This window comes from Canis lupus, chromosome 37, assembly GCF_048164855.1.
Source record: "Canis lupus baileyi chromosome 37, mCanLup2.hap1, whole genome shotgun sequence".
In the NCBI taxonomy this organism is placed as follows: domain Eukaryota; kingdom Metazoa; phylum Chordata; class Mammalia; order Carnivora; family Canidae; genus Canis; species Canis lupus.
In genome coordinates this window covers 6,652,626-7,806,058 of record NC_132874.1, presented here as the reverse complement: position 1 = coordinate 7,806,058, position 1,153,433 = coordinate 6,652,626, and the positions used below count along the sequence as shown (strand labels likewise).

The 1,153,433-nt window shown below is 39.3% G+C and overlaps 4 protein-coding genes, 5 long non-coding RNA genes and 1 pseudogene across 24 annotated transcripts; 4 read left to right on the top strand and 6 right to left on the bottom strand.

Annotated features, from left to right (window-relative positions):
- Positions 1-10,214: 10,214 nt before the first annotated feature.
- Positions 10,215-125,137, bottom strand: MBOAT1 (membrane bound glycerophospholipid O-acyltransferase 1). Of its 3 annotated transcripts, none has more exons than XM_072814192.1 (13): positions 124,943-125,137; positions 66,729-66,874; positions 65,418-65,495; positions 59,713-59,808; positions 36,799-36,854; positions 34,785-34,839; positions 33,136-33,319; positions 30,671-30,863; positions 24,750-24,853; positions 22,402-22,466; positions 20,283-20,415; positions 17,758-17,909; positions 10,215-11,539 (listed from the first exon to the last, which is right to left on the bottom strand). In XM_072814192.1, the coding sequence occupies exons 1-13, from the start codon at positions 125,120-125,122 to the stop codon at positions 11,413-11,415; spliced, it is 1,569 nt and encodes a 522-aa protein (XP_072670293.1). In that variant the 5' UTR covers positions 125,123-125,137; the 3' UTR covers positions 10,215-11,412. The 3 variants fall into 3 exon arrangements, with proteins under 3 accessions (XP_072670293.1, XP_072670292.1, XP_072670294.1); XM_072814191.1 differs by lacking the exon at positions 124,943-125,137 and adding an exon at positions 123,837-124,101; XM_072814193.1 differs by lacking the exon at positions 124,943-125,137 and adding an exon at positions 104,346-104,396.
- A 124,803-nt stretch (positions 125,138-249,940) lies between these two features.
- On the top strand, positions 249,941-263,199 carry LOC140626358 (uncharacterized). Its single transcript, XR_012025549.1, has 3 exons — positions 249,941-250,187; positions 259,085-259,233; positions 263,146-263,199. It is a non-coding gene; the product is annotated as an uncharacterized lncRNA (long non-coding RNA).
- A 30,163-nt stretch (positions 263,200-293,362) lies between these two features.
- LOC140626088 (uncharacterized) lies at positions 293,363-300,397 on the bottom strand. Its single transcript, XM_072813697.1, has 4 exons — positions 300,317-300,397; positions 299,430-300,086; positions 298,449-299,322; positions 293,363-293,573 (listed from the first exon to the last, which is right to left on the bottom strand). The coding sequence occupies exons 1-3, from the start codon at positions 300,395-300,397 to the stop codon at positions 298,525-298,527; spliced, it is 1,536 nt and encodes a 511-aa protein (XP_072669798.1). The 3' UTR covers positions 293,363-293,573; positions 298,449-298,524.
- E2F3 (E2F transcription factor 3) lies at positions 299,019-374,932 on the top strand. 3 transcript variants are annotated; one of them, XM_072814107.1, is made up of 7 exons: positions 299,019-299,783; positions 362,425-362,536; positions 363,798-363,999; positions 365,296-365,454; positions 368,409-368,523; positions 369,857-369,992; positions 371,321-374,932. In XM_072814107.1, the coding sequence occupies exons 1-7, from the start codon at positions 299,394-299,396 to the stop codon at positions 371,581-371,583; spliced, it is 1,377 nt and encodes a 458-aa protein (XP_072670208.1). In that variant the 5' UTR covers positions 299,019-299,393; the 3' UTR covers positions 371,584-374,932. The 3 variants fall into 3 exon arrangements, with proteins under 3 accessions (XP_072670208.1, XP_072670207.1, XP_072670209.1); XM_072814106.1 differs by having other exon boundaries at positions 299,020-299,783; positions 363,780-363,999; XM_072814108.1 differs by lacking the exon at positions 299,019-299,783 and adding an exon at positions 300,881-300,957.
- Positions 374,933-377,077: 2,145 nt separating this feature from the next.
- LOC140625958 (uncharacterized) lies at positions 377,078-383,226 on the bottom strand. The gene is made up of 3 exons (XR_012025216.1): positions 382,967-383,226; positions 381,614-381,647; positions 377,078-381,229 (listed from the first exon to the last, which is right to left on the bottom strand). It is a non-coding gene; the product is annotated as an uncharacterized lncRNA (long non-coding RNA).
- An 85-nt stretch (positions 383,227-383,311) lies between these two features.
- LOC140626431 (uncharacterized) lies at positions 383,312-389,185 on the top strand. Its single transcript, XR_012025576.1, has 3 exons — positions 383,312-383,438; positions 386,572-387,863; positions 388,989-389,185. It is a non-coding gene; the product is annotated as an uncharacterized lncRNA (long non-coding RNA).
- A 30,974-nt stretch (positions 389,186-420,159) lies between these two features.
- CDKAL1 (CDKAL1 threonylcarbamoyladenosine tRNA methylthiotransferase) lies at positions 420,160-1,083,842 on the top strand. Of its 9 annotated transcripts, none has more exons than XM_072813953.1 (16): positions 420,171-420,312; positions 431,377-431,494; positions 438,047-438,221; positions 439,472-439,584; positions 527,159-527,243; positions 598,125-598,221; positions 615,483-615,531; positions 651,242-651,362; positions 719,607-719,710; positions 810,866-811,032; positions 843,283-843,428; positions 899,055-899,235; positions 940,357-940,419; positions 1,024,244-1,024,327; positions 1,027,241-1,027,405; positions 1,055,202-1,056,299. In XM_072813953.1, the coding sequence occupies exons 3-16, from the start codon at positions 438,052-438,054 to the stop codon at positions 1,055,391-1,055,393; spliced, it is 1,737 nt and encodes a 578-aa protein (XP_072670054.1). In that variant the 5' UTR covers positions 420,171-420,312; positions 431,377-431,494; positions 438,047-438,051; the 3' UTR covers positions 1,055,394-1,056,299. The 9 variants fall into 9 exon arrangements, with proteins under 9 accessions (XP_072670053.1, XP_072670054.1, XP_072670055.1 ...); XM_072813955.1 differs by lacking the exon at positions 431,377-431,494 and adding an exon at positions 420,733-420,786 and having other exon boundaries at positions 420,183-420,312; XM_072813958.1 differs by lacking the exon at positions 431,377-431,494 and adding an exon at positions 505,587-505,662 and having other exon boundaries at positions 420,193-420,312.
- On the bottom strand, positions 496,187-515,327 carry LOC140626267 (uncharacterized). Of its 4 annotated transcripts, none has more exons than XR_012025460.1 (4): positions 511,244-511,370; positions 510,974-511,099; positions 510,550-510,740; positions 496,187-496,373 (listed from the first exon to the last, which is right to left on the bottom strand). It is a non-coding gene; the product is annotated as an uncharacterized lncRNA (long non-coding RNA). The 4 variants fall into 4 exon arrangements; XR_012025459.1 differs by lacking the exon at positions 496,187-496,373 and adding an exon at positions 501,246-501,398; XR_012025458.1 differs by lacking the exons at positions 496,187-496,373; positions 510,550-510,740; positions 511,244-511,370 and adding an exon at positions 514,612-515,327 and having other exon boundaries at positions 510,906-511,099.
- On the bottom strand, positions 619,286-620,064 carry LOC140626222 (small ribosomal subunit protein eS1-like; annotated as a pseudogene).
- On the bottom strand, positions 714,421-726,851 carry LOC140626268 (uncharacterized). Its single transcript, XR_012025461.1, has 2 exons — positions 726,579-726,851; positions 714,421-714,781 (listed from the first exon to the last, which is right to left on the bottom strand). It is a non-coding gene; the product is annotated as an uncharacterized lncRNA (long non-coding RNA).
- Positions 1,083,843-1,153,433: the final 69,591 nt, after the last annotated feature.

Sequence of the window (1,153,433 nt, the reverse complement as noted above, 5' to 3'; positions counted from 1 at the left end):
GTACTTACAAATTCAAATTATAGAAAGCATAGCACCACCTCCAACCCTATGGTCAATATTTTGGCTAGAATTCTGGACGGTTCTCACAAGAGGCTTAGATATATCCTGCTCCATTCTCTAGCACTTACTGAATTCTCCATCACACTGGGTCTGTCCCCTTCTCCTTTCCAATGCCAGCCAAACTGGAACCAAATCTACCTTCTTTAAGATTAAAAGTATCTCCAGCCATGGAGGTAAGAGATGAATATTCCATAATAATCCAGAATTCTATCACATCCAATTCTTCAAGGTCACCCTGACCAATCCACCTATGGGGATTTCCCCTTCTCAGGCCTTGTCACTTCCGGCCGGGACATTCTGCTGCTGCAGAGCAGTGTGTGCCTAATTTCCTCCAAGTTCTGTCCATTTCTCCCCTGTAGCAGTTTGCTCCACACAACCTACATCAGGTATTGAAACTAGGCCAAACTCTGCATATTTCAAAATGCACTAAAGATCCTCTTAAAAAGTCTTTGAGGACCACAAACACTGACAGAAGCTTCAAAACACCTTCTCTTGAATGGAATCAAATGATATAGTTTGACTCTCACCTCACCGGTTTGCTCCTTCCCCTAACTAGCAGAGTAAGAGAAGATGGAAATAAGGGCAGTTGGCACTTTCAACAGTGAATCTATTTCCCCACTCCTTGCATATGTTTAATAACTCCCCCAAGTGGCAGGACCAGGCAGTCTGCTGCTAAAATTATTTTGTCCCTCTGAAAACATAAGTGCCTCTGCACCAAGGGGAAGATGGATTTTGGAGTTGCCCAGACTAGGACTTGAACCCCAGCTCCTCCACTAACTGGGCAGGCGACCTTGGGAAGTTATTTAAAATCTCTGAGCCTTGGTTGCATTATACTTTTGCTTTCCTATAAGTACGGAGCTACCTCATTTCATGGTGCCTGATGGTGGCCAAGCACAGCAACATTACTGTGTTCCAGCCTCATGTACAGGACTCTTGTCCTGTCCTTTGGAATCAAGCTTGCCCTTGTGCTCTTCCACATCTGAAAAAAAAAAAAAAAAGATAACACCAAGTTCACAAAACTATATGAGGTAACATTAGATATGATGGGAAATGTCAGTAAAAGCTAGCTTTCATCTTCTAGCATCCGGTAGGCAACCTTGAATAAGTTTAGGGAATTTGACAAAGCTCATGTGGGATGAGCTTTCTGCAAATACCTCTTCCCCTGGGCCTCATAAAGTCATTCACTGAGCATGGGACCTTTACAAACATCCTCCTGGAGGAAGATTAGATGCCCCACTATGACTACAGGCAAGTATGAAAGTACAGTCTGCTCCTTTGGGTGGCCACTGCATTAACAGGTAATGATATGTTGCAATGCCAACATCTAATTTCAGGACAAGGGCAAGCTTGATTCCAAAGGACAGGACAAGAGTCCTGTACATGAAGCTAGAAAACAGTAATGTTGCTGTGCTGGGCCACCATCAGGCACCATGAAATGAGGTAGCTCCGCACTTACAGGAAAGTAAGAGTATAATGCAACCAATCACTGAATAATTCTGAAATCCAGGGTTGTCCTGGGCACACACCTAGATCATGTCTTTTTAGTCACAGCTCTTTGAGCACAGAGAATGGGTCTTCAGCATCTTTTACCTGCAGTATCTAACAGAGTATCAGGCTCATGCCAGACCTAACAACATTTAAGAAGTGAATGCATCTGTTAATGTCCATTGATGGCCAGATGAGGGAGTTTCAGACTACTTAAACTGACTGCCCAAGTGAATATTTTACATAACGGGCTTTCAGGATTCCCTGAAAACACAAGCCTTTATTTCAAAAACTAGTTCTGAAAACCAGAAAATATTTCGCAGTTCAAAAGTGACTTAAACAGAACCTTCTAGTGCAATGATGCATTAAACTAATTCATTCAATCCCTCATTCATTCAACAAACACTTACTAAATCATTACATGCCAGGCACTATGCCAAGTTCTGGAGACAAAATAAATAAAATGTGGTCCCTTGAGAGGGGTTGCACATTGGTCAATATTTTTAAACTTCCCATGTGGTTCTGTGCAGCCAAAGTGGAGAGGCTGCCCAGGATGACTGTGTTCTCAGAGCCTGCATAGTAAAGCAGGGTGCACCCATACCAGTTCTGGAGACCACCTGCCATGCCCTCTTTTCTCCTCCCAATTTCCTACTTTCTGCCTTCTTTTCCCTTCAAATATATATAAAAAAAATCTCACCAAATTATTGCTTTTGCAACTATTGAATAATGTTCCTTGTTGTTACCTTAAAGAGGAAAAGAAAACCCCCCCAAATAAAATATTTTAGATTTGGCTTTTTCAAAAACAAACTATGAAATCTAGTTCTTTCATTTTTTTCCTTTTAATTCCAGCGCAGTTAACATATAGTGTTATATTTGTTTCAGATGTACAGTCTAATGATTCAACAATTCCATATATTACTCAGTGCTCATCATGGTAAATGTGCTTTTAATCCCCTTCACCCATCCCCCAACTCCCCCTCCCCTCTGGTAACCATCTGTTTGTTCTCTATAGTCAAGTTTGTTTTTTGGTTTGTCTCTTTTTCCATTGTTCATTTGTTTTACTTAATTCCACATGAGTAAAATCATAGGGTATCTGTCCTTCTCTGATTTATTTCACTTAGCATAATGCCCTCTAGCTCCATCTATGTCATTGCAAATGGCAATATTTCATTCTTTTTATGGCTAATATTCCATTGTGTGTGTGTGTGTGTGTGTGTGTGTGTGTGTGTATACTATATCTTCTTTAACCATTCATCATCAAATTGATGGACATTTGGGCTACTTCCATAATTTGGCTATTGTAAATAATGCTGCTATAAACATTGGAATGCACGTATCCCTTTGAATCGGTGTTCTTATATTTTTTGGGTAAATACCCACTAGTGCAATTCCCGGATTGTAAGGTACTTCTATTTTTTATTTTTTTGAGAGCCATCCATACAGTTTTCCACAGTGGCTGCACCAGTTTTCATTCTCACCAACAGTGCAGGAGGGTTCCTTTTTCTCCACATCCTCATCAACTCTTTTCCTGTGGTTTTTATTTTAGCCATTCTGACAGGTATGAAGTGATATCTTGTGGTTTTGATTTACATTTCCCTGATAATGAGTGATGCTGAGCATCTTTTCATGTGTCTGTTGGTCATCTGTATGTTTTCTTTGAAGAAATATCTGTTCATGTCTTCTCATTTTTAAATTGGATTGTTTATTTTTTGGGTGTTGAGTGTATCAGTTTTTTATATATTTTGGATATTAACCTTTTATTGGATATGTCATTTGCAAACATCTTCCATTCAGTAGGTTGTCTTTAGTTTTGTTGATTGTTTCTTTTCCTCTGCAGAAACTTTTATTTTGATGTAGTCGGAAAAGATTATTTTTGCTTTTGTTTCTCTGGCCTCAGGAGACCTGTTTAGAAGGATGTTACAGCCAATGTCAGAAATCACTGTCTGTGTTCTCTTCTAGGATTTTTATGGTTTCAGGTTGCAAAAACAAAGCTGGAAGTATCATAATTCCAAATTTCAAGTTATATTACAAAGCTATAGTAACTGAAATAATATGGTACTGGCACAAAAATAGACAGATAGATCACTGAAAGAGTATAGAAAGCGCAGAAATAAGTCGACAATTATATATCCAATTAATCTTTGACTAAGGAGGCAAGAATATACAATGGGAAAAAGTGTCTTCAAGAAATGGTGCTGGGAAAACTGGACAGTGACATACAGAAGAATGAAACCGGACCACTTTCTTACATTTCATTTTGAGTCTGTTTTGTGTATGGTGTATTTCTTTTAAACCAAAAGCTCACTGACCCAAAACTGTTTAATCAATGTATATTTAGGACAGTGTTGAACTCTACAAATTTCAGTATTTTTTCTAGTTCTGTAAGAAATGCTATTGGTATTTTGTAGAGATTTGGGTAGTATAGACATTTAAATAATATTAATTCTTCCAATCCATGGACATGGTATATCTTTTTATTTTCTTGATCATCTTTAATTTCTTTCATCTATGTTTTATAGTGTTCAGAGTATAGATCTTTCACCTCCTTGGTTATGTTTCTTCCTAGGTATTTTATTCTTCTGGAACCATTGTAAATGGGATTGTTTTCTCAATTTCCCTTTCTGCTACTTCATTATTAGTGTAATGAAATGCAACAGATGTTTATGTTAATTTTGTAACCTGCAACATTACTGAATTCACTTATTCTGATAGTTTTCAGAATCTTTAGGGTTTTCTATGTATACTATCATGCCATCTGCATATAGTGACAATTTAACTTTTTTCTTATTAATTTGGATGTCTTTTATTTCCTTTTCATCTCTGATTGCTGTGACTAGGACTATGTTGAATAAAAGTATTGAAAGTAGATATCTTTGTCTCTCAGCTTTTCACCAGTGTGATAATAGATGTGGTTTTCTCATATATGGCCTTTATTATGTTGAGGTATGTTCCCTCTAAACCTCTATTCAGGCTTTTGATCATGAATGGATGTTGTATTTTGTTAAATGCTTTCTCTATTGACATATTTTTATTCTTCATTTTATTAATGTTGTGTATCACATCTTGCTAATATTGAGTCATTTTTGCATCCCAAGAATAGAGCCCGCCTGATAAGTGGTGAATAATTCTTTTATTGTCAAATGTGGTTTGCTAATGTTTTGTTAAGAATTTTTGCATCTATATTCATAAAGGATATTGGCCTATAATTCTCTTTTTTGGTTGTATTTGTGTCTTTATCAGGGTGATGGGCCTCAGAGAGTGTATTTAAAAGCTTTCTTCCATCTTCTATCTTTTAGAATAGTTTTAGAATAGGTATTAAGTCTTCTTTAAAAACTTGATAGAATTCACCTGTGATACCTTCTGGTCCTAGAATTTTGTTTGCTGGGAGGTTTTAGATTACTGATTCACTTTTGTTACTACTAATTGGTCTGTTCCAATTTTCTATTTCTCCCTGATTCAGTTTCGGAAGATTGTATGTTTCTAGAAATTTATCTATTTGTTCTAGGTTTTTCAATTTGTTGGCATATCACTTTTCTTAGTAGTTTAAAAAAATCCTTTGCATTTCTGTGTTATTGGTTGTCAGTTCTCTTTTGTTTCAAATTTTATTTGAGTTCTCTCCCTCACTTTTGTTTTCTTGATGAGTCTGGCTAAACGTTTATCGACTTTATCTTTTGAAATAATCAGATTTTGGTTTCATTGATCTTTTGTGGGTTTTTAAAAATCTTTATTTCCTTCCTTCAACTAACCTTTGGGTTTGTTTGTTTGTTTTCTGGTCCCTTTAGGTGTTAGGTGGATTGTTTGACATTTTTCTTGTTTCTTGAGGTAGACTTGTATAAATTTCCTTTTTAAAAAAAAAATTTTATTTATTAGAGACACAGAAAGAGAGACACAGGCAGAGGGAGAAGCAGGCTCCATGCAGGGAGCCCGACTCGATCCAGGGTCTCCAGGATCACGCCCTGGGCTGGAGGCGGTGCTAAACAGCTCAGCCACCAGGGCTGCCCTAAATTTCCTTTTAAAGACTTTTATTTTAGAGAGATAAGAATGAATGAATGAATGAATGAATGAGAGAAAGAAAGAAAGAAAGAGAGAGAGAGAAAGAAGAAAGAAAGAAAGAAAGAAGAAAGAAAGAAAGAAAGAGAAGAAAGAAAGAAAGAAGAAAGAAAGAAAGAAAGAAGAAAGAAAGAAGAAAGAAAAAGAAAGAAAGAAAGAAAGAAAGAAAGAAAGAAGAAGAAAGAAAGAAAGAAAGAAAGAAAGAAAGAAAGAAAGAAAGAAAGAAAGAAAGAAAGAAAGAAAGAAGAAGAAAGAAAGAAAGAAGAAAGAAAGGGCAGGTGGGTAAGGGGCATAGGGAGAAAGAAACAGCAGGGGGAGAGAATCCTACAGTAGACTCCACCTGAGTGTGGAGCCCAATTTGGGGCTCAATCCCAGGATCCTGAGATCATGACCTGAGCTGAAATCAAGAGCAGGACACTCTACTGACTGAGCCACACAAGTGCCCCTAAATTACTCTTTTAAAACTGCTTTGGTTGTGTCCCAAAGATTTTGGCCATTATGTTTTCATTTCCATTTGTCTCTATTTTTTTTTTTACTTCCTCTTTGATTTCATTGGCCCATTGGACATTAGTAGCATGTTGTTTAGATTCGTGATTGTATTATTTCCAGTTTTATTTTCATGATTGATTTCTAGTTTCAACCCATTGTGATCAGAAAAAAATGAATATAATTTCAACCTTTTCAAATTTATTAAGACTTCCTTTGTAGCCTAACATGTGATCTATCCTGGAGAATGTTGCATATGCACTTGAATGTGTATTCTGTTGGTTTTGTATGGAATGTTCTGCATATATCTGTTAAGTCCATGTGGTCTAATATTTCATTCAAAGATACTATTTCCTTTTCCTTTTCTGCCTGGATGATCTAACCATTGATTCAAGTGAGGTGTTAACTGTCCCTTACTGTCAGTTTCTCCCTTTATGTCTATTAATATTTGTTTTATGTATGTAGGTGCTCCCATGTTGGGTGCATGAATATTCACATTGTTATATCCTCTTGTTGGATTGATCCTTGTATCATTATGTAATGTCCTTCATGGTCACTCATTAGAGTATGTATGTACGTATGTATGTATGTATGTATGTATGTATGTATTTATGAGAGACAGAGAGAGGCAGAGACATAGAGAGAGAAGCAGGCTCCCTGCAGGGAACTCAACACAGGACTCGATCCCCGGACCCCAGGATCACAATCTGAGCTGAAGGCAGATACTCTACTGCTGAGCCACCCAGGTGTCCCCAGTCTTTGTTTTAAAATCCATATTTTCTGATATAAGGATTGCACATTGTGGGTTTTTTTCTTCCATTTGCATGGAATTTTTTTTTTTTTGTGGGGAGGGCTTTCCTTTCAGTCTGTATGTGTCTTTAGAACTGAAGTGAGGCTCTTATTGGCAGCATATGGATGTGTCTTGGTTTTTTTTTTAATCTTTCAACCACCCTTTGTCTTTTAAGTGGACCATTTACATTTAAAGTAATTATTAAAAAATAAATATAAATAAATAAATAAATAAATAAATAAATAAATAAATAAATAAATAAAGTTTTTATTGATAGGTATGTGCTTATTGCCATTTGGTCATTGTTTTCTGGTCATTTTTTGCAGTTTTCCTGTTTCTTGTTCTCTTTCATTATGATTGGTGACTTTATAGAGTGTTATACTTCTACTTCTTTATTTTTTGTATATATATATATATATATATATTATAGGTTTTGGGTTTGTGGTTACTATGTGGTTCACATGTAACAGCCTAAGTATATAGCACTTTATATTAAGTTGATGGTCACTATTAAGTTTGAACACATTCTAAAAGAACTTTTTTATTCCCCTTTTCACATTTTATGTATATGTTGTCCCATTTTACATGTTTTTAGTTATATTTTCCACTTTAACTGTTCTCGTAGGCCAGTTTCGTGGTGATGAACATTTTAAATTCTTGTATATGAAATTCTGTCCTTCAATTCTGAATAACCTTGCCAGGTAGAATATTCTTGGTTGTAGAGGTTTTTTTTTTTTCTTTTTCCTTTCAGATGGGCCTGGATTGTTCCGTGGTGCTTTGTGTCTGTGTCACCTTGGTGAGAAGGCTAAAGCTGTAGTGAGTGCCAATCAGGGGTGTCCTGGTGTGTGCTATGCAATCATGTTTTGAAAGGAATCTTTTTTCCTGAGCTATAGGTCTCAACAGTGGGCTTAAAATGTTCAGGAAACCATGCTGTGAATATGTGCTGTCATCCAGGCTCTGTTGTTCTGTTTATAGAGCACAGGCAGGGTAGATCTAGCATCATTCTTAAGGGCCCTAGGACTTTCAGAATGGTAAATAAGCATTGGCTACAAGTAAGTCAGCAGCTTCATCAGCCCCTAACAGGAGAGTCAGCCTGTCCTTTGAAGGCAGACATTAACTTCTCCTTTGCAGTTATGAAAATCCTGGATGGCATCTTCTTCCAATAGAAGGGTGTTTCAACTAAATTGAAAATCTGTTGTTTAGGGAAGCCACCTTCATGAGCTCTCTCAGCTAGGTCTTCTGGAAAACTTGCTCCAGCTTCTACATCAGCACTTGCTGCTTTACTCTGCCCTTTTCTGTTATGGAGACAGCTGCTTTCCTTAAACCTCAAGAACCAATGTCTATTAGCTTCAGACTTTCCCTCTGTAGCTTCCTCACCTCTCTCAGCCTTTACAGAATTGAAGAGAGCTAGGACCTTGCTCTGGATTAGGCTTTGGCTTAAGTGGAAGCTATGGTTGATTTGATTTCTCCAGACCACTAAAACTGTCTCCAGACCACTAAAACTGTCTCCATAACAGCAGTAAGACTTTTGCTTTCTTATCTTGTTCACTAGAATAGCACTTTTCATTTCCTTCAAGAACTTGTCGTTTGCATTCAAGTTGGCTGTTTGGTGCAAGAGGCCTAGCTTTCAGCCTATCTCAGTTTTCAGCATGCCTTCCTCGCTGAGCTTAATCATTCCTAGCTTTTAATTTACAGTGATAGATGTGTGATTATTACTCTTACTTGAATGCTTGGAGGCCCTTGTAGGGTGATTAATGGGCCTAGTCTCAGTATTTTTGTGTCTTGGGAAATAAGGAGGCCTGAGAAGAGGGAGAGAGAGATGGAGAACAGCTGGTTGGAACAGTCAGAACACACACACTTCTCAGCTAAGTTCCTTGTCTTATCTGGGTGAGCTTCATGGCATCCTAAAATAATTAAAAAGTCTGAAATACTGTGAGAATTACTGAAATCTGACAGACATAAGTAAAAAATGGTGTCGGAAAAATGGTGCCGGTAGACTTGCTTGACATATGGTTGCCATGAACCTTTGATTTGTAACAAATGCAGTACCTGCAAAGCACAACAAAGTGAAGTGCACAAAAAGAAGCACGCCTGCACTGAATAAAACCCTGCAATAAGAAAAATGTGCTAAGGGCCCAGCACTGTCTGACATATAACATTTATAAGCCCAGAATGCAAAGGCTTCACTTTGACTCCATTCTGTAATGAATTCTTAGCAGACACTAAAGGGACCTATGGTCCATGTTTCTCAGGACTGAAGAGTAGAGTCAGCAGAGTCATTAGCATGACAGGACAGTTGATCACCCTAGTGATAACCTCTCTTAGTGATAATCTCTACCAAAATTCTTCTCTCAGAAATGAAGATGTTTAGCAGCATCTGGGTGGCTCAATCATTTTAAGCGTTTGCCTTCAGTTCAGGTCATGATCCCAGGGACCTGGGATCAAGCCCCATGTGGGGCTCTCTGCTCAGTGGGGAGTCTGTTTCTCCCTCTCCCTCTGCTTGCCACTCCCCCTGCTTGTGCTCACACACTGTCAAATAAATAAAATCTTTTTAAAAAATGAAGATATTTAAGTACAGTGAAGCCTGATTATAAATCATATTGCAAGTTCAAAGATTTCACTATAACATGGATTACTCAATATTCTTTGTGCTCCTGGTGATATGTACCATTCTTACTAGCGTGCATTTTTCTTGGTCTTGAGCCTCGAAATGTTCCTGTTGGAAAAAGACCCAGACAGATTTTAAGCACCTATATCTCCTCTCCCATAACATCCCTCATGGACCAGACAGGTAGGATTGCCCCCAAGGTTACCTTGTTAAATTGGGGTGAGCCTCAAACACTGGCCAAAATGTGCTACTTTTTAACTTCCATTACCTTACATAAGGCCTAGAGTTCAGATTCTGGTATTCTTCTCTAGCATCATAAAACTCTTCAAGGGACAAGCACATCACTTCACATTTTTTTGTCCTAAGAGAAGCAGCAGCAGGATACCTCATGGAAATACCAACTGCCAACAGCTCTCTTGGGACTACCGTGGATTTTAATCTCTGCTTTTTCACTTACTTTGGGACTGTGGGGACAGTTAGCAAACATCCCACTGATTTTCTGTTTCCTCATCTGTAAAAGGGGGTTTAAGCCTACCTGTAAAGTTGGGAATGAAGATAGGAAATCAAACCAAAAACCAAAACCATTCAAGTGCCTGACAGGAGAAGGATAAATTGAAAATGTTATAAATGCTCAAATTTTAAACAAAGTTTGTTAAAACCTAGAGAAACACACAAATATACACATGTGCTTCATAATTCCAAGTCTCTACTCACAGAAACAAAAAAACTAATTCGTCTGTTCAGAAATATTTCCTTTATAGAGAAACATTCATTTAGTATTCATTCAATATGAAACCAAGTTTTGACCATCTGATTTGAACAAATTCTCTCCTCCCAAGGCATTTATTTGAGGGCACACCATTGTAACATATAATTTATTATCAGCATCATCATTATTATCTTGCATATTTAATACCATGTTTCTTTCTCCCACATAGAATATTAACCAATAGAAGTCCCTGAAAGGAACCACAGCACATTCATAACAAAGATAGAAGATGGTTTTCAATTTCTGCTTTCCAATATGATGATTCAACTAAAACAGTCAGATTTAATCAGCTGCAAAATCAGAAAAGTGAAAATCTGCCCACATGCGCATCATAGCCATGATCATTAACACTTCTATGGAATGAGGGGAGCAAAGAGAAAAATGCCTATTGCTTCTTATCAGGCTTCTATATAACTTTAAATTACTTTCTTTTTTTTAATGGCTTATTTAAAAGACATTCTGCTGCCTTTGATGATGCAAACATTTGGGTGTTTTCTCAGGGTCATCCCTGGGCAAGCAGATGGAGCATGTGGAATGGAAAATAGTAGGCTTTCCTAGACTCCTGGTGTCTGTGTACAGGAGACTTTCTGATTTCCAATCTTGGCTCAGTTCAAAGAAAAAAGGGAAGAGTTCTATCCCTGGAAAAAAAAAATCCAGCCTACTTTAGGGCATGCCTGACCTTCAATCCATTCAAGTGTTCACAGCAAGTCCTCCTGGCTCCTCTTTGCAGGATCCCTCTCCTCCATGGTCTTCCACATAGTTACTGTGGTCAAAGTTCTGAGGCTTCCCAAGGAAAAACTGTATCTGGGTATGTTCTGGAAGACAAACCCCGTCAGCAACAACCTTCTGCCTTTTGGAGCAGATGCACAGGTTCCAGAGGCTGGAAATCATGCTAGAAAAGCAAGGACCCAGCAGCCCAGAATGGACTGTCTTTGCAGCACTGGCTCATTCTCCACACACCTCCATGCCATTCAAATATCCTAGGAAATATTAAATCAACTGGACGTGGCTGACTTCATCCTATAAAAGGCCTTATAAAATACTCCCTGCACTTAAAAAAAAATGCATGTAAACATCACTTCTAAGTCCCTGGCAAACCTTTGAGCCTTTGATCTCATCTTTCTGACATTTTGCAGTTTTACTTGCTCAGCTTCCTTGGAGGTATCAGTCTTTTTTTTTCTTATTAACGGAGTTCAGAGTCTGAGGCTGCCTCTGAATATGAGCATGTGGTTTGATTGGCAGAAATAGTATTATCAGGAGACTTATGATATGTAAATAAAAGTACATGGACCTGGAATAAAACATACACAAAAATTATATTTCACACAAGGATACCAATAGGAAATGTTTCATGGATGTGATTACATCATCTACAGTCCAGCAACTAAAGGCACTGCTTTTGGCAGAAGCAGATGTGTTTTTACTCAGGCTTGCCTCAGTCCACCCCACAGACACCCCCAGGAGGTGAGCAGGCCAGAGATAGACTAAAACCACAGGACTGGGTAGAGTAAACCCATCAGCCCATCTGCAGATAGACACACAGTACTGCCATAAGCAGACTGAGAACATTAATCCCATGAGAGCCAGAAACTCCTACTATTCAAAATGTAAGGACACATAGGAAAATCCAAACCTTATACTCTGTTCCCTAGATACATATGCAACTTTAGCCAATGTACTCAAGTATAAGGGGTTCTTCTTGTGTGTGTTAGGAGCCAGAAGAATTCAGATTTTCAAAACCTACTCCACAACTCTGAAAACAGCTTTCATCCAAATTAATAAGAAACAAGTATTGCTTTTGAGTCTGTGGACTTTTATTGCGTAAATGTGGTATTCAACATGCTGAGCACAATGTAGACAATAAATACTAGGCATATCTGGAAATGCAAGTAATTAGAAACAGCTCACATTTGTACAATTGTTCTGTATCCTTTTGGAAAGGCTGGACTTAAACTTTCTCCAATGCTCTTTGAAGATCAAAGGAAAATAATGTTAAGAGGAGGAAAAAAAACCACAATGGATTCATGTATCATTCTCAGCTTCTGTGATCACGTCAGACACATTAGAATCAGATAATTTTCATATCCCCTAAACGTCCCTGAACATGTCTACAGAATAGTCAAGACTTCTAACAGCAACAAACACATTTTCATTCATTCTTTCAGTAAGTATTTACTGCTTAGGTTGTACAAAGCATTAAACTGGGATTTACAAAAAGGCAAAGCCTCCATCTCTTTTTTCAGGGGAATGGGAAACAAGACAAGTATACAGGAGTAAGGGTACGTGTCCTCCACCCCTTGGCTGTAGGGCATGTTCCAAAACCTGCAAGTGGATGTCTGAAACTGCAGATAATACCGAGCCCAATATATGCTGTTTTTTCCTCTATATACCTATCTATGATATAGTTTATAAACTAGGCACAGTAAGAGATTAACAATAAATAATACAACAATTATAACCATATTAACCACTGTAATAAGTTATGAGAATGTGGTCTCTTCTCTCTCAAAATACAGTCCAACAGTACTATCCCCACCCTTCTTATGATGATGGGAGATGATTACACTAGAAGCATTAGACTACTACTGGCCTTCTGACCATATACATCAGAAGGAGGATCATCTGTTTCTGGAGAGCAACTGAGTGTGTGTAACTGAAACCATGGAAGGTAAAACTGGGGATAGGGAACCCCTATAATTTACCCAGCCCCAGGCAAGTGAGCAACTCATTTATTGTCAAAACCAGAACACTTGAGCATGAAAGAGTTCTACGGACAGAAACACCAGCTCAGGCAGCTCAGGCAGCCCGGGTGGCTCAGTGGTTTAGCACCACCTTCAGCCCAGGTGTGATCCTGGAGACCGGGGATTGAGTCCCACGTCAGGCTTCCTGCATGGAGCCTGCTTCTGCCTCTGCCTCTCTGTTTCTCGAATAAATAAATCTTTAAAAAAAAAAATACCAGCTCAAGGTGTAAACTAGGGTTCTCAACAGGCACCCCAGCCAAAGATTTTAAAAGCTGTACACCTAAAATATACTTTGTCTTGCATTTGCCATAACCTTTGAAAGATGGCCATATTTACACTGGAACAATTATGTGGATTAAAACCAAATATTTTGGGAGTCAAGGGAAAAATATTTCAATCCCCTGGCAAAGTTTAGAAAGCTATTCTGACATGCCACATTTTCTAAAATTTTAACAACTATTTCATTTTTCTATTATGGAAAAACTCAACATTTATTGAGCACACTGGGTACCCTGGATACATAGATGAATGAGGCATAGTTCCTACTCTCAAGGACTTTGTTCAAATTCTAACATCCTTGGGATCCCTGGGTGGCTTAGTGGTTTAGCACCTGCCTTTGGCCCAGGGCATGATTCTGGAGTCCCGAGATTGAGTCCCGCATCAGGCTCCCTGTGTGGAGCCTGCTTCTCCCTCTGCCTGTGTCTCTGCCTGCCTTTCTCTCTCTCTCTCTCTCTCTCTCTCTCTCTCGATCTGTGTCTCTCATGTATAAATAAATAAAATCTTAAAAACAAAAAAGGGTCATCTATTTAAAGACAAATTGGGATCCCTGGGTGGCGCAGCGGTTTAGCGCCTGCCTTTGGCCCAGGGCGCGATCCTGGAGACCCGGGATCGAATCCCACGTCGGGCTCCTGGTGCATGGAGCCTGCTTCTCCCTCTGCCTGTGTCTCTGCCTCTCTCTCTCTCTCTGTGACTATCATAAATAAATAAAAATTAAAAAAAAAAAGACAAATTAACATATATGGATTTGCTTTTCAAAATGAGTTCACAGAAAGGTTCTGCTATGGACTACATTTGTACCCCAACCCCCAATTCATGTGTTGAAGCCCTAACTTCCCACATGATGGAATTTGAAGAAGTGGAGCTTTGGTAGGTAATCTGGTTGGGGTGGGGTCCCCATGATGAGATTAGTGCCTTTATAAGAAGATAAAGAGAAAACAGAGTGGGAGCTGTCCCTCTGTCTCTGTCTCTCCTATATTCTCCTATATATGTCTCTATCTCTCTGCCAGGTGAAGAAGCTGCAAGAAGGCAGTCTTCCGTAAACCAAGAAGAGAACTTTCACCAAAAACCAAATCTGCTGGCATCTTGATCATGGACTTCCCAGCCTCAACTGTGAGAAATGTCTGTTGTTGAACTCACTCAGTCTGTACTCAGTCCTAGCATCCTGAGCTAAGACAAATTCTTTCATTTTTCACTTGGGACTCATTTACAACTTAAAGAAGATTAGACAGGAATTTATTTTTTAAAAGATTTTATTTATTTATTCATGAGAGACAGAGAGAGAGAGAGAGAGAGAGAGAGAGAGAGGCAGAGTCCCTGTGTGGAGCCTGACATGGGACTCGATCCCGGGACTCAAGGATCATGCCCTAGGCCGAAGGCAGGCGCTAAACCACTGAGCCACCCAGGGATCCCCCTAGACAGGAATTTAAAGTTAGGAAGTCTCACTGTAGATGGAAAACTGACTACACTTAAAAATAAACCATGTCTGAAATTTAAACGTTAAGCAGTGAAGGATGTGCTGAGAAGTGGATTTGCACACACCTGCCATTCATTTCCAGTTACAGAAAGTAGCCCCAAGTGAGGAACAGATCTAGAATATAACCAGACCCATCTCCATTAAAAGAGGATTCAATTCTCATTTCTTTCATCAGATTCAGTGAATCTCTTAAGAGATACTAAAAACACCTTTTGAGATGCAATGTAGGATTCACCTTTGGCAACATGTGACTCTTAAAATTCAAATTGATTAAAAATTGATAAAATTAAATTGACGAAAAATTCAATTGAATAAATTGATAAAATTAAAAATTCAGTTCCTTAGTCACACTAGCCACATTTCAAATGCTCCATGGCCACATGTGCTGATGGCTAACACAACTGGATGGCATTCCTGTCATGGCAAACACTTCTACTGGACAGAGCTGATCTGGATAGGGAATGATTGTGTTTGAAATGAAATGAAAATCTACTTGGGTAATCTGGGTTGGTAAATCTAATAGTTACCAGAGTGTAGGGATCAGCATACTTTAGTCAGTTAAATGCATGTTATCTTAAACAAATCACTATTTAGCATGATCCTCCACCAGTAACATTCTTCCTAAGTAGCTTCTCCTAAAGAAATGTTTAGTGACTGCATTACTGTTCTTGCTGTAAAGGAATTCTGGGTCCGAAAGTCAGGTCTAGCTGTGTGAGTTTTGTTCAATTAGCCTCTCTGAGCTTCCACTTCATCATATGATAAATGGGGATACTGATACCTACTTCTTTCTCTCCTCAGCCCACTGCTATCTACCACAGGTTCTACGTTCTGCAACACTCGTTACTTGGGGCTTCAGTGCACAGACCTCCTCGTAGCCCAGGGGGCCTTTTCTATGCTGTTTCCTGTGTCTGGAGCACAGTTCAGAATGCCCCACCTTGCCCACCACCCTCCATCCTCACACACACTATGCCTGTTTCACTCCCCCACTACAGCTTCCACATCCTAGCCCAGAGGCCACTCTCATCCAAAAGCTGCCCTGAATGTCCAGTATGAGTCAGATTCCTGCTACCTGCTCTCATAAGTCTTTGTACCATTCACTCAGAGTACGATCTCAGTGCACATATTTATAAATTTGCCCATTAACACCTGTCTCCTCCAACAAGCTATCCCTTCCAGAGTACCAGGACTGATTTCCATATTTTTTTCCATATTTTTCTTACCATCTTATCCCCAGCTTCTAGGACAGTACCCAGCAAATGGAAGGTATTAAGTGGTTTTGAGTTGAATGCAGGCATTTCTGATATAATGTGATACATACATTCTTGGTGGTGGGGGAATCTGGCATTTGGCAGTATCATGCATTTAAAATACTGGGGCATACGGAGGTATTGGGGGGGGTTCATGTCAGAAGCAGACAACTCATAACCTGTGAGACTGTAACAAAAACAATTAGCACCTAAGCCAGGCACAGTAGCTTACTGTGAGTAATATAAAAGACCAGAAGGGGCAAATATTGGCCCAGAGAGAAGGGGAAAGAAGGCACTGTGTGCAGGTGGGCCTGCCCTGAGGCTGGACAAGGTGGAGGGAAACCAGCTAAGGAGGGAAACCAGCAATCCAGGAATCCAGGGCGGAGCAGGTGGGGGAAGAGGGAGGGGGCGCCTTTCAGAAGAGGGAGCTCGGGGAAGGGGCACTCAATTTCAGTACTCTTACTCTAGAACTTAACAGGTCTGTGCTCCTAGGACTGTAGGACCTGCACTGAGGATTCTTCTGCTGAAGATTCTAATTCTTTCCCACTATTCTGGCAACCCACATCTAGAAACATTGGTATATAAACCAGCTCAACTTCCATGCTACACTGACAGAACACCTATGACCTAACAGGTAGTACAGAAACTGACTTCACAGGTATCACACACTTCCCTCCACTTCTTTTCCTATGACCCTATGACCCACAGGGTGGTCGGCGGGGGGAGGGGGGGTGCAGAAAGGGGGAGGGGATCTCTCTACTTATAGACCTTGCTATCTGTGTATTGAGTAGTAAAAGCTACTTTGATCATTTGACCAGTGCAACAACTACCCAGAAATCCCCACTTAAAATGGGACGTTTGCATTTATTTTGAAGTCTGAGCTATGCTCCAAAATCAATCTACCAAAACCTGTGCAAGCACTGAACAATACCAAGTCAGCCTTTATTAAGTACAGATTATATGCCAGGCATAAGGCTAAGCCCTTTGCACATTTATTTCATTCCAATCCAAAAAACAGTCTTTTGTGATAGAGTATATTCTTAAACCTCACTTACAGGTGAGAAAAGCCAGTTAAGAGAGGTTAATTATTTGCCCCAGGTCACAAACCAGTTGACAACAGTAGAAAAATACTAAATCAATCTGGGTGAAATAATAAAAGTTAAGCAAGAATCGGTTTAGAGTTCATCAGGACCACTGGGGGTTGAATACAAAAGCCGGACACTCCTTCCTTAAAGGTCTCTTGTTTCTGGTGTGAGCCATCTTTTTCCTCCATCCCGCAGCTCAAACCATCAATCCCCCATGTGCACCACCAGTGCTACCATCCCACTAGCACCCCAGGCTCCCCCTGCAGACCCCTCAGGTCATCCCACCCAGCTCCTGCCCATTTCTGTCCTGCTGTCAGAATGCTCCCCAAGACTCCAACATAACCCCACATTCATCCTCTGAGTTGATATCCCAGACAGATTGCTGCAAACTTCACGGTCACAGCATCCCTTAATTACATTAGGGATGTCTGAAAGGCTTCCTGTCAATTTTGCTCAGATGTATGGTTATATGTTTGTTGGGATCCCTAGGATAACCATTTCCTCCCAGAGCTTTCTATGGGCTGTATTTAGAAATTCTTAATACTGAGTGACTCACAGTTTACATATCGAAGCTGTATTTAGAAATTCTTAATACTGAGTGACTCAGTTTACCAACTCCTGAGTCAAACACAGAGAAAACAGACCAGTTTACAAAACAGCAATTGAGAACAATGGAAACTTACTTGTATAAGCTGATGGTTGGCTCAACTGCCAACAGGACAAAGGGTGCAACTGTGTAAGAGACAGCCAGCTGAGTGACTGCCCAGGTGACCACATCATACACAACCTTGAGGGCTCTGGAGGAAAGGAAGCAATGTCTGTAGTTGTTCCTCACCTGCGAGCAAAGGAAGGCAAAGCCAGGGGCAGGAGAAAGTATGAAAAATAAAAACAACTTTTATTCTGTGCATGCAGGCAGTATACTTCAGGAATATCAATGATTAAAAGTACCATTGTGGTTTTTATTATTATAAAGATATATATTTATGTTCACTGTAGACAAATGTTCAAAGAACAAAGAACTAAGCAAAGAAAGAATTTATTTTTTGACATCTCCCAGACAAAGGGAGAGGTTTATAAACTTGGTACATATCCTTCCTAGCCTTTCTCTATTCATACATAACCATATTCGTATTTTCACTGATGGCATGGATTTATTTTCTAGACTGTTTTTGTCATTTAGTAATGCATCAAAAATCTTATTCCAGTGATTTTTTGCCAGTAAATATTAACCTGATATAATTTTAAGTTAATTATGAAAAAGTTAGCTTTTCCATAATTAATTTATAGGTCTTTTGTCATACTGGGACTAGATTTGCCTCCAGAAAGACACCCAATTCCCAGCTCCAAGAAACAAAGGCACAGCTGAAACAGTGGCTTGCTTAGAGGTAGGTGAGCCCCAAAGCAGGTTAGGCTTCCCAAGGCTGCCTTGGTATGCTAAAAACACCTTCTGGGCCTTGAGTTCAAGGGTGAGCCAGAGCTCCATCCAATGGAGGAACTTGAGTGGTATCAGAAAACCCATAAGGTATTTCATTACCGAGTTCATTCTCCTGGGAACACTGTTCTACTAAAGAAAGGCTTTATATAAATCAGTGGTTTTATACCAGCTGAGATCACAGAGCTAAAGACATTTTAAGGAATAATACTCTGGATATTTTAAGAAACAAAATTCTGGTCTTTGTCTTAGTTTGTCCTGGCCATTTGTTCTTTACTTTTCTTTTCTAATCTAAGTAGGAATATGAATGGGAGAAAAGAAAATGTGTTATTTTCCATATATAATATATACTTTACTTTAAAAGTATACTAAGCAGTATGAGTAGTGATCAATTATCATTCTTGTTCACACATATATTCCAACAAACATTCACCTAACTAAAACAGAGATTCTGTGGGGAAGGGACTCCTATTCACTGTGGTATCCCAATGACTAGAACACAAACTGGCACATAAGGAGGGCTCCTGAAATATTCATGGAATACATGAATTAAAGAATGAGTGGAAAAAAAAATGAGTGAATAGCTCTGTTGGGGCTCCTAAGTTTACATCCAAAATACTGTTTGGCAAATACCAGAAAAAATTCCTGGCACCTGAATAACAAAGGCCCCAATCGTTATCAAAGACTGCAATTAAATCAAATACCAAACTCCATCTGACAATCAGAGCATGCTAAATTGCAATTATTTACATACATGTTCATCTCACTCATTAAGGACAGGCATATTTTTTCTTTCTTTATCATCCTGCTCTACAACCAGGAACACTTGAAGACAAACTGAAGTCTACCCCAAAAACCTAGAGAACCAAATTTCTTTAAAAAAATTTTTTTTTCTATTTATTCATTCATGAGTCATACAGAGAGAGAGGCAGAGACACAGACAGAAGGAGAAGCAGGCTCCTCACAGGGAGCCTGATGCCAAGACTCAGTCCCCAGACCCAGGATCATGCCCTGAGCTGAAGGCAGTCACTTAACCACTGAGCCACCCAGGTGTCCCGAGAACCAAATTTCTAAAATTCACAGAGAATTTTACACAGACTAATTTACCAGATCAGGCATGAGAACATGAAAAGTTAGAGCAGTCTCTAACCCCACAGTTTCTGTGACTGCAATTTTACTGGCTGCACAGACTTTGTGAATTATTTCTAAACTTAGGATAATGAAATGAGAAATTGAATATAAGCAGAATGAAGCCTATGAGCCTCAATTAGTCAATTACTCATCTGTATTGGTAGACTCTCTGTGTAATGATTAAACATGTTTTCAGCCGCAGAGATGGGGTGCCTGGGGCTCAGTCAGTTGAGCATTTGACTCTTGGTTTGGGCTCAGGTCTTGATCTCAGGGTCAAGGGATCAAGCCCCCACATATTTGGCCTCTGTGCTCAGCAGGGAGTCTGCTTTCCCTCTGCCCCTTCCCCCATTCATGTATGTACTCTCTCTCTAAAATAAATCTTTAAAAAGTTTTACTCTTCTAAAGTATTCAATGTTCATTACTCCTAAAATTTCTTTTGTTTTGCCAAAACATCTGTAAATAACATGAAAATAGTTCATCATTTTATGGCTCAAAATTGCTATATATTGAAGTATTTCTCTAATAGGAAGACTTCTGTTGGATTTTTCACTCCCAACTCCACCACCTCCTAATAGGATCAGAACACAACAAACATAGAGGCATCAGATTATAAAGGAAAAGATCCTACAACCAAAAGAAGCTTACTGTTCTGGCTGCTACTGTGACAAGGATTCCAGTTAAGAAAGTAAAATAGTATCCAGGGTAGACACCATGCCACAAGGCAGACAGGAAGAAGGTTAGCACCGTGGGGTACCATGGAACCCGTTCATAGCATACTCTGTGAAGAGAGGAAGATGCAATGAGTCACAGGTGAAACATAGCAGAAACGTTTACCTACACTTGTGTCTTCAGACCATGCAAAAATCATCTCATCAATTCCCTATCAGGGACTTTGAATGCAACCCTAGCTGCCTAAACTCCATGTCCTGAATGCTACCAGACAGGCAATTCACAGTCATCTGGGGAGAAGGATATGAAGTTTTAACCTGCATGGAATGAAATGATCTAGACCCCATCATACTACATCTAAAAAAGTCCAAGTGGTCACTCTATGCAGTAATAGTTCCTGCCTTGGAGAAGCTTACTCCACCAATACCCTAATTTACCAGAAAATTTATGGATAGGTGCCACTGGCACTACAAATTTTAATATTAAGATAGCATCTTTAGAAGCAGATATCCTCATTTAGTCAAAAGTAATTCTTTCCAACATGGCCCCTATGCCACCTGACTAGCCAACGCTGCAAACCCTTTCATCTATTGTGGCAATGACTCCAGTGCAAAATCAGTGTGTCAACTATATGAATTTTCAGCTTTTACGGTGTCCGTTGGATTTCATTCCATGAATTTGCTTGAAAAACTGATATTGTAAGGATGTAGCAATTGTCCTCAAATACCTTGGAGATCTTTGACTCTTGTTGTTTTACTAAATTCAATCTACAAATCACCAGTGGCACTATAAGGAAGCCACTATGTGGTGTACTAAACAAGAGGACCCAAATAAAAAGATAGGAATTCAAATAGTTAACGCTAATCTAGCTCTGCATAGGTTGTCAAAAGTAATGGATCTGAACCCAAACTAAGGATTATGGCTCCCATTTCATACAAAGAAAGAGAATGCATTCGGGGAGAGAAAGACAGGACTGGGATGCCACTTGGCAATGTTTCTTTGAAATGGGGTAGTTTGCCCGGGTATTTGTTTCTTAGTGTCTGTGTCTATCTTTTTGTACAAATAAGAGATTTCATTTTCTAAAATGATATTTTAAAATATTTTTTCATTTCTTAAGTGCTCATATATGTTCAGTCATCTTAGAACATAAACTCCTAATGGAGATAGTAGGATTTTTGATCCATTGGGACTACCCAATATAGAGAAATAGAGTTTTATGCTAAAATTATTGATCAGATTAATAGCAAAAATAAGTGCAAGTTTTCTAAAACTGCATGTTCAGATCAACTTTCAGACAACAGTGCATGAGCTTACTTTGGAGGTGTTACAATACATTGTCTCTTACCCCAATGTTGTGGCCGATGAAAAATGCTATGGGTCAAAAACAGAATCTACAGCCTGATAGAATCATACTCTCCCTGCATTCATATGATAGGAATATTCACTAGCTAGAATTTGTTGCTTCAAAGATAGCATATTATTAGTTCCATATTAAGTAATGTTTCCGGTTTTGCAATGTGTAGGGAAACAAAAGGATAGAGAAATACGAACAAAAAACACAAAGTTTAAAAGCATAAAGGTCTAGGGTACCATAAAGCTCTTAATGCTAGGGATAAATGGAGATCGTCAGTGATTCGATGCTGATACTGACCTTCCTTGACATTGAGCAATGTATTCTCTAGGTAAGAGGTGGCACAACACAGAGGTTTAAGAACCTGGCTCTTGAGACAGTCTATTGGGATTCATGATAAGCATTAGCTGTGTGACTTTGGACAAGTGACATAACCTCTCTGTGCTCACTTTCCTCATCTGTAAAATAGGGATAACTACCAACATCTCATGGGATTGATATGAAAGCTAAATGAGTGGCTGCTGCACAGGAATGGCACTATTCAGTGATACACTAAAATATGGTACATAGTGACCTTCTCACATCACTGTATTTCTACTTTTCCATTTACAGGGCATAGATGTTAATACAAAACAACAGTGTCAGATGACACATTACTACTGGCAGACTTGCGGCTCATCTGGTGACTCCCATCTAAACATATCCAAGTGCCATGAGTAATGAGGTCATTCTTATTTTTCTTACCGCTTTAGCCAAGTAGCTGTCTGAATATTCCAGTTTTCTAAGTACATTTTGAAACTTGTGGCAGTCTAGAAAGAAGAAAATAACACCTATCATTAGCTTTAAAAATACCCCAAGTAATGGAAAGTCGTCCCCAGAATTTCCCTGGCGGCAGATGAGATGTGCTATTTCAATAGGGACTACTCCATCAAGAGTAGATCAGCTGTTCCAACCTACACAGTAAAATTTTCTGGTATTTATAAGATTTACTTTGCACTAAGACTTGGCTCACAAAGTCTTCATTTCCCTCAAGATTTATTTTCAAATGATAGGAAAATTGAGGGAATGTCTTGTAGGTTTTTCTTCTACTCTGGTTAAAAAAAAAAACTTAAGTCATCTGAATTTTAAAACTAAACACTCTAAAAAGGGGTTTGCCACAGGAAAAGTTTAATCATGTCAATTTAGGGCCTTTCTGGATTCAGCCTAAATTTGTCATCGTTCACTATGTGGCCATCTATAAACTAGGTCAGTCTTGTGGAGTTATGCTACAAATAGCTGCTCAGGTTCAAATGCTTCCAGTTGTATTTAGAATAGTGAGAGATTTCATGCATGAAGGGGTCTCAATACAAAAAAGAAAACAGACATCACCCAACTGGCAATGACACCGGTACTATGGAAGAGAGATTCTAAATTAAGCCATCAATTGGGTTTTCTCATTAAAAAAAAAAAAAAAAAGTCTTATCAAAGGCTGGTAGTAGAAAGCATGAAGCAAACATTCAAGAGCCAGAATTCCTAACAAAGGTGAAAGTACCACTTTTTTTCTATTTTAACCATAAGAAAATCTCAGGCCATACACTAGTACATTTGGAGGGAAGGAGAGAGATAATAGAGAGATGGATAGAGGGATGGATAGAGGGATGGATGGAGCTATAAATAGAAGATAGATATTGTATTATGACTTTTTATTTCAAAACCCTAAGGGGTTTTATTTATGTTCTCTATGGCTAATAAAATGCTATATGCACAGCTTCAATGTACCTTAACTAAGTCAGATGTCCTTGGTTTTCTTTAGTTCTTTGCTATCAACTCTACTGAATATCCAAACTCCCTCTTTCTGGTTTTCTTTGATAATAAAGATATAACTTAATAACTTAGCCCTTCACGCTGGCCACATACTCAGTGAAAGGACTAGGTCTTGGTGTACTGGTGGGCAGCCAAACGGAAGGGGAGCCACTCTAAAGGACATGTGCCCACAGTGCTCTGAAGCAGCTAACAGTGGTCCATGACTTTTGAGGAAGAAAATTTGAGTGGGAAAAGGGAGCAAAGTTATAACACATTTTAACTCTTTTGGATTATCATCTGTATAGACATGAGAACCTTGTAGATGATCCACACTGCTTTCTAAAATTGAGAAAAGTGGCTCTGGAGGCTATAGTTTATCCATTTAAGATGAAGAGAAGTCTCAGGGATCAAGAAGGTGGAGAACATCTGCCATGTCTCCTTTTGGCCTACTGTCCACCTAACGGGAAGCAGGTGGTCAGTCTCCACATCCCTTGTTTCTTGCTCTACATGCATATTTCCTTCACTTGCTCTCCATTGGCACCCTGCCTGCCCTGTGGTGGGTGGGAAACCACAGCCAACAGCAAATATGAGTCACCTGGCTAGAGAACCAACCCTTCTGTATATTGAGAACCATGACTTTACTCCCAGCAACAAGGAGGAAAGGGTCGAAGACTGGGCCTTCCTATGAGTTCCGAGTGCTAATGATATAAGGAAACCAAGAATGATGTGGCCCCAAAGAGACCACCTCTGAAGATGAGGACATCTTGAGAGCTGTGGTCCAAGAACAAAGCGAGTGGAAGACAAACAGCCACACTGATTCTAGTGGTCTAAAAGCTCTATGTCGTGACAGTTCTTCTTAAAATAAGATGGATTAGAAATGTTTCAAAAGGATGACAGAGGGCTTGCAATATTAAAATCTCAATACAGGAGCCTCCCCGTCTGTATTCCTGATTGAAGAAAGGAGAATGTGAAACAAGAGAAAATGGCATCTGGACTTTCTAGTTGAGAGAACAGGAATATAAAGAACAAAAACGATTTTCCTGGCTCTTTTTCAGATTTCTACATGTCATTTCTTGAACCATTACAACTGTCAAGAAAGTAGGTATCTTTAAAAAAAAAAAAAAAAAAAAACAGGAAAAATTCCAAGATGCAAAATGTCCAGGAGGCTGCTGGACCTGGCATTCCCTGATGGCTGTCCCTCAGACACTCTGAGGAAGAGCTTCCAGGGATACTGCACTCAAAGCACACTATTTGCTTTATTCACCATTATTCAATAATGGAGGCTTGATTCAAAAACATAGTAGACTCACCTCAATTTTCCAGATGTTTAGGTTAGAAAGCAGATCCCAACAGAAATTTCCATTCTTATCCACTCCACTGAACCCAAAGCCAGCTGCATTATTCACTGCATCAGCTATGGTTTTTAAAACAACATATTAGGATATGGAACAAAAGTCACATTGCTGTTTTAAAAGATATTAAATGTCTGTCTTGCTTTAAGATTGAGAGACAGGGAGTAGTTTCTCCTTGGAAAAGAAACCAAAACAACTAAAAGGATCCGGTACCATTATAAATCAGAGAAACCTTTTGAGCTCTTTGGTAGCCTTAATTTTTATTCATTTTTTATCTATTAACTAGCATTTAGTGAGCACCTGCTAAGGAAGAAGGCACTAGATGCTCCTAAAATGCAAAATGAAAATAAAAGAAAAATGAACTGGGACAAACAATAGGATTTAGTGACCAACTTCATGTAAGAAGAGAAAGGAAGAAGGTAAACATACATCTCAGCTCAGAAGCAGAGGCCAGAAGAAACAGGGGAACCAGGTGACTTGGACAGGTCCAGGAGCTGCCATTAAAGATGGCACAACATGAATGGACAGCATTAGGTCAGGAGGAGAACCAGCTCTGAAAGAGAAATTGGAGCTCATTCTGGACATATTAAGCATGACATGCCAGTAGGTATCAGCTGGGGCTGCCAAGATATAGTTAGAAAAGTTTAGAACACAAGACAAAAGACAGAGCTAGGGATGTGAATGTGGGGCCAGCCACCACGGAGACCACACGTGGACCCAATTACCAAAGCATCCTACCCATAAAGTCAGTTTGAGAAAGGTCAGGTTTCCATCTTTATTCCACTTCACTGAACTATAAGATGTCCTCCTACATTGAGTATAACATTTCTAATTCCTCAATTATGTGATTCTGTAACCAAATAGAGACCTGATGAAATCAACATACTTTTATTATGATGACCAAAAGGCTAATTCTCTCTCCACTTAGTTCAATTCTGTCAGAATATTTTCTTAAAAAAAAAAAAAAAAAACTTCAACACCCACAAAACAAATAATCCAATTAAAAAATGGGCAGAAGACATGACAGACATTGCTCCAAAGAAGACATACAGATGGCCAACAGACACATGAAAAGATGCTCAATATCACTCATCATCAGGAAAATGCAAATCAAATCACAATGAGGTATCACCTCACACTGTCAGAATGGCTAAAAAAAAAAAAAAAAATCCAAGAAACAAGAGGTGTTGGCAAGGATGTGGAGAAAGGGAAACGCTCCTACACTTTTGGTGGGAATATAAACTGGTACAACCATTCTGGAGAACGGTATGGAGGTTCCTCAAAAAATTACAAATAGAACTACCCTATGATCCAGTAATCGCACTATGGGTGTTTACCCCCAAAATACAAAAATACTAATTCAAAGGGCTATTTGCACCCGTATGTTTATAGCAGCACTATCTACAATAGCCAAACTATGGAAACAGCTGAAGTAGTCCATCAATAGATGAGTGGATAAAGAGGTGGCATGTATCTACAATGGAATATTACTCAGCCATAAAAAATGAAATCTTGCCATTTACAGTAAAATGAGTGGATCTAGAGAACTGTAATGCGAAGTGATATAAGTCAGAAAGACAAACACCATATGTCTCACTCGTATGTGGAATTTGAGAAACAAGACAAAAGAAAAAAAGGGACAAGCCAAGAAACAAACTCTGAACTACAGAGAACACGCTGATGGTTCCCACTGGAGGGGGTGGGGATAGGTGAAATAGATGATACGGATGAAGGAGGGCATGAGTACCAGGTGATGAGTACCAGGTGATGCACAGAAGTGTTGAATCAGTATATTATATACCTAAACTAATAACATTGTATATTAACTATACTGGAATCAAAATAAGAAGTAAACTAAACCACAACACGGTAAGGTCTTAGATCTAGGGAGATCTTAGAGAAATCTGTCTTGAGGCTTCATTCGTTTTTCTCCATAGACATTCAGGTCCAGCTCCAGAGTGACTTCTGAAGAGTTACTCTCAAGAAAAACAATCTATGTTTGTCTCCTTTCCTTTTGGCATAGTTGGGGTGATTTAACACTGCTTATCTTATGCTTGGCTTCACTGGGAAATGATCTGGTTTCTTTTAGAAGGATGAGAAGTTCTGAGTGCTGCTAGGTCATTCTCCCTAGCCGACGGGATGGAAACTCCATGGAAAAGGAAAAAAGCAACTTAGCAGGGGTGTGCCAGTTAGGAAACAAAGTTGTTTGTTTGTTTTTTAAGATTATTTATTTATTTATTTATTTTTAAAAGATTTTATTTATTCATGAGAGACACAGAGAGAGATAGATAGAGAGAGAGAGAGAGAGAGAGAGAGAGAGAGAGAGAGGCAGAGACACAGGCAGAGGGAGAAGCAGGCTTGACATAGGACTCGATCTCGGGTCTCCAGGATCATGCCCTGGGCTGAAGGCAGTGCTAAACCGCTGAGCCACCTGGGCTGCCCAAGATTATTTATTTAACAGAGAGAGAGTGAGGATGCACAAACGCATACCCAAGCAGAGGGGGCAGCAGGCAGAGGCAGAGGGAGAAGCAGGCTTGGCCCCAGGATCCCAGGATCATGACCTGAGTTGAAGGCAGATGGTTGAATGACTGAGCCACCCTGGTGCCCCAAGAAATGAAGTTTTAAATGTGTGGGAAGACACTGAATGACAAGATGAGCTGAACCAGAAGGAGAGGAGCCCTTCGGGGTCTGTGTTGGAAACTAAAACTAGGCTGGTGGATGGTATGAGACCAGGAACCCTGCAATTGCTTCTCCTACCTCCAGCCTCATTTAAAAAGCAGAATAGCAACAACTTCTCTGTTTGGTGCCTGCAATCTTTCTAGGATTTTACAAAGCACTCTACAGGTATTCTCTTCCAGTGCTCCCAGCGGTGTGAATATGGTGGGTCAGGGCGGGCTCTAGAGGCAGAGCCCCTGGCTTCCCATGTCCACTGAGCAACATACAGAACGTACAGCCTCGAGAGAGTGTCTAACATCTAGAAATCCATTCCGTTGAGAAGAAAATGGAGATATGAACGGTACCTATCCTAAAGCCACATTGAAAAAATTAGATGAAATGTGAGTAGAGCTCATGGCACAGTGCCTAGCCCAAGTCAGCACTCAAGAAATGTTAGCTGCTGTCCCCATCTTCCCAAGGCTTAGCGATGCTAACATTCTGATCACTCAGGTGGTAAACAGTGCCAGGCTCCAAATGCTAGAAAGAATTCTGATCCCACTACCTGAGTGTCTGGGAGCCACTATGAAAGACAAAGGAAGGACCAGAATAGTGGCTCTCAGATGCTGCATCCAGAGCCTGGCTACTCAGCCTGTACCCCCTTGTCCTTCCACCACCGTTTATCCAAGACATGTTTTTTGCCTCCGAGCAGTGAGAGGTTCTAAGTTCGCCAACCCCAAACTGGCTTTACTTGTATTGTCTATTGTATTATTACAGATAAATGAGCTTGGACACCCATATTTTGGAGGTTGTGATCCTTGGAACACAGCCTGGGTTGAAGTTGAGTCTCACTAATTAGTACTAATTAGTAAGAGAAAAACAACCAGAATTGTACACTACATCCAAAGAAAATTGCTTTTATTATTTTACTATAAACAGTAAGGAGAGCAAGGCGAACACCATGCGGATCGGCTGAGATTCATGAAGAGGCCAGCTTTAAGGATTAAATTTATAATCATGTATAATTAGTGCATCAATTATATGCAAATGATGTTCTAAGGAGCTGGATAAAACAATCATTCGGTTAAGCAGTTTAAATATTCCCCGTTATGCTATTCATTGCTTCTTTATTCATAAATAATACAAAGGTTAATTTCAGACCAGCCTATGCAATCTACACCGTAACAAAGTTCAAATTGAGGCCGTACAAATTAATGAAGTGTGTCTCTCCTGAAGCTACCCAAAAAAAGATAAAGGGAAGGACGTACAGAAAAGAGCCAAGTCCACGGAGAAAGCTACCCACAGAAAAGGACACTCCCAAAATTTGGGGCAGTCCCAAAAGGGCAGACCGATGCCAGACGCCCCCTTGTTGCCTAGAACCGCCCCTCCTCACCCCCACCTCCGCCAGCACAACCCACCTCGTGTTAGACTTTCCCTAGGAGGCCACGCATGGCCTTGCTTCCCTCCTAAAGCAGGAGCTGATTTAGTCCAGAAGCCAGCCCTGAAGCCCTAGGACACAGAACATGGGAGTGGGAAAGGTAGGGAGAAGGGAGAGAAAAGGAAGGGTAAGTAAAGAAGTAGAAGGTAGAAAGGAGAGGGAGATGTTCTCTCTTCCTCTCACTCTCTCATTTGCAAACACACACAGGTTAGAGCAAGGTGAAAATAATAAGTATCTCATGTAGAAAAGTAAGCCTGGTGTTCTAAACAGATTTCCAACCATAGCACGTATCATGCCTACCTACCGAAGATATTAGCATTCTTAATAAAGCCACTGCAGAAAGAGTTAGAATAAGGCTTTTGCAGCCTTCCAAAACAACGGGTCTCTATTCAGCATCCCTTTCGGTATTCCTGGCATTGAGACAGCTCTCCATGGTGGGCACACACATCTCTATGCCCACAGACCAGAACAGTCTTGACGGCAGAGAAGAGGCCTTATTCACCTTTGCATTCCTCCTAGCTCAGAACCTTCCTATCAGCAAACACTCCCTGCATTAAACCAAAGGTGGCCAAATTTCCCACACTGCAAATTTTTTAAAAGCTGATCTTTCTGGCCAAGTGTTACATAAACACTGCACTGGACTGAATTTCTCCCTGAACATGTCAACTTTTAAAAATAATCTGGACCAGGACTTGAGGAGAGAGAGGAATGAGGAGTTATTACTTTTTTCTTAATGGGTACAGCGCTCCTGTTTGGGGTGATGGGAAAAGTTCTGGAGATGGATGGTGGTGATGGTTGCACAACACTGTGAATGAACTTGATGCCATTAATTTGTCCACTAGAGATGGCTAAAATGACAAATTCTATGTTATATTTTATCACAATAAAAAAAAATAAAAATCATTTAGCAGCTACAAGCTTTAATTTAGGGATTAAAAACTTGGAGCATGAAATGAAGGAAACAGAACTCAGTGAAGTGCTATGCCTTCACTCATGGAACATGGGCTAAGCATTAGGCACTGAGTTTAATCATCTGTTTGACTTAATAAACCAAATCAGTGCTTTCTGACATCAAGACCCAGATCACCTTCAGCTAAGAAGTTAAATTTCCATTCCTGTAAGGGCTCCAAATATGAAGTAGATAGGGCTGCCGTGCCTTATCAAAATTCCTTACCATTCCTGGTAAGTAAATAGGAGGACTTACTGCTCACTCCAGCAAAGCTTTAAACTTTTCCAGTCTAAACTTGTTTGAAAGGAAAGAGGAAAAAAGCAAATAAAGTTGAACTTTCTACCTTAAAAAAATATTTATCACTTGAAGTCAGTTTCTAAGGCATAAAGCTTAACCAACAAATTTTTTTAACCAACTCTTTCTTTAAAAGTGCAACCTAAATCAGCATGTGTGTTGGTAAATTTATTCAAGCGTGTACCCTCTATTATGTACCACCCAGAAAAATCACAATACAGCCAGATCATTCTAGAATTTTCCCTTAACTTTCCACTGTACTAATGGAGCTTCAATTGGTGGAGGAAGCTTCCAAGTTTGGACATCTGTTAATAACATTGAGCTGAAATGACAGCCGAGATTGCTTTTCTCTTATCACAGATAATTGAATTTATGGATGGTGGGACATAGGAGTGCTAGCTGGAGAGTACAAAATGATATTGGCTCAGCTGCCTCCATCATGTATTAATTTTTTTTTGATTAGGTGATCCAAAATGCTGTTCTGGGTAAGCCATCCAAGGAGTATCACTCTCCCTCATTCATTCAGGGCCATTCCATCAAACGTACCTAACGTCCAGGCAAAGTAATACTTGGGCTTCGAGGCTTGCATGACAATATATAAGTAGCAGAGCCGAGTCAGAAAGTTTGCTTTGTGAACAAACCAATCATCAACCAGGCAGGTGACCGGGAAGGTCTTGGTGAGTGTCAAAAACAGGAGGAGAGACACCAAGGTCATACACAACTTGTGTATCACAGCTCCCTGAAATGTGGGGGAAAAAAAAAAATCAGTGTAACCATTCAGGCCTCTGGTATGAGGAAAACAATTTCAGCAAGGGCACATTTTGAACAAAGCTGTTCCAATAGCTGCTCTGGTAATATTCTCTAGATGCAACACCACCAGTAGGCATTCTTAGGACACAAATTGGATGCTGGGCATATGGGCTAAATGTAAATGAAGAATACACCTCTGACACTTGAGGTCTAAATACATCTAAAATGGAAGAAAATGATCACCAGCACATTCTACCAACAAAAAGAAGGTAGTTTTTTTTTTTTTTAAAGATTTTGAGAGAGTGAGAAAGAGCATAAGTGGGGGGGAGGGGCAGAGGGAGAAGGAAAAGCAGACTCCCTGCTGAGCAGGGAGCCCAGTGTGGGGCTCCATCCCAGGACCCTGAGATCATGACCTGAGCCAAAAGCTTAACCAACTGACCCATCCAGGTGCCCCAAAAGGAAGGTAGATTTATAACCCAAAACATAAGAGAAAGAGCATTATAGGGTGGCAGTCTTCCATTAGAAAGAAATAACCAATCGCCTTCCACTTCTGTCACCAGCAGAGTCAAGGAAATGGGTTTGAATTACCAAAAGGAGGACAGAGGCTTAGCTAGGAAGGATTCTGTACAAGTTTTTAAATACCTGAATCAAGACATGAGCAGGTAATGGAAAGCTTTAGAAAGCCTTCCAAGGTGGTCTACATGTAGTCTGCTCTAGTATTAAGATGCATTGGCATTTTAAATGCCTCTAGACCAAGCGATTTTGCCCACTTTCTCTGACATTCCAGGGAATGTCATATAACATCAATAGAACTATAGTGCCCAACTTTATTAAAACAGGCCACTTACTGGGGTGCCTGGATGGCTCAGTCAATTAAGCACCAACTTTTGATTTTGGCTCAAGTCATGATCTCATGGGTCATGAGATCAAGCCGAGTCTCAGGCTCTGCATTCATTGCCAAGTTGGCTTAAGATTTTCTCTCTCCCTCACTCCCCCCCCAACTCATGCTTGCATTCTCCATCGTGTGTTCTCTCTCAAATAAATCTTTAAAAAAGGGGGGGGGCACTTTTTTTGTAATAAGGGGATAGCTACAGCACCTCTCTCAGAGTGGCTTGAGGTTCAGGTGAATGAATATTTGCAAGGTACCAAGAATAGCATCTGGCTCCCAGTCAAGTGCTCACCATGTTTAGCCATGATTATGACAACACACTGGGGAAGCATCAGCCTGTAAGTTCCAGCCACCTCCCACTGATGTGTCCTTAGCCAAAATACCACCTGACCACTTCACTTTTTGCACAAAAATGCAAGAGTCTCCTTGGAGAGTGATACTAAGACTCTGTGATCATAGTCTCTAAATGAGAGCATGTGAAACACAAAAGCACGACTCTGGTAGATTCAGCCAAGAAACACCTGTGAGGACTTTGATGTCTCATGGCCATGGTGACCTTACTCCTGCACTGTTTCAATAACACAGTAAGAGCTGAGACAATTGACAAGCCATAAGCTGCGGAAGACCTGACTGTGTCAAAACTACCTGAAAATTCATGCTTAATAAATTACTTAAGTTTTCAAATAATTAATTTTGCACAGAGTTTAGCATTTACAAATATTTAACTCAATTATCCTGATTTTCTCCTTTTTCCAATTTTCCCTGTTCTTTCAAATAATTAGACTTCCCTTAAATATGGGATATTTGATCTGAATAAATTTAGGATATTTGTAAAGTTCAATAAGTCATCCTAATGTCGACTAATTCAAAATTAATAAAATTCAGGTTAAAATTAAAATATTATTTCCAAAAAAACATCTTAAACACTCAGTCAATAAAACCAATCTTTAAGCATGCCGACATAACACTGGTTTCCCATTCAAGAAACAGGCTCTGCAATAAAAATCACATTGGTTCTGGTTCCCACTCTCTCCCTATCCCCCTTTCATGACATTGTCCTTTGGCTGGATATGAATTTCTATTCATAAGGACAAAAAAAAAAACTCATCAATCCGAATACACTAACTAGCACAGTGCTGAGCACATTATAAGCATTAAATATTGTCCAGTTGCAGAATGGATCGATTGCTTTAATTATTCCAGCCAATAAGCTCCTCTGTGAGGTAAATGAGGGTGACAGCGAGTTATTGGCCAAGCTTTCTAGTAAACTACTTGGCTTTTTAATTAGAACAATTACTAGTGAGACTCAGCCCTGGCAGCAGAACTCTATTTTCGTGGAGCTCTGGGTAAATGCTTGGCACTAAAATCTTACGGTAGGAGAAGGTTCTGGCAGGTTGTGGAAACCTCTCTGCTTCCAGTTCACTTCCAGCAACTTCGCATGTATATGTCTCCCTTCGATAAAGGCTATATAATCCTTGAAATTGTTGCAAGGGCCAGCTATGACACTCATGAAGTTGAGAAGGTAGCTTAAGTATTCCAAAAACGAGGGTTTTACTCTGTGAAAATAGAAAAAAAAAATTGAAAAACCTTCAGTCTTGGATTTTTCTCGAATATCTGCGAGTAAGCCACTCCTAAACACAGGTGTTGTCTTTATGGATGATGAACCATGACATGGGTGTCTTTGTTTCTCTGAAAACCCATCTAAGCTAGAAACCTTGTGGAAAGGACAAGTTAATAGAGGCAGGTGGCTCAGAGAAGGCAGGTGGCTCAGGGAAGGCACAGCGCTCCGTCGCGCCCTCTGCTGGTCGACTGCAGCTATAGACACGGAGGGAGAGGTCCAGGGCAACTCTGAGGCTGAGATGTGCTCTTTCTCAGCAGCCTTAGCTGTCTGCAAGAGAAAATGGAGGTAAGAAACACGAGGTGGGGTGGGAACCTGACCTAATGTGAGTTGACTGAGATGCTGTGAAATGGGAAAGCCCCCTTCCGGCTGCCAAAATAAACACAAAACAGATGATGGGTGGAATCAGTTTCCATTTGAAGAGGACACACAGAACGCCCTCTTGTCTGCTTTGGCATCCAGGCACGAGGTCCTGAACAACAGACAAAAGTAGTGGCAGGGGAAAAATTCTGTAGAGACCAGTTCTGGGTAGTGTTTTAATGGCATTTAAAGGGGCCGGAGAGTATTGTGGGGAAAGGCTCCCTAAAATGCCATTGCTAACCGGTCACTGGAATTATGCCCTACCAACTAGACTTGGGTACAAAGACATTTAGCAACTCGCCCCAGTTTGCCCTGGACTTTCCCAAGTTGGGCCCTGAAGGTCTCATGTCCTGGGAAACTACTCTGTTCTGGATAAACCAGGACAGTTTGTTACCCTAAAAAGACTCCATCTTTGGTATAAAATGACACCGTTCCCTACAGAATGACTAAATTGTTAAGTATGAACTAGGAATACCCAGGGTCAAATGCCCAGCATTTATACCCCCATAACACTGAGCAAAGAATCTGATTCATTAGTCGTTTGCAGTGGGTCTCCATTGCTTCCAAGTCCTACCCAATCTTATACTGCGAAAACGAGGCACTCGATTCCATCCTACATTCCCAGCCCTACTTCCTACCCGTCTTCATCGAGGCATTTAATCATTCTGATGCGCGCTGATAATTGTTTCTTGAGGACCCTCAGACACATGGGCCAATAAAAATAACTCTGTAACGGACATAACTACAGTGGTGAAGGAGAATCTCATAAAACTAACAAAATCACAGATCCATTTACTCTCTGGCCCAGTAATCCCACTTCTGGAAACCTATCCCCCACTGCTATGCCCAAACCTCTTTAAAATGACCTGAGAACAGGGTTTGTAAAAGCCAAAGAGTGGCAGACAACCCAAGTATCCATCAACAACATATTCATTAAATAAATAATAATACATCCATCTAATAGGGTTCATATCTATTGAGAAATGAGAAAGATTTCTAGACACTGATATACAAAGGGTTCAAGAATATATTGTTTAACTTACTTTACAGCAAGACGCTGTTGCTCAGCAGAGAGGTCTTCAGCTCTTCGACCTAATCCTACAAAATAAAAAAAATGTAGAAATAAGATGTTTGAAGTAGATAATTCTAAATGAGGCTTCTAAAAGTCATTTGAAAAAAGTGCTTTATTTCACACATCATAAAATCATTTTCTTTTCTGACAGTCTCTACAGGCTCTTGTGAAGAGGGGAGAAAGCAGGGGTTACTCCTATTTAAATTGCATGGGACATGGATCTCAGGGAACTCCCTACATCTCCTGCACTCCTTACCAAAGTACGTATGTTTTCATTGCTACATGAGAGAAAAAAGCCTGCCTTTGCAGCCTGCTCCACTAAAGACCTCCCTGATTATGCTGGCTGCAGACACCTGGCACCAGCTGAAAGCATGGGTGTGGAATGGGGAAAGGAACAGGGGACGTTCCTCTTCTAAAAAACAGGAAATATAATCCTGAATGCAGGGAAAACATAAAAGATTTATCAGGTGATTCTTCTTCTTTTAAAATTCATCCATGTCAGAAAAGGGGGAGGGAACCAAATCACATTTGTGCTTCTCGTAAAATGTATATGTTAACTTATAGTCAAAAAATCCGACATGTCATCTAAAAGCTACAGAGCTTGACTACAAAGCTGTATGTATATTCAGCTAAAAGTGATGATGGTCACCAATCAAAAAGGCAATTCAGAAAATATGTATAAAGGAAGACAGTGTTTCTGGAATTTACTTGCTCCTACTGCACATGAGAAAAAAAGAAATGGCAAATAAACACCTTGCTGCATGTAAGGGTTTTTCCAGAAAATCAGGTAAACTGAGAATGCTTTAAAAAGTAAATTTAGGCAAAAAGCCTATTAAAAAAAAAAGAAGCAGTGTTAAAAAAAATCACACTTTTTTCTAAGATGTCAACCATACATCTCTGGCAGTCCTAAAAATTAAATTGATTTTAGCTATTGGTTTATGTGCTAACGTTAGACTATAACGACTACCAACTAGACTTGGGTACAAAGACATTTAGCAACTCGCCTCAGTTTGCCCTGGACTTTCCCAAGTTAGGCCCTAAAGGTCTTATGTCCTGGGAAACTACTCTGTTCTGGAGAAACCAGGACACTTGGTTACCCTAGAAAGGCTCTATCCTTGATACAAAATGACCCTGTTCTCTGAAGAATGACTAAATCGTCAAGTATGAACTAGGAATATCCAGGGTCAGAATGAAATTAAATCAAATCCCAAGCTTTAAAGAAAAATAAGACTAGCTAGCAGAGATCATAAATCTTCTCAATCTGGTAGCACATAAAGGAGCTTCAACAGTCAGAAAGCGTTTGCCAGAGCAGTACAAATCTGCAAAATATACTTTTACTAATTGAACCTGACATCTCTTCCACCCACTTTGAAATCTTCCACCAGGCTGAAAGTGCCGTCCTCCTTCCCTGGAACCAGGTCTTAATCGTGTAAATCACACTTTCTGGTCATTTGCAGGAAAGGCATGAGCAAAGAAAATGTTCAATTGTATACAAACAGAAGATCCTTCCTTCTTCCAAGGAGAAGGGCCAGGCTAATCTCATTAGATAATCTTCCAAGCCAAACAAAACAAAAACACTAAACAAAATAAAACTAGCATTAAAAATGGTTAACCAGCCAATACTTTTTTTTTATTATTACCTTATGAGCTTCTCATATTAAACCAAAGAAAAAGAATGCCATTTCTTCTCAGCAGATTTGGAAATGAAGGGCAGTGAGTACCATAAATTTAAAATATTACATAAGTAAACAGAAAGCCAACTGTTCTCAGGGTAAATACTTCAGCAAATTTAGACTACAGATTCAGCAGGGAAGTGGTACATAATAGTTGAGAAGAGTTTTGATTAAAGAAGCTTGCAAATTTTTGACAAGTTATAGAAGAACTGCCAGAACTTGGCTAAACTCTGGACTATGGGTAGAGTCCAAACAAAGAGCTCTGAATGTCAGTCTCGCTTTCAGAACCAACAGGCGAGTCATTTTTCTCACCATCATGAACTTGGAATGCCAAGGTCGTGATCTTCTGTGTGACAATCATCAGAGGCCTAAAAGGAAGATAGAAGATAATCGATTGGCAGAAGGACCACTAGAAGAAACATTTATTCTATTTCCCTGCATGGTAGTTTTTTCATCTTAAAGGCCATTCAATACAAAGCAAAAACAAAAACAAAAACAAAACAAAAAAACACTAAATTCAATAAACTCCCTTAAAATCATTTTAAATAAGTAGATATAACAACACTGAACGAGATCATATCAGAAGGCCCCTCTTGCACTGTTACTCAAAGTGTAAGTTCCAGAACCAGCACCATCAGCATGCTCTGGGGCTCATTAAAAATGCAGACTCTCGGGCAGCCCAGGTGGCTCAGCGGTTTAGGGCCGCCTTCAGCCCAGGGCCTGATCCTGGAGACCCAGTATGGAGTCCCACGTTGGGCTCCCTGCATGGAGCCTGCTTCTCCCTCTGCCTATGTCTCTGCCTCTCTCTCTCTCTCTCTTTCTCTGTGTCTCTCATGAATAAATAAATAAAATCTTAAAAAAATGCCGACTCTTGCACACTGCATTCCAGAGCCAGAAAATGGGAATCTGCATTTGAACAAGATCTCTAGAGAACTCAGATGCACATTAAAGTATGACCACCCCTAGTTTGGGGGATACCTAATCCAGTGCCCCAGTTCCACTTGGACGAGATATAATATTCTGGCTTCTTTATCCTAATATGTCCTAAATGCATTGCTCTATTAAAGGCAATTCTTCCATGCGCACATAGCAAAAGATACTTTTGTAAAATACTGTCAATAAACCATTTAGTGACCAAAAAATAACACCCATCCTAATTTGAAAAAAGACATCAAATAAAAACTTGCCTATGAAGTGGCACCCATGCCAAGAAAGGTGCCAAGATAATTCAACAGAAGCAAGGACAGCTTTTTGTTTTTATTATTTTTTAAAGATTTTATTTATTTATTCATGAGAGACAGAGAGAGAAAAAGAGAGAGAGGCAGAGACACAGGCAGAGGGAGAAGCAGGCTCCATGCAGGGAGCCTGACGTGGGACTCGATCCCTGGTCTCCAGGATCACGCCCTAGGCTGAAGGCGGCACTAAACCGCTGAGCCACTCAGGCTGCCCAAGAACAGCTTTTTAAAATAGTGATGATGCAACCAGATAGCCACATAAAAATATAAAAGTAATTAAAAATGCATCAAAGATCTAAATGTAAGAGCAAAAACTATAAAACTCTTCAAAGAAAGCATAGGCACATATCTTCATGGCCTTAGCTTTGGTGATGGTGTCATAAATGTAACACCAAAAGCATAAGTAATGAAAGAAAAATATAGGTTAAATGGGTAGCATTTAAAACCTAAAATTCCGTGCTTCAAATGACACATACCATCAGAAAAGTGAAAAGACATTTCACAGAATATATGAATATATGTGCAAATTATATGTCTGATAAGGGACTTGGTATTAGAATATATAAAGAACTCTTACAATTCAAGAAGAATAAGACAATCACCCAATTCAAAAATAGCCAAAGGACTGGAATGGATGTTCTCGGAAAAAGACATATGAATGGTAAATAAGCAGGTGAAAAGATGCTCAGCAATAATCAGCCATCAGAGAAATGCAAACCAAATCATATACCACTTCACAAGCACAAGGATGACTAGAATCAAAAAGATAACAAGTATTGGTCAGGAGGTGGAGAACTGGAACCCTCAAACATTGTTGGTGGGAACATTAAAAGGTCCAGCTACTTCAGAAAGTCTGGCAGTTTCTTAAAACATTAAACATAGAGTTACTGTATTACCAAGCAGTTCCACTCCTAGGTATATACCCATGAGAAATAAAAATGTATCTATACAAAAACTTGTACACACCTGTTCAGAAAAACATCATTATAGCCCAAAAGGAAATAACCCAAGTGAAATGTGGTATGTCTATACATTAGACTATTATTCAACAATAAACACAGTGAAGTACTGACCCATGCTATAATATGGATGGACCTTGAAAACATTATACTAAGTGAAAGAAACCAGACACAAAAGTCATATATTGTATGATTCCATTTGTACGAAATAGCAGAATAGGCAAATCCATAGAGACAGGAAATAAATTGCTGGTTGCCTCAGGTTGGAGCAATTGGGAGGGAAATGAGGACTATGGCTAATGCATACAGGTTTCTCTAGGGGGTGGTGAAAATGTTGTATGATTAATTATGCTAATGGTTACACTGCAGAAGGGAAGGATAGCCATGCTCTTCCAGGACTGGTGAGAAGCAGGTGTGGCAAAATAGGGAGCCATCAAGGTGATCATTCTAGTACTGTAGGACATGCTCATAGCTAGCACTGATTGTGACTATGCTCATTTAGATTGAAAAAAAAGAATTGCTCTTCCAGAGCACAGAGGTTTGGATCCCAGAATAAGAGCTGTGTTGAAGCTTTCTACAACAATGTGGTCTTAAAGACCAATATAATTTTGCATCTCACATTCCTGATATTCAACAAGACCTTGGACCCAGAACGTATAACAGATGCCAAGAACTTTTTTTTAACATAACTTTGAAAACACGATAGTTTCTTTACAAAGCCTTTTGGACTTTTTTTTTCCTACTAGATCAAAAGTCCTAGGAATCAGTAATAGGACCTAACTCTCAACTTTCCATACACAAAGCCCAGTACAACATTTTTTAAACTTTGAGGCACACATTCTGATAACTATGCAATTTGCAAACCAAGTAAGTTTGTACATTCCATTTAATCCATAGCTTCATTTTTTAAAGGGTTTAAAAAATAGATATATCAAAAAAGAAAATGTTATGGAATTAGCCTAACTTTCTGTCTCTATAGAAATATAACATTTGTTTTCCTCTATCTGGCATTACATTTAATGTATTCCATAATAAGGCTCATGTTCAAAAATACAGTAAATAGTCTTATATATGCAATTGCCATGAGCAGAAGTCACTCAAAACTATGAGCTTTGAGGGAGGGAGCTATGATTAGCCACCGCTGCTGCCAATTCTATCTCCAACTTCATGCTGAGGTCATGCCCCCTCGAGCTGCTCCAGCCAATGACACAGCCCAGTGACAGAGTGCGGCAGGTGCCAAGGCAGACCCCTGCAAATGAGGTGTGGTACTCTCCCCAGGGCAAGTTTTGCTAGAAGACCACTTACTGAACTTGATGAAATTGTCTTAGACCTGCACTGCGGTCTTCCTTTCTTCCTTGCCTCTCTCATCTCAGGGGTCAGACATGCATTTCAATCTGATGGTTATTCCAGCCTCCCTAGTTTCCCTCACAGGCATTTTACATGGCAAATCTCTTATGCTGCTATTCCCATCTTGGCATCCCCCTCAGAGAACCTGGACAAATACAATACATAATACTGAATTTCTAGATAATGGTCAATAAATATTCAATATGAGGTCAGCACTATTGGGTCTGTGTAAAAATTGTATTGTCATCTTTATTTTGGGGAAACAATGTCTCTTTTGGAGAGAAAAAAAGCTGTGGACCAAATTTAGTTACTTGTCATCTAGACTACTTTCAACAATATATTGCTTCCATTTTAAACATCTCAAGAAGTTTCTAGCAACTTAAGAAACAATTCACACATGTGACCATGGGTTTATTAAACACAATACACTACTAACTTGTGAAAAAGCAGATCTAAAATCTGCAAGCTAGAACTAGAACCTGTTCACAAAGAGGAAATGGAGTTAGAATCCTCCTACTTACTCACTTTTCTATGGATGTAAGGAGTGCCATATGCTCTTGCTCAGAAGACTTCCTCTCTCAACACTTTTTCATTGATCAATTTACTTACACTTATGAGTAGATCAGATGCCAAATTTAGAATGCCCAAGTTATGAAATTTGAGAGTGAAATCCAAAAAGTTACTGACTTAAAAGATGAAACTCAAGTATCATCCATGTTGTATTTCAGTCAAAACCTAAAATAATCCAAGACGTGTTTGATGGTTTGTGATTAGAATTCATGCGAACTTTTGCAAAAATTCAAAATCCAAGGTACATGAACACATACTACAAGTACAAGAAGGACACAAAAAAGTCTCCTTGGTGTAGCCAAAGAACTTCCTCAGAACAATGAGGCCTTGACACTTGAATTGTACTCAGACTTTCCACCCCCTGAGAAGTGTGCCTTGTCCATGGATTTGTATACATTCACTAGTAGTAGACACTGGACTTGAATCCATGGGAACCATCCGATCATCTTAAATCAAGGTTTGGGTCCAGCATGGTTGAGGTAGGGCCATTTCTCTTGTCTTACAAATTTTTTTCAATGAATAAAAAACAAAACAAAACAAAATATCATCAGGTCAACTTCTAGGGAAGATGGTAAAGTAGGAAGATCCTAAGCTCACCTTGTCCACAGATACAGCTAGAAAATAGCTAGTGTAAATAACCCCCAAAAATGTCCTGAAGACTGGCAGAACAGACTTGCCACAGCTAAGCATAGAGAAAAGGCCACCTTGAAAAGAGTAGGAAGAGTGGAGACATGGTTGTGAACCAAACTGACCCATGAGACTGTCTGTAGGTGACACTGCAATCACGGACAGGAGCAGACACCTGTTCCTGCTCAGGTACCTCAAGCCCTGGGGACCCAGAGTGGGAAAATGAACCCCCATCACATTTGGCTTTGAAAACCAAAGGGGCTAAACTTTGCCACTTCTTAGAACCAGCAAGGCTTAACAACTAGAATGTTAAAAATCAGCAGGCTCAGCTCTGGGACAGCTGGAGGGTGATGGGAAACTGAGTCCTGAACCCTAAAGAGACAGCATAACAAATAGCTCTGCTGAGATATAGCACAGAAGCAACAGTTTGAGAAATACCTGGGGTATACTGTGGTATATAGATGTATTTACTAATCTCAGAATGTGTGCTTGAGGGGCAAGTAATCTTTAAGAATCTTCTCCAAAAACAAAAGAAGCCATTTCTCTCCCCCCACAACCCTGCCTCTTTCACCTGCAAGAACAAGCTCACTCTCCAACTAGCTTGCTAATACTGTACAACCCCCACTCCCCTGCCCTGTCCAATCTGTGCTTGGCAAGAATCCATTCAGAACAGCATCACAAGCTGGCACTGTGAAAGCAGCTGCAACAGGGACCAACAGCACTCCAAGTGACTCCTGGCTGGGGGAGAGGGGACAATAACCACACACACCATTTAGATTGTGGCCCTAGCAGTGGACTGGGACAGAAATCTGGTCTGACTGAAGGTCCTATCCACCAACTCGACTCTGTCAGGAAAAGCACTCTGTAGTTCAATGTGACCACAGCTCTGGAAAATGCCTGGTCTGAACAAATTCAAGCCGAAGGCAGCCCAACTGGTCCATTAGCAGTAAAGGGACCAAATCCTGCCCACAACAGGCAAAGAGAGCCATTGCAGACAACTGGAATAAAGACAAATGCAGTTCAACCACAATAGTAGGGTGCACTCAACACACATAGGAAAACAAGCACAGGGACGCCTAGGTGGCTCAGCGGTTGAGCATCTGCCTTCAGCTCAGGTCATGATCCTGGAGTTCTGGGATCGAGTCCCACATCAGGCTCCCCACATGGAGCCTGCTTCTCCCTCAGCCTGTGTCTCTACCTCTCTGTGTCTCTCATGAATAAATAAATAAAATCTTTTAAAGAAGAAAGAAAAAAGAAAAAAAAAGAAAACAACTCCAAAGCACCAGGTTCTGATGAACAGGGGACACTGCACGACAGGACGTCTTCTTCATAAAGCCACTACTCTGAAGAACAGGAAACATAGCTGATTGTCCCAACACAGAGAAACAGAGAGTAAGACAATATTAGGAGACAGAGGACTATGTCCTAAATGAAAGAACAGGATAAAATCAGAGCAAGAGACCTAAATGAAACAGAATAAGTAATATTCCAGAAAGGAATAAATAGTAGATAGAGGAAGCAGAAGAATGGATCAGCAACTGGGAGGACAGAGTAATGGAAAACAATCAAGATGAATGGGAGAAAGAAAAAATAATAATAAATGAGAAGAGATTAAGGTAACTCAGTGACATCATAAAATGTAACAACATTTACATGACAGGGGTCCCAGAAGAAGAAAGACAAGAGTGGGCAGAAAATTTATTTCAGGAAATAACAGGTGAAATCTTCCCTAATCTGGGAAAGGAAACAGAGATCCAAATCTAGGAGGCACAGAGAGCTCCCATCCCTCCCCCCAATAAAATCAACCCAAGGAAGTCCACGCTAAGACATAAGAAATTAAATTGTCAAAATGCAGTGACAAAGAGAAAATTTTAAAAACAGCAAAAGAAAGAAAGAAAATGGTTACATACAAGGGAAACCCCATAAGACTCTCCACTGATTTTTTCAGCAGAATGTCTGTAGGACAATTGGAAGAAGTAGGATATTTTCAAGTGCTGAAAAGAAAAAATCTGCAGCCAAAAATGCCCTATCCAGCAAGGCTATCATTTAGGATAGAAGGAGAGATGAAGAATTTCTCAGATAGGATCAACAAAATTGATAAACCTTTAGCCAGACTCTTAAAAAAAAAAAAAAAACTCAAATAAGCAAAATCAGAAATGAAAGAGGAGGAGAAAGAACAACCAACACCACAAAAATACAAAGGACTATAAGAGAATATGAAAAATTATATGCCAACAAAATGGGACAACTTTGAAGAAACAGATAAATTCCCAGAAGCACAGAACTTCTCAAAAATTAATCAGGAAGAAATGGAAATTTTTAAAAGACCAATGACCAGCAATGAAATTGAATCTAAAGTCCAGGACCAGACAGCTTCACAGGCAATTTCTACCAAACATCTAAAAAAAGAGTCAATACCTACCCTTTTCAAATAATCCAAAAAAAAAAAAACTGAAGAGGAAAGGGGATCCCTGGGTGGCTCAGTGGTTTGGTGCCTGCCTTTGGCCCAGAGCGTGATCCTGGAGTCCCAGGATCAAGTCCCACATCAGGCTTCCTGCTTGGAGCCTGCTTCTCCCTCTGCCTGTGTCTCTGCCTCTCTCTGTGTGTCTCTCATGAATAAATAAATAAAATCTTTTAAAAAAATGTTTAGAAAAACTGAAGAGGAAGGAAAACTTCCAAATTTATTCTATGAGGCCCCATTACCTTGATACCAAAATCAGAGAAAGCCATTACAAAAAAAAATTTTTTTAGAGACACTACAAAAAAAAAGAGAACTGCAGGCCAATATTTCTGATGAGCACAGATGCAAAAATCCTCAACAAAATATTAGCAAACCAAATCCAACAATACATTTAAAAACACATTCACCACAATAAAATGGCATTTATTCCAAGAATGCAAGGGTAGCTCAATATTCACAAATCCATCAATGTGATACCTCATATCAGTAAGAGAAAGGATAAAAACCATGTGATTATTTCAAGATGCAGAAAAAACATTTCACAAAGTACAATATCCATTTATGATAAAAACTCAACAAGTAGGCTAAGAGAGAATATACCTCAGCATAATAAAAGGCCATATATAAACAATCCACACTAACATCATAATCACTGGTAAAAACTGAAAGTCTCCCCATAAGATTGGGAACAAGACAAGGATGTCTCCTCTCACCACTTTTATACAACATATTACTAAAGGTCATAGCCGCAGAAATAAGACAAGTAAAAAGGAATAAATGGCATTCAAATTGGTAATGAAGAAGTAAAACTTTCACAGATGACATAACACATATAGAAAACTTTTTAAACTGGTAAGGGAATTCAATAAGATCACAAGATACAAAAATCAATGTAGAGAAATTAACTGCATTTCTATACATTAATAATGAAGTAGCAAAAAGAGAAATTAAGAAAATATTCCCATTTACAGTTGCATGAAAAAGAATAAAATACCTAGGAAGAAACATAACCAAGGAAGTGAAATGTGCACTTTATAAACTATAAAGCACTAGCATGGAAGAAATTGAAGATGACACAAACAAATGGAAAACTCTTCCATCCTAATGGATTGAATGAACAAATATTGTTAAAATGTCTATACTATCCAACGCAATCTATAGATCTAAAGCAAGCCTATCATAATACCAACAGTTTTCATAAAACTAGAACAAATTATCCTTAAATTTGTGTGGAACCACAAAGGACTTCAAATAGCCAAAGAAATCTTGAAAAAGAAAAACAAAGCTAGAAATATCATAATTCCAGATTTCAAGTTATGTTACCAAGCTGTAGTGATCAAAACAGTATGGTACTGTTACAAAAATAGACACATGTTTCAATAGAACACAAAATAGTCCAGAAACAAACCTACAATTATATGTTCAATTAATCTTTGACAAAAGAGGAAAAAATATGCAATGGGCAAAAGTCTCTTCAGCAAATGGTCTTGGGAAAACTGGACAGCTACACCTAAAAGAATGAAACTAGACCACTTTCTCACATGAGACAAAAATAAACTCAAAATGGATTAAAGACCTAAATGTGAGACCTGAAACCATCAAAATCCTAGCAGAGAGCACAAACAAAATGTCTCTGACATCAGCCGTAACACCATCCTTCTAGATATGTCTCCTAAGCAAAGGAAACAAAAGTGAAAATAAAACTATTGAAACTACATCAAAATAAAAAGCTTCTGCCCAGGGAAGAAAACCATCAACAAAACTGAAAGTTAACCTACAGAATGGGAGGAAATATTTGCAAATGGCATAGCCAATAAAGAGTTAGTATCCAAAATATATAAAGAACTCCTACAATTCAACACCCAAAAAACAAATAGTTGTGAATGGATCTAAAGAATATTATGCTAAGTGAAATAAGTCAGTCAGAGAAAGACAAATATTATATGATTTCACTCATATTTGGAATTTAAGAAACAAAACAAATGAACAGAGGGAAAAAAGAGAGACAACCCAAGAAAAAGACTTAACTGTAGAGAACAAACTCATGGTTATTCAAGGGGGGTGGGGTGGGTGGAGAGATGAGTGAAATAGATGATGGGGATTAAAGAATAAACTTATCATGAATGAGCACTGAGTAGTATCTAGAATTTTTTATCTGGGGGAAAATATAGAGTTTCCCAGACAAACAAAAGTTAAAGGAATCCATTACCACAAAACCTATCTTACAAGAAATGTTAAAGGAGATTCTTTGAGTGGAAATGGAAGATCATAAGCGGAACAAAGTAAGAAGCACAAAAGCAGTAAGATTAAGTATATCCACAAAAATCTGTCAAGAGATTCAGAAAATAAAAGGATATAAAGAATGACATCATATATCTAAAATGTAGGGAGGAGGAGAATAAAACTTTAGTTTTACAATGGATTCAAACATATATGACCATCAACTTAATATAGACTGCTATATGCATAAGATGTTATATATAAACCTAATGATAATCACAAACAGAAAGCCAGTAATGCATAGCAAAAAAGAGAGAGAGAGAGAAAGGAAGCCATGTATATCACTAAATAAGTCAGCCAATCTAATAGGAAGAATCAAAAGATCAAAGAAGAACTATAAAAACAGCTGTAAAATAAGTAACAAAATGGCAATAAACACATACTTGTCAATAATTACTATGAATGCAAATAAGCTAAATGTTCCAATCAAAAGACACAGGATGGCAGAATGGATAAAAAAGCAAGACCCAAGTATATGGTGCCTAAAAAAGACCAATTGCAGACCTAAAGACATCTGCAGATTGAAAGTGATGGAAAGGGAAAACATTTATCATGCAAATGGAGGTCAAAAGAAAGTAAGAGTCACAATACTTAGACAAAATAGACTTTGAAATAAAGACCTGTAACAAGAGACAAAGGAAACTACATAATCATTAAGGGAACAATTCAATAAGAAGACAGAACAACTGTAAATATTTATGTAACCAAGGGGAAGTAGGAAATAGATGGGGTAATTGGGTAATGGGCGTTAAGGAGGCCTCGTGATATGATGAGCACTGGGTGTTATATGCAACTGATAAATTACTGAACACTACATCTGAAACTAATGATGTACTATATGTTGGATAATTGAATTTAAATAAAAAATATTTATGCAACAAATATAGGGGCACTCCAATACATTGAACAGTTACTTAAAAACATAAAGGAAGTTATTGATACTAATACAAAAATAGTAGGGGAGTTTAACACCCCACTTACATCAATGGATAGATCATCCAAACAGAGAATCACCAAGGAAGGAGTAGCTTTGAACAACACATTGGACAAGATGGACCTAACATATATTCAAAATATTCCATCCTAAAACAACAGAATACACATTCTTTTCAGTGTAAAGGGAACATTCTCTAGAAGAGACCACATGTTATACCACAAAACAAGTCTCAGCAAATTCAGAAGACTTAAGTCACACCATGCATCTTTTCTGACCACAACACCAAGAAACTAGAAGTCAGCCACAAGAAAAAAATCTGGAAAGAACACAAATACATGGAAGTTAAATAACATGCTACTAAACAATGAATAGATCAACCTAGATACCAAAGAGAAAATTTTAAAAATGGACATAGAGACAAATGAAAATGAAAACACACTGATCTAAATTATTTGGGATGCAGCAAAAGTGGTTTTAAGAGGGAAATGTATAGCAATAGGCCCACCTCAAGAAGCAAGAAAAAAACAAAGAACCTAATCTTATACCTAAATGAGCTAGAAAAAGAAAAACAAACAAAACCACAAACCAGGAGAAGCAAGGAAATAATAAAGATTAAGGCAGAAATGAACAAAATAGAAACTAAAAAACAATAGAACAGATCAATGAAACCATGGGCGGGTTCTTTGAAAAGATCAACAAATTCTGACAAACTTTTAGCCAAATTGATCCAAAAGAGAGAGAGGGAGAGAGGACTAGAACAAAATCAGAAATGAAAGGGGAGAAATATCCACCAATACCACAGAAATACATAGGATTGTAAGAGAATATTATGAAAAATTATATGCCATTATACTGGACTACCCAGAATATTCCTGGAAACATAACCTCCCAAAACGGAATCGGGGAGAAACAGAAAATGGAACAGACCAAACACCAGCAATGAAATTCAAACAATAATAATAATAATAATAATAATAACAATAATAATAATAATAACAACTCATAACAAACAAAAGCCCAGGACCAGACAGCTTCACAGATAAATCCTACCAAACATTTAAAGGAGAGTTAACACCTACTATTCTACTATTCCAAAAAACAGAAGAGGAATGAAAACTGCCCAATTCAACCAGAGAAAGACACTACAAATAGAGCTGTAAGCCAATATATCTGATGAACACAGATGCAAAAATCCTCAACAAAATATTAGCAAACTGAATCAAACATTACATTAAAACAATCATTCACCACAATCAAGTGGGATTTAATCCCAAGATGCAAAGGTAGTTTAATATTCACAATCATCAATGTGATACATCATATCAATAAGAAAAATGATAAAAACCATATGATCATTTCAATGGATGGAGAAAAAGCACTTGACAAAGTACATTCATTCATGAGAAAACCCCTCAGCAAAGCATTTTTAGATGGAACATACCTCAACATAATTAGGCCGTATACAGAAAAATTACAGCTAAATCATACTGAATGGTGAAAAACTGAGGGCTTTCCCCTAAGATCAGAAAGAGGACAAGGATGTCCACCCTCAGCACTTTTATTCAGCATAGTACTGGAAGTCCTAGCCACAGCAATCAGACAAGAAAAAGGAACAAAAGGTATCCAAATTGGTAAGGAAGAGGTAAAACTTTCACTATATGCAGGTGACAGGATACTAAATATAGAAAACCTGAAACATTCCAAGGGGCTCCTGGGTGGCTCAGTTGGTTAAGTGGCCAACTCTTGATTTCAGTTCAGGTCAGGATTTCATGGTCCTGAGATCAAGTCCCACATCAGGCTCTATGCTCTGTGGGGAGACTGCTTCAAGATTCTCAATTTCTTCCTGCCCCTTTCTTCTCTCTCTCTTTCAAATAAAAGAAAAATCTTAAAGGAGAGAGAGAGAGAGACAAAAAGAGAGAGAAAAAGAGAATGAAAACCCAAAAGACTCCATCGAGAAACTACTAGAACTGATTAGGGAATTTAATAAGACCACAAGATACAAAATCAATGTATAGAAATCTGTTGCATTTCTAGACACTAATAATGAAATAGCAGAAAGAAGTTAAGAAAACAATTCCAGGGAAGCCTGAGTGGCTCAGTCAGTTAAGCATCAGCCTTTGGCTCAGGTCATGATCCCCAGGTCCTGGGATCAAGCCCCAAGGCTGGCTCCCTGCTCAGCAGGGAGTCTGCTTCTACCTCTCCCTCTGCCCTCCTCCCCAGCTCATGCACACACACCCACTCTCTCTCAAATTAAAAAAAAAATTCCATTTATAATTGCACCAAGAAGAATAAAATACTTAGGAAGAAACTTAAACAAGTAGGTGAAAGACCTATACTCTGTAAACTATAAAACATTAATTAAAGAAACTGAAGAAGACACAAATGGAAAGATATTATCCCATGTTCATGGATTAAACATACTATTAAAATATCTGTACTACCCAAAGTAATCTACATATTTAATGCGATCCCTAGCAAAATACCAGCAGCATTTTTCTTTTCTTTTCTTTTCTTTTTTTTTTAAAGATTTTAGTTAGAGAGAGAGGGAAAGGGAGCGAGCACATGAGCTGGTAGGAAGGGGGAGAGCAAGAGGGAAAGAGAAAATCTCAAGCATACTCTGCACTGACCATGGAGCCCAATGTGGGGCTCAAACTCGGGACCCTGAGATCATGACCTGGGCCGAAATCAAAAGTCCAACACTTCACCAACTCAGTCACCTAGGCACCCTCCAATTGCATTTTTCAAAGAACAAATAATCCTAAACTTTGTACAAAACCCATAAATGACCTTGGAGAGCCAATGTAAACTTCAAAAAGAAGAATAAAACTGGAGGTATCCCAAGCCCAGATTTCAAGATATACTACAAAGCTGTAGTATCCATGGAACACAATAGGGAGCCCAGAAATAAACCCACAACAATATATGTTCAATTAATCTTTGACAAAAGAGGAAAAAATATGCAATGGGCAAAAGTCTCTTCAGCAAATGGTCTTAGGAAAACTGGACAGCTACAAAAGAATGAAACTGGACATTTTCTCACCCCAGACACAAAAATAAACTCAAAATGGATTAAAGACCTAAATGTGAGGGATGCCTGGGTGGCTCAATGGTTGAGCGTTGGCCTTCGGCTCAGGGTGTGGTCCTGAAGTGCTGGGATCAAGTCCCACATTGGGCTCCCCTTGAGGAGCCTGAGTCTCCCTCTGTCTATGTCTTTGTCTCCCTCTGTGTGTCTCTCATGAATAAATAAATAAAATCTTAAAAAAAAAAAAAAGGCCTAAATGTGAGACCTGAAAACATCAAAATCCTAAAGAAAGCACAGGCAAAATGTCTCTGACATTGGCAGTTGCAACATCTTTCTAGATATGTCTCCTAGGAAAAGGACACAAAAACAAAAATAAAACTATGGGAACTACACCAAAGTAAAAAGCTTCTGCCCAGGGAAAGAAACCATCAACAAAACTCAAAGGCCACCTACAGAATGGGAGGAAATATTTGCAAATGACATACCCAAAAAAGAGTTAGTAACCAAAATATATAAAGAACTCATACAACTCAACACCCAAAAAGCAATCCAATTAAAAAATGGGCAAAAGACATGAACAGACATTTCTCCAAGGAGGACATGCAGATGCCCAACTGACACAGGAAAAGGAGCTCAACATCATTCATCACCAGGGAAATGCAAACCAAATTACGATGAAATATCACCTAACACTTGTCAGAATGGCTAAAATCCAAAACAAAAGAAACAGGTATTGATGAGTACGTGGAATAAAGGAACCCTCTTGCACTGATGGTGGGAATGCAAACAGGTGTAGCTACTATGGAAAATGGTGTGGAGGTTCCTCAAAGTGTTAAAAAAAGGATTACCACATGATCCAGTGATTCCACTAAATTTATTTACCCAAGAAATACAAAATCACTAAATCAAAGGGATACATGCACCTCTATGTTTATTGCAGAATTATTTACAATAGCCAAAATATGAAAGCAGCCCAAGTGTCCATGGACATGTAAATGGATAAAGATGATGTAATATACACAAACAATGGAATATTATTCAGCCATAAGAAAGAATGAAATCCTCCTATATGCAACAACATGAATGGATCTAGAGTATAACGCTAAGTGAAATGAGTCAATCAGAGAAAAGACAAATACCATATGATTTCACTTATATTTGGAATTTAAGAAACAAAACAAATGAGGGGTGCCTGGGCAGCTCAGTCTGTTAAGCATCTGCTTTTGGCTCAGGTCATGATCTCTGGGTCCTAGGACTGAGCCCTGCACCAGGCATCCTGCTCAGTAGGAAATCTGCTTCTCTCTCTCTCTTTCTCTCTCTCTCTCTCTTTCTCTCCCTCTGCCCTTCCCTACCTCTCTCTGTCTCTCTCTCTCTATCTCAAATAAATAAAATCTTTAAAAAAAAAAGAAAAGAAACAAAACAAATGAACACAAAAAAAGAGAGACAAACAAAAGACAGACTCTTTTAAGTATAGAGAACAAACTGATGGTCACCAGAGGAGAGGGAGGGGGTGATGGCGATTAAGGAGGGCCTTTGCTGTGGTGAGCACCAGGTGATGATGGAAATATTGAATCACGATATTGTACACCTGAATCTAATATAACACTCTTTGTTAATTATACATAAATTTAAAAATGAGTAATTCAATAAAAGAAGAAAATTTATACACACACACACAAAGAAAAGCACTTTTTTCTTCCTGACCCTAACATTATTATTCTTTATTTTTAAGATTTTATTTATTCACTCATCAGAGACACAGAGAAAGAGGCAGAGACATAGGCAGAGGGAGAAGCAGGCTCCCGCCCCCCCACCCCCCCGATGCGGAACTCGATCCCAGGACCCCAGAATCATGACCTGAGCCAAAAGCAGATGCTCAACCACTGAGCCGCCCAGGTGCCCCTAACACTATTATTCTAATTGGGATAAAAAAAATACAGGGGGAAAATGAATAAGGAAAAACAGGCAGATAGATATGTGATTAGAGCAGAAAGACAAAAAAATGCCACTCCCCCCAATACGTACATATGTACGTACACACACACACACACACACACACACACACACACAGAAAATCAATGCCTTCCAACAGACTCTGGGCAATTTACCAGAAGTGGTATCCATTCTATCTGCTTCTCATATCAACTCCCAACAATAAAGAACCTATCTTTAAAACATTAAACAAAATCTCAATTTTTAACACTATTCCAATAAAACTTCCCTTACTCTCTGGACCTAGGGTGGTTAAGTTCTCTGTCCTGATAAAACTGGGATGGAGCAATAATATTATGCAGTCCTCAGTTAGAGGTTAAAGAGCCAGCTGATCATACAGCTGGCTGGCCAGCATCAAGCCAGATCTGATATTTAGGGATCTTATTTTCCTGAAAAGGTAATTTTAGATCCCAAAAGCTATGCTTTGTATTTTTATTACTTCTTTCTTTCTAATGGAAGTCCCCTTATAATAGTAATACATTAGGAAAGCGAAGAGTCAGGCAAGCATTGCTTTGACAGGATGGGAGAATAGGACCATAACAAACTTGCAATCAGGAGCAACATCGGCTGGGCCTGCCATCTTGCACAACAACCAGGAGAGCCAAATGCAACATGAACTGTGCAAATAGGAGCCTCGGCCCAATAGACACAGGAGGTTCAGATGGTACTTTCTCACCTCCCTATCACTTCCTGCCTTACTGGTTACCCCCTGCTCCCTGGATTACTGAAGAGGGAGGTGATGATATTACAATTTTAGTGGAATGCTCCCAAACTCCTTTCAACTGTGCCAGCATCAGCGAAGAAAACACAGGACTCCAGGACCCACAGCAAACAAAATACATTGTCCCATCAGGCTCCCTAGGACTACAACTGAAAGTAGGGGAAACTCCTCTCATTTCAAAGTTCGCCTGGTATCTTCTGGGAACCATCCACCAGTCAAGCAGAGAAGAATGGGCTTTTTTACCCTTCCTATTAATTTTCCAAAGATATAATCTCCCTTCTTTGGCATTTAATGATCACAACAAAATACCAGTTCTCCATTTTAATAGGAACTTACCAAATATACTTGGTAGAACTTAAACTCATGCCCTTGGACTTCAACACCAAGTGACTAAGCTAAGTTAACAAGAAGCTGCCAAAACCCTTAAGAATAAACATGAAATAAGCAAATCGTGAAAACTCCCTACAAATATCACTTCTTTGTCCATATTATAGTAGAACCCAATTACTCGCACATATTGGGTTGGCCAGGTAGAAGGGACAGGATGTTGTAAACCAACAGAGGAAAGCACATTTCTGTGGACAGTTAGGCAAATGATCACTTCCACCAGCAAGGGGTACAGACAAGTAATATTTCCATTATTTCTATCAACCTCAATAAGGTAACAGGGAACACAGAGGGCTATTGGTCCATTCCTACAGGCTATAATTCAGCATGCACAGGATATGCATTCATAATGTACTTGCAAATAGTTTTAAATAACATTTAGGATGTCTCATTATAATCATAAAAAAGAAACAATTATTAAAATAGCCAATAAAGACACCCCCCAACAGAACCACTGTCTTAGCATTTTGATTACCTCCTTCCAGCCTTTCTGACACATGTCCATATTCATAAAAAAATGGGAGTCTTAAGTGGATTAGCTTTGCAATTTTGATATTCCATTCTACTGGAAGCATTTTCCAGTGTCATTAAACATTCTTCGAAATCATTTTCAGTAGACACACAGTAGTACCATAATTTAATCATTTGCCTCTTTTTGGACCATGTAGGATGTTTCCAATTCTTCACTACCATTGACAGTAGTTGAACACGCTTATGAATAAATTTGATTTCCTTAAGGTAATTCAATTCCTAGGAATTTTTTTTTAATTCCTAGGAATTTATCCTATCACACAATATGATCTTTTAAAGACGACATTTATTTATTTGACAGAGAGAGAGAGAGAGCACATGCATGCAGGTACACGTAGGGGGAGGGGCAGAGGGAGAGAATCTCAAGCAGACTCCCTGCTGAGCACAGAGCCTGAAGCAAGGCTTGATCTCGTGACCCTGAGATCGAGACCTGAGCCGAAATCAAGAGTCAGATGCTTAACCAACTGAGCCACCCAAGAACCCCTAGAATATGATTCTTTTCAAATGCAAAAATTCTTGCTTGAAATTTTATTGCCTTCTAGAATGGTTGTACCAATTTATACTCCCACTCTAAGTGTGTAAGAGTTCTCATTTCAGACCGTTTTCGAAAACACACAGGCAATTCAAATTGCCAACATCATAGGAGAGCAATTATCTGCCTGAATCTGGCCTAGCTTGCAAAGAGGAAATAAAGGTTCTTTTTGCTGCTTCCCTCATAAAACTCAATTTGTACCCTTCTGTGAGCAGAAAAGAAGAATCCGTTCACTATCTCAAACTTAAAAGGAATCAAGTACCAGGTTTATTACAAGCAATTGTTGAGCTTCCCCCAGGAGAACAGTAAATGTTCTGGTATTTTTAATAGCCCACATTCACAGAGAAAACACAAAGGATCTACCACTACACGTATTGATATAAACTGTATTAGCAACACCAATAAAACGTATCTTGTGTGTGATTCTCACCATTAATGCCAGTCCAGCCCATGAAAACTTGATTGCTTTCAGAATGATAAAATTTCAAGCCCCAGAATAATCTAAAGCATGAGTTTATGTGCTCCCCCAAATTAAAAACATATATATGTTGTTTGACACAAATACTTATCTCAACTAATCCCATTCAATTCCTTTCTGGGCTCTTATTCTAAAGATATAATAAAGCATACTAAGCACTTAGATTTGGATGCATGCTCCAGAGAGAATAGCTCTCTCATCAGGCTGCTTTAAAACACCAGGTTCAACATCAAAACGCTACTTTATTCCTCAGCAAAATAAGATTTTAAAACTGAATCCAATGGCAGTGCTAAACAAATTACATTCTGAAGGGGAGCTGGGGGTTGCCTACATGTTCATCATTATAGAGCAGACATTGGTAAAGAATCTCTAACTGACAATTTGAGATTTAAAACATCTTGTCAATTTCAGGTTGGTCTGTATCTCTCCATTTGTTTATCCCAGAAGATGGATTTATGTCAGTGAGGCCCTTATGCATTTACGGTGGGAGTGGAAAAATAATGCTGCTTAACAATGTTCTGTAACTTAAAAATTTAAAAAAAAGGTACCCTCAAGAGCCAAACAGCATAACCACTGAGAGCTACAGGTAATAGACCTACCTTCTTTGTATCCTTTCCCACAGAGTCCCTTCTAGTTCAAATATTGTCAAAGATTTTATTTATTTAGAGAGAAAGTATATAAGCAGGAGGAGGAGGACAGGCAGAGGGAGAAAGAATCTTGAGCAGACCTCAAGCTGAGCATGGAGCCTGACATGGGGCTCAGTCTCACAACCCTGAGATCATGACCTGAACGGAGATCAAGAGTCAAAGCCTTCCTGACTAAGCCACCCAGGCATTCCCAAACATTCTATGGTTTTCTGTGTAATGTTAGCGACTTCTTAATACAAGGAGAGCAAAAAAAAGATGCCCAAGCACAAACATCACTTGAGGAAATGTGTCATGACCATGCTGCTGGAAGTCAAGCTGACAGTGATGGGTTTCCATTGTCCCCTGTTATCAAAGTCCCCAAATCCACCACATTTCACAAGCACACTGCTGTTTTCCACGAACGCCCTTTATGTTTTCCTACTGATAACTTCTGCCAGGTCTGGTTATACTAAAAACGATGTAATAATCATTCAAGAGTTTGCGGCTTTATGGATAGAACCTACAGAGAAGGAGGCGTGATCAGAAGGGGGAGAAATGGGGACAGTGAGGACACTCTTACCCTGCATGATCAGAAGCAGGGCACACCTGTTAGCCCATCAAAAGGCAAGCAGTCATAAAACACTGTGCACTGATGTCTGAGAGAGCTGCCATAACTGATTACCACAATTTGGGTGGCTTTAAACCAGAACATGATGGTCTCACTGTTTTCTGGAGGCCAGAAGTCTGAAATCAAGGTGTTGGCAGGGCTGGTTCCTTCTGGAGGCCAAGGAGGCCATGCTTTACTCCAGCTGCTGGTGGCTTCCGGCAGTCCTTGGAGCTCCCTAGCCTACAGCTACCTCACCCTTATCTCTGCCTATGTCTTCACCTGGCCTTCTCCCCACTATGCATCCCTGGCATCTGTGTCTCCTATGGCCTTAGAAGGACCCCACCAGCCATAATGAATTGAGGGCCTACCCTAATCTAGTATGTCCTCATCTTAACTAGTTATACCTACAAAGATCCTATTTCCAAAGAAGAATGTGTTCTGAGACTGAGTTCAACCCAGTTCACAATGATATGCTCATGTGTGAATTCCCCATACAGACTTATAGTTCGTAAGTAAGTACCTGCCACAGCCTTTGCTCGTCCCTCCCTCCTGTGACCCGGCCTGGCATGCTCAGGGTTCTCCATCAGCATCTGCCAAGTGATAAATGAATGCACCTCTTGATTCAGCACCAAAGCCTCTCCTTGGAGCTTGGGTCAGCTGAGTGATAGATTCTCCCTTACATGAGCCCTGCGTGCCACCTCCAGAGTCACTGCCTCTGATGTGGACTGAGAAGGTAAAACAAAGTCAAGATGCGCACACTGCAGAGTGACCTGAGAACAGAATCCTGCCCAGCTCTAGTCCTCCCCCATTCCCTTCCAGACTCTTACCCACTTTACATTCAGCACCCACTACTTGTAACACACCCAACTTGCCTTAGTCCCTTTCCAAAGGACCCAGCCAAGATTTAGAGAAACTACTCTCTCTCCTTTCACATCCACATATAATCAGTTCTACTCAAGTTCAAACCGGAATAAGTCAGTTTGGGAATAAAACATATATGACACTAGACAAGCATATAGATCAATTGGTGAAAGCAGAAGCACCCCTGCCCTCTAACTCCAAACATTGTGCACTGGGATCTCAGGGGGTCGGATTTACAGGTGACAGGCGGCACCAGCCATGAAAGCCACATGAGAGCCCTCCTCCCAGGCAGGGTCCAAAATGCAATGAACAACAGGAGGAAGAAGAAGGGGATGGGGGAAGGAGCAGGTGGCAATCAGGGAAAGCTTTGTAAAGCAGCGATTTTGAGCTGGGTTGTAGAAAGTGCAGTAAGAGATTTCCACACAGACAAGGGTAAAAATGGGCCTTCTAACCAGAGGAATGAGCAAGGCATACACACAGAGACATGAACCAGCCCAGCGTGCGTGCAGGCCGTAAGCTCTCCTGCAATGCTGCCATATGCAGTACACAGCAGGAGAAGACCACAGGAGAATCGGGTCCAGATCATCATCTGCTTTGATATTTTAGAGCTCGCTCTGGTTGGTATAGACAGCACAGACCGGACAAGGGGTAGGGTGAAATGAGAGGCCAGTTGGGAAAGATGCAGACATGCGGTGGTCCAAAGTGGTGGCAGAGGACACACAGACAGCAGTGTCTGGAGCCTAGTGACGGCCAGGCTGCCTGCCTGATAGGACCTGGGGACAGAGGAATGTGGGAGGTAAAGGAGAGCAAGGCAGGTTTCTGGGACCTCGATAGGCACCTGTCACAATTCTGTGCTCTTGTATTGCTGCTTCCTCTGCCTGAAGCACCCTTCCTCCTACCTAAGTGATGGTGCCTTCCACACCTGGCACTGTGCCTAGCAAAGTGGGGTCTCAAAAACTCTTGCAGAAGTAAATGAATGAATATATGTTTCATGCCCCTCAAAAGAAAAGATGATATGGGTGAGAAACAGGTAATAATCTACTTGGGGTTGAAGTCAAAGCTTTTTGTTCACTATCTCAACTCAGTATAGCTGGAGGAGCTCCTTAACTGCAGCTCCTGCAGCACTGGAAAAAGAACTGACAAATTAACTCCAGTATTTCACAGAGTCATTTACCAAACACCTAATAAGTCAGGAGCTCTTCTAAGGTGTGTGTGTGTGTGTGTGTGTGTGTGTGTGTGTGTGTGTGTGTATGTGTGGAGGTCGAGGGTGGGGGGTGTTACAGTTTGGGGGTAAAACCAAAAAATGAAGTTTGTTGACCAAACACTAGGGTTAGTTAAGTTATAATCACTGTTTAAAGATTCTTTTTAATGCTGTAACTTCCTGGCTTGTTGTCTTTGGTGCTAACATGATTTTTCCAAGACACATTATGAGAAAGTAAAATGTGAATCTGGACACCTGGGTGGCTCAGTTAAGCGTTAAGCGTCTGCCTTCAGCTCAGGTCATGATCTCAGGGTCCTGGGATCAAGCCCGCATCAGGCTCCCTGCTCAGCGGGAGTTTGTTTCTCCCTCCTCCCTGCGCCTGACCCCTGCTCATGCTCTCTTTCTCTCTCTCAAATAAATAAATAAAATCTCTTTTAAAAAAGAGTTTGTGAATTCGTCTCAGAAAGACTGAACAACTGCACCCCGCAACTATGGGGAGGGGAATGCAGAAAGGAGACTAGCCAAAGAGAAATGTCAGATCTCAGAAGCCCAAGACTGAGAGAACTGATGCCTGAAAGAGGAAACCACAAACACAGAAAACTTAAGGACAACCAACAGTCCTGGTGCCTCAAAGCAACACCTCTGCCTTCTGGAGCCTCTTCATGGTGGAACCGTGGAGCTGCATGAGCAGCAAGGTTTACAGAAACAAGCTGTGAGTTGCAACCCCTTTATTTTATTACCCATTCTCCAAGAACTCATGGAATGAAGCCCAATCCAACCTGAGTGGAGAAAACAGGCTTTCCCTGACCTCGGATTGCTGCAGAAAACAGGCCCGAGCTCCTGGGGAAGTAACATGGCTATCAGACAATGTGTTATGAGAGGTCTCTCTGCATACTGTCCACTCCTCAAGATTCATAAAACGCTGTTCCTACACAAAGAGCAACAGAGCACAAAATTTTCACTTCTCTCTCTACAGTCTTCACCACGTGACCATCAGGAGAGGGTTGGTCCACTAGATCAAGGCCATAGTGACAGAAAGAAGTTTTTACAACTGGTATGGAGACCCTTGCTGTGCTATGGTATTACCTTCTAGTTGCCAGAAGTCTAGGGAATCTGGGGGAGGGGCCAGGGCAGCCAGGGGACATGCTCAAGGGGGTCTGTTCATCAGCTAGTTTGAGATTTTTTTTTTATTATTATTCATGATAGACAGACAGAGAGAGAGAGAGAGAGAGAGGCAGAGACACAGGCAGAGGGAGAAGCAGGCTCCATGCCGGGAGCCCGACGCGGGACTCGACCCCGGACTCCAGGATCGCACCCTGGGCCAAAGGCAGGCGCCAAACCACTGAGCCACCCAGGGATCCCCTCATCAGCTAGTTTGGAAGAATTTCCATATTATTAAAAATTAGGATGAGATAAACACCCTGCGTGAGGAGCCTTAGGATAGGGCTTGGAAAAACTTTTCTGTAAAGAGCAAGACAGTAAATCTTTTAAGCTTTGTGGGTCATATGGTTTTGTCACAACTACACAAGTCTTACCACTGTAAGCCAGAGACAGCACATAAATGAGTCCGTGCCTTGCTGTGTTCCAACGTAACTACAAAAAACAGGCAGCAGGAGAGATACAGCACAGGGGCCATATGCAACATGTATGCAACCCCTACCTTGCAACACGGCAGAGCTAGTGGTCCCGCAGACCAATCAAATCTTCTACCCCAACCTCATCAGTCTTACCAACTGATTTAACCAACCACCAAGGAGTCTCCTGTGTAGGCTTGATCTTTACAGACCCCAAGAGAGTAAGTCAGAGTCTGCAGGCAAAGGACCCTCCCCCCCAGCCAAATTAAGATACTCACCCAGAAAAATCTGTAGTGAGGATTCCATAGTGGAAGATGTATATTCGGCTGATGTGGCATATGGTCAGGTATCCCATTGCTACCAAAAAGGTGTATCTGAAACCAAAAGCAGGGAGGATCAGATGATGACTCAAGGGAATGACAATTTTCTCCATCCTCTCCTTCACTCCCCATATGCAATCCATCACAAAGTCCTCTCTGCTCTATCTGCAAGCCTGTCCATGCGCTCCCCTCACTTTTGCATTCGTTGCCTGGAACCCTTCATCCTTTGTCACGGGGACCATGACAGGACAATGGAGTCACCCAGGAAGCTTTACAAACTGCAGATGCCTTGGGACTCGCCCTCAATATTCAGGCTTAATTGGTACAAGTTACACCCAGCAGGTGTAATTCCATTGTGCAGCCGGAGCTGGGAAGCACTGACCTGGAAGGTCTTGCACTCAGATTCTCCTCTTCACAACCATCGCATTTACACAAGATCTTTGTAAAATACAGACCAGTATTACACTGCTGACCACTCCCTTCATGAAACACTTTGTTTTCTTGGCTTCTATTCTTCTTATCTGCTTCCTACTTCTCTAGTTAATTCCTCCATGGCTCTGCTCAGCTTATCTTACTCCGCTTACTCCTTAGGTGTTAGCATTCCCAGTGCTCTGCTCGGGGGACCCTCCCTGCCCAAGCCTGAGGCTTCAGTTACCACAGACTCGGATCGTTCTGTGGCTTCCTTCAGAGACCAGCCCTGAACATGGTACAAACCAGCAACATGCACGCATACCCATACACATGCATGGGCACCATTCAGAATATTCATCAATCTGTAATCATACATAAATGTATGACATTAAAGGACAAAAATGCAACTGAGTCAAACTTGAAGGTGTAATTATCTTTATTAAGTGATGTGTTGATCTAGCACCAGCACCCCATCTAGGAAGTAGAGGGGAGCTCCAAGGAGTGGTACAAAATGGAAGATTTCTACAGGAAGAAGAGTAGAATGAGGAAGTGACCAAGAAAAGAGAAGAAGGAGTTGTTTCAGGCAAGGCCACTTTCCCTTAAAGGGAAGTGTCTTACTGTGCAGATGGCCTCCCCTTCCCTTTGGGGGACGGGGAGGGCCCACGTGACGGAGCCTCCTTGGTGCTAGCCAGATAATTCCTGGCTGACCGGTGAAGACATATTTCTGGGAGTTGAAACTGCAGGGAGGTTAGGTATTAAGCCCCTGTTTGGTGAGTTGGCCTAAGTGACTCCATGTGGGTCTATGGGTTTTTGTTTTTGTTTTTAAACAGATTGTATTTATTTATTTGACAGAGAGATAGAGACAGAGAACACAAGCAGGGGGAGGCAGTGGGAGGAGAAGCGGGCTCCCTGCTCAGGACACCAGGCTCAATCTCAGGATCACAACTCAAGTCAAAGGCCCAACCAATGAGCCACCCAGGCGCCCCTAAGGTTTTCTTTTTAACAGTGATAATCTAATTAACCATTGTCTCCCCTACTAGATCAAAAGCCCCATGAAAGCAAGAATGTTTTGCGTGTTTCATTCACAAGAACAGACTACTGCATACTGCATGCACCAACAACTAAATGTTACCAGTCTTAAAAGCCTGTGATGGGTCCCACTGTCCAGTCACATCAAAAATCCTAAATGCAGGGCAGCCCCGGTGGCCCAGCAGTTTAGCACCGCCTTCAACCCCAGGTGTGATCCTGGAGACCCGGGATTGAGTCCCACGTCAGGCTCCCTGCATGGAGCCTGCTTCTCTCTCTCTCTCTCTCTCTCTCTCTCTCTCTCTGTGTGTGTGTGTGTGTGTGTGTGTCTGTCCTGAATAAATAAATAAATAAAATCTTAAAAAAAAAAACTCTTAAATGCAGCCTGTGATGTGCTTCACACACTAAGCTCTACCTTTCCCTTCTACAGTCATCTCCTGCCACACTCCACAAACACCTTACGTTCAAACTCCACTGGCTGCTCACTCTCCACAATTACAGACTCCATTTTCAGGCCAAATGCCTTCCACATGCCCCTTCCCCTGCCTGCAACCCCATTCCCCATCCTCTAGCCCACCTGCGAACTGCCTAATTAAGGTAAGGCTCAGCTCCCAGTCAGGCCCCTGGCGCTGGCTTGCCCCATCCCTTCCACCCCACCTCCAGCACAATTCATTGCTCCACTGCCAGTATTTCTCTAGCACTGCATGCAACATACATAATTATAATGCTGCAATTATATGCACGTGTCTGTTATGCCAACTCACTGTGACCTTGAGCATCCCAACTCTTGACCATAGAAGGGGTTCATGCACTATTAGTTAACATGAACTGAAATGAGTACATTCAACATTTTAAATGGCTCAGGAACTCCTCAGAAATAGACATAAATGCAGAAGGTATAACATTTTTAAACATGGGTCATAAAACAGGGGAGATATATATTCTCATATCAAATTATTATTGAACTTCACAAATCCTCATTAAAATAACTCGTGAAGACCAGCGTAACCTACGGAATAGTGAAATAGGAATAATAAAAATTCATTTGGTAGCAAGGGAGAACCAGACAGTGAGCGTGAAGGAGTTCTGTAAACTCTGAAGCACTATGTGACTTTATGTTCTTTTTACTGTTATTTACAAAGATGTTATGACACACACACACAAAAAGACTTGCCCTGCCTCAGGTTCACCCTTAACCCTTTCCAAGACAGGAAGGTGGTGAACAAAGCAACTGACTAACAGAAAGCAACTCTCTGAAGAGCTGAGCAGAAATAGAATGTAATTAGGCCTTTCTGCCTCCAGCCTCTGTTTCTTTCTCCAGCCAGTTCGTGAGGGTCAAGGCAAAAGCAAAAAGCCAAATCAGGAGACAAATTCTCGCAGGGCTCTTTTGAATGCAACCATGCCTGAGTCCTCTTTCTCCTCAACATGAACTATACCCATACCTTCCTCTGCCCCTTCACCCAGAGGGAAAAGCAAGTTCAACTCACTTCTTATAAAAAGAGCTATCTATCAAGGATGGTGCCAAGTACTATGGCCCAATACAACAGGGCAATGTATTCATCCTCTACACAAACCTAAAAAATCTAAGGAATCCAGGAGTGGTAGAGACAGTACATATTCTGGAGACAGACCAACATGATTTCAAATCCCAACCATGGCCAAACTCATGTGAGAAGTCCAGAGAGTAGTTATTTTAGGAAGAAGGGGTGTGGTAGAGATTGGGACTGAGCGATGATAATATTTCCCTACTGACCTGGGTGATGATAACATGGATATATTCAGTTTGTGAAAATTCATTGATCTGTATACCTATTACTTCTCTGAGCTTTCATTTCCTCACCTTGGCGGGCAGGGGAGGGGGCGAGTGAGGACCTAAATCCCATAGGACTGTCCTAGAAAGAATATATTTGCAATAATGATATGAAATATTAAATATATTAAATGATACACTAAATAAGACTTTAGATATTAAAAATAATGAAAACTATTTAAAGGAGCTTGGCTTAGTTAGCACTGGGCATAAAGCAGTACCCCCTACAACTGGTCACATTATCACATTCCGTGTCAGTCTTGGGAGATACAAACTATATATTCTGTTCCAGTTGATTCAGATATGATAAATTAACACCTATGATTTCTGTCCAATATAGTGGCTTTGGAAGGAAACAGACCTGGTGCCCCAAGAATTCTCTAGACAAAGACAGATAGGATATGTTCAGAAATGGGTAACTCCCCATAGCAGCAAAGACTGACCTTCCCCAGCCATATGACAGAATTCTTATAATTCAGCAAGGGGAAGGAAACAATTCACAAAGAATCATGAAATCCTGATCCTGAAGAAAACTAAAGTTCAAGCCCTTCATTTTATGGGAAATCTAATGTGCATAGAAGCTGTGTGAACTTTCTGAACTCATGCTGCTAGAAAGAGCCAGATTTCCAGTCTAATGCTCTTTCCTTGCATCAATAGGAAGCAACTTCTCTTCGTCATGAATGATGAACCACTCCCTACTTTTGCTGTCTTGGCAACTACACAAGCAAAGAAAGAAGGGAAGAACTCGTTCTGGCGTCCTTTCTGGTCTTATGACACGGCCCTCTGCTACCACAATATTATTATGGTGAAACACTCATAGCCTGTCAGTAAACCACTTGCTTGGCCAAGGCTGGAGTGTTCCATTCCTGGCCAGAGACCAACACTGGGCCCAGCCTGGAACAAGTGTGAGTGCAGGCTCCTGACCCTCCGAAAAATGGTCCACACCCCATCAGCATCCCACAAGTGTGGCCAGAGCTGACAAATCACAATTTGCAAAGCAGTTAAAAATGTGCTATAGAGATGCAACAACATTTTTATCAACTGTTGAATTGCTCTGAAACTCAAGTTGGGGAAAAGCCAGACATTTTCACCCTCCGCTAAAAACAGCATTTTGTCATAATATGAAGCATTCCCAAAACCTAGGCTTAGAAATGTGGATTTCCTATTTCCCTTCTGAAGGAGTGACACTATCCCCTTCAAGGAAGGCATTCAGAAGAGAGGTGATTACCATCCAGTTTTTCAGAGCTCATCTGGACAAAAGTTGGGTGAAAACACAATTCAAAATCATGCAAATATATTTTTCCTTGAAAACCAGAAATTTATTTTGAGTACTTTACACAATTATACACTAAAAAGTTAAATTCCAACAATTTTCAAAAGGAAAACCATCATGCTAACAGCCTTATTAATCAGAGAGCCTTCTGAAGCTGATGTAAGGCACCCGCTTTTTCAGAGAAGCCATCAGAAAAGAAGTCATAACGGTAAATGTCTTTTCAAAGATATTCAGTCATTCATTCCATAAATATTGAATCTTTACTTGTGCCAGGTATTGTTCTAGGCTCTGAGGATACAACTGTGAACTTTGTTTCCATAGAGCTTACATTCCAGCATTACTGAAAGGCAGTATTAATACTGAGGTTTTTTACAGACCATGGGAAACAGAGACAAAGCTAAATAGATGATACCCAGGTGTCTGAATCAATAATCCAAGCATGTTGCCTTCAAGGCAGAATTAAGTTACTTTTGTACTTTTGAATGAAAGTAAGAATTAAGTTACTTTTGTACTTTTGAATGAAAGTATCATGGTAAGAATACTTCTGCTCTTAACATTTTATTGTACATATTTTAAGTACAGAAAGTTTCGACATAGGTACACTGCTGGAAAACCACAGCCAAATTCAAGGTAACATATCCATCACCCCCATGCTTCTTCCTGCCTCTCTGATTACTTCCACGTCTCTCTGTACCGTCCCACCCAGGTAAGCTCTGATCTGCTCTCTATCACTACAGGTAAGTTTGCATTTTCAAGAACAGAATTTCTGTGGCTTCCTTCTTCCTGCATATTTATTTCAAGGATTCATCCATGTGATTGTGTGTTATCAGTCATTCATTCCTTTCTATTGCTGAGTAGTATCCCACTGTGGTGGCCATTTGGACTGTTTCCAGTTCGTGGCTACCACAGGGCTGCTTCTACTTTGACACCTGAGACTTCCCACCACTTTTGCAAAGCTTCCTCTGAATACTTCCAGTGTTTAAGGGCCCCCCTCTCTCTTTCTGATATCCCAGAGATATGGGATATTCCACTTAGGATATGCCACTGTGGCAGGCAAATAGGGAAGGTGCCCCTTTATCCTGGAAACACATTTCAGAGGTCATGAAAAACCTCACCTTGCCTGGTTCACTCCCAGAATCTTACCTGTGAATACTGGATACGCTTGCAGTGACCATGATCCCGTAGCACATTAACACCAGCACAAAAAGATGTACAGAGTACCTTTAAAACATTATGGAGAGAAGGGGGAACACTGAATACACTCGGAATTAGCATACCTACTGGATACCCATGCTCCTGCTCAGCACCCCCCCCCCCCCGGCAAAAAGCATGTGATCCATTACCTCGTGTTTATGTAAGAGAAAATAAATCAAGTATTTTTGCTCTGTGTAATTAAGGTACTACATCTTGAAATGACAGGAGGAAGTCATGGCATGGTCTGCCAACTGCAGTGCTAGTGATGTCAAGAGCCCATAAATGGAATGCTGATGCTTTTGCACACATACAGCTGAGAATGCAGAAGAGTTCTTTTCTCAAAACTTATTGTTATTGTTGTTTTGCTTTTAAAACACCAGGACCCTAAAATCTTTAAAAAGGTGGTGGGGGGGTGGGCAGCCTGGGTGGCTCAGCAGTTTAGCGCCACCTTCAGCCCAGGGTCTGATCTTGGAGACCCGGGATCGAGTCCCACTTCGGGCTTCTTGCATGGAGCCTGCTTCTCCCCCTGCCTGTGTCTCTGCCTCTCTCTCTCTCTGTGGGTCTCTCATGAATAAATAAATAAAATCTTAAAAAAAAAAAAATCAGGACTCAAACTGACCTTTCCCAGATATCAAGATTTTCACCTGACAGCTGATTCAAAATATGTATCATCCTTTCTCAAATTTTTATTGAAGAGTAGTATTCTAGTATTCTGAATGAATTCACAAATTTAGGTTGTATGTTGTATGTCTAGAAATGTTGGTTCCTAAAATTTTTTCCCTGAGAAGTGTCACTCCCACGGTAACCGGTCCATTTATGTAGTGGAGAAGTGTCATCTATGGGCTCTCTCTGTTGAGCTATGACTCGCATTTCCTCAAACCAGCACTAAAACTATTATTCTACTCCAGGCATAGGACTAACACCGATTAGCTCTAGCAGTAATGCAAGAAAAACACCATCAATATCTACAACAGATAGGAAAGGTCCCTCACCCAGAAAATGAAACCTTGATCCATTTACATGACCCAGGGTGAAATCAATAGAAGCATAACTTATAGAAAAATTCACTGAACTGACTTCTAACGGGTAGTTTATTGGTTCTAGGTTCTTACCGCTAATGGACATTCCTGGAACATCTCCATTAGTTTATAATAACAGTAAATATATTTCTTTCCTTGGTGCCTGGGAAATGCCAAGGGTATTGCCACAAAGAGTATTACCCAAAGGATAAAGATTAGTATTCCTGAGGCTCATACTCACCAGCCAAAACAAAAGATGACAAAATAGATGCCAAAAATGGTGACAAGTGCGTGCCGGACATCGGGACTGGTTTTACCAGGACTTAAGTAGATGCGGAACCAGAAAGCAGCAAACAAAGCAAAGAGCTGGCATGCCACAAAATTCACCTGTACAGGGGAAAGAGAGAGAGAGAGAGAGAGAGAGAGAGAGAGAGAGAGTCAAAACCTTTACCCTTTTACCTGTGTAAGTTCTCTTTACTCTTTTCAGATTTCCAGAGCAAAGGGCCTCTAAGACTTGGCCTTGGATTTTTTTCTCAGCAGCGTGTTCATTTGGAAAAGGTTTAGGGGCTAAAAATTAACCATGCCTTCATCTGGTGTAAGAAGTGAGGAACCTGAGTTATGTTTCCAATCCTTTAAAACTAGCCAAGGTTGCTTTTCCACCCATACAAAGAGGGCTTTTTAATGTAAAAGGACCTCAGTGATGGTGAGGTCAGTTTACTGGGTCTCTTTTGCCCCACCCCATGCTCACCCACAGCATGATCTTAAAATAAAGCACGTGTTCCCTTAGGGACACAAATGAATCAAATCCATGACGCTGTCTTCATTTAATACCTAAGAAACTAAATCCGTCTCTCCAAAGTAATCATCAGCTGTTTTGACTCTAGTTTTTCTCATTTTTTTAAGATTGTATCTGTTTATTTGAGAGAGAGAGTATGGGCATAACTTGAGGGGAGGGGAGGGAGAAGGAGAAGCAGACTCCCTGATGAGCAGGGAGTCTGACACGGGGCTTGATCCCCAGACCCCGGGATCATGACCTGAGCCTAGGGCAGACTTAACCTACTGAGCCCACCCAGGTGCCCCTAATTTTTCTCATTTTAAATTAACACCAAATCAACAAGAGCATTGGTCAAGTCCAAGGGGTAGCGTTAAAAATCCATATATAAAACAAAAGAACCTCGGGGTGCCTGGGGGCTCAATCAGTTAACCACCGTCTGCCTTCAGCTTAGGTCATTATCCCAGGGCCCTAGGATGGAGCCCCAGGTCGGGCTCCCTACTCAGCGGGGAGCCTGCTTCTCCCTCTCCCTCTGCCCCTCCACCCTTGTTTATGCTCTCCCTCCTTCTCAAATAAAGTCTCAAAAAAAAAAAAAAAGAAGAAGAAATTAGCCTCCCTTTAAACTTCCTGCCAATTATGCAAAACAGGCAACAAATTCCCTAGAAAAATCCCATTGATTTCTCTGTCAAAAATATTAGACCTAAAGGAATATATAAAATAATTCCCTGATACCCATGGGAAAGATCAGCTGATCTTTCAAGTGATGTAACCATCAGCGACAACCGGAAAAGTGGATCAACCTTCTCAAGAGTATTCAGAATGAAAACTTCACTTTTAGAAGACACTTAACATAAAAGGGAGCAAGGATATAGATATCTATATAGAGCCTCAAATTTAGTCTCCACAGTCCCTTACACTACAGAAAACTGTGGCTGTTGGTGAAATTCATTAGGGCTGTCGCCACGGTGGGGCTGGAGGGGGCAACATCGGTGCCCCCTGAGTTCATTTTGTTTTCCCAGTAAAAATCAAGGCTACTATGGACTCCTGATAATCCACAGAAATGCTTTTGAAGAATATTTTGTTTCATTTTTTTATTTATTTTATTATTACCATTTTATTAGGCTCCATGTCCAGTACGGAGCCCAACTCGGAGCCTGAACTCACAACTCTGAGATCAAGACCCGAGCCAAAATCAAGAGTCAGCTGCTTAACCGAGTCATCCAGGCAGCCCTTCTGTGTCGTTTTTAAAAATTGTGAATTCCCACCGCCCTCTATTAGAAGATCATTCTTCACTGAAGTTTCCAAAAACTATACCCGCTCTTGCCTGCCATCGCTTTCTTGTTTTTTCAAATATTTTATTTATTTTTTTCATGAAAGACACAGAAAGAGAGGGAGAGACATAGGTAGAGGGAGAAGCAGACTCCCTGCAGGGAGCCCGATGTGAGACTCGATCCCAGGACCCAGGGATCACACCCTGAGCCAAAGACAGAAGCTAAACCACTGAGCCACCCAGGTGCCTCTGCCACCACTTTTTATCCTGAAAGCCAGAGAGGAGGTGAATTGTGATCCGAGCCTACGTTACGGTCATACCTTTTTTTTTTTTTAACTTAAATGCAATTGCCAACATACAGTACATCATTAGTTTCAGATTTAGAGTTCAATAATTCATTCATCAGTTGTGGATAAAACCCAGTGTTCATCACATCACGTGCCTAGCTTAATGCCCACCACCTAAGTATCCCATCTCCCCAAGAAGTCCTACCTTTTTATGTTGCCTAATTCACAACACACACCAACAGCAACCCTCTCTCACACACACACACCCAATGGAGAGAAAAATAACCATCTTAGCAAGGTTCAAAATATAAAGGAATTGGCAACCATAAAGTTGAAGTTAGGATCATCTGTAGGTGATCAATCAAATATTCTTTCATTCTCTCAGCCACAGAGGAACATAGTCATTTAGGAGAGCATCCAAGGGGAAATCTGTTCCATAACTTTGGGTTGGCCAGTAATTACTGAGTGCCCCTGCACATGAGGAATGATCCAAAGGGTAGAGTAGTGCTTTCTCAAGTGTAGTCCCCAGACCAGCAGCATCAGCATCACGTGGATAACTGTCAGAAATGCAAATTCTTATGTCCCACCTGAGACCTACTAAATTAGACGTTCTCAAGGTGGGCTGCTTTAAAGGCCCCCCAAGGGATGGTGATGCACAGTTACTTTGAGACGCAGTGAGATAGAGGAGAAAGGAGCCACCGCCCTTACCTTCAGGAGCTTATACTCTGAGAAAGGAGGGTAACAACCTACAAGTGATCATAAAGTAACAATAACATTGTGTGAACTTACTACATTATCATTCTCTTATATTATGTGCCCTTTAGATCCAAAGTAAGTAACAAGAAGTTTCATGGCTAAGGAAGGAGGAGACTCAGGCTAATAATCAGGAGGAAAAAAATGTTTAGGTAAGAACTGGAAGGCAAAGGGGGAGGTGGTGGTTAAGGACATTAAAAATACTGCTGCTGGGGTCCCGTCCCCAGGCCTTCTGATATAACTGGCCTGGCATCAGGACTTTCTGATGCATCCAGATGGTTCTGGTAAGCAGGCAAGATAGAGAACACCTGCTTTAGCAGACTAAAAGATAGAGACCCCCCCCACACACACACACACAGAGGTACCCAGGAGGAACTAGGCTTTCCCAGAAAGAAGAAAGGCACAAGTAGAGGATGGGAGGATGGGACCATAAAGGCTGCAGGGCAGGGATGAGATGGAACAGATTTAAGCTTGGTGGCTGTCACTCAGCTGGCCCAGACTTCCTCAGCCCCCCGACAGTCATCAGCTGGGTTGTCTTAAAGAAAGTGGGTCCCTGCTGCCCTCCAAGGAAGAATAAGGCTCACCGTGCAAAAATTCCATCTCATCTTGTCATTCCAGCGATCGATAAAGAAATGAAGAAGTGAAGACTGCTTGGGTCACTGACGCTATCTGCCATCTTTCAGCCACCATAATCTCACCTGGACCTGACTGAATGCCCTAGTTCTGACTCTCAGGTATCAGCTGGGCAGCCTTAGGTAATTCCTTGAATAATTCTACAAACATTCACAGGTTGACTCTACATGCCAGGTACTGGGGATAGCGGGCAAGAAACTGTCACTACCACCAAGTCAAGAAGACTGACACGCTCTGGGTTTCAGTTTTTTTGGAGGGGGTTGCCAAACGTGATTTGGTAGACCTGGTCTCTAATGTCTTTTCTGGCTCTAATGGCCCCTGATGCTAATCTAACCTGAATCCTTTAACTGTTAGTAGTTCATGTTTAAATGCAATACTTCGCTAGGGACTGCAAGCTTCCTCCTCCACACAGACACAACCCACTCCCTCATCCTCTTCCCGGGAGTGAGTCATGGACGGCTATCTGAATGTTCCCTGGCAAACTGTTCCAAGGCAAAAGTGGAAACACAGCAGCACTGCTTAGTTCTACAGGAGGCTTCTAACAGAACTGCTTTTCCACTATCAGATGTATATCTTAAAAGGCACAAATTGAACCAGTTAGACACCACTTCGCACCCATTAGAATGGCTATTATTTAAAAAAAGAAATACATGTTGGCAAGGATGAGGACATTAGAACACTTCTGCATTGCAAGTAGGAATGTAGGATGGTGCAGCCACTGTGGAAAACGTGGTGGTTCTCCAAAAAATTAAACCTACCATTATACATTATATATATGATCTGGCAAATCCACTTCTGGGTATTTACTCAAAAGAACTGAAAGTGGGATCTTGAAGATATATTTCTTCACCCATGTTTGTAACAGCTCTATTCACAATAGCCAAAAGGTGGAATCAACCCAAGCATCTATCAACGGATGAATGGATAAACAAAATGTGGTATAACAGGAGATCCCTGGGTGGCTCAGCGGTTTAGCACCTGCCTTTGGTGCAGAGCGTGATCCTGGAGTCCCGGGATCAAGCCCCATATCGGGCTCCCTGCATGGAGTCTGCTTCTCCCTCTGACTGTGTCTCTGCCCCTCTCTCTCTCTGTGTCTCTCATGAATAAATAAATAAAATCTTTTTTTTAAATGTGGTCTAATACACAATGGAATATTATTCAGCCTTGAGATGGGAGAAATTCTGACATATGCCACAACATGGATAAACTTTGAGGGCATTAAGCTAAGTGAATAATGCAGTCACAAAAGGAAAACTATTGTATGACTCCACTTAAATGAAGCACCTAGAATACAGCAGTTAAATTCATTGAGACTGAGAGTTGAAAGGTGATTCATAGTAGACAGACTGAGGGGTGGGGGGAATGGGGTTATTATTTAACAGATACAGAGTTTCAGTTTTGCAAGATAAAAAGAATTCTGGAGATGGGTGGTGGTGATGGTTGCATAACAATGGGAATGTGCTTAATGCCACTGAGCTGCACTGTATGCTTACAAATAGTTAAAATGGAAGGTTTTATATTTTGTCTATTTTACCACAAAATTTTTTTTTAAACTATAGGCTGAAGCATGATACCAATTTCTTTGCATTTGCTACTTCATATCAACTCTAGTAGCTGGAATGAACTATGACCATCTCTGCAGCCGATGGGGGCAGGCTGCCATGACACTAATTCATATAGGAACAGAATGAGATCATTACTTCTTTCCTCTATATATATAGGACCAATAAAATTGGAGGCATTGTTTTTCAGAAACACAACTCAAAATGTGTTTTGATTTAATGTATAGGATCTGCTTCCAAATAATCTTGAAGGGATGGGGAGAGTGGAGGGAGTACAAATCAGTGGTTCTCAGGGGAAGACTTGCTCCCTAGGCAACATTTTTGGTTGTCATAACCAGAAGAAATGCTACTGGTATTTAGTGGGTAGAGGATAATATCTGAAGAGGCACAGGACAGCCCCCCACAACAAAGAATATTTTGACCCAACAGGTCAGGAGAGCCAGTGTTAACAAATCATGGTATAGATGAAACAAGATTGGCCATGAGCTGAAAAGTGAGTGCTGAGCATAAGAACGCTGATCCTACTAACTTCTCCACTTCTGTGTGTGTTTGAGCTTTCCCATAACAAACAGGTTTTAAAAATTACACAACTCTGGCAAGCAAATCACTGGCCTGAGATGATAGATACTAAACTCTGGTGACTACCAGAAGTTGAAACTACCCAAATTGGAGAAACACCTAAGTTAGTGAGGTAATAGATATACGTAAGTACAGAAACAAATCAAAGTGATAAAGGGATCCTGTCTTCTTAAATAGTAAAAACAATAATAACAAAAGCCTTTTATGAAATGATCAAACTTCCAGAAGAAGCATGTCAAATTACCATTACAAAAGAAATAGATCTACCTTCAATAATAACCACATGAAGGGCTCATGACCCCGCATCCCACAACCAACAATAGATCCAGGTGTTGCAAGAATTGACCTAGAGCCGAATATCTGGCTTCAAAACCAGGATCCACCATTTACTGACTGAAGAGCTACAAGAGCTTGCTGCGCTTCGACTCTTAGTTCATTTGATGGGGGTAATAGTGGTGGTACCACTTCACAGGCTTGTTGGAACTAAATACGTAAGATTACTTCAAACAGTGCCTGGTGCTGACAAGCACCTGCTATTAATATTATTCTAATTAACATTAATAAATATCACTCTACACTCACTATGATAACGAATTATGTGTAGAATAACTCAATACACAGTAACTATTATTGAGCTATTACGAACTGGCTCCCCAGTGCCTGGTGCTGACAGGCACCTGCTATTAATATTATTCTACACCCACTATGATAACATAACGAATTAAGTGTAGAGTAACTCAACACACAGTAACTACTGTTGAGCTATTACGATCTGGCTTCCCCAGCCTCCTCCCTGCTGCCCCTGTATTGGTTCCCTTTCCCACCACATGTTCAGGCAGCAGCCAGAATTTTCCATGTGTCCTTTCTTCCACAGGGAGAGGCAATGCAGTCTACGACAAAGAGTCAATCTCTGGGTTTTCCAACTCCCAAGTTGGGTTTCGTAAACCTAAAGCAGAGAGAAATCTGAAAAAGTCTAAGCAGTCTCTACAAATATAGGAAAGAAGTCTGGAGGAATGATACAAGTATTTCCATAGGACACTGGTTGCCTGGCTTCTCAGAACGCAGCCCCAGGCGATGCCAGCAGTGCTTCCAAGAGGCTCAGAAGGTGATGAAGTACACAAACCAGAGGCATCACTCAGGCCCCTCTCCCAGGCTCCAGGAGCAGCTGAGAGACCGGCAGAGGGCTGACAGGCCTGAGAAGGTCTTGGGGTTGCACTGATGTGGATGCTAAGTGTGAACCTGCCCCCAGGAGCCACGGGAGACACTGCACGGTACAGGGGACAAAGCAGCAAAGAGAGGCCAACCCTCAAAACCAAATTGAGAGGCTCCACTCCAGCAGAGGCCAGCCAGCAAGGCCCCAGTGGCACAAGGACCTGAGGCCCTCACCATGGCTCCAAAGGTATGTGGACCCTTCAGGCTTAGCTTATTCCTAGGGGCAGGGGCAGACAAAACTTTAGGGAGCTGCTTATAACTGGCAATTTTGCTTGAAAGCTAAATAAAGTGCAGCAGGGAGGAATTTCAAAGTTACATTTTTTTGCATAGCTAGCCATGGCTGTAAATTTTCAACCAATCATCATCGCCGCTATTAGAAATGTGCACAAAATTTTACACAAAAATTTTTACCTCCGTATTATTTCCAGTCCCAAGAAGGAGGGACCTAAAAGTTCAACAACTAGTAAAGACACTGGTTAACATATGAAACAGCTCAAGGATGCACCTTGAGTTACAATCCTTCTTGAAAGCACTGTGCTGGTATTTGCTATAAGCTGCACATTCAACCAATTCCTGGAAATCCATCTGTTGGATAACAGAAGGTGAAATGTTGAGAAAATGTGAAGGTATTACTTATAAAACAAAATAAAGGAAGATCTACCTTTTAAACACAGGACACAGAGGATAGTAATTAGTGCGTAGACCTATGCAGTGTAACAGTATTAAAACTGGGCATGCAAAGTGCCTATAATCAGATGAAAAGCATTTGTTATAACTAATTAAAAAACACAGAGTATAAAATTGTATGTATGCTTACAACTATGTCAAAAAAAAAAAAACTAATAGTGGCATTAGGAAAAAAGGCAAACGTACCACACAAAGTGGAAGTTGGCTATTTTGTCAGGTGACAGGAAACAAAGCAAATTTTCTGTAAATTTTTTTTTTACAATTTATAGTTGTAAACTCCATGTAGATTTTCACACACACACACACACACACACACACACACCATCAAGGCAATCTAGGAAACTTAAAAATCTGCATTTAGGGGTGCCTGGGTGGCTCAGTGGTTGAGTGTCTGCCTTTGGCTCAGATCAGGATTCTGGGGTCCTGGAATCGAGTCCTGCATCGGGCTCCCCACAGGAAGCCTGCTTCTCCCTCTGCCTATGTCTCTGCCTCTCTCTTGTGTCTTTCATGAGTAAATAAATAAAATCTTTAAAAAAAAATCTGCATTAAAATCCCTAAGCCTCAAGGTTGCATTTATTAGCACCAACTGCAGATAAAGTTCAGGGAAGAATTAGGCATAAGTAAAAAAAAACAACCTGTAACAAGTTTGCTCTTAAAGAAAAACACGTTCTATACGTGGCAAAATGTCAAGGGTAACAGCGTGGACGGCCAGAAAGAATAAAATCTGTACCATGATGCTCTTGAATAAACTTCACAGTTAAAAGGAACATGTGCAACGTCTCTACTTTTGTGCTGACACACCCCCTCCGGAGCAGAAAAGAAAGCTGCGCTTTCATTTGTGATATTCAACAATACGCTCTGCACAATTAAAGTATTGTGTGGGTCCTTATGCACAAGGAAACAGGAGAGCACAGCTGTTTTGGTCAGTCTCTTCCACACACGCAAGCCTGACATACCTCAGATTCAACAGGAGCTCAATTTCCACGGCTCTTACAAGATTTCAAAGTCATTGCAAGAAAATAAAACACAAGCCCAAGGGTTTGACTCCCTATTTCACCAAAACACAAGCAAACTGTGCTGCAATTTTCTAATGTATGTCTTAAATCTTAAATCTTTCAGCAGTTATGTGCTGCTACAAAGGCATTATTTGGGGATTTCTGTTCCATGGCCTTCATATTCTTCCAACAAGAAACGAACTTTGCCAGGAGCAAAAAACATTGCCTTCTTCCTAATGAAGAGATGCAAGCAATCTATTTTTAACAAACAGCAAATATTACAGTGCAAAATTATTTCCTCTACCATGGTGGCTCACCAATGAGGCCCAGGCGACCATCCAGGCCTGGAATGTTTCTCTCCAGCAACACTGCCTTATATGCTCCCAGACAAAACCAATCTAATTAAACAATTCCTTATTTAAAGGCCAGCCATTCCTCCTCCACAAACAGTACTCTCTTGCATTGCCTCCTACAAATAAATGTGGCTGGGGAAGATGACAAGAAATCCTATTCCCTTCTGCAGCACAGAACAAAAAGTGTTTGTACCATACTCTTCTGCTACTTTGCACTTTCAAAGAGATCCTTGTGACGCTTTTGTTCCAACGCCTTGGAACCTCAGCAAGAAGTCCTTTTAAATGTGTAACGAGCTGATTTTTTTCGAAGCTTGTCGATAAGCAAATATCATTTAAAGTTGATCATCCACGTGTGTGGTTTAAAACGAAATGGGCTTTTAGTGACCCACCATAACCATACATGCCATTCATCCAGTGCTCACCACGTGTCGGGTGCAGTGCTAAACCCCATGTAAACGATTTAAGCTTTGTAAAAACTTTTTGAAGTAGCTTCCTCCCTATTTCACACGTGAGGAGGATGAAAACCAAAACGGTTATGTACAGTGGCTGGATTCACAAAGGGTTAGGATTTCAACATCTGGATTTGGTGGGGGACCACGATTCAACCCCATCATACCGCTCAGTAAAAATCCTTTACTCAAACTGCTGGAATGAAACACACTTCATTTCCCTTGCACCCACGTGTGGAAAGTGAGCAAGCCCCAAAGGCAAGGCTGTGAGGAGCTGTGAGTCTTGGCATATGTGGAAGCCTCCTACACCCCAGAAGGGTCTCTCGGCCCACCCACAGGAGAGGGGTGTCCCTGCCCCCTGCCTCCCTGACCCCACAGCTATCAACAGCTCATTGGCAGGGGCGCCTGGGTGGCTCAATTGGTTAAGCATCTACCTTCAGCTCAGGTCATGATCCCAGGGTCCTGGGATCAGGCCCCACATCAGGCTCCCTGCTCAGGAGGGAGTCTGCTTCTCTAGCTCCCTCTGCCCTCTTCCTTCTGCTCCTGCTCTCAGGCACTCTCTCTCTCAAATAAATAAATACTTAAAAAAAAAAAAAGCTCATTGGCCTACAATGGCTTTACACAACCCGCAGGCTTTGTTTAAAACACACAAGTTTTAAGTAATAACAATAGGCATTTATTGGGCATGTACATTTACTGAGCTCAACAAATGTTGGCTGTGATACTAAGTGCTTCACACCCATTACCTGACTTAACCTTGTTGGCAAGCCTCAATGTCCTACCGAGGATCTCAGACACAACATAAAGGACTCCAAAGCTCCTCCACCACAGAGCAACATCAGGACTTAAACTGACATGCTTAGCCACTGCCTGCGATTGCCTCTCAAGATCTCCATTTAGTAGGGTGAGGAGGTGGGGCTCAAAGCCAGTTCCAACAACTCATCTCGGAGACTTCCACAGACTTTCTCTTTGGAGTTTGTATACTCACATCAGAAGCCTCCTTGCCCCCAGTCCCCAGTTCAGGGTACGTCATCCAGTCCCTCTGGAATGAGATAATCCCTCTCTTACTTCGAAGGGAAAAAAAATCCTGTATTCTTGGCTCATTTACACTGCACAGGAAGACTTGCAGCTTGCCCTATTCTGTAAATATTGTGTCATGTATTAGTTATGATTTAAAATTAAAACACTTTAAAAATGAACTCCAATGGATATAGGGGCAAAAAAATGTTTATGCTGTCTGTTTAGCCATGGCAGAGTAAAACCTGAAAATATGTGCATGACATCTTTTTTTAAGGATCTGTCTCCAGCTTACCTCCCACCCGATAAATCATATACTTCTAATCCTGGGCCAAGGAGGCAGGAAGACTGAATAGAATTCAGGACCATTTGAGGAGTCCTGTAAACCCTGTCCACAGACAGCCACCTATATATCCTCTGGAGATGTGATCTGCCCACTAGAATGAATTCCATTGTTAGCCAGTCGAAAGTGACAACAGCAACACGATAATAATAACTAGCAGCAGGGTGTGTACCACATCCCAGGCACTGCTTTAAGTCCTCCTGTGTTACTCCTTCAACATTCACAACTTCTTGAGGCTCTTTGAGGCACAGTAAATTTTAAACAAAAGTAAATTAAGTCACAGAGAAGTTAAAACATTTTCACAAACATCACATACCTAGTCATTGGCAACACTAGAATTTAAACTCAGGGATTCTGGATCCAGAAACAATTTGCTTAGCCACCATGGATGATTCACTTAATTAAACCTTCACCTGTCCTTCCAACATCTCATTTTCCAGGTGAGAGAAGTGAAGCCCAGAGACTGTCAATGACTTGGCCTGGGTCACACAGCTATCGAGTGGCTGTTCTCAGAGCTGAGAACTAAGGTGTCCTGACTCTGGTCCAGTGTACCTGCTTGCAATTCTTTACCAGCCTTGGATGTGGGATGGAAGTAAGATGGGATGCAGGAGGTCTGAGAGGACCGTCTCAGAATAAGGTCTGAGTGAACCCTAAGACTTGAACCCTAAGACTAACAGTGGGAAGAAGGGACAGAAGTACAGAAGGAAGCACCACTTAACTAGGAAGTGTAATGTTTGGGGCAACTTTACCTTACTAAGATCTAACTGACATATAACAAATTAGTTTCAGGTGTACCAAAGAAAATCTGATATTTAATATCAAAACTTAAAATATATATATAATAAAAATATATATAAATATGTAAATATAAATAAATATATTTTTTAAAGTTTTTATTTATTCACTTATTTAAGTAATCTCCACACCCAACTTAGGGCTCGAACTCACGACCCTGAGAACAAGAGTCACATGCTCTTCTGACTGAGCCAGCCAAGTGCCCCTTGATATTTTTGTGCATTATGATATGATCACCACAATAAGCCAATTAACATCCATCACCACACATTGTTACAGTTCTTTTTCTGGTGACAAGAATTTTTAAGATCCATCTCTTAGCAACTATCAAATACACAACACAGTATTGTTAATGACGGTCGCCATGCTGTATATTACATTTCCATGACTGGTTTTCAACTGGAAGTTTGTGCCTTTCAATGCCCTACACCCATTTTGCCCACTCCCCAGCCCCTACCTCTGGCAACCATCAATCTGTTCTCTGTATCTATGAGTTCTGGGATATTTTTTAGATTCCACCTATGTGAGCTCATGATATTTGTCTTTCTCTATCTTGTTTCATTAGCATAATGCCCTCAAAGTCCATTAATATTGTCACAAATGGCAATTTTCCTTTTTTATGGCTGAGTAATATTCCATCACACACACATACATATGCATATGCACTTTCTTTAACCATTCAAACATCAATGGACACTAAGGTTGTTTCTACATGTTGGCTATTGCAAATAATGCTGCAATGAATATAGGAGTACAGATATCTTTTCAAGCAAAGAGCTTGCATTTCTTTTGAATAAATACCCAGAAGTGGAATTGCTAGATCATATGGTAGTTCTATTTCTAATTTTTTGAGGAACATGCATACCATCTCCCATAGTGTTTGCACCAAATTACACTCCCACCAATAGCCCATGAGGAGAACTCCCACCATGAGGAGAACTTTACTCCACATCCTCACCAACACATATTATTTCTTATTCTTTTGATAACAGCCGTTCTGACAGGTGTGAGGTGATAGCTCACTGTGCTTCTGATTTGCATTCTCTGATGATGAGTGATATCAAACATCTTTTTTCATGTGTCTGTTGGCCATTTTTCTTTGGAAAAATGTTTATTCAGTTCCTCTGCCCAAATTCTAACCAGATTATTTTTTGCTATTGAGTTGTATGAGTTCTTTATATATTTGGGATACTAACCCCTTATCACATATGTGATTTGCAAAATATCTTCTCTGAATCGCTAGGCTGACTTTTGATGCTGTTGATGATTTCCTTTGATGTGTAACTTTTTAGTTTGATGTAGTCCCACTTGTTCACTTTTCGATTGCTTTTGTTTTTCGCCTCAAATCCAAAAGATCATTGCCAAGACCTACATTAAGGAGTTTACTGCTTATGTTTTCTTGTAGGAGTTTTACGGTTTCAGGTCTTACAGTCAAATCTTTAATCCATTTTGTGTATGGTGAAAGATAGTGGTCAAGTTTCATTCTTTTGCATGTGGTTGTACAGTTTTCCCATCATCTACTGGAAAGACTGTACTTCCCCCATTATACATTCCTGGTTCCTTTGTTATAAATTAATAGACCGTTAATTTGTAACATGGTTTATTTCTGGGTTTTCTAGTCTGTTCCATTAAACTGTTTTATACCAATACCACAGTGTTTTGTTACACCTTTGTAGAATACTTTGAAATCAGAAAGCATGATGCCTCTAGCTTTGTTCTTCTTTCTCAAGACTGATTTAGCTATGGTCTTTTGTGACTCTATACAAATTTTAAGATTGTTCTGTTGCTGTGGAAAATGCCATGGAATTTTGATAGGGATTGCATTAAATATGTAGATTGCTTTGGATAGTATGGACATTTTAACAATATTCATTCTTCTAATCCAAGAGCATGGTCTATCTTTTCAATTATTTCTGTCCTCTTCAATCTTTTTCATCAATATCTTATAGTTTTATTTTGTTTTTTAAGATTTTATTTATTTATTCATGAGAGACACAGAGAGAGGCAGAGACATAGGCAAAGGGAGAAGCAGGCTCGCTGCAGGGACCCTGATGCGAAACTCGATTCCAGGACTCCAAGATCACAACCTGGGCCAAAGGCAGACATTCAACCACTGAGACACCCAGGTGCCCCAATATCTTATAGTTTTTAATATACAGGTCTTTCACCTTTTTGGTTAAATTTATTCTGGTATCTTCTTTTTTATTTAATTGTGAGTTATTTTACTTTATCTTTCTGATAGCTAATTATCAGTGAGTAGCAATACAACAGATTTCTGTACATTGATCTCATATCTTGCAACTTACTGAATTAATTTACCAGTTCTAACAGTTTTTTGGTACAGTCTGTAGGGTTTTCTATAGAACATGTCATTTGGAATTAGAGACAGTTCTACTTCTTTCTAATTCTGATGCCTTTTGTTTCTTTTTCTTGCCTAACTGCTCTGGCTAGGATTTACACTACTGTGTTGAATAAAAGTAGTGATAGCAGGCACCCCTGCCTTATTCCTGACTTAAGGAAAGCTTTTACCTTTTCACCACTGAATATGATATCAGCTGTGGTTTTATTATAATGGCCTTTATTATTGTGAGAATTGTTCCCTCTATACCCACTTTGTCAATTTTATAATAAATGGATGCTGAATTTTGTCAAATGCCTCTGCATCTATAGAGATGGCCATATGATTTTATCCTTCATTTTGTTAATGTGGTGTGGTGTATCATGTTGATTGTTTGTAGATGCTGAACCATCCCTGCATCCCTGGGATGAATCCTACTTGATCATGACATCTGAATTTTGTCATATTGTTGAATTTGGTTTGCTAATATTTGTTGAAGACTTTTGCATCTCTGTTTTCCAGAGAGATTAGCCTATAATTTTCTTTTCTAGTGGTGTCTTTGTCTGGCTTTGGTTTCAGAGTAATGCTGGCCTCATAACATTAGTTTGGAAGTATTCTCTCCTCTTCTGTTTTTTGAAAAAATTTAAGGATTGGTATTAATCCTCCTTTTTAATGTTCAGTAGAATTCACCAGTGAAACCATATGGTCCAGGATTTTTGTTTGTGGAGAGGTTTTGTGTGTTTTTGTAAAGATTAGAGAGAGAGAGAGAGAGAGAGAGAGAGAGAAGGGGCAGAGGGAGAGAATCCTCAAGCAGACTCCCTGCTGAGTACAGAGGGCTCAATCTCACAACCCAAGAGATCACAACCTGTGCTGAAACCAAGAGTCAGACCCTCAACCAAGTGAGAACCACCCCAGTGTCCCTGTGGGGAGGTTTTTGATTACTGGTTTGATTACGGCTTTATAATCTTGACCAGGGCCTGGATGTCAAATTTTACACACAGATAGAGATCACCACCAGAAGCAGGTGTGTGTGTGTGTGTGTGTGTGTGTGTGTGTGACAGGCAGTTTAGCAAGTCCATTTTAGAGTAATTAAAGATTTTAATTCAGTCATAAAATATACAAGAGAATCTTAGACTATTAGCAATTATCTGGAGCAAGCCCCTCATTTGTAGGTAAGGAAAATAGCCCACAGAGGGGAGACTATGGCAGGAGGCTCCTAACTCTACAGACAGATCTGCTTCCACCTTATAAATAGATTCAGATCTCCATGCCCAACATGACCTACAATATCTTTATTAATACTTTGTTGATATACCTGCTGGCTGACTAACTGGCTACATTTTGGCTCCCTGACACTCATCACCCCATCACAGAAGAGCTTTCTTAACTATAGGAAGAGCTACTAAAAAGGTCTAGTGCACTGTACACCCCACTTTTTGTAGAAGGTTTAAAAACAAATTGGAAAACCAATTGATTCATACAGAACAGACAAAAGTCATCCAAAGTAATCAAACTATTATCCTATATTATGAGAACTAAATGAAATATAACAAAAGAATTTCAAGTTTTTCTTCCAGGCATCTAGCAAAACTATACCAAAATGAAGTCAATTGAAAAAAAGTAGTGGTTATTTTTCATTTCATTTTATGTTCCTATAAAAAAATTAATAAACACTTATTTTAACAACTGAAAGACACAAAAATATACAGTGAAAAAACCTATGGTCCCCCCCATTCCCAACCTTCTACACACACCACCCACCATATTTCTTTGCAAACTGGAGTCAATTTTTTAATATTTTTATCTATATCTATAAAAATGTACCCATACATGTTGGTTTTTCCTTTAATATAATCATGGTATTGATTACATGGTAATCATGTAATTCAATGCTTCACTTAATAAAATATCACAGACATCTTTCCAGGTCTACTCACATTGAGCTTGTATGTACTTTTTAAAACTTCATGGTATTCCATAATATGTGTTAGAGTGGGGAATGTTTTAGTTTTCCATAGAATGATTTCCATAAAAATAATTTCCATTCCATTCCCTAGAAGGGAAAATATGAAAGGTATCTAACCTGACCGTCCTCAGTCCTTCCTTTCCTGGGACGGATGTATGACTTAGCCAACTGAATTTGAGAGGAAACACTGAACATGACTAGTTCAGACCTTCTGGGACTTCTCTCTTTAGGGTCAGGTCTGCATTTACAAAGGGCCTTCTCTCTCTATGCTCCCTGCGCTTTGTCCTTCCGAGGGGGTCTTGTGTGGTTGCCCAGCTACCAGTGTTCAGGGTTGAGGGGTAAGTCAGTCTCATTCAAGGGTAAAGAGAAAGGGAACCTACTGTGGTTTTATCATTAATAAAGGTAATCAACTTTATCATTAATAAAGGTAATATTTTGATCTTCCTCTGTCTCTTGGATTTATTTCCAAGTTGGTCCACATCCAGGAGGAAAGAAAAGGGCCTTATTAGTTTTCCAAAATTTCAATATTATGTTTATGACATAATTTACTCAAGTAGTTTCCAACCTCCAAGTGGTTTCCAGGGGTTTTCGGCCACTACAAACAGCACCATAAAAAATCCTTGTTGATATATATCTTTATGCTCTGAAGATTTTTGTCTGTAAGATGAAGTCCTAGGAGTTTAGTCAAATGGTATATATTTTTTTAATTTGATAAGTATGACCAGATACCTTCTCCAAAAGTTGGAAGAAATGTTTTACTCCCACCATCATATATGCCTATGGTCTTCTTTATCCTTCACCTTTGCCAGCACTGTATGCTATGAATCTGCTTAATTTTTTCAATCAGGTAGTAAACATTGGTATTGTAGTAATTCAATTTACATTTTCCTGACTGCTAGTTGATTTATCATTGACCTTTGGCCAATGACTTTATTGGCCACTACATTAACATTTTTAAGTATTTACTATAAAAAGGGAGAGTTATGCAGATGAATTAATAAGCACACAGATTTAACCAATAGTGATGATATCTAGAATAGAGTGAAGAACACAAGCTATGAACTCAGCCTGCTGGAGACAGATCCCATCGTAACTCAACCCCTGGCTGGACAACCTTAGCCAAGTTACTTAACCTGTTTTTCAAATTCTTCCATAACATAAGCATGATAATAGACCTACTCTCACAGAATTAAATGAGTTAATACATGTCAAGTGATTAGCACACTGCTTGTTCAGTACATGCTAGATATTATCTTTTTTTTTTTTTTTCCATCAAGCTGTTTTCCCAACACAGTAGCAAGGAGAAAAGCTCAAGTACTAATTATAGTTGACGAATGTCTCTACACATCCTTTAGTAGAAAGGATATAAATGATGAAACATACCCCCCCAAAAAAATCCCTGATGGCCTATCAAATGCATAATATTCTCCCGTATAGTCAAATATCTGTCCTATATGAAAACACAATTAATCCATCTTCTTTGCCAAATGAGATGAGCTTGTGACTGTGCTTTTAAAAGGCTACATTCATCCTTTTTTCTAACACTTTTTTTTTTCAAATCTCATTACTTATTTTAAAATTCTTAGGCATACACATTGGAAATAGAATTAATCGAGAAACAGAAGCCCAACCAGCATGGAGCATGAATTAACTATATGATACCACAGTGTCATCTTTCTTATAAAAAAGTAACACACATGTGTACTCATAGACACACACTGCATTTGGTTATTTCACATCACTAAGGAGGCAGTGAGTACAAATAGCATCACTGTTTTCCCAGAGGATAAAATGCAGAGGTTAAATAAGGTTATTTAACAAGAGGGAAGGAAACAGACTCACAACTTGCCTCTCTCCCCAACAACTTATGTTGCTCCTAAACAAGAAAATCCAATTTGAACAACTTCTTTCCTGGTGGACTTAAGTAAAAACTTTACCTCTCCAAGGAAGATGCCCTCCACTGAACTATACACTTTCTTAACACCCATAATACTACTTGCTGTTGAAGATGATACTCAGTGAGATCTTTGGGGAAACGGAAAATGCAAAACCAGGACTATATTTTCTTATGCAATTCCCTAGGGTGTGACCAATTATCTGAGAGTGTTATGAAATTCTCCAAAGTCTCACCGCAGAATTAATTTTAATTTAGTTTACACTGAAAGTAAAACACACTACCATTTAGCTTTTATCAGAGAGAGACCTTGTGGGGCCAGGTGGGATACAACAGAGATATAACTCCTCCAACAGTGGAGAGACTACTGAAGGGCTGGTAGCCCTTGTATCCTGGCAGATCATTCTAAGAGGAAAATCTGCAATTTTGCTTGGTCCCTAGGAACAAATCTATTTTCAGCTCCTATTATGTAATCACCTTCTCTAGAATATGTGTTTGTAGCAAAAGGGAAATTGTAATGTGGACCAAGAGTCAAAGAAACCGTGCATCCTGTTTTTTTAAAAACAACAACAAAAACACCTTAGCCTATTCAACAGCAAACTATATACAGTTTTCAAAGGTAGGAAACAAATTTCCAACAAAGGTTAAAAATTTGTTTTCAAGTAATAAGCATGCTTTTCTTTGGTACCTATTAATTCTTCCACCTATGCAGTCATAGGGGAAAAGGGAAAGGATGGGATTTTATTCTAAAAACTGAATTCCATGGGACATCTGGGTGGTTCAAGCAGTTGAGCATCTGCCTTTGGCTTAGGCATGGTCCTGGAGTTCTGGGATTGAGTCCCACATCGGGCTCCTGCATGAGCCTGCCTCTCCCTCTGCCTGTGTCTCTGCCTTTCTCTGTGTCTCTCATGAATAAATAAATAAAATCTTAAAAAAAAAACTGAATTCCAAAGAATCCCTAAAATCATACTCCATTTCTCAACCTCCCCTTCATGCCACAAACCATGGCCTATCCCTAATACCCCACAACTGCTCTGCCCAAATCACCACCATATTCTTGCTTGCCAAAGCCAAGGAACCATATCCAGTCTTTGCCTGCCAGGAACATATTTGACACTATACTTGACTTTATGCTCTTTCTTCTTGACTCCCTGATTCCACATTCTCTGTGTTGTCTTTACCTTTCTGATCACTTTTTATCTCTTTCCTTTGAGAGCTGCTCCCCTGTCACCTGCTACCACAGTGCCCTTCTGGAGGCCATCCTAGGCCAGCTTCTCTTCTCATACCACATTACATGCCAAGAGACCTCCCTTACTCCTGTGCCTCAAATACCAGCTGGAGAATCCCAAATCATTTTCTGCAGCCCAGAGGTTCTCCCTTGAATTCCTATACGTATATCCCCATGCCTGCTGGAATCTTTGCTTGGATAAACTACAGACACCTAAATTCCAGTATGTCCCTAACAGAGCTCATCATCTTTCCCTCCCATCTATTCCTCTTTCTGGGTCTCTGCTCAAGGGTGGGACCCTTCAACCACCTGACTGCTTTCAGGCCAGAAACCAGAGAACTGTACTTCTCTCTTACATGCCCCCTCCCAAACAGAACCAATCTCACTCTATTAATTCTACCTTCTAAAACTATCTTAAATCCGCATGTTCCCCTCTCCACATCTACCTTAATTCAGGCCACCATTCATTTCAGCTCAACAATTTCCTACAGCCACTTGCTAATCTCCCTACCTCTGATCTTGTCCATCCCTCCCTCCCCTCCTCTGCAGTCCTTTGATTGTAGCTTAGAGGTCACCTCCTCTAGGAAGCCTTCCCTTCTCCTGCTCCCACTACACCTTCAGCTTCCACAATCACATCACTTCTTGTGCTCTGTTCTAAAGATCTCATTACCTGGACCAATAGATTCAAGAAGGCAGAGGTAACATCTATCCATCCTGTTGATCAATGTATGCATAGTGCCTGCTGTATATTAGGTTCTCAACAGTACAATGAATGAATGAAAGAAGAATGAATGGTATGCTCAGGAGCTAGGGGGTGAGTGGTCAGAGTGTTAAGAGAATACGAAAAGGTAGATAAAGGCAGGACAGAGAAAAGGTGAGAAAAGCTAAGAAAAGGCTCTGAAGACTATGCTTATTTTTTATTCTATAAGGAACATAGTGTCATACCTCTGCTAGGCATTCAGAAAATGTTTACTGGAAGGCATTTTTGAGATTACAAGAATGTTTTGGAGCTATGAATGACTTCAAGAAGTGCTTTTCTTTAAGTTCCAAGTGTTAATTCTTCAAATTATTGACTCTTGATTTCAGCTCAGGTCATTATCTTAGGGTTGGAGATCAAGCCCCACATGAGGCTCTGCACAAGGCATGGAGCTTGCTTAAGATCCTCGCTTTCCTTCTCTCTCTGCCCCTCCCCCAACCCCCACTCCCGCAGGCGTGCAGATGTGCATGCTCTTCCTCTCTAAAAAAACAAAAACAAAACAAAACAAAACAAAAAAATACCACAACTTAATGGAAACATGTCATCAGAAATGATTAATGACTAATTTTGGAAAATATCTGAAAGAGTCAAAATACATTTTGCTGTTCATAAATAGGAGGACACAAAAGAGATTTAACACTCTGTTTGACTTAGAGACGGACCAGAAATTGGACAACTGTTTAAGTCTGAGTACTACATGCAGAGCTAGGCAGTGCTGGTAAATATTTAGGAATCCTGGGTTTAAAATATAGAGAAATGATAAAGACAAAAATGTTGGGGATGGTATATAAATAAGAAGGGAAAAGACAAAAAGTATATGGTAATGGTCGCTTCTTGCCGCATCACTCTAGAACTCAGAATTGACAGCACAAACAATTAAGACTCTTGACAAAATCCAATTGTTTCTCCAATAGTATGTGAGGCTCTCATGGACAGAAACCTATTGGCTTGTTACTTTTTGGATCCCTGGCACCTAGTACAGTGCCTGGCACATAAGAATTTAATCTCTGTAGAATGAATGAATGTACAACTATTTAGATGGAATTAATACAATCCAAACCTAATGGTAAAGAAGAAAAGAGATGTATAGAAGAAAACTGAAATAAATCCAAGGGAAAAAGGGGGGAATATACAGATAGCTACAGTAGGCCTCACTCAATGGCTCCCACTTCTGGTGGTTCCAAAGAAGGACTCCAACTAGTTCTTTTCCCTTCTGTGCTTTCCAGTAGGTCATAGGCTATTTGGGCAAATGCAAAATTATACTCAGGCTGTACTGATTGGAAAACTTGATTTCTTGTTTTTTCTCTAGACCTGAAAAGCAAAGACAGTTCTTTTTTTTTTTTTTTTCAAAGACAGTTCTAACCCGGTGTTCTCACCACTCCACCTACCTCTTCTCAATGCCCAAGGGACAGTCCTGAGCAAACACAGCATGGATCAGGCTGTGGGTGAAGTTCCTGCTTCCCTCATCCCATGGGCCAACCTCCACAGGCTGCCTGTCAGGCCCCAGTAGCCCTCAGCCAGCCACTTACTGGAGCCTCTATGAATTCAAATGAAAAGCAAGACTAATAATAACGGTCAGTTTTCTGTAAAGGTTTATAAATTTTATATAAAATACAGGGTTTGAAGGGACTTAAAAAAATGGTAGCACACTAAACAAGTCTGTGATGGCACTGATTGCAGTTCTTGTGGTGCACTCCAGACCCATCATGGTGCAAGGAATATGTACACATAGGAGCAACATGCATGGAGCAGCAGTGTGCATGGCTATCAACGGGACACCTCTTCCAGGTGGCATCATTGCACTTGCTCTTGTCTCAAAAAATGAGCTTCATGATACAGTGCAGAGCTGTTGGGCATGCCTAGAGAAAAATCTAAGACAACAGAGGGAGAAGTGAGGGGTAAAAGTAGTACTGGGGGCCCAGGTACCCAGGCCACCAATCTATAGAAGCTCCAGGTGGCCACTGCTGGAGTTACACAGCACAATGGCACTGCTGTGTGCAATCCGGTGGGATGCATCAGGGCTCCAGAAGGAAGAGCTGCTTCTTGTGAGTAGCTTGAAGAAATCAAGACCTGCAAACAGTTCCACTCATGGAACCCACACCAACTAAAAATAATATCAACTAACCAATTACAGACAATTTTCAAAGCAAAAAGTTACTATTGTCAAAAGTCCTTTAATTTCCATTTTCACATCTGGCATGATGGACCCATGGCAGAACAGAGGTGGTGACATTCATAAGAGGCAAATTAATTCACCTCGGATATATTATTTACTAAGACAGTCAAGAAAGAAAGTTACAGTAAAGCCATTTTCTGTTAAGTTCTGAAATGCACAATGAAGACTTCTGTAGGCAAAGAGGGGAAAGAGAGAAAAGCATCAAAACACAATTCCTTCCCCAACACCTGATCCCCTTTAAGGGCTCACAACAAATTTTTCTTTAATTAATAAAAATAATATAGGAAGAAAAGCCCAAGGCAAGAAACTATCTTTAGCCCAGTCACTGCTTCCTCTTAAGTGGAGAATTTAAGCTTAGGCTCTTATGTGACATTTTTATTTTCCTCTTCAAGAGAAATTTAAGAAAAAAAAAATATCACGTGTTGTAAGACATAGGCACAATTGCAACACACATCAAGGAGCCCAATAGCATCATAAAGGTTGTTGCAAGAGTTAATTTTGGAGTTTGCCTGCGAGGGCATGTGTTTTTGGGTTTTGTTTATTTTAGAATTAATATGGTGCAGTGTTGTGGTTGAAAGTACAGCCTGGGGTCTCTCCAGATCCAGATTTTGTATCCACCCACTACTTATTAATGTCTTCATTCATAGACATAAGCCCTCCCACTTTAGGATGGTTGCGAGGTTTTAGTGAATTAATATATATGTAAGACATTAATGTCTAGAATAGCACTGGCAAATCCAAGGACTCATTATTATTATCATCATCATAAGTTATTTTTACTTTATAAATAGCTAAGTTTTTTTAAAGTTGAGAGTTTAAACAGTCAGAAAATAGGACCCAAAGGAGATGAGAGCATTTATGATCAGTTTTTTACTCCATTTCAAAGCCAATAAGGAGGTATGGCCTCACAATTATTAATTTTAAAGATGGGTTGAACTTAGGGGCACCTGGTGGCTCAGTGGTTGAGCATCTGCCTTTGGCTCAGGTCATCATCCCAGGGTCCTGGAATCGAGTCCCACATTGGGTTCCCCACAGGGACCCTGCCTTTGTCTCTGTCTCTCTCTCTGTGTCTCTCATGAATAAATAAAATCTTTATTAAAAAAGAAAAAAAGATGGGTTGAACTGGACAGTTGACAAGTGATTTCATACATAGCAAACACTAAAAATTTTTTTACAGCCTAACCTACCATCAAGAATTACCTTCCCATACCTGGATGAAAACACTAATGAAGACCCCAACTGTTGGCGTTTCAACAATTAAAAAGTCACCTTTTGCCAGTTCATTGGGCTTTGGCCTTCAGGAATTTAAATATTTTCTCTCGTTTCATTATTTTAAGCAGCAAACGGGGGGGTGGGGGGTTCAGATCTGCATTGGGGATGCTATCATAACAAAGGTAACTATTTTTTAAAAATCCACCAAGCCGTATAGATATATATGGACAATAAAGTGAAGCACAAAGATTTTTCACAAAACTTGGCAAATGTTTCTAATTATCCTAAAATGTTGGCTATCGCTAAAACTTTTTCTCACTTTTGTTTGATTCCCACCAAAGTACTACTTGCCTGCCAGCACCTCTACCACCTCAACTTCCTTTTTCCCTCTTTTCTGATATCAGATTCTCTAAGTCCCTGATGGCAGAAGGAATGACAATTGGGCAGATGTGAGCCGGCACTCAGTGTCACTCATGGAACCCATGCCCTGCAAGCTCACAGTTGAGCATTAAAGGTAATCTGTCCCAACATGGAGGGAAAAGTCCTGTGGGTTTTACCCGTAACCCCTCAGTCCTCCAGAGTCTATAATTTAGCTTTTGCAGTGGTATAAACTTTAAAAAGAACTCTACTCACCTTGCAACCCCACTAAGCCAAGATGCCATTTCCTCCTCCTGTGGTGTTTTTTTTCTATTTATGTTTTACTTGTGAATTGGGCCATTTGACAGTATAAGGCAGCAGTTACTGCCTATTGCTGCTAGTTCTCAGGGATATAAAATCTATGGGGAAGAGGAGGCTGAAGGGTACCTGCACATAATGAAACAGGAAGGTTCCTAAAATTCGTACAGAATGTGCACACAGTCACAACTTGTTTATTCAATGAATATACTCCTAGGCCACCCCCAAATGATACCCTTTCCCTCTACAGTGAACGCTGAGCTTGCTATGGCTACCTACTACTAGGAAGAGACCATCACTGCAATCCTTATCAAGTAGCTAATGCCACAAAAACATCCCCGGGTTATAAAAGCATCACAGAATTCTGGGAAATAAGTACTTAAAAATAAATAGGTATCTTAGATTTGATGGCCCTTCCAAGTACATGTGGAATCAGAGTGAGGCTATCCATTCCCTAACCCCAGACAGGACACTGACTAGCTCTGTGACAGGCTAAACGTGGGCTGCAGTCAACGTCTATTATGTATGAAACATCAGGCAACTCAAGTCATCTGAGGGCCTCAGCTTTCTGAGGCCATCAGGAGGTCACATCGATGATCCATGATTTCCTTTCTAACTCAGAAATTCCCATAAATGATTCTAACACTTTTGTTGGGATCAAGTGACTTAGCTTACGGGAACAGGTGGATTGTCATCTGCCAGCTAATGATTAATTAGTTCACTTCATGTAAAAGCACTGGTAACCACACAGACAGCATGAGAAATAAATACATTGCACTGTCACCAACATAATGAGTGGAGCTAGGCTATCCCACCAGTCACTGTTCCTCAAAGTTCAGCTCACCAAACATACACTGGATGTTCAGCTGGTAACAGGGACTTGCCAAGAGTTAGAGTAAAGAAAAAAAAAAAATCAGGGGCACGTGGGTAGCTCAGTCAGTTAAGCATTCAACTCTTAATCTCAGTTCAGGTCTTGATCTCAGGGTCCTGGCTCAACATGTTTTGTTAAAAAAAAAAAAAAAAATTCTATAAGAACTAGGGAGAGGCAAACGCTGAGTCTCCCCCTTCCCTCTGGCTCATGTGGGCCAACTGCACCCATCATGTCATGTCTTGTACCTGAAGTATCCATGGACTGGTCCTCTTCACTAGTAGCCTGTGTTCTCCTTCAAGAGAGGAGCCTTACCTGGTTGACCTTAGCATCGCCCAGAAAGCAGACACTCCTTGGGCTCTTTCAATAAACATCTGAGGTAGCTTGATAGCCTCCAACCTGCTTCAGTTTTCCCCTATTCCTCTCCCAATCACATCCAATCACCCTAGCTCTTTCTGGATCTCTTGCCCATCATTCCTCACACAGCTCTGCAATTTATTCACTCTATCAATCTCTCTGAGATGCCCCAGTGCAGACTCTCAGATAGACCTCAAGGGCACTCACTAACCTCTTCTCGTTCTAACAAGCACCACTGGCCATGGACTGTCTACACCCTACTCCCCCACCCATACAGAATCGCTGCTCTGATTTCTTTGCTAACTAAATTCAAGAGTTGTCTGCAGTTGGTGAATCTGCCAACAAAATTCCGCTTTGAGCTGCCCTAAACATTACATGAATTTCTGGCCTTTAAATAGATTTTCTGGCTTTTAAACACGGCACCTACTCTCCCTTCTACCACTTAACAAGTACCAATGATTTGTTACTTTTTTTTCCAAAATAAAAACACACCATGTATCCATGGACAAGTGAATATAAAGAAAACTTCATTTAATAAATGGCATCCCTTCTGTAAACCTGTAAAATATTTTCAAACTAGAGGCACCAAAAGGCTTAATTAGAACTTACTTTTTTTTTTTTTTTTGCAGTGAAGAAAGGCAATTTGCTATTTATTTATTTATTGGTATGGCACCACCCAGGAGAATGGGGAGCTAATGATCAAAAGCCCTGAACTCCCTGGTGGGTTGCAGGTGAGAGTTTTTTGTTCTTGTGTTTTCTTTTTGTTTTTATTTTGTTGTGTTGTTGGTGGTGGTTGTTCCTCATCATGGTAAATGTTCTCTTTAATCCCCATCACCTATTTTAGCTATACCCTCACCTACCTCCCTTCTGGTAACCATCAGTTTGTTCTCTATAGTTAAGAGTCAGTTCTTGGTTCGTCTTTCTCTTTTTTTCCTGTTGTTCATTTGTTTTGTTTCTGAAATTTCACATATGAATTATATCATCTGGTATTTATCTTTTACTAACTTAGTTCACTTACATTGCTTAGTATAATACTCTCTCATTCTATTCATGTTGTTGCAAATAGCAAGATTTCATTCTTTTTTATGGCTGAGTAATATTTCACTATATATAGTAGAATATTATATATATTATATATATAGTGGAATATTTTACATAATATATATCTTTATCTTTACCCATTCATCATTTGATGGCTGCTTTCATTGTTTGTCAATTATAAATAATGCCATAAATAATATATTCCTTTGAATTAGTGCTTTTGTATTTTTGGGGTAAATACCTAGTAGTGTGGTTGCTAGATCACAAGGTAGTTCTATTTTTAATTTTTTGAGGAACTTCAATACTGTTTTCCTCAGTAGTTACACCAGTTTGCCTTCCCACCAACAATGCACAAAGTTTCCTTTTTCCTCACAGCCTCGTCAATATTTGTTGTTTCTTGTGGTTTTTATTTTAGCCATTCTGACAGGTGTAAGGAGAGATCTCACTGTAGTTTTGATTTGCATTTGATTTGCATTTGATGATAAGTGATAAGTGATGTTGAACATCTTTTCATGTCTCTGTGGGCCATATGCATGTTTTCCTTGAATAAATGTCTGTTCCTGTCTTTTGCCCAGCTTTTAATTGGATTATTTGGGTTTTGGGTGTTGAGTTACACCAGTTCTTTATATATTTTGGGTACTAACCCTTTATCAGATATGTTACTTGCAAATATCTTCTACCATTCTGTAGGTTGCCTTTTACTTTTGTTGATTGTTTCCTTTGCTGTACAGAGCTTTTTTTTTTTTTTAACATGGTCTCAATAGCTTATTTTTGCTGTTATTCCCTTACCTCAGGAGACATATCTAGAAAAATATTGCTATAGCCTATATCAGAGAAATTACTGTCTATGCTCTATTTAAGGATTTTTATAGTTTAAGGTCTCACATTTAAGTCTTTAATCCTTTTGAGTTTATTTTTCTGTGATGCAGAAGAAAGTGGTCCGGTTTCATTCTTTTGCATGTCCAGTTTTCCCAACATCATTTATTGAAGAGATTGTCTTTTTCCCATTGGATATTCATTCCTCCTTTGTTGACAATTAATTGATCATATAACTGTGGGTTGATTTCTGGATTTTCTTCTATTCCATTAATCTACGTGTCCATTTTTATGACAGTAGCATACTATTTTAATTACTACCACTGTGTAATATAAATTGAAACCTGGACTTGTGATACCTCCAGTTTTGTTTTCTTTTTCAAGATTGCTTTGGCTATGCGAGGTCTTTTGTAGTTCCATACAAATTCTAGGATTGTTTGTTCTTTTTTTTTAAGATTTTATTTATTTATTCATGAGAGACACAGAGAGAGAGAGGCAGAGACACAGGCAGAGGGAGAAGCAGGCTCCATGTAGGGAGCCCAACGTGGGACTCAATCCCGGGTCTCCAGGATCACACCCTGGGCCCAAGGCAGCGCTAAACCGCTGAGTCACCCGGGCTGCCCGGATTGTTTGTTCTTGTTCTATGAAGAATACTGTCAGTATTTTGTTAGGGATTGCATTAAATGTGTAGATTGCTTTGGGTATTATAGACATTTTAACAATATTTGTTGTTCTAACCCATAAGCATAAAATGTCCCTTTCTTTGCATTGTCTCGAATTTCTTTCATTAGTGCTTTATAGTTTCCAGAGTGGAAGTCTTTCACCTCTTTGGTTTATTCCTATGCATCTTTTCTGACCACAATCCTATATAACTAGAAATCAACCATAAGAAAAAAATCTAGAAAGTCCACAAATACATATAACCTACTAAAGCAGGAAGAAATAGGAAACTTGAACAGACCATCACCAGCAATGAAATTGAATCAGTAATCAAAATACTCTCAACAAACAAAAGTCCAGGACCAGACGGCTTCATGGGCAAAATCTACCAAACATTTAAAGAGTTAATACCTATTCTTCTCAAACTGTTACAAAAAATGGAAGAGGAAGGAAAATTTCCAAATTCATTCTACAAGGCCAGCGTTACCCTGATACCAAAACCAGATAAAGACCCTGCCAAAAAAGAGAACTCTAGGCCAATATCTCTCATGAATCAACAAAATATTAGCAAACAAGGGTGACTAGGTTAAGCCTCTGTCTTTGGCTAGGGTCATGATCCCAGAATTCTGGGATTGAGCCCTGCACTGGGCTCCTGCTATGCCTGGGCTCCCGCTATGCGGGGAGTTTGCTTCTCGCTCTCCCTCTGCCGCTCCTCCTGCGTGTGCTCTCCTTCTCGCTCTATCAAATAAATAAATAAAATTTTAAGAAATATGTATTAGCAAGCAGAATCCAATATACATTTTTTAAAAATCATTCACCAGAATCAAGTGGGATTTATTCCTGGGATGCAAAGGTTCTTTAACCTTTGCAAAACAATCAATGTGATATGTCACATCAATAAGAAAAAGGATAAAAACCACTTGCTCATTTCAATAATATAAAAACAGCATTTGACAATGTACATCTATTCATGATAAAAACCCTCAACAAAGTAGGTTTAAAGGAAACATATGTCAACATAATAAAGGCCTTATATGAAAAACCCACAGCAGGGCAGCCCAGGTGGCTCAGCGATTTAGCGCCGCCTTCAGCCTAGAGTGTGATCCTGGAGTCCTGGGACCGAGTCCCAAATCAGGCTCCCTACATGCAGCCTGCTTCTCCCTCTGGCTGTGTCTCTGCCTCTCTCTCTCTGTCTCTTTTATTTTTAAATAAAATCTTTATAAAAAAAAAAACCCACAGCAAACATCACCCTCAATGACAAAAAACTGAGAGCTTTTCCCCTAAGGTCAGAAGCAAAAACAAGGGTGTCCTCTCTCACTTTTTTTTAAGATTTTATTTATTTTAGAGAGATAAAGGGAGATAGAGCACACAAATGGGAAGTGGCAGAAGGAGAGGGAAAAAGAATCTTAAGCAGACTGCACTGAGCGGGAAGCCTGACACGGGATGGATACCACAACCAGATCATATCTTGAGTCAAAACCAAGAGCCAGGCACTCAACCGACTGCACCACCCAGGTGTCCCTACTCTCACCATTTTTATTCAATAGTACTGGAAATCCTTGCAACACGATGAGACAACCAAAAGAAATAAAGGCATCCAAATTAGTAAGGAAGAAGTAAAACTTCACTATTTGCAGATGACATGATTCTATAGATAGAAAAGAAAACCCTAAAGATTCCATCAAAAAACTCCTAGAACTGAAAAATGAATTTAGTAAAGTTTCAGGCTACAAAATCAATGTACAGAAATCGGTTGCATTCCCATATACCAATAATGAACCAGCAGAAAGTGAAATTAAGAAAATAATCCCACTTATGGGTGCACCCCAAACAATAAAATATCTAGAACTTAAAATTTAAGAATTAAAGGGAAAGGAGAAAAAACCAGTTTGATGTAGCCGAAACTGAGTTTAGTGAGACACACAATTAAAATAGAATAAAGTAGCAAATGATTACCTTGGACCAATCGGCTTTAGGACTAACAGCATGCTAAAAATAGAAACCAGGTGATTTAACCTTGCCTACTTGTCAGCCACCAAAGTACCTGCCTGTTGAGAGCATTTCCCATCTTGGAGGCTGCTACTGACGAATCATGAATGACACTCTGGCAACAAAAGAGGCCACACTGGCCATGGCTGTGGTGATGCCCCTTCCCATGTACTGCCAAAGACAAGGACAGCCAGTGCCCCCCAAAAGGGGCAGGGCTGTCTCAGGTGGAGGAGGAAGCACAATATTGTGTGACCTCTCCTGTCGTCTTCTCCTTTTTAAAAATTCTTTTCTTTCACTCCCTTAGTATCATCCCCCTCCATCCTCTCCTTCTGCTTGCTCCTACTTTATTCTATCTTCTCTTTCTGGCCTTCTCTCTCCCTTCCATCTTCTTCTCTCTTGAACTCAGAAGTAGGTGAAGACATTTACTCAATTAAATAACCCCAGAGAGCTTGGGTGGGTTCAGGCACTGTGCTACTGCTACAATATGCAAAAAATAGCAGGTGCTCTGGTACCAGCCTTCTAGAGAAAGGGCTGTAGCAAGCACAAAAGACCACTCAGGTATGAGGCATCGCGATTCCCCCGCATGTGAGACACGAACCCCATGAGCATCTGAGAGAGCTCACCTCTGCACAGGAACCAGATGTTGAAGGGGTCACGCTAAGTGGATGCTGTGCGTGTAGAGCACAATTAAAGGGTACAGGTACACATATTGACTATCTTAGGCCTTGGCCTATTAAAAGATTATTTTAACTCACCGTGAATTTAAGGAAGGGTTAGCACCACACACATCCTCTGACAGGCAACCTGGTATGATGGCATGGCTTGGGGTTAGGCATCAGGGGGCCCTGGCTGAAGTCCGTGCCCTCCACATAGACCTGGGTGACCCTGAACAAATGACTCAAATTCCTCAGTTTTAAAATGAGAGTACCAGCTCACTTCCAGAGTTTCTAAGAGAATGAGTATTTAATCAAGCCAAAGGTTACTCACATCTTTACAAGCCGAGAACCTCTCCTCCTGGGCTCACATACAATCCAAGACTTCTCTCTAGAACACTGAGCAGAAATCCTCTCTTTTTTTCCCCCTTGCCCTCACTCAGTATGCCCAAAGGAAGGTATGACTGACACTAGGGGGATCCTTCCTTTTTCTAGGGGAGGGAACAGGACCTTGAGGTCCAGACTCCCTCCTGAGATGCCTCCCTAAAGGCTGCTCAGTCTCCCCCACCTCTCGCTGGCCAAGGGGCAACAACATGCTGTTCCACCCCACATTGGTATAAATCAGTTCAATCCAGGTTTTCAGGAGCTACTCCTTAGCCCCAGAGCCGTACTGACATCTCCATGTTAGTTTTTCCAGTATCAAAGCTGATACCTAGCATCCCAGCTGAGACCTGTGAATATTTCTCAATTGATTCCACTCACCCAGGCAAGGGTGAAAATGGAAACCCTTACACGCCAACAGTTTTTGTAACTCTGGAACATAATGGAGAAGTTATTTATCACTGATGGACAAATATTTGGAGAACACAATGGAAAGAACTGGTATTACATTTATCAAAAGAGACAGTACTCTTCAGATATTGAAAATCCCCTGACCTTACCACTTCTGTCCAGAGAGGTGAGGCTATCATTACAGCCATACAGAACTCCCTGTCCTCTGTTCCCCTTTGTTACTCTCTCACTCAAGGTACCTGGCAGGCTGCCCTGTCCTTGAGGCTGGAATGTAACTAAAACAAACCATAATCTAATCCACGATACTATGATCTACCTGGAAAAGATAATGTGTGTACAGAAAGGGGAGGCCTGCAAAGATTCTATTAAACAACAAAAGAAAAAAAAGTTGAGTACGTGAGCACCCTTTGGGGGAACAGGTACCACAACCAGCTGACCCAGGTACAGCCATATGATGCAGCTGGGTCCACCAGCATAGCTCAATCCCCATGACTGTGACGCCCAGACAGCTGACCCCCTTTACGTATGATGAGACTTTAAATTTGCAGGGAAAGTATCTTGTGTAGGATATAAATGGAATGACTAACATCAGTATTTCCATCCTGCATATCTGTTGTATTTGTCATGGTGAATGGATGAAAAGGTATTCTGGTTGGTTGGTGGTATCCAGCTCTGAGCCCCGTCAAGTATAAGTTTCCTAACAAAATCAAGACTATAGACTAATTAGCAAAGCCAAGTACAAGAACTAAATAGCTGTGACCACCAAGTTATTGTTGCCAGCACAGTGCTCCCCAAAAGGCCTCTCACCCAGCTCCAAAATCTTTGACATCACTCCCCCTAAAATCGAAATGTATCTTAGGAACTCAGGGGGTCTCTAGCCAGTAACTCACAGCAAGATGGGCAGGAAGATGCCCCACCTAACATCAGAGAAGCATTCCAGGGGTCTGTACCGGTGCTGGCACTGATGGGGAAGTCTAGCCTGTCTGGCAAAGCCAAGTCTGATGATCACAGCATCCCTGGTCATCTTGCAGATGGGAGGACAGGCAGAGGATGGGACACTGTCAACTGTGACACCATTCACAAAAAGAGGCTAGAGAATACTCGATGGCAACCCAGGGTTGGAAGCGGACACTGGCAGAAAGGCATACAAGGAATGGGCAACCACCCTAGGAAAGCAGGACCCTAGTCACTTAGCCACAGCTGATGGCTGGGCCTTAATCCCTAGATGGATAACTAACACCTGCGTGTCTACAAGACTCCCCAAAATTGGGCGAGCCCTCAATATTACACAGAGGGGGCCATTACCTCTATATTTTAAATTCTGGAGGTGGACTGAGGTATGTTGATCTTCTCTTACTCTACTTGACTCCCAAAGGAAGAAAGCAAGAGAGAGCTGCATTTAACAGTGACTCTTGCTTCACTTTAATGAACAAGGCTGAGAAATACCCAGGAAAAGTAAAATTCCTGAGTATTATCTGGGACTGGCTCTACCTTAAGGTTTCCCAACTTTGCTGGTAGGGATCACCTGGGTTGCTTATTAAATATATCGATTCTTGGGACACCTGGGTGGCTCAGCAGTTGAGCATCTGCCTTCAGCCCAGGGCGTGATCCTGGAGTCCCGGAATCAAGTCTCACATCAGGCTTCCTGCATGGAGCCTGTTTTTCTCTCTCTGCCTATGTCTCTGCCTCTGTGTGTGTGTGTGTGATGAGTAAATAAATAAAATCTTTAATATATATATATATATATATATAGAGAGAGAGAGAGAGAGAGAGAGATTGATTTTCTTGGGGCTGGAAATCCGGGGTTTTTTTTACAAGCATTCCAAGCCATTCCTTATCTTCAGGCAGGTTTGAGAAACAGTTTACTGCACCAAAAATAGCTGAGGAGTGCTTTTTTTAAAGTTCACTTTTGCATGTAATACATCAGTAATTTTTCCTTGTTTGAAAATGTGTTAACCCTACAGACAAGTCCCCTTTGACTTTCCAGTCTTTCCCATCCTCCCAGAGGAGGTATCAGTTTGAAGTGTTTATCTCCCCAAACCTTTTCTTTACATTAAATACAGGTTTCTGTTTTCTTTTTCATAAGTAGGTAGTGCATTGTAGTTATCATGCTACAACTCGCTTTCTTTCCATTCAAAGCTATGTCATGGAGAACTATATTAGTCCATATAGAGCCAACTGCCTTTTTTTTTTTACCTGCTGCATAATATTTCACGGTATGCAATGAGCATGGCTCCTTTAGCAATTCCCTTACTGATGGATATATAGCAGGAGCTTGCAGTTTCTCATTATTGCTCCAGTGAGCATCCCCACCCACGTCTGCTTGTGCACATTTGGAAATATTGAGACGTGAAATTGCTGTGTCAACCCATGCACATTTTTAAATTTTTGTGGATTTTGCCAAAAGCTGTCCTTCAAAGTGGCTCTACCAATTTACACATGGAGAGGAGCTGGTTCTCCACACAGGTGCAGCTGTCTCACAAAAGCACATGGATATGTGTGGCCAAGTGGCGACACCCACTTTCCTCTAGTACTTCCCTTTGGGCATGAACAAGAAGATACTCCTATCACAAAGCTAAATCCCCTCCACCAAAACAACAAAAACAAAAAAACTCCCCAAATTTTGTGGCAATTCATCTGTACATACTCAAACCATCCTGTGTTAAATGAACTGCTTAGAACAATCCAGCCACATCTCTGCCAAGACCTTCAGGTACAGCCCACTCCCTACCATCACCTGACCCCCAATTCCCTACTTCTCCCCCTCCTCTCTCCACCCTCCTACTCCCATCCTTGGACACACATGGTGGACTAGATATCTGCCTCTATGCTACTAGCTCTGTACTACTTATATGTACCTATTATTTTAATTGTCACATGTAACTGCAATTATTTGTTTGTGTGCCTGTATTCCAGTTAGGCTTGAGTTCCCTATAGGCAAGGAACAAGTTTTATTCATCTCTGTAAACCTATTACCTAGGACAGTGCCCAACACAAGAGGGTTAGTAACTTGCCCAAGGTTTCCCAGGCAGTTAATAAACAGCTGTGTCTGACTCCCTGACTTTATCTACTACTTGACATCAATAAACTCTGAGGAGGAAGGAAATGGGGGTAGGAGGGTTGGAATTTGCTGAAAGCTTCAGCACCTGCAGGGATTCCATTCATTCTGCAGGTACTCGATCTTCACCCCACCCCTCTCGGCCTCCTGAATAAGAATCTATAGATTTTCAGTATGATTACAGACATCATCAGTCTTTCTAGATTTACACAAAAGTAAAACCATACAGTATTTGTCTTTGTCTGATTCATCTTATCTAGCATAATATCCTCAAGGTTCATCCATGTTGCTACAAATAGCAGGCTTTCCTTTCCTTTTTTGGCTGAACAACATTCCACTGTTGTGTGTGTGTGTATATGTGTGTGTATCACATTTTCTTTATCCATTCATCCATCAATGGGCACTTAGATTGTTTCCACATCTTAGCTATTATGAACAATGCTGTAATGAATATGGACTGTGAAGATAACTCTTTAAAAGAGTGATTTCATTTCCTCTGTGTATATACTCAGAGGAGAAATTGCTGGATCATAGGGTAGTTCTATTTTTAGTTTTTTTAAGGATCCTCCATGCTGCTGTCCACAGTGGCTACACCAGCACATGGTCCATCTTCAATGGTGCTTCTGGTATACCATCCCCACTCTCCTAAGCACTTAAAAACTCAAGTGCCCTCATTTTCATCATCCTTCCTAAAACCCAAGGTGAGGGAATGAGAAACAGAAAAAGAGGTTGAGAAAGAGAAAAGAAAAGAAAAGAAAAGAAAAGAAAAGAAAAGAAAAGAAAAGAAAAGAAAGAAAAGAAAAGAAAAGAAAAGAAAAGAAAAGAAAAGAAAAGAAAAGAAAGAAAAGAGAAGAAAGTTTAGTGCACACTCTTTCCTGCCTGACCACTGGTCTGAATCTGGAGTCAAAGATACCAGCCTGAACTGCCACGGCTTTGAGGCAGTACACTGGGACAGCCCTTGGAGAAGTAGCACAAACAGGAATATTCTATCAAAGGTACATCTCAGACAACGTAAAGGGATTTAAACTCTAACTGGGTCTGAGACTTAAGAAAACCACACGAGAAAAAAAGCCATCTACTTTTGAAAGTAAATAAACCAGAAATTCAGAAAAAAACACAGAGCCTTGAGTTATTCCCCAAGATCAATTTCTAGTTAACTGAACAAGTTCCACATTCTGACATGTGGAAAGCTTTAGGCAAAACCTGCAGCCTGTAAACATGGCTATAAAACTATTATTTACCAAGTTGTTTGGAACCATGTACTTCAAATTTAAACATCTTAGAGATAAAAATAACCTCTGTTTATTCCTCTGAAACATCTCTGACCATCACAATTTGCTCATTTCAGATATTAACATAAAGTCCTCCCAAGGACATAAGAGCAAATTCCTAAGCTGTCTGGAATGTTTAAAAACCTGAAACTCCATTTACAGTAAGCATTTAATTCAAAGGTCCAGCCTTCTTACCATGGATACATCTTACTAATTCCAAAGACATGAACAAAGTAGTAAGCCTGCCATACTGGAAAGCACATGAACCCAGTTCTGCCACTAGCTAGTTGGATGTCCTTGGGCAAGTAATCTAATTTCAGTAAGCCTGGATCTTGCTGTCAAATGAGGAAGGAAATAAGATTTATTGTTAGGCTAATCCAGAAAATTTCATAACAAAACATATGTAACATATTTTGCAAAAGTATCTAAATGGCTCTTCCACACACACTTAATGGGAAATGTTCTTTGGGGTGGTCTCTACTGTGGTCCCACAGAACACCCTTTCTTCCTCCCACTTTCCCTGTGAAAACAGTTCCAAATTCCTATTTTTACAAATTTAAAATAGTTTACAAAACCAGAAGAGATCCAGCAATCTCTATCTCTAACAAAGAGGAGTAGGAAAGAGTCACATAACTAAGAGCGACTTCTGGATTAATTAATACGAAAGAGTCATTTCCATTGGTCAGGTCAAGAAAGGAAGAAAATTAACAGAACACTGGTTTTCTCCCTATGTTTGAAAGTAAAATGCGAACACCATATGAAGCGTGAGTAAGAAGCAACCCTGTGAAGAGCACTCAGAGAAAAAGGACTGAGGGGCAGTCAGAGAGGCCTTGGAGTTGAGGAAGAACAAGACATGGTAGGCTGAGAACAATGAACAAACACACACCTGCACATACAGAAGCTGCTCAGCCTGAGAAATACCACGTTGCCTGATTACCATGGTAGACTTGAAATTCCCAAGTGAGCAAAAATTTAGTTAGAACAAGTCCCTCAAGGAGTCAATGCTCAGACAAGCAAACTTTCACACTATACTCAGTATTTATGGTTTGGAAAGTCATGCTTCCTCTTAAAGGCCATCAGCATGTCCCAGGCAGCTCTTGAAGGGTACACTGATTCTTTAAATTCCTAAGAGTCTTAGACTGGGACTTCTTAGGAAATTCAGACTCAGAAAGATCAGGGGTAGGTCCCAGGCATCCCTGTGTTTAAAGAGACGCCCAAGTAATTCCGATGGTGACCACTGTTTGGGAATGAGTGCTGTAAACCACAAATACTGTGAACTGCCCTAGAATGCCTTAAGCCTTTAGGATGCCCTACGTCTTTGGGACACGGAGCCCATTCTACCTTTTTGATGGCTTCTGTCCACTTCACTCTTTCTGAACAATAAATACTGATAAGTTAGGGTTTTTTAAAGACTATTTATTTTTTTTAAGATTTTATTTACTTATTCATGAGAGACACAAAAAGAGAGAGAGGCAAAGACATAGGCAGAGAGAGAAGCAGGCTCCCTGCAGGGAGCCCAATGTGGGACTCAATCCCGGGACTCCAGGATCATGCCCTGGGCTAAAGGCAGACGCTCAACTGCTCAACGGTTGAGCCACCCAGGCGTCCCTATTTATGTATTAGAGAAAGAGAATGTGTGAGGAGCAGAGAGAGAGAATCCTCAAGCTGACTCCCTGCTGAGCGTGGAGCCTGTCGCAGGGCTCAATCCCAGGATTCCAAGATCATGACCTGAGCTGAAGGCAGACGCTTAACTGATGAGCCACCCAGGAGCCCCTGGTAACTTACTTTTCATATTTTTACCCAAAAACCAAAGCCAGAGCTATTCAGCAGGAGCACCCCTCCTTCCCATCTCCACCGTGAAGTAAGTCAGGCCCAATCCCACTCTCCTGGGTGGAGAAGGGACCTTCTGTCAGTGTCCTCAGCTGGCCTAGTGTTCTCAGATTTAATCTACTGTATACCACCATGTCTGTCAGCTTCTTCTCCCCAGGTTTCAGCTTCACCGCTATCTTCAAACATGGACAATTCCCATCTTAAAAAACAAACACCAAACTCCCCCTTGATCCTTCCTGCCATTATGTCTTGTCTCTCTTCCAAAGTCACCAGACTGCTCTCATGAGTGGTCTACACATATGTCCATTTCCTCCCACCTGAGGACCCTGCAACACCCCTCCCATCATCACCCAACCCCAAACTACTAGTCTAAATTACCTTTCCTAGGAACACCTGGGTGGCTCAGTAGTTGAGTGTCTGCCTTCAGTGCAGGGCATGATCCCAGGGTCCTAAGATCAAGTCCCACATAGGGCTCCCCGCAGGGAGCCTGCTTTTCCCTCTGCCTATGTCTCTGCCTGTGTCTCTCATGAATAAATAAAACCTTTTAAAAATAAAAAATAAATAAATTACCTTTTCTAATCTGCCCTTCCTGGCTCCTCTATGCATGCTCAGTGGAAATGCTGGCCAAGGCAAGTCTCTGTGACCTCAGCTTACACCATGCCACCAAGGTCATGCCTTTTCCTGGCTTCCTCTGCCTTCAGATGCTGGTGCTCTCCAAACCTCCATCTTCCCAGCTCTGATCACTCACAGCTCACTTTCCCCCAAAGACATCTCATTTTTGAAAGTCTGCTCTCTTTTTTTTTTTTTTCTGCTCTCCTCTTAATGTGGCCCAAAGCAGAAGTCACATTGTTTCGCTTTCCTGTCAAACAGTCCCATTCACCCAGATACTCAGAACTCTAAGTGTGTAAGAACTCCACCTTCTTTGTCTCCTGACACCTTTTTCTGCAACCCTATGGGCTTCAGAACTGTGATAGCCCCAAAGCAACCACCACACCAACTTATTTTGCACAACTACTTCATTCCTTTAGGTCTTGAAGCTCTTTCCTTTTAAAGTTTTTAAATGCCAAATGCTATGTTTAAAAAAAAAAAGAGAGAGATGTAAAAATTTACAAGTTTCCTTGGCCCTCCCCAATCATCTGGATGACTGTTGAGAAGGTCAAGGTCACTGTGACCACTAGCTACATTTTGGTAACTATCATTCCAGAACTGGAGAGAGAGAGAGAGAGAGAGAGAGAGAGAGAAAGTATTTTGATTTTTTTTATTTAAATGAGACATGGGATCATAATATACACATTGTTCAGCAACTTGCTTTTATTCAATGTGATGGACATCTTCAAATCTGCCTTTATTCCAATGCCTGTATATGGTTCCATAGCTTGAAAATACTATGATTTAATCCAACTATTCATTTACTGCTTAACATTTACAGATCCTGTGACCTTTAAATGCCCGCCAAGAAAGGCTGCTCCTTAAGCCACTGTCAGTTAGTCAATTAACACTAAAACCAGAATCACATAGAGTGGCAGCTGGATAAGCAACAGGACTCAGGGCACGCAGGTAGGGACATGGGGAAGGAAGGGCATAGCTCCTGATGATGAGTCATCTTACAGCCTCTGCTTGAATACTGCCAGGGATGGCGGACTCATGAACACCAACGCTCTTCTTTCATCTACACAATTCTCATTAATAAGGAACTTTATGATGAATTGAAACCTAAAGTTTCTGTCCCATGAGTTTAATTTTGTTGAGGACACAATTATATTCTTCAAATATCTGAAAACTGCAATCATATAAGGCTTTTAAGTTAAACACATCTTTCTCCTTTATCTATCCTCGTATGAACCGGGTACAAGGCTCATCTTCCTTCAGCTACACCTCAGTTTTCCAGTGTTCTTAAACTGGAACAGTTCTTAAACTGACACCCAGCACTAAAAACCAGGGCAGAGGGGTTGTGACTCCAACAGCACAGAGTGGACTGTGGCCACCTACCCTTGCAGAGCATCACCTGCTATGGACAGGAGAGCAAAACATGTTCCCCAGGTCATGGTACCCCTGCACAAGTCAAATGGGGCAACAGCAAAACTTCTTTGTAGTCTAGTTCATTCCCAGATTTTCCAAATATTCACCTAATCATTCCCACTTTGAGGCTGCATTTCATACCCTTAGACATAAAATACAAGAGTGGATAGGAGTCTAGGGTTGGAACTCAAAATTCCTAGGTTGAAATCCTGGTTGTACTGCTGACCAGCCACGGGATCTCACCCAAGTCACATATTTGTTCCCAGTTTTTCATGGGGGTATATGATTTACCAACAGGGTTGTTGTGTGGCTTACTTGAGATAATTCGTGCAGAGTGTGTATTTAGCACAGTATATAGGAAGCACTCATTGTAAAAAGCTTTACATATAGCTAGATTTGCACTATGACTGGAAGCTGGAATGAGAAATATTGCCATATGATAGAGTAAGTATACCTATGACCCATATACCTCCTCAGGGCTTAAGTTGTATTTTCCTTTGTTTTTTTTTTTTTTTTTTAAGATTTTATTTACTTATTCATGAGAGACACAGAGAGAGAGAGAGAGAGAGAGAGAGGCAGAAACACAGGCAGAGGGAGAAGCAGGCTCCATGGAGGGAGCCTGAAGTGAGACTCGATCCCGGGACTCCAGGATCACACCCTGGGCCTAAGGCAGGCACTCAACCACTGAGCCACTCAGACGCCCCTGTATTTTCCTTTCATCCCAAGAAATCAAAGTTGTGTCTTTTATATACCCAAATGTCTGGTAAATAAGTAAAAAACTATGCCTTGGTGTCTGCTTTAGAAGACAGTTGATTTTCCTAATATTCCCACATGCAAAGCCACCCTGGTGGTTAGGAACACACCCAAACTAACAACCCCAGGTTTCAGTTGATAAGTAATGTTTACCTGATAAAAAGGTTCTTTCACACTTCCTAGGTACACGAAACCTACTCACCTATCAGCTTAGATCTCCACCTTCCCATTTCACTATGGTCAAAAAGAAAAAAAAAAAAAAGCTTTCCTTCCACCTGTCGTCCACATCTTCACTTAATCCTTCTGCCCCATCTTTTCTGCCTTGGAGTATCCAAATTCCTTCCTCCTCTAGCATCTGCAAAGTCCAATGTTTTCTTCCTGTTCATCAGATACTAGCTGAACCCACCCACACCCACCTCACTGAAGTGCTAACATTTTTCTCTATTAGCTTCAAAAGAGGGACTGAGCGGGCAATGAGGAAATGACAGCAAATGTCATTTGGTGGGATCCCTGGGTGGCACAGCGGTTTGGTGCCTGCCTTTGGCCCAGGGCGCGATCCTGGAGACCCGGGATCGAATCCCACATCAGGCTCCCGGTGCATGGGGTCTGCTTCTCCCTCTGCCTATGTCTCTCTCTCTCTCTCTCTCTCTCTCTCTCTCTCTGTGTGTGACTATCATAAATAAATAAATTTTTAAAAAATGTCATTTGGTGTCTGCTAACACCTTCCCCAGGGATCACCTACCTCATCTGATATTCACAACAATCCCTTACCGTAGGCATGATTAGCAGTTTCTCAGACTTTCCTTGTGTTTGATGACCTTGACAGTTTGAGGAGTACTAGTCTGATACTTTGTAGACTCCCTCAACTGGGATTTGTCTAATGTTTTTCTCATAATTAGATAAGGGTTATGGGCTTTGGAAAGAAAGATGACAGAAGTGTTACTTTCCCCACACCATACGAAGGGTAACGCACTACCAATATAATTATCACTGATATTGGTCTTCGTCACTTGACGGAGGTCAGACTTACTAAGTTCTTGCACTGTCCAACTATTGTCCCCCACCTTCCGTTTCCAAACTATTCTCTTTGGAAGGAAGTCATGATGCACAGCCCACATTCATGGAGTGGAAAGTTATACTACCCCTCCCCTGAGGGAAGAGTATTATTTGGAATTCGTCTGCAAGGAAATTTGTCTATTTTCCCCATTTATTTACTTATTTATTTATATCACTGTGAACTCCTTGATGTTTATTTTATACTTTGGCTTATAATCTGTAGATTATAGATCTATAATCTATACTTTTATAATCTAAGGCTTCTATACTCCGTTGCTCAAATATTTCCAGTTCTAGCCATTCCAAGCTCTTTTTGGGTGGGCTCCTGTGTCGATTTGAAACATTCTCATCACTAGGAGCTTTTGTTTTTGTTTTTATTTATTTTGTTTTGGAGAAAGGTATTAGAAACCAAGATCTGGGTACAGGTGTACTCACTGCTAGTGGATTGTCACTCCAGCAGAACCTTTGAGCTGACAGCAAAAGAAAACAGGTGTATATACCAACTCTTGAGTATACACACATATTAAAACATTCCAAAATGGAAATCATCTATGTTTGTTAAGCTAAACATGAGCTCATACTGACATGCTTGATCATTTTCATGCACAACTGAACTAGTGAGAAAGTAAACAAATTCCTCCGAAGCCAGAAATGCAAAAAAGCAGAAATCAGACATGTAAGCTGGCATGTCCTCCAGAGAGTCCAGAGCTTAGGCCCTAGAAACAAAGCAGGCTGAGAAAAGACAAAACTGGAGACTCTGCATAAAGTGAAGACATGTCTTGAAGCCAGGACTGGTCTTAAACTCCTAAAAGGCAACCCCTCACTAGGGAAAATTGTTCTTCCCACAGCCAAGACAGTGGAATGTGTGTTTATATGGGCTGTGACTCTCAGTGGAGAGACAAAATGTACAAAGACACCCCTGAGAATGAGAGCTTGGAGGCCTAAATTTATATGCCCTGTATGACCACAAAAAAAAAAAAAAAAAATTCCAAAGCAGAAAATGTACTTTAAGTGAGCCCAGATTGGGAGTGCTCCCAGGTGCCCTGGCAGAGGGAAACCCAAATTTGCTTAAAAGGTTTGTGCTTTAGATCCAGGTCTCAAAATATCTCCACAGTTTAAGTACAACAGAGCATGAACACCCAGTCAAAAACCACCAAGACCTTTGAAAATTAAAAAAAAAAGAATCACAAAAACATACATTATATGACTCCATATATAGGATAGGAAACAGCCAGGATAAGTCAATTTACAGAGAAAGAATGTAGGTTAGTGGTTGCCAGGGCCTGGACAGAGGGAGAAAAAGAGAAGTAGGATTTGGGAAGAAGTGGGAACTGCTAACGATATGGGGATTTCTTTGGGGCAGGAGGGACACAAATGTTCCAAAATTAGATTGTGACAATGGGCACAGAACTCTGTGACTATACTAGAAAACATTTTGAACTGTACACACTGTAAATGGGTGACTTGTAACATACAGGATCCTGGGATAAAAGAGCACAGTAGTGGAAAAATTGGTAAAATTAAAAAAGTCTGGAATTTATTTAACAGTTAATATAATATATCCATGTTGATTTTTTCAGTTTTGACAAATGTACTATGGTAATGTAAGATGCTGCCATTGGGGAAAACTGGCTGAGGCATATACAAAAACTCCTTGTACTACCATTACAACTCTTCCATAAATCTAAAATTACTCCAAAACAAAAAGTTTAAAAAAAATCTTTTTACCAAAACCTGTGATCCATCTATGATAAAGCAAAGGGAACTCTTTGAAAGATGTGCAAGTCATTTCCTAAAATACTGTGGAGACCCTTGGTATTTTCACTTGAGCTTATGAGGGCTAACTACAAAATAACACAACAAAGGAGCTCTCCACAGAAGCCATCATGTTTAAGGCCTTCTTGGGGAAATGAGATGCATTAGTGATGCACCCCACCTAAGGTTCCTAACCAGCATTTGAAGGTCTTCACTGATGGCCACTCCTTGCTCTATGGCTTTTGCTATCCTTAGGGGTTTTTTTGGGGTTTTTGTTGTTGTTGTTGTTGTTGTTGTTGTTTTACTCAAAGTTATTTCCTCTCATTTAGCAATCTTCACATAATTGTGAAGCTAAGTTGTTCTGATGACCATTTTCATTGCCTTTTCCTAACACTCAAATTCTTCTGGAAACTTTGCAACAGAGGACTAAAGTGAGACACATATTACTCTAGTAAATGTTTCAGGGTTGCCAAGCATACAAGATCTGATTCTCCAGCTCTCATAAAAACTCGTGAATGATCAATTTCTAAATAGTTTTATCGCTCCCTACCTGCCTTCAAATTCTCTCTGTGATTCCACCTAGCTAAGATGCACACTTACAATTCAGTATTCATTAGTATGCAGAAATTGAGCCTCACCCTAAATCTTAATAAAATGATTATTTTTAGACTACAACCACATTTTGCCCTTCTTTTAAACTAAGATAACAGAACCAGCCATCAAACAAAGATATGTCTAAAGACACTCAAATACTTGAATAGAAAGATAAAAACCACATAAGTCAACTTAAGTTTTGCAATTTAGTAAAGCTAACTATAAAATTGAGGTAATTGTTAACTCCATGAGGCTGAGATTGCGAAAATACTTTTGTAAACTCCATCTCCAGGTGATATGGAAATAGAGTTCAGAGCAAATGGTCAAGAAGAATTCCTGGGACATTTTCAGTGTAAAAAAAAGTGGTTTTATTAAAGTGCGGAGACAGGACTGACAGGCAGAGAAAGCTGCATTGGGGTTGTGACAGGTGACTCATTATATACTTTCAAGTTGGGAGGGGGTGAGTGACAGTACAAACCTCCACGGTATTTTGGAAACAAGCTTCCCAGGACCTTGAGGGGGCTAGCTATCCTTAGGAAAAGGTCATTCATTACTGTCTAGTAAAACCTTAGTCATGAGACCCTTTAGATGTATATCAGTGGGCCATATGCTTGCAGGATAACTGCTAACCTATATCTTGGTGGGGGGCAGGGAATGCCCCTCCCTGTCCACTGCCTAAATTTACATTGGAAAGTACAGCTGGGGGATCCCTGGGTGGCGCAGCGGTTTAGCGCCTGCCTCTGGCCCAGGGCGCGATCCTGGAGACCCGGGATCGAATCCCACGTCAGGCTCCCGGTGCATGGAGCCTGCTTCTCCCTCTGCCTATGTCTCTGCCTCTCTCTCTCTCTCTCTGTGACTATCATGAATAAATAAAAATTTAAAAAAAAAAAAAAAAAGGAAAGTACAGCTGGTATCAGGAAGACAGCTGTTAACAGACTCCTCTTTACCTAAGAAATTCATTGCATCCAGGGCAACCTTTGTTTTCCAAACATCTCCTCACCTTTCTGCTAATGGTCTTCCTCCTCTTTGTATCTCCAGACCTTACCCCTCTCCTTAGCTCAGGATGTCATAGAGGCTTCCTGTCATAGAGGCCTGCCATTGGAATCTCCAGGTTTGCATGGACTCCCTACACATACACTATTAAATTTGATTTTTTCCTGTTAATCAGTCTCATGTCAGTTTGATTCTTGGTTCAGATAGACAGACTCAGAAGGACATAGAAAATGTCTTCCACGCCAACAGAGGAGAAAGAAGAAAATTTCAGAACCCCAAATGTTAACTCACTTCAGCCAATATGCACCAAAATGCACGCATTTCACTTACAGAAATAAGATAGTAAAAAACATATGTACATTCCTTTTAGAAACATCCACTAAAAAATGGAAAATAAAGAACCTTGGTTGGTGGGCTTTACCCTCAAAAAGTGTTTCTTTGTGATATAGAACCAAGCCTTCCTTGCTACTATTGAGGATTCTGCAATCACAAAATTTTAGAGCTAAGTAGGTTCCCAGAAGATGGGCATACTAAGAGGTCTGGAGAAGCACAGCGACACCAGGCTGGTTAGAGATAGAGCCATTTTCATCTCTGGGACTCAAGGATCGTGGAGATCTTTCAGATTCTCATGTTTCAGTCTAGATGTACTTCTCTCCATCTGAGGGGAAACTGGAAACAAACCTCAATCTCTCTCCCCACCACAAGTGCTATTGGATGGGGGCGGGGGGGGGGGGGAGCATCAGTGCTCTCCATTGTTAAAAAGGAGAGAGCATGCCCAAATTGGAGTCACTTGTGCTAAGCCCCAATCGGCAAAGACTTAATACCTAAACTAATTGTAGTTTCACCTCCCCGGGAATGTAAACTTTAACCAATCAACTTGGAATCACTGGCTCACAGCACTATTGAGATAATCCCTCCCCAGGGACCCTTCTGATTCTCCTGAGGAAGGGGACTTTGCCTGAAATAATGCATTCTTTGCTAATAATTTCCTTTTTCCACCCCCTCTCTGCATTTAAAAATCTTTCCTTTCCTTCAGCTTGGCAGAGCTCCTTTCTGTTACTAGATGAGATGCTGTCTGATTCATGAAACGTTGAATAAAGCCAACTTGATCTTTATATTCATTCAGTTGAAATTTTGTTGTTTATTACTACAGTCCTTGGGAATGAGAACGGAGGAGGCGGTGCCAATGTGGGAAGACCCCTCCCCAACCTCCTCACCCAGCACCAACAGCACCATCAGCCTTTGCTAAGGGACAAGGCAGTTCCTGGAAGCAAAGAAACAGAACTCTCAGAAAAAGCAGAAAGGAAGTCAAATGTCACAAGAGTCAGAACTCTTGTATATACAGATATGAATCGCTCCCTAAGAGACCACTGTTAAGTTAAAAAAAAAAAAAAGGCAAGGAGTGGAAGAACTGTACACTATCAGAAAAACAGACGAAAAGATTCTGTGCACATGTATGCAAAGCCTGCCTCTGAAAGGATGTCACTGGCTGCCAGTGGGGAGGGGATCCAGACAGCTGCAAAGGAGAAGAGGGGATCCTTCATTATCTTCTCTTTTCTGTGATTTTCATAATAAGCATATAAGTTATGTCATCAGAAAACTGATTTTTACTGTACTTATACAAAATAAAAAGCACAAAATTCATTAGTTAAAAATAATTTTTAAGATTTAAACAAATAGATAAATAAATTTAAATAAAAACAAAGAGTAAAATATAATGCCAGGGGAAAAAAAGTTTTAACCCTGTGACATTCACAGTTAAACCACTTCATGGAATTTCACAAAACGACTTTTGAATTTAGCCACTTCCTTGAGGCCTTAGCAACCTCTGGCTGAATACCTTTGCATTCAGAAGATGGATGGGGCACAGGGGATGCTGAGGGATGGGGGGTGGGGGGGAGGGGGAACACAAACCAATCTTTTTCATTTGAATTCCTTGTTTGAAGGAAGCAGTTAGAACCACCTGAACAAAAAGTGTTCAAAGGTACCCCTGCTCTTTTGTAAATGAGACTAGAACCTGAGCTCTGTGCTGTCGTTTGGTAAAAATACCTGAGAATGGAATATTGGTAATAATCAGAGGGTTGGGAAATCCCCAGCAGTATCAGCCCAGAAATCTGAATTCAACACTTAAAACTGCTTTGATGCTGCTGTGGACTTTCCAAACCCTACTTCAAATCAGACTGGTATTACTAACACATAAAAGACGAACATCTCACAAGTGCAGAAAGCTGTAAGCAGAGTCCCACCACTACAAGGGACCAGGGGCACATCTTTTGGATAAACTAAAAAAGCACAAACGGGTTAATGAGCTCATCGAGTGGTAGATGGTCAACGTTTGTGAGCCCAAAGGGACAGCGGTCTTTCAATAAAGCACATTATTAACCAATATAAATGATGTGATATTACTTTTCCCACTGACTACACTGATGTTGGTGAAACTGCTAGAAATGGCCATTAATAAGACTGTAGCAAGTTTCCCCTTTATCTTGTTTACCAAAAAGGTTGACTTACTTTAAATAGAAAGCTTCTGGAAAGCACACAACCAAGTCCTGTTATTAAATTACACATTCTGAATTCCTGCTACAAAACATATTTCTAGATTGGATCTCCTTAGAGTCTTTTTCAAGAAATCTTTCTTGATAAATGCAATTCGGAGGCCGTGCTGCAAAACTCTTGGAAGTTCTTGGGTATATGGCACCATTTACCCATGGGACTTGACCACAGGCTGCTAAAGGAAACTTCCCCGTGTTGTTCAAACAAATCTGAGAAAACTGGCCCCAAACTGACATTAGTATCTGCATCTATCATTCCAAAGAATGCATACATCAACCCCACATGATGAAAATGGGAATGGAGAAGTTTATATTTAAACAAGCCAAGCCTAACATCCAACTATCAGCAGCCGGCTGGGCCTTCTGTTAACTTTTCAATCAGAAATTAGGCCTATCAATCTGAAATGCAGGTTCCAAATAACAATATGCAGACCTAACCAGTTGGTAAAATGAACAGGCGCCCAAGTTTAACTTAACTTACTCCTTCACTCCGATACAAGAATGTAAATAAAATCCCACTTCAACAGACAGTTTATTAAGTTCCTACACAGCACCAAGCACACCACCGGTGACTAAGATCCATGCTCGGTCACTGCCCACAAACAAGGTGTATCTTTTCTACAGCTGAGTCTCAGCACTTTTGCTCAAACAGCTTCTGCTTCCTGGAATAGGCTGCCCATCCCACCTGGCTCCCGCCCAGCACATTCCCCTTCTCCTCCTCCTAAAGCAGCAACTCCCAGGAAGTCCCCACTACCCCACCCAGATCCGCCCAGTTCCCTGGGGAAGTGGCAGGTACACACACTCCCTGAAGCATGAAGCTCACTGTATCCTAAGGGTTTACAAAGAATATGGTCATTTAGGGGTGCCTGGGTGGCTCAGTCGGTTGAGCCTCTGCCTTCAGCTTGGTCATGGTCTCAGGGTCCTGGGATGGAACCCCGCATCATCACATCATCAGGCTCCCTGCTAAGCTTTTCCCTCTCCCACTACTGTTCCCCCTGCTTGTTCTCTCTCTCTCTCTCTCTCTCTCTCTCTCTCCCTGTCAAAAAAAATGGATGAACTCTTAAGAGGAAGGGCAGGCAGGCCTCCCAGAGTCAGGCAAGGCAGAAAGACCAATAAATATGGAAAACATAAGGTAATATCCGCAATGTGGTATGCACAGTGCTGTGGAGAGGCAGAAAAAAAAAAGAAGGGACCCATTTGGCCCTGGAGCCAAGGGAGACAGCAACGTAAGGGTTACAGAGAGCAGGAAGAGATGGGATAGGAAACAAGAATGGGGAAGAACAAGGCTCAGAGGGAAGGAAGGGTGTGGTTGGAAAGCTGGCAGGTGCAAAAGGCACAGAGCATTTGAGGTCTAGGATATCAACAGTCCGCTGGGGGACAGCACAGGGAAGTAAGTGGTGGGTGCCCTGCAGTACAGTGCCTAGGAGCACAGCTGTCACAGGTCCTGGGTTCAAGTCCCGCCTCTGCCCCCACCCCCAGGACTACAGGCAGTTACACCCTGTAGGCCCACTGTTTAAATGGAAGTATCTGGCATAGCTTTCAGTGTTGTCATACCAGTTAAATGATATAATCCTCACAGAGAAGCTGACTGAATGCCTGACAGCACAAGCATTCACTATACAGAGCTGTTGGTGTCGTTAAGCCAGAAATGTAAACCGAGGCGAGGTTGTGAAGACCGACCTCTTGTTCCAGGAAGCACATGGCCACAGCTGCACTCTCTCTGCCTCCCTTCAGTGACTGTCCAGTTAAGCCACCAGATTGCAACACCCAGCAACACTTTCCAGTGGGGCCAGCCCAACTCCTGGACTCACCCAGAGTCCCCTCGAATGGAGACTGCTCATCCTACTGCTCTGTGTGCACAAGCTCCTGCGGGATCTGGACAGAGGGATGGCCCTAACTCCACCAGCCCTGTCCTCTCAATTCTATGGAGTTTGTGATTTAGTCCTCATAATCTTGCCCTCAACACATCTTACCCTTTGATATTCCCTGTTTCTGCAAGCTGCCCTCTACCTCTGGAAAGCAACCTCCTCTGAACCGCAAAGGAACTTTCCACCACATTTATGCGCAACCCCAGGAAAGACCATAGTGTTTGGGGTTGGTCACTGGGCACCCAGTGACAAGCAGAGCAGGACTCCGGGACCCCAGGGAGCCACCCCTGCCTCCCCAGAAGCCTGCCATCCACCCTGACCCTCATGCCCAGCCACCAGGCCCTCCTTGTCAACTTGCAGCCACATGCCACTCCTGACTTCCTCATCCCCCATGACTCATCACCCCACCTCAGCCCTCCTCCCCACTGTTGACCTCCTCACAGCCCTCCCTCCACTCTACCCTAAACCCCACCCCAAACCCCCGAGGTGCCCTTCCCAGCTCTCTTCCTTCCCTCAGAGGCTTGGTGGAGAACTGCCTGCCTCCAGGCACTTGCCTGCGCCTTGTATCGCCACAACAGGCAAGTAGAGAGAAGGATGTCACTGCCCTTCCAAATCCCCCTCTGCTGCCTTACTTAGGTCATTTTCCTTCCACCTCCCTTAAATAAAACCTGTGCTCCGTCCAGACTCTCTCACACAGGGCGAGGCGGACAGAGCAGGTGCTTGAGTGCCTGAGGGCAAGCAGTGCCCTCTCCCTCTGGCTTCACACACCCAGAACCTACTAGAAGGTTTCGCTCTTGCAGTGGCTCCAGCTCACATCCCCGAGTTCACCTGCTGCAATCTCTTGGGAGGAAGTGTGCGAAATCTCCCAGTACCCTGCCACTCCGGGCTAAACCCAACTGTCACCCCTCCTCCCACATGCACACCCAGATTTTTGTCACTGCCAAGAGAAGCTTCGCTAGGAATCTTCCACAGCACCGTGCAGGCCCAGCTACCCTCCCCTTCCTCTACACCTGCTCCTCAGAGTCCCTCCAAGCTCTGGCTGTTTCCCTTCTCATCCCCATCACTTCCAAGTACTTGTCAGCGTCTTTCAACACCCTTCCTTCTTCACTTTTCAGCAACCTTCCCTGCAAAGGTCCACCGGTTTTACTTTTGCTCCTACAAGGAGCCCCTGAAAGAGAAAAATCACAAATTGGCACAAACTCGTGCCGCTAAAAATTTGCGATTTTCAGAGGGTTGGTTACGCTCAGCAACCCGTTACACGGACCCTGGACGGCTCTTCCTCTGCCGCCCTACAGACAATGCTACACCCACCTCAGACCCCCATGCGTCCTCCATCCCTGCATCCTGCAGCCAGGAGTCCTGCACCACATCACAAAATGTCACAAAATGAAAATCTTTTCACAACTTAAGCCCCCTGGGGCCTTCCCTTTGATGGCACCAGTGGCCCTAAAATTCAGTAGGCCGGAGAATCCCCTGGGGAGCCCCCATACCCTCACATTTGGATTCACCAGTTTGGGCCAAATCCCAGAAACATGCATGGCAGCGGATTCTCACAAGTCCACGCATCAAACCTGAAGTTCTTCTCTAGCAAAGGTCTGCAAAGTCCAGGCCTCCAGCCAGATCCAGCCCACTGCCTATTTTTGTATGGCCTACCTGCTAAAAATATACATGTGTGTGTGTTTTATTTTTTAAGGGTTGAAAATAATCACAAAAAGAAAATTGCCTGATGGATTTAAAATTATATGAAACTCTGATGTGATGTGCACTGGATGTCATATGCAATTGATAAATCACTAAATTCTACCCCTGAAACTACTATTACACTATATGTCAACTAATCCGAATTTAAATAATTTTTTAAATATATATTATATAAATATATGTATATATATATTATATATATATATATAACTCAAATTTCAGAAGTGTCCATTAATGAAGTTTCATAAGAATACAGCTGCAGCCAATTATTTACATATTACCTATGGATGCTTTCATGCAATGTCAGAGTTGAGTAGCTGTTGACAGGCTGCAGGGCCAGTGCAACCTAAAATATTTACTGTCTGGCCCTCTACAGAAAAGGTTTGCAGACCCCTGGCCTGCAGGATGAAATGCACACACTCCACCAGAGCCCTTCGGCTTCCTCCTGATGGGACTCCTGCTCTCTTCCCTGGCCCAGACCCCGCAGGCTGCACACAGCAGCCCACCACCCACCTCAGTGGGCTCTCAGTTCCCAGAACAATGCACAAATTCACTCATCCGCTCCTCTGAATTGTTCTTTCTACACACCGTGCCTGATAAATGCCCCTTCATCATCTTGCAAGACCCAGTTTGTGTGCCCCCTCACCAGCGAGAGGCTCTCTCACAAGCGTAGCTCAGTACCCCCCAATAAAAGCAGAATAGATCTTTCCCTTCCTTCTGCTTCCTCTATGCCTGATTAATTTGCATCCCAGTTAGCTGTGTGCAGCAGTGGTTCACAGACTTTGGCGGGGTTCACTAAACCAACCCCCGGGGCAGCAGATGAGGCACTAGACAGAGGATGACCATTTCTAACTAGCGTCCGGGCTGCTACTGCTGGCCCAGGCACTACGTGTGAGCAACAACTGGTGTATCTGTCCCTGCCTCACCCAGCAAGACTTTGAGGATGGGCCCTATTTTATTCCTGTTTAAATCATCACAACCTAACGCTCCCCAAGGAATTCTTGAGGAGCACCACAGAAACTCAATACTTGTTTGCAGCCTAATCCAATTACTTTTCTCCTGCTAGCCAATCATTTTCAAAATCAGACAATGAAGGGGAGATTCTACTGGGCTTATGTTCTATGGCCTGCCATATGCCCAACCCATCCTGAAGTGGGATGAACTGGAAAGCCCCAAGGCAAAGAGCAGATTGTTCAAGTCAGAAACCCAAGGGTACAGCCTGGAGGCAGCATCAACGGAAGGGTCCAGTTAGGCAAAGAACCCTTCCCTCTACAAAGGCTGATCTGCTGTCCTTAAAAACGAGCTTTAAGGGCAGCCCCGGTGGCTCAGCGGTTTACCGCCGCCTTTGGCCCAGAGTGTGATCCTGCAGACCCGGAATCGAGTACCATGTTGGGCTCCCTGCATGGGACTCGATTCTGCCTGTGTCTCTGCATTTCTCTCTCTCTCTCTCTCATGAATAGATAAATAAATAATTTTAAAATATTTTTAAATAAATATATAAATAAATAAACAATAAAAACCAGCTTTAAGTATATTGAAGTTTGATAATGCACATCATTACCACTGGCACATTTGTTACTAATGATACATATTTATTAAGTACCTACTATGTCCTTGGAATACAAGGAGGGGAGGGATAAAATCTCTACTTCAAGGAGACTTTAAATGAGTTTGAAATTCAGCATACAAACACAGCAAGATAATTAACAATCCAAGGTCATGTTTACCAAGTGTCAAAAGTAAACCTGTCAAAGCTAAATAGTAAATTCTACAGGAATCCAACAAGTCCTGTGGTTTTCCCTTCTCTGTTCCACCAGAGCACCACCTACAAACTTCTGCTAGCACCTGCACAAGTCGGTGAGTACCCACTACTTGTTCATTATATGGGGCCTTTGTCTCCTCTGATGGTCTACAAGCTCTTCCAAAACAGGGACTTGGATTTTTCTGATCCTTGTATTTCTACTACCTGGCCAGGTTCGTGGCACTAAGAGCATTAAATAAATATTTAATTGATTGAATAATGAGGGTGGAACATGAGCTGAGCTTTTAGCCAAGGGCAAGATTTAGGTAGGAAGAAACACGAAGGGGCAGCCCGGGTGGCTCAGCAGTTTAGCGCCGCCTTCAGTCCGGGGCATGATTCCAGAGACCCAGGATCGAGTCGCAAGTCAGGGTCCCTGCGTGGAGCCTGCTTCTCCCTCTGCCTGTGTCTCTGCCTCTCTCTTTCTCTCTGTGTCTTTCATGAATAAATAAATAAAATCTTTAAAATAAATACTAATTTCCTTAAAAAAAAAAAAAGAAGAAGAAGAAACATGAAGGTTGGGCTTTCTAAGGATGGACAAAGGAGCCAACCACTGACCAAAAGGTCTAGGCAATTAAAGAAACCATGAGGTCAGAGGCCCCAATGGAATCATCAAAACTCACTACTGGTATCACCATTAGTGAAGAATGACAGGTCTTGAGAGCTGGTCTTCGTTCACCCAGCCTTTCAAACTGTAATACAAGCTTGCATTAATTGTCCTCAATCTTTGCTGCTTTAATCTCAAAATCATTTCCTGAGTTCTTATGTCCTGGTCTGTTTTTCCCTTGCTCCTTTTTCTGATCAGGTTGCGGGGGAAAAAATGAGACCCAGACAAGGAATCCTAATTCAACAATGAATTGATACTTTATGCGAAAAAAACAAAAGTTCAGGGTGCCGGTGGGTAAAAACAGCCTTGGCACCCAGAGCTTCCCCCACCCCATTTCAACTGGAAATTCCTTAAAGCCAGCAAACTGGCTTCCACAACTGGCTTTCTCAGCTTCCACAACTCCTAGTATATGACCACATACCACGTAAATTAAGAACGTCAGCAATATGCATCCATCTCCATCTCCGTGGCTAAATCAGTCTTGCAAACTTCCTAGGTGATGGTTAAAGGCAGATGGTGACACAAACCACAACCAAAACCAACTCGAGAGGGCATGAGCTGATGGCTTAAACAATAAGACAAAACACATCCTTTGTTCCCTGATTCACTCTAAAAGGGAAAGAAAAGTGCTTACCTCATTTATCCTGGGTAAGTGAAGCTTTATATCTGAATAATCCTACTAGTGGCCAGAACTCCGTACTTGCTAGAGATACAGGAACCTGCTGTTTTAGAAATGCAACTTCCAACAAACTCATCTGTGAGGCACCTGTGGGGGTTCCTATGTCATCCTTCATTTCCCACACTCTGCATCTGAATTCTGTGCTCTACTCACTTCTAATTAAATAAGATGATCTTACAGTTAACATCTTTAGGAAGATGTCAGACTAGTAAAATCCTTGGAAATTAAAACCATAGACTTTTCCTCACAATCACACACAAGCTTCTACCAGGAGTTAACAGAACAGACAAACAGAAGAGGCAAATGAAAAATAAGAAAAGGGTTCTTCACTCACGTAGCAGAATGCTCAGTGGACATTTCAGTTTTTGCAAATAATAAACTACTTGACATGGGGACACCCAGAAGCCAAACACATCCTCAGAAGTGCATTCCATTCATAAATTACAAATATAGGAGCACCTGGGCGGCTCAGTGGTTGAGCATCTGCCTTTGGCTCAGGTCCTAATCCTGGGGTCCTGGGATGGAGTCCTGCATCAGGCTCCCCGCAGGGAGCCTGCTTCTCCCTCTGCCTATGTCTCTGTCTCTCTCTGTGTCTCTCATGAATAAATAAAATCTTTTAAAAAAATTACAAATATACACATGAAATGTTAAGATGGGCGAGAAAAGATTCAATGCCTTCAAGTGGCATGTGAAGAGCTACTTGAGTAACCTGAAGTACATGTGTCCTCATGTTTAGCATATCGAAGGCCAGGAACAAGTCACTCTTTAATGGGACAGAAGCAAACATTTATTAAGGACTGTGCTCTTGTCCTTGGATTGTCCTCCAGATCTGGCTCTATCTTTCTCTTCCAAGTTCTGTGCTGGGGGGTGGCACGGGGTGGGGTGGAGCCCCTACAGACTGCATCACCAGGACACCCCAGGCCAGCCACACTTGGGTGGGGTCTGACCACCAAGAGAGAACAGGCAAGAGCTGGAAGGGCTGCAGATGAAGAGGAGAAGCACTGAGGTTCTCTCTCTGCTTCCCACCTACATCCCAGAAGGGCCTGGATGCAGCTCTCACTGGGCCATGGCAACAGCACATCTTCCCCTGTCCTCTTGCTAGTCCAGGTTTTGGTATCTGAACGCCCCCTAAATTCTGCCTACATCCCTCTAGTTCATTAAAGCTTCTTCATTGCAACCTGTTGAGTTAAATTATTTTTCCTGCTGGGGCCCTGCCTGAGTGCAGAACCTTTCTGATGTCGGGCATTTTCTATCTACCTAAAATTCCTAAACTCCAAAATGTAGATCTGATTTTACCCATGAGGACACTGGGGCTCTTAGAGGCCAGTGGTCACAGAAGCAGTCACCAAAGAAGTTTGCTGGCAGAGCAGGTCAAGTCTGACATCTAAGACTTTAAAAGGCCTTGAAAGTGTGAGGGGAAAAAAACACACCAAGCTTCCAAATTCTCAAGCCACAATTTAGCCTCAAACCACATTACTTATGGTTTGGGATTTGCCCCAGGCCTTAAATAAACAAGCAGGGTCATTGCCCTAGACTTGCTTCTTCTACCAAAAGCCACTCAGATGTGACCCTGTGGGAGGGTGCTGGGACCACCCTAAGATCCACAAGATAACAGGGCTCCTTCCTTGCCCATTGCTCATATCTGTCCTTCAATTTATTCCAGAAATTCCTTTCTCCCAGCCTTAAACATCCTTAAGGCTCTTTGATTTTTTTTATAAATTATTTGTTTTTATTTATTCATGAGAGACACAGAGAGAGGCAGAGACATAGGCAGAGGGAGAAGTAGGCTCCCTTGTAGGGAGCCTGATGAGGGGACCCAACCCTTGCACCCGGGATCACGCCCTGAGCCAAAGGCAGACGCCCAACCGCTGAGCCACCCAGGCATCCCATTTCTTTATAAATTAAAAACAGGGTCCCTGAGACAGAAATCCAGAAGATTGGGGATGGAGGTGGATGCAGTGAAGAAAGTACTCAATAACATCGTACTAGCACTTCCCAGTTGTAACTTGTCAAGGTCTCCTAACTATCCCTTTCCACGCAAAAAGCCTCCCTGGACTCCTCTCTCCAGCAATGCCAAATAACTTAAAACAGAAACTGCAATTAAAATAAATTCTGATGGGGGTGGGGCTGGGGCTGAAGGGGTAAGTACAAAACACACTCCCCTTAAGGAAATTCAGCTGGGAGTTACAGTAATTTCAGGACAAAAGAATTCGCTAGCCTCTCCACCTCTGCCCCAGTCCCTGGGTCTCTCTCATCCTCACTACAAATTACAAAAGCACCAGTTAGCATCTGGTACCTCTCCCAATGTGTTAACTTTCTGGATTTTCAACTGATGAGAAGGCAACTACCAGGAGGAGGTGGAGCTCTGAATCAGATCCTTGGAGGGAGCCAGGTGGATGGGTGGCTTAGTAAACAGTATCTGAGTAAGGCAAACAGCCAGATCTCACTTCCTCATTGCAGAAGGAATGTGAGTGGTGAAGGCAGCAGGTATACTCCCGTTTGGGGGGAAAAAAAGATCACTAGTAAAAAGCAAAGAAAGAAACCTGGAGCAAAACTCAGTATGATACCGAAAAGGAATGTAATCGGCCCTCCTCCACCACTCCCCATTCCACGAAGTCAACACGTATTTATTGACTCACTATGAAATACACAGCAGCACTAGCTTGCAGCACCTAAAGAGAAAAGAAAATGAGTAAGACAGCCTCAACCCTCAGGCAGGTTTCATGTTCAGGAATTACTGTTCTTTACTGTCATTCTCAGTTTTAATAGGAGCAGACAATTCCTGGACGGTCCAAGTACCTTCCACGAGCCTCTCTTCTCACACTAATGTAACTCACCCAGGAGCCTGGGACCTCAAGGATAAACCCACTGAATAAAGTAAAGCCCCTCAGGAAACCACAGGGTCCTTGTGTAATTCCTCCCTGTGGAGGTCATACGTGGTACAAAATAACTGTCACCCTGATGTGACACTGGTTTCACCGCCCAAGTCTAAAACCCAGGTCCCCCTGTTCAAGAGCTACAGGCTACCGCCTACAGAGTCATCAGGCTTATCTTTTAAATAGAGATGTCTAGGGGCGCCTGGGTGGCTCCATTGGTTAAGCATCTGTCTCCGGCTCAGGTCAGGCTCAGATCCTGATCGTGGGGTCCTGGGATCGAGTCCCCGCATGGGCTCCCTGCTCCGCGGGCCGCGGGGAGCCTGCTTCTCCCTCTGCACCCGCTGCTCCTGCTCTCTCGCTGTCTCCTCTCTGTCTCTCTCTCTCTCAAATAAACAAACACTAGAAAAAGGGGGGGGGGGGGAAAGTAGAGATATTTAAATTAAAAATAATAAAGACTCGACCACGCTGATAGAAAAAACACTTGATTTATCTATCAAAATACTTTAGAACCTGGTTACAGGAAACGAGGCAACCCAAAACCTCAAAAAGAAAAAAAAAAAAAGCTCATTTGAACCTGTCTGCCAGTTTTGTTGTTTTTTTTTTTTTTTTTTTTTTTTTTCTTCTACACTTGCAGGACAAAAACATCAAGCCGGGCGGGGGGGGTGTGGAAAGCAAAAAAAAAAAAAAAAAAAAAAGCCCACCTGTGGAGCGTGTGCAGCGGTGAAACCCGCTCTGGGGCGGGGAGGAGCGTCGGGGGCGCAGGGGTCCCGCGCCCGCCCCCGCCCGCCCCCGCCCCGGCCGCGCGCTTACCTGGTCCAGCGGGAGGCCCAGGAGCTCGCTGAGCGCGTGCAGGCAGGTGGAGCCCGTGGTGCGCTGCGAGCGGCTGGACGGCGGCCGCGCTGCCATCCCGCATCTTCGGGAGGCGGCTGCCCCCGCCCGCCCGCCCGCCCCGCTCGCCGTGCCCCAGCCGAGGGCCCGCGCGCCGCCGCCTCCCTCCCGGGGACGAGCCACCAGGCCGGGGCCGCGACGGCCGCGAAGTCCCGGGGCGCAGACCTGGCGCGGGCTCCGCGGCCCCGGGGCGCAGCGGGGGGGGATGGGGGCCGCGGCCGGGCGCGCTCGGCTTCCCGCTGCCCTCCTCTCGCCGCTCATTGGCCGAGCCGCGGGACGGCCCCGGGGGGGGGGGATGGGGAGGGGGAGGAGGAGGAGGAGGAGGAGGGAAAGTGGGGAAGCGCCGCCCGGCCCGCCCAGCCCTGCGGGAGCCCGCGCCGCGGGGCCGGGGTGAGCGGCTGCAGCGGGGCCTGCGGCCTGGGCCGTCCCCTTCCTCCTCCCGGGCCCGCGGGCCTGCCCCCCCGTGCCCCCCAGCCCCGGTGCCCGCAGCTCCTCAGCGCTCTCCTTCCCAGCCCCTCCCTGGAGGCGTCGCCCAGAGGGTTAACGTGCGGCGGCTGCACCCACGCTCCCTCTCTTCACCCTCCTCTGAGCAAGACGTGGTTTCCTGCACCCCGATCCGCGTCACCCCAGAAGGGCAGAGCGCGGCTGGCTGGCTTCTGATCACTTCCTCCCATCCCTCCGGATTGAGATTGTTTGACCTCTGGACGAAACGGGTGCACGGGTGCATCCCGATACACTCTTTTCAGTGCGCGGGTTCTCAAAGGGGAAGCGCTTGCTCTCTGTCCCCAGGCGCAGACAAATGTATCACCGGCACTCGGGAGAACTGTTTCACTTGATCCGTGGGTTTCCAGAGTCATGAGAGTCTTGCAGATTCTTCCCAGGAATTGCTGTGTGCCCGCTGATGAAGAAAGCTTTCAGGAAAGTAGTGCCCTGAACTGATGGGCAGAAGACCAGGGGAAAGGGAGCCCACGGGAGCCCGCAGGATTCGTGGGAAAACCGAGCCCAAAGCTTTTGCATCAGCAGTTTACCTGGGAGATGTTACTGAACCGAGGAGAATCCAAAGAGGTGGGCAGTGACGTCCAGGCAGACCTTATATGGTGATCAGTGTGGCCTCTGGCTTCACATGCACTTGCAGGCCTGCCAGATAACTGGTAACAACTTCCCCTCCACAGCCCAGCATGCAGTTTTGCCTTCTGGAGGCGTTCCATCACCAAGGGGCTGCCCTGAATTTTACATCACCAGGCCAGAATCCCTCAACCAATGTTCCCTCACCAATGGAAGGAAAGGAAAGGAAAAAGGAAAAAGAAAAGAAAGAGAAAGAGAGAAAAGAAAAAAAGAAAAGAAAAGAAAAGAAAAGGTCCCTACTCCCACTGCCGGTCCCCATGGAGCTGTTCTAGGAGGCCACCAACAGCGGATGACAATCTCTGCTTGACCCTTACCACACCCACATTCACACTCACACAGGCATAGGATTGCCCATCAGCTAGGCTAAGACAGGCTCATGAGATCTCACATAGTTCTGAAAACTGAGGAGAACTGAAGCAGTGCTCCTCTTACCTGGAGCAGAATGGCAGCCAAGTGAAACATCTGAGGGCAGGAGGGGCTTGAAATCATTGCGTGGGGAAAAAAAACTAAGGCACCTATATGGCAGACAGTTAAGCATGTGACTCTTGGTTCCGGCTCAGGCTTGGGTCCTGATCTCAAGGTTGTGTGACCTCAAGGTGGACCTCTAGCTCCACGCTCAGCACCATCTGCTTGGGATTTTCTCTCCCTCTGTTCCTCCTCTCCATGCTTAGGCTCACACTCGCATTCTCTCCCTCTCTCCCTCTCTCTCTCTTTCAAAAAATCAGCACTTAGATGTGAACTCCCAGGAAAAGTAGGCCAACTTGGGGGCGAATTCATGAAGGAAGTACTCAACCACTCAGAATCTTCTACAAACAAATCTATGCTCTTCAGACACACACACACACAAAAAAATGGTCTTCACATTGTCATAGATGTGAAAAGAGAAGAATAGCCCTCCACAGATTTCCTTCTGCTCAATAAAACAGGTTCCAATCTTCTTTAAAATTTTCCCTTTAGGGACTCCTCAGTGGCTCAGCAGTTGGGCTTTGGCTCAGAGTGTGATCCTGGACTCCCTAGATTGAGTCCCACATCAGGTTCCCTGCATGGAGCCTGCTTCTCCCTCTACCTATGTCTCTGCCTCTCTCTCGCTCTGTGTCTCTCATTAATAAATAAATTAAATCTTTGAAATAAAATAAAATAAATAAAAAAATAAAATTTCCCCTTTATTTTTTTTTAATTTTCCCTTTAAAACAAAGTAACTATGCTTAGATCCTGAAAACAAAATGTCAGAGAACTTAAATCTTAATAGTTTTGTCCTATTGATACTATAGTACAATTAATGCTAAAAAGAACTGTCAGATGGGGCACCTGGGTGGCTCAGTGGCTAATTGTCTGCCTTTGGCTCAGGTCACGTATCCTGCATGAGGCTCCCCACAGGGAGCCTGCTTCTCCCTCTGCCTATGCCTCTGCCTCTCTCTGTGTGTCTCTCATGAATAAATAAATAAAATCTTTTTTAAAAATCTAAAAAAGGAAAAGAACTATCAGATGGTACAATATCCAGCGAATGAAACAGTTCCACTACAGATTAATTAAATGGGCTTCTGAAGGATGGGCTAGGATTCTAAGGTCCATAAGAACTCCACCATGGACACATCACTCTCTTTTCCTTCACATTTATCTCTGTTCACATCCCTTGTCAACTGTAGATTCATAATAATTATTATTATATAGTAGCTATAACTTTACAAGAGTTGTTCCAATAGCCCATGAGGTAGTTACTATAATTTCTATTCTATAGATCAGAAAACTGGAGTTTAGAAAGTTAAGTATCATGGTTGGTTTGGGGGGTGAAGACAAAGCATATCTGATTCCAGAGCCTGGGTTCTCAGTCATTATGCCACATTGCCTCCTCTAAAACAAAGCATTTCTCTATCAAAAGACCCACTCACACATGTGACACGGGCCTATCATTCCTGTGGACGGGAATTACATTTATTGTTCAAAAATGAGGTGGCAGTGGTGATGCTACAGGCGCTCTGTCTTGCCTGTTTTCTTTTTTATTCTTCTTCCTTTTAAGTAAGCTCCACACCCAGAGTGGAGCCCAGTGCAGGACTTGAACTCACCACCCTGAGATCAAGACCTGAACTGAGATCAAGAATCAGACACTTAACCAACGGGGCCAGCCAGGGGCCCCTGTCTTGCCTGCTTTCTATCTGCAATAGAATGACTCTTGATATCAGGACCAGTCATTTAATCTCCCTTACAGAACCATGCTCAGGTTGTGAACTCATCCAGAAGATCCAGTGCTCATCCTGATGACTGGTTTAAAATGAAAGGCCAGACAAAAAAAAAAAAAAAACTGGAAAAAAATCCTGGCATGTTTTAGGAAGGCAGCACGATCCTATGGACTGATACAACTCAAGACCAGTCACATGCACTCCCCAAAACAGCCAAAGATACGCAAACAACAAAACTGAATTAAAACAGTCCTCAAAGTTTACAAAAGTGTAACCCAACCCCTCGAGAAGGTAAATTCTAATAATCCATTTAGAAGAGATTCAACCAAAGATAATCACCAACCAAGCCACATTAACACCATCTACAGTGATTTAACCCATGAAAAAATATTAAGATTGCAATCTTAATAATTCTATATCATATGCACAAAGTATATTCATTTATATCATCCTTTCTGATCCTCCCAAAAAATTTATGAAGTTGGAAGGGTAGGCAATATCATTTTTATTGTTATGCCACCACCATCCTCTCCATTTTTTTCCATAATACTCATTTCTGGTAATTGGCAGGTAGTTTATACAGCTAATAAACAGCAAAAGGAGGATTCAAACTTGAGTATTCCATTGTTGTTTTTATTATACAGAACTCTTTTTATTATACAAGGAGTCCACCTTCAGGAAAACAGCAGAAATTGTTGCCTGCATAGGACATTAAACTCCACACTTAACATTTGAGAACTGATCCCAAGAATGGTCTAAAACGACCCACCATGGATATCACTCTGGCTTTGTGAGCACATTCTTTAAACATCATCCATGAAACCTTAAGGAATTTAGATTTTTGCTATCAGTGTCCCATTTTCTTCACATTTTAGCTCAATCTGTTCACGCTCAGAAGATATTTTACCACCTACCTGCCTAGCATCTTTTCCGAGCTTGAGATCACAGTGAAACATTGTTTTTATATGTGTACATATTCAGAAAATGAAGAAATGAATAGACCTGAGTTCCTACCAAATTTAGCTATTACTGTTGAGTATTAGCATTTTCCCCTAAAGATACCATACCATTTAGTCCATTCAAGATAAATCAGCACACATCATCTCATTGTGCTAACCTATGTATAATCAAGGAAATGTTTCATTTGTCTAAAGATGAAAGAACCCAAAATAATACCCCAACCTCTGAAAGAAACCAGTTATGAGAAATACAAAGCAGAAATTAATCACTGAAAATGGATTGCAGGAATAAAGTCGGCTAACACAACTCCATGAACTAAAAATACTCAGAACGATATTTACAACTGTGATTTTATAGAACTTCCGAATCTAAAAAAAAAAAAAAAAAAAAAAAACTTCCGAATCTCAGGACTAGAGCCTAAAACTTAGAAGAACAGATTAATTAACAAATTAATTAACTCTGCTTAGCTAAAGCTTCCCCTTTACAAGCTGACATTTTATTTTTAACTTTCGTCTTTGGGGAATAAGAGCTTCCCAGAGTGTGTCCCTGCATACTTAACTGGGGTGAGTGCTCACGACTGAATTTTTATTAGTGAGTCAGGCATTATGGGGAATTAGAATATGTCCTGCAATTCAACATCTCGGGAGTCCACTAATGTGCCAAAAGTTTGTCCTTGCCCTGAAATGATGCCCCAAAAGCTAAGCTTTCTCAATTTGTGTCTGTTTCCTAGTTTTTCTTTTCTTTTTTTTTCTAAAGATTTATTCATTTATTTATTCATGAGAGACACAGACAGAGGCAGAGCCATAGGCAGAGGGAGAAACAGGCTCCCTGTGGGGACCTTGATGCGAGACTCGATCCCAGGGCCCCAGAATCACAACCTGAGCCAAAGACAGATGCTCAACCACTGAGCCACCCAGGTGCCCCTGTTTCCTAGTTTTTCAATCTCCTCTTCTGCTCTCCTATTTCAGGTGTCACTGCCTTGCCTCACATTTTGGTTCTCCTATGATCTGGGGAACTCCATAGATTGTCTTCACCAGACTTTGGCTTTAGTGTCTAAGGAGTTCTTGAAGAAGCGAAGTATTTCGATTTTAAGTAAACTCCATACTGTCTATCTTAGATATTCAGAGACTTTTTCCTGCCTCTTACTTCCTGCTTCTTTGGCTGTGTTCCAAATACTTACTCTTGCCAAAGAAGCGTTCTGTGAATAATAAAGTGTGATTGAAGATAATACTTGAAAGTATAGAGATAGGCAGAAACCTATCTGCTTATGCTGCCAGGATTCTCTGGTTGGCTGCAGTGGAAAAAAAAAGAGCAGGGTAGGGTCTTGTCTGATGGTCTGGAGCCGTTGGTCTGATGGAGTGGGGGCCGAGCTGACATGCTGTGTGGCTGCCAAGGCCACCATCATCTTAGGCTTCAGAGAACTGCACAGCATTAACTCTTTAGCCCAGTCCTTATATTTGTCTTGGAGATCCCTTGGAACATTTCTCAGATCTTGTATTTTTCACCCTTTTCACTTTCTTTTTTTTTTTTTAAGATTATTTATTCATTTATTTGAGAGAAAGAGCGAAGGCATGAGTAGGGAAAGGACCAGAGGGAGAAGGAGAAGCAGGCCCCCTGCTGAGCAGGGAGCCCAACATGGGGCTCAATCCCAGGACCCTGACATCGTGACCTGAGCCAAAGGCAGATGCCTAACTGAGCCACCCAGGTGCCTCCTTCACTCTCCATTTTGCACCTGACCCAGTGATAGTGCCAGGCACAATCACTTTTTTAATTTAATTTTTTTGGATGGATGGATAGATGAATGGATAGATGATTCCCTAGCAATCAGTACAACCAACAGGACTCATGACTGTCTCTTTCTCTATAATTCAAGTCCTCATGACCCATCTTGTTTGGAGCCTATGCAGCCTTTGATCAGCACATCAGGCTGGCCAGCCCTAAATGCTGAGTGCACAGTGAAGTCTGTTATTTATAGGACTGAAGTAAGTATTGGCCCCTATTCCCTTGGCTCTGTATCCCTAATATGCCATTTCTGTAGCTTTCATACGTTTCTAACCATTTTTCAATCATTCTTGGTCAATTCTCAGAGTATCCTGTAAAACAAGCTTAGATTTTTCACAAAAATACTACTCATGACAGTTGTCAATCTTCAAGAAAGGCCCATCAAGCTTAGTGGACCACAGGATGTTTTTTGTGTATTTGATGTATCCTTCAGAATTAGCATTCTCCACATTCACTTGTGGAAACAGTGCTTTCCCTTGTGAAGATTGATTCAACACTCAGCAAATATTTATTAAGGAGCCATTATTTATAAAGAATCATTCTAGGTACTTAGAATACACATCAACGATAAACAGACAAAAATCACTCCCCCAATGGAGCTTCCACTCCAATAGGGGAAGACATAAAAAATATAAAAAAGATAATATTAAAATGCCAGAAGATGAGAAATACATAGAATAAAAGAAAAGTACAGCAGCGTAAACAGTGTACGTACATTGCAGGGTTCAGTAGGGCAGTCAGGGTAGGCTGCATTGAGAAAGTCACATTTGAACAAAGACTTGAAGGAAGCTGAGGATTTCTGGGCACAGAACATTCCAAAAAGAGGAACTGTCTAGAGCAAAGACCCTAAGATAGGAATAGGCCTGGCAGGGTGGAGAAATGTCAGATTGGCCCAGAAGGCTGGAGCAGAGTGAGTAAGGGGAGAGAGAAAGCAGATAGGCCAACAAGGTGTGGGGAACAGGCTCTAGGGATCTTGGAAGTTATAACAATTTTAAAAAATTGAAATTAAGGATGCCTCGGTGGCTCAGTGGTTGAGCATCTGCCTTTGGCTCAGGGCATGATCCCAGGGTCCTGGGACTGAGTTCTGAAATGGGCTCCCCTCAGAAAGCCTGCTTCTCCCTCTGCCTATGTCTCTGCTTCTCTCTCTGTCTCTTATGATTATTATTTTTTAATTTAATTTTTTACCTTAAAACTTCTTTATTACATTCAATCAAATATTATCAATGACATTTATAAGGAGTAACAAAAGAACAGTAAAGCTGCATTTGAATAAAACATCTCAATTCTAATTCCAAACCTTAATCAGAAAAAAACATATTTTAGCACAATAATAATCCATTAAATACACATCATCGTAAGGCTGTTTCTGTTATGAAAACACTCATCAATGTTAAGAAAAGCTATTCAGCTGATACTGGAAAGCAAATTTCTCTTAAAAACAATTGGACGTTATCATTGCAATATTGTAGATTTTTTAAAAGTTGTAGATATATACTTGGAGATAAAATGATCAAATATATTTCCTGAAGCTCTTTTAATAGATTGTAAATGCTAAATAAACATTTTAAGAAATCATTCTTAATCATAATCATTCTCTTTTTCCCCTCTCTCTAGCCCTGGTAACTACCACTTTACTTCTGTTTCTGTGAAGTTGACTACATTAGATATTTCATATAAGTGCGATCATTCAGTGTTTGTCTTGTGGTTACTGGCTTATTTCATATGGCATAATGTCCTCAAGATTCATGCATGTAATAGCATGCAACAGGATTTCCTTCCTTTTTAAGGTTGAACGATATTCTATGTATAGACCACATTTTATCTTTTCATCCATCAAGAGACACTTGTTTCCACCTTTTTTGCTATTGTGAATACTGCTGCTATGAAAATGGGTGCGAAAATAGTCTTTGAGACCCTGCTTTCAATTTTTTTGTGTATATATCCAGAAGTAGAATTACTGAATCATTTAATAATCCTATGTTTTACTTTTTGAAGAATCATACTCTGTTCCATAGTAGCTGTGCCATTTTACATTCCCACCAATGGCACACAAGGCTTCCAAATTCTACACATCCTTGCCAACACCTATTATTTTCCATAATTTTTAAAAATAGTATTCATCCAAATGGGTATAAGGTAATATCCCTCATTGTGGTTTTGTTTGTTTGTTAAGATTTTATTTATTTATTCATGAGAGAAACAGAGAGAGAGAGAGAGAGAGAGAGAGGCAGAGACACGGGCAGAGGGAGAAGCAGGCTCCATGCAGCGAGCCCGATGTGGAGCTTGATCCCAGGACTCCAGGATCACACCCTGAGCCAAAGACAGGCGCTAAACCGCTGAGCCACCCAGGCATCTCACTCTCATTGTGGTTTTGATTTGCATTTCTCTGATGATGAGTGATATTGAACATCTTTTGAGGTGGTTTTTGGCCATCTGGATGTCTTCTTTAGAGAAATGGCTATTGTTTGGGCTTTTTGTTGTGAAGTGGTAGGCATTCTCTATATATTCTAGATATTAATCTCTTCCTTGTCAGATATTTGCAATTATTTTCTCCTGATCCATAGGTTGCTTTTTCACTTTGTTGATTGTGTCCTTTGATAAAAGTGTTTAAGTTTAATTTAATTCCACTTATCTCTTTATACTTTGTTGCTTGTGCTTTTGGTACTGTATCCAAGAAAATGTTCCCAAATTTAATATCATTAAGTTTTCCCCTGTTTCCTACTAGGAGTTTTTAAGTTTTAGGCCTTATGTTTGAGTCAGCAATTCATTTGGAATTAATTTTTGGATATGGTGTAAGATATGGTCTGACTTCATTCTTTTGCATGTGAGTATCCAGTTTTCCCAACGCCATTCATTGAAGAGACTGTCATTTCCCCATTGAATGGTCTTGACGCCCATGTGGAAGATCATTTAACCATATATCCAAGGATGTATCTAAACTCCTTTATTTTTAATGTAAAACTATTGAACTATCATTTTGCTAAGTTTTTTAAAATCTATCCCATAAAAGGGCTTATTATTTTCCTACATAAAGACAGTTCTCTCCCTAGATGAATTCTCTTGTCTGCTATGAAAATTATACATTTTTTCTCAACTGTCACACTGCGTAAACCAGACTAAAACCATCTTGGAAAATCAGCTATGATGGTCTTTCTGTGACCTGAAACCATCTTGAGCCCAGCCCCCCACCACACATTCTTTTTGTTTAACCATAGCCTTACATACTTCCTGGAGGCATAATGTCCTTGATCTGCCTTGGAGATATGACTATGACACACACCTATTCTCAAACATTCTCCTTCTGGGTGATCGCCAGCATGTATTCCCAGCCTCGAGGACTATACAAGCAGATCTTAGCAGGAGGTGGGGTTGCAAAGACCTATTCCTGTTGCACCATTCCAAGACATACTTCTGTCTCTAAGTCCCCCTAATAAGCCATTTCTCATCAAGCTGGATGTAAGGAACCTTTCCTTCAGTCTTCCAGCTCCTTTGGCCTTTGGAGGTCATTTTGCACATAGCTCCCTTTCACAGAACACACACCTGTTAATGCAGATGGGCCAGGTCCAAGGACCCAGAGGGGGCCCTGTAGGACCAACTGAGAAGATTCTTGGCTTTGCCCAGGATGGAAATTAAGGCCAGGACAGCAAGAAGTGAAAGAGTTTATTGGAGGTATAGAGAGAATGCAGGTACAGAGTGTCTGGGAGACTCAGAAAGGAAAGAAGGGAATCCTATGTTTGTTCTGGGCCTGGAAGTTTCTACTGAGGACAGTAGTTTGGTGTGTGTCTCCTCAGTCATCTGGGTACCAGTTAGAACAAAAACAGAGGCCCAAGTCTTGTTTCTTGGAGCCAGGGTCCTTGGTGTCAAAACGTCCCAGTACAAGTGGCCTAGAATATGCATCTGAGAGCTTTATCTGGTTATTCTCACCTGCTCCTTCCTTAGATGTTATCTATTTTAAAGAAATCATTAACTTTTTGTCCCTTACAAGGAGGATATACACTATTTACATTATGAAGCATGTGTGAAGTGGGGTAAGGTGCAGGTCCTAGGAAGAATAGAAGCAGGAAAAGGAGCAAAAAGCAGATTTGTATCGAGTCCTTCAGCTTCCCTCTCTCACTATGAACCCAATCTTCCTGGGCTGCAGTTTCCCCGTGTGTGTGTGTGTGTGTGTGTGTGTGTGTGTGTGTTTGTGTTTGTGTGAGAGAGAGAGACAGAGAGAGATAAAACTGCCTGCAAATGTCACAGTTTTCTTAAACTATATTTATTAAAATACATATCATATGTATAAGTGTTATTATATATGTAATTTAAATTGAAATAGCCAAGTAAAACAGGTATGAATGTTCCTTCAACCCATTTTAAGAAACAGAACATCAGGAATACCATCAATAGTGCTCTTCTAATGGAGACTCACCTTCCCACCCCTGGGTACATAAGCACCTACCAGTTTCAGGAAGTCTGTTTCTAGATACCCAAATTACATATATATTCTTCCTAAAGCCAGTTTGGCTAAGAATTCTCGAGTTCACAATAATCTTTCCACTTAACCAGAGGACCCCTTGCAAATCTCACAGTGGACAACCATCCTGGAGTGGAAACCTTCTCATCTCCAGATGACCAGGTCTCCTGAAGGATTAAGCATGGTACTGCCAACCCACAGAGCTTGCGTTGTTTCCCATTTTATATACATTTCTGTTAAGAGTAAAGCATGAGTCTGAGAATCGAATATTTCAGCTCCTGTGGAGGTGCTCTGAAATCAGATCAATGGTGATAATAAGAAAAAAAAATGATGATAATAAGGATGGAAGGGTAGCAATGATGATTTTCACCTCTTCTTTCTCTGGCCCATTTTCAAAGATTGCAGAAAATGTCTTGAGAAGCCAAAACAAAGAGAACATGGACAAGAAATATTCAACACTCAAAACTTGGGCTTTTTCCCCATATTTTAAAAATAAACATTTATTTTCAGCTATTCTCAATACTTTCTCCTAGAGTATGTCATTTGCTGGAAATAAAAATATCTTGATCAACTAAAGAAACAGAATGATTCTGATTGTTTTCAATGTAACTGGAATGTTTTCTGGGACTGCCAACATTTCAGTTTAACTTTGGGTAAAAAACAAAGATAAAACTTTTATGTAATTTTGTTCCATTTTGATATACAGCACTCAATGGAGTAATTAAAAACTATTTTAATGATTATATTTTGAATTTTTTGTAATTATGGAGATTCCTCATCTTATTTCATCCTATAAGATGCCTATAATTTCTATCTCCTTTTTTTTTTTTTAAGCAATCTCTACACCCATCATGGGGCTTGATCAAGAGATCAAGAGTCCCATGCTCCACTTACTGAGCCAGCCAGGTATCCCTCTATCTTCTATTAATAAAAATTTTTAAATTAACTGTTAGTCCTTCCATTTCTTACCAGTAGAAATCTTTTTCTTCATTAAAAGCATAGAAATCAGATAATTATTCTTACAAAGAGATGTATTTCTAATAAATTTTACTTTTTATATTAAATGATTATCAGTATTTATAATATATTTGAGTTTGATCTGTATAATAATAATTATAAAAGATAACTCCAGGGGGGGGAGGGGGAGGGAGAGGGAGAAGCAGGCTCCCTGCAAGGAACCTGATGCAGGCTTCATCCCAGGACCCTGAAATGATGACCTGAGCAGAAGGCAGACGCTTAACCAACTGAGCCACTCAGGCACCCGGATAATTTTTTTTTAATCTTATAGCCTTATGCTGTCAAGAAATTAGATGCATGTCAAGAATTACATTTACATGAACTTTGCTTTGGAAAATTTGAAAGCGTAATCAGTAGAGGACTTTCAAGCATACATAAGTATCAGGACGAAGGTTTGTGGAGGAAGTGGAGTAGAAATTTGATTCACAGAGAAAAGGGAAAGATTTACATATATTTTAATATTAAGAGTTTCTTCATGTGTGTTTTAAATGGTTGGTTGGTGACGCTATCAAATACTTTCAATACTTTTAAAAGCAAAATATTACAGTTTTATTTTTAAAATGTCAATATTTACAACATGCTTGAAATTACATTCTTTGCAACTTTTTCAACTTGCAATGGAAAAATTTTTATGTTAAGTTTAAAGTATAGGAGCAAACACATGGTTTTTCAAAAATCTTTTAGGGAAAATGCTAACAAAATATTTGAAAGCCAGTGCCTTAAAAACCCCCGTTCCCCTTCTCAATGCATCACCACTTCACAAAGGTAACAATTATTTGTATTTTATTTTTTAATTTTATAGTTTATATTATTGTTATTATTTATTATTATTATTTTATTTTGAGTATAGTTGAGACACACTATTACATTATCTTCAGGGGTACAACAGGTGATTCAACAACTATATGCTTTCTGCTGTACTTGTAAATTTTTCTTTTTTATACTACGTGTCCTGTTTGCTGCAATTTATTCTTAAAATTGATTTATCATCTTATATATGTCAACCTTTTACATTTTTATTATTAATTTATTTGTACATGGCTTCTTTTGAGTTTTCTATGTAGAAAATCATATCATCTTTAAGGTTTTTTTTAAAGATTTTATTTATTTATTTGACAGAGAAAGAGCTAGAGAGCACAAGCCGGGGGAGGGACAGGCAGAGGGAGAAGCAGGCTCCCCACTGAGCAGGGGGCTCAATGTGGGACTCGACTCCAGGACCTTGGAGATCATGACCCGAGCTGAAGACAGATGCTTAACTAACTGAGCCACCCAGGCGCCCCTCATATCATCTTCTTTAAAAAGTTAATTTATTCCCTCCTTTCTCATTGTTCTATTTCCATTTCTTATTTTCATCCTACTGAGTAGGCTAGAACCTCCCAGTACTTTCATATGGAGTTTGATAAGACATAGTCCTTCTCTAAGAAGTTAGGGGAAGGGAAGTTAGCATATCAATATGATACAGTATGATGGGACATACAGATAGTTTATATAAAGTATAACTAAATGAGACCACATTTAATTTCTCCTTGGTAGACAGAGGTCGAGTCCTGGTATGTGCTTACCATTGTAGAATAAAAGTATAAAGTATTTTTTTGCTAATTTAAGTCAATTATATATAAATTCACAAAGTCTTAAGACAGGTAGAACATTGTTTTTGAAGTGAGTAACCTTAAAAAAACCAACAACAATTTTATTCATACGTTCGTTGAATATATATTATAAAATTCTTATCCAAAATTGTCTCAGACCCTACAGATAGAGTGATGCACAGACAAACACAGTCTGCTCTCAGTTATTAACTGGAGGTGGGGGAGGAACTCTGTTTAAACAGTGAAAACACTTTCATGTCAACTGGTTCCTCTAAGAAAATAACCAACATATGGGGCTCATATGTCACCCATGACCAACATGGTAGAAAGAGCATATTACCTAAAAATTTTGCTCACATTGAGTTAAAATCTGCCTTTCTGAAAATCCTAACCACTATTCCTAGTTCTGCCAAAGAAAAGAAAGTGATAAAATAAGTTTTCTCCCAATTGACAGCAATTAAAATTATGTAAAGATCCCCTTTTATCCCCCACCAAGCCTTTTTCTTTCATGTTTAAACTTCTTTTTTTCAAGATATATTTATTTATTTGAGAGACAGAGAGGGCACATGTGTGCATGCACATGTGCAAGCAGTGGGGGAGGGCAAGAATAATACCAAGCTGACCCCAAGCTAAGCCTGGAGCCTGATGGAGGAGGCTCCATCTCACGACCCTGAGATCATGACCTGAGCTGAAACCAAGAGTTGAGTTGGTTGCTCATCCAGGTGCCCCTAAACTTTTATTCTTTCTTCTTCTTTTTTTTTTTTTAGGAGAGGGAGGTGAGGAGGGGCAGAGGGAAAGAAGAATCTTAAGTAGGCTCCACACCCAGCACAGAGCCTAACCTGGGGCTCGATCTCACAACCCTGAGATCATAACTTGAGCCAAAATCAAAAGTTGGATGCTTAACTGACTGAGCCGCCCAGGTGCCACTCTTATCTAAACTTCTATTCCTTCAATAATAGTGTGATTTTAAGATCTCATGCCACCCTAGCCCCTCTTCTCCTGAGACCCTATTCTTTGTTCCCATCTCTCTTAAAACATTTCACAAAACTGAAAATAATCTTCCAAATGAGAAATGGCCAGTGCAGTGTAGATGGAAACTATCATCAGCTTTTTCTAGAGGTTGATAATATCCCTGCCATATAGAAGTAAATTTACATTATTTCGTTTGGTTCCTCAGTATAGAACTGAGACCTATGGGCACCCAGGTGGTTAAGTGGTTAAGCATCTACTTTTGGCTCAGGGCATGATTCTGGGGTCTTGGGATCAAGTCCTGCATCGGGTTCCCCACAGGGAGTCTGCTTCTCCTTCTGCCTATGTCTCTGCCTCTCTATCTGTGTCTCTTATGAATAAATAAACTCCTTAAAAAAAAAAGAACTGAAACCTAATAGTACCTATTTCAGGAAATCAGATATCAACTAAATATGAGTAAAGAATTTCTACTAGGATCCCTTTTCCAAATGAATAGCTATTAGGCCATGTCTCCCAACCCTATACTTATCAATTGGCTTTTTGATCAAGTTTTCACTGTTTCTTTCTGTTGCAAGTGACAGAAATCCCACTTCGAGTATTCTTACCCAATTAAAACAAACAAAAAACAGGATAGAGATCCACTATCTCACATAAATAATTAGTCAGATAAATGAAAAGTCTGAGCATTCACAATTCAAACACATCTAGATCTAGGGTCTCAATGTCTTCAGGACTGGTCCAGGGCCATACCTAGGCTTTGTATTTCTCTAGGACGGCTCCATTCTTCTGCAACACTCCCCTTAACATGGCAAGATGCCTGCCTGCAGTTCAGGCTAAAATTCCTCCCCTCTCAGGAACGAGAGTGATTCTGGCCTCTTATCCAAAACCCCAGGACTGAGTCTCACTGGCCCACCTCAGGATGGGTCACTTGGTGCCCCCGCCAACCAAGCAAGGTATGCACCACTCTGATTGGCCAGGCCTGTACCACTGCCCATCCATGGAGCGGGGATTGAATTCACTCCTTGCAACCCCCAGGCTGTAAGTGGAATGCTGTGTAAAAGAAAAAAGTGGGGGTTTGGAAGGAAGAGTAATTTTCCAAAAAAAAAAAAAATAGGGTTCTCTTTACCAAATGAAGGGGCAATGGAAATCAGACTTTTTGTTTTTTAAGATTTTTTTTTAATTCATGAGAGACACACAAGAGAGGCAGAGACATAGAAGGAGAAGCAGGCTCCCTGCAGGGAGCCTGATGGGAGACTCAATCCGAACACCCCAGGATCATGCTCTGAGCTGAAGGCAGACTCTCAACCACTGAGCTACAAGCATCCTGGGTATCAGACTTTTAATAAAAAGAAATACCCATTTCATCTATAAATTTCTAATATATTTATCCCTGTTGAATTGAACTCATTTTTCTCATTCCAGTGTTATATCCTCATTACTCAGCCCCTCTGAGTTAATTTTCTAATTGTAAAATGGAGGAAAGAAGAGGTAAAATAATCACTAAAGCGATGTGCCCCTCTTAATTCCCTCATTTTGTGATACATATGTTAAATGACTGGAGGAAGACAAAACCTTAAACTGTATTCTCAACCCGAGGTGCCTGGGTGTCTCAGTCGGTTGAGCATCTGCCTTCGGCTCAGGTCATGATCACGTGGTCCTGGGATCCAATACAGCATCGGGCTCTCTGCTTGGTAGGGAGTTTGCTTCTCACTCTGCCTGCTGCTCCCCCTGCTTGTGTACTGTCTCCCACTCTCTCTGTCAAATAAATAAAATCTTTAAAAATAAATAAATAAAATGTATTCTCAAATGAAAGCAATGATAAAATTAAAATTCTTGTGGCTATGAGGTTTATCAAGTATGCTGACTCCCTGGGAATCCCTAAATTAAATTCTAAAAATCTTCGTTGAGTGCCTACTATCAATTAATCAGCAAGTACTCCTCTAAATGGAAAAAGGCTCTTGGGATGTATTCAAGACAGGAATTCTGATTTCATTATTGCAAATGATCACCAAAAGGGGTGGAGGTTGGAGGTGGGGACCTAAAGAAATCTTTTCAAATTGCAGGCTCTATTTAACTCAGATTTTTAAAAAGATATTCAGGAAAGGTGGAAGGAAGGAAGCAACCAAGCACAAACAAAATATGACATTGACCTATAAGAAATAACAGGAAGTCTAAACTCCAGAATAATTTGAGGCCTGCCTGTGAGATGTGGTATGGGGTAAAGAAAAAAAAACACAGGCCTTTGAATTCAGACAGAATTGGAGGCAAAGTCCATCTCTATGCTTACTATTTGTTGGTTTCAGGAATGTTAGCAACTTGCTAACCTCTCTATATCCTTACCTATAAAATGGATATAATGATTTTTCTCAAAAGAATGGGATTATATCAAATAAAGCTGCTAGCACCAAGAATCGTTTAGTAGATTCCCCTTCATCATTAATAGGCCTGATCTTTTTTTTTTAATTTTTATTTATTTATGATAGTCACACACAGAGAGAGAGAGAGAGGCAGAGACACAGGCAGAGGGAGAAGCAGGCCCCATGCACCGGGAGCCCGACGTGGGACTTGATCCCGGGTCTCCAGGATCGCGCCCTGGGCCAAAAGCAGGCGCCAAACCACTGCGCCACCCAGGGATCCCAATAGGCCTGATCTTATGAACATTTTTATCAATCTCTTGTCTGAAATCACAAAGACATGCACTTGATTTCACAAAGGATATGAAACTAAAGAAATAGGAATTGGACGAAAGCCAGAGGTCAGAAAGGTTTCCCACTACCTTGCTACGTGATCTCTGGCACTTGTTAAACATTTGAACCTGGTTCCCCACTCAATAAAATTAAGATGATCTTATTTACCTACACTACAGACTACTGTGAAGAGCTAATTGGATCACTTTTGTGAAAACTAATCTAAACTATAAAGCATTGTATAAATCAGTGGTCACTCAAGGGTGCCACGATTGGATTTGCAAATGGTGCCCTGCACAAAGGGCTGCATTTAAGAGGGCACCATTCACTTCAGAGACATCATGGATCTATACATCTAATGGAACAATTTCCTGACTGTGGCAACAAAGTGGTTGGTGCTGCAAAATTGGTACATTATCATAATTTTCCATCAGAGGAAAGTAAAATGCCTTGAAAAAAGGTAGTCTCTTTTCTGACTTGCACAAAAGCACTTTATAGGTTAGCAGCGTCCATGTGGCTTTTTATTCCAATTAACTCCAAAAGATAGAATAAAACTAGTACATAGGAACTGGGGAGAAGAGTGTAATAACAATCACTTGGAAAACAAAATGAGCGGAATGAGCTCCCTGTTGTTCAGGGTATTCAAGAAAGGCTGACTCACCATGAATGAGGGATCTATCAGAAATCCTAAGCGGCGCATGGGTGATTCAGTAGATTAAGCCTCCAACTCTTGATTTTTGGGTCAGGTAATGGTCTCAGGGTCCTGAGCTGGAGCCCCATCAGGGAGTCTGCTTCTCTTCTTCTCCCTCTCCCTCTGCCCCTCCTCCCTTCACACTGCTCTCTCAAATAAATATATAAATATTTTAAAAAGAGAGAGAGAAAAGAAATTCCTCGATCAAGTACAAGTTAGAAATGATCATTTGTATAGGAAAGAGAATTCACGTTCACAAAGCATCAGCTATGTGTGTATATTGTGCCAGAAGCGCACAAAAATTATCACCCTGAATCCTGGTAAGAGTCCTTCAAAGTTTTGTCCTTATGCCTGTTTTGAAAATGAGGAGGTCATGTAGCCTGCCAAAATTCATATAAAGCTCGTAGGTGGCAGTAAAGAAACTGGCCAACTCTATTTTCAATTGTGGCTATAACAAATTGCCCTAAGCTTTGTGGCTTTAAATGTCAGATCTATTTTATCTTACAGTTCTGGAAGCTCAGAAGTCCAAAATGAGTTTCACTGAGCTTAAATGAAAGTGTCAACAGGGTGGCATTCTTTTCTGGAGACTCTAGAAAATCTATCCTCTTGCCTCTGCCATCTTCTAGAGGCTGCCCACATTGGCCATGATCCATGCATCTCTTCCATCTTCAAAGCCAACCGTGGCTGGTCAGGTCTTTTTCACATCACATCACTCTGGCACTGATTCTTCTGCCTCTGTATTTCAAAGGAGCCTCCTGATTAAATTGAGCCCACCTGGATAATATGCTTTCAGGTCAGCTGATGAACAACCTTAATTCCACCTACAACCTTAATTCACAAGTTCCGGGGATTAGGATGTTGCCATCTTTGGGGAGGCTATTATTCTAACTATACAGAGTCCAAAACCCGTTCTCTTTTCTTTATCATACCTCTCCTTGCTGCCTCTCTAATATCCTCCTCAATTCATTTTTTTTTCTTAAGTAAACTCTATCCCCAACATGGGGATCGAATTCACCATCCCAGGATCAAGAGTCTCATGCTCTACCAACTGAGCCGGCCCCCATCCTTCTCAATTCTCAATATAGCTTATGGCAAATGTAGGAAAAAGTAGAAGACACAGTCCCCATTCTTCAAGAGCGTCCAGTGGAGTTGAAGCAAGACGAACTCACATATAGTATAAGAGCCAATTTGGGTCTGTGGGTGACAAAGGCCATAATGGTACCACAGCTATAACTCACTTTACACAATCTCTGGCTGTGGAAGCCCGAGTACTGATTTTCAGTTCTATTATGGCTGTGCTCATAAAAACAACTTGCTAAATTTCTTGAATGCAGATGGGGAGGGCATGGAGCTGATTCGGGGGTTGGGCAGTGATGTCCCAAAGGCTGGGGAAGAGGGGGCATGGCTGAGGAAGTGGCAGGGTGAAGCTACAGAGGCAGCCAAGGCTGAGGGGGAGGGCAGGAGGATGGGGTGGGGGGCGAAGGAGAGTGACTGTGGCAGGAACAGAGAGGCAGCAACAGACATGTCAGGGGAAGATCTACTTCTAAGTAAAAACACCTCAGTGGTGGGCCAGAGCCTAGAAGCTTCCTCATGAAATTTCAGATGAGAAGCCAGCCCTCAGAATGCTGCTGGTTCATTCGTTGTGAGGGTGGCAAGTCTAGGAAAGGCAGACATCCATCCAAAGCAGTAAGTCACGTTCTCAATGAAGCTGGGACAAATGAAAGAGGAGGACCATTGTGGCTGCTGACAGAACAGAGAACATTCTGTGGGAGAAGCCGCTGGAGAGAGTAGACAGCTGGGGGAGCCTCTCAATACTGTTTTTGGACTGGAACACCCATGATAAAAGAAGCCATGTTGCAATGTAGGCCAGAGGTACTCAAAGCCACAGGATGCGTCCAACACATTTTCAGAGTGGGTCACTGTAATCAAAGATTTGGGAGAAATACACTATAAACAGAGGCAAATATAAATATGTCGTGACTTAGGACGCCATAAACTGTTTTAAATAAAACTTCAAAGAAGTTTTGCTCTGCAAACATTTTGGCCTACACTACCAGATACCTAATTAATTATTAAATTTCTTTAAAACAAAATAAAACAAAATGCAGACTTGGCGTCAGACCTTCAGAATGGCTGGAGCTGGAGACCAAGAATCTTCATCTTGTGCAAGGCTCTCCAAGGGCGGGAAAGTGAGGGGTTGTGCTGGCAGGTGGCACAGTTTCCTTCACTGTGAGAGACATCACCAGTAGGGACAGGTGATGAACTAATCAGGCAAGAGGAAGAAAACGGGAAGAAAACGACTCTTCTTTCCCAGTACTGTAGCCACTGTGGAAAGCAGCCTTGAGAAATATAGATGGAGCTGCAAACAAACACCTACCTTCCCCAATCTATCTGCTTTCAGACCCACACTCTGGTGGTGCCAGCTACCTGGTAAGCTGTTGAAGATAGGAAAAGGACTGTAACTTGCTCTGAAATGCTATTATTTTAATAAATCTGAAATTTCTATAGCTAGGTATGTATTAATTGCAGGGAGTGGAGAGAATATGAACTGCATTGAAAGGGAGCAGATACCCTCTTGAGCATATATTCACTTCGTCACTAGTGACTGTTCTAAATTATAGGGAAATTGTAAGAAAATGAATAATATTGATGCTCACTGGATATAGATAAAAAGGTTTTCAGTTAAAAAGAGAAAAAAAGAAAGAAAGAAAAGTGAGGCACCCAGGTGCTCAGTCGGTTAAGCACCTGACTCTTGATCTTGGCTCAGGTCATGGTCTCAAGGTCATGAGATGGAACCCCCATGGTGTTCTGTGCTCAGCTCGGAGTCTGCTTCTCTCCCTCTCAGATGCCCCTCCCCCTACTCACATACATGTGCTCTCGTTCTCTCTCTCTCTAAAATAAATAAATGAATCTTAAAAAAAGAAAACAACAACAAATATATTACCATATCTGTCATTACTGATTTTACTTCAGATAAGCTTCTGAATGTGGCTGAGGATTCAAAATATATTGTTGAGCCGATGGCCCACCTTTTAAAATCTTTTAAACTTTCAACACTTCTTTTTATCACCACCAGTTTGTGGAGAAGGAAATGCCTTCTAAATTGCACCACACCTGTCTAGAGTATTTTGCCTTCATAGGCGTGGCCAAGACTGCACCTAAGTCTTTCATGTGTTCAAGCCAAGTGAGAACTCCGTGGCTAGACAGCAATTCCTTTCATTCTTTGGAGCTTCATCAAGATTACTTGAGCAGGGTCCCCTGGGTGCTGTCGTTGGTTAGGCATCAGATTCTTGGTTTTGGCTCAGATTGTGATCTCAGGGTGGTGAGATCGACCCCCACATTGGGCTCTGCGCTCAGCGTGGAGTCTGCTCAAGTTTCTCTCTCACTTTCCCTCTACCCCTTCCCCTTGCCCTCTCTCTCACAAATAAATAAATAAATCTTTAAAAAAAATTTAGGTGAGCTACTTTTTCAAACATAGGCTTCTACTTCCTTGGATGAACATTTAGTAGAGACTACCTGGCCACTAAGAGATGGCTGTTTCTCTTCCTTTCACTTCTTTAAATTTCATTTCATGATCCATTTTTTTTAGAAGATCCCACCTATTCAAACTTCCAAGCCAACACTTGAGTTCTACACTCTCCAAAAACATTTTTTGTTTAGCTGTGTCTAATTTTAAACCAAAGTTCACAACCTTGGCTATACATTAGAATCATCTGACAGGCGGGAGGTGGCTTTTATAAATTACTGAGGTTAAGGATCTATTGAAGTCCAATTAAATCAAAATTTCCTGAGATGATCCTTAGCAAGACGTAGACAAGCTTACTGTAAAATTTATACAGAGAGGCAAAGAACCTTGAACAACTAAGGCAATTCTGAAAAAGAAGAAAAAATGGAAGGAATCACTTCCACCTGATATTAAGTTTATACAGCTACAGTAATCAAGATAGTGTGGTATAGAGATGCCTGGGTGGCTCAGTGGTTGGGTGTCTGCCTTTGGCTCAGGATGTGATTCCAGGGTCCTGGGATCAAGTCCCACATCGGGCTCCCTTCAGGGAGGCTGCTTCTCCCTCTGCCTATGTCTCTGCCTCTCTCTGTGTCTCTCATGAATAAATAAAACCTAAAAAAAAAAAAAAAAAAGGCAGTGTGGTACTGATGGAGGGATAGATACAGAGATCAAGGGGAAAGAAAAGAAACCTGGAAATAGACCCACATAATAATGCCCTACTGATTTTTGACAAAGAAGGAAGAATAATTCAGTTGACAAAGGATAGCCTTTTCAAGAAATGGTGCTGGAGCAATGGGACATGCATAGGCAAAAAATGAATCTCTGACTAAATCTCACATCATATACAAAAACTAGATCAAGATTGGGGTTCCTGGATGGCTCAGTCAGTTAAGCATCTGCCTTTGGCGCAGGTCATGATCTCAGGGTCCTGGAACCTGCTCAGGGGGTAGCCTGTTACTCCTTCTCCCTCTGCTGCTCCCCCTGCTTGTGCTCTTTCTCTCTCTGTCAAATAAATAAACAAAATATTAAAAAGAAAAGAAAAGGAAAGGAAAGAAAAGAAAAGAAAAAAATAATTCAAGGTGGATCACAGATGTAAGTATAAAATATAAAATTCTAAATGTTTTAGAAAAAAAAATAGAACATCTTCAGGACCTTGGTCTTTTTTTTTTTTAAGATTTTGTTTATTAATTCATGAGAGACACACAGACACACAGAGAGAGGCAGAGACACAGGCAGAGAGAGAAGCAACCTCCCCATGGGACTCTGTCCTAGGACCTTGGGATCACAACCTGAGCTGAAGGCAGACGTTCAACCACTGAGACCTTATTGCCCCAGGACCTTGGTCTTGGTGAAGAATTCTTAGACTTGATGTCAAAAGCATGATCCATAAAGGAAAAATTGAAAACTTGCATCTCATTACAATTAAAAATTTTTACTCTGTGAAAGACACTCAGGAGAATAAAAAGACAAGCTACTGAGAGAGAGAAAATATTTGCAAATCATATATTCGATAAAAGAAAATATCTAGAAAATATAAAGAAAACCTAGAAAATATAAAGAATTCTCAAAAACCCATGGTAAATTTAAGTTTAAAAATCCAATTTAAAAATGGGCAAAAGTCAAAAAAAGAGGTGGGTGGGTTCGTTGGCCAAGCATCTGCCTTCAGCTTACGTCATGATCCCAGGGTCCTGGGATCGAGCCCTGCATCAGCCACTCTGCTCAGGGGGAAGCATGTTTCTCCTCTCCCTCTGCCTGCCATTCTGCCTACTTGTGCATGCTCTCTCTGTCAAATAAACAAATAAAATCTTTTTTTAAAATGCGCAAAAGTCATGAAGGTACATTTCACCTAAGAGGATAATATATAGATGGTGAATAAGCACATGAAAATATGTTCAATATCATTAGTGAAAGGGAGCTGCAAAAAAAATCCCTGAAATATCACTACACATCAACCTGAATAGCTAATAAAAAAAAAACAGAGATACCACCAAATGCTGGCAAGGATGGGAAGAAACGACTCCTCGTACATTGCTGGTGGGAATGTACAACCACTCTGGAAAATAGTTTGGCAGCTTCTTATAAAGCTAAACACATACTTGTCATATGACCCAGCAATTCCATATTTGGTCATTTGTGCCAGAGAAATGAAAATTAAGGTCCACACAAAAACCTGTTACATAAATCTTTACAGCAGCTTTATTCATAACAGCCACAAACTGGAAATGTACCCTCAATGGGTAGATGGTTAAATAAACTGTGGTACATCCATACCACGGATTACTAGGGAACACAGGTTGATACGTGCAACAATTTATATGAATCTCAAGGGAATTATGCTAGGTGAAAACAGTCAATCTCAAAATGTTTCATACTGCACATTGTATGATCCCATTTACATAACATTCTCGAAATATCAAATTATAGAAATGAAGAACAGATTAGTGGTTGCCAGGTGTTAGAAGGGAGGCGGCATGAACGGAAAGGCACAGTGCTGAATGCTGATTGTGGTGGTGGTCACGTGAATCTATACATGTGCTAAAATTGCCAAGAAACACACACATAAGTGCGAGCATATATGAAACTGATGAAATCTGAATAAACTCAGCAAAATGTCCTTTTCTTGGAATTGATGTTGTTCTATGGTTATGCAAGATTATCTATCATTGGGGAAAACTGGGTGAAGGGTACATGAGATCTCCATGTACTTTTTTTTTTTTTTTTGCAATTTTTTTGCGAATTTATAATTACTTCAAAGTAAAACTTTGAAGCAAAAAATAAATTAAAATACATGAATAAAATACTGGGCCCTTTCCAGACTAATTAGATAAAAATGCCTGGGCCCTATTCCAGACCAATTAGATAAAAATCTTCTGGGGTAGGACAGGACGTCAATATTTTTTTAAACCCTTTCCAGATGATTCTACTGCATGCTTAGGGTTGAACCACTGTTTTAAGCAAGCATAGATTTTAAAAAATATGTAAATTAAAAAGATGATAACTTACTTTGTAAAGAGTCTTTGCTCTAAAATACAAAACTGTGGGATGCCCGGGTGGCTCAGCAGTTGGGCTCATGGCGTGTGATCCTAGAGTTCCGGGATTGAGTCCTGTGTCGGGCTCCTGCATGGAGCCTGCTTCTTTTTGTGTCTCTCATGAATAAATAAATAAAATCTTTTTAAAAAATAAAATAAAATAAAGTACAAAATTGATCACAAGCAGTCTTTCAAATAGCCCTGTAAATGCCTCAAGAAGTCCAATTTACATACTACCTTTTAGGGACATACATACATATATCCATATAGATATTGATATAGATGTAATTTAAATGCATTTTCATAAGAATGTGAATTAAAGTAACAGTTAAAAAGTTCAAAAATAAATTATTTGTATATATGCTTTCCAAAGATGTCATTTTTCTTCCACACTTTTAAAATCATCTGATGTGAATGGCAGATTACAAATTAAAATTACTGAATACTAAAATTTAAAACAAATATTTGAAATTGAGATTTTTGGGTTTTTTTTTTAGATTTTCATTAAACATTATGAAATATTTGTAAAAGCATAGCTACTCACAACTTTAGTCTTCAATGTCCATTTGTAGCTACCATAAAGAATTAAAATCCCATGCACGTTACATCTAAACCCCTATAAGATATCTAAAAGTAACATGAATTGATTGATACTTAATATTGCAAAATCATCCTCAGTTAACGTGTAATTTGTGTGAACTGCTTCTTCCATCATAAGTAGCAACATGAAAAGAAGAGTGAATTAGACAGAGATACTAACTGGGAAATGACACTTCCTAAAGTAAGAAATTATTGTGTTCAGTGCTCTAAGAACATGTATTTGACAAGTGTGTTAATCTATCTTGTCTCTTATTAAGCACATCTACTGCTCCAAACCAACTGGCTCTCGAAAGCAGTGTGGCAGCAGTACAACCTCACAGCACTGACACATACCTTTTGTTCAAAGACATCAAGAGTATTGTATAGAAACCAGTAAAGGGTGCCTGGGTGGCTCAGTGGTTGAGTGTCTGCCTTCGCATGGAGCCTGCTTCTCCTGTGCCTATGTCTCTGCCTCTCTCTGTGTCTTTCATGAATAAATAAATAAATTCTTAAAAAAGAAAGAGAAAGAAAGAAAGAAAGAAAGAAAGAAAGAAAGAAAGAAAGAAAGAAAGAAAGAAAGAAAGGAAAAAAGAAAAGAAAAGGAAAAGAAAAGAAAAAAGAAAAGAAAAAAAGAAAAGAAAAGAAAGAAAAGAAAAGAAAAGAAAAGAAAAGAAAAGAAAAGAAAAGAAAAGAAAAGAAAAGAAAAAAGAAACCATCAAGAAGTAGCTCTCCAGGGCCTGAACAGTATGATCACAAGGGCAGATGTTTCAAGGATAGGAGTTGTACTGTACCAGTGTGGAACACTAGACCCTGAGTGATAGAGGTCTCACATGTTCTTTGAGTGTATGTGTGGTATTTTCAGGGGCCCAATATTGGGGCTCCCTTGACCCAGGACTAAGGGCAGTATGGCACATATAGTATCATATAAGTCTCATTTTATTGTTTATATTTCAATTGTGTGAGTGACCCATTTGATGACCAACTTGCTTTACCATTCTGGGCTCAAAGTGATTTTCACCCCAAAAAGTATGTCTGCCCACAATGGTCTTCTACCATCAAAAGGTTTCCAAAGGATATGCCAGAGACTCAAAAGGAGAATCCAAAACAATTCGAACAAGTGGCAGCATCCTGGAATATTAATGTAGATTCTCAAAATAAAGCACTGCAAAATTGAAATACTGATAATTTTATTTTATTTTTTTTAAACTTTATTTTTTTAAGTCTTTTTTTTTTTAATTTTTTATTTATGATAGTCACACAGAGAGAGAGAGGCAGAGACACAGGCAGAGGGAGAAGCAGGCTCCATGCACCGGGAGCCCGACGTGGGATTCGATCCCGGGTCTCCAGGATCGCGCCCTGGGCCAAAGGCAGGCGCTAAACCGCTGCGCCACCCAGGGTTCCCGAAATACTGATAATTTTATTACACACTGCACGTATCTTTTAAAAACCCTATCACAGAAGCTCATGAGTGCCTGGCCAACACCTTGCAAAGGAAGGTGGGGCTGGAGGGTAAAGAAGAGAACGGAGCTCTGAGAGATCTAGCCCACAGACATGTAGCCCACGACAAGAGGGGCAGGTCAGAAATAGGGAAGGGGACTCGGGTGGTGGTAGTGGTGGTGGTGGTGGTGGTGCTGGTTGTGACCATCATTGGGGTGACCAAGTGCTCTTGTTGAGAGGTGGATGAGCAGGTCAGGCCAATGGACCATGCTCAAGTGATTGAGCCTGCTGCAAACAGCCCTCTCAGCAGAAGGCAAACTCAAGGATAAGATAGATTAAACCCAAATTGGCAGAGATTAGGGCTGAGCTTGCTGAGAGGCTGATTCATGCTGGAAAACACAACTGATTCAGAAGCTGAACTGAAATGCACCACAGAGAGGCCTGTCTAAATGCAGAATGCCGGGCCAGACTTCACAGAGTCTGTCTGAGGTGTGGCGCTTCCTCATTCCAGCCCTCAGCTGCTCCCTGCAGACTTCACCTGAGCCTACCTGCCCCAAACTGCCTTTGACCTGAGGCTGACCTTTCCCTGGAAGGCTGCTTTCTTCTCTGCCTCTTGTCCCGAATCATCTGTGTCATCCTCCCCAGAGATCCCAGCTAGAGTCTGGGCCCGACGCCCCTGGGAATGTGAGGGAATGTGAGAAGCAGACGAATGTCTTTTAAAACATGTGATGCACACATTTTGCAATTATCTTTACTGATGTTGCTTGTAAATGTTCCAGATCCTTCTACGGTTCTTAAGCTGTATCTAAGCACTTTCTTGATTTAAGAAGCTAACTTTTTAACCTAATGCCTGTTGGCCACTCTCCCCCTCTTAGAGCCGAACCAGAAACTCCATTGTCCATACCAAGCATCATCCAAACCAGAAGGTAATTCCAGAATGAGTTTGCACACCTCCAAAAGTAAAAACCCCAGGCTTAAGGCCTCGAGGAGTTTTTTTTTTTTTTTTAAGTTGTTGGTTATCCTCCAGAAAGACTGTCACCTCCAAATGGACTCTGCCAAAAGTAATCCCCATACTCTCAACTTCCTGGAAACTTATATATTTAGTTTGAGTTGTATTTATTCTTCTGTTCACATCACATCAAAGGCCAGGGAATTCCGTCTGCATTATTTAGACGAGGACAAGCCCAGTTTCTGTCAGTGCCCTAGCCAAGAACACCCTGCCGAGAGCTTTACTGCGTGAGAATAAGAGTCACCAAACTTGGCCCCGATAATGGTGTCGTTCTCCAGCAGGAGATCTGAACAGATAAAATAGGACATAAGTTTTAATGGTAAAGTAGGTTCAGGGGACACTGGATTAAATCAAGTTTTAAAAATTTCTTTTTTTTTCTTTTTTTTTTTTTTGCCAGGTACTGCAATGCTTTCACTAAGCTATGTTACACTGTGAATCTCCGATAAATAAAATATTCACCACCTCCAGAGCTTATTTGACCACAACCCCCTTTTTTTCGCCTTTTACAAACATCTCTCCTGACTAATATTCTCTGGAACTCATTTCAGGAAGTACTACTCAATATGACATGATGGAAACAACACGCATGCATTTTTTCATATAACAGCTTTTTCATTTCACTATGCCTCAGCTAATTGCAATTACCATTCACTGTGAAATCTGTGATCTACCTCTTTCCAGTCTGCTTTTCATCACCATTCCAGTTGTAGCACTAGCTTCTACAGCTCTACTCCATGCTGCATCAGTACTCTAACTTCATTTTATATTATTTTTAAAGACTTTTATTTATTTTAAATATTTATTTATTTATTTATCTATTTATTTATTAATTTATTTATTCATGAGACAGAGAGCCAGAGACACAGGCAAAGGGAGAAGCAAGCAAGTTCCTCGCAGGGAGCCTGATGGGGGACTCAATCCCAGGACCCCAGGATCATGTCCTGAGCCAAAGGCAGATGCTCAACCTCTGAGCCACCCAGGCATTCCACTTTTGTTTATTTTAGAGAGAGAGAGCAGAGGATGGGGGAGGGAGAGGGACAAGCAGAGTCTTGCTGAGCACAGAGCCCAATGTGGGGCTAGATCCCATAACCCTGAGATCTTGAAATCAAGCGTCAATGCTTAGCCAACTGAGCCACCCAGGCGCTCCCTATCCCTTCATTTTAAATTTAAAATTTTCCCGTGCTTACAAATCTGCTCCTTAAGATTTTTTTTAAAGACTTTCAACTTTTAATAGAGGACATAAGATTTATTCACAAATAACTATAATGTAGACTGCTAGGAAAATGAATTAAATATATTACAATTAAAATAATAATATTTAAAGGTATTTCCCAATTATGATTCATATAAGTATCACTGGCTCTCTGCATAAAATATTTAATTAAACACATTGCAGGGTTACATTGTCCATGTAAAAAGCAATTCAAATTAAATCCACCCACCGACCAATTAGATAGGTGATGTATTTATGTGTAATACTAGATGACCCATATGACACATGCATTACAACACAACAGCTCCTTATGTGATGTCATGATGCAGGTGAAACATAGATCTGCCAAAAATGGTGAGCTTGTATTTAATGGGTGAATAGTTTACTCTGCTTCAGTTTCTTAAGTTAAAATGAAAATTAGTTAAAAATTCAATAAAATGAAAAATACACTTCCTCAGTTACACTAGCCTTATGCTAAGTACACAGCAGCCACACAGGGCTAGCAGCTTCTGTATCGGGTGGTAGGTAAAGGGAAACACAGGGTTCCGGGGAGCTTCTCACAGGACAAGGGAGGCCCTGCACACACTGCACACTGAGGTGATGCTTGTCCAGTGATATAGATGAGGTGTGCATTCTACATGATGATGGACAATGTCCCCAAGGAGATCAGCTTGGAGAGGAGGAGGGACGTCTTATTCCAGCCCCAGAGCTGCCACCAAGCCCTTCTACTACATTTCCATAAACCTCACCCCCTGTATCTCTAAAGAAAGTACATAAAGTAAGATTAAAGTCTTCAAAGATGAATGTGAAGAAAAAAGGAAGCAGTCTGGGATATCTTACACAAGCATAACCTGAGATGGCAGACAGGTCTGGGTTCAAATCCTGATTCTACTGTGTACCAAGTGACCGAGCCCAGGTTACTGGAACTTCTGAACCTATCTCCTTATAATCGAAATAGGGAAGAAACTTTGTATCTTAAAGAATGGTGGGAGAGGGATCCCTGGGTGGCGCAGCGGTTTGGCGCCTGCCTTTGGCCCAGGGCGTGATCCTGGAGACCCAGGATCGAATCCCACGTCAGGCTCCCGGTGCATGGAGCCTGCTTCTCCCTCTGCCTGTGTCTCTGCCTCTCTCTCTCTCTCTGTGTGACTATCATAAATAAATAAAAATTAAAAAAAAAAAAAAAAAAAGAATGGTGGGAGAGTTAAATAAAACAATGCACACAAGGAAGTGCTTAGCAGAGTGACTGTGTCATCAGAAGCACCCAGTGTCAGGGCACCTGGGGGGCTCCATTGGTTGAGCGTCTGACTCCTGATTTAGGCTCAGATCATGATCTCAGGGGTGTGAGATGGACCCCTGAGGCTCTGTGCTGGGCATGCAGACTGCTTAACATTCTCTCTCTCCCTCTCCCTCTGTTCCTCCCCTAACCCTCTCTCACCCTCTCTAAAAGGAAAGAGAAAGAAAGAAAAAGAAAGAAAGAAAGAAAGAAAGAAAGAAAGAAAGAAAGAAAGAAAGAAAGAAAGAAAAAGAAGCAGCATCCAGCCTCTCTTATCAGATATTAAGAACCCTCTTCACCTAGTTTACAAATTTGCCTGAAACTGTATTTTTTTATAAATGTACTTTTATTGGTGTTCAATTTGCCAACATATAGAATAACACCCAGTGCTCAACCCATCAAGTGCCCCCCTCAGTGCCTGTCACCCACTCACCCCCACCCCCCGCCCACCTCCCCTTCCACCACCCCTAGTTCGTTTCCCAGACTGAAACTGTATCTGATAGCTATGGAGACCCCCAAGCCTAGCACATAGTAAGTTCTATTCTGCAGAAGTATCAGGTCATACACTACTAGTGTCGGACTGAGAACATCCTGGAAGATTTGGACACTTTCTAAACTTTCCCTTAATCACCATCCTTTTAGGTAAGGCTGCTAAATCTCCCGCCTTCACACCAAAACCCACGCTGTGAGATAGAACAGGGCAGTTATAAGTAAAAGATTGCCAGGTATCCTAGTTTGGTATCATAACAGGTCTTCCTTCCCTGTATCTCCGATAATCTAAACTCAACCAGCGTGACATTTCACAAGGTAATTGAGAGGTTTTGTGGTGGGGACACTTTTCCCAGACCCTTGGAAAGGCATTCTTCAGTTATCTGGTAGGCAGATCCCCTCAGAAAAGTCTCAGCAACTCCTGGCAGGGAGAAAACTTGCTCTGAGTGAGGAGGACCCACAAGACCCACATCCCCCCTACCCCGCCCCTACCATGCACCTGCCCACAGCACCACAGGCTCTCCTTCTACCAGTTACTTTCCCTACCTCCAACTAATTGCTTGGAAGTTCTTGTCACTTTATACTGTCACTTTTGTGGTGTAATTTCCCCAGGGGTGAGTCAAAACCCACATATCAGAGTGGGTACGCAGAATGATTTGATGACTTATAAAAATGATCGAGTCTTCCCTAAAGCCTGTGGGCAGGTGTTTTATCACGAGGCATTTCAAACAGACAATAAAGGAAAGGAACAAAATAACATCTTAGTCACCACCATTCTGATTATCCTCATTTCCCCCATGTTTTCTTAAGACATTTCTAAGGAAATATCGCAGATATGAAGTCCTCCTTATATCTTTTCTTGAAGGTGCAGTTATTATGAGTATTCTTTTAACTTGTAACTAAACAGCAGGTTTTAGCACAGTAGTGAACATCTAAAGACAACATTCAAAGGCTGAGTAACAATTTTCTTCTTATGTTGCCATGGGTTTTAACCTAGTTAGTCTTAGAGTGTGTTGTCTTTCTCACGTACAGCACATCTCTTTTTCATTTTTCCAAGAATCTCAAAACCAGACTTAGAATTCACCAGGCTATTAAGTTGTGAACAAAAAAAAAAGATCTAATTTTACTTTGAAATTTTTACCTGCCTTCAGTCTAAGTAACAAGTTTAAAATGCCCTAAGACACATGATGTGATGAGACTGGGTGTTTTACACAGCTAATGAATTACTGAAAACCACATCTGAAACTTAATGATGTATGTACTATATGTTGGCAAATTGAATTTAAATTAAAAAATAAAAAATAAGATGCCATAAGACATCTTGATGATCTTGTGTAATATCAAAAACTAAGATATTTGATTTCATATATATGTGAAAAAATATATGTATGTATATACATATATATATATGATTTTAAGACTTTATTTTTAAGTAACCTCTATACCCAATGTGACTTGAACCCACACCCTGAGATCAAGAGTCACATGCTCTACTGATTGAGCCGCCAAGCACTGTGATTTCATGTTTTTCTCCCCAGAGAATAGCCATTTAGGGTTGCAAATATCCCTGCAAAAATAACTGGTTGGCTTTTGCCCAGTTGAAAGTCTACCTATCCAACTGACTTTTTACTGATTTCCATAAAAATTTGAATGTTAACTTCATTCAAATTTACATAACTCAAGGTGTGAGTCCAATGAATGTAAATACTATATATTTTTAGTTATTAACTAAATTTTAGTTAGCCTATAAAATTTTCACATTTTAGAAGCCTGGACTGTCTAGAAATTTAGAAGTTTTTGATATTTTCCAAGGACCCATTTGGAAAATCCGAATTTCCTCATCTTCCCCTAAGCCCTTTAATTCAAATTACTCTTTGATAAAGTATTACACCAATTCTCAAAGAAGAAAATCTCCAGGAGCATGTGCCCTCTTTCCCCACCTACAGGCCAAAGAGTGAAACAACTTATAATCTTTGCAAGACATTTTTTCCCAGAATTCTTAAGCTTTCTAAACTGTATCAAATTACTTTTTTTCCTCCAACACAGGAATGCCTGTAACACTTTGTACTTCTGATCATTTGTCATTACATCCTTAACTTATGCTACAGTTATTTGTGAGCAAGTCCTATATCCTCTTTTAGACACTGGATATATCTCTTAAGTGATAGGTCTGTATGTTCCCGTTCATCTTTCATAGCACTTAACTCAATGTGTTCACACAGAGAAGAATGAAGGAAGGAACAAATGACCAAACAGACAAACATATTAACTTTAACTTGGAGACAGATTATCATTCATCCCCATTTGGTCTTGTTATACAAGAAAAGATGACAACCATAAGAAAACGCTCCCTGGCAGTGTGAGGTATGGAAAAGTGGTGCAAAGTATGGTGGAAGTGTGGAAAGAACACAACCCTGAGGATCAGATTCTTGCTTTTCCAATCCTGGCTTTGCCACTGGCTAGGACATCATTGACTGAGTGACATTTTCTCTTAGCCTTGCTTTCTTTGTGTCTAAATATAATACTATCTATCTTACAAAGGTGTATGAATATCAGTAGTATAGCATAAGAGAAAGTGCCTTGTTCTCATAATAAATAAATAATAATGACCTTGATTGTACCTGGAAAAGCTGCTTGCTCATAGAAAGATGGAATATATACGGGCACCTGGGTGGCTCAGTTGTTATGCATCCAACTCTTGGTTTTGGTTTAAGTCATGGTTTCAGTGAGATCCAGTCCCACATCAAGCTCTGTGCTCAGCACAGATTCTCTGCTTGGGATTCTCTCCCCCTTTCTCTCTCTGCCCCTCCCCCTGCTTCTGCTCATGCTCTCTCTCTCTCTCTCTCTCTCTCTCTCTCAAATAATAAATAAATAAATCTCTCTTTTTTTTTTTAAAGAAACAAAAGAAAGATGGAAGATCCAGACTCCAGATCTGGCTCTGTCATCGGCTCAGTCAGTCATTCATTCTTTCTGAAACTCCCATTTCTCATTGGTGAAATTGAAAAGTTGTATTTATAATCTTTGTGGTCTCTCTCAGCAATGTGACTTAGAAAATAAACGTCTAACACATCAACTCATTATCATAGTATATCTGGGTTAACAGAACTCCATAATTTCCTTTTAAAAAAAATAGCAACACAGTTGACAAATTTATAGTAACTACAACTTCTGAGTTTTGTTTCTGACATGAGAAAAATAAGGATCTGACTTAAAAAAAAAAACTATGCATCTCTCAGAAAAGAGTATTTAATTGCCTTTATATATGACACCATCCACTGAGCATATTTTTGCTTCAACATATTTTTGCTGAATGAATGGATGAATAAGTCCTTAGTGGGTGTTTGCCAAAAGTTCCATGAATAATAATACATATTCACTACTAGGTTGGATTCTTTATAGACAGTCAGCTTAGCTTTAGCTTTTCTTTTTCTTTTTTTCCTTTCCCCAAATTGGTTTTGAGCCACTCATAGGATTCATAACTTTAAAAAACAGGTTGAACCTGAAATTGCCCCAGCAGGAAATGAGCTAAGGAGCACAGTACAAGTGGAAGAGAGATGCCTTCTCCAGAAAAAGAAAAAAAAAAAAAAAAGATAGTTCTCTTCATATTCTAGTTCCCAAGATGAAATAAGAAAATGTCAACAAGTAGCTTTATTCTCATCTCTCTGATTATATTGGTTGAAGTCGTAAAATCAAATGCAAAGTACAGAGCAACTAAATCTCCAAGATCCACAAGGCATATTTTTGCAGGTAGGGCTGGCCTCCCCACTGCATCTCTGGATGAATCACTTGGCAGGAGGCAGGCAGAGGGGGATGAATTGACATTCTGTGAGCAAAGCAGCACATAACTGGACTCAGAAGATCTGGGTCAAGCCTTGACCCACAAAGAAACTATTGATGTCAGACAGGGAGATACGGAGGGCAATAGCTAAGAGAGCCATTGGACAGAGGTAAAGGTGATACAATGCATCCTATTGGCATCCTTCACAAGGAGGACCAAGATGTACAAGTGCCATTGGGAAGGGAGGTCTGACATAAGGAGCTGCTGCATTTGCTTGTTGTAGAAAATTTGCCATGTTGAAGAAGTATCCAAATGTAAGAGGATGGTTTCAGTTCCTTGCTTTCAATATCCTCTCTACAGCCCAAACCTCGCATAATATGTGGAAACAACTTTGGCTATTTTCTCATGAATGATAGCACAGCTTAGTGTTTGTCCAGAAACCCAGAAAAACTATTATTCTAGGGAAGTAAGCACTCTGGGGGACTATAACATAGTATATCCTATGGTAGATAGGAGTGGGGTGGTTTCAGCCTTAGTCAAGTGCAAAGAAGTTACCTAGTACCCTCCCTGCAATATGGGCAACAGAGGCTCCTGCCCCGGATCCCGTACTTTAGAGAGCTCACTCTTGCTCTTCTTTGGCCATGCCCTTCCTTCATGGCCAAAGGGACACACCAAACTGGCACCCATAACCTCTCTCCTAAGTCACATTCCGTGTACCCAAGACCCTGGAACTTCCTTCCCCAAATACCCTGGGCCCTCTTCCAGAGCCTGCACTGGTCTATTCTCTGCATCTGGCCCAAGGGTGGACAGAAGAACTGAAATACCCACTCCTAGACCTACAGGTGGCCATGGACAGCTATTGGAGAAGTAGTGAAAGGTTGATAAAGCCTATATGTGCAAGGCATGGCTACCCACATGTGCCATGTTCCAAGGCCCTGCAGTACAGGATGGAGCCAGTAGTAAGAAGGAGAGGGTGCCGGGAGAGGGGAATTACAGGCATACAACATTAAGTGGTCCAAGAATTCTAAATTTGAGCTTGCCTTCCAATCATGAAAGTATATTAGTTAATATAAAAGGATAGAACATATTTTGTTGAGAAAGTTATTAGCTTGGTTTATGACTTTAGACCTAAGGCATGTGAGCATCTTTTTGTATTCTTTACTGGGCCCTGCAAATGTTGGAAGTGGGGTGAGCACAACATGCATTTCAACCCGATATTGATTATTTATTGCTTTTGTGGTGACATAAGTGGTCTGAATTTGGTGGGTAGTGAAGGGTAGTTTCTTTGATACATATCAATTTTAAGCCTGTCAAAGAGATTGTTATGCTCTATATCCAGGGTAATTTTTAACCTCATGTCAATAATTCTTGACAATATCAGAAGAGAGGCTATAGTTTTTAGTGCACAGGAGAATTAAGGTGTCAGATTAGATGATGGTTTCAAGAAGTCACTCCAGTGATAGCTGCTCATTTTATTTAAATTTCTAAACATTTTTTCCTAAGAGTCTTTATAAAAGGATGTTGTGAAGTCTGAGAATTTAGCAAACTAGTGATTTTCTGTATTTTGATTTGTTTTAGAGAGAGCCCTATCAAAATATTTAAACATCTTTAATTTTTAAAAATATTTAGTAGATCTCAAAACTTGCCCTGGTTATTAATATAGTAACTCTGCTGGGCTGTCATGTTCACATGCCTTGCTGCTTTGCAAATCATAAAAATACCAAATAGACACTGAAGTCTTGTTAAATGCATCCTGACACAGTACAGAAGTCTGTTTTATAGTCTAACACTGTTTAAGGCACTTAGTTGCCAAGGAACCTTGTTATCGCAGGATCTTGCCCGTGCTCCAGGCCTAACAGCAATCTTGGGAACAGCATCCTTGTAAAATGCCAACAACCATGAATACAGATGTTTTCAAAGTCTTTGTAAAAAAGGAGTAGAATATATTCGACTCTTCCTGGCTCCATCGTTGGGCTTCATGCATTCAATTAATGTTTTGAAATAGATATTAAATTCCATTATCTTACTGGTTTGGACATGCAAAGTATAGAGGTAAAAGGACATCCTGAAAAGAACACAAGTTCAATCATTATCCAGATGAGACCCTTATAAGGACAATTCCTTTCCAGTGACAAACAATCCAAAATCTTCAGAAGACAGGGACAGATCCTCCCTTACTTCTCCCCTTCCAAACAAGTGCATGTACCCCAGGTAAATCCTTTCACAAACCCCAGATATTGCTCAGGCTGTTCTTCTTTACCCTTGGGTGCCATGTTGCTTTTATTCTTTTACCACCTCGCTTCTGTGAAGGTAAGCTGGTATTTACTTCCTGGCTGCTGGAACACAGTCACAGCTGTCATAGCTAGCTCAGTAGACACTTGGACACTCCCCTGACAGTGACATTCCTCATCCTGGCCCTGCCAGCCAGCACTAATTCTACCACCACTGTTTCTGTTTGTTCTCCCCATATTAGTTAGTTGAAGAAGCTGTGAAAAGCAGGGACATCTGAACTATAGACTCTCCATTGCCCAATGCAGAGCCCTGACCTCACTCTTTTTTCCTGAAGCAGAATGAGTCAAAACAGCTATCCACTCTTCTACAGAGATGGTCTGGACAGTTTTATTTATTTCCTCTGGTCAGCAGGCTACATATTATCCTCTTCTCTAAGATGTTTCTTTTTTTACATCTTCTAAGTCCCTTATCATAAGACTTATTTGTATCTCCTTATATTATTTACAAGTGTCTGAGATTTTAAGACAACTACTCAAAATTAGGAGTGTGACTAGGAGAGGAGGGGAAAGCATGTTTCTGTTTGGATTCCTAAGGGACGCAGCATAAGCTCCCTGCTGTGGAAGCTACTCTCTCTCATTATAAGGGCTTCAGCCTCTAACTATGGCCACACTGCATCTACTCACCTGTCTTGGTTGGTAAAAATGAAACCAGGAGAGATGGATACTACCAAAATGGAATAAAAGAACAAGACACAGAAGAGGTTTGCTTCTATCCTCATTCTTAGCTCTTATTCCAATAAAGCCATCATTAACTAAGTAATAGTTTTATTATCCTCTAACAGAGAATAATTCTAACTTTCTTTCTGGCATTTGCATTTGTAGGTGATAACTACTCAGAAAAATTCTTATCAAGCATAATGTATGACTATACCCAGCAAGGCAAGCCAAACCATCCTACCACTCTGAGAAGATATTAGCTGCTCCTTGTCCATAGCTGCCATTTACAAAATCAGCATGACTCTTTATAAACCAGCCTCTTTGACAAAGAGCCTTTGTGGGTCAAGCTGTCTTCTCCTACTTACCTCAGGCACGGCCTTGGCTATGGTTCTTAGAAACCAAGTAGAAGCACTACTCAAAATTTTTCTTCAGAGGGTACTTCAAGTTTTTCTTTCATTTCAACTTGATGTCCTATAGTTCTCAAGATGGAAAATAATGATATTTTCTTTTTTTTTAAAGAAGCCTTTATTTATTTGTTTGTTTATTTATTTTTTTTATTTATTTTTTTATTTATTTATAGATTTTATTTATTTATTCATGAGAGACACAGAGAGAGGCAGAGACATAGGCAGAGGGAAAAGCAGGCTCCTCGCAGGAAGCCTTATGTGGGACTTGATCCCCAAACTGGGATCATGCCCTGAGCCAAAGGCAGACGCTCAATCACTGAGCCACCCAGGGATCCCAATAATGATATTTTCTTCCTGACAATTCATTTCAGAATCATTCAGCATTGTGATGACAGCAAGAGAATACGGATGAGGTTCTATCAATATCAGATGGAAAGATAGTGACTCTCAGTGTATAATTCCACAAATAGTTACAGAATATATGGCTGGACTGATGCTAGGTGATAAGAATATAAAGTCACACAGCATGGAAGAAGACATACACCTTGGTCTCCAGGGACTAATAGCTTAATGTGGGGGAAAGACTGAAGTAACCCAGCAATGACAGCAAGTTAATTTGGCAAATGTTCTGATAGAGCTATATTTGGGTAGGGAGAAATACTTGCAGTACAAAAAGAAAAAAGGGTATGCAATCACACTGCGGGAGGCGGTGTCAGGAACTACCTTCAAGAGTCATGCTTACATTGAATCTTGAAGACCAAGTCCGATATGGAAAAGGTGAGGTGGAAAGGAAAGAGCAGGGGCATTCTGGGGAGAGGCCCTTGTACATGCAAGGGAACAGAGGTACAGAAGCTTCCTATGTCTTCAGAATTGCAAATACGGCTAGGAAAGAGGGCAGGTTGAGGGATGGTAGGAGGTGGGCTAAAGAGATGTCTGGACCCAGATCATGAAGGACTAGTAAATTAAGCTCAGTTTAGAGGATCACAGATTGGATTAAGCTATCCGTTGTACCATTTGTACCATTGTATCCATTTGGCATTTGTATAAATGCCAAAAAGGACATAGAATGTTATCTTCCTTGTACATTTCTGTATCCTCAGCGTGGTACATGGTAGACTATCAACACGTGTGTTGAATAATTAAATTACTTCATTAATTAAACCCTATCTCCAGGAAGGAAGTATATTTTTACCAATGACAAGGGCAACTTTTATTTATAGTAGCATATAGTTACTGAGGAATGAAGAAAAATAACATAAATCGCAAAAGATATATTAAAGATAGACAAATGTTTTGCTATTTTAAAAAGATGAACAAAATTGACAAACCTTAGTTAGACACAAGAAAAAAGAGATTTCAAATAAAATTAGAAATGAGAGGGATGCCTGGGTGGCTCAGCAGTTGAGCATCTGCCTTTGGCTCAGGGCGTGATCCCAGGTCCCTGCATGGAGCCTGCTTCTCCCTCTGCCTGTGTCTCTGTCTCTTTCTGTGTGTCTCTCATGAATAAATAAATAAAATCTTTTTAAAAAATTAGAAATGAAAGAGGGGACATTACAACAGATACCACAGAAATACAAAGAATCATTAGAGATTACTATAAAACAATTCTATGCCAATAAATCAGATGACCTAGAAGAAATTGATAAACATCCAACCTATCAAGAGTGAATCATGAAGAAATGGAAAATCTGAAGACATGATGACTAGTAAGGACGTTCAATAAGTAATAAAAAATAAAAATAAAAAAACAACCTCCCAACAAACAAAAGTCCAGGACCAAATGCCTTCATTGGTTAATTGTTTTTTTCTCATTGGCAAATTCTACCAAACACTTAATGAAGGATGGATAGCAAACTCTTCCCAAAAACTGAAGAAGAGGGAACACTTCAGGATCCATTTCACAAGGCCAACAGTTTGACCTGAACCAGTCAGTTGGGAAATGTTTCTTTTCATCACTGCCAATCAGTCTGTCACCGGGGTCCTCTCTATCCCCAAAGACAGATGAAGTCATCTGCACCTTGCTTTTCCCCTAGCAAACAGCCTCTTCTGGGACAATCCTTTTCTTGTACTAATAATTTTCTTGTCCCCATCTCCCGTCTATAAGAACCTTCCATTGTGTACAACTCCTTGGGATGCCTCTCTACTTGCTAGATGGGGTGCTGCCCAATTCATAAATCATTCAATAAAGCCAATTAGACTGTCATATTTACTTGTTTGAATTTTGTTATTTAGTAGAAGTGGTGGCAGTGAAAGCATTGGAAGGAAACTTCCAGCAGCATTTGGGGACAATGAAAAACACAGGCATGGTACCTGCAAACTCTGAGCTCACTGTCTTTCTCACAGTTTCCAGGGTCTCTGCTTAAACTCCTCTCAGTCTCAATTGTCACTTTGCAATTGTCACTTTGCATTTGAGCCCCTGATCTAATTGGCTTTCCTTTACAGAGTAGGCGAGCTTGACCTTGAGGACAGTCATGCCCAGAGCCAACTGAGCTGGCATATTTACCTGGAGCCTAACTAAGCTAGCAGAACGGTCTGCCTGGAGCCAAGCCTCTAGCCTTTCAGGCCACAACTCCCCGGCTGAAAAACCTCAGCAAGGTTCCATGGGAATTGGTGATGGTAAGGCACATGTCGGTTTGTCTGGTTTTCTGTAAATAGCAGGCTATTGCTAGTGGGATCTCAAAGGCCAAAAAGCACACAATCAGTGGGCATGGATCAAGCATTTAAAGACTGTTATACCATCTCAAGAAGACCCCCATGAAAGGATAATTTGGTCATGGAACAAGTTAGATCGACACTGGATCACCTGCCAACTTCAAGAAAACTTCCTTGCAACAAGGTACACTATAAAACATGCACAATTCCCAACTCCGAGGCACACCCCTTGTAGGTTATTAGTTCAGCTCCAAGAAACCCAAAGACTTAGCTAATGGGATCTTTAAGTTCCAAAGTGTCCGCATACTGCTTTCCAGCACACCTGCTTATTTTATGTCTAAGCACAATAGTCCCAGAAGTTAAATGTACCTAGCAATATAAAAGAAATTATTTTAAAAACTTAGAATTACAGTGGCCATTATGGTGACTATTCTAAGGAGACAAGATTGTTCATTTAAGAACAATGTACTAGAAAATAAAAGCTCTTAAAAAACAACAACAACAACAACAGGGATCCCTGGGTGGCGCAGCGGTTTAGCGCCTGCCTTTGGCCCAGGGCCCGATCCTGGAGACCAGGGATCGAATCCCACGTCGGGCTCCCGGTGCATGGAGCCTGCTTCTCCCTCTGCCTATGTCTCTGCCTCTCTCTCTCTCACTGTGTGCCTATCATAAAAAAAAAAAAAAAAACCAACTCGGGGCACCTCCATGGTGCAGTCAGTTAAGCATCCACTCTTGATTTCAGCTCAGGTCTTGATCTCAGGGTTGTGAGATCAAGGCCCTTGTAGGGCTCTGCACTCGGTGTGGAGTCTGCTTGAGATTCTTGCTCTCTCCCTCTGCTCCTCCCCTGACTCTTGCATGCTCTCTCTATTCTATTCTATTTTACTTGGTATACAGAAACTTCCAAAAGTCTTCAAGATTCCAAAATAGTCTCATTGAAAGATTTGTAACAAAAGGTTAATGAAAGAATTAAAAACATAAGAGGTATTGAGGACAAAAGGCTCTAACACTGCTTGACTCCTATCCTCTGTGTCCTTATCTGAGGACTCAGTCTTTCTGTCTGAACTGCCTTTCCACTTGGAAGAGATGGTTACCTTTTAAAATAAGACTACCTAAGGTTACAAGTGATCCTCCTTAGAGATCCTTCACACTTTTTAGTCAAAGACTAACTAAGGACCATAGTTAATTTCTTGAACCAAGGGAGAGTGCTCAAAAGTTGTCTTAAATATAGATTACCACCTAAGCCAGCTGAGAAAGGGAAATAAAAATTCATGGTATTTCTTCCTTTCCAAATCCCAACCCATTGGTTATTGATCCTTTTCTCCTGAGAATAGCTGTTTCCTTCTTGCTCATCTTGTTTTTCCTTCTTGCTCATCTTGTTTTACATTCTGAGAACATGGCTTGGCTTTCTGCCTGCCTTGATTCTTTCTTTGGCTCTCTCTGGGAGTGGCTCTAGATCTTATAAAAATAGTATCTTTTACACCCTCCTTGAGGATGCCTCTTGGGTCCATGAGGTTGTTATATATTGCCAGAAATCTTTACTTTTGTCCCAGCTAAACCCTAACAAGATATTTTTTAAAGATTTTACAAATCTGTAATAAAAAGTCTGGCCAAATTAAAAGCTGATATTCAGAGCCTGATAAAAAAATTTTAGGCCTTCCCCTCTAAATAAAGCCATACCCTCAAAAAAAGAAGACTTTCTCATAGGAAGATGGATGTGTGAATCATTTGATATGTTTTAGGCAACAGCCCAATTCTTTGAGAAACTAAAAACAGCCATGTTTTACAAATCTAGTCTTTATAGGACCAGAGGTATAGTTCCAAAAAATAATTCAAAGACCAATCATTTTTACTAATTTCAAAATCTCCAGTACTTATCTCAAAGAGCATATAAGTGTTATAAAAATTCTGTCCTTAAGAGAATAGAAGTTCTTCTAGAAAGTGCTTGCTTTTTCCCTTGTGCCTTCACAATATAAATATACAATGTTTTGCCTGGTTTTCTGCAAGAATTCTTTATCTAGCCCATTTCTTTAAAATTCAAATTCCAGGGATCCTTGGGTGGCTCAGTGGTTTAGCGCCTGCCTTTGGCCCAGGGTGCGATCCTGGAGTCCCGGGATCGAGTCCCGCGTCGGAATCCCGGCATGGAGCCTGCTTCTCCCTCCTCCTGAGTCTCTGCCTCTCTCTCTCTCTCTATGTCTATCATGAATAAATAAATAAATCTTTAAAAAAAAATTAATTAAATTAAATAAAATTCAAATTCCAGGGAGTTAAATCTTATCAAGTAAAAACAAGGGAAAGGTGATTTAAAACTTGATTTGCCAAAGACAAACACAAACCTTAAGTGTTTTCTCCACAAATATTAAAAAAAAAAAAAAAGCATTAGACATCTGGATCAAAAATCTTAAATTATTCCATTTATCAGAAAAACAAACTCAGATTCAACTTTCATAATTAGTAACTTTGTACCTATTTCAAGGCAGTACTTTGAAAATAAAAGCTATCGGGGCACCTGGCTGGCTCAGTTGGTGAGCATGCAACTCTTCACTTCTGGGTTGTAAGTTCAAGCCTCACACTGGGTGTAGAGATTACTTAAAAAATAAAGTCAATAAATAAATAAATAAATAAATAAATAAATAAATAAATAAATAAATAAAAGCTATAATGTCTGCATCTATCTGTATGTTCATGTATGTCTATCTGTTGTAAATGTGTTTCTACCTCATGATGGTATTGCTGAAATTTGCAGAAGAATTCTGCTTAGTTGGTTTGAAGGCAAGTGCTTGTAAGAAATGACTATTCTGAAACTCAAAACAATAAAAACTAACCCAAATGCTTTAAGTCTGTGTGACCTGGAAAGAATATTTGATATAAAAGCTAGTTTGCAATTGATGGTATAATCAAAATGTTGGGGAGGAAGAATTTTATCTACCCTTCAAGATTCTTCTAGCTGGACTTACTTTATATATATATATAAATATATATATATATAATATATAATAATATATATATAATATATATATAATATACTTACTATATTTAGTATGTGTATATATATATATATATATATAAAGTAAGTCCAGCTAGAAGAATATATTCATGAGAAACATAGAGAGAGAGAGGCAGAGACACAGGCAGAGGGAGAAGCAGGCTCCATGCAGGGAGCCTGAGGTGGGACTCGATTCTGGGTCTCCAGGATCAAGCCCTGGGCTGAAGGCGGCGCTGAACTGCTGAGCCACCCGGGCTGCCCTTCTAGATGGACTTAGAATCAAACTGACATGAGACAGATTAAAGGAGAAAATAAAATTTAAGCGTGTATGTACAAGAAATCCACACAGACATGAAAATTCCAAAAATACTCAGATAACAAGATTTATATGAGCTAAAGAGAGGGGCAGGGGTGTGAGAATCCAAGAGGAGAAAGATCACTAGCAGGAAAGGAAAGGTAGGTATTTGGAAAACACAGGTGCCCTATAATGCAGGTAAGTCTCTTAGGTAAAGAGGAATCTGTTAATTACTCCCTTCCTGGTAAAGCAGGCAGTCAAAGGGGTGGTAAGGGACTTCTCCTGAACTACTGGGTTTTGACTACTTTTAATTCAAATTAATCTCAATGTCAGAGTGGTCCATCATGGGGCTGCCTTCCCTTGGCCCCTACAAAAATAAATATGTCTTCAGAGCTATTGACATTAAATATAAAATTTTTATTCTACCTGAGTTTACTAGCCAAATAAGTTTATGTTATCTCTTGCAAAAAAATTTTTTTTATTTTATTTATTCATGAGAGACACAGAAAGAGAGAGAGACAGAGACACAGGCAGAGAGAGAAGCAGGCTCCATGCAGGGAGCCCAACGTGGGACTCGATCCCGAGTCTCCAGGATCAGGCCCTGGGCTGAAGGCTGCGCTAAACCACTGAGCCACTCAGGAATCCCCTCTTACAAAATTTATTGACAAAAAATAGTAGCTTATAATAATGACTGACTTTGTCTAATGTTTAATTAAGTTTTTGTAAGTAATCTAAGCATAACTATTAAAAACAAGTAGGTTGAGGTGCCTGAGTGGCACAGTTGGTTAAGCATCTGACTCTTTGTTTCAGCTCAGGTTGTGATTTCGAAGGTGGTTAGATGGAACTCTGCATCAGGCTCCCCACTGAGCATGGAGTCTGCTTAAGACACTCTTTCCTTGATTTTTCAGGAGGAGACTCCTAACTCTGTGAAATGAACAAGGGGTAGTGGAAGGGGAGGTGGGGGGGGGGATGGGGTGACTGGGTGATGGGCACTGAGGGGGGCACTTGACCAGATGAGCATTGGGTGTTATAGTATATGTTGGCAAATCAAACTCCAATAAAAAAAATATATATACAAAAATAAATAAATAAACAAACAGCCTCAAACAGCAAAAAAATGACACATTTTCCTTCTCCCTCTTCCACTTCCTCTTGCTCATGTGCTCATTCTCTCTAAAATAAATAAATAAATCTTTAAAAAAAACAAAAAACAACTAGGTTAAATTTAAAAGTTTTAGGTAAATTTTCTTAATACTGTAGGGGCCAAGGGCTGACCACCCTAAGATGGGCCATTTAGGCATGAACATTATTTTGAATTAAAAGCAGTCAAAACCCAGCAGATTCAGGAAAACCTCTTTATCTCCCCTCCTCCCCCATATACTGCCTGCCTGTACCAGAAGAGCTTTTAGTAGAGATTCCTCTTTATCTAAGAAACTTACCTGCATAGCAGGGCAACGTTTGTTTCCAAACACCTCCTTTCACACTCTTGCTAATGATCTTTCTGTTTTGTATCCCCTGACTCCTACTCTTCTCTTCAGTTCCAGTTGTCCTATTAGCCTCATGTTGCCTGACTTTAACATTTCATTTCTATGCATGTAAGAAACTAAATTTGATTGTCTCTTGTAAATCTGTCTCCTATCAATTTGATTCTTAGTCCAGCTAGAAGGACCTTAAAAGGAAAATAAAATTTCTCCCTCCCCAACACTAGTTTTCTCCAAACTTTCTGGTAACTTGAAAATTTTTAAAGTTTTGCTAAATTAAATAAGGAGTTGAATTAAATTCATTAAATATGTAAATCATTTCCAAATAAGACAAAATACTAGAATACTAATTACTAAATATAGGTTCATCTACTTTTGGCTTCTTCTTACAGAGAAACTAAAAATGTTTGTATATGCTAATGTTACATTAAAATAAATTACAAAGGCATATGCTTCTAAAAATTCTTAAATGTATTCATAAATTTTCACTTTAAAAAAATGGTGAGGGCAGCCCAGGTGGCTCAGCGGTTTAGCACCTGCCTTCAGCCCAGGACGTGATCCTGGAGACCCAGGATCGAGTGCCACATCGAGCTCCCTGCATGGAGCCTGCTTCTCCCTCTGCCTGTGCCTCTGCCCCTCTCTCTCTCTCTCTCTCTGTCTCTCATGAATAAATAAATAAAATCTTAAAAAAAAAAGTTGATGTGACAGACTGTTCACAATTGCTTAGTTTTCACTAGATACCAAGATTACTAAGGGTTAAAAATTCTAATTAATATGCAATTAAAACTACTAAAAATAGCGTGATAGCATCTTCATGTGCCAGGAAAATAAGATAAAAGATATGTAAATCATAATACTTTTGCCTTAAAATGAAGCTAGTTTAAAGTGAAAAATGAAGACAAAATCAGAATATAGAAAAAAATTATAAATTTATTTTTAAATTTTAATGTGTGGTCAAGCTGGCTAAGATTAAAGTAAGTTTTAATATCCAAATTAAGCTGGTACAAATGTTAGGATGCAACTGGAAGTTACTCACATCAGAGGGCTGAAAATTATTAGCACAAAAGAGGAGGAGGAAGGAACAAAGGCAGGGAAATAATGTGTTTTGTTTTTTTGTTTCACAAAACCAGCAGTTCCCACCTACGAGATGCAAGTTTGTCTCACTTGATAGTCCTTTGCTACCTGTGTCTTGCCTGGTAGCTCCTTACATGAGCCAGTTTGACCCTGTTTGGAGCTGAGGACCTGTGCAGAAGTCCCCCTGAGCTGTCCTGAAGTTACCTTTAGCTCATTATAATACAAAGATCTCCTCCAGCACGTTGGGTTTCCTGTCATCTTTTGAACATATGATGTGTGTACTAGCATGTTGACATGCTAGATTTATACAACCAAGCCAAAGCGCTTAAGTAATAGAATATATGTGAGTTCCTTAATGTATACATAAGCTCCCTGCCCCTTAATACATTGCTTATTAGCTTCCTGTGCTAACTCTACAGGAAAACAGTGCTTTGAGAGCCATCTCCCTGTCTCCTTATTCGTAACAAGTAATATAAGTTCTTTGCCTCCAATACTTCCTTGGGTTGTGTTCAATTTAATTCATCCCAAGCAGCAAACTTCTGAGTTCAGTTACACAAAATTAAAATCTGGTCTTCTGTCTGTTAAAAGGACAAAGTTTTCTTGGACTTTGGTCTGCTTTTGATATTAATTTCTATAAATTTATTTAACTTTTAAAATACTAAGTTTTATAATGATCAATGATCTTATTTAGAGAAGTGCTTATAACTTTTTCTGATATTTTTGGCAAACTTCCCAAAATCAAATTCTAAAAAAAAAAAAAGGTCTTTGGACCTAAAGTATTCCAAAAGATTTATCAAACTAATTATGCTTATTTAATATGTAAATTATATAGAAAATACTGTCAAAGAAATAATATTAAGACTTTTTCAGGTTATATTTACAAAATTGTGGTCCATGTTGATAAAGTCTATTCTACTTCTACAAAAAAACTGGCTTCTCCTTGCTAGACTTTTGTTATCCTAATGTCATTGTGACATAGCAACAGTATCTTTGGCGGGAAAAATTAATATAGACAAATAATGATTATAAATTCAGTACACATGAGAAGCCCAAGATGTCACTTGGTTCTTCTTAGTCCCTGACAAACCTCATTCATCAGTTTTTGCATTCCTTCACTGACCATAGTACATTTAAGATGACTCAAATTATGAATAGACATTGGTGTAGAGACTTCTACAAAATTTTAACACCTGCAACTGAACTTAATTACACTACCACTTAGTATGAGTTACTAATACGTTCTTGTTATTGTATATGTGTTTTCTGGATGGATTAAAGCCTTTCCTCATCACAAGGCTGATGGCTTTACAGTTGAAATTTTTTTTTAAATTTTAAAAATTAAAAATTTGTTTCCCAATTGGATTGTACTTTCCACTATCCCTAGAGATAAAGACACCTACTTCACTTAGGATAAATCATAGGAGTCTTAACAGAAACCTGGTGAAATTTTTGAGTAGGGAATAATTAGAGAGGAAGACAAACCATGAGAGACTCCTGACTCTGGGAAACAAGCAAAGGGGTGTAGAAGGGGAGGTGGGTGGAAGAATGGGGTAATTGGGTGGCGAGCGTTAAGGAGGGCACATGATGAGATGAGAACTGGGTGTTACAGTATATGTAGGCAAATTGAGTTTAAATTAAAAAAGGAAAATGTCTTTGCAGGGCAAAGCACTGTTCAGGTGTGCCTTAGAATTCTAATTCCATATATTGTATGGAATATCCATGCAATATCCCTTATTTCTATTTAAAATTTATTTGTTGCTTATCTGAAATTCAGCTTTAAACTGGATGTCCAATATCTCATCTGGCAATAATTTTATATGCATGCAGGGTTGGGAAATTCTAAGTTAAATAAAGTGATATAAACATCCTTAATGCTGGTCTTCACGGAGCCACTAGTAAGTTCTGGTATATAAAATTTCTCTGGGAGGAAACTGAGGATGCAGTTTTTCTCAAACTTATTTGAATATAAGTTTTTAAATGAGTACCCCCAAAAGCTACTCTGAACGGCAATTGCTTAATTACCTCTGTAGATTTAGTGTCTTATTCTCTATGTGAATACTTAAGATTTCTTTTTTTAAGATTTGTATTTATTTATTCATGAGAGACACAGAGAGAGACAGAGACACAGGCAGAGAGAGAAGCAGCCTCCATGCAGGGAGCCCCATGGGGGACTTGATCCTGGGACTCCAGGATCATGCCCTGGGCTGAAGGGAGGTGCTCAACTGCTGAGCCACCCAAGGATCCCAATACTTAAGATTTCCTATTAGATTCTGATCAAATCATTTCCCCATGTAATATCATTACATTATTTCATCCAAAAGAAAGTCTGAAATCCCTAGCATGACACAGTGTCTTCCCAGCATCACTCCCAGGTTCTCCTTCCACACGATACTACCTGTATGGCTCATTGAGCTCCCCTCCAACTTCTGAACATCTCCACACTCTTTCAAACCACCATGGTCTTTGCACTATTTCCTCTTCCAGAACTGCCCTCCTCTAGACCCAACTTCTCGTTGAATTCCTTAAAACTCATGAATGAGGATGTTCCTGACTCCCCACTATGCACAATGAGTCATTCCTTGCTTCTCCTTCTCATGACAATTGTCTATTAGTACTTAATCTCTATATTATTCATTTACAGGTCTGTCTCCCCTAGTAGTACAGCTAACTATGCAAAGACAAAGCTTTCTGCTACTCTTCTTTGAGTCTTCAGCTCATATCATGGTTTTTGACATATAGCACATGCTCAGCAAATGACCGATGAATTAATGAATGGCTAGTGAATGGGATTCTCAAAAAGAAGATGTAGGGTGTGAACCCTTCCTTTTTCCTCAATCATCTCTCTTCTGATCCTGCAGAAGACCTAGCATGTCATCCAAGAAAATAACTATTTAATAAATAGGTACCATTTTATAGAAATTGACTCAGAATTCCAGTACTCCCTCTGAAAAAAAATGAGAGGCAATGTATTTAGGTAAATCTCTGCAAACATAATATAGTATCCATTTGTGGATCTTGGCCCTCCAATGATTATAATTATATGATAAATTATTTAAATCATGTCTTTCTTTAGTTACATAGTAACACATTCAAAGAAGTTGACTGACATATAACTTATCTTCCATACATGAGGTAGTATTATTCTCACCTTAAGAAGCCAGGAAAGAATGGGGCACCTGGCTGGTTCAGTTGGTAGAGCATGCGACTCTTGATCTTGGGGTTGTAGGTTGAGGCCCACATTGGGTGTAGAGCTTACTTAAAAAAATAAAATCTTAAAAAGAAGAAGAAGAATCCAGGAAAGTGCAAGGAGGCACATAGTCATGCATTAATCTGTTCTTGAGTGATTTAACTGCCTTCAGCAACTAATTAGAGACCCTAAATGCTACAAGAGGTTTATCTGATTCAGGTATCTCTCATTAAAAGTATATGACTTTATAAATGCAACAAAAAGATTAGTTGAGAATAATGAATCCATACTATGAATTCATTAACTACAGACATATAAATAGATAGAGTCGAGTACATAGAATCCCTTCTGGACTGGAATTTGCTCTCACACAAAGTTTTAATGCGTGGAGATTTATTTATGCACACATTTTCAACAACCAAGATAATTTTATTTCAATATTAAAATGTGCATTAAAAGTTGTGATTCTCTCTATCAGGGAATCTTAGAGAGAATTAAAGGCAAAGAAAAGAAGAAGGAAGTAAAAGAAGTGATATCAAGCACAGTAATTGGTATATAGTAGAACTACAAACAGTATTTGCTGAGTTGAGTTGAACCAAGATTGGATGAACATAAAGATTTGTGTAATGAGGCAAAGAAAACATTTATTTAAAAAAACGAAAAGGTTAAGGGAAAGTAAACACATTATTAGACTTCAGAAATGCACTATTAGGAATGAGAAGTCTGTGATGGGGGAAAGAGTGTCTGATGACAAATTGACTGACATAAAGCCACCAAGGGCAGGAGGAGCCATTGTTGCAAAGTGGAGAGAAGCTGCTCAGAAGTATGGACCTGACCAGGTCAAGTAAACTAAGCAAAAGTCACACAGCTTTGCCTACTGTGGGCTTTCAAGTGAGGCTTTAACTCTGAGCCCTTATAAGGACTCTACAGTAAAAGTTTATTTATTTGAGATAAGCCGTTTTGAATCACAAAATGAGGAAGACACTCTCTCAGGGGTGGAAGACTGGAAAGACACAGAGCAGCCTCTGAGTCCCACTGTGCATCTTCTAGTGAGCAAAAGATGATAAATGGAAGGTAGCTTCACAGACCTCGTGGTCTATAAAGGGCATGAAAATATCATGAAAAGTATCCTTATTTACTAGGGTTGTCTTTATGGTTTTATTCCAGTGACCTATATGTTAGTAATAGTGATAACTAAGCATTCCTATTCCAGGCTTATTCTAAGGGCTTTACATATCAGACACGTAATCCTATTAACAAACCCATGGAGTTAGTAACCATTATTTTCAATTTATAAACAAGGAAACTGATACATAGAAAGATTGCTTGGCTAGTAAATGGTAGAGTAGTCATATGAGCCTAGTCAGTTTGACTACCTGTGTTCACTCACATACCCCAGGGTGGGGTTCTTATAGTAAATGCCCATCTCTCCCTCTCAGTGAGGTCCTAGGAAGAAAAATGGTGTGACTGTCGGGGACCCGACAGAAGGGGTATACAACACAAACAAATGCATCAGCGGTCATGTCCGTGCTAAGCCACCATCTGGCACAGAAGCTTGCTCACTCTCTCCAGAAAAGGGAAATGATCCAAGCTGGGTCAACAGAAAGCCACCTCCCAACCACAGTGACAGTCCAGGAGATGGGCATTAGAAATCCATCTGGACCATCTGAGCTCTTTCCCAGGATCTTTCCAATTGAAATTCAGAGACGAAAGACAACTCTGGTTGCAAATCTTTCAGGATGTGATTTTGACGCTTGCTGAAGACCACTTTTCCTGCTAAACAGAGAACTTCTAGCATTATTAACAGAGAAGGAGGCTTAAGTGGAGCAGATAGGAGAAGAGAGAAAGAGAGGCAGATAGAGGAAGAATGTGCCGAGTTCTTTACATAGATCACTCTGTTTAACCTAATTTGGGCTTATTTTCCATCACTTGTTGCTCAGGGTCCTGTCTGAACACTCTTCTCTCGTTATATAGTTCCATCCACCTCTGTTCTGGTTCTTGGTCGGCTACTGAGGTGCTTCACTCAAGGAAGCCCACAAGGATCCATTTCTATGCCAGCCCACATCCTGTGCTGATTCACATCAGTCTACACCACATTATCTGCATTCCAATTCGTGCATTGTAGAAAAGATTCCAGTCACTTATACCCACCATTCTCAAAGTTTAGCCTTTCTAGCACCTATGTGCTGTATTCATATTGCCACCTCTCTAGATATCTCCCATTTTAACTGCTATTATACAAAGCTAAGGAAGTGCTCCAATATTTGGGTGCTTTTTCTTTCCAATGATGAAATGTCTTTAAGCAGAGAATGAGTACCTTACATGTGAAGGGTAGCACGGACAACTTTTTCCTGGAAGTCTGTCCCTCTCTGATTGATAGTCTCTGATTGTCATAGCTTGGGTTAAAAATTGGCTACTTCCTTTGGAGTTTTGTTTTTGAACTATTTTGTCTCCACCATATGTGAGCCACAGTGTGAATAAATATTTTGCCTACAAGACACAGTTGGTTAGCAGATAAGCAGGTCTTGTCTTCCCCAGTTTATGTTCTAGTAGACAACACTGTCTCTAAATATATAAACAAAAATCAAAGTTTTTGAAAGTAAAAATTAGTGAGACAAAGGTGACAACCAAGAAAAGTTGAGACCAAACTTACTGGTATTATTTCTTACTACAGTTTCAAATTAAGAGCTAAATCTTGGATTCCAGCCAAGTTCTAATTTGTTTTGAATTTTTCTTGTATGGCTTTGTATTCAGGAGTCTTCTCCTAATGGAGACCATGTCTTTAGGTCAACTTCTGGGGTCTCAACATGAGTGGAGGAAGCTCCCAGTCCTTCCCTCTCTTGGTAGCTCTGAGGACAAGACTGTTTGCCAATCTGGAAAGTGATTCCATCTTCTGATCCAGGAGAAAACCTCATAAAATAACTTAGTTAGGCTGTCAGTCAAGAAGTCTTTATTGAAAGCCATCTTCAGGCCCTTGAGGAGAGAAACAAATGTCAAAGGCAACAGAGGAGGCCAGTGCCAAGGGGGTTGGCTGCATGAAAAGCTTTAAGTAAAATTGCAAAATGGGAAAAATCTATTTGCCCTATTCCTTTGCTTATGGTCTCTTCTCCATTCTGTACCTATTTTTTTCTAAGATAACTAGATTTGTTTGTTTGTTTTAAGATTTTGTTCATTTATTTAAGAGAGAGACAGAGAGAGAAATCTACCGGGGGGTTGGGGGACTGGCAAGGGAGAGAAACAAGTAGACTCTCCACTGAGCCCAGAGCCTGATGTGGGGCTTGATGTGGAGTTCAATCCCAGAACACGGACATCATGACCTGAGCCAAAGGCAGACACTTAACCAACTGAGCCACCCAGGAGCCTCATATAACCAATGTTTTTAGGCTCTCCCATCCACTCCTAGACCTGCCATTCATTAATTCCTCCATGCATACATTTATTCATTCAATAAACATATGGGTATCCACTGTTCAAGGCAATGACAATGAATAGACAAACTTCCTGGCCCTGAGGGAGCGTTTATTCTGGCCCTTGGGGAGCTTAATCTTAGTGGTGATAGGTAGAAAAACAGAAATACATAGCAGATCAGATATTAATTAGTGCTGTGAAAGAAAATAACTTGGTTAAGGTAGACAGAGAAAGGTTGTGTGTTGTGTGTGCTATTTTTAATTTTATTTTTTACTTATTACTTATATTTTTTATTTCATTTTTGGCTAGAGGTACTACTGAAAATGGGGTATTTGGGCAGAGATACAATAGAAGTGAGAGAGTAAACCATGTGGATATGGGATGCTGGGATAGGAAGTCTCAGCAGGGAAAGAAACCACAAAAGCAAAAACCCATAAGGCAGGAGAGTGCTTGGAATGTTGTAGAAATGGCAGGGAATCAGTGTAGTTGGGGTCTCAGTAGAGGGGGAGAGAAAGGAGAGGAGGAGCAGGCCAGATCCTGAGGGCAAGGTGGGAGAGTTTTGGCTTTCTTTGTGTGAGATGGTAGCCACTGGAGGATTCTGAGAAGAATGACAGGAGCTGATGTCCACTTTAGTGGAATTACTTGGGATGTTATATTGAGAAGAGATGGGCTGGGGCTGACAAAGACAGGAATGGGGAGATCCAATGGAGGCCATTACATAATCCAGGCACAAGATGGAAGTCATTTTGAAAATCTTGAGAAGTTGTCAGATTTTAGTTATACTGTGAAGGTAGAGCCCATGATATGGGTTGATGGAAAAGAAGATCATGCATGCATTACTCTTTGTACTTTTTAAAGATTTTATTTAAGGGATGCCTGGGTGGCTCAGCGGTTGAGCATCTGCCTTCACGTTCAGGGAATGATCCCGGTCCTGGGATCAAGTCCCACATCCAGCTCCCTGCATGGAGCCTGCTTCTCCCTCTGTCTGTGTCTCTGTCTCTTTCTCTGTGTCTGTCATGAATAAATAAATAAAATCTTTAAAATAAATAAAATCTCTTTAAAAAAAAAAAGATTTTATTTAAGCGTTCTGGAGAAAGAGAGGTTGGGGGAAGGGGCAGAGGGAGAGCCAAGAGAGGTGGTGGGAGAAGGAAAAGGAGAATCCCAAGCAGACTCCACACTGAGTGTAGAATCCCATACAGGGCCCTATCCCAGACCCTGAGATCTGACTTGAACTGAAACCAAGAGTCAGGTGCTTAACTGGCTACATTATTCTACTAAGATAATAATACTGTGGTGGAGGTTTATAGCATACAGAAAACAATAAGAGAATTTATGCCTAGATCTGGCTAACATGTTAAGTTCTCCACTGAAATATAAACTCTATTCAACACTGTGTCCAAAGCTTCTAGGAAATGGCCTCATATATAAAAGGTGTTCAATATAAATGTATATTGAATTGAATTCAATTAAGGAAGTTAGTAAAAGCTTCATGGAGGAGAACATTTTTGAGCTGAGACAAGGGTAAAGGAGTTTTCTAGGTAATAAATGGGCTATGAGCTAAATATATTAACCATCCTGACACCTCTCCCATCCCCAAAATGAAATGCTGTCTCCTTGTGTAGTAAAAACCTGGGGAAGGGGCAGAGGACTTAAATCACAGATCTCTAAAAATTAAGATATTTACATCAGTTAGTATCCAAGAATGTGCTCTGAGAATATAGGAGAATATATTTTTGCCTTCAGGGTTAGGAAGAAGTCCATAAACAAAACCCAAAACATAGACATAAAGAAAAAAACTGATTCATCTTGGGTATATTAAACAAAATGGCATGACACAGAATGGGAAGATATTTAGACTATAACTGAAAAGGATATACAAAGATGTCTAATAAATGAGAAAAAAACAACTATATATAAAATGAGCAAAGGATATACACTGTTAATATCCAATAAAGGAATTCTAAATGGCAAAAAAAAAATAGGAATAGATACTTGACTATCGGTAATCAGACAGATGCAAATTTATACAATAAGCAGATGCCATTTCCTACCCATCAGATAGACAAAAATTAGTTTGGTGGTACCAAGTTTTGGCAACAATATCCACCAGTAGAAACTCGTTATTTGTTACTAATAAAATGTCACAGGCATTCTGGAGTCAAATTTGGCAATCTCTCATACAGCTGAACATGTCATCCCAGTGGTCCAACAATCTTGCTCTTTGTCATATAACCTAGAGAAATTCTACAAATATTTCCACAAGGAATAAGACCCAAAATGTTTATGATAGTATTAAGAAAAAATGAATTTGAAATACTCAAAATATCCAATAGTTAAATATATACGTAAACATGTATAAACAAAAAGACAATTAACTGGTAGATAGAGTTGTAGAAATTGCCCATAATTTAGTACAGGATTAAAAGCAGTTGAAAAATATGAAAGAATGGTTAAGAAGCATGTATTTTAGAATAAGACAGCCTAACAGTACATGTAATGAGAGTTCTACAGAATAGAAATGATAGTCTTGTCTCAAAGACATAACAGCTAAGAATTTTCTATAAATGATAGCAGGTATATATTCTCAAATTTGAGGAGAAAAAAACAACCCTTGGACACAGTGTAATAAGAACTTAGAAAATCAAAGTTAGGAAAGATCTAAAAAAAGCACTCATTGCCAGAGGGAATGCAAACTGGTACAACCACTTTAGGAAACAGTTTGGCATTTTCTTATAGTTAAACATATACTTACCATAAGACCAGCAATCCCATTCCTAGCTATTTATTCAAGAGAAATTAAGATATGTATCTATATATATAGCAGTTTTATAATCACCCAAACTAGAAACAGTTAAACATGTCTTTCCACAAGTGAACAGATATTGAACTCACGGTATGCCCACACAATCAAATACTATCTCATAATAAAAAGGAACAGATTAAAAATACAACATGGATAAATCTTCAAATATTATGCTAAATGAAAAAAAAAACAGACTGAAGGACTATATACAGCATGATTCCATTTATATGATATCCAGGAAAGAGCAAAAAGATAGGGATAGATTGGTGTTTGTACAGACTGTGAATGAGGGGAAAAAATTTGATTACAAAGGGGGACTAGGGAACTCTTGCAGATGATGAAAATAGTCTATATCTACACTGTAGTGATGATTGATGAGTTATACATATTTGCCAAAATTCATAGAACTTTATATACATTGCATTTATTTTATATTATGTTAAACCCAAGCTTTATTTTTTAAATGTTTATAGAAGGTGGGGGAAAAAATCCGAAATAAAAGACAGATCATTGTAAAGGAATTAAAATTATACTGACAGCAGACTTCTTAACAAGAAAGTCCAGAAAACAGTGGAAAAATATATACTGAGAGAAAATAACTATCAACCTAGAGTTATATATCACTCTCAAAAAATGTATATCTTTCACAACTGAGGGTAAAATAACTTTCAGATTAAAAGAAAACTAGGAGGTATTAACCTTTAGTGGGCATTGAGAGGACATATGAAGAATTCTGCAGACCTACTCCCCAGCCAGCAAAACTGGATAGACAGTTAAAAAAACAACTACTAACCATTTAAAGTCTCTAGAAATGGACCCAAGGTTGTACAGCAAATAAAGAAACATTTACTCAAGAAAATCTGCTAAAATTAAGTAAGAACAGTGATTGTCTGTGGTATTTGAACACAGCCTCCTTACCCTATCCCAACTCAGCAAGATGGAAACTCCACTCCAGACTGGTGCTGCCAAGAATATGGGGCTCATTCTTGTCCCAGCTGCCAGCCAGAGGTCTATCCTCCCAGGCAAAGCAGGATGTCAGCATTTTTCATGCTGCCCCCCTGCTACTTATTACTGAGGTAAAGTTCTAGATAAGAATGGCTAAAAAGTGAGGTGGATCTCTTCTATCCAAATCCCATTCGTAGGGTGGAGACTCTACCTTCCTCGGTGGTGGCACAGCTGAGAATACTGAGACCTTGATTGCCCTTAATTCAGCTCTCAAAACAGCAATTCCATGTCAGGACAAGCTAAGAACACTGCCCCCCCCGCCGCCCCCCGCCCGGCCCCAACCAAGAACTCAGTTCTCAAAGTGGAATGTCATGCAGAGAGAGCTTTGCTGTTGTCCACAACCTTTTTATCTAGAGCCAGGCTCAGAGATTTGAAGAGAAGCAGGCCATAAGACACATAACTCCTAATCTCTTCCTAAAGGTACAGACTTCATTTGCAACAATGTGAAGAAGTTCAAGCCTACAGGCACTCTCAAAAACAGTGGAGCTTGTGTTGATATACAATTGGGAGGTGGGTGGTAGATATATTTGACATATAGGTTAAACTGTAGTCTGACTGGTTTACCTGAGAGAACTGGAGAAAGAGGCAGGTGGGAGGAGCCTTCCTGGATTCAGAAAAAGTCTCAAGCACTGATTTAGGAACTATCTTTTCAAAGAAGAACAGATTTAATTTGTTTGGTCTGTGGAGCAATTTATGTCCCAGGTCATTGGGCAGGGAGGTGGGAGGGGAGATTAGAGCAATCAGCCAGCAATTAATAGAATTTAATGACTAGTTGTCTGAGGGAGACTGTCACAGAGGTCCCAAACCACTGTCATCCCAAAATCTTTTGGATGCAGCAAAAGCAGTTCTAAGAGGGAAGTTCAGAGTGACACAGTTCTATCTCAACAAACAAGAAAATTCTCAAATAAACAGTCTATACCTTAAGGAATGAGAAAAGAAGGACAAAGCTCAAAGTTAGTAAGTTAGTAGAAGGAAGGAAACAATAAAGATCAGAGCAGAAATAAATTAAATAGAGACTAAAAAATAATAATAGAAAAGATCAATGATGTCAAGAGCGGATTCTTGGAAAAGATAACAAAATCAATAAACCTCTATCCAGACTCATCAAGAAAAAAAGAGAGAAGAACAAATACATAAAATGAGAAATGAAAGAGAAGTTACAACTGTCACCACAGAAATAAAAAGGATCATAAGAGACCAGTACAATTATATGCCAACAAATTAACATTAAAAAACTATTAGAACTAATAAATGAATTAAATGCAGTCACAGGACACAAAATTAATATACAGAAACTGTGTTTCTATACATCAGTAATGAGCTATCAGAAAGAGAAATTAAGAAAAGGATCCCATTTGTAATTGCATCAAAAAGATTAAGATACCTAGAAATAAATTTAACCAAGGAAGTGAAAGACCTGTACTCTGAAAACTCTAAGATATTAATGAAAGAAATTCTAGAAGATACAAATAAATGGAAAGATACTCCATGCGATGAATTGGAAGAATTAATATTTTTTAAGTGTCCATACTACCCAAAGCACTTACAGATTCAAAGGAATCTTTATTATAATACAAATGACATTCTTCAAAGAATTAAAAGAAGGAATCCTCAAATTTTTATGGAACCACAAAAGACATTGTATAGCCAAAGCATCTTGAGAAAGAATAACAAAGCTAGACATACTATGATCCCTAATTTTAAACTATTACAGAGCTATAGTGATCAAAACAGACATATAGATCAATAGAACAGAGCATAAAGCCCAGAAACATACCTATGCATATATTGTCAATTAATCTATGACAAAGGAGGCAAGAATATACAAAAGGAAAAGACAGTCTTTTCAATAAATGTTGGTGGGGAAACTAGACAGCCACATGTAAAAGAATAAAACTGAACCACTTACACCATACATAAAAACAAACTCAAAATGGATTAAAGACTTGAATGTAAGACCTGAAATATAAAACTCCAGAAGCAAACATTAGCAGTAAGAATTCTGACATCAGTCTTAGGAATATTTTTTTAGACCAGTCCCCTAGGCAAGGGCAACACAAGCTAAAATAAATAAATAGGACTCCATCACACTGAAAAACTTTTACACAGAGAAGGAAATAGTCAACAAAACAAAAAGGCAATCTGTTGAATGAGAAAAGATGTTTGCAAATCATAAACCCAATAAGGGGTTAATATCAAAATATATAAATAACTCATATAACTTAATATAAAAACAAACAAAATCCAATCGGAAAATGGACAGAAGACTTAAAAAGAAGTTTTTCCAAAGAAGATACACAGATGGACAACAGAACAGACACATAAAAAGATGTTTACCATTAGGGAAATGCAAATTAAAACCACAATGAGATATTATTAGCTCACACCTGTTAGAATAGCTATTATGAAAAAGACAAAAAAATGAGCATTGGTGGGGATATGGAGACAAGGAAACATTTGTGCATTGCGGGTGAAAATGTAGATTGGTGCAGCCACTATGGCAAACAGCATGGAGGTGCCTCAAAAAATTAAAACCAGAACTACCATACAATCCACCAGTTCCACTTCTAGGTATTTATCCAAACAAACAAAAACACAAATGCATACCTATGTTCATTGCAGCATTATTTATAATAGCCAAGATATGGAAGCAACCTAAGTGTCCATTCACAGAGGGATAAAGATGATCAAGTGATAAAGATGATAAAGTGTCCATCCACAGAGGTATAAAGAAGATTTTGTATATACATACAATAGAATATTACTCAGCCATAAAACAGAATGAAATCTTGCCATCTGCCACAACATGGCTGGACCTAAGAGTATTATGCTAAGTGAAATAAGTCAGGCAGAGAAAGACAAATATTATATGTGGAATCTAAAAAACAGAACAGACTCATAGATCCAGGAAACAAACCCTTGGCTAGCACAGTGGTGGGGTGGGTATTGAGGGGTGAGCAAAATAGGTGAAGGGGGTTAAGAGGTACAAACTTACAGTTTTAAAATAAATAAGTAATAGGGATGAAAAGCATAGCATAGGGAATATAGTCAATAATATTGTAATATCTTTGTATGGTGACAGATGGTAATAAGACTTATTGTAGGAATCATTTCATAATGCATAAAATATTGAGTCACTATAATGTATACCTGAAACTAACAGGGAATAGGGTACTGTATGTCAATTATACTTGAGTTAAAATAAAATAATCTTATATTTGACAAAGCTATCTTTCAAAGTGAAGTCTAAATAAACAAAAATGATATAAACAAAAAATGAGAATATTTGTTGACATCAGACTTGCTTTACAAGAAATACTAATGGAAATTGTTCAGGCTGGAAGGAAGTAATTCCAGATGATTATCTGAGTCTATGTGAAAAGCAAGGAGCACTGAGAAAGCTAATTATGTAATTATAAAAGACACTAATAAATGTATTTTTTCTTTTTGTCTTAACTGATTTATAAAGCAGCCATCTAAAATAATATGCATATAATGTATTGTTGGGTCTATAACATATGTAAATATAATATATTTATCAATAAGAGCATTAAAAAAGTGAGTAGGATCAAAGCTGTACTGGACTAAGAAAATGATTGCAAAAAATAATGGTAACTCTACAAGAACAAATGGAGAGAACCAGAAATCAAAATATGCTTATGAAAGTACAACAAATGCTAAATAAGTTTAACATACCAAAAGCTACAGATATATACGTGCTCTCCTTATTACTCTCAGTTTCCTTAAAAGACAAAATAGGGACACCTGGGTGGCTCAGTGGTTGAGCATCTGCTTTTGGCTCAGGGCTTGGATCAAGCCCCACATCAGGCTCCCTACATGGGAGCCTGCTTCTCCCTCTGCCTATGTCTCTGCCTCTCTCTCTATGTCTCTCATGAATAAATACATAAAATCTTTTTAAAAAGATAAAAAATGTATTATATTATTTGGTATTTATTACATAAAATATTATATATTATATAATGTAATAATTATAACAACGTATTCTTGGTTTTATAACATTTATAGGTATAATATGTATAATAATAATACCATAGAAAAGGAGGAAATGAGAATAGAACTAAGTAGGATTAATGCTTCTATATCTCACTAGAATTAAGTCATGTGAATCTGAAGCTGATTCTGATAAGTTGTTCTAGAGGAATCACTAAAAAAAAAGGTAATAATTAAATGGAGAAAGGATAATCTTTTCAACAAATGGTATTGAAAAAACTAGCCATCCACAAACACACGAACAAAAGAATCTAGACACAGACCTTGCACCTGTTAAAGAAATTTACTCAAAATGGATCTCCAAATCTAAAGAGTGAAATGCAACGATTAAACTTCTAGAAGATAACAAAGGAGAAAATCTAGGTGACCTTACATTTGGTGATGACTTTTTAGATATAATATCAAAAGGATGATTATGAAAGAAAAAGTTAAGTTGGGTCAAAGAAGAAATCAATAGGAATATTAGAAACTTGGAGATGAATGGAAATGAAGACACAGCATACAAAAACCTAGGGGATGTGGCTAAAGCAATGCTTAGGGGGAAATTTATTGTTGTAAATGTATATATTAAAAAAGAACAAAGATCTTAAATCGATCATCTAACTTTCCACCTTAAGACACTAGAATAAGAAGTGCAAACTAAACCTAAAATAAGTAGCAGGGAAAAAATAATGATTAGAAAAGAATTAATGAAATAGTTAACAGAGAAACCATAGGGGAAAAAAACAATGGTACTAAAAGCTGGTTCTTTGAAAAGATCAACAAAACTGGCAACACTTAACCTACACTGACAAAGAAAAAAAGAAGAATCAAAATAGCAGAATCAGAAATGAAAAAGGGAAACTACCACCAATCTTACAGAAATAAAAAAGAATTATAAAGGAATGCTGTGACCAATGTATGCCAATAAATTAGATAACTTAGATGAAATGAACAAATTCCTAGCAAGACATGAACTACTAAAACTGACTCAAGAAAAAATAGACAATTGGAAAGACATATAACAAATAAAAGAGATTGAATTTATAATCAAAACACTACCAAGATACACAAAAAACCCAGTCCCAAATGATTTCACCAATAAAATCTACCAAACATTTAAATAATTAATACCAATTCTTCACATTCTTAAAGAAGAAAGAGAAGAGAGAAAGAAAGAAAGAAAGAAAGAAAGAAAGAAAGAAAGAAAGAAAGAAAGAAAGAAAGAAAGAAAGAAAGAAAGAAAGAAAGAAAGAGAAAAAGAAGGAGAAGGAGAAGAAGGAGAAGAAGAAGAAAGGAAGGAAGGAAGGAAGGAAGGAAGGAAGGAAGGAAGGAAGGAAGGAAGGAAGGAAGGAAGGAAGGAACTTCACATCACAAGGAAAAAAACATCACAAGGAAAAAAAACTAAAGACCATTGTAATGTCCTGTATATGAATGTAAAAATCCTCAACAAAATACTAGCAAACTAGATCAGCAATATACAAAAAGGATGACACACCATGGTGACATAGGATTTACCCTAGGAATGTAAGGTTGGTTTAACATCTAAAAATCAATTAATATAATGCACCATATCAGTTGAATAAATAGAACTATAAGATCATCTTAATAGATGCAGGAAAAGCATATGACAAAATTCAAATGTCATATCAAAAATGAAAAAGAGGGATCCCTGGGTGGCGCAGCGGTTTGGCGCCTGCCTTTGGCCCAGGGCGCGATCCTGGAGACCCGGGATCGAATCCCACGTCAGGTCCCGATGCATGGAGCCTGCTTCTCCCTCTGCCTGTGTCTCTGCCTCTCTCTCTCTCTCTCTCTGTATGACTATCATAAATAAATAAAAAAAATTAAAAAAATGAAAAAAAATGAAAAAGAAAACCCTCAATAAACTAGGAAGAGGATTTTCTCTACCTGATAACAGCCATCTATGAAAAGCTCACAGCTAAAATTATACTTAAAAATGAAAAACTAGGATTTCCTCTGAAGATCAGGAACAGGACAAGGATGTCTGTCCTCACCACTTTATTCAACATTGTACTGGAATTTCTAGCTAGGACAATTAGGCAAGAAAAAGAAAAGGTATACAGATTTGAGAGGAAGAAATAAAACTATCTCTTTTTGAAAATGGCATGATCCTGTACATATAAAATCCTAATGACTCCACTAAAAAATTATTGAACTAATAAATGGGTTTGGCAATGTGTACAATACATGATCAACAAAAAAGTAAATTGTATTCCTATGTTATTGCAATGAAATAATCTGAAATTATAGTTAAGAAAATAATTCCAGTTATAGTAGCATCAAAAAGAATAAAACAATCATAATAAATTCAACAAATAAGTGCAATACTATACTCTAAAAACTATAAAACATTGTTGAAAAATTTAAAGATCTAAATAAATGGAAGAACACCTGATGTTCATGGATCAGAAGACATAATAGTGTTAAGATGGCAATACTCCTCAAATTGATCTAAAGATTCAGTGCAATTTCTAACAGAATTCCATCTGAGGGCAGTCCAGGTGGCTCAACAGTTTAGCGCCGCCTTCGGCCCAGGGCGTGATCCTGTAGACCCCGGATCGAGTCCCGCGTCAGGCTCCCCACATGGAGACTGCTTCTCTGCCTGTGTCTCTGCCTCTCTCTCTCTCTCTGTCATGAATAAATAAGAATCTTTAAAAAAAAATTCCATCTAACTTGAATTCATAAGTCAATCCTAAAATTTATATGGGACTATAAATCACCCAGAATAGCCAAAACAATCTTGAAAACAACAACAATGTTGGAAAACTCATACTTCCTGACTTAATAACTTAATACAAAGCAATGACTATCAATACAATTATTGCAGCATAAGAATAGACATATAGATTAATAGAATAGAATTGAGAGTTCAGAAATAAAACCATGTGTCTATGGCCAAATGATTTTCACCAATGGCCAAAACTATTCAAATGGGAAAGAATAGCCTTTTCAACAAATGATGCTGGGACTACTGGATAGCCACATGTAAAGGAATGAAGTTGAACCTCTATCTCACAACACACATAAAAATACACTCAAAATGAATGACAGACCTAAATGTACAAGCTATGACTGTAAGATTTTTAGAAAAAATATAGGAGTAAGTCTTCATAATCTTGGATTTGGCAATGGATTCTTAGATAGGACACCAAAACCATGAGCAACAAAGAAAAAAAAAGATAAATTTGAGTTCATAAAAATTAAAAACATTTGTGCTTCAAAGGACACTATCAAGAAACTAGAAAAACAACCCACAGATGGGAAAAACTATTTGAAAATCATATTATCTGATGAGTCATTTATCTACAATATATAAAGGACACTTACAAGTCAACATTAAGAAAGCAAATAAGACAATTTAAAAATTGAGTGAAGAATCTGAATAGATATTTCTCCAAGGAGGATATACACATGGCCAAAATGTTCAGGAAGAGAAGCTCAACATCATTACTCATCAAGGAAATGTAAATCAAAACCACAGTGAGATACACTTCAGAACCACTGGGATGGCTAGAATCAAGAAGTCAGCAACACATGTTGTTAAGGCTATATAGAAATTGGAAGTCTCAATCACTGCTGGTGGGGATGTAAAGTGGTATAGCTACTTTGGAAAATAGTCTGGCAGTTTTTCAAATAATTAAATGTAGAGTTATCATGTGACCAGTGATTCCACCCCTAAGTATACACCCAAGAGAAATGGGGCCACACAAAAATTTGTACACAAATGTCTATAGCAGCATTATTCATAATAGCCAAAAATTAAAAAGAACCCAAATGTTAATCAACTGATGAATGCAAAATATGACATATTTTTAGAGTGGAATAATATTTGGTCATAAAATGGAATGAAGTACTGTATATGCTATAACATGGATGACCCTTGAAAACATTAAGTTACAGAAGCCAGATACAAGAAGGCACATGTTATGTGATTCCACTTAGATTATATGTCCAGAATAGCCAAATCAATGGAGAGGGAAAATAGATTAGCGGTTGCCAAGGGTTGAGAGAAAAGAAGAATGGAAAGTGTATTCCTTTCATAACAAATTACCACAAACTGGATAGATTAAAACCACAGAAATGTATCCTTTCACAGTTCTGAAAGTCAGAAATATAAAGAGCCGTACTTCCTCTGAAGGCTCTAGGGAAGGATCCTTCATTGCCTCTTCCTCACTTCCGGAGGTTCCAGGCAATCCTGCACATCCCTTGGCTTGTAGCTGCATCATATAATCCGCCATCACCTCCATATGGTCTTCTATTCTGTGTTTCTCTCTGTGTGCCCTCTCCTCTTCTCAAAAGGGCACTAGTCATTGGATTTAGGGCCTGGCTAATTTAGTATGACCTCATCTGAACGAACTATATGTGTAAAGATTTTATTTCCAAATATGGTCACATTCGGAGGTTCCAGGTAGACATAAATTTTAAGGGACACATTCAACCTATTATAGGAAGTGACTACTAACAGGTACAAGGTTTCTTTTTGAAAATGCCCTAAAATTGACTGTGGTGATGGTTGCATATACATGTAAGTGTACTAAAAACCACTTAATTATATACTTTAAGTGGGAGAACTATGTAGTCCATGAATTATATCTCAAAGAAGGGCTATCTAAAAAGCAAAAATAATTGATTCAAAAACCTTCAGTAAAGGAACTTCTAAAAGATGTGCAGGGGGACGCCTGGGTGGCTCAGTTGTTAAGTGTCTGTCTTCAGCTCAGTCATGATCCCAGATCCTCTGCTGAGTAGGGAGTCTACTTCTCCCTCAACCTCTGCCACTCCCCCTGTTTGTGCTCCCTTTCTTGCTCTCTGTCAAATAAATAAATACAATGTTTTAAAAAATAAAAATAAAAGATGTGCAGGAAGAAGGAAAAAATGATCCCAGGAGGAAGATCAGGAAGATCTGAGGTATAGTAAGGAACAGTTAGCATGAGCTGAAAGTTAAGTCCCTGAAGATCAGGGACTTTATTTTCTTCACTTCTTGAGTCCCTAGACCTACAGTAAGTCTTCAAAAATATGTATTAGATAAGTGATTGGTGTGAAAACAAATTGGTAAATAGAAATGTAAATAAAAATAAACATTTTCATTAAATAATAATAGCTGGGTATCCCTGGGTAGCTCAGCGGTTTAGCGCCTGTCTTCGGCTCAGGTTGTGATCCTGGGGACCCAGGATTGAATCCCTCATCGGGCTCCCTGCGTGGAGCCTGCTTTTCCCTCTGCCTGTGTCTCTGCCCCTCTCTCTCTCTCTCTCTCTCTCTCTCTCTCTCTCTCTCTCGGTGTCTCTCATGAGTAAATAAATAAAATATTTTAAAAAATAAAAATAAAATTTAAAAAATTTAAATAATAATAGCTAAATTTTATGGTTTAAAACAACTAAATAACTAGTTCTGGGAAGATAGCAGAGTAGGAGGACCCTGAACTCTCTTCATCTCATGGACACACTGAGATAATAGCCACATCAGTGGAACTCACTGAAAGTGACCCAGAGACTGGCAGAGACTTTCCACAGTTAATCACAGAGAGGCCACATCAAAAAAGGGACAGAGATATGGCTAGGAACCAAATCCCTGGTAAGACTAACCACAAATAAGAGAGACACCACAAACACAGAGAAGCAAGAGTATCAGACCCCATACCAGGACCTCAGGAACAGGGGATGTGCACTGAGATGAGTCACTACACCACTTTGGCTTTGAAAACCATCAGGTCTTCACTTCTTAACTTTGCAAATTTTTACAATCAGTGGGGCTTAACTCCAGGGACCTTTATTTTTCAGGAGTAGAATTTAGTAATTTATCACTTCTGTGTAACCCCCAGTGCTCTTCCCAACAAGTGCCCTCCTTAATGCCCATCACCCATTTAGCCCATCTCCCCTCCTCTCCAGCAACCCCCAGTTTGTTCTCTATATTTAAGAATCTTTTTTTTTTATTTAAGAATCTCTTCTGGTTTGCTTCCCTCTCTGTTTTTATTTTATTTTTCCTCCTCTCCCCTATGTTCATCTGTTTTGTTTCTTAAATTCCACATACAAGTGAAATTATATATTTGTCTTTCTCTGACTCACTTGTTTTGCTTATCATAGTACACTCTTGTTCTATCCACGTTGTTGCAAGTGGCAAAATGTCATTCTTTTTGATTGCCTGGTAATATTACGTTATATGTATAATGTATATATGTTACAATATAATGTCTTCTTTATCCATTCACCAGCTGACAGACATTGGGCTCTTTTCATAATTTGGCTATTGTTGATAGTGCTCCTATAAACATCTGGGTGCATGTGCCCCTTTGAATCAGCATTTTTGTATCCTTTGAATAAATATCTAGTAGTGCAATTGCCAGGTCGTAGGATAGTTCTATTTTTAACTTTTTGAGGAAACCCCATACTATTTTCTAAAGTGGCTGCACCACTTTGAATTCCCTCCAACGGTGCAAAAGCATTCACCTTTCTCCATATTCCCGCCAATATCTGTTTTTCCTGAAATTCCAGGTACTTTGAAAATCAGTAGGCTTAGTTCCAGGAGAGCTTAAGGCAATAGGAAACTGAGCCTCTGCCCTTAATTATACAGCATAGAAGTAGCAGTTTGAAAAGCAGCTAGGTTATACAAGAAGGGGATTCATTTACTAATCTTATAACATGTTCTAAAAGAACAGGAGTCTTTAGGAGACTTCTCCAAAAATAAAAGAGCTAGTAGACACCATTTCTCCCATCACCCAGCCTAGAGAGCCAGACATCTCTGGGAACCAGCACAAAAACTCCACGTATCTTGCTAACACTATATGCCCTGTCCCTATGTTGTGCTGTGGATCTTCCCTATCCAGGCCACCCCTCTTGCAGGTGTCCCTCCAAACAGGCTCCTGCTTGACACACCTTTTAAGCAATCTCAGCAGGGACCAGTGCCACTCCAAAATGACTCTTGCCCTGGTGAGAGAGAAAGATAAGCACACACCAGTGCACCCACAGCCCCAGCAGCTAACCTTATAGGTGGCAGTACTAGAGAAAGTGCCTTAACAATCAGTGTGACTATAGCCCCAGGAGATAGACTGTGGGCAGGCATCTGGTCTGACTTTGAGCCCCACTTACCAATGAAAGCCTTTCAGTGGACAAGGTAGAGAGAGCACCTGGCAGGTATTTGTGACTGTAGTCCTGCCAGACAGACTAAGGGCAGGTGTCAGGTCAGACTGCTAACATCACCTAAGTACAAGCACATGGCCCCGGATAGTTCCCTGAACAGCTCAGGGACCAAACCCTTCCTGGCAAGTGAGCCATTGCAGCTGACTGGACTAAAGGCAAATACAGCTAAGCCATAAGAGTAGGGTGCACACAACACACATAGAGGCACCCCTGAAGCACCAAGTTCTGGTGAACAGGGACCACTGTGCTATAAGGCCCCACAGGACCTCTTCTTCATAAGGCCACTTCTTGGGATATAGCTGATTTTCCTAATACACAAGAGATGTGGTCAACTTTCCTAGTAGACAGGAAATATAGCTGACTTTCCTAGTACACAAACAAACACAGAGTGTTAGACAAAATGAGGAGACAGAAGACTATGTCCCAGATGAAAGGACAGGATAAAAATCACAGCAGAAGAGCTAAATGAAATGGAGATAAGCAATATGCCTGATAAATAATTCAAAGTAATGATCATAAAGATACTTACTAGAATTGAAAAGAGAAGAGGATCTCAGTGAGACCTTCAACAAAGAGAAAATATAAAAAAGAACCAGTAAGAGATGAAGAACTCAAAAACTGAAATAAGAAATATAATAGAAGGAGTCAATAACAGATTAGAGGATGCAGAAGAGTAGATTAGCAATCTGGAAGACAGGATAATGGAAAGCAAGCAGGCTGAACAGCAAAAAGAAAAAAGAATAACAAAAATGAAGAATAGGTTAAGAGAACTTAGGGACACCATCAAATACAATAATATTTGCATTCTATGGATTCCAAAAGGAGGAGAGAGAGAAAAAGAGCAGAAAATGTATTTAAAGAAATAACAGCTAAATACTTCCCTAATCTGGGAAAGGAAACAGACATCCAGATCCAGGAGGCACATAGATCTTCCAACAAAACTAACTCAAGGAGATCCACACCAAGACACATAATAATTAAAATGGCAAAAAGGAGTGACAAAAAGGGAGCTTTTAAGTAGCATGAGGAAAGAAAATAGTTACATACAAAGGAAATCCCATTAGGCTCTCAGCTGACTTTTCAGCAGACACCTCATAGACCATAAGAAAGGGGCTTAAAAGCCATCTACAAAAAGCCCACAGCAAATATCATTCTCATTGGGGAAACACTGGGAGCCTTTCCCCTAAGATCAGAAAAAGACAGGGATGTCCATTCTCACCACTGCTATTCAACATAGTACTGGAAGTCCTAGCCTCAGCAATCAGACAACAAAAAGAAATAAAAGGCATACAAATTGGCAAAGAAGAAGTCAAACTCTCCCTCTTCATAGATGACATGACACTCTACATAGAAAACCCAAAAGAAAAAAAAAAACCCAAAAGACTCCACCCCAAGATTGCTAGAACTCATACAGCAATTTGGCAGTGTGGCAGGATACAAAATCAATGCCCAGAAGTCAGTGGCATTTTTTTAGAGATTTTTATTTATTTATGATAGACGCAGAGAGAGAGGCATAGACACAGGCAGAGGGAGAAGCAGGCTCCATGCCAGGAGCCCGACGTGGGACTCGATCCCAGGACTCCAGGATCACACCCTGGGCCAAAGGCAGGCACTAAATTGCTGAGCCACCCAGGGATCCCCGTCAGTGGCATTTCTATACACTAACAATGAGACTGAAGAAAGAGAAATTAAGGAGTCAATCCCATTTACAATTGCACCCAAAAGCATAAGATACCTAGGAATAAACCTAACCAAAGAGGTAAAGGATCTATACCCTAAAAACTACAGAACACTTCTTTTTTTTTTTTTTAACTATAGTGGAATTAAAATTTTTTATTTTTTTTAATTTATTTTTTATTGGTGTTCAATTTACTAACATACAGAATAACACCCAGTGCCCGTCACCCATTCACTCCCACCCCCCGCCCTCCTCCCCTTCTACCACCCCTAGTTCGTTTCCCAGAGTTAGCAGTCTTTACGTTCTGTCTCCCTTTCTGATATTTCCCACCAGAACACTTCTTAAAGAAATTGAGGAAGACACAAAGAGATGGAAAAATATTCCATGCTCATGGATTGGAAGAATTAATATTGTGAAAATGTCAATGTTACCCAGGGCAATTTACACGTTTAATGCAATCCCCATCAAAATACCATGGACTTTCTTCAGAGAGTTAGAACAAATTATTTTAAGACTTGTGTGGAATCAGAAAAGACCCCAAATAGCCAGGGGAATATTAAAAAAGAAAACCATAGCTGGGGGCATCACAATGCCAGATTTCAGGTTGTACTACAAAGCTGTGGTCATCAAGACTGTGGTACTGGCACAAAAACAGACACATAGATCAATGGAACAGAATAGAGAATCCAGAAGTGGACCCTGAACTTTATGGTCAACTAATATTCGACAAAGGAGGGAAGACTATCCACTGGAAAAAAGACAGTCTCTTCAATAAATGGTGCTGGGAAAATTGGACATCCACATGCAGAAGAATGAAACTAGACCATTCTCTTGCACCATACACAAAGATAAACTCAAAATGGATGAAAGGTCTCAATGTGAGACAAGATTCCATCAAAATCCTAGAAGGAAAACACAGGCAACACCCTTTTTTAACTCAGCCACAGTAAGTTCTCGCAAGATACATTCATGAAGGCAAGAGAAACAAAAGCAAAAATGAACTATTGGGACTTCATCAAGATAAGAAGCTTTTGCACAGCAAAGGATACAGTCAACAAAACTCAAAGACAACCTACAGAATGAGAGAAGATATTTGCAAATGACGTATCAGATAAAGGGCTACTTTCCAAGATCTATGAAGAACTCATTAAACTCAACAGCAAAGAAACAAACAATCCAATCATGAAATGGGCAAAAGACATGAACAGAAATCTCACAGAGGAAGACATAGATATGGCCAACAAGCACATGAGAAAATGCTCTGCATCACTGGCCATCAGGGAAATACAAATCAAAACCACAATGAGATACCACCTCACACCAGTGAGAATGGGGAAAATTAACAAGGCAGGAAACAACAAATGTTGGAGAGGATGCGGAGAAAAGGGAACCCTCTTACACTGTTGGTGGGAATGTGAACTGGTGCAGCCACTCTGGAAAACTGTGTGGAGGTTCCTCAAAGAGTTAAAAATAGACCTGCCCTACGACCCAGCAATTGCACTGCTGGGGATTTACCCCAAAGATACAGATGCAGTGAAACACCGGGACACCTGCACCCCGATGTTTCTAGCAGCAATGTCCACAATAGCCAAACTGTGGAAGGAGCCTCGGTGTCCATCGAAAGATGAATGGAGAAAGAAGCTGTGGTCTATATATACAATGGAATATTGCTCAGCCATTACAAACGACAAATACCCACCATTTGCTTCGACGTGGATGGAACTGGAGGGTATTATGCTGAGTGAAATAAGTCAATCGGAGAAGGACAAACATTATATGGTCTCATTCATTTGGGGAATATAAAAAATAGTGAAAGGGAACAAAGGGGAAAGGAGAAAAAATGAGTGGAAAATATCAGAAAGGGAGACAGAACATGAGAGACTCCTAACTCAGGGAAACGAACAAGGGGTGGTATAAAAGGAGGTGGGAGGGGGGTGGGAGTGACTGGGTGATGGGCACTGAGGGGGGCACTTGATGGGATGAGCACTGGGTGTTATTCTATATGTTGGCAAATTGAACACCAATAAAAAATAAATTTAAAAAATAAATAAAGAATATTTCTAAGAAAAAAAAAACATAAGAAAGTGGCATGATATATTCCAAGTGCTGAAAGGAAGAAACCTGCAACCAAGAATACTCTACCTAACAGGGTTATCATTCAGAATTAGAGATAAAGAATTTCTGAAACAAAAGTTTAAGAAGATAAACAAAAGAGTTTATCACCACTAACTCAGCCTTTCAAGAATTTTTAAGAGTGGAAAGAAAATGCCATAATTAGGAATAAGAAAATTTTGAAAGAAAAAAATTCACAGGTAAATGCAAACATATAAAAGTGGTAGATTAATGACTTATAAAACCAGTATGGAGTTACAAAACAACAGCAAGAAAATCAATGATATCTCCAAAAACAATCTCTCTCAGTCAAGAGATTCACAAAATAAAAGGATGTAAAATATAACATCATATATATAAAACATGGGGAAGGGAGTAAAAGTTTAGTGCTTTTACAATGGGTTCAAACTTAAACAACCATCAGCTCAATATAGAATGCTATGCAGGGCAGCCCCGGTGGCGCAGCGGTTTAGCGCTGCCTGCAGCCTAGGGTGTGATCCTGGAGACCGGGGATCGAGTCCCACGTCGGGCTTTCTGCATGGAGCCTGCTTCTCCCTCTGCCTGTGTCTCTGCCTCTCTCTCGCTCTCTCTGAATGAATGAATAAATCTTAAAAAAAAAAAAAAAAAAAGAATGCTATGCACATAAGATGTTGTATATGAACCTAATGGTAACCACAAATCAAAAACCTATAGTAGACAAAAGAGAGAGAGAGAGAGAGAGAGAGAAAGGAATCCAATCATAACACTGAGGAAAGCCATCAGACCACAGGGAAGTGAGCCAGAGGAGAAGAATGAAACAGAGAGGAACTACAAAAACAATGGTAAAACAAGTAACAAAATGGCAATAAGTACATATCTAAGGATAGTTATTTTAAATGCAAATGAACTAAATGCTTCAATCAAAAGACAGGGCGGCTGAATAGATAAAAAAAAAAAAAAGCAAAACTCATCTATATACTTCCTACAAGAGACTCAATTGAGACCTTAGAAACACATGAAGATTGAAAGTGAAGCAGTAGAAAAGCATTTACCATGCAAACAGAAGCAAAAATAAAGCTTGTGTAGCAATACCTGAATTGGAGAAAATAGACTTTAAAACAAAGACTATAAAAAGAAACAAAGAACAGTACATACTGTTAAAGGGAATAATCCAACAAGACAGTATAACAAATGCAAATATTTATTCACCCAACATGGGAACACCTAAATACATAAAGCAACTATTAACATACATAAAAGCAGAAATTGGTAGTAATACAACAATATCAGGGGACTTTGGAATCCCACTTACATCAGTGGATAGATCATCCAGACAGCAAATCAACAAGGAAACAGGCTTTGAATGACCCATTAGACCCGATGGACCTAACTGATATATACAGAACACTGCATCCAAAACTCCAGAATGCACATTCTTTTCAAGTACACATGGAACATTCTCCAGAATACATCACATATTGGACCACAAAACAAGTCTCGATGGATTCAAAAAGACTGAAATCATATCATGCATCTTTTCTGAACACAGCGGTATAAAATTAGAAATGAATCACAAGAAAAATTTTGGAAAGAGCACAAATATATGGAGGCCAAATAACAAGGTACCAAACAAATGAATGGGCCAACCAAGAAATCAAAAAATACATGGAGACAAATGAAAATGAAAACACAATGGTCTAAAGTCTTGGGGTGCAGCAAAAGCAGTTCTAAGACAGAAGTTTTAGCAATACAGGACTACCTCAAGAACTAGGAAACTCTTTAGATGCCTGGGTGGCTCAGCAGTTTAGCGCCTGCCTTCGGCCCAGGCCATAATCCTGGAGTCCCGGGATCGAGTCCCACATTGGGCCCCCTACATGGAGCCTGCTTCTTCCTCTGCCTATATCTCTGCCTCTGTGTGTGTGTGTGTGTGTGTGATGAATAAATAAATAAAATATTTAAAAAGAAAAAGAAGTAGAAAAAATCTCAAAAAACAACCTAACCATACACCTAAAGGAGCTAGAAAAAGAAGAACAAACAAAATCCAAAGATAGTAGAAGGAAGGAAATAATAAACATTAGAGCAGAAATAGAGACCAAAGAGCTGGTTGTTTGAAAAGATCAACAAAATTGATAAATCTTTAGTCAGATTCATCAAGAAAAATAAGATAGAGGATTCACATAAATCAGAAACGAAAGAGGAGAAACAACCACCAACATTACAGAGATGCAAGAGATTATAAGAGGATATCATAGAAAATTATGAGCCAAAAAACTGGACAGCCTAGAAAAAATGGATAAATTCCTAGAAACATATAATCTTCTAAAACTTTATCAAGAAGAAATAGAAATTTTGAACAGATTGCTTATCAGCAATGAAATTTAATCTGTAAGCAAAAAACTCTCACCAAACCAAAGTCCAGGACCAGACGGCTTCACAGGTTAATTCTACCAAACATTTAAAGTAGAGTTAATACCTATTCTTCTCAAAGTAGTCCAAAAAATAGAAGAGGAAGGAAAGCTTTCAAATTCATTCTATGAAGCCAGCATTACTATAATACCAAAACCAGATAAAGACTACAAAAAAAAGAACTACAATCTCTGATAAATATAGATGCAAAAATCTTCGACAAAATATTAGAAAACTGAAATCAACAATACATTAAAAAAATCATCCACATGAATAAGTGGGATATATTCTAGAAATGCAGGTGTGATTCAATACTCACAAATTAATCAATATGATACATCACATTAATAAGAGAAAGGATAAAAATCATATGGTCATATCAATAGATGCAGAAAAAGCATTCGACAAAGTGCAATATCCATTCATAATAAAAAGTCTCAGCAAATTATGTTTAAAGGGAACAAACTTCAACATAAGCAAGGCCACATCTGAAAAAACCACAGCTAACATCCTCAATGGTGAAAAACTGAGAGCTTTTCCCTGAAGAGCAGGAGCAAGACGAGGTTGTCCACTCCCACCACTTCTAGTCAATATAGTACTAGAAGTCTTAGCCACAGCAATTAGACAACATAAAGAAATAAAAGACATCCGAATTGGTAAAGAAGAAGTAAAACTTTTAGTATCTGCAGATGACATGATACTCTATATAGGAAACCTTATAGACTCCACCAAAAAACTACCAGAACTGATAAATGAATTCAGTAAAGTCACAGAATACAAAAGCAATATACAGAAATTTATTGCATTTCTATACACTAGTGATGAAGTAGCAGAAAGGGAAATTAAGAAGATAATCCCATTTACAATTGCACCACAAAGAATAAAATAACCAGAGAAGTTAAAGACCTGAAATATATATATTTCATTGATATAAATATATCAATATAAAACATTGATGAAAGAAATTTATATTCCATGATGAAAGAAAATATATTCCATGCACATGGATTGGAAGAACAAATAATGTTAAGATGTCCATACTACCACAGCAATCCATAGGTTTAATGCAGTCCTTATCAAAATACCAACAACAATTTTCACAGAACTAGAACAAATAATATTAAAATTTGTATGGAACCACAAAAGACCCCAACTAGACAAAGCAATCTTGAGAAAGAACAAAGCTGAAGGTATCATAATCTCAGATTTCAAGATACACTACAAAGCTGTCCTAATCAAAACAATATGGTACTGGCACAAAAACATACACATTGGTTAATAGAACAGATTAGAGAGCCCAGAAATAAACCCATGCATATGCAATGCAAAGAATGAAACTGGACCACTCTCTTACACCATACACAAAAATGAACTCAAAATTGATTAAAGAGGGATGCCTGGGTGGCTCAGCGGTTGAGCATCTGTCTTCAGCCCAGGGCATGATCCTGGGGTCCCAGGATCGAGTCCCACATTGGGCCCCTTACATGGAGACTGCTTCTTCCTCTGCCTATGTCTCTGCCTCTCTCTCTGTGTCTCTCATGAATAAATAAAATCTTTTTAAAAAAATCTTTTAGGGGATCCCTGGGTGGCTCAGTGGTTTGGCACCTGCCTTCGGCCTGGAGTGTGATCCTGGAGTCCTGGGATTGAGTCCCACATCTGGCTCCCTGCATGGAGCCTGCTTCTCCCTCTGCTTGTGTCTCTGCCTTTCTCTCTCTCTCTCTCTCTCTCTCTCATGAATAAATAAATAAAATATTTTTTAAAAATCTTTAAAAAAATTGATTAAAGACCTAAATGTGAGACTTGAAACCATAAAACTCCTAGATGAAAACATAGGCAGTAATTTATTTTACATCAGCTATAGAGACATTTCTAGATATGTCTCCTCAGGCAAAGGAAACAAAAGCAAAATTAAACTAGTAGGACCACACCAAAAGAGAAAGCTTTTGCACAGTGAAGAAAACCATCAACAGAGCAAAAAGGCAACCTACTGAATGGAAGACTATATTTGCAAATGACATATCCAATAAAGAGCATCCAAAAAGAACTGATATAACTCAACACCCAAAGATAAGTAATCTGATTTAAAAATAGGCAGAACGGGATCCCTGGGTGGCTCAGAGGTTTAGCGCCTGCCTTTGGCCAGGGTGCGATCCTGGAGTCCCAGGATCGAGTCCCACGTCGGGCTCCCAGCATGGAGCCTGCTTCTTCCTCCTCCTGTGTCTCTGCCTCTCTCTGTCTATCATAAATAAATAAATAAATAAATAAATAAATAAATAAATAAATAAATAAATAAATCTTTAAAAAAATTTTTAAAAAATGGGCAGAAGACATGAATAGACATTTCTCCAAAGAAGATATGCAGATGCCCAACAGACAGCAACATGAAAAGATGCTCAACATCACTCATCATCAGGCAAATGCAAATCAAAACCACAATAACATGTCATCTCATACCTGTGAGAATGGCTAAGATCAAAAACACAAGAAACAACAAGTGTGGAGAAAAAGGAATTCTCATACACTAGTGGGAATGCCAACTGGTGCAGCCACTGTGGCAAACAGTATGGAGGTCCCTCAAAAAGTTAAAAAATAGAACTACTTATGATCCAGCAATGGCAACTACAGGGTATTTGCCCAAAGAATACAAAAACACTAATTTGAAAAGATATATGCACTCCTATATTTATTGCCGCATTGTTTACAACAGCCAAAATATGTAAATAGCCCAGGTGTCCATCAACAGATGAATGGATAGAGAAGACGTGGTATACATATATGCAATGGAATATTAATTACTCAGCCATAAAAGAGAATGAGATCTCCCCATTTGTAACAACACAAATGGACCTGAAGGGTATAATGCTAAGTGAAATACATCTGTCAGAGAAAGACAAATACCATATGATTTCACTCATATGTGGAATTTAAGAAACAAAACAAATGGGTGAACAAAGAAGAAAAGAGACAAACAAAAAATCAGACTCTTAATTATAGGAACAAACTGTTAGTCGCCAGAGGGCAGGTGGGTGGGGCGATGGGTGAAATCAGTGATGGGGATTAAGAGTACTTACTGTGGTGAGCGCTGAGTAATGCACAGAGTTGTTGAATCATTATACTGTACACTTGAAACTAATATAGCACAGTGTACTAATTATGCTTCAATAAAAAAAAACCAATAGGATAAAACATAGATCAAACTGAGAGAGTATTCACAGTTAAAACAATGAAATATTTTGGAATTTTTAAGGCATAGGCTAAAGTCATTAATTTGGGACTTTGTAAATTAAATATGCATGAAACTATTTCAAAAGGAACAATTACGAGATAAAGAGGGTATAACTTCCTAGCTAATTGAGCAAAAACTCGGAAAAAAAGAGAAAGGTCAGATCAATTAATCCAGTAGCATGCTGGAAAGGAGGGAAGTGTAGATAATGTGGGACAATTAGAAAGCAAAATAAATGAGAGGACAGGAAAAAAATCCAAATACATCAGAAATGGGTGGAAATAGACAAAAGCTTCCATTTAAAAGATAGATTATTACATTAACTTGAACACAAATCCAGCTCAATGCTACTTAAAGACATACATCTAAAACATAAGAACACAGAAAAAAAAAATGCACATATATAACCCAAACCCAAAATGCATCCATTAACCCAAACCCTAGGACCAAATGTGTTTCCAAATTCAGGTTAATTTTAATTTAAGAAATTAATATAGGTCATGTGTTATATTTCATGTAACACTCCCATTGGGGTTTGAGTCATCACCTCATAATCAAACACAGTAATATTTCTGGAAAAACATAAATATTCACACTAAGAAGAATAAAACTATAAATGGCTTCGCCTCAGCATAACAGCAGATTTTGCTGTCAAATAAATTATGAGAAAAACTTTGTTTTCAGAGCTTTATGGTTTTCAGAACTGCAGGTATGTAATTACAGACTTAAACCAAGCAAATACTAGCCAAAAGAACTGGCATACCTGGGACAGTGTCAAACAAAATAAATTCTAAGGCAAACCACATTACTAGGGGTTACCACACAAAGCTATTTTTTAAAGCCTCAATGTACCAGGAAGATACAACAAATCTAAATTTATATACACTTATTGAGATAGCCTCCAAACATAAAGAGAAATTGAGAGTACAAGGAAAATGTGTTGTACCCATCAAATAATTTTCAATTTATTATACCCTATTTGTTCCGTATTTTAGTGTGGGTCTATCGAGCCAGCTAGATTATAATAAATGGGTGTCGAGGGGATGTTTTCACACAAGAATGACTTCCAAGGTCACCTTGAGAGGCGCTAGGTGAGGCCCTTGACACTCATGACCTCCTTTGATCCCACAACGTGGTGGCTGGCATCCCCTTCTTGCAATAAGATAGATGAAGTAATTTGCCCAAAGTCATATTGCTAAGTACCAGAATTTGGATTCGAATTTAGTTCTGTTTGACTCCAAAGACCCAGGACCTTTTCAGAGTATCATGAAATAAGCATAAGACATTGTCCCTTGATTTATTGAAGTTAAAGTGGCAGCTATTATGCAGGAGAATTAAAATCGGGACAAGGGATCTATCATTTCCCAGGAGGCATCTTCTCAAGCAACCACGCATGAGAGGCTCGTTCCAAAGTTTTACACCATCTTCACCCTCTTGCCTCTCCCCAAATCTTGCCATTTTCTCCCTGACCTTGAGACAGCTTTGACATTGAGACGAACTCCCAAATCCCCAGACATTCTGATATTCCTCAGCCTGACATCCTATTATGCTTTTAACACAAACATGCAGAGTTGTTTGGGCAAAGGACGAGTTTATAATTTAAAATGTGAAGCCTGGGATCCCTGGGTGGCGCAGCGGTTTGGCGCCTGCCTTTGGCCCAGGGCACGATCCTGGAGACACGGGATCGAATCCCACGTCGGGCTCCCGGTGCATGGAGCCTGCTTCTCCCTCTGCCTCTGTCTCTGCGCCTCTCTCTCTCTCTCTCTGTGACTATCATAAGTAAATAAAAATTAAAAAAAAAATAAAATAAAATAAATAAAAATGTGAAGCCTTTCTACTCTCCTTCACCAATTACCCTCCATAAAATGGAGAAACCAAGTGTAACTAAAATGGGTCACGGTAACAGCAGTTGGCATAGAAATACAGAGTGATAAAGTCTAGAAATAAAAACGGCATCTTTGCCCTTCTGTTTCAAGAACACCAGAGACCGCTCCAGAAGTCAAACCGCACGGGGAGTCCTTCCCTTTGCCAGGGATGTCGGAGAAGGATCCAGACAAGAGCTCTGCAGGCTCACAAAGCACCTTGCAGAGGGATGGACACGTGCGAACTCCCCATCCGCCGCGAGAGGGCGCTCATCCAAAGGGAGTGAAAGGTCATCCTGCCCTAAATTCGCACCGGAAGAGCCACCTCCCTGTCCAAAGGGGTTAAGCATATTTTTATAACCAGGGGCTGCTTGACAGAATGGGTGAAACAAGGATCCAAATTAAGATTTTTCTCCAATACCACTTTGGTGGGTGTCACTCCCATTTCTGTAATGAGTGCTCAGAGATCCACACACAGAATGCCAGGTTTGCCTGTCTGTATGGTGAAACAGAAACCAAATGAATTGTTCACATAAAACAATGCCAACAGGTGCTGGCCTTAAGGGAGACTTAGTTTTGGTGGACTTCGCCAAAAAATGGAGAATAAAGGGGATTCAGCCTGCGTTTCCCTTTTAGAAAGGCAGGGGGAAATGTGCATTTAAACCTTGTAACCCTTATAAACCACCCAAGAGCGAAAACTTTGGGTTCAAATTCCATTTTTATTATCTTTCGAAAGTATGCATAGCAGCTGTCTCAGCCTCTTTGTCTCTCCAGATCGCTGGTACAAGGTTTCTCTTGGATAACTCATTCCTTCAAATGGCTTCCACTGACAAATCCATCCTGCAGATCTGATTGCTGGTTATCTGTAACCTTGGATTCATTGTGTAACCTGCCTGAGCCTCTGTTTCCTTATCTGTAAAATGGGAATAATAACAGGACCTCCCCCAGCGAGCAACTTTAAGTATCCAATAAGAAAAATAATGTAAAGCATTTGGTAAAGTGCTTGGTCCAACCACATACCCCATAAATGTTCATTATTATAATTCATTTCTTCACAGATACTTCTCGAACACCTATGGCATGCCAGGTACTCTCCTAGGTGCTTGGGGTGCATCGATGAATAAAACTGGGAATGATCCCTGGCATTACACAAGGGGCGTGCTAAGTGAATAACATGCTAGACAGCAAGCATGTTGTGCTTGTGTTGTGAAAAGGAAAGTAAGTAAGCAGACTATAGAACTTGAAAAATTAGTTACAGTCTTCAACAGGGAGATCAGGTAGGCCTCATTTAAAGGTGGGGCTTAAGTAAAGATTTGGAGAAGGTGTAGGAGATACCACGTGGCAGGCAGGGAGCATTACAGGCCAATGGAACAGCCGTTCAAAGGCTCTGCAGCAAAAATGTGCCTGGTTTGCTTCAGAACAGAACAGGAGCCCAGCACAGCTGAAGCAGAGAGAACATCTCCAGACCGAATGACCCATTCTCACATCAACCACTGTGAGGTCCAAAAACAAACACAGGATCCCTGTCTTTTCAAGCCTGTCACTTTTTCCCTCCTTATAAATGGTACATTCTTCCAAGAAATAACCTTGAGGCCATTTTTTTTTATTCCTTCTAGACTTCATTCTTGACATTATATTATTATTATTACTATTATTATTATTACTATTACTATTACTATTATTAGGGTTTTCTTGGTGTCTTTAGATTTATCCTTTTCTTTCCATCTCGGCTGTCGTAACACGAAGACAGAATACAACTTGGCCTTAAGACCAAAAAATGTATGTGCCCTTCTTTATAAGTTGCAAAGGTCTGTAAAATTTTATGAAGCTGAGCATTTCTCATTCTTAGGTGCCCCTGCTTTGCCTGTGTGCTTGATCTGCCTCGCAGGTATTCAAAACTGCCTCGCCTCTGTCTGCACGCTTATCACCCACCTTACTTCTAAGATAGTTGGATTGTTTCTTAAGAGTCTCCCCCCTGACCTCCCAGCTATAATCAATACGATGCAAAACTTTCTGATTGACCTTTTTAAGATACCACATTCATTAGTCATCTCTCTGTGTAAGGACTCTGTCGTGACTATTTATTACTTACTGGATACAGTCTAAATTGCAATGCCCATCCTCCTAATTATTAACAACCCGAGATCAGAAACTTCTTCTGTAGTCCAAGAAAGACTTAGCATGGTGAGGGAGACATTACTGAATTGATCTGAAAAGAAAAGAAAATGAAATTTACCTAATGCCAAGTGCTGCCCCTCTGAGGGCTATATTGTCGGGTTTTGTTTTTTATTTTAAAATCAGATTCCTTGAGGTATAATTTACATACAGTAAGATTTATTCTTTATAGTGTATAATTCTGAGTTTTGACAAACGCATATGGTTATGTCACTACTATTGTAATCAAGATATAGAACCGCTGGGCACTCTAAAACATTCCCTGGTGTACCTTCACAGGCAAGCCCTCCCTCTGCCTCCAGCAATTATTGATCTGCTCCATGTTCCTATACTTTTCTCCTTTTCTGCATGTCCTGTAAATGGAATCATCCAGTAGATGAGCTTTTGAGCCTGACTTCTTTCACTTAGCATCATGTAATTGAAATTCACCCCTCTTGTTGCAGGTATCAATACTTTGTTCCTTTTCCCACTTTATGGATGGACCAGTTTGTTTATCCACTTACCAGCTGAAGAACATTAGACTGTTTCCAATTTGGGGTAATTATGAATAGAGCTGCTATAATCATTCACATACAGGTTTTTGTGTGAACATTTGTGTTCATTTTTCTTCGGATAAATACATAGAAGTAGAATTGTCGGAGCCTGTGATATACTTAATTTTTACTTTATTATTTATTTGTTAATTTATTTATTTGAGAGAGAGAGCAAGCTAGCAGGGAGGGACAGAGAGAGAGAGAATCTTAGTTAGGCTCCATGCCCATTGCAGAGCCCAACATGGGGCTCTATCTCACAACCCTGAGGTCACGACCTAAGCCGAAATCAAGAGTCGGATGCTCAACCAACTGAGCCACCAGGTGCCCCTGCTTAATTTTTTTTTTAAGATTTTATTCATTTATTCATGAGAGACACAGAGAGAGAGAGTCAGAGACACAGGCAGAGGGAGAAGCAGGCTCCAGGCAAGAAGCCTGACATGGGACTCGATCCCAGGTCTCCAGGATCACACCCTGGGCCAAAGTCAGGTGCCAAACTGCTGAGCCACCCAGGGGTCCCCCACCTGCTAATTTTTAAAAGAAACATCACACTGTTTTCCAAAGGGGCTGTAACCATCTTCCATTCCTGCCAGCAATTTAGGACCGTTCCAGGTGTTCTAGTCCACACCAACACTTGGTATCGTCAGGTTTTTCTTTTTTATTATTATTTTACCAAGGCAAACAGGTATATTTCATGGCAGTTTTAATTCACCTTTCCCTAAGGACAATGTTGAGCATCTTTCCCCGTGCTTACTTGCCATCTATATATTGTCTTGGTGAAATGTCTACTCAACTCGTTCCGTGTTTTTAACTGCTTTGTTTGTTTTCTTATTATGGACTTTGGAGAATTTATTATAATTCTGGATACAAGTCTCCTAACAAATATATGTTTTGCAAATATTTTCTCTTAGTTTGTCTTTTTAAAAAACTTTGCATACAATAGAATTCACATTGGTGTACAATCCTATGAATTTTAACACATGCACAGACTCTTGTAACCACCTCCACAAACAGGACACAGAATTCACTAAAAGAATTCGCTCATGTTCTCCCTTTGGTCAGAACCTCTCACCACCGCAGCCTCTGGCAATCTGTTCTCTGTTCCTATAGTTTTGTTTTTTTCCACATCTCAAATAAAATGCAATCTTATAGTATATAATCCTTTGAGACTGGCTTCTTTCACTTAGTATAATGCTGAACAGTGGTCTGTGACATGGATGTATCACAGCTTATTTACCCATTTGCCCACTAAAGGACATTTAAGTTATTTCCAGTTTTGGGCCATAAAGATTTTTTGGAAAATAATCCTTATGATAAATAAACACAAAATATCAGATATTGTTGAAGACAATAGATTTAAGAAACACTGTTAAGTTTGAGAAAGCCAATGAAGAAGAGTTATTAGCAAAGTGGACAGAAAGACCATCATGGGGCCAGCCCAGGGTCATGTACCCTCAGGGAACCAGAGAAGCCCAAAATGGGCATGAGGAGCATGGCGAGCCAGAAAGGCAGCCCATGTCAACACAGGACTTTGGTTTGCCATTGAATGCAAGAGAATTACTGGTAACATTATGAAGCTACGATCATATTAAGTATTTTACTTACATTTTTATAATTTCTCCTCTCTACTTCTCAGAAACCATTATAACCAATAAAAAGCAATTTGCACCAGAACAGCTAAAACCTAAATGGGGAGAAAAGTTCAGAAGCCTATTGAGGAAGAGAGCCAGGAAAATATCCAGCTGAGCACCTCAAATGACAGGCTTTTTTTGTTCTCTGAGCTTCCCTTGTCTATTCCAGGGGCAGGGAACAGGGAGATAATTTCTAGCGTTTTGGTTGTTAGTTGGAAGAGAATCTGCTTTTCAGGAGAGGAAAACTTTTTCCTGTCACTCGGGAAAATCTCAGATATATCTGTCCCATAAGGAATGCCTGGGTGGTGCAGTTGGTTAAGTGACTCTTCGCTTCAGCACAGGCCATGATCTCAGGGCCCTGAGGTTGAGCCCCGTATCAGGCTCTGCACTCAGCAAGGAGTCTACTTGGGTTTCTCTCTCTCTCAATCTCTCTCTCTCTCTATCTCAAATAAATAAATCTTTTTAATAAATTGTCACATAATTTCTTATATAAAAGACTCATAAGAAATTGAATAACATTGTGAAAACAGCAGTTTTGCAAGAGATGCAGTTTTCTTCATAGGAAATTGCTTCTTTTTTTTAAATTAATTAATTAATTAAGAAATCTCTACACCCAGGCTGAGGCTCGAACTCACAACCCTGAGATCAGGAGGTGCATGCCCCTCCAACCAAGCTGGCCAGAGCCCCCATAAGAAATTGTCTTTTATCCATCTTCAGCATAATCCATCAGAACATAACATGTGGAAAATTTTGATGTATTCGCATCCCTTTTTTCAGATGTGGTCAGTGATATCACCAGAGGTAAAGATCACCTAGGGATACTTGATACACATGCAAATTGTTAAGCCCTGTCTCAGACCAACTAAATTAAAATTGGGAGGGGATGCGGGGACAGATCCCAGGCATCTGGCACATGAAAGTTTGAGAAACACTATATAGAAAAGTATGGTTGCTCTTAGGCCATGTAATAATGCAGAAACAGAAATGGAGAGATTTAGGAAAATGAATAATTAACATGTCCTTCAAGCTGCTTCTGTGGATATTAATTGCTTCCACTGTGCTTTTTGGCAGCCAATTAAGAGCTGAGTTCTTTGGCAAGTGCCCGGGGTGTGCACCTTCTCTTTATTGACTAAATCTTTCTAATTTAAATACTTTGAAGTGTGTTAGCCCACAAAAGAAGTTGTACTGTGGCTCATCTCTTCAAAAACTCTTGATAAGCATATTAATAAAGAAGAGAAGTTGATGATATTTTCGTTTCTATTTGCCCAAACAATCTGCTCCAAGTGTGTTAGCTCTCTGAGTGTTAGTGTCTGCCCTGTCCATCATGAATGAGACATAAACACAGACCAGGAGGTCCTTGGCTTGGAAACACCTACCCCACATAGTTTACATGTGCCTGAAAGTCATAAACTGCAGTTCCTAAAAATATTCTCAGGTTTGGATTGTGCTCCCACAGTTAGCAGAGGTTACTGAAGTGTTAGACTATGTTTCATGAATCTCCTTATTCTTTCTTCAGGAAATCACTAGGGGATTCGACAATTTTCTCTTTAAAAGCAGCATAAATAGAAGAGGCTAACCAGCGAGAAATAAGTGGAAGTTTCAAGTCAAAAAAACATATTGCATTTATTTTACAAGCCTATTTATGCTTAAATCTAACACTTCCCCAGAGATCTTGATATACATATACTTCATGGAAGAAGATGCCAGCCTGAATAACAATATCCATGGTCACTCTCTGTGTCTGGCAGCAAATAGCATTTGTTAGGCCCTCATGGGCATGTGTGAAATGCTGGATGTGTTTACAAAGCCTCTATAAGTGTTTACAATTTTGAGGAAAAAAATAACACCAGATCCACATTGAAAGATATGTTCAGATAACTTGGATTTCTAAAACCCAACAGAAAAATAGGAAGAATGCTTCCACTGAAAATAACACAATATGGAACTTTCAGTCCATAAAATTAAAAACACCGTCATGCCTATCAGAATGGTATAGAGAAAGTCAACAACCACCACCATTGTTTGCTTTGGAAAAATTAGAAAAACAAAACACATGAACATTATAGTTGATTTGCTGATTAGATTTAACTTTCTTTTCTTTTTTTAAAAATTTTATTTATTTATTCATGAGAAACAGAGAGAGAATGGGAGGCAGAGACACAGGCAGAGGGAGAAGCAGGCTCCATGCAGGGAGCCCGATGTGGGACTCAATCCCAGGCCTCCAGGATCACGCTCTGGGCCGAAGGCAGGCACTAAACTGCTTGGCCACCGGGGTTGCCCTTAACTTTCAATTCTATTTGACCCAATCCTTTTTGTCTTGTGGGCTGAAAATTTCTTGAGTATAAGTTTCTCATTCAATACAGCCCACTCTTTCCTTTCTACTCCTCCACCTTCAACTCTCAAGGAATGTCATTTCCTAGAGGAACCTCATGGTCTGCAGTCTCACTTCTGCACCATACATTGTATTATATATACATATAAATATATACTTTGTGATGTTTTCCCTTAAAGAACTTTGGTTTGGCCCGTTACCCTAACACTTTGTATGATTCCTTTTCAATCACGCAGTTGATGATAACTGGAAGTTCCCTTAGAGTTCCTCAATTTTTAAAAATTAAATCTTTTAGATTCATTCTGGGCCATTTCCTTTTCTAGTCCTTGACTCTTTCTTGAAATGACCCCTTTTAGTTCAGCCAAATGTAAACAAAACAGAATTTTAGCTCTGCTCTTAGAAGAGCTGTGTTTAGACTACAATTTGCTTCAGGCCAATGCTTTTCAAAGGGAAGATTTGATCTCTGGAAATCCTTGAAGGTGAAAGATGCCAAGGATCAGGAAGGCAGATTGTAAAATGTATATATTTATCATTCATAACTTATGTTAGAGGAAGAAATAGATTTAGATGCAAGTAAAAAGCACCTAAGCATGGCAGGCCACTTATATAATTCAAAAATGCAAAATTGTCCTATAATTCATTGAAGTATTGATTTATACCCCCATCTTATTTCAAAATGGATGTTATTATATGATTTCATTATATGAGATGTCTAAAAGAAGCAAATACATTGAGACAGAATGTAGATTGGTGGCTGCCTGGGGCCAGGAGGTGGTGGTGGGAAGAGATAAGGAATAGCTGCTAATGCATACAGGGTTCCTTCTTGGAGCAATGAAAATGTTCTAAAATTAGATGATGGCGATGGTTACACGACTCTGGGAATATACTAAACACCACTGGATTGTATACTTTAAAAGGCTAAGTTTTATGGTTATGTGCATAATATCCCAGAAAAGCTGTTCTTTTTCAAAACATATTTACATAGTTCTCTTCCATCAACAAGATGACAACCCAGTAGAAAATGGGCAAATGACATCTACCACTTATGCAAAAGTCTTTATCAAAATGTATCCAATAAATTTCTATTTTTTCTGTTATCAGTTTATAAGCTAATTAGAAAGTTTTGCTTCTCTATATGTTTATTAAATGCATTCAAAACCTGGGGGGCAGGGGAAGACAATGGGCAAATGATGTGTCCTGGAAAGTCAGTGTAGGAGGAAATTTAATCAGTCAGATAAGTATGTAAACAGACAAAGTATCATGAACAGTTGGGGAAAAATGCAAAACAAAACAACAATGGGATGTTTCAGCCCATTCTATTGACAGAATCATAACAGTCCCCAATGATAGCAGGAGGTATGAGTGAGACTCTCATACAGAGCTGGCAGGGACATAAATTGGTTCAACAGTGTTGGAGGGCAATTTGGCAAGATCTCAAAGGGAAGAGTAAGTGTAGGCAACAACCCAGCACTTCCATTTCTCAGCACACTCATGCACACAGGGACATCCATTAGCACTGATGGCAAATCCCTATCAATAAAGGGATTGAGAATTAAACTATATCCCATATATACAATGGGATACTACATAGCCCCAAATAAATACTTTAGATTCGCGAGGAGAAAAACATTTACAAAACACAGGCCACAGGATTTTTCTTAAGGGAGGAGGAATAAGAAAAATTAGATTCGGGCAGCCCATGTGGCTCAGCAGTTTAACGCCGCCTTCAGCCCAGGGCCTGATCCTGGAGACCCGGGATGGAGTCCCACGTCAGGCTCCCTGCATGGAGCCTGCTTCTCCCTTGCTTGTGTCTCTCTTTCTCTCAGTGTGTCTCTCACGAATAAATAATCTTTAAAAAAAAAAGAAAAAAGAAAAAAAAATAAGATTCAACTAAGGGTTTTAAGCACATAATGAGGTTTGGCTCACCTGCTAGATAGAACTGGGTCACATTTGGCTCTTCACTTTTAGACGCCAATGCAAAGACGAGAAATCTGATCTATTACACAATTGGACCTTGATGTAGAGACATACGACCATTCCTGACAGTAAGATCAGAGAGAAATTTCCTCCAGGCTTTTTAGAAAAAGGCCACCATGTATAATGCATAATAAGCAATGTCCTCAAACATCATTCTCTCATCCATAGGGCTGACCGTCATTTCTGCAAAGATGAGTCCCTGTACTGCAATCTCTAAGTGTCTGGCTTTATCAGAAGATTCATTTTTGAGAGCAGGGGATTGAAAATAAGGTGCCCAGTATTCTCCTCAGGCAGCACAGTGTTTGACATTTTTAAACTTGAATGCTTTTGGTGGGACATACACTCCTTGGAATAGCAGCATTGAATAGAACTTCTTGGAATGAGGAGAATGTCCCATGTCTTCCCTGCACAGTGGGGTAGCCAACAGTCACATGTGGCTGCCAACTGAGTACTTGAAATGGGGTGAGTTTGGTGAAGGAACTGGCTTTAAATTTTATTTAATTTTAATTCATTTTAATTTAAAGAGTCATGTGTGGCCAGTCGTAACCCTATTGCACGGGACGCTAGAAGAGGAGCTCTTGGAAAGCCATGGGTCCTCCACTCACATTCTCTACCTTATTAAACCTCCATTCTGATTGGATTGTATATCCACCTTTGTTTACTTATTCAATAAATGCTCTTTCTACTTGGAGGTATTAGGTCTGTGTCAGAGACAGCACTTACCCCCTCAAGAGCAACATGGAGCGAGGTAGGACTGCACTGCATGATGGATAGGCCATGCATACAGTGGGGAATGCAAGGTCCTAGAGGAGCACAGGTCGATGTTAGGAATCCTAACTTGAATTTGGTGGGCAGAGAAGTGCTAAATCTTTTTTGTAGAGATTTAATTTATTTTTTTGAGAGAGAGAATGCACACGAGCTCAAGGACGCACAAGAGAGCACAGGCAATGGAGAGAGGTAGAGGGAGAAGGAGGGGCAGAGGGAGAGGAAGAAGCAGACTTCCCACTGAGCAGGGAGCCCGATGCAGGGCTTGATCCTAGGACCCCAGATTCATGACCTGAGCCAAAAGGCAGATGCTTACTGTGGGAGCCACTCCTCCCCTTTAAATATTTTATATATTTATTTGACAGAGAGAGAGAGAGACAGAGCAAGAGAGCAAGAGAGAGAGAGAGCAGGGAACAATTCTCAGAAGAGGAAACAGTGTGACCTATTCTGGGGATTCGAAGAAATTCGTTAGAACTAAGAATGCAGTGGCAGGGACTGTGAAAGATGCACCAGGATGAGACCGTGTGGGATGTCAGAACTGTGTTCACCTGACTTTAGACTTTGTCCTGATGACCGAAGAAAACCACTGAAAAATATTAAGCAGAGGTGTAGTTTCCTATCATATCTGCTGTTCAAAACAGACCCACAGGAATTAGCATATGATCCTGCAAGTCCATTTCTGGGCATCTACCCAAAAGAACTGAAAGTAGCACAGGGGCTTGACTAGATACTTGCTCACCCATGTTCACAGCGGCAGTATTCACGAAGGTCAAAAGGTGGAAACCACCCAATCCAATGACAATGGTGGATATCCATTGAATGGATAAATAAAATGTATAGACCTACAGTGGACTATTATTCAGCCTTTGTAAGGAAGGAAATCCTGACACATGCTACTACATGGATGAACCTTGAAGACATCACTAAATGAATAAGTCAGAGACAAGAAGATAAATATATGATTCTATTTATATTAGGTACCTAGAATGGTCAAATTCATAGAGATAGAAAGTAGAATGCTGGGGGAGGAGAGAGGTGGGAGATGCTGTTTAACAGGTATTCGTGAGTAATGAGTACTTCATGAGTTCCAGTTTGAGAAGATGCAAGCGTTCTGGAGCTGGGTGGTAGTCACACTGCTGAGTGTGAATGTATATAACGCCCCTCAATTGCATACTTAAAAATGGTTAAAACGTAAATTTTATGTTATGTTTATTCCCCCATAATAAAAAAATAATAAGTCCTCTAAAACTACACAACTGATCTCCTAACTGAGTTCTCTGTGACCATTCTCAATCCTTTACAGTTTATTTCCTACACAGCAGAGGGAATTTTGAAATGCAAGTGCAGACACATCACTCCCCTGTGGAAAAGCTTTTACTGGCCAGACAGGCCTCTAGTCATTGGTCCCTTGTCACCTCCAGGGCCTCACATCCACTCTACCCCTGTTTCCCTCCACTGTGACTCCACTGGCTTCCTTGCTGCTCTTCAGACCCACCAAGCAGGCCTCTCTTCTAGGGCTTTCTCTACCACCTTTCAAGTATCATCCTTGACCACCCTATCTAAAAACATTCCTACCTTGCTTTTCTTTATAGCACTTCCCCCCTCCATCATTTTAATATATATCCATTTGTTAATTTAATTATCTGCTTCTTCTGTAATGTAAGCTCCACAAAGGCAAGGACTTTATTGTGTACACTACTGAATCCCCAGTGACTGGAACAGGGCCAGTCATGTAGGGGACATTCAATAAATATTTGCTGAGTTAAATAATTATATTTGTGTTGGAATATTGTGGGCATGGGCTTGCAGTGCCAGGACAAAACAGCTGGTAATTGTTTTGGCTCCTGGGGCAATCACATGAGGGGTCAAGATGGCCAGGATGGTGGCAGTGGGGGCACAGAGAGGTTCAGGGACACAGATATTTAGAAGAAAGAATCAAGAGGTTGGATGGAGGGTTCGTTGGGGGAGCAGGTTTGCAAAAGAAGCAAGCTCTGTTTTAAACACTTGCAGTGGGCTATCCCCTTAGAGATATTCCGGGGGAAGTTAAGCATGTTCAGCAGAGAGATCTGAGCTAGAAATGTCATTTCAGCAATTCTTTTTTTTTAAGATTTTATTTATTTATTCATAAGAGACACAGAGAGTGAGGTAGAGACATAGACAGAGGGAGAAGCAGGCTCCCCACGAGGAGGCCGATGTGGGACTCAATCCCAGGACTCCGGGATCACAAGCTGAGCCAAAGGCAGACGCTCAACCACTGAGCCATCAGGTGCCTCTCATTTCAGCAATTCCTAAATAAAATCTTGGGGAAACTTTGAGGACTGTTGAACAGTAGTTAGAGGCTATACTTTTTTGAATAATTACGTCAACGTACATGTGCAACGCTGCCAATTTCAGATTCATGTACTTCACTGTCAGCCAAGTTGGTCATATTTTTAAAAGTTCTGAGAAACTATTTTAAAAAAGTAAAATAATGCTACTCTTTTTCCATCTTTTTTTTGCCACTGCAACTGGGTCAGTTTTCATTGATGATATCCAAACCTTAAGCCATTATATTCTATAATCCATCTAACTAAATAATTAATGTTCAGCCTTTATGGGAACATCATTTTCTTTTCCATTTGTGAGAGACCTCCGAATCCAGCTTTATCATCGCACGTATGTGGACATAAAATCCCAAGACATTACTGATGTGCCTAAAGTCACACTGCTGGGCAGTAGCAAATTCAGAACTAGATTGGAACCTCCACTTCTATGTAAGTAGTTTATAATTATGCACAGTTGTTTTGGTTTCTGTTTTGGTCTATCCTTGGAAGGACTCCTTCAAAATTGCTCATCATGGAAAGATGAATATCGTATGATTTCACGCATATGTGGAATTTAAGAAACAAAACAAATGAACAAAGAAAAGGAGACCAAAAAAATAGACTCTTAACTACAGAGAACACACTGATGGTCACCAGCAAGGAGCTGGGTGGGAGGATAAGTGAAATAGGTAGAGGGGATTACTCTTCCTTGTTAGGATGAGCCCTGAGTAATGTCTAGAATTGCTGAATCATTATCTTTGTATGCCTAAACCAATATAACTTTGTATGTTAATTATACTGGAATAAAATATACATACATACATAACATACTTAAGTATATACATACATACATGCAGTGAAGAAGGTTCCTCATCATGACTGCACTGAAGTTGACCAAGAACAAAGCTATCTGGATATCTCAAGGCCATACCCTATCCGCTCAGTGAAGCTATTGTCAGACACAGTTTGCTCTTTTTTTTACTTTTTAGCACAGTTTACCTCGCTGCTAAACATGTAATGGAACTGCCTGAGAATAAAGATTTGACATTCAAGAGTTCCCATTCCTAAAAATTATAGCCATTTGTGCCTCGAGGTTTAAGGCCCAGGCTTTGATATCACTCACAAACTCCTCTTGAATGAGTTTCTTATTTAATGGAAAAGCATTATTAGATGGTGTCCCTAAGGACCAAAATTTAACAACCCACTCCTACAATGAAAATTTTACATTAGAGGCAAAATAAAGTATCACCTCAATAGTGATAGTCAACCAGCCAGAGCTGGTAACTTTTCTTACCATCCCAGAAACTAATTGTGGCAGATTCATGGAATGGCTACTCCAAACGCTTCCCAATGTCTTCTTCTTGTCCTCTCTTGCTATATATCCTTCCTTGCAGCTGGAGGTGTTCAACTGACCCAGTTCAGACCCAAGAGACACAAGCAGAAGTCTTCCCAGGCAACTGCTTGAAAGCTGGCCTGTCCCTCTTCCCTGTCTGCTTTCCTACTGATGGGCAGGATGGCATGCCATAGCAATTACCTTGCATTTATGAAGGAAAAGGCCAAGGGAACCATACAGTGTAGGCCCTGTCATTGTCTAACTGCTGAAGTAAACCCACCAACTCCACATTTCTTATTGTGTGAGAAATTTATTCTCTTTTTGTTTAAGCCACTATAGATGTATTTCTGTTTCCCACATCTAAATGCAATTGTAGCCAAAATACCAATGAAATAATTCAAGTAAAAAAAGTTGGGGGATGGAACCTATCAGAATATCTGGGGGTAGGACCCAGTTATATATATATAACTTACACATTTATATATTTTATATATATAATATTTATGGTTGGGCCCAGTTGATAGATAGATAGATAGATAGATAAGTCTTCAACACCTCCTCTCCCATTTAGGAACTGCTTGTATAAGATTTTCTTAGTTCAGTTGTTATATAGCAACAATCAGCTATGAAAAAAAAAAAAACCCTCTAATCCATTCATGATAAAAACCTCCAACAAAGTAGGTTTAGAGGGAACATACTTTAACATAATAAAGGCCATATATGAAAACCCACAGTTAACATCATACTCAATGGGGAAAAATCTTTTCCCCCTGGTCAGGGAAGACAAGGATGTGCCCTCTCACTACTTTTACTCAACATAGTTTTGGAAGTCCTAGCCACAGCAATCAGACAAGAAAGAGAAATAACAACTGGGGGGTATTATGCAGAGCAAAATAAATCAATCATAGAAAGACAATTACCATATGGTTTCACTCATATATGGAATATAATAAGCAGTGCAGAGGATCATGGGGGAAGAGAGGGAAAACTGGGAAGAAATCAGAGAGGAAGCCAAGCTATGACAGACTCTTAATTATAGGAAACACACTGAGAGCTGCTGGAGGAGAAGTGGGTCGGGGGATGAGGTAACTGGGTGACAGGCATTAAGGAGGGCACGTGATGTGATGATAGCACTGGGTGTTATACACAAATTATGAATCACTGAACTCTACATTTACTGCAATCCTTATCAAAATATCAATAGGATTCTTCACAGAGTTAGAACAAATAATCTCAACATTTGTATGGAATCACAAAAGACCCTAAATAGCCAAAGTAATCTTGAAGAAGAACAAAGCTGGAAGTATCACAATCCCAGATACTAAGATATAGCAGTAGTCATCAAAACAGTATGGTACTGACACAAAAATTGACTCATTGATCAATAAAAGAGAAAAAAAAAACAAGAAATGAACCCAAATTTATATGGTCAATTAATCTTTGACAAAGCAGGGAAGAATATACAATGGGTAAAAGTCTCTTCAAAAATGGTATTGGGAAAACCAGGCAGCAATATGCAAGAGAATGAAATTGGACCGCTTTCTTATATGATACACAAAAATAAACTCAAAATGGATTGACGACCAAAACATGAGGCCTGAAACCATAAAAATCCTAAAAGAAAACACAGGCAGTAACTTCTTTGACATTAGCCATAGCAACATTTTTCTAGATATGTCTCCTGAGGCAGGGAAATGAAAGCAAAAATAAACTATTGGAACGACATCAAAATAAAAAGTTTGTACACAGTAAAGGAAGCCATCAACAAAACTGAAAGGCAACCTATGGAATGGGAGAAGATATTTGCGAATAGCATATCTGATAAAGGGTTAATATTCACAATATATAAATAAATCATAAAACTCATCGCCCCCAAAACCAAGTAACCCAATTTAAAAATGAGCATTAAATATGAATAGATATTGCTCCAAATAAGACATCCAGATGGCCAACAGACACATGAAAAGATGCCTAACAGCACTCATCATCAGGGAAATGCAAATCAAAACTACAATGAGATCTCTCCTCACACCTGTCAGAATGGCTAAAATCAACAACACAGGAAACAAGTGTTGGCAAGAATGTGGAGAAAAAGGAACCCTCATGCACGGTTGGTGGGAATGCAAACTGGGGCAGCCACTGTGGAGAGCAGTATGGAGGTTCCTCAAAAAGTTAAAAATAGAAATACCCTATGATCCAGTAATCCCACTACTAGGTATTTACCCAAAAAATATGAAAACACTAATTCAAAGAGATACATGCACCCCTATGTGTATGGCAGCATTATCTACAGCAGTCAAACTATGGAAACAGCTCCAGTGTCCATTGATAGATGAATGGACAACAAAGAATGGAATATTATTCAGCCATAAAAAAGAATGAAATTTTGCCATTGACAACATGAATGGATCTAGAGAGTATAATGCTAAATGAAATAAGTGAGTCAGAGAAAGATAAATACCATATGATCTCGCACATATGTGGAATTTAAGAAACAAAACAAAAGAACAGAGACAAACCAAGGAACAGATTCTTAACTCTAGAGAACAGATTGGTAGTCAGTCACCAGAGGGGAGGTGGGGGGGGGGGATGAGTGAAACAGGTGAAGGGGATTAAGAGCACACTTAGTATGATGAGCACTAAGTAATGTATAGAATTTTTGAATCACTCTATTATACACTCGTATCTAATATAACACTATGTTAAGTACACTGGAATTAAAAATAAAGAAGATCGATGTCAAGAAAAAAAAAAAAAAGGAAAAGAATCCTAAAACGTTGATATACAAAGAAAACTTCCAAACACATGAAAACTTTTCTAATTTGGTGAGCTCCGAATGTTACCAAAAGATTACAGAGAATATCCTAGGAGCATGAAATCCTACAAAGCGTTAGAGACACTCTTGGAGGACTTGTAAAGCTCTATAGGGCTGCACCCCCCGTGACTAAGTGCTGAGCAGATTAGGGGAAATCTGCTTAGTCCGGCCAGACTCAGGCTCGGCTCCTGTCCTCACACGACCCTGGAACAGCCCACTCCCTCGTCTGTGCGGTATGTTAAGGCCTCAGCTGACGAAGCAATTGCAGGCACTGGGCTCTGTTGCTATTAGCGCCTTGGCCACATCACTGTAAACCATCTGCTGGCTTTCCCTGCATCCGTCATTCTGCAGAGATCATGGTTCAGTCTGTGCTTCCACACTGAGGCCAAGCTCCCTGAGCGACAATGTTAGTCAACTCAGAAGTCAAGATCTTGCCAACCATGGGTTGTTTCTTAGAGCCTCTGTGGTTTTCCTCCTGGTCTTACAAATCATAGTGATAGTAGGGCCTCTGAAATCCGGAGCCGTTCCCTCGGTTCCCCAACTTTGCAGGCAACAGGGGGGCAGAAGTCTGAACACTGTTTTGTCATCCTTCTTGAATTTACCACCAGCCCAGGAAACACTGGGAAATGGTTGGAGTTGGCTTTTCCTGGCTCTGTTCGAACACCCCTTAGCACCCTCAGAGCTTCATCTTCTCCCAGCTGCCACGGGGTGACACTCTGCCTGCCTGGAACCACCCTCTGGAATGTCTATACCGCCCCCCCACCACCCCAGCCGATCATCTGCCACACCAGGGAAAGTGACACATCACCAATAAGCTAGGCTACACTTCAGGTTTTCTACTGCCTGGGCACCGGTCCTTTAATAACCAACCCGAACCCAGAGGAATGAGCCGTTGGTGGTACTATTTCAGGCACCAGTGCCCGGCTGCTGGGAGCCAGTCGGTGGCAACCCCAACCCCAAGCGTGCTGACGCCCAGCCTGCCTCTTTTAGGGAGGGAGCCTCTGCGTCCTCGCTCTTGAGAGACACTTTTGATTACTCTGGTGCTCGAAAATAACAAAATAAAAATACGCTCTGTCCATGTTTTATTGGGCCTCTTTCCACTATCTGCTATTTCTTAAATCAAGTCATCTTTCTCATTAATCATGTCAAGTCAGAAAATGATGTCAATGTTCTCTGTGGTAGGAAACCTGGACGCTCACTACACCAGTTGACTTGTAGCACGCCACTGTAACCACACACGGGCCAAACTTTTTGTCAAAACAAGCCAGAAAAGCAGCCCGGTGGGTCACTTTCCTTCAGAGCACTGGCTCTCTCCAGTGGTCACTCAGGGTCATCCAGCTGGTGTCCCAGGGCCTGCATTTTCTCTACCACGGCCTAGTCTGTATTTTTGTTTCATGAATGAATTTGTCTCTCTGGTCTAATACAAATGAAAGAACACCTGGTTCTTTTCTCATTGATCGCCTCATTAGACTCCCCCACCGATTCTGCAAATATTTTTTTCAGTCGTACGTAGAAGCTGGCCGAATGAGCAATCTGTTGCGTATTTGTCCTGTTGCGTTATGAAGAGAAAAGCGTGACAATGACAATAGCAACGTTTTGAGTACTTAAGACTGATGTCATAACTAATTTCAAAAAGTCCTTATAACGACAGTGTCCTCTCATACCTCCTGCTAGACGTTTTGGGTCCTTTAAAAGAGCCTCTAAAATCATGGGCAAGTGTATTCCAAGTAATTTAAGAAAATACACTTTACACCTTTGCAAAAATAGCCCGTTGGGAATTACTGGTGTCAATTTCCAACCCCCAGGGACTGCCTGGTGTGAATTTCACCTGTTGCTTGTTAGTGCCCCGCGGCTTGACTCAGGGCAGCCTAGGCAGTAAACAGGAGACTGGCAGAAATAGAATTAGAAGGGGACCCCTTGTCCCTCGAGTATTTTTTTTTTTCTATTTCTCCCTTACTCTCTGTAGAATGGACTTCTGGCCGAAAAATGCTTCCTTTTACAAGAAGCCTAACAAAGAATGGGCAAATGCCCTCCTGTCTGTGATGCAAAGCAAGCCCATGCTGTTCATTCTTATGGGATAGAAACAAACTGACATGAAGACAAAATGCATTACCAGACCCATGAAGTCATGGATGAAAGATTTCATCTTAGAGGCTCTTCTGTCACAAGATGGCAGGTGCACAAAGACTGTGGTCCTGCTGTGTGCCCTTCTCTCCCCCTGTACTCTCCTGGTGAGACTTGGGAGGAGGGCCCTGCTCTTCCAGGTGTGAAACGAGCACGGTGACAACCTCACACATCAGTTGTGCCAGCAAGGACTGGCCCCACAGCCGTGTCCCTATGTCTGTGTCACGTCACTCGCTTGTGCCTGCAAGACTCACTTGGAAATATGGGGTGGGGGGGGATTTCTGTTTCTTTCTCTGTCTTTATCACATCCTCTTTTCCTATTCTGCTGCTGACACTGTCTCTCTAGTTCTACTGACTTCCATCTGGCTGCCAATTCCTTCCCACAAAGCCAGATGGAATTACAACCCAACACTGTTTGAATGTGGGTACCTACTTGTCTTATGCATCCTATCTGTACTTTGATAAAATGAGAATCTTTGAACACCATAAAAAGATGATTACCTTTTAGTGTTACATGTTCAAGGGTCAAAAGAAATAGGGAGGGAGAAACCTGATCCAGTTTCCTTTTTAAACTTTATGCTTGCAATCAAACTGATGAGATTACATAGTGACTTTGTTTAAGGAGTAATTTTTGCATTTATTGCCCGCTAATCTGGAAAAAAAAATAGGGAGAATGCTAGAATGCAGCAAATTAGTTCAGGCTTAGCAGGTTCCTGCAATGACTGCTTTGTTAGGCAAATGATATCCCCAGATGCTTTAAGGATCAGGAAAACCTGGAGCTGGAAGGACAAAAATGGACCTGTCAAAAACTGTCAACCCCTGTCAGCAGTTTTCCTTCTACTTCTGAAGGGAACTGGACCCAGTGTTAATTTCATGACACTTTTTTTTTTAAAGCTAGGATCAAATCATTGCTGCTCAAAGAATGTTTGAGAAGTAATACAATACATCTAACAATGTAATATTTAGAGGCAGTGTTGCCTGGTAGAAAGAGCAGAGCAGTTAGAGTGTAGACTGATGTGGGTTCAAATCTTGCTTCTGCTATTCACCAGCCCTATGAACTTGGACAAATTATTAAGCCTCAGTTTCCTCATCTGCAAAAGGGAAATGAGAGGATTTTTTTGAGATTAAAATGACTGTATGTATATAAAAGAGGCATGACGTAAATAGTGGAGTCCCTCACCTGGGGGCTCGGCCGTTGAGCGTCTGCCTTCGGCTCAGGTCGTTATCCCGCAGTCCCGGGATCGAGTCCCACATCAGGCTCCCTGCATGGAGCCTGCTTCTCCCTCTGCCTGTGTCTCTGCCTCTCTCTGTGTGCGTGTCTCTCATGAATAAATAAAATATTTTAAAAAAAAAATAGTGGAGTCCCTGACTTGGGATCAGATCCTAGCATTGCTGTTTACTAGTTATATGACTTTCAGCAGATTGTGTAACCTCCATGAGCTTAGATGCTATGATACATACCTCATAGAGCTGTTGTAGAATTAAATTAGTACAGGAATCAACAATCTTTTTTTAAAAAAAATTATGATTGTAAATAGTTTAGCCTTTGGAGGCCATATGGTCTTTATCACAACTGCTTTACCTTTGTGGCACAAATATTTATTTTTTTATTTTTATTTTTTAAAGATTTTATTTATTTATTCATGAGAGACACAGAGAGAGGCAGAGACACAGGCAGAGGGAGATGCAGGCTCCCTGCGGGGAGCCCGAATGTAGTACTGGATCCCAGGACCCCAGGTTCACGACCTGAGACAAAGACAGATGCTCAACCACTGAGCTATCCAGGCATCCCATGTGGCATAAATGTTTAAATGAATGGGTATATCTGTGCTCCCCTAAAATGTTACAGAAACAAGTGATGAACCAGATTTTATCCATAAGCCATTATGGGTCAATTCCTGATGATAAATGATAAAACTCTAGTAAGAAACACAATCTTTTTTAAAAATTTTTAAAGTAATCTCTACACCCAACGTGGGGCTTGAACTCATAACTCCAAGATCAAGAATCTCATGCTCTACCAATTAATTAAGTCAGGAGCCCCAGAAACACAATCTTTTTAATTAAGGTAATTGGCATTAAATGAGAGATAAAGGAAAAGAACTGAAGATTCCAATCTTGTCCTCAACATCTGTGTGTTTATACACAATTACTCCTGTTAGGTATCCATACAAATTCAATGAGCCATAGTCCAGGTCACCTGTTTCTGACAAAATCTTTAAAACACACAAACACATATGTAGTTATAATTTCTAGGGAAGAAAAGAAAAATATAGCAACAACAAAAACAAAAAAGACAAGCTTCCAAAACAATAAGCAAGTCTAAGTATTTTTTTAAGATTGTATTTATTTATTAATGAGAGAACACACAAAGAGATGCAGAGATATAGACAGAGGGAGAAGCAGGCCCTCTTCAGGGACCCAGATTCAGGACTCGATCCCAGATCCTGAACCAAAGATCAGGCACTCAACCACTGAGCCACCCAGGAGTTCCAAGTCTAAATATTCTAGTAATGAAAATTAAATAAAAAGAATTACAAAACTGAAGGGGAAAGCAAAACCACAGAAGACAAACTATACACAATGCTGGGATACTCCCCAAATACTCCCCAAAGATGGCAAGGTGAGAAGAAATTATCTGGTACTAACAGGCTATGAGAGATAAAGAAGAGAGTGGGACTATAAAATAAAGAATATGCAGCAATACAGAAAGATCTCAATAAATGTGTAAACACTGAAACAACAAAACAACTCTGGGAATTTGTAAAGAATAGAATTAATGGAGCATTGAGGGTCCACTTAGAAAACAAAAATCACAGCTAAATAACACAACAATTGATAAGAATGAAAAATAAATGGCAAACCAAAAATAAAGAATAAGAAGATCCAACTAAAGGATAATTTAAAAAACTAGATAAGGCCATAATGGAAACCACTGTGTACCAGACACTGCTGGTTGCTAATTCAATATGTACTCTTGGGAGTCTTGAGGGAACTGTGAGAAAACCACATGCTGAGGATAGAAGGAAAATGGACAGAACCTGGGTACTTGCTGACAACCATGATTGATGACATCATAGAGTTGATAGACCAGCCCAGGACTGCCTGCCTTCATACTTCTTGACACATGAGAAAAATAAACTATATTTGAGTTTCCCAGTAGAGTACATTTTCTTCTATATGCAACTGAATATAATCCCTAACTGATGTTCATATATTGATAAATCTAGGATGCTGTAGACTGTAAGATGCACCATTATTTTGTGCACAACTTACTAAGAAAAAAATGTTGCCAGTTATACTATAACACGATGCCATAACAGCCCTATTAGATATGTGGGTTGGCCATGACACCTCTCTTTCTAGCTTTGAAATTTCTTTCACCTGTTCTGAAGGATTTTCCACTCATTCTAGCTATGCATTCCATTACAGAGGCATGATAAGCTATCCTTTTACACATATGTCAGTGATTAACCAAAATCTACTTGTGAGTATCTCCTTTTCTTAGGTCCCACAGAGCACTTGGTTGTTGCTTTAGAAGGCCATTGTGCATGGTTGTGTGTGGTCTGTGCTTTGCACAAAAATATCTGACCAAGCAGGGCAAAGGAAGGCCCAATGTAGCCCAAACTCTAATATTCTGGCATGTGCCTGCTACCAAAATGAAAGAAAAATCTGTTGCTTAGAGAAGAGCCTTTTCCTGATTGCCATAAAGGTTCAGTGTCTTTGCTGTAGCCTTTGCACTAGGAATATAGTGGACAAAAAGAGAGATGTGGTTCCTGACTTCCTAGTTCTTGAAGTCTTGTGAGGTAGAAGGATAGCAAACAATGATGTGTGGCAACGACGGTGAAGGAGAACATCCAGGCTCTGAGAGCACAAAACAAGAGTGTTTAAAATGGGTTCAACCACAAGTGATCATCAACTTAATACAGACTACTATATGCAGAAGAGGTTATATCCAAACCTAATGGTAACCATAAATCAAAAAATACTAATAAACATGCAAAGAATAAAGAGAAAGAAATCCAAATATACCACTAAAGAAAATCAACAAAACATGAAAGAGACAAAGACAAGAAAGGTTCAGAGAAAATCTCCGGAAACAACCAAAAAACAAGTAATAAAATGGCAATAAATACATATCTACCAATAATTACTGTGAATTTAAATGGAGTAAACACTCCAACCAAAAGACTTAGGATGTCAGAATGTATTAAAAAAAAACACAAAACCAATCTATATGTTGCCTACAAGAGTCTCATTTTAGATCTAAAGATACCTGCAGATTCAAAGTGAGGGGATGAAGAAACTTTTCTCATGCAAATAGATGTCAAAAGAAAGCCAGAGTAGCAATACTTATATCAGACAAACTAGACTTTAACACAAAAACTGTAGCAAGATACAAAGAAGGGCACTATATAATAAAAAAGACGACAATCCAAAAAGAAGATAGAAGAATTGTAAATATTTTTTTTGCACCCAACCTGGGAGCACCCAAATATATAAAACAATAACAAACATAAAGAGACTAGTTGATAGTCTCTTAATACAATAATAGTAGGGGACTTTGACACCGCACTTACATCAATGGACAGATGATTTAAATACAAGATCAGCAAGGAAAGAGTGGTTTTGAATGACACACTGGACCAGATGGACTTAACAGATATGTTCAGAACATTCCATCCTAAAACAGAAAAATACATATTCTTTTCAAGTGCACATGGAACATTCTCCAGAACAGATCACATACTGGGTCACAAACAGGCCTCAACAAATACAAGAAGACTGAAGTCATTCAATACACCTTTTCTGACCACACCACTATGACACTATAAATTAACTACAAGAAAAAATCAGGAAAGACCACAAACACATGGAGATTAAATAACACCCTACTAAACAATGAATGAGTCAATCAGGAAATAAAATAAGAAATTAAAAAGGGGCCTCTTGGGATCCCTGGGTGGCTCAGCAGTTTGGCACCTGCCTTCAGCCCAGGGCATGCTCCTGGAGACCCGGGATTGAGTCCCACATCAGGCTCCCTGCATGGAGCCTGCTTCTCCCTCTGCCCGTGTCTCTGCCTCTCTCTCTCTCTCTCTCTCTCTCTCTCTCTCTTTCTCTGTGTGTCTCTCATGAATAAATAAATAAAATCTTTTTTTAAAAGGTGGGGGCCATCTGGCCGGCTCAATCAGTAGAGCATGTTGCTCTTGATCTTAGGGTTGTGGGTTCAAGCCCCACATGGGCATGAAACCTACTTAAAAAAAAAAAAGGAATAAAAAATTCTCAACAAAATACTAGCAAACTAAATCCAGCAATACATTAAAGAAATTATTAATCATTACCAAGTGGGATTTATTTCCGGGTTGCAAGGGTGGTTCAATATTCACAAATCAATCAACATGATATGTGGCATTAATGAAAGAAAGGATAAGACTCATACGATCCTGCCAATAGATGCAGAAAAAGTATTTGACAAAGTATAGCAACCATTCATTGATAAAAACCCTCAACAAAGTAGGTTTAGGGGGAACATACCTCAACATAATAAAGCCTATATGAAAAATTCACAGCTAATATCATCCTCCACAAGGAAAAACTGAGCTTTTTCTCTACAGTCAGGAACAAGACATGGATATCTATTCTCACCACTGTTATTTAACATAGTACTAGGAGTCCAGTCTAGCAAACAGACAACAAAAAGAAAGAAAAGGCATCCATATGGGCAAGGAAGAACTAAAACTTCTACTATTTGCAGATAACATGGTACTCTATACAGAAAACCTCAAAGATTCCAAGAATGGGCAGCCCGGGTGGCTCAGAGGTTTAGCACCTGCCTTCAGCCCGGGGCCTGAGACTGGGGAACTAGGATCGAGTCCCGTGTCGGGCTCCCTGCATTTGTCTCTGACTCTCTCTCTGTATCTTTCTGTGTCTCTCATGAATAAATAAAAATAAAATCTTAAAAAAAAAAGATTCCACCAAGAAATGGCTAGAACTGATAAATGAATTAGTATAGTTGTAGGATACAAAATCAATGTAGAGAAATCTGTTACATTTTTATACACCAATAATGAAACAGAAGAAAGAGAGAATCAATTGATTAAAGAATCAATCCCATTTATAATTGCACCAAGAACAGTTAAGATACCTAGGAATGAACTCTAACCAAAAAGGTGAAAGTTCTGTACTCTAAAAACTATAAAATACTTATGAAGGAAGCTCAAGTGATGCAAGGAAATGGAAAGACATTCCATGCTCAAAGAATGGAAGAACAAATATTGTTAAAATATCTACACTACCCAGGATGCTTGAGTGGCTCAGCAGTTGAAGGTCTGCCTTTGGCTCAGGTCATGATCCCAGGGTCCTGGGATAGAGTCCCATATCGGGCTCCCTGCAGAAAGCCTGCTTCTCTCTCTGCCTATATCTCTTCCCCTCTCTCTGTGTCTGTCATAAATAAATAAATAAATAAATAAATAAATAAATAAATAAATAAATAAAATCTTTTAAAAATATATCTATACTATCCAAAGCAATCTACACATTCAATGCAATCTCTACCAACACACCAACAGCATTTTTCACAATCTTACAACTTGTATGGAACAACCAAAGACCCCAAATAGCTAAAGCAATCTTGAGAAAGAAAAGCAAAGCTAAAAGCATCACAATTGTGGACTTGAAGGTATATTACGTAGGTGTAGTAATCAAAACAGCATAGTACTGATATAAAAATAGACTCATAGATCAACAGAACAGAAATGAACCCACGTTTATATGGTCAACTAATTTTCAACAAAGCAGGAAAGAATATCCAATGGAAAAAATGCAGTCTCCTCAACAAATGGTGTTGGGAAAACTGGACAGCAATATGCAGAAGAATGAAACTGGACTACTTTCTTTCACCATACACAAAAATAAACTCAAAATAAGGACTTAAATGTTAGACCTGAAACCATACAAATCCTAGAAGAGAGCACAGACAGTATTGTCTCCAACATCAGCCATAGCAACATTTTTCAAGTGAAGTCTCCCGGAAGGGAAATAAAAAGCAAAGATAACTATTAGGACTACATCAAAAAAGCTTGTGCACAGTGAAAGAAACAATCAACCAAACCAAAAGGCAGCCAACAGAATGGGAGAAGATATTTGCAAATTGCATATCTGAAAAAGGGTTAGTATCCAAAACATATAAAGGACTGATAAAATTCAACACCCAAAGACAAACAATCCAATTTAAAAATGGGCAGAAGATCTGAATAGATACTTTTCCAAAGAAGACACCCAGATGACCAACAGCTCAAAATTACTCATCATCAGGGAAATACAAATCAAGGCCACAATGAAATATCACTTCACACCTGTCAGAATGACTAAAATCAACAACACAAGAAACAACAGGTATTGGCAAAGATGTGGAGAATGGAGAATCCTCTTGCACTATGGGTGGGAATGCAAACTAGTGCAGCTACTCTGGAAAATAGTATGGAGGTTCCTCAGAAAGTTAAACATAGAACTACCCTACAATCCAGAAATTGCCCCACTAGGAATTTGCCAGTAGTGTAAAAGATACAAAAATACTAATTCAAAGGGATACATGCACCACAATGTTTATAACATTATTTACAAAAGCCAAATTATGGAAGCAGCCCAAGTGTCCATCAACAGACGAATGGATAAAGAAGATGTGGTATACACATGCAATGTAAAGTTATCCAGCCATAAAAGAGAATGAAATCTTGCCAATTTGGATGAAACTAGAGAGTATAATACTAAGTGAAATAAGTCAGTCCAAGAAGACAAATATCACATGATCTCACTCATATGTGGAATTGAAGAAACAAAACAAATGAACAAAGGGAAAAAAAGACAGAGAGAGACAAATCAAGAAACAGACTCTTAACTCTAGAAAACAAACTGATGGTTGCCAGAGGGGAGATGAGGGGGTAGGAGATGGCTAAAGTAGGTGATGGGGATGAAGGAGGGCACTTGAGATGTATGGAAGTGTTGAATCACCATACTGTGCACCTGAAACTAATATTACACTGTTAACTAATCTGAATTTTGATAAAAACTTTAAAGCATAATTTTTTAAAAATTGTGCCGAGCACAAGGGTGAGCAGGTGAAGTGTCGGGAGAAGCTGAAATCTGAATACTGAGTGGGAGGGAGTCAGCTGGGTGAAGAGCACAGGGTGTTGAGGGAGATTAAGTCATGAAAAAAAAAGACATGTTAACAGGCAGAGGCCAAGGGGAGTGGGGCCACTGGGTCCTGATAAGGGTTGTAGGCTCCATCCTGAGGCAAGTGGATAGCTCACAAAGAGCTTTCAGTCAGAAAGCACAAACAGATGTGTGTTTCAGAAGACACTGTGGCTACTGTGTGGGGACTGGATGGGCACCATTAGTCAGGAATCCATTGTACAACCCAGGTACGATGTGCCGTGGTGTGGATAGGATTAGCAGCTGAGGGGATGGAGAAAAGTGAATGTGTCTGAGAAATACTTAGAAAGTACAGTTGAGACAGTAATGTTAGGCTGTCTTTGGGGGAGAAAGGGCAGAGTGATAGTCTGACAAGAGAAGTGGGTAGAGTAGTAGTATGATTGAGGGACAAGATGTTTCCATGTCACACGTGTTGAGAGACCCATGGTGCTCAGGGGAGACAGAGCTTCCCACTTCTCCTCAGCTGCCCACCTCCCACCATGCTCCCACTTGTCTCCCTTCCTTGTTCCCTTTACTCCTGAGCCCAACACCTCCCAGCTTGGTCTTCCTTCAGAGGCAGCACATAAAATTTTTTTAAAAAACACATAAAAAACAAGAAGGATTAATATTGTAAGACTCTCCAGAGAAGACATTGAACAATTTAACATCAGAGTCTAAGGCATCTGCTTCCGATGGATTATGTCCCCTGGGCTGGAGGTTCTCCAGAGTGATAGTTGGTATTCCTCTTATAAAGGCTGATCAAAGTCCATCTCCAGTGGGATCTGTCTGAGAGGATGGCCAGAAAATCACTAAAAGATAGATTCTAACTTCTTTCCTTAGAACCACCAGGGGTCCCATTTACCCTGGTAGATACGTTACAACATATTAGGTCATATCATGAATTAGGTGCATGATTTTTACATTGTGTTTAGCGGTGGAACTCTTTTGTCTAAGGAATCCTTTGGTCTAGAAACAGAACCTGAGATGGAGATTCTTGTGCAAATGATCTGTGGAAGAAATGCTCTTCGCGCAGAGACATGGGGGAAGCAGGATAGGACAAGATGGAAACAGTGAATAAGGATGTGGTCTCAGCTGGGCTCTAGCTTCAGCCTCATTCCCCCAGGGAGCCCAGGAGCCAATCTACACTTCAGAGTCCATGACCTGCCAGGCAAGGGGCCAGCCTTTTGTATCCCATCAGTTGGCCATTGGCCTCGGGCTGCTGAGTAGGGTTGTAATCTCCAAGAAGCCCCATGCTGAGGGCAATTCTTTGGACAAGGGGCAGCTGGGGGTCAGAAGCAGCCTATGCTTACAGCAGCTGGGGGATGGGTGCACCAGGCTTGGTAAAGGGATTCTAGACAAAGAACCGATCCATATCTTTCCAAACAAAATCTTACCCAGAAGCCTGATAGATGTAAAGGAAACACACACACACACACACACACACACAGCTGAGAGATGGCACCTTCACAGAAAACTTTTTGACTTCTTATCATCCCCAGGAGAGAAAGTTCACCAATTTGCATGAGAAACTTATAGAAGTAAATAAAAAACACTGTGTTAAAAAATTAATATTAAAAAATGTTATAAAAGTAACCAAATGAGATAAGATCATCACCATCATTACCATCATCATCTCAAGAAGATATAGCGTTCCAAGCACACTTTTTAAAACCCTATGACTGAAAGAAGAAAGAATAGTAAAAATAAAAATACATTGTACAAGGAGATGCAAAAAAAAAAAAAAAAAAGAGTATGACACTCAGTTTTTGGACCATTGTATTTGGAATACTTAATAAAGATTTGTTGAATTGAACAGAATTGAGCTGAGTAGTCCCCAAAACATCATAAACCAAATATTTCACTTCTTAAATTCATATATTGTAGTCCCAATGCCCAGGACCTCAGAATGGGACCTGATTGGAGACAAGGGTCTTTACAGAAGTAATGGAGTTAAAATGGGGATTGAGATGAGCCCTAATCCAAGCTGACTGGTGTCCTTATAAAGAGGAGGAATTTGAACACAGAAACACACACACAGAATGAAGACAATAGGGAGAGACACAAGGAAGACAGATACCTACAAGCCAGAGAGAGAGGCATGAAACAGGTTCTCCACATAGCTCTCAGAAGAAACCAACCCCGCCAGCACTTTCACCACTTGACTTAGCCTCCAGAGCTGTGAGGTAATATATTTCTGTTGTTTAAGCCACACAGCCTGTGGTGTTTTGTTATGGCAGCCCTGAGCAAACCAATATGTATACCAAGGAACGTACTTGGGGCAAACATCCTGGAAGGGGTCAACATGGTTTGCCTGTTTGATTTTTTTTTTTTTTTGCCTTTTTTTTTTGCCTGTTTGATTTTAAGAAGAATAAGAGTAGTTCTCTCACTGTCTGATTTCAAAGTGAAATGAAGAAAGTCATTAGATAATAATAAAAGGTGCAATAAACAACAAAAGCTTGAGAACACCAGAACACCACGCAAGGAAAAAATAGGCAGGAATTAGAATTGTAATTTGAAATATCAACGTTCCACATGACAAATTGGTAGGAACCGGATTTAATGAAGAAAAGTATGGAGTTGATTAGTACAATAAATTAGGTGGAATTAACAGACATGTAGAATCAAAGAAGTAGTTAATACATTTTTTCCAGTGTAATGGGTCATCTCAAATATCGATCAAAGAAGGCACAAAAAATTCTTTACATGAAGAAAAAAAAGAGAGATTTCTACATACTAAATTCCCAAACTAAAAAGAAGTACAATTTGAAATAAAGAGCAATAGCAGAATTGATTAACATTTTAAAATATTTCCATAATTATGTAAATAATGTGCAAGTAAATGCATAAGAATAATCATAGTTGTCTTTGGTTTCTAGGACTGAGCCATAATTTTGCTTATTTTATAAATTTTCTAGATTATCTGCTTTTTATTTTATTTTATTTTATTGATTATCTGCTTTTTAAAGAGGAAGAAAGCATCAAGAGAAACTAAAGAAATAGAGAATAAACGAAGCATAAATAAAGTAGAAGAAAGCTGTAAAATCAATAACAGCAGGTCTGTCGGCAATGTTTATTTTATCTTATTTTAATTAATTAATTAAGCAGGCTCCACACCCAGTGAACAGCCTGACTCAGGGCTTGAACTCATAACCCTGAGATCAAGATCTGAGCTGAGATGTAGAGTTGAACTCTCTGTCGACTGAGCCACCCAGGTGCCCCTGTTGACAGTTTTTAAAAAGTATTAGTCATCGAAATAAGAGGAAAACCCAAACCATTCGTATTCAGAACAAGAAGAAAGCGATTACAACTTGAACCAAAGTGTTTCTGTTTTGTTGAAATGGAAAAATATTATTTTCAGTTACATGTTAAAACACTTGATAACCAAGATGAAATGGGTGAGTTTTCAAAAACATGAGATATATAAGCAAAGAGAAGTGACATAAATACAGGCCTCATTCCCACTGGTACAGTCTCCTGAAGAACATCTCACGAGGCTTCCAGGGAACCTCTAAGAAGTGGTCCACAGACACCAATTATCCCTGTTATTCCGCCTTGAGTGGAAAGATCAGCAAGAGGAGATGATTTATTATAATAGACTTATTATGGCTGAGGGGAAAAGAGCCAATTTGAAATAAAGAGCAATAGCAGAATTGATTAAAATTTTAAACTGGTCTCTTAAATAATAACCTACATCAGAGATGAAATCTACTACATAATTCCAATATACTTTAAACAATATATTCATACTGTATAAAAGACATACATGATGAACAATATGTAAAGTTGTATATTCAATTATTTACATAATTATGTAAATAACGCACAAGTAAATGCATAAAAATAATCATAGTTGTCTTTCCTTTCTGTGACTGAGCCATAATTTTTCTTATTTTGTGAATTTTCTAAATTATCTGCTTTTTAAAAAGGAAGAAAGCATCAAGAGAAACTAAAGAAATAGAGACTAAGTACAAAAAAATAGGCAAAACTATTACAACATAATGAAATAAAAGAGCAGAAGGAGAAAAGGCACCTGGCTCTGCAGATCTTTAAATAAGAAAGAATTCTATCACATGTTGTTTCAAAAAACTGGTAAAGACAATACATTTCTGAACTGACTTTATAAGTGAAACGTGCATTTGTTTCTCTAGCCAAAGGCCAGTATCAAAGGAAAAAAATTGTAATTATCAGCCCAAATGCAAAGGAAGAAAGGGAGAAAGGGAGGGAGGAAACCAGAGGGAAGTAGGAAGTGAGGAAGCAAAAGTAGGAAGGAAGAAAAAATGAGATCACTCCAAGCATCTAAAAATAAATTATCACTGATGATTTTCAGGAGAGCAAGTTTAAGGTAACACATAAAACAACATCAAGGTGTTTCAGTATATTCACAGGAAAGAATAAGGATCCCATAATGATATGAATAGATAGAAATAAAGCATTTGATTCAACACAAAATATTTTCTTGATTAAAAGGAATTTTTCTGAATTCGATAGAGGTACAGATTTAAAGCTGATAGTAACTATCACACCTAGTGCAGAACATCAGAAAAGTTTAGCTCAAAAGTAGGAACATGTCAAATTTCCCTGTCATTAATCGTAATTCTATACTAGAAAGTCTGTTCGTTGTTATTTTTTTAAAGATTTATTTATTTATTTGAGAGATAGTGACAGAGAGCACAAGCACAGTGGGGGAGGGGCAGTGGGCGAGGAAGAGAGAGAGAATCTTTAGCAGACTCCCTGCTGAGCCTGGACCCGGTGCTGAGCCTGGTGCCTGAGGTGGGACTTGATCCCATGACCCTGAGATCCTGACCTGAGCAGAAACCAAGAGTCAGACGCTTAACCAAATGAGCCACTCAGGCATCTCTGCCATTATTTCAAATAAAATAAAAAAAAGATGCAAATATCGAAAAAGGGAAAAGTAATATATCACTTTATACAAAATGTGAGTTTCATGAAGAAGCAGTTTATAAGGAAGATCCACACATTTTAATGAAATTGCCATGAATTAGTGACATAACTTAAAAACAACCAATGAAGTAGATATAGCAAAGGTTTGTTCTAGAGACCAGAAAACAATGACTGGCAATACTAGGAATTATATGAATTATCACCTCAGTTTTTAGTGAAAGAAAGGCTATTTTAAAAACTTAAAGTGAGAGTTCTCTAACCGTGGAGGTTTGGTAGTCCCTATTTTCAATCGAAGATAAGGTATCAAAAGAGATGAACAAGTAGCCTGAAAAAATACAGCAGAACAATACATACAAAAATCCACAGGCTTACCGTTCATTATGAAAATCAAAATTTAAATTAAATAATTCTACAAGCCACCTTTTAAATTAGCTAAAAATCCAGGGGCACCTATGTGGCTCAGTCGGTTAAGCGTCTGCCGTTAGCTCAGGTCATGATCTCAAGCCCCGGCTCGGGCTCCCCTGCTCCATGGGGAACCTGCTTCTCCCTCTGCTCCTCCTCCTGCTCCCTCTCTCTCCCTCTCTCTCCTCTCTCTCTCAAATAAATAAAATCTTTAGAAAAAAAAATACAACGCGTCAGAACTGTAGGCAGACAGGTGTACTAACAAGAGCTGGTAAGCTACAACGTGGTACATCTTTCCAGAAAGCAATCTGCCAATATTTAAAAGCATTATGACATTGTTCTGCACGTTGACAAAATAGTCATAACTTGGAGATACTGTCTCCTCAAATCTTCAAATTTAATTTAATTTAATTTATTTGAAAGCAAAACCTCCGAACTTTAAAAAATAAGAACTTATATAAGATAGTTCAAGGTACCCGGGTGGCTCAGTCCATTAAGCACCTGATTCTTGATTTTGGCTCAGGTCACGATCTCAGGGTTGTGGGATCCAGCCCTGAGTCCGGCTCTGCACCCATCAGGGAGGCTCCTTGAGATGCTGCCTCCCCCTCTGTCCCTCTCCGCACTTGTGTGCTCTCACTCTCTCTCAAATAAATAAATGTTTGGGTTTTTTTTTTTAAAGATGTTTATGGCCGCACTTTAATAGCAAGATATTCCAAACAGCCTGAATGCATGACAATAGGGAGATGTTTAAGCAGATGCTGGTACATGCCAAGTGGAGCGCCTCCTTTCTCTCGGAGCTCTTCTCTCTAAGAGAATGACAGCACCGCCCACACAACAGAGAAACCTAAGACTGCTTTCTTAACCTTATTCCAGCCTCCCCCCCATCCAGAGCCTCCTAACTGGTCTCTGCTTCCAGTGCCTTCCTCCTCCAACTCCTTTTCCTCAGTGGTGCTAGGATGCTAGTTCTGAAACCTGAATCTACGTCTCCCTCTGCAATTACCCATAAATGTAAAATCCAAACAGCATGGCATCCAGAGTCCACTGAGATCTGACCCTACCTACCCGTGTATTTCTTCCCTCACACACACCCAATGCTCTAACCATTTGGAAGATTTTCAGTTGAAGTCCATCGTGCTGTGGACAGCCCTATGTCTTGGCCTACAATGCCCCACCCTCCTGTCCTCCCAACCAACACTCCTCATCGTTTAACCTGAACTCAAGCTTCACTGCCCCATGAGCCTTTCCTGACATAGCAGGAAATGCATGCACTTCAGCTCAGATACGCAAAAATACATGACCACACTTTACCTTCTCTGTATTCTGTATTCCTGCTAATGACAGGAGCAGTAGACTAGGAGCACCTCAACTTGCCAATCAAAGGTAGTGCAGTCTCTTTAGGTTTAAAGCTGTGGCCTTCAGGAAGCTAGGGAAGGTTCCAGCGCATCAGACAATTTCTTTCCTTTTAGAGGAACTGATGCAACCCCCAACACTTCGCAAGATGGCACTGGGATGTGAGGGAATACAGCTCTGTCCTGCAGTGAGGTGACACACGTCCGGCTCCTCCCTGGCTGTGCGGAGATGTCACTTGCCTTACTAAGCTTCTGTAGGTACTGAACTGGTAGCTGCTGAGATACGGCTTGTCCAACTTGGGATTTTGGGATGCAGTGATGACACCAACTGCAGAAATCCATGACCTCTGGCATTGCCCCTGTGTTCCGAAGCCCAGGGGACCCTTCCAGTCCCATTAGCAGCCCTGATCTGAGGCATGTGGAGCCTCTGGACCTCTCAGTGCTGTGTGAAGGCTATGGACCCCTGCTAACTGCCTCACCCTCATAAATTTAGACCCATCCTCTGCCAGTGTTATTCTATTGTTCTTTTTAAAAAATTATTTATTTATTCATGAGACACACACACACACACACACGCACACAGAGGAACAGACACAGAAAGAGAAGCAGGCTCCATGCAGGGAGCCTGACGTGGGACTCGATCCTGGGTCTTCAGGATCACACCCCAGGCTGAAGGCGGTGCCAAACAGATGAGCCACCTGGGCTGCCCTTATTCTGTTGTTCTTGCATCATAGTAGATGTGACCATGTGATGAATTGCCCCCAAATAACACCCGAAGAAACAAGGAATCTGCCCCAATATTTGTGGTTGCCTCAACCCTACCTGGCTGGTCCTATACCCTCTGCCAACCCTGAAGAGAGAGTCCACTACTCAGGGCTGGGCTCTCATCCTTCTCATTGCTTTCTCTTAGCACTGGAATAGGTTTCTAATCACGCTTCCTGACTTACAGGAGTTACTGACACCAGTGCTTCTCAAAAGCTGATGTGAATATAAATCACCTGAGGATGCTATGAAAATACAGATTCCAAGTCAATAGCCCTGGAGCAGGGCCCAAGACTCAGCATTTCTAAGAAGCTCCCAGGGAACGTGGCCAGGCTGGCCAACCACTCTGGAGAAGCGAATCTGATCAATCTCTGGATTGTCTGTGCTGCCCCCACTCTGCTTCCCTGGGAAGATAATAGCAGACAAGGCTCCCGGGAAAGGACATAGAGCAGTGGGAGGAGATGTCAGGAGCTCAGTCCCACTGACCACCACCACTTTTCCGTCTCCCACTTGAACCTCACTGCTTCTTCGAGACTCATCTGCTCTACAAATTTCAGCCATTACTTCTGTATTTGATTATATGTGTTTCTCCCTAACTATACTATAATTTTCTTGAAAGTGTAGAGTAGAATTCCCAAACTGGTGGTGACAGGCTGCATATGGCCCCACAGATGTTTTGTTTTACCATCACAGTGTTTTTAAAATATATGAGTCGGTTGCCAAATGCAAAGCGCTGATTCTCAACCCCGACTGCACGTTACGATCGCCTGGAAAACTTTCCAAAAACGTCAGTGTCTGAGTCCGACCCCCTTAGTGATTCTGCTTTCATTTGTCTGAGAAGGGTCCTAGACATCAGAATTTATTTTTAATAAACTTTGAATTCTAGGACAGTGATAGAGTTACAGAATTATTGCAGATAGTACTGAGTATTTTCCTGCACTGCGTAGCCGGTTTTCCTTCTTAACACCTTACATTACTATGATACGGTTGTTAAAATTAGTGAACCGTATTGACGCAATATTATTTTTGATTAAGATTTGATTTATTTATTCATGAGAGACACAGAGAGGCAGAGACACAGGCAGAGGGAGAAGCAGGTTCCCTGTGGGGAACCTGATGTGGGACTTGATCCCAGGACCCTGAGATCACGACCAGGGCCGAAGGCAGATGCTCAACCACTGAGCCACGCAGGTGTCCCTTGACACAATGTTTTACTTATTTCAGACTTACCTCATTTTTTTCTGTCCCGGATTTCATCCAGGTGGCCACATTACATTCAGTTGTCACGTCTCCTTAGATGGCCATTGGTCATCACAGTCGCTCAGACTTACCTTGGTCTTGGTAATCTTGATAGTTCTGACGAACACTGGTCAGGTATTTATAGAATGTCCCTCGCTCCAGATTTGTTTGATGTTTTTCTCATGATTAGACTAGTGTGTGTGTGTGTGTGTTTTTATAAGATTTCTAGATTATTCTGAAGTCCAACTAGCATTTTAAAACCTCTTTGATTCTGAGAATGTGAAGAGTTCACTTGGAAGTTCAAATTCTGGCTTTTCTTGACAGGTGGGGAGATGTGAAAACATGAAGACTGCAGTCCTTCCAGGAAACAAACGAGTGGCAATGAGAAGTGGCTGCCAGCACCTCCGAGGTCTCCACAAATCACTTCACTACCGACCCTCATGTCACCCCCAGTGTAGACCTTAACTTCATCTTTTATGCCTAGCACCTAGCATGTTGCTGACACAGAGCGTGCACTTGATAATGTTGATTAAGTAAATAGATGGATGAATGAGTGCCTGAAGGAAAGGACACGCAGTTACTGAAAATGGCAAATTCGTGTATGACATCATCAGGTTCAATTATTGGGGCAAATATTGCCAGTTGATTTATTCAACGTTTGTTCTAACCTACTTTCTATCTTATAGGAAGCTGGGCTTCCTCATGGGACACGAGTCCTGACAAACTTGCTTTCCCAAACTTGGAAGGAAGAAGGAAGCCACATAAGGAGGAAGCCATGCACAGGGAGAGGGCTTTTTTTTTTTTTTTTTTCTTTCCTGGCAAGCCCAGTAGTGGAGACATTTGGTTATTCTGAGACCAGCAGCATCCTGAGTGGTGCAGAGGCAGCACGGTGTGGGGGCCTGGAAGCAGCAGCTAACTAAGCAGGCCGGTCCTGTGGTGTGGTTCTGGGAGCTGGCCCCTATGCAGAGCCTCCTCAAGCTTTTTCTTCCCCCCAAGACTTTCTCCATAAATTTACACGATGAATTCCATTATCTTCATTTGTTCATTTTGATACATTAATTGGTCAGAGACTGCTAATTGCCTAGCCAGTATTCATGCTGCTCTTCACTAGCTTCTATATTTGGGAAGCATAAATATGGCATGCTTTAAAAAACATATGCTCCATCTCCATGTTCCCCTGCAGGATGAATGGCCAAGGAGTGGAAATGGAAGACGTCGTGCAGGGCTTCTGGGAAAGCTCTTTAAAGGGGTCTGCTCAGCTGGCAAGTACTCATTCATCCTCTGTCCATGCTCCGACTTGGATGTGATGTTTTTAGCACTGACAGCCTCTTGCGAAGATGGAAGCCACATGCGAGGGATGGCAGAGAAGAAAGCCAGACGGAGGCTGGATATTGGTGCCGCTGTGGTGTCATCTTGTCAACCCTTGACCACCTGCCTCCAGCCTTCTCATTATTTGAGAGACAAACAAAATCATCTTGCCTAAGCTACTATTATTTGAGGGTCCCAGTCCCTAAGAGTTTAAAGCTGTTCCTTATAATATAAATATAATGTAATCGAATATTCAGCTGGAAAATAGATGTTTTGAGTGTTTTTAGTTCTCGGGAACGGGGTACTAGAAAGACAACTTAGCCTTTTCACGTGCCCAGGCTAATCTGTTTTGAGCCACCGAAGTATCTTCCTCCACCTTCGGAGCAGTTCAAGATCTCCAGATGCTTATCTGGACAGCCAAGCTAGGAGGGTGGATAGCCCTATAACCCAGCAAGGGGATTCCTTTCGTGTTTTTCCAAATCTGGACAGAGAGCCCTAGGGAGACACTGAGAAAGGGAAGGTACTCAGGCTTCTGGATTCATTTGCTTACACAGTGCTTCCTCAATATTCATGGTGTGCCTCCCTGACGCCATGGAATGGCCTGGGCATTGAGAGCAAGCAATGAATGAGAGATCGGGACCCTGTCCTCAAGCAGTGTGCACTCTACGGGACCCCTTCCAAGAAGCTGAGCTGTGGTGCAGGATGGGCTGAGCAGAGGTGACGGCACAGATGGAAGCAGAGAAGAAATCTGCCACCTGACCTCAGCCAGTGAAGGCTCTGCAGCCTGGAGGAGACCCCCTCTTGCAAGGAAAGGGGTCTCTCTCAGAGCAGCGATCGTGCTATGGTCTGCCCTCCCCACCGTGATCCCACATGGCTCATGGGTCTTCCCATTATCCTGGAGGTTACAAGGAAGAACTTAACACCGAAATGGAAGGGGGTAAGCCAGGGTACCCCAAGCTTGGAGAAGGGAGAGTAGAGTCTGGTTAGATATTTACAAAATCTTTTTTTTTTTTTTAAGAGACAGGATTCAAATAGAACACACACACTGATCATAAACATTTATCTCATCATGAGCATGGAGCATGGGGAGCAGAGTGTGAGGCACTGGGTCCCATCCACTCTTCACGGAGACCGTGGGAGTGAGCTACGATGATCTTGCTTTTATGAGTGAGATCAATGTTCACGGCACTTAATTATCTTGACTGGGCACGGTACGAAATCAAAAGAGGTCCATCTGACTCTAAGGTCACGTTCTTTCCACTTCACTACTCTGCCCCCTTGGTGCCAGCCGGCCGCCGCAGACAGTGGTCGCATCCTAGAGAACACTGCCAGTCTTTATCAAGCAAATCTTGCCAATTCACACCGGAGGAGGGCACAACAGCTGTATGAACCCAGGAATTTGGTGGTTTTCAGGAGTATCTCCAAGATCCCCGTGTAGCCCTCCAGAAGAAATATTTGGCCACGCTGTAAGTTGCACTTTTTTGCTGGTGGTGGTGATCTACGTGACCTGTTCTTGCTGTGGAGGGGGCTTAATGCCAATCACTGCCTCCCTATGGAAAGAAAAGATTTTTCTCTTGTCATTTTCACCAGCTCAGGCTTTGACTTGACCAGAAGGTTTATGGCAATATCCACCAGTTAATGGAAATGCACAGACTAGAGGAAATTGGAGACGAAAAGGAGTTGCCAGAAATTCTTTCCAGACCACTGGGTCCTCCTAGAACTAATTAGCTTGAGGCATGTAGGAAGGGAGAATGTACATCTCATGGCCAGTAGGAGTGTGGGCTGATCACCATCCCCCTCCCCAGGCCGCGGGAACTTACTCCCTGGGCAGAATCAGCTTCCTCCCGTGCTCTGCCCCCACACTGGGAATGTCTCTCTAGATTTGCCCTTACCACAGGCCCGAAGCCTCAGTATCAGGAATGATTATCTTTCCATTTCTGCCTCTATATCAAAATTCTTTCAGTGTTTGTGGCAAAGGGCATACACACTAATTCAAACTGGCTTAGGCCAAGATAGAGTTAAAAAAACAAAAAAACAACAAAACAAAATTGGCTCATAAAATTGGAAAGTTCAAGGCTAGTGCCAGACTGATTTGGCCCAGTTCCAGAGGCTCTAATAATATCTTCAGAATTCCATTTTTTCCTCCATCCTAGCTCTGCCTCCCACGATGCGGGTTCGGGGCTATGCGGTAGGTCCTGGCAATTCCAGCTCACTTCATTCTTGCTGTTAGTAATCCCAGGAGAAAGATGCCTTCCTAGCGCTTCCCTCTTGAATTCTGGCTTTCTTCGGATTGGAAGAACCTGAGGAACTCAGCCATCTCTAAACCAATCACCAGCAAGGGGACTCTGTGGCAACTGGCCCTGAGGCACCTGCTCCATCCCTGGAGCTGGGGCATGGAGACTCTCTAAACCATGTGGGCAGGGGGTAGGAACATGGGAGTGGTTCCCTAAAAAAGAAATTCATGGAGTTATCACCAGAAGAAAAAATGGGTTGGATAGTAAGTGACCAGACTGACACTCAATGCCCAACGCAGCGCTTGGCACATCTAGGAGCCCAGAAGTTTTTATTCAATTTATTGTTGAAGGAGGACGTGCTGCCTGGTGCAGACCTGCCCTTGAGCAGGGCCCTGCCTCAGGCACCCGGTGGTTTGGGTAAGTGATGCCCATCTTGGATTTCTTTTCTCTTGGCTCCTCTTATCAGAGTTCTGATTCCAGCCCTGTAAGCTGCACTTGAGGCTGGATAATTTCCTCTATCTCACAACATGCCTTCTGTTCCCCAATCCTGACCAGCCTAGGCTCTTTCCGCTGAGGTGGAGCTCTTTAGAAGGTAACACCCATGACCTCCTGGCCCAGTCCACAGAACTCGGCTGGACCTGAGCTGTCCTGGGTGAGACACAAATTGGACCAGGTGCCTTGCTACACCAGGGTGGAGGACAGGAAGAAAAGAATGCCGGAACTGAAACTTGATCTTCTAGATGCCCCATTCCATCTTCTTCCCAAGCAGTTCATGGCCTCTTTGCCACAGTGTACCTGGCTGATAGCCTGAGAGTAGGACCAGTGGTTTTTCAAGATGGCAGTAATTTCTGTTTCCACAAGTTACAGCTGCACTGATCAAGTCTGATCTCAGAGTATTGTACTAACTGACCAGGCAATATTGTGCCCTGGAAACAGGAAGTCAGTCGCTAAGCCCTGTGTAGTATCTGTGAGAAGACACACTTGTTTCCAGGCTGTTCTGGTTTTGGAGGCCATGTTCCACCACCCTCAAAAAAACTTGCAGCTGACCGAATCTTCTTATATTATAAAACTCATATGCCACGTTAGCATAACAGGATGCCAGCAATCCTCTTTGTTTTCCTACAATAATTAATTTTCCTATCTTCCTAATCGATGCACTCATTAAAAATTTTACAATGTACATAACAACGATCAATCTTTATATCATAAAGTGTGTGCTCCACAAAATCAAAGATCCAATTTTCTATTTTTACCACCCATACTTAAAAAACAAATAAACCTGAAATTTGAGGTACTGAATGTAGACATGTATTCTTACGCAGGCATCATCCACTAACCTTAGCGTAAGGAATAAACTTCTGATTTGTCACGCATTCCAAATAAAAGCCTAACAAAGAGAATGGGAAAGTAATTACCCAGGATAGGGAGATTGAAAGAGGGCCTGATGATTTGTCTTAGAATATGACTTTCACACACTGGTCAGAGGAAATTGAAAGTGAAGTATAGCATTGCTGCTAATAACAGAAGCATTCCATATCTGTGCAGCGTCTTTCATCAGAGCATGTTGTAACCCTTATCTTGGTAATCTTTATAACCACAAGGGGAGAGGAGTAGGCGGTCAATGACTCCATTTTACAGATAAAGAAATTGAGGCACAGAATAATTGGGTTTCTCAAAGTCACATACACCAGAGGACGCTGGGAATCAAGTCTGCTTTCTATTCTCAGTCAGTCCAGAATTTTTCCTACTCATATTTTTAGAAACTGAGACCCACCCAACTCGGTTATTAACCTTTATTCTACACACTGCTCTTCTTTGTGTCTTCTCTGAACTCCTGTTCTCTTTTTCTTCCTGGATGTCAGTTCTCTTCCTGACACCGGAATTTTTTCTTCTAATCCTTGGTTGTCTCTCAATATACATCGATTTCCCGTGTGTGTTCCCGAAGCTCAGGAGTGCATTTATTTCACTAGCTAAAAGACATGAGCCAAAATTCTTGTGACACACATTGAAATTCAGTGAAGTTGATAAATGGGGCACAAAATGTTGCAAAATGAAAATATAAAGGTTTATGGGTGCCCAAGGTACAGGTTTGATGCTATTCAGCACTGATTTCCAGGAGGCATGTGTCTGTCCTTCCCTGATGTAAGTCTAAATTTGATAAATGTTTTATTATTATTCTTTTTTAGCCAGTGTTAAATAACTCTTCGTTTCCCAGGAGTGTAACTTCCCTTAGGGGTTATAATGAAATGTCTTTGCAATGCCTTGTCATGGTGAAGCAAGAGAAAAGTTGAATCTTTAGGGCTTGGATATGCTTTTGACAGGCAGTAAGTAAAAGGTTCACAACGATTCCTATGGCTTGCACTAAATACTGAACTCTTTCCTGATCATTTGTTCTTTAAACATATCACAGCTTGTAAAGGGGACGCATTTATTTAATATTAATTACCTCCTAGGATGCAAGGGCTTCTACCCACTTCTAGAAGCTGTTTCCCTTATCAAAAATGTATCATTAAAACCAAGTCCAGAGAATAAATAGTCAATATTTGATGAAGCCTTTGATAGGAGGGTAGAACGTGTTGGTTAAGAGATTGAGCTTTTTAGAGATGTGGATTCAGAACTCAGCTCCGCTGCCTTGAGAAAATCATTTGGTTTCCTGTGCCTGTCTCTTCACAGTGCTGGTGATACCTGCTTCCTAGCGTCCAGATGAAGCCAAAACATGATGAGGTATGTAAAGTACTTATTATATACTCGATGAATAACCACTATTTGAAGGTATGTTTAAAAATAAATAAGGCTGGGGAGCTTGGGTGGCTGAGTCAGTTGAGCGTCTGCCTTCGGCTCAAGTCATGATCCCAGGGTCCTAGGATGGAGCTCCATGTCTGGCTCCGGGCTCAGTAGGGGTTCTGCTTCCTCTGCTCCTCCCCCTATGCCTTCTCTCTCTCTCTCTGTCTCTCTTTCTCAATTAAATAAAGTCTTAAAAGGGGGGGGTGTGTCTTGGGCACCTGGCTGGCTCAGTTGGTAGAGCATGCAATTTTTGACCTGGGGGTTGTAAGTTCGAGCCCCACATTGGGTGTAGAAATTACTTTTTAAAAAAATCTTAAAATATAAATAAATAAGGCTATTAATTGTCCCTGAGTGTGTGTGAGTATTCAAGGCAATTTGTCACCAATGATTGGTGATAAGTTGACCTCGGCAAAATGTTTATTTTACATACATTGCTACATATCAGGCACCAAGCAGCAAGTCACCAGGTGTCCGTTTATAATTTGAATGAGTACAGACAGTCTGGGTCTCTGGTCTGCATGTGGTAGAGCTTTATGTTTCTGTAAGAAAGGAGAGAATTGATTTCCTATCTTTACAAAGAGGAGGGAGACAGATTCCTTCTACCTCCTCCAGGGTCACAGAAAGGGAGTGGTGTATCTTTGAAGATTAGAGAACTGCACTGGTTACCTTTTCTTAAATAGAAAATCTTTGTAGATGGAATGGAATTGAACTTAACTATTTTTGCAACTGATCTAATCTGAAGCTCCAGGCTAAGGCACACAGAAAAACACACACACACACACACACACACACACACACACAAACAAAACCTCTCACTAAAAACTGAAGTAGAACTGAAGCTTCTTAGGTGTCCTCTGACACCACCGTGACTGTAAGAGGCTGAGCCATAAGGGCTTAGACATTATCTAAACTCAGTTTCTCCTCCATCTCCTCCTCTGTCTGGTGTATTCGACAAATGCGCACAGAAACCCTGTGGCCCATCTGTACTTCTTTACATCCAGCAAGGCAGCTGGAATTACTAGCAGCCGCCACTAGCCTGTCTTTACTCTGAGCCTCCCAGGCTTCCCTTCTCGTTTATTCTACTACAAGGGTATAGAGCCCCACAGATCCTAGAGATCGAAGATCTGTGTGTTGCAGGTGCTCACACTAGGGAAGGAGCTTATTAGCAATTCCACTTCCTGTGTGAATGGGGCCAACGGCTGAGGTGTTCTATGGGTGGAAGTGAGCTGCAATCAGACCCATGACCAATCCTAAGTCACTGACCCCCACCAGCCGGCCTCCCTGTGGACAAGCAGCACCACGCCCCACCCCACCCCCTTCACACAGCCTTCACCACCACTAGGAAGCAAGTCAACAGGACGCCTTCATGTTGGGGAGAAGTGGGCACTCCTCCTAGAGAAAGATTCTCAGGCTATCGTCATTGGGAAACAGCAATGCACAATGTATATTAGGAGTAAGGTAAGAAGCATGAGGATGTGCAGCCTATTCAGGAAGCAGGAATCAAAGTAAAAAATATGAGGTAATGTTGGTGAGCTATGATCTTAGTACTTTTTTTAAACCACAAAATGTATTTGTGCGTAAATCAAGGCCAAAAAAGTCAACTAGTATCTATTAAGCAACAACTTTGATCACGATAGTGAGTTGGATGTGGTTGGCAGTACATTAGAAGTATCTAAATTACGCCCATCATTTAAGCCCTGACTTAAGTACCATGGCTTCTAAAAGCCTAACAACACAAGAAGAATCTCTCCCTCCTCTGATTTTTCATTCTATTTATTGTCCACCAAAAGATTTCACGTTTTTTAAGGCCATAAAACTCTTTGTTGAGGACAAAAATCCAGCAGTAGCCAACACGGAAACCAGATCTAAGCAGAGGGACTCTGGTCGAAGTGGGGATGTGGTCACCTGGTCTTCCCTCTGTTGACAGCCTCAGAAACACTGGGGTATTTATTATAGGGCACCGTTTGAAAAGTACTTGCCTGTGTCAGTTACTTGGCAATGAATTGACATACATTGTCTTTTTTTTTTTCTTCTGATTCTTGTATGTTCATTACTAGATTACAGATTTCTAAAGGGGAAAGATTCAAATGAGAGGCAAGAGAAACAACAAAGGCTGGGAGGCAGGACATGGCAGCTCTGGGCCTGGCAGTGCCACTCATCAGACCCTGTGCATCAGCCCATTCAGTGTGCTGAGCCCACAAAGCCACACTAGACCATATGTGAGACGTGTGACATGGTTCCCAGGTTCTCATGAGAGTCCTGGTTTGTACTTGCCGTAGACCAGGTGACAAGTTTCAGGATGTGGTCATTCTCAAAAGTCTCCCAATTTGGATGATCAATCAAATCATATGACCTCTTTATATATAAGGCCACTTTTCTTTTTTCATCCTTTTTTTTTGTCCATTGCAGCACTTTATATTCTTTTTTCTTTCTTTCTCTCTTTTTTTATTCACTGCAGCGCTTTACTTCCCCCACACAGTGATGCGTTATTGGGGCCTCATGTTCTCACATGACAGGAGAAAACCAAAATTTGTTGTCATATCTGAAGGAATTGGAAATTGTCTAAAGAAACCTTACACAAATGAAAAGGATGAATAAATTTAAAGTTGTAAATGCAAACTGTTTTCCAGCTCAAGGCAATTAACAACTCACAGTGTCCTGGCAGGAAAACATCTAGTAAGAAAGGACAGTGGGTCCCAAGGCTTGGACCTTCCCAATCCAATCAGATTGGCAGGACAGAAGTGACAAGTGGTTCAAGGTTCTTGCTAGTCTCTGGAGAAATTCTGGAATAGGCAGCTCTGACACATGAACAGCCTGCATGGATCAAGAACCTCATGGCCTTGCAGATTCTCAAACCAATGGATTTCTCTTCCATACACGTGTTCTACACTTCAGCCATGAATTGACTGAGTTGCCTATACTAAGAGTTTAAATCAAAGGTACAAAAAAAAAATGTTTTTTAAATAAATCAAAGGCATGTGCAGGGTGTTGAACCAAGGGGACAGTCAACTTGGATACAAGGTCAAGATCGGCAGCAAGTTCTATGATCCAGAGCTCCTATCAGATACAAACTTCAAGGGCACATTTCTTTTCAAAGGCGTATTCCGGTTATAGGCCTCTTTTTGATTCATGATGCTAGGATTCTGCTTCCCCCTACCCACTCACTCCACCCTGGGATCCAGCATAGGGCTAAAGACACAATAGGACTCAATGTCTATTAAATTAGATCAGGATAAGACATGGTTATTACCTAAAGGAGCTCAAAACCTAATTGAGGAGATGATGTACATGTATGAAGCCTCTAGAAATCATACAAGTCAGTGTGTGGAAGGGGTAAACTGTAAGATAAATGAGAAGAGCCACTGGCAGGTCCCATGCACTCCATGCTGCGGGCAGGCACCCTTCCTAGCAATTCGATTTTAAACACCAGAGCCAGGGAAAGAGGCCAGAAAAGGAAGGGCCGCGACCAGACACCAGACAGACCAGTGCATGGGACACATGATTGGAGCAACAGGGGTGACAAGGTGGTGAGTGTCAGGGAGGCAGAGGCTGGGCCTGGGTGGGGTCTGGCCAGTTGGCCACGCTCCACTGGGGGGTGTCATTGGGCAGCGGTCCAGGTGGGCAGTTGGTGTCAGCGAGGTCTGTATGTGGAGGACCGACAGCAGTGAGGGCAGCGTGGTAGGGGAAAGCCAGGTGCTGGGCCCTGGAAGCCCATGCAGTCTCTAGCTCTAGGGAAAGGGAGTCTGGAGGTGAGAACAGGGCCCAGCAGTTTAGGCAGGGACTGTCTGAAAGGCAGGGGAAAGTGGATGCTATGATTTGGGCCGATTTGCTTACTAGGCATGCGAGGATCTCAGAGGTGGGTGAGCACTGGAAGAATGACCTGAAAATTGGCAGCAACCATGCAAGAGGGATTAATTTGGTTTTGGGCATGGCCCCAAGGAGAGGAGCCAGCTGTCCAAACCACAAACTAGGGTCTGACATGAGTTGGTGCCAGTGTTCAAATCTGCCAGCAAGAGCCCGATCCCTGCTTCCTCTGATAGTTAGAAGGCGGGCAAACCACAAGGGCAAAATCCAACAAGTTATGGTAGGTCCTGGGGCATGGCGCATCTTCCCCAGCGCGGTTACGGGAAGTGGGTTGAAAGCAGGGTCTGTAAAATGTTTAACAAATCCAAAATTGGGCCATAAAACAGGAGTTTGACTGAGAACAGGTTTTGAGTTAAAGGGCCCAATGGGAGATAATGAAATTAGGAAGAGGGGTGAAGAGTCAGGGAACACAGGACACTTCTCATAGGAATTTGATAACAAAGCGTGAGCCACGATGGTGGCGTTACCTATAGCAATCCCACCGACAAACGTGTGCTTGAGCCGTTTAAAAAGGAATCGAGGGGATCCCTGGGTGGCGCAGTGGTTTGGCGCCTGCCTTTGGCCCAGGGCGCGATCCTGGAGACCCGGGATCGAGTCCCACGTCGGGCTCCCGGTGCATGGAGCCTGCTTCTCCCTCTGCCTGTGTCTCTGCCTCTCTCTCTCTCTCTCTGTGACTATCATAAATAAATAAAGAAAAAAATATTAACAAAAAAAAAAAAGGAATCGATTGGTGCAGCCACTCTGGAAAACTGTGTGGAGGTTCCTCAAGAAGTTAAAAATAAAGCTACCCTATGACCCAGCAATTGCACTACTGGGATTTACCCCAAAGATACAGATGCAGTGAAACACAGGAACACCTGCGTCCCAATGTTTATAGCAACAATGTCCACAATAGCCAAACTGTGGAAGGAGCCTCAGTGTCCATCGAAAGATGATGGATAAAGAAGACGTGGTCTATGTATACAATGGAATATTACTCAGCCATCAGAAAAGATGAATACCTACTATTTGTTTTGATGTGGATGGGATTGGATATTATACTGAGTGAAATAAGTCAATTGGAGAAAGACAATGATTTTATGGTCTCACTCATATGTGGAATATAAGAAATAGTGAAAGGGACCATAAGGAAAGGAGGGGAAACTGAGTGGGGAAAAAATTAGAGAAGAAGACAAACCATGAGAGACTCCTAACTCTGAGAAACAAAGGGTTACAGAAGGGGAGGTGAGTAGGGGATGGGGTAACTGGGTGACGGGCATTAAGGAGGGCACATGATATGATGAACACTGGGTGGTATATGTTGGAAAACTGAATTTAAATAATAAATAAATACATAAATAATAAATAAATACATAAATAATAAATAAATACATAAATTTATTTTTCCCACAAATAAAAGAGGATCTGATGGCACAAGGCAATAACCATCTCCAGGCAGAGATCAGGAGGTGGTTAATGGTTCACAAGACTCCATCTAGCAGCCGGAGGGAACAGGTGCGGCCCTGGGGGACAGGACATAGGCAAGTCCCGGAACAGAAGTCAGGTGGGCTTTAGTCCCAGGAATGAAAGTCAGGATCCGGGACGGGAGCATAGCCACATAGGGCACACACATGTAAGGTGCCCAGGAAAACTTGAGTGTGTTGAACTTGCCCCAGCCCTACCAAATATCAGCCGGGGCAGCAAGACAGTGCAGTGGTGGAATTGGGTCTGTGCTCTGGACTCAGAGTAATTGTTATTGTTGGGTTTTTAAAAGATTTTATTTATTTATTTGACAGGGAGAGAAAGAGCACATAAGCAGGTGGAGTGACAGGCAGAGGGAGTGGGAGAAACAGGATCCCCGCAGAGCAGGGAACTCAACTCGGGCTGGATCCCAGGACCCTAGGAGATCATGACCTGAGCTTAAGGCAGACACTTCCCGACTGAGACACCCAGGTGCCCCTAATTGGAGTTTTAATCTTGATCCACCATTTGCTGGCTGTGAGATCGTCAGCTAGTTAATTAATATTTCTGAGTTGTGGTTGCCTCATCTTTAAGATGGGGATAACAACATGTACTTGGCATGGTTGTGTGTAGATTAGGTGATGTAATGTGTGAAGCACCAAGCTCCCTCGGTGCCCACCGCCATTATAGATGCTCCATAAACAGAACTATTACTACCATTAAGACTAAATCCAAACCACACCTATAGGGAGGGAGGCAAATAGGACTTTTACTACGCTGCCAGCCTGGCCCAAATTACCAAAGGGAAACAGATGGTGCTCAGCCTGCAGGTTTAAAGCTGGATGGTGCTGACACAGGCAGGGACTAGGATTGGCCTTGGTCCCATGGAAAAAGCAAGGGCTCAATTTCTAAAAACAGGAGTTCAGGTTCAGAGAAGGACCAACTGTGAGGTGCTAACTTACTGGCCCTCATTTCCAGCTCAAGGAACACTGAGCCTACAGGGAGGGTCCTAATATCCCCTTGCAGAAAGAAGAAAGGAACATGGGATTAGGCAACCAAGCAGCTCATTACACTGAGAACCAGTCGATACTGTTATCCGAAAAATATCCTCCTCTCCTTAGATTTAGGATCAATGGTACCTGAAATTCCACCATTATATATTCGCTTCTTTGCATTAAATATCCTTCTCCCCTGGCGTAACTGTTTAAATGTAAGCATCATGGGACATGGAACACATTGGGTCACTCATAATTCAGGTACCCAGGTTTCCACCTGCTGAGAGCCTACAACTCCCCCAGAGGACTCACGTGGGTGTTGACCCTCCCCAGACATGGGGCAGCCAGCACGAGGGAAGGAGAGGGAGCATTTTTAGGACTATGAAGCCCTGGGAAAGAATCAGGAAAAGGTAGAAGCTGACACAGTGTTTGTTCTCTTCTTTCTGCTGACATCAGGCTTTCCCGGGAGCTAGTTTGTATACCCAGTTCTTTTTGTGGATCTGAAGATCCTAAGTAGCATGAGGACTGCAGGCATCTAGTCATGGGGAAGATAGTCTTACAAAGGTAGGGAGTGGGACACTGTATGGACAATTTCCTCTCTCTGGGGCCGCAACCCCCTGAGATTTTCTTCCTTTGGTCTCTGGCCTTCTCCCAAAGAAGCTAACACCTGTAAGCCATGGCTTGAAATCTGCTAAGGCAGCTTCAAGGTTAGGCACCACCAGTATATTGGAAATGTATGTGTGCGGCTGGCTTGCAACATGTTTGACCTGTGGTGTGCAATACCTGGCAACCCCTTGCTACGTGTGGTTCCCGAGTCCTTGAAACGTGGCCTGACCGAATTGAGATGTGCTGTCATGACGTGTACAATACACACCGGATTTGAAAGCCTCATGATGAAAAGGAAAAAGAATGTAAAATGTCCCTCGATATTTTGTACATTGATTACCTGTTGGAATGATAATTCTTGGGATATGTTGGCTTACTAAAATATATTATTAACATTAATTCTACTTTTTTAAACTTTTTTAATGGAACTGCTAGACATTTTAGACTCTATACATGATTCACATTATATACCTATGGGACAGCACTGTTATATGCAAATCGATAAGTCAGTTTTGTTCTAGGGGTGCCAGCTCCTAAGGGTCTGGCCACCCCCACTGTGATTTGTCAGTTGAGTGGGGAACTGACCTTTGACTGGTCACAGAGGGGTCAGCTTCTGTGGTGAGAGGGAGGGTGATGGTTGTAGGCAAAGATAACTGAACATTCCCTTTCTCCCCTGTTGAATCCATCAGGGAAGTGCTGTCTCTCTTCTTCTCAGACACTTATCCTCACTTAGGGAGTTGGGAAGCTCTCCTAGTTCTTCCCCCATCACCACCTTATGGTTCCTCCCTGTGATAAGAAATAGAAACATTTCTTTTTAGATTTTATTTATTTATTTGCAAGAGAGAGACCGTGAGCATGAGCAGGGGAAGGGGAAGGAGAGGAAGAAGCAGACTCCCTGCTGAGCAGGGAGCCCGATGTGGGGCTCGATCCCAGGACCCTGAAATCATGACCTGAGCCAAAGGCAGATGCTTAACTAACTGAGCCACTCAGGTGCCCTGAAAAGCAAAAGTTCTTAACTCCCTATTTTTCCACCAGCTGGCTCCATTAAAGCATCCTGTGCTTCTCTATTGTAGTGAGCTCAGAAATCCATGTTAAGACCCTCTCATCTAGATCAAAAAATCTGTTCTGGCACCTCTTCCAAAACTCGAAAGTTAGTCCTTTATTAGATTAGTAAGGACACAAGCTTCACCTCATCTGTGTATTCGTTCAACGCACATTCATGTGGCATCTACTGCATGCCCAACATTGAAGAGAAGAGCTAACAAAACAGAGCCAACAACGTGGCTCTGTCTACACATTGGACGAGCCCATGGCTCTTTCCTTCTTGAAAAACTTACTTCACGTGGCCTAGACATGGCTTTATCTTACTTCTTCCCATTTTTTCGTCCATTCCCTCTTCCTCTTAACTAGCTCCTACGAGTCCTGGTCTTTGAATACGGGCATTCCCTCAGTCTTCAGACCTCATCTTTTTAATTGTCACAAAGTCCTCAAGTTATTGCTCTGTTCCAAGTACAACCAGTACACTGAAAACGTCTCATCTCCATGACCTGGGCTGGTCCCAACCTCTTGCTTGCACCCCAGACTCATAAATCCATCTCTCTTTTCAACATTTCCAGTTGGATGTCTCATAGGCATCTCAAAATGTCACATATCCAAATCTAAATTCTAGTTTCTCTGCCAAAATCTGCTCCAACTTGGAATACTGAGAATGCATCCTTCCGGTTGTTCGGGTTTAAAAGAAAAAAAAAATTGAATCGTCCTCGACTCCTCTTCCTGTCACATCCCACTTCTAATCTGTCAGCAAGTCCTATTAGTTCTTCTTCGAAATACACCCACATCCTGCCCACTCTTTCCATCCCAGCCTCTATTCCCTTGGGTCAAGCCACTATCATTGCACGTGGGGGATTTTTGCAATAGTTTCCTAGAGGGTCTTCCTGCTGTTATCCTTCCCTTCCCATATAGTCTATTCTCAAGTCCAAAGCCAGAGTGATCCTTGAGAAATGGAGGATGTTGCATTTTATTCCACTGCTCAGAACCCTGCAACAACTTCCATGTCTCTCTGAGAGAAATCCAAAGTATTTGCTGCATCTACTGGGCCAACCACACTCTCTCCTCACTGTCACTAGTGTAGTCACACGGCCTCCTCACTATCCTTGAGCATAGGAGCCAAACTGCTCCCATTTCAGAGGCTTTGAATTTGCTCTTGTCTCTATGCAGAAAACTCTCCTTCCAGATATCTGCATGGCCTGCTCCCTTACTCCCTTCAGGTCTCTGTTCCAATGTTACCTCCCCTGGCCACCTCTTAAAAATCAGTACCCTGGGGGTGCCTGGGTGGCTCAGTCGGTTAAGCATCCGACTCTGGTTTCTGCTCAGGTCATGATCTCAGGGTCATGAGATCAAGCCCCCCGTGGGTCTCTGGGCTCAGCAGAGCCTGCTTGAGATTCTCTTTCTCTTTCTTCTTCCTCTCCTTTTTCCCTTCCCCCTGCTCATGCTCTCTCTAATATATAAACAAAATCTTAAAAAAAATTTTTTTTTTTAAAGCAGCACTCTGCATTGAACCTTTGTATTCCCTTATCCTGCTCGATTTTTCTTCCTGGTGCTTGTCACCACCTGGTATATTGTACATTCACATGCATGTTTATTGCCTGCCTCCCACTGGAACATGAGCCCTCTGACACCAGGGATGGCGCCTTTTTGTTCACTGCTGTCTCCCAGCATCTGGGACAGCCCCTGATACATTGCAAGTGCTCAATCAACACTTGTTGAGTACATGATGGTGAAGAAGTGGTTTTCCCTTGTGAAAACTCTGAAGCAGGCACTAAACATGCACAAGAATAAATACACTCCATTACAAATGGTGATGAGTGCAGGGAGGAAGTTAACTGGTCCAGTGATGGAGAACCTACTTTAAATAGGGTGGTCAGAGGGGATCTTCTAGAAACAATGGCATTTGGGGTAGGATTAGAAGGATGAGACGGGGCTGGCCCCACATGTGGTGGGAAGACCATTTGGAAGGAAAAAAAACAAACAAACCCAGCACATTCAAAGATCCTTCAGCAGGAATGAGTTAAACATCTTCAAAGAACTGAAAGGGGGACAGTGGGCAATGAGAAAAATAGGAATTGATGTTGAAGAGGCATCCAGAAGCTAAATCATAAAGGAACAGGTGGTAGAGATTAGATTTTATTCACAGTTTTGTCTAAGGCTCCAGGTCAGTAACATGTTGTGAGGAATCTGAGGTGGTATCCAGGGATGGCATTTAGGTATCTGGACCATTAATTTAAGCTTCTGCATAAAGCTCCTTAGTTAGGAAGGGAGTGGTGTTTACATGGAGAGAGCAGACCAGTCCTCCTACAAGAAGGCTTCCAAGATGTCATTTCTGGTGCAGGAAGCAACAACATTCTCCCTCTATCGGAAGCAGCCCCCAACTACTCCAGCTCTTGTGTTATTTTGTCCCTCTTTAATTATGTAGCCTATATGAGTGCCTACTATGATAAAATATATATGACATTTCCAGTCCACTTGGCCTATGCCCTGTTCTCTTCCCTACATCCTCACAGCTGCACCTGGGCCTTTGCTCATGCTGTTTCCCTGGAAAGAAATACCTGGTGCCTCATCCACATTGCCAAAACCCAGCTCCAGTCCTAAAATAACCATGAGGTCAGATATATAAGCCAGGATCATGATTTCAAATTTACTTTGTTTATTATTGCAGCAGGCTGAATAATGCCTTCCCCAACCCCACAAAAAATATCTGTATCTATATCTATATCATCTATATATCTATATCCATATCTAATCTATATCTATATCTAATCTATATCTATATCTATATCTAATTTATATCTATATCTAATCTATATCTATATCTAATCTATATCTATATCTAATCTATATCTATATCTATATCTATATCTATATCTATCTCCACACTAATTTCTGGAACCTGTGACCATTACAGTATGTGGCAAAAAAGGAAATAAAGTCTTTGCAGATGTGACTAAATTAAGGATCTTGACACGGGGGATTATCCTGGATTATCTGGAGGGGTCCTAAATGCAACCACATGTATCTTTATGAGAGAGAAGCAAGGAGTGAAAACACACAGAAGTGGGGGAGGCCGTGGGACTGTGGAGCCAGAGATGGGAGCCATGTAGCTCCTCGTCAAAGGACAGCAGCCATCAGAAGCAGGGGAGGCCAGAACAGATTCTCCTCTACAGCCTCCGGAGAGAAGGTGGTCCTGTTGACACCTGGCCCAGTGACACTGATTTCGGATTTCTGGGTCTCCAGAACTATGAAGGAATAAATTTCTGTTGCTGTAAGCTACCAAGTTTATGGCAATTTGCTACAACAGCCACAGCAAATTAATACAATTATCTTGCTCTTTACCTGGGCATCTTGTCCCTCGGGTCATCCTTGCTTCCCGGCCAGCTCTCGCTGTGAATTGCTAGGTACTTCCTGTCCTCTCATGCTTCTTTATGTCAGACCCACTCATATGGGTTGCGTACTATTTCATGGGTTTGTGGAGGTGTTTTCTTCCTCCTGCCCCCCTTCATCTTAAAGCCATATGATCAAGCCAGCCAGTCGCCAGGCACATATCCAGGGTGACCGTCTCGGTGAGCCTGGGCTAGCTGGGAGGCTAGCTCAGTAACCTGTAGGAGAGGTGGTGAGGTGTGGATGAGTGGGTGGCTGGAGCTAGTTAGCTTGCTTTGTTTTTTTTTAATGTTGACAACATCAGGTGCCTGGAATTGTGATCTGTAGAGGCAAAAAAACAAAAGCTCTGGGCATCACTGTACCTGGGGCTTTGGGAACCTAAAATTTAAGGAAGACATGATAAGACCTAATGGCTGATGGCTCTAGGGGAATGAAGAACATAGAACACCAGGTTTTAAACGTAAATCACTGGAGGAAATAAATAGTGGCGCTATGTACCAAAGTACATATTAGAAGCAAAATATTAGGAAGCAATGAAAGGTTTTTAAAAAATATTTTTATTTATTTATTTATTTATTTATTTATTTTAAAGAAAGAGACTGCAAGCTGGAGGAAGGACAGAGTGAGAGGGGAGAGAGAGAATCTCAAGCAGACCCCCCAGCTGAGCCAGGAGCCCAATGGGGGCCTCAGTCTCACAGCCCTGAGATCATGAGCTGAGTCAAAATTGAGAGTCGGTAGCTCAACCCACCAAGGTGCCAGATGCCCTGCAATGAAAGTTTTGGGGAGAAAATTACGAATTCTTTATTTGAAATGTTGAGTCTCAGGTAGCTGGAAATGACCACTAGGAAGCTCATCCTCCACGGAAAGTCCTATCTTCAACTCTGATGCTTCCAGAATCCTCCGGTTATGCAGGCAAGCATGGGGAGGGGCAGAGGGGAAGGGAAGGAGAGACTCCCAAGCAGGCTCCATGCCCAGCATGGAGCCCGATGTGGGCTGGACCTCACCAGCCTGAGATCATGACCTGAGCCAAAACCAAGTGTCAGGCCCTTAACCGACTGAATCACCCAGGCGCTCCTCTGGTTGTGCTTTTATCGTAGCCCTGATTATCCTATATCATGGATATGGGCTTACTTTTCTGGCTTGCTAACAGTCTGTGAGCCCTTCAGGGAAGAGATCATGTCTTATATCTCTAGTACCAGATAGACTATCTGGCACCTAGTAGATGCTCAATAAACAAATTTTGAATGAATTCCTTGAATGGAACGGAACTCAGATAAGAGGTTCAGGCTGGGGATGACAAGCCACTTTCAGAGGTAAGAGTTGAAGCCATGATAAATAGCACAATGGAGGGGGAGTGGCCATTTGATCTGTTATCAATCGGATGCCACAAGTAGAGGAGGTAGTTCTAATGAAGCATGCTTTTAAACTTTGACCTAACATTCAGGCGTCAGGGATCATAACGATCAAATAAGGAGTCTGGGATATTGTCATCCACCCAGGGCTTTCTGAATATGAAAAGTAATTTTTTTATTTGCCAGCCGGCTCAAGGTTCACTCACCCTTATCATGGTTGTCATGTAACATTATAATGAGCATCCGTCAGAGGCATAAAGATACTCTGCATGTGACGTGCCTGACTTCTGGATACTGGTAATTATATTTTATGCCATATCCAAAATCTGGTCTATAGGGAATATACTTTTTTGTTGGATGTCGTTACTCCTAAAAAGTGGCCAAAGGTATGGAACATTCTTGAAAAGGCATTTCAAGCACTTCTGTAGAAGGCTGCCTCTTAAATTGCCAGCCAGATCCTCGTTTCACTTCCTGCAGGCACCAGGATATGGGGGTCAAGTTCTTCTGAATGCCAAAAGAGATAGATAATAATCCTGGCTGGTTTTGACACTGCTCTTACCTTCATAGCCTAGACCTATAATTGAATTTCTCCAGGAATTTTATGATATATTGATTGAACCTAATTAAGTCAAGGACCTGCTCTCTATTATCTGCCTTAGCAGCCTCAACACAGAACTATTCAATTCAAACAACATTTACTAAGCTCCTAAGCACAAAGCCATGTGCGGAGCCTCTGCTAGACACAAAGATAAATAAGACACAGCCCCTGTCAACCACTAGCCCGGCAGGCCCCAGTGCTGGAACCGTTAGGGTTTATAGACTGATACTCTCACACAGGAAATCTAAGCTAAATACTGTAAAAGAAATGTAGAGAGCCATCACAGCCGTCATCGCTAATTATTGGGTTGAAATGGTAAAGATCCAAAGTATTTGTTTGAAATAGTAATGGCTCTATAGATTTTTAAGCACTTGTTCTTAAAACAGAGCATAAAGAACACTGACTCACCTGGTGTTAGTTAGGTACCTTGGTTACTTCCTTCATGATTAACCCTGACACGTCCTTCCAGTAACCATCATTCTCGTTCCTCCACTTCTGGATTCTTTGTGTGAACATACGGTGTGGATCATCTCCTTGGGAGATGCACAAACATTTTTAGGATGGCCCTGAGTTTTTGTGTCTTTACTCGCATATTTCCTGCTTCACCTTCTTACCTGATTTCCAGTCCCAATGGTTCTAGTATCCTGTCGACCCAGACATGTTCAGCTGCTAAGTTTCAGCATTCTTGCGTGTGACTCTGCCCCGGAGGACTCTCCCTAGCACCTTGGCAAAGGCAATGTGCTGAATTAACACCCTGCACAATTTTGTTCCATTCCTTCTTCCTGACAGGGTCTATTGTTCTTACGTGTCCCCACCCCAAGCCTATAAGCCAGGCATCCAAGAACTGAATGAAACCAAATTTTCAAACAGACATCACTGTACCCTAATTTTTGAGAGAAAATTACATTTAAGGAAAATCATAGCCATTTTACTAGAATATCGTTTTACATAATTCTGTCAAAAAACTCCAAGGTAAATGGTACTTGATTTTATACATATTTCTATGTGCATGTGTGTGTGTGTATCCTAATGCCTATATACGTATATATGTATATTTATATATATACATATATATGTGTATATATATACACACACACACACATATATACATATATATTCGATGTGTGTATGTAAACTTGTAATTTTAAACTTCATGGTTATTTTCAGAAACTGCACCACAATTAGAGCCAACTCCAAGTAGGCAGTAAGTGGTTTGATTGCATCACACAGGTTTCCAGACTTAAATGATACGTGTGGTTAATTTAAAAAGAGATTACCATGCTTTCCTCCACATATTAGCCTGAACAAGTCACTTATGCTAAATCTGAGATACTTTTACAAATGGGAATATCTGCCCTTCTGAATTTTCAAAGTGGTTATGAGGAACAAATAGGATGATGTTGGTAAAACCACTTTATATAAAACAAGGGAGTTAGGATTATTATTCAAAAGTATCTTCTAGGCCTTTGGGTCCTTCCTTTGTTATCTATAAGCCGCCAGGTACCTTAGCTATTGTGGGTATTGAAGATAGACTTCTTTGTGTCTTTCTATTAATACTACTCATAGTCTTGAACCCAAATCACCTAAGTCCAGAAGCTGCTCTACTCGTGCAATTCTAGAACCTTACCTGTCATTCCTTCAATCATATTAAATGTTCCCCTGTGCCAGGCAAAGCAATAGACCTGGGAGATGCTAAGACAAATAATTCATAGTCTGCATATAAAGAGCTTGGAATATAGCCGAAAGAAACAAATAAATAAATGCAGTAAAAAAAAATTTTTTTTTTTATAAATGCAGTAAAAATTTTATAGGCGCTATCTAGAAGCCTGTATGGAGAACAAAGAGCAGAGAGGAGGGAGTGGTTGAACCTAGCGTGGGTGGGAGCCCGACAGACTTTGCTGATTGTCTACCTAACAATCATCCCTTCCCCTTCCCCCACCCCAGTTTCCACTAAATAGACTTGAAAGTCAAATGCTCCCTTTCTCACCCTCCCTACCAACTAAGCACACACGTGACCTACACGGGTGCAATGAGATAAAAATCTAACATTGCTGGGTGGTTTCTGGGAAAGCATTGCTTTCTTAACATAAGGGTTTGTGGTAGTTCCTATTTTTCAAAGGTGGCCATCACAATATCTCCCACTGGGTGTGCTCTTCTTTCAATGTGATTGTAAAACTCCTCCCATTAACAGGTAGAGTCAATATCCTCTTTTCTTGATCCTGGAGTGAGGTGGGTTTGTTTGTTTGTTTGTTTGTTTGTTTGTTTAAGTCTCCCTCAACACAGTGAAAGTGCCATGCATTTCCACCTATTCTTTCAGTGGACTTGCTTCTGGAAGCCAGCAGCCATGCTGTGTGGAAGCCCAACCAGCCTATGCCAAGAGACCACATGGCAAGACTGGGTGTAGATGTTCCGGATGGCAGCACAGTGGAGGTTCGGCCAAGAGTCAACACCAACTATGAGGCCTAGGTGATTATATATATATATAGACGTGTGATTGCAATGTCAGTGATTGCAGCCCCATGATTGAATTGAGATTTCAAGTCTTCCTTGCTGAGACCCTAGACATCATGGAGTAGGACAACCTTTCCCCATTGTGCTCTGTATGAGTAGGACAACCTTTCCCCATTGAGCTCTGTACAAACTCTGCACCACAGGATCCGTGAGCATAATAAAATGGTTGTTTTATGCCACTTCGCTTTAGGGTGGTTTGTTTTACATCTGGACTGAGGATATGGCTGGCATTACTCTTTGTCTCTTCTTTCAGCCTCTACGAGCTGAGCAGGGTGGGAGTAGGAGAGATATTACAATCATGTGGTGAAAGTGTGATGTTGATCTTGAAATTGTTGGTCTGTTAAACCAACACTGGCAACTGTCTATCTCCAGGCCTCCTGGAATGTGAGAAACAATACACTCCTGTTGCTCTGTGCCACTGAATGCCAGGTTATCTGTTCCCTGTAGTTAGAAGCACCTCTTACTCATACATGTGATCCCCACTGGTAAGATTTGGTGGATTCGTGGGAGATAAAACTTTATTTTAATATACTGATGGCTGTCTAATTAGGATAAAAATAGAGATAGCAATCATAGCCTGGTCTTCTGAGAAGTTTGGCTGTGAAGAAAATGAGGGAAATGAATTGGTAGCTAAGGAGATCGTGTGGGCAAATTTTATAGTCCATGAGGAAATATCTAGTAAAGCCAAGAGATTAAAGCAGGAAAGTGAATAACATCAGCAATTATTATTACAGTCAAACCCTGCTTTGGCCCTCTCCATCTTCAGCCAATCTCAAAGACTCTCCCAGGCATTTTTATTATTTTTATTATTTTTTTAAGATTTTATTTATTTATTCATAAGAGACACACAGAGCGAGGCAGAGACATAGGCAGAGGGAGAAGCAGACTCCCTACAGGGAGCCTGATGTGGGACTAGATCCCAGGAGCCTGGGATCATGACCTGAGCCAAAGGGAGACACTCAACAACTGAGCCACCCAGGTATCCCTCTACCAGGAATTATTAAAATAGAGCTGGCTTCATGGTGTACAACCTATAGTTACATGAGGGCCTCATGCTTAGAGGGACTCCATGTTTGATTTAATGCTCTACTCTGTCTTGAAATTCTTAATAAACAGGGGCCTCATTTTCATTTTGCACTGATTCCTGAAAATAACTTAGATAGTCCTGCCTAAAAAGTTTTCACTCTCATTACCAACTCATGGGTGATACTAAGAAACAACTTGGGCTTGTATCACCCATGGATCTTTAAGGGCATTGGTTCTGTTTTTAAGTAACATGGCACATGTTGTCATATGGACACATCCTCAGATGACCATCAAGACAGTGACTTTCCATTTGGAGAATTTTTTAGCCCTGGGGAATGATTGCAAACCCAGAGAGACTCCTGAATATCCTTACTAATAAAGTTGTGCTGTTCAGGTCCATGGGTCCCCTGCCCAGCACCTGCACCATGGTGGTCGCATCCATTAGCAGAGCTGTGAATCAATTCCTCAAGAACTATAGCACATGTCACCCAGATTACTGGGCAGATTAGTGGCCAGCGGCTGACAAATACTTTCCATATGACCCACTAAAATATTCCTTCCACAGTAATTATGGATTCTCCTGTTTATCCTCCCATCTACCCCAGAACTACAATTATACCTATAGAATAAGCTCCAGGTCAATCCCTGGGATGTACTTCATGGAACAAAGGCTTGGTATGAAATGTCTAAAAAATGCAGCCAGTTAGGGGCACCTGGGTGTCTCCGTGGTTGAACGTCTGCCTTTGGCTTAGGTTGTGATCCCGGGGTCCTGGGAGAGAGTCCCACATTGGGCTCCCCACAGGGAGCCTGTTTCTCCCTCTGCCTGTGTCTCTGCCTCTCTGTGTCTCTTATGAATAAATACATAAAAATAAATTAAATCTTAAGAAAAAAATGCAGCCAATCAAAGGAGATCCTCCATAGACAGAATTACCTTGGTTGCATCCTCTTTGTTAATTTTTAATCTGAGTACAGTTGACACACAACTTCACATGAGTTTCTGGCATATAATATAGTGATTCAACAACTCTCTACATGATGCTGTGCTCGCCACAGGTGTAGCTCCCATCTGTCACCATGCAATGCTATTACAGTATCATTGACTGAATTCCCTATGCTATGCCTTTCTTGTGACTTACTCCATAACTGGAAGCCTGAATCTCCCACTTCCTTTCACCCATTTACCCATCCCCCACCAACCTCCCCTCTGGCAACCATCAGTTTGGTCTCTGTATTTATGGGTCTGTTTCTGCTTTTTGTTAGTTTTGTTTTTTAGATTCCACATATAAGTGCAAGCGCATGGCATTTGTCTTTCTCTGCCTGACTTATTTCATTTAGCATAATGCCCACTAGGTCCATCCATGTTGTTATAAATGGCAAGATCTCATTCTTTTTAATGGCCTTTTTGTATTCCATTATAGATGTGTGATATGTATATATCACAACTTTATCCATTCATCTATCAATGGACACTTGGTTTATTTCCATACCTTGACGAATGCAAATAATGTTGCAATAAACATAGGGGTGCATCTGTCTTTTTGAATTAGTGTTTTTGTTTTCTTTGGGTAAATACTCAGTAGTACATATGATATTTCTATTTTTAATTTTTTGAGAAACTTCCACGCTGTTTTTCATGGTGGTGGTACCAGTTTGCATTCCTACCAACACTGCACAAGTGTTCCTACCATACTCTTTGTATTTTATCTCTCTAGCTTCCCAGAAGACTTTAGGATGTCTCCCTGGGGACTTAGATACCTAAAATTAGTCAGGCAAGTGATTTGATAAACTTTCACTGGTGTGGGTTAACAAAACACCATTCTCTCTTTCCTTTCTATGTTGAGATTACCAGAACCTGGGAGTTCCCCCATTGCTTCTCATAGATACCCCCTGAAGCAGAGCAAAAGACAACAGAATGTCCTGTGAAGCTGCCATTTTCAAGCTATCTGGGATGTGCCATAGCTATAAATCAAGAATTCCATAGGTAGAGTTCATTCCTTTTCTAGATGGAGTCATGGTGACCAGGTTTCCAACCAGCTGAGTTTCAGTTCTACCAAAAGTAAAAACCAGGAATGGGAGTGGGAGGACTCACTAAGGTAGTGAGAGGGCCTGGAATGGATGCCCATGAGGGTGTCATGGTCCCACCACCCCAGAAATAAAGCAGTAGACCACCACACCATAAGGGATAAGGTCCCTTATCCTCTCCACCACTGGATGGTTGGGAAAGTGTGGACATGCACCACATGACCTGACTCTAACTGGCTCAGGGGCTGCAGGGGAAGGCACATGGTCATTTCTAGCAGATAGGGATGCATGTTGCTGAGAGATGGAGACAGTGAAGGTGGGAACTTATCTCCTTCCCCTTACCTGTACCTGTGCTAAGAGCAAAGGACAAGATGGATTTATGTTACCACTTTTATTAGCAGGGCTCAGCAAACATTTTTTAAAAAATAAATCTGAGCATTTGTTTTTCACTACAAATGGAGAAGTACTAGCAGAAACCAAAAAGCAGAAAATGGAATTTTACACACCCAGAGGAAAGCTGGTAAAAAAAAAAAAAAAAAAAAAACCCTGGGTGTTTGATATATATCTTCAGGACCCATTTCTATGTCCATAATAAAAAAAAACCCCATGGTTCAATGCTCACATAGCATAGCAGCCTGAAATAATTTCAGCCCAATTACCTGGAAGAGGCATATGGTCCACAGGCATACTTTGCAAAATCCCACCCATTGTCCCACATGCAACAGTTCACCTCTCCTTTCTCAAAACCCTTCAGGAAATAACCTCCTCGTTCTAACCAATGTGCCTCGTATCTTTCTCCCCCTTTTACTTTCCTCTCAGCTCTCAAGACAGAAGCCCAGGAAAGCTCATCTGGCAAGGCAGGTCCTTCCACAGGTTCTTCCACAGAGAATGAAGGAGAGAGAGAAAAAACCTGCAGGAACCAGTTTGAATTCTTTGCAGGTGGAGAGAAGGACAAGCTGAGTTGTTTATACTGGCAATCATTTTTCTTGTCTTACATATGCAGTGAAAAAGAAATAGATGTTTTTCTACCTCAATAAATATTCTTGTAGGTAATAATTTTGAATGGTATTCCATTGTAAATTCAAATAAATTATTATAAATAAACTACAGTTTCTTTAACCAACCCACTAGTAGTTGCTTTGCAACTTTCACATAAAGTCTGTGATGAATTTCACTGTTGTGTAAATCTTTACACATACCCTCAATTATTGACTTAGGATTAATCTCCAAAAGTCTGATGCATTAATTAGGGTATTTTTGGCCACATGTGTGACATGCTGGGACTTAATTAACATGTGTGTATTTATATCTGGGATAAAGTCAGAGCTCGTGTGGTGGTTTTGCTCCATGATTTGAAGGGCCCAGGCTCTTGCAGCTTTGCCATTCCTAGATGTTGCTCTTATCCCTGGGATCTGTATTCCATATGGCAGGACAAAGAAAAAGGGGTGAGGGAACAAGAGACCTCACTTTGTCCTTTTACGGCTCAACCTGGAGGTCACCACATCACTTCTGCTCTCATCCCATTGGCCAGAATTTATTCATGAGCTCATTCTCAGCCGCAGGTGAAGTTGGGAATATAATCTTTATTCTGAATAGCCCAGCTAAAAATTCTATTACCATGGAAGAAGGGATTAATGAGCATATATTACTTTTAAGGCTTTAAATTTTTTTTTAATTTTTTTTAATTTTTAAGGCTTTGATATATGCCACCTTTTTGGTCTGCAGAAAGACTGTAGCAATTTATATTACCCTTCCCAACACAGGATATTTAAAATATTTCGCCAAATTAATAACACAAGAAAATGATTGTTGTGCTGTTTTATTTTGCATTTTCTTTTCTTTTTTTTTAAGATTTTATTTATTTATTCATGAGAAACAGGGAGAGAGAGGGGCAGAGACACAGGCAGAGGGAGAAGCAGGCTCCATGCAGGGAGCCCGAAGCGGGACCCCATCCCGGGTCTCCAGGATCACGCCCTTAGCCGAATGCAGCGCTAAATTGCTGAGCCACCTGGGCTGCCCTTGCATTTTCTTAATTTCTGGTGATGTCTGCACCACTTTTTTGTCTGTTGGAAGACTGGGACCCCCAGTCCTAACTCAGACTGGACAGCCTGGTTCAGGCTGGTTCAGGGCCACAGAGCCTCCTGTCCGGTCTGGGAGATATCCGCTGTATCTATCAGGAAAGGCTGGGTTATGCTGAGGTAAGAAACACTCCCAAATTTCAGTGGCTGATTAATAACAAAGTTTTTTTCATGTTTACATAATTGTCTATTTTGGGTCAGTGTCAGGGGCTCCATTCCAAATAACCCTTTGCATGGAACCCAGCCTAGTAAAGCCTCAACATCTAGAATATGGCCAGTCACTGACATAGAAAATCACGCATTTGTTCATAAAGGTTTTTTCTCAGAAATGACATATGTTACTTCCACACACATCTCATTGGCCAAAGCAAGTCACATGGCTGCTCTTCACTTCCAAGAGGGAGGGAAATGCAATGGTGCCATGTGCTCTAAAGGAGGAGAACCAGAAATATCGAGGAGTAACCTTAATGACTACCAGACTACCATTCTCGTGGAAGTAAAGGGTGTGGAGTGGACTTCAGATTTGGGGAGTCTCCAGAGTTATCCTGGTTGATTTCCTAAGGCGTCTAGGTATGTCTCCCATGGTCCTTATGAACCTGTAGGCTTAAAACAAAATCTTGCCTTACTTGATTTGGGTCTGGGTCCCCAGCAACTGGTGCATCTCTTGGTACATGGCAATCGTTCAACAAATATTTATTGAATGGGGAATGAGAGAGGGACTACCATCCCTGGAAAGTTCTTATATAAAAAGTTCTAGACAGCATAGGACCAAAATGCTAGGAAGGGTGGCCCGTTGCTTGGGGCAGTCCAAGTCACTACATTAAAAGAGCCAGAAAAAACATGTTCATATAGTATAAGTAGGAGATGTGGATGAAATGGTGAGTGGCTAGCCAAAATGACCCACCATTCAGACCATCACACACCCATGCTTGTGTGAGTTTGACCTCACACATTCCCAGAGGGTCTGAGTTCACTCGTGTATCAGCTTAAGTTCCAATTATCACATAACACTATGTGTCTTCATAAACATGTACACACATACACTCAGCACTAGTTGATTATAAATGTTTTGTTCATTTTTTTTAGATATTATTTATCCATTTGACAGAGAAATACAGAGAGCCACAGAGCACAAAGCAGGGGGAATGGGAGAGGGAGAAGGAGTAGGAAAAGCAAGCTCCCAGCCAAGCAGAGAGCCAAATGTGGGGCTTGATCCAGGCCCCCGAGATCATGAAGGGAGCTGAAGGTAGAATCTTAACCAACTGAGCCCCCTAGGCACCCCTGTCTTGTTCATTCTTAAAAGAAGCCTGCTAATAATCACAACGGCTTAAAAGAAGCAAGAATAAAAAGCTAAAAAGTTTCCATAACTCAACTCTTCATGGGCAAGAGGAAAAAATGAATTCATTCTTTATATTTTATCCTGTGAATCTTTTAAACCAAACAAGTAATACACATTGTGTTAGTAACTATATTTTCATTGGAAACCCCCACATCAATTCAGAACAAAGATGAAACCAAAGACAAATGAACAGGGATGCCTGGCTGGCTGAGTAGGTACAGCATGTGCCTCTTGATCTTGGAGTCATGAGTTTGAGCCCCATGCTGGATATAGAAATTACTTAACGTAAAAAATTTAAAAAATGAACAGAAATTGCATAAGCCTAAAATTAACTCCTAAAGCCTCAAGAAAGATAGACACCAAAGAAGTTCCACAGATTCTTCTTTTTTTGACATTGCCAGCAGATAATACAACTCCAGAACCCATCCTTTGTATATGTACTGAAATTCAGATTCCAGGAGGGCATCTGACTGGCCAAGCCCAGAGGATATATATTCACCGTTAGGCTGGAGGGGGCGGGGAGGCAGGGAGGTGGGAAGGAAGGAATTCTTAGCTCCCAGAACATCCAGAGTCAAATGGATCAAAGGCAGGGCAGTTACTCAAAGGAACAGACACTGATTAGAACAAAAGTAATGGATGTTTACATGTGTTTGTATTTTTAAAGTAGAAAATAAGTGCACACAAAAAATGAACATCACCTGTATTCCCACTATAGTTCATATTTTGCCTTCCAGACATTTCTCTAATCATATATTTTTTTCTTGCAAAAACTGAGCCATACTGTATATTCTGCATTGCAATTTGTCTCCCCCCCCCCCACTTAAAATACCTTGTGAAAAGTCCACATAAATAGCAGCAGTATTTTTTTTAATATTTTGTTTATTTATTCATGAGAGACACAGACAGAGAGAGGCAGAGACACAGGCAAAGGGAGAAGGAGGCTCCATGCAAGAAGCCCGACGTGGGACTCGATCCCGGGTCTCCAGGATCACGCCCTGGGCCAAAGGCAATGCTAAACCGCTGAGCCACCTGAGCTGCCCAAATAGCAGCAGTATTAAAATATAATTTTTAATTCAGAGTAAGGAGATTCAAATTAATTGTAATCAAAGATAGTGACCAACAGACTAGTCAATGTTAGAATAGGAATTTTGGAGTTATGATTTCTAGACCTACTGTCCTACCAATGAACAACTACTACCAGGATATCTGAATTTTTATCTTTTTTAGATCTGTCTACCTACATATACACCTACCCATCAGCTAGTTAGCTACCTATTTTACCAGTTATGATGGATTAAGTTATATAGTCCAATAACAAATAATCTTGAGACCTCAGTGATTTCATAAATCCATTTCTCCATCCTGCTTCATGTCCAGTGCAGGCTGGGGAGACTGCTCATCTAAGCACTTGGGAACCAAGGTGATAAAAGCTTCATTTCAACCCAGTAGGGGCACAGAATGTGGCAAAGTACATTCCAGTTCCTGAAGCTTCACCCAGAAGTGCTACATCTTGTTACTTCCACTCACCAGTCATCAGCCAATGTAAGTCTCACAGCCAAACTATCACCAAAGTAGCAATCCTGCCATGCACCCTTACATCTCCAGAAGAACTAGATTATTTGTGAGTGGCAAGTAGCAAAGATGACACTTCGTTTGAGTGTATAAACAATCTAGGAGTTCGAAATTGGGTTGGAATGGAGAATAAAATCTTTTCCGATTTGCAAATCCTTTAAGAGGATCAAATGGTTTAACCATATTAGTCAGAGTTTGCATCATAAACCATTTCCCTTCCTATCCTAAACTATATTTTTGTCTCTCCCCCAGTCCTCTGTTCATATATCACACAAACCAGAAAGTAAGAACACCAACAGCTGGTTCTGGTAACACACAGAAGATGATTTTGTGATATGCTAAAACGCCCAGTGGTATTAGTTCTAGGTGATCGAAAACAAAATATGAGTAGTTTTGATAACTTAAACCATTTTAAAAACTATCCTGAGGAATTTAATATTAAAAACGAGAGCACTATTATCAGTGAGTCAGACCAGGAGACTATTATGAAAATAATACCAGTAATAATATATAGCCTTGGAGCCAGTTTATTTCAAGTGTTGCCTACTGAATGTATTAATTGATTAAATATTTGAGATCTTTGTAAAAAAGTCATGTATTATATAGATTATGGAAAAACTATACCTGGAGTTACACTGCGTGGTGGGACTCAGGTCTCTCCATTTGTTACGTTTATTGATGGCTCCCAAGGGGCTGCCATGGGGAAGGAAAGATGGCATAGGGCATCATCAGAGGTTCACCTCAGCCAAGGACAAGCTGGGTACCATTGGAACCACATACAATCATCTCAGCTGGAGGCTGAGATGGGAGCAAAGGTAGCCAACAACTGGAAGCTACAGATTTCAGGCAGGTTCCAGGGAAGCCCTCCAATGAGACTAGACACAAATGCTTGCTTACACCCAATCTCATCAACTCACTGGTAATGGTGCAGCAGGCATGCAGCGAGTGAAAAGAGGTGACCGAATTCAGGGCTGGTAGAGGTAGAAAGCCCCTGGAAAGGGGAGCTGGGCCGGCAGTTGCCAGAAAGACTTACTGAAGATCCAAAGTTCATTGCAGAGAAAACTTCTAGCTGGAGTTTAGCTTCCTGGTCCTGACTTCTGCTCGCTGAACAGATAGGGAGGGTGCAAATGTCTTGTGTAGAACACACACTTTCTTGCCAGATCTTAACTACTCTGAGCAGAGAGTTTTCTCATTCCTAAAAATGGAGGGCACAGGGTGTTGGAAGAGGTATAGACCAGGCTAATCTGAATTCAGAAAAACACAGCCAATCCTGCTACAATTCAGTTAGTCCATCCCACTTTTGGAGTCGAGAAGGTGTATGCTTGGTGACATAAATGCAAGTTAAATCAAGTCAGCACATATTTTTTCAGTTTAATATAACAAGCGTAATGATTAAGAGTCACTATTATTTTTTAATGCATCCAATAAATTAGAATTTCTTTTTGTAATTACAAAAGCAGTACATGCAAATTGCAGAAATTTTTGGAAAAGCAGAAAATTATAAAGAAAAAATTTAAAGTGCCCATAATCTCACTGCTGGGAGATAGTTGCTATTAATATTTAATATGTTTCCCTCTGGTCTTTGTCCAATTTTTGGCAATTTAGATTTTTAAAAAACATTTTAGATTAAATGTTATATACAGAGTGAATCCTACATTTATCATTTTCAATTAAAATAACACTTCCCTGTGTACTAAAAAGCTGTCCCTATTTAAAGGCTTTAAACAACCTTTGTGGTTTGCCAACATTTGTTTACTCTTTTTCTATTGTGAGTCATTAAGTTTATTTCTAATATTTCATTAATGTAAATTGTACTGAAATATTATATATATACATACATATATCTACACACAAGCCTTTGTTCACATTTTAAATCATTTCATTAAGATAAATTCCTCTAAGTGAAATCACCAAATGAATCAGAAAATATAAACATTGAGGCAGTTTTGAAACAAGATCCCTCAAATCCTCTGACACCCCTCCCATAGAGAGCTGGGGTCAATCTCCTCTCTCCTTGGATCTGGGTGGGCTCTTGACAACTTGAACCCACAGACTGGGCAGAAGTGAGGCTGTGTGACCTTTGAACTTTGACGGCTGGAGCACGCACACTTGAAGCCCCGAGCCACCACATAACCAACCAGACATCCAAGGCCACCATACCAAGAGGAGGCCAACCCATGTGGGGGCCCAGTAAGGCACTACTCTTTGCATCACACCAGTTCAGGCATCAAGCTTGTGAATAACCTAACCTATCATCAGAAGATTGCAACCCCAGGTCGCTGAGTCACCCCCATGCAGCCTTCAAGTCTTACCTGCTGAGGCCCCACACACCATAGAACAGACTATCCATCCCTACTGTTTGAATTCCTGATGTACAGAATCTGTGAGCTTAATAAAATGGTATGGGTTTTTGGTTTTGTTCTTGTTTTTTTTTTTTTAATTTAAAAAATGGTGTTTTAAACCAAATTTCTGGGTAATTTTTCATGCAGCAATAGTAACTAGAAAAAACATGTTTAGGGTTCTTGATATATCCTGTCAGACTGTTTTCCAGGCAGCTTGTAGCAATCTGGCTTCCCACCTAGATTCACTGGCAGCTCCCAGCTCCCTGCACTTTATCCAGGCTGGTACATTTCAGAGTTCACCTCTCATTTTGTTTGTGAATTTTTACTATGGAAAATGAATATGCACAAAAATGAGAAAATAGTATATGAATAAAAAAGAAAACAGTGTATGAACAAAACATCCATGTGCCCGTCACCCACTTTATAATTCCCACATTTATTTCATCTCTTCCCCTTCCTCCTCCTATCTCTATCAGCAGAGCTATTATATTTCGATATCACTCTTCCTCAATAAAAGTATATTTGTTCCTCTTAGTCAATGAAAACCAGGACTTGCTGGAAATAGTGAGGTCAGACAATCAACAACAACGAATAGAAGAGGAGATCATAGCTACTCCGATCCCAAATGGTTATGAGCTAGGCAGCATTTTATTTTTAAAAATTTATTTATTTAAGTAATCTCTACACCTAACATGGGCTCAAACTCACGACCCAGAGATGAAGAGTTGCATGTTCTTTTGACTAAGCCAGCCAGGTGTTTCATTTTCTTTCTTTGCTTACTTCTTTTTTTTTTCTTAAAGTAAATTCTTTGCTCAATGTGGGGCTTGAACTCATGACCCCAAGATCAAGAGTCAGATGCTCTACCCACTGAGTCAGTCAGGCGCCAGAGCTAGGCACTATTTTAAACACATCACCCATAATCACTCATTTAAGCTTCACAGAACTCTAATAGGGAAGGAGAGTGAATTACCATCATCCCATTTTACAGATGAGGAAATCAAGGCATAGGGAATGAAGTGACTTGTCAAGTTTGCATAACTAGCTAGCTACAAAGTGGTAGAGACAAAAGTTGAACCTGAGCAGTGTTTCTCCAAAGCCCATGGTGTCATTACTCTACTACATCCCTGCTCTTTTGGGAAACTAACTTCTGTGGCTGGTTATAGCAAATCAGTTTGTATAGCACACTGAAATGATTCTCTGCTCCACCATTACCCCGATTACTGGGGAGAGATTTGAAAGCTGGAGATAATATATGGTGCCATTTGACCAGATGGTTCATGTAGAAGTGTGACTGGCTTATGTGTGGAGCCCCGTAAAGAAAAAGCCAGGCCAGAAAAGAGGCAAATATAGTGTAGCCTAACAAGATCAGGGTTTCTACTGCATATGGAATAGGTCTCATTCATATTAAAAGGGAAAAATACAACTTCTGGCCTACTATGGAGCAATGAAACTGCCTCATAGCTAATTCCAAAGGAAATAATGTAAAAAGTAAAAGCAAATCCTCCAGAAATTCATCAGCAGTAGTCAAATGAGGAAAGAAGCACATTCCAATGATAGCATCAAAAAGGTGATCCAGGAAGGACACTCGACTTGGGAGCTAACTGGCCCTGCCATGTTGGTAGGGCTTCCAACCCCCTCGCCCCCAGCTCCTTCTCTCAGAGGTCACAAAATGTTAAGCATTGTCATCAACCCTCCAATCTGCAAAGAGCCGACCTGTGCGGTTCCCTTTATCTTTTCTGATCACAGGGGATGAAAATCGCTGCTGGGGAGAGATTGGGTGAAACATTCCACTGGAATGGCAGGGATGTGAAAGCTCCAGGGGCTGCCCTCTTAATGACAGAAGGGGACCCGAAGCCTGTGGAAGTGGAATACACCAGGTGATATGAACTCTCTGAAATAGAAATGAGCACAGCGCTCAGGGTTTCTATTGAAGAGTGCACGCAGCTGCCCACTGAGCCCCCCTACCATGCCCACAGGGCACAAAAAACAGGAAACACCAAGCCCGCCAATTATAGCACTTTGGGGAAAACAAACTGGTCTCAGATAAGGTGGGAAGGCAGTCACGAAGTCACCCACACTCCATCAGAGCAAACAGGGGGTTTGACAGAGCTGCCCGAACTTGAGCAAGATGAAAAGAATCAGCCCTGGCAAGGAGGCCCCGGTGCCTGCGGGGCTGGGGGTGGAGTAGGGGTGGAAAGAACAGTCTAACAAAAGACAAACACACCGCAGCCTGCGTGAACACTTAACTCAAGGAAAAGAAAGAATTGCCCTTAGCAGAGGCTCCAGGACAAGACAGAGCCATCCAGTGATCAGGGCCCTCGGGAGAAGGGATCCAAGAGAAGAGAGCCAGTGAGAGGATACCCATGTGAGCCATCCTCTTAAGGCCCACCTGGGGAAGTCTGAGACCAGATTCCTTTGTGCGATTCAAGCAAGTGGGCCAGCTCCAGCCTCAGGACCCTTGTTGAACCCTTCCGAGAGAAGACAGCTATTTGAGTACCACTGTGCTAGGGGCCAAGTTTTTTAAATGTATTAAGTCATTTAATCCTTACAGCAGCCCTATGAGATAGTCACAATTATCATCCCATTTTACAGATAAGGAAACTTTGCACAAGGGCACACAGCCAGCAAGGTGGTCTGGATCCAGAATCTTGCTCCTATTATACAACTTGCTATCTTGTACTCAAAAGTGAGAGAGAGAGAGAGAGAGAGAGAGAGAGAGAGAGAGAACACGTTTTACTGCTCTAGAGCTGGAGAAGCCCATTTTGTTTACCAGGTAGATAGGAGACTAATTACAAACTGTCCACCCTGGGAGAGGAACTCTTTGATTTTGCTCTCCACTCCCCTCCCCCAGAGAGTAGCTGGGGAGGAACAAGGGGCCTGCCATCTGGTTGCATTTTCTTTTGCTAACAAACCTTACTTTACATGTAAATAACCAGTTGAAATTAATCTGATTTCTATTAAGTGTTCAGATCTTTCTCGTAGGTAAGTGGAAATCCCTTTACCAACAGGTTTAGCTTCCCAGGCTGTAGACTACACCCATATATAAAACACCCACACAGGCACACAGGGCTTGCAGCAGTGTCTTAACACAGACATAATTATGACTCACAAATAAGCATGGCTGGAGCATAAAGCACTCAACCAGAAGTTACATAAGCATGGATGTCATCCATTTTCTATTAGGGCATACAAACATGACGCATAGTGGACTGGAGATTAAATTAACAGGAGGCAGAATAGGCCATTTATTGTAATGAATTCCTGGAGGGACATATCTGTCTTGTAGTCACTAGTTTACTGTAGGCAGTGTAATATTCCACCAATTAACAATCAGCTCAATAATAATCCCCAATATTGCTTCCAGAGAGCCATCTGGCTTACAAACCAGTGATTTAAAAGCTTTCTATCTGGACTCAGTGTCTTGTGTTCTAGAGCTTGTTACCCTAAAATAATTCCCACATGTGAAGGATGATGGATTTTGAAAGCTCCAAGAAAGTGCCTGAATTGTTCCAAACTCCCCAAATTATGAATAGGAAAGACAGGCGAAGGCAGGATGCTCAGCTCAGGAGCAGGACGGAAACATGAAACATCTACAGCATGCAGGGCAGCAAAAGCATTTGCCCCTAACGTCACACTCTCCCTCTCATTTAGCCCCTTCTATTTGATTTGCTCCTTGATCCTTCTCTAAATTTGTAACGTATGCATGTGTGGAAAACTTGTGAGAATACCTCCAATGATCTATTACTTATAAATGTTTATTGATTATCATCATCATCACTGCTTCATCTACAGCATACCCACCTGCTGGTACATGTAAAGGTGTTAATTGTGAAGATAAGAAGCCGGAGAGTCCAAGTGTCCTGTATGGAGGATAGTAGCTGAAAGCTATATTGGCACAGATAGAACTCCCTCCCTGAGGCATGGAGGTTTGATGGGGCAAATGATCTCACATCCTGGGAGCCTCTGGGGCCATCCCTGAGGCAGTCATGAGAGGTTAGCTTGAATTTAGAACAGTCAGCAAGAACTACGACTATTTAGAACCATGAGGAGTCTGGAAGTACTTCATGTTTAGAGGACAGAGAATGGAGGGACAACGGGAAGAAAGAGGCAGAGTGACAAGACAAGGAAGACCAGGGAAAACAATTTCATGAAAGCTGTGAGGGAAGGGGAGAGTTAAAAGTATCTAAACATCAAGCTTCTTGAAACTTATATTCCTTTAGAAAGAAGGTCCCCCACACCCCCTCCTTCTCTCTGGCCATCAGTCCCCGCTTGTCTTAGTGACCAGGACTCCCACATCTGTTCCTGCAGTTTAGACTCTTGTTTTTTTTCAACTACTTGCTAAATACTTTCACTTGGATGTCCCATGGACCCAACCAAACCCATCCTTCTTCCCTTTATTCATCCATGCACAGCAGGACTTGCTATCATCTGACAATTAACATGACCTTTGTGTCATCTTTGATAACTCCTTGCCCCCTAATCTTGATTTCCAATCCCTGAGACTTGCCATTCCGTCTCCTCAGCATTCGTCACATTCATCAAACTTTTTCCAGTCTGGGTTCCTGCCACATCATCTTTCCTCTACCATCACTGTGGTTTTCTGTCATTGATCTCCCCATCTCTGGTCCTGCCTCCCTCAAATCCATGCTTCCCACAGCCTCATAGTCACCTGATTGCCAAGACCACCATTTCACCATCTTGTTGAAAACCATCCATTTCACCATCTTCTTGAAAACCATCTGCTGCCCTCAGCCAGGGACACTATCGAAACAACCTAAGTGCCCATGGGTGAATAAATGCATAAAGAAGATGTGGTATCTATGTACAAAAGTATTACTCTATCATAAAAAAAGAAGGAAATCTTGCCATTTGCAACAACATGGATAGATCTAGAGGGTATTATGGTAAGTAAAATGTCAGACAGAGAAAGATAAATACCATAATCTCACTCATATATGGAATCCAAAAAACAAAAACAAGCTCATTGATATGGAGAATAGATTAGTGGTTGCCAGAAAGGGGGAGGGGGCAGCCAAATGGTGAAGCAGGTCAAAAGGTAGAAACTTCTAATTATAACATAAATAAGTCATGGGGATGACAATGTGGTGCCTATACTTACTGCACTGCATTTTCAAAAGTTGCTGAGAGAGTAGATCATAAAAGTTCTATCACAAGAAAAAAAAATTCAGGACACCGGGGTGGCTCAGTGGTTGAGCATCTGCTTTCGGCTCAAGGCATGATCCTAGAGTCCCGGGATCGAGTCCTACCTCAGGCTCCCTGCATGGAGCCTGCTTCTCCCTCTGCCTATGTCTCTTCCTCTCTCTCTGTGTCTCTCTCATGAATGAATCAATTTTTAAAAAGAAAGAAAGAAAAGAAAAAAATTGTAGCTATGTAGGGTGATGGATGTTAACTAGACTTAAGTGGCAATCACTTCACAATATATACAAATATCGAATAATTATGTTGTACCCCTGACACTAATATGTCAGCTATATCTCAATGAAAAAAAAATCATCCATTTGCTGCCCATCATCCATTGGATAAAATTTATATGGGCCTTCTGTCATCCAGCCCCTGCCTCCCTCTTCAATATGGTCTTAATGCTCCCTTCCCAAAACCCAACAATGAACTTCATTAGGTTCCAATCACACCATTTTATTTCTCTGTATTTCTGCTCCTGCCCCCTCCCTAAACCCAGCCTTGCCCAACTATCTCACAACCATACTCTAGGACCCATCTCCACTTTGCTTTCTCCAAAAAACTTATCTGATCCTTCCAGACTAGTTTCCCTCCTCAGTACCTTATACATTATAGGGTTTTTTTATTTTTAGGTCATGCAGGCAAAATACTCCGAATAGTGCCTGGTATATAGTAATCACATCACTGAACGCTATATAGCCACTCCATCACATTCCATATTGTGTTATAAGCACCTGTTTTTATTTCTGTTAGATACTCATCTCCTTGAAGACTCACAGGATACCTCTTGTTTGCCCATCCAGGTCCACTGTACCCTCCTCCTTCCTGCTCTGCTCCAGGAAGCCAATGTATAGACTGCATCAACTGGCTTCCTCTTCCACTGGCTTCCAGTTGGTTGGGAAAGGGCACTGCAGAGTAAGGTAGGTGAAGTCAAGGTATGTATTCCTCAGCTCCCTCCTTGCCAGATGGCCATCAGTTGACTGTGTCCTGGATTGAAGACCACGCTGTCAGGAAGCCTCTCTACATAGCTGGCTGGTACTTCTTCACTTCCTACATTCCCGAAGCTATGCCTCCCACCCTCCCTCCACTTCAGGCCAAAGGATGGTAATTCCCAATATTACTAGCCTTAGGGGACTACACTATCCCATGTGGTTTCCCTAACCTCTGTCTACATTCTCAAATGACCCAATATGAAATGCCATCTATCTTCTGCTGGGATTCTAACTGCTACAAGGACAGCTTCTTATCTATCTCTGAAGCCTCACATCCAACACAGCACTTGGCATACAGTCGGTGCTCAATAATGGTTGAACGAATGAATGTGTCATCTTGCTGCTGTTTGCCAAGTTACGCCCAGCTATGTCTGAGACAACAGATAGTGAATGGTGGTAATGAGTGAACCCATTGAAAATAGGCTCAAGGAGAAATAGCAGGAGGTACTTCCAAAAACACAGGTGGGGGAATAAGTCTCAACAGAGTGACTCATAATTGTTTAGGACTAGAGAAAAGAAGTGAGGGTCTGAATCCTCCTGGTAAATTTAGAAGGGAAGTTCACCTCTGGAATGTGAAGAAGGTTGGAGCAATTGATGTGAAAGACAAGATGTGGAAGATACAGAAAAAAGAGGGAAAGAGTTGATGCTAGTATTTTTTTTTAATTGTTTATGCATCTGCACATATTTATAGTATGTCAGGACAGCAATTCTCTGGCTTGGATGCAGGAACAGAATTCAAATAAACATTGTACTGAGCAGTCCCAAGTGTCAGGCATTGTAGTAGGACCTGGAGTCATAGGGATGAATGAGACACAGTTTCTATTCTTGAGAGAGAGGGAGACAAACACATAAACAGACTTTAAGACCACCTGGTAAGGACTATAGTCTGTGGAGAGTGTAGACAGACTCAGGATAGGTTATCCAACCCAGCCTGGAGGAGATAACGTGAAAAAATCCAGAAAGACTTCCTGAGAAAGTGAGCTCTGAGAGGCATCCTGAAAGCGTCAGTCAGGCGAAGAAGGGTGGCCTAGATTTGGGCATAAGTACAGTGAGCAGAGGAGAAGACCAAAGAGGTGAGAGCACAGGACCCACACGCCCGATACCAGGCCTGAGAGCCAAACACTGTGGCCTGAATGGGAAACTGTTGTGTTTTATCATTAGTTTTAATTACAAAAGATACCTCTTTTTTTTGAGAGAGAGAGAGAGCAAGAGAGCGAACCCACGAAGGGGCAAGGGCAGAGGGAGAGAGAGAATCTTAAGCAGGCTCCAGGCCCAGTGCACAGCCTGACAGACCCCTATCCCTCAACCCTGAGATCATGACCTGGGCTAAAATCAAAAGCTGGATGCTTAACTGACCAACCACCCAAATGCCCCCCAAAGATATCATTAACATATGTCTATAAACAGTCTAAAGAAACCAAAAGAAGTTTTCAGAGAGAAAGCAGTCTGCTTTCACTTCACTACCCGTCCCCCTCCATTTCTCACAGGAAAATCCCACTAGTAGCCAGGCAGGTTTCCTGGATTTTCTTCTATGGGTGGTGGTGAAATAATATTTTGGTATATTAATCAGTGTGGTTTTGTCCTCAATATTTGTTGTTGTTATTTCTGATGGCCTTTTTCTTTTTTTTTTAACTCTTGAGTTTTTTTGCCTCCTTTGGTCATACTCCCCAAACACATACACCATTAAAGCAGGATAATGAGGCAAGAGCATTGCAGGAATCAAAAGGATACATGGTAAAAGCTGTAAATTCCAAAAACCTGAAATAAAAGTATCCTCAATTCCCAAATCTTGATGTGATGTATTCAAAACAAAGCCCTGAAATATCTGCAGCATAGAACAGTAGTTTGGAAATAGAACACACACAGAGGCCAACTTCTTTGCTACCACAGACTAGCTAGGAAGTGGAGTGATAGAAGGAACAGGATGTGACAAGGGGTCTGTGTGAGTCAGGATGAGGGCAGGACCTGAAGCAACCACATCCATACAAGAGGAGACTCCACCCTCCTCCTTGGGAGCAGCAGAGAGCTACCGGGAGCCAAGGCAATGACTGCAGAGGATCCAGCAACCAACCATTTGAGTATACAGAGCCAACAAACACTTTAGTTGTTCTTCTGGCTGTCCTCTGGCAAGGGCTTTCTATAAACAGCAGCCAGCTGGACAGCCATCAACTGTCCAGCAGATATGGTGGCTGTTCATGCCTTAGAACTTTGCCCTTTCCAAAGGTTCAGGCCATTTATAGACCTCCAAGATGGAGCCAGGATACCTAAGAGGTGGAGATGTGGTAAAGCAAGTACCCACATCCATACTGGGCAGCCGGGGGAGAGCCAGCCCAAGAGCTCCTTACTCCCTGGCAGGGGCAACCACAGCCCAGTAGGCATTTGTACACAGGTGCAGATGACTCTGTAACACACATTGGTCATCCTATGTAGACTATTCCATGATTTAATAGTTTTAACTTTCAGCACCGGGAACAGTTCGGGCAAAGTAAGTCCTCTGTAACTATTTGATGAGTAAATAGATAATATATGGGTGATCTTTCCTTGGAGAATGTACAGACTTCCATTACTCTTTTTAACTGGCTGCACAGCACCCTATGATGTGATACAATCTACTCAACTATTTCCCCACCTAAGAATACTTCTGCAAGTGTACTGCTGTAGGTTAGATACAAAGTACAACTGCAGAGCCAAAGTACATACACATTTTGAAAGATACTGCCAAACTGTCCTCCAATAAGGATATACTGATTTACAGGCAGCAAAGGTAAATGATATAATAGCAAATGTTGACTTAGAGTTTATTGTACCTAAGGCAACTTCCCAAATATTCTGCGTGGGCTGCTTAGTTTATTCCTTAAAGCAGCCCTTTAAGACAGGTACTTTTGCCTTCTTTTTACATTTTCTTTAGAAACAGAAGCATAGACAAGTCAAACAACTTGACCAAAGTCGTGGATTAGTAAACTGGACTCCAGAGCGTGTGTCCTCCCCTACAGGAAGGGTGTCTGTTTTCCTACACCTTAAGTAATAATAGGAGATTACGCATTTCTGTCCATCTGTTAGGAGATAATGTGAGTGAACATACTGTATGAGCTCAAAAAGGGACACAAAGGATAAAAATTAGAAAGTTGATTCCATGCAGCTATTTCTCCAGTAGACCCAATTTTTAATATTTTTGTGACAAAACAAAAAGTTCTAATGTCCTTGCTGACAGAGTGAGAGATATCAGTTAGGGATCTGAGTGGTAGACAGCAGAATCCACACAAGCTACTTTCAACAGAGATGGATTTATTGTTTGTTATCTGGGTTTATAGAACTTCCAAGAGGGCCAGAATGAAGTTTGGCAGCCACATGGCCAGGAACAATACCACCAGGAGAAATACCCAACCACACTAGGATCCCAATGGACACCAAGGAACCTGATGGCTGCCATTGAAAGCGTGGGACAGCAGACAGTTGTGTCAGTGGCTCTTGAAAAATCACACAGGACACTAGATCCTGAGGAGCTGCCAGTTCCTCTTATCCACACCACCTTCTATGTTTCCAGTAGAACCTACTTGCAAAAGAGCCTGAGATGGATTTTTAGCTTGCTAGACTCTGAGATATAATCCAGAAGGGTTTGGAGTAAGTCCTACACAAATGGCAGCTTCCATTACAAGCATACACACTTAGTCTCCCTAATGATTCAATAAAGTTTTGTCCTCTGTGAAAAGGGTGTGTGTGTATAATGTGATCTAAAAATATCTTTATTTTTCCTGAATTTTCCCACTTGCAATTTGTCCTAAATACGAGGGCAGTCTGAAAACCAGTGGCTCCAGCTGTAAAGAGAACCAAGAACAGAATTGGACCAGTAAAGATTTAGCATTCTCAGGGCAAGATCATTGATTACCTGTTCAGGCACCTGGGTGGCTCAGTTGGTTAAGTGTCTGCATTCAGCTCAGGTCATGATCTTGGGGTCCTGAGATCAAGCTCACATGGGGCTTTCTGCTCAGTGGGGATCCTGCTTCTCCCTCTCCTTCTATCCCTGCTCATGTGCTCACTCTCTCTCTCTATCTCAAATGAATAAAATCTTTTTAAAAATTGACCACCTGTTAATATAGATATAACAGTTAATATAGATATAAAAATAGATCACCTGTTAGTATAGATATAATATCAGTGCATCATTCCCCCAGACTTGACTTCTCTGCTCCTGAGAAGTGCACCCCCCACCACTCCTCCCGTCTGCATGCATGGCTACTATATAGGACCTTTCTTATTCATTTATTCTCCTTATGATTCTTCCACTTCATTTCCCCAACCCAATGTGACTGATCGAGGTATGGGCACCTGACCCAAATTAAGACATTGGGCTCCTTTACTGGTAGTTTTGAATTTGTGTCTCAGTCTGTGAAGCCCAGAAGATATGAACCTGAAAAGCTGTTGGTAGCCTAGTGTCTTGCATGTAGTGGAAGCCAGTCTGCAGTGACAGAAATGCAGCCAACCCAAAGGAGGGAAGATAGTCGGAGTGAGTCCAGTAGGATTTGAGCTTTTGGTTTAAGTCATTCCTGAGACTCAACTGCATTACAATCTTCTTGTGACTTCCCATATCTGATCAAGTTTAAGATACCATCACTTAAAAGATGCACCACTTTGTTAGTAGGTATGTTATGTAAATACACTTGCAGTGAAACCATAATGTGCTATCAAGTGTGTTAGACTGATTTTATTGCAGGGATATTTTTAAAAATTGTAATGCAAGTCTTAGAACCAATGAAATAGTTATTCAACCCCTCCTTGGAGTCTAAGCAAATTTAAGGTGGCTTCCTTGAGCGTCGATCAATATAATATCAGTGAAGACAATGGAAAGATAGGTTCTGACCTGGGAACAGGATAATGTGGCAAAGACATGGCACTAAGTATTTCTTTTCTTCTTCTTCGTCTTCTTCTTCTTCGTCTTCTTCTTTAAGAGGGAGAGATAGACAGAGGGAGAGGAAGAGAGAATCTCAAGCAAGCTCCATGTCCAGCACAGAACCTGACATGGGGCTTGATCTCAGGGTCCTGAGATCATGACCTGATCTGAAATCAAGAATTGGATGCTTAATGGACCCAGGAGCCCTTGCAGTAAGTATTTCTTAAGGGAAAAATCATTTTATTCAAGAATTTTAAAGAGCATAAATTACCCTGAAAGTAATTGCGATTGCCAGTGTCTTCATATGCTCCTCCAGTGTTACTTAGGAGCACTGTAGTGACCCATCATGAGGTGAATGACTGGCAGTAATAGTAGTTTCAAGCAAGTCAACTGAGGTGCTTTCCTATAATTATTATTCACAAATAGAAATTTTGAATATTGGCTAATGTACATGAGCATATTCTCAAGCCAGAAGTTAGAAAGTCCCCAGAATCCACCCTCCTAATATAATTAAATTGTTTTCTAACTAGTGAATGAATGATTCAAACTGAAGAAAGCTTTGAAACTCCACAAAGAAGCAAACTTTTCTTTGGTGAAACTATTTGAAAACTCAGATTTATCTTGGCAGTACACGTAAAGGGCCCTATCTGAAGGCTATGGAAATTTACAAACTATTTACAAATGGTTGTCCCACCAAAAAGAATTTTTGGAGCTAAATGACAATTCATTCTTATAGACTGAACTGTCCTGTAGCCCACTTTTACTTTAAATTTGGCTGGTGGTATTGCTTCTGCCGTAGTGTGAGCTGTGAACTTCCACAGTCTGCCAGATGGCAGTGGGAAGCCCATTAGATATGCATCACACATCCTGATCAAAACTGAAAGAAATTATGCTCAGATTGAGGAGAGATGCTCGAGAGTAAGGCAATGATTAGAATTTTCTGTATTTTTACAGAAGATTTCACATAATCATTGTCCATAAATAAACTCATTCTTATGATCCTGCAGACCCAGATCTGGGATAACTTCCAAAGGAGCTCCTCTCGTGGTTGGGTCAAAACGTGCACGTTCCCATGATATTCATTAGAGAACGCCATAGAGCTGATGCCCTTTCAAGGTTATCTCAAAAAGTCTGAGAATCAGAGTGTAAGCTAATACATTAAATGCTGTGTCTTTCAGAGGCGGTCTGTTCTTTAATATGTACTGGAGAGGAAATAGAGGAATTCAGTTACAAAGGAAGCTTATTAGGATCTTTGAAAGAACAGGCTTGATGAAAATAAATGGGAAATGCAGTATATAAATATTGCCGATAGGAAAAGTCTAAGTAGTAGTTTGAAAGGGGCCGTGGGACCCAAAGTGTATAAAATAACATTATCTGATTGTAAAGTTTATCATCTTTGAAATAAAATATAAGATTGTGTTTGCTGCTGAACAAAATCATGAGATCGTATCATAATCATACATTACCAGCTATCTGTGGAATAGAAGACATTTATATTAGGGCTGATTCTAATGCACTGTTGTGAGAAAAGATCTTCCTTTTTATTGCTTAAGGAGAGCCAATCACTGTAAATATGTCCATGGAAGCCAGTTCCCACTCTGCTTTGAATTGTCTTTTTGGCAAGGAGTAAACGAATACATTTTTCTAATTCTCAGTTTCCCCATCTATAAAATAAAGGGGGAAAATGCTTGTCTTTCCTCACTCACTGGGATGCTGTGAAGAATAAAAGAAAGAGACATTTCAAAGGGAGAAAGCTCTATCTTGGATGAGGGGAAGAAAACAAATCTTTCCGCCCTATCCCCAAATTTTCTGAGAATACTGGACTACACCAATAGACACTCACTGAGCATCTGTTATGACCCTAACAACCCTTAGAAATCCAAAATTGGGGATCCCTGGGAGGCGCAGCGGTTTGGCGCCTGCCTTTGGCCCAGGGCGCGATCCTGGTAGACCCGGGATCAAATCCCACATCGGGCTCCCGGGGCATGGAGCCTGCTTCTCCCTCTGCCTGTGTCTCTGCGCCTCTCTCTCTCTCTCTCTGTGACTATCATAAATAAATAAAAATTAAAAAAAATAAGAAATCCAAAATTGGCTCTGAGGGAATCTTGGAAGACCACAAACATGCAGCTGTGGTAGTAGAAGCAGGGAACATAGTGCTGGCACCTAAGATGAAAATGGCCCTCGAGTTGTAAGGGATATAGGGTGTAGACTCCCTGCTCTCATAGAGCATCCAGTCCGGTGCCCTTGAGTTATGCTTTCCAACCTGCCTCTGCATCTCCCAAAACACCCAGATCTGCCTCTCTCCAGGTATAAAGAATTGGAGCATCTGGAATAAAGAAGGCAGACTTGGATGACATCACCAGACTTCCCATTTGAACTTGCATTCAAGTGTGGCTCTGCCATTATTTATGTTCAGCAAGATGTTGTTTGAAGAGAGAATTTAACATCTAGAACAACAAAACAAAACAACCCTTTGATTTAAAAAACCATGGGTCTAACGGGTTTCCTCATAAGCAGGAAATTGTTTCCAGAGTTTCTTCCGTTCCTTCAACAAATATTTATTGTATGCCAGTCATGGCGCTAGGGTCTTGGAAGGGTCTACACCCATTTCCAGCATGGGGGGAGAAGGGGCTCACTCCAACAAGGCTGCCCCCTCCCCACCCCCGCTTCAGATGCCCCTTTATATATATATATTTTTTTTTTTTAAGATTTTATTTATTTATTCATGAGAGACACAGAGAGAAAGGCAGAGACACAGACAGAGGGAGAGGCAGGCTCTGTGCAAGGAGCCCAATGCAGGACTCGATCCCAGGACCACGGGATCACGACCTGAGCCGAAGGCAGACGCTCAACCGCCGAGCCACCCAGGTGTCTCAGATGCCCCTTTATAAACCCAGGTTGTCACCTGAACTTCTGACCAACCAACATATACATTTGAAGTTCCAACAACTTCCCCCTTGAATCTCATTCATTTGCTAGAGTGGCTCACAAAACTTACTAGAATACTGGTTTAGTATCAAAAGCTATAGCCCAGGAAGAGCCAAATGGGAGAGATGTGTATGGCAGGGTGTGGGGAAAGGGTGCAAAGCTTCCAGGCCCTGCCAGGCCCCCTATTCTCCCCAAATCTCCACGTGCCCACCAACCTGGAAGCTCTCTGAACCCCATCCTTTTGAGTTTTTCTGGATACTTCATTACTTAGTCACGATTGATTAAATCATTGACCACTGGTGGCTGATTCAACCTCCAGGCCCTCTCACCACCCTGAGATCAAGGGGTAGGACGGAACAGGAGCTCTGTGCCAGAAATGGGACATAGACCAAATACACATTTCTTGTCATAAATCACAATATCACAGGTCTCAGCTGTGAAAAGGACAAAGTCCCAGCTCTGATGAAGCTATCATCAACATAAACTGAACATCCAGATTTTGTTTTTCTAGGTTTTATTCTTTAACTGAACCAGATGTTTCTCCCATAATTCTACACATTCTTTCTTACTCCACCCCCTCTCCACCACCCTTTTTTCCCTCCAGAAAGTCATTTCTATTTATTTGCAAACACAGATTTTAACATTTGCTCATCTGAAGTATATTAGTCCCTACATAGCTCTGCCATTGGTTCTGAACCAGGCAGGGCATAAAACAAGTACGTCTGGATAACATGTGCTTCTTCCCAGGCTTTATTTCCTTCTGTTTTATATTCGACATGACATGTCAGAAAAATATCTTGGAGCAGAATGTTTATATGTACATACCTTGGGTAGATTTGATTTGATGGGCCGTGTAGACATAATCAATCAATTGACAAATATTTCTGTAGACATTCCTTGGACGTATAAAACAAGGCCCTCATTCTCAAGAAAGATATCAAGCTTCCTGTGAGGGGTATCTCTGTAAGGATAACACAGGCCTACCCTCTCCCTGCAGTCATCTGAAAGGAGAAGGAAGGAGTTTAAAAGTGACTGGCAAGTTATCTCTTCTTGTAGTCCACAGCCAAAATGATGACTACCTCATCGTGAACACCTTCACGTTGTTTTCTGCGTGTGTGTGTGTGTGTGTGTGTGTGTGTGTGTGTGTTGCAAGAACAGAACTGGTGGGGTGGGTACCTAAAGGGATAAACTTTTAACTGATCCTGGTGGATAACTTACCAGCTTTGGGCAGGATGAAAAAGGTTAGCTCTAGATAAAACCAACTAAAGGGAAGGTGGTCCTCTGAGTTCTTTTCTCCTTTGTTCTTCTCGCTCCTTCTCAGCTGGGCTTGCTCATTAGCACCAACTCTCATCTTTCTGCTCCTAGAACACTGTTACTCAAGGCTACACCATGTGTCCTGCCTCCTCACTAGGGTATGAAGGTAGTATTTGTACCCACCCCCACTTCCATTCATCAATAGGGTGACTCCAAGTGCTCCTTGGCAGGTGGATCTTCATTCTTACTTGCTCCAGAACATCACTCCTAAAGCTGGCTCACCCAAGGGAGAAGAAGGCCTTCCCAGATAGCAAAGGACCACTGTCCAAGTAAGAATGTTGTCCAGGTAAGACTGTCATCCATCTAAGGACATGATCCACATATGAGCATCATCCATATAAGGAGCCCACCGGTCTTTCCAACAACCCTCCATGCTCTTGGTGCTTTCTCCACCACCAAATTGAGTCTCTCCGATCCAGATTCTTTGACATTGCTGGTAACTTTTAGCAGATCATGTAAATTATTCCATACTAACCACCCAATGGACAAGAGCCGTGGAGAATCTAAACACTCATCTTTTGCTTCTCTCAGGTGACTGAATTATTGCAATCTCTAAAGACAATCCCCCCACCTTTGTTCTCTAGACCAACGAAATGACTCTAAGGGAAAGAATTTTAAATCAGGTAGTAAGGATGGAAAATATATTAAAACTAGAAGGACCTTCACCTCATATTATTACATACAGGTCATCACCAGCACAAAATTAGCTCAATGGAAAAAATTCAGTGACCTTCTCGGAAGCCCTCTTTTGCAAGCAGAGAAAAAAAAAATTAATATATACTTCAAGTAGCATTCATGTTTTATAAATTTTCTGCTGTATTTTAAGTTGAAAAGGCTCTCATACAACAATAACGTGTATTTCTTTATGTTTCCAACAAAATAACCTCAGAGTTAAAAAAATTATAATAAGATATTGAGGAAAATAACCTCAGGGATTAAATATTGACTGTTTGCTCTCGAGACAAGAGCACATTATTTTTCTTTGACCTCTTATATCTTCATTGAGTAACTGAAAGATAAAAATCATATTTCTGGCATTTTACGAGCTTTTGTTTTGTTTTGAGCAACTTAAGATATAAACAGAAAATGTCATCCTGACCAAAAGAATATGATCACTTTTTATGAATAAGTTGTTAGCAAGGGCTTTCACCTCTGTTACGTAGAATTTACCTGGTGTACTGGTATCTAGGGCTGCTGGAACTGCAGCCTAAAAACAATTGAAATTCAAATTGTCTCATAGTTCTGGAGGATGAAGACTGAAATCAAGATGTTGGGACCATGCTCTTTCTTAAAATTATAGGGAAATCTTACATTGTCTCTTCCACCTTCCGGCAGTCTGCTGGCAATCTTCAGCACTCCTTGGCTTGTAGCTACACACTCCAATCTTTGCTTTCATCCTCAGATGACATTTTCCTTGTGTCTCTGTGTCTTCATGTGGCCATCCTCTTAAAAGGACACCACTCATTATTAAATGGGCTCACTCTACTCCCGTATGACCTCATTTAACTACTTATATCTGCAATGACCCTATTTCCAAATGGAGTCATATTCAGACATGTTAGGGGTTAGAACTTCAATGTATCTTTTATAGGGGGACATACTTCAACCCATAACATTTGGGATTTGCAATTTTATTTGAGAGTGACTTGGAAACCAGGTATTGCTCTCTGGAGAAGCTGGTTACTCAGGTTAAACCTGGGTTCTACTTTCACAGCTGTGTCTATAGGCCACAGGGATCCCCTTTACAGTGTCATGGGTTGTAGAAGAATCACTGAATCAAGACTATGAACATCTGAGTCAGAAATTCAGCTTTGTCATCTAGCACATATGACACTTTGCGTTTGACATTATAAATCCGTCATCCTCTGTGTTAGAGAGGGTAAAAATACCTATGTTCTTCAGAAGGTTAAAAACCTCTATGTATTACAGAGGATAGAAGCACCTCTCCTTGCTGTTGATTGTGAATATATATGTATGCTTTAAATTTTAAACAAGTATGTCTCCATATATTACTTGTAAATTTAAAATATATTAATGTAAAAGTATAAGGCTTTAGAATCTGTAAAGCACAATTAAGATATTTTTATATTTGATAAATCATACCCCTTGTCTTAAAAGTATTAATATTCCTTCCAAAGCACCTACCATTCACCTTAGATTTCACTTGTACAAATAAATGGCACTTGAGGCAATTGTACATAGCACAGCAGCAGTTTCACATCGGACCTCTTTCTTTTCTTCCTCTTGGCTTCCACTTTTTGCATTTGCTCTTCTTTTACTTTTCCTGTTTGTTTGCCTTAGCACTTGTTCTCTACCCAAGGGCATTCCAAAGAGCACACAGGGTGCTCTAATGCACCTGTTCACCCCTGACATCAGGTTCTATGTATGTGTGTGTGTGTGTGTGTGTGTGCACATGTACCATACAAGAACAGAACTAGTGAGTACCCAGAGGGGTAAACTTTCACTTTTCCTCATGGATATCCCTCCAGTTTGGAACAGGATGAAAGTAAGGTCAACTGTAGGCATTACTAGATTAAGGGAAAGGTGGCCCTATTAAAAGCAAAGATGTAAAAAAGACTTACCGGACAGGCTTGGATCACATTCCCGCCCCCAGAGTAGGGGTAAAAGGGCTCAGCTTCAACTAAATCACATGGTCCCTGGCAGTAGGGAATAGGGGTCAGCAAGGAAAAGCAGCAGATGCTTTCTGTATATCAAGTGTGTCACAACCATGTAAATCCATATACATCTATTTCTCCAGTAAACATTTACTAAGCAAGTACAGTGTACTAACTACCAAAAGACAAAGTTAACGGAAGAAAAAATATCCACTCTCAAAATGTTCACAGTTGGAAGAGAAAAAAGAAAGAAAATAAGAAATCAATAGATTATCATTTTAAGTCACATGCTAGGAAAAGAGGTGACACTTAACCTGCCTGGGTTGTCTGGTCTCATTCACTATAATGTTTCACGTGATTAGAGGTTGGCCAACTTCTTCTGTGAAGGGCCAGATAAATATTTTCAACTTTGTGGATTAAATTATGTTGCAACTACTCAGCTCTGCCCTTGGAACCCGAAAGAAGCCATAGACAATATGTAAATAGATGGGCTTGTCTATGCTCTAATAAAACTTTATTAACAAAAACCAAGCTTTGAATTCCATTTTTCATGTGTCATGGGATATATTCTTCTTATAATTTTTTTCAACCATTCAAAAATATAAAAAGTTAAAAATCATTCTTTGCTTGCAGGGTGTATAAAAACAGACTATGGCCAGATTTGAGATGAAGCCATGGTTCGCTGACCCAGATTATCGCCCTAGTGCTGTCTCCAATACATTCCCCATACTGTAGCCAGAAGAGTCCTTCTTAGATCAGATCTTATCATGTCACACATTGTCTCAATGACTTCTCATTGCCCTCAGGATGAACTCCAAATGTCTTGATACTGGCTTATAAGGTCTTCCACAATCCCCTGCTGGACTACCTCTGTTTCCATCAAGAAGCCATGCATTCATGTTCTCTGCTCCCATTCTATATATCCTAAATAATTCCTCCTCATTCCTCTATTACCTCCTCCACAAAGTTTTCCTTAAATTCACTTCCCCTAAGCCCAGGTGAGGTGTCCTTCTGCAGTGTTTTGATAGCACCATGCATTGCCTCACATCACAGACTTATTATGTATTATTATTATATATAATTTTAACCATATCATTATTATTATTCCCTATTTGCTAGCCTCTATCTTCAAGCCTTGAAGAAAACACCTTTAAGTCTATCTGTTTCTCACTTACAGCCACAGTTTCTAAATTGGAGTCTGGCACAAAGTAGATGCTGGACAAACATTTATTGAAGGAAAAATCCTGGATCTGAGGAAGCGAGGCAGAGGAGGTGTTCCCTGAGCTAAGTCTTACAAAATGAATAACAGTGTATAATTTTGACAGAAAGGGATAGGCATTTCCAAGCAGCTGTAGCTGTTATGGAAGTGGGAGAGAGCATTTGAGGAACTCCAGGTAGTATGGTATGGCTGGAGTGCTTGGTGCGAAAATAATGTGAAGTGAGACTAGAGAGAGAACCTGAGAACTTGTATGCTAAGATAAGAAATTCAGTCTTGGGCAGCCCCGGTGGCTCAGTGATTTAGCACTGCCTTCAGCCCAGGGTGTGATCCTGGAGTCCTGGGATCAAGTCCCACATCGGGCTCCCTGCATGGAGCCTGCTTCTCCCTCTGCCTGTGTCTCTCTCTCCCTCTCTCCTCTCTGTGTATTCTTATGAATAAATAAATAAAATCTTTAAAAAAAAGAAATTGTCTTACTTAATTCCTCAGGTAATGGGGAGCCTTGGAAAGACAAAGTTTTTTGGATTGACCTTTTAGAAACTTCACTTAGATCTCATTGCCCATGTAGATAGTCCAGATCCAATTAAAGTGTCTGAGATAAAGTAGACAAGATCATCTTGGCAGTAGAATTGACTGGAATTTGATGCCAATTTCACATTAGGAAATAAATTTGTAGTCTGCAGCAAGAGTTCACAAAAGAAGTAAAGACCACACGAATTAAGGATAGGTTAGTGGAAACACAGAGGAAGTTTCATACTTGAAAATCAGAAAAAATGGCCAGATTGGAAATAGAGGATTAGGAAAAGCCACAGCCTGTAACTACATGCTATCTGACTCACTAGCCTATGCATGGCTATTTAAATTTGAATTTAGGGGAATCTGGGTGGCTCAGCTGGTTAAGCGCCTGACTCTTGACTCAGGTCTTGATCTCAGGGTTGTGAGTTCAAGCTCCACTTTAAGCTCTACTTCAAAAATAACAATAATAAGTAAAAATAAATAAAAAATAAAAATAAATTTGAATTTAAGTTAATAAAGTGAGTGAAAGAGTTCAAAAGTTAATTTCCAGCTATAAAACAAACAAGTCATGGGGATGCAATGTACAGCACACTGACTGTAATGAACAATACTGTGTTGCAGAACAAATAAATAAATCTTAAAAAGCCAATTAATTCATCACAGTAGCTACACTTCATGTGACCATTAGCCACATGTAGCTAATGGCTATATATCTGGCAGTACAGAATTACAGAAATTTCCAGCATTGCAGAAGGTTCTTTTTTTAAAAGATTTTATTCATTTATTCATGAGAGACACAGAGAGAGAGGCAGAGGGAGAAGCAGGCTCCTCGCAGGGAGCCTGATGCCCGACTCGATCCTCAGACCTGGGACCACGCCCCCAGCCAAAGGCAGAGGCTCAACTGCTGAGCCATCCAGGCGTCCCTGCAGAAGGTTCTATTGGACAACACCATCTAGTCTGAAGCTGAAATTACAGTTAAAGTCAAGACTGTCCAGGAAGCCCCCCAAAGAGTTAAACATAGAATGACCATAGGACTCAGAAATTCCACTACTAGGTATGTACCCCAAAGAACTGAAAACAGGGACCTGTACAGATATTTGTAGACTAACATCATGGCAACATTATTTAACATATCTAAAAGGTGGAAGCCACCCAAGAGTCTACTTGGATCGATGATAAAGATCCACTTGGATAGATGATTGGATAAACAAAATGTGGTATATACATCGAATGGAATATTACTTGGCCTATGAAAAGGAATGAAATTTTGATATCTCTTACAACACGGATGGGCTTTGAAAACATTGTGCTAAGTGAAATAAGCCACACAAAGGACAAATATTATATAATTCCACTTATATGGGGTACCTAGAGTAATCAAATTCACAAAGACTGGTGATTACCAGGGACTAGGGGATTTGGAGGGTGGGCAGGTATTATTTAACGGGTACAGAACTTCTGTTGGGGATAATTTAAAAGTTTTGGGTATAGATAGTGGCAACGGTTACAAAACATTGTATGTATTTGATGGCACTGAACTGTACACTTACAAGTGGTTAAAACAATAATTATTATGTTGTGCATATTTTACTATAATAATTATAAAAAATTATTGTCCAGAGAAAATATATTGAACAGGAGGAAGAGAGGGTTGAAGAAATTTTTGAGAGAATAAAGTAGAAAAGGAAGCCATCAAGGAATTCTGGAAAGTCAGGAGGGTACAATGGGAAACTAGAGGAATGCTGTCAAAAAAAACCAAGGTGGAGGAGAAAAAGTCATTACCCACAGACCCATTTGTGATGTGCTGCCAACAACGCTCCCTATTTAAAACCCACAAGAAAGAGGTACAACCGGACTACCAAGTGTGGAAAGGTAGCTTGTGTTCTTCTGCTTCCTCCTATTCTAGATCCATTGGAGTCACTGCCTAAGCAAAAGTAAGTAACTCGACTCTAGTTCTCTTCCTCAGTTTGCTTTTTCAAGTTCTATCTGATAACCTGGCAAGTAAACAGCTCATAATTTTCCTTCCCCTCCATGCTTATGGAAATGTGTGGCTGTAAGGCATTATTTTCATGACAGCCCAATGTGGTGGATTCAAAATCAATTTGATTAAAAGGCAAGGTAAGGATATTTACCCAAAGAATAACAAATAAATCTAGTTCAAAGTGACACATGCACCCCTGTTTACAGCAGCATTTATAACATAACAATAGCCAAACTATGGAAGCAGCCCAAGTAGTCCACTGATATATGAATGGATAAAAAGGATGTGGTATAGGGGCGTCTGGGTGGCTCTGTCAGTTTAGCGTCCAGCTCTTGATTTTGACTTAGGTCATGATCTCAGGGCTGAGAGATGGAGCCGGTGTCGGGCTCCACTCTCAGCAGAGAGTCGGCTTCTCTCCCTCTGTCTTTCCCCGTGCTCATCCCCTCTCTCACTCTCTCTCAAAAATAAATAAATAAATCCTTTGATGTGGTACATATATAAGTGGAATATTATTCGGCCATAAAAAAGAATGAAATTTTGCCTTTTGTAACAACTCGGATGAATTTAGAGAATATAATGCTAAGCAAAGTTGGTCAGAGAAAGACAAATACCCTCTGATTTCACCCTGATGTGGAATTTAAGAAACAAAACACATGAGCAAAGAGGAAATAAAGAGAGAGACAAATCAAGTAACACTCTTAATCATAGAGAACAGACTGGTGGTTACCAGAGGGGAGGGGGATGGGTGAAATAGCCGATGGGGATTGTTGAATCACTATATTGTACACCTGAAACTAATATAACACTGTATGTTAACTAAAATTAAAACATGAATATTAAAACAAATTTAAAAACAAAAAAGGAAAAGTAAATCCAAAGGTGGTGAGGAGCAGCACTATTCTTCAATCTCTCCCTACCTCTGCATGAAAATAGAAAGGACACCTAGATAGGAAAACCAGAAACCCACGAGGCAATATTTCTGACAAAATTTGGTGACAGAGTAACTCCACGAGTCCCAAAATACAAATGAGAGGGAACAGCCCAACTGCTGAAACAGCTGCCATAAGATATCGGCACCTGTGTCTGAGAAAGAAGGAAAAAACCCAGTAGCGCCTGTTGGACCTATGAACAGGAGAACTGCCAAAGAGCCAGCAGAGCTTCACAGGGCTGTGAGCAGGGTGATGTGGGAATGGCAGCTGAAACCGTGGGACGTTCTACCCTCCAAAAGCAGGTGAGAGCAAGGACAGTGGTAGGATGGTCTGCAGGGTCGGAAACAATCTAGCCTCTGCCTCTCAAAACCCTCGGGGCTCCGTTTTAAGAAGGGGAGACACCAAGCAGGAAGTGCTGGGAGGGAATCAAAACCGACCAGGACAGTCAGTTGAGCATTCAACTCTTAATTTTGGCTCAGATCATGATCTCAGGGTTGTGAGATCAAGCCCCAAGTCAGGCTCTACACAGGGCATGGAGACTAAACATTCTCTCTCTCTCTCTCTCCCTCTCCCACTCTCACCCAGCTTGCCTGCTCTCTCTCTAAGCCAAAACCAAAACCAAAAACCAAAAACTGACAAGGAGAGGGACAAGGCAAGAGGAAATGGAAGGTCTACACTAAAGTAGGGGTGGAGGGGATGTAACAAGGAAACCTCAGAAAGTAAGCCTGCACCCTCATGACAACAATGTAAGATGGAGCTCCTGAAGACAGACAAGATTATCTGAACCCTCCTCACTCTTCAAGTCCAAGAAGACAAATTTCACATGCAGAAAAGTATTGACAACAAATACCGTGGGAAAAAGAAAATAAGGAGCATGAATGATTGCCAAGATCACAGGACAAGGGACAGAATGGCATTGTATGCCTCAGATTTGCCAAAGGAACCAAACTTGAGTCTGGTCCATACTGTGCGTCCAGCTGCAAAATCTGCAGGAAATGCAGAAGACAGAGCAACAGGGTCAAGTGCACCACAGTGTGCATTCTGCTAAATTTAGGCCATGAGGTTCAATGCCCCAAATTCTTTGAATGAGTTCCTGGAGCTGCTATAATGAGTGGTCACAAACAAGGTAGCTTAAAACAACAGAAATTTATTCTCTCCCAGTTCTGGAGGCCAGAAGTCTGAAATCAAGATGGCAGTAGGGATGTTTCCTCCATGGAGCTGCTCCATGTCTGTCTCGCAGCTTCTGGTAACTGGCAATCCTTGGTGTGCCTTGGCTTGTGGACACAACACTTCATTCTCCGCCTCTGCTCTCATACCTCCTCTACATTTTCTTCTCTTCTGTTGTAAAAATAACTGACATTAGATTTAGGACTCATCCTAATCCAAGGTCATTGCATCTTGAGGTCCTTAACCTTAATTATTCTGCAAAGACCATTTTTCTAAATAAGGTCAAAGTCAAAATCAAAGTTTTAATGGGCATATCTTGTGGGGGCAGCCACCATTCAACCTACTATACACGTCGAGATAAATCTTGAGGAAAATAAAAGGATAGACCAGGAACTATAGATTAAAAGAAACTTGAAAGGCAGATCAATATTTTTTTAAATTGGCAAGATGAAACTATAGTTTAGAAAGATGCATATTTAGGTCATGATACTTTAAAAAAATACAGAGAAGTGAAGACTAAAAATATGAGGCTAATGGTTACTTTTGGTGGGAGGCAGGGGGCTGTGATCAGGATGGAGCATACAAGAAAGGGACTTCCAGTCAATGTCATAGTTGCCTAAGAAGCCAATTTATAGGGCAGAGATTGCTAGATCACGGATGGATGCTCGTGGATGTTTCTCGAAGTGTGTTCTGCAGACGGCCTGCATCACAATTACTCTGTTTATAATAAGGCACATTCCTGGACTCTAATCAGAGATACAGATTCAGTAGATGTGATTGAGAGCTATGCTCTATGCCAGAAGTTCATCCCAGACTTATTTAAAAAATGCAGGAGCTTTAGGGGTGTCTGGGGGGCACAGTCCATTAAGCATCTCATCTCAGGTTATGACCTCCTGGTTGTTGGACAGAGACTGCAGTCGGGCTCTACACTCAGTGCAGTCTGCTTCTGATTCTTTCTCCCTCTCCCTCTGCCCCTTCCCACTCTCTCTCTGTCTCTCAAATGAATAAATAAAATCTTAAAAAAATAAATAAATAAATAAATAAATACACAAGACCTCTATTCACACAGTATCTTCCTGGACAAAGACCTGAAGGCAAGAAACTCTATACTGGTATCTAAACCATAATCTATAATAACTAGAATGGTCAAGTTTCTAGAATAAGCACCTAGAAATTTTGTTTGTAGTGTGTGATGTGGTAATGGCTTAAGGACATGATCTTCCTAACCAGAAAGATAAAACAGAGAATGTTACTTCTCTATGGGCAACTAACTGAATTGCACTACAGACGCCTTAAACTCTTAAACGAGTCTTCTCCAGGCCCTAAAACTTTAAAGCTATGTACTCAAAGTCCAATGTGGCAACCAGATTTGACTGAAATGAAATTAGAGGCACAATTTAAACATTAGCTGTTTCAAAGACTTTCTGGGCTTACGAGCAGTTTCTTCAGCTTCCCGAACCTATGATTCTTTTTTTTTTTTTTTTTGTCTCATGATTTAATATTGAATTGCCACAAAACTGTTGAGCAGTATTGTTTCTTGGGAATTACTTATATATCGATCTTATGGGTGTTGGCAAAATTGTATTTTGAAATTGAAAACGAAGACTTTTAGGGAAGATTATAACATCCAGCTTCATATATGTATTACATATGTGTGTGTGAGTGTGTGTGTACGTGAGTGAACAGGAATTCAGAGCTTGTTATGTTAACTGGCAGGATGAGAAGGGGCAAGAGGATGAGAAACAAGAGAATCAAGGCATTTAGGCACAGGAGTGGCAAACTCCAGCTGTAGCTAGAATAGAAAGTAATGGGAAGAAATCCAAAGTCACACAGCTGACTCCAGCTCTCAATATCTAGTGCTGGAAGAAATTACCTGGAGGGACTTGTTATATAAGATTCTTGGGCCCTGCCTCAAAGGATCCCGACTCATTAAATGGTTTGGGGAGAGCTCAGGAATCTGCATTTTTACGAACTTCTTAGGCAAGTCTGCAACAAGTCATACTTTGAAAAGTCCTCCACAGGGGCTCTGGCACAGGCTGACAATTAGTGTCACTGGTGTCCGGCAAGGAATAGTATCTTGGCAGCAGTACAAGACGAGGTGAGTAGCAGTTAAGAGGTGTGAGATTCGGGTAGGCAGGCTAGCAGACCGAATTCATTCCCCAGGGCTGCCATAATAAATTGCCACAAACTGGGTAGCTCAAAACAACAGAAATTTATTCTATCACAGTGTAGAGGCCAGAAGTCCGAAACCTAGGTGTTGGCAGTGCTCTGTTTCCTCCAGAGTAAAGCCTATGGAAGATTCTACTCCTTGTCTCTTATGGCTTCTGGTGGCTGTTGGCATTTCTTGACTTTCGGCTGCTCATTCCAACCTCTGCCTCCATCCTCACAAAGCCTCTCCTCCTCTGTGTCCTTCCTTTGGGTGTCTTCTATAAGGATACTCGTCCTTAGATTTAAGGCTCACCCAGGTAACTCTAGGATGATCTTGAGATTCTCAACTTAATTACATCTGGAAAGATCCTTTTTCCAAATAAGTTCACAATATAGGTTTCTAGTGATAAGGATGAAGACATGTTTTTGAGGGGCCACCATTCAACCAATTACACAGGCCAATTTTAACAACTAGTTGCCTGGGCCGCTGTCAAAGCAAGATTTGAACGGGGGTGGTGATTGGCAAGGGCAGTGCCAGTCTAGTGTTAGATCAGTCTAACCTTCAAGGAAAGGTCAGGGAGGCTCAGACTTAGGAACCTGCCAGAAGCCATGAACAGATGAGGTGGGAGTGGGACGAGGAGCAGAGCTGACTTTATTACCCTGAATTTCTGAGTCAGGATTCTATAATCCCTACTAACCAGGTCATGACTGTGCTCCTACACTGGGACAAAGCTAAGCTGCCACAGCAAGTGGACATCCAGGGGTAATAGGAAGATTTGAGGCTGCGAGTCAGATTGGACTACACAGAGCTACAAAGTGCAATCACGCAAATAAATAGAATCATAAACAGCTACCACTTATTGAGCACCTGCTATGCTATTTGCCTGGCGCTTTACATTTATTATTGCCTCTTCTCATCATGACCTTGTAATATGGGCACTGCAATGTGAGTTCCCACTGGACATATGAGAAAACGGGCTTTTAAAGATTAAAGTTATATAACTAGTGAGTGGCTCCAAAAGCCCATTATCCTTCTCCTGAAACATGCTGCCTCTCCACAAATCAATCAATAGCCTACCTCAAATTTTAGCATCTTATTTCATGTCACTGCACATGTCAAAACATTTGTTTTCTACCAGGTACCCTACGTTAAAACTATAACGTGGCTAAAGGAGAATAAGTAGTTCAAAGCTTTCTAAACCAGATTCACAGGTGGGGATCTGGATTGTGAACACTTGCTCCTCTGTGACTGTCATATTTATCTTAATGTAATCACTTGTGGGGAGCTCTAGCGGGGATTTTTGTACACAGTTTCAAATCCTGGGCTTGTCTCTAATCTTAATAATGCAGGTCTGTCACCTCTCCCCCCCCCCGCCCCCCACAATCCTCACTACCACCATCACAAGCATGCTGCCAATGAAGTTCTATAGGTGGTGATGACCAAATAGTTAAAGTACTAGGTTTCTCAGTAGCGCCCAGGGTGGAAAACAGCATCGATAGAACAAGATCAAGGAAAGTGCTGATACATTATGCCTCTAGTCCAACAAGAATTGATGCCCTTTGAGTATCACCTAATCTGCCCTAAAGATAGTGTCAGATTTATGGTAGAGTGCCAATAAATGTGTGGGTACTAGGCCATGTGTCCTCAACCACCTTGCATGCAAGACCAGAACTTTCCTGAGCCTGGCGCAAGGTTTAACAGGACTTTTATCTCATCCTGTTTCAGACTAGGTAACAGGGCTGAAGCATTAACGAATCTGAGCCTCAGGCCTTTCATAATACTGGTCAGGCCTTTCATAATACTGACTATGTGAGTTTGGGGAAATTATTATTATCAATAACAACAGTAATAACGTTCTGCAGAAGGGCAAGAAGAATCGCAACCCTCATCAGCCCGTGAGCACCAGCTTAGCAGCTAGTGTGTACAATTCTCGGTGACTGGAATTGCGAGTGACACCTGACATGTATACATTTCCCCACATTCCTGCTTTTTCCTTTTTCTGTTCAGGCTCACAGAAGCAATCTTCACTTTTAAGACCCATGAACAGCTGCACCAGTACAGAAGTCAAGGGGGGCACCTGGGTGGCTCAGTGGTTGAGCATCTGCTTTGGCTCAGGTCGTGATCCCAGGGTCCTGGGATAGAATCCCACATGAGCTCCCCATAGGGAGCCTGCTTCTCCCTCTGCCTGTGTCTCTGCCTCTCTCTCTGTGTCTCTCATGAATAAATACAATCTTTTTAAAAAAAAATACAGAAGTCAATTTCACAATCATTTAACAGACTTCTGGTGACAATTTCTAGTTTACTTTAAAAAAAAAAAAAAGCCGTTTAAAGGGTTTTGGAATGGATCTGGATCCTTGCGTTTGCTTTCAAGTCCGAGAACTTGGTAGGAAACCGAAATTGCAAAGCGCTGGTGCCTGGGCGTACGGCGCTTGCGGGGAGCAAGACGTCATCGTGGGAAGCGTGCACTTCTTGGGATTACTGCTTGGCTGATTAGAAACCCGCAGATCAGTCCTAGATGAGCCCTAATTAACTGCCCTGGGTGCTTCTGGGCCAGTGGTGGGCGGGGCGGGGCGGGGTGGGGGGAGTGGGGCTGTGGGGTGGGGGTGGCTTGTCGGCTGGACTCAAACCAATACTCGCGGTAAGCTTTCGCTCCAAACGTTCCAGAGTTAATTTTTTACCTAAACGCAATCCTGGCTAATAATGAAGCTGCCAGGAATGATCTGGAACGCTAACTAAAGTGGTGCCCGCAATCACGACAGGCGAACCTTCTGCCCCCGCGATCCCGCCTGCCCACATGCTTCTGTCTATCAGCCTGGGCCTCGGGATCAGCTCTCGCCGCCGCATTGGTTGGATTTCAGGAAAAGAGAAACCCCACGATTTAAAGGGCTCAGTCCCACCTGCCAGGCATGGTCCGCACGGTCCAACTTGCCTTTGGAACATTATCTGGCAGAATCTCCAGCTGGTGTGCATCTATCACACTGACTGGCCAAAGGAAAGAGAGTTCCCGCAAGTGTCCCCTTGGTCACCTTGACAATTTCTAAAAGCGAAACTTGCGCTCGGGACTAGATGCGCACTGAGTCTGCGGGGCGCCGAGCGCCTGCCCAGGTCAGCAGCGCCCGCCCCGCGCGCGGGCGGGGACCGGGCGGGGCCTGGACGAGGCGTGGTCTTCCGTGGGAGAGAAGGAAGGGCTTTGCCCCGCCTCCTAAAAAAAAAAAAAAAAATCCTGCTCTCGCCCAGCCAATCAAGGAGGCCTATGCAAATGAAGCCCCTGTCGCCCCGGTAACCGTGATGCACGGTAGCCAATGGAAACCAGCAGGCCGCGGCCCCGCGCCGCGATTGGGCCGTAAGTCCGGAGCCAGCGGCCCAATGGGCTGCGGGAACGGTCCTCGGCGGGTTGGGGGGCGGGGATATGCAAATATGGTTTGAAAAGCCGGCGGGAAATCTGAGTTTCGCGGGAGGACCTTGGCGCGTAAACCGTATCCCTTCATTCATTGTCAGCAGCAGCTTCCTGGAGCCATTTTTCAGCTGCCGGCCGCAGCACCCGGGCTGCCGCCGCCGCCTCGCAATCCGTTGCATCGGCCGCCCCCGACGCCTCCATCCCCCCTCGGGGCCCGGTATCCGTGCGGCCGGGACCCTCCTCTCTCCAGAGCCCCGATTATTTTTGGCCCCCGGGGCCCGTGCGGTGCGGAAAAATAAAAAAGAAAAGAGAGAGAAGGGGCTCGGAGGCGCCGGGCGGGGAGGAGAGGAGGAGGAGAGACTTGGAAACTCCGACTGCAAATAATAAAAGAAATTGAAAACAAAACGTTAATATAGCATAGCAATAAAAAGAGCAGGAGCGAGAGATGAGAAAGGGGATCCAGCCCGCCCTGGAGCAGTACCTGGTGACCGCCGGGGGTGGGGAGGGGGCGGCTGTCGTCGCCGCCGCCGCTGCAGCCTCCATGGACAAAAGGGCACTGCTGGCCAGCCCCGGCCTCCCCGCCGCCGCCGCCGCCGCCGCCGCCCCGGGCGCGTACATCCAGATCCTCACCACGAACACTTCCACCACCTCCTGTTCCTCCTCCCTCCAAAGCGGCGCCGTCGCCGCCGGCCCCCTCCTCCCCAGCGCCCCCGGCGCGGAGCACACGGCCGGCAGCCTCCTCTACACCACGCCGCACGGACCCTCGGGCAGAGCCGGGCTGCAGCAGCCTCCAGCGCTGGGACGCGGCGGCGGCGGCGGCGGCGGCGGCCCTCCGGTAATGCCCTCCGCTCCCCGGCCCGGGCGGGAGGGGGGCTGGCGCCGCGCGGGGTGGTGGGGCCGCGCGCTCGGGCCTCGCCGGCCGCCCTGCGCCGCGCGCGGCCTCATTGTTGGGCTCGTGCGCCCCCCGCCCCCCGCACCCCTGCGCCCGGGGTCGGGGGGCTCGGCCGGGCGCGCGGGGCGGCGGCGAGGGCCCGGGCGCCGACCACGTCACACGCTCCCAAACTTTTCGCGGCCCCCCTGCGCGCCCCGCACTTCTCCCTCCCCCACCCCCTCCGCTGCCACTCGAAGCTTCCTCTTTCTCGGGCGTAGGAAGGGGTCACGCCCCGGATGGAGAAGGGGGTGGGGGAGGGGGTCGGGGCCTGGGGAGCGGGGAGTGGGGGGCTCCGGGGCTCCGGGGCTGCAGCGCGGGGGTGCGGGCTGGGCGCCCCCGGCCGGGCCGCGAGGCCCTGGGGCTGGCCGGGGGTCCCCGGGGCGAGCTCGGGGCGTGCTCGGGGCGCAGGGGCTCCGCTGGGGCGGCGCGGGACACACTTGGGGGGTCTGTCCGTCCCGGCGACAAAGGGGCCGGGGCGGGGGGCGGCCTCGAGGCCAGGCGCCCCGGCCTGGGCGCATCCCGGCGGTGGCCGCGGCGGCGCCCGCGTGGCCCGTGCGCCCGGGCCTGGCTCGCCGGGCCCCGGGCCTGCCCTTGACCCGCCTCTCCCCTTGCCCCTTCCTCCCCCGCCCTGTCCCCCTCCCCGCCCCGCGGCGGCGGAGGGCGGAGGGCGGAGGGCGGGGGCAGCCGCGTTCCCGTCCCGCCGCCCGGGTCTGTCCCTCTCCCCGGGACCCGCCGGTGACGTTTCGCACACGTGCGCGGAGGACGCGCCTGTGACTGGGGAGGAGGCGGCGGCGGGAGGGGGCGCTGGAGGGGGAGCGGGGGGCACCCACTTCCTCCTGCTCGCCGGCTCCCTGGCCTGGGACGGTCCCGGCGCCCTCGCCCCCGGCCCCGGCCCCGGCCCCGGCCCCGGCCCCGGCGCGGCCACCCTCGCTCGGCGCTCGCGACCCCCCGGGCGCCCGCCCTCGCCCGCGCCCGCGCCGCCGGTCTGCTCGGCCCTCCGGGCCCCCGCCCCGCCGGCCCCGCCGCCCCCGCCGCCCCCGGAGCCCGGCCGGTTTCGGAAATGCCCTTACAGCAGCAGGTCAGTGCCGGGACGGCCGGGGCCCGGGGCCCGCGGGGGGCTGCCGCGGCGGGGGAGGCGGTGCCGCGGGGTTTCGGAGTGGGGACGGGGGGTTGGGTGCTCGAGGGAAATGAGTAAGCAAGAAAAATCCAACTAAGTAAATGCCCCGGCCTCCGGGTCTAGGAGCCTCGGGCCGGGAGTGTCCGCCCCAGGGGGCGGCTCTGCTGTTTACGTGGATTTTTTTCTTCCAGGGGGCCGAGGGATGGGCGATCGGGAGCCGGGGGCGGGGGGGGGGGGGGGCTCCTCGCCGAGGGCCGAGTTGAGCTCTGTTTTCTGTCTTCCTTCCCTTGTGCCGGAGGGGGAGGGGGCGGGTCAGAGGGTAGGGTGTCTGCAGGATTCCCAGGCCACCCGCCACCCCCTCCCTTTGTCCCTGTAATTTATAAAGCGCCTTTGAGAGATGATTTAGGTCAGGATGCGGCTTCTCTTTTTGTTGATACTAGAAAGAAGTGTGGCCCGGAGGTCTCCCCCCACCCCCCACCCCCCTTTCTCCTTTTCTCCCTTCCCTGCATGGCTCCTGTCGCCTTCACCCTCGTGGTGAGGCTTGGCCCCCACGAGGCTGCGGAGGAACCCAGAGTCGGAGACGTGGTCGGCAAGACCAGCCCGTTGACCTCACCTTGTGTCACTTGCAAATGGATTTATTTTGTGCGGGATCGAGATTTTTGCAGGGCTCTTCGGAGGAAGTCAGCCCGTAGCCAGCACTTTGGGAACTGAGATGGGTTTCGGAATAATGAACGTTTTTGATTCCCTTAACTCTTTTCCAATTTCGCCCATGGTTGGATCTTAACTGCTTTCCAGCCCGGGAGATACTTGCTGAGGATGTGTGATAGAGTCTCAAAAGAAGCTCATCGTTTTTTTAGTGACAAGGGTCTGCCAGCAGGGGGGAGGTAGAGTACAGTACCTACTTACACATACTGTATCCTGTATGCCGGATCTCAGTCTCAAGAATATTCCATGCTGTTCACATTAAATACTGTTGCTTGACCTGACCCGAACATGGTTAGAATATATTTTAAGCCTCTTGGCCCCTTACACAGTTCTGTTACTATATCCTCCACCTAATCCGAAACAACCAGCTATTGACATATTTCTTGGATTGGATTCAGATTTATGGGAGAGTAGTTTTGATAATGGGAAATTAGGAGACCACCAGATTGCTGGGTTTGTGTTTCTTTTCTTTCCTTTCCTTTCTTTTTTTTTTGAATCTTAGCCTGCTTGTCGAACCTCCAAAGCTGTCTGGCCAAACTTACATGTGCTTCATTGTATTTCAAGTATAAAGATTATCCTCACTGTCTTCCAAGTTATTTCAAAAACTTTTATCTTTCTTTCCATGGGATTATTATTCCAAAGCCATGAGCACTGAATCTAAAGTTTGATTTTCTTATCGAAAATATGTTAGTTTTTTTTGGGTTTTTTTTTTGCTAAGTCTTGAAATTTGGTTCATCTCCTTGCCTAAGTGAGAAGACCGCTAGGGCGTAGCTGAGTGATTGCCTGAGCAGAGAGACCATTTAAACACTTGGTGTCCAAGGAGAGGTCGAGAACTCTGTTCTGGTGGCCGGATTTGCAGACCCACCTGGTTCCAGTTCTCAGGAACATCTAAGAACTTAATAGGAGCAGATCCTCACCTTATTTTAATGGGAGAAAATAGAGGAGTACTGCCTTACTGGCTGTATTGTCTCTATCATTGACAAATTTCATGATCTTAGGCAAATAACTTAATTTCTTAAGAAAGTTTCCTTTTCTGTAAAATAGGAGCAACAGCAATACTAACTTAAAGGTTCTTTTTAAGGGTTAACTATGATAATGTGTGTAAAAGACTTTGCACAGTGCCAGGCAAATGGTAGATGTCCAATAAAATTAGTATTCAGAAATGTGGTTTCTTCTATAACTTAGAGAAATAGTGTTAAGACTTGGTGCACAGTCCTTTGTTTACATGTGAATAAAATGCTTATAAGTTTTCTAAGGTGATATCTAATTAATTATATACCCAATTAATTTGGGTTTTTATATCCACAAAACATGGCGGTTCTAGCAATGGGTAAAATAGGGACATGTCAGTAGGATGGGACTATGCAGAGATGGTGTCAAACTGTCTGTATATGACCTTGTGCCCTAAGATGTGATAAATTTAGATCAACTCACCCTCACTTTTTCACCTGGGCTCTACTTCTCCCATGACTCCACGGACTGCTAACATTTGGGTGCAGTCTGTGCTTCGTGGCTCTTGCGGAACTGTGCTCTAAATTGTCACCAAGTCAGAGGCATGCTCCAGGTAAATTCATTTTCAGATGGTGAGCCCTTGGAAGTGGAAGAATTATTCAGAACCATAGCCAGAAGAGCTATTTTCTGGAGCAGAAAGGGTTTCCTCATTTTCTGCCTCTTCTAAAAAGAAGGTGAATTTTATTTCCTTCTAGCCCTAGAAAATTTGGGATGTATTAATATGAGACAGTAGCCTTTCACATCTGATTTAATTTAATCCAGTCACAGCAGCCTACTGATTATACTCTGGGAGAGAACCCATGGTGCTTGAAATTTCGGTGTAAGAATGGAGGAACCGTAGATGCTATAGCTGGGTCTGGTTTTTTGTTGTTGGGTTTTTTTTGTTTTTTGTTTTTTTTTTTTTCCTTGTGTGAGTATAAAAGAAAAATGCTGGGTTCCTGTGGTTCTATACTCAATAATCTTGCTTCTGCTGAGCTATATGATTGATGCCAAGTTTAAACTAGGAGAGAATTTTTAGTCACTACACACCCCAAAATGGAAGTTTTAATATAATGCAGTGCCCAGACTCTGGACAGTTCAAATAGCTCCACTATAATCAGTACCAAGGGCGCCACTCTAATCATCCTCTGAAACAAAGCACCCTTAAATGTGGCAGTGTGAGCTAAGGAACTCAAGCTTGCGAACAGGAAAGGATTTTTTGTTTTGTTTTGTTTTGTTTTGTTTTTCTATAGGTCATCACCTTGTGTAATACTTGGAAGAGGAGATTCTGAGATTAATGTTGTGCTGTGTAAAGCTAACTTGAAAACAGAAAATGATACTCAAAGCTTAGACCTGAATAAACAGCAGCACCTGGAGATTTAAAGGCTGGAGGGGCAGGGCAGGTGGGGAGTTGCATTTATTCTCATTTCTCAGAGATCTCATGCAGTAGTTTTGATTCATCTGTCTTGGGACACCTGGGTGCCTCAGTGGGTTAAGCATCCTACTCTTGATCTCAGCTCTGGTCTTGATCTCGGGGTCCTGAGTTCAAGCCCTGCGTTGGGCCCCATGCTGGGCGTGGAGCCTACTTTAAAAACAAAACAAACAAAACCTCTTCTGTCTTTATTGCCTTCCAGAAGATATACCACCCACGCACCTTTAACCCCCTTTCCACTGGATTGGGACCTATTTGGCAAAGCTTCAGCTACCTCCTCGTTTGTTTTCTGGCTGGTTTTCTGATTTCACAGGATTTTGTTGTCTTCTATTTGTCCAGTTTACATCCAGTTTGCCAGGCTCACTGGCTCCCATTCCTTTGGAACCACCTCCTTTCTCACTAACGTTGTTAAACCAGAACGAGAGAAAACCAACAATTGCCTGTGCTCAGGATATCGAGTCCCACATTGGGGCCATGAAACCACCCCACAGAGGGCAAGGCACAAAAGTAGATTTCAGTTCTTACCAGATTCTCTGTTTCAATTTGGTTTTTCAAGAGGAACTTTCCTGAATTCTTTGAGGTACTAAGCATGTGGTTTAATGTATATTTTCATGCTTGTTAGCTGCTTAAAAAGTAATGTTTTGGGGACTGTATTTACAATTGTTAAGAAGCATTTTTTTTTCTGCTAATCATTTCTCATGGGACGAAGAAGGACAGATAAAGTAGAAAAGCAGTAAATATCGGAAACCACTAATGGTATCTCCTTCCTCCTACCCTGATCCGCTCTTTGGCTTCACAGAGTGACTTGGAAAATGTATCTCACACAGAGAGAAGTTTACAACGAAGGCTTAGAAAACAGCCGAGGTGGGGCCAGGAAACCCAGGATGGGTTGATATAGAAGGATAACACACATCGCTCTTGCTCCAATAAGAAGGAAATTGGTTTACTTTCTGTTGTCACTTTTGCTTCAAACACTCTCCCCATCCCCCAACCCCCAAAGAGCAGCGTGTTTGTAGAAGTTAAAGAATGTACAAGTTACAAAAATGTGTTCTTAATCTTCCGTGGACCTTAAGTAGGGGAGGAGGGGGTCAGTCCTGTGGCCCTGGTGGCCGCAGTCATCTGCTGTATCTCTTTGAACAAGAAGAGATAAAGCCCACTGGTTGCCAGATTGTATCACAAAGCCCATGCACTTCACTTTGCTGAAGAACCTGAGCAAAACAGGCCATTACTTAAGATTTGTCAACTAAGGCAGGGGTTTGTGTCAGCTGGAGGTTGATAGGGAGAACTGACAGCTGATGGAATAGGGAAGGGATTAAAAAAAAAAGTTGACCCTTGAATAGCACACACACACACACACACACACACACACACAGAGTCAAAAATCTGAGTATAGCTTTTGACTCCCCAAAAACTTAACTACCGATAGCCTTCCTTTGAAGCTTTACTGATAACAACATTAACACATATTTTGCCTACATATTATATACAGTGTTATAATAAAGTAAGCCTGAGAAAAGAAAATGTTATTAAGAAAATCCCAAGGAAGAGAAAATACACTGAGAGTACTGCAAAAAAAGAAAAAGACAACCTCATATAAGTGGACACGTGTTACTTCAAACCTGTGTTGTTCAAGGGTCAACTAAAAGTGACTAGTCTGCTTTCTATTGCTGTGGCCCAAGTGTCTGGGGCTATCTGTAGGGTCCAGGTAATACTCTTATAACTTACCAGTCCCTAAGAACAGTACTTTAGGTTTAACACAGGCCACAGTCGATGATTCCCACTGGTCTTTGTTCAAATCATAACGTTGAGAGCTATAAAGCCAGGGAGTCATCATCTGACCCAGTCCCCTTCATTTTGCAGGTGGAGAAATTCAGCCCCAGTGGAGTTCAGTTACTTGCCCAAGGTCACAAGCTAGCTAGTGGCAAAGCCAGGACTGAAATTGGAGACTTGAATTCTTAGAGGAAGCCTCATTCACCAAGAAAAAGTTAACCGTGTCTCATGGGCCCTAAATAGGAGAATTGGGATTGATTGAGTACCTTTTAGATGGTCCTCAGGAGGGGTTGCCTTTTTTTTTTTTTTATGTACACATATGAATAATAACTTACTCTCAAATGTTCAGAATAAGCAAAGCTGCTTTAGATGTTAAACGAAAGGGATTTTTTTTTTTTTAATGGAAGGAATGACTGACTCTACACAAACAATAGTATTTTTAAAGCTTTGTTACTTACAAATCGGTTCTCTGTGTATAGCACATTGCTGGTCCTTAAAAGGTGAAACATGTACTTCACAGAGAATAGAACCTAAGAGGATTTTTGAAACTTTCTCCAGGACAGGGGCCCCACATAGATCCAGTGTTGGCATATTTGTCCAGGGCCAGGCACGTCCTGAGTTACTAGACAGGTTTTCAGAGGTCCCAGGTGCTTGCCCCTTCACATTGGTCCAGATGCTCTTCCCGCAGGAAGCCCTCTGGTTTAGCAGAGTGGCTGGTCAGTTAACTCTTTCAGAGGAAGCCAACCATCCCTTAAAACCCAGAACTAATTTCATGAAAATGTCTTCTTTTACAAGTCGAACTGAGAAAGCTTAAAAATAGAAGCACTTCGAGCCTGAAGCCTAAAAGTGAAACATAATCTGAGGTGGCTGTAGCTCACCCACTCATTAGGGGCTCGGATATATGGCCTGTCGGTCTGCCATCTACGGACCAGACAGGGGCCACGTATGGAGAGAAGGTCTCTTGGCCAGTGAGCGGTCAGGAGCATGATGACAGCAGCTGTGGTTATCAGTGAAACTTCCTTTCCCAGAAGGTATTTTGGTAAATGGAGTCTGCCTTTCAGGCGGCGAGAAGCTGAACGCCCTTGGTCCTCCTGGCCAGCTAGTGCCTGGCTACCCCGAGATCCTTTTGGCTCCTTTTGGCTCCTCCGGCATGCTCTTGCCCGAACTGCTGAGAAGGGCTTCTCCATGCTCTAGTTTTCATGACCCCAAATGTTGTGGTTCAAGACACTGGGGTTGTGGAAGGGAACTCCGGGCCATTGGAGCTCACTCCCTCCTTTGCCCTGTGCCATTTCTGATGATCCGAGGCCCTAGAGATAGGAAACCAGAGCTGTGGCCCCTAACCCCTTCTCCTTTGAGCCCTGCCGGGTCTGGCAGCCCTCCGGAGCGAGGGAGGCTCCTGTGTACGAAACCATACCTCACCTTGGAGGCGGGTGAAGGGCAGCCGAGCAGGAGGGGCCGATGATGGAGGCCAGAGCCACAGCGCCTGGGTTCTCGTTCTGGCTCCGCGTGTCAGCTGCGTGGCTGGGGCTTAACACCAGCAACCTCTGCGTCTAACTTCCTCACCTGCAAAATGGGAGACTCCCAGCACCTGCCTCCCAGGGTTGGCACCATCCAAGGAGTCCCTAAATGTAAAGTGCGCAGGGCCAGGCCTGGTGCACGGGAGGGATCCAGAGAGCGGAGTCAGTAGATTGATGGCAGAGCCATCCTCCCCTTCCACGGCCACCTCTTGGGCTGTCCTTTGTGGCCTGTTTGACACACGAGCCCTGTGTTCGTTTAAACCCAGTTACCCCTCCACAAGTGGCGGTGAAGGCGGAGGAGCGGGGCTCCGGGCAGTCTGCGCGCGACACGGTCATTGGGGTGTCTCTCTCCAAGCTGTGCTTTGACTTGGGAGAAGGAGCTGCTGCTTCTAAGAGTACTAGCAGTAGTAACAGCGTCGTGACTAAAATCTTTGTTTCCGTGATTAAATGTGTTAATAAAGCCGCACTACCAATATGCATTGCGCGGTTAACACGATTTCACTTCTGCACCGTCTACTGTGGCAGAAATCAGGGTGTCTGAGCGCCCTGGGCCTCCGCCGGCCTGGAGGTGCTGTCAGGGTAGGAGGAGGCTGGGAGGGGAGGGCAGGGCCGTGGTGCCCTCTGGAATCGGGGAACCTGACCCGCTCTCAGCTCGCTCCCACCCTTCTGCCTGGCTTCCAGAAGGATGAGAACTGCAGCCTTCTCCGGCTGCTTCTGTGACTTACCAAGTTAATTACAACCTTTTCCCTGGTGTTCTTCGGGGTACGGGGAAATCTCGCCTTTCCCGTTCGGCCTCCCATTCCTCCCCGCTTGGATGCTGCCTGGCAGGGTGCTGAGACGGCTGCAGGTCGCCCTTTGCCCGTGGGTTCCTTCTCCTCCCACTCTACCCTCATTCCCACTGGCCCATGAGGTACGCCTCCTTGTGGCCTTATCATTGGTGTTCTTGACTCACTCCTCCAAGCTCCAAGAAACCTGCCGGTGGTGTTTTCGTGTGATCCCTTCCACGCGGGAGACCGCAAGTTTTGAGAGGCGTTTTCATTAGACCTCTCATCTCTGGTGTGCTTGGCACCCTGGTGTGCTGTTGGGGGTGCAAAAGAAGTATGAGGTGTGACCCGCCCACTCTCAAGTTTACAGTCTGTTTGGGGAGACAGGCTTTAAACACAAGGTGATTCTCAAGCAAGACTAAACAGGAGTTGGGAGGAAAACAAGACTCATCTAGTCTTCAGTTGTGTGGTGTCGACAGGAAGCACCAGCTGGGCCATGAGAGTGGGGAGCTCCCATGGTCATCTGTCTTGGAGCACACCGGGGTGCGCATTTGAATCATCTGGGCACTTTCCAAAAAATACCAAAACTCAGGTCCCACCCAGATTAATTATTAGAATCTGTGAGGGTGGGATCCAGACATGGGTTGTGGGTTGTTTTCGTTTTTGTTTTTGTTTTTTCGAATTGTCCCAGATCACTTTGCTGTGCATTCTCATTGAAACCACTGAGCCAGGTGGAGAGGGATGATTGAGGAGATTGTTCATGGCTGGGGAAACACCCTAAGGCAGAGGTTAGGGAGCAGCAGATAGGTTACATTAAGGAGAGACCAGTTGGATTGAAGTCAATATGGGGGAATGGTTAAGACCTAACATTGGGTATGTTGGTAAAATTGGTCTAGAATAGGGACTGGCCTTCCTGCGAGGGTCAGGCAGGGAGTTAATGGGGGTGGAGGGTTAGGGGTGTGGAGGCTATGCTTGAAGAAGAAATGCCCTATGTAAAGGGGGCCGTGGGGCCCTGCCCTAGGCAATGTCTGCCAGAGGGGAAGGCAAAGCCCTGTGTGTTGCCACATCTTCAACCTTCTTATAATGCCAGAAATCTACCAGTTTTAAAATGTTGGCTCGATTAAATAGGAAAATGTGCAGGCCAAACAAAATAGGTCTCTAGGACAGATTTGGCTTAAGGGCTGCCACTCAGCAGTCTCTGGTCTATGGGATAATAATAGCTAATGTTTATTGAGTGCCCACGTGTGTGGAGGGCACTGAACTAAGTGCTTTACACACATTAGCACATTATCCATGTAACAACCTATGAAGTGGATATTATCATGGTGCTTGTGCTGCCCAGGAGGAAACAGACAGTGAGGGGTTAAGGGGCTGGCTCTGATCCCCACTGATGAGTGGGGCAACCAGAAATGGAACCCAAAGAGCCTGGCTACAAAGTCTCAGCTTCTTCCTGGCTTTTATCCTCTATGGTCTTTGGCGTTGTATTAATTATATAGTAGAAACTCAAGATAACCTGTCAAAAAAGAAATAGCCCGGGGTTTTTCCAAGCCTACCGGAGAGTAAGAATTGCCTATAACACTGGTTCCAGGCTCTACCTCTACCCTCCTCAATTAGAGGGAAATACCAAGATCTTCTGATCTCCTGGGACATTTGGCAAACACTGCTGGGAATAGCTGAGCAAAGGTTCTTGAGACTGGAAGGCCTAGGTGAATGAAGGCTGAAGCTGCCTGCAGAATGAATGAATGCACTAGTGTCAGGCTCATTTCACCTCCTTCCTCAATCAGAGGGAAGAGACCAGGCCCCAGAAACCTGGGCCAGGTGCACTGGTACCCCATGCCCACCTCTGTATTTCCAACACCTGTATTTCCAGGTATTTTCCAAGGCAGGTCATCGGAAGATTACCCAAAACCCAAAGTGGGTGAAACAAGAAGGGGTTCCCAAAGCATTGAGAATCTTGGCTCAGGAGGTCCAAGTGGGTGGTTGCTGCATGCCAGGCAGCAACATGGGCTGGGAACAGAGTAATAGAATATGCTGGATGTCCTACCCTCAGGGGATCTACTTTACTCTGTAGCAGGAAGGCTTTTCATTCTATTGGTCTAGGCCTGCCTGGAACAGGTTACCCAGTGAACAGAAAGCCAAGAAATTCCCCCGAGAAGAGAACCAGGTCACACCATGTAGGGTATATAGATTTAATATACCATAAATATAATGAGTGCGATAGATAGGTGCCATAGATTTAATGAGTCTGGAAGCAGGATAGTAACTGTGACTGTGAAAAGGCAGGGTGGATCTGAGGGACAGGCTCCTGGGACTGTTAGACGGACTGGATGAGGCTGAGCACATCCTTCATCAAGGTGTGTGCTATGGGGAGGGGATGGTTATTTGGTAGGAGTTAGTTGTGAGTGACACCATAGACAATCCAGCACTGGAAACGTGGCTTTGGCATAGAGATCATAGTGGGAGTCTTGAATGATGGTGAGCCAAGAACTGGCCTCCCTAACTTAAAAAAAAAAAAAAATATGGTGCCACCAAAACCTTACGTTGTTTTCACTTCTCCCTGTGTAATATTAAAATGAGACAGATCCAGCAGGTTGATTTGGGGGATCAATACTGTGAGGGCTCACAGAGACAAGCCATCAGATTAGTTATTTATTATGTGCCTTATCAGGTCCGGGCCTGACTCCTGGCTGCTTGGAGAAAGCCCACAGTTTGTAACCTCTGGAAGGCTGCAGCCAGCTAGTGAGTGCTGTGCATAAGGAAAGGTCACATAATCACATCTTGAACTAAGATGGCTCTTCGGACCATAATTTCCTAGGCTCTCTGATTTTGCTGATTTAAAAAAAAAAATCTTGAATTTCCTTAAGCTCTAGCACATCAGCATTTAAAAATGAGTCTTTGAGTACTCTTCTGGAGGAAAGACTCCTGTAAATTCTAAGTATCATAATTAATTTTTAAATATGTAACTTGTACTTAAGCCCATTTGTAGCAGTCCTGGAACTGACTGATTTTGTTGCAATCATACCAGTAATGTAAAGTGTCCAACCTTTCACTTTGCTCTTTGCCCTGTGAGCATCTCAGACCCCCTGAATCTGGGATTTTGTAGGACGCAAGGCTCTCAACCCGGGAGCCCAGTGACATGGTGGCACATGGAAAGAGCACAGGGCTCGAAGATCTGGCTTCAGAAACTGGCATGAGACCTTTTACACATTAGATCTCGGAGCACCTAATAGTGAGTGTTCCCTGTCTCCTTCAATGATTGGAAGGATTCGTTGAGATAGCGTTTATAGGAAATGTGTTGTGTGTTCCAGATTCAGTGTGTACCTCTCCCCCACCTCCACAGTAGAAACTCTTGAGTGCTGGTGAGTCTGAATTCTCAGTATTTTTACCCCCTCCAGGGAAAGCAGAGTGTTGGACAGATAGCCCATCGCATACCCACTTTGCGCGGAATGTTCCCAGGACTCTGAGGCTTTCAAGGGTGACCAAGAGGCTCTTGCCCTCATCAGGAGAAAAGGCAAGATGGAACGTGTTTCTTTAGTCACTAAGACGGGATAAAAGACAGCGAAGGCTGTAAGATAGTATCAGTGGAGTTTCTTATGCACCCAGACTTGGGGAGGAGGACGGAGAAAGCTTTAGGATGTTTGAAAGTGGAGCAGGATTTTGGCATCACTGGGGTTTTGGCCAGAGGCTGCCAGTAGCCCCTCCGATTATGACGATCAGATTGTCTGTGGACATTGCCACATGGCCTCCTGAGTTGGGCAAAATCGACCCCCATCCCCATTGAGAACCACTGTCCTAGACGTTAAAGTTCTAGGACAGAAACAGGGGATCCCAGAGATGCATCTTCTATCTGAAGTATACATTTACATTTTAAAATTTGGTAGAGACTTTTGAAGCAAGTAATTTCTCATAGCTGGGTTTTAATTTTGGCATGCCTAATCTCCCGTGGAACCCCAGAGCTGTGCTCCCACGCTTCGTAGATGATAGAGAGAAAACGCACTCTGCATAGCCTGCCAAAGCCCTGCCTGGTGTATGGTCAAGCATGCTGTGAATCGGCCCCTCGAAGCCTCCCTGTAACTTCCAGAAGAAAGGATCGAAGTCTGCAGTTCAGGGAAGGCCCAGGAAGTTTTGCATTTATCATTTACTGACCTGGGTCATTGAGACAAACCTGCTCAGGACCTACTTGCCAGCATGGTTATTGATGCCAGTGTGACCATGCCATACTTTGACAATTTGGACACACTACCTCCCCTCTCACCTCCGTTTCCGCCACCTGAATTGGGGCTCCTACCTCACAGGACTGTTGTGAAAGTTGAATGCCATAACATATGTAGTGCTGGCTCCAGGGCCAGCCACATGCTAAACTCAGAAGTGTTTGCCATCAATGTCTGTATGACTGTCGGTAGTAGTACCATCGTTGTTAAGTAGAGCTTCCATCCCAGCACACCACCAACTGTTACCAAGTAAGGTGAAGTGGAGTGAGAGGCACGTACTTCCAGTTATAAAATAAGTTAGTCACAAGGATGAAAAGTACAGCATAGGGAACATAGTCAATAATATTGCAATAACTTCATATAGTGACAGATGGTAACTACACTTATCGTGGTGAGCATTTCCTAGCATGTATAATTCTTGAATCATTGTAAATCTAACGTGTCAACTATACTTCAATTAAAAATAAATAACGGGGTACCTGGGTGGCTCAGTCGTAAGCATCCAACTCTTGATTTTGGCTCAGGTCATGATCTCAGGGTTGGGCTCCATGCTCAGCACAGTCTTTGGGATTCTCTCCCTCTCCCCCCTCCTCCATCCTCAGTCAATCAATCAATCAATCAATCCCTAACAAATTCTCAGAAGAAAATAATCTTAAATGTACATATCAAAAAAATTCAAAGGTAAAAATCTTTTAAAAAGAATTGGAATTGTCTGTAGAGATTTAAGAAACACCTGTCAGTGTGCTCTCAATAAGCTAGCAGAAGTGAATCAATTTCCACTGAGAAACATTAATTTGCATCAAATACTTGATAAGAGAAAAATGCATAATATACATTTTTCATTATATATAGTAGTTGTACAAGCCAAACATTTTGAAATACACCAGCCAACCAGGAAATTTACACGTTGTTGAGAACTAGATTAAATTTGTAAACGAAGAGAAAAACTGGTTGTTTTTTTTTTTTTTGGACATCATGTTTATTACATTTTGCAAGTGATGATATTAACTATGGTACACACAGAAGCAGATAACAGAAATAAATGAAGTGACACAATTTTAACTTGCACTAATAAAAAAAGTACTATACTCACACTATATAGCTCAGTCTTCATTCCAACTTGCACACTCAAACGTGCAAAATCTGAGTTTTAGAGTTTTCAGAATGAGATGCTTTAGAAGGAATATGCATATCATTTACTTTGCATTCTAAAGTAGTATTCAACCACAGGACTAGAAAGACAAGAAAATACCACAAAGAGGTCAACTGAGTGGCCCTGGCGTGGACTCTGTACAACGTCTAACTGTGTCCAGGGGTGTGTGGAAGTTTTCCACTGCTCACAAGAGCCAACTGTGTTCATCCCTCCCTAACTCTGCATTCAATGATGGCATGTTGATAGCTTGTAATGGACCATGGTAGAAATATTTACACCAAGGAAAATGGTACATGCTACAAATTAGGGCCTTTTTTTTTTTTTCTTTTTTTTCCTGGAAAGCCAGTTGTGATCGATTTAAAAATGTATTCTGTTGTGACCATGAAAAACAAAACAAAAATTGTTTGCAGCCATTACCATTGTAGCTGGTACGATACAATCACTTTCCCTGGCTCACTCGTGCCCAGGTAGGCCAGGCTCCGGCTTGGAGCATCCTGATGGATTTGACTTACCTGGTTAGATACGTATGGAGCACCTGGTACACGCTAGGCCCTGTTGTAGGCGCTGGGCATTCAGCAAAGGACAAAATGCCCTACCTTTCTGTGGCTCGGGTCATAACCAATAAAGATTTTGCCACATAATAAATAACCCTGTTCCTTTCTTTGATGGATTCTGGTCGTTTTTTGTTTTTTTTTTTGTTTTTTGTTTTTTGTTTTTGTTTTTTAAAGAATAGTGGTTCTTGGTTGTGTGGTCCCTGACCAGCAGCAGCACTTGGGAGCATGTTAGAAATGCAGAATTTCCGTTCACACCCAAGACCTACTGAGTCAGAAACTCTGTGGTGGGACCAGCAGTGTAGGGTTAAACAGCCCTCCTCTCCGCCCCCCCCCCCCCCAGCCCATTCTGGTGCACTAGGTTTGAAAGGCATGGTTTGAGAACAGCTGCCTCTCAACAAGGAAGGCCTGGGGAATGCTAAGGCCTCCATGGTGCTAGTAACAACAGAGCTCCCAAATGATAGTCTTGGGTGTATCAAGACAGTTGGAAACTGGCAGTAAGTACCCCTTGACCTCTTCCTGGGCCTGGCATCCCTCCCTGAAACTGGAGGACTCCGGGAGGATCCTGCACACCACAGCCCAGAACTCAGTAACACAAATTCTTAGCCTTCTTTGGGCTTTTCATCATCCAGCAAACAGGGAAACTGCTTCCCTTTTCTCCAGAGACTGTTGACATGTTTGCTTGACAAATATTTTCCTCATTTTAATTCCTCCTCTCTTTTCAGGGTCCCCTTATCTGGCACCACTAAAAATCTCTAGAATCAAATTGCCAGCCAGATGTACAGGACTTATCTGGAAATGAAATGGTTGCTCTCCTTACGTGTCTGGTAATTTGGGTATTTAAAGATATTGTGAGGAGCAGATGAAATGAGAGACCACGGGAAAGCATCCAGCTTGGAGCTGGCCTGGCACTCGATTACCAGTCCCTGCAGTTCCTGCCCCTGTCCCCGATAAAGGCATTAAACAGATCGCACACTACTTTGTGTGAAAAGCTTTTGACCACCCACGGTTTGAATGGGTATGAATAACCATTGTGTAAATTATAATCATAATCATGGAATCAGAAATTTTGATTGGTTAAAACTTTTATATAGGTAATTAAACTTAGAAACTAGAAACAAACAAAGATGTTAACCTGATTTTTTTTTCCATCCTTCATGAAGAAGGATGAAAAAAAAAAGACCCTAATCAGAGTGGCAGAAATTCTTTACATCTGCGCCAGCCTAAACCGGGGTCTGCTTCTAAGCGACTTGTCCTCAGTTTATAAAGGCTACTGCTACTGTGTTAAAAGGAGTGTTTGGAATGGAATGATGGTTTCTTTTGATAAAAGGCTGTCTTGAAGATGCATGGGAAGGATCATGTGGCTTTATTATGGCCAAGTTTGTCTTGGTGTTTCTCTAAAAATGTGCCTTTAGCCATGTGGTGGGCAACTCCACCTCCTTTCCATCCACCCTCTCTCAGCCAAAACAACTTCTGGTGACAGTGACAGTTTTAAGTTTGACAGTTTTAAGTTTGCCATTTGCGGTTGATGATATTATAGAGGTCGAGCAAGTACGGCAAGCACTACTCATTTCTTGCTTCCTGCTTTGCTCGAGAGTGTGAGGATCAGCTTTTCTAAGTCCTTGACTTCCGACGTCTGCTGCTCTGTGTCCTAAGGGTGGCCAAGGCGTGGCCCTAAAACACCGGCCACTTCTGAAGGTCTGGCATGACTCAGCCACTGCCATCCTTCTCAAAACCAGGTCCAGGGTGTGGTCCTCCCGCCTTGCCTCGTGGAGCGAAAGTTAGCCGTGCTATCTACTGTAGATGCATTTTAGAAATATTTTTTAAATGGGTCCAGGCATACGTTGTCACGTTTGACAGTTACAGGCTGCCACGCATTGAGTTCTGTTGGGTCTTGCTTTTACCTTTTGCTGTAATACAAGAATAATGGTGTTGAAATGGCCAGCTTGTTGGCTGCCCTTTTTAGGTAAGGAAAGTCCCCTGTTATTTTTGCACCTTAGAGAAGGGATCTCTGTAGGAAGACACGTAGACCCCAACTTGACATGATTGAGAACTCGGATCTCTTGCCCCTGAGGAACCTACTTTTTGTAAATCAGACTTCTGAAGCCTGGTAAACTCTCATGTGAACTTAACTCCTTCACCCTGAGACACTGAACTGCCAGTTTCTGACGTAGCTGTTGCCTCACATTCCTGATCTGGAGGTCACTAGCAGAGTCAGGTTCACGTTGAATGGGCCTGTCCGTATCCAGCCGTGCAAGCTCCTCTCCGGTGCGCACCTGCAGATGTGGCTGGTGTAGGGACATAACGGACCCTGTCATTTACTCCGGTGTCCACCGATGACTGCTATGAAACACTGATTGTGTTGCCTTTTAAAACAAAACAAACAAACAAACAAAAAACGTGTTTTTAGTACACACTTGCTTCTTTAAAGAAATCAAAGATCATCAACGGAGTAAAATCTTAAATACCCTGTCCTCCTTCCTAGTCCTGCTTCCCTCCTTGGATGTAACCACAATAACAGCTTGGCCTTTCCCTGTTTTGTGCATCTGCAAATACATATTTTATAGGAAGGTGCAAATTGTGGCTTGCAGTCTGTGGCTGGCAGGGCCGTAGACACATTTCCACGTTGGTGTTCGTGCTTCACCATGGCTGCCCTGCTGCCCATTGTATGGATACACTAGAATATAGTTAGCTCTTCCCGTGTGAGTGTGGCTTCTGTTATCTCTGGTTTTAACTGTCCTTGTACATATGTTTTTGCACGTGTGTTTCTCTGTAGGTGGCATTTCTATATACTGAATATTTCTGTCACAGGGCGCAGATGGTAAAATGCTGATAGGTAAGGCCAAATTGTCCTCCAGAGACGCTGAGCAAGTCCTGTCCCTGCTCCCAGGGTAAAGGATGCCTGTTTTTCTCTACTCTTTCCAATATTGGGGTAATGTTGGTCTCTTTTGCAATTTTGCTAGTGATGGTTTGGCAGTCTGATTTTTATTTTGTATTTTCCTAATGAATACTAGTTACCACCACCACTGCTACTACTATCACGGCTACTGGCTAGTATTTATGGAGTGTGGTTATGTGCCACGGTTGTTTTAAGCACTTTACATGGCATTTATTAATTTAAACTTCAACATCCCTGTGAATTTGGTATGATTATTGTACTCATTTTGCAGATGTAAATTTAAGCATCTCTGATTTGTATTTCTGTGAATTGCCTCTTGGAATCCATTACGATCTTTGTTTATAAGGCTATTTATAACTTTCTTTTTGAATTACTGGAACTTTTAAGGAGTTACAGATACTGGACTTTTTCTGGTGTGTGTGTGTGTGTGTGTGTGTGTAGTAAATATTTTTCCCTTTTTGTCATTTTCCTATTAACTTTATCTATGAAATATTTCTCTCTACCAAAGTTTTGCTAATTTTTTAAAATACGTAAAACTATAATCTTAACGGTTTATGAGTTTGGTGGCTTGCTTTGGGAAAGTCTTTCCTAATCCCTAAATTATAACAATATTTTGTAATTTCTTCTCCTGATTTCATAATTTTTTTTATTTTGATCGTTAGCCTCCTTGGAAGGGGGCATGTTTGTATATGTGTGTGTTAGAGATCTAACTTTATATTTTCCCAAATGGATAGGCAGTCATACTGATGCCCTTTATTGAATGGCTTATCCTTTCCCCATGAATTTGAAATGCCACTTTGGGGCGCCTGGCTGGCTCCATTGGTAGAGGATATGGTTCTTGATCTCGAGGTTTTGAGTTCGAGTCCCACCTTGGGAGTAGAGATTACTTTAAAAAAAAAACAAATACCACTTTTATCATATGAAAGTGTGTGCGTGCACATATGGATCTGTATTGGTCTGATTCTGGACCTTCTACTCTGTTCCACTGTTTTCTTTGTCTCTTTCTAAGGAAATAGCACACTGCTTTAAATACAGCAGCTTTAATGGTATGTTTTGCTATAAATAGGGAAAATCTCACCGCCTCTCTTATACTGTTTTTTTCTATCATTAAAATGACAGTGTTCAACATTATACTTTCTAGCAGTTTTACAGACTTGGGCTCTATCTCCCCCCTACTATGTGAATAGTATCCCCCTCTATCTACTGTGAATTTAGGGTAATAGGGAAATAATTCTTGTCTGCCTTTACTGAATAGTTTCATATGCCAGCCGTGGCAATGAGCATCTTGTTTTGTGTATGTCACTACATCTGGTAGAGCAACCCTTCCTCATCTGTAGATGTGGAAAGGGAAGTTCAGTAGTTAAGCAGTGTGTCCCAGGCCCTGCTTCTAGACAGTGGTAGAAGCAGGATTCCACACACCAAGTGATTTCCAATCTCTTCTTTAATCCTGATGCCAGCCAGACATATCCAGTCACTCACAGAATGTTTAAGGGCCTCTGGGATGGGTTATGAGTTGTCTCCTGTGCTATGGGGGGTGGTCAGCGTTTACTGTGTGAAGTGGAAGAGCCAATGAGAGCCCCCCTAAGGACTCCCAATCTTAGGGCAGCAAGGCTTGAAAAATCCAGCCTCGTAAATACGGGCATGTACGGGCATGTGTTCCCATTCAGACACTGGGTTGAGGTGGGACCACTGTGCAAGACACAAACTCGAGGGGAGGGAAATGGTTTCGCTAAATGCTTCTCCAGCTAGAAGCACTAGGGTGTGGAATGCAGCCCCTGATGTTCCAGGGCATTCCGAGGGAAAGGCCATCATCCCAACCCCGGGAACTTCTGCTTTTTCAAAGAAAAGGTAGCATGTGTGGCTCTGGTGGAGGAATAAAGAAAGGTCTTGGTGGATCTGGAAATACATTGCTGCAGAGGAGAATTTAAACGGGCATCTTTTTTTTTTTTCCTCGGTGTCTGCATCAGTCTCCCTGCTGGGCTAAGCTTACCTCCTTTGCAAGTGGTTGCCCCTTGATTCGATTTCTTTCAGGCACCTTCTGTTCTCGAGGGTTAACATCAGGGAAGTAGTTTTTTGGGAGAACTTCGAAACTGCCTCCCAAACAGAAGTCCAGCTGAGCACCCACCGGGAGCCTTAGAAAAGTAATCCTATTTATTAGTGGGAGTATATTGATTCTGTGTGTAAAACGGGCCCAGAGGCCCATGACAATGAGTCCACCTGAAATTATAATTTAAAATATCAGACTAGCTGTGCTGAAATGCTACTCCAGAATATAAACGATTAGGCGCTTAGTGAATTTCTCATGTACGTGTAATTAAATTGGTAATTGGTAGGGTCAAGTTTGTTTTCAGATCCTAAATCATTTCATTTCCTTTTTTTCTTCAACAATCGCTGGTGGTAAGGATAGAGGAATCGCTGTTGAATCCTATAGGCCTTTATCAAAATAGATAATTGTGCCTCCGTCGTTCATTCATGTGTTTAATCAGTCCACGTCCCCTGATCTGTATGTTATAAAACAGAAGGCGCCTCATCAAAGGACTCTTCCTTTTCACTGCATAACTGCAATCTTAATTTTGTGAAAGTCTGCGAGGTTTCCTTCCCGATTGAGGGGTAAATGAATCTATAATCATCTCATTATCTATTTAGCACCAGCGGTCCTGTTCGTTCTATCTGCACTCTCGTCCGAGCTTCCAGGTCCCGGTGTCTCCCCGGTCACCACCTAGTGTCGCCCCAGGAGCATGGCCACAGGTGGGCGCGTCAGGGTTGCGCTGCTGGTGACCGTCGCGCTGCTAACTGTGGCGTCTGGTCTGTGGCTTCCCCTCCGCTGACCTGAGCTGTCTGTCACTCCCAGGGCGTCAGCTTTAACTCTGCTCAGTTAGCAGTTTCCTTCAGATTGCCTTTAAAATGTATTTTCACTTCTTCCTTCCCACCCCCCCCCCCAGCCCCCCAGGACAACGTCCCTGGCATCCCGGATTTTTCCATTCTTGACAAATGATCTGTCCACTGTAACTGTAGCTCTACTATGCTGATATCTGTTGAAATTAGACCCAGAATCTAAATGTGGCTTCATGAAACGATGGGTGGGACATCCTTCTCTTCGAATAGTCTATGGCCTCCTGGCACCCAAACCACCCAACTGTATGTTCTCCACTGTGATGTGTGTGTGTGTGTGTGTGTGTGTGTGTGTGTGTGTGTGTGTGTTTGCGGAGGGGGGGGGATGGGGTGATCTGGGTCTTTCAGACCTGTGGGTCTGAAAGTGATTGAGGATGAAAACTTTTGTGTAAGAGGTGGCTTTAGCTGTTTTTGCATCTGTAATGAAGTAGAGAGGTGTTCACCACCATTGTTGCCTGCCTCCCCCATGCAGAGTGAACCACCTTCAAACTAACTGCATTTCTTACCATCTAAAAGGAATCCAGAACCTCGCTAGGTTTGCTCCTATGGCTGCTTCTTACCCTGATGAGACTTTGTAACCCACAGATGAAACGTTTTATTTCGGCTTCCCCTGCCAGAGTTACTGAAACACTTTGTAACTGCTCCTTTTCATCTGAGAAGTACAAAACAATAATTTGGTCCAGAAACTGCTGCAAAATAGGTAGATGACAAATGTGACTCTGTTTGTGCTGGAGGTGGGCCAGGCTGCACGGCGATCTCTTACAGCGCACAGGGGGCTGCTTAGGAGGGTGGGTTTGGCCAGGGCCTGGGCAGCAGTGGGTTTGCTGTGTGGTCACACTCAGGGGGACCTGGTATCTGGCGGGGCTCACAGCCTGGATGGACAAGATCATTCCTTTCATCTCTAGGCTCCAATTGCTTATTATCAAATATATCTGATCATCATCATCTTCTTCTTTTTATTTTATTTTATTTTATTTTATTTTATTTTATTTTATTTTATTTTATTTTATTTATTTATTCATGAGAGACACAGAGAGAGTGGCAGAGGGAGAAGCAGGCTCCCTGCCAGAAGCTCAGTACTGGACCTGATTCCAGGACCCTGGGATCACGACCTGAGCCAAAAGCAGATGCTCTACCACTGAGCCACCCAAGTGCCCCAAATGTGCGTGATCTTTAAAGCCTCCTTCCACTCAGACTTTCTGTGATTTGACTACTAAAGCCACGGACACCTAGCACCGTAGCCCTTAGCTTCCTGGGGACCTCGGGGAACTTCTGCTGCTCCAGTGGCCACTCATTTGCCACCCTGCATTTGGCGTACCACTGCAGGTGACTCCGACCTTGTGCAAGGCAGGGAGCCCCAGAGTGAGTTGCCTCCCTCCCACCACTCACCACACCCCTCCCCTGCTAGACTTGAGGTCTCTGACTTCCTACACTTTTCAAAGTACTAAGGGTTAATTATGATGTTTACTATTTACATTCCTGATAGTGCTCTTTCAAAGTGAGTGGCACTGGGTCATTTTCAAGCCTAAGCAAATCTCAGACTCGGGTGTGGTTCTCCTGGCCTTTGAGATGGGCCCAGCTCCAGCTCCAATGCAGCAAGCCCGACTGAGTGTTACACTCGCCCAGAAATCGCTGCATATCATTGCTCGACGGCTGCCAGGACTTTGGTCCCTTCCCTCAAATAACCCAGTAAACGGCATTTGGCTTCTTAGAGCAGTTCTGAAAAAATGCTAAGAAATGTTATTTCCAGGTAACGGGTAAGGAAACAGAATGAAAGTCAGAGACATTTAGTGACTTTATTTTTCCCTCTAAGCTGAGATGAGATTAGACTATGGAGTTACTTAAGTTGAAAATCTCATGAACTCTGGGAGCTTGGGCAAGCCATTTCCCTTTTCAAGGTCCTTATTTCCTTCACCATAACACGTGAGAATTACTGACTTACCTCTCAGGGTAGAGATGGAGGGATGAATGAGAATGCAGGCCAGGGATGTAGCAGGTGATTGGAAAGGTTAGCTCTTGCTCTGTCTGGGGAAGAAGTTGGAGAGACAGGCTCAAAGCAGGTCTAGGGTCTAAGTGTCATGTTAGCACACAACTCCGCATGTGTACAGAGGCTCGAAAGTGTCTTTGGATAGACCTGTTTATTTTAATTCCACCGTATGTATATTTAGAACCATTTCGATCAGCATGGCTTTGGTGCAGATTTTATCGTAGCTCTCTTTCTCTCTCTCTCTCTCTCTCTCTTTCTCTCTCACTCTTGTTATTCTAAGCTGCCCTGCAATGGTATTTTTAAAAATCGCTGGAACTCAGGACTGCTCAATTGCCAGGGGAGAGGCAGGACACTAAAGGTTCTCCTAGTCCAGTAGTTCTCAACGAAGGTGCAGTAGTTCTCAACCAGGGTCAAGTCTGCTCCCATTTTTGGTTGTCGTAACTGAGGAGAGGGAAAGCGGGGATGCTGCTGGCATCTAGTGGGTAGATGCTGTTAGTTGTGCTACAACACACAGGGCAGCCCCCCACCCAGCAAAGAATTATTGGGCCCCAGCGTCCTTTGAACTGACGTCGAGAAGCCCTGCTCTCTGGTGGTGGTCTTCCTGGGGTGACCCAGGCTGGCAGCCTTTTTGGCAAAGTCCTATTCATTCTCTAATGTATATTGGTTTTTCCATATGAAAAATCTTCAAAATACCAAAAATCTAGAACCATCTCTCAACCAACCTGTAAGGGGAGGAGGAAGTTTGAAAGGAAATGGTTTCCTTCTGCCTTATAGCTTGAGACGTAGAAAGCTTTCAGATCCTCAGAAATTTTCTCAGTGGCTTTCTATTGACCCACCCACCGGTGTCATTGATATTTTTATGTTTTTGTGAGCAAGTAAGTAAACAGTGGCAAGCTATATGATTAATTACATTGTTAATTACTCTTTTTTTAAAATACAGATGATCCCTGACTTTTTATTCTGCACACACGGATTTCTAGGGGAACTTTAATCTTTGTTTTGAAACTTATTTCTTTCAAACGGAACAACCCAGTTGTTAGAATGAACCATCAGTTCTAAAACGAAGCCTGACTATTGGGATAGCAGCCTGTTCAAGCTAGTCATGCTTTGAACATTCTGCTGTAGTTTATCAAAGTTAAAACAGGAAGTTTCGTATTTTAAATAGAAATCCTACTTTAAAATTCTGACTCTGCTAATTTTCCATTCTGGAATATTAAGATAGGTAGGGTTGCCATATAAAACACATGATGCCAAGCTCAATTTGAAATTCAGACGACCAACGAATGCCTTTTAATATAAGTATGGCCTATGCAATATTTGAGATATACTTATGCTAGAAATTATTTGTTGTTTGTCTGAAATTGTAATTCAGCTGAGCGTTCTGCTTTTTTATTTGCTAAATCTGGCAGCCCTAAAGATAGGACTCAGGATTGGAAAATACCAGGAAATACCACTCATGTCTGGCATCTCCCTGCATAACTTTATCTTGGATGTTGGACTTGATGAAAGTGTTCAATAATAAATCTCAGGCAATTATTTGCCAAAAAGAAAGAAAAATTTTCTGAAGGGAATTTAGAAAAGTTTGTGTTCTCCAGTCACATTCCTTGGTCTTTGAAGGTGGCTCGAATACACCAGAGTTGGAAATCTCTTAACTCATGTTCAGAAAGTGCCCTGTATTTGACCTAAAAACTCAATTCAGAGGCAAAACCTGGATGGGAGAGAGAATCCTTTTTATGGTTTGGCTCCCAGGCATTACCTGAAACTTAAGTGAGATTGTACAGTATCCAAGCGCGCTCTGTTCATCATTGGCAGAATTTACCTTCGAGCTCAAAGGCCGGTCACAGCAAAGGGAACAGGCTGATTGTAAAAGAACTAGATTAGCTTTGGAAAACAGCAAAAAGGCCCAACCAAAATTCTCATTAACAATAACAGAGTTTGCAGGCATCTGCTGAAGGTGGGTGTGCGCGAGCAAGCATCCCTCAGCATGCCCTCCCCAGTAGCTAGTGATGTCCCTGTGCCCCGACATGGCCACGTCCAGCAGCTGACACCAGCATCTGTCCATGTCCGTGACCTCGAAATGGTCCATTACAGTCCTGCTGCCTCCAGCAGCCCGAACGTTGTTTCTGCCTCCGGGGGAAGAACCAGCCGTGTCAGCCGTGGTCAAGTACCTGCACGTTCCTTCCGGTCCCACATGCCATCGCGGGGGCCTGCCTCTACCTGGTTGTGTGAGCCATGTCCTTGGAGCTTGGGTTGTCCCCTGCACTGGTATCTGGGTGTAGGTGCAGGCAGCCTCACTTTCTGCTTTCTCCCCAGCTGCTTCTCTAGGGCTACTGGTGTGCACACTGCCACCCACCTGGAGGCAACCCCGTGCCCTCTGGGAGTGGAAGGGAGCCAGGGGGTAAATCGTCCCTGCCTTCCAGAACGGTTCCAGGGGGCCGCAGCCGAGTCACCCCCTATCATCCATAGCCATGACCAGGTTCACACACCTTAATAATACACCTGCCCCTCCCTCCCTGCTCCCTAACTCCTGCTTCCTGGGATCGCTTCCAGATAAATTGCTTGCACCCAAGCCCTTGATTTGGTCTCTGTTTTCTGAAATCTCCAAACTCAGACACCTGTCATGATAGTTTGCTAGGGCTGCCGTAGAAGAATAGCACCAACTGCCAATTTCTTTTTCACTGTTTCGGAGGCCAGGAAGTCCCAAGATCGAGGTTGACTTTAACCAAGGCCAACAGGGTTGGTTTCCTCCGAGGCCGCTCTCCTTGGCTTGCAGATGGTCCCCTCTTGCCTCTCCCACATGGTCCCCTGTACACATGCACTGGTGTCCTTGCTGTGTCCCCTGTGTGTCCACATCTCTTGCGAGGACACTGGTCTCTTTGGACTAGAGCCTATGTTCACAGCCTCATTTCAAAAGAGTCTGTCTCTGATTGCAGTCGCATCGTGAGTTATTGGGGGATTAAGGGCTCCCACATACGAATTTTGAGGCAGGAACCACTTCAGCCCATAACACCTGTGAGGAAGAGAAACAATCTAGAATACGGGCTACCCCATCATAGCTGGTCTCAAGCTTGTGGCTGTTTCACAAAACTTTTCCATCTTGTCTACTCTAGGGCTTTGGGGAGGTGGGTCTGTGAACTTGGAGGGGAATAATTATGCCCTTGGCTGTCTTCCTTTAAATTCGCCGAGCAGCCTGTCTCTGCTTCTACTCCATACATTCTGGAGAGGAAGGCAAGGCAAGGATGCTGCTGCCCTGAAGAAGACAAGACCGTTACTCGTACATCAGCAGAGAACAGGGTAAGTTTGTTTAAGGCAAGCTAGATGATAGACACCATAAATTTAGAAGTTTAGGGCCCATGTGCCACTTCAGGGGGGCTTGGTTTCTGGTCACTGAAAGAGTGGTCAGATTATCAGATGTATGGTTGAATTAGGTGATTTCTGGAACCTCTGCCCTGAAACCCTCGGATGTGAGAGGTCAGCATGGCCTGGAGTTTGTGAAAATGGTGTGAGCGATGGAGGGAAGAAGGGAAAGGTCCAGAGCCTTGGAAGAAGCCAGAGGGTTTGTGTAAGGGAGGGGGGTGGGAGGAAATGTTGAACAGCCTGTGCCAAGGCTGTTCTTCCTGCTTCACAGTCTGCGCTTGCTATCCCTTCCTCCTGGAACGGCCTTGCCGCACTTCTTCCCCTGCGACCTTGGCTCCCAGTCATCACAGGCTCAGCTGCCACCCCAGAAAGGCCACCATCAAGCTTAACGCCCCTCCCCCTCCGGTCAGTCCTTACCCTGTCTGCACGTTTTCTTTTCTTACCATTAATCACCATCTGAAGTTAGGCCCTCGTGTCCAGCAGTGCCCAGAATGCTGCCTGACGCCTCCTGGGTGCTCTGTGAATATCAGCTCAGCGAATGAAGATGCTGACGTAGGCTGGCCGTCGGGGGGCTAGCTGAGACTTGGAGTTTGGAAGGTCACCTGGTAGATAAGTCAGAGTTATCTGTTGACTCGGTTCAAACATTTACTGAGTGCCTATTTGGTGCTGTGCCTCTCGCTCATTAGCTCTCAGAAATCCTGGATGAGTAAGACCCTAAGGTGATCTTTGTCCAGTGTGTGACTCCTAACCCGGGTCCCTGAATTGGATTCTAAGTCTCACTCCTTTATATTATGACCCTCTAACTGAAATTTTGCATTTCCTTCCACTCTGAATGTGGTGGCAGCAAACTGCTGTCATTTTGGCAGCACCCTATGACTTTGTCACCCATAGAAATCACCCATAGAAATAACAGATCTTTTCATATCACATTTCAATATCGCTTGTTGGCGGATAATCTCAAAATATTGTGTACCTTCGCCACCGCCTCAAAATTACAGTAATTTGGGGGTGCCCGGCTGGCTCAGTCCATGGAGTGCATGACTCTTGATCTTAGGGTCGTAAGTTCAAGCCCCACACTGGGCGTGGAGCCTACTTTAAAAAAAAATTACAGTAATTTTTTGACCTGCTACTGAATCCTTATATTTAACGCATTAATAAAAAAAGTACGTTGATGACAATCATAAAATTTCTTTTTAATATTTTGAGTAGCTGTATTTCAGTACAAAGTGTTTCCCTGGTAATCCTACATGCTATGTTTTAGGTATATAAAAACGCTAGTCTGAGAAGGGGCCTCTAGGTTCACCAGAAAGCCAAAGGAGTCCGTGGCACACACACAAAAAGTTTAAGAGCTGTGGTGGAAATACGTAAAAATAGAGGTCCTATCACCTTGACTTAACATTTTATTAGTGAAGATTCCTATCAGAGCCCACCCCTGCTCTGGGTTTATTGATTCCTTTAGAATCTCCTCTTTCTTTTCTCCACACTTCCCCCTCCCCCTGCCCACCCACCCAATCTTTTGTATATTTTGGGAGGAATTTCTGTGAAAGATTCTTTTTTTTCATAGTCTGGTTGCAAGAGGTACTCGCCTCATCAGGACCAGAAGAGGGTATTACAAGCCTTGATGATTGAGCAGAAAGATCTTAGGACAGCTGGTCAAAACAAGCGTGTCCTGCTTTGTGGGAGGGACAGAGCCTTCCAAACGATCTTTTGGTTAAGACCTTAATTAAAAGCAGCCTAAATTCACTTGTGGCAAGAATTTATTAAAGGAAAATAGCTGTGAGCCAATGCCTGTTGTGGTATAAAGAAGGGAGCGCGGTGGTGGGAGTCAGGGAGCTTGCATTCTGGTGAGCTGGGTACAGAACAGCCAGGAAACCCCAACGGCGTCCTCAGTTTGTGATCCATATAATTAGAGGGTGGCTTGGTCACTAAGATCTGAGAATCTCTGAACTTGAAGACACTGTGATTTGTGGCATAATTAGGTACAATTTATACTGTGATATCCAGGTGTCGGAAGGAAATTTACAAGTGATGCATCTGTTTCGCTTCTCCTGTGCCCCTTCAATCTTAGACCCGCTGAAAGCATCTAAATGCATCAGTGGGTTCTTGAGCATTACCCAAAGCATGGTGCTTGCTATTTCTCTGGAAAGTATGCAGAGAAACACAGGTTTCAAACTTCCAGAAGACCTCTATTAAGCTTAGCTCTCGTACCTTGGAGCTTCACTTCTTTGTCTAATTTAGGACCAGAAGGAGGTCAGGTAGCTGAATATCTCTTTCTTGTCCAAACACCCTGTTCACTGCTTCGAGCTTTGTCATGCTTGTGCTCATCCTTGGTATGAGCGAGCCCTGGGCAGCACTGAGCATAGCGAAGGTGCGTGCACTTAACTGGAGCCCGGCAGATGACGAGGGGGCGGGGGATCTAGGGGGTGACCGGTGCCAGGCAGAGGCACTGGAGGGGCAGATACAGGAGCCAGAACAGTTGGCACCCGCCCTGGGGATGCTGCACAGCACCGGTGTGCAAATGAGTGTGGCCTTGGATGAGTGAGGTCAGGATGGACCACTTTTCAGAGCATTTCACAGTAGTTGTTATTTGTTTTTCCCACTTGGAAGTAGTTTAGTGGTGTATCCATTTTACAAAGGAAAAACAGGAGACCTAGGTTGGTTATAACGTGCCCAAAGTTATAAAATTCACAGTGAACCCCAAGTGCATGGTAACTTGAGTATTGCTTGGCCTTTGATTTGATGGTGAGACCAGACCACTGTAGCATAAATGAAGGTAGCTCACCAAGGCAATTTTTTTTTGTTTTATTTATTTATTCCTGAGAGACAGCGAGAGACAGAGAGAGAGAGAGAGGCAGAGACACAGGCAGAGGGAGAAGCAGGCTCCGTGCAGGGAGCCCGATGCGGAACTCGATCCCAGGGCTCCAGGATCACTCCCTGGGCTGAAGGCAGGCACCAGACCGCTGAGCCACCCAGGGATCCGTGGCAATTTTTTAACTTGAAAAAAACAAAAACAAAAACAAAAAAAAAAACAGAGGGAACCATAAACATCACCAAACCTCACTGAATTGCTCAATACCATAATTAAAGAAATACAGGAGGTAAGAAGGAGCTCCTTCTGTTATTATAGAGTAATAATAATAATAATAGCAATTATTATGACATTTCTTCCGCTTATTCCTCTCAGCCTCCTCTGGGGAAAAGAGCACTTCACCAAACTAAGATTGTACATTGAAGAATTGTCTTCATGAAAAAGGAATGTCTGAGTTTTTCCTATTATGGTAAAATGGAAATTCTCGCTCTTCCTCTTTACCAGCGTGTTAGATGCTCTCTGACGCTGGTAGTAGCCCTGTCCCCCTCCTCTCTTAAACAGGTATGAGGCAGTGGTGAGAAAGCAGGAAGGTGCAGGGAACATGCTGCCCATAATTGAAGCTCCTGACTTCAGGTAAAGCTCAGATACGGACTCACATGGAAGGTGTAAGAGTGAGGACCGTTTAGGGAGCGCGAATGTCTTTTGTACCTCCTAAGACATCAAAAGTCAACATTGCCGGGTGGGATGTTCTCCTGAGAAATTGGAAGTCTCCAGCTTGGACCTGGCGTATATGGAAAGCATTTTGCCGGATTACAGGCAACCGGTTGTTGATTTTGAATAGAATTTATCAGCATTTGAAACGACATCTGTTTAAAAGGAGTAGTGTTTGTCTCTAGGGAAGACTGTTCTTATTTCGGCCTCCACTACCCCTGATCTATCTGAAGAGTACACAAATTAGTTGACGCCAATCAAGTTTGGAACGGCGGCTCCCAACTTGGGAAGAACTAAGAAAAGCTACCATGAAATGCTCTGGAAAGTGGTACATCCTGACCTCACTCATCCAAGGCCACGTAGGAACCTACAGAAAACCCTGACTAATTCTAACAATGTTGGTTCTGTAGCGTTTCTGTCTCGTTTACTTCTTAAGTTGGGCAAAAGTTGGCAAAATGCATTTTAGAACCCTGTTTTCATGGAGTTAGGGTAGGTCGGGAGCTGTGGACTTGGAGAAGCATCTATTAATCCTGAAGGAGGAAGAGCGTTGACACCAAATTGTGGATAGGAGTGCACACACAAACTGAGGCTGGACAATTTTCTAATCAGCTTGATGGTGAAGGGACTCTGGGGTTCTCCACTCTAGTCGTTTCTTTACTGATTAGGAAACTGAGTCCAGGAGCAGATAAAGCCAGTGGGAAGCAGCCTTGGTGACCTGCCTTCCTATGCAGCCTATGTATCCTCGAGCTGTGCCCGGTTATAAGATTTCTTTAATGGCATGTGTTGACTCTTAAGACTCTGTGATGGCGAGTACCACAGATTTGACTGGGTAACCTGATCTTTTTTATTTGTGTTAACTTGAGCCGTTTAGCATGACGAGATGGAAAGGGCACTCAGCTTGGACCTGGAGGGCCTGGGTTCAACTTTCAGCTCCTATGTTAGCTCTGTTTCAGCAAACCTGCGGGCCCCATATTCTTCATCCGTAAAATGGGAATACACCATTCACCCAGGTTACCTTACACAGTTGTGAGGATAAATGGTGGAGGGCCTGGTTTAAAAAAAAAAAAAAAAAAAAAAAGGCACAAAGTGTTACACAAGTGTGAGAGTGTTAGTCTCACACTTTGGTGATAAACTAAAAGGCACATTTTCAAATTTGGGCTAACTCTCATTTGCATAATCTTGCAAATTCTTTCCCTATTTTTACTCTGGTTTTTTTTTTTTTTTTTCTCTAGCATCCCTTCTTGTGAGGCATTTAGAGATCTCTCCTCGTGCGAACTTTGTCTCACAGTGTATACACTTAAAGCATTACTTCTGGTCTAATTTTTCAGTCCGTTGGCCTCTTGGAAATTTTTGATACTCTACTCTGTGTATGATAACTGTGTCCTATGAGGCCGCAGGACACTTCAGCAAATGGTCAGGCTTAACATTGTGAAAACCCAAGTGTGCTCTTCAGTGGGGAGAAGAGTGATGGAGTACAGTTTGTGATACACTCATCACCCGGCAGCAGCCCACCTAGGCACAGCCTTGACAGCACAGATTGGAAAGAGATTGGGTAATTATACTCTTTAGTTCTTCTCTGAATATAGCCAGTCTGGGCAATTTGGGCACCAGAGTGAATTTTTAGGCATGGATTATCTGGTTAAGTTAGCCAGATAATTGGCAGCTGTCTCCTCTGCTCTCTGCTCTGTAACCTCGGCCTGAATAATTGTCTTTTATTTCATCGTGCAAGCAAGTTGCTTGTTCCATTTTCAAACAAAAACGAACTACGTTAGGTTGGTATTTTAATTGAGCTATTTTTGCTGCTGATTCAGAAATGCTCCACCCCTTGCCAAAGGAGCTGCCCAGATCAGAACCCATTAATTTAGTTGATTTGGGGGCTTCCCTTGTTGACTTGGGGAAAAGACTTAAATATACTAAAAGAGATTGGGGAATTGGTGGCATGAGGTTTTGTGAAACATTCAAAACTTATCTCAAATTCTGACCAAACATTTTTCTACTAATTTTCCTCACTAAATGGAGACTCCAGCTGTATAAATAATGATTTTTGTTTGGAAATATTTCTTCCCTTGTTTTTAGAACCATCGGGGGAATTAAATTATAAATAAATAGCAAAGAACGACTTTGTCAACGTGGAACAGAATGCAGAATGGCTCAGATTTTGCACTGAGTTCTAGAATGTAGAGACCACCCTTGGCATGGGTTGATGAAGCAAGCTGCCCTTTGGGGAGGAGGAACAGGCTCCCTCGGATGTTCCTTTGTGTGTGTGTCTTTATTTTACATCTTAATTTGTTTGCCCATTTCTCTGTTGGATCTGATTTTAATATACTTCCATATACTCATAACTGATGACAAATGCTATGACGTGTGCCTCTGCAACTGTCTTTTTTCCCCTCATTTTTCCTTTTTAAAGAAAGAAAAAGGAAAAAAACAACAAAGAAAAAAGAGAGAGAGAGTTCACATTTCATTAATCTCACAAACTGTGTCTTGCTTAAGCATACATAATGGAAATGCTTAAAGTTTTGACCACTACTGATGTTTTCTCAGCCTGGCCAGGATGTGCTACCCCCAGTGTCCTCATCTCCTGACCCCTCCACTGCAATTCCTTGGACTCCTGTTCCTACATATCAGCAATTTATCCATGTTGTTACACTTTGGGCTTCATTACATCCTGAACTCCTCTTTTGTTTAAGGAATACTGTCTTTTTTTCACAAGTACTTACCCAGTGTATATTTTGTTACCACCGAAGAAATCATAGTTATTTAAATAGGTTATACAGAAGAATTATAATAACATAGGTTAATAGTGTCAGCATTATCTTTCATCGAACATTTTTTCAGAATTACTCAATGGAAACAAATGGCCGCTGTGAATTTTCACCTTGGCCCCTGCCTGCCTCTGGTCCAGGCAGCTCTAGCTAGCGAAGCATACACATCAGCCCAAAGGAGAGGGGAGGGGACATTGCCTCTGAGTGGGGGAGAGTGGATGATTCACTCATGGGCACATGGGAGGCTTGGCCCCTTTTGTCTCTCTGACTTCTTGGTAGGAAGTCAATGATACCAACAGAAAAATCCCACTTATCCTACTTAGGGTTTACTCTGTTCTCTGGAACCTACTGGAGAAACTGAAATTTTCTTTCCAAAATGATCTTAAGTGTTGCTAGTTACCACCTGTGTGAAAACTCATTAAGAATGACTTATTTTCCTTTGGAAGGAGAGGTCACATGCTGGAGGTACCAGTGCAGCACAGGACCGAGGATCATAAGCCTCCTCCTTTAACCCTGGGGCCCAGATTTGTTGGAGCCTACTTGTGCCAGGGCTAATTTCAGTGGACAAGGACAAGGACGGCGACCAGAGAAGGGGGTGGGAAGACCCTGCAGTCCAGTGTGGACAGGTGGGGTGAGGGCATCCCTTAGGAATCCTTGTTTTATTTTAGTAGAATACATATAATATGAAACTTATCATTTTTAGATGTATAATTTGGTGTCATTAAGTACATTTATAATGTTGTACAACTATCACTAGTGTTCATTTCTAGATTTTCCCCCCACCATCCTTAACAGATACTCCACACTTAATAAACAATCACCCCCACGCCCCTCTCTTCCCAGTTCCTAGGCAAGCACTGTTCTACTTACCGTCTCTGAATTTGATTACTCTAGGTGCTTCCTATAAGTGGAGTCAGAATATTTGTACTTTTGTGCCTGTCTTATTTCACTTAGCATAGTATTTTCAGGGTCCATCCCTGTTGTAACATGTCAGAATGCCATTCCTTTTTAATGGCCGAATAATATTCCATTATGTATATGTATCCCCATTTGTTTATCCATTCATCTCTCAATGGGTTGTTTCCAGCATCAGGTTACTGTGACGAAAGCTGCTATGAACCCTGGCATAGAACTGTGTGTTTGAGTCCCGACTTTCAATTCCAGAAGTGGGACTGTTAAATTGTATGGTATGTCTGTGTTTAACTTTTTGAGGAACCACCCAACTTTTCTCCCCAGCGGCTGCACCATTTTATGTTCCCACCAGTACACAAGTGGGAGACCCTTGTGTTGACCCCCTCTGAATGTCACCTAACTGATGTGCTCGCCAGGCCTCATTCTAGGGGGTTGGCTTTGATTGAGGAAAGGGCCATTTTTGTTCTGTCTTTTACTGGTGAATATGCCAGCCTGTGTATGGGGTACCAGAAGGCTTCCTGTGGCTGTGGGGTCCAGTGCGGTGCTGCTTTGTATTCTTCACTTGTAAAGGGAGCCAGCGTGGTGAAGTGTGCTCACCCCGCCTCCTCCAGAAACAATCTGCCCGTGAGTCTTTTCATTATCCTGGTAACCAGCTTCTTAATAGCTGCTGGTTCATCTAAATGAAAAATTTATCTTGTGCTGCTTACCAAAGGAAAGGCTCCTCACATGTCAGATATTATTTTACCAATTATGTTGGAAACTTCTGCACTTTCTTTATTTCTTAAAGTGAAGTTTAGAATTATTTGAGTTCCAATAACATTCAGCTCTTTATCCCTTTTTATCATTATGTAGTAACAGTAAATTAAGCAGTCTCAAATTATTTGAAAAGCTATAACACATTCAATTATATGTGTGTTTGTGAATGTGCATATTTATATCAGGACGCAATTCCTTTCATTGATCAATGTAGATAAAGCCTTTAGTAAACATTTAGGTTTCTCGATTAATCATTTTATAGAAACCTCAGTCCACTTTTTATTTAACCTTTGAGACGTTTGTGTGAAGCAGGTGGCTCATGAGCACCTTTATCTTCTTTTGGCAGATAAGGAAACCAGTGTGTCTGTCAACAAGGAAGGTGGGACCTGCCCAAGAATTCCCACTGGGGTACAGTGTGGGAGGAGCAAGTGTAGACTGAATGGCACTGGAGCTGCCCCAAATGGGAGGGGGCACAGGTTGGGACAGAGATATCTGCTTTCATCTCTGGGTTATCGCTCCGTAGGTGTGCAAGTCCCTGGCCCTCATTCTTTTTCTCTTCATAGAGTTACTATGTTGGGTTTGTATGCGGTTGCCCTGCACCATAACTCAGAGCTGCCCCAGACCTTAAGCTCTTCACAGAATGTACACGTCGTTCATCTGAAATCCCCAGTGGTTGATCATATTGCTTGAAAACTGTAGTGCCTCAGATACTGTCTCAGCCTGTGGGAATTCCAGTAGCTTGATCGCCTATGGAAATTATTTGTTAATAATAGTTTGTTGTGCCCACCGATATTACGTCTTCCATCCAGTTAAAAATTATTTTATTTATTTTATTTCAATTTTCTATCGCTACTTTATTCTCATTTAGCTTTTGAAATGATAGAACACTCTTCCCAGCTAGATTGTAAGCTTTCTAGAGATATATGTCACATATTTGCATCCCTGTGGCATCTCCTATATTGTAGGTACATGCCACATACTTAGGATTTGATACGGTGCTTTTAGGCACTGAGATTTGTATTTTAAAACTTTTTTTAAGATTTTATTTATTTATTTGACAGAGAGAGCGCTAGAGCACAAGCAGGGGGAAGGGGCAGAGGGAGAAGCAGACTCCCCACTGTGCAGGGAGCCCGATGTGGGGCTCAGTCCCAGGACCCTGGGATCATGATGACCTGAGCTAAAGACAGATGCTTGACTGACTGAGCCACCCAGGTGCCCTGGCAAGGAGATTTTTTTTATTTATTCATGAGAGACAGAGAGAGAGAGAGAGAGGCAGAGACACAGCAGAGGGAGAAACAGGCTCCATGCAGAGAGCCTGACGTGGGACTTGATCCCGGGACTCCAGGATCAGGCCCTGGGCTGAAGGCGGCGTTAAACTGCTGAGCCACCCAGGCTGCCCTGGCAAGGAGATTTTTAATACTAGGTACTCATGATTCATAATGAGTTCAGTCTTTGTAAAATAAACTTACTCAAATTCTTAAAATGTCCATTTTTTCAATAGAGCTACACAGTTGACTCCCCAGACAGATGAAAGACTTGCCTGTTTCTTAGTTCCTTCACAAAAGAACAGTAGCATCTAGCATGGTCCCTGTGGGCCCTCCACCTCCACCCGAAGTCAAGGTATAGACTTCTTCCTCTGCCTTCCCGTGGCAGCATCCAGATCCCAATGCAGGAAAGCAGCGTGTGTGCTGGTCCTGCAGTTATGCACGGCTTATTACCCACATGCCCACCCAGAAGCAAGATCCTTGGAAATGAAAGGTTATGTCAAAGAAACAAAAAACCCACAAAGCACAGAAAACACATTTTCTTAACCATTCAGCACTTAATTGAAAGTCTTGGGAAGTGTTGCACAGTTAAACCAAAATTCACAGGAAGTCCCCCTGCATCCTGGGGTGGAAGGGGTGGTCCAGGCCTGGGCTTTGGACCTTTTGCGCCTGGACCACTGGGCTTTTGTTCTGAGGCTAGGTTTCCTGAGGGCAGGAGTCACACTGAGCACCAGGCCTCCCACAGTCCAGGTCACACCAGGGCTCAATACCTGTTTTCTGAACTGAGCTGCTCGTAGCCCTGGACACTTAACAGTTTTCCAGGCCTGCAGTTCATCCCATGTCAGGGTGGAAGAGTAGGGAGCAGGTCATAGCAGATGTTCCTTTCGGATAGGAATGTGTACATTTTCTCCATTTTCTGAGACCTACACTTCCTCTTTTATGTCCATATACATCTTACCGTATCTCTCTACATTTGTTTACAAAACCACAGTACATTTTGCAACCAGTTGCTTCTTAGAGCCAAGGACATTGTCTTCACTTCGCTCTTAGAAGCAGATTAGCTATTAGAAAGATGGGTGCAAGTCTCCACTTTGCCACTCCCTGGCTGATGTTCAGTTTCCCCATCTGGGACTTAGAAGTTTGGTGAAGATGAAATAATATTGTCTAACACAGCAATCTGACTTTCAAGAGAGGCTCGGCACTACAGTCATTTTGTACAATCATTTTGCCCAAAGGTCAGGGATTCACACTTGAATGCATAAGGATGGCCTACTGGATGCGTACGGGTGTGTGATACCACGTGTCCAGGTGGGCAGCACCAAAGGTTGGGAGCATCGCTGACCCCCTGATGGAAAATATCTGTTTCTATACTAGGAAACGGAAAGTGATTGGCAATTTACCCTCTGTGTTATTTTTGACCGGATGGACAACACGTTGCATTAGAGGGAAACTAGAAAGTTAAAAGTTAAAACAGATAAATCTCAATAAGAAAAAAGCAGTGTCACGTAATGTTACTGTTCCACTATATTCTTTTCTTTTTTTTTAAAGATTTTTAAAAATTTATTCATGAGAGACACAGAGAGGCAGACACATAGGCAGAGGGAGAAGCCGGCTTCCCTGCAGGGAGTCCGATGTGGGACTTGATCCCAGGACTCCGGGATCAGGAGCTGAGCCAAAGGCAGACCCTCATCCACTGAGCCACGCAGGTGCCCCTCTACTGCATCTTTATAAAGAAATGCAACCACCATGTGCCCAAACGATGATCATTTTTTAAGTTGTCTTTCTTGGGTAATATCAGGATGCAGTGTAATAAGTTAGATTAATGTATTAGCTTGTGTCTCCTTGTCAAGCAAAATAGGTAGGTCCGCAGAGCATAGAGGACAGAGGACACTCCCTATCACCTGTTTAATGTCATTTTGAAGGGAAATAGAACCAGGCAATGCCTGGTGTTCTGCAGCTTTTGACAGACATGGGGGCAGGGCACTGCCTGTCTTGTGAGGTTTCTTGCCCAAGGGACAAATGAGCTAAGCAATACTGCATTATTGTGTATGTATGGAGAGAGGCAGAGCCAATAAGTCTTGTCATTTTGCTTTGTCTCTGACAACCCACCCCCAACCCTCAACCCAGAAATGTAATCATAACCCCAAGCTACTGCTTTGTCTGCTTGAGCTTCTAAACTTGAACAAGTCCTGGAGGCAATTCACCACTGCATCAGATTGAGAACCACAGCAATCTTCTGGGATTTTTTTTCCCCCAGAATGTCTGAGATTTGCACCAATTCAATCTTCAAGGATAGGGGACAGGATGAAATAGAGAATTTATTTGTATATTATGTCATCTTGTGCTGTATAATCAGGAGCCAGATATCTAAAGGATTAGGCTCTGAAGTCACTTTATGCATACTTTGGGTTACAACGCACCCATTCATTGTAAGCAGTCACCAACAAGAACCCACAGTCACTGACATAATTTATTCCTGCCAGGAACTTGGGTTTTTTAAGTGACAGAGTAAGTTAACAGAATTAAGCCACCTAACTTTCCAGTCTCTGTTCATGTGGCTGGAAAAAAGACCCTTGTGAGATCTCAGGTACCATCACTGCATTTGGGGGATGAGCAAATGGAGGCCCAGAGAGGGGAAGTGACTTGCCCAGGGCCACACACTCATGGCGTTAGGTCGAGGACTAGAGAACTGGCCATTCTGGATGCTCTGTCCTTGGGTCTTTCCACTCTAATTCCTTGTGACACAATAGCTAGGACTCTCCTCAAGTGTCATTCCTGAGGTTGATAGGAAAAATTTTTCTCTTGTCCAACCCCATTCTCTTTTCCCAAGTGGATCACATATGGGAGCTTTAGAAGCCGAGCAAGGGATGCTGAAAAGCTAATTTGTGTAGGGGGCTTTTTTGGTTTGGTTGTCAGGAGTGCTCTCCACGCATTAGCTTAGAAACATCTCCAGATAAATGATAATCAGCTCTCCAAGGAGTGCTAGTGGGACCGGCATGTTCCCTGCCCACTCTAGTATATATGCTCCTGGAAAGTCCTGGCATCAAGAATCATCAGTACGGGGGGGTCAGCAGACATGGCTTCTTTCATTGATAATATGACAGACGATCATAAAATTGTAGCTCCAGAGCCTTGACATGAGCCCAGGGTAAGTTACATGTGTTTGTCTTTATTTCAGTTTTTTACATAACATTTATATAAGGTTTATATTAAATTTTTATAAATTTTATGTAACAGTCTAAATATAGGGCATAATGTTAAAATGTGATGTTTTAGGGAATATGTAAAAGCTGGCATCTCTTCCGGGAGACAGGGAGGTACCAGAAACCCTCGGTTACTATGACTCCTTTGTATACTCTGCGTGGTATACTCTGTACAGTATCGAAAGGTGTTTCCTCATTTTGAGTTAGATAAGAGACAGTCTTAAGAGGTGGGGGAAGGGTTGATTGTATTGCTTGTCTGGTCTGGGGAATTTTATATAATCTTAAAGTCAATAATTAGGCACTGATGTTGATTGCTTATTTATTAAAACAAAGGGGGGGTGGGTGGAAGTGCCACAAAGTGAGAAGCATTCTAGGGCTAACATCTGAGCTTCACTTAAAAGCATGGGCTCCAAAGAAATGTAAATTCATTGGCTTAATTGGAAGAGAGTATTTATAGAAATTGAATGATCCAGTAAAAACTAAAAGCCTGGCTTCTTTCATCTTCTGAGGCCCTAGTAAATGCTGTTCTGAAAAGCCCTTGCATACAAAGTGGACTTTGCCATCCGATGTCTGGCCTCCTGGAGGTCAATAACTTTGGCCAAGCCCTATCACTTGACTGGTATTTACTAAGTACTTAGGGATGTGTGTGCGTGCGTGCACACACGTGTACACTTGGCTTTGAATTGTGCTGAAAGCATGTAAAGAAAAAATATGTTCACATATACCAAAGTTTTCTTGTTGATTATATAACAATTTGATTTTTAATAGCTTTATAAAGGAACTGTGTAAGAAGGTACACATGAAAATCGTGCTCTCAAACCTGGTCTCCCTACCACCACCACCACCACCACCACCACCACCACACTGTCCTCCTGTGCATTTTACAGTTCATTTCCCTAGTTTGTTGTGAATTCTTCCACTGTTGATGCAAATTCAAGAAATTAAATATTTTTCACTTTCTTAGAAAAGATATCTATATGTTATTCTCTACCTCCTTCCTACATTTAGTGATACTCTTTAATGAGCTTTCCAGAACATACAGAACTGCCTGGTATTTTTTATCTTCCAGTGTATGGATGTACCATAGTTATCGATCAATCTCCTGTGAATAGACTCCTGGATTCTTTCAACTTTCAGCCCTCTTTTTGTTTTTATTTTTTAAGATTTTATGTATGTATGTATGTATGTATGTATGTATGTATGTATTTATTTATTTATTTATTTATTTATTTATTTATTTATTTATGCGAGACACAGAGAGAGAGGCAGAGACGCACAGGCAGAGGGAGAAGCAGGCTCCATGCAGGGAGCCCGATGTGGAACTCGATCCCTGAACTCCGAGATCACGCTCTGGGCCAAAGGCAGACGCTTAACCACTGAGCCACCCAGGCGTCCCCAACCTTCAGCTGTTACGAACAAAGTGGCACGTTTCTCAGTTTCTACAGGGGCAAGTGTACCTGTATGGTATGGGTTGGAATTCTGGCCAGAGGATATGTGCGAATGAATTTGTGGTGGTGGTGATTGCCCTTTCTTAGGACTGTTGCATTTTTGCCCTCCTACCAACAACTTAGGAGAGCTTCACCAACAAAAGGAGTCATCACCCTTTTGGTTTTTAGTCAATCTGATATGCAAAGTAGAATATTGATACGGTTTGAGTGTGCATGCTTTTTTGTAAGTGTGAGGTTGGACATCTGTTAGGTTTAGAGGCCGTGTGTGTGTGTGTGGACTGTATGTTCCTGTACTTATTCTTCTATTGGTTTGTTGATCTTATTCTTATTGATCTATAAGACTCTTTATATAATAGGGAGCTTAATTAGCTCTAAGTCCATGTTACGATTCCCAGACATTGTTCTCAATTAGTCCTTTTCTTAGTCTTTGGAGTTTTGTGTGTCCCGTATAGGCAGTGATATTCATGTAGCAGAGTTTTTCCATTTTTTTCTTTTTTGTCTTCCAGACTCGGAGTAAGTTAGAAGGCATACTCCACTATGACCCTTCAACATACAACATACAGAAGTTGACCCCTCCCCTTTTTTTGCAGAATTTGTGGGTATTTTTTTACATTTAAACATTTACACCATTTGAGGCTTACCCTCTATTCTGTAACATATGGATTCAACATTATTTTTCCCAGTTATCTCAGTTGCGCCAATCCCTGAGTTTAAAAAAAGCCTACCTTTGCCTCCCCTAAAGTGCCACATTATAGAATAAAACATTTTATTAGTGAAAAATAAAAATAGCCATGACTCCCTTGTGAAACAAATCATAGGTGAACATTTTGTCGAGAGAATGTTTAGATCCTTCTCTTAAGGCAACTCTTCCATTTTCTACCCCAAAGGTGACGTTTCCTCGTGAGTTGAATGAATGAAGTTAACTGAACCCATCTGTTCCTCTCTGGGGGGATGACAAAATTTTGCCTCCTGGCATCTCAAGATTTATCCTAAGGCCATGTATCTTACAAAGCCTGAAGCAGGACAGAACTATTTCTTGATACCACTCAAGAATCACACCACTTGTGAGCCCTTAAAATGGATTCTCAAAGTGTGGTCCTCAGACCAGCAGCCTCAGCATCACCTAGGAACTTGTCAGAAAAGCACATTCCCATCCTCCACATACAATCACAGAGCCTATGTGGTAGTGCCTGATAATCTGCGAGTAGTAAGCCCACCAGGTGATTCTGAGCTTGCCCAAGTTTGAGACCCATGGCCTTCCAAGTTATATTTAATCTTGGTGGGAACCTACAGCCCTATCATGCTGCTTTCCTGGTAGATGGTAGATGGGGTTGGGCCCTTCTTGATATGGAAACGCAAACACCAGCACTAAACAACGTCTTGTTCTCCGACATGGTATTCTTAGAGTAGAAAACTTCCCTGGATTTTTCCAGAAGTCACAAAGCTATCCCCCTTAGGCTTTGGACTAGAACATCTTACATCCAAAATCCTGCGATTGGGTCAGTGATTCCCTTTGTTCTATAATAAAAAACCAGCAAAACTGGTTCCTATAATATGCTAGGAAGTTTTGTAGCATTGAAGACTTGTCTTACCTCTACAAAAGCATCATTGTTCCTTGTCGTCCTTTGCCCCTCTGCCTTTAAAAATAATTTGATATCCTAACAGAATCCATATTTACCTCTGATGACTGTTAGCCACACCATAATTATGCTTATATTTGGCAGGTTAAGGCAGACTTGCCATAAACAGCTGTAATTGCCAACCAGGACTCAGCTTAGAGCTGCGGTTCTGAAACTCTGCTGGACATGAGAATCAGCTGGGCAGCTTTGAAAAATCCTGCCACCCAGACCACACCGGTATACGAAAACCAGTCTCTCAAGGGTGGGACCCAAGGCATCAGACTTTTCTTTTCTTTTTTCTTTTCTTTTCTTTTCTTTTCTTTTCTTTTCTTTTCTTTTCTTTTCTTAAGATTTTATTTATTTACTCATGAGAGACACTCAGAGAGGCAGAGACCTAGGGAGAGGGAGAAGCAGGCTCCCTATGGGGAGCTGGATGTGGACTCAATCCCAGGACCCTGGGGTCACACCCTGAGCCCAAAGGCCAACACTCAACCGCTGAGCCACCCAGTTGCCCCTCACAATTTCCTACTGAATTCCCATGTGTCTCCCAGCTCCAGAACCAGGACTTGTACACTTGTTTTAAAGTGATTTGGGTTGTCACAACAAGGAGTGTGACCAGGAGCAGATACCACTGCATGTGAGGAGGTGGTCCTGAAAATGGCAAATGCAATCCAAACAAGACATTTGTAGTTGAAATAGCAACTTGCTTGAAACTCAGATCACCTCCATTTTGGGTGACTTTCTCATCTTCCGAAAGAACCCATGTTGAGCAAGCTTTTCTCTGTATCCTCTGCATTTCATCATAATAGCCTTGCTGATTTTGTTATAACTGCAGGGCAAGTGATGAGGACTTGGGGGGAGGGAGGGCAATATTGGGCCATCCCACCAACTCTGCTTTGATGCATTTAACAAATTGATTCAAACCCTTTGTGGAAACTTTTGATCCCCCCCACCCCAGAAGCTTCTGTTATCTAAGCTCTGGTCCTTGTTAGACCTTTTCGCACCTTTTTGGCATCAGATACTGTTTTGTCCACAGCAGCAGTTATAGTCCCTCCTAGAAGCCTGTGATTTTATTAATTGAGCCCTGCTGTACATGTTTCCTCTACAAACTAAGTCACAAATTAAGAGACCTCAAGTATTACATTTTCCCTTAAGATTCTACGATGGAAAATAAATAAATAAATAAATAAATAAATAAATAAATAAGATTCTACGATGGTTTTCAAAGTAGATTTCTCTAACCTTATGTTGATAACTATAGTCAAGTAGAAATTTCTGGTGAATTGAACGCTTCCCAGGTTCTTGTCGATACACACGGGGGCAAGGAATCTTGCTCAGAAATGGTGAGCACAGGTGGACAAAAGAGGTGAACTTTATAGGTGGGTGAGGCTTCCAGAGACTCTTAGGGATATTTCTAGTCTTCTGTACACTTTGTACAATGAGGAAGCCACGGCCCAGGAAGGCTCTGTATCTTGGCCAAGGTTTCTTGCCATTTCTCCACAATCTTACAGTTTAAAAAAAATTTTTTTTAAGTTACATTTTGCAAACTGACAGAATTATATAATATGATGGAAATAACACTCATTTTAATGTATCTGTTCCTGTAGTGTCTTATTTTATTCACCTTTATAAACCACTCTGAGAATATCATCATGAAGAACATTCTCCTAAATTGGAATGTGATTCAAACAGCCCTCTTTTCCTCTCTGATTTTTGTGAAGTCACTGCCTACACGTGTGTGCATCCTAGTGAGCAATCATTGTATGAGTACAAATAGAAATAGATTTTGTAAAAGATTGTCAGTCCCTTAGTTAAGAAAAGTGTCAAGGTAAATTATAAGACTTATTAATCATGTGATTAATAAAACTACCAAGGTTTTTTTTTTGGATTGCTTAATTTTATTTTATAAAGTTAATGTTCTCAGATATGTAAACTTCAAATGATCCATAGAGATCTTGAAACTTTATTTATCACATAGATAAGCATTTATTTTTTTAGTAAGCAGATATTTTGCATTCATAATAACTAACTGCAAAAAAGTTAACACCGGCAATAGGAAACTCTACATGAATTCTCAGGTGAGACCTCCTGTAAAGCCTGAGATTCACTGAGGGTCATTCATCAAGAAGGCAATGCATTTCAGGTTTATGAACACAATTTTGCACACAGGTGAGCTTTCAGGTTGAGAACCAGCGGGAGGAGAGACAGTGGGAGGATGTATGATGTATGTGGGGCTTCAGAGATGAGAGGGTTTCTCCTTGGTGCAACCCCCACCCCTTGCCTACATCTGGAAATAAGTATAGATTAGGGAGAAATTGTTCTCCAAAGTGTCAGGTTCCAGTGGAGTACTTTTTGAGATCCTTAGAGCTCTCTTTAGTTTCCCAGTTAATAGTATCAGTTGAGGGACGCCTGGGTGGCTCAGCAGTTTAGTGCCTGCCTTTGGCCCAGGGCATGATTCTGGAGTCCCAGAGTCGAGTCCCATGTTGGGCTCCCTGCAAGGCGCCTGCTTCTCCCTCTGCCTGTGTCTCTGCTTCTCTCTCTTTCCCTTTCTTTCTCTGTCTCTCATGAATAAATAAAATCTTTAATAAAAAAAAATCTATATATCAGTTGAGGTAACATCTGATGCCTGGAATTATCCTAAAGTATATAGGCTAGAGTAGGAAGGGGTCAATAAGCAAGGAAAAAAAAAATCTGCCCGTAGAAAAGGAGTCAGGCCATCAGAGTGGCCACCTAACTGGACATGCTATTCATTCGTGTCCCCTGAGAGAGCCTCATTGGCTCCACTTGAGCTTCAGACCCATTCAGATAAACGTTGCTTTTCCTGTAATCATGGAGCTGCTAGATAGACTCAGGTCCTTGATAAATTTTATAGTTTGTTATTGATTTTTTTTAAGATTTATTTATTTTAGAGAGAGCATGAGCAGGGGGTGGGGGGACAGAGGGAGAGAGAGAGAGAGAGAGAATCCCAAGTAGACTCCCTGCGGAGCATGGAGCCCGATGTGGTGCTTGATCCCATGACCCTGAGATCGTGATCCCAGCTGAAACCAAGAGTTAGACGCTAAACTGACTGGTCCACCCTGGTGCCCCTGTTACTAATTTTTTTTATTAATAAAGGTTAGCATTATCATCCCTTTCCTATATAACACTAGCCTAGCTTTTTTTTTTTTTTTTTCAAAACTAGTTTAAAAAACATTTTCTTTGTCCACATGTTCATTTAATTTGGTATTACCAACTTTGTGTATCTTCAAAGCTATTGTACCACCACTACTCCATCCTACATTTATTCCTGGGACGTTTTCAAGATCTTCTGTGCATTTGGAAAAGGAACACAATTTCAAACACAGTTCAGTAGCAATCACTGCCCTAGACCTTTCTGGCCTGATTTTTCTTCTTTGCTTCATAGGTTGTGTCTCATTATGAAGTAGAAAAAAGCTAAGACCTTGTTCTGAACCTTTAGTGAGTAAGTCACAGGCTCCCAAGTCATGATCTCTATTAGAATGTTGGCCCAGTTATTCCAACAGGGAGCTAATATCTGATTCATGTATCAGAACCTGGGGAGTCATAAAATTGCAGGATGTAAGTGGAGGATGTGACTCCTTCCAAAGAGTTGTACTTTTTCTGTTTCGATGGCAATGTTGGTCTGCCCTGTAAATCAAGAGGATCCATCCTTGTGTTCTCCAGGTAAAGCAGAAGCAGTACCTGCTAGCACAGGACTGAAGTCCTGCCTGTCCTCCCAGCCTGGTCTGGCTCCTCTCTGAACCCCCTCCTAGACCGTTTCTCTGTTTCCTCAGCCTCAGGAAGTTCATGGGTGGTTTGGAGGTAAATTTCTGTTCCCTGGTGATTGTTGATTTTATGAAAGTTGAATTCTCATCTTAGGGCCAATCCATGTCTTTTCAGTGTAACTTTACTCACCTGCCCCAGGATTCCATTTGATCCTTTAAACTCTAGGAGATTTCTCATAAATAGGTCATCGACCTGTTGGTAAAACCCTGTCATGGCAAAGGGGCAAAATTTGCTTATATGTGTGAATAATGCTTTATGAATATTCTTTTCCCAGAAACAGGATTCCAGGATGCTTGTCTGGAAATTATTGGGAAAAAACCAAAGGATAATGGAGGGGTCTAGCATCTACCCCATTCTGGGTGTTTTAGGGTGATGTACCCACCTCCAGAGTTGCTTAATCCTTTACATACCACATTGCAGATTGTGTGAATTGGGGTCTAAGTCCTATTTTCTGGTTGTTTGCTCTTCAGTAATCTAGCTAGGAAGAGGCCCAGTGAGAGGAATGAATGCACAGGGATTATTGATGGGGACTCATTCATCCCAGGAACACCACCTGTGAAAACCAACTATCACTCATATCGTTAGATGAAGAGACTATTCTGCATTCCTCCTGTTACTGACATACGTGAAATACTGCTTCTGAATAGTCAGGGTATCTGAGGATTGATGTCACTATGTATATATTAATTTTTGTTCCATCACAACTTTTCATCCCCAGGACTTACATATTTTGTAACTGGGAGTTTATGCCTTTTAATCCCCTTCCCCTATACATTGATCTTTTTAAATGCAGAGAAATTTTCATCTTAACAAGTTAAAGGTTTGTTATGGGACCCACTTTTCCGTAATTAAAATAATCTGCAGTTGACCTTGTGTAGGTCCACTTATATGCAGATTTTTTTCAGTAAATACAGTATGGTACTATTAAATGTATTTTCCTTGTGATTTTTTTCTTTTCGGTAGCATACTTTATTGTCAGAGTCTAATATATAATACACATGATATACAAAATATGTATTAACTGTTTATGTTGTCAGTAAGGCTTCCAGTCAATAGTAGGTTATTAGTAGTTAAATTTGGGGGAGTTGGATGTTATATGCAATTTTTGACTGCTCAAGGGGTCAGTGCCCCAACCCCTGTGTTCAAGGGTCAACCATCTATGAAAGGACACAGTAGGCACTGGATAAATTTTAGTTTCCTTTCTAAAAATTTGGGAACTATAGGAAAGTGTAGAGAAGTGATAATTATAAGAAATGGCCACTAATTCTAAAATCCAAAGGTTCCCACCCCCATTCCTTCCTTCCTTCTTGTCATCCATCCATTCATTCACTGAACTTTGTCCTTTATCATTCTCCTGAAGAACCTCCATGCCCTGGCCCACAGAACCCCCCATCTCAGGACTTCTCCTGGCGTGGCTGGCCCCCACTGTCCCTACCTTTAACTTCTGGTTCCTCGGATTTCTCATAATTTCTTTGGTGCTTGGGCTGTTATTGTGTTTTTAACATGTGTTTCCTTTGTTTATATTCCTTTGCTTTTTGTAATTATTTATTTGTTCGAAAGAGAGAGAGAGCACACAAGTAGGAGGAGGGGCAGAGAGAGAGAGAGAATCTCAAGCAGACTCTCCACTGATCACAGAGCCTGACGCAGGGCTTGATCTCCCCACCCTGACATCATGACCTGAGCGGAAATCAAGAATTGGCCACAACAGACTGAGCCCCCCGATGCCCCTCCCTTTGTTTATATTCTGGTTTCATCAGTTTAACATGAACAACAGAGATACTGTATTTTTGCATACCTTTCATCAGTAGACGGTTCTGACTTCCTCTACTCTTCACTTCCCTCCTCACTGACCAGCTTCCTTCCAGGCCTTCTCTGGGTTTGTTTTTACATAGGAAATCCTACTGCAAATTCTGTTCTGGCTTACTTTTTTTCTTACTAGATAAAGCTAAAGATGGACCCCACCATAGAATAGAGGAGCTACATAATGTTCTCCAATGCAGGTATATGGCAGAATGGTTTACTTAACTATCCCCCTGTTAATGGACAACAGACATTTAGGGTTTTTTTGTTTTTTTTTAACTTCCTCTGTTAAATATAATGTTGTTACAAACTTCCTGTACATGCCTCCCTGTGTATATTTTTGTAGTATTTCTCTAGGATAAATTGATTTCCAGAAGTACCATTGTGGGATCAAAAGGACATGCCTGTTTAAAATATTAATAATATTGCCAGATTTTGCTCCAGGTGGTTGGTCACATACCCATACTTCTCCCTTGCCAGCTGACTCCTTCTCATTTTGAATTTTTAAAATTCTATTATATTTCAGATACAAAAGGTAGAAAGAATAGCACCATATAATACATCAACAATGCAGTTGAAGATTCTTGTTTCCCTCCCCAATTGCTTTTTCTCTTTTTCTTCTCTATTTTCTGTGTTTCTCATACTTTTCTACCCATGTCTTATGTGTGTATACTCATACCGCATATGTATTTCCCTAATGCTATTTAATAAGGTTTTTAACGTTTTAAAATTTTATGTAAGGGTACCATGTCCATTCTGTGGTAGGTTTTTTTTTTCTTTTTTTTTTTTTTTTTTTTACTCAGAATATGTATGATTTATCCAAGTTGATAGCTATAGCCTGGTACAAATTCTAGTTCATACCTCCAAATGTGCAAGAGTTCATACTGATGATGGTTTTCATTAAGTATGGATAAAACTTTCATCCAACGGGTGTGCACCCATTATCCCCCACCCACTAGGAAGGTGTAACAATTTTGCATGTTTGCAACAGCTGGTATTTTCAGACTTCACAATTTTTGCCCCCTGGTGAGTAAAAAGATCCTTTCTTTTTAATTTACATTTCCCAAATGATATATTTTAATAATCTGACTATTTAGTACTGACTTCTGGGAATCACCTGTTCCTACACTTTTTTCTCGAGTTTTATTCCCTTCCCCTTTCTTACCAGTTTCTACTAATTCTTTTATCTTTCTCAGATAATAATTTTTAGGGCATTATGTGCATTGTGCATATCTTCTCCTGACCAGTGGCTTGACTTTATTGTGGTCTTTTGATGACTAGAGTTAATTTTTTTAAATATTTTTTATTTATTTATTCATTAGAGACAGAGAGAGAGAGAAAGAGAGAGGCAGAGACACAGGCAGAGGGAGAAGCAGGCTCCATGAGGGAGTCTGACATGGGACTCGATCCTGGGTCTCCAGGATCACACCCTAGGCTGAAGCCAGCACTAAACCGCTGAGCCACTGGGGCTGCCCTAGAGTTAATTTTAATGTAGTTTTTCACATGTATGATTTGTGCGTTTCTTTCTTAGGAAAAAAACTAAAGCCAAATATTTCTTTTGTTTCTTCTCATAGCTGTAGGATTTAGTCCCTTCATTTAGATTTGCGATTGAATTTTGTATGTGGTTTGAAGTAGGGATCCAGATTTTTTTTTTTCTTCTCAGATAAGCAGTTGTCCTGGTACCATTTGTTAAATAATCATCCTTTGGTAGCTACACTTGTGGTGAGCATAGCAGAATGTAAAGGGTTGTTGAATCACTATTCTGTACACCTGAAACTAATGTTGTGGTATGTGTCAACTATACTTCAATTTTTAAAAAAACCACATAAACAAAAAATAGACATCCTTTCCAGCAATCTGCAGTGCCTCATTTGCAATAAATGATATTTCCATGTATGTGTGGAATTGTTTCTGGATTTTCTATTCTGTTCTCTTGGTCTGTTTGCCTATCCCTGTGCCAATACACCTCTTATTAATTACTATAATTTTACAGTACAAGTCTGGATATCCAGTAGTGCAAGTCTCTGCCTTGTTCTTAATTTCTTCAAAATTGTCTTGGTTATTCTTGGCTCTTTGTACTCGCCCTATTCATTCTTTAGGTATGCTTAAGATTATACCACTTACCTTATGATAATATAGTTCCATTAGTCCCCTTCTGGCCTTTATACTAGTATTGTCTTGCATTTTACTTACACATATGGTATAAATCCCATAATATAATTTACTGGTTTTGCTTAGTTAATTGTCTTATATAGAGATTTAAATATAAGGGGAAGAGTAAGTCACATATGTACCATGTAGTTACCATTTGTGATATGATTTCTTCATATAGATCCATATTTCCAGCTGGCATCATTTCCTTCTGCTTGAAGGTCTTCCTTTAATATTTCTCTCACTATGAATCCACTGGATTTAAAAAAATCCTTAAGCTTTTCTATAACTGGAAAAGTATTTGCCTTTGGATTTTGAAAGATATTTTTGTTAGGTATGGAATTCTAGCTTGACAGTTTCTTTCACTTTTAAAAAGATGCTGCTACACTGTCTTCTGGCTACATTGTTACCAATGAGAATTCTTGTTTTTGTTTTTCTGTAACCTATTCCTCCACTCACCCCCACTAACTTTTGAGATTTTTTTCTCTTCATCACTGATTATGAGCAATTTGACTGTGATGTGCCTTGTTACAGTTTTTATGTTTTCTTGTGTTTGAGATTCATTGAGCTCATTGAATCTGTAGGTTTAAATCATTGATAATGCCTCTTAACTTTTTGAACATGTGGAATACAGTCACATTAACTTTTAACTTTTTTCTATGTCTTTGTCAACTAATTCTAATTGTTCATAGAATTAGGTTCGTAGAATTAGTATGTAGTATGTACAGTATTACATAATACTAATGTTATTAGTATTATGTCAGTTTTGATTGATTTTTCTCCTGAGTCTGGGTCATATTTTCATGCTTCCTTCGAAGCCAGGTAATCTTTGGTTGAATGATAGTCATTATTGGGTGCTGGACATTTTTGTATTTCTGTAAATATTCTTCAGTTATGCTCTGAGATGCCATTAGGTTTCTTAGAAACAATTTGATCTTTCAGTTTTTGCTTTGTAGGATGGGACCAGAGCAGTATTTATTCTAGGGCTAATTTTGCCTTGCCAATGCACCAACACCATTCTGAGTACTCTACCCATGCCTCTGAGTTATGAGGCTGCTTTTTTATTTGGTTTGGTTTTTTTGGTGTTTTTTTCCCCAGTCTGTCTGCTAGGAACAATTATAGGAACAGTGTACCTACAATTTTGTAATTCTGAATCCTATGGGAACTCTAGGCACTCTCTTTTTTATCAGGTGGCCTACGGTAGTTTCCTCATACATATACACTGAATTCTGCTGGATTCTCAAGAAGGACCTTCTGCAGATTTCAAAGACTCTCTCTGACCAGTGCTCTCCCTTCAGGGCTCCATCCAAATTCAACCTACTTTGACCTCCCTCGACTTTCCATTCCATCTTTTCAACTCAGGGAGAGATAGAACCCAGAAACTCCCCAACTCTCAGAAATAGGAATCAGGTTTGCCACTAAATGAAAAATTGAGTGAGTGGGAAAGTAGTACTCTTTGCTCTTCAAGTCAGTTGTACAAGTATTAGATATTCCTGACGTGATGCGAGACTACCAAGTGTCTGTTTTCTGTTCTTTGTATTTCTTAAAGCAGCACTTTACTACTTTAAGAAAAAGTTCTTCAATTAGTTCTTAGGTTCATAAATCTTCCAAAAGTGTTCTTACTTCTTGGAGTCCATTATCATGCTTCTGTGTCAGGGGACAGTTTGTGAAACTGTCCACCAGGACCAAGTGCCTAGTAGTCATTAAACACATGCTCTTTTTCTGAGATTTAAGGTGCTCACACTGTGCTGCAAGCCATTTTAGCAACTATATTTTGAAGTCATTGAAATTCAAAACAGCTACACTGATGTTTCTGTAATAACTCAATAGGAGAAAGTTTGCTGAGAGAAGATTTTTTTTATACAAGTCATGAAGCAGTTAAATTAATATTCTCTAAAAATTGATCTGTCAAACCCATAGTTTGAATTTGTTTATGGCTCTTCGTTGCATCTATATTATCTCTTTAAATATAGAGATTGAGGACATAGAAAAAGAGTATCTTCATGTGTTTAATTGTTATTTTCTATGGATGAGATGAGGTTCAGCTATTCAAAAGGATCACTTAAATTTGCTTGTATTTTTAGTACTTCTTTGTAGTCCTCACATATAATACAAAGCATGACAGAGACAAAATTCCATTACCCCAAAGGATGATTGGCTTTCTTCATAAAATTTCAGTATATGGTATGAGTAACATAAATATCCTTTAATAAAAACATAAATCAGATTGTAGGAGGATAATGCTTTATCTCATGAGTCCACAGACTGTGGCCCATGGGCCAAATCTGGCCCCCGGCTTATTTTGTAAATAAGTTTTATTGGAATACAGCAAAGCCCATTTATTTATGTAATATGTCTACTTTTCCGCTGCAGTAGAACAGTGAAGGGAACTCCAACAGGGCTCTGTGCCACAAGATCTGAAATTCTTACCAGTTGGCCTTCTACAAAAAACATCAACTCCTGATTTATTCTGTTGGTGTTGAAGGGAGGTAAAATCCTAAGACCAAAAACTAGGCATTGGAAAGGAACATTGAGATACACTGAATAGTATTCCAGTGGGAGATTCAAGCACACCATTGCAGGGAGACATCTGAGCGGCAGAGCCTATGCTTTGTAACTGCCCATCGCTAAATCTAGTTTAAGTCCTTTTTGTCAACCTCCAAGCTGGAAATTGAGCTGTCAGAAGAGAGGAGTTCTTAAATACTCTTTTATGGGCGGTAACTACATATTTAAGGTTAGCAGTAACTTACAGGAAAACACATTAGGAATTTGGTAATATGACTAAATTTAACACTTTCTTTTCAGTTAGTGGTTTTGTTTTTTGGTTTTGGGTGTTTTTTTAAGATTTTATTTATTTATTCATGAGAGACACAGAGAGAGAGGCAGAGACTCAGGCAGAGGAGAAACAGGCTCCCTACAGGGAGCCCGATGGGGGAGCTCCATCCCAGGACCCCAGGATCATGAGCTGAGCCTTTGGCTCAGGCTCAACCATTCAGCCACCCAGGTGCCCCATGCTTTTCCTGGAAAAGCATGTAAAATATAGACTTCAAAGGGAATAATAAAACTTGAGCATTGTGTTGGTGGGGGGGGGTGGTGGTTAAAAACCTTTTTGCCCCCTCTGTTTGAGAGACCACAAAGGTTATGATAAAAAAGTCATCACGATATTTCTCATTATTAAAAATATTACTTATTTTCCCTTGCTTCCCTTGCACAGCATTAAGTCTATTTAATTTATTAACTAGACCCTTCTCATAATCTTCTTATTACTCATTTAGTCTTAATTTGGCATAGATAAGAAACACCTGGGTGGCTCAGTGGTTGAGCGACTGCCTTCGGCTTGGGGCGTGATCCCAGAGTCCCAGGATCAAGTCCCACATCGGGCTCCCTGCATGGAGCCTGCTTCTCCTGTCTCTGCCATTCTCTCTCTCTCTCTCTCTCTCTCTCTCTCTCTCTGACTCTCTGTGTTTCTCATGAATAAATAAAGAAAATCTTTAAAAATAAATATTTTTTAAAAAATCTAGCATAGATACACAATCTGTAGAAGGTTTTCAGAAGTTTTTTGCTTTTTTATAATCAATAATCAATTATTGGGGTAGAAACTGAGATAGAAAGGAGCCTTTGCCTTTATCATGGAGGTGCCTAGCATGGTGCCTTACATATGGTGAGTAGTTGGTATCACCTGCTGATAAGTGAGAATTAAATATGTAGACACTTCTGGTTCAGAAAGGCGCAATGTCAAACAGGTATCTCCTTTGCCTTGAAACCCTATAAGAATAATAGTAAATGTTTTATTTCTTTGTTTTTAAAAGATATCATCTATTTATTTAAGAGAATGAGAGAGAGCACAAGGAAGGGGAGGGACAGAGGGAGAAGGGGAAGCCGACTCCCCACTGAGCAGGGAGCCCAATGTAAAAGTCATTGAAAACGAGAGTTGCGTATTTAGTGGACAAGATAACACAGCAGATTTCTGGAACACCGAGAAAGGATGGAGGAATGGCAGTCAGTAAAGCAGAACACAGGAAGCAGTGGCCAGAAAGGGCGTCAGTCTGCCTTGGAGAAGCTCAGAGGTGACAAAACCAAAGGTAAAAGGGGAATTCCCATGAAGGACTTTGTGTAGAATCTGGGAATCTTTTCCCCAGACGAATGGGTTTTGAGAAATCTTCTCAAAATAAATAGATTAGCTCTGCTCTTGCACAGAAGGCAAGTGTGAGTCCTACAGTTGTCACTGTATCACTTCATTCTTCGGATGTGTTCCAGGAAGTGGGCTCAGGAAACTGACTCTCACAGGCAACAGAAACCAACCCTGGTTGACTTAAGCCAAAAAGGAATTTATTGGAGGATATTGAAGATTAGAGAACCAGGCTCAGAGAAGAGGCAAGAGCGAGGAAGGATCAGTAGCCAGAACCACAGCCAAAATGTCAAGCCACACTAGTGATTTCTCCTGGGCTCCAGCATCCATCACCAACTGGCCTGCTGGCTTTGCCAGAGCAACTCCCAGATTCCAGGTTCCAGGGCGGGTGTGTCTGCCTATCCCGTGTAGGTAACGGGCCTGGCCCTGGTTCTGGGACAGCTGGGAAAGAGCGCACAGAGTCTTCAGCCTCTATGGTAGAAACGCAGCTCTTCCTCCCACCACAACTGATAAAGTGGGGAGTTTCCTAACCAGAAGAGGGAAGGGTCAAGGCTGGGCAGTCAAATAGAGTGACAGATGTCCCACTCAGTCTTCAACACTGTACAGTGAGTGGAAAATCACAGGACAGCTTTGCAACAGGCTTGCAGAACAATCAGTTGTCTAGCCAGCAAGAGGTCCAAGAGTTTTAGGTAGGAGAAAAAGTAGGGACATATATAGATATGTATCTATAGAATACTTCATATGATGGAGGAAAAGATATGATGGATGTAAATAAGGCGAGGTAATTTTTGGTTGGCTGATAGTCATCATTGGACATCTGGACAGTTGTGTCCAGAAATAGCTACACAAGCTTATTCCTTAGAGATGCAGAGGTGACCACCAGGAGAATGAGTAAAATTGATTCCCCTAGGGCAGTAGCCATTCTAAGCTACCTGAACTAGTGGATTTTAAAAATCATATACATTGATTTCCTTCTAAATTGTCTTAAATTGTTCTTATTCCTTTTTTGTAGGCTCCATGCCCCAGCATGGGGCTTGAACTCAGGACGCTGAGTTCAAAAGCCGTATGCTCTACCAACTGAGCCAGCAGGCACCCCATCTCAAATTACTCTTAAAAACAAAACAAATGAAAAAACAAAACAAAACAAAACAAATGCAGGACACCTGCGTAGCCCAGTGGTTGAGCACCCTGCCTTTGGCCCAGGGAGTGATCCTGGAGACCCTGGATCGAGTCCCATGTCGGGCTCCCTGTATGGAGTCTGCTTCTCCTTCTGCCTGTGTCTCTGCCTCTATGTGTCTCATGAATGAATAAATAAAATCTTAAAAAAAGAAAGCAACTTTATAAAAATCAACAAACAAAAATGCCAATAGAAAGGGATGCAGTCGCCAGCTTATAAGTAAATGGCTTCCATTCCAGAAGTTACGCTTTCTTTTCCTTTAGAAACATTTGTATGTATGTGATTAGACTCCCAAATCGCCCACAAACATAAGTTATAGTGAAGTGAAGATACCCTGAGATCTGTAGTTTAAAAGTCAACAGAAGAAAAGTGGCCAAGCATGGGGGCCATTCGAGTTGCCCGACATTGGGGAGATTTAGCTGGGGCAGGGAGGTTTGGGGAAGAGCGCATCTGAGGGAAGAGAGAGACTTATACTCTCCCGTGGGTGGCAGTTGGGATGCAGGATTTAAGGGGAAATCTTCTCCAAGATAAAATGCACACTCACTACTTCTGTTTCCTCAGGCCTCTGTGGGGGCTTTTTGTGTGCCTGTTCAGTTTACCAGTTTTCTTGGAGATAATTCAGTTTCCAATTAGGCTTCTCCCCTAATAGCTCATAGAGACATTGCTCTTGTTGGGTTTTGAACGTGCTCCTGGCTGAGGAAAACTGGGGAGGACCTTTGAACTCTTCATCTTAGGTAACCTCATGTCAAGGAAAATGAGATACAGAGTGTGGCTCAATAACCCAATGGTACAGAAGGGACCAAGGGTGTGGTCTGCCCCCAGGGCACTACCACCAGCACCTCTCAACCATGGCCCTTCCAAGTCTCTCTGCTTCTGCTCATGCTTAGACAGCCCTCTCAAGACCCCCACTCCCTTCTCTGCAGGACAGAGCCCATTGCCTTCCAGGACGTGGTTCAAGCACCACGACCTCTCGCCACCCCCTCCAGACCTCCACCATCTTCTCCATCCTGCCCCCTCGTCCTGCCTTCCTGCCCCCAGCCATGAGCTCATTGCTGTATTCATCATGCATTTCCCATTATTTGTTTGCCTGTAGCCTCTTTTATAGCAGGGACCGACCACCGTGTTGCCTTTATAATCAGTGAACTACCCGTGTAGGGCTTGGTATACAGCAAACACTCAAATATTTGGATGGATTTAAAAATGGTTAGCCAGAGTGAATTACAACTGGAAACTAGGTGTTGCTTTCTTAAAATCCTGCGCTAACCTACAGACCTAATGGCCAGGATCCAAGTGAGCTTCAGCTGTGGTCTGGTCTCAAGCTGGAGATTCTCGCCTTCGGGTTATTTCACTTATGAACCTAAACTGGCCCTCATTTTTTTTTTTAATTTAATTTCCATCTTCTATTTCTCTTCTTCCTCTGTTCAAAAGCCCTGTCTGATCTTTGGCCATGAAACAAAACATCATAGACCCGGTTTTTTCCCTTACCCAGATCTTTTATTAACTGAGGTAAAGGGAGTTTGTGGTAGGGTCCAGTGTGTAAACTATAGCAGGCCATGCCTTTTTCTTGATTTAATTTTTTCCTGTGATTCTGTGGAATGGTAGATAAGAACACCACTTCCCTCCCCATCATGATCCTGGGATGCCTTTCTGGTAGCATATCCCATTTCTGCTTTGAACTCCTGCCCACACCTGAACAGTACGAAAGATTTTCAACAGTCTAAAAAACAAGCCAGCACCTTTCCTTTGTCAAATCTCAAATGGCCAATGGAAGTGATTTTTGTCTTGTTATGCAAGTAACATGCGCTCACTCTTAAACGATTTAGAAAGAAGAAAATAGGGCAGCCCGGGTGGCTCAGTGGTTTAGCGCTGCCTTCAGCCCAGGGTGTGATCCTGGAGACCTGGGGTCGAGTCCCACGTCGGGCTCCCTGCATGGAGCCTGCTTCTCCCTCTGCCTGTGTCTCTGCCTCTCTCTCTCTCTCTCTCTCTCTCATTCTCTCTCTCTGTCTCTCATGAATGAATAAATAAAACCTTAAAAAAAAGAAAGAAGAAAATAAAATCACTGTAATCCTACCACCCAAAGATTAATACTCTTAAACTATTTGGTACATATCCTTAGATATCCTTCCTTTCTATACATATAATTTCCCCACAAAAATAAAATTTTACTACTCAAACCTACTTTTCTCTTAAACTTACATATATAGATGTATCATTATTAATTGCATAACATTCCATTATATAAATGTACAATAACTTACTGAATTTTTCTCCTGAAATTGGGCATTTATGTTGGACATATATGGAAAAAATACAAAAATATTCAAGAAACTAGCTGTGCTGTTTCTAATAGACAAACCCTAGAAACAACCTAAGTGTTCTCCAAATATACTCCAAAGAGTGCAATTGCTAGTTTAGAAGGTATAACTTTAATATGAAGTTAAAGTTGTAAAATACCATCAAATATTTTTTTAAAAAATTTTTATTTATTTATGATAGTCACAGAGAGAGAGAGACAGAGACAGAGACACAGGCAGAGGGAGAAGCAGGCTCCATGCACTGGGAGCCCGATGTGGGATTTGATCCTGGGTCTCCAGGATCACGCCCTGGGCCAAAGGCAGGTGCCAAACCACTGCGCCACCCAGGGATCCCCACCATCAAATATTATAGAACTATAAACATGAAATCATTACTCTGTATTTAATTTTACTTCTCAGAGATTAACATTTGATGTGGATCTTTCTAGATGTTTTTCCTCTATGGATACTTGGAAATCTTTATAGTAAAGTCTATATTTTAAAGTTTTTCTTACCACTGTAAAATCACATTATACATATCCTTCTACAACTTTAATTTTTCCCTTTTGTATTTCTTTAAAAAAAAAATGTTATTTATTTATTCATGAGAGACACAGAGAGAGAGGCAAATACATAAGCAGAGGGAGAAGCAGGCTCCTCAAGGGGAGCCCAGTGCGGGACTCAGTCCCAGGACCCGAGATCTCACCCTGCGCCAGAGGCAGACACTCAACCGAGCCACCCAGGCAAGTACCCCTTTGTAATTCTTGAAAATCTTTCCAAACATGTAGAGATTAATCTCCAGCATATGTATATATATGCACACACATGTATGTATGTATATATACACATACATTACAACATACATGCCAGCCTTACAGGTTGGTAATGTCAGAGCTTTGTGATTTACCTACCAAGAGACTTTGGGATTTATTCCTTAGTTCATTCAAAATAAATAAGTAAATTGCATGCCATGTGCAAGGGTGCTTAAGACCTGAGTTCATGGTCCAGTGAGGAAACCCAGAGCATATACGTAAATTCTGTTGGCAAATGATGCCATGGCGCCCTGGAAGACGCTATGGCAACATAGGAGGGACAGTTCCAGCAGTCCAGGGAAGTCATGAGCTCAGATCCTCGTGTCTACAACTTATTAACAGACTTTAGGTAAATCCTTACCTCATCTGCCTCAGTGCAATGTGGGTATAGTTATACCTACCCCAAAATGCCATCATGAATGCTTAATTGGGAAAATGATTGTAGTTTCTAGAAGAGTGTTGAATGTCCACCAGGAGGTGTTTGGTTAAGTAAACAAATCATGGGGGCACCTGGGTGGCTCAGTTGGTTAAGCACCTGCCTTCAGCTCAGTCATGATCCCAGGGTCCTAGGATCAAGCTCCACTTTGGGCTCCCTGGTCAATGGGAAGTCTGCTTCTTTCTCTCCTCCTCCCCTGCTTGTCCCCGCTGCTTGTGCTCTGTCTCACTCTCTCATAAATAAATCAATAAATCAATAAATCAATAAATAAAATCTTTTAAAAAGTAAACAAATCATAGTTTTTTTTTTTTTTAAGATTTTCTTTATTTATTCATGAGAGAGACACAGAGAGAGAGAGAGAGAGAGGCACAGAAACAGGTAGAGGGAGAAGCAGGCTCCATGCAGGGAGCCTGACATGGGACTCGATCCCTGGTCTCCAGAATCACACCCTGGGCCGAAGGCGGCCCTAAACCGCTGAGCCACCCGGGCTGCCCAAATCATAGTGTTTTAATTAATCCACTCTTCTGTAACTATGAAAAATAAGGCCATTCTGTGTACTGATAGGTCAAACTTGAAGATGTGTTACTAGAGTAATGTGGGGTTTCCTATAATTTGTGTACAATTTTTTATAGGGTTCAGTGGTGTGTATACCTATATACATACTTATATTTCCATAGACTGTCTAAAAGGAAGGATATCACGGGCTGGGGGGGTGGGCGCCTGGGTAGCTCAGTTGGTTGAGCATCTGACTCTATTTCAGTTCAGGTCATGATATCAAGGTCCTGAAAGAGTCTGCTCTCTCCTCTGTCCCTCCCCCACACTCATGCATGTGCACATGCACATTCACGCTCTTTCAAATAAATAAATAAATAAATAAATAAATAAATAAATAAATAAATGGACAGCAAAAGAACTTAACAGTTTTGCCTTTGAGGAAGGGAATGGGATCAGGAGTAGGAGAAAGATTTGCTTTCCTCAAATGCACATTGTGTGTGGTTTGAATTCCCATACTCCTTTATTGTATAAAGGAAAATTCCTAAGAATGATGAATGAAATAAAACTCTTAAGTTTATCATAGAGTAAGATGGCATCAGTTTCATGAAACTCTTCAAATATTTTTCCATGACAGTTTTTCACAATCATTTTGTAAGGCAGTTGTAGGCATGGACTTCAGAATAGGCATATTTACTGACTGGGCTCTTGGGAAAGTTACTTAAGTGCTCTAAACCTCCATCTTTTCCTGTAGAATAGGAAGTAATAATAACTCCCTTCTGGGGATGTCATGGAAATGAGATAGCGTAATGAAACGGAAAGCGAGTGACATGATGCATGACATATTGTACGTACGTACTCAGATGTTCCTTGTGTTCTAGCTGCTGCTAGCAGATCTGTCAGGACTCTGGGTTGCAAATGGTGGTGATCTAACTCCATTTTCTTTTACCAAGAAAGGGAATTTGTTGGTTCACACAAATGGAAGTCCTGGGTAGACCTGCCTCTGGGCATGGCTCTATCTAGCACCTCTCTTAAAGGCTCTGGGACTCAGTTTCTCTCTATCTCTTTCCTTCCAAGTTGATTGACTTTCCAGTTAGCTCCAGGCTTATGTCTTACTAATAACTCCCAGTGAAAAGAGCCCAGTACTTTCCCACAGGCTCTAACAGAAGTCCCAGCATTGGCTGATGCTCCTGCTCTGGCCATTAGCCACGGGACTGGAATACACTGATTGGTGGACCCAGATTACAGTCTTCTCCTTTGAACCCTTGATGGGAAGGGCCAGCCTAAGATATTGAGCAATATCAGCCTTTTTGCTCATCAGGCTTAGAGACCAAGACACCACCTGATCTGAGAACTATGGAGAAGTTTCTTCCCCAAAGAAAGAAAAAAATAGGGGTCAGACAGGCAGAAACTATGGATGCTGCCCCCACAGCCCACTGCTTGGCTTCCTGACAGTTACTCCTATTATTTTTATATATACGTTTTCAGAAATTTAACAGTACAGCTGTTTCATTACAGAGGCACGACATCTTTGTTTGGGCTGAGGCTCTAAAATTAGCACATACTTGCTTTATAATAAAAGCTACCCTTGATAATGCCTCAGGAAGACAGCAGTGTGCATAATCTACGGAGCATCTCTCCTGTCCAGCCTTTACTCTTACCTAGACCAAATGGCTGGCCCCTCGACTGAGCACCAGCTAGAAGAGTTGCTTTACCAACAGGGGCCATGTAATATTGAAGGTCTGTTTATAAACAGAATAATTCACAGTTCAGGGAGATGGTTACACTAAGAGCAAACCAAAATTGAACAGACTGAGAGGTTATCTCTCTCTGCTCTGGTGTAAGCAGAGACCACCTGTACTGTTTAAAACCTCACATCTAGTTTTTTGGGGTTTTTTTACCAAGCATTTGTGCTTGCCTTTGTTAAGGTAAGTATGGAAGTAGGGCTGCTCCATCAGAGATTGAAACATTTGGCCATTTCCCAAAAGAAAGTCCAGTTAGTATGCCCGTCCTCAGGTCTGGGACCTACAAGTACTAAGTGCTATGTGTTCCTCTCAAATCCAGTTCAGCACCTGCCCACAACACAGCAGAGGAACGGTCACTCACAGGATAGCCCACCAGAAACGTCTGTTCAGGAAAGGGAAATGACACAGTGATCACCTCCCAAAGCATGTCATGTCTCCTGCAGAAGAATTCCGGGCACTTGGAGACTTGGTAGGGATGTGACTGCTTCAGTTTCTACCCTTCAGGAGGATTTGCTGGGGCTGACCTTCCTCCACAGCTCATTTCTCCTTTGGTGTACACGTACTGGCTTGATGATTGATTTCCTTAGAGGCCAAGCTATCACAGACCTTTGCTTTCTGGACTTCAGGATTCTCTGGCAGTAGAATTGACTTCAGGATCCAGTAGATTTTCTTTCTAGTATTAGGTTGGATCAACTATCCAAAGTCACACAACCTGCCTAGTCCTGGTCCTTGGAGTTAGATCTCTGTTTCTTAGCAACAGATCTCTGGGAATTTCCCTAGCCTACACCTTACTGCTTCCATAGGTCTTTCTTTGCCTCAGAGCAATTTGGAACACTAGCCTGGATGGGCAGATGAAAGTAATATGCGCCCACCCCACCGCGGCTGCTGGCCAGTGGGTGGTTCTTCATTGTGAGCATTCAGAGCGAGTATACAGACTTCCCGATTCAGGGGCCCAAGAGTTCTAAGTCCCAAGCTCTTTTTCCATGTGACTTCCTTCTGGGGACCTTCACATGGAGACAGTACAGCTCTGTATCCCTTGGATTGCTTTCTGTGGAGACAAAAGGCCTCCACGGCAAAGCTCTTGCCCGCTCTACTTTTAGGCAAGCCTCAAATGAAGCCTATCAGCAGTAATTTCCTGAAGGCCGCAAGAAGTGACCCACCCCCTCTGCCACTCTTGAATGAGGCTTGCCAGCTCCCCATGGCAGCGAGGCTCATCTTGACTCAGCCAGTTTCACAGACTGTCACTTGCAACACCACACTTCCATTTCCCCAGCTCAGAGAGCTTTAAGTAAAAAACAGATGTTATGGCCTAATGCAACTGAGAAGTCTGGGGGAAGACCAACCGTTGCCCCCAGCGTATGACCTGATTCAGAGTTTTGAATGTGAGCGTCAGACCCTCTCTCTCCACTTGGCCCTATCGAGCCTCCATTCTCGGGTGGCTTCTAGCTAAAGTCACCCTTACTGGGAAGGCACAACCCTTTCTTGCCAATAATTCCAGAAGAATTCTCGGGTTGGCCTTTGTTCACTCAACTTTGGTTAAAGTTAAGAAATTTGCTAAATGTCATTCCTAGGCCTTTAGAGTGAACTTCAGCTCAGCATTACCCAACAGAAAGATCACGTATGCCACAAATACAAGCCACATAGTAAAAATATATATATAAGAGGAAACAGGTAAAGTTTCTATGTCATGAGGGATTACTTTGAAATTGTGCATCTCTTCATTAGAAGAATGTGCCCTAAGATAACCAAAAGACACATTGCCACATGGAGTGTCTAGTTGGTGCCACTCCTGTCTGAACACCCATCACACTGTACAGGTAGTATGCAACATTCACTTACCTGTCTCTCCTAGACTGTACGCACTAGGGAGACAGACACTCTCACCTGTCTTGCCTTACCTCTGTTCTCTAAGCCCAGTCACCAGGCCGTAGACACTTAGTGGATATTTTTTAAGTGAAGTTAAATTAAAAGCTTCGATGAAGGGGTGCCTTGGTGTCTCAGTTGGTTAAACGTCTGACTCTTGATATTGCCTCAGGTCATGATTTCAGGATTGCAAGGTTTAGCCCCCTGTCGGGCTCTGTGCTGGGCATGGAGCCTGCTTAGGACTCTCTCCCTTTGCCCTTCCTTACCTCTAAACACACACACACACACACACACACACACACAGCAACTTGGGTGAAGACTTCTCACGTGCCGGGCTTGATGACAAAAATGGAGACAGTAACACTAGTTGAAGCCCAAGATTGAGCATTTGCAATATTTGTTATTCTGATGAATGACCATTTGTAGTCTGTGACTAGCTGTGTTACTGTTTAATCACTCTTCCATTCAATATGAATATATATATATATTGAGAGAGAGAGAGAGAGAGAGAGAGAGGGATTGAATACCTGCAAAAACCCAGGCTCCATGCCAAGCCCTAGGTATACAGAGATAAATGGGAACCAGTCCCCGCCGTAAAGGAAATGAGAAACAGAAAAGTAAAATAACTTCTATGCAGTAAGTGTTCTAATACAAATAAACAGGGTTTCGGGGAGCACAAGGAAAGAGGTCTAACCCGGATCAGAGATGAAGGTAGGCGGCAAAGTTTCGCAGGGGAAAAGCGAATTCAGGTTCCGTGGTGCCTGCTGTCATCTGAGTGTCCCGCCTCATGCTGGCACATGTGTCAAGTCAATGAATGAGTGAACGACGTGGCTCCTGAGCCTCGTCCTAACGGACCTTGGTTGTGACCATCCGAGCCCAGACCGGGAGTCGGTGGCAGGGCGCGACGGGGTCCCGAGGGACGCGGAGCTGTCCCCAGCCCACAGCACTTGGCAGGGCCGCTCGCGAACAGCCCCACGTCTTGTGATCGCCCACGTGACCGGTGACGAGCGCTTGTGCTTTCACGTTGCAGGCAAAGCGAAGGCTGGAGCTGGGAGAAAGCGGTCATCAGTACCTCTCAGATGGCTTAAAAACCCCCAAGGGCAAAGGAAGAGCCACACTGCGAAGTCCAGATAGTCCAAAAAGTAAGGATCCTTTCATCTCGTACTCTCCTCGGTGTGGGCTTCCCACCTTTCAAAGCTTGTGGCCGAGGGGACGCCAAGGCGTGAATAATTTTGGCATGTTGTGTCCTTTTTCATTTCTTTCTGTGCCTGTCCAGAAAATAAATACGGTGTCTGTGCAGACACCCCACACACAAAACGTTAAGAGCCCCTCCGGTACCTGAATACTGACTCCGGGGGAGGCCCGTGTAAATGTGCATGGTGTCATTTTTCAACTCGGAATACAAGCTCGCTGGCACCATCCTATAATCAAGTTTATTAACTTTAACTTCCCTTAATGGACAGGACTTTTGAGGCCAGGCTAACCGGGAGTCGGTGATGTCTGGGCCAGCCTCGATCTTGGGCTCAGCAGAAGGCAGTGTAAGAATTGACCAAAACCCATACGCTGCAGCTAGTCTTTCTTTCCATCGATTATTTCTTTTGGGGGAGAGAGAGGGCGAGAAGTAGATTGGAAACAGCCAAATAGTCCTTCATGTCTCTGTCATTTAATGTAGACGCTAAATTAGACTTAGTTGCCCCCCTTTCATGGAGTTTGTGGGTTAGGCCAGCCACAAACCCTGTGTGATGCTCAGTGAAAGCCGAGACCCGCGTACCCTTGAGACAGAATAAATGCAATATTGCACGAGGACATAACATTCAGGAGGGATGGGGCAATTTGAAAGAAAGACTGCTTAGGTATTCTTCATCCCCACGAAGCAGTACTTGGGAAAACGGGTGAATAGGCCATAGACACACACACAGACCATGGAGCCTGCAAAGCCAGTTGGGGTGTGTCTGTCTGAGTCCCCATCATGAAACACAGGAGAGATTCACAGCCTGGCCCCATCCGGTTAGGCTCCCCGCGTGCGGGTCCTTGGAGGACGTAGCAGGTTCTCATGCACTCAACAAATAATGTTGAGCACCTACTATGTGCAGAGATGGTTCACGAGACCCAGGGAGTAGGGGAAGCCAAAGTAGAAGCCACTGAGAAACTCACAGCAAAACGCTTTAATCGAATAGGAATTTGTGCTGTCCCTTCCTTTTCTAATAGGGCCATTTCAGAGCTTTCTGTAACTTACCCAAACAACAGCAGCGGCTTTGCTTGGACACTAATACCTGGGCTGCAGTGGGAAAGACGGCTTGCCTACCTGCAAAGAAACCCTTCATTTCTTTACCTTTCCCCCTGTCCCTCCCCTCCCCACCCGCTCGGCTTTTGTTTTTCTTTAAGCTCCAAAATCTCCCTCAGAAAAAACACGGTATGACACATCACTTGGTCTGCTCACCAAGAAGTTCATTCAGCTGCTGAGCCAGTCCCCTGATGGGGTCTTGGATTTGAACAAGGCAGCGGAGGTGCTGAAAGTGCAAAAGAGAAGAATCTACGACATCACCAACGTGCTGGAAGGCATCCACCTCATTAAGAAGAAGTCGAAAAACAACGTGCAGTGGATGTAAGTACAGGCCATGACCCCCGGTCCCAGATTTCATGCTCCCACCTGTGCTCCATCTCCAAGGCTTCCTCCTCTCTGCCCTCAGCTCCTTAGCCAGACGTTCAGAGTCTCCTTACACACAGGCCTTCTATTTAGACACTGTCGGAGACCAAAAGGTCGTTACATTTGATTAGCCTCAAGCAAGGGGATCACTTGGGGATCCAAGGGGATTCAGTAGGGGGCCCAGCAGATATAAAGTAGGGTGCCGTGCCGTTCGTCTGCTGCTGTGGTGCCCAGGTGTATGTCTGTGGCTTGTCTCTAACAAGGGTTTGGAAAGGCACTATAGCTGTGCATTAACACCTCCGTGTATGTGCCCCATTGCCACGTATCTTTATCCATGGCTCTAATAGCAGGTCAGCTCACTTTCTGGGTAAACTGAGGCAAGGCTTAGCTGCCTCGGTTCCTCCTGGAAGCAGGGGTGATAACACCTGTCACCCGTACACCCACACATGCAGTTCGGTGTATGGTTAATTTCGTTTGTGAGTTATGGATGGAGCACCAGAACAGCCAGTATTTTAGAAGGAACTCTGAAAGCACAGTGAGAAGGAACAGATCTGTTGTAGGGTAGCTTTGGGGAAAAAAAAAAATACTACCTCAAACATAAGATGAGCAGGTAACTTTTTGTACTCTTGGAATTTTGTGACGATTCAGTGACCCATTTGGCCTGTGGTTTGGAGAAACCTGTTAGATATTGGTCTTTGTTCTTGCGTACAGCACACAGATCTCTTCCCTTAACCCCCTTTTCCTTTTTGGTGGTTGGCGTAAGACCCTCAGAAACACATAGGTCTTTTTGTGCTTCCCGGGTGATATTTTGTTGAATTTTGAATCATTCTTCATCTTTTCTCTTTTCTTTCAGATTTTTCTATCTTTCTCTATCTCTCTATCCTTTCTTCCCCTTGGTTTTTCTTTTTTCCCCTGAGAGGCATGTGGCAGGGAGTAGCGCTTCCGTGTGCTCTTTGAATTTGAGCCTTCTGAAGAAAGGGGCCTTCTCTAGAGGAGGGAAACCTGAAAACTTAACAGCGTTGGAGTTTTTTTGTGTCCCTTCTGCCCCCACTTAATTTCTCTGGTGTGAAAGGTGAAGGAGTGTGGGACAAAAATATGTACATATAAATGTTCTGATGTTAACACTTGGCTAACAGGCAGTCAAGAGGGGACACTTTACTCATGCCTTCCCTTCCACCCTCTCCCCATTGTCATGTCGTCCCCCACCCCCACCCCCGCCGAGTATCCACGAAGAGTCTGTGTTTGGGTTTCCAGGGGCTGCAGTCTGTCTGAGGATGGGGGCATGCTGGCCCAGTGTCAAGGCCTCTCAAAGGAAGTGACCGAGCTCAGCCAGGAAGAGAAGAAATTAGATGAACTGATCCAAAGCTGCACCCTGGACCTCAAGCTGCTAACCGAGGATTCAGAGAATCAAAGATATCCTTTGTGCCACCTGTTCCTTGGGGGGTTAGTGCCTTCTAGAATAGATCCAGAGTTGACTGGCTGACTCTTACTCACAGGTAGACTTCTACTCTGGTTTCACATGCGTGCATGTGAGTGTGTATGTGTGTGTAAATCCACCTATCTGTCTTAGAACTCAGTATTTATGGAAAAATAGTCACTGGACTGTGTCCTCTCATGCCTGTTTTGGTAGCCAGGTGGGAACTGTTTTTGTTGTTGTTTGAAGCATGTTATTCATGTGTGGTTGGGACATACGGATACACTCCTAGTGTAAGGCGGCACTATTCTAAGATCTGTAAGGTGTCAGTGTTAATATTAATGACAACATTTAGCAGATTCCTCTTTGTCTCCCCAGATTTTTGGTGGGTGTTAGCTGTCAGTGTTGGGGTTCTCACATTCTATTTTCTTTTCATCAGATATTGGAGCAATTGGAATTTGTTGCATCTGTCTGAGCTATAGCTGAAAGAATGAAGAGTATAGGAAAATCATTCTGTAACTTCCTCCATGCCCTAATGCTGATTCACGACACCAAAAACTGATTTCAGAAGTAAACCCCCTCCACCCCCCACCCCCCCGCCAAAGCCTGAGACATCTCAGTTTATCCACAGACATTGGTCCCTGGAAATACAAATTTTAAAAGCCAGTTCTTGTCAACTGGCTGACAATATGTTGGCCATCACAGGAAAACTCACTGTTCATCATCCCACTTCCGAACAAAAAGGGAGGAGGATTACTTCATTATGTTGACAAGAAGATTTTGCAATATTCCCAGTTCCAAGTAGAAGACAAAGCCCATATTTAATTTGTGTCACCCACTTCTGATTATTCCACATTATCTTTTATGTCTTCTAGGCTTTCCCTTGGAGGTTATGGAGACATTTATTTTCCAATTCAGGCAATTTTTTGAAATTACGACTGTTCATTTTCTGTTGACCACAGGATTGATCTTGTTCCGCTGATGATTAGTGAGGTGGAGAAGAGGTGTGGTGATTTGAACCCCCAGTGGCAGATAGAGTGGGTTTACAGGGGAAGAAACAAAAATAGCTCTAGTGGGGCTATTTCATTCACTGTTTAGCTGGGGGCCCCCCGTGGAGGACGAGACGGGGTGGTTATACATGATTGGCAGCTCTCTGGAACGTGTAGCTCATAGCATAGTCACCGACATTAGCTTTCTCTGGGGCCTTTGTTGCAGAAACTGAAAGCTTCCTTGCAGGGAGCTGCTAACCCAAAAAGCAAATTCAAGAGGGAGCCACAGTGGAAGTACTTTTAAGTTTGTAAGATTAGAAAATATGTTTGCACAATTTATTTCAATTCACCATTCAGTTCCGAATATGGTTCAGCTTGTTCACAAATGTGTTGAAATTTTCCTTCCTACAGCATGTTGAGTAATCATAGATGAGTTTTTATTTTAGTAAGTTCTTGTCACGTCGGTTTTTTACAGTGGGTTATGGGGTAAGTACCTGGTTATCAGCTTCCCCAGTGTTCTCAGTAAAAACTCTGAACTGTCAAGTCTCATATGAAGGCAACAGTTGGCTTCCTCGATGAGATAAATGGTGACCTAAGACCCAGACTCCTGCATGAGCTATCCTACCAAGCTCAGCACCGAATTAACTATCATCTCAACCATTAAGACTTAAAGAAGATAGTCTGTGATAGATGTACCTAAAGTATATACAGATTTAGGATGAATATGCTTGTTTTTCTTCCCAGTAGGTTCATAGCTTTCTTCAGTTTCTAATTAAAAGCCACTGTTCTAAGAGACATCATTTCCTTCTAAATCTCTAAACCCTATTTCTCTATTAAACGTGTTAGATCACAAACTCTATTTGCTATATTATATTACCTGCAGAAATGCCTTCATTGAGTGGTAATTTGCTGTTTTATCTGAGGCATTTTTTGTGGGTTAACATAAAATACGCAACAGGCTGAAGACCTTGTACTTTAATTATGTTACTCCATGTGCCTTAGAGAAGAGAGCTATGTGACTCTTATAAGAGAGCTATCTGAGCTCTTTTAGTGCCAAATAAAAACTTGTCTCTCCAGGCAAGCTTGCATGAATACTTTTTATCATATAACAAGTACCATATTCTTTTATGATACCCTCTTAGCCTCGGCTGCCAGGACACTTAAAAGAATTATTCAGTGCTCAGAAGTCATGACCAAGGTTACTGAATACTGTTTCACTCTCTTTTCCTGTGACGATGTTTCTCAAATTAATTCAGGTTGCAAAGCACTTGGAAGTTGCTTTCCCTCCCTATGAACACTGAAATATTGATAGTAATATCATACAAGGGATAATTTTTCTAACAGAGAAATCGGTAGGCAGTATCAAATCACAACCAGCTGGGGTGCCCTTAAGAAAACAAGCTGTCAAAAGAAAAAAAAGAAAGAAAGAAAACAAGCTGTCTGTCTGACCAGTCTTCTGAGTTCCTCCACCAATATATCTGTTTGCTACTCACAAATATTCACTTCGTAATGGTCAAGTAGGAGATAGAAGTTATTGTAGTCCCAAAAAATATATGGGCAATCGAGCTTACTTTTTTTTATTTTCCTGTAAATTGGGCTCTGCCGTCATTCAATTTGAGTGACAAAACACTTCACCAGAGTTCACATAATGTCCATGTGAAAATCCCTGACCAAACTGGGTTTTGGTGTTCTTTTGATAGTTCAACTATCTGTTTCCATGTTTAACATTTTAAATCGCCACGGACTTTTTAGAAATTGGTAGGAGAAAGCTATGCATTTGTCCTGTTGTTTAGAATATCAGCCCCAGGAAAGAAAATTTGCAAGAGGTCTCATATACCTAAAGATCAAGACAAAGAGATGGATATATTCCTAGAAGTCATAAAATACTTGAAAATTTTTCCATGCATCTTCTAAATGGTTACATGTGAGGTAATTCATTGGAACATTTCCTTAACACTCACTACGTTAGCTTATGTTACATATCAAGATATTCGAAAAATTAGTGGCCTTAAAGACCAAACTGTTATAGTTGTCAAAGCCCCTCCAGAAACAAGACTTGAAGTGCCTGACCCAATAGAGGTAAGGAGATAACGTCTTTGTTCATTTTCAGAGAACTTTTCGGAATGCCTGGAGTTAAAGAATCATTGATGCCTGGTCAAAGTGTGTATCCTCCTAAACACTTGATTGTTCTTTCCCATCCATTTTACTTAATCCAAATTTCAAAAACATCTCAACAGTTCAGTATGTATTGAGTGTCCCAAAAATCTAATTTTAACATAGCGGAGCATTGAGCTCAGAGTAGGGTGCCCTGTCCCTCTGGTAATTCTCTTTCTCATAATTTGGTGTCTGGCAGTTCTGATTGATTTGAACTGTTGGGGAATTTTATGTTGATTGTCCTGGATATGATCCCCACCGGGAACAGAGACATAAATGTTTTAAAGCATCTCCCGAACTTAAAAAAAAAAAAAAGAGTATCTCCCTAACTTATCTTAGCACATTTTAAGAATTTATCTTTTAGAACATATTTACTTCTAAGAAATCACATACCACTTTGGCTGAATTGATAGGCTCAAATATTATGAGAAAGTAGGGAGCATATTTTTGTGATTGGTTGCAGATAATCTTTGCTAACATAAGGCCTGGGCTGTAACTGTAAGATAAAGAAATGTAGCAAAAAAAAAAAAAAAAAAAAAAAAAGAAATACATAGAAAATAAAAAGAGAATGAGATTCACAAGCTCGCATCTAGGGTAGAGTTCTCACCTTAAATGATAATAATAGCTCTATGACCCAGATGAAGGATTTTAAATGTTAGTGTGCTGCATTCTCTTATTGAACTCTGCTTATAGCACTTAAGAATACTGTTCATCCAGTGGTTATTAAAGTTCACATAAAAAAAGCCCCACCATAAAGGAATAGCAGCTTGGAAATACTGTATTTGGAACACTTAAAGGACCTTTTAATAGTTTACATAGAAGGAATATATTTAAAGAACACAATTCACCTCCTCTAGGGCCAGGGTCAGCAAACTTTTTCTGTAAAGGACCAGATAGTAAATATTTTTGGTTTTGTGAACTGTAAATCTCTGTTGGGACTACTCAACCACACAACTCTGCCATTTGAGCATGAGAAAAAAAAAAAAAAATCAGAGGCAATCCATAAACAGTGGGAATGTGCATGATTCTATGCCAATAAACTTTATTTACAAAGCCAGTTGATGGACCGGATGTGGCCCTCTGGCTGCAGTTTGTTGGCCCCTGCTCTAGAGGATGCCAGTCATCAATTGATGGAGGGGTAGGGAGGCGACCAATGAAGAAACAAAATGAACAATGAAAATTACCTTCCATTTTTAGATGAAAATGACTATAGCTTTCATTTCTCAGTTTGAACTTGTCTCACTTCTTCTGTCTATAGAGCCTACAAATACATTTGGCAAGTACCCAAGGGCCCATTGAGGTTTATTTGTGTCCAGAAGAGACAGAAACACACAGTCCAATGAAAACAACCAACCAAGACCACAATGGGAATATCCCGAAACCCCCTTCCAAAGGTAAAAATTCCACTTTTGTCATTTGGAAACTGTATTAAAAATGAAGGTGACCACAAGGACCCGGTGTCAGAACCACATGCGTTGGCAAGAAACAAAAACTTCTGTTTTTGAACGTTATGAAGGTAGCTTGCTTGCTTATTTATTTATTTATTTATTTATTTATTTATTTATTATAGGCATTCTGACTAGTTACCGAATCAGATAATGAACTTGAGCCAATGACTCCTCCACCCACAGATGGTGTCCCTTGGGTTTGGGCTATGGGCAGACAGTGTTTTCAAAAACCAGCTCCAATGTGGGGTGAAGCTGTGGGCTGTCTGGGTGAAACCTCAGCTACACTGGGCCACTCACCTCCACATTATGCTGCACAGATCACATTAGAGAGGGAAAGGGCAGGGTTTGGAGAGAAGAGCCTTTTGTCAAAGAAGTTGTGACTTAACTCCTCCTCTCGCCGCCCCGCAGTGTCATGGGGGACAAGATGTGGGAGGGAAACCCCAGGAGTATCTGAGTTCTCCCCCTTTTTGCAAGGTTCAGACTGGGGCTCTGTATTTAATTCCCCTACCTCTCCCCCCCGCCCCCCAGGTCTCCCAGTACAGCGGCAAGAATCAACAATTTAAGTGACTCGGGACTGTTCTAGAGTAGTAAAAATGTATAATGAGCACAGCCCCTGAGATGGTCGAACTTTTTTGCACTGTAGAAATTCAAAGCAGATAGGGTTTATTATTCATTTTTTAGAAGGATCTTGCTCAAAAAAGGCTGAATTAAAAATAAGTGAGTCCCTACTAGGAAGCCAGCTTTTCAGTATGTATGTTTTGTTTTGTTTTCCTTTAAATAGTGGCTGGCTGATAGCAGAGACAAGTGTTTGAACTTGCTAGTCTCTAATCTTTTTTTTTTTTTTTTTAAGATTTTTTATTTACTTATTTGACAGACAGAGAGGGAGAGAGAGAGCGCAGGCAGGTAGAGGGAAAAGGAGAAGCAGGATCCCTACTGAGCAGAGAGCCTGACAGGGGGCAGGACCCCAGGATCTGAGCCGAAGGCAGACGCTTAACGTACTGAGTCACCCAGGCACACCTAGTCTCTAATCTTTGAAGCGATTTGTATTCTTGTTTGTGAACAGTAAGCGTTTCAAAGTTGAGTGAGTTAGAAAGGCTGCCAGTCGCTGTGAACAGTTAGCCCGAGACGGTCTGGATCGTAGTGCCGTCTGATGATCCTTAGCAGAGGGTGCATGCTTTCATAGCAGCAGCTTGCGGATTCTTCCAAAAGATTGATTTTGATTTTCCCCTAACTTATTTTTTGGTTTCCTCCAATTTTTATTCTTTCCCTTCCAGACTTGGCTTCAACCAACTCAGGACATAGCGATTGTTCAATTTCTATGGCAAACCTTTCTCCTTTGGCCTCCCCAGCCAACCTCTTACAGCAGACTGAGGACCAAATTCCTTCCAACTTAGAAGGACCATTTGTGAACTTACTGCCTCCCCTGCTCCAAGAAGACTATCTCCTAAGCCTTGGGGAGGAAGAAGGCATCAGTGATCTCTTTGATGCTTATGATTTGGAAAAGCTCCCACTGGTGGAAGACTTTATGTGTAGTTGATTATGCTTTGTGTGAACTCCCCTTATAAACCAATATTTTTTTATTATGGAACCAGAACATCTGTCATGCAGTGTTGTCCCTTCCTACCTTCTTCCTCCGAGATAGTATCATGAAGTAAACTACAAACTTCAGAACAAAGCTGACATTTTAATGAATTTAAAAAAAAATTTTTTTTTTTTTTTTTTTTGTCTACACGCACAGTTGCAGGCTCCCTTGGGAAAGCCCTGCTTTGCCCCAGGCTCCAAAAATCTCCTGGATGAGTCAGCAAGTGAGAAAATGTGCAATCAGGTGTCTCTCACCCGTATTTTTCTTCCCTCCCTCCCGGATTGGCTTGCTGTGCCTGACGGATGGGCTGTAGAATGGGGTCTGGCCACCTGGCCCACTCAAAAAACAGCAATCTTCCTTAATAGCATTTCAAGCCGTGCCTTCTCCGCGGAATGCATGTCTTTGGGGTCTGCTAATATGGAATGGAACGGCAGGAACTGTAAACTTGACGTCATGCAAAAGAATGAAATGGATTTCTTCAGCTCTTCTTAGGAATATTTAAATTACTGTCATAATTCAGTGTAAGCTATGGACCTCGTGTCCCGCCAGGAGGTCAAGAGAACCTGCACAGCCTTTCAGATGAAGAACCTGTTTGCCGACATTTGTTGCAGGTACAGAAGAACCGGTAGAGTTCTGCTACTCGAAGCTGTTGTGGATTTTCCTGTCTCCATTAACCACTCCCAATCCCCTGCCCCCAACGTATTTGTAAGTTTAAAGTTGATTTGTAGCAAATGCTTACTTAGGAGTTTTCTGTGGATTGTTTTAGCCTTTTTTTTTTTTTTTTTTTTTAGCTGCCATTTAAGCATTCCTGTGGCACCCAGCACCATTTCAATTTAATTGTTTACTTTGAAACGGTTTTTGCTAATTCAAATTATTTCAGCAGAGGTAGAGGACCTCTACTGATCAGAGCATCTAAACGTGTGTGATCCAAGGTTTAACAGCCTCTGCAAGAACCATTGCCCCGTCTCGCTTCCTTTCCCAGGACGGGGAGCTTGGAGCCAGTCGGTCCTGGGGCTCGCGGACATGGGTGGCCCATCTGAGAGGAGAACCAGGTCAGATGACATAGCAGTCCCAAGGAGCAGCAGGTGTGGATCCCTCCGTCCTTGGGCTTCCTGGCCCCGTGACCGGGGCAAGGGCTCTCTTACACTGCACTCAGGGAGACCACTTCTCAGGATGGGGTCAGATAGAGAGGCCTCGGGGGACAAAGACATCCCCACCGTGTGAGTGGCATTCTGTCAGTGGCATTTACTCAAAAGCTGGTGAGAACAGGGCGCTCCCACTGCGTCAGGGGCTACAATCGTCCTGGCCCAGAACCCCCATTCCCCTTCCTCTGTGAAGGAGTAAGCTGGACCAAGGGAAGTCTGGACATGGAAAAAGAAGTGATAGAATGCCAGGGCATCTCCCTCTTTACTCTTCAGGAATGGTGTCCCCCAGTCGGAGGCTTCATGTCAGCTGCACATCCTACCAGTCGTGTCCAGGAATGGCTTGCCCACTGGCCCCGGGGAGAGCCCCTTCTCTTGCTGGGCACATGGCATGGTACCTCAGATCCATTCCTTGGATCCTGAAGACTGCAGGAATGAGGGAGTCATGTTAAAGAAAAAACAAACAAACAAACAAAAAAACCACAAACCTCAAAACGAAACAGTTAAATTGAAATGCTATGTGCCTGACACAGTAGCACTCGATTCTCGATTCGTGTGTTTAATTGAATCGAAAATATCCCTTAGGAAAAACACAAAACAAAACCACGAAAGCCCCAGCCAGTTTACTCTAGGTAGATTTCCACAATATGCAAAGTGGTGGTGGGGTCAAAACAAATGACACCAGCACTTTAAACTATTTGTGTGGGTATGCGTGGGTGTATGTTTGGGAAGAAAAACAAAGGTGCAGATTATCCTCCTTTTTCTTCTTTGGCCTCCTCCATCCCAGCCTCCTCCCTCACACACACTGGATTTGGTACAAATAGCAGTGTGGTCTGTGATGAAGCATTGGGGTGGGGGAGGGAGGGGGAGCTTTGTGTCAAGTGCCTACTGGAAATGCACTGTGGGGTTTTTTCCTGTACGGGAAACCGTTTATGCCAAGCTTTTCCCCATTTCCCATATTTATCTCATCTGGTTAGCTGCCTCTGCTTCCAGCTTTGTATGATTCTCTTTGCCAGCTTGCACAAAGCTGATTTTTTTCCAAAGTCTAAAGACTGAGCTCACCTGGCTAGGTTGTTGTGTGTGCTGTTGGCTTTCTTGTTAAGCCTTTTCGTCCTGTAATAATGCCGTATTTATTGTTTGAAAAATGAAAGGAATACTAATACTAATAAGTTTTAAAAGTTCCTTCATGCATAAGATTTTTCCAGTTAGTGGGCTGAACTGGTGTGCATCAATGAGATGTCCATGCTGTATTCTGTTTGCATTTACCCATTTTTCTTTCTGACATAGTATCTGGCACACAAAGTGGGTTAGTACTACAGTATTTGTGTTACTTTAAGTACGAAGTATGCAGGTTTTCTGGTACCACTGAGTTGCTGCTATTAATGCTCACACATGAAATGGCTAAAAGTTACAAGTGTGCGAATTATGACTGCGTGAGCCTTACAAAATTAAGTGTATAAAGGGCAACACATGAGCTGTCAAACAGTGTTAGGTGTGTGTTCATATGTACAGATCTGTGCATAGCGATTGTTTTATTTAAGTTGATATGTAGTCTACTCACACTTTCATTATCTAGCAATTTTGTACAAAAAAAAATAGCAATTAATTTGTAAACACTGCCAGAATATTTTCTAGCTGGTTTGTAATTTTTTAAGAGTGTTCTATTTTGTTTCTGTTTTGTTGTTGTTGTTGTTGTGGTTCTTGTTTCCGTTTTTTGTTGTTTAAGTGTAGATCTGTAAATAAAGCTGCAGTATTTAAAGCTTTAGCTTTCAGGAAAAAGAAAGAACTCGATGTGTGCATGACAGCCTGTGTGTGAGAGGAGGGATTTGAAGGAACACGGATTGCAAGAGTGAGTCGGGTGGCAATAGTCAGATTGTGGGAATTTCTTTTCCTATGGGGTACGTGATTTTGTCAAAAGGAAGTATTTCTCCCAAAATTGGGAGTAGGCAAACTACTAATCGGTTTAGCTTTGTGTTGTATGCTAGTTTAAAAAAGAAAATATGTAATATAATGTAAAAAAAAAAAAAGCTTTTATGATGGATTTTGTAAATAGATTTGTTACAGGGTAACCTGTTCTCTAGCTGTGATCTTACCACTTAAAATGGGTGTAATTTGAATAAATTTTGTATGGTAAAGGATCAATAAAATGATTTTTTTTAAGAGTTCAGACTTGTAAATGGCTTTTCTTAAAAGAATAGCTTCCATTCCTATATTAACGTCATTCTTAAAGACCTGCTTTACCATGGGCAAGGGTTGCCCCAAAGCTTAAGAACATCACCCCCCTTGCCCTTTACATGGGGCTTCAGCACCACTGGACAGATATCAGATGATCAACTGTGGGGTACTTGGCATTTTGAGAAACAGAACTTGCCATATCTCTGACCGCCTGCAAAATCCACTTTCAGATATTGAAGGATTTTTATGCCACGTGGCAAGTCAAATTGTAATTTTCATAACGAATTACAAAAGCCAAAAAATTTTAATTCTCGAGATGGGTAATTACCTCCCTTGTCCTAGATTCTGTGTTTCTTGTAATGCCACGTATGAGCAGGTTAGGATTTTTGGATGGTCATCTCATACTCTTTAACTCTGAACTCATCATCTAAAATTCCAACATATTATGTATTGTACATACACACACACAATCAAATGATCAATACAAGGGTATAGAGTGCAAAAACAAAACCAGCCCTGGCATCCCCCTAACCTATTCACCCTAAAGGAAACCACCATTCTCGTTTTTCTCATGTGTATGCTTCCAGTCCAGTTGTTTTCCAGACATACACGTGTGTGTGTGTGTGTATGTGCACGTATATAATCCTACCATGTACACTCATCTGCAGGTCTTTATTTTTCTCACTATAATTTGGACATCTCTCCATGTTCGTATTCAACAGACCATGTTGACTCTCTTCAAAGGCTGCATAGCATTCCAATGATTAAAACTTTATTTAATAATTTATTTTACATAGGCAATTTTCTGTTTTCTTTTTTCTTTAAGATTTATTTGGTTGAGAAAGAGAGCACAAGAAGGGGGAGCAGCAGGCAAAGGGAGAAGCAGACTCCCTGCAGAGCAGGGAGCCCAATGAGATGCTCCATCCCAGGACCCCGAGATCATGGCCTGAGCTGAAGGCAAATGCTTAACCAACTGAACCACGTAGGCGCTCCTAGGTTATTTTCTACTTGAGAGATGTGTGATGTTTTGCTATAAAAAATAAATAAGCTTTATTGAATGCTTATATCATGCCGGATACTATTTCTTTTTATTTTTTTTTATTTTTTTTTTTAAGATTTATTTATTTATTCATGAGACTAGACAGAGGCAGAGACACAGGGAGAGGGAGAAGCAGGCTCCATGCAGGAAGCCCGATGTGGGACTCGATCCCGGGTCTCTAGGATCAGGCCCTGGGCTGCAGGCGGCGCTAAACCACTGAGCCATCTGGGCTGCCCTACTATTTCTTTTTAATGTGATAAAATACCCATTACATAAAACTTACCATTAGTGACATTCAGTACATTTATAATTTTGTGGGATTATCATCATCACTATCTAGTTCCAGAATACTTTCATCATCCCAAAAGGAAACCCCATACCCATTACCAAACCCCATACCCCTTCTTCTAGGCCCTGGCAACCACTAATCTGCTTTCTGGATTGGCCTCTTATGGATATTTTCTACAAATGGAATCATACTATAAGTGACCTTTTGTATCTGCCTTTGTAACTTAGCATAATGTCCAAGGTTCATCCGTGTTCAAATATGTGTCAGCACTTCATTCCTATTTATGCGTGGATAATGTTGCATTGTGTGGATAGACCACATTTTGTCTATTCACTCATCAGTTAATGAAAGTTCAGCTTTTTCTACCTTTTGGCTGTTGGAATGCCAGGTACTATTTTAATTGATTTATATGAGTACTCTGTGTTTTCTCAAAGCCTACATTGCTGGCTAATATAAGTATCTGTTATTTCTCTACTTCTAGAATGTAAGCTCAATGAGGAGGGGCACTTCATATTGCCCATGGTTGTGTCCCACTGCCTAAAATAGTGACTGGCACATAATAAGCACCTAAAACATATTTGAATGAGTTACTCCTATTTTGCAAATGAGCCTGGGGTTTAAAAATGTTTAAAAAAACAAAACCAAAAAAAAAAAAAAAAAAAAACCAACCAAACAAAAAGAGCCCAAAGACAACACAGTGTTGAAATGAGCTCAAAGTCTTCATCTGTGCTGTCCTCAACTTCCCCATTTTGTACCTAGTACATTTTTCTTTTTCCTTTTTCTTTTTTTCTTTTTTATCTTTCTGCATTTAATCTTCTTGAGCTCTGCCTAGAATCTCATTTTCCCAGTGTGGTTGTCTGATTTGTTACCCACATAGCTGTTGTCCTACCTAGGGATCTCCACATTTGCTCAGCAGGTATTCTGTAGTCAAGCCAGTGATAAGAGCTGAACAAAATAATGCAGAGATGTATTCCTTCTTCCAGGTAAACTACTGGAGATGGGGGATGGTGGGAATCTAGCAAATGAAACAAGAATTGCCTATATACAAAAGCAGTTGAAAAATGTACACAACACAATTGAATCAATCATGTAGGGCTGATTCCTTTAAAAAAAGAAAATATAGGGCTGGGATATCTAAATATAATTCAGAACTCTGCCCAAATATTGTTTTACCTTTTTCTTTGTTAAGTTTTTCCATGCCCAGTGTGGAGCCCAGCATGAGGCTTGAACTCAAAACACTGAGATCAAGACCTGAGCTGAAATCAAGAGTCAGGATCAACTGAGCCACTCAGGTGACCCTAAATATAGTTTTAGAGATGGGCTGTACTCGAGAGAATTTAGAAGTCAGTCTCAGTAATATTAAGAGATAAAAAATAATAGAAAAGTGCATCGCATTCACTCAGTGTCCATTAGAAGAAATCATTAATTCATTTAGTCACTGAAGGAGACCGCAATAACTGTATGCCAGGCACTGTTGTAGTTTCTGAACTCCAAACAGAAAAAGGCACAGTTCCTATCAGTAAGAGGAAGCTTATAGTCTAGTTGGGTGAGAAACAAGCCTTAGCTGGAAGTAAATACTGAAAGCCAGATCTTCAATAAGAGATTTTTCTTTCTGAAGCCATATTTGGAGGACTTGGAAGGACAGATGAATAGAGACAGGAACAGAAATGGAGGGAGGATGTAGCCTTACTACCAAAGAGCTTTACAAAATGGGAGATCCTAATCAGGTGGTGTGGGGGCAATTCCCAGTCCTGGACCTAGGCATCCAGGTGCAGGAATAGTTGCAGATTTCCCATGTGAGTAGATTTCCCATTCTCAAACGTGAATACAACAACGGATTCATTTTCTAGGATCTCAGGAACTAGGGAGCCTTTATCTAGACCAGGACAGCAACCTTGATATCATGAAGGAAGACGAGGAGTGTAAATGGTAGGCCATGCATCGGGCTATTTAGTGAGAATTCCTACACTGGCTCTTGAGAATGAATCAGCCAGGAGTCCATCAGAAGTTAAAAGAAATAACATTTGTAACGGCAAGTTGGGGTGATCCATAGAATGCACAAAGAAGGCTTTGCATTGTGCCCTTAAATCTAGGACTTAAAGGTTGAAAGACAAATGGAGCAATTTATTATAATATTCTGAAATGTTTCTAATACTAGGAATTACAATTATGCTTTTTGTGTGTGTGAGGAACACTATCCAAAAGTTCTGGAGTTCCTTCTGATGAAGTACCTGAGAAGTGCTATGGGAAACATAAGGGACAAAGCCCCATGTTATCAGTGATGAGCCTCAGGAACAAAACTGCAAAGTCCAGCTGTGCTTCTGTCGGGAGGTTTCGGGACTTGGGTATATACTGTATAATGGAATAAGTGGAATTACATCCTGGAGGAAAAGGAGGCTGTGTCTTCTTTTTCCAACATCACCTTCAGGGACTGACTGCATGCAAGTCAGGAACACAGAAAAATGGGAATTAGAACCCAGGGAATTAAGAGAAACAAAGCAAACCATTAATCAAGTCCTAGTGTTTCAATCAGACAAAGCTATGTCAACTGGTAATGATGATAAAATCCCGGAATTTGAGCTGGAAGGCAACCTTATAACAAGGAACTGGTTTCATCAAATGACAGTACAGCAAGCAATTTTTTTCATCAGGAAAAAAAAATTCTCTAGAATCCTAGGCCAAGGCTCTATTGGCTCTATCCCTGGGGTTTAGTTCCTGTATGCAGCATACGCATCAGAAACCTACCTCTTACTAGTTTTAGCCCTGGAACCATAGCCTGGCTGTCATGGTTAATTCATCATTTTGAATTAACATAGCTTCTGGAAGTTTCCCATCCAGATTGTCCACTAGCACTCTAATTCATCCTACTCTTCCACACCACATTTCCTAAGTGCATGTTCCTAAATAGGATGTTCTTTTACCCCCTGGAAAGACTCAGACATCTCTTCCTGTGGAGACCACTTCAGCTTCAGAAGCCTTTAAGACAGTTTTTCGAAATAATCAAAGTCAGATGCACTTGCCTCAGCTGAAGCCTTAACTATACTCATCCCAAAATCATCCTCAGCATTGTGCAGGCCTTTATAGTTTACAGAGTATTTTCATATGCCCCATCTGTTCTTCTAAAGCCATTCATAACTAATGGCAACAACTGCAGAAGGAACTAATCAATCTAAAAATGACAGAGCGATATGTGGGCAGTGATGTAAACTGAGGAAGAAAAGCATTTAGCTTTAAGCCATACTCTGGGATCCCAAAGAGCAATAAAGAACATTGCAGTTTCACAGGAGGGACCTGAAATAATGACATCAGTAAATAAAAACTAAACCATGCCAACAAAGAGATCATGTTTAAGTGCGTTAGGGCTGAGAATAGAGGCTGGATGTGTTTAGAAATGGGAGGCAGGAGACCCAAGGTGCTTGAAAAGAGTCACTACTAAATTCTGTCCTTGACAAGAAACCAAGGAATGAGTGTCTCCTTGGTCAAAGAGAAGATACTGTCATTGTCGACTCCAAGTTTGGGTATCTGTCAAGGGGATAAAATGAAGACAAGGGGAGGCACGGGGCTGTCACAAAAGAAAGGGGAAAGTAGAGAGTATAGAAAACAATTCCCTTACCTGGTCTGGGGAAGGAGATAAACCAGCAAGTAGAGACCATAATTAGTCATGAGGGTAAAATAAAGAACTGGATAGGACTCCCACCCTAGCAACATGGCAGATTAGATAACCAGGAAACCCTCCTTTTATAAAACTGTGAGATTGCACAGGAAAAAAAATTATTTTATCATTTTGCTGAGATTACAGGAAAGTCCGAATGACCAAAAGAATAAAAAACTTTATTTACAAAAATGGGAGGAGCATGCACATGGGGAAGCCAGGTATGCCCGAAGACAGTTACCCATTTAATTGCCAATACTGATGCTGGAATTAAGGGGGAAAAAGTCTTGGGTCAACAGAGAAAGACTGAAGAATTGGACCTGAGACTCTCAGATTAAGTCAGAGAAATTGAAAGAAGGCTCATGCTCCAGGTGACAGTCATCTCCTGGTTTACAGCAGAATGAAACCCTCTCTGGACAGACCCTTAAGGTAGGATCACAGGCTTGATCTACTAAATCTGAGCTCACAATCAAAGATCATCAAATACATAAGGAAATGAACCAGCATCAGTGGCAGAAGCAGCAATATCCAATTTAGACCTCATAAGATTCATACAACAGAATTATCAGATACAGAATATAAAATGAAAATACATGAAATGCCTCATGCACTGAAAGATGGTATCACAAAAATGAGTAAGCAATAAGAGATGATCAAAACCTGTAGTATAGATCAGAAAAAGAATAAAATACCATGCTAGAAATTTTAAATGAAATTGTTGAAGAAAAGGGGAAAAATGATGACTAAATCAGCAAATTAGATGTGGCTAAGGAGGTCATAGTAAACTGGAAAGTAAATCTAACACAATTACTGAGAATGTAGCACAGAGAGAAAAGGAGATTAAAAAATATAAAGAAATATTAAGAGACAGGGAGCAGGGATTGGATTTTTTTTTTCCTCTGGATAGAGCCAGATAATAAATGTTTGGGGCATTGTGGGTCTTAAGGTCTCTGTCAAAACTATTCAAATTGCCTGTGCAGCATGAAAGCACCCATAAGCAGCGTATAAATAAATGAGCATGGCTGTATTCCAATAAAATTTAATGATGAGTCCTAAAACTTGATATTCATGTAATTTTTTCTAGTTATAAAATAATAGTCTCTTTTGGTTCTTTTCAACCATTTAAAAAGTGCAAAATGTTTTCAGCTCACAGTTGTACAAAAGAAGGTGGTAGGTGGTTTCTGGTCCAACATGTAAAGAGTGCAGAAGTTGTCTCTCCTGTCCTCACAGCAAGAATGTGAAAATCAACAATTGTCCTTAGATTCCTCAGACTTGATATCCAGAACAACCCCTTACCCTGAAAACTGGACAGAAAGGTAAATACAGAGAATCACAGGATACCCAGAGCAGAAATGACCACTGGAACTAGCAAATAGTATGAAAACTTAAAAGTCGATTGACTAATTGTTGGGGTCTGAGCATTGAGATAGAATCCCCTGAGGACCCAGTCTTTGGAGGACCCCTCCCAGTTTTTCCTTCAGGAGCCCCATCAGGTTCTCAGGGTGAAAATCTGAAAATATTTCCCTCATGCTTCTAGCAGGAGGAGAGGGAAACTAGCTATTTTGAAGTATTCCCAGAGCATTCTGGTCTCCTTAACAAATGCCTGCTCTCAAGGAAAACGATTTTGCCAGATCTTAACCAACATGGATTTGGTCAGAGCCTAAATGATATGGGGAGAGAGGACATACCCAGTTCCAGCCACTTCTAGTCTTCCTGTCACACCTAAGGGGTAGAAAAAAAAGAACAAACACGCAACACAACAACAACAATACTTGAGATTCTTGTGGAGGTCTCAGTCAGAGGCACATAAACAATAAGATACAATCATAGGATTATTGGGGGCTTTCCATCTACCACACCTGACTACCACATCAATAGTACTGTGTATAATAATAGGGAACTACAACGATAAGACCTGTAAATCTCAGACTCTAAAAGGGAAGAAGTCTCTAGTAAAAATCTGAAGACAGCAGGAAAGACAAAAACAAGGACACAAGAGGAAATTTTAGCCACTGACACCGCAGCTACACCAAATAACACACACAGCCGATAGCAGATAAACATAAAACTTCACACTAAAGTCCTATCTACCTCACTTCTTTTTATCCTATACATAATGTCTGACTTCTGGCAAAAAAAAAAAAATTATGAGGCATGCTAAAAGACAAAAAACAAATTTTGAAGAGACAAAGCAAGCATCAGAAACAAACTCATGTATGATAGAGATTTGAGAATTACAAGACTAAGATTTTAAAATAACTGTGATTAAGATGCTAAAGACCTTATTTTTTAAAAGATTTTATTAATTTATTCATGAGAGACACAAAGAGAGAGAGAGGCAGAGACACAGGCAGAGAGAGAAGCAGGCTCCATGCAGGGAGCCCGATGTGGGACTCGATCCCGGGACTCCAGGATCACAACCTGAGCCAAAGGCAGACGCCCAACCACTGAGCCACCCAGGCATCCCAAGACGCTAAGGACTTTAATGGGAAAAGTGGGCTTTATACAAAAATAGATGGACAATGTAAGCAGAGAGTTGGAAAATCTAAGAAAGAATCAAAAGGAAATGCTAGAAGGGCCCCTGGGTAGCTCAGTTGGTTAAGTGTCTGCCATTAGCTCAGGTGAGGATCCTGGGATGGAGCCCCTGCTGGGTAGGAAGCCTGCCGCTCCCTTGTCCGCTGCCCCCACCCACTCATGCTCTCTCTCTCAAATAAATAAATAAAATATATTTTAAAAAAGGAAATTCTAGAAATTAAAAACATTAAAACAGAAATGAAGTATGTCTTTGATGGACTCATTAGTAGATTAGACATGGTTGAGGAAAGAATCACTGAAATTGAAGATATGTCACTAGAGACTTCCCAAGCTGAAAAACAAAACCAAAAAAAGAAAGAAAAAGGAACAGACTATCCTAGAACAGCAGGAGAACGTAAAAAAGCTGTATTATGTACTCGATAAGAACACTAGAAGGAGGAAAAAGAGAGAATGGAGGAGAAGAAAAATTCTAACCAATAATGGCTGAAGTGAATATAACACTGTACCTTAATTATATTAAGATGAGAGCTTTCCAAAAGTAATGACAAACACCAAACCATGATCCAGGAAATTCACAGGACACCAAGGAGGATAAAAGTATACCTAGGTATACCTAAGTATATCATATTCAAACTGCAGAAAATAAAAAACAAAGAGGAAATCTTCAAAGAAGCTGGAGAGGAGACACCTTATTTGTAGAAGAAGGGTAAGTATTACATAAGACTTTTCAGAAACCATGCTAGCAAGATGAGAATAACATGAAATATTTAAAGTGTTGAAAGAAAAAAAGACTAGCAACCTAGAATTCTATATCCAGAATATTCTATATTCTGGAATATTCTATATTCTAGAATTGTTGCCAGCTGACCTATCTTACAAAAACTGGTAAAAGTTCTTCAGAAATAAGATGAAGTATACAGGTCAGAAACTCAGATCTAAAGTAAGAAAGGAAGAGTATCAGAGAAGGAATAAATGAGGGTAAAATATTTTATTTTTCTTATTCATAATTGAGCTAATGGGTAATGGTTTGTTCAAAAATTATCTTTTTTAAAAATTTATTTATTTATTCATGAAAAACACGGAGAGACAGAGGCAGAGGGAGAAGCAGGCTTCCACAGGGAGCCCAATGTAGGACTCGATCCCAGATCCTGGGGTCATGCCATGAGCTGAAGGCAGATGCTCAACTGCTGACCCACCCAGGAGTCCCACTTTGTTCAAAATTATAACAGCCACAATATATTGGATGATTATAGCTTATGGATAAGTGAAATGAATGACAGCAATGTTATAAAGGATGGGAGGGAAGAATTGGAATACTATGTTATAAGATACTTGTACTACATGTGAAGCAAAATAGTGTTATCTGAAAATGGACTTAGTGAATGAGAACCCTATGGCAACCACTAAATTTTTTTTATAGAGAAGTACAAATGATATACTAACAGAGGAGCAAAAAATATAATTACACAAAATGCCCAATTAAAACCAGAGAAGAGGGATGTCTGGGTAGCTCAGTGGTTGAGCATCTGCCTTCAGCTCAGGGAATGATCCCAGTCCAGGGATCGAGTCCCACATCAGGCTCCCTGTGAGGAGCCTGCTTCTCCCTCTGCCTATGTCTCTGCCTCTGTCTCTCTCTGTGTCTCTGATGAATAAATAAATAAAATCTTTTAAAAATAAAAAATAAATAAAACCAGAGAGGAGAAAAAAGTGAAAGACAAAAGAAAAAAAAGTAATAAGGGCAACAGACAATAGTAATGAATATGGTAGATAATGATTCAACTATTATCAACAAACACTTGAAGTGTCAATGGTTTAAATACATCAATTAAAAGACAGAGACTGTCAGAGTGGATTAAAAAATGAGACTCATGTGTTATCTATAAGAAATCCTCTTTAAATATAAAGACATAGATTAAAGTAAGGACACAAAAAAAGATATACCATGTTAACACTGATCAAGACAAAGCAAAAGTAGCTCTATCAATTTCAGACAGAGCAGGCCTCCAAATAAAGATGGTTATTTGGGATAGAGAAGACCATTGCATAATGATAAAGAGGTCAATACTCCAAGAAATATAACAATCTTTACTATGTATGTGCCTAACAGCATAGTGTCCAAATATGTGAGGCAAAAACTGATAGAATTGCAAGGAGAGGTAGACAACCCACTATTGTAGTTGGAGACTCCACTACCACTGTATCACTATTTGACAAATCCAGCAGGCCAAACATCAGTAGGACACAGCTGAACTCAATAGAACCATCAATAAACTAGATCTAATGGACACCTATAGAAAATCTCATCTAACAACAGCAAGCCCACATGGAACATTCACTAAGATAGACTACTTCCTGGGCTACTTAAAAAAATGTATAATAGAAATCAGACAAAGTATGTTCTCAGACCACAGTAAAATTAAGGTAGAAATCAATAACAGAAAGAGAAGTAAAAAAAAACCCTCCAAATATATAGAGATTATCACCATATTTCTAAATAACATGTAAATCAAAGAAATCTCAAAAGAAATTTTTAAATATTTGGAAATAAATGAAAGTGAAAATGCAATTTACCAAAATTTTTGATTTCAGGGAAAGCAGTTCTTAAAGGGTAATTTATAGCATTGTATGGATATATTAGAAAAGAAGAAAGATCAAAAATCAATAATCTAAGTTTCCAACCTTAGGAACCTAGAAAAGGAGAGCAAATTAAATACAATGTAAGCATAAGAAAAGAAATAATAAAAAGTAGAGCTGAAAACAGTGAAACTTAAAACAAAAACTCAATAGAGAAATCAATAAAAATAAAAGCAGTTTCTTTGAAAAGATCAATAAAATTGAAATGCTTTCAGGCAAAGTAACTTAGAAAAAAAGGGGGATAATAATACAAATTCGGAAAACTCTATCTATTGAAGATATTGAATCAATAATTAGTAACTTTCTAAAACAGAAAGTGACAGGCACAGAGGGTTCATCAAATGTTCTACCAAACATTTAAGAAATAAATTAGGGCAGCCCAGGTGGCTCAGCGGTTTGGCGCCGACTTCAACCCAGGGCCTGATCCTGGAGGCCCGGGATCAAGTCCACGTCAGGCTCCCTGTATGGAGCCTGTTTCTGCCTCTGCACCCCCCCCCCTCTAATAAATAAAAATCTTTTTTTAAAAAAAGAAGAAAAAATGATATGATCATAATCAATAAATCTAGAAAGAATGTCTTTAAAAAATCTAACACGTACGGTGTAAAAAAAAAAAAAAAAACACTCTCAGAAAGTGAGAGATAGAGCAGAACTTCCTAAGCTTGATAAAGAACATCAACAAAAACCCTATAGCTAACATCTTACTTAATGGTGAAAAACCAGATGATTTTCCACTAAAATCAGAAGCGTGACAAGAATATTCCCTCTTATCACTCCTATACAGCAACATATTAAAAGTCCTTGCTAATGAAATAAGACAAGAAAAGTAAATAAAAGGTATACTGGTTGGGAAGAAAGAAATATAATGATCTTTGTTTACAGAAACATGATTGTTTATGTGGAGAATCCCAAAGAATCAACCCAAAGAATCCCAAAGAATAAAACCTCCTAGAACTAATAAGTTATTATAGCAATAGTGCAGGAACCAAAGTTAGTATACAAACATCAATCAAGTTCCTAAAAAGCAGAAAAAATAATTGGAATTTCAAATTAAAAACACAACACTATTTGCATTAGTACCTCTCAAAAAAGGAAATACTTAGGTAAAACCCAAACAAAATATATTTCAGATCTACATGAAGAAGACTCAAACTTCTGATGAAAAAAAGAAAAATCAATGTATATACATGGAGAGTTAGGCCAAGCTCATGGATATGAAGACTCAATACTGTTAAGATGTCAATTCTTCCCAGGGTTCCTGGGTGCCTCGGCTGGTTAAGGCATCTACCTTCAGCTCAGGTCATAATACTGGTGTCCTGGTATCAAGCCCCACATTGGGCTCCCCACTTAGTGGAGAGCCTGATTTTCCCTCTCCCTCTGCCTCTGCCCCTGTTTGTGCTCTCTCTGTCTCTCTGTCTCTCTCTCAAAAATAAATAAATTTTTTTTTAAAGATAACAGTTCTTCCCAATTTAATCCATAGATTCACCTCGATCCCAATTAAAATCCCAGCAAGTTATTTTGTGGATATCAACTAAAGTGAATATCTAAAGTTCATATGGAAAGAGAAAATTCCCAGCATAACCAAGACAATACTGAAGAACAAAGTGGGATAATTGACACTATCCAGCTTGGTGACATACTGTTATGCTATAGTAATCAAGTCAGTATGGCATGGGTGAAAAAATAGACAAATAGATCAGTGGAACAGAATAGAGGGCCCAGAAATAGATCCATGAAAACATGGTCAAGTGATCTTTGACAAAAGACCAAAAGCAACTCGATGGAGAAAAGACAATCTTTGCAGTAGATGGTGCAAGAATGACCAGACTCCCAAATGCAAAAAGAAAAAAATGAATCTAGACACGGCCTTCAGATCTTTCACAAAAATTAACTCAAAATGAATCATAGGCCTAAATATAAAATGCAAATCCATAAAATGTGAAGATGATATAGAAGAAAACCTAGGTCACCCGGAGTTCAGTGATGACTTTTGACTTGCAACAGCAAAAGCGTGATCCACGAAGACAATCTTGATAAATTGAACATAGTTTGATGCAACAGTACTGGTGCTTCATGCTTACTTTAAGTGGTGAATTCGTAGGTCTTATTTTACTACTAAGTATCAAAACTTGCATGCTACTACCTATCTTTTTATACATAAAATTATTATACAATTTCAAATTTTTTTAAGGTTGGGCCCCAAGATGCCCAGGGTAGGGGATTGACAGATTCTTTGATGACAAACTGATCTTCAGAACACCAAATGTGATATGTCATTGCCCATTGTATTGCGAATTAATCCTAGAGGAATAATACACAACAGATTGAAGTCATCTTTTTTTTTTTATTTTTTTACTTGCTGGGCACTGCAATAAAGGCCTCTGATAGAGAAACATCAAGAATTGGGTAGAACTATGAGAAAGGCAAAGCTTTACAATTCATTTTTTTAAAGCCAAGAAATAAATCAGAAACCAAAACCAAAAACAAGACCAAAAACAAAACCACCAACTTAGAAGACAGCAAGGAGAGAGAAAAATTTAGTTTTACTGTACCAGGACTATAGAGTGCTGTGCTCAGCCCTTCTCTGAAGTTCTGATGTGTGCAGAGTCAGGCCCTGAGCCAAAGGCAGATGCTCAACCACTGAGCCACCCAGGCGTCCCCAGGAATTGCTCTTGATAAAAACTGGAGTTCCTCCAGACTACTGTCCAGCTATGTTCAGTCTCCTTCTCAAAGGCCTTGGGCACAACTTGCTCATGGATGGGTTACCAACAGGTAAGACACTGATAAGAACAGAAAGAGTTGAGGAGCAGGGATTTCCACTGCTACTGCGCTGAGGGCCCTGCAGCTTTCATAGTAATTATTTTTTAAAAGATTTATTTACTTTTTATTTTATTTTTTTAATGATAGTCACAGAGAGAGAGAGGCAGAGACACAGGCAGAGGGAGAAGCAGGCTCCATGCACCGGGAGCCCGATGTGGGATTCGATCCCAGGTCTCTAGGATCGCGCCCTGGGCCAAAGGCAGGCGCCAAACCCTGCGCCACCCAGGGATCCCCTTATTTACTTATTTTAGAGAGAGTGTGTGTGTGTGCATGAGCAGGGGCAAGGGGCAGAGGGAGAGGGAGACAAGCAGACTCCCCCCTGAGCAAGGAGCCCCACTGAGGGCTGGACTGGGGACCCTGATCAGGACCTGAGCGGAAATCAAGAGTGAGCTACTTAAAAGACTGAGCCACCTGGGTGCCCCACTTTCATAGTAATTTCATGAAAATACCAGAACTGGGGGAAAACTAGAGTAAGAAAGACCTTTCTGAGCCATTCTTGCTGCTTTATTTCTTCTTGCCCTGTTCCACCTCCAAATTGCATGGCTTACTTCCTAGCATCTCTACTTTCTCTTACTCCTTCCTTCTCTGAGGTCCCCTGTTTCTCAGGCTGTCACCACCTGTATGGCCTCAGCTTGGATGCACCCACCCCCCAGTGACCATCTTCCAAGCCCAAATCCCTCCCTACTGCCCAGTGTTAGCAGTTGGCATCTTGGTCCTGGCTATTCCCGTTCTTTCGCAGCACGCATTTCATGGAAGAACAGAGACAATAAAGCAATACTCTATTAAATATTTGTGGAGATACACACCCAACCCAGTTTAAAACCTTCCTAAAGGCTCTGCTCTTTTTTAATGCTATTTATTATACTTTGGGGTAAAATACATATAGCCCATATATACTTTTCATCTTTTAATTGTTAGCTTCTTAAATTAAAAATGACAAAGATACTCTCTCCATGGTAAAATTACCAAGATTTTTTTCTCCTGTTTCTTTTGGCAATTATTTGGCATAACTGAAATAGGTAGTGCTAACTTTATAATGAAATTCTACATTATTTATGAAGGCTTCTCTTGTTTTAGGATGACTATTTTCCTTACCAGGGAAAGGAGGTGACAGAAAAGAAAAGGAAATAGACACGATCCTCTGGCCTCTTCCTACCCCTAAAAGCTGCTACACCCAAAACTGCTTGCAGGACACTGAATGAACCTGAGGTGGAAAGCCTCAACTCTCAGAATTAAGTATAATAATAAAGCTTCTATTGCTTCAATTATCAAAAATAGAGTGGTTTCAATGTAACCTCCCAAACTTAATTATATAGCAGCATAATTAAGGAGTCTTTCTTTTTTTAAAATAAATTTATTTTTTATTGGTGTTCAATTTGCCAACTTACAGAATAACACCCGGTGCTCATCCCGTCAAATGCCCCCCTCAGTGCCCGTCACCCATTCACCTCCACCCCCCCCCGCCTCCTCCCCTTCCACCACCCCTAGTTCGTTTCCCAGAGTTAGGAGTCTTTCATGTTCTGTCTTAAGGAGACTTTCCAGACTGTTTGGGAAAATTCTAAGGCCAGCCATGCTTATTGCACAAATTCAGTTATCCTACAAAGACCTTTCTCCTGGCTCTGTCTTGGCTTTCAACAACTCTTTCTTACTTTGCCTCACTATTCAGCCCTGCCACCACTAGACAAAGAGCCTCTTCTAGAAGTTAATGTTTTTATTTATTTATTTTTAAAGATTTATCTATTTATTCATGAGAGACACAGAGAGGCAGAGACATAGGCAGAGGGAGAAGCAGGCCCTTTGCAGGAGCTTGATGTGGTACTCCATCCTAGATCCAGAGATCACGACCTGAGCCAAAGGCAGCCACCCAACCACTGAGCCACCCAGGCATCCCTAGAAGTCAATGGTTTTAAAAACCACAGGAAAAACAGCCTAAGTTTTAAGATGGTAGAAGAAGAGCATTTTAAGCTGGTTGAAAAAAAGAAAGTGCCTAGAGGTATTTTAACAACATATTGCAGCATTGAGCACTTGACTCACGTTATGCTTTGAAAGATAAGAGATTGATAGGTGCTGAATTTCTTCTAAAACTATAAACATGAATCCAATAATGGAAGGGATGTGGGGATCAGATCCTATGATGATTCTTAATATACACACTGCTCATTTTAGATCATGCAAATTGAAGTTGGTCTTTGCTCTATGAAAAGTATATCAAGAGTATTGCAAATGTTTGCTTCTTTTCTTTACTAATTCGTATTCTTTCCATACAGTCCTGTTAAATAAAATAAGCTGGAAAACAAATTAGTGAGGGGAACCCTTGTGCACTGCTGGTGGGAATGCAAATTGGTGCAGCTGCTATAGAAAACAGTATGGAGGTTCCTCAGACAATTAAAAATAGAACTACCATATGATCCAGCAATTCTACTTCTAGGTGTTTATCTGAAGGAAATGAAATAGCTATCTTAAGAATATGTACACATCCCTATGCTCACTGTAACATTATTCACAATAGCCAAGACATGGAAATACCTAAGAGTCAGTCCTTTGATGGATGAATAAATAAAGAAAATGTGATATATATTTAGCCATGAAAGTTATTCAGCCATAACAAAGAAGGAAATTCTGCAACCTGCAACACCATGGATGGAATTTGAGGGCATTTTGCTAAGTGAAATAAGTTAGAGAAAGACAAATATGGTATGATGTCACTTACATGTGGAATCTGAAAAAAACCAAACTCATAGACACAGAGATTGGTGATTGCCAGAAGTGGGAAGTGGGGAGGTGGGTGACATGGGTGAAGGTAGTATAGATTTCCAGTTATAAAGTAAATAAGTTCTGGAGATGTAATGTACAGCATGTTGACTATAGTTAAGTTGAAAAATAAACAAACAAAAAAAAATTAGAGAGGCAATTAAGAAGTGAAAAAGTATGGGGATCCCTGGGTGGTGCAGCGGTTTGGTGCCTGCCTTTGGCCCAGGGCGCAATCCTGGAGACCCGGGATCGAGTCCCACATCAGGCTCCATGCATGGAGCCTGCTTCTCCCTCTGTCTGTGTCTAGCCTCTCTATCTGTGTGTCTCTCATGAATAAATAAATAAAATCTTTATTTAAAAAAAAAGAAGTGAAAAAGTAGGCACCTGGCTGGCTTAGTTGGTAGAGCCTGCAGAACTTGGTCTTGGGGTTGTGAGTTTCAGCCCCACACTGGGCAGAGAGACTATTCTTAAAAAGAAGAAGAAATGAGTGTTGTCTTAAAGATAATATGTAGATAGAGCTTAGCAGGCATAATGCTTTGTAGAGTGCTGCATGTTTGTTAGAAAAACTAATCCAGCTCCAACATTTTAGAGCCAACACAGAGAAATATGATCAGTTACATGGTTCAGGGTTTATTGGATAAAACAAACCAGGGCTCATGAGAAGTCCTAGCTATTCCTTGGTTCTGAGATCCTGAAATCACAATTCCTCTGAGAATATTCACAGAAATAACACTGTTTAAACATCATAAACAACAAAAATTATTCAACTCAGTAAATGTTTATTGAGCATCTATAATGTGTCATTAATTTTATGTCTCAAAAAAATTTTTATGTCTCAACTTGACTGGACCATGGATGCCCAGATAGATGGTCAAATAATATTCTGGATGTTTCTGTAAAGATGGTTTTGGATGAGATTAACATCTGAACCTGTGGACTTCCAGTAAGCCCTTTGCAATGTGGGTGGGCTTCATCCTATCAATTCAAGGTTCAAATAGAGCAAAAGACTGATCTGTGTAGACATATATATACAGACACATCCTACTGGTTCTGTTTTCTGCAGAACTATAATTAATGTAGTAGAAAACTTTTCAGGGTCTTCCTACCCTCCAACTATCAAAACTCTCTATCAAACCATAGGGGCACAGGTAGGCCCTCTTCTAGTACATGATCCTCACTTCTGAGACTCAGAAGAGTCTCTTGCCCTGGAATTGGAACTGGGATTAAGAGAAATTACTGTCCATCTCTTGAATGGAGGAGATGTAACCATTCTAGAGTATCAGGTAGCCATTCTTCCCATGCGCTGAGTAGCAGAGAAAGCCATAGCAATTAGAGAAGAGAGAATTCTGAGAGTTGAGAGAACCAGAGATGAGACGAAAAGAGTAATGAGTTCCACATGCTTCCTGAAGCCAGCTGCCCAGGAATTCTCCTTATAATAAATTCTTCATTGCTTAACTGGGCTTGAGTTTGTTGTTTTTATTACTTGCCACCCAAAGAGTCTAATGACTATAACCTAGTGTGTCACACAGTGTGTCAGCTACTAAGGATACAGAGATTAAAAAAAAAAAAAAGATATGGTTTCAGTGCCACACTCTCACCCCACCACCTCCCCACCAAAAAAAAAGACATGGTTCCTTCCTGTAAGAAACCCCCAGTACCCAAGGGAGAGGTACACATGCAAGCAGATAAATTCCATACAGTATAACAAGTGAGGAAATATTTAGTGTAGCCAGATTCGGAAAACAAAAACAAAAACAGGATGCCTAGCTAAATTTGAATTTCAGATCAACAATAGACAATTTTTTAGTAGAAGTGTTCCCCAAATATTTTATCTGGCAACCTCAGAGATATGCTATATACAGATGTTAGACAAAGGGGGAGGGTCTTAATCCAAAGTGACTTGTCTCAGAAATCTTTTTTATTTATTTAGTTAGTTGGTTAGTTCTTTCCTGGAGAAAAGAGTGCTTGGGGTTGAGTTTTGAAGGATAAGTAAGAGTTCACCAGATGAAGAAAGGTGGTAAGAGTTTTTGAGTGAGAAAGAGAAAACCACCGGACTGAAGGCACAGAAGCAAGACACAGCAGTGTATGTGTAGAAAACACCAGCATCTTGGTATCGCTAAAGCTCACAAGCTCCAGGCAAGGAGATGAAAAATGTCAGCAAGCGTATTGGAATTAAGATGACATGCTAAATACAAGCAATGATTTTCCTTCCTGTGCACATGCCAATTGGAATGTCAGGATAGATATTTTAAAAGCTGTAATTCATGACACCAGAAATCTAGAAGGGCTGTAGGCAGCAGATAAAAAAGAGTTAAAGAATTCCTGGAAAATAGAACATTGGTAGCATCAGATTAGCAGAGAAATAAGACGGAGAAACAGTGGCCAAAACACACATGGGAGAGAGCCACTTCATGATATTTCAAGGGTAAGAATAGATTTTCCTAAGGAAACCCCAAGTTCATTGTCAATCAATAGGAAAAAATAGAAGAGCCTAGACACTTCGTGATGATAATTGTTGAAAGACCTGACTTGGAGCAGTAGGATCTGTTGGATTCCCCTCCGCCTCCCATGTGGCTATCCAACAGTTTGCTCCCGGAATAAAGGCCTGTGGATGTTTTTTTCCTAAGAGTGGCAGGGAAAGGTCAGAATTAGGATTATTGTGTATATTTGGTCAGAAAGCAAAGGAGGAGCCATTGGTGACTCTAGACTATGGCCAATACTATGGAGGGGATAAAATTTCAAAGTGAAGTCACAGGCACTACTCCCTAAAGAGAGAATAGTGTTTCAGGAGATAGGTAGAGGGCCCCAGGTAAGAGTAAGCTGCCTCGTCCATAATCACTTGTTCTCTCTCTCTGTACACGTATTACATACACACACACATATGTATGTATATTATCTTTCTACTTTGACAAGTACACCTGAATAACAAAATATTGTTAAAATTTTTTTAAAGATTTATTTATTTGAGAGAGAGAGAGAGAGAGGCAGAGAAGTGGGCAGGGGCAGAGGGAGAGGGAAACTCAGGCAGAGCATGGAGCCCAACAGGCGGCTCAATTCTATGACTTGGAGATGATGAACTGAGCAGAAACTAAAAGTCGGAGGCTCAACCCAGTGTGGCTCCCCTGAACACCAAAATATTTTAAAGTATGCAAAGCCATGGTTTTGCAAAATATCAACAATGTCTGACTTTAATTAGTATTGCACCTCTCTATATATTCTCTAGAAGGACCAATCATATTTAGATGTATAAGGGAAAAAATCTAGAGTTCGTAAATTATTTCTTTTTCTTGACCATTTTTGTGAAATCACTTACTATATTGTTACAATCAAGATTTTTACATAATTTGTCTTCTATTGAAAGTAATTATTTTAAATAGGGATTAAAATAAAATGTAATCTTTAAAATGTACAAAATTTACATCGCTTTTATCAAAATGTGTAAATTTAAGTTGATGTGATCATTACTTTTCCAGACATGTTTTTAAAAATGCTATTTTCTGGGACACCTGGGTGACTCAGTAGTTGAGCGTCAGCCTTCAGCTCAGTGCATGATCCCAGAGTCCCAGGATCGAGTCCCACATTAGGCTCCTTGTGGGGAGCCTGCCTCTTCCTCTGCCTATGTCTCTGCCTCTCTGTCTCTCATGAGTAAATAAATGAAATCTTTAAAAAAATTAAAATTAACAATTTTATTTAAACATTATTAATTTTTAAATAAAATACACTAAAAGCTAGTTAAAAATTTAGTTTTCACTGTCCATCTGATTGGCAATAGAAAGATTCAGTATCATGTTATATGCCTATTATGTTCTAAACATGTATATATAAATTTAACAGTAATATTAATTAATCAACATTGCAAAATTTTATTCAGCTGTCATGTACAATTGTTTCAAATATTGAGCTAATTCAAGAGAACCTCCAGATCCAGAAAGGCAAATGAGAAAACGGATGCTCAGCCTTCTTAGAGAATAATTCTTCATTATGTAAGAAACTATTGCATTCATCTTCAGAGGAAGGATTTGTCACGATAAGTAATTTGTATTTTCTCTTCCTTCAATGATTTTGCCTCTTGAATCCTCCATACTGAAATAACACCTATTTCTGAAATCGATAGGGTACAACTCACAAACCTTCATGGCATTTGGACAGGATTGTCTCTTTTGGTTTCAAAGTCACAGAGGTTTAGACAAGGAAAAGTATTTCTCTGGGGTTTAGATAATGTTAGCATGAGAGTATATGCTAAGGGATGCAGATCTTGCTGTGCCAGGACTGAGTGGAAAAGGTGTCTATGTGTTCTTTAACCATTTATTTTTGTGCAGAGCCTTTTATGTCTAGCTCTTGGTGTGTGAATGCCTCCATATGTTACCTTGTCACATGATTCAATTCTCACCTACAATCATCAAAATCAATGTTCTGTGATCAAAACCTGAACCCACCAGGGTGTCAGAGTGGTTCAGTTGTTTAAGTGTCCAACTCTTGATTTCGGCTCAGCTCACGGTCTCTGGGTCGTGAGATTGAGCCCCAACGTCTTGATCATGGGTCTCCAGGATCACGCCCTGGGCTGAAGGCGGCAGTAAACTGCTGAGCCACCCCGGCTGCCCCAGAAACAGTTTTAAAAGGAATAAGATTAGGGACCCTAGGTGGCTCAGCGGTTGAGTGTCTGCCTTTGACTCCAGGCGTGATCCTGGGGTCCAGGATTGAGTCCCACACCAGGCTCCTGCAGAGAGCTTGCTTCTCCCTCTGCCTGTGTCTCTGCCTCTCTCTCTCTGTCTCTCATGAATAAATAAATAACATCTTTGAAAAAAAAAAAAAAGGAATAAGATTAGAAGCAGGAAACAATTTAGGAATCTATTTAATAGTCCAGATGAGAGTTGATGGAGGCCTGAACTAATGCATGAGATAAGGAAAATAGTCTGAAAGTACTCAGTATGATATAATCATTAGAATACAATGATTGATTAGAGGTAAGGAATGAGAATTAAGTCAGTCAAGGATAATACCCAGGTTTCTGGTGTTTTGACTGACAGGATCATTGTGTTGCTAATTGATTTTGAAAAACGGGAGCAGAAGTAGATTTGGTTAAAATTAAAATTCGAAAAATAATAGTCATAACAAATAACAGCAAATAATAATGATGAATGATACTTACTGAGCTTCTACTATATGCTATCTATGACTCCATTTCATTCTTAAACTAGCTACACCTATTATTCCAGTTAATGCTATCCACATTTTGGCAGGAAAAAAGCTGAGGTGTACCAAAGTCAACTAACTTGCCAAAACTCATAGACAATACCCTTGATAAATAGCATTATTGTTATAGTAGCAAATAGGGTATTAGGATTGTTTCTTATAATGTCTGCATTAATTTACTGCTGCATAACAAAGTACCAAAATATATTGGTTTAAACCAACAATAAACATTCATCGTATCACACATTTTCTATGGATCAGGAATTCAGGAGCAGCTTAGTTAGGTAGTTCTGGCTTGGCATGTCTCATGTGGTTGTAATCAAGATGTCAGCCAGGGCAATAGTCATCTGATGGCATGACTGGGACTAGAGGGTTCACTTCAAGATGATGCACTCTCATGGTGGCACATTGGTGCCATGATTGGCAGGAGTCTTCAGTTCCTTCCCATGTGGACCTCTCCATAGGACTGCTTGATGTCCTCATGACATGGCCTCTGACTTCCCCAGAGTGAATGATCCAAGAAAGAAAGAGATAGGAGTTACCTTGTCTTTTGTCTTCACCTCAGAAATCACATAGTGTCATTTCCTCAGTGTCCGACTGATTAAGAAGATCTGCCAGATTGAGTGTGGGAAGAGAATATAGAGAGGTGAGCATCACTGGGCTCTTCTTGGATTCTGGTGCCATGTTTCCCTGAATTTGCTGGTGTGGCAATATGTCACAATACCTTCAACAGTGCAGTCTGGGTCTCAGCTCATCTGATTTAACTCATGGATAGATTTTTAGAGACAAGTATGCACTCCATACCCTGAAGGCAATCCTTTATTAATATTGAATCTGTCAACCAAGCTTTAGTCAATGTTGAGCATCAGGAACTTTGACACTGTAATCCCTGACCAGTTCCTTGAGGGCAAGAAGCCTCCCTCGGTGGTTAACGGTATAGAAGGCCTAGCATAACCGATTTCTGTCTATGTGGAACCCACATCCCTGGCCACTTTCTGTCCATTCATACATTCCAGTCTCATCCATCCTTTTCCCCACCGTGGAGCCTTTGAAATTGTAATTGCTTCTGCCTGGAATGTGTTGGCTTGTTTCCTCTTGCTCTCTCTCTCCCTCAGCTTCTTGTTCTAGACTTCAGCTTACTTGTCATTACCTCAGGGAGAATGTCCCTGCTCAAATGGGACTCAAAAGGAGCAATGGCCTCTCATAATTGGGGGTTCTGAGCTATGTGCTGCCAGGAAGCAGGTGAAAAGATGTCTGTTTTACCTGAGGAAGGCAGCTACATTAGCACTCTCCTGGGGGGAAAAATCGCAACATTTGTTATGGTTGTCATGAATAATAAAGACAATTATGGCCACCATTTGTCAGTACTTAGATGGAAGTTGTGCTCTTTCCTCAGCTCTTTCAAGAATTTACTTGGATAGGGACCACCTGGGTGGCATCTGCCATCGGCCCAGAGCGTGATCCTAATCCCGGATTGAGTCCCACATAGAGCTCTCTGCGGAGAGCCTGCCTTTCTCTCTCTCTGCCAATGTCTCTGCCCCTCTTTCTCTGTCTCTCATGATAAATAAATAAAATCTTTTTTTTTAAAAAGATTTTACTTGCATAAAACAATGGTGAATCAGAAGGACTTTACTAAAGATGTCACAGGAGAATGAGAAGTAAACAATAGATATTCCTTTTGCTCTGACATAGAAATATTTGGTTTGGATGGGAGGTTCTACTTTTTTTTTTAAGTAGGCTCCATGCCCAGCATGGAGCCCAGTGTGGAGCTTGAACTCACTATCCTGAGATCAAGACCTGAGCTGAGATCAACAGTCAGACACTTCACAGACTGAGTCACCCAGGCACCCTGATATAGAGATATTTCATCTAGTGTTGTGCTGTAAATTCTTACTAACCAGGTCTTTGGAAGGTGGGAAGGCTCATTTGTAGAGTTGCCAAGTGCCGTGGTATAAATATTCTCACCATGGTTAATTTTACACTGTCAACATGATATCACCAAACACAGAGCTGGAAGGAGATGCCAACAATCAGCCCTAGGAAGCCAATAGGAGCCAGCTCCAGCACATCCTAACACCTTGTCAACACCAGCATTTTAATTCTTTTTTCTTCTTCAGATTTACTCCATCTCTCAGCTCCTAAACATCACACTTTGTCTATCCAGACCCTATTCAACATTCATAAAAGCAAAAGGCCTTCAGTTAATGGATTCACTCTTCCTAGAAGGCAGTCTATTTTGATAACAGAGCTTGACTCTTTGGGTCTTAGGCCAAAGAAGCCCATCAAAGTGTTTCTTCTAAACTCATGTACTACAGACAAGAGTAATTCGAGAGAATGTTTCTTGTTTCTCCTTATAGATACTTCATCTCAATTATAATCTTTGTAACTATCATTTGGGATATTATTTTTTTAAGATTTATTTATTTATTCATGAGAGACATAGAGAGAAAGAGAGAGACAGAGACAGAGAGGCAGAGACATAGGCAGAGGAAGAAGCAGGTTCCATGCAAGGAGACTGATGTGGGACTCAATTCCAGGATTCCAGGATCATCCCCTGAGCCAAAGGCAGATGCTTAACCACTGAGTCACCCAGGTGTCCCTCATATGGGATATTATTACCCAATTTTCCAATTAGGAACTTGAAATTGAGGGAGCTTTTTTCCAGTTTTATACCTTTATTTGACAATCAGTGATTAGTTCTCATTCACAGTAACTGTAGATTTTTTTAAGTGGTGACAAGTGTATAGGTAACCAATGTACAGAAATTGTTTGGTGAATCTTCATCCTCCCTATATTTTCTGGACAACGACAGATGGACAAGATACTGAACACTCTTACTCTTTAGGCTTAGATAGCTTTGTTGTGCCTGGTGTCAATGCACACATCTGGAGCTCCCATCTTCTTAATGGCAAATTTCCAGGTCTCTCTGAGTGCCTGAGGGGCAGGCTTCTTGAAACCCACTCCATGGATGCACTTGTGAATGTCGAAGGTGTATTCCCTGATCATTATTTCGTCGATGGCAGAACAGCTCCTCTCGCCACCCTTCTTCAGAGGAGCCATTCGGCAGGGCCCTGGTTGGAAAAGTTGAAGTTGAAGGATTTCTAAAAAAAGATTTCTTTTCTTTTCTTTCTTTCTTTCTTTCTTTCTTTCTTTCTTTCTTTCTTTCTTTCTTTCTTTCTTTCTTTCTTTCTTTCTTCCTTTCTTTCCTTCTTTCTTTCTTTCTTTTCTTTCCTTTCTTTCTTTCTTTTTTTTCTTCTTTCTTTCTTTTCTAGAGAGACAATCAGCACAAGAGAGAGGCAGAGGGAGATGGTGCAGCAGATTCCCCCGGCGCAGGGAGCCCCACACGGGGCTCAATCCCAATACCCGGAGATCATGACCTGAGCTGAAGGCAAATGTTTAAACATCTGAGCCACACAGGTGCACCAAAGTTGAGGGATTTTAAGTGACTTGTCCAAATTCATTGAATTAGGCAGCAGTATACTAGGATTGGCTAGGGCGGTCTGATTCCATGCCTGTGCTCTTTATCCTTACCTTACATTATGTGCACCTGTGAATCTGCTGTCATAGAGACCTGACTGGAAAGCACTGATATAGTTCTTTCCCTGTCAACTACATGGCCTTCCCGGGAAGTTGCTGGAGGATTACAGAATTAACACTATTACTGGAATAAACAAAGTGAGTTGTGGGTTTTTTTTAAAGATTTTATTTTTATGTAATATCTACAGCCAACACAAAGCTGGAACTCACAACCCCGAGATCAAGAATTGTATGCTCTACCAACTGAACTAGCCAGGTGCCCCCAAAGTGATTTGTGCTTGTTTTTTTTCTTTTTAAAGACTTTACTTATCTAGTTAGTTATTTAAGAGAGAGAGAGTGCACATGTACACAAGCATGAGTGAGGGGAGGGGCAAAGAAGGAAGGAGAGAAAGAGAATCTCTTAAGCACACTCTTCCCTGAGCTCAGAGTCCAAGTTGGGGCTGGATCTCACAATGCCGAAATCATGACCTGAGCAGAAATAACACTCAACCAACTGAGCTACCTTGGCTCCCCCAAAGTGAGTTTTAAATAAGGAAATTCATAAGACTTTTCTTTAGTGTGTGTTAACAAAACAGGAAACGCAAAGCTAGGTAGTTGTGGATGTAAGCGTAGGACCTAACACTTTTTGAACACTTGTAGAAAAGCAATGAATAAGTTGTTTTAGGCCAAGTCTCATAGGGTGCTTCATGTGGAGAACCCAGGAGATAACTATTAATTATACAAAGCTTTAATATGTCAGGTGGGATCCTTAGAAAATAAGTTCACATTACTTAAAACTCAGTTTTTGGTGGCCAGAATCCATTTGCCATTCTTTAATCACAATGCACATTTTGTTCTGGGATAGCTTGCCTTCCCGCTTTTCAGTCTAGGTGCTCCAGGTGGTATTCATTGTGTCCTACTTCCAAAGAGTTCATGTGGGGTGAATTTTATGGTATGTGAATTATATTTCAATAAAGCTATTATTAAAAAAGATAGAATCCATGAGACTCAGTCAAGCTAATTAGAATATTACATTCTCCTGGCCAGAGTGAATTTGTTCAGGGACAATTATGTAACCCAATCAAGCTAATAAAAAGAAATGAGGCTTTTGCTGGGATTGTTGAAAGGCAAACCTTAACAAATTCTTTTTTTACTTGAACTGGGAAAATGATCTAGTTCTCTCACGGGGTCAGAGAACAAGCCCAACCTTCTCAAGACAAACATTTAAATGGTGTTTCCTGATGACATCTTGGTTTAACCTTCTTCCCAACCAGCCTTGATTGAACGGAGATCTTTTCTTTCTCTTTTTAAGGTTTGTTTAGATCATATCTACACCCAATGTGGGGCTTGAATTCCTGTCCCTGAGATCAAGCGTTGCATGTTCTTCTGAGTCATCCAAGTGCCCCTGAAGATCTTAATTAAAACTTTTCAGTACCATATGCCAATAGTTCATCTTTCTTTCTTTAAGCCAATTTGGGTTGTGGTTTTTGTTATTTGCAACTAAAAAGAAGTTTTAAATGATGACACAACTGGTGTGTAAAAGTCACTCAACTGTAGAATTACTGAGTTAATAGTTTCTGTAAGAATGAACACCCCTCTTTCCTAGACTGGAAGATTGGTAACTCTTAGAACTCTTCATTTGAAGTAGGAAACAGCTGGTCAGATGACTATCCTGTATTTTATCTTGGAACTAGGACTATTTATTGCCAAAGAATAGAGTGTTAAAAGATATAGTACAACAATATGAGAATTTTAGAGTGTTGACTGTTTCTTGTGGCCTATGTTATGGTGCTCCATAGAGGAGGACTTAGGTTTAAAGTGGCTCATCTGCTATCTAAGTGCTAGAATCAATATTTTTAAAACACTCCTGATCCCACAGGTCCCATCCAACCAGCTCTCTTAATGTGCTTCTGTTTGAGAAAGTGGGCAATTACCAATTACAAAAACGTGGCGGGAAGAGAGGCCTGGAGCAGATTAGCCTCACCTGCCTATCCAAGAATGTCATTTTGATTTTCGTAAGACATATGTAGAGATGAAGCCATTAACATAAGGGTTATAGAAGAATGACAGAGCACTGGAGTCTGCTGCTAAGAAACAGAAATTCATAGGTCCATTTCTAGACTTGACTAGTTGTCTGGCTTTGGTTATCAGCTCAGAGAATTGCATGGAAGCAAGAGCTAACTAAACTCCAAGTCTGGCAAAAAGACTAGTGATCATTTCACCTCTAAGTCTCTTGTCATACTATTTGTAGCTGACAATGTGTAACTTTAGAGAGGGAAATCCTCCCCAATATCCACCTTAAATAGGGCCTTGGAGGAAAAAGGACTGTTTGGGCCAATTACTTCACTTCCAAGATTGGGGACCTTGCTATTTCTATCTAGCAGTGTATGAATTGGAGACAACTATATACTCTTTTTTCCAAAGGAAGTGTTGATGGGGGCTGGGTAACAAAAAAATAAAAAAATAAAAATAAAAAACAAGAAAAACCAAGATGATGGACAGATCACTATTGCACTTCGTTTTTGTAAAGATTTTTTATTTTTTGAGCAATCTCTGTACCCAGTGTAGGGCTGGAACTTGGGTACATCAAGAGTCACATGCTTGGGGTGCCTGGATAGCTAAATCAGTTAAGTATTCTACTCTTGATTTTGGCTCAGGTCATGATCTTAGGGTCATGATCTCAGAGCATGAGATTGAGCCCAGTGTCAGGCTCCAGGCTCAGTGGAGAGTCTGCTTCTCTCTATTTCTCTCCTTCTGCCCACCCAGCTCCCCCAACTCATATGCACTCTCTCTCAAACAAATAGTAAATAATAATTTTTTAAAAAGGAGTCATATACTCCACTGACTGAGCCAGTCAGGTGTCCTTCACTACACTTTTATTCCTAATTCTGTTCCCCAGGTACTTTGATACTGGGCATAGTGTTGTGTCAATTCCAGTCTATTGGAAAGCAGATACTGAGGAAGTTAAAAATGCAAAAAGTTGGGGATCCCTGGGTGGCGCAGTGGTTTGGCGCCCGCCTTTGGCCCAGGGCGCGATTCTGGAGACCCAGGATCGAATCCCACATCGGGCTCCCAGTGCATGGAGCCTGCTTCTCCCTCTGCCTATGTCTCTGCCTCTCTCTCTCTCTCTCTGTGACTATCATAAATAAATAAAAATTTAAAAAAATTTAAAAAAAACTTTAAAAATAAAAAAAATGCAAAAAGTTGATTAGTCAGTTGGGTGAGAATCTATAGGAAAACTGATACTCTAAAAAAAAGAGATTTATCAGGAGCAATGTCTGTAAAGGATAAAGGAGGAGCAAATTGGAGTGGATGGGCAAAGCCTTCAGCTGGCAGTGCAGATCATACGACATCTGAGTCAGTGCAATGGATAGCTCTAGAGCAAAATTGCAGTTACAGTAGTCTGTATTGGACAGAAATGGCTAGATATGAGTAAGCCTGTCATGCTCAGTCATTGCCTGGGAGGGTTGCCCAGGAAGAGCATGGCCTCAGCTGAGAAGATGGGTGGGCCCTAAAGGTGCTTCTGATGGAAGCTATTAGCTAGCTGCACTCTTCACAGCTGAGCAGCATGTTCTTTCTTGAGAGCAGACCTGATAGTTGCACTTCCATGGCTGGCACAGTTTTTCTTTTCTTTTTTATTTATTAATATATTATTTATTTTATTTTTATTATTTGTTTTATTACCATTATTACCATAATACATTGGGGATGTTGGTGTGTGTATTACTTTTATCATTTAAGTTGGGCTTTGCTGGATTATATGAGTCACCTAGAGAACTTAGACAAGTATTTCAATGGAGCAAGTAGACAGAGCTTCGAGTTGTCTTATTTTAAGGATGGAGTGGTTGTGTTTGGTTGCATATGGTGTTCCAGTGTGGAAGTACGGGCATGTTTTAAAGCATATGTATGGAAAGGAGGGTTTATGGGAATGTCAAAATACAAATAGTGAAAATCCATTTTGCTACCCAGTACTCTTCATCACTCTTCTAGCAAAAGTATCCCAATTTTCCTCTGTGGAACCATTCTGTCCTATGCAACTAGTTCTGATGCTTTAGAGAGAAGCTTATTCCACTCTTGCTTCCAGGAGTGGGTGTGGCTCAGCCACCAGGATAATACAAGGACAAGCACAAGATCCAGTCAGAGCCAATAATACACTTTTTTTTTTTTTGGATTATTGAGAGAAAAATACATTTTGCATTTTCTTCTGGATTTGAATCTGGAAATTGGCCTTGACGCTAATGACAGCCATCTTGACATCTTGTAGTCTAAGAATGAAGTCAAGATGAATGATAGAGTCAAGAGGCTGAGAGAGGTGGGGGCTGGCTGAAACTATTTGAGACTCTAAATCCAGTTTTACCTGATGAATGATCCCCCCTAAGATTTGAACATGTTTTACTTAAGAAAATTTGGTATATATACATATATATACAGTTATATTTACTATATCTACTGTTATATATTAATAACAAGTTGTTACTGAAATCTCCAATTCAAATCCAATACCAGAGGGTTCATTCTTATTTTCCTATTTTTATTTTTTTATTTAAGATTTTATTTATTTATTCATGAGAAACATAGAGAGGCAGAGACATAGGCAGAGAGAGAAGCAGGCTCCCTGCACGGAGCCCGATGTGAGACTCGACCCCAAGACCCCAGGATCATGACCTGAGCCAAAGGCAGACGCTCAGCCACTGAGCCACCCAGGTGTCCCTTCCTATTTTTTTTTTAAAGTAATCTCTGGGGATCCCTTGGTGGCGCAGAGGTTTGGAGCCTGCCTTTGGCCCAGGGCGCGATCCTGGAGACGCGGGATTGAATCCCACGTCAGGCTCCTGGTGCATGGAGCCTGCTTCTCCCTCTGCCTATGTGTCTGCCTCTCTCCCTCTCTCTCTCTGTGTGACTATCATAAAAAAAAAAAAGTAATCTCTATACCCAATGTAGAGCTCAAACTCATGACCCCAAGATCAAGGGTCATATGCTCTACCAACTGAGCCACTCAGGTGCCCCTTATTTTCCTCTAATTCTCTTATTTTACAGTAAGAAACTTGTCTCCTGGTATGATGCATATATTAACTATGATACATATATTAACTCCTCAATCCTCCTGTATGCAGCTCATCTTTCATTGTAACCACCACTACCTCTTCCCTGTCATAGAGCCCTCCTCACCCCACTTGGAACCTGACATCCTCCCTGCCTTGGCAGACACTATTCTTACTCTCCCTGGGCTCTGAAAACCCAGCTGGCACTGGTGCCGTCCTACATAGATAACCTCTTCACCCAACTCTGACTCAGATATGCTATGCTGGGGTGCCACTGCTGAGTAGTATCCGCAGTACGGATGTACTATAGTTTCACCATTCACCTATGGAAGGACATGGGCGTTATTTCCAGTATGGGGTGTGTCTCACAAATAAAGCTATTGTGAAAGGTTGTATACACATTTTTGTATGAACATAGGTTTCATTTCTCTGGGATGAAACCAGGAATGGGATTGATGGGTCATGTGGTAAGGGCATGTTTAATCTTTTAAGAAACGGCCAAACTGGGCAGCCCGGGTGGCTCAGCGGTTTAGCACCGCCTTCAGTCCAGGGCCTGATCCTGGAGACCTGGGATCAAATCCCACATCAGGCTCCCTGCATGGAGCCTGCTTCTCCCTCTGCCTGTGTCTCTGCCTCTCTCTCTCTCTCTCTCTCTCTCTCTCTCATGAATAAATAAATAAAATCTTTGGGGAAAAAAAAAAAAAAGAAATGACCAAACTTGGGATGCCTGGATGGCTCCGAGGTTGAGCACCTGCCTTTGGTTCAAGGTGTGATCCTGGGGTCCTGGGCTCAAGTCCCTCATCAGGCTCCCAGTAGGGAGTCTGCTTCTTCCTCTGTGTCTCTGCCTCTCTCTGTCTCTCACGAATAAATAAATGAAAGAAAGAAAGAAAGAAAGAAAGAAAGAAAGAAAGAAAGAAAGAAAGAAAGAGCCAAACTCTTTTCCAGAGTGGCTTTACCACTTTCTACCCTCAGGGTAATGACTTTTCACTAAGTAGGTCAGAAAGGGCAGAACAAGGAAAGAAAAATGAAGGGAGAGAAGAGAAGGAAAAGAGGAAAGGGAAGAGTGAATAATAAACTATTAACTATATATTTATGTCCATGTCTGATTTCTTTAATTTTTTCTTTTGATCTTGCTTTGTTTTCATACCATTGACACATCATTTAAATTTTTATTGCTATGCGATATTTTCTTGTAAAAGCACTTTTTACCAGTTCCCTGGGTGGCTCAGCAGTTCAGCGCCTGCCTTTGGCCCAGGGCATGATCCTGGAGTCCCAGGATCGAGTCCCACGTCAGGCTCCCGGCATGGAGCCTGCTTCTCCCTCTGCCTGTGTCTCTGCCTCTCTCTCTCTCTGTATCATGAATAAATAAATAAAATCTTAAAAAAAAAAAAGCGCTTTTTACCTGTTATTTTTAGCATTATTCTTTAATACTTTCTCCATTAAAAAATTTTAAAAGCCACGTTATTCAGGTATGGTTGCATACAATAAGATTCACCATTTTAAATATACAGCTCTTTAAAAAAAAAAGATTTTATTTATTTTAGAGCGAATGCAAGCAGGGGATGAAAAGAGGGAGTGGGAGATAATCTCCAGCAGACTGAGCTGAGCAGAGTTCCAGCATGGGGCTTGATCCCAGGACCCTGAGATCATGACCTGAACCCAAACTGAGAGTCAGACACTAACCAACTGGGCCACCCAGGGACCCCTTTTGTATACAGTTCTAAGAGTTTTGACAAATGCATAACGGCCAACACTATCAAGACACAGAACATTTTCAACACTTTAAAATGTTTCCTTGTACCTTTATTTTTTTTAATTTTTTTTTAAAATTTTTTTTAAAGATTTAATTTTTAAGTAGCCTCTAAACCCAACATGGGGCTGGAACTTATAACCCCAAGATCAAGAGTTGCACACTTCATGAACTGAACCAGCAACGCCTATTATAGTCAACCCCCCAGTTCCTGTCAATCAATGATCTGTTTTCTGCCCCTATCATTTTACTTTTTTCAGGGTGTGGTACATATGGAATCCTGAGGTATGTAACCATTGAAATATGAGTTTTTTCATTTAGTACAATGTATTTGAGAATTGCCCATATCGTTGTATGTTTTAGGGGTTCATTCATTTTTCCTGCTGAGTAATATTCTATTGTATGTATGCACCATACAGTTCAGTATTTAGTGGCTGAAGAATATTAGTTTTTCAGATTTTTCTGGTATTTTAAAACTGAGTTTGATGAACATTTCCTGATGTCTACAAAAATTGTTATATTAATTATTTTCTCTTATAATGTTTTCAAAAGATTTTATCTTTAAGTAATCTCTGCACTCAGTGTGGGGGTTGAACTCACCCTCCCTAGATCAAGAGTTGCACTGACCGAGCCAGCCAGACACCCCTATTTTCCCTTATAATTTTATCTTCCTTTTGATTTGTTTGCCATATTTGTTTTCTTATATCTAGTTATTGTGTTTTTTTTCTCTTTGCTGTGTTATATGTGTCATTTGTTTGTTAATTAATTTCTTTTGTTTGTTAATTAATTTCTTAAAAAATCAGCTTTTGGTTTTGTCAAATGCATCTTCTTTTTCTCTTTTTTCTAAATTTTTTTTTAGAAGGAGGGAAAGGGCAGAGGGAGAGAGAGAATCTTAAGCGGGCTCCCCATCTAGAGCAGATCTGAGCATTGGGCTGGATCCCATGACCTGAGCCTAGATGAAGAGCCGGCCACTTAACCAACTGAACCACTTTGAGGTCCCATGCATTTTCAATTTCTGACTTACACATGTCTTAGTTTTATTTCACTCAGGATTTACAAATTTTCTAAGATCTTAAACTGAGTGTTTATTTAGTTTTCTACTGGTAATAAAATAATGTAAAAGCCTGTATTTTCTTCTAAGAAGAGTTTTCCTGCATTTCAAAGCTTTTGAGAAGTACTTTATTATTATTTTCAATGAATTACATAATAATATTGTGAATAAGTGTTGAAGTCCTTTTAACATTATTTTAAAATAGACCTATTGTGTTCTTAATTTTCTCCTTAATGAGTCTATTATTTAGGAAAATTTAAATTCTTTTCACGTAATTAAATGTTTTGTTTTATATTGGTATTATTAATTTCTGTCTTTATCACAAGTGATGGTGGAGAGAACATTTTGTCTGTACTATAAATAGAGGTCTTCAACTTCATTTAATTGATTCCAAATATCAATTAATTCCATATTTGAAGATGTTACAACCTTTTGCACAATACTTCATGCACTCAGTCTCTCATTATTGACACTGGAGAATTAAAATCTCCAATATAATTTTCATTCTGTCAGTTGCCTGTACTTCCAACAAACACATATACACCAGGGCTCTGCCACTTGATTCATATTCTTCTCTACCTAACCACTGCCACTTTCCTAGGTAAATTGTACTTTCTGTTTCTCAGTGCCAGAGTTCCTGAACCTCCACTCCAACTCTTCAACAGCCCACTCTCCCAGCCACATCCTGGACCTTGGTACAATTTAGGACTCTTCTACCTTTAGTATCTCACTTGGAGACCACATCCTTCCTCTCAATTCCTGGCCCCCACAAAGCAGCAAACTCATCTTACCCTGCTTTTCAGCTCCTCAGTCTTTCCCCTTTTTCTAGTTGGGTTTAGCCCATTTTGGTTTTTCTTTCTTCTCAAACCCAACTCAACCCTTATTTTCAAAGTCACTTCAATTTTGTTCTCTCTGGTACTTTCAGTTTCCTATCCCTCTGGTCTTTCTACTCTTTGTGTCCTACAAATTCACAACCCTGGGTCAATATGGTCATCTGCTTTCTCCTCTGCTTACCTTCAGGGGCTGTAGAATTAATACAGATTCTTGACTGACAAGGAGAAACCAACCGGAGCTAGCTTCAAAGAAAGAAACTAATATGAGGATTCTAATTTGTACCTTCAGAGGACAAAGAGTCAAGAATGTAGCTTGTTGGAGGTGCCAGGGTGGCTCAGTCAGTTAAGCATCTGACTCTTGATTTCAGCACAGGTCATGATCTCAGGGTCATGAGATTGAGCCCCCACGTCAGGCTCTGCCTTCTTCCTCTGCCTCTCTTCTTGCTTGTACATGGATGTATGCTTGTTCTCTCTCTCTCTCTTACAAATGAATGAATGAATGAATGCAGCCTGGCCTTGAGAGGATCAGAATCAGAACTTCTTTCCTCATTTTTCATTTCTGCTTCTTTCTTCCTGATTCCTGACTGCTTCTTTATTCTAGAAGGCTTTCTGTTTTCCCATAGTCACATAGAAGCTCCCTAACATACAATTCCTCTGCTAAAGATGTGTCAAAACTAATCCTGGACGTTCTTAGTCTCCATTTCAAAATCATGGGGCAAGAACTCTGGCCAGTTTTGGTCAGAAGTCAATGCTAAATCAACTAGGGCCAGAAGTGCATACTCATATTTTACAAAAATGGCAGCAGATGATGCATAGTGGTTTCCGTGTGCTCATCCATGAACCTATGGCCAGGGAGGATAGGATATGCTGATGAACCTGGCCAGAGTTATGTGTACTCATGAAATCCAGTACTAGGGTCAGAGAAATATGAGGTTCTGATTGACTGGTCTTACTCCTTTACCCACTAATAGACGCTGAAGTAGTCTGAGGTTGCCTGAAACACACAGAATTAGCATAGGTTCTTCTGGATAAGTAAAAACAATGACTATCTGACATAGTTGCTAAATGATAGATAAGGAAGCTGACATTTTTTCCTGGTGATTAATTACCATCTATTTATTGCAAGTGTAATTTTTGCAGGGCCAGGCTATAAGCTAAATAAAATTTTGCTCAGTATATTTTCACGAACTTATTTGAAGTTAAAAAAAAAACCTTAGAATGTTAAAATTTTCCACACTCATTGCTAAATGGTGAATTTTTTTCAAAGTCAAATATAAAAGACTTTTAGATTATTTTGAGTTGTTTCCTTCCATTAGTCAAGATAATCAACAATCAACTGAATAAACTCATAAAAAATCTTAAAAACTTAAAAGGATAAAAATAAACTTCTATGTGTCCGTTGTCTAATAAACATCATAGTTATATGAAAACAAATCCACTTTAGGGAGTATAGTTTTGCTTTGAGCAAATTCATTTAGGATATGAATTCTGCCCATATTTATGCATAAAATAATTAAATATGCTTGAAAATGAATGCTGTAATTATTTACTGAGTGCCTTTTTACTAAACATTTTTTCTGCCTCCTTACAAATCATTTATTGAGAAATCATAGAGGGCAAATATAAGAACACAAGAATAAGTAAGGCAATAAAATCTTGTTTCCTTTATTTTGTCTTGGCTTAGTTTTTCTTTTTATCTGGCTCTTACTCTCCTTGAATGAATAACAACCCCGATGGGTGTCTTTGAGAAATTTAGAATAACCAAATAAACCAAAAACGAATAAAATATAATTGAATATTCCTTCTTCTTCCTCCCATCTTAGCTGTTTCAACTTAAACTTGGTCTGTCTGCAGCTTCAGAGAGTAAAATTCTCATAAAGTCAGCTGCTGCAAGGTTTCTGTTCTGTTCTCTGGCGGAGTTTCTGAGTAGCAAAGCCCTCCATGGCCTTTGTTGCTTCTACTATTCATTCTCAGAGAGATTTGTTCTCAGTGGAATTGCAAATCTCTGAATTTCCTCTATAGATTTATCACTTGTAAGAAATTATTTGGAAAGAAGCCAGTGAGAGATGTGGCTAATAGCATTAGTGAATGCATTTTTTTTAAAAAAACACAAGCCACATATGTCCTATGGTTTAAAAAAAAAAAAAAGAATTTTCTTTTTCCACATCTTCCTGGAAGTGACCACGTTTTGATACTTGCCAGTGAAATATATTTTCAGCATAATATTTTAACTAACTTTTAAAACAAGTTTTATTTATTTATTTATTTATTTATTTATTTATTTATTTAAATAAGTAATCTCTACACTCAGCGTAGGGCTCAAACTCACAACCCTGAGATTCAGATCATGTTCTCCTGACTGAGCCAGCCAAGCACCCCTATTTTAGGTGGCTTTTTTTAAAAGTTTATTTATTTATTTATTTTTAAGAAATCTCTACACCCAATGTAGGGCTCAAACTCAGGACTCTGATTAAGAGTCACATGCTCTTCCAACTGAGCTGGCCTAGCATCCCTAGTTGACTCTTTAATTTTTTAAAAAGATTCATCTATTTGAGAGGGGGTGGGGAGAAGAAGAGGCAGAGGGAGAAGCAGACTCTCCCCTGAGGGCGGAGCCCATGCAGGGCTCCATCCCAGGACCCTGAGATCATGACCTCAGCCGAAATCAAGAACCTGACACTCATCCAATGATCCACCCAGATTTCCCACCCCTAGGTGACTCTTGATGGTCACTACTAATGTCTAATTAGAAAGTTCTAGCTTAAAAAAAAAAAAAAGAAAGAAAGTTCTAGCTTTTTTGTTCTTTTTAAGTCATATTTTTTAAGTTTAACTTTTAAAATGACATCAGCTTGGGACGCCTGGGTGGCTCAGTGGTTGAGCGGCTGCCTTTGGCTCAGGGCGTGGTCCTGGAATCTCGGCATCTTGTCCCACATCAGGCTTCCTGCATGGAGACTGCTTCTCCTCCCTCTGCCTGTGTCTCTGATGAATAAAAAGAAAGAAAGAAAGAAAGAAAGAAAGAAAGAAAGAAAGAAAGAAAGAAAGAAAGAACATTTAAAAAAAATGACATCAGTCAAATGTATTAGATTTTTTTAACTAAGTGAATAACCTTCATTTATTCCCCAAATATTTATATTTCAGGAACTGTGATATAATACTTGAAAAAGAGTCACTTTATTTCCCCAGGAATATCATTTCAATGGTTTCCACCTCTCCTTACTATATCAACAAGTTCCCTATCTCCATGGCATTGTGCTTATTTGGCATATAACAATCCCTTGTTTTCTCCTATCTTTAAAAAACTAGTCCTTTATTTTTTAAAATTTTATTTTAATTCTGGTATATTTAATGTAGTGTTATATAAAACAGTCCTTTATGAACCCACTTTCTCTACCACTACAGCCCAATATTTCTGCTCCTCTTTGCAGTAAATCTGCAAAGAGTTGTCTGTACTTGCTGTCTCCAGTTCTCATCTATCCTTTACCCATGAATCCATTTCATTCAACTTCTACCCACACCATTCCCCCAAAACTGTCCTTTCAAATTGCTCAACCCAATGATTAATTCTCAGTCATCTTGACCTATCATCATAATCTGACACTGTTGATCATTCCTTCCTCTGTGATGTACCTTTATTATTTGGCTTCTGAGATAGCATTTTATTAGTTTTCTTCCTACCTTACTGCTTGCTCCTTCTCAGTTTTCTTTACTGGCTCTTCTTCTTCTCCTTCATCTTTAATTTCTTTATTTTAAAAGTTTTTAAAATTTTAATTCTTTATTTATTCATTTGAGAGTGCATGCATGAATGGGGGGAAGGGCAGAGGGAGAAGCAGACTACCGTGCTGAGCAGGGAACCAGATGCTGGGCTCAATCCCAGGACCCTGAGATCATGACCTGAGCTGAAGCCAGAGCTTAACCAACTGAGTTACCCGGGCGCCTCATAAATTTTTAAATTTTTAAAAGTAATCTCTATATCTAATGTGGGGCTTGAACTCGTGATTCCAAGATCAAGAGTTGTGTACTAAGCCAGCCAGATATCCTCTCCCTCATCTTGATATTGGAGTGCACCAGGCCTCAGTCTTTGGTTGTCTTCATTTGTTCATTCCATAGCTAATCTCATCTAGTCTTTTGGCTTTATATTTTGGCTATACGCCAATGACTCCTAAATTAATTTCTGCAGCCCAAACTTCTCACCTAAATTTCAGAATCATCCATCTAATTGCCAAATTAACAATCCAGTTGGATGTCTAAAAGGTATCTTGAGTTTAAGAAGTTTAAAACTGAGGGACACGGGATCCCTGGGTGGTGCAGCGGTTTAGCGCCTGCCTTTGGCCCAGGGCGTGATCCTGGAGTCCTGGGATGGAGTCCCACATCAGGCTCCCTGCATGGAACCTGCTTCTCCCTCTGCCTGTGTCTCTGCCTCTCTCTCTGTCTCTCATGAATAAGTAAATAAAATCTTAAAAAAAATTAAAATAAAAAAAAGGATAAAAAAAAAAAAAAACTGAGGGACACGTGGGTGGGTCAGTGGTTAAGGGGTCTGCCTTTGGCCCAGGGCATGATCCTGGAGTCCTGGGATCCAGTCCCACATCAGGCTCCCTGCATGGAGCCTGATTCTCCCTCTGCCTGTGTCTCTGCCTCTTTCTATGTCTCTCATGAATAAATAAAAAAAAGTTTAAAACTGAGCTCCTGGGGATGCTTGGGTGGCTCAGCGGTTGAGCACCTGCCTTTGGCTCAGGACATGATCCCAGGATCTGGGACTGAGTCCTGCATCAGGATCCTCCTGGGGAGACTGCTTCTCCCTCTGCCTATGTTCTGCCTCTTTCTGTGTGTCTCTCATGAATAAATAAATAAAATATTTTAAAAAATGAGCTTCTGAAGCAATGACACCCATTAGCAATGAGCACACCTACTGCTCACATCTTGGTTTGTGAGCTCACTTGCTCATTTCTCACTAAAAGGAACCATGCCTCTTGAAGAATTGGCTGATTTCAAGGGGCAGAGAAAGAGAAAGATGAGCCTGGAGAATCTGTAGTTCCAAAGAATAAGAAAGTGCTTAAAAAAAAAAAAAGCAAACTTGTCCACAGAATGCAGAAGCCATCCCAAAGGCCAATGGCCAAATCTGGGATAATTGGAGCATCAAAATAATGGTAGTAATGGATTATAAGCCATAGAATAAAATAGATATCTATGAGTTCATATTAATATAAATAAATAATAGAACAGATAAATAAATGATGGGAAGGAACAGATCATCTAATAAAAGTAGAAGGAATGATGGAAATGAAAACTATCATTTGGCAAACACCAGGGTAATAATCGTTGCTTACAAGAATCATTAAGGGATACTAAAATTAGTGGATGAGTAGATGCTGAGAAACAAGATAGTTATATACTCTCAAAGTATCTTCACACAAGGCAATAGTAGCTTTCCATTGGAGAGATCAAGTATTCAATATAATCACTGGTAATGAGACATTTCAACATCATGTGCCTCTTTGATGTGATGGATTGAGAGGGGGCACAACATCACTTTTATAGTAGTACTACCATCGCTTCATTCCTGAATTTGTCATGAGGGAACATCAGGCCAACTTAAATTGAGGAACATCTTACAAAATAATTGATTAGTATTCTTCAAAAGCGTTCAAAAAAGACAAAGAACAAGGAAGTGTCCCATACTGGGACAGTTAATAGTATTGTGTCAATGTTAATTTCTTGGTATTGATGGTTGTACTTTGGTTATATAAAATGTTAACATCTAGGGAAGTGGAGTGAAGGCTGTGCATAAATTCATTGTACTATTTTTTGCAACTGTAAAATAAAGTTGAAATGATTTCAAAATAAAAAATGAGAATAAAAGGTAAAAAAAACCCACCAAACAAACCCCGAATTCCTGATCTCCTGCTTTCTTTAGCAATCAATTCCAAATTGTGGTCATTTCATTATTTTCATAGTCCAGGCCAAAAACTTTGGAATCATCCTTTAGCTCTCTTTTCTCCTCCCTCATACTCCAGATCTAATCTACAGGAAATATTATGGGCTGTGTCCTCAAATAGGTCCAGAATCTAACCACTTCTTATCACCTCTGCTGCCACCTGCCTAATCCAGAACACCATCTGTTCTCCCCTGGATTATTATAGTTATCTCACCTCCCTGAACCACTTGTCTCTTCATAACCCTCTAATGGCTCCCATTTCATTTTGAGGAAAAGCCAAAGTTCTGGCTATGGCCCATAAGGGTATACAAGATCTGATATCATTCACTCTCCAATCTTCTTCCTTATTACTCATGCATTCACGTGCTCACTCCATTCAAACCACTCTGATCTTCCTGCTATCTCTTGAACATGCCAGGTGTGCTTCTCCCTTAGAGCCTTTCTACTGGCAGGTCCCTTTTCCCTAAATGTTCTTGCCGCATACATTCCTTGGCTAACCTCCTCATCTTTTTCTAGCCTTTGTTTAAACATCTTTTTCTCAATAAGCCTACTCTGACCACTGTCTTTAAAAAGTTCAGGACTTCACTCCTGGTTATCCTTACTTTGCTATGAATTTTTCGCCATTTTTATCACCTTTGAACACATATATAATTTTTAATTATATGTTAATTGTCATGATTTGTGTATCATCTATTTTTACCTGCTAGCATGTAAAAACTCTTCAGAGGGCAGAGATTGTATTTTTTTTTTTCACTGTGAAAATTCAGAACAGTCATTGGTACACTATATACACTACAAATCTGTTATTCTATGACTCAGTAAGTTTATTATATATTGAGTCATATATTACTGAAAGACAGAAAAAACATCCTATGTCTCTCTCCCACAGATAGTTAGAAGCAATCAGGGAGTTAGAAAACAGATATAAATTATCTTTTTTTTTTTTGAATCAAGAGAATATGTAAAACCAAGAAGTTTAGCTAGTACTCTTTCAATTGCAAGTGAAAGAAACCCACTCAAGTTAGCTTATGAAATAAAAAGGGGGAATTTACTTATTCACAAAACTAAACAGCTCGGAAGTAAACCTAGCTTCAGGCAAGTTGGATGTAGTGGGGCTTATAGTTGTCCTCAGGATTTACTGATTTCTCCCTTCATTGTTCACACTTACTTTCCTCTGAAATAGCTGGGCAGATGCTCTCTGCCTTGTAGTTTCAGAAGCTTCCACTGCAGGTTCTCTGGGCTGACAGAGAGCCAGTTCACTCTGGCCTAGCGTGGGTTATCTGCCCTGTGGCAAGGGAACATGGGGCTCTCAGAGTTCTGCTCTGGCCCACAGGCATAGTCCCCAAATCACTTATGCTAAGAGGGGAAGAATCAAAATATAAAATTAATTACAGAATTGAGCCAAACCTATAGAAATAGAATAGAATAGAATAGAAATAGCTGCTATTGCAAATATAGCACTCTGACCCCTAGTGGTTAGCCGACACAAAGAAAATACAGCATTCATTCGAAGCCAACAGCAGGTTAATTTATTTCACATCATATTTTTTATAATTTTTTTTCAGTTTACTTAAGAATATCAATGTCCTTACTTTTTATCCTTTCCACTGACGCCTTCACCTATTGTGGGCAAAGTTTCTTTTGACATACTTTTTGTCTCCTCTATCTCAACGGTTACCATCTTTCTCCTTGGGTTTGTATTTAGATACTGTTATAATGTCCTAAATTATCTCCTGACCTTCAATCCTTTATGAAAACCAACACCTGAAAAGCTTTCCTAAAAATTGCTTTATTTTTTATAGTTTCCAGCTGGGAGTTTACTCTGACAATCAGATCCAACCAAAATCCCTGGGTCAAACATCAATTTTCATGCCCCCTTTCATTTCTTTTGCTTATGAAATTACAGTTAGCTCCCTGTCACATGCATTGGGAAGCTAACATAAATAATAATACATTCAAGTAATACATGTTGACCTGATGAACTTTACAAATTGAGAACACTCATACTTTTCTGATCTCATATAAGAAACAGATTAATACATTTTAAATTTCATTTTACTAAACCTATCTAATATTCTGCACAGAAAACTTCATTATGCTCCTTAGCATTTTTCAAGGGTGAATTAAGTGCATGATTTATCTCTCATAAAAAGACATCAATTGGTACAAATTTATAAGTATACTAACTAAAAGCTCAGATTATAAGCTAAAACTAAAATATATGTGCCTAAATGTTCATAATTTTCATGTTACATTATTTCTTTCTTGGTTAGTGGCTGAGATAGTAAGAATTCTAACTTCATTATTGTCTACATTTTCTCTTCAATTTTCACTGCAAAGACAAACATAAAAAATGGAATTGATCACTCTGAAGGCTTATAGATTTTTTTTTTAATTTTTATTTATTTATGATAGTTACAGAGAGAGAGAGAGGCAGAGACACAGGCAGAGGGAGAAGCAGGCTCCATGCACCGGGAGCCCGATGTGGGATTCGATCCTGGGTCTCCAGGATCGCGCCCTGGGCCAAAGGCAGGCGCCAAACCGCTGCGCCACCCAGGGATCCCTGAAGGCTTATAGATTTTGTCGTACATTTCCCTTATTTCTGTTTTTTCTCTCCAGTGTTTTTCTCTATGTTAGTTTTTGCTTATTTATTTATTTATTTATTTATTTATTTATTATTTTTTAAAATATTTTATTTATTTATTCATGAGAGACATAGGCAGAGGGAGAAGCAGGGTCCATGCAGGGAGCTCTGGGTCCCACAGCAGCCCCTTGCATGGACCCTGATGTGGGACCCGATTCCGGGTCTCCAGGATCAGGCCCTGGGCCAAAAGGGATGCCAAACTGCTGAGCCACCTGGGCTGCCCAGTTTTTGCATTTTTAATGATAGTATACAGTTTCTTTCTTCTGAAGTATTCCTATAAAGTTGCCAAATAAGACTGGAGTAGACTGTCTAAGCTTCAGTTTTCTTCTCTGTATAAAGAAGATAAGAGAGGGTCTCCTGGGTGGTATAGTTGGTTAAGTGATTGACTTTTGGTTTCAGCTCAGGTTGTGATCTCAGGGTTGTGAGATTGAGCCCTATGAGGGGCTCTGTCTGCACTCAGCTCAGAGTCTACCTGAGTTTCTCTCTCCTTCTCGCTCTGCTTCTCACCCCCATGGTGTCTCTCTCTAAAATACATAAATAAATTTTTTAAAAAAGAGGATAATAGAATAATAATAGTACTACTAATTTATAGGGTTACTTATAGAGTTGTATGCTGAATCCATTTGATAAATTCACATAGAAGGCTAACTGTGGTTACCGGCACACACTTATAAGTTCTCAAAAATTATTAGCCTTTACTATTACTTTATAGATTGACTTGCGTTTTTAGTGTGTCTTTGTGCACATAAATTGGTTTGTCTGCCACCAAACATTTGTAAAGTGTTTAATATATTTGTGGGCTGAAAAAGTAACAAGATAGTCTATTCTTATGGCGTTTACAATCTAATTTGAGAATCAAAGCACAGAGACTTAAAAGTTATAAACAAAATGTGGTATATACATATAATAAAATATTATTCTGCCTTAAAAAGGAAGTTCTGACATGCTACTACATCAACATGATTGAAGACATGCAACGTGAAATAAACTCATTAGAGCAGGGCACATATTGTATGATTCTAATTATGTGGAGTATTTAGAGCTGTCAAATTCACGCACTCAAGTAGAACTATGATTGCCAGAGCTGGGGGAAGAGTAAAGGGAAGTTATTTAATGAGTATAGATTAGTTTGGGGGGATGAAAAAGTTCTGGTAATTGATGGTGGTAGGTTGCACAAAAATGTGAATGTACTCAATGCTACTGAATTGCACATTTAAAAATGGCTGAAATGGTATATTTTATATTATGGATATCTCACCAAAATAAAAAAAAGATTTAAAATTTAGTTATTAACATAAAAGAAAATCAGAGTTCAAGAATACAAAATACACACTAGTAAATTATAAATTATCAAGTGCCATTTTTAAAAAATAAAATGTATCTTTAGGTTTTGAATAAGTAATTCATATGCATGGTACAAAAATAAAAGTTACAAAAAGGAATACAAGGAAAAGTAAATCTTCCTGTAACATATATATATAGACATCCTATATCCTATATATATATTTCAATAACTATACTCATACACTGTAAACACTATGTTGTGACTTTCTTTTTCCACTTAACAATGTCTTGGGTAGTACATTAAAAGCAATCTTGTTCTTTCTTAAGAGCTGTTAAGAGCTGTATAGATACCATAAATTTTTTTAACCATTCTCTATTGAGGAGCAGAAAGGGTTTCTGGTATTTTGTTATTACAAGCAATGTTTCAAAAAATAATATGGTACATATATCATTTGGTGTAACTGAACATTTCTATAAGATAAATTCCTAGAGGTAGGGTCACTGGCTTTTCAAATAATTCATAATAAAAGCGTCCTCCCCTCTCATTTCCCTATTCCGCACAGCCAACAACTCCATTTAGGTTTTCAATATTTACTCACTCCTGAAGTGTTGTCCTCAAACCCATCTTCCTGAAAGAATCATCGGCTCAGAGATTTTCATGCTGCCTAATACATCCCAGATTAGATCTAATGCCTATTTTAGCCAACAAGGCTAACCTTCATGTCGTCCCTGCATTTTCCCTCTCCAGCCTTCTTACCATCATCCACCTTTACTCTTTTTGCTTTTAGAATATACAAGAGTTTATAATTTCAAGTCTCCATGCATTTGCTTTTACTATCTCACCAGCTTGGAATGCCTTTTCTATTTCTCTTAATCTCCCCTGGGGAGTCTCAACCCCCTTATGTAAGAGGAGGAATCCCCCTTTCTACTCCACAGGTTTCTGTGTATTCATCTTCCACAGTGATGGCTCTTCTCTACGGAAACTATACCCTTGATGTATCCTTGAGGTAGAGAGTGGTCTCCCTCCCCCTTTTTAGCTCTAGCGTCCAGCATGGTGCTTGAGGTCATGTGGTGTGCACTTAGTAAAATTTCTTTAAGTGAACTCAACTAGGTCTTGGGAGAAAAGGGGTGGAATGAGTCAGTCTTTGTTCAAGGTATGGTTATGGGCAGGCCATTAAGTGGAAGACTATGTGCTAGGCAGCGGGATTACAGAGAAAGAGATGGGGCAACGTAAATGTACAATTCTGATTTGCTGGGTAAGGACTGCAGTGGACTTTGGGGCACAGTTTAGATTTCTCATGGCTATGGTGAGCAAAGGATGGCATTGCAATCAGAAGGAATTGCCCCTGGAATAAAGCTCACTATTTCTGTCTTCTTTTTCATGGCCAACTGTCTCCATTTTTTAAAGCAGAGATGCTCTTTCAGGAAACAAGGTCAAGCACAACGTTTTGGGTAAACAATGATAAAGTGAGAAAACACATGGAAGCAATAGGTCAGAATCAGTCAAGTCCATGAAACTCCTTTCTGCTAAAATGTCTTCGAAGCATTAACAAACAAACAAACAAACAAACAACCCCCCCCCAAAACCTTGCTTGGTGTTAAACGGTCTACACGGCTTAATCCAATTGGATTTTGTCCTTTTCTACTCTCTTTCCCAATGTGACCACTTTTCACCACACGTTGAGGAAGAAAGTAAAATGTAATGAAATGAGCAGGTTCTTTCAGAGTTGGGCAAAGTTGAGCTCAGCACAGAGGACTGTCACTACGAGCAGAGTAACTTGAGGCAAGCACTTACCCCTCCGTATCCTCTTTCGTAAAATAATAATAATAATAATAATAATAATAATAATAATAATAATAAATAATGATAATGATAATAAGGTGGGGGCACCTGGGTGGCCCAGATGTTGATCCCGGAGTCCTGGGATGGAGTCCCGCATCGGGCTCCCTGCAGGGAGTGTGCTTCTCCCTCCCTCTGCCTCGGTGTGCCACGAATCAAAAAAAATATAAAATCTTTAAAAAAAAAAACAAAAACAGTAAGTTGGGAGAGAATGTTTATGTTACGTGGTTAATACGGTGCCTGTGCCTGACACATAGCAAGAGTTCAGCAGAGGATAGCTATTCATCGATTCTAAGAACCTGAGGTGTTGCTGTCAGCTTTCACTCTCGCAAGCCAAGGAATTCCAAGGATAATCTTTCCCCAAAATAAGTGCGGCCCGAACTCGCGCTTTCGGCGACGATGCAGTTTGCCGTCTCCGGGCCTCCGTCGCCGAGCATGCGCACAGAGGCGTGGCGGGACGTACGTGTCATGGCGCGCTCCAGCTGAAGGGCTTCCTGCATCCGGAGGACGGCGTGTGGATCGTCTCCTCGGGCTGGTGTGCGGTTTCCCCATCTCTCGGCGAGCGTGGCGGGTGCGTCGGCGTGGGGCAGCGTGCCGCTAGAGTTCCTTTAACGGCGGAGCTCTGTTTCTCCAGTGTCGGCCACTCTCGGGCCGTTTGCTGGCTTGTTTCGTAGTTGAAAGGAGACTTGGCCGCGGGGGCCGGGGCTGCCGGAGGGAGGACGCAGGCGTCGCTCGAGGGTCGCAGCGCAGGGCGGGCCGCCGGGTGTGCGGGCGACCTCGTTCCTTCCGGCCGCGTCGGATCCCGGGGGGTCTCACACTTCCTGAGCCGAGTTTGCGGGATGGGACGAGGCTTTCGCAGTTACGTAGGGTTGTGTTTCCAACTGAAGTTGGCGAGGCGCGCCAGTGCCTTTTATTTTTCTATTTTCCCTTTACCGTGGTTCTGTGAACTTGTTGGGAGCTCGCTTTTTTCTAATCCGTTTCTATTTTCCAGACTTTCCAGACGACTTGAGGCTAACTGGTCAAGGTGATCAGTTAGGTGATCAAGGTACTCCTTTATCTCGAACCTTCCATGCTGGAGTGGAGCGTTGCACATCGGAACGTTCAGAAAGGCAGCCCGCTTTCTTAGTAACGTTGCCACCCTTGTTGTATGGAAATAGCCTCTTTTCCATATGATGCCATAGCCCTGAGTCTAAGAGACATTTTCGTTGGCTTTAGCTCTTCGCTTCATTCAAGAGCATTGACCTTCCCGGCCTCATCGACATCTTCTCTTCCGTCGCCTTCTGTCACCTACCGATTTTCTCCTTTTCTGGTTGCTGCTTCTTGGTCTCTGTTATACGCTGGTTCTCTTCTACTTGGCGGTTACATTTGGAGACCCTCAGGGCTTGGTTATTAAACCTTTTTCTTTCTGGGTGGTCTAATCTACATAGTAGTTGATGCTTTTATATCTATTTTAGTGGGTCTGGAGTGGTATGTCATTGTGTTTTTTTTTTTTTTTTAAAGATTTTATTTTATTTATTCATTAGAAACACACACACACAGAGAGGCAGAGACACAGGCAGAGGGAGAAGCAGGCTCCCTGCAGGGAGCCCGACGTGGGACTCAAGCCCGGGACTCCAGGATCAGGCCCTGGGCTTCGGGAGGCGCTAAACCACCGCTGAGCCACCCAGGGATCCCTGTCATTGTGGTTTTGATTTGCGTTTCCCTTATAGTTCATGATGCTGACCTCTTTTCATATGCTTATTGGCCATTTGTATACCTTCTTTGGAGAAAGATGTATTCGTATCTTTTGTCATGTTTGCACTGAGTTGTCTTTTTATTGTTGACTTGTGTAATGCTTGCATTCTGACACTGGATGTTTATCAGATAATATGGTTTGCGGGATGCCTGGGTGGCTCAGCGGTTGAGCATCTGCCTTTGGCTCAGATCTTGATCCCCCGGGGATCCTGGGATCGAGTCCCACATCGGGCTCCCTGCATGGAGCCTGCTTCTCCCTCTGCCTGTGTCTCTGCCTCTCTGTGTCTCTCATGAGTAAATAAATAAAATCTTTAAAAAAATAAAAAGAACACAAATTATTTTTTTATATAATAAATTTATTTTTTATTGGTGTTCAATTTGCCAACTTACAGAATAACACCCAGTGCTCATCCCGTCAAGTGCCCCCCTCAGTGCCCATCACCCATTCACCCCCACCCCCCGCCCTCCTCCCCTTCCACCACCCCTAGTTCGTTTCCCAGAGTTAGGAGTCTTTATGTTCTGTCTCCCTTTCTGATATTTCCCACACACTTCTTTTCCCTTCCCTTATATTCCCTTTCACTATTATTTATATTCCCCAAATGAATGAGAACATAAAATGGAGAACAAAAATTATTAAAAAGAGACATGATTTGCAAATATCTTCTCTAATTGTATGAATTGTCCTTTCACTTTCATGATGGTGTTGTCCTTTGAAGCATAAAAATTTTTAGTTTTGGTGAAGTCCAGTGTTTTTTTCTTTTGTTGCTTGTGCTTTTGGTGTCATAACTAAGAAACCAAGAATGCTTGATCTAACATCATGGATATTTACATCTATGTTTTCTTCTAAGACTTTTATAGGGTTAGCTTTCAAATTTAGGTCTGTGGTTCATTTTGAGTTAATTTTGGTATGTGAGGTATGTTATGAAAGAATAGGATAAAAATTTTCAAACTTTAGTGCACATCACGATCACCTGGAGGGCTTGTTAAAGATTGCTGGGTTTTACTCAGAGTATCTGATTCAGTAGGTCTGGAGTGGAGCCCAAGAATTATCATTTCTTCCAAGCTTCCCAGTGATGCTAATCATCCTAGCTGGGAACCATGATGAAAACTACTGGTGTAGAACTGTAGTTTACAATATGGCTACACACATGAGAACTGCTGGACAGTTTATCAGTTCGCAGGATCTTTTCCCCAAGATTTTTTTTTTTTTAAGTAATCTCTGCCCCCAATGTGGGGCTCCAACTCATGACCCTGAGATCAAGAGTACTGCCCTCTACCTGCAGAGCCTGCTAGGCACCCTTATTCCTCATGATTGATTCAACTGCCCTGAGGGTAAAATTTTTAAAGATCTTTTTATTTGTTTACTTGGGATAGAGAGAGAGAGAGAGAGAGGGGAGGTGTTGCAGCTAGAGGTTGAAAGGCAGAGGGAGAAAGCAGACCCCTGCTGAGCAGGCAGCCTGATGCGGGGCTCCATCCCAGGACCTCAGGATCAACCAGCTGAGCCACCCAGGCACCCCTCAATTGTTGGCAATTTCCAAAAGCTACTCAGGTGAATACAGTGCACTCAAGATTGAGAACGTCACTCTGGGAGAATGGTGGATTTCAATCAAGGATGGAATTACCTGGGCAGGTTTTGCATTAATGTCCTTAAATTCCACTCTTGGAGATTCTAATTCAGAATGAGACTACTTTGATACTTCTTTATTAGCTCTCCTAATAAATCACATGGAAGTAACACTACTGTAGGATATTTTTTTCATTTTTCCTTTCATCATTTTCAGTATCTCCCTTTTCACTGAAGATTTTTTTTTAAAGATTTATTTATTTATTCATAGAGACACATACAGAGAGAGAGAGAGAGAGAGAGAGAGAGAGGCAGAGACACAGGCAGAAGGAGAAGCAGGCTCCACGCAGGGAGGCCAACGTGGGACTCGATCTCGGGTCTCCAGGATCACACCCCGGGCTGCAGGCGGCGCTAAACCGCTGCAGATTTTTATTCCCTTTCTCAAACTTGAATTCCTCTATCTTTTGAACAAAGACTTCATGAACTTGTTCCCTTAAATATTGTCTTGCTTTCTTTTTTGTCTCAAACTTTCATTTCCTTATTACTCATTTATAAATTTCTGAGGACTTACAATTCCTTCTACCAGTTTGTTGTAAGTAAAAATTTTATTAATGATGAGTGAGATTGTTCTAACGTGCTTATGATATGCAGCCAGATTTACCATCCTCTGCTTTATTTTTATCTCCTTTCTCTAAAATGAATGTCTAGAAATGGAATTGCTGGGTCAAAGGATATATATGTTTTAAAGTTTGATAGGTATTGCTAGAACACCTTCCAGAAAGGATCTACCAGTTTTACTATATTTTCAGCCAACAATAGGACTTTTGTTGTTGCTGTTGTTATTTTTTTTTATCAGTAGGGTAGACAAAAAATAATATAGTCTTTAAACAGTTGCTATTAGTCGTGCTCGAGCATTATTTCCAGTGCTTATTGGCTATTTGCATTTCTTGAGTGCCTGTTTTTCTTTGGCCTCTTTTTCTGGATTGTGTTTATTTCTTAGCGTTGCATTGGACTCTTACATGGTTTGGGCTTTCCCATTGGGCAGAGCTATAGGTGGGGGAGCTTGGTGTTGAGAGAAGGCCTGGGTTCTAATTCTAGCTCTATCATTGTACAAATCTTTTTCTTTCTCTGGATTTCAGTTCCATAAAATGAGAGGCTTAGCAATGTTTCCTACTTCCTTCACTATGTGATATTGTGTCTATTTCAGGAGACCCATCTCCTCTTTTTCTGTTCTCTTTCCCTTTGGATCCATGCACAATGCTGTATGAGATGTAAAAATGATGTTAGTGAAAAAATAGGGCTTTTAATGGGTTCTTCAGTTCAGAATCCTTCAGTAGGTCTTGGGTAACATTTGAAGACACTACCTGGTCTTAATCTTTCTCCCTCACCTTATTTATTTCATAGACTATAGTGATAGAAGAAACTCTAGGAGTTACTAGCTATTTGTTTCAACCTATCATCCAGTTTAAGAATTTCTTCCTCTGTTATAGAGAGACTAGCTCAATTTGCCGTGAGCATTTTATTAATTCATTCATTTGGTCAACAACTACTGTGTGCCAGCTCTATGCCAGACATTGTTCTAGGTGTCATAGGTAGAGTGGTAAAACAGAGGTAATGCCTTTGTTCCTTATGGAGCTTATACTGCAGTGCGAAAGATGGAATTCTGTTCTGCAGTTATGGTGTCAGGTTAGAGGTCATTGTGAATGTGTGTGGATGCTTGGACTCTGGGTGGTTATTTTAGATGTGGTTAGGAAAGGCCTCTCTGAAGAGGTGTCATTTGATTAGACAAGTGGTCAGCAAGCCATACAAATATTTAGGGGATGATATTCCACACAGAAAAAACAAACAAGTGTGAAGACCTGTGAGTCAGAGACTTGTTTGGCATGCTCAGAGAAGATCTAAAAGGATTAGTACAGTTGGGACAGAGGGAGTAGCCAGGGGCCCTATCTTGTTAGATCGGGTCATCTACGTAAAAAAAAAAAAAAAAAAAAAAAAAATTTCTTGAGAACCTGCAATGTGCTAGATGTCTTTTAGTCACCACTTGGGATAAGGCAGTGAACAGAACACTCAAAAACCTTTACCTTTGGGGCGCCTGGGTGACTCAATTGGTTAAACATCAGACTCTTGATGTCCGCTCAGGTCATGGTCTTGGAGTTGTGAGATTGGGCCCTGTGTCCATCTCTGTACTGAGCACGGAGCCTGTTTGGGATTCTCTCTTCCTCTGCGCCTCCCCCTCTTCATACGCACACTTAGATCAGATCTCTCTCCCAGTAAAACAACAACTTCAAATCCTTTATCTTCATGGAGTACATATTTTAGTAGAAAGAGATACCAAGAACTAATGAAAACGTCTAAGCGAGTAATGGAATTGCTGTGGTAAGGAAACAAGGCAGGGAAGGGGGATGGCAGGCAAGCATGTGTGTATACACGGTGAGGTGGGAGTTGCTTAGAAAGATTTCACGTGATGTTTGAACAAAGTTCTGAAGGCATCCCAGGCAAGACTGAGATGTGTACTGGGGATGAGGGTGTACTGGTCACTATGAACTAGCAAAGAAGCCCATCCATGTGTTGGTCGAGTGGAAGGAGAGGGGGAATGATAGGAAAGAGGGTCAGAGAGGTGACAGGAGGCTGATTATATATGTCCTTGCAGATCTTTGCAGCGATTTTGGTTTTTTACTCCGAGATGGAATACGATTCTCAGGTTTTGGTTTGAAGCTTGGGATGAAGTTAAGTTTTAAAGGAATCCCTGGCTCCTGTGCTGAAATGTCCTTTGGGAATTAAGGGTAGAAAGTAGGGAGACTGACTATGGCAATGATCTATGCAGGAGTTGATGTCTTGGTTATTGTAAATTATGCTGCAATAAACATAGGGTGCATATATCTTTTTGAATTAGTGTTTTCGTTTTCCCTGTGTAAGTACCCAATAGTGGATTTATTAGATCATGTGATGTTTCTATTTTTTATTTTTTGAGGAACCTCCATACTCATTTCCATGGTGGCTGCACCAATTTACATTCCTACCAACAGCACACAAGGGTTCCTTTTTCTTCACATCCTCTCCAGTAACTTGTTCATTTTTGTCTTCTTGATTTTAGGCATTCTAGCAGGTGTGAGGTGGTAGTTCACTGAGGTTTCAATTTGCACTTCCCTGATGATGAATGATATTGAGCATCATTTCATGTGTCTCTTGGCCATCTGTTTGTTTTCAGAAAAGTGTCTATCCAGGTCCTCTACTCATGTTTTAATTGAATTTTTTTTTTTTTTTTTTGGTGTTGAGATGTAGGAGTTTTTTATATATTTTGTATGTTACCCCTTATTGGATATATCATTTTGCAAATATCTTCCCCATTCATTAGGTTGCCTTTTTGTTTTGGTGGTGATTTCCTTTGCTGTGCAAAAGCTTTTTATTTGATACAGTTCCAGTAGTTAGTTTTTTTGTTTCTCTCGCCTTAGGAGATGCATCTACAAACATACTGTCTTCCAAAACTGAACCATGTCTTCTGTGTACAATGTCAGCTTAACTTCTTCTTTACCAACATGGATGCCACTTACGTTCTTCTCTAGTCTGACTCATGTAGCTAGGACTTCCAGTACTATTTTGAATAAAAGTGGCAAGAATGGACATCCATGTCTTGTTCCTAACGTTAGAGGGAAAATTTTCACTTCCCGTGGCTGTGGGTTTAATCCTTCATATATGGTCTTTTTTTTTTTTAAACTTTATTTATTTTTAGATTTTTATTTATTTATTTATTCATAGAGACACACACACAGAGAGAGAGAGAGAGAGGCAGAGACACAGGCAGAGGGAGAAGCAGGCTCCATGCAGGGAGCCCGACGTGGGTCTCGATCCCAGGCCTCCAGGATCATACCCCAGGCTGCAGGCCGCACTAAACCGCTGCGCCACAGGGGCTGCCCCATATATGGTCTTTATTATGTTTAGGTATGTTCCCTCTAATTCCATTTTGTTGAGAGTTTTTATCATGAATGGATGTTGAATCTTGTCAAATACCTTTTTCTGTATCTATTGAGTTGATCATATGATTTTTATCCTTTGTTATGTTGATGTGGTTCATGACGTGGATTGATTTGTGAGTATTGAACCATCCTGGCATCCTAGGAATAAACCCATTTGATTGAAGTGAATGATCTTTTTAATTGAAGTGAATGAAGTGAACCATCCTGGCATCCTAGGAATAAACCCATTTGATTGAAGTGAATGAAGTGAATGATCTTTTTATGAGGTTTGCTAATTTTTTTTTTTAAGGTTTTATATTTTCATGAGAGACACAGAGAGAGAGGCAGAGACAAAGGCAGAGGGAGAAGTGGGCTCCATGCAGGGAGCCCGATGTGGGACTCGAACTTGGGAATCCGGGATCACACCCTGAGCCAAAGGCAAGCGCTCAACCGCTGAGCCACTCAGGTGTCCCAGGTTTGCTAATATTTTGTGGAGAATTTGGCATCTATGTTCATCAAAGATAATGTCCTTTTTTTGTGGTGTCTTTGGTTTTGGTATCAGGGTAGCCTCATGAAATGTATTTGGAAGCTTTCCTTTTCTGCTTTTTGGAATAGTTGGAGGAGAGTAGGTATTAATTGTTCTTAAGTGTCTTGTAGAGTTCGCTCATGAACCCAGCTGGCCTTGTACTTTTATTTTTTGGTAGTGTTTTGATTACCAATTCAGTTTCATTACTCGTAATTGGTCTATTCAGGTTACCTATTTCTTCTTGGTTCAGTGTGGAAGATTGTATGTTTCTAGAAATTTATTTTCCAGGTTGTTCATTTTGTTAGCATGTAGTTTTTCATAGTATTCTCTTATAACCCTTTGTATTTCTGTGGCGTCAGTTGTTACATCTCTCTAGTTTCTCATTTTATTTATTTGGGCCCTTTTGCCTTTTTTCAATTTTATTTTTTCTAGGAACTACCTCTTGGTTTCATTGATCTTTTTTTTTTATGTTATTTTAGTCTCTATGTCTTTTATTTCTGCTCTGATCTTTGCTATCTCTTTTTTTCTCATTTTGGGCTTTGTTCTTTTTTTTTTAGTTCATATAGGGATAAAGTTAGATTGAGTTTTCTGTTGCTGGAGGTAGGCCTGTATTGCTATATACTTCCCTTTTAGAACTGCTTTTGCTGTGTCCCATAGAATTTGGACTGTTTTTTCATTTTCATTTGTCTTCATGTATTTTTTAAATTTCTTTTTTTTTTTATTTTTTATTTATTTATTTATGATAGGCACACAGTGAGAGAGAGAGAGGCAGAGACACAGGCAGAGGGAGAAGCAGGCTCCATGCACCCGGAGCCTGACGTGGGATTCGATCCTGGGTCTCCAGGATCGCACCCTGGGCCAAAGGCAGGCGCTAAACCGCTGCACCACCCAGGGATCCCTAAATTTCTTTTTTTTTTTTTTTAAAGATTTCCTTATTTGAAAGAGAGAGAGAGAGAGAGAGAGAGAGAGGGAGAACACATGCACAAGAAGAGGGAGGAGCAGAGGGAGAAACATATTCTCCATCAAGGAGGGAGCCCAGTGTGGGGCTCGCCAGGACCCTGAGCTCATGACCAGAGCCAAAGGCAGATGCTTAACTGACTAAGCCACCCAGGTGCCCCTAAACAACATGTTCTTTAGTCTCCATGTGTGTGTTTTTTTTCCAGTTTTTTTCTTTTGATTTATTTCTAGTTTTTTACCATTGTAATTGGAAAAGATGCATGATATCATTTCAGTCTTCTTAAACTTATTGAGACTTGTCTTTTTGGGCCTAATATGTTATCTATTCTGGAGAATGTTCCATGTGCACTTGGAAAGAAAGTGTGTATTCTGTGATTTTGGATGGAATATTATGTATCTGTTATGTCCATCTGGTCCATTGTGTCATTCAGATACATTGTTTCCTTGTTGATTTTCTGTCTAGATGATATATCAGTTGATGTAAGTGAGGTGTTAAGGTCTCCTACTATTGTATTACCATTAATTTTTCTCTTTGTATCTACTAATAATCGCTTTATCTGTTTAGGTGCTTTGGTGTTGGGTGCACAGATACTTAACAATCATTTTATCCTCTTGTTAGATTGATCCCTTTGTTGTTATGTAACGTCCTTTGTTTTTTATTATAGTTGTTGTTTTGTCTATTTTGTCTGATATAAGTATTGCTATCCTAGCTTTTTTTTTTTTTTTTTCCTTTTGGCTTCTGTATGCATGGCAAATGTTTTCCATCCCTTTACTTTCAGTCTGTATGTGTCTTTAGATTTGTGGTGAGTCTCTTATAGGCAGCATATAGATGGGTCTTTTTTTTTTTTAAGATTTTATTTATCTGTTAGAGGGCAAATGCAAGCAAGCAGGGGGAGGAACAGAGGGAGAGGGACAAGCAGAATCTCCACTGAGCATGGACCCTGACCTGGGGCCCGATCACAGGACCCTGAGATGGTAACTTAAGCTGAAAGCAAAAGTTGGGTGCTCAATAAACTGAGCCACCCACGTGCCCAGATGCTCTCTCTTTTAATACATTCTCGGGGCACCTCAGTGGCTCAGTTGATTAAGTGTTTGACTCTTGGTTTCAGCTTTGATCTTAGGGTCCTGGGACTAAGCCCCACATTTAGGCTCCCTGCTCAGTATGAAGTCTGCTTCTCCTTCTCCCTCTGCTGCTCCCCCTGCTTGTGCTCTCTTGCTGTCTGTCAAATAAATAAAATGTTAAAAAAGAATACATTCTCTCTGTCTTTTGATTGGAACATTTAGACCATTTATATTTAAAGTAATTATTGATAAGTGTGTACTTACTGCCATTCAAAGAATTTGTTTTCTGGTTGTTTTTGTAGTTCTTTGTTCCTTTCTTCTCTTGCTCTCTTTCTTTGAGAGATTGATGTGTATCTGTAGTATTTTGTTTGGCCTTCTTTCTCTTTATTTTTTGTGTATCTGTTGTAGGTTAGGTGTGTGGTTACCCGGAAGTTCATATATAACATGGTAAGTAAGAGCAGTTCCTACTAATTTGATGGTCATTTAAGTTTAAACACATTCTAAAAAAAAAAAAAGGAAAAAATCTTTTTCCTTTTTCTTTCTCTTTTTACTTCCTGCTCCACATTTTATGTATATGTTGTGATATTTTACATCTTTTTCTTATGTCTAAGTATGTCCATTTCTTTTCCACTTAAAAAAGTTCCTGTAACATTTTTCGTGATGGCTTAGTGGGGATAAACTCCTTTATCTTTTGTTTGTCTGGGAAACTCTATCTCTCCTTTGAATCTGAATGATAATCTTGCTGTGTAGAATATTATTGGTTGTGAGCTTTTCCCTTTCAGCACTTTAAGTATATCATGCCCCGCTCTTCTGGCCTGCAAAATTTCTGCTGAAAAAAGAGACTCCTCTAATATGAATGGTTATTCACTTGGTGTTATCCAAGAGATCTCTTAATTTTTCATCATTTTATAAGAATTTTTTTTCTCTCTGTTGTTCAGCTTGTGTACCCAAGATTGCTGATATGTTTTTCAGATCCTCTAACCTATTGTTGATTCCATCGGTGTGTTTTTTATTTTGGTTGTATGCTCAGCTCAGATTGGCTCTTTAAAATATTTTCTGTCTCTTCACTGAAGGTCTCAGCGAGTTCTTCCACTCTTTTTTTTCCAGCCCAGTGAGTACCTTTATGATCCTTTAAATTGTTTTTCAGGCATATTTTTTAAGTCTGTTGCAGTTAATTATTTTATTGATTTTTTTTCTTGTTTTTTTCTTTTGGAGCATATTCCTCTGTCTCCCCATTTTGCTTGACTTCTGTGTTTGTGTGGATTGGGCAAAACGGTTAGTTCTCCAGAAGCTGAAAGAGTAGTCTTGTGTATGGTGACCTCTATGCAGACTGTGTGTGCTTGTTGTCTGGCTGGAGCCGTGGTGTATGTGCCTAGTTACTCTTTCAAACCATGGCTTTTTACAGAAAGGATAAGCCAAAAAATTTTAAAAAGAAAAAAAAAGGAGAAAAAAGGGAGAAGAAAAAAAGAAGGAAAAAGAACAAGAAAGAAAACAAAACCAAAAAGAAAAAAAATAGAAGGAAAATAAGCCAAATTTTATAAAGTTAAATAGTCAAAATTAAAACACACACAAAACATGAACCTGCAGCTTGTTTTCTTTGCCCTGTCACCACAGGGCAGCTGGGAGGCTTGTGGAACTGGGTTCCCTGAGGTCACAAGCTCCCTGTGACGACTGGACTTGCCAATTATGGCATTGGGACCCTCCAGTTAGGGTGTTGGAATCCACTTCTTATGGCAACCAATCTCTTCTGCCAGCCTTGCCTTTTGAGGTGGAGAGGGAGAGACTATTCCTGCAGTTCCTTGGCCCTTTTCAGTCATGGCTTTTTTTCCTGTGTTCTAGTGGGTCTGGGGCTGATGTGAGTCTGTGGATCCTGTGCTTCCTGAAATCACAGTGTCATTGGGGAAATTGGACTCGCCTACTGTGGCGTCTGGACCCTGTTCTGATCTGGGCTGTAAAGGTGAGGGGAGAGCATCAACTTTGTAGTCCCCAGTGCCTCTGACCTGAAGACCTGTCCTGCAGCTCCTCTGCTGCTTGGCAGAGTTTTAGTGTTGTCTCTTTTATATGCTGCTAGTTGCTTTTTTTTTTTTTTTTTTTTCTCCTAAGATTTTATTTATTTGAGAGAGGGCACAAGTGAGAGCGATAGAGCATGAGTAGGAGAGGGGCAGAGGCAAAGGGAGAAACACATTCCCTGCTGAGCAGGGAACCCTATGTGGGCTCGATCCCAGGATCCTGGGATCATGATCTGAGCTGAAGGCAGACAGTTAATCAACTGAGGGACCCAGGTGCCCTTGCTAGTTGCTCCTGTAAACTGTGTGTTTTTTTTCCTTTTTTTTTTTTTTTAAATTGTACCCAAGGACAGAGGGATCTGTTCCTGGTCCTTTAGTACTGTCCCTTCCCCATGCAACTCACAGTGTTGGGGTTGGGGGTTCCCTGTTACCATGACTCTGTCTTTCTTGCTGTTCTCCTGCCATTCTGTTTAGTTGTTCAGTAGTTGCTCAGTCAGCCTGCAGTTCTTCAGGAGGAGTTGTTCTATTAATAGGTGTAATTTGGTGTGTTCTGTGGAGGAGGTAAGTTCAGAGTCTTCCTACATCACCATCTTGATTTGGAACTTGCAGGAGTTTCTCTTTTTTTTTTTTTTTAAAGTTTTTATTTAAATTCCATTGAATTAACATACAGTGTAATATAAGATTCAGGGGTACAATTTAGTGACTCAAAACTTTTATAAAACATCTGGTGCTTATCACCATAAGTGCTCTCCTTCATCCCCCATCACCTCTTTAACCCATTCCCCCAACACCCCTCTGGTAGCCATCAGATTTTTCTCTAGAGTTAAGAGTCTGTTTCTTAGTTTGTCTCTTTATCTCTTTTTTACCCCCTTTGCTTGTTTGTTTTGTTTCTTAAATCCCACATATGAGTGAGATCCTATGGTATTTGTCTTTCTGAGGCTGACTTATTTCACTTAGTATAATACACTCTAGTTGTATCCACGTTGTTGCAAATGGACAAGGAGTTTTTCTTCAAGGGAAATACCATCGGGATAGTAAGGGGAGGAAGTGGGGTCAAGATACGGTTTTTGTTTTTTCAGTGGGAGAAATAACAGCATGTTTATATCTAGATAGTAATGATTTGGTAGAGAGATAGTGATGATACAGGAAGAGGAATCATTGCTGGGACTCTGCTTGAGTAAATCAGAGTAGGATTGTTCTTGGGTGGGGGGTGGGGTGGACTATTCATTCACAGGAACAGATTGGTGGGGAGAGTACATGGGCAGAGAACCATTTCCCTGTAAAAGAAGGAAGTTATCCATCTGTGCAGAATGTGGGAGGGGATCTGAGGGTCTACTTCATTCAGGCCTTCTGTTTTTGGTACCATCTTTAGCCTCATTAAGATCTGTGAGAAATTAATTTTCAGAAGATTCCTAAGATAAATGAGTTTTAGGTTCTTTACTGCAGTTTTTCAGTCTTTGCTCTACTAATGAATACTGGGTATCTCTGTGGAGGCAGAGTTTCCTAAATATATTTGACCACAAAACCATTTTTTTCACTGATCATTTAATATTTCAAATAAATAGAACCAATTTTGGAAAGACTAACCTACTTCATTGCCCCTTCTCTAATTTGCTGAGTTGGCCAGGGCTCTTGTTTGCAAGAGCAAAAAACCCAATTTAAACTAATTTAAGCCAGAAAGGGAACTTACTGGCTCGCATGACTGGGCAGAGCAGGGCTTTGATCCAGGTGCTCAAATAATGTCAGTATGGGTCTTTCTCTCTCCAGCTTTTATTAAGCTTAATTCCTTATGTAGCTTCTGTCCTATGGCAGGCAACACGGCCTCCAGCATCATCAGTTTGACATCCTCCCCACTTAGCCACTTCAGTGAAAGGGGAAGCCATCTTTCATCTTTCTGTTAGCTCTGCCATAGAAGTCCTCTTGATGATTTTCATTGGCTGGGCTTGTCATGTCCACCCCTGAACCAATTGTTGTGGTCAGGAGGATAGGTTAGGTTACTTTAAAGGCTTTGGTCATGTGTCCCACTCCTTTGTCTAGGGAAGGAGGAGGCCTGTGATTGGCAGCCCCACGACGACTGTGTGGTGTATGTATTAACTACATTATTAGATTACATTATTTCTCATTTTTTACTGTTACTCCCAATGTAAAAGGAGCTGAGCTTTGAACACAGATTTGTCTGATTTACGAGGCATAATTTGTCATAGTTGTAAAGAGTGCATTACAGTAAAGGTCACAAAATGATCCTGGCTAGAAGCTGCTCTGTTAATTGAAAGTTGTTGATGAAAAGATTGGGATCTGGCAAATGAAGAGAGGGAACATTTGTTAGGCTGAGACCAACAGAGAGTATTAAGATCCCTAATACTGGTGTGGGCAACCCAGATGAGGAATAGTGGTCATTCATTCATTGTACCTACATTAGGTAGGCAGTCAGGTGCTGCACAGCAAATGGGCTTAGGTTCATTTGGCATGGTTGTACTTCTTTGGGTAAGTCAGCTTCTCTGTTTCAGATGGCTCTTTATTATTTTTTGTTTTTTTAAAGATTTTATTCAGTTGACAGAGAAAGAGTGCACAAACGGGGAGCAGCAGGCAGAGGGAGAGGGAGAGCCCGATGTGGGGCTTGATCCTGGGACATTGGGATCATGACCTGAGCCAGAGGCAGCCACTTAACTGACTGAGCCACTTAGGCGCCCCTCAGATGGCTCCTTAAAGTGAGGATAGTAACGCCACCAAACTCAAGGAGTTGCTAATGGTTAATGAATGACCTTGTGAAGCACTTGGCTTCATTCATGTCTGAACATAGTAGTAGTATTTTCAGTAGTGTACTCAAATATATTCCTTTTTCTTTCCAGATAATTTTTTTCTTAATTATTTTCACATAACTGTAGATTCACTTACAGTAATAAAAATTATGTAGAGATGCTGTAAGGTTTATCCAGTTTTCCCTGATGGTAACATCTTACAAAACTGTAAAATAGTATCACAGCCAGGATACTGACATTGATAGGATGTAGAACAACATTTCCGTCACTCCAAGGATCTCTTATGTTGCCTTTTTATAGTCACATTCACTTACCTCTTGCCCATCCTCTGCTTAGTCCCTGGTAACCTCTGTTGTGTTTCCCATTTCTGTTATTTTGTTAACTTCAGCCTCAAGTATGTTATATAAATGTAACCAGAGTATGTAACCTTTTGGGCTTGGCTCTGTTTATGTAGCATAATTCTCTGGAGAGTCATCCAGGTTGTTGTACCTATCAATGGAAAACTTTATTGCTGAGCAGTATTCTGTGGTATGGATGTACTACAGTTTGTTTAACTATTCCACCCACTGAAGGGCATCTGGGTTTGACTATTATAAAGAAAGGTGTTACAAACATTTGTGTTTAGGCTTTTGTGGAAATATATGTCTTTATTTCTCTTGGATAAACCCTCAGAAGTATAATTGCCAGGTTACATGGTAGTTACATGATGAGTTTTTTAAGAAAGTGCCAAACTGTTTTCCAGAGTGGTTATGCTATTTGATGTTCCCATTAAGATTGTGTGAGTGGTCAGTTTCTATACATCCTTGTCAGCTTTTAGTGTTGTCATTTTTTTTCTTTTAGTCATTCTGATAGGTGTGTAGTGATACCTTATTGTGGTTTAAGTTTATATTTCTCTGATGGGAGTAATGTTGACTGTCTTCAAATTTGCTTATTTGCCTTCTGTATATCCTCTTAGGTGAAATGTCTTTGTGTCTTTTGTCCATTTTCTAATTGGATTTTTTTTTTTTTTTTTTGCTATTGTGATTTTATTTTAAGATTTTATTTTTAAGTAGTCTCTGCACCCAACATGAGGCTCAAACTCACAACCCTGAGATCAAGAGATGCATGCTCCACCAACTAAGCCAGCTAGGTACCCCTTTACTATTGTGTTTTGAATTGTGTTTTGAATTCTAGATACCAGTCCTTTGTCAGATAGATGGTTTTTAAAAAATTTCTTCCACTTGGTAGCTTGACTTTTTATGCTCTCAAAAGGGTCTTTTGCAGATTTTGGTGTTGTCTAGATTTATTAATTTTTTGTTTTTTTGTGGACTGTGCTTTTGATATCAGGTTTAAGAGTTCTTTGCCTAGCTCTAGGTCTAAGATTTTCTCTTATGATTGTTCCTAAAAGTTTATAGTGTTATATTTTGCGTTTAAGTTCATGATGCATTTTGAGTTAATTTTCGTATAAGATATGAAACTTAGATTGAGGTTCATTTTTTTGGTCTATAAATGTCCCATTGCTTCAGTAATAGGTTATCTTTCATTGAATTGCTTTTGTACTTCTGTGAAAAATCACTTGGTCATATTTGTGTGGGTCTATTTCCAGGTTCTCTGTTCTGGTGATTCATATTTCTATTCTTCTACCAATACCACACAGTCTTGATTACTGTTGCTGTATAATAAGTCTTAAAATTGAGCAGCCCAATTCTTCCCACTATTCCTTTTTCGCAATTGTTTCAGATTTATTTTTTTACCTTTCTGTTATAAATTTTAGAACAATCTTATCTATGCTTACAAAACCTCTTGCTGGGATTTTGATAGGAATTTAATTTTGTATATCAGTTTGGTCTTGACTGGGATGGGGCTGGAGGTTCATTATTGATTGGTTGGTTGATTTGGAAGTGCAGGGTTCGTACTTAGCCTTCTCTAATTCTACCCTGGTGCAGTGTATTGGGGTGCCTCATTACAGATTCAACAGAAGTCAGGTGATGGGACTATACTTTTGTGTTTTGTGGGTTTTGTTTTGTTTTATGGGATAGAATTGTTATTGTCTAAAAGTTTTCTGTTTCACTAGACTACCTCTTTTCTTGTTCTTTGCAAAGAGAACAGGCTTTTGTGGAGGGCTTTTATTTATTTTTATTTTTTAATTTTTTAAATATTTTATTTATTTGAGAAAGAGAAAGTGAAGAGAGAATGCACGAGCGAGGGGTGGGCAGGGGCAGAGGTAGAAGGAGAAACACATTCCCTGCTGCACAGGGAGCCCAATGATCCCAGGATCCTGGGATCATGACCTGAGCTAAAGGTAGATGCTTAATGTACTGAGCCATCCAGGTGCCCCTAGTCTCTAATCTTTGAAGTGATTTGTACTCTTGTTTGCTAATAGGCATTTCAAAAGTTGAGTGAGTTAGACCAGAACAGAGAAAGGCTGCCAGTCACTGTGAACAGTTAGTCCAAGATGGATGGTCTGGATTGTAGTGCTGTCTGATGGTCTTTTTTTTTTTTTTTTTTTTTAAATTTTTATTTATTTATGATAGTCACACAGAGAGAGAGAGAGGCAGAGACATAGGCAGAGGGAGAAGCAGGCTCTATGCACCGGGAGCCCGACGTGGGATTCGATCCCAGGTCTCCAGGATCACACCCTGGGCCAAAGGCAGGCGCTAAACCGCTGCGCCACCCAGGGTTCCCTGTCTGATGGTCTTTAGCAGAGGGTGCATGCTTTTATAGCAGCAGCTAGTGGATTCTTCCAAAAGGTTGATTTGATTTTTCTCAGTCGCTTAACTGACTGAGCCACCAGGCGTCCCTGTGGGTGACTTTTATTGTCTGCATCTATTGGTTTGCTGGCTTCTTCAGCTTCAAGTCTGGGATATAGGAGGCAAAAAAAACACCAAGCAACTCACCATTGTTTTGTTCCTTGGGTTCCAAAGTCCCTAGCCAGTTTACCTTCTTCTCTCAGCCTTCCAAAGTCTTCTTATGTTTATTTTTTATATAATGTCCATTGTTTTAGTTGTATTTAGTGGGGGATAAGGAAAAGTATGTCTGTTCTATCCTCCTGGAAGTATCCACATTTTCTTTATTTAATTATGAACATTGTCAACATTCAGGAAAGTAGAATAGAATAAGTAACAGCAATATACCAGTTTCTTAGATTTAAGACTTGTAAATGTTTTCCTATATGTCTTACTCTATTTTTATTGTTTTAAAGTAAATTAAAGACATAATGATATTTATTCTCCAAATATTTAATACGTATCTCTAGAAAGATTTCTAAAAATAGTAAATAAAAAGTAAAATCACGTACACAATGTCAGAAATAAGATTTTTAAACATAAGAAGACTACTTTACACCTAATGATTTATAGTAATATCCTAGTATACTCTCACACCCACTTCATATTCTCATGTCCCTAGTTGCCTGCAAAATATCTCACAGCTGGTTGGACAAAGTAGGATATAACCAAGAACTTGAATTACATTTAGTTGTTATGCTTTTAAGTCTACTTTAAGCATGAATAGTCCCATTCCTGTTTTTTTCTCCATGATAGTGATCTGTTGAGGGACTAGATCCAGTTGGACCTTAGGATGTCCCATTATCAGTAGGATTTATCTGATTGTTTCCTTGCATGCCTTTATCTTTTGCATTTTCTGTAAACCTGAGGTTAAATCTAAAGGGTCTATTAGACTGAAGATCAGCCAAGAATGTTTTGTAGGTGATGCTACATGAAACAGATTTCTGATGTCCTTCTATCATTTATAACTTTCCTATAGAGAAGATGCCTTCTGCATCCTGTGACACACTATTGGACGACATAGAAGATATTGTGTCACAGGGAGATTTAAAGCCACAAGATAGGCATTCCGCACGAAAGCACGTTGTTCCAAAGGCACGAAAACGAAATACCCAAAAGTATTTGCAAGAGGAAAACAGTCCACCAAGCGATAGGTAAGCTCTTGAAATTATGTTTAGTATCCTACCAGGGAAGAACTGGTACTCCCTTATGTCATATAGGTAATGTCTCTTTCTGAAAATCATTTGAACCTTTGAGAGCAGATATGTAGATTTATTTGAATTGTTTTAAATTTAACATAGTAATTGCTTAAAAAAAATAAAAAGATGTCAGATGGCATGTTTCTTGAGGACAGGGGCAAGAGCACTGTTGAGCACAAATGTGGGAGTCCCCCACCCCACGTCCACTGCCTCAGGATCTTCTTGATGATATTACTGTAACTGGTATATAGTGTTGTGTTACTTCCAAATTGAAAGCTTTACTTGAAGATGTAATTCTTATGAGACACTGTTGGTTTGGGTATTTCATTTTTCTTAATAAATTTACAAATGCCTATGGATCAGCTAAAGGCATTGGGCAGAAATAAATTCATGTGCTGTTTATTCTATTAGGTCTGTAGTTGAGTGAAATTCTAATATAACTTAGCCGGAAAAGATTATGCAGTTGTTTGTCTAAACAAATACGCCTACATTTGTTTAGATAGGAAAGTGTTGAAAGTTTTAATACACTTCATTATTTTGTTTGGAACAGTAAGTTTTTAAAATCTGCAAATTTAAACTTTTCTTATATTTTAATGCCTGAAATTTATCAAATTTGTTTTGAATATGTCTTTAAGGTAATTACTATTTAATTTTAAATTATTATGACAAAGTTGAAAGCCCTTTCCTTTCTTCCTAAAAATATTATATTTTTATAACTATTTTTGTGTATGGAATAAAAACTTAATTATGATGCTATAGGGTGATAGTTTTTCTGTTTTGATTCGGCTATTTATATCTATAAGTTATAAAATAAAGATTGTAACTAATATGTAGGAGTCAGCAGGTGGATGTACTTAGTTTTTCTTTCTGTTGCTAGAACCATTTTCTTTGCTATTGTTTGTATTTTTCTTTCTAGGAGTTTAACTTTGTGATAGAACTTCAGTAGTACTGAATGTAAGATACAATTTGGAGAAAAAGGGAGATCTTGTTATGTAGAGAGTCTTAAATTAGAATTCTGTGGTTATTTTATCTTGATTATAGGCTTGGTGTAACACTTGATTGTGGATTAAGTTGGTGCATTTCATGAATAGATTGTGAATGGATTGCTGTGTGCTTTTGAATAATATGCCCGGAAATCATATTGTGTTTTTTGGTTCTGAAAATCCTCTGATGAGACTTATTTTTTTTAATTGATTGTTTAATAGCACCATTCCAGGCATACAGAAAATTTGGATGCGAACATGGGGTTGTTCTCATAATAATTCAGATGGAGAATATATGGCTGGACAACTAGCTGCTTATGGATATGAAATTACAGGTAATGAGAACTGTAATGTATTTTATTGATTAAATATTTCAGAGCTAGGTTTTTTAGTTAGATATTTTAGCTTCAGCAGTTAAAGCATATTTTAACAGAACTTAATGATTTTAAGGCAAAACAAAATGATAGCTATTATACACTGTCTAGATAATTACAGATATTTTAGAAATACTTCAAAAAACTATTTTGAAATGAATTTAGACTTACAGAAAAGTGGTAAAATTACAGTTTACGTGTCTGTTACCCACCTTCCCCTAATATTAACATGTAAGATAATTATACTGTAATTATAAACTGGGCAGTTACCATTAGAGCACTGCTTTTACCTCAACTGCAGATCTTATTTGAATTTTGCTCTTTTCCCCTTTATGTCCTTCTGTTCCAGGATCTGATCTAGGCTCTTACTTTATATTTATTTGTAATGTCTTCTTAGTCTAGTTCAGTCTGTGACAGTTTCTCAATTTTTTCTTGTCCTTTGTGTTGTGAACTTCTGAGGAAAACCAGAGTTATTAGTTATATTGTAGAATGTCCCTCAACTTGGGTTTGTTGGATGTGATTAGAATAAGGTTCTGTATGCAGTCTTGGCAAGAAGGGTACTTTGAGTTCTTCCCAATACATCAGATTGGGGGCCGGGGGCGGAGGAGTTTGTAATGAGTCAGGACCAGTGGACCGTGTCTGCCAGACTTCTCCACAGGAAAGTTACTGTTTTTTCTCATTGCAATTAGTAAATATCCTGTTTCTCCTCAGCCTTTTCTCTACTATTTTTAGTGTCTGAGAATTTTAGTATCTGTCCATGCAACTAGTTTGCAACAGTCATTACAGTTTGTTGAATGATTATCATTTTCTTCTTCCACTGTTATTAATTGGAATTCTGTAAAGAAAGACTATCCTTTCTCCCCTTGTTTCCTTTAGATGTATCAGTATGAACTTCCATGTTGATTTTTCAGTTCTTTGGGCTACAGTCCAACACTTTCATTGTTAATTTGCTGCTCCCGTTGTTCCAGCTTTCGCCTTAGGAACTTATATTAAAAAAATTAGGACCTTGTTCAGGCTGGCACCTGTGTCTTCTCAACATGCACCCATTTTTCTGAGCACTTCCTGATTTTCTGACACCACAAGATGTCCTAGTCTCATATCTTCCCATCCCCAGCTTTGGAGGCAACCACTTTTCCAGGGAGTCCTGATCCCTTTCATAAGAAGAACCAGATGAGAGCTGTGGACATTCGGTGTGCTTATTGCCACTGTGAAGTGTCCCTGCTTCTGGGTTCTCTCAGTGTACCACACTAGCAAATAGGTATATATAGTACATGGCATGTATATGTATCTGTGTTACTGTATTTATTAGCACGTGTGTTAAATGGGGCCTGAATTTGTGACAAGCACTAACCCAGTGCTTCATGTGTGTTAGCATGCTTGATTTTTGGAGGAAGATGAGGAAATAGTGGCATCCCTACTTCATGAATGAGAATGGAAGGATTGTGTGCTGTCCTGCCTTAAATCACCCAGACAGTGTGAAGTCTCCATCTCATCAAAACACTGCTGTTGACTACTGTTCTGTACTTCACAGTTGCCTCTGCCTGTGTGATCGGCAGAGTCCTAGCCTCCAGATGGCCTGTGAGAATTTGGAAGGATTGGAAACTCACTTCTTCCTTCAGCAGCTAAATGGTCCTAATGTCTTAACTTGTGTTTTTGATAACTTATTCTTTAGACAGTAAAGTCACCCTTAAAATTTTCTTAGATAAAAGTATCAAAATGTGCTTTTAGAATTATTTATCTCAAAAAGGAATTTTTTTTGTATTCATTAGTAATTTTTAATGTAAATTAGTGTGAGTTTGCCTTAATACCTTCTGATGGTGCACTTTGAGTGTTAAGACAATAGCCTATAAGATAATTTCCTAAAATATTAAAAAAATGAGCTTGATTTTTTTTCCCTAGGTGGTATTAAATATCTGATACATTTTAATTTAAATTTTAGCCCATTAGCAGTTTGTACTTGGTCTTATGACAATACTTTTCTAAATAATAAAAGTAGAACAATAGTCCTGATGTATTTATACAAGAATACAGAGTTTTGTTATGTATACCCAGTTCTGGCTTCTTATTTGGGAGTAGTAAAGAGAGAGAATTAAGGAAGCAATCACTTGAGTATGAAATTTATTTTTCCTATTAATGTGGTATATCACTTTTATATAGTTGCATTACCTATATACATTTCTATTAATGTTATGTACTGTGGAATGCCCCCATTTTAGAAATTTATAGTCTGTGTCTAATTGTAGGCTGACTGGCATACAGCAGACTGTGGTGGAGTCACTTTCCTCACCAGTCAGGTTCTGTAGGCCCAGGAAGTATGAACAATAGTAGCTTTTGTAAGACACTTAAATATATTTTATATTTCGATTTTATACTTAGATTAAATATATGAGATGAGTAATTTCTGGGTTATCTGTACCAGTAGTCTTTCATTACTATGGAGTGGTAGGATTTTATAAAAATTATTATTGTTAAATAATTTAAAATGTTTTATTAATCAAGTGTTTTATTAATCAAATGTTTTATTAATCAAGTTAATATTAAAATTTTGTTTTAACTTTATACTTGATTACTTGATGTCAAATAGGTATAAATATAGATTATGTAAAATATGCACAGATTATTGAAAAAAGTACACAAGAAATTAAAAATTAGCTTTCACTTCCCAATAATAGTTTTACTCTTTGGGGACAAAAGACAGATTATATGGGTATATACTTGAAATTGCTTTTAACTTTGGGAATCTGGGGGGAATCCCTGGGTGGCTCAGTGGTTTGGCGTCTGCTTTTGGCCTAGGGCGAGATCCTGGAGTCCCAGGATCGAGTCCCGCGTCAGGCTCCCAGCATGGAGCCTGCTTCTCCCTCTGCCTGTGTCTCTGTCTCTCTCTCTTTCTCCATCATGAATAAATAAATAAAAATCTTTAACTTTGGGAATCTGGGAACATAATTATCACATAGTGAAATCTCGTAGAGGCTTGACTCTGAGCAGTTAATTCTTGTCTAGTGCTACTTTCAAACCCTTCCTATTTTGAGGGAAAAGATGCTTCATAAGTTCTAAAATAGTGCTCTCTAGTTTCTCATTTCAAAGAATGAGACCTACCAAGGCAAAATGATGGAATTCCCTAAAACTCGGAACAATTAATTGTATCATGGATACATAGATGCATGGAAAACAGTGAAAGTGTCCCTATAGGTACCATGGCTTGCTTGCTTATTCATTCATTCATTCATTCATTCATTCATGAGAGACAGAGAGAGGCAGAGACATAGGCAGAGGGAGAAGCAGGCTCCCTGTGGGGAGCCTGATACGGTACTCGATCCCAGGACCCCAGGATCACAACCTGAGCTGAAGGCAGATGCTCATCCACTGAGCCACCCAGGTGCCCTGGTACCATGACTTTTTAAAGAAACATGATTTGAATGCATACATTATAAGGGTGTTGTTTCTTCAAATAAGCAATTTTTATAGACTGAACTTTTTCTCTCCCCGATTATGCTGCCTTTGGGTATTGTTCTTGGATTATTTCTTTGGAGATGCTGGGGAAGTATTTTCAGTGTCCTCTGCTGGTGGCAGATCTTCATATTTTCAGAGTACATGTAATGTTAGACTAATCATAGGTCATTTGAAGCCAATAAATTAAGTATTTTGATTTAATGTTGAAGGCAGTTTTAGATAAGAGTAAGCTGTTTTTTAATCTTAATAGATTCTGAAAACTGCTGTAGAAGAGTTTCAAAAAATATTTATAGCTGTGATTCTTATTGTTTTTGGGTCTTTTCAGAATCTCACAACTCCTATAATTTCATCAAAGAATTTGTAACTATTGCTTATTCCAGTAGTGGAATAAGTCTCCCAAGGTACTGCTTTAGGGATAGCTCTCACTTAGATAGAAATATGTTAGGGATATTTTGTTTACTTTATCATATTTATTTGTATATGTTTTTTTGTTTTTATTGAAGTTCGATTTACCAACATAAAGTATAACACTCAGTGCTCATCCCATCAAGTGCCTTCCTCAGTGCCCGTCACCCAGTTACCCCAACCCCCTACCTACCTCCCCTTCCACACCCTTTGTTTGTTTCCCAGAGTTAGGAGTCTCTCATGGTTTGTCTCCCTCTCTAATTTTTCTCATTTTCCCTCCTTTCCCTTATAGTTTCTTTCACTATTTCTTATATTCCCTGTATGAGTGAAATCATATGATGATTTTCCTTCTCCGATTGACTTCCTTCACTCAGCATAATACCCTCCAGTTCCATCCACATCAAAGCAAATGGTGGGTATTCATCCTTTCTAATGGCTGAGTAATATTCCATTGTATATATAGACCACATCTTCTTTATCCATTCAACTGTCAAAGGACATCGTGGCTCTTTCCACAGTTTGGCTACTGTGGACATTGCTGCTATAAACATTGGGGTGTAGGTGTCCCAGCATTTCACTACATCTGTATCTTTGGGGTAAATCCCCAGTAGTACAATTGCTGGATTGTAGGGTAACTCTGTTTTTAACTCTTTGAGGAACCATGTGTGTGTCATTTTTGGTGAAATTTCTGTTCATGTCTTCTGCCCATTTCATGATTGGATTGTTTGGGTGTTGATTTTAATAAGTTCTTTATAGATCTTGGATACTAGCCCTTTATCTGATATGTTATTTACAAGTATCTTCTCCCATTCTGTAGGTTGTCTTTTAGTTTTGTTGACTGTTTCTTTTGCTGTGCAGAGGCTTTTTACCCTGATTAAGTCCCAATAGTTCATTTTTGCTTTGGTTTCCCTTGCCTTCAAAGATGTATCTTGCAAGAAGTTGTTGTGGCCAAGTTCAAAAAGGGTGTTGCCTGTGTTTTCCTCTAGGATTTTGGTGGATTCTTGTCTCACATTTAGATCTTTCATCTGTTTTGAGTTTATCTTTGTGTCTGGTGTAAGAGAATGGTCTAGTTTCATTCTTCTGCACGTGGCTGTCCAGTTTTTCCAATTCCATTATTGAAGAGACCATCCTTTATCCAGTGGATATTCTTTCCTGCTTTGTCAAATATTAGTTGACCATAGAGTTGAGGGCCCATTTCTGGGTTCTCTGTTCTGTTCCATTGATCTATGTGTCTGTTTTTATGCCAGTACCATACTGTCTTGATTATCATAGCTTTGTAATACAGCTTGAAATCTGCCATTGTGATGCCCCTGGCATTGATTTTCTTTTTCAATATTCCTCTGGCTATTTGGGGTCTTTTCTGATTCCATACAAATCTTTTTTTTTTTTGAATTTTTTTTTTTTTTTTAATTTATGATAGTCACACAGAGAGAGAGAGAGAGAGAGGCAGAGACATAGGCAGAGGGAGAAGCAGGCTCCATGCACCAGGAGCCCGACGTGGGATTCGATCCCAGGTCTCCAGGATCGCGCCCTAGGCCAAAGGCAGGCACTAAACCAAATCCAAAGGAGGATCCCGATTCCATACAAATCTTAAGATGATTTGTTCCAACTCTGTGAAGAACATCCATGGTATTTTGGTAGAGATTGGGTTGAATGTATAAATTGTCCTGGGTAGCATAGACATTTTCACAATATTTATTCTTCCAATCTATGAACATGGAATGTTTTTCTATCTCTTTGTGTCTTCCTCAATTTCTTTCAGAAGTGTTCTATAGTTTTTAGGGTATAGATCCTTTACCTCTTTGGTTAGGTTTATTCTTTAGGTATCTATGGTTTTGGGTGCAATTGTAAATGGGATTGATTCTTTAATTTCTCTTTCTTTAGTCTCGTTGTTAGTGTACAGAAATGCCACTGATTTCTGGGCATTGATTTTGTATCCTGCCACATTGCTGAATTGCTGTATGAGTTCTAGCAACCTTGGGATGGAGTCTTTTGGGTTTTCTGTATGTATACGGTATCATGTCATCTGTGAAGATTTGAATGCATTTTATTTCTTTTCGCTGTCTGATTGCTGAGACTAGGACTTCTAGTACAATGTTGAATGACATTTCTTAGGAGAAAGGCTTTTCAGGTTTTCCCCATTGAGAATGATATTTGCTGTGGGCTTTCATAGATTGCTTTTAAGATATTGAGGAATGTTCCCTCGATCCCTACACTCTGAAGAGTTTTGATCAGGAATGGATGCTGTATTTTGTCAAATGCTTTTGCTGCATCTATTTTTCTTTAAAGATTTTGTTTATTCATGAGAGACATAGTGAGAGGCAGAGACATAGGCAGAGGGAGAAGCAGGCTCCTTACAGAGAGGCCAATGTGGTACTTGATCTCGGAACCCCAGGATCACGACCTGAGCCAAAGACAGATGCTCAACCGCTGGGTCACTAGGCAGCCCTCTCTGCATCTGCTGAGAGGATCATATGGTTCTTTTTTTTTTTTTTTTTTTTTAAGATTTATTTATTTATTTATTTATTTATTTATTTATTTATTTATGAGAGAGAGAGAGAGGGGGGTGGGCAGAAACACAGGAGGAGGGAGAAGCAGGCTCCATGCCGGGAGCCGGACGCGGGAATTGATCCCGGGACTCCAGGATCACGCCCTGGGCCAAAGGCAGGCGCCAAACCGCTGAGCTACCCAGGGATCCCCAGGATCATATGGTTCTTGTTCTTTTTCTTGTTGATGTGTTCTATCATGTTGATTGCTTTACGAGTGTTGAACCATCCTTGCATTCCCTGGGATAAATCCCACTTGGTCATGGTGCATAATCTTCTTCTTTTATTTTTTTTTAAACCCTTGCTTTATTTATTTATTTTTTTTGAATATTTATTTATTCATGAGAGACACACAGAGGGAGAGGCAGAGACATAGGCAGAGAGAGAAGTAGGTTCCATGCAGGGAGCCCGATGTGGACTCAATCCTGGAACTCCAGGATTACACTCTGGACCGAAGGCAGGCGCTCAACCGCTGAGCCACCCAGGCATCCTGGTGAATAATCTTGTTAATGTACTGTTGGATCCTATTGGGTAGTGTCTTGTTGAGAATTTTTGCATCCATGTTCATCAGGGATATTGGTCTGTAATTCTCCCTTTTGGTGGGGTCTTTGTCTGGTTTTGGAATCAAGGTAATGCTTGCCTCATAAAACGAGTTTGGAAGTATTCCATCCCTTTCTATCCTTCAGAACAGTTTTATTAGAATAGGTATTATTTCTTTAAACGTTTGATAGGATTCCCCTGGGAAGCCATCTGGCCTTGGACTTTTGTGTCTTGGGAGGTTTTTGATGACTGCTTCAATTTCCTTGCTGGCTATTGGCCTGTTCAGGTTTTCTGTTTCTTCCTGTTCCAGTTTTGGTAATTTTTGGGCTTCCAGAAATGCATCCATTTCTTCCAGATTGCCTAATTTATTAGCATGTAGCTTCTAAAAATACCTTTTTAAAATCGTTTGTATTTCCTTGGTATTGCTTGTGATCTCTCCTTTTTCATTCATGATTTTATTAATTGGATTTTTTTCTCTTTTCTTTTCAATAAGGTTGGCAAATGGTATATCTATCTTATTAATTCTTTTAAAGAAGCAACTCCTGGTTTTGTTGCTCTGTTCTACAGTTCTTCTGGTCTCTATTACATTGAGTTCTGCTTGAATCTTTATTATCTCTCTTCTGCTTGGTGTAGGTTTTATTTGCTGTTTTTTTCTCCAATTCCTTTAGGTGTGAGGTTAGCGTGTGTATTTGAGTTTTTTCCAATTTTTTGAGGGAGGCTTGTATTGCAGTGTATTTCCCTCTTAGGACCGCTTTTGCTGTATCCCAAAGATTTTGTACGGTTATATCATCATTTTCATTAGCTTCCATGAATCTTTTTAGTTCTTCTCTAATTTCCTGGTTGACCATTCATCTTTTAGTAGGATGCTCTTTAATCTCCATGTGTTTGAGTTTCTTCTAAATTTCTTCTTGTTACTGAGTTCTAGGTTAACGCATTGTGGTCTGAAAATATGCAGGGTACAATCCCAATCTTTTGGTATTGGTTGAGACCTGATTTGTGACCCAGTATGTGGTCTATTCTGGAGAAAGTTCCATGTGCACTTGAGAAGAATGTGTATTCAGTTGCTTTTGGATGAAAAGTTCTGTATATATCTGTGAAATCTATTTGGTCCAGTGTATCATTTAAGGCCCTGGTTCTTTGGTGATGTTCTGCTTAGAGGATCTGTCATTTGCAGAAAGTGCTGTGTTAAAGTCTCCTACTATTAGTGTGTTATTATCTAAGTATCTCTTTACTTTGGTTATTAATTGATTGATATACTTGAGGGAAAATTAGATAGAGATAGGTCAGAGGAAGGAGAGATGCTGGAGAGAAGTTGTTATGTTTAGTTTGTAGCTGTGCATGCCGTGAGCGAACATAACTTGTGCTTTTGGTTAGTGGAAAAAAGTCCTTTGTAAGGCCATTGACTGAGGCGCCAGTTCATAGACATAAGAGAATAATGTGAGTTATATACACGGAATATATGTGATAAGTTTATGTAGGTCAGAATAGGGCATTTAGCTTGGGTGCCCCTGGTTTCAAAGAAATAATTTTTAAATTGCTGGGCTTTTTACACTTCTTAATGGTTCTTTTGCATATTTGTATTTTATTCATTCCGCAAGTGTTGTCTGAACATGATGTGTGTTACAGGTGTAGTGCTAGGAAGTGTGAAGATGTGAAAATGAACTAGAACTAGTTGTGGATTCCAGCACATGAAAAGTTTATTGTTTTTTCGCAGAGGAAGAGCCTTATTTTAGTAAATGGTGAAGCTCTTAATATACTCTTTTATGATATAGTGAAGTCAGACCTACTTTGTTAAAAGAGGTTTTACAATTTATATTTTAGAAATGCTTTGTGATAATGTCAAGTCAGAATATAACATTTTCTTTTTTTTCATCATGGTAAGTGTACTCTTTAATCTCTGTCATCTGTTTCACATCCTCCTCACCTCCCCTCTGGTGACCAGCAGTTTGTTCTCTTAAAGTTACAAGTCTGTTTCTTGGTTTGTCTCTCTTTTCCTTTGCCCTTTTGTTTTGTTTCTTAAATTCCAGATATGAGTGAGATCACATGGTATTTGTCTTTCTCTGACTGACTTGTTTTACGTAGCATGATACTCTTTAGCTCTGTCCATCTTGTTACAGATGGCAAGATTTCATTCTTTTTAATGGCTGAATAATATTCCACTCTGTGTGTATGGGTGTGTGTGTGTGTACGCGTGCTGCGTGCGTGTGTGAGTATACATGCCACCTCTTCTTTATCCATTCATCAGTTGATAGACCCTTGGGCTGCTTCCATAGTTTGACTATTGCAAATAATGCTGCTATAAATAGGGGTGCATGTATCCCTTTGAATTTGTGTTTTTGTATTTTTTGGTTAAATACCCAATAGTGTGATTACTGGATCATAAAGTAGTTCTATTTTTAATTTTTTGAGGAACTTCCATACTGTTTTCTACAGTGACTGCAGTAGTTTGCATGCCTACCAACAGTGCAAGAGGGTTCCTTTTTCTCTACATCTTCACCAGCATGGTTGTTTCTTGTATTTTTGATTTTAGCCATTCTGAGAGGTGTCAGGTGATATTTCATTATAGTTTGATTTTACATTTCCATGATGATAAGTGATTTTGAGCATCTTTTTATGTATCTGTTGACAATATGTTTATTGTCTTTGGACAAATGTCTGTTCATGTCTTCTTGTTTTTTAATTGGATTATTTGTTTTTTGGGTGTTGAGTTGTATCAGTTTTTTTTTTTTTTTTTTTTTAAGATTTTATTTATTCATGAGAGAGTGAGAGAGAGAGCACAGAGACACAGACACAGGCAGAGGGAAGCTCCATGCAGGGAGCCCGATGTGGACTCAATTCTGGGACTCCAGGATTACACTCTGGACCGAAGGCAGGCGCTAAACTGCTGAGCCACCCAGGGATCCCCTGTATCAGTTCTTCATATGATTGGGTACTAACCCTTTATTGGATCTGTCATTTGCAAATATCTTCTTCTATTCTGTAGGTTGCCTTTCAGTTTTGTTGATTGTTTCCTTTGCTGTGCAGAAGCCTTTATTTTGATATAGTCCCAATAGATTATTTTTGCTTTTTTCCCCCTTGCCTCAGGAGACCTATCTAGAAAAATATTGCTATGACTAATGTCAGAGAAATTACTGCCTGTGTTCTCTTCAAGGATTTTTATGGTTTCAGGTTTCGTATTTAGGTCTTCAATTCATTTTGAGTTTATTTTTGTGTATGGTATAATAGAGTTGCCCTGTTTCATTCTTTTGCACGTTGTTGTTCAATTTTCCCAATACCATTTGTTGAAGAGACTGCTTTTCCCATGGATATTTATTCTTCCTTTGTTGAAAATTAATTGACTGTGTAATTATGGGTTTCTTTTTGGGCTTCTGTTCTATTCCATTGATTTATGTCTGTATATTTATTCCAGTACCATACTCTTTTTCTTTTTTTTATTTTTTTATTTTAAGTTTTTATTTATTTATTAGAGCGAGTGCATGAGCTGGAGAGGAGCTGAGGGTGAGGGTCAAGGAGACTCCATGCTGAGTGTGGAGCCCATTGCAGGGCTTGATCCCATTACCCTGAGATCATGACCTGAGCTGAAACCAAGAGTCAGATGCTTAACTGACTTAGCCACCCAGCGGCCCCAGTACCATACTGTTGTAATTACTACTGCTTTGTAATATAACTTGAAATCTGGAATTGTCATACTTCAGTTTTATATTTCTTTTTCAAGATTACATTGGCTATTCAGGGTCTTTTGTGGTTTCATACAAATTATAGGGTTGGTTCTAGTTCTGTGAGCAATGCTATTGATATTTTGTTAGAGATTGCTTTAAATTTGTAGATTGCTTTGGGTAGTAGAGACATTTTAACAATATTCTTCCAACTCATGAACATGAAATGTCTTTCCATTTCTTTGCATTGTCTTCAATTTCTTTCATTACTGTTTTATAGTTTTTAGAGAATAGGTCTTTCACTTCTTTGATTAAGTTTGTTCCTAGATATATTATTGTCTTTCTTGTGATTGTAAGTGGATTTTTTTCTTAATTTCACTTTTTGCTGTTTCATTATTAGTGTAAAGGAATACAACAGATTTCTGTACATTGGTCTTGTACAGAATTCAGTTATTAATTCTAGTAGTTTTTTGTTGGAGTCTTTGGGTTTTCTATATTTAGTATCATGTCATCTGTAGAGAGTGAGAGTTTTATATCTTCCTTACCAATTTGGATGATTTTTATTTCTTTTTGTTGTCTCATTGCTTTGGCTAGGACTTCCAGTACTGTGTTGAATAAAAGTGGTGAGCATGCATGTTCTTGTCTTGCTCCTAACCTTAGGGAAAAGGCTCTCAGTTTTTCACCATTGAGTATGATGGCTGTGGGTTTGTCATATATGGACTTTATTATATGGAGGTATGTTCCCTCTGGACCTGCTTTGCAGAGGGTTTTTTTAAATCATGAATGGATGTTGTACTTTGACGAATGCTTTTTCTTTTTCTTTTTTTTTTTTAAGATATATTATTTATTCATGAGAAACACAGAGAGGGAGAGAGGCAGAGACACAGGCAGAGGGAGAAGCAGGCTCCATGCAGAGAGCCCAATGTGGGACTCAATCCCGGGACTCCAGGATCAACGAATGCTTTTTCTGCATCTATTGAAATGATCATGCAGTTTTTATCTTTTTTGGATGTGACTTATGTCACTGATTGTTGATTGTTTTGTGAATATTGAACTTGCATTCTGGTAACAAATCCCACTGAGTTGTAGTCTATAATTTTTTTAGATGTATTGTTGGATTTAGTTTGCTAATATATTATTGAGGATTTTTGCATCTATCAGAATATAAAATTTTATGTTTGAATTAAGAAAATTAATCTTGGGGCACCTGGGTGTACATCATTTGAGTGTCTGCCTTTGGCTCAGGTTGTGTCCTGGGATCAAGTCCCACATCGGGCTCTTTGCAGGGAGCCTACTTCTCTCTCTGCCTTGTCTCTACCTCTCTCACTGTGTCTCTCATGAATAAATAAATAAAATCTTAAAATAATTAATCTCCCTGTAGAAACAACTTCTAGTTTATATAGTCTAGGAGATAATACTATAATTGAATGTCCAAAGTGGAAGCATATTTCCTGGACCTGGTCATGTAACTTGAAATACCTTTAAATTTTAAGACAGATTAATGGGATATATTGGATTGATACACACAGATGTTTCTGTAAAGAATACATTCGAGGACCACACTCATAGGTCAGTAGAATATTAAGAACATTAAAGCCACCTTTTTGTGTTTTAACTTGGAGTTTTTGGAAATCACACTTGTACGTAGTTAAAGTATGAATGCACATAAAGTTTCTTGAGAGGAAAAAATCACTTTGCCTGCTTTTTTATCTCTTTTCTTTAAGAACTGGTTGTCATTATCTTTCACGTTAATATGTTGAGCTTACCTATATAATAAAAGATATTAAGATGCATACACCAATTCTATGGGAAGCTGAGAAAGCAGTGGACCTCCACCTTCTTAAAAATGGAACTAAATTAAAAAATGCCTTTTTTAGGTGACACAGTACTTTGTGCTAGCAAATCCTAAGTGAAATCAGAGTTTTTGTACACATCTCCAAGCAAGTGAATTGAATTAATTGAAAATTAAGTGAAAATGTATATGTTAGGCATTTCACATAAGTTATTGCAAAGATCAAATGAAGTAACTTTGACAGGAGGTTACTGCATATTTTAAAACTAGAAGATTGAGACTGGGAGAAGGGAGACAGGTGATCTACATGCCTTCTTCACCCAGCTACTGTTTGCTGAAGTGGACATTGACACACAGCCATCTGTCAGCACAACCTCTGCTCTTTGCATTATACCGTGTAGTCTCTCAAACTTGCTTTAAAGGCAGGTCAGTATGGAAATCTTGTATTGGGTAGGTTTTATTTTTTTAATTTTTATTATTTTATTTTTTGTAAAGATTTTATTTATTCATGAGAGACAGAGAGAGGCAGAGACACAGGTAGAGGGAGAAGCAGGCTCGGCAAGGGGACCCCAATGTGGGACTCGATTCCTAAACCTTGGGATTGCATCCTGAGTTGAAGGCAGATGCCTTCTTCTGGTGGAACATAATTATGACATCTTCTTTCTTTTTAGCTTTGATCAGCAATAGTTACCTCCGTCCATTTGGGGTTTACCATGTACTGGGCCTCATGCCAAGGGCCTTCTCCATATTCCTTCATTTAATCTTCACAGTAATATGTTAACAATGGCACTGTTTCCGTTAAACATTTTTGAAATTTTAGTTGACACACCTGTTACATTAGGTTCAGATGTACAACATTGTGATTTGGTAGCTCTGTATGCTGTTCTCACAACAAGTGTAGCTCCCATTTGTCACCATACAACACTCTTACAGGACCATTAACTGTGTTCCTATGCTGTAACTTTTACTTCTGAGCCTTACTTATTCTCTGACTGGAAGTCTGTATTTCCTGCTCTCCTTCACCCATTTGCCCATCCCTTAACCCGCTATGAAACATCTTGATTTTTGTGTTATAGAATCTCTAGTGGATTTCAGTAAAAGAATCATCAGCTGTCTTAGTGTAGGGCTTGTGCCTTCCACATATACTTCTTTAATCTAGCCTACTTATTCTTTAACTGTCACTGGTGTTATTTACATGTACATAGTGCGTTATAGTTCATAAAACAAGTTAATCTCTATTGCTTATTTTATATGGATCATCCCTGAAGATAGAGAACAAAGACCTTGTTTTCCTAAGCTTCTTTCTTTCTTTCTTTCTTTCTTTCTTTCTTTCTTTCTTTCTTTCTTTCTTTCTTTCTTTCTTTCTTTCTTTCTTTCTTTCTTTCTTTTTTCCTTCCTTCCTTCCTTCCTTCCTTCCTTCCTTCCTTCCTTCCTTCCTTCCTTCCTTCCTTTCTATTTATTTTTATTTATTTATTTAAAGATTTTATTTATTGGTTGATGAGACACAGAGTGAGAGAGAGGCAGAGACACAGGCAGAGGGAGAAGCAGGCTCCCTCCCACATGCAGGGAGCCTGACATGGGACTCGATCCCGGGACTCCAGGATCATGCCCTGGGCCGAAGGCAGGCACTAAACTGCTGAGCCACCCAGGGATCCCCATGTTTTCCTAAGCTTTTAAAGAATTACTTAAAAACATCCTGACATTTCTGACTTAAATTACATGTATTGTTATGAGTATTTACTTTGAGGTATTAAGTTATGTGCTCAATAGACATTTTAGTAAGTGTAACAGTGTTTACCTAGAGAAATTCTTTATTCTGCAGCTAAAGTTGATGCCTTCTGAAGTCAGCAGGAAATCTACTTCCCTACTCTGTCTCCCTCTGCCCCTCCCTCTGCTTGTTCCCTCTTTCTCTCAAATCTTAAAAAAAAAAAAAAAGTACTTCCTTACCTTGCCAGTAATTCACTTTTTAATTTTTTTTGAATGATTTTATTTATTTATTCATGAGAGACACACAGAGAGAGGCAGAGACAGAGGCAGAGGGAGAAGCAGGCTCCATGCAGAAAGCCTGTTGTGGGACTCCCATCTTGGCACTCTGGGATCATGCTTTGAGCCAAAGCCAAGAGTCAGACACTCCACTCACCCAGATACCCCTGCCAGTAATTCATTTTTACCTTCCCTCCCTGGTTACTATGTACATATTTATATATTCGATTATTTGCATGAATCACCAGGAATATTCTTCTTAAGTCTTAATAGTGGCAAAAATAACTAGAAAAATATTACTTCACATCGAAAGTTGAGAGTGTTACTAAAAACCGACTTAGTTTGAGGATCTGACAGCACATGGGTAGTAGAAGAAGACATTTTTTTCAGGCTTATGTCGTGTCATAGAAATATTGGAATCCTCTGCTTGAAGTTCTGGAATGGCTAGCTTGAGATGGGAACAATTCTTTTGTGATCACAGAAGGGAATTGAAAAGAAGGTCTGCTTTTATTAGAAAGTGGATGGGGAATGCTAGCAAAGTAAAAGATGCCCTGGTTGAAGTTGAGGAAGACAGAGAATAGTCTGAGGGGTTAAATTAGGATTCTGAAAGTGGGAAGAGTTGAGAACAGACTTGAAGAGAATTAGCATGTGTATTTTGTGGGTGTGTACTAATGGAAGACTCCATCATTTGGAAAGATATGGACATGTAGAACTGGAAAACCATTTATGTATAACTTAGTCTTAAAAATGCTTCCACTTGGAAGGCAGTACATATATTATGCATACCTTGTAGAAAGTTATGTCACTTAAAGATGGAGCCTAATAGGTACACCTCTTAAGGAAAGCATTGTGGTAAAGATACTGTGTAGCTTCCTGGCATATTGTGATCAGTGTTTATCCTATATGTTTTTTGTTTTTTTTTTTTTAATTTTAAACAACTATAATGAAGCATAATTTACATTTTATTTACCCATACAACTACCCATTTTACCTGGAAGGTCTCGTAAGGAGGTTGTCTTTATTTTAAATTGCGTCCAAGGTGACTGAGAAATGGAGGAAAATTGCTTTTCATCACATCAGGAATGATAATTACGCTTTATATTGTAAAAACCGAATGGGATTCTCTACTTAAGTCCCTAAAATTTAAATTTGATGTGCTAACAGTTTTGTTTAAATTTTGTGGTGCTTCAGTCGAATGTAACATTTTAAAGAGATGTTTTAATTCATTTTCACAGACTGTTGGGACTTCTCATTACTGTGATATAAAATATAGGATGCATGCACATTTTTCTTTCTTTTAAGATTTACTTATTTATTTATCATAGAGAGAGAGAGAGAGGCAGAGACACAGGAGGAGGGAGAAGCAGGCTCCATGCCAGGAGCCTGACGTGGGACTCGATCCCGGGACTCCAGGATCGCGCCCTGGGCCAAAGGCAGGCGCTAAACCGCTGAGCCACCCAGGGATCCCCCATGCACATTTTTCTGATCTCTATATTTTAGTTTTCTTTTTTCCTTCTTTAAGTGGAGCACAGAAAGATTTAGTTTCTGTTAACTTTTTGTCTTGTTAGCCCGAGTCTCCTTTTTTTGTGGGGGGTTATATTTTTCTTTTTTAATGAGTCTCCTTTTCTTAAAATAAAAAAGATTTTGTTTTTTTGAGAGAATGAGCTTAAAGAGAAAGCACAAGCAGGGGGTGGGGCAGAGAGGGAGAAGCAGACTCCCCGCTGAACAGGGAGCCCATGTGATGGCAGGGCTCAGGACCCTGAGATTATGAGTGAGGGCAGACACTTAACCCTGAGCCACCCAAGTGCACCCCAAGAGTCTTCTTTGTCATGTGAAGCACAAAACTACATGTATTTGAATCAACAGTTTATTAAGGGGCATAATCACTAGTTTTGATTTTGTACTAAATTGTGGATTATCTATACAAATTAAGTAGTGTCAACCTTTTTCTTTCTTTTTTTAAATTTTTAAATCCCAGGCATTATTTCCCTTCTGATTGAGATTGGATTTGCACAGTCGATGAGAATCTTCACCTTTTAAAAATTTTGTTTTTTTCTTTTTTTTTTTTTTAAGATTTTATTTATTTATTCATGAGAGAGAGAGAGTCAGAGATGCAGGCAGAGGGAGAAGCAGGCTCCATGTAGGGAGCCCGATGCAGGACTTGATCCAAGGTCTCCAGGGTCATATCCCGGGCCAAAGGCAACACCAAACTGCTGAGCCACCCTGCTGCCATGTTTATTTATTTCTTAAAAGATTTTATTTATTTGTTCATGAGAGACACGCAGAGAAAGGCAGAGACACAGGCAGAGGGTCCTTGCAGGGAGCCTGATGTGGGACTCGATCCCAGGAGTCCGGGATCACGTCCTGAGTCAAAGTCAGATGCTCAACCACCGAGCCACCCGGGCATCCCAGAATGTTCACCTTTTAAACAGACAAAGAGAAAGTCTAGTTCACTCTTGTGAATTCTGCAATGTGTTGGTTCTAGTTCATAATTTTTCTTAGCCTGGTATTATGGTTATGGGGTAATTTATTTTGAAAAAGTTTTGAACTCTTTCTCTTAGTTTTCCTTTTTTTTTTTTTTTAAGATTTTTTAATTTATTTATTCATCAGAGAGAGAGAGAGAGAGAGAGAGAGAGAGAGAGAGGCAGAGACACAGGCATAGGAGAAACAGGCTCCATGCCAGGACCCCGACATGGGACTCGATCCTGGGTCTTCAGGATCATACCCTGGGCCGAAGGTGGCGCTAGACCATTGAGCCACCAGGGCTGCCCTCTCTTAGTTTTCTTATTAGTAGATATGGGAAAGGTTTGTCTTTTTGTCTTTGGGAACTTGAATATCATGTTTCATCTTGTCCCACGTTTGGCCTGACCTTTCCTGGTTTTTTGTCTTGTATCGTGTAGGTATTATTAATGCACATGAACTGAAGTCATGTGTAGTTGTGTTTTTGTGAATAAATTGCTGTGGAGTGCTAAATTGTATTGAGGTGACCACTCTTTAAAATTGCTGGCCTTCTGGTATTGAACAACTTATTTTCTACTTTTATATTTTAGACTAATTTTTAGAAAAATCAACATAGGCCCAAAGATGTTCACAAGCTTGATATTTGCTTAATTCCTTAATGATCCAGATTACCTTTTGAGATTTTGTAAACTTTTATTTTGGATAATATTTTTTAGAGATAGTCTATGTTTAAATTGTAATACTCTCCTTCCTTCCTTCCTTCCTTCCTTCCTTCCTTCCTTCCTTCCTTCCTTCCTTCCTTCCTTCCTTCCTGTCTCCATCCTTCCCTCCCTCCCTCCCTCTCTTCCTCCCTCTTCTTTCTTTCTAAGGAAAAGGGCAGATAAATTATCATGGAAGCTTCACTTAAAAATCTGTTTTTTTTTTTTTTTTGTTACTGTCTTTGATTTTGTGAAAAACCTGTTTTTGAGATGTTGAGCCTTGAATATGTAAACTAATGTTGGCTCTTGTTAGCCAATTTAATGGGTTTGGATTAAAGATATGCTGTATTTTTACCTCTTGGGCAATAGATGGCAGTATTCTATTGCATGATCTCTAGCTATACTATCATATATGAAAAGTGAATTTCATGTTACAAATAGTCTTCGTATAAAATTATGAGAAGTCATTAAATTTGTTAGCACTTTATTTTTTTCTGATTTACTTTTTATACTTTGTAGTAGTAGTATTTATGTAAGAGTTGTATGAGTTGACCTTCTCAGAGGCAGCATGGATCGTGTATAATCTATTTGCAACATGTATGCTGGAGACCAGATGTGAAATAACTCATTGATTGACTCACCACTTAACATCTTTGTAGTCTCTTGCCATGACTGTGTTTGTCCTAGAATGTGATGGTTGTCCTCTTATTCACAGGAGCTAAGGTGGGAGTTTTTAAATCTGAGGACATTTATTACCTTTATCATTATTACATTGCTTGGACACTATCTAAAAAACTAACCTTTGCATAGGACGCATTTTCAAAAGCTTGTTAATCCTCAAATCTGTTAACATATATTAGGGTTAAAGAGGTTTAATATTAAAAGAGAGTGCAGTAAACTACAGCCCTTTAAAATTTCCCACCATTCCCACTTGACCAACATGTATTTGATGGTTAATTTAAGGGGAGGTGATTTTAATGTCCAGGCCTTTGCAGAGACTTTCCTTTTAGTTCTTCCTTTATTGTAGCTTGGTGATTCTCAAATTTAAGAGTCTTTAAGAATTTTTGTAGTGCTATATACATAGATTCATGTATGTCATATATATGGTGACTTATTGGCTCGCATGTCTGTGTTGTGTGTGTGTGTGTGTGTGAGAGAGAGAGAGAGAGAGAGAGATATGATTGTGACTATATAAGGTCAGCTAATGTCATCATTTTAGGTCTGACTCCTTGTGTCTACCAGAACTCTGCTTGCACTCCTGCAGTCAGTTTATTCCCCTGGCTTAGTGGCAAAAAGGAAGTGGTCCTTCTGTTAGTTCTGTCTGCTTTACGTGTTCTCTCCCACGGTATGTCAGTTCCTTCTATCTTAGTCATCTTTTTTTACCTTTGACATCCAGAGACAACTGTCGCTTAATTTTTAGGAGCAGACTGTAGCTAGCTATTGCTATTAAGTTAGACTGTAAAACCAGCTACTGCCACATAGTAGCTGTCATACTAGCTGTATGACTTTGGACAAATGGCAATATCTCTGTGCCTCAGTATCCTTATTTACTTAATAAGGACAATAGTCTTTTTTTTCTAAAGATTAAATACATCTATACATATGTATATTGTGTTTAGTGTGTGTTTAGATTATCATTATTATCATTAAGCACAGGACCTGGTACAGAATAGGTATTCAGGGCAGCTCGGGTGGCTCAGTGGTTTAGTGCCACCTTCGGCCCAGGGCCTGATACTGGAAACCCAGGATCGAGTCCCACGTCAGGCTCCCTGCATGGAGCCTGCTTCTCCCTCTGCTTGTGTGTGTGTCTCTCTCTCTGTCTGTCATAAATAAATAAAAAAATCTTAAAAAAACAAAAGAATAGAAATTCAATGTAATTGCATTAGTAAACAAGTAAAAATGCTATTTTGACTATATCAAAGTAACTTTATTCTTCATATCTTTATAGCAGAATAAAACATTACAGTATATTCTAAAGGTTAAATAAATGTGTGAGCATGTGTATGTGAATCCCTTGAGATTTTCAATAGAATCCTTTTTTTTTTTTTTTTTTTTACTTTATTTATGATAGTCACACACACAGAGAGAGAGAGAGAGGCAGAGACACAGGCAGAGGGAGAAGCAGGCTCCATGCACCGGGAGCCCGACGTGGGATTCGATCCCGGGTCTCCAGGATCGCGCCCTGGGCCAAAGGCAGGCGCTAAACCGCTGCGCCACCCAGGGATCCCTTCAATAGAATCTATTTAGGTCTGTGTCACGTCCAGTCTGTGTAGTCTTGACAGGGCTTGGATAAGATCCTCATACTATCACTTTTCCTGACATGGACACTACAAATTATATTGAATCAGAAATCTAATTTAATCCATCTTTATTAAATTGTAAGCAGTAATTGCTTTCAATTTAATGGGATCAAATTCAGTACTAGAAATTTTGATGTTTCCTCAAACCTAGTAAAATTTGGTTATGTATATATTTCCACATATTTGTGTGTATGCCTGTGCCCTTGTAGAGGGAGACAGGTGAACTTGGAGTACTACTTGTATTCAAATGCTGAGTTATTTGTGACAGTTGGTAAGGGTACATAGTATAAGGTTGGCAGCAGGAAAGGCACTTTCTAATTCTTTCTTTCCTTTCTACCCAGAAGTAAAGCAGAGAGAAATAAAACTAAGGATCTTCAAAATGGGATTTTCATCCATTCAGAAATAGGGGAAAGCCATTAAGAGTCTCTAGAAAAGATGCAGAATGTTTACTCTTGAGGGTGAGCATCCAGCCCTTGTCATGAGAAATTCGCTGTGGGGTGAAATGAAATCCTTCTAAAAAACCTTATTCTTAGCCTTGTTTTTGCTCAGTCCTTCCCATGAAGTCATTTTTACAAATAGCTCAGTTTACCAACTTTCATGTCTTACTGTGCCTTTTCCTTGAATATGTTATGAATAAGAGGTGAGGCTAATGCACGCATCAAATACATTTCTGGGTTAGGGGTCTGACTGTTGTATTGGATCATGGAGTTGTGTTTCAGCAAAGCAGCAGTGCCTGAGGCCCCTCCCTCTGGCTGCCTCTTTGGTTGACTCTTGCAGTGTTGTCCACAGTCATTTTAGCCACCATTGTATTAGCCTTTGCGTTCTTTGTCTTTTTAATTGAGTTGGTGTGAAATTTAAGATGGAATCGTTACAAATTAACTGGATTTGGAAGTCTCTGTAAGGAAGTACTTGAGTGCAGTTTGAATAAAATTCATGCTTAACAAGCGAATCCAAGACCAAGATCATTGGGAATATTTTCAGCTCTTTGTCTGAGAGCTAGCTGAGTTGTTAGTTAGCTGGGAAGAATAAAGGACCTGTGAGGGTGTTCTAGAATATATATCTTATAGGTCTAACAAAACTAGTCAGGAAATTGCTGAAAGATGTGAAAACAGAAGACATTGAAAAATGATACATAGACTTCTAAATATGAGACCAAATTAAGGCAGAGAAGCTTTAGGGGAGAATGAAGCTTATCATTTCCATCTCTTTACTAGCAGCTTTTAATCTTGTGATTTAGGTGAGTTGCAAATTGCATGCAAGCCACCAATCACCTGGGGTGCGGCGGGAGGTGGGGTGGGGTGGGGGGGAGAGAAGGCTTTGCAGTTAGTTTCCAGTGAAGGTTTTTCTGTCAGCATAGAGATAAGAAGACTGCATTGGATGGAGAGTTGGTGGTGGTGTTGTGTTTGTGATGTAACCTGCTTTATGAGTGTAGTCTATGTGTATCGTTCATGGAGGAATGTAAACATAAATATGTTTCCATTTGTACATGTCAGCAAAAAACATTGTAAAAAAACAAGAAATATTTTGCAAAATCTTACACAGGGTGGAAATGTGTACATTAATTGCAACGTAGGATAATTCTGGGATTTGACTTAACTGTATAATGTTTTAGGAATTAATGTGGGAATTTAAAAACTAACAATTTTGAACGAGTGATGGCTCAACCATTCTCACTTTAGGGATGTTTGGATCAGTCATTAAAATTTTCTGAGCTTGGGGCAGCATGGGTGGCTCAGCGGATTGGTGGCCACCTTCGGCCCAGGTCGGGCTCCCTGCATGGAGCCTGCTTCTCCCTCTTGCCTGTGTCTCTGCCTCTCTCTCTCTTTCTCTCTCTCATGAATGGATAAATAAAATCTTTAAAAAAATTTTTTTTCTGAGCTTTGTCAGTTTTTTTTTTTTAATTTAATGAAGTGATGTTTGACCAACCTCATGAAATTGAAATGAAAACCTGTAAACATGAGGTAATGTTTTAGTTTTTGAAAATATTTGTAATTTAAAAAATAACTCATTTATTAAGCTTTAATGTTATTAAAGTGTAAAATTATGGCTTTTTAATTCCTTGCTTTTTCATTTGTGTTACATTGAAAATGTTTTTGTAGAAGCTCAATTCCTAAATATACCAAAAGGTGGCACTGTTGACCTATGTTTAAATATTTTTAATTTGCTTTTTGATGAGAACATGTGTTGGATGTTTTATCTGCAAATGTATTAAATTGAGGTTATATTTTTTACATTTAATTTTCTGTTTTGTAAATGGATCTTTAATTCATGTTAAGGTTTACTAGGACCAGGTTTCATTTTTATTTTGAAATGGTTTGGAAATTCAGATATTTAACATTTTGTAGACATAAACTCCTGTATAATCCAGTATAGTTAATGATAAAACCTTGTATTAATGTGACAGCTAATGTTTCATGGAAAACATAGTTGCTTTTGTATAGCAAAAACCATTAATTTTTTTTAAGCCTCTAAAAACAATCCAGTGATTAAAACATAACAGCCATAAATAAATGATTTGTGTGGGCTTTTAGGTCACACCATGTAGGTTTATCCATTCTGGAATGTTATTTTATGATAAAAGTACCTTTGAAAATTTAGCAAAATCTGTCATTGCTTGAATTTCCTGCTGGCAGTAATGTGATGAAAGGAGAATCTAGGTTCTATGAATAGCTTAGCTTCTCAGGTGAGAAATGCAAAAATTAGATAACAGGAATGTGACTAGAAGTGAGGATTATTTATGCAGCATGCGGTGCATACACTACACACAGTTAGGCGAAAACCTCCTGATTGTTCATTCATGGAGCGCAATCCAGCCAACATCGTTCATGACCTGAGCAGGAGAATACGAGTAGGGTGTTTTTACATCCAGTCAAAGCTATCTGTAGTTGGTTTTCAGTATGAACAGAATTTGTCAATGATTGTCACTGGAAGTAGAAAACACAGAACACCTCTGTGACTAATATAAAATGCTTAACCCTTGTCCGAGGGGCAAGGTTAAAAAACCTAAGGTAATTGCGTGTATGCTTTAACACTTTCCTTTATTTAAAACTAGAAAATGTTTCATGTTAATGTAACTTGTACTTCTGAGTTTTTGTTAATTTTCCTTAAATAGCACTTTCTAAGATGCAGGCCTTAGAATTAGAAATGAAGAATTTTCCTCTTTTTCTGTTAAAAAGTCATCCTTCTAACTCTGACATGACTGTTTGATTACTGTGTGTATAGTTTAGGGGAAGTAAGGACACACATAGCAGTTAGAGGTTTGTTTTATGTCCATGAGAGTGTGTGTACTTATATTTAAATGTTCACTCTTGTTGCTGCCTTTGTTGATGTTAGCAATGTGATACATATGTGATTTGTCTGAATTGTTTAAAAATGCATAATTAAAGGAGGATTTGATTATTCAGCAACTGTTCCAGTAGCTAGAGACTATTATTTAGATAGTTTCTTCTGGTATTTGACAACTGTTCTGTGAGCTATGAATAGTATAAAAAATAGAAGGAAGGTATTATGATACTTTAATACCTCAGACCCCATATTCTTAGGATACTATTATTGCAGAGCTTAAAAAAAACTTAATTATTTAAAATAGCAAGAAGCTGATGTGCTCTTTCCCCTTTTTGCATGTGTATATAAATATAAAATTCTGTGGGTTTGGTTAATAAAGGTTTATTTGCCTAAATGACTTTGTGCTTTCAGATTTTTGTAAGGAAATTAAAAAATTGCATTCAGAATGATTTTTTAAAAACCCTCTATTTCTGCAAAAATGCAAAGTGGAGAATGACAGCCAAGTGTCCCCAAGATGCTTTAGACAGAATTCTCCTTCTCTACCCTGCCCCCTCCCTGACTCCACACACACCCAGGCTCTCCTTAATTTCAAATTTGCTTCTCAGGGAAGCTGGTGTAGTAAAATGTGATATTGTACAGCAAAAATTTTCCTGCAAATACTACTTGTGATTAAAAGAAATCCAATCAAATAGCATTATATATTTGTTATGAAAAGAGGCCTATCATGGAGATTTTATCTGGCTCCTGTAGATGCCTTATAATAATGTGCTAATTTATGCTGATGATCTTACCTTATGACACTTCTGTGTGGCCTAGATATGTTAATATGTTACAGCTTTTTAATTTCAGTAATCTGTATTGGTTGAATGTGCTTGGTAGTCCATGGTACCCCTCACCAGTCTGTGTCAAGGACTGGCAAAGAACAAGAAAAATGTAGCTCAGAATCCTTTTCTTTAAGCATGCATTAGTTATAGAGGGAATTACAAAATGGACATAATTTTAATAAGACTGTTACATCTGAATATTCACTGAGAGTGGTGAGTACTCCAGATACTGTCAGCTTTTAATCTGGATAGAGAGTTGGGTCATTGGTATTATTAAGCAGGCCTTGTTAATACCTTTTGATTTAAAAAAATTTGTTTTAAATGTCAGTGAGGAAATATTACAAGAATGAGAAATAGATGCTATAGGCACTTTAAAAGAAGTAAACCCTTTTATTATAGCCCTTTTTCTGTTCTGTACACTTTGAGGGTTATGTGTCTAAAAGTCCCCATGGTAGGAAACCACTACATGTGGTTGAGAATTTCAAGGCCTCGGGGTAGAAAAAGAGGTAAGAATGACCAAGTTCTAAAACATATGAGAGAACTAAAATATTTTTTTAAAAATTTGTTAAAAATCTCATAGAAGTGAAATAAAAATTTATAGATCTTAAATATAATTAATTAATTTTTTCTTCTTCCCAGAAATTCCTTCTAAATTATTTTTATCCTTTCAATAGAAAGTATTTATTCTAGGAGGGATTTTTTTTTTTTTTTTCTTTTAAACTTCTTGTATTTAGCCCTTGCTCTGCAAGTGTAATGCTCCTTTAGCTTTGCCTTGAAATTGTCATTTCCCATTTTTGGGTCTCACTTTGCTCTAAAAGACGATCAATTCAAATGTCTGAAAACCTGGGGTAATTTTTAAATTATCATGCTTGGCATAACTCAAGTCTTTCTCAGACCTCTCTGATCCTGTGATTCCTCATCTCTAAAATGGGTTACAGGGTGATTGAGAAAATTAATGAATGGTTGATAAATGTTAGCTTTTATTAACTATTAATAAAAAATTCACTGGTAAATCAGGTGGTTTAAATGTGAATCTCTGAAACAAACTTTATACACGTGTTTAATTCATTTTAATCGACTTAAATGGTTTTGTGTTTCTCTCTTGCACATCTCTTTCTGATGGTGAGTGTTAATTAGGAAATGAGGCTAAATAGGATATTGAGTTAACATATAATAGATGGCTTCTTTGGGGAGCCAGTGAGGCAGAATGGAGTGATTTCACAGGAGGAAAAGGGATTATGAGTTTAAAGATACGAGGTTTTGCTTCAAAGATGACATTCTTAGTGAACTTATTTATCTGTTTTCAGTGAACTTATTTCTATTTTATTTTTTTTACTTTTCATCTATGGAGGAACCCATTTTGACTGTTCCAGAAGTATGAGGGGTGGGTCATGTTTTTTCACATACATTCTCATATTTTGATAGAGGTAAAGCTCTATATTAAGAAATGTGAGGTGCAAATCCTTTTCGAACATTTCTAACTCTGCTCCCCCCATCCCCACCCCCAAAATCAACCTTGTCCTTAACACACTGCTATCATGAAGATTATCTTTATCTCTGCTTGTAGCACTTACTGGACTCTGTTGGGATTTTTTTTTTTTTTTCCTGTTGGGATTTTGTATTCACAGCCCTCTCTCTGTCCTATTAGAGTGAACTTGAGTACAGCTTTTCTAGTCATACGACCAGCTACCATGTTTGGTCTGTAATAAGCTCTCAGTGTTTGCTGAATGAATTAATATCCATATTCGTGTCATTCATGAGGAACATGTGAAGTGTACTGAACAATTATGTACAGAATGGGTCTCTCATTTGCATTGCTCTTCTTTTTACCATTAGGTGTAAATCACTGATGATTTCTTGCCACCTGAAAAATTAAGTTTAGCGTTTTTCTAGTTCAAATAGTTCTTTTATAAGTTTTTGGGACTCTTTTATGAGCCTGACCACAGTAAATGGCCTTATTTGTGCTTTACGAATGTTGTGATTCATGAGCACTGTGAGTATAGATTTCATGCTTAAAGTGACTAAATAAAATGGGCACATTGTTCTTTGTTAGTTTCTTCAATTGGTTCTTTTAATTTTCCTGTTCTTACTGGTGATACCTTAAGGCATCTGGCCAGTGTTGAGTATTTCTTCCTGACTCATCATTCCTTCCGCCACCTGCCAAAGAAATGCTTTTTTACTTTGGTCAAGAACACTTGGAGTTAGATTTCATTATGGGTATAGGTCATGGGCCATCTGATAAGTCTAAGCTTGTCATACTAATTAGCATTCACTGCCAGCTACTCGAATGCTTTAATTCTGGTGCTATGCTGTTTTAAACCTAAGTGTGTTATAGAGGATGGAGAAATCCTTTTATCTGAATATGGAACTAGCTACCAAATTTGGAGGTTCTTCCTCCACTCCCAGTACAATTTCCCTTTGTGTAAAGTTTCAGTGGATTGTATTAAGTAGATGTTTATGTAATCTTTTAGGGCCATTAGATTTTTTTTCCTTAGGTATATTTAAATCACCCCTTTTGGACATAATATAGAAAAGAGGAGGTTTGAGGGTTGGGAATTCAGAAGGAAGAAAAATGGCTGGTAGGTCCTATAGGTAGAGGTTTTAACCTTTCAGCCTGGAAGACAGAGATACCCTTGGGCCCTAGTATTTACCATCTTATATTTGAGAGCCATGAGAAGTTGAGATCTATGTTTAAGTGTCCCTGGGACCTTGTGGGACTCCAGAAATATAGGAATCTATTATAGTACGAAAGGAATCGACTGGACTCATAAATGTTTTAGATACAGTGAAAGCATCTTAGAATGTATTTTATCTGTTGCATGTCAAAAAATTTTCTCATGTTTGAGTGAGATCTCCTTCCTTCTAGAAGGAAGTTAAAAAATTTTTATAGGGGCTTTAATGGGTTCTTTTCTTTCTTTTCTGTGTTTCTGTCTGTCTTTCTAGTATGTGAGGCCTGAACCCTTGACCCGATATCAAGACCTGAACTGAGACCAAGAGTCAGACGCTCAGCTGACTGAGCCACCCAGGCACCCCTCCTCGGGCTCTTTTTCTACTTTTGGTCTTCCTATTCTGCCCTTCCCTTAGATTTTAAAATTCTCCCGAAATAGATTCTTCTGCTATGGAAATTTTTAGAAAATTAGCCCCCTGATTGGATGGGGAAGAGATTACTTTCCACCTCTGTTTCTATAAGAGGGAAACCTATGTAAATCTTTAGAAAGAAGATTGTGTTGGTCTTAAAGAATAAGTACTATAGATGGGAGAACGAGTAAGAAAAATGTTGGTGTTAAAGACTAGTATCCATTGAGTGAGACACTGTGTGAGGTTGACCAGCCTGCCTTGTGATTGTAGCCAAGCCATTTAATCTTTCTGAGCCTCAGTTTACTTCTGCATAAAATGAGCAAGTTCAACTCCAATCTTCTTTTGTTCTTTATAAATTTATTTTTTCATTAGATATTTGTTAGCTGCTGCTAGGTACTGTGTATTCCTCAGTGAAAAGACAGATAGGGTCTCATCCTTGTGAGAAGACTGCTTATCCTGTCTTTGTTGACCTATCCTTTCTGTTCCCTTATCTAGTAATGGGGTGGATAATGAGGAAATGAAGCAATGTGAAACAATTAATTACAAATTTGGGGACCCTGCCTGCATTTATGTACAAAGTGAATCAGCATCTTGTAGAGGAAAAACACACTTGCAAAGACAATAGTTTATATATGTTAAAAATGTTATTAAATTGAAGAATGATCTGTTAGTGGAAATAATTGGGTGACTTGGGAGAGAGAGGAATGAACATCTGAATTAGAGAACAATATTGTTTCAGTGTACCAGGTATAAATGGGAAAGATTTATCCTTGATGCAGAAAAGTAATTAAAAAGTATTTGAGCTTTTTGGGGGTAGTTACTCATGCCATTGTATATGCTGACGGTCAGATGTAATTTTTTTCAATATGAGGGAAAAACCTGTTTGATATGTCAGCCTTTAGTCTGGAGAATTGAAATTTATTGTCTCACCAAAGTGGAAAATAATTTGAATAGAGTTAATAAAGATGAAAGGAATAACATTTTACTTCATTAAGAAATATGGCGAGGCATCCAAAATGAAGAAAAGTCCGCATTTGGCTTCAAGATTTAAAATGATCCTCTGGTCTGTGTAGGTTGGTTCAAGAGCATTTAACTCTGTCAGAGAGCCAGGTTAGCTTCATATAATTTAAAACTCCGACTTCTCCCAAGATACTGATGAAAGCAACTAAATTTATTCGTTATTAGGTAGTGAGAGTAAGTTCAATTTTCTCCAGACTTGTGACAATTAGAGGTTGGTTCTAGCATATCTAATTCTTAAGTTTCAAGGCTACCTCTATTTGAGAGCTGTTTTGGGGAGATAACCTTGTAACACATACATTTTAATGAGTACATTACTCTGACCACTTGCTGAAGTAGACTCAGAGTGACTGCTGACCTGAAGTGAAGGCCCGTGTTCAATATTAATACGGCACGTCTGCATCCAGACAGCAATCTTTCATTTTGACATGCACATAGTCAAAGTAAATTAATGTTTAAAACCCGAACACTTTAAGTTCAGCCAGTGTGTGCATTCCATAATAATCCTTCAGAAGCAGTTTACATAGAAATGCTGAGTGCTTTCTTATACTTTATCATATGTGTGGGTCCACATTGTAGTATTTGTAACAAGATTTATCCAGCACTGTTTTTGTGACTTGTCTTGTGGTGGCTGAAGAAATTAATTATTTTAGGATTTAGTCTTTGCATGTTTTAAATAAAATTACACTCTTTTTATATATATTCATGCCTGGCAAGATAGTAGTCTAATTTCGATTATATTATTTTTAGATGTTTTTATTAAGTTAATTCCTTTCTTTATTTTATTATTTCAAATAAAACCAAGTTTTTCAAAGTGTGGTACTAATTTTTAATACACTAGGCCTGGAAATAGTGTGTATTTGTGTCTATCTGTGTAACAAGGATATTGCTGGAGGATTTTTCTTTTCTTACATACCATTTTCAAAACTTGCCTTTATTGGTTGAAAAAACATTCATGGCAGATGTAGTAATGGGGAAATTATATTAACATTTAAGTATTAAATTAGCTTTTAGCCAGAGTCTCCTACTAATATGATGACATTTAGTGAGTTCAGGATTTTAAGGACCATGTTGCACAACTCATTGTTATACATTTCCTGTTTGCCTTTTTAAAAAAGTATGTTAGATCTGCTTTTTCAGATTGAAAATTTCCATTGTGGATTTCAGTGTTGTTATTATTTTACCTTGCTTGTCAATGTTGGTTATTGATATATTGAGACTATTATGTATAGTGACCATGTTGAGAATAGTATGCTATTGTTGCTATGTATTACAAGCCAGTTTTCATAACAGTTTTACAGTTTAATTCCAGAGAAAGATCTCAATTTATATTTATTAACATATTTCAGCTAGGGAGTTTTCTGTTTTCTGAAAAGATGGCAGATGTGGCTGAACCTAATATGAGTTGAAAATACATGTTTAAAGTATATCTCTTAAGTCAATATGATGCTTTATATTTTGTCTCAGCATTATTGTAAATACCATACTTTTACGATAAAAAATCAAAATTAGATTCCTTCTATGTCTGATAGAATTTATTTTCTGTTCAGAAATAAATATAATATTTGGTTTAGGATATAGGCCATCAGATAACAACTGTTGGATTATACTTAATACATTTATAGTTTCCTAAATCTTGGATATCCGTAACACCAGAAAAATCTGTGCTTTCCCCATGGTACAGTAGATTTAGATTGGATTTGGAAACATTGTACAGAGAACATCTATTGTTTCCACTGAATGATGTATGCCCTATAGAGGTGAACTTTGTGACCTACCGCTCTTCTAGTAGTAATGGATTTACACTGATTTGAGCATAGCCTCTCACTCGATCCTATTTTCAGTTCTCCTGTGTGATGACTGGTTGGCAAAATTAAATATCTGTTTTGTGGCTATGGAAGGCAGTGTAACTAGCTGGCTCATACTTTCAAATTTACAATGCAGGCTTGATTAGTGTTATGTTGTCACTACCTGAATTAATTAGCTGTGTCTATATCATATGAACATACTCATTTTTGTTCTGCACGGGAAATTTCTGTCCCCCTGCAAGGTTTCATAAAAGCTTATATTAGCTTGGATTAATTAGAAAATCAGCATTTTAACACCACCTCTCCCCCAGGCAGAAACTTTGTGAATTATTTCTATAAAAAGAGAAATATGTAAGAAATTATATGGTGAGGCCAGCGATTTGTGATCTGATTCTAATTTGCTTGCTTTTATAATTCTTCCACAAAAACCAGCCATATTATACCTCTAGAAAGATCAAGGAGTTTAGCTGGAATGTGTACACATGTAGGTTTTTATAAAGTCATCTGTACATCTGTACAAACACACTATAAAATAAGTGCCTCTTGGAAAGTAAGAGTTACTGTGGAGTCCTCAGAGGTCTTGGGCTATTTTGATGGAAGCTGTCCCTGTACCTCCATTGATAGAAATATGACGGAGCAGAAATTTTCTTTGGTGAAAAGCAATGCACAGCAGACTGTGACCTCCATTTCTTGCAGTTTTATGGACTTAGTTCAGAGGGCTGGTTACTGAGAGCAAAATATGTGCATGATTACATATAATCAAGGTTAATTTTTATCAAGGGTCACCATGTTTTTGCTATGGTCTGACAATCATGACCTACATTAAAAGAGCCCTGTGGGTCTGTCTGGTATATTTTTGCTTGATGTCTGGGTAGTTTATTTCAGATGCTTGTCAGTTTCATTATATATTATCGTTTGGGGCTCTTGTTGGATTTTCAGGTATACCATAAACATAGTGCTCTTTGCAATTAGATTGTCTTGAGGGAGCTTCTGTTTTATGGTGTGTAAACATTCTTTAATCTTGAAGGATAAGTAATTTGGGGGACATTTTCCATTTGGTTTTGAGTTATATTCAATTGGTGGGCTATTTTGAAATAGGATACATTTTAGCCCTACAACCGAGATTCCAGATTTGGTTCAGTTAATTCATTCTTCAGTTAGTTTTTCTTGGGGAAAATATTTTCAAGTTTTTAATTCAAATGCATTTTCCTTGCTTAAGAAAAATCCAGATGAGTAGTTTATTTCACAACATAGCAACTAAGTAGGATTTATAAGACAGAAATTTACAAATATTTTCCTCTTTTGGTGGTACAAAGGGAATGGTGGGTAGTGTTTAAAAAACATGTGATTTAAGACATTTTGGTAACTCAAAGACAAAACTTAATGGCTGTTAAAACTGGGTATTTGGTTTTGTAGTTTTGAAATCATATTTAATTTTGGCCATATCTGTCTTGGTAGTTTAAAGGATAAACAGTTCAAACAGTAAGAAAAAAGCAGTTTGTGTTTTGTCAGTTTCAACTTTAGATATCAGTAAATCATTGCTGTAGCCTTCTTTATCTTTTGTTTGCACAAAAAACCTGTTAGAATTATGTCTGGGGGGACCATCTGCTGTGGTTCCCAGTCTTGTCAGTGTGATAAGGGATAAGCTGTATAAACAGGGGCACCAGAAAAAAAAAAAAAAAGAGAGAGAGAGAGAGAGATTGAAAGAGAAAAGCAGGCTGCTTTTAGGAAGGAAAAAGTCTGATGTGGATTTAATTTTATAATGTAGCCACAGAAAGTCATAGGATTTTGCTCACAGTCTGTCAGGATTGATGCTGTCATGTATGTATTTAGAAACCACAGGTCCATGTTATTTAAATGGTTTATCTTCATGTTAATATTATACTTTTTTTTTTTTTATTATAGGGTTCCTGTTTTGAAGGTTGAACTTTAAAAGTTCTTTGAAAATATGTCAGTATAGCACTTGACATTGCAGTATATTCCAGATTGTCTCTTTAGTTAAAAATTTTTTTTTCTAGCTATTAATTTTTCTCTCAGTTGAATCCTCGGAAATCATCCTTTTCCTTTTTCATTTGCAATGAGGTCATGGTGCTTCATAAGGAACAAGCTAGTCATTTCCATGGCAACGCACTCTATCAAAACATCACAAATCTGTCTTGTCCCTTACCTTTAAACTCTCAAGTGCGAGAAGTGTGTAAGCAGCACTGCTGTTCTTACAGCATATTGGATTATAGCAGGATTGCAGAAAGGAGAAGAAAGTCAATTAAAAAAAATTGATCCGAAAAGTAACTTAAATTCACTTAGCTACATATATGATGTGTGTATATATACATATAAAATTCATTTTATATTAGAATATATTTTATATTAAACAGTTTTTTAAGGTGGAAAAATAAAGATTTCAAAAAACTGATTTCTGAAGGTGATTGTTTAGCACCAGTATAATAATAATAAGAACCTGGGTGACATGGTGCATGTGAATGTATCACACTGTTGCTTCAGTCATGAGAAGTCCACCTTTGTTTTGAGGTTCTAGCACTTTCCCTTCAGTCATCTTGGCTTAAGGCAGTGTTATTGCATTATTTTGGTACTATACTAGCACTTTGAACTTTAAATGAGCTCCAGAATTTTGTTGGCTTTTTCCCCTATTAGAAGGTGCTATTGAGATGATGTGATTGTAGTTAGTCGTTGATCAACATGGGTTTGAACTGTGCAGGTCTGCTTGTGCTCAGAATTTTTTTGATAAGTACCGTACAGCACTGTAAGTATATTTTCTTAATAACCTTTTCTCTCATTTACTCTATAGTAAGAATACAGTAGATCACAAAATATGTGTTAGTTGACCGTGTTATTGATAAGTCTTTTAAAGTAGGCTTAGTAGCTATGTTTTGGGGAGTCAGAAGGTAAATGCGGATTTTCAAATGTGCAAGGGTTGGGGGTTCTGCACCCTTAATTTCTACATTGTTCAAGGGTCGATTGTATTTGAACAGAACAATTGATGTATCATAAGTACTGAAAATTTCATACTTGTTGAGATCAGGTATTAGGGAGTACAATAAATTTTTTAATAATTTTTTTCAAAATATGTTTTACTTCTTTCCCCGCATGTATTTTGCAAAATTTCCAAGTTTCATTGGCGTGAGCCGTGAGGATGGTACACGTTGCAAAGCTTAGTGCTTGCAGTTTCCCTGCATGGCCTGTTTGCAGGGCGTGTGGTGCATCCATTCCAGTCCTTGTCATCGGGGCTGTCAGCTGTACCCCAGAGGTTGGCTCATCTGACTCCTCCCATGTGGCTGTAGGAAGTTTGGAGGCAGCCACTTTCGTGTCTCTGTCTATATGTGGCATGGAACAAGTGCTCAGTAAATGTTTGTTGAAAGAATAGGGATCAGAATGAATGGAGTTAGTTGTTTGTGATAAACCATTTGTTTCTGTGGCAAAGCTGTATTCTGATTTTTTTCCTGTGTGTTTAAAATGAAGTTGGAATATGTTTTACATAACCATTTTGTATCATTTTTTATCTCACAGTATATTTGGTATCTTGGGTCCACCTCCTCGTGCCTGCCCAGGCCTTATCCTTAGTGATCACAAAGAGAACTTGTAAGCCTGTCTCTTCCCATTTATCTTCATTTCTGATGAGCTAACCTGGCAATTTTAAGCTCTCTGTTGTGGGAGAAGGACCTGGTGGTGGTAGAGGTTTCCAAAGGCTGCACACAGTATGTGGTGCACTGCATTAAAAAAAATTTTTTTCTGAATTATTTGCTAGAGAAAGGGACCAAAGGAATAAGATAAGGAAAAGCTACACAGCCCCTACCTGAATTCAGACACTAAACATTATGGATATAGCTGAAGCTCCCTTTGTACGGAGTGGGGAATAGGTGGGATACAATTTTCATTCTCCCTTTCTGCCTGTTTACTCCAGAAAAGCTTCAGCCTTCAAAGGAAATCTCTTCCTCCCCTCTGGTTTCATAGTAGCACCGCGGGCCCATGTGTATTATTGAACCTGCCAGTGTGTCGTAACCATCTGTTCAGATGTCTGCCACCTCTACCAGGCTGTGCGTCAACTTTGTGTTCCCAACACAGCGCACAATGGCTAGGATGGAAATAGGTGCTCAGTAAGTGCTTGTGGCGTGAATAAGTGAAATAATGAATAGGGACAGTTCTTTTCTGACGATCCCCATTTCAGTGTAGGATTCTGTTGAGCAATACTATTTCCTTGTCTAGCCCATAGTTACAGGGGCTTGCTGCTCCCGTTTGAGCAAATTGAATTAAACATAAAATCCTGTAGAACAGATGCATTTACAAGTCCCTGCTCACACAGCTGCTGGTCTCTTTAATAAAAACATTGCTGTTTTGATTGAGCATTCATAGTCCTCCTTTTTGTTAACTCTGTTGGTATCGTGATGTAAGTGGAGACTACAGATTCCTGGGATGAGCGCAAGAAAAGGAGATGCTGAGATGCAGTAAAAAGGGTGGATGGGAAACAGGGTTTGTTTTTAGGTGTAGTTTTAATAGAAAGAATAAATACATATGCTTATCCTCCCTAGGCCATAATTTGAAGTCTTTGGCTCCATATTTCTCAGGCAGTTATTCTAATCTTTCTTCTCCTTAATCACCATGTGTAACATCCTTACTTGAAATTACTGAGAGCATATACATATATATTTGCTGTTTAAAGTTTTAAAAGATTCAGGCGTGATTTATATGCAGTGAAATGTAGAGGTCCTAAGCATTCAGCTCAGTGAATTTTCCCCCCATTGTACTCACCTGTGTACCACCCCCTGGAGGAGACGGAGAATATTTCCATCTTCTTGTACCTCTTTCCCATCAGTGCCCCCTTCCCTTTCCCCTCTGCCAGTGGCCACTTTCTGAGTCTGCTGCCTCTTATTTGTGGATGTCATGTAACTAGTGTCACATGCCGTGTCCCCTTTTGTCTCTGGATTCTTTCACTTTCATGTATTTGAGATCCATTGATGTTGTTGCATGTATAAGTTTCATTTGCTTCCAACAAAGGTGTATACGTTAGCAACCAAAGACAAGTTTATTTTTACCTTAAAGCTGAGAAATTGAGGAGTGCCTTTTCAGGAGTTTTGTTAATAGAATTCATGACAAGAACTCATCTTTATGGAGCGACAGCCCCTGTGCTGAGGGCTGGGCCTGCGCATTATCTTCGTTTCTTTCCTCCAGTATCTGTTTCCTCAGTTCTCTGTGGAAGACATACTTGGTGAAAGTCTTGACGTCTGATGAAGGACTTGATCTTTGCCCAAAGAAACTGTCTTGTGTTGTGAAATTCTAATTGTTTTCCTCGGGCCAAAGCACTGTTTATGGCAAGTATTGAGGACCTAAAAGTGGAATGGCAATGGAAAAGATGCACCGGGTAGGAAAAGCCGTTCAGGCCGTTCAAATTCCCCTCACACTGGCTGCAAAGAAAGTCTTTGTATGTAGGAAATCATGTTAACTTTTTCAGAGATCCTTATAATAATGTGGTGCCCTTCTTTGTACTTTGTTCAGATTATATCAGTCCAGCTTTGAATTTTTATGTGTAGATTTGTTTTGCTGGTGGCTATGTAATGCCTACTATGTGGCAGACACTTCTAACTGCTTCACATCTGTTAATTCTCCTAACTCTGCAAAGCACAATTTTTTTCTTTTGGGTCTGTGTTTTGCATATGAGGCTATGAGGTACTCAGAGATTATAGGACTGGACCAAAGCTGCATAGGTAGAAAAGTGGAGCTGGGATTCCTACCCAGGCAGTCTGGTTTCAGAGCTTTCCCCACTATCCTGTGTGCCACACTCCCATCCCTAACCACATTCCTGACTTTTTCTTGATCCTTGTGATGATGCTGGATGAGTTTTGGTAGGGCTAATAGGGACTGATGATACCAAAACATATGTAATAACGGAGCTTGGTTTTATAATTGACATGTTCATGAAGTCGGTCTTGACATTGCATAGTTCTTTATTATTATTATTATTATTATTATTAATTATTTGGTGCTGGGGAAGATATTTAGGAAGGGACTCTTTACATTTGGCATCTGTACCATAATAGAGTGAGTACTTTAAGCCTCCACAAAGCTAATCATGCAACCAACACTGTGCTTATTCAAGCCTGTATGTACAGTGGATCGATGCTTCTCAGCAGGCCCCAAGGGTGGGAGACCCACGAGGTTTATTACAAGGAATGTAGTATGTGTTGTCTTAGTCCTTGGCAACTGAAAGTATTCTATCACCATGTGGGGTCCTTGTACTCAAAGATTAGACACACATGTACTAAGTCCTTGACATTTGTGAATTCAGAATTTGGGGTTTCAGCTATTTTTGAGTACCCAGAAAGTCCGTGACATTTAGTAGTTTGTCATGAGAGTATCAGTTTCATATAGTAGTGGGGTTATGATAATTAATAAAAATAACGTATGTAGGCATTGGCTGTCAGAAGGCTGGAGTATAAATTCTAATCATTTGGTTAGTGAGTGAACCTAGCAGAGGTTCACTCATGTCTCTTCTACTTTTCAATACTAATGAATTTGGAGAGGCCTCGAGATGCATCCATTACCATGTTAAGGGGGCACTGTTGTCAACACTCCTGGTCCGTGCAGGCCTGTGGAATTTCTTCCCTGGAGTTGGGCTTTCAGGGTTACTTTGCTCTCTTGTCTTTTATGGAAAGGTTACTGTTTACTTCTGTTTGGTCTTTAAAGATAAAGTTCCTTTATGTTATTTACTCCCCTCTCCAGGCTATAATGTAGGCTATTAATGGTGGTCACTTTTCCTAGCTATGGGTTAAACATTCTGGACAGTAATCTTGGGCATTATTCTTCCTTTTATTGCTGTGCTCTGTCACTCTGTGTCTCTCTTCTTAACTCATGATTAAGTTGGTTTTGCTGACACTTTTTCTGCCGTTTACTTTTTTCATCTTAAAATACATTATTAAAATTTCCAGGAAAACCCGAGGTATTTTTGTAGCTCAGCCTCCATAGCCTAGATCAATCCTTGATACATTAGGTCATTTTGCTTCCCACAAACTTGGGATGGTGGATGTTATGGGGGAAAAAAAAACCCTTGAATGCGGTTATTGTCATACACCCTTGTTTTTTAAGTCAGACTTCCATTTTACCATGCTTTACTGTAATTTGAAAAAAATGGGTTATTGCATATTTAACTTAGCAAAGGTGCCATATATCCTCTCATTGGTGAAGGTTGCTTTAAATATATATTTCTCTGATAAAGGAGTGATTTTCCATACTAATTCATAAGATATGCTGTCTGTATTTGATTTAGTAAGAAGCCTTATGATTCTTTGAATTTCATAAGGAACCCCTTTTTAGAACCTGTTTAGTATATACTTACCATGTGGAGGATATGGAGTTTGATGTTCTGCAGGACACAGAGCTGAAGCTCTCTTCTTAATTCTTTTTAAAAAATATTTTATTTATTTATTGACAGAGCTTCAAGGGGAGTGGTAGCCAAAGGGAGAGGGAGAAGCAGACTCCCCACTGAGCAGGGAGCCCAACATCCTAGGACACTGAGATGACCAGAGCCGAAGGGAGATGCTTAACCCACTGAGCCACCCAGGAGCCTATCTAGTCTTCATTTTTATAAAGCATTCATACTTTTGAGACTCTGAAGGGTGTTAAGCTAATGTTTTGGGCAAACCAAATATAATTCCTGTTGTTAAGAGTTTAGGTAAATATTTGAAAAAATTTACATGCTAAATGAAATTCTTAATTTATTGCAACTTCATTAACCTTTATTTTTTAATGCTGTTCCTATGAAATGTAGATATTAAAGAGATCCAAGTACTGTGACAGTCATTAATGATGGATGCTTTAGCAGCCTTCAGAATTGAGCAGTGGGAGATTTACAGCCAATACAAAGTGCCTGTGGTAATCGTTAAAGTATGATCTCCATATTTGGTATTTTTACATATCTGTGATTTATAATAAATATCATGCAATTGCAGGTTTTGCTTTTTGCAATAAAGTACAAGTCAGTAAATAATGTTACAACCTTAACACCTTAGGTTTTGGCTTAGCAATTCATGGTAATATCTAAAACGTACTTAACTTTTACTGTGTGGTAGGCATTATTCTGAATGTTCACATATATTAACTTCATGCTAAGGATTAAGCATGGTTTTCAAAAATGAATACTAAATCCTTTTGGAAAAATACAGCAGAGCTGTCTTTCAGACCCTGGGTTTGGAAAGTCCAGTTCCCACCTCCACACCTCCTTTAAAAACATGTGCATACAGATATGCAGATAAGTATATTTTCAAAAATGAACATAGCAAATTCACAATTACTTTTTGGAGAGGAAGTATTTTCTTTATGTATCTGACCCACAAAGTTATCTTTTTCTTTCACAAGACATTTTACAGAGATTTATTCAGGTATGTGAAGTAAATATTAACATGTTGCCTAACTATTCAACTCATCTGAGATACAGTGCTATGGGCTGAAAGAAATAATTTTAAAAATGGAAAGATTTGGTCCTTGTTCTTTTTTCAATTATTGTAGGTGGCAAAACATGGATGATGCCAATATAAGATGATGGCATATTTTTCTAATGAGAAGATTAAATGAACTGTTTTGATTAACTGGAATATATAAACGTTAGGGATGAAGGTGAAATTGTCAAATGAAATTGTCAAATATCCTTATATTTAGTCGTTATATTTGCATAGTTAAAATTGCATTATATGGAATAATTTTAAAGTTGTTACTTTCTTTTCTGGCTTTTCTTCTCTAGAATCAGGTTTTGACCAGTCTGACACAGTTTTCTAGACTTGATTTCCATTTGGCTTTTTGGAATTCAGCATATTTAGAATCTATCTATCATGTGGTCTCTAGAAATTTCTCCCAGGCTCCTATTCTTATAATTAAAGAACAGTTGGTTTTGTCTTTCCTCCTGTGGAAGCATATATGCTGATGTCTACAGAGTAACCATTTATTATAATGCTTTTAAAAAAATTAATCTTTGAAAAGCTTGTTACAATGAAATTCAATACTTGCCAGTGTGAGGTTATAGCCCTAGGAGTTAAATCAGGGTTAAGTCTCGCTGCAGCTGTTTTTACTGATCCTAGTTACTTCTCTAGGCTTCCAGAGATCCTGTTGCTCGGGGTAATGTCTTCTCCAAGTGATAGTCTGTTATGCAGTATAAAGGAATGGAGAGAGTAAAAGAAAGAGCTCTTGGTAATAAGAAAGATCTTTGCATGGATTTTATTAGAAGTATAAAACGGGATCCCTGGGTGGCTCCAGCTGTTTGGTGCCTGCCTTCGGCCCAGGGCGTGATCCTGGAGTCCCGGATCGGGTCGGTCCTGCGTTGGGCTCCCTGCATGGAGCCTGCTTCTCCCTTTCCCTCAGCCTGTGTCTCTGCCCCTCTCTCTCTCTCTCTCTGTGTCTCTCATGAATTATTAAATAAAACCTTTAAAAAAAAAAAAGAAGGAACATAAAACAGTTCCATCTTTCCTGAGGGATGATTTTTTTGGGGAAAATAAACTGTGCCTTAGATTTGAGCATTTGTTTAGTAGCTAGCTAACACGTCTCAGGGAGAATAGATAAGTGGTACTTTAGCCAATTTTTTCTCTTTGTATATAGTCACCTTTGCATACTGCTTTTCCTTGCCATTAATTTAGCTTTTTTTTTAACCTATTTCTTCATTTTCACGTTTCTCTGTTTCATATTATCTTGTTAGATTTTTCCCCCTTTTAGTCAGATGAAGAATGTTTATCACTATTGATGTCTTCAGAATCATAAATATCTGTAACTAATTCAGGGTGTGAGACTAATGTCCCAATGGCTGAGTCTACCAGATTGACCTCCAGGACAGATTGATGTATTTCTGGAATGAATGTTTCCGTGATTCTTTCTTGCAGATCAAACTTTAATATTTGATATCAGACCTATGTAATTGTGGAAAGACAAAATACACTTTTAAAATTATTTGCATGATAATCTAAAGAACAAAAACATTTAGCAGGAGTGGTGGTAGAAATGTTTCCAGGATCAACACTTGAATGCTATGGGAGAGCAATTTTTTTTTTTTTAATGGCTGGCAGGTGGCAGAGTTGAAAAACAGGTTTTTATAATGGAAATGCTAAGAGTCTTAGCTATAGTGATGTGAATGGTATTGTTACAATAGATATAATAGATGTATTGCATTATCTTATCTAATCAGACACTTTTGTTAGAAAAAGCTCTCCTCTCCATTAGTTTCAGCATGCTTGTTGCAGAGAATGGTTCTTTTGAACAATTTTGGTTACTCACAAAATATTTGAGAGACTAAGGATTTTTTTTTCATCTTTGTCAAATTTTAACAGATTTAATAAGCCTAAATGTATTTTATTAAAAATACTACTTTAAGCTAGGAAAGTAAGTATAGGAAACAGCCCAGATGTATTCCGGATTAGAGGATATGACTTTGTCCCTTTAATGAATATCAGTAATGTTGGCAGTGTCTGCTGTTTTTTTTTTTTTTTTTTTTTTTTAATGTTAGTACTCATATTTCACATTTGATTTGTTTTCAGTATCTTTACTCTTAGAATGGGACTCAGGAAATTGAATTACATTTTGTATATTTAGTTTCTAGTCTCATTTTTATTTTAAAAATCCTTACAATTTCTAAAGGCTTTTGTAAATAGGAGTCTGTAGTGTCTGTAAATCTGGGAGGCTAGGAATGAAATACCAAACAAGAGTTGGGTTTGATCACAGGGAGGAGGGTACTCTGTAGTATACTTAAAAAGGAACTCAGTTATTTTCCAAGAAAGAGTAGAACCAGTTGGTCTGTTCCAAGTAAGTAGACTAGTGTCTGAGGGGGTCGGTCAAAATCAAAGTGGATAGTTGCCATTTGGGGACTTTAATCCAATGAGCAGGAAGCATTTTCTGTACTCGCAGGCTGGAAATGGACACATCTTTCCCACCCCATCCAAGAAGAGTGGCATTGGGTGGGGAGTGGGGATGAATGGGCTGTGATTGGTGAGAGCTGTGATGCCTTTTCTTCTGTGTAATGTTGAGAGTCTACAGCACGGAACTGACTAGTAAGTCCTGCTCATGTCAAGGCTTACACTGAGGTCCCTGGGTAGTTCGGTAGTTCTGAGAATATATTTATTTGTTCAGTGGGACTCTTAAATGATTTAATGTGTGCCAGCTTGCTAGTGCTAGATACACAAAGATGCCCCAAACACAGCTCATATTTGAAAAGCTGTCAGTCCACTGAAGCTCTTTAGAACCACTGGAAGAGGGGATCCCTGGGTGGCTCAGCAGTTCAGCGCCTGCCTTTGGCCCAGGGCATGATCCTGGAGTCCCAGGATCAAGTTCCACGTCAGGCTCCAGGCATGGAGCCTGCTTCTCCCTCTGCCTGTGTCTCTGCCCCGCCCCCTCTCATGAATAAATAAATAAAATCTAAAAAAAAAAAAACCAAAAAAAACCTTTGGAGGAGAATACCCATACATTCCCAATACCACATCCACCTGCCTGTATGAATTAGTTTCATGAAGCACTTGTAGTCTCTTCACTGTACTTGAGTGGTCTACGCCCCTGAGACCAGCTCTGTCACCTGTGTTCCAGGACATTGTTCCTGCAGGAGTTCTCCTTTCTCTGTTAGATGATCTTCTGTCTCTACTGGGTCATTCCTGTCACCGAATATACTATGATACACCTGATCTTAAAACAGTTTCCTTCCTTTCCTTGACACCATATTCTTCTCCAACTTTGACATTTCTTTCTTCCTTTTTGTATCACAGCTCCTTGTAGACAGTTGTTTATGTTTGCTGCTTCCCCTTCTGTTCTCAATTTAGTCCAATCAGGTACCTTTACTAAAATTGCTCTTGCCAAGTTCACCAGTGACCTCTGTGTGGCCAAGTGCAGCTGTCACTTCAGAGGCCATATAGTCTTCATCTCCTAACATTTGACATAGGAGATAACTCTTTCCTTCTTGAAATACCTTTACTGGGCTTCCTAGACACAAGTTCCTCTTGATTATTAGTTCTTTTCTGATTTCACTGGCTGCTCCTTCCATCATTTTTGCTGGTTTCTGCTAATTATTATGATATCTAAATGTTAGAGCCCTCAGGGCATTTCTTTGTGTTATTTCTCTACGTTTACCAATTTGGAATTTTATGGAGTTACATAACTTTGAAGCGCTCTCTGTATGCAGACACTACCCAAATATATATTTCTAAATCAGATCTCTCCTTTGAACCCTGGACTCTCTGCCTATATATCATCTGAATTTGAATCTTAATAGGCATATCTATTTAACATGTCTAAAAGTCCTAATCTCCCCCACAGATCTGCCACTGTAGTTTTCCTATTTCAGTAGAAGGAATCTATGTCCTATGAGTTGCATGGGGCAAAAATTTTGGAATCAAGGATAACTACTCTTGTTATCATGTCCCACGTTGAATCAGCAAATCCTGCTGGCTCCACCTTTGAGACCTATTTGGAGTCTTGTTATTTTTATCACTTCCATTTAGGCCACCACCTTGGTCTAATTCAGCATCATCTTGCCTAGATTATAATAGATGCCTGATTTATCTTTCTGCTCCCTGCACACCACCCCCCCACCCCCCCACCCTCGCCCCAAATCTGTTTTCTACAAGGCAGTCAGATTCCTTGAATACCTAAACCAGATTATTTCACACTACTGCTCAGATTTCACAGTGCTATCCAATAGAATTCTCTGCAGTGGTGGAAATGTTCTGTTTAGTACTGCTACGGTAGCTATGACCACATATGGCTGTTCAGCACTTAAAATCCAGTTAGTGCCAAGGAGGTGACTGAGTTTTAAATTTTATTTAATTTTAATTAATTTAAATATAAATAGCTACATGAGTGAAAGCCAAAGTTTTTATTGTGCCACAAGAGGTGTTAGATAAGTGCAACCCCTCTTGTGTCTCTGACTTCATCTTCTGCTACCACTCTTACCCTAATTTTCTTGCTGTTCTTTGAACATACCCAAGCATGTGCTCACACATCCCATTCCTATGCCTGGAATGTTCTTCCTCCAGGGTATCTATCCACTTGTTGTGTTCCCTTATTGCAGATCTTTGCTCAAATGTGACCTTATCAGAGAGTCCTTCTCTGAGCACCCTATATAAAATAGTACGTCCCCTCACTTTCTGTCTCCAGTGTCCTTTACTTTCTGATCACCACCTGATGTATTTATTTGGTCATGATCTGCTTCTTCCCCATGAGAATGGATGTTCCAGGAGAGCAGGGGCCTTATACAGTGATACTCTTATAGCCCTGGAGCTTAGGACACTTGCCCAGCCTGTAGTGGGCACTCAGTCAATATTTAGTTAATGAATAGTAATTAGAGTCAAGATATCAAGGTGGTATATATACTTTGTTGGTGTATGAATGAAGGCTTCCTGGAGTTACAGAGGAATTAGTAATGCCTTCAGCCTCAGGACTTGGGAACAATTTCATGGAGGCAATGAAGTTGAAATTAGGCCTTAAGCAATAGATATGTGTCTAATTTTAGTCAAAGGATTAAAATTATGTGACTTTATTTTTATTTTTACTTTATTTTAAATGATGCTGACATTTAGTACATGAGTTCTGTTGTGTGGGCCCTATGCTGGGCACTGGTGATACAAATAAGATGAACAGGATGCTCTCACTTCCTTCGGGGAACTCGGGTACTGTATATGATAATATAGTAGTATCTGCTGACTGGAACTAGAGTAAAGTGGTAAAAGTTTCAAGGACAGCTTTATTTCTTCTAGCATTTTAAGTGGCATATTTAATTATTTTAATAATGAAGAGATTGATAGGCGAAAAATGTATCAGTAGAAATGTGTCTGTTTCCATCAGCAGGTTTTTGTTGATAGGGATTGAATTTTCTTTCCTTTTGAAAAAGATCTTATTTATTTATTTTGAAAGAGATAGAACGAGAGAATGAGTGGTGTAGGGAGCTGGAGCGGCAGAGGGAGGAGCAGACTCCCTGTTGAGCAGGGATCCAAAGGCAAACTGAACCACCCAGGTGCCCCAAATTTTCTTTTCTACTTCCCTCCTCTGTTTCTCATTATGGCATGGGAGTTCTGCAGAAAGCTGAGACAATAAAATTCATTAATTGTCCTTAAACTTGCAAAAATTACGAATCTGAATTGTTGAGATTTTCATTTTGAAAGAGAAGCACTAGGATTATATGATACTTTTGGACTGCTACAGAATAGGTATGCTGTGAATACCTGATGAGTTTAATGCTGTTAAAATCCATTAGAAACAGATTTGACACTGGACCTTAGTTCCCTTTTCATTACATGTTGTTGTTCATTTAGGTATTGTGGGTGAGGAATGAGCTTTTCAAAAATACTCTTTATTTTCTACAACCCACAGACTGTATTCTTCAAAGCCACCTTCTACATCCCTCCCTCATCCAAGAAAATTCATCTTTCCTCCTAGCTGCCTGTGTTACTCTTATTTCTTTGAGCCCACCTTTGAATTTAGGACTTGTAAAATTATAAACATTTATAAATGTTTGATCTCTATGTCCATGGAACAGCTTTAAAAATCTTCTTTAATCTCCTAGATGAGGCAGTCAAGAATAAGGCATCTTCGATTACAGAATCTCTTTGAAGTTTTCTTTCTATTTCAGTTTTTCCCTCTAGCACTTCTACTTTCAGTGGCTCAGAGGCGGTTTTTTTTTTTATTAAATTTCCCCCCCTTTTACTTAGGTCTTTTTGGCAGTCATTCAAAAGTTCAGAGGCAAAATTAGTAAAATTGTACTTCGAGTTTTGTTTATTGTTTTCAAGCTCTGCTTTTTACTAAGATAGTTGTTGGGGGTGGAAGGAGATCTCTTTTTAAAATATTTTCATTTATTTTACATTTTATTGCTGCTTCTTGTGGATATAATAGTCCTAAGAATGACCTGTTATTTTCCTTGACTAGACTAGGAAGCTTAAATTAATCAAGATGTCTTGAGTATAGGTTAGCAACTATCTATTTTTGTTTTAAAGGATATTTAAGTTTTAAAATGAAAAGTTTGAAATCTTGAAGTTTTGGACTTTTACAGCTTTAGTGAATCAAAGTCTTGGATCAGGCAATAATATTAAAAATATCACCACAGAAAGAAAGTATCTTGTTACTTTCTTCATTCAGGTTGTCCTGTGTGAAATTATCGGTGGTCATTTTGTCTCCCTGCGTACCTGCTCTGCTATGTTAAGAAATTTACTTCACCTTTTGTTATCAGATTCACATACTACGAATGTTCAGGCTAGATAGCATCAGAGCCAATAAATTACATGTATCACAGTCTTTTGCATATTTATGATGGGCTTTTACTTCATTGATGGCTTTAGTGTTTTCTCCTTTATACTTAATATTGTACACACACATATATTGACACTAGGGAGTAGCAGTTTCGGGTTGCCTTCTATTTGATTTTAGATGTAGTCGAAACTCTTACTGAAAGCCAGTGAAAGGCCTAACTTTATAAGTAGAGTTTTTGTTCCTTTAATTCTGTGATTAATAATTACTGTTTCTCAGGTTTCCTTTGGTGGGTATTCTCATGGAACATTCTAGGATCCTGCAATATTTCTTGTTTGATTAGACAGTTATTCATTCCTTGCCTCTCAGAAAGCGGGGGCCTCCTAATTGACATCAGCAGGATTGAATTTCAGGAAAAGAATATACCACGAAAAATACTCTCTTAATTATTGTATTAGGTGGTTTTTCTCTCAACAAAATAGTAAGAATAAGTCCTAATTTATGTTTTCAGGTTCCGCAGAGTTATTTACTGTAGAATTGTGTTGCTTTTTTTTAAGCATTAGCAAAGTGTTACAGGAGAGCAGGTAAGGGGGTATGTGATGATTTCAGGCTGCTTTAAGTGCAAAAGCCACTTCATTACTTTCTGTGTGACCTTGAGGATATTGTTTACCTCCTCTATACCCAGTTTTCTCATCTGTAAAGTAGGATAAGAGTAGCTATTCTATACAGTTATTATGAATAAGAGATGAATTTAAATGAAAATATTTAAGATACTTAGAGAAGTGTACTGAGAAAAAACTCAGTATAATACTAGGAGCCAGCTGCTACAGCTGTTGTATTAATGTTGTTTTGTTAGTATCAACAGATAGGTCTGTGTTTGAATGCCTGCTTTATTGTTTCCTAGTTGAGTGACTCCCAGCTTACTTGACTTGAAGTCTGATTTTTCATCCTCATAATGAAGGCTATGTAATGTGGTACCTAATAAAGTCATCTTGAGGATTAGAGATAGGATATGTAAATGGCCTGCTATCAGGCAGTGTAGGTGGGGTGCCATAACTTTACTAATCACAGTGGTAGTTTTTATATTTTTTTCTCTTGAAAATCCTTCCTGATACCTGTTTTCCTTTTTCCTTTAACGTTATAGTATTTAACTGTATCTGCTGAGTGGATATCTAGAGAGTTTCTAAAAGGAGGAACTCTTTTGGGATTCTGGGGCTTTAGACATGATTGAAACAAATGTCTCTTAATTGCAGGCTGAGAGAGACATGGTGGGGATCATTAGAGTCCCACCACTGAGTGTTAAAAAAGGATGTAAGTGCTGAGCCAACATTTTCTTTCTTCTTTATCTCCTGTCTGTTATTCCCTTCTCTCTGTCCATTAATATCTGTTGTGAGGTTGTTATGGTACCTGGAGTCATGGTGTAGACGTGGTAGTACTTGTAATAGCAATTGCAGGTCTTCTATTTTAGACTGATGGTATGGGGGCCACAGAATGCTGTGCAGGCATTAATGGATTCGAAGAACTTCAGAGGCATCATTGGAAAGATGAAGTTGCATTTCTTTAAATTCTTATATTTATAATGGGCATAGTAACCAAAAGCATTTGCATAATTTGGAATCTAGGGAAGGCTGTGCTGTGGGCTGGTTTTGTAATAAATTTGCTTTTGCTAATGTCACATACTGATTTTCTTTGTCCCAAAAGGCAAAAGTGTTTCTAAACTGAAACCTCAGCTAACTGAGCCTAATATTGATTTTGAAGGCTGTGTAGTGATGACAGAAAAATAGGATAGAGCCATTTTTGAAGAGAGAATATATTTGAACTTTTACATTAAGTACAGCATGTGTTACATGTCTGACACATCTTGCTAAAGCAAGTCATTAATGACATGACCTCCTGTCATGAGCATAGACACATGTTTTAAATTCATAAATGACAGTCTACTGCAAAGTGTCTATTGTGTTCATTAAAATATACATATGAAGCTGGAGTCCCACTAAACATTTCAGATAGCTAATTTTATCAACTCTTAATAATTAATTAGTTTTTAGCACTAAGAGTCAAGGTAATTAGATTTACTACAGGCTATACGATTTCAGCCTCAGGAAGATGAAAGGAGACGTTTATTTTTCATATACTTAAACATTGGCGTTTCTACTTTCACACTCTCACGGTCTGTATATAACATAAGAATTTAGTGAGTTTTTTTTATTGTTATAAAACTATAATGATAAAATATACTCAGTGCTTTTTAGTCTGCTTCAATTTGATTGTAGTCTGTTGGAATATTAAAATTCCATCTGGGGCAGCCCGGGTGGCTCAGCGGTTTAGTGCTGCCTTGGGCCCAGGGCCTGATTTTGGAGACCCGGGAACGAGTCCCACGTCAGGCTCCCTGCATGGATCCTGCTTCTCCCTCTGCCTGTGTCTCTGCCTCTCTCTCTGTCTCTCTCCCTGTTTCTCATGAATAAATAAAAAAATTTTTAAAATTCCATCTGCAGTTAATTAAAAAAGTCTTTTCTGCTATTGTAGTTTATTTTCACATTATTTTATTTACGTTTTTATTAATTTGATCTTTAGGATGGGTTATATCTTCACATGGCTTAAAGTCCCAGAATATAAAAAGATTATAGGCAGTTTTGTTTCTATCTGAATACCTTACTTGCTTGGTTCCTCTACCCCCATTAGGTACAAACGTTTACTAGTTTCTTGTGTATCATTCCATAGTTTGTAAAAATGCAAACAAATACAACTATATATCTTTATTTTCTCTCCTTTATTACATTTTATTTTTAAAAATTTTCCTTTATTACATTTTAAGAAGTAGAAGTCCAGAGATAATAAGGTAATAGATAGTAAATCTTAGATATTAGTTAAGAACTTGGAAAGAACAAAGTCACAGTGTTTTTGCACTTGGAAATCAGTTCATTCAGTTACGTGTACCCCTCCCTTCCTGTTATTTCCGGTTGAGTGTACATTTTGCTTCATTTTCAGAAGAGAAAGTTCCTGGAGAAGACCTACCTTTTCTGGAATTGTTTCTGTTTGACCCATCCTATGCAAACGTACTCACTCATGCAAACACTGGGTGCTTTATACAAATACTACCACCTGTATTTTTTATTTGTGTTTCTCAAAGGAGTTTCTGGTAAAATTTGCATAATGACTTGGCTCATTTAGCTTTGTATATTGTTAAGAGTTCAAATGCTGTGGATATGAAAGATTATAGTGTGTACCAAATAAAAAGGTTCTGTGACAGGTGATGTTCTCAGGATAACTCTGTTTTAGGTATTTAAATCTAATTTGCATATTGAATCGACATCTATGATTATTAACCTAACTCCATTTACAGTTGATGAGAATTTGCATAAAATTGGTCTTGATAGCTTAAGGTATAGTGAGCAAATGTTAACTCCTTATGTAGTATGTGCAAGTCTCACTGTCATGGTGAAAATTAATCTAAGCGCATTTGGTATACTGATAATCTTTTCTAGAAATTAACTGCGGTATCATGTCAGAATGTCAAACATGTCTGACAATTTGTCTTTTCATACTGGAAATGGTGGATAGCGTATTTAAAATTCTAGCAGCTGTGCTGTATCAAATTCTCTCTATATGAATCTCATTCTTGGTAGGCACATCATTCAGGAGGAGCTTGTGGCTTGTGATTTATTTGATGATTTTGAAAGAAATTACAATGATTTTTATTCATTTCATGTTCTTGTTTTATTGTAGGCTTTCTTTTCTGGCCTTAATTGGTAACTTGCCAATTATTTGGTCTTTTTTTTTTTTTTTTTTTTTTAATTTGTTGTTTGGAGAAGGTGATTCTTTTTATTAAGTACAGTGTGGGTATGTATGTGTAATACTTGGGGCAGTGTGCAGGTACACATCTGCTTTTCAGATGAAGTTCTTGGGTATTTACAAAGGTTGATTACTTAGAACGTTGATTGCCTTAGATTTGCAAAAGTGGAGGAAAATCACATCTCTTATTTTCTCCATCTGTGGTTAAACCTCTGTCAGTATATTGGTAAGGGGATTAGGCCATTTACTAGGCCTCTGTATTTGAATAGTTTGATTCTATCTGTTTCAATGAAGTCATTATTCTTTGTTAGGATGTCAGGATGATACCCCTTTCAGGGTGGTAACTGAACAAACATCAGTTCTTAAATAATACAATTTCTATTAAAATTTTTCTCCTTTTATCAGTAGAATAGTCTATTCCTTTTAGAATAAGATTTTAATAAGATGGTAATTAGATGATACTCAAGATGTTTGATTTTATTTATAAAGTTTTGGTTGCCTTGAGTAAATCTAGTGATGTACAAAAACAAAACAAAACACAACAAAAACCAAAACCCTGGAGAAGGAGTATATATTTTTAAACAGTATTTATAAATTATGTTTGGCTAGCAAGCACTCTTAGTGTATTTTAAACTATGAGATTTGTAAAATTCACTTTATGTACAATATTAGATTAGGATGTGTGTTATATAAAGTATAAGGTATTCCTCTCTGACACCTGGCATATTTCTTCATTCCCAAATTCTTTGGTGTGCTGAAAGATAAAACAGTCATCTCCTTAGTCCCATTGATCCTGGATCCCCTGAGGGAACTGGCAATTTCCCTTGGATGGCATTGCTAAATTTTCAGTTTTCTTTCTGCATTGTTCTCCCTGTGACCCACACTTTGGTCGGATTACTGAGAAAATCAGTGTTACTGATAAATCCTTTGTATATGATTCTAAAATTCTCAGTACCACTGAGAAAGAGCGAAACACACAATTAAATACAAATGGTGGCATCTTGTTTAATTTTGAGTTAACGGAGATTAGCCCATTGTCATTGGTCACTTGGGGTAGCACTGCTTGGGAGTCCATGATAAAGATCATAATGATGCTTATTTTTTCTTTTAGGTAAATTAATGTTTGAGGATAGGAAGTTTTTATTAAGTTTTAATAAAAGATCATTTTGGAAGGAGAAGAGTAAGTGGTGAATAAATTTTTAAGTTGAAGGAATGGAAGGAAAAGAAATAAATTTTGAGTTGATTTAAATTTGTCCTTAGAGAATAAGAGATCAGGGCTCTCTCAGAGCTTCTCCTCTGGTAGCGATCTGGTAGTGAGTAGATGGGGATGAAGAAGATGATGTGAACAAAAATATGAGAGGATCAAGTACTAGCATACTGATAATGCAGACCTTCAAAATTTAACATGCATTCTGGAATTATGATGGAAGGAAAAACTCTTGATAACATTTAACATAATCATGTCTTATAGCTAACAAAACTGAGGCCTACATAGAATGGGGTACCTTCGCCTTGTGCCAAGTTATTGAACCCAGTTATTCAGCCCAGCACCTTTTTCTACACTATCCTCCTGTGTTTATTGCTTATACAGAATTTTTAGTGGGTTACTGGATGGTTAGGTATTATTGAGAAAGGAGGTGGGAAAACCTAATGCAAATGTGTTTCACAGTGTTCTGCTGCAGACAAGGCCACTGACAGTTAATAGTAGCTAACATAACTGTGAGGGCTTGCTTTATAAGAGGCGTGTATACTTTACATGTAATTCTCAAGAGCAATGAAGTCGATATAGCATTATTATACTATTTTGTGGTTGCAAAAGCTAAGTCTTAGAGAGGTGAAGTAGTGTGTTAAAAATACATACCTATTGAGTATGGGAGCACAGATTTGAAGTATCATATCCCATTCAGCTTCCCCATGGTATGTCATTCAGCATATAAAGGAAGGTATTTGAACAAATCATAAAGCCCTTTTCAACTCTTAACACCCTGGGACCACTGGATTTTAACTTTTTATAAAAAATTTTTCTTTTCAATTATAATATGGAAGGTTAGCTTATTGGATTTCACTCTAGCTTCTGAGAGGGGTAGGCTCCTTCATGTGGCAGAGTTCATTCAGGAAGGTCTTCGAACTCTTAGGAAGAATTGAAGTTAGCCTTGCTGTTATTTGGTCTTAGGATTTCAGACTTTGCCCCATTGGTTAGTGATTTCTTTCTGTAGTGGTCTTAAACCATATTTTAAATGGTGTAATTATAGTCCTTTGAGGATTGATAGCACATGGGCAAGTTACACAATTTACCTTAATTTGGAAAATTGGAATATATGCCTACCTCTTGTGTTTTCATATTCTTCCTCCGGGATTCTTTAGAAATTACTGATTCTGCAGCTTCACCTGCTTGTTCTGTCATTACTCTGGGATCTCAGTTACCTGGGCTGGTTTTGAACAGTGAGACATTTAGTTCTTCTTACTCATCTTGGTTTCCACTTCCTTTTAACCGAATTCATTATATTATTTTCTAATATGAAGGAAATTGTCACATCCAGTTTCTCAGGGCAAGGAAGAAAAACTCACTGATAATCTTTTCTCTGGGTCTCCTTTATTATTTGGGACTATAGCCTTGACATACTGATTAAATCTCAGAGGTGTGTAGATTTAGGGAGTGGCATCCATCTGTTTCCATTGCCTTTAGAAACAAGGAGGATATTGTGAGCAAAGGTGGTATTCTATGACTTTTTCACCTCCTACTTTTTCCTCCTTCTCTCTATTATTTGCCTCTGGCAAGTACCAATAAGAGAGTCACAGTGCAGACCTCAAGGAATTTGATGCAAATCTATGTCCTCTTCTGCAGGTAGTGATTTTTCTTTTGAGAAACAGCTCCTGGCTTGTATGGGGGGCCTCGTTAGAGACTGAGTACTCAATTGTGAGAAGTCAGGTGACCATGTGGCTTGAGCTTCCTCTCATGAATTAGGTGTTGTCTGACCCATTTTGCCATTGAGTGGGATTGAACAGCAGACTCTATTATCAAATGGAGATAGTTATAGTTATAACAGGCTAAACTTGGGTAGGTCTGGAAGGTATAGCTAGGTTATACGAGCAGGTGGCTCAGAAACCTTTGAGACCAGCTTTTGTTTCATTGTTTCCTTCAGACCATGCCTATGGCCTCCTGGGAGTTCCTTATGACCAGTTGAGCAAAGAAGAAAAAAACTTGAGCCTGATTTACAAATGAGTCTGTATGACATGCTGGTACCACTCAAAAGCAAACATTGCAGCGCCAAAGCACCACTTGAGACTAACCATGAATGACAATGATGAAGGAAAGTCCATCTAGTGGGCAGAACTTTGAACAATGTGGGCTTTTTTTTTTTCCTACTATATTTTTAGTAGATGCACCAGAGATACAGATCTACATTGATTAATGAGTTGTTGGTAATGTTTTGTCTGGATGGTCAGGGATGTGGAAGGAAAAGGATCTGAAGATGGGTGATAAGGAAGAGTAGAGAAAAGGTGTGTGAATGGACCACTCTAAATATTCACAAACTGTGAAGATTGTGTCCCTTGTGAATGCTCATTAAAGGGCATCTACTGCAAAGGAAACTTTTGCTAATGAGGTGGGCAAAATGATGTGCTTTGTGAATGTCAGTCTCTTTCTGTAGCCACTTTAGGGGTTGCTCAATGGGCTCATGAGAAAGTGGCTGTGTTGGCAGGATGGGGAGTCCATGGTTCAGCAGTATGGCCTTTCTCTTAACAAGGTTCACCTGGTTAATGCTGTTGCTAAGTGTCTAATCTGACAACCGAGAGTTCAAAATTGAGTCCCTGATGCAGTACCATTCTTCAAGGGAACCAGTCAATTATTTGTTGATAGTTGACTACAGTGGACCTCTTCCATTATAGAGCAGGCAAAGATTTATCCTCACTGGAATAGCCACATATTCTTCATATAAATTTGCTTTCTTTACCTATAATGCTTTTGCTAGCACCACCATCTGTGTATTCGCAGAATACTTTATCCACTGTCCTGGCATTCTGTATTGTTTTGCTCAGGGAATGATTCCACAGCAAGAAAGGTGTAGAATGGGCTTATGTCCTTGGAATTAACTGGTCTTGTCATGTGCCGTGTATCCTGTTCCCTGAAAGTGGCCAGCTTAATTGAAAGGTGGAATTGATAACTCATTATTTCAGTTACAGCACCAGTTGAGAGACAATATCATGAAAGGATGCGGTTCTGTTTTGCAAGATGTAGGATATACTTTGAATTACAAGGTGCTGTCTCTCTCATAGTGAGAATTTATGGTTGTGGGAATCAAGGGTTAGAAGTGAGAGTGGTTTTCTCACTATTATACTTAATAATCATTTGTAGAACTTTTGCTACCTGTCCTGGGAATACTGGGTTCTGCTGGTTTGGAGATCTTAGTTGCCAAGGGGTGGATGTTTCCACTAGGGGAAACAACAATGGCTACATTGAATTGGAAGATGAGACTGCAACTTGGCCATTTTGGGGTCTTTGTATCCCTGAACTAATAGGCAAAAGAAGAGGCTAATTTACTCGCTGATTACTAAGGGGGGAAATTGGGTTACTGTTACACAGTGGAGTCAAGGAGACAAAATCTGGAATTCAGGAGGTTTTCTGGGCTACCTTTTAATACTTCCATTCCCAGTACTAAAAGTTAGTGGGAACCTACAGCACCTCAAAAGGGCAGAATGATTAATGACTCAAATCTTTGAATAGTAAAGGTTAGGGTCAGGTTGCCAGGTGAAGAACCCAGAGCAGCTGAGTTTAATCTCTAGTGCTGCTGCTGCTGCTGCTGCTGCTGCTGCTGCTTCTTCTTCTTCTTCTTCTTCTTCTTCTTCTTCTTCTTCTTTTTAATCTTTCATTCAGGTCTATGCTTAATTTTTTGAACATATGTAATGTAGTTCTAATTTTTAAATCTGTTTGTCTTCTAATGCCAATGTCTGTATTAATTCTGGGTCCGTTTTGATTTACTGATTTTCTCTGCATTATGGGGATTTTTATTTTCCTTAGTTTTTATATGCCCAATAACTTCTGATTGGATGTTTGACATTGTAAGTATTACCTTGCTGGATAATTTTGTATCCCTGTAAATATTCTTCATATTTGTTCTGGGATGTAGCTTGATTTTTTGAATCTGAGTAAAACCATGCTCAGTCAGGCTGCTGCCAAGGCAAGACCCTTCTGTGTACCTTACCCAGTATTCCCATGGATCCTATTTTCCCGCATGACTGGAGAGAACAAACATTACTTCCAGCCCTGAGTGAGCTTTGCACACTGTTACCTTCATTCTTCTGACATCATTCTTTCCCTGCCTTTGGGAAGCTTTCTCACTATGCCTTGATCAGGACTCAGACAAAATTTCAAGAGCAACCTCTGCAGATCTCTGGAATTCTTTTGCTGTGTAGCTTGCTTCTCTCCAGTACTCCATCCTGCAGACTATAGCAAATCTTGGTTACCCGAACTCTTGACTCTGGTCTTCTCATTGTGGAGTCCTTTGGACTGTCTTGTTCATATAACTCAGACTGGAAACTCTTTCAAGGCAGTAAGCTGGAGCCCACCTGATTTGCATGCTCCCTCTCGGGGGTCAATGTCCTTCATTGTGTGACATTCAGTGTCTTAAAAACTGTGGTTTTTTTTTTTTTTTAAAGATTTTATTTATTTATTCATGAGAGACACAGGGAGGCAGAGACATAGAGGGAGAAGTGGGCTCCTCACAAGGAGCCTGATGTGGGCTTGATCCCCAAACTTGAGATCACACCCTGAGCTGAAGGCAGATGCTCAACTGCTGAGCCACCCAGGCGTCCCTTCAGGTGGGGGCTTTTAGTATTATGTTTTAGATAACATATTCATGTAACATTTAATAGGCTAAGATTAAATAAAAAAAATCCCTATGTTGATTATTTAGAAAGTTAAAAGGAAAGCTTTCTGCATAATGGGAGCTGGTTTTTTAGTAATTTATAACCACTTTATCATGACAAGATAATTTTTGTTGGAGATTGTATCTTTCCAGACTTTTTCCTTATAAGCTGTAGAACACAGAGAAGAGAGAAAGCAGATAAGGTTGACCTGATTGCCTCTGTAGGTTTGTATACACAGAGAAGCTGGATGTGTAGAATTTCAAGAAGGTAATAGAGAAGTCTGGGTGTAGTTTATCTGAGCACCAAAGGATCATTTGTAAATAAATGTAGAATGAGAAAAGCAAAGAATCAAAAGGGAAACTTTAAAGCACAATGTTCCTAAGGTCTTGTCATAAGGATATATTTCTGTGTTTATTACCTATTGATTTGAGGTCTGCTTAGGGTATGTTGGAAAATTTTATCAGTTTGAAGGAGCTGATCCTAAAATGCTACAAAAAAGTTAGATATGAAATGGGAAAGAAAGTTAACTTTCATGAAACTTTTCATAGACTGTTTCAGTTCTGGGCAAAAAAGAGCTGTGTGTCTCCCACCGAGGTTTTAAAATATGTTCTGGCTGTTTGTGTGAGTTTTATGAAGTTAGGTTTTATTTATTTGGCTTCTTTTTGCCTTACTCTGTGCCGGTGCTTTACATATACTATTTTCTCTTGTCCTCCTGGTGAATGGTATTAATCTATCTTAGAGATGAAGTTTTTTTTTGTTTTGTTTTTTTGTTTTGTTTTGTTTTTTTTAAAGATTTTATTTATTTCAGAGAGAACAGGATCAGGGGTAGCAGGGAGGAACAGAGGGAGAAGTGGACTCCCCACTGAGCAGGGACCCCACCCCATCCCCTGGCAGGGGGTTTGCCTTTGCCTTGGGGCTTGATCCCAGGACCCTAAGATCATGACCTGACCTGAAGGCAGACACTTAACCGACTGAGCCACCAGGTGCCCCAAAGATGAAGGTTTTGAGGCTTGTAGGGTTTAGGTAGCTTGCTTAGGGTCAGTGGTAGGAAGTAAGTGGGGATAATGCTTGGGATATTGACTCCCAAGCAGATACTCTTGATACCTCACCCATGCATAGGTTGTGTGTTTGTAGTTGCTTTTTCTGAAGGTAATAGACAAATATTTCTTTCATCAGGAAAGAGCAGAAACTGAACTGAAAATAGTTCTTAGATGATCAATTTCTTCTGGTTACCAAACTAACAGAAAAAGGGAAATATGGAGCAAGCAGCCTGTCTCACCTGGGTTTTGCATTTTCCCTATTATTCCAACACTGTATTTGTTGAAATGCCCATACTTGTTTACTTGAAATGGCCACATGTGTTTCTAAATAAAAATGTTACATATCTTTAAATGCATATTTTAATCAGTTAATTATGCCTTCTTGTTAAATGATCCATAGGCTGTCACAGATGGCACTTAGAGTCATAACATTAGTGTTGGAGGAGAAAGATTTCAAGCATCTCCATTCACCATTAGAATTGCCTGACTTCAAAGCACAATTTAACACTATAATAGTAGAGCTATTAATAGAGGAGGTGATGGCTACAGGTATCTGGCCCTTTTTTTTTCTTGAGGTGGAGGTGTTTGTAAGAATAGAGTAGTGCCAGGATGTGTGATGTTTGTGTTTTTGTGTTTGTTTCAGCCTGTTACATTATTAAGAATGTTAAATACTCATATACTGAGATAGCTCTTCATAGATAGCTCATGGTACTTTAAATTTAGGTGGGGCCTGTTGTTCCTGAAATAAATTAACTTATGTATAGTAGATTCTAAAATATCACCATTTTTTTTTTAAAGATTTTATTTATTTATTCATGATAATCACAGAGAGAGAGAGAGATGCAGCAACACAGGCAGAGGGAGAAGCAGGCTCCATGCACCGGGAGCCCGACGTGGGATTCGATCCGGGGTCTCCAGGATCACGCCCTGGGCCAAAGGCAGGCGCCAAACCGCTGCGCCACCCAGGGATCCCAGATATCACCATTTGGACTGATAGAAGTTTCCTGAGGAAAGGAGAAGTTTAAAGTAGATCATACAAGTGATAGTACTTCTCCACTGTCAAAGGACTGTGGCCAAAGTTGAGAAAATTCTTGAATTAAGAAAAATAATCTGCATTGATGGTGAAATTGGTACTTTGTGTACTTTTGTTTGGTATACTCCGTATTCTTTAGGAGATTGAAGAATCTAAGAATTTGGAAGGTCTGCTCCTACCTTTTAGCACTTTTTTAGGTTTGTTCCTGGTTCCAAATTAGTATCAGCATTGTACTGTGTTTTAGTCTATCCAAAAATAAACAAGTAAACAAAATCCAGTGTGTTATATCCTTAGTAAGAACACTGTTTTGTTGCTGACATATGGTTAGTCATTAGTTGTGTTCAGTACTATACTTTACTCATCTAACAGCACCATCTGTTAAAACTTTGTTACCAGTCGAGAGAGGAAGCCAGTTATTTTTTTTAGCTTGTGAGCAAGGACTAAATGAGAATGTGCCTGAAGTTGCCTGCAGTCAAGTACTCTACAACTGGTTTAGTCAAACAGTTGGAGCTAGTACTACCTTGGGAAGCCAGATCTGGAAAGAACATGAAAATGCTTGTTTAGGGCCTTTATCTACTCTTAGCAAGGATAATGTTTTATAAAAAAAATAAATAACATAATTTAAGTTACTCAAAAAGATTTGCATGATATGCTTTGTTTTTAATGCTGTAGAACTACTGGTGTTTGTGGTTTGTGATTACAGCTAGTGTAATGAGAATTGGAATAGATGTTTTTGCAATGAGGCAAGCACCTTTACATGAACGATTTTTCATGGATTTTTTAGATTTGGGCCGGTTTTGTACTAATCTTAAAATTATTAGACATTAATAATTGATTCTTTTTCATGCCTGTGACTTTATGTGTCGTAAAGTAATGTTTTGCTTTGCATGTGTGGGACTCTAGCAGAATGACTGGCCTTGCCGGGTGTGTGTGTGTGTGTGTGTGGCGGGGGGGCAGTTCCTCACAGCTGCTGTGTATGTGTTTGTGTTTACATGTGTGTACCTCTGTGCACGCATGCTGTCACTCTCATTCTCTCTCTGTCTGGGCTCCTGAAACACTTTTACTTTTTTAAAATAATGTTGACTTGGAAATTACATGTGGTCTCATTGCTCACTCTTCCTGCCCAAAACGCAGTATAGGACCAATAACTGATACTCAGAGTTTTCAGTCTCTTGTTCCCCACCCCCTGTTCTCCCTTTCTCCCTCCTGTGAGTAAATCGTATCCACATGATGGAAACAAAAATTAGCAAATTATAAAAGGTGAGGAAATATGTCAACAAAATCCAACTATAAAATCTGTTTTGAATAATTTTGTCAGAAAAGGTCTGTGGTAGTAAATTCTCTGCTCACGCATGCCCGAAAATGTTTCCTATCTGGTGGAATGGGCTAATTTTGTAGGTTGAACTAATTCTTCCTCAGATCTTTTCTTTTAGAATTCAACCTAATAGAAATGAAGTCTAATAGCAATCTGTTCTCTCTCTGTAGTGTCTTTTTGTATTTTTCCTTTTTAGAAAATTAGAAAATGTCTGGGACCTTACTTTAGGTCTGAAATCTCAGAAGGGTATTTCCAGGTGTGGATGATTTTTCAGTTATCATGTGTAGTAGTCTGTGGATTATCAGAAGACTCATGTCTGACCTCTAGGAAATTTATTTATTTTTAATATATTCGTGAATTTATATATATATCTACACATACACATACACACACACAGATACATAATATTCCTTGCATATTAGGATGACCACATTTTAATTTTATCATCAATAATTTTCTGGGCTTGTCTTTCATATGCCTCTGGAATTTTCCCACATTTCTCTGCTATAGATTGCTTTCTTTTAACCACTTAACTACCTTTTATTTTTGTTGTCTCCTTTCAGCTGAGAACGTGCATTAGTTCACATCAGTCCACCCTAAACTAATTTTCTTCCAATTGTGATCATTTCATCAACTTACTTTAGTGTAGAGAAAAATTGCTGGCAAACTATTGTCTCTTGGTAATCTAGACTAGCAAATATAACGGACAGTTGATTGTGCCTTCTACCTCTCTGGATGTAGGAAGGATTCTGATAGTCTCAATGAGAGCAAATTAGAGATGAAAGATTATTTTGAAGTGATAACACTTTTGGGAGGCTAATTCTTTCATTAGTATATTTTGGATAGGGAAGGCTTTCTCTGTGACTCAGGACCCAACATGTTTGTTTGTATTTCAGTTTAAAATTGATGGTGTACATAATCAAGATTCTGGTGTTTACTATTAGTGTCATTTTTTTGGCTCAAAGTAAGAATATTAAAATTTTTTTGAATAAATAATTTATTCACATGGTACAAAATTCTAAAGGAGCCAAAGCGTATACACTGATATGACTCCATCCATCTGACCCGGGCACCAACTTTTTCTGAGCAAACCCAGTATTATGATTTCTCTTTCTATGAAGGATTTGGGTTTATAAGAATGAATGTATATACACACAACTGCACATATGTTTTTTACTTTCTCCGTTTATGTAAAAGGTAGCGTATAATACGTGTGGTTTTGCACCATTTTCATTTAACAATATAATTTGGTGATCATTTAATACCATTTCATTACAAATTTCATTATTCTGTTTTTTTAAAGTAGTATTGTATTCTATTGTCCAGATATAGGATAATTTATTTAACCAGGTCTTTATTCCAGATATGTGTGTTTCTCTTCTTGTTTTTTACTACTACCTGCATCTGTGCTACAGGGATACCTACATCTCTGTGTGTATCATTTTGCACATGTGTAGATACATCTATAGAATAAATACTTGGCTTAAAAGGTATATAAATTTGTAATTTTGATGGATATTGCCAAATTGTTATCTGTAGAGATTGTACTCATTTAGGCTTCCATTATCAACATATGGGCTTGCTAGCTTCCCCAGAGCCTTGCCCATATAGTGTATTATTAGCCTTTTTTAATAATCTTCATTAGACTGATGAATGAAAAGTGCTATCTCAGTGTCTTTTAATTTGCATTTCTTATTAGAGCTATTTTTATTTCCTTTTCTGTGACCTATCCATATCCGTTAATCATTTTTCTGTTGGATGATCCTTACTAATTTGTAGACACTCTCTATTTGGGGAAAGTTAAACCTCTGTGACACAATTTCCAGATTGTCCTCTCTTTGTTATATTTGTTTGCTTATGGTTGTTTTGGCTACGAGGAAAGTAATTATTTGTTATACAGTTGACGTGAATGTTTGGTTTTTACTTCAAGGTGGTGATTATAATTCTTTGAATATTTCTGCTGTTACTTTAATGGTTTCATTTTCTTATACTTAAAATTGTTGAGCTATAGTCAATTTATTTTGCTTTATCTGTGATTTGTGGACACAGCGCTCTCCCCTCCCCCGTGATTAACCAGTTCTCCTGATATTCCCCTCCCCACTGAAGACTAACCAGTTCTGATACCATTTATTGAGTCATTTACCATTTTCCTCTGATTTGAAATGCCACCTTTACCATATGCTAAATTTTTATATGCATTTGTCTTCTTTTTTCATATTTAAGAGTTATGTTTATCGTGAAAAAGCTCAAACATACAAGTAGAAGGAATAGGTGAGTGAACACGGACCTATCAAAAGATTGAATAAGATTTATTTTCTTTTTTTCTCTTAATTCTGTTTTTACTGAGGAGTTTTAAAGCAATTCCAGATACCATGTCATTTGACCCTTGTATCAGTTCTGTATGCAGCTCTAAAAATATGGATATTTTAAAAGATAAGTTAAATATATGACTTTTTATTCCAAATTTAAGGGAAAACACTTTTGGGGCTAACATTTGGTGTCTCTCTGTTCTTATTAGTAATCAGTTGCTTCAGAAGGTGATATCATATTGCCTTTTAGATGTTTAGTGTCATTTTAAAGCTTTCTTCCTGCACTTGTTTTTAGCAGGGACCTGCCTCTGTGTGACATGGGTATTGAAATGTTTTACTAGTTTAGAGCTGTCCAGGTGACTTCACTAGTGGGTCACCTCATGAGCAGTCTGTGTGTAGGCTGCATAACTAATAACATTGTAAGCAGTCTTTAAATATAGCCAAATATGTAGATGGGAGCAGAGGAGTGATACATAGGCAGTTCAGATATAGCTTAATTTGTTTTTGCCTGTGTAACAGAAGGCTTCATGCCAGAAATTAATAATGTTTTGATTAAATTAATGGCTGCAGTCTTGAGGATAAGAGTGTCAGGGCATACGTCCTATTTGATTGTAGAATTGTACCATTACATTTAATGCTCAGTTTCACATTGTCAGTTTCATGTGAGAAAATATACTTCTGTCATGCCAAATGGGCACAAACATTTTGTATAACTATACGTTTCTTTTTAGGTTAGATTTGTCAATTAGATTGCACGTGTAGAATGTTTCCTTTCAATTTAATCTTCTTAAGAAGCTGAGCTAACTTCATAGGGCTTGTTCTGGATAATTTGGTTATAGCCTCAAATTTGTTCTCCAAAGACAGTTTTAGAAACTTAAAATATGGTACACATTTTTGTACATGTATTAGATTCTTTTGAAAATGAGAAAGTATTTTTTTACTAAATAGCTGTGGTATTCACGAGGATTCACCTAGTATTCACTTGCAGTGATGTAAAACAAATACAGATTTTAGTTACCATTTGTACAATTCTGTAAAACAAATTTGAAAAATATTCATTTTTAAAAAAAGATTCTATTTATTTATTTGACAGAGCATGAGCAGGGGGAGCAGGAGGCAGAGGAGGAGGGAGAAGCAGGCTCCTTGCTGAGTAGGGAGCCCGACACAGGGTGTGATCCCAGGACCCTGAGGTCATGACCTGAGCCGAAGGCATACGCTTAACGGACTGAGCCATCCCTGTGGGAATTCTTCATTTTTTGAACAATTCCACAGTTCCCTTATTTTCTTCTGTTTCAGTGTGTTTATATGTCTGTTTACATTTGGCTGTCTAGTGAGTCCCATAGATACTTGACTGGTTAGGTCTTCTGGAGCCCTGCAGTTCCAAGAAATGATCTGATGAGGCACTGTTTTGTTTTAGCTCTTTGGTTAGCTATCTGGTTAGCTAACTATCTGGTTAAACTATCTGGTTAAACTATCTGGTTAACTATCTGGTTAAACTATTGGTTAAACTATCTGGTTTAGCTCTACTATCTGTTTATTTGATTGAATTGCATTAATGTTTCCATATCCTGCTTCCTATCCCCCTAACTTGCCATAGCAACTTCTTTCTAGATGTGTCTCCTGAGGCAGGGAAACAAAAGCAAAAATAAACTATTGGGACTACATCAAAATAAAAAGCTTCTGCCCAGTGAGGGAAACAATTAACAGGGACGGCTGGGTTGCTCAGTGGTTGAGCGTCTCTGCCTTTGGCTCAGGGCATGATCCCTGGATCTGGGATCGAGTCCCACATTGAGGTTCCTGCAGGGAGCCTGCTTCTCCCTCTGCCTATGTCTCTGCCTCTCTGTGTCTCTCATAAATAAATAAATCTTAAAAAAAAAAAAAAAAAAAGAAACCGTCAACAAAACTAAAAGGCATTTGATGGAATGGGAGAAGCTTTTTGCAAGTGACACATCCAATAAAGGGTTAGTAGCCAAAATGTATTAAAGAACTTCTAAAACTCAATAGTGAAAAATGAATAATCTAATTAAAAATGGGCAGAAGACATGAATAGACATTTTTCCAAAGAAGATATACAGATGGCCAACAGACACATGAAAAGATGCTCACATCTGGGAAATAAACTACAATGAAATATCACCTTACAGTTGTCAGAATGGCTAAAATTAACACCACAAGAAACAACAGGTGTTGGCAAGGATGTGGAGAAGGGGGAGTCCTCGGAGCCCTCATGCACCTTTGGTGGGAATATAAACTAGTGCAGCCACTCTGGAGAATAGTATGGAGGTTCCTCAGAAAGTTAAAAATAGAGCTCCCTATGATCTACTAATTGCACTACTGGTATCGGCCCCAAAATACAAAAAATAATTCAAAGGGATACGTGCACCCCCATTTTTGTAGTAGCATATCTAAAATAGCCAAATTATGGAAACAGCCCAAGTGCCCATTGATTGATGAATGGATAAAGAAGATATGTATACATCTATACACACACACACACACACATACCCACATGCATACATATACAATGATGTGTTAGCCATAAAAAGAATGAAATCTTGTCATTTGTGATGGCATGGGTAGAGCTAGAGAGTATTATGCTAAGTGAAATAAGTCAGTGAAAGAAAGACAACTACCATATGATCTCACACATGTGGAATTTAAAAAGCAAAACAAAGAAGCAAAGGGGAAAAAGAGGCAAACCAAGAAAACAGATTCTTAACAATGAAGAACAAACTGATGGTCACCAGAGAGGAGGTGAGAGAATGGGGGAAATAGGTGATGGAGATTAAGGAGTACACTTGTGATGAGCACTGGGTGATGTATGGACATGCTGAATTACCATATTGTACACCTGAAACTAACGTTATGCTGCGTGTTAACTGACTGGAATTTAAATAAAACCTTGAAAAAAAAATACCATAAACTGGTTTAAAAAATAAATATCTAACTTCTGTGTGTGTTCATTCAACTGACTTGAAAAGGTTGCAGCACAGTCTCAATAAGTAATTTAGTAGAAAGCTAGTCATACCTCTCTCTGACTTGAATAAATTGTTAGGAATCTTCTTTTCTTCTTGTGTTCAATATAAGCAAATTATCCATGGCAAGTGTACTCAGTTTTTCCATGTTAAGAATTTCTCAGTATCCTTCTGGTAGGTTTTCAGCCCTATTTTTAATTCATATTTGCTGGCTAAATAGGTAAAACAAAGTTTGGGCTAAAAATCTGATTTCTCACAGGCTAAACACCATAGCTTCTATTTGAGGGAAAAAAAAAAACCCACAAAAATACCTCAGTCTATTGGAGGGAAATGGTAATATCTGAGACATTATTAACCAGACAGTGTGTATTTAACAGGATAGCTTGAAGATGTTCTGATTTACAAACTTAATATCCTTTTAGAACTACTAAATTTAAAACTGTTGAAAATAATTATTTGTCCAGATTCTCAAAGAACTTTTATTTGTTTATTTATTTAATTTTTTAAAAGGTTTTATTTTAAAGTACTCTCTATATCCAATGTGGGGCTCAAACCTCCATCCTGGGGATTGAGAGTTGCATGTTCTTCCACCCAAGCCAGCCAGGCACCCCTTTTAAAGAATTTTTACAGAATTTAAATAATGTACCAGTTGTTAAGCTTCTACAGCGCTGGCTCTGTCCTAGCGGCAACTTTGCACAGATCATCTTTAATCTTGTCAACACATCCACAAATATTATCCCTACATCATAGATGAAGACAGCAGAGCTCCAGAGGTTAAGGATTGACTAATGTCACATAGCTAATATGTTGGTAGAGTGAAGATTTGAGTCTTAACCCTGCCACCACAAGTTCATGGGTACTATATTTCCTAAGTTCTTACTCATATGTTTGAAATTCTCTAATTTTTAAAACAAAAATTGGGTTCTATCAGTGAGATGTTTGTGAATTTTCTTATTTTCCTTTTCATCTTCATAGTCTTGCTTTTGGATTTTGGATGGATAATGTGAACAAAGGGAGCGAAGAAAGGTTGATTATCAAAATATTTTGTTTTCAGTTTCATTTGTTTAGTGTGCTTCCAGGTGACATTTTTCAAAAATTTATAGATTAAGTTTGGCTTTTTACCAGGTTAGAATACTTGTGGTGTTTCTCTTTTTTAGTTTCATTTCTTTTGTTCATTGAGATTTGAAAAAGATAGGTTCAGGGGTGCCTGGATGGCTCAGTCAGAAGAGCATGCAACTCTTGATCTCAGGGTTGTAGGTTTGAACCCCATGTTGGGTGTAGAGATTACTTAAAATCTTTTAAAAAAGAGAAAGGGAAAGAAAGAAAGGGGGGGTGTTTAGTCCTTCTGTATTATTCTTTCACTGCTGTTAACACATTTTTCTCCCAAAGTCATTGCCATTCTACCTTACTGCTTCCTCAAGTTTACAATTTACATTTAAGTATAATTATAATATGGAATTATCTTAACTATTACTTAGTACAACTTTCATCCTATAAAGAAGTTAGTTATCATTTGCATTAGAAACTGATACATAGAAGTGTGTGTGTGTGTGTGTGTGTGTGTGTGTGTGTGTGTGTATTTGTTTTTACTGTTCTGAAACAAAAGGAGACCACTTGGATTTGCTAGGCTTTTTTCAGTAAAATGTTTTTGTGCCTAAGCATATTTGTAGGGACCAATTGTATTGGTCTTGTTTGGACTTTTTTGGGTAAGAGAGGTATATTAAAAGGTAGGGTGGTTGTTATTGTTGTTTTTGTTAGCGAGGCAATAAACTGTACATTTCCAGGATAAGACAGGCATACAACTTCTCTTCATGTGAACTGTTTTAGTCAGGTTTCATTGCAGAAAACCAATTCATTTTTAATAACCAAAAGAGGGTTTTCAGTTGCAGTGAAATCTATACCCTTATTTTAGAAAAAGAATATTTTTTGAAAAGTCTTAAGATAATCAGTTTATAAGCTGACTTTGTAAGCAAAAACTAGTAAGCAGACTAGTAAGTTTATGCAGTGATCCATTTAGAATATGGGTAATGGGATATGACATAATATAGCTTGCCAGCTTAGACTTATTTTATGCATTTACATTACTCAGTGTATTAATGGTTTTAAAATGGTATCTTTTACATTATAACTTTTCCAAACTCATAGGGAAAGGGTAATTGCTATGTTGTGTTCAAAGTTTGTTAAAATAAAGTCTGTTTCTATAGTTTATAGAAGAAGTAATATACCAATTCATAAACTTTTCACTCAGTGCAAGATGTTTGCTATCTGTGTTTTACAAAGTAAATCAGGGTGGAGATTGGTTATTTAATAGGATATATTTTGTTGGTTTCTTAACGATGGTACCTGACATAAAGAAAAATAGTATGATTTAGTAGACCCCTATTTTATTACTGATATATTTTGATGTGCTTTTAAATACATTTGGCAGCAGTGGTGGTTAAGGTTGCAGAGTCTATTTGCAAATATCTTTTCTGATTCCACTGGTTGCCTTTTAGTTTTGTTGATTGTTTCCTTTGCTGTGCAGAAGCTTTTTATTTTGATGTAGTCCCAATATTTTACTTTTGCTTTTGTTTCCCCTACCTCAGGAGATATACCTAGTAAGAAGCTGCTACAGCCCATGTCAAAGAGGTTACTGTCTGTGTTCTCCATGTCTGATAAAGGGTTAGTATCCAAAATACATAAAGAAGTTATAAAACTGAATATGAAAAAAACAAATAGTCCAATTAAAAGAACGGGCAGAAGGTATGAATAGACATTTTTCTAAAGAAGACATGCAGATGGCTAGCAGACACCTGAAAAGATGCTCAACATCACTCATCATCAAGGAAATACAAATCAAAACTACAATGAAATATACCCTCACACCAGTCACAGTGGCTAAAGTTAACAACACAAACAAGTGTTGGCGAGGAGGTGGAGAAAGGGGAACCCTTGTACGCTGTTGGTAGGCATGGAAGCTGGTGTAGCCACTGTGGAAAACAGTATAGAGGCTCCTCAAAAAGCCACTCTATGCTCCAGCAGTTGTACTACTAGGTATTTACCCAAAGAAGACAAAAATACTGATTCAGAGGGATATATGTACCCTATTGCTTATAGCAGTACTATTTACAATAGCCAAACTATGAAAAGAGCCTGAATGTCCATGGACTGATCAATGGATAGAGAAGAAGTGGTATATTAACCACCAAGAGCAATGAAATCTTGCCATTTGCAGTGATGTGGCTGGAGCTAGAGAGTAGTATGCTAAGCCAAATAAGTCAATCAGAGAAAGAAAAATACCATATGATTTCACTCCTGTGTGGAATTTAAGGAACAAAACAGATGAACATGGGGGGAATAAAAAGAGAAAGAAACCAGGAAACAGACTCTTTTTTTTTTTTTTTTTCCAGACTCTTAACTCTAGGGAAAACACTGATGATCACCAGAGGGGAGGTACTTGAGGGGGAGGGGTTAAATGGGTGATGAGCACTGGATGTTGTATGTAAATGTTGAATCACTGAATTCTACACCTGAACTAATGTTATACTGTGTGTTAACTAACTGGAATTTAAATAAATACCTAGAAAAAAAATATGGTTGAAGAGTCTATAGCCAGACTGTCAAAGTCAAATTCCTGTTTTGCCATTTGGTAATGTGTAACTTTGGTCAAGTTATTTAAGCTCAGGATCCTTATCCGTAAAATTGAGATAACCTGCAGCATGGAATTGTTGTAGGATTGAATTAATTTATGCAAATAAAGTTCTTTCAGGCTGGCACAAAGGAACATGCTTAATAAATGGTAGTCAGGATTATGTATATCTTTAAGGAATATTGGCTACTTAATGCGCTTTCTTTGAGAGACCGGAGAACCTTTTACATGCTGCCTGTTGTGGAATTCTTTTCTTGAGATGAGATCTTTGTAGTTTGGAGAGTTCACTACCTAATTTAAGGGGTTTGTTTTCAGTTTATGAAATAGGTATTTGGTACTACTAAGGAGTGACTACTGAGATGAGGAGCTGGCGGTCAGCTCTTGGCAGAGACTATTTTGTAGGAGTGTTTAGAGCTGACATCCACAGAGGCAGCTCCTACTGTCCTGCACAGACTGTTCATCCTCATCAGCAGCAACTCATTAGAAGAACTCATAAGTTTTCATTTATCTGTTTTTGCTAAGACTTTCCTCCTTCCCAAAGATGCTTTTTGTTAGCTCTGACTGAGGAGCAAGCTAGGCAGATAGATACTAGGGTGTTCAGTTACTGCTCAGTCTTGTATATACAATACAGAAATCCTGCCTTGGATGTAGTTGGATCCCTGCTTCTCTTTACTTCTGTGCTCCTAACACCTCACTGCCACTCTGAGTCCCACAAACTCATAAAACTGGGCTATGATCTCACAAATTAGATCTGAGGGCTAGAATTAATTTATAGGCATCAATTTCTGCAAGTGAAGGAAGTACTCTGTGAAAAAATGAGACAAAAATTTGAGAAGTATTCCAAATTATAAGATTACTTAGTACTAACATTTTTTACATAGGCTTTTGTATTTCATACTACAGTATGCCATACTTTGCTACAGAGTGTATGGAAGCCAATTTGTTTGTTTAATTGAGTTTATTATACTCACATTAACAAGTGGTATTAGACTATGGACTAGAAAGTTTTTTTATAATAATGGTTCTGTTGGAATGAAATTTTGTCTCATGTTTCTATGTTTTTTGGCATAGATCCTATGATTATGGTTTATAAAATATTCTCACTTCCTCTCTCCCTCTGTTTCTGAGTAGTAACATGATTTCCTAGAATACTTAACATACTTAATACAAAAAGACAATATTTGTTTTTGCTCTGGTTGCAAAAAGATACAACTGAAGCATTCTGGATAAAGATCTTACAGATAGTTAATTCCTAGGAAAAATGATGCTATTTCTATTGGGGAAAGTATAGCCTTTTGCAAGACTAAATCAGGATGAGACTAGTAATTTTTTCTAGCTGTAATCTAGAAATAGTTAAATATTCTGTTCTATTTTAGCTAACTACTTTTGAATATTTACCTGGGTTCTCTTATCTATCAAACATAAAGTCTATTAGAGAAAAATTTATTGGTGAATTAAGTTAAAATGTTCAGTTCATATGTGTCTGTTTAACTTTTTTTTTTTTTTTTTTTTTAAGATTTCATTTATTTGGGAAAGCGTGCATACGAGCAAGGGGAGAGGTAGTGGGAAAAGGGGAAGCAGGCTTCCCACTGAGCAGGGAGTCTGACATGGGGCTGGATCCCAGGACTCTGAGATCATGATCTGAGCCAAAGGCAGACAGTTAACCAGCTGAGCCACCAAGGCGCCCCTGTTTAACCATTTCTGCATTCCTTAGTGAACAAGAATTCCAGACGTGTGTGTATTGGGCTGGTATGTTTCCTTCCCACAGTTCTCACCAGGGAAATAGGTGAAATTCACTAAATTAATTGAAAAGTTTTGAATGTCTTTGTGGCTTATGATAAATTCCTGAAAATTAGGATTTTCTGAGTCTAGTTATATAGGTAGTGTGTAAAAAGTCAATATATATTGCTATAAGGTACAGTTTAATAAGCCTTTAGACATATTTGGTTCAAATGGGTTCTGTGTATTTTAACCCTCTTAAGTGATTTGTAATATTTAGATCTATTTTCCCTATGGCATTAAGTAGAAGTAAGGCATGTAAAGTCAACGAATTGCTTCTGGGTATAGCTCAGCACAAACAGATTTTGCTGTAATGAAGATTTTGAAATAGAAGAAAATGTGGACTGTTACCTTAAAAAAATAAATCAGCTTCTATAAAATTGTAATTGGAGGACTCTCTACCCCTTTGACCTATTTAAGCATATTATCAGACTTCTTTCTGCTTTGAGCTTAAAACAATAGCCATGTCTCTGAGACCTGCCTTAATTATGTTCTGCTACCCCCAACCATTCAAGTCAGATTTAGGATCAATGTTTTCTTTGCTGCAGTTACTTTGTATGGAGGTGGGGGTTGAGGATGTGGATTGAGTATGCTTCTTTCCCATACTTCTTTTACTTTGTAATTATTTAACTTTTAAATTCACAGGTATTACTCTTCCCCTCTTCCTAGACTGAGTTAGAGTGGTCTCATTCAGAAGCCCCCTTCTGGTATTATTCCCCCCCACCCGCCCCGCCTATGTTATACAGCAAACCGAGGTTCATTGCCTATTACATATTGGTGTGAGAACAGAGCATTTCATGCCTTTTTCATGTTGCAAATATGTTTCCTGATGGAAAGTCAGCTGGAAGGAAGTGGAGGTCTTGACTAAATCTTGATCACTTTCTGTTTTCTTGGATTCTAGGAGAGTGCTTAACGTGTAGTAGCCACTTAAAAATACATGTTGAATGAGAGAAAAGAACTGAGGTCCTGAGAGGCTATGTGAAATAATACATGAGATTATATATTATAACACATATTATCAAATTAATATGAAAGTACTCTAAAAGGCTCTAGAAATATTAGGTACAGTAGTATTAGACATTAGTGTTCATGTGATAGTAAATCATTATTCATATTTTAATCTATTATGAGGTAACGTAATACCCTCATAATATATTAGGAATGCTTTTCTTTTTTCTTTTTTAAAGATTTTATTTATTTATTCATGAGAGACAGAGAGAGAGAGGCAGAGACATAGGCAGAGGGAGAAGCAGGCTCCATACAGGAAGCCCGATATGGGACTCAATCCTGTGACTCTGGGATCACACTGAGTCAAAGACAGATGCCCAACTGCGGAGCCACCCAGGCGTCCCACTTTTCTTTCTTCATTGTAGTTGGCACAGGTTGTTATATTAGTTTCAGGTGTACAACATAGTGATTTGACTTCTCCATACATTATGTGATGCTACCCCCAACCATTCAAGTCAGATTTAGGATCAATGTTTTCTTTGCTGCAGTTACTTTGTATGGAGGTGGGGGTTGAGGATGTGGAGCCCCCATCTGTCACCATACAATGATATTTTATTATCATTGACCCATGGTATGCATCTATGTTGTACCTTTTATTCCTGTGACTTACTCCATATCTGGAAGCTTGCATCTCCCACTTCCCTGCACCCATTTTGCCCATCTCCCACCAACCACCCCTGTGATAACCATCAGTTTGTTCTCTGCTTATGGGTCTGTTTCTGCTTTTTGTTAGTTTTGTCTTTTAGATTCCACATATAAATGAAATCATACAGTATTTGTCTTTCTCTGACCTATTTCACTTGGCATAATACCTTCTAGGTACACACACACACACACACACACACACACATCTTATCCATTTCTCTGTGGTTGGACACTTGGGCTGCTTCTGTAGTTTGGCTATTGTAAATAATGCTGCAGTAAACATAGGGTTGCTTTTCATTGTATGGAACAGAACATGTAATCAACAGTGGATTAAACTAATGAGGGCTTATTTTTCTCACGAAAAAAGTTTGGAGGTCAGTATATGCTGACATTGGGTTAGCAGCTCTGCAGTGTTAAGGCTGCTGGTCTTTAAATTCTCTGGGCCACCTTCATGGTCACAAGGTGGTTGCTCCTGCTGGAGGCATTACCTTTCTATTTGAGGCACTGTGAAGGAGCATAGATTGACAGCAGCATCTCTTCATTTTACCAGGAAACCAAAAGCTTTCCTAGAACATCTCTTCATTTTTCTGGGAAGCTGAAAGTCTTCCTGGAAGCCTTGCAGCACAGCAGACTTCCCCGTAAGTGTTAGGGACCACCTGTTTCACAGGGCCACGCCTAACTGGACGGAAGGAAGGGGGTTAGCCGTGAAAATGGGGGTTAGCTTTTCCAGCCTCTGGTGGAGTTAGGGGAAGGGAGAAACAGTTTGGAAATAGGGTGCTGGGTTTGCTAACCAACAGTATTTACAAAATCTACCACTCTGGCTGGCCAAAATCCAAATACATCCTTTCTCATATGAATACATTTTATAAGGATACAGTCACCACTGTTCCTTTTTTTTTTTTTTTTAGTCACCACTTTTCCAAGGGAGAAGGTACTTGTTCTTCTTCATGACTGCATTTCCCTCTGAGTCCAACTTGTTTGTTTGATGTACAGCTTTCTCCATCAGGTCTGATAGTATCTTCTTGCTCTTTGGTGACCCTAAAGCCAAAAGAGAAAATCTATGCTTCTAGTACATCCAGCAAAGTACTGTGGATAAAGGAACAAGGTAATTGTGACAAATCCTCCCACTTAGAAAACAGGTGAATTAGAAACTCATCGCTAGAAACTGGTCCATGAACACACCATACTGTGTGTGAAGACTTCCATTCTGGCAGTGGATTAAATTCCTAGTTTGCTAGTTCACTATTCCTGTTTCTGTTCCCAGGAAGCATCTCCCCAGGTTACAAAGCATCTCCCCAGTTCTATCACCATAGTGATAGAAGTAATCTTGAAATCAGGTAGGCGGATTCCTTCCATTTGGTTTTTCCTTTTGGCTATTTTAGGGAGTTTCCCTTGCCATATAAAGTTTGGAATAAGTTTGCCTGTGTGTGCCAGAAACCTTTCTGGAATTTTGATAGGAATTGTGTTAAAACTTATAGATTAGTTTGGGGAAGAATTAACATCTTTATGACTTTTTCCAATCCAGTAACATGATAAGTCTCTCCAGTGATGTTGTTCTTTCATTTCTTTCAACAAAATTTTATAATTTTAGCCTACAGATCCAGTACATATTTTGTTAGGTTTATACCTAAGTTTTTCATGTTCTTGGGGCAATTGTAAGTGGTATTGCTTTTTTTTTTTTTAAGATTTTATTTATTTATTCATGAGAACACACAGAGAGGATTGAGAGAGAGAGGCAGAGACACAGGCAGAGGAAGAAGCAGGCTCCATGCAGGGAGCCGACATGGGACTCGATCCCGGGTCTCTAAGGATGACGACCTGGGCTGAAGGCGGCGCTAAACCGCTGAGCCACCCAGGCTGCGTGGTATTGCTTTTTTGATTTTGATTTCACTTATTCGTTGTTGGTATATACAAATGCAATTGACTTTTGTTTGTTGATCTTATATTCTGCAACCTTGCAGAATTCACTTATTGCTAGGAGTTTGTTTTTTTGCAAATAACTGGAATTTTCTACATAGATAATCATATTATCTGCAGAGTTTTATTTCCCTCTTTCTGATTGATATTTGTTTTATTTCTTCTTTTGCTTCACCATGTCTTCTAGACCTTCCTGTATTATGTTGAATACGAGAGGTAAGATTAGACATCTTTTCTGGATCCTTGATCTTAGGAAGAAAGAATTCAGTCTTTCAGTGTTAGGTATGATGTCAGCTGTAGGATCTTCGGTAGATGCTCTTTTTGTGTTTGAGGAAAATACTATTTTCCCCTAGTTTATTACTGTTTTTATTCTGAATATATCTTGAATGTATTATGGATATTTAAAAATACTACGAAGGAAGCTAGATTACTCTTTTTTAGTTGGAAATGAGGTAGTATGTGAATAGTAAAATGTTAAAGTCTGAATGTTATCTAATACAATACTAAAGGAACTGGAGATATTAATTACTTGGCCCTGAATCAACTTCACTTATTTCTCTGTATATAGGGAAAGACTTATGAAAATCATACATGTGAATATTCTTTTTTTTTCTCTTTTGACTTTTTAAAATATATATTCCTTTAAACATTAAAAAAAAAACCCCACTTTGTCAGTAGCTTTATTGGTCCTGCCACTGATGCTGTTTCCATAAAACTGATCCTTGTTTTCCTGTCAGGGAAAAAAAATATGTCCTTGCAGATAGAGTCATGTTTCTTATTTTATAGTGCTTTACATTCTCTTAGAGGTTTATTTTTGTTTTGTTCTTTTTGTTTTTTTTTGGTATTAGCTATATCTCCTTATATTGCTGAGCAGCCTACTTCTCTAATCTCGTTTCAAAAATAACACTTAAAAAAATGGTGTTTATAGTAAAGTTACAAGAGCAATACCGAAAATCTCTTCTTTCAGCCATTTGCTGGGAAGCTATTTACTCAATGCCTCATCATTCCCAAATTTCTTCAGTGTCTGCGAAGTTATTCTCTTATACAACCCCAATATAGCCATTAAACATGGGGCATTAACAGCTGCACGGCACTGCCACCTGGTCTGCGAGCCGCCGCTTTCACGTTATTCCTGTGGTGCCCTGTATTTACAGTAGGGGGACCAATTTTGTAATCCCTTCTTGCACGGACTTTTCAGATGTCTTGAAGACTCCCTTAATCTGGACTAGTTTTTGTCTTTTTTCTTGGCTTTTTATCTTTGACATTTTTGAGGGGGTGTAGTCCAGTAATTTGAATGTTTGTTCTCTAACTTGTGTTTTTCTGATGTCTCTCACGAGTAGGTTCAAGTTTTGCATCTTTGGCAGGAATATCTTTGAAAGCAATGCTGGTTCCTCTCCATGTGTCCTGTCATGTGGCACCTGACTTTCATTTGTCTCATTATTGGTGATGTTAACTTTGATCAATTTGTTAAGGTGGTGTCTGCTGAGTTTCCACACTGTAAAGTTTATTTTTTCCTTTAGGATGTATTTTGTGAGAGTTTTTTTGGGGGAGTGTCAATTTTCTATTCCTTATCAAACCTTGATGTTTCTGGAACTCCTGTGCTCTTGCATCTTGCTGTGTTTTTACACGGATGCCTGCTTGTCCTTACTGGATTCCAGTGCATTCTGCACATGTTCTTCTAAAACTGCATGGGGCCATCCTCCTGCACACACACCTCCCTCTCTCACCTTGTGTGTGCTTTTGGCAGAGCCACCTTACCTCCCTTTGGTTTTGATACTCCATGCCAGGCTGCCCTTTCATGCACCTGTCCATCTCCTTGTACTGTAGTCCTGACAACCCAGGCTGGGCCATCCCCTGCAGGGATGCCTGTCTTGCTCTTCTCAGTCTCTGCAACTCTGAGCTGAGCTGTCTGCCTTGGTGGGTGCTCTCACTTTGCTCAAACTGTGCTATCTCATGTCAGACCACTCTCCTTTTTGACCATACTCACGCTCTTTGTTTCTCGGGCACTGATACCCCATGCCACCATCCTCCTATACAGATACCTTCCTCATTCTGCTTGTGCTCTGACACCCTTTTTACTGCGGATGGGCTCTGATACTCCTTGTGCTGCCTCTCACCTTCCCCTAGTACTGTTGCTTGCTTCTTTCAGCCCCACTCAGTGACTTTGTAGTAAATCGATAGAGAAGGGTAGAGAGGGTAAGGGGAGTTCCAGTTTTCTCTTGGTGGTTATATTCTTAATTAGCTTATATTCTTAATCAGCCCCTGTTACTTGCTTTCTCACCTCTTCTTTCTACTTATAAATCTTTTCACGAGGAGTAGAGGTAATTTGTAATATCCTAAATGTAAAATTTATTTTCCTTAGAGGAAAATAGGTGAGTGTATGTATGAATAAATAGCTTAGTTTGGGGCATTATGAAAGAGAAAATGCCTGTACATGGGAGTGAGTGAGGACAGCTCACATCACAGTCGCTTCCTCAGAGGGAAATTGGTAGTGCAGAGTCAGTTTAGCCTTGAGAGTAAGTGATCCATCCTGGCCTTACCTCCCAACTTCCTGCTTATGATGCCTTTTTGCAAGTCACGACATTTTTCTTACCTGTTTCCTCATCCAGAAGGTGGAGATTATAAATACTTACCTCATGGGGATGTTGTGGAGCTCAGATGAGATAATGTATTTAAAAATGCTTTGCAAGTGGTAAAATGCTATGCAAATGTGGTTATTGAGCTCTAATTTATTGCATAGTCACATTGAAATCTGTAGGAAATCAAGTCAAGCATTTCAATTGCACTTGTGACTTCTAGGCAAATGCCCTCTGATTCATAAGGTGGAGAAGAGGTCAGCAGAGTGTTCTGCGCTGCCACTTTAAGTCCATTGTTCTGTCACCATTACTCAATCAGGCGAACACTCCTCTTTTGAAGTCCTGACCGCTTACTATGCCTGTGTGACATATTTCCATCTTCTTGATGATTTTTACCCCTGCTGTAAAATAGCCCTCCTCACCCCATTGCCTGCTGTCTGTCATCCCTGGTGACGTGGGCATCCCTGATCTTAGATGAGTTCTTTCATGTGTTTACAGTTGCTTGTGGTGCGGTCGCTTGGCGTGGATCACTGGATAGTCATCTTAAAGTGAACATCATGTTTCCCACTGAAGCTACATTCTCCTCCTCTGATCTGCTTCTCTGTAGAGCTTCTTCCTTTGTTATGGTGTCTCAGTATCTCTCTCTCTCTCTGTCAACTCTCCAGTTCAGAAACCTTTAGCTCCTCCCTCTGTCATTTCCCATATCCAGGCAGCTACAAGTACTTGTATTTTTATAAAAGCCTCTTTCCTAATTGAGCCTTTGTTTTCCCATAATGAACAGTCTACCTTTGGTCCTATTACCTAATCCCTGAACTATTATTGAAACAGCCTCCTTCAAGGCCAACATGAGAACCGTAGCTTTCCAGGTCTAAGCTTGGGCTGCTGTTGAATAATTAGATGAAGAAGACTTTTGGGGTTGGAGCCAGCTTTCTGAGCAGCCAGCCCTTCCAGATGAGCTAGTCAGGTGATGCAGAAAATGTCTCTAGATCCCTGTAAGAACCTCCAGATGGTAGAGATCAGGCCTGTGGAAGATCTACCGCGTCGGGCCTTCTAATTTATTTTTAATGCATAGGGTTTTTTCTTTTTCTTTTTTTTTTTCTATAATTATTATTCCTGTAGGATGAAAAAAACATCTTTCATGATATTTTTGTAAGTGTAGTTTTTTTACTGGTATACAGTGACCTGTAGATTGAGAGGTTGCCTGGTGTGTGTGTGTTCCTTTTAGAACAAGCAGCTCTCCTGGGAGAAATACTGGATTCTCTGTCAGACCTTCACAACCACCTCTACTGAAAGTATTTTTCTAGTGGTAACTTTTGGATTGCTGACAAGAACTAGTCCGTTTGCCTCTTGTTTGGTCTTGATGCTTATTCATTAACATGGCTTTCTGTGTCCTTGATCTTTGCTTGTTTGTTCATTCTTCCTTCTGTTTTCTTTTTTTTCCCTTCATTCCTTTGTTCTTTCCTTCCCTCTATCCTTCCTTCCTTCCTTCCTTCCATCCATCCACCCATCCATCCATCCATCCATCCATCCATCCGTTGACGGTGATGGCATACTCTCCTCTAAGTCCTGAGGTTGGCCCTGGGAGTGTAGCATTGAGGGTCATAGATTGGGGGAGACATATCTAGGAATATTTGCCACGGAGTGCCATGAGCTCATTTGTGGGCATGGGGGAAGCAGTGCTTTCCTCTTTCTGAAGAGGGTGGGGACAGCCTCTTAGGGCAGGTGACATGCAGCCAAGCTGTGAAAGGTTGAGTAGGAGCCTGCCAGGGGCAGAGTGGTGGAAGAGGCATTTAGGCAGAGGGCCCAGAAATGGAGAACAACGAGGGTATGGCTCGAGCTTGTCTTTAATGTGTTTTTTTTTTTTCTTTGTATTTAAAACTTTTTTTTTTAATGTATTAAAACTGCCCTATTATATACCGTTGGAAGTGTACAATTTGGGCAGCCCTGTGGCTCAGCGGTTTAGTGCTGCCTTCAGCCCAGGGCATGATCCTGGAGACCCGGGATCGAGTCCCACTGCATTTTTTAGCAGTTGGATTTTTAGGCTCCTGCATGGAGTCTGCTTCTCCCTCTGTCTGTCTCTGCCCCCCCCCCCCCCGCCCTTTGTGTGTCTCTCATGAATAGATAAATAAAATCTTTTTTTTTTAAAAAGGAAGTATACAATTCAGTAGCTTTTTGTATACTCACAGAGTTGTGCATCTATCACCACGTTCAATTTAAAACCTATTCATTACTCCAAATAGAAACTCCACATCTTTCTTCTCAGTCCACCAGGCCTTCGCAGCCCTAGGCAGCGACCAGCCTCCCTTTTTGTCACTATAGATCTGTCTCTTTTTTCTTTTAAGACTTTATTTATTTGACAGCGTGCGCACAAGCAGGGGTGGCCGGGGGTGGGGTGGGGGGCAGAAGGGGAAGGAGAAGTGGACTCCCGGCTGAGCAGGGAGCCCCACACAGGCCTCTGTCCCAGGACACTGAGATCATGACCTGAGCTGATGCTTAAAATTGAGCCACCCAGGTGCCCCCTAGTATTGTTTCTTCTTTTTGTTGCTACTTATTTTTGGTCTCAAATTGATAACTCATATTTGTAATTTTAGAAAGTCTGAAATTACTATTTGGGGAATATTATTTATGGATAACTGTTAATCAGTTGGACAATTACTAGATGCCTACTAAGTGTATAGCCAGCTCATTTTTTTTCTCTCTAGGGATTGTATCAGAATATCTAACATGGGTGGACTCTTGACACATCAGAATAGACTGGCCTTGGAGTCCTTGACTCCATACATTCAGCTTCACTGTTTTAGTCAGAGATCTTTGGTGTTCTTTGCCCTTTGGAGTCTAGCGAACCTAGACCTAATCTGTAACTTTATCTTTTATTTGGATCTTTCCTGTCTTGGCAGTTTCCTATGGGCTTTTTTCTTTTGATTACCACCAAAGTGGTAAGTTTTGATCTAGTAAGTTTCCAAGATTAAAAATCCAGAGGTAGCTCTTGTATTTGAGATGATATTCAGCATATAATGTAAGCTTTACTTCAAGGAGATATTTCTGTACTCTAGAATTTGTCTTAGAAATTGGTCATCAGGGTGAATTGGTCATTCCCAGCAGATGACTCAAGTTATTGATTTGTGCTGCACAATTGAGGGTTTGTATATCATTCTGAATGAAAACCAGATGTTTTGCATATTTACTAGTGAGTCGTTTTTCTTGGTTATAATTTGCTCCTTGGCTACACAGAACTCTTTTTCAGCATATTACTTTTAGACTATTTGAATCAGGAAGGAAATTTTCCATAGAATACATGAATTTAAGGTTATGATTAGACTGGTTGCTCTGGAAAGTCATCCTGGCAGTTTTCCCCTATCTGGCTCCATGCTTGCTGTATCTATCACCTCCAGCACTCCCTCTGCCAGTGCAGACTCAGGTAACCCTATCACCATAGTTCATACGCTCTGAATTTCTTTCTAGTTGGCTGCATTGGATCATTGGTGTGCCCCACCATATCAGATGTGGTTGTGGACACCAGCTCTGTGTCACCGTCAAGGACTTACTAGATGAGAAGGAAATAGTGGCAGGGCAGAGGGTAGAAAATCTATATTTGCTAGTGGGGATGCTGATGAGGAAAGTGGGGAGCCGGAGGCCACCAGTGGGGCCTAGGGCCCGGGGAGGAGGATCAAGAGGGTGGAGATGACGATGAGGAAGCTGAGGTAGACTGGAGCAAATGGGCAGCAGGAGATGTTGAGGATGATGATGTTGATACCAAGAAGCAAAGACCGATGAGGATAACTAAACAGCAAAAGGAAAAATTAAACTTAAAAATAAAGGCCACCTTTACCCACTTATACTCCACTACCTGTGAGTGGAGAGCCTGCTGTAGACAGTGCCACCCATGGGTGCTCGGCACTGCAGCATCCAACCACAACCGCAAAGCGGATTTGCAACAGGGAGGAAGACAGAACCCAAACTGCCATGGCCCTGTTGTTTTTCTTCAACCTACTTTAAAAAGGAAAATTTGTGTTTTTAATTTACATTTTATATTTTAGTCCATCTTGTGAGGGTTCAGCCATTAAAAAATGACCTCAGACTATCAAACCAGCTGTGGAGCCTTCTCTGGCCTACTTCTGACTTTGCTTGTGCTGTAACCATGTTCATATAGTCTCTTAAGGAGGGAATATAGCCACAGGTCTAACCCCCAACATCCCTAGCTTTCTGTCCTGTAAGTAGTTGGCTTTACAACATGGTTAAAAAAGGCCAAAGATAAAAAGTTTTTGTTTTTTTTTCCCCTATTCTGTTTATGCAGTTGCTGTTTATTTTCTTGGTCTGTTTAAGTGTGAAACATTGTTGTTCAACAATATACTGGAATTGTGTTTTGCTGAGTTCTTGGAAAAAAAAGACATAGTTGCATTTTTTAGCAGCTCTGTTTTTTTGTATGTAGTGAATTATCAATAGTGACTTATTCTTTCCCTTACCAAAATAGGTTTTCAGCTTGCTGCCAGTAGGATGTATCTAATGAACCCAGTTTTCATTATCCATATTATAGATTACCTAAGCCTGTTAAAACAAAAAGCTCCAGCTTTTCCTTTGGGTCCTTGATAGTTTTTTTTTTTTTTTTTTTTTTTAAGACTTTATTTATTTGAGAGAAATCGAGAGACAGCATGAGTGGGGTAGAGGGCAGCAGGCAGAGGGAGAGGGAGAAGCAGGGAGCCTGATGGGGTCTCGATCCCAGGACCCTGAGATCATGACCTGAGCCAAAGGCTCCACTGAATGAGCCACCCAGGCGCCCGGTTCTTTGATTGGTTCTAAGTCACCTGACTGCAGCTATAGGGAGGCAGGAGGCTGTTGCCTAGCCTGGGAGAGACATCTTGGCTCATACTAGGGTAGTGACAGTAGAAGGAAGTAGAGGCATTCCTATTATTTTGGAGGTAAGATATCTTGGGAATAATTGGATGTACTGTAGGGATGGTAATGGGAAAGGTGTGATTAAAGGTGGCTCCCAGGTCTCTGGTTTCAGCATTTGGGTGGATGTGCTGTTCAGAAAGATGGGAGGATTGGAAGAGGTTACGTTCAATCATTTGCCAGTGGGCTCTCAGATACAGTCTCTTGACTTTCTTTGTGCTGCATGGAACTGCCTCTCACAGTCTTCTCTATCTTTTGGCTTTTGTGGGTCAGAAAGGCCAATGGGAGGCACCGATGGAAACCTGGAGGGTAGGAATGGGGAGAAGAGAGTGTATTTTCCTCTTGTTTTTTTGCTCTGGATTGTGTCCAGTTTCATTCCTGAGGCTTTGCTCCTTCTTTTCGCTCCTACTTTGGCATGGATCCTTTTTTTTTTTTTTTTTAGACTTTATTTATTAATTTGATTGGAAGAGAAAAAGAGAGAGAGAGAGAGAACATGAACTATAGGGGTGGGGCGGAGGAGCAGAGGGAGAGGGAGCCAGATGTGGGGCTGGGTCCAGATCCAGGACCCTGGGATCATAACCTGAGCCAAAGGCAGATACTTCATTGACTGAGCCATCCAGGTGCCCCCTCATGGATCATTTTAATTACTATTGTAAAACAGATTGTGAAAACATGGCTATTCCATTCTGTGCATTACATAGTCACTATGGAGAACAAAGAATGGGATGCAGAAGAAGAAATCCATTGACCAGAACTTTAATTTTACTTTTTATTGGTTTTAAGAAGTTATTTTTAAACATGCACCTTAACAGCACTTTTAAATTCTCTTACAAAAGCATACTATATTCTCTGACTTCGCAGTAAGGCATCCAATGATTGTACCATAAACTCACTCCCTGGGTATGATTAAGCATAATGGACATTTAAACTGTTTGGACTTGTCTTCCAGAGTTCCATGGTAAAGAGACTCCCTCAAAATGCTTGTGGGCTTAAAATAATCAGTGTTTTTTCCCTATCTTCATTTTGTTCTTAGTGAAATTTTTTATTGTTGTTTTTGTATTAGCTCTCTTAGCTGCCTTACTTAAATCCACGAATAGGCTTCTCTCTGTGTTATGTGCATCTCTTCTAGGTGACTTTCCAATGGAACAGTTGTGTAAGATAAATGTGTTCTGGGGATCCCTGGGTGGCGCAGCGGTTTAGCGCCTGCCTTTGGCCCAGGGCGCAATCCTGGAGACCCGGGATCAAATCCCACATCGGGCTCTCAGTGCATGGAGCCTGCTTCTCCCTCTGCCTATGTCTCTGCCTCTCTCTCTCTGTGACTATCATAAATAAATAAAAATTAAAAAAAAAAAAAGATAAATGTGTTCTGAGTGTGTGCATATGAACCATGGCCACCTCTTTTGTCATGTGGCCGTTATGTGCAAGCCTGAGGGTGAAGGGAAGATTGGTTGCTGTGAGAGTCAGCCTGTGCTTTGGAGCAATGATCCTCTGCTCATTATTAATTCTCTCTTGATTTGCATGTCTCCCACGGATTACAGAAGGCCAAGAGCTGACATGCTCAAGATCTTGGAAATTTTGGAAATAGCCAAACAAGTTCCTTTTGAAGCCTGATTATTAGTCGTCTTAGAAAATACCATGAGGCAACCTCAAGGCCATGTAATACTTCTTTACTTTGTTTTTAGATATTGTCTGTATTATTTTTGATCAAGAGGCAAAGAACCACTAATGAGGCATTCTAATTTCCTTAAGTTTATAGTTTCTGGAGTCAGTTTGTCTGGATTTCTAATCCTGTGCCCCCCCCCACCCCCCCGCCTTGCTGTGTGATTTTAGGCAAGTTACTTTTCCTTTCTAAGGCTTAGATTCCCTGTCTAAAATTAGAGTAAAAATGAACCTATCTCAAATTGGGAAGAGTAAGTGGGGGAAAAAATGAATATGATATGCATGTTCATTGCTGGATGCATAATATGTACTCAATTATTTTAGATTTAAAAATAATTTTTCTTGTGTACATAAAGAAATAGTTTGGAAAGTAATGCATTTTGATTAAAACAAATAATTTGTTTCTCCTTCCTCACCCTCAGAGTAGGTGGTGTGCCAATGACCATCATTTTCTTGGTTCAATGAGTATAAAAGCTCTTAGCAGTGGGGAGAGAAGTCCCTCAGAAAATGTATATCAGGTCTCTGTTTTCATGATGGATATCAGCAGGAAAATAGCTTTTTATATTCTCACCTTAAAATGAGAGAACACTATTGATTATAAGCTCTCTGGAAAAGGAAACTTAAAAAAATTTAAAGTTTGATTTCATTTTCTTAAATGAAAAAAAGCGATACATACTTTAAGAAATTCAAGCACTACAGATGGATGTAAATGAAATATTAACATATTCCTTCTCAGGATTAAACGTTATTCAGTTATAAAAGTAATGCCCATGCAAGTTTGAAAATGGGAAACAGAAAGAATATAAAAGGGGCACATGAACAGCTTGCCCTTCATCTGACTCCCAAGGGCAAACATCTCAGTGTTATGTATATGCTTCCAGAAATTTTCTTTGCTTAGAATGGAATTTCCCTTTGTAAAAAGCATATACAAGAACTCCTATATGTACCTTGCTTTCTTTTACCTGATGATTTAATAAAGATTATTATAAATCATTTACAGATGTATCTTGTTTTTTGGACAAATCAGTGATATTTTAGCAGTAGTCTCATAATTTATTTAAACAGTTTCCATACAATGGATATGTAGGCTTTCTAGATTTTTTTGCTTTGTCAGTAATGTTCACAGAGATTTAAAAAATTGATTAGTTTCTGTATATATGTGTATGTATGTATGTGCATATAGAGGTGTATATAAATATATACGTGTGTGGTGCAAGTAGTCTACAAGCACGTGTTAGAGAAGTTCTGATGCACATTTAAATTTTTGAGAGCTATTCTCACATTGCGTTCCAAAGCTTTTCGTGAGTAGAGATTGCCATCAGCAAAGTTGCCAGTTTCTCCATTCCTTTGCTAGCACTAGATAGTGTCATACCTTTTAATATTTTCCAATTTGATATGAGAATATAAGATTTTATTTCATTTTGCATTTAAAAAATTGAGTGAGATCTATGTGTATCAGGATACATTCCTAGCAGATCAACGATCTACATGTAAAACCATGTGTGTATTAGGAGAAAACATTGTCAATCTCCCTAGTGATGGAATAGAGGAAACTTGTTAATTATGACTCAAAATCCAGAAGCAATAAGAGAAGATGTTGATGAAAAGCCCTGTTGATTCTCTTGTCCACACACCGTCGTCCTGTTAGTAAATGTAAATGTCACCACAAGCACCTGAAAGGCTCAGGCCTAAATTCTTTCCATGTGCTTGTGAACCCTGCTGATTCCTTCTTGTACTGTTCCCATTTAATCTATCTGTGAATGCTCTTGATTCTGCCTCCAGAATAGGCCCGCATTTGCTTCTCACTTTTGCCATCGCTGTAATCCCAGCACAGGTTACCATGCTCTTCACTTAACTCCTTAGACCAATGCACCAGCTTCCAATTGGTTTTCTTTCCTATTCCCCCATTGCCTTTACTTTTGCCCCATTTACAGTCTTCATGGCACTTCTAGAATGGGCTTTCCAAAGTAGAAATTAGCCGTTTGAAACCCAGTGGTGATTTCCTGTTATATTTACAATACAGCACTCTGGTTGCTGCCTGCCTCTTGGCCCTTCCTATACCAACTTTCCCTGTGTCTTGTCACACTGGTCTCTCTGATACCAGAACACGACAAGCTCTCTGTTTCATGGCCTTTTACTTGCGGGATTTTCTTCTTGAAATGCTCTTTCTTCTGGTCTTTGCATGGTCTTTTATTACTTGAGTCTTAACTCAGATTAACTCCTAAGTGAGGCCAATTATTCTTTGCCCTTTACTGTCTCTCATCACCTTGGTAGCATTGACCAGTACCTGAAATTACCTTGTTTTCATCAGGCTTCTTCCTCAAGACTTAAACTCCTTGAAGGTAGAAACTCTTCTTACAGCCATATCCCTTGTTCCTAGAATAGAGCCTGGCACGTAGTAAATCTTCATCGTGTTATGGTGGTTTACTGACTACATTTATGCTTATAAATAGCATGTTCTGACAATATTAACTGAGTTCGGAAATAACTGGATAAGAAACTCTTTTATGTTTTTTGGAAAGGACATTCTCTTTGGAGGGGTGGTTAAAAAGTTGTGTAATTTTCTAGACATTTTGGTATATTCATTGGATTCCTGTTGATTGCAGTTAGATCACCAAGCATAGTATTCCCTTTATTTTGAAAGTCTGTACATTCCAACATTGGCAACATTTCAGACAAAGTAGAATAATTTGCCTTATTTATTGCTGGAGTTCTCCTTGAGAGGGCTTTTGTTATAATATGTATAGTGAGAGTTGTCTTTACAGTGAGAGGTGGCTTTAAGGTGATTGAATAGAAGAATGTGCCAGGATACAAAGCTGGCATCTGACACAGTTCTGTCTTTATGTTTTTGTTTGTTAATTTTTTTAAGTTTAATTTTTAAAAAAGATTATTTATTTTAGAGAGAGCATGCACACATTTGTGCAGGCAGTGGGACAGAGGGAGAGGGAGAGAAGCTCAAGCACACTCCACACTCAGCATGAAGCCCATTGTGGGGCTCAGTCTCACCACCCTTAGGTCATGACCTGAGCTGAAATGAAGAGTTGGATGCTTAACTGACTGAGCCACCCAGGCGCCCCTATTTGTTTATTTTAAACAAATGCCTAGCCTTTATTTTTTAATCATTAGTTAACATCTATGACTCTTTCTTATCTGTGCAATGCATTGCTCAGAGTTTAGCTTGTCTTTTAAAAAATCAGCACTCAGTATTTGATCGGCATCTACCATGTACCAGGTGTAAGTGCTGAGCATGTAACTGTGAGCAGGGTCTCAGCCCTAAATATTTGTTAAATAAATTGGTTATTCTCTTGAAGATAATTCGTAAAGGTTAATGTTGCCTTCAGAGCTTTACCAGGATGGGAGAAGTGCCATATGCATGTGGTCCCACATAAGCTATCATCCTTCTCTCTTCCTGAACCTACTTGCACCTTGTTGAGCATTCCATGCATATAAATGTTTATTCTGTGTCCATCAATCGCTGTGTTAGGCTCTGGGCATTCAGAGGGCAGCAGATAAAAACGTTGTCTTCAGACGCACCTGGGTGATTCAGTTGGTTGTTTGCCTTTGGCTCAGGCCATGATCTCGGGGTCCTGGGATCGAGCCCCATGTCAGGCTCCCTGCTCAGTGGGGAGTCTGCTTCTACCTCTGCCTCTCCATTCATGCTCTCTCTCTCTCTCAAATAAATAAAATCTTAAAAAATATATTATCTTCTATATTTCTTAAATAGTAATACAGACAGGCTGGAAAAATGAATTATTTTAATACAGGATGTAAAGTACTAGAATAGTCTGTTCACAGTCTACCATGGGAGTGCAGAGAAGAGGCAGCTATGACCTCAGGCTGCAGCTGAAGAATGAGTAGGAGTTAGTTGGGTAGATAGGAAACAATGATATTCTAGCCAGACAGAGTAGTGCAGGCTTTAGGAATTTCAGGGGATTTGGTATGGCTGGAGGGACAGATGAATGTAGGGAGAAGTTAATATTGAAGCTGGGGAGCTGGCTGGATCTGGAAGGGCCCTGAATACCCTGGAAGTCATCAGAAGATTGATATTAGAGGAATGTCTTTGGGTGTCATTGTGGGGAATAATTGGGAGGGAATGAGGGGCAATATGTAAGTACCCATTGTTTCTGAGTTTGAGCAGGGAAGTGACATAGCTGGATTTTTTAAGTAAAAGGTCCCTCTGACTGTTGGCAGGGAAATTAGACCATGGGGTGTGGGAGGAGGATACACATGGAAGGAATGAGATGGGTTAGGAGGGATAAATAGTAATAAGCACTTTCCCTTGCCTTTAATTGATCTGAGAATTTTTTATTCTTGTCTCTAAAAATATTTCATCATTTTTATGCTAAAATGTTTGGTAAAAATGTTTTTATCAATTTACTAAAAGCCTTGCTGTGCTCGCCATCCCTTTGACGTCATGCTTTCCCTTGAAATTCCCTTCCCAGGTAGAGAAGGTGCACGCAGACCTCTGTTTTCCTGGTTCTTCATGTCATTGTACCTTAGCTTCTGTTACTACCTTAGTAAACATTGAGGGTGCTACGGTCTTCAATGTTGGGTTTTTTTTTTTTTTTTCATTGTGATAGTCCTGTTTCAGTGTGTACGTGCCATTAGGCAACAAGGTATTGGAATAACCAGTAAACACTTAAGGCATTTACAGAGTCCTTTCATAGGTTTGATGGGTTTGAGTTATTGATTGCATTGCCAGTGAGTTTGTCACAGTATGGTGGTAGCATCCCGTCCCTTACCTGCGGTTTCAGTTCCCCGTGGTCAATCACAGTCCAGAAGCAGATGATCCTCCCTGTGACATATTGTTAGAAGGTCAAGTAGTAGGCTAATGCTGCATCCCAGTGCCTGTGTGTTCACCTCACTTCATCTCATCACATAGACATGCTATCATCTCATTATGTAGGCATTTATCATCTCATGTCATCATAAGGAGAGGAGTGAGCATAATATAATAAGATATTTTTACAGAGAGAGAGAGACCCGCTCACATAACTTTTATTACAATATATGGTTATAATTGTTTTATTTTATTATTAGTTTTTGTTGTTCTCTTTTTTTAAAAAAAATATTTATTCATGAAAGACACACAGAGAGAGAGGCAGAGACACAGGCAGAGGGAGAAACAGACTCCATGCAGGGAGCCCAACGTGGGACTCTATCCCCAAACCCCAGGATCACGCCCCAGGCTGAAAGCAGGCACTAAATCACTAAGTCACCCAGGGATCCCAGTTTTTGTTATTCTCTTACTGTGCCTAATGTATAAATGAAACTTTATCACAGATATATAGGTGTAGAAAAAACTATAGTGTATATAGGGTTCAGTATTTTTTTAAAAAACATTTATTTATTCATGAGAGACAGAGAGAGGCAGAGACATAGACAGATAGAGAAGCAGGCTTCCTGTGGGGAGCCCAATGTGGGACTTTATCCCAGACCCTGGGATCATGCCCTGAGCCAAAGGTATATGCTCAACCACTAAGCCACCCAGTAATCCCCTGGGGGTCTTGGAATGTGTCCCTGCAGATAAGATGGGGGGACCACATACATAATAATATTTGATCAAACCGGTGAGAGGAATGAAAGGCTCATTTTGAGGTAAATCATTAACTTTTTCAAAGGCAAATTCTATTTTTAAAAACTTCTTAAGCTGCAGAATATTCAGTATATGATAACATCTGTGCCTAAAACATATTGATATAGTCCTAAAAGGGACAGCTAATTTGCATATTCAGAAGTAAGATTAGGCCAGTTCCACTTTAGTTTTTGGAAGTTTTAAAATACTCTCAAGTATGGAAAAGAAAGGAAGAAAATGCTTATTTGTTAAAAAATATTTTAAGTGAAAAGCTACAGTACAGGTTACAAATTTTTATATTTGTTTCTCACAACTATTTGCATATGTTGTACAGCATTTAGCTAGTGTAATGCAGTTGCGTGCTTACTTGACTGTCCACCTCTTCTGTGTATCTCAGTGCTGTTGGAGGAAGATCTTGGAGACTTTTGAATGATTAAATGTGATACTGAAATTTCTTTCTTATAATTTGTTTCTTTATAGAAAATGCATCAGAGGCAGATTTATGGCTCCTGAATAGTTGTACTGTAAAAAATCCAGCTGAAGACCACTTTAGAAACTCAATTAAGTAAGTGGAAGTTGTTTTTTTTTTTTTTTTTTTTTTTTTTTTTTTAAATAAGTGAAGTTAAGTTCAGGAAATCCACTTTAAAAAAATTTCCTAATATAAATATTTAGTATGTATCAAAAAGAGTATGAATTGGACTTGGTAAGATTCTACTGTTTTGACGTGATTTGATAAAGAATGAAACTTTATTGTGGACTTTTCTGATAGGTGACTTGAATATTGGGTGACGTTAGCTAATTAAAGGTGATTTGAGTATTTGTTGAGTATCCACGATGTCATTTTGTCAGGGAATCCAGTCCACACTTTGGGCTGACTTGAAACAGTCCTTCCCTCTTTTCTCTTCCTGCCCATTAGCACTAGGCTAGATGCTAATAATACCCACTCTCAGGGAAATCACAGTTCACTGCAGGAGAATGTCATGTAAGTCCTTGCTTCTTACTGTTCTCCCAGGTTCAAGGAGACGAAGGATCCTTTTTCGCATGTACTCTAAATCACTTTCTCAGAAACCTCGCTTTATAAGTTATGTCCTCATTTTTCTGTGTTTTCAACCTCAGCTAACCCCACTGATGCCTTTTCCTGCTTAGTGAAACCTGCTCCAGGACCCTCTTTTAGCTGTTGTCCTTCTTGCCTTTCCAGCCAGACTCCTCCTTACTCCACACTCAAGCTCAGCCTGTGGGTTTTATTGTGAAATACATCAAATGAAGTATATCAGAATTTTATGAAACCTGTACAGTTTATATAGTAATAAACTTAACACCAGTATATCCACCCAGCGTAAGAAATGTAACATTGCCAAGACTTTAGAAACCACCGTGTGTCTCTGAAACACCTCCACGAAGTCATCTTTACCTTGATTTTTGTGAGTCATTGTCTAACTTTTATTAATAAGTTTATCATTTATGAAGAGTATCTCTAAAAAATGCATGCTTTAGTTTTGTCCTGATTTGGACTTTATTTATTGGACTTCATGCTGTGCGTGTTCTGAGATTTACTTTTTTTCTTCAGCATTAGAATTTTAGTTTTATCCATTTGATGGACATGATATAACTGGCTATTCTTACATTTCACTGAATCAGTTTGTCATCTTATTACTGATAGAGTTTTCCCAGAGTTTTGCTTTTGTGAACACTGCTGCTGTGAATATTTTGAATGCCTTCTCTGGTGTCCATGTGCAAGAGTTATTTTAGGATATGTGCCTCAGAGTTGAATTACTGGATAACAGGTATGTGTGTGTTCAGACTTTAGAAATGTCAAACTCTTTTTCCTGAATGGATGAACTAGTGTTTACTCCCAGAAGTAATGGAAGTGTGTAGCTGTTCTGCATTCTTGCCAGTTCTTCATGTAGTCAGACTTCTAAATTTTTGCCAGTCTTGTAGTAGAGTTGATATTCCATGGTGGTTTTCATTTGCATTTCCATGATTCCTAATGATGCTGAACATCTTTTTATATGTTTAGTGGGCATTTGGACTTCTCTTTTTTGTGAAATGGTGTTTTAAATATTTTTCCTGCTGTCTTTTTACTATTTATATCCTTTATTTGTCTTTATTTGTATATTTTATTATATGGGTCTTTCATATTATATGTATGCTATTTACTAATCTTTCCATGTTATACATGGTGCAAGCGTCAATTATGGCTTATCTTTTCACTTTCTTTAATGGTATCTTATGATGAAGAGAAATTTTCGCTTAAATTTTTTTTTCTTTTGGGCCTGTGCTTTTATATTTAAGAAGTCTTTCTTCCTTGAAGTTAAGATATTCTCCAGTATTGTCTTCTAAGTGTCTCATGGTTTTTACTTCTTACATTAAGTTTATAATACAGGTACAGTTAATTTTTGTTTGATACCAGGAAGGAGGTCCAATTTTATTTCATTTTTTTTCCATTTAGACACTATCATTTATTGTTTTTAAAAAATCCATTCTTCTTTTGTCTGTGTATTACCCAGTCTGTCATGTTGAGTGTCTATAAATGTTTGGTTCTGTCCCTGGGCTCCCTGTATGGTTCCATTGACCTCTTTCCTTATTCTGGCACAATTCTACACAGTGAGTGATTAATATAGATTCATATTAAGTTGAGATATTTGTTAGATATCAAGAGTGTCTTGGCTTTTCTTGGCCCTTTGTCTTTCCATATAAATTTAATATCAGTTTCCGAGTTCAACAAGGAAAATACTGTTGTGATTCTGATTGTGATGACATTGAATCTCTTGATGACTTTGAGGAGAGAATTGGCATCTCTCTTCATTTTGAGTTTTCCAGTCCATAAATTAAGATATTTAGGTCTTCTTTGACTCTCTAGGAATGTATAATTTCTTCATATAGCATCTGTACATTTCAGCTCTTTTCCCTTAACAATGTAGGGACAACCACATTGTTCCAGTACTATATATTATTATTTAAAAAAAAATCTGTCCTCCTTTTACCCGTGTAGAATTTTTTTTTTTCATTGTTATACTTCTGTACAAGGTAATTTAAAAGAAATACCCATTTTCTAGCCATGTTTGCTCCCTTGGTCTCTCAGGATTAATTCCTGCAACAGTACGAAGGGTGGCTGGGCACAAGAAAGAGTATATAGCTCAGGGGCCCATACCAGGAGAGAGTTATAGTAGTTCAGAAGCTGGTGGCCTCATCTCACATGGAGGCACTCAAATTTGGAAGGAAGGAATCGACTTAAGAAGGAAGAGTTCTTTATACTTTCAAAATTGTTGAGTATGACTTTGAGACCCATGGGTAGAATGTAGTAGGGCATGACCGACAGGGAGTTCAGTTAGAGGGAAGAAGTGTTTTGATTTTGTGCTGGCCATTATTTGAAATCGAGGCTAAATACTCTAATGATGATCGTGTTTGATCCTCATCTAGTGCCTTCCATGTGTTAGGCACTGTTCAAAATGCTTTACTTCAGTTGGATCTCCCCTTGCTGAACTCTTGCAGTCTCACTGAATCGTAGGTTATAGTTTTATTCTGCTTTACAGATGAAGCGGCATCTGTTTTTCAGAGGAAGTTCTCTAAGGCTGTTCAATTAAAAAGTGGTAGAGTTGGGATTTTAACCTAGGCAGTCTGACCAGAGTCACTGTGTTTAATGATTTTATTACTGTGCTTCCTAAGTAAAGCTGTCAGGTAAGTAGTTATCAGAGACCAACACTAAAAGATAGAGATTTTATGTTTTTTGCATAGAAGTGATGGTTGCATGTGATGGCATCCTCAACTCAGAAACCACAGAAGGAGCAGAGAAGAGTTCTTACTTGTACCATGGTGGGAAGCAGAAGAGGGTGGCAGTGATGTGGGGTGGCACAGGGGAGTTGAGTTGTGGTGAGGAGGAGGAGTTGTTGTTGTTGTTGTTGTTGTTGTTACAGAAGCTGCTCATTTTCAAAGAATGCCTTCCATTTTATGAGAAGTCTCTCATGTCCCCAGGGTATCTACTCTTTCCCTCTAGGAAAGGTAGATAAGATGTAAAGATATTTTCATGTTGCTGATACCCTCTTAGTACAGAGTCCAGAGAATTTAGTTTCTGTGATTCTCAATTTTGTAGTATAACTAATGGCTGTGCTGCTAGACTGTTTCTGAAAGTTTATTTAAAAACTCAGATATAATTTATGTCATTGGGTTTTGTTATCTACATAAACCATGAGTGAATTGTGGTTCTCAGTAATGATATGGTGTTTGAATGATTAAATGCAGTAATCCCATAAGAAAATTGTCATTTGAATATTGTAAAGTTGGTGGTAGCAAGCATAGTTTCCTTTAATGCACTCTTATGCTTGATTGAAAGGAAATGTAAAAACAGTATTACAGGTGATTAAATTTTTTTAAAAAATGATTTTGAAGGCTTTTGATAGTCAGAATTAGTTCTTGTTTAACAGAACACCTATGCTAGCATTTGATTTATTTCCAGAATAAATATAATCTGGTAAAAGACACAAATAACAATTAACACTGAGAAGATGTCAAATTCAAGCGACCTGTATACATTTGGATGCCTTCTCCCTTGTCATCACCATCCCTTCATGAAGAAAAATGAAGATGGAGAGTTCATAAACTCTAGTTTACCTTAAGTCATGCAACATCCTTTCCCTTCAGTCTCCTCTCTCACTTTTTTTTTTTTTTAAATGATCGTGGGACAGCATTTACATTGAGGGAGAGTCTGATGGACTGTTTCCCTTCTCCTTTTTCTGCTTCGCTTAATCCCTTATGTTCAAATTCAGAGATTCACAAAGATGAGCTGAGGTCTATTTTTTTTTAACTTAGATCTCGTACAAATAATGATGGCTTAACTTGCCACTTATTTCTGAGTGTCATCATTTCTAATCTCCTCCTTTTGTGCCCTTTCCAGTGTATTTCTGGTATTTAATAATTGTTTGTCTTTAATTACTTATCACCTCATTTTTATCTCTCAAGCCACCACGCACTTAGTCATCTCATTTTAACAGGAGTGAAGAAAGATAACTCTAAGGGATTTATTGTCTTTTATTTGATTAATACCATTAATATTAAGGTTCATGAATCATTGATCTCATTGATTGAGATCCATGAATTGTGAAATCCTGACAAGACAGACATGGACTGATAACTCCCTCCCCCCTCCCCACCCCGTGGTGGTGGTGGTGAAACTTTACACCATATACAGTATTGTAGGGAGTGTTATTTAATGTTGGTCAGAGAGAATATTGGTTTAAAATTATTTGAAAGTCTTCATTTTATAAACTAGTGCTGATGAGAAAATGTTTAACCTTTAAGTAATTCCCTAATCTGGGCAAGGTAATGTACCTGATATGAAAATGGCCATCTGTATTAATCTGTAGGCTGTACTGCTACATACTTTTTTTTTTTTTTTTTGCTACATACTTTATATTGGCTCTCTTCTAGTTGATTTAATTATGAGGGGGTATTACAGTGTTTGTATTACTAGTATTCAGATTGATAAAAGAGTAGGAGTTTTAAGTAGCAAAAATGGAGTTGAGTGATTTTGGGGGGGGGGAGGGGCTGCCTTTTGAACTTTGAAATCTCAAATGCTGTTGCCTTTGCTAATTTTGAAAAAAATCGCTAATGAGCCCCATATTTTGTGATGGCAGCCTATTGAATGTATACTCTTTCTTCTTGAGCATTTGCTAGTTACCCTGTCCTTGTTTTATTCATTACACCAATTTGATTTAGACAATATGGCCTTTAACTTGAGGGGCTCTTGAATAAATGAAAAAGATCAAAAGTTTCAAAAAATAAAATTTGCTCTTAATGAGAGTATCAAATAAGAGAACTCCTTTGGTTAATGCTTTATAGAAATGTGGGATCTTTTCTGTGCCACCTAAAGGAGGTCATTCAGAGGCTGGTGAAAATAAACACATCTTGTGTGTTCTATATAAATGACAGAAAGAATAGCCAGCTTGCTTTGATCATGGACTGTCAACCTCTGTTTGACCTTGTGCATTATTAACCCAAACGGGCAGTGCGGTGTAGCCATACCGATAGTGGATAGACAAGAGTCACTAGTTCTTTGAACCACCTTTCCTCTAGAAACAAATGGTCATGTTGAAGGGATGGTTTAGACATCTGAGTGGAATTACTTGAAAGAACAATTAGAATATAAGGAGGAGTGAACAGAGAAGAAAGGTTTGTGTTGAGACAGAGACTGTTTGCTTTATATAACATCTTTTGTCTGTAGGAGAGCTCCTTATATACATTCTGTTGATAGAACATAGAAGTTATTGGTCATTCTTACTATGAAATTATGTTTTTGCTTTATGTAGATTTAACTTGGGGTCTTCATTGCGAATAAAGATTGGGGAGGTAGCACAGTATTGTTTCAACTTGAATATGTGAAATGTTTTCAAAAAAGCTAACATTAAGACCAGAGAAGTGCTTGGCCTTTTGGTTAGTAATTATCCAGCTTATAAGGAAACAAAAACCTCTGCTGATTCTGTTATTAACCTGGATTCACTAGTAATCAGGTGATCATTTTCCTTTTCAAATAAAAATAATTGGCACTGGAAGAGAAAAATAAGAGTAAGCTTTAGTTTTGGCCTTTTGCAGAATACTGGACAGATAACACAAGCTGTTCTGCTAAACTTAGCTTTTAATACTGTACGTTGTTGATTTTTTTTTTAAGCTTAGATGTTTTGATTTTGGGTATTCTAGTTGTATGAGATGGCTTTGGTTCATTGTCAGTTTTAGGTCCTTGTGTAAACTGTCCGGGGCAGCCATCTGAGTCCCCTCACAGCCTCCTTGCTTCAGTTTTCTCTGCTAACCAGAAAGCTTCCCTCCATAGGGAATGCTAATTTAGAATATTGCATTCAGAATATGCAGTTGGGCTGCGTATGTGTCTTACACCAGGTGTGGGTCTCAGAACAGCGCTGTGCTGAACGACTTTGTTTCCTCCTACTGTTATTTTTTTCATCTCCTTCACTTGTTTAGATACTGGGTGCTGATGAGTCACACATCTCTATTTCTGACCCCTATCTTCCCATCCAGGATCCAGACCCCTGTATCCTACTGCTTCCTGGACTTCTGTATTTAGATGACTCAGGGGCACCCCCGGTCATTGGGAACCCCTGTGTTAGGCACCTCACCCTTTACCCAGCCATCACGTCCTCTCGCCTGTTGCCTTGGCTGTTTGCTTGCACTGCCGTCTTCCAGATAGTCTCTGAGTTTTCTTTGATTACTTTGAAAATATCTTTTCCTTCCTTCCTCTCTTTGACCCCTCTTCACCCTCTTTTCTTTTGCTCGTTGTTATTAGTTCTTTATGTCTTAGGTGGTAATAAATATTCCTCTTGGAACTTGCAGTGAAGTGCTGTGTTCTCATTTTTCCTTGGGCTGCCATGAACTAAACACGTCTTTTTTTTTTTTTTTTTTTTAAAGATTTTATTTATTTATTCATGAGAGACACAGAGAGGGAGAGAGGCAGAGACACAGGCAGAGGGAGAAGCAGGCTCCATTCAGGAAGCCCAATGTGGGAGTTGATCCTGGAACTTCAGGATCACACCCTCGGCCGAAGGTGGCGCTAAACCGCTGAGCTACCCGGGCTGCCCTAGACACATGTCTTTTGAGTATAATCCTTTCCCTCCATTCTGGTCCTTAATGCTGCAGGTATGATACCCATTGTCTCTTCTTAATTTTGCGGTAGAACTTGAGCTTGCTCTCAGCTTCTTTTCTGTGCCCCTCCACGCTTTGCTCTCCTTCACACCCTGCCATGGTTCCTTCCCAGGCGCAGAATGAAGATAAGATTTCTCAGCATAACAAGGTCTTCTTTAAAAATTTCTTTCTTGCCTCCCTCTCTAACTTTTCTTGCCACTCTTTCATGGAATTCTTCTTCTCTTTGCATTATATGATTTTGTGTTTTATATACCCTTCCTTTCCCCTGGAATATGCTCCCCTTTCTCCTAAATTTGTGCATGTGTGCAAGTGTGGCACTTATACCCACACAGGGATAAGTCTGTAAGGTCATCTCCCTTCTAATTCCCACCCCTTACCTCCAAGGTCTGCGGAGTTAATCACTCTCTATTCTCTGCTACTTCTTAATCCCATACAAACATCTATTGTTGAATATTACATTTTATTGTTTGTTTACATATTTGGCATTCTACTAGATTGCGAGCCTTGAGGTCAGGTTACTGACCTCAGGAAAATTCTTCTCTGTGCAGTTTGTGACCCTCTGACTCTACTGTGTAATAATGATCTTCTTTTTCTTGGGAAACAGAAACCATTAATAGACTGCTTGTCAACTCTTCCGAGAATGGTCCCTGAAGGCCCCTGTGAATCCCCCGACAGAGATAGCCTGTATATTTGCAGAGAGGAGAGACAATATTCTAATTTTCAGATGTCATGTTAAGGGACCCTCTTTTTAAGAAGTCATGCTGTTTCCTTTTTATGTTTTACCTGTAAACTAGGAAGAAACCTGGCTCATGTCCTAAATGAGGTAAGAAGCTTGTATTTGTCATTGGTACTCTGCATTTTCTTTCTAGAGGGAAGATGTAAAGGGGGTAAGAAATGTTTTTTTTGTTTGTTTGTTTTGTTTTTTGAGTTTTTTTTTTGAGTTTTTATTTAAAGTCCAATTAGTTAACATATAATGTAATATTAGTGTCAGGAGTAGAATTCACTGATTCATTACTTACATGCAGCAACCAGTGCTCATCACCATCCTTAATCCCCATCATGCATTTAACCCATTCCTCCCACCTCCCCCCAGCAACCCTCAGTTTGTTCTCTGTAGTTAAGAGACTGTTTTATGGTTTGCCTTTCTCTCTGTGCCCCCCTCCCACCAAGTTCATTTGTCTTGTTTCTTAAATTCCATATATGAGTGGAATCATATGGTATTTGTCTTTCTCCAACTGACTTATTTCGCTTAGTGTAATGCACTCTAGCTCTATCCACATCATTGCAAATGGCCAGATTTCATCCTCTTTTGATGACTAATATTCCATTGTATGTATGGTGTGTGTGTGTGCGTGCACGTGTGTATGTGTACATATATATATGTACATATGATATATATATGTACATATGATATATATATATCACATCTTCTTTATTCATCAGTTGATGGACATTTGGGCTCTTTCCATAATTTGGCTGTTGATAATGCTGCTGTAAACATCAGGGTGCATGTATCCCTTCGAATCAGTAGTTTTCTATCCTTTTTGTAAATACTTAGTTGTGCAATTGCAGGATTGTAGGGTAGGAATCCTTGTCCCTTCCTGGTCACTTGGTCAGGCTGGCAGAAGTCCAGCTGTGAATGGCAAGACCTTGTTCTCCCTGCCAAACTAAGCAAGCTGGGCCAGCTTTAGGACCTTGACCCTTGACACAATTGAAGCATCTCATCTTGCGTCAGAGGATAGAAAAGAAAGGTGTAGATAAAAACCTGGTAGTGTTTGGCTTTGAGTTTGATACACAATTATAATTACTCAGCACATGTTTGTACAGTTAGGTTGAACTGATCCTCCTTTTTTGGGGAAGTGAGTTTAGCATTGTTCTATCTGTACATAAGCATGTCATCATTAATGTATTATTCTATGTTAAGTGTATAAATTATATACTGTAGCTATATTAATATCATAGCATTTATTTTACATTTGGGTGTTATATTGTTTAGTTTCAAAAAACATCAGGTAAACCATCAAATTTAAAAAAATCAACATGGCTGTTGCAGGGTAGGAAGCAGAAGCGCTGGTAAGGTTACCTTGAGAAAGGATAATTGTGAAGAAGCCAAATAGATCTATGCAGACAGTGATACTGTTGAAGACCATATTTCTCTGGAGTTGTTTACAAGTTAGGTCTTACCATCATACCATGTGTGAGTTCATATTATTCAAGTCTTAAGGCATGGTTCTTTTTAGTCTGTTTTCTGTTGTTGCAAGGACTTTGTAATTTTTTTCCCCCATCAGCTAGTCTGAGGTTTTGGAGGAACACGCTTTCTGGAAACATGAATGAAGAACTCTCTGTTGATTCCTAAAGTGAAGGATGAGAGTTAAAAATTCAGAGCAGATTTTGACCAGTTCCTTGTTACAGGCTTTAGGTAGCTTGCCTCCTAACTGAGGGAGAACATGGAGATGAGTGGTAGTATCGGGAGATTATTATGTGGTGCATCCCATTGAGAAACTTGATGGGAAATAAAGGAGAAAATGTATTTTGGGGTTGAACTTCTGATGGATTTAAACAAAGTGAGGGAATAGTTAAATTAACAGTTGAAAGATTAGTAACTTATTTTTCAAATCAGGAACAGAAAAAGTTCAGATGTGGTAAAGTCATCTTAAAATGCAAAACTGAGTTTTGCAGTTATCTAAAATCTTTTTGGTGAGCAGTATTTTGCATATTTCATGATTACTGTTACATCAACAGTTGCTTTGTTTTGCAATTTTAAGCAAGAGAGTAAGTGAAAGAGGTCAGTGTATTATGTACTGGCAACAGCTGGCTGATAGTGTTGAATACTTACGTAATTAAATATATGTGTTGGCTGTTGTCCTAACGACTCTGTAGGTGGAGGCCCCAGAAAGCATGCAGAAACTTGCTTTAGCAGGATTAAAGAAGAAATGAACATGATCTGAGCCTGTGCTTTCAGCCAAAAGTGATTTCCTATTGTTTTGGTTTCAAAGACATTCTACTTATTCTTGATGTGTATGTTTATACAACAGAGAAAAAGACTCTTGTGTTTTTTTTCTCCCCTTATTGTATGCTCTAAGTGCAAGAAACATAATCTTTTTAATTTTTAGTCACTCAGGGGCATTGTTTAATAACTGATAATAAATGAATTAAAAAAACCTACTGACCTTTAAACCTACAGACAGTGATAACCAAGATATTATTATATGTTTACTGTTTCTGTTCCTTGCTGATGATGCACTTAGGTTTAGGTGTTCTCTGGGCCAATTTAAAGGGTTTCTTGGATTTTGGACCACATTAAGGCATGGTTGTCTGTGATCATGGAAAATTGGATAGTGTGGCTGTGAAAGATAAACAGAATCCACAGGTAAAATGCAACTGTACTGTTGGCTAATAGCCTTATCTGTGGAGGCAAATCCTATTCAAAGTACCCTATGTTTATTTCTATGACTGTTTTTATAGCTCAAGGGCTGAGGTCAGTCCTTAAGGCTTTGCTGACTAGATAGCACCTTTGTGGGTGTTAGAAAAAGATGGCAGTGCTTGTAGACACAATCCGGCATGGCTATGTGTGGCTGCCCCACATAAATAACCCTGTATTTAGCCATCTCTTTATGCCATTTCAAAGTTCCTGAGTGGCAGTGACTATGTCTTTTATCTGTATCCTGGCACCTAAGTAACAGCGGTTGACCATGATGGTTGAACTCGTGAATGAGCCAAGTATATGTTTGCTTTCTCTGTATGTTTATTCTTCTGCCCCTACCATCACCTGCCTCTGTCAGAACAAGTGTCTTCCTCTATAGTTTTTCATAGAAATTTTTCTGTTTCCCTGCTTTCTATTAGATTGCATCATTTAGAAATTAGGTTAGGCTGCATGTCCTAGAAAGCTCAAAAAGTAGAGGCTTAAATAAGGTGGGGGATTTATTTTTCTTATATGACCCAAATTTATAGTTAGGAAGTTGCTGGCTTTGGTTTACCAGTTCAGGGATGTGCATGCTAAGTCTTTGCCATGTTATTGATCTTTCTGTTATGGTGTAAAGTGAATGTTACCCTCTAGCCATTGTGTATATTTTCTAAAAAGGAGGAAGTACCAGATGGGACAGTGCCCCTTGACTTTGTCTCTCCTTTAAAGGGGCTCTATAGGAAGTCCCACTCAAAACTGTATGCCTATATCCCAGTGGCTGTGGAACCATATCATATGACTATTCTATAAGGAAAGTTAGGAGATGTATTTTTGTTTCAGATTAGTCACATTGTTGCTTCTAACAGAATTGAGGTTCTTTTGGTAAGGAAGAAAGGGAGAACTTTATCTGGGGCTAACTTGATGTCTTTGCTATAGATTGTAAACTTTGGGGACAAAATACATATTTCGTTTCTTATTTGTCATGATCCATGTATTGGATTAGGTTCTCAATATACTTTTAGACAAATGATGCTTCTTTCTCCTGTTTTCTTTTTTAAGAACATTTAAGAAATAACATAGGCGCCACTTGAGAACTTTTTCTCTTTGGTTACCTTGATCTGACTCTGATGAAGTAATAACAAAATATACAGGAAGAGCTTATGGCTTAGATATTTCACACAGTAATACTACTATTACTAACAATGATGGTAATATTAAGGAGTTGGGATTTTCAAATACTTTCTGCTCTTTAGACCTGCAGTTAGCATTATTTGAAATGGAACCTATAAGGAAGGTGTTTCGTCTTTGCTATGATTCAGTTTTGTGATACAATAATTTATGAACCTGGCTTAGAAACTACAAATTTTTAAAGAATTTAGATAGAAAACAAAAATAAAGTTTAAAATTGAATAGCGTAGAATTCAATGTCCAGTTGGAAGACAGGTTGAGACTTAAATTCATTCTGTAATTAAATGTTAGAAAGCAGTATTTTATAGAATTCTGAAAAGTTTGTTTCAGCTGAGAACAATGCTGCTTTTCACTAAAATAGAAATTTAGTATTGTACATCTAATGTGAAAAAAATGGAGAATTAGAAGTAACCATTAAAAATCTAACCAATGGGAAGAGTCCTATAAAACCTGCTGTAGATTTTTTGTAGGTTGGTGCCAGTGGATATTATTAGAGGAAAGTTAAGGTTAAGGTTAAGTTAAGATCAAATTCACACCCTGAAATGCACCCGGAACATTCAGCAACAGTGTCTTTTTGTGTCCCTGCAGAGATACACTGTTAAACCATTGTTATGAACCACCCAGACAAATTTATGTTCTAATGACCCATTCTTCAGTGTTTTTCTTCTTTTGTTGAATATGTGTGTAAACGCTTGTCTGCTTTCTCAGTGTAGATGCATCGAGAAAGAAAACTGGGAGAATCACATGATAGAAACTGTTCTGGGAAAGTACAAATTAATGTGTATGTCAAGGATCTCTTTCACAGCATGTTCTAGAATCCACAGCTCATTCTTTGTGCCAGGCAGTGACATGTTTTCTAGCTCATAAATTTCTTTTCTTTTATAAGGGGTCGGATAAGAAAAGTTTATGTCAAAACTAAAAAGTTTAATTTGATGTTTTCCTTAAACACATGTCAATATTTTATGATAGTTATGGAAGAGAAAGACATTTTAATTTGAATGAGAAAATGTTGGCATATTTTATAGTTTTTTTGGTTATCCATGGTTGAAGCATAGATTAATTTATTGTTTTGATGTTCTTACCATTTTAATAATTAACAAAGATTTTGGTATACTTGATAAAGTAAACTTTAAAATGGTATTAATTAAAAAAATTAAAATTAAAATTAAAATTAAAAATTAAAATAGGGCGGCCCGGGTGGCTCAGCGGTTTAGCTCCACCTTCAGCCCAGGGCGTGATCCTGGTGACCTGGGATTGAGTCCCACGTCCAGCTCCCTGCGTGGAGCCTGCTTCTCCCTCTGCCTGTGTCTCTGCCTCTCTCTCCTCTGTGTTTCTGATGAATAAATAAATAAAATCTTAAAAAAAATAATTAAAATAGACCTGATGGGTATTCATTGAGCAAAACTTGGGCACATGGCATTTTGAGTGTATATTTCTTTTCCCCTCATTATCCTTCCTACTGCCCACTTGATTTCAGGTAAGTGGTTGAGCGTTAGAACTGGATGTCTGAGGAGAATGCTGACGTGGGTGAGACAGTGGGTCTTGGGAAGAAACTTCATTGTGTAGGGGCATTAGAAGAGGAGCCCTTTCTGTATTCCTAGTGGAAGAGAGTAAGGTCAAAGACCAGGAATGAGGGAAATATTTCCTCTCCTAAAACCCAATGGCAGTATTTCTGAACCTGTCAGGCAGGCTTTCTTTTTCTTTCTTTCTTTCTTTCTTTTTTTTTTTAGATAACAGCTTTTGGTAAAGTTCTCAGTGCAGTGAAGTGTGATTCCCCCACCGCCCATTTTCATATAATTTGGGTTCCCTAAACTGTTTAAGAAAATGCCTTGTGTTTATATATGAAATATAGTTAGATTCTAGATATTGCAAATGTATTTTTTACCTACATGAATGTTCACTGGGACATTCAAAACTTATTCAGGTTGTGAAGAAGTCTTTGTATAGGACAGACCAGTGCATTTGGAGACTGCAAGTGCCACTTAGTGGACAGATGTGCACTAAGATGTCCAGTAAGAGTTCCATCTTTACTGATGGTCAGAGAAATACAAATTAAAATGGGATACTGTATTTTGCTGAGTATATTAGATTTTTTTTTTCCAGGAGATCCTGTGCCTCTAAGATTGTGGGTAAATGTTACTCTGATACACTGCCAGCACATTCAAATATATTTGAATTACTACCATCTTTTGGGAAAGTAATTGTTTGATAAGAAAATATGCCACTTAATTGAGGAATTCTGTGTTTTATGACTGTCTCCCCTACAGATAGGAAAAGACTTGTCTGTAAGGATAGGGATATAATCACCGATTGCATTATTGTTTATAGCAACACAGAGTGCTACAACAGCTCTTACTCCTCCACTCTCCACACCCCTTCCATGTTCTGTCCTCTCTCTCTGTTCTTCCTCCCTTCCTTCAACTGTATATCCTGGAATAATTCCATGGAGGTATAAATAAAGCTTCCTTATCCTTTCATTTATGGATTTAAAGCTTCCTTACTTATTCTTGGATTCATGGATTCATAGAAATAGGGTTCTGTTTTATGTACATGATATTTTATTTAACCACTTACCTTCTTTTTTTTTTTTTAACCACTTACCTTCTGATGGACATTTAGTTTTTTTCTAATAATAAGCTATTATAAATATTGTCTATGAACATGTTTTGACTGGGACTTTATACAGCCTTAACATTTTTTTTAACTTGCATCTTGAAATAATATCATACTACAGAAAAGATGGCAGAAGTAGTGCAAAGACTTCCGATACACCTCTCACTCCACTTCTGTAATATTCAGGTATCTTACATTACCATAATGCAGTTAACAAAGCAAGAAATTAATATTAATTTGATACAATTAACTATTATAGGGATTTTTTAAAGGATTTTATTTATTTATTTGAGAAAAAGAGAGAGAGAAATAGTGAGGGAGAGCATAAGCAAGGGGAGAGGGAGAAGCAGACTCCCTACTGAGCAGGGAGCCTGATGAGGGGCTCTATCCCAGGACCCCGGGATCATGACCTGAGCCACCCAGGTGCTTATACAGATCTTACCTGTTGTCTTTTTTTCTAGTTCTGGTTCCCATTTTGGTCTCATATTGTATTTAATTGTCATGCCAGTCTCGTTCAATCTGGAACAGTTTCTCAGTCTGTCTGTCTTTTATGACTGACACTTTTTGGAGACTAGTGGTCAGTTATGTTGTAAAGTGTTACCTAATTAGAGCTTTTCTGGCATTTCCTCATGATTAGCTTCATTTGTGCATTTTATCAAGCCTACAGGAGTGATAGATACGTGTCCTCAGTAGGTCACTCATACCAAGGAGATTCTGGGTGTTGTAACATTCCTTTATAGCTAACTTTAACATACAGTAACAAGTGTTAAATTTAGTTCATTTAGTGGCTTTTGGCTTTCTCCACTGTAAAGTTACTATCTGCCCCTTTGGAATTAAAAAGTATTTGGTGATACTTCGGGATTATACAAATAATGTTTCTCATCATGCTTTTACCATAAAATTTTGCCATTGATTATTCTTGCCTTCTACAATTAATACTGTAGTAATTATCCAGTGGTGATTTTTCTATTTCCATCATGCTCCCTACATTAATTAATTGGAATCTTGCTGTAAGGAAGAGAGTGGACTCTTATTTATTTATTTCATTATAGAGTCAAATTATTTACTTATTCTGTGGAGCATAATAATCCCATACTATTATTGTTTTATTGCTCAGAGTGTTCTTGAATTGACCAGTGGAGACTCCTTTAGGTTGACTCCTTTTTGGGCTTAAGATAGTCCAGACTCATCTTGTTCTCTCCTTGCTTCAGTCCTGGATTGAGCCATTTCTCCAAGGAGCCTGGTTCCTTTCATTGGTGAATGGTATAAAGACACCCAGTCTGAGCACTTGTCTGTTCTTTGCTACTGGGATGTCATTGCTTCTAGGCAATGTTAGTGGACAAAGTTAGGAAATGTTAGTGGACAGAGTTAGGAAATATATATATATACACACACACACACATATACACACACATTTATATCTGGAAATATATATATATACACATACACATATATATACACATACACACACATATCTGTAGGTATTAAAATGCATGAGGTCATATTACTCTCTCTGATTCTATTTCAATTGCATGGGATTTATTTCTAACTTTCCCTCCTTTCTCATATGTAACTCCATTCTATAGTAGCGGAAAACACACCTCTCATTTCCCACCACATACATGTTATTTGTTCAATCTATTAAGCATATAGAGTAGTTTAGGAATTAGTAACCCATCCTACTGTGAAAAAGACATTTTACTAACTAGAACATAATGTTTAAGTTTTTTTTGTCTTTAATCTTAGACAACCCAAATGTTGCTTTCCAAAGTTAGATTGAATGTGGTTATGTCATTAATTTGTGATTCAATTAAGTTAATTTGAAGCCACTTCTATTCCATTATGGATTCTGCCCACTTCCTGCCTGGTTTTATTTTATTTTATTTTATTTTTTTATGAGGATGTAAAACATTAGCATGGTTTTCAAAGTCAGAACTATGTTAAGTATTTTATTGAAGGATCAGTGTCCTGTCATCCTTCCCACCCTCCCCATTACTGTTCTTACCATCCTCCTCACCTCCATCCCCAGAAGCTTCTGGCTTATTCTTCCTTTTTTTCTACATACAAGCACAAGTCATGTTGTGATTTTCCTATTTCTATCATGCCTTTTATATTTATTAATTAGAATTTTACTATGAAGAACTGCTTTTTTCTCCCTACTTGTTTATTCAATATTTATTTATTTATTTATTTATTTATTTATTTATTTATTTATTTATTTATTTTTTTCAATTATTTATATCAGTATGGATTCAGGGTTATTTATTCCATGGGTTTATGGCCCAAATTCTGTAATTTTTAAAAATTTCCCTTTGTTTTTTACTTAACTGATAGCATATTCTAGATACTCTTTTATTCTGTAATATAGCCTAGGAGCTTTTTATCAGGTGGTAAGAGACCATCCTCATTCTTTCATATGGCTGCACAGCACTCCACTGGAGCCATATCAGGGTTTATTCTACTGCTTTCTTATGTGTGGACATTTAGGTTGTTTCTGTTATTTTATGATTCCAAAGTGCTGCAGTAAGTAAACTTTGGCACATAGATTTTTATATTGTTGGAAGTGTGTCTTCAGGATACGTTTCTAGAGTGGAGACTGCTAGGTTAAAAGGCAAGTGCATATAGAGATCTTACCAAAATACTCTCCAAAAGGGCTGTGCTAATTTGCATTCTTAATTGACAGTTGTGAGAATTGGACATTTCCATGGCCCCTCAAACAGAGTATTGTCCCTTGATGTTTTATAATTCCACCATTCAGTCAGGGTGCATGGTGTGTCAGAGTTATCGCTTTCATTTCCCTCTTCCTCTTGTTGGGCCATTTTTAGATCTTTGTTCATTGTGTCTTTTTCTTATTTTTTATCAGCTGTCTCAGTTTTTATAAGTTTTTTTTATGTATTACAGATATTTGCCTGTAATATATGTCACAGACATGTTTTCCCAGGTTTTCAGTTACCTTTCTGACTATGCTTATGGTTTCAGTGACTCATATATAATACTTCATTAAATTTGTAAAGTGTTTTTTTTCCCCAATTTTTCCTGACCTTTGAGTCCTAGTTAAGACCACCTTTCTGTACACTGAAAGTAAAGAGAAGTTCACTTATGGTTTCTTTTATTGATTTGGTTTCACTCTTTTGCATTTGAAGAATGCATGCACCCTGATCCATTTGCTTATATGTATGCTTATGTACCATGTTGAGGTATGGATCTGCTTTCATCCTGTTCAAATAGCTACTTAATTGTCACAGCACTCTTTATTAAACATGTTATCTTTATTCCAGTGTTTCGAGATGCCACTGATAAAGATGATGTATGATACAATGTATTACATTTCCAATTTATCTACGTCTAATTTGAGCTTCCTGCTTTATCCCACAGGTCTATTTGTTTATGTTCCTTCTACTCTATGTTTGTGGAAGTCTTACTTAGGAGCTGATATCTGGTAGAGTTAATCTCTCCTTACGGTTTTTCATTTTTCATGTTTTTTTCTCACTATTCTTGAACACCAGTTTCTTCAAATGAACTTTACTATCATCTTTCTAACTCCATGACAAAAGTAGTTGGTACTTTTCCTAGTAAATAAAAATTAATCTTAAATTAACTTGGAAAGACTATTTTTATGATGTTGATTCATCCTATCCAAGAATAGGAGGTGGCCTACTTCTGTTACTTTCAGGAGTGTTTTAAACCTTTTTCCCAATATAGGTTTGGAATGTATCTTGTTAAGTTTATCCCTAAAAATTTTGTGGTTTTTGTTGCTATCTTAAATGCTTTCTCTACCTCTGATGAAGATTCTATAATTTGTCTTCAAATTGGTTATTGTTTGTGTCTATAAAGGCTATTGTTACTTTATGTTTATTTTATATTTTAACTTAATTTTTATTAATATTTATCATTTTTTTAATCAGATTTTCTAGATGCACGGTCGTTTCTTCTACAAATAGAGTTTGGTTCTTTAACCAATTTTTAGCCTTTAATTTATTTCTCTTGCCTAATTACATTGACAGTAACCTCACTGGCTTGAGGATAGGGAGAGCTTCTTGGAGGATATTCACTGGACAGGAGAGAAGTTTCTGTCTTCTGTAAATCAGAATTTACTGAAAATACCTCTTAGCTCCCTTTTTCTGAAGGGTCTTTGGGACATTTTCCATTTCATACCATCTGGCTCTATTTTAGACTGAAATCCTTTCACACTTGCAACTTCTGTTTAGTTTTATAAGGGTGGTTAGAACATTATTTGGTGCATGGATATTTATAAGTGTTACAATTTTGTTGTCACTTATAGCTTTAAAATTAAAGTGCTCTTTTCAATGTTTAATTCTTTTTGCCTGAATTCTACCTTGCTCTCTTTTGTCTGTTACACCTTTGTATATCCTTTTAATTGTAGCCATTCTAAACTATGCTTAACATGTGTCTCTTCTGTGTAGAATAGCATTGGGTCTTACTTTTATGAGCCAGATTTGAAATTTTGTTGTTTTGTTGATATGATTGATAAATGTGGTCTCAAGTCTGTGGTGATAATTTTGTAATTATATGTTATTTTGTATTTGTAGTATTTCTCTATGAGATATATATATATATTTTAAGATTAATGACATTATTTAGGAACATTTGTATTATTCTGTGGTTACCTTCCCTCTGAACCTTTTAAATACCTGTGAGAGGGAGGAGGGGCAAGATGGCAGAAGAGTAGGGTCTCCAAATCACCTGTCCCCACCAAATTACCTAGATAACCTTCAAATTATCCTGAAAATCTATGAATTCGGCCTGATATTTAAAGAGAGAACAGCTGGAATGCTACAGTGAGAAGAGTTCGCGCTTCTATCAAGGTAGGAAGACGGGAAAAAAGAAATAAAGAAACAAAAGGCATCCAAGGTGGAGGGGCCCCACGAGTAGCCTGGCTAAGGCTGGGGCGAGTGTCCCCAGGACAGGAGAGCTGCTACCCGGAGAAGCAGGAGCTGCACCAACCTTCCCGGGCAGAAAGGCCTCGCAGAGAATTGGAGCAGGATCCCCAGAAAGGCGGGGATGCCCTCAGGCTCCCTGGGATAGTAACAGAGGAACTGCGCCCCGGGGAGAGTGTGCCGAGCTCCCTAAGGGCTGCAGCGTGCACGGCTCGGAGGGGCTGGGGCGGCGGCGGCTCCGCGGAGGGGGCTGGAGGGGGGGAGCGCGAATCCAACAGCGCAGGCCCCGGGAGCACTGGGCGCCAGGACACAGCCCAGGGTCCGGCCTCCCCCGGGACAGGCAGAGGCCGGGAGGGCCCAAGACAGCGAGGACGCTCCTGCCCCGAGCTGAGCAGATCAGCGGCCCTGCCCCGGAGCCTCCAGGCCCTGCAGACCGAGAGCTCTGGCCTTACTGCGGGGGCTGAATCCAGGGCTCCAGAGCTGGCCCCGCCACTGCGGTTGTTCCTCCTGGGGCCTCACGGGGTAAACAACCCCCACTGAGCCCTGCACCAGGCAGGGGCAGAGCAGCGCCCCCAAGTGCTAACACCTGAAAATCAGCACAACAGGCCCCTCCCCCGAAGACCAGCTAGACGGACAAGTTCCAGGGGAAGTCAAGGGACTTAAAGTATACAGAATCAGAAGATACTCCCCCGTGGTTTTTTTTTTTTTTTTTTTTTTGATTTCTGATTGCTTCCCCCACCCTTTTTTTTTCACCTTTCTTTCTTTTTCTTTCTCTTTTTCTTCTCTTTTTTCCTTTTTTTCTTTCTTTTTTCTTTTTCTCTTTTCTTTCCTTCTTTCTCTCCTCTCTTTTTCTCCTTTTCCCAATACAACTTGATTTTGGCCACTCTGCACTGAGCAAAATGACTAGAAGGAAAACCTCACCTCAAAAGAAAGAATCAGAAACAGTCCTCTCTCCCACAGAGTTACAAAATCTGGATTACAATTCAATGTCAGAAAGCCAATTCAGAAGCACTATTATACAGCTACTGGTAGCTCTAGAAAAAAGCATAAAGGACTCAAGAGACTTCATGACTGCAGAATTTAGAGCTAATCAGGCAGAAATTAAAAATCAATTGAATGAGATGCAATCCAAACTAGAAGTCCTAACGACGAGGGTTAACGAGGTGGAAGAATGAGTGAGTGACATAGAAGACAAGTTGATGGAAACTGAGGAAAAAAGAGACAGACAATTAAAAGACCATGAAGACAGATTAAGGGAAATAAACGACAGCCTGAGGAAGAAAAACCTACATTTAATTGGGGTTCCCGATAGTTAATAGTTAAGCTTACAAATTCCAAAGATAAAGAGAAGATCCTTAAAGCAGCGAGAGACATGAAATCCCTGACTTTTATGGGGAGGAATATTAGGGTAACGCAGACCTCTCCACAGAGACCTGGCAGGCCAGAAAGGGCTGGCAGGATATATTCAGGGTCCTAAATGAGAAGAACATGTAACCAAGAATACTTTATCCAGCAAGGCTCTCATTCAAAATGGAAGGAGAGCTAAAGAGCTTCCAAGACAGGCAGGCACTGAAAGAATATGTGACCTCCAAACCAGCTCTACAAGAAATTTTAAGGGGGACTCTTAAAATTCCCCTTTAAGAAGAAGTTCAGTGGAACAATCCACAAAAACAAGGACTGAATAGATATCATGGTGACATTAAACTCATATCTGTCAATAGTAACTCTGAACGTGAACGGGCTTAATGACCCCATCAAAAGATGCAGGGTTTCAGATTGGATAAAAAAGCAGGACTCATCTATTTGCTGTCTACAAGAGACTCATTTTAGACAGAAGGACACCTACAGCCTGAAAATAAAAGGTTGGAGAACCATTTACCATTCGAATGGTCCTCAAAAGAAAGCAGGGGTAGCCATCCTTATATCAGATAAACTAAAATATACCCCGAAGACTGTAATGAGAGATGAAGAGGGACACTATCTCATACTTAAAGGATCTATCCAACAAGAGGACTTAACAATCCTCAATATATATGCCCCGAATGTGGGAGCTGCCAAATATATAAATTAATTAATAACCAAAGTGAACAAATACTTAGATAATAATACACTTATACTTGGTGACTTCAATCTAGCTCTTTCTATACTCGATAGGTCTTCTAAGCACAACATCTCCAAAGAAACGAGAGCTTTAAATGATACATTGGACCAGATGGATTTCACAGATATCTACAGAACTTTACATCCAAACTCAACTGAATACACATTCTTCTCAAGTGCACATGGAACTTTCTCCAGAATAGACCACATACTGGGTCACAAGTCGGGTCTGAACCGATACCAAAAGATTGGGATCGTCCCCTGCATATTCTCAGACCATAATGCCTTGAAATTAGAACTAAATCACAACAAGATGTTTGGAAGGACCTCAAACACGTGGAGGTTAAGGACCATCCTGCTAAAAGATGAAAGGGTCAACCAGGAAATTAAGGAAGAATTAAAAAGATTCATGGAAACTAATGAGAATGAAGATACAACCGTTCAAAATCTTTGGGATGCAGCAAAAGCAGTCCTAAGGGGGAAATTCATCGCAATACAAGCATCCATTCAAAAACTGGATAGAACTCAAATACAAAAGCTAACCTTACACATAAAGGAGCTGGAGAAAAAACAACAAATAGATCCTACACCCAGCAGAAGAAGAGAGTTAATAAAGATTCGAGCAGAACTCAATGAAATCGAGACCAGAAGAAATGTGGAACAGATCAACAGAACCAGGAGTTGGTTCTTTGAAAGAATTAATAAAACAGATAAACCGTTATCCAGCCTTATTAAAAAGAAGAGAGAGAAGACTCAATAAAATCATGAATGAGAAAGGAGAGATCACTACCAACACCAAGGAAATACAAAGGATTTTAAAAACATATTATGAACAGCTATATGCCAATAAATTAGGCAATCTAGAAGAAATGGACACATTCCTGGAAAGCCACAAACTACCAAAACTGGAACAGGAAGAAATAGAAAACCTGAACAGGCCAATAACCAGCAAAGAAATTGAAGCAGTCATCAAAAACCTCCCAAGACACAAAGTCCAGGGCCAGATGGCTTCCCAGGGGAATTCTATCAAACGTTTAAAGAAGAAACCATACCTATTCTACTAAAGCTGTTTGGAAAGATAGAAAGAGATGGAGTACTTCCAAATTCGTTCTATGAGGCCAGCATCACCTTAATTCCAAAACCAGACAAAGACCCCACCAAAAAGGAGAATTACAGACCAATATCCCTGATGAACATGGATACAAAAATTCTCAACAAGATACTGGCCAATAGGATCCACGATACATTAAGAAAATTATTCACCTTGACCAAGTAGGATTTATCCCCGGGACACAAGGCTGGTTCAATACCGTAAAACAATCAGTGTGATTCATCATATCAGCAAGAGAAAAACCAAGAACCATATGATCCTCTCATTAGATGCAGAGAAAGCATTTGACAAAATACAGCATCCATTTCTGATCAAAACTCTTCAGAGTGTAGGGATAGAGGGAACATTCCTCAACATCTTAAAAGCCATCTATGAAAAGCCCACAGCAAATATCATTCTCAATGGGGAAGCACTGGGAGCCTTTCCCCTAAGATCAGGAACAAGACAGGGATGTCCACTCTCACCACTGCTATTCAACATAGTACTGGAAGTCCTAGCCTCAGGATTCAGACAACAAAAAGACATTAAAGGCATTCAAATTGGCAAAGAAGAAGTCAAACTCTCCCTCTTCGCCGATGACATGATACTCTACATAGAAAACCCAAAAGTCTCCACCCCAAGATTGCTAGAACTCATACAGCAATTCGGTAGCGTGGCAGGATACAAAATCAATGCTCAGAGATCAGTGGCATTTCTATACAGTAACAATGAGACTGAAGAAAGAGAAATTAAGGAGTCAATCCCATTTAAAATCGCACCCAAAAGCATAAGATACCTAGGAATAAACCTAACCAAAGAGGTAAAGGATCTATACCCTAAACACTATAGAACACTTCTGAAAGAAATTGAGGAAGACACAAAGAGATGGAAAAATATTCCATGCTCATGGATTGGCAGAATTAATATTGTGAAAATGTCATGTTACCCAGGGCAATGTACACGTTTAATGCAATCCCTATCAAAATACCGTGGACTTTCTTCAGAGAGTTAGAACAAATTATTTTAAGATTTGTGTGGAATCAGAAAAGACCCCGAATAGCCAGGGGAATTTTAAAAAAGAAAACCATATCTGGGGGCATCACAATGCCAGATTTCAGGTTGTACTACAAAGCTGTGGTCATCAAGACAGTGTGGTACTGGCACAAAGACAGACACATAGATCAATGGAACAGAATAGAGAATCCAGAAGTGGACCCTCAACTTTATGGTCAACTAATATTCGATAAAGGAGGAAAGACTATCCATTGGAAGAAAAGACAGTGTCTTCAATAAATGGTGCTGGGAAAATTGGACATCCACATGCAGAAGAATGAAACTAGACCACTCTCTTGCACCATACACAAAGATAAACTCAAAATGGATGAAAGATCTAAATGTGAGACAAGATTCCATCAAAATCCTAGAAGGAAAACACAGGCAACACCCTTTTTGAACTTGGCCACAGTAACTTCTTGCAAGATACATCCACGAAGGCAAAAGAAACAAAAGCAAAAATGAACTATTGGGACTTCATCAAGATAAGAAGCTTTTGCACAGCAAAGGATACAGTCAACAGAACTAAAAGACAACCTACAGAATGGGAGAAGATATTGGCAAATGACGTATCAGATAAAGGGCTAGTTTCCAAGATCTATAAAGAACTTACTAAACTCAACAGCAAAGAAACAAAGAATCCAATCATTAAGTGGGCAAAAGACATGAAGAGAAATGTCACAGAGGAAGACATAGACATGGCCAACATGCACATGAGAAAATGCTCTGCATCACTTGCCATCAGGGAAATACAAATGAAAACAACAATGAGATACCACCTCACACCAGTGAGAATGGGGAAAATTAACAAGGCAGGAAACCACAAATGTTGGAGAGGATGCGGAGAAAAGGGAACCCTCTTACACTGTTGGTGGGAATGTGAACTGGTGCAGCCACTCTGGAAAACTGTGTGGAGGTTCCTCAAAGAGTTAAAAATAGACCTGCCCTACGACCCAGCAATTGCACTGTTGGGGATTTACCCCAAAGATTCAGATGCAATGAAACGCGAGGACACCTGCACCCCAATGTTTATAGCAGCAATGGCCACAATTGTCAAACTGTGGAAGGAGCCTCGGTGTCCATTGAAAGATGAATGGATAAAGAAGATGTGGTTTATGTATACAATGGAATATTACTCAGCCATTTGAAATGACAAATACCCACCATTTGTTTCAACGTGGATGGAACTGGAGGGTATTATGGTGAGTGAAGTAAGTCAATCGGAGTAGGATTAACATTATATGTTCTCATTCCTTTGGGGAATATAAATAACAGTGAAAGGGAATATAAGGTAAGGGAGAAGAAATGTGTGGGAAATATCCGAAAGGGAGACAGAACATAAAGACTCCTAACTCTGGGAAATGAACTTGGGGGTGGTGGAAGGGGAGGAGGGCGGGGAGTGGGGGTGAATGGGTGACGGGCACTGGGGGGCACTTGACGGGATGAGCACTGGGTATTATTCTGTATGTTGGTAAATTGAACACCAATAAAAAATAAATTTATTAAAAAAAAGGCAACAGGAGTTGGTCACATACAACATTAAAGCAAACCACCTTCTCTAAAAATAAATAAATAAACAAACAAATAAATAAATAAATAAATATCTGTGATCCTCTGTTACCCATTTAATTGTTTACCATCTGTTGTGTTAGAGTTTAATGATACCCTTTAACTTCTGACTTGCCAAGCAAAGAACTTATTTTACTTTCTCACCTCCTTTCCCTTCTTCGCATTTTTTTGCGTTACTTCTGTTATAACATATACGATTTGCATGTTAATCTTCAACTTTATTTTATTGTTTTTAAAATTTTATTTATTTATTTATTTATGATAGTCACAGAGATAGAGAGAGAGAGGCAGAGACATAGGCAGAGGGAGAAGCAGGCTCCATGCACCGGGAGCCCGATGTGGGATTCCATCCCTGGTCTCCAGGATCCGGCCCTGGGCCAAAGGCAGGCGCTAAACCGCTGTGCCACCCAGGGATCCCAATCTTCAACTTTAAAAGGTTAATGACCCCACCTTTATTTATTTTTAGATTTACAGTTAGGCGTATGAATGGCCTTATCACTTTTTTTCCTGTCATTTGTTAAGTGCATTAAGCTAGATTCTTTAAGAAGGTATAGTGATTCTTTTATGTTTAAAACTTTTTTTTTTTAAAGATTTTATTTATTAATTCATGAGAAACACAGAGAGAGACAGAGGCAGAGACACAGGCAGAGGGAGAAGCAGGCTCCATGCAGGGAGCCAAACGTGCGACTTGATCCTGGGTCTCCAGGATTAGGCCCCGGGTTGAAGTCGCAGCTAAACTGCTGAGCTACCCGGCTGCCCTAAAACTGTTTTTATAAGACATTGATACTTGAAGAACAGCTTGGTTGGATATAAAACCCAGTATTGATACTTTCTTTCATTGACTTTCTAAATAGTGATGTTTCATTGTTTCCTTGCATTGTGATAGACAACTCTGATGCCAGTCAGATTTGTTTGCCTTTGTTTATCATTTTAGGCTTCTTTTTGCTAAGAGGGCTTGAGGTTTTTTTGTTTGTTTTAATCATTGAAGTCTAGGAGTTTCCTAAGATATGTTTGGGAGTTGATTGTTTCAGGTAAATTCTTCCAAGTGTGGGTTGGCACTTTCAATATGTGGATTCAGATCTTTTATTTCTGCAACATTTTTTTAGATTATAGTTTTAAATATTGGTTTTACCCCCCTCAGTATTTTTGTTTTTTTGCTCTTCTGTTGAGACTCCAGTTTTATGAATGTTATTCCTTCTTTCCTGTTTTATAATTCTACCACTTCTTTTTTTAGACGTATTTATCTCATTTTCATTATCTTGATGGTTTTACTACATTTCTTCAATACTCTCTATTAAATTTTATTAGGATTTTAGAATGGATCTTTATATCTAGATGGGATCATTTGTGGTTGGGCCAGTCGGGAGGGCCCTTTGAAGACATAAGGATAAACGTTGACCTCAGATTAATTCTACAATATTTATTCGTAGTCAGTAAGAGAACATCCCAAACAGAGCAGAAAAACACTAAAAAAAAAACCCCAAAACAAAAACCACTTTTTTTTTTTTCTTTTTTTTTCAATTCTTACTGCTACCATTCTGGTTCCACCCTCTTCAGGCAAGACCTAGCTTATTACTAGGTATGGAAATTATATGTGGGTAGTGTTTTGTTCTGTTAGGAACTAGTTAACAAAAGGTCCATTATGATCAGTAGTGGTGGATAGAATAAATGAATTATTTTCCATTAGTAACTTGTGGATATGAAGTAGACTGAGAGTGAGTGGCATTGTTACCCAATGGCATAGGCCACCTGATAGAATAGACTGCTGTGTGGGGAGATCCTTTTAGCCATTTCTTGAGCAAATGCTGTCATTCATCTCTTACATGTTGGACACTATAAGAGGCACTGGGGACATGGACCCTATCCTCAGCTGAAAATAAGCTTCTTTAAGGAGATCTTTTGAGAAGTTCTATTCTGTGTTGAATGGCTTATAGAGAGACTTCAGGTATAATTAAATTGTATAGTTCCTGAAAGATGAGTGAATATTGCTCTTGACATTTAGTGGAAGAACATCTTTTAGAATACAATTATGTTGAATTTTAAAAACTTTTTATTGTAATAATTCTAGTCTCCCAGGTGTTGGTGGTTTTTAAAAAAAATATGACATCAGGGCACCTGGCTGGCTTGTGATCCTTCATTTCGGGTTTGTGAGTTCAGGCCCCACTTTGGGCATAGGGATTACTTTAAAAAATGACATTATATTTGAATTTGGTTTTCTTATAAATATGTGCCACATCGAGAAAAAGTGAGGATGAATTTCCTGCCAGAAAGCACTGTTAGCAGTGTTTGATTCTTTACATTCATTGCTTAAACAATGACTATTCTAGGACTAGTCTTTTTTTAAAGATGGTTTAAAACTAGGACAGGTTGTCACTTGTCTGGAATTGTTCTTTCAATAAGCAAGACTTTATGAAGACTGAATGTTGTCTGTCACTGTCTACATCTGTGATTCTCTTTATTCTGATTGAAAGAAAATCTTTACTTCCTGCAAGTAGTTTTACATAGAAACCTGGCACCACAGAGCACTTTTGGATCAATTCTTGTGCCTTAAAAAACATTGAAAAATGTAATTTAACAATGATGTTTCTGTTCAGCAAGGTGAGGCTGTTTATAAGAGGACAACATTTAACTCTGTGTTTCTTGTTTGCTAACCTGCAAAGAGGTGTTTGTTTTATCAGAGTTTTCCAACATCATGATGTGATTTTATGAAAATAATAGTTTTTGATACTAGGGATACTGCTTAGTGCCTGAAATGAACAATCAGAAATAAAGAAACAGGTTAGGAAGGGTCCATGGCTTCAATTTTGTTTGTTGCATCAGATTAGTGGGGAATATTTAGCTCAGACCTTCAGTTGGCCCGCTTTAGCTCCATTGTTTTAGTATTGTAATGAATGCATTTACAGTTGCAGGACAAGATGGCATCTCTGTGTAGATGAATTCCTATAAGGACATTATAGACAGTGTTAAAATAACTCCCAAGTGTGATCTGGAGTCTGAACTGTTTCTAGGTAGAAATAGTCCTGTACATGCCGACCTTTAGGAAATCAGTTTCTTCCTGCTGCTTATTTGCGTGTTTTCCTCCCCCAACTCCCGTGCACCCCTAACTCCTTGACTGGGCAGGCTTGACCTAGTATTTCTCTGCCTGCATCTAAATTCTGTGTTCTTTCCATTTTACTCTGCTTTGCAATTTTATTGAAATCCTACTCTAAGGCAGGCATTGTGATAGAGACCAAAGATTTTTTAAAAAATGAAGAAGGCAGAGCCCTTTCTTTGACTTGATAGGAAAGACAGTATACCACTTACCAATTTAACATTTCTCAGCCCCAAATACAGACTTCTTTATGGGACCAAAACCTTACCCTGAGATAATCTTCCCTTTTAGTCACTGCAATATGAGCTCTGTCAATAGGGGGCGGTGGAGAGAAACCAAAAGGTGGGATTGGTTCCAAAGCACTTCTCTGGGCTCCAGCCCTCCTTCTGTTTCTCCTTCCCTACAGGAACTTTATTGGGTATAGGGAAGGTATGGTGTGGTTCTGGGGAGGACAGCCTTGACCCTGCCTCCTTGTCGTGCTATTGCAGGCCACATCCCTTACGTGACTGGTTCCAGCTATACCATTGCATCTGTGCTTGCCTGGTGTTCTGTTCCTTCTCTCAGTGGATAACATTTGTTTTTCTATCATCCAGATCTAACAGACTTCTCAAAGTCTTCCTTAAACTTCAGCCCCTTATGTTTCCTATGTACTTCTTTAAAGCAGCCTGTATTTAACCATAGCTATATTATCCTCTGAGAGTGTATTGTAACTTTTAGTTGGCTTGTGTTTTTCCCTTCCTGAAAACTGCCAGCTCTTGTTTATTTCAACATGCCCAGTGTCTAGCATAGCTTCTCAAATGCTTACTGAATTGATTTAAATCTTCTGGGATGCTCTTTACTCCTCGCTTCTACTAGTAAACAATGTTTTTGAAGGAAAATAATAGCTATCTTTATTGAGTAATGTGTAAAGTGCTTCTGTATACTTTGTCTTATTTAGCCTCATTTTAAACTTCAGAAAACAAGTATGTTTTGAGGAGTTAAGCATCTTACCCCCAGGTTTATATGGCTAAGGAGTGATGGGGTTGTTTTTTTTTTTTTTTTTTTTTAAACCTGGGTCAGTCCCACTTCAAAGACCTGTAAATGTTCAGAAGATGTTAAAACTTGAACAAGTTTTTATATGTTTCTCTCTCCCACTTTTTAAAAATTTGGTGTGTTTCTAATGTTTATTTTCATTATATAAGTTAGCATAGAACTAGTAGAGTGCCATACAAGCCAGCATTTGGTTAAAAATTCCTAGTTGTATATATACTTAGAGATTTATCTGTTAGCAGAAAGTTGCTTATGAACAGTGTCTTGTCCTCTTCAAAGTTGGAATTAATAAAGTGATTCTTTCATCTCTCACTGTTATTTCTAGGAAAAGAAAATCATAGAGGGAAAAACCATAATGTCCATTTTATGACTTGTATAATTCCACCTGGGAATAAATGGTATTTTCTTTGTCATTGATGGTTATTTGTTAAAGGTTTATGTTGTGACATCGATTTTCAAAGTCATAGATGCTTTATCTAGGAACCATTCAGAATTGAATGATAAGAAATGCTGTTTTTATTGTAAAAGGCTTATATTTTATAAAGCTGGTCTTCGCATAAAATAGCTGATTTCAAAAAATACCATTCATTATTGATCCTTAGACTTTTGAAACTATTTTTCTTGCCAATTATAAAATAGTAGCTTGCAGATTGTAGAACATTTGGAAAATATAATTTAAAAGTTACCTGTACTGCCTTATGTAATGGTTACCATGGTTAACATGTTGGCATTTAACTTTCAAATCTTTTTTCTGTATTGGTTTCTCTTTTACATAGATGAAATTGTTTTGTAGTATTTTTGTATCCTACTTGAGAAAAACAGTTGAGTTTATTACATGATATATTAATTTTAAATGGCTGCATAATGTTTCATTTTATGTACATTCTTTGGCCAAGTACTTAGATTTTATCTAGTGTGTCACTCACTGCAATAAATATATTAGAGCCATCAAATAAATCAGCATGTTTGGGTATAAGTCTTTGTGTTCATTTCTGGTTATTGTATATTTTTTAAGCAGATTAGATTCTCAAAGGTGGAACTTGGGGGTCTAAGAATGAGCATTTTAATAATTCTAGATATATTTGTCTCCTTGTTTTCTAGACAAAATGTATCCATCAGCCTTCTTACCAGTAGTATAAGAGAGTGAGGAGGAGATATTTTTCCCTCCTGTGCTTTTGGAATTACCAGTTTTGTCTTTGCTCATTTAATGGGGATTGGGATGATAGCTCATTATTTTACTATATATTTCTTTGATTATCAATGAAATTAATATTTTTATATTTATTTGAGTTAGTTACCATTTGTTTTGTCTTTATTATAGACTTCATGTTTTTCAAGTATACTCATATGAGCTTCTTGTATATTGAGAATCAGCTGTAAGAGAACTTTCAGAGTTAGGACTTCTTTATCATGCGAGTTAGGACTTCTTTACTCATGCAAACAGTAATAAGAACAAATTTTACTTTCAAAGCTTGAGAAAAGGTTTTGCAGATATAATATGAATTAATTTAATAATATTCCTATGTACCCACCATTGTCTGCTTGAATACTTTCATGAGTAGTAAAAAATAAATAATAAATAAATAAATAAATAAATAAATAAATAAATAAATAGAAATCGAGATTATGGTATGCTATAATTGTTTTGCTCATAAATAATGACAAATATATTTTTAAAATAAAATGAAATATTTATCTAAGGGAATAGACAATATTGACTTTCAAATTCTTAAGGAACTATGGGTAAGTTAGATGCTTTATGACTCCTGCCCAAGAGGTCTTGTGGTTCACATTTGTAAACTACCATTTGTTGTCCTATCTCTAGCCTTTGAGTCTCTCCAGCTTCTCTTTCCTGAATCCTTGGACTAGTTTCTGCAGAAAATATGAGTTCACAGTGGTGCCCTCTGGGCCAGGGCATCTCTGGGCCAGCAGATCGCGAGCAGCCACTGCTGCTGAGCGCAGGTGCATGTGCAGATGGTGTGGTGGGGCCAGCCTGCCTTCTGCTTGGTGGTTCTGGAGAAGGTGATTGATAACACAGCTTACTCCGCATAATGGTCTGAGGCAAGGGGAGCAGGAGTTCCAGGCGAAGTGAAAGTCAGAGCTGGCGGAACAAACATACACACTTAATTTACTCTGTAGTTTTATTAAACTTCCTTATTAATGCTTTTAACCAGTGACCTCAGTGCTTGCTTTTTTGTTTCCTTGCCTCCTCTCTTGCCCTGTATCTTCGAGGGAGGTGAGAATCATAGATATGGAAAGGGCTGAAAGCAGCCATCCTGAGTTGGATTGGGTATTTTGTTGTCAGTGCTTACACACTGTAGTGTGGACTCCAAGGCAGTGTAAGGGAAGCTTGTTATGTGCCTCAATCTGTTTTTTTTCCCCCTCCTTTCCTCATGGTTGTTTGCAAAGTGCGGAGTGCATACCCCTAGAGTAGAGAAACCAGTATACTGTTTTCACTTGTTGTTAATACTAGGACACTGGGATGTTTCCATAAGATTACTGTCTACCTATTAGGAGTTTTTCCTGTTTAAATTTTATTTTATCTATTTTAAAAAATATTTGAGAGAGAGCAAGTGTGCAAGAGCATGCACATGAGCAGGAGGAGGGACAAAGGGAGACAGAGAGACTCTTCCAGCAGACTTTCCGCTGCGTGTAGAGCCTGTCACAGGGCTTGATCCCACAACCCTGAGATCATGACCTGTTCTGAAATCAAGAGTTGGATGCTCGACTGAGCCATACAGGTGGTGAGGCCATACAGGCTCTGAGTTTTTCCTTTTTTAAAATTTTTTCTTCTAAGTCAGACTTAACAGAGCACGTACAATGACATGAATTTGAGGACAGTTCACAGTCTTTCTTTGCCAGGACTTTACTCTGAATTTAAAAGTGTCAAAATAGCTAAAGACTCTAGAAATGACTAGCATGGAAGTATTTTGAGTTTGTTATTTAACCTCAGAGTTCATCTGGAGTTTTAGAACTGTTTTAGGTAGTTTTCTGTTTGGAGTCCCAAACATCAGGGGATTCTTGTGAATTCTGTCTACAACTAATAAATAAGTGTAACTTGTCTCTGGTTTTCTTCATTTTTACTTCTTTTAAATGCTGATCTATAATGTTCAAAACTACTCTGGGCTTTTGATTTGGTATTCCACAGAATTTCTCTCTGGGTCATAGAGGAGTTAGTAATTTTTTGGAACTCTGAAATTTCCATATTCTAATGGTTTGAAAATCATGAAGCCTAAAGTGAAAGCCACTGTAGAAAGCTCATTGCTAGGGAATATAGCTCTGAGATTTTATAGTAGTTATCATTTTGCATTTTTTCCCTTAGGACAAGTTATTTTTTGAGGCTTCATTTTTCGGCAGTTGGTGGTGGTGTTTTTAGCAGGTCAGAACGTCTTTCTTTAACGAAACCTCAGCTGCCATCAGGTGGCAGGGGTGGCCTTTCAAGTTCTGAAACAGCTCTCCTTAGTCATCCTGTGTTCTCATTTCCATGACAAATATTTTTAAGTGTGTAAATATTTATGCCTTTTCTGGTTCGTCAAAAACCATTTCCAGTCATTTATCTGCCTGAAATAAGGTGATTCTTGTTCAGATCAGGTCACTGAAATCTCTGAGACTAAATGTGTAGACCTCTCACCTAGCTCTGTGCTGCATCTACTGTGAGAATGAAGACCGTTCTCAGCAGTGAAACTGTCGACACTCCAGGATACATGCACATCACTCTGAAGGGACGCACTGTTTTCTGCAGTGCCCCAGAGGAAATCTGTGAAGGGCGTCAGTCACCTCGATGTAGAACTCAGTGTCCTTGGAAAGAAAAAGAAGAGGCTCCAGGTTGACAAATGGGGGGAACTGGAATAGCACTGGCTGCCATTCTCACTGTCTGCAGTCATGGACAGAACATGGTCAAGGGCATTGCGCTGGGCTTCCTTTACAAGATTGAGGCCCATGTATATGCTCACTTTCACATCAACATTGTTTTTCAGGAGAACTGTTCTCCTGTTGAAATCTGGAATTTCTTGGGTGAACAATATATCTGCATGGTTCAGATGAGGCCAGGTATTGCTTATTCAGTGTGCCGAGCCCAGAAGGATGAGTTAATGCTTGGAGAAAATGATATTGAACGTGTATCAAACTCAGCTGCTTTGATTCAGCACGCCAGAAAAGTTAAGAACAGGGATGTCAGAAAAATGTTGGATGGTGACTGTGTTTCGAAAAAGTTGTTCGGCAGGCTGATAAATGAGAGATCTAAGCTGTTCAGCTACAGAAACAGCAAGATGCCGGATGATTTTTCAGACTTATTTGTGATATTTGAAAGATGCAATGAAACCTGTATTGATTTTGGGTTTTTTCTTAAATCAACAGTAACAACAACAACAGAACTCTCAGTTATTTAAACTATGTTTTATTCGAGACAAAGAACAACCACCACTTTCCTCTTTCTCAGAAACAGAGTGAAGAACAGGACAAATGACCAAATTATCTTTCCAGATAGATGTGTTTCTTCCAGGGACAGATGCTCTCTATTTAATTCTTCATAGTTAATATGCCTTATACTGATGTACACCCAGCACTACAGGCAGTAGCAGCCTTATTCTCTTGCCTGTGACTTCCTCAAAGGTCAAGACCACAGACCTACTACCGCCTTTTCTTGTCATGTCTCATCCATTTAATGTGGATGCTTGAAGACTAAACTAAAAGCTTTTCATAAGACCTAGTTATGCTTGAACATGGAGATGCTGACCTCAGAAAAGTTGCTTGTTTCATTAACTTATAAATAGTCATGCTTGGCATGAGTTTTACTTGAGAGCCTGTGACTGTTTCCCTAGGAGTCACAGTTTTTACTTCCATGCAGGAGGAATCCCTTGAGTTCCACAGGAAGAGGAGAGTGGACATCTCTACTTGTGCATCAGGATGTCATCCTTGGAATTGTGCACAGAAGGTTCTACTCCCACATCTTCTGCATATTCTGGATGTTTATATTTTGTTATGAAGCAACTGGGCAGAGGTCATAGGAACCAGGGTTAATTTGATGCCAGAACTAGAGAAGTCCCTTTGTCTTTTCTCCAAACTATCCATAAAGGGAATGAAATATGTCCTGACCCCTTGTGGTGAAATACATGATAACCAGAATGAAGGCCTTTTTCAGTGCTTTTCATCTCTAGCGAAAAAGTGGAAAATCTTTTTAAGTCCCTGTATAATGCAGAGTTACTTCTTTCCCAGCCAGTAATTTTGAAAGATAGAGAAACATAGTATTTGTTTTGAAGGACTGTGTCTGGGGAAAAAATCAAGTTGTACAGTGCCTTCAGAACTGAATGTTCTCATGCTTTTAGACAAATTAGATACTATTAGGAATATCCAGAATTATTTCTTAGAAGATCTAGGACATTTGGCCTACCATCCAGTGGCCCTTTATCACCTGTTGGATCTGGTCTCTCTAAGATTCCTGTTAGTTCCACCTGGGTGAAGGGCTTGCTATTAGAATCATCCTTTAAGATGCTCAGGTTATAGGTCCATCCAGATACTAATAAATATGCACTGTTTTCTCTTTTTTGGGCTGAGCTCAGTTGTTAGCTTTTAATCAGAGAAAGTTATATTTTTACACCATACAGAGCTTTGGTTTCTTCCTATCTGCAAACTCAGTTGCACCCCTAGTTTCATGATCGTCAATCCTGCTACTTATGTCATTCTTTTTTTCACCTGTTCTCTGGCCATGCAGGTGTACTCTGGATTGCCACCCATTCTGCAAGCTGCTATGTGCAAGCCATCCTGGTTTTCACTGATAACTTTATTGTGATAAAATACACATCACATAAAATTTACCATTTTGGCCATTTCTAAAAAGTACCTTAAGTACATTCACATTGCTGTGCATGCATCACGACTACCCATACCTAGAGCTTTTTCATCTTACCAGACTGAAACTCTGGCCCCATTAAATACTAACTTCCCATTCCCCTGCACTCCCTCCCTTCAGTCCCTGGTAACCCTGTTCAACTTTCTGTTTTGTGACTTTGGCAGTTCCACATACCTCATAGAAGTGGATCCACTGACACTTCAAAAATAGATCTGAAAAAGCCACTGCCACATTTCTTGAACATGTGGCTTAAATCACCAGTTCAGTTCACATTTCTTTTTGTAGTTCTGGCCTCACAGACATTCCTCCCTGACTGACCAGCTATGAGCCAGACAAAAGCACCTGGGGAGACCCCACAAAGGATGGGCCTTCCTCCTTTTAGTAAAGACTGATCCTGAGGGATCATCTAAAAATGAAGCTGCCCTTCTTCCCCATAGTTGTATGGCCCTTGTGGTACCAACATTGTCCTTACAAAACACTCTGCTTTTACCCAGGCTCCAAGGCAAGATTCCAAGAGTTCTTAAGGCTACACTGGGAATTCTTTAAGGAATCAGACAGCTAAAGGCATCTGAAATTAATGAAGAAAAAAAAATCCATCCTTAAAAAAACAAAATTTAGAAGTTAACCGAATAGCGAAGCTGTTTTCTTCTGACTCTCTCTAAAGTTAGTGGACAGCCATTTTTATCTTTATCCATCGTGTTTCATGCTTGAAGTAAAGAAAAAAGTGGACATTTTATTTTTAAAAGTGTTTTAAATGTTTTAACAAAACTATTTAAATCTTGATCAGATAACTCTAAAATTATTTCTAATGGGAGATCTATTAAGGTGAAAGATACTGTTATGGAGTAAGAACTTGTATAGTATTTGAGTCAGTGCTGTGTGAGCCTCTGACTAACTTTTGACAACTAATCCACAAACCTGTCTGCTGCTCATATTTTTTAAAGATTTTATTTATATTTATTCATGAGAGACACACACGGAGAGAGGGGCAGAGACATAGGAAGAAGGAGAAGTAGGCTCCATCCACATCAAGCCCGATGTGGGACTCGATCCTGGGTTTCCGGGATCACACCCTGAGCTGAAGGTGGCCGCTCAACCACTGAGCCACCCAGGCGTCTCTGCTGCTCATATTCTTTCTAGCATTCCCCAGTTAGGACCTGACTCAACCAGTATATGCTGAAGAGTGTTCTGTATGTCAGGACTCAGCAGCCATTCTTCATAATGCTCATTTGTAATAAAATCCATTTTCAATGTTTGCTCATGAGGGTTTAAAAACAATTACTCTGTATGGCTTTATCAGAAGTTTGACTACTGAGATGGTACTTTAACCTTTAGTGGCATTTCTGGCGACTATATAGAATGTTGTTTCCTCATTCCAGTTCATCAAGATGGAAAAATACTCATCAAAGAGGCACAAAAATGAAGAAAATCGGTTATTCTTTTCCAGAGTTTGATGAACTACACCAGCTGTGAAGATGCTGTAAAAAAGGGCTGAAGTAACTGACTGATTAAAAAACAAAGCAAGGGGCACCTGGGTGGCTCAGTTGGTTAAGCATCTGCCTTCGGCTCAGGTCATGATCCTGGGGTCCTGGGATCAAGCTCTGCATTGGGCTCTCTGCTCAGTGGGGTGTCTTTTTCTCCCTCATGCTTCTGTCCCCCTACCCTCACTTGTGCTCTCTCTCAAATGAATAAATAAAATCTTTAAAGAACAAAAAGCAAAAAACTAAAGCAAAACCTAACTCTACTGAGGTTTACAGATGATTCACATCTTTAGGTGAAATGGTTTGAAATAAAAATTGCACGGTGCATCATTGTGTGCAAATAACAGCTCCTTAAAGAAAGTTTTGGTTTCTGCTTTGGGTAAGATGTTTGAAATGTCAAGTGAATTGTATTTCCTGGTAGTTACCTTTCAAAAACAGATAAAATTGGATGTAGTATTTAGATGAAACAAGAAGGTCACTTTTTTGGTGGGGGCAATACAAATTGTGTAATTTAAAGGAAAACTGATTTTCAATAGAAAAAAATAATGGTTGACTGTTGATTACTCAGGGCTATGGTTCTTAATAATTTTTGAGTCACAGACTATTTTAATAATCTAAGGACATTCTCCCCCCTACCAAAAAGAAGCATATCCACAAACATGTGAAGTTTTCATATGATTTCTGTATAGTTTTCAGAGACCACACATGGATGTTAAGTTTGAAACTCTTTCCATAAGATGAATTGACATGAGCTTTGTCATTCAGAACCCTTAGTTTTTGCCAAACAAGTTCAGGGTGGGGGAGGTACTTCTCCACAAGGCTCACATCACTTTTGTCAACACGAGAAATTTATTAATCATTCATCAGTGAAGCAGGCTCAAAACAATTACTACAGTTTGTTACATAAGCTTAATGAGGGTTCAGATTTCTGTACTTTTAGGTACCTTGTCTACCACTTTGTATAAAAGGTTTGTCCAGGCAGACACTGTGACATTTTAGAAGTAGGATTCTGTTACCTCTGTATTTGACATTAGGCAATGGAGAATCCTACGAAACCCACGACTAGACCTCAGGAACTTTTAGAGTGTAAGCTTTGGAGTCATCTCTATGGGTAAAGTCCACAGGCCTCGCTAATTCAAAAGCCCTGTTCACTCAGAAGTGTTTAGTATCTCTGAATATTTTCATCAGTCTACATTTCTTGAATACCATTTACTTTCAATAAGAGATAATCTGTTTTTAGCAGAATCCCACCAGCCAACAAGCTACAGTTTTTACCAATAACTCATTTCTGACATTTAGTGTACTAACTAGCACACTTAAGCTGTTATTTGAGATATTGATAAGGAAGTATTTATAAGTAGCTGTTTCTGGAATAGGGAGTCTGCTTAGATTGCCCTGGGCTTTGCATTCTTGAGTAGGGCAACAGTGTGCCCTTAGACTTGAAGTTTGAGCGACATCAGCATCTCCTCCTTTATGCTTAAGTATTTTTAAGAAGCTGACATTGTGGCAGCAGATCATAATTTGTATTTTTTTTAAGATTTTATTTATTTATTCATGAGAGACACACACAGAGAGAGAGGCAGAGACACAGGCAGAGGAAGAAGCAGGCTTCTTGCAGGGACCCTGATGTGGGACTTGATCCCGGATCTCCAGGATCATGTCCTGGGCCGAAGGCAGTGCTAAACTGCTGAGCCATCTGGGCTGCCCCATAATTTGTATTCTTTTTTTTTTTTTAATTTTTTTAATTTATGATAGGCACACAGTGAGAGAGAGAGAGAGGCAGAGACATAGGCAGAGGGAGAAGCAGGCTCCATGCACCAGGAGCCCGACGTGGGATTCGATCCTGAGTCTCCAAGATCGCGCCCTGGGCCAAAGGCAGGCGCCAAACCGCTGCGCCACCCAGGGATCCCCATAATTTGTATTCTTGATGTCAGTGAGGCTCCTTTTTCCATACACAACTGCCTTTAGTCATTTTCCCACCAGTAGTGGTGTTGAGTGCCAGTTCTGTGGTGTCCCAGTGTGTTCCCACTGACCCTGTCTCCTGGTGGAACCCCTGCTATAGTGACTAATCAATGAAGTTTGGTTGAGCGAATGAATATTCAGAGTCCCAAGTGGACACATTTTTAGGCAGTCTTTTTATTTTAGAATAATTTTAGCTTTAGTAGAGAGGTTGCAGAGATAGAATTCATGTACCTGCTTCACCATTTCCCCCACTGGTTCCTGTTCTATCACTGCAGTACATTTGTTGTGAGAAATGTACCTTGATACATTATTATTAACTAAACACCATACTTTATTCAGATTTCACTAGTTTTCCCTAATGTCCTTTTTCTGCTCCAGGATTTCACCTAGGATGCTCCATTGCATTTAATTATTAGTCATCCTACTGTCCTCTGGTCTGTGGCACTTTCTCAGACTACCCGTGCTTTTGACAGTTTTGAGGAGCACTGTTTTGTTAGGAGGTCAGTCGTTTTGTAGAATGCCCTTCAACTTGGGTTTGTCTGATGGTTTTCTCCTCTTTAGAGTGGGGTCATAGGTTTTTGGGAGGAGGACCACAGAGGTGAAGTGACACTTCATTATATCATAGGAAATACTAAACAGTTTTATTTCTAATGTTTCAGTCTCAGAAAGGAGAGGTGAGGAGGGCAGGAAGGTGCAATTTAAATCAGTCAGTTTCGCCATGGTAGAAGTTGTGGTAAAGACAAGTAAGGGAACTGAATCTAAAAGAAAAATTTAAATTTATCTGGGGGAATTCAGCTCTTGGTATTCCTGTCATGCCTCTCTTTGGATGTTTGTGGGTTGGTAATATTTACCTTATTTAAATGCTTGACTGATACAAATCAGACAAATGAAAAAGGCCAGTGGTTTACAGATACACATTAAGACAGAATTGCAATAATTTTTACAAGTCTCTCAAATAACCGGTTTTTTGAAGTGAGAAAAATCCTTAATTGGATTTTTTTTTTCTTTTCCTCTGCTGCCATGTTTTTTTTTTTTTTTCCCTGTGTTCTTTTGCATTTGGGTTTATGTTTTTCAAGCTGAGTTAATGTTATTGAGAAACATTTCAAAGCATTTGTCACTGGAGTAGTTTATCCCTTAATTAATGGTGAGGTGGTTTTGCCGAAAGGTGACACACTTTAATGTATTACAGAGACTAGTTTTGTTAGTTATTGATTACTGATGAGTAAATTACTGCCATTTTTAATCAGAAAATTTCTTTTGAGGATAATTAATCAGATTCATGCATTTCTTAACCAGTGTAGGATTATCATCTTTTTTAGTTACAAGAATGAACCTGCCTGCCTCTGCCCTGGGTAAATTCAGGAGAGAGGAAGCAGGTTTCTAGGTTTGCATTTTGATCTTTACTTTTATTAGGCAGATGAAAAGTATACTTGCTTAAAAATTACTTCAAACTGCCTTTCTTGTTGAGTAGGTTTTGAACTACCTGCTTGACAGATGGTGTTGGAAGTAATTACTGAAATCATGTGTTTACCTGTACATGGACATGTGTTCACCAGATGCACCCTGTTTACCCAGGGCTGCTGATTTCTTAAAGAAATACACACCTTCTGGATAGAGTTGCATAACTCAGGAGCAGAGAAGCTGTACCAGCCAGAGCTCTGCCTCTCTCAGTTGCAGAATCAGCTATAGTCAGAAGAGCCATTTATGTCTCTTAGAGTGGTTGGTCAGGAAGGCCAAAGAAGCGCTTTCACACTATTATTTACCTTTGCATTTTTTGACGTATTAGTACTTTAATTTTACCTGTCTAGGGAATTATTTAAGAAATAGCCTCCCCTATTGTATATTCAACAGCGGTAATAGTGACAGGTCTTTTATTATGAGATGGTTATGGTTTGTTATGTTGTTGTATTATTTGTACTCAATGTTTTTAGAAACGTGTTTTCCTGATCACATTGTTAAAGATGTAGCCATCCTCCCTATTTCTAAATTTTGATTTTGGAGGTCTGGCTTTTGGATTGTGTTATTTATTTATTTATTTATTTATTTATTTATTTATTTATTTATTTATTTATTTACAATTCATGGGTAATTCCTGTACTCCTGAAGATTGAGAATAGCTGCTTTATTAGCCATCAAAACCTAATTTATGTTTTCCACCTCATTTCTATTTTACTTCTGCTCAAAAAAAAAAAAGTTAAAAAAAATCTCTCAATGATAATGACCCCTTTAACACGTATTCCTTAAGTGTTCAGTTTTGAAACAGTACATTTAACTGTCTGTAAACCCTGAGGAACAAGGAAAGTCATTGTTTCAAGATTTTGACAGGTGCAAAACTGTAAATAATTACAGGCCTGGGCAGAAACTAGAACAGAAGTTGCATAGCAGCTGGCAGGCCTGACCTGTGACAGGTCTGACCTGAGTTAAGTAGCCTAAATTTCATGGCAAGCTGAGATTTGTTTTATAGTATGAAATTCACCTTCTGCTACAAAACGTTTCTAGTGATTCAGGCTAGATACCAGCTGCAAAGGGAGGACTCCATACAGAATATTAAGAAAGAAAATGCCCATCAAGCCACCTTTTGTACGACTTCAGGACCAGATGGAACTTGTAGAGATGAATCCTAAAATTGATTTACACTCTGACTGAAATAAATCATTCAACAACAACTGGTATTCAGCAGTTACATCTGAGTTGGGTGGTCTGGGCTTTTTTTTTTTTTTTTTTTTTTTATGTTACCTATTTCTAAAACTTTAAACTTTTTACTCTTATGATCATATCTGACTTTTCTAAGAAGTTTGTCTTGGGAACACCTGAGGTTTTTTTTTTTTTTTTTTTTTTTTTTTAGGTCTTCAGAGACAGGAAAGCAAATTTTTAATGAAATTTTATTGCCATCAGGTCCATTAGGCAGTTGTCCACATTAAGGACACCAGATTTGTTGCTGATCCACAAAGAATCCTCCTCATTGCCAGTGGCTTCCCCTCCACACCCCATGTTTTAACCCCAGAAGGCTGTAGTCTGGAAAGGACAGGATTTCTGCCAGAACAGAAGTAAAAAGCTGATGACTTGTGGGCCCAGTCTAACCTATAGACGAGTTTTCCTTGGCTTCCACAGTGTTAGAAAATTTTGACAGATTCACATTTAAAAATATGTATTTCTGGTTTTCTCGGAAACACTGGCAATATGGCAGTACCGGGCCTGCATTCCTGCAAATGGCGGTGCTGGGTAGCAGGTCCCCCCTTTCTGTTTTTTGGTTTGCTGCAGCCTGTCCCTTCCTGCTGCTTATTCACTTCTCTTATCTCCAGGAGACATTTGTTTGTGTTTTTTTTTTTTTTAATTTTTATTTATTTATGATAGTCACACACAGAGAGAGAGAGAGGCAGAGACATAGGCAGAGGGAGAAGCAGGCTCCACGCACCGGGAGCCCGACGTGGGACTCGATCCCGGGTCTCCAGGATCGCGCCCTGGGCCAAAGGCAGGCGCTAAACCGCTGCGCCACCCAGGAATCCCACCAGGAGACATTTGAGTTGATGCCCCTGGGATGAGGAGATGTGTGGGTTTACAAGCAGACACAAGAAGGAACATCAGGAGGGACGTGTGGACCGTTGATCCTTTTGGGAGTGGTTTGCCTTGTGCTCTGTGCCCCAGTGCTCTTTTGCTTTTATTCCATGTAATGTTTGCATTGTTTTCCTCTTCACTGTAGACTACAAGAGCCCTGAGTTGTTCTGTTCCCGCAGCAGCCCTTAATAAAGGACACGTCCCAGGTATCTAGAGGAGGAGTTTTCTGAGTGATTACCAGTCCTTTAACTCACAGGTTAATATGATTTAGTTTAATCAGCTAGTTTGTCTCCTTGGTTTCAGTAGGGATCAGCTTTATTGAAGGATGAGAGTTAAAACAATTAGAAAAGGAATATAGACATTTTTAAAGCTCTGGGCAGACCGAGAGGACAGATTATGGCATAATGCCATGGTGGGTCTTCTTGGTGAGACTGCCAGCCCTGCGACCCTTCTTGTCTCAGAGTGGACAAGAAGAAAAATCACACATGTGAAAATGTTCCTAGAAAGGACAGAAGAAGGGGCCTTTTCTTCCTTCTTCATACCCTTGTACTGTTTGGTGTTTCAACTCTGCTTTTTCCCTTGTTTCTAATTAGGAGGAGAGAGGAGAAGTAGGAAAGAGTTGAGTTTCATTTGTCTAAGAGTCTCACTACTAAAATATATTGGGTGGGGGCACCTGGGTGACTCAGTTGGTTAAGTGGCTGCTTTCAGATCTGGTCACGATCCCAGGTCCTGGATCGAGTCCCACACCCAGCACCCTGTTCAATGAGAGCCTGCTTCTCCCTCTACCTCTGTCTGTGTGCTCTCTCTCTCTGTCAAATACATAAATAAAATCTTAAAAATATATATATGGGTAAAAACCCACCTCTATTGTAGGTTGACTTGGCACATAGTGGACTCATAAACTGGGTTGTTCAGAGCTTTGTTGAGTAAAGTTAGTACAGGAGTGGTGTAGCCTAGGAATTGGACAGCTGTGGCCTGCAGACAAATCTTAGCTTGCTGCCTGTTTTTGTAAATAAAGTTTTATTGGAACACAGTCACACCCATTAGTTTATATATTGTCTGTGGCTGCTTTCACATTATAAGGGCACAGTTGAGAAGGTGTGACAGACTGTTTGGTTTGTAAAATCTAAAGTATTTATTATCTGGCACTTTGCAGGAAAAAAAAAATGATGATTTTGGTATAGAACGTTCTGTCCAAAAAAGTAAAAAACAGCTCTTTGATGTGGTCTAAGTTATTTTTGTTGAGGGAATTAGATGTGTGATTGATTTTCATGATTTATATGGTTTTTTGAAGATTTTGCAAATCTTTTATATAGAGTTATTGTTCCATTTGAGTGAAATGAAAATTTTATAATGCCTACGACTTCAGCGGGGCTATGATTTTATTGTGTCATTTACAACAGCTGTTTCTGGGGAAGATTATAATAGCTAATGGGAAAACACGAAGTAATATAGTTAGTAAAACATGATATAATATTAGGAAAAATTAGTAAAATAAAACATTGGTTATGCTTGGGCTGTAGCTTTTTTGGAAGGAAGAGTATAATGACAGTAAGTATAAAAACATGATGTTCCTTAATTAGCTTTAAACATAATAGTTTGAGGAATATATTTAATGCACAGATGTGCACATATGGTCCATTACACTGTTAATTTAAACTTTGAAGCTGCCAAAAGTTTTAGTTATTAGGGAAATAGTGAACTTTCATCTAATGATCACATTAAACCTTAATAAACTTATGTTTTTATTGTTGTTTTCAACTTGGAGAACATTTAAAAATAGCAGGCCTGTATTGTGGGATTCATTTAATATAATTATTGAGTGTTTCAAGAATCAGCACTGTTCTAGGCACTCGGATTACAGCACTGAATAAAATAAAATACTCAATAAGTGCTTCCCATTGGTGTTTTTGCAGGAGAAAAAACTCAATATACTTTTGAGCTTACATGGGCTGGAGCAGGAAGCAAATGAGCACTCAGCAACTCAGTTATTTATTGAGCTATACCAAATGCTCTTTGAAGTCCTGATCATATAACAGTTAGTAAAGCAAATTTTTGTCTTTTAAAAGTAGCTTATGTTGCAGTTGGAAAAGAGATGTGCCATGTAAGTTGAGTAACATGCTATGAAGAGGATGAAAGAAAGGTCTTGGGAGAGGTGGGGATGTTATTTTGGATAGGTGGTCAAGAAAGATTTCTCTGATAAGGTGATGTATGAGCAGAAACCTGAATGAAAGGAGGAGGTAATGAGTGATGGGATATTTGAGGGAAGAACATTCCATGCAGGGGTAATAGCAGTGTGAAAGCACTGGGATAGGTGTATGTTTGGTTGTTTAAGGGCAAAAAAGAGAAGCCAATGTTGAAGGAGCCAGAGGGAGATGTGTTTGCTTTCTGCTTAATGCATGGCTCTGAGTATGTATCTGAGGAGAGGTACATGGGACCAAGCTAAATTCTATATGAAGTGACAGCAGAATAGGAGTAGTAAGGGTCTGTTGAAGATGTCCCTTGATCAGAAGTCAGGAAATAATAGAGTTAATCTGCTCATTGTTCCTCAAATTAAATCTCACTTCTGTGAATCTCTTTGTGATTTGCTCTTTCAAAATGGAATTCTGCATGGTATAGTCCAGTGCCCTGAAGCCTGTATAAATTGTTGAATTTATGGTGTGCCAATACCCATTACGGGGTGGCCATCCGGTGAATTTGTAACAAAGAGTATGAGGTTTGGAATAAATGGGTAAGAAAGTTTGACTAAAATGAGAATAACAATTCACATTCAATTAAAATGTGCATAGCCTGCAATAATTTTTTATTGTATTAGGGTTAAGGGAAGAGTAGAAGTAGGATAATAATTAATAGTTGTAAATTTAAAAGTCAGCTTTATTCCAAGTGTTACTTTTTCCTGGAAGTGTTTTACAAAATGGTCAAATTCCTGAAATCGTAGAAACACTGATCATGATATTTATAACTGAGAGGTTTGCTAGGTAGCTGACCTCAAGTGTGAACTAATTAACTTAGGGCTCGTGTGATATGCTTTAGCAAAAGTGGATATTTAAAAATAATTGACTTCTTTTTTTTTTTTTCATTTCACAAATGACAGTATTTATGGTGTTTTAATTTATTTTAATGTCACCGAAGGACATTTTTATAGTGATTCTTTCAACTTTAACACAGGTAGTTATCAATAAGTGAAATTTTTTCTGGCATAATAGGATTATTAAGCTTATTCACCAAATATATATTTTATAAAGAACATCACTCAGAACAATCATAAGGTTACTATACTTAGAAATAGTACAGGGTTTTGAAAGTCAGCAGTTAGTAATGATTAGTGAAACGCCGTACAGAGACAAGACAAATGTGTAGCATTTGAGCAGTCTTTCACTGGGAAGGCGGGCACCTGCATGGAAACAGATTGGGTTAAAAAAGTTCTTTTGCAAAGACTTACTGGAGTTGAGGATGCATTTTTTCCTTTGGAATAATAATATATATGGTAATTTGATTTTCAGGCAAACCCAAAATGTATTAGAAATGTATATATATTTCATGGATTTTTAGAGGACTCTGGTATAGTTTTTAGCAGATCTAATTTCCAGTAAAAAGCTATAGCTTTTCTTTTCCTTGGTGTACATGTGTTAGTAGGACACACCTTCTTGAGTCTGTTCAGGATTACTATTTCATTTTGCTTTCTGTGTTGCTCTGTGTTTGTGGTGGGTGAGGTAGTCTTTGTTCCTTGAGGAGTTGCTGTATGAGTCGAGTCTATAAGTGAGGCCATTATTGACATCCTCAAACACTGAATTCTGTCACTAGCTCTTCCCAGGGCAGCAGGACTTACCCATGAATCCCTATGCCCTTGATTATCAGCCACAGGAAGACAAGGTGATGGGGAAGGCCGTGTCCCTGGCCACCCATTTGTTCCCCATTTTATTTTATTTTATTTTATTTTATTTTATTTTATTTTATTTTATTTTATTACTTTTTAAAGATTTTATTTATTTATTCATGATAGAGAGAGAGAGAGGCAGAGACACAGGCAGAGGGAGAAGCAGGCTCCATGCACCGGGAGCCCGACGTGGGATTCGATCCCAGGTCTCCAGGATCGCGCCCTGGGTCAAAGGCAGGCGCCAAACCGCTGCGCCACCCAGGGGTCCCTGTTCCCCATTTTATAGGACATTAGGAGGTGGTGAAGACCAGGCACAGTGGGCTGGGACCGGTGGGCTCTCTTTACCTACAGCCCTATGCATGTCTTGTGAAGATTCCTTTGCCTTAATTCTGCTACTTTATCGAGGAATACCTAGTGTGGGGAGACAAAGCTGTTTTGTCATGGGTCTTGGCTAGAATGTTGTGTGGTAGAGGAGAAGGCAAGGGGAAGGAAAAAAAAATCATGCAATCTAACTTGTTTAGCTTTATTACATTATGGTTGTGGTTTTTTTTTTTTTTTTAACCCTTTTCTGATGAATTTGAAGTAATTTTCAAATGCTGATAGGTTGGTCCAGTCAGCTTCTGCCTACTCTTCACTCTTAAATTTCTTTGAAAAATATCCTATAATTCAAATTTTCATAAAACTAGACACATTTTTCTCCTTATTAGACCTGACTTTATTTCACAGTTAACATTTTACTTTTATTTACTCAGACCTGCATATTCATTAAATTTAGCCCCCTAATTTTATAGGAAACAATACCCTCAAACAAATAACTATATTTAAATATATATGTGTATAACTCTGTTTATGTATATTATTGATATATATTATACAAAGTAATAAATAATCCAGGAGTACAGCATCTGTCCCACCTGCTGCTGTTCTCTTTATGATGTGAAGCGATGAGTCACATGAGTAATTGTATTACTTGTATAAAGTACTTGGAAGACAGTTTCACTTGCCTAAGTCCTGAGCTGCATGTCATAAAGATGAAAAGTTTGAGCCATCTGTTACTTCAAAAAAAAAAAAAAAAGAAAGAAAAAGAAAAAATTACCCTAGTATACCACCTGGTGTTTAACTAGGCCTTGGGATGTGTTCCAGTTACAGCACTGCTTCATTGAACAAATATTGGGGTGAGGAGTGGGTAGGGTTTGGTGATTACTTCTGTGACTTGGGAGGGGCCTTTTTCACTGAGTCTTGAACAATGTTATTTGGATCTTTGTTATTTCCTATTGTGTTTTGCCTGTCATTAAAAACAATTTTGTCTTAATTTTGAAAATTGGATGTGAGGAGTAACATTACAACAAAAACAACATTATACAATGATGGAGATAATGTTCTGTGCAGCATGATTTAATTTGGAGCAGGGGATGGCCACCTGCTAGGCCTTTGTTCTTGTGGCAGTCTGGCAAGTGGCCCCAGTGTTTTGGTTTTTTCCTTGGTCACGTGGCTGTTGAGATCTGCCTGGGTTCGCGGCAAGCCATTAATCTGGTAGCCCAGAACGGTGGTATATTTGACTGCTGGGTTTTTGAATTAAGACAACAAATCCCTTTTAAAGTTATTATTCAGCAATCACAGAATGCTTTTAATGTGTTGATATAACATCTGAGTCTTTACATTTTATCTAGGGGTAGCTTAGTCTTATCTGCAACATAAAAAAAAAAAAAACAACCTAGTAGTATTTGGCATTCTGGTAAGTAGCTACCATATAGCACCTGTCTGCTTACCTACTGTGGTGGGGGTAATTCTGTAATTCAGTCACTAACTGGGAACACTTTTGAGAATGACAGCCACTAATAATAATGCTGGTATAAGAGGCATAGGCAAAGACGAATGGTTGCTCTATTTCTAAGGCATGGTCTTTTTTACCATCTGCTGTGAGCAAGAATAACCAAATATTTCATATGTATTTAAGGATAATTCCTATATTTAAATTTCATTAATTGTGACTGATACGGTCCTTGATATAAAGTAGGTGCTCAAATCAATATTTGCAAATTGAATAAATGTTCACATTTAAAAAACTAAAACTTCCTGCCAAGTATCTTTAAAAATGTGCATTTTAAAACAGCTTTGGATTAAAACTCCTATTTTCCTGATACTCAACTTCAGTGTCAGGCTTCCCCATCGTGATGCTATTTTTTTTTTTTTTTAAGATTTTATTTATTTATTCATGAGAGATACAGAGAGAGAATGAGAGGCAGAGACACAGGCAGAGAGAGAAGCAGGCTTCATGCAGGGAGCCCAACTCGGAACTCGATCCTGGGTCTCCAGGATCACCTCCTGGACTGAAGGTGGCGCTAAACTGCTGAGACACCTGGGCTGTCCCTGATGCTAACTATTGACTCATGATTTGAACTCTGAAATCATTTTAGGATGTAGTATATTATAAGGATAGGGAAACACTTAAAAATTGCAGTTGCCTAGGGAACCCTGGGTGGCGCAGCGGTTTGGCGCCTGCCTTTGGCCCAGGGCGCGATCCTGGAGACCCGGGATCGAATCCCACGTCGGGGTCCCGGTGCATGGAGCCTGTGTCTCTGCCTCTCTCTCTCTCTCTCTCTCTCTCTCTCTCTCTCTGTCTGTGACTATCATAAATAAATAAAAATTTAAAAAAAAAATTGCAGTTGCCTATCATTCTGTGTAAAATAAGTTAAACTGTGTACTAGTAGAGGGAGCCATTTAGTCAAGTGCTTATTATGACTTATCCTGGTAACTTACTTTTCCTTATTACTCGAAGTTGTTAAGCAATTTATTGACTAACTAGCAATTTCTTAAATTTCTTTTGAGAAAATCAGGAAGCTAAGTCAATCAATTTAGTTGTCTTATAGTATTTTGAGACTTTCATAGGATGGAAAGATTGAGATTTTGGATAAATTTTTTATGCTAAATTTTAATCTTGTGTTTATCAGTTTGGAAACTTTGAATAATTTTCTTTCTTTATAAGCCCTTATTTATTTCTGATAAGACAAGAAAAGGATGCAGGAATTTTTCTTCTTTTCTCTCTGAGGTAATAATGGTGTTTGTTGCCCATCTGGCCATCTCATGAAGCGAGTTGGATTTATTTAGCTCAACACTGGAATGTGGGTTACAGTATTGGGGGGTTTTGAAAAGTCAGTTGTGGTTTAGAAGGACTCTGTGATGTGGTTTGGGAACTTTGGTGTTTTCTTCTGGTCTGAGGTAGGTGTTTTTAAAAGAGAGGTGCCAGAAGATCGCTGGTTCTAGACCATGTGAATTGATCGATTTACATCCCATTTATCCTGGTCTCTGTTTCTAACATGAAAGAGTTGAAACAGATGCTGTTTTACCTCCATTACTTTATCCTTTGTGTGTGCATATGTGTCTTGGATGATTTCATAGTCTTGTTCTGTTTGCATCTTTCCCTTTTGCTTTTCCACCATTCTGATCTGATTTCTTTCTCTTGATCTTTTAGTTTAGTTTTTTTTTTTCTTCGTGTTTTGGCCTTGCCTCTTTCACCTGAGTGAAATTGTTCATGAAGTCTTCTCATTTGTCTCGACCCCAGTTGTTTATAATATTCAGATATTGGTCATGAGGGAGCTTGCTTGTGTGCTTCTGACTTTTCTATACAGTAGAATTAAATTCATGAGGAAGATATTTATTTACATGTTAATTATCTTTCATTCTCTATTGCAGGGAGGCTCCAAGGCAGGCATTCTGCTTTGTTAACAGCTATATCCCCAAAGCCTGAAAGTATGCTGGGCACCCAGTAACTATTTTTTAATAAATGATAGATTAAAGTGAATTAAAAAAAAAAAAAGGTAGGGGGAACACCTAGCTGGCTCAAGTCTGTCATGCAACTTGTGATCTTGGGGTCATGAGTTCCAACCCCACACTAAGGGGTAGATTGTACTTAAAATTAAAAAAAAAAAAAAAAGTATAGCTTTCTGATAGTTTACCAAATCAGATTATTATTAGGGAGAGTCATAGAGCTACTTTGCTCTGTAGAACACCTTTTGATCCTTAGCTGGTATTTGAACCATTTAATGAGGGAGAAAGTACTTTGGAGTGATTCTTGTAATAATGTAGGTTTATAGTCTTTCCTTTCTAGCACTTATAATCCCTCGACTTGGTTTTACTGCTTTTATCAGTTAGGATCCTTTTTGTTGCAAGTAATAGAAATCTCAGCTAAAACTCACTTAAGCAATAAAGAAGTGGGTTATTATCACAACGAGTCCAAGAAGACTTTGGAGTGGGTTGACTGAACTCAGGTGTTGTCCTAAGAGGGCCAGGTTCGTTTTGCTCTTTCTCCTGCCCCTTTTGCTGTCTTGGCTTCATCCGTATAGCTTGTTCTTTCTGTGATTGTGAGTGCAGGAGCAACAGTCGAGTCTGTACATTTCTTGTTCATATCTAGAGTGGAAAAGACTGGCTTTTCTTTCCTTGAAGACCTGGGTGTGACCTCCTCATGTCTCATTGGCCCACGTTGACTTGAGATTGCTCTCCCCTGAACATTGGCAAAGGAGGTAGAATTGTAGCATTTGGCTTCGACTACTAAACATCTCAAGTGAAATAAATGTTGGTATCAACTGCAGTATCCATTAAAATCCCATGTGAATTAACCTTTATAAATAACATTTTTAAAGACTGTTGATTTCCTGAACTCCGAGATAAGACTTCCCAGAGTAATTAGGTTCATAACCAAGAGGATGCTAGGTGAAGTCAACATTATCATCATAATTACTTCATTAGGGAAATTACAGCATTTAAATGAAAAAAGTGAAAATTTTTGTTCTGTCTTCCCAGGTTTGTTAAAAAGACGTGCCGCATTGTTTCTGTAGAGTAGAAAGTAGATACGTAGAGATTGGTTGGAGCTATGACTCTCCCGTAACTGTGTTTGCACTGATAACAATTGATATGTTTAAATTATTTAAATAAAATGAAATCTTGTTGACTAGAAAAGTGGAAAAAGATAACCAGGACATAGTGAGGCTTACTTTAAAAAATAAGTCAATATATAAGGTAATGTGCATCTGTCACCTCAATTTACTAAAAGGTTTCTGATTTACTTGAACATACAGTAATGGATTATTTTTGTTTGGTGAAGAAATTTTAGTAAATGTTTAATAAGCAGCATGGAAGCATTAGGATATTGTGAAGAAAAGCCCCGAATTAGGAACTGAAATCCAAATTTCTCTAATTTTTCCACGGACATAGTAGGAAAGGATGGTTTCATTTGGGTCAGTGTGTTCATTCACCTGTTCCAGACGATCTAGTTGCTTCTGGGACTTGAGAGGAGTTGAATACTCCTTCACCCTAGAGTGGAATGTCCCACCTGATGAAAATCTCCTGGCCCACTTCTCTAACAAAGACCTGAGTACAGATACTTTTTTGGTTCAGGTTTTAAAGGGAAGAGATCATTTTTCTCCCTCAGAAGGTAAAGGGTCTCCTATGTACATTCTATATTCTGTGAGCACTCCCAAGTGCTTCTTTTTGCTTTAACTAGTAGAGACTAATGTTAATTTGTCTCTTACTCTTGTATTCCATCCTCCGGCTCACTTCTCCAAACCCCATTTTCCTAGTTTGCAAAGTAAGCATCTCTCTTTCAATACCAGATTCTTCATGAGGCTTGATGGCATGAGGCAGCACATGCTGTGTGTGTGAAAGTTGTTCTGATGGGGGTCCTGGCTGGCTCAGTCAGTAAAGTATGTGACTCTTGATCTCAGGGTCATGAGTTCTAGCCCCATGTTGGGTATGGAGCCTACTTAAAAAAAAAAAAAAAAAAAAAAAAAAAAAGAAAGTTGTTCTGGAAAAATCTAAAGCAGAATGTTCTCTAGAAATATGATGGATAGTTGCAAAGGACCATCCCATAGACTCCTGTCATTCATCTTAGAGAGACATGTACGTCTCTTTAACCTATCTATCATCTTTTCTTTTCTTTTCTTTTCTTTTCTTTTCTTTTCTTTTCTTTTCTTTTCTTTTCTTTTCTTTTCTTTTCTTTTCTTTTCTTTCTTTTCTTTTCTTTTCTTTTCTTTTCTTTTCTTTTTTTTCTTTTCTTTTCTTTCTTTTCCTTTCTATCTTTTCTTTCTCCCGCTCTTTCTCTCTTTTCTCTCTCTCTCTCTCTCTCTCTCTCTCTCTCGTTGGTTGGTTTGATTTTTTTTTCCTGTCAGAGTCTTAGTTATAGTGACCTGTGTATTCAGACCTTGATACCTTAGTGTGAGGGGTTGGAGTTTGAACACTGCAAACTGGAGGTGAAGGAAAGGAAACTGAATGTATTGCCTGTTTTTTAATAGTTTATTATTCTGACTTGTAAAAACCACAAGCTTTCCCTCGTATCACAGTTTAACATGTTGAATATACGAATGAACCGGAACTTAAAATATTATAGTGAAACGTTTTTCCTTACATTTTTATTTGCTGATTTTCAAACCTACTAGAGGAAGTTTCTTCCTGTATCAGCTGGATGTAAAAAAATAAAACTGCACATAGATTGCAGCTCTTTGGGGGGAGTTTTCAAAGAAATTTTACTTTTTTCTCATAAAAAATGTAGATGTTTGGAAAAAGAATTGCTAATGATATAATTCGCTACATGGTGTTATTTTGCATGAACCTTGTTGAATTTCAGCGGGAAGTACTACTTTTGGGGACAGATATTTCCTATCATAACTGGAGAATTTTAGTGCTAGGATCAGCCTAAGAGTTCATCTTGTTTTACCATTTCCACACATGTATGAGGAAGTGAGCTCGGAGCGGGAGATGTGTCTGACTGTCAGTTCACGGCACAGCCAGGACCCAAGTCGGGTCTCTGGGCCGTCAGTGTGGGCGCTCCTCCTTGAGCCCCCCCCGCCTTCCGAAACTCACTGTTGTGCATAGAAGAAAGGACCAGTGAATCTGTGCACACAGTGTGGCACAGCAGACAGGTGTGTGTTCTGTGCACTCTTCAACGCTTTTAATTTTCCCGTACTTTCCATGGTAGAGATGAGAATCGGTCACCACAACATACAGAAAATACACAGGTTCTCTTGGGTACTCTCTTTGAAATCTCCTCCCCAAGAATTCTGAAATATTTGCTCTTTTCACTGTCATCCCAGTGACCTCTGACAAGAGTGGTCCGAGGACAGAAAACAATTTTGTTTCTTTAAGCCTGCATTGGGGTTCTTCCCGCCAACTGTGACATCCTGTTTATGTGCCAGGGGTTAAAACCACTTTCGGGTGGCTTCTGAGATATATAGGAAGGTTCAAAAGACTTTAGAGACAGCCACCACAGTTTTATTTTTCTTCCCCTTTTTGTTGACTGGGGAATTTCTGATTATTTAGTTCTAGAGGATTTTTTTTTATTAGGTATTTATCCTTAACTTCTTTATTATAAAATGCAGTAAGAAAGTTAAAAGTCACAGGACAGCATAGAGGTTAGTGAATTATTTTTTTAAGCCAGACATCCTTGTAGCTAGCACCCAGTTTAAGATATAGTACATTGCTTATCCACACTGTCAGCTGTGGCCATGTTTCCCTCCCTGCCTCCACAAGTGACCAGGCCCCATCTTGACCTTGCTGGTAATTGCCTCTTCGGCTTGGTCACCCACATTTTCTTTTTAGACACTGAAGTTCAATCTTGCCTATTTTAAAAAGCCTGATACATGTTTTCTAATCTCTCTTCCTCAGTTTACCCGTTAAAGAGCCTGGGCCATTTGATGTGTGGGCTGCACACAGTCTGGATTTTGCTGATTGCACCCAGAGTGCAACTCACGGTGCTCCTCTGTCCTCTATTCTTCCTGCACATGGGCAGCGGGTAGCAGAGCCTTGGCAGGGCTGTGGGTTGTATTGCATTGTTCCGTCTTGTCAGAAGGCTCACTAGGTATGTTTGTTTCTTGATGCTACCAGCCATGGATGCTTCATGTCTAAACTCATCCTTTGCGGTTTGGAAAATGGTGATCTTTTGTTTAATTCCCTTTTTGTCAAAAATTGGCTGTAATTTATAAGACAATTCCCCTCATCTACTGTTTTATTTTATTCATTAGTAGAGTTCACAGGGAAAGGCACAGTACATTTTAGATTATTTACCTGGTTTCCAAGATAATGAATTAGTTTCTTGTGATTCTCAGAAGGTGACAGATAACTGCCTTTTTTCTTTTTTTTTAATTTTTTTTTTTTTTTTAATTTATGATAGTCACACAGAGAGAGAGAGAGGCAGAGACACAGGCAGAGGGAGAAGCAGGCTCCATGCACCAGGAGCCTGATGTGGGATTCGATCCCGGGTCTCCAGGATCGCGCCCTGGGCCAAAGGCAGGCGCTAAACTGCTGCGCCACCCAGGGATCCCCCTTTTTTCTTTTTAAAATATGATTAGAAACTCATGAATTGGACTTCATTGAATCGCCATTCTTACCCAGGTTCAAGCTGTTCCATCTTTGGCTACTGTGCCCCTTTCAAGTTGGCTTTTGAGTCCTTGTGACATGACCCTGGTCCTGTTTGACAACCTACTTGTTCTCAGGCAGTATGAGAAGATGTTCTAGGCTCATCCTGTTCATCACCCATCCCAGACCTGGGATCAGCTCTGGTTTCTTTAATGGAAAATGGCATATCATAACCATGCCTGGGTCCTTTGCTTCTTGTGTTCATCTTTGTTTCTAGGCCTTTTCAGTCTTTTCAGCACACACACTGTCACACACAAATTTTAAGACAATACCTCATGGGTTCATGTTGATATTTCCAATTTACATTTAGGACTACAGGTTGTTTTGTTTTGTTTTTAATCTCCTTCCTTCTTCACTGAGAATCCTAGTTCATAAGGACATTGGGGATGACAGAATTGGGATTATCCTGTAGTCCTCATGAGTTTTATCCCATTTTACACATACACACAGTTTCAGAATAATAATACATGCACATATACCATTATTATGATGACTGAAAAAAGCTAAAAAGATTTTTTGTCAAATCTTCATTCTCTCCCTGAATATTTACAGTGGGAGTTCTGTATCTACATTGTCAAAACATACAGCCATTACATACTCTCTCTCTTAACCCTTATCTGGTATTTATTCCATAAATAATCATATGTTAGTGCTTGCCGCTGGATAATATGTAGATATCCTTATGTAACTATCCTTTTAGTTAATTTGTTTGGTTGTTTGAAGTGCATTTCTAATAGGTTCTTTAGGAAGGGCATCTGGGAACAACAGTCCCTTGGTTGTGGCATGTAGATGATAATGCTCTTTATACTTGGAAGTCAGTTTTGCTGGATATAAAATCCTTAGGCCACATTTTCGTTCTGGCCTAGTGCAGTCCCTTCAAAGTCCAGGGGCAATGTAATATTTTTCCCCTTAGAAGTCATGTGCTCTTTTTTGCCTACTTGCTCAAAGGAGTTTTTTCTTTTTCCTCAGGGTCCAGTGATTTTATTAGAATTTGTCTTGGTGCTGGTTGTTCTGGGGCAATATTCTCAGGTGCATAGTATGATCTATGTGAATATATAGTGAAATCTCTTAAAATTTTCCTATGTAAGTTTTCTTAAATTAATATTTTTAGTATTCTTTCCTTTGCCTTAGGTTTTTTTTGTTTGTTTATTTTCCTCTTCAAGAGCTTTTCTTATTCATATGATGGCTTGTCTTTGCCTATCTTCAATAATTGCTACTTTATTCCTAATTCTGTGGCCTTGCCAAACTAACTTATTAGGTTTAGTAGCTTTTTGGTAAATTCCTCTAGAATTTTACATATACTCAATCATTTCACTTATGACAAAGCTCTTTTAATGCCCCTGCACCCGGCCCCCTTCCTGGATTGTACCCCTTTTCTTTCCTTCCTGCACTAGCTGGCACCCCCAGGACAATATTGAATACAAGTGGTAAGAGTGGGCATCCTTTCCTTGTTTCTCATTTATGGAGAAAATCTGTTAGCTCTTGGCTTATTATAGATATTCTCTGTCAAGCTGAGGAAATTCTCTACTGATTTTAGTTTGCAGAGTTTTTTTTTTTTTTCATGAATTGATATGGAATTTTGTCAACTGCTTTTTCTGCTAGTGAGATGATAAGTTGATTTTTCTTTGTCAGTATGTTAATATGGTAAATGTGGTTCTGTTTTTGGAGCTTTGACTCTAATTGTTTAGGGGATGATAGAAGGGATATATAGAATCATGAGTGCCTTCCTTTTGGGAATAGGGTAGGTGCTGGTCTTTTATAGGTGTGGTGATTTGGAGTCCTTGTGGTAGCTTGAGGTCATTTGATTGCACATTTCTGCTTGGTTGCAGTGCTAATATGGGCCCATATATAAGAGCTCCTTTATATTGAGAGCTGTGCTTGTAGCCTTAATTTATAGTTCACTCTGGAAGCCAATTGCTGTGAGGGCAGGGGACTTAAATCATTGTTTGTGCATCTTTTATTAGACTGGTTAGCTTTTCTCAGCTCCTTTCACCTCTGACTTCCGGATTTTCTTTGGAAGAATTGCCTTGTTTTTTCTTTTTAAATTGTATCCAGTTTGCTCCACGATTTGGGTTACTCACAGTCTTTTTTCCTAGTTCTCCATCAATGCTATGGATTTACGTGTGTGTGTGTGGTTTCTCTTCTCAGTAGAATTTTGGTTATTCGTTCATTGGTTATCTCATCTCTGGGATCAAAATACATAATTTGGCTTTATCTTTTAGAAACACTCGGAAGATGATAATTCACAATCCTCTTGATAGCAATTGTTCCCGTTAGAACTTGCTTTTCTACAGTTATTCTGAATATAATTTTCTTATATTTTTCAGGTCCGATTTCTTTTGTTTCTAATTTCAAATTAACAAATTTTAAATATTATTCATGTCAGCATAACCATTGTTTTCTGTATGTATAAAAATATAGATAATTTGTAGTATCTTGTTTATTGGTTCTGAGATTGAAAGCAGGTAACCTCAGCCTTGTGGAGTGTTGGTTCTTTCATTTATGTATGTATGTATATATTCATGTCTATGCATCAGTAAAATATGCAGTTACTTAAAAGAGAAATTGACTACATTCAGTAGAATCCAGAGAAAAATCTCCAGAGGGATATGGAACTTCAAAATTAACCACAGATGTTGCTTCTAGTCTTAATTAAAAACCATCCTAAGAACAACATGCTTTGTTTGTACAGGTAGAGGATTATGCAGTTAAAGCAAACCTAATCTTTCTCCTCACCCTCAGCATTTATAACTTTGCATCCGAAATATACTTGCTACATTGTGATTGTTCAATAACTGTTAGTTGATTATATAAAGCTTGTTAATTGTGGCCAGTCCTATGTATTGTTTTCTTGTATACACACAGCGTTTTCGTTGCTATTGCTGTTCCTCCTAGGGGCCTTGAACATAGAAGAGGTGCTCTGAACATGTTCTCTTATGTGCCTCAGAGGGAGCACATATTCTTCTTTTATATGAGTGCTGAGCTTTTGTTTCTTCATACTACACAGTGGTATTAATGAAGAAAACCTATTTTTTTTGTTGTATTTTACAGTATATTTTCATTTGTTAAGGTCATGTTGCTAAATGGTGAGTGCCATTTGCTTGGTTATTTCCTTTGTTAATTTGAATTGATGTGAGTGTGAATGGTATTGTGTGATGCTAGTGTAAGTGCTGTGACATTTGTCTTTTGGTTGGCATTGCAAACAGTGGAAGCCTGATAGCACCCCCTCTCCCCATTACATTTTGTCCATTTATGTTGGTATTAGGGCATTTTTCACATAGAATAGAGGGCAAATGTGTGTTTCACTGAAATTGCTTTTCCTTCTGGAACTAGAAGTGAGCCAGTAGCTCCAAGATTTGTCTGTGACCAACTATGTTAGGTGCTCCTGTAAAAAGAAAATTTTTTGCCTGGTGAAGTTAAAAAATAGTTGCATTTGTTATCAATAGCTTTCTTATCTAGGGTCAGATTCAGCATAAGCAGTAGCTATAATACTTTTCTGAAGATGTAAAGTCAATAGATTTTTTTTTTAAGAAGGAGTATTAGAAGGGACAAAGAGAGTTAAGAAGAAAATCGTGCTGTTTATAAACACTAAGAAAATAATTCTTAAGGATATGATGATAATTCTTATAAACTGTTTATTTAATCTGTGAGAGTGAAAATCCTTTTAGTTACCATAAAATTCAAGTTTAGATAAACGGTATTGACACTAATTATGTGTGGCTCATCTGACTGGATCATCTGTTTCTGATGATGAAAAGGATTCCTGTTAAATGGTGGCTTTATTAAATTTTAAGAGACATGAGCATGGCTTGTTAACCACAACTTTAGTTATTGATTGATTCTAGCATTATTTCCTGGTCTTAGCTTTTCTTTCACTTATTAAATTGAAAGAAGTCTTTTGAAAATCTATTCTGAGGTGTGTAAAGTGAATCACATCCTGGCATTGTCCTCAAGGGGCTCGTAGTCTTGTAGGGGTAGAGATGTCTGTTGCAAGAACTATAGTACTATAAATCAGTGCTGAACGTTATAAATCGTTTGTCACAAGAACAGGACAGATAATTTAGGACAATGATTTTTCTGAATTAGCTAGTTCACCTAGAATATGTTAAAAATGAGTTGTTGATGGTGCCCTGAGATACTAATATTCTTTGCCTCCTGCTCCTCCAGTGAAACCTCTCCATCGTTTGAGTTAAGCTTGCTGAAGCCCAGTTAAGGCAGTTAGAAGGAAGTTTCTCTTCTGTTGCCTCATTCTGTAGGCAGGGATTCCATGACTGTATGAGTTAGTCAGGGAGACAACGCATAGTCTTACTTGGCCTACCTTTTTTATTGTATTGTTTTAAATAACAAAGTGCTTTTGTCCCCCCTTCTCCAGGGCATCAGTCTCTTTACATTAACCAATGCTTCTTTGTAAGAGTGGCTTTGAAAAAGGCATAAAATTTTGAAAAATTTTGTCTAGCAACTTTTTATTATAAGTGTCTAATAACTAATACGTTTCTAATAACTTTTTAGTCAGACTGTATCAGCCAATTCTAAGTGCATGTGGGTCTTCCCCCAGAAACCTGGTTGGGATCTAGCGGTATTCCAATCCGAGTGGTATTCAGGATGGATGAGAAAGAAGCCCATGAGCACATTTTCCTTCCGAACTTTGATCCCTTTAATTCAGTTTGTAGCCGGAACCGGAAGTATCTATTTCCGGTTATTCCTTTCTCAAAATATAATGTAGATTCCTGTTGTAATTTAATTTTTGTTCCTCTTGGTAAATGTGATAATTAAAGTACAGTGAGATGTGCAAATTGGACAGTGAGTTGAATGTAAGAGCCCATTGGGGCATCTCTTCTCAGTGTCACTTTATTCAGGCCTTCTGATACACTCAGAGTCTCTTGAGATTCCTTTCTTACTTTCCTTCCCTTCCTCTCATTTCTTTCCTCTGTCCAAAGGTATCACCACCTAAAGTGTTTGTTAGGAAGACAGTGTCAGGATACTGATCTTATGGGAGGTCAACTAATTACAGATTGGCTTTTCGTTTTATGAAATGAATTCTTCATAATAGGATTTTATCTGTCAGAACCTTAGGTTATTTTTGGTGTTAATCCTTTTAAAGAAGGAATGTTTTACTTGCTTTAATTAGCTTACCAAGGGAATGATTGATTCAAATGGTAAGTGTTGGGAAAGTCTTAAATGCAGTTTTAAAGGTGGTGAAGTGTCCTCTCCAGTGGACACATTTTCATGGACCTCACTCCTCTTACTTTCCCTTGGATCAGAAGTTACACAGAAATACCATTGAACCTTAAACTTCATAACGCAGGGGAGGGCAAAAAAACCCGAAACAGAACAAAATGGGGCCTGGGAATCAAGCTCATAAAAGATGGGTTAATAGGGATGCCTGGGTGGCTCAGTAGTTGTCTGCCTTTGGCTCAGGGCATGATCCCAGTTCAGGGATTGAGTCCTCCATCAGCCTCCCTGTGAGGAGCCTGCTTCTCCCTCTGCCTATGTCTCTGCCTCTTTTTGTGTCTCTCATAAATAAATAAAGAGAATATTTTTTTAAAAGATGGGTTAATAGGGAAAAATAGATTTAGGTATGCTGGGGTAGTTCATAAAGAAATGTGACTCAAGCGAGAGGTTAGAATTTGCAGATTATATACCATCTTAACAAAGGTGATAAGGAATAGAGAAGAGTTTAGATAAAAGAGAAAGGGCTTGGGGTTTCTTAGGGAAAGGAGATTTATGGTAAGGTGATTAGGAAATGCATGGAAAATCAGGGTTGTTTAATAGGGCTGGTTATGCATGAAGAGTCAGGCAGTCTGAGTTGTTTCTGGAGTAGTTCTCTTCCTGGTACTGGACTGGACGGGGGCTACCTTTACAAGTGGAAATTTACATCCTTCTTCTGGCCCAACTGGAAAGGGGGTCTCTTTTCCCAAACTTGCTGTTTCTTAATTCCCTTGAGCTCAAAATAATCTTCATGCTAAAGTGCTGTATTTTGTGGTGGCATATTCTGATCCTCTCCAATGACTAAAGGTTCTAGGTGACTGTTAGCATTACACCAGATTTTAGGAGGCTTGCTAATCCTTTATTTAAGCCTGTAATAACTTCTCCATTTGAATTTGGAACACCAGTTTTCTTTTGCAGTAATCCGTTACAAATATACTAATATTAAGGTTTTATAATATATACAACATATTAGTATAGTGCTACATGTGTATGACTTATATATTTATGCATCTGGATTATTCCCCTTCTGCCCCCTTTTTTTAACTGGTGAGTTCTCTAATTAAAAGTTTTGGTGGCTACTTTAAGTCTGTAAAAAGTCTGTAAATGTAGTTGTCCTTATTAGTATACCAAGCTTGTATTTAAGGTGTCCATTCGTATTTCTGTTCAATTTGTATATTTCAGGTTTTTCAGTTCTTTTCAACTTCATGTACATTTCTTAAAACACAAATTCCTCTTGATATCTGACAAGCTTCTAGGCATATACTGTACACATAATAGTCACAAAATATTTCACTAATGAATTTGTGAAAATTTTGTGTAAAATGAGGTTGTTGATTGGTCATCATTTACTCCAGAAGTTTCATAGATTCATTGCATAGCAGTTAGGAGTTAGGATGAGAGAGTTGAGTAGACAAGTTAGAAATGACATGTTGAGAAGTAAGAGCCAACACAAAAGGAAGATAAGAATCCATCTGTATAGCTTCCCGAGGTTATTTATTATGGAGCCACAGTCTTACAGATCTCAGTAACCCCAGGTATGGACATCATTATATTGAAGCAAAGGGCAGCAATGGATGACTGCCTGTCCTGTCTTTACTTTGGCCTTGGGCAAGCTATTTCATCTTTCTGATCCTCCGTTTTCTCTTTTACAAAATGAAATCACAGGGTTAGAAAGTTTTGGGTGTCTCTTATGGATGTGAAATTCTGTATCTACAGCGATGAAGACAATCAGCTACAGGTTCAATTAGATTCACCATATTTTGTGCAATAGGAAATTGTGAGCCTGCCATACACATATTTTAGAGATATTAACTTTAGAATGGTTACATATTGTTTTGACCAAACCTGGTTTGGGATGTGGGCTACTGTTAGGGGATAAGACTTTGAGGGTGAAAGAAGGTGAATTTGGGCAAATAAGTGGAAACTATCTGGAGGTGGATTTTAAAAATAAGAACTAATAGACAAAAGCAAGTGATTAAACAGGAAATTGTGAAGTACTGGGCTCCCTGCCTCTGGGGAAGTAAAGCAGAAGCCACATGACCACTTGTAAATGACATTGTAGAAAATATTATTTGGGTAAAATCTGTTCAACCTTGTAACCATCCCATCTAGGAGGAGCTCTACAAGTGTTGGGGAGCTCTTTGAGGCGACCCAAGGTAAGTTAGGAAAGTATATAAGAAGGAACATGCCATGTATGGCCTCCTTGACAGGTTTTAATCCTGGGATGACACCTTTCCAGGAGCTGGTCTGGATTCTGGGGGAGGTCCTCTCTCCTTCCCTGTTGTAGTGGCAAGCTTTAAATACAGTCTTTGTTTTCTTAATTCTTTATCCAACAGAGGTAGCTGTTGTTTACCAGTTGGAACATTTCTTTTCAGGATTTATTCCTTGCATTTGCCTTCTTAATACCTTCTGTGTATACATAGGACATAGTTTCCATTCTGTTCTGTAACTTCGTATTTTCTCCTAACCATGTAATGTAGTCATCTATCCATGTCAGCCCTTGTAGATCTCCAGAAAACTCTCAAATAATAGTGAGCGTTGATAAAGTTTTTACTATATGCCAGCACTTTTTAAAGTGCTTTTTATATATTACCATATTTATGTCTCACAACTTCATGAAATAAGAACTTCTATTAGAAATGAAAAAAAAAAAAAAACATAGCGCAGAGAGATTAAGTATTTAACCTACAGTTGCACAGTAAATGGAGGCAGCCTTAGAATCTAGGCAGCCTGGCTTCAGAGTCTGTCAGTCACTTCACTACAGTGTTTCTCAAGCGACTGTGGTGTTCCTTTCTATGCTTCTATCATAGTTCATTGACTCCTCTCTGGTTGGACTTTTAGTGCTATCCTCCCCCTTTTTGCTACTACAACATACCAGGTTCTATTTTAAGTCTAGAAATACTTCTGTAAGAGAGCATACACCCCAATCCTTGTCTTTATGATAAAGTCACACTCTGGGAGGGGGTGCAGATAGGGGACATGCTATTTTTAAAAATTTTGAAAATTGTGTGGGAGAGGAGAAGGTGAGAGGTGGTGTGAAGAAGCAAACAAGCAGCGAAGGGAGTTGATGGCAGTGCCATGGTATGCCACAGGTTTCCTGAAGATGATCCATGAGCAAGGACCTGGCGAGGAAGGGATGAGCACCCTGTGGACTTCTGTACAAAAGTGGATCAGCAGAGGGAAAGGCCTAATGTGGGTGCATGTGTGGCACTTTCCGGGAAGACTTAGAAGGCCTGCTAGCTGGAACAGAGTGGGTGGGGAAAGAGTAGAAGGTATCACAGGAGATGAGAGGGAGCAGGGAAAGGAGGAGGGGTTCCAAAGGGGGCAGAGCCTTGTAGGTCGTTTTGAAGAACTTTGGCTTTTAATCTTTATGAGATACTGATCCATAACATTTTGAGGAGAAGAGTGCTTTGTTCTGGCTTACATTTTACAAAGATCACTCTGTCTGCTGTGTTGAGAGTAAACTATAAAGGGACAAAGATAGAAGGAAACAGGGGAGAAGTGTTACTGGTTAGAGCAGGGTGGCAGCAGGGAAGTGGTTGAAAAATGGTGGTCATCCTTCCGAGGTGCAGTTAGCGGGGTTTGCTGATGGATCGAGTATCAGAGAACAAGATGGATTAAGAATAATTCTGTGATTTTTGAAAGGACAACTGGAAGGATGGATTTGCTATTCGTGGATTTACCATTAACTTGCCCAAGTGTCTTGATGCTGAATTTCTGAATCAAAGAACAAACTTGTGGCTTTCAGTACTTCTGATTCAACCTTTAAGCCACTTGCTTTAGAAACAGAATGGATGCTTGATTGTCTTATGGGATTAGGGTTTCAGTTTTAGAGCAGTGGAAATGTATGTCATGTCAAGCTGGCTTTCCATGTGGCATAACTAGGTGTCATTATTTTTCAGTGTATGATACTTGGTTTTGCAGATTCAGAAACTTTTTCTGTAGATTGGCCTAGAGTTAAATGGGCCCAGGGACCGATTTCTTAATAGCCAGTCTCACTAATTCAGTTCCTTATGTAGGCATATCTGACCATGGTCAATAGCTGCCAGCATCCCAGAATTAGAAGAACCACCCCACACCCCACATTTCTGGAGGAAATTTCCTGATTTACAGAGGTGAGTGACTTTCAGCAGCTGGCCACAGGATTCAGAGCTAGTTAGGCCTACCTGGTGCTTTCTTACTGTGCTGCTTCCTGTGTCTAGTCTTTTGTCCAGTGTGCAAGAATATCACCCATTTTCTGATTTCCTCCTGCTTCTTCCCAGACTCTCCTGTCTTTGGTCTCACCCCATTCCCCCTATCACTTTTGTCTTGTAGCTTCTTTTAAAAACTTGTGTACACTTCTCACTGAAATTCCCTTTTCTATAATCCAACTTTCCTTATATCCTTAACCTCTTTTTTTTTTTTTTAAAGATTTTTATTTATTTATTCATAGAGAGAGAGAGAGAGGCAGAGACACAGGCAGAGAGAGAAGCAGGCTCCAAGCAGGGAGCTCGACGCGGGACTCGATCCCGGGACTCCAGGATCATACCCCGGGCTGCAGGCGGTCCTAAACCGCTGTGCCACTGGGGCTGCCCTATCCTTAACCTCTTAACAAAAGTCTGTGTCCTTGGCAGGAGAATAAATCTGTTTCCTATGCTCACCTTTTCTGTTTGTTTGTTTGTTTGTTTAAATTTAAAAAGACAAAATCATTTCTTCAAACAAAATCTTTCACGGGTCTTTGATACATGAAGCACATAAACACACAGTAACAGGTTGTAGTGGAGGATGAGGAGGAAGACTATGGTACCCTTTGCTTAGCCTCCTCTGCATCTCTGACTGCACCCCTCAGGAACCTCTTTGGGAGTCAGGGTTACATAGTCCTGCTTTGTTGAAAAAAGTACCCTGGAGTCTCTCTGCAGGGATGCATGGTGATTCTCCCACAGGGCTACTCACAGTTCTCCTTGTCACCTCCAGATTTCCGTTCTTCCCCTCTGTGCAAAAGAACCTGGGCTCTAAAGCCCATTTCCTCTTCTCACTAGACTGAACTGCTGGACATCAGGGACTTTTTATCTTTCTTTTTTTGTGTGTGTCTTGGTGTGGGTGAGTGAAGGAGTGACAGAATGAATAAATGAAATGCTGAATTACTGACCTTATTGATAGAAGTTTTAGGTGAACTCAGGAACTTGTCCAGGTAGTAAGCATCATAAAGGAAACCCATTGAAGCTGAACTCACATGGGAATTTCTTGACTGGTTTTGTATGGCCAGTTCATCAGTGTGGTTTGTGGTGCCTAGATACAGTTTGAAGACATGATTGTTTTTTCTGTGATCATCTGCCTCGGGTGTCTGCTCTGCTTGCCACTGTTAAAGATTTTGAGAAATTTTTGCTCTTTGGACTCTTCTGGGTTGCAGTGAAAACTACAACCCTTTCTATAACATTCCTTCTTATGGAGCATAAAATATGTTATGTTCTAGTTTTTGTTTAGTTAAAATACAATCGATTCTTGAGATCCCAAGACTATACCCCCGGTTACTTTGGATATAAATGTCTGCAACTATCCTGAGTTATATATTTGAATACATGTTAGGATGATTTTTTTTTTTTTTTTCAGATTGTTAAATCCCATCAAGTCTTAGAGTAACTTTATTTTCAACTTTCGGCAGCCCCTGGCCCAACTCTCAAAGTCTCTCAAAGTCCTGACAGTAGTTATGGGGGTAGACAGTGGCATTGCTACAGGCTACTTCTTTCTTGACTGCTGTTTTCAAATTAGAAAAGGCATCGTGGTTTTTGAAGTTTATCACGCACATAAATCCTTATTTGCTGAAATATTTTTGTGTGTTTCACATGACTACTTGCTTAACTATGAATATATACAATAAGTGTTCTCTTACTTGAATATTTAAGTACAGAGGATACTCACATACAGAGTAGTGAAGACTGTGCTTGCTTTGTACAGAAACAGATTAATATGACTCTCTTTTTAGTGCTATTGTGAGGAAGAGTTTTTATGAGTATATCAGTATGCATTTAGACATAAAAATTAAGCGTGCCCGGGTGGCTCAGTCAGTTAAGTGTCTGACTTTTTAAGATTTTATTTATTTATTTGAGAGAGTGAGTGAGTGAGCGAGAAAGAGAGCACAAGCAGAACAAGAGATAGAAGTAGACTCTCTGCTGAACAGAGAGCCTCATGTGGGGCTTGATCCCAGGATTCCGGGATCATGACCTGAGCCGAAGGCAGACACTTAACTGAGCCACCCAGGCACTCTGACTCTTTATTTCGGCTCAGGTCATGATCTCAGGGTTGTGAGCTCCAGCTCTGCACTGGGTGTTGGAGCCTGCTTAAGATCCTCCCCGTCTCCCTTTCCTTCTGCTCCTCCCTATCCCCCCCTCAAAAAAAAAAAAAAAAAAAGAACTATAAAAGTCAGATATATATTTACAAAATAATTTTTCATGAAAGAAAACTTTGGGTGAAGACCTAGTCATTGTTGTGCTTGCTTCAGTAGCACATACACTAAAATTGGAAGACCTAGTTATTATTATTTTTATATTGATTGAGCATTGAGTTGCAGGAAAGATGTAAGGAAGAGGAGAAAAGAACATGAAGAGAGAAGCAACATTTCTTGCCTACCTGCTATTTGTTGAGAATTGTGTTTTTCTTGATGTATCCAGGAGTGTGCAATTAGACTGTGCGCAGAATTCAGAGAAACAGACACTGTCAGATACTGTGTTTCTACTTTGAAGACATTCGATGTGTTATAATCCCTATAAATTTCTGTATTGTTTTCATTAAAAAAACATTTGCTCTGATTTTTATTACACAATCAAAACCCAAGTTTGATTTATGTCCTGAGATCTGATCTTCAAGGAACAGTGAATCTTAGGCATCCATTCCAGCTCCAGCACTAACTCAAAGTGTGGACTTTGGGCCACAGTTATTACATCTTCTTGAATCTCAGTTTTCTCTCTCTTTTTAAAAAAGATTTTATTTATTTAAGAGAGGATGAGTGGGATGGGGAGGAACAGAAGGAGAAGCAGATTCCTCGCTGAGCAGGGAGCCCTACGTGGGGCTCAGTCCCAGGATCCCAAGATCATGACCTGAGCAAAAGGCAGATGCTTAACCAGCTGAGCCAGCCAGTGGCTCCTCATCTCTTTGGTGAAATAAAGTAAATGACATGTCATCTTTATTTTCTATGCTTCTGTGAATTTTAAGATTCTGTACAAATTATTTTTGTATTTAGTAGTTGGCAGAAAAGAGGGAAGGATTTCTACATGTTTTCTGCATTACTCAAGTTAGTGTTCTAGTCAAGGGTATGTCTCTAATTTAGAAATATGTTTCAAGAAAATAAGGATTATATTGAGTTAGCTTTACATGTAATTTTTGTTTTAATTAATATTTCAAAGCTATCTAAAATGAGGACTTCAGAGATTCATGTTACTTTAAAGTTTCTTAAGGTGTTATTGTTACCAGCATTCATATTTTGAAGGACAAATCTTTTAAAAATGTGTCTGTGTTGGGTATGTTTCTAAAGAAATTGTTTTACAGGCTTCTATTAACCTGAACAAAGCTAAACAAAAAGAACAGGATGTAAGAAGGGAATGTTTAGAAAAAGAGGATTCAGAGAAATTGGGTTAAAAGTTTTCCTACTTTATTTGGTCACATGTAAAATGTGGCATTAATATTCCATAACAGGGCTATGATTTTTGCTTTGATTATAGTTCTGGTCTACCCTAGCATTTTAAATCCATATTCAGTAAAAGCATGAAATAATATTCTAAGTAAATTACTCAAGCATCTCTATTTTGAACTTTTCCTCTTAATTCTCTGGTGTTCTGCTTACTCCCTTAAAATCAGCCTTGGACTGCTTTATGACCTGATTTAGTGTTTATTGTGTCATCAGAACATTTGCTCTGGGGATGCCTGGGTGGGTCAGCGGTTGGGCATCTGCTTTAGGCTTGGGGTGTGATCCCAGAGTCCCAGGATCGAGTCCCACATCAGGCTGCCTGCATGGAGTGTGCTTCTCCCTCTGGCTGTGTCTCTGCCTGTGTCTCTGCCTCTCTCTTTTTGTCTTTCATGAATAAATAAATAAAATCTTTCAAAAAACAAAAACAATAACATTTGTCCTGGATTGTTATAACATATTGGCTGTGCTGTTTTCAGATATGTTACGTAGCTAATTATATAATGGTTAACTTGGTGAAATGCTGTGTAAATGCTAGCTGTGATTATTATTGTCATTAGAATATAGTGGTTGGTGGTAATGTTACCTCCTTTTTATTTTTCATACCAACATTTTTATTCTGTGGAAATGTTTCTTCATCTCTAAAGAGCCTTAAAATTTTGTATTCAGTTGGATTCTTTCCACACCACTAGGTTCGTTGCACTGTTATCAACTGTCACATTATTAGAGAATGTTTCCAAAATCTCCCCCCAGCTTCCTTCCCAGCCGGTGACTCGAATTTCCAGAAACTTGATGGGCATTAGTGGAACCTCAGATTTAGTGTGTTCTATGTGAATTTGTTGCCTTCTATCTCATTACTCAGCCAGCTGCTTCCTTGAGCCAAATTTGACCTACTGTCTATTTATGTAAATGAAGCTTTACTGGCAGATGCTACACACACACACACACACACACACACACATTTGTGTATTATGTACGATTGATTTTGCATTAAAGTGACAGAATTAAAACTCTTCCAACAGAGGACCTGTGAGTAGCAGAGCCTAAAGTATTGACTATGTCGCTTTTTCTGTAGGATGTTCGCTGATCCCTTGTAGACTTTTGAACTTTCTTGGGGTTTTCCTCAAGTATATTCTAGCAAGAAAACTAATCTCCTTTCCTTTAATCTTTTATTTTTATTTTTTAAATTTTTTTATCTTCCACATGCATTCAGTCGTCACATCCCTTTTCCTTACCTCTTAGATTCTTTTTCCTTGAGTTTCATTTTATGTCTTGCCACCATTGTCATGTTCTTCAAGTTTGGTTCCACTCTATGTCCACACTGCTGCCAAACACTTCCCCATTGCCCACTAACTTAAATAGAAACTCTTCAGCCTCTTTCTTAAATCTCCTTCCATAATAGAAGCTTTCCAGTCTCTATAATATATATGAATTCTGTAGTTCAGTACTTCCCTCCTACTTTTAACCTTCTTGTCTTTTGCCATGCTGTAACAGTTGCCTGATGGTTTCTCTGCCTCTAATTCTTCTTTCTCCTCCTACTGTCTGCCTTAAAAATCCCCCCAAGTTTGTTTGGAAGCCTTGTACTATCTTTTTCTGTCTATATACTCTTTTGTTCCCCATGATATATATGTTGCCTGTGTGTCTTTCTGTCACTAGAGGCATTATTATTTGATGCTGTGTTGTTGATGTTCTTTTACATCTCATCCATTATAAACTATAAGCTCGTTGGGTGCAAAGAGCATGTCTTCTTTACTGTGTTCTCTTAAACTCACAACATCATGTCTTAGATGTGCTTAATAATTAAGAAAATGAGTCACATTATAGGAGGCAGGCCTTTTAATTTGAATGTAATTGTTGGTGACCTCACAGACTCTCTTGGATGTTTGCCATGTTTCTAGGTATTATAGCTAAAATTCTTGAGGAAGCCAGATGTTACTTCCTCGTATAGATTCTTAATGTAAATGGAAAATTATTTTTTTGTTTGAAAAGGTATTTTGCATTTACCACCAGAAAACTGTGTACAATGATGTGCATGGCACTAATAAAAAAGTAAAACCAGGTGGTAGAGCCAGGCAGTAATTCTCTTGGATATGCCAAATCTGCCAAATTCAGATTTTTAAAATTCCATTAACAAGTTTCTTTTATTACAGGATTCCAAGTGGAAAAATTATACCAAAGCTCTGTGATAAGTTATTGAAATGAAACATTTAGAGATGATGTTAAAATAGTATTTTATTCTCTACTTATTCATTTAATCATTCTCTGTATACCTCCCAGAAGGTCTTGAAGTGGCTGTTGATCACAAATAGCTGGTTCTGTTAATCCCAGGGTTTTGTTTTTGTTTTTGTTTTTTTGTTTTGGCCGCCAGTTCTGAGTTTGTATTCTTGAAAAGGTTGGAGAAAACATGAATGTGCCAGGTGTAGAGACTTCATTTCACAATGGTGTGTTCTAAAAGTTACATGTCTTGAAATTGGGCTGCTCGTACTCTTAACTTCCTCAGTTTAGAAAGGTAAAGATTGCCAGGGGGGCCAGGAACACAATTTGGTGCATAAAGCCTAGTGTACCCCAGCATCCAGAAAAACAAAAAAAGGAAACAAAGCATCACTGTACCCCAAAACCCATGTACTTGAAAAAGAGTTGAAGACTTGAAAATTTCATTTTAAAATGGGCAAAGAATGTGAATAGTTTCTAGAAAAAGATTTCCAGCACCACGGAATTGACCACTGTTTTCTGGCACACAGTCAGTGTTTGCTGTATATGTGAATGCCAGATGAGGGAGTAATGTATAAAATATATCCCAACCCCCTCCTAAGTAAAGATGTGCTTAATAACCAGCCATGTTGACCTTGGAATCAGCATTTCTACTTTTTAGCATTTATGCTAGGGAAATAAGTAGACATCTTAGCATAGATTTCACATCTGGATTTCCACAACCCAGAAACACTTTCTCAAATAATCAAAGATATCTATCCATCCACATATGTACATATGTATGTATACACATGCTCATTGTAAAATCATTTTTAATAGTGAAAGATTGGAAACAACCTAACTGCCGATAAGAATAAGCTATAGTATATCCACATTGTGATGGGTAAAAAGGATAAGATTGATGGTTATGTAAAGATGTGAAAGGAAAAAGGTATTTGTAAAGCAAAATGTAGTTTCATCCTTATGTGTAAGTACTGAACATGGGTCTAGTTACACATTATATTTGCATATGTGAGGGCTGGGCTGGCAGTTAGCATAAGCACCCTGTAATGCTTAAGCATAAGTACCTGGGGAGCAAAAGTGGGGAGATGTGTGAATTCCCAGGAGAGAAGGTATATTATACCTTCTGTTTTTTAGACTTCTGTTAGAATTTTTAAAAGTATGTTTAACTTTTATAGTGGTCAAACTCCTGGAAAGTCATAGAATGGGTTTTAGGTACATTTTCATTAATATTTAAAATAACTTAATTGAATGACTAACTAGAAAGTGGCTTTTAAGCATGATTTATATCCTTGAGAATTCTGTATAAAGTTTTTGCTTTTGTAATGGGATGATAAAGACATGGTCAGATTGGATGGCTGTTGTATTCTCTAATGGTATGATCAGTAGATGTGTAGTACAGGAGTCTTATTATAATATTTTCTCTTTCAGCAGTTATTAGAAAATCCAGTTTCATGGTAGAAAGCCTTGTTAGGATTTGGACAGTTTATATGCACTAACATGAGTTTCTAAGAGTACACTTGTGAGCAAAACAATCAAACTGTTTTTTCTTCAATCTTTTAGAAAAGCTCAAGAGGAGAACAAGAAAATAGTGCTAGCTGGATGTGTTCCTCAAGCCCAGCCTCGTCAGGACTACTTTAAGGGACTGAGTATCATAGGGGTAAGCTCTACATGATGGGGGAAAAAAGAAAATCTTGTGTTGTTGAAACATGTAATGGATCCACATTTTGATTCTTTCTTTCTTTCTTTTTCCTTTCCTTTCCTTCCCTTCCCTTCCCTTCCCTTCCCTTCCCTTCCCTTCCCTTCCCTTCCCTTCCCTTCCCTTCCCTTCCCTTCCCTTCCCTTCCCTTCCCTTCCCTTCCCTTCCCTTTTAAAAAAGATTTTATTTATTTATTCATGAGAGACACACAGAGAGAGAGAGAGAGAGGCAGAGACATAGGCAGAGGGAGAAGCAGGCTCCTTGCAGGGAGCCCGATGCAGGACTCCATCCCAGGACACCAGGATCATGCTCTAAGCCAAAGGCAGCTCAACTGCTGAGCCACCCAGGGGTCCCAGATTTGCTCTTCCTGTTTTATTTACAAACTATGTTGCACTTGGGACTATGTCTCCTCATCATACTTCCCCCATTGCTGCTGAAATTTTGTCATGTCTCTGTAACTTTTTCACTGTAGCACAAAAACATTCTAGATTCTCTCACTTAAAAAAAAAAAAAAAAATACCAGGGTGCCTGGGTGGTTCAGTTCATGAAGCATCTGCCTTTGGCTCAGGTCATGATCTCAGAGCCCTGGAATGAAGCCTTGCATTGGACTCCCTGCTTAGCGGGAAGTCTGCTTCTCCCTCTCCCTCTGCTACTCCTCCTGCTTGTACTCTCTCTTTCTTTCTGGCTCTTTGTCAAATACATAAATAAATCTTTAAAAAAAAACCTAACACAACAAGCTGTACAGAATTTAAGTCCCTTGTTAATACCTGGCCTTTCTCTGCCTGTCCATTACCATTTTTCTTCCCGTATCATTGTTGTTTCTCCATCCCACTGAACTCCTTGTCATCTCCCTAGTACATAGATGCCTTTTTTGGGAATTTGCCACCTCCCTTATATTGCACCCCCCCTCCCCCCAGTCGCAGCCCCACCGTTGCCCATCCTGGGACGCCCCCTCTGACCCCCTGTCATTTGCTCTCTCAGCATCTCACAGGGTTATGATTTTACATTTACTTATTTATAATTGTCTGATAAAGGCCACCTTGCTACTTAAATTACTAAATTCACAGTGACTGTGTTTCAGTCTGCTTTTAAACACTGATCATGTTTCTCCAACCTTCCCCGTGATGCCCAACATACAGTAGGCACTCAGTGAGTGTTTTGTGACTGACTAAATGAGTCTTCCTGCTCTTAGCATCCTTGGGTCAGGGGACTACCCATGTCATCCGTCTTACTCTTTGTGGCCATTGGTAGTCACAGAGTGCCCACAAGTGGTTAGCATTCCATCAGTATCCGTTGACCACATGGTGGTGCTTCATCCTTCCTACCATTCTACTAGGGCTGTACTCAATATGCTCAGTAATCTTCTTTAAAAAAAAAGGGGGGGCTATATTAATTTATAAAAATGTATGAAAATATAGTACCCTCAGAGAAAAATTATGTGAATAATTGGCATCTGGAATGAGATTCATTGGATTTTTCTGTATTTGATTTACTACTGACAGCCTTTTTTTTTTTTTTTTTTTTTTTTTTAAGTAATCTCTATGTCCAACTTGGGGATTGAACTTACTACCCTGAAATCAAGAGCTGTAAGCACTACCGACTAAACCAGCCAGGTGCCCTGCTATTGACAAGTTTTTTAATACTGTATTCTCAGTGTAATGAACTTGTTTTCTGCTGTCAAGTCCTTGCCCACTAGAAAATTCAATAATCTTTGAACAAACATTCTTGTGTTAAACAGAACCTGAATGTTTGAGAAGTTTAGTTTGTTTTCACCATTTGTCTGTTTACTTTTTGATTACTCTTGGTTTAAGGAATGACATGAATATGGACTCCTGAGTTATCTATTCATGTGAGACTAACTTTCTCCATAAACATAGTCCTGCTGTGTTAGGGAAATAGGAAACTCGTTAGAATTCTGTTTTAGGATGGAATGTGCAAAAGCATAGGATTCATCTCAGATTTCATCTCTAGGAGTTAAATTATTGGAATAGGATAATTTCTTTAGTATAACAAATCCTGTTCTCTGTGTACATTATGGTAACACTTTTCTGAACTCCGCTGTGTGCAGTTAAGAGCTCAGTATATGTTAGGAAGTAGGGGAGGTTCTGAGGGAGCATCCCCAGTGCTGCTAATGGATGGATGATACAAACTCATGGCTTTGGCAAGTAACCTCTCTCACCTCCCCATTTAATCTAGCATCTTTTTGTTCTGCCATCCAATCTCATTCTTTAGATTTATGTATTTTGCTTCTTTACAACTGGAGAACTAACTATAGATCACATATTTAAAAATGGGAATAGAAAGAATATTCATAATTCCATCACTGAAATACAATAATTATGACTTTGCTTATTTCCTCTAGACTATTTTTCCCCTGTGGTTTTTGTTTTATTTATTTATTATTTATTTATTTATTTATTTATTTATTTTTTAAAGTGATATGACTATTCTTTTTTTAAGATTTATTTATCTGTTCATGATAGACATAGAGAGAGAGGCAGAGACACAGGAGGAGGGAGAAGCAGGCTCCGTGCCGGGAGCTCGACGCGGGACTCGATCCCGGGACCCCAGGATCGCGCCCTGGGCCAAAGGCAGGCGCCAAAACGCTGAGCCACCCAGGGATCCCCTTTTGTTTTAAATGTAATCTCTATATCCAGTGTGGGGCTTGAACTCACAATCTTGAGACCGAGAGTCACATGCTCTTCCAAGTGAGCCAGCCAGGTGCCCCCCACAAAAGGCTTTTTATTTTAATTTCAAATCAGTATGTTGTGAAAAGTTTCCAAAAGTGAAATTGCACTATTTGTAACATAGTTTGAGTTGTAATCTAATTACATCTTCAGCATTTAGTGTAACTATTAAATTATAAGATCATTCTTTGTAAACATCATTTTATAGAGCGATTTTTTGCAGCAATATAACATTTATCATAACTGACTGTTTATATGTGAATGTCATGTCCACAGAACCTAAAATTTTAAAAAATCTGGGGAAGGAAACCAAAATCATCTATAATTGGTATCTGAAAAGACCCGTTTCTGAAGATAATTTTTAGAATTGCTACAAAAACAGAAACCTGAAATATAGTGAGTTTAATTGAAATAAAGAAATGTATTATATTGATTTAGACGAAAAAATTCTGAAGTGTTAAAAAAAATGTTTAAATTCATAGATGTAGGAAACTGGTTTTAGGGATTATATTGCAGGGTTTTTTTTTTTTTTTTTTTTTGTTTTGTTTTGTCGTTTTTAAACAGACGAAGTAAAAACTTACTCCTTCACAAAATTTCCCTCACAGAGTACCTGAGACTCCTGGCTTTAATAGAAGTGGAAGAAAGAACCCATGTAACTACATTCTGGGCTTCTGCTCTCTGCTAGGATTTGTCTGTGTCACCCCACAATACAGAGAGGGTGTGTCGGTTCTTTTGACCAAGTGATTGAAATAAAAAGCTGCCTTGAGGTGGGGATCAGTGGGGGAACAAGCTACTTACTACACACCTGAGTTAAAAAAGACATATTATCCCTATGTTTGCAAGTACTTATGGAGTAAGCCTGTAAAAAAGAAGATACTTAATAATTAAGAAGGATGTTATTACCCTTGTAACATGTGAATTTCCATCAATATCAGCCTCTAGAAATGGGACATTTAATTTGTTTTCATAATCAGAGATAATGCAGTGAGGGCACATAGCAATCAGTTGTCAGACCCTGGGCATGTTATTATCATCTATCCTACTGTCTCTAGAAACTATCTAGCTGTAATTAATATTATTTGTGTGGTGGCGAATGAAAAAAAAAATCAGAATATCAAAACCTACCAACCTCTGGGTTCAGAAGAACTGGCTTTGGTGACTGTAACATCTGTACTTTTCCCATGATGGAGCACAAAAATGTCTAATTTTTTTATGTTTGGAAAGGAGAGAGAAAAGATTTGGAAACATCCATGTCTTGGATAAAAAGGTCTTTTTATAACCAAAACTTATTTCCTTGAATGGTTAAATGAAATTTTACTTAATATCTAGAATATGTGTATTTATAGGTAACTCGTACAGAATCAGGATCTTTAAAAAATTTTTTTCAGGATCTTGAAACGTTTTATCTCAGAGTGAAAAATTTCACATGTCTTGGGGCAAATAGTTATGGTTAACCATCCACCTTGGAATGAGTTTTCATGCAATGTCATTTTTTCAATCACTGCTATTATTTGTTTACTTTGGTTACTCTGTGTCCAGCTGCAGGTAGTTCCAGGATCTTGTGACTATACCTTTTGGATGTTCCTTTCCTTCTGTTCAGCTCATTTGTTGGCAAGAAAGTTTCTTTTAGATTAGTCAGCTGGAAAGCTCCAAGTTCTCTGTTAAAGTCTAATAGGAAAAAAGAAGAATAGATTGCAGAGCTCAAGAAGCCTGGCTTCAAATCCCAGGGCTGCCACATCAATTTTCCTTTAATAAGTACTTACTAAGGGTCAGTTATGTGGCAGCTGCTGTTGCAGGTGCTAGGAACACGACAGCATCGAAAATCATCCAAGATCTCTGTCCTTACAGAGCTTATGTTCCAGTTCTTAATGATACCTGGTTTAAGCCTAGAACATCCCTTCTCCAAGAAAATGTGGTGGGATGGGTCCTGAAGACTTTAGGGAGATTGGTGAGTTGAGAATCTCCTCTTAAGGCTGAGATGTACTTTGACACATATACTTTGACTCATTAGTTAGAAGTTGTGTTAGGGAATAGGTGGGTTAAACCATTTATTTGCTTAAGTTCTTCTTAAGGTAGTATTATTTCTCCATTTTTTGCAGTAGTCGTCATTAATAGGCATGACATTTATTAGGAAGGCTGACTCGTACTCCCTTTAGGAAAGCATATTTACAAAATTGTACATTTTGTGTCAATTTCCTGTGCTAATTCATAAACAGGGACTGCATTTGAACTTGATCATTAGGCTTATCTTTGTGATTGTATACTCTAGAAATCCTAAGTAAACTGTGAATTAATACATAGGTTATTAACATTTGAAAACATGCAATTCACAGCAGAATATATCATTTGATGTAAAAAAATTTATAAATGACAAAACTTGCTGATTTCCCAGCTGTGAGCCCTGCAGACAGGTGCAGTTTTCTTTGGATAGCTGAACAAAAATGTTGCTTCACACAGGTGTCCACTTATCTCAGGGACTATTAACCAGATTGGTTTGTAGTGCTTTAAACATCTTTTCAGGCAGGCTGCCCTAATACTGAAAAGTCAAACAGCATGGTGAGTATTTCAAATGCAGACACTTTAATTTGAAAATTACATGTATAAATAAAGTAGCATTTGAAAGAGCTATATTTGAGAATATTTCTGTCATATATTGCAAAAGGTAAATGAATTCATGAAGTGGGATAGTGTACCAGTAATAGTGGCATTGATATCAAGGGCAAAGATTGAAAAATGATGTCTTCTCGCTGTCTCTACTTCATGGCTTTACATATGTCATCTTGTTATATTAACTTTTGTTTTTATGCCTGTAATTATCAAAAAGGCAGTATCATAACAGAATGACATGTAAATTTAAAAGCCCGTTGACGTTTATACCTTCTTAGATCTATTTTTATTTCTTTTATGGCTTTCCTAATTTTACCTGTATGCGTACACAGTCTTCAGTTATTCAAATGTGAAAAGAAATAAAGAGTAGTGTATTGTAGTAAGTAAGAGCATGCACTCAGGAGCTGGATTGCATAGGCTCATATCCCAGATGCACCACTTATTAGCTGTGCAACTGTGTACGAGTCACTTAACCTCTCTTTGCTTCAGTTTCTTTATCTTTGGTAGGTGATAATAATAGGACCTAACTCTGAGTTTTGTAAGGGTTATTAATTCAGTTACTTGTAATGTGGTTAGTTAGCATGGTGCCTGGCATATAGTAAGTGCTCTCTCTGTATTAGCTTTATGATTGTTATTTTCATTTTTATATAATTCACTTGCTAGTAGAATCAGCATTGAGCATACCACTGTGCCTGGAACAAGAACTATTTGCTAGAGTTACAGAGCTGAGTAAAATGTCTTTCCCCTAAAAACCATGAAATCTGAAGAGAGGTGCAAATAATCATGATCAATGCAGAGGGATAAAGTCTGGTGGGCACACATTGGATGAAACCATCCTTGACTTGGGCTTCAAAGCCTGAGTCGTGGTTTGATGGAGAAAGAAGGCTTTCAGCAGAAGCAACAGTGTATCTGAAGAAAAGCATGCATGCTTAAGGGCACCAGAAAGGGAGAGGAATGCCAAGTAGTGTGTCCTGACCCCTGCCCGGGAGTGTAATGCGGAGGGGTTAGGTTTAAGAGGTGTGGTTTGCAGCAATGCTCATGAATGATAAACAAGGTAGCGTGAGGAGAGAGAAGTTTGCATTCCATGTAATGCTTAGATCAGACCCCATAGGACATGGAAAAACACAGTGGAGAGTTGTGTAACCTGAAAAAGTGGCAATTAGAAGCCATATGATCTAGTGGTTGCTTCTATATGCTCTGTATTCATTATTTTCTTGTACGTTATTTATACCGATCTTTTTTTCTTACTTTAAGTGAGATTTATTGAGGTATAATTAATAAAGAAATTTATCTTTGATGGATTTTGACAGATGTATACTGTTGTATAAGCACAACTAAGATATAATTAAGATACAGAACGTTTCCATTACACCAGAAAGTTCCCTTGTGTCTTTTTTGTGGTCAACCCCCCTCCCAATACCAGCACCCCTCCCCCACCAAATACACATACCCACCGTCCTTGGCAACTGTTCTTCTGATTTCTGCCCTTATGGTTTTGCCATTTTCAGAATGTCCTGGAAATGGAATTATATGTTACTTTATTTCTTTTTCACTTAGCATTGATGCATTCAGTATTCATCCATGTTGTTGTGATTATTGATAGTTTGTTACTGTTTATTGTCTAGAATTATTTCACTTTAGGGATGGAGTACAGTTTATCTGTTCACAAGTTGATAGAAATTTGTGTTGTTTACAGTTTTGGGGCCCTTAAGAATCAAGCTCCTATAAGCATTCATGTCATCACACAAATCTTTGTGTGGGTACATGTCTGCACTCTATTGGGTCAATGCCCAGGAGTGATATTGCCTCTAGTCATATGGTAAACATCTGCTCAACCTTGTAAAAAATTGCCAAAATATTTTTCAGGACTGCTATACCATTTTGTTTTGCAGTTACTTTGCATCCTCACCTAAAGTTGGTACTGCTGGTATTCTAATCTTAGGAATTGTACTAGGTGTGTAGCGGTATCTCTTTGGGGCTTTTAATTTGCTTTTCTCTGTTGACTCATGATATTCAGTGTATTTTCATTTGATTATTTGCCATTGATATATCTTTGGCAAAGTGTTCAAATCTTTTACCACCTTCCCCTCTATTTTGGTGATGTTAAGAAACTGTTTCTTAGGAGACTGCCCCCGCCCCCACCCCCCCACACACACATTTCTTAGGACATAAGAAAGTTGATAAATTGGACTTCATCAAAATTCAGTATTTTTGCTCCTCAGAAAATGGGGGAAAAGAATTGCAAAACATATTATCTCCTAAACAGTTTATATCCAGAATATGTGAAGGACTCCTATATCTGAACAGTAGAAAATCAACCTATTTTAACATAGGGGAAAGATTTGTCTGTCTTTTTATCATTTTTCATTGCCTTTAAAATTTTTGATATATTAGAAACTTGGAAATTTGGGGCAGGGGGACTGATGAGTTGGTAATGAGATTCTTCTGTGGTTTCAAAACTTTAAATTTATATTCCCAGGATATCAGAACAGGTCTGATAAAATATGCATTTAAACCTTTAAAGCTTTTTTTTTTTTTTTTTTTTAAGGTATGAAAAGGATTAATTCAAGTTTTCAGTTTATTTGCACTTATTCTGATGGGCACTCCTTTAGAGACAGGGACTTGGTTTATTATTATTTTACATTTTTAGATATTTTGCACTACTTTCAGTGCTTAGTACGGTGTCTGGCTCAATAAATATTTTTTGAATGAATGTTAAATATAAGGTATGCATTTAACTTAATTTTTTCCATATTTTCTTTTTCCCATAGCACTTGTTTTTAAACTTTTCCTGTTTCATGGTGCTGATGCTATCATATGTTGGTTTCTTAATTAACACATCAGTTTTGTATGCCACATAACGAATTGCCACAAATATAGTTGCTTATATACAATACACAATAAATACTCGGTGTGTATTTATTCTTTTTCAATTCTGGAGACCAGAAGTTAGATATGAGTTTTATTAGACTAAAGTCAAGGTGTTGACAGGGCTGCATTCTTTCCTGGAGGCTCTGAGAGTCTTTTTTGTTGCCTTTTGCAACTTTTTGAGGCCACCCACATTCCATTGACTTGGGTCCCATTCTTGTTTTAAGCCAGCAGTGCCCTCTCTCTCTGACCTCTTTATCAATGTCTCTCTCTCTCTATCCCAGGTGGGGAAGACTCTCACCTTTTAAGGACTCATGTGAATAGATGGGCCCATCTAGAGAATCCAGGCTAATCTCATCACATCTGCGAGTTCTGTTTGCCAGGGAACCATATAGGTTCTAGGGCTTAGGACTTGAACATCCTGCCTGTGACAGCGTTATTTATTAGTTGATGTTTTATATCTGTAATGTGTATTTGTGATTTGGTTCTGTTATTACTCTTTTTAACTTTAGTATCAGATCACTTTAAAGTCATTTTTTAACTCTGTAATAATACTCTATTATTGAATATGATTATAGTATTCTAATGTGTCTCTATACAATTGTGCTCAGTATGTTGAGTTTTGTTATAATTGCTGAAAGTTGTTTTTTTCCACTACAGAAAGTTTTATAGGTATCTTAATTGGATTTAAGAGGAAGAAGTTTTTGGTACCGATACTGTTTGCTTGGCATCCATCTAGTCTGGCTTATCTGTCAATTAGTAAATCTTCCCTCTTAACCGAGTGTTAGTCACTGGCTGGTACCATTCAGGTAGAAAGTATGCTTTTAGTGATGTGTAGAATGTGCTGCCATATAATTTTTGATGAAAGGGCTATTTCTACTATGGGGGAAGAATTTTTCTCAATGAAGAGATGAAAGAAAATAAAACTGTACTGAGAAATGAGAAAGTTTTGTTCAAGAAGTTAAACCACATGTAGCAACCGCTATTCTTCTGTGTACCTCATGAGCCAACTTGTTCATAGGCTTGTGAATTCAGTGTTTTTTCTAGTAGGGTTAGCTTAGTGTGACTACTGTGGACTTCCCCAAATTTTAGAGATTTGGACATTGAGCTCTTTTACAATACCATATGTAGACGTAGGGACTTTCCTTAACAGCCAAGAGAAAAATTTTTAGAGAAAAAAATGTGTTTTTGTTTTGTTTGTTTTTTTACAGAGAAGTCAATATTGAACTTTAACCTACAAATGCCGATTATTGAATTAAACTCCCATTAACATAAAAGTGAAAAGTTTGGACTTATATTTGATGGAAAGGCTTTTTATAATATAATTCTTAACAGAGATAGAAAGATTTTTTTTAAAGGTTGATAGAATCTTTAGGTGGTTTTGAAGTTTTGGTCTGAAATTTCTTAATTAGAATGGTAATAACCGATTGTCCTGTTTTGTTTTTGTGTTTTTTTTTTTTTTTTTTTTACATACAATCCAAATTAAGAGAGCCTACGAGAGAATTCTTTTGGATCTGTGGATCTGTGTTAATATGTACCTATAATGTATTAACGTCTCTTTTAATAGGATTTGAGGTGTCTTGGGATAAAATCTATAAATAGTAAAACCACAGCCAGATCCGTGCAAGTATAAAAAGACTCACCAAATAACAGAGGAATGTAGGAAAAGAATAATCTTTGTACATTTTCAATAGAATTACGCTGAATTAGCCTGAGTGATGCTGTTGAAATAGTTCTGTTCACCCCACAGTGACTTTCTTGTACAATTGGGATTGAATCTAATAGGAGTGTGATGTCTCCCCTCATCTTCCTCCTTTAACTGACCTTCTTCTCACCCTTTGCTCTGCCCTTCACTCACCACCATTTCCATCTCAGCCCAGAGGTTCACATTGATGCATCTGTCTTAGGGTTTGCCTGGAGGTTCATCTGGATCCCTGTAGCAAAATTGCCCTCTCTACCTTTGGCCACTCCCAGATTTTATTTCTTTCATAGCCTCTGTCATGACGCGAAATGAACATTTTCAGTTGTTTATGTGATTTGCCCCCTTCCCTCATTAGAATGTAAGGCCCATGAAGCGGGGACTTTGTATTTTCTGCCATTAAATCCCCAGAACAGTGCTTTGTTGGTGCATAAGAGATATTTGTCAAGTGAATGCATGCATACTTGTGGTGATTTGTGAGGCAAAGCTTGGGGGAACAGTTGTTACTGGGGTCTCTTGAGAGTCCAGGTTTAGTCAGATAACATTCTGTGATCTTTTAGTAATAACCTCCATGTGTATAGGAAAAGGAAGATTCATGAAATGTGCCATCCACATGCCATTCCTCCATAAGATCTACTAAAAAATCTTTGGCAAGACTTTAGCTGGATATCCTTATCGCCTTGGTTCTCTTAGCCTCGGAAATAACAATAGTATCCACTGCCTAGGAATGTCATGAGGATAAAATGTAATAATGCATGTGATGTGTTAGCACAGAGCCTGGGACATAGTAATTGCTCAAGAAATGTCAGTCATCACTGTGTTATTAGTAGTCATTAACTTATCTAGCTGGTTGTCCAAGAAAAAAAAAAGATACTTCCAAATGGATCCCAAAGCAGAACTTCTGGACTACAGAACGATATCAGCTTGCTCTCTAACTGGACTTTTTTTTTTTTTTTTTTTAGCCTCATTGTCCAATTTGTGGCTGAGGTGTGTATACGTTTCCTAGAGCTGCCATAACAGATTGCCACAAACTGCATGGCTCTCTTAGCCATATTGTAAACCTGTGCTTTCTGGTATGGCTGCCAGTAGCCGCATGTGACTTTAAATTAATTAAAGTTAGTTTCTCATTCACAGTAGTCACATTTCAAGTACATGGTAACCGCATGGGGCCTGGGGCTGCCATGCTGGAAGGCCCAGCATATGACATTTCCATCATGGCAGAATGTTCTGTTGGGTGATATAGCTCTAAACCATTAGGAAATTCCAGAAGAGCACTTTTATTTGCTTTAGGTGACTTGGTACAGGTTTGTTTCTTCAGTGTGTGTTCAGTTATAAATTTGGAGTGGCTCATAATAGCTGAATAAAATATTTTTATGGATTTCTTTTAAAAGTTCTGCGGCAGAGTGACTCATTAATGTTATTTATGAATTGTTTGTTCACTAACTCCTTTCTGCATTGTTGAGGACATATGGAGTCAGTAATAGAACATACTGCATGTCTTTTTAATTTTTTTTCTGTATATTTATAACTAAGTGCCTGAAGGACACAAGATACTATTTTATTTATTTTATTTGAGTTATATGCCAGAAACTAAGCTCTTGTGTGTTCAGGGCTACAATTTATAGTATTAATTAAGAACAGCTTTCCTTTTCTCTCCAGAATGAATTCAATATATTCTTCATTACTGTGTATGAATCTTGAGTTTGTTCTCTCGTGATTGTTTTTTCTTCTCCCCCTGCCTCCCACATGTTCTCCTTTTGCCTTCTAACTCCCCTCTTCCAATAACCCCCTCTCCCCTGGCTCTTCTCTCCCTTCCTTCTCTGCTTGCATTTCTTTCTTTTTCTCCCACCACTTCCTCAGATATCCTTCTCACTAGAAATGGAAACAGCACAATATTTTCTTTAAGTCGTTCACTGAACTTTCCCCTTGAGTGTTTGTAATCAAATGCTGTTTTTTTTTCTTTGTCTTAATATTTGGTACACCCTTCTTTTTAAAGTCCTTAGAGGTCCTCCACACCACCATCTGGTGATTAAATTATGTGTAGGGAGCATTGATTTTTCTGCTGTAAAGCAAATGTCATCAAGTACTTAAAAAATTAGAATTTATTTTTAGCTGCATACTTTCAAGCAAATTCTGCGTGTCCATCAGCCTAAAGAAAAATCTCTTTATTTCTTTAACACATATATGCATGCACACACACATTTTTAAACTTTTATTTTGACATAATTTCCTATTCACAGGAAAGTTGTAAACAAAAGGAATTACCATATACCCTTTACCCAGAGTCCTCAAATGTTAGTATTTTACCAAACTTGCTTATTGTTCCATATATATATAAAGAATTATATATATATTGTATACACACACACACACACACACACATATACACCATTCATTCTGATCCTTTGGAGAGTAAGATACAAACATGATGCCCTTTTACTTCTGAATATGCATATATTTCAAAAACAAGGATGTTTTCCTATACTACTATAGTATAATAATAAAAATCAGAAAATTAACATAGATACACTGACATAAGTTAGTACACAGACCTTATTCAGCTCTTGCTAGTTGTCCTAATAATGTCCTTTAGAGGGATATTAAAAACCCAGATGCAAAGTTGGGTGCAGTTGTCAGGTTTCTTTAGGCTTCAGTAATTTGAAATATTTCCTCAGATTTTCCTTGAGTTTCATGACCTTGGCATTAGAACATTTGACCACTTTCAACCTATATTATTATTTTTTTTTAAAAAAAGATTTATTTATTTATTTGAAAGAGAGTTGGGGATGAAGGCCCAGATGGAGGGAGTCTGAAGCAGATTCAGATCTGAGCATGGAGTCTGACCTGAGTCTCTATCTCACGACCCTGAGATCATGACCTGAGCTAAAACCAAGAGTCAGGTGGCCCATATTATTATTATTTTTGTAATAACAACTTTTTTGAGGTATAATTAACACACTATGCAGTGCTTTCATAGAACATGTATAATTTAATGGTTTTTAATATATTCAGAATTATGCCACAATCACCACAATCAATTTTAGAAGTTTTTCATTCCTCCAGGAAGAAATCAGCACTCCGACAGTTTCTCTCATTTCTCTTACTGCCATCCATAGACAGTCACTAATCTACTTTGTCATTGAAGATTGAACCATTCTGGCCATTTCATATACATGGACTCATACAATTTTTGCCCTTTTTTGGTCTGGCTTCTTTCAGTTAGCTTAATGTTTTAGCATTTAGGAGTCCTCCCTTTATCTATGGGGCATGTGTTCTAAGATCCCCAGTGTACACTAGAAACTGGATTGTACTGAACCCTGTGTATTCTGTGTTTTTTCTTACATGTACATACCTATGCTAAAGTTTAATTTATATATTGGTATAACAAGAGATTAACCACAATTACTACTAATAAAAAAGAACAATTATAATCATGTGCTATAATAAAAGTATAATACAAGGTAATGTATTAAGTAATATAGTATGTGAGTGTGGTCTCCCTCAGAATATCTTAATGTCCTGTGGTCATCCTACTGTACTCATCCTTCTAATTGTGATGATGGGACATGATAAAATGCCTACTTGATGAGATGAAGTGAGTTAAATGATATAGGCTGTGATCTAGCATTAGGTTCCTATTGACCTTCAGATGATATGTCATAGAGAGGACCATCTGTTTCTGGCTTGCAGGTAAATGAAACCATGGATAAGGGGGGACTATTGTATATCATGTTCCTCTTTTATGGTGTAATGATATTTCATTATATGGATATGCCGCTTTTTTTTAATTCATCAGTTAATGAGACTTCAGTTGGTTCTACCTTTTACTTATGTTGAATAATGCTGCTATGAAGATTTGTGTATGAGTTTTTGTGTAGACATATGTTTTTATTTCTCTTGGGTGTATACTTAGGATTGGAATTATTAGATCATATTATAACTCTGTTGAACTATTTGAGGCTCTGCTAGACTATTTCCAAAGCAACTGCACCATTTTACTACATCCCCACTAGCAATGTGGGAGGGTTCCAGCTTCTATCTTTGCCAACACTTGTTATTATCTGTCTTTTTGATTATAGCTATCCTAGTGGGTATGAAGTAGTATCTCATTATGGTAAAATATATATAACATAAAAGTTACTGTTTTGATTCGTTTTAGGTGTATATTTCAGTGGCTTTAAGTGCATTCACCCTATTGTGCAACCATCACCACCATTTGCCTCCAGGGTGTTTTCATTTTTCCAAACTGAAAATCTAGACCCATTAAACAATAGCTCCCCATTCCTTCATTGTGATTTTGATTTGCATCCCCTGATTGGCTAAGGATTTTGAACATTTTTTCATATGCTCATGGGCCACTTGTATGTCTTCCTTGGAGAAGTGTCTATTAAAATCTTTTGCCTATTTTTATTTTTTTTTAAAGATTTTATTTATCAGAGAGAGGGAGTGCGAGCAAAGAAGGGGCAGAGGCAAAAGGACAAGGAGAAAGAGAATCTCATGAAGAGTACATGCTAAGCCTGGAACCCAATGCGGGGCTTGATCTCATGACCCTGAAATCATGACTTGAGCTGATATCAAGAGTCAGACACTTTACTGACTGAGTTGCCCAGGTGCCCCTGTTCATTTTTATTTTATTGTTTTTTAAGGTATGCACCATGCCCAGCATGGAGCCGAGTGCAGGGCTTGAACTCATTACCTGGAGATCATGACCTGAGCTGAAATCAGAGTCAGACACTTAACTGACTGAGCCATTCATTTTTGCCCATTTTTCAATGGTTTATTTGTCTTTTTTGTAATTGAGTTGAAGGAGCCCCTTATACATTTTAGATATTAATCTAATGATTAATAATAATTATTATTAATAATAATCTAATAATTAATCTTTATGATTTGCAAAAATGTTCCCCCAGTTTCTGTGTTGTCTTGCTACTTTCTTGATGGTGGCCTTTGATGTATCAAGAGGGCTTAATTTTGATGGTGTTCAGTTTATCTTTTTTCTTTTGTTATTCATGTTTTTGGTGTAATATCTAAAACATCACTGTCTAACCTAAGGTTCACCTACATTTATGGCTATGTTTTCTTCTATGAATATTGTAGTTTTAGCTTACCCTAAATTTTAAAATTTTTTAACTATTCCAACAAGTTAGATTTTGACTCTTCTCTAGGGATACTGCTTCTTACGAGCTATAAGACTGGGTGCAGTGATCCTTTTGAGCTATTAGATCCCCAGCTGCATAGAAAAGCTTTCATGTTTTTGTTTCACCATTTGATTTTCTTGTATTATACTACTTTTATTCTCTGTCTTGTATCCTCAGCTGATATCTTGGTCATCCCGTTCACTGGGAAATTTGATCAACTCTTCCTTTCTTGTCCTACCCATGTCTCCTTCCTTCAGCTCATCTGTCTGTAAGAGTAGTCTCTATTTGGTGTCAGTGTTTTCTTAGTTATGATTCATTACTACTGAACTCATTGCTTCCTCTGAGTTCATTGATTCCCACATTGCTAAATCAGGCATAGACATTCCAGTCTTTATGGTAACTTATAAGCTCTGTAGTATTTAAGTCTGTTGGGTACTTTCCTCCTCTTTGAACTCTATTATTTTGGCTTTGATCACATTCTATAAGGAAGCCAAATCCATTCTCTTCATAAAACCAGAACCTAGTGGTTCCAGTGAGGTAAGTTTGTTTGGGACGTAAGTCTAACAGAGGCTACTTTGCCTTTGACAATTTCTCAGTAATTATTGCAACTACTACCATTATGCTGGGCTGAGTGGTCAGAGGCAGAACCTAATCGAAGTGTGCTCTAAGAAGTCTATCCTTATTTCCTTTGGTACTGAGGCCAAAGGAATATAAATATGTATATTTATATTTAAGTATTTATATTTTCAAGATTTTATTTATTCATGAGAGACCCACAGAGAGAGGTAGAGTCATAGGCAGAAGGAGAAGCAGGCTCTCTGTGGGGAACCTGATGTGGGACTCGGGATCAGGAGGACCTGAGCCAAAGGCAGATGCTCAACCACTGAGCTACCCAGGGGCCCCGCCAAAGAAATATTTAAAAGGGATTTGCCATTGCGGTTTTATTAAAGCCTTTTAAAAAGGTTCTTGCTCAGTTGAGTTCATTGCATCATTGTTGTATAAAAATGAAAGATTAAAAATAACATAAGGGTCCATTAGTTGGGGAATGGGTGAATGCATTATGGTATATCTATACATGAATACTAGGCAGCCAGGAAAATAAATGAAGTAGACCTATATGTACTGATGGTATATAGAAAAAAAATAAAGAAGCAGGTCTGTCATTTTCTCTCTTCTGTTTACCAATATTTATATCATAATTTATAAGAAAAAGAACAGATATATATATAAATGTTCTGCTTTGGAAAATGTCTTGGTATCTATTAGGCTGTTATGAATGATATCTTAGGAATGGAAGTGGAGGATGTAGGATAATACAGATTACTTTATTTCTTTTTTATATTTCTAATTTATTTGAATTTTTTCAATGAGCATGTATTCTATAATAAAGCAATCATTTGAAGATTTTAAGGTATAAGTAATATCGACTTATGACTTTTTTTTTTTTCTCTCTTCACTTAGCTTCTTGCACTATAATCTTTTTACATTTCCATCTACACCCTAGCCACACTAACTCAGTCTTATTAATGGGTTTCTCCTATATTAATCCGGTTTATCTCTCAAGAGTCACCTTTCTTCCCTTGATAGCATTGCTGGATCATTCAGTCATAATTTATTTGTTACCTTTTCTCTGTGTTCCTATGGTACCATGAGCAGTCTCCCTTAGTCACTTGTGTCTAGGGTAGAAGCTATTATTATTTGACTTTGTATTCTGTTGACCTGAGCACAGTGCCCAGTACATGGTAGACATCCATAAAAGGGGGTTTCAGTTAGAATAAGACAGCATAGTATTTGGGATAGATCTTCTTAATAACCAGCATATCCTTTTGTGTAGGTTGTCATCTTCTGCCATTTTTCTTGAAGAATGAAGAGAATGTGTGTGTAAAGAGACATGTTTTAATTAAACATCACTTTATATCTCAGGATGTGTTTAGTTTATGTTGATAGGCTATGCTAACAGAACTCCAGGCAGTTTATTTAAATGTATTATGATTTCTTCAGTTATCATTGGAGGACAGGAGGTAGGTAATTTCATACTTCACTGTAACACAAAACATTAATACAGAATATTTTTTATAATATTTCCAAATGCATTAATTAAAGACAACCTATATTCATGTGCTTAGAAAATGTGATACACTGACTCAAGCAGAAAGGTAAACACAAGTTAATGTTTCTTATCCATGTAAATTGCTTGTCTAATGTAATTTGTTTTCTTTTTAGGTTCAACAGATAGATCGAGTGGTAGAAGTTGTGGAGGAAACAATTAAAGGTAATTGCTGAAAGTGGGATAAGCAGATGTATATGGTACATATACATCCCCTTCATTATCCGCAGTTTTGCTTTCTGGATACAGTTAGCCACAGTCAGCTGATGTCCAGAAGCAGATGATTGTCCTTCTAACTTATGTCAGAAGGTCAATAGTAGCCTGACCCTACATCACAGTGTCTATCTCTTCACCTTGCTTCCCGTCATATCATCACAAGAAGAAGAAGGATGAATACAGGACAATAAGACACTTTGAGAGAAAAAGAGAGAGACAACATTCACATAACTTTTATTGCAGTCTCGGGTTGTAATTTTTCTATTTTATTATTAGTTATTGTTGTTAACCTCTTACTGGGTGTAATTTATAAATTAAACTTCATTGTAGCTATGTATGTTTAGGGAAAAACACAGTACATAAAGGGTTTGGTACTATCCCTGCATACTTTCAGATATCCCCTGGGGGGTCTTGGACTGTATCCCTTGGCTGATAAGACGGAGGAACTACTGTATTGTTTGAACTGTATTATAAAAATATCAGTTAATATTTATTTACATATAAAAGTGTAACATTTTGTCCTTAACTGATTCATGCATTATCCAGTCTAATATAGGGGGTATATATCTGATTGGCTTATAAATGAGTCAGATCATAGTCCTTTTTTTAAATCTCATTTTTATTTTTGTATGAAATAGATTTCATTTGCATTTCAGATCAGAAAGACATCAGTTTTAAAATAATGAAATGAGGGCAGCCCGGGTGGCTCAGTGGTTTAGTGCCGCCTTCAGCCCAGGGTGTGATCCTGGAGACCTGGGATCAAGTCCCATGTCAGGCTCCCTGCATGGAGCCTGCTTCTTCCTCTGCCTGTGTCTCTGCCTCTCTCTCTGTGTGTCTCTCATGAATAAATAAAATCTTGAAAGAAAGAAAGAAAGAAAGAAAGAGCAAGAAAAAAGAAAAGAAAGAAATGAGGGACACCTGGGTAACTCATCTTTGGTTAAGTATCCAACTTTTAATATCAGCTCAGGTCTTGATTTCACAGTTTTGAATTTGAGCCTAATGTTGGGTTCCATGCTGGGTGTGGAGCCAACTTAAAAAAAAAAAAGGTAATGATTTTACTTATGTGTATTTTTAGCAGTTTTATTGAGATATAGTTGACATTATTTGCATGTTTTCATGTCACCTAATTAGTTGCAGTTACCCTTTTTAAAAATACTTAATTTTTTTTTTAAAGTAATCTATATACCCAGCACGGGGCTCAAGTTCACAACGAAATCAAGAGTCGCACGCTTTTTCAGCTGAGCCAGCCAGGTGCCCCTAAAAGTACTTTTAAAAGTAGTATTCAATTTTAATATTCTCCTGTGTATAATTTCTGTAGTTACACTAGAGACTAGAATTATGCTTTGTTTCATTAGCTGTGGTGTTTTGAACCATATTCTTATTGAAGTCACTGAGAAATAAATTATCCTCAGTTCTGTGGTTTAATTTTTAAATACTCATAGTCTGTTTTCCTCTGTTAGATTAGTACAAATAAAAACTAGTAATGTAATAATGAAATATTACATGAATTAAGCTTCTCACTTAAAATTTTAATCATTTTCTTATATGTGGGCATTGTGTGTCTAAAAAAAGGAAAACAGACTACTTTCACCAAGTTGGGATTTTTAACCACATACTTTTCCTGCTGACTGTGTCCACTAATCTTCCACATGCTGCTTATTCATTTATTTTGACTCCTTGATTTATTAGCTGGCCATGGATTATGAGAATTAGACTATACCTCAGTCTTCTTTGAAACTCAAAATAAAATGAAATACCATGATTAAAAACTTAAAGCAGTGATAATTTTGAATAGTTTGTTAAACTATATGCCTGAGTCCCCATCTTGGAGAATGTAGAAGTGCTGGCATTAATTGTGCAGTTTGGGTGTAATAGGCACTATGCCAAAGCCTTTCCCATGGATTATATCATTTAATCTTCACAACAGTATTGTGAAGTGAAGTGTGGGTATAAATATTTTCCTCATTTTTCAGGTGAGGAAGCTGGGACACAGGCGTGCATAGCTAGTGAGTGGCAGGGTTGGGATTCATATCCAGGCAGGCCCGCTTCAATGCCTGTGCTCTTAAGTTTGATACTGCATTTACACAACTCTGCTGTGACTTCTCTGATCTCTCCCACTTGAGAAACATTGTTAGTGGTTGACTGAGTTTCTGAAAGTAGTGCTTCAGGATGCATGAAGTTTTGTTGCTTTATTCATCTTGTCTTAAGTACCAGCCACGTACTAGTCACTCAGTATGTACATATTTTTTAAATTAATGGTGATAAAGATAACACAAGAGAAAATATAGGTGACCTGGGCTATGGTGATGACTTCTTAGATGTAACACCAAAGGCTTGATCTATGAAAGAAATAATTGACAAGCTATACTTCATTAAAATTAAAAACTTCTCTGCAAAAAGGACTATCAAAAGAGTGAAAAGACAAGACACAGACTGTGAGAAAATGTTTGTAAAGGATGTGTTTGGTGAAGGACTATTATCCAAAATGTATAAAGAACTCTTACAACTCAACAATAAGAAAGTAAACAACCTAATTAAAAAGTGGACCAAATACCTCATCAGACATCTCACCAAAGAAGATATATAGATGGAAAATAAGCATATGAAAAGATGTTCTACCTCATGTCAGTGAGGAAATGCCATTAAAATGAGATACTACTACACTTATATTTATGGCTAAAATCTGGATCACTGACAACCCGAAATGTTGGTGAGGATGTGGGGAAACAGGAAATCTCATTTATTTGCTGGTAGTGTGAAATGGTACAACCATTTTGGAGAACAGTTTGGCAGTTTCTTATACTTTTACCGTATGATCTAGTGTCCACTCTCCTTGGCGTATACCCAAAGGAGCTGAATATTTTTGTTCACACAAAAATCTACATACAGATGTTTGTAGCACCTTTATTCATAATTGCCAAAAGCATAATTGCCAAGATGTCCTTCGGTAAGTAAATGGATAAACTAGTCTGTATAGGCAATGGAATATTGTTCAGTGCTGAAAAGAAATGAGCTATCAAGTCATGAAAAGACCTAAAAGAAACTTAAATGCACATTACCAAGTGAAAGAAGCCAATCAGAAATGGCTACATACTGTGATTCCAACTCTGTGACTTCTGCAAAGGCAAAACCATGGAGACAGTAAAATGATCAGTGTTGCCAGTGTTGGGGCAGGGGGAGAAAGATTATTGGGCAGATTATAAGGGAATGTTTTAGGTTGGTGATTTTCTTCTATAGATACTATAATGGTGGATACATGTCATTACAGATTTTCCCAAGCCCATAGAATGTTGAGCACCATGAGTGAATTGTAATATGGTCTCGGGGTGCTGGTGATGTTTCAGTGTAGGTTTATTGATGAAACAAATGTATGACTGGTGGAGGATGATAATAGGGACAAGGGTGAGGGTGGCATATGGGAACTTGTACTTTTCTGCTCAATATTGCTATGAACCTAAACCTGATCTAAAAAATAAAATCTATTAAATAACAACAAATAGTAATATTGTGCTCTGAAGGCTACCAAATGGCTTCTAGAAATATAATTTCTATAGGAAATCATAGACGGTAAAGGCAAACTATGTTTTTCTATACTGAAAATATTTCTGACACCAAATGTATTGGTTTTCTATACAAAGCAATTTTTTAAAATTTAAACATCACAAATAAGATTTTTTGTTGGTTACCATTAAATATCTGAATTTTAAACAGATGTTTGAACTAATGGCTCATATTCATCAGTTTGTTCAACTTTAGCACAGGTCCAGCTTTTTCAGATACTGCCTTCACCATGAAGCTTAATGAGCTTTCCCAGTTCAAACTGGGCTTCTTCAACTTTTTTACTTTTCTAACCAAGACATCATGGAGTGGATAAATAGATTGGCGGGCCTTTACTGTGTCTTTTCCAATGCTGTCTGGAATCTGTTTATTGACTCCTTTCAAGTCATTTATACATCTCGGGTCATGATATCCATAATCTTTTTCTGATTTTGGCAGACCTGATGGTGCTGAGTGTAAGAGGTCTTCTGAATGTGACTGCTGTATTTTTAAGTAAAATCAACACAAAATAGACGAAGCAAATAAGCATTGATAGTCTTGATATCAGCATGAGCTTCAATCCTGGTCTGTCATTTTTTGACCATGGAGCACATTTTGTCACTGATAAGATCCATCCCATGGAAATTACTAGGCAGCCAGTTTTGGCCTGAATATCCTCAATAGTTAGTGTGGATTTTCTAAATGCAACTGCTTCATCATGCAGATCAGCAAGGCTTACTTCAAAAACACAGCCCTTGAGGCCATCACATACCAGTTTGGTTCCTTGAGTTCTCGTGACTAGTGTTTTTTCCCAATATTTCTTATACTGAATATCACTGGTGCTTTCACATTATACCAGTCTTTCTCAGAAAGTGGATCAACCACTTTCTTCTTGCCTCCCTTTTTGCTGCCTTTCATAAGGTGTTTGTTCTTTCCAGCCACCATAGCGCTGCTCAGAGAGCAAGCAAGTAGATTTGACACTAACTCACTGGAGTTTGCACACACTTCATAGGTTAAAGACTCAATTCCCTTACAATTCCCACCACTTTGGATGCCAACTGCAAGTCCAGACTGTCACTAGCTATCACTTGGGTTCTCATGACCCCCTACTTAGGTTTGATAATTTGCTAGAGTAGCTTATAGAACTCAGGAAAACTGGTTTATTATAAAGATCATAACTCAGGAACATCCAAATGAAAGAAATGCTCGGGGCAAGCTATGTGGTAATGGAAGTGGAGCTTCCACATCCTGCCTCTCTGGGTATACCACCCTCTCAGCACCTCAGTATGTTCACCAACCTGGAAGCTCCATCATTTAGGATTTTTAATGGAGTCTACATTACATAGGCATGGTTGATGAAATCATTGGCCATTGATGGTTGAACTCCCAAAGGTTGGGATCTGGTCTGAAAGATCCAACCCTCTAATTACATAATTGTTTCCTTTGGCAAGCAGCCTTCATCCTCTAAGAGTTACTTCATTAGCATAAATTCTGATATGGTTGAAAGGAGCTTATGATGAGAATGCTCCTCACACCCTTATCATTCAGGGAATTAAACGAGTTTTAGGGGCCCTATATTAGGAACTGAGGATGAAGATCAGATATTTATTTCCTGTTATATCACAGTATCACCAAGGCCTATCACCTCCAGCTTGAGTCGACTGGGGGTGGCTTCTCACTGAAGAGTTTTCGCTTCAATGGATTTATTGGGGGAGATTGAAATTGGATTTAATTTGAGACTCCACAGTGAAAGATGAGTTGAAGATGTAGTTGATGGGGATGTTCATTGGCAGATTGGCTTGAGGGTGGCAAGGCTGATGAATTAAGTATTAGTAATGCAACAGGAGAACTTTAGAAATGGAAAAAATAATTTTGGTAGATGCTTTTAGTTGCAAACAAGGAAGCTGAGCTCGGGAAGCGGTCAAATGACTCATCAGAAAGCTCCTGGCTAATGAAGATCTGGGGCTGTCCATGAACTTCTGTTCTTCACTTTCTATTGCCAATATTTCATTTAGAAAGCACAAGTTAGTGAAATAATGTGGCATTTGTAGCAGCTAATTAGTTCTTGGTTGACTTTCAGCAGGTTGCTTTTCTGAGGCTCAGTTTTCTTAGTTCTAAGTTGAGAGGATTAAATGCATATGACTTTTGAGCTACCTAGGACATAACTACAGGATCAATTTTTGTTACTGTTCATTTCTTACTATCTCCTTAATACCTACACTGCTGCAATAATCTGACTGCTGGAAGTGACTCTCCTTCCCATCTGACTATGTATGCTGCTACCATTATCCTGGGATTATTTTACACTCTTGCATGTGTATCTTCAGTGGTTGCCAGTTACTTACCAAACTAAATTGTGACTTTAGTGTTGATTTTAATGATCCTTTCCTCCATCCTGTCATTTTCACTTTTTCTTCCATTGATTCCATATGTACATCTTTTGCCCCAGGCAGATGTGCTATTTGATGTTTCTCGTGTGGTATTTGCAGATTGCTTTATGTTCATCTGAGCATCCTGCACATTAGTGGACATCCGCCTTTTGTTTACCCTTACGGACCCATTCTCTACCTTGATGTGTGTCCATGGAGGCTGACCTGTGTGTATTGCATCAGTAGGATTCTTGCTTTTTGGTGCCTGGTTAGATTTTTCCAGCTGGAGTTTAGAGGTGTGACTTGAGTGTGAGATAGGAATATTTGTTACCCTTTCTCACTCTTTCCTTCCCTGCTTCTGCTGGTTTTGTGCTTCTGTCAGCGACAATGACAGATCCTGTCAGATGGCCCACTCTATTCATCTGTTTCTCCAGGTTCTTCTAACTGTTCCCTTCCTTTGCTTTTTCAGGCCCAGGGGTGGAAACAGCACCCCATTGTTGCTAGCCTGAGAGTATTGCATTGTCTCTTGTTGGTTTTCCTACCCTTGCCAAACATTAGTAAATAGTCCCTTTATTAAAACCTCTTCAATTATGCAGTGTGCCATCTGCTTTGCTGGGACCCTGATTTGATAAATGCTCCGTGGAGAAGCAAGTCTTTGCCCAGAAGGGCCAGATGGAATACAGCCTGACGAGGATTTTGCCACAACTGTCTTGTTTCCACATTTGATTCCTGTTGGGCCCTCTTCATATGTCTTCCTTGAAGGGGGTTTGGACATACAGCTTCTGCCACAGCCTGTTTACATTTTGATTATGATATACCAAGTAATGTTTTAAGAATGTATTAATATGCTACATTGATGCCTAAAGCATTTAACTATTCTAATGACCATAAAACCATATAAAGCATATTCCATTTGTATCTTTCTTGGTGGGAACAAAATGGAAAGTTCCAAGTTATTCTGAATGAATCCTCCCTATTTTAATAGTGGCCTGAAAATTCCCTCCCTTTATAGCATTTGCTTTAGGAGAGAACAAATTATAATGAATTTAGGATTTTCTTGTGTATCATCTTGGTAATTCAGCAACACATATAACTGATTCTGAGGAAAGAAGTATAGGGTTTAAAGGATTTATATTTCTTTTTTTCTTTTAAAACATTCATGTACCTTAGGCTTGGTTTACTTAGTCATTAAAACTTTTTTTTTTTGTATGAAAGCTCTGAAGGTAATATAAATTTGTATTTCTTCTGATATGTGTATATTATGTCCTCTGAACACACACACAAAAATCCTTTAAAAAAATTCTTGTCTTTGTAAAAATAGTCTTCTGTATAACAAGACAAATTATTGCAGGTAAATATTGCCTATTGAAATTAGAAAGATGTTTTTACTATTAAGTCATATTTCTTCCTCAGTCAACCTCTAATAAAAGAAGTCTCCATTGTTATTAATATGTTTGCTGGTGTTTCATTCAGTCTAATTCCAAATGCCTCCAGTGTTGGTAATTCAAGACTTTCCCAATATGGCACAATCTGCAAGTTTAATTGATTTTCCGTTTCCCTTAACTTCTCAGTAATTGATGCAATCTTGGATTAGACTGACTAAATTCCCAGGATGCTTCACCAAATACCTCTTTCTTATTTAACACATTGCTATTCATCTTTACTCTGTCAGATTTTGTGCTTTGCATTTGATACGAATTCAGTGTATAAAGTTTTTGTGAATTGAGACTGGAAAGCAAAACAACCAATCGTGGTTTTTTTTAAGTGTCAATAATACAACAACCTCCCTAAAGTCCTATGGAGGTTTACTTGAGGATGGTTTCCAAACTTAATGAGTAAGTGAATTGAACTTGGAGATGTAACATGGTCCATCTGGGATGGTACTGGACCAGGAAAGCCCATCTACTTTTTCAGGGTTTGTTTTTCCACAAAATAATTTTATTGATTTTTTTTTTTTTTAAATTTTATTTATTTATGATAGTCACAGAGAGAGAGAGAGGCGCAGAGACAGGCAGAGGGAGAAGCAGGCTCCATGCACCGGGAGCCCGATGTGGGATTCGATCCCGGGTCTCCAGGATCGCGCCCTGGGCCAAAGGCAGGCGCCAAACCGCTGCGCCACCCAGGGATCCCTTATTGATTTTTAAAGTATGATTTGAAGGGACACTTCTCTGCATCCTCTCAATATGTGTAATCTCTGACAAAGTTACTATATAGTCTGAATATAGTGGAAGGTGTTGCACATTGATTTTACATATTGGGAATACTTCCCAGTTTCACTGGTGTAATTAAGTAAGTGATGACTTCTATCTTGTAATAACTAAAGAAGCCAGGAATTTATTGCTGTGATTTATTTAGTTTTTTTTCCTAATGAGCCTGTTGTTTTTAAGTTTATGTACCATGTTAATATGTGATTATAGTGTTGCAACCATTGTGTTTTGCCACCTTCCTAATAAATATGTCAGTTTGTCTTTTCCTCTTTTTCCTCTCTCTCCCCTCCGGAAGGTTCCCCCAGATTAGTAGTAGGATTTTAATGTATTTGTCTTCTCTACTTCAGTATACATTATTTCTAGAATGAATTTTTTTTTAATCCATTGTACCTTTCATTTTGTCTAATACTTTTCTTACCTTAAAGCTTTTAAAACAAGTGTGGCCCCTCCCCCCCAGGTGGATTCTGCTACTTTATGATTCAGAATTGTTTTATATGTTATTTGCTTGTCTTTAATTACAGTGCTTTAGTATGTTCATCACTTACGTTTCCTTTTCTGTTCAAAGATGTGTTTTCTTATGGTTCGAAGCCACCTTTTATTATGAATGGAATTAATTTTTATGAAGTCTTGGGTCTTTCATTAGCTTTTGTTTCTTCATTCTGGGGTGGGGCTACAAGGGAGGGTACCTGGTATTGAATAGTTTGTTAGTTTGACGATCTTAGTGGAGTTTTCACAGAACACAGTGTTATAATGGTTCAGTGGATTTGATTGTTCAAAACAAGGAAAGGAAATTACTTTCAGCTTGAACCTCTCAGGCTTCCCATGACCCAACCCTCCTATTAGTGGTCCCACCGATCTGTCTGGAAATGCAGCCCCATCCTTCCTTGTTTAAATATTAACAAGGAGTTGCCTACTGTGAAAATTGGATGTACATGTTAACTCTTGCAATTTTTTTTTTTAACACAGGTGGGACCATGTCCCCCCTTCAGTCTGACTTCTGTGATGCCCCCACCAACCCAACCTCAATCAGAGTAAAAGGCAACTTGTACAGTGGCCTCTAGGGGTCAGTATGAGCTGCTTCCCCTGCAATTTCATTCCTTTCCCTTCTACTCTGGCCCCTTCTCATTCTGTTTTGGATGCATTAATCCCTTTAATATTCCTCTCCTCTCCCGTTTGATGGAGAAATAATTGACAGACATCACTGTATAAATTTAAGACATACAGCATGATGGTTAGATTTCTATATATTGTGAAATGATTACCAAGGTAGGTTCATCTAACCTGTACCTTCTCATGTAGGAACAATCAAAAAGGAAAGAAGGAAGAAAAATTTTCTTTGTGATGGGAATTCTTAGGATTAACTCTCCTAACAGCTTTCCTATATGCCCTACAGCAGTGTTAGCTGTTATCGTGTTGTACATTCTATCCCTACTACCTATTTATCGTACTAAAGTTTGTACCTTTTGACCACACCACCTTCCTCCAATGCCCTCTTTTTTCCCCCACACTGACTCCCTGCCTATGATAACTAGAAATATGAACTCTTTTGCTAAGAATTTGGTTTTTCCTCCCCCCCTTCCTCCTCCTTCTCCTCCTCTTCTCAATCCCCTCATATAAATGAGATCATTCAGTATTTGTCTTTTTTAGTTCACTTAACAGAATGCCTTCAAGGTCTACCCATGTTATTGCAAATGGTTGGATTTTTTTCTTTTTTTGTGGCTGAATAATATTCCACTGTGAATGTATACCACGAATTCATTCATTGATGAGACACTTAGGTAATTTCTATATCTTAGCTGTTGTAAATAATACTACTTTAAATATGGGGGTGCAGATATCTTTGTGAGTTAGTATTTTTCATCACCTTTGGATATATTTTTAGAAGTGGAATTGCTAGATCATATGGTAGTTCTAGTTTTAATTTTTTGAGGAACCTCCATAATGTTTTCCATAGTGGCTGTATCAATTTACAATCCTACCAGCAGTGCACGAGGGTTCCCTTTTCTCCACATGCGTACATACCATCATTTAACTCTTTTGTATTTTGATGACAGTCATTCTTATAAGAATGGGGTGGTATCTCATTATGGCTTTAATTTGCATTTCTCTGATGACTAGTGGTGTTGAGCATCTTTTCATGTACCTGTTGGCCTTTTGTGTATCTCCTTTGGAGAAAGTCTATTTGTGTCCTCTGCCCATTTTTTAATTGGGTTATTTGGGTCTTTTTTTTTTTCTTTTTTGCTGTTGAATCATATGAGTTCTTTATATGTTTTGGATATTAACCCCTTAACAGATATATGGTTGCGAACACTTTTTTCCCATTTTGTAGGCAGGCCAGCCGGCCTGCCTGCCTGCCTGCCTGCCTTCATTCCTTCCCTCTTTCCTTCCTTCCTTCTTCCTTCATGGTTTCTTTTTCTGTGAAGAACTTTTTAGTTTGATGTAGTCCCACTTGTTGATTTTTTTAATTTGCTGCTTATACTTTAGGTATCATATCCAGAAAATCACTACTAAGACTCATGTCAAGGAGATTTGTTCCTATGTTTCTTTTTAGGAGTTTTATGGTTTCATGTCTTACATTTAAGTCTTTAATCCATTTTCAGTTACTTTTTGTGAGTAAAATAAGATACAGATCCAGTTTAATCCTTTTTCACATGAATATTCAGTTATCCCAGCACCATTTTTAAATAGATTGTCTTTTCTCCATTGAAAATTTCTGGCCCCTTTGTCAAATATTAGCTAACTGTATAGGCATGGGTTTATTTTTGGGCTCTCAGTACCATACTGTTTTGATGACTATAGTTTTATAGTATAGAGTGAAATTAGGAAGTGTGATACTTCCTGCTTTGTTCCTCTTTTTCTTTGGCCATTTGGGATCTTTTCTACTTTCACATAGATTTTAGGAGTGTGTTTTTTTACTTCTATAAAAAAAAAAAAAGACAAGCCTTTCTAATCTTATGAGGGCTGCATTGAATCTATGAATGGCTTTGGTTACCATCGATGTTTTAACAACATCAGTTCTTCTAACCTATGAACATGGGATACCTTTCCATTTATGTACGTCATCTTCAATTTATTTCGTCAATCTTATAATTTTCATTGTAGAGATCTTTTATTTTCTTAGTTAAAATTATTTCTAAGTGTCTTATTGCTTGAGATGCTATTGCATATGGGGTCAGTTTCTTAATTTCTTTTAAGAAATTTTATTGTTAGTTTATAGAAATGAATTTTTATATGTTAATTTTGTATCTAACAATTTTACTGAATTCATCAATTAGATATGACAGTTCTTTGGTTGAGTGTTTAGGATCGCCTATATATAAAAGCATGTGATATGCAAAGAGAGTTTTACTTCTTCCTTTCCATTTCATCTATTTTAAAATTTCTTTTTTTCTACCTTGATCGCCCTATGTAGGACTTCAATAGTATGAAATAGTACTATTAGTACTATTAGTGGTAAGAGTAGTGGTAAGAGTATATATCCTTGTCTTGTTCCTGTTCTTAGAGGGAAAGCTTTCATCCTTTCACCATTGAATATGATGTTGACTGTGGGCTTGTCATATGTGGCCTTAATTATATTGTGGTACATTCCTTCTGTGCCTCATTAGTTGAGAATTTTTAACAGGAAAGGATGTTGAATTTTGTCTAATGCTTTTTCTGCATCTATTCAGATGATTATATCATCTTTTATTCTATTAATGTGATTTATCAAAGTGGTTGGTTTGTGGATGTTGAGCCATCCTTACATCCCAGGGATAAATCCCATTTGATCATAGTGAATAATATGCTCCTGAACTTAGTTTACTTAGTATTTTATTGAAAAGTTTTACATGCATTCATCATGGATATTGGCCTATAGATTTTCTTTTTTTCTAGTATCTTTTGCCAGTTTTGTTATAAGGATAATATTGATTTTGTAAAATAAGTTTAGGAGCATTTCTTCCTCTTCAATTTTTTGGAAGGGTTCAAGAAGGATTGATGTTAATATTCTTTAAATGTTTGGTAAAATTCACCAGCAAAGCCATCTGCTTTTGGGCTTTTCTTTGTTGGAAGAGTTTTGATTAGTGATTCAATCTCCTTACTAGTAATTAGGCTATTTAGATTTTCTATTTCTTCCTGGTTCAGTCTTAGTTGTATGTTACCAAGAATTTTTCCATTTCTTTTAGGTTGTCAAGTTTGTTGGCGTTTAATTGTTCATAGTAGCCTCTTAGGATCCTTTAAATTTGTGATATCAATTGTAATGTCTCCTTTTTCAATTATAATTTTGTTCATTTGGTCCTTTTCTTGTTCCGTTGGTTAGCCTAGCTAAAGGTTTGTGAAATTTGTTTATCTTTTCAGAAAACCAACTCTTAGTATGGTTAATCTTTTTTTGTTTTTATTTTTCTGTTCTCTATTTCAGTTGTTTCTGCTCTAGTTTTCATTATTCCTCTTCTGCTAACTTTGGGCTTTTCCTAGCTCTTTACGGTTAGAGTTAGGTTGTTTATTTGGGATATTTCTTGTTTATTCATGTAGGTGTTTATTGCTATAAATTAAAATTTAATTTTAGAATTGCTTTTGCCACATCCTACAAGTTCCAGTATGTTGGTTTCCACTTTTGTTTATCTTAAGAAACTTTTTTATTCCTCTTTCAATTTTTTTTTCCTGATTTATTGGTTGTTCAGAAGAGTATTTGCTTAATTTCCATGTGTTTGTGAATTTTCCAGGAGTTCTCTTGTTGAAGAAATTCTTTCCCATTGTATATTGATTCCTTCTTTTTCAAAGATTAATTGAACATTTAATTGTGACTTTATTTTGGGGTTTTCTGTTCCATCCCATTGATCTAATGTGTCTTTCTATGCCAGTAGTATACTGTTTTAATTACTACCACTTTGTCTCATAACTTCAAATCTGGAATTGTGTGTGATACTACTACTACTACTACTACTACTACTACTACTACCACCACCACCACCACCACCACCACCACCACCTCCTCCTCCTCCTCCTCCTCCTCCTCCTCCTCCTCCCCCTCCCCCTCCCCCTCCCCCCCCTCCTCCTTCTTCTTCTTCTTCTTCTTCTGGTTTGTTTTTCAAGATTGCTTTGGCTATTCAGGATCTTTTGTGATTTCATATAGATGTTAGGATTGTTTGTTCTAGTTCTATGAAAAATGCTATTGGTATTTTGATAGGGATTGCATTAAATGTGTAGATTTCTTTGGGTAGTATGGACATTTTAACAATATTTGTTCTTTCATACCATGAGCATGGAATGTCTTTCCATTTCTTTGTGTCATCTTGAATTTCTTTAATTGGTGTTTTATAGTTTTCAGAGTACTCATCTTCACCTCTTTGGCTAAGTTTATTCCAAGATATTTTATTGTTTTTGGTACAATTATAAATGAGATCCTTTTCTTTCTTTCTTTTTTCCTTTTCTTAAAATGGGTTCAGGATTGTTTTTCTTTTCAGAGCCTGCAACAATTGGTCAGCAATGTTAGCTAAGCTGGTACAATCTGAAAGCCATCCTGACTCCCTTTCTAGTCATTCACCAAAAGAATACCTACAAACAAGGTTAGAGACCATTTGAGATGTATCTCAAAAGTGTGGGGAGAGGGAGAAGAGGCCTTCCTGTCTTCTCCTGTTCCTTACCCTCACCACTTACTTTTTCTAAGATTGTTTTATAGCCAAATGTAACTCAAACCCATAGCAACAGCAACCAGCCATCTTCAATACCACTGATTCCAGAGTAAGAAGTGAAGTAAGAGTGGGATTGTTTTCTTAATTTCACTTTCCACTGCTTCATTATTAGTGTACAGGAATACAACAAATTTCTCTACATTGATTTTTATATCATGTGACTTTACTAAATTTGTTTATCAGTTCTACTAGTTTTTTGATGGAGGTTTTATGGTTTTCTATATCTAGTATCATGTTATCTGCAAATAGTGAGAGGTTTACTTCTTCCTTAGCCAGTTTTTGGATGCCTTTTCTTTTGTTGTCTAATTGCTGTGGCTAGGACTTCTAGTTCTGTGTTGAATGAAAGAGTGGACATTCTTGTCTTGTTCCTGACCTTAAGGGTAAAGCTGTCAGTTTTTTACCCTGTGTATGATGTTGGCTGTGGCTTTGTTATATGTGGCCTTTATTAGGTTGAGACATGTTCCCTCTAGACCTACTTTGCAAAGAGGGTTTCTATCATGAATGGATGCTGTCCTTTGTCAAATGCTTTTTCTGCATCTATTGAAATGATCGTATGGTTTTATCCTTTCTCTTACTGATGTGATGTATCATGTTGATGGTTTTGCAAATATTAAACCAACCTTGCATCTGGGAATAAATCTCAGTAAATAAATAATGGTATATGATTTTTTAAATATATTGTTGGGTTTGGTTTGCTAATTTTTATTTATTTATTTATTCATGAGAGACACAGAGAGAGGCAGAGACACAGGCAGAGGGAGAAGCAGGCTTCATGCAGGGAGCCCGATGTGGGACTCGATCCTGGGTCTCCAGGATCACACCCCGAGCCAAAGGCAGATGCTCAACCACTGAGCCACCCAGGCGTCCCTTGGTTTGCCAATTTGCTGATGATTTTTACATCCTTATTCATGAGAGATATTGGCCTGTATATAGTTCTTTTTTTTTTTTTTTTATGGTGTCTTTATCTGATTTTGGTATTAGAGTGATACTGGCCTTACAGAATGAATCTGGAAGCTTTCTCTGTGTTTTGTTTTGTTTTGTTTTTGGAACGGTTTGAGAAGAACAGATATTAAAATAGCTATTTCTTCTTAAAATATTTGGTAGAATTTGCCTGTGAAACTGGTCCTGGATTTTTGCTTTTTGAGAGTTTTTTGATTACTGATTCAATTTCATTGGTGGTGTTTGGTCTGTTGAAATTTTCTATTTTTTCCTGTGTTAGTTTTGGTAGTTATAGGTTTCTAGGAATTTATCCATTTCTTCTAGGTTGTCCAATTTGTTGGCATGTAGGTTTTCATAACATTCTATTACAGTTTGTATTTCTCCTCTTTTTTTTTTTTTTAAATTTTTTATTTATTTATGATAGTCACAGAGAGAGAGAGAGGCGCAGAGACACAGGCAGAGGGAGAAGCAGGCTCCATGCACCGGGAGCCCGATGTGGGATTCGATCCCGGGTCTCCAGGATCGCGCCCTGGGCCAAAGGCAGGCGCCAAACCGCTGCGCCACCCAGGGATCCCATGTATTTCTCCTCTTTAGTAATTTTGTTTATTTGGGTCCTTACCTCTCTGTTTTTAATGAATCTTGCTAGTGGTTTATCAACTTTGTTGATCTTTTAGAGAACCAGCTCCTTGTTTCATTGATATATTCTATTTTTTTAGTTTCTGTATTATTTATTTCTGCTCTAATCAGTATTGTTTCCTTACCTTTGATGGGTTTGAATTTTGTTTGTTCTTTTTCTAGCTCCTTGAGGGTAAGGTTAGGTCATTTGAAATTTTTCTTTGCTTCTTTAAGTAGTCCTTTTTTGCTATAAAGTCTTAGAATGACTTCTGCATCCCAAAGATTTTGGACAATTTCATCTTCATGTAACTTTTGATTTCTTGATTAACTTATTAATTGTTTAATAGCATGTTACTTAACCTCCATGTATTTGTGCTCCTTCTAGATTTTTTCGTAGAGTTGATTTCTAGTTTTATAGTGTTGGAGTCAAAAAAGATGCATGGTATGACTTTAGTCTTTTTGAATTTGGTGAGACTTGTCTTTTGGCCTAATATGTGATCTCTTCTGGAAAATGTTCCTTCCATGTGCACTTGCAAAGAATGTACATTCTGCTGTTTTAGGATGGAGTGTTTTGAATATATCTTTATATACATTTGATTCAATGTGTGTTTCAAAGCCTCTTTCCTTGCTGATTTTCAATCTGGATGCTATGTCCATCGAATAAGTGGGGTATTAAAAGTCCTCTGCTGTTATTGTATTATTATACATCAGTTTCTCTAAAAAATTTTTTTTTATTTTATTTGATAAGAAAGAGCATGTGTGCAAGAGAAAGCACAAGCCAGAGGGAGGGGGTAAAGCAGACTCTCGACTGAGCAGGGAGCCCGATGTGGGACTCGGTCCCAGAACCCTGGGATTATGACCTGAGCTGCAGGCAGATGGTTAACCAACTGAGCCACCCAGGCACCCTTGATTAGTTCCCTTATGCTTGTTATTAACTGTTTAATGTATTTTGGTGCTCTCATGTTGAGTGTATAAATATTTACAATTGTTATATCCTCTTGTTGGAGTGTCCCCTTTATGATTATGTAGTGTCCTTCTTTGTCTCTCTTTATAGTCTTTGTTTTAAATTCTATTTTGTCAGATGTAACTATTGCTGCCCTGGCTTTCTTTTGATACCCATTTGCATGATAAATGTTCTCTATCCCCTCACTTTCAATCTGCAGGAGTTTTTCTGTCTGAGATGACTCTCTCGTAGGCAGCATATAGGTAGGTCCCATTTTTTTAATCTACTCTGTCACCTGTGCCTTTTGATTAGAGCATTTAATCCATTTACAGTCAAAGTAATTATTGATAGATGTTTATTGCCATTTTGGTACTTGCCGTTATTTCTATAGATTTTCTCTGATCCTTGCTCTGTTTCATGGTTTGTTGGCTTTCTTTAGAGATATACTTGGATACCTATCTTTATATTCTTTGTGTATCTATTACTGGCTTTTGATTTGTAGTTAACCATTGGTTTGTATATAGCATCTTGTGCCTGTAGCAGTCTATATGAAGTGATGGTCCCTTAAGTTTGCGTCCCTTCTTTACTTCTCTCCCCTCCCCCCATGCACATTTTAGGTATATGGTGTCATATTTTATATACTTTTATTTTCTGAATCCCTTGACTGATTTTAACAGAAATATTTATTTTTACTGTTCTTGTGGGGTTGTTGTTGTTGTTTTTATATACTTTTGTTTTCTGAATCCCTTGACTGATTTTAAGAGAAATATTTATTTTTACTGTTCTTGCGGGGTTGTTGTTGTTGTGTGTGTGTGTTTTAAACTTTTCATACTCTCATGGCCTTCCTTTCTACTCAGAGTCCCCTTTAATATTTCTTGTAAGGCTGGTTTGAGAAACTCTATCTCTCTCCTTCTACTCTGAATGATAGCCTTGTCGGGTAGAGCATTTTTGGCTGTAGATTTTCCCCTTTTAGTGTTTTGAATTTATCATGCTGCTCCCTAATGGCCGGCAAAATTTCTCCTGAAAAACTGCTGATAGACTTTGTGGTTTCTCTTTTATGTAACTGTCTTCTTGTTGCTTTAGAAAAATTTTGTTTATTACTACTTTTTGCCATTTTAATTATGATATGCCTTTGTGTGGACCTCCTTGTGTGAAATTAGGGGAGAGCTCTCTGTGCCTCCTGGATCTGGTTATCTGTTTCCTTCCTCACATTAAGAATGTTTTAAGCTGTTATTTCTTCAAATAAATTTTCTGTCCCCTATCTTTCTCTCTTCTTTTGAGGTCCATATAATGTTGATGTTATTACACTTGATGGAGCCACTGAGTTCCCAAGACTATTCTCAACTGCATAATTTTCTGTCCTCTCCTGTGCTCAGTTTGATTTCATTATTCTGTCTTCTAGGTCATTAATTCATTCCTGTGCTTTATCTTTATCTATTTATTTCATGAAGTATATTTTTAATTTTATTTATTGTGTTCTTGATCTCTGATTGGTTCTTTTATCTCTGTGTTAAGGGTCTCACTAATGTCCTCCACTCTTTCCTTTAGTCCAGTGAGTATCTTAATGATGATGATTTTAAGTTCTTTGTTACATATATTACTTCTCTCGCTTTCACTTTGGTCTCTTGCTGTGGCTTGGTCCTGTTCTTTCATTTGGAAGATGTTTCTGTCCCCTCACATTGTCTGACTTGCTGTGTCTGTTTCTGTGTGTTAGGAAAGTCAGCTACTTCTCTTGCTCTTAAAAAGAGGCTTATAGAGAGGAGAAGAGGTCCCCTAGTACAGTGTCCCCTGTTTCCCAGGGCCTGGCTCTACAGGGAATGTCTCCTATGTGTGATGCATGTGCCTTGCTGTGGAGTCTTAGGCCTCATTTTCCTTTAGTCCAATTGTCTGCAGACTCTCTCTTTGCCCATTGTGTGGTGATCTGCTTGTGAAATGAGAACTACTCCCACTGCTGCTAGAACAGAGGTCCTGCAAAATGCACAGGTCAGAAGATGTAGGCCTGACAGGGTTTGTGCCAGTCTTCTGGAGGAGGGACCTGCAGTGCTGGGACTAACTAGAGGGTGACTGGGAAGAATGGACCATTGAAGTGGGGTGGGGGTGGGGGATGCTCTTTGCAAGTAAGTTAGGTAAGAAGTATTGGTTCTGCACTGCTTCCCTCAAGTGGTCCCTGTTTATATGCTTGACTGAGGCTGTATTGGAAAATGGCCCCGTCAGCTCCTTTGTTCCTGGAGGGGTCTCTTCTGCCGCACTCAGATGAGCAAATCATTCTTCCTCCCATGTTTTTCAAATTGCTGGCTGTATGCTCTATCTGCTCGGGCTATTTGTTGTCCTGTCTCTTTAAAGGTGGAGATCCTGCTTCCTCAAATCTTCTAGCCTCTACTCTACCTGAGCAGAGCCCACTGATTTTTAAAATTCTAGGCTTTAAGTCCTGCTGATATTAAGAACTCATGATATTCAACCCCTCTCACTTTCAAGGAAAACTGTTGCAGAGACTTGTCCTCCCCATTTCTGGGCTTCTTCAAGCCACCAGTCCCCTCTCCATCATGGATGGACACATTCCCTTTCACTGCCAGACCATGTCTTTGTCCTTCATACCCTCTTTGATGTGGCCACTTTCCTGCCATTAGTCATGGAGTTTGTTCCGCCAGTCTTTGGGTCCTTGCCTGATTTACTGACGTTGATTTGGGTATCATCTAGTTTTGTCAGTGGGATGAGGTGAGCTTAGGGGTCCTCCTGTGCCATCTTCTCAGCTGACCTAAAATAATAGTTGATAGGTAAGTACGTACTACTGCCATCCTGTTGATTGTTTTCTGGTTGCTTTGTAGACCTTTTGTTTCTTATTCTACTGTCCTTTTTGTATATTTTGAGATCTTTTTGTATTAGTATGCTTTGGCTTATATATCATGTCTTTTTGCATGTAATTCAGTTTTCCCTTGTGGTTACCATGAAGCTTATATAAAATATTTTAAACTTTTAACACTTCATCTTAACTGATAATGACTTATCTTCCATACTTACAGGTTTCCTTTGGCAGAGATAATTCTGCACTAGTCAGCTCAGTTTGGGTTTCTGGGTGTACTCGTTGATAATGTCTTCGGGTGATTGTAGGGCCTGCTGTTATGATCTTTTGTGGCTGAGGCAACTCTGAGGACAGGGCTAGCGGTGTGTGCCCCTGTTGAAAACGACTGGGTAGGCCTGATGATCTGGTTACCTACCCAAGTAAAGCACCTATAGGATGGGCTCTGCTGTTGCCTCAAGTCTCTGGTGTGGACTTGGAATTATATTACTAATAGGTGGGGCTATGAATTAGCTTCTCTGCTCTGGCAGAGGGCAGAGAGGGGCCTAGGAACCAAAAAGCTCATTGTTTGGGGGCCTGAATCATGCCTGAGTGTGCACTGAATTTGCTGGTCAGGTGAACCCACCAGTTTAACTCTGCAAGCGGGGAAAGCCATGTGTTGCATTAGTGTCTGAGTGTCATTTTATGTAGGACTGTTGAATGGGCTACCCAGCTTCCCATGTGGCCTGATAAATTTCCATGGTTGGATGAGCTGAAGCTGTACTCAGCAATAAGCAGGGCTATGAATTAGATTTCCTGCCCAGGCACAGCAGGAGAAGCAGCTCTAAAACTGGTAAAGCTCTTTGTTTTTTGTCTTAACTCAAGCTGACTCGCAAGTTCCTGGCTGAGCAGGGCACTGGCTTTGCCCTGCAGTATATCAACCTTCCTGGCCTTCTCTTGGCTCCAGTGCTACCAGCCACGTAGCTTCCACATATCATTGCCAGCCCTTCTGTTCAGATGGGACTGGAAGGTGCTTCATACTGAGTAGGGCTTTGAGTCAGTGCTTTGCCTGGGCGTGGGCAAACCTAGCTCTGGGGCCAGCAGTACTCATTTGAGAATGAGAATCTGGCAGATCTACACTCAGCCTAGTTCCCTTGCATATTCTGCAGGTGAGCATAGGTGCTTTTTGGAATTACTTCTTGGGCACTGCAAGTATGAATTCAGTCTGCCAAGATCTGTGTTCTGGTTGTTGCAAGCCCTCCCCCACTGCTTCTCTGTCATAGTCAGATCCCCAGTGACTGGGCCACGCAGATTATTTGGCAACCCCTGTGGCGTGAGATCAGAGTTGGGGGTCTCACAAATGACCCACAATATGGGAGAGGTTGATTGACCGCTCTGGGATTCTCTTTTCCTACTGGAGAGACCAGTGGCATGGGAAACCTCTCCTCTTGGTGCTCTGCTGACTGGGGGAGGGGCAATGCCTTCAATGTGCAGCTACTCCTCTTACCCTTCTAATGCAGCCTGTCTTGGTCTTTGATGTGCACTGGGGTGCTTCAGCGTCACCCCAGTTCTAGGATTCTCCCAGTGATTTCTTGTCCTTGAATAGCTGTTAGTTGTTCTTGTGGGTGGAAGGAAAGTCAGGACCTACATGTGTCGCCATGTTGGTGACATCTTTCTCCCGCTCATGCAGATCTTTAGAGTGTCTTAGCAGATTGCATGAAGGTGAGACTACAAATATCGTCGAGTTCTCTGAAAGTGTATATAATATTGTAGTCTAGATTTTGTGAAACTGTTCATGTAAAACAATTTTTAAGTTTGAGCATCCTGATTTTTAAGTTTGAATATTAATCATTTTCATTTCAAGTAGTTGGTATTCTCAGGTATACCAGTTTCTGAATCCCAAGGTCCTGATTTCTATTTACTGTGATAGGATTATTTAGCAAAATATGCCAAGTGGATGATTTAATCTTCTTTTGATGCTCTCAGAAACATGAAAATGAGTATGACTTCAAAAAACTGTAATATATGTAAACATTTTTCTTCAGTGTTCTTCCTTTATTATGACTAAATTTGAAGAGAATTAGTATGTGCTACACTGCTTTTAAACTCTGCACGCATCTCACACATGCTTTATTATATTCATTAGGAAAACTTGTAATCTTCATTTAAAGAATGCAATTTTTGGTAAAATGTAGTGAGAATCATTGAGTCTATAAACTTAAATAATACTAGCTGCTTCATTACACTTTCAAATAGAGAATGAAGTTGTAAGTTAATTGTGCTATTTTTTCTGTTTTCTTAACACAGTAGTAAATTGTATTGGTAATTCTCCATTAGTACTTTATAGCTGGCTTCCATAAAAATAGTTAGAAAGTGAAAACTGGTAGAAATATAAAGTGGAAGCCAGGTCATGTTAAAGGTGTACTAGAACTTCAATATCAAAATATTTTATTTTATTTATTTTATTTTATTTTATTTTATTTTATTTTATTTTATTTTATTTTATTTTATATATTATCTATTTTTTTTAAAGATTGATCTATTTATTTCATGAGAGACACAGAGAGAGAGGGAGGCAGAGACATAGGCAGAGGGAGAAGATGCTCCTTGCAGGGAGCCTGATGTGGGACTTGATCCCAGATCCTGGGATCATGCCCTGAGCCAAATGCAGATGCTCAACTGCTGAGCCACCCAGGCGTCCCCAATATCAAAATAAAATATGCATAAAAATCATGATCATCCTTTAGAAATGTATTAAAAAAACTTTTTTTTTTTTGCCAGTAAAGTCATGTATTCATAGCCACATGAAAAAGCTGGCAACATAGAGTAAGTTGACAAGTCAGATATGAATACACAAAGAATTTAAATTTGATTTTCTCTGCCCATTTAACTGAATCCTCTCATCATCATGTTCAATACTTTTTTTGAAAAAAAAGATTTTATTTATTTATTCATGTGAGACAGAGAGAGAGAGGCAGAGGCACAGGCAGATGGGGAAGCAGGCCCCATGCAGGGAGCCCAACATGGGACTTGATCCTGGGTCTCCAGGATCATGCCCTGGGCTGAAGGTGGCGCTAAACCGCTGAGCCACCTGGGCAGCCCAAGTGATTTTAGACACGAATTCACAGTTCCAATGTAGCAGAGGAAAATTTACTTCTATCTTCGATATTCTTCCAACTGGTCTAAGAATTAAAGTGACATGAGACAGATTAACAGGAGAAAAAAAAATCTGATTTTCTCTTTTTCTTGAAAATTTTGTTTCACAGGAAAACTTAATCAAACAGTAGTAGAATATTTTTTATTGGGCAACGCTATTGACCTTTCCCTAAAAAACCTAATATTGATAATAATTGGCATAGTAAAAGAATGCTTCTTGGTTTTACCATTTTGTGTATAATGTTTGGGGATACACATTTTTCTTTTAAAAGTTCATTCTGTAACACTGTACAAAGCATGTAGCATATATGTAGCAATTCTGAGACTGAGAAAATAAATTATTAATTTTCTGTAATTATTTCGAGGGAAGAAAACTCATGTGCAGAATCTCCAGTTACACTATCAACTATGGATAGATTTTTAAGTCGAAGTTTATCAGTATCATTGTTATATAACAAAACATACATTTTACTTAATAATAAAGATGTAGTACCTAATATGTCTTATAACAAGTGTTTTCTAACACATGTAATCTTTGTTGTAACTTTGTTTAACTTTATTCTAAAGAATGGTGCAACATTCAAATGCACCATTTCTTTAACCTGTGCTGAAGTCCGCTGTAGTAGGAATCTTGGATTCAGAGTATAAAGAGCCATGTCAAAATATCTAGTTCTTTTAACAACGTCCTGTTTAGCAACCCATACAACCTCATTGGTTTCGTTGCTTGACATCGAAGGTCCCTTCAGCTCTGAAATTCCAGAAGAGTTTGAGTCTGCAACGTAACACTGACTTTCAGAGTCTCGTCATTAGAATGAGATGTTGACATTTTGGACGGTGATCTCTAGCCAAAGTTATTCAAAGGGGAGAAGGTTTTTCTCACATCCTGATCTCCTGCCAGATTATACTTTTTCTTTTCCTCTGCCTTCCTGCTTAAAAAATGAAGTTGAAAATGTTTGTAAAGGACATACCAGGCCCATGCATTTTTCTGTATTCTGCAGTGAAGGGGGTCTTAAAATCATAAAGTGCAGTTCTGTGACTCATTCGTCTTTATTCATTCAGTGGCAGTGCCATCCTGGGTGGTGCTGGGCTGTATATTTCCCAGTGTTGCTTAAGAGTTTTATGCTTCTTTGAAGCAACTTTCATTTCTACCCTGGGGCATGTTTATTTTTGAGACTTTAAGACAGGCCATTTTAGTCTTGGTGACTAGGATTGCTGGAGAAAAAAGCAACTTGCGAGGATTTAATGTAAGGTGAGAACATTGCCTGAAGCAGGGAATCTCAGGCGTGTTTGTGGAGGGAGGAATGGTAGCTGAGAGGGGCTCCTTGCCAGAGAGGGAGTTGGAAGAGTGGTTTATCAGAACTTGGAGAAGCGAGGCTTGGAGGTTCCCCCATGTGGCCCTTCACCTTGATTCGTTGGCCTGGGGGCCGCTGTTGCAGCTTGGTAAGGATCCTGTCGCTCAGGTGTTCTGGGTCGGGGAAACAGCTACCGATCCCTAGGCGTAGATGCTTAGACTTACCCAGGATCCTGTGCAGTTCCCTGTGCAGTTCCTGGCACGCTGTTTATGCTTTCTTCCTCTTCCCTTGTATTCAAGAAATTGTATCAGGATGCAAGTGAGTGATTTAATAAGAATGACCTTGAATCTACTTTAATTTATATATTTAAAATATTCGCAAATATGATTACCATCATCAGTGCAATTATTTGTGACCTATTTCTTAGCCCTCCAGAGCTTAAAAAATAAATGGGATCTGACTTTAACTTACAGCGTTGGGAAGTTTTAAAAATCTCCTTTCCTCCTTGCTTTTGAAAAACGTCATTAGCGCTATAGATCTTGATAGGATTACAATTGCATTAATTATAGTAGCAACTGTAATTAACTTCTGTCTAGCCCTTTGTAGCTCACCCTTTCCGTATACATTAATTCATTTGTACTCCACAGGAACCCTGGCATTACTGATTACACAGCGAGGCCTCAGTGTGTTATAATTTGAAACCTACCCTTCTAATCTCGTGTTCTTTACTTTCTGTTAAGCTGCTTACCTTGACTGGAGGAGAGTGAGAAAGTGAGGCCTGTTCATTATTCCCCTTCCTCATGCCTGTTGTTGAATGTCAGTCCTCCCCATTTCTAGTTCTCTTTCATGTCCGGGCTGACATATTTCGTTCCTTCACATTTCTCGTTTCCTCTGTGATCTGCTTTTCCCCCTTCTCGCTCAGCTTTACTAGCCAGCCCCATTTTGTGCCAACATCATTTTTTTTGTAAGGAGCTAATGACGATTTGTTTCATTTAAAAAAAATTCTGAATAGAATATTTGAGTCTTACGCCACTGATAAGGTGCTTAATTTAGGAAATGAGAGAATATACTTTTAGTATACCTTAACTGTAAGCAACCAATAAAAAGCTGATCTAACCAATAAAAAGCTAATGGAAAGATTTTACAGAGAAAATTCTCTTGGGTGTGTATATTAGTAATTTTCAAAGGTTTTTATTTGAAATGCACTTTATATAGTTTTTACTCTCAGGTGGGTAGGTCAGGAGAATCCTTCCATATTTCTTAAGGGCACAGACTTTTTTTTTATCTCAATTTTGTATTTAGGCTAGATAAATAATGAAGCTGTAAGGAGAAAGATTTTGATGTAGATAACTTTCACTCTGTAGCATTTCATAATGAGCATTAACTGTAATTTCTCAAAATTAAGTTTTAAAAATAATGATTGGTCCCTCTTTGTATTAGAATTAAGAATGCATCTCAAGCCCACATAATTTATACTACATAAAGCATATTTAAAAATATTTTCATTTATGAAGGTGTGGTTTTTCACAATGGGGCTCCTTCATGCCACGTCTTAATAAATCTTTTCAGTGAAATCTGGTTTTAGCGATAGGCTCTTAACTAGATTGGTTTTAAGAAGTGGAAAATGAGCAACAAGCAGGAATTCAAGAGAAGAATTCTACTTGCTGTGTTAGTAGTATTATGTCCAAATGTACTGTGAAATATATATAATCCTGTATTTAAATTGCGTCCTGCTTGTCCAGCAGTGTCACCTCTCTTTGAAGCCATTCCTAATCTTTCCTGGGCAAGTTGACCACTCTGTCATGGGGTCCCACCATTCCTAGAAACATGGATCAGACCAACTCTGAAGCTTCATTCCAGTTATTTATTTACAAATCTGTTTTCCTTGAGACCTTACATTGCTTTAGGACAGAAGTCAATGGTATTGGTGACTCAGGATAATATAGGGTTGGTTTTTTTGAGATTTTTCTTTGTTTTTGCATGTGGGAAGGGTATATTTTGGAATTCTTTATGTTGTGTTTCAGTAATGATAAAAAATATTTCATACACCATTTTTAAAGCTGTAATACTATGGAATGTCTGTTTCTGTTATGCACAGACATTATTATATTATGTTATGATATAAAATGAACATTTTGTTTTTCTTACATTTCTATATTTAGCCCATTGTCATTTTATAGAGAGACAATGATAAGACTTATCATGAGGGGTTGAGGACTAAGAGTGTGAATTTAAAGAGCAAGTTAGCCCCAGGTGCCCCGTTTCCTACCTTCCTCCCATATCAACTGCCACAGTACAGGCATGTTCAGCTCACGATGAGAGATGAAGTACAGACAAGGTATGTTTCAAGGTCCATAGATGGGACACATCTCCAACTTTCTCTGCTTCCTGTGTCTCTTCTGTGACACTTCATTGGGCTTGAGTTGAATAATTAACAGGAACAAACTTGAGAGTTTCATTTGTATTGAAAGTGGGAATTTGAACTTCGGTTTTTGAAAGTTCAGTTTGTGAAAGTTCATAAGGAGCTTGTGGCTTACAAGTTCCTTATGTCTACTTTTGCTGTTCTTGTCTCCTAGCTACCTGAATGACAGTACTGTGAGGTCTGTTGTTTCTGCTTTCGTCACCCAGTGAAGTAATTTTCTGAATGTAGGTTTGAGCATGAGTGATTACATTCTGTGTTGCTGCCATGGATGCTTTGCATACCAAAACTGAAGCAGACATAGCTTTATTGCTGTAATAACTAAATTTTTGGAGCTATATAGGAAATTTATAATTCAGAGGAGCCTATTTTGGCAAGACAGCAAGTGACCTAAGGAGTTATTTTAAGGGTCTTCCTAATGTGTAGTTATTGATGTGAGACTGTCTCTAACTCTTCAGTGTTTCGATGTACATTGATTTACATTTGAAAAAATAAATTGGCGCCACACAGATCTCCCGCTGTCATAAAAGGTGCATCTGCTTGTAAAATATGTAATTAAACATAAAATTGCTTCTGGTCATTTGCCCCCGGAAGGTGTCTCCATTAGGGTAATAAGACATTTTGCTTATGTGGATTATTTTGTTGTGTTTTTTGTTTAATGTGATGACCTTAAACTAACTGTCATTATCAGTTGCGCCAGCAGTGCTGCGCACATGGAAGAAAATGCTGTCTTAAAAAAATGTTCCACTGCAGTGAATGCTTTCATCTTTCTGTCTTCTGTAGTTTGGGATCATACTAAATTTCACGTCATTATAATTACAGCACAGGTACTCTTTCTGTGTGCAAAAAGAGTTTTGATATTAAATAATCCTCAACCTGCTAGGGGTTTAAACTTTATATCATGACCTTATCTTAGCCTCCTCTTCAGCCCCGCTGCTCATTAGGTAAGGTGTTGGCTTCCCTTACACTCTGTTCACCTCTGGAAATACGTGTCGGTAATGTAAGCACCTTATTTAGTAGGGCTCTCTCCACCTACACTGGGATGCACACTTCTGATTCTGTCCCTTTGAGCAGTTGAGTCTTAATGTTTTTTCCTTATTTTCATATCTTTTCCTAGGTGTCATTGTTCTAGTTAACATTTAAAGCTTTCATACTCGTTTGAAATCTTAAAAGCTGAAATGTGTGCTTGAACGATAATGATTTTGTGTGTTTGAGTCTGTTCTGGTCCTTCATATAAAGTTTTCCAGTTTAGACTTGGGGCAAAGCTGCTCTTTCCACTTAATCCAACTTCCTAGTTTTACAAAGCTTTCCTCTTCTAAAATGAAATCATTTCAAGGGAAGGTCACAACTGAGTGTGACTATCAGAGAATTCTTTCTTGCTTGAGAGGTGCCTGCATATGAGGAATGATACCTGATTAAGCGAGTCAGAGACACCCTTTTGGCCAAATTTTTGTTTTCCTTCCCAAACAGTTAAAAGTGCCTGTGAAGTATATGTCACGTAGTAACTCCAAACATTTTGTAGAAGAACAGGTTAAACTGAGCATTCCTTTCTAATAGTCGCAGCTAATATTCAGATCAATGTGACTACATTTATTTACATGAGAATTTTGGCATTGGGAGTAACTTTATGTTCTTTCGTTCATTCTTGAAATTTCTGCCAATCTTCTGCTACCCTCTGCCCCTTGTATCTTGTTGAGTTGTTTTACTAGGAAGTTTTCCAGTAGTCTGACCCAGAGCTTGGGGTTCACACAGGTGAATACACAACACAGGTGAACAACACATACATTCTGTTGAATGTGTAGCTAATAAGACTGAATTTGTGTGCAGTGAAAGCAGTTAGTAAGATATCAGGAAAACTTGGCATGAGACCTCTCTGGTGGTGATGGAGGGTGGGTTGTCACATATTAAGGAAACAGTGGCCTTTGAAATTAGATGAGATGAATAAAGTATTGAAGGAAAGACTGTTTAAAGAACCTTCAGAAGCACAGAAAAAATTAAAGAGGGGAAAATAAACAACAGGAATCCAAGTTACCAGATCACTGGTGCTTCTGTGATGTATAATGATATTCTAAAGCTAATTTGTACAACCCACTTTAGCTCTGAGAACCAAAGGAGGGAAGCTTGGTTTTGTGAATCGAAACATAATTTAATTAATAGATACATATTTTGTAGGTAATCCTGTTTCTATCACTCAATTAACATATCTGCTTATATTCCAGAGGTTGACTCTTTTCTGTTTGTGAATGACCATTGTAATTGCCTTCCTGACATGTTGACAGACTGTCTTTCTAGTAGACATGGGTGGAATGTTTCCCCTTGATTTTTATAATGTTCTCAACACTTAGCACTGTTGGATTTGGAAAAGATATTTTGTTCTCGAAGATCCATAAACAGCACTGAATATTGATTCAACCAATAGTGCAGTTATTGTACAAAACATGCCTGTTTTGTTTTCTGATAGTTTTTTTTTTCAGTATTATGAATTTACAAATGTGCATGTAATAGTGGATTATACTTTAAAAATTAGCTTCTGGTTCAAAATTTTGTTAATAAATAATAATTTCAGCTCATAAAATGGTTTAGTAACATTCTTTAGTGGATTGGATCAAATGTAAAAACCAGCACAGAATCAAGGTTTTGTAGCTGATTGAAAAATAGCTGCTGAAAGCCTCAGGCTTAAAATTAAATTTAGTTTTAACAGGGCTGAATTTTATGTGACATTGGTAAGTAACAACTTAGGGAGATGTTTATTAAAAATCGTTAATAAACCCACTGAGACACATTTGACCATTATTTATAGGAGATGAAATGTACATTTACATTTAAAATAGAAAAGATAGAAGATCTCAGAAATACTACATTTGAGTGCGTTCCATTCTGCATATAAAAACAATCTGCTTTTTTGAAATCTTTATATGAAAATTGCTTATCTCTGCTATAATCACTTCACATCTTTATCACTGTCTCCTCAGTGGTCTCCTGTTATTATCAGTTGATCTGGTCACACTGAGCATCATTATTCCCATCTGTTCCTATTAATACTTCCTCCTTTAATTTCTTGCTCCATGTGATTGAAATGATGTCAAAACTGGTATTTTCACTCCATTTTTCTTTCAGACTCTGTTGTCCTGATTTGTTTTTCCTCCCATTCTCTTCAATCTGGCCACGAAGGGTGATGAAATTCACAGTAGTCACAAAATAAATCAGTATTCATTGAGCTGCATGTTTTCCCCATCACAGTGTGAGGCATCAGTGGCCAGAAGGGATCAAATGTGTGAGTGTGTAATTGTGTTCCTTGCTCCATGGTCCCTTTGTAAGTATGGCAATTTCATTTGCAGCACAAATTGCTCCAAAAATTTCCTTTTTTTTTTTTTTGTTTTACTTTTCACATCTTTATTCCCTGAGCATGTTTCCCTATTCCAGAGTCCTTGTTTCCTCTCCTTTTCTTCCCAAAGACAACACCTTCAGTTTCATTCTTTAGCCTGTCAAATTTCAGTTTGTTTTAGATGGTTCCAGTATTGATAAATGCATATAGACTTAGGTAATGATTTGCAGTATATGTTTTTATTCTGTGGTCTGTACATTTAAGGAATTAATTTGAAACAGCAGCTCTGTTTACAAAAGGATTCTTAAAAAAAGAGCTGGTTTATAATAAATAAAAGTTTCATTCCTCTAGTCCATTAAAAAAAATTACTCTGTGGTTGAATTTTCTTCTTTTCATCTTTGGCCAGATATAATGAGGGACTTTTATGTTATTTCTTACTTTGTCTTCAGTGTACTATATTTTTCAATTAAAAAAAAACACTATTGTTAGTTCTCTTGCTCTTTAATGAATCATTGGATTGGAAAATAACTCATTATATCATCAGGCAGAGATATGTTCCTTTATTTGCATGTAGATAGTGAAGATGAATAATTTATCAAATGTTATTAGTGCAGGCTGCATATTACTGAAATCTCAGCAGGATATAATGAAATTTGTCTCATGCTAGTGTGAAGATACCATGCCTGTGCATAGTCATTATTGAACTTTTGGTATCTCTCAGAGAACTATTATGTTAGTGAGCCAGTCTTGCTCACCTCTTCATTAACTGGACTTTTGATTGAAGAGTTGAACTTATCTTGAAAATCTGTGAAATCTGGTTTGCCAAATGCTTGCTTGACTGGCTATGTTTTTATAGCAGAGCAAGAATTTTCAGAATGAATGAAGGACTTAATGTTTCTTATTAAAGTTGATTAGTGCAAAAAATGCTATGACTGATGGTTTTATTACTTCTGGTCATAAGAAGCTGACTATACCAGAGACATGGAAGCGATATATCTTTTTGAAATGAAGGGTGATGAAACATGTATATAATTGCCTTAGAATCTTACGCCTGTACTAATTATGTATGTTAAGTTACTTTAAATAATTGCTTTAAAAAAGATGGCTTTGATTTGCTTATGAGATGATTGTGTGAGTAGGTCAGCAGATCTCCTCATGAGCAACAGTAAAGGTGGACAGTCAAAAACAAACAATCCCAGCACCCTGAAGATTGACTAAAAGTATTCAGCAAACTGAGAAGTGTTTATTCTTGAAAATAAAGGAACTTTGGGTAAGAGCAGTGTGAAGCTATGGCATTTGCACCTGGGGCTACTACTCCCATTTTCTTTAGACAGCTCTGTGGGCAAGGTTGTTCAATCAGACCTGAGCAGGCTGTGAAAACTGGGGGCTTTGTGGGACAGCACCTTTGATTTGAAGAACTGTCCATCAAGGTGGAGATTTTGATGGTGAGTGATAGGGAGGGTATGTGTTTCTACCTGTTTGAAACTGTGGGACTGTCTGGCATGAAGAGTGGACAGGTGGACCAGCTGGAGATTTAACAGAGACTTCCAGGATGTGATGCAGTGATAGGATGCTTGTTGAGTCTCCATAGAACAAGAATAGTTGATTGGTGCTTGTGCACAGCAGAGACTGGAGTGGGCCTAGGCCACCCACACTCACCTGCCTGCTGGAGCCTGTGTGCACATCCTGAGAAGGTGGGGCAGACTTGAAAGTAGCCCTAACTTTGAGTAACCTTACTGGTTCATACACAGTTCCATCAGAATATTGAAATCTTACTGGTTTGTGGTGTTTGAACAAATTTGTGACAGTCTTTCCTTAATAAAAAGCTATGCAGATACAGATTTGACCCATTGGAAGTAATGCTTGGTGTTGTTGGGAGCAGCTAGAAAGCTAAGAAGGGACGTCCACAACCTTTCATTGTAGAGATATAGACTTTATAGATTTAGTCCAGGTAAGCTCCTAAACAAACAACAATAATCCCTGGTGGGGGGAAATCTGAATTGAGAGTTGCTACAATATATTACCTATAGTGTTCTGAACTGAACAACGTATTATATGATGCAAAGAAAACCAAATATACCCACATACAAGGGAAAAAAAAACGTCAAACCAGTCAATAGAGATTGTCTTTGGCCAAAAATGTTGGAGTTAGCAAAAACCCCCAAGTACTAAATATCATGTTAAAAGCCTTTAAGGAAAGGGTGATGATAGTGACTTGAATACAGAATCACAAAAAGATAGAAATTATAAAGAGCCAATGGGAAATCTATAGTTGAAAAGTACAGTAACTGAAATGAAATATTCAAAGGGCTCAATTTCAGGTTTAAGATGGCAAGAGAAAAAAAAATCAGTAATTTTGAGGATGGATCAATAGAAATGATCCAACCTGAATAATAAGAAAAGTCATCAGGGACTCAGAGACCTGTGGGACGGCATTCAACACACCAAGTGTGTCAGGGAGCCACAGAAAACGATAGAAAAAGTGATTCCCTCCCTCCAGTTTTTTAAAAAAAAACAATTCTATGTGAAAACTTCCCAAACTTGATTAAAACAAAACAAAACTTTATGGAGCCAAAAAGCCACATGAATTGCATGTATGAAAATCACAGAGGTCTACACTGAGAGAAAATCTGGAAAGCATCAGAAAGAAATGACACATTATATACAAGGGGAGCAACATTAAAATTGATAACTGACTTCTCATCAGAAGCAGCAGAGTTCAAAGGTAGTGGAATGTGACAGAGCTGACCTCTGAACGACATGGTGTTTGAACTGTGTGGCCCGCTTCTACATGCATTTGTTTACAATACAGTTTTCCTCGTACTTTTCTTAACATTTTCTTTAGCTTATTTTATTGTACAAAATATATAATACATAAGACATATAAACTATTTGTACATCAACTGTGTTATCAGTAAACAGCATAAGCTATTAGGAGTTCAGTTTTTGGGGAGTCAAAAGTTGTATGTGGATTTTCACCTGGATGGGGTGTGGTACTGCTCACCTCTGCAGTATTCAAGGATCAACTGTATTCAGTGCTCAAAGAAAAAAACCTGCCAGCTAATAATTCTGTATCCAGCAAAGGTATCTTTCACAAATTAAGCAAAATATTCTCCCAAGTAAGCAAGAATCTGTTGCTAGCAGATTTCCTTTGCAAGAAAGGGTAAAGAAAGTCCTTCAGGCAGAAAAGAGGTAGTATCAAGTGCTAAGTTGAATTCTCAGGAGGGAATGAGTGTTAGAAATGGTTAAATATGTGGGTAAATATAAAGTCCTCTGTAAATGTATGTTTTTCCTCTTTTCAAAAACTATATAGGTGTAGGATGCCTGGGTGGCTCAGTCAAACATCTGATTCTTGATTTCAGCTCAGATCATGATCTTGGGGTTGTGGGATCGAGCCTGCTGTCAGGCTCTGTGTGGAGCCTGCTTAAGATTCTCTCCTTCTGGCCCTTCTTCTAGAACCTCCCAGTGCCCCACCCAAAAAAACCCCAAAACCACAACTATGCAAAAACAATAATTATGGCACTCTGTTTTGGGGGTTTATACAGCCGTATGTTAACATATTTGACAACAATAGTACAAAAGAAGGAGGGAAAAGAAATGGCACATGGACAATTGAATATCCCTATGCAAAAAATGAACTTAGACCCTTATACACAAAAAGTAACAAAGTGGGTCCTAGACCTAAAGATAAGACCTGAAACAGTAAGACTTCGAGAAGAAAATATGGAAGAAATCTCTGTGCTCTTGGGCTAGGCAAAAAAGTCCTTAGCTAGAATAGCAAAAGCGTGAGTTATAAAAGAAAAATTTGAGAACGTGCACTTTATTAAATTGAAAAAGTTTACTCTTTAAAAGATATTGTCATGAAAGTGAAACTAAGCTGCAGCCAGAGAAGAAATATTTACAAATCACATACCTGAAAAAGGTTTTGAGACAATTCTTTTTTTTTTTTTGTTTAATAAGGATTTTTTTGAAAGATTTTATTTATTCATGAGAGGCACACAGAGAGAGAGAGAGAGAGAGAAAGAAGAGAGAGAGAGAGGGAGGCAGAGACACAGGCAGAGGGAGAAGCAGGCTCCATGCAGGGAGCCCGATGTGGGACTCGATCCCGGGACTCCAGGATCACGCCCTGGGTGGAAGGCAGGCGCTAAACCACTGAGCCACCCAGGGATCCCTGAAAAAGGTTTTGAAGGCAGAATACAGAATTCTTATAACTCTATGACAGTTAGTCCAATTAAAATATTGGCAAACTTCTGGAGTAGACATTTATATGACTGAGGATTGTCTAGAGAAACAACCAGTACGGTATGTGTGTTGAAAAGAAATATATGATAAGGAATTGGCTCATACCATTATGGAGACGTTATAGAGATTAAGAATTCCCGAGACTGTAGTCCACAAGCTAAAGATCTAAGAGAGGGGCCCCTGGGTGGCTCTTCAGTCAAGTGTCTTCCTTCGGCTCCGGTCATGATCTCAGGGTCCTGGGATTGAGTCCCGTGTTGGGGTCCCTGCTTAGTGGAAGGTCCCTTGCCCCTCCTCTGACTCATTCATTCTCTCACTCTCTCTCTACCTCTCTGTCTCCCCCTTCCCTCTCTCCCTCTCCTAAGTAACAAATACAATTTTAAAATAAAATAAAGACCCAATAGAGCTGATGTGTAGGTCCAGTCCAAGTCCAAAAGCCTGAGAATCAGTAGAGCTGATGGTATATTTTTAGTCTGTGATTGGGCAGCAACAAGATTCATGAAGAGCCTCTCTTTCTGTCAGAATCTGAAGGCTGGAAAAGAGCAATGACCTAGCTCCAGCCAGGCAGCAGTGGTTCCCTCTTAGCCTTTTTTTGTTCTATTTGGGTCTTTGATTGGATAAGGCCCATTAGTGTTAATCTGCTTTACTCAGTCTTCTGACTCAGATATCAGTTAAGACCAGAAACATCATTACAGAAACACTCGAGAGAGAACGTTTGGTTAATGTCTGGGGACCCTGTAGCTTAGTCAAGGTGACACATAAAAATGAGCCATCACCATATTTTGCCAAATAAGACCTGTAGTTGGCTAATAAACACATGGAAACGTGTCCACATCATAATCATTATGGAAAAATGCATATTCATTCAAACCACAATCATATATTACTTCTCACCAGAAGTGCTGCTATCAAAAAAGTTACAGCATGAGGTCTTCATTGACAATGTGGGGAAACTTAAGCCTTCACACATTGCTGGTAAGATATAAAATGGTACCACCACTTTAGAAAATAGTTGTTTCTGATAAAGTTATATATAAATTGACCACAGGACCTAGCAATTATTCCTAGGAGTTTATCCAAGAGAAATAAAATTTTATGTCCACATGAAGACTTGTATGTGGATATTCATAGAAGCATTATTCTAATAGATATTAATTGGAAACAATCCAAGCATCCACCAGCTGGTCAACCAATCAGAATGTGATCTATTTTAGAATGGGAGCAAGGGTGCACTATACATAAACTTAAGGGAATTTTGGGGGTAATGCATATGTTCTAAAACCAGGTTTTTGTAATGACTGTATAACTGTCTTTATTTAAAATCATTAAGTTGTATATTCACAATGAGTGAATCTTACAGGATATACCTTGGTAAAATTATAAAAAAAAAATGCTATGTATGTAATGAGAAAAAGACCATGTAAACATGGAAAAAATAATAATTGGAGAATCTCAAGGGAATAAGAAGTCTTAGTACTGTTGTTCCATATTTTCTACAACTGCAATTAATCCAAAATTTCAAAATTATAAATATTTTTGTGACTCTTAGAAATAGTCTGATTTTCTTTTGTAATGTCTTTAAAAAATAAGTTCAAAAACTTTTGTTTTAAAAAATCTGACCCTAAAGTGTTATTTTATCTCAGCTTTGTAATTCTTTATTTCTTTGATTTGCTGTTTGCTTTGAGCAGATAATCTGCTTCAGCTTTTTTTCCTTTTTTTTAATCCCCCAGCAGTGAGTTGCCTGGCAGGGCCAGTGCCCATGTAAAACCTTTCTGCTTCATGTACATACCTGGTCAATGCTCGAGAGCATGTATACCTTACGGAATGACATTCTGAGGATGTTTCTGTTGCTGTCATCTATGCAGTAGAAATGTGCGAATAATATAAGCACAGCACTTTTGACTGCAGGACGCACATGCAGCTGCTTTGCCCTTTGACAGTTTTCTTAGGTGAACGATCACATCCTCTCTTTTATATGTATATATGTATATATGTATATATGTATATATGTATATATATATATAGAGAGAGAGAGAGAGAGAGAGAGAGTTGTTGTTGTTTGTTTCCTCAAAGAAGGAGGTAAGTGAAAATATGAACACGTTTGTTGAGAGCAGTGAATGAAAGTGATGTTCTGTGGCCAATGCTAAAGTATATTTATGTGCTTTATTTGAAGGTCATTCCGTGAGGCTGCTGGGTCAGAAAAAGGCTAATGGGAAGCGGCTGGGTGGAGCACGGTTGGATCTGCCAAAGATTAGGAAAAATCCACTGATAGAAATCATTTCCGTCAATACTGGGTAAGTGTCTCTCAGACTCATGCATCCACTATTCAATGTATCCATGAATTCAGGCTTTCCCCCTGGACATGTGACACAGTAAAGCAGCTGAACATTTCCATGGGAGAGAAAAATCAAAAAGCTCAAAACCACGTGAAGACAGTCCCCTATTAAATGTTCCCTGCGTGCAAATTACATGTATATTTGCAGCAGGCCTTTAGGTCTTTGATTAATATTATTCTGACGTCTTTTTGGTAGTAAACATAGATTTCATTTTCCAGCCATGCCCTTGGGTTAATATATTTTTTAAAAGGGTGTTTTGTTGTTGGAATGGTTAGCATACCCATCATCTGTTTTTTTCAATAGGGTTATTGTAAATAATGCCCAAGATATTAACCATATTTTGATTACTGACTATCTGAAACACATGTCTTAAAATATTGCCCTTATGAGCTTTGAACTAAAAATAAGCATCATAGCTGAATAGTAAACGCTCTTAAATTTCACATCTAGGTCTGAAGTTCCTGTCTCTTACAATGATGCTTTGTGTGCTCATTCATCCTGAGTTTTATTTGCATATATGGAATTTGTCGTCAATATTAGTGTAACTTGAAAGTCTGATGAGGCCAAGGCCTTCTGTAGTTGTTGTTTTTAAGAATTTATTTATTCATTCATGATAGACATAGAGAGAGAGAGGCAAAGACACAGGCAGAGGGAGAAGCAGGCTCCATGCCGGGAGCCTGACTTGGGACTCGATCCCAGGACTCCAGGATCACGCCCTGGGCCAAAGGCAGGCGCTGAACCACTGAACCACCCAGGGATCCCCCATTCTGTTCTTTAAATCATGGTAGTCCCTCCACTAATAAAACTTAAGCTATCCTGCTGCCCCCCCCCTTTTTTTTTAATTTAAAAGAGAGCATGAATGGGGGGCAGCAGAGGGAAAAGGAGAGAATCTTCAGCAGACTCCATGCTGAGCTTGGAGCCCAATGTGGGCCCAGTCTCACCACCCTGAGATGACCTGAGCCAAAATCAAGAGTCAGATGCTCAACTGATGGAGCCACCCTGGTGCCTCTTTCCTGCTTTTTGATTTCAGCATCCTTCCCTCTTTTCTAGAATTGTTTTCCTCTGTCCTTTGCTTCCTTCATGCTGTTCCCTTTGGAGAGCAGATGAGCTTGTCTTTTCCCTCCAGCATCTTCCCATCTCTAAGCATAGCCTCCCCTTCCTCCTGCAGAGTTGCAGCTCTGTGACAACAGTCACAGGTCACCCTTTCTCTCTTATATCACCTTCTGGTTAAGCCTTCCTATCACTACCAAAGACCAGGGAAGGTTGAAGAAGTTGTTTGTTTTTTCTCTCAAAGCCCTGTAGGGTGACTTTGATTTGCCTTGCTGAATGGGTCTTGGACCACTATCTGGCCTTCAGTGACGAAGATGCAGAAACCTATACTCATCAAGCTCAGAGGCTAGTGATTAAATCAGAATATAGCAGCAAGAAGTGTAGTTATCACATTGACTGGAGCATCTAATATTTTGAGCCTGAGCCAAATTACAAGCATAAGGCTGTTTGCCTCTCCCTCCATCTCCATCCTCCTTCCTTCACACACTGCAGTTTTTCTTTTTACTCCCGATTTCCTACTGAAAAGTGCCATATCCCTACTTTCCCTGTCCTCCACGTTTGCCTATTTTCTTCTGTGACACCTCTCATTATTGAAATCTATATGAGTTCATTATATTTTCATTTTTCCCGTCATTGGCTTGTAATAAGCTCCAAGGTGGCAGGGAGTTTTGACTCCCTTGCCTCCTACTGTATCCTCAGAATATGGAAGAACGTACACAGCAGGGATTTAATAAATATTTACTTACTGAATGAATGAATCATTGATTTTTATAATTTGAAAGTTTAATGGATTTATGCTAAACTCTCTTCACAGTACAGATTGCCTTACCAGTTGGACAGTGATACTTGAAGTTTGGCTAAGTGTGCTTTCTCCTGAACAATGCCTCCAGGAGAACAAAGTCAAGTGTTTCTGAGAATCTCTTTCTCTCTCTCTCCCCTCCATCTTTTTTTCAGTGTAGGATTGATCATCCCTCATCCTTTTTTTGCTGAGATACATTTCTTTAAGTGTGTTAAGATTTTATGGTCTGTCAAACACTTGTATTTAGGTCCATTGGGTCTCTTCAGGATGACTTGGCAGCCCTTGCTGACTTCTTGACTATTGCTTTTGACAGTTTGTCTTCAAAGGTACTTTGTCTAGTTTCTCTGTGCCTCTAATATGGTTACTCCCTGCTCAATCACACTGAACAACTGGAGCTTCCCAAACTCAAGGTTGTCTTCTCTCCTGACCTCAGGCCCCGGTGCATGCTGTCAGGTGTCCCTGGCACATCTCACCCTTTCCCTATTCACCATGTTGGTAAGCCTTCCCTGTGCAGTTATGTGCTCTCTTGATTGGGCTGAATACATCTCTCTTTGCATTGTGCATCCACCACATTCCCTATATATCTAGGTTATGGCACTTTCAGACTGTATAATTTATATTTTATTTTATTATTTTATTTTTTTAAAAAGATTTTATTTATTTATCTGAGAGAAAAAGCACGAGCAGGGGGGAAAGGCAAAGTGAGAAGCAGATTCCCCACTGAGCAGGGAGCCTGATGCAGAGCTCGATCCCAGGACCCTGGGATCATGACCTGAGCCAAAGGCAGGTACTTAACCGACTAAGCCACCCAGGTGTCCCTAATTTATATTTTAAATTGTAAACTTCTTGGGCTCTGAAAGTGTTTAAATTATTATTGTATTATTATCTCTAAGTTCAGTATCTAGTATGAAATTGAGTATGTAGTAAATATTTGTTGAATACACGTTTTGTTTTGAAGTCATAACTATTGTTTGTTGCCCTAAGAAACGTTACGAAATTTGCTTTAGGTACCCATTTTAAATGGGATTAAGTTAAAATTTTTCATGTATTTTTTTGAGTCTCCCTTCTTTTGGATTTAGTGTTTCTTACAATGAGGCTATACTATGAACTTTTTATTTAAAAAAAAATTAAATTTATTTAGAGAGAGTGCACGCATGTGAGCGTGACCATGGCGGGGAGGGGTAGAGGAGAGGGAGACAGACTGTCCTCAAGCCTACTCCCCACTGCATGTGGAACTCGACATGGGGCTTGACCTTGTGACCCTTAGATCATGACCTGAGCTGAAATCAAAGAGTTGGACACTTAACTGACTGAGCCACCCAGGCGTCCCTACACTATAAACTTTCTAAAGCTCACTGGATATTTGCCATCTCTCATATTACCGTATAGCACCAACCCTTAGTAAGTAAATTAGCAAATATGCTTTTGATGTTAAGAGAATTCAGTCCATACTCTCTCTAATTGAGTTTGGAGTTTCTAACCTTCTCTGAGTCCTAATCACTTTCCTGAATCAGTTATAGCCTTATCATTTGCTCTCAGGTGAGGGCATCCCCATAAGCATTTGTCACGGTGTCACTCTTAACATCTTAACTTGGATTTTATTTTTTACCTCTGGTGAAGCTCATTCCTTTTTTTCTTTTTAACCTACATTCAAATGTTTTAAAAGAAGTATATCCATAATTATTTCTATCAAGAGAAAAATGATCCTTTTCATCAAAATCTTGACAAAGTTTTATTGCTTTCAAACTAAAAATGGACATCTTAAATGTCATACAAATTTTCCATTTCCATTTGGGAAAAGGCTCATTTGCAGCAAGTTTTACTGAATGTTTTAGTAAATTGTTGAAATTACTATTAGAGTCTACAAAGTTGTTTTGCTTTGTTCCATTTCTAAAGGAGTACAAGAAGTATATTGATTGCTTTATCAATGAAGAAGTTAGAATTTTCAGGTCATGGTAGATTCTGGATGAGCTGAGAGAATTATGTATTTGATTACAGTGTCTATAATGAGGGTGCCTTTTATTTCTTAAATAACATTTGTCTTTTCTCCTAAACCCTCTCTCTGGCATTCATATATTCCTCTTTATTTATATTTGCTCTAGTGAGTATATAAATTTTGGCACACTTGATTCATTGTTCCAGTTACCAGTGCTCTTCTTGTTTTCTGAGGTGAACTTTTTGAGGTTGATTGCCACTCTTCTGTTAAACTCTCTGTTGTGCGGTAGAGATTCCCTGCAGAGGAAGCGTGGGTAGGCATGTGTCTGTCTGGTATGGTGATAAGACAGTGATGTGGCTGTAGCTCTGAAAGACAGGTGAGAATAAAGTTCATGATGATGGTTAACGCTTGAGTGCTTACCATGTGCCACACACAGTACTTTGAAATGTATATTCTTTCCTGTGTTTAATCCTCACAACAGCCTCATCAGATTGTTTTTTGATAGATGAAGAAAGTAAAGTGCAGTGAGGTTAAGGGACTTTACACTGTCCTGTAGCTGGTGAGTGGCTAAGACCGAGACTGACCTATTACTTCCATCAGATACTTTTGTGGGTTCACAGGAGCAAGGAAGTCTATCCAGCATGGTTGGCAGAGAGGGAACTCAAGGGGGGCTGAATAGTCTGCATTATAGAGGTTGAAACAAGCCCTGAAAGATAGGTAGAATTGTGGTAATTATGTATGGAGGTGTGTTTGGTTTCAAATGACCACAAACTGGGTGGCTTAACAGTACCCAAATTTATTATTTTATAGTTCTAAAAGTCAGAAGTCTGATACAGGTCTTGCTGTGTTAAAATCATGATATAAGCAGGGCTGTGTTCTTTGGGCTGTTGGGGAGAATCTGTTTACTTCCTTTCTTTAGCCCGTAAAGGCCACCCAAATTCCTTGCTTATGGTCCCCTTCTTCCATCTTCAAAGCCTGCACTATTGTATTTATCCTCCTACCCTGAATCTCCCTCTCCCACTTTTCAGTGATTACATTAGAGCCACCTGGATAATCCAGGATGTTCTATCTTAATGTAGCTGTTTAGCAACCTTCGTATCATCTGCAGCTTTCCCATTTGGCATGTTTTAGTTCCAGGGATTAGGATAAGTATGATGAGAAAAAACTGTAGGTAGAGAAAACAATGGACAAAGGCATATGAGTGGACCATATGAGTTGTTGGTGAAGAAGATAATTTTCTCAGGGTTGTAGTATGGTATTTCCAGTGTATGTTAGGAGAATTGGGATAAATCATCTTTTGTGTGAAGAATGTAACTGCCCCACAGTGAGAAATTACACTTAATTTAGTTAGTAAAGGAAAAGGAGAGCCACTAAAGTTTGGAGCATAGGTGAGAAATAATCATGGTTGGGCATTAAGAAGATTATTCTAGTACCAGCTTGTAATATGGGTGAGTGTTGGAAGGTAGGTATAAGGAGGTCACTGATGAGGTCATTATAGCAACCCCACCAGGAAGGAATGAGGGCCCAAGTGACAGCTTGGGGAATGAAAAGTAAGGATGCTACAACTGTGTCATCATTAAGAAAATGGGCTTTGACATACTCCAGTGGAATTATTTGTAAGCATTAATTTGGAAGTTCCAAAGAATGGCTGGGGGTGGAAATCCAAGGCCTGAAAGAAGCTTTAGTTGGAGAGACTTGAGTGCTTGAGGTCACTGAAGGTGAGTGATCAATGTCTGTGCATAGGAAATGGAAAGAGTCATCTATGAATGAGGAATAGTTAGAGATGAAGGTGTATGAATAGAGTGTATCATCCCATCAATTGTATTAGATGCCTTCAGGAGAAGTAATGCTAGGATAGGTGAACCGTTTCTGGAGACTGGGAAAATGAAAAACCAGATTCAAAATTACGAAGTTTTCCTCCAAGAAGATTACTCTTTTGAGGAGTTTAACTGTAAAGGAAGAGAAGTGGTCTCTAGAGAATGGAGAGATGTTTCTGCGGGCCCCTGGGTGGCTCAGTCAGTGAAGCAAGACTTGTCACTGCTCTTCTTCCCTCTCTTCCTCCCATTGGTGTTGAAGTTCAGTTGTTATTCTACGCTATTTATTTTCTGTAAACTGGAAGTGACATCACATGTTAGATTTGAATTAAATATCCAGCCAGAAATAAGCTAGTTTCTGAGGTAAAGATAAAAATTTGAAGATTCATGTTGAGGTGTTTCATTTTTCTCATTAAATTGGTAGAGTGAGGTCATAGTTCTGAAGTAGATATATGTGGATATATATGTAAATTTTAAAAGATCTTTTTTCTTTAAATTCAGTTAGCCAACATATAGTATATCATTAGTTTCAGATGTAGTGTTCATTGATTTATCAGTTGCATAAAATACCCAGTGCTCTTCACATCACATGTCCTCCTTAATGCCCATTACTCAATTACCCCATTCCTTCCACCCACCTCCCTTCCAGCAACCCTCAGTTTGTTTCCTAGAACTAAGAGTCTCTCATGGTTTTTCTCCCCCTCTGATGACTTCCCATTCAGTTTTCCTTACCTTCCCCTATCATCTCTTGCACTGTTTCTTATATTCCACATATGAGTGAAACCATATGATAATTGTCTTTCTCTGATTGACTGTCTTATTTTACTCAGTATAATACCCTCCAGTTCCATCCACGTCAATGTAAATGGTAGGTATTCATCCTTTCTAATGGCTGAGAAATAAAAAAAGGATCAATCAAGCACTGTAGTCCATATAGTAAGTAGTTTATGTGTATAAACAGAAGAAGTAAACTGAGGTTAGAATGCTAAGTTTTTGTTAGGGGGCTCCATGTGTGTAATTGCCTTATTTTTCCTAGTAGAGACAGAAGGTCCTAGGTAGTATAAAGACATAAAGTAAAAAGTTGGAAATTGGGCCATAAAGAAAATCTGTGCCTCATTTTTGCCTTCTCTGTCACTATTAAAGTCATCAGTTTTGACAATCTCTTGGCAATTTTTGTTCTTCCAAAGCCAAGAGCTGGATACTGCTTAGCAGTTCTGATAGAAATTGTAACGCTTTTTAGGTACTACTATCAGATTATCCCTAGTTTGAAGGGATAATCCTCCCCTGGGCTGAACACATCTAAGAAAAATTCTGTCTGACCCTGTAATATTTTACTAATACTTTCTCTTTTAAGGTTTATCTCATTTTTCTTGTTACTTGCCATCTGTCAGACATAAAATGATGGTATATGGGAACCTTTAAGAAGGAATCTAATTTTCTTTCAGATTGCATACTTGAATTTATTATCATTTTTTAAAAATATCTGTTACTTTTTCCCACCAGTAACATCATATCTTTGTGGAAAAAAGCTAATTTGGATGTTTTCACTTTCTTTCTGTGATGTCCAGAATTTATCATCTGTATCCGAGTGCTGGATGCATAGAAGCTCTCTAAATATGAATGAGTGAATGAAAGAATGATAATTTATTTTTATACAAGTGGAGTTATTTTTAGAGAAATATAATCACAACTAATAATATTTTGTTATCTTTCTGGTTCTAATGACTGCATCTTGAAATAGTTATTAACTAGATACATTTGAAAATACAATTATTCTGTGCTTACACATTACCAGGTATTGTATTAGGTATTATGATATATACAAAGGTAAACATTTCCCAAGTCAGCAGGTAACTAATATGAAATGAACTAATCCAAAAGCACTCCGTTCTAAACCCAGAATTAATTGCAGCTCCTGTATTGGGAGGATTTGGATCTCTTTCTATTCTGTATTCTGGGGAATGCTTTTAGATCGCAGCATGACTATCTTTTCTAGGGGCTAAGGGTGCACAGCAGGGACTCACAGACCTCAAATTTAAGAGTTGTGAGATACTCAGACATTTCCTTACTGCCCCTCTATGAGATGCAGTGGCAGCAACACAGTGAAACAGTTCCCTTGGCCTTCGACATTAAACAGGACTACCGCCATCTTTAGTACATGGGGAAAATAGAAGCCTCAAATCTTATGTTACTCTTAAGTTAGAGCTTTTAGAAAATTACACTGTATAAAATAAAACATTTTAAAGGCATTTAATTAGAAGGGCTCTAAAAAGCTTTTAATAAATGAAGGTTCCTAGGGACCCTATTAGAAGTTTGAATATATGTGGAATCACCCTCACTCATACTAGGGAAGGATCTTTTTAATATTGTGAGTGGATAAAATTTGGGGGATCTTATAATGTCTTTGAAATGACTCGTATATTAGTATATTCAGTAACGATTTATTGAGGTTTTATATCTTTGCATCATGTGAAGAAATAAGATGTTATTTTTGTAGTTCATGCTAGGTTGTTGTTCAGATGCCCTGACTATGTCAACTGTGGCCGCCTTCTACATGTGCTGTCTGGAGAATAGCTCCCTCCGCTCCAGTGCCATCCTTAGAGACAGCTGTTAGGAGGTCATAACACCACTCCCTAAGCGCCAGAATCTCAATATAAAACATTTCCCAGAAAGGATTTGGCAGACTATATAATCATTCTCTTATTTAAAACTTACGGAGCAGTATTGGCTTTTGGTTGTTTTTTTTTTTTTTTTTGTTTTGTTTTGTTTTGTTTTCTTTCATCAGGGCACTGATGACTGCAAATTAACCTAAGCCAATTTCCTTATGTACGACTAACTCTTAGGGTTTTTTCCTGATAGGCAGTAGTCACTACCAATGGGGATTAGTTGCTTCCTTATAACCCAGCTGTCAGGTTGTAATGAAAGCAAGTCCCAGTCCAAAATCTGTAATAAGAACTTATTAAGCAAGCTGGCACAGTCCAGCTGTTCTTACAAGCCTGGTAAAATCCTAATTCTCTTTCCTTTTGGGTGATTAAATCACACCTTGCATGAAAGGTTCACGTGAGCTCAGTGAGACAATATGATCCATCACAATTGACCAGAATCCTCTACCAGTGTCTCTGGAGTGATGGTCCAATAGGGACCAAACCAGAATAATATCTCTAATGTTCCAAGCCAGGACTACCCAAAGTGTGGTTCATGGACCAATACTGAGTCAATAACCACTGATGGCTGTTCTGTGACAAGTGTAGAGATTTGAGAGCAAACATTTAAAAAACTTTTAAGGTAGTTTAACATTGCTGATATGTCTTGTAATTTAAAAAATAATAATGTTTTTTTAAGAGGTTGGAAATCAAAACCCTGGTCTGTCACTATGGTTTGAGAAGCACTGGTCTTAGCAAGTGTGTTGCAAGATCCTTTACCCTGTAGTGGAGAATATTTTAGCCAATCCACTTATCTTGAGTGTCACTGATTTCACTAATGAGATCTTGTTTCTACTATCTTTTATGCTAGTAGTTAGCCTCTTGTACTTAGTACCTAACCACTACTTCTACAAGTGAAAACTTATTTCGGTCATTTAGTATGCTAATTTTGCAAAGCCTCTGCTGTTAACGAAAGATAAAAAACTAAAACATACCAGTAATCTCAGGAAGGTAGTCTTTCTGATTAATTACTAGAAAAGAGAGACTCTTCTTAGAGTTATAGCCTAAAACTGACTTGCGCATTTTATATTATATTCTTTCAAAAGTACAGTATAAAAGTCCTAATATGGTTTATGTGAAATCGGAATCTAGAAGTTGTAACTGTTCTCTTAGCACATTTCTAAAATGAGCAGAGAGCTGTTATTATTCTCATTCTTCTATAAACTAATGGAGGCCAAGAACCTTCTCTCTTGATCATGAGCCTTGAATGGGACACCAGCTTATTCTGGAGAAGGCACTGGAGTTATAGACACTGTTGTTTTCTGGCTTCATGACTGAGATAAATTAGATATCTCTTAGAGGTGATTTCTTTTCTACCATGGGCACATGTTACCTATTGTATGTGTCCCCCAACATAATATGGGTACTTTAATAAGTGTTTTTCTTAGAATTTTTATGTTGCTGTATCCTCTTCTCTGCCAATATTCTCCAGGGCGCCTCCTCCCCATCCTTTCTCTTCATCCTTTTTACTATCTGAGCAAGAAAATTTCTGGTACTGGGATTTAAAGTTAGGGTTCATTCAGTTCACCATCAGCTTATCAGTTGCCCACTTCATTTGTTTAGTGTTATGTGAATGATAACTTAAAAAAAATTAATCTTAATTCTCCCATAGCTTTTAGTACAGTGTCCTGCTGACAGTATTCACTTCATAAATATTTTAGTATTTTAGTGACAGCAGTGTTACTCAAACGCAGAAAATTTTTTCTGGGTGAACTGGAGTGTAACTCTAATTACTTCTCTCTTGCTATAGACAATTGTTTTGTAGAAAAAGAGAATATGATAATTTGGACTGTGAATGAAGTGAAACTTATCTCAAACAATTAAATGTGTGAAATTGGAGTATTTATGGCAATTTTGAACTTGTTACATTTTTTTAATCCAAAAACTAGTTGTCCTGAAATTTGCAGCTTTTTTGATATCTTCAGTGAAATCCCCAAATACCTTATTTTCACTTAAATACTGTTGAAATGAAATTTTAGAGTAACCTTATTTTTAGTGGATTAAAAAACTGCATTTGGGAAACGTCATTCCTAAGAACAGTGGATGGCACTATTGGTTCATACCTGTGAAGTAGTTATCTTTATTTTTTTTAATTTTTATTTTTTTAAAGATTTATTTATTTATTTATTCATGATAGAGAGAAAGAGAGAGAGAGAGAGGGAGGCAGAGACACAGGAGGAGGGAGAAGCAGGCTCCATGCCGGGAGCCTGATGCAGGACTCGATCCCGGGACTCCAGGATCGCGCCCTGGGCCAAAGGCAGGCGCTAAACCGCTGAGCCACCCAGGGATCCCGAAGTAGTTATCTTTAAATAGAACTTTTAAATGCTAGTGTAATAAACGCCTTTAAATAAGTGGCTCAGCTAGAAATTTTAGGCAGTATTAGGATGGGGATTTAATTATAAATTTTGTAAATTCTTTATGTAGTCATTGTTTTATATAAACTTTGAAATGAATATATAACTGTTTTAGCAGCTATATATAAAGAAATGGTTGGTTTTGGGCAGCCCCGGTGGTGCAGCGGTTTAGCGCTGCCTGCAGCCTGGGGCATGGTCCTGGAGACCTGGGATCGAGTCCCACGTTGGGCTCCCTGCATGGAGCCTGCTTCTCCCTCTGCCTCTCTCTCTCTCTCCCTCTGTATCTCTCATGAGTAAATAAAATCTTAAAAAAAAAATGGTTGGTTTTAAAAAAAAATCCAAATTCTAGCATGTTATAGAATATGCCATTGCTCTAACTAGAAAGTATATCATCACGCTTACCACGTTTCTAATTAAACAAAACTATGTAGTTTGAGGAAGGGATAATAAAAAAAACTGAAAATTTAAAGATACTCAAATTTAGGCACAGCGTTAAGGAAACTTTAGATTACAGTTAATTGTAGATGGGTTTAACACTTTCTTCAGGTTAGTTGACAGAATTGTATGTTGAGGAGGTACATTAATTATAAATAGTTACAGATGTCTTTATGGTTTAGAAAGTTTTTTCATGTGTAGAGGTCTTTTATGCTTGTTCATTAAGAAAACCAGAGTGCCCCCTGTCTGGACATTTGTTTACTCAACAAATATGGTGGAACATATGTTAAGTGCTGAGGATAGATAGATGTGTCCATTTGGTATTGGTCTCTGCCCTTGAGAATCCTAAAGGAGAGTGAAACAAGCACAAAACAATTATAATATTGTAAATACAACAGTATGGGCATAGACAGAGTTATATTAGGACCATGATGGATTGTTGGGATGAGTTAGGGAGGGCTTCCATAGAAAGTGGATATTCAGGCGGTGTCTCAACGTTTATCTCATGGGTGGGTTCAAAGGCAATCTAAGCAGGTGGGAAAATATGCCCGGATAGTAATGTTGAATCATTGCTTATAGGGAATGTATATAGCTGTGTTCTACACAGGGACTGATGAGTTGGTAAGCATGGTGGTATTTAAATAAGAGAATGGTAGAAGAAAGATAGAGGTAGCTTGAGATTGCTTACGTTCAAACCTTGGCCTCCTGATTTCATCTTTTGCTCTGTGACATTGCATAAATTATTCAACCTCTCCATCAGCCTCAGTTCTCTTATTTGTACAATGGGGTTAATCATAGTTTTGTGAGAATTGAGAGGTCATCTGTTTAAAGAAATTAACACAATGCCTGGCATATAGCATCTGTTCAGTGTGATTATTAAGTTTACTACTTTCACAACTATACAGAAGATAAACCTCAGACTTACTTAGATTGCAGTTTGCTGAAGACCACAGGGCAGTAAGTGGCAGAGTTGTGACTTGAACCACCTCATCTAACCAGTTCTTTTTCCAGTAAACGCCAAGGTCAGTGATCTCTAGCTCATTTTTTTTTTTTTTTTTTTTTTTTACCTTTTCATTCGACCTGTAGTTGTTTAGTTAATTGAAAGGAATGCCAATGTGAGCTAAAGTTTGAGACTAATGTGGAGGATGTCATACTAAACCTGCAGATGATGCTCTGGGCCCCAAATTTTTAAAAAAGAGAATGGGCTGTCAAAGGGAGGTGGGCTGGGATACTTGTCAGGTGCCTCTTAAGCTGCATTAAGTTCATCCAGTGAAATGAGATCTAAGTTCCCTATTTTGATGTTTAACATTTGGGACTGCTAAATCATACAGATTTAGAGATAGAGGACTCCTGGATCTTCCTGCCCTTTCCTTTTTTAAAAAAATTTATTTTTATTTTTTAATTTTGCTCTTTTCTTTTTTAACCAGTGCTTGAGTTAGGGTGCATGCAAATGAGTTACACTGGGAAGGGCACATTGGGAGTGGATGATTGGATGTAACCAAAGAGCTGCCATCTGTCAATTTTCCTGTTGCTTCAAGAAAACTTATTTTCTAACCCTTATCAGGAAGAGGGGGGGAACCTCCAAAACTTGTCTAGCACAACTTTAATTAAGGATAATTGGCTACACATATGATGGTGGATAAAGGCTTGTCGGTTTTTTTGACTCAAAAAATAGTACGTCTCATATTTATTTTAGAAACTTTCTTTTTTTTTTTTTTTTTGCTACATCTTAGCACGGTAGCACCAGTTGTTTTATTTTTTGTAACCCTGACGAAGCAGAATGTTTTGTTTGGCTTTTTAAAAAGGCAATAGTGCATGTAGTTACGACCTCATTTACTTTATCTGATGAAGCAGTCTCTGAGGAATGTCTGTATTTCTGTAAATCCACTAAGGAACCTGAGTTTAAGGCAAGGTCATTTTTAAAAATCCTGCCTGTGTTTTCAAACAATATGTGTAGCTTTGTGATTTGTAATGAATATTTTATGGTTCTTTTCAGGTTCTCCTTAAAATAGCTATTAATTGTGAGAGGTAATAGGGGCTTAGGAAGATCTTTCTACCTTGTAAAGGACCTTTTATGTAACTGTTCCATTACAGTTCTTGAGGAAAACATAAACTGTCTGAAATGAGACTTTAAGGCTTTTCTCTTTTTCACCTGCCCCTTTCCCCATCTCTGTTGTTCTTTCTCCCCATGTGCCTCTACAAAATCATGAGAATGGTATGTAAGAATGGTTTTATTTATTTAGGACTGGTAGCACCTTGTGCCTGGAAGATCTCAAGATGGGTGGTCTTCTTTATTCATGGATTTGTCCATGTATTTGTTTGTTCTGTGCTCTTTCACTCACTTACTCAACTGATATTTGCAGACTCTCTGTTTCTATCAGGTACTCTACATGCAGAGAGAAACAAGGCTTGCCTAGTTCACCCCTGCCTTTGAGACTCCCAGCCTAGCATAGTTCACTGGTAAATAATTCTGTTTTGGTCTTTGTGCAGTATAATAATGATCAGTTATTTTTATATGTGTGTGACAGGGTTATGTACCTAGAAGTGACCACAAGTATAGAGAAAAATAAGAAAGGAGCTGTATAATATATGATGACCCAAGATGGGCTTGTTGGACACATGGAACGTGTGTGTGGGTGAGACCCTTTTTGGTAGTTGATCACCCTTGATAATTCATTCACCGCCCTCACACACTATTCTCACTTTGGAGTTTGGGCCACCCCACCATCCCTTGAATGTGGATTATCTGTTTTCCCTGTTAAACTCAGTGCCTCTGATCTTATTTCCAAAGAGTGAAACATATCCCTTTCTGCAAACTCCCAACTTCTTTCTCATTCTTATTTCCACTATTATTTGTTTATTTTCCTACCTTAATTTTCAATTAAATACAAAGTAAGAAGCAGAGCTATAAAGGCAAAGACATTGTGTCAATAGTAGCAATAGCAGAGCTGATGTTGACATGTTGAACTGATTTTCGAAAGAGAGATGTCTGTCTGTGTCAGATGTCCATGAGGAGAGAATGGGGCTCTGTGTGCTGCTGCTGCAAGGATCAGGGACACCTAGTAGTGGCTCCTTGGAGGTATAGTGTAATTCTGTTACCTTTAAGTTCTATGGTGGATTATCATCGTGGATTATCATAGGTGAATGAAGCAGGGGAGAATAGTATAGACATTTCTGGGTTTACTTCATATTTGATTTATAAGTTACCTTATTCTTGCATGCCCTAATTGAGAATTCAGCACTCACAATATGCCTGTTGTATGACTCCTAGATAGAATATTTTCCTGGTGATGCTCCACAGTGCTTATTGGAGGCAGCATCACTGTGGCTTGTCTAATTTCTTAGTTCCCTTTAACTCAGTACTGCTTTGCTTGCATCTTAATGGTTCCTGGACCACTTTGGTTGACTAATCCTGCCTTACCTGTTTTTTTGATTCCTCTTATCTGCAGTCTCTTTCTCTTCTTTAAATTATTGCTTAGTTCCCTTACCATTCTTCCATCTTTGTGTATCCTGTCCATCCACAAGGGGCCATTATTATTAAGATACTTTGATTGCCTGGATATTTTGGTCTTCAGTACCACCAACATGCTGTTTTCTTCTTTACATCTAATACTAGATGATTAGTTGTGGGTTTTTTGTTTTGTTTTGTTTTTTAAAGAATGGATATTTGCGGGACACCTGGGTGGCTCAGCGGTTTAACATCTGCCTTCCGGCTCAGGGCGTGATCCTGGAGGCCTGGAATTGAGTCCCACATCGGGCTCCCTGCATGGAGCCTGCTTCTCCCTCTGCCTATGTCTCTGCCTCTGTCTCTCTCTGTGTCTCTCATGAATGAATGAATGAATGAATGACGAATAAATAAATAAATAAATAAATAAATAAATAAATAAATAAATATCTTTAAAAAAAGAGTGGATATTTGAAAGAGCTTTTTTCCCTGAATTTAGATATATTGATAGCAGCCAAAATGTAACTTTAATAAAGCTAGCCTAAAGTATCTATTTTTTTTTTAGAGTACAGTACTTCATAAATTTACCTTTGTCTTTTACCCTCTTTCTTTTCTGATAGTTTTAAGTGCAATTAATTTTAACATGTTTAACATGTGTTATGGTTAACCCTTATAAGACAGATTTGAACCATATGGGTCCACTTACATATGGATTTTTAAAATAAGTATACATACAGCCTTATAAATGTGTTTTCTCTTACTTATTATTTTCTTAACATTTTCTTTTCTCTAGCTTATTTTATTGTAAGAATACAGCATACAGTACACATAACAAACAATATGTGTTTATCAACTGTTTATGTTATTGGTAAGGCATCTCTGCTCTATAGTAGTTAAGGTAAGGATCCCAATCAACAGTAGTTAAGATTTTGGGGAGTCAAAAGTTTGTGTGGATTTTCAGCTGTGCAGGGGGTTGATACCAACCCTCTGTGTTGTTCAAGGGTCAACTCTACTACATATTAAAAAGCATGGATTTTCAAATATATTTCATTAGGATGAGTTAACAGAAGTGGTATTATGTCAAACTTGAGAACCCTTTTATAGGTCTTGGATATAAATTCGAAGTGCTTTCTAAAAGCAATGTTTTTAGAGGGGTTTGAACTCACGACCCTGAGATCAAGAGTCACTGGTTCTGCTGAATGAGCCAGCCAAGTGCCCCTCAAATTGCTTTCTAAAACATTGCCATTTACAGTGCTAACAGTTAAGAGGATACATACTTTATTCTACTATAAAGTCTTCATTATTATCTCCATTTTAGAGAAACTGAAGTTGAAGAGATTAAGTAATTTGCCCAGAGCTACCATCTTAGCATAAATGTAGCTAAAAATTGCAGCCTCATGTACTGAATGTGAGGGGCCATTTGATGTAGTTAAGGAGCATAATTCTGGATCCAAACTGCTTGGGTCTAAATCCTGGCTCCAGTGCTTACTTTGTAACTCTGAGCAAGTTTGTGTGTGCATCAGTGTTTTCATCTCTAAAGTGGGAAATGTTAATAATATAATAATATCTGTTTCATAGGCTTGTCTTGAGGATTAAGTGTATGTGTACATAGCTTAGAATGTTCTCTGGCAAATAATAATTACTGTGTAAGTGATCACTATTATCATCATCAATTAGACTGTATTCTCTTTACTTTTTTTTTTTTTTAAACCCCATGTATGTTTATTTCCTTCTAAAACAATATAGGCATTTTGGGTAATCAAGTTACTAAACCATCCAAACATTTGTATGACTGAGTGAATGAATAGATAGAATAATACCTGGAACCCACATCTTTGACTTTTATATAATTAGGATGTCTTATTAGAAGCCTCCTTGTTTTGGGACACCTGGATGGCTCATTCAGTTGGGTGACCTAGTCTTGATTTTGGCTCAGGTGGTGATCTCAGGGTCCTGGGATCAAGCCCCTGCTGGGCTCCATGTGTGGGGAGGTCTGCTTGAGATTCCCTCCCTCTTCCTTCTTTGCCTCTCTTGCTTGTGTGCATGCATGCACACATGCTCTCTTTCTAAAATAAATTAAAAGATCTTTAAAAACAACAGCTTCCTTGCTTTTGTTGCAGTAGGTGAGAAAGAACTAGTTGAATTTAAATATATGCAAATATCTGGGTTTTTCCTTTGTAATATGTCTCTGCTGAATGTTTACATGAATAGTAGAATAGCATGACAGTTTGCATAGTGAGCAACAGATTGATTCTACACTCTTTATTAATGGGTTATACTGCCTGAGATCTCTTGCCAACTAATGAGAATGGTCTGAGGCCTTTCTTCTAAAAGATGGGGAGGAAACCCGTTTTAATTAGGGATGGACTTTGCAAACTATTCAGTAAGTTCCTTTATTATTTATAGCCCTGTGGCCAAATACCAACTGCCCACACACCTTAATACAAATCCATTCTTGGATAATTAAAAACCCTTTTGGCAGATTCATATATTCAGAGAGTGTGAAACCTGGAAAGGATTTTAGAGATTTAAAATTTTCTTTTTCATAAATGATGAAACTGAAGCCCACTGGGGCCCTGCATGTTGCACCCACACATAGGAGAACTTGGTTTGTGACAGAAGGAGGCTACTCTGATGGGCTGTACACCTTTACCGTTAGGATTTTAGAGCTCAGTGAGAGGATTAGAAGCTTTTGTGATCTGTAAGACATCATAAAAGTTATATTTTATGTAAGCTTGTATTGAAATATATATAGGTTGAAACACCAGAAAATCGTATTACTTTGGCCATTAATGTTTGGTGAATGAACAGTGGAACACAGTGAAATTATCTTTCTATTAAGTGAATTGAATTAAATGAGATAAAGAGGCTATTGAGATTCAAGGCTTCTCTTTTGATTCTGAAAACCTGCACAAGAACTTCACACCGTATATCTCCTTGTGTTTGTCTTCTGTTCATGCATTATTTGCCTTTCCCATCTTTCTTTCTTTATTTCTTTTCTTTTCTTTTTTTTTTAAGATTTTATTTGTTTGAGAGAGAGAGAGAGAGAGGGAGGCAGAGACACAGGCAGAGAGAGAAGCAGGTTCCATGCAGGGAGCCTGACATGGGACTCCATCCGAGGTCTCTAGGATCACACCCTGGGCTGAAGGCGGCACTAAACCGCTGAGCCACTGGGCTGCCCTCCATCTTTATTTCTGATTCTACTCTTTCCCTTCCTTTTGTTCCTATAGGTTTGTTTGTGTCCCTAGCACCTAATAATGACTAGCATATGGAAGCTCTCAAAATTTTTTATGATTCAGTTTCTAAAAGCCAGTGGTACATTTTTATTTTAAAGTCTCTCTTGCTGTTTGTTTCTTCAGTATGTATTTTAGTCTTTCTCAGAGTGTGTTCTCCGAGAGAATGAAGCTTGAACCTAACACCTGAATGTTCTACAGCATTCGCTGTGTAAAATGAATTAATTTCTTTCCTAGACTACTAGATTGATAAATACCTGTGTACTATCCTTAGGAGAGTTTAGAAAATAATCACTTAGATTATTTGCTTCAACGTGGATGGAACTGGAGGGTATTATGCTGAGTGAAATAAGTCAATCGGAGAAGGACAAACATTATATGGTCTCATTCATTTGGGGAACATAAATAATAGTGAAAGGGAATATAAGGGAAGGGAGAAGAAATATGTGGGAAATATCAGAAAGGGAGACAGAACATAAAGACTCCTAACTCTGAGAAAGGAACTAGGGGTGGTGGAAGGGGAGGAGGGCGGAGGGTGGGGGTGAATGGGTGACGGGCACTGAGGGGAGCACTTGACGGAATGAGCACTGGGTGTTATTCTGTATGTTGGCAAATTGAACACCCAAAAAAATAAATTTATTATAAAAAAAAGGAAAAGGACATTTAAATAATAATAATAATAAATAATGAAAATAATAATAAAAAATAATCACTTAGATTTTCTATAGAAATACTTTAGATTATTTTCTGTAATACTGTATCTTGAAACACTGGTTGAAAGTCTGATTTATTCACTTCATCAGACTTCCTTTCTTAAAGCTTACTTTTGTAGGAAGTGTCATCACTGATTGATGTCATTTTGATGTTGGGGTCTTTTTTTTTGTCCTTTTTTTTTTTTTAAACTCCACATTTCCTTACATTGCATAGACTTATTTTTTACTATGAGTTGTTGCTAAGTTTGCATTTTGCTGTGTAAATTAGTTAATTTGGCTCATTCTTTAAAGAGAAACACAAGGAATAAGTATATAACAGAATGCTGACATTACTATACTTTTCTCATGTAAAGCATATATTATTTGAATGTCAAACTGGTCATTGCTTGTATGTGAGACATACTAGCACCATGACCACACAGTTCCAAGGATAAAGAAAGGGGACTGAAACTAGTAGATCAGATGATGGTTAACACTGGCTTGGCCACCACAACTGACCCTTGAGAGTCAGCCTTGTTTTTAGGCCTGGTATCTGAGACTGGGAACTCTCTGAGGTCTTATTTCCAAAGAGTCAATATTAGATGTGTTAGAGCACAGTTATAGAAAAGCCCATGGAATCTACAGTAAACCACCTAGAACTCATGAGTTCAACAAAAATGCAACATGAACCCACAAAAAAAAAATCATATTTCTACATACTACTAATGTACAATTGGAAACTGAAATTGAAAAAATTATTTTATATGGGAGCTCCAAGAAAAATTACTTAGGTGTAAGTACTTAGGTATAAATATAACAGATCATATTAGGATCTGTATGTTGAAAACTACACAATGGAAGAAATCAAAGAAAACCTAAAAAGAATACAGACATATGATGTTGTGAATTGTAAGACTCAACGTAGTAAAGATTATCAATTCTTCCTTTATTCATCTATAGATTTAAAGTAATTTCAGTACAAATAATGGTTAGATTTTTTTTTTTTTGTAGTTATGGACAAGCTGATCCTAAATTTTATATAGAAAGACAAAGAAACTAGAGCCATCTAAAATAGTTTTCAAGAAGAATAAAATTAGAGGAATCACACCATCCTTAGTTTAAAACCTAAAGCAGCAGCAATCAAGAGAATGTGGTAATGGTGAAGGGATAGACACAGAAGTCATTGGGAACACAACAGCAAGTCCAGAAATAGACCCCCACAGAATGGCCAGTTGATTTTTAACAAAGGTACCAAGTCTGTCCAATAAGAAAGCAGTGAAAATGTCAAATTTCGCTGGAATGAAGGTTATCCATATAGAAAAAGAAAAAAAAAAAAACAACTTTGACTTAAACCTTACAGATAATGACAGTTAACCCTGGTATCAACCATCCAAATGTAAAATTTTAAATTATAGAATTTTAGAAGAAAACATAGGAGAACATTTCTGTGATCTGTGGTAAGGCAAAGAGTTCTTTGACATGTTACCCAAAGCATGATCTATAAAAGAAAAAAGGATGGACTTGATCAAAATGCACATATTTTGCTCTGTGAATGATACTATAAAGAGAGGAAATAGTAAGCTACACCGGCAGAAAATCTTTACATGACATCCCCAAGCATAGGAGTTATATCCAAAATAACTCTCTAAACTTAGTTTGAAAACCAAAAATCCAATTTAAAAATGGGCGAGTGGTATGAACAGACACTAAGCCAAAGAGGATATTCCGTGGTAAATAAGCACATATAATGTTTTTCAGCATCATTGCTATAATGCACCTTACATATGAGACAAGGTAAAATTAAGAAATACTGATAGTACCGGGGGGGTTTCTGACACATTGTTGGTCGGGATATAAAATGATGCAGCCGTTTTATAAAGCAATTATGTGGTTTCCTTAAAAAGTGTAACATCAATTTACCATGCAACCATTAATCCTCCTTTGTGGATATGAGAAATGAAAACTTCATAGGAAAACCTGTACACAAGTATTTATAGCAGTGCCCCTCCAAATCGTCCAAACTAAAACATTTCATATGTCCTTCAGGGGGTGAATGGATAAATAAACTATGTTACATTCATTCAGTAGATGATGAGCAATGAAAACATGAATGAATGATTGATACCCTTAGCATCTTGGATGAATCTCAAAAGCATTGTGCCGAGTGAGCAAAGCCAGTTTAGAAAGGTTATATAATGTATGATTTATTTGTATGACATTCAAGAAAAAAGAAAATGATAATGATGGAGAAGAGATCATGATTTCCAGTGCTTAGAGGTGGAGGCAGAGTGAGAGAGGGGATAGAAAGGGAGAGCAGGAAGGAGAGTGCTGGGGCGACAGAACTCTTCTGTCTTCCTATTGCCATGGTGATTCCTTATATCTATGCATGTGCTGAAATTTATAGAACTGAACTGTACTCTCTCCAAGAAATTAGTTAAGAAATTACTATGTGACAGGTTTTTTTTTTTTTTTTTAATTAATGGGTCCTGCAAAGAAAAAAAATATACTAAGAAATGTTTAGGCAGAAAACCAAGGTAGGAGATTGAAAATTTTGAAAAAAGTGTTACAGCCCATCTCAGTAGGAAGCAAAGTCATCTAGACAAGGGGAGAGAGGTGGGTTTGGGTTTGTATATTTGAGAAGAACTTAGTTTCAGGACAGCTTCTGAGGGTAAATGAAGGCTTACTGAATTTGTCCTCAGTGGTGAATGGGGTATTATCACCTCTAGGTAATAGGAGATGAATAATAAGACAGTTAAATGGCAGGATTATGTCATGATTTGATTTATTAAATAAAACTTTTTAATTACCTGATGTCATTTCCCATTAAAGAAGATTTTCTTTTGGTATTCCTGCCAATTGCCATTTGTTGATCAGAAGACAACTTTCAGAATTATTCTGCTGTTGCTGGAGGTAGGAATGGGTAAGGATGGAATTTGGTTAGGACAAAATGTCACAGTCACAGAGGAAAGCGTTTATTACAGGTAAGCCAGAGCCTGTATGCTCTTGTTACCTCTATGCACACATATATACCAACCTTGCAGTTTTTCTTGCTACTCTTTGCATAAAGAAAGAAATTATTATTGCTTTGGAACTTGTGCTTATAAAAATTGCAAAAGTTGGGGCACTGGCTGGCTCAGTGGGAAGAGCATGCAGCTCTTGATTACAGGGTTATAAATTGAGCTCCATGTTGAGGGTAGAGATTACATAAATAAATACTTCTTAAAAATTGCAAGAAAGTTTAACAGTATATAGCTCTTTGTCATAATGGCTTGTTTTAATTTGAAATTTTTTTGTCTGAATAGATACTGCAAAATCCGATTCTCATATTCACATGTAATCATCTTAACCATATATTTGTAAGAAAGGCAGTCTTCTTTTTGCGGGGGCTGTAAAAATATGTAATAGGAAAAAACCAACAGCATGGATAATTTAATATTCAGATTCAACAGTATCTAGGAGCATACCAAACTGTTGCTGCTTCATTTTTTAAAAATCACATGATCATAGAAGCTTTATTTGTAATAACCAAAAACTAGAATCAACTCACTGTCCATCTCCATACAAAAGGACAAATTATGGTACAGGCATACAATAGAATACTACCTAACAAAATAAAGGAATTAGCTTTTGATATGTGCAAAAGCATAGATGAAACTCAGAATTAACTAAGCAAAAGAACTCAGACAAAACCATTGCACATTGCATTATACCATCTACATAAAATTAGAGAAAATGCAGACAAATCTTTAAAGAAGAGGTGGTTTACCAGAGCAGTGTTACTGGAGGAGCAAAAGGGGGGTACACACAGGTACACACAGAAACTTTATCTTTTTGCAGTGATGTTTTCTTAAATATGTGAAACACTTCTCAATCATGACCAGCGTCTTTTAATTCTTTTAATACTTGATAGAAATTTAAATATGTTTTAATGATGCCACTTTTTTCTTCCCTTTTCCCCCCCAAAAATTTCTGTTCACTTACCACTCTATTATCTTCTTGAAAATACAAAGGAAAGAAAAATCAGCAGGGAGAAAAAAAGGGAAGGAAGCAGGGGAGAATGTAAGCTAGATCCCATGTTGCTAGTAGCAGGCCACCAGAGAGCACCTTTATTTGCTTTCCCTTTTTCAGCCGTGTGTGTGTGTGTGCCTGTGCGTGTGCATGTGCGTGCATGTGCATACCTTTGCTCTTGAGGTTTGTGTATCCAAGCCTCCAGGCAGTTACTGGCACATGATAGGCACTTAGGGCTAATATATCTATGATTGTTGTGAACCATCTAACTTCACCCGGTAACTGACTCTTCACAGACATCATTCATAAGCCAGTCAGTGCTCTTTCATGTTTGTCATATGATATAGGTATATAGGTAAGAGAATGGAAGGTACAGTGTGGAAAATTACTGTGATAAGCAATCTCTTTTATCAACAGGGAGTTACTAGTGTCATCCTTATAAGTAGCTTATTATGTATTAACCTTCATCTGTGAATACAGTTCAGTAAGTGATTTTTTGCCAGTTTTAACTGGCTCCTATTGATTGCTGTAGACCCTTTCATCAGGGAAAAACAGAGGACACATGCATATACCTCTTTAAGTGTTGCTGTATAGTTTGAGGGAGTTCACAGAATCTTTGAATTCTGTGTGTGTGTGTGTGTGTGTGTGTATATATATATATATATATATATATATATATATATATATATCCTTAGAGATTCAGTTTTTATTAAAAACTGGCTGAGGAGGTAATATTTATGATGTCCTTGCTCTTTTACCTATTCCCTGTTTCCTTTGGCTGGCCAGAGTTTCAAGCCCACAGATTGCCTGTGGGTGTTGGTACAGATTCACTTGTGAGGGATTGGTTCCCTGGGTGGGCTTGTGTGAAAGGTCCTTAGGATTTCCTGTTGTTTTTCACCATCAGACCTAGTAATACAAAAGGTGCAATAGAGAGTTCCCAAGGCCTTCACTCCCCATAGCAGCCCTGTCTCTGTGATGTGAAGGCTCACTCTCCCTCTGCCCCACCATCCCCCTTCTCTACTCATTCCCCAATAGCATCAGAGACTAGACTTAGTTTTCAATTTAGTGGGCATACTGCTGTGACCCCTAGTGGAATGATCTGCCATAGATATTAACTCTTCCAAGAGTTAATTCAGACTCACGGGAGTTTAAAAAAAAACAAAAAGAAAACAGTTAAAGTGGGTCGTCATAATGTTGTTATTGTGAGAACGCCTGTTCCATTGATATCTTTGGATGTCCAGATCTTTGTTTTAGGCAATGTGTGGAGTAGAGGCCACATCCTACAAGATAAGCCTTTAGGCTTTGTAACAAGGATCTGCAGACAGCACCATAGCAGACTTGTTTACATTTTTCCAAAATTTTATTATGAAAAATGTCAAATAGCAATGTTACAAGAATTTTACAGGAGTCTATCATTAACATTTTATTACCCTTGATATATATTTACTCACCTCTCCATTTCTAACCATCTATCATTCCAGCTTACTTTTTAAAACACATTTCAAATTAAATTGCAGACATTTGAACAATTCTCTCTAAATGCTTCATCAGACATATCATTACTTAGAGGTCAGTATTTGTTTACAGTTTTTATGTGAAACAGTGGGATATGAAAATCTTAAGAGCACATTTTCTGAGTTTTAACATGAACCTGTGTAGATATTATTCACATAATATTCACAATACAAGTATAGTCACACCCTTGATTTATAGGGAATAAATATTGGTAAATATTCTATATTTGCTGTGTTAAGAAAAAAAGTATAAATTCCTCTCCATGGAATGATGGAAATGATAGATTACTTTAGCTAGTTTTGCAGTGTCTTTCCTAGCTGTGTTACAGATTATTAAGTGTGCTATTACACAAAATACATAGTAAGATATTTTCTTTAAAGATATTTTCTTACCACTGCCACCCTTGCTGTCATCCCTTAAAAGTATGAGTCGTTATTTTTCTTTAGCAAATAATTTTCTTCATCTTATTTTAAAATATTGGGAACTTATTCATGTTTTATACATAATATCCTAGAGATCCAATGCAATAAACAGCCAACCAAAAAAGTAGATAGGAAATGGAAGAAAATTAACTTCTAGAAAAACTGTCATGAGGAAGACAGGAGAAGTTTTATTTTCAGGAGAAATAACTGTTGGAGAAATAATGAGAAGCCAGACTCTTCAGTAGAGTAGTACCTGGTACAATAAGAAATCGAGAACATAGGTGGAAGTATTGAGAGGGATAATGTATGGCCTCTACCTTAAAGGCAGGAGGGTACTAGAAGAAAATGGATGAATTTCAATGTTTCAGTTCTGTTGGGGGGGGGGGGAGACATGACACAATAGTTAGATCATCTGTGCAGCAGTTTTCCAAGATCATAATTTTTATTCTGTTTACGTTTATTGTATTCTGTTGAAATCTCTGAATAGGAGTATACTATATCATTTTATAATGACCACATCCTTGGAGGATACTTTTAAAGGTTTAGGAATTACAGTATAGTCATTGAATAAGATTATCCTGAATGCACATTATGTGTCAGCCACCGTGCTAGGTAGAAAAATGCAGTGGTGAGTAAAGAAGTTATGAGTGCATTTTAACAATTCAGGAAAGAAATATAGTAGTATGAACCTGGAGAGAGGCAGTAGGAGAGCAAGTGGCAGGTGTAATTGTGACTGAGGATGCAGGTAATTGCTTAGTTCAGGGAATAGACAACTACGGCCTGCAGACCAAATCCAGCCACTAGCTTTGTTGGTACAGCCTGCAGTCTAAGAATGAGAATGGTTTTCACAGTCTTCAAGAGCTTGAGGGAAAAAAATCATAAGAATAATATTTCATGACATGAAAGTTACATGAAATTCAAATTTTGGCACACATAGAGTTTTATTGGTATATGTACTGCCAAAAAAAGCACTAAATAAAGTTTTATTGGGAAACAGCCATAATTACTCAATTTTTGTTGCTGTTGTTGTTGACCATGATTACATTTTGTGCTATGGTGACTGAGTTGAACAGTTATGCCAGAGATTATATGTGTGCTGTGCAAAAATGAGTGAATATAAGAGGTCTCAGGTTGCCATCTTTAGAAGGGTCTAGCTGGGGAAAGGGGGCTGGAGGGTGGAGTTAACCCTTTTCTGGCATCTATAAACCTGGTTTTGGAATTTTACCAAGTTAATTAAACTGGAAGTCTGTAGTTTTGTTAGATGTGGCTTGTCATTGTGCCTCTGTGACTAGCCCAAAGTAGCAGTTCTGCAGTCTGTGTCTCCAGTGGGCTGTCCTAGCCTGAAATATTGTACATGTATGTACACATGTTACTACATTACTAGGTCTCACTGCTGGAGAGAGAAGTGCATTCTGTGTGGCCCCTCCAGAGAGGAAAAGCGTAAGAAGTCTGTGCATGATTCCTTCAGTTGTCACCTGTTATGTCCCCATCTCTTGCTGATTGCAGTGAGAAACTACAGCCCTCAGTGCAACAGTCTCCTGAGAACTGGGAGTCCTTCTCGTAAATTGCCCAATAGGTGGGTGGTCTCAGGTCCCAATGAAACAGAAGCACTCAGTAATTGCCACTGCTGCTCTGCACATGACATCCTGCAGTTACAACTAACACCACAGTGTTTTGAGTAGATCTATAATGCTGTTTTTAAATTTTTTACTTTATTTTCTGTCAGCGTCATTTCAAAACAAAAGCCAAAGAAAGTATGCTCTGAATTGTCTCACTTTTAGGGCACAGCAGAGTGTGGATTATTTTGTTATAAAATTAGAAGGCAAAGCATTGTGTTTGTTTTATGCAGTGGCTCTCTGCTAGAAGAATACAGTCTGCCTTGCCATTATCAGACTAAGCACTCATCACAGTATTCCCAGTTCACAGAAAAGCAGCAGTTAGAAAAATTAGACAATTTAAAATGGGATATCTGTTTACAGCAGAATTGTAACAAATGAGAATGAGGCTGCAACCCAAATTGTGTCTGATAGGCGCTTTTGTGAGCCAAGCAGGGAAAGCCCCTTGTCTGTAGTGATTTAATGCAGTCTTGTTTGACTATAGCAGCTGGAGGAGTGTGTCCAGTGGAAATAAAAACTTGTTTATTATGCACGAGGTGAGAGCAGTTGCTCAAAGAGCAGAGGACATGAGGGGCTATCTCGGTTATAAATTCAAAAATGAGACCAATGATTTCAGGTAGGTTTCTTTGGCACTTGATTAGTCAGCAAATGTTCCAATACTGCCCAGTTGTTTATTAGAGGAATCAGTGATAAATGTGAAGTGACAGAAGGGATTAGAGTTTCTGAACAGACTGAGGGTGGACCAGTTACAGGTGAGGATGTTGACAAGGAAGAAGAAAACACTGATTCAGTACAAGCTGAAGTGGAATCTGCTAAGATGTGTTGCAGCAGATAATGGTAAAAATATGCATGCAGTGCAAGTCTTAGATTCACAAATTGGGAGAATGAGGGTATTTAAAATGTTTAGTCATTTATTATTAACCAACAGACACTTTGAGGAAAATACCTGAATCTTTTGTGTATTGTGCCACAAGTTAAGTGGTGAATTTCTTTTTTTTTTTCTTACAGCTTTAGCCTTTGTTGGTTCCATGAATTTTTGTCAGAGACTAAAGCTAAAGTCTTGCCCTATAACATAGCAGTTGGTGACCTAGCAGTGGCAAAGCTTTTACTGTGTTTTTTTTTTTTTTTTTTTTTTTTAGTTTGTTGGGGCTGGAACTGAAACTTTGCTGAATGAGAAGAACCAGTCTCAACTGCTGTTACTAAACACTAAGTGGCTTTGGATTCGGTTTTGCTAAAGATTGGATAATATTTCTTAATGAAATTAATCTGAAATGAAAAGTTGGGGGCCCCTGGCTAATACAGTTGGTAGAATAAGTGACTCTTGATCTCAGAGTGGTGAGTTCAAGACCCACACTGGGTGTAGAACCTAGTTTAAAAAAAAAAAAAAAAGAAAAGTTGAAATGGAGTTTAAAGGTGAAACTCCTTGTCATTTTCATAGCAACTGATCTTCGCGTTACAAGTAATGTCGGGCTTCTCTCCACACTTAATATGTTCTCCAGACTCAGACTGAGAAGCATGCACTCCATTCCCATCCAGATTTATAGCAGATACATTTTCTGAGCTCAAACTGCAGTATTAGCAGCATGTTTTGGACCTTAATGCCAGAACCAAGGAAATTTCCATACTTAAAAATCTATTTAAGTGTGCTGAATGAACTCCCACCTGACCTTCATTGGAAGTGATTAATCTGTACTGTAATGACTGGCTCAAAGGCAAGTATCAAGAGTAGATTTGGGTAGATGCCTTTCAGGTGATGAATTTGCTCAATTAAAATCGCATTCCTGTGTGTTGCTATCAGTATTTGCCATTACCCATCTGTGTGAAAAGATATTTTCAAAGATGAAATAAATAACATCTTTCCACATATCAGTATTAGCATATGAATATTTGTAACTGGCTTTGATGATGGGGGACATTAACTTTGAACCCACATTAATTAACATATTTACTCCTGCCCAAGGAAAGAATTCCATTGTACTCCTCAGACCTGTAATACAAAAAAAATTGTACTTTGTTATTAATACATTTTGAATTCTGTTAAAAGCTCAGAAAAACTTATTGTCTCTCATTATAAAAGTACATACATAATGACCTTGATACTGCCTTTAGCCTTGGAAAGCCTGGCCTGGAACAATATTTACTGTGTCTTTACAGAAAAAAAAATTGCTATACCTTTGATAGTTGATTGAATATGGAAAGGAAGTGGTGATGGGAACAGAGAGAGATATTGCTCACAGTCTCTGGTGGGGACTTTGTGGCACTAGTCTTGCATACAGGGAGATCAAATGAGAATGGGTTTGGTGGTGAGACAAAGATGAGTTGTTGAATTTTGGGCTTGTGTGTGTTGGAGGGGGGTAGATTTTCAGCAGCCAATTGAAAATTTAGGGTTGGGTTTCCGGGAGAGAAACGGGCTAGGGCAGCCCCGTGGCTCAGCCGTTTAGTGCCGCCTTCAGCCTAGGGTGTGATCCTGGAGACCCAGGATCAAGTCCCACGTCGGGCTCCCTGCATGGGGCCTGCTTCTCTCTCTGCCTGTGTCTCGGTCTCTCTCTCTGTCTCTCATGAATAAAGAAATTCAAAAAATCTTAAAAAAAAAAAAGATTAAAAAAAAAAAACTGGGGCTAGATTTGCTGTCAGTTGTATGAGATGGTAATTGAAACCATGGGTGTGGTTTTTAATGTAGTCTATTCCTTCAGAAAATCACGGCGTTTTTCTACTGTGTTTTCTATTAGAAGCAAGGCTCATTTTTCATGGAGTCGCTGAAATACATACTGGTCACTAAGTAACTAATGTTTTTTGATTTTATACTAAGGGGAATATTTCACCTTCTCTTCTTGACTACATGGTAAAATTCTCTTTCACTGTGTATAACTTTAATTCTCAGCTACAGTACTTGAAGTAGAAGTAAGAAGATCTTTTTTTGAAGGCAAAAAGCATACATGCATTTTGGCTTCATCAATGTTGCTTGCAGAAACCACAGTGTTTTTATCAGGGGGAAAGCAAAAACTTGTTTACAGTGGAAAGCATAACAAAATCTGTGATCTTTTTGCCTGAGGACTCTTTCCAAAACAACTTACTGTAACAGACATCTAAGGTCAGTATTTCCTAATTAAGACTTTTCAGCTGGAGCTGGAGCTCCCACTCCTAGCCATCACTCAAAGCGCTGTTCCTTACACACACACACACACACACACACACACACACACACACACTCCTTCCTTAATACACTGTGCCTTTCCAGTTACTAGTCAGTGTCAGGGAACCGTGGTTTTTTGTTTGTTTGTTTGTTTGTTTTTAGTTTAAACTAATATGAGACCTTTATTTCATATCACTAATGATTTTTAACTTTTTTTTTTGGCTTTTTTCTGAAACCAAATTTAGAAATTCAGCATGATGAATAGGTATATCTCTTTGTTAGCCAACTGCGAGCAGAGGATTTACTGTATTGGGATTTTAGCATGTTAGTAATAACTTCGTATCTGGAGTTTGTGGGGATGAAGCATGGGTCTGAGGAGGTGACATACTTCTTTCTGCTCTTGCTTGTTCTCATCAGAGAGCATTCATTCTAATGAATGTTCAGTAAATATTTGTTCATTTGAATTCAATTAAATGAGCTAATTGGAGGGTTAACAGTTGAAGAATAAATGCATTTAGAAAGGAAGAGCCACTTCAAGCTGAGTTGCTCTAGTTCTTGAAGAGTGTATCGAGTGACATAAAGATGGGAATTGATTGGGCTCATCCTTTTTATTGTATTCTTAGCTGATTTTTTTCTCTCTTAAGATATGTAGCCCCCCGCCCCCCCCAAAGATACATAACTCCCTAAAGAAATTTTTAATTTTGAACTTTTATGAAGGGAAATTACTCAAGAATATACACTGTATTCCATATCCTAGTTTTGTAATATGAGAAAAGTTAATATGGCAAAGAAAGCAGGAAATCAGTTTGAAGATGTACATAAAGTTATAGGTGGACAATATCCTTTGTTTTGTATCTTATTTTTCTACCTTTTACTCTTTCACATTTCCTTTATTTTTTAATTATGGAAAACTTCAAACAGAAAAGAGAAGGTAGTATAAGGAATCCTCAAGTATTCACCATGCTGCAGTAATTATCAACTAATGGGTCATCCCTATTATTTTATCTGTCTTACACCATCCCCTCCTTCCTTGTCTCAGCACAACTGGATTATTTTGAAGCGAATTCCAGATAATTGCATTATGTAATTGGTAAGTACATTAGTCATCTATCTTTTAAGAAAATTCTTACTCTTTTTTCTTCTGTCTTTTTAAAAAAGATTTACTTATTTATTTAAGAAAAGAGAGAGAGGAGAGCATGTGGGCCTGGGGGTAGGGACAGAAGGAAAGGGAGAGAGAGACTCATGCAGATTCCATGCTGAGGGATCCCTGGGTGGCGCAGCGGTTTGGCGCCTGCCTTTGGCCCAGGGCGCGATCCTGGAGACCCGGGATCGAATCCCACATCGGGCTCCCGGTGCATGGAGCCTGCTTCTCCCTCTGCCTGTCTCTGCCTCTCTCTCTCTCTCTGTGACTGTCAAGAAAGAAAGAAAGAAAGAGAGAGAGAGAGAGAGAGAGAGAAAGAAAGAAAGAAAGAAAGAAAGAAAGAAAGAAAGAAAGAAAGAAAAAAGAAAGAAAGAAAAAAGAAAGAAAGGAAGAAAGAAAAAAAGGAAAGAAAGGAAGAAAGAAAGAAAAAGAAAAAAGAAGGAAAGAAACTTTGGTATGTTTAAAAAAAAAAAAAGATTCCATGCTGAGCTTGGATCCTGATGTGGGGCTCGATCTCACAACCCTGAGATCATGACCTGAGTCAAAATCAAAAGTCACATGTTTAACCAAGCCCCACAGGTGTCCCTTTCTTTCTCTTTATGGGCTAAAAGAAAAAGAGAGGGAAAAAGAGAAACTAACCCAAATACCATTGTCATACCTAAAATAAAATAGATTTTCTTACTATCAACAAGACCCTGTCAGTTTCAAAACTTCCAGAGTTGATATTCTTTTTTATTCTCCCTCTCTCACTCCTCCCCACCATCTTTACAATTGATTCCTTTGAATCAGGACCCAAAGGGGAGTCACACATTACTTTTGGTTGACATGTCTGCACTACCACAGCACGACTAAATGCCCCAGTTGGCCATCAGACTCCTAAGACTCAAATGACTTTAATACTGCTTTTATTTTGAGGCATAGAAGGAACAAGGACAAGAGACCTAGCAGTTCCAGCATCTTCATGTCCTCAGGGAGCCTAACCTCCATACCCTGATATACAGCTTCTTTTAGCCCTTACTTATAATGGGCATTCTAACTGCAATGGTCCAGAGCTAAGATGTGTGGTTGCCAACTTGACATGGTGAAGACCCAGCCTTGATGTTTCACTAAATTTTAGACCATTCTATTAAGTAGGACAAAGGCCTGCATACTATTTCACCACGACTCAATCCAGTGACAGTTCTTTATAGCAGGTGAAACAGACATGTTCTGCATTTATCTGAACTCTGATGTTTCAAAGGAAACAAGTGTGTGAAGAGGGACACTGAGATCACTCTCAGGGAAGTCTGCATCAATCCAGGCCAATGTTGACTATTCACATGGCCTCTTAAGTATTTTTTTTTACATATTGTTTGTTTTGCTTTTTATCTATCTTCTTTCTTTCTTTTCTTTTCTTTCTTTTCTTTTCTTTCTTTTCTTTTTTTTTCTTTTCTTTTCTTTTCTTCTTTTATTTTCTTTTCTTTCTTTTCTTCTTTTCTTTTCTTTTCTTTCTTTTCTTTTCTCTTTTCTTTTGTTTTCTTTTCTTTTCTTTCTTTTCTTTTCTTTTTTTTCTTTTTTTCTTTTCTTTTCTTTCTGTTGATTTTAGGAGACCATTTCACCTGTCCTAGAACTTCTCATATTCCACATTTTGCTTATTGCACCCACAGTGTTATTTAATATGTTTCTTTATCCTGAGTTTCTGCTGTAAAGTGGAAATTAGATCTAGAGTTCAGAATTTTGGCAAGAAAACTTCATAGCAGGTGGTGTGTACAACTTGTTGCATCATATCAGAATGCCTATGTCTAGTTATCTTACTACTGTTAACCTTGTTATTTTAGTTCATTTTGACTGCTGTAACAAAATAGCATGGGCTGGCTAGTTTATACACAACAGAAATTTATTGCTAACAGGTCATGAGGCTGGGAAGTCCAAGGTCAAAGCATCAGCCAGTATAGTCACCTACTGGTGAGGGCCTTCCTCCTGGTTCATAGGTTTATAGCCATTGGCTTCTCTCTATGTCCTCACATGGTGGAAGGGGCAAGGGCTCTCTCTGGAGCCTCAAAATTATGAGACTGAACTTTTTTTTTTTTTTAAAGATTTTATTTGTTCCTTCATGAGAGACAACAGAGAGAAGGCAGAAGGAAAAGCAGGCTCCTTGCAGGGAGCCTCATGTGGGCCTCGATCCCCAGACTCAGATCACACCCTGAGCCAAAGGAAGATGCTCAATTGCTGAGCCACACAGACATCCCTATGAGACTGATCTTAATCATTGGGCTCCAGTTGTTTTCCTTCCTCTTAGGTAAATTCATAGGAGTAGAATAGCCTGAACAGATTGTACCATTTTATATTTTCACTACCATTTGTAATGATAGGTCCAATTGCTCTGAATTTTTGCCAATACTTTATATAGTTACTGTTAGCCATCATAGCAAGTATATATCTCAGTGTGGTTTTAATTTTTATTTCTCTAATGATTGGTGATATTGAATATGTATATATCTTTCTAGGTCAAGTGCCTGTTCAAACTTTTGTTCTTTCTTATTAGCTTGTTTGGCTTACTGTTTAGTTATCTATGTATATAAGAAGCTGGAGGGGCAACTGGGTGGCTCAGGTGGTTAAGCATCCAACTCTTGATTTCACCTTAGGTCATGAACTCAAGGGGTTATGAGATCAAATTCTGCTTAAGAGTCAAGATTCTCTCTCTTCTTTTGCCCTTCCCCAACCACGTGCTTGCTTTCTCTCTCTAAAAGAAAAAAGCTGGAGACAAGTTCTTTATTGGATACATATTTTGCAAATAGTTTAATTTTCTATTTTTTTTAAAAGATTTTATTTATTTATTCATGGGAGACACAGAGAGAGAGAGAGAGAGAGAGAGGTAGAGACATAGGCAGAGGGAGAAGCAGGCTCCATGCAGGTAGCCTGATGTGGGACTCGATCTCTGCACTCTGGGATCACACCCTGAGCCGAAAGCAGGCACTAAACCACTGAGCCACCCAGGCATCCCTCAGATAGTTTTCTTCCATTATATGACTTGTCTTGATTTTCTTAACCTTGTTCTTTGAAAAGCAACAGTTTTAAACTTTGATGAAGTCTTCCTTATCATATTTTAATATGATTTATACTTTTTAATGTTCTACTTAGAAATCTTTATCCAATTTGAGACTGCTAACATTTTCTCTTTTCCCATAGAAACCACAATTAAATAATTAGTTAATGAATTCTTACATTTAGCTCTACTATGTATGCATTTTTGGTTAATTTTTACATGTTGTGTGAGGCAAGGATCGAGGTTTGTTCTCTTGTGGGTACAATTGTTCCAGTACCATTTGTTGAGAAGAATCCTTTCCCTTTGTCTTGGAACCTTTGTCAGTAATCAATTGATAGTATTATGTGTGTGTCTGTTTTTGGATTATCTATTTCGTGTCACAGATCTGTATGTTTACCTCAGCATCACTTCCACATTGTATTGATTAGTGTAGCTTAAATCTCAGTTTCTCTTCCAGCTTCATTCTTTTTTCTTTTTTTTTTTTTTTTTTTTAAGATTTTATTTATTTATTTGAGAAAGAGTGAGCAAGAGCAAAGGAGCAGGGAGAGAGGCAGAGGGAGAGGGAGCCTGATGCTGAGCTCCCATCTTGGGACTCTGGTATCATGACCTGAGCCTAGGCAGATGCTTAACCAACTGAGCCACCCACACACCCCTAGCTTCATCTTCTTTTGAAAATCCAGTTATGGCATTATAGACCATTTGCATTTCTATAAATTTTAGAATCATCTTCAGTTTTTAGCAAAAATGGTGTCTCATTTTCTATCAAATTATATTAAGTTTTAGATAATTTGGGGGGAGCATTGGCATCTTTAAATATTGAGTGTTCTAATCTATGGGTATAGTATATTTTTCTATTTAGATCCTTAATGCTAATAGTACTTTGTAGCTTTTGTTAACAGGTGTTGTACATCTTTTGTTAAATTTACCTTTAAGGTTTTTTTTAGAGGTGTTATTATTATAAGTGGTATTTTTAAAAATTTCAATTTCCGAATGCTCATTACTCTATATAGAAGTTTAATTGATTTTTATACCCATCCTACCATCTTATTAAACTTACTAATTAGGTGTGGTAGTGTTTTGTAGATTTCTTTGAATTTTTTACATAGATAATCATGTTGTCAGCAAACAAGGTAGTTTTACTTCTTTATGACCTCTATGCCTTTAGATGTTTTTCTTGGCTTACTGCACTGGCTAGAACTTTTAGCCTATGTGGATTAGAAGGATAAGAATGCTAGCATTATTCCTGACCTCAGGTGGAAAGTACCAGTCTTTCACCATTTAGATTAGTGTTAATTATTGGTTTTATGTGGTTGAGGAAGTTTGATTCCATTTCTAATTTGCTAAGAATTTTAATCACAGATGGGTGTTTAGTTTTTTCAAATGCTTTTTCTGCATTTAATTGAGATGATCATATGCATATTTCTTCTTTTTTTAGTATTCTGCACCTTATATGGTAAATACATCAATAGATTTTTTAAAAGTAGGCTATATGCCCTGTGTGGAGCACAATGTGGGGCTTGAATGCTGTGACCCTGAAATAAAGACCTGAACTGAGATCAAGAGTGAGATGCTTAACTGACTGAGCCACCAGGTTTTCCACATCAATAGATTTGTAAATGTTAAACCACCATTGCCTTACTGGTATAAATCCCACTTGATTTTGTCTATTCTAATTCTTTTTTCGATTCACTGTGCTAAGATTTTGCAAAGAATTTTTAAGTCTGTGTTCAAGAGAAATTTTAGTCTGTAGTTTTCTTGAAATTTAGCTTTTATATGAGGGAAATGCTGACCTCATCTTTATATTGGTGTGTTTACATCATTTATATTTAGTATGGTTATTAGTGTGTTGGATTTAATTGCCCCATTTTGTGTTTTCTGTTCATCTCATATGTTTTTGGTTTCTTTTTTCCTGGTCTCCTGCCTTCTTTTCCATGAATTGTGAATTTTTATTATTCTCTTTATTTTGGTCCCATTTTCTTGGTAGTTACCCTATAGTTTGTCGTATTTATAGTTACATTTACAGTTTTAATTCCAAGTTATATCACATTAGATTTAAGAACCTTATAAGCAGTATGCAGTTACATCTCTCTTCTTGATTCAGTTGTCATCCTATATATATGTATATTTTTTGTAAACCACATAATGCATATGGTTTCCTGTCACTCCATCTTGTCCAGAAGCAAAAGTCTTTTTGCCAGTGTTTTATTTAGCATTTTTTTGCATTAATATTTTTGAGGATGGTTACAGCTTCCTTTTTTTGATTCTTTGTGAAGTTTTGGAGTTATTGTTATGTTTGCTTAATAAGAAAAGTATTGGATAATTATTTTGTTTCTCTTTTTTTAAGAATGGTTTATAAAGCACTTGTACCATCTGATTTCTTAAAGGCTCAGTAGAGGAAGGAGTATATTCGATTCTCTATTTCTGCTCTAGTAGATTTGTTGTCTTCCTGTCTTTTCTGGGGTCAGTTCTGCTAACTTGTATTTTTCTAGAAAATTATCCAATTTATCTAGATTTTCAAAATCATGTACATAAATTTGTGCAAAGTAGTTTCTTATTTTTAAAACTGTTCTCTGTTTCGATGGTTATTTCTTCCTTGCCCTTTCTAATTTTGTTTTTTGTTTATGCCTTGCTGTGTGATTAGTTAAGTTTAGCATAGTTTTTTTTATAGTAATTTTTGTTAGCTTTTATTCTGATTTTAAAAGTAAACATGTTTATTATAAAAAGGCTTAGAAAATTTGGATGAAGCACAAATAATAGGATGAAGATCACTGAGTTCACCATGCAGAGATAGGCATTATTAACAGTTTGGTCACATTGGTTGTGTTGGTGTGCATATAATCACCTGTTAATTTAGCACAATCAAGATCTGTGTTCTGTGCACATATTTGTATTAGTTTCTTAGGCATATCATGACAACGGGACCATAAACTGGGTGGCTAAAAATGACAGAGATGTGTTCTCTCACAGGTCCAGAGGCCAGAAATACACAATCAAGGTGTACTCAGGGTCATGCTCCTTCTGAACATAACTAACCTCTGCATTCATCTTCACATGGCCTTCTTTCCTCTGCGTCTATGTCCAAACTTCCCTGTTCTTAATAAGGATACTAGTCACTGGATTAAGTTCATCCCAGTCCATTGGACCTTGTCTTAACTTGCTTATATCTGCAAAGATCCCATTTTGCAATAAGAATCTTCACAGGCTTTGGGTAGACATGGATTTTGGGTGTACATATTCAACCGAGTACAGTATTGTTATTTTCCCTTCTCTTTACTTCAAGGTCTTCTCTATGCTGTCATTTCTATATGGGAATTTTAGGGTGTGCTGCTGGGTAAAATCATCACTAGCCTATATCAGCATTCTGAGGTGCTACCAGCCAGCTACATGTATGGTTTACCCATCAGCACAAATTTTCATCCATTACCTAACAAAGCATCATCTTAGAGAAGAGAAGTAGAACTCATTAAATTTCTTCAAGGCTTATTTCTCGGTTAATTTTAGAAGATGAGAATGCTCTTTCTTACACCGTTCTTCAAAATTATTTAATGCATCATAAATAAGTGAAGAGAATGAAAGCGATGTTTTTCAAACTCAAATTAAGAATCATAAAAGAGCAGGTAGAGTTAATCAAATGGTATCATGAGAACACTAACAAGAAAACAGCAGTGGCTTGAATGTTTGGTTGTTGGTGCTTAGTCTGATCAACGAGCCGTGGAGGACCTTTGTCTCAGCATCTATGCTGGTTTGCACGTCTCTCGTGATATGCTCTAGTCATACTCTTTTTCTTTAACAAAGGTTGTTCTGCTATCCTGCAGCTGTCCTTGTGTATCAAGAGCCAATAGCTAATCTTTTCTCTTATTAATTAATTAATTTATTTGAGAGAGAGAACATGAGCAGGGCAAGGGGTGGAGGGAGAGAAACTCAAGGAGACTCTCTGCTGAGCATAGAGCCTGATGTGGGGCTTGATTTCACAACCCCACCATGATGACCTGACCCGAAACCAAGCATCGGATGCTTCACCCAACTGAACCACAAGATGCCCCATCAATGGCTTTTCTTTATTATGATGAATTAGTAGTACATCCTTACGGCCATGGCTGTTTGAGACTGCATTTTAATGGTCTAGACAGGGACAGGTGGAGGGCAGGGTGTGGGCAAGGACCCAGCACACCCAGCAGTCTTTGAGGACATAATGTGTGATGTGCTGTGTGACACTGTATGTGTTATTTTTGTGGAATCCCTCAAACTGTTTAAAAGGTAAGTATTATTTTAAATATCAGAAAAAATGGTATACTTGGAACTAGAATTTAGACCTTAATTTCCATGATTTTGCTTACAACTCTAGTTCTTTTTATTAATATATGTACTTGCAGACTCCAGGGTAAAGATATGTATAAACATCCTCTGTTAAGTCTTATGTAAGGCAATCCATTTTTAAGAGTTGAAGTGGAATTTTTCTTAATTAATTTTGTCCTTTTAATTATTTAAATTCTCAAGTCATACATGATCTATTCATAGTAATTATAGATTTCAAAAAGTTCTCTGTCAGAGGATCAGGGAAGGTATAAGTCATGCCCATTTCCAAATTGGTTTTATTTAATGTTCCTTATTTGCTCTGTGTTATTGGATTAAATAATATGAGGTCTAGCTAAAAAGAATTGACTAGTTATTGTTGTTTAAAGGATAATAGTGAAGTTGCCCTGCATCTCCAGCGAGGACACAGACATACTATTTTTCTTATCACCTTGACGTGACCCAAGAAAGCACAGATTTATTATTCATTATTAATATTATTATATTTAGAGTGTTTATGCTTTAGATCAACAAGTAACTTAACCATGTTTTTTTTTTTTTTTTTTTTGCCAAAGTATTGCTTTGTTTATAGAATGCTTTATGAAAATGTTGGGAGACCAAATGAACATGATTATAATGTAAAGCGCCTAGCTCTCAAAGAAGCTTCCTGTTCCTGAAGAAAAGGTCTTATTCTTTTCCAAGCCTTGCAACCCTACTCTCCATCCCCATAAATCCTCTTTACCAAGAAGTCATTTATGCTATTGTTCATGTGGTGTCAGCTTTTCCCAAACCTGCTCTCCTCAAACTAGTGAGTCATTTCTGTGATGATAGCTTATTTCAGAATCTTTCTTAATCTCTTGTTTGGTTGTGGACCAAATGTCATACTGTCACAATCAAGGGTTAGATCATGGTTTCTGATAACATGTATCAAACTGGAGTTAATTTCTTTACCTGAGGAATGTTTCTAAACTGAATCCTATAAAGTGTTCTGATAATAATAAAGTGTTCTGTCATGTGTTTCACATTTGTACCTCAGTCATTACTGACATTCAATGGAGCAATAAACTCAAATGATTTTAACATTAGTAGATTGTCAGCATTATAAATAATGATCCTGTATCAACCAGTTACCTTTTTTTTGCCTGAATGTTTTGTGTGTAAGAAAAGTAATAAGGTTTTCTTATTAAAATTGAGCTAATGCTACTTTTCTATCCCCTGTAATTGAAATCAATTACTTAAAATACAATTATGGATCTATATTATGCTCGCTGAAAGTGAGCACTGTTAGGAATTCTCCATTCAGGGCATCAACTTCGTAAGGCTTCATTCAGAATGGAAGAGTAGACTTTATAAGAACAGGTGAGTGTGTTAAAATTATATCAACATTGAAGAATTCATAGTAAAATTCTTATAAATATGTTATGCTGTTCCACTGTGGGACATATATTTGGAAGTGCTGCTGTTGCTGTGAAGTCACAGTAAAATGATCCCCTACCCTAGGGAGTAGTGAGAGAGATATTTAGTTTACCTCCTTGTGACATATTTTGCTTATTGCATATGTTTAGAATTTTGGATTTATAGAATATTTTTAAAATCTCTTCATTCTCTTTTATTAATGGACACAGAAGTATATGTTTCTTCAGTTTGTGAATAATGCACATACTTGGTTGATTTATGCTTCATTTTAAAACAATCTTTTGGTTGATTGAGTGTTTGATTTGTGTTTACAAGTTACTCATTTAATCTGATAGTACTGTTTTCAAATGGTGTTTTCTGTTTTTCCCCTTCTGTGTAGCTAGCATACATTGTAGCAAAACCTTGATTTATATGTGTTTGCTGTTGTCTTTTCACATGTTTTATATGCTTCAATGTTTAGAATAAATATATATATATTTTTTACTTATATTAATGGATAGTTTGGCCAAAATGACAGCTATATTAAAAAGTTTGAGGTAGGTTATAAGCACACATCTCTCTGAATTTGATACATCAAAGAGTTAGAGTATATTTTTTGAGTGTTGGATAGGTATACCTTGTAGGTTTCTTCTGGCTCCAAGTCTCTCTGAATATAATGATTTTTGATATTTTAAAGTGGCGGCAGTATATTAATTGATATTGGCAAATATATTTTTGATTTATTCATTTATGACTCTGTCTCCTATATTCTTCTTTTCTTTTTTTTAAAGGTTTATTTATTTATTCATGAGAGACACAGAGAGGCAGAAACATAGGCACAGGGAGAAGCAGACTCCCTATGGGGACCCCAATGCGGGACTCGATCGATCCTAGGACTCTGGGATCACAACCTGAGCCAAAGGCAGACATTCAACCACTGAGCCACCCAGACATTCGATCATATCTTCTATATTCTTAAGGGTGAAACTGATACCTAAACTTTGCTTCATACCTTTAGTGACAGAAATCACCAACTAACTGATTATTATCCTAAGGTCACCAGGTATTCAGGTATGAAGTACTGTGAAGATTTTTAAAATGTGTATGAATATTTTTTTATATTCTGCTTTACAAATGGGTTATTATAGAAAAAGGAAGATAGCAGTAAATACCATGCTGAAAAATGTTAGTTATCTTTTCCATTTAGTATTTAAGAAGGTATCTTATGGGTCACTCCCTCAGATCCAGGCCTCACCTGCCCCTTTCTGTGATGCCATGTATAGGTATGGCTGATGGCGGAGGAGGGACCCTTGTGCACTGTTGGTGGGAATGTAACTTGGTGCACCTGCTATGGAAAGCAGAATGGAGCTTCCTCAGTAAATTAAAAATGGAACTATGATCCAGCAATTTCACTTTTGGGCATACATTCCATGTTCATTGCAGTCTTATTTACAATAACCAAGTTATGGAAACAACCTAAGTATTCATGGATGAATGGATGAAGAAATTGTGGTAGAGATCTGCAATGGAATGTTATTCAGCCATTAAAAAGGATGAAACCTTGCCATTTGCAAAGACATGGATGGACCTTGAGGGCATTATGCTAAGTGAAATAAATCAGACAAATACCACATGATCTCTCTTACATGTAGAATCTTTAAAAAAAAAAAAAAAAAAAGCTCATAAACGCAGAGAACAGATTGGTCGTTGCCAGAGGGAGGGGAGTGGGGGATGCTGTGAGAAATGGGAGAATATTATTTATTTCAAAATAAAATAAATAATGAATGTACCTACACTGTTCCAGACCCTTTCTAAGGAAGGTACAGATAATAACTTGTTTATTCTTCCCACCAACATTGTGAGGTAGGAACTCATTCTGAATTTAAAGATAAGGCAAAAAAACAAAACAAAACAAAACAAAAAAAACAGTTAAGTAATTTATTTGCTTGAGGTCACAGCGTTAGTAAAACACCGTACTGGTGCCCCCAACCACAAGGATAACTTGCTGTTGTATTGTTCTTTATGTAGAGTGACTTGTGCATTTGTCTCATTTCTCTCGTTAGATTCTTCTGATGACAGTGTTTTACACAAAATAGGTCCTCAGTAATTATAGAATTGATTTGATTTGATTTAATCTAACAAATATTGCATATGATGCCATCTAATATTTTCTGTTCTATTTTAATAATTAAAAAATAAATGCTGATTACAACCCACAGTTTAGAAAACTCTGCTTTAAGGTATTTTTGTGGCTGGCTGAGATGGATGGTTATTATGTTAAGTTTTAAGATTGCCTCTGAGGGACACCTGGGTGGCTCAGCAGTTGAGTGTCTTGCTTTGGCTCAGGGTGTGATCCTGGGTCTGGGGATCGAGTCCCACATCGGGCTCCCCGTGAGGATCCTGCTTCTTCCTCTGCCAATATCTCTCTGCCTCTCTGTGTCTCTCATAAATAAATGAATAAAATCTTAAAAAAAAAAAAAAGATTGCCTCTGAGTCTAGTCTCAAGTAGATTCAAGTGTGAAATAAGTTTAACAAATGGGTTAGTCATGTCTATTGCTCCTGTGGCTTCTACTACTCTTGGTAATACTTTAGGTTGTATAATTTGTAGTGTAAGTGAAGGTACGTGAAGTCTCTTGATCTTCTCTCAGAAGGATGCTGTTCTTCTCTCAAGTGATCATATAAATAGATGGCTTGATAATCTAAAGGCCCAGCATTAGCTCTTGGTGTATAACATATCCCTACAAACATAGTCACTTAAAACACTATTTGTTTATTATCTCAGTGCGTCAGAAAGGGCAGGAGTCTGGGCTTAGTTTAGAGTCCTCCAAAAGGCTGGCATCAAGGTAGCTGTGAGGGCTGAATTCTCATTGGAAGGTTTGACTGGAGAAGGGCCCTCTTGTAAACTCATAGAGTTATTGAGAGCATTTGGTTCTGATTAGGCTGTTGGATTGAGGGCTCAGTTTCTTGTTGGTTGTCTGTTGGAGGCCACCTTCAGTTCCTTGCCATGTGGCGCTCTCCAAAGACCAGCTTACAACATGACAGCTTCCCTCTTCAGAGCCATCAAAGGAGAGTTTCCTTATTAGACAGGTGTTATTTAACATAATCATTCAAGTGACCTCTTAATATCTTTGCCTTATTTTATTGTTTAGAAGCGAGTTAGAGGTCATGCTCTTTGTTAAGGGGAAGAGATTACACAGGCAGGAAGACCAGGAGGGAGGGATTATAGGGGCCATGTTACAATCTGTTAGCAAGAAAGAGGCCCATACAGATGTAACACATTTATACTGGAGTTGCACATTAGGAAGGTATGATATGGTTTGCTTATCTCTGCTTAAAAAATTCTGGACTTTTGGGTATCTGGCTGGCTCAGTTGGTAGAGCATGCAACTCTTTTTTTTTTTTTTTTTAAGATTATATTTATTTATTCATGAGAGACACAGAGAGAGAGCCAGAGACACAGGAAGAAAGAGATGCAGGCTCCTTACAGGGAGCCCGATGCAGGACTCGATCCCCAGACCAGGATCACGCCCTGAGCTGAAGGCAGATGCTCAACCACTGAGCCACCTAAGCGACCCGAGCATGCAACTCTTGATCTTAGGGTTGTAAGTTTGAGCCTCCTCTTGGGGGTAGAGCTTACTTAATGAAATCTCCAAAAAAAAAAGTTATAAAAATTAAAAAAAATTAACTGTTAAAATGCTATGAATATTTGATAATTAATTAGCTCTTCTGGAAGGAATGTTGTAGCTAATTAGTAATTCTAGCTGAATTTATTTTTATATTTCTGTCTCCCAGCAGTTGTTCTCATGAGTAGATTGGAGAGAGAGAGCATGGATCAGGTCATGACCTCTTGATTGCATCTGAAATTGTTACTCCTTCTTCCACCTCTCATCCTCTTATCCTTAGCTACCAAGTAGGCCCTCTTCTGGCTTTCCTCCTTCCTTCTTTGTTGCTTGCCGCGCTCCTCTCCTGCATCATTTCTTTTTTGCTATTATAGCTTAATTGCTTTGTCTTCTCCATGTACCTTCTATAGGCTCAGTTAGTGTGTGTTGACTATGTCACTTAAAAGGCAGGATGCTAAGTTCGTACTTAGTAAGGCAGAGGTTTCGAAGCTGGGTTCAGAGGTCACTACAGGGTCCTTAGGGCTGTAGGTGGGAAGGCAAGTAGACCGAGCTAGAGCTGTAACACTGTGCTACATCGGAAGGATTTGTTACCAGTCTCAGGCCAGATATATACAGAAATAGGGAACCCATGCTTTGACACTTTTGACAGGTTTTTTTTTTTTTTCTCTAGTTTTGGTACTTTAGTTGTAAGTAATACTACATTGTGTCACACTCTATGCTTTGATGACAGCTCTCATGAACTTTTAAAGTATGGCTTAATTCTTCTTGGCAGTACTTGTGACATGAAAGCATATCTCTAGTGACAGGCTGTATTTACTGTAAATACTTTAAAAACTGTTACTATTCAAGGCTAATTAATGAATTTTTAGATGGTTCCAGTTTACTGATACTCAAGTTGATTATTAGTTGTGACTTAGTGGAAGTACTACCAAATTCCAAATATGGCCTGGCAGACTTTACAGATAGGCCTTCTACTTCCCTGCAGTCTGCTTTTATATTTGTTGAATGTGTGTCTCCTCTCCATTCTTTTTTTTTTTTTTTTTTTTTTTTAGTTCATTTTTGGAAGATAAGTACATTGCATTACATTTTGGAGAGATTAACTACTTTCTTTTTTTTTTTTTTTTTAACTACTTTCTTTGTACTCACAGAAGATCTGAATTTGGTCTCGGAAGAGGTGTTCTTGCTACATGTAATTATATAATGTTCAAACAGAATCCACATTTAAATACATATAGCATCCTTCAATCTGTTTGCAGCCTTTCTCCTTTGAGGTAGAAACCAGAGTTTTGAGTTAGACGTTCTCTAAATGGGAGCCAGTCCCCCATACCTGTGGACTCAACTTAGTTTGAGGAGAGAGACGTTGGCCTCCTTGAGTTCTTATAAACAAATATAGAGAGGAAGGGAACGTGCTGAATGAATACAGTAAGTGTGACAAAAAAGCTCTTCCTTTATTCTCCTTAAATATAGTAGTTTTTACTATAAGGTATTTTATCCTCTGGCTTATAAAACTTCCTTTTTGTTTTTCTTTCTTGCTGCTTTTGTGAAGCTTGCTATTTTCAGGTGTTTTGATTTTTTTGGGAAGTTATAAATGGAATTGTGTATTTCAGAGAGGGTCAGGTTTAGAAGTCATCACTCATCACATGCCTATCTCTTTTATTTTTAAACGGCACACGAGTGTCTGACTTGCACATGGTATTTCTTGCTTGGCAGGCTGGTGCCAGACTCAGTGTCTTTTGTTTTTAAGAGATAAACGTCTGGTGGTTTTTGTTTTGCTGTGAGGCACATGTGAGTCATGGTTATCATGAACTAAGTCCTTCCTCCAGACCTCTAATTATTTTGGACAACTTACCTATACTTCAACATCTGGAAGCTAATATATTAAAAATTTCAACTGCATGTCTGTTTATGAAAGTTTGATTAGTCATCTACACTTTCCCTTTATAGATTGATGTAATTATTTCTTGGTTGAGGAAACTACCAATCCTGTTGGCACTAACATTGTTTTTGTACTTGTATATTGATTGCAAAGTTAGAAAAAGATTAAAATAAAGAAGTAGGCCTCAATCTCTGTGACTTCCTTCTTGGTCGTGGACAGTACCAAAAATCTGTATTTCACCCATGCATTTTAGTCCCTGTGAATTATACTCTCTAGTGTGGTAGTTTTTTTTAAAAAAAAGCAAAAAATACTATGACCAAAAAGATAACTGAAATATTTGAATTATGTTATGTATCAAAATCATCTATATTTTTTCAATATATTATGGCAGGTATTATGTGTGATGGTTAAGAATGCCTGTAAAAGCCAGACTGTCTGAGCTTATATATTAGCTCTGCCATTTATTTGGTTCCATGACGTTTGTGATATTTGTCAAATAACTTTATCTTTCCATGCCTCAGTTTTGTCTTTATAAAATGGGGAGTAGTAGTAGTACTACTCCACAAAGTTGTTCTCTGGTTTAACTTAATTAATGTATATATGAACAGGGTCTAGCCCTGGCTAGTTAGGTGCATGTAAGTCATTGGTCACCTTTATGATTATTTAGTTTTACAAAGGTTTGTTAATAACAAATTTATTTATTATATACTAAACATGTGTACTAAGATTTAAGTTTTCAAAACTAAAAATTTCCAGTTGGAAACCACTTTTTGGGATGCCAGGGTAGCTCAATGGTTGAGTGTCTGCCTTGGGCTCCGGTTGTCATTCCAGGGTCCTGAGATTGAGTCCTGCATTGGGCTCCCCAGGGGGATCCTGCTTCTCCCTCTCCCTGTGTCTCTGCCTCTCTGTGTGTCTCTCATGAATAAATAAATGAAACCTAAAAAAACAAAAACAAAAACAAAAAAACAAAAAACTAAAAAACCACTTTTCATCTATTAACTCTTAAGAAATGAACAGTTGAAACAAAACACTTCATTATCAAGGGCTATTGGCAAAGTAATGTTTTAAAACATGAAAAACAAACTAAAAACAAAAAAGTTGTCCATGGAATTATATGGAGGACTTAGTAATGGATTTCTGCCTTTTTTTTAGCATTGTGTTCTTTGAACATTTCCTGAGTTCCTGATTGAAAAAATAAAGACAAGTGATTTTCAACCAAGTAGCTACCAGATCTTCTATGTCTTATCTCTAGAACTTTAGTTTTCATTGGATTACCACTTAAGTTTTATTGACTGTGGATACACTTCCATATTATTGTTTTAAATAGTCTTTTTTTTTTTTTTATTGGGAACATTTCCTTGAACATTCACACAGAGTATCAAAAGAAGTTTTTGTTTGTGGTTGGAAAAAATGTCTCTAACCTGCCAACAGAACTTAAAATTGCATAAGGAAACGGGTGTTGATGCTGAGAAATGGTGTGTAGGCAGCAGATCTCTTGTTCTGTCTGAAAACAGTGATGAAACACAAACAACAAATGTGGATTGCTGTTGCTCTATTTTAGTGTGGGAAAGACAACTTCAGAGCAGGAGAATAACTTCTGCTGTTTTAATCAACTTTCATTATATTTTAGGCATGGGATTTTGTTGGCAGTCATTGCCGGGATCACAGAAAGCTAATGTCTATAAAAAGTACTGTGGTGCCTGTTTCATTATATTTGTGTTGAACTTTATTTAGCAGGAGTTTATAACTTGGGATTTGTTTTTTTTTTTTAATCTTTAAGTGATCTATGGACTCTTGAAATTATTTATAGAATTTTGCTTTTTTTTTTTGAAGCTTTTACGATGCAGTGTTATTAACCAATCTTTTACTCTTTTGCTTTTTTTTTATTGTAGTACATAGACATAAATGACCATTTTAATGATTTGTAGGTGTCTGGTTTGGTGGCATTAAGTACATTTATATTTTTGTGCATCCATCACCATTGTCCATCTCTAGAACTTTTTCATCATCCCAACCTGAAACTACCCCATAGACTCTACTGTGTACCTTTAGGTACTTGAACAAACTATTTTCAATGTGAATATGACAATGGATTTCTTTATGTAAATAGATTTTTAAAAATAGGTTTGTTCTTTACTTTAAAATGGATTATTATCAACCAATGACATTATCATAGCTGGAATTTTTTCATCTAATTTTAGAATGATAACTAGCAAAAAAAATTTAAACAAAGAATGATAACTAGCAAAAATTAAAAAATTAATTGATAGTAGAAATATGACTCATTTTTTCTTCCTTCAAATAAGTTAAATAAACCCAATGACAAAGAAAGTGCAACATTACCTTTTGGCTTATATCGCCATAACACTTTAAAATTACATGGAGTGGAGCATGATAATTTGAAATACTACTCAAGATTCTACTCTTTATATTTTACTTCTTGAGGCAGAGAATTTGTGCCATAAAGGATTTTTTAATAAATGAATTTTAGAGTCCTATATATTCGGACCAAATTTAAAATCCAAAACAAATTAAAGAAAATTGCATATAACTCTTTAGTAAGGCTACAATAAAACACATTGTCCCTTCCTGATTGAGTGATGCTCAGGTACCCCACCTCTCCCATCCTCTCCTCCCTAGGTTCAGGATCACTGTTGTTGTTGGGACTGTGGTATAGCTCAACAGTGTCTCTGGGTAGGAGCAAAGGTGGAGAACAACCAGCACTGAAGTATTGTTACATTTAAAAAAAACCTGATTTTAGCTGAATCACTTGATCTTTTCTTATTTATAAAATGTTAGAATTGAACTAGAAAGATGTACTTTTTGGAAAGGGAATTTTTTGGAGGGGATGTTGGGTGGGAGGTGTATGATTCTGGAGTCTTAGCAATACCCCAAATTAAGAAACCTAGCAAATTACCCAGACAGCCTTTATAGAGTGTCTATAATATCCTAACTCTCTAATTATTTTCTAATTTGAAGGTAAGAACTGTCCATCTTGTAAACTTCAAAATCTCCCAATACAAGGCATTTCTTAGAATTGACACCCAGAAAGAATGCACAGAAATTGGTTGAGATTATGAAAGGTACAGAACTGTTGCACAAACACTGTTGAATTGGTTCTTTGAAGCTCTTAATGGGTTTCAGTAACTCTCTTCGTTATTTGGATCCATACATTTCACCTGCAGATCACAGATATCCTAATGATAAAATATAATGATTTGCATAACTCAAAGTTAAGAGATACACCTTCGTCCAGTGGCTTTGTCCATGTTTCTCTGTGATTTCCTTGACTATACCTTCCTGTGGCATTAAGCCTCAGGGTCAAATGGTCTTTACGTCATATTCCCTAAAAGAAAGGGACAGTATTTTAAGAGCAAAAGAATGTTTCCTCTAAAGTCTCAGTGCATTTCATTGAATTTTATTCTTGTCTATACATGAATTAATTCCAGGTTCCATGAGAAGGCCATGTGCTGATTGGCTTAGGTCAGAGTTCTTGGACTAACCACTTACTAGAAGAGGAAAAGGGACTTCCTTTTGATTAATCATGCCCTAGAATACTCTAGAATTGGTGCTATAGCTAGTTTCTCTTGAGCTTTATAGATGACAAAACCAGCAATCTTTCAGGATGGGAATGAGACTAAGTCCAGGGTAGGGATCTAACAGCATGCCCTATAGCTCTCTCTTTTCATTCCCAAATATCCAATACATTCTTCCTCTCATGCATGTCCTTAATGAAACTGCCCTGAGATGAAACACCCTCCCCAGAGAAGAAAATTTTAACCATGTCTCATCTAGTTCCAATACCAGGGTCTTTAGGTCATGCATAGACTTCTTTCTCCGATCTGATGGAGCACTTTTCATGGTCCTGTAGCCCTATGGTGAAAGAATAACATGTCTGTTCCTAGTGCTCAAGCAAGAGCAAGATGGTTGTAATAAAAGTTTCCATTTCTAAAGGAGGACACCTTTAAAAAGGTGGAGTGGAGAAGGACACAGAATGACCAGCGATCACTCTTTCCTAGTCTAGAAGTGATGACCCCTGTACTGTCAGGAGATTAATTTCCTAGCATATTTGACAGCAAGTGTTTTTTTTTTTTTTTTTTAAATCTCTGAGAATGTCTCCTCTTCTCTTGTCTTCATTGCACATCTGTGGTGACCTTTGAGAAGTACCGGCCATGTGGGAATTGCAGCTTCTAGTAACTTTCTCCTTGCCTGCGTGATTGGGAGGGAGGGACCTCAGGTTGTGTCAGAGCAGTAGTTCTCCATTTGGTCTCAGGAACAGCAGCATAGAAAGGTCTGGGATGTCATCCCAAATCTATTGCATCAGAATAGGGGCTCCAGCCATTTGTCCTTGAACAACACCTTCCGGAGCATCAGATGTACCTTCCAGTTTAAGAACCGTTGACTTAGACATGCAGCAGACTTTTGTGGTTTCTTTGGCAAATCAACTCCCTTAAAAACTAAGTGGACTGCTCGTTGGTTTAGGATCAGTTCCATTTGCAATAACCATAGTCCGAGACCTTGCCTGGTCATCCTCTCTAAGCCTATAGGAACGTGAAGTCTCCACCCATCCCTTGGGTTCTTAATTATAAAGGCTATTGCCCTATCTTGGCCTCTGCTTGTTCTTTGCCTATAGGCTGCGTCTTAACTGTCTTTTGACAATGAAGTGTATTGTCTTCTCTGTTAGCCAAGGGTACGCCTGTTAGCCGGAGGTGCTGGGAAAAGGACCCTTGTAGGGTGAGGATTAGGTGTCATCCTGGCTTCATTCTCATCTCCAGGGGAATCTCTAACTTCACAGCCTCTGCTTTTGTAAGCCTTGCATGGCTTCCACAATTTGGCTTTTTGGTTGGTCAGTTGGTTTCTGTTTCAACCATACTGGAGTTTACATCTACAGTACTGAAATTTTTAACTTTTTTGGGTTATAGAGGCAGAGAGGGCCTCTCTGTTTTCTCCCTCTCTGCTTTCAGCCTAAGTTTATCTTTCGGCTGCAGGAAGCAGGCAACTTATTTTTCATTCTTAATTTTTGTACCACTTACCTCTCTTTTTCTTGAAGCAGCCATAATAAATGCTTGGAATAATTATGAAATTTAAGGTATTAGCTCTTTAGTTACGAGTGCTAATGTTAAACTCTCTCTTTTTGGGGTTAGAAACTGGTGCCTCTAACAGACAGGAAGCAAGTCCTCTCTCTCTTGTCCAGGCTTTGTGTCTTCCTCTTTTGACACCTGGCCCTCATGGCCTCATGAGGAGAAGTTGGCAAAATATGGAATCCATGGAATAATACTCAGGAATGCAAAGCAATGCATTGTTGATACATTCTACAATCAGAAAGAAGTCAGACAAAAAAGACTATATACCCTATAATTCCATTTATATAAAATTCTACAGAACTAATATATCGTGAATACTAACAGAGAAAGAACAGGCGCTGGGAACTGGGGTGGAAAGGTGACGAAGGGACACAAACCTTTGGGGTTTATGATTTCACATACATATTCCTGTGTCAACTGTTATCAAAGTGCACATTTTATTTATTTTTTTAAGCTTCATTTATGTGGGCAGCCCGGGTGGCTCAGCGGTTTAGCGCCTGCCTCCAGCCTGGGTCGTGATCCTGGAATTCCAGGATTGAGTCCCACGTCAGGTTCCCCGCATGGAGCCTGCTTCTCCATCTGCCTGTGTCTCTGCCTCTCTCTCTCTCTGTGTGTCTCTCATGAATAAATAAATAAAATCTTAAAAAAACAAGATGTATTTATGTGTTAAGAGCACGAGCAAGTAGGGGAAGAGGTAGAGGGAGAGGGAGCATCTCAAGCCGACTCTGAGCTAAGCTTGGAGCTTGATGCAGCACTCCATCTCACGACCCTGAGATCACCACCTGAGCTGAAACCAAGATTCAGATGCTTAACTGACTGAGCTCCCAGACACCCCTAAAGTGTAGATTTTAAATACATGCAACAAACTTATGTTAGTTTTATCTCAGTAAAGCTATTAGTTCATTTATTAATTAAAATAATACATATGAAGCAATCAAACAGGCTTCCTTACCAAGAAAACAAAATTAAACAACCCCTTGAATCTTATTATAAGTAAAAAGATGTGAGTGCACATGCACTTAAGTGAAAAGCAGAGCTTCTATCACCTGCAGCAAGGATACCTCATAAGGAGGCTGTGTGGGAGGGAGAGAGCACTTTGTGTTGTGTGAATTAACACTCTTCCCCCCTGCACCATTGAAAAGATCCTGCATGGGTTTTGGCTCTGGACTCCTTTTGCTTTTCTATAGATGGGAAGAGAAAGTGAGAATGTATCTCCTATAGATAGGGCATACCCACATCTTCTGGTGTTGAGTTGGTTCACTAACTATGCCATTAATTTGAAGCAGCCTTCAAGAAATAGCAATGTGACAGGATGCCTGGGTGGCTCAGTGGTTGAGCATCTGCCTTTGGCTCAGGGCATGATCCTGGGGTCCTGAGATCGAGTTCCGCATCGGGCTCCTTGCAGGGAACCTGCTTCTCCCCCATGTTTCTGCCTCTCTCTCTCTGTGTCTCTCATGAATAAATAAATAAAATCTTAAAAAAAGAAATAGCAACGTGGCAAGAAAAGTCTTGAGGTTAAAAAAAAAAAAAAGAAAAGTCTTGAGGTAAATCAGACTGATAGCCATCTTACAGAGGCTGTTTGATTCACCGAGTTTCAGTCATTCTATTACTACAAATGTAATCAATTTACATCTTATAAAAATATTTTCTTTTAGGAAAAAAGGCAGCACCAATAAGGTAGTCATTTCTAGAAACTCAGCTTTAAACAGCAGCTCTTAAACGGGGTTATAGCTGGAGAGAAACCGATAATCTCATTCCTGGGGTAAATATTCCAGTGTAGCATGCATCTGATGAATAGTGATTCTGCAGGTTCTGGCGCTGTTTGAAGTTAACATTTTTGTAGCCAACAAATGACTTTTTTTTACAAATAAGGAACAAAGAAAGTTGTTGATTTTCTTAGCAGTTAAAGGATCCTAAAATGTCAGCATAATTTGAGAATTTACCAAGTGTTATATATGTTATGATTGCTTTTAATGATATTTTTCTTTTGTAATGATGATATTTACTTTTATTTTAAAGATTTTATTTATTCATGACAGAGAGAGAGAGAGAGAAGCAGAGACACAGGCAGAGGGAGAAGCAGGCTCCATGCAGGGAGCCTGACGCGGAACTCGATCCCGGGTCTCCAGGTCACGCCCTGGGCTGAAGGCGGCATTAAACCACTGAGCCACCCGGGCCACCTGATATTTACTTTTTTAAAGACTTATTTATTTGCGAGGGAAGGGGAGGGGGGCGGGTAGAGGGTGAGGGAGAGACTCCTCAGGCAGACTCCCTGCCGAATGTGGAACCCAACTTAGAGCTGGATCCCATGACCCTGAGGTCACAACCTGAGCCAAAACCAGGAGTTGATTCTCAACTGAGCCACCCAGGTGCCCCTGTAATGATGAAATTTCAATGCCTTAGGATTGACATCTGGTCATGGATATCAGGACATACCAGGGGAAGCAGTGTATGTTAGTGTAGCACATTTTGAGTTTATGTGTTGAAGTTGCATGACCTTGGGCTTCTGAGTTCCAGATCCTAGCCTCACCTCTCATCAGTAGCCTTTAATAAATTACTTAGTCTCATTCTGCCTCAGTTTCTTCATTTGTAAAAGAAGGGCAATACAAATGCAGACTTCATGAGGTTGATGTAAGGATTAAAAGTGCTTTAATATATGTAAAGTGCTTCAAACAGTGCCTTTCACACAGTAAGGCATTGTGTAACTATTAGCTGACTATTTATTATTTCAAGCAGCAAGCATTGTGTAACTTTTAGCTGAGTATTTATTACTATGCCAGCCAAAGAGTATTTTATTTTTAGGACTGCATACTTGGAAAGATTTTTTTATATAGTTATACAAATTAAACATTTAAATATGAATGTTTATTAGATTGGAAATTGGGGAAAATATAATAAGACTCCTTAGCACTTGCTGACAGGTTCTAAAGAGAAGAATTAAACCAATTTTCACTCCTCTCGTCAATCAGTGAGCTACCCTAGAAATGAAATTACTAAGACAAACTAGAATGTTTTTCTCTCAGAAAATCTTAAACAGTTTTCCCTGTTTAATCTAGAAAATAAAAAAGTCAAATAGTCTAGGAAATATTTGAGAATATAAGAAAGAATTTTCCTATGGAAATCTATTGAAAAACAGGAAAATAAACATTTAAGAGTAATCAAGGAATCTACTCTGCGAAATGCTAATAAGCAGTATTTCATATTATTTATTATGCACTATTTGGTAGTTTCGGGCACTTAGGTACCGAACCCAATCTATAATATTTGGATGAACAGTCTTACTGCATTGCCTTGGTTGATTGGTTTAAACAAAGGAAACATTCCATACCTTGGTGTTTGCCTGTGTGACTCAGCCTACCAGGGAGCCAGAGGCATCTTATGATTTACTTTTGCCTCCTTTAGAGGGTAGCTTCCTAGGGTTATACCCCATGCGTACTGCCACCTCTTGGGAAGAAAGTTCTCAGCTGGCATATTGCTCATCTGAAAAACGTTATTCTTTAGCGTTCCTATTCTAGTTCTTATATTTACACTGTTCCCTTCATCTGAGATACAAAATCCCTTTTCTGTCCTCATGTTTCTGAAAACAGCATAATAGTTCTTTAAAAAAGCATTGAATTCTATATTTAAAGGGAGGTATCTTTAATCGGTCTCTCTTCTTGTCCCAATAAAGAAAAAAGAGGAGCTGTACTGATTCAAGAGGGAATCATACAGTCTTTCAAGGAAATAAGGTGTAATATGCCTGAAGGAGAACGTGCACTAAACCGCTGAGCTATCAAGGCCCAAGTGGGAAAATCTTTCCTCCTAGGGAGGTTTGGGTAGGGCAGGCGGCTTGACAGCCAGTCACTGTCCATCAAAGACCTGCTGGTTCCCTCATTTTCTCTCTGATGATCAGTATTTGTCTTGGCCCTGCTTTAGTTAGTAAGCTCCAGAAGCTAGAGAGAGGCAGTTGAATTTTACTTACATTATTTTAATGCTAATTAGAACTGAAATATTCAAATTTGGAGAATCTGTTGAAATTAAAATGGTGAGTAAATGCATAAATGCTTAGGCATTACTTTTCCATTTCAATTTAAAATACCTCTTCTCTCCTCATTATGTAATTACACCATAATTTGACCCAAACATTTTGTTATTTTCTCACACAGGTTAGACAGTTATCTGAATTTAGCTTTCTAGTTTCATATAAGATTTTTTTTTTTCTTTTCCCAGGATGTTTTGACTCATGTTAGAACAATACCTTTTATTCCAGGCCCCAAAATGTGGTACCTGTTATACGTTATGGAATTAGCTTTAGCTAGTGTTTCCTGTGAGATTTCACCCCGGCAGACGTCAGTCCCAGAGCCACTAAGGAAGCAAAAACAATAAGCTCTCCTTACTGATATGCCTTTACTACTTAATATATTTTGAGGTTTGTTGTTGTTGTTGATACATTTAATGTTTGGGTGGTGAAGCCTGGGTGGAGGAGGTTAACCCACGTAGGTAAGTCTGCTGCAGGTCACTTCCCATATGTTGTTCTTTAGAATATTTGGAAGTGCAGTTTTAGCGTCCCTTAGTTTAATAGCAGTGAAGTGTTAAGCCACAGGAAGTAGGTAAGTGTTATTTCTGATATCATCATGTCAATTTGGCCTCAGCTCAGGTGGATAGTAAGAATAGTACCACTTTTTACAAACACAGATTCCTTGGTTCCATGCTTGCAGGTTCTGATTCAGTAAGTTTGGTAAGGGGGGCAGGTATTTGTACCTAAAAGGAAAAAGTCCAAACAAAAACAACAATAAAAACCCCTCTGCTGTGGAAGGAGGGAAACCATGCATGTGTGTATGTACACGTGCACGCATGCTTGTAGGTTTGTGCTTTATATACAAATATACATCTGCCTGGTTATATATTTTTTTAAAGAGTATGTGCTACTGCTTTTTGACTTGAGGGAATTTTGGGAATACATGCTACATGGCAGAAGTGTATTTTAAAAGGACAAATCATCTATATTTATTTCTTACAAATACATATACCTTGATGTAACCACATACAGCCGTACATGATTCATATACACAGTGTGTAAATAAAGTCTATGGTAGAAGATGAATAATGGCCTTCAGGGGCCCTGGTTTTTCTCAGCTTGGATATTCATAAGATAATACAAGTCTGTAGCAGAGTCCCTTTGTATTGGTCGTCCAGCCATTTTTGCTTCACTAACAAATACAGTTGGGTGACTGTAAGTATCTTCAGTGGTTTCTTTGGTACAGATAATAGCTTAGCATTAATCTTTTGTACCACTGTCATTGTTTTTTAAGACTAAAAATAACATTGTAGGTGGAATAGAAGAAAAGTTTTGGACAAGTATGTGCTTTATGGTTGACAGAATTTCATCATGTTCCACCATGCTATTCTGGTAAACACATTCAGAAAACAGTTGTTGCTATTATGGTCGTGGGACTTTGTCTCCCAGGGAGTAAACCACTAGCTACAAATAGAACACACTGAAAATCCAACTGGATTATTGTTACTTAATATATTTCTTCTGCGTATCAATTGGTATGTCATCTGACCTAAGCTAATATTCAGTGAAGCCTTTTTTTCCCCTATTTTTAATCTGTATATTTTCAATTCTAAAGATTATCTCACAAATGTAAGGAAACTTACTTAGGTAGATGACATAGAATCATCTGCAGCAATGGTTTCTGTAGACCTTGATGGATTTTTGCTGGTTTGGGGTGAAATGACAAATATAAGGAAAATACAGTGAATTTTTCCTGAAGCGAAATGTGTGATCCTTCATCATGACGTTCCTCCTGTTTTGGTGTTAAAATGGTTTATTTTTAAATAAAATAATGACAGTACAGAGTAATTAAACCTTTTTGTGCGTGTGTGTCTGTGTGTGTCTACTTGGCAAAATGAAAAGTTGGCACCCAGTTTGGTAGGACAGGTGTTAAGTTTTAAAGTTGATGTCTGCAACATCTCAGGGTCTGGGAACTACTGATGGAAAATGTGCAGACAAGTTCATTGAAAATGGAGTCTTTGATGAATACTTTGGCCCTTTGATTTTTCTTACTGGGCAATGTATTTTGCATGGTGTACATATTGTGTTGTGTCTATATCCTGTGTTATAGTCTCTGGCCTTAATAGTTCTAGTCTCTGGAGGTGTGTGTTCCATTCCCAGCTGCCTGACCTTGAAGACAAGAGTAGGCTCATCTTTTTGCCTGGCAAGATCCATATTGTCTCCTTGTGTCTTCTCCATTCCTGGTTTTGGCTTCCTGCCTCACTGTATCTTACTAGATTTGTTTCCAAGAAGATCAGTCATAAATGCCACCAACCTTTTTGCTTGGCCCTGCTCCTGGTTCTGAAACTAGGTACTGACTTGACAGCTAGGTTGGTTTAATATGAAATCATCAAAGCTTTGGGTGTTGATATTCTAGTAGTGTACAAGGCAGTATGTACGATGTTACAACACTCAGTAATATGAGTGGAATATATGCCTGTTCCTTAAGTAAATTGTCAACCACTAAGAACATTAAACACACATGTATTCTTTCTTTTCACTTTTTTTTATTGTGGTAAAATACACACAACATAAGTTTTACCATCTTCACTTTTTAAGGGTACAGTTTAGTGGTATTAAAAATTCACATTTTTGTGCAATCATTGCAATAGCCATCCTCATAATTCTTTGCATACTGTAAAACTGAAACTCTGGACCTGTTAAGTAGTAGCTCCACATTCTCCCCTCTCCACAGCCACTGGCAGCTGCCCTTCTACTTTCTGCCTCTGAATTTGACTGCTCTGAGTACCTCATTCAAGTGGACTCCAAAGAGCATTTGTCTTTTTGTAACTGGCTAATTTCATTTAGTATGTTGTCTACTCATACATACAAAACTCATACATATTGTAGCATGTTGTAGAATTTTCTTTCTTTCAAAGGGTGAATAATAGTCAAGTATATTTTCCTTATCCATTTATCTGTCAATGGACGCTAGGGTTGATTCCATGTTTTATCTATTGTAAGTAATGCTGCTGCTATGAATACACGTGTATAAATATCTCTTTGAGACCTGCTTTCAGTTCTTTGGGGTATATACTTAGAAGTAGAATTAATGGTAAATTCTATTTTTTAGTTTCTTAAGGAACTGCCATACTGTTTTCCACAGTGACTGCACCATTATACATTACCACCAACAGTTCACAAGGATTCCAATTTCTCTGTATATTTGCCAACACTTAATATTTCCTGGTGGGTTTTTTTTTTTTTTTTGATAGCCATCCTAATGGGTGTAAGATGATACTTTATTGTAGTTTTGATTTGTATTTCCCTAATGATTAGTCATGTGGAGTATCTTTTCATGTGTCCAGTAAGGACATTTGTGTATCTTTGGAGAAATGTCTGTTCAAGTCCTTTGCCCATTTTTGAAATGGGTTGTTGGTTTTGTTGTTGAGTTTTAGGAGTTCTCTGTAATTCTATTAATCTCTTATCAGATACATGGGTTGTAGTTTTTTTGTTTTTTGTTTTTGATTCTATGGGTTGCCTTTTTACTTTGTTGATTGTGTCTTTGGAGAAAAAAAAACTTTATTTTTTCTTAAATCCAATTTGTCTTTTCTCTTGTTGCCTGTGCATTTGGTGTCCTATCCAAGAAATTATTGCCAAATCCAAGGTCTTGAAGCTTTTATTTTTTGTTTTCTTTTAAAAGTTTCATTGCTTTAGGTCTCACATTTAGCTTTTTGATGCTTATTTAAGTTAATTTTTTCATATGGTCTTAGGAAAGGGTCCAACTTCATTATTTTGCATGTGCATATCCAGTTTTCTCCAGACCATTTGTTGAAAAGATTGTCCTTATCTCATCGAATGGCTTTGGCACCCTTGAGAAAATCATTTGACCATATATGTGTAGGTTTATTTCTGGTTTCTTCATTTTATTCCACTGGCTTGCATGTTTGTGTTATGTCAATTACCAAACTATAGAGTTTTGTAGTAAGTTTTGAAATCAGTAGTGTGAACTCTTTAGTTTTATTCTTTTCAATATTATTTTGGCTATTTGATGTCCCTTGAGATTACATTTGAATTTTAGGATTTTTTTTTCGCCCTGCAAAAAATATCATTGGGATTTTATAGGGATTGCATTGAATCTGTATACCACTCTTTCAGTTTCTTTCAGCAATGTTTTGCAGTTTTTATAGTACAAGTCTTTCATTTTGATTAAGATAATTCCTAAATATTTTATTCTTTCTGATGTGGTTGTAAATGAAGTTGTTTTTGTATTTCCTTTTAAGATTTTTCATCTTTCGGGCAGCCCGGGTGGCTCAGCAGTTTAGCGCCGCCTTCAGCCCGGGGCATGATCCTGGAGACTCGGGATCGAGTACTGCATCGGGCTCCCTGCCCTGCTTCTCCCTCTGCCTGTGTCTCTGCTTCTCTCTCTCTGTCTGTCATGAATAAATAAATAAAATCTTAAAAAAAAAAAAAAAGATTTTTCAGCATTCATGTATAGAAATCCAACTGATTTTTGTAGATTGACTGTATCCTGATGCTTTGCTGGATTCATTTATTCTAACAGTGTGTGTGCGTGGGGGGGGGAAGGTTTTAAGATTTTCTATGTAGAAGATCATGTCATCTGTAAACAGATAATTTTACATCTTCCTTCCCAATTTGGATGCCTTTTGTTTCTTTCACTTGCCTAATTGCTCAGTCTAGAACTTCCAGAGCTATGTTGAATAGAAGTGGCAAAATTGAGCATCTTTGTCTTGTTCCTGACTGTAAAGGGAATGTTTTCAGTTGTTTATCTTGAGTGTGTTGTTCATTGTGAGTTTTTCACATGCAGCTTTTATTGTGCTCAGGAAGTTTTCTTCTAATCCTGGTTTATTGATTGTTTTCATCAAGGAAATATTTTGTCAAATGCTTTTTTCTGCGTCGACTGAGATGATCGTGTGTTATTTTTTCTCCTTAATTCTGTTGCTTTGGCATATTATGTAGATTGACTTTTTTTTAAAGATTTTATTTGAGAGAGACCATGCATGCCAGAGAGCACCAGTGGAGGAAGGGTGAGCGGGGAGGAAGAAGCAGGATCCCTGCTTAGCAGGGATCCTGACTTGGGGGTTCCATCCTAGGACCCTGAGATCATGACCTGAATGGAAGGCAGACAATTAATTGACTGAGCCACTCAGGTGCCCCTACATGGCTTGATGTTTGTTTGTTGAACTATCCTTACATTCCAAGAATAAATCCCACTTGATGATAATGTATAATCCTTGTAATATGCTAATGAGTTCTGTTTGCTAGTATTTTGTTGAGGATTTTTGTATCCATGTTCACAAGGGATATTGGTCTGTAGATTTTCTTGTTGGGTCATTGTCTGGCTTTAATATTAAGGTAATGCTGCCCTTATAGAATAAGTTAGGAAGTGTTCCCTTGTCTTCAGTGTCTTGGAAAAGTTTGAGAAGAGTTGGTATTGCTTCTTTAAGTGTTAGAATTCACCAGGGAAGCATCAGGTTCCCAGCTTTTCTTTGTTAAAGAAATAAATAAAATCTTTGTTTATAAATAAATAAAATTTTTTAACAAAATAAATAAAGTGGGTCTCTTGTGGACACCATATGTGCATCATGTGGTTTTTATCCATTCTACCAACCTCTCTCTTTTAATTGGAGAGTTTAACTCATTTGCAATGACTGATAAGGAGGGACTGATAAGGAGGTCTTTGCTCTGTTTGTTTCCTGTATGTCTTATAAAGCTTTTGCCCCTAATTTACTGCATTATTGTTTTCCTTTAGTTTGAGTGATTTTTTTTATTGTGAAAGTTTTAAGTAACTTTCTTATTTCCTTTGGTTATATTTTGTAGCTGTTTTCATTATGATTACCATGGGGATTACAACTAACATTCTAAAGTGTTTTTTTAATTTATTTATATTTTTAAAAGATTTTATTTATTTATTCATGAGAGACACACACACAGAGAGAGAGAGGGACAGAGACACAGGCAGAGGGAGAAGCAGGCTCCATGCTGAGAGCCCAATGTGGGGCTCAATCCGAGACTCCAGGATCACGCCCTAAGCCAAAAGCAGATGCTCAACACTGAGCCACCCAGGCATCCCACATTTTAACGTTTTATCACTAATCTGAACGTATACCAGCTTAATGTCAAAAATTGTACTCCTTTACAGCTCCATCCCCATGTTTTTTGGTTGTCAAGGCTGAATTCCTTTAGTGAATTTATCATTTTACTTATTGTACTTTTTAGCTCCAGAATTTCTTTTTCTTAATAATTTCTGTTCTTTTATTTCCATTTTTTTCCATCCATTGTTCTCTTGATTTTTGCAAACTTTTTGTTCTTCGAATATTTGTAAGAGTTGTTTTAAAGTCTTTGTCTAGTATATCCACCATAGGTCATTTTTGGGGACCGTCTCTGTTGACTTCTATTTTTTTTTCCTTTGAATGGGCCATACTTTCCTATTTCTTTGTATGCCTTGTGATTTTTTTTTTCCAACATCTGACATTTGAATCTAATAATGTGGTAACTTTGGAAATCAGATTCTCCCCCTTCACAGGTTTTGCTGGTTTTTGTTATTGTTTATTTTTAAATTATTGTATGCTTTGTTTGCAGTGAGGATCAGCCTGAGGTATGGACTTAAGATCTTCTCAGGTCTTTTCTGATCCTTTCTCTGGACATGTGTGGTCACTTTTTAATTTTGCTTATATGTGCAGTTGTTTTTGAGGGTCCTAAAATCTTTAATGTCTGGCTCCCCAAAGGGAAAAAAGTGAAAAATGAAAGGATAAAGAGAGATGCGTGCCCTTTAAATCTTCTGACAGTAACTTTAGCTAGAGAGGTAGAGACTTTTAACAATGTGGGGAGGTGCAACAATGACTGTCACCTCCTTAACCTGAGTCTCTGTGATAAGAAGCAGCAATCAGAGCATAATTCCTGATATTTTGAGGTAAAGGTCCTTTTTGCCCACACTAACATCCACATGCTATTTGTAACAGTATTAAAGGAGCTTCAGATAAGATAGATTCATCTCTGCAGACTCCTCAGAGCTCAATTGGAAAAGCCTGCGACTCCTGATCTCAGGGTCATGTGTTCAAGCCCCACATTGGGTGTAGAGTTTACTTTTTAAAAAAAGATAGGGGGTGCCTGGGTGGTTCAGCCAGTTAAGTGTCTGTCTTCTGCTCAAGTCATGATCTGAGGGTCCTGGGATCAAGCGCTGCATCTGGGTAGCTAATGGAGGTAGGATAAAAGAAAATGTAGCTGCAGTATAAGTAGGAGAAAGTTTAGCTGCTACTAAGTTTCCCCCTTTCCTAACAGTTGAAGAAAGACAGTAATTATTAGAATATTATTTTAGAGTTGAGGACAGAAGGTGGGAGTCAGGAATGCTGGTGTAGAGATTCATTTTAGATTGGAAGGAAGCTTAAAGAATTTCAGGTTTTGTAACTATATTTTGTTAGTTTTTAAGGATGTCATTTTCCTTTGCTTGTTCAAGATTTTCATCTTGGTAAACAGGTATTAGATTATCATTTGAAGATCTAATCAGATCCTGCTGATTAGAGTATCTCTTACATTTGTTTAAAAGATCAAAAGGTTTGTAATTTCCCTGGAAATACTTTTAAAACCGAGATGAGGGCTCACAATAAGCTGTATTTCACAGCCAAGTCTGGCACAACCTACTGTGTGTGAACCTTTTGTTTCCTGAGCTTTTTGATTTGTTTGTTTGCTTCATTCTACTTCAATATGGAAGAATATGTCTGGCCCACAGCATGATTTTTCTAAGGTTTAGGCTCTGTAAAAGGATTATTGTTTTGTAAAGTTGAAGCCTTGAGGAGTATTGTACTTTGCCAATTGATTAAAAGTAAATAAGAATTAAATTATGTGAATGAAACAGAATATGCTAATGCTTTAATGTCTGAGTGCACAATAGTTTTTGCATATTTAAATTTATTTGTAACCCTAAGAAGCAGAGAGAAACAGAATTCTGAGTCCCATAGGCTTTTTTCCTCCCCCATAAAAAAAAGATCAGTATGGGTGAATTTTTAAAAGTATAACTCTGATTTTTAAATTATTTCAGAACTTGTGATATTTAAAGATGCTCTTTAAAAGAAAAAACTGAGTATATTAAAACTTTTAGTTTTCATTTGCTTTATGTAATTTAGGTATTAAATTTGACATTTTGTTATGTATTTGAGCCCTTTGAAATATTTTAATTTGCGAAAATTGTTATTTCATCTCCTTGGTTTCTGTAACTTAAAAATATTCTGATGCAATACTCTTTAAAACCTAAGAGTTATACTGCTAAATTGAATGCCTAATCTGTCTTGCCTTTGAGGTGTTTCCTTCCTTCTTGGCCTGTGGCCATAAGACTTGCTGTACACAGATCAGTAGGTGTGGTGTGCTGGCTTTATTATTCTATCAGGACAGTGGAGGTTTCTTCAGGATTTCCCATCTTCCTTGGAGTTCCACAGGCATCTCTTTTTGTTTCTGGCTTGCTACAGTCAACCTTCAAAGATCTTTTGTTTTCTGTCGGTTGAAGAAATTGGCTTGGTGTTCTTATTCTTAGACAATTATTTAATTGTTTACGTATAACTGCAAGTAACCGGTAAAGGTTTCTATGATGAACTCCTTTATTTTATTGGAAGCTTGTCATGTCGAAATGATTGGTCATTATAATTCCTAGTGATTGAGAAAGTTGTTTTTAACCCAAATATCATAAAAAAACCTCATTCTTTCTTTTTATTCATATTTTTCCTGTGTATTAAAATATACCTCTCTTTTTTAAATATAAGGCATAGCAAATTTAATACCTGATATAGTACTTTTATAACATGCTTGAAGAAATAAGCTTTATAGAAATTTTCACTTTCTCAAAATAAAATATTGTTTTGATAACTGCAGATAAGGATGAGTCTGTCTTATACAAAAAATAGTTTAGAACTTAAAAAACATATCACATCAGCAACCCTAATTAACCCCAGGGGAGCAGTTTAGTGAAGAATATTTTGAATTCTTAATGTAATATTTATACTTACTGGCTTATTTTGATTATTATAAATGTTTCCGAATATCACCTTGCTTTATTAAGATGTTTTAGTGAATTTTCATGAGTGACTTTTCCATGGGGGATACATTTCCATCTTTATTAAGTGAGCCAGTAGGAAAATATGATTTAGTTTCCACAGTTGATTTAAGCCAACCTAGCGGCAACACATCTGTTCCATAAAGTTAGGTACACCTGGAACATGATAATGCATAATTATTTCCTTACAGATTTGTTTAGAACAGTCACATTAAACAACCAGTGGCCAGCACTTATAATCACTTACTAGGTATAGACACTCTTCTAAGTACTTTACATGTGTTAATTCATTCATGTTATAAATGTTTAAAATATGTTTCCCTTCTTCTGTTTTCCTCCACCTTCAGGCTGGTGTCCCTTAACACATTAGTTTTAAGAAATAGCCCAAGTCAGAAATAGTAGTAGTTTTTATTATGATTGTCCCATAATTTATGGAGCTCTACATTAGTTACAGGAATAAAAGAGAGAGGTCAGTCAGGAGACTTGAAGTAGTTTCAGGAGATGATGAGAGCAGATTCTTTGCAAGAGCGCTGATTTGCCCAGAGTGAATGCCCATTACAAGGGGATATCACAGGCGACGGAATGGTAGGGCTTGCTGCATTGAATGTTATCATGGTGCCACTTGAGAAGCGCTGAGAGAACCTGAGCAGTAGAATTCATGACGTGACTTATCAAATGAGATTACACATTTTGCCCCAGAGCCAGCAGGAAGATGAAAAATGAAATTTGTACACAGATAACTGATTTGGGCTAGGGAATAGAAAAGAAGCTTTAGTCTTAGATTTCCAAAAAATAAAAGAGAGAAGCACATGTTTTAGACAACTAAGTTCATATACAGGGTGATAAGTACTGGCCGTAACTTTGAATACATATGTTACTTGTATCTCATGTCAGATAATTGACTATTTTACTGTTTGCACCTGTATGTAGCTAGGATGTTTGACACGCATTTGTTCTGGGGAGTCAGATTGGTATAGAAACAGCATGGAGTTTGAAATTTGGTTGGCCTAAATTTGAATCTCAACTATTGGATGTCTTGAGTTAGCTACTTACTAGACTTACCCCCTCCTCCCCCTGTTTACTGAGATATAATTGACACATAACTATATATAAGTTCAAAGTATACAACATGATGATTTAATGTATGTCTATATTTTGGAATGCTTACCACATTAAGTTTAGTTAACTTTACTACACATGGGTAACATTTTTTTCTTGTGAGAAGTTTTAAGATCTAGGTCTCAGAAATTTTCAAATGTAAGATACAATATTGACAGTTATCATCACCATGCTGTACATTGCATCCCCAGAACTTAATTATCTTATAACTATAACTTTATACCTTTAGATTACCTTCACTCATTTCCTACCCCCACTTCCCATTTCTGGCAACCACCAGTCTCATCTCTGTTTCTGAGTTTATTTGTAGATTCCACCTATAAATGAGGTCACACACTATTTGTGCTTCTCTGTCTGACTTATTTCATGTAGCATGTAAAACCCTCAGTGTTCATCTATGTTGTTGGAAATGGCAGGATTTCCTTCCTTTTTACGGCTGAATGACATTACATTGTGTATGAATACACACACCACTTGTGTTAGTCACCTATTTATCTGTTGGAGAAACTTCAGTTGTTTCCATGTCTTGGCTATTGTAAATAAAGCAATGACAACAAAGATGCAAATATGTGAGATAGTGATTCCCTTTCCTTTGGATATATACTCAAGTGGAATTGCTGAATCAGATGCTTGTATTTTTAACTTTTTGAGGAACCTCCATACTGTTTTTTATTGTGGCTGCACCAGTTTACATCCCACCCACAGTGGCCAAATGTTTCCTTTCTTTTCTCTACATCCCTGCCAACACTTATCTTTTGTCTTTTTGATGATAACCTTTCTAACAGGTGTGAAGTGCTATCTCATTGTAGTTCGGATTTACATTTCCTTGATGACTGGTTATGTTGAGCCCCTTTTCATGCACCTGTTGGCCATTTGTATGTCTTCTTTGGAAATGTCTATTCATATTCTTTGGCCATTTTAAATTAGATTTGTTTGTTTTCACTGTTGAGTTCCTTATATATTTTGGATATAAAGCCCTTAATCGGATATTATAAATTTCTTATTATGTAATAATAATCAAATATTTGAATCACTTAATATATTACTAATTAGATGTGTGATTTGAAAATATTTTCTTCCAGTCCGTAGGCTGCCTTTTCATTTTGTTGATCACTCCTTTTGCCATGCAGAAGCTTTTTAGTTTGATGTAGTCCTACTTGTTTATTTTTGATTTTGTTGCTGTGCTTTAGGTGTCACATCTGAAAAATCATTGCTAAGACCCATGCCAAGGATGTTTCTTCCTTGATTTTCTTCTAGAGCTTTTACGGGCTTTGGTCTTACATAAGAATCTTTAATCTATTTCACATGAATTCTTGCAAGTGGTATAAGACAATAGTCCAGTTTCATTCTTTTGCAAGAGAACATCTAGGTTTCTGGCAACATTTACTGAGTTGAATTTCTTTTTTTCCACTGCAGGTTCTTGGCTTTCTCTCCATTGAATTTTCTTGCCTCCTTTGTCAAATATTAGTTGAGTGTATGTGCATAAGTTTATTTCTGGGCTCTTAATTCTCTTCCATTTGTCTATTTGTTTTTATGCTGCTACAGTACTGTTTTGATCACTGTAACTTCATAATATTGTGTGAAATCAGGAAATGTGATGCTTCCTAGCTGTGTTCTTCTTTCTCAGGACTGTTTTGGCTATTATTAAGAGTCTTTTGTAGTTCTAGACAAATTGTAAGATTGTTTTCTCGATTTCTGTAAAAAATGCCATTGGAATCTTGATAGGGATTGCATTGAGTCTTTAGACATCTTTGAGTAGTATGGACATTTTAACAGTATTAAATCTTCCAATCCATGAGCGTGGAATATTTCTTCAATTATTTGTATCTTCTTCAGTTTCTTTTATCATTGTCTTATTGTTTTCAGCATTTTTTTTTTTTTTTTTACTTCCTTGGTTAAATTTGTTCCTATATAATTGTTTTTGGTGTTATTATAAATAAGATTTTTTTCTTTATTTCTTTTTCAGATAAAGTGTTAGTGATAGAAATGTTACTGTTTTTTTTGTATGTTAATTGGGTATCCTTTAACCTTACTGAATTTATTGATTAGATCAAACAGGTTTTTGGTGGAGTTTTTAGGATTTTTTTTATGTATAAGATCATATCACCTACAAATATGATTTTACCCTTTCCTCTTTAATTGAGATGCCTTTTATTTCTTTTTCTTGCCTAATTACTCTGCTAAGAATTACATAACTGTGTTGAATAGGAATGGGAAGAGTGGATACCTTTGTCTTGTTTTTGACCTTGGAGGAAAAGCTTTGACCCATTTACCATTGAGTATGTTAGCTGTGGGTTTGTCATGTATGGTCTTTTGTCTTGTAGTATAGTATTCTATACCCAGTTTGTTGAGAGTTCTTATTGTGACTGGATGTTGAATTTTGTCATATAGTTTTTCTGCATCTGTTGAGATAAACATATGATTTAATCCTTAATTCTGTGAGTGTGTTGTATCAGAGTTCTTCATTTTTGTGTGTTGAACCATCCTTGTTACTGAGGGATGAATTCCAGTTGATCATGGTGTGTGATTCTTTTAGTATGCTGTTGAATTTGGTTTGTTATTATTCTGTTGAGATTTTTTTGCATCTGTATTCATGATGGATATTCACGTGTAGTATTCTTTTCTTAAAATATTCTTATCTGGCTTTGATATCAGGATAATATTGACCTTATAAAGTCAATTTGAGAGTGTTCCTTCCTCTACTGCTTTTTGGAAGAGTCTGAAGAGGATTGGTATTCGTTCTTTTTTTAAATGTTTTATAAAATTCGCCACTGATGAAACCATCTAGTCCTGTGCTTTTCTATGGTGGGATATGATCCAGTCTCTTAACTCATTATTGATTTATTCAGATTTTCTATTTCTTAAGACTTAACCTATGTAGGTTATATGTTTCTGTGAATTGGTGCATTTCTTTTAGATTGTCCATTTCTTCTAGATTTCTTCTAGATTGAACTATATGGTATATAGTTGTTCATACTAGTATCTTATCTCTCATATTTCTGTGGTATCAATTGATTATCAGATGTTTTTGAAGTAATTCTTCATCTGTAAAATGGGGATGGTAACACGGAACTATAGAAGGATGAGTGAGAATATAAAACATCCAGAAAAGGGTCTGATACTCAATCAAGGCTAAACAAAAGTGAGTTACTGTCCCATGGAGAGGCCAGCAACAGTTTTCTCTTTTTCATTCTTATGGGATGAATGGAAACTGAAAAAAAGAAGACCTATAACAACTGAGAGACTAGAATTTGTGCTTATTTTTTTAAATTTTTATTTATTTATGATAGTCACACAGAGAGAGAGAGAGGCAGAGACATAGGCAGGGGAGAAGCAGGCACCATGCACTGGGAGCCCGACATGGGATTCAATCCCGGGTCTCCAGGATCGTGCCCTGGGCCAAAGGCAGGCGCCAAACCGCTGTGCCACCCAGGGATCCTGAATTTGTGCTTATAAGAGAGAGGCCACAATCTATGTTTTATCTTCAAAAAAAATGTAAATTGCTTAGGAAGAAAAGAATGTTAGTTATTTAAATTATGTGGTTGGAAAAACAGTAAAAAAAAAAATCAATTCAGAATATATGTATTACTTAAGAGTGCCATGTAAAAATAATCAGAAATTAAGCATTGTATACTTGGCCGCAGAGTACAGTGATTCATATGTATCTCATAGTCAGATATTAACAAAATTACACATTGGTCAGGTTCAATTATTAAAAGTTAATTTATTTCTCATTTTGAAATTTTAAAGCATTTGTGTAATGATGGTGTTTTAAAACCTTGCTGCTTATTATAGCATTTGAATGTATAAAATCTATTTTTTATTTTTCAAAACTAATGTCATTCTCCTTGTTTACTTTTTCTAATATAATCCTAGGGAGTATTCATTAGACTTATTTTAATATATATATATATATATTTTTTTTGATTTCAGGAGTGAAAAATGTTAATCTGAAAATTTCTAAGGGTGTTTTTTTTTTAATTTTAGGGTGTTTTTTTTTTAATAAGAATGCTGTGTTACCTATTTATTATCATTTCTAAATAATACAGTATACCTAAGCAACATTAAATTTCTATTTTTACAATGGCCAAGCAATGTCAAATGGTTTAAAAAAACGTGGATCTCGAATTTCTTTTGATTAGTTAATCATTGTAAGCTTATAAACTTTATTCCTTATTGATAGGATCATTTGAAGATAATACTGTAAGATTTGTGTAATCATTTTTGAGTGGTTGAAACTTAAAAGAATTGCGAATTGTAAATTTCTGTGCTGGGTGGAAATAAAATTATCAAGTATGGTAGATACTGTTTTTTTAATATTTCTCCTATAAAGTGGCACATATTACTAAAATAACTAAAATAACATCTTATTGTATGTTTTAGGCCTTTTTTCATGTTAAGTGTGTACTATCTCTTTTAAAAATTTGAGCTTTGTTTATTATTATCATTTGAACAGGTGTCTCAATGCATGTACCTACTGCAAAACTAAACATGCCAGAGGAAATTTGGCCAGTTACCCAATTGATGAACTAGTAGAAAGAGCCAAACAGTCTTTTCAAGGTAAGAGTTTCTAGAATCATGTGTGATTTTAGTCTTACTAACAAATCATAATAGTCTTCTAAACAACATTTCACTTTAGACACATGCTCCTTTAACTTTCTGAAGAGTTTACAAATATTTCAGCTCATACAGTAGAAATGTTATCAGATTCAGTCAGCCATGTTGTAGTATTCACATTACTCTTCTTTTACCACTCTTCCATTTACTTATGATGTATTTTGAACTTATCACCCATTTCTTTTCATATAAAAGATAAAATATAAAAATGAAATCCATGGCTGTCTGACGTGTTGTAAGACTTTTGTGGACTGAGGGGAATACTTTTTAAGACTTCTATCTCTTCCTTTGGTAATTTTTGGACTTGGAATGTAGAATGAATAAATGTTTCCAGGAGTCTTAAAAAAGGCAGATTTTACTCTCAGTCAGAAAAGATCAAACCCTCTTTATCTGTAGAACTTTGGACCAGCAAACAGTGGTGCTGGTAGAGAGTACTAATGAGGATGATTCTTTGTGTAGGTAGCCAGCTACTTTTGAATCATCACTTGCTGGAAAACATGATTTGTATAGGTATTTCTCAGTATATGATAAGACTTATCTTTAACATGAGTCACAGTTGTGTTGACACATAACTGCTTAAACCATAAACTTCCTCTTTTGTCTTTGTTTATAATGTGTGTGTAACATTAGTGTGTCTTTATACCCAACATGATATAATCTATTGTCTCATAATCTTGTGAGTTAATAGTTATTGGCAATGTACCTCTCTTAGCAAGGAACTTGAAGTGCTATTTCAGTACCTGACACCCTGAGAGTGCAAGTAGGAGTTCTGAATGTGTCTCTTTAATCTACGTAAAGCTTTCATCAACGTGATTTTGGAATGCTCTTTATAATAGAGAAAAAAGTACCCTTGATTGATTGATTAACACGCCCTGACAATTTCTTTCTGTTTCTTAGTTTAGTCCCTTCATTCACATTTAACTAGTATTGAATAGGAAATAAAAGGCAACTCATTGACTCTTGCCAGTGTTGGGTTTTAGAGTCCAGTAATGACTGAATCCGAAGAACAGTCTGTGCAGTTGCCTTCTGTACAACATGACTACATTAAGGCATGTTCAGAAAGGGCATACATTTACACAGAAACCTCATCTATTTGAAAAAATTATGCCTTTGCTGGCATTCCAAATAAATTCTAAATTTATTTTTCTATATATCTGTCAGAAAATGGGGATATGAAAACTCTAGGATGTATCCACCAAACACTGCAAATTGGTAGGAGTATGAATTAGTTCTTTTGAAGTAATTCTCCAACATTATGCATTTCTAACCACAGCTAACTATAACTTTTAAAAATCTTCTCACTTTACCCTGAAAACTTATTTTAAAGATATAAAACTGATACATTACTGGCTAGGAAGTGAACGTAGTCTCTTGGCTCCCTTATATTTATTCTCACCCATAACCTATCCTGACATTTTGATGTGATTGCTTCATGACATAGTATGCACACTTTTTGTATTACATGTGACCTGAGGTAAAAACCAGGAAGGAATAATCACAGTTTTTATAAACGAATCATAGAATTTTTCTAAAGATATTCAACTTAGTTCTCTGGTTTATCTTTAGAAATGCCCTGTGAGCAATGTAAGTACAGGGTGTGACTTCTATCAGACTTTGTTGTTACTTGACATCATCATGACCAGTGGGTTGGGCTAGTTAATGTTAATATTACAAAGAATATCAGATGTTAGCAGTGATGCAGTGTTTATTCATAGAGAAAGCATTAGAACAGCTTGATTTAGTATTGCTTTCATCATCATGAGTGTGTGTTTGGGGGTGTGTGTATAGGTACATTGCCTTTTTATTCCCAACCATGGAATATAGTCCATGTAACATTTCTGTTTTCTTGTTATCTATATGTGAGAGCTGAAACTGAATGCTTTTTTGGACTGATGAGCTCATCTGATTCATACATGATACTGTTACTAAAATACTGAGGTCAGAACTTCCTAGGCAAGCCAGGGTGGTTAGGAAAACTTTCAAGTCATTAGGTATTTGATGCCCTTTGTCATAGGAGGGTTTGAATTTGAAACAGTGCTCTGCTGCTTATCAGCCACCATGGTCTGAAGAAGTACTTGGCCCCTCCAAGCCATGGTCTCGTTACTGTGACATTTGGCACTATTTGGTGTTAGAATTTGAGATAACTTACAGGAAGTAATTTGCTGTGTTCTTTTATAAAGAAGACATGTTATGTTACTTAAACTGAAGGAATTTAAACTGAATTCAAAAAGTCTAATTTTTAGTGAGAGTATTAGAACATCTGTAACAGACATTAATGACTAGAGTCAAGTGACAGATTTTCTTTTGCTGCTAATTATGTTTTAGGAAAAATGTCTCTATAGATAGAAACTATTTGGTGTGATTGCTACCTTTCATTCTCTTAATTTGAGAAAAGCAAATTCACGCTGAAGATGGCCTTAAAATCTTTTTCCACTATAGGAAATACCCATTGATAATCAAATTTTAAAGGCATTAAGTTAGCTCATTATCTTTTTTTTCTGTCAAAGACATTTGGTTATTTCTGATCTTATAGATTTTCTGTATGTGAGCTTTAAAATTGTGAAGAATAATTATGAAGGTAAATAGAAGAAATTCTCTCTGATCTCTATGACTTTTGCATAGTTATTTCTTCAATAATTCAGGTGTTAGGAATATTCTTTGAGCTAGAACCTGGTCAGTTCTGCACAACACCATTATTAAATGGTCCTGTAATTAATAATAAACATTATGGTTCTTTGAGAGACTAAGGTGAAAACTCTAAATATGCTGCCGTAAATTTTAGTATTATGAAAGCCACTCGGCCAGTAGACGTGAAATTTGCCATCCTGCAAAGTACATTTCCTTTCTTTCTCTTCAAATTTTTGATGACTATGCATCAGAAATACTAAATGATTTTTAAAAACACTGAACCACTTGTAGAATGGGGTTAGAATAGAATCCAGATTGCCTGTCATATGATACGATAAGAGCACAATTTCTTTCTGAATAGCATATTTATGAAACATTTTATATTCATAAAAATTTATTTCTCAGTAGTATAATGAATGAGGAGACTAAGGGTTGACCCAAAGGCAAGGGAGCATTCAGAAGAAATTCTGAAATAATCACGAAATCATTCTGAATGTACAGTGGATTCCCAAAGCACTAAAAATATACTGACTATACATTCAGCTGCCAAAAAGTGAGAAAGAGAGCTCGTTAAATTTTGAATGGATAACATTAAAGTCAAAATTATTTATATTTTTATATAGAAACTTTAGGTTACCTTTTACAAAAAAAATATATTTGTATTTAGTTGGTTTCCTAACTTTTTTCTTTTTTTTCCCCTCAACCTGGTCCTCTTGACATTTTCACCTTTTCAACATGTTTATCATTTTTTTTTAAGATTTTATTTATTTATTCATGAGAGACACACACACACACAGAGAAGGAGAGACACAGGTAGAGGGAGAAGCAGGCTCCATGCAAGGAGCCTGACGTGGAACTCGATCCGGGATCTCCTGGATCACGCCCCGGGCCGAAGGCAGCACTAAACCGCTGAGTCCCCCAGGCTGCCCTCCATGTTTATCATTTTTGTGGCCAGTTCTGAATATAAGATTTATCATAACTTGAGCTTCTCCTTTCATTGTTGTAACAGACTTTGGGGAAGCATTCCCCCTTACCTCCTCACCTCTGCTGAGGTTTAGGTTTTAAAAATTCCTGGGCATCGCGGTGTTTGAGGACTGGGGTTTGACATGGTTGCATTTTAGATATCTAGAAAAACATGTCAAGCTGTGACCAGGACTTTGTTGGGGCCAGAATGAATTTACAAGCTAGTGTTTTCTAGGATATTTGTATTGATTTTTCTCTAGCAGCTAATCAATCAGTTTCAGTTGTATAAGTGATGGAGCAAACCTTTTTAAGTGTGCTGGGTGAGTGGTGTGGAAACAACACCTTTCAGTGCTGTCTCTGGAATCAAAATGTAGAGATGATGGATGAGCTGTTTTTATAGCGATTGTGTGCTTTTTTAGATCTCATTTGTGTGTTGCTACTTTTTCTCTCCCTCATAAATGTAAAAAACCCTCACAGGATAAGTGGCATAAACCAGTTATGGAAAGGTAAATAAATTAAGATATATTCAAAGCAGGGAGAACGTTTCTTGGTTTTTAGTATTAATGTTAAATTTAAAAAAAAATGAATTCTGTTTTATTTGAGATTTGCAAAGATACTATCTTCTGTGTGTAAGATTAACTATGAAATGCAACTGGAAAACATTACCCCTAAACTTTTAGGTAGGAAAGGATATAAGCAGTATTTGATTTTTGGATGTATGAACCTAGATTGTTGAATTTGATAGTTTATATCAAGCTACATTTGACTCATCAGTTTTAGCAGTGATTGCTATATCTTGATTTTGATCTGAGATCAGAAAAGAGACCAATAATTACATCCTGTTAATTTATATGGCAGTTATTCACATGTCTCTTTGACTCTTTTATCTTTTCATTTGTGCAGTGTTCACATAGAGAAATTTCTTTCTCCTATAGGATTAATAATGTTACATGTTTGTTATACATTGTCAACTTCCAAGGAGGATTTTAGACAGCTTACAATAAAGGGTTATACATGTTAACAGACCCTGAAAATAAAAGCTATAAAAAATGTTTATTGTGTTTGCAAAGAGGGAAGATAATTTTACAAACTTGTGAATCCTGGCTCTACAGAAGAATAAAGAAATAACAGTGATACTTACACTTTGATATGAGTGCATAAAAGGAAGTATATAGTTTATAATGAAGTATGTATATGTTTTGAGACTATAGGCACAAACAAGAATTATTTTCCTAAGAGACATTGAATAATAGAATAAAAATGCTTTTAGCTGGTCATACATAGAAATTCCAGATAGAGTCTCTACACAGCCTCTTCTGCTGATTCTTTAAAAAAAAATTAAATAGTAATTTTTCAAAAAGAATTTTAATAGGAGAGCTAAATAAATGTGATGTGTCTAATACATATAACTTGATAGGAGGACATGATGCCTAAATAGTCGTGTGTCAGATATTCGATTTAAGTAAGCTGAGATTAATCATTTTGATTTCAGAGAAAGCTTCTTATGTCTGTCTTTGGTAAAGCAGAGTAAAATTTATCTGGCCTTTGTTCAGATCTCTGAGTTTCTAAGACAGGGTTGTTCAGATCTTTTCCTTTTGTTTTCTTTTTCTTTCCTTTTTTCTTTTCTTTTTAGCAATAAAGGGAATCCTTTCTCAAATGAAGTTTAAAAACTAAAAGTGGAGCCACCATAGTTGAAGTAGAGTTGAGGTCCTGGCCTCAGGACCTTTAGAATCCAGCCTGAATTGGCCAGCTTAGATTAGTATTTCTTTCTAATTAGTATTTCTTTCTTGCACAGGTTTTTCCGCTATCCGCAAATAGAGCATCCCCATGAAATATTCTATAAGCCAGAGTGGCGTAAAGCAAAGAAGCAATTACCGTTAATTTATATGGAAACAATTTTGAGTATTTTTCAGACCCAAAAAATAACCCCTCTTAGGCTTTACTGATACCTTAGAACAGGCACATCTTGCCAGCAGATACACAAAATAAATAGAGCTAAAGCACAGATGCTCACACACAGGGTTCTGAGCTGTGGTGGCTCAAGGCTGGGAGGATGAGTGTAGTTTCCTGGGAAGGAGCTCGGAGGGGCCACTGGAGCTGTTCAGGGTGTGAGCTGCCTCCTGTCAGGGCTTACTGCAAAACAAATGCTAAATGCTGCTTTCACTTCTCGCCCTTTTTTTTTTTTTTTTCTTTTGCTAAAAACGAAAATCCTCTTTGGATTTCTTTCAGTTAGCAGAAGATAGGTAATAATAGGTAACAGCGTAGGTCTTTCATAAAAGCAGAGGCCTAACATGAACTTAAGAATGAGAGACACCTATATTCCTTAATATACCAGTCCAGTGGGAGATACCTGTATTCCTTAATACACCTCAATGCAGATACCTGTACTCCTTAATGCACCTTAGTAACATGGCAGACATTTTCTTGAAAATGGCCCTTCTTGAAAGGGCTGGGCAAGTAAGGTTTTTAGGCTTGGTGGACCTTAAGGCCTCTGTTGCAGCAGTTTATTTCTGCCCTGGTAGCGTGAAAGCAAACGTAGACAATGCATAAATGAATGGATGTGGCTGTGTTTCATTAAAGCTGTATTTGTAGCAGGATGAAAGAGTTCGTTGGTCAACTTTGGGGAAAGCTAACAAAATTAGAGAAGACTCTCTATGGCAGAATTTCCTGTTATTTGCAGCATGCTAATATAGGTCATCAATCCGCCAGAGAAGGACATGGTCTTTAGGGCCTAATGTTGATCTAAAATAGATCGGTGTTTCTCAGTCTGGCTGTTCATTGTAGTCACTTGGTGGTTATAAAACCCAAACCAGACTTATGTCTGTGTCCCGTTCCTGACAGTTGCACCACACTTTCGGTGGACAGGGAGCCCTGCACTTTGTAATATACAGGGGAGTCTGATGTATAGCCAGGGAGCTGAGAACTAGAGTTGAGAACTGCTAGTTAAGAGAATTTTTGGTTGAAGCTGTAAAATGAACCGAGCCTCTCCACATCAGGTGAGAGGGATCTTGAAGAGGAAACTCTGGTCCTTTAGTAAGGAATGAGCTGACTTAGGGAGGTGGGCGGGACAACACAAGTGTTGTCAATTTGCAGACATCACCCTGAGAGTCAACTGATGGTTTCAGAATGCAAAGGTGCTTATGTAAGTCAAAAGGGGCAATGATTTTTGTTATGCCCAAGGTATCACAAAAGGGTCAGCTGACATTTACTAAGTATTTACTGTTCTGTCCGGGAACTGAAAAGATGAAAAAAACAACACATGGTTCTTGTCATTAAGGAGCTCCTCCTACTTTAGAAGGACAGGATAGCAAGTTGGGCTAATGAAAACTAACGTACCCAGAACCAGGAAGCAGATAACAAAAGTCACTGAGCCTTTAACATGTACAAGCACCTGGATTTCCAAAAAAAATCTACAAATCCTGGATTTGTGGGGTGGTGTCCACAAATCAGTACTACCTGGGTTACGTCTCCACCTTCCCTAATTCTGGACCCCCTTTACTAACCAAACAGGGTTTCTCAGAATCCTTTTCCACAGAGTTCTTGTCACCACTGCCATTGGAATATGCTTAGTATTCTAAGTAGAATCTACCTCCTGTTCTGAATTCTGGGGTTTCTGTGATGCTGGCAGTCTATGAAAGAGAGAAACCAAGCAGTGATTCCTTCACTGAAGTAACTATTGGAACTATATAGTTATTATTTTTCTACTCATTCAATAAATATTGATTGAACATTTGTCAGAAATAGTTCATGTTTCTGATAATAGGCACATGCTTTAGAAAAGTCAGAATAACAATACATTATTATAATCAGCCTTTGATTACTTATGCCAGTAATATAGGGAGGCCACTGGATAAAGTTTACTGACAGTGGAGCAAACAGCTTATCTTTGTTGTAGGAAACAGAGATGCAGTCCTGAGGCTGTTCAAGCAGAGCGGCATTTGTTCATAATTCTCTGGATTTTCCTAGTTCACAGTACACATAATCCAGAGCCCAGAAAACTTGGAGCATCTGGAAATACCTTTTTGTATCCATATATAGGAAATCTAGAGTGTCATCAATCCCTTACTGTTATTGAGGAGCTGCATTTTTTCTCATTGTGTTCTATAAAACAGCTTGTAAGTATGCAAGTATAGAAATATACATAAAATAACGAGATTCTGGAAAAACAGATGAGAATATAGAAGTCGAGTGTTGACGGGGAATAGCAACACTGAAAGTAGGCCGTAGTCACATATGCAGTGTAAACTCCTGAACTTCTTGAAAACTTATTGTACATAAGGGAAAAAAACAAACAAACAAACCCAGCTTGGCATTAGTGTTGTGCCCAAGATTGCGAATCCGAGAAACCATCAAGGAGCCAACATCGATGCAAACGCACCAGGGTTTATTTGCAAGCTCGAGCTTGGATCCAAGTGTACCCGACACAGTGGTGCAGGGACTTGGACCCCAAGGTTAAGAGGCTTAGCAGTTTGATAGGGGCCAGCGGCCAATGAGTTTGTAACACACAGAAAGTTGCATAGTCATGTCAGTCCACACGCAGGTGGCCAATTGAATTACAATTTACCCTATAGTGACCATTTGAACTAGCCTATCACTCTGGTCAGAATTGGTGCACAGGTTTGGCGGGCAAAAGGCAGGGTTTACATTCTTATGAGCCGGTTTTCCGTAAGGGTGTGCTCAGCGGCTTGACTAGGGTGGGGGCGTGCCTTAAGCAATAAGCGGGTCATGTGGGGGTTATACATGAGATGGCAGGTGTAGCACAAAATGGAGTTAGTCCTGCTCTGCTTGTCCAGGGGTTAGGGGATTTTTGTTAAATTCCTTGGGTCTCACAATTAGATTTGAAAGATTTTCAGAGTGAGTTCATATAGAGAGAACTGAGTGATATAGCACTTCTCAACAGCATCTCTGTAACACTGAAATTCACATGCTGCTTTCTTAAAGTTGTGTCTTTTGGCATTCCTTGTTGAAACTTGTAGCCAAGTCCTGAAAAGTGTAACGCTCTGAAAGCCTTTCGGGGAAGGCTAAAACAATACATCCCAACTAGTTGTGATTCTGCAGGGACCTGGTCCCACTTCTGAAGCTTTTGGGCACTGCAAAGGGATCCCACAGTAGAAACTAATAGTGTAGGGGTTTGCACACTCTGGGTTATCCTGTGAGATGATTCCTTGGAGTGCGGGAAGAAAATATTAAACTTTGTGTTTATTTGCATTTTCTCATCCTTTAAATTTTTCTTTTGCATATATTTTATATTGTACATAATACACTAGTACAAAAATGCATGAGTATAATTAATGACATGCATTGATGGGGATGCATTCTTAAGTTTTTTGACTGATTCAAGAAAGTGATTTTCCAAAATGCAGAGACCACTGATTTAGAGGAACACATGGCCCATTTCCAACTACAAATACAGCTCTTACAGCCAGGCATTTGGTTTGAGTAGGGCACCAGAGTTCTTTGCTCTCTGTTATGGTCTGAAGATGCCTGTATTCTGTGTTGCTTGAGTGCAAATCCTTTTGCTTTTGAGATCCAATAAACAAATAATGAAGTTTATGTCTTTTGTAGAAAACTAAAGTACTTAATGAAGACTCTTGCCATGCATCTCTGCCCAGAGGTGGACTCTTTGTCCTCAATGGCACATTTCCCCTTTCCTTCCATCTTTGGTTTAGGCTGGAAGACTCAGCCAGGAGGGCATGGGGCTGGGCATATGTGGCATTGTGCATATTGGTTTAATAGGTGCTCAATAAATGTTGAATGAGTTGCTAATCTTGAAATAATGGGGCCTGATGAAGTTCCACATGCGACTTGGAACCTATAGTGAAAATATGGCCTGGAAAAGCTAAATTTTAAAGTGGGCAAGAGATATTGCTTAGTTTCATCCGTTCTTCAGGCACAACTAGGTACTGTGTCTTATAACACAGGCTTGATTTTATGACACCAGATATTCAGTGGTGGTGGCTTTCCAAGATTTGCAACAGAAATAATTTACTTTTGGAAACTATTTCCTGATAGCTAATGGGTGTCTATCATTTCACTAAGTGGGTATATCCCACTTAGGTCCACATATATAGTTAGAAATAAACACATATTTGCTTTGATTTTTTTTCTTCTTCTTCTAAACAGAATTCTGCAGAAGCGTTTTGGGGATGGGGGAGAGAAGTTAACCAAAGGTTTGCTTTTAGTGTCTGGACTGAGGCTGATCTGTCTCTAGGATCTTTTGGTGAACTTTAACGGCTGCAAGTTAGTTTTGGAAGGCTGTTTAATGGAATTTTAATAGCCCTGGAAAGATGTGAAAGTGATACTGCTACCTGGTGGTTTGTAAACCTGACCTTTGTGAGATGTTTTCTGGGCAAAAGTACGACTTTGTGATGCCAGCAGCTTTTATTGATTCCACGGAGTCTGCAGTTTTCTACCACTGGCTGTCAATTCATCTCAGCTGAAAAATTATTAAATCTCTCCTCCTGCTTGTGTGGATATTAAATTGCAGTAAACATACTTGCACAATGTCAGGTATGGCAAGCATAATTTTCTGCATGAAAAAAAATATTTGTTAGTAGGACCTTGGCTGTTCTTCAGAGGTTATAAATTTCTGTACTTCTTTTTATTTGTTGCTCTCTGTTATATATTTTTTTTATTTCTCTTGGTAAGTTCCAACACATTTCTTGTTATTTGTAATGTAAGAAAGAAAAAGTTTGATTTAGGTTGCTGCCTTTAAAAAATAAGCCCTTTAGTTCATCATTTCTGATGTCAAGAAACGAAAGATGAGAACATGGGGGAAGAGGGTTTAACCTGTGAAAATGTAATTGGCAAAGAATGAACAAGATCTGACGAAAAGAATGAATTGAATGAATAAGGGATAGAATGAATGCTTCGATGACCATCCACTCCACATAGATCTTTCTGATTTGTTCAATTTTAGTTAAGGAAAGTGAATAATGCTGTAGTAATAATCATCTGTAGAAGTGAATCTTAAGCTTTACTGTCTCTGTGAATAATCCCTGGACCTTTGGGGTTTATATTTAAGGTTGTACTTTCTCTCCCTTTCTCTCTGCTCCTCCCCTCTTTTCTTGCACTCTCTCTAAAATAAAGCTTTAAAAAAAGGGGGGTGGGGGGCTGGGTACCCGGGTAGCTTAGTTGGTTAAGCATCAACTCTTGATTTCAGCTCAAGTCATGATCTTAGAGTTCTGAGATCAAGCCCAGCATTGAGCTCTGTTCAGGGAGGAGTCCACTTGAGATTCTGTCTCTATCTCTGCCCCACTCCTCACACTCCCTCTGTCTCTAAAATAAATAAATAAATCTTTAAAGAAAAATGGCAGACATGTGGCCAGATTCCCAATTCTGTAGGTCTGCCGTTGGACCAGGGATTGTATTTTCAAACCAATCACTACACATGACTCAGATGCATGAGGACTACTTCCAGAAACTTTTGTCTAGAAAACTTTATTTATTAAATAAATACACTGAGTCATGTAATCAAAATATTCAGTGGAAGTGGAGAAGAAACATACCATTGATGTGAGGCAATAAACTAAAAATCTGCACCTCTTTTTCCTACATAATAGATGCAGTGTGTACACCGTTCCTTTCCTGCCACACCTGGCCTTTTATCAGATTGCTGTGTGGAGTTAAAATACAGGTTCTAGGCTCTTCCTCAAAAGATTCTGATTCCGTGAGCTAGCCTAAAGCTAGCTAGAATGCTGCACAGGTTTGGGAATCACCAGCCTAGATTTTTTTTTTTTTTTTTTGTAGTCTGTTTTTTTTTTTGATGGATAAATTTGTATTGATTTTCTTTCTTTCTTCTTTTTTTATTTTTTTCTTTCTTTAATCACTTTTGGTGCTCAGTTTGAATTAAGCCTTTCAAAGCAGAATATCATACTATTATAATTAGAAGCACAAAGGGGCATTTAATTCTCAAACATATTTTATGAAACAAATACATGTATATTGTGGAAATAATTCCCTACTGTGAATCAACATAATTGAAGTAATTAACTAGCTAATTTATTTTTATAGATATAGAAAGAACACGTACATTTGTGTAGTGTGTAAAATATCTTTATTTCCTTGAGATGAGGTGGGCCATTGTTTATTTTTCTTTATTTGAGAAGAATGATTTAAGAAATGCTAAATCTATATGGTAGCTGAAATCCACATTTCTCTAGTTTGGAAAGCACTTAATTTTGATATATTTGTATGACGGAGAATTACACAGTTTTGAGTATTAGTGTTTCCAAAGTTTATAATAACCTGGAAAGTGTTGTTTCATAATTGGGTTAAAAAACATGCTGTAAAACCACCTATACTGTACAATCATAACTATTTTTGATAAGTAAGCAAATAAGTACAGAAAAAGGAGAAATTAAGCCAATATGTTGCAGGGACAAAGAGCATATTAAAATTTTTTCTGTTTTTAACTAAGAAATTGATCCCATTTACAGTTGCAACCAAAAACCATAAGATAGCTAGGAATAAACCTAACCAAAGAGGTAAAGGATCTGTACTCTAAAAACTGTAGAACACTTATGAAAGGAATTGAGGAGGAAACATGGATTAGAAAAATAAGTATTGTTAAAATATCTGTACTACCCAGAATAATATACACATTCAATGTAATCCCTATCAAAATACCATCGATATTTATCAGAGTGGGAACAAATAATCCTAAAATTTGCATGGAACCAGAAAAGATCCCTGGCAGCCAGAGGAATGTTGAGAAAGACAACCAAAGTTGATGGCATCACCATAGGAGGTCCAGCTACCCTACTGGTAGTATCTCATGAACAGAGAGATGTGTGGCCAGCCCACACATCCTCTGGCTTCCCCACTGAGACCCCAGACCCGTGAATAAGGAAGCATGTGGAATGTTTCAGCTACTACATTGATTAAGAGAACTGCCTAGCTGAGCCTAGCCCAGATTGCAGAATTGTGAGTAATATTAAAATTAATGGTTTAAACCACTAACTTTTAGTGCAGTGTGTTGTACAGGCATAAGTATATTGTGTTAGATATTTGTAAGAATATATTTTAATATAAAATTTCATAATATCTTTATTATATTTATAATACCTTTTAAGATTAGCCAAATATATCCAAGATTGCTTCTCATTAAATTAAATATGGTGGTAATAATAGGATCACGGTTTAAACTATTACTGGCATATTACTAGGAACTGTGAAACACAGTATTAAAAATCACAGATCTTTGATAGCTTATAGTCCACAGTCTAATATGTGAGCCATTCTATCCCTGGATGATAAGACCAGTGACTCAGGTAATCCTAAGGTACTACGTGATATTTTGGTTAAGAACAGAAGAGGTTAAATGCTGTAGCTCATTAGCTCTGAGACCTTAAGAAAACTGTTTGCTTTACTTTTTCTCAGCCTCAGTTTTTCCTATCTGATTAATAGGGGAAAAGCTCATCAGCACAAGTTAATGTAATGCTAAGTCTATGATACTTTGAGAATACTTAGTAAATGATTGCTAATATCATATTGTTCTTGACCATAGAATAAAAGAGCAAGAAGGAGGAAGAGGAACAGGAGAAAATAAGTCAGTGCCTAAGAAAATGCTCTGCCACCATAGTTTACTTTTTTACCCCACCCTCTGTCACATGTCTGTGCCTGGGCCGCATTTCAGAAGAACACTGGACTCCTCACATCTCAAACTGTACATACATCACTTAGGGATTCTGTTAGGCCAAAGGTTTTGTCCCTGTAGGTCTTGGGTGGGGCCTGAGACAATATTTTAAGCTCCCAGGTGATGCTGGTGTTACAGGTGCTTAGATCGCACTGAGTATAAAGGACCTTTGGAATGACAGATTGATTATTCATGACGTTTTGCATTTTGGTCTTAAATCTCCTCTTCGGCCACCAACTCTCTGCATTCTGTAACACATTATTTGTTCTTCAGTCATGTATATATTTTCTTCATAGGTCCATGGCAGAGCTTGCCAGGCTCAGTTACAGTGATTTGTTTTTTGTTTGTTTGTTTGTTTAGATTTTATTTATTTATTTATTCATGATAGAGAGAGAGAGTGAGAGAGAGAGCGAGTGAGAGAGAGAGAGAGAGAGAGAGAGGCAGAGACACAGGCAGAGGGAGAAGCAGGCTCCACGCAGGGAGCCCTATGCGGGACCCAATCCCGGGACTCCAGGATCGCGCCCTGAGCCAAAGGCAGGCGCTAAACCACTGAGCCACCCAGGGATCCCCAGTTACAGTGATTTGTTTCATTGTTTTGTCTTCTACTTTCCCTCCTATGTGAGAAGGACTGCCTGAGTCTTACTTATTTTTACATGACAGTTCATGTGCAGTAATTGTGTTTTGCATGCACACACGCACTTATGATCGTTGTTACTATAGACTGGAAGCTTTGTGTTCCACCTTTTACCAGGCTGAAGTAGTGAATACTCCCAGAATGAGCCTATTTGAACATTTGGCCATGGGTCCTGGGGTTTGAAGGACTCATCAGCCAGTGCCCTTGATGGTAATGAGAGAAAGATGGATTGTTCATAGATGTGAGATACTTTAGAGAGGATAATGTGAATTGGGCACAATTAAAATTATTCTTTTTTGGTGAATATTCATGTATACCCATACTATACTATATTAGCAAATAATGGCAAACTAGATAATATTTAAAATAAAATGAGTACTTTACATAAGAAACGTTGAAGAAAAGTGGAACCGAAAGGATAATACCTGTTTTCTTTGAAAAAGTGGGTTGCTGCATATTGTATACAAGTGAATTCATTTCTGTTTTTGCATCTAGTTTACTCTGGTTACATCTAGGCTCTGTTTTCCAGACTTGAGATAATTTGTATGTAACAGTCTGACCTGCATTTACAGTTGTACTGACTTGAAGATAGAATTTACTACGTAATTAGTTTTAGTAAAAAGCAGATAGGGGTGTGTGTAGGAGAAACTTGGCACTATGTTAAGTAGAGAAGAAATTGAATAGATTTTTAAGATGATTTCTTTCAATGTCTTAGTGTAGCATTTGAATGTTTCTAGCAATATGATTTCTGCAGCTAAGTTTTCAAGTGGCAAGTGCTCTTTATAAATTCATAAATATTGCAATTACATGAAAATTATACCACTTCTGAATTTTGAATCTGTAATGTTTTTGCTGAGATTCACTAACATTTTGCACTTTATTGTATAGATGACTTAAAACAATAACATTTAAAATAGCTTACACTTTGAGTAGAGATTGTTTTTTTTCCCCTAGCTCATTGGCCAAATTATTTTTCAATTTAATTGTAATTGTTGTTACCGTTATTTATTTAACAAAACATTTGTCAGGTACCTATTAAGTGAAGGATTTGTAACAGTGAAATGCTGTATACATTTCACATTTTCTGTAGGGGATATTAGAACATTCAAAGAAGCAATTTGTAATTAACTATGACTTGGTAACAAGTTACAAAACAAATATGAGTTTTTCTTCACTAAAACACGACTTGCTGAATTAGAAGGTACTGCTTAAAGATGAGGGGCTTGTTCATGTTAATTTAAACAAATATGGACCAATGTATTTCAGGTAAGACATGGTATTTCTCTAGTTGGGTATCAGCTCATTGTTGACATCTGATGATTTATTCAGCCACCATCTTGCTCATCATTCTTAAACATGGACTCCAGGACGCAGAATGGCTATGACCAAGCAAATAAAAATTTATTTTATATGCTGCAAAATATTTATTGAATTCTACCACCAGCAACATAAAATGGACTCTTCACACATCAGTGGTTTTATTGCTTTTATTTTCATTCTTATTTGTGACAGTGATTTTTTTCCCCAATGAATACAAGTATGATTATAAATATAATTCAGATGATAGGCTGTTTTGTGGGCCTTTATATTAATAAATTGTCTAAGAAGTGGGCATCAAATAATTTTCTTTGCGTTTTTACATCTGACTTCACCATGATGTTCACCTTGTGAATTACAGCTGCTGGTGCTCATGTCCCTGTTTTATGGAAGCACAGCGAGGTTACATTGCAAGTCTGAGCAAGAGTCCTGAAACAGAGAGTTTCTGATTGATGGGCCAATGCACTTTGTACTCTAGCATGCTGCCCCTCAGGGAAAGTGTTGTACTCAGATACTTGATATTGCAAATGCATTGCTTGCTATAGAGCAATTTAGTTTATTATGATCACTGGGGTCATTTCATCAGATGTGATCATTTTGAGAGAAGCCCTTAGTGGTGTTGCAGTCATAATGTTCTTGAATGGTGGCACTACACACTTCACAGGTCTTCAGTTTCATTGGCCATTATGGTTTCAATAGGTTAGATAACTGTTAAAAACAGCAGAATGCTGAAAATCAGATCCAAGGACTAATTTTAGGCTCTAGAAATCTTAGAATACTAAGAGAAAGGGTTTTAATATTTGCTAGGAAATAAGACTATTTAAGTATATTCATTAAGTAGTTCATTAAGGTATATTTAAAAGTAACTGCTTAATTTGTAAAACAAAACAAAACAAAATACTCTGGGACACCTGGGTGGCTCAGTGGTTGGGTGTGATCTTGGAGACCCAGCATCGAATCCCACATCGGGGGCTCCCTGCATGTAGCCTGCTTCTCCCTCTGCCTGTGTCTCTGCCTCTCTCTCTCTCTCTCTCTCTCTCTCTCTCTCTCATGAATAAATAAATAAAATCTAAAAAAAAAAAAAAAAACTCTTTTCAAATGTGGAAATTTAAAATGTTTAAAATAAAATTCTGGGGTACCTGGCTAGTTCAGGCAGTGGAGCACATGACTTTGATCCTGGGGTCATGAGTTGGAACCCCACATTGGGGGTAGAGTTTACTTAATTAAAAAATAAAAGAAGGGAAAATTATGTATTTCATATTTTAGAAATGTACATAAAATGGATATAGTAATGATGTTAATTGTACAGAAAGATCTGTTCTAATAATAGTAACCTGAGGCCTGGAAGTCATGAAGATACTTAGTTTCTAGTATACCTGTCAGTGGAGCTTGACTGCCTAAAATCTATGTTCTCCTCATGCCACAGACTGTCCTTAGATATACTGTGCATGTGAGTTTGAAATATATTTGCAAACTGATTCCCATTTTTTTTTTTTAAAAGAAGAAAATGGATTCAGAGCCAAACCTGGTACTTAAGAAATGCTGAGTCAATCTAGTTTCTTCTTCAGTGGCCAGTTCTGCCTGTTTTTAATTTTAAGCAAATTGCATTTGCGACCAGCTCTTGTTTTGCTTTACTTTCTGAGAACCAGTGCTCCAAAGAAAGGAAAAAATAAACCCACTTTTGTTCCTCGTTTATTTGCAAACCAGGTCAGACGCCCTTGATTAGCTCTCAGTTGGAGGATAATTTGAACCTTGACAGATTGAACCCAAACAGCAGGGTTTCTCTAGTCTGGCCAACAGATAGAAAAAATAAAATAAAAGCTAATTCCAGTTCACAAGCCATACAACAGGACTGAATAAATGTGCAACTGTTAATGAATAGCTATTTCAAATATTTACAAAAGGCTCAAGAAAAAAGAAAAGATTAGCATCTTAGGCAGCTGTTCTAAAGGAAACCTATTAAAAATAAACATGATAAATGATGCTTGAGAGCTAATATATCTGTCAAATATCAAATACACTCTAAGGGAAAAAAAAAACCCTGTTTCAGGAAAAAAAATAAACAAAAACTTTTGGGCATAGCTGTCTTGCTCTGTGGTTGACACCCAAATTTTGTCCTTATTCTTTTTTGAATTTATCTTGTCCAACCCTGGACTACTTATGCAGATCATATTTTATGGATTATAAGGTCATGGGTAAGTGAGTGGAATCATTTGAATTGTGTCTGTTGTGATTGAATTGGTTAGAAACTTTAAAATTCACATATATATCACTTGAATGAAGACATACTGTTAATTGTTATTTTATGGGATTGCAGATGATATAATGGTTTGAATATGATGGTAATAACATTTTAGCATCATGGCAATTGTGCTAGGAAATGCTACATAAAAATGGAAATGATTACAGAGGCAGTGAAGTGTTGTTTCCCAGTGCTGATTACAAGTCCAGTTACTCTTGCCTACGGTGTTACCACTCTGTCTCAGCTTCTTCAGGGGAAACACTCTTTTTTTCCTCTCTTTAGCTAAAATTAAAGCAAAATGCATTTGCCATTTACTGTGGACTTGCATAGTAGACCTTTGGCATTCAAGATTTACCATTTGTGTTTTTAACTGTTTCTTGATAACTTGAAAATCTGGAAAGAAGCACTGTGAATTTTCTGAGGCTTGAATTTGTATTTGAATAGCTGTATTCTGAGACCAGAGTGGAAGATCAAGTCATTTGTCTAAGTGAGTGTAGCCAGCACTTAGAATTCACATCTCAGTGTAATGTAGAGTGAGTCTCTTGTGGTTTCTTAGTTGCGGTTTCTTAGCACTAAATCTTTGGGTTTTTTGTCCAAGATGTCACCTAAAGGAGAGCCAGTTATTAATGTAATTATAATGTATAATGTATATATAATGTATATATATAATGTATATTCTCCTTTGTGAATTTGGAGATTTGTGGATGGAAAGGTTCCACTGCATTAATAATTGAATATTTAAAAAATGTAACTAATACTTATTTTGATTTGAGGTCAATTCTAATTAGTAAAAGTGTGACTCTTTACTAGGAGTGTGGGTCATTCTGTGAAAGTTCAGAAAGCCCTGTTCATTGGTTGAAGGGTGTTCTGTGTGGTATTGGCATCTGTGGTGCAGCTAGAAAGCCCTTTGGTCATGCTGTCAACTACAGGCCAGGCACATTAGGCAGACTGACACATCAGTAGGCCCACTGTATACTTAGGCCATTTCAGGACCAGTGCAGGTGTGTGGCTATCTGGGGCCCCTTCTAGGCAGGGTGCATACTATCAGGGAGACGGTGGTGAAGGCTGACAGTGTCCTGGAACTTGAGGTCAGGCCTGAGCCTATTGCTCTCACCCTCATCCCATGCCTCTCTAGGGACACATGTTGCCTCAGCAGTCTCTTCTTACATCCATTTCCCCTCTGCCCACCCAAAGGGGCATGATTGAGCACTCCATAATTACCTCTCACCTGGACCAGCCTTTAATCACCGTTAATTCATTTCTGCCCACTGATGGAAAGGTTAGAAAGGGGAAGGGAAATGACCAAAAACATAAAACTGATATATGGAGGAGGCATGAATAAGTAAGTAGTAATAAAAGGAGAGGGAAGAAAGCTAGCCACATGAGTCTTTTCTTTTAAGCCACATGTTGCTTCCGTATAATAAACAATGGTATGCTTGTATTTCTCCTTAATTCTTTGAAATACACACACACAAGGGGAATTACAATATGATTTATCCTTATAGGAAGCGTATTATCAACACTGTTGATATTTTTAAGGATGACTTTCTATTTTTGCTGTGTTGAAAGAGCACTCAATATCACCCCCCATTCTAAAAGTGGTTCTACTGAAACCTGAAAGGGTCTGTTTCTTATTTAGAAAATGCTTTGGTTGGGACTCCATTGATAATGCTAAATTTTCATGCTGTTCTGCAGTTCTCTTAGACTCTTAAACTTAGACTGTCTTTGTACTTCATCATTGTAATTTACACACTGGGTTGGTACATTCTCTTCAAGACAGTTTGTCTTGTGCCTCCAGCTGCTCCCCAATAGCCATTGTGCTGAATAAGCACTTAGTTCAGTATGTCCTTGATACAATTAATGCAGGCATCTGCAGAAGCGGCGGCGGCAGCAGCAGCTGCAGTGCCTTATGGAAGCCAACTTCTGCTTAGCATTGTGATAAAAGAAATAGTTTTGAGCTGGAAGCTAATGTTGGCTTATTTTTAGCATAAAAAGAGTTGCACCTGCCAGGGCTAGCAGAGGACTGAGGTTTGTTGATTACACGGTCTTGTTAGTGCCATTGTTATTGGTAAAATGGGGATGATGTCATCCTTATCAAACTGAATTGGCACCCTGTAGAGTGACAAATAATTTACCCTCTGTGGTTTTATCAGCATGGGCCGCATGTTAGAAGCTAGTGGAGTGCTGAGTTTTCACAGTCAAATGCGATGAAACTGCAGAGGTGTATGAAAATGAAAAGGGATTGATACTTGTAATCAGTGCACATAGTAATGGCCAAGGTGTAATGAAACATAAGTGCACATTTAGGGTAATTATGCTACTACCAGGTGGGGCCCTGGGGCTTTGCACGTATAGAAGCTGCTTGAGGTGGCGGATGTGCGGCGGGGAACCTCCAGCACCATCTGGTAGATTCTCATTTTCTCATTAATTCTTCTGTCCCCTAAGTCTGGGCTACACTGACTTTGAACAGCACTTCATCTGTTCAGTATCTCATCTCATTTTAGTTGGGAGTCGCTTTCAGCAGTGGTACTGATATGATGTAACTCACAATCTCAGCTGTGTGAAATATATTAAAACAAACCATCAAGTCGATTTTTTTTTTTTTTTGGAGTAAAGCTGACAGCCTGAGTAATGTCCACATGACCATCTGATTCTTAATGAGTCACCACTTAGGTTGTTATTCTTAAGTAAAATAGTCTGATAGCTGTTCAGTTTGGCCAGATGCACCTTGTCCTCCCCAAATAATTTATAAATAACAGTATGATGTATATCCAAAAGAGAAAATGGTTCCAAAAGTGTGTTTTCTTCGGTAATTTTTTAAAAATTGCATGTTTTGTTTCTATAAGCTGACTTAGCTTTTGGCTCAAATATAACAAAAACGTATTTTTCAGTCAAGCTGAAGAATATGAAATTATGGTGAGGGTTACACAACAGTATGAATATACTTAATGCTACTGAGCTATACCCTTAAGAGTGGTTACAGGGGGAAAAAAAAGTGGTTACAGGGGTTTCTAGAAAAAGAATAAGGAAATGATATTCAAGGCTGTATATTTTACAGGAAAGTAAAATGCTTTAAACCTGCTAAGTTAATTTTTATGAATATTTTCACATAATATTAAGAATAATATATTTAAGGTACCTAGCATGATATATATGGTTCACTTATGGCTGCTTTCTTTATTATGAATATTAATATCATGAACATTTTTAATGGAATCTATAGCATCTATTTACATAACCCAAATAGTAATAATAAAGTGACATTCAATGGCCAACTTTTTTATGCTGTGTATTTTATAACAGAGTATAGTGTATCAGAATAATTTGGGCAATCCTCTGGAGCCTGTGGGTTGCATTTAGTTGACATTAGATTAGTGATTTCACAATCTCTTTAATAAATACAAAATAATATTTGTACAGTCTGAGTGGTTCTTTAAGAGCTTTGTATAAACAGTAAAAATACCCCTATTAGAATTTTCCACCAAGAGAATCCCCATGCACTGCCATTTTATTTCCATGAATTTTCCTAAAATGGAAATTGAGAGAGGAAAAAAAAAAAACATACTAGCTCCTTCCAAAAACTACATGAATGCTCGCTGGGATGTTTCTGAAGCCCGTATTTGTCAGTGGAGTGACAGAGGCTTGGAGAGCTTTTCTGCTGACGACCGTGCTGCCATCTGACAACCTGGTGTCCACATACCTCTAGCTCCATGATGGGAAAGAATAAGAAGTGATTTAATTTAGTGCTTTAAGATGCCCAAATAATTTTTTCTCACATTTGCCTTAGATAAGATTCCTTATTAAAAGATTAATAAGATGTATCTCATTTCCCCCTCCTTTCTATTTATATAAGTTCATTTAGGGCAGCAAATGAGAAGAGGCTGAAAACTCCAAAATTATTTCCTGGGAGATTAGTTGGTTATTATTTAATATATAGCATGGTGGTGAACAGAAAATATGCCAGCCAGTAAACTCCTGAAGTTTATTCATGTGTGTTCAGAGTATTTAAATATCAGGATTTTTTTTTCCCCCTTATACATTCAACAGACATTAGCGAGATTACCTATTTTCCAGGCTGTGAGCTTCATACAGCGCTGAGCAGTGAGGTCATACTGTCTGAATCCTGGCTTGGCTGCGAGCCGGGTGTGTGACTTTGAGCAAGTAATTGAACCTTTCCAAGCCTCAGTCTTCTTATCTGTAACCTGAAAATGCTAATTCATTGACTTGAATGAATTGTGAGAAATCGTGATAATGTACTTCTAGCAGAGGGCCTATACAGAGGCTCTCAGTGGATGGCTCCTGCTGTAGTAGTAATTTTTACCAGCAAATATGGTTAAGATTCTATGCTTTACTATTTTGTTCCCAGAAACCATTACACAGGAAAACACAAGAGTAAGTCATTATCCTGTATTTACCAGCACTGCATATTTCTCAAAGGCAAGGATGAATGTGTACCTACACAGTTTCAGGACGGTTAATAGACAAGAAATGTCAAATGAAAGGCGTTAATGAAGTAGAAGAAACACTTGTGGATTGCTTCTCATGATGATGGTTTTAAATGCATAAAAACACATAGGATTATAAGAAAACAAGCTACACTGAAATTGCATTACCAGTACATAGGACAATTTTGCGATATAATAGTATGTGTTTATCAGTACATTAAATAAGATGCAGCAGTGTGTCTGATGATTATCATAATTTCATAGAAATATTTCAAACTATTTCAAAATAGAATAACTAATGTGATATAAAACTATAATTTCTTTTGGACAAAATCATAGGTGCTGCAGATACCTATACCTTGTTGCCTACATTCATAATTGTAGAAATTCCAAATTTTGGCAGAAGACTAATGAAAATAGAGTTGCAGGTTTGTTTCTTTTTCTCATCCAATTCTGACATTCTTCTCCCCACCTCTCAAGTCTGTCCATGAATATATTCAGGGTTTCTTATGCTACATAAGAATCTTTGGTGGAGTATAGGTAAGTTTCACGTAGGCTCTCTCAATGAAGGAAAAAATAAAAACACCAACAACGACAGAAGCTAATAAACACACTCATCAACACCAATGAAATAATCCCCAAATGACCTAGATTGGTAGGTTTGTGTTGTGTTGGCTCTTGACCAAGACCCCTGGTTGGTGGGCCCTTCAGTCCTACTACCCGTGTTGATCCCTTCCTATAAGATGATCTGTATCTTAAAGTTTTAAACAAAGTGGTTCCTTGTCATTTGATTATGACTGCAAGTACACTTGCTGTTTTATTTGAATTGGAGTATCAACCTTTCCATAAATTAATATCATTTCCACTTAAGTCTATCTGTTGTGTCATGGGTCCATAATATTCAGTTTACAAACAGTGAATCTGTCCCTTTATCTGTGAGCAGAGTGTTTAAGAACATAATAGGTTTGGAGTCCTTCCTATTATGTTCTTAAACACTCTGCTCACAGATAAAGGGAGTCCTTGAATGAAGTGACCCAAGTTGTAGTAGATGTCCAAACTAAAATCTGGAAATTATTTTGCCCAAACATGGAAAGATCGAAGCATATTCCTTATAGATTATGGTTGCATTGTTTTTATATAACTTTAATTATAGAAGAGAATAGTTACAAAAATGCATCATGTTTTCAAAACATATTCAGCATCTTGTATTACTGAAAATAGTTTAAAATGTGTTTTAGAGCAGCAGTATTTTATTTTTTTAGTACTCTGAAAAGCTGACTTTTCCTAATATGTACTTTCCTGATTATCTTTTCAAAAGGCTAATTCATTACTATAGTTTGGTTTATCAAAATTGTACTCAGAACTAAGTAAAAATAACAGCGAGCAAGAATCATCAGAGTGTAGGAAAGATTAATTTTAGGCTTTCAAGATGGTACTGGGTTACTGAGAAGGTTCCTTGACACTGGGTTTCCAAGGACATGTAGGATTTAGTAGATGGTAAGGTGGCAAAGGGCATTCCCAATCTAGGCTGGAGAAATAATGTGAGCAAATTCTACGAGAGATGGACTTGAATGTTAAAGTCAGGAACACCACACTGTATGGATTCATGGGCCTGTGGCAGTGTATGACGGATTTTAGAAAGGCCAAATTGTGGAAGCCTGTCTACAGCTAAGAAGCTTCACCATTATTTTGTAATTACTGGAAAGAAATCAAGGATATTTTAGAATATGGATTTTGAAAGATTGGAGAATGAGAAAAAACACACACATGCATAGTCCCAAATGACTGAGATTTGTAACCTGAATGCCTGGAAAAGGTTGTGTTGGTAGTGGAAATTGAGATCAAAACAGGAGCAGCTTGCTTTAGAGGAAAGGATAATTTTAGGCCTGGGCTCAGTGCAGTGTTGGAAGTCTTTGCAGAAAAATACAGCTGCCCATTCCAAATTCTCATCTGAGTCTCTCTTTAAAAAGTTCAAATTTAGGGGCGCCTGGCTGGCTCAGTCAGTAGAGCAAGCAACGCCTGTGGTCTCGGGGTTGTAAATTCAAGCACTATGTTGGGTGGAGAAATTACTTTAAAATTTTATATATATACATATATATATGTATTATATACATTATAATACATTATAGCACTGCTTCCAACACCCCCCGATACAATAGTGAAGATGAAGTATTTTAAACCTAAATATTGAAACATACTTTTATTTATATATTTATATATAATTTATTTATATATTTATATATAATATATTTATATATTATATATTTATTTATATATTTATTTTCAAGTTTAAATAAAAATTTGCGAATCAGACATTGGAACAGTCAAGCTGAAGAGGTCCTAGCTGTTTTGCAGAGGTTGAGTAGGATTAAGAAAGTATGGCTGATGTGACAATTAGGAACTCCTTGATTATCCTAAAAAAACTGTTGCATTAGAGTAGTCCTTTCCAGATGCTAGTGTGCATGACAATGACCTGGGAAGCCTATCAGCAGATGTGAGAACCCTTATCACAGGTGTCTAAGATCAGGCCACACCTAGACGTCTGCTTCTATTGATCACTGAGATGATGGTGGTGGTAATGATGATAATAATTGAGATATATATCAGAGGAAGGGAGGAATGGGGGGGGTATGAGAAGAGAACTTATTATATATCAGGCACAGCTTTTAGTCCATTATGTTTATAACCACGGTCTCATAAGATCCCTGAAAAGTATATACTATAATTTTTCTATTTTACAAATGAGAAAACTGAGTCAGAAAGATGTAACATAACTTGCCCAATTCCTATCACCAGGAAATTGTCCCTGTGTGACCCATGATCTCCACCCTTGTGTTATTCCCATTGGGTGCTGAGAATCAGTACCTTCGAATAGGGCCCATCAGAGGCAGGCCCAGGAGGACCATGGACCCAGCCTCACATACACCAAGGCCCTTCATCAATGTATTTATTTCTGTAGATGTTTTAAAAGGCATTACTTTCTTTCATATTACAATTCTTGTAACACTGTTTTGACCTTGCTTAATTTTTAATACTGTAAGTGACCAGGATTCTCTTAATTTCCAAGAGGCCATTGGTGAGTGATTGGAGGGACATGAGTAGTTAAGGGGAGGTGAGAAAATCAAAGTTAGGGTTTGGAGGTTAAGGCATAGTGGCCGGTCCAGAATTCTGTGTAGAAGGGGCCTCATGGGTGGCAGTCCCAGGTGGGAGGCTGTGGTTTTAAAACAAATAGCTGATTTACTCAGTTATGTTTATTTGTACTGCCTTGAAGGGCATTGGACCCAAGATGCAGAAGAAAATAATTTGAGTTTGGAGTGGCATCAGGGGGAGATTGCCAAAACCCTGTGAAAGCCACTCTTTGGTACCCCCAGCCATGGAAAGAAGAACAGATATAGTGTGGTAAATGATGGAATCATGGCAGGAGCCATATTTTTACATAGGGGATTCTTTCAGCATGTTTCTAGATGACAGGGGAAAGGGGAATAAGATGAGTTTAATCTTACTGGAGAGCTGCATCTCATGTAATGGGATGGTTTCCAGTTAGGTGGGGAAGGACTGTCAAGTGACAAGCAAAAGGGCAGGACAACTTCCTCTCACACAGAGAGGGGAAAGGAGAGTTTCTGTCAGAAAAGCGGAGAAATTCTCAAGTGATGGAGGAAGATTCAAGACTTTCAGAACAAATATTCTCCAGCCCTTGTAATAAGAAGGTAGCAAGGTCACTGCCCAGGAAGCACTGGGGATTTGTGGAGAACTGTTGTAGATCACCTGATAATTCTATGTCTTTGTAGACCTCTGAAGTTATAAGAGAAAGATACTATAGAAGCTCTTAAAATATGTTTCAATATTTAGGTTTAAAATACTTCATCTTCACTGTTGTTTCGGGGAGGGGGGGGGTGGTTGGAAGACTTTCCAGGAGGGGGCAGCAGTGCTATAAGCATTTTATTTGGGTGTTTTCTTTCTCTGTTCACTTGGCTTTTAAAAATCAAGTAATAATGTGTTTTCTGTCTCCGTTGCCTTAACTAATGAGGAAAAAAAAAAAAACAGGATTTATGAAGCTATTTAATAATCGTACGATTTTTTAATTTATTAGTTTCCCATTACTAAACATAGCAATTGTGGAAAATACAAAGGTCCTGAAAATTATCCTTATATATAAGAGTAATATTTGAAAAATTTTGGTCTGATTTGGCCTAATTTTGTCCTATCTCTGTGTGTGGCTTGTATAAGAAATTCAAAAAAGGCTTACCAGCTTAAATAGCTTTTAAAATATAAACTGTGGGACTATAGGACTAATTGGGCTTGTTGAAAGAATTTTTAACATATAAACATTAATTTTTATTGAGCACAGACTGAATTGAAAAGGCTAAACTTACATGTTAAAATAATTTGGCAATCTAACTGCAGATTCAAAATTTCTGAAAATGTAAATAAATTAAAATGTAGGCAGTGTTTTGCCATCTGTAATGAATTAGCATTCCATTTTACCAGCTGCTGCTGGGGTTTTTGACGCTGACTCAGGATCCAAACAGTGGTGGGTAGCTGCGGATAAATATAAGGAACCTGTAGTTTCAACTGACAGGGCTGCACTGGTGGTTAGAAAAGTTGTTGCAGTTTTATGTAGCTGAGATTTTTCCACTTAGGGCAGGAAATAGGGATATATTTTGTGTACAGATGTTGCCAGTATATATGAGGAGGAATTGCTGCTAAGGTGTCAGAACATTCAGAACATTCAGAATGCCACTGCTCTTTAGCGAGGGGGTCATCCCTGGAAGGAAAAACAGCAATTTTATCTAGCAGACCTATTTTTAGGCACAATAACAATATTTGTACATTGCTGGGAAATGTTATATCCCAGATTAAGTTCCTTGATATTTTTTCTCCTTGTGTTTCATTTCCAAGGCTTTTATTTTTGAGCATAGAGGAGATAATTTCTTGGAAAGAAATTGAACTTTGAAATCAGACATACCTAGATATGAATTCAGACTCTGTCATGTGTTAGGTATGTGATCTTGTCAAACAGATTGCCTAAACTTTCTGAGATGTCCTCATCTGTAATAGGGTGATAATATCTACCTGGTGGAATTGTTAAGACAATTCATACTCCATGGAAAGCCACCTCAGTCTGATGGTGTTTGTCTAGCCTGGGAAATGTGTACATAAAGGGAGAAATCCAACGATGGTCCATTTGGGGTCACTGTGCATTGGCTGAGGGAATAAGGCTTAATGAAGGTAATCTGTTGATTGCCCATACGACATTAAGATCTGTAATACTTTGGGACACCTGGTGGCTCAGTAGTTGAGTGTCTCTGCCTTCCGCTCAGGTCGTGATCCCAGGGTCCTGGGATCAAGTCCTACATCGGGCTCCCAACAGGGAGCCTGCTTCTCCCTCTGCCTGTGTCTCTGCTTCTCTCTGTGTCTCTCATGAATAAATAAAATCTTAAAAAAAAAAATCTATGATACTTTGAATAGTAACTGAGAAGCAGATGTGAAAGTTCACCACTCTATAATATTGTGTCCAAATGGTAGTGTATTCATTTCATAGGTTAGGAAATTACTTTTCTGGTTAGTATACTTTTAGTATTATTTTTTTCCTTTGGTGTAGACTTCTCAAAGGGAAAAGTTTTATTTTTATTTTTTTTAAAGATTTTATTTATTTATTCATGAGATACACAGATAGAGAGAGAGGCAGAGACACAGGCAGAGGGAGAAGCAGGCTCCATGATGGGAGCGACGTGGGACTCCAGGATTATGCCCTGGGCAGAAGGCAGGCGCCAAACCGCTGAGCCACCCAGGGATCCCAGTCAAAGGGAAAATTTTTAGTGAAAGGTTTTTGTTTGCTTCAGAGCTGAAACATTTTGGTTCCTAATGTCAGTGTCATGCAAACTCAATGTATTCTGATTCTATAAGTAATAACAAAGAGATCTGGAATATCTGTGTGTTTGTGTGTGTGTGTGTGTGTTTATCCCTCTTACCTCTTTATTGTCTGCCTGTCTTATTATAAATTAGACTTCCGGATATTAAAATTTTACATACTAGCCAGAGCCAACTAGAAGTCAATGTCAATATATGTACTCAATCAACACATTTATTTAGTATATAGTATGTGCAAGGTATTGGACGACCCAGTGGTGCCAGCGTATCTGGCTCCATAGAGCTGACATCTGATGGGGTTGGCAGGGGTTGGTGTGGCCTGCTGTGAATTCAGAACAAACAAGCCTAACATTGTGCTGTGGTCCGTGCTGTGATAGGGAAAACTTGTGTGGTTAGGGAAGCTCTCCCGCAGGCAGTGGTACAAAATATGGAACACTTTACTAAAAATATGTTTGTAACAGCGATTATGACTCGAGAATATGAAAATGCCTCAGGTGTTAGATGAGTGGAGCAATTTTGACTCTGACAGACTTGTGCATGTCACTTACAAATCTCTGCAATCTAAGACCTGACCAAATTAAAGGAATTTTTAGTCGAATGTGCTGAAAGTACTCTGGGAGTTTTCAGATCGCTCTTTGTCTGAAATTGCTGTCCTGGTCTCACCAGTGCAGAATTCGCAGGTGTCCTCACGGGCTGACTGGGACCAAGATATACTCATCCCTCTATCATACCGGCCAGCCGGAGCTCCCTCCTTTCGGGCTAAGACCTGTGTCACTGTTTTGCTGCTGACTCACCATGTCTTAGTCCAGCTGGCCCTAACTCTGCTTCCTCAGCTGTAGATGAGTGTGAACTCAGAGAACGTGTTTGTGACCCTGAATGCTTTCTGAGTGTTACTCATCCACCCAGGACTCATGGCTTGCCTCTCATTTTCAGTGTGTGCATTGGGATCACTCTCATTGAGCCTTTCTTCTTTTAGAAGCAGAAACTCTTACGTTGTTTTGACTCAGCCCTGAACTATCTGAAGTGTCTGTGTTTGGTGTTATGTGGTGATGATCCTAGCTTCTTAGCCTGGAGATTTAGGCCATTTGTGGTCCTTCTTTGCAGCGGTGGCTGGAACCACGTCACTTCCTGCTGTTCCTGTCAAACTCACCTACGTATACTTTTCCGGATGTGTGTCAGACTTCTCTCCCAAGCTGATGGATCTTTGTTGCTCTGGTTTCCTTCCTTTGCCTGAAGAAAAAGGTTCAGGAAAAGGAAGGAAACCTTTCCCGAGCTCAAAATGGCCACACTAGTTTTGGATCTTGCAGCGATTTCTCCCACTAGAAATAAGTTCTCCCCATTTGACACTATTCCACTCTGCCTTCTAGTTACTAATGTTACATCTTGTCGTCCCTACTAGACTGTTAGATGTCATTGTCAGTATCCCATATAGTGTCTTATTCATTTAGGTTCTAAGTAAAGTTTGGTAGTGGGATGCAGTGGGCTCTTAGATTTAAGAGCGAAACAGAGAACACAGCAAGGATGAATGCCCTTTTTATCTGTTTGTCCCAGAAAGCTTCTCCCTGTCCCCTGCAGACCTTGTTCTACACAGCTCTATCTATGCTGACCTGAACCTGTCCTGCTCCTCTTCCTATGTTACAGCAGCTTTTACACTATTGTCTTGGACTCCTTCAGTGTTATCAATGAATCTTTAAAGCCAACCATATCAATCTTATCTCTTGATTTATTTTTAAATAAATCTCTCCTGTCAGTGACAGTTTCGCTAGTAAGGGGATAGACAACTATGTGCACAGTCTTAAGATTCATGTTCAGCTGGGCCCTCTTCAAATTTCTGTACTTCTGACAAAGCAATGCTCCCTAAAAGCAGCAAAGAACACTTTGGTAGGAGGAGGAGGGTATAGAAAGAACTTCCAATTGGTTTTAAAGTATTGGTACTCCATGGTTATGAGGAGCACCTATTGGGTGCTCATATCTGCTTAAAACCTCTCAAATAGTATTTCCTATCTGTTGTGTATAAGGCACTTCACCAGTTTTTAGGACATTTGACTTTCAAAACCATTTGGGTAAACCTTATTCCTCCTTTTATAGATTAGGAACGTGAACTTCAGAGATTCACGTGGGAAGCACAAAGGTATCTCGGGGCAGGTTTACTCTTGTCTCTGCTGGGTGTTCTGAAGTTAAAATTTCACTCTCCTTCAGCACTTGAAACTAGTAAATTCCTTCCTATCATTCCTGGATTTCCTACACTTCTCATTCCTGATCTCCTCCTTCTTCTCTTGCCTCTCTGGTTCTAAAAATTGTCCCTGATTCCCTGGACAGGTGGTTCCCATTCTGTTCAGTGATCCCTGTTCTGTGTCCCGGAGTCATGTTCAGTAAAAGAATCCCACCTACTCAAACCAAGAGGGTGATCAAGTTTTTATAGAGCCTTGTCCTTACGCACAACTAAAAGGTTTACCCTGAGTGTTGGTATTGGAATTCAGTATGAAAGTTTGATCCTGATTATCTTTTTTTGTATTTCTAACCTTTCTTAATATTTTGTTTCCTGTATTTTAAATCCACCTGCCCCTTGTCTTAATATTTTGTTTCCTGTATTTTAAATCCACCTGCCCCTTGTCCACCTTCCCTTGTCTGGCCTCTTCTGGGTGTTAGGCCATGTTCTTGCCGTTGTCTTCCTGTCAGAAGACATTGTTTTGTGCACCAAGATAGTAGTTTTAATTTTTTTAGAGGCTGTGACTTTAACAGTTGAGTTTTATATGTGTGTGTGTTTTATATTTATATATGTATGTAAATTCTGTGTCTTACATGTCATACAAATTCTGTGTCTTACACATCACGCAAAGAAATACTCAGGCATATTTTATTATATTGGCATTTCTGTAAGCAATTCCCTTATGCATCAGCATGAAGAAGCTTGCCAAGGGCTCCAGAATACTTATATTGGGAATGTGAAGTAATAGTAAGTAGTTCTACACATGTTTTGTTAACCCTATCAAAGAAACTAAATTCTTTTAGTTTTTACAATATTTTAATATAAAACTGAGATGCTGTGTCATAATACTGGTTTCTCTGTTATTTATACATTTCTCTGTGACCTATAACTTATGCAGTATACATTAAGCCCCTAGATTTATATATAATATGGGTCTGAAAATGTATTTGAAAGTTGATTATCCATTAAATGGACTAGTGGTTCTCTATCCAAGTGTGATCCCAATCCAACAACATCAGCATCTTGGTTCTCCAACTTTAAAGGGCATGTCAATCAGCACTAGGACTTGTTAAAAACACAGGTTGCTGGACCCCATCCCCAGGGTTTATGATTCAGTGAGTCTGGAGTAAAGCTTGAGTATTTGCATTTCTTTCAAGTTCCGAGATGATAGTGATGCTGCTGGTCTGGGATAATACTTCAAGAAACACTGAAGAAAGACCTTCTTTTCTCCGTTGGCATGTGATTCCTTCTTTACTCGTATATTTATCAGCATATATTCTCTCTATATATGATAATCTATAAACCTTCATTTTTGGCACTTTCCGCTGCACATTTCCTACTAAGAATTTATTGTTAGCATACTCTTTTTCTTGTGAATGGACTCTCTTTATCTGTTATATTTTCTAACTTTATCACATATAGATGGGCAGGCTATTGATTCTGCTATATTTATCTAGACATTTGATTGAACTTTCTCATTAATTATTAATCCTGTAGCTTTTTAGTTGATTCTTTTGGGCTTTTTAGGTAAACAACCATCTTACTTCTATTTTTCTCTTTGAGCTCCACTTATTCCTAAAATGGCTCTCCGTGAAATGTTTTTCCTGTCTGCTAGCATGTTGCCATTACTTTGTTGTTGTTATGGTTTTATTTCTTAAGTCTGTCCTCAATTCATTTTTCTGTAATCTCAAATCTGCTGTTTCTGCCTCTGAAGCAGTTAATTTTTTTTTAATTTACACACTTTGAATTTATTCTTTTTGGAAATTTTAACTGCCACTACAATCAAGATACCAAACAGCCGTACCCTTTGCAAAATGTCTTCCTTGTCCCTTTGTAGTCAAACCCTCTTCTCACTGCAAGCCCTGGTAACCACAAATTTGTTTTCTATTCCTACAGTTTTGCCTTTTCCAGAATGTCCTATAAATGGAATCATATAGTATTTAGCTCTGTGAATCTGGCTTCTATCACTTGGCATAATGTGTTTGAGATTCATCCATATTGTGGCCTCTTTGTTCCTTTTTATCACTGAGAGGTATTCCACAATATGTACCACAACTTGCTTTCTGATCACCAGATAGATGAAGGACCTTTGGATTGTTTCCATATTTGAGGGATTATGAATAAAGTCACTGTAAGCATTTCACATACAGATTTTTATGAGACATTTCCAAGGTAGTTTCTGATTTTTTTCACCAGGTTTTCATTCTCACGTAGTCTGCATTTATTGTGCTGTATTTTCTTTTCATAATGGCTTCCTCTGATTTCTAGAGTTAGTATCATTTTTTGTGTTGTTATTAAGAACAAATTTCAGAACTGAAAAAAAAAGTTTTTTGATTTATATTTCATATTGTGAGAATTAGTCTCTTTCACATTTTGATTTTTTTCTTTTGCTGCTTAATTTTTTAGGCTGTGTGTTTTCTTTGCTCATTCTTTGTAGTAGAAAAGTCTACAGTTATTTGTGAGGTATAAACACAATAAGATAATTCAAATATTACATGAGTTCTAACACAGATTGGTATAGGGCCCCACCTATGATTCTTCCAAAAGAACCTTCCCAAATCTATACCGAAGGAAAACAACAAAACCCAACACTCAGTAGGTGGCTAGATGGGAAATGGAGCAGTGAGGAATTGGATTGGAGCTATAGGCATGTGCCTCTTTTCATATTTCTCTGAATGGTTTTTTTTTTGTTGTTTTTTTTTACCAGTTGTTGGATTTTAGTCAAGACAAGTATGACTGATTTGAGGCATCTGTCCCTTTCTCACATGTGGCAGGCAGAATGAAAATGTGGTCCCCAAGATTCTCACCCTTCTGCTCTACATAACTCATGTAATTCCCTCCCCTTGAATGTGGAGGGGAATCTGAATATAATGACGTATTCCTCCAGTGTTTTTGTAACCACTGGCCACATGTGGCTGTTGAACATTGAAGCATGGCTAATGCAACTGAACAATTGAATGTTTTATTTATTTGTTTTTAAGTAACTTAAAACTAAATAGCCATATGTAGCTAGTTGCAGCTCAAGTTAGTAATAAGCTTGCTGAAATTGGAGTAAAGTGTACTGATGTCTACATTGTACTTTGAAATTCATAAGTAAGTATAATAAAATGTTGATCACAGAATCTAGGTGGTGGCTCTATGGGGTTCATTATAAAATTACTTCAACTTTTTCTGTATATTTGAAAATCTGTGTAATAACATGATGGGAGAAATCTTTCAAAGGATTTTACTGAAAAATTAATCATACCCTGTGGAGAAAAGTCCAAGACCAGATGGCTTGACTGGTGAATTCTACCAAACATTTAAAGAAAAATTAACACCAGTCCTTCTCAACCTCTTTCAAACACTAGAAGAGCAGAGAACTTTTCTTAACTCATTCTCTGAGGCCATGATTTCTCTGACAACAAAGTCAGACAAAGACATTATAAGAAACTACACGCATAGGAGTATAGAGGCAAAATCTTCAGCAAAAATACGAGGAGATCAAATTCCATAGAATATTCAAAGGATTATACACCTCCACTAAGTGGGACTTAGTCTGGGAATGTAAGGATGGCTGAACATAGAAAATTGATCAGATCACTATAATACATGTACATATTATAAAATATCTAAGAATAAACTTAACCAAGAAGGTGAAAGACTTGTACTCTGAAAACTCTAAAACATCAATTAAAGAAATTGAGCATGACACAAAAGGAAAGATATTCCATGCTCATGGACTGGAAGGACCAACATTGTTAAAATGTCTATACTACCTAAAGCAATCTACAAATGTAATGCAATCCCTATGAAAATACAGTCAACATTTTTCGTAGAATTAAAACAAATGATACTGTTTGTATGGAACCACAAAAGACCCCGAAAAGCCAAAGCAATTTTGAGAAAGAAGAACAAAGCTAGATATATCACAATCCTAGATTTCAAGATATACTATAAAGCTATAGTAGTGAAAGCAGTATAGCATTGGCACAAAAATAGACTCAGAGATCAATGGAAGAGAATAGAAAGCTCAGAAATAAACCCACACATATATAGTCAATTAATTTATAACAAAGGAGGCAAGAGTATATAGTGGGACAAAGATTGCCTCTTCAATGAATGGTGCTAGGAAAACTGGATGGCAAGATGCAAAACAATGAAACTGGAACACTTTCTTACACCATACCCCAGAATAAGCTCAAAATGGGTTAAAGACCTAAATGTGAGACCTGAATTCATAAAATTCTCAGGAGAAAATATAGGCAGTAATCTCTTAGACATTGGCCATAGAACTATCTTTTTAAATATGTCTCCTCAAGCAAGAGAAACAAAAGCAAAATTAAACCATTGGAACTACACCAAAATAAAAAGATTTTGCACAGCAAAGGAAACCATCAACAAAATGACAAGGCAGCGTACTGAATGGAAGAGGATATTTGCAAATGACATATTTGATAAGGGGTTAAATCCAAAATATATAAAGATCTCATACAACTCAACACCAGAAGCCCCAAATAATCTGACTAAAAGTTGTCAGAGACCTGAATAGACATTTTTTTGAAAGAAGACATAACAAATGGTCAATAGACACATGAAAAGATGCTCAGTCATCACTAATCATCAGGGAAATACAAATCAAAACCACAATGAGATCATCTCACATCTGTCAGAATGGCTAAAATAAAAAAGACATGACATAACAAGTATTGGTGGGGATGTGAAGAAAATGGAACCCTTGTGCACTATTGGTAGGAATGCAAACTGGTGCAAGCCACTGTGGAGAACAATATGGAGGTTCCTCAAAAAATTAAAAATAGAATTCCCATACAATCCAGTAATTCTAGTACCAGGTATTTACCCAGAGAAAACAAAAATACTAATTCAAAAAGATACATGTGTTCCTATGTTTATTGCAGCATTGTTTATAATAGCTAATATATGGAAGCAACTCAGGTGTCCCTGGATGGATGAATGAATAAAGAAGTGATGCACACACACACACAGTGTTACATTACTAAGCCATAAAAAGCAACAACATGGATGAAATAAGTCAGACAGAGAAAGACAAATACCACATGATTTCACATGTGTAGTTTAAGAAACAAAACAAAAAAAAGAGACAAACACAAAAACAGACTCTTAAATATAGAGAACGAACTGGTGGTTGCCAGAGGGAAGGTGGGTGGGGGGAGTAGATGAAACAGATAATGGAGATGAAGAGTACACTTACTGTGATGAGCATTAAGTAATGTATAGAATTGTTGAATCATTATATTGTACATCTGAAACTAATATAATTTTGTATGTTAAATATATTTCAGTTAAAAAATATCCCAACAAATAGTGAAGAGGAAAAAAAAGATTATCTCGATGCAGATAAGGCATTTGACAAAATTCAACACCTCTTTATGATCAAAAACACTAAAAAAAAAACAGTAAACAAAATACCCTGCAAATAGAAAGGAACTTCTTTAAGATGATAAGGGGCATTTATGAAAACCCACAACTAATATCATACTCAGAGGTGAAAGACTGAAAGCTTTCCCCCTGAGATTAGGAACAAGGCAAAGATCCAAACTTCCACCACTGCTGCTTAATATTTTACTGGAAGTTCTAGCCAGAGCAATTAGGTAAAATAAATAAATAAATAAATAAAGCATCAAAATCATAAAGGAAGGAATAAAAACTTTCTATGTTCACAAATGACGTTGTTGTATCTACAGAATAGCTCAAAGAATCTTTAAGAAAGTAACTCAAGCTAAAAAAAAGTTGTAGTTACAAGGTCAACACACAAAACCAGTTGTTTTTCTGTGCACTAGCAGTGAACAATCCAAAAATGAAATTAAGAAATCAGTTTCATTTGCAATAGCATCTAAAAGAACAAAACATTTGGGAATAAATTTAACCAGGGAAGTGAAAGAATTGCACACCGAAAACTTAAAACATTACTGAAAGAAACTAAAGACTTAAGTAATGAGAAGATATTCATGTTTATGTATAGTAAGACCTAATATTAAGATGTCAGTATTGTTCAAAGCAATCTACAGATTCAACACAATCAGTATTCTGATAGCTGTTTTTGCAGAATTGGAAAAGTTTATTCTCAAATTCATATGGAATTACAAAAATAAAACCAAAAGCCAAAATACACCCCACAAACACCAAATAGATGAAACAATCTTAAAAAAAGAATTGAGGGACCCTTGGGTGGCTCAGCGGTTGAGCGTCTGCCTTTGGCTCAGGGCATGATCCCATTCCAGGGATCACGTCCCGCATCAGGCTCCTTACGAGGAGCCTGCTTCTCCCTCTGTCTATGTCTCTGCCTCTCTGTGTCTTGAATGAATGAATGAATGAATGAATGAATGAATAAATAAATAAATAAAATCTTAAAAAAAAAAGAATTTATTTGGAAGACTCATACTTCCCAATTTTCAAAGCTGTTATAGAGTTACAGTGATCAAAAAGTGTGGTATCTCCATAGGTATAGACATATAGATCAATGGAATAGAATTGGCATTCCAGAAATAAACCCGTCCCTTTATGGCCATCTAATTTTTAACAAGGTTACCAAGTCCATTCAGTGGAAAAAAGAATACTGTCTTAACCAGATGGTACTGGGACAACTGGATTTGCACATGCAAAGAATGAAGTTAGACCCTTGCCTCATGCCATATATAAAAAGGAAATTACAAATTAAAACCACATTCAGAGGGACGCCTGGGTGGCTCAGCCTTTGAGTGTTTGCCTTTGGCCGAGGGCATGATCCTTGAAATCCCAGGTTCGAGTCCAACGTCGGGGCTCCCTGTGTGGAGCCTGCTTCTCCCTCTGCCTGTGTCTCTCATGAATACATAAATAAAATCGTTTTTTTTTCAGGTATTTATTTATTTATTTATTTATTTATTTATTTATTTATTTATTTATTTATTTATTTATTTATTTATTTATTTATTTATTTATTTATGATAGGCACACAGTGAGAGAGAGAGAGAGGCAGAGACACAGGCAGAGGGAGAAGCAGGCTCCATGCACCGGGAGCCCGACGTGGGATTCGATCCAGGGTCTCCAGGATCGCGCCCTGGGCCAAAGGCAGGCGCTAAACCGCTGCGCCACCCAGGGATCCCCCAAATAAATAAAATCTTAAAAAAAAAACCCACACATTCAGAGATCGCATTTCACACCTGCCAAGACGTCTGTAGTTTACAAATTGGAAAATAAGTGTTCCTGAGGACATGGAGAACTTGTAACATTCAGAACTTGTAACACTCATACATTGCTGGTGGCAATATAAAAAGTAGCTCTTCCTCAAAAAGTTAAATACAGAATTACCACAGGATGTAGCAATGAACTGAGCTAACTCGGGCATCCCACAGTGGAATATTATTTAGCAATTAAAGAAATGAATAAGAAATAATAGGGATTTATCTCAAAAAACATACTAGGTGAAGGAGCATTGTACAAAAAAGAGCACAGGGCATGATTCCATTTATACGATTCTCTAGAATAGGCAAAACTAATCCATGATGGAGAAATTTTCAGTAAATGTGTTGCCTCTGTGATATGGTAGGAGAGAGAGAGTAGTGGAGATTGATAGGTGTATGTAGGTTCAGGTTTCAGAGGAGTGCTAATGTTCTGAATCTTGTGAGAAATTTGGGTTCTCTCTCCCCAAACTCAATATCTGTGCATTTCATTTTATGTAAATTTTGCATCAAATAAAAAATACGCTCCAGTTCATGAAGAAAAAAATAATTCTGGGCTTTGATGACAGTCATGTGGTGACATAAAACAACCACATGTTATGGGGCTGTCACCACTGGCCTTGGGCAGTTACAGCCTGATGTACAATGCACTCACCATGTAAGGGAATAACTTAGTGCTTTAAGCTACATCTTGCTTGGTGTTTCTTACTGCTTGATTATCAATTTGTAGACTGTTAGCAATATGCAAAAATGGTGTGTAAGGAAACTTTCCCTTCTCTAGAACCTGTCTACTGACAAAATTGTTGGTGCCCAGATTTGAGCATTGTAAGTGGTTGTTTAAAAAAAAAAAAAATTTTTTTTTTTCCAAGTTCAGCAAGACATGGAAGAAGTAGTGCGCAATAGGTAATCTGATATATTTTCAGGAATGAAAGAGTATTCATAAAAATCATGTTTTTCTCTTGATGTCCATTGTAACTTCAAACAATCTGATGGAAAATTTAGTTGTATTCAGAACCTTCTGGTGACATCCAAATTTTTCTTTCCTGAGCTCTCCTGTATTTCTTTAACATTGCTTCAAGTAAGGATCACCTGTAGCGTTGGTTCAAAATAGGTATTTCCTACATTCTCCTCCTAGAGAGTCTGCCTCTGTGGGGGAGGAGTGGGGATCATGAAATTTGTCCTTTCAACAAGTGCATCAAATAAATCACGTCAAATTGGGAAATGTTGCTTTCAGATTGTCAGTAAAGGCACTGGACAGAAAATACTCCTGTAGTCCCTAATGGTGACCAGTAATTGCTTAAATCCAATACAATAATAAAAACAGTGCATGTGCATGATGTTATTGAATATCAGTTACTGTATTCCAAACACTTCTGAATGCTTTGGTTGTGTTACTGGTTTAAATTGTCACAAAACCTGGAGGTGCTATGATTATCTCATATTACGGATAAGGAAACCGTTTCAGAGAGGACAAATAGTTTGCCCTCAGTCACAAAGATAGACAGTGACAGGGTCAGGCTTTCAATCCAGAGATGCTGGCTACAGAGCCCATGCCTTTGCCAGTAATTTGCTTGGCTGCAGCATGGGTTCTAGAAGAGTGGCTTCTTCTGAAGGGTGGGAAGGGGTCTTCTACTGTAATGAGGTGTGATGGTTAGTTCAGTTGCCTCAGCGCTTCCTCCAGGTACCTGCTTACCACCTGTCTAGCACTAGCGATCTTGAACTACAGATGGGTTGGCAGGCTTTGGTTCTGCTGTGATCACTCGTTAGCAGCAGGACCAAGGGCATGCTGAAGCCTGTCCTTGCAGCGACACTTCAGTGGTGTGCGGAGCCCAGGGGGTGAGGCCAAGTGGTGCGTCAGGCCTCCTCCGCTCCTTTTCATCCCACCCTTTGCTGCCCGGTCTGCGTATTTCCATGTGCCTTTGGGGCTTGCCTCCTCCTTGACGAGTGTCTGTTTTCCTTTTTACAACTGATTCTTACCTCCAGAGAGTTTTTTTCCCCCGGTTCCACTTTCACTCACTGTAACCTTTGAGTGTCCGTTGTTTTGTGTCTTTCCTTTTCTGTAGCACTTTGAGACTTCTGGTTCTTGTGTATCTCTGTTAAAAAGAGTTGCCTGCACCTCACACCTATGGGGAAACCTTACCAAAAAGTTGAGCTCAGATTTGATTAAGGTAATGCAGAAGCCATGGGGACGAGGTAAACTCTGCCTCAAGGATGCCTTCAGTAAAGCCAGATGTGAGAAACTCCTTAGGAACAGAGATATAGTTTCTTTGTAAAGAAGAGGTGGGGGATGGGGGAGGGAGGTGGCAGGGAGAGGGAGAAATGGAAAGACAGCCTCATAGATTACATGGCATACAAGAAAACTGCAGTTTGTGGATCACATATGGATCCCTAAACTGTGTGAAAAATGGACAACTAAAAAACTGAATGCTGATGATTTAAAAAATTGTTTAAAAACATTTTAGGTGTGGCAATAATGAAATATTTATAGATGAAACAACATAATCTTGGTTTGCCTCAAAAATCGGTGGCCGAGGTGGATGGGGTGGACCTATGGAGAGGTGGCCCTGGGTTATGGTTGTTGAAGCTGGTTCATGAGTACATGAGGACTCATTATGCTCTATGATCTACTTGGGTACATATTTGAAGTATATTTGGTTATATATTTCTATGATAAAATATTATGCTTATAACCCTTCTTCCTCTGCACAAACCTCCAGAGCTAACAAAGCAGTTCTTACTTTAGAATTGCTGTAAGGAGTTTTCATTTCCCTCATCCTAACTCTCCATGTCTACCTTGGCCTGGGAAGATTTTTGTCTCCATATTTTCTGGTGGGGTCTTTCCAGGCACACTGAACTTTCAGGGAGTAATTGCCTTAAGCATCTGTATTAACAAAGTCTGATCGAATTGGGTAATTTGAGTGAAATTCAACTGAGGCACCATCACGTGGGTGAGCACCTCCAGGTCTTGCATGAAACACCTGCTCTTGGTAACAGGGTGACGAAGGCCAGTCTTACTGATTTACCTGAGTTGAATTTGAGGGAGCAGGTGCAGAGTCACTTGCTGCTTTTGTCCTGCACCTGCCTTACCCCAGGTAAAGGAGAAACAGCTGTCGAAAGCAGAATAGCATTACCCTGTAGGTGGGTCTGGAACGATCCCAACTATGCAGCTCCCTGTGCAGCCTCATTTTTAATAGCTGATAGTTTTGACTTGGCATCACAAAAGCAGCACGTTAGGACATCTTAATCAGGTACTCAATTCTTTGGGATTTTGACTGGAGTCAGTAAGATAATCACAATTCATTCAACTTGCTGTCCTGAATGCAGTTTATAGCTCCCTGCCAGTGAGGTGTTGGCTGGCCTTTTGCCTGCGTAAGAGCAAAAGAACAATAGGGTTCAGTGCACCTGCCTCCACATTGTAGAACTAAATGGTTCTTGGCATATTCAATTTAGATCTCATGCCTGTAGCAACTGTTTTTCAATAATTACGATAAAGAATAAAGGATATATGGAATGTTGAGGCTGGATAATTTGAGTGGGGAGGGCCTGACGCCAGGGAAAATAATGTCACTTTTAAAGTGATTTGCCATCTTGCATAGTTTTTTGTTGTGTGTGTAGCTGCATTTATCGATATTGTTTCCAGGATTTTCTCTTTGGTCGTATGTAAAATGTATAATAGTTCCAGGTATTTTTGCAGTCGTATGAATCACTGGTCTCCTATTTGCTGAATCTATGTGACTTTGAATGCGTTGCTGAACGTCTCTCTTCTCAGTTGCCTCTCTGCAAAGTGAGGATAATGACCAAACGACCTTCATGGAGCCGTGGTGGGAATTGAATGAAAAGATGTATGGGAAGGGTTTAGCAGCAGGCCAAGTGCTCCAAAACTGATGATGATGATGGTGAGGAGGAAAAGGAGAAAGAGTTGGAGAGAGAAGAGGGGAGAGGTGGAAGAGGAAGGAGGAAGGGGGAGTGGGAGAAGGATGGTATAGTAGTATGTGAGCAAAAAGTTTGGGTATATAACTTTGAACATTTCTTACTAGAGCAGAAATGAACATTATTTTACGCTAACATTACAGTCCTTGTCAAGCATTCAAGTGGTGTGATTATAAATGAAATGTGAACACACAGAAAGGAAATTCAAACTGTTTGACATATAATTGTGTACTAAGTATATTTTAATCAAGAGGAGAATGGAATTGTTGTCAAGGATATTGGTAGTTTGCTTATTGACTGTGTACTAAGTATCTGAAATGTTATTTTGGAGTCAATCTTATGAGTAATTTCTAGTTCAGAGTAGTATTGACCTCAACTATTTGATTCTTTAAAAAAATCAGCTTAACAACTTCTTAGGTATTGTTTTGTAAATCACTGTACGTATTTAATAAAAATTCTTTATTCCTATCGTACCATTCAGATAGTCTTCTTAAATTAACAGTGATAAATTTACTGGCATTAGAAATTGAGAGAATTAATCTCTCATTTTACATTTTATACTTTTTTTCTTTTTTCCTTTTTTCTTTTTTTGGTGTGCTTTCAAACATAGTACATGATTCTTCAAGTAGTAACAGGAAGAAAAACACATTAATGCCTTAAATTTTTAAAAAGTCTTAAATTTAAGGGATTTTTTTGAGATTGTTGTGTTTTAAGAGTTTTGCATGATGACCAGGGTTCCTGGGTGGCTCAGTCAGTTAAGCATCTGCCTTTGGCTCAGGTGATTATCCCAGGGTTTTGGAATTGAGCCCCACATTGGGCTCCCTGCTCAGCGCGCGGAGTCTGCTTCTCCCTCTCTCTCTCTCTCCGCCTGCTTGTACTCTCTCTTTCTCTGTCAAATAATAAATAAAATCTTAAAAAAAAAAAAAAAGAATTCTGCATGATGACCTTCTTTGTAAAGGCTTCTCTTTCGAATCAGAGATTTTCCACTTTCCACTGAACAAAAATTGGAAGGTTTTTTATTTTATATTTGAGTGTTACACATGTAATAACTGACCCCATATTTATAGAGATAAACCATTGATTTATACAGATGACTACTATTTTTATTTTTACTCTAAATTATGTACTTTCTAACTGTAGTTTTGACAAAAATAACACATAAAATACATAATATAATAGGACAATACTGGTGTATTTTCCACAGAAAATGATTAAATGTTAGTATTGTCACACACTCTTTAGATTTTTTTTATGAAATAAAATATTACTGATAAACATGAAATTCCCTATTATCTCATAACAGGTTTTATTCTCCTTCTCTTCTACCAAAAGTAATTGCTGTTAAGAATTCAGTGTTTATCTATTATGTATGTAGGTCTATGTATGTTTTATAAGTTTAAAATGTTAAAAAATGGTTTCATACTCTCAAATATTTTTCAAATTTTTTCTTCTCACTCAAAATTTTGTATTTTAGAGCTCTTTATGTTAGTTCACCTATATTTTTCACTCATTTTAATATCTGTATAGTAATCTATTAAATAAATTTATGATTCATTCATCTGGTGATGGACATTTGGATTATTTCCAGTTGCAAACTGGAAATTGCATGAATATTGCAATTGTACTTATTTCCTTGCATATAAGCATGTGGGAGTTACTTCAGGCTGTGTTTTCTCTAAGTGAAATTTTGGGTTAATGAACGTGCTTATTTTCAGCTTTGCTCAATAGACCCAAATCCTCCTATATACTCCTTCCAGCAACATATAAGTATTTCCATCTCCCCACATCCTTACTCAGCTATTCATTTTTAGAACTCAGAATTATAAAATGTCTATCAGAAGGATGAACTTGAAAAACTTATGTATTCTGTGTATTTGTGTAAGCTTATAGATACATAGATAACTAGATGGACAGACAGGCAGTGATGCATTTGCTCAGTGGGGATTTAGCTTCATTGTGTTGATGATTTCCTTTAGGATTATTTCAGAGTTTTCTAGTAATGTCTAACATTGGCAGTTGTGGGAAGTCTGTTGAGTCTCTTTCTCTTTAGCTTTAACTGCCACTATTTATAATCAGTCATTCCTGAAAAGAAAAGGAATGGCTTTCCATAATAACCTACCCTAATGTAAGCACTGCAGCACCCCAATACACACTCAGATACATGACGGCCAGTAGAAATATGTATATTTTGATAGTCATGCCTTAAAACTGTGTTCTACTTTCTTTACCCAGCAGCCCTTTGGAGGAAGTTGCAAGTGTTATTTCCCTGTTTTCACTACAGCTTCTGATAGGCTGCCACTCACAACCACGTCTCCAGTAACACCAGAGTGATGTCAAAGGAGAATCAGCATTCTGGGATACTGAATCAGAAAGGGATACTGACAGATAACAATTATGAGGTTGGGATTCAGAAGTAACTTTTTTCTTTTCAAATCTTTTTATAAAATTTAACAGTAGGGTGTGGGAGAATAGATATCCAGGACTTGGCAAAAACAATTAGCAAGTAAAATATTTACATTCTGTCCATTTGATATAAAATGCATATTTTCACAATTGCTTACGTGAGTGTCTTCCACTGTTAAATAAAGAGTGAAGAATACTGTTAAGTCAGTAACGAAAGCTGTGGATTGGGTTTTGTGGTTGACAAATAAATATGTATAGTTGAATTTGATTTGTGAACTCATCAAATTAACATGGTTCTTTTATTTTTCAGTTAACATTTCAATTTAGTTTAGGCTTCTCTACCTCATTGTTGGGGCCTGAGACTCCTAGATGTTGTTAAGTTGGATATGGAGTGTGGGGAGAAAGGAATCACCAGGGTGATGATTCCTTACCTTTCTCAAAATAAACTCCTCTTCTCAGAGAACTGTGGCCTTGGGAGTATCTATTATGTTCAACTCAGTCAGGCTAAAATGTTCCTGAGTTCAGAGGCTGGTCTCAGAAATTATTTTTTACTCAGACCTGCTACCTCCAAAGGAAAATCAAAAGGGATTTAGACTTGGAACTTCTATTGGTAGAAGTGAATTTAAAAAAAAAATTGTTAAAACTGACGTAAAAAAATTATTTATTTTAGAGAGTGAATGTGCATGTGAACAGGGGAAGGGGCAGAGGGAGAGAAATAGACTCCCCACTGAATGTGGAGCCCAATGCGGGGTTTGATCCCAGGACCCTGAGATCATGACCTGACCTGCAATCAAGAGTGAAGACTTATCCAACTAAGCCACCCATGTGCCCCCAAATCTGACATTTAAAAGATGGATGAGGGGATCCCTGGGTGGCGCAGCGGTTTAGCGTCTGCCTTTGGCCCAAGGCGCGATCCTGGAGACCCGGGATCGAATCCCACGTCGGGCTCCTGGTGCATGGAGCCTGCTTCTCCCTCTGCCTGTGCCTCTGCCTCTCTCTCTCTCTCTCTGTGTGACTATCATAAATAAATACAAAAAAAAATAAAAAGTAAAAAATAAAAGATGGATGAGTATGTGATATGACCTGCTCGATGGAGTGTTAAGAAGTATGGCTGTCCTGGCTAAATGTATCTAATAATTTGAAAACTATGATTTTTAAGTTCTACTGTTTTCAGGATTGCTACACTAATTATATTGATTTGAAATGATCCCAGACAATTAATTTAAAGTGTTAAACAACTAGCTTCGACAGGAGACATGATTCTGTTTATGAAAAAGACATCTATAGTCCAGAACTCACTGGGGTGAGTGATGCATTTGCTCAATGGGGATTTAGCAAAGGGTGGATGAGGATGAACTTTCAATCTCCTGGTGCCATAAGTCTTGAGAAAAGAGGGGGAAACACAACATAGGTTACCTACCTTATATTGTTGACTTGAGCCTTGGTTTCCGGGAAGACCCCTGACTATAACCCTTTCATTAAGTGACTCAACTGTGGAGATTTATTCAGAAGTGAGGTAAGTCAGATGGAGCATCATAAAGAAGAGCAGCTGTGTTTCCTAATGTCTGGTTGAAGCGAAGAGCCCACAAATGGGATGGGATGGGAAGATACAGGCTCAGATGAAGAAGGGGAGGCTGTCAGTCTTGCTCCAGACCAGACTGAGAGTGAGGAGGCCACATGTCATGGGAATCTGGTACCAATCAACTACCCTCAATGGCAAAATACATCTGTATGATAGAAAAACAAGTATCTGTTAGGAAAGCCTTCCTAGAAATAACTCTTAATTTTGTGTCTCTTTTCTACCAAATCTTCAGTTTTATAATCAGATGAGAAGTCAAATTTTATAGTAAGGGACTAACAATGCTATGCCTGTTATTTAGGGAAAAATGGTGTCTCTGCCTGTATATTGAAAAAAAAAAAGGCTGAATTGAAATAAAATATCTGAATGGTTATATCTCAGTAGTGGGATTTAGTTAATATAATTTTATATTGTATGGAATTTTTATGCTGAGTGTCTAATTTTTTTTTCTTTTCATGAACATGAATGAACTCTTCCCTCCTATTATAAAATAATTTTTTAAAATACCTAATTTAAAGCACTTGGTTTTAATGCTACACAGTAAAAGGATATGATGGCTGGGTTTTTTTTTTTGTGTGGTTTATTCATTTTTCAGTTAAATGGCTTCATAACTAATACATCAATCTGTTGAAGATTGGATTATATGACTCAGTCAAGGTCTGATGAATTGATGAAATTAAATTTCTGAATCTACAGAGAATTCCATGAAAATGTAGCTGCTCTGTAGGGTACACAGTCTTGTTAATCAACAGATTTTTTCCTCATTTTCTTCCAGGTGGGAAAAAATAGCCTAGCTCCTCTTAGGTATATTTTAGTTTTCAATACCTGGATTCTGCACAGGAGGCATACACGGCTCTTTTTATTGTTTATACTCAGTCTGGGTTTTGTTTTTGTTTTTTTTTTTGCTTCCACATATCTCTGCCTTTGTCTCTTGTTGATTTGTTTGTCTTCCTGTCCTGGTTGTCTTTCTCTGTACCTCTGTATATTATCTTGGTCTTTCATGGTGCATGCTCTCTGCTCATATTTCCCTCCCTCTCTCTCTGTCTCTCTCTCTCTCTCTTTTTTTTTTTTTTTTTTTTTTGTCTCTCTCTTTTTCCTGCCTCCCTTGCTCTTCCTCTCTTGTTGGGATATTCTGAATGAGATTTTTAGGCAGACTAGACAATAATGACTAGAGCAGATTGACCTAAATACAACTCATTCTGAGAGTGGTCTCCTACTTAGGCTTCTCTGGGTTCTTCCTGAGAGTGAGCTTTTAAAAAAAAAAAAAAAAAAGATTTATTTATTCATTCATTCATTCATTCATTCATTCATGAAAGACACAGAGATTAGAGGCAGAGACATAGGTAGAGGGATAAGCAGGCTCCCTTGGAGGGGAGCCTGACACAGGACTCGATCTCAGGACCCTGGGATCATGCCCTGAGCCGAAGGCAGACAGTCAACCACTGAGCCACTCAGGCATTCCAGGAGTGAACTTATTTTTGTACAGATACTATAATTGTTCTAAAGTGGCTTACTCTTGACTAATGATTGTTTTTCTTGGCATCTGAGATCTAAGAGATGGAAACCCAATGTCTCTAAGTACATTGGATTCATTAGGATTAGAACACTTACTCAGAGTACTGATAAACCAAACAGTATTTAAATTATATAATCATGAAAATTATTGAATAAAATAATGTTTTGTAAAATCAATCATACATAAATGTTTTATTCTCATAAGCGATAGATTCTGTATTTAGAATAACGCTATGATGAAACTTTTTGTAAAACAATTTCCTCCTGATAGATGTTTGCACAATTAAATATGGCTCCCAGAATTCCCCCTATACAAAATACTAGTGCCGAAGAATATTTTGGACATCATCTTACAAATTCCACATTTTATCTGTATGGGAATTGAGAGCAAGAGGGGCTCAGTGACTTGTCTATATTCTATAACTAGTTCTAGTGAATGTGACTTAAATGAGAAATCTTCCTCTTTCAGTTCTTTATCTGCCACATCATACTACATCCTATTAATGAGGTGTTCTTTTCAGGGCAGAGTGTATCTAGTTACTTTTGGAGTGAATCTTCCTAACAAGGTGATGCTGTGTTTAAAAACCCTTTATTGGGGATATAATATTTACCAGATATTGTACCCTAAGTCTTTTACATTGCATTAACTTCAGTTTTATTCTCACAATGATCCTTTGAAGTTGTTACTAACATCAACATTTGTGGATGAAGAAACTGAAGCCAAAGGGTCCTGGGAGATATGACCAATGTACCATGGTTGCTTTTTATGACCATGCCGTGTTAGCCTTAAGCACTGATAAAATGCTTAGTGGCAAGAGATGCTGCCTGGACCCTATGCTCTTACTACTTTACGGAAGAATTTAAACTATGCTTGACCTTCCCAGTATGCTAGTCCTTAAATTTTACCCACAATAACTTTTATTCATAGAAGCTTAAGACTAAACAGCCCTTCCCCCTTCAGTTTATACCCATATAGAATTTAGCATGCTGCTTCAGATCGAGTGTTTGGCCCCAATTCTCATGAAGAGTGGAAAGGAAACACATACCTAGAATCACACTATCTCAGTTTTCCAAGACAAGTAGGTAAAATGGTGTTATGACAACAACTTTTTTATATCTCTTACTATTTAAAAGATAATCTCTAAGCTGCTGTAGTAATAGACTTCTGTGCTGATCTCGCTTCTTTAGTGAATTGTGAGAAGCACAAGGCTTATATCCTAATCAGCACTGTCACATGGCCTCCCATGTTTTCACTTTAAATATTGCATGCTCTGATGCAATATGCAAATTAAAGTACCAACCCCATAAGTAGATACTGCTAGTGGCACATCATATATAGGCTACTTGAGTGAAAAAGGCTGCTGTTAAGTTTAATGATGAGGCTGAGTGTCATTAACTGTATGCTTATTCAAAGAGTTTCCCCTCTAAACATCTGCTCCCTTGTCAGAACTCCCTGGGTGGCGCAGCGGTTTAGCGCCTGCCTTTGGCTCAGGGCGCGATCCTGGAGACCCGGGATCGAATCCCACGTCAGGCTCCCGGTGTATGGAGCCTGCTTCTCCCTCTGCCTGTGTCTCTGCCTCTCTCACTCTCTCTGTGTGTGACTATCATAAATAAATAAAAATCTTAAAAAAAAAAAAAAAAAAAAAAAAAAAAAAAAAATTTTTTTTTTTTTTTAATTTTTATTTATTTATGATAGTCACAGAGAGAGAGAGAGGCGCAGAGACACAGGCAGAGGGAGAAGCAGGCTCCATGCACAGGGAGCCCGATGTGGGATTCGATCCCGGGTCTCCAGGATCGCGCCCTGGGCCAAAGGCAGGCGCCAAACCGCTGCGCCACCCAGGGATCCCAGAACTGTCACTTTTAAATAACACCTGTAGGGTAGAGTCGTTTCCAGCTTTGTCTTTATGGAATCACCTTGTTTTTGCTAATGGAGTTCTTGGTAAAAGAGGAAAACACAGAAACTCTATTTCAAAATCTTCTGTTGTATCTCTGCTTAAGCAGTGTGCTGTAAAATGTAAGAAAAGGCACACCATTCTTTGAGGAAGTCTTTCATGAGCATATAATAGAATTATTTTATCATTTGTATAGTAGTTTTTTTCCTGGAAGTTATATTAAAATTAAATGGAAAAAGCAGTATCCTGAAGGGTTTTTGTAATTTACAATAGTTTCAGTTTGCAGGCATGTGCTGAAATCAGTGGAATTTGTCCTCCAAATTCATGACGAGGTAATGTCCATTTGGACTTACGTATTAGAATATGAACATTTAGGTTGCCTTTGAAATGCAGTCCTCACAGCCTCTCTAGTGCTTACTTGGCATGGGTGGGGAGGAGGGAAGGGAGAAGGGAAAGAAGGAAGACTGCTGTGTGAACAGAATGTGGTCTAAAAGATATTCATATTAAATAGCACTTTTAATGTACAAATATGAAGGTGGGGTTTTTATTTGTGACTGTTATCTTTATTTGCAAAGTCTGGGTTTTTTTTTTTTTTCTGCCTCTGGGATTTTTGTTTTATATTTTTATTCATGAAATTTGTGCAAAAAATGCACAAATCCTGAGGGTACAGTTTCATGATTTTTACAGACTGAAACCAAGAAACATAAAACACAGAACTAGCATGCAGATTTAGAAACAGGGCATTCCCAGCAGCTCAGAAACTAGGATCATCCACTGAAAGTACCCACTGCCTGACTTCTACCACTATGCATTAGTTTTACCTTTATAAATGATTAGAGATTAAGGATTTTGACCTTTATCCTAAGAACAATGGGAAGTTTTATCGAAAGGCTCCAGGCAGTGAGATGACATCACAATTTGCATTCTAAAAGATCAGTAGCTGCAGTGTGAAGAACACTGGTGGGGTCCAGAGTTTAAGTAGAGGGACCAGATAAGAGGCTATTTGATAAAATCATGTGGTTGTTAGACCTTGTGCCATGGCAGTGGAGATGGAGAAGAACAGACAGATTCAAGATACACATACACACACGTGCACATACCCTTTTAATGCTGAATATCTTCATTTTTATTTCAAAGCTCTTCTGAGGATGTTAGTCTTTGAAACACTATCTCCTTTAATCTTCCCAAGCATCATTATTTGGAGATGTGTTCTTGAATAAAGTGCTGCTGGAATTGGTAAATGCATGCTCATTACTTTACTCAGCCTGAGTTCCTTTGAGATTTTATAATTGAGCATTAGTAATATGCATCATTTTAGAAGTCTTCAGAGATGGGTCTTGATGTTCCCTCTTTTAGCTTTGCTGCTTTTATAGTGCCCTCATATATTTATTGAAAAAGATGAGATGATTTTCTACTCCTATATGCTTTAGTTTGATTGCTTAATCATGATTGTATTTTCCATATACTTGCACATAGTAACTGAAAAGAGGAGAAAATTCTGATAACAAAGGTGCTGCTTCTAAATTAAAAATGGTTTATTTGAAAGTGCTTATAACCAGTGCTAGGGAACACAGGAAGCTCTAAAGTCCCTGTGGCTTCACATCGCAGGGCAGGTTGGGCTTGCTTTATTTTGTCATGAAAACATAAACCCTTTTAGATTTGGGAAAAGTAGTCTTAGAAGTGACTGTGAAGACAAAAATAGTCACTGGGGGAAAAATCCTAGGCTAATCCTCTCAAAATTGTGGTCTAGCCAAGCATGAGTATCAGTCAAGGGTCAGGCAAGGGAACTGGAAGCACTGTGAGTTATGGGATTAGAGATTCATTACAAGAATTAGGGGGGATCCCTGGGTGGCGCAGCGGTTTGGCGCCTGCCTTTGGCCCAGGGCGCGATCCTGGAGACCCGGGATCGAATCCCGCATCGGGCTCCCTGCATGGAGCCTGCTTCTCCCTCTGCCTATGTCTCTGCCTCTCTCTCTCTCTCTCTCTGTGTGACTATCATGAATAAATAAATAAAATCTTTAAAAAAAAAAAAAAAAAGAATTAGGGCTTCCACAGTGTGGTGTGGTGGGAGCTGGTGCTAGGGGTCAGGGTTGGGGGGGCGGGGGAGTCAGAGTCTTCGTAAGTCGGCAGTCCAGCACCGTGGGTGGTGAAGGAGGTCTTGGAGGCTTTGGGGAGCTGGCCCTCTGTGTAGAAGCTGCCTCTGTGGTTTTGCTGTCACACATATGGTAGTGGATCCTGGGTTACTGTTGGTCAGCTTGTACAGTGTCTCTAAAAGTAGCGTGGAGGAGAGTGAGGATAACCTGGTACCTGCCGGCATCTCTGCGTCTTCCATCCCCCCTTCTAATCATGACAACCTCCATTCAGAGAGTAGTGGTGCTGTTCCACTTGAGCTTCCAGATCACATGGGCGTTCCTCCCTGGGTCAGCTTTAACCCAGAACCGTATTGGGAAAAGCCTTCTGAGGGTTCCAACTGAGCTGTTTGAGACAGAACAAACCACCACATATGGAATCTGAATAATAGGCGCTCCTAGAGGTTGTCATTTTTTTCTCTACCACTTCATATACTAGAATTATTGAAAGCTACATTAACAAAAGAATGTATCTTTCACTAGTAGTTGAATGACAGAACTGATTAAGATCAATTTAATAAATACTGAGTACTCTATATTTATTAGATTTGGATGGGTCTAAGTATAATTACTTGAAAATATTTAGTATCGATCAAAAATGTCATGTTTTCTTTAAGATACATAGGAATTATAAATACAGATTTAATCGAATGATTAAAATGGATTCCTTCTTGAATCTTCATTGGTAGGCAAATGAAAAGACATGCCAGACTAGACATCATTTGATCTAGATTTTCGTACTGGCTGTGTCATAAATCAGCTATGTGGCTTTATATAAATATTTAATTTCCCCATCCTTACATTCTTTATTTATGAAGATTAAAAGAAATAATGTATGTGAAAAACTGAGAAGCATTATACAGTCTTTCAGATACTACTATGTCCTTAGGGAAAAAGGTTTCCTCTAATTAGCAAGAAGTTAACTTATATAATAAACATTTTTATCCTGAGTAACAATCTTATAATGAATAGATTCCCTCCATCACATACTAAATCTGATTCTACTGAAGTCTGTCTCAATGCAATTGTATTGTGACAGAATATTTTTATTAAAATTTAAATACTCTTAGTTCTTGGGTATTTTTCTAAGAGGAACCTTCATTTATATTTTTGGTGATAGTGCTGGTCTAGTTGCAGTTATAAGAATATTATTCATTTTTGTCATAGAAGTTATATCCTTGGATGTCTTGCTACAATATATCTGAAAGACTGTTAGATATTGGATCTGTTTTACTAAATTTTCAAACTTTCTGGTTGTTTCTCCAGTGTTCTTGCTGCATCCTTTTCTAATAAACAAAAGTACATTAAATAAAAAAGTCAGACGCTGTAAATTGAAATCTGAACGCTAAAATTAGCTGTAGTATGATGAAAATGTGTATGTATCTTGTGTGTGATTTGTGTGTATGAAGTGATACATATATAATACTTTTGTTGAATTTAAGCCTCTCTGGGACAGAGTTCAAATTACACAGAGCTCAGAAATCATTCCCAAATATTAATACAAGAAGAAAATTGGGATTAGGTCATCAGAATTGATGAAGGGACCAAAGAGTATATCATAGTTCAGCACCTTTTAGAATTCAACAGATCTTACTGTAATTAGGTTTTGTAGACCAATGATACTTTTCTTAAAAAGGCTTGTAGTCATATCTAAACTATTATTGCATATACCGTCATTGAGATATATTTAAATGCTTTAGGTGCCTCATTAAATCAACTTAAAACACAGATTTTATTTTAATGTGGCATTTGCCCTGGTTTTTGCTTGTTATTTTTTCCTCTGTGTTTGAAACATGTTTTAGTGCTTTGAGCTGCGCCCAGACCACCCACTAACTGGGTACCATTCTGCCCTCAGATTCTCCACTTGTAGGGAGAAAGAGTATTTCCCTGTTTGAGGGAGGTTAAGAATCTGGAGGCAGTGGGAACACACTCCTGGGCAGGCCTCAGGTAGAGCCAAAGGTACAGTGCCAGGAGGGGCAGAACAGCAGCTTCTCACTTCCACCAAGAGGCAGCCTTGATTGTTGGGAATTCTGAATTTAGCAGGTTTATACCTGGCCAGAAAATGCCCAGGAGAAAACAGTCTGACTCATACAGTTATCATACCAACTCCCAACTCCCCAGGCGGTAAGCATTAATTATTTGTGGTTGCCTACTCCTATTTCCTACATTCTCATGTGCTAAATTAGAAGAATGTTTATTATTCTCAGCTGTTGATCTCTAGATTTTGTTTTTATTTTATCATTCTCCCTTGTAGCTGTTCTACTAACAGCTCTTCAACTGTTCTTTGTCCTCATCGGAGCCAGTGTTTCCCCAATGTCTTTGGTCAGAATCACCTTGCCTATAGGTTAAGCCTATAACTTTCCAAACTTCTTCCATGGAAGGTCTTGATTCTCTGGGTCTGGGATGGAGCCTAACAAGCACCACAGGTAATTCTTACCTGGAAAGTTTAGGAATGCTGCCTGACCTTGAGAGGCTAGCTCAATGTGGCAATCCACCAGCAGGCCACCAGTGGGGAGGGTGCCTGCTTTAGCAAGTGAAAATACAAGAGGATCATAGGACATACTTATGCTGAGAAGCTATTCATTGTTTATCTGAAATTCAAATTTAATTGGATGTTCTATCTGGCAGTCCTGCCTGTGGAGAAAATAGATTTGTGTTGCAGAAATAACTATTTGAATTTGCACAGGGGCCTAGGAATTACTTAGAATTCTCTTGTACCAAAATTTAGGTGCTACTCAAACTCTCCCTGTGTTCTCTGAATTCCTAGCTCTTTTAATAAAGCATGGTGTTATGGGTTAAATTATATCATATTGAAGTCCTAAGTCCCAGTACCTCAAAGTGTGACAGTTTTGGTGATAGTATCTTTATAGAAATAATCAAGTTAAAACAAAGTCATTATAATGGGCATTAATCCAGTATGACTGCTGACCTTTTAAAGGGAATTTTCGTTGACAGACACATGGTAAAATTGCCATGTAAAGATGGAGGCAGCTGTTGGGTGATGCTTCTATAAACCATGGAACCCTAAAGATTGCCAGCAACCCACCAGAAGCTAAGAGAAGTGACATACTCTTCCTCACAGATCTTGGAAGGAACCAACCCTGCCAACATCTTGGTCTTAGAGCTCTAGCCCCCAGAACAGGATTTTCTATTGTTTAAACCGGGTGGTACTTTGTGGTCGTTTGTTAAGGTAACCCTACCAAACTAATGAACATAGCCATACAGAAACTGGGTTGATGAACACTCTAACTTGTGTGTGAAATCTGTAGAATATAGGCTGGGCAAGTAGCACAATCTCTATTTTACAAGTGTAGAAGCTGAAGCTCAGAGTGATTTAAATGATTTACTCAAGCTGACCCAGCAAGTCGCTGATTAAGAAGTGAACATTTACCAACATGTATTAACATATAAATAGAGGATATATGGAACGTAAATAAGGAATATATATATATGTTTGCATATTTGTAATACTCTTCTTAGAGAGTGATTGTCATGTGCCAGGTAACTGTATGCTCATTATCTAATTTAATCTTCGAGATAACCAGTGAGTTGGGTCCTATTGCTCAACTCTACTTTATGGATGAAAACCGAAGCACAGTAAGAGAAAACGTGTTGGCAGAGTAGTAGTAGCTACCAAGCGGTAGAACCAAAAATCAAGTCCAGGTCATCTGGTTCCAAGTACCAGACAAGAGAGATTTTAACCAGTTGTGTAACTCCACAAAGAACTAAATGAGACAAAGGGGGCTATTTATTTTGTTGGGCTTTATTTTTGCTCTAGAATTAAAGATTTTGGTTTACGTACCAATTTTGTATATATGCATATGAATCAGTAATCGTTTATGTGTACATGGTCACCCCAAATGTCTTTGTTCATGAGTTTTACCAAGAATTGAAAGAATTTAATGTAAGGTTTTCACATTATTATAAACATTTTTATTTATACTCTTTGTTTTACCCTTAGACCAGAACAGACATAGTCAAAATTTAATTTCTGGGTTTTATATTCTTATTACTGTTTGCCAGTTTCTCTGAAGGATGCTGGCAATTCAGTCTTTCTGATGCATGGAATACTAGATTCTACCTCCCTCTTCTACTTGCTGTCTCTTTTCCAACCCCTGAAGTTTGTGGTGTGGACTTTTATCCCTTTGGGTTTTCAGGATAGTTTCTAGTCCTGCATTCTAACAGTTAATGTTTGCTTGGTGCATTGGAAAAGAGGATTTCTCACCAGAGGTGATTTCTGGCTTGCAGAGTGTGTGGCTTCTGAGATTTATTATTTTTATGGGGTGGAGAAGTTTCTCCAGGCTATTTCTGAGAGATCAAAGTGAGATAGATCTGACAACTTTCCTTTGAGAAGGACCACCCAATAGTTAGATAGTTCTTGTGTTTTCCTACCACATGGTGATTGATGTACCCATGATCCACTGCCATTTTGTTTTGAGTGGAAGTGAATGAAGAAGCTCCTGTTTCTGCTGTTGACTTTTACCAGGAAACTGTTGGGAAATTATTATTATTAATATTATCATCATCATTATTATTTTATTCAACTGCATAAAAATTCCAGTGTTGTTCTTCCTCCAACCTCCATTTCATTAGTATTTATTTATTTATTTTTGCCTTCATCTAAAGTGGAGTTCATTCAAACCTATTTGACTATCCTGGCCTGGGTGGAGAAGCAGCAGGCTTTTCTGGACTGAGTCCTTAGGTTGAGGGTCAAGCTTCTCTTGGGGTGAGCAGAGGAGTACTTTTATGAGGGAAGTAATCTGTTGGTCAGGCCTTCCATTCCTAAGCAAGGAGACAGGCATGCAGGAGTCCAGCCAGTGAGGAGTTGGGATAATGTCCTCATTCAGGAATAGTTGAATGAGGCAGATGTTCACCAAGTAAGTCAGGAGTACCTTGTGAAAGCCAGAGCGCCAGTAAGCAGGAAATAAATGGAGGCTCAAGTGGCCAAATATGGGAACAGAAGGTCAACCTCCCTGAAGGATTCTGAGGATCTCTCTTTCTGTCTTCCTTTGTTGGAGATGACTCCTGACTTTAAAGGGTCTGAGTTTCACCTAAACGTCACCTTCTTGGGGACATCTTCCCTGTCCATCCTCTCTAAAGTAGCACCCACTACCACCCATGCTTCCATCTTTTCATTTCTTAGCTTGTGTTTCTTTTCTTCATAAGAATTTATCACAGTCGGGGGCACCTGGGTGGCTCAGTGGTTGAGTCCGCCTTTGGCTCACGGCGTGATCCTGGGGCTCCTTGGATGGAGTCCCACATCAGGCTCCCCATGGGGAGCCTGCTTCTCCCTCTACCTCTCTCTGTCTCTCTGAATGGATGAATAAGATCTTTAAAAAAAAAAAAAAAAGAAAGAATTTCTCACAGTCTCATTTAGTATCCATTCATTTTTTCCCTTTGCCCTAGCCCAGCCTACTATATAGTCCATGAGAGTTTGGACTGGATATTTTCTTTATTGCTATGTTCTTAATGTCTTGAACTTAACAGATATTCAATAGACATTTGTTCTATTGAATTACTGTCTTCTTGGCAGAGATATTAACACTACCTGTCTAGTCCTGCATTATTTCCTAAGACACTATTATTTAAGCAGGTTCTAAAAATAATCTGCTACTCCTGTCTAGAACATAATAAGCTTTTTGTAGGTTCATGTAGCCCCCTAAAAAATATCTGCAGTAGTCAGTTTTCTCACCTTTTTAATGCGTAGATTTTCCCATAGCTCTTGTAGTACTTTGACAATGTTTATCAGCCACTTATATAGTGAAGGATTTGCTCACCTCCAAACTCACAAAAATACAGATAGATTTTTTACTTAGTTTACCGTGGTGAATAATACTGGAGATAGAGTAGTCTGCTTTACTCCTGCTTACAGAATCTACTTGCAAAATTCTAATGGACTTTAAAATAAGATGTTCTCACATCATATTTACTGAATATCTATTAAATCTTAATCCTAAGCTAGCTAATATGCAGATGTCTGAGAAATCTATTTATTATAAATTGATTTATATTTTGGAAATCACAGTTTATTAATAAAGAGAAAAAATTAAAAGGAAGTGATGAGTATAGGCATCCTTGCCTACTTCCCACTTTAGGGTCCTGTATTAGAGTTCTCCAAAGAAGTAGAGCCAGTTACACACATGTACACGTATATACACACATGCATGCACACACTTATGCAGATGGATTGATCGATCAATCGATTGATTAATTGATTCTAAGGAATTGCTTCACATGATTGTTCAGACTGGGAAGTCAGAAATCTGCAGGGCAATCTGGAAATTCCAGGAGGAGTAGCTGTTACAGTCTCGAGTCTGACGGCAGTCTGGAGGCAGAATTTCTTCCTCTTCTGGGAACCTTGGTCTTTTGTCTTAAGACTTCAGCTGACTAGAAGAGACCCACCCACATTTTTGAGGGTAATCTGCTTTACTCAAAGTATACTGATTTAAATGTTAATCACATCTAAAAAATACCTTCACAGCAACATCTAGACTGGTGTTCCACCAGACAAGTGGGTAGCATAGCCTAGCTAAGTTGGTACATAAAAATTGACTACCACAAGTAATATATGACCCAGCAGTCCCCCTCCTGGGTATTTACCTTAGAGAAATGAAAATTTAAGTTTACACAAAAATCTGTGATGTTCATAGCAACTTTATCTGTAATAGCTCCAAACTGGTAACAACCAAAATGTCTTTCAGCAAGTAAATAGACAAACAAAATGTGGTATATCCATACAGTGGAATACTGCTCAGCAATAAAAAGGAACAAAGTATTGACATGTGAAATGATCTCAAGGGCATTATATTCAGGTAAAAAAAAAATCTCAAATTATCCCATACTGTGAGAGTCTGTATAGAATATTTATGGAATGAATGACTAAGTTATAAAAATGGAGAACAGGATTGCCAGGAGTTAAGAATGAGCAGAGTAATGATTATAAATGGATAGCATGAGGGAGTTTTTTGGGGGTGGTGAAACAGTTTTATATGCTCACTATGGTGTTAGTTACATGAATTTGTACATGCAATAAAATTTATAAAACTTTTCTGCCTTACTCCCCCCAACCCCTCCTTGCCAATAAGTTCATGGAAAAACTTGGAATTCAAATAAGGCCCTATGATTGAGTGAGCAGAATTGTGATGTCAGTTTCCTGGTTTTGATCATTGATACTATGGTTGTAGAAGATGATCTTCAGGGAATCTGAGTGAAAAGTACAAGGGAACTCTACTCTTTTTGTAACTTCTATGTGACTCAAAAACTATTTTAAAATTACAGGTTGTCTAAAAGGCAGAAAGAAGCGAAAGATCTTTAGATATTGAAGAAGTCACTGAAAGTGGCAAATCGGTGGGCAGGGAGACAGAAGAAATAACAAGTAAAGCCCTGAGTTGTAGGGAACATGGTGGATGAGACAGGCTAATGAAAGAGGACTATTTGTGGAGAAGTAGTAGTCAGAGACCCTCAGATGCAGATGTATGGATCATTGTAGAAGCCCTTTGCTTGCAGCATTTGATACTGCATCTCCAAAGGAGGAGATAGGGAGCTTTCATGAGAATTTTCATGAAGTCAAAATTAAGTGGAATTTTAAAGGATATTTATGTTTAGATCTGAAGAATGGAAAATGTCAAGAAGCAGTGATACTGTGCTTATTTGTAAGAGTATATCACTCAGTTATTCTAAGAGTTTAGTCCATCTGTGTCTTTTTAAAAATATACTTTCTGCATACTTTTGTCCTAAGATAGGTTTGCACATAGTAACATATTTTTTTGAAGGGAGGACTTCCGGTAATAATTTATACAGTGATACAAGCAATACAATCAGATGCCTTTGAAGTGGCAGGCTTTGGGATACATTTATTGAACTAAGCAGTAAAATTTGCAATAGCATATATATTTCCTATATGGTTGCTCATTTTTACCGCACATTTTTAAAGTCTTAATATTTTTGTGACTTAAGCAACAGAAATTTTTTCCGGCAGTTTGGGAAGCTAGAGTTAGGCTAGAGCTCAAAATGTTTTAGCCTTGGTTTCTTCTGAGATCTTTCTATTTGGCTTGCAGATGGCCCTTTCTTTCTTCTGTGTGTTTGCGTACCATTGGTGTCTCTCTGTTTGTCTAGGTTTCCTGTCATAAGGACAACATTGAGGTTGGATTAGGTCCCACCCTAAAGACTTTATGGTGACTCAGTCACCTTTTCAAATGCCCTCTCTCCAAGTAGTCACATTCTGAGGTGCTCGGTGTCAGGACTTATGACACATATGAAGAAGAGCGGTAGAGGAGGCAAACACGATTCAGCCGTAACAACCAGCATGTTGTCTGCAAATAAATGCATTGTTCTTTCCAGTATGTATGCCTTTGTTTCTTATTCCTCCTTACTGTACCAGGTAGGACTACCAGAAATGTTAAATAGAATTGGATTGAACAAATATCCTTGTTCACAGTCTCTAAGGTAAAAAAGTATTCAACTGTTCCCGTTAAATATGATAATACGTTGTAATTTTTTTGTAAGAAAGTTTATTTCCATTCCTAATTTGCTGAGAGTTTTGATCATGGTTGAGGAATGCATTTTTCTCCCAAATGCGTTTCCTGTATCATGATCTCTGATAATATGCTTTTTCTGAAATCTACTTTTTCTGTATTTTTATGCCCACTCTAGCTTTCATTTGATTAGTGTTTGTACATTTTTTCCATCTTTTTACTTTTTTTAAAAGGCTTCTTCTTCTTCTTTTTTTTTTTTTTTTTCTCCTTTGGAGAAGTTTTAGGTTTATAAGAAAATTGAGAGGAAGTTACAGAGATTTCCCATGTAGTCACACATATAGTCTCCCCCAGTATCAACAGCCCCACCAGAGTGGTACATTTTCTACAATCAGTGACCCTCCATTGACATCAGTATGACCCAGAGTCCATAATTTACCTATTGTTCACTGTTGGCATTATACATTCCATGGATTTGGATAAGTGTATGATAAGATGTACCCATCATTATGGTATCATAAGAGTATTTTCACTGTTCTAAAAATCCTCTTTGCTCTGCCTGTTCATCCTTTACCCTTCTTCCTCCTCACCCCACGCAACCACTTATCTTTCTGCTATCTCCATAGTTTGGCCTTTTCCAGAAAGGTCATATGGCTGTTGGCTGGAATCATCCTTTTTAAGATTGACTTCTTCCACTTAGTAATGTGCGTTTAACTTTCCTCCATGTCTTTTTATAGCTTGATAGCTCATTTCTTTTTGTGCTAAATAACATTTCATTGTCTGATGTACCACAGTTTATTTATATTTATCTTGGTTGCTTTCTGGTTTTAGCATTTATTATACAGCTTCTATAAACGACTGTGTTCAGGTTTCTGTGTGGACACAAATTTCAACTCTTTTGGGTACATACAACCTAGCTCAAATTGTTAATAAATGAATATTTAGCTTGTAAGAAACTGCCAAACTGACTTCTGTAGTGGCTGTACTATTTTGTATTCCCACCAGCAATGTGTAAGAGCTTCTGTTGCTCCACATCCTCACCAGCATTGGGTGTTACTAGTGTTCCAGATTTTGGCCATACTAACAGATATGTAGTGGTATCTCATTTGTTGTTTTAATTGGCATTTCCCTGATGACATGGGATGTGGAACATCTTTGCATGTGCTTATTTTCCATCTGTGTATCTTTTTTGGTGAAGTATTTGATAAGGTATTTGGTCCATTTTTTAATTAGGTTGTTTATTCTTAATTTTGGAATGTTGAATTTTTCATATATTCTAGATCATAGTCCTTGCTCAGATAGGCCTTTTGGGGACATTTTTGCCCAGTCTGTGCCTTCTCATTCTCTTGACAATGCTTTCACAGAGCAGAAATTTTGAATTTTAATCAAGTCCAGCTTATCAGTGGTTTCTTTCATGTTGTATCTAAAAAGTCATTGATGTATGCAAGGTCACCTAGGTTTTCTCCTTTTTATTTCCTCAGTTTTATAGTTTTACATTTTGTATTAGGTGTGTGATCCATTTTGAGTTAATTTTTGGATAGAATGTAATGCCTGTATCTAGATTCATTTTTTTTTTGCGATGGATGTCCAGTTGGTTCAGCACCACTTGTTGAAAAGACCATCTTTTCTCTATTATACTACCTTTGTTCCTTTGTCAAAAATTCGTTCACTAATTAATGTTGAGTCTAGGGCTCTGTATTCTTTTTTTATTGATTTTTAAAAAAAATCTATTCTTTTACCAATACTGAACTATCTTGACTACTGTAGCTTTATAGTATATCTTGAAATCCTTCATCTTTGTTCTTCTTTAGTACTGTGTTGACTATTTACCTTTTGCCTTCCATGTAAACTTTAGAAACAGCTTGTGGATAACTTGCTGGTATTTTAATTGAGATTGTAATGAATTCATGGATCAAGTTGGGAAGCACTAACATGGATAATATTGAGCCTTCCTATGAATGTAGAACATCTATTTCTTTAGTTTCTTTAGTTGTTTGATTTCATTATCAGGCTTTTATAGTTTTCCTAATATAGGTCTTATACATATTTTGTCATATTTATACCTAAACATGTTCTTTTTATGGTTAGCAATATAAATGGCATTATGTTTTTAATTTCAAATTTTACTTGCTTTTAGCTGTTATATAGGAAAGAAATTAACTCTTTTTTTAACCTTGTTACCTGAAGCATAGGCTATGGTCATTTATTAGTTTCAAGAGAATTTTTGTTGTTGTTGTTGTTGATACTTTTGGATTTTCTGCATAGATGATCATGTCATCTGTGAACAAAGGCCGTTTTATGTTTTCTTTCCTAATCTTTATCCTTTTTATTACCTTATTAACTAGTAATTTTAATATGATACTGAAAAAGAATGGTGAGAGAGTTTGCCTTAGTCCTGGCCACACATATTTTAAAAGAGATTAATTGTGCCATTAAAATATCACAAGCTTTTGCCTGATTTAAAACTTTCTCCAGGAAGAAATGTGTGGGAAATATCAGAAAGGGAGACAGAACGTAAAGACTGCTAACTCTGGGAAACGAACTAGGGGTGGTAGAAGGGGAGGAGGGCGGGGGGTGGGAGTGAATGGGTGACGGGCACTGGGGGTTATTCTGTATGTTAGTAAATTGAACACCAATAAAAAATAAATTAAAAAAACAAAAACAAAAAAAACTTTCTCCAGGAAATGTCCTTGCAAAAATGTTTTTAAAAGGAAAATGAGAGTTGTATTCGTTTTTCTTCTTTTCAAATTTTTATTTAAATCCTAGTTAGTGAACATACAGTGCAATGTTGGTTTCAGAAGCAGAATTCAGAGATTCATCACTTACGTACAATACCCAGTGCTTATCATATTCAAGTACCTTCCCTAATCCCCATCACCACCCAGCCCATCCCCCACCCACCGCCCTCCATCACCCTCAGTTTGTTCTCTAGGAGACGCTTATGGTTTGTTTCTCTTTCTCTTTTTTCTTTATCCCTCCTCCCATATGTTCATCCATTTTGCTCCTTAAATTCCACTTATGAGTGAAATCATATGGTATTTGTCTTTCTCTGATTGACTTATTTCACTTAGCATAATACCCTGTAACTCCATCCACATCATTGAGAATGGCAAGATATCTTTCTTTTTGTTGGCTGAGTAATAGCCCATTGTGTATATATACCACACCCCCTTTATCCATGAGAGGCATAACCTTGATTAAATTAATTTTGGGGGTAAGATGATTATGGGTTATATTTGGGGAACTGTACTCCAATAAACAAGTCTGCCAAGCCTTCTTACATAACATGCTCATTCTTGCCGATCAAAAAAAAAAGGACAATCAGATGTGCTTATTCTATATTTTACCTAGATCTAAGGCACTGTGAAATTTTTTGTGTATCTTAATCACTTTTAAGGCACAGGAATGCCGGTGCATACTTGTCCTGAACATTCCTACACTCTAGTATCGGCCAGTAGCTTAATACACTCTAGTATAGGCCAGTAGCCTAATCACTTTTAAGGCACAGGAATGCATATTGTTTGTTTTGGACTTTCCTTGCAAGTGACAATTCTCTTACTTCCTCTTCTGGGTCTCTTTACTTCCTCCCTACATGTAGTTTGCATAAGGAAAGCCATGTAAAGTCCTGCTGTATTATGGGACATGAAGAAACAGTGATCAGCTCATCTTCAGTGTGTTTATCCATATGTGATGCTGAGTTCTGCAAGAATGCCGGTGCTTACTTGTCCTAATAAACATTCCTATACTCTAGTACCGGCCAGTAGCAATACTGTAATATATATGTATCAGGTCCTGGAGTCCTCACTTCCTGAGTCAGAACAAAGTGTTCATATTCCAGAAGCACTTTTCTTTAAATTGAAATGCTTCGTGATGGCAGTGATGTTCCGTGAGCACTCAGCAAAACCAAAAATGTCAGTAATCACCGAGGTTGCTGAAGGTAAAAGGACAGGGAGGAATAAAGAGAACAGAATTAGCCAAGAAGTGACAGAAGTCATTATAGGGTTCTGAAGTGTCTGCTTTGGTTGTGTGACTTGGAAAGGTTGAGGTTAACAAACAGGTATTGGAAATGTTGGCACCAGGCAGTTAAGAATACTGTAGATTTTTCGTCTCCATTATTCATGGTAGACTTAAATCATGATTGGAGACATTGCTGCAGCCAAACCATGTTTGTTTGCAATATTTATGGTTTAATTATTTGCTTTAAAACATGTCTCTTTTTCCAAGATGAAGGGGTATAGACTGTTCATTTTCTTTCTGTGGGTGTTTACTTGGTTTTGGCAATTTATAACCCTGTACAGTTGGCATTAGTTGCATATTCTGGCTGCCCAGCACCTTTTGAACACTCTTGGAATAATCTAGCATGTTTCCAACTATACGAAAACCACCTCCCCAAGACAGAGCTCAGAAAACTTCCCTTCTTTGCTGGGGAGCATAAAGCTGTGACTTAAGATTCCACCAACACTCTAAATTTGGAAGTGAGGAACTTGAGGCTGGTGGGTCCAGCTAAGATCCGTGTTTTGCCAGCAGGAGTAGCAGTGTGGCAGTCTGTTCTTGGCAGTGGCAGTGTTGACAGGCTTTCATTTTTGATGCAGCAGAAACACGGATTGTTTTCTCATTCGATCTCTTTTGCTTTGTGCTATACATTGTTCCTGGGAGTTTAATATGGAGCCTCATTCTCTGTGTCCTTTTAATAAACTCATGTTCTGTGTGATGACTCAGAATCAGCTGCTGTTGCTTACAACTAAGTAGTCAAAGGCTATCAATCCTAAATCAGCACCATGGAGCATCTCATTAGGGCGCCCAGACTAAATTTGGTCTGGCTGTGTTTCAGTGGCAAGTAGGGGCAGAGGGCAAGACCCAGGCTCAAAACTTAAATGAATGATATAATTTTTAGGACTAGCCCTAGATTGTAGGCCTGTAACCAAGGAGCGGAGCCTGAGCTTAAGATAAAAGTTTGAGCTCATTACGGAGGAAGCTGACTCCAAAGTGGGCTGAGGATATGGATCAAAGTCAGAAAAGTGACTGGAGTACGTTAGACTGACGCTGGATTGACAAATTAAAGCATAGGTAATTGTTGTCTTGGTTTTAGAAAATTTTAGGTTTCAGTACCATTTTTTCAATCTAACTGCCCTTTGTCCTATTTCTAAGATTGTAAGTCTTAAGAAGTTTTAGAGAATCAGGCTCTTTGTCTACTATATACAGAGGTAACTAAATCAAAATTATTCTTATTGTTCTTAAGATTATGAACTCCCATCTACAATTCCATTTAGTTAGTATTAAAACAATGAGGCTAATTTTCTGATAGTTCATGAGCAGCATTCCCAAAAAAGCACTTATAATGAAAATATGCTTCTAGAAACTATGTACCTATGAAATTATTATTCAAATACTCTTAGTTTAGCAGATTTATTCTTATATTGAGAGTCTCACCCTTTATATAGAGAGAATTACTGACCCAGTGATTTAGGAGTGTGGCAATCAGGAAGCAATGTTATTCTAATAATCAGGTCCAAACTGCTAAATGCCTATTTTTCTTAAGATTCAGATGGTTCTTTAGTTAAAGCCTCTCTCATATATGACTGAAAGTTTCTTTCTTAAAATTTCTTATTAAAAAATAGAAAGATAATCGTAATAATAGCTTTCATTTATTTAGTGCTGAGTCCAGTCATTGTGTTAGATGTTTTGCATAAGTGATTTTTGAGCCATACAACACCCAGCAAGACCAGTTGTTATCTGTAGCTTATAAAGAAAATAGGGTGCAGAGAGGTTGTATGCCTAGCTCATGGCCATCCAGGTCTATATTAAGTTGATGTTTCAGAATAATTATAAATGAAACCAAAGGAGCCTGAGGTTCTTTTCTTAGGAATCATTAATTGTTACTTATCCTAAACCTGATAGAGTCTAAGTAGAATGTCCTTGTGGCCCATCCTCACTTAAATCTTCAGAGAATTGTTTTTAACCCCTGGACCAACTGTGTGGCTTGATTTCACAGGCTATTGAAACTTTTAGCAGCTGGCAATGACTACTAAGAATCGGTTCATTTCACTCCCTACTGGGGAAGTAATTTTTCATAGATTTGAGTTTTACTTTCTCTGGTTTCCATTCTTCACACTTGGCCAAAATGGCAAATGACTAAGAGAATACTCTGTAGAGAATTTAAACCTTCTTTGATTAGTTTCTCAATAATTGCAGACATCTCTACTATTTTCTTGTTTTAGGAAGGAGGAATAAGTCACACTTTTCAACTTTTCCTCTGATCCTGTCAGATGCTAGGCCTGATTTGCAGCTACTTGAGAAGCCCTAATATGTTCGTGTGCTATAACTGTGAACGACGTGTCTCAGATAGATTTTCCGGAGCTGTGTACATAAAAGCACAGAATATTTAGAATAAAGCATAACAGGATATTTGAACAAAATTCAAACTGGTTTTGTGATAAAGGCACATATTCTGAAGCAATGCCAGAGAGAAGAGTGATATCAAACTTATTTGATCCTCTGTGCTATTTGAGGAACAGACTTTGTTTTTGAAAAAATCATTGCCCCACCAACATTCAAAGGGTTTGCTATACTTGCCATAGTTAATCACATATTCAAAATGCAGACACAAAGCACTATGAAAACTTTTTCATGTTTTAGGCTTCAAAGAATTCCTGATTTTGAAATTTTTCTTTACCCTCTTACAGCATCACCTCTTGCTGAGAAGTTGGTGTTGGGGGTGAGAGAGGAGCTTAAAACAGTGATCTCACCTGAGAAATACAGGTGAAGGGGCAGTGTCTGAATGAAGATCTCAAGTCTTCATGCATGTAATAGCGTGTGCATATATGTGGACACTGTTTTATGGGAAAGGGCAGAGGCCAGCTGCTACCTTGAAGGAATGGCAAGTGTAAACTGAGGACTGCTTCATTTCCCCATGTGCTGCATCCCTATTAGGCCGTGATTGTTTGAATCAAACAGCTCCATCCTTTATCACCCAGAATAGTAGTCTGCAGTTCATAAGCTCCGACTTGAGACTGGTGTGAGAAGAGAGAAGAAGGGCTTTATTCAGGCAGTGACTCTCGTGTAGGCAGCCTTTGTGTATTATAAAAATAGGTTGTTTTAGTGAATCTAAATAATGCACAGAAATTTCCAGCATTTACTCAATGGTCTGGAGTTTAAACTGCATCTGTATATCATTTGAGTTAATCTAGTGAAATGAATGAATAGCATAACTTATATTTAAACTCTATGTCTTAGGTTGAGCACTAGGCATTAAGAGTATTTATTAGGCGGAGTGATATTTGACTTAAAATATTTTATTAAGGCAGATTAGAAGTTGTAAAAGAAGACAACATGATTTTAAAAGTTATTGGTGGGCAGCCCTGGTGGTGCAGCGGTTTGGTGCCGCCTGCAGCCAGGGGTGGGATCCTGGAGACCCGGGATCGAGTCCCATGTCGGGCTCCCTGCATGGAGCCTGCTTCTCCCTCTGCCTGTGTCTCTGCCTCTCTCTCTCTCTGTCTCTCTGTGTATGTCTCTATGAATAAATAAATAAAATCTTTAAAAAAAAGTTATTGGTGGGGAGGCATGTATATATAAACTCTTAGGTATTTAAGATTTTCAAAATTCTAATAGAGAAAATTGGTTAACATACTTACTTATTATGTTAAATAGTTAACTCCCTATGTTACATTATCAGTACTACATGAGTGACACTCAGAAACATACCTTCAGATACACGATTATAAGAGCAAAAAAACCCATGACACCTTGTTTAATAAATTGTAGGGTGCACTGATTTTTACACTTAAATGAGGATACTTTTATATACAAATGACGATGCATCTTACAACTGAGGGAATTTTGTAATTATTTGGAAATGTTTTTGTGTTTTTTCCCCTTTAGAAGTACATTTTATAAAGTATATTTTATTTTTTCCAGATTTATTATATAGTTGACCTATATATAACAAAAAAGGTGTATGTTTGTATTGTTGATGTCTTAGGTTTCGTTACACACAACAATCATCTTTTATGTAGACGTTATCTATAAATCATGTAATGATAAGAATTGGGAAAATACTAGAACCATAACCACTTGCCAAAACACCAAGTCAATGCTGCTGGTTAGTAAGTACTCTAACATTTTGAAGAATACTGCCATTCAAATCAATTTTATTTCTCTCTTTTATGATGGCGTGATGGCCTACCTGAAAATGGAAAAAGAAATTCACATTGACTATCTAGTCATAAATGAAAATCTTGACAGTTTCCAGTATATTTTTACCATAAGAATTTTAGGAAATTGAGTTCATACACATTGAAAGATATTCTTGCAGAGTTCCATTAATAGCCCAAGGATGATTTTTGTAGGTAATATCATTAGCCTGGAACAATGCTGCATTTTATTTAGTAAATGGGATGAAAACCATACAAGAGATACTGATGAATGACATCAATATGGGATAAATTGGTGGCATTAAGAGAATACAAGATTCTAAATTTTAGATTATAAATAATTTTAGATTATAAATAAGATTTTATAGAAATCTTTTATAGAAATAAAAGATTATGAACTGTGGATGGTTTTATCGAACACATCAATAGATATATAGTATGTTGAACTATAGAGTTATTTGTGTAAAGAATTAAGCCTTCGCATTAGTACCCCTCAGGGGGAAAATTGGGCAGCACTTCTCAGAAAAATTAAAGAAATTGAAATTGTTTAGCTCTTCTCCCATTCCTGTTAACAGAGAGTAAGAACAAATGAATATCAATGAGAGCGGGAAATACACAGGCTGGTTGTTATGATAGTACAGAAAGGAAAGGAGCATCTTTTCTTGGAAATTTTGAATGCAGTTTATAATTGTATCTGATGATAATGGTATAATAGTCTCCACAGAGTAAACACTCCAGGAATCTCTAATGCCTGCCTGAAACTGCAGATAGTACCAAACACTATATGTACTATGTTTCTCCTATGATAAAGTTTAATTTATGTATTAAGCATAGCATGAGATTAACAACACGAATAAAATAGAACAGTTATAACAACATACTGTAATAAAAGTTATGTGAATGTGATTTCTCTCTCAAAATGTCTTATCGTCCTGTTATTCACTCGTGCTTGTGATGATATGAGAGAATAAAGTGCATGGATGATGGGACGGAGGGAGGTGAATGCTACAGGTACTGTGACATAGTTTCAGCTACTTGTGACTCTCTGACGATATGTACAAGGAGAACCATCTGCCTCCAGACGACAGTTGACAAGGGACCACTTAAATCACAGAAAGTACAGAAAGTGAAACTTTTGTGTGAACTCATTTGGTAAAGATGTATTGCACATCTTCCATAGCCAAGGCTAATGTGTTGTGCTGATTCCCATTTGAATACAAGAGACTATACCAGGGAATAGATATAAGGTGTCCCTCCTACTTCTGGGACTTTCATGGAAGTAGTTGGCAGGCTAAGTGAAACTTCTCAAGAAATGGCAAACCTAAATGATATTCTTTCATGGGGGGTAATGTACCAAGATGTTATATGGAGAACAAGAATAGAAAGACTCTATAAACTTAGTCATCCTTTGATGTCAATTACGCTGACCTTCATATCAAGTATCTTGAATATTCCTCAAGAAATGTCAGGAGAAGCAAGAGAAGGTTAGCAATGCTCTCATATTTTCTTTGTCATTATTTACAGTGTATTATGTACACAGTGTAATCCGTCAGCCAACTTTAATTTCATAAGCTATTCATTGTGTTTAAACAGTGCCTTTCGTATATTAAATATTTATGGCAGTCTTTGAGAAGAATACATTAAAATGGCAGATGGGGGTCATTTTAAACATTTCCTTGATTGAAAGAAAGGGACCCCCTTGTGAATTTATAGTCAGCTTTCAAAGAAAGTTCACAATGTCTGATAATAACCCAAGGAGGCAAGAATTCCACCAATTCCCAGCACTGTAATTTTCAAAAAAGCAGTGGCTGCAAACAATCTTCATGCTTCAGCACCTCCCATTTTAAAACTGTTTGCAAGGGCACTGAAGAATGGTGAACAAAAACATTTACAGTTGTATTGCCTATTAATAATTCAGTAGGAGTACACCATTTTTGCATTAATATTACCTTTTCATCGATTTTTAACCAGTAGCAGAAGTAAAGAGAAAAATCAAATTTTTGACCTGTGTTGGATAGGAAGATATATCCTAGACTCTGGAGTCCTAAAACTTGGAAGCTACATTGGAAATCACATCCTAGGTGTCCTGAAGAAGAGATGTTTTTGTTTGGTTTCCTGATTGCCGTTTGACTTGATAACTAATAAGCCTGAATCTAGAAACAATTAGCAATTTTTTTCCCCTCAGAATGGTATCTTCTAGTTAAACTTAGAACATTAGTTACATTATCTTCTTTGGTAGTCATCATAAAAGCTACTCTCTTAAATAAATAGTACTCTCTTTTCCTGAATATAAAAATAAATCTGCGAATTTTTATTTTATTTTTATTTTGTTTTATTTTATTAAAGATTTTATTTATTTATTCATGAGAGACATAGAGAGCGAGAGAGGCAGAGACACAGGCAGAGGGAAAAACAGGCTCCATGCAGGGAGCCGGATGTCGGACTCAATCCCAAGACTCCAGCATCACGCCCTGAGCCGAAGGCAGGTGCTAAACCGCTGAGCCAGCCACCCAGGGATCCCCTGCAAAATTGTATTAAATTCCTGGAAGATCAATTATTAATCTTCATTGTATCATTTGACTATTGAGAGTTGAGATGCTTCTTTTCTAACCGACTGGTTTGTTTGTTTTTTGCTTATTTTTGTAGCAGGCATAGCATGGGCTGATACACTATTTTTATTTTTAATTTTTGCTGGCAGACACCAACCCTGAAGTTCTGCCCCTATTTCCACCTCAGAGGTCAGTGGCAGGTGTTCTCCCCCACTGGTAGACAGACCATGGAAGGCCCCTGCACATCATCCAAGAACCAATTCATGTCATTGTTTACTCTTCAGACTTCAAGAATATAAGGAAAAAGGGCTTAGATTTGACATGTTTTTTTTTTCAGAGTGCCAGTTCCTGGTTTATGATTTTAGTACTTGTTTAAATACTATGAAACTGTATTTTCTTTTTTCCTTTTAATTTTGACTCATCATCATAAAGTTGATTTAGAAGAAAATTTCTATATCGAGTTAATTTGGATTTTCTAAATCAAAAGTGCAAGTGATTTCTGGACTTCTTTCTTGACAAAAAGTGCCTAGAAAAGCTGCATTAAAACAACAAATCTAATTTTTAAAACACTTAATGAGTTAAAAAGCAGAGTCAAACCAAACTAATGAAAGCTATTTAGGAGAAGTCAGTTGAAGTGGTTTTAAGCATTTATTTCATTGCTTTTTTAACTCCTTGACTGTTAACACTATAAATGTGAATCTGAGAAAAATTAACTTGTTTTTGAACTCTATAAAAAGTATTTTTTTCTTTTAATTAACTTTATTGTTTTTAAAGCCCTGTATCAAGCTCTATTTCTGTGCTTGGGTAGTTCCCATTTGCAAATAGGGCAATTTCTGCATATAGGTCTGAACAGGCTATGCCACAATTATCCTTTTTATTGTAACTTTACTGTCAAAGAAGTAGTTTTCTTCTCCAAATGGAAATTCCAGAGTAACTCAAATGTCTTAGTAAACATATTGTCATTTCCAATTTCCAAAGGCAATGGCCCCTGGTCCAGCAACCAAAACCTGTGTTGAGACCTGAAATGGGTCCATATCCCCTCATTACTGGGGTACCTCACATAATAATAACAGTTGCTAGAATTTGTTGTTCACTCTGTGCCTGGTGAATGGGAATTATTCTGTTTGGATTATCTCATTTAATCTTTATATCAACCCTGTGAGGTGTGTGTATAATTTTCTTCATCTCACCATTGAGGAAATCTAAGCTCCAACACATGTAGTTAATTAACTTACCCAAGGCTACCTAGCTAGTAAACAGTAGAGCTGGAATTCTAACCCAGGCTGACTCTAAAGCTTACTGTAACATGAGTCACTGTGCTATACCAATACAAGGGATATATATTTATTGAGATATATGTAATTCTTCTCTAGTTATAACTCATTTTTTAAAAAAGATTTATCAGAGAGAGAGAAAGCAGGAAGAGGCGGAGGGGGAAAGAATCTCAAGCAGACCCACTCCTGAGCATGGAGCTCCACGATATCATGACCAAGAGCCAGATGCTCAAGATCTGAGCCACCCAGGTGTCTCCCCCACAACCCCTCTCCCCCGACCCGTTAAAGCTCATTTCGAAGCCACTTTAGCTTTAACTACTGCGTACAGCTTCATTTGAAGTTCACAAATAAAGGAGTAAAAATTCAGAGTCTTCTGGGGATTGATTTTACAGTATAGATTGTCTCCATGTATTTAATAGTCATCTCAAACATTGAGTTCTTTCTCCGTGCTTCAGTATTCACATTAACCATAGAATCTTCTCTCACTGTGTCATGTATGTAGCTCTTCCATTTCTGTGCTTCTTGCAACTGTTATTGAATGCATGGGAACACACAGACCATTTGCAGGTTCTTTTTAAGAATCTAGAGCCTGGGTCACCGGGGGGCCTAATCCATTGAGCGTCCAGCTCCTGATTTCCGTTCAGGTCATAATCCTCCGGGTCCTGAGATTGAGCCCCGCATTAGCTTCTGAGCTCAGTGCAGATTCCCCCCACTTGCATGTTCTGTCTCTCAAATAAGTAAATAAAAGCTTTTTTAAAAATCTGTAGCTTGTACTCCTTTTGGGGATTAATAATTGGGAAGTATGAAATCATAGCGTGAGTGTCAACTAAATTCAAGGAGGGAGTTTTAAAAGTCTTGTGAAGGTGTGAAATCTTTTTTTTTCTTTTTTAAGATTGTGTAACTAAATATATTTACGTTGTTGCTATATACTCTTATGAGCCCTAACCTCGAATTTCTCTAAGTGTGGTATCAGGATCGCCAGGGTACATAGTCTTGGACATCTCAGACATCTCAGACCTACTTCATTAGAATCTTGCCCACCTTTCTTCCTTGAATTTTTAACATGCCTTTGGGGATTCTTAAACACAGTAATATTAGAGACCTATTTTCTTGTCAATTTTGTTTGTATTTAAGCAGAAGCTGAAGAACCTCTGGTTTGGGTGAAAATGAAATTGCAGAGGGATTCTTGGTGCCTTGTGAGCCCTAAAGGAAGCCTCCATAGATTGTAAATTGAGTTGATGAAACACCATCCTTAACAAATGAGAGTTTTTCAGTGGCTCTAAGTAGAATGAGGCTGGATTCCCCTAACTCCAAATTCCAATCTTGAGGACTCTCACTTCTTTGAGAACCTAATTTCCCTACCAATACTAAAAATGTTCCCTTAAAAATGATGGGAGAGTATTTTTACTTAATTCCAAAGAGACCACTTCTTCTGATGAATTCTTGTGATCTTTTTAGGAGCTCCTCTTAGGGGAACCCAGCCAACAGTGTTAACTTTTATTATATATACACTTGCTATGAGCCAGACCCTCTACTAGATATTTTTTGTGTTACTGGATTCAAATTATTATTGAATTTAACAGTTATGTGAAAGGGTTATTATTTATCCTCAGGTCAACTTGCCCAAAGACATTGAGTCAGAGGAGGGAGGAATCAAACCTTTGTTGGCTGAATTCAAAACTGTATAAATGGAAGACCATGCTTCCCACACTAAATCACACACACACAAAAAAAAAACCCATCCCGTGAAGCTACCATCTTTCCAAACTTATAATTAGCAGAGTAGCACTGATTGAAAGGACTTTCTTCATCTATACTGAAAGAGGGTCTTCTCCTTTCTGCACTTACATATTGACCTTACCCAGGAGAATATAGTACCATTTGCCTTGGGGCAATAAGATAATTGTTTGGTCTTTCCTTCTGGCTCTTAGAGGATTAGAATAAACAAAGGTGATGTTTATGTCAACAATATTATTTAGCCAAAAGGTGACACTGTCAGTGTGAAGGAACCTTGATGCTAGTTGACTCTAAGAAAGTGATGAGATATTTATGAACTAAAACTGGAGACTCAAAATTAAGAATGCCTCTGTAACTGTAACTTTAGCACATTTGCCTGAATGTTATAATGTATTCACTGTAAAGTCTAGAAGCCTTATAAATATATGACTGGCAGTTGCCTCAGGCAGAAATCTTTTACTGATGCAATGAGATAAAAGTAATTAAGCTACATGTAGACTGATGGGTAATTAAATCCATGTGAAGCATTTTGTAACTAATTGCTATGTTCTAATCACAGATTGCTTTCTATTTGTCAAGGTAAGTGTATATAATTACACAGACCTTATTTTCTTTAATCTGAAATCATCCCAGTTGGGTGAATATTTTTAAGCACTCTGAGTCTTAGAATATTTGGTACATTTCTTGCAAAAAGGTAATTTGCATATTTTATAATTTGAGGGCCTTTTATAGTAAAATAGCTTTTAGTGTCACAGCAATTCTGTGGTCAGTAACAATTTCTACAATCTAGATTCATTGTTCAATTTTTAATATATTTTTTTTAAATAGTAAGGCCAGTTTGTTATTTACTGAATGCCAGTAATGTTCAGGGCATTATATGTACTGTGGTACTAATCACAGTATTTTGAAAAGACCAAGGATCAATAAATGGATTTAAAATAGATTATTTCAAATGACTCTGGTAAAAGAAATAAGTAGCTTTGGGGGTGGGAGAGTCTCTGTATGGGAAAGCAGCACGGGCTGATAGGACTGTAAACTACTCGGCACATCATAGCACAGGTATCATGAGGCCATTCCTGAAATCAGGCCTGAAGGGGATTTCATCTCTTGTGAGAATTTTGGATGTAGACACCTACTCAAACTTTGTCGTTGTTTTAATACAAGTTGCCTTTGCTGCTGCATGACACTAGACAATGTGCTTATGGGACACAGGACCTGTGTCTTAATCATCCTCGTATTCTAGGTATGGTGCCTGGCAAATGGATCTCACTCGGTTAACATTTGTAGAATTATTATGAGTACTGTATTGGCCGAGAGGAAATCCATAATCATTTTCTACCTTCTCTACTTGAATAGATCTTTAAGGTATAAAGTCATTGCATTAAAAAAAAAAAAACCTGTATTTAATTCACTTTTTACATGTACTTTTTTATTAGATTAACTGTATAACATCTTTTTTTTTTTGCTAATGACTTTTAATAGCCTTGTGATTTGTAATGAATATTCTTTACCTTTAGTCTTCTCTAAGTGATAACTATTATGAGAAGTATGGTTTCCTAAGGCTACATTATATTAGTTGGTTTGTTTGTTTTTACATTATATTTGTTAGAGAGCCAGACCCTTTCCCCCCTAGTTCATCCTTCTATCTTTCCTCCAGCTGTTAAAGCTGTCCTATATGGTTTGCATACTCCTGTATGAAATCTTTAAGCTGTGCACCAGACCTTCTTCCTTACCCTCTAACCTGGAAGAGCTTGTTGGCAACCTGCCAGTGATTTGTCTTTTTCAGCTACAAATGCCATGTTGATTACTTTATACCACTGTACCTCATCACATAGTTTCTTTTTGCATTAGTGCATGTATATGTCTCACAATAAATACAGGTGTAATATGTCTTATCTTCGTTTCGTCTGAGTTTCATACCTCAAGAGTATAGAATATTCTTTGCCATTGCTAAGGCTTTTCATATATAGGCTTTTGTCTTGGTAACCAATTCTTTGCCTAAATGTTCTTCCTTTTTAACTTTTACTGTGAAATATAGACTTATGAGTGTTGCAGATCAGTACAGAGGGTTAGCATTTACCCTCATCCACTGTGCTCAAATGTGAATTTTCTTCCATGACCCTCGTACAGTGATCAATACCAGGAGACTAACATTGATAAAGTACTGCTATGTAATCTGCAGATGCTATTCAAATGTTACCCCATTGTCCCACTAAATTCCTTTTTCTTGTCCAGCATCCAGTTGAAGACCATCTGATGTGTAGTTATACTATGTCCCCTAGTCTCGCAGCCTGCCATCTGGGTCTACTTTGTCCTTCTTGGTCTTTCATAGCACTGATATTTTTGAACGGTGTGTACTAGCCATTTATTTTACAGAACCTCTCTCAATTTGAGTTTGTGTGATACTTTTGCATGATTAAATTCAGATTATGTATTTTTGGCAAGAGTACCACTTGAACTGATGATGTTGGGCACTCTTCAGGTCATCCAAGTACATCATGTTGAGATGCCTCATTACAGGTGGGGTTCATTTTTATCACTCAGTTAAGATGATGTCTGTCACATTTCTCCCCTATGAAGTTCATTATTTTTCTCAGTAAGTACCTTACAGAGATAAACTTCAAGACTATGTATGCAGTTACCTTAGTTTCTCTTCAACTAATGCCAACCAACTTTAACATGCATTCTTGCCTCCAATGATTATTGCTGTGTTGTTTGCCAAATGGTGACTTTCCTATCTTCCCTCTTATATTTAGTAATTGGAATTATATTATCAGGAAGATCTATGCTTTTTCCTTTATTTATTTATGTAAGTGTGGACTCATAGATATTTATTCTGTGCTTCAAATTCTATTACTATCATTATTTATATTATTGCTCAAATTGTCCCAGATTGGCCATTTGGCAGTGTCTCAGACAGAGTGCTCTGTTGCAGGAGATACATCAGTGAACAAAACAGATGAAAATCTGTCTTATTGTAGCTTTCATTCTAGTTGGCAGTGAGGGGGAGAGACAATATATAATAAACATAATTAGAAATAAATTATATAGTATGTTAGAACGAGATACGTCTCTCCTTTTTTCCTTTTGCCTGCTCTGCCTTCCTGCTATATTCACTGAGAAATTTTCTCTGCATGGATACTGTTGGACATCTTTAAAATAAATAGTGAATGAAAGAGACCCTCTCAGGAACCTCACCTTCATCCATAACCAGCTGAAGTCACATGAAGTAACACAAAAGAATGAGGGAATTTCCAACTGAGAATAATTTCTTTTTCACAAGAGTTTTGTAGAATATTTAAATGAACTCAGGTTTGAAGTATAAAAATGGTGTTTCCTGGAAGAGGTTGTCAAACTTGGTAGAGGTAAATTAAAGCATTTAAAAAACTTAACCAATATCTTTTAAAAAATAACAATAATTTTGCTGTAATGGGCTGAATTTGAGCCAGTGCAATTACCGCAAGTACTCTGTTTTCTTTTTAAATCATTTCTCCCTGGTTAGACAATACCACAGTAAGATGTTGTGGGAATAGAGGGAAATGTGGAGAGTTTCCTTGTAACGGTTTCATGGAAGGCTACTGGAGTGTAGTAAATATTAGCTTTTATTAAGTTGGTATGAGTGATTTGGTGATGATATTAACAGTTTTCCTCAGAGGAAAGAGTTGTGTAAATCAGACTTGGAAATTACAAGCTTTTCAAAAGTTTCCTATTCAATTCAGTCTTGACTAACAATAGATGAGTCACATATTTTACCCATTTTCTTCATTTGTTTTTCTCTAAAGTTATAAGATAAATAATGGTTTACAATTGGAGGCAAATTGTAGATCTTTGAATGTATCATGATTGGGAATGCTATATGCAGTAAAAACTACATTATTGAATATATATTTTGGTGGTGAGAATTAAAGATTCAAGTTTTTTGTGTGTTAATTTTTGAAGTAGGCTCCACACTGAGTGTGGAGCCCAGTGAGGGGCTTGAACTCAGGATCCTGAGATCAAGATGTGAGCTGAGATCAGGAGTCAGACAATTAACTAACAGACTTGCCCAGGCACCCCTAAGTATAGTTTTAAATAGACTAATGATCTTGGTATTGGTTTTAATATTGTGAACTATATAAAATGTACGAGTCAAAGATGACTTTAACATAATAACACAAAATGGTAGAATTGAGAGCTTAATGGCATATTTTATTTATTAATTCTAATATTTGGAGTTTTCATAAAATACAGCAACACAATCAAGGAGACAGAAACAAGCATAAGTAAATGAAATATAAAATATATAACGTATAACATTTTATATCTATCAGGTATTCAACTGAAGAATTTTTAGTTTCTCTTGATTATTTAGAAGAAAGTATAATTTATTAATAAAGTTCATATTCTTTCATTTCTGCATTGTAGACAATTCTATTGTCTATATAACAGTGCTGTCCAATCAAAATGTAATGTGAGCCATGTATATAATTTAAAGCTTTCTAGTAGCCATGTTAGAAAAGTAGAAAGATACAGGTGAATTTAGAAGATACTTTAATTAATCCAGTGTATGCATATGCAATTATTTCAACTTATAATGAATATTAAAATTCTTTATATTTACATTCCTTTTTCACAGAATCTTCAGCATTTGTATACATACAGCAAGAGTCAGTCTGGACTAATTATATTTTGAGCTCTCAATAGCCACAGTTGGCTGATGGCTACCATAGTAGATAGTGCAGGCTTATACTCTGAATGCATCTCATTATGTTATTTATGCATTGTTTTGGTTTTCTTCAGTCATTTCTTATTTCTAACGCTACAAAGCTTTCTTTCTTTTGAGATTTTAGTTGGTACTTGTCACGTTGCCATAATTATAGTCAGAGTTGTATAGAGGTTGTCTTTCAGTCACTTAATTGGCATAAAAAATATTACATTCAAGTTGCTTCCTTGGAAGTTAAGAGATTAATTCTTATCCATGTTCTGCTACTAGTTATTATATAACTTTGGGCAAGTCCACTTCATCTTTCTGATCTTCAGAGTCTTTGTTTATAAAGTGAAATTGATAGTCTTGCATTTTCTAACTAGACAACTATGATTTTTACAATTATCTTTGTTTGTTATTCAAATACATTGATTAATTATCCTACTATGTATTGTGCTAGGCATAGTATCCAAAACAGAAAAGATCTAGTGGGATCTGTTTTTAGTGAATTATGGTGAGTGGCCAGTTGATAGATAATGAAGAGAAAAAGTGACCTTAATTCACTCTCAAGTATAGAATTATTAAAGTCTTAATATCATACCTGGATACAAATTGGAGAGCCCTGAATGGAATAACTGGGGCAAGGGAAAACGATGAGGTCATTGGAGCTATTGGTTTGTTGTTCTCAGTGTCACCGAACAACTGTATTTTATTTTTCTTTGAAAAGTGGAATTACTGATGGTAAGAAATTAACATTGTTTTACCCCCTGTGTGGTAGTTATTTTTAAATGGCATTCACATTTTTCCCTTTGGCTATAGGAGAGTTAACATTCTATTTTTAAATACTGAATATTAGCTGTCTAGATTAGCCTCACATAGCAGAATTTAATAAAGGTCATTGCACTTAATTATGCTTATAGAACTACTTAAATTAAAAAGCCTTGACTTCACTGGTTGATTTGGCTTCTTTCAAGTGTTTTATGAAATAGAGAAAGGTGGACTTTACTAATATTTATTGAATCACAGGGACTATTACTTGTCATTCACATTTTAAAGTATTAAACATTTCCAAAATAGAGAAAAATAACATAATTAGTTAGAAGTTGAGACAGTTAAAAAATTACTAGCTGTAGCAAATTTTAACATTTTATCATACTCAATTCAGACTTTTAAAAAAATAATTAAAGATAATATTGAAGCCTCCTGTGTGTATCTTTCCATGATTCCATCAATAGTTCATTATAATTCCCATCAGTTTTTCTTTCTTCTTTTCCTATCTTCTTCTGGATTGAGTATTGTGATCCCATTTTATCTCCACTAATGCCTTGTAAGATACACCTCTGACTGATTGTGGGTTGCTCAAGGGTTCAGATATACATATTTAACTTATCACAGTCAACCTTTAAATAATATGACGTTCTCATTTAGAGCATAAGAGCCGTATAATAATTGTATACTTCTGTTTCTTCCTTCCATTTTTTTGTATTATTGTCTCTTTTTTTTTTTTTGCATATAGACTCAACAATATATTTTTGCTTTAAACAGTCAAATATATTTTGAACTGATAAAAAGTGAGAAAAATAGCTTTTATGTATACTCTCAGATTTACCAGTTTCTGGTACTGTTCTTTCCTTTGTGTATGTTCCGGTGCTTCTCTTTCCATCTGGAATTGTTTCTTTTCTGCTTAAAGATCTTTTTTTTCTTTTTTTTTTTTCTGGGTGCCTGGGTAGCTCAGTGGTTGAGCGTCTGCCTTTGGCTCAGGTCGTGATCCTGGGGTCTGGGGATCGAGTCCTGCATCAGGCTCTTAGTGAGGAGCCTGCCTCTTCCTCTGTGTATCTGCCTCTCTCTCTCTCTCCCTCTCCCCGCCGCCCCTGTCTCTCATGAATAAATAAACAAAATCTTTAAAAAAAAAAAATTTTTTTTCTTACTCTTTAGACTAATGGTCTGCTGGCAATGAATTCTCTCAACTTTATTTGTCTGCAGTCTTTATTTTGCCCTCATACTAACAGGTATTTTTAAATTTTCATTAAACACAAAATACTAGGGCAGTTTTTCAGTGTTTTGAGGCTATCTCTCCATCACATTCTGGTTTGCACAGTTGCTGACAAGAAGTTTTATTGTCATGTATTTGTGCCTGTGCCTCTGCATGTCTTCCTTACCTCCTTCACTCCCAATAGCTTTTATATTTTTCTCTTCATTACTCTTTTTTTAAAAAAAGCAATTTGTTTATAATACACTAGTGTGCTTTTCTTTATTTTTCTGAAGTTGATTGAGCTACTTGAATTTGTGGTCTATACTTTTACACAAATTTAGAAATCTTCCAGCCATTATTTCAGGGAATCTATTTATGCGTGTGTTACTTGGTTTGGTGGTGTTCTGCTCTGTTCATTCTTATTCTCTGTTCTTTCTCTCGCTTCATTTTGGATAGTTTATGTCACTAGGTCTTCAACTTAATCTCTAGAAGTTTCAATAGGGTCTTTTTCTAATACCTTCTATTTCTTTTCTCATCATATTCATATTTTCTGAGTACATGGACCACATTTACAACAGCTTTTTTAGTGTCCTTGTCTGCTAATTTCATCATTTCTGTCATTCATGACTCTTCCTATTGATTGGTGTTTCTCCTGATTATAGTCAGTGTTTCCTTTCCTGTCTGCATGTCTGATAATTTTTGTTTGGATGCTAGGCATTTTATTTGTATTTTTTTTTAAATATTTATTTATTCATGAGAGACACAGAGAGAGGCAGAGATGCAGGCAGAGGGAGAAGCAGACTCCATGCAGGGAGCCCAATGTGGGACCCGATCCTGGGTCTCCAGGATCACGCCCTGGGCCGAAGGCAGCACCAAACCGCTGAGCCACCTGGGCTGCCCTGCTAGGCATTTTAAATTTCATGTTGTTAAACATTGGATTTTGTTTTCCTTTAAAGGGTTTTGGACTTTGTTCTTTCATGGAGTTAAGTTACGTGAAATTATGTTGATCTTTTGAGGCTTTCTTTTAAGGTCTGTTAGTATAGGTCTAGAGCAGGTTTTAGTTTAACCAAATTTTTCTCAAACATTAAGGCAAATAGCCTTTTAAGGACTCCATCCAGTCAGATGTGTACTCTAAGATCTTTCTGTTGGCTTATAGGAACACAAATCATCCTTGGTCCTGCATGACTTCTAGTACTTGTGTGGCCTACTGCTTTGCTGTGATTCTTTCCCCGGCCTTGGGATTTAGTTTCCTCTTGTGGATGTCCAGATAATACTCAGATACACTAACTTCAGGGAAGCCCTCTGCTGATCTTTGGAGCTCCATCTCTGTGCAACTCTTTCGTCTGTAATATTTAAACCTGTGTACAACTGTAGCTTTCTGAGTTTCAGTCTCTTTTCAGCTAGCAAGATCACTGGACTCTGTTTGCTTTTCCCTTTTCTGCACCGTGGCCTAGAAAAATGCCTTCAGGAAATAGGATGGGTAATCATAGGACTCACCTTGTTAGCTTCTTTCAAAAATCACAGTCCTGCACTGCCTGTTATTACTTGTCTGATGATTCTTATTTCATACACATTGTCAAATTTCCTAGCTGTTTATAGTATTGTGGCAGTTCCTGTAACAGTTAATCCTTCACATATAGAAATAGTCCTCACTGTATTTCCTTTTAATACAAAAATTTGTGTTGTCATCAGGATGACCAGAGTCCACAATTTATACCAGGTATTATACATTCCTCCAGTGAAATACCCATTGGTAGAAATAATTTTGACTAACATAGCTTGGTCAAGTTATAGAGATGGTTATTGATATATATGCTATTTTACTATAATAGATGATAAAATCACCATTTATTAAATGTTTGTAGTGCTTTCTTAATAGAAATTCTAAATTGAAGAGGTAGCTGATCATTTTAAATCTTTGATATGTGGGGTATCTATCAGACCTTCCTATTCTGATGGTTCTTTTTTCCTTAAGACACAACTACCAGCATGTCTGTAGAACTTCCAAATGTTTAAATATTTTTTTTTGTCTTAGAGTTGGACCTTATTCTTTTATTATATAGGAACAGTGATCACCACCCCACCCCTACCCCATTTTTTACTTTTTATTCACCAGGAAAAAAAAAAAAATTCAGATCTCAATTACATCAAACCTAGAAATGTAGAAACCTACATCACATTTAAACACAAGAATATTTTAACCCACTTTTTGGTCAGTTGCCAAAGTGTAGTAGCTAAAAAGAGCCAAACTGACCTGAATTATGCTATTTATCAGTATAATTACTTGGTGTGTGGGTAATCGATTCTTGAGGGTGAGCCTATTTTTTTTTTAATGAAGGAAAAATTCATTTTTCCTTTACTTTTTCCTGCCTCGTAAGAAAGGATTGTATTTTATGTATTCTTATTTGTCCTTCCTTCTGAAATTGTAGTAATGGTTCAAACTCTGAAGACTGTCTAAGTTTGTGGCAAATGTTGTTTAGTGGATGTCAACTTAAATGTTGTGAAATGAGAAGCTGGGGACTCCTTAGTAATATATAGGCCCTGTAGAAGGGAGAAAAACAAGAGAAGAAATAAAAGACTGGCACTACCTCCTTTCCCTCTGGGTGCTACCAACTAAATGGCATAAATATGTTACTGGTCTCAGACTCCTTTTACTTGTTTCTATTTAATTTTGTGAGTCTGATTTCAGGCATTTTGGTCCAGTATAATAAATTTTCCCTCCAAAAAAAGAGTGAGAATTTCTTTTAGCCAGACTGGACATTGACATTATCTGTTACTCCTTTTCCTGTTTCTTCTTATATACCAAGTATAGTGAATTTGAGAATTCTGAAATGGCACCGAATATTCATGAGCTTAAACACGAAAATATCTTAAAACATGGAGTTATTGAGAGCTTTCACTAGCAAGTATAATATACAACTTGCATATTCATTGCCTATGACAGTGAATAGGTTATCAACATGTAATGTTTGTTCCTTTAGCTCTGCTCTATGATCTTAAACCTCTTAACAACTTACACCACCACTGGCTCCCATCTTATAATTCTTTTTCACCACAAATACCTCTCTTCCACCACTTCACCCCACCCATACTGACCTCCTTGTGGTTGCTTGGGAACAATAAACATGCTGATGCTGGATCTTATATTCCCTCTGCTGCAAGCATTCTTCCTTCAGCTGAATGCACATGGTGTACTTACTGCCTTGGTTCATTCAGGTTTCATGTCATCCTAAGTCTTCCTCGACTACTTCTTGTCAAAAACAACAGCGTCCTGACCCAACCACTTTATCACTCATTCTTTATCCTACTTTTAAACATTTTAAAGCACTTACTTACACCTGATAAAATATTATTCATCTTTTATTTTATTGTATCTCTCATGTGAACAAATTTCATTAAGATCTTACGGGATCCCTGGGTGGCGCAGCGGTTTAGCGCCTGCCTTTGGCCCAGGGCACAGTCCTGGAGACCCGGGATTGAGTCCCACGTCGGGCTCCCAGTACATGGAGCCTGCTTCTCCCTCTGCCTGTGTCTCTGTCTCTGTCTCTGTCTCTCTCTGTCTCTCTCTCTCTCTGTGACTATCATAAATAAATAAAAAAAATTTAAAAAAAAAGAAAAAAAAAAAGATCTTACACAGTTGGGCACCTGGGTGGCTCAGTGGTTGAGCATCTACCCTCGGCTCAGGTCATGATCCTGGGGTCTTGGGATCAAGGACTCCCCACAGGGAGCCTGCCTCCCTCTGCCTTTGTCTCTGCTGCTTTCTGCACATCTGTCATGAATAAATAAATAAAATATTTTTTTAAAAAAACAAGATCTTATACAATGTCCAGCACATTATACTACCCAACAAATACTTGCTAGATGAAGATTGAGCAATGAATAAATGAATGGACAGTGTTTTATTTGTATTAGGACACCTAAACTATCAACCTAGTATACCTCCAAAATGAATATAAGAATGTGATAGAAAATAGAAAGCTATATCTGCTGTTTAAGTACCTGAAATTACTCATTTATAAGTTTGATATCCAAAGTCCAATTTCCCCAATGATAACTACAGAATTTCAGGTCCTGTTTGTATAGGTGAACTACAGAATTTCAGGTCTGTGGTGGTGTTCACATTTGAGAAAGACCTTTAGGACCATAAAATATCAGTTCTAAAAATATTCTGTCCTTTTAAAATTTAAGTTTTGGGGACGCCTGGGTGGCTCAGCAGTTGAGCGTCTCCCTTCGGCTCAGGGCTCAATCCTGGGATCTGGCATCAAGTCCCGCATCGAACTCCCTGTAGGAAGCCTGCTTCTCCCTCTGCTGGTCTCTGCCTCACTCTGTGTGTGTGTGTCTCATGAATAAATAAATCTTTTAAAAATAAATAAATAAGTAAAATTTAAGTTCTGTTTGTCCTTCGTTCTGTGGATTCATTCACCCAAATAATGCAAAATGGTTTGCTTCACACTCTAACCCATTCCTTAACTAGGTCTTGGAATCTAGAGGAATTTTTACCCATCACCACTATCAGTTGATACTAATTCCTTTCTGAGCACAAGATACTGTGTTGTAGGCATCATGTTCTTCTTTTCCTCTTCCTACTTCCTTTTATATCTGTGTTGTTGGGACATCTTGGTGTTTTAAAGACCGTATTATAACCTCTCTCCTTGTATCCCTCTAAAATACCATTCATCGACACTGATGTCTGTATCCTCTCTAGGAGTATTAGAAAAGCCCATATATGGGATAAAACACACTGTTTTATGGATTTTATAGGATTAAGAGGATAAACTTAATCTGCCTCATTGAGGCTTATTGCTGATTTTGGAGGCTAGGGAGTCAGATGCCTGGTTTTCTGTAAGTGTGTCATCCTTTTGTGGTGTTTAGTTTGTTTTTAACTTTCCATTATTTCCAGATTCTTGTAGGAGCATGAAAATAAACGGTATTCTTTCTGATTATGACCTTTCAAAAGAAATAAACAGGTTGCTTTTGCTTAGTGACAACACAATCAATTTATGTCAACAACTTCTTTTCTGTGTAGCACTGCAAATACTCTGTTAACTCTTCCTATTAAAGCAATAAAAAAGATAATTTTAAAATTTAATTGATCTATCTGAACTTACCTGTAAGTGGAAAATCGTACTTTTTTTTTTTAACAAATTTTTATTTATTTATGATAGTCACACGCACAGAGAGAGAGAGAGAGACAAAGACACAGGCAGAGGGAGAAGCAGGCTCCATGCAGGGAGCCCGACATGGGAGTCGATCCAGGGTCTCCAGGATCACGCCCTGGGCCAAAGGCAGGCGCCAAACCACTGCGCCACCCAGGGATCCCGGAAAATCGTACTTTTAAGTAAAAAAGAAAAAAACAAAAAAACGAAAACAGTTTGTATTCACTTGCTGTGCTGTCCAGCTATCACTATAGATAATAGGCAAGACAGCTAATCTTCTGTAAAGTTTAAGAGGCCATGCAACACACTTGGCCACATTCAAGCTGCATTTCCATATTGTCTAAAGGAAATTTAATTTGGTATTTCCTCACTGCCTAATACAGAACCTAGTGTACTCCTGTGCACACACCCTATGTACTATGTATGTAGATGAAACCAGAATTTATTGAGTGTTTCCTATGTGCTATATGCAATGTAGTAGGTCCTAGGCATATATATATTAGCAAGGTTTTGTCAGGCACCTCTGCCGGTTGATGCCTACGTCCTATCAGAGGAAAGAAACAAACCACTAAGTATATAATGCACTGTGATACAAAATTTTGCACAAGATGCTTGGGAGCACAGGAGAACATCTGAATTAGTTTGAGTGGTCAAGAAAATTTCCCATAAGATTATATTCATTATGCAAAGACGAGTGGAAGACATTTTAGAAAGAGGGAACAGCATATGCTAAAGCACAGAGGCCTGAGCTGCAGGACTTGTACAAAGAAATACAAGTAATTCAGTTTTTTGGTTTTTTTTTTTTTTAATGAACAAACTTTTAATATAGTTCAGCTATGTAAAATACTGTACACTGTAAAAGGTCTAGAAAACTAGACCTTCAAGCCATTCTTTTTTTTTAAGATTTTATTTATTCATGAGAAACGCAGAGAGAGAGAGAGAGAGAGAGAGAGAGAGAGAGAGGCAGAGAAGCAGGCAGAGAGAGAAGCAGGCTCCATGCTGGGAGCCCGACGTGGGACTCGGGACTCGATCCTGGGTCTCCAGGAACACGCCCTGGGCTGAAGGCAGGCACTAAACCACTGAGCCACCCAGGCTGCCCTCAAATCATGTTTTGAAAAAGCCATTAAGCTTAATTGAAAACCCAAGTGTAGAGTACAAAACAGCAGCAAGGGCCATGGTGATCCCACAGCATCTAGCTCCCAAGTCCTTCATGCAGGGCTATAGCCATAGTCAGTGGAGATGTCACACTGATGTGTTGTGTGGACACAGGCATGTCCAACCCAGGGATGGGGGTGCTGCATTGGGTCCCGTTGTCACCGGGGGATCCTTGAACTGGAACTGGAATACAGTGAGAGTGTTGTCCAATGTTGGCTTTGCCAAGAGTAGTGATTGTATTGTGATTATGAGGGAGAATGTTCTTGGTCTTAGAAGGTACATGCTGACATATACAGATCTGAAGTGCCACACTGTCTGCAACTAATTTTCAAGGAAAAACCAAACAAACAAACAAAAAATCATATGTGTTTGTCCATTTGGAGAGAGAGCAAGCAAAAGGGTGGGGAAAGAGAGAGAGCTCACAAATGTGGCAAAATTTTGTTGGGGAGTCTGAGTGAAGAAGGTATGGGCATTAGGTGTACAACTCTGGAAACTTTTTTGTAAATGAAACATTGTTCAAAGTAAAAAGAGAAAAAAAAAACACCTTCATGTCTCTGATAACTGTTGTTAGCTCCCAAAAGTAGTATAAACAATGATATAGTTGAAGAATTAGGTAATTAATACTTGTCTTTGATGGTGGCCTATTAATTGGATCTTTATTAGTGGTGCATATCGTTATTCTATGAAGAATAGCCATGGTTGGTCCTGTTATGATGGTATCCTTAATAATATTGTCATTTCAGGTTTTTTTTTTAAGTTGGAAAAAGTTTTTTATAAAACTCTTGAGCATCCAATGATAGGATTAGAAGGGCCCAAAGAAGTTATATTGTCTCACTATTAAGTGGATAGACTAATTAGATGGAGAGCTATGTATATTATTACTTAAAAACATCACCATTGAAGAAGTTTCTATGACTCTTCAAATGCCTAATCAGAGGGTCATATTTATTTGTGAATTTTCTAAGTTTTTTTTAAAAAAAAAAAAGAACCCATAAAAATCTAATTAATATTCCCTTGTCACCCTTAAAAGAGAGCATCAGGAATGAAAAGCAGAGAATTGAATGCATATTAAATAAATACAATATAATGCATGTTTAATTCATATTCCTTATTGGCCTTTGAGGGAAATGGAGATTGAATGCCAGAATTGGGGAAGGAAGAGGGGCTAGGCCCCAGAGAAGGAAGGGAAGACAAGGCTAATGATGGGGAAACAAGACAGCAGGAGAAGGGGAGAATAAGCATGTTCTGAGGAAGAAAGACCTACCAGATTTTGAGATGCCTTTTTTTTTTTTTAATTCTATGTCACAAATAAAGATTTTCTGGCTGTCTGGTGCTCCTTAACTTCCGATCCCATATAATCATTGTTTACAGTTTCCCTGTTTTTGTAATCCTCACTTCTAGAGACTCTACTCCCAGTGGAAACAGTGAAACACCTTAGTATGGTAGAAATTTTCCAAATGGTAAAAAGCAAGTCTGCTGGAGGGGAAAAAAAAAAAAATATCCCTTCTCTGATTAGCTGAAGTCAGTTTTCACCCACATGCTCCGTTTATTACAGTGAAGCCCCCACATAGGACAAGTTACAGTGAGTCATGATCTTTTGAAATTGAGTTTTGGCAAAGTTTGATTTTTCAAAAAGGGATTTTCTTTGTTGTGGGACTCTTTTATTTGAGGATATTATCTTTCTTTTATTGTTAACCTTTTATGTCTCCTCCTTTTTCTGTCCTCTGTCATCTCAGATTACTATGGAGCAGAGATCTGAATCCAGCTGTGGATGTGGTTCTGTTTCAGGGGGAAAAGCACTGTGTGTTTCAGCTTTAGGCTGATCCATAATTACTTGGATAAAATGGTAATGGGGTCTAATAACCAAACTTTTCAAAGGATTTTTCCCTGGCAAGGTGCATTTCATTTCTTCCTAGTGTTTGTTCTTCTTTTCACCGGAACGAATAACAGCAAAAGGATGAGAGATGATCTGATGAACCTAATGCTCATTAGGAAAGGCAACTGGAACAATTTCAGGAACACGAACAAAAACTCAGTTGGATGAACAGTTATAGGAAAAAGTAAAAATCTCTCCTCGAATGCTTATAAAAAACTAATTTCTGCCTCCCACTTTCCCACCTCCTGCCTTTTTTTTTTTTTTTTTTTTGCAGCCCTGGGAGTTTTTACTGGGCATTCACTCCTCTTATCTCCACTCTTCCTGCCGGCGTCTCTTTTTTATTTACGTGCATTTGTTTTCCTGACACATTTTCATCAACGTCCACGTTAGAGTGCAGACTGGGCCTATCTCATGTTGGCTGACATCATCCTTACTTGGAGCCAACCCCGCTCTCCTGACTCTCATTCTGGTTTCCAAGGTTGTGTTCCCCAGTACCCACCCCCTCTGCCTCTGCACTCCTGCTAGGGACGTCTGTGCAGTTCCCAGGCTGTCTGCTAATGTCCCCCTTGCCAGTGCCTGGATGACAGCCAGAGTTAGCTCCCAGAAGCTTAATGATGAATCCATGTCTGTCATGAGCTGGAATTGATGCAGGGCACATAGTAGGTAGGGGCTTAATAAATGTTTGATAGACCAATAAAGAAATGAATGTGCAAAGGAATATAGCTCATAACTGAAGTCCTTAAGGAATGAAGCTGTTTAGGCAAACCCTTCTGTCCATAAGTATCGCCAATTAAGTGTGCAGCTAGAAGCATGCCCGGGTCTCCATTAGTGATCACAGACTGGAGCATTCACTTTCCCTCGTGAATTCATATGCAAGCTGACCTGATAGGAACTGCTTGCACAGCCAATAATCACAAGACTTCCCGGAGAAAAGGATGTCAGGACAGGGTTTCTGCGTTTAGCTTCACCTTTATTAGGAAATGGCTTTCTCTATCCTGATGATTGGAAGGCTCAGAACTCCGTACAATTCTGGAAATAGAACGCTGCAAAAATCTGACTTTCTCACGTTGATGAAGAGCATCATCAGCTTTGACAAATTCTGGATTGAATTGGCAAGGCACAATTCTCCGAAAGTCCAGGGATTTTCACATTTTGCGCATATTCTCTCATTTCATTGTGTTTTAAGCCAGGTTGCTATTATACAGAGCATTTTAGCGGCCTTGATCTTGGAGACATCAAGACCATTATTCCTGTTGTTGCTGATTTAGTGTTACAGCTGCTTCCTCTTTATGTGATTTAATTTGAAGTTTCAGCCCACCAGGGGGCTATTGGTCCCCACCTATGCAGCTTTAAGAGCTGGCTGCTGTTTTCTGCATGGATGTTATTTCCATTCCTATTCATAGTGATTTTTTTCCCCTTTCTATATTCATCGAGCAACAGCAAGGCACTGTTCCAGGAACTCGTTCTCTCTACATAAGGCGTAACATGGAACCATTTGGATGGAAAAATTATAAATTAAAATTATTCTGTTCATTTTAAAATATTCATATTGTGTTGCTCAAGTGCCAGTAACTGGAAAATCATGGATAATGTCCTGTTTTTATAACCTCTTTCAGAGTGTTTTAAAATCTGTATATGTTGTTACTTAGCCATCTCCTTTCCTGGAATGGATTTTGTGATAAGATTAAAAACAAACCAAAAAAATAAAATAAAATAAAAGTTGTAGGAGTCCAGTGTCTGATGGCATATGTAATATTAAAATAAAGATGATACCACTAATTGCCACCCTTCTTTTTAAAATAGAAAAATATTTACTCCATGTACAGAGAATATTTATACATCTGTCAGACTACAAAGGTAACCTATGAACATGGCAGACTGTTTCTTTTGACAAGAAAAGTTTTTATTAAATGATTAAAACTAAGCAAATGTTTATTGGTTTCTGGAACTACATATTTAATTTAAATAAGGAAAACCCATACATTCATAGCACTACTGATTTGCAAATGCTGAAAACATCTCCAACTTTTTAAATAGAGCTAGGTTTTTTTAATACCTCCTGTTCTCTCTGCTAAGTTATTGATTTTTTAATTTCAGAAAACTAAAATTTTATTTCTATCCTTGTATTTTCTGTGTTGTGTGGGTGTGTGTGAGGAGGTGCAGGTCTCAGAAAGATAGACAAATAGGGTAAAGTGAAGCATGTTGTTACATGGTTTGGCTGGTATTTGGTAAAGTAAATATATCTCTTATTCTAGAGGAAATAATAGTTATTGGAAATCTCAACTTCATGTACATTTTTCCCCCCTCTGTGGAATGCATCAGAGTGAGGATCCTTACTTTTCCTGCTTCTCTTTTCTATAAGTTTTTAAGTTTATATTCACATAAAAGCCATGTGTTTTATTTGTTGTCTCTCTTGGCTAGGAATATTTAAATGTATTTTTAAAATTCTTCTCTTCCATCAACTAAAGACAATTTAAAATTTGAAGACTCTTTCAAGAAATGTATACTTTTGGGTCAGGCTGTCATCTTTGTGGGCCTTGCGAGTGTGCTGACGTTCTGCTGAAGCAACAAATCACTTTTTTAGCATGAACAAATTTCACAGGGCTGTTTGATTGTTGGTCTTAGCTTTGTGTGAATCATTTGGCCTTTTAAAATAAGCTAATCCTTTAATCGAATATGCTTTCAGAAAGGTTCTGAAAACCTGGGTGGCTCTTGCTAACTCTGTTTTATTCAGTTCAGTTAAATGGTACTAGGTTATTCAGAAGTATTTCTTTTTGATTTTTGGAAGGATGTTATTGCAGGCCATAATATTTGAAGTCAGGATTCTTTATAACAATAACAACAAAACATACATACATTCTCCTGAAGTCTGATTGATGGAAAATAGGATGCAAGCTGTCAGTAAACAGGTTCTTTGACACAAATACTTAGTTTATACAGCAACCGACTTCTGTGAACGCAGCAGTACAGAGCACTCTATTCTTAATTGAATAAAGAAAACAAATTAGAATAGTTACTGCAGGAGAAATGGGTGCCTCATAATTAATAATTTGCAAATTTAACCTTAACTACACTTGACATTTTTCTTTGGGTTGGTGACAGACTGATTAGTGAGTTAACTCCTGATAGTCCCTATTCTGCAGAGTGACTGTTCCAAGGCTTGTGGTGCTTCATAAAATCGGTATTCATTGTGATGGGATTGTAGCTTTAGTCCTGATCAAAGTGCTGTGGAGGAAGCATGGTTGAACTGATTGGCTGTGAATGTTAATCACTCCATAGGACGCACTGATAATTTACAGCATTGTTGTAACTCTCTGGTGTTCATGAAATGAACTTAATAACCCAGTGCCACCATGGGATAAGCTGCTTTTTCTCTGCAATTGAATACCCAGACTGCCTGCATAATGGTGTTGAGTAATACTGCATTAAAAAGAGTGAGCAGCTGTATGATGAAGGAAACAGCTCTGCAACAGATTTGTTAATTATCTCCTTTGATTCACAGAGGGTGTTTGTGAGATATGGTTGACCAGTGAAGACACAGGGGCTTATGGCAGAGACATTGGCACCAATCTCCCTGCACTGCTGTGGAAACTGGTTGAAGTGATTCCTGAGGGAGCAATGCTAAGGCTTGGCATGACAAATCCACCCTATATTTTAGAGCATCTGGAGGTAAGGAAAAAAGCACCCCATTTCCCTGCTGACACAGATGTGAACCAATCCAGACAATGTGGCAGCCTCAGCGTCATCACATGGTTATATTTAAAACTTATTTATTTATTTATTTATTTATTTATTTATTTATTTATTTATTTATTTTTGGTGGTCCCACGTTACCAAGAATTAGTGGAGAATTTCAAATCATCTTCTTTGTCAGTCTGCACATCTTGTTTTTGCTTGCACTCCATTAATTAATGTTGCTTGGATTTTTCAGCACTTGCCATCTTGTCACAGTTCTTTGTTTCTTCTTTGCAGCACCTTAGACTCCCATTGCATAAATTTGCCTCGATTCCTCCACTTAGGACCCTGGTCTAGTCTAGTTCACGTGTGCCAAGACATTGCATTAATTTTGCAACCATACGTGAGCATGTTAACTGCTGTTAGCCCTGTCAGTGAGGATATTGGGCTGCAAGTTTGAGGATGTTTCACACCTCCTCCCTTTGTCTGGGGATAGTTAGGGGCAAAATGAGATCCCGGAGAGACAGAACTTGGTATTCTTTTCCTTGATTCTCTTGTGGTCACTGTGAAAACAAAGGGGTTGTGGTGATGGGAGATGCCTGGTCTTATTTGTATTCCTTCCCCAGGTCAGCTGCCTCCCCTCAAGGGGCTTACCATGAAACAAGAAAAACAGACACACGTACCAGTGTGATGTGATGACACATGCCACAGTGAATATAAGCAAGAAATCCAGACAGGCGAGCAACCATTTAAATGAAAAAAATGCATGCTGGGATCCATGACTCCTATTTGAGGAATAAAATAATTACATTGGACCTGTAGTCATGGATAAGAAATCTAATAACTGCTGTTGGAAAACCATGTGCAAAGTATAGAAATAAGTTGCTTATGTTTATATCAGTTATGTTCTTTGTAGTCAGTTTGTGCAGGAAAAAAAATTCCAAAATCTAAAAGCGAGTATAGTTGCTAAAATTTAGCGCGCAAATCCCATGAATCATCAACAATGCAAAGATTGTTTCTGCTAATTTGATCAGAAGCCTGTACTTGGAGTTGGGCAGAAAAGCCTCCCTACCATCAGCGATGTATTGTAGAAATTATGAAAACAGATTTGGTAGCAATCTGATTGGTAATTATAAATATACAGTGAAGAGATAGAGCAATTTCAGTTTTCACAGATTCCTTGCCAGATCTTTTTAGTAAAGATCTATGATTGATGAGTTAACTTTGGTACTTTGGACAGTGTGGGACAGTTAAGATTTGCCTTAAAAATAAGTTGCAGGTATGTCTGTTTATACATAATCCTTTGACCCAACACTTGAAAATAGCAAGTGTAAAAATAAAATATTCTAAGAGCTCTAGTAGTTTTCTGCGTTTGAAGTAAATGCACAAGGTATGCACCAGGCGATATGCTAGATACGTGGTTTGAAAAAACCTCATTGAGGATCAAGGAAGCCATAATAGCTAGAATCAGCACAGCTCAAGGTAGGGGGTGAACATAAGGGGGAAAATCATCATAGGCTCTGAGATGACTGAATAAAGTACCTCTTGGAATAAATTCAGCACTTCAATTAATTGCAAGGTTGCAGAAACGCATGCTACATTTATCGCAGATCCTACTGCTCAGTATCTAAAGTAGTTGACCTCCAAGTAGATACTCCAGGAAAGCTTCTAAAAATCAACAGAAGTTGCTAAACATAGCTTTACAGTTTACCTGGAAAAACACCAGGTGTTTGGTTCTCAGATTGTGGTTGGAGTGATAACAAGTTCTTACTGTCATGATGTTATCCTTCAACAATTCTTGCCATCAGATAATCTGTAATGGTGGCCTTCCCTCCTCCACTGTGGTCTTTTACAAGGCAGGGACCTTATCCTATCCATATCTGGATGGACCCTACCCAATGGTAGTTCCATAACTGAGGGAATAAAGAATGAAAAAAGGAAGGGCCTTCTTCAAAAAATAAATTATACAGCCCACTCAATAACCGTGAACTTTTAAGTCTTAAGAGTCTGGTCAGAAGAGGCCAAAGAAGACGACAGAGTAAATGAACTGCAGGGGTGAGAGTTTGCCCCAAAGAAAGCCACTCAGTCCCCTGCACTTGATAAGTGGGGAGCAATCCAGGCCTGCTGTACCACACCAGGGGAGAAGGCAATCCAAAGGAAGACAGAGCAAATGAAACAGGCAGACAGCTGTGTGCAAAAGTAAAAGACTCGCGCCATCAGACGGTAGGAGTTTGCAGAGTCTTCCTTTGACGCTTTGGCAAGACCTTTACACCTTGGCCTTGGCAGTTCTTTTCCTCCTCTGAGTGGAAGAGCCCAGAGCTTACAGTGTTCCCCAAACACATCAGTCATCTTGTCACAGGAAAGGGAACTGAGCTGCAGAGGCTCCCCTGGCTCCCCAGTGGAAGCAGGACATTAGGGAAGGGAGCCCAAACCTAGTGAGCCTCAGCCTGTACCCCTCAATACATTGCACGTCCCCATATTCCTCTCACTAAGCTTCAGGCACTCGACTGAAATTACCTGATTTATCTAAAGAGTGCTAGAGAGAGTTCCCCAACGAGAAAAAAAGAAAACTGGAGAAAAAAAAATCAAAACAGAACAAAAAGAACACCAGTGAATGACAGATGGTGATGTCTTCTAAAACTGTAGGGATAGAAGGCACCCACTCTTGAAATAACTACTCTGATACTTTAATACCCTCACAGAGGGGTTCCTCGAGAATTATATTGATAGGACCATGCCTTCTTAGGTTTCTGGAAGATGCCGCATGCATCAGACTTTAATTATAGAGCACTTTACTGCACTCTTTCTCTTCCCCTTTGTTCTGTTTACTTCACATTCACCTACCGCTCATGATCTTTCTTAAAAATCCTTTTACCAGCTTGCTTGCTTGCTTCCTTGTTCATGTATGTATATATGTATTTGAACAGTTTAAAGGGGAATTTTTTTTTTTGAGAGAGAGAGAGAGAATGAGAGAGAGAGAGAGAAAGAGAGCAGTGGGGAGCACAGAGGGAGAGAAAGAATCTCAAACAGGCTGATGCCCAGCACGGAGCCTGACACAATGATGCTCCATCTTGCAACCCTGAGATCATGACCTGAGCTGAAATCAAGAGTTAGACACTTAACCAACTGAGCCACCCAGGTGTCCAACAAAGGGGAAACCATTTAAAGGGAAATTTCAGAGTATCTGTCATATTTAAAAATACCATGTGGAAAAATAGATCCGTTGATACTACTTTTTATTAAATCTCCATAGGAACAGAAGATGCATATTTCAATTAACATAGGATGCACTTTTAAGGTTTTATCAAGAGTCTAGGGGCACCTGGCTGGCTCAGTCAATGGAGCATGTGATTCCTGATCTCGGGGTCATGAGTTCAAGCCCCACACTGGGCATAGAGCCTACTTTAAAAAAAGAGTCTAACATTATGTGTGGCACTTTATATAGTAGACCTTGATTAAATGTGTAGTGAATAAAAAGGGTGGGGGGAGAATTCTTAATCTTTAACAGTCAGGCAAGTAGTCAAATGTTGTTTGGAACATCTACAAACCCTAATTTTAACATATTGCTGCCTTAAAAAATAATTTGAGATTCATTTTAAATGATGATACCGCTGACAAAGAAATCTCAAATATTCATACTTACATATATGTATCTTGGAAAAGCACCCTAGAATTGCAGAAACATAAGTATAACTTTATGTAATACTTATTAAATATGGACATAAGGTCAAAACAATAGATACAGCCCAGCTCACCTTGAAGACCTCAGCATCTGTCCATTACCCACAGGAAGAATTCACATTCTTTAGCTTGGCGTACAGTGGCCTGAAGAGGCCTTCTTCCAGTGCACCCCTATGTTCTCGTCCCTGAGTACCCTGTGGTGCCTCCTGGGTATGCTACGTGTTTCATACTCCTGCAGTTTTTACTCTAACTTTTTCTCCTTCCATTCTTACTACGCAATAACTGTTGGTAATAAGGAGTTAATCAGATGTACTATTATCTGCTACTACATGTGTTGAAGAATATATTGCCCTATCATGGCAGATAAGAGATATTTTTGCTCTGTGCTTGGTCTCCTATTGATATTGCTAAGGCAGAAACCCTGGTATGTTCCTCTCGAGTGAACTCCGACCTTACAGACGGCAGTGTGGCTTGTGACCTGGATCACTCCTGAACCACACTGCTTGTTGTTGCTCTCCAGCTTGGTGTAGGCAACTCACAGCTAAGGTATGAACTCAGACAACATAATACATGTGAACCCCACAGGGCATCTTGAAGCCAGTGGCAGTGATACAGTGGCTCCCACTCCTCAGGCACCAGAAATCGCTGATACCTTTTCTCAAGACTGTATAAATAATAATATCAGTACAATGTATTGAGTGCTTATTATTTTCAAGAAACCACACTGATTGCTTTCCATACATTATCTCTTTTCCTTCTTAAAATAAGCTACCTGCACTTGATGGGATGAGCACTGGGTGCTATACTCCATGTTAGCAAATTGAATTTAAATTTTAAAATGTAAAAAGAAATAAAAAATAAAACAAACATATAAAAAAAGCTAACTCCTTTTATTGGTTCAGAAGCCACATTGTAGAACCTGCTAGCAGCTGGACTGGTTTCTTATCTTGTCTGACTCTACAAAGCTTTATCCTGTACTGCATCTTTCACAGTGCCTTCCCTAATGCTTCCCAGATTCCCTCCATGCTTTGTCAGATTCTGTGCGACATATCTCTGTGGGCACTCGTCATGGTGCTCTGTCTTTACTTATTTACATGTAAATCCAACAAAACTGTTACCGTCTTTAGGGAGAGACTGTCTTGGTCACACCTTTGTATTTCAGTGCCTGTGATAACATGCACTTAATGAATATTACAGGATGATTTGATAGCTCCAAAGTTTACCTGTTCCTTTACTGCATGTCTTATATATGTTGAAGAATCTTCCTATCTGTCCTGAGCATCTAGTTTTGGAAAACTTTGTGGATGACTGTCATGTGTGTTTCTTACTTATGAGTCACATTTCTGTGAGAGGGTACTAGATGTTGAGGGAAAATCCATCCAAGGGATGCATTTTATTTATTTCCCCTGCTGAAATATAATAATAGTATCTTTAGAACTACCTGGACTAAATGAGCTCCCTGCATGATTACTTAATTTATAGATTAGATCTAGGCCCTTAGCTTCTTTCTTCTCCTTCTTGCTCCTTAGCTTTCAATATTTTGTTGTTGTTGTTGTTTTGCTTTATTTTTTTAATAATCTCCCATCTGAGAAGTCAGCAGTGGATGGTCAAGGAGGAGAAATTAAAGTCGGGCAATTTGTCTTGTTTTTCATTTTATGGGTTGGCTGGTAAGGAAAAGATATTAAAGCTGTTGACCAGTAGGGGATATAGGATGTATCTATGGATTTTATTTATCTAAGCTATTCTGGTTCTCCCTGTGTTATGAATAATTTAAAATAACTGTTATCTCTCTTAAGATTCCTGCAGGTCTTAAAATTGTATCAGAATTTTAGTACATTACTTACAGCCTGGTCCAGAGAGGGCAAGTTGATTAATCTGGAGTGCAAATGCTTGGTATTAAGGACTTACCTATATTCAAAGTTATAAACAGATCAAACTACTTGTTTTTCAATTTATATTACTCTGTAAAATATCACTAAAAATACTATTCACAATGATATTATACTACATTTTATCTCAGTTCAGTTAAAATGTATAGTTTTTTACAAGATTTACATTTAGTGTATTTTGTTATATGATCTGAGATTGATCATAAATAGTGATACTTAAAATGTTGCATCAGCTTTTAGTTGAGAAATCTTATAATGACTAACAAATCAGTTCTCCGCTACCCTTGATTATTGTATATTTACTTCCACTTAAATGATCTTATATTCTAACGTAATTATATACTTATCAAAATTAATTTACCTGGTAAAAGACAATAAATATGTCACATAGTAATTTATGAGCATTAATAATATGTTTGGCTTGGCACACTTAAAAACTGCCTTATAGTTTCAAAATAATAGCAAATTCAGTGCTTACTATACTTCTGTTTCATCAAAGCAATATAGAATTTCCAAACTGAAGTCAATAATTCACATGGGGGCCTTTAAAATGATTTTTCCATAAGGCTTATACTTTTCAGAATAATAAAAAAATATGCAAATAGACTTTGCTCTGTTGTATCCAAAATGTTTCCCCCTTTTAATACATGGAAGGACATGCTAGATGATTTATTTTGAGCAAGAAGTGGAAAGGAGAAATTTTCTATTTCTGCCATCCATATTTAGCTTTGGGACATCCGTGTATGATTTGATCTGACTGTGGACACCCATTTTTCTGGCCAATTATAACCATCAGCACTTCATTCTTAACCTGGCATTTGTGAATTTCAAGAGATCCCCAACACCTCTGAAATTGGAAGCCAAAGTTTGTGCCTACCTGAAAATCTAGGGGAAGGGAACGGGCATCAAATACTAAAAGGCTGAAGCCTCCATAAAACAAGTTTCTCAGACTTTCCTGGGAGCCTAACACTGAATGCTGGGAGCAGCCCTTTTGGAAGGGAAAGGAAGGGAAGGATGGAGGGGAGGCCTCAGCTCTGTGAAATGACTTGACTACTTGTGATGAAAGATGAAATGAAAATGTTCCTCCACATAAGCATGATCACAGGCTCCTCCCCACGTTACAGTTCTGTGCCTTGGGATTGGCATGTGCGCATCAGCAAAGCTTCAATAGAGCCCGCTCAGACCCTTCCATCTCTGCCCCTTCATTCCTGTGCTCCTCATTTGTTTTCTCTGTCAGGTTCCAGCCTCTGAGCCCCGTGCAAGAAGCCTAAACTTTTCTTGAAAAATCTCCATAGCTTATTGCTTCTTACTGCAGTCTGTTTGTCATATCCCGTCTGGGTGACGAAGCCTCGTGATTCCATGCAGACCCAAGAACCCAGAAAATAAATGAACTCAGAAACACGTGATCTCAACAAATGACTCTTTTTTGCTCCTCTCACAGCCAAGAAACTCAAAAGGTTCTGTCAGGAATTTTATTTATGCTTATTGTCCCAAATTTTCAGGGGAAAATGAGCTATTTTGTGGATGAATGTTCCTCATGTTGAAAAGACTGGTTACCTCTGTCTTCCTGGGAAGCACAATGGAAAATGCATTGTTTAAAAATTCTATTTATATGGTCATCAATAATTTACAGAGACCTATACTGTGGGCTTCACTGCTATTCTCAGTTCCCATTTCTGAATTACCAGATAGCATAGGTGGGAGTCTAGACCCAGTGTGGGAATATAAATCATCAAATCATTTTTGGTTACCATAAGATGCTTCAATGTACTTTGTAGTAAAAGCTGTCCGTATTTCTCTCGGTCTCTAATATCATTTTCCCCCTTGTCATTGACCTAAAATTCTGAATATTGCTCATGAAATCTGATGACATATGGATATTTATTCTTTTGAGAATAAAGAGGATATTTCCTGAGAGGAAAAGTGTGTAGGGATAAAACATGTGTCAAGATGATAAGTGAAAAAGCCCCAACATGTGCTCTGTAAAGAAACTGACACCATGGTCAAATATATGGAACCATGTTTCTCTGTATAGATCCCTTTTAACAAAACAAAATACTTTAAAAAATATATATATGTGAACATATGTATTAGAAATTATATAATTAGATACATACCTAATATATATAACATGTAATATAGTATATATTAGCTATATCAAGAATTATATATATCATGGAGATTATACATATGAAATACTTTCTAGAATACTTAGGAAGACTGGAAATTTACATATTTCAATTGTGGCATACAAATGTTCCTGTTCCATCTTTTAGTATTCCCATGTATATTTCTGTTTATAAAGGAGGACATTAGATATGTATGTGGTTTAATTTGCATCTTAAAAGGCATTTCACATTGCCATTCCTCTGAATCCTTAATTTCACAGGAGTAGCTAAGAAGGCTTCCATGTCACCTGTCAAAATTAGTATAGTTCAAACTCCACAATACACCATCTACGTGCTTTATCTTCCTCATTAATTTAGGAAGTCACTTATGCTCAAACCATTGAGAAAAGCTGCCTTTGACTTACCTTCATAAAGCACAGAGAGCAGCTAACACATGAGGCAATCAACGGTCATTCCTTTATACTTTCCTTTTGATTCTAGGATCATTTCTCTATTGATTTCTTTGCTCTGATAGCCTATGAAAGGCTACCTTAGGCACTTGCTAATTCAGCACTTAGTAAAATGAAATCCTCATATTTTATATCAGGTGGGTAATGGAATTTTCAGATGATTCATGGTGTAGAACAGAAAGGTTGGTAATGAAGTTAATGGTTCATAGAATAGTAGAGTGACATTCTGCATATTTTTCAGAAAGTAAAGTGCAGTTTCTTAGTTTGCTTTCATTTGTGTCTAATCTACTAAATTGTTTGTTACTTCTAGGTCCAGAATGTATTGTTTTTTTTTCCCCACATCTTCCTTTGCATACTACAATAATAATCGGCATGTTAAGCTTTCAAAATTTAAGTCCCAAATTCTGTAATGTCATTTAACAGTAAATAATGATTGTGCCCTAGATTAGAAGCATAAGGGTTTTTATTATTATTGTTAATCACTCCTTTATTTGCATGTCATGTAGCAAAACTGTCAAATAGATTAAATGGGCATGAATAGCCCATGTGTAAGAAATCTTTTCAGTATCTGAGATGCCGCGTGTGGGCCAGAGAAAATCAAACTGTGATGTTGAAAGAAATTTTGAATTAATTGTTCATCAATTTAGGGGGAAAATATATTGTTTTTTTATAGCATGTATTTTTGTGTGTTTTTTAAAAATCACTGAAAAGTTTGCTACATATAAAGAAACATTTGATTACAGAAAAATACTATGGCTAAGTCTGTCTCTAATATAATTCATTCATACTACATGTTAAAATATATCTAGAAAGCAGGCTTTATGTAAATTTTTACTATCTAGTGTCATGGAATATCAGCCTACATTCTGATCAGTTGAAACTTCAGGGATTAATCTTCTTTTTAAAAAAAAAAAAAATTTATTCATGAGAGACACAGAGAGAGAGAGACAGAGACACAGGCAGAGGGAGAAGCAGGCTCCATGCAGGGAGCCCGATGTGGGACTCAATCCCAGGTCTCCAGGATCAGGCCCTGGGTTGAAGGTGGCACTAAACCGCTGAGCCACCCAGGCTGCCCCAGGGATTAATCTTCTGATTAATTTACTATTACTGTGTTTCCAGCCTTCGTTTTTTTCCTACCTTAACAAATTCTTGATTTTGTTCCTCTATTCTTCTATTACTGCCTATGTCACACTTTCCTAAGGTTGATGTAATAAAGTACCACACTCTAGGCTCCTTAAAATAACACCTATTTATTCTCGCCCGGTTTTGGAGGCCAGAGGTCCAATAGTCAGAGTTTGGCAGGTTTAGTTCCTTTCTGGAGGCTCTGAATTGAGAATCTGTTCTATTTCTCTCTCCTGGCTTCTAGTGGCTGCTGGCAGATTTTGGCATCCCTTGGCTGATAGACACGTCACTGCAATTTCTATGTCAGTCTTCACATGGTGTTCTCTTCATTGTGTCTAAATTTCTTCTTCTTATAGGTACACCAGTCATTGAATTAGGGTGCATCTGAATTAAGTTTTACTTCATTTAAACTTGATTATATCCATGAAGACCATGTTTCCCATGGATCATATTCACAGGTACTGGAGGTGATGACTCCAGTGTATCTTTTTTGAGACACAGTACAATCCATAACAGCCTTTTTTTGTAGTAAACAGACATTCTACAGTGTGACATTTTAATTCTCTTGTTTTATCTATGTAAATGTCTGTGTGTGTGTTTAGTTATTTTCTTAGTGGATACCTTAGAGACTACAGTTAATATCTTAATTTTTAGCAGTCTACTTTGAATTAATACCAACTTTATACTAGTATACAAAAACTTTGCTTATGTATATACCTCAGTACCCTCTTGCCTTCTTTGCTGTCATTGTCATACAGATATCTTTGTACAACATATGCTAGTCAACATCTTTCTTTCTTTCTTTCTTTCTTTCTTTCTTTCTTTCTTTCTTTCTTTCTTTCTTTCCTTCTTTCTTTTCTCTCTTTCTCTTTCTCTCTCTCTCTTTCTAGAGAGAGAATTCTCTCTAGAGAATTGCAAATGTGCAATTCTCTCTCTAGAGAGAGAGAGAGAGAGAAAGCTTGAGAGAGTGTGAGTGGGGGGCTAGGAAGCAGAAGGAGAGGGAGAAAGAGCATCTTAAGCAGGTTCCACATTCAGCACAGAGCCTGACATGGGGCTCAATCTTATGAACCTGAGATCACTACCTGAGCCAAAATCAGGAGTTAGATGCTTACCGAACTGAGCCACTCAGGTACTCCTCATCATCACATTTGCAATTAGTACTTTATGCCATTGTCTTTTAAATTAGGTAAGATAAAAATAAGTGTTACAAACAGAAACCACATTTATACTGTCTTTTATATTTATCTGTATAGCTTTCATTATCAGCACTCTATTTTCCTTTTTTTTTTTAACATTCTTAAAAAATATTTTATTTATTTATTTGAGAGAGAGAGAGCACAAGCAAGGGGTGGGGCAGAGAGAGAGAGAGGGAAAAGCAGACTCCCCACTGAGCAGAGAGCCCAATGCAGGGCTCAATCCCAGGACTCTGGGATCATGACCTGAGCTGATGGCAGACACTTAACCAACTGAACCACCCAGGCACCCCTGTGCTCTGTGTTTTTTCATATGGATTGTAGTTACTGCCTCGTATCCTTTCATTTCAGCCTGAAGAACTTCATTTAGTATTTTTAACATAGATCTGCTAGATTTTCTCAGTTTTTATTTATCTGGGAATGTCTTAATTTTTTTCTTCTTTTTTTTTGGAGGATAACTTCTCTGGATCTAGAATTCTTGATTAACAGTCTTTTTCTTTCAGCCACTTTTATGTCATGCCAGTGCCTTTTGGCCTCTGATTTTTTTTTTTTTTTAAGATTTTATTTATTTATTCATGAGAGGCAAAGACATAGGCAGAGGGAGAAGGCTCCCTGCGGGGAGCCTGTTGCAGAACTCGATCCCAGGACCCTGGTTTCACGATCTGAGACAAAGGCAGATGCTCTGCCACTAAGCCACCCAGGCTCCCCTAGCCTCTGTGAATCCTGATTAGAAATCAGCTGTTAATCCTATTGGGCATCCATGGAACATGGCAAGTTGCTCCTCTCTTACTGCTGTCAGGATTTTCTCTCTTTCAACAGGTTAATTGTGAAAACACCTTGGATAGATCTCTGAGTTTATCCTACTTAGAGCTTCTAGAATGTGTAACGTTTCTTCAAAGTTGTAGAGGTTTTTTGCCATTATTTCTTCAGATATTCTTTCTGCCTTTTTTCCTTGCCTCCTTCTGGAATTCACATGATGTGTGTGTTGGTATGCTTGATGGTACCCACAGATTTCTGAGGCATTGTTCATTTTTAATTGTTTTTTCTCTCTGTTCTTGAGACCAAGTAATCTCAACTTACCTGTCTTCAGGTTTGCTGATTTCTTCTTCTGTCTGCTCAGGTCTCCCACTGAACCCCTCTAGTGAATTTTGTGTTTCCACTCTTGTACTTTTCTTACCAGAATTTCTGTCTGGCTCTTTTTTTTTTTTTTTTTTTTTTTATTTCTCTCTCAGTATCAATATTATTTATTTGGTGAGACATTATTCTCATGCTTTCTTTTACTCCCTAAAAAAATATATCTATATCTATATATAGATATAGGTATATATAGATACACACACACACACACACATATGAACATACTTAAAATGGTGATTTAAAGTCGTACTATATAGGCTTTTGCCAGGACAGTCACTATGATAGGCTACTCTTTTCCTGGTGTGTTTTGCATGTTTTTTTTTTTTCCTCCCTGAAAACTAGATATTTAAACAAACATTTAAATATAGTGTGGAAGCTCTGGAAATCAAATAGTCCTCTGACCTCCCAGTATGTTGTTGTTGTTTGTATAGTGACTTTTGTTAATTTAATTCAATAAAGTCTGTATTTTTGTTATGTGTAGATATTGAAGTTTCTACCTGATTAGCTCAGTGGTCATCTGATAGGTTGATTTTCTTGAGTGCCTAGAACCGTAAGTCTCTCACTCTTCACGGAAGAGCATATTGGAACATACCTTAAATGCTCAGTCAGGCTGCTTACAGCTATGTCTTTAGCTTTATTTTCTGGTTGTGCAAAACTTCAGATTTAGCCAGAGGTGAAGGCAGAGGGCCTTCTTAGGTCTTTAGTGAGTACATGTACAACCTTGACTACACACAGTCCTATGCATACATATGGCCTTCTAGATTCCCCACGATATGTCAGGGTTTTTCAAAGCCCCCTTTGGACATCACATTCCCTAGCTTTCCCTGTTAAGCTTTTGGGTTTGTTTATCATTTGCCTGAACTTATTCACAGCCCCAGGCAGCCGTGATGTTAAACAATTGCAGCTGATTATTTTTGACAAATGCCCCTGGGAAGAAGGCTGTTTTCACTGTGTGAGTGCCAGGTCAGGTTAAATAAGCAAGCTGAGTGAGTAGAGTCTTCCATAGAACCACTAGACAGATCAGATAATGACAGTTTCCTTGGAATAGGGCTTTGAAGGAGCTTTAACCCTCTTTTATCCCCTCCAGTGGCTGCCTAGTTGCTGGTTTTCACTATGATTAAAGGCCGATGGTTTTCAAGGCTACCACAGAACTGGGGAGTGAGAGGTGAGGAAAGGGCAGGTTTAAAATGCCTCATACATCACTGTTCTTACTAGAATTCCTCTGTTTTCCTTGCATAAAGCTACTCAGATTGCTATAAGCCTTGGTTAATTTCCAGAATTCTGAAAAAGTTGATTTTGACCATTTTGTCACTATCTTCATTACTTTTATGGAGGAGAGGATTTTCAGATGTCTTTATTCTGCCATTCTTCTGATGTCAGTAAATATTATTTATGCCTTGAAATGGGCTGCCTATATATCTGTCAGACCATTAGTGTATTAGGTTAGTCAATTTTCTTGCTTAGTTTTTGTGTTCCATGTCAAAGGTTCCATCAATCACTTATGGTGCCATCTGCCCTCCTAACGCTTTTGAGGAGGAGTTCATGTCATTAGTAGGTTATTGACAGCAAAAGATCACTATTAATTGAGTCTCTCAGTGGCCTGTAACAAACATCACCCTCACAGAAAGCAGAGATAAAATGTATACCTCATTAGATACTCATAGCTCTGGGCACCACATAGGAGGTAATGTGGCATACATAGACTGAATCTTGACTATGACAGTTGATTGCTTATGGCTCTCTTTTTTTAATTGGTTCTCTTATTAAAAACCGTATCAAACAATATTTTGCTATTTCTGTTCTAATAGATAATGCCACTTCTACAATCACTATCTTTTATGTTGAGATTGCTATTTGTCTTGATTCATAAAAATATTTTGTTTTCTTCACTATGTTCCACCATCTGTATTTCAGAAAGCTTTGCACATCAATTGATTAGGATTTTGTTAATTAAAAAGATATTTGTGGTTTATGTCAATTTACTAAAGATCAAATTGGCAACTAATAGCTATAACTCTAGGATTTGCAGTACACCACTGGAAAACACTGGTAATTCAGAGATATTTAATTCCAGGATTAATGAGTTATTTTGAAATGCGTAGTACATTGTTTTACTGTCATGGAAGTAAACAAAGATTTTAAAGTACCTCAGTTTTATTACCAACATTTTTGTTAAAATATCTTTATGATGTTTTTATTTATTCTTCTAACTTAAATGGGTCATGATTGTACTGAAGTGTTCAGACAAATAGAAAACCTGAATCTAAATCTGTTTTGTTATTAATCTGGCTGTTTAGTTGAATCTTGATCACTTCATTCTTATCTGAGTCTTTCTGAAAAGCAAACATTTTGAAGGGATTTCACTCAATGAGATACTTAAAAATTTCCATTTGATTTCTAATTCTGAGCCTTCTAAAATCTTTTCAAACTCATTTTACTTGATGTGAGCTAAAACTCAAAAGAAAGAAAGTAGCATTTAAAAAAATTGTTGTGCCATTTCATTACCTGGTAATTTAATATGAACTAATCATCTCAACCCTTGCTTTCAACATTGTATCCTATTTATAGAAACCTTTGTCAGGTGAGGCCTGTAATGAATGTGAGGAGTCAATTACTTGACTAGCATCCTCCATCCAAAACCTGAGAAAGAAACATTCTTTTGGATAGCATGGCCCCCCTCCACAAATTCAGGTACTTTTCATATTGCAAGTAATGTGATATAAAAGTGAAATTTACAGACAGCATAATCACAGAGATCTCTCTGTTGTTCAAGAGATGATTGCTCAGCAGATGGATTCTATTCATTCCTTAACTCTGGCCCTGGAGAGGAATTGGGGATCATTTTGGTTGCTGGTTCCCTGAGTCTTCAGACACACCCCCTCTAGCCTTCAATCCCAGGCACCCTTGGCTTGGGGCACTCTCCACATTCTTTGTGAGCCTTCCTAAGTCTCTCAAGGCACCAGCTCCTCTTCCTTTACCCCCAGTTTTACCAGTGGAAGCTTGTAAATTTCTTTATATATCTCTCCTCAAAGTCCTTACTATTTCTGGAAAGAAGTTGTCAGAAGAAAGCCAAATAAATGTTAAACTACTTCTCTTCCTCTTGCTCTCATCACCAGCCTAGCCCACCTTCACCGCTGTTCATTTCCTCAGTTTCAGGTGCATTTCCTGCTTGGAACATGTGTTGTCAGTTAATTCGGGGACCTCAGTGTGGGCTATCTTTTGAGCCTCTCTTCTCTTGTCTTAAGCAAGCATTCTTGACTTGAACTCACGGGGCATCTGTAAAAACAGAACTGAGTGTTGCTGTCTGGCAGGTGTCAGGGCCATTCTTGTAGATTTGATTTGAATCTGCTGATTTGAATGGGGCACTGGAAAGATTGTCACCTTTCTCCAGGTTATAATGTTTTCAGATATCAGTTGGAGCATAATAGCATTTACCCTGTACAAAGAATATTAAATAATGTATCAGCAGTGCTTTGTGGAATACTCTATAAATTTAGTATTTTGTTTTAGCTTAGAATAGAGTAACAATGAATTAATATATGTAGAATGCTTGGGATAGTACTTGACACATAGAAAGTGCTCAATAGTTCTTAGCTGATATTATTACTGTTATCTTAAAGGAATTTTGGCATTTTATCTTAAAACAATGCATCAGATCCGAAAGTACAGAAATTGTTTCTTAAATTCCTGAATGAAAATAAGATCTTTTGGCTCTAACTCCTAAGTATTTTTTCATTAGAAATCTTATGATTGACACAGAGCAGACTGAATTTTAGTGTCCTTCCAGGGAAGGAGAAAGCTGTCAAGGGAGCGAATGAAGCAGGACTCATGAAAGAAGTGTGAGGTTATCTGAGAGCTGAGGGGGGAGGAGTGTCTCGAAGATAACTAGTCACTGTAAGCAGAGACAGGTATGCCAGTATTCACCTGGGCCTCTGCTTTAGAGCTGCCACCTTGTTATTTGCCCAACAGAATATCTGTGGGAGGCATCCATGTGTGTGTATGGGGAATTTGTCTCTCTTCCATTATTGTGTGCCTTCACATTTTTTTTGTCATTCTGTTGAACATTGGGATGATTTCTGGACTTCAGTTATTATGAATAAAGCTTACATGAACATCATATGTGTCCTTTGGTAAACATATGTACTCATTTCTCTTGGGCATATACCTAGGAGTGGAATTGCTGGGTCACAGAGTAAGCGTATGTTTGATCTTAATAAAATTGCCAGCCATGTATGAGACTTGCCACTATTCTTTTAAGTAAGTTTTGATTCAGACATCATAAAGACTGTTCGACAGATGACTCAGTATTTAATACCCCCAAATGGTCAAGTGTTTTGGATTTGTTTTGAGTTGGTTTTTCTTAGTGAATTAATTTGGAATTAGAGGTTTTATTTATATTAAATATATCTATATGATGGAAGACTCAAAAAGTCACATACACTGGTAAAATACATTTTTGTGTAATTTGGTTAAATCTGTAATAAAAATATTTTGTTATGAAACCTATCATAAATTTTAACTTGCTTGCATTTAAGAAGGCACTCACTGTTTTGAAAATCTGAAAACCTTGGATCTAACCCTTATTCTAACCCTGTTTAACCGTATGACCTTAAACAAGTCATATAACCTTTTTATTTTTTTTTATTTTTTTTATTTTTTTAAATTTTTTATAACCTTTTTAAATGTTCATCTTTGCCTTCAAGTTGTAGTAGTGGGAATGTAGTTTGATCTATATATCTCTTAGGTTCTTCCCAGTTTTCTCATTCTATGGTTTTTTAATAAGTCACCTAAAGTTATTTAATATGTTTTTTCTTACATATCTAATTAATAGATTAATAGTCTAATAAATCAATCTGTACTAACTCAAGGGAGAGAAAACAGTTCAGATTCGAAGACAAGGAAATGAGTCTAAAATTTTAGACTATAAAGACAGTGTAGGTTTTACTAAACCAAAAGTGTTTGTTCTTAAAAGATGAAATACTAACAACTTTACTGGCAACTACTTTGGTTTTATAATGTATCACAGATGTGGCCGCTCAGCTACTACGTAATCAAAATCCTAAAGGACATTCCACATATAATGTTGCAAAGGTTCAACTTTGGACTAGGTTTTGTAAAGTCAGCTTGAAACTGATTCAACCAGGCTGTGGCTCTTCAGATCCTACACTGATTCAGAGTTTCACATGTGGCTAGTGTTTTTCTTAACAGTTATTAGTAGGTGCCACAGTATAGGAAAAAGGGCAATCAGCTGCTTCTGTTTTGATTAAAGGTAGAATTTTCCTTTCACAGTCCTGCCATTTCAAAATTTGATTATTATATCCAGATGGCACTAAAGGAGGCCTGATATTTTACTTTTTTCATTCTGCAAAATATATAATATTATCTAGTAACACAAAATACTTTGTAAAAAATAGAAGTAGGATATAAATGTTAAATTAGACATACAGATAGCTATAAAGTTGAGCTGTATTTGAAACTACCAGGTTTTCATATTCTCTTTGGGCTACAAGTTAACAGTTTTGTTACCGAGTGATGTAGTATGGTACTTTTTTTTTTTTGTTTTTTGCTTTTTAAAGTGGGCTCTGGGAATTTATCATGTTGCACATTTTAAATTTAAAGTTCAGTAAAAACTTAAAAATGAATTTAATCATCATCTTATTATGGTTTTTAATTTAGAGACAGGAATAGTAGTAAAATGTGCAAAATAGTGAATGTGGACTTTTTTTCTGGAGTATGGAGTTTTCATTTGTTTAAAATACCTCTTATTTTGGACGGCAAAATTAAAATAAGATTGGACACTAGCTTAGCATTTGAGCAGTATCCTCTGCTCTTCAACTGATTGTCATGTGAACTCCTTGTATCTTATTATTTTTAATAAGAGTTTTAGGTATCTGAAATGTAGTGATCATCATAATTAGTTTTTTTGTATTTGAAATGATGACAAATTATTTTGGGCTGTTTATTAAAAATTCTCCTCTATAGTAAGTAAGATATTTATAGATGAATGAATGGATAAGGAAAATGTGGTATTTATAGATACAGTGAAATATTATTCAGGCATAAAAAAATAAGAAAATCCTGCCACTAGTAATAATCTGGGTGGACTTTGAGGCCATCATTCTAAAGTGAAATAAGCCCAGCAGAGAAAGACAAATACTGTATGATCTCACTTAGATGTGGAAATTAAAAAAGAAATGAAAATGAGCTCATGGATACAGAGAACAACAGATCAGTGGTTGCCAGAGTGGGGTGGGGATAGGGGTGAAGGAGTAGGTGAAATGGGTGAAGGTGGTGTAAAGGTATAAACTTTCACTTATAAAACAAACAAGGTGTGAAGGTATACTGTATAGCATGGTGACAGCAATACTGTATTATAGGTAAGAAAGTTATGGAGAGAGTGGATCTTAAAAGTTCTTATCATAAGAAAAAATGTGTAATTATGTCTGATGAGGCATGTTAACTAGATTTCTTGTGATTATTTCACAATATACATAAGTATCAAATCATTATGTTGTACACCTGAAACTAATATAATGTTATATGTCAATTATATCTCAATTTTAAAAAATGAGCTCACTATTTCCTTGCCAAAGAATTACAACCTTTTCCTGCTTGGCCATGAGTTTCAAAATCAGTGAATTTCTCGTCCTCATCCACTATCCCCCAGTAGTTGCTATGTGTTTCTTTTATTACTCAACCCTTAGAATTCTCTGACATTTTGCCATATCCACCTCCTCCACATTACTTTGCACTGTCCGGGTCACACACTTCTTCCTAACAAACCATCGTGTAAGTGTGCATCTTCAAATGGCTGTAGTGTATTTCTAGAGGAAAACAGACTAGCAGGCAAGGGTCATTTAAAAATGAATCCATTTCCAGGTCTTCATTTTCCATTTGTACTCTTTCCTAAAACTGATTTGTCTTTAGTGAAGGCTTCTTGCTGTGTCTCCTGCCACACCTCCCACTCACCTTTATTGAACACCTTCCAGTCACCAAACAAAGCACTTGTTAAGCTGCCTTTTTTCTTTTTTAAAAAAGATTTTATTTATTTATTCATGAGAGACACAGAGAGAGATAGGCAGAGACACAGGTAGAGGGAGAAGCAGGCTCCATGCAGGGAGCCCGATGCGATACCTGATCCCGGGTCTCCAGGATCATGCCCTGGGCTGAAGGCGGCGCTAAACTGCTGAGCCACCCAGGCTTCCCAAGCTGCCTTTTTTTCAAAGCAACACATAAAGAGTTTCAGGCCTGTCACCCTCACCGTCCATTTAATTGAAGACTACATTTATAATAAGTTTTTACATTTATGCTTAATAACTCATTATGTTGTTTTGATGACTTGTGTACCAGTAATTTAATGACAATTCAATTTTTAAAAAAGCATTCTTTAAAAATACTTAGAGCCTTGCAGTCACAATAATATTTTTATTTTAACATACACACGTATTTTGATGCAGAGAAGGATGGTTCGAATGATCAGTAGTAGACTTTCAAGCATACAAATATATAAGGGATGCCTCGGTGGCTCAGTCAGTTAAGCATCTGCCTTCAGCTCCTATCATGATCTCAGAGTCCTGAGATCAAGTCCCATGTTGGGTTCCCTGCTCAGAGGGGAGTCTGCATCTCCCTCTCCCTCTACTACTCCCTCTCTCTGTGTGCGCGCGCTCTCTGTCAAATAAATAGATAAAATCTTAAAATATATATACTAGATAAAATTCTGTGGAGGAAGTAGAAAGGAAATTCAAGTTGAAAGAAAAAAGAGAATGTCACTTTTCCTATGTGACAGTTTCCTATAGGAAACTGTTTCCTATAACAGTTTTATTTTACAATTCCATATTTGAACTTTGCAACTATTTAAACTTACGAAAAATATTTCAGTGTCAATAAAAAAATGTATGAGGTGGCACATGGTTTTTTAAAAAAAATTATTTTGGGGTATTACCAACTAAAAGTTTCAGTACCACTCACTTGTCTGTAAAACAAAATCCTGCACCTTAGTCTAACCGTCTACCCTGCCTTTCCGATCTTATTTTCCAATGATGACTTTCCTCCCTCCCTCTAACATATATCAATTTTCAGGCAACATACTTCTACTTAAAACAGATCTGTGGCTCTGCCTAGAACATGCTCTAGACTTCACACTTGTTTGAATGTCACCCTTGGTCTAGAATATCATTCCCCACCTCCAAGCTACTCCTGCCTACTAAAAATCCATCCATACTTCCATTACTGTCTTTCCCATTGTACAAAAGGAATTAATTTATTTTCAGGTCTTACTCCAAACACTTTATGCCTCTACTAGACAATCACCACATTATACTTTTAAATTAAGTTGCCAAATTGAGTTGATAGCACCTGATTTTACCAAGAAGCAGTATATTTAAGTGAGACAAACTAAGATTTGATATTCACAATTCTTATTTTGGCTTTTTCAATGACCTGGTATGCGCCTCTAAGTAAACCTCAATATTAGGTGGTTTACACCTAGATTTTTTCATTTTAAGCTTGAAAATTATACTCTTTTTTAAGTATTCAGTTTGATGATAATTTTTAGTAAATTTATATACTTGTACAACCATTGCCACAATCCAGTTAGCAAAATCACTTTTAAAGTTGAGATATAATTGACTTATAACATACTAGTTTCATGCATTCAACATAATGATTCAATAGTTGTATATTTTGTGAAACAATAACCCCAGTAAATCTAGTTAACAACCCTCACCACACATAGTTACAATGATTTTTTCTTATGATGAGAACTTTTAAAATCTAGCTGATTTCACTTAGCATATTGCCATTGATGTCCAGTCAAACTGTTGGAAGTGGCAGGATTTTTTTTTTTCTTAATGGCTGAATATGTTCCTGTGTGTACACGCAACACAATATATACCACATTTCCTTGATCCATTCTTCTATACTAACTTCTTTTTTAAACTTATATAACCGGAGATTGTAGAAAGTCATTCAATAGTTTATTAAGGAAAAAATAAAAGTTAAACACCCATTTGGTTTTAGCTTCGAATGAGTAGGTTTAATGTGTAATCTTTAAACCTCAATGGGGTTGGATTTTCCTTTGTTCATTTCTCTCAGAAGACATTCCAGAGTGCTAATTTTACTCAGGGGATACTTGGGATAAATTTCATCTAGAATGTGTTCTCCTAGTTCTTTATGCCTTTCTGAATAATTTCCAGTTGTTCCTAGATATCCTCTGAACTGTGGTCATTGGGTAGTTGTATGGAGAGATTATAGTCAGAGTCCTGTGAGGATGGGACCAGAGAAATGATCTAACATGATATAGGAAATTTGTTGATGACCATTACCCTCTGTCCTAGGTCACTTCACCATATTCTGTTACACTTATCTTTGACATAGTTTTCTTTTCTGCTTTCTATATTCTCAATCTCCAGCTAATTTTGAAATATTTTTAAAAAGGGTACAATTCTTGATTTGGAAATTATTTTTCTCACCTAAGACAGAAGGAAATCCTTAGCCTATAACCTGGTACATTGTAGCTCCTTAATCATTGTTACTTAGACCCATGTTTATCCTGTTCTGAAGGCAGGTAAACATAATGTATTAATAATACATATTTATGACTCATCTGATCATTGGAAAGATGAAGTGCAAAGCCTATTCTTCTCTCTTTGTTTTTGTTTTAAAGATTTTATTTATTCATGAGAGACACAGAGAGAGAGAGAGAGAGAGAGAGAGGCAGAAACCCAGGCAGTGAGAGAAGCAGGCTCCATGCAGGGAGCCCGACGTGGGACTCGATCCCAGGTCTCCATGATCACATCCTGGGCCTAAGGCAGGTGCTAAACCGCTGAGCTACCCAGGGATCCCCTCTTCTGTCTTTTTTTAAAGTAATTTAAAAAATTTATTTTTGCCTATAAAAATGGCAAAATTCAAGATCTGAAAATTCTTTTGTATCAAATGATTGTTTCTATTAGCATTAGCCAGAAACTTCCTATAAAGGTAAAGCAGATTTTTATATTTGTAGAGGCCACAGGCTTTGACAGAAAAGAGGATGATAAAAATCTTCATTTTCCTTACTCTTCTGAAGAAATCTATTTCAATGGCATAGAATTTTAACTTCCATTTGATTAAAAAACAACAAAATGTTTAAAAATTAGCTCAAGTTCTCAAAGGTAAATTTGGGTCATCAAATGGAAGTTTTTCCTGATCTTTCTTTATGTGCTAGACAATCTATCTGATCCTGTAACTTTGGAGCTACAGTACTTTAAAAAGCAGCAGGTTAAAATATCAAAATATTCTGACAAGGCGTTCTTAGACAAGCTAGCCTACCCTGCAGTAACTGGAAATGCTTTCATTTTAGCTCCAATTAAAGAACTGATGTGTGAAGCCAGTTTTACCAAGTGAAAACAATTAAAGTAGAACAAGGAGGAAATATGCCCTGCCTTGTTGCCTTGTGAAAATGATATACCCATACCCATTTATCAGTTTGAATTCAAATTTCATAGTGTCCAGTAGCAAAAGATTACAAAGATTTTGTTTATTATCACCTAATTTCAAGTAATAAGAGCATTTTAATTTATGCATTGAGACATTTTTTAAAAATCCATAAATTTCTAATAAATTGGATATAAGGAAACTTGCAACTTAAAATTTAAATTGCCTTTAATGTATCTACAGATATTGATCTATTGATCTGACTATATTTTATGTCTTATTTAGAGAGACCACTTCACTGCTTCTTTCCAGTCCTCCCAGAAATGATTGCTAACATCTTTATGTGAATTGGTTTGTGCTATTTCTCAAGAATAGTTTTAGGTTTAGGGAGGATCACACATTAGTCTGCAGAAACAATGCCTTTGTGAGATACATTTGATGGAGCAGTGTCTAGGTGTGGAAAAAATCTTTTCCTCTACGCATCTTAGGTTCTTTACCTGGGATTCTATAAGTTAGACTGGCCAAAGGCACATTAATAAGAGAAAAACAGAAGTTCATTAACAGGTGCATCACTCCTGTACAAATGGAAGCCCCCAGCCATCAGCAGCCCAAATGGGTGTTTAGAACTTGGGTTTATATGCCATCCTATGCTAAAACAAAAGCAAAGGATTGGGGGCGTCAGGGTGAGGGAGACAAATTAAGAAAAGGTGACCAGGAAAAGATGATGAAGGAGGATACTTTAGTAAGGTTTGCAATGCAGATCTAAGGTTTGCTTTTCATCTTTGGTAAGAGTTATCAAAAGTTCTCATCATAGTTTGGAATGTCTGTATTTACATCTTTTTCTTTTTTCCAAATTTCCATCTTTAAAAATGGAAATTTCCTTTATAAATAGAAATTTCCTTTACAAAAGGGAAAGAAAGGCCCCGTGTTTTAGAGCCTTTCTTGGGTCTGCTGTTCTTAATTGCCTTTAGCTCAAAATAATTCATACACCAAAGAGGCATATGTTGGAGTGGCGTATTCTGATACCCTTCAAGAGTTAGAGCGCTGGTGGGCCTGTTCCAGCTCTGCCATTGTCCCTTGGGCAAGGTAGTTAACTTCTGTTAGTCTTAGATTGAGTAAAACTACTTTCTAAGTTTGTTCAGAAGTTTAAATGTGATGAGTGTGACTCAGCAGAGTCTAACACCTGAGGATGCTAACTGCTGTATTTTTGTCATCATCATCATCACTGCTGCTACACCACTCATAGCATCGTGATTTGGAGAGGGCTGGGAACATTTTTGGTTCCTCTTATAATCATTCCAATTAAATGACTGCTTATGGTCCATGTTTTTAAGACCAAAGTCTTGAATGTCTTCTAAGAACTCCCTTACGTGACAGTGTATTTGGGAGTGGGGAAAGAATTGCCTGTCCCTCTTCTCTCCTTTTACTTTCATTCCCATTTTTATGTTTTCTTGAACAAAGAAATTTCTTTCAAGTTTATTCATCTTTTTCATTCTTTCATCCTAGCTCCAGGGACAACATTGCTCTAATGGTAATAACTTCTTCAAGAATGATTCTAAGTTGTTTTGCTGATTCTTGTCTCTGATTCTCCTTTGTTTGTTGTTTTCATATTCAGATTTCTCCCTCCTGTTATGCTAATGTGGCAGCATTATGAGCCCCTGGAGTGTAAGTGCCTGGGTGATCTGGACCCGGTTTAAAAGAAAGGTTTTCTTCTTTCATTATTGAAGAAATTGAACTCACAGGAATGATGTATTGTTAAGAAATATTATTAAGCCTAATATTTTGGTCTTTGAAAATCATTTCTGTTTTTCTAAACCCACTGGGTAATATCAATATAATTTTATTATTTAATTCTTTCAAGATGATAACAAGAGCAGTGGTTTTCTTTTAACAGTGATTGTTATAAGTAGGGCTAATTTTTCCCATTCTGTTTTCCAAAGTCTCAAAAATGAATATATATTAGTTTTATAATGCAGAAAAGCCTTAATTTTTTTACATTCATTTTTGAAAAGAAATGTTTTTTGTTATGTATTCTAATTATCTTATGCATATTTTTTCCAAAGGTGTGTAACAGATTCAGCTTAGGATCTATAAGCCCAACCCCTCAAACAATTCCCTCTTTAAAATGATTTCAAGAAAGAATGTTACCATTGGTATATCGGTAGAGAAGCATTAAGTGGTCCCCAAGTGTATTTCTTATTTTTCCCAAATGTAGTTTAAAAGATATAATTGATATTATTAAGTAAAAAAAAAAAAGCAGAATTGATGTGACAGGTTGCCAGATTATTGTACAAAATGCACAGCCTTGTACCTCAAGCACTGGGCTAAGTTATATGTTGCCTGTTGTGGTTTGCCTGGAAAAATTTTGTTTGTCATTGAAAATTGAACTCCATTTGGGATGAAATTGTCTGTTGCTCATGTTAACAGTTAATTTCTTCCTCCTCTGTTCTCCCTTTATAATTGATATATACTTCCATTCCAGTGTTTTGAAAAATGGTTAAGAAAAAAGGACTTTGCAGTCTGACAGGCATAGGTCCTGAATGCCATTATTCCACTTACTACTATTCATTGTGAACATATTATTTTAAATGTCTCCGAATGTTTGTTTCCTTCATCCATAAAATGACAACGTGGCAGTAGGATGCATTAGGTTATGCTGTTTGACAAATGATCTCAAAAAATGTCAGTGTCTTATAACGACAAAAATGTTTTTCCTTGCTCATGCTAAGTATCTGTCATGGATCGACTGAAGCTCTGTTCAGGTTGTCTGTGCTTCAGAACTTAGACTGTAGAAGAAGGGAAAAATGAAAGACATAGAGAACCCCTGGCTTTAAACCTTCTGCCCAGAAGTAACACCTGTCATTTTTGTCCACATTTCATTGGCCTTTCAAGTCACACAGCTGCTCCTGAGTTCCACAGGGAGGGGAAACTAGAATATTTGGCAAATAGCAACACAGTCTACCATACAAAAACAGAAACAAAAAACAGAAAAACAAACAAAAAAAACCCCTACATTGTGAGATGAGGGGACAGATGAGATACACACAAACTGCTCAGCAGAGTGTCTGACACAGGCACCCTGCTCCTTCATGGAAGCAGGCGGCTCTGTGTTTCCATGTTTATAAAAGGCAGAGGAGCTTACTGTCTTCTCTGCATCCCCGGTCCCAGAAATATAGTTTGATGTTTACTAAATACTTGCTTAGCTGCTTCCTTTTACATACCAAGCAATTCTGACTGGAGCAGTTCAATCACTAGAACATTCCTTTCACTGTTACCACCTAACACCTGAAACAAAAGTTATCTAAATTAACTTTAGATTGAATAATGTGACCATAAATAAATGTGTTAAATATTTAAAAACAAATCTTTAACATCTGAGTTTACCAGATGCTTGGGTGGCTCTGTCAGTTAAGCATCTGCCTTGGCTCAGGTCAGGATCCTAGAGTCCTGGGATCAAGGCTTACCCTCACCCCCCACCCCAAACTGCTCAGCAGGGAGTCTGCTTCTCCCTCTCCTTCTGCCCCTCCCCCCTGCTTGTGCGCACGCTCTCTCTCTCTCTCAAATAAATAAATAAAATATTTTTTAAAAATAACATCTGCCTTTCCATCACATTCCTTAATTATTTATATCAGGTCTGAGAGAAGCCAATAGAATTGTCTCTACTGAGTGCTCAGTCTAACTGGGATGCACTTTCCCCATTAAATTGATCATGTATTGATTTGTTCTTTTAGTGGTTAGTAGACTCAATATTTAATAGGAAAAAGGCAACTGTACATATATTATACATTTGTTTTTTAGGATATACCTGTTCATATTATATAGTTTAAAACACAACAGATTTTACTGTGAATTTTCCTCTTTGTTATTTTGTCTGAAAACTCATACAGTAAAATTGACTTAATCATGTGTTCAAGTTTCATGAATTCTCACGTATGTAGAGATTTGTGTGGCCATCACCGCAGTCAGGATACAAAACTTTTTTTGATTTCTTGATGATGGCAGAGCAGAATCATAATTATAAAATAGAATAATGATAATATCAGTTTAAAAATGTGTGTATAATTATAACTCTCAGCGTTCTGACATTAGTATTAATGTATATTTTTATCTTTGTAATGTAAAGTCTGATTATTGACTATGACACTTAGATGAAATGGTAATGGTAAAGGAACATTGAAGTCCTTTTAACATTTCTGTGAAGCCTAATTAGAATGGACATTCGTCTCAACTTCTTTTAAAGCAAATACTGAAAATGTTAACTCTTTGCAGTTTAAGGTGAATTTCCTGTTATAATTAAGTTATAGATCAAATGCAAATTAGAATCTATTCACAATATCTAATCCTCTTCACTTGGGACATAAGGATTGGAAATATTCTCCTAGGCTCCCTCATTCACTTTCTGATGCTATTAAATGATAATGTATTTTTAAATTGCTGAGTAAATGTAGGTGCTGGTAATTCACTTAGTGGCTGTTACAGTGTCATTAATGAGAAGTAATGGATGAAATAGGACTCTGGTCTTATTTTATCTTGACTTACATGACTTTCAGAGTGTTGAAGGTGACTCCAGAAATAGAATCTCCTAGAACACAAGCATTACTGTTTTGACCTTTAGCTAGAAGTCTTTGTAGGACTTACTGTAATATAACCATGTTGACTAATTACTTGGGTCATTCAGTCATTCATTCATTTAACTATAACTTAAGCATTTAAGGGCCGGGCATTAGCAAAGAAATTGGGAGATGCAGATAAGTAAGATATATCCTTGGGGTGTGAACATGTATGGTAAAATTACAGGACAGGGAAACTGGTGCTAATAGGAGCCTATATGGTGTGCCCTGGCACTGAGAGTAGAACACTCAACTGCCTGGAAAAGAGATATTTAGAATAACATAATATTGCTGCAGCAGGGGTGAACTTTGAAAACATTATGCTAAGTGAAATAAGTCAGGCACAAAAGGACAAATATTGTATGATTTCCCTTATATGAAGTGCCTAGAATAGTCACCCTCCTAGAGAAAAAAACTAGTGATAATAAAAGGTGGGGGATATGGAGGCATGGAAGTTAGTGTTTAACAGGTATAGAGTTTCACTTGGGGATGATGAAAACTTTCTAGAGATGGATGGTGATAATGGTGGTGCAACACTGTAAAGGCACTTAATGTCATGAAATCGTACACTCAAAAATGGTCAAAATGGGAAATTTTACATCATACGTACTTTACCACAATAAAACAACAAATAAAAAAAATAAAAAATAGGGGATCCCTGGGTGGCGCAGTGGTTTAGCGCCTGCCTTTGGCCCAGGGTGCGATCCTGGGGACCCGGGATCAAATCCCACGTTGGGCTCCCGGTGCGGGAGCCTGCTTCTCCCTCTTCCTGTGTCTCTGCTTCTCTCTCTCACTGTGTGCCTATCATAAAAAAAAAAAAATAAATAAATAAAAAATAAAAAAATAAAAAATAAATAAAAAATTAAAAAAAACAAATAATGGGAGCCAAAAAAAAAAAAAAGATTATAGCCCCCACCCCCAGTTCTCCTTCTAGGAAAAGTTTTTTAGAAGAATTTTTGTAACATTTCTCCCCTGTGTTTTATAGTATCTCTTATAGTTTTTCCTAATAAGATTTTGTATATAAAAGTTCATCTCTATTAGATTTATGCCACCAGATTGTGTTGTTAAAGTACATAAGTATGACTCAAACTTGCTTTACTACCTTAATCAAGCTAATAATATTCAGAACGTTTGAGATACTTTTGTATAAAGTGGCATATTTAATGAATTCTAAATTCCTATATTTTACTTAATTGAAAAAAATACCTACATACTTCAACACGGATGACCCTTGAGAACATTTTAAGTGAGAAACTAGTAACAAAAGATTAATGATTCTATTTATATGAGATGTGTGGAATAGGCAATTCATAGAGCTAGAAAGTAGATTGCCGGCTGTTGTAGGCTGGAGGAAAGGTGTTGGGGAATGGGGAAAATGGGAAGAGACTGCTAGTAGGTACAGGATTTGTTTTAGGGGAAATGAAAATACCCTAAAATTAGATTTTGGTAATGGTGCACCATCCTATGAATATACTAAAAAGCATTTAATTGCATACTTTTTTAATAGGTCAGTTGTGTGGCATTTGAATTATATCTCGAATAAACTATTTTTTATAATGCTTAAAGATAGTGGTGTAATTTGTCTTTTTTGAAGTATCTTTTTGCTTCATCATCTGTCTTAGTTTAGTGGAAAATGTAGCATTGCAAAGGTTCGCATTCTCAATAAGCATATACTTTCTAACAAAGCTATAATCTGAGAGGGATTTTGGACAGATAACTATAAAATGAATGCACAGGCATCTGAATGCAAGTATTAATATGTTTTACACACACACACACACACACACACTAAGTAACCTTATTACGCTAGCAGAGTGCATATTCAAACCCGGGTAGAATATGATAATTAATGTGATGATTACAGAACAACAAAAATGAAATGGAACATTTCTTTTAAAACTGTACCCATACAAGGGCACCTGGGTGGCTCAGTTGGTTGAGCCACCTTGAGTTGGCTCGAGTCATGATGGTCTTGGAGTCGTAGGATCAAGCCCTGCATCAGGCACTCTGTGTCCCTCACTCCCCCCCCACTTCCTGTGGGCACGTTTGTTCTCTCTCTCTTTCAAAAATAAAATAAATTAAAATGTACCCATACATAGAATTGCCTTTTTAAAATTAAGCCCCTTTTCTTCCACTCATTATTTTTTCTTTGCTTTTTAAGTTTATGAAAAAATAACACTGAGATGACTCCCAGTTCATGAGAGGACAACTCCAAATAAAAGCACTGAATGGAAATACTCTTTCATGGATTTGGTTAGCAATTCTGCAGTCCCTGCTTATAAAGTAGTCACCGTCTAGATGCTAAGCAGCCTTGATACATTAGCCCTTAAACTATAAGTGACCTTATGTTAAAAGAGCTACTGTTTCTATGCTACTTGCTACCAGAACTACACACACACACACACACACACACACACACACACCTTGTATGCATACATGCCAACTAGCATACTTGCCTGTCTACTCAGACTTTTTCCACCAGCTCAGAGCTGGGGGTTGCTCATGGCTGCCATTTTTTTGTTAGCCACATTTTGAACTAAATGTCTCTTTATCCTTTGGTTAACCTGGACCCCAGGTCATTTATAAATTACTTGGATAAGAAAATACATTATGATTCCAATATAAAGATGCAACAGACTTTCAGAAATAAAACCCATGGAGGAGGTGGCTATCTACAAAATGTCTGATTTTTACTTTGTGTTTACTTATACATGAACATGTAATTTTTCACTCCCAAAAATTAAGGCAGGCCAATTATATGTTTGTTTACCTTCTTGAATATGTGTTACCTGCTTTAATCAAACCTGAACTATTACTCATTGAAAATTTATCTTCCTATCGAATAGCATTTATATTTTAAATCTCTTTGCATGTATGATTATGCATCTTTAACCCAGATACATATATATGGTTTGGTGGTATACTTAGCACAGTACTAGCCATTGTGGGGATCCAGCAAGAGGAGTAAAACATACTCCCTGCTCTTGTAGAGCTTCCATCTGAGAGTCTGATTCTCACGTTTCAAGTTAGAACCAAGAAAACAGGGATCCCTGGGTGGCGCAGTGGTTTGGTGCCTGCCTTTGGCCCAGGGCGCGATCCTGGAGTCCCGGGATCGAATCCCACATCGGGCTCCCGGTGCATGGAGCCTGCTTCTCCCTCTGCCTGTGTCTCTGCCTCTCTCTCTCTCTCTCTCTGTGTGACTATCATAAATAAATTAAAAAAATTAAAAAAAAATAGAACCAAGAAAACACTCTGATAACACTAGGAACAGTTGTTGAGGAATCAGAGAGGAAGAAGTAATCTCTGGCACCAGAGAACCTGTAGCTATCTATCAGCCAAACCTTAGAAATAAAAGGATTTCAAAGGGTGAAGAAACCAAATGGTTTTTAACTAACATGTTGAGTTCTCAAGAAGAGAAATAGAACTAAAAACAGAACAAAAATATTTGTCTGTACTTTGTCTCTTTGGGATACATTAATCTATGTTAAGTCATAATTCTTTCAGTAGGAGAAATATAGACTTTAATTAAGGGGCAAGTTTATTTTTATTTTGTCTTCTGGTGCCTGCTATTCTAAAATTGCAAAATCTATAGTACGATGCTGAAGATAATTATTAGTAGGAAGTCTTATTTTGAGAGCCAAAGGGAAAAATCCACCAAATTTATCCAACTTGTTACTATTATCATTTTAATTTGCAAATTGTCGTACTGTAACAGGGCAGTACTTCATCCAGAGCAGTATCCTGCTTGTAGTAGTAGCAGTAGGCCACCCTGAGGTATTTTGAGGATCTATGGAGTCAGAGAGCCAGCTAATTCCATAGTCACCTCCCAGTTATTCAGGGGTCACCCATGCATATGTATCAACCATGCCCTGTGCATTTCCACTTTTCTTTCTACTGACTACAAACATTAGGGCTTTTACCAATGTGAGAGAAAAGTGCAATTAACTCAGATCTGTCACCTTCTTAATAGCAGCTTAGTTGTTTTAAAAAATCTCTTTGGACTCAGAAATTCAATAGCCCAGTAATATTACTAATGGATATGTTTTATCCATACTTTCTTTGCTAGAAATTACTAGGTATATATAGCTTAGGATGGATGGATAGATAGATAGATAGATAGATAGATAGATAGATACCTATAGACATCGATATATACATTAGAGCTAGAATTTAAGAGTTTCTTATTTAACAGAGAAATAACTGGTTAATATATTATCTGTTCACAAAATTGTTACATTTCTTGGCTGGGTATTTAGCCAGTAAGCTCTTCCTATCCTTACTCAACGCCTACTGTGTATGAAGCTGTGTGAGACAACACTTAGCATTATGTAGCCCATAGTAAATATGCTGGCTTTGTGCTATGGCTTCTGTACCTTTCAGGTCTTTCATGATTCAACATTAAGATTCACCAAACAATGTAAGAAAATCTTTGTTTTCTAAAGGGGCAGGACTCTGCATCAGCTAACTTTCAACACGATAAAAGATGACACCTTAACCAAAAACACAATCTGGAAAATGAAATTTCACTCTCCTCTGTGCTTTGGTTTTCTTATCTGTGAAACAGAGACAGTAGCAGTACCCACCTCCTAGAGCTACTGAGCTAGAGGGAAAATAAAACAAAATAATTCAGTGTGTGCTTATATGTAAGCACTCAATAGACAAGTTATCCAATACTATTTTTCTTCCTTGAAAGTACCTGAAGTTCATGGTCACACATTTTCATACAGATGAATGGGAACCTAAAAAGAATAGCTCTTCAATGAGCTAATTCCCTTAGTAGCTAGTGAGTGAAGGAGAGTTAAACTTGCACTGATTTTATACAATAGATCAGAAAGGGCTTCCCAGCAATCATGACCCTGGGCCAGAAAGGGGAGTGCAGTTTCTCTTGCAGACTTTCTTTCCTTACTCTTTTCCTTGCCCTCCTTTGTGTCCTCTGAGGAATTTTATAAAACACTCTCTGGGTTTCCTAATTTGTTTCACTCCAGTTTGCTCTAACTTTGCAAGAGAGGCTCTTCTACATGTTCTTCCCTTCTTCCCTACTCTACTTCTAGATGTCATCAGGTGAGCCCTGGCCATCTGCTGGCTTCATTGTGTGACGCTGTCTCTTTTGCATAGTTAGATACTCAAAACATACGTGTTAGTCAACTAGCTGAAGAAGCAACAGGTTATGCATTCCTTCTTCTCCTTTGGTATTTAAAAAAAAAAAAAGTGTTGACTAGCCTTAAATTGAGAGATTTTATTCAAGTACACAGGATTATAGAGCCTTAACAGTTTAACTATTGCTGTTTCTCTTCATGCAGCAAAACAGAATATAAAACTTCTTTGAGGCAAGGGAAGAAAGGTATTTATTTTGAGGTACTCAAAAATTTTATTCCTCAGGGATTCTGTGAGTTTACCTTTGTTTTGTCACCGAACGTGAGGAAGTAAGTCTTGCGTGGAATCCCCTGAAAGTCATATTAAATTTCCAAACGGCATCATAGAGTATTACCCATTGACGTTCGCTTGAAGAGCCTGGTTGACAGTCGGTTTTCAGCCATGTTTATTTGCTTGCCCTGATCTGAAGGAAAAGCCATTACCTAATTCTTTAAAATGATTAATGTTTTCTCTCTCCATTTTTTTTAAAGGAAATGGCAAAAATCCTTAATCATCCCAGAGTCTACGCTTTTCTGCACATACCAGTCCAATCTGCCTCTGACACCGTACTCATGGAAATGAAAAGAGAATACTGCGTGGCTGACTTCAAAAGAGTAGTGGATTTTCTGAAAGAGAAGTAAGTCTGTTAGTACTTAAGGAAATAACCATTCTTTTTTTCCTTTCAAAAGCATGTGGCAAAAACGCACTTATTGTAGCCACAATTAAAGGTACCAGAGAGAAGGCGAGAGTTTTGAAGCTTTCCTAGCCTTTAAGTTTCCTTAGGGAGCCTTGATGTGGTTTTTCTTATATCCACCTCCCATCTGTGCACGACACACCATTAATTTGTGTAAGATTGCCAGTCTCTCTAAGGTAATGTGCATTGTGATCATTTTTATACCTGTCCTAGTAGATGAAAACTGCTTTGGCTTTGCTTAAATCCCCTTTCATGTGGCTTTTTGAGGTTGTGAGCTGGTTCTGATGTTGAGGTAGGCCAAGTCATGTCATTACAAAATAGATAATTTTCTACCAAGTAGCATTTTTTGAAGACTATCTGGAATGTCTTTGCTTTTACACGCTTATCCCTGAAGATTACTTGAAGAATTGTGATTTATAAGGAGGTCTTAGGATTCTGTTTTTTAAAGTTGAAATTGCTGTTGACCAAAATTAAGGCATATTTACACAATCTTAGACATGAATGATCATTTTGTTTCCACAGAAAACACTTGCAGCCCATAATTATATTCTTTAAAATCCTACTTCTCATCATCACCAAACACTGACTGCCTTCTGTGATTATACAAAGCAGGAAATAGTAGGGCTGGCCAAGGTCATACAAAACCTTCTTAAGTCTAGGGCACTGTTCTCCCCTCTGGGGTAATGTCATTTATCTTGGCATATTTGCGGCATGGGTCTTCCTACTTTCCATATTTTTTTTCCCATAATTTTTCCTCTGTTGTTTTTCTTAATTAAGATACAAATTTTTATTTTCATCTTCTTGTTTATAATTATGTACTTTTGTACCATGTCGAAGTGCTACATGGATATGATTGCTTTATACAAATTGTAAGCAATTATTTTTTCCACCTTCAATTAGTGACTTATCCTGACTACATGGAAATCTTTTAAAATCTTTTTTTTCTTCTATTTACTTTCTCCTTCCTTCCTCATCTTTCCTTTATGTCTTTCTAATTTTTTTTTCACCTCTAGGCATTTCTTGATTATCCTAACCACTAGAAATAAAGACACTTGTGTGCATTCAAACAAACACAGCTAATTGTTCGAATATTCAAATCAGTGAATAGAAGGCATATTTATTCTAGGATTTCATAATTATAATCATTAAGTATATACAGCCTTCAAAGCAGAAAACAGAATAATGACAGATCTCTACCATCTATAATACTTTCTTTCTTTCTTTCTTTTTTTTTTTTTAATAATACTTTCTGCTCCTAAAGAGAACTGAGGTCAAAGCTAAAGAATAAGAATTTTTATGCTAGATATCTGTTAAATGGTCTGGTGTCCTTCCTTTGCATTTCTTTTAGCTTATTGTAGGTAAATTTGTCTCATGTGAGAGAGTCCTTTTGGGCACATTGGCATTGGTGAATGGAATGTTTTCAAAATTGCAAATATATTGTTGCACCTGTGAAATTTCTTGCCTCTTGCTTATTACTAGTGCAGTAGCAAATAATGTGCACAATTCATACCTGTTGCACAAGATTTTGCCAAGTGTAGACATGCATACTGTTGTCCAGAATAGACTAGAACACTTTCCAAATGGTCTGTTGCATTAATGTGATTCAGTGATGTTAAGGAATCAACACCTCTCTTTCTCCTCCACTTGGATGAGTGCTGATTCAGTTGTTTGGGGAATTACTAACTGGGCAACAATTTCACAATCAGTTTTTAGCCTTTTATGTTGTTCCAAAGATGGAGTTTTTAAATCTGTTGCATCTTGAACAGTTTCAACAGACTCCTTGAGGGGTTAAAGATGATCAAATCAAAGTATTAAAGAGTAGTCTCTTGCCTTTATTCAAGGGTTAAACATATTGTCCTTTCTTTAGATTCTGAATTACCCTGAGGCATCTGTGTAACTTTTCTAGAACTATTCTACTATCTGGAAGATCCCAGAACCAAGTACTCTCCCTGAGGATCTCTAATATTTCCAGCACTGGAAATATCAGGGATCCCTGGAGAGGATATTGGAGACCCCTGGAGAAGATACTCCATCCCACAACCCAGCCATCCACAATGTCAATGTCAAGTGGTATGAATCACTGGAATGGTAGAGTATGAGTCTAGATAGCATCTCTAAGAGGTTGTTTTTTATTAAAACTCTGTATAGGATATGCACAATGAGGGCGGAAGCAACCTCAGTATACAATTCCATACTTAGATTATAACTTACAAGTTGTATGTATTATACCTGATAATACCTTTTTGTTTTCTTTGAAAACAAGAAGAAATCGAATTATCACTACTAATAAGGTGATCCTGGCATGGTTTTAGGCAGTTCATCAGAGCCATAAAATTGTATCTTCTCTCCAGTCTGTCCTGTTGCTTGTGAGGAATAGTACAGCACTCACTCATTGCTGTGCGGACAATATTATCCAACTTTGCTCTTCAGTGATAAAGTGTTCCTGTCCCTTCAGGGAAGTCCACCCATCCAGGGAGTCATTTTCAACTGCAACAAACATTTAGAAATAAATGAGGCATTTTAAGCAGGCTGCTGCTCTCATAGTTTGCTTACTTTCCCCTATAAAAACCAGCACAGCTTTATACCAAATAGATTAGTACTTAAGGGAAACACCAAAGTTTCAGGGACTTCAATAGCAGACGACTAGTCAGGATAACTGATCCAGCGCAAAATTGTTTTGGCCAGTGTTTTATCAAAATTCAGTAAAATATTGTTCATTAGTGTGTGTGTGTGTGTTTTTTTAAAGAGAGCTTCACACTGTCATTTTAGCTTTCATGTGTTCATATAATGACCCTGACTTAAAATGGTTTGGTGCTTTCCCCTTTTAAGCTCCTGTACTAATGTCTTGTTTTCTCTGAAGCTTCTGAAGCCTTTTTCTTTTCTTTTTTTTTTTTTTCTAATGAGTCTTTAACAGCTAAGAATCTTGATTTTTTTTTTTCTCCATCAACAAGAGACTTATATATTCATGTATAAATTAGGAATGGGGCATCTCCTAATCTGTTTCATCAAAAAAATTCAATTCTGAAAACAACCTATTGCATTTAACACTGAAATCCAAACTGTGGGAGTTAATATGGAGCTGCAGGCTTTTAAACTACTAATTCAGTGATGTTCATGATGCCATGTCTCTGAGACACTAGAGGTGAAATCTTTTTAATTAATTTTCTTTACAGTTGAAACTGGCCCATGTTTTAGCTGGGAGCAATAGAAGTTTACTTATGAGCCAACTTGAAGTTGATTCATTATTCTCTTCAGTTGTTTAAAAGTTGGCAGCTATTACTATAACAGCAGCTGGATTGAAGATAACCTAGTAGTACTGGCACATGTTGAGGCATATGGGAATTTATTAAATCACACAACCTTTGCGAAGAAAAGTGTCTAAATTACTGAATATACTAATTTAAAACAGCTGGTCATGAGCAGACAATCATATGACTTAAATTGTTTTATTCAGATTTATTAATCCAGTTGGAAAATTAACTAAGTTAATGTTTTTATATGAATGGATAAGACGGTTTCTTGACACATATAATGGGATCTGTCAGGATATGGAAGAAACCTAACATTGAAAAGGTGCAGTTCTGATTTCAAAAGGATGTAAGTTTTATGACTTTTAATAAATACCTCATAAGTTTGACTACTTTTATTAATTGTCACTGAACTGATTTTTCTGTCATCTTTTTATGCTATTAGTGGGATATTTTTAAATATAAAATTTGAATCATTTTTATTTTTTCATGTAATTTTGAGTTATTTCCTAATGAGAGGATTCTTTACTTTGCTCTTCTGAGGATGATATAATTAGGGATCCTAGGACCTTGTGAGCTTAGACATAGACTTTAATTGGGCCCCCCTCATTTGAGCAGCATTAAATTTACACAGTCACTCCCCACCATAAAACTGTATCCTCACATGTATTCAAAATATGACAACATGCAGAGTGGTTCTCTCAAGCATATGTTCTCATGCTAAGTAAAAAAAACTCTGCATCCTCCATTCACACATTAAAGTGTGAAAGAAATACATAAGAATGTCCTGTTGATAGATACATTTTAAGACATGAAACAGTTTATATATTAAAGGATCCATTTGTTTTTATAGATTATTTTGTGGGAAGTCCAGTGGCCTTTTGGTTTATGTTAACCAGACCTTAAACTTGGGAGACAAGATCCATCCCCCTCACTCAGTAAATATGTTTTGAAAGAATTAATGATCACTTATGTTTTTACCTGCAAGTCGCATAGATTTTAAATTGTGCCTTACTGTAGCATCTTTGTGTTGACTTTTAATGCCGTAATGTTATTCACCTCAGAATTTGCCATTATCATTTGTCAATGTGCTGTATAATTCTGGATTAATTTGTCATGTTGCTTATAGAATACTAGCCCTTTAGTATGATATACACTCACACCCCAAGCTTCCTGTACTCAAGAGATTGCCCTGTGAAATGCCACAACCAGTAACTCTTGAGCACTCATGGGTAAAAGGGAACCTTTAAGTGGGAAGAACTCACTAGAGGGCAGGTGGAAGCCTTGCAGAGAAAGTTCTGTCCTCTGATCTTTCCACTGTATACTCAGGCAGTGAAGGGCACATGGCCACAAAGTTGGCATCACTTTGGCAGGGTGATTTCTGTGAGTGAGTCACAGAGTTATCTCATACTACCCAGCCTATCCTATGACCGATTTTTCCAGTGTGTGTCTTAAAAAAAAAAAAAAAAAGCTAACTTACTAACATCCTGAGTTCTTTTTCTTCCTTTCATTGACTTCCAGTTATCCACGTGTCCGTACTGGCACACAATCTGATGAAAGACAAATTGTGCTAACTTTGTATTTTGTTCCATTTTTTTTTATATATCTAGTTTTATTCCTAGTGGCTTGGAAACACAAGCAGCAATATTTGTCAGAGCAGAGGCAAAGAAATTGCAAAAAAAACAAAAACATAAAACAAAAAAAACCAAACTCAATTCGGCAAGGCTTAGGTAATTAAGTTTTCTTCCAGATGCATTCCCAGATGTGTTTCTGTTCACTGAATAACCACCTCTGAAATAATTTAGGCAGAATATTTCCCTCAAAGTTGTTTTCTGGCTTTATCTCATCATTTGTAATATATTTAACTAGGTTTTTATTTTGGTTGTCCTGAAGGCCTTGTTCACTATTTTATCTCATCAGATATCTTTCTGAAATAGTGATGTTCCTTTCTCTTTCTCTGTCTCCTTTCCTACATTTACATTATTTCAAAAAAAATGAATATGTATCATTTGAACAGTTATACAGCAAGGAAAACATTTACTTTTTCTTTTTTCCTATGGTATTATATTTATATTTGGAAGATACTGACATCATGTGCTAAATACCATATTATTTTGGGATTACCCTAAATGTGATTCATTGGTTTGAAGGTAATTACATTTTCTATGGACTTAGCTTTATGTTTTTTGTCTAGCCTGGTCAAGAGAGAAATCTCATCATTCCTAATCTTTTTCTACCTTATATCTTGACTTTATAATACAACTGTGTTATTCCCTTTACAAACAGAGAAGCTACCTTGCCTTAATGCTTTGTGCATTTTCTCTACATCTTATTGTAAGCATAAGGGCCAAATCATATACTGATAGTAAGCATTTTTCATTTCATTGATAGAGTGCTTTTCATATTCTACGGGGCTCATGTATTATGTCATGATGTTGTCACAGAAACTCAGCCAAGTATGTAGGATAGGCATTTTTAATCTGTACTTTTTAAGTGAACCTCAGGGTTCACACTGGTTTAAAAGACTTGGTGAGAGTCTGCAGTGTTTAATGCATAATAGAACTAGATCTTCGATTTCTGCTATGTAGCACTCTTTCTGCCAATTCTATCAATATTGATTTAATCACTCTCTTTTTTTAATTTATCAGTTTTGTGCTCAGCACTGTAATAAATGCAACAATACCGATACCAATAGGGATACTTCATATGGTAATAGTAACAAAATCAGTAGCCAATATTTTTTAAGTTTTACCTCTGTGCCAAGCACAGCTATGAGGGCAATGGCATATATTAGCTTATTTAAGCCTTAGGTCCCAAGGATGTTAAGTAATTTTCACAAGCAGTAAGTGATGGAACATTGGTGAAAACTCAGGCCATGTGATGCCTGAGCCAGAACTCAATCATCGTGCTGTACCTTGTTCCAGTCTGAGGCATGTTGTCCTAGCATTGGAGACAATGAAGTGGACTCATCAAATATTGATGAAGTATAATTTATAACATGTGGTTAGAAGGAAGGATGAGGAAAGTATGCATGAGTGTCAAGGATGACTTCTTGGTATTATATCCCAAGACATAGTAGAAGATGGTATAGTTAACCAAGAAGGGAAGTGAGAAGGAGAACTTTGAGTAGAAGAGGTGAGTTTGCTTTGGGGCATACTGAACTGGAAATGCAATTGGAAATAGAAATGAATTTGAAATAGGAAATCCAGGGGGAGAGCCCCTGTAGGGTACACAAAATATGAGCTAAAGCCCAGAGATCTAGACATAAATGTTTGGCAGTAATTAGCTTTTGAGTGGTAGATGACGCTGTGGATGATGAGATCATCCCGGAGATAGAAAATGGAAGGGTAGGAACAGAGACTAGGGGACACCAATATCTGAATGATAGTAAAGGTGAAAGGACCCTGTGACAGAGGTTGAAAAGGCAGGGTCAGACCAGGGTAAGAGGAGAAACAAGAGAGAAGGACACCACAGAAGCCAAGGGACATAGTAGTTTCAGGAAAATGAAAATGGTAAGGGTCAACTGTCAAGTAGAGTTGCCTCTTATAAACAGATGCTGGCGCAGGTGCTCTGGAGGAAGAAAAAAAAAATCTTTAGATTCTCTCCCCAATAACCATAGGTGTTCAAAAGCTGTTGAGAAGTAGTGATGTCTCATGCCCAAACAGTCTTCATGGTCCTTTGTTGCCTGCATTTCTCATTCCTAATGGTGCTCACTTTGTCCCCCTGAACCCCCCATATGGCCACATAGCATCCAGGGCCAGGAAAGCAGGAGGTAGGGATACTATATATTCATTGAATAAATGGTACTCACTCTGGAACCAATGAGATTAAGATTTAGAGTAATATTTCTCAGTATATTTTAATTAAAGTTTTCTTTTCATAAACAAGAAAATCCCCTGCTTTTTGCAGAGACTGATAATATTCCCTTTAGAAGAACATCATACTCTGCGTTCATAGAGATTCTGTGTCCTATGAACTCCCGCTGGCTAATAGCTAACAATAATTATAAGGCAATATTTACTGAGTGTATAATATGTTGGAAGCAATGTGATAAGTACTTTATGTTGTTTGTTAGCTCATTTAATTCTCAGAATGACTCATACCAGATAGGACATATCAGTACACCCATTAACAGGTGAGGAAATTAAGGCATACAGTGGCTTGCCCAAACTTACTGTGCTAATAACTGGTAGAATTCGGATTCCTGCTCCAGCCTATGAACCTCCACAAACCTTTTTTCATTGCTACTGTGGCATCTAGCCTTTCCAGGTGGGATAATTTTTAGAAACATTAGGGATAATCATAATTTTTAAATTAAGGATTGTACATAATTAGAGAGTGTTAAATTATACATACCTTCTTCCGAAAATTTACTACATCTTCTAGAGTCAGTGTCCTCTCCTTTTTGCATTCTTTCCCCATCCAGGTGGAGAGTCACTATATAAGGGGATGATAAGCTGTATTTGATTGTGAACACAGGTAGAAAAACAAAAGTATATAATGACTGGTTTATCTGTAACAACATCTTTAACTATAAACTGCAGAGTGTCTTCATGAAGTGTGTGTACGGGTAAAATAAAATGCTGTTCTAATGGTTATGCGTTGCAAAGCTGTTGTCCTACATAATCTGCTGTGTTGCACATACTTTATGAGTCCTCATTTCTATATCCTGTTTATCCATCCTTCCTGAAACCAAATATGTGAAATATCCAGCTCAAACTCCCACCCGTAAAACAGCCTTACTTCTTCACACTGATCCATTTCATCGCTTGATGTTGGCACAAGGAAAGTCTGTTATTGGCCACTCTTACCTCCCACATTCATCCCTATCATCGTACTCTGATGGACATTTCCTGAGTCCTCATTATTATCTAAGACTTTATGTTCTCTCAAAAACCAAGAAGGGACGCCTGGGTGGCTCAGTGGTTGAGCACCTCCCTTTGGCCTAGGGCATGATCCTGGAGTCCAGGGATTGAGTCCCACATCAGGCTTCTCCCTCTGCATGTGTCTTTGCCTCTCTCTGTGTCTCTCATGAATAAAAAAATAAAATCTTAAAAAACAAAGAAAACAAAAAACAAACAAGAACTCAAGGGAGCATATATAGTTCATGTAATTTGGATTGTTGTACTAGACTTTGCAGTAATATCTGAAAGGCATCATAATTAAGTGAGCAGCAAACAGTAGGAAAAAGACTGGGTAATATAACCATGATTTTTTTTTTTTTTTAAGATTTTTGAAGATGCAACTGATGAACCACTAATTCTACCTTTGAAACTAATTTTAAAAGTGTAATAGGAAACACACATCAGCAGTTATTGAGTGGGAATTATCAAATCATGCTTGGCAGAATCATGAGGACTTCCTGCCCTACCACTCAAGGGCATTCTTTGTTAGTCTATCCCATGATCCCTGATATCCTTCTATGGGAAAAACTCCTAGCTGATTGTCCTCCATTGCTCTGGTCTCCAAGGCTATATTTGAGTTGGGCATTGGAGAGTATACTCTTCTGGCTGGGTTCTAATACCTCTATGTCTGCTTTCTTCTGGTGCTGATTTCAGACCGAGATGTTGCTTTAAGAGTTGTGCAGATACATATTATGCAAACCATCCTGGTGCATCTTTGGCAACCAACTTCCCTTAAAATTTTAGTATACTTCCCATCTATTTATTTCTTGTCAGTTCCATGAACAAATGTGGTCAAAAATCATGTATGGACGTAGTTTTGAACCTAAAGACTCTGTATTTTATTTATTGGCCTCTATCCTATGCCCCCAACTCTGAATCTAGTGATGACTCCCTGAGGCCATCTGAAACACTCTTAATCCCAATGCTGCCAGGAAACTGGGCCAGTATACGGTGAGGCACCTAATCTATCTTAGATAGCAGTGGCATTGTAGGCAATGCTTAAAATTGCTTTGCTTGGCTTCTGCACACTTGCAAATCTCAAAATCACAGGTTTCTCAGTCAAATTAGATTATAATTCACAAACACAGGTTTTTCTTAAATCTCAGCTTGCAACTGGCTACTCTTCATCACAGTTCTTTGTTGCTAAGAGCAATAAGAAGGAGGCAGCTAATATTTAACATCCTGAATTTTTTCTAGCACTTCCGCTGCTGTAGACCTAGTTAACACTTGATCTGTCTACTGAGGTTCAGCAGTTGACAATTTGACCAAATATTTTGCCAGCTTATAACATTAATTAGCTTTCCAGTTTGCAATAAGAGTACTTCCTACCTGCTACATAACTAAACTAATGGCATACTTTTAGGTTCTGTCACTGGTGGTATCTGACTTCCAATAGATTTGGTATGGACTGTAAATGAACAAAACAAAAAATAGTATCTCAAACAGAATAGATCTTACATTACTCCATCACAAAGGGAAAAACTAATACCAAAATATTTAGTAGGCAGTCGTCTTGCATTGAGGGGATGGTCCACAAAGCGCAGACCTAGGATTCTGTCTTGGTGCTTAGCTATCCATCAGTTCCTGTGCCACGGTCATGGTGACTGCTTAAAGTCCACCCATCAAGTCTGCATCCTGGCTAGCAAAAAGAAAGAGAAAGATGTATCTCTCCCTCACTCCCTTTAAAATTCCTGTCTTGGTGTTGTACACAGCACTTCCACTTAACATATCTTTGAATAGAAGGTGGCCGTCTCTAGGTGCAAGGGAAACTTGGAAATAATAGTGTTTCTTCCAGATGTCAGTGAATCTGGCTGAAAATCTATTTCTGTGGGAGATGAAGGGAAAGGAATGGAGGGGCCACCAACAATCTCTGCCACTACAGTTGCTTTTCAAAATGTTCCCATGGTACAGTTTGAGAACTGCCCCTAAAAGGAATTACATCTATTTTGATTAATGAAATCAGCCATTTCTTATTAATAGTCTTTAAGATGAACAGATTTCTCTTCCCTTATTATTTAGGGCAAGTTGGTTTTAGTCTAAGCATGTAAATAAGACCAAGCATTAAACTTTTTTTAAAAAAATACCATTTTAGTTGAACTGTGCAATAATGACTTTTTTCATATGCTTTTTTCCTAATTTATTGTGATTTAGTCTTTTAACCATGTGATTAGAAAAATAAATTATTCTTGAGTTTTTTCTGAAAAAAAAAGTCATTGCCCAGTTTTTCTGTTGTCAGCTGTTCTGATTGGGCTTTATTCTTTTTTCTCCCTTCTATTTATTTCTTTTTAAGATGTATTTATTTATTTTATAGAGAGCAGGTACACAAGTGGGGGAAAGGGCAGAGGGAGAGGGAAGATCCTCAAGCAGGCTCCCCACAGCACAGAGCACGATGAAGGCCTCCATCTCAGGACTCTGGGATCATGACCTGAGCCCAAATCAAGTCTGCTACTGAACTAAGCCATCCAGGCACACCTTCTCCTTTTAAATGTTGTACTTTCAAGAATCATGATATAATTAAATTTTGAAGAGCACTTTTCTACTTAGAAAAAAGTCAGATGGGGTGCCTGGGTGGCTCAGTGGTTGAGCGTCTGCCTTTGGCTCAGATCATGATCTTGGGGTCCTGGGATCAAGTCCCCCATTGGGCTCCCAACAGGGAGCCTGCTTCTCCCTCTGCCTGGGTCACCACCTCTCTCTCTCTCTCTGTCTCTCATGAATAAATAAATAAAAATCTTAAAAAAGAAAAAAGTCAGATTGCATCTTAAAAACTTTTATAGTATGATTCCCTGAATTGTACTTAAAGTGATAAGAGAAGCTAAATTTAGTGGAAAACCCTTGAGAACTTTAAGAAACCGGGTATATGGAGAGCTTAAACACACACACACACACACACACACACACACACACAATGAAAAAAAAACACAGCTATTCAATTTTAATGACTTAAAACTGTTTTTGTACATAAAAGACAAGATATTTTCCATTTTCATTGGCTAAAATAAATCTCCACTTTTCCCAATTAAAAAAAACAAAAATATGCAAATTAATAGCATTAGCATAAAAATATTCTTAGGGCTATGACTTTGTGTATGTGTTTGCATGCGTGTGTGTGTGTGTATATATATGCTCACTCCTTTCAAATAATTATACTTCTAATTCTTACTGAGCATTTACAATATTCCAAATAAATAAATAATAAGATGTTCCAGTCACTTCAGAATGGTTGGTATGTAGGAGCTCATTTAATTCTTACAACAATGCTGAGAGAGGTGTTACTTACATCCACATTACACAGTGAGGAAACAGCAAGCATGAAGATACATAGGTGGTAGATGGTGGAGAAGAATGTGAGTCCAGGTCCCCTGGTACTAGAGCTAGCACCTTCTAACTGTTATGTTGTCCTATCATACATGCTGTGCTCTGAGTAAGGGCTGCTCAAGAAATGACTCAGAGACTAGTGCCCATGTGCAAACTTTTTGTCATCAATGTACAAGATTATTAATGAAATCAAAAGTATTCACTTAGAAATTTTTCAGTAATTTAACATTTGCAAGACATCAAATTTATGACATGTTTTCTAGTAAATCACTTAAATAGTTGTGTTTTTAGAATGTATCCATAATGAATTAGAAGGAAGACTGGTTATTACCACAATTCAAGAAGCTTTAAGTAGAGTGCCTTTTATGGTGTGTTAGGTTCTTTTAAATTCATAATTTCATTTAGCTCATTCAATAACCTTGCAAAGTACATGGTGCTATTTTTATGTCTTCAGGTTGAGAAACTAAAGATCAGAGAAGGTATGTACGTGGTATACCTGGAATAGAAAGCCTAATCTTTATTCTATAAATATAGAAACTATATTCTCCTGTCCCTAGTGACATTCATATTAGAACATATTTAAGAAGATTTTTAAAAGAAATTTTTAAATTATTTTTACACCCAATATAGGGCTCAGACTCCCAACGCTAACATCAAGAGTCACACGCTCCAGACTGAGCCAGCCAGGCACCCCCATACTGGAGCATTTAATTAACCTATGTAAATAGGTTAAAACCTTTCAAAACATTTTTTTTTCTTTTTTGCTGGTTATCTTTATAAAAGAGAACTTGGATTGAATAAGTATCTTTAAAAATTTTAGAGACTCCTTAACCCTAAAGAGAAAAATACAACACGGTCCTTTATTAATCCTTTGTTAAGATATTTACCAACATCTTATAAGTGACTTACTAGAGGCAATTTTTAAAATGTCTTTTGGCAGCCCTAGTGAGTAAATACTTCTTAGAATGGACAATTCAGATCTTTTTTTGCCGCTACTTCTCAGTAATGGCAGAATGTGAGGTAGGATTCCTGGAGTTTCCCCGTCTGTAAAATAAAAGAGAGGAGCCAAATGATTTTATATTCCTGTCTAACTGAAAAATTCGGAGACGTCTTTACTTTTCTTAGCTTTCTCCTGATGAGTTTTTTTCTTTTCAACTTGGCAGTGACTACTGTTGCACAGAAACCCCTCATTGCACCTGCCTTTACCTCTTTTGCCTCCGTGCCCTGTATTCTTCCTCACAGCCCACTTTCTGTGCAGAATGATCCCTGCTGCCTGCCTCCACCTTCCCCACCATCCTTGCACTCCTTGACCCTCTGGCCTGGTTTCTCCTCATGCTCCTTCGTTATGACTGCTCTGGTTAAATTCCTAACTGTGGACTCTAGCAGGCAGCCTTCCATCTTTCTTTTTCTTCTCTTACTTTGGCCAACCCTCTACTCCTTGAATTCCTTCCCAACCCCTCCATCCCTCCATGCTTCTGGCCCTCCAGTCCCCTCTTTCCTCCTTCACAGCCATCCATCTGTCTATCTTGACTGGCTTCTGAATGAGAACTTTCCACTGGGGTCTCCACCATTCATACTTACTCTTTCTGCCATGCTCTTTATCTAAGTAAAAGGCCTCATTATCCATCCAACCAAATCAGAAGTGCCTTTCTGTTTCTCGGACTTGCCTCTTGCCTTCTTCCACCCAATCTAGTCTGCCATCAGGTCCTGTGACTTTGGTCTGCTGAATGACCTGTGTCTGCCTCCCCATCCCCACTGTCTGTGCCTCAGTGAAAAAGTTCTTTTGAACTGCATTGCCTCACAGATTCCTTCCCTCACTCATTCCCTATGATCTACCCTTCTTTGCTTCACTGCCAGAAAGTTTCTTTCTAAAATACAAACCTTGTATTTCTTTTACAAAAATTCTTCCCTAGCTCCCACCGTGGCCTCCAGTATAAGAAAGAGTAACAGCAGCAATTATGCCACCTACCACTGGCTGATTTGTGCTGCCAGCAATTTTGCAAAGTATTCTGCATACATCATCTCCTTGCATAATCTCCAGTATGGTAATGACTGTACTGTTCTGTGCTGGTGCAGGGTCTTCCCACCAGAGACTCCCCCTCCCCCAAATAACCTTATGAGGCTTTTCACGTATGTGTATCTTTAGCACTGAATATAGTGCCTACAGTACAAACCCATTACATCTTTGATAAATGATTTCTGTTCTCATCGTAGGACTAGCTTGTGGGATATGGTATATCTTGTGGCATCTTATAGTAGAAAAGCCTACAGGAAGGACAAAAGAGGTTTTGCTGACTTGGGCAGAATTTAGTCCTAGGTCAGGTCAAGGGAGCTGAGGGCCCTGTTACCCAAGGCACCTCTCTCAAGTCCTTATAATGACATCATCAACCAAATAGACCAGGACTCAGGAACAGGCAGAAATGACTGCCTCCGTGTTTGGTTCTGGTGCAGACAGCCTAATTCTAGCAGCCTCACACTCACATGTGCCATATTTTAAGGCAAAATAATTGTATTTTAAGAAAATAATCTTGGAGAGTCAATTGCCTTCCTAGCTCTGGCTTGTCTTAATTCTTCATTGCTGACCCTTCACTGAAAGACTGATTATTTTGTTATTATTGTTAGACAGCTTGTTCTTCCAAGCCATCCACATTTCTTAAATTATCAACCTTGACATAGTGTGATATCCTGTGTTTAGCAGCAAAAACTATTCTTTTTAATTCTTTCTTGGGTGTTTAAAGTATATAAAATTTAATTTAATCCCTCTACTTCTGAGATGTTTTAAAGGGTGTAAACTGAGGTTATGCACACTATTGGGTCAGGTTACCGATAGGAATTTGACATTTATATGAATAAGAATAATACCAAGAGTTACAAAAGCTAATATAGAATTGCAAGGGCTATCAGGCTCTATGCTTGAGGCCATAAATTGATTGCCAGCAGGGGTCAAACAGGAGTCTCTGCTCTCTCTGTACAATCTCCCTTGGGTAAACCATTGCAGTATTTGGTGCACCAGCAGAAAGGGCAGAGTGAATTTACACCTTTTTCAAATAAATTGCCAGAATATTCACTGCTTAAGAGATATGTGGATTAATAGAACTTCTTATTTAGACAGCTAAACATAGAGCCTAAGATTATTTTTTCTGGAAATAATATCAGCCAAGAGAAATAAATCTAATAATCTAGTCAAGCATATGCAGACAGCCTCTGTTTGGTCCACACTGTATGTTTTAAGATAGAGTTTCAGATTTCTGTTTTTTTGCTGTAAGAGCTCCAGAAAAAAATAGAAGATGATTCCAAATGAACTAATTTGCTGCTAATTACCTAAAACAAAGTGCTAAAACCAAAGTTGATCCTTACAGTGTAAATATGTATATGTTGCAATTTTGCTCATGCCTATTTATTTTAGGTTCCCTTAAAAGAATGTGTTCTTATAAAAGTGAAATTCTGAATGTTATTAAGTATTAGAATAAGCTTCTAAATAATGGAAGTTATATTTGCATAGAAAATAGAAGGAATGGCTACCTTTTTGCAAATATTGTGACTTTGGATGCTCTTGGTAAAGATTAACTCTTAGGTTATGGAAGCCTTTAAGAACCTAAAATTACATAATAAGTTTTTTTCATTTTTATTTTATTTTCAGGCATTACCTTTTATTACTTATTATGGTGAATTTTTTCTTTGTGAAGGTAGGAAGTAAACTCTTTGTTCAATATCCCTCGTAGGTTATTTAAACGAAGTCCTGTCCTCTTATAAACTAGGTGTGTAAACTTAGTGGCAAAAGGAAGGTTATACCCAGCCTGCCTTGTTATTTGTCATATGTCTTGTTTGTTTGTTATTGCTTTTTTTTTTTTAACTAATTAGTGTCTGTTGTCACCATCGAGTTATTCCTTTTATTTTCTCTTCTATCTCCTACTTTCAAGAGAAACTAGTTCTCCAGGTGCCTCTTTGTTACAGCACTGCAAATGCATTCCATTTTTCTCCAAATTTAGCTCCTATGTGGTATTCTTTCTGCTGCCATGTCAGGTGCTGTATATACAATTAGAGTTCCTAAAGGAGTGTTGTTCTACATTAAAAAAAAAAAAAGACTGAAGACTACATAGCATAAATATTAGTGATTTGGGCTATGATTACACACAGGAAATTTAAATAACACCTCAGCCAGGAGCCTTCGAAGCCACTCGGTTGTAGCACGGCCTATGGCTCTGCTGTTGTCAGTGATGAACTGTTGCCTTGTGCAGTGTGCATTATGGAGAGCTTTAAAAAATTTTTTTCTTAAATAATTAGATATAGGAGTCATTATCCATACAACAGGAAGTGGAACATAAGCTGTTAATGCCTATGTTCAAAATGGTTCATATGCCAGCAGGCCACTAGGAGATGCTAAATAACAATATGGCCCATTTAATTTACTTGTTTCAACCTGCACCAAGAATCTTAAAAGTTGCTTCTAGCTTAATTTTAACTTCTTTCAAAGCATTGTGTTTATAGTGGCCATTATCTCATTTTCCCTTCTTTACCCAATAAATATTTTATCTCCACAGTAAAAATAGCCTAACACCAATATCCTGAATGATATTGTCTCAAAGTTTTAGAAGCTGTGGTGCTAACCTTATCAGAAACAAATGTTTCCTTCTCTTTTCTTCTTTTCTTCTTTCCTCCAGAAAGCAAGCAAGCAGGCAGGCAGGCAGAGGAAGAGGGAAGGGAAGGGAAGGGAAGGGAAGGGAAGGGAAGGGAAGGAAGGAAGGAAGGAAGGAAGGAAGGAAGGAAGGAAGGAAGGAAGGAAGGAAGGAAGGAGAAGGGAGGGAGGGAGGGGAGATATGAGAAAAATTAAAAGATGAGAATTTAATTAATATGATCATGAACACATGGAATTAGAAGACAGCTTAAAACTCATAGCCCTGCCTCCCCTCATTTTCACCTAAAGCCCAGAAAAGTTAATTTTTCCCCATATATATTTAATGGCTGCATCAGTCTATGATTTTCCTTGGCACCACCCAGCTGCCATGAAAGGCTCATTCTCTCAAAATGTCAGACATAAATATATAAGTTGCTTCTCTCAAAATGTCAGAATTATATAAGTTGGCTGTATTGGATATAACCCCACATCTTCAACTAATTTCTGCAATTTTTGACAGAAAGGAACTCTAGCAAATTCAAAGGTACTATGATATTTAAAAAATAAATAAATAAAAAGGAAAAAGAAAAGAATGCTCAAGCTTAAGTATTTTATGAACTCAGCCACTTTGGTAGAAATATTAAGTGAGGTGCTGTCATAATTTTCCTCCAAGCAAGAACTTTTATGTGGGAGTAATCAAAGTCAGAGCACTAATGTTAGAGACTTTAATTTAGCCCAGTAATTGAGAGCACAGGGGTAGGGTCAGATAAAAGAGGTTGAAATCCTCTCTAGGTTTGTGATACTGATCAGGTAGTTTAACCTCTCTGACCTTGGTTTTCTTATCTGTAGAATGAGGATAATAATACCCTTCTCATTAAGACTAGTGGGAGATTTAAATTAGATAATATGTGTTAGGGTAGACAGGACAGTGCTTGGTACTCATTACATTAAATGGTTGCTGCTATTTTTTTCTCCCAGTAATAACACCAAAACACTCCTACAACACAGAACACAGTCATTAAGTGATACTTTAAAGAAATTTGATATGTGTTAGGTAGAAGCCAATACATATGTCTTGTTTTTAATCTAAAATATATAAAAGATTAGTGTGAAGAAGAAAATACACTGAAAACATTTTTCTGTTTTATTTTCTTTCTCACAGATTTTAATAAAATGTCTCCTTAGGTTAAAAGTATAGTTCAGTTGGCAGAACTCATCCAAAAGATTGGGAAAACAGAATGAGTATGCAATAGTTACACATTAGATTGATTGATTGGTTTGAGAGAGAGAGCCCTTGGACACAAGCAGGGGAAAGGTAGAGGGAGAGACTGTCAAGCAGATTCCCCGCTGACCAGGGAGCCCAATGTAGGGCTCGACCCCAAGACCCTAAGATCATGACTGAGCCTAAACCAGAAGTTGGAAATTTGACTGAGCCCCCCCAGGTGCCCCTGCAACAGTTACATATTAGTCAGATTTCACTAATGTCTCCCAAAGTGCCACTATCATTTGGGGGCATCAGGGTTGTAATTAGACAATTTTTTCAGGAGCAGAGTTCTTATCGCCTTTTTCTAGACCTTTCTTCCTTTATTCACTCCACACCCTAATTCAACCCCCAACAGTGCCAGTCTTCCAAACATTTTATTTTAGTCTTTCCTCTTCCTTGCCAACCTTTGCTTTCCTGGAATTCCTCACAGTCCTTGTCACAGTCCATAGTCTTCCATGAAATCATTTCTGTTGGAGTATCATCAGGTGATAATGCCTGTAAACTGCTTTCCTAAATAAAATCAGCAGGCTCAGCTGGGGTCTTTGAGATCTTAAGAAAAAGAAAGAATAACAGAGAGCAGGTTAGGGACTCTGAAGGGCCAGTGTGCAAGATATTTTGTTCAGAAAGAAATTTCAGCACCTGTTGCCTCTGAGCCAAAGTCATGTTTTTGTAGGACCTGTGAACACATTGCAGAAAAGCTACCAGTGTCTGGAGTGGTTCTGACTACCAGCACAGCCTCCCCTATTCTAGGTCCCCATGTATGAAATTTTGTTGCATGGAAAGTCAGAATTCATTTTGTCATCTCTGGATGGTGTAAAACATTATCTTGTTACACAGTTTGTTTAAGAATAAATACGTAAAAATACTGTCTGGAGTTGTTCCACAGGGTTTATGCCCATTGCCAGAGTTAATTTTGAGCATTATTTACAGGGTATAAATTGGCTTGAAGACTCATGGACTGGCTGCTGCTCAGAGTCCTGGGAGATGGAATCCATTTCGGTCCATTCAGAACAATAGATGGTGGCGGGAACTCGGCTAAGTGGCGGGTTGGCTGCACCCAAACTGTTGACTTAAGTTGTCAAGAGAGTTTGACTCATAGTTGGACCTGACACCAGATGGGTCAGCTGGCTTAGCTGTAAACCATTACCAGTAAATGAGGCTTCTTTCATGGGCGGGGAGGGAGAGGAAGATCCCTCCGGGTCAGGTTCCCCTTCCTGCTCACTGCAGCCTCCACAGCCTGGTTCTCAGGCTCTTTCTGACATTGTGCAGAGGCTTTAGCTTCTTTGTAGCACTCAGAAGCCACACCGGCTACCCAGCCATGTGCCTGAAGGAATGCCGGTCAACTGTGCACTTTCTACTCTTTTCTAACTTGTGTTGGTGGCATTTAGCTCTGTAGCATTTCATGATTTTCATGGGAACTCACAGCTGTCCAATACATTGTAGGCTAGAGCAGAGCAGGAATTACGTTGCATCAGCATTAATCATTCTCATTACCCTTTGATTAGATCATTCAGGTTAAATACTGGTCGAAAGAGTGATTTAAGGTTGAAAGTATGAGGATAAATGCGGGCCAAGTATTAGCAGTTTGTTTAATGTAAGTTTTTAAAAGAAGTTTGAAGGTAAATGTTTCTCAATAAGTAATTAAATTTGTTTTCTCCCTTTAGCCTTTGAAATAAGTAGTAGCAATTTAAAATCTAGACATACACACAAATGAAAATTTGTTACCCGTTGGATACCAGTTTAAATGTGTTTACTCTGAGGTGATTGAAAGTCCCTGTACAGGTATGTTTGTTTCAGTAGGTCTGACCAAACAATACCCTAATGTAATGGTGAGGTGCTATGAGGAGCTGAATCTCTAAGGGCGATCCAGGGCAGTTGTAACCTCACACCCTCCTGTTACTACCTGGCTCTGAGTCTCAGGAAACCTTGGATATCTGAGTTCTGACATGGATGACCTTTGTGTTCTTTCTGTAAATTAGTTTCTGGTATGGAAAATTAGAAAGCTCAAGCCTTATTTTAAATACATAATTCAAGTTGATTTTCTTCCTGCCTTCCTTTATGAAACTCCATACCCTTGTCTCTTCCCTGTTATAACTTTGTAAGTCCTCATATCATTTCAGTGATTTGCTTCCCAGTGATAGATGGTTCCATTTTTCTGATGACTAGAATGTTGTCGTCAAGAGAATGTCTGCTAAACATTTCCCTTGGTTCTTATTTTAGTTTCCTGTTTAGTTTTCATCTATCTTAGAGCAGAGTGCAAATTTTCACCAGAATAGAAACAATAAACAGAAATAATGGCACACTATATTTTTATTTACCCGGGATCATATCCATTTCGCTTTTCCGTAGCAAAATGGGAACAGATCCATCATGGCTCTTTCATCGTTCTGCCCTATGTCATTCACGTTAGTTAATGGGGCACATTAGTTACTCACATGGTGTGATGCAGGAAAGGAAGATTACAATTGTTTTTCTTGGTTTACGTGGTATCTTCAAATGAGGGAAACTGTCCTCAGTTGAAGAAAGGATGTTTCATGAATTTAGTCTGTGGCATTTCCTTTTATATTAATATGTTAATAAACAAGAACTTGACAGTTATATTTTAACCAAGAGAATATTAAGATATACATATTTTCTTGTAGTTATATTTGCTGGGTTTTACTTTACTTTATGAGATGAGGATAAACTTGAGAGATGAGCTCTTAAAAATTGGAAGCAGTTTTCTTTCTCTGGGACAACATATGGAACAGTTTAATACATGACATGAGTCTATCTGATTTTAACATATGAACACAATTCATTTATTTATACCTGCACTTAGGAATTGAGTAGTTTATCTTTTTTTTTAAGATTTTATTTATTCATGAGAGACACAGAGAGAGAGAGAGAGAGAGAGGCAGAGACACAGGCAGAGGGAGAAACAGGCTCCACACAGGGAGCCTGACGTGGGACTCGATCCCGGGTCTCCAGGATCAGGCCCTGGGCTGAAGGCGGCGCTAAACTGCTGAGCCACCTGGGCTGCCCAGGAATTGAGTAGTTTAGAGACAAACATGTAAAATCCATGATTTTTAAAAATGCATTTGAAAAAATCAAGAGAAAGAAAATTAAAGCTAGAAAAAATAAGACGATGCCAATGGTGAAGTTGTTATCAAAATGACATGTCCTCTAGTCCTATTAGTTTGTTTGACTGGCACTGAATATTTGACAAGGCTTTGTAGAAGCCAGTGCAAAGACAGAAATACTATCTATCAGTTAAACAATATACACAAACAGTGTAGGATTAAAGAGTCTGTGCTCAGGAACATAGCTGTTCCTAATATTGAAACTACAACAAAAATTCTGCTGTGACCCTTGTCATAACATGCCATGTCCTCATCAGTGGCCCGTGGAAGCTCTTTTCCTCTTTTCTTTTCATTGTAGATCAGAGGATGCTAGTCACAGTTCAGAAAAAGCCCAGGTTCAAAGTCTTCTCACTGTCTGGTTTAATACAAGAATAAATTTAGACCATGCAGAGGGATGGATGACTCCCGTCCTCCAGCCCATCCTCTGCTATTGCTCACAGCTATGTTATCAATAAATAATGGATTGCAGAAAATTTAATATTGTGTTATCTGAAAAATACATAGAATAAAGGTGTATTTTGTTGCCTCTTAAAGATGGATCAACAGGCTTTCAAAGTCTGCTTCTCTAGTAAGACTTTAATCCTTATAAAGTTGATGTGAAAGAATATTTTAAATCACTTTAAAATTGGTTCTGGTGAGGGACATCTGGGTGGCTCAGTGGTTGAGCGTCTGCCTTTGGCTCAGGTCGTGATCCTGGGATCCTAGGATCAAGTCCTATATCGGGCTCCCCACAGGGAGCTTGCTTCTCCCTCTGCTTGTGTCTCTGCCTCTCTCTGTGTCTCTCCTGAATAAATAAATAAAATCTTAAAAAAAAATAGTTCTGGTTAATTGTCAATTGTACAATTAGTCACCCCATTCTTTCCCCTCCCCAAAATTCCTTTTGCTATTTGGACTATAAAGTTGGGCTAAGATAGTATCTTTTTATCATTGTAATTAATAGACACACTTTTTCTGATTAAGCATACTCTTATCTATATACTCTTCTATGTAATTCCAGTTCAGTGTCTCTTGAAGTCATACTTGTCTGCTTTAGTTTTTTTTTATTTGCTTTTACTTGTTTTATTATAAATTTAAGTAAATTTTAAAGAAATGCAAAGGTAGATGAATATTCTTATTCTTCTTCCTCTAAAACTTTCAGACCACCTCCTCTGACTTCTTTTCTCACTTGGAGACATAGAGAGTTTCATTTGTTTGTTTACTGGGGGGATAGGAGGAAAATGGGCAATGAAATTACGATGAACAAAAAGAATTCAAACAATTATTTTCTCAAAGGCTTGGAAACTAAAGTTTTTAGGGCATTCTTTGAATACCTAAGTGCTCTAATCATTCTCTTTAAAATAAATAAATAGTAAAATGATTTTATAAAGCCCTGCTCCTATTTCTAGCTGCAAAGAAATTTATCAAGAGAAAGAAAGCTTCACGCTAGACTTCCCTAACAGTTTGCTCATTCATCTGCTTGCCTCTTATTGGTTTATATTATGGACAGAGAACAACTTTATAGAAAAAATATGTATACAATGAAGGTTAATTTTCAGCTGTTTCTATTGTTGTCTGAATTTGCTGCAGAAGACCTATTTATATTCATTCTCCTTTCATCATTATTCTGAATACACATTTCTGTGATTCTCTGCTGTCCATGAATTTATGATTTTTAGAGCTTATATAACATTTCATTAGGTTTATATTCCCTTCTTTGTTCATTGTTAAACATTTAGATTGTTTTCAATTTCTATCATGTAAAAAGTTGGCTAAGAATTCTTTTTCCTTATTTTGGAATGGAGACCATAGAATCTAGTTAGGATTCATTATAGCTATTTGTAGCTAATATTTTAATGTTAGGTAATACAAAATTATGATCCAGTACAGTCTTGTATTTTTCTGTTCTGTAGAATCACTCTGAGTAAACTGTATATACTTATATGTTCGGAATATCCTGTACAATTTATCTCCTCATGGGACTCGAAATAGGCTGTGCAAACATTTACGTGATTGAGCATCAAGAAATAAGTTTGTTGTTGTAGTTTTGAGTCTCATCTTTTGAATGAGAGTAGACTACACAAACTCTACTATTTATTCTTGATCTAAAATTCTTCATTGTAATAACTTAGAACAATTTTACTGTTTTAAATGATTATACATGTTTATTGTTACGTCTTTGCTTTTATGATTTATTCTTGGTCTTATCTGTAACTAATGCTGAGTCACAACCAGGAGAGCAACAACCAATGTTTTTATTGCTCTTATGAAAAAAGGAAGACTTTTATGTTGCATTCTGCAGGAATTCATTTTGGAGGAAAGTGGAGACTGCCCATGTGTGAAATCAGACATATATGCAGTCATAATTAAGATGTTATCAGATGTTATCAGAGAAAATGGTTTCATTTAGACACTTCTTTATCTGTTGTTGGACTTGATTTCCTGCATTGTTTTGTCCACTTACAATGACTCCTGGCTGCCAGAGGATTCACTATAACTCTGCAGTGAACTTCACCTTTCCTGTTCTCTATCCTCATCAGGATCACCCATCACTTATTTCTTCCAGTTCTCAAATCATCTGGCTTCCACCTGGCCTGAGTTTTAGTGATGTCTTCTGATAATTGCTTTGGCATTCCTTAACCCCCAGCGTTGGCCCTGCCACTAGCCCCCTCTTCTCCACCTCTGTTGCTATATATGCCTTTAGAAGCCTGGCCTAGGGGCGGCCCGATGGCTTAGCGGTTTAGTGCCACCTTCAGCCCAGGGTGTGATCCTGGAGGCCCGGGATCGAGTCCCATGTCAGGCTCCCTGCATGGAGCCTGCTTCTCCCTCTGCCTCTCTCTCTCTCTCTCTCTCTCTCTCTCATGAATAAATAAATAAAATATTTATTAAAAAAAAAAAAAAAAAGAAGCCTGGCCTAAACCTGACTGAAATGTCCTTTTATTTGATCCCTGTTGAGCACTGTAGGATGTCCACATGTCTGTTTTCTTTTTCAGGCCATTTTTCCATATTCACAGTAGCCACAGACCAACTGTTTTCATCCATTTCAAGGATAGTACCCCAACTTTACATAACTTGTTCAGCAGCAAGATGGGGCCTCCTGACAAGTATCACCTCCACTCCCCTACTCACCATGCTTAGAATATGGTTATATCCTGGCCACTTCCACATCCTTCTTGCTTAAGGATGTGTCTTTCTCTCCAGCCAGCCTGAAGGGAACCCTAACAGAGAGGTGAGACGAGTGCCAGGTTCCATGCCGACTGTGTTTTGAGCAGAGTCATCTGAAGGCTCACAATTCTGCAGTAAATATCCTAAGCCTAGGGTGCAAAGTTAGGCCAGAGAGGTAGAAAGGCTAGGCCAGGTGGGCTACACATAGGAACTCAGGATGAATTGGGGAGTCCAAGAAAGAAGCAGGTGGGCCCAGAGAGGAAGGAGTACAAAGGAAGCAAGGTGACAGGGCAGAGTCAAGTCATTGTGAAGAAGGTAAAAACCCACAGGGTGTGTCAAAGTATTGGGTCTGGACTATTGAAAGAACTTCTTCCTAGGTATCTTTCCTGACTCTGACTCACTGCCCCCATTTCCAACAATTCTAATAGTTACCATGTAAGGGTTGGCTTGGTGCTGCGCAATATCTTAGTACTGTGTGTACAGTAGTCTCTCTGCACCTTCCCCACATACAGCCAGTCAGCTGTTCTTCTCAATATGTAGACTAAAACAGGGACACCTGGGTGGCTCAGCGGTTGGGTGTCTGCCTTCGGCTCAGAGAGTGATCCTGGAGTCCCGTATCGGGCTCCCTACATAGAGCCTGCTTCTCCCTCTGCCTGTGTCTCTGCTTCTCTCTCTGTCTCTCATGAATAAATAAATAGAATATTTTTAAAAATATGTAGATTAAAACAAAGATGCTCCCAGAGGCTTCAGATCACAGAGCTAGGGGCTAAGTACCTGCCAGACTTTTGAACCTGGATGTTCGATTGACACTTGAAGTTCAGTTTACAGCAGATATCACATTCCCTTCCCCAAGCCAGCCTCACTGCTTTCAGGGTCTGGTATTTCTCTTCATTGTACTGCTTTCAGAGATATGTTGATGAAAGTAAAAGTAGGGAGAGTGTTGGGAGTCAGAGGTGTCATGGGGAAGCCCTGTTTCCTTGGAGATTTCTTTGTTTAGTACTTCCTGTAGGATACGTGGGGTACCATATGCTGGTTAAGTGCTGTAACTCCATGGTCTGTGTGGGGATAAGCGTCAGCTTTCTGTTGAATTGCTTCCTTTGATTCTTTCCTTAAATCATCTGATGATATGCCACGGTGATTTTTATTTACTTCATCGTCGGGAAAATGGGGGAAAAAATTAAGTACAAAGGGGATAGCATTGAAAAGTAGTTGGCTTAACAAGTCTGACCACTCAGCTTCTCCTTCCCTGGGGTGTTAATTTCAGGGGAGACTTGATTTCATTACTCTTTTGGCACATTTTCTTTGTTTTGAAGCTGACAGAGCTAGATGTCTAGTCCTCATTCCATTCTCTGTGTATTCATTTTCTGTTACCGTGTAAAAAATTACCACGGATTTAATGACCTAAAACAGCACATATTTGTCATCTCAGAGTTCCTGTAGATCTCAGGTTTGGTACAATATGGCTGGGTCCTCTGCTCAGATTCTCCCAAGGTAGAAATCCCAAGGTTGACTGTTTTCTTGTCTGGGCCTCAGGGTTCTCTTCAAACCTTACTGGCTATGGATAGACCCCATTCCTTGAGCTGAGCTCCCTGTATCCCTGCTAGCTGTCGTCTGGGTGCTATTCTTTTAGCGGCCACTCACAGTTCCCTGCTGTGCGGTCTCCATGGATAGCTTTCTTCCATGGATATTTGCTTTCTTCCTGGCTGGCCAGAATTCTTTCTCACTTCCCCTTTTGTCAGCAATGGCAAAAAAAAAATCTCGTGGTTTTTATTACAAGATACCTTGTTAGGTCAGGCGCATCAGGATAATCTTATTGTAAGGTCAACTGGTTGAGACCTTAATTATGTCTACAAGATCTTTCCCTAGAACAGCTAGTTTAGTTTGGTTGAATAACTAGGAGAAGCTACCCACACATTAGGGGCTGGGGAGTTTGGGGACTATGTTAGAATTCTGCCTACCATGCTCTAGTTTATGCTTTATCTTGGGTTATGACAGATCGTCTTGGCTAGGAGATAAGGTGGAAAACAACATCCTAGAGGGTAAAAGTCAAGATTGGAGGTGGGTGAAATCCAATGAAAGGGATTGTTTCTATGACTGAGTGTACTCTATGCTGTAGAGATTGAACAACCCCTTGATCTCCTGTGCTTTTGTACCAAGGCCTAATCTTCATCAGTGCATTATTTGCATGACTTTTGAATACTATTTGGAGACTAGTTTAATGTCCCAAGGTATCCTGATGGTGTGGGGTTAGCTAGCCCTTTTTTCCTCCAGTACCTGGGGTCACCTTTGTCTCTGCCCAGGACCATCCTGGTTTCTGCTTGCTGTCCCAGCATATTTATTAACAGCGCCTCACTTTCACTCAACAGTGTCTGTCTTTGGAGAATAAATGTAGACATGCTATCTATACCATTTAGGCTCCTGCAAGTCCCATCTTTCTCAGCTGCTTCTTTCTATCATCCTAATGCCGTTTATACACTGGCAAGCCATGGACCTTAAGCTCACCCCATCACATCATTTGTCAAATGAACAATGAAAGAAAGGATGATTAATAGTGTCAAATACAGTAAGTAGGTCAGGTGGAATTAGGACAGAAAGTAACATTCATAGATTTGCTAGTGATGAGATCATTTCATCATTGTGTTGGGGCAGGAGCCAGGTTATAGAGGATTTATTAGGAAGTGAATAGTGCAGAAGCAGCAATGAGAGACCATTTTTCCAGAGGCCTGGAAGGGAAAGGAAGAGGGGAAAACATTCGGAACGAGTTAGGGAAAGGGGAGGGAAGAGTTAGGCAAGACAAGCTGGTTGAATTATTCCTTAATAGAGATGAGCCCTGGTATTGGGAAGAATATGGTAATGCTGGAGAAAGGAATAAGATTGAAGGATAAGCAAGCCCAGCATGGGTTCTAGAAGAATGAAATCTAGAGCTTGTTATAAAGAAAACAGCAATGTGTTCCTCAGAATCTGGAAAGAGGATACCGAAAATTAAACCAAACAACAGTGAGATATGTGGATGAAGACAAAATGTTGGTGCCACCAGATGGTCTCCATCCTCTATGTCATCTTCTGTAACTACTTGTTGGCTCTGCAACTCTTACTCAGAATTAGGAGTTCCAAAAAAAAAAAAAGAAGTATGAGTTCCCCAGTGTTACCTGTGAGCCATCATTGTCTTACCTCTGGAGGTTTTTACATCCTTTATTTTTAATAAAATATACTTAAAAAATAAAAACTGTTTCGAATCACACCTGTTTGATTTAAAGTAAGTGGTCAATTAAAGCAGCTCATGGATGAGCTACTCTGATAGGCTTTGTTTAACAGAGATGAATACGATTTGTTAAAAAACACATGTAGCTTGATCTCAAGGTGGGGCTGTACATAATAAAGCTAGTGAAATCACTAAGGAAAACATCTGTTTTGTTATCAGGCCAAGACAAACTGCCTACAAGTTCAGTGCATGAAAGACTTGTTCATGTGAACATAGGATTAGTTTAGTACAACGGTTCGTTCATCCAAGCAAAAAGTGGATAATCTAATCTTAGGAAATTATTTTTGTTGTTATTTTTAAAAGAACCAATTTCAGTTCAACTGGATAAACATAAATCAAATATGAGCAGTTCATGAATGACATTTTCCCTATCTACACAAAAGGCACGAGGGCACAAAATTTCATTTTAAGAATTTTATTTGTGAATTGTATACTCAATTACTTTCTAAATCTTTTAATCTATAAATTTTTCATTTTTGTGGCTTGTCTTTACATCACATATAAATACATAATGTCTTTTACTGGTGCTAAATTTATTTTATTTTTTATTTTTTATTTTTATTTTTTTAGATTTTTATTTATTTATTCATGAGATACAGAGAGAGAGAGAGAGAGAGAGAGAGAGAGGTAGACACACAGGCAGAGGGAGAAACAGGCTCCATGTAGAGCCTGATGTGGGACTTGATCCCGGGACTCCAGGATTATGCCCTGGGCCAAAGGCAGGCACTAAACCGCTGAGCCACCCAGGGATCCCCAACTGGTGCTAATTTTAATGAAATAGAACAAAATTAAAATAGCATAAGAATTTTTCATATTGAAATTTTCTGTTACTGTTTGTGCATTTGATGTTTGTGCTTGAGATTCAATATAGATTTTATTTCAGCATCTTTCTCTCTATCAACATCGATTTTAGGCAATCACAGGAACATATAATCACAGGAACATATTGTATTTAGTTAACATTAAATACTGCCTTAAGCGTTCTCAATAAGCAAAATTCTGAGACCTACGGTTGGAGGTTAGGCTTGTTTAAAATCCACTGGAATTCTTCTTTTTGAGAATTATTCAGAGTAAAGCATAGACAGTCCCTAAGACAAGGCACACCTTGCCTCATACCTGGAATCACCTGTACTCTGATGCGTTTCTTTACTATTAAAAAAATACGGCAGCCATAGATTTTGTTTTGAGCATAATTCATGTTTAAGAGGAAAACTTTTCTTTTCTATGTATTTTAAACTATTCAGAGTCATTAAAGAAGCGTCTAGTCCAGGGGTCAGTAAACTCTATTGGTAAAGGGCCAGATAGTATTTTAGGTTTTGTCGACTAAGACACAAAGGATAAACTATCTATCCGTCTACCATCTATCTATAAGAAAAACAAAGTTCCACAAATTTTTTATTGATAAAAATGTAATGTAGTATAATATTTAAAATACAGACCTACTGGTGAGAAGAATGGAATTCCTTTATTTGGATAACATTTCACTTATTGAGGTTCACGGTTTAATATTCTCTGTTGTCAAAACCAATTGCTAGAGTTCGCTTGTCTACATTGATGTATAATGGGATTTTTTTGAATATGTCTTTTCATGCAGATTCACAATGCCAAACATTGACATCAGCTCATGATATCAGTTTAACATGGCTTTAATTGAACATATTTGTCACTTGAAAAGGATTTATAGAATTGTATTAGATTCTTTTCTTGATACTTACCTTTTATCAGATCACTCACTTCCAACTGAAGGTTAAGTCAAAGCTCCTCAATCACAGAGTTAAATGGGCTTTTAAATATAGTATTTCCTTTGCACTTGTAGTGAGACCTGAAAAGTGTTGCTGGTACTGTAGATTGAGCTCAGAAAAATAAATATGCTGCAAATTAGTGTGGGAATGGAGAATACACTTAATGCTTTAAGTTTTGACAGCATGGTGTGTGTATATTATATATGTAATATATATAATATATATAATATTTATATATAATGTGTGTATATATTATATATAATATAAATATATGTATATATTTATTTATATATATATAAAACATCTTAGTATTGCTTGTGATTCAAACAACTTAATTGTCAAAAATGACCTTACTGAAGTGTAAGTTTTGCATGAAAACATTATTTGCTAGGTAATATTAGGTTGAATTCATTATGAAACCTTATTAAATCTATAACAAAAGTTAATTTCCAAGACCATTCAATGTTTGATAATAATAGTTGGTGATTCTTCTCATAAAGAAAAATTTTAATTATCAACACTGATCTCAAAAGATTCACAGTGTAACTTTACCACTGCTAAGCCTTTGAAATTGCATGTGGTAGGGCACATCAAAATATTCTATTGATGTTTCTGGCAAAAAGTTGTGGAATTGATAAAAATCAAGTCAACAAGAGTGAATGAAAGTCATTGTTGACACTACTGACTCAGTATCATTTAAGATTCAGATATTCCACAAAGGACCTGTGTAATTAATATCATAGACTTTCATCCTCAGAACCTTGTCAATTTGTCTAAGCCTTTGTGTGTTTCACACATATTTTAAGCTGCCATCAATTGTAACACATCATAGCAGATTCCACTTCAGGTTGTAATGAAAGACTGTTATCTCAATTTTTTTGAAAATGTTCCTGCCTATATAGTTCCTCCACACAGACTATTCTTAGAGGCTAATTTTCAGTCACTTCAGTTTTGGCATTAACTCCACAAATAAAAATAACTTAATGGTATTAGTAACATCTCTTGATTAATCAGAGCCAAAGATTACTGCTCAGAATCATTTGCTTTGTTTTCTAGTTGACTGTTAGTATTGGTCCCAATATCCTCAACTCATTGTGGTTAGAACATTGTCATAGGAGACATAGGAGGAGATGAGACCAGAGGAATCAGGTTTTGATGGGCTTCACTTACTTGCCATTCATTAACGCTGGAGATGTATCTTCCAAACTTGTTTGTTTGTTGTTTGTTATTATTTTTCTTTTACTTTTATTAAGTTTATGTGCTTAACCTGATAGCCCTTCATTGGAAAAAAAAAAAAAAAAAACTGAAATGGAAACCCAATCTGTAACAGTAAAATCTGAAGTTTATTCAGTTGAAAAGTCAAGAGGTGGAAGTCCTAGCATTCCAAAGGCCTGAAGTGCCACTCAGGCCCTGTCCCCTTAGCCTTTTTTGCAGAATAGTCTGAAAACCATTATTTTTAGCACAAATGGGGAACTTGTAGTATGATGTACTTTGAGCAGAGGTAGGAGCCCATATCATCACCTCTTAGGTATCAGACACTGAACTAAGTGTCTCATTTAATCCTCACACCAATTTGATCAGTATTATTAAATTAAATGAGATATTATTAATATCTCATTTAATCCTCACAGCAATTTGATCAGTATTATTGCCATTTTATTAAACCAAGAAAAGATTCAAATATAGAGGGGTTTTTTTTAGTACTGTTATTTATAAGATCTCAATTTTCTGGAACAGTACAGTAGAACTTTCTAGTAATGGAAATGTTCTGTCTCTGTGCTGTTGAATACAGTAGAAAGTGGCCATATGTGGTTACTGAATATCTGAAAGGTGGCTAACCTAAATGAGGAACTGGGTTTTAAATTTTATTTGCTTTTAATTCATTTTCATTTTAGTAGCCACAAGTAGATAGCATTTACTGTATTGGAAAGTTTCACGTCTAGATAACAGTCTCCAAGTGATTCTGGAGTGTATTTGTTCTCAAATGATTCTGTCTTACTTTGCCACTTGCTTTGCAAGATTTACTCTGTAGTTTATATTTATCTTAGAATGTTTTGTTGAATGTATCACATTTAATTTCCACCTGTTCCAATGTAGAAGTTGACACTGGGGTCTCAGTAAAAATTTCATATGACATTTGACTTTTCTTTCTTAAAAAAGGAACTCATGGGGATCCCTGGGTGGCTCAGTGGTTTAGTGCCGCCTTCAGCCCAGGGCGTGATCCTGGAGACCTGGGATCAAGTCCTACGTCAGGCTCCCTGCATGGAGCCTGCTTCTCCCTCTGCCTGTGTCTCTGCCTCTCTCTCTCTCTCTCTATGTCTCTCATGAATAAATAAAATCTTTTAAAAAGTGTTAAAAAGGAACGCATGAGTCTCACATTGACTCGTTAATATTCATTAAGTACCTGCTTTATGCCAAGTGCTGAGTTGAACCCTGGGAATGTAGCACACCAGACAGACATGCTCACTGTCCTCAAGAAATCTACAGTCCCAGTGGAGAAAGCTTAGAAAGAACCAGCAATTCCAATAGGATATTTAGGAAATACAGTATTTGGGAGCTTGAAGAAGGCACTATATATAGCGTAAGTTCAGGGAATCTTCCCTAGAGGAAATACTCTTTTTAAGCAGAGGCCTAAATTGTGAGTGGGAGTTAGCTCTGCCAAACAGGCTTGGGGGAACAATGGCACTTCACTGAAGGGAATGGAAGTTCGGTGGGTCTAGACTACTGAGACATGGGGCCTGTATGAACTGTCCGGGGCAGAGAGGGCACCAGGGCAGGGAGGCTGTGGGGAACAACAGAAGAATAGTACAAATTATAAACCTGGAAGATATTTAGGAGCTTAGTAAAAAGAAAAAAAAAATTCACACTGATATCACTGCACTTCATCCTAGCCATGTTTACTTCGTTACTGTCCCTTGGTGAATTAGTTCAGACATTAGAGTAATTTTCCGAGTCTATCAATGAGAACTGTTAGTCTACACCTTTAAGAGACTAGATGTACTCTGAAAAAGCAGATTTCCTTTTGCATTTCAGAGATCTCTTTGTACAGATCTGAAATTCCTTTTGAAATGGTCATTCATGGGACTCCTGGATGGCTCAGCAGTTGAGTGCCTACCTTTGGGTCCCTGGATGGCTCAGCAGTTGAGTGCCTACCTTTGGCTCCTGACATGATCCTGGAGTCCTGGGATCGAGTCCCACATCGGCTCCCTGCATGGAGCCTGTTTCTCTCTCTTCTTGTGTCTCTGCCTCTCTCTGTCTCTCATGAATAAATAAATAAAATCTTAAAAAAAAAAAAGTGAAACAATCATTCCTTTTTTTTTTTTTTTTTCCTTAAACTGACCTCCCATATGATAGTACCTGGAGGGTTTATTTGAAAAACGACCAGTTTGTAAAGCTTTTGTCTTCCATCGGTTTTATAATCTTTACTTTCCATCGGTTTTGTAATCTTTACTTTCCTTATCGACAAACCAAGAAAACTAATAATGCTCTAGCACTGGTGTGGGTTGTGGTACTTCCTAAGAATGGATATTCACAAATGGGTGTTACATACTTATTCTCACTTTCAGCTTCTTCGCAGAGAGCTGAGTCTACAGAAGCTGCTACGTAAAGTAGTATCAATCAATTCGATGTTTATTGGTGATATTGATAACTAGGGATGTCACTCAGCCATTTGTTTTCTTCTCTTTATACTGATCACCTTATGAAGAACAGTAGCTCACCATTAAGCCTTATGTTGGTAGTTTTTGAAAAGCCAGCATAGAAATTAGCACCTGGTGGAGTGGAATACAGAAAACATTTAAGATCTGTGCCTTCATACTTGTGTCCCTCTGTGTTTCATTTCTTGCTAAACATCGATGTCCTTCATAATTCCAAAAGGATTTAATTAATTGTAATTTTTGAAAGCATATCTGTAAAAAATGGGATCAGAACAGTATTATGCCCACAGAAATCACTCAGATGTTTTTTTCTTAGAGAAATGCAAAGTATGGTTGAAACATGGGGGACAGAGCCATATGAACCAATGTCAGTCAATAGATGTGCCATTTAATTTTCTCTATTTTGAGGTCTACTTCTGCATTTTTTCCTGTCCATGCATGACAGTTTTAATGTTTTACATGGAGGAGTTGTAAAAAATTAGTTTCAGTGGCTGATTTTGTGCAGCCAACATTAAGTCAGTTCCCATGAACGGCCCCCTGGTGCAACCCTTAATAAATGCAAACTTTATTTTTAGTAATGACCTTTTGTAATGTGAGCCTTGATCCATTGAGATGCTGTTCACTTTTGATGCATCTCCAAATCCCTTTTTTTATGCATTTTAAATCAACACACGCTTGCTCTGAATTTATGCATGTGGATAGACGGAGATGTAATTTAAACACATCTGTTCAAATATGCATTTCAGATCAACTTGGTGCCGGTTCTCATAATACGATGGAGTTTTTGACGGGTATTATATCCCTAAAGTACACAACAGATGGTATTTATTAGAGAATGAATAGAAATGAAGTTTAAGGATGCTGAGCTTTTTGTCTTAAGTCACTCATTTTTTAGTCATAAAACAATAATGGTCTGAAGTCTTGTGCCCCTATGTGATAAAGCGTGGTGTGAGACTGTTTTCTTTCAGATGAGAGTTTCTCAGTCAAATTGAGATTAAAATTATCTTTTTGTTGAGTAGTCACCATCATGTTGAGAAAATTCAATAAGAAAGAGATAGGGTGTAAACATTAGGCATTGACAATTCGATCCTAGCTACAATTAATACTTAAGTCATATAGATAATGGATTTTAATAGATAGACTAGCTTCACTGAAAATCTTCATTCACTTTAGGAATATGTCAATGAATGGTTTCAGAGTTATTAAAAATTACTTCTATACACTGGAGTCATTATTTCAATGCCTAAAATAAGATTTCTTTACTTACCTTCAAAGCGAACTTTTTTCCCCCAAATACTTGTCCTAGGAATGAATGGCATGATATATCCATAATAAAGTAACCTAAAATTAGTACTTACCGCCTTTTAGATTTATTGTTTTCAATTATGAGTTATACTTAAATGATTGTCATTTCAACAAATATAGAAAAATATGACAAAACCATGCACTCCTCTTGCTCCCCACCCCCATGTACTTCTATATTCACACCTACACTTAGGAAGCAGACAAGACCACCAGTTGCCCTTGTAATGGTGAGCCCTTGATGGGAGATGAGTAACTCTTGCACAGTTTCCGGAGATATAATAAGTAGCTTTTTTAACACTTATTTCTTTCTTCTGGATTTATATCGCTGGGAACCATTTCCAAAGAGCTGGATCAAGGATAAGAAACAAAATCTATATATGCATGCCTTTTTTCTTGCATTTGATAGAAGCTATATTCTCACATCCACAATCAGATGCAAGGAAACCAGACTGAGATTACTTCTGAGCTATTATTGACTTCTGCAGACAACACTGCAAATAAGTCTTTTTCTCAGAGATTTAGACAGAGGGAGTGCAAAAGGAAAGCAATGATTTGTGAAGGGACCTGCAGTTATGTTAGGCAGTAATAGAAAACATTTTAAAATATTTGAAATAATATAATTGCTTTGCACCAGGAACACGTACATGGATAAAAGATGTTAGCAGGTGTCCTGCTAGTATAGACTCTCATGCTGTTGTATTTATTGGAAATATGCACACCATCAGCAGATTTAAATTTGTAAAAAGTAATCGAAACAGAAGGCTTGAATAAAAACTCAGGCTTAAAATCATGTAACTCTTTTAAACTGAATTTCCAATTTAATAAAATACAGTTTTTGCATCAAATTAGCTTTCTATCTTAGATCTTTCAGTGTAACTCTGAAAATCATGTTTTTCTTGGCATTTCAGATTTTTTTTTGCTTCAAAATACTATAAAATACAACTTATAATACTTGCCTCTGGTTGACTTGCCCGCTGCATAATTGGATAAAGAGTTTTGTAGCATTTAAACTTTTGGTTAATAGGGTCTTAATGTTTAATGTATCTCCAGATTGTAATTTTTATCGTTAGTAGAATACAGATTTGCAAACATCACATTATTATAGTCAGTGTAAAAAGACACATTTCTTTATTTCATGTTCATCGGTGAAATCGATTTTAGTGCAATCAATTGCATGGATAACAGTTTTAACTTTAAATAAAGGAACACCCACCTAGAATGCAATTTGCTTTTTAGTGAAAATCCTTCCCCTCCTCTTTTTTTTGTTTCTTTCTTTTACACTATTTTTTAAATCCCTTCAATATTTTTAACTACTGGGGAAAATTTAGCCAAAGCGCTCAAGTCTTAATAATCCATTTGGAGTCTCCTGTGGCTTCCTCCCCAAGTGTTTCTTATAACTTGGTCATCTTGTTTATCTTTTAACTTTAAGCTTATTTCCTACCCGCCCCTCTCTACCCTTGCTAGCACCACCTACCTCCTATCCCCTCTCCTCTGCTAAAGAACACATTTTGAGTTCTCATCATGCATCAAGTCCCAGGGATAGAAAACCCCTAGGGTTGTAGCCACCGCCTGGCTCCTGCCCTCACCACACTTACAGTCCATCAGTTACAGAATGAACACTTTCCTGGTGTTGCAGGGTACCCTGGTAGGTATCTGAATTAATGACTTTCTATTCCTCATTCACCCTGGCCTAGCACCCTGAATCCCACTCCTTACTTACTGCCTCTGCTCCCGTCCACCCACACATGCCTCCACCTGAGTCAGCCACCTCATCAGTCACGGTTTTGATGATTCTGTGGTTTCCCACACCCCTTCCCGCTCACCATCCCCACTCTTGCTGTCCTAGTTAAGGCCATCACTATCTGCTACTCTATCAATCTCTCTGCCTTCTGGGTCATTCTTAAGGTACTCCTAGAATCTCCTTACTGATGCAGAGTTTTAAAGTGTCGCTCCTCCCAGAAGCCTTTGTGTCGTGCCTCTTTGCCCAACTTCAACACATTGGTCCTAACCTGCTTAACATTTTAGCTAACAGTTCCAGTACTCTTCTCCATGCATACCACATCCTATGGAGTGATTGCTGCTTATTTATTTTTTGCCTGAATGACTTTGCTCTTGCTTTTTCCTCTGTTTAGAGTATATGTTCACCTTTTCTATATGTGCTATTCAATATAGGAGCCATTTATGTCTGTCTGCTGAGCATGGGAATGTAGCAAGTCCAAGTGGAGAAGTGCTGTGAGTGTAAAATACATACCAGCTTTCAAAGACTTAGCATGAAAAAGGAATCTAAATATATCTCATTAATTTTTATATTGATTGCATGTTGAAATGACAGTATTTTATGCATTTGGGTTTGCATATTTTTAATTTCGCCTGTTTCCTTTTTTAATATGATTATCAGAAAACTTAAAATTACATGTCACTTGCATTATATTTCTGTTGTGCTTTGACACTCTCTACCATTTGCCTGTGTCCTCTGAGCCACTTTCACAAAGGCTTCTTGTATTTCTCTCCCTCTGCATCGTATTACTGTAGCATTTATTTACAGTGCTCACGTAGCACTTAATCACTGTGCCTCAAATTATGGTTATTTATGGGGAAATAGTGTGGTGTGGAGTGAAGAGCTCAGAATTTGAAACCAAGATGCCTGTGATTCACATCACAGTTTTGTCATCTACTAACTTCATGTCCTAGGGGGAAGTCATCCATCCTTACTGAGCTTCAGTTTCCTTCCTGGAAGACAACGATGATACTAGTACCTACTAGTATAGGATTGCTAGTAGTATAGGATTACTAGGGGGATTAAATGACTTAATATATGGAGAGCACTTAGAGCAGTGCCTGGCACAAAATACAATGTGCATGTTTTCTGTAACTAATAATATTATTGCTACTGCTACCACTACTGCCTCTGATGGTGTACACCTGACGTCTCTCTGAATGATCTTCAAAGGCAGGGGTAGCACCTTACCGTCTTTATATAGCAGAGGGCAAGGGCATAGAAGGGCCTCCTTGTATGATATTGGTTAAATAAACTATGGATTAAATTTATTGTCAATTTAATTGACACTGTTGATTGAGTTGAATTTTCTTTGAGAGGCCATCAAAACCCCAAGTTACTCATCTGCCAGCATATAAAAAAAATTTTTCACCAGAGAGATGAACTCCAGGGACATTTACAGTTCTTTCAGCTGCCCAAATATGTGTGATAATGATTCCTTATTCCTCCCATTTTACTGTCCTCAGAGATATTTCCTAGGTAGAAATACCTCTAAGACCACCCTTCCTTCCTTCTATAAACCATCGTGGACTCACTTAAGAATATGTGGTATCCCTGTGCTCTCCTATCTCTGGAAATCATTCTGTTCACTATCCCTATTTTAATGCCAGTATATGCATTTTGCTCTCCATGTCATCTTCTTGTGATTTTTCTCTTATAGTCAGCTTGTTTATGTTAACATTTTGTGAAAATATCACCATGTCACTAAAGACGATTCTTATTCAGGGCTACTTGGAGAATGTGACTGTGTGTTGAGGAAAGGGCTCTGTGCAGGAAGCCTGTTCCTGACGACACAGCTCCATGTGTTGGACACTCAGCTGTGATAAGAGTCATTGGCTGTCTTTTACCACCTGGGGTCTCTTCACTTACTGTTTTGATCAGAAATTTATTTTGTTAAAGCTGTTTGCTAAAGGAACTGCTTTCTGTAATTGGAGCTACATACATAGTGGAAGTGGAATATAAATTCGAATGCTGTCACGCTTTGTTTCATCTGCTCGTAATGCGCAGATTCTGCAAAATGCCCATAGACCTCTGCATTTTTTCCTTGTTGCTCCACCTCCTGCCCTACCCACACCCCACCCCCACCCCAGTACTGTCCCTAATTTCATCTTCTTTACGGCTCATAATCCCATTTATTCCACTTCCCATCCTTATCCCAGTCTCTCCCTTGTGTTGTGTAGAGCTTGACACCATCACACATCACTGTTTACTTCTGTCGGTGGCTGGGAATGGTGCACAGCCCTCTACTGGACTCTGCTTCTGTTTTCTTGGCCCTTTACTTGTAGGTATTCAATTAGTGTTAGCTGGATTGAATCAAGTCATCTTTAAATCAGACTTCTCTCTACTAGACCTTAGCACACTGGTGCCTACTAGGCACTGTCACACTTGACATTAACATTGGTGGTCACAGACACAACTTCTCCTTTACTGGTCTCTCTGACATCATAGCAACAAAATCCTTTGCACAGGCTATCATTCCTAAGAACTATTCAGTTTAGCAGGTTGGAGAGGCAATAGTTTGTGTTCAAAGCCTGATTCCTCTGTGCAAATACTTCACCTACCTGAACCTCTGCCAAGTAAACATATCACTGCTTCCTTCGCAGAGGGTTGTTTTGATGTTTGTGACATAACATGGAAAGGGAGTTTCAGCATGTGACCCTTCATGGGTCTTTACAGCCATTGGTTGGATTTGAATTATGTAAAATACAGAGATTCTTTGGCTTCTGTGCCAGGCTCTGAACCATTCAGGACTTGGTATCAAGCATCACTATAGTTGTCTAAAATATTCCTCACATTCTTTTGCCAAAGATGATGTAATTGGGACGACTTTCTAGATGCTGCATGGCTTGGGACATGATGCGAAGTGTTAAAAATTAACAGGATTTCTTGTTTTCTCACTGCCTCTCTGAGCCAAAGGCTAGTTCTGTCTATTAATGTTTCTAGTCTCATGGGCCCCTATCTCCTTCTCTCATTTTGGCACCACTGTAAATGTATGTGATAAAATCTGAGCTGTCACGAATTTTTTCGTGGGCTACTGGTGGTGCCGATAGGAGATCTGGTAAGGATATTTTTCTCTACGTTTCTTCTCACTGGCTAAAAGGATAAGTACATGAGGCCTTTTTTTAACATGGGAGTAATAATTGAATACCTGAGGAATGATGGGAAGATAATCCTAAATGGGTAGTTTTGTGGTTTAGTAGTTGTGAGGTCATCTGCTCGCATTCATGCTCCTAGATGAGAGTCTCAAACAAGTTACTCTATGAGGATACCTGATAGTTACTGTTTCTGAGAAAGGAGGCCTTTTGGAATAAATGTATCTGGCACTGTTTGTGTGCACTGCCCAACATCAGTGGGAGGCACATTATCATTTAAGATCATAGACTCTGAAAACAGACAGTTACTTAATCTCTCTGTGCTTCCATTGCCACATCTATAAAATGGGGAATATATTACATTACATATCTCATGAACTGCTCTGAGGATTAAATAAATCAGTATTATGAAAAACACTTAACTGAGTGCCTGGCAACGTGCTGTGCTCAATAAAGGTCAGAGAGGCTGCTGTCAAAAATGCCACAGTATCAACCCGATATCAAGCTTGTTCATGTGTGAGTAGTTCATGAATGTGATTTTCTCTAAACAATAACTTTGGGCATTGTTGTAGTGTCCTGATGTTCCCTAGTGTAGTAGCTTTCTTCTTGGGTTTTGAAATGTTTTTTGGTTTAGGGTCAGCTACCACCAGCATCGCAACAATGCCCAGTATCCCAGTGCTGCTGACCTGGGTGGTGTGAGATGGTTCCCAGAGAACTATTCTGGCAAGAAGAGCCTCGAGGTGTGTTCAGGATTGGTGAAACATGTCTCAGGCAGTGCTGTGTGACTATGCCAGGCTAGGAGCAACTGCAGCTGATAGACTAGCCAAGCGGGGCGTGAGACTGAGCGGAATTGCCCTTTTAGAGCTGGAGATTTGAGCCAAATGGGAATCCAACAGGCAGTGTCATAGAAAGTGACAGGCTGTTAACATAAAAACTGCAGTGCCTAACGACCGGACACGTTTTGTGTGTGTTATGTACAGAAAGGACTCATGACTGCCTGTTGTCTCTCTGCCACAGCAGTCCTCATGGATCTTGACTATCCAGAATTTTGCCAAGAACATATCATTTAGTCGATAGATGATGTTTGAATGGTGGGATTTATTATCAAAAACAGAGCAACTGTGATGCAGAATTAGAATGAAGACTCCTCTTCCCAGTCTTATTCTTCAACTTCTGGGATTCCAGTGTGCACCTCGTTCTGTGCAATTTTAAACCAAAAGTTGCACGTAAACTCAGGGCATTTAAAATAAGCATCGATCCCTTGTCGGTATTTTATTATTTCTAGAAATAGAAATTTAAGGTGAAACAGCTATTAGTAACTTACACACTTTTTTTTCAATACTCATTTGAGAAAAATGCCTTCATTGTAAGCAGGACAGGCCAATTCTAATAGGCCAGTACTGAGGCAGCAGCTGTGTAGCCTTTACCCCAGGGAGAAGGCTGCCACTGACAAAGCCCTCTGAATTGCCTCTTCTTTTCCCCTACCAGATAGATAAAGGCTAGAAGTTCACCTTTAGGACTTTCAAGTAAAATACTGAGATTGGTATTAGGTAAAATGGAGATTAATCAGTAATAGGTGTGAGTAAAGCCTGTTACCTTACTGAGTTTGTTTATTCATGTGGCTCTTTTTGTCCTGTTCTCCCATCCCCTTCACCTTTAAGTCATCGGGCACCATGAACTCTGTGTGCTGCCTCATTACTGTAGAGTATAAGAATCCGAGCACCACCCCATCCTTGACCAGCAAATGCTTATGCTTTACGTGGAGACATAAGACAAGGGTACAAATGTGGAAGGTACCAGGCCAGATCATAACGGTGCCCTCAGAGGTGTATAGGAAGGCGTGCCACTGAGTTGAGATGCGGAGAGAAAATCAGGGAAGATTTCATCTGAGAACTAGGCTATAGCTCTGACTCGTATGGATGGATACTCATAGGTGATGGACCAGGATCACTCAGGGAGGAAGTCCTCCTTTGAATTTTATCAGTGCGTATGTGGCGACAGCGGAAAAAGTTGATGGAGACATGCCTTCTGTCTCTTAGATTCACCCTAGGGCATCTCTGGGGGTACTTAACAAAAATTAGAGTCGTGGGCATGGTTAGCTAGGCTCCCTGCAGACAATAAATATTTTTGACCTTGTGAATTGCATGATCTCAATTGGCAACTGTCACAATTACTCAGATCTGCTCTTGTAGCCAAAGCTGCCTTAGTGTGTAAAAGAGTGGGCATGGCTGTATTCAAATAAAACTTTATTTACAAAAACAGGCAGTGGCTGAATTTGATCATTCAGCCATAGTTTGCCAACTCTTGATAATGTTATTTAGGGTAGGCTGAATTTAAACCAAACAAAATGAGGGTTCAACTAATAAGGAATAAAGAATGTAATTGTGAATGATGCTATACCGCGTTTTGAGTTGATAGCTTCTGTCCCATGCTCACTTTCTTTCGTGTTTTTTTTCCAGTATTCTTTGTGATGCTGCTATGCAAATTGCATTTTACGATGGCATAAGACTTGAAATATAATATCTCTGAGTACCATTTCTTTTTTTTTTTTTTTTTTTTTTTTTTTTTTTTTTTTCTGAGTACCATTTCTTGATGATGACAACAATTCCACTAAAAACAAGAATTTGCCTGATTTCTTATTTATAATGGGCTGGATATTAGAGGCAATGGCATTATTACCATATAATTTTAGAAATTATTCTTTCTGAGACCTGACATTTAGCCACCTTCTAATCATGCCTCCCTACTAAAGAATACTATGATCTGGGTGTGAGTCTCTAAAATTTCAATAAGTGGGTGTTTTTTTCAAAGTTTAATTTTAAAAGATATAAGAAACTTGCCTAACTTTATAGTTTTTGCCCTGTCCTGATATTCGTTTAATTGGCTCTGCTAATGTGAATGCCCTTTCAAATATGAAAAAAAAATAAAGCAGGAAGGAAAAGTTGATTATTTCTGTAATTGGATTTTCTCTTGAATAAAATGATTTCACCCACGTTATCTTTCTGACTTAAGGGATGGGGGTGGGGAGACCAGTTTTCTTTCGCATTGTCATCAGAAGCAGACAGAAGAAGGTATAGTCTGTTCCGAGGTATCAGAATACCATATTGGTTTGGGTTGTAATTAATTACTGATGCTGAATATACTCTGGTCCCTGCTTTCATTCCCAAATCTAAATTTCCACTGTGTGCAAAATAATTCCATCCAGGAAGAATTCTAATTACTTTAGTAATTATCATCTTATCTCTAAATGGAATTCAGACATTTGCTGCAGTTTATGAATGTTGGAAATGTTTCATTTCCTTTTCACCTTGAATAACAGAAAAATACACATTACTGAATCTGGCTTCATTGAACCTTATAATTCATGTTACCATAGAAACAGAAAAACTCATATAAGAATTGTGTTAACAGTACCATAGATAGTAAATACCTTCACTTCCACCAGCAATATCATAAAATGATTTTAATAACAGATGTGTAAAAATTCTGAGATTTAATATGGTCCCTTTTAAATATTATAACAATATTATCCGGTATGCCTACTTACACTTTTTAAAACAATATCTTTTGTCTTATGTAAGGCTTTGTGCTTATTCCAAAATATTTGCTATGGAATGCAAGCAGTAGTGTTATGGGATTAAAAAAAAAAAAAAAACCTTAACTTTACACAGTGTTTATTTAATTTTTAGTTAACAGTGATGATTCATTTGTTTTTCACTTGAAGCCAAACTGTGTATTCATAATTTATACTGGGTTTAGTAATGTAATAGATAGATGACACTAACTTCTTTGGTGTTACCTGCATCTACGTGGCCCCTCTCCCTGTTTTTGCCCTTTGTAAATGTCATTTCTCTTTCTAAGTTTCAGAAGTACTTTCCCACATACTCAATCAGTTTCTACCATCGGCATTTAATATATTATTTTCTACCACTTTAAATTCTGATTTCTCAGAATATCCAGAGATTTACAGAGCCTTAGCAAGTTCTTTTTCCTTCTATTCATACACTTTTTCCTTTTCCTGTCTTAGACGTACTACCTTGTTTTTATTCCAAAAACTAAAAGTATACCACATTTAAACAAAATAAGCCATCTGGACTCTGTGTGTGTGTGTGTGTGTGTGTGTGTGTGTGTGTGTGTGTGTGTGTGTGTTTAGCATATTAAAAGTAGTTTTATTACTTTTGAAAAGAGGTAATGATTTTTTAAAAATTTATTGCTGCTACATTTTTCTCTAGGAGAGGCCTTAAAGTTATTTTTGGCTATAAATATCACTTATATGTGAATTAGCTGTAGATTTTGACTAATATTTGAAAATAGTTTCTTCAACCAAATAGATGTAAACTCCTCTCTAAAGGTCACAAATTTTGCGAGCTCTCGTTTGAAGATCACAGATACTCATTTACAGGAAAGCATTTATATTATTTGTCCTCAGTTTCCAAACAAATAGCATTGAGGTTTTATTAACCCTGTCTTTTTACCGTTTATTTCAAATCTGTTGCTTTACCCCAAGACAATGTGGTCTGTGTTGGTGTGACTTCATCAAGGTCACAGCATATGGACACTGGTGAGTTTGATGTGTTTGATCTAGTTCCAGTCAGGAAGGAAAACTAGGCCACGTGTACCTACCAGAGGATATTTAATACAGGAAGTGGAGGGCACAGAAGCTAGAAGATTGTGGAAGTAAAGATGGGAAGGGATAAGGTAGGTTATCAGAGCGTAGTAACTACTGAAAGAAGCACTCCTGCCAGGCAGGCTAGGGAGACAAAAGGGAAGAGTTTGTGTTTCTGGAACCCAGGACCAGCGACCCAACAGCAGGTGACCACCGTCAGAGACACCCAAGCTTCTCCTTGCTGCCAGCTTCTCATCTCCTGTCACACCTCCTTTCTCAAGACCTGACAGGAGGCCAACTGCCAAAAGAGCCAAATGTACTTTTTGGACTTTTAGCACCAGTAATACCATTAAGAATATATGAGTCTGAGGCTAAGAGATGGTGGGGTAACACCAATTTTCATCATGTCCAAAGTAGTATAATAACTGACAGACTAGGACCCATTTGATGTCACTGACTTTCTATTAGGTTAAACTTTATGAAATTTACAGCCTTCTGACCATTTTTTATTTGCAAACAAAATAAATGAATAAAACAGCAATATGTAACTCAGCTTCTGATTATACTAAATCTACCACTGCAGAGATGATGATTTCACTCAGATTTGTCAAAGGAACCTTTTCTGTCTGGATGAAAAAAAAAAAAGCCTAATACCCTCTGTCATTAGGTCAAGTTACCTATTATCTTTTTTTCCTAATATTTTTTGGTTGATCAAGAAACATTCGCAGAATATATCTCCTAATCTTATTTGGGTCACAGAAGGCTTTAAGAATCAGAAGAGAGATCCCTGGGTGGCTCAGCAGTTTAGCGCCTGTCTTTGGCCCAGGGTGTGATCCTGGAGTCCCGGGATCGAGTCCCACATCAGGCTCCTGGCATGGAGCCTGCTCCTCCCTCTGCCTGTGTCTCTGCCCCTACCCCACCCTCTCTGTGTCTATCATGAATAAATAAATAAAATCTTAAAAAAAAAAAAAGAATCAGAAGAAATCTTGGGTTGCATGGGTGGCTTAGTCAGTTAAGTATATGTCTTCAGCTCAGGTCATGATCTTGGGGTCCTGGGATCAAGTCCTGCTTTGGGCTCCCTGCTCACCAGGGAGCCTGCTTCTCCCTTCTTGCTCCCTTTGCTTGTGTGCGCTCTCTTTCTCCCTCCACCTCCCTCTCTCTGTCAAATAAATAAACAAAATCTTAAAAAAAAAAAAAAAGAATCAGGGATGCCCAGGTGTCCCAGCAGTTGAGCATCTGCCTTCAGCTCAGGTCATGATCCCGGAGTCCTAAGATCAAGTGCCGCATCAGACTCCCCACAGGGAGCCATCTTCTCTCTCTGCCTATGTTTCTGCCTCTCTCTATGTGTCTCTCATGAATAAATAAATAAAATATTTTTAAAAAATCAGAAGAAATCTGTAGTCCCTTCCCCCTGAAATATATGCATGCAATTTTAAGGAGTCCACAGACTCCAAGAAAAGAAATCCTAGAATGACATAAAGAAAGGACTGTACTGGCATTGGCACTTCTTTATTTTGTTTCTTTAGCTCTTATTCCTTATAAGCATGCCTACCTGAAATGCATACACACCACCCTTTTTTGAGTTTATAGTAGGACAGTGATTCTAGGTACTTAAATGGTGAGTACCATAGAGAGAGCAATAAATGGATAGATGAGTAGCTGGATGGATGGAGAGATGGATGGACAGTTAGACAAATGGATGCACAGATAGATAAGTATTCATTTGAGCAGATTTCACCAAACAGAAAATTATATACAGAACTGTTAATTAAGCCAATTATTAAGTAAAAACTTACCTGAGCTATTTTTACTTTATTTATTTATATTTAATTTTAAGGTTTCAACTAGTATTAACCAGTTTTCATTTGTGCAGTTTTAACATGATTAAAATTCCAGAAGCAAACTAATACTAGTATAATTCCCTCATTAGATATTTTAGGAATTTTTTCAGGTAGCACTATAGGCAGGATATTATTCATATCTAGAGCATTTGGGGATTTTTTTATACTTTACACATAAATCAGCTCACCAAATGTTGGTGTCTTCCTATTCTTTTCTGTGATAAAAAATATCAAATGGATTGTGTCATGTAAACTCTATTTGTCTCTTATATGCTGATCATATACTCTTTATATAATTTTCTACTAGTATATATACATGGCACAAAACACAAAAGAAATATGAGCGGGAATATGGGCCATAGGGGTAGTAGAAGGTGAAGGAGTATAGGTTTAAGGTATATGATGTGGTGGTGTTCCTCACTTCTACTAGTTCCTTAAGGAACACAAAAGCAGGGGCGCCTGGGTGGCTCAATTGGTGAATCATCTGCCTTCAGCTCAGGTCATGATCCCAGGATCCTGGGATCGAGCCCCATGCTGGGCTCCCAGCTCCGCAGGGAGTCTGCTTCTCTCTCTGCCCCTCCCCCCATTTATTTTTTTCTGTGTGTGTGTGTCTCTCTCTCTCTGGGTCAAATAATTAAGTAAATTTAAAAAAAAAAAAAAAAAAAAAGGAACACAGGGGATCCCTGGATGGCTCAGCAGTTAAGCTCCTGCCTTCTGCCCAGGGCATGATTCTGGAGTCCCACATCAGGCTCCCTGCATGGAGCCTGCTTCTCCCTCTGCCTGTGTCTCTGCCCCTCTCTCTCTCTCTCTCTGTCTCTCATGAATAAATAAATGAAATCTTAAAAAAAAAAAAAAAGGAACACAAAAGCAAGTTGACATCTATTAAGCATCTACTATGTGTCAGCTACTGTCATAAGTGCTCTGTATTCATTACTTCACTCTGTCTCACAACAATCCAGGAAGGGATGTGTTGTTATCCCCATTGTGTAGAAAACTGTGATCTGAGGCTCTGAATAGTAACATAACTTGTGATAATTTAGCTAGGAACTAGGCGCTCAAATCTGTCTGGATTTAAATTCTAGTTTCTTTCTGCTAATACTATTGCTGCTGCTTCCCTCTAAGCCATCTGGAAATAGGAATAATTTCATCTACCTGTTTCTTGATGAGTGATGATAATGATAAAAAACAAGATGTCTTTATGAAGAATAAATTTAGCATATAACCCTTTAGGTTTTAAATGCCTCTCTGTTCACCAGAGAAGAGTGATGGAAAGAGTGCCAGCCAGGTGGAAAGGTTTGGGTTTGAATTATGATCCCTCCAGCAACAGCTTGGTGACCTTTGACAAAACATTTAACCTTTTGAGACCACAATTACCCTCTCTTTAAAATGTAATTCTGAAGATACAGGCAAGTTTTACTTACTGTAGTAAATTGCTTTGCAAATATTATTATTTCTGAATATTTTTAAGGAAAACTTATGATCCACCAGTGCTTATAGTACCTCAGATCCATGACTTCAGTAATATGGATAGAAATAAGACTGCCTTATCATTTAGTCATTCTGCAAATATGGGCAATTTTCTTCTCAATCTTATTTCCCTGATGGTACTTTCTCTGGGTCTCATATTAAAATAGAGTCTACCATATTGGGAAGTTGTACTAAGGAACATGCAAGTTGCTAACACATTACCTGGCACTTAGTATAAGAGATGGCAGTTATTATTTCTTTGACAGGGTTATGCTAGTAATTGCTAAAACATACCAGGCCCTGTGTGGCAGTTGTTGGCCAGAGCAGTACTGACTTTTACTAGCTCGGTTTTAGAGAATAGGAAACCAAAGCATACTAAGGTAAAGTAATTTGCCCTGGAGTATGCAACTCAGTGGTAACAGAGCCTCTTAGATATATATATGCAAGGGGAGATTTTTCTCCCAGATATCCATGTTAAAGATGAGGGATGAGCCATCACCTCACTAGTCTTTGTCTTAGCGACTCATTATGGCTTTTCACCCTCATCCTAATGATCACGTGTTTTTTCTCTTTTCACTCAGATCACTTAGAATTGTTTTTCATGGGGCACCTGAGTGGCTCAGTGGTTAAGCATCTGACTCTTGATTTCACCTCAGGTTGCAATCTCAGGGTTGTGGGATTGAGCCCTGCACTGGGCTCCACACTGAGTGCAGAGTTAGCTTAAGATTCTCTCTCCTTCTCCCTCTATGCCCCCCATTCAAGCACACACACACACACACACATACACACACACACTCTCTCTCTCTCTCTCTCTAAAATAGATCTTAAAAAAAAAAAGAATTGGTTTTCGTAAAAGCATGATGATAATTTTAAAGCTGCTGAGATTGTTCTCGATTTTCTCAAATTTACTTGAAGACGTCATGTTTCTCCTTAAATTTCCTCCCTCAAGATGAGCAGAATGATTCCATGATGTTAAGTGTTGATAGCTGGGACACAAAATAGTATATTTTTCCCCCACTTTTAACAGGTTTATTATGGATATACTTTAGATACCATGCATATGCACTCAACGTAAGTATATACTTTGAAGATTCTTTTAAATTAATAATTAGTGCAGCCATCATCACGATGCAATCAGTTATGAGAAAAAATTTCTAACTGCCTATTTGAAGTCCCATCGTGTTTCCACCCAGAGACCCAAGCAACCACTGATCTGTTTTCTGTTCCTGTAGTTTTGCTTCTAATAGAAATTTCATATAAATAGAATCAGACAATAAATGGTCCTTTGTGACTTCCTTCTTTTATTAAGAATATTTTTCAGGGATGCCTGGGTGGCTTAGCAGTTCAGCTTCTGTTTTGGCTCAGGGCATGATCTAGGGATCTGGGATCGAGTCCCACATAGGGCTTCTTGCAGGGAGCCTGCTTCTCCTTCTGCCTGTGTCTCTGCCTTTCTGTGTCTCTCATGAATAAATAAAATCTTAAAAAAAAAAAAAGAATGTTTTTCAAGCTTCATCTGTGTGGTGCACATATAGCTGGTTCTCTTCCCTTTGTAGGTAAATTTTCATTGTATGGATATGCCACATTTTGTTGATCCATTTACCAGTTGACAGACATTTGGACTATTTCCAGTTTAGAACTATTATGAGAAATGCCGAAATAAAAATCCACATAGAAATCTTTGTGTGGACATATGTTTTAATTTTTCTTGGGTAGATAACTAAGAAGTAAACTTTCTTAGTTATAGTGAGAGTATGTTTAACTTTTTTTTTTCTTTTAGATTTTATCTTCTATTCATTTGAGAGAGAAGAACATTAGTAGGAGGGAGAGGCAGACTCCCTTGGGACCAGGGAGCCAGAGGTAGGGCTGGATCCCAGAACCTGAGATCGTGACCTGAGCTGAAGGCAGATGCTTAACCATCTGAGCCAACCAGGCACCCCTATGTTTAAGGTTTTAAGAAACTGCCACACTATTTTCCAAAGTGACTGCAGTGTTTTGAATTCCCACCTACAATGCATAAGGATTTTAGTTTCTCTAGATGCCCATCAATGTCTTATTTTTCAGTCTTTTTTCAGTGTAGCCATACTCTTGGATGTGTTTCATGGCACATGGTTTTAACTTGCATTACCCTGATTATTCGTGATGTTGAGCCAACTTTTGATGCACCTATTAGCTATTCATATATCTTCTGGAGTGAAGTGTTAGTTAAAATCCTTTGCCCATTGTCCATGTTTGTCTTCTTATTTGTGAGCCATAAGAGTTCTTGATATATTCTGGATACAAATATTTTTATCGATATTTGGTTTGCATTTGCCTTTCGCTCAGGTCATGATCCTGGGATTGAGCTCCGCATCAGGCTCCCTGCTCAGCAAGGGGTCTTCTTCTCTCTCTCCACTCTTCCCACTAGTGCTCTCTCACTACCTCTCTCTCAAATAAATAAATAAAAACTTAAAAAAGAAAAGAAAATTAAGTAACCATAAAAATATGGGTATATTTTTTGACTCTCTGTATTGTTCCATTCCACTGATCTGTCCTTATACTAATACCACACTGTTGTGATTACTGTCTTTAAGCCAGATTCATCCATTCTACCAACTTTGTTCTTTATCAAAATTGTGCTTTCTGTGCCGACTGTGCTCTTGCAAACATGGTGAACGTTCCTAAAACCTGCCAGAATTTCTGCAAGAAATGTGGCAAGCATCAATGCCACAAAGTAACACAGTACAAGAAAGGCAAAGATTCTCTTTATGCCCAGGGAAAGCAGCATTATGACAGGAAGCACAGTGGCTGTGGTGGGCAGACTAAGCCAATTTTCCAGAAAAAAAGGCTAAAACTACAAAGGAGATTGTGCTGAGGCTTGAATGTGCTGAGCCCAACTGTTAGAGATCCAAGCATTTTGAACCGGGAGAAGATAAGAAGGGAATGGGCTAAGTGATCCAGTTCTAAGCTTCATATTTTGTTATGAAGACAATAAAATCTTGAGGTTATGTTCACTTTATTTAATTGCAGTTGGTCATTTTAAGAGGGAAATAAACTAGTGCCATCAGGAAAATTCCCCTTGTGGGGCAATTAAAAAGAAAATTGCTTTGACCACTCTAAGTTCTTTGTGTTTCCATATATATTTTAGAATCAGCTTATCAATGTCTACAGAAAAATATGCTGATATGTTGATAGCAGTTGCAATGAATCTATGTATCAATCTGAGGACACATGCAATCTTAACAGCAAAAAATCCTCCAATCTGTGAAAATATGTATATTGTTTCATCTATTTAGGTATTTATTTACTTATTTTAAAGATTTTATTTATTTATTTATGAGAGAGGGACAGAGAGCACACACAAGAGTGCAAGCATTAGCAGGGATTGGGTTTGGCAAAGGGCAGTGGGAGAGAAAGAAGCAGACTCTCCACCAAGCAGAGAGGCCAGTGTTGGGCTTGATCCCAGGACCCTAAAATTATGACCTGAGCTGAAGGCAGATACTTAACCAACTGAGCCACCCAGGCACCCCTAGATTTCAGTTCTTTGTTTCTAGAGTATAGGTCTTCCATTTTCCAAATTCATTCTAAGTATTTTTTATGCTATTGTGAATGAAATTGTTTCCTTCTTTTCATTTTCTAATTGTTCATTACTAATATAAAAAGTACAGTTGATTTTTATATATTAATCTTGAGCTCTGCTAGACTCACTTATAATGGTAGGTTCATTAGATTTCTTGGAGCTTCCATAGACAAAATCATGTGACCTGCAAAAATTAGTTTACTTGTACTTTTCCAACCTGTATGCCTGTAATTTCTTCTTCGTGTCTTTCTTGCATGACTAGATCCTCTGTAATATATTGAGTTGTAGAAGTAAGAACAGACACCCTTGTCTTGTTACTAATCTAAGTGAAAAAGCATTCAGTCTTTCACCAATAAACATAATAATAGCTGTAAACTCTTTCTTGGGTTAAGATAGTTTTTCTCTATTCCTTTTTTACTGAGAGTTTTTATCATGAATGAGTGTTGGATTTGTCAGCTGAGTTTTCTGCATCTATTGAGATGACCATAGGGTCATCTTCTATCCTTTTAATATGGCTTATTGCATTAGCTAATTTGTATGTCAAACCAACCTTGAATTCCTGGAATTAAAACTTGATCATGAAAATAATCCTTTTTATATGTTTCTCGGCTTGTTTTCTAATATTTTATTAAGTGCCTCTGTGTTCATAAAAGATATTGGTCTAGAGGTGCCTGTGGCTCAGTCGGTTGAGCATCTGACACTTGGTTTCATGATCTTGGGGTGGTGGGATCAAGCCCCGAGTTGGGCTCTGTGCTCAGTGCAGAGTCTGCTGGAGATAATCTCCCTTCCCCTCTGCTCCTCACCCTGCTTGAGTGCATGAATGCTCACTCTCTCGCTCTTTCTCTCTAACAAATAAATAAAATCTTTAAAAAAATCTCAGTCTGGAGTTTATTTCTGATCTTTTTCTCTGGTTTGTATTTTGTCTACTGCTGGGCTTACACAATGAGCTCTTTTTTCATCTCTTTGAACAATTTCCATAGAATTGGTTTTATTCTTTCTTTAATGTTTGATATAATTCACTAGTGGAGCCATCTGAGCCTAAGTTGTTTTCTATTGTTTTTTTTTTTTTTTTTAGTGGCAAGATTTTTAATTACAAGTTCAATTTTTGCAATAGATAAAAGACTATTTGATTTTCTGCTTCTTCTTGAGTCGTTTTTGTAATTTATGTCTTTTAAAGAATCTGCTCATTTTAGCTTAAAATTTTAATTTATCGACATAAAATTATAATAAATATACCCTTAGTATTTTTTTTAATATTGATAACATCTGTAGTACAGCCTCCTCCCTCATGCCTAAAGTTGGTCATTTGTGACTTATTTTTTCTTCTCAGTCTAGTTAATAGTTTAGTAATTTTATTGTTTATATGTCAAAAAGACATCTTTTATTGATTTTTTTCTTTATTTTCTTTTTCATTGATTTATTTTTAAACCTTTATTTAGTAATTTATTTTTTGTTCTACTTTGGATTTGCTTCTTTTTTATTTATTTTTATTTTTTTATTTTTTTATTTTTTGGATTTGCTTCTTTTTTAGCTTCTTGAGGTGAAAGCTTGAAATCATTGAGTTTACCTCTTTTTAGCACAGACATTTAAATCCATTAATTTCTTTCTAAGCACTTATTTAAGCTGTGTCCCATAGACTTAGATGTTTTTACTTTCATTCAGAACTTTAAAAAAAGTTTCTTTTAATCATGCATTTATGGTTAATAATTTTAATGTATCTGATTCTTTTTCTGATTGTTTTTATTTCTTTCTTTTGAGATAAATAGCATGTATATTAGTATTAATTTTTTTTACGTGTGGATTTGAAATTCATTTATTGTTCTAAAGCAAGAATAGAATCGTTTTCTCATTTTTTGCCAGTAGAACACCAAATTGCAAGTAAAAATCTTGAGAAGATTAAAGTACATTTTAAGTAGTATTTCAAATATGATGTGTGTATGTGTTTATTTTTTTATTCATAGTAAATAATAAAGTCTTTAAATGTTTGAGGCTCTCTTAAATTCTAGCCTAGGGCCAGCAAAGAGATCTGATATCCTACTGATAGATTTGCATAACTGATCATAGCACTGCTTCTGCCAAGGCAGATGCATAATTGGAATCTTTCTCATTAATTCTATTCCCAAGTTACTTAATGAACCCATTTTGCTAGTAAAAAGCTTGTATACGTCAGAAAAAATATTGGGTCAGAATGTATGTGTTATTTAAGCTAATTGAACATTTTCATTTTCATCTTCTTTCAGAATTATTCTCCAATACTGCTATGAAAACATAAATATAGATCTTTTAAATTTTAAAAATATAGAATACCTGATAATTATATTCATTAGACTCACGGCTTCAGTACATGTGCAGAAATGATCATTTAAAAAAATTAGTATTTTGAAAATGCATTGCTTCTCAAAAACAGCATTTACAATTAACATATTAAATATTAGGATTAATGTTCTATTTTACACTCCTTATAATTTCCTCCTAGCCACTTAAATCATATGCAATTAATTTAGAATTAGGTCCACTTCAGACTTTCTTGATTTTCTTATGAACTGAAGAGAATTATTTACTTAGGGAAATTAACAGTGTAAATAGGAGTCTTTTTAGTTGGTTCATCTAAGGAGCCAAATTGTTTTTAAGAAGCATCATTTGCATATATAAAATTAATGTATAGATGAGCCTCTTCTAACATTAAAGTGTAGTCTTTACTTTGAAAACATTTTATAGGCAATCAATTTATATTCTTACATACTTTGACACCAAATTTTGGACACCAAGGGTAAATTGCTTTTACTTTTAAATACTAGCCAACATAGGTCTTTCACAAATTCATAGTTTACCTAATTCTCTCCTTTGTTATCTGTAAGCTTTTTGTGTAGATTATCAAATATATTCACAAATTGAACATGCCCTTCTTAAACATTTAAGGTGACTTTTGTAAAGGTTTGTCTTTTCTCACTGGCGATCTTAATGCCAAAGTAAGCAGGTGTTGCATAATACTGAGCTCAGCTATCATGGATCAAGGAGGATTGGGGGGAGGGAGAATCAGTAAGGTACTTTCCTTTGGGAATACCCCATGATCTAGTGCCAGGTTCATTGCAATTCATAGCGTAGGACAATAGCCAATTGTCTTGGTTTCTATAATATTTCACAGGCAGTTTCTAAGATTTTTTTTTTTTATTTCCTAGGGGAGATGGACTCTTCTCTGTCATTTCTGCTATGATCTATTACTTAGAGTTTAGTTGTGGATTTCTTTTGTTCAAAAGGATTTATAAGTCAAGTGTAAACATTTGCTAATTAAAATTATTGACATACTTTTTCTATTCTACAAGCTTTTAGTGAGTCTAGAAAATGGTCTTTTTATCTAGAGCTTACTGTGTAAACATGTCTCTTATGACTTTAAAATGTAATCTTGGTAATCACCCTTGAAGGAGAAAATGTTTTTGCATCACAATAAAATTTTTTTTTTCAAATATGGTTTCATTTTTCTTTTATGCATATTACTGCTTTTTTTTAATTTACCATCACAAAGAAAAGTTCCAGCCTTTGGAACTTATCTCACTAATTCAAGGTCAGCCAAATTAATAGCTAGATGAGACTAAGTGGAAATCAGGACAGAAATATTTTCAAATATGAATGTCATTCTCCTCTCACACAGGCATTAAAGTGTTATCCAAACAAGGTGTAGAAAGCTGTTGTTTTGATGATGCCATTTGTATTAGGCAGCCAACAATTCGACTTTCCTTTGTCACATTCTTTGTTCTCTCTTATGCTCCCAAAATCTAATATATTTAAATGAGAAAAATTGTTTTGTTCTGTTCATCCATATAGAACTACATTTAAGGGATAGAAAACTTTGATATGGTTAGGTATCTATAGATTGTGATATTTGAGGCTATTTTTCCTGTTGTTTATGGATTGAGAAGTCTATTGTAGTTGTGAATACTGTTTGTGTTATTTTGTTATTATTGCATCGTTAGTACAGGGTAAAATATCCTTATGGAAGAACTCCAAGGGCCACAGAGAAAGTACATCCAAGAGGGTAACATGTGGTTTTATCAAAAACAAGGGTAGCCTGTTACCCAACGACATGTGATGAGAAGCTTTCGGTGATTTATTCTTTAATATTAAAGGGCAGAGTCAATGTTAACTGATGGCAAGTCTCAGCCATGAATGAGAGGGACCTGGAGAAAGTAGTCACACTTACAGTGAGCAGAGGAAAACTTGTGAAAAACTTTAATTAGTATCTTTAGAAAGATGAGGAAAGATATTGCATCTCTAAAACAAATGAGTAAATGGCAACATAAGAAAATTTGCTAGACCTAAAGACTGTGAGTGTCTGGATTGTGCCCCTGTACAAAGATTTACATGCCTCATCAAAGATTTACAAGGCCTATTATCATGAAATTTAGAAACCTGAAGAAGGTGCACCTGGGTCGCTCAGTCAGTTAAGCATCTGCCTTTGGGTCAGGTCAAGATCCCAGGGTCCTGGGATCGAATCCAGCATCAGGCTCCCTGCTCAGCGGGGAGCCTGCGTCTCCCTCTCCCTCTGCCTGCCACTCCCCCTGCTTGTGCTCTCTCTTTGTCAAATAAATAAAATCTTTTTTAAAAAATTAAAACATTGAGAATAAAATGAATATCCTAAAAGCTTTCAAAAAGAGAGTGGGGGCACACATAAAGAAGCTTGTATCAAAGTGAATCAGGACGTCTCATCCACAACCTTGCCAGCTTGAAAAAAAAAAAATTCTGATGATAATATTTTTCACTATCAGTCAGTGGTGTGGATTAAGACATGTTCAGATATGCTAAGACGATAACAACAAAATTTCCCTGGCATGCCTTTTGGTGAAGCTTCTGAAAGAATGCTCCTACAAAATTAAGGAGAAAAGGGTAATTGAGATGTAAGAATACTTAGGATTCAGGAAGAAGGGAAATGTGGGGAAAAAGGCGACTGAAGAGCAACATTCAAGGGTGACATTATGACTGGTTCAACACACAAAGAAAGTAGGAGTGGCATTTCCAGAATTAAAAAATAGAATCAGTGAATTATGTATAGTCCATTGAGTGTTTAGAAAATAGTATTCATTTTTGATCAATCTGATGGAGCTTGTGGAAAACATGAACACAGGTACCTAGACTATGAAGCAAGAATATTTTAAGAGAGACTGTTATTAATTCTAGGAAAAATTAAACATTGTAGCAAAAGAAAACATGATAGTAGCATATACCAGTTGGCGCCACAGTGAACAGTATCTTTGTAGTTATACTAATGGAAATGTGATTGATTGATTTTAAACTCTGCAGTGATTACATTGAGAGGGGAGGGATAGGATAGTTTAATGGATTGAATCCTCATTTACCGTAGTAGAGAAGTTACTAAATACTGCCTAAAAATCAGTAAATCCAGAAATAGAATAAGCATCTGTTTTAAAATATAGGAAAAAAGAACATTAAAAAGAATTAAAAATGAGTGTCCCTTGAGGATGACAGGGGCCACTGTTACTCAGAAACTTAGTATTTAAGACTCTAAAACTCTTTGCAAATGCCCCTTTCCTAAAAAATAAAATTTAGTTTTAAGAGGAATAATGGCATTTAAAATGTCAAAGGAATAGAATAATTGTGGATTGTATTCAGCTTTTTACATTTTTGTCATGTTATTTTCTAGAGTTCCCGGAATAACCCTTGCTACAGATATTATCTGTGGTTTTCCTGGAGAAACAGATCAAGATTTTCAAGAAACAGTGAAACTTGTGGAAGACTACAAATTTCCAAGCCTCTTTATTAACCAGTTTTATCCCAGACCAGGAACTCCTGCAGCAAAAATGGTACAAGTTCCAGCACAAGTGGTAAGATATTTCTCTCACAAAGTATTCAATTTACCAGCCAGTATCTATAAAAATGCAGCTCTGTTTGTTGTCTGCCTTAACACAACTAGTTCGTAGTATAACTTCCAAGTTAAAAAATATGGGGAGTTTTTCAAGATGGGGTCAGGGGCGGGGGAACCTTGGAGGATTTAAATGACTGTAGGAAACTAAAATATCACCTTTTTTTTTTTTTTTTCTTTTTCTTTTGAAGAGAGAGGTTCAGATGACACTGGGGCGGGGAATAATAATCTGGTATTACCTGTGTTTATAAGAGAAATCCTTGGATATTTGAAAAGAAGACAACCTTTAAATATCTGTGAGCAAAAGAAGCTTCATGTTTACCCTGATTTTCTTAATTTGTTGCTCACTGGGGGCCCTATGTTTTCCTTCCTTTTCCATGGAATAGATTTGATGCTTGCCATCTGTCTATTTCAGATTTGTGTTACTTTCACACAAATGAACCTCAACTTAATTTCATCCTTACAGGTTCAGAAATGTATTAAAATAAGATAGTTTTTTTTTTTTAAAAAAAAAGAGTTTTATTAATTTATTAGAGAGAAAGAACACAAGCAGGGGGAGGGGCAGAGAGAGAAGGAGAAGCAGACTCCCGCTAAGCAGGGAGCCCCATGTGAGGCTCCATCCCAGAACCCTGAGATCATGACCCACCCAAGGGCAGACACTTAGACCGACTGAGCCACCCAGGTACCCTAGAATAAGATAATTTAAAATGAATGTAAAAAAAGTTTGAGATCCAGTAAAGGTAACTTGTTTTCCAGAATGCCTCAGCAATTAATGTTCTCAGAGTAATTTAGTTGCTAGATTCATTGGCTAAAGATGGAAAAATGTTAATAAGCTTTAAGAGGAAGTCATATGTTTTTAACTGAAAATTTTGTTTTGTTTCAAATAACTAAAACATTATGCCCTATATTAATTTTCCTCAAAGCTTCCATGAATAAATACTAAAAGGAATAACTCAAGCTTATTTTTTTTTCCTATTATGCCATATGTGAATATCAAACATAAAACATACAGATTTTTTATTTCAACATTTGGTTGAAAAAAACAAATATATTTTTTATTTGTATATACAGAGATACACTTTAAAGTCTGTTTTCCCCATTAAAACTGAAGTGAGGGCAGCCCCGATGGCACAGTGGTTTAGCGCCGCCTGCAGCCCAGGGTATGATCCTAGAGAACCGGGATCGAGTCCCACGTCGGGCCCCCTGCATGGAGCCTGCTTCTCCCTCTGCCTGTGTCTCTGCCTCTCTCTCTCACTCTATCTCTCATGAGTAAATAAAATAAAATCTTTAAAAAAAAAAAAAAACTGAAGTGAATATCATTCTTTGTTTTTTCAAAATTTTCTACATTTTTATTTCGCAAGTTTCTGTATATACAAAGGTAAGAAAATATTTTACAGGTAGCCTATTTAATTTTATATCTAATTTAATCAATGAAAAGAAGACTATAACACCATGGACAGTTGACTTTTCACAAACATAAAAATAAGTTAATTCATTATTTTTATATCTAAATTATAATAGCTTTTATTGCATATAGCAGAATTTACCTTCCTTGGTCTACAGTTCTTCAAATTTTGATGAATGCATACACTAGTGTAACTGCTACTACAGTCAAGGTACAGAGCAGTTCCAGCAGCTTCCCAAAATTTTCTTTTTACTTTTTTGTATTTCTTTACTCCCTCCATCTGCAGATCCTGAAAACTACTGATCTCTTGTTCTTATAATTTCATCCATTTTTTCTTAAACTTTACTTAAATAAAAACATTTTTTGAACTACAACATCCCTACAGAAAACATGCACAGCTATACGTTTCTCTAAAGTGAATACTTGCATGTACCCTGAGTCAGATCAAGAAACAGAACATTACCAGACCCAGAGCTTCCCATCCTGCCCTCCCCATCCAATTCTCTCCCATTCCCCAACAGAAATCACTATCTCTTATTTTAACACCATACATAACTTTGACCTATTCATAAACTTGATATAAATGGAAGAATTCATCAGAGTCTGAATGTTTAGCACTTTTTAAAAACTATGGTAATTCTTTTTATTGTTTATGTTTTTCGATAAAATTAATATTTTACATACAGTCCTGCTTTAAGTCTTAACTCTTCAGTTAACAAGCAGTGGATTTTTCTACTGAGTTTATAAAACATGTAACTTTGTCAAGAAATAATTTTTCATCTTTTTCTTCATTGTTTATTATTATACTGCTTTTGAAGATAATACAGCTGTCCTAAGATTTCACATCTGAAAAATCTGTACATCTCTCTGCCAGGAGTTGGACCTGTTGCTTATTGAGATTGTGGGTATTTATTTCAGGCATGGTTACAGTCCCTCTAATCTGTCCTAAAATAGTCAGACATTGGCTGTCCTGGGGCACCAGCTGTGCTATGAGCACCTCTCTCCAGCCCCAAAGCTTTTTTTTTTTTTTTTTTAAACAATATTATGGGAGATTAGTCTGTTTTTGCAAGTAGCTATAGTTCATCCATTTTCATGGCTATGTAGTATTCTGTTGCATGCATATTTATCCATCCTTTTTTTTTTTTTTAATTTAAATTCAGTTTGCCAGCATATAGTATAAGAACTCATCTCATCGACATTTATCCATCCTAATGTGAAAAGAGAATTGGGTATTTGCAACATTACAGTATTAGCAACTGATACCCCCATCAGCATTCTTGTTTATATCTTCTGTTTGACTCATCTACATACACATTTCCGCTGGGCATTTAGCTGTAATTTCTAGGTCATAGGAAATACAGTGGATCTGCTTTCTATTGCCAAATAGTTTTCCCAAATAGTTGAGTAAATTTACATTTCCCCCAGCAATATATAAAAATACTAGCAGCTCCATATTCTTGCCAACACTTGGCATTGTTATATTTCTGTTATTAGCCATTCTGCTGGGAAGGCATTGTAATCTAATTGTGGTTTTATTGTTCTCTGGTAACTAATGACATTGAATACTTTTTATATGTTGATTGGGTATTTGGATATAATTTTTCAGGAAGTCTCTATTCAGACCTTCTGCCCACTTAACTTTTGGTTTGCTTATTTTCCTGTGTCCCAGCATCCCCACACCCTTTCCTCTGATTTATAGGAATTATTTGTGTATTCAGAATTCAAGTCCCTTGTTAGTCATGGTAATTTAAATATCTTCTTCCATTCTGTAACCAATCTTTTTACTTTCTTACTGATCTCTTTCGAAGACCAGACGTTGTCAGTTTTAATGGTAGGATTTATCAGTACTTTTCATTTTATGTTGATGTTTTTGGATCCTGTTTCAGATTCCTTCCCCACACCGTCATGAATACACCTCTCAGTGTACTCATCTAGACATTTTATTATTTTGCCTTTTACCTTTAGATCTTTAATCCAAATGGAATGTATTTTTGTTGAGGTGTAGAGGTCAAGAGTTTTATTTTCTACAAGGATATCCACTTGAGTTAGTGCCGTTTATTGAATCTCATCCTTGCCCCATTCTCCACCTGGTCATCCTTTTCATAAATCGGTGTCTATCTCTACATGTGCATATATTCTGGAACTTTATTGTTTTTTTTATCTATTTGTTTCTACCAAATCACAACATTAATTACCATGGTTTTGTAATAAGTATTGACACTGCAGTATATGCCTTTCAACTCTGTTTTTTTCTTGAACATTGTCCTAAGTATTCTTGGCCCTTTGCCTTTCTAAATTTGTCAACATACGGCAAAACATTTTGCTGGCATTCTGATTGAGATTGTATTGATTCTGTAGCTCATTTGGAGGGAAATTGACGAAGTAAAAATACCTAGTTCTCCATCTTTGAATGAAATATATCTCTTCTTTATTTTAATCTAATTTCTCTCAGTAATGCTTTAAAGTTTTCTGTATACAAACCTTGCATATCATTTATTAGTTCTGTGCCTGCATGTGTGTCCCTGGGTACTGTTGAAATGACTGATTTTCATTTTTTATTGTTATTGCTATTTAAAATTTTGGTTGATTTTAATATATCTATCTTTTTCCTGTCAACTTTGCTAAATTCACTTAGTAATTCTAATTATTTTTTTTTTTTTTAATTTTTATTTATTTATGATAGTCACAGAGAGAGAGAGAGGCAGAGACATAGGCAGAGGGAGAAGCAGGCTCCAGGCACCGGGAGCCTGATGTGGGATTCGATCCCGGGTCTCCAGGATCGCGCCCTGGGCCAAAGGCAGGCGCCAAACCGCTGCGCCTCTAATTATTGTTCTATAGATTTTTCTTTATTCTTTTTAAAATATTTTATTTATTTATTCATGAGAGACACAGAAAGAGAGGGGCAAAGACACAGGCAGAGGGAGAAGCAGGCTCCATGCAGGGAGCCCGATGTGGGACTTGATCCCAGTACTCCAGGATCACACCCTGGGCTGAAGGCAGACACGCTTAACTGCTGAGCCACCCAGGCATCCTTCGACTTTTCTTTATAGAGTTTTCTATGTATACAATTATATCATCTGCTGATAGTTGCAGTTTTGTTTCTCCCTTTCTTGTCCTCATAACTTTTATTTCTTGTCCTATTGCACTGGCTGGGACTTACAGTATGCTGTTGAATAGAGTTGACCATTTATCTCTTCCCAAACTCAAAGGAATAGTCTTCAGAATTTCTCCTTTCAGTATAAAAGTTGACTATAGTTTTGAGATTAGGGAAGTTCCTTTCTATTCCTAATTCACTCAGAGTTTGTATGTGGGCTTGTGTGTGTGAGCATGCCTGCATGTGTGTATGTGTGCGTGTGCATGGTCATGTGTGCCTGTGCATGTCTGTGTGTGTGTTTTACTCATGAATAGAATTGAACTTAATCACTTTCTCTTCATCTGCCAGAATTATCATATAGTTTGTTCTGCATTAAATCTGTTAATATTGTGAACTATGCTGAATGTTTTCAAATGTTTAAATCAACCTTGCATTCCTGGGACAAACTTCATTTGATCATAGTATATCATAATTTGATATACTATTTTAGTTAATTTGCTAAATTTTGTGAAGAATCTTTGCATCTTTGTTCATATAGGATTTTTATCTGTAGTTTTCTTGTGATGTCTTCTTAATTTGGGTATGACAATTGGAAAGTATTTCTTTCTCTACATTTTTTGGAAGAGTTTGTAAGGAATTTGTATTATTTCTTCCTTAAATGTTTGACAGAATTGCCTTATGTGGTAAGCAGAATTACAAAATGGCCCCACAAACTCCCTCAGCCCCTCAACTAAATAAGTCCTGGGACTGTTAATTTGATATATGCTCTGCCGTTTGGTTTCTTGGTTCTGCTGAGTCATCTTTCCCTTTTCTCATGGAAGGTAGCACAATTTTCTCAAACCTTTGTGAGTCTTTCCTAGATTTCCCTAGAATTGATTCCATTAGGCCAAAGCCACATCAACAGATCTTTATGATATAAGCCCTTCCCTACTGTAGCCCCCTGCTGATATTTTTCTTTGTATTTATCCTGCTTGGAACTTGTGGGGCTTCTTTACTCCACCCCAGTCTCTTTCATCAACTTTGGAAAATGTCAGCCGTTCTCTTTTCAGATATTCCCGAAGGAGGTTCCATCCTCCATCCCTTCTTCTGGGATTTCCATTATATATGTTAAATATTTTCATTATGTTCCCCAGTGTCTAAGCTGTCCTTTCTTACATTTTTCATTCTTTGTTCTCTTTATGTTTCTGGATTTTTTTCACTTTACCTGTTTTTTAGTTCCCTGATATTCACCACAGCAGTAGCACGCTGTGTTCCCTGGAGAAGGAGCACTGCTGTCACTCACAGGGCTGCCACACAGGCAGATTCCCAGGTGCCACCCCAGACCTTCTTGGTCATAGTCTGCATCTCCAAGTGATTTGGGTGTGCAGTACTATCTGTGAAGTGCTCTTCTAATTCACTAAGCCTCTCTTCATCAGTGTTTATTTAGCTGTCCAACCCATCTTTGAAATTTCTAATTTTTAGTTAATTTATTTCTTCTTCTAGAAGTAGAATTTGATTTTTTTTTCTTCATGGATTCTAGTGTTCTAGTGAAATTCCTTAAATTTTCCTTTGTATTTTTTTTAACATATTAGTTATCTTAAAGCTCATTCTGAATTCTCTAATATCTAGTTCCAATATTGGTTATTTCTGTTGTCTTTTTTTTTCCTTGATTTTGGTCATTTGTCTTTTCTTTCCATGTACCTGATTATCTTTGTTAAGTGGTGACCATTGTTTCTTTAAAAAACCAAAGTGAAGCAGTAGGTTCTAGATAGTAATGTATCTTCCTCCAGGAGGATTTGATTTTGCTTCTGCCAGGCTCTAAGGTAAGGGTTGATTATTTTAATTGATCTGAGATTGATTTTTGAATCTATTTTTAGCCTTTCTAGGGATTCATTTATTTCCAGTTTGCCCTTACTTATTGAATGCAGCCAGTGATGTGCTGATATTTAATGACTGACTCTCAGTGGGAAGGCTTCTTTCTTGTAGCATTTGCCAGTTTCCATAATAAAAATACTACTCTTGCCAGTTTCAGGCTACCAATGTGGCATCGGTGAACATGGAATTGGGAAGAGATGCACAACATCAGCTCTTGTAAGCTGATAAAAAGGCAGAGCCAGCATACTATCCAGTGTACCTCTTCAGGGTCTTATGTGACTTTCTTGGTGCTTACCAGGGCCATTTTTTCAACTCTAATTTTTGTCTCCCCAGGCTCATGAGAATGCAGAAGGCTCTGCACAGTCTCTAAGCCTCTTAGCTTTTGCATGGCTCCTCAGCCTCCCAGCCACTGCTTCCAAACCAATGAATATGTAGAAGGGAAAAGTGGCTCCAAATGTTAAGCTTATGGACTTCCCTTCTCTCAGGGGATCTTGGTCCCTCGGGTCCTCACTGCCTTGGTAGTTTTTGATGTTGAAATAGAACATATTATACATTTTATTCACCTTTTCTAATTGTTCTTGGCAAGATCATTGGCCTGATACAAGCTAGTTTGCCTCAGCCAGAAGCAAGACTCACTGCATAAAATCCAACTTTCAGATGCTTTCTCTTTTCCTCTTGTCTTTTATCTTTTAACATGGCCCCTTAACATCTTCCTTGCATTTTAAGATTTTAATAACCCAGTTCTGGTATAGCAGAGCCTGTTTTACTGTTTTAGACTTTATATTTTAGAGCAGTTTTAGGTTTACAGCAAACTTGCATGGGAAGTACATAGACTTCCCATAGACTTCCTGCCCAGTATCACCATCCCGCCCCAGAGTAGTACATTTGTCACACTGATGAACCTACATTGACACATCATTATCACCCAAACTCCATAGCTGACATTACATTCTGTTCTTGGTGATACACATTCTAAAGGTTTGGAAAAATGTGTAATTACGTGTATCCACTGTTACAGCAACATGCAGCCTAGTTCCACTGCTCTGTGTTCCACCTGTTCATCCCTCCCTTCCCCTAGCACCAGGCAACCACTGATGTTTACTGGCTCTAAAGCTTTGTCTTTTCCAGGATGTCAGAGAGTTGGAATCATACCATATGTAGCCTTTTCAGATTGGCTTATTTCGCTTAGTAACATACATTTGAGTTTGCTCCATGTCTTTCTATGCTTTCATTTTAAAACAACAGAAATATATTGCCTCACAGTTCTAGAAATTAGAAGTCTAAAGCATGCCCCCTGCTCCCTCTGGACATGTGGCAGAGTCTTTCCTTCTCCGCTCTGGGCAGGTTGCTGGTAGTCTTTCCTCCACTTGTGGCGTACATAATTCCAGTCTCTTCTCCGTTGTCACATGGTGTCCCCGTGTAGCTGTCTTCCCATGACTGTCTCTGTATAAGGACCCCAGTTGTGTTTGATTAGGGACCCTACTGTACTCCTCATCTTAATTAGGTACCTCTGGAATGGGCCTCTTTTCAGTTACATTGGAGGTGTCAGGGTTAAGTACTTCCCACGTCTTCTCAGGAGCAAATACAAGGTAATCCATGACATATCTCTACCTTTCTGTAATTGTGCTCCAGGTAAAAACTGTCGCCCAGAAGAGGTTCACTTTTATAACATTCAGAACCATGAATGTGCATTGACTCTCCATGGTTCTCTGAAATTTATCAAAAATTAATAATTGCTCCAAAAGCAAAAAAAAAATTAATAATTGTCTACTTCCCTCAGGTACTTGATGTGACTTCTTAGCAACCAGACTTCACTGAAGTAAAACACAGCTGCAAATGGCTAGCAATTCTTTCTTAACCTAACTTATCTCCCATTTTCCTGGCCAAAAAATCAAAAATAAAGGTAGAATCTAACCCATTATTGAAAGAAAGCACAATCTGGTTGTTTTCAAATAACAGCTTTTAATTCTGGCTTTAGAATGCCCCTTAGTGAAAATCTCTTGTTTTCTTAGGCATACTTTATTTTCACTAAAATTAAGCCCTGAAAGTGTTCTCCTCATCTCCTCACCATAAATGACATAAAATAAATTCCCTTTTTTTCATAGCTACTTTTACATGAATACTGGCATTAATATAAATAAATTCCAGTTGTTAATGTCTTATAGTAGAGCTCTGATAAATGAACTAAATTATATGCATTTCTTAATCATTTAAATCACCAAATGGATAAAGCCCCGTTGGGTTTTGTATTTGCATAGGTGGGGGTAGAAGGGGTTCTTCCGATCTCTTTTTGCCTGCTGAAAAAAAAAAGTATAACTCTGTTAAATATATAATTAAAATACATTAGGCAAGATAAACTAAAATTGATCTTTTTTCTTAGCTTCTACAAGATTATTATTAACGTAGAAGAGATCTGATAGTAAGATCACCTAAGCTAAACGAGAGTGACCTTAGACTTTTAGATGAAAGGTCAGATTTGCCTATTTATATTTTCTTTTCTATTGAGTCTTTCTTCATTAGTCTTCATTAATCTTAAGTAACTCTAAGAGTATTTTCAAATTGTTGCCAAGGTTCTTAGCCTACCTAGAAAAAGATCACTTAAGTTTAAGAAGTCTTTGGATCTTTAGCTATCAATTCCAGAGTTTCTTTTTAAGGAAATTCTGATGAAAAATAATGAAGTTGGGATGAAATCTCTAAGAGGCCTGGGACTTGGAAAAGAAAAATCTTTAGATGACAAGCATGACTGTTGGAATGTTCATATTGGTTTAAAATGTTAAATTGTCGGGACGCCTGGGTGGCTCAGCAGGTTGAGCATCTGCCTTCTGCTCAGGTTGTGATCCCAGAGTACCGGGATCGAGTCCCGCATCAAGCTCCCTGCATGGAGCCCGCTTCTCCCTCTGCCTGTGTCTCGCCTTTCTCTCTGTGTCTCTCATGAATAAATAAATAAAATCTTAAAAAAATAAAAATAAAATAAAAAAATAAGATAAAATGTTAAATTGTGATATTAAATCCACCTGCTTGCTTGTCTCACATCTTAGAACTAGAGAAGTAAGATCATGTCTTCAGATATATGTGAGCATAAGAAGAATCATAACTCATTTAGCTGCAGTTTCTAGAATATTTACCCTAAGGATAATGAATCCATGATACTCCTCTTGATTCAGCCCTGAGGAGTGTGGGTATGTGTTCCTGAGAGATCTAGAGGCCTGCCCTTGGGGTAGACAGAGCAGCTTCACCAGAACTGTCCAGAGTAGGTTTCCCTGTGAGGGACTGAGTTTTTGCTGGAAGTAATCACACTAAGGCAAGGTGACCACTTGGTACAGATGTTGAATGAGCAATTGTTCTTAAATCATATACAGAGCTTATTCAGTGACATACAGTGACTCTCCTGAATCCAGCTGCATATGAGTCCAGGACATACTTCATTTTAAAAAGCAAAACAGAAATACAGCATATAGAAAGGGCTTTGTCACTTTTTCTAGACATTCCTAAAATTCTTTGAGTACATCAAATTGCCTTAATGGAAAGGCACTTTTACATCTTGGCATTTTTGCCTTATTTGATAAGATAGCCACATTGTTTACACAGTCTCCTATTTTCAAACTAAGCTTTTTTCTTTGGAGGAGAGGTAAAAATATTTCAGGAGTCTTTATACTGTAGATTGTCTGGTATTCTTTAATCTGATTCCCAAACCTACCTATATGGACACTTCCTTACTCAAGATCCTTTTTATTTTAACTTCTTTTTTTATTTTTCGTGATTTTGTTTTTTAAAGAAGGAATATCTTGGGATTCTTCTGCAATTAATTGTATTTGATCCCTCCAAATACAGTTAATCTTTTAAATCCTTCTCTTCTGGACATATCGTTTCTCTTTTCACTTCCATTTTGGATAGAGTTTTTAGCCTGACCATAGTTTTGTTGTATATAGACTTCAGCAGATCACTTGATAGTCTCCCATGAAAATTCTGCATTAATAGCAGGAAAGAATGATCCACATTCTAATCCAGAGAGGTTGTGGAGAACCTCCTACCTGGTGTGAGTTTTTATACAGAAGGCATTTCATTTAACAAGTAGAAAATTGAGTTTATAATCTCTAAGGCCCCTTGAAATTCTTAATAATCTTTGATTCTCTATCATTTGTAAGGCCACCTTTCAAACCATATTTTAAAAGTTTAGGTGCTTTCTTTTTCCAGCAGCTTGTGAAGAGACCTGGGAATATAGAAAACATGGATCATTTAATGCGCATAAAATACATGATATGTAGGACAGTAAGGTGTGTTGCAATTTTTTGGTTTGGGTGGGGTGGAGAGCATCCTGCAACTATAAGGTGGTATTATCAGTGAATGAGCAGGGCTGGAGGCAGGCTTAGACTAAGATGGCTTTATCAGCCATGTGAAGTGGCCTTAGACTCTCCTGTGTATAGTGGGGAGCTACTGAATAGCAGTGATCATGTGTTTGTTTCTGAAAGGTCATTCTAGGTACAGTGCACATAAGAGTCAGGGAGCCCAATTAGGAATTTGCACAAGACAGGTTTGAAGACTTAATAGGTGAGTTTTCAGGAGTCTCTGGGACCTTCAATAAATCGTTCTTTGGGACTTAGTAATTACAAGTCTTAGACTTAGCTACATGTCTGCAAAGTTATTCTGTGTTACAGTGGAGAATATTAATTTGCTGTACAGGAGGTCACTTAGTTGGCTTTTGATTGATTCCAGGCTCATAGACAAATATTGGTAGGCCCGAGCATTTTATAAGGACCCTTGAAAATGCCAAAACTTTAGGGCATTGCATCTTATTTCTGCCTTCGTTCTTGCTGGCACTATTGGTGTTATGTTTCTTACTAGTCACAAGATTGCTCCCCAGGCAAGGCCTAGGCCTTTTCTGCTCAGCAGGAGAAGTGCCAGACCCTCCAGACCCCTGCCCTCATCTGTTCCCTGTCCTTCCCCAACATGATTTTATCTCTTCCCAAACTGTTTCTACATGGCAGTTAAAGGATTGGCTTTTTCCTTGTAACCTCTTTATCTTTTTTTGTGTTTTTGTCCTAAGTGCTATAAGATAAGCTTATCAACGTGTGTGTATGTGTGTGTGTGGGGGTGTGTGTGCGTGTGTGTTGAACCCATTGAAAACTCTGAGTTTGGGACTGTTTGAAGAAGCTGATGCTCTGATAGGATCCTTCTTTTTTAAATCCTTTTGAAACTGAGTACTTTCCCTTAATCCAACTCTCACACTAAAAAAAGTGAAGGAAAAACAGGATGATAATGTTTGGAGCTTTGAAGAATGTGAAAATAACAAGAATTGTTCAGCCCCAGTTGTGTAGAGGGAAGTCTGCCAATGTGGATAATACCTTGGCCTTGCCAGGACTATTAAGCCCTTTGGTTGTCTACCATGAACGGAAGTGTTAGAGAATTCAACAAATGTGATTAATTTGGAGTAAATAGAAGTGGAATGTTTTGTCAAGATCTCATGAAAAGAAAATAAGTGCTATTTCTTAAGAAGACAGTATTCAGAGGTATAAAAAATGTACATGGATAGGGGCTGATGCAGTAATTCACTATCCAGGAACCTGTCCAGGGGACCCAGCGAAGTACCTCAGGGGAGAGATCACTGGTGAGATCTTCATTACTGTTTACTGCCACAAATGATTTTTTTCAAAAAAAAAACAAAAAACAAAAAACAAACAAACAAAAAATGCTCCTAATTCCTCTCAGCCTGAATCATTCTTTCAGAAAATGCCAACCTTCTCTCCATGCACCCTAATTTTCTGCCTTCTGAATCTGACCTCTTGCCTGCCTGCCACAGAACACTGCCTGACTTTTTATTTGGTTCTGACTGACAGTGATGAACTGAATTTCATTATCATGCATATCAGCTTCATGTAATCAGACCCACAGGACTAGGTCTGTACTAGACATGCATAGACTGTGGCTCCAGGATGGAGCATGTTTCTGTGGAATTATTTTTTGTTTAGGATGGTAAAGATAAGAAAAGAAAGACACAGGTTTTTGTTGATACCTAAAGTCCTTTCATATGACTCTTCTGTTAATTACAAGCCATTGTAAGAAATAAATCAGTGATGACCATATTTTGGAACGATGGTTTGTACAATCAACTTTAGGACAACCAAGAGTTGATTATGACTTGAGAGCCTGAAGTTCAGTGATAACAATCTTCTCATATTTGTAATCAGCTTATAGACAATCATCTAAAAAGAACACTCCTGTACAAAAAATACATTCAACTTGTTTCTTATGATTGTTTAATTTTTTTGTTTTCCTATTGGCATTTATTTTTATCTTGTTTCTTTTATGAATTTATAATTACCGTAAAACAGTAGGGAGGCATGTGGTTGTGAATTTTTCTCTCAGATGCTGAATGGTGGTAGGTATTAGGGTTGAGATGGACCGAGTGAATTCATATTAAGAGAATATAAATTCTATCCTTTGGAAAGTCATCTTTATTATATTTTAGTCTAACTTTTTTTCAATAGTGATTACATACCTTGTTTCATATAAGTTTCAGAAAAATTACAAGGATCTACCTAATTCTTTTATACCTTTTATATGAACTTGATTTATTAAAATCATAATATTCAATTTGAATTCACTTTTTATTAACAACTTTAGAAGTGAGTAGACTCTTTGGAGTAACTTCAAAAGATAAAGAAACTTATAACTATCTTATTTTTCGATCTTATTATTTTTCTGTGTTAGCTATGGTTCATTAATAACTTCATATTTATAACCTTCCAAGGGACCTATAAGTGTAGTTCCTAGTAATAAAGGTAATATTAAATGTGTATGTATGTCAACAAAATATATTTGGCAACTTAACATGCTTTTCTAACTCCTGTCTCTTAGAGCCATGTTTACTTCATAATTAAGAACTAAAATATCAAATATGAGCAGATAAGCATTCAAATAGATAAAATATACTGTGCTAATTTTGTTCTGACATCTTATAATCTAAGATGAATGTCCTGGTTTTTGCTTTTGCTGCTATAATAAAGCACCTTTATAGAGGTGGTCTATAAGTGGTCTATAAGATTAGAAGTTCTATGGGCAGGGAAAAGAAGTTTCCATTGTTTGAATGTTAATGTGTGCCAGAAATAAGCATAGCCTGTGCTTTTTGTGTACTTGTCTCATTTTATTCTTCCAACTATACTTTTACGTATCTGGTATTATTTTTTTACTTTACTGACGAGCTGGCTGAGGCTCAAAGAAAAGTAAATTTGCCTAAGGTTTTATAACAATTAAGTGAAAATGCCTGAGAGGTAGGCTCTTCTTTCTGATTCTTTGCTCCATTCCCTTATAAACCATAAAATAAATATTTACCCCATAAACTCAAAATAATTTTAAAACATTTGACCAAAAAAGTACTGGTTTCCAGTTTTATTTTTCTATTATGGCAGTGAGTTTTTATTTATAGGTCCTAGAAAAATTGTAAACTTCTTAAAATGACTTTAAACTTGCAGAGAAATTGTAAGAATAGCTCATCTCCAGCATACCCTTTGCCAAGCTTCAACATTTTGCTAAATTTGCTTTCTCTCAAGAGTTGGCTAGATAGACACACAGACAGACTGGCTGATAGTTTTCTCCTGAACAATTTCAGAGTAGATTACAGATATCTTGCCCCTTTACTGCTTAATATTTGGTGACTGTCTTCTAAGGATGAAGATCTTCTGTAATCGTGATATTGTTATCTAAATCAGGAAATTTAATATGGATACAAGACTTTGGCCTACTGTTTATATTCCAGTCTATCAAGAGTCCCAGCAACGTCCTCTAGAGCTGTCATTTTCTGATCTAGGTCTCTGTTCAGGATCAGGTCTAAACTTAGCTGTCACGTCTCTAGGTCTCCTTTAACCTAGATACTTCCTCAGCTTTTCTTTATCTTTCATGATATATTGACATTTTTTAAAGAATACTGACCTGATACTTGATACAGTGTCCCTCCATTTAGGTTTTGTTTCCCTGATGAGCGTCTCATTTAACCAAATAAATGATGTTCTGTCCTCAGATTGTCACATCTGGAGGTGCTTGGTGTCCTTTCATCCTTATTGATGCTGCTAACCTTGACCACTAGGGTTATGGTGTTGTCTGGTTTCTCTACTGTGTAGTTAATCCATTTTTACCATAAGAATTTTTAGCCCTAACTCTTTAATAGCACAGAAGAAATAAAAAGTAGGCCCTAATAACTCAGAGATTCTAGTGTAGTTCATAATTTTCATTTCATAATGGGTGTACTCTAAAAGACTTATTCCTTACTTTTCATTCATTCTAAGTCTTGAAATTATTTCTCACCATGTTTAATGCTTAGACCATTTTACTTCTAAACAAGGTGCTTCACATTGAGTGTGTGCAGTGACACAGAGGGGAAAGGAAACTTGGAAAGGCAGAAATGTATTTCTTTGCAGTATCTGTATATTTGTTTACACAGCAAGCAGTACAAGATAGAGTTTTCATCCTCAAAAATTGTGCAGATCAAAAACTTGTGTGAGTCAAGAAGAGCTAGAAAAATTCACAGATGGAGACTCTTTAATTTTTAAGGGGAATTCATAGACCACGAGTGAAATATTATTCCCCAAATGCTATGATACTAACTCAGCAGCTCTACCTGAATATTACTGAGTGTCAAAGGAATTCTGTTGGAATCAGAAATACTTTCCATGTATGCTATATTCCTTAACTGCCTTTCCTCTCAACCTTTGGTATCTGTGGGATCACAAAGTATCCTCTCCGCCCACTTTCTGGGTGCTTTGAACTTGTTTTGTTAGGACAATCAAATATAAAAAGGTAAAGGAATTCTACAGGTAAATTCCCGTTGGTTCTGTAATCAAGCACAAAAATGTATGAATGATATACTAGGGCCATCCAGAGTTAATGCAAAGCAGTAATTGATGGTTCTCTTCCCAACTAACTTGATATTAATTCTTAGGAGAGGGCTCCAGGGCTTCTTGGGCCCCCAGAGAATAGCCCTTTTCATTCTTCTCACTGAGTTAACCCAGAATCAGTCAAATGCTATTAAAATGAAAATCATTGTGTTCTCCAAAGTTTTAAAAAGGTTATCCAAATGAATAATTTGTCAGGTACCTGAAATCCCATCCCAGTAAAGAACATAAAGACCACTGTGAAAAAAATTAATTTGATTTTATCTTCTGTTAGCAGCCAGAGTTGTGCAAGAGCAGATGGGAGGTGGGAAGAGGGCTCTCTGCTGGTACTCCTCCCACCGAATAAATACAGCTGTCATATTGACCATAATGACCAAAAACATGGCTTTGGGGAATGGTTTAAATTTCTTGATCACTTTGGCAATCAGAACTACTGATATTTTATTAAAAACTATAATGAAAACTGCAATTAGGGTAACTAATTAATTTACCTAGTATCAAATAAACTTCTACATCAAGGGACTGGGCTGGGTGCTACAGCACATATCAGGTGACTTCTGGGTTTTTCCTTAGTCCCAAGCAGCATATACTCCAGAAAGAGGAGAAGGGTGATGTAAAGGACGATAATACAAGGCAACATGTCTCAACTGCTATAATGATACAAAGGGTGGTTATAATTCAGATTCTGATGAGTGGAATGATCAAAATCACTGTCAGGAAAAAGGAACTTTTAAGCTGAGCTTTTCATTGTATGTAACATTAGGAGTGAGGTACCAAGTGTTTCTAGAAAATGATGAGAAGTTTAGTCCTTCTAGAATAGAGAATTTTCAGGGAATAATGAGAAGGATCCTTTAGGGAATTGGTTTGGGAGCCAGTCAAGGGGATTTTTGGCTCTGTAATCACACACAATCTTGTTAGGTCTTGAGAACGTTCCTAGATAATGATCTCAAGATGATCTATCAGAAGTAAACCACCTGTACTCTACAGGCAGCCTCCAGTCTGCTTAAGTAGAGGAGTAGCTAAAGGAAATGAAATTAGAGACCATGTGTAGGATGCATCAAAATGGAGAGAGGCTGCAGGTAAGAATGGAGGGCGAGGGGAAGAAATAGTGTTGCCATGAGGTTGCTGGTGGATATAAGAATAGGTAGAAACAATGAACAAGAGACTTGGGAGGAAGAATCCCTATGAACTGTACACTGGATGGTGCTGGGGGCTTGTACTGTGGGTACTGCTCACCATATACCAAGCTGTCCTGGTGCTTTATGTACATTGATGCATTTAATCTTCACAATAACCCTAGGCAGTGACTGCTCCTGTCCCCATTTTACATTTGAGGAAACTGAGGCATGGAGAGTATACGTAACTTGTTCAAAGTCGCACTCTGCTTCCTAACCACTTTGTCTATAAAAGAATATAGAGGCCAAGGAAAAAGAAGAACAGGGCCACAAATAAAGCTCTGAGAGATTTAATTAAAATACAGAATCCTTGATTTTTCTATTTTAAATACAGAATTTTAAAGCCAAAATCCTACTCATTTAAAGGCAACGTGCTTTTTTTTTTTTTTAAGACTTTATTTATTTATTCATGAGAGATACAGAGAGAGAGAATGAGAGGCAGAGACACAGGCAGAGGGAGAAGCAGGCTCCATGCAGGGAGCCTGACATGGGACTTGATCCCGGGTCCCCAGGATCACGCCCTGGGCCAAAGGCAGTGCTAAACCACTGAGCCACCCAGGCTGCCCGAGGGCAACATGCTTTAAACCATCAGGGCAACCTTAAAGATGTCGGAATCTACACTCCCTGAGGCTTGGTGAGGGAAAGTGATTTGCCCCAGTGCTTCCTCCATGGTGAGGGTAAAATGGGTGAATCCACAGGGGCTATAGCAGACACTAGGATTGTTCTGGCATATAAGGGGTATCATAAGTGTTGAGGGTCAGGCTCTGGCTTGTGTCTCATCTCTAACCTGCTCCCTTTGCCTCCCCACTAATTGCCATGTGATACTAGACATCATTGGAAATAGAATGAGGCCGGGAAACAGTTTTTATTGAAATTATTCTAATAAGGGAGATGGACTATTTGTGGGTTGTAACCACAATTCTGAGAAGCCCCCTGAAATGGAGCCTCCCACTCCCAGGGGATATGCTTGTATAGCTGCCTTCTAAAGATGAAGAGTCTAGTGCACTTCTTGCCTTCTGATTTGTCAAATGTAGTGAACAAGCTAGGACACCAGTCCCTGGGTCACTGTCTTCCACTCCTTCCTGTGTAGTGCTCAGCTGGTCCTTTCAAAACATCAAATATTTAAAGAACATTGGTTTCTATGGTCCCCCAATGAGTAGTTTGTAAGAGACCTTCACCTCTCCCTCATTCTAGGCTAATGGTTTTTAACATTTTTTGAAACTCTGATTATATGTAATATTTGCTCTGCACACACACATTCAGATGCCCTCTTCCCAGAAAATGCAGATTTTTCCAAAAATGTTAATATATTTTTGGAATATGCAGATAAAACTATCCGTGGCTTTCAGAGCACTATACATCGTGATTTGTGTCATATGACTGGCTTTTTCTTGTCTCAGTTTATTCTCTGTCCACCACAGAAGAGCTACCATAGGACATTTCTCATAGATGGCAGACACCAACAGTGAATGCTTGTTGAATGGAAAATGAAGTGTAGGCTGACCACATAATTGCTGAGAAGGCTGGAAAAAGACACTAACCTAAAGAAATGGGTTCATTCATGAGAACAACATGCTGGACCATCTGGTCATAAATATACTTCGTGTAAACCTCACAGATCAAAAACAAAGTCAGTAGTTTTAGAATCTGGGTTCATGGACATCTGACGACCACTATGAGATCCTTTCAGTAGGACCTGAAACTGGAAGAGAATTCACAGAGGCAGTTTATAAGTGGTACTCTTAAGTTGAAATAAGGCAAATGCTCTGCAGGTTAAATAATTGTCTGGATTTTTTGTCATCCTTGCTGTTAATTGTTTTGGGCTTTGAAGAGCATAGAAGTTCTCCGAGAATATAATCATCATTTATAATGGAAAAAATAGGGTCCCATTCCAAATGATCAAGCTAAAAACAAAGTTACACTTATTTAAAAGTTAAGAACTGCATTCATTTTTTACTAATTGCTTTTATTAATATATGTGTCTCCACAGCACTGTTTTTAATCTTCAAATTGAAACTGTGTTGCTAAGAGTCTTGAAAATCAATATGATATAGAGAGTGCCCAGTGATACTGCTACATTGTCGTCTGTGGATATGAAATCATCACCATGCGGCTTTATAGCATTTTGTGTTTCCGGGAATTAAAAATGTAGCATTTACTTTTCTTGATTTTTAAAATGTAAAACAAAAAAGATAAGCTGGCATTCTTGATGAGGGTAGTGGGTGGTAAGATGAATATTCTAAAATTCTAAAATTAAAAACCACACAGGAGTTTCTTGACCTGGGTTACTATATCCATAGTCTTCAGAGGGTCTGGAAACCAATCAAAGTTGTGTAGAAGATTGTAAGAGTCTACATATTTTCTCCCCCTAGGGGACTCACTGGTTTTCTTCAGATCTTAAAGGGATCCTTATCCCACAAAAGGTTAACAACCAATTATGTGGCATTAATGTCTTCAGTTTAAGAAAACAAAGAGACACATGGCTGGGTCAGTTGGAAGAGCATGCTATTCTTGATCTCGAGGTCATGAGTTCGAGCCCCACACTGGGTGTAGAGATTGCTTTTAAAAGAGAGAGAGAGGGGATCCCTGGGTGGCGTAGCGGTTTAGCGCCTGCCTTTGGCCCAGGGCGCGATCCTGAAGACCCGGGATCGAGTCCCACATCGGGCTCCCGGTGCATGGAGCCTGCTTCTCCCTCTGCCTGTGTCTCTGCCTCTCTCTCTCTCTCTGTGACTATCATAAATACAAAAAAAAAAAAAAAGAGAGAGAGAGAGAGACAGACAGACAGACCTATTCGCCAGCAACAACTAATGGGGGAGGGCACAAAAATACGGTGTGTGTGTGTGTGTGTGTATGTGTGTGTCTCTATACAAAACCTATGTTAAAAAACAAAATTTACCTGGGTAAATTTTAAAGATCTTAATGGCTTTAGTCAACAGTTCATGAATGGGGCAGCGTCTAATCCAGCAGATAGAAAGGAACTCTGAGGAGCTGTACAAAATGAGAGATTTATAGGCAGAAGGGAGCGGGAACAAGGAAGTTACACCAGGCAAAACTGCAGGTTGGTTATTGCAAGGTTGCTTTCCTTTAGGGAATGCCAGAAGTCTTATCAGGTAGATGACCTACTGGTGCCAATCAGGTGATTCCTGATTGACTAGCTTAAGAGTACATTTCTGGAAGAGCCAGAACTTTAATTAAATCTTGGTTTGGTCAAGACGTCTGCACCCCAATGTTTTAGCACCAATGTCCACAATAGCCAAACTGTGGAAGGAGCTTTGGTGTCCATCGACAGATGAATGGATAAAGAAGATGTGGTCTGTATATACAATGGAATATCACTCAGCCATCAGAAAGAACAAATACCCACCATTTGCTTCAACGTGGATAGAACTGGAGGGTATTGTGCTGAGTGAAGTAAGTCAATTGGAGAATGACAAACATTATATGGTTTTATTCATTCGAGGAATATAAAAATATAGTGAAAGGGATTTAAGGGTAAAGGAGAGACAATGAGTGGGAAATATCAGAGAGGGGGATAGAACATGAAAGACTCCTAACTCTGGGAAATGAACAAGGGGTAGTGGAAGGGGAGGTAGCCGGGGGGATGGGGTGACTGGGTGATGGGCACTTGGGGACACTTGACACAATGAGCACTGGGTGTTATACTATATGTTGGCAAATCGAACTCCAATAAAAAAATATACAAAAGTTAATAATAAATCTTGGTTTGGTGATATAGGGCTTAGTGTAAATGACTCTATTTGGGGCCTGTTGTCTTGTTTTTAACACCTGTTTGTTAAAATCATCAGTGTTTAGTAGTCTTCTAACCTTGGCCTGGAAAATCAGTAGGTTAAAAAATTAACCAAAAATAAAACTTAAACTTTTACTTTCTGGTTACAAGAAAAAATAAAATAAAATTTCATTACCTTAAAAACTGTGTTTTCAGACCCAGTATTCTTTGGTAGCCCCCATGTCAAAGATTCTCTAAGCCTGATATAAGTGACCCAGGAAACTGTACATAGGACTTGGAAATTTAATTGTCTCCCATATTTTTTGAATATGGGCTTAAGGCTTTTTTTTTTTTTTTTCCAAACCTATATAATCATGAGCACTGCCTTTATGATCTTCCCCATCCCCCTTCATTCAGCAAATATTGAGTGCTACCCTGTGCCTGACACTAGTGTTGGGCAGCATTGCTAAGGACTCTTTCCTCAGGAAGCTTATATTCTACCCAGGGAGGAAAACAGCAAACAAACGAAAATCAGCAAAATACCAAAGAGTATGTTGTGAATTAATAGATTAACATAATAGATAATGAGTGGGTGGATCCTTTGTGTTGATCAGCCACGACCTCTCTGTAGAGATGATGCCTGAACTCTGATCAGAGTAAGGAGACAACCTTGGCTTCCACACAGAGACCTTCAGAATAGATGAGCTTGGAGGAACACAAGGGAAGGCATTGTGGCTACAGTCTCGTGGGTGAGGGAGAGACACTTATAGGAATTGCAGTAAGGCAAGGTGAACAAGAGTCAGAGCAGGTCAGACTTTATAAGCCAGAGAAAGGTATGGGCACAGAATAAGCCCTACCTGCAATACTAATTCTGTATGGTAACATCGGAGGACACTGGAGTTATTTTTTGCTTTTGAAATTTTGAAGATTTATAGATACAACACATTGAAATGGAAATATCCAGATGAAGTGAAGCAATGGTTAGAAAACAACTTAATGATGTTTTCAGGTGTTCCTCTACAGCATGCCAGCATGAAAGCCATCATCATTCCTTGACTTTTATTGAGACACACATTTGGTCATTTAGGAAGAAAATTTATGAGGGTCACAGCTTTGTAGCTGTAGCTGAATAAACATCTGTTAAATGTTAGCTTGCAATAAGATAGTGAATACAAGTGATATTATTGAACTGTTACAGTTACATTAATTGGAAGACTAATTCAGAAGCTTGCATGTTGATAATAGGAGCTTACATTATTTGAGTGATTACTGTATGCCAATACTGGGAAGCATTTTGTTGACATTGGATCTAATCTTGTGGCGATCCTACAAAGGATATATATTTAAGGCTATAGATGAAGCCTGACTCTAATTGCCAACTGAGCCAAAAGGGTAAGCCCAACTTTAACACCATTTCATAGCCAGAATGCTCAATCCCTTCGTCTTTGAATATAGTCTTAAGAAAACAGAGAATCTGTTGTATTTGGGGAAAATAAACAAAAAAGAGTTGTAAATGCCACTTTCACAGGTGCCTTTTGCTGACAGAGACTGATCTTGTAGGTTGTGAGATTATTTACTCTTACGCCATAGCCTCCAGAATCATGGGATGCAACGTGTGTGTGTGGGGGGGAGGGGTGTCAAAGATGCATAAACAGAATACATAAATGTAACTTCTAGTGTTATCCCAAACTTCTTCACTCTTCTATCAGGAGTTCTAATATTAGATTATTATTTACTTTGTTCTTTAATTGATTCTTTTAAAATTTAAACTTATAAATTCCATATGTGTAATATGTGAATTAAGAAAATTTTTTAAGAGTATAAACAGTTTGTCCAAGAATAAGTTTGGCTTCAGTTTTGAAAAGAAAGTTCTAGATAGATGAAATTTCATTCTCTTACAAATCCTTCTAAAACTATAGTGCAGAGGCTTTTATTACAGGCATTATTAATCCACAAGGCTAAAGAAAACAGGAGATGAAACAACCACAAAATTGTGGTGGCAAGAAAATAGATGGACAGTTGACAACTAGCCCCACTGCCCTAGGGAATCCTACATACCATTCTGGCAGCACAGAAAAGCCAAAACCCAAACCAAAAAGCTGCATAATGTATATGCCATGGAATCCTTGCTTGTCCCAAGATGGGCTGGAACCTCTGGAAGGAGAGTGAGACAAGGGAGAGGACTAAAATAAGGAAAATTGTTCAAAAACTGTGTAAGAAAACAGTTACATTTGTCCATTACATCCCCAACTCAGGCTACCAGGCAGTAGCCCTTCACCTTCCCTGATAGAGGACTAGAGGCTTGTTCTTCAGAGAAAGAGGACCAGTAGGATGTATATGTGTGTAGACACGCACACACACTCACACACACACATACATGAAGAGAAAGAAAGAGAGAGGTGCTGAGAAGTCCCAAGACCTATCATCAGCAAGCTGGAGACCCAGGAGAGCCCACATGTAGTTCCCTTCCACATCCAAGGACATGACAACCAGGGGGGCCAATGGTGTCACAGTCCTAACGCTGCCAGCTCTAGACCCCAAAAGAGCCAATGGTACAGTCCAGTCCAGAAGTCAGAAAAGACCTGTGCCCCAGCTGTATCTGTCTGTCAGGAGGACTTGCTCGTCACTCAGCCTTTTTGTTCTCTCTGAGCCTTGAGCTGATGAGATGAAGCTGACTCACATTAGGAATGCAGTCTGCCTTACTCAGTCTACCAGCTTAAGTGTTAATCTCGTCTGGAAATGTGCTCACATATATACCCACAGTAACATTTGGCCAAATGTCTGGGTACCCCATGGCAGGAACAAATTGCTACATAAATTTAACTATTACGGGAATATGGAAGGTCCCTGGACTGGAAGCCACTGGGCACAGTTGAGAGCAAGAGGGATTCCGCCCATGTATATGGGATATTGCACACCGTCTTTGTTCCTTCGTGTAGCTAGGATGCTGGCAGTCACAAATGCCTTTACCTTCCCAGCAAGAGTTTGGAAGAGTTTCTTTGGGAAACCTAACCAGTCCAACACTGAAAAGGTGTTGGCATCAGAGATTCCAGATTTAAACCATCCAGCCATGTCACTCTGTAGCAAGGCTTATACTGACAAACCCAGCCATAGGCTCAGAACCTTCCATCAGTTTTTAGCCCCTACGTTAGTCTCCTGGGGTGGCCATGACAAAATAACACAGGCTCGGTGGCTTAAACAACAGAATTTATTTCTCATCATTCTGGAGTTTGAAAATCCAAGATCAAGATGCCAGCAGGATAGGGGCACCTGGGTGGCTCAGTGGTTGAGCATCTGCCTTTGACTCAGGTTGTTATCCCGGGGTCCTGGGATCGAGTCCCCCGTGGAGCTCCCCGCAGGAAGCCTGCTTCTCCCTCTGCCTGTGTCTCTGCCTCTCTGTGTCACTCTTGAATAAATAAATAAAATCTTTAAAAAAAAAAAAAAAAAAGATGCCAGCAGAGTTGGTTTCTGGTGGAGACTTTTCTTCCTGGCTTATAGATGGTCTCATTTTCCATGTGTCACATCATGGCCTTTCTTCTCTTGAATGCACAGTGGGAGAGCAGGGTCTCTAGTCCCTTTTCCTCTGCCAGTCTTGTTACTTGTTTTAAGGCCCCACCTTTATGACCTCATTACCCTTAATTACCTCCTCCATTTAATTTTTTTAAAAGTAGGCTTCACATTCAACATGGAGCTTAAACTCACCACCCTAAGATCGAGTCACATGTTCTACTGACTGAACCAGCCAGGTGCCACCCCCTCCCTGCCTTAATTACTTTCTCAAAGGCCCTGTATGTCCCATTGGGAATTAGGACTTCATCATATGAATTTTGGGGGAGACACAGTTTAGTCCATAACAACTCCTTACTCCATTTTTTTTTTTTTTTTTAAAAAAGACTATTTAGAGAGCACAAGTAGGAGCAAGGGCAGAGGGAGAGAGAGAATTCCATGTAGACTCTGCACTGAGCATGGAAGCCGACACTGATCTTGATCTCCCAACTCTGAGATCACGACCTTAGCTGAAACCAAAAGTCAGGTTCTTAACCAACTAAGCCACCCAATCAGGGATTTTCCAGACGTCTGAGGAAAGCCACCAATTAACAAGAAGGACAGAACCAAAACAAAGGAGTAGGATGAGAAGGGGGGAAGAAAGAGAGGACTATTCAGGGAGAAGAAAACTTTTTAAAAATATACCTTTGACATTCTCAGAGAAATGAGAAAAGGTATCATATTCATGACACAAGATCAGGATATCATTAAAAGAGGGAACAAAAGCAATACTCAGATTAAAAACATTGCAACAAAATTAAAGATCAATGGAGTTGTGAGATAAAATAGAGGAAATCTGCCGGAAACAGAACAAAAAGAAATGAGGTAGAAAGCAGAGAAAGAAAGGGAAGTCAAGGACCAATCCAGGATAGCTCAACACTCAAATGGTAGGAATTCCAGTAGGAGTGAGCAGGGGAGGAAGAAGCTCTCAGTGAAGTAATTCAAGGGCACTTCCTGTCACAGAAGAACACGGCAGGCCAGACAGACCACAGTCACCCTGGACCCAACATTGTGAATGAGAAAGAGACAAGCATCAAGACAAGAGAGCAACACGAGTCATGTTTGAAGGACCAGAAATAAGAATATCTTCGAATGTCTTATTAGCACCCACGTGACAAATGAATGATGCCTTCTTGATTCTGGGGTGAAAAAAAGAAAAAAGTGCTTTCCATCTTCAAATTTAATATCCCACCAAAGCATCAATCAGCATATCCCCTGCTCTGGAAACTTTGAATGTCTGGGCATCATCAAAACAGAGTACATTCAGAAGGAAGATGTAAGAGAAAGGAAACAAAACAACACAAAGCAGAGAAGAGAATCTCCAGGATGATGGTGAAAGAGCCGAGCTGCTCATGAGAGCTTTAGAGCAACCAGACTAAATTAGACTAAATCAGGCCAGGCTTGAAAGCCCTGGGAGAAACTTCTTCAAGGAAAATGGAAAGGATAAATATTTCATGGGAATTACATTCCTGAAGAGTGATTTAGGTAAGTGGAGGAGAATCTGAGGTTGAATTAGCGATAAACACAAAGACAAGCAGATAGAAAATGAAGATTTTTTTTTAACTCCCAGGAAAGTAAAACATACAGGAGAGGATGTATAATCATAGTTATTACACAGCTGAATTCTGAATGACATGTGCATGATGTAGTTGTATAGGCAAGTGGCTATGGGAAATAACAGGTAAATGTAGTGGGAAGGAGAGAGAGAATATCTGCCATAGTGGAAAACCAGTGGGTAGTATCTAGTATTAAAAAATTTAGGGGCGCTTGGGAGACTCAGTAGTTGAGCCTCTGCCTTCAGCTCAGGGCAGGATCCTGGAGTCTTGGGATCGATTCCTGCAGTGGGCTCCCTGCAGGGATCCTGCTTCTCCTTCTGCCTATGTCTCTGTATGTGTGTGTCTCATAAATAAATGAATAAAATATTTTTTTAAAAAATAATAAAAAGGGATCCTTGGGTGGCTCAGAGGTTTAGCGCCTGCCTTTGGCCCAGGGCACAATCCTGGAGACCGGGATCGAGTCCCATGTCGGGATCCCGGCGTGGAGCCTGCTTCTATCTCCTGTGTCTCTGCCTCTCTCTCTCTCTCTCTCTCTTTCTCTCTCATAAATAAATGAATAAATAAATCTTAAAAATAATAATAATAATAAATTCAGACTCACCACGAAGACACATTATTTACCAATATGGTGACAAACACCAAAAGAATAATAAACTAAAAGAGTCGAAGGGGAGCTACTTCTAAAGAATCAGAAAGGGGAAAGAAGCTGGGAACTGTTGAGTGCATTGACCCTTTCAATGATATGTCTGCATAACTGATTTTTGAAAACAACTGGAAAAAAGAAACAGATGCCTATTTGGGGAGGGGGAGGTTAAGATTAACAGAGTTACTGGAACCGAACAACACACACACACAAAGGACCCCAGGACAAACACCGAGGCATCTCTCCCACCTGGAAATGTGTTTTGGGCACCTGTGAGTATAAAGAGCAAGGAAGATGCTGGCAATGAAAAAGAAAAAGAAACAAGAAGAACTAGAGCATTTCTCTACAATTAATAGGTTGATAAATTCCAACAGTGCTCTGAAATTTAAAAAATAAGGAAGAAATGTATGGTTCTTGGCTCTGGTAACAGAGAAAGCCACTAGATCCAGTCACCGGGTGAAGGAAGGAGGTTAATCACTGTTAAAAATGCACGGAGCAGACATTTAGTAGATCTTTGAGTACATGGGTGCTTATTAAAATATTGGTGGGGGCAGCCCGCGTGGCTCAGCGGTTTAGTGCCACCTTCAGTCCAGGACGTGATCCTGGAGACCTGGGATCGAATCTCACATTGGGCTCCCTGCATGGAGCCTGCTTCTCCCTCTGCCTGTGCCCCTCCTACCCCGTGTCTCTCATGAATAAATAAATAAAATCTTTAAAAATAATAAAAAATAATAAAATCCTCACAGTCAGGTAGTTGATTGAACTTCCAAGGTACTCTTGTCCTTTTGTGTCCCAAACATAAACGCATGTTAAACCTATAGGACTTTTTAAAAACAATAATAACAATAAATCATCTTAGGATCCTCTCCCATGGAAAAGCATAAAGCAGGACACCTGAGTAGCTTAGCAGTTGAGCGCATCTGCCCTCATCTCAGGGCGTGATCCTGGGGTCCTGGGACCAAGTCCTATACTGGGCTCCCTATGAGGAGTCTGCTTCTCCCTCTGCCTATGTCTCTGCCTCTGTATGTCTCTCATTAATAAATAAATAAAATCTTAAAAAAAAAAAAAGGAAAAGCAGAAAGTGTACAATATATGCAATAAGTAGATGGCAGGGTCCTTTCACTTCTTAGCTCTCCCTGTTTGAAGAGGGAAGGGAAGAGGGACATTGATGTGAGGGCAGTACCCTGAGGCCCAGTGGACAGGCTTGTGCTTACTGTGAGGATGTGCTCAGGTGGTGGACACAGGCCCCCGGTGGGTGGAGAGCCTGGCTCCTCCCTCCCCGCCATCCCCAGAGTCTATAGTGGTGGACCAAGTCCAAGCATCTCATTCTGCCTGTCTTCTCATGACTTAAAACGGTCCAGCCAGTCATTTGGTATCTACACTGTGTGGGGCAGTTTTTCCCCATTTGTGAGAATGTGTTCATTTCATGAACGCTGTTCTACAACATGGATTATAGATAATGGGGGTTTGAGGTGTTGGAATGGGCTCAAGGGGAACCTCACACTTCACGTTCCTCTTGCCTTGTCCTTGTTCTAATTTCACGAGCCCTCAGCGAACATCCCTCCCCCCGCCTCCGCCCCATACCTTTCTCTCCTATGAGCCTGGGGCCAACCTCAGAAATCCTCACCCACTGACTCTCTGTGCAGTAATCTTGCTCCACAGTATCAAAAAGAACCCCCTGATTCTAAAATGGCACCGGGATGAGAGAAGGGAGGAGATTGAACTGTATATTAAATTGTCTTCTGGTTATCAAATAAAGGCTCTTTGATCATAAAGGCCAAAGATAAAAAAGAAAATGTGTATGTTTAATATATGGAACAAAAATCAGTCTATTTTTGACATAGTACTCGAGGAGAAGATAGGTCAAAAAGCCCAGCCACCCCTGAAATGAATTTTAGACTCTTCTTATTGATGTGATGGGGCAGAGAGAGATATCAGTGATGGTGCATTGCTGATAGAAATGATTTTTTTACAGTAGGTGCTAAATTAGATGTAGAAAGTAGAAGAGTCATCAGCCCTACATTGTCATGTCTGACCTTCCAGGTCCCAGTCGTGGAATCATAATAAAAACGAGTTGTGGGCTTATCTGGAGATGCAGCAATAACTGGCACAGAACAATTTTCAAGCTTCTCTTCAAATGGGGTGACACCAGGGGTTATGCTGGGTCAGGACGGAGATGCATTGGTTTTGATCAGTTTTTAGAACTGGATAGCAGCTTATCTGTAGGTCAGAGAAATTTAGTTTCCTCCATTCTTTTTTCATCATTTTCCCCCCTGGGTGCTATGTGGATTAGCCTCTGGAAGCTGGTATGAGGCTCTGAGCGTTAATAGAGTTCGTGCAGATCCAGACTGCCCAACTCTGTATTTCATGATATTGGGCTCCCAGGCGCATCCTCATGGAATGTTAGAGCCCATAAAGGCACGTTACCATCTCTCTGCAAATAAAAGGAAGTACAGAGCGCTCCGAGGTACTCATTAGGAAAATTCACCTTGCGTGTATTAGAGACACCTGCAAAATATTGCTCTCTCCTATGTACATCTCTCATAAGGCTTCCTATTTTGGCCTTTTGTTTAATTGTATGGTTTGTCTCTACTAAAATAATTTACAGGTACCAGATGTTATTATTATGCAGGTAGATAGAAGTTAAATAAAACCATTTTTCCTCAACCTCTCCCTGATTTCAAATAATTTATAACCTAGTAAAATTTTGAAGACAAAAATAACAGTGTAGCATGTAGAAGCAAATTTGCTGCCCACGCTATTTGCTAGATTGTGATGATGGCAGGGGGCTTCCAGAGTTTTAACACTGTGACTGCTAATTCTAAAATATCACTGAGAGTAAAGTTATCCTGTCATATATTAAAGGAATGTTTTAAATTTTAAAAATAACAGGGAAACCTCTTCATGCGTGGATATTCTTTATACCTATGGATTGGTCTATAAAAACTAAAATTGTGTGAAAGAACATTTAACAGAAATTAGATTAAAACCTATTTGCTTTGCTTTGTCAAACTAGTTAGATTCAAAGTAACCAGGAGGAGGAGTTTGGTGGGGAGGTAATATTTATTCTTGTAATTCTTGTTATTATAATCAGGTGTTTGGGCATGTTGTAAACCTAGTGTCTAATTTACAGACAACAAATTAATTATCTGACTACATTCTGAAATGTTATTCCTTGTTACATTAACTCATTTCTTTTTAAGGGAAGGGTAATCCATGACATAGAGCTGTTGATTTTGTCCTTTCCTAATACTTTTCTACCCAGCAAAAGATACTGAAAGCTGCCATTCCCTGATCCTGTATATAACTTCTCAGTTAAAGGATTAAGCTTTATAAGACCTCAAACATTTTTTTAAATGTGTGTGCATAAAATATAAATGAACTGAAAGACAGAGTCCCATGGGAATCAAATTTCAAAATTCTGGAGTCTTTAAGATTATTGTCTGAAACTGCCATTTATAGTCATAAAATAATTCCATCATTAAATAAATTGGCCTCTGATCTAATAATCTATGTGAGAGTCATAAACAGATCATTCGCTGGCACAGCCACTGGGTGTGAGCAGTGTTCATACCAAATACTAATACCCAGAATTTTTTTAATTCATTTAGCAAACATTTATGTACTTAATGTGTGCTTGGTTACTAGTTAAGTATAGTGAGTAGCTTCTCCCCTCTAGTTTGTTGTGTCCAGGGGCCTCATCTGGCTTGCTTTATGTCTCACCCAAGGCTTAGTATGGTCCCTGCAGCATGATGGGCATGCAGTAAATGTGTTCAATGAATGAATGTGTCATTCAATTAGTAACTAAGTTTTAGAGCTGAGAGAATGTATTTTAGATATAGAGGGTGAGGACAGAGACAGAAAAACTGATTGGGAGACTCTTGTGAGGATTGGGAAGAGCAGCAGATTGTCTCCTCAAAGAGGAAAGACCAAGGAGCAGTACGAGGTGTCAGTCCACACATGGTCTCTGAATTGTTCAGGGCAGAAGTGAGTGCATCACCGTAAGGAGGGGAGCAAGAGTCTGCAGAGAGAATACAGGGCAAAGGATGGAGGAACAGAGGTGATTGCAGGTGAACTGTCATGAATTGACATCCTGGAGGGAAAAAGGTGACCTGAGTGGTTAGTGTGAGGGACTAGAAGGCTCAATGAAGGTAAATCCCAAATATTGTAGGACTGGGCAGAGGGTGCCATTTGCAGAGCCACCTCCCATGTGCTAGGCACTTTAATAGAGTTTTATGGACAGGGGAGAGGCCTCCCAGAAGACCCAGACATGGTTTCTCCTCTCCAGGAGACAAAACCACAGCAAAAGTGGGGACAGGGTCTGTGGGAACACAGAGTTAAAAAGATTCTTACTGTTTGGTGAGGGGGGTGGTGGATACAGCATAAAAGAGGTGATCTTTGAACTGGGCTTTTCAGGATAAATTTGTTACATGGACATGGTAGGGTAGGTGCTCCAAACAGAGAATAGCATCAGAGAGATGTGGACTCCAGAAAATGGAGGGTCTGTCAGGAACAAGACATGGTCTCTAGAGTTAGCGGGCACCGTGGGGCAGAGCCTGAAAATGCAAAATACTTGAAACTTGATTCTCTGAGCAGTCCGGCATCTTGAAGGTTTTTAAAGAGGAGAGTGACATCAGATGACCACACATTAGAAATTTCCAGATCCTAGGCTGCAATGCAGGTCAGCTAACTCAGAATCCATGGCAGTGGGACCCAGACATCAGGATTATTTAAATCCCCAGGCAGGCCCATGTGCAGCCAAGGTCACATCCCAGTGACTTAGAGCAGGGGTTGGCAGACTCTTTCTGTCAAGGGCCAGAGAGTGAAGGTGTTTGGCCTACAGGTCGCATGGTTTCCCTCGTGCCCTCCTACCCTGCCAGTGTAGCACACCGTCAGCCACAGACAGTACGTGAACAGAGGAGCGTGGCTGGGCTCCAGTAGAAGTCGATGGCGACCTGAATTTCGTATATTTTTCACGTCACCAACATTCATGTTCTTTGGAGTTTTGTTTTTTTTTTTTTTTCCTCAGCTGCTTAAAATCGTAAAAACAAATCACAGACTGTGCAAAAATCGGTGCTCAGCTGAATTTTCTGCCAACTCTTGATTTGGAGGGCAAAATTGGACCCAGAAAGTCCAGGAGAGAAAACAGTACTACAGTAATCCAGATAAGAAGTCAAGTTAGCTCTCTTTTGTGGTCAGTTAGAAGGTCAGAGTGAGGATACATGATATTGAGTTGATATTTATAGCAACTCCTGTTCTCGTGTGCTACTTTCGAGCTCCAGAGTGAGCATACAAAGGAACTTGGAGTGAGCCATTGTGCGGTAGGTAGTACTTAGTACCCTTCGACTTTGTGTCTTTACCTTTAGAGGGATTTGTTTTATGTTGAAAGGCTGTTTCTTTTCTAGCTGCTTATAATGGCTACTCGTTTTGGCAACACCTCGCACTGCAGAATAGTTCAATCACCTTCCTTTCTCAAGTGACCTTTCCTTGCAAACAAACGTTCTCCTTAGAAAATAAGGTGAACTTGATATAAGAAGATATGGCTACTTACACTTTATCAGCTGAATTAATACAGATTTCCCTGTGTATACTTCCCTCCAGTATTTGTCACCCCAGTCAAGGACCTGCCAGGGTAAATGGGTAAATGGAGCTGCCGCTCCCCTACCACCCCCACTGTGAAAATGAAGGACTGATTACTGCATCTACAATTCCACTAAGGTTATTTTAGAAACCATAAAGCTAAAAAAAAATAAAATAAAAAAAAATCAGAAAAACAAAAACAAAATACCATCCAAGTGCTCCTACTGGTAGCTGCTGTGCTTGAGGATCAGTGGTCCATTTCCATATTTACCTGGTTGGGCTTTTTTTTGTTTTGGTTTGGTTTTTTTGAATCTGTTACAGTGAGTGAGCAAATTCACTCATCTCTTTGCTAACTTCCACTCTTAGAGCTCTGCTTTTTTCATGGCCTCTGAGATATGCTTACACTGTATCCCCGCTCAAGCCCCCCATTGTGAAAATGCCAAAAACTAAAGAACCTGCAGCACTAGTTGAATTTGCTGTAACTGAACGCAGAGAAGGAAATTCAAGAGTACAAAGTTAGCATCATTTTATGGTCTTGTCCATTACCTTCCAGATCTTACTAGGAAGGAAGAGGTGGGTAATGTGTATAGACGTAGAGCAACCTATTTTTCTTTATTTTCCCTTCTCTCCTCCCAGAACACAAAAATATTACATGTGTGTCTTACGAAGGAAAAAACAGGTGAGGTTTTAAAGTTTGTCTGTTTTGTTGAGTATTTTGGATATTTTACCACTAAACATACTTCACATCACTGATTTTTTTTTTTTTTTTACTCATTTCTGAATTTTGAGGTTCATTGTTTTAGATTCCAGGGACCTGTTCCTTCTTCTCAGCGATCTTGAATGATTATTATCCTCGTAGGGACACCATCCAAATATGTCCAATATAGAAGTGAGATTGTGATTGAGTGCTGATAACATCAAGTGCTTTTAATTAAGTTTCTGATGTTTTATACATTGATAACAAAATAAAGGTTCAGGGGTTTATTAAGTTAGCTTTCCATTAATTTTTCAGAAGTGCTCACCAAGTAAGAAACTAAATATATAATAGCAGCCTGTTCTCTGCAGCCAAAGCCTCAATGTGCCCCAGAGGAATTCCTACATAGAATTCATTTTTAAGTAAAGGAAGGGGTTGGGAAATAAGGCAAAGCTGCAGATGTATTATGGAGATTAAAAATGAAAATACTTGATAGAATTCAGAACCCAGAATAGCAAAAGCTGAAAGACAGTGAGGAATCCACCTGGAAGATAGCCAGAAAAGACCTCAGGGACCTTATTGGCTAGTGGTCCTCAACTTTGACTGTACATTGGAAAACCCAAGAGCTTTTAAGTAATACCCTTGCCTACCATCCCACCATGCCAATTGGTTTGGTGCCACTGGGGATTAAGACCAGAGCACTGGCATATTTTAAAAGTTCCTCATTGGTTCCAACCTGCAACCAGACTTGAGAACCAGTGGCCTGATCCATATGAAGTCCAGAGCTGATTCCTCGCCCAAGGTCAGAGAGCTGTGATTTGCTGGGATATTAACCTCAATCTTCTCTTATCTTCTTACCTCCTTTATTCTGTATGCTCCCTGTGTGATCACATCCCCTCTTCTGCTTTAAATTATACCAGCAGGCTCATAACTCCCAAATCTGTGGCCCCCATCCCTCCTCCAGCACCATAACCCTTATATCTAACTTCCTCTTGTTATCTCCCCAAAGGTCTCATGGCCGGCCACTCAAATGCATTCTGTTCAAACCTGAATTCCCCTCCCCCTAAAACTTACTTTTTGCCTGGATTCCTTATATAGGTGCAGGCACTTCTCTCCCCTTGGTTACCTGAGCCCCAAATCTTAGAGTCTTCACTGTTCTTCCCTCTCGTACTCCTTACCTAATGGATCACCAAGAGCTGTCCGTCCTGCCTCTGCTCCTCCTCCATCCAGCCCACCCATCCTCACCCTAGCTGAATCTGGGGATGGGATGTTTTCCTTTTCCTTTGGAGCATCACCACATCCTCTCACACCATCTCCAGCCTCTAGCCTTGCACTCTTGCTCCATCTCTAACAACAGTAGGAAATGCTCTCTGAAACACAGCTGTGATCCTTCGTCCCATTTCTTACATTGTGCGCTCTAATCACTTAGGCATCTCCCTGCTCTCAGAGGACTACTTCCTTCCTCCCTGTTCTCCATGAGCCTACATCCAGGCCTACTTTCCTACAGTTTATAAATGGCATAATCTATCTATAGACCCAGTTCTTTTATTTCTGCTTTTATCAAAAGTTGAACTCTCCAGTAAGCTGTCATATTTTCCCCTTTCAACCAAATGCTGTCACATTACAGGCTGAGTGTAAGGAGTTCAGCCTTGCCCACCCTCTGACAGCAGGAACCTGCCCCTGCAGGAAGTATAATTGAAGATCCCAAGGCAAACCTCAGACCTAGTTGATCATCAGACCACGGCTTTGGGGGTTAGCGCCTTCACTCACCTCTTAAGATTTCCTGGCTACTTCATTTCCTATCCCTGACTTTAGTGTCTCATTGCTTCTTGCTAAGCCCTATCCTCACTGCAGTCTCCTGGTTCCTGGCCAGTTTCACCAAGGACCTCTGAGCCCCTCAGGCATTCGTTTCTTTTTTTTTTTTTTTTTTTTTTGGCATTCGTTTCTATCTTGTACCTCTTTGCTATTTTGTCCCTTCTGCCTCAGGATGTATTTCTCTGACTTCTCTACTAAATGCCTGTTCCTGGCAGGTAGTAACTGACCAGTTCTTGTTCCTTGGCGTTTATTTCCTAGAATTTTGACCTCGGTCTCCTTTTAAAATTTGCTTAGAACCTAAGTCTCCTAGCGCCCCCGCCCCCCCCATCATCGATTGCCTTACTGTCTTGTGCCCCTGCATGGCACAAAGATCACTATTCAAGAACCTGCTAGCCCAGTTAATGAGTTGTCTTGGCTTCTTATCTTTTCACGTTTACTTTCTGCTGCTACTGGCCAGTCAGTTGGTTAACCATTTCTCAGGTTCGCTGCAACAAAGGGACAAGGAAAAATAAGTGGCTTGAAACTCTCCCTTCTTAGCATATCAGTTATACTTTTGTATTTAACCTGTGTTAATGGTTGCCCTAGAGTTTGCAATACACAGTACCAACCAATCCCAGCAAAAAACATCCACTTTCACGTAACACAACTCGACTTCAGGGGTAGTATGAGTATCTTATAATAATAACACAATCATCTTTTTTTTTAAGGTTTTATTTATTTATTAGAGAGAGAGCACACATGCATAAGTGGGGTCAGGGGAAGGAGAGAGGCAGAGGGAGGAAGAGCAGACTCTCCGCTGAGCAGGGAGCCTGACCAGGGCTCAGTCCCAGGATCCTGATATCATGACCTGAGTCACCCAAGCCCCCCAATAACACAATTATCTTAATTTCTTTCTCCGACCCTTACTGTCGTTGTCATTCATTCCACATAAATATAAGCATATATAATTGAATATATTTTTGTTATTATTGTTCCACATACACTGTTACCTGCTAGATCAATTAAGAATAAGAAAAAAAAAAAACTTCTTTTACCTGCACTTGCTCTTCTCCACTTATTCAGTGCTCTTCCCTCAGATCCAGATTTCTGACCTATGTAATTTCCTTCTCTACAAACAACTTCTTTTAATGTTTCTTGCAGACAAAGTCTACTATAAATAAATTCTCTCAATTGTTGTTTCTCTGAGGAGGTTTTTATCTATTCATTTTTGAAGGATAATTTTGCAGGGTACAGGATTCTAAGTTGGTGGGGGGTTTTTTCTCTCAACACTGAATATTTCTCTCTCTTCTTGCCAGCAAAGTTTCTGAGAAATCAGATATGGTTCTTATCTTTGTTCCTCTGTAGATGAGGAATTCCAACCCCCTTTGGCTTCTATCAGAAAGTTTTCTATATCCTTGATTTACTATAATTTGAAAATAATATGCCAGAGAATAGGATTCCTTGGCATTTGTTGTGCATGTTGTCTGAGCTTCCTAGGTCTGTAGTTGGGTGTTTGACGTTAATTTGGAGAAATTCTCAGTCATTATTTTTTCAAATATTTCTTGTATTCCTTTCTCTCTCTCTTCTTCTGATGTCCCCACTATGCATATTTTACACCTTTTTTAGCTGCCTACAATCCTTAGATATTCTGGGTTTTTTTGTTTGTTTTTGTTTTTGTTTTTTTTTCCAATCCTTGTCCTCTCTTCTTTTTGGTTTTTGAGGGTGTTATATCTCCAACTCAGAGACTCCTTCCTCAGCCATGTCCAGTCTACTAATAGGCGGCCTGTCAAAGACATTCTTCATTTCCGTTATAGTGTTCATCTCTAGCATTTTAGGGAGAGAAATTTGGGAGAGGTTCATTCTTAGATTTCCATTTCTCTGCTTACATTTTTCATCTGTTCTTGCCTATTGTTACTTTATCCATGAGAACCCACAACATATTTTAAATTCCCAGTCTGATAATTCCAGCACTCTGCCTGTCTGCTTCTGAAGCTTGGCCTAGCTCTTCAAATTGTTTTTTGCCTCTTGGTATGTCTTTTAAATTTTCTTGATAGCTGCACATGATGTGCTGGGTACAAGGAACAGCTGCAAATAGACCTTTAGTACGTGATGGTGAGGTGTGAGGACAGGGGAAGCATTCTAGAGTCCTATGATTAGATCTCATTTTGCAACCCTGTGCCTCTGGACTGTAAGCAGGTGTTTCTCCTTCCTCGGTGTCTTTCCTCCCTCCTTGGGTGTTCCAGGATGGCTTGGTGGGCTAAAATTGGGTATTTTCCCTTCTCAGTTTAGCTAGACTCTGCTAACACCCCAGCAGGCTAGGCTCTGTTGTATTTCAAAATGCTTCTTTTTCCCCTCCCCCTGCCAGAAGCCACAGGCACTTTTCCTTCCATATGTGTTACCAGAGCCTGGTTGAGCTCCTGGAGGTAGATCCCCCAGTGTTGTAGACCACCCACTCCTGCCCCATGACTGGCACACCCCATGGCTGGAGTTCCTAACAGAGTTGTCTGCGCTTAGCCTCCAGCAGGTCAATTAAGGCTCAGGTTTTCCTACTCAGCACTGGTTCCTGGGGCAGCTTCATGCTCTGGGAAGCCGCATTCCCCATGTCGGCTTACAGGTCTCTCACCGTTCTGGGGAGTGTTTCCTTCTTTCCCTCCCTTGTGCATCCAAGACAGAGTTCTTGACTTTTCAGTCTGTTCAGCTTGTTCCTTGTTGAGGCCAGAGTGGTGACTTCCAAGTTCTTTATATGGGGAGCTGACAATAAGAAGTTAGGGCACTGAAACACCTGCTCTTTTGGCTTCTTACCACTGAGTATCCTGAAAGACTTACATCTTATTATTTACAAGTAGAGGAAAACACTGGATTCATTTGGGGAGCCCAGGAGAAGTTAAACTGTGGATGTTGTTACAATTTAATTGATTGTATAACCTCACCTTCAAAATACAGATTTTCATTGCATGTGGAGCCTCTTTCAGATCTAACTCCTTGAGTCCCTTTGATAAAAATTGAAATGATTCCATTGTCTGGAAACTTGAACTGTTAAAAATGCTCCACTGGGGGCTTGAGTTTCGTTTGGTTTTGTCTGAAAAGGAGTTTAAGTGTGGATATTAAAGGGGTAGTCAGTGTTTTCTGTTCTTGACGAGTGAAATATAAAAGCAGTTTAGGAAAATACTTCTAGGATAGAGATTCTCCCATTTCTGAAGGTTTTACCAAATTTTCAGACTGCCTCATCTTCTAAACCCAGCTGCAACCCACACCAACTGCAGGGCTCGGTAGGCAGTTACTCTGTAATCCCTTCGCCTCTCTATGGCCTGTTCCTCGGGAGGCGTGATGAAGGGGACTCGAAGGTCCCCCATACGGTTCTATGAAAGAAGTCCACCATACTCACTGTATTCGGGCCGCCCTCATTCCAAGTTCATCATACACCTTGTTCAACATGTTTACTTTTTAAATACTCAGAGAATTATCAGGTGGTTGCATGACAGAGATGTTTGTTTTCACAGGCTAAACAGTGGGAGGTAGTTTAGACACACACTATGATGTAATAGGAAAGTGTCTAATTATTCCATTTTTGGCTCAGCTTTTAGTTTCAGGTAAAACTGCTGATAGCAAGGCTCAACAAGTTTTGTAGCATAGCACTCTTAGCACTATCTGCATGTGAGTTACTGGCTCACTAGCAATAATGGCCATGCTTTAGTCCCCAGTACACGAAATCTTCTCCTTGGCTTTAGCACTAGAATTTAGTAAAGGATCTCAGCATCTCTGTCATCAGCAGTGTGGTTACAGAAAGCTCCCAAAGTGCCATGTGTATTTCAGCATGCCCTACAAGCCGACTTGTAATATTCTCTGTCTGAACATAGAATCCCAAAAAAAATAAAATCCTAGAAGCAAAAGAACTAATGGTTCTTTTGCCTGGTTTGTTCATCCTGCTGTGTTAGGGTACAGGTTATGATTGGTCCTTGAACTGTCTTCATTGAGTAGAAGGAGCAAGGAATTTTGCTCAGTAATTGTTTATTTGGTTTGGGGACAAGGGACTGTGGCCAGAAGTAGACATGGTCCAAGATAAAGATTCAAGATCTGGGATGGCTGTTTCTGTAAAGGGCCAGTGAGTAAATACTTTAGCATTAATGGTCTGTGTGATCTCTGTTATAACCCTTCAGTGCTGCTGCTGTAGCATGGAAGCGGCCATAGAAGTACATAAACAAGTGCATGTGGCTGTGTCTCAGTAGAACTTTACTTACAGAAACAGGTGGTGGACGAGATAGGCCCATGCGCCATCCCCTATTCTAGATCCCTGAACATAGACCACTGAGCTGTTTGATTCTGACCTCCAGGAAAAAATAGCAGTAGTTTCCACTTATCTGAACTAATACACATAACCTTCAGTATCCCTAGCCAAGACTTCACCGTATTTGTATATAATAAATTCGTTGTCAGAAAGAAGAGCATTTTTTCCTTGCTGGCTTCTTTGGGTGCTAACCCAAAATGTATTACTTATTTGTCATTTACACCCCACTTCCTTCCCAAAATAATTTGAGGTAGCTTATAGTAAAAGGCATGTATAGGTTTCAGCTGTCAAAATAGAGATGTAAATCTAAAACCACATGAAAATGTCACACAAAACAACCTCTGAATATTCCATTTCCACCCTCCAGCTCAAGCTGGTAGCTCAACCTTTTCGAGACTAAACAGTCTTTCGGACACCTCCTAAATTGAATACTGACATGTTCCATGTTTTATCTTTTCTAGCATAATTTCCTTTCTGAAAAAATTTTTACCCCATGTTTTATAGTGAGTTTTCTACCAAAGGAAATGTTAATATCCGTCATTTTTCTTCTGATTGAAGTATAAGCCAAGAACTGTTATACAATGAATCGAGTACATGGAAGGAAAGAGAAAATTGTAAGCTAACGAAAACTTTGGTGAGCAAGTGACCTATTCAGAACAAATTTCAGGGCTCTTGGAGAGCGGAGACTATATCCAATCAGTTAGAGGCTCATCCCTGCTCTGCGGGGAGGAGTGTTATGTTACTTTAGAGTTAGGATGGTCAGAAGCCCACTTACAAGGTGCACGGGGGAGGTGAGGATTTGGGCTGGCAGCAGGGAGGGGTGATTTCTGGTGGGTGACGCGGAAACAAAGTCAAGTGATTTGATGCACTGCCAGCTGAAATTGTAACTCCAAAGGTAATTCTAAAATAGGAAAATTGGTCTATGGGACAACAGTGAGTGTGTACAAATGACTCTAATATAAAAATCCTAATTAATACTAGATTCAGCTGCTTAGCCAAGTGGCTGCTGAAGGTCATATAAAGCCCAGGCCGAGAGTCTGCTTGGATCACTGGCCCTGGGGAGGTGTGTCAGGTATGCTCATGCATATGCTGGAATTTAAAGGAAAGAAATATGGAAATACTTCCCCAGAAAACCTGTGTACCAGGCAAGAATTCATTCACAAGTGAAGACAGAAGCAGCTCAGCTAACAACAGCAGAGTAGAGCCAGAAGCAAGACAGGGGGAGTATTAAGGACAAACAGACTACTCTACTGCCAGAATTGCAAGATATGGTAGTGGGCTAACTCTATGACACTTCAGAAATTTTATAACTAGCCTCTGGGAAGATGTCCAACATCCATTTTAAAGATATTTGATCTCTGTGAGTCAAGAAATGTTCTAACCTTTAAATGGAAAAGAGAAATTAAGAATTTCCAACTTAGGCTGCAGTCCCTTCTCTTGTTCACTCTTGGTAAGAAGGCAGATTGGGGTAGTGTTGGGAGGGTGGAGGCAGTTTGTCATTATCCATCAAGGTGATTGGCACGGCATGCTCTTTGACTCTGCATCTGCACTTGTACAATATATCTTTTTTGAAAAAAATGCATACTGTCAAGCTGGCAAAGATGATCATTTTATTAAAAAAATGAGATGCAGAAAAAAAGTTGAGATTTCAGAAGTGTTGCGACTTCAGTACTCCATATAAGGGATTACAGATCTGCTTATACAAGTGTTTAAGTTTGGCAAGGATAAATTGTGATGTGGAAAAAGTAAATTTTAGGACAGCATATAAAGAATGATCCCTTTTCTTTGAAAGTAGTAGTTCAGCATCTGCCATCAGCTCCGGTTTTGATCCCAGGGTCCTAGGATCGAGTCCTGCATTGGGCTGCCTACTCAGCTGGGAGTCTGCTTCTCGCTTTCCCTCTGCCCCTCCTCCTGCCCGTGCTCTCTCGTGCACACACTCTGCTTTTCTCAAATAAATAAGTAAAATCTTCAAAAAAAAATAAAGGAAAGTAATAATTGTATGTGAAAATATATGCACAGAAGATCTAGAACCATGTGCAAAATTTCCTGTGGTGGTTATGGTGCGTGGACAGTTTGAAGTGTTTGAGAAAACAAGCTGCTTCTTAGAGCCGACCATAAATGAACCCCACCCTCTCTTCACTGTCACAGACACTGGAGGAGCAGGAGGTAGAGACAGTCTTCAAGTAGTGGGTTCAGCTTGAGAAGAACATGTCATTAGCAGTGAAAAGATGTTATATGAGGCTTTATGTCATCGTTATAAACAAATACACATTGGGTAGTGTGTGTGAGACACCATGCAAGGCACTTGAGCTATACAACAGGGACAGAACAGGGCAGCCTCCAGCAGACAGACCCCAGGTGTGACAAGGAAGCCAGGTGAAGGTATGTTTAATTGGATGCATATTGGTGCCCAGGTCAGAGTAATAGCCATTTGTATTACAATGAAATAATACATTTCATTAAACGGGTTTAAGTTTTCTTTCTCTTCAGTTTTCTTTCTTCATTTTAGCCTCCGAATGATGTGTTTAAAAATAGAGTTTTTGAGGATGATTAGTGTTTCAACTATGAAATCATAGGAAAAGGTCACCTGGCTGGCATGTGGCCACGACCCACAAAACCATCAAGTGGCTTTGGTTTCTTATTGCAACTATGTATCCCAGATTGGCCCTGTAGCCCCTCACTTTGCGAAGGAAGAATCTCTAAACAATATCTTAATGCAGGTGGATAGGTAAACAGAGGTGTAGATAGATGGATAGATAGATACATAGATACATAGATACATAGGTATATGTATGTGAATATTTTTGCCACCTGTCAACTTAGATGTTTGCATTTTCTTCCACAGAAAAAGCAAAGAACGAAAGATCTTTCTCGGGTATTCCATTCTTATAATCCGTATGATCACAAGGTAAGAAAAGCGTGTTATTTGTGTGTTGGATAGAAGTCTTTCTGAACGTAAAGCACAATTCTCACCAGTAGATAGTGATTTTGAAGTATGTTTTCCAATTACACTTATGTTCTCATTTTGTCAACTCTTTATCTCTTCCTAAGGAAGTCAGAAAATATTTCTGACCTCAAATAATCATACTTCATTCACATTAAAATCTACTCACACATGTTCTGGAATCTCAAAGATGATGTAAAGGCAGACTTGTGGGTGTAATTTATTTGGTTGTTTGTTTGTTTTTTCCAAGCACTGAAGTGATGGACTTGACTTTGAATTGGTAAAGATAGTTGAAATAGTAATTGCCAACTCTTTGATTTTCCATAGCTCTTGATAGTTATTTTTTCAAAATAAAATCCATAATAGAGCAGTACATAGCATAATATCTGAAACATCGACTGCCAAAAGTTTTGCTGCACAGAAGACCAAATATCACCATGACTCGTATGAATTCATCCCCCAGCTTTATAAACCCATGGCCAGTGTTGGTTCATTCGTACCCCATGCTTTTCATTCCCTGTATTTCTAGACATCTTTTTACTTAGAAGCATTTCACCATATATTTGTAAAAGATAAGAACTCTTAAAAAAAAAAAAAAAAAAAGCACTTCTGTTTTTAAAATGCTCAACACCACATCATCATAGGGAAATATATTACAAGATTCCCGAGACTTGTGCACAACTTCTGTATCATAGAAGGTTCTAGTAAATCTGTTAATTTGAGGTGATTTCAGAAGCGAACAAAAAATTTGCACACTTGAAATGCTAATATAAACTTAAATCTTTATCTATGAATTTACAAGGAGACATGTGGTGGGGATTTTTTAACTAGCCAAAATAAGTAGTGTGAAAACTATTTTCCTCAGTTGAGAATTACTGGAGATGTCTGGATTCAGGAGGAAAAACTGTGCCAGTTGTTCATAGAAGTTGAAAGATTTTCAATAGCTTCTGGTGTTTCTATAGTGACCGATTGACTTTCAGCACCAACAATTTGTGAAAGAGGTGTTTATGCTTCGTGTGACCATGGCAATATACAGTACTAAAAATTATAGCACTTCCAGTTGCATTTTTCAAGTTAAACCAATCACTTTGCAGAATATGGCAATTTGTTTGAAAGAGATCAGGAGAGCCAGTAATGCCTGACAAGTAGCGAGAGAAGGTGCAGGCTGATAAGTAATACGCCAGCAAAAGGGAAGGAGATTGGCCAGGTTCCTGATAGGAATGTTGCTGTTTTTTAGATGAAGCCATTTAATTAACATAAATGCAGCAGTGGCTAAAGTTAAATTCAAGAACAACAAAAGGCTGTGACAAATCAAAGGTTTTGCCTGACTTGTCTAAATCTTGCCCACTTCTAACATTTTTTAATTCACAGTTAAGGGAAATTCCATTATCCTTTTATTAGAACTCTTAATGGAACTTGGCCATTTGCAGCTTCTACCGGCTTCCTCTTCATATCCTTTGTGGCATTGTATCAAAGTCACCTCAGGATTATTTTGGCTTCTCTTGTGAAGACTCCATTCCTCTACAAATTAGTCATTGGGCAATGAGGAATTGAATGTAAATGCTAGATGGGGTTCCTTTTGATCTTTCCTTTAAGATCGGTAATAAATTATCGTAAGGAGCTAGAGTGCTTGATGAGTGATTTTTGAAGTTCCAAAGGTTTGGCCTGTTGGCATTCTGCTTTATTTTGCATGTGGAGGGATGGAAACGGGGAACATTTCCAGGCAGCTCCTGCCCCGTTCTCTACCTCCATCCAGGCACGCCTCATCGGCTCACTGTCAACCTTTTCTTCTGTGGATGAGTGTCTACAAAGACTAGCATCACAGGGATTGAGTAACATACATTCTTTCTCATTAGAATATCCCTTTTTCTCCCCTCCATAAATAAAATACAAGGGGGTTGCAATTCAAGTTGCTTTGTCATTTTAAGTACCCAATTATATTCGAACAAATTAGCTCTCGAAGCAGATAGGTTGTAGCATAAAATGTTTCATAAGATGTGGTTAGAGTTGGCTTAAACCTCTCAAGCTCAGTGAGATTTCTGTAGTGATCTTTAGGTTAAATATATACATACATTATAAATCAAAGCTTATATAAAATACAGGCTTTCTGCAATTTGCTTTTAAAAAAAGAATACAGGGCAGGGAGTGGGTAGGGTACAATAAAATCAGATTGGCCGTGTGTTGATGATTATTGAACCTGAGTGATGAGTTTATGGGGTTCATCATGCTATTCTGCTTGCTTGCTTGTTTTTTTTTTTTTTTTCATGATGGAAATTTTCCTGGGAGTGAATGTTGTGGCATTCTTTTCCTTCTCTAGCTAGATTCCTTTTATTGTTAATTTTTCCCTTGACGTAAATTTATACCAAAGAAGGAACACTCAGCATTTCAGTGGGTTGGTTATGCTGAGTACACTCAGAAATGCAGCTCCTGGTCTAAAGTTGGCATAATTTCCTGGGGCTTCATCCCAAATTATAGTGGGTCACTTAAATGATAGCCTAGCTTGCTAGAAACTGTTAAAACAGTGGTAATTACAAAGGATAGTTAGTACAACCGTAGTGTTCTCAGTAAATCAGTTATGTTTGCTCTTCTTTCCTCCCCAACGCCCCCAACCCAACCAAGATTGCTTCTGCCTGACCCCAGGCACAGGAAAGTCAACAGGTTAAACAAATGTGTTGTTTGAGTGAGGCCAGGTGCACTTCTTAACCATACTCTGAAGCCATTGTTTACGTTGTAAATGGTCAGTTGGTTTTCTCTCAAATGCTGTTGCAGAGAGCAAATAAAGCTTAGAGCAAAATGTGCACTCAGAACGAGTCTTAAGGAAAATATCTGATTTATTTTTTATACTCTAAGACAAATTTTGCTGGAGATGAGAAGAATTTCATTTTGGAGCATTATGTCTGGTTCCATGACCATTTTTTTAAGAAAACAATATTCAGTTCTTATACTACAGACTTGGACAGAATGGCTTGACACAAAGCTAATTCACATTTTTCTGTCATAATAAAAGGGAACATTGGTAAAGAGAATCCAAAGCAGCGGGTAATCTGATTTTGTTTTGTACACTGTATGCTGTCCTCTGTTATTTTAATAAACACATAATAAACATAGCTTGTAATTTCTGAAAACGCACCATGATAACTACCAGGAAAGGTTACAGGTCCAGAGGCCTTCCATGTCACTAGAGTTGAATTTTTTCTTTGGATAAGTTATGGGTAAGTAGAGTGGTAGGCTATAATTAGAACACTTTTTATTAAAACCCTGCTTATTAGCATGTGCTTTCTGTCTCTGGCCTGAAAGAAGTATTGCCATGCATATAAAAGATCTCCCTCTCTCTCTCTCTTTCCTTTTCTTCCCCCCATTTTTTCTTTCTTGTTAGATTTTATCAGAGCTATGTGTTCAGGGGAGAAATCTCAGTTTATTAGCTAAACAAAGATGTTTGTAATCTGCTAATGTAAAAAGCTATTATAAAACATGAAGATGCTTGGAAGGAAAAAGCGTACAATTCTGTTTCAGTCTATAGTGGTTTTTAACATCTGCATAATGAATTTTCTAAATACAGTTAATCTGCATAATTTTATATATATTCCACCATTAAAAGTGAGTCTTTAACCCATCACCACTGTTATAGGTTCTGTATTTTGTGAAGTGGGCATCTCATGTTCTTTCAGTGACTATTATTATTTTAATAATTTTCTATATTCATGGACACAAATGAATGGACACATGTGAGAAGAAATGTCATCATAAAACTATGTTGGTAGAAAAAGCTTTTCTTCCGTCAACCTTATTTTTTGGTGGCTAGTGTTATTTTAATGATTTTTCTGCAGACACAGACATACATCAGCTAAACTATAAACAGTTCATATGTGCTCCCCAAAACAGCTACGTATGGATATGCTTGATGAGTTAGCACTGGAGCAATTAGAAAACAAATCCTAGTGCTTTGCACAGCCAGAGGCCTTTGATGCAAGAGTCTCTGCTCTCTGAAACCCGGCTCAAAGTCTGCAAGTCTGCCAGCCCGCCAGCCAGGACCCAGCCTGTCCAAATCCTGGCTTAATTCTCTCTCCCCACCTCATTACTTCTTCAAGTCCTCCCATCCACAAGCCATCCACTTTTAAAAAGAATATTTCTAACAAACATAGATGTCTGGTTTCCCTAAAAACAATCAACCCTAGCAGCAGTCACAGAGAGAGTGGTTATTGCTTCAAGAAGCCAGAGCTCCATTAAAAAGTGGCGGCATACTAAAGTGAAGGCAAGGGCAAGGCCATAAAGATACTAAGTCATTAACAAAGGAACGCCGAAAGTACAGCTGCCCAGGACCAGTTAATTTGGACCCAAATACCCAGAGATCCCTACACGGTTTAGTAGTCCCAGAGTGAAATAATTGGACCTAAATTACATCAAGAAGCAGATGTTTTAAAATAGAGCTTGTCTATTTTTAGAAACGTTGCTATTTTAAGGATAGATATTATTTATCTTAGAAAGTCTAGGAATAGCTGATTTTTAAAGGTTAGGTTGAATGAAGTATTACTATAGAATGCAGTTTAATAACAGAGAAATGGTAAGAGTGGTTGAACATGTGTTGGTCGTTGGGTAAAGGACCACAAACGTGTGTGAGCAGAAAAAATGAGGATAGGATCCATATTCCCCCCCAAATTACTTATTTATATAATTCTGTAAAAATATTAAAGTATATGATATTTTTATCTTAAAGATTTATGCTAGGCATAACTTGAGTAGAAGAATTGTAAGTAATATATCAGTACAGTGCATTTTTAAGTGTAATACTAAATATACGAAAAAAGGTCGATGTGAATTTGCATCACTCATGCTTCCTAAGACTACCTGAAGCACTGCTATCAATTCAAACACATCTGGGAATTCATGTCTTCTAGTGTACAGTGAAATATGGTTTAATAAAAAGTGTAAAAAAATATTGTTTGTGGTTTCATGTGATCAGAAGCATACAGCAAAAATTTATTTTAAAAGTCTTGGGGGAAAAAAGTCTTGGGTCATACTACCATCTTTCCTTCCCCAAGAGACTGTTCACCTCTGTGACATCAGGTTTCATAAACACATATGTCATACCTGGAGCAAAAGGGGCAGTTGCACTTTAGAAATCCTGTATTGATCTACATTTCTCCATTAATCAGATTCGCCTAGTGATTTAAGATAACAAAAGTCACTTTACCCAGCTCTCTCTGTTCAAAGAATAATGGCCATTTGACGCAGTCCCGAGGCAGCCACAGGATTGTCAAGCCTTCATTATTCCCTGTGCTTTGAGGAACATAATGTAGCAACAGAGTGCCTTGAGTGGTTCTTCTCGAGAGGGAGATGGGAATTTGGATCCCTGCCTGCTGGCCCCGTTGAGCTCTGAGCTATCTGCTGTCTGGAAATAGCATATTCAGTTTTTAATGGATCCGGCACTCTATGATAGCCAGATTTTCATGGCACATGCGGATAAAGAAACAAGTTATTGATTTGGCATGTTTATGCCATGCTTAAAACAGTTCTCCGCAGCAGATTGTCCAAAGCCATTTGTGCACTTAACTCTCTTCCCCATTGCTGGCAAAGACTAAAAAATGTTTAAAAAGTCATTTCAGGGATGTTGCTAAATATCAGGAACAAGTGGATAAATGTCCGGCTGATTAAGTGGCCGTATTGTTGTAACACATGCCATACTAACACCACGCTCAGGAGATGGCGTTGATGCATGGGGAAGCCAGTACTCCAGTAAGTAGCAAACCATTCTCATGGGCCCTGGGAGCTCTACTCTAGAGCCAAATGACTAACTCAGCCTCAAAATAAAGGGCATAACTAAAGCGCTCCCTTGGTGGAAAATCTGTGCTCCCGTTTGTTAAAATGTCTTTCCTCTCAAGGTGATCATATACTTGTTACCAAAGAGACAGACATTGTTCGGCTGTGTTTTATTTTTTATTTGTGTGTGTGTGTGTGTGTGTGTGTGTGTGTGTGTTTTATTTCAACAGTAGATGTATCTAACTCCCCTTTTGCTTCCTGATCATGTCATCTTCACCCAAAGCCACATCCCTCATTTTTAACCCTCCTCAGCTTGTGATTCAAGTGCAGTAAGTCATCATGTTTCCTTGAGCCTACCCTTGCCAATGGATTCTGTGTATTTTTCTCTTTTCCTTCTAAAATGATATCTAAAAACTAAACCTTTTTTTAAATTTTTATTTATTTATTTATTTATTTTTTACACATTAGTTTATGTTGTGACTGTAACTGCAAGGATGGAGGGTATGGAAGTATGTGTCAATGGCAGAGATATTTCCAGGGCCCGAAGGACTGACAGAATGGAATCCGAGTGGACCTTTATTATTATTATTATTATTATTATTATTATTATTATTATTATTAAACTCTTTGACATACACCATGTAACTGGCGCTATTCTCAAAGCTTTATGTATATGCATACCTAATTTACTCTTAATACCCAGCCTCTGTGATGAAAACTCTCAGTATCCCCTATTCTACAGATGAAGAAACGGACACAGAGATTCAGTGACTGCTCAGAGTAGGTTACAGAGCAGTCTCCTATGTCACCCCTGACATAGGAGCTGCAAAGCCCGAGTGTAAGATACTCTAATAAAAGGTAGATTGACAGCTTAAGCTCAAGGTCAAAGTGGGTCTTACCCTGTCTCTTTCCCCAACTTCCAAGTCTAAATTTAAGTAGGTAACCTCTAGTTAGAAAGAGGTGTGAAAAGGAATAAGAGAAACAGAAGACAGAAGTAGGGGACAAGCATTGAGGATTCCATTGAATGACCTCCTGGTAAAGCAGACAGTAGAGCAGCCAAGCTGATCATGAAAACCAGCACTGTCACCTCCACTCTCCACCCCCCCCCCCACCTGATTGATTCACCATCAGCCTGGGGCAAAGACATCTTGAATAAAGCGGGTGTTGGGGCTAATACCATCAGAGACCAACAGATCAAGCTCATCCTGCGCTCCATTCCTCATCCTAGAGCCCTGTCCAACTGGCTTTCTTCCTGGACTCTTCCCTGTGCAGCTGAGGGCGGGGCAGGTGTGGCTGGCAGCCCAAGGCTTCACACCAAAGGGTAGGAATTCTTTAGGACCAACACAGCAGAAGGTGTCCAGGCCACAGAAATAGGGTCAGTCAGAGTCTAAATCACTGAGAAAGGCTGGGGAGAAAAGGAGAAAATCATGTAAAGCCAGGACACATCAATAGGAAACTGGCAGCAGGGCAGCTAGAAACAGGTAAGAAGGTGTCCCGTTCATTTATCCGGACACCAGCTGGCATTCATGACTTCCTTTAACAGGCAGGTAGGGTCGTGATGCAGAAGATGGAAAGTTTCCCAGATCCTGAGATAAGAATGTTGTATTTAGTAGATTACTCTCTCTGTGTCGCCTCTCCACCCACACACTCTCAGAAATACTAGTAACAGAGTAGAAAGCAATGTTCACGATGAAATCCTTTGCCAACATTCAGCTTAAAAGTATTGATAAAAGATAATCAAAAGAAGGTCTACGTAGATATGGCAGTTGGCGTACTTTCAAATGATTTCTCAAACCTCAAAGAATCTCCGTTTTTACTGCCATTGGTTGTATGCCGCCTCTGCGAAATTCACTAGCATCAGGAAGAAATGAGCAAAGGGCAGAGGAGCTAGAGCACGGGTACTACAGCCACCCCTGGGCTGCCTCCCACTGCTCCAGCAGCCACCCCGCTCGTCCTCCATCTGCAGCCTCTGCACCTGCCTAACCCTGTCTTGTGCCTCCTCGCCACTGTGCACTACCCACTTACCAACCTTTCCTGTTCCCACTGGGATGATGTGTCTGACTAGCACAATATCCACTGGATATGTTAGGCTTGCCGGAATTAGCAAATATAAATGCAGGACACCCAGTTAAATTTGAATTTCAGATAAACAGTGATCATTTTTTAATATAAATTATGTCCCATGCAATAAGTGGGACATAGTTATATTAAAAATGTATTCATTCATCTAAAATTCATATGCAACTAGGTGTTCTCGTTTTATCTGGCAACCCAGGCTGCATGTGTATGACATATTTCACTTTGGCAAGTTGAGATAGAAAGGTGAAAAGAAAGTCCAAAATGGAATGAAATTTTTTAAAAATGATTTTAAAGCCTCGCCTGCATTTAATGTGAAGGACGTGAGAATGTGTGTTCCTGTTCCTCATCCCATCCTTATTTGTATAACATGCCTGGCCTCCTCTCAAAGGCTGTCACCTATGTCAGATATTTTAATTAAGAAGACAGAACAGGAGCACCTGGTGGGTCAGAGGGTTAAGCATCTGCCTTCAGCTCGGGTCATGACCTCACGGTCCTGAGATCGAGCCCAGTGTTGCGCTCCCTGCTCAGTAGGGAGTCTGCTTCATCCTTTCCCTCTGCCCCTCCTCCTGCTTGCACGTACATGGTCTCTCTCTCTCCCCAAATTAGTAAATAAATAAATGATCTTAGAAAAAAAAAGAAGAAGAAGATAGAACCTACCAGAGGAGAAGTGGGGTGTGTGGGGGGGAAACAGGTAATGGGGGGTAAGGAGGGCACTTGCGATGGCACCAATGATGTATGCAGGTGCTGAATCACTATATTGTAAACTTGAAGCTAATATTACACTGTATGTTAAGTAACTGGGATTTAAATAAACACTTAAATAAAAAAAAGAAGATAAAACAACGTGTTCAATTGACCTTAGTTCTCTAAAATCTTATAATAATGTTTTAACCTGGGAATTCTGTCTGGAAAATTGCTTAGAAGACACAAACAGAAGTTAAATTAAAACGTACCCATACTTTATTTACAAAGAATGAGGATTTTCATTTCCCCACTGAAAAAGTACACTTTGTTTCTCAGCAATATGTTTTATCATAAAATATAATTAATGACTTCTTCATAGCCGAAGTTGTTTCTATTGAGATATACGGAGAAACATTAATGCTAGTGATGCTCACAGCAGGCACTGAGGGCAGGCGCTAGAGAAAAGAGGAAGCTAGTTCTGCCTTTTACTTTTTTTTCTCTTTAGCTCTACTGCTCAAGTTTTAAGACTGTCGAGAGTCCTGTGATTGGTGGAGTGTGGGTTGATGCTGTTTGCAGAATGGGCTCCCCAGGCCTGGCCTGTGTCTTCCTCAGCATATTATTAACAGAGGCTGAAAGGCCCCAGTCTGTGCACCGCTCTCATGTGATTACCAACCTGCCATACACATTCTGACTTGCACAATTTCCAGAATTCTGTTGACCAAGGATAGTGAAATGCAAGTATTTCCACGGGCCAATAATTCATTTTCTCAAGGGTTTTTGCGCAAGATTAAGAAGACAGGATTACAGTTAGCATCTGTGGTGCTTTTTTAGTGTATACATTAACACTCTTCTCTTGAAACTGGAAAACTGGAATTCTAGCATCTGGGGAGAAAAAAGTTAACTAGCTTCTTCTAATGACTGTTAATATTTTCCATTATTCAACACTACCTTTGGGTGCCTTTCAGAATTCCAGAGATATTTTAAATGCACACATGTCAAATAAAAATAAAAGAGTTTTAAAAACTCAAGTTCTTTTTAATTTAGCTCCGTTAATATATGAAACACACGTGGGTAAGAAGGGAGACTATCCCATTTTTAATTACCGTAAAGTATAATAATCAGCTACCGTGCATAAAAAAAAATCTCTCTAATTCAATTTAGGACTTTTTCTTTTGAAGGGGGATGATTTTAAAGCTGTGTGTATGTCTTTACTCCTCACTTTTTATTTCTTATCAACACTTTCTTTTTCTGATTTGATTTAAAATTTTAAGTTGATGCCCTTAAGAGTTCAAATGGCCTTCCTCCCCCCCCCCCCCCACATACACACACACACACAGAAGACATTCTTATATTCTCTTGGGTTTTTTTGTTTGTTTGTTTTTTTGGTTTTTGGTTTTTTTTCAGTTGTCTGTAGGTACAGGCTGATTATCTTCACCTATCCATTCTTTGCAGTCATGATTTCTTACCATTCCTCTTTGCATTTCTCCATGCAGTTTCTTAGGTATTTCCACCTTTTGCCCTCCAAAATGTTTCTGCCTGGGGGTATAATTCTTGGGATCTTCAACATGGTGATCCTGGTACTTCCCTTCCATTGGAGATAGTAACTGACAACTCAGCGCTGGGGTCTGCCCTCCCTACATATCGTCTCAAACCATAGAGCTGGGAATGAACACCTTTAGAGCTCATGTAATCGTACTGCCCCCTCACCACACCTCTACTGTATAGGTAAGGAAAGCATTCGTTTGTCCTATTGAATTCATTCTTCAAAGCCCAGTTTAATTTCCCCTTCTTTGCATCTTTTCTGACCCCCACAGAAAATCATTCTTATGCTACTCCTCTGATGTGCATCTGCCTTTATTCCTTGACTTGTTATGCTCTTAGATTTCAGTTCCATTCAGTAAATGTGAGTTTTTCCCTAGAAGACAGGCACAATAACATGAATAATAACATGGAAAAGATGCTTGGACTCCAATGGGGTCGCAGAGGGAGATGGCAACAAATAGTACATTGAATTAGGTTGCTATGTTATATATTATTATTAGCATAACTATTCCACCCTGTTGCACTGTGAATGTCTTTAGGACAGAAATCATATCTTGGTGGGGTTTTTTTTCCCCACTCTAAGAAAAGACCCTGAATTATAGACTAGAATTTAATATGCCATATGTATGAAGTGTATTTTACTTTTCTTTTGATCTTCATCCCTAACTCTACAAAAGCACTTCCACATCATCCCATGGAAAATACAGGCTTAAAATCCTGTATTTTGATGCTCTGTCCATGTCACTACATAGTTGGGATGTTCCAGGAGTAATGGCCACAGCTGTGGGAGAAGGTCCAAAGTTTGTTCTTGGTTTTTAATTATAAAATCTGTAATGGGGGCACCTGGGAGCTCAGTGGTTGAGCATCTGCCTTTGGCTCAGGTCGTGATCCCGGGGTCCTGGGATCGAGTCCTGCATTGGGCTCCCCACGAGGAGCCTGCTTCTCCCTCTGCCTGTGTCTCTCCTCTCTGTGTGTCTCTCATGAATCAATAAATAAAAATATTTAAAATCCATAATAGAATGCTTAATACTGTATTCAAAGGAAGTCTTCCTCCTAACCCTTACAGACTCTTATTCTCTTCTCCAGAAGCAATCATTATTTCTGGTTTTATGTGTATATTTCTAGAGTTATTTTTGCATCTATCAACACATAGCTACATGTGTGTTTTTATATAGACACTTATTTTTTTATTCAAATGTTAACATAACTATAAATTCTTATGCTTTTTTTTTTCACTTGATAGCATATTTTGGAGATAATTTCAGTCAGTACATAAAGAGCTACCTCATTCCTTTTTAAAAAAGTAAATGTGTATATTCCGTACCAGATATTGACTATATTTAACTAGATTTTTACTGATGGATCCTTGGGTAGCTTCTCATCTTTTCATCTTAACAGGCAATGCTGCAGTGTATTATCTCACAAACGTATCATTTCATATATGTATAAATATTAACTGTATGATAGATATCTAGAAGTAGAATCACTGCATTACATAAGTGAGTGCGTTTTAAATCCTAAGGATCTCAAGTTACCCAGTAAACAAGGTGCTCCAGGGTATCGACAAAATAAAACAGTGTTTCCTCACACCCTTCCCTATATACTGTGTCAACTGAGTTTTAAAATCCTTTCCTCTGGGGTGCCTGAGTGGCTCAGTTGGTTAAGCATCTGCCTTCGGCTCTGCTCATGGTCACAGGGTCCTGGGACCATGTCAGGCTCCCTGCTCAGTGGAGGGTGGCCCCTCCTCTCACTCTGCTCTCTCTTACTCTAAATAAATAAATAAATAAATAAACAAACAAACAAATAAATCTTTTTAAAAAATCCTCTTCTAGGGAAAAAGTTTTATTAAAATATATCAATTTATATGTATCATATATAAATATATTTTTATATTTATTATATTTCCCTTTATATTTCTATTTTGAGTATAGCTACTCAGTTGTTAGAAATATTCACAAACAAAGAATAATTTGGTCTTTGAGTTTATATAGCTACCTCTACATTGAGAACTTTAAGTTCTAAGTCCTATACCTACCAGCTGTATGACCTTGCGTTTTCTTTACTTCTGTAAAAGGAGAATAATACTTCATAGACTCTAGAACACTATTAATTATAAGTCTTCATAGACTTCATAGACTCTAGAACACTATTAATTATAAGTCTTGCCACTGACTTATATAACACCAGGGAAGGAAAGAGGCATTACTCATTATAATGTCAAGACTGCTGATTAGAAGACACTTCTCAACTGAGAGATACTAAACGTAAAGAAATGTGAATTTTAGACTGTGAAGTTGGCAAGTACCTGCTTTATAGGACTGTCATAAGGGTGACATGGAAGGCTTCCAGAAGGGTACCCAGTGCATAGTAAGTGGTCAACTTAACAGTGACCATTCCTGTTCTTAAAGTAGAGGTAGAGTTATTAAAATGTTAGCTCAACCACTGGTATCCAACACATAGTACATCCTCAGTAACTGATCCCATTATCAGTGTTATTATTAATGCGATGTATAGTTATTTATAGTTATTAGAATGCAAGCAGGGATTTTGTCTGTTTTATTGAGTACTTTTTCTTCAACACCTAAAACAGTGCTTGGCATATGGAAGGTGCTTTATAAATATTTAGTGACTGAGGAAATTAATTTATTTCTTCCTCCAAAACTTCAGAAGAAGTATACATAGGAATCTAATTTTTCCTGAGTAGCAAGTGCAGTGGCTGGTGATCTCAGGGTCCTGTTTTCTTTAACCTTCCCCTACCTGCCCCTTACTCACCCAGACTTCTGGACCTCATCACAAACCACATGATTTCCTTTAAAACAAAAAAACCCAGAAAACACCTGAGCCCTATGGAGCTCAGTGTAAACATTTAAAAACCAGACTTTTATTTATAAAATCAAAAACTTTGACTAGAAGGGACTCTTCAGAATATTATTGGTATAACTTTTTTTCCCTAAACCCTAGTCAAGTGTATTTTTTATAATCTGTGCAGGTTCCTAATGAGCATCTGATAAGATTTGTGTTAAGTCCTCCATTTTAGAGTCTGCATTTTAAAAATACAATGTTCTCTTTTTACAACTGATCTAGTCATGGGCTCTTGTTATGCATCTACTACAGAAGGAGTAAAGAAATAAGACCTTTTCTTTTGAAAGTTCTTTTGAAAGTATTTTTTTAATTGAACCTGAGCTTTTATGGAAAGCCTTTGCTTCTTCCTGGCTATACAGATGTGGGCTTTAGAAAACTCTTCGGTGTTATATAAAGCATGTATCCTTTACCTTCTGCTTTTTGAATGTTAGTATTTTCTCACTTCAGACTGATTGATTCGATAGACTTTGCTTTATTTAACTTGGTTACAGGCATTAGAATATTTCCATGAAGCATAGATCTGATTTGGACACTTTCAGAATTTAAAACCCAATATTGATTTAGTCACTTTAAAAAAGATGTGAAATACAGACTTTGAGTATGTGTTTTAATAAAGATTTGTATGTACATACATAGATATAAGATAAATAAAAACATGCAGAGAGATGTGCATTGTGACCAAAATATAATCGGCTAATATTGAGATTAGCTGATATAACCTATTTCTCCACAAACATTTTTTTTTTGGCTGATGTTATATTGCCCACCTTATCAGCCTTAAAAATTCTTTGAATGGTTTCAGGTGTACTCAGAAATTAAACATGCATGTTTCTACCTTACATTCAGTCAAAAGTGTTTGAGTCGAAGTCTCGTTGAAAACTCAGCCTATGTACTAAATCAATATAGCCTTTCCCTGCTCTGGGCCTTACTGTGGAAGGAGATGAGGCCCCCTTGCTCCTGAACCAGCATCTTTATGTGGGGGAAGGTCACGTGTTTTAATTTTATCACAGACTCATCCCCTTTTATCACAGACTCGTCTGCTCATGTGTTTTACTCACCTTTCACCTTCTTGAAGGAGAGAAGGTCAAAACCTGAACATTTGCTCAAAAAAAATCGAGGCAAACTTAACGCCTCCTACCAAAATCCTGTCACAGCCCGCAGTGAGGCTTAGAACAATGGATTGGAATTGCTGCCGAGCTGTTGCTAACTATGTGCCTCCAGAAGGTCAGCGGCTCCCAGCACCTTGGGTCTATCAGTGATCCCTCTCTAGGCCTGATGAAGTCAACGCCCCTTTTTGGAACTTGAAAGTCTTGAACATTCACCAGTTTTCCACTCTTGTTCTAACACGCAGATATCCTCAGTTTTATTTATTTTTTCTTATTTAAATTCAATTTGCCAACATATAGTGTAACACTCAGTGCTCATCCCATCAAATGGGATGCCTGTCACCCCATCTCCCCACCCACCTCCCCTTTGCAACCCTCTGTTTGTTTCCGAGAGTTAGGAATCTCTCATGGTTTGTCTCCTTCTAATTTTTTTCCCCACTCAGTTTTAAATAAAGACAAATGGCTTTTTTTTTTTTTTAAAGATTTTATTTATTTATTCATGAGAGACACAGAGAGAGAGGCAGAGATACAGGAAGAGGGAGGAGAAGCAGGGTCCATGCAGAGAGCCTGACATGGGACTCGAACCCAGGACCCCAGGATCATTCCCTGAGCCAAAGGAAGACACCCAACTGCTGAGCCACCCAGGTGTCCCAAGACAAATGGCTTTAACTCATGGCTGGAAAACCTTTTTCAAATTAAGCATTCATAATAATTGATTTGGGATATGTAACTGATGTGCATCTAACACTTCCCTCGGGAACTGCGAAAAACCTACCTAGGTATCTAAGTTTGTAATATTCAGATAATGAATTCGAGAGCTAATAATGCATGTTAGTACTGATCTCTGCCGGGCCTTTAGGGCACCTCCTTGGCTTCTCTCTCCAGTCGGCTTCGCCTTGCGCCTTCCTCGAGCCTGTGCACTAGGTGCTGCGGTCCTTAGGCACCCTGTCTGGCTGCCCCCAGCCGCCCAGTTATCCTCGAAGCAGACTCCAGGGCCTTTCCTTTCGAGGGCCCTCCATGGTGTGGACTGTGTGTGGGACAGAACCCATCCTTTCCTTACATGCTCTGTGTTTACTGCCTTGATGCACACGAACACATCTTTCTAGCTGCTTAGCTGTAAACCACAACGGCATCCAGGATTTCTCCGTCTGCATCACCCACTACCTTTGGTCGGTCACATTTTTCCAAATCTGCGCTGTGACCCCTCTGGGTATGACCTCCTCATCCTTGCTGTCGCCTCTGGGCAGGCGGTCAGCAGCTGGCTGCTGGATTTCTTGGTCTACCCCAGACCGACTTCCCCATTGCCACCCTTGCTATCCTCCCACACCCTGGTCTAGTCTCCCACTGCTTTGCTGGGAATGTTTATAAGATGCTGCACACGTTGTGTGTGTCCCGGGTGTAAAATACATTATGGCCCTGGTCCCTTACAAAAGAAAAGCCCCAGCATGCTGCCTCAGGCCCCTGATGGCCAGTGGCTCCTTCCTTTTACCTTGTAGTCTAGCCCTACCAAGTTACATGCCTTCCCCAGATAGTCCACGCTCAGCGTCTCTGTTCCCCATGTCTTTGTATGGCCTGCTTTTGCTTTCTCTAGAACTTACTGTCACTTCTTTCACCTGTTTCTTGTCTCCCCTTCAGAACTCAAAGTCAGCCATTTCCTCCAGGAAGCCATCTCTGTCTTCTCCTCCCCACCCTCTCCTAACAGGGTTAGGTGTCTGTTCAGTGGGCAACCCCAGCCTCATTGTCTTTCTGTCTCCCCTGGATGACTGTGGACTTTCTGAGGACAGGCACTGTGTCAGTAGGGTCTGAGGCCCTGCAGGACTAGTGCAATGGCCAACACATAGTAGATGTTCAATAAAAGGTAATTTAAATAATGAAGACAATAGTTTTCCAAGGTCTGATTGTCTCTTGCATAGGTACTCTTGAATATGTATTTCTGAAGCATCTTCAGTATTCTGTGCACACATGGTAAATTAAAAAGCTTATGTGAACAAGCAGTGGTTCCACTGGTTTTCCATATTTCATATTTAAAAAACATATTTTCTATTCCCTGTTATGTTCCATTTATATAAAATTAAGGAGAATGATTTGAAAGCAGAATGTGCTTTCTGCTATAGCTGTATGAGGAATGTATAAGCTCCTCATAATGGAGTGATGCCCCTTCTACACCAGAGGTTCACAAACTTACTGGCACATTAGGATCGCCTGGGGTGCTTTAAAATATACTGAAGCTTGGGTCCCACATGTCTGCACAACTTGTGTATGTGTGTGTGTGCACATGTTACGTTGCTTCCAAATGCTCTAAATGAGATTATGCTAATTGGCATCATTATAAAGTCATGCATTCCCATCTCAGCTGAGCCCTCGATCATAATCCTTTTTTGCATCTGCACTCAGCTCTTTTTCCCATTTCTCCTGGCACTTGCCGTAAACATCTATCATTCTTCTACCACACTCCCACCTATACTGTGTGCATGCACATGCACATGCTTGCACACATATTATCTGTGAATTGATCTTCTGTTTATATAGGTCAAACAGCAGGCCTGGGTCTACCATTTTGAATTTCTTTTTTTACCCATATTGTACTTAAACTGATAATGTGACTGATCACTAAGGATCCTAATTGACTTACTGGATATTGTATTCAGGACTGTGCTGTGAATAACCCACTTCATGCTGGCTTCAACACAGAGATAATTTATACTTATAATTTACTGGCTTCCTTAATTAAAATATCAAGATAGATTTTGCATTAAATGAAACTTGATTCAGAACTCAAAGGGAGTCATCACCAGCAATCTTTGCTGTTTCACTTAGCAATCTTATGTATCCGCTATTCTCTGGCTTACCTCCTGGGAGTTAGCAAAGTGGCTGCCGCGGCTCCACTCATCATGGCTCATGCTACCAAAACCAGAGGAGAGAGCAGGCCACTGTCCTGGAAGATCCAACCAGAGTTCCATCAAACCTGATTGATTTGGTTTGTGTGCACTTCCCTGAATTTGGAGTTAACTTGTTGATTGACTTAAGCCAGCTAGGATTCTCACCCCAGCAGCCAGAGGTGTAATTAACCCTCTTAAACCACATTGGCTACACCGTGGGTGAAAGGCCCGTAGGGGCGGTCAATTCCCCAAGGAATAAAGAATAAATACAGAAAAAGAAACAAGAAATCTTCACAATAATACAAATTATCATATTATCTATAAGGGTTTCATCCACCTTTGAACAATATACTTTTAATACAAAGTGTCCTACATACATGTATAGTGAAATTGCTGAGTCAGGTTGGACCATTTCAAATCTCTAGTGAAGTGAATGCAAAAAGAATAGTTACAATATGTTCTACTTTTTAAGCAATATATTATTATAAGCAATGTAAGAAATCATTCTTTGTCATTGAATTTGTGAATTTTCTTTTTTTAAAAAAAGGATAAAACAGTCTATTAAATATTAGAAGTATGATAAGTAGAAACTAAAGAACTGACTTCAGATTGATGTTTTGTCACATGACCTTGGATAAGTTATTTTCTCTAATCACTAGTTTTGTTATTTGCTAGATGCAGATATAAGTTATACCTGTCTTATCTGACAGAGTCATTATATCAAATGAGATCATATATGTTAAAGCATATAATAAAAAAGGCACAGTTAATTGTTATTTATTATTTCTCTACCTTACCAGGTTGACTTTACATGGCCAAATAAAGTAGAGCTATTAATTAAAATATAATTCTGTTTTACTAAGCATATTGCCTTTACTATTGAAAACTTGTTTTGTTTTTATTTTTGTTTTTGTCTAAAGACTCAGAGTAGCTTATATAAAAAGTATATAATGCTATATCTTAGGGCAAAATAGGAAGGATCATGTTGTCCACCCACAAAATCTGAGTCCTTGCTATAGCTGAGAATAAAGGCTGGGGCTTCTGGGGAGCAAAAGCAAATAGGTAAACAGCTAAGTGCACAGCTTTCGTCGTGGAGTCATGGAAAATATATCATTGAAGAGGAGTGACAATGTTTTCTTAAGGCAAATTTCTAAATAGAATGTGTCCCATCAGTCTTGCTGTTAAGGGGCATTGAACAGCATAATGAACCATCGTACCATGAAAGTTACAAACCTCAGTAAGCTTTGGAACTCGTTTGGACAGTTTTCAACAGAGACGTACACCAGCCTGCATTGCAATATGCCATGTCGTAGCTGTGCAACACAGTTTGCTTCACTTCTCTGAGCTAATCTCTAAAATGGAAATTTTGAAAAAAGTAGTACCTGCCACATGGGATTCTTAGAAGGAAGGAAAAAAGAGAATGTATCTGGAAGAGATGGGAACAGGGCTCTGAATATAGTAAGTGCTTAATAAACGTTAGTTGCTATCATCTCTTCAAACCCCATCAACAAGCCCCTCAGCAACCCTGAGGCACCCCTGTCACGCTCTCCACACACTCCTCCAGAGGCTGAGTCCAACAGTAAACAGTAAGCATTTTTTGTTATAATTAGATACAAAAGACTATTAGCAGTGAAGTAACTTTCTTGTGATCAAAGCAGGCATGGGATTGGATACTAGAAAGTATCACCAAGGTCCTCTACTGGAGAAAAGTAACCAGCTGGAGAGTAAAGGAGGAAAATGAAAATATTGTCCTGGTTCTGTGAGCTGGTTAAAGTCATTTTAGAACAGCACTGAGGCCGTTTAAGATATCGTAACAGTGAGAAGCCTGTGGTGGAAGGGTCAGAAAGCTAACATGTGGACCAGAGGTAGACCTTATAATTCACACTTCTGCTGACAAGACCTGTACCGCACATCTGGTTGGGTATGTGTGCCACACCCAGAGTGCCGTGGCCTAAGTGACATGCCTGGCATTTCCCTGCATCCACAGCAGTGTCCTGCAGGGTACTGTCTCTAAACCGTAGCTCTGGTTTACCTCCCTCCCCACAATACCCCTCTGCCCCCCCAAATAAGAATGGGCAGGGGGAAAAGTAGAGCAATTGTACTGATAACTAGATAGAACCCAAAATAAGATTACCATATGTATGCCAATATATCGGTAATAGGTGGATTTTTATATTTGCCCCCTAAGTGGCCAAAGTAATAGAGTATATGTGTAGAATCATTGAATGTTAGCACCAGGAGGAATTGTAAGGTCGGTTTAATAGAGTGCCATCTTTTTTCCTTCTTTCTCATTTAGATATGAAAACCAAGGCCCACAGGAGTTAAGTAGCACAGGCAGCTGGCAATCATAAAACTGTACCTTAAAAATCAGATTTGCTCCCTCCTCATCTCCTAGGCCTTGCACGTCACCACAAGATTTTCTTTTTTTTTTTCGTTTTTTGATCATTGTTGTTTGTTTTTGTCTGCGGCTATTGTTGAGTTTCAATATTTGCATTCTGCAGAATAAAAACTCCTTTTATTTCCAATTATTCCGCAATTCAAAACTCCAGTTGCATTCCATCTGTTGCCAAACTGGACTTAACATTTGAAGCCTTTGGGGTTGATTTAAACTTGATTTGCTCAACTAAATGTGAACTTTTAGCTTACTTGGCTTTTATCAGAGGCCAGGCGTATAGATCACAGAAGTTAGAGTGGTTTAGTAGAAGATAACTGCTCTTGGTTTATATAGACCTATTGTGGGTTTGTATAAAAGAAAGCAACTCTAGCTCTTCCCATTTCACTTTTCTGTTGGCAGAAAGCCACAGGATGGGCCAGGCTCAAGGTAGCTCCTTTACTCTCTGGCACACCTCCCATAGCCAGCACCCAAGGAGTACAGTGGCTAGTGCTGGAAAACCTGGGTGGCAAGGAAAATGTGTGGAAGAAGTCACCAATGCCAGGAAGAGAAAGACCTGCCAGTGAGAACTGTATTTGACGTTTTTGTCATAGTTCTGTATGTCTCTTACCCGTGGTTTTCCCTCTGCATCAGCTGCCACAGTGGAACTTAAGACAGCATGTGCCCAAAGACTGCTTAACAATACCGGTAGTGCTTATGATACACCAGAGTTTAGTAAGCAGCTACACAACAGGATTCTCAGGATGATATGTGCTTCTGAATTGTTTGCTTTTTATATTAGGATCTTCTGATGAAGAATAAAAGGAATAAATATTGTTTTTCATTTTAAAAGTCTGTGATAGGCCAAAAGAAATCTGGATGACTCTGGATTTTTTCAAATTCTGGTAGGCTCTGACAATTTTAAACGAATTATATGTTGTAAATATAAATATCGCTGAGGCGCCTGACTGACTTGGTTGGTAGAGCATGGGACTCCAGATCTCAGGGTTGTGAATTCAAGCTCCACACTGGGTGTATAGATTACTTTAAAATAAAATCTTTCAAAAATCGATCAGTTACTAAATCACTGAATTTTGAATAAACCGGTTCTTCATGACAGGCAGTGCCTTGGGGGTATTTACTCAATTACATCTAGTTTTAGAAAAATATATTGTTTCTGTATCAGTTTAGTTTTGACTCTCGTTGAGCCATTTAATGGTATGTTCTTACAGATTTTGATCACAGCTACTTTTCTTTTATATCATGCATCTTCATTATGTTGGTGAGATCCATATTATACATGTATTTCAGAAAATCAAAATGAGCAAGTCAGGAGGAGCTTTAGGCTGGCCACCCAATGTTCAGGTTTTGGTAGACATAGACCAGATACACATTTCATGGGAGGGAGCTGCTGCAAAAGTTAGCTGTCATTTTAGCATTCCCAACACTAGAAACAAACAAACCAAAAAAACATAAAAACTCGATGGTTACTCTAAAATGCTATTGATCCATTTACAGCATTTAGTTATTTCTGCTAAATTTTCACTGATTTGAACTAGTGTCAAGGGGACTGAAACTCCATTAACCACATCCTGAACTGAGAAAGTGCAGACATGTCTACTTCATGTGTACCCATAAATGAACGTAATGTTAGTTATTCCTCCAGCTTGCAAATCAGAGCCATAACGTGTACAAGGTCTGAGTTAAGGAAAAATATTTTTAAATATTTTAAAGGAGTACCGTTCATTACTTTCAAGTAATTAAACAAAATTAGTTTTCCAAGGAGGAGTGCTCCCTGATTCTTTTTATGAGTAGATAAAAATGATACATTTCCTAAGATATCAGTAAGACTTTAAAAAGGAAAAAAGCTGTTAAACAACAGAAACATTCTTAACCTAGCTGGTACTTAAAATAATACAAATTTAATTTACAACAAAATATTATTTTCACCTATGAAATTACTAAAGATTTTTAAATTTAGACTACCAAGTACTGGATGAGGATATAAATTTAAGAAAGAGCCTTAAAGTTCCTATCACTTTGCTCAGCAGTTCAGCTTCTGAGAAATCTGTTCTAAGGAAATAATCTTAAAGACCAAAATGCCACCTTTCACAATAATGTCCACAGTATTATTAAATAATAGGAGAGAGAGAGTGAAAACTTAAACATCCACCATTAAGGAAACTAACTATATGAGTTAATCATAGTGTGTCTATGCAGTAGAATAAAACCCAACCAATAAATATTATTATACAGAATTTATAACGGTGTGGGAAGTGCTCATATTTTTAGGGAAAAGATGGTAACAAAATTTCACAGGAGTTTAGTATGTTGGTCCTACTGTAAAATTGAACACACACACAAAAAAAAACCAAAATCTTTGAAGTCTCAAGCTCAATCATTCCACTTACAGTCTTATTTATATTAATATGCATAGTCACTCCTGTTTTGTCTTTCTGCAAAAGTAAAAGTAGGCTGTTCTCTTTACAAATTATCTCACATGTCAAGTTATGCAGGCCGTAATATAATTTTTATGGTGAAGCAGAAATATCTTTTGATTTTCCAAATATTTTCACTTCTATTAGCCTTTTATATTTGTGGGGTTTAATGTATAATTTATCTCATTTTGCTACATAACTCTTCTGGAAGAAGTTTGTGTTTCTTGGCATTTTCTCCTTGCCTGCATATCTGTCTACCTCCCAGAACTCTACAAAATCAGAACCCCAAATGGTATTTCAGTGACTGGTAGGAATTGGAACCTATGTATTTGTTTAAAAAATTTTTTTTTCTTTTTAGGTCCCACAGTGCATGGGGATTATTTAACATTTTCTAAGCACACATGATCCATTTACAAAGACAAAAGCACGTTGTGTTTCTAGAGTTATTTTTATGTAAAGCTATTAAAGGAACAGAAAGTCTTTAGTCTTTCGACTGCCTTTCTCCCTACAACTTCCCCCAAAATAATGATTAGTATTAAACAAATTGTTTCCCATAGATTTATTTATTTAATCCCATAGATTCCAGGGAGAAAGGTTGCAAAGTAACACTAAAGCATTTGGGGTTATTTGTAATAAAGCCTGTGCAAGGGAAACAAGATGCCAGCTCGTGTGTCAGGCAAGACAGTAGCAGCTGCTTTGTTACTGCATGGCACTGTCCCATCCTAAATCATACGGAAAATGGGTACTGTATGACAGATACTGTCATCAGTTCAAACATTATTAAAATAATTTAAAAGCTTCTAATTTTTTTTTTTTTTTAATTGTTAGGACAGGCTATTTGGTTTGCTTGGGCTTTCCCAGCTCTGCTGCTCGGGGCTCCAGCAATGATGTTCCTGTGCCAGATTTTTTATCTAGCCAAGCCTGAGCTACGACTTTTTATCCCAGTGGGACAGTGTAGCTATGTTCTTGGCGTTTTCTGCCTATTACCAGTTAGGGTCTGTGAACAGAATCTCCATTTGTGAGAACCTCATTGTGGATAGCACGCAGTGGTCTTTTCATTTTGATTGATGGTTCTGGTTCTGCACCATCTGGCTTCTGATAGGCTGCATTAATCATATCCTGAACTAAGAAAGTGTAGACATGTCTGTTTAATATGTACCCATACATAATGTAACATTAGTTATTCATTCAGCTTGCAAAACAGAGTCATAATGTATGCGAGGTCTTTATATAGTAAAACATAAATATTAATATGCGACCCATTAATGCTGTTTTTACTTGTATTAACCTCCCACTAGTACATTTGTTTATGAAGATTGAGGAATTAAGAGAAAGAAGACCATGTGTGCATTTATATGAACATGTATAATTTTGCTGATGTCTTCTATGAATTTAGAGTGATGTATGTCTGTAATACTTACCTTCCCCATATTTATGTTATATTTCTAATTGCCTCTTAAGATACAGGTTAAATGCAAGCTGCAACAACAGATTCACTTTTTCTCATGTGAACTGCTTGCATCAAATGTAGGTCATCTGTTTGCTGAGGTCACTGGGGGTGTATGTGGCCTGCTCTTTTGTGCTGCCTCCGGCTGGGCCCACTTTTGACACATTCTGTCCCCTGCTGTGTAATAACATCCAGAAAAGAGAGAGAAAGAGAGAGAGGGACAAGGAGAGGCAGGATAGGAATTCACAAGTCAAACAAAGTTTGCTCCAGATTTAGGACCATGATACTTATCAGTAGCTTAAATTTAGTTTTAGAAATTTGCTAGGACCTTTTCCAGTTAAGGGAGATTTGGTATGCATTAATTATAATCCTTTCCCTACCTAGCGGAGGCAGGGTAAGGGGATTTAAATTCTCATGGGAAGTTACCTTGTGCAAAACTGTGAGAGCATATTTCTTGAGGTAGCAAATTAAAACCATAACTTCATAAAACACATTCTATGTTTTATTAATTATTTTTTGTTGTAACAGCACCATATTCCTCTGTGGTCACATCTTCTTGTATGTGCCCCAGATTCAAAGTATGTATTTTAATGAATTATACTATTGAAGAATGAGTGAAGATTAATGCTTGTGTGTTGCAGAATGCAAAATACAATCCACACTGTAACAGTAATCAATCATGGAATAATGCACGGGAAACAAGGCAGATGATCATAGTTTTTGCTGAGAAATAAGTAAACTACAGCTTCTGTTTGACACGTAATTTCAGTGAGGCTTAATTAGTCACTTGAGCACGATGAGCAGTATCCATGGACGCTTTATGAAATGTAACACATGGGTACAAACTGACATCATAACAGTTTAAAATACTAAGATAACCTATAGAAAGCTGGAAAAAAAATCATTTTAGGAATAAAATCAGTAAAATTAAATATTCAGTTCATCCATTTCTCATTTTAAAGGTATTTTTAGTTGTGCCATACAATACTTGAGATCCCCATTATTGCTTATTTCATACTATTAATTGGTTCTTTTAAAAATACATTCACTGCTGAGAACACTGAACTGACACACTAGTGAACAGAAAATCCATAATAAACAGGCCGATGAGTGTAAGAACACTGGTGTAGACCTAGGAATTTGGAAAAAGCACCGATTTTGCTGTGAGAAGGCAGGAGTTCGAGCCTTGGCTCTCCACTTGACTAGTTGGATGAAAATGGGTTCAAGCTGGCTGGCCTGTCTCCAGATTCTATCCTTCTAAGATACAATAGTCATACTGAGCTTTTTATCTAAAAAAAAAAAGGAATATCTTGAGGAACCTCAGACCTGATTTCTTATCTTAAAAATGGAGATCATCCCTGCTCTATCGACCGTTAGTGTTCACGAGGGTCGAATGAGTTAGCCATGTGCATTATAAACTGTGAAATGCTATAAAAATACAGGTATTGTTATTTTTGTTTGCTGAATTTCCCTGAATCTCATCTGTTCTGTTCATGAGAGTTTGCCCTGGGATCCATTCTCCTCCTGCCACAATAAATTTGAGAGGCAGCGTAATGGTGAATACATGTGTTTCCTGGTGCTTAAAGTCCTGTTCCTGTAGAAGTTCACTCTAGAGTTTGCAGCAGAGGCTGAACACTCTTTTTTCCCCTGTAAAGGACCATATGCTAGAGAAATGCAGCATAATTTAATTTCCTTCTTCAGGCAACATATAAACCATTGGGCTGTGCTTCCTTAAAATTAACAACATTCATTCTGAAGCTCGGACAGGACTGAAATGGGGGGTGGAGGGGGGTGGACTTTTAAACCAAAACATCTTCTTCGTTCAGGGAGGCAGCCGCCAAAACGACAGCTTTCAAAGGCCAATGCTTCACTTCCTTGTCGGAGAACTGGGGCCACGCAGGAAGGAGGGCATGAACAGATGGACAAGTTAGCAAAGTAGACAGCTCTCCCCTTCTTCCACACGTCGTCATCAGACTTCCATGCAAAATGCAGTGAATCCCCAGAATGACAAATAACCCTCTTTCAAATACAGAGATGCAAAAACACAAGTCCTTTTTAAATGTGTAACATTTAAGGAGTTTACGCTATTGTGTTTTTTGCATTACCATGAATATACGGACATTTGCATTATTATTGAATTTCAGGCTTTTGTTAGTGTTATAGGACATATGTGTGGTTTTGTTAGGACATATGTGTGGTTCTCCACAGTCTGGGGAAAATGACTTCTGTTCTAGGTTGTCTTTTGTGTCTTCTTTGACTTTAGATGAAATCAGGTGGCTCCTGTACACTGTACCTCGTATTACAGAGAGATTTTTATGTCTGTAAACAGTGTAAGTCGTGCCCTGATGTCAGCGTTGTCAGTGGGACGCAGTAGTCATTATATGAAATTTGACAAAACTCATGTTCATTTATTTGTTCAGCTGCTGTGCACAGGGCTCTAGGAACACAAAAAATCAGGTAACCTGTGGTCCCAGGTATCAACATGCCATGTGTTAGGGGGAAACAGGCGACCAGCTGATTTTACTTCTAACAGTCCCATACAATGTCACTAATCCCACTGGTATTAACTATGGTAGTGTTACTAATAGCGTTAATAGCGATGCATAAATATCTTCTAAAGCAACCATGTTTTCAAAGTTTAAATGAAGATCATTTGAAGCTTTGAAAGCACAAGGAACCCAGTACTATCTTCACGCCTGAGAACAGTTATGGGGACCGGGGCTAATCAAGTATTTGATTCAGATACAGTTATTCCTCATTCCCTGCAAGACCTAAAAATCCCCGTGTTCTTTTCCCCCTGAAACCCATACGCAGAGGTGTGTCTGCCAATTCACCAAGGATGCAATAATGGTCCCAACTTACCTCTTTTGGGTTTCACATCTGGCTTATATTATAGCCCCTAAACTGAGTGCATACCTGTCCAATTAACTGTCCAGTGCTTTTTCCTTAATAACACAACACTCTCATATTATTTCTTTAGACTTGATTTCAAATCATAAAGATAATTCTGAGGAACTACTTCCTAGCTATCGCTGCTCTCCTGTAATAAATCATTTGCCCTCCACTTTTCCCGGAGGCCTCCATTGTTATTGACAGTCTAGACTGACGTCTACTGTAGCTATCCCCTCCGCACCCCTCCCCTCCGTGCTAATGCGTCCTGTTCCGTATCCACCACCATCGAATACACTGACTGGAATAAAAGCAGGAAGGTACTGGAAGAGGCTGGAGGGTGGGACAGTCATGCATTATGCAGCCTTTGTCAGCCTTAATGTGAACAAAAGGTCACCGAGACTCATCACATATAGAATGGGGAGAGAACACTTGCTTTTTAGAATTCCTCATCTCATGTTATTAAGCTGGTACACTGCAGTGATTTTGTTTCAAGATGAAGATAGTGTTCTTGCTACCAAAAAAAAAAAAAAAGCTATTTATTTTTAGTAATATTTGATCAACCTATGTATTACCAGTTACAAGTTATTTCAGTAATTCACGGGGTGCACTTGACCTTCCCTTCCAAAGGCAGATCTGCCCTTCTTAACTTACTTTCTTTTCCACAGCCCATTACAATTTTCAAAAGGTAGTTAAAGCATGAGAAAGCCTTGAAATGATAAATATATAAGCCATTCTTCTAAGTATATGAGATACTTCTCTTTTGAAAAAGTATTTTTATGATTTGGGGTTTTTTTTTTTAAATATATAAAAATGTGATGAATTGGTTTTCTCTTCTAAAGCAATAATTTCATTAGAATTTTTCAGCCACCCAGGGGCAGCCTGGGTGGCTCAGCAGTTTAGTGCCACCTTCAGCCCAGGGCCTGATCCTGGAGACCCGGGATCGAGTCCCACGTCGGGCTCCCTACATGGAACCTGTTTCTCCCTCTGCCTGTGTCTCTGCCTCTCTCTCTCTCTCTGTCTGTCTCTCATGAATAAATAAATAAAATCTTAAAAAAAAAAAAGAATTTTTCATTAAGAGAACCTATTCATAGGGTAAAATGATAGCACAGTTGCTGTTTAAGTGCATTATTTTCACAGATGACAGAGACATGGTATCATGAAAGGGGTCTCTTAAATGACTAATGTAACTAAATGTTGGACGAGATGGGAAGATGCTTGTCAGAATACAGGGACTGAGAGGCCATAGTGTCCATATTTCTCCCAAGAGCAGAAAGTAATTTTTTTTTTTCCAGAAAGTCTTAATATCACAGTGATTCAATTTCCATTCCCCATGTATTGTTTGTAAACATCTCTAGAACTGTTCTCTAGGTAACACATACACGTACCTTGTACTCAGTGTTTCCTCCTCCTTTCTGTCTCATTTTGGTTTCATTCTTGGTGTTTTATTCATTTTCCCCTCCTTTGCTCCCTTGGACATTAACATAGCAGTTCACCTTGACGAGTGTTATCGAGGTGGTATTTTTGTTTCAAATGATGCTTGTATCCTTCAACCGCAAAAGATCTGGGTATAGTTATAGCCATCTAGATCTTGTCATGCAAAAGAAAACAGTTCCTCAAATAAATTAGGTAGCCCAACCATAATAACCAAAGTCATCAAGAGGGGTGTGTGTGTGCACACGCGCTTGCATGCGAGTTCAAGAGAAACCATCGTTTTTGTCCTTTCAACCACAGATAGGCACAATCCGAAGCTTTTTAAACATCCATTCTGCAATGAACATAGTTTTATTTCTAACATTTCTATAATTCAGACTTGCCAAAGCATTGGGGCAGGATGGTATCTATCAAGAAAGAGCCAGTGGCTTTGTGGTTCAAGTGAACCTGGCTTGGAATGTGCATTCTCTCACTTACCAGCTGTAAAACTTTGGGCATGTTTCCTCATCTGTCCGTCCCTCACATTTGTCATCTGTAAAATAGGGAAAATAGATGTACTTTTTGTGAGAAATACAACCTCTGAGAACAACTGATTCATTGTAAGTACTCATAAAATCTCCTAACCCATTTCCCTTCCCTTTCTTCTAAACAATTACTACTTAATATGCTCAGTAGTCTAGACATTTGGAAATACTGAATTATTAAATATTTTCATGTTTTATTTCTCACATCGTTCCATGGCAGTTGAGAAAAATACATTATAATGAAAACATACACACATCATGGATTAGCTCAGGCAAGCCCATTTTTATACATAAATTCAAAGTCAAATCCAACCCTGGAGAAAATTGTGAAATATTTGCCTCTTCCAGCACTCAGTGTCTCGTTTACCCTTTGCATGACCTTTTCATTGCTCGTGACCACCACAACCTCTTGCTGTCTCCAGTCATCCACGGTCAAGACTGCTTTCAGCAGAGAATGTGATAAACACTTCCATTACGAGATATAAATTATTGAAAAGGGTCAATATGAGAATCTCCCTGGCTATTTTCATGTTAACATAAGAGAAAAGGATTTAATTCCAAGTATTAACTACTAATTGTTGATTCTCACATATTAATGAGCTTTCCTACTTTCTAACAGACTTTCTGGGACTTATCAATTATAAGTGTCCCTGAGAATTATAACTTTGAATTGGCTTTTTCCCCTTTAAGAGGTTATTTTTGATGACTTGTGACCCCAGCAAAGAGATCCACAAATCACTGGAAACTGTTCCCTTTGGGCAGAAGCCCATTATACTTTGTGACCGGGTAGTCCAGTAAAATGCATACTGTCATCAAGGAAGGGCATTGGGAAGGGCAGAGGACAGCAACTACAGCTCAGCTACTAGATGTAGGTATTTCTGGCCATCAACATCTCATAAGAAAGGCATAATAGAGCTGGAGAAAGTAAAGAAAAATAATTTCAACCTTCAGTGCAAGATCAGTGTTATTGTGCCTTTCCTTAAAAATCTTCACTTATGGAATATATAGGAAAGCAAACAAAAATCTCCTTAATTACTAGGCTCTATATTACAGGCAAGAATATTTTTGTTTCTCCCAGGTAAGTTAGAATAGTATTTTTCTCCAAATATCTAATAAGGGGAACACTGGGAAGGCTCACAGGTAATTGTCAGGAGTCTCAGCTCTCTGCCAACTTTGTGTCTTTCTGTATTGTACTCTTCTGTTAGAGGATGTGGGTCAGATATGAAAGATCAAGACACAGGAATAAAGAGGAGTCCACTCACTTGCTAAATGTTCCCATGAAACATATGGATAATACACTGTCAAACACTGGATTATATACTGCCTTGTGTGTTTACTTAACTATGTCTTAGCAGGTAGACTGTAAATTTCTCATGGGTAGAGACTCCATCTTATATTTTCAAATTCCCTGAAAGGAAACTAGCTAGTAGCTGACATTTCATAGGTTTTAAATAAATACTTGCTGAGTGGAGTTGAATTTATGGTAAAGTCACTTGCGAATTACTCGTGTAGATGCCAGATGTAAACACTAGAGGAGTCCGAGGTGATTTTCTTTGGAAACCCCTTGGGTGTGGCTGATACGGTTTTTCTTGGACATACCTTTAAAATAGCACTTTAATTTCAGCAAATTGGAACCACTGCATCTTCCTAAGAGACTTGTCCAGTTTTTGACCAAATCATCCGTCTACCCAATGTTCTCAACCAGGGTTGATGTCACCAGACAGTATCCTGGCATTTGGTGCTCAGGGGCCAGGGATGCTAAATTATCCTGAATGTGGCACAGCATAGTCCTTCACAGAAAAAAAAAAAAAATCGTTGTGCTCACAATACCACTAATACACCTCACTAAGAAACATTGGATTCATTATAACATCTGCCCTTCCTACCATTCAGACCTCAAACTCACACCTCCTCCTTGTACTCTTATGTTTATGCTCTACTAAGCTATTTCTTGATCATACCAAGCTCTGTCTACTTCTTTATCTCTGCAGATTTTATTTCTTTTACTTTGGTCTTACTTTCTCTCCTAGTGAATGTATTCTAATCCCTCAAGACTCAGCTCCAGCACCATCTCCTCCAAGAAGCTTTTGTCAGTTACAAACCCAGACTGGGATAAGAGGCGCTTCTATGTGCTTCCCCCTGCCGTGACATTTAAACCAGTGAATTAGGGTTGTCTCTTTACTTCCTGTCTTTCCTTGGACTAAAAGCTTTTCAAGAACAAGGAGAGAACCAAAACAAAAGTCTACTTGTGTGGATCAAGCCTGCCTGTCAGGAGTTTCAGGAGAGCTCCACAGAATTTAGGGTGCCTAGTGCTCACTGCTAGCAGCAGGGTTTGTGGTAACGCGGCTAATTCCGGCACCTGCCTCCTGCTGAGCCGCTGGCCACTAAGGTACTGCCCACTCTGGCAATGATTAGCTCCAGGATGAAGGGAGGCCAGCTGGCTTCACAGGCTGTGGACCTTCAGCAGCAGCAGCCCAGCAGGTTCTGGGAGGTGTAAGGAGTGATGCACCAGGTATTCCAAAGATTGAGAGATGAGCAGTTAGGTTGAGAATTTAAAGCTTAGGCAAGAACACAAGTAGAATGCTTTAGGGAAAAAGGAAAGTACAAATTGTAGTAAAGCCACCTTAAAGAAAAAATATGAACTAGTTTGTGTGCAAATTCAAGCAAGGAAACATTTTTTACAACATTATTACAAGAAGTTAGACATGGTAATGGCAGTAGGGCACTTACTGACTACTAAATAAGAAGCAGAATGACCCTCATAAAGATTGTTTATGTACAGCAGGGTTGAAGTGCCAAATGATCAAACTCATAAGCTTTACTTACTCAAGTTCTAACTAGTGTAGAAAAAAATTCCTGCCAGACAGCAAGTCTGCTTTGTTTGAAATAGAAGAATAAATATCTAATTTGCCTTGTTACAGAGAAGAATGCATGATCTATGCCACATGTAGCCAAATAATCATCCCATTAGGCTCAAAATGTAAAGAACATAGTTAATTTGCTGATTTGGCCCAATCCTCATTCTCAGATGGTGAAACCAGTCTTTAAGTTCATATTTTATTTAGTCATATTTTATTTCGTAAAGCTTGAGACACAATTTTGCTAGAAGATCAAAAACAAAAGCAACCACTAGTACATATAGATCAGTATACTGTGATTTGGAAAGTTGAAAACACACACAGTAATACATTTATAAGTTTGTTTTTCCCTCAGCATCTCTCTACTTTGTAGTTCGGTTTTTTTTCTTTCTACTTAAGTGTTGTATCATCGAAGCAAGTGTGTCTCATGAATGCAAGGTGTACAACCATATAAACCTGTAATGTTTTCCATCATAAAACTCCTTTTGTTATCTTCTTCGCTGAGGAAAAATGAAGATGACAGCCTCAAGTTTTTTTGTTTATCCTTAAGAAAAGTTGGCTTGATATTATTTAAAATAGAAGTGAATATTTCTCTCTTTTTTTTTAATTCATTGAGCTTTTATTTTTTACCTGGTGTCTTGCCAGCCAGCTGCCATTCTGTGTGAAATGTTTCAGTTTCCTGATGTATTTGTCATAAACAAAAGCAAATATATTTTTATTAAACCATAAAAATGATCAACTGCGTACTCGTATATAGAATGTTCATGTGCAGCCTAATTGTTGAATACATGTTTTCTTTCCACATTAAGTCCACCCGAAAGACTATTGATTGTACCAAACACTGTTTCTTAATGCCATAATTTTCCAGACCTGTGTCTCCAGGGACCCCAGTCAGGAGGGTAATTGTGTAGCTCTCAACAGAGAGCAGAACGCCCACTGACAGCCTGTCTGGAACAGCTCAGGTCGTAGAACAGTGCATCTCACCATGGCTGAACTGCCTGCTATTCCTGGGATAAAGGAGGAGCATCTCCTTACTTACAGCTAATGGAAAAGGTGGTTTGAAGGTGAAAAACACCAACATTTTAGTAGGCGCATCATATTCAGAAAAAGATAAAATATTCTCATATATAAAGTTTTACATTCTGCCTTAATGCACAGAAATGTGCCAAAATCCTATTACTTTCACTTGTACTTTACACAAAGCACTTTACATAAGAATCTTCTCATGACCACTATGTATTCTCTTGAACGATTTCCATGATCCTCTGTTCTGATGTGTGAAAATGGACACAAAATGGCAAGTTGTCCAATCAGCCACACAGTTGGGAAGGTCAGAAGACACAGAGCTTACTCAAGCAAGTGTTCACCAGAGTGAAGTCACACGTATTCCATTAACTCTTTCTAAAACAACTACTATGCAGCACACACCATGCTATGAGCGGGGAACCCCAGATCACATACGATGAACGGATTCTGCAAAGGGGCCATTTGGCCCGATGCACTTATTCTTAAAAATGGAGGAGATGAGGCCACACAAGCTGGGGCTGGGTGAGGAGGGAGACAGAGAAAGCCATGGCCTCACGTATTTTCAAGGATGTCCTGCTTCAAGTATTCTTATTTGATTTAAGCCAGAGATTTACAAAAAGTGGCTTCAACTCCATCAGGTGTCCCACATTCATTATTCTGCTAGGCCTGAGCACTAGGGGGTCATGTCCTCTCAGGTAGCCTGGAGCCTTAAGGATGTAATGTCCTCCACAGGCTTCTGTGAGGTCTACAGAGCCCAGGAGGCATGCACAAAATTCACAGCCTCCGTTTCCAGGCAGGCACATTTTCCTTCCCAGAACAATGTCGTGACTGCTGAAAGTGTGCAGATTTTCATGTTTGTTCTTAATGATGAGCAGAAAGTCTATAAAAAATTTTAAATTAAAGTAATAATGTAAATGTCTTCATTTGCTGAGCTGATCTTTTCACGTTGAGAATAAATATCTCCTCTGTAGCACCTCCTTAAAAAGAAAGAAAAAAGCTCCCAAAAGCTTTGTAACATTATTATTAGAAAGGACATATTTTTTTCCTCCCTGTGAAACTGTGTTAGCAACATCCCAGAAAACTGGAATTCTCTATTAACCCCTAGGTCAAGCATCCATCTTGACACACATCTCTTTTATTCCACCTCATTTATAAAGGAGCAGTTTATTCTTCACTTAATTCCTAGCTTCTTTTTAGGGAGCATTCAAAGTTAATCTCAACAAAGAACAGTAAATCAGACTTTGCAATCTGTGGTATTAGGGACTAGAATGAAATCAAGTCATTTTAGTATTAGAAGGAATCATGGAGCTCGTCTTATCTAACCTCTTCATTTTGCTGTGAGGCAGCCGCGGCTCAGAGAAACTATCTCTCTAGAATCATGCAGCCGATGGGTGGCCAATCCTGTAGTTTGGTATCAGTGACACCAGGCAGCACAGTGACATTTTCTAAAAGTGATGGAGGACTAGAACATAACTTTTTTTTTTTTTTTTTTTTTTTTTTAAGCAAAGTAAATGAATAAGAAAAGTGACTTGGAGATTCTGCATCTCTAAACTGCTTGTGTCCAGAGCTACAGCTTTCCACTTCGTGGGTCTGGACTGTGTGGTGTAATATGGTTGCCTAGTAAGAAAAAATTTATCATCAAATATTGCTTTGGGAGTCAGGGATCAGGCATTTACAGAGCTCCAACATGCACCTTCTGGATCTTGGGTTTTTACCTACTCGAAATTAGAATAATAAGAAGGCTGGCATGACCAACTGACAGCTCCATGGAGTACCATTCTTCCATTAAAATTACCCCCAAATATTGCAGTTTATATCCTTTAGCCCAGAGGAACAAAACATCTTTGCTCTCTGACCCTAATCTTTCTAATCCAGCCTACAAATTCCAAAGAAGGTTCAGCTCAAAAGAAAGGCACCAAGACCTACCTATAGCCCATTGCCATCATTCTTAACCTTAGGAGTTTGGGATTGAGGAGGATAATATGTGGAATCATTTCTAGAGCCTCCATTGCTATTCCTGGGAGAGACTGGTCCCTCTGATACATTCTCAAACTTACCTTCCTGTCCAGGGTTCTTTCAAGTCTCTACTGTGGTCCAGTGATCAACATAAACCTCCTGTCTCCCATACTTTCCCCTCTGATCATTCTGGTCCTGATCTACATTTGTGGGAGCTCACAGTTATGTGTGGCCTACAAGCAGTAACAGCTCTGGTGCCATGACCAGAGGCCCCTTCAACAGGCACAGGCAGGAAGTCAATTGGGGGAAATGTCAATGCCCTACGACCTACCATCCTACAAAGAGTTTTTTGCTGTGAGTGTATCACACGATCCAGGTGAGGACCAACTTGGGTTATTTTTAATACATGAAGTTACTTTACCAAGATGCTTCTTTTCTCCTTCATTGTGGTAGTTATTCAATATTTATTTTCATACTCTTTAGTTAACCACACAACAGTTGACTATAAATATGCATGCTACTATTGACCAAAATGTGGAATAAAAATCTACAGTCTGCAAGTTAACAATAGTTTGACTTATAATTTTCCTTTTTTAAAAAGGTTTTTTTTTTTTTTACATCCAATTAGTTAACAAACAGTAAATTATTAGTTTCAGGTGCATAGCCTAGTAGTGATTCATCATTTAAATACAAAACCAAGTCCTCATCACAAGTGCCCTCCTTAATACCCATCACTCATTTAACCCATCCCCCCACCCACCTCCCCTCAGTTTGTTCTCTATAGTTAAGAGTATTTTGTGGGTCTGCCTCTCTCTTTTTACCCCCTATGTTCATCTATTTTGTTTCTTAAATTGCACGTATGAGTGAAATTCTATGGTATTTATCTTTGTCTGACTTATTTCACTTAGCAAAATACACTGTAGCTCCATCCACGTTGTTGCAAATGACAAGATGCCATTCTAAAAATGGCATAAAAATGGCGAGTAATATTTCATTATATTTGTAAACCACTTCTTTATCCATTCATCTGTAATGGATATTTGGGGTCTTTCCATAACTTGGCTATTGTTGACAAAGCTGCTATAAACATCAGGATGCTTCTTGACATTTAAGAAAGGCTAACTTCATTTAATATAGAGAATGTTCAACAAGATGAAAATCTGGAAAGCTTGGGTCCTCAACTTTCTGGTATATTGTTTTTCACTCTTTAAAAATGATTTTATCCTTTCATCGTGTGAAAAGTAGCACCACCACGTGCATAACCAGCTCTCTTTACTAGATTGGCAGATAGAGCATGCTGGGGACCTGTTTGTTAGGTTAGGAGGCCATTCAGGAGTCCCTGAGAGAGCAGGCCACCACACAAAGGCCACAAAGGCTTAGAGGTTAGAATAATAAAAATAACAAAGCCTAACTGGTAGCTCTGTTTCCACCATCCTTTCACAGGAGCCTTGAAAACTATATAAACCAAGCTTTTAAGTTAGCACACCCAAGACCACCCTCTCCTCCTTTGGTCATGTGGGATTCTGTCTCTACTTTGACTTGAGAAGAAGATAATTATGGGTTGACTTTTGGAAAGAATGATTAATAATCACCCCATTTGGTGGAATGTAATCTGTGGAGGCAACATTAATGTTTTTACTACCTTATGAACAACATAAGGAAGAAGGAGAAAAGAAAACCCTGTATACCCTTTTGCAACAAGCTATAAAATATTATTTAGTCTTGAATAATTAAACAAAAACATTTTTATTCACATAATGTCACAATCATACTGCTAATACCAGCTTAATACTTACTTTTAAACTAATTCATTTTCTCATTTGTGGCAATCGAGAAAGGTTTATTAAATCTAATGACTGTTTTAGGATTAAGTAGGGGAAAAGCATGTTCTAATTACAGGGATGGATAAAAGCAAATTAATTAACCAAAAACGTGTATTTCCTTCCTCATAGATGTCTGGTCAGCCATATCCGAGATGAACTTGGGTTACCTAGCTCCTGAGTTTTTTAATCATGTTTTTAGATTGCATTTTTTACACCATCTGTACCATTAACATGACTGTAATTTCTGTCACAGTTGGAAGCTCCGGTTAATAAATGTTTTGTTATGGAGGGGGATGGGAAGGCAGACAAGAAGAGGGGAGTGTTTGTGAATGAAGCAAAGGAAGAGACTGTGCCTTCACCGAGGAGCCATGAAGGGAAATGCTGAGAGTTTGGTGTTGCTCTTCCCTGCCCCACCTTATAACTACAATTAATTGAAATAATAGTATTAATTAATCCCTTAAAAAAATCTGATCTAATAGAAAGTACAGCCATCATCTAGTCAAAAATCTAAGTAGCCTCATTCATATACAATAGACTATATACAGAAGAATATGTAATTATTTTGTGAAACTCAGTTATTTTTCAGTATTTTGTATGTCTTGAATGGAGCACGGATCATGGAAATAGCTTTTAGTTCCAAATAAATTGTTATTTTATCCTCTTTTTAAAAAAAAATTACAGGTTTTCTGTATATGCTTACCTTTTTTTTTTTGCTAGTAACTACTGCTATAAGCTTTTTAAAAGTATGCTGATTATATTTTCAAAATTCAAGAGAATGATCACAGTTTTTAAAGCATCAGATTGTAATTTCAGAGAGTCGTGCTATACTGATATAATGTCCATAGGAACAATGATAAATTTATGATAAATAAATGATAAAACCAATGATAAAATTGGTTTGGCCGGGGGGGGGGGGGGGAAGGAATGGGGGGGTGGATGGTAGGCAGGCAAGACACAATGCAAGCTGCAGACTATTAACCCAAAAAGGGGTACACATACTTTTCAGATAGAAAAAAATTATCATTCTTGACAAAAAAAAAAAAATTAAAAGCTATATAAGGTGAAGCCTGAATCTTTAGTTAAGTCCTAGAATACCAGGACAAACTTTTACGTCCAGAATCATGAGAGCCATTGGCTTTAGTATCGTGAAGGGAATAGCCGTATATATTGTGCGTCTGTGCTGCTCTGGGTGCTTAGGGATACAAATGATTAAGACAGATTAATCTGAAGATAAAAGATTAAGCTTCCATCAGAGAATTTAGGCATAAGTCAGCATGTGTGGGACTAGGAGTTACAGCAAAATAGAAAATGTAGAAATATAAAGCATTTTCTCAAAGAGAAACTTACATAATAAAATTACTAGATGATGGAAATAGAACTCAACTTAATCTGGTTGCAGTCATTTGTATCTAGTGGTCTTTTGACGTTTGCTGGCTTTGCACCCTCAAGCCTTTGTAAATCCTCAAATTCCCAAACAACCTTACAGCTTCTAGTTGTAGCCCTAAATTATGCTAATCAACATAATTAAAAATTTAGAATGGCACCTTCAGGTATCTCTGAAGGGGACTGTGTATACTGACAGTAAAGAAGCCATGTAAAGATGCAAACACTGGCTAAATTCACTCTTTAAATGGGTCCATCCTGGGGTGTGGTTCAGTCAGTTAAGCATCTTCCTTTGGCTCAGGTCATGATCTTGGGGTCCTGGTATGGAGCACCCCTGTCTGGCCCCCTGTTCAGCAGGGAATCTGCTTCTCCCTCTCCCTTTGCCCCTCCCCCTACTCTCTCTTACCTCTCTCTGTGTCAAATAAATAAAATATTTAAAAATAAATAAATAAGTGGGTCCATCCCATTTCCAATCCTGAAGCCATTGGGGAATTCCAGATTGTACATCATTAAAACAGCAAGCATACCCCCTGAACACCCCAGTTCAAATGAGTAGCAAGGGCCTAAAGAATTTCCACATTAACTACACATTTGCCAAACAACACACACATCCAAGAGCAAAAAAAAAGAAAGAAAAAAAAATGGGTGTTTAGTATTCAGTCTAAACCCGGGACGGGTGTTTAGTATTTATAAGCAAGGTGCACCACTGTTCCTTACTTGCGGTGCTGAAAACCAGAATTCCTGCTGATGCCTTGGAAAGCATGTGGGGCAAGCTTGCCCTCATGGCCTTCGGTTCAGGACTGAGTTTTCTAGTGGTACGTTCTTTCTTGCAGTTCCACCACCAGAGAGAACCGTTCAGATGCGAAGTTCACTATGCTGAAAGTTCTGCTACATAACTAAGTCTTCACCTTGGGAACTAGACCTAACAGTTACAGGTAGTGAAGGCCAACACAGCCAAAGCCTCTGCATAGTTGGCCTGAAACCTTCTACTTGTGTCAATTAGCTGGGCACTCTTATCAATAAAACCAGTGACCTTGGAATTGATCAGATTAAGCATTCACGTCAACATCATATTTAAAATACTTTCCAACCATTGCCACAAAGTCTTATTAAATACAGCAGCCCAATTTCAGGGCTGTCCTTTCAGGTTCATCCTGACAGGCTTTCCATCTTCCACTGCTGGCTTTCCAACGTTCTCTCAACCAGACTGAAATCAGAGTAATGAAAACAGTCAAACTGCTCATAAAATGTCACGTCACTACGAGAGCACACATTATTTCTACAGATATTTTGTGTCAGTCACCAGATCGCTACTCAAATGACAGCAGTGCCTGCCTGGAACATGCTTTCAAAATGACAATCCCGTACTGTCAAGACTACTTCGGCAGTAAAAATTTACTGATCTGTCCCTTTGATCTCAGCCCACAAAAGATACCAAATGCTATCCAGGAATAAATAAAACATTTATAGAAAAGGGGAGAAAAGGTTATATGCTTCATTTTGCTTATCAATGTCATTTCCAAGCCAACAATTTTATTAGGGGTAGGGGTATGGTGACATGCTATTTTTAGCTTGTGGGGGAGAAATGTGACATTTAGAACAAATGTCATAGCATTTCTTCAATAAAAATCCATGCTGTCAGCCGCCTAGCTCTGGAGAATTACAGAAAAGCTGTGTTGAATCACAAGAGAAGCCACAATAACTTGTAGTTTAACCCCCTCGGACCCAGTCTCAGTGGAGATGGAGGGTCACAACCATAGCTGTGTGTCGTGTAAGCTCCAGGAATCCTGCCCGTATTTGCACGGGGTGGTTCTTAAAATAATCCATCCTGTCCACCTAAGCAAATGACCCTGTGTTCAGCCAAAGCTCTGTGACCTGTTTCATTCAGTGAACCTTGAAGAGAAGTCGGTTTTGTTTTGTTTTGTTTTTCTCACAAACAGAAGAAGAACTCGCAATACCTACCAAAATAACTATTCCAATAGGAAGGCCAGAAAATGACTTCACCATCAAGAAGGCACAAAATAAACAGTGAAGGACATAGAGGAGAGAATGATTTGAATTTACCTTAGAAAACATGCAATAAATATAGTTCTTGTTGCAGAACGTTCACCCCTTATCTGTTCCACTCGTTTTGGCATCCGTTCACCTTCTACCATGAAATATCTCTGGGTTGTTATTTAACTTCTCAGGGACAGAAGCCATATCTTATATTTCTCTGAATTCCCCATGGTGCCTAGCACAGTTCTTGATAAAACTATTGAACAATTAAAGCATTGGTTTGAGAAATAGGGTTCATATCTTCTTTCTTTCTTTCTTTCTTTCTTTTTTTTTAAACTTTCTAGCTCTCCCTAGCATGCCAGTGATTATTTTCATCCTTGGCTTTTCTCAAGGCTCACTCCACCATTCCTCCAATGGGGTAATACTAACAGTCTGCTGGCAATTACTGACACACTTTTAGAGAGGGATGATCATCTTTGTTAAGTGAGAAGATGAAGACAACTGTGACTTTTTTTTTTTTTAAGTTCTTTCTTCCCCTCTTGCATACACATGTAGTGTTCATTCATGATCCGTTTTTTCCTTCCTTTCTCAGAGGAGGTTCCTCTTTTCCTTGACAAAGCTCTTGTCTTCCCTTCTTTGGGACTCCTTCCTGTTGGCTTCCCCATGAGTAGTGATAGCCTGCAATTTAACCTGCTGCCTTCTCAAATTCCCATTAAATTGCTAAATATGAATGGAGCGCACAGAAGGGACCAGATATTGAGCTGGGTCATAAGGGTATATTGCTGAGTAAGATAGACTCTGTCCTCTTACAGAGCTCATAACTCTGTGCTCAACAAAGAACCTCTTCCACAGACATTCATCCCGCAAACTCTCAGGAGTAAATCAGGAGATCCGATGACTCCTAATGGCAGTCCTTCCCACTCGAGGATCATGCAGTATACACTGCTTCTAGAGCCCATCCCGGCAACACCTCTCATTTCCTACTCAAAACTATGAAGTATATTTTCTGCATATATCCATAATGTTTAATGTAATTTTCCTCACTTATTATGAAAACATTTTGAAGACAGTTTCTCAAAAACTGAATTACTTTTTATCTTTTATAATCATCACCCAACCCGGTACCCTACACACAGGGTCATCTCCTACGGCCACTCAGGCTGTGTGAGCTCTGGGGATTATCAAATACATCTCAATCCAGGTGGCCTTGCATTGGTGCTCAAGAAATATTTTTGTTTGAGTCTTACGATACTAACAATTTGTGAAAGGTCATTTCATTTTCTGAAATTTATTTTTAAATCTGTGCTCCTATTCTTTTGAATCCCCTCTAGTATACAAAGCCACATAGGTTTAGAAGTAGGTGATGTTTTGAAAATTCATTTTCCTATGAATTAAATACATGTGATCTAGTAATTTGTATATGCCCCCAATTATATTCCTAACTCATTTTTTCTAATAGTGTTTTGACATGACTTTTTAACGTTTGTTAAGCATATTGACAACCTCATTGGCATGGTGGAGGTATGTGATTTCTTTTTATCATTAAGCTTTGTCATTTCTAACCATGGATTCTCAAATACAAAGAAAAATAATTGCTCCCGTATGGATTTATTTAAGAATTTAATGAATTAACCTGATGTCATTTGAACTTGGATTGCCTCTGTCTCTATTCTGATAAGTCAGTGAACATATGCTAGATTTGTTCTATTATGGAAGCTGCATAATCATCAGTAGGTATATTTTCTGCTAACCATAATCTAGGATGCCTCCCCTCCATCCTTGTGTGCACGTATGGGAGGAAGGGTATCATCCATTCTCTCAGCTGGCACAGAATTCCTCGCAGGCAAGGAAGTAGCCTTGTTTAGGAAACCATCTTGATAAACAGTTTAATGGACAAAGTGAGAACCTGAGGCTGTGAGTTAGAAGGAACTTAGAACTAACCACTCTACAGTAGAAAAATACAGGGAATCTTTCAGTCTAAATAATAAAGTGATAAAAGAGGGAGAAGTAGTGGGAGAATAACTAATATTCAATTTGAGGGACTTGACTTTTTTTTATATTTTTATTTTATTTTTTTTAAGATTTTATTATTTAAAAAAAAAGATTTTATTATTTACTCATGAGAGACACAGAGAAAGAGGCAGAGACACAAGCAGAGGGAGAAGCAGGCTCCCTGCAGGGAGCCTGATGCAGGACTCGATCCCAGGACCCTGAGGTCACAACCCGAGCCAAAGGCACTCAACCATTGAGCCATCCAAGTGCCCTGGCATTTTTTTTCCCTGTGTGCACTGACCCACAAAACTAAGTCAGAAGACCAGGAATTGGGAGCCAGATATGAGCTTGATAATGCAAGTCCCCTTTCCCTTGATGTTTGAAGCCATTTGGGGAAAGGCACTGAGCTTTTTTTTTTAGCGTAAGACAAAATGTAGGAGGGTGGAGCCTAGATCTAAAGGGGCAGTGGGACCCCTGATGCCCTCTGAGTTTCATGTATATTCACGTCTGGCTTTAATTCCCAGCTCCACCTTTTATTAGCTAAATACTCTTGGAAAAAAGATACTTAGTTTTTCTGTGTCTTAAGTTTCCTCATTCATAAAAGAGAAATAATAAAAGTATATTTTCCCATGGGGTTGTCTTAATGATGAAACTAATACGTGTGAAGAAATAAGAAAAATGCTTTCAAAAAAGAAAAAGAAAAAAGATAAATGCTATATATATATATATATATCCCCCTACTCATGCAGACACGCATGTGATAGAAGACTTGGGGTTGCTTTATATGCCTGTGCTCAGAGTTAATTACAAAGAAGTAAGCATGTATAAATCCATTCTAAGGAATCAAGTATGATTCAATATCCCTTCTCTCTAACCCCTACATTTCTCCTTTAAATGCAAAGTGTCTTGTGCCTCAAACAAACAAGTCAAATGGTGAGTGATATATTATCTTTACCAACATTATACCTGTACTAACATTATATCTGTACCAACGTTATAATGTATTTAAAAAGACCAGAATGTTATCAAAGTCTTCATATATTTTTCAATCCTCATACATTTGTTCTTTGAGAGAGAAAGTAGTGCACTGTTTCTAAAGCAGTCGTGTAACTAGGACTCATTAGACATCATTTTGAAAGTTTTAAACGTTTGGCTCTTATCTACATGAAATGGAAAAGTAGCTTACTTTGTAGAAGTCGTTAGCTTCCTTGGTTGCTAAATGCTATACTGTGTAAAATATTAAAATGCAGGGATCATGAAGTTATTTTGAGGATATAATTACTGTGGGGGCGCCTAGATGGTTCAGTCGGTTAAGCATCTGCCTTCGGCTCAGGTCATGATCTAGGGGTCCTGGGATCGAGCCCCACATCAGGCTCCCTGCTCAGCATTGCATCTGCTTTTGCCTCTCCCTTAACCTGCCACTCCCCCTATGTGTGCTTTCTCTCTGTCAAATAAATAAATAAAATATTTTTTTTAAAAAAAAGAAAGAAAGCAAGCATGAAGAGATGAAGGGGATAGCTGTGGCAGCAGGAAGGGTTAGAAAGTTGGTTTGAGAAACTGCTGAGAAGCCTGACCCCTCCCAAGACACTCTGTCCATCCCAAGACTTCCACTTCCGTTCATCTTTCCAATCCAGCCATTCCTCATTTTCATGGCCTCCCACTTTTGTGCTTCTTATAGTTTATTATTCATTCCTTCATTTTCTCTCTTGACATAATGAAAGCTGTCTAAGACCAAGGATGGTGCCTACTTGCTGTATTCCCAGTACTTAGAACATTTAGAAGATGAATACGCATTTGGTGAATGGATTAGTTGATTCACTTAAAAGTCACTTTGCAAGTGGTGATTACTTATTATGTTCCAGACACCCATTTCCCATGCATTAGTACTTAATTTGTAAAATCTGTGAGAAGGGCAACCTATAATATCAAAGCCTTCCAAATGTGCAGAGGAATATATTATAGAGAAACAATCACAAATCTCAGTAAATATAGATCTGTGAGAATGTTCATTGCAGAACTGTTTATAATAATAAAATGTTGTAAACAACCTAAATATCCAATACTAGATGCTGAGTTAAGTGTGCTGGGTTGATGTGATTGGATGCCATGCAGTCACTGAAAATCACGGTGAAAAAGAATATTGAATGATGGGGAAAATGTTATTTGATATGCCAAAAATTGAAAAAGTGTTACAAGATAACATACACAAAAGCAGTTTTTTAAAATAATAATTATTATATGTGTACTTAGAAAAAATAAGATTGGCAAAATATACACCACAACGTTAACAGTGGTTACCTGTAAGTGGCATTAATCCCTGGTGATTTTATTTGTGTGTGTGAGCCCTTCTATGTATTTTTTTTTAATTTCTAAAACATGGAAGGTGTTTGTAAAACATGGAGGTTTCATGACGGAACTCAAACAGCTGGAAAGGTACAGAGAGATCACTTGACCCTGAGGGGCAAGATTGGTATGCCTGCCATGTATCAAGACATTTGCAGTAGGAAGGAAACAGAGCCCTGAATACCTGCTAAGCTTTGCCAACGGAAAGGGTCTGCTGTCTGCCCAGGTTGATTTTTAGCCTAGGACTGAAGCACAGATTTTAGCCATACATTAATTTGGCTCTTGGTATGATCTTTACTGATTTCTTTTTCTGCACCTTGTTCTTTGTGTCTGCAGTGATATTTTGAGAGATGGTAGGGGGAATGGAAAAAGTTGGGCTTGGAGGTCACCAGAATTCAGCACATAGGGGTTTGATCCTTGCTCTGTAACTTAAAAGCTCTAAGACGTTGGACAAACTTGCTTTGATGCTCTGAGACAGAAGTGTTAAAATGAGACTAATAACAGCCCCCTTGCATGATGTGAAACAAGATAAACTTATAGAGAGTCATTAATTCAATACCTCTCACAATAAGACAATAGCCAATAAATGTTAGCTGTTGTTCTTAAGATTGTCTTTTCTCGTGGTTCTTGATTGCATAAGCATGGAGTATCTTATAATTACAAAACCACATGCTTGTGTTGATGGCTTGTTTTTGTTTTTCTAATTTTTTTTTTTTTTTTTACTTAAAGTAACATAAAGAAAAAGGAAGTCAAAATCTTCACCAGTAAAAGCAAGCTGCTTTGTTGGTTCTGAGTCACCCTAACCCAGATTAGCAGTGTGGCGGTACTTCTATTTCATTATGCCATCTACCAGTCACCTAACCTGGCCTTACAGAAACAAAACAGTCTTTGAAAATGCAAGCACATCACTCAGCCTTGTTATGGAAAACTGGCAGACACCTGGATGTGCCCAGAGGGACTGTGATTTCACTTCTCACTCCATAAGCAACATCCTTCTGTTGTGAATTAAATCTTCACAGTCAAAATCTGTGTCTGCATGTGCTTGTTTATTTGGAAAAGAAATGTTATTCAGAAGCATTTTATTTGTGCTAGTTGTGGAGCAATATGATATTAAGTGAGCCCAATGTCGGTTTAGTGCTATTTCTACTTAAGAGCTCTCATGAGCATTTGTCTTTCTGGTTTTCCCGTTGTTCATTAGGCCAGTGGACAAGTTCTACTGTATACACGAGTGTGAATGTGATGCTTTACATATGTAACACAGACGAATATGGCACCCATCCCCTAGGTGGGTTGATGTCGATATCCGGGGATACGCATGTGAATGAGCCAGTTTCTGTAAACACAAGGAGGTTTCCCCCAACCTGACTTTATTTGGGGGTAAATGCTCTTATCTCACACTCCAAGCTGAGTTCAGCATCTGGAGAAGCTTAAGGACCCAGTGCATCAAATTATCCTGCTCAAACTGTTGTTTATTGCAGTCCATTTTGTCCTGTCATCCCAGTGACAGAATGTCAAAGCTTTTCTTTCTGTGGCCTTCAGCTTTCAGCATCTGCAAGGATCTGATATGCTATTCTTGCTTTCCTGGGGTGGGGACACGGGGGAGGAGACTCACGTGATCATGATGAAGGCAATAGGCACTGGTTACCTTCTTTACTAAAGCTTGGGGTGAGTTTCTGTCCCACCATTTCCCTTCCTGGAGAACAAACATGCAGTCTGTTTTATGGATGTGTGTTAGTTCCTTATCTATTTCCATGTTTCTTCTGTCAGGACTTGGGTAATCACAAGCAAATCATATATGATGGTATTCATAGAAATATTGACAGTTTAAGTCTGGAAACATAGTGTGAATTTCCTCGCTAACTACAAATAATGTGGTCTGTAATCTGAGCAGTTCAATTTAGGTAAACAGAAATATTGTATCCTTGAAAACCTAGTCCAGGATAACAAAACATGCACATGAGTTTCCCATTTAATTTTTAAAATATTCAACCTCTAAACTTTATTTTTTTTTCAGCTAGAAACCTATGTGTACCCAATTATGTGTTTTTAGCTTTATACACTTATAATCACATATGTAACTGTGTATAATTTGTCTTTCCAGGATAAAGTTTCATTGTGCCAAAAGATGCTTTCATTTCTAAGATACAGCACAATATCTCTTAGCCAGATAAAGGGAAATCCACCGATGAAAAACACCACACTGATTACAGACCAGGACACATTTGCACGTTTCTACTTACAACCATCCAGGCCTGGGCAGCCCCCTTCTCTTGCCTGGGCTATACTAACTGCTCCCTGTCAGTTCCCTCACCAAAGGGAAACTGGAATTATCTTCTGTGATGCCAGTGAATCTGATCATATTCAGCAGCATTCTCTGCTTAAAATTCCTCAGTGGCTTTCCATTCCTTTTAGGAAATAGGCAAAACCCTTTTGTGTGTGTGAGACTGACTCTCTCCCCTGGCTCCCTGGGCTGTCTCTGCTCTGGGCAGTCCTTGCTGCCTTCTGCTACCCCCAGCAATGCTGCTCCTTCCCACCATGAGGACTTTCCATGCTATTTCTCCATCCAAAATGCTCTCCTTATCTTCCACCCCGTTAGTTCTTGGTCAGGTTGCCAGATCTCAGCCCCAGAGCCTCCTCAGAGAACCTTTCTGAGTAGACCAGATGGCCATCACATACACTCTCATAGCAATAGGTTTTACTGCTCTTAACACCCATCAGTTAGCATTTACATCTGTGTGATTATCTGGTCACGGTCCCCTTTCTCACTAGATTGTAAGCTCCACAGGACAAGGACTCAATCTAGTTTCGTTCACCTCTCTATCCCCAGAGCCTGACATAGGGTAATGTGCTCAGGGAAGACTTGTGGAAAAATTAAATGAAGATAAGTTTATCCGTTATATGTTCTCTTCTATGAAAGCATGTCTTCACTTGCCCTGGTCTGCACATTTCTCACAGATATCCACTCTTCAATAGTGACATCTAATCCACTTAGTTACCACTCTGTTGAGATCCTGCCTCCTTTGTGTATTTGTTTTGTGTCTGCATCGTAGACCCCTGCTCCAGGCCAGGAGATTCAAAAATTTCCCTCTGGTTCCACTGAGCATGGATTGGTTTTGAAGATATGTTTACATATACACAAGAGAGGGAGATTAGTGACTTCCCAGCTACTCTTAAAAAAGACCTTTGTAGTGAGGCCTGATTATTTTCCTATCAGTGTATTTCCAGAACAAGAGATGTAAAGCAAAACAAAACAAAACAAAAATCCCACTGTGACGCCACATGTATAGGATTTATTCTTTGTGATTTGGGATTACCGTTTGCTTTTGTCCACTTGGGACAGTTTTCTGAGGTAGACTTTGCTGATTTGGGCAGTAAGGAGCATATTAGTGGCCTACACATATTTTGGCAGATCCACTTGGAACTAAATAATCCTAGATTTGAAAGTTTCAGTGAAAGACCGCTAAGAACCTTTTGGCTTTCAAATGGGGTGTGAGCCTCCTACTTTTTGTCTTCATTCTGTCTTTTGCTTTTGAAAGAGAAGAACAATTTTTCATTCACTACAATTTTGGAACTCATATATTTTTACTTAAACAAAGACTAATTCAGTCGAGAAAATAGCTACTAGAGATTTAGAAGATGCAGATTAAGGGAAAATGAGAGTTTTAATACAGGAAGCCCTCTTGGTTGTCTGGGGGGTGCAGTGAAGGTAGGTCAAGGTGAAGAGATACCCGGAGACACCAGCCCAATACTGCACATCAGCAGAGAGTAATCACCCTGCCCTGCGAGCTAAAGACATTGCAGAAACCTTATACGGGCCTGTCTTCCTCTGGTGCTTGACAAGGCTGTATTCCCCTCCCCGCCCCCCCAATACACTGTATAAGATTGACATTATCAGAATAAAAATAATCTTGCTTGCAATATTTTCCTAAACAGCAGCAGATAAGCAAAGCCCATTTTCTAAGTAATGGTGACTTCCTGCTTCATTAAAAGATTATTTATGTTCTGTTGAAAAAGTATTGAAACAGTAGTTCCAGCAAGCAAACTGTATCTCTCTTTCCTATCAGAGCAATAGATAAACTTGGCAATAATAAGGAGATGCCCACCGAACTGGGAATATACTGTTTTGAGATAAAGAACTTTCTGGTGGTTTTAATCACTTTTTGCCTTCCAAGAGAACTTACCCACTTAATATATTTACAGGAGCAATCTGTGTTTTAGATTTACAATGTTTCTGAATATATATGTTTTTAAATGTATACATAGAAATTAAATTTAGAAGAAGGAGTCTCAAAAATCACTCTTCTGTAAAGCTAACATATAAACTCTGCTTCTACACTGCTTGCTTTATGGGCCTGGAGTAATTAAGCAGACATAATTTAACACATAAAGGAATTTATTAGGCTTTTATTAAGGCTTGATAATTTGAGTTTCAGATTTTAAATCTCAAAGGGCTCATAATTGTCACTTTCCACTAAAAGCGACATTTAGAAACAAGTTAAGCTACGGTGCTAGGGAAAGATGTGTTCCAGTGGAAAGTACAAAGTGCTGTTTTCATTAATTCAACCCTTGCATTCAAATGTCTGTGTGCCTAGTGTGAGGCTTTTAATAAGTAATACAGACACAGCTTCCATGAGTTATTTTATGCTGATATTTTCTTGAAACAGTGTTAATTACAGGAAGGAGAGGTTTGAGATTGAGATATGCCTTGATAGGAAGGGAAAGATTGGTTTCAAACACCAAAAATGTGAGTGACTAATTTGCCAGGCCAATTTAAGTCTGAGAAAGGTTTTCAGTTTGATTACTGACTCAAGAAACACACTGGGACAGTTCCAGGAGCTGGCAGGGTGAACTCTGGAATGGTGTGTAATGCTGAATAGCTGTCTTCTGGTTAAACACAGCATCCTTTCAGTTTTAATCTGTTTTTGAAATTCTGTCTAAAACATATTATTAAGTACAGTATCTTTGATTCTTGAGGATTTTTTTCTGAATATTAATTTCTCTAGTACTGAAATTCAATCTGTGGATGCTATGAGGTATTGAACATGAGTGACCCCACAAAATTTCTTAAATTTTTGTCTTAAAAATAATCCTGGATAATCAGGGAATCTTAATTTACAGTTCTAGAGTCTAGAGAACATCCAGAAGCATTGCCTACTAGTCAGGGCAACAGATGGAACACTCCTTCCATCTTTTTCCAAGTTGACTCCTAATTCCCCCTAAGGATTCATCTCGTGTGGGTCCTGAGAATGAATATTTCTCCAACAGAGGCAACATTTTAAAATAAAACAGACCCTAGAACTGAAAACTGCTTTTGATTTAAAAAGAGCAAATAGGGGGATGCCTGGGTGGCTCAGTGGTTGAGCATCTGCTTTTGGCTCAGGGCATGATCCTGGCCGGAGTCCTGGGATCGAGTCCCACGTTGGGCTCCCTGCATGGAATCTGCTTCTCCCTCTTCCTGTGTCTCTGCCTCTCTCTCTCTCATGAATAAATAAATAAAATCTTAAAAAAGAGAGAGAGAGAGAGAGAATGGGGGTTGCCCTGGGTGGCTCAGTTAGTGAAATGTCTGCCTTCCGCTCAGGTCATGATCTTGGGGTCCTGGGATCAAGGCCCATGTCTGTCTGGCTTCCTGCTCAGCGGGGAGCCTGCTTCTCCCTCTCCCTCTGCCTACCACTCCCTTGGCTTGTCCTCTCTCTCTCCCTCCCTCCCTCTCTCTCTCTCTCTCTCTCTCTCTGTCTGTCTTTCAAATAAATAATAAAATCTCAAACACACACACACACACACACACACACACACACACTAATGGGGCCCAGACGTGTAAGACTCATTCCAGAGTTTTGCCTGGAACCAGCCCGGGCCCTGTGATTAGTGTTAGATGAAATCTCACTCAGTAGAGACTACCCCAGTATTGAAAATAAAACCCAAACTACCGGACTCAGTCAGGCTCAGCATCACATTTGTAGCTTTTCTGCCTCTAGTTTACTCCCAAGGCCCTGGAATAAGCCTGGACATGTCTTACTTATTCTTGCATGTACTGATGCCACCCTGAACCAGTTATAACCCAACAAGGCACACACACAACACGACACAGGATTCGGTCTTGAACCCATGCCTTCTGGCTGAAGCTGCACATGGTCCTCCTGGCTTCCTCCCTACTCCCTACTCAATCCCATCTTGTGAACTAGCTGCTTCCCTTGAGCTGACTAAAGAGGAGGTTGTAGTCTTTGGGCTTCGGGTTCGTTGGCCCCCTTCCTGGGGTTTTTTCCGTCATCTGTTTTCCACTTCTACAGCGTGGGGGGCTTCACATACAGCACTAGCTGTGTTAAGCTGGACCCTCGCCTCTTGGCGTTCCCAAGGACACAAAACAAACACCAGCCTGGGGCAGAGAACGAACCATCTGCAGCCTGGGGATAGAGTAGCTGGAGTGTCTTGACTTCAAGGTCACTGCCTTTCCCTCAATGGCTCTAACCAGTCCACCAACATTCTCATTCTGTGGAGGCTCCTAAGCCACAGACATTTGCTAGGTGAAAATCAGAAAAAAGGTAGATGCAGGTGAGTTCCAAAGCAAATCTTACCGTAAACTCTGTGTTCTGAAAATGATGCTGTCTTTTTTAATGATTAGTTGAGTCCCCCTTCCCCTAGCCTTGCCCCTCTACCCTTGTCTAAATTATAGACCCGAAAGGATCTGACCCAGTGCTCCTCTCTGTTGGGACTATTAAATCCTGGCCCAGGATGATGTTTTTATTAATCTGACATAAGAAAAATAAGGACCATACAACACTGTCAGTTTAAATTCCCTATTTAAAGGACTCGTCTTTCAGATCCCTTTTTATTATGAAATAATGATATTACATGTAGTCGTAGATACTAAATTTTCAAAAATGTTATGTCCCTACTCGTAAAATAAAAAGCATTTAACCTTCTAAACAGACTTTAAATAAAAACACCTTTAACCTCCCCCCAACATACAGAATTTTACTAGCATTTAGAATCTGAAAGAGTAGGAATCATAGATCTAGGCAGGACACAAATGTAACCATGTCACTGCCATGCCCAGTACCCTGCAGCACCCACCATTATATACAAAATCAAGCCCACATGCTTGAACACAGTACTCAAAGGCCTGAACTGGCCTCTGTCTACTTTCCATCATCCACTCCCACCACTTTCTGTCCTGAAACGAAACTGGCTTGGTGGCATTGATCCCTAACAGTACTAGCCAGGTAGCAATCCATCATTAATGATCTAGTATAAACTGAGCAGCTTACCTTCATAAATAGAGTCCGAAAGTTCTCACCATCAAAGATAAGGAGGCCCTCTCCTCCTTCATGTCCTTTCTCTGCTTGAACCAGCCTTCCCACTCTTCCACACCTCAGTACCTTTTACACATTTTTTGCACCTTGACTGCCCACTGTGGTCTGTACCTGTGCCTGCTGCTTTTATCACCAGCATGAACACACACATTACATTGCATCTCTTTTTTATGTCTGTTGCTATCACTAAACTGGAAGGTTCCTTGAGGTAAGGGATCAGGCTTTTTGGTCTTTGTGACCTTAGCCAGCACACCCTCTGAAGTCTTTTTGAACAGAAACTAACAGAACAGATAACTAAGATGCTGTTATACAGTATGGAGGCAAAAACTCTTTCCTTTTTCCCCAAGAACGAATCTTCTCCCCAACTAAAACCTTGTTGCAAAGTATCTGACCACAGCTTTGGCCACAGCAAAGACAACCTTCAGTATTCCCTTCCTTACATTTTCTGGTTCCCGAGAGGAGAGACTACTTTGTCTTTGTTTAAATTACTAGCCTTTCCTAAGTGTTTCTGAGCAGTCACTCCACTCCTGAAATCAGCTGCTGCTTTATTCCCCAACTCACCTAAGATATGGTGCCAAAATTTTCCTGTGCTACAGTAAAAAAATAAAGTAAAATGATTATTTTTATTTAAATTTATTAAAAAATTATTATTATTGGGCTTTAAGGTCAGACTATATAAGGAGCAAAAAAACAGCTGAAATTGAAATATCAGATTATTTTTATTTACTCAGAATAGTTCTGAAACAATATAATGAACAAGTTAAATAGCTTATTTACATTTGGGGGCTTTAAAAAACTACTTATTTATAAACCCATTTTCTTTATCTTGCTTTATGGGGAAGGAAATATTGAAGTTAAACACTCTGGTTTGAGAACCATCAGAAGTACCTAGATTAGTAAATTATTGTGTTGACGTATTATTCTCATTTTGTTTTATTTTCTCTTTTCAAGTTTTTTATTCATTTAAGTAATCTCTAAATCCCATGTGGGACCCAAACTCACAACCCCAAGATCAAAAGTCACATGCTCTTCTGACTAAGCCAGACTTATTCTCATTTTAATAAGACTTTTCATTTTACTGAATCAAAAGGTATTTCTTTAGCATTGACTATGCCCAAGCATGTGGCAGAAGCTGAGATAGAAGATGAAGAGAAAAACGACTATTGCTCTAGACAGGGAGGTTAGTGAGGGGTCAGCATTATGATAGTACGCCAACAGTGTGTGGCATACTGTCAGCGGGTAATGGAGAACAGTGGTGACTTACCTCTCTGCAGACAGGGATGACTCAAGTTTCACGAAGAAGTGAAGCCTGAGCTTAACTTTTTAAGAAACTTGTTCAGTGCTAGGGCAACCAGGGGGCTCAGTCAGTGAAGCATCCAACTCTTTATCTCAGCGCAGGTCTTTTTTTTTTTTTTCCCAGTTTATTATTTATTTATTTATTTATTTATTTATTTATTCATTCATTCATTCATTCATTCATTCATTCATTCATGAGAGACACAGAAGGAGAGAGAGGCAGAGACACAGGCAGAGGGAGAAGCAGACTCCATGCAGGGAGCCCGACGCAGGACTCAATCCTGAGTCTCCAGGATTACGCCCTGGGCCAAAGGCGGTGCCAAATTGCTGAGCCACCAGGGCTGCCCTCAGCTCAGGTCTTAATCTCAGGGTCATGAGTTTAAGTTCCACATTGGGCTCCACACTGGGCATGTAGCCTACCTGAAAACAAACAAACAAAATGACTGGTTCAGTGCTTAGGAGAGAATTCTGGAAGCAGATTACCTTGATTTATATCCTGGTTTTTCCATTTATTACCTGTGTGACCCTCAGAAAGTAACATAATTTGCCTGTGCTCATCAAATGGGGGATAAAGCAGGACTTACTTCGTAGGGTCTTTGTAAGCATCACCCACATTTAGTGACACATTAATATATTAGAACAGCCCAGAACTAGCTTTTATGACTATCGTGAGGTGACCTGATAATTCAATTAAGAGGAGAAGAGTAAATGTTGGGAAGGCATATCATGTCCAGAGATCTTTGTGTAGCTTTTCAGCATTGTTCTGAGAGAAGGTTTTACACCAAAGAGGGAAGTGAGGTGAAAAGCACGCAGGTGGGCAGGATTTGAACTTGAGGCTACGTTTTGAGACCTACTCACAGGTTTTAGATGCTTAGATTTGGACTTTGTAAAAAATATCCTCCTTGCAATTTTAAGGCTGGAAAGGGAACAGATAGGGTGAACCTAAGGAAAATAGAAAGTGGCTGGTGTAACGAGCCAAGAAGACATGCACAGACCTCTAGGAGTGGTGGGGAAAAGCTCTTAGTTTTAAGACCTTCGTGATGGGCCAGGTCCTTCGGTGCACTAGCCTTCAACCAAACCAAACATCAGTACTTGCATCTCATCCTCTTCTCGGATCTTAACTAGCTAAAATACTTTAGATGGACTAAGGCTAAGCCTCTTTTTTTTTTTTAAGATTTTATTTATTTATTCATGAGAGACAAACAGAGAGAGGCAGAGACACAGGTAGAGGGAGAAGTAGACTCCCTACAGCAACTGTATCCCAGGACCCCAGGATCACACCCTGAGCCAAAGGCACATGCTCAAACACTGAGCCACTAAGGTGCTCCAGGGCTTAGCTTTTAATAGATTAATCATAGATAGCATAGTGGAATTTTTTTGCTGAAAGAGAAAATTTCAAACTTAGTATGAGGTATTTGGAATATGAATTTTTAAAAAATAGAGGAATAATAAAATAACTCAGAAGAAGAAGCCAACAAGTCCCTCATTACCCCCACTCTATCTGCCTCACCCATGACTTCTAAACATCTTCCTTACATGTACATCAGTGTTGCTGTGTTATGAGGTAGGGCGTGAGAGTGGAGGGCCAGTGAGCTCCCCTGTTGGGGGGCTCTGAGTGTGTCCCTTACTTCCCAGGAGCCCCATCTTTTTCTCTGTGTCCTGGAGATAATACTACATACCTCATCATCATCCTGAGGAATAGATGTCATAGTGAGGGTGAGGGTGCTATGAAATCAGAAAAACAGAATAGGTGCCCTGGTTTTTCTAGCTGTGTGTCCCAAATGGACTGTTTTAGACTTTTGTTTATCCTCCAGTTTTTATAGCTTTGTGCTTAGTTTTAGTGGAATTTTTTTTTTAATGATTTTATTTCTTTGAGAGAGAGAGAAAGAGAGCATGAGCAAGGAGGAGAGGGAGAGGGAGACTCCCCACTGAGCAGGTAGTCCGACACAGGGCTCAATCCCAGGACCCTGGGATCATGACCTGAGTCGAAGGGAGGCACTTACCAGACTGAGTCCCCCAGGCACTCCAGTTTTAGCGGCATTCTTGAACCAGGTAAGAAGAAGTTGAAGTTGTAATGCTGTTAAACTTTAATCTTCAAGGTGCCTTTTTAAAATATTTCTCTCGCCAAATGTACCATCAAAGCTGACAGTTGATTAACTTAATTATTTCTTGTGAAAGTGCTACTGGAAGTAACCATCATTGAGCCCCATGAACTGTGGAAGGACTATTTAGTAAATACTGAAAATATTTAACAATCATAGAAACAAAGACAGCAACTAATTTAAAATAGACATGAGAATCTTTTCTCACAATGGCTTCTCAACTCCCAACTTTGTCATTTGGTTTATGTCACCAAAATTGTTGAACAATTTTAGACCTCATTGTGCTCAAGAACATACACTCTATTCACATCAGATTTGTGGAAAGTGCAAGAGCCCCTGTATTCTGTTGTGTGACCTTCCTTGGAACACAGTGAGCATGCCCACTCTCAAGGGACCACTGATCCAGTGACCAAAATTCAAAGTATGTTATAAATGGATGGCCGGTTGATGACATCTTGTCTAACATATTCTTCTTGCCAGTGAAGTAAATCAAGATTGTCACAGATTCCATTCTATTTAATTTAATAAAATTCATTTAACTTGGGGTTTCAGATGCTTTACAGAGATACAAGGACTTGCAAGCTGATGTCAGAATATCTGTCAGTTTCTGAGGCCTTCTTCCATCTCATTCTACAGATGGCTGCAGAAGCCCTTGAAACTATTGTGTGCTGATAAATAGACTCTAGACTTGCATACCCAAGAAGGGAACCAGATTATAAGCAGCTTTGCAGAATTGGCAGAGCATGATTGTTTGAACAGGAAGCCCAAGAAGTGGTGGGTAAGATCCCAAGCTGCATTTGGATGTCCTGTACATAGCCTGAGATTGCAGTTGACCACAAGTGAGCATGATGACTTGTGACATGAATACAAAACCAGAAAACAAAATCATGTCAATCAGTGTATTCTCTGGGAAGGTAATAGACAACTTGTGACATCAATGAACTTCTACTTCTTCTACTTCTACTCCTGGTGAGAAGCAGATTCCAAACAGGTTACATCCAGGTGCTCGAGCTAGTTCATCAATGTTCTTAGGAAGGGCACTGGAGATTAAAGCAGGATGGGATTATTAACAGGGTCCTAAAATGTCAACCAGCCTGGAAAGACAACTCATTTGAGCAGATGCTCTACAAGTAACATATGGAAGCTACAGAGAGATTAATTTTGATTCACTCTTGGGAAGAACCTTTAATACTTAACTGACATAGCTACACATAAGGAAAATTCTTTTGTGTAATTGGACATTTCCTTGGACTCAGAGCTATTGTCTCACAAATCAGAAAGTAATACACCACAACTGGGAAAAGTTGATGGGGTAATTTCAAAATAAAAAGCATACCATCTGTTTCTGCAGGCTAAAGGGAATATTTGAAAAATCAGTGTAGTTTTGAAGAACTATAAAAACAATTTCCAATGTATGCATAGCCCATGTAAATTACAAGGTTTGAGCAGTTTTCTTATATTTAAGACATTTACCCCAAACCAGCAGGACTTCAATATTTTTCTGGATCTCCATCTTGCTTCTTATACTCATCTCACTGTTTATCCCTCTCGCTTTCTCCTTCCTTCCTCTTTATAAATAACCTCCTTTGCTAAAACATAAATATGTAAGTGCCAAGACAGCTGATTTAATGTAGATAGACCTCTAGGGCTATGAGACTGAGGTCCAGGTCAGTGAAAACCTGTGAGAAATTCATGAGAAGCAATGAAGAAATCTTACTTAGAGAAAATAGGAACCTACACGCAGGATAATTTTTATCAGATGAAAGAAATTCTGGAAGAAGCAAAATAAGATGGTCTACAACTTGGACATTAAGTATTTATATATAAATATTTTAAATATATATATATATATATATATATATATATAATTAGAATATTTTACAAAGGCCACCCGATGACAGTAACAGGGATGAGGAGATACTACAAATGCTGCACACCTGTGTGTCCCCACTAAAAAGCCTGTATAATTTAAAAAGTGATATTTACCAGCCAGCAATAACCTTTGGTGGATTTGTCAGTTTTCTGACAGATGAAGAAAAAAAATGATAGAAAAGCCATCAAATGTTTGATAAATGTAGATGAACTCATACCTACCAGTGAGGGAAGCAACAGAACAGTGAAGACAACTAATGATCTGTGGAACATACTAGTGAGGTTCAGTGTGTGCTGTCTGCAGCTTTGTCTGATAGCACACCTAACAGCATGCCACCGAAGTGATCACCAGGACCATGTTTTAAGTTAGAAAAGATGGGCTGGTTGACTGGAAGAATGTGTAATACTGGAGTTAGGAGGGAAGATTACAAAAGTAGTTTTGTCATCTTATTTCATATGTATTACCTACCCAATGACTTCGTTTGCAGTTTCCTCTTTTTATAAAATATGGGGCAAAAAATCATCACACTGTTTCTAACATTATTGATGCCATCAACATTTTTCACTGACATATATTTTTTTAAAGATTTATTTATTTGAGAGAGAGAACACATGTGAGCAGGGGGAGGGGCAGAGGGAGAGAGAGAGAGAATCCTCAAGCCAACTCCCTGCTGAGCAAAGAGCCCTTTGTGGGACTTGATCTCAGGACCCAGAGATCATGACCTGAGCCGAAATCAACAGTCAGAAACTTAACTACCTGATCCCCGCCCAGGCACCCCTCACTGATACTTACATGTGCAAGGTAGGGAAGACCTCACACCATTTACAGAAGCTGAGAAAGACAGTACCAGTACCCTGACTTACCAAAATCAATTACATTTCTTTTAGCCAACACTTTTCTGTCGTTTAGAAGACAGTAATCGTCTGTTTGCAGCTCTCTCATTAATTATCAGAATTCTTAAATTCTCTTAATAATAAATAAAAAGCTGAAATAATATAAGCAAAAACCACAACATGAGGAGCAGGAGTTCTGATGATCCATTTGATTATATGTCTTTATTAGTAGGATATTTTGAGATAAAAATTTTTTTAAGATTTTATTTTTTAAGTAATCTCTACACCCAATGTGGGGCTTAAACCTATAACCCTAAGATTAAGAGTTGCTTGCTACACCAACTGAGCCAGCCAGGCGCCCCCTAAAACAGTTTTTATATGATTATTTTTAAAATGTTTATTATGGGGGCACCCATCTAGCTTGGTCAATGGAGCTTGTGATTCTTGATCTCAGGGTTGCTGGTCCAAGCCCCACGTTGGGTATAGAGATTACCTAAATAAAAAAGATTCAAAAATAAAATAAAATAAAATGCTTATTATAGAATATCTGGGAAATAGTTTTTAAAAGAAAGAAAAATATTGGGATCCCTGAGTGGCGCAGCGGTTTAGCGCCTGCCTTTGGCCCAGGGCGTGATCCTGGAGACCCGGGATCGAATCCCACGTCGGGCTCCCAGTGCATGGAGCCTGCTTCTCCCTCTGCCTGTGTCTCTGCCTCTCTCTCTCTCACTGTGTGCCTATCATAAATAAAAAAAAAAAAAAAAAAAAGAAAGAAAGAAAGAAAAATATTAATCACCCATAATCCCACCACCCAGAGTTAACCATTATGACCTTTTTGGTATATTTCCTTCATTTAGACTATGTTCGTTTATTTTATGATGCTGGCTACCTAACTTAATATTTTTTAATCGTATTTTGAGCATTGTTTTGTGTTACTGAAGTTCTCAAAACCCTTTTTTAAGTGGCTACAGACCACATCATTGAATGGATGCATCTATTTATTAACTAGTCCTCCGATGTTGGACAGATTATGTCTAATGTTTCATTATTATAAATTACCCCAAAATACACATCTGTAGACACATTTTTTTTGTTTCAGTGGCCATTTTATTTAGATGTGTTCCTGGAAACATGATTATTAGGTTGAAGAGTACAGATATTATCAGGTTAAAGAATTTGTGATAGATGCTACCAAATTGTTTTCTAGAAAAGCTGCCCTGTGTACACTCTCACCTCAGGGTAGCCTTCAATCTCAAAGATTAATATTTTTTTGGTATTGATGAGTGGTTCTTTTAATGTTCTTTGTATTTATTTTGTTTATATTATATCCAGGCTTTTGTTCTGCATCTATACTCAGAAGAGAGATTCATGTTAGTGGGTCTTAAATTGAACAAGAAGGTGGGGGGAGATAGATGATTCATTTAGAAATCTCATCAAAACCGTGAACCTTCCTCTCAGAAAATGAACATACTGACAGAATGCAGATTTTTACTATTTTAAGAAAATCTGGGGTAGCCCCTGTAAAATATTGTTTCCCACACAATACTGAGTGCTTTAGATGGATTATTCCATTTAACCCTTCCAATCTGAGACATCACAGAGGAAAGTACCGCACCCTAAGGGGCAAATCTAATAAATGGTAAAGTTGGGATTCAAAATCCAGGACCTGTCCTTTTAACCATGATTTTTTTCTACTCTCTCAAGGTCTTAACCTTTATCTTTATTATTCTTTCTTCATGTTTCTTTGTTCAGTTGTTTCCAGTCATAGTGACGCTAGCTTCCTAAAACCTAATGGGGTAGTTGGCCATATATTTTCTATGCTCCAGATTTGTTTCCTGTAGCATTAGGTTATCAGCTTCTTAAAAGTTTAAAGGAGTTCATGGCTCAGAAGCGTTCTTGCCCAGAGTCTTTGAATAGGAAATTGTTTTATAACCTTTTCAATTGCTTATATGCATATTGGCTTTCTTTTTTTCTTTTTCACATTTTTTAGCACACAGTTCTATGTCATAGCATGCCCTCTTGGTTCCCCATTTTGTATTTTATGGTTTTTCCCCATGATTGGTTTTGCTATAGTTTTTTCTGCTTCAGTTGATTTGTTGTCGTATTGTTTTGGTGAGACCCTTCCACCTCCCATGCACATACATTTATACATACACAAATATATTTGCATGGTTATTTGTCCATATTTTTGTAGTTTCTATTTCTGTTTTTAAATGAATTTCTTTCTTCACTTTTTGTGGTATGGCTGTTCTTGGGATGATCATTGTTCTTATTTTTCTAATTTCTAAAGTGGAATATTTGTTACTTGTTTTATTCTTCCAAATCTTGTTCTTCCATATCCAGCATGTAGTGTTTTGATCTTTTTTTATTTTCACATTGACTTATTTGGAGCTTTTCTTTCTTCCTTTATTCAGTGATTATTTAGAAAAGTATTTAATTTTCATATGTGTGATTTTCATAGGTTAATTATTAAGTTTTCGGATATTTAGAATCCAAAGTTAATTCCTTCAATAAGTTTGACCATTGTAGGGAAAAATAAACATACGTTGACACCCATGTATGCGAAAAGGAGCCTGAATTTACATGTTAAAAATCTGTTCAACTCAAGAAATATTTATTGATTGCTGTGTGCCAAGAGCTGTGCTAAGTAGTAAGAACATGGTAGTGTAAAAAGGCAAAAATAGTTTCTGTTGTCATGAAAATCTTATTCCAGTGGAAAACACAAGTATACAATTATAGGAAATACAATGGAATTAATTGAAAAACAAATAAGACAGTTGAGTATAAGCCAGCTACAAGATCCCATCAAAACTAAAATTAACAGAAAAGGACAATTTAAAAGGACATATAGGTCCATGGGACAGACCAGAGAACCCAGAAATAAACCTAGACATATATGGTCAATTAATTTAACAACAAAGCAGCCGAGAATATGCAATGAGGAAAGGACAGTCTAAGCAATAAATGGTGTTGGGAAGGGGCGCCTGGGTGGCTGGGTTAGTTGAGCATCTGCCTTTGGCTCAGGTCATGATCCCAGGTCCTGGAATTCAGCCCCAGTCAGACTCCTGCTGAGCAGGGAATCTGCTTCTCCCTCTCCCTCTGTACCACTCCCCCCACCCCCACCTCCACCCCCACCCCCACTCTTGCCATCTCTCAAAGTAATAAAAATCTTTAAAAACAAATATATTTTTTAAAAATAGTACTGGGAAAATTGAATAACTAGCCACGTGCAAAAGAATCAAACTGGACCACTGTCTTACCATACACAAAAATTTACTTAAAATGGGTTAAAGACTTGAACATAAGACCTGAAACATAAAACCCCTAGACATAGATCTTGTTGATGATTTTTAAAATCTGATACCAAAAACAAAAGTGAAAATAAACAAGTATGACCATATCAAACGTAAAAAGCTGCTGCACAGCAAAGGAATCAACAAAACGAAAAGCAACCTATTGAATGGAAGAAAATATTTGCAAATCATATATGTGATTTGGGCTAGTATCCAAAATATATAATGAACTTCTATAACTCAAGGCTAAAAAGACAATTGAATTTAAAAATGGGAAGATCGGGGGCAGCCCGAGTGGCTTAGCAGTTTAGCGCCTGCCTTCAGCCCAGGGCATGATCCTGGAGTCCTAGGATCGAGTCCCACATCAGGCTCCCTGCATGGAGCCTTCTTCTCCCTCTGCCTGTGTTCAGTGGTTGAGGGTCTGCCTTCAGCTCAGGTCGTGATCCCAGAGTCCTGGGATCGGGTCCCACATCGGGCTCCTTGCATGGAGCCTGCTTCTCCCTCTGCCTGTGTCTCTGCCTCTCTCTCTCTCTCTCTCTCTCTCTCTGTCATGAATAAAGAAAATCTTTTTTAAAAAGATGGGAAGATCTGTTTTTCCAAAGAAGACATACAAACGGCCAATAGATGCATAAAAATATGTTTAACATTATTAATTATCAAGGAAATGCAAATCAGGACCATATTGAGATATCACCTCATACTTGTTAAAATGGTTATTATCAAAAAGACCAAAAAATAGCAAGTGTTGGCAAGGATGTAGAGAACAAAGGAGCCCTTCTGCAGTTTTGAGGGGAATGTAAACCAGTTCAATCACTCTAGAAAACAGAATGGAGGTTCCTCAAAAATTAAAAATAGAACTACCCTATGAACCAGCAACTCCACCTCTAGGTATTTATCTGAAGAAAATGAGAACACGAATGCATAAAGCAGTCTGCATCCCCATATTCATGACAGCATTGTTTATAATAGCTAAATATACAACCTAAATATCCATCAGTGAATGAACATAAAGAAGTGGGGTGTTGGGGCACCTGGGTGGCTCAGTGGTTGAGCATCTGCCTTCAGCTCAGGTCCTAATCCCAGGGTTCTGGGATTAAGTCCTGCATCAGGTTCCCTATGGGGAGCCTGCTTCTCTCTCGGCCTATGTCTCTGCCTCTCTCTCTGTGTTTCTCATGAATAAATAAATAAAATCTTTAAAAAAAAGAAGTGGGGTGTTTTGTGTGTGTGTGTGTGTACACATTTATACATAGATACATAAATGCCTTCATATGCAATGGAATTTTATGCAGCCATAAAAAAGAATGAAATCTTGACATTTGCAACAACATAGGATGAACCTTGAAAACATTATGTAAAGCAAATTAAGTCAGACCAAAACAAATCCCATTGTTCTTTTTTGCATGTAGAATCTTAAAAACACACACACATGGGCTCATAGATACAAAACAAATTGGTGTTTCAAGGGAAGTGGATGAAGGGCATCAATAGGTAAAAAGAAATCTGTAGTGGTAACAGGTGGCATAATACGTGAAACAAGACTTGTCCTGAGTTAATCGGTGAAGCTGAGTGTTAATAAATTGGGTTCGTTACACATTCTTAAGAGGGATAGCTACAGAATTTCTCCCCTCATATCTGTGGGGGCTACATTCCAGGACCTCCATGGATCCCTGATGCCACAGAGAATATTGACTTATATATGCAGCTTTTCCCTTTATATACATCCCTGGAACAAAGTTTAATTTCTAAACTAGGCATAAGAGATGAGGAACAATAACTAATAATAGAACAGTCTGCTCAATACTAACCTAGCAATTAAGGAAAGGCATCTTGTCTTTTTTTTAAGAGTCTACAAAATCCACAGGTGACTTAAATATGAAGTTAGACCTGGAAACACCCTCAGGTGACTTTCCAGGGGACTGTTTTCTCTACAAAAAAATAGACACTGACATTTTCTGGAATTTTTAAAATCAAAATTATAAATTAGTTTCTCTTAAGTCCAGTTTCCCTTCTTTCCTCATTAGTAATAATGCTTTAGTAATCAAAAGATCAAAAGCATTTCTGACTTGGCTGTTTTCCACCATTATTCACTGGTTCTTTAATACATCATACATTTGTTTGCCTGCCTGAAAGATACTTAAACTAAACAAGTTTTAAGGAAAATAGATGGGGCACCTGGGTGGCTCAGTCAGTTAAGCATCTGCCTTTGGCTCAGGTCGTGATCCCAGGGTCCTGGGATCCAGCCCTGCATTGGGCTCCCTGCTTAGTGGGATGTTGGCTTCTCCTTTCCCTTTGTTTCTCCCCCTGCTTGTGTGCTCTCTCTCTCTCAAATAAATGAATAAATAAAATATTTATTTAAAAAAAAGAAAAAAAGTAGATAGGTAGATGTAATAGAAAAAGACCTCATTCACCAAAAAAAACCTAAGCAAATACATAATTTCCTACAGGTAAACCTAACAAGAAATGTACAAGATCTTCATGATGAAAACTAATGTTTCAAAAAATATAAACTATATTTTATTCAAATTTCAAAAAATTGTCTCAAAAATACAAAATATATTTAAGTTATGAAATACAACACATTCCTGAATAGGGCAATTTAAAATAATGGTAATGTCAATTCTCTTCATATTATTCTATAAAACCAATATAATTTTAATCAAAGGCCCAACAGGATTTTTTGATAAATTTTACCTACAAAGCAGCAAATGCGTCTATATAATGACACTGTAAAAGATAAGTGATCAAGACAGATGGTAAGTGTACTTAATCATGGTGTGCATCTCATAATGTACATAACTGTCAAATCACTGTGTTATACACTTGAAACTAATATAATATCATATGTCAACATACTTCAATTAAAAACAAATTTTTTTGAAGTTAGAAGATAAGCAACAAGCCAGGAAGAAAAATCTTTACAATAATTATAATTCAGTAATTATAACTCAACAGAAAAGTGGGCAAGGAGTTCAACAGTACATATGACAGGTGTTCATCTCACTGGCGACTAGGAAAATGAAAATCACAGCAAAAATGCTCACTTTTTATGCTTGCAAACAAAGTTTTTTTTTTTCTTTTTTTTTTTTTTTTTAAGATTTTATTTATTTATTCATGAGAGACACAGAGAGAGAGAGAGGCAGAGACACAGGCAGAGGGAGAAGCAGGCTCCATGCTGGGAGCCTGACGTGGGACTCAATCCTGGGTCTCCAGGATCACACCCCAGGCTGAAGGCAGCGCTAAACCACTGGGCCACTGGGGCTGCCCTGTTTTTTTCTTTTCATTGATAATAGACAGTTTTTCTGGGGGGCGGGAAGGAAAGCCCTCATATACAAAGTGGGAATGTAGAAATTGATAAAGCCATTTGCAGGCCAATTTAGTTGTGTATATGACAATCATAAGTTTAAATATTCTTCAGTCAACCTTGTAATCCCACTTCTAGAGAAATGCTCACCCATGTGTCCAAAGAGACATGTGTTATTGCTGGTAATAGCCAAAAATTGGAAACAAGCCAGACATCTATTAATAGGAAAGTAGTTAAATAAATTATGACATCTTCATTATATGGCCTCCTGTGCACTAATTAAAAAAAAAAATTAAGTAGTGTTTTATGTGGTAACTTTCTCCTGAGAGCAGTGGGGAGCCGTTGTGGGGTTTTAAGTGGAGACACAACATGACCAGACTTCAGTGTTTAGAATATCTCGCTAGGTGGATTAGAAGGAATGGATCAGAGAGCTCTAAGATCGAGGCCAGGTTCCCATTACAAGGCTGTTAATTTGGTCACACATCAGTGGTGGCCCCAAGATATGACAGAGCTGAAACCGTTGTCACATAGCCAAAAACATTCTTACTTCATAGTACGTTTTTGTCTTCTCTCTTAATGTGCGTTTGTGGAGTAGCTCCTTTGTACAAAATACTTTCCTAGGCAAGAAATATGCAGAATACACAAAAAAATACATAAGATAGGTTTCCCGACTATAGAATCTATTTACTAATAGGTTAAAAGTGTAAATCTATTGGTTTTATTAAGTTTGCTTTCCAAATGAGGCCACTGCCTCTCTGGAAACAGTGGAGTGCATCTAGGTGACCATGCTAGTCTTTTGGTTTTGATTGTCAGGAAGCTCAGAGACAAAATCAGTGCCCAGCAGCAGTGACCATAAAGCTTGGGTTTAGGATATAACTACCTTCCACTTTCTCCTCCAAATTTTCATTTCCAAAAGCTGCATGGTTGTGTGTGTCTATTACTGTACACTGAGTATCCATTAAAAAAAAAAAAAAAGACCTGTTTAAGTTACTAATGAATAAATGAGCATTCATGTCACCATTTTAGTTGCACAGTCACTTTGATCCCTTGGTAACTTCAAAGCCATCATTTGACTTATCTCCTAAGGTTGTGAATATACTATATTGGTTCAGCAAAGCCCTCTTAATAAGAAAGGGACCGTGTTAACTCCAGAGCAGATTACACAATAGTTATCAGCTTCCCAGGATTAATTAAACATTAGTAAAATCATTTTAAAATTGTAGCTTGACTTTAAAATTGAAGGGGTAGCAGAGCTCCTGCATGACTCAGGCAATTAAGGGTCCGACACTTGATTTAGACTCAGGTCATGATCAGGTCATGATCTCAAGCTCATGGGATTGAGCTCTTCTCCTTCTGCCCACTCTTTCACGCTCTTTAAAATTTTTTTAAATTAAAAAAAGAAAATTGAAGAGGTAGCCTAACATGGTAGTTAACGAGCTCAGACTCTGGAGCCAGACCTCTAGGTCTGAACACAGGCTATGCCTGTCACTTACCAGCAAGGGACTTGGTGCCCCTAGACCTCAGACTCATGAGGAAGTCGCTACAGCATGAGGTTGTTTTGAGCATTTGAACTAGCTAACATTTGTAAAGCGCTCGCTATAGGTATTCATTAAGAAAAAAAAATGGTAATGAATATTCTTTCCTAGCAAACATCTTGAGATGGAATAGACATTTATTTAAGACTGTGATAAAAGCAACATTAAAGTCTTAAAGCTTTGGTTTAGGTTTTTTATGTGAGTATTCTTCTATTATCTCTTTCTATACCTTAACCAGTTGAAAACCATGGCTTAAAAAAAAAAAAAGAAAGAAAAGAAAACCATGGCTTGTTTACAAGTGTTCATGCTGATTCACTTCATGTGGCTGTTGCGGAGCCAAAAAGCAAAAGCGCAAAGATGTGAAAGGTTGTCCTCTAGGAGATGTGCAAGGAAGGCAGGTGGATGTGCTGAACACGCAACACATCTCCCCAGTGGTGAAATGTTGGATCCGCCTGGGAGGTTTCTGTAAATTATAGTCTAAATAAAGGAGTCAAAAATATTGCTTTGAATTCATGTGTACAGGTAGCCGCCCATACATGAATGAAGAATGACACATACGTGCTAGAATATGACGTCGTAGAAGGCACAGGACAGCTGAGGCAGCGTGTCTCCCTACCGTTGTAGTCTGAAAATGTCTCTGCAGCATGAAGTTCATTTTAGAAAAGCAAGCCTCACCATCCCCTGCCTATTAGAGAAGAATTATGATTTTTAAAACCCACAATTCTGCTGTTCATTTCAATTATTTACATAAGCAAGGCTTCTCCTTCTTAAATTAAAATCATACTGAAATATGCTATTTTAGACTTTTGGGTATTCTCAGTTAATTTAAGCAAGCTTGAACAGAATGCAAATCTATAAAATACTGCATTGTTTTTAAAGTTAGGCCTATTCCCTTTTACTTTAGAAGGTTTTTTTTTCCTCCCTCTGCTTTAATATACTGGCTTATTTCCATTTTTATGATACTTAGTTTTTATATATCATTATAATTACTGTTTTGATAAATTGAACATCAGCTCCCCACCCCCCATACCCACTTCATTTTGTAGAGGGCATATCTGTTATTAGATACAAAGAAGAGCTAGTTCTAGTTTGTAATGATTATGAATTTTTCATAGATTTGATTTAACTGACTAATTCTGTTTGGAAACTTTGTGGGTTTTTTTTTTTTCTACCCTCTTTTCATTAACTACCAGAAAGGATACATGAGGAAAGTAGGTGTTTTGAACAAAACCAGAACACTTGATTTACAAACCCAAAGGCTTGATTTAAAGAGTGTGATATGATCTTTAACCTGGCTAGGTATTATTTAAGGTTTCCATCTGACTTACTTACTTACTTACTTACTTACTTATTTATTTTAGTAGCAGGGAGATACATTATCTCAAAAATGACTATTGAATCTACTCAAACATTTGTTTGTTTAAGGACGTTGAAGAATCATCAGTTACTGATCCTATTTGATGATCTACCAAAAAGATAATAAAAGCAAACACACAGAATAATAGTTTATTTTTGATAAAAATGTTCTCAAAGCCTAACAACCTACCCAGAAATGTTGGATAAATCAGTAGGAGAAGCGAAATTTTTAAATATACTCTGTTGTATTTTCACTGATATTTTCATGTGTCTTTCTAATTCAAACATAGTTAGATGTAAGCTTTCCCCATTTTATAGATGTCAAAGATGAATCACTTGTCCAAATGAAGAGTCAGAATCTCACTTGAACTCACCCTCTTTTATCACCCATTGATACTTTGGTGCGTCAGCTAAATAAGAAAACAGGACTTAAAAAAGAAAATAGCAGCCAGAGTTGCAAGCCTTGGGCAGTGATGGTGAGGAATGGAGTGTCAAGGGGCTCATATAGTGTGTCCAAGGCAAGGGCGGTGCACTGGGAGAGAGTGAGGAGGGAGAGAAGAGAAAACAGTGAAATTAGACAGTGAAATTAAATTTCTTACCGTCATTTTAAGCCATATGGCAGGGGCTATCTATTTAAGGATCTTTACAACACAATACTATTTCACAAAACCAATGCTTATTGTTTCTCTGTAAATGTAAATTACCACCATTTATGTGGTAATCCCACTGATACATCTGTGGACAGAACATGGGCATGCTGTTCATATGATGTGTGCCCTGTGTAATTCCAAACCCAGATAATGAAGAGGAGGACATATTTTTTTAGCTATTTTTTTTTAAAAAAAACCTGCTTTAATGTTAATTCTAACTTGTACATAAGGTTTTTCAGTTGGAGAAAGGACAGATCACATTATGAAAGATGGTCTTGTTAAAGTCATTGTGAAAAGAATTCATTTGATTGAAAATGGTACTGAGGAAAATTGCCAGACAATAACGTTTTCACATGTGCAGTCCCCGGACCTCTGCAGTATCTCTGACACTCTGTGTTCTCGGAGGAGTGGCACCTGCTCTCCTGTGTGACGTGAACCAGCTGTACTCACCTCTGAGTGAGGATCCAGGAGGATTCACCAAACACAGGGGAGCCCAAAGCCCGGTCTCCAGCACCTTCTGCCTTTTTTTCGTGCAGCACTGTGAACACTCACTAGCAGAGCACACCCCTAAGGGCGTGATTCCAGCCTGCCACATTTTTCTTGGTTTTGGTTTTATTTTTTTTAATCAAACATTTCTAAAATTGTGACAGGATTGCTGCCACAGTTAGTTTTACAGGCCCAGAAACTCTTATTTGCCAGGGCACCTATTACCTTTTAACCTAGGACAACAGCCAGTGATAGATTCATTAGGAGGAAAGTAATCCTCTGCTGTGAGCGTGGCACTGCTTGTCTTCCCTCACCTCTTTTTAGGGTGAGGGAAGACCCAAATCCCTTTGCAGAGAAGGTCTGGGATTTTGCAAGAGAGAAGAGGGTTCATGGTGCCTGCCTGGTTGGTGGGGAGAGGTGTTGGGCTGCAGAGATGAGGGAGGGGAATGAGGGACAATGAGAGCAGAATAGAAACATTACCTGAAATAGGCTCTTATTATAAAGCTAATGGCCCTGAATCAACAATTCATTATCATGGGTTTACTTCTTAATAATCAGATGCTCAGCCTGGGCCTTATGTAACCTCAGAACCAATGCTTCACAAAGTAGGTACGGAAGATGAAGTTGCCTGGTTAGGGGCAAGCAAGTGGTTCCTCAAGGGGCATTCCTCCTGTGTTTTCTAGGAAATTCTGGTGTAGGGGAAAGAGGGGTGAATAATTAGCATTAAACCCTTTTTTTTTTTTTTTGCCTATTAGCTTTCTGTCAAGCTGCAGAATTTGAAAGTCATCATTTATTTATAATATATCTTCATATTTTTTTTACAATTAGGAATAAAATTTTTATGACTGAATATTTTAAGCTATTAACTTTCACCTTCATACAACATTTTTATTTGCTGTATAATTATGTTTATGTATATTCCAAGTGATAGATTACTATCACTTTGAATTTTAGAACATTCAAAAAAAGAAAAAGAAAAGAAATCCTTCAACTTCACCATTATAAACCCTGACTTCAGCTAAGAACACATTAGTGGGCCTTACTTTTCTGGTCTGTAGAGTGAGGGTATTCTGTGAAGAAAGAAAGGAAAGCGTGTCAGCACTGGAACAGAATTAGTGGTAGGGATGGTATCTGTGCTCATAACCATGGTGGTGAGTAGAAGTAGTAGAGTGAGATTGCCCTCATCTGATTGTTTCACCTTTATCATGAATCCTTCCGACCTCGCTAACCCCCACCACCATTATTTGAAACAGTAAATCTGAGACCTTTAAGTTTTATATTACTTGTCGGTCCTTGTGATCCCAAAGAACATACCAACAGTAACACACCAGTGGGCTTGGTAAAATCCACTATTTACAGCTCCAGGGGTTTTTAGGACTCCGTGGCCAATCTGAAATAACTGTTAAGGAACTAGATTAACATCTTGAATTTTAAGACTTCTACCCCAGTACTTTTTTGCCTAGGTGTGAATGATCCATGGGGCTACCGAATTGCCTTATTAATGACTCATCTTGTAGATCCCCTTAAAAAAGGAGAGGGGGGAAGTACATCTTCAAACCTTTGTGGTTTTGTCTTCTGCTTATGACCTGCTACATGAGAAACTCCCCAATCTGACTTTGCTTCTCTCTGCATCTCCATCTCTGACTGGTGCCAAGTCCAGTGCATCTTCCTCTTGGGTTTTCTATGTTTTTTTGAGATTTGTTTTTTAAGTAATCTCTATGCCGAATGTGGAGCCTGAACTCAGAGCCCCGAGACCCGGAGCCACACATTCTAGAGACAGCCAGCAAGGTGCCCCAGTGTATTTTCATCTTGCTGAAGGCAGTCTCAAAGATGGCTTTCTTAGCATGTGTTTGGACGTTAGCAGTTCTGTATTTGATATGCTGTAACCTAAAACAAAGCAGGGAACTCTCAGTGACTGTTTTGAAAAAATATTTTAATTATGTCCCATCTTTCTCTATGGAGTGAATGATGGCAAAAACTACTTTTCCATTTCTTGTCTTTTTCTGCTTTCACTGTGTTGTGTGTGCTTATTATGGCACCTTTTTTTTTTTAAGGAGTTTGTGTGTGTGTGTGTGTGTGTGTGTGTGTGTGTGTGTGTGTGTGCTTTGTTCCAGACACAAAATAAGTAGCAAAGAGATGGTGTAGCACACTGTATACTTCAGAAAAGACTGGGCCTGGAAGCATGGTATCTAGGAACTGTATCTCGCAAAGTAGCAGGTTACTGAACTTCTCTGTGTTTCTTCATTTATGAGTTGGAAACAAGAAAAATATACGAGAAAATGAAAAATAAGGGACTGTTGTGGGTGTCGCTCACCAGAGTGGTACACTTGCTACAGTCCATGAACTGACACTGACACATCAGTTGGGGAGGCTGTGGTGTGTAGGGGGCAGGGAGATGTATGGGGCATCTCTGTACCCTCCTTTCAATTTTGCTGTAAAACTGCTCTGAAAAGAACTAAGTCTTTGATAAAAATAAATGAGGGACTATATGAAATAAGATTATTACAGCTGTGATTTGTTATGAAGTTATGAAGGCAGTAACAGAAAAACGCATTTCTTCAATGGCCCTTCAAATAAATTACCAAATTAAATCCCTTTAGAATAACCTCACAGATTATTTGATTTCAGTTTAGTGGTGTTATAAAAAAGTATTAGTGCATGACAGTATAACTGCAAAAATATAGCTATATACTCCTTTAAAAAAAAAAAAAAGAGCTGGCTCTTTCATTCACTCATTCAACAAATATTTGGTGAGAACCTGCTGTGAACCAGGCAGGGAGGTCAGCACTAGGGACATGGCTGCAAATAAAAGAAACAAAATCTCCAATCTCATAAATTTAGAATCCTGTGAGCTTTCACCAAGATCATTTATTTCCCTTAAATTTTTTTTAACCGATCAGCGTGCTCAAGGCAAGTAGGATATTTTGCCCTGCTGTAATGCCATATGTATGTACTGTTCTTAACGTCACACTGTTCTGTGTGCTGTTTTGTAGCAGAGAATTGTTTATTATTATGATTCTGATATGTTAATGAAGAGGTACTCATTTGCAAATAACTGTTTAATCTGTAATTAAAATCTGGCAGCTCTCTTAAAAATAAAGACAGTTAAAATGCGTAGTCACTGGCCTGCTATATTGAATATGCAATTGCAAAACATTAAGAAAAGCATATCCTATTTATCACTTTTAATGAATCTTTCACCCTGGTCCCACTGTAAGCCCTTGATGGTATTCCTGTCATCCCGTCCATATGCTTCTGAGAGCATTAACTATTCTCGGGTCTGTGCATGCCTAAGTATAAAATCAAAATCTCTAGGTTTTTTTGGATCACATATAAGCAACCCACACACACAAAAAAGAAGCCCAACACATTATCATTACCATATCCTCATTAAGATGATGGGCCTCTGACCATATCCTAATGTTTGCTTAACAATCTGAAATTCATGTATGCAAAAGGAATTTTTCTTATCCTTTTGAAAGAAGAATGATAAATATTTATACAGCCTTAACTCTTTCAGGCAGGCATAGGATCATGTTTTAGAAATGACAAGAAGCTACTCTGGATCTTTTTCAGCATAATTCATCTTTCCAATAGCTCCTGAGAAATGAATTGTAGTTTTATCAATATTGGACAGTTTTCCTCCTCTTTCCCCATTAAATATGCTTTGTCTTCCTTCTCTGAAATCCTTTTGAGTCATAGCTTTGAAAAGGGAGCCACAAGAGCTATCTCTGCTTTTCAGGCGAGATTGCTCCAGAGGGATGCAGTAGGGCCCAGCAGGACTGCTGACCTGCACTCCTCAAGGCTGGGATCCCGATTCTCCAGCAGCCACTGCCTCGTTAGCAGGTTTAGCAACAGTCTAGACTCTAAATAGTCATATATCCCAAGTGTTGCTTTCTAAAAGTTATTCCTGTTCTTTTTTTTTTTTTTTTTTTTGTTATTCCTGTTCTGAAGCAATAATTGGATAGAGCCGCAAGACACTTCCCTACTTGAAATTAAAATTGTCTCCCAGCTGCTTGAATCAACATCTCTGGTAGTAATGGTGAACTTATGAACGTGTCTCAGCTCACAGGGCTATCTTCTTAGAATAAATGGAAGGTGTAGGAAATCTTAGAATGTACTCCTGGCAGTAGTGCAATCAGCTGTATTACTGATAGTAGTCAAACTTCTCCAGCATATACACTGACTCCCAGAAGCTAGGTTATTAATCTGAAAACTCAAGGCTCTGGCCAGATAAAATTGCCTTAATGATTTCTTTCACGTAGGTAAACCGAATCCCCTAATTGTTAACTCCTTTTCATTCTTCACTCATCCTGGCCCTTTAGCAAACATTAAGCTTTAGACCATGTGTCAGCTCTGGAAGAGAAAGGAGAGAGCAGTGGTGTTGAGACTAGTCCACGCTGTTAGACAAGGACCGACTGCTAGTCCCAGCTATGGGTGCCACTTCTGTGGCTGCCGCTGCCACCACCACAGCCACTGCCAGCAGCACCTTGCTGTCCTCCCTGAGCCCTCCGCATCATTGCAGGACTCCTCCGGTTCCTGCCTTCTCCATGGAACTCCAAATTTAGAAACACAGCATATGTGAGCCAGAAAGGGCCTTACAGATCACTGATTGCAAATCCCCCCCTGCTTTGTTTTTAGATGGAGAAACTGAGGCTCTGAAGGGAAATGATTTGCTCAGGGTCAAAGAGCTAGTGAATGACAGAGGTAAAACTGAAGCCATCATAACTTACTAATTAGTACTCCTCAAGCTTTTCTGCTCTTGGCTGGGGCCTGTCTCAAAAAGGGAAGGAGATTGTACCAAGGTACTCAGAAGCCTTTGGTGAGATGCAGGGCCATAGACTGGGACTGTGGTTGTTAAGAGAAATCTAGTCACTGATTGGATTAAAATACAAATGATTGGGCACCTGGGTGGCTCAGTGGTTGAGCATCTGCCTTTGGCTCAGGGCGTGATCCTGGGGTCCTGGGATCCAGTCCCACCTCAGGCTTCCCACAGGGAGTCTGCTTCTCCCTCTGCCTATGTTTCTGCCTCTCTGTGTCTCTCATGAATAAATAAATAAAAATCTTTTTAAAAAGATACAAATGAGTGTGCTTTAAAAGATAAAGCAGTACAGAATTCATAACAATGCATTGCATTTGCATGTCCTTTTAGGCAACGCTTTAAGGTGGAAATAGACAAGAAGTAAAAAACAAAATACAGTGTGATCTGTGAAACAGGAGAAATTCAGTAGGAGAGAGGATTTTTTAAAATCCTCTCTACCTGTAGGACGGACGATGAAAACGGCTGGTGAATGCTGAGTAGTTCACCATGTAGAGAAAGGCCTTTTAGAATTTAAGTGATATCCCCAGGTTTATTTTAACTGTATGCTCCCATGTGCAGCCTACATGTTGCATTAAAATGTCTTACCCCAGGTCAGCAGTCTGCACTGTTATTAATGGCTTGAGGACTCGGGATCTCTGGGTTCCTGCAATACAGTAACTTTGCAGCAGTTTGAAAGATCCACACAGACCAGTGGGGTTTCCTCAGCTACTCGGGGAGCTGGCTTGGCTTCTGCTATGTAGTCTTGGTAGTGATCATCTGCATATGTGATAAACAGCTTTTCCTAGAGCCTCACACAGACCTGGCAATGCTCGGGTTTCAGTAGACTATATAATATTGTGTTTGGCAGGAGAGGCCATTAAAAAAGACATCAAAGCAACCCTCAGAACTAGATTCCCTTTTGAAAGGTGTTCCTAATCAAAAAATAAAGCTCAGAATTAGAATTTGTTTGGATTAAGCTGTCTCCTTTTCTCTCTCTGCCCCCCGACCGAGTCCTTACCCTACAGTAGCTTGATACGAAAGATTGTATAGGATGACTTGAAGCTTCCATTTTTCTTAGTAATCACCATGGAAGAATATTTTTTTTGTTTTTGGTTTACATAGAATCCTTTATTTCCAGTATAAATTTTATATGAAAACTATGTGCCCACTAGACAAAAGCTACCACCTTCACCCAAAGCCTCAGTTTTTTCAAGGTTGGGTTTTATGCATATTTTCTTAGTTCTCTATCCTCAAGAGGAAATAGAGACAGAAGATAGGTTTGAACCAGACTACTCCCATTTAAATTCCCCAACGCATGTATGCCTGTGTGCACGCATGCTCACAGCTAACAACTGGTTGCAATAAAAATTTGGTAGAATTTCAGTTTAGCTTCATTAACTCTGAGACAGTGAAGTAATATTCAAGGGGAAAAACAGAATAGGTGAAGAGAAACATCAATTTTCTTTAAATAAAGACATTTTAGGGGGAACTAGTATCCATTTTTTAGGGTATCATTGCCATTCCTCTATATTATATACCTATAAACTGCATAGCAGGACTTGTATGTGCTTGAAGAAGCTACATTTTCACGGCAGGAGAGAAAATCGGAATAAATCACAGAGATGCAGGTGCACAGTAATACAAGTAGGCTCTTTCCCCTGCAGCCTGAATGCCTGGCCAATAAAGCAGAAGGTCTAGAGCTGAGCTCTCAGGGTCTCCCGGAGCTAAGCCAAGAAAGAAGAAGTGGGGGGAAGGGGAAGGATGGGGGAGCAAGAGAGAATAATTGTTATTCAGTCTTCTTTAATGAGATGTATTGCCCAATGCTGAAAGATTGTGGCAGTGTCTTTTGTTATGCTAATTAGATACCATTAGAGCTTGGCTGTCTGATTTCTGCTTAATCCTTTCTGCTTCCCTCAGCCTCAATCCTGGCTGGCAAATGGTTGGAAGATGGTGGGGTGTAGTGCATGTGTTATTTATTGTTCACATCTATGCTGAGTTCTCTGGTAACAGGGTTGGTAACGAAAAGATTTCTCTTACCAAAGGCGGTATGTATTTGGGACATTCATTTTTGGTTTTGTTTTTAATGAATTTGAGAATGCTCGATCTCTGCCTTTTTGGTACAAACACTATTGTTTGTTTGTTTTAAATGACTGCTTTTACGGCCATGCAAAATGGAAAAGGACAGAATGGAAAATTTAGACAGCCTCCCCTTGGTTGTCTGGATTTCCCTAAAAACAACAAGCAAGGTGATCATGCCTTAGCTTTTGGGGAGGCTATGATGGACCAGAAAAATAGGAGCAAGAATAATACAAAGGTCAAAAAGAGGAGTTAACCAGTTTAAAATTCCTGCCTTTATAATTTATAGATACATGTGCCTTCTTTCCTGAAATTAAAGTGTTGTATTTATATGATTACCTAAATTATGAGTGTGTTGAGTTAAAAAAAATTTTTTTTTTAAATGACCAGTGTGGTCTTTCCTGAAATAGTAAAATGGAGGATTTCTGTGAAATCCTTAAAAACTAGATAATACTGGTTTAGAGCAACCCTGTCCAATAAAAATGTCCTATGAACCACAGATACTCTTGTAAATTTTCTGGCAGCAACACTAAAAAAGAAAAAAAAGAAAAAAAAACAGATGAAGGTAATTTTAATAATATATTTAACTCAATATGTCAAAAATATTTTGGCTTATAATCAATAAAATTCACAAAATAGTTTAAATTCTTCTATTCATGTTAAATTTTTGAAATCCAGTGTGTATCTTGTACTGGTGTGTATTTTATAGCACCTCTCAATTGAGGTTTGCCACATTTTAAGGGCTCAACAGCCTTGAGCTAGTGGCCATTGTACTGGATGGTGTAGGTTTAGCATAACTCAGTAATTCACTTGTGTAAAAACAATTGTCAGGATAAAATCCATTTTTCATGTTACGGATAAATATTATGAGCTGTATGACTTTGGCCATGACACTTAGTCTCTAATGAGCCCTACTTTTCTCATCTGTAAAATGATGTATTTGAACTAAATGATCTATTAATTCTTCCACCCATGCCAGCTCTGAAATTCTTTATTCCAGAAATTCACATTTAGAGTCTAGATATATTAGAACTTATCTATCCTTTCCTATAATTTAATATTTGAAAAGAAGCCTTCTTTCACCATAGAGGATATTGGAAGATGTCCTGCATACCATATCCATACCTTTCTTCCTCCAAATGTCTGGACTTTTCTTTGAATTCTTCTGAGGCTTATACTGTTTTAATAAAGAGTTTGGTAGAGTTTAGACTCTCAGCAGTCTTTCTTTGCTCAGTACTTTTGGAATGGGGTTTTTGAGCAAAGATGTGAGGGGGATTGGCAAGTAATTACTGCGCTAGAATTATATAAACACTAAATCTCCAAAACCTGATGGTCTTTCTTTTCTTTTCTTTTCTTTTCTTTTCTTTTCTTTTCTTTTCTTTTCTTTTCTTTTCTTTCTTTTCTTTTTTCTTTCTTTTCTTTTCTTTTCTTTTTTCTTTTTTCTTTTTTCTTTTTTTTCTTTCTTTCTCTCTCTCTCTCTCTCTCTCTCTCTCTCTGTAATCTAGCTAATTTGTCGTGTCATCAGTGAAACAAAAATCCTAAAGACACTTACCAAGAAGGTTTTTCTATTCAACAGTCCTGAGCTGTAAATGTGGTCACTTCCTGTGCCTTTAAGAGAAGCCCATCAAAGAAGAGTGGCCCAGACTTGTTGAGTATTGATTGGTAGAGACCAATGTGAAAAGATCAGGAAAGTGGAAGTGCATGGAGATAATTGTTCAATTTAGAATAAAACTTTTAATAAAAAAGGGTTCCACATATGGTGTTCGTACCATTTAGTCATCCCATTAATAAGATCTCATGGATAGATATTACTGGCAACATCTGGCCTCAGTATTTGACATAGTTTTAAATGTTGAGCCCTTTCCTAACAGTGCCTGGGCATAGTCAAGCTTTTTACCTGATGTGGGGAAAAAAGATCAAACATACTTTGCGCTGGTTCCATGATAAGAAAGGGCAACTTGTTTTGATTTGTTAAGAGAGTAGATCTCATGTTTTGTGTTCTTAACACAGTTTAAAAAAAAATCCACAGAAGCATCATAGGTAATGCCTTAAAATGTTCTAGAATACTAAAAAGGTACAGGCAGGTGGTCAAAACTTGGCTGTTTTTTTGAATTGGCAGTTCAGCAAGCACCCAGGTATATACATTTCTAATGCTGAACAGGGATCAGATTGGCATTTGTCATGTAACTCTTTGCCATTGAGAATTATTTTAACCAGTTCAATAAAGCACAGTTACCATACTATTACTGTTGGCTCTCCACCAATAGATGCAAACAGCTCTATTCTCAAGACTGAAATTTTACCTCTAAGTGTGAAGAGACTCCCTCTTCTCTCCCTTTTCTCTTGCTGGAGTAGGCACATGACTGGAAGAAAACCAGCCAGCAATTGAAGAAGACAGGACACAGGGCTGTTGTTAGAAGAAATGTCATAGTCTGATTTGGTTCCAGAGAGACCTTGGATCTGGTCTTTGTATATCGCATCACTGCTTTTGCAAAAAGGCAAAAAAAAAATTTTTTTTTCCAGTTTTGTGTTTTCTCCTGAGATGTGAGGAAGGAACATTAGTGCCACTAAGACACTCATGGCAATTCATATAGGCATAGGTCCAATACGTGAAGGTATGGATATTTCACCTCAAAGGAACATTCTTTCCCTCTTGAATATATTTATTCCTGTTAGTAAGTAGAGCTAAAGAATATATGTCTTTTCACCCAGAAGATACTGCTTTTAAAAAAGTGTCATCAAATGTCTTTTTACTCATTGTCTAAGAGTCAGATATGAGTCAGCCCCTTTGAGAATAAACCATCCAACATCCCCCAAGAATCTTTTAAGTAGACCAGCAACAACTGATGGCAAGCATTTCGAATACGATGGACTTTGAGTCTCATTACTTGTTTTCTGTGGCATCATCGTTTTTGACACACATTCCTGTGTCATGGCCCTTTCATTACAGAATGGAATTGTTGAGTAAGGATGATATTAAATTTTAATGTTATTGCTATTATTACTGTTGACTGTTTTTAGCATTAGTATGCCTGGTTCTTTCATTCCAGCTTCTGCAGGGCCAGAAAACAGAAGTGTGCATAAACAGTCAGGAAAATTACCCTATACCCTGGAGACCCAGCATCGCATGCTCTGCCTGTTGTGAATGATGAATCAAAACGGAAAGGTTATCATTTTCATTAGCTAGGAAAGAACAAGACCATACTTTTCTCCAAGTGTAATTACAGTGGTTCACTGGCAACATTACACTGCAGTAATTAGTCTAAAGGTGTATGTGAGGGCAGGCTTTTGCACAGACACTAGAAATATTATTTCAGAGTTTAAGGTCACAGCCTTGTGTTTAACATGTTCCAGGCAGCTTAGGAAAAAAAAAAAAAAAAAAAATAATTTGACTGGAGCTAAAGAAAGACATTTGACATTTCCCAGAGTCATGCATTCAGAAACCAGTCAGGTAGAAAAATTGTTTTTTATTATCTACAAAAACCAAGAAAACAATGAAAAACAATAATAATAAAAAGAATACCTCAACAACTTAGCTGCAGAAACTGCATGTCAGAATATTTTGTAGGGTAAACTAAGATAATACTCAAGTTTATTAGGAATGTGATGTAAATAATTACAAGAGCTTTTGATATATGTGTTTTAATCTCCTTTTTTACCCTAAGGCAATTGGGCAGAAAAATTAATTTCTAGAAACTTCAGGGGAAGCAAAATAATTTCTTTACCTTCCTATAACTGTTACAGGAAATAAATATTTCTCTTATACTGGTACCCAAGTATATATATCTGTCCTTTGTGAATGTTTTTTGGACGTAGAGCAATTCTATTGAAATATGGGGATCTTTCTCACCTGACCTTCCAGTAGAGCTTGAATTAGAATTTTTTTTCCAAAGCCTTATCTCAGGCTCTTTGTATAAGTGAAACAGAAGTGAGAAGTGGCTGGGTGTGAGAAGGGCCTAATAAAGAAAATATAAACTTTATGTGAAGTTGATATTTAAAGTCACATATAGGAGTTTAAAAGAAGTCTTTTACTTCTTCTAGTGCAAGGAGTCTTCATACAAGTAACTTTTCTTCCTGAGTTTAAGGTCAAAGCCCACATACTCTAATGTCTTTGTTTAATCCTTATACAGCCACGTAGAAACTTTTTGAGGACAAATGGAGAAATAGAGTATACTCGAATGAGCATTCATTCAGCAACCAAATTCTGTTGGAAATGTTGGAAACCACTGCTTTTTTAATGCAAGCGTGTGTTTTATGTGTGTTATCTGGCCATCTGGTTAGAACTGATGTTTCTCACAACTTCGGGCACTTGGGAAATTTTAAGTATAGATGTGACACAAATAACACAGCTAGCTGATTATGTAATGCACTGAAAAATTTTACCCCAAACTTGAATTTAAAAACATTCCTTCTTGTTTGTCACAGATGTTTCTCTACTCAAGGAAAAGTCATGCACTGCAGAATGAGATCTATGATGTTCTATGTTTTCTCCAGCTAGCACTTAAATAGGAGGCACCAGGTAGTGAGAATGGTTCCAAGACCTTCTCCTCTTCCTTCTGCCCCTGCCACTGAGCAAGTCACCACCCAGCAATCTTGCTGGGCCTCAGTTTCCTTTCTGCGAAATCTGAGATTGCCAGACTCCCTTCTCCTTCTTACTTCCTGGTCTCTTTACGGGACTACTGCCTTCATTTCCAGCCTTTATGGATAAACAAATAACTAACCATAAGACCCTTTCTCTTACCTTTCCAACAAGGCCTGCGCATTCTTTCTTATCCACTGTGAGGTCACCAGTAATGCAGGATCTCATGAGTCCTTTTTTCCTACACCTCACCTCACTTTGGTGATGCATTCTGTGAAATGGAAGAATGGTTTCACAAGACTGTCTTTATGATTCATTTTTCTTAAGACATCTTTTTTTTTTTAAAGATTTTATTTATTCATTCATGAGAGATACAGAGAGAGAGAGATTGAGGCAGAGACATAGGCAGAGGGAGAAGCAGGCTTCATGCAGGGAGCCCGACGTGGGACTCGATCCCAGGTCTCCAGGATCACACCCTGGGCTGAAGTTGGCGCCAAACCGCTGGGCCACCGGGGCTGACCAAGACATCTTTTTTTTTTTTTAAGTTTTATTTATTTAAGTCATCTCTACACCCAGTGTGGGGCTCGAACTTACTACCCTGAGATAAAGAGTCATCTTGCTCTTCTGACCAAACCAGCCAGAGACCCTTCATAAAACATATTTTTAAAGCTAGGTTAAAATGGACTAACTGAAGTTGTGCATACTCTAAGAAAAACAGCTTTCTCCATGGACATTTGAGGAAGAAATGACAAAATAGGCCTAATTCATTAGTGCAGGTACCAGGACTGACCGCCACTTGCAGAAATCCTGATAAATGTCCTAAGGGTCAGACTTCGTAAAAGGAAACTGAATTTCCCACAGCAATTCTTTTTCTTTTTTATTTTTAAGGTTTTATTTATTTATTCATGATAGACACAGAGACATAGGCAGAGACACCGGCTGAAGGAGAAACAGGCTCTCTGCAGGCACCCGAATGGGATTCAATCCCTGGACCCCAGGATCATGACCTGATCCAAAGGCAGATGCTCAACCACTGAGCCACCCAGGTGCCCCTCCCACAATAATTCTTAACTTCCCATCCCAAGTTCCTAAACCCAAAAACGTTGAAGAAGTTAAATAAGCATTTTCATTAAGCAACTGTAAATTATATCCCTGTAAAAAAAATCAGAAAGAAGTTGTCTTTCTTAGGATTATGAAACGAGGGCTTTGTTGAGAAGATTTTTGACGGACTTCTTAAGGTTCAGGTCACAGGACAGCTTTTGGGAGACTTTGTAAATATTTCTGTGGTGGATATTAGAGATCACACTCCTCTAAATGCAGCAAGACAGTAACTGTTGTAATTTGCAGAAGGCTTTAAGCATATAGTCACCTGGGGGCACCTGCATGGCTCAGTGGTTGAGAGTCTGCCTTCGGCTCAGGTTGTGATTCTGGGGTCCTGGGATCGAGTCCCAATCAGGCTCCTGCAAGGAGCCTATTTCTCCCTCTGCGTATGTCTCTGTCTCTCTTTCTCTCTCTGCCTCTCATGAATGAATAATGAGGTCCTTTAAATATTATAACCCACTTCCTCTTCAGCCCACCCCTCCCTTTCCCACGTCTGGCCACTTTCACCGACCTCTTCTTTCTGTAGCGAGGAATATGAAGGACCAAAAAGTAGTCACATCTCTTTTATCTTAAAAATAATCTACTCAGACCCATGTCCTCCCCCCTAGCATCTGCTTCAAACATGGGGCAGCTGGTATGTTTAAATAATCCTCCTTGTTTGAGACTCCTCTTTCCTAGGTTCTGCCAGAACTCTGGCACCCTGTTTCTGACCATCCCTCTTCCCTCCAAGTGACCCCTTCTCTCCTCTCCTTGAATGTTCCAGCTATCCTGATGCTGCCTCCAGACCATTCTCTAGGTTTGCAGTTCCACTAGCATCTTAATTTGTGCTACTAGTCACAATCTTCATGAAAAACTTCATTTTCAGCCTCTTACATATTCTTAGGAGTTTGTTGGTTTCTTAAACTACCCAAGTCAGGGGATCCCTGGGTGGCTCAGCAGTTAAGCACCTGCCTTTGGCCCAGGGCGTGATCCTGGAGACCCAGGATCAAGTTCCACATCAGGCTCCCTGAATGGAGCCTACTTCTCCCTCTGCCTGTCTCTCTGCCTCTCTGTGTGTGTGTCTCTCATTAATAAATAAATAAAATCTTTAAAAAACAAACAAACAAACAAAAACTACCCAAGTCATCTTTGTGTTAACTTCTTCTGCAAAGGGCTTGTCTAAAGCCAGGGATATAACCTTGCACTCCTGTCAGTGATGGTAAGGCAACCAGAGAAGAATATCAGAATGTCAGATGAATATAGATGCTGCAGATCAGATGAGACGTAGCATACTCTCCATCATTCTCCACTGGGAAGACAAACTCATCCCTACTAGTGGATTCTCCTCGCTTTTAGCACAATAGATAGCTCGGCTGTGGTTGTTGTCCTACTGGCCTAAGGATGGATATCTGTAGCTTTACCCTTTTTCTCCAGATAGCCTGCTTTTCCTCTCAGACCGGCACATCCTTGCTGGTTAGCAGAGACATTCTTAGGCGAATCAGGATGATTACCCTAAACCTTTTTTCTTATATGTGGGTCGTTAACCATGCTGGGTTATCTATCCTGTGGGGTTGAGGAGAGAACAGTTGCAAAGTATGGGGCAAGGTGGCTCATTTAGAAAAAGATTTGAGGCCTATGCACAAACCCTTGGCCCACAAGGTCCCTTGCTGTCACCAAGGCAAAGTTGCCTCTTCAGAATTCCACCTGAACTGCCCCTGCCCCCAACCTTCCTTAACATCACTGGTGTTTTTAGTTACCGGAAATAGTTGATTCTCTTAAAGGTTTGATATCCACTTCATGGCAACTTCATTCTTAAAAAAAAATAAAATATTGAAGAGAGCAGTTATTATTTGTTTTTGTTGTTTTGTTAAGGGGGTTGGGATAGATTGGGGCAGCTCTTGATCAAAGTCCTAGCTTTCTTATGCGCATTCTTGCTTAGTGTCTTCCGAGGAACTTTTAAGAGCCTCACCAGTGATGCAGAATCCTTAGCTGAGGGGACTGAAGGGACACCTGGAGAGATGTTTACCACCATAAATCACTGCACACAGCCATTTTCTTGTATCCTGGCAGCAAATGGTTAAATACTCACCTACAAATATTCTTCTGCTGGTTGATCAAAAGCCCTGCCCACTACTGTACAAACATAACACAGGTCCTTCAAACTCTGTGTATATCTTACAATCACGGCTCTCACCTCCAGGTAAACTAGAACAGCCCAACAGTGATGTCTACAGCCGTCCGCTTTGGTTCCCACAAGAGCAAAGAAGCAGCTTTACAATCTCATATTGTTGCTAGGTTAATTTCCCGAAAACTTAATGTGAGATGAAGTATAATTGCAGATTTCCTTAAGAACCATCGACAGATACTTATCCTAAGTTATAAGCAACTCATACTGTGAAATGTGTACAAACATGCTCAGTTTTCCTCCAGAAGAATATACTTCAGTGAAAACCAGTATTCATCAGTCTTTTTAAATAAACAAAGCCGTTCCCATTCAAAGTAGAAATTGGGGAGACTTTCCTTAGTTGCTGCTTGATTGTTAAAAGGGACTCCTGTTGCAGGAAGGGTCATTAGTTTGGAGGGAGTGAAGGAAGCTGTTGGTAACTATCGTCCTGGAGACCTTATGACCTTTGGCTAAGAGGACCACGTTTTGAAGGAGATAGTAAGAAAGATAGTAAATGATGGTGTGTTTAGGTATTGGCATTGTATGACGGAGACGGGAGTTTAGCGTTTTGTTTTATTTTTAATTGTTAGGTGGTCTGTTTGGCACAGCTGTGTTTACGTTTCCTAAATGCTAACTGCCTGAACATGGTGACAAGTCTATATATGAGAATAGGGACTGCTTCTTTGAAATCTTCTTATCAGCATGCTTTAATACAGAGTTGTATTTATCAAGTAGCAAAGGCAAAAATAATTCTAGGCACAACCATTCAATACAGCTAGTTGCTACTACATCACACATTTCGACAACCTTGCTTAAAAAATTAAAAAAGAAGTAATTGATAGTTTAAATGTTGCATTTCACAGTGGACCAAACTTGGAAATGGTGGAATTTTTTTCAAGTAGTCATATTTCTTTAACCAATGTTTTGGTTGATTTAACTTCTTGGTTATTAAAGTTGCACTCTTAGAACATAAATGTAGATCGATCCTGTAGAGAATTAACAGTTCCGTATCTTTGCTGTCTTTCTAAAAAAATAAAAAATAAAATAATGAAGGACGGGGTCATGGCTGCAAGAAAGAAGAGACAGTTGTATATGAGAGAGGCAATGTATATAATAAGTAAATAGCTGTAGGAATTAATCCATAATTTCAGAGTTATATGCAATACATGAAGTGTTTAGATGCAAGAACTTAATGACTAGTTTTTGAGGCACTTTCTTTAGCGTTACATCCCTCATAACTCAAATTAATGTTTATTACTACTCTTTCCTATTGCCAAAATATTTTCATGAATTTGGATTAGAAGCAGCTTGTTCTGGCTTGTTTTGCAACGTTGCTTCAAGAAACCAAGTGATACTTAGAAGATTTTTATATGTCTTCGAAGCTTTAATTATCTTATGTTGAAGGAGGAAGATAAGTTTTGTTTCATAGTTGTGTAAGAAAATAAGATTTCATGCTATGCTCATTTTATATTAGCACATAGATAATAATGTCTCTTGGGGAAATTTGAATTCCTAGTTCTTACATTAGCTATTAAGTAACTTGCAATTGAGAGTCTACTTTGAATCCAAGAGGACACTGCTTACTGACCCACGACTCTTTGGGCTGGCATTTTTGGTTTGGATTCTCCGGTGTTTGCCCTTATCTTTCCTTTTTTTTCTCCACAGATTGGCGAAAGGCAACAAGTGTTAGTGACAGAAGAATCTTTCGATTCCAAGTTTTATGTGGCACACAATCGATTCTATGAGCAGGTGAGATACACTTTGACCTTCTTAAGCTTTCCCCAAAATCAGGAAAGGCGGTGAGGTAGATCACTTTAAGCAAAAGAAACTTTAGGGAGGTTGTAGAGTCTTGTTCCATCAAGGCTGTTGCAGAGCATCAAGCCAGCTAGGCCACCAGGGGCTCCGCTTCGTGGCTTAGTCTACCAAACACCCCACACAGAGGAGTAAGCGTGTCTTCCTCCTCATGAATCTTTGCTGGGACCAGCCTTAGGCTTTGGGCATCGGGAACAGGTAGTTACCGCTGCCAGAAAGAATTCCCACCGGCTGGCATAGGGGAGGGGAGAGGCCTGTGCAGGGCACAGGAAGGATGTCTGAGACATCGGTGTGGAAGGGCAGGGATTTCCTCTCCTCCCCGCACTCACTCAGGTGGTCAGGCAGTTGCTTGCTTTTTTTAATTATTATTATTATTTATTTATTTTTTTAGTTTTGTTTAGTTTTAGGTTTTTTTTTTTTTTCTTTTTTTTCTTAACTTCCACCCTGGTAAGAATGTTGGAGGCCAAGGGAAAAGAGTCAGTTCTGTGGATTCAACTCAAATCATATGACCAACCCTGGAGACAAGTACAAGGGGCAAAACAGCTTCCCTTTGAGAGCCTTACTGGTGGGCCGCGCCTAGGGACCCCTCTCATGCACAGCCATGCCCTGCCCCTGGAACCTGGCCTGCCAGGCTTCCTTGCATCGCCTGGGATCCCACTTCCCCAGGTCAGGGAGCAGTTCAGAAGTGATGAAAGAAAACTCATTGCCTCCTTCAAGGGCAGTGGCCCCGAAAAGGCCCAGGAAGCAATGGCATCTGCCTTCCTCAATGGGAGACTCCCCTAGGGGCATAGGGATATCCTGATCATTACTGGACCTGATGAACTTATCCTAAATATCAAATGTGTTTCCTACTTTTTTGTTTCTTTCTTATCAGATAAGAAGTGATTTTTTTTTTTTTTTTTTTTTTCTGTGAGCTAGGGCTGAAATTAGAGCCGGAAAAGCCTCTTCAGGGCTGGGTGGGCAAGTCGGGGAAGCCCACTGCCCTTGGGGGGGAAGCCAACGCCCACTGCCCTTGGGGAAGTAGCTGCAGAGATCTCCCTCTCCACTGCACAGGGAATGGTCCCAGCCTGGGCCCTGGAGCCTGGGGAAACATAGGGGGTAGTGTTGAAGGCTCAAACTAAATGCACCCTATCCCACACCCGCAGAGTACTACTGTTGAGGAAGGCTTCCCCAGCACTCCCTGCCAGAGCCACGTCTCTTCCCCATTCTCCATTTCATTATTTGGCCCCAGAGAACCAACCTCTTTGGGCCAACCTGCTCAGCCCTGGGGAGGAACCTGATTGTATTTCGTGGCCTCTTCCCCCTCTGTTTCTCTGCCATCTGGGTTCTTGCCTCAGCAGGGAGCTTTTTTCCCCTGCATTTTAAAGGCGATGGCATGCCTCATTAGCTGTTTCCTCCAATTTAAAGCAGTCCGGCTTTTTCCAATTATTAAAACTGGAGGGGGAAAAAACACTGAGCCCTTCATTCAGATCAAGGCAGCAGAGCTGTATTTCCCCAGAATGGGACCACATCTCCCAGAGATAGTTTACTCTAGAGATTTCTAGAGATTTTCTTGTTTTATTAAAAAAACAAAAAACAAACAAAATGATTTAAAGGGGCTTTCATATTCTGATACTAAAGCTCTTTGCTGGGAGTAATTCACTACCCAGGTGACCTTTTTCCTATGCTTTGATGAGACAGTGTACGCAGTGGTCATTTAAAAAAAAAAAATCAAACCCAGAAAGACCAAGATCCAGTTCTGCCTCCCAGAGAAATTGGCTGTGGAACGCTAGCTCCCCTGATGTGTTTGTCTGTACAACTAAGCATATCAAGGATTTCAGAGGCGTGATTTTTCTAAATAAGATGAGTTCCAGAAGTGAAGATTTCATCTAGGTATCAAAGTATTACTGGATTAGAATTAGTGTATTTATTTTGGATCTTGACTTGAAGACTGGCGAGTAGCTGCAGCAGGAAAACAGAAGTGTGGGGGAGACACACTATGTGCCAAGCCACCTCTGAAGGAGGGAGGCATTTGCTCGATGTAAACAGGTACTTTTACCAGAAATCTCCAGTGGTGAGAGGCTGCTGACAGTTTCCTGTGAACTCACCAAAGCAGCCTTCAGAGCAGCTGATCCTAAGTGTAGGTAGAGGCAACAAACCAAACATATGCATTTCATGACAGAGCAAAGGAGTCATTTAGCTACAAAACAACAAATTTGGGAGACTAAAGGGCCGCTTTTAAATGTTCTTCCTCTGCCCCCTCCGAGTCACATGCCCACGCTCCCACATACACGCGCTCACATACACACGAACCAGCAGGCCTCGTTCTTCTGACAGCTGACTTGGCAGGTATTAAAAGTATAAGGCTTTCATCAGAGTTGTCTCAGTTTTCTTCATTGCCTGGGACAGCCGAGAGCAGAATATCAAAGGCCTGTCCAGAAGTGACTGGCTGAGGGCTGGGGGCTTCCCCCGGGTCTGCCTGCCACATGCCTCTGGACAGCAGGCGTCCCGCCATCAAAGAGCATTGTCTCCAGGCCCGTAGCTCCTCCCAGAAATGCCTTCCCAGCCTACAAGATCTCCAGATCCTTGAGCAGCTGGAAGATAGAGCCGACTGGGGGGTAGGATCTCAAAACAGAAGAAAAGATATTAAGGGACAACTGGAGAAATCTGAATAAAGGATGGACTTCAGTGAATAGAAATAGCTCCATATTGGTTCATGAATTGTGACAAACATATACTCATGTAGGATATTCATAACTAGGGAAACTGGGCATGAGGTATCCAGGAAGCCTCTGCTTTCTTTGCAGTAATTCTATAATCGAAAGTTTATTATTTTTCTTAAATTAAGCCTTTTGAAAATATCTTTTAAAGGTTTTAGTGCCAAAGAACCCCACATTCATGGGGAAAATGATCGAAGTGGACATTTACGAATCGGGCAAACATTTTATGAAAGGGCAGCCAGTATCAGACGCCAAAGTATACACGCCATCCATCAGCAAACCATTAGCAAAGGGAGAAGTCTCAGGTTTAACAGAGGTGAGTAAAAGACGCTTTTTTCTCTACCCTTCTGCTAAAACAGCAGCTGTGGAAGCACAGTGATTCCAGACCGTGCTTCTGTTATCATTTATAGTTCCCTTTTTATGTATGCATGAGGCTTTAATCCCTTCTGACAGATTGCAATCTGAATTAGAAAGATGCATTTTTGCTGATGCCTTAGGTTTGCTTCTCTGCCTGTAGAGGGAATAAGGTGTCCCTGCTTCAATGCTAGAAGCAGAGGGCAAAAGGCATTATTTTCAGGTGTAAGATTGAACACTGAACATCATCTGATCTCGTATGTTTCTGTGTCAGTAGATCCCAAGTGGAAGGGGGGCGGTAAGGAAAGGAAGATTCCCTTGCTCTACAAAGCTGCTTATAATATAGTAAAAACCTACAGTTAAACATGCACTACTACAGCGTGGCAGTGTGGGCGGTTGGGTGCCTTTCTCTAAGGCGTTCATTGAATATTCTGCTTTAGTCATGTGGAGTGAAAATTAAACAATTTTTTTTTCTTCCTCTAAAAAAGTAACCTGACCCTTCTTTTATACCTTGGTGTAAATATGGCTGTTTGCCAACCTCTCTCTTACATTTCATTGAGCTACAGTTGTAAAAGCTGATGGAGTGTGAAATGAAAATGTGTATCACATTTCTAAGCATCATTTGATGGCCTTTCTCCAACACAATTGTTAAGCACTCCAAAAAAAAAAAAAGTATGCAGCAATGACTTCACATACGGAAAAAAGAGAAGCGATATTTATCTTGCCGCACCGTTCCACGATTGTTTAAATATATGTATTATCTTTCTGCTCAAAATAAATTGCAGGGGCATGTTAATTAAACTTTGAGCAGAGTGACAAAGAGGGTCCTGTTATCTATGCTCTCACTTACTGTGGTGATGGACTCTGGTGTCCAAACATGAGTGACACCCCTCACGAGCCCGACAGGTGCATGTGAAGAATCTGCGTACATGGCCATCTGACCGATAGCCTTTGTCAAAACCCTGCCAACTGTGTGCCGTCCTGCTCCACCAGGAGTGAACCCTAATACTTGAGAAGCATAATCATTAATGTTTTGCTGTCGTTAAAAAAAAAAAACAAAAAACTTGAGGTTTGGGATGAATGACCAGGAAGGAACAATAGAATTCAGAATTTAAATTCTGTTACTAGAGATTTGACTTTTGATGTGTTAGCGGATACTTTAGAGATTTTTAAAGGAGGTTGGCTTTTTGTTGTTGCTGTTTGTTTTTCTACAGAGTATGTATTACAAGATTGGCTTTAAGTTGCTGCAGTGAAGAGGATTTCAGAGCAAATGGCAGTAGTGTGCAAATTATTATTTCACAGATTGAATTTCTTCCATGTAGGTCTATTGGAGAAGGATAGCGTTTTGAAACATTACCATAAGCAAAGGGAAGCGATACCCTTCTGTTGATTCCTTAATAATACTGTTGCTACAAGGACAGCCCCATTTAAATTCTGGGGGGCAGCCTCTTCCCTCTCCATTCCTCCCTCCTTCAGCCTAGAAAACGTGTTGTCATCTCTTGTGCCACCAGCCTTCCTGCACATTGGGCTGTCCCAGATCCTAGGTAAGATGAGGAAAGGGTCACTTGTGTTCTGGCCCTCCTGGGTTTCTAGGAGGAGTCTTACCACACTCATGAGGCCAAAGGGTTAGGGTCATCAATTCAGATATTTGCATCAAGGGAAAAATCAGACAAGTCTTCCATCACCGTTTGTGACTTCCTATTGTTAATGAGCCTAGCTTTACACTTCATTACTTGTCAGCTTTTAAAGATATGCTGCACTCAGGGTCGAAAAATCTTCTTCAATGAATTTATCCTGCGGTTAAAAATCTTTTTGCTGATGATAGAAGCCAAAATAAATTAAACAGGAAGAGAACAGCTTCCATCTTTATAGAATGGAGAAGTAGATGGTAGAGGTAATCCTATCTCAGATACTAGAAGCGTGACCTGGGGGCAGACAGACCTGAGTTTGCATCTGGACTTGTCCGTTTACTCTAGCCATGCAACTCCAGAGCTTAACTTACTCTTAATTATCATGGAAATAATAATGTCTATCTCCTAGGATAATTGAAAGGAGCCTGTTTGGTAGTTCCTAGAACATAGTGAACAGCTACCAAGTGGTTGTTTCTCCCTTCCCTTAAATCTAGTTGTATCTAGAAGGAGCAGACCCTGAAGATGACCTGGTACCAACAGTTGTGGCTTTGTTAATTGTTTTAGCCATCATCATGCAGTACACGCTGTACAGGAGTAAGCCTAGGGTGTGGATTTCTGTATTATGATAATCTGTTCAGGGCTAGAGGACCAATTCCACCGGAATGTGTTTCTGCATTTGGTAGGCTTTTCCTTAGTTTTTTTCTAGAATATTGACCTCCACTCTACACTTTGTAAAGAAATCTGACAAGTTCAGAGCATGTAAAGCAAAATATGGTGTTAAAAAATTATTGTCCATGATAAATGCATTCATTACCCTCATTAAGAATTTTGTGATTATTCTGTAGGTATTTAGCCCTATGCTACTTTAGAGTTATCTTGTCTCACTTTAGGCCCTGTTGACATATTCTGATAAAACTGGTAAGTGGTACAACAGGCTGGGTGGGCATCATGAGATCCAGATTATAGCATTCTGGCATTTGCAGTAACAGACTTTGTGACCTTGTGTATATCACTTAGGTTCCCCAAACATCAGTTGTCTCTGAGATCCTGTGATTGAAATATTTTATTTGACAAAAATGGATTGAATGCCTACCCTGTAGCAGGACTTTGAATTCTATAAATATTAATAGACATCAGGCCTTGTTATTTTCAGATAATAATAGGTAAATGCCCACAACATGATGGAAAAGAAAAGCAATAATAAAGCCAGAAGGCTACTATCTTCTACGAAATTATATGCTAGTGAAAACAGCACATAGTAACATCTTTTTATGGTTATTCCTGTCTTCTTTTCAGTTTGGTTGGAGGAATAGAGGATTGGAAGAAGGGAGTAAGAGGAAAGAGCCAAAATTAGTCTGTTTTTAGGGGAAAAGGGTACAAAATGCCACCTGTAAGGTAATAGGGAACATTTCTGAGTAAGTGTCATTTTAAGGACAATTAATTTCAGAAAACGGTTATGTAATAAACAGTAGAAGACATCACAAGTTCAAAGGGATAAATATAAATCAAAGAAAGGGGGAGATTATGAGCTTTTATATGGAAAGTATCAGGGGGCTTTGTTCTTAGGAGGAAGCAAGGGACACAGATTTTCATATATGTTCTCAGATAATAATTCTCAAATGTAGTCTCCAGTCTCCAAGTTAACAAATCAAGGAAGTTGTTAAAAAGGCAAATTCTTGGGATTCAAACTGGACCTGATTCAGAAACACTGAGAGCAAGGTGCAGTAACCTGTTTTCTTAATAAGTTTTCTGGGTAATACTGATGCATGCTGAAGTTTGAAAACCACTCTTCTAAGAAAATGATTCTCAAGTGAGAATGTTTGCTATTTATAAAAAACAGTTTTTAATAGTGTTATAATGCCAAATTTTCACTCCTCCAACTTCAGAAAGTAGCATGAGACAAGCATCCCCTTGGATGGTGGAGACCATCTCATCTATGTATTCATAATTCTTCATAAGTGGGCTGTAAAAACGATTGCAGGAACGTGCAGAAGTTGCATACGTGTGGGGAGGAAGTATTTAGCAAGAGGGGCCAGAGGCATAGGAACTGTGAGAAGAAGCACACTTTTAGGATTTTGAAGAGCCGTGATGTTTTTGCCTTGCCCCCTCATGGAGCCCAAATTTGAACATACCCTGTTCAATATGATGATCAAATTATACAGTTGAAGTTTCCTTAGAAAATTGCTATGCCATCCAGTTGTTTCACTCAAAGGAAACCTGCAGGGAAACAGGGCGTACTATATCACCTGTACCAAATTCATGACCATTTGATAATATGAGAAATTAACCTGAGAGCTGTCATCAAAGATTGGGATCGATGAGTTGTTTTGTTTCAACTCTGTTACGGAAATGTTATATTACAGCATATTTCAAGCATAATACAAAAAAGTAGAGAGAAGAGTATAATACCCTCACATATACCCATCACCCACCTTTAACACCCATAACTTCTTTCTTTCGCACTGAAAATCTCAGTTCCCAGTCACTCAACATCAATACTCACAAGCTTTGTCCTGTAGTACTCACATAACTGTCTAACAATAACCATATCAACACTACCACCAACAGTGTGATTACTGAATACAGAGTTTAGTTGTGGTGGTGGTGATGGTAGTGGTGGTGGTTTTGCAGTTGTTTTTGTTCCTGGGTATATCCTTCGAGGGATGTACAGGTAAATAGTGGTTTCAGAATGTGCTGAAATCATTCCTCTCTGTACAGCTATACCAACACATGACTCTTCTGTTAGCATTTGTTCCACTTTGTTTTCAATTTTTTGGAATTTTAAAAATTTAATTTTGTTTCAGAATTATGTAAAATATTTTACAAAATCAAATCTACAGAAGTATGTTCTGAGAAGTTCACCTTCTGTCTTCTCTACCCTGTTTCTTTTCTTACCTATTTAAAGAATTTTGTTTGTTTTTGTGTTCAGCTTATTCTCCCAATGGTTTACTTTAACAATATAAACAAATACATGTACATATTTTTTGTCACCTCCTTCCTAGATAAATTGTAGACACTTTTGCCATTTTTCACTTGACAGTGTATCTTGACAGTTACTGCCTCGCAGTACATAAAAATTCAATGAATGTTTTTAATGATTTTTGTTAGGCTTTTAAATTAAAATACATGAGCGTCTATATTGTTCTAGCATCTAAGTTGAATAATATCACCCTGTATGAAACCCAACATCTTTTTGGTCAAAGAAAAGATAGACGGAATTACCTCACAGCATTAAGGTGGACAGAGAACCAGTAGGCCAGTCAGAGGTTAGGAGTGGTCAGCCATAGAAGCACAACAAACTGCAGAAGCCAACAGTGGTTATGAACACCTGCATCCAGAAGAGAGGATGCTTTGGCCATTGGAGTTCAAGAACTCTGAAGACCCTCCCTATTTGGAAATGAATGTACCTTAGCCTAGTACCATCATACATTGGATTCACTTACTTCCCTTTGTTGAGTCCATGCTTACCAGTCAGGCTTGTGATTATAATTTGCCTTCCTATGCATATCTGCCTACAGGAAGAAAATAGATTCATTCAGCCCGCTATAAGTGTGCTGTTAATAAATCGGCATTCTGGTTTTGTATGCTGGTCTCCTTTGTCCTCTCTGTATGGTCTTTTCTGTAGGTGAAGGACAGTTTCTGAGCTTTCAAGGTTGTGAGCCAAGCCCTGGGCCCCATTAAATTCCCCAAGGTAACAAATGCCACCTCATGTGACCTCTCAAGAGGTGTCACGGGATTTTTCCTCTCTTAGTACCCATTCTGTCATTGGCTAATATCCCATGCCTACTGCTGTGACTCAAAGCCAACTTCCATGGAATGCTTATTATAGGCCAAGTGCTATGCCAAATATCTTACATGCATTCACTGATAACCCTCTGAGGAAGATACTGTTAGTATTCTTCTTTCACAGATAAGGGAACTGAGCATCAGTAACTCAGTAAAGAACTGAAGTCACAAAATCAGAAGGTGGGAGAGGCAAGCCAGGATTTATATGCAATTCTTATCAACTTTCAAGCCTGTGTTCTTGTTTGTGAATTGTGGTAACATATACATAATTCTTACCATCTTAACCATTTTGAAGTGTACAGTTCAGAAATGTAAGAAGTACTATACATTCACATTAATGTGTGACAAATCTCCGTAACATCTTTCATCCTGTAAAGCTGAAACTCTTTTCTGGTTAAGCAACTCTTCATTCACCCCTCCCCCAGCCCTTAGCAACCACGGTTGTCTTTTCTGTCTCCGGGGAATTTGACTACTCTGGATACCTCATAGAGGAACAATCATACAGTATCTGTGTTTTTTTAATTTCACCCAGCCTAGGATCCTCAAGGTTCATCTACACTGTACCATGTGTCACAGTTTCCTTCCTTTAGAAGGCTGAACAATATTCCATTTTATGTATCCACCACATTGTATCTATCCATTTATCTGTCAATGAATACTGGGGTTGCTTCCACGTTTTTGGCTATTGTGAATAATGCTGGTATGAATATGGTTGTACAAATACTTCTTTGAGACCTTGCTTTCTCTTAAGTATATACCCAGAAGTGGAATTACTATAGCATATGGCAGTTTCATATTTTTAGGAATCACCAAAAATGTTTTCCACAGCAACTATATCATTTCATATTCCCAGCAACAGTACACAAGCCTTCCCATTTCTCCACATCTTCACCAACACTTGGTATTTTCTGGTTTTTCGATAGTGGCCATCCTAATAGGTGTGAGGTCAGGCCTGGGTTTTTTTCAGACCAGGCATATACGACCTTTCCCTTTGGAGTTGCAAGAGTCTTACTGATAACTTCAGGACATTAGTTTTCTTCTATATACCAGTGTGGGCCTATGCTGGATCCAGAGAGAGAGAGAAAATGATGAGAAAATGGGCAGTATTAACTATCTTCTATGTGTTTTGTGAAAAGTGGCATTGGAGTTATCAGCCTGTGTTAGGAAGACAGTAGAATATGAACACTACCACTGCTTTATCAAAGCTAACTAGTTTTACTTCTGATATTCTTTCTCCTTTTGTGGGCCATGTTCTAACAAATCACTTGAATCCTACTATTTCTACAATAGATATTTAAGTCAGAGCTATTTTGTGCCTGAATCAGAAGAAAATTCTCTCCTGATTCTAAACTTATTAGGCAGTGAGTTTTCCAAAATATTTCTCTTTTTGAGTTTATTCCTAGTAGGAAAGTGTTACCTTATTATTGTTGGGTTTTGGGTTTTTTTTAGGATTTTATTTATTTATTCATGAGAGACACAGAGAGGCAGAGACATAGGCACAGGGAGAAGAGGCTCCCTGTGGGGAACCCGATGCAGGACTTGATCCCAGGACCCCAGGATCATGATCTGAGCCAAAGGCAGATGCTTAACCACTGAGCCACCCAGGTGCCCTAAAAGGGTTGCTTTAAAGAAAGAAGAGGTAGGGTGGCTTTGTGAAAAGAGCTTGAGATTTCGAGTCTCTCATGTTTGGGTTCAAATTGGAATCACACTTTCCTCTGGTCTTGGACAACTTCCTTGAATCACAGTTTTCATTTGTAAAATGGAGGATTAAATTAAAGAGGATTTAATCCTTTAGAGAGGATTAAATTACTTATTGTGGACAAAGTGCCTGGTGCATCATAGGTATATTAATCTTTGATAAAGGGATTCAGGAAGTATAGTTCTAAAAATCAGTGATTTCCTGGCTCTTAATCTTTTTTTAACTTCAGTTTTTTCTTAAAAGGTACTTGACTTCCATTGACTTTCACTGTGTAACATTGTAGAGCAGTTAACACTGCTTCTGGATTCTGATGACATGGGTCTGAATCTTTGTTTCACACTTAAAAGAAATGTATGACCTTGGGTAAACTACTCTGCCTCTCTCCACCTCCGCTCTCTCCTCTGTAAATATGAATAACAATAGTACCTACTTCATAGGATTACATGAAAATGGCTTAATGGTCAATAAAGGTTGGCCACTCTTAGTATTATTACTAATTTGTGATACATGCCAAGCAGTGAAGCAGAAAGGGTTAAAAATTGCCCAACCTTTTGTCATTTCAAACGTTGTCATCGGGATTCCTGGGTGGCACAGTCAGTTGAGCATCCACCTCTTGGTTTCGGCTCAGGTCTTATTCTTGGGGTCATGAGATGGAGCCCAGCACCAGCCTCTGTGCTCAGCGTGGAGTGTGCTTAAGATTCCCTCTCCTTCTACCCCTCCCCACTGTGCATGCCGTGCAAGCACACACACTCGCTATCTCTCAAACAAATCTTTAAAAAAAAAAAGTTGTCATCATCAACTATTGATTTCATACAAAATGGCAGATGTAAACAGATAAACTTGAGGCTCTTCCACATAAGGAGAATAACAAATTAGCAGAAAGAGACTTAGTAGCAATTTAATACCATTGACCATGCTTCCCAACAGATGTTTCTTTCTCTTTATGCTTCTTTTTAAAGGACAATATTCTAGAATGGAGAGCTGGACCTCCCATTCTGTTTCTCACAAGCGATGGGCAGGCTACCCTTAGGGTGCCTGGCTACACCTGTTTCTCATGTGTTGAGACTTTGATCCCAACAATGGATTCACTTGAGCAGTTAGATAGCTCGGCACCCACACAGCTGGCTGCACGTGGAAAGGAAGCAGAGGTTTTAAAGGGTGCCATGGTTTGCCTTCATTACCGGACAAAGGGCCGGCAGGATATTCAGGTGTGTTGAGTTTTATGTACAAACTATACGATATTTTCAGAGCTTTGACCCTTACAAAAGCACCGTTACAGTGCTTTCCTCTCCATCTAACATTCATTTCCAAAACCACTGAAGTGAAAGGGTCCATTAGTTCAGGGCCAGATTTGAAAGCACATGGAAACTGCATTCATGAGGTTAAGAAATGGCTTAATAATTAAGTTAAAACAGTTGAAAGTGGATCTAATTTCAAACAGATCAGCTAACCGTGTTAGAAGCAAATGAGGGTGTGTTCCTTCCTATTTTCCTTCCACTCCTGAGATATTGGCTCCAACTCCAAGCAGTTTTTTTAGTTTCTTTTTTTTTTCTCTTTAAACTCTATGTAAAATTGACTTCTTCATTGCCCCTGTGTTCAATTGGTGTCACACACAATGAGAACCATAATCCATTTAACATTTAGTCCATTTCTTTCTTTCATACTGCGCCTAATTAGTTTCTTTTGCCCACCTGGCAGGACCTAGTTGGGTTTCACCATCTAGATACATAGATCTTATTCCATGCTACTGAGCTGTATATTTTATCAGGCATTACAGGTAAACTAGTGTGATTATGTCAGTTCAAAATATGCTTAGTGTGTTCGTGGTACCTTTTGTGTACCTGCTCGTGTACCATCCCAAGTATCGTGAGAGCCACCTGATGCTCAACAATTAGCTTTCATCCCACTTGCATCGCTACTTGTGCAACCACTGACAATAATTTTCCTCCTCCTGAGGCTTGTCGCTGGGACATGCTGAGGGGAATCACATGCATCAAGGAACTAATTGTGCCTTCATAATAATAATAGCTCCCATCCACTGAGCCTCTACTATGAGCATGGTGTTGAGGCTTTTTACCTGGATTTCCTCAGTGCAGTATTCTAGCCTAGACCAGGGCAACTAGAGCACAGGAATTAGAATGCATGGACAATGCTGTGGGCACTCACAGAGCAGCATCAGGGAGGACTGGAATAGGTGCTGTCCTTCCCTCTAGACCCGTTGTCCACACTGCGGGAAGGAGTAGAAGGCAGAGCAGACTTGAGGTCAGAGGCATGGGCATACTTCCAGAGCAAGCAAGTCTTCTTAGGAGACTGGGTCCCCTAAGACTTGATTATTCATGCATACGTCATGTGGGTGATGCCCAGCTTCTTATGGTGTGTTTCAGCACTTACCCACTATAGTGTTATCTAGGCACTGGGCCAAATGTCGGAGATAGAATTAACATATGTGATCCTGGCCTCTGAGGAGATTTTAGTCTGGGTGTTCTGGTAATACTGCTGTTCTCTTGATGACCCTTGTAGGCGGGGATTAGGGTGAGGGGTGGGGGTCTTAGATAGGTATGTGATTGCTCTCAGGGTTAAAGTTTTATGCGTGATTTTTACCAAGTCTAAAATAAGTCCATTGAAAACAAAAGGTAATCTTTATCATAAAAGCACCAAATAGAAAAAGCTTGCTTATGGAAACCAAAGTGGTGTCTCAGCAACACCCAATATGAGAGGTCATCCGAGCCCAATCTCTTATCCCTACCAACCGGGAGGAGGGAGACTCCTAGAGAGGATTATCTCCTGTGATGATGAGAACTCTGGTGTCCTGAATTGCACTTTCATGCTCTCACTTTGACAACATGACTCCTCCTTTAGACGTCTTTCCTCTTTTCCTCCATCAACAGTTATCAATGTCAGGCATGGCCATAGGCTTCAGTTTGCCTGAGACAGTCTTGTTTTATATCCGTTGTCCTGATGTAATTAATAATGGTGCCTTTTTGTTGACTCTTCACCATATCCTGGTTTGGATGATGCATTATGCAGTCATCCCATCAGTTTCTAAAGTGGACACAGCACTTTGCTAAGCACTGCTTGGGACACAGAAATCTGAGATGTGGTTCTTGCCCTCGGGACAAGAAATTCTAGCTGGGAAGAGAAGATATGTGCGTTTGAAACAAAATATGTAATAGAGCAAGTGCTCAATGAGAAATTGGAAGATAGGAAACCTCTAAAGATTTGAGGTATCAAGGGATGTGTGGTCAGGGTTCTTTGTAGACAACAGAAAAGTGTTCATCTAGTTTCAACAGCAAAGGGTTAACCAAGGGGTACAGTTCACAGAACTGTTGGCAGGGCTGGTAAGTAGAAGTTCCTGGTAAAACGTGCTGTCTCTGCCCCACCCTACACCACAGAGACGGCCCCATCTGCTTCCTTACGACTTTATCCACAATCCATGTCTCACTGCATGGCCTCTGAGTGTGGAACCTGGGTCTGCCTCAAGCCTGCACCCAGCAACAAAGGAGGATGGGAGATGTTCTTTGGAATCTGTACTGTAAGGAAGGCAGAATTTTCAGTGTGGAGACCCAGCAGTGTGAAGACACTACACAGACAGTTTCCACTGCAGAGGGTTTCGTGGGTGTGCTGGGGTTAGAACTGGCCTTGGAGGGTGGAAAGGGCCTCGTAAGGCAAGCGAAGAAAGACATTTTTCTCAGTGAGAAAGGAACACAAGTCTAATGACAGAAAGCATGGGAATAAATCTGGCCTTACTTGGGCATCTGTAAGCAGATGTAAGCAGGTGGGAGGCATGAGAAATGGCATCCACTCCGAAGAGTGAGAGCTCTGGACTTGGAAATCAAATAGAACTTCTACCTAATGTGTGAGATATACATTAGACTTAGCGGCAATAACACATTAAGTCTGAAATCTCGGGCTTCACTACCAAAGTTCTATTTCCTGTACACACTATAACACATGTCATATCCTGTAGTGGGCCAAGTGGAATCAGGGATGGTCCATACCACACAGTCCCTCAGGGACCCAGGCTGATGACCCTCCCTCAACACAAGAGTGGCAGATCCACATCCATTGACCAGAATATGCAACAAATATGTATCGAGCACCAATTACGAGTCACATACTGTGCTAGGATTTGGGGCTGCTGGTGAATAGGACAGATAGGGTGGCCCAGTACTCCTGAGTTTGTTGAATGAACTTGGCTTTCAGTGACGTGCAGGGTGGAATGGATAGTTTCTCTGCCAGAGGCAGAGAAGTTAAGAATAAATCTATTACTTCAACTTAGGATATTAGTATATTCTTCAACAGCTAAAAAAGAAAAAAATCATAGTCAAGCTACACAACCTGTTCTTTGAAGTCATTTGACATCTTGATAAGCAGATTGCAAAAGCCCCTTTTTTAAATTGATAATAATCTTGCAAATTTAAATTCTTTTCATGGAAACTGTAAGGATGAGTACTTTAGAGCTGGGATGCTTCTAACTATAAATTTGAGTTTTCTTCCCTTTTCCCCTCTAATGATAAAACTGACAGCCTGTTTCTCCTGCCATACTCAAGAATATTGACTTTGAGATGTGCCTCAAATAATAGGACTATGGATATTTCTGTTTTCTAATGTAGTTTGCAGTGTTTTAAATGGAAAGCGTTTTGGAGAAATAAATTTTCTCCTGCCCCTCTGCCTCCCCAGTGCAGTTCTATAAAATTACTGAGAAACATAAATATTCAAGCCATGTGTCAAGTCAACAGTTATCTGGTAGGAAGTCAACCCAAAAAAATGGGGTGCAGTGCCCTTCAGATTTGCTACCACTTGAGAGAGAAAGCAAAGGACCACACAAAGAATTGTAGATGTACTTTATCAAGATTAGCATGTTCCTTCCAGAAACTCTTGGCCTCTAGGGCTTCTTTCTTGCAGATGTCCATTTTGAAAGATAGAGTATCTCTTTAGCATATGAGCTTTGGAGTCATACTATGTGGATTTGGACTCTTGGCTCTATTTCTTATTAACTGTATGATCTTTGATCACTTACCCTCTCTTGGTATGTTTCCTCTTTTATAAATTGGAGATAATAGAATCTACTTGACAGGGTGATTTTGACAAATGAGGTAATGCATGGGAAGCACTTAGAGCATTACCTGGCACATAGGAAGTGATCAATGAATATGTGGTATGAAATTGGGGGCATGATGATCGTCCGTGAAGATTTATCTGGGCCTAGTTAATCAAGATGCTAATGATATTGTGTCCATGCACATAGGTTATGTTTTGCACAAATCACATATATACCACGAGAAGAGGATTTGATCATTGTTTTTTTCAGGTACATATATCACCAGCAAGAGCATTTGTAAAGTCTAGTTGCCTAAAATAAATATTCATGTTCATGATTTAAGTCCCCTTTTTCACTGACTTTGAGTGGCTGTTTCTTTTCAATTATCCCTTCAGATGAGGTCAGTTCCTGTGAACAATCACAGAACATCTATGCTACAGGACAGTGTTATTTGCTACAGATCTTTTTCTTTTAGATATTCTTGTAGAAGGTAATTTCCTCTTCTGTGTTGTACTATATTATCTGAAAATAAACACAATCTGCCTAATTGGTCTCCCTGTTTCTACCCTCTATATAAATCAGATCGTGTCTCCCTTATGTTTAAAACCATCAAGGATTCCATATGACCCAGCATATGTACCCAAAAACTGAAAGCAGACACTCAAGCCAATACTTATACACCAATATTCATAGCAGCATTCTTCTTTGTCATAGCAGCATTATTCACAATAATGATAAAGGGGAAAGAGCCCAAATGTAAATCAGAAAATGAATGGATACACAAAATGTGATACATACATAAAGTGGAATTTGACTCATCCATAAGAGGAAATGAATTTTTGATATATACTAACTACCATATGAGTGATCCTTGAAAACATTATGCTAAGTGAAATAAGCCAGGCACAAAAGGAGAAATATATGATTCCACTTATATGAAAGACTTAAAATAGGCAAATTTTATAGAAGCAGAAAGTAGATTAGAGGTTATCTGGGGTTAGAGGTAGAGATGGGGAGTTGCTTCTTATTGGTTACAGAGTCTCTGGAGTAGAGTAATGAAAAAGTTTTAGAAACAGTGGTGCTGGTTGTACAACATGACAAATATAGTTCATGCTGATGAATTATGCACTTGAGAATGATTAAAACTGTGAATATTATGTTATATATACCTATATCTTAACATAATAAAAACATTTTTTAAAAAATGTTGAGTTTCCTCATGCTTACAGTGGAAAGCCTTCAAGGCCTAGCATCTTTGTGCCACCATTGCCTCTCTGACATCATCATTGACCTGTCTAGCCCCATATTGGTCTCCATACTGCTCCTTGAGTGTGAGCACACCAGCTAAACTCCCTCAGGGTTGGCCTGTCCACATGCCAGTCCCTTTGCTTGGAACATGCTTCTCTTAGATGCTCATGTGGCACATTTGTCATTTCCTTCATTCAAGTATCTGCTGAAATTCCTCCTTGTCAGCGAATCCTTCCTGATTAGCTCTCTATAACATCACCATCCCCACCACAACCAAGTGCCGCCCCCCATCCATACTCCATTTTTCTTCATGGAAAATCTCACTGTCAAACACACCAAATATTTATGTGTTTCTTTGTCTCCCATTACTAAAGTGGAAACGCCATTCGTAAGTGCTGGGATATTTTGCTTCATTCACTTTTTCGTCTTTAATGTCTAGGACATTGCCTGGCATGGCATAGCAGATGCTTAGAAAATATCTGTTGAGTGAATGAATGAATGTATTTGTGTTGGAAAGAGAGAGAAAGATACTGAAAAGGATTGCAGGACCAAATATTTGGTCATCTTATATGTCAGTTAACTATTGCCACTATAAATGCCTCATGACACAACCACAAACCTTAGAGCAGTCCAGCTAATCTCAACTATTGGATGGCTTCTTTTGGCAACCTGGTGTCTGTGAATTGGTGTCTCATTGTGTTTCTCTAATTACAAATGAGGTTAGCATATGCATATACATTTGTTAGATTCCTTTCATATATTTATTTAGATTTCTTCATCAGTAAAGAGTCCATGTGAGTCTGTTGCCCATTTTCTTCTGTTGAATTGATACCTTTTTAATTTTGAAGAGTTCTTTATGTTATAAAAGTCTACAGTCAGCTGTATATGAAGCACATGTCTTCTCTCAGTTCGTGGCTTGTCTTTTAACCTCTCGTTGGCACCTTTAGAACATCATGTATTTTTGTGATTTAAGAGCTGTCCCTCTACCTTGTGGGTTAGAAAGGTTTTCTGCCCATATTACCTAAAATTTTTTCAGTGTTACCTTTCTCCGGTAAATAATCAATTTACTTGGAATTAATTTTTAGGGATGGTAGGTAGGGGTCAAATTTCATTGTTCTATGTGTATAATCAATTGTTTAAGAAAATGTTTTGAAAGTCCATCTTTCATGTGGGTCAGTTTCTAGCCCTCTGCCTGGCATCTTTTTATATTAGTTGTCTATTGCTGTGGAACAAATTACTTCAAAATTTAGCAGCGTGAAACAAAAAACATTTATCATCTCAGAGCTTCTGTGGGTCAGAAATCTCAGCACAGCGTAGCTGGGGTGCCTCTGGCCTTGTACCTGTCATGAGGCTGCAGCCAGGAGTGTAGTCTTAACTGAACCGTCAGCTGGGGGAAGAGTTGCCTCTGTATTCACTTGTGTGGTGATGATGGGATTCCATTTCCGATGGGTTGTGAGGTTGAGGTCTTGGTCCTTCATGGCCTTTGGTCAGAGATCTCCTTCAGTCTCTTTTCATATGGGCTTTTGCATAGGATACTTCACAACATGGCAGCTGGCTTTCCTCAAAGTGAGCAAGCAGAGGGAGTGAGAAACTTGGAAACCACAATTATTTGTGACCTAATTTCAGAAGTGACATCCCATCATTTATGTCTAGTGTTATTAATTAAAAGCAAGGCCCATTCAACTCATAGTTGGGAGGGAGAGGGAAGATATTACATGAGGGTGTGAATACTAGAAGGCAAAGATCACTGGGAGCCATCTTGGGGATTGCCCACCACATTTTTATCGTGATATAAATAATTAAATCTCCTCATGTTAATCTTCTCTGTTATCTTCAGTGACATTTGGTAAGGTCATTTATTTTTTACTTTTTTAAAACTATCCATATTCAGAACAAAAAATAGAAAGGGGAAATGAGCATGCCTTGGGATGGATTTTTAGAAGAACTTTGGAAGTGAGGAAAATACAAATGTGAACTTGGTTCAGACGACTGAGTTTAATGTAATCATGGTAAGTGCATACCATGTAATTTTTCTTAACTGGCTTGTCTGAATTTTTCGTAGCTGAATAATCTTCATGGTGATCTATAGGAAACATTTTACATGTTAGCTCATCATTTATGAGATTCTCTGAAATAGAACAAAGCACCTGCCATCTCTTTTATTCATCTTAGGCAGTTCATGAAGTTCAATGATCCTAGAACCATATTCTCAGTGTCACTGAAAATGATGCTTAGAACAGGATGGGAGGGTTGCATTGTCATAGCGGTTAACATTACACATGGCTTCGTTTTCCTTTAAAGCACAAACATTGCCAACACACTCTCATGGTTACCTAGTGGGAAGAAATCCTTGAGAGTAATTATTTTGAATTGAATTGCTTGCTTAAAGATTAACTTTCATACACCTGATTGTTCCGTTTGTCGACATCCTAGTTCGCAGCTTCCTGTGTACACTCCATGGAATGAGGGTGGTTTCAGTTGGAGCTTAAGAGATTATCGAAAAGACTTCATCATCAGGAAAGCATCTGGACCCAATCCACCTTTCCTTTCTTCAGCTTTGCCACACCTGTGGGGCAGTGTTGGTTTGTACAGATACGTACTCGCAGCCAAGGTTTTGGAATAGAGGAGTTCACATTTCTGCCATCATCATGAACATTGTGCCTATTGACTGCGTAGTTCTAAGGGAGCCTTTTGGTTCCTTCTTAATTTCCCGTCCCGTGTGTGTGTGTGTGTGTGTGTGTGTACTTGTATACTTGTGTGTGTATGCTTGTGTATACATCTGTGGCTGATATTTAGTTAACAAAAGAGAGACCTACATATACATTCTAAAGTAGTTTCCAATTTTTTTAAAAATTTTTATTTATTTATGATAGTCACACACAGAGAGAGAGAGAGGCAGAGACACAGGCAGAGGAAGAAACAGGCTCCATGCACCGGGAGCCCGACGTGGGATTCGATCCCGGGTCTCCAGGACCGTGCCCCGGGCCAAAGGCAGGCGCTAAACCGCTGCACCACCCAGGGATCCCAAGTTTCCAAATTTTGACATGGCAAATAAATAACTTGGGTTCTAAGTGCAGCTAGTAACAAAATCTTCCCTATGTGCCTTCTCTTTGAAGAAGATGACTTAAATCACAATGAATAAGAAATTAAAATAAATGCATCTCCATCTAAAATGCCAGATCTCTAATAATATACCTTTTGGCAAAGCTTGCTACCTCTTGGTTCGTGTAGAACTAAGGAGGTTACATATAAGCAAATCACAAGATACCACTGTTAGCAAAGATTTTTATATTGTATTAATTCTGGCTCCTATTCTATCCTGCCCTCCATACACTTACTTTGGTAAATCTAAGGAGCCAGAAATTAGGCCAGTGTAAGGCATTTGAACCACCATTTGGTGTTAAGTTAAAGAAAGATTAGGAACTTTAAAGAAGATGACAGAACTCAGGTAGAAGCCCACAACCAGAGAGTTGAGGAGGCCTTACCAAGGTGGGACCGCCACCATTGTTCATTCCTGATGATCAGGGACTGAGGTAACACTTTACATTAGAGATACTTACATAAGAGATGCTTCCTTAAGATTATATTTTGGGAATTAAAATGCAATCTTATGATAGAAATAACTTTCAGATATAAAGATGATTTTGTATTTAAAGCAAACTTTACAGAATCAGATTTTCAGGGTCTTTTCTGATAGCATACTGCACTGCATAATGTATATTTTAACATAATTTCCTTGCATTGATCACATATTTGGTTTTGATAGATTTTCTGCATAGGCCATATGTGCAGGCTCAGTTGGAAAAAAAAAAAAAGAAGGTGATTCTAAACTCTAATTTATCTTGAGTTATGAGCTATCAAACATTTTTTTCTTCATCCCTGGTAGCTTCCACTTCAAGCTCTAACAATGCCTTTGAGCCATGAGAAAAATTTACACATAATATTTTGAATCCATTAAAAGAAGTTCAGAGCTTAAGAGTTGTTTTTGTATCTCTTGAGTCGGATGAATTATGATCTCACAGAAAATAGTAATTATGTGATGGGTAGATGCCGAGCTTTGATTTTTGGTATGATTATCTCTTTCTTTCATTTGGCTCAGTTCAAGTCAGAGGGTTGGACATCCTGAAAGAGAAGGATCATCCAGACCATGCAGAGGCACATCAGAGCTCTTCCTTTGGTGATCGTCAAGGCAAAATTATTCAGAATATAATCTGAAATGCATTTGATCATATGGTAGATAGTTTAATAATTTATTTTTGGCCTTATTAGCAAAGCCTTGTATTTACTCTGCTGTCATCAAAACAAGATCTAAAACAAGATTATAGTGATTTCGTGTGTGTGGGTGTGTTCCGGTTTAAATTTTTTTTTTTTTTTTTTTTTTTTTTTTTGCGATTTTAATGACCTGATAGCAATTACACATTTGAGGTGAGAGGATGTGGGGGAAATTACATATGAATAATGTCTAATTTAGAATTGCCTGTGCCCAAAGGGATACAGAAAGGCTGACAGTACTGTGCTCTCGTCACATAACTCAGTGACAGAGGTCTTATGATGTAAATATTCTCCCCAAATACATGAAAAGGTGTCATTGATGCCAGGTTTCATTTGTGGAGCTTGTTACATGCCAGTGAACCTACAAGGCTGATAGATGACAGGTATAACATTCTTTACAGAGATTTCAGGAACTCAAAACTACTAAGATCTTTGGTTCACAGCTCAGTGGGCACTCCTAGCTGTGTGATATTAAAAGGCTCCCAGTTTGAAGAATTGTCTGGAAAAGTAGTGGACAAAGGTAGCTTGGCACCCTTACTCCCTTGTATGTTCTCGTGTCTGGTGATGACACAAAGCACTGGGACAAGATTGTCTGTCAGTCCGAGGAACGGAGCTGGCGCAGGGACCAGTCACAGGGCCCTGGCAATACCTGCAGGTGTCGAGGACAGAAAAACTCATTTAGACGCTGCTCTGCAAGATGGGAAGACAGGTGGCAACTCTCTTACAGGGATATCTTTTATTTGAGCAGAACCAGACCAACTGTTCCTCATTAAAACACATTTTGCAACATGTTCTAATGTGAGCAGATCAAATGTGTGTGTGTGTGAGTGTGTGTTCAGAGAAAATTCAGCAATGTGCCAACTCCAGGTCACATTTACAAAATCTCAGCATGCTTCAGAACTGCAAGATAGGTAGGTTGAAGCATCCCTGCAAGATCTGAGGCTGGCTTTCTTGGAATGGCCTTCTGTAAAGAAACACAAAGTCATACCATTATGTCCATGAGATGCAGTGGCAAGTAAAGTGGATAAAGTCTGCTTGGAAGGACTCTTAGTCCTGATAGTCATTTGGTATGCAGTGCCTTGGCTTTTCTTATTCCTTTATATTGCATTATAAAAGTGCCTCTGATAGGTTTTTACCAAGGTTGAACTTAGTATGAGGAAAGCCAAGCCTCTCATCTGCTCTGCCATGTGTACCTGCTCTCCATAAACTGGGCGAATTGGAATTAAGTCATGTTAACAGTTCCCTAGGAATCCGAGAGGAATGAAAGAATGCATATAGAGCACGTAGAGTCCCTCCAGTCCTGTCATAACCAGCGCCTAAATGTTTCTCATCTACTTAGTGTTTATATATAGAGGTTGTCATCCACCTGTCCTCCTGGATCCTTACGCTTCTGGTTCTGGTGCATATTTACCTATTGCAGTTTGCAAATATTTTTGATAAGAAGGAACGGCAGGAGAAGCCTCTGAACAGCATGACTTTTTCCATTGGAAGGCCACACCTATCCAGCTCCCAAGAAAAGGATAGGATGTTTGCACCTGTATGAAAATATAAATATAGGACATCTTTGTGGCTCAGTTGGTTAAGCGTCTGCCTTCGACTCAGGTCATGATCTCAGGGTCCTGGGATGGAGCCCCACATCAGGATCCCTGCTCAATGGAGAGTCTGCTTCTTCCTCTCCCTCTGCTCCTTCCCCTGCTTGTGCTCTCTCATGCTCTCTTTCTCTCTCAAATAAATAAATTTCAAATATATATATATAATGCAAAGGAACACATAGAAGTACAAATGTTCTTTCAGAGAACATTAATTGACCACCTCCTTCTGGTCTTTTCTCTTTTGGCTGAAAGAGCCATGAGGAGGACCAACATGGTAGCTTAGCAGGTCTGCGTTAGCAGAGGCTGAGCCCCAGAGACACCATCTTCCTCCACCAGGTGCTTCATGGCAGCCAGCCATACAGCTGCTGGGAGGTGCCCTATGCCCTTTTTCCCATAAACATGAAGAACATCGGCTTCTGTTGGGGCCCATTCTCTCGTGCAGCTGGTGCAGCTCTGCCTGAACCAAGCACACCTTCTGGGACAATGAGAACATGGGGAAGTCACACATGCCAGGAGTGGTCAGCACAATAATGTACTCACACATGACAACCCACGTCGGGATCCCAGCAGCCTGTGAATGTGTTGCCTTACATGGCAAAAGGGAAGGAACTTCAGGTACGTGATTCAGTTAAAGGTTGAGATGGAGAACTTATCCTGGGTTATCCCCATGGGCCAGCATAAATCACAAGGATCCTCATTGCTAAAGCCTGTATTACTGGCTTTCAAGATATAGGCAAAAAGCCACAAGTCAGCGCAGCCTCTAGAAGCTCGATAAGAAGCAAGGAAACCAGTCCTGTCCTGGAACTGCCAGAAAGAATTCAGCTTGCTGGCAGCTCTGCTGACACCTCGATTTTAGCCTTTCGGACCTCCAGAACTGCAAGAAAATGAATTTGTATTAAAACCTGAGGTTTACGGCAATTTATTAAAGTAGCGATAGAAAACTAATATGCCATGCTATTTCTCTGCTGGCCAGCTTTCCCCTATTGGTATTATTTTATTTTTGTACCTTGTAGTATTGATGATGTTTGACCCTCTGTTCTATCTACCTAATAATCGAATAAGAAATACAAGGATAAATGGCAATTTATATGGAAAGACTGTGCCTGTGAAAAATGTGAACCTGTCATACTGTGGCACAGGTGAAAACGCAAACATCCTTTCAGCTAGCACTGCCCACCTGCCTCTGTGCTGGGCCCTGGGCACTGGCGAGTCCGCTCTCAAGGAATGTGCACAGGATCATGCAGGAGGAGACAGGCCATTGACCACCACTGACAAGGGCCATGATGAAGGCCAGCCAACAGGATGCCCAGCCCCACAGAGGGGAAGCACCCTGCTCATCTGGGGCTGTGCGCCGGTTGAGAGAGTTTTTCCGACAGGAGGTCCTGTCTGACCAAGCCCTGGGAAAACAATCACGAGAGGAAGCAGGAGGCAGACGGTGGGCGGAGGAGAGCTGGCTGGTTCAGGCTGGGCACAGACCAGGGGCAAAAAGATTCTGTGTACCCTTGTGGGATTGGCAGTGACTTTTTTTAGTTTCCTTGAAAAAAATTTTATAACAAAAGTAAATATTGAAAGAAAAAAGCAGATGTAAAAAATGGCACACCTGACAGTTGAGCCCCTCTTCATAAATTGTGGAGTTTGAGTTTCCCTTGGCATATGAGACAGTTTTAGTTAAGAGCCAGAAGTTCCAGAAGGAACTTTAGTTCCAGAAGGCTCATTCCACAGAGGACAAGCCCAGGGAGTAGGAGACGTGTAGCTTCTTGGTTGTGGTTTAGCGCTTGTGAGGGCAGCATCCAGGACAGGACGTCTTTACCTCGGTACCACTGACAAGTGCCCTGGGAAGCTCTGGCCTTTCCCTGTCCCAGATTACACTGCTGAGATGTAGTACAATAGCCCTTCATTTAGACCTTCTGTAGGAGACCCAGGCGCTCCACTGGGGCACTGGGCGTGTTACCTCTGACCCTGTCGACATCAGCTTATGGTAGATATGGATATCTGCTTCATGGAGGGGGGAGCTAGCCTTAGGGGGCTTAAACCACTTGCCCAAGGTCACACAGCTGCTAAATGTCTGAACCTGGATTCAGTCTCTGCCCTGCCAGAATTTGAACCCTATGCTCCTTGGTGTGTCTCCTGATGATGCGTAAGGGATGGAAATAACATAAATCAATCAATCATATTTGAGGAGCAATAAAATAGTGACTTTTTAATTTTACAAAGAGAATATATCTATTTTTTTAAATTTTATTTTATTTGACAGAGAAGGAGAGAGAGCACAGGCAGGGGGAATGGTAGGCAGAGGGAGAGGGAGAAGCAGGCTCCCCACTGAGCAGAGAACCCGACGTGGGGCTCCATCCCAGGACCCTGGGATCATGACCTGAGCCAAAGGCAGCTGCTTAACCAACTGAGCCACCCAGGTGCCCCACAAAAAGAATATCTGAGATGGTTTGCCAATTCCATTAGAACGGCAAAATGCCATGGAATGTGTTAGTCTGGAGTTTTACATGCTCAAAGAACTTAATATGCGTGTCTCACTTGATCCCATAACAACCCTCTAATGTGAAAACACTCACAGTATCCCCATCTCTTAGGTGATTTTATGTGCAAACAGAGAGGATGAATCATTTGCCCCCAAATTCTAAGATGGACGTGGGATGAGAGCCCAGAACCAGTGCACGTCCTGCTCCTGGCACTGGTCCCATGCGATACCTCGTTGCACTGAATGTGTTCAGGTGTAGTAAGGAAGGCTTCTCTTTCCTTTCCCAGCAGCACACGGATAGCTGCCCAAGGAGGGAATAATTTGAGATGAACTGTCATTACCATCTAGCCAGACCAGGGTTTTTTTCTGAAGTCTTTGTCTCCATCTGATTGAAATCTGATCTGTAGCGTTCCTGAACATCAAAGTGGTTTTTGTTTGGTTTTGTTTTCAATGTAGGTACTTGGTTCTACTTTAACAGATTTATTACTTTAATAGGATTTGATAAGCTATATTTTTGAAAATTAGTAGGCTACGTTAGGAATTAGCAAGTATGTTTAGGAATTAACCAGGGGAACAGTGAGATTTACAAGGGAGGAATAGCCCGTGTTAATCAAAGTGAACACTTCCCCAGTGTTGTCCTGAGTCTACTGTAACTGGGTGAAAATGGGGATCTTTGTGATTGAACAGTTCGTATCCTGCCTCGTTTCAAATTTCTCTTTCGAGAAAGGCAATTCTGAATGGAGTTTGATTTTTTAAAAAGTGTAAGTTTGAGAGTTGGTGTTTACTTAGTCTTAGCAAGCAATAACGTTTCTCATACTGGGTGTGTTCCAGTTTGAGAGATGGAAGTGCATCTTGAATTTCAAGAATTAATAACTTCTGGTAACGATGTTTAAGAAGTCTAGGGAAGGTTTGAGCCTTCTGTTTATTTTTATTTTTTTTTAAGATTTTATTTATTTATTCATGAGAGACACAGAGAGAGAGAGAGAGAGAGAGAGAGAGGCAGAGACACAAGCAGAGGGAGAAGCAGGCTCCATGCAGGGAGCCTGATGTGGGACTCGATCCCTGGACTCCAGGATAACGCCCCAAGCCAAAGACAGACGCTCAACCGCTGAGCCACCCAGGCATCCCGCCTTCTGTTTATTTTCCAGAACTATTGACCATACAAAGTATTTCTCTAAGTCAGCTATATACATTGTTCTGTGTCTGTGTGTGTGTCTGTGTGTAACTGTGTGTCTGTCTGTGGTATCTATGTGTCTGTGTGTGTCTCTATGTGTCTATGTGTGTCTGTATGTCTGTGTGTGTGTGTGTGTGTGTGTGTGTGTGTCGGAGTCTGTGTGTGTATGTGTCTGTGTGGGTATTTTTGTGTGTCTGTGTGTGTGTGTCTGAGTCTGTGTGTGTGTCTGAGTCTGTGTGTGTGTGTGTGTCTGTGGGTATCTTCGTGTGTGTGTGTGTATCTGTGTGTATGTGTGTGTGTCTGTGTGTGTGTGGATATGTAAACTTGTACCTTAACATAGGTTATGTATCATCACCTCAAAGCACTTTTTGTTTAATTGCATCCTAAAAATGCTGCATTAGTTCCTGTTCACGAATACTGCTCCTGTGTAGAGATCTGCCATAGTTGTACGTTTAGATGTTGGAGTGTCTTGGACTTTATGAGAAAGTCCTTCTGTTTCCTGTATTTTTATAGTTTCCTTTCAGTATCCCATTGCTAGTGACAACTGAAGTGTATGAAGCCAGCTGCCACTGATTACAGTCATCTGAGAAACCTTTCTTTCAATTTTATGTTTAAAAATATACCTTCACACTCTTTTAATCAAGATCTTGAGTTGGTAAGAGGTGAGGATATGAAAGAAGCACAGTGCTACCTTGTCCCTCTCCTGCTACGTTGGTTTGTCAAGCACCCACCTTGATCCCAGGGAGAGGGGCAGGTCAGGTGGGTTTCTTGTGGCTGCCCTCGCATGCTGTTGCTCTCGGTGTGATTCTGTGACGCACACTTGGCCACTAGGAACAGGAGGGCAGCCCATCACCAGTTACGTTCAGACTTAGGTGTTTGACGGGAGTGGGTGGGGGGGCAAGGGTGTGGAGGGACCCAAGGAGGAACAGCTGCATCAAATACAAGTATAGCTGATCCACTGTGGCAATTCAATAAGTAACTTTCATGTTTGGAGCAAAATTTTATGGCAAATGAGTTACAAGAAGGAGACGAAATTTTGTGAAATGCTCATCAAAAGTCAAGGGTTCTTTTTAAGGCTGAGAGCAAAAACACTTCACCAGCACTGTAGCTTCGTGAAGCAGAGTGTATTGTAAACTCAACAGAATGCTTAATGCCTTAAGACTTGCCCAGCCTTGTGCAGGTCAGCTTGACCGCCGGCCTGGCACCAGTGATCACCAAGTGACAGCTTTGAATTGCAGGTGGAGAAGCAGGGTCCAGCATTCAGAATGAGGACTGGACCAGGGGGACTGTCCCTGAAGCTGGGAGACATTTCATTTCACAGGCTCACTCTTCAACGGGCCCTTCCAAGGCCCTGTACTTACTTTCGTATTCGTATTTTTTTCTTAAAAAGAAAGCTTCAGTCCCCCACACTACCTGGGTCTACTCCTAGGTGAGGGTGTCTATGAACCTTCTAACATAATACCTGGAAGTGTGAGTGGCATTGTGTGCATAGGGCACAGTCACGTCTACAGGTCTCTGGGGAACAGTCTGTAGTCTTCACTGGCTTCTCAAAGCCATGTATGACTCAAATATGACAAACTCAGACCAAGGAGAAATTAAGCAACCTCTTAGTTAGGGTCTTGTAAGCCCAAAGTTAAGTGAAGGTTTCATTTGTAGAGGCAACATCTTCTTAGTACCCTGAATACATCACAGGACACACAGGTCACCAGCGATCTGGATAGGCACCTGTAGGATGGTTTGCACCTCATCTGCAATCCACGCCCCCACTCACTCACTCACTCACATCCAAACACTTAGTACCTGCACGCTCCTTGCAGCCATGCAGGTCCAAGGACCCAGAGGTGAAGTAGACAGCCTCCCACATTTGAAGAACTCATACCGCTTGTGTCCTTGGAGCTGAGGAAGGCTTGCATTCCTTCCCAAGGCTGCTGAGTCCAGAGGAGCGCTGTCCTTGAGATACAGAGACTACTTTTAGTCAAAATAAAAGTTTGCCAACATAGTCTTCGCCCAAAATATCACACAGAAAGCCAGTCTCACAAGAGAATGGTCTGCTGGGGCGGAGGCAGGTTTGGGTGTACTTCTGGGCTCTGGGCACGGCCCCCACTGCTGCAGGGAAGGAAGCCCCCCCTCTGCTCAGCTGCATGTCCCCTCTTTGAGGCGTGGACACCAGCAGGGTGAGGGCCCACATACCTGTGCAGCAGATCATGATACAACTGCCGTTGGGTTGGAAAATTTATCCCTTTAGTTAACAGATTGGTGTTTTGTTTTGTTTTGTTTTAACTTTGCAATGAGTCTCCTATAGTCAAAGCAAGATTTCTTGTACATCCACCACACGCATTAGCCAGTGGACATTGGATTCTAAAGGATATTTTTATTTCCCCATTGCTATACTTCATACCTCTTGTTACTCATCTGAACTAACATCCTGTTGGTTCTCCATCAAACGGCCACTGCCCCTCCTTCCCAAACCTTCAGCCATCATGCTAACCTCAGTGCTCATCACCTCTCACCTCAACTCGCCACTGGATTGTCTATTCCCCTTCTCTTCCCTCCCTCCAACCGAGCCTGCACCTTCCTGGGAATTCCGGTCTCCATGATTCTCCAGTGCACGGTGAGCCCCACACAGAGGGCGAAGGTGTCAGCGAGAGATCCTTAGGAGCTCAGAAGGGAAGAATAAGCAAAATAAGATGGCTGCTGCACACATGTGCTGCTGTGGGTTCCTGGCTCTCCCACAGACATGCCATATGCTGTCCTGCCCTGGCTTGGCCCCTCGCCCCTCACTGTGCTCCTCCCATCAGTGCTCCCCTGCCCCCACCTCCACCTCCATCTTTCAAAGGCTTGTCTCAGGTCTCAACAGGGGAGGCACCAATTCTAAACCTAAGATGGAGATCTTATATAGTAGAATTAAAATCACGCTTTCAAGCATCTTGACAGCAGCCAGGTGCCCCCTCCTTGCTCCTCTGCACACCCAGCCAAAAGCACCAGGGAACAGAGACCACCCAAAAAGCAGTGTGGCGGTGACTCCTAGTTCCTCATACTCCTTCCAAGCAGGACTTTCCACCTTTTCTTTGTCTGGCACACAGAAAAAGTGACGATGGCCACACAGCACACGAGAGAAACAGAGGGAGCTGCGTGTGGAGGGCCTATGCCTCTGGCCACCCAGACCCATTCAGCTCCCTCTTTGAGTTTGGAGCAGCCCCAGCCAGCAGCACCCCCACCCCAGGATCTCCACCCTGAGGGATATGTTTGCAGAAAAAGATGGCCTCCGTGGTCTCTCCTCTGTCATTCTTTTTCTTTTCTTTTTTTTTTTTTTTTTTTTTTTGCCAAGTAGGGATGTGGTTACATCCGTAAAAGTTACGTTTTTTACTGTACATGAATATTATGTTTCATGAATATTGCCTTGATTCTCCATAAACATGCGCTCTCTCTCTCTATCGCTCTTGCTCTCTCTCTCTCATCTATTTTGTGTATAATCTGGAAAATCATGAACTTGGTCTGACACTTCAAGGAAAGGAAATGTGACTTATTCATGCCTAACTTGGGGCCACCGGCCCACGGAGGGTGTTCAGATGCGTCTGTGGTGAAGCAGTAACTAAGTGATAGCTGCTTCTTACATCAGACTAAAAAGCTTCTGCACAGCAAAGAAAACCATCAACAAAACAAAAAAGCAATTTGCTCAAATAGAGAAAATATTTACAAATCACATGTCTGATATCTGAGTGAGTAAAACTCAAAATATGTAAAGAACTCCTACAACCCACTAGCAAAAAAAAAAAAAAAAAATCTGATTAAAAATGGGCAGAGGATCTGAGTAGACATTTTTCCACAGAAGACATACAGATGCTTAACGGGTACATGAAAGATGCTAATCATCCCTCATCATCAGGGCAGTGCAAATGAAAACCACAGTGAGCTGTCACCTCACACCTGTTAGAAGGGCCGGTATCAAAAAGACAAGAAATAACAAGTGTTGGCAAAGGTATGGAGAAAAGGGCACTGTTGCGAGGGAGTGTAAATTTGTGTAGCCACTGTGGAAAACAGTATGGTGCTTCCTCAAAAAATTAAAAACAGAATGATCCAGAAACTCCTGCTTATTTATCTGAAGAAATAACACTAACCCCTGTGTTCATTGTAGCATTATTTACAGTTATCAAAATATGCAAACAGCCTAAGTGTCCATCAGTGGATAAATGGATAGAGAAGATGTGGGATATATATTCCTATGTGTGTGTGTTATGTATATATGAATATTACTCAGCCATAAAAAAGAGGGAAATCTTACCATTTGCAACAACATGGATGGACTCTGGGACACCGTACTAAGTGAAATAAGCCTCAAAAGGATAAATATCATTTGGGTTCAATTGTATGTGGAATCTAAAAAAGAATTTAAAAATTGAGCTCGTGGATCCAGAGAACAGATTGGTGGTTGCCAGAAGAGGGGTGGGGGGTGAGCGAAATGGGTGAAGGTAGTCAGAAGGTGCACACTTCCAGTTGCGGCATGAATATGCCCCGGGGATGTAATGTACAGCGCGGGGACTGTGGTTAGCAATACTGTGTTGTGTATTTGAAAGTTGCTGAGAGAGGAGACCCTACAAGCTCTCATCGCAACAGAAAGAGTTGGAACTATGCATGGCAGCGGGTGTTAACTAGACTCATTGTGGGGGTCACTTGGGAATGCAGGAAACATCGAATCATTATGTTGAACTAAGAACAATGTTATGTGTCAGTTGTATCTCAATAAAGAAAAAAAAAAGCTTCTTCTAGGAACTCATTAGTTGACTGATGTCACAGTAGGGCTTTTTTTGCGTCTTAAAGTCATTTTTTTTCCCGTCTTCATAGGGCTTCAGAAACAGGCCGAGGAGTCACCTGAGCTCGGCTCGCCACCCTTCTGCTGCGGTGCGGCGGGACTCTGCTAGCTCCAGACTGGTGCTCCACTTGCAGAAACTCCATCAAGACTGTGCACTGAGGGTGTCTGTGGGCCTGGCTCTATTTGCTCTTCTTCTGGCTTTTTTGGTCAAAGTCTATAATTAAAACACAACTAAATGAAGCATTTGTGAAGAAGAATAAATTTCTAAGTAAAACCTGCAACGAACGGAAAAACAACCACGTCGGTTCTCCAAGAGCAGTAATCTATCCTGGTCTCACTGCCTCCGCTTCAGCCCTACTTTTTAATGGGCTTCCTCTGTCTCGCATTGAGTTGGGCCATCGGTTATTTGACCTAAAACCTACTAACTGTTGCCATAGCATATCTTCTAAATTAAGCTCCTTTTGGTTTATTTGCAGCAAGAAATGCAAATGGTTGCATTTTTCTTTCACCCTCCAGTCTTCAAGTCAGAACTTCATTGTACCCCGGATCCAGTCATCTTTTCCTGATGTGGGAAGAATTTTGAGACTTCAATAAACATTAACAAAAAAAAATGTACCTTTTTCCTTATGCTTTGTTTGGAGTCCCAGTGCTACCAACATCTTATTTCTCACAGCAGATGCTTTCCTGGAAGGTTTATATAGAAACCTGTGTTTAAAACAAGAATTATCTTGGAATGCACAGCGAGAGTCACCAGGTAAAGGACTCTCGGTGACATTTTCTAGAAGCATGAGGAATCACCCACTTCTTTGGCACCCACAAACTTTCAAAAACTGGGTTTGTCTAAAACCAGCTGTGCCCCTTTTCTGACAGTTTTGATCAATGACACCAATGTTTGTTTGTACCTGACGCCCTTGGCCTTTACTAAATAGAGTGACTTATTTCACAACAGAAGGAATCGATGTACTAAGCCACCTTAGGAACATCAGAATTTAAATGTTATTTGGATCATCTAGGCACAGGGAATTTGGGTGCCTTCTGGTTACCACAGGACATTTCATCGTTTAACCCACACTCCTGTTGAGCTCTTTTATGTGTCTTTCAGGAAGCCAAATTAAAATTAATTTGTGTCATCAGTTGGTACAGCTAAAAGAACAAACCAAGCAAACAAAACTAGTGTCAGTACAGTTCCCCAGTATCTGGCGTGTGCTTCTACAAGGAAAACACGTTTCGGATGCAGACCACCTGCCTGTGCCCCTCCCAAGTCCCCCAGGGGAACATGCCTTTGGGATGGCCCTGGCTAAAGCCTAGAGTCACACTGGGTAGGACACAAGAAGAGCTTTGCGCCCCTAACTGACCCAAGACAAGCCCCATCTCACCCTTTCCCTGCTATTTCCCTCTTACTCCTCCCCTGTTTCTTTCCTCCCCTCCTGCTCTTTGCACCCTAGTCTCCTTGCCTCCACTCTCCTCTCTTCAGTTGTCCTTCCTGTGAAAGAATGGCACACCCAGCCATCCAACAGCCCCACTGCCCCTCACCACCGTGGTGGGGCTTCTCAAGGATTGTTTTAGCCATTTGGGGTTGTTTCCTCTCTGCCTCTACTGTTTCTTACTCCCAGCTGGTCTGCAACTTCATTTTGCCCTTTTGTTCAAAAAAGCAGGGACCAGACCATACGTGGTAGCATTTGCTATACTGGTGAGCAGTTGGCAAGAGGGGTGGCTACGGTCTGAAAATCCAGTTTGCTTTTTTCCATGACCTCCTGCTGGAGGGAGGGAGAAGGGCAGGGTGTGGTGGTTGCTGACAACACAGTTCTCTTGTGGACAGGATGAGCCTGGGAGCCCTAGGAGCAAGTGCATTCATCAGGAAGGCCATCACCTTTCCAGGTCTTTCCTGGCCACAGTGCTACTGCACATGGCCCACCCCTCTGGAGGTAGGCCTGGCCTTGTGACCTTTGTTGGCCAATGCAACAGGAGTGGAAGGGTCCTATCTTTGAGGCAGACACATTCAGAGCTGGGGTACATTCACCATATGCTTTTCCCGCCACAAGGGTGATTATGGGCACACATGTCAGGATAAAGCTTCCCTTGGCTGAGTCCCTGAGGGAGTCCAAGGAGCAGAGCCCCCTACCAGCATGCACTAGACATGTGTAAAACAGGAAAGGAACTTTAGTTGTGTTAAGCCACCGAGATTGGGCATTGTCCACTTAGAATAAGCTATCCTGATTCATTCAAAGAGTCAGCCATGATAGGATGGTTGACTTTGCATTTGTGAATGTAGCTGGTGATGTGCCTAGTATTTTTCTTGTCATGTTTTCCCTTAGTACCAAAGTCCTTTTTTTTTTTTAATTCCCCCCCCCCTTTTTTTTTTAATAGTGCCTATTCCTGCTGAAAAGTAACTATGAAGAGATCTATCTTGGTGCATTCAGGCTGCCATAACACATCCATAGACTGGGTGGCTTATAACCAGCAGAAATCTATTTCTCATGGTTCTGATACTAAACAGTTCAAGGTCAAGGCACTGGCAGATTTAATATCTTGTGAAGACTCACTTCCTGCTTCAGAGATGGCCGTCTGCTTCTGCATCTCATATGGTAGAAGGGGTGAGGGAGCTCTCCAGGTCTTGTAATTCCATTGGTCAGGACTCCACCTTCATGATCTGGTCACCTCTCAAAGGCTCCATCTCCTATCATCACTTTTTTTTTTTAAAGATTTTATTATTTATTCATGAGAGACACAGAATGAGAGGCAGTGACATAGGCAGAGAGAAAGGCAGGCTCCCTACAGGGAGCCTGATATGGGACTCGATTCCAGGACCCCAGGATCACAACTTGAGCCAAAGGCAGACACTCAACCACTGAGCCACCCAAGTGCCCCATCATCACATTTTTAAATAAAGAAGATATATTAATCAGGTTTCTTTTCTCTTTCTCCCTCTCCCTGTTCCTCTCTTTCATTCTGTCTTCATTCATCAAGTGTGAGATAGTCAGTAGAATAATGTAAAAAAAAAAAAATCTTTCGTGAAAACTTTGCTTTGTTGCTGGGAAAATGTGTCTAAACATCAGATTTCCATATGTCTTTCAGTCAAAACATATGCTTTTCTGTTGACTTCAGTCCAGGTTGAAAATTTCAGTCATGGAGAGAGAATTGGAGTTACAAATGAAACTTCAAGGGGTTTTATCATAACACAAAGATAGAGGAAGTAAAGGAAGGGCAAGAGGGAGAGAAAGGAAGAAAAGAGAGAAGAAAAAAGGGAAAAAGATATTCTTAAGATTTGCCTGGCCCCTGAGGCACCCCAGGATATTTTAAATTTTTGAGGCAAACACAGTGACATCTGTCAGATACCGTGCAAACTAGTCACTCAAATGGTTCCATTTCAATATTGGAATGCACACTTTTCCATGATGCCATGTCTAAGACTGGATTTTAGGCAGTTCCTGTGACAAAAAAAGCAAGTATAAAGTGAAAATGTGGAACAGGAACTACAGACTTACCTTATTTCACAGTTTGAGAAGTTGTGCAATGCCCAACAGATGCACATGTTCCATTAATCAGTAATTATGGTAATTTTGGAATAAAATATAAAATAAAAATAGATTTACTTCAGTTTACTTATATTACTTTTTCACACAGATTTTATAAGATATTTCAGACACAGGTATTTATTAAATTGTTAGTACCTACCTGCTTAGTAAACAGAATGGTTAGCTGTTTCTATTTGCTAGGAGTGCCATGAATCGAGAAAGCTTGAGAACCTCAGCTCTGTGGCATAACCTATAGAGGATCCATGCCAAATTTATATTTAATCTGGGATCATAATTATTTCTCAAAATATTTTTTAGTCTTTTAATTTATTAATAGTATGTGTTGGATAAATTTACATTTGCCTTCCCACTGAGCTAGAATTTATGATGTTGAAACTATAAAATTTGCGGTGCATAGGTGGCTCAGTCAGTTGAGCACTGGCTCTTGGTTTCAGCTCAGGTCATGATCTTGGAGCCCTGGGATCAAGCCCCATGTTGGGCTCCATGCTCAGTGGGGAGTCTGCTTGGGATTCTCTCTGTCTTCCTCTTCCTCTCCCCCTCCCTCCCTCTCTCTCTAATAAATAAATAAATCTTAAAAAAGGAAAGAAACTATAAAGAAAAACTTACTGAGTTAAGGAACTTATGTAAATGAGTCAAGGATCTGAATCAACTGGATTCAGACCTCAGTAGTTTCCTCAAATCTCAGTATAAATTAGAGGCAAATAATTTAGGGAAAGAGCATGAGATTTTTGACATCTGCAGAAGTTCAGTTTAACTTGCAGCCAGGCCACCTTCTAACCTTCATCTGTAAAATAGAGACACGATTCCACTGCAGGATCACTGAAAGATGAAATGGGATCACACATATCAAGCAGTATGTCCTTGGCACACCTAATTTCTTCCCCTTTCATGATTTACTTTGCCCATTTAAACATGAAAACCAATTTTATAAATAAGGCTAGGTGGTCTTAAATTCTGATATTAACACACGACCACCCAAAAGAATTATATATGGAATAAAAAGATTCCTGCCTCAAGGGACTTAGAGTCTAATTCTAACAAACGCAGCAAAGGAAGAAAAATTCAAAGAAAATGGATTGCAGCTGTATTTGAGGAGATCAAATTAATGAATGGTGTGGGGCACAGATTTGGGTGGCCAATCTAAGATCAAGAAGGAGATTTTCCATGGCCAAAGATGAAAAGAGCAAGCAGACTAATAGGAGACCTAGAAGTCATGCCCTCCCCCACCCTGCCTTGGGGGTAAAAGGAAATGCACTATTATTCTTCATTACTTTTCTGTCAATTATTTCCTACCGGTACTGTTTCTAAGGGTTCCATACCCAAAATATCCCAACTGTATAGAGGTCGGAGCAAAGAGTTTCATTTGGTCTCTTATGGTCTTCCTAGTTAATGGACATCTGAATATACTTACACATACTGATAAGGCAAGTTCCCAGGGAAAAAAAATACATTTATGTAATTAAATATACATATTTATTTAACATATATATGTATGTGTATATATATATATATGCACACACATTTTTAAAAACCCAACCTTGGATAAAGGTAAGAGAAAACCTGGAATTCAGAAAAGCCTAAAGAACTAGAAATTTTAACTCTTAGGTTTATCTAATTTGCTCTTAATATGCCTACTTAATTGTAGTGAATACAGATGTTACTCTAGACAGTCTGATTCCAAGGTCCAAGCTTTTAACTTCTGTTTTTACCCCCAATTTCCACAAAGAGGAATAATACATATGTGGTTTTTAAACAGACCTAGAGATTTTCAAATAGATACAAAGCATGTTGTTGACTTGTTTTACTTGGGCCCATACCATCCATATACTGTATGCATAACTAATGAGGCTAGTTGCAAACTACAGCTTACTTTTAAATTGAGTGTTATCTCCCTTGAAGAGTCACTTTGGAATGACTCCGATGACACTCAATCCTGAATGTAGCTCCTGGTGCTAGCTTGTGAGTCTCTGCCCTTGCAGGAGGAATTTCTGTGATATCTTTACTCTTCCAGGTGTGATCTGTTTTGAAATGGCCAGAAGTAATTTAAACATACCTGGTGAGTGAAGATTAGATTGAACGAGATATACTGGTAGGGGTCCCTGAGAAAATTCTTCCGTGGACATTGGCCATCTTAAGAAAATGCCTTGTAGTAAAACTTTCTTCCCTTAAACACTAGACTTTCCCCTGAGCGGCATGGACAAACAGGAGGAAGTGGCTTCACTAGTGAATTCTACAAAACATACATAAAGAATAATGAACACCCATTCTTCTCATACACTTTCAAAAAAAATGAAAAAGGAAGGACATTTTCTAATTCATACTATGAGGCCAGCATTACCTTGATACTAGAGCCAAATAAAGATACCACAAAAAAAAAAAAAAAGAAAGAAAGAAAGAAAATGGAGAACCAATGTCCCTTATGAATATAAATGCAAAAATACTTAAAGTATTAGCAAGTTGATCTCAACAACATATTAAAAGGATTATTTACCATGACATGGCAGGATTTATTCCAGGAATGTAAGGGTAGTTCAACATAAAACTGACATTACATATCACACTAATAAAATGAAGGGGGAGGAAGATCCCTGGGTGGCTCAGCAGTTTAACACCTGCCTTCGGCCCAAGGTGTGATCCTGGAGACCCAGGATCAAGTCCCATGTCAGGCTCCCTGCATGGAGCCTGCTTCTCCCTCTGCCTGTGTCTCTGCCTCTCTCTCTCTCTCTCTCTCTCATGAATAAATAAATAAAATCTTTAAAAATAAAATAAATTAAAATAAAGGGGAAATAAAAAACATTTGATTATTTCAACTGACACAGCAAAGCATTTGACAAAATCCAATACCTTTCATGACAAAAACTTCTTAGAAAACTAGGAACAGAGGGGAAATTCCTCAACATGATAAAGGCTATTTATGAAAACCCACAGCTCACACCATATTCGGTGGTAAAAGACAAAGGTTTCCCCCTAAGATAAAGACAAGGATGCCCACTTTCACTGCTGCTATAAAACATTGTACTAGAGGTTCCAGTGAGAGCTGTTTGCCAAGAAGATTAAATAAAAGGCATCCAAATTGGAAAGGAAGAAGTAAAACTGTATTTGCAGATAACATGATGAAGCAAGGCATAAAAGAATTCCAAAGAATTCACAAGAAAGCTGTTAGAGCTAATAAACAAATTTGGCCCAGTTGTAGATTTTAAGATCAATACACACAAATCAGTTGTGTTTCTATACACCAGCAATGAACCATTAAAAAAAAAAAAAAAAAAGGCGGGGCAGCCCAGGTGGCTCAGCGGTTTAGCGCCGCCTTCAGCCCAGGGCGAGATCCTGGAGACCCGGGATCCAGTCCCACATCAGGCTCCGTGCATGGAGCCTGCTTCTCCCTCTGCCTCTGTCTCTGTCTCTCTCTCTCTCTGAGTCTCTCATGAATAAATAAATAAAATCTTTTTAAAAAATTAAAATTAAAAAAATAAAAATTAAAAAAAGAAAGCAACTCCATTTATAATAACACCTAAAGAATTAAATACCAAAGAATAAATTTAACAAGAGTGGTAAAAGACTTGTATGCTGAAAACGATATACTATTGCTGAAAGAGATTTTTAAATATCTAAATAAATGTAAAGATATCACTTTTCACAGAAAGGACTTCACATTGTTAAAACACTAAAACGAGCTACAGATTCAATGCAATCCCTATCAAAACAGCCTTTTTTTTTTTTTTTTTTTTTTGCATAAATGGAAAAGCCAACTCTCAAATTCAAATGGAATTGCAGGGGGTCCCTAATTGCCAAAATAGTCTTGAAAAAGAATAACAAAGTTCTGGGCATCTGAGTGGCTCAGTACAGTGAGTATCCAATTCTTGATTTCAAGTCAGGTCATGATCTCATGGTCACGAGATCCAGCCCCACGTGGGCTCTGTGCTCAGCAGGGAGTCTGCTTGGGATTCTCTCTCTCCCTCTCTGCCTCTGCCTCTCCCATTTGGGAGAGCCAAAACCATTCAATAAAGGGCAGTCTTTTCAACAAATGGTATTGGGAAAATTGAATATCTACATACAGAAGAATAAAGTTGGGCTTTTACCTTACTCTATATATGAAAATGATCTCAAAATGGATAAAAAACCAAAATAAACTTAAAAGGTAAGTTTATAGAACTTCTAGAAGAAAACAAAACATTGGGGAAAATCTTCACGACTTTAGATTTGGTAAAAATTTCATAGATGTGATTCCAAAATACAGGAAACAGCAGAAAAATTTTGTACTTCATCAAAATTAAGAACTTTTATACATCAAAGGACACTATCAAGCAAGGTGATAACCTACAGAATGGGAGAAAATATTTGCAAATCCTATCTCTGATAAGAGATTAATATCCAGAATATATAGAGAAGTCCTAAAATTCAACAAACCACTAATGAACAACTGAACTTAAAAAATGTGTAGGGGCGCCAGAGAGGCTCAGTACGTTGAACATCTGACTCTTGGTTTTGACTCAGGTGATGACTCCTGGGTCCTAGGATTGAGCCCTGAGTTGGGCTTTGTCCTCAGCAGGGAGTCTGTTTGAAGATTCTCTCCCTCTACCCCTCCTCCCACTTGCATATCTGCTCTCTCTCTCTCTCTCTCTCTTTCTCTAATAAATATATATTTTTTAAATGTGTAAGAGACTTGAGTAGATATTTCTCCAAAGAAGATACACATATGGCCGATAAAGCACATGAAAAGATGCTCAATATCATTAGTCCTTAGGAAAATGCAAATCAGGACACCTGGATGGCTCAGTCAGTTAAGGGCCTGACTCTTGATTTCAGCTCGGGTCATGATTTCAGGGTCTTGGGTTCGAGCCCTGCATTAGGCTCCATGCTCAGTGGAGGAGTCTACTTGAAATTCTCTCTCCCTCTCTCTCTGCCCCCCTTCCCTGTACAAATAATAAATAAGTCTTTTTTTAAAAAAACGAAAATGCACATCAAAATCACAGTGAGTTACTATTTCACACCCATTAATATGGCTGCCATCAAAGTAAAAGATAATATAGAGAAATTGGAACCCTCATTTATTATGAGTGAAAATATAAAATGGGTCAGCCACGATGGGATATAGCTTGGCAGTTCTTCAAATTTAAACCTAGAATTCCCTTATGACCCAGCAATTCTATTCTAGCTATATATATGTATATGGTCCAAAAGATTTGAACATAGGGACTCTCACAGGTGCCCATATGTTCCTAACAGCATTATTCACAATAGGCAAAAGGTGGAAACAATCCAAATGTCCATTGATAGATGAATGCATAAGCAAAATGTAGTACACAGTGTAGTAGACAATGGAATATTAGCCTTAAAAAGAAGTGAAATTCTAACAACAGGCTACAACATGGATGAACCTTGAAAACACTAGGCATACAGTGAAAAAAGCCAGACACAGAAGGACAGATATTGTATGATCCCACTTATAGGAAGTACCTAGACTAGATTAATACATAGATACAGAAAGTAGAATTAAAGTTACCAGGAGCTGAGGGGAGGAGGAAAGAGGCAGTTATTGTTTAATGGATACAGAATTTATGTTGGGTATAATGAAACAGTTTTATAAATAGACCATGTTGGGGATCCCTGGGTCCTTGGTGGTTTGGCACCTGCCTTTGGCCTGGGGCATGATACTGGGGTCCCGGGATCGAGTCCTGAGTCAGGCTCCCTGCATGGAGCCTGCTTCTCCCTCTGCCTGTGTCTCTGCCTCTCTCTCTCTCTCTCATGAATAAATGAATAAGATCTTTTTAAAAAAAAATAAATAGACCATGTTAATAGTTAGGCATACACCACTGTAAATTTATTTAATGCCCCTGAATTATATACTAAGAAATGGTTACCATGATAAATATTGTTATGCAAATTTCACCAAAATTAGAAAGGCATTATACTGTAAAAGTTCATGGTGACTTTGAGACAGAGTGCAGCGAGAGCATAGTATATACAAGGGAAGTGACTGGAAATTAAGAAATCTGCTCAGATCACATTTGTGAAGTGTTTTGACACCAGGAAGGAAGGAATCTCAACCTTATCTGATAGTCAAGGAAGGGCCACTCCAGACTTCTAAACAGACTTCTAAATATCGAAGGCTCCAAAGTCCTGTTTGGGAAGAGAAGCACTGACCGTGAGCAGGATGGCTGGTCTCCTGTTGGGGCTCCAAGCCAATGGGTTCCTCTAACCTTACTCTGTATGAGGCTTTTGCAAACATACAACGTAATAACCACTTTTTCGGGACCATGAAGCAAGGTTTAGGTGTAGAGTTTAGCTCTGCACTTTATCCTGAGTTTTTCATCTGCTGCTAAGCTTCTAAATCTGTCCGTTTCCCGGGAGAACTGTGAGCAGACCTCAGCTTAGCCAGTTGGTTGGTGATGGTTCTTGTCATTGTCATTACTGACACCGGTACTGCTGACCCTGGGAGTTGGTTTATTTTACAACTGTTGCTGTAACACCGAACAGATAACCCAATGTGTGGATCCCATCAGTATTTTAATTAAGAAAATGCCTCACTAAGAGTCTAGCTCCTGTCTTTGTAGTTCAGCGTCCTTGATCTTTAATCTTTGCTTTGACACTTCCATACCGAGTGACGTCTGGGGACCTAGCAACCCACTATCCCTCCAGCACCTGCTACCTTCCCTGTGTATCTACTGTGCGATTCAAGTGAGTGACTCCAGCTCTCTGGTTTGATCCTCTGTATCTCAAATTCTGTAAATACACCTGTTCAGTTAAGGATTCAGATGCTCTCTTCTCAAGAAATGGATGTGGCTTTTTTTTTAACCAAAAAGCCACCTGTGATAACCATCTCAGGCTGTGATCCTTAGAGAACAAGGATGTGTTCCTGGATTTTTGTCTCATTTTTTGTTTTTAGCCATCGTGACTTCTACCATCTTACTCGAGATACAAAGGAAGGGCTTCTGCTGCCTATAGATACCAAATCATGGCCCCCTACCCTCAATTCCAACCTTCATGGCAAAAGTCTAAATTCCTCATGATTGGCCCATTAACACATTAAAACTTGTCACATCTATAAGACCAAAAAAACTAGACTATAATTTGGTCTCCACTCCAGGCTTTGGGTGTAAGTAAACCTGACTGTAGCCCACTGTTTCACCCAGGAAACAGTGGTGGGTGGTCAATATCATGTCTCCTTTGGTTCCAAGAGTGAAATCAGAAATCAAATGGAAAATGAACAAGGAGACAGAGCTTAAGAGTCCAGGTCCCACCCAGAGGAAGTAAAGAATCTTTTGAAATTTCTTTTTACATTTTAACATGGATTAACCTATTCAGGATAAGCTGGGTTTTGTCTCCTTTAAAAGAACGATCCGCAAACCTTTGAAGGAAGCAGTTGTGTCTGTCGTCCTTGACCATCTTTCTTCTTTTTAAATCTTTTTTTTGTCTCTGATTCTCCCAACAATTTTTTTATTCACACATTCCTTCCGTGTGGAAGCACTCTAACCCCATCTGCTCAAAACAAGATTCTAACATCTCTCGTTAAAGCCCCTCTCCTCTCTGTCCCTCTTAACACAACAGCCTCCAAGATTTCTGAAGTTAAAAGGGTCAAATGTTCCAAAGCAATCTTACAAAAAGCAGAAGTTGGTTGGATAGCAGTCTAAAAAATGTAATCTCATGAAACCCGATTGCTTTGGGCAATCAGAATTATATAAGCTACAAGAAAATTCAGTAGCTAAAAATATTGTATTTCAGGTCAAAGAATATTTTTAATGCCTTGAGACATACAAATCAAAAGGAAAGTGGGGTAGGGGAAGCAATTTAATACCGGCCTTTCCTCATGCTGTGTGGCAAATTCTAGCTGTCTATCTGAGGAGCTGAAGTAACTTCAATTAATATTAAAAGCGAAGCCTATGTCAGCATAACACTGAAGTCACAAATGTAAACTCCCTGAAAGTCACTACGGGCTGCCTTCTGGTAATCAATCCTAAACAGCCTCCGTTTCTCTCAAATGTGTCAGGGAGTTCAACTTTCTTACAGAAACATTTGAAATTTGAGTTGACATTTGAATTGGTTATGTGGAAAGACTGCTCCTGCTCAACACTTGACAGAAAGGGGTCAGTGTGTTTCTCTCTGCTTCACCTAGGACCTGGTTTTGCTTGAGATGGCAGAGGTGGTAACGCTACAGGACAGCCTAGAATAAGAGCAAGAGGGGCTCCTGGAAACCATGGAGCTTTTTTCCCCTTATTTTAAAGATGGAGAAACTGAGGTGAAGGTGAGTTAAGTGACCTGTCTATGCCATCCCTCTAGTTTGGAGCAAAGAGTGTTCTCTTTGGTGTCGAGATGCCTTGGGGTGGAACTCTAGACCTACCTATGCCCAGACACATATCATAACTGAGTGCGTCTCTTGAGGCTCCCCTCACAGCTAAGAGAATGTCTGAGCAGCACGGGCCAGAGGTGTCGCTACAGCTGTTTCCTCCCCCTGAGTTCTTAGTCCCAAACCCAGAGAGAAGGCAGCAGGAAGAGGCTGGTGGGGGTGGAGGATGGGGGTAGGGAGCTGTGAATTAGCCCAGGTTGACTTTTGTCTCTCCACTGGAATGGGGTCATACAAAGTTGAGTTATATGGGGCTCCTGGGTAGCTCAGTTCATTAGGTGTCTGATTTGGGCTCAGGCCATCATCTTGGGGTCCTTGGATCTGCCTGTGTTGGGCTGCATGCTCAGGGGGGAGCATGCTTCTCCCTCTCCCTCTGCCCCACCCCCACCCCCAGTTTGTGTGTGCTCTCTTCCCCGACTCCTGTGCTAACCAACCCTTGAATATGATTTCTAAAATCAATAATGGCAAACTACAGTGACTTCAGCTTCCTCCAAAGTGGTGACCCAGGGCCCATCTCCTTATTTCTGTTCCATTTCAGGTCCTCCCACCATGTCTGTTCCTGGATTTCTGTACCAGTTTCCTGTTTCTGCTCCAACAGTAGTACAGAAATTAGTACAGAAACTCACCCCAGCTTGAGTGTGTGCTCTCTCTCTCTCTCTCTCAAATAAATAAATAAAATCTTTTTTTAAAAAGTTGAATTATAAAAAGAAACTTGAATGGAGTTATAAAAAGAAATTCATATTCATTATACTCTGAGTTTGTAGACTCTTTGTTACAACTGTTATATTTTTATAATATACTGATCATTATTCTTGATTTTTGGCACCAGATCTGAAATCTCTGCCTTCTCCACACCCAGAGCCGTGCAGACTTTCACCCTTTCCTCCTAAAACTGCCCCAGTGTTTGGTGTCTTTGATTGGGCCAGGTTCCCTGCAGCAGCTGGTATCTATTCAGTGCACACAGTCACCGACCATCCACTAGAGTCACTTACAGCCAGTGGTCCCAGGATGACCCAATGTGTCAGGGGCTGGTTATCTCACTCCATGACTCTGTTACCACAAACACTGTCTTTCACTGTGTACGACCTGAAGAGAGAAAACATTCTACTATCCTCAATTGGTAGGGAAATTTCTCAACCCTTAGCACTTGAGGTTACGATTCATGGCTTTTGTGACTGGAATTCGAACATCGTTTGAGGCCATGACACAGTGAGTCGTAGCCATAGTAGTTGGAGTTTCTGTACTACTGTGCATGAGAGAGAACAAGCTGGGGATGGAAGGTGGGATTTGCTGGCCAGAGGGAGAAACAGATTCCCTGCTGAGCAGGGAGCCCGTCGCTGGACTCGATCCCAGGACCCTGGGATCACGACCTGAGCCAAAGGCAGACGCTTAACCGACTGAGCCACCCAGGTGCCCCTAGAGTCCTGTTGTTGACCAGCGCATTGTATTGCTCTCAAGCTAGAGTCTGTGGGGCCTGCAGCATACTTTAGTTGGTGCCACACGGGGGTAGGCAGATGCACTGAGACCATGAACACAGGTGGCTCAGCATTAGGTTGTGCTTAAGGTGATACGAGGACACGGGGAGAAAATGAGTCCCTTCTGGATGCGGGGTGGAGACTTCTGGAGGGGAAAGACAATGCGGCACATGTTTGGTGAGTACTTGTTATCCACCAGGCACTGTACTGGGCCCTGGGATAAAAGGCGTGAACAAGACAGACACCGTCCCTACCCTGTGATGCTCGAAGGCAGTGCCATCCAGCTGCTCGAGGTAGAAACTAGAGGGAATTGTCAGAAGCACAGGAGGGACATCAGCCCGGACGGGGGAGCCCCACAGAGGCTGTCTGAGGGAGGGTGGGCCCACCAAGATGGAGGCAAAGAACGGTAAGTACGTGGAGGGGCAGGGCCAGGTGCCATGAGATGGCGGGGCACACGGAGCGTGTGGGCAGGTGGCTGCAGAGCATGGGCTTAGCCAGCAGAGAGGCAGAGTAGAGTTTTGGGGAGACAGGAGTGAGGGATGGAGGGGGATGTGGGTGGCGTGGGGTCATCTTTAGGAGAAGGTATCCCACGCAGAAGGACCTTCTAAGGGCAAATTCTCTCTAATCAGAGAAGTAAAGTCGAATATGTGGATTTGCCCTAAAAATCATGAAATGAGACAAAGTGGAGCCTACATGTGAATCACGACTAAAACAAAACAAAAGCAATGCCACGGACGGTGTCTGCTTCCCTAAGCGATTGTATCCGGCCCCTTCTGTCTCCTCTTTGACCCTCGGGAGAAAAACTTTAAAAATTCTTTTCAGAACTGCCTCCTGCTCCTCAGAACTCACCCTGGCTTCCCAGGGGACAGGGAGCAAGTCCTTGCCTTTGCAGATAATTTTCTCCATCTCTAAATGTTTTGTCACCAGACGTGGGGGCTCCAAATCCTCTTCATTTCAAACGTAGCCAGGAAGCAATGCCTCCGTTTAACTTTGACGGCAGGTAATTTGAATCCATCGTGAACATCAACCTGTCATGGACTTGCTGTCTTCATTATTTTCATTACTCTTTGGGGCCACCCCCCCACACTCTTTCCAGGAAGGAGTGACTAGAAATTGGCAGCTTTAATCTTACCAGGCCGCAGACCTTTTTTTTTTTTTTTTTTTTTTTTTTTGCTTAACAGCGGCACCATTTAGCTGCACACCTTGAGTAATGAAATGTGTTTGTGAAACTCTCTGTCTTCAGCAAAAGAAGAGGGAAGTCCGGTTTTGTGATGGGAGGTCACCCGTTAGTGTGGCAGCTGTTCCAACCGCTGGCAGGCTCCGTCCAGTGGCCCCTGCTCCCCAGCCCCCCGGCCAGCTGGAAAGCTGCAGGGATTCAGCAAGTGGCATCCGCTGTGGCGCGGTGGCGACCCTGACCTTGAGCTCGGCGGCCTTGCCCGACCCCGCGCCGGCCGAGGTGACCGGCTGGAATTACCCCCCCGCAGCCCGCAGCGCCCCGACAGACACTGTCAAAGTGATTTCAAGCTACTGACCCCTTGCCGGGGCCTGAGTGAAAATAGGGTTCCTCCTCGTGGTAAGAGAGGCCTTAAACTTAAAATTAAAACTTGGAATCTCCGATGGGTTTTAATTCGCACTGGGAATTCGACCAGAAGTCGTCAGGGCACCAGGTCGGGGAAGGTGGGTGTTTTCATGATGATGGAGCTGAGGTTCAAGGTTCTGGGGAGAAGGAGGAAGCATTCAGCCAGGGAACGAAATTAATGGGAAAGGGCCCCAGCTCGTGCGTGAGCTGGATGGAGGAGAGAAGGGTAGGGTAACCCCTGAGGCCTAAGCTGGGGGGAGGGTGCGGGGCAGGTGCCCCTTGTGAGGCGCCCTGGGAGGGTACAGCCCCCATAGTGCAAGGAGGACCCGGGAGGTGTGACTTGAAACTGTTTTTTTAAGTGAGCTCTTAGCCCATCGTGGGGCTTGAACTCAAGGCCCTGAGATCAAGAGTCACCTAAGGCACCCCTAAGAGTTATAACTCTTTTTTTTTTTTAAGATTTTTTATTTATTCATTTGAGAGACAGAGAGCGCAAGCAGAGGGAGAAGCAGGCTCCCAACTGAGCAGAGAGCCCAACATGGGGCCCCATCCCAGAACCCTGGGATCATGACCTGAGCTGAAGGCGGACGCTTAACCATCTGAGCCACCCAGGCGCCCCTGAGAGTTATAACTTTTTTGTAGAGCTTTGATCATTAGACTTGGGTTCAGATTCTAGCTTCTTTTACTACGTCACCTCACACAGTGAAATTTCACCTCACAGACTCAACTTCCTTCTGTCCTTTGGGGCTCCTAATACCCACCTCACAGCATTGTGAAAAGTGCTCCTCACAGCGGCCTGTCACAGTGGCTGCTGAATAAATTATTAGCTGTCGTCGGTGGACAAAAGGCTTTGTCTGATCTAGAACCCTCATAGGTTTGTCACAGCCAATAACCATCGGCAGAATGGGTTACTCGGTGGTGTGCCTTCAGTCAGTTACTCTGGAAACTTAAATTTGTCTCTTTTATTTATCTACCTATTTATGTATCTATTTTAAAGGAAAACTTTTAGGGGCGCCTGACTGGCTCATTTGGTGGAGCATGCGACGCTTGATCTCAGTGTCATGAGTTCAAACCCCATGTTAGGTGTGGAGGTTATGCAAAAATAAAATAAAATATTTAAAATAAATAAAGGAGGGGCGTCTGGGTGGCTCAGTCAGCTAAGCATTAGCTCCTCAAAGTCATGACCTCAGGGTCATGAGATAAAGCCCCAAGTCGGGTTCCATGATCAGCGGGAGTCTGCTTGAGATTCTCTCCCCTTGTGCACTTTCTCTCTCTCTCTTTCTCAAATAAATAAGTCTTTTTAAAAAGATAAAAAATTAAATTAAATAATTTAAAATTAAATAAATGAATAAAGGAAAACTTTTATTTCAAATGAAAATTTCTCCTCCAATGACAAAGAATGTCATTGGTCATACAAAATGGTTACCATATAAAACAATGAAAAATAGGGGCAGCTGAGTGGCTCAGTAAGGTGAGTGTCCAGTTCTTAGTTTTCAGCTCAGCTCTTAGTTTTCAGCTCAGGTCATGGTCATGGCTCAGGTCATAAGGTGAGTGTCCAGCTCTTAGTTTTCAGCTCAGGTCCTGGAATGGAGCCCTGAGTGGGGCTCTGCACTCAGCAGGGAGTCTGCTTGGGATTCTTTCTCTCCTCTACCCCTTGCCCCTCCCCCTGTTCATGCTCTCTCACACGTGCTCCTATGCTTTCTCTCAAATAAATAAATCTTAAAAAAAAAAGAAAAGAAAAAGCTGTCCAACTCTACTTAGCATTGTTTGATGAATGCTCTGGACTGAGGCTTGCAGTGGTCACTTAAAAAAACAAAACACAAAGGAGGAGATGAATCCACTGGAGAGGTGTCAAGGCCACCCCTGTCCCAGGTAAGCCTGCTGTGAGCCACCCCCCATACTGAGGGACCTGGTCAGGTTCAGGAAGGATACGGTTCTGTTTCCTGTAGCCTCACTCTTCCATTTGAAAATAGGAAAAGAAATATCTGACAGAGAATGCATCAAGCCCTCCGAGTTTTTCTTTCACTTTATTCCCTGGACTCTGAGTTTACAAGTGAAAACACATGGGTAAAGCTCATTTTCTTTGTTTCTGATGAAGCGTTGGCCCCTATGAAAGACGGTAGTCATCCGGCAATACCCCTGAATTTCTCGGTAGGCGGGAAGTTTGACAGGGCCGAGCTGATAGATGATTCATCCGGGCCCCGGTGTCCTCTGTGCCTTCCCGAGTGCCCAGCTCTGCCATACAGACGGGAGCAACTGAGGCTTCTCGTTCATTTGCACCTTGTTACTTTTGCTCCGACCAATTTGGGGGAGGAAAATTAGGAAGCAGGACCTTTCTCTACCTCTACCAGATCACATCGTGTGAGTTTCTCAATTTCTAGTTTCATCTTTTGAAAGAATTCTTCTAAATTTGCCCTACTCGGCACACATCCACTGTGAGAATAGCCAGACTTACTCCAGCTACGTTTTTAAAACTCTAATAAGGGGCGCCTGGTGGCTCAGCTGGCTGAGTGTCTGCCTTAGCTCAGGTCATGATCTCAGGGTCCTGGGATCGAGCCCCCATCAGGCTCCCTGCTCAGGAGGGAGTCTGCTTCTCCTTCTCCCTCTCCCTCTGCTCCTGCTCTCTCTCTCTCTCTCTTTTAATCCTTTTTTTTTTTTTTTAAGATTTTCATTTATTTATTCATGAGAGACATAGAGAGGCAGAAGCAAAGATAGAGGCAGAGGGAGAAACAGGGAGCCTGATGTAGGACTGGATCCCAGGTCTCCAGGATCAGGCCCTGGGCTGAAGGTGGCACTAAACCACTGAGTCACCCGGGCTGCCCACTCTCTCAAAGAAATAAATAAAATTTTTAAAATAACTCTAATGGAATGCATATCAACAGGCAAAAGTCCAAGGCTAGCCTGAAGCTTGCTACATCAGTATTCCTGGGAAGAAAGAGGATTCTGATGATGAGAAATTTTAACTTCTGCTGTAGCCTTTCTCTCTCTTGCCCACCGCTGTCACCTCTTGGGGTGCTCCAGCAGCTCGCACACCCCGGGTTGCCAACCATGGCTGACCCCTCAGAAAGTGCCATCTGTTCATTCTCAATCGTACCATCCACAGTCTGACTCCAAAGTGAACCCAGGAGAAGATCATCATGCAAAAAGGCCAAAGTATTTATGACATAAAACTAATAAAAATTAGTTTCAGGACTGAGAAAAAAAGATAGTAAGATTGTCCTTCAAGAAAGTATACAAAGACACATCAAGAAAGTAAAGAAGTTATTGAGATTCAGTAGTAAATGGAATGTAGTCCTTGGATTCATCTTTTATGTAGAATGATCACTTTACCATCAGGTGGTGTCTTGGGCCAGTGGTTTCAATGAGTACAGAGGTAGGACACCCCCCCCCCCTTTTTTTTTTAACTAACTTAGTGTCAGGACGTTTTCTGGACTTCGCTGAAGTTATTGCCACACTTACCCCACTATCTGACATATCTAATTGTTAACCAGAATAATGATGTCAATGATAATCTATAATGTATTAAAATTCAGTCTGATTCTGTGCATTTAATTCAATTAAACCTCAAAAGGAGTTTTTCCTCAGTAAGGACTCCAGACCGGAGTTAATATAATAACACGAAAAATTCCCCTCCAAGGAATCAAAGAACCTAATGTCAGTAAAATGTGTAAGCTTATAAAATACAGTGTCCTATAGGTGTTAGGAGTCATTTGTTACATTTCCTCTTATCACACACCATATCCATTGGTCACAGACAAAATGGCTAAATGTAGCGCTACAGTTCGCTGATGCTTGCAGGAGGTCGAGCAAGGGACCTGACATCGCCTTGCAAAACCCTTCCTTCTCATTGTTAGAATTCCACCTTGTATTTTTAAATTGAGGTGGAAGTCCCATAACATAAAATTAACCATTTTAAAGGGAGCATTAGCTGGCATTCTGTACATCCGCAAGCTATGCAACCACCACTTCTGTTTCCAAAACGTGTTCATCACAGAGACAGAAACTGTACCCAGTAAGCAGTAACTCTTCATTCTCTCTTTCCTCCATCCCCTGGTGACCTCTGTTCTACCCTCTACCTCCATGAATTTGCCTGTTCTACATAGCTGATCATATATGTGGAATCATGCAGTGTTTCTCCTCTTTGTGTCTGGCTTAGTTCACCTGAAAATAATGATAGTAACATGTATCAGAACTTGATAACTTTTTTGAAAGATTTTATTTATTCATTCAGGAGAGACATAGAGAGAGGGGCAGAGACACAGGAGGAGGGAGAAGCAGGGTCCATGCAGGGAGCCCGATGTGGGACTCGATCCCGGATTCCAGATCACGCCCTGAGCCAGAGGCAGACGCCCAACTGCTGAGCCACCCAGACGTCCCAGAACTTCATAACTTTTATGGCTGAATAATATTCAATCGTGTGTGTGTGTGTGTGTGTGTGTGTGTAGCACATTTTATTTACCTATTTATTCCAGTCATCTGATAGATATTCGGGCTGTTTCTCTCTTTTGGCTACTGTTACTAGTGCTGTTAAGAATGCAGATGTACATGTATTTGGTTGAGTCTCTGTTTTCAGTTCTTTGGGGTATGTACATAGCGTGGAATCGCTGGGTCGTATGGTAATTCTATGTTTAACTTTCTGAGGAGCCGCCAAACTGTTTTCCTAGAAGTCCATCTTTGGCAACTCATCCCGTTGGATTATGCATTTCTGTTTCCTTAGATTTTTTAACAATTTACTATAAAAATCTCCAAACATACATGGAACTGCAGAGTACAACAAATCCCATGTATCTACTACTCATCTTCAATAGCCATCAACCATGTATCCATACCTGTTTCTCCTATTTCCTCTACCCACTGCCTCACATTTTGTCAGAGTATTTTATTTTATTATTTTTTTTTTATTAGAGAGAGAGGCAGAGAGGGAGAGAATCTCAAGCAGGCTCCACACCCAGCATGGAGCACAACACAGGGCTCAATCCTGCAACCCCAAGATCATTACCTGAGCTAAAGTCAAGAGTCAGCACTCAATTGACTGCATGACCCAGGTGCCCCTGCCAGAGGATTTTTAAAACAGATACTAGACATTATGTAAATTACCCCCAAAAAACTTAAGTATACTACTAAAAATAGCGAGCATATCTTCTTACATAACCACCACCACAAAATTAACACTAATCCTTTAATATCAACCAATACATAAGCCTATATTTACATTTCCCTCATAATCTTAAAATACTATCTTACTTTTAATTTGTTTGAATCAAGATCCAAACAAGATCTACTGCATTTGATTAGTTTATGTCTGAAGTGTCCACTAAGTTGATTTTAATCACTTTCCTTTTTATCTATGTCACTGACTTGTGAAAGAAAGCAGACTAGGTGCCTTATGGAATGTCTGCAATGTCTCCCTTGTGGTATTATTTACATCCTCTTTCAAAGTAAACATCCTATTTCTGCATTACTAGTGTGGTTGATTCCTATAGATGTTGTTCTCAACCAAATGTAAGAAACACCTCATGTACTTTTTAAAAAGATTTTATTGGGGTGCCTGGGTGGCTCAGTTGGTTAAGTGTCTGCCTTCAGCTCAGGTCATGATCCTGGGGTCCTAGGATCAAGCCCCATGTCAGGCTCCCTGCTAAGGAGCTTCTCCCTCTGTCTTTCTCTCTCAAATAAATAATCTTTAAACAAAATAAAATAAAAAGATTTTATTTATTTATTTGAGAGAGAGACCACAAGCAGTAGGGGGAGGGGCAGAGAAGAGGGAGAAGCAGACTCCACACTGAGCAGGGAGCCTGATGTGGGGCTTAGTCCCAAGACCCTGAGATCATGACCTGAGCTGAAGGAAGAAGGTTAATGGACTGAGCCACCCAGGCGCCCCCACCTCATGTACTTTTTTAAAGATACAGATTCCTGGCCCTTTTGCCACTCACTCTTTCCCAACTTCCTGTTCCCTCCACCCTTACCCCCCATAGCCCAAAAGTTGAAGAAGTTTGGGCTGCAACCCAGAAATGTGTGTCTCTAGCAAGCGCCTCAGGCAATGTGGATGCAGGCAGTCCTTAACTACAAGGTAGAAGCACCACCCTCGCAGTGATGGAGTTTTATCAAATCAGTTTTTTTTTTAATTTATTTTTTATTGGTGTTCAATTTACTAACATACAGAATAACCCCCAGTGCCCGTCACCCATTCACTCCCACCCCCCGCCCTCCTCCCCTTCCACCACCCCTAGTTCGTTTCCCAGAGTTAGCAGTCTTTACGTTCTGTCTCCCTTTCTGATATTTCCCACACATTTCTTCTCCCTTCCCTTATATTCCCTTTCACTATTATTTATATTCCCCAAATGAATGAGAACATATAATGTTTGTCCTTCTCCGACTGACTTACTTCACTCAGCATAATACCCTCCAGTTCCATCCACGTTGAAGCAAATGGTGGGTATTTGTCATTTCTAATAGCTGAGTAATATTCCATTGTATACATAAACCACATCTTCTTTATCCATTCATCTAATCAGTTTTGCTCCACAATGAGAAAAACAGCTTTATTCTGCTGAAGGAGATCCCAAAAAGTGCCCTGGGGTCCAGTGGAAAAGATGAAAAGGGATTAACGCTATTTACAATTTGGCTAACTTTGGCCGACTCAGCCAGGGGTCATTTTTTTTTTTAAGATTCATTTATTTTTATTTATGATAGACATGGGGGGAGGGTGGCAGAGACATAGGAGGAGGGAGAAGCAAGCTCCATGCCGGGAACCTGACCCCGGGACTCCAGAATCGCGCCCTGGGCCAAAGGCAGGCGCCAAACCGCTGAGCCACCCAGGGATCCCCGCCAGCGGTCATTCTGATGATCTGTTAACCTGCTAGGAGCCTACCAACTCCAGGAGGAAGGCCCTCTGGAAAGAAGTCACCATGCAGCCCACACTTCAGGAATGAGTGGGAGTCGATCATGTTCTACTTCCTGAGAGCACGGTATCTACATGAATAATTTGCAACTCTTCTGGAATTATTTTTTTCCCATTTATTTATTTAGTCATTTATTTATATCACTTACAGGCTCATGGATACTTATTTTATACTTTGGGTTATAATCCAATACTATTTTATTTATTGATTTTGTTGCTCAAAGCTGTGGCCATTAGGAGCTCTTCCGTTGGCTCCTGAGTGCACCTTTGATATATCCCCATCAATGTGGTGGGGTTTTGGTTTGTTTTCTTGGTTTGTTATGAGCACTTCCTTACTTTGTGGCATTACAAGATGCTCCAGGATCATCTTGCCCCTGCCCTAATCCTAGAATCAGCCCTGTTTCCTTTTATTAGGGAATGGTATTAGAAACCAAGATCTGGATGCTAGGTGTGCTGATTGTTACTGGGGTGTCGTGGCTCTTAGGCCCTCTCATTGACAAGAGCACAGGAATGTGTGTGTGAATGACTAACCCCTATATATAGGTATTTCTGTGAATATTTCCATATATAACCATCTGTATCTATACTAAGTTAAAAAATATGGTTCATTCTGATGTGTTCACCTGTTAATTATTACCACATGTATCATTCTAGTCTCCTCTCCTTGCTTATCTCTAAGTTGTTGTCCAGCAGTGGAAACCTGGCTCCTACTATCACTGTCCATTAACTTAATTGATCCGTTCCAGTATATATCTACAGCAATATCAGAATTGTTAATGTGAATCCCTGCTGGAAGCCACTTTATCAACCAAAGTATAGTTCTTTGGTAGAGTTTCTCTAATTTTATAGACTCTACTTATTTCCAAAGTTAATTAGATAGATATCTCTGAATGACTCCGCTGCTCCCTTCAATGAGATTGTTTCATACATTTAGGATACATTCAGATTTTTTTTGCTACATTTTGCATTTCTTCTTGGGATCCTTTGACCTCAGAATGATTTTTTTAAAATGTTCATACATTGGATTTTATTCTTTGCGCTGTTTCTTTCTACAGGTTTAGATGATGCGTTAGTCTTACATTCATCATTACAGTATCATACGGAGTCAGTATGATAAAAATAAAAGTTTACTGACCTAAAAAAAAAATCCCTGGGCTATCCTCCATCTCCTGATTCCCTGGCAACACTGATTTGTTTGTCATCTCTATGGTTTTGACTATTCTGGAATGTTATATAGTTGGAATCATATACTTTATAGCCTTTTCAGACTGGCTTCTCTCCCTTTGTAATATCCATCTATGACCTATTCATGTCTCTTTTGCTTCAATAGCTCAGTTCTTTTCAAATTCCATCATATGGATATAACACAGTGTTTATCCATTTATTTATTAAAGAACATCTTAGGTGCTTCCAGATTTTTGACAATCACATATAAAGTTCTATAAACATTTGCATGTAGGTTTTAACATGGACTTAAGTTTTCAGGTTATTTGGGTGAATACCAAGAAGCACAATTGCTGGAATGTATAAGAAGAATATGTTTCATTTTATAAGAAATTGCCAAACTATTTTCTAAAGTGGCTATACCATTTTGCACTTCTACTAGCAATGAAAGTTCTTGTTTCTGCAAATTCTCACCAGCAGTGGGTATTATCAGGTCTTTTTTTTTTTTTAATTTAAGCCATTCTAATAGTTATATAGTGGCATCTTATTCCTGTTTACATATTTTTTTCTTTTTTCTTTTTTTTAAAGAAACAACACAGAATTGTTTCTTGGTTCATAGAGCACACCATGAGTTCTGGAAACCAAATCAATATGAGTGTGACCCCCCTCCACCGCTTCCATAGCCCTCCTTCTCTAAGATCTCACACCCCCAAACAGCACCAAGGGAAGAGGGCTCTCATCTCTTAAGGAAAGCTTATTATTGAAGCTTATTATTAAATATGTCTAGGCAATGTCATGCATTTATTATAAAAATGTCTGAAGACATTTTATTAGCAAGTATCAGAAGGAAGAAAATAGTCCTATATCACAGACCACACCAAACTCACAGGAGAACCCTCCCCCTGTCACCCTGTGGCCCCTTTACCTTGTCTAGCAATTCCCATTATAAGTCTCTGGTGATGAATAACAAATCACAAAGAAAAACTACAGGAAAACGTTGAACCAGCCTGCACACAGCAAGCATTTTCTCAGGCCTGCACAACTCTCTCCAGGGTGTGCACACTCTGAGCAGTTACAATACACATCATTCTATCATCTGCACACTGTGTGAAAAATATAAAAACCAAAGAGAAAGAAACATATAGAACACAATCCACAAACAATAAGCATGAAAATGTCCATGAAAATGTACATATCCAAACTAGAGAGTTCAGTAGATGCTCTTGCAGCAAACCAAGGCTTAGGGGAAACCCCTACCAGTTCTCCCTCCCCCCGTAAGGCCATGAAATGGCTCTGGGAGCTTCTGTGCACTTTACCAGGACTTCTGCTCCCAAGAGGTGGGTAGGTTGTTCCCAAAATGCCATTTTACCTACCACAGTTCTGTACTTTATTTAAATCCTATTATGAACATGAAATGTGAGTTTGACATGGAGGCTCGTAATCATGATTTCATTGGAAACTATGTTGAAAGCTTTGTAAAGACGTGATAGAAGCAAGTGACAAGATCTATAGGTGATTAATTGAAACGGAGAGTAAGATAACTAGAATAGAGGGAAAAACTGTACAAGGGTAGGAGGACCTTGCACCCAGACTTCACAAGTGGCCAAATTCTCACTCCTCTTTAAAGAAACAGGAACTGGAAATTGAAGGTGGTGCTTATGGTTGTGGTTTGTACAAAAAAAGATTCCAGTCAGTAGGCTCTTCATCAGAGAAAATGCTGTGGTTCTACAGGGAAAGATTCAAATGAAAGGACATTTATATATTTCAAAGTCACTATTTTTTATTCCTCAACCCACTGACAGAGTGTGAGTAAGAATGCTATATCTGTAATGCTACCCTTCATAAACCAGAAATAAGCACCCTACATTCCCTGCTCTGATGCAACACTGTACATTGCCCACAACTTCATTATCCACTAAAATAGCTAAACTCAGGTTCCCACCAGGGCCTGCCAAGGCAGTGATTTCCTCACCTTTCAGGGTGTAGGGTAGGCAAGAGATAGGAGCATGGGCTTACCTGGCTTCTCAGTATACCCCCCTTGCTGTACAATATTATCATTTTGTTTGTTTCTGTCATCTTTGCATGTGTTGGTGTGAAATCAATCAGAAAGCACAAGAAAGGGTGCTAAATCACCATGTGACTGACCAAGGTTGCTAACTAGTTTTCACTCTCATTCCTCATTAAAAGAAATAGTAATCAATAGATAGGTTATGTTAATCAGTGTGGACAACGGATACCTTACTTTGGACATTGAGATATATATTCAGTGTTCTTATCTGAGTGTTCGTAACTAGCAAGGGCAAGTGTTTGGTGGTTTGGAGGAGTTTTACATCCTTTTGTTCATCCTAATACTAGAGAGGTTAGCATTGTAATGTGTACAGTTGACCCTTGAACAATGAGGGAGGCGGGGGGACTGATCTCCCACATAGTTGAAAATTGGGTACAATTTTTTTTTAAAGATTTTATTTATTTATTTATTTATTTATTTATTTATTTATTTGAGAGGGAGCGTGCACATGCATGCAAGTGAGCAAGCATAGTGGGGGAGGGGCAAAGGGAGAAGGAGAGAGAAAATCTTAAGTGCACGCCACATTGAGCACGGAACCTGATGGGCTTAATCTCGCCACTGACATCATGACCTGAGCCAAGATCAAGAGTCAGATGCTTAACGGACTGAACCACGTGGGCACCCCTAAAATGGAAAACTTTTAAGTTCCCAAAGATTTAACTACTAATAGCCTACTGTTGACTGATAGCCTTACTGATAAAATAAGCGGTAGATGAAAACATATTTTGCATGTTATATATATTACATATTGTATTCTTACAATAAAGTAAGTTAGAGAAAGGAAAATGGTATTAAGAAAGTCATAAGGAAGGGCCACCTGGGTGGCTCAGTCAGTTGGGCATCTGCCTTCAACTCAGGTCATGACCTCAAGATCCTGAGATCAAGCCCTGAATCAGGTTACCTGCTCAGTAGGGAGCCTGCTTCTCTCTCTGATGCTTCCCCTGCTTGTGCTCTCTCATTCTCTCTCTGTCAAATAAATAAATAAAAATCTTAAAAAGAAACAAAGTCATAAGGAAGAGAAAATAATTTAGAGATTACTATATATATTGAAATAATACATGTGTAATTAAGTAGACCCGTGCAGTTCAAACCTGTGTTGTTTAAGGGTCAACTGCAGTTGTCTAGCATTATTTGGAGTATCTTAACAAAACCATATTCATTATTATAAAGCTGTAGTGTTAATTGCCTAACAACTATTGTTCCTTTCTCAATTTGTTAAATCACTGCCTCATCCCAAAATACCCAAATAATCTTACTTAACAAACACTAATCTTATTTTTCATCATCTATGAATGAATGCAGTATTTGAACTAATGAAAGCCTTAAAATAGCTTTGGGAATAACTTTCAAATTACCAGTGGAGATTCACTTTGAACTGTGATTCCCTTCTCTGGGCAAAAACTTTATTTTGATAAGCTCTTAAAATTAATCAGTTTCTCTAAAGTAAGGTTCCTTAGACATCAGTATTTTATGTTATATTTATATAGAAAAAGACCTAGGTTGGCATTTGCTATTACTGTCTCACTATGGATCTTTGAGAGGAGAATTATCTGTGAGATGATTTAACTTATTTAAGAGTAATTCTTCTACCTCCTTCCAAGAAGGATCTGAGGTTCTTGAGTCTTCATATCCTCCCAGGCATTTGCAAAATAATGGATTTACCTCTTCTGTTCATCATCAACCTTTTCCTAAGAGGTTTCAATATCAGCACATTCCTGATGTCATGAGCCACAAATCATTAATTAAGAGAAAACGAGGCCATAAGTTCACTGCCCATTCAAATGAGGAAAGCACAGGAAAGTGAGACCCAGGCTCACTGTCATTGAGGAAATTGCACCAGGACCACCATCCCCACTGCTGTCAGCCACTCCCTTCTCCCTCTGGTGTTACTTACTGTATAACTGGTCACTTTTTGTCAGAAAGGATTAGAGAAAAGGAGAAGCCTGGAGATATAGAGGGGGGAAAGGAAAATGTTAGAAAACTGCAGGGAGGGGGATCCAGTATATTATTTAATTTTAACAGTTGCTTTTGGTAATTTTTCAAAAAATTTGAAACAACACATGGCAAAAATAGAAGAATGTCTTAATATGTCTCAATCCTTGTCATTAACTAGCATCAGCACTTACACTACTATTCCAGAGGACATGTATGGTTCTCAATCAAAGGAAGGAGGAAAGAAACCAACATATGCTTTTTGATTTTTCCAGGCACGATAACAGGCACTTTACAGGAGTCATCTCACAAACATAATTAATGGTCTTAGAGTTATCAAAATCTGGAAATAGTTTGCCATACAGAGTTGAGACAGGACCTGCTAATAGTGAGATAAAGAAAATTAAAGATGGCCATATTTTCTTTAAGGAAATCCATGAGTGGGAGTAGCAGTAGTTGGAGAATCACCCTTGAGAGGCCAGGTCAGGTTAGGTGCAGGGGAGACAGTGTTACTTGGTAGTTAAGGATGCTGCTCTGTGGCTGAGACCCCCTTGACCTTGTATCCAGCCCCACTGTTTGCTGCCAGCCTGAGCTAGGGTACAGGCCTCTCCTTCTCAAACACTGTTTCCTATCTATAAAGTGGAGATGGTTGTAACCTTGTTATTTGGACACCTGTGAGAACAGAAGGAGACGATGCATCCCAAGCACTAGCACAGGGGTTGGCATACAGTAAGTGCTCAGTAAAGCTCCCCATGTAGTCCTTGCCAGAGAACGGTAAGGCTACTGCTTGGAGATGGAGGCTGAGCCCATCCCATCCCCCACTACTGCAGGGGCTCTTCTCACCTCCCAGGACAGCAGCCAGGGGCCGTCCTCTCTGGTTGTTGTGCAGGTCAGCCTGTTAGCAGAATGCTGGATGAAGATTGAAAAAGAAATATAGGAGTGGAGAGGAACCGAACTCCATAGTGAAATCACACTATTTCCAAAGAGCCCACGTTTAAAATGCCCCATATATAATAAATCATTTTATGCACAATTTGAATAACCAGACTGTCTTAAGCCAACATCATTACCTAGTGGCTAGCACAAGAAATTGTTTAAACACTGTTCTTCATTAAAATGTCCCCCCAAGGAAGGGTTTTTTTGTCCTCCTCCTGACATACCTATAATTTCTCTGTCCTTCCTTCCATTTAACAATATCTGTTATGTGCTAAAGTCTGCTAAGTAATGGGGATATGAGATAAAAAGAGGCACAGTATCATCCACAAGGAGCTAACAGTCTTCAGCAAGAAAGAAACCCATGTAAACAATTAAAAAAAAAAAAAAAAGAAAACCATGTAAACATATCATGGGGGTGTAGGAGCAGGGTAAAGAAATATTCTATGTTAAAAATACTAGAAAAACAATAGTTTCACTTTGTTTTAAATATATATTTATATATAAACATATTTTAGAGAAAAATGTATGTGTATGTATATATAATTATATATAAATATATAAGTACACTTAATATATAAATCATATTTTACATGATATATATTTTTTTTTTTTCAGGAAGCTGGGGGATGTAATGTTTTAAGCTGGACACATTGTCACCAGAACAACACTGATGCTCTGTCAGTGAAGGAGTGAACATGGCTATTGTAGAGGCAGCTAGTGGTGAATGCCAACAACGTGTTGAGCGTAAGTTACCTTGTCGCCAAGGAGAATTCTCTCCACTTCGCAGTATTCCTTCACACGAGTGCATCTTATTCCACACCATCTCCCTCATCCTTATTTGATCCCATTACTCAGGGCTCCCACGGAGGAAGGGCTGTGTCCATGTGAACATCCGCCAGGGGACTGTGGCAACTGCCAAGGTGACCCGCCGGACCACTCACATCAGAACCTCTTGCATACTGGTTCTCAGTCTTGGCTGCATACGGAACCACCTGAGAAGTTTTAGGAACTATTAACACCTGATGCCACCCCCAGAGAAAATGATGCCATTGGTCATGCGTGCAACCTGGGCCATGGGAGTTTCACAAGCTCCCCAGGGTGATTCCAGTGTGCAGCCAGGACTGACAACCATTGCATTAAGGCAGCTTCCCTTTTAGTGGGAAGCTCGTTGGTGCTGGGATGGGAATCGCTGTGGTCTTCCCCGCCTGTTCTTAACAGCTGGATCTTTGGAGTCCCTTTCACTTGGGCCTATAGACAGACCACAGACAAGAAGCTATTCAGAGATAGTAATTAAGAGAAAGAATTCCATCTCTCCAGGCTTGTAAAACACTAGTGATTAACATAAATATCTGTGAAGGACTCATAAGGGATTTTCTGTCCATGTCCAATCCCTTCTCACCCAACAGCTGGGTGAGATATCATCTTTTAATTGTGGGGAGTGGGGCATGAGGGGATGTGGAGCAGCCCTTCCGGGTTTAATTGGTTTCCATCCTGGGGCCGGCCTGTGGGTTGTTCATACTCTTACAAGGGACTTTGTTTTCAGTGAATCCTTGCCTATGTTCATACTAATCCTGCTTATTCTGGAAGGGTGAAGAGAGTGTGTTGTGTTCATGATTCGCCTGCTTTGAATTTAAAAAGAGGTCAGAGCAACTATGAGATTATTTTTCCATTCATTTATAATTAACAGCAATTAATAATTTAATATTATTGCTTCATTTATGTTTGAACTGGATGGTTTCACCTAGGGCAGACTATATCATTTCGGAGAACTTGTTAGTGATTTTTAAAATGCTTTTAAAGCATTTCCAGAGCCCAGCCATTGACCCAGAAGCTTGCTTATGGATAGGCTAAGCTCAGGCCATTTAGGGAAACACAGTCAGTTTTATGGCAAAGACGAAAGAGATAAGACTGGAGACTCAGTGATAATTACTATGAAAGGAGAACTGAAATTGAGAACATAGGTTTGGCCATGAAAATATAAGGAGGCAGTTCTCTGGACAATCCCCCACTTGTCACCCTGACGCATTCTGTATCCTCTCATCCTTCTTGGAATTCATCCAGAGGCTTGAGAGATTGAAGTATCAAAACGAGTTTGTACTAATAATTTGAACCTTGTATTAAACGCTTGTAGCAGGTGCTGTTCTTGTCCTTTCATGCACGTTATCTCATGCCATCCCTACAACAGCTCATTTTACAGAAAAGTAATTGAAGGCTTGGAGGAGTAAATTGACTTGACTAAAGTCATGTAGCTGGTAAGGGACAGAGCCAGTACTTGATACTGGGTCTCACCCTAGGGATTCCTTTAATTGCATCTCTTTCTCTGAAGAAAGAGGAGAAGGAGGGAAAGAGAAGGAGGAGAAGAAATCTAAGAAAGTGTTGCAGAAACACTCAACCCTCTGTGCCTAATGGTTCAAAATGTTTTTTCAAAGATATTATCTATTTATTTTAGAGAGAGAGTGCGTGGTGGGAGGGGCAGAGAGAGAGAGAGAGGGAGAGGATCTCCAGCAGACTCCCCGATGAGCATGGAGCCTGCTGCGGGGCTCCATCCCAGGATCCTGAGATCCTGATCTGAGTTCAAATCAAGAGGACGCATGACTCACTGAGCCACCCAGGTGCCCTGTGTTTCAAAATATGTTTATCTGATCTCTCCACCTCATGTCTAGATACGGTGAGTCATTTCATCAGCCACCATGAGACGGGGGCATCATAACCGCCCTAGTGGAAAGGATGGGAGTGTGTGAGTGTGGCTTCTGCACGGTGCCTTCAGCTACGAGGTGAGAGCCAGGGCACCAGGGCAGCCATGCCCAACCCTGGGCAGCCCCAGCCCACCTGCCAAGAGCAGGTGCTGAGCCATCACAGTGATGACTAAGATCGGCAGCACCTGTGGAAGCACAGTGTCGTTCTTTTTGAGAAAAATAGCTTCTCCTTGTGTCGCTGTGGAGCCTCCTGTCTTTGGTCGAATGAGCAATGGCAGCTAAGGTTTGGAAAAGTGAAAAATGTGGCCTCATCCTCTCTTTTCGTGGTTCCTCCCTCTGCTTCTCTTTGACTTCATATTCATGGGAATGTAGTTAGTACCTTCTGTGTGTCCAGCGTTACCCTGGGCACTGTGCACATCCTGACCATTATTTTCACACCAGAAATGTATTCTAAGTGTCTATCTACTAAAAAAAAAATTCTTACAGCTAAAGGTGACTTTATGAAGTGCTACTGGTTGCCAGTTTCTGAACACACGGTGTCTAAACCCCTCTGCTTAGCACACAAAGTTCTTACTACATGCTGCCAATCTGCCTTGCAAAACTAATCATCCTTGCCAGTCATCTCCATGTAAACTCATTCCAGCTCATCTAAGACTTCCATTATCTCTGGGTCATACTTTGGACCATCATTGATCCACTAATGATTCTCTGCCTTTGCACATGTAATGTCTTCTGTTCAGAATAAATTTTCCCCTAATCTACATGAGGCACTCCTGTTCTTCCTTCAAAACGCCACTCACACATTTTCCCCCTTTCCTCTCCCCCTTAAGGCCTTCCTGACTCTTTCTCAGGCAAAATGAGTTGTTCTATCTTCTGTTTTCCCAACGTTATTCACACTTCGGTGAAAGTATTTCCTAGAGCAACTTCTCTCCCAGTGGAATTTGAAGTCCTCGAAGGCTGGGACTGTGTTTCATTTATCTTTGCCTCTTTTGTGCCTGCCCATTGTAGGAGTTTGGTAGTAGTTTTGCTGAATAAGTTAATAAAATCACACAAGATTAAAACTGTGTCAGATAATCTGGGTAGTGAGAGTATTTATAAGGAGCAGGAGAGATGTTGGAAAAAATACTGTTTCTAAACATGTAACTTTTTAAAAAAAGATTTTATTTATTTATTCATGAGAGAGACACAGAAGCAGAGACATAGGCAGAGGAAGAAGCAGGCTCCGATGTGGGACTCGATCCCAGAACTCTGGGATCATACCCTGAGCCGAAGGCAGACGTTCAACCCTTGAGCCACCCAGGAGTCCCTCTAAACATGTAACTTTTAACAGATTTGGAGAGAAATGGTGAATCTGAGGAAGACAACTAGTGTATTTAAATATATTTAAAATGAATATATTACATAGCATTTGTAAATAGAAGGAAATTCTAAGTAGAGATGTGGTATCTATTGACTTGAAATTATTTCGGGAGGCTTCTTGGAAGAGGTCAATTTGAAACTTATGCTTGAGAGATAGGAAGAAAGAGTTTCTTTAGTTGTTGGGGAAATGGGCACAGAAAGCCATCTGCACAGCAAAAAGAGCATGAGTTTGGAAGTGTGGCTAAGCTGAGTGCCTGGCTGTTGGCAGGTCCCAGTAAATGCATGATATTGCTGGAGTGCTTGGAGTGTCCACACACATCACTCATTGACTGCAACGTTCAACGAATTAAGAACAAACCCTATGGATCAAATGAGGAACAGAGATAACAGCTTCATTACCCAAAGCATGCCTTTCCTGAAAAACTGTGGGCCATGTGCCCTCCACCTCCAAAACCAAAGCCTAACCCCAAGTGGACTTCCTGCTCTTAAGCTTCAAAGATGGAGGCTAGTCCCCCTCTCTTGGAGAGCCGGGTCTGCTGCAAAGGTGCTCAGCTGGCACAGAAAGTCACAATCACCTGCAGAGCCGTGTCCGTGGCACCACCCAGCTAGCTGGAGAATGGAGGAGAGTACCACGGGCTCCCAAGGCTGCTTCTGGACTCCAGACCCAGGGCTCTACACCAGAGGGAGAATGAGGCAGTTGGGAAGAAAGGCAGGGTCCCTGCCATCCTCACCAGCTGTGGGAGGACTTGGGGTCCAGAGTAGACAGGGACATCTGATACAAATTTGTGAAAGATTTGGGAATCCCAAGTAGCATTGCCACAGGCCCTCCAATATTAGCAGTATCATGGTATTAAGAGCTGTAAGGGACTCAGAGACCAACTATTCCAACCCTCTTATTTGGCAGATGAGAAAACAGGCTAAGAGGGATTGCACATCAGCCTTATGATTTGATTACGCTCCCCAAAAACATCATACATCTCCACATTTGTTCGGTGATGATGCTCAAAAAGGCTCTCCTTGTCATTTTCTAAAGATGTCAGGTTTCAGACATGGGACACTAACTTTTGATTTACAAGCACCCCTCTTCACATTATAGCCCTCTTTTGAGTTCATCATTGGCTACAGAAAATTTAGGATCACTGTGGCATGGAAGAGGTGCCAGACTATACAGTGAATGGTAGGAGGTTGTGCAAGATTGAGTATCTGCAGCAGCTCTAGGAGCCATAAGAATCAATATCTTTCTTTCATTACCTTGAAAGGATGTTTCCATAAAAGATAAGAGAAGGTCCAGCTCGGGTTATCCACTGAGAATTAGTGGGAGGGTCTAGCAGGAGGGAACAATGGGAAGGGCACAGACTCTTGAGACGAGGGGCCTATGGACAGAAGAATTAGCACTTTATTTCTTCTGGAATTAACTCATTGGGCTAATGTGGGACCGGGCTTAAGGTGGAAGACACAGGGAGGAAAGGCTATTGTGGCTGGCACCTCTTTCTTTCTAAAGCCTGTGCGGTTTCGCAAACGGCCTTCCCATCTCCAGGTGGTATCCACAAATTGGCACCGTCCACACTCAGACAAAACTGCAAAACCAGCTGGTTCCTATGGCACATCGAGTTTCAGGGTCTTTATTAAGTTCTCCATGTGTTTAGCCTTGTTTCCTGCCATGGTCTAAATAAGGCCCCCCAAACTTATACGTTGAATCTTTACCCCTCAAGGTGATGGTAATTGCAGGTGGGATCCGCCCTCATGAATGAGATTAGTGGATTTTTAAAATAGCTTTATTGAGGGACGCTTGGGTGGCTCAGTGGTTTAGCGCCTGCCTTCCGCCCAGGGCATAATTCTGGGGTCCTAGGATTGGGTCCCACATCGGGCTCCCTGCATGGAGCCTGCTTCTCTCTCTGCCTGTGTCTCTGCCTCTGTCTCTGTATTTCTCATGAATAAATAAATAAAATCTTTAAAAAAAATAAATAAATCATTTTATTGAGATGTGATTGACAGACATATAACATTGTATAAGCTTAAGGTATAGAATGTGATTATTTAATACATGTGTATGTTATGAAGTATTGACTACCATAAGTTAGTTAGCACATCTGTCATCTCACATAATTACGATTTTGTTGTTTTTGTTATGGTGAGAATACTAAAACTATACTTTCATGGCAGCTGTCATGCATACAATACAGTATTCAACTTACAACTAAAAGTTTGTACCTTGTGCCCAGCATCTCCCCATTTCCTTCATGCCATGAGCCCCATTCTACTGTTTCTAGGAGTTTGATGCATTTAGATTCCACATATAAGTGATATCACACAGTATTTATCTTTTTCTGACTTAACTTCACTCAGTATAACACTCTCAGATTCATTCACCTTGTCACAAGATTTCCCTCTTTTTTATGACTGAATAATATCCCATTATGTAGATATATATATAGATACACCTTTAAATATATATACACCTTTATGTATATATATCACCTTTTCTTTATCCATTCGTCCATTGGTGGATGTTTAGGTTGTTTCCATGACTTGGCTGTTGTGAATAATGCTGCAATGAATATGTCTCTTTAAGACAGTGATTTCGTTTCTTCCAGATATATCCCCAGAGTGGAATTGCTAGATCCTATGGTAGTTCTGCTTTTAATTTTGTGAGGAACCTCCATACTGTTTTCCACAGTGGCTGCACTGATTTGCATTCCCACCTGCAGTGCATGGGGGTTCCTTTTCTCTGCATCCTCACCAACACTTGTTAATTCTTGTCCTTTTGGTGATAGCCATTCTAACGCCTCTGAGGTGATACCTCACTGTAGTTCTAATTTGCCTCACCCTGATGATTAATGACATTGAGCACCTTTTCATGTACTTGTTTGCCATCTGTTTGTCTTCTTCGAGAAAATGTCTATTCAAGTCCTCTGCCTGTTTTTTAATTGATTATTTTTTTTGTTGTTTTTTGCTGTTGAGTTGCATGAGATCTTTGTATATCTTGGACATTAACCCTTTATCAAATATATGATTTTTGAATATTATTTCCCATGTGATAGCTGCATTTTCATTTTGTTGGTGGTTTCTTTTGCTGTACAGAAGCTTTTTAGTTTGATGTAGTCCCAGTTGTTTATTTTCTTTTGTTGCCTTTACCTTTGGTGTCACATTTAAAAGAATCAACCCAAAGACCCAACCCAATCAACCCAACCCAATCAACCCAATTATTATTTATGTTTTCTTCTAGGAATTTTATTGTTTCAGGTCTTACATGCAGGTCTTTAATCCATTTTGAGTTCATTTTTATGTATGGTGTAAGATAATTTCATTCTTTTGCATATGGCTGTTCAGTTTTCCCAACATTTATTGAAGAGACTATCCTTTCCTTATTACATATTCTTGTCTCCTTTGTTGTAAATTAATTGACCATATAGGCATGGGTTTATTCCTGGGTTTTTCATTCTGTTCTGTTGGTCTATATGTTTGTTTTTATGCCAGCACCCCGCTGTTTGATTAATATCGCTTTATAATATAGTTAGAAATAAGAAGGTGTGATGCCTCTAGTTTCATTCTTTCTAAGGATTGCCTTAGCTACTTGGGGTCTTTTGTGGTTCCATAGAAATTTTAGGATTTCTGTTTCTGTGAAGAACATTATTGGAATTGTGATAGGGATTGCACTGAATCTATAGATGGTTTTGGGTAATATGGACATTTAACAATATTAACCCTTCTGATCCATTAACATGAGATATGTTTCCACTTATTTATATCTTCTTTAATTTCTTTTATCAATATCTCATATTTTTAGTGTACAGATCTTTCACTTTCTTGGTTAAATTTCTCCCTAAATATTTTATTGTTTTTGATGCTACTATAAAGGGAATTGCTTTATTTCTTTATCAGGTAGTTTGCTGTTAGTACATAGAAATGCTAATGATATTTGTTTATTTATTTACTATTTATTTTTTATTAAAGAGAGAGAAAGAGGCAGAGGGAGAGGAGAGAGGGAATCCCAAGCAAGCTTGACACCCAGTGAAGCTCACAACCCTGAGATCATAACCTGAGCTGAAATCAAGAGTCAGATGCTTAACAGACTGAGCCACCTAGGTGCCCCACAACTGATATTTGTGTATTGATTTTATATCCTGCAACTTTACTTAATTTGTTTATTAGTTCAACAGTCATTTTGTTTTGGGGGGTTGTATTTTTTTTTTGGAGCATTTAGGATTTTCATATTCAAGATCATGTCATCAACAAATGGAGGAAATTTTGCATTTTTCTTTCCCATTTGGATACCTTTATTGCCTGGTTGCTCTGCCTAGGACTCCCAGTACTATGTTGAATAGAAGTGATGAGAGTAGCAAACTTCTCTTGTTCCTGATCTTAAAGACAAATCTTTCAACCTTTCACCTTTGAGTATCATGGTGCTTGTCATATATGGCCTTTATGATGTTAGAGTATGTTTCTTCTACATCCCGTTTGTTCAGTTTTGATCAAGAATGGACGTTGAATTTTATCAAATGCTTTTTCTGCATCTTTTGAGATTATCATATGATTTTTATCATTCATTCTGTGATGTAGCAAATTGATTGATTTGCATATGTCAAACGATCCTTGCATCACAGAGATAAATCACACTTGATTATAGTACATGATCCTTTAAATATATTGTTGAAAAAAATAAATATATTGTTGAACTCAGTTTGCTGGTATTTTGTTGAAGATTTTTGCATTTATATTTATCAGAGATATTGGCTGTGTAGTTTCCTTCTCTGACTTTACAATCAGTAATGCTGACTTTGTAATGCTGAATTTGGTAGTGTTCCTTCCTCTTCAATTTCCTTGAAAGAGTTTGAGAAGAATTGGTATTATTTCTTCTGTAAATGTCTGGTGGGATTTACTCATGAAGCCATCTGTTTTGAGTTTTGTTGTTGTTGGGAGGTTTTTAATTACTGATTCAATCTCCTAATTTGCTATTGATCTATTCAGATTTTCTATTTCTTCAGGATTCAGATTTAGTAGTTTGCATATTTCTAGGAATTCATCCATTTCTTTAAAAAGAAAGATTTTATTAATTTATTCATGAGAGACACACAGAGAGTCAGAGATAGGCAGAGGGAGAAGCAGGCTCCTTTCAGGGAGCCTGATGTGGCACTCAATCCCCTGACCTGGGATCACACCCCGATTCAAAGGCAGATGCTCATCTGCTGACCCACAGAGGTGCCCCTCATCCATTTCTTCTAGGTTGCTCAGTTTGCTTATGTATAAGCAAACTTATGTTTGCTTTGTATTTCTATTTATTATCTATTTATTTATTTAATGATTTATTTTATTTTAGAGAAAGAGAGCATGCAAGTAGTGGGGAGGGGCAGAAGGAGAATGGGAGAAAAAATCCCAAGCAGACTCCCTGCTGAACATGGAGCCTGACACAGAGCTCTATACCATGGCACCAAGATCATTACTTGAGCCCAAACCAAGACTCAGGTGCTCAACCAATTGAGCCACACGGGTTCCCCTGATTCTTTGTATCTCTATGCTATTGGTTGTAATGTGTTTATAATTATATTTATTAGAGTCTTCTCTCCTTTTTCTTGGTAAGTGTAGCTAAAGGTTTATCAATTTTGTTGATCTTTTCAAAAAACAACTTAATTTTGTTGATCTTTTTTGTTATCTATTTTTCCATTCTCTATTTTTAAAATTTCTGTTCTTGTCTTTGTTACTTCTCTTCTTCTGTTAACTTTAGCCTTAGTTTTAGTCTTGTTTTCCTAGTCCCTTAAGATATAAAGTTAGTTTGTTTACGTGAGATCTTTGTTATGTCTTAATGTAGGCACACATTTGTCACTGTAAATTTCTTTTTTTAGCATTGGTTTTGCTGCATTGTATAAGTTTTGGTATATTGTGTTTCCATTTTCATTTGTTTCAAGATACTTTTTTATTTATCTTTTGATTTTATCTTTGATCCATTTGTTATTCAAGACTGTTGCTTAATTTTCATGTTTGTGAATTTTCCAGTTTTCCTCTTGTCAGTGATTTCTAGTTTCACATGATTGTGCTTGGAAAAGATACTTGGTGTGGTTTTAGTCTTTTGAAATTTGCTGAGACTTGTTTTGTGACCTTACTTACATATGATCTATCCTGGAGAATGTATACACAAGAGAAGAATTACATTTTGCTTGCTGTTGGATAGAGCAGACCATATACATCTAAAAGGTCCTTTTGGTCTAAGTACAGTTCAGGTCCAGTATTTTCTCATTGATTTTCTGTCTAGATGTTCTATCCACTGTTGACAGTGATGTATTGGGGATCCCTGGGTGGCTTAGTGGGTTTAGTGCCTGCCTTTGGCCTGGGGTGTGATCCTGGAGTCCCGGGATGGAGTCCCGCACTGGGCTCCCGGCATGGAGCCTGCTTCTCCTCTCTCTCTCTCTCTCTCTCTCTGTGTGTGTGTGTGTGTGTGTGTGTCTATCACGAATAAATAAATAGATAAATCTTAAAAAAAAAGAAAGTGGTGTATTGATATTTCCTATTATTATTATTGTATTGTCATACTTTACTCCCTTTAGATCTGTTAGTTTTTCCTTACTATGTTTAGGTGTTTCAATATTGGTTGCATATATATTTACAGTTTTATATTCTCTATTGACCCTTTTGTCGATAGATAATAACTTTTATTGGCTTTCTGTTTTCTAAAAGATTTAATTTATTTGAGAGAGAGAAAATGAGCAGACTCCCTGCTAAGCAGGGAGACTGATGTGGGGCTCAATTTCAAGACCCAGAGATCAGGAGTTAAGCCAAAACCAAGAGTCAGATGCTTAACTGACTGAGCCACACAGCCTCCCTGACTTCATTGTTTGTTGTTACAGTTTTTGACTTAAGTCTAATTATCTGATATATGTATAGCTACCCCTGCTTTCTTTGGTTTCCATTTCTGCAGGATATCTTTCTCCATCCCTTCACTTTTAGCCTGTGTGTGTCATGGAAGCCAAAGTGAGTCTTTTGGCTTTTTATAGATAGCATATAGTTATGTTTTGTTTTTTATCCATTCAGCCACTCTGTTGTACCTTTTGATTGGAGAAATTAATCCATTTACATTTAAAATAACTGTAGATGGATAAGGACTTAACTGTTTGTTTGTTGCCTTCTTTTTAAAAAGAATTATTTAGTTTTTAAATCTCAATATAATTAACATGTGGTGTTATATTAGTTTCAGGTGTACAATACAGTAACTCAGTGCTCATCATGGTAAGTGTACTTTTCATCCCTTTTACCTATTTCACCCATTCCCCTTCCCCCTTCCAAGTATTGCCTTCTTGTTGTTTTCTGGCTGTTTTATAGTTTCTTTCTTCCTCTCTTGGTGTCTTCCTTTGTGAGCTGATAGTGGTATACTTTGATCCCCTCCTTTTTATTTTATGTTATCTAGTATAGGTTGTGGTCACCCCATGGCTTGCTTGAAACATCATATAGATAGTCTATGTTAAACTGATAACAATTTAACTGTGATCACATATTAAAACTCTATCCTTTTACTTCCCTGCCCCACATTTATGTTTTTTTAAGAATTTATTTATTTATTCATTATGTGTGTGTGTGTGTGTGTATATATATATATATATATATATATATATATATATATATATATATAGAGAGAGAGAGAGAGAGAGAGAGAGGCAGAGACACAGGCAGAGGGAGAAGCAGGCTCCATGCAGGGAGCCTGACATAGGACTCGATCCCAGGTCTCCAGGATCATGCCCTGGGCTGAAGGCGGCACTAAACTGCTGAGCCACTCAGGCTGCCCCACGTTTATGTTTTTGATGTCATGATTTATATATTTTTAAATTGTGTATCCAATGTGAAATTATTATAGCCATAGCTGCTTTTAATATTTTTTTCCTTTAATCTTTTTGCTAGAGTCAAGTGGTTAGTTAGCATATCTCCATATTATAGTATTAGAGTGTTATGAATCTGACTGTATACTCACTATATACCAGTGCATTGCCTATTGGCATTGTGTTTCTTATATGTTTTCAAGTTACTAGTTGGTGCCCTTTTCTTTCAGCTTTTGGTTATTAGGGAATGTCCTTACCTCTCCATATCTGAAGGACATATTTTCTGGGTAAAAAGTATTCTTGGTTGGCAGGTTTTTGTTTTTTTGTTTTTTGTTTTTTTTCCTTTAGCACTTTAAACATATCATCTTATTCTCTCTTAGCTTGCAAAGATTTCTTCTGAGAATTCTGCTGATGGTGTTATGGGTTTCCTTTATATCAGAGAAGTATTTTTCTCTTGCTGTTTTACAATTTTTCTCTGCCTTTATCTTTAGACAATTTTATTATAATGAGTCTTGTTGAAAATCATTCTCAATTGAAATTTTGGGGGGACCTTTCAGCTGCACAAACTTGGGTGCCCACATCTTCCAAGTTTGGGAAATTCTTGGCCATTATTTCTTATTTTTATTTTTAAAATTTAAAAAAAATTTTGGGACTCCAGTGATGCATAGATGATTTCTCTTAATAGTATCCAGTAAGATCCATAGATTTTCTTCATTCCTGTTCTTTTTTTCCTCCTCTGATTAGTTAATTTCAAATGATCTGTCTTTGGGCTCACTGGTTCTTTCTTCTGCTTGGCACAGTCTGTTCTTGAAGCTCACTGTTGAGTTCTTCCGTTCAGTCATTGAACTCTCCAGCTCCAAAGTTTTTCTTTGGCTCTTTTAAATGTTTTTGATCTCCACTGAACTTCTCATTTTGTTCTTGTGTTATTTTCCTGATTTCATTAAATTGTTTATCTGTGTTCTCGTGTATTTCTCTGCGCATCTTTAGAAGAATTATTTTGAATTCTTTGTTGGGCAATTCATGTATCGTCATTTTTGGGGGGTCAGTTGCTGGAAGTTCACTGTGTTCTGTTGATGAAGTCATGTTTTTCTGATTCTTCATGATTCTGTAGCCTTGAGTAGGTGTGTGTACATTTGAAGAAACAGTCGCCTCTAACAGACTTTATGGACTAACGTAAGTAGAGAAAAATGTTTACCTGTGGGTGGCAGCTTGGTGGAATGTGCTATAAAACAGGTTCTCATGGGTCAAGGCACTAAGTGCAGGGATATATAACAGTTCTGGGTCTAGAGGGTGTGGTACCTCATTGGTTCAGACCACAAAGGGCAACAGCACTGACAACTGCATTGTCCTTGATGAGTGTTGAGAGGGTCCAAAGAGGGTGCAAGAATAATTTAGAGCCTAGGCAACACTTCTAGGTCCAATAGCTGAGGATCAAAGCAGGCAGCGGTGGTGGCCAGAGCTGACAGTGTACACACACTTAGCTGTGGGGCCCAGCCATGGGTGCCTGTTTGTGGCAGGGGCCAGGGTACAGATGCAAACATAGAGGTGGGCCCCGTGGCAGGCAGCAAGGGCCAGGGCCATCTGCAGGCACGGTGGTAGGTGTCGGGGTGGCCCTGACTGTTAGCATATACTATTATGGTTGCTGGTTCTTGCCACGGGTGCACAGCAGTAGAGGCCAGTGTTGGGAGTCAAGCCAGAAACATGCGGGTACATAGCTGGTGGGACTAGTTGCAATTAAACCCAGTTGCATAGGCCTGTGACAGAAAAGAAGCTGGAGCTGGGCCCACAAGCCACTTCAGGGGCCCTGGCTATCAGTATTTCCTCCTGTGGCTATATGGTCTCACCATGGATGTGTGGAAATGACAGTGGAGGCCAGTGCCAGAGGTTGGGTTTGGGGTGTGCAAGTGGAGGCTTAGGGGTGGGGGAGGAGGATATCTAGTTGCAGTTGAACCCAATGGTATAGGCCAGTACCTGGAGACAGGGCTGAATCTGGGCCCACAAGCAGCTGTAAGGGCCTTGACTATTGGTCTATACTTCCATGGCGATACGATCTTGCCATGAGTGCACACATGACAATGGAGACCAGTGATAGGCGTCAGGTTGGTGGAGTACAAGTGCAGAGTTAGAGGGGTTAGCCCCAGCATACACATGGTGGTAGAGGTCATGGGGATCTGGGCTGGCATCTTGTACTTCTGCAGCTGCAGAGGCCTGGGCTGGCTGCTGGTCCTTATTAGCTCTGGTGGGGACAGGGGGAATAATAGGGAGCAAGGAGGAATTCAGGGTGCTGGTGTCAGCAAAAGCAAATAGCTATGGGGTGAAAACCAGTGAAATCTGTGGGGTGTTCTCATTGGGTATTTGGGGAGGGGGGAGGGAGAGAGAGAGCCAGACAAGAATGGCTCTAGTCCAGTCCAAACTAGTCATCTAGTAATAATGATATGATGGCTAACATGTGCCGAGAACTGAATATGTATAAGATGTTCTTCTAGGCATTTCAGAAATGTCAACTCATTTAATAAGTATAACATGGTGATGTAGGTACCACTATTAATCCCTTACTGCACATGAGGAAACTGAGACACAGAGCAGTTATGTGGGGAGCCAGGGTTGTGCATCAAGTAACTGGTGGACTGGGAACCTCTTTGATGATGCAGATAAGTGATTGCTCTTTGATAGTTCCACCCTTCCCCTTGCTCTTTTTAAATGTGACATCTAGGAAGATGTAGGCAGGGCTGTCAGGGCAGAGAAGGGACTGGTTTCTATATTCCTGTGCTGGTCTCTATGTTCTCCTTGGTCTTTGCAGTGGAGTGGTTGGTCTGAGATGCCACCTGGCCTGGGACCATCTGCCTGGCATAAACATGCATGTTAGCCTTTCAACAGAAATTAAGAACTGTCTTTAAAAAAATTTTTATTGGGGATCCCTGGATGGCTCAGCGGTTTAGTGCCTGCCTTCGGCCTAAGGCATGGCCCTGGAGTCTTGGGATCAAGTCCCATGTCAGGCTCCCACATGGAGCCTGCTTCTCCCTCTGCCTGTGTCTCTGCCTCTCTCTCTCTCTCTCTCTCTCTTTCTCTCTCTCTCTCTCTCTGTATGTCTGTCATGAATAAAAAAATTAAATTAAATTTAAAAAATTGTATTAAAGATTTTATTTATTTATTCATGAGAGACACACAGATAGAGGCAGAGATATAGGCAAAGGGAGAAGCAGACTCCTCGCAGGGAGCCCAATGTGGGACTTGATCCCCGGACCCGGGATCAGACCCTGAGCTGAAGGCAGATGCTCAATCGCTGAGCCACCCAGGCATCCCTATCTTTAAAAATTAAGATGACACGCAAGTATCATAATGCTCATAAGATCTGTAACATATGTTTGGGGGAAATGTGAACCCCAAATCTCTATTTCAAGCTATGCTTAAGGTAACAGAGGACTTCATCTGGAAATTAAGGATAAGGAATATAGCCTTCCTCTTATAGATTGTACCATAAAATACATACTATTAATAATCCATTAAAACAGCTTGGGGAGTTGGGAGTTCCAGGGACAATTTGCAGATAAGTGTCTACCAGTAGAAGATGGAAATCAATTTCAGTTCAAGCATGTAAATAACAAAACCCTTTGGCAAAGAAGAGAAACTACATGTATTCTTCATGACCAAGCAAGAATACAACTGCTAAACATTGCTTCCTCAATGTGCAATGGGGTTCCCTTGGGTGAATTTTTGGATAAAAGAGGAACCCTTTGAGAAAGATTGGTTTACACCTCCAGGAATCTCTTCAGGGTCATTCACAACTACCAATTACATTGTGTATTGTAGTTCTAAATGAAATGAAAATATGCAAAGAAAAGCACTAGAATTTTCGCCATAAAATAAGATTTGAACAGCTTTAATTAATTTGTGCATCTACAGGCAGAAGCAACCTAAATATCTGTCATTGGATTAATGGATAAAAAATATGGTCTGTCCATGCAATAGAATATATATTTTAAAGATTTTATTTACTTATTCATGAGAGACAAAGAGAAAGGGAGAGAGAGGCAGAGACGCAGGCAGTGGGAGAAGCAGGCTTCCTGCTAGGAGCCTGATGTGGGACTCAATCCCGGATCCCAGGATCATGCCCTGAGCTGAAAGCAGATGCTCAACCCCTGAGCCACACAGGTGTCCCACATGCAATAGAAAATTATTCAGCCTTAAAAAGGAGGATAATCCTGTCACCTGCTATAACATGGATGAACCTCAAAGACATTATGCTAAGGGAAGGAAGCCAGACACAAAAGGACAAATACTATATAATTCCACTTATACAAGGTGCCTAGAGCAAATCATCGTGACAGAAAGTAGAATGGTGATTGCCAGGGCTCTGGAGGGAGGGGAGAGTAGGGAAGTGGGAGCAGAGTTTCAGTTTACAACATGAAAACATTCTGGAGGCAGGTTGCACAGCACTGTGAATATACTGAACACTACTAAACTTTACACTTAAAAATGGTTAAGGTGATAAATTTTATGTTGTTTTTACCACAATTAAAAATAATGAGTGGCACAGTTGGTTAAGCGTCTGACTCTTGGTTTTGGCTCAGGTTGTGATCTCAGGGCTGTGGGCTCGAACCCGCTGTTGGGCTCCATGCTCAGCACAGAGTCTGCTAAAGAGTTTCTCTCTGTAGCTCCCCTTTGTAAAACCACTTACATTCACTTAAACTGTGAAGCGTATCTGATTCCTCTCAATGTTTTCCCCCAAGAACCTAAAAAAAATAAAAAGTATTTTACCTGAATGAAGTTCTGTGTGGAAGTTCTTTTGGTCCTGGCACAGAGAGGTGGTGAATTCAGTATGAAAGCCTTGAGGGTACTTCAAATCAGGAATCATCTCAGCTCTCTTGAGCAATTGAACAGTCTTAGTTACATATTTATACTGCAGTCTGTCTGTGTGTCTGTCTCTCTCTTTTCTTGGGTTGCTGGTCAACCAATTAGCTTCAACTTATTCTAGGGCCACACCCATCCTTCTACTTCTTCTGCATACCTACCATTCTTTATGTAAGTCATGTCATGGGTCACTGGGCAGTTGGGTGAGCATGTGGGATGGCCAGCCCACTGTCAAGTTCAGAATGCACTTATCCCATTAATGAGTCAGAGAATGAACAAGACCTGAGGATCCGTGGCACAGCCATGTGAAGGATGGGGGAGTATCACTGGTGTGTAAGGCGGCCTGCTGGGTCAGGGAGGGTATGCAAGCATGTGCTGAGCACCATACTCTCACTCTGAAGCACTCACACTGGAAATGACCAGTGCCAACAACTCTTTACTGGCCATTCTTGTGCTATCAGCCTACCTTGTCTTTTCTCAGCAAGTGCTTGTCAAAAAGTGTCTCCTGGCAATATCACCAAACAGCTTGAAGTACCTCTACCACTTTGGCGTTCATCTAGAGTTGAATTAAAGCAGGGAATTATCTTCTTTCTAGGAATAGGTTGGCGTTCCATAGAATTAGAGACATGTATTACTACCCTCTTGCCTGTGTTTAAATCAGGACTGAGAGCTGGTTTAAAGGAACATCTCTGAGACCCCATGATGAGTAAGGAGGTATTTTTAAAGAGATGCTAGACTGTTCTGTTCACAGGGGTGTTAGAGCTGCTCTAACAAATTACCGCAAATTGTGTGGCTTGAAACCATGGAAACTTAGAGGTGCCTGGGTGGCTCAGTAGGTGTGTCTGCCTTTGGCTCAGGTCATGATCCCAGGGTCCCAGGACCCTGGGCTCCCCGCTCTGTGTGGACTCTGCTTCTCCCTCTGCCTCTACCCTTCCTCCCTGCTTGTGCTCTCTCTCTCTCTATCTCTAATAAATAAGTAAATCTTAAAAAAAAAAAAAAAAAAAAGGAAACTTAGTCTCTCTCATTTCTGGTGGCCAGAAGTCTGAGGTCAAGATGTTAGCAGAGCCACACCCCCTCTGAAGTCTCTACAGGGGACCCTTCCATACCTCTCCCAACTTTAGGTGGCTCCAGGTGTCTTTGACTGGGGGCTGCAGAATCCCGTCTCTGCCTTGTCTTCACGGGGTCTGCCCTATGTGTCTGATCCCTCAATCCTCTCTCTGCGCTTCTCTTAAAAGGACACTTGGTGCTGGTTTTAGGGCCCACCTCAAACCAGAATGATTTGATCTTGAGATCCTTAATTACAGATGCAAAAATCTTTCTTCCAAACCAGATCACACTCACAGGCTCTGATGCTCAGGACTCAGACATCCTTCAACCCACTGCTGATGGAAATATTTCAGTCGTGATGGAAGAGAAAAGCTAAAACCTTTTTAGAGCAGTGTAGGTCACATCCTATTTTGCATTTCTCTGTTCTCTGGGCCCTATGTCTACCAAGCGTGGGCCCAGAAACCCAGGAACCAAGTCTCATCCCTCCCCAGAGCCCCTGTGCTCAGTCTCCCTCCTCCATCCTCTCCCCTCCAAGCTGAAAGTACACTTTTAAACACAAGAGCCTGGAAGAGTGAAGCTTTAGTCCAGATTATACATCCAGTTAGCAGTGGCAGGGCTGGAGTTCAGAGTTCCCGATTCCTAATCGGGAATAAAATAACCTTTCTGAAATGGTTATTTTCAAATCTTATTGCTGTGGTTATAAAGCATGAGGAGTAGAGCTGTTGAATTAGAACATTAAGCTTCCTGCATTCCTGGCAGGCTTTTGAGGCTGTTTCCAAAGAAACTTATCAGCCTGTCAACATTCTCACCAGCCCCTCTTACCTTGAGAGCGTCATAGGCACGACGAAGTGCAGGCAGACGCACTTCTCACAACCTCCTCAGCCAATAGCTATCTAGGCAATTTTTCATGTTTCGTCTCCAAGGCGTATGATGGCAGCGACTTTCAGGCAGCTGAGCCACACACTAGCTCTGTGAACTGTGCTGTCAATTTTTATTTTAATCCTCCTTTATTCACAGTTTGATTTCATTTAGTATTGGCCCCACTTCCTGTTCAAATGCCAGGCCTACGGCCCCACACTAACTGGCAGAGCTATCTAGTCATCACTACAAAGAAAGAACTCTGCCCCTAGACTCTCGTAGGGAAGTTTGGCTTCTGTATTAACTCGATCTTCCTGGGCAGCTCCCAGTCCTGAAGCAACAGTCAGGAGAGAGCGACAAGGAATTCCTTCTTCATTTTCTGTTTCTTGGAACCAAACCAGCTTGGAAATGGTTTATTGTTGTTGTTGTTGTTTTTCCTTCTAATATCCAGTTTGCTTTCTCATGTTCTTGAAGAGTAGGAATAAATAGACCATATTGTGGATCTCTGGAGTGATAGCCTTCTTGAAAAGATCTTTAAAAGGGAGATGAATAAAGTATTCTGAATTTGGTCTTTGAGTGCTTATGACATCAGGAAATGCATTCTTTGGTAAAAGGATTCAGCTGAGGTCAAACACGAAGGTTCAGAGCTGATCCTTGAGCAAACACTTAACTAGAACTATAGTGTTGAGGGGAGCCTGGGTGGCTCAGTCTGTTAAGCGTCTGCCTCCAGCTCACGTCATGATCTCAGGGCTCCCTGCTCAGTGGGGATCCTGCTTCTCCCTCTCCTCTTCACTCATGCTCTCTCTGTTGCTCTCTCTCTCTCCAATAAAATAAATAAATCTTTAAAAGAGGAAGAAATATAGTGTAGAAAATAAAAAAGGAGCAAGAGGAGCTCACTTCCATTACACGTTCAGGTTGGCTTCTGAGGTGACCAGCAGGAACACCACCATGGCAAGGAAGGGCCCGGGGCGTAGCTTTGCCGCTGCTGCCTAAGTGAACACCCCTGAAAGTTGTTCCTTGGGTCTAGCCTGTATTCCCTGATCTATTTGATATGAACCCACTTTAAATGCATGCCTCTTTGTAAAGCTCATTTACAGTTAGTTTTTGTTGCTCTCATCATCCATATAACTTTCTAAATCAAGGAGTTTAAAGCCTAAGACAAGGAGATGCAAACCTGAGATCAAATTTGATCTGACTCAAAAGCCCAGGTTTCAGGAATAGCCAGAGAATAAGATGAGCTGGACAAAGCAATCAACACAGGCCCTAGACAGCAGAGCAGAGGTCAGAACCAGGTTGGGACCAAGCAAGTATGAAATGAAGCATGGAACAGGGTTCAAAAGCAAAAAACGTCTGCTTCCCAACAGGGGGCCAGAAGCCAGAGCATGTTCCACCTAATGTGCATACTCAGATTTAAATCAGGTGGGTCCTTTAAAAGGTGAACATACAGATTTCTGAAGTTTCACCCACTCTTGAAGCTTAAATATTATCTTCTAAAAGTCTTTCCAGGCTTCCTCACCATTTATTCTGAATTAGCAGCTTCTGGGGCACCTGGGTGGTTGAGTCTATTGAATGGCCAACTCTGATTTTTTGGTCTCAAGTCATGATCTCAGGGTCCTGGGGTGGAGCCCCTGTGTAGGTCTCCATGCTCAGTGCAGAGTCTGCTGGTCCCTCTTCCACTGCTCCTCTCCCCACTTGCACACCCACATGCGCGCACTCTTTCTCTTTCTGAAATAAATAAATAAAATCTTTAGGAAAAAAAGGCATTTGTTAGAGCTCACATGGCTAGGAAAACTCAAAACCAGGACTCATAACAAGTAGTTCTGACTCTACAACCAGTGTCTTTTCTGTATTTAGGGGAAGATAAGTAAACATTTTAGGTACATAGAGTTTGAGTTACCAACTCAATAGGCACCTATTTGGGGATACACAACAGGTAACAGTGGGCCAAAATGAAGAGAAAAGTCTAGGCTAGGAGTCAACTTGGAAGTCATTTGTTTAAAGGTTATGAGGCTAATGTGAATGTTTAAGGGAGAGAAGCAAAAATATGGGATGATAAACCCTGAAAGAATCCCCCAATTTAGAGAGTGAAGGACAAGATGTGGGCAGGCAAAAGACATAAAAGAGCAACCAGAAAAGTGAGCAGAGAGCCAAGAAAGGCTAGTGCTACAGAAACTGAGTTAAGATGGAGTTATAAGAAGGAAGTAGTAGTTAAGAGGATTTAATTGGAGATACCAGTTTGCAGGGGATAAGACCTAAGAAGCATCCTTCGAATTAAAGTTAAAGACCTAGGCCTCTTTTCAGAGTTATTACATGTATATTGACATATTTACTTGACTCCCCAAAAGTACCTCAAATCTTACATTCATATGAATTGAACTTCTCTCCTCCTCCCTACACTCTAATCCTCAAATCTCTTGCTTTTCCATCATTCTTATTTCAGTGAATGTGTCTATCATCTATTCTATTCTGTTATCCTAAAGTAGCCACTGGCAGTGACTTCTTCCTCACCTAATACACACAATCCAACATCCTCCTGGCTGCAAGGAAAGCTGGGACGTTGGCTTAGCCCAGAACTTGGGAAATGTTTCCTGTCCAGGGTCAAGTAGTTAATATTTGAGGGTTGCACACCCTATGCTTTCTGTTGCAGCTCCTCAAATCCTTGAAGTGTGAAAAGAGCCAAAGACAATAAGTAAATGAATGCATGTGTCTGTGTTCCAATATAGTTTCATTCACAAAACTAGGTGGTGGGCTGGCTTTGGCCCAGAGATAGTTTACCAACCTCTGGCTTAGATGAAACACACCCCACTTCTAAGAGCTGGGCACACTGTCGCTTCAAACAGTCCTCATTTCATAAGCAAGAAGTGAGAGGGGACTGGCTCATGAGGGGCCTTAATGGTGCTCACCATGCCCGGTCCACAATATTCACTGCCCTTCCTGATGACTTGCAGCTATGAACTATTGGAAGTATTTGTTGAATTATGGAAGATGTATTTTTGGCTTTTAATAAAGAGTACAGTTGAATTTTTTTTCCGCCTTACTATTGCTGGTACTAGACAGTCACTGATCAGAGACTTTGGCAAAGGGACTCACTAATTCTACAAAATACCAAATTACAAAATTTCCAAGCTGATGCTCTGGCTCTTGAAACTTGATGGAAGGAAAAGTAGGGTTGAAGTAGCTGGAGGGAGTTGTGAGGCCAGAGCACCTGTGCTCGGGTGTATGTTAATTTGTTTGGAAATATTTATCTATGCATACATAGATGGTGCACTTGATGAGTAACTATATTTATGCTGCACTTACATGCTTTTTCTCTGCCTTTAATGCAATCAGTGCACATTATGGAGGCATGAATATGCAAATGTTGAATAAAGCTTGAATTTTTTAATTAAAAAAGCTAAATCAGGGGAATTATAAGCATCCAATTTAACATTTTTAAATATGAAATGAAATGTTCTCCTTCATTCCCATTCATTGCCATGGATTTTGTTGATATTCAGCATGGAACTTGATTATTTTCTGCCTCTCTGTCTTTAAAGGAGTTGGCTTGGATTTTGGTGAGATCAAGGAGAGTAGGGGAAGGGGAAGAGTGAGAAGAAAATGAATGATGGAAGAATGACTTTTTTCCTGTCCTGGTTGATGTTGCTGGCACATGAAGCAGCTTATGGCTTGTGTACTTTCAAAGAGTATCAGCATATAAATACTCAGTTGGGAATTAAATTTCTAAAAGGAAGCATTTTCTCCACTCAATCTTCTCTTAATTCAGAAAAATTACTTTTAAATTGATGTAACACAGAGGCTTATAGCAGCTACATTATTCTCCCCCAGGAATAAACACAGACTTCTTTCTGCTCCCTGTTCAAACCAGCAAACAAATGCTCTCTCTTCAAGCCTCACTCTTTCTGAGAAGGAAAGGTAACCTCTCTACTGGCGTGGGATGAGAGCCCACATTGCAAACAGTTGATTATTTATTAAATACTTCCTCATGTGGGATTCAGAACTGTCCATAATTAAATTACAAAGACTCATGCCAGACTCCCTGGCATTTAGAATCTTCTATGGTCAAAGCAGCTGGGTGATCTTGGCTGATTGGCTGGTCTGATATCAATAGTAATGATATCTTATAATTATGCTGCAGCTTAGTCAAAGTACTTATGCCTCTGTGTCCTCTAATTTGAAAACTATCTCTGGGCCTCAAGAGAAGAATGGGTCAGGACATTTTTAAGACCTTTTTAGAACTACCATTTTAAGTTCCATAAGGTGCTTAAGTGGGGATAAGAAAAGAAAGGGCTAGACTAATGATAACCACAACAAATTTCACCCTAATTGATCCACTAATGTGAACAAGGAGTGGAAAATCTAGGATGCTGTGACAAAACAATGCTTGGTCCATTCTTACCAATAAACAAACTCTCAGAATTTATAAAGCTTTGTACTTAGGTTTGGTCATTTGATAAGAAAAATTCCTCCTGCAGTTTATCTTATTCCTAGTATTTTATACCAATTCTGTCTTCAAGGCATGCAGTCTGGAATTCTACAAAGAATAGGAAATTCTTCTTACGCTAAGGTTCTTCCTACAACAGCAGTAGGAATGAAATGCTCAGGGAGTGACGGAAACATCTAATGACTACTGACATCAGGCTCATAACTGCAGCAAAATGTGAATCCATGTCTCTTTCTTACCTTGTCTTTTTTTTTTTTTAAGATTTTATTTATTTATTCATGACAGAGAGAGAGAGAGAGAGAGAGAGAGAGAGAGAGGCAGAGACACTGGCAGAGGGAGAAGCAGGCTCCATGCAGGGAGCCTGACAGGGTACTCCATCTCAGGTCTCCAGGATCAGGCCTTGGGCCGAAGGTGGTGCTAAACCTCTGAGCCACCTGGGCTGCCCTCTTACCTTGTCTTTTCTGATGGAGGTGTAGCAGGATGCTACTTTGTAATACACAATTTAAATATATGTTACTTTTATTTATACCTAAGGGAGGGAAATATATATGTTTTTAAATAAATGTTTTGAGACAATTCTATATTTACAGAAAAGTTGAAAATTCCCCTACATCCCTCCCTCACCCAGTTCTCCCTAATGTTAACACCTTACATTATCATGATACATTTGTCATGTATCCCTAAGAAACCCTCAATGGTACATTACCTTTTTTTTTTTTTTTAAGATTTTATTTATTTATTTGAGTGAAAGAAGGAGAGAGAGAGAGCATGAGCAGGGTGGGGGGAGAGGGAGGGGGAAAGCAGGCTCCCCACTGAGCAGGGTGCCCAATGTGAGGCTCGATCCCAGGACTGCAGGATCATGACCTGAGCCAAAGGCAGACGCCTAACTGACTGAGCCACCCAGGTGCCCTGCTATATTACTACTTTCAACTAAACCCCAGACTGTATTCAGATTTCACCAGTTTTAGGAAAATATTTCTAAGCTCCATATGTCTGAGTTTGTGTCTGGGGTAAGCTGTTTCAAATTCTATGAACCTGAGTTTATGAGATTAATATTATTGGATCATAGAATGGTACATTAGTAAAGAATTTTAGGATCCACATAGTACTAACACATTTTTATAAATAAGGCAAATAAACTCTTTGGGGAAACTAAAGTCACACAGGGCCAACATAACCTTCATTCTACAGCATGCTGTACCCAATGGCTCCAAATACTGGTCACTTGAGTTTGGCTGCCCTTTTCTTAGGTTCTTTCTTAGAGAAAGAATCCTGCGTACGCAGACAAACACGCATGCCATGTTGAAATGAAAAGTTGTAACGTGTCAAAAGATCCCAATTCTCATGGTCTTTTTAATCTATGAAAGGAGGAATGTTATGGCATAAGCCACTGGCAGAACAGATAGCTGGACTCTAAGAAAGGGGTATGTTTGAGGTATATTTCCAGCTTGAAACACTACAGTGAAGAAGTGAGTCATCCTAAAAGCATCCGAGTTTCCTGGGGGTAGGCATTTCATTTGGGGCGCCTGTGTGGCTATGGGTTAATCCCAGGTACATGTAAGGTAGTGTGATCTTGCATGTCAACACAGCAAGGAGCGCAGGAAACACTCTGTCAACACGCATAAGCATTAGTCTATCTACAGCTGATGCCTTTGAGCCATCTTATTGAGAATCAGGGCGACCCGAATACATTTCTCTCTAGCAGTACAGATGGATACCAGGAAACCGAGCAGATGCATTGTGGCTAATCAGGCAGCGGCGCAGCAGGGTAACTAAAAGCTAGGATTCACATGCCTTCATGAACCTTAATTAAAGAGCTTGGTACCTTCTTTTGTTTTATCTGTTGCCAGTGTTTGGTCTCCTATTGTGACAGGTTTGTGTGTGTGTGTGTGTGTGTGTGTGTGTAAGTAACCATCAATTTGCTGTGAGCATCTGATGGGGAGACAGAGGAGTGCTATGGCTGTGAAAAAGCAGGGATGGTTGTGGCTGCCCAAGAGTTAAGGAGATGCTGCTCTTGCAGCTGCAAACCAATACTTGCAAAAGCCAAACACAGAGGAGGCACAAGAGAGGGTGGGAGGAATCCAGGACACCTCCAAATTCATCCCGCACCATCTTAGGCAACAGCCAACAGAAACCAAATGTACTTAAGGGAGAGAGAGCTAAATTATTGAGTAGACTCTTAGCAGCAGGCAAGTGGAAAAGACATCTGCAGATCTGTGTTTCACGCCCCAGTAATAAATACAGTGTTGAGAGAAGAAATCTGTCCTAGCAAACGCATGGGGATGGGGACAGACGGCTAACAGGCTGGCTCTTCCATCTTGACAAGATTTGAGGCAAAGGTTGTTGGCGGGGTCCAGTGCCCTTCCGTGTGAGCTGGAGGAGGGAAAAAGGGAGGAAGAGATACCTAAGCTAGTAAATAACTAGGTTTCCTGTGGTTGAGAAATTAACCCCATGACAGTTCAAGAGAAGCCAAGAAAAAGCTGGATCCTGTGGGGAATGTGTCTCTGAGCAGTGTCTGGACAAAGAGGTGACCCGCTCAGTGCAAGCTTCTTGAGGTCAAGAACAATCTCAATGAATGGTTCTTGGGCCTAGTTTTGTAGATGCTTCTAAATGGCACAGACTTGCATCTGTTGCTGGAAGGCCATGGAAAGAGGTATTTTTTCTTGATAATTTGCATGTAAAGATAGTTGAGTACACTTGGAAAGGGCAAGAAGTCCCGAGGTCTATCTGTAGTCTATCTTTTAAATTTGGAAGACCCTTGGCAAAGACACTTCACCTCTCTCTGTGCTGATTCCTCAGGACAATTCTATTTGGTGGTGACAAAGGATGACAATGGGGTAGGCAAGCTGCTGTAGGCTCTGTTGCCCCTTTATATCTTCATCAGGCCTAAACCTAGATGAATTCATATGTTTAGAAAACTGTCTCATGCCATTACTCCCCTTCCCTCATCCCCTGAAGCAAAGAACTCCAATTATGGGGATTAGACTAGAGGCATCCAGAAATGAAAGTATGCTTTGGGCAGTGGACCTATCTAAGTGTGAGATCAGCCCTGTTAAAAAAAAAAAAAAAAAAAAAAAAAAAAAAAACCTCAGTGCCCCTTCAGAGGGATTGTGCTCACTCACTTATCTCTAAGAGCATATAATCACAGTGACCCGGGCTCAGTGACCTCATTCCTGCCTCCTGCAGTGCCTGCTTGACCTCAGATTCCCGCTCTTATCCCCAGGCTCTTGGACCATCTGGCTTCATATTCTGGATCGTGATATTGACCTCAGGTCTGCCATGTTCTGGTGACCCATTGGACTCTTCCCGGCATGCTTGTCTGTAGTACACAATAGATCCAAAATGGTGACAGAAATGAGTCTTGACATGTGTGGGTTGAAGCCTGGTATTTAGTCAATTATAATTAGTAAGTTATTAAGTCAGGCCAGAAACGGAAGCATGGATTGGTCTCCTTGTAATCTCCAATCTCACAAGAGGCCAGCCGACAGACTGTGTGGAAGATTTATGCAGCCCACGTTTGGAGAAGCCCACCTTGCATTTTCTTCTAGTAAAAAAGATTGGGGAAGAAACCATTCCATGGCCCCTTCTCCTTCATTTGGTAACAGGTTTTTCTTTAAAGCTTTTATCTTTTGAAAGTACAAATTGCTGTATGAGCCTTCGCTTAGTAACCTGTGAACCACAGAGTGCAAGGTTCACAAAAGAAACATGGACACTGTAACAGGTGAAGATTGATCAGTTGTTGATCAGACTGATGGAAGGCACCTTCATTTTCCTTTAAATTAAAGCTTAAAACAGAATTCCCTGTTCTTGATTTTTTTCCCCTGTGTTGCAGGCCTGCAATAGAGAGTGGAAAGTATGGATGTAGATTGCTCATGTTGACTGGAGATAACTAATTGACAGGCTGGGAGGCTCTTCGGATTCGGAAGCCTTCATTTTGAAGCTCACTCACAGGTCTACTTAAGGTTTTCGTACAAGTTGGGAGTTCATGTTTGTCACATCCCTGCACACAGTATCTCTAAAGGGTCAATGCCAACCTGGTTCTCAGCAGAACACCGTGGAGAAATGCACCCATGCGCTCTCGTCAGCTCTGTAAGGCCCTTTCTTACATCGGTTGGGATTTGTGTTTGTCATCTTGGGGTGACTCAGCATTTGAGGCTGAATGAGCATGTTGCATTTGCTCCAGGGCATTTTGAGAAACATTTTAGTTAGAGAGTTGGCACGGTGCTTACACGTTTTGCTGGTCCTTACGGTTCAGCCAAAGACAAAAATTGAACTCCCAGTGGGCGGGTGCTGACGGTCATCTGGGAAGCCGAGGACAACCACGTGGCGAGGTCATGGTTCATTTCTGAGTAGAATGACAAAGAGAGAAGCTAAGAAGAGAGAGTGACAAGCAGGTCAGCACAGCCACAACCAGCACTCCCACCGTCATACTCCTTGGAAATAACCTTCCCAGCATATTGACTCAGGGGTGTCTTAGTTGATCCTGAGAGCAAGTGTGTTGCTCTTGCGTCCAAGTGCGACAGCTTTCCACTGCCAACCATGTCTGACTCCCTCGGCTTTCTCATTAATAGATGATAGGGTCTTTTGAAGTTGCTAAGTTAGATTTCAGCTACACTCTAAGTTAGAACAACATTACTGTCCACCATTTCAGGCCTCAGGATGCCGTCATGGAACGTCAGATGATGTGAAGGTGGTGGAGCAAGGAGAACAGACTCATGCTAGATTTCCCTTCACTTCTCCCTCTCCCCCCACCCCATCCAGCTCTGTGTGCATTCTGTACTTTAAACGTGGCATTTGGGCATTATGGCAAAAAGGATGAATGTGACCACTGAAATGGGGTGAACAGAACCAACCAGGGCACAGGCCTTGAACCCGCCCCCCCTTGCACTTCCTACTTACCTATCTTCAGTCCACATTTATGCCTCTCTAACCCTTTCTGACCAGACACAACCCAGTATCTTGGGATATCAAGACCTCTGAGGTTTTTTGTTTTGTTTTAAAGATTTAATTTATTTATTCATGAGAGACAGACAGACAGAGAGTGAAAGAGAGAGAGGTACAGACACAGGCAGAGGGAGAGGGAGAAGAAGGCTCCATTCCATGCAGAGAACCTAATGTGGGACTCGATCCCAGATCTCCAGGACCACACCCTGGGCTGAAGGCAGCACTAAACCGCTGAGCCACCCTGGCTGCCCCCTCTGAGGTTTTTGATGTGACTGTATCCTCAGGGTGATGGTTCTTAGGCTCTTTTCTTTCCTGATTGATTAGAAGGCCTTTCTCACTTATCTCCAGGGCTGTCTCACTGCCTCCACCCCTTTTACAGATTGCTCTGGAATCCTTCAGAACCCAGGCAACTGTCCTTGGCATCATGCCTTTGAATCTCCATAAGCACAGCATAGTCCAGAGTTGTTTTAAACATCCCTTAATAACTCTAAGGACAAATAGAACTGTATGCATCTCCAAAATGACTTGGAAAACCCTGAATGGAGCTGATTAGGTGGAATTTGGCCAAGGGGTCATCATGGTTTTTGGCTTCCCCTTACACAGCTGGTCTATAAAACCTATATGCTTCAGATTGCCCTAAACAGTGTGTTAAAACTTCCCCTTATGATAACTACACTAATGTGTTTCTCAGATCTTGTCACATGAACAGTTTCCATTTCTCTCTCTCTCTCTCTCTTCTTTAAGATTTTATTTATTTATTTGACACAGAGAGAGAGAATAAGCAGGGAGAGTGGCAGGCAGAGGGAGAGGGAGAAGCAGACTTCCCACTGATCAGGGAGCCCTACATGAGGCTTCATTCCAGGACCATGGGATCATGACCTGAGCCAAAGGCAAATGGCTCCCAGAGTTTCCATTTCCTTTAGAAATATCTTAAATTCAAGGGTCTCTTAAGAGTTTCTGGGTATTTAATAGAATCTCATGGACCCAAACAGTAGATGGGTTAACCATGAGACCTGCTTAAGTAGTTAGGATTCTGAAATGATTGTGAGTTAGAAATAGTTAAAGGAGAAGTAGTTAAAGCAGAAGCCAGTGAGGAGTCTCTGGAGAAGATAAAAATGTTTAATGGGCATAGGTGGCCAGCAGCCTCTGAGATGGCCCCTAGTGACCCTACCTTCTAGTTGCTGGCCCTCGTGTAATCCACCCTCTTAAGTGTGGGTGGAACCTAGTGGCTTGCTTCTAATAAATAGAAAACATGATAGAATATCACTTCTGATATTAGTTTGCAAAAGATTGTGACTTCTGTTTTCTTGTGCCCTCCATTGTTTGCTTGATGAAGTCAGCCAACATATAGTGAGCTGCTCTATGGACAGACTCACTCGGGAAGAGCAGAGTGAGAGCCCTGGCCGACAGCTCATGAGGAGCTGGCTCCTTGCCAACAGTCACTTGAGTGGGCTTAGAGGTAGATTCTTCCCCTGTCCAGTCTTCAGATGACTTTAGCCCCTGCCAACACCGGGATTACAGCCAATCGGCGAATCTGAGGCAGAAGACCCAGGTAGGCTGCACCCAGATTCTTGAAGGTTAGAAACAGTGAGGTAATGTTATTCTTTCAAGACACTATATTTTGGAGTAATATATTATGTGGCAGTAGATGACAAATCCAGCATGTTAAATAGTTGACCTCTGGTATCCCTCCCAGACTTAGGATTTTATGAGTTTCAGGGGTTAACAAAATGAGACTAAAGGTACCAACTGTATTGATGTCCAAGCTGTTCTTCCTTTTTCTTTCTCCTCTCTGCTTATGAAGCCCAATAAATAGTTGTGCTTATCTGTTAGGATTCATTCTTCCTTGTATTTCAGGCTTGTCAGCTAGCTGAAATCTTATTAGGCTAGCCAGAGAAAGTGAACTAATTCAGGCAAGAATCTTTGGGAGTTCTAGAAGGCCCACCAGGAAAAGGAAGATACCATCTGGTTGCTAATGTAACGTGCTTTGCATGTGAAATAAGAGCGATCCCAGCTCAAATAAGCAATTCTGAGGGTGTCATTGATTTGCTTGGGGTCTCTGTAGTTCTTTCTAATCTAACCTATTTTCACCGTTAGCACCAGAGCCCATCAGCACTGGTTCTGAATAGTTCCTTCTGTCATCTATTTGAGGAGCTGCCACAATTGCTTTCTGCATAGGTAGATTTGTGACTTAAATGCCCTTGGTTTGACGAAAAAACTACCATGCTTTATCGCCCCTTGAGGAAGCCCAGGCAGGGTTTTGCCACTGTAGTTTTGAAGATCTATTACTCTGCCGGACCAGCCCACTGAGTTAATGTTTTGTATTGAGATTTCTAGTCTCCATTCCTAGAAACAGAGAGGCAAGTGGCATGCTAACACTTGATGTTGTTGAAAGAAATAAAAGATGTAGCTTGAAACTTAAGCAATTTACATAAAAGAAAAATCTCAGCACAGTGAACCGAATTGCTCTTCTTTTGCCCACCAGGCACATGGGCAGACTTCACAATGCTTGAGCAATGGTGTATTTTAAACCAACAAAATGATCTAGAAGACAGACCCTAAGGAGTTCAATCGTGTGAAAAAATTGTCTTGTGCTCTCGGCATATCAAGTACCTAGAATACATTAGGAACAAACATGACTGCCTGCTTATGCTAACTAGTGTTCTGATTGTAAATTGTGACTAGCAATTTATCTTGGGAGCTGTTTTGCTCCAGGGGTGGGGGTGGAGAGAGAATAGAGAAGTTACAGGGATTATAATGTGTGGGGAGTACAATCGTCACTTTTACCATCTTGTCCCAGTGGCCTGATGTCATGAACAGTGTCGGCCACTGAGTGGTTCTTGAATGTCACTCACATGTCAGCATGCTGGTTCTCGAATTCCACTTATATACAAGTTTCCATCTGCAAAGATTTTCACAAAATAGTGCATTTCTCTATTTCCTGTAATGTGCCAAAGAAATACATCCATGAATGTAGCTCAGGAGATAGAAAGCCAGAGGTTAAATTTTTTTTTTTTTTTTAAATCATCATGGGGCACTTGGGTGGTGCAGTCAGCTGGTTTCAGCTCAGGTTTTGATCTCACATTCTTGAGATGGAGCCCTGTGTTGGGATCCACACTCAGCGGGGAGTCTGCTTGAGATTCTCTCTCCCCTACCCCTCCCGCTGTTGCTCTCTCTCTGTCTCTCATAAATAAATAAGTAAATGAATAAATAAAATATGCATAACATAAAATTGACTTCTTGTGACCATCTTGAAGTGTGCAATTCAGCACACTTAAGCACACTCACAATGTTGTGTAACTGTTAACAAGATCTAGTTTCAGAACTTGTCTTTACCCCAAAAGGAAACCTCTTACCTATTAAATAAGCACTCCCTGTCTTCTCTACTCCTCATTCTCAGCAACCACTAGTCTTCTGTCTCTCATTCATCAGATTTGCCTGTTTTGTATATTTCATGTAAATGGGGTCATAGAATATGTGGCTTATATGTCTGCTTCTATGCTTCTATCAGTGTTTCAATCCCTTTTATGGCTATTATCCATTGCACGGATATACCACATTTTGGTTATCCATTCATCAGTTGATGGACACATATTAAATGCTTTTAACATGAATTAGCAACATGAACTAAAATTCTTTTAAGTATCTATGACTAATTAATAGATGTCTATATTAGTAGTAATCATTTAGAACTAAACTTCAGACATGGACTACTCTTTTTAGCCAGCAGATCACAGATATGGACTCCTTTTTCTGAAAGCCAAGATTCATGATTCATCTTTATCCTTTAAAATGCTGACAGAGAGAAAGTATTTGAAAGATGTGATTATCCTGAGAAAACTGATCTACTGAATGCCGGAGGACTTTTTTTTTTTTTTTTTTTTTTTAACAGGTTCTGGCATTTGCAGCTAGAGTTATTATGAGGAAAAGTTGGTCTTAGTAGCATGGTTGTGGAGAGCTCTCTGGGAGGTTCTAGGAGGGAGGTCCAGGAGCGGTCTCCTGGGTTACATGTGTGTGGAGGCACTTTTCCTCTGCCTTTCTGGCTAGAGTTTTGTTGATGCTCATGAATGATTCTACTTCAGGTATGCAAATGATCATTCCCTATCAAAGACACTCCACAGGGTTGGGGTTTCTGTGTGCTACTGCTGCACCTGGAACTGTTGACTTAAAGGCTGGGATGAAACATAGAACGGGAGACCCACAGCCACGGAGCCTGGTAGTGGGACTGACATGAAGAGAGTGGGGCTGCATGGATAGAGGCATCTATATTCATATGGGGACAAGGGCTAGCTAGTCTGGGGTGTAACCAGAAACCTTGTGTTTGAAACTGAGCTGGTTTAGAAACTGCTGAGGGTTGGTAGGTGTCACAGACAAGAGGAAGGTGGGCATATTTAGTTCTATAGTTTACACAGGTCTTGACCAGTTTTAATCAACTCAGCCTTGTGTATTTGGAGACTTACGTCAGTCTTCTTTCAAGACAGTTTGCAAACTCTGGTAGTTCTATCATAGGAGAAAAAAAATGCCAGTTTCTTAAACAGAGGATGTGGGAACATAGGTATTCGCTGTTTTTATGATAGTCTTTATACCTTTTATAGATTTTTTTAAAAAACTCCTATGTGTCTTCTGAATTTATAACAGATTCTTAAAATGTTCTACACAAACTAAGTGGTTAAAATTAAAATGGATAATAATTGCTTTTCCTTTTAAAAAAATAGCCCATACCCTTAATTAGATCGCTGTATACCACACAGCATCTGTCTGTGTGGGGCTTACCGGAAAGTCTAAATGAGCGATATTGAATAATAATGTCCTGCATCCTCTACTGCTGCAGACCCCAGATGTGGTCCGCCACTTGCACTTCAATTGCTGGTATCAGAACTTCTCCCTGGCCCACCCCTGCAGTTATTAGGACAAGATCCCAGATTGGTTCATGTCTGCAAGTGCACATCGTATGGGTCGAAGTTTAAGTGATTCACAAACTATGAGCATGACTTATCTACCTAGGCAGGATGGGTTTGGAGGGAAATGTGTTGTCTTTCTAGAAGGGTATTATCATAGTACCTTAGTCGTGCTAATGTGGCACATTAGGAGCTACCACATGGGATTAAGCATGAATCTAAGTGTAAAAGGAAAGTAACAAAATTTGCAACATGGTCAGTGCTTAATACATGATCCTTCATTTGAAAGCATTGGCAAACCTCTATGTCAGGAGGCCCAGAATATTTTCCATGTGGAAAAGATAGAAACAACTAAGGCATATTCTAGGCCTTTTGGCACATCCTGCAAAACATTTTTAGTTTTGACTGAGATATGATCAAAATGATTCAGTGTGATTCGATGTGGATTCTGTATACCTCTTGTGAAGGAACTTCTGGATGGAGGCATTGCATTTGGTGAGATGCTTCAGGGTGTTTCTAGAGTCCAGATCTTCGCATATAAAACTAAATGTTTCTTCAACATCTCTGTTGAGTGGGCATCCTATCTGTGTTTGGGCATCTTCACCAGCTCTTCAACCAGCATGATCTTACTCATCTTATTTTCTAAACATGAAACACTGGCCTCATTTGTACCTTGTGCACAGGAAGCTCACCAAATGCTATGAGTCCTCGTGATTCTCAGCCAGACCACTTGCACTCTGGATCGACTGCGTTACTTACACATTGTTGGAGGAAAGTTGCCACTTGTATTGGGCTGCCATAACAAAGTTATCACCAACCTGGGCAGCTTAAAACAATAGAAATGTGTTTTCTTACAGTTCTAGAGGTTAGGCGTCTGAATCAAGGTGTTGGCAAGGCCATATTCTGTCTTTTGGCTCACGGGGAGGATTCTTCTCTGGCTTCTGGTAGGCCCTAGTGCTCCTTGGCTTAGAGATGTAGCATTTCAATTTCTGCCTTTAACATTATGTGGCTTTCTTGCTTTCTGTGTCTGTATCTCTTCTCCTCTTCTTACAAGGATACTAGTCATATTGGATTAAGGGCCCATGCTACCTCAGTATGACTTTATCCTGACCTAACTAGTTGTATCTACAACAACTCTATTTTCAAAGATTTTATATTCTGAGGTACTAGGACTGGGACTTCATATCTTTTAGGAGGATACAATTCAACCCATAATACCACTAATCTATTTTTCTATGTTCAAAAAGAGAACTCAGCCCTGCTGAGTCTCAAGAAAAAAAGATGTCCCAAGAATTGTTAACCATGAGAAGACTATAAGTGTGTCACCTAGAGTTCTTATCTATACCCAGTGGTATTACAGAAGGTTTTGCAGAAAGATACACCATTGCTGATTAAATGATTGGTCACTGAGTGTTCTGATTTTGTTCCCTATGAGTTCTTATTAGATTTTCTTTTGTTCGCTTTTGAGTTGGCAAGGCTGCTGTGTTTCTCAGCCCTTTCAAACTCATGTGATACTTTCCCCACCAGCTAAACCAACATTCTGGAACTTGCCTTTGGGAGTTTTGTCAATGAACATTAGATCAATGAAATGTGCTTTGCCACCTTGCACACATCTGGTCTCTGTTCTTTCACCTTCTGAGAGGGGATGTACTCTTACCGCCGCCCGCCCCCCCACCCTGCCCACTGCCACTTTGAACTCACTGAAGTAAATGTGTGCTGCTGTGATGCAGGGAAAGTGAGCACAGAGCTCATTGAAGGACTGCCCATACCCTCTTTTCTGCTCCTCAACACAGCATTCCATCCCATGTGTGAGGCCTAGTGCACCTCTACAAGTTCAGATAGGGTTGCTGCTTCGTAAGAAATGAATGGCGGTGGGAGAGGAAGACAAGGAGTTAGGCAGGAAATGGGGTGAAGAGAGGAGTAGACTGCCTTAGTCATGAGGATAGTCTGGAGGACTCCTGGAGGCCCCTGAGATGAGAGACATGGATCATTCCTACACCCTGATCACTTGAGTTACCTACTGGGCAGTTCTATGGTAGGATTCCAGGTGGAACACAGAGTCCCAAATGGGAGTGACATGGGATACTGGTGACTGAGAAGGTCTGGAGCCAAGATATCATTTGTTTGGTGGTTCAGAAGCTTTAGAGTGACACTGGTTATGGTATATCCACCTCCCTTTTTTGTGAGAGAAAGAGTACCACTTCCAGTTGACTTCAAGCTTATCAATTATTGTCTACACCATTCACTTTCCTTTCTTAATAGAAATGGTTCATTTTAAAAAATAATTTTGTGTGGGGGATCCCTGGGTGGCTCAGCGGTTTAGCGCCTGCCTTTGACCAGGGGCACGATCCTGGAGTCCTGGGATCAGTCCCACATCGGGCTCCTGCAGGGAGCCTACTTCTCCCTCCTCCTGTGTCTCTGCCTTTCTCTCTCTCTCTCTCTCTCTCATGAATAAATAAATAAATAAATCTTAAAAAAATAATTCTGTGAATTAATGAGTCAAATCTGTGGTTATTGGAATAGCTTCAGCTAATGCTGATGGGGGAAAATTAAAAGAAATTGATTATTACTACTGTAGTTCCACAGTTTTATCAAATCCTGGGAACATCTGCTTCCCTGAAGAGGGCTCTACCTACACAGTTCTCAGCCCTACACTAAGAGATGGTTCACCCACTGCTTAGAGAGTCAGGTGTCCCCATCTTTCAGTGAAGTGAGTTTTTTGCTATAAGGAGAAGGAACAGAAGAGGAGATATGAGGGAGGCAGAAAGGCTAGGAGAATTGAGGTATACTTTTCTCCTTTGGAAACTCCATTTAAATTATGGAGAGAAAGCTTTGCCCAAACCCCTAGAGTCCCTAGAAGAACAGAGAAAGTTTGCACCAGAAGAATTTGCTATGTTCTAAACACTCTTTCCAGTCTTGGAGGCGATGTGCTGTAGGGTGGACATGGTGGGTGGTCTAGCGCAGGAGGAGCTGCAAAACCTCAGAATGGATCCCTTCACTATCCACTGCAAATTCCTTTGCTTTTGTGATTAGCAAGATTTGGAGCATTCCACTGACATTTCTCATCTACTAGAAGAAGAAAGTGTGCTAGATAGAACTGTGAATTCAGCGCTTATCTGCTGCATTAAAATCTATGAACCAACATGTCAAATTCTCTAAGAGCTAATAAAAGGAAATTTATCATAATGTAGTCTCCAAATAAAAAAAAAAAGTATATAGTAGAAAAGCAAGCAACGCTTATTGCAGAATATTTAGACCATGGAGAAAAGCCCTAAAAAGAAAATAAAACTCTTTCTACTCCTACCATCTAGTGATAACTATTGACATTTTGACATATATCATGAACAAATATGTACATACTCCTAATATGGACCATATTATTCATACTGCTTTGTAACATTTTCCTCTACACAATATTGTTAATGATTTCTTAAGGTGTTAATTATTCCTGAAGAACTGATTTTAAATGACTAAATAATATTACGTTGAATGGCTACGACACAATTTATCTAACTAATGTTCTAATTATTGGTCATTTAGCTTGTCTCTAGTTTTTCACTCTGGCAAGTGGTACTACAGTAAGCATCCTTGTGTGAAAGTGTTAATGCACATCCTTATCAGATAATTGCTTTGTTGTGTTCTTTTCTGTTTTTGCTACTTTCTCCATACATACGCATTCATTTAGCAGTAGCAATTTCAAGTTGTACTCATGTATTATATTGAGGAAGCTCTTGTTTTATTTGCTCTCACCCATGAAGCAAGAATATTTTTCATTTTAAATGTATTTCTTGGGGTGCCTTGGTGGCTCAGTTAGTTAAGCATCTGCCTTTGGCTCAGGTCATGATCTCAGGGTCCAGAGATTGAGCCCCACGTTGGGTTCCCTGCTCAGTGGGGAGTCTGTTTCTCCCTCTACTCCTCCCCTTTGCTCATGGTCTCTCTCTCTCAAATAAATAAAATCTTTTAAAAAATGTGCTTCTTAAATTTAAATAATTATAATAAGCTTAAAAAATTCTTATATTCATCTATAAAATATGCCAGAACCTGGGACTCTGTATTAGTCTGCTTAGGCTGCTGCTTAGCTACCCAGACTATGCAGCTTAAAGAACAGGTATTTATTTTCTTATAGTTCTGGATACTAGAAGTTGAAGAGCAAGATTCTGGTCATTTCAGATTCTTGTGAGAGCTCTGTTCCTGGCTTGCAGATGGACTCTCACTGTGTTCTCACATGGCCTTTTCTTAGTGTGCACACACAGAGAGAGGGAGCTCTCTGGTGTATCTTCTTATAAGGGCTCTAATCCTGTTCGATCAGGACCCCACTCTATAACCTTGCTTAACCTTAAATATTTCCTTAGTGTCTCCATCTCCAAATAGAATCACACTGAGGGTTGGGGCTTCAACATATGAATTGGGGGGGGGGTGCTCATAGCATTCTACCTCTGGGTCCCCCAAATTCATATTCTTCTCACATGCAAAGTACATTTATTCCATCCCAACAGCCCTCAAAGTCTTAATTTATTCCAGGAGCAATTCTAAAGTCTAAAACCCAAGTCTCATCTAAATATCATTTAAATCAGATATGGGTGAGACTAGAGGTAAGACTGGTCCTGAGGCAAAAGTCCTCTGCAGTTGTGGAAACCAAAGTTATGTGCCTCCAAACTATAGTGGTGGCACAGGAATAGGATAGACATTCCCATCCCCAGAGGGAGAAATCTGAAGGAAGAAGAAGATGATGAGCCCCAAGAGAGTCCAAAACCCAGATAAGCAAATTCCTTGAGATCTTAAGGTTCACAAATGATCCTCTCTGGTTCAACCCTGTGCCCTCCAGGCCTACTGGGGTGGTGTAGCACCCTTAGGCTCTTCAGGGTGGCCTGCACTTTCCCTCCTTCACTGACTCTCTGCCAGCACCTCACCTACCCAAATCTCTCCAGCCCCTGAAACTGAAGAGGGGCCTAATTCTCTGAAATGGAGGAGGAAGCCATCTTGCCTTCTGGGGCAGTGATGAGAATAGCAGCCTGAGTATCTCTGAATCACCTCTGGGGTTGTTCTTCCTTTTTCCTGAATGATAATGCATATTTGCTGCCTGCCTTCTGTTCCTTTCTTTTCTGTTTCTTTTTGTCCCAGCCAGCAGTGTTTCTGCCGCTGTAATCCTGGCTTCTGAGATGGCTGAGTAAATGTGCAGATCATACCCATCCTAAGAGCTTCCTGAGATGGTTGTTCAGCCACATCCTTAGTGTTTTCAGAACATATTTCCTCAAATTTTGCAATGTGAATAGGCTTAGAATTTTCTAATTCTTCAAGTTCTGATTCCTTTTTTATTGTTGTTGTTAATAATTCCTTCCATTTAACTCTCCCCCTTGCATTTTTTTCTGTTATGCAGTAAGGAGGAACCAAACCACTTCTTCAACACTTTGCTTAGCTATCTCCTCAGGTAAGTATCCAGTTGTTCACTTGCAGGTTCTACCATCTACAAAGCACCAGGGCACAATTCAGCTAAGTTCTTTGCCACTTTGTAACAAAAACTGCCTTTCCTCCAATTACTGGGGACCTGTTACTCATTTCTGTCTGAGATCTCATCAGAATGGCCTCCAGTGTCCCTATTGCTCCTATCCTTTGGTTTGTGATGACGTACTTGTTCTTCAGGAAGATGGAGGCTTTCTGTGTTTTCTCCTCTTTTCTTTATGCATCCTGACCAGAGTTACTTCTAAGAGCTGTAATTCTAGCAATATAGAACCTCAAAGCCCTTCCAACCACTACTCGCTACCTAGTTTCCAAAACCATTTCTACATATTTAGTAGTTCCACAACCATATTCTACATATTTACAACAACCTGCTTCTTGGTGCCAAATTCTGCATTAGTCTGTTTGGGTTGCTGTAATAAAATACCATAGATTGGGTGGCTTAAACAACAGAATTTTATTTTCTCATAGGTCTGGAGGCTGGAAGTCCAAGATCAGAGTTCTAGCTGGTTCATTTTCTGGTGAGGACTCTCTTTTTGGCTTACAGACATTCAACTTCTCCCCATGCCCTCACATGGACTTTCTTCATTGTGTGAATGGGGGAGGGAGAGAGAGAGGGCATACTAGCAAGCTCTCTGGTGTGGCTTCTCTTGGGACACTACTCTTTTTGGATCAAGACTCCTCCTTTATGACCACCTTAAACTTAATTACTTTTGCAGAGGCCCTGTCACAAATACAGCCACACCAGAGGTTAGGGTTTCAACATATGAATGTTTTGGAGGAACACAAATATTAAGTTAATAGCAGATTGAGATTTTGAAACTTAATTATAAGTCCTTATCTTTGTACAGTACTTTTAAAATTTTTAAGCACTTTTGCATATATTATCCCATTTAATTTGAAAGGCATCCTATAATCTTCAAATTTCCCTCAGGTTAGCTTCTGTGAAAATCAGTGTTTTTTTTTTTTTTTTCCAGAGTAATACATGGATATAGTTTTCAAAGTCAAATAATAATAATAAAAGCCTTATAACAGGGATCCCTGAGTGGCGCAGCGGTTTGGCGCCTGCCTTTGGCCCAGGGCGCGATCCTGGAGACCTGGGATCAAATCCCACATCGGGCTCCCGGTGCATGGAGCCTGCTTCTCTCTCTGCCTATGTCTCTGCCTTTCTCTCTCTCTGTGTGTGACTATCATAAATAAATTTAAAAAAAAAAAGCCTTATAACAACAACTGAAATAATCCCTCTCTACCAACCAGCCACCCCACCCCACCCTTCTTGGGTCTAGCATTTCAAAAGTAACTGTATTAATGCCTTTGGGCACATTTCTTCATATTTCTAAATACTATGCCTATGTATTAATTACTCTACATAAAAAGTTCCTACAAATTTAATGGCTTAATATACATTTCCCAGTTCATTATTTCTATAGGTCAGGAGTCCAGGCACAGCTTCAGTGTCCTCTCCTTAGGGTAACACAGAACTGCAACCGGGATGTCTGCTGAGCTGTGTTATGTTCTTGAGCTCAGAATCTTCTTCCAAGCTTACATGCTTGCTGGCAGAGGTTGTAGGACTGAGATCCTCATTTTCTTGCTCGCTGCTAGCTGTGGCCTGTTCTCAGCTCCTCAAGGCCACCCGATGTTTTCTGTCACCGGGGCCTCTCACTTCTTTCAGCAAAAAAATATCTTTTTAAAAGCTTTCACTTGATTAATTCCAGTCCACCAAGGATAACCTCCATTTCATTTACCTTTAAATCAACTGATTTGGGACCTTAATTGCACTTGCAAAATCTGTTCCCCTTTGCCATATTCTGTTGAAGGGAAACAAGTCAGCTTCCACTTTCACTTAAGGGAAGGAGGTATCCAAGGGCATCACACACTGGGGTCACTGTAGAGTATCTCTGCCACGACCTATAAAGCAATATCTGATCAATCCATTTTAGATATCACCAAGTTTCTTTTTTGATCCATAGTATTTTAGCTCTTATGCCCTTCTTCCTCTCCTTTCTCTTCCCCTCTCAATTTAGTTATATCACTTTTTAAAAATTAAATCCAGGGGATCCTTGGGTGGCGCAGCAGTTTGGCGCCTGCCTTTGGCCCAGGGTGCGATCCTGGAGACCCAGGATCGAATCCCATGTTGGGCTCCTGGTGCATGGAGCCTGCTTCTCCCTCTGCCTGTGTCTCTGCCTCTCTCTCTCTCTCTGTGTGACTATCATAAATAAATAAAGAAAAAAATATTTAAAAATAAATAAATAAATAAAAAATAAAAGTTAAATCCATATATGAAACTTTACTGTATCATGTACATTGTTGGTGGACATTTGTCATATTTTGTAGTCTCCTTTGAACACTGCTGCTATTTTTGAGGAATTACCTAATGATTCCACCTCCTGTACCACCCCTTGCATGTGTCTTTTATCTTCTAGCTTATTTTTTAAAAATATTTTATTTATTTATTTGAGAGAGGCAGAGAAAGAAAAGAGAGCATGCATGCAGGGGCAGGGGCAGAGGGAGAGAGAGAAGCAGAGTCCCTGCTGAGCAGGGAGCCTCACATGGGACTCACACCCAGGACCTTGGGATCATGACCTGAGCTGACGGCCGACACTTAACTGACTGAGGCACTCAGGAACACCTCCTCTAGCTTCTAATGTTGCTGTGGTGCTATGGACTGAATTGTCCAAAATTCATCTGTGGAAGCCCTAACCCCAATGTGATTATATTTGGAGATACGGCTTTTAGGGGATAATTAAGATTAAAGGAGGTCATAGGATGGGGTCCTAATCTGATAGGATTGGTGTCCTAATAAGAAGAGGAAGAGGGATCCCTGGGTGGCGCAGCGGTTTGGCGCCTGCCTTTGGCCCAGGGCGCGATCCTGGAGACCCGGGATCGAATCCCACGTCGGGCTCCCAGTGCATGGAGCCTGCTTCTCCCTCTGCCTGTGTCTCTGCCTCTCTCTCTCTCTCTGTGACTATCATAAATAAATAAAAATTAAAAAAAAAAGAGAGATTATAGTTTCTCTGTGCCTACTTAAAAAAAAAAAAAAAAAAAAGAAGAGGAAGAGAGGAATCTCCTTCTCTTTATATATACACAGAAGAACATGAGGGCCCTGCAAGAAGGTGGCCATCTGCAAACTAGGAAGAGAACTGTCACCAGAACCTGACCATGCTACCACCCCAATCTTGGACTTCCAGCCTCTAGAACTGTGACAAAATAAATTTCTGTTGTTCCAGCCACCCAGTCAATGCTATTTTGTTATGGCAACCTGAGTAGACTAACACGATGCCCAATGCTGCTCTGACTCCTGCTCTTTTGTATGTAACTTAGGTTCCCTTTCCAGAAGAATGTAGGATCTGTTCATTGTTTCTAGAGTTCAGAAATATGATAGTGTATCTTTGTGTGGGTCATTAAAAAAATATTCACTCAATAGATATTCTCAGTTTGGAGATGCAGCTTCATTTACTTCAGTAATAGATTTTTTTCTTGTATTACTATAATGTTTCCCCCCCTAATGTTTTCTTTTTCTGGGACGTCCATTATTCGGTTGTTGGACTTTCTCATCGAACTCTTAATTTTCTTGCCTTTTTTCTCCTATTGTCAATCTTTATTATTTTTTTAAAAGTCTACTTTATCTTCCAGTTGCTTTATTGAACATGCAAGTTTGGCTGTCATATTTTTAACTTCTGGAAACTCTCAAATGCTGATCATCATCATCATTATTAAATAGTATCTTATTCTTGTTTCATGAATGTAATGTCTTGAAGTTTTCATCTTCTTTGTACATTGTCTTAATTTTCTCTGAGTTATTTTTTGGGGGAGAAGTATTTACTTATAGTTCTCTCAGTTTTGGAAGTTTGCCTCAATAAAGTTTGAGAAGGGGACCAGGATCAACTTGTTTCCCGTGCAGAATTCCAAACAATTTCCCTGTGTTTATCTCCTATTACATATGTACCTCCTTCATGATGAAAATGGTATCTCTGGTACATTTTCTGGACTTCTGAGATAGAGAATGGTTTATTTTTTCAGCATTTCCATTCCTACCAACACTTAAGTTTGATCTTTGCCTCCTTTGCAGTATTTACCATTTCTCAGTTTTCTTTCTGTCTTTATGTATTATTGTTTCAGTTATAGATATCTTCTGGTTTCATTAAGCATATACTTTGTATTCCTGCATCCTTGTTGGTTTGAGGTGCTTCTAGGGATTATTTTCATGAGAAAGGGCCACAAACATGTGTACTCTATCATCTTGAATCCCAAAGCACCCAAGATGATTTTAGAATTTTTTTTCTACTTCTCTGGTAAGGGGCATTTTAAGTCCCTTGTCAAGATAACAGAATTTGAAGCCAGGAGAGAGATGTTGTGTGTCACACATCAGATCAGTGGCTGTAGAAGAAAACTGGAAAACCTCAAATCCCATCAAGGATCTTTCTGAAATGCAGAAAATAGATAAATGGTCTATTTGGATTATGGAATTTCCTGTTTGATAATGCCCATTGCCTGTAGTTGGTCAAAATTAGATTTCACAGAAACATAATGTTTTGATTACCATGTTAGAATTCTACAGCAAGACTTACTATGTGATTCAAAGTCCTCAAACTCCCTGTCAGACTGAATTTTTGTAAGCCATACTTGTTCAGCCTTTAGAAAAACAGAGAAAGGGACACCTGGGTGGCTCAGCGATTGAGCATCTGCCTTTGGCCCAGGGTGTGATCCCAGAGTCCTACGATTGAGTCCCACATAGGGCTCCCTGCAGGGAGACTGCTTCTCCCTCTGCCTATGTCTCTGCCTCTCTCTCTCTCTCTCTCTCTCTCTCTCCCATGAATAAATAAATAAAATCTTAAAAACAACAACAATCGAGGTGAAGGCTAGTGTTCCCCAGTGACCAAAGGGAAAGATCTGGAAGTTGGCTTTGGGCTTCTCCAGCATTTAAAATGGTGTTCTGGTTCCTCCCTTAAGGTTAGCAAAGGCATAATATCTTTAAAAAGGCTTAGTCATTTTGTGTTTGCTATTTACTGAACTCAAGACAGCATGGTTTGCGTTAGCAGAACTTCTGCAAAAAAAAAAAAAAATTGTGTGGAAGGGATTTAAAACAATTCTCTGACTTGTATGAAAAATGAGCCCACAATTCCTGGCACCTCAGAGTTCCTGGTGGGATTCCTGGTATCAAGTGATCTTCTACATGCTTGGGTGAAACTATGAGCCAAGCAACATCTGCATTTTTTAAAAAATAAACATTTGCATGTAGAACTGAAAATTTCTTCTTCAGCCTTTTTTTAAGTGCTAAATAGATTGATTCATCATGTACGCACACTAGTACTTAGAGAAGAATTGTCGACAGATTTTAAATACATATTTGAAGAGATACTGTGGTGATTTCTGTGCATCTGTTTTGGAGCTATGGTTCTTCACTTTCCTTCCAAACATTGTTTTTTGTGTTAAAGGAAAATTTCTAATAGCCTGGCTTACAGGTGCATATGGGCAAGACAGCTTTTTCCCATAGGCAGGACGCTTTGATATGATTTTAGGAACTAAGAAAATGTCCCTACCTCCCCAAATAATGTTTTTCTAAATGTTATTACTCTCTAATAAAGCCTTTTATTCTACATCTGAAGATAAATTCTACACTTTAGCAGCTTTGGGAAAAGTAACACATTGATATAAATTTCCAAAAGTACAAATATACCAGACCCAGTTGTGAATCTATGTCTTAGCAAGGCACTAATAGAGAGGAAGAACTGAAGATGTCAATAAAACAAAAGGAAAAAGCTTGGTTAAAAGGAGGATTTTATGGCAAGACAGGCAATATGATTTGAAAACCACAAAGTGCTTAGCTGTCAGACTCAATTTTTAGAAGCCCAAAGCCAGAAAGGTGGCAGAGACTAAGGAAGGCAAATTTTTCCTACTTTTCAGTTTTGCTGAGGGCAATCCCTGAAGATGGGCTGGAAACTCTCCTGTCATACATGGAGAAAAGGCAGAATGACAGAGTAGCAAACTGGACCCTAAAGTATGGTTTCCCAGAACACTAGGTGAAGGCTGGGTTAGGTTGGGTAAACTCCCCTTTCTCCTCTGTCTGCCCAGATCAAGTTTCTTGGCATACTCAGACCTATGAATGGCGTTTCTCATCTTGACAACATGGCTCCAATCGGGAAGAACGGGAGTTACATTCCTGGAAGTACTTGTGCACAAAGAATTTCTAAGAGTAAAGAAATATATTTCTTTGAGAGGGTATAAGAGACAGAAAAAGAAGTCTTACTTTCTCTAAAGTAAGGATGGTTGTTAAAAATAATACTTTATAAACAGAATCCCACTTCTTTATAATCCAGGAGAAAAGATTCTGGATCATGACATTCTCCAGCTTAACTCCCTCTTATCTACAACAGTGGTTCTTTACCTACATGATAATTTTTTTTTAAAGTTTCTGTTAAGAAAAATGTGTGGGTGCAATAACTTTAGGAGCCTATAACATTTTCATATAAAGAAACCTGACCTGTAGGAAAATCCAATTCCATAAGCTTGCATTCTAGATCTTCCGTAGTTTGGCTGCAGTATACTTCTCCATTAAGGAATTATTTCTTTTGAGACAAGATTGTGCCTGGACAGTATGCTGATATCTAAGCCAAAATGATGTGTAATTGTGTCCAGACACTGTGTAAGGGAAGATATCGTGAGGTAGCATGCAAAGCACTGACATGGGCATTAAGTTTTGTAACTTAACTAGTTTTGTAACTCCTAATGGTGTAACCTTGGGGAGAAAATTTTATTTAGTCTTTTGGGTTCTAAATTTCCTCATCTGCATAATTAAGAGTATTTCACTGATCTCTCTTGTTTCTCTTACCTCTGAGTTTCTAGACTTTATGATCCCAGAATATCACCACCTCATGTGGGGCCAGTCCCACCTCCAAGAATCACTTATTAGGCTCCTTATGATGGGAGGGCATTATAGAGGACCCAAAGCTATAGAGCATAGGACCCTGACTACCTTGTATGAAGGCAGATTCATTTTTTGGTTCTCTCTCCGCTTTTCTGTGCTCTTAGCCAAAGAGTATTCAGTGACTTATCACCAGGTAAACCCAGCATTGCATACTCCCTACCTTATTTGATTCCTTTGAAAAGTGGAATTCCCGCCTCTGACTCATTTATCTACCTGGCCCTTCCAGTCACAGGCACTCTTGCAGAGATGTCTTGCCTACCTGACTCATGTTACCCTGTTCCTCTTGGCTGCTGGCTCCTATGGACACCCATATTTCAGTGTGACACAGAGATGTGGCTTAAGGGCAACCATCCTTTCTTAAGGACGTCTCCCTTTCTCAGTCTGTTTGGCTGCCATAACCAAATACCATAGACAGACTTAAACAACAGACATTTATTTTTCATAGTTCTAGAGTCGGGAAGTCTGAGATCAGGGTGCCAGCATGGCTGGGTTCTGGTGAGAACTCTCTTCCTGGCTTGCAAATGGCAACCTTCTCACCATGTGCTCACGTGGTGGAGAGAGAAGGGGCTCTGGCCTCTTCCATTCTTTTTTTTTTTAAATAAGAATACTAGTCCCATATGGGGGCACCACCCTCATAATCTCATCGAAATGTAATTACCTCCCAAAGGCTCCATCTCCAAACACCATCAAATTGAGGGTTTAGGGCTTCAACATACAAATCTGAGGAAACACAAGCATTTAGTCTATAACACTCTCCTCTCTGGCCATAGACTGAAGGGATAAGAAGTGACTTCCAAAGAAAAAGAGAATTTGGGGCAGGGAAAAGATGAGGAGAGGTAAGGAGCTTGTGTGTCTTTGGATTTGCATTCACCTAATATTTAAACTGTTTCTAATTTTAGCTTTAGAGAACCTTTCATGACCCTCATCCAAAGCATCCTGATGAACATACAATTTTCAGTGAACAATATCTTCTAAGTTGAGAGGGGAGGTTTTCTCGGGAAATATTGGGCTTCATTTTGAAACAAATGGAGTGGAGATGGTGGCAGTCATTGAAATAGAAATGCTTATATTATCCTCCTCCAGGTTCTATAGACCTTCTTTTTTTCTCAAAGAATCACATACAAATTTCATGCATCCTCTGGCAATATTCTGGCTGGAGACAAGAGTATGTCATAAACGCCAAGGATGTAATCTCTAAATAATTTTATCCTTGGCCTCAACAGAGCACAGTGTTTCCGTATGGTCGCCTTTTTGACGAAGGTCAAGATGAACAGAGACCACCAAGCACATTTCAAGAAGGATATTAGATTTCGCTGGGGCCAGGAGCTCAGAAGTGAGTTATTAGGGTTTTGTTTACGATACCCTCTGGCTCTATCCTTAATTAGGTGGAACTGATAAGCTTGATAAATTTTGAACTATTGCTTTCTGTTTGCCAATAACAAAATATTACTGTGTAGGATGTTAGTTATTTTCCGCATCAAACTCTTTCTATTTTCCTGAAGATATCACTCATTTCCATTTCAATGGGCCTATTTTTTAGAGGGAAAAGAACGTCCTTTTTACCTTTTTTAATTAAAGCATGTTGGTGACTAATACACAATTTCTTCAGACTTTCCTCTGAAGCTCATTCTCCATTATTCTTTCTCTTCAAAGCTCCAAGATTTTGCTCTTTCAGGTAATAATTAGACCAAGCAAAGGACTCAGACACAGATGACTTCTTCCCAATTCTCATCAGCATTTCATAGGTTATATTTTCTTTTTCTTTCTTTTTTTTCCCCCTTTTAACTGAATGAAGCAGACCCTTGTGTCAGGGACATCATATCTACAAACATTATATTTCTATTATGAAGTGGTGAGAAACTCTATCAGCAGTATTTTAACTACCAGCGAGAACAGCAAGAACAACAACAGCAATAAAATAGAAAACAAATGTGTATTTATGTTCATGAAGCAAATGCATAGGTTTATACATACAATCAAACAGCTATGACATGTTGGAATTATTTCCTTAGCGATGTCCTGAAACTGTAATTCTATCTTAATGAAACATTTAGTCAAGTTTTAATAGGTCCAAGAATAATTATTTTACTGTTCTTTGGGGAATGCAAACTTAGATGTCTAGGAATTCTAATTATCCTAGGGTTGAAACAGCTTGCATGTAGAAGGGTTCATTTTTTCCAGGGTGGTGTTTTATAGATTTAAGTCTGGGTTCAGTTTCTGTAGGTCAGAAAGATATCCTCCTGCCACCCCCTTATTCAGAAATACTGAGGAAGACTATTCCAAGTAATCACACCAAGGAAATGAACCAGCTCATCGAGAAGTAAAGGGAAACATCTGGATGTTAGAACTGTAGAGCAAATGAGATTGCAAGGAATATCTTTGGGAAGGAATAAATCAGCAACTGTTCAAGGATGAAGTTCATGAGTGTAGTAAGTTACCCTCAAAGCAGAAGAATGTTAGAAATAGAGTGAAATGCTCTTCACAGGAAGATTACTTCTAAGAGGCTACATAAGAAGATAGCATTTGACTCATTTTTTGAAGTTTCTTCCTTTCAGAGCTTATCTCAGAAACTTGACTTCTGGACACTCTTTAGTTTCAGGATGTCTTCTGTGATTATCACCATGTTTTCCTATGGCCAGGCCACTTTGTGAGAAGTAGAAGAGAAAGTTAAAGTAGAGAACATATGGGAAGAAAATAAAACCAAGGGTTACAAGGGCACCTGTGTGGCTCAGTCAGTTAAGCATCCGACTCTTGATTTCGGCTCAGGTCATGATCTCAGGGTCTTAAGCTCAAGCTCTGTTGTCCGGCTCCACTCTAAGCATGGAGCTCTCCCTCTTGTTCTGTCCCTCCACTCTTGGTCTCTCTTAAAAAAACCCCAAAAACTAAAAAAACAAGGGTTAGAAATAGCAAACATATGGATAAAAATAAAAGTCTGAAAAGACTGAATAAATTAATATTTCTCTTAAGTTCCTTAAAAGACATTTAAAATTGTATAGTGATCATTGTAGCACTAGGCTTATGACATATAGACATCAATATTGTGAGAATAATAACGAAGAGAGGGGAAATAGAGCTATATTGAAGTCAAATTTCTGTATTTTACTAGAATTTAGTCAGAATCAAACTAGAGTAGATCGTTATAATTTGGGATGCATACTGTGATACCTAGGACAGCCACTAAGAAAATAGCCCAAAAAGAGTTAAGAATTTTAAAAAGGGATTAAATAGAAAACTAGAAAATAACTATTTAACACAAAATAAAATAGTAAAAGAGAAACAAAGAAACCCAAAAAGATGTGAGACATGGAAACAAATAGCAAAATGGCAAATTTAAATCCAACCCAATCAAAGAGTTCATTAAATGTGACTGTACTAAACAGCCCAATCAAAGGGCAGAGATTGCCAGAATGGATACATAAGCAAGGTCTAACAATATGCTGTGTGCAAAAAGTCAAAGGCACAAATAGATTGAATGTAAAAATGTAGAAAAAGATATTCTGTGCAATTAGTAACCTTAAGAGAGCTTGAGTAATTATATTAACTTAGACAAAATAGACTTTAATTAAGAACTATTAGTATGTAGAAGAGAATGATAAGAGAATTATAAATGATAAAAGATAATGATAAAATGATAAAAGAATCAATACATGAAGCTGACATGACAGTTGACAAATGTATACATATCTAACAACAGTGTCCCCAAATCCATGAACCAAAAATTGACAGAAGGAAAGAAGAAACGTCAAACTCAACAATCAGAGTTAGAGATTTCAATACTCTCATTTCAATAATTGATAGACTAGCTAAACAGAGACCCAGCAAAAATACAGAAAATGTGAAAAATACTATCAAATGGTCTGAAATGGCATTTACAAAACATTCCACCCAGCAACAGCACAATATATATTCCTTTCAAGTGTAAAAGGAGTATTTCCCAGATAGATCATATGCTATGTCATAAGGCAAGTTTAATCAATTTAAAAGTATTGAAACCATTTAACCATAACAGACTTCATGTAGAAATCTATAGAAAAAAGAAATTTAGGAATACCCCAAATTATTGGGAATTAACACAATTATAAATAAAACTATGGATCTAAGAAGATATCAAAAGGGAAACTAGAAAATATTTGAATTGAGTGAAAGTGAGAGCACAACATACCAAAAAATTATGGATGCAGTTGGAATAGTACTTAGAGGAATATTTGGAAGTTTAAATAACTATGTTAGGAAAAAGGTTCTCAAATCAATAAGCTAAGCTTCCAGTGTAAACCAGCAAAAAAAGACCAAATTAAATCCAAAGCAAGGAAAATGAAGGAAATAAAAAGATTAGAAATCAATGAAATAGAAAGCAAAAGCATAGAAAAGAAAATCAATAAAGTAAAAGTTGATTCTTTGAAGAGATGAAGAAAATTGATAAACCTTTAGCTAGACTGATCAAGAGAAAAAGAGGGAAGACACAGATCATCAAAATCAGTAATGAAAGAAGGGACATCACTGACCCTACATAAATAAAAATTATAAATGGAATATTACATAATTTCATGCCAATAAACTAGACATAATACCAATAAATTCTCAGACAGGCATTATCAAAATTAAGAAAACAGTAGAAAATCTGAATATAAATGTTACAAGAGATTAAAATAGTAACAGAAATCTTCCCACAAAGGAAATCTCAGTCCCAAATGCTTCACTGGGGAACTTTATTGACTATTTAAAGATGAAATAATAACAATTCTAGACATATTCTTTTATAATATAGAATAGAAAAGAATACTTCCCAATACATTCTTTGAAGACACAATTGCCCTGATATCGAAGCCAAACAAAGACACCACAGGCCAATATTCAACATTAACAAAGATACAAAAATCTTAAAAAAAAAAATATTAGCAAAGTGAATCTAGCAACATCTAAAAAAAAAGATACAGCATGACCAAATGAGATTCATCCCCAAAATGCAAGGTTGGTTTAACATCCAAAAACCAAGCAATGTAGCATTCCATATTAATACAATAAAGGACCAAAAAAAAACTCCTCATGTGATTAGTTAATGGTAATCTCATTAAGTGCAGAAAAAGCATTTGATAAAATTGATCACCTGCTTATTATAAAAACTCATATTAACCAAGGAATAAAGGGGAACTTCCTCAATTTGTCAAGTGGCAGGTATGAAAAATTTACAGTTAACAAAATACATAACAGTAAACTAATGCTTTCACCACCCCTGTATAACATCATATGGGGATTCTAGCCAGTGAAATAAAGCAAGAAGAAGAAATTAAAGGTATCTGAAATGGAAAGGAAGAAGTAAATCTTTGTTTATAGACAATATGATTCTATATTTCTGTGTAGAAAATACTAAGGAATTTTTTTAAAAGCTACCAAAATTAGTAAGAGTATTTAGCAAGTTTCCAGGATGAAAGATCATTATACAAAAAACCGGTCATTTTTCTATGTATTAGTGACAATCCCAAAATGAAATTGGGAAACAATTATAGTAGCTTCCAAAAGAATAAGATATTAGGGAAAAATTAATAAAAGAGCAAGTCTTTTATGCTGAGAATTTGAAAAGCATCGATGACAGAAAGATCTGTCAGCTCTAAGAAGATCTAAGTAAAGGGAGAAACATTCCATGTGCATGGATTGAACAATCAGTGTTGTTAATTAAGATGACAGTTCTCCTCAAATTGATCTATAGATTCAGCATTCTCCATATGAAAATATAAGCAGGTTTTGTTTTTGTGTTTTTAGTAGAAACTGGCAAACTGATCCTAAATGTGTATGAAAGGCAAAGGACCTAGAATAGCCAAAACAATTTTGAAAAATAACAGTTTGTTGATACACATTACCCAATTTTAAAACACTATAAAGATATAGCAACTAAGATTATATAATTGGCATAGGAAGCACATACACACCAATGGAACAAAATTTAGTGTCCTGAAATAATCTCTTACATTTAATTATCTACTGATTTTGACAAGAGTACAAAGGCAGGTCAGTGGGAGAAAAAACAGTCTTTTCAACAAAGGGTGCTAGAACAATCGGCATTTTTTTTTTCTGTAGGAAAAGAGAAACCTCCACCTAAACCTTACACCATACACAAAAATGAACTTAAAATAGATGGTAGACTTAAATTTAAGATTTAAGCTCTAAAAGTTCTAGAAAAAATAGGAAAAGGTATTTTTGACCTTGAGTTAGCCTATGATTTCCTAGATAAACACCAAAATTACCTTCCACAAAAAATTGGTAAATTATACTCAATTAAAATTAAAAATCTTTTCTCCTCAAATCACATTATTGAGAAAATTAAAAAACAAGCCACAGATGAGAAAATATTTGCAAATCTAATAGAGCACTTGTACCTATAAAACACACATACACACAGGGTATATATTATATATAATTTTACTGAAAATCATATATTTGCAAATCTGACAGAAAGCTTTTATATGGAATATATATTTTGAAACTCTCTTATAGCCAAATAATAAACCCAATTAAAAATTGGCAGATTTAAGTAGTCATTTCACCAAAGAAGATATACCTTTGTGCAGTACTGTTGATGAGATATAAGCTAGTTCAGCCACTATGGCAAACAAATTGGAGGTTCCTCAAAAAATTAAAAATAGATCTTCCATATGATCCATCAATTCCACTTCTGGGTATATATCCAATGGAAATGAAAGCAGGAGCTTGAAGAGATATCTGCACTTCCGTGTTCACTGCAGCATTATTCACAATAGCCAAGATATGGGGAGAAAATGCAAGTATCTGTCAATAGATAAATGACAAAGATAATGTGGTACACACACAAGAATATTATTCAGTCATGAGAAAGAAGGAAATCTTGCCATTTGCATCAGCTTGGATGGACGTGGAAGGCATTATGCTAAGTGAAGTAAGTCAGCCAAGAGAGGCAAATGTAGTGTGATCTCACTTACATGTGGACTCTAAAAAAAGCTGAACTCATAGAAACAGAGCATAGTGGTGGTTACCAGGAATTACTTGTTTTGGTTTTGTTTTTGTTTTGATGCAGGTGAGGATGAGGAGATGTTGGTCACGAGGTACAAAACTTCAGGTTTTAAGATGAATAAATTGTAAGGATCCACTGTATAGCACAGTGATTATAGTTAATTCTGTGCTGTATACTTGAAAGTTGCTGAGAGTAGATCTTAAATGTCCTCACCACAAAAAAAAAAAAAAAAAAAGGTAATTATGTGACGTGAGAGAAGTGTTAGCTAACGCTCTAGCGGTGATCATTTTGTAATACATATCAAATCAACACATGGTACACCTCAAACTAACACGATGTTGTATGTCAGTTATATCTCAGTAAAGCTGGAAAAAAGAGATCTCTTGGTTTTTAAAAGGCTGAACATATCTGAGGTTTGTTCTGGCATCAATCCTTATCCTGCAGTAAGCGGTATTGTAGCTGGCCAACAGGGTTTTAAAATGCATTGTGTAATTGGGTAATTGGTACTGACGCTGATGAAATATATTTAGTTCCAACAGTAAATTTTCTTACAGGATATTTATCACCTAGCCCCAGTATTTTATGAATTTCACTGCAGATTTTTAGAAATGACCTTTTGCAACTTTGCCGGAGAATATATTGAGTGGAGAATAGGAGGAATTAGCTCTGTAGATTGTAACTATTATCTTGTCCTTCTCTGAACTAGTTGAAGCCAATGTGTGCTAGCCAGGAAAAGATGTGTTGTCAGAAACAAAAGTAATTGGCCTTCCTCTGTGACTGTTTAATGGGATCTTGCATAAATGTGTATTAGCGTATCCAAATTAGTGCCATTTTTTAAGCAGCCAAAGTTTAGAAACTGAACCAAAGGAATTCTGTTGCTTCTTTTGTTTTGTAAAAGTGAAACTGAACATAATGGTTGATTATAATATAGCTAGTTTGCATGTGTTGTAATTACATTTTGTTTGGCCCATCTCAAGAATAATGAGATTCTAGAAGTATTCCATTAGAATCTTGACAATGCCTCTAGTCTATGAAACATATATATGTATTCTCTGCCTTGTTTCTGTCACTCCAAAGTATACAAATATATGATATAAAATCATAAGTCTTATTTTTAAAAAATACACATGCTAGAAATTATATCCCAGTGACCTCTACCACCATTACTTTCTGAGACTATAAGCTTATTAAAACAATGTTGCCTAAACATTTCTGTTGCTCAAACCAGTTTTGACTTTTTATTTTTTTATTTTTTTATTTTTTTATTTTTTTTTTTAAAGATTTTATTTATTTATTCATGATAGTCACAGAGAGAGAGAGAGGCAGAGACACAGGCAGAGGGAGAAGCAGGCTCCATGCACCGGGAGCCCGACGTGGGATTCGATCCCGGGTCTCCAGGATCGTGCCCTGGGCCAAAGGCAGGCGCCAAACCGCTGCGCCACCCAGGGATCCCAGTTTTGACTTTTTAAAACACATGCTGCCAGGATCTGTCTCAGGATTTTTTTTTTCAATAGTAAAATTGACAAATCTTTGCCCTAACAGGGATGAAATGATGTTCAGAAGCAATTGGGAGGCTTTCAGGGCCAAATTTGTTGATTAAGATAGTTTATCAGGTTGGAAAATATAATTTTTAATTAAAAACAATATCCTAATTAAGTCTTGAGATTTTTTACTTATGTGATTTACACACTTTTAATGAATGGCTGTATCTGTAGATATCGCAGCACTGTGTTCTTTCATGGAGATGAGTATTCTAGTGATGTTGAATGGGAGAAATCTTTTCGTCTGGCAATTAATTACCATGCAGTTCTTTGAAATCATAAAAATCATATTGTCAAACTGAGGTGAAATTTAGACACCCCAAAGAGTTTTTCAGAATTTTTGGAGAGTTGGAAAGGGTCAGAGCTCTCCGTCTATGTGGCTTCTCTTCCCTACAATCCCTCTTCTGTTAGACATCAAGAATGATCTTTTAAAATGATATGTTAGCATTTTCCCACTTTGAAATTTTCATTGGTTCCCCCAAGTCTAAAAGCTTATACCTGTTGGCTTTGTCAATTGACTCTTTAGTGAGATCATTTTTACAAGCTTTCCAGTCTTCCATTTCTTCCCATCATTGGTAGGTTTGCTTCATATGGACTGGGCACCGCTGCCCTGCCTTCCTCCCTTCCAGCTGTGACTCTCTCATCATCAACCCTGTCTCTGTTGACATCTCCAGGTCTCTGCGAAGGGCTCTCTGGGCTCAGCTTCACTTCCCATTGCTGAGGGATTTTTTTTTTCCCCCCACAAACAATATTTGTTTCCCAGCTCCGTTTCCTCAGGCTCTGTTTCCTCAGGCTCTTTCTCCCACTGAAAGTGCCCATCTCTGGGGAGAAAAGGCCATGGCAGAGGGACCAGGCCCCTTAGTGAGAACATTTTGCCATTTTCCTTAAGGCTTCTTCCTCTCCATGGTACCCAGGTACTCTGGGAGACGTGGGGATGGGTGCAAATATGAACCTTGTGCTGTATCCTGACCTTCTCCAGACTTCTGTCACTCAAGGTCAACCATGTGCTTGAGCCCATTCTTCCAGGTTTATTGGCTTGGTGACTTCCTGTCAGTGACTCTCTGTTCCCATGTCATCTGTCATCTCCATCCCTGACCCAACCCATCTCACCCCTAGGGTCCATCAATCATGTTAATGGGTGTTGATCCCCAACTGTTGACAAGATTTGGGTCCTTTCTCATGGAGCTCCTTAGCTTCCTTATGAAGTGGCTCTGTGGCTACATAACTACTCAATTGTTTCTAAATATTCTGTAGCAATTAAGGAGACATTGACGAGAATGCACAGCAGATGCCAGGTGTAGGTGGGTGGGTATCGACTCTGCTCAGCCATGATATTATTGACATGTAAGATGCTTTATGCCCTGCTCTTTATGTTTTGCTCATGTAAGATGCTTTATGTCCTGACTCCTGGAAATCAAGAGTCGGATGCTTAACTGACTCCTGTCTACCTCTCCAGGCCCCTCTTTTGCTATCCTCCTGAACTACCTGCCAACCTGAACTACCTGCATTTCTCTAATAGCTCATGCACTCTGCTCTCGTTCATTCATCCAAAACAATATTTAAGCATCTACTGTGTTCTGAGCTCAAGAGACAGAATGTGACTGATAAAGGTTCCGAGATAAAGGTTACATTCCAGTAGGAAGGCACAGAAGTAAACCATTACATAAGCAAGAAACTACCAGATACTGATGGATTCTATGAAGAAAATAAAGCACACTTTCTGGTGCGGTGCTGGAAGTTTTTAAACAGGATGGTGGTGTGATATGGCTTAGCTGCTGGACAGTGGACTTTAGAGGGCCTGAGCAGAAGCAGGAAGAGAGGTATACACCTGCTCGGTTGGTGATAACAAAATATAAAGACTGAGACGCCTGCTTGGTCGGTGATAACAAAATATAAAGACTGAGAGGCTTAGGTAGCAGAAGAGTATGTCCCACACTTCTGGGGGCCAGAAGTCCAAGATCAAGGTGTGAGCAGGGTTGGTTTCTTCTGAGGCCTCTCCCTGGCTTGCAGATAGACGCCTTCTCCCTGAGTCTTCACATGGTCTTTCCCATCTGTGTGTGTACCCCTTGTGTCTCTTTGTGTCTTAATCTCTTCTGGTAAAGACACTAGTGAGATGGGACTAGGGGCCCCCTAAAATGGCCTCATTTAACTTAACCACTTAATTAAGGTTTTCTCTCTAAGTGTAGTACATTTTGATGTGTGAGGCTTAGGATTCCAATATATGAATTGGGGTGTGGTGGCAGGGGATGCAATTCAGAACAAGTTAGGAGGCCATTGTAGACTCTGGAGGAGAAAGGACAGGGCTTCTGCTAGGAAGTGGCAGGAAGCAAGAACTAGATGGATTCGGGACCTATTTTGGAATAAAAGTTGATAGGATTCAATGATTAGATGTGGGCAATGAGGGGAAGAAGGAGATCAAGGTGACTCCACGGTTTTAGCTCAGCCACCAGGTAGGCAGTGGTGGCATTTGTTGGGAAGTGGGCTTTGTGTCATATCTCACTGTGGTGGGAGCCCCCACTGGTGCACACCCACAGCCTACACACCCCGACACTCACACATACATCCCCTCTTCCCCCTGTTCTGGAGAAGGGGTGATAAGAGTCCTCTGGGGAGGTGACTCCTGAACTGACATTTCAAAGCAGGAACAGGAGTTGGGCAGAACAAGGCGGGAAAGGGGACGTGTGAATAAAGTGTGCTTATTGAAGACAGCAACATGGAGGGGGTTGGAATGAGTCGAAAGCTCTGTGGTTACCACCATGCCTCAGATGCTTCAAAGGCTTCACGGGCCCCCGTGTTGACTGTATTGATTCAGTGGGATTTTCTATCACCATTTTCACAGCCTTATTGGGATTTTGTAAGCCTATATGCTTTGTTTTCCCAGGTACCTTCAGTACCACATAAGGAATGCTCATGTGATCCCTTTTCAAACAGTGCCTCTCTTAACTTCCCCTAAACTATTATTTGTTAGGATGCTAAGGGCCTGTGGGGGTGATACAGACGTAACAGAAGTACGAGCCTTTCTCACACCTCCACGCCTTTTGCACGTGGAGGATATCAGTTGATCTGTGCACCACTGTAGAAATCCACCAGCACTCAGGCCGACTGGGCGAGACAGGGAGAGGGAGCCTTTACAGCAGTCTGCTCCTGGTCACCGGAGAGCTGATCAAAAGCTGTCAGAAGCATGGGACGCCTGGGTGGCTCAGTGGTTGAGCATCTGCCTTCAGCTCAGGTCATGATCCCGGGGTCCTGGGATCGAGTTCCGCATCGGGCTCCCCAGAGGGAGCCTGCTTCTCCCACTGCCTATGTCTCTGCCTCTCTGTGTCTTTTATGAATAAATAAAATATATTAAAAAAAAAAGCTATGTATTAGTACACCCTGCTGTACTAGGAAACAACACAAGCCCCTATAGGTGGGCCTCTGTTTGGGCTCACTCTTCCCCTCCCTCTACCTTCCATGCACTGTCTCACCTCCTCACCTCTCCTCTGTCCCTCTCAAGGGAACAATGACGGAGAACATCAGGGCTTTACCTATAGTATATTATTCCACATCATATACGTATATGTCATTTGTACATATATATGGATTCCTTGACCGTGTGGCATAAAGCTTCATATTTCTAGCTTTTCATTTCAGCCTAGACATATTTTATAGTTTTCTCTCAAAAGCCTTTTTTCTCCCTTTAATTTGTTTCTAATTTAATGTGAGTCTTTCTTATTTATGTATTTTTCTTTCTAAGAATCAGTCCCTTCCCTCCCCCACCCCCACTCTGCATTCCTGCTTCAGGCGGAGTGAGAAGAGGGGACAGGGATGGGAAGAGATGACATGTCCTGTGGTGGACAGGGAAGGGGGTGAAGAAGCCAGGGCTTTGGACCAAAAACTTTATTTGAAACAGGAGCTACATTTTTCTCAGCAAATATAGAAAGCCATCTTTCCCATTAGGTGCGTTGCTGTCACCCAGAGTCTCATTTTTCAGGGGCCGCTTGACTTGCCAGCTCAGGGCACGGTGCCGGGGGAGCTTTCCCGGAGCTGCACTCTCTTGTCACTGCAAATGAACCAGAAAATTCTCCGCAGCGACAGGACCCAGCAGATAGAGGCTTGATTTCTTTTGTGTGCACATGTGTATTATGCATAAGAAATCATTGTCTTTCCTTAGATGGGGGTCATTTTCTTCCTTCTTTTACTACAGACCTATAAATTTAATTATTTGGTCACTGCTACTTTAATTAAAAAGTCTTACTTATCTTTGGAGGTTTCCTTTTTAAATTCCTAGAGATTAGGATTATCCACAGCATGTCAGCTCTTTTTATGTCCATATACTCTACGGTTTCTATAATGATATAAAAATGAATTACTGAGTTACTAGAAGCTAATCATATTCTGCATTTCTCCCCTAATAATCCCAGATTACATTAATCATAAATGTCAGCAGCGTCTCTAGATGACTTCTTGACTTTTGACAAAAAGCCTTCATCTTGGCCCTTTAAATTCCAAGGTCAAGGGGAATGTAACATTCAGAATAATTATCGGCATTATTTTACCTTGACATTTCATCCCCGCTTCCGGTTTAACATTCCACTCAGGCAATGAAGACGAATGTCATCTCTCGATTCACTGGAGGGAGTTGCTTCAATTAAACCTGACTTAAAGGCTATTGGAAATGCTGTATTAATTTGCTGTTCTTCTTTAAAATAGAAAATATTTCATGAAGGAGAAGAATTTTCATTAAAAGCATTAAGGATTTACCATGACATGAACAAGCAATTTCTGAATTGGCTTTTTTCCTCCCCAGGCTGGACTCGTAATCAGTGTGCTCCTTGGCCAGGCAGGGGCCTCTCTGTCAGTGGCCTTCCAGTGGGATGGGCCTCCTTCTTTTCCTCTTAGCTCAAAGGTCATCATCAGAGTCCTGTCACATCAAAAACGATTAGAAGTATCTTTTAGAAACCCTAGCCTTTCCGTGTAACAGGAACTCCTGCCTGGACAGTCTCTTGATTACACCATCTCCCTCCAAATGCCCTCCTCCACCACTTAAAAAAATAATGTCAGGCTAAGGTTATTGGGACATGTTCTAAAAAAGCCTCTCATCCTGCATTTGCTCCTTGAGGTGGGGGTGGTCAGCTGCTTTCAAGGACGTGAGTGCGGTGAACACAGAGACATTATCTGGCTTCCCCCGAGCCATACCTCCCTCTGGACACAGAGTCAGGTGAGTATTTTTAATGTGAATGACAGGAGATGATGACAGGGAATGAGATTGCAAACCCTGGACCCGGGACTGGATCCCAGTTGTGCCATTTACCGGCCTTGTGTCACTGGCTGGCTACACCACAGGCACAGTGTCCTCATCTCTACAATGAAAATAATAGTACTACCTTCTTGGGGCTGTTGTAAGATGAAGGGAGATCATGCCTGTCACGGGCCTAGCTCCAAGCCTGGAAGACATTCACTCTCTTGAGTGAGGCCGACAGGGAATCAAGGCTAATACCCCACCCTGCCCCCCAACATCTGTCTTCTCTGAAGTGCAAGGAGAACTAAACACCCAGATGCCCACATGCGGTGGGGATGGGGGACTCTGCTAAACTGCAGTCATTTGCTTCCTAAACTTCAGTTGTGAAGTTGTAGAATTCTCCCTCTAGAATTCTACTGCAAAATTTGCAATCCAGTACTGCTCCACAGAAGAGAATTCTTGATCCCGCACCAGTCTTAGCTTACTGCCTGCAGCACATCTGAATCTTGGATGCTTCTCTGTTTGGATGGCATTGCTGGGCCTGGCTCACCTGGATGTCACTTGCAACTACATGGCAGCCGCACCTCCCCTGCTGACCTTGGCAGTTTTGCCTGGATTTCGCCTGTGTGGACCTGCCCGATCCCCCCACGTCCTGTGACTTACAGCCTGACATGGGGCACATCCACCCTCCTGCAGGCTGGCCTAGATCCTGGTTTCAAGCCCCTGTATTTGTCCCTGCAAGTTGTCTTCACCTGCACAAAATTGATATTGCCTTATATCTGAGTTTGTCCCAATGTCATGTTCCTTTTTTTTCTTTTTTAAGATTTTTAAATTTATTTATGACAGACACACATAGACAGAGAGAGAAGCAGAGACACAGGCAGAGGGAGAAGCAGGCTCCATGCAGGGAGCCTGACGTGGGACTCCATCCCGGGTCTCCAGAACCACACCCGAGGCTGAAGGCAGCACTAAACTGCTAGGCCACTGGGGCTGCCCAATGTCATGTTCCTTACAACAAAGGATACCTCTTCCCCAATACTACGTTCTCGAACAAACACTTTGAAATATTTCAGAGGTGCCTGGGTGGCTCAGTCAATTAATTTCCTGACTCTTGATTTCAGCTCAGGTCATAATCTTGGAGTGGCAGGATCAAGCCCGGGAGTCAGGCTCTGCGCTAAGCAGGGAGTCTGCTTGGGATTCTCTCTCCCTCTCCCCCTCCCTCTGCCCCTCCCCATCCCCTGCTTTCTCTCTCTCTCTCTCTGAAAACAAATAAATAAATAAATAAATAAATAAATAAATAAATAAATAAAAATAAATAAATAAAATCTTGAAATATTTCAGATTTGGAAAAAAACACAAAGAATAAAATAATACCCCCTCCAGTGACATTTAGCAAATGTTGATGTTGAACTATATTTGCTTCATATTATAAAAAAACTGAATGGTGCAGGTACAGCCAAATGCCCTTTCCAGATCCCTTATAGGTACCATTTCCTTCTTTTTCTCCTTCCTCGGAGGGAAGCACTCTGCTGAAGTTGCTCATTTTTCTCTCATATATGTTTTCATAGTTTCACTAAGCATTTATTTGTATGCCCACAACTGCACTGTTTTGTATTTCAAAATTTTTATATAATTTCAAATTTTACATATTATGCTGACTATATCTGTAATGGGTTGAATTTTGTCCCCCTACATTCATAGGTCAAAGCCCTAACCCTCAGGTCCTCACAATGTGACCTTCTTTGAGAAAAGGACCATTGTAAGTGTAATTAGTTGTCACAATGATGCCATACTGGAGTAGGGTGAGTCCCTGTGACTGGAGTCCTTATAAAAAGAATGCCATTGGAAGAGACAGAAACACCTAAGGAGGGGAGATGATGTGAAGACAGAGGGAAAATACGTTCAGGAAGCCAACGGATGCCTGGGGTACCAGGGCCTGGGAGAGAGGCTTGGAAGACATCCTCCCGCGCAGCCTCACAAGGAAACAAATCTGCTGACCCCTTGATCTTGGACTTCCAGGCTCCAGAACTCTGTGGCAGTACATGTCTGTCGTTTAAGCCATGTCGCCTGTGGGACTTTGTAAGAGCAGCCCTAGCAGACGTATACCGGATCCTTCTGCAAAGTTGGCTTTCTTTGCCCAACTTTGGGCATGTTCTCTTAGTTTGGCCATGTTAGAGCAGCAGCCCACCACTCCTATTTTAAATATCAAATGTGGGCTTCAAGGGTGTGTTTGTTTCATAAGGAACACAGCCCAGTGACACCTGTAGCTCTTGTTTATGCTTTCATTCAATAGAAATGTACTGAGTACCAACTACACACCCAGCCTTGAGGAGAGCATGGGGAAGGCTAGTGAGCTTGGGGAAATCCCACTAGGAGCAAAGACAAGTGATCTGGGCTTTAAACATATGCTGACAGGGTAAGGCAGGGGATGGTGTGGGTGGAGGCCTGAGCATCTGGGCTGGCAGCTTCTAAAGAGAAGGTGGAACTGTTATCCACTGGTGCCATGTTCTGCAACTGCTGGTATGCCCATTACTCTATGTCATTGCTTCCCACACATCATCAGCCATCAGAATCCTCTGGAAGGCTTATGAAGAAAATACAGATTTCTGGGCCCCACTTTAAGGTTACTAATTCATCAGGTTTGGATGGGGCCCGAGAATTTGCATTTCTAATAAGTTCTAAAGTGATGCAATACTATAGATCCAGGGAACACAGCTGGAGAGCCATTGGACTCATGCATTTGATGCAATATGATAATTTCTACTTTCCTTGTGTAGTTTATGTATTTTTTTAGTGCATTCATTTTCAGCAAGATTTGTAAAATGTCCTATCCTGACTTGTAAAATGTTTGCTCAAATGAGTTGTTTGTGGGTGAGTTTTTTTAGTTTCTGATGGAATTCCAGAAACTTCAGGTCCCCTGGACCAGGATTTTTGGTAGTTTCTTAGTTTCCAGCTCCCATACCATGGTGAGAGGACAGATTCAGAGCCCATACCATTCAGAGCCATTCAGAGTACATTCTGTAAGCTTGGACTTTTATTTCTTACTGGTGATCTGTCCCCTCATCCCATTGAAGGCCCTGATAAACAGCAAGCCTTCTTAAGCTTTCTTCCTGCATCTCTGGTTCCACACATAGAGCTTTTGTCAGCCCCTGTTATGGACTCTGTTGTATCACTCAAAATTTCTATGTTGAAACCGTGACCTCCAGGACCACCCCCCCCCCCAAATGACTGTTTGGAGATAAGACCTCAAAGAGTCAGTTAAGGTTAAATGTGGTCATAAGGGTGGGACCCAAATCCAATATGAGTGGTGTCATTATAAGAAGAGACACCAGGAATACACACACACACACACACACACACACACACACACACACACACACACAGAAAAGGCCACATGGGGACACAGGAGAGTGTCCTTGGGTGACACCAAATCTGCCAGTACCTTGATCTCAGACTTTCAGCCTCCAGAACTTTGAGAAAATAAATTTCCCAGAAGCCACCCAGCCTGTGGTATTACATAATGGCAGCTTGGGCAAACAAATACAGCCCTTCTAAGTCAGGAGTGGCTCTTCACTCAGAACATGATTCTCTCGTCACCTTCTATTGGCAGAGGTTCCACCTCTTACCTCGTGGGCACTGGAAACCCTGGGCCTACATCTCCTCAGCTCGTACTCACTCCACTGGCTCTGCTTTCTTTCATCTCTGGCACCTGATGGTTTCCCTTCTTTCCTTCTACATTTTTAGATGTTCTATTTTATCCAGGGTTTAGGTCTCTATGTAACTGGAGGAATCCGAGCGACATCAGGTTCATCTGCTATGCCGCTGAAGTTTGATATTACGTTCTTCAATCCTTCTAACACTTTCTTATATCCCATTTGATCCATATCCCTCCTGATGATTTCCATAAGACAGTATCATCAGGTGACAGATGGAAAACTGAAGGTTGGAGAGTTTGTGTGATTTTCCCAATGTTGCATAGCTAATAAATAATGGGGCTTGTCCTGGGACCTCCCACAGGTGCACCCACTCCACTCTGGCACCTACTACAGCCAAAGTGTTATGGTAGCATTTTTTCCAAAGTGTAAGAGTAATATTCTAGTTCTATAGAATATAGCTTTCTAAAAAAAAAAAAAAAAAAGCCATAGACTCTAATTGAAAACTCTCCAAATTTCAGAAAACATTGCTAACATTTCTCCAAGTAAAGCTGTGAGATGCTGTCAGGAACATCCACATTTGACTGTTTCTCTTCCATGGCTCTAAAAGCATCTTTTGAGAATCTGAGAAAACCTTCTCTTCTACACCATCTCTGCCATCAATCCTAAGAGACAGATTTTCGTATCTGTTTATGCCTGAAATTTAGCAGACATTTTCTTTATTTTCTTCTAGTAGATTCCAGTGCCAACATCCAAAGGATTTTCCTCTTTAGGATATAATCTTGGAACGCTTTAAAGTGCAATGTGTAGTATGGAATGAGGAATATGGAAGTATGAGTTATCTGTTAGAATATGGGTTCTGGGCACTCAGCTTTGAAATAGATTTTAGAGTGAGTTTGCCTCTTATGACCACTGGCTTGGATATGAGGAAGGCCCTTTCTAGAGAGGAACTTCCCCACATTGACAGAGCATTCTCTCCTGATCTTGCTCAGAGTTAGTTCACTGTTGGTTGCTCTGGAGTCTGTAATTAGGGTCTTTTGTTCTGTCTTCATCCCTCACCCCCAGCCAGGGTCAAACACCTTGCATGCTGTCTTTCCACTCATAAAATCTAGAAGGAGCCTCTAGTTTCATTTAGGTTCCCTTAACTTCTGCCCTGGGTTCTTCCCATTTTCATTCACCTCCAACCTGTCTGGTCTGAATCTTATACACTCCTTGCCAACACCCCTGAGTCACTGCCCTTTCCTGAAACTTGCTTCCTGGCTGGTCTCAAGAAAGTAGCAGTGGATCTGCTTTTGCTTCCTGTGACTGCTCATCTTCACATCTGCTGCTGGAAGGCCTCCAGAGAATTCCGTGGCCTGGCTAATGCAATGCACTGAGCCTCGCAACATGTATTGTATGTGTATGTCATTCTATGACATTTTATGTGTATGTCTATTCTATGTCATTCTACTGTTGCCTACCCTTGTGTCAGTCTACTCTAATTTCCTCACCAGCCTTTTTTAATCCATTAAGAGGAATTGTCAGGTTGGTAAGTAGAATGATACCAAGTCAAAAGCTCTCCTCAACTGTTTGAGGAATCTCCATACCGTTTTCCAGAGTGGCTATACCAGCTTTCATTCCCACCAATATTGTGTGAGGAGTCTCTTTTCTCCACATCCTTGCCAATATCTGTCCTTTTCTGACTTGTTCATTTTAGCCATTCTGACTAGTGTGAGGTGATATCTTTATTGTGGTTTTGATTTGTATTTCCCTGATGCTGTGTGATGTGGAACATTTTTTTCTTGTGTCTATTGGCCATTTGTATGTCTTCTTTGGAGAGATGCCTGTTCGTGTCTTCTTCCCATTTCTTTTTCTTTTTTTTTTTTTAAGATTTTATTTATTTCTTTGACGGAGAGAAAGAGAGAAAGAGAGAGAGAGCACAAGCAGGGGGAGCAACAGGCAGAGGGAGGAGGAGACACAGGGCCCCACTGAACAGGGAGCCTGCCTGATGCAGGGCTTGATTCCAGGATCCTGGGATCATGACCCAAGCCAAAGGCAGATGTTTAACAAACTGAGCCATCCAGGTGCCCCTTCTGCCCATTTCTTGATCAAATTATTTGTTCTTTGGGTGTTGAGTTTGATAAGTTCTTTATAGATTTTGGTTACTAGCCATTTATCTGAAAATAGAGCTACCCTATGACACAGCAATTGCACTAATGGGTATTTACCCCAAAGATACAAATGTAGTGATCGGAAGGGGCAAGTGCACCCCAATGTTTGTAGCAGCAATGTCCACAATAACCAAACTGTGGAAAGAGTGCCCATCAACAGATAAATGGATACAGAAGATGTGGTATATATATACAATGGGATGCTTCTCAGCCATCAAAAAAAGAAACCTGAGGGATCCCTGGGTGGCACAGCGGTTTAGCGCCTGCCTTTGGCCCAGGGCGCAATCCTGGAGACCCGGGATCGAATCCCACGTCGGGCTCCCAGTGCATGGAGCCTGCTTCTCCCTCTGCCTGTGTCTCTCTGCCTCTCTCTCTCTCTGTGACTATCATGAATAAATAAATAAAATCTTTAAAAAAAAAAAAAAAAAAGAAACCTGCCATTTGCAATGATGTGGTTGGAAGTTGAGAGTGTTATGCTAACAAAATAAGTCAATCAGAGAAAGACATTTATCATATGATCTCACTCATATGTGGAATTTCAGAAACAAAACAGAGGATCCTAGGGGAAGAGAAGAAAAATAAAATGAGATGAAATTAGAGAGAGAGAGACAAACTATAAGAGACTCAATCATAGGAAACAAACTGAGGGTCTCTGGAGGGGAAAGGGGTGGGGAGGAATGGGCATTAAGGAGGGCATGTGATGTAATGAGCATTGGGTATTATATAAGACTGATAAATCACTGAACTCTACCTCTGAAACCAATAATACATTACATGTTAATTAGTTGAATTTAAATAAATTTTAAAAAATTTTTAAATAAAAATAAATAATGGATCTTGGAAAAAAAGCTCTCTTTGATCACAATATGTATTTAAGACTGGAGCATTCTTTATAGCTACATACATTATGGTGCTGCTTCTTTGTCAACCGTTCAGTGCCTCAAAGTAACCCTGTCCATCAGATGCCGATGCTTAAGGGCCTAGGCTCCTTTGTTCTCTTTGGTTCCAGGATGGTCACATTACCGTAGCGCCCCCTGTCTGTGTTCTTGGGCACTGCTATGCTGTAGATACATAATCTTGGAAAAGAAAGTTTATGGTTTTGAAGTAATGTCTCTAGCTCTGTCTTCTAATTTATTAAATCTGAGAAAAAGGGTGGGCTCAACGCCCACATGGTCTTGTCAGCACAAAAGGCAGTTTTCAACCAAATTGTGGTGGAAGCATCATGCTGACAAGAAATCGTGGGAATGTTATTAAAGTTCCCTGGAAATGTGGTCTCTTCTTGGGGGAAAAATGGTACTGCTTACACCTGCCGCATGCCTTCCTATTATTCCCTCTGGCTCCACGCTGTTGCGTACATGCTACCCACACACGCAGATGGCCTTAGCAAAGCCAGGGATCTGTTTAATTGTCTCACATGATTTAAAGCTTCTTAGGAGATTCAGGTGATTATTTCAAATGGCAGGAATTTCTTTTAAACGGGTTGGGGGGTGGGATTCAAAAATCAGAAACATAACAACAGTTGGATTGTTTTTGGAATGAATCTATTTTTGTTTTCTGCCTGAGACCAAAATACCCTTGGCAAAGCCTGGCCCTGAAATGATAAATATCTTAAGTCACAGAGTCCAAAAGAAGGCAGGGGGCCAAGTCCTCTAGGAAGTGAAGCGGGAAACAGGATTCCAAACTTGAATCTTTGCCTCTGACTGCCAGATGAGCGAAGCTCGGGACAAAATAAGCCCCCAGATGAGTTCTGGTACCCACGCAGCTCACGGTAATGCTTGGCTCCAGCGGCAGCTTTGAAAAAAAAAATGCACAAGTAGTCACTGAGATCTCTTGCATCTGCAAATTAAATGCTCTGGGAGCTTCTTCTAAACACAGCAAAAAGAAAACACCGTCCAAATAATTGCTATGAAGGAATTCGGCTTCTCAGATGGACTTTGAAAGTGTATCAGCTAATCACGGTTTCCCATCTTTCCTGTCTCTTCATCCTTATTTGTGCGTGTTGGAGGGGGAATCAGCCAAGGAAGCTGCTATCCTCATCGTGCATTTTTATATCTTTACATCTTCTCTCTTTTAAGCCTGATGAACCCTTGTTTTAGTGTTTCTGCTCATTTTCCCAACTCACTTGGAAACGTTCTAGCACCTGGATGTCTTCAAGCAGCCAGTCCCATTTAAGCCCTGAAACTAGTACATTAAGCATTCAGGTTTATTATGGGGTGGTGTGGGGGAGAGGTGTATTTGTTTTTTGTTTTTTGTTTTTTTTTATAATCAGTCTTAACTCCATTCTGTGTCCTCGAGGATTAAAAGTAGGTATTAATGGAAAATGCATTGGGCCAGGCATCATTCCTAGCATTTTAAATAAACGATTAACTCTTTCAGTCCTTCCACGGGCTCCATCCTTGTCCCCCACCCCAGGAAGCAAAAGAGGCACAGGGAGGCTGGGAAGGCCCCCTCTGTTTTCCAGGCAACAATCAGAGAAGTGGGGAAGGGGACCCAGGCTTCCTCTCATCCCACACCTGGGAAAGACTTAGCAACCAGATCTCAAGCAACCCCCCTCAAAGAGCCCTCGTTGTTAGTGGCAAGTGTCGCTCATCTCCATGCTTCAGCCTTCTGTGACTGGCAGGTTTCTGATGCCCAGCGGGAACTCAGCTGGCTCCCAAACTTGCCCTAGAGCTGAATCGTGGGCTTTCAGGAGTCTGTGTGAGCCGGCTCCAGACAGGTTTCCTGCATTTTCCTGTGTAGCAGCAGAAGGGGGTTCTGTGCACTAGGGGGGCAGCCCCCTTGATAACCACCCCCCCACCTGTGACTGGTGACTGGGCTGATTGCTTCTGTGCCTACTTCCCCCCTGCTAGGCCCTGTCCTGACTTCTGGGACCTTGACATCTTGTGATGGGAAAGGAGGCCCCCAGCCTCCACAGTGCTGCACCCCAAGTGTCAGGAACAGGTGAGGTCCCCTCTCAGGTCAGGTGTAGAAGCAAAACCAGCAGCTTGCTTAGGCAAATGAACACACACACACACACACACACACACACAGGGTGAGGAACAGAATATTTTTGGAGGGAGGGTAAGGAGAGGAGAGTTGAGCCACTGAGGGGAAGAGGTGACAGGTGTTCAGAGCTCATGGGGACCTGACAACTACAGAGCTCTCCAGCTAAAGACCTGCCTCTGTGGGGATAACCACCCATGTCAAGGGAGCTGCAGTTAGTTTAGGGCACATCTGGGTCTCTTGAGAAAAGAAAATTTATTCTAATATGAAGACCATATTAGATGGTATGGATACCCCTGCCTACAGGCTGATTTTCATTGACACCTGGCCTGGGTTCACAGAGGGTGGTACCATGGTGTTGGACTATGGGAAGGATGCACAGCAGGAGGGGATGGTGGGCCTCACTCTAGAGTCCATGGAGGAGAGACATGGATTGGCCAGTTTCCATATTTATGTTAGGGCTTTTACTTTGATTCTTTGGGACTGACCTGTGGGGTTTGCGCTGTGTCTCCATACAGGCTTCCTTGAGCCTCTGAACTGGGCCTGGGCTTTACTTTGTGTCCAAAGAGTCCTTAGAAATAGGTTAAATCAATGGAAATGAAACCAGCCCATGAGTGCTCTGAGGGCAGAGAATAGGAAGATTTGTTCACGGCAGCTTCCATCAAGGTATCTGATACACAGAGAGGGAATTTCGGGTGAAACAAACTGGGAAAACCAGAGTAGGCTTTTCTTTTTTTTTTTTTAATTTCTGGTTCATTTATCTGTTTGGGTGTTTTTGCCATTAAGGGGAAAGATGCCTTGTGTTTTATTGTCAATTGTTTCATCATTGTCATGTTCTACTGCTCACTATACCACATTTCAGGGATCCCAGCCTTGACCTCCTCGGGGAGGAAAACCTCACTGGGTTTCGTATGACATTGGGGGCTGGAACTGCCTCAGAAGGTGTGAGTGGGTGGGTGGGGGGCCTCACCTACCACGCAGGCCAGGGAGGTAGGGAATGACCCTCTTCATCATTACCTTCATGGCCCTGCGGCTGGGGACCTTCATCACTGCTGCCGAGCCTGGACGGGCCTGTTACCCTGTCCCTGTTTCCAGAGGGCTCTCTCTGAGCTCCAGACAGAATGATTAATGGCCCTTTGGGCCAACCCTAAAACACTGGGAGACAAATATACCTCATTCATGGGGAAGCAAGCCCCAGGACATATATTATCTCGGAAAAATGAGATGGCCAATAAGCTATTTCATTGGGTGTTTATCAGCTTTAGTTTTTATTATAGGACTTTATTTGGTTTTTATATCCATATATATTTATATATGTGTGTAAAGAGAGGTCTCTATGCATATATAGATGTACTTAGACTATATATACACTTTAATATATATTTTAAAATAATATGTATTATTTTACTTACTTATATATACTTATATGTAATAAAATATATTATATGTATGTATCTATACATACATGCACTTTATTTAAAAAGAATAAGAAGAAACCTCTATATACTATAATATTATTATGAGAAACATTTTCTTACATGTTTTTTTCTTTTTTTTTTTTAATTTTTTTAATTTTTATTTATTTATGATAGTCACAGAGAGAGAGAGAGAGGCAGAGACACAGGCAGAGGGAGAAGCAGGCTCCATGCACCGGGAGCCCGACGTGGGATTCGATCCCGGGTCTCCAGGATCGTGCCCCGGGCCAAAGGCAGGCGCCAAACCGCTGCTCCACCCAGGGATCCCATGTTTTTTTCTTATTACAAGAGGTGAAGACTTTGATAAAAGTAGGTATAGGCAAAAAAAATTAAATTAAATTAAAATAATCCATACTTTTTTAATCACACAAATAAACGGCTGTCAACAGCGGTATGTATCTTTCAGTTATTTATGCCTATGGAAACATTTCTTTAAAGAATTAGAATTTTATTGTGCATGCAGTGTTTTAATAGCTTTTTAAAATGTAATATATTGTGAGGATTAAACAGGATAAATTATTTAAAAATAACTTTTAACATACTACCTAAGAGTTTCCACTAAATAAAAGTTAGTTATTGTCATAATTATTTTCCTTCTGTATCAAATATCATTACCTATTTTATTTCCAGTTATAAACCATCCTATAGTGAATATTTTCACGGGCATAGTCTTACATATAGACATTATTATTTCTTGAATACAGGTCCTCAGAGAAGAAATGCTAGGTTGTAGGATATTCACTTACTCATTAAGCAACTCTTTATTTTGTATTTACCATATGCCAGGAGCTAGAAAGAATAATCAGAATAAGAAGATGTACTTGGTACCTGTTGTAGTAGAGCCTACACCCCAGGGAGAGAGGGAAAACAATTACATAATTAGAGGGAACTCAGGGAAAGCAAATGCACGTGGTCAATAAACACGTAAAAAGATACTCAGCCTGCCCTAGTAGGGAACAAAAGGCAAATTAGAATAACAAAGTGGTGCCACTTTACATTCATTAGATTGACAAAACTAACAAATACCAAAAGCCAACCAGGATGTGGAAGAGATGG

What these genes read in the sequence shown, in the direction of transcription:
- MBOAT1 (XM_072814192.1), bottom strand. Translation starts at nt 125,122, where the DNA reads ATGGAACGCCTCCAGAAGGCAAAACTGCATGCTGGGCTGTGGAGGGGA. An exon ending in CAACAGCGTCTTGCTGTAAA is followed by an intron (nt 33,320 to 34,784) that starts GTAAGTTAAACA and finishes CTATTTTCACAG; the next exon opens with AGTAAAACCCTCGTTTTTGG. An exon ending in CCAACCATCAGCTTATACAA is followed by an intron (nt 11,540 to 17,757) that starts GTAAGTTTCCAT and finishes GTTTTATTCCAG; the next exon opens with GTCCATGTACTTTTATTTAC.
- E2F3 (XM_072814106.1), top strand. Translation starts at nt 299,394, where the DNA reads ATGAGAAAGGGGATCCAGCCCGCCCTGGAGCAGTACCTGGTGACCGCC. An exon ending in AAAAACAACGTGCAGTGGAT is followed by an intron (nt 364,000 to 365,295) that starts GTAAGTACAGGC and finishes TTGGGTTTCCAG; the next exon opens with GGGCTGCAGTCTGTCTGAGG. An exon ending in GAGGATTCAGAGAATCAAAG is followed by an intron (nt 365,455 to 368,408) that starts ATATCCTTTGTG and finishes AACACTCACTAC; the next exon opens with GTTAGCTTATGTTACATATC.
- LOC140626088 (XM_072813697.1), bottom strand. Translation starts at nt 300,397, where the DNA reads ATGCGCCCAGGCCGGGGCGCCTGGCCTCGAGGCCGCCCCCCGCCCCGG. An exon ending in GGGACGGACAGACCCCCCAA is followed by an intron (nt 300,087 to 300,316) that starts GTGTGTCCCGCG and finishes CCTACGCCCGAG; the next exon opens with AAAGAGGAAGCTTCGAGTGG. An exon ending in CCACCCCCGGCGGTCACCAG is followed by an intron (nt 299,323 to 299,429) that starts GTACTGCTCCAG and finishes TATTATTTGCAG; the next exon opens with TCGGAGTTTCCAAGTCTCTC.
- CDKAL1 (XM_072813952.1), top strand. Translation starts at nt 438,052, where the DNA reads ATGCCTTCTGCATCCTGTGACACACTATTGGACGACATAGAAGATATT. An exon ending in AGCCAAACAGTCTTTTCAAG is followed by an intron (nt 719,711 to 810,865) that starts GTAAGAGTTTCT and finishes TTTGATTCACAG; the next exon opens with AGGGTGTTTGTGAGATATGG. An exon ending in TACAAGTTCCAGCACAAGTG is followed by an intron (nt 899,236 to 940,356) that starts GTAAGATATTTC and finishes TTTCTTCCACAG; the next exon opens with AAAAAGCAAAGAACGAAAGA.